The following is a 1,115,810-nucleotide window of genomic DNA, read 5'->3' as shown; positions in this document are numbered from 1 at the left end:
ATTGGCCGCCGCCGCAGCGCCGCCCGTGGCTTGGAGGAGCCATTGCCCGCCGCCGCAGCGCCGCCCGTGGCCTGGAGGAGCCATTGCCCGCCGCCGCAGCGCCGCCCGTGGCCTGGAGGAGCCATTGGCCGCCGCCGCAGCGCCGCCCGTGGCTTGGAGGAGCCATTGCCCGCTGCCGCAGCGCCGCCCGTGGCCTGGAGGAGTCATTGCCCGCCGCCGCATCGCGGCGTAACCAGCCTCAGACGACATATCTAGTTACATTGGTAAAATTGTGATGATCGCTAACCTTCACTTGGTTATTTATGACAAAGTTATAGCTTCTTACCAGATCTGGTTAAATGAATTCATTTAAACGTCCCTTCATACAATTTAAGACCATTTTCAGCGCAGGCTGTCTAAAGGAAATGGGATGAAGTTTATAGCCCTTTCTTCACATCACGTTACATCTTATAAAAATATCTTGCCACTTCCCTTCTAAAAAATTAGATCCTACTTCCACCATTGATTCTTGTAAAGCTGTTCATATTTTTGCAACTTTATGCGTAAATGTTCCCCTTAATCAGGTCTGTGGTGTTGAAGCCTTGTGCTCCAGAACTATTCGCACCTCCATCCAACCTTTTGCAGACAGCTACAAACAATGTGGATAATTGCTCAGGTTTTTGTCTTGTCCACAAAAAGCAGGATATGTCCTATCTAGTTACAGCCACGAGTCTACTCTTAGTCATCAGCAAAATGATGGAAGATGTTGCTGACATCATTATCAAGCATCAGACTCAGCAATGCTTACCAATGATCAGGTTGAATTCTGTAAAACCCACTTAGCTCCAGATCTTATTACAGCTTTGGTCCAAACATGGAGAAGGGAGCTAAATTCTAGAGGTGAGGTGAATGACTGCCCTTGACATCAATGAGCCGTGGTAACATTGAAGTCAATTGGAATCAAAGGGAAAGCTCTGCAGTGACTGGACTCCGCCTTAGCACAGATTGTGGTTATTAGACGGCAATTTTAGCAGCCCCAGGACATCACTGCAAGAGTTCCTCAGGGCAATGTTCTAAACCCAACCATCTTCAGCTGCTTTGTCAATGACTTTCCCTCCAACATAATGTCAGAAGTGGGGGTGTTCACTGATGATTGCAGTGGTCAGTTCCATTTGTAATCCCTCAATGAAGCAGTCTATGCCTGCATGCAGCAAGACCTGGATAGCAGACAGGTTTGGGCTCATAGGTGGCAAGTAACATTTGTACAACATAAGTGCCAGGCAATGACTATCTCCAAGAAGAGTCTAACTACCTCCCCTTGACACTCATCAAAATTACCATTACCAATTCCTCCATCATCAACATCTGAGGAGTCATCACTGACCAGAAACTTGACTCGACCAGCCACATAAACATTGTGACAAACGAGCAGGTTACAGACTGTGGAGTGACCTACCTCCTGACCAACAATCCCTCTAACTTCAGTTTGCTATGCATAGCCCTTGTCACACTGCAGTCTCTTTAAGATTGATACATGGCCAAGCCACGTGAACACTTAAAGGGAACGTTACTTGTGCGTGTTTGTTCTCTGCATGGCACATTCCTGATTGCTGTGCAGCCACACACCCATGCAGCTTAGAGGGAACATTGTTCATGACTCCCCCGTCTTTCCTCATCTATAAGGCACAAGAAGCTTGACACCATCCAGGACAAAGCAGCCTGCTTGATTGGCATCACATCCACCACCTTAAACATTCACCCTCACCACCACCGTCATACCATGGCTGCACTGCGTACCACCTACAAGATGCATTGCAGCAATTCACCAAGGCTTCTTCAGCAGCATTTCCAGAAGGGCAAAGGCAATTGGCATAGGGCAACACTTGCAAGCTCCCAACAAGTCACACACTATCCTGACTAGGAAATATATAATTGTTCTTTCAGTGTTACTGGGTCAAAATCCTGAAACTACTCCTTACCTAAAAGCTCTGTTTAAATTTCAAAAATTAGATCACTCATTTCACTTTTTTTTCTAAAATATGTATTTATTCAAAAATCAAGGAATTGATAAAGAACAAGGTTCATGACATCAGACATCATCCAAATACATCATGTACTAGGAAGGTAAGCTACACTTATTTACAGACTTAAAGTTTTGGTCATGAATAAAACAATGGTCATTTATTGCTGGTTGTGTGGCATGTTCACAACTGTCAGGTCATATAGTACAAACTCATAAATGAGATGATAGATGAACCTTGCAACTTTCATCTGATAAATCATGATTAAGATCAAAGCTGCAAACAAGGATTATTTTGAAATTACAAATCAGAAAATTAGGATTCCCATCTTAATCTAAGTACATTTTAAAATTTTTTTTATAATAAACACCCCTGCATTCTATGAAGCAAACTATGAAACTGGTGTTAAAACAAATAGGGAAAAGGGTCAAAACATTCTCTGAAGGATTGTAATGGGGGAAAATTGGTTCAAAAGTTCTGTTCTTTGCACAATCCAAGCAGTATATGAACATATGACTTTGTGCAGTTTGAATACTTAAAATTCTGACCAAAAGCTTTAAGCTGAAACAAGTTTAGAACAAGGAAACGTTCTGAAAGGTAAGGACAGAAACAGATGAAGGGAAGTTCTTCCTCTTAATGCAAAACAGCTGCCAAAAACTGTTCAGTCCAAGATTTTAATGTAATGATCTTCACCACAGGAAGAGTAAGTGTAAATGACAAGGAGCTTCATTCGGTGATTACAGATATAACTACTCAGTCTTACAGCAATAAAAATGTAAGCTCTTGTCTTGCCACAATGGTAATTGAATTTATACCCAAATATTTCCAGTAACTGCCTTCTGGTACATCTGAGTAAGGAAATGCAACAATCCATGATCCAGTAGCTCAGGCAACAGTTCTTCTTTTGTTCTGAATTATCATAACTCTGAAAAATGTTCTACAATTCACAATAAAATTGATTTGATGATGCTAGGAATAAAAAGGTGCAGTTGCAATACATTTCATCATTAGTGGGATTCCTACTTCATTTTTGAGAAAGTTTTCTTTAGCCAAGGTGCAAAACCCTTAGAATAGTAACACATCTAGCTCATACATTTACTTCTTAAACTTGATTATTCAACCAAATCTAGTTCTACAAACAGTGCTATCAGTGGAAAAATGTGAAAGCAGGATGGTTTAAAAGGAAGATTCACTGACTTGTGCCAAGGAACGATTGTGTTATCCCTATACACAAGTATATTTTCAATAATATTGCCTCTTTGCATTGGTACCAAACAAAATAGCACATCAAAGACAATTTGTTTACAAGAACGGGTAATCTATTGGTGGTACATTTATGCCCTACTACTGTGACAATGGCTTTCTTCTCATATTGTCATATGCATGCTGAAATAAAAAGTCCTGAAAATTGGTAGGAATCAAATCAAGATACAGCATTTCTTATAGGTCATAAGGAAGCCCGGATTCACTTAACGGGAAATTAACTGCATCTTAATATCACAGCATTGCAAGTTCAATAATATGAGGCAGAGGTTTTATTGTTCTAATGTAGGACAATATGAGAAATGTAGAAAGAAAAAGATATAATATGAGGGAGAGAGTTTAGTGTATGTAAGTGAACAATTTCCCACAATTTGGGAACTAATATTTCATGAAAACTGTCTGCTGAATAACTGCTTTATTCGGTCTTTTTCCAGTCCGCACAAGCTGAAGTTGTAAATCAAGAATGTAAATTCTTGACACAGACACAGATTAAATGCATGTGAAAATGCAGTAATATGCTAAATTCAGAACTAAGCCTCATTATTTTCTCGCACCAGCAGTTACAAATCACAATCTAGCAGAGTCTGTGTATTACATTAAATATTATTAATTTTGTCCAGTTTTTCATTCCCATTGATCCAGTTGTTTACCTTTCCCAATAATTTAGATTATTGTTAAAGATTACACAGCACTACTTGAAGAGCACGATGTAAACCAATGTCCTTGCCAACATCCCTCTCAATTAACACCACCAAAATAGATTAATGGGTCCAAGAGCACAATGCTATGGAGGCTGGTTGTTGCCAGGTCTTTGAGGTTAGATTGGAGAACCATAAGTGGGTGAGGTGAACAAAAATGCATTAAAGGTGAACTAGATAAATATGAGGGAGAAAGGAACACCATTCCTTAGGGTTAGATAAAGAGAGGTGCGAGGTGGTTTGTGAGGAGCATAAGCACAGGCATGGACCCAATAGCCTGTTTCTGTGCTGCTATGTAATTCTATGTAGAATGTCTATACACAAAATGGCAACTTATATTTGCTTATAAAAGACATGGACTGCTTTTCAAAAATAACTACTTGTATGTGAAGTGGTTCTGGACATTTCTGAAAGATGTAATAAGTCGCTACATAAATTTCTGTTCTTCCTCGAAGGGGTTGCACAGAAGTTATCAGACATGTTCACAAAGCCATTTCACAAGGGCAAAGTATGCAGAATAATTTGAAGGATGTGCGTGATCATATTTTCACCTCACCCAAATAAAATATTCCTAAATGCCCTATGGACAGAAATCACACGTGAACAGTTCAGAATGGTGATGGTGGGTGGCCAGGGAAGATGTTTATTGACTGTATGCTGAGAATTTGACTCAGCACCAGCATTAACTGAAATTTCAAGGTCTGCGCTCCAACCCAACACATTCAGTCCACCTGTACGTAGGAACATGATTAACTGCAGTTAGAATTTAATGTGATACTGACAGATGCCTGGGGAGTGATATTTGTCCTAGTTTTACAATGTTTCATGAAGATGGAATGTATACTTCTGCACTTTTTTTATTGTACAGGCCCCAGAAGCAGCAAAACAGTTGTACAATAAATGCTTTGTGTAGGGCATGAGATTTCTTTTGAAGAGACAGAGCTACCTTTGTTAAATTTGAGGAAGGTGACAATTTAGACGCTTTGTGATTTCTGAGGCAATTGTGTGTACACAAGCAATATAAAGAAAAAAAAACATGTTCTATTCTTCTACACACATTTTTCAATTGCTTTGTTCGATCATTACTGCTGACAAAAGGTTCAAGGGGGTTTTCCACTGAATAACACTTGAGCAATGTTGAGACTGACAATCAGGAAAGGAAACTCAACAACCTATCTCTGGCATTTAGCATTCTCCATTGAATTCTGAAGCCAAATGTTGGAAATTATTGCAGAATACCATTTTCCCTTTTTACCTCAGTGACCTGGATTTTGTAGTTTTACAATGAAATTTTTCAGCTTGGGGAGGATGTTACGGGCCAAAATTTCACACCTGTTTGGGTGGTATGAACCACTGTTGCCAGTAAATACAAAATGAAACAAAAATTTAGTAACAAATTCTAATCCCCTTCTACCCCTCTCCATAGATTAAAAAAAATCAAACTCCAAGCAAATTCACATATTGGATAATAAATAAAAATCACCAAATCAACACTACAGAAATCAAAAATGTGACTGAATATTTCTATTATTATTGTGCATATTATCAGAAAGATAAGTGACAAAAATGTAAAACAGCAGCCTTTAACATTTTAACTAAAGGAGAACTGGAAACCTTTTTAAAAAGTGATAAATTTTCACTTGACTCGCTAGCACAAATCTTTTCAAGTGTCATAAACTATGCTCTAATGTGCCATCCCTTGTAGGAATCCAACTATCTCACACAATGGTCAAAATTAGCAAGCATGAGATTATCCACAATTATATAGCAATGACCAAGTAGCAAGTCTTACAGAGTGGTTTCTGCCACACCAATGAACATTACCGTTAAGACTGGGACTTGTGATTAAGCTCTGTGGAGTCCAGTCTACAGAGTCATTTCACTATGCTAAGCAATATGAAAGAATTACCATCATGTAAGAATGACAGCAGATCCTACACAGGGGTGAACATTGGTCAGGACACTTAATATTTATTTCAAGGTTTCTCCCTACAATGGGAGTTCAATTCCTACTGCTTTGCACCTGGAGCAGATGACACAAGTCTCATCAGCTCTGCTTAAAAGTTGCTACCCAATCCTTTCCTCAGGAAATTGGCTCATAAGTGAATTCATAATGAAGCAGTAATAATGATATATATGAAATGAACACAAAAACTATAAAATAATGTTTATTGATGATTCCTCTTCCCCCAAAATTGGGAATTTATTCTCTCTAACTAGCTATTCTTTTAGATCAGATGTGCCCCATTGACTGATAATGAGGAAATATTATCTGGCACATTCACTGTAAATTTTGTAATCACATTTTTCTTTGCATCACTGTACCATAATTCAGCTATTTTTGGGGTCTTAAATTGCTCTAATGCTGCTAACATAAAAACACAATCCCTATATTTTTTAAAAGCACATATATGATGTCAAACTTACAAAAAAAACTCTTCTCCTGCCTTTTTTACTTGAAAGAACTTTAATGTGGCAACTTCGCTGGAAACGCAATGTTTGCATTGATGTTCAACAGATTGGCCAGGCAAAACATCACTTTGTGGAACTGAGATATGTTTCAATCTCTCTTCTCTATACTTAACCAAGAGCTTGGAACACTGCATAAGCTTGAGGTATTCCATTTAGCAGGTCAGTGAAAGAATAGTGGCATTCATTGTACAGATTAATGCAATTAAACTGTCAGTTCAAGGATGAGATTCAATCTGGTTCCTTGGGTAGAAATGCCATAATTTAGAGAGGGGAGGAAATCACAGAGCTTATTAAGGTCAGTACAATCTCCAAGTCCAACAGTGATTTGCTGTAATAAAGGATATTTAACCATTTATTAAAAAATGAAAAATCAGTTACACTTTTAAAATTATAAAACCTTCTGCTTTTTTGAAGACCTGGCTCCATTTAAAGTATTACAAATTTTGGAAAGTTGGTCTTAATATACTACTGGGAACCAATCCAGTTAGTCCACAATATATACTGTGAAAGGGAAAAGAATGGTGTAAGCACATTACTTTGCTGTTTTGTGGAAAAACAGACATGTGGTCCAAAACACCAGATTGATGAGTAAACTGTTGCAATTTAACACTTTTTTATATAAAAAAGGTTGTGTTCTCCTTAATAACTTCATCAACTGTTGCTTAAAGAGGAACAGAATTAAATTTCAATGATCACAAAGCTGACTTGGAAAGGAATTTTAACAACAGACTACAGAAACACAACTGGTAATATGGAAAGCACTTTTCCTGCAATTAATCTGGGATAGTTGCCACATAATGTCAGCAAGTACCTCTCCTAAGAGCAAATCTTGAGATGAAAGCACACCAATAAAATCACCGCACAAAGGTAGTTTCTATCACTTTTTCTGACTTTCTGAATTGGCTATAATAATTTTTTTCCACAGTGCTGTATTAAACATTTTTTTAAACAAAAGTAAAATTTGTATCATTTAGATTTGGCTATTTATATTCAATTTAAAAATGAATCCATCATTCCAGTTGGAATGGTATAGTTGCTGCAGTTAAAACACGAGTGAATCAGAAAATCTGTTTGGTCCATATGGTGCGGTGAACACTAGTGCCAACAGCCATAAAGAGTTTAATCGTCATTTGTGCACAAACTGGTGTTTCCATTTTCTAATTCCAATTCAGTAAAAGTAAACAAGTCAGCATCAAAAAACACACTTTTAAATATCAAATAGTTCAGATTTCCAAATGTGGCTCATGGCTACAACATAAAACACAGTATTTTCTTGGGATTTGTGTTTTTAAAGTCATGCTATAAATGAGGCAATTGATGATTTATTAGGATCGAGTTTGCTGGCTTTCTATTTTCAGCGAATGGTTAGTTACTGTCCAATCATGTGGTATAAAGTAGTAACTCTAAAGTATCCATGCTATATCACACAGTGTACTACTATAAAACTACTTTAAATAGTCTATCAATGAGAAAACCACAAACAACGAATCACAGTGCAATGTTACAGTATGGGGATGTTTGGTACAGATAGGCGAATGTGCATCATTTCAAAAGCGAGTCAAGCAACAAGTTATTTGGTATTGTTATAACGAGGGCCAGTATATTCAGTTCTAACTACACATATGCAATCTGGCCCCAGATCAAATAGAAACAAATTCAGTTTGAAGTAACTTAAAATAGACAAAGCGTGGTGAATAAGGTCAGTGAACTACAAAAGCAATTAGTCATGTGGAAATATGATTTAAGTTCAATAATGGACATGTGGCATAAAAAGGTGAGGACAGGGCGTTTAGTATTCATGGATACAAGGAGTTGAATTTTTAGTGGCCCGTGATAGTGGAACTGGAGGCAGGAGAGTCTGAAAACAGGAGGAAAATCCTGTCAGGCTGAACCCATGACACTTTCTGAAAAAGAGTCATACTGACTCGAAACGTTAACTCTGTCTTTCTCTCCACAGATGCTGTCAGACCTGCCGAGATTTTCTAGCACTTCTAGTTTTTGTTCCATGACACGTAACTGTCTCCACAGGATGAGGGAGTAGTTGGATTGTCTTTGGTAATCATTACCTACCTGACCGTAGTGGGTAACCAATTAAGCCCCCTTAAGGGCTTAATTACTAGCACTCTGCCAATGCCAAGTGGATTTTCGATCCACACATGGGATACATGTCACATCAGGAAACCATCTTTGAAACCATAGCAGCCTCCCAGCAGCAGGCCAGGTTGATATCGGAGGCCTCATGTACTTGGAAGCCTCCACTCTGAAGATCAGCTGCAACTGAGACAGTGTGTGCACTGTGAACACTTTTCCCCTATCTCCCTAACCCTTCTGGTCTTACTTACTTGATTTGTTGCTGGCAATTGGGAATGGTCGCAACCTCATGCCTCCCTACATACTTCAGCAGCTCCCACCTCAATAGTAGGCTGCCAACTTTTGATTGTTTTCAGCCTTCCTACTGGCTGTCCACACTTGGAAGCCTGCATCCCTTAACTGAGTGGGCTCTGAATTGACTACCTCTTTCAATGTTGCGCTCTGGGTCTGCTACTGACATTTGTGGTTCCTGACCCACATTTCAACCCAATAGCAGAAAAAGGGGCCCTAGAATGAAAAATTAGCCCAAAGTGTCCAGAAAAGATATAGAAGGGAAAAAAGGGAGGTAGGGTGGCAGTAATGTTTAGGGAAGTCACTGTAATGTTAGAAAGAGATGTCCTTGAGGGGGCAAAGTCTGAATCCATTTGATTAGAGTTGAGAAGCAAAGTGTATCAAAAATCAAAAGCTAGGGCTCCTTGGATGGCGAAGGGTCTAAAGAATATGAAGAAATAAAAGAAATGAGTATATGTGATACTCATCAGATGAATTCTTCAAATGAGAACCAGGCCAAGTCCAATAAGTTGAAAGAGGGAATGAAGAGGGAAATAAGACTAGCAAAGAGAGAATATGAGAATACAATGGCAGTTAACATAAAAGGGAACTGAAAAATCAACGAACATGCAAATAGTAAGCGGGTAGTAAGAGGTGGGATGGTACCTAATAGGGATAGAGGTATAGAGCAACATAGAAAGCTTAGAGTTATAGAGCAAGTACTTAATGAGTACTGTATTGGTGTTTCCTAAGGAAGAGAATGCTGACAAAATATAGGTAGAAGTAGAGATGGTAGAGGTAATGGATGGGGTGAAAATTGATAGGCTATATATATATATATATATATTTATTAGAAAGGTTGGCTATCCTTAGAGTGGATAATTTGCTTGGTCCAAATGGCTTGCATCCTAGGTTGATAAGCGAGTTAGAGATAGCAGAAGGTTTGCCATAATCTTCCAATCTTCCCCAAATACAGGGAGGTGCCAGATGACTGCAAAGTGTCAAATGTGACATCCTTGTTCAAGAAGGGACATAAGGAAATTACTGGTAACTACAGGCTGGTCAGTTTAAATCAGTGGTCGGTAAGGTTTAGAAACAATAGCCAAGGGAAAAAAAAGAACCAACAGACATTTGGAGAGGTTTGAGTTAATTAGGGAGGGAGAGAAAGCATGGATTTATAAAAGCCAGATTGTGTTTGACCAATCAAATTGAATTTTTTGATGAAGTAACAGAAAAGGTTGATAAAGGAAATGCAATGGATGTTATCTATATGGATTTAAGAGAGTGTTTGACAAACTGCTGCATTAAAGGTTGGTTAACAAAATTAAGGCTAATGAAATAGGAGGGTCAGTGTCAGCCTAGAAAAATTGGCTTAAGAACAGAAAACAATGAGTCACGGTAAATGGTTGTTCTTTCAGACTGGAGGAGGGTAGATAGGAACATTGCCAAAATTTGCTGAAACTGAACATGAGGCAAACAGTGAGCTTGATACCAATCGACAGCAATAGGTCACAGATAGGCTAGCAGAATGGGTAGACAAGTGGCAGATATAATTTAATACAGAGAAGTGCAAGGTGATATATTATGGCGGGAGGGATAGGGAAAAGCAACATATACTTAATCTCAGTTCTAAAGAGTGTGCAGGAACTGAGGGACCTGAAGGTTTATGTGTACAGATTTTTGAAGGTGGCAGGACATATTGACAGGGTAATTAGCAAAGTACAAGAGTCCTTGGGCTTCATAAATAGGTTATGAGTACAAAGGCAAAGAAGTTATGCTGATCCTTTACAAAGTTCTGGTTAGGCCACAACTAGGATATTGCATCTGGTCACCACACTTTAGGAAGGGTGTGAAGATCCTTAACAGGGTGCAGAGGAAATTTACCAGAATGGTCCCAGGGTTGAGAGAATTTACCTACAAAGTTAGGTTGGAGAAGCTGAGATTTTTCTCCTTGGAGCAAAGGAGGTTGAAGGGAGATCTGATAGAGGTGTACAAGATTATGACAGGTTTAGATAAGATAGACAAAGAAAGTTGTTTATTAGCTGGTAGTACAGAGGTTAAGAAAGGTTAAGGTTTTGGGTAGGAGATATGGGGGGTGGGCTGTGATGTTAGGAAGAACAATTTTATGCAGTGAGTGGTAATGACCTGGAACTCGCTGCCTACAGTGGTGATGGAAGCAGCAACAGTCAATGCTTTCAAAAGGAAACTGGATAGGCACTTGAGGGAAATAAACATGCAGAGCTATAGGGTTTGAGCAGGGGAATGGGACTTACTAGCCTGCTCTGCAAAGAGCCAGCATGGACATAATATCCTCCTTCTGTGCCATTATGACTTAGCCATTACCCTCATCCTCCAGGGGCAGCCTAGCAATGGTCACCATTAGCTATGGCGCTGCTGAGCCTTCTGCCCTGATTGAACCACAGCTCTTGGGGCAGGTCACTATCCTTAATAGAATGACAGCACTGATAGTGGCCATTTAATTGGCTGCCACCAGCAAAATGCAACCCTGGGTCCCGCACCCACCAAAGTGGAGTTACCCCAAACTTTTTCACCCAGCTGCAGGACTTCTGCCACTTACGCAAGAGTGCAATCTAAAATTGACCTCAACGCCTTCAAGCAAGAACATGCAAGCTTGTCATAGTTCTTGTTTGATATCTTGTGATCCCCTGCCAGGTGTGCATGCCTATGAAGATGTGATTGCATTCAATGATAATTGTCTAACGATGAACAGTCCATCAGCACTCTTTTCCTAAACTCAAGTATGAAGAATAGCCAAATGCAAAAGATTGTTCTGAAATGTTGGTTTCCCCACAAGTATATCTCAGCACAGTCACCATTTTGAGAAATGGAAGAAAAAGATTTGGAAATCATGGGGAACATAAGAAATAAAAAGAGCAAAAATACCATTGAGTTACTTGGTTGTGCAATGCAGTGGCAATAGTTCTATTTTTTTCTTTTTTTTTGAAAAATCCCATCTTCTACTCAAGTGCCTTATGGTGCAGAATGTGACAGCTGCCCTCTGGTCCCCTAGAAAGAGGTTTTCCTTCATGCATAATCTTGGCCAGTAAGTATGGGAACATTATTCAACCTAGTCAGAGAGCGAATAACAATGAAACCTAATCCTGTCCACATCCATGTATGAGACAAAGCAGTCTGGAGCAACACCCCGAATGGTTCTTCCTTTCTGTAACACAGAAACTCTGAAGCCAATCGTAGTGCCATTGGGCACCATGAAAGATGATATTAATCGGGGATCAATCTTAGGAGTTTTAAAATTTTATATGGCATTGTTTCTGTCATGCTCCCAGAGCTGTTCAACTGAATACACAAATGCATTATACATAGTTTATCTGCTGTCTCAAGTTTCCATTGTTTCTCAGCTGTGGAATTGTTATACTCTGTCATAATATATATGTTTTGTTCCAAATACTGAAATTACCTATTTGAGCTTGTCTTCTACTTCACCAAAAATCAATTATAAAATGAGCATCATCTCCTGACCAGCTCATAAATTCAAAACCGTTAATTAATCTGCATCATTGTTTAATTTCAGCAAACATGAATATTATTAGTACCATTACTCAAAATGTTTATTGATGCTGGAATTTTCTGTGCCTATAACTCTTGCTTACCTGCAGCTGTTGGCAAGTAGTAATAAGCACAGGAGAGGTACTCGATGCTGTTAAACTGGCATTAGCTCTTACATAAAAATTATTTTTTAAGACTTTCCAATTTTCCCCAGCTTCAGCAAGAAGAAAGCAGAATGAACACAGTTAATTAGAGAAATAGTACCATATAAATGAAGTTCTGCAATCCTAACCATCATGTACCTGGTCCTAAAAACCGACCATTCAGTGTCAAAACTAGATTTTTCTCTCTTAAATAAAGATCATTTAACCTGCACACAAATACAGTACACATTGTTTTAAAACTACACATTATTTCCAGAATTAAATTTTCCTAAGCTTTATAAATATATACTGGAGAAAATGAAGGGGGCTTTTCTTTTCAATATTAGATAACAGACTATTTTCATAGAAGAATATAGAGCTTCTGTTTAGGTACCTCAAGACAGTGACATCACAAACAATACTGAATGTTATTTAATCACAGTTTCTAATTGGTGCTTCAACTCATCTATTGCAGCTTAACATTTATAAAACTAATTACTGTACAATAAGCTGAAAGCAACATTTCCTTTTGAAAGTATTTTCAATTGATTTTGTTCTTGATGTCTTTTTTTACAAAAATGCCTGAAATATAAACTGTACAAATTAGTTTAACATCAATCTATGCTACATTTCCTCTACAAGAGTTCAACATATAATTGAAGTGTAGATTTGTATACATTCAAACATTGCAATGACTTCAAAAAGTTTTCTAAAATTTACAAAATATATCTGTACCATCACAATACACAAACAACTTCAGTTAAGCCAAATTTTTAAAAATCAGCAGTAAGAGAGAGTACTGCGAGGAATTCAAGGCTTTGTGCTGATCATACATCATCAGCAGGTAATGGAAGGATACCTCCCCTTCCTCGTGTGAAAAATGCCATCTTCTCCCTGTAAAAATATGCACAAATCACAATCAAAAGTCTAGTTTACAGTAAGACAAGTTCTTTCTGCTGGTGTGTTCAGTAAAATGTTTAATACCCACTTCTCAAAAATTACAAATATGGAATTAACTGACTAGGAATAGCTTCAGCTCAACAAATAAAACTCCCTTTCAAGCACAGAAGTGTTTGAAAGGTAAAAGAAAACAGGTGGTGCTTCAATAGATGTCACCAAAGGGTGAAGAGACACAGGTTCATATTCTGACTCTAGCATTAACAGCCATAGGACTGTGAAAAAGGTACCAAAGTAGAGCTTTGCACTGATTATGAGGATGAAGGGAGAAATTAAGAGCGAAAATAAACAAGGGAATTTAGCTACTGAGTCACACTTCTGCATCTCTTAACCTAGTATAAAAGTGTTAGGAATCTTCAGCTCTCAATGACGTTCATTTTTTATTCATTCATAGGATGTGGGCATTATTGGCTAAGCCAACATTTATTGCCCATCCCTAATTGTCCTTGAGTAGGTGGTGGTGAGTTGTCTTCTTGAACCACTGCAGTCCATGTGCTGTAGGTACATCCATGGTGCTGTTAGGGAGGGAGTTACAGGATTTTGACCCAGTGACAATAAGGGAATGGTGATATGTATCCAAGTCAAGGTGGTGAGTGGCTTGGAGAGGAACTTGGTGTTCCCATGTGTCTACTGCCTTTGTCCTTCTAGATGGTAGCAGTCGTGGGTTTGGAATGTGCTGTCTAAGGAGCCTTGATGAGTTCCTGCGTCTTGTAGATGATACACACTGCTGCCACTGCTCGTTGGTGGTGGAGAAAGTGAATGTTTGTGGAAGGGGTGCCAGTCAAGCAGGCTGCTTTGTCCTGGATGGTGTTAAGCTTCTTGAGTATTGTGGGAGCTGCATTCATCCAGGCAAGTGGAGAGTATTCCATCACACTCCTGACTTGAGCCTTATAGATGGTGGACAGGCTTTGGGCAGTCAGGAGGTGAGTTACTTGCCACAGGATTCATAGCCTCTGACCTATTCTTGTAGCCACAATATTTATGCAGCCAGTCCAGTTCAGTTTCTGGTCAATGGTAATCCCCAGGATGTTGTTAGGTGGGGGATTCAGCGATGGTAATGCCATTGAATGTCATGGGGTGATGGTTAGATTCTCTCTTGTTGGAGATAGTCATTGCCTGGTATTTGTGTAGCATGAATATTACTTGCTACTTGTCAGCCCAAGACTGGACATTATCCAGGTTTTGCTGCATTTGACATGGACTGCTTCGGTATCTGAGGAATGGTGCTGAACATCGTGCAATCATCAGTGAATATCCCCCCCACTTCTGACCTTATGATGGAAGGAAGGTCAATGATGAAGCAGAAGATGGTTGAGCCGAGGACACTACCCTGAGGAACTCCTGCAGTGATGCCCTGGAACTGAGATGATTGACCTCCAACAGCCATAACCATCTTCCTTTGTGCTAGGTTCGCTAGGACTCCCTGACGCTACACTCAATCGAATGCAACCCTGATGTCAAGGGCAGTCACTCTCACCTCACCTCTGGAGTTCAGCTCTTTTGTTCATGTTTGAACCAGGGTTGCAATGAGGTCAGGAGCTGAGTGATCCTGGCAGAACCCAAACTGAGCTTCAGTGAGTAGGTTATTACTAAGCAAATGCCACTTGATAGCACTGTTGAAGACCGAGGGTAGACTGAAGGGGCTGTAATTGTCCAGATTGGATTTGTACAGGACATATTTGGGCAATTTTCCACATTGCCGGGTAGATGACTGAGTCGTAGCTGTACTGGACCAGATTGGCTAGGGGTGCAGCACGTTCTGGAGCACAAGTATTCAGTACTATTGCCGGAATACCGTCAGGGCCCATAGCCTTTGCAGTGTTCAGTGCCTTCAGCCGTTTCTTGATATCACGTGGAGCAAATCGAGTTGGCTGAAGACTGGTATCTGTGATGTTGGGAATCTCTGGAGGAGGTCCAGCATCACAGTTGAGGGAGGAGGAAAAGCAATTAACTTGAAAAAAGGAGGGAAAAAAAACACAACTGTTCAATGCAGCAGGTGAAATATTTCCCATTGTGCTACTTAAAACTCACCAGAATGATTGCATCTCTAGGGGCTCTTTCTGACTCTGTTCTCGTAACTTGTGCACCTCTTTAGATGTTTTCTTCATAAGCCTTTGAACTTTGTTCTCCTGTTTCTGTTGTTCTTTTGTTTGCTCTGCCTGGTGTAATGAGAAAATGGCACTTTTAAAACTTATTTTGTTTAAACTGAGCTGCATTATATCAATGGAAGCTACAGTAGATCCCATCAATAAAATTAGAAAAAAAATAATTGGGAACCCAGTTGAATAGCATTTGCATGACAAAGATCTAACAGTTCTGAGTCATTTTTTAATGAAAATCCTAGTAAGCAGCAATTCTCCATGGTTCTGTTAACCCTGTTATTTCAGTTGAGTGAGATAAATATGTTCTTGAAGTTTAAAGATATCTATCCAGTAAATGGCATGAGAAACAGTCTTAAGGGAAGAACTGTATCCAAAAGAATAGATCGACCAAAACTTTAATATATAGAATATAGGTTATAATTTTGTCTTCACCATATACCTTTTCTCACACCCAACAAAAAGCAAGTCCAAAAAACAATCTCACACATTCTATGAACTGATCTTCTGTGCAAACCAATGGGTATGCCCATGTTGCTTCAGAGAACAATTGCCAATTGGTAAAATATTAAACACATTGAAAGTCCAAAATTAACGTTGAGTTGTTGAAATCAGTCCAAATCATACAGCAGTTTTGAACCAGGCCTTGAAAAGGTTAATTGGACAAATTAAATCAGTTCAGTTCCCTAGCCAAATAATTCTCACAAGGGGAGTAGTCTCCTGATCACCTACTTAATGGAATTAGGTAAACACCCTAGTTACGGAACTGTGTTTTGCTACTAATATCACTACCATTTATACAGTGCCATTAGTGTGGAAAAACATCCCAAAGAGCTTAGAGATGTATGGGGGAAAAATGGAGGCTGAATATTGGGATTAGGGCATAGTGGTCAAATGGTGGTACAAAGGGAGGAACAATACACAAGAGACTGGAAACAGGAGATGGAAAATTGGGGAAAAGGGTGACTTGGCCAAAACTCTAACCATGTAATACATCATGGGCTGAATTTTCTGGCTGGCTTGGGGGGGTGGGGTGGAGGGGCAGAGCGGGAGCGGGTGTGGACCCAATCACTGCCCACGATCAGGTCCGTACCGCCATTTTATGCAGGCAGGCCAATTAAGTCCCGCCCAACAAGAATCATTGCTCCCAAGGACAGTGGGATTGGGCGGGTGGCGATGCGTCTGCAAATGATTGCCGGGTACAATAGCAACCGGTTTTAAAAAGTTGCTGCAGCGTTTAAAGGCTGCGAATTATGGCCAGTGGAAGGGCTTCCCAGAGCCCTGCTGATGAGCAGGCCAGGCAGGAGGGGGCAGCACGGCATGAGGTCCTGGTACCCCAGGACGGGAGGAGGTGGCCTCCCCACATGACCAAACCTGCCTGGGAGGAGGTGGCAAAGGCGATGAGCTCCCGCAACTTGGTGCGGTACACCTGAGTCCAGTGTCACAAGTGCTTCAATGACCTGTTGCACTCAGGAAGGGTGAGTACCATGTTGGCATTGGTCACTTAACCCAGCAGGTAGGCTTTCCCCCTGGTGAGAAGACACTGGACCCTGCAATGTCCCACTCTGGTTGGGCTGGGCCATCTGCGAAGAGAGTCCAGGTACAATTAGCACTAATCAATGCTCTTCTCCCCTTTTCAGGAAAAGAATGTACATAATGCCGCCGAGCGGTTGAGGACTGGCAGCGGGCCGGCACAGTTAGCGATTCTCAGCCATTTCGAGCAGGAGGCCCTAGATTTGGAGAGGCGCCATGCGATGAGGCTGGGTTGCCATGGGCAGGTATGTTTGTCCAGCTGTGAGGTCACCATTGTTCTCCCAGCAGCCATGGCAGTGCTGAATGTTCAGTGATTGAAGTTTGCAACATGGCTTGACCGTCACTTATGGAAGGATGAGCGCATAATGATCCGAGGGGCAGGGATACACATTGACATTGGGTCAGTTAACATGGAGACAATGTCCTTGTTCTTCCTTTCAGCATCAGCAGGGCAGGGCCGGGAGGAGCAGCAGAGGTCCCCTCTCACACCTCAGGGCCCTGAAGTCTCATCAGCGTCACACCATCTCTGCCAGGCAAGCACTAGCGCAGATACTAGCACCTCGGTGAGAATTGGAACATCAGCTAGTGTCCCGGGGAATAGCAGTGAGGGCACTTTACAGTCGGAGGACTGCAGGGGACTAGGCACATGCTCAATCACTGCCTGATGACGTGTGCTAGCTGAAGGATCGCTGAATTAAAGCCTCCCGGGTGTCCCTACCCCCTTGGAGTATGCCCAGGTTAGAGTCTACCCCCTCAGCATTTCCCTGTGCATGCTAATCCTCGGACTCACTGCTACACTCATCCTGTGCATTCGCAGCCAATGCATCTACATCTTCATTGTCCACAGCATCCCCCCTTTCCGGTGCAAGATTGTGGAGAATGCAGCATGCAACCACTTTCGACACACGATCTGGGGGGTACTGGACTGCGCCCCTTGAGTGGTCCAGGCATCGGAAGCGCATCTTGAGAAGACCAATGGCTCTCTCCACCACAGCCCTTGTGGAGGCGTGGCTCCTACTGTACTGCTGCTCAGCTTCTGTTCTTGGATGGTGGAGAGGCATCACAAGCTACCTTCTGAGGGGATAGCCCTTGTCACCCAGCAACCAGCCATCCAACCAGGCTGGAGCACTGAAGAGCCCCGGCACCTGGGACTGTCTGATGATATAGGTATCGTAAGAGGCCTGGGTACCTTGCACAGACTTGAAGAATCAGCATCCTGTGATCACACACTATCTGCACGTTCATGGAATGGAAGCCCTTCCTGTTGACGAAGGCACCGGGATCACCTGCTGGCGCCTTGATGGCCACAAGAGTGCAGTCTATTGCACCCTGGGCGCGGGGGAAGCCAGCAATGGCCACAAAGCCTCTGGCTTGCTGTGTCAGGCTTGCCTGGTCCCAGTAGTACAGAATGAAGGTCAATGCATGCCTGAACAGAGCGTCTGAAACCTGCTTGACACAAGTGTGGACAGCTGATTGGGAGACACCACAAAGATCACCCACCAAGCCCTGGAAGGAGCCAGAGGCATAGAAGTTGAGGGCAGCTGTGACCTTCAGAGTCACTGGCATGGGGTGTCCACCAACACAGTTAGCGGAGATTTCAGGCCCAATGATCTGACAGATATAGTTGACTGTCTCCCTTGAGAGACGGAGCCTCCTTCGGCACAGCACCTCAGACATATGGAGGTAGCTGCTTCGCCGCCTATATACCCCGGCAGCAGAATAGTGGAGTCTTCTGCGGCCCCTTCTGCCTTGGATTACTTCTTGGCCCTGCACCCCTTGTGCCTGTACCTGACCTCCCAAAGGTGGCTCCCCTGGAGGCTGAATGTGCACACCTGGCCTCCTCTCCCTTCCAGCCCTCCCTTCCTCCTCAGAGGAGATGCCTCCAGTGGAGAGTTCAGGTCCCATTCTCAGGCTAAGGGAAGGCTTCCTGAAACATGCAGGCCCAAAAGTGATTCCTCACTGCAAAGTGCTGACCTGAAGGTTGTGAGTCCAGACCAAGCAGCTGGTATGCATTTTGAAGTATTGCAGATCACACAAGTAAGTATCAGTAACTTTGAAACATCAATATTTGACAGAGCACACTCGTGGCCCCATTGAGCCCTCTTATACCGCCCGTAGATGAGGTTTATACAAATGTGTCCTACCCGCCTGCCCGTTGTGCCCAGGCGCTGACCCAGAGATTGCACGGGCACTGAAAAGTTGTGGTCGATTAGCGCCTCAAGGGCTTTAAGTGGCCTGTTAATTAATGGCGGGTGCGCATCGGAGAACATCGTGCGCCTGGCCAACAAAATATTGCGATGCGCGCGGTGACTTCGGGACGCTTGCCCGACGTCACCGCGCGTCATTTTACATGTGTGTGTGCCGGGCCCACCCCCCGTACACCAATGGGAAAATTCTGCCCCATAAGTATTAAGATTCTTATATTCATAAAAGATTCGTGTATTTGAGACAATAGTCTGTAAGATAGAAACACTTTACTCAAATAATAGATGACAAAATTGTAATATATAGAAAAAATGTCAACAAGCACTTGTGACATTTGACCAGTATTGTCTGTGTTCTGATGATTCTGTGAAGCATGTTAATTATTTATAGCACTTGTATATATTTGGGACTATTCAATCAAACCCATACGATGGCTGGTAATCAACAGCAACAAAAACAGAATTACCTGGAAAAACTCAGCAGGTCTGGCAGCATCGGCGGAGAAGAAAAGAGTTGACGTTTCGAGTCCTCATGACCCTTCGACAGAACTTGAGTTCGAGTCCAGGAAAGAGTTGAAATATAAGCTGGTTTAAGGTGTGTGTGTGGGGGGCGGAGAGATAGAGAGACAGAGAGGTGGAGGGGGTTGGTGTGGTTGTAGCGACAAACAAGCAGTGATAGAAGCAGATCATCAAAAGATGTCAACAACAATAGTACAATAGAACACATAGGTGTTAAAGTTAAAGTTGGTGATATTATCTAAACGAATGTGCTAATTAAGAATGGATGGTAGGGCACTCAAGGTATAGCTCTAGTGGGTTTTTTTTTTATTTTATATAATGGAAATAGGTGGGAAAAGGAAAATCTTTATAATTTATTGGGAAAAAAAAGAAGGGGGAAACAGAAAGGGGGTGGGGATGGGGGAGGGGACTCACGACCTAAAGTTGTTGAATTCAATATTCAGTCCGGAAGGCTGTAAAGTCCCTAGTCGGAAGATGAGGTGTTGTTCCTCCAGTTTGCGTTGGGCTTCACTGGAACAATGCAGCAAGCCAAGGACACCTCCCTCCAGCAGCACCGTTGTACCCTTTTTCAAAGCTGCGCGTGCCCCCAGTTTCATTTTATTCTTCGGCTCATCCGACGCCTCAACAAGAAACTTTTTCTGTTTCTCTCAAGTGCTAAGGAACGCAAGCTCCAACAACTCATCGACACCAACACCCATCTAGGACCCTCCACCCCGGCCTGTCCCTCCGTCCCCACCCCATCTTCCAATCCCAGCCCCAGCCGTGTATTCACTATACCCCCTGACCTTCCCCTCTCCGATGCTGAACGTTCAGTGCTCAGCAAAGGACTTAGTTTCATACCCTTACGCCCTCACCTCAATGAATTTCGGGCTCGGCATGATACTGAACTCTTCTTCCGCCGTCTTCGTCTCCGGGCTCACTTCTTTGGGCAGGAGTCCTCTCCCAGTTCAACGGATCCTTTTACCCATCTTCAATATTCTCCCTCCACCTGGACCCCTCCCTCTGGATTCTTACCTTCTCTCGATCTTTTCATTGAGAACTGTCGGCGCGACATTAGTCGTCTCAATTTCTCTGCTCCTCTCACCCATTCTAACCTGTCTCTCTCTGAACTTACTGCACTCCATTCTCTCAGGTCCAACCCTGACATTGTCATCAAACCCGCTGACAAGGGTGGTGCTGTTGTTGTCTGGCGCACTGACCTCTACCACGCGGAGGCTGAGCGTCAACTCGCAGACACTTCCTCCTACCTCTCCCTGGACCATGACCCCACCACTGAACATCAAGCCACTGTTTCCAGGACTGTCACTGACCTCATCTCCTCTGGGGATCTCCCTCCCACAGCTTCCAACCTGATAGTTGCCCAACCTCGGACGGCCCGCTTCTATCTCCTACCCAAAATCCACAAACAGAACTGCCCCGGTAGACCGATCGTCTCAGCTTGCTCCTGCCCCACAGAACTCATTTCTCGTTATCTTGACTCCCTTCTCTCTCCCCTTGTCCAGTCCCTTCCCACCTACATCCGTGATTCCTCTGACACCTTACGTCACATCAACAATTTCCAGTTCCCTGGCCCCTACCGCTTCCTCTTCACCATGGACGTCCAATCCCTCTACACCTCCATCCCCCACCAGGATGGTCTGAGGGCCCTTAGCTTCTTCCTCGAACAGAGGCCCGAACAATCCCCATCCACCACTACTCTCCTCCGTCTGGCTGAACTTGTTCTCACGCTGAACAATTTCTCCTTCAACTCCTCTCACTTCCTCCAAATAAAAGGTGTGGCTATGGGTACCCGCATGGGCCCCAGCTATGCCTGTCTCTTTATGGGGTATGTGGAACATTCCTTGTTGCAGTCCTACTCCGGCCCCCTTCCACAACTCTTTCTCCGGTACATCGATGATTACTTTGGTGCTGCTTCATGCTCTCGTCAGGACTTGGAAAAATTTATTAATTTTGCTTCCAATCTCCACCCCTCCATCATTTTCACGTGGTCCATCTCTGACACTTCCCTTCCCTTCCTTGACCTCTCTGTCTCAATCTCTGGTGATAGACTGTCCACCAATATCCATTACAAACCCACCGACACCCACAGCTATCTCGACTACAGCTCCTCACACCCCACTTCCTGTAAGGACTCCATCCCATTCTCTCAGTTCCTTCGTCTCCGTCGCATCTGTTCCGATGATGCTACATTCAAAAACAGTTCCTCTGACATGTCCTCCTTCTTCCTTAACCGAGGTTTTCCACCCACGGTCGTTGACAGGGCCCTCAACCGTGTCCGGCCCATCTCCCGCGCATCCGCCCTCACTCCTTCTCCTCCCTCCCAGAAACATGATAGGGTCCCCCTTGTCCTCACTTATCACCCCACCAGCCTCCGCATTCAAAGGATCATCCTCCGCCATTTCCGCCAACTCCAGCATGATGCCACTACCAAACACATCTTCCCTTCACCCCCCTTATCGGCATTCCGTAGGGATCGCTCCCTCCGGGACACCCTGGTCCACTCCTCCATCACCCCCTACTCCTCAACCCCCTCCTATGGCACAACCCCTTGCCCACGCAAAAGATGCAACACCTGCCCCTTCACTTCCTCTCTCCTCACCGTCCAAGGACCCAAACACTCCTTTCAAGTGAAGCAGCATTTCACTTGCATTTCCCCCAACTTAGTCTACTGCATTCGTTGCTCCCAATGTGGTCTCCTCTACATTGGAGAGACCAAACGTAAACTGGGCGACCGCTTTGCAGAACACCTGCGGTCTGTCCGCAAGAATGACCCAAACCTCCCTGTCGCTTGCCATTTTAACACTCCACCCTGCTCTCTTGCCCACATGTCTGTCCTTGGCTTGCTGCATTGTTCCAGTGAAGCCCAACGCAAACTGGAGGAACAACACCTCATCTTCCGACTAGGGACTTTACAGCCTTCCGGACTGAATATTGAATTCAACAACTTTAGGTCGTGAGTCCCCTCCCCCATCCCCACCCCCTTTCTGTTTCCCCCTTCTTTTTTTTCCCAATAAATTATAAAGATTTTCCTTTTCCCACCTATTTCCATTATATAAAATATAAAAAAAAACCCACTAGAGCTATACCTTGAGTGCCCTACCATCCATTCTTAATTAGCACATTCGTTTAGATAATATCACCAACTTTAACTTTAACACCTATGTGTTCTATTGTACTATTGTTGTTGACATCTTTTGATGATCTGCTTCTATCACTGCTTGTTTGTCGCTACAACCACACCAACCCCCTCCACCTCTCTGTCTCTCTATCTCTCCGCCCCCCACACACACACCTTAAACCAGCTTATATTTCAGCTCTTTCCTGGACTCGAACTCAAGTTCTGTCGAAGGGTCATGAGGACTCGAAACGTCAACTCTTTTCTTCTCCGCCGATGCTGCCAGACCTGCTGAGTTTTTCCAGGTAATTCTGTTTTTGTTTTGGATTTCCAGCATCCGCAGTTTTTTTGTTTTTATCTCGGTAATCAACAGCATTGGCATGACTTGTTTTTTTTAAAAATATGCTTTTTGCAGAACCAAGAATGTAGAAACTGTTCATTCAGAACATAGTTACAGAATCCATTTTAGGCATAGAATCTTTTAAGGGCCTTTTTTAAGCTCACAAATATAATAGAGAATAATCATAAACTATAGGTCAAGATTTATCCACCAGTTTTTTTTAATGCTTGATATCAGAATTTATGTTTCATAAAATTTGAACATGTTTAATAGTATTCCAATTAGCTGAAACTATTCACATACGGTGCTGGAACATGGGATATCAACAAGTCATCTCTATGGCATTAGCAGTAAAGAATTCTCTACGAACAGGAAGAAATAAATGTGAAAAATTGGCCAAGATCATTGATTGTTAAGCATCTTATGCACTTGAGTAAAGAATCGAACAACCACCTGACAGTTCTACAAATCAGCATACAGTGCTGTACAATACATGCAGTACAGTAAATCCCCATTTTAAATTGCCTCACTCATGGTCGCTCTGCTTCAGCATCGTAAATATAATGGGGCTGGTATGTGCATTAACATCAGGGTTTCTACTTTAGCGTTGTTTCACGCCAGGTCGAATTTAGTGTCACATGACCCGGTCGGTGTCATTTTGGAGTGGCCTCGCCCTCTCCTGATTCCTGACTCTCTCACTTGCCGACCCTCCTGCTCACCGCTACCCTCCCTGACCCTCCTGTTTGCAGTAAAACTCACTCCCTTCTTCTCTCTTTATGCCTGTAGTAATTATAGTTTTGGAAAATGTTGGATCATAACTTTAAGAATAATCCTGTGCTTTAAGATCACATGATCTGTGTAGACCAATGTGTTAGCAGCATGGGGAACCTCTACAGAGAAGGGAGACTTCTTTAGTTATGGAGTTTGATGGACACGTGTAGTTGCTACTGCTGTCTTGTAAATGAAGCTAAATGTTTACACTATGACAAGTTTCCTGGAGATCAACTCTATAGCAAACTGGCAACAAGGGTGGGATCAGATTTGGTGCTGTACCTTACCCAGCGATTGTGAGTATCTAAGTTCGTTAAAAATAACAGAAGATATAGTCATCCAAAATGCCACAGTTTGGCAGAATCAATCCCTTTGAGCTAGCCACAAGCAAACAAAATCACGGGGCAACAGAAGAGGAGAGTGATCCTCCTGAGTACTTGTAGGAGCAAAACACACAGTTTGATTCAAAGCTTGACAGTCCCCAGTGCCCGGATTCGAAGACTTTCAATGAACTAGTAGACCTCATTAAGGGACATTTTCAACCCAAGTCCTCAGTCACAATGCAGAGGTTCATTATTCAACATGAAAGTTGGGAAGACAGCGCCAATATTTGTTGCAGTGCAAGTGAATGGTAAACCATTAAAAATGGAAGTAGACATGGGAGCTTCCACCACTGTAATAGGAGAACATATTTTCAAATATCTAAATAAAGGTGATCAGCAATTAAATTTGGAACAAACATCTGCAAAGTTGAAAACATACACACGCGAAGAAATCCAAGTAAAAGGTATCACCAGAGCAACTGTTCATTATAGAAACCAATCGGCTTATCCACCAGTGATGGTATTGAAAGGCAGTGGACCAAGCCTTCTAGGGCAAAATTGATTGAGGGAAATCAATTTTGATTGGCCAGTGTGATTTCAAAAGGAAAGTGGAAGAGTTCCTGTCTTGAAAAAAGAACAAGGCAAGGTATTGCAGAAGGAGCCTGGAGAATCCAAGGACCACAAAAGGGTGGAAAAGGAGTGTGTAAGGACTCAACAACCTGAAGAAATGAAGACTATCTTAAACGTCGACATGGAAGAACAGAAGAAACTCAAGGAGACCCTGCTGAATGACAGAGTTCAAGACAAAGCGAGTAACCTTTGCAAAGAAAAGGAAAGCCTGTTGAAAGACCTTCACACATTACAAGATTCCCTCAGGTCAAAGTTTGTGCCTCTGGAAAAGTAGGAAGAAAAACAGGAAGAATTGACACCTCTCTGAACAAACTGAAGAACCAATTGGTAGAGAAGACGCAGCAATGTTCAAGTTTCCAGGAAGCCAACAGATACCAAGAAAGAGACAGAAGAGCTGAAGAATCAGCTAAATGAAGCTAAAGAGGCTTTGAAAGTAAAAGTTGTAGAACTTTCCAAGAGGCAAACAGATAATGAAGTCTTGGGTGACTCAGCTGCTGAACTAAGACAAGTTGAGATTGCATCTGAGAGAAGTCTGGTCAACAGTGAAGTCGAAAAGAAGGCTGAGACTAAATTCTGTGGTTAAAAAAAGACAAGTAAAAAGATGCAGAATTACGGATGAGGCGTCGTTTTCGGACAAGACTGAGTTTAATACTTGCCAATTTGGAGGGGAAGGCGGAGAAAAGTCAAGGGAACCAAAAAGCAAGCATGATTGGCATAATCATGAGAGACAATTTACTGTTAGAGAAGCAGTATATGTGAAGAATTTCGAAGGAGGACCAAAGTGGTTACCAGGTAAAGTAAGTTCAGTGACAGGACCATTGTCATACCACGTGGAAGTGGAGGGTCGGATCACTCGTAAGCACATGGATCATTTAAGAAAGAGAGATACCACAACAAGATACTGTTCCACCTGTAACCATTACTGAACCACTGGTTCCTGTTGAAGATGCTCAACCAAGGACAGACATGCCTGATGTCTCTAGAGGGAGAGGTGGCAAGCAGGAAGGGAGGTAAGTAGAAAGAATTAGTATATTTCTTTTGTATTTTTAAATGTATTTTATTTTATTACAAGTTATTTCATTTACAAATAAAGGAATTTAGGAAAGTACAGTATTTCAGCTTACAGAGTATAATGTTTTAATGCTTTTTCTGAGTGGAAGACACTGAACTGCACGTGCCTAATGAGGTACCGAAGTTCATGTGGTTCCGGAGAGTGTGTTTCCTATAAAAGAATCTGAAGTTGCGGAGCTGCGATGTTCCGCATGGATCAGGAAACTACCTAAAAGACTGAACTTGTAACTTCATGACCTGAGTAAATATTGTGTTGTCATGAGATAAATATCCTTGTAAATACAAAATATACAGAAAAGTTAAAGGGGGTGGAATGTAGTAATTATTAGTTTTGGGAAATATTGGACTGTAGCTTTAAGAATAATCCAGAGCTGTAAGATCACATGGTCTGTATAAACCAATGTGTTAGCAGTGCGGGGAATCTTTACAGAGAAGGGAGACTTTTTTAGTTATGGAGTTGGTGTGTAGTTGCTACTGCTGTCTTATAAATAAAGCTAAATATTTCCACTAAGAAAAATTGTCTGAAGATCAATTCTGTAACAATGCCCTTCTCCAGAGCCCTTGCTCACAGCGAGGGTTTGGGAGATGGAAGCAGTGAGTGAGAGGGTTGGCCAACAGGAGAGGCAGCCAGCGGGAGGGAATGTGAGAGGAAAGCGGTGAGCAGGGGAGAGTTGGGAAGTATGAGGGTCGGCTGGCAGGAGGTTGGTCGGCAGTAGGTTGGTCGGCTAGAGGGAGAGGTGGCGAGCGGGAAGGGAGGTAAGTAGAAATAATTAGTATATTTCTTTTATATTTTTAAATGTATTTTATTTTATTAAAAGTTATTTCATTTACAAATTAAGGAATTTAGGAAAGTACAGTATTTCAGCTTACAGAGTATAATGTTTTAATGCTTTTTCTGATGCTGTTAGGTCCTACAGCACCTAACTGCAGCTCTTACATTGGGTGTAATGGAAAAAGCTGATTCACTTAAAGTTGTACTTTTCAGGAACACAACTACAATGTTAAGTGAGGAATTACTGCAGGTTTATTTCCTTAATATATTGTTTCCTCCAATGATACTAACTGATCTGCTGCACATTTCTAACTTTCAGTATAATCACTTAAGGTTTCCTGCATTTGCAGTATTTTACTTTTCATCCTACCTCGTCACCTGCTCTGTTCTTAGAACTTCGATCCTTCAGCTAGATTATGAATCCTAATAGTGTGACCTAGTACTGGTCCTTCGTAGTAAGTTCCAGCTTCTATCGTTACTACTTTTAATACGAAATATGGACCTGCTGTAGCATTAGATTATTGTTAGTTTCTTTTCATACTATTTGCACAGTCTTCAGTTAGTTTCCTTTTGCAATTTCTTTTACTTTAAACATCCAGTTTCTTGGGCCAAATCTTCCAGTCTCTGGATCATTGGAGACCAGCCGTATGACTGAGATGCACATTGGGTCACTGTGGAACTCAAGTTCTGACATGCAGACCTAAGTGGGAATTGCCCAGAAAGCTTCAACTTCCAATGGAAAATTCTCCTGCTTCCCGGGACCCTGTGTGAACATCTCCAACTCTGAATTAAGGGTTGGAGACTTGGGACAGTTGCATGGTACTTACCTTGGCAGTTACCCAGGAAATGCTAAACAGATTAAACCCTAGTCTAACAACTGGTAACTTCACAATTGACCCCCCAACCCTCAAGCACGTCTCCTGAACCCGAAAACACCTCCAACCACTCGACTACCCCCAGACCCGACCATCCTGACATGACTATTTCGCCCCTCCCCCCCACCCTAATTAGACCTGACTACTCACCAGCCCAAAACCCCCTCCGAACTTGACTAGCCCCCCAACCTAACTATCCCCTGACCTAACTACTGGCCCCCCACCCCCTGCCAAATACCTGACTACCCCTCTCAACCGCCTGACAAACCTCCCGACCTGACCCGGCTACCTCTCTCAGCCACTGGACTTCCCTCCCGACCTGACTAACCCTATCAACTCACCAACCTCACCCTCCTACCCACCCACTTACCCATCTTACCTCCATATCCATCCACCACCTCAGCCACCTCCCCATTCACTCACTCACTCACCCATTCATCCACTCACCCATTCACGAACATTCAAAGACTGGACCTTTAAACTTACCATAACAGCAGCTAGTGCTGTAAAAAGGGCTGTGTCTGTCTCCCCCTGACTCTACTCCGCTCCAATGGAGTTCCCCAAACAACAGTGCATTGTGCATGTCTATGAAAGCTGGGGTCAGAAGGTCCCAGTAGAAATGCACAGCAGCGAAGAGTCGGGGGAATTTTTGAGTGAAGCAGCAATCCGATGATCATTGCTGCTGCTCGGAAGGTCCAGGCCCTTGTTTCAGATGGAATGTGGTGTCAAAGCCTTAAAATCTGTGCAACTAAATCTCCAGAATTCATGGGCAGGAGTGTGGAAAATGTGAATGAGAGATAAAACTTACTTAACAAATGAAACTAAATTATAAGCAGAAGTAAACATAGGTGGTATCTTGTAGCAACAACCATCCTCACAGCATGATCCCAACTTTGCCTTTACTAGCACGAGCCTGCACATCACTTACTTTGGTTTCGTTGAATTATGCCGAGGTCCCAGACAGCTCCCCCAACCACATTCTCATAGCAAACCATACTTGGCAGGCAGCAGCTATTTTATTTTCTATCCTCAGAGTATTACATTTTGAAAAAAATCCAGGCTTTAAAGTAGCAGACTTTGAAACATCATGAATCATCCCTACCAATGGGCTACATTTGAAAGCATAGAAACAAACACGGTGATCACAGAATCTCACAGTGCAGAAGAGGCCCTTCAGCCCATCGAGTCTGCACCGACACGTGAGAAACACCTGACCTACCTACCTAATCCCATTTACCAGCACTTGGCCCATAGCCTTGACAGCTCTGTTTTACCCCCTCCACCTCCCAGCCAAAGAATGTCGCTCTGGTTCTCAACCACCCCTGCTCTACTGCACCACCAAAGACCTCCTGCATCAGATCCAGCTACGCTAAATTCGCCCAAGCTGCAGAATTTCTTCAAGTTCTCCCAGGTGGCATAATCACATCCTGAAAATTCTCTCAGGTTCCAGGTAACTGAGGTACTCCCACACTTGATGCTTGACACCTTCGAGGACAAAGCAGACTGCTTGATTGGCACCCCTGCCACAAACATTCACTCCCTCCCCCGCCAACATACAGTGGTAGCAGTGTGTACCATCTACAAGATGCACTGCAGAAAACCACTGCCTTTGCTACACAGTTGTCTAATCTCAGAATTTATACATTCATTCTTAACAGCTGCCATCAAGGATTGATACACAACTCCCACTACAGATTAACCCAAAGAGGCACACCTACATGACAGAAGTACCATGAAATAAGATTACCAAACTTTTAATTTTTTTCTGTAAACTATGACATAGGATGCAAAAGTTACATAAAATCTGAATTAGTAATGGAAAGGAGTTCCTCGTGATTTTCAGAATTATATATAATGGTTAGTTTGAAAGAACTAATTTAATTATAGCCTTGAAACTGCTTATAACACCAAAAATTATGGTTCCTTATTTGTTACAAAATAAAGCTAAGCAAATAATAGTTTATAAACTGACATTGTTAAAATACTGACATCAAGCCCATTTTGCAAGTATTTTGCTTCTGCAGTGCCATATTTCTGCTTCTAGAGGTCCTCACTGAACTGCAAATATCACAAGAGAAAAGGAAAACAACCCAGTTTACTAACAAGAGTCCTTAAGTATTGACGGTATTTTAGGAAACGTGACCTCAAAAGAGCTTGGTGACTTAAAAGGTGACGTTCTAAAAATGTTTTTGAACTCTCAAAAAAATGACAGGATTAATGCTAAGATTTCTGGGAAATTCAGACAGCAACTTTAGCATAAAAGACTTTTACAATTCACAAAGGTATCTAAGGAATAGATAGCGTTAAAACCTCCAGGCTGCAGACTTTATTTAATGCATAGGCTATGTTGCCTAAAGAAGTGAGTGTTCCTGAGGGAAATCAATTGTGACTAAGACAAAAAATATGGTTTTATAGCGATAGGAGGGGGGAAATGAATAATTGCCCAATGGTTTGATTCCAATCCATCAAGTTCCTGACAGTTGTCCATAAAAAAAATAATGACACTTGAAAAAGTGAAGCCTTTTAACATGAGTCACCTTGACTGGCTGCTACCAAATAGATGGAAAATTGGGTCTTAATAGTTTGTAACAAAAGTATAAAAGATTGCACCCATAAGGAGGGGATGTTGGCAATAAACCAAGCAAAAGAAGATTTTAAAAGGCCTATATTTGTTTCTCAATGACTGACAAAATTTATTTCAAGGGCGGGATTTTGGGTTTTGTTTGGAACCTCGACGTCGGGGTCAAGTGGGGATCCCGACCCTGTGTTTTTCAGTTAACGGTCACCCAGCAGTGATTTTCTCTGAATTGGCCAATTTGGCTCTCAAAGCTGGAGGGGCAATGATGAGGCCCTCCAGCATAGAAGGAGCTACAATCTGCCGTTGCAGGTAAGAGAGAGGGCACCTCCACCTTGAGGCATTCTCTCAGCAACTTTAAAACATTTAATATTTAAAAAATGGCCACAGCAACTGGGACACCATTGTGGAAGGGCGCTCTGTGGCTGCAGCTGTGGCCAGGCTGACATCAAGGGTCTACTCCCAGGAGGCTGTCTCCAGGCAGCTGGTTGTTCACGATGCTGAGGGAGACCTGCAATTGGCCTCTTGCTCAACTTAATTGGCTATCCACCACCTGTGAGCAGGTAGCCTCCAATTCCACCTCAGAGAAATTGATCTGAGGGGTGGATGGTGCCAGCAATCCAGCACATCTGACGCAGCTGGAATTTTCGTGGAGAAAATTCTGCCCCAATTGTTTAGAGTAGCTCATGCTGCAAAGTGCAGTCCAGAAGTGAGGACTGAGACACAGTATTTAGAAATGATTCACCTTCTAGCTATCAGAATATATAGCATGTTAAATATACCATGAGATGACAATCCAAGATGTGAGGAATAATATCACAATGGATAAGGGTTACCCACTCAGGTTTGACTTATTCCTAGAGATTTCATCATATGACCTCCCATCTTCAACCACCCTGCTCAGTCAAACAGCTATTTCTCTCATTGCCAGTATTTCAAAGAAAATTTTTAAAAATATTTTAATTCCTATTTTAGTTTGTGTAAAACTGGTTTAGCACAGAGCACTTAGATTTTATTACAAAAGTTAACAAGTACTATATACCCAACATCCAAGACACAAACAGCATAACTGATTTGTAGTCTTACCGTAAAGTTAAAATTAGTCACCACCTTAAATCTAACTTGACAACATGTAGTGAAATCAATGTTTATTAACACAGATGAGTTAATTATCAAGCATTCAATCCCACAAATGCATGCTTTCTATTCCTTCCTTGAAAAAAAATCTTAACTGTATTCACGTTATTGGATTTACAATCTTACCCTGGTTTTTCTTCAAAAAATTTGGTTCCTAATGATATGTCCATGGCAAATTTGCAAAGCAGTTGCAGTTTGCTCTTATCTCAACAGAATTTTGTTTCCTCCAGATTCAAATGCCAGAAAATGTTAGGGATTTCGTTTTAATCAATGAGAGATTTGGAAACAGCAGTTCGTGATTACAACTCTCAATTTTAAGTTAACAAGAGAATTATGCAGTATACACGTTTTGAGGCATCATCCTCTCCAAAGCACTGTACACAACTGAACATCAAGTAATAAATGTCAATACCTGTTTTTCAACTTGCTTCAGAAGGGTAAGAAACCTCTCATCCTCTTTCACCCATTGAGGCAGTTCTGTCTCTCCTCTGGCTTTGGCCTCATCAATTTGTTGTCTCAGGTCCCTCAAGATATCCAGTTCCTGAGTTAGCCTGCGCTGCCTGGTCCTGGATGCCTGTAGATCCAACTCCAAATCCAAAGAGGTTCGCATCAGCCTTTCTGATCCCACCCTTCTGATTGGAGGCTGGAAAGGACAGCAATGTGTGCATTTACATAATTAATTTCTTTCAGGAAAAAATCAAATGATCTAGCAGCTTACTTCAAAACTGGAAATCAACGAATCCAACAACGCCCTACTGCACTGTCAAAGAAGGATTGAATGAGACGATTTGTTTCTATCAGATTGAGGTATATAAGATATTAAACTAAATGTAAACTTACTAGTATTGTATGTAATTAGTTTATATTATTTAATGATCAAGCATCACAGTTACATTTTTCAATTTTTCTAACCTTTTTACCCCAGATTCTTTTGGCAATTGTATATTAGATCATTTGCATGAATAAGTCTCAACTCTGCATAATGTTGAGAGTGCCTTTCATAACAAACCGAAAAACAAACAGGAGATGAGCAATGAAACCCAGTCTAACAATTCCTTTTAGTTGACTGTACTTACCTTATGGACTGAATCTTTGGCTCGGCGAGCGGGGGCGGGGCCCAGTCGCTAAGGCATAAAATGATGCAGGGTGACATGGGGCATGTGTTCTAATGTCACCGTGCATCATTTAGATTTTCAGTTCGGCAGGCACGCAGCCGCCGAACTGTCAAAGGCCTGTGAAGGCCATTAATTAACTAATTAAGCCTATTGAGAAAGCTGCCCATCCAACCTTAAGGTTGGCAGGCAGGCAAAGAGCCCAGACGGCCTTTGCATTTTTCATGGAACCTGATCCACGGGTGGAATGAGGTTTCATGAAGGTTTTATAAATTAAATACATTTTTTTAATTAAAATTTTTAAAACTTAGCTCCCTGAGGCACCTCTGTGCCTCAGAGAGATTTCTGCGCTCTTTCACATGCATGCGCCTTAATTGGCCCGCCCATGTAAAATGGTGGCATGGACCCGATTGGGGGTGCCGATCGGGTCCGTGCCCATCCGCACCCACACAACCCAAACCAAAATCGTGGATGCTGGAAATCCAAAACAAAAATAAAAATAAAAATACCTGGAAAAACTCAGCAGGTCTGACAGCATCTGCGGAGAGGAATACAGTTAACGTTTCGAGTCCGTAAGACTCTTCAACAGAACTAAGGAAAAATAGAAGAGAGGTGAAATATAAGCTGGTTTCGGGGTTATGGGGGGGGGCGGCGGTGGTGAGAGAGGTAGAGCTGGATAGAGGGCCAGTGAAGATTGCCAAAAGATGTCATAGACAAAAGGACAAAGAGGTGTTGACGGTGGTGATATTGGCTAAGAAATGTGCTAATAGGTGACATTAAGGGTAGAAAGCAGGACGAGCAAGGTACAGATAGCCCTAGTGGGGGGTGGGGTGTGGGGAAGCGATCGAAATAGGCTAAAAGCCAGAGAAAACAATGGATGGAAATAGATTTAAAAATAATGGAAATAAGTGGGAAAAGAAAAATATATAGAAATTATTGGAAAAAAGGGGGATCGGAAAGGGAATGGGGATGTAGGAGAGAGTTCATGAGAGAGGTGTCCACTTAGTGCCTGATTGACGGACCTGGCATCAGCAAGGGGGCAGGTCCGTTGAGAGCCACCCATCTGCCTTTACTGCCAACCACCTTCTCTACTCCCTCGCATCCCAATCCCACAACCCCTCTCCCAGCTTGATTCACCTATGCCTGGGTCCATGGTGATCCCAAGCCTCGGGTGGGTGTAATAAGACCTATTCCTACATAACTCTTTCAGTGAACAAAATAGAGATCATAGAATGATACAGGATAGAAAGTGACCATTTGGTCCATTGGGCCTATACCAGCTTTTGTTGGTCCCACTCCCCTGCCTTTTCATCATAATCCTGAAAATGTTTCCATTTCAAGTTTTTATTCAAGTCCCTTTTGAAAATTGTTACCAAACCTGCACCTACCACAATTGCAGGCAGTGCAGAGGATGATTGTGTCACGGAAATGTTACCGGACTAGTCATTCAGAGACCCCGGCTAATACTCTGGGGACGTGAGTTCAAATCCCACCACAGCAGCTGGTGGAATTTAAAGTCAATTAGTTAATAATATTGGATTTAAAAACTAGTCTCAGTAACGGTAACCATGAAACTATCAGAGTGTCCAGAAATCTGGTTCACTAATACCCTTTAAGGAAGGAATTCTGCCATCCTTACCCGCTTTGACCTACACGTGACTCCAGAGCCATAGCAATGTGATTGACTCCAAATTGACAGAAAAGTTAAAAAAAGAATAAAATTGGACAGACCACCCAGCATCGACCTAGGTATCGTAAATGACAGGTACACCCTGCCCAGGTGACTCTGCAAAGCCTACCTTACTATTGTGGGGGAATTTCTGCCAAAATTGTGAAAGCATAAAAGAAGATGATTGCGGTTGATGCAGGCCAAACATCTCAGCCTTAGGACATCAGTAATTCCTCAGGGTAGTGTGCTAGGCTCAGCTATCTTCAGCTGCTTCATCAATGACTTCCCCTCCATCATAAGGTCAGAAGTGGGGATGTTCTTTGATGATTGCAGAGATCAGTACCAGCCATGACTCCTCAGATACTACTGAAGAAGTCAGCGTCCAAATGCAACAAGACCTGGACAATATTCAGGCTTAGGCTGATAGGTTGCAATAATATTTGGGCCACACAAGTGCCAGAGCAATAACCATCTCCAACAACACAGAACTTAACCATTTCTCCAGGATTAGGTGGCATTGCCATCACTGAATCTGCCACAATCAACATCCAGAGAGTCATCATTGAGCAGAAACTTAATGAACCAGCCATATAAGTACTGTGGCTACACAAACAGGTCAGAGGCTGGGAATTATGGAGCATACAACTCTCCTCCTGATTTACCAAAGCCTATCCACCAACTATAAGGCATATTTCACGAGTGTGATGGAATATTCAATTACTGCCTGGATGAGTGCAGCTCCAATAACACTCAAAAAGTTCAGCATAATCCATGACAAAGCAGCCTGCTTGATCAGCACCAGGCCCTCCAGCTAAACTATTCATTTGCTTCACCACTGGCGCATGGTGGCAGCAGTGTGTACAATATACAAGATGCACTGAGTTCTGATGAAAGGTCATTTATCTGAAATGTTGAGCTAAATTATATGCTGAAGGCCGGCCTCAGAAAAGCTTTGCCAATTTTATATTGTTGTGTTTAAATACATTTTTTAAAAATCAAAACAGTTTAGCTTTAAAATAAATGCAGTAGAATTAAATAACTTAATTTTTAGTTTCAGCAACATGTATTTATGCAATAAAAACAGAAAATACTGGGAATACTCAGGTCTGGCAGCATGTGTAGACAGAAATAGAATTAACATGCTGAATTTTAGGGGCCAGCATAAACGTTGGGGACAAGTCCATCTCAGCTTGGCTGGCTCGCCCGACTTTAATTTAATGAGTGTGAAGCGTGACTTCCGTCCATCTCCAGGAGAAAGTTTCAACTCATAGAGCTGCTGGGCAGTCGGAGGCCAGCAGCTCTGCACTAAACGCAGTAGACACTGCCTGTGTTGAAAGAAGCCTGGCGAGGAAGAGAAATCATAGATAACCTGTAACGTGGGTAAGTCCAGGGTCTTAAGGGAACAGGATTGGCAGGCCCTAGCAAGGGCGGTGGGAGGGCATATTGGATAGGGCAAGGGGGGGATGCTGGGAAACAAACTGTAGAGGAGTGGCCTCCAATTGGCACAGGTGCCCAGGAAGGATGTAATAGCTCTGGAGAGAGTGCAGAGGAGGTTTATATGAATGTTGCCAGGGTTAGAAAAGTGTAGCTACAAGGAGAGATTGGATAGGTTGGGGTTATTTCCCTTAGAACAATGAAGCCTGAGAGGTGACTTGATTGAGGTGTTCAAAATCATGAGGGGAATAGAGTGAACAGGATAAAATTGTTTTCCTTGGTGGAGAATTCTAGAACCGGGCACATAGATTCAAGATAAGTGGCAGAAGGTGTAGGGGGGACATGAGGAAGAACTTTTTTACGCAGAGGGAAGTGAATGTCTGGAATTCGCTGCCCAAGTTGGTGGTAGAGACAGAAACTCTAAACATTTTTAAAAAGTACCTGGATTTGCACCTTAAGTGCTGTAAGCTGCAAGGCTATGGGTCGGGTGCAGGAAAGTGGGATTAGAAAGGGCACCTGGGTGTCCTTGGACTGGCATGGACAAGATGGGCCGAATAGCCTCCTTCTGTGCTGTAACTTTTCAATGGTTCTATGGAAGGAGGTCCCATCCCCCTTTCACAGGTCAGCAGCCCATAAGGTCAAACTTGTCAGGCTACATGTTGAGCACAAGCCTCTCTCATCGCCCACTAAATAAGTGGCAAGAGGAGGCCCTTAAATGAGCACTAATTTCCCATTTAATCACGGCGGGGAGGGCAGGCAATCGGCGGGTACTGCCAAAGACATGATGCTCTAATTTATGGATCCACCCACCTACTTTCCTGCACACAGGTGGCCCGTAAAATTCAGCCCATTAATTCTATTTCTCTCTACACATGCTGCCAGACCTGAGTATTCCCAGTATTTTCTGTTTTTATTGCATAAATACATGTTGTTGAAATGAAAAATTAAGTTCTTTAATTATACTGCATGTATTTTAAAGCTAATCTGTTTCAATTTTTAAAAAAATGTATTTAGACACAACAATATAAAATTGGTGATGCTTTTCTTTCACAAAGGAAATACTCTTATTTTATTCCTTACCATCTTCATTCGCAAACTGCGCCGTTCCATGGCATTCCGAACAAAGGGGGATCTCTTGGATAACGTTGAGCTGTCACTATCACTTCGATTTAACTGAAAAAGGAAATCATTGTTATATGATTATTAACAACGTTCAGCAAAGAAATTTTCACCTGCTCTATTTCTGCACAATAGGGCTGTCAGAGCACAGTAAACTCCAAAGAAGTTCATACTTGATCTACATCTAGAATTCCACAGGACCAAACCTTTTAGCATCTTTCCTTCGTGCTCAGCATATTAAATATAGAAAACATATAGCTGTCTTTTCTTTAGAGAGAACAATGATGGACCATTCTCTGGAACCTCCTTCCTAAACTCTCCTCTCACTTCTCTAATCACTGTTGCGTAAACGTATACATTGAAATTTTTAAAATTTAGATTGATTTGCTAATACTTTGCAATGTGCTGATTGGGGGCAAACAGTTTAAGAAAAAGGGCAATCTTGATCCCAAAAGATATCTATTAGCAAACTTATTTAAAGATTATTGCTTTTGGAAGGGCACAGAGACAAGGAACTAAGTTTTCAGGCTTCAAGAATTGAAATTGTCAACATGCTACTGCACAACACTGCATGAGCCTCCTGCCTCTAACTCTTAAGAGCAATCGGCATTTTATGGCATCTTCCAATACAATGAGAGTGCATCATGAGTGGTAGTGCTTGCAAAAACCATGATAGTACAAAAAGCGATGACACAATTTAGTAAACCCAGCCACAGTAAGAAGTACCAAAGTACTGTGTAAACAGGCTCAGGATCAATGCCATCAAGTTGTGCCTCTCAACAGATGCGGTGCCACCAGTATGAATGGACAGAATCCCGAGCCAGTAAAGGGCCCATGGTGTGACCTATATTATTCTAGGAACTGGAGAATTATTTTTGATTTTCAAATATTAAAATAGCAATACTGACAAATATAAAGAAAATTTTGGTAAGCAATACATATTTCCATAAATAGAAACCAATAATATTAAAATTAAAACAGAAAATGCTGGAAATACACAACAGGTCTAGCAGCATCAGTGGAGAGAGTTAATGTTTCAGGTCAGTGACCTTTCATCAGAACTGGAAAAAGTTAGAAATGTAATAGGTTTTGAGCATGTATAAAGGCTGGGGGGGGAGGGTGGGTAGGAAAAAGAACAAAAGGGAAGGTCTGTGATAGAATGGAGGGCAAGACAAAAGAGAAAAGATTTCATGGTGCACTGCCAAAGGGAGTGGTTTTGGGACAAGTAAAGAAACAAAAAATGCCTCTAGAAGAGATATGAATGGCAGGATCCTGAATAGTTGTCATCTGAAAGCAAATAAAAAAGAGAAAGAAGAGACAAAAAACAAACTAACAAAGAAAAACTAAAACAAACCAGGTGCAGTGGTTATGATCTAAACTTGTTGAACTCAATTTGGAGTCCAGAAGGCTATGTAGTACTAGTCCACAGACTTCCAATCCTGCTTTGATACAGGGTTGGTGCCAGAGGCCTGGACAATTACAAATATTACACTCCTGTTCAAAAAAATGTCATCCTGCTAATACAGCAGGGGGTGGTGGGGGTGGGGGGGCACACTGATTGCTTTTACATCGACAGTCCAATTACCCAATCCAATATTGCAATACATTGATTTGACAAATGTTGTGTCCAATCACAAGATGCTGAGGCTGTGATAACTTTTCAGATTTAAGATGTGAACATCAATTAGAGAAGAGGAAGAATATGCAGTAATTGTGGAGAGCATACATGAGGGTTGAGGCCCAGTCTGTGTTTGCAAGTTTGTTTGTGTGGAAGGTTGTGCAGGTGCTTATAACTCAAATATGTAAAATCTGTCCAGGTACCAGATCCAGTCTTCAACGGTAGCAAATTGGTTCCAGATGCTTACATTTAATCAGAAAGCAAAACAAAGGTTACAATAAAGGAATTCTGACTATGGTAAATCCTAATCTAGAGATAAAGCAACCCCATTTCCTACCATGAATGAAAATGCGCAAACAATATTTTGAGTCAATCAATCTAACATCGTGGAGTTGGAGTGCTGTTCAAAATACTACTTTGAGGGCTTCAATTATAAAATCATAATCATTTTATGGTGCCATTAAAAGCATATTCAAATCTTCAACAAACCTTCTTTCCTATCACAGTGTTTCTGAAACTCTGTTTCAATCTTAGGACAGAATCGTCCCAGATTTGCACTAAGTGGGGTAGCGGGCATGAAAAACGACATTTTACCCACCAGCTGCAATGGCGGATTTTCGCACTATAACATCCCCTTCCCAGCACGTCCTGCCCCTTTAATATGCATTATGGGAAACACATCAGAATACTGACGGGCGGGGTCGGATTTTCCTGCCACGCCTTGACGTCAGCGCTTCTTCGCTCCCGGTGCCATATTTAAAGCACCCCAGAGTGCAGCCCTCTTCATGTTGACAAGAATAGAACTGCTCCAGGTGATGGCCCCAAAAGCAAAGGTGACGGCAGCCCTCAAATTTAGTGATGCCTCTCTGGGGCGCCTGCTGGACACATTGGAAGACCTTCGTGAACTCCTCCACCCAGCTCTGGCCACAGGAGGTCCACCAGAGTCACCAATCGAGCCTGGGAGGCAGTGGCAACAGTGGATGGTGCCAACAGAACACAGAGGAGGTCTGCCAACCATTGCAGGAAGAGGATGAATGCTCGTATCCGTTCCGCCAGGGTAAGTCAATAACCTCATTACACCTAACTCATACAAACCCATCACACATCTATAGGGATCTCACATCTCAAGGAACAACACCACCAACTTTCACATACACCTTCACATCTCCATCAGGCTCATTTCCTCAAGGAACAACAGCACTAACTCTCACATCTCCATCAGGCTCATTTCCTCTGGAGCTCACGTCCTTATCACATCCATAGCTCCACAAAAACATTCCAAGCAGTGGCATGCGCCTGCTCACACACTCCCCAAATGTTTTCATGCAAGACAAGCTGGCTCACAAAAGGAAGGAGAGGTCCCAGATTGGGGGTGGGGGGGGAGAGAGAGAGTGGAGTGGCCCACATTACACCCCTCACTCACTTTGAGGAGCCTGCCAGTGTGCTGACTGGTGAGGATGTGGACCATGCCTGTGACAACAGTGAAGTTGGTGGCGAACACCCATGTGAGGATCCTGCGCCAGATCATCCCCCTCTCAATGCAACTGAAAGTGCTCTCTCTCCTGTTCGTAACTTTGTTACCATGCCCTAGTTAGGACTACTTTGATTCACAGGGAGCTCTGCCAAGTAACCAATGCCCTCAGCCAGCCAGTCACTCAGCTCCATCCAGGTCTTAACCTCCAGCCAAGAGGGCACTTCCTCAATTGAAGAGCTGGAAATAAGCAGCTTGGAAGACCCGTCACAGTGCTTAGATGTTCCACCAGCGCAGACACACACACCTCGGTGGAACCTAGATCGGGCTCGGGTTCACAATCTGGTGGTCACCACATAGACAAGTGTCCGCAGCAAGAGGAGGCAGGTTCAGTCAAGCTCCCTGGTACTTGGAGGACTGCTGGGAAAGAGGCATCTGTGAGGTCCAAGTTAGGTGATGAACCTCAGGATTCAGCCTTCTGACTTATCGTGGAGTGTCAGCAGAAGCTGCAGGAGCATCATGCGGAGCTGTTGGAAGCCCTTAACGGAGTGGCACATGAGTCAGAGGAGTGTGTCCACCTGCTCTCTGATGAAGTGGTGTCCACATGTGTGCGCATGGAGGTCGCCATGGGAGTGACGGCGGACTCCATGGAGATCCTGGTCCAGCAGAACACGGAGATGCATGCAGACCTGCACGCCATCGTGGTAGCCATGGGCGAGTTCCTACAGTGGCAACGTGAAAGGGAAATGGGGCACTTCAACATCCCTCCAGGTGCTCCTTCCCCTCAAGGAGTAAGGCCGGGGCCCTTGGGCACCCAAAGGAAGGAGGAGCGGCAGCTGGACACCCCTGGGTCATCCACTCAGGAATCTGAGAGACTGTCCATTCCCTCCGAGTCCCCTTTGCCTGTGATTCCCTCAACCTTGTCCTCTCACCATCTAGCCCACAGGAGGACAGCCATAGCAAGCCAGAGCCCTCAAGGTCTTGGCTCTCCAAGGGACACATGCCGAAGTCATCAAAGGCAACAAGGCCAACCATTGCATAGACTGTCTACACTCCTGCTGCGGATGTCAGGGCAGCACCTAGAAAAAGTAGTAGGCCTAAAAAAGTGAAGATATTCTGATCACAAATGGTTGCTGGGATGAACATATTTTGTCACTTTATAATCTGGAAGTATATTCACTTTCACTGAACGTGTAATGTTGTCTTTCAGCGTCATTTACAGACTTCGTGAGCCCACCCTCTGCATACACCCCCACCATCAGTTCAGATGCATGCAGCAGGACGAGTGATTCTGGAGGAAAATGTGTGTGGGGGGCAGGGCCTTTCAGAGCCTCGTGCAAGCACTCTCCCACGCATGTGGAGCCTTCATCCATCAAACCCATCTCACTGTCCCAGGCATTTTCAAAGCTGCCTGCTGGGGTTCTACTACAGTTGTCCATCTGAGCTAATCTGCATCTCTGCCCACCCATTGATTGCTCTCCCATGCAGCACGTACGCCCGTCAGACACGACGCTCCGCTCACTTTCGATTTGCACAGCATGGTATTCGTTAAGTTTTTGATTAGCGCCCTCTTCCTTTCCCTTTCCCCAGTCATCCATGTCCTTTACCCCATCATAGTCTACCCCCCTCATCACCTGCTACCTCCCCACCATCCCTCTACAGCCCAAACTCATGGCATCTCAGGATGTTCAGGTGAATGTGCACGTTCCCTACTTTCCTGAAAATCCCACTCCCCATCCACACTGACTTCCCTGAACTCCTCCTTCCCACCCCCAGGGTCTGTGTCCTCACCATCCACTCTTGCCGCCCCTTCTACCGGTACCAACTCACCCTCCCACCCTACCAGCTCCGTTTCATCCTACCACGCCCACCCTGAGCTCGCTCCCCAAGAGGTAGTCATTGAATCTACAGACCCTTCCCTTGCATGTTCACCTGGACATTCGAACCCCTCAACTTACTCCTTCCTCCAACCTTACTCCCTCCTCCACCCTTATTCCCTCACACCCCTCTGGACATCTTCCCCCACCAAACTCCCTCGTCCCCCTGGATACCTACCCACCCATCACCGAACTCCTTCCTCCGCCCAGACACCTGGCCCCCTCCAAACTCCCTCCTACCCCCCCCACCCTACACCTTCGTCTCCCCCCACCAAACTCACCCCCCGACACCTTCGCGCCCCCCCCCCCCCAACCTCATTCCCCTGACACCTAGGCCCCCAACCCCTCCCAATCCCAGCCCCGACACATTTGTGCCCCCGCCACCCCCAAGCTCACCCCACTCCCGCCAACAGAAGAGGAAATTCCGGCCTTACTTTCAAAACTTTTACAATCGTTTGATGTAATTTGCTATTGTGTTTACCATCACTTAGCATGTTGTCAACTGTTTTTACATTACCTACAGCAAACATGCCTTATTAACAATGTATGTATGCTGATCTAATACTAGTTTAAGCTGTTGGTGTTTTGCATCACTGTCAAACAAAATGTCTGGCCCCAATCAAACCACCGTGTTGTGCCTCTGCAAGGCAAACTTTGCCCCTTGCTGTTAACTTATTTTACGTTTACTGCAGTTTCATAGCATCTCTTGCATGCAACTAGTTTAGCAGGATACATCTTCAAGCTGTAACTCAATTGAAAACCTTGCCAAATGGACATCTGTCCAGGGATTCACACACTAAATTATAATAACAAAACTTAGTTCCATCATTCACCCTCAGTTACCAACACCCAGGCTGTTCACAAGTCTATCACTGCACATATGTTCCTTTCAACTGACAATATCTAAAAAAGACTTACCTATTTACACAACAGAATGGCACATAATACAAGCGAGCAGATCCTAACTGGAGGACGATGTAAGAATCATAAGATTTTAAATTCACTGAAGATGGCCAGCTTGGACAAATTTACATTTAGGGCCATAAGTAGGAAATAAGGATGAAGCCATGAGCCTACCTATCCTAAGATCAGAGCTAGTGCCTCTTAACCTCTTCAGATCACAGATATACTGGTATACATACTTTTATAGTTTTTATAGTGGCTTCGAGTCCTGGTCTCCCAGGATCACTGCACCTGGCACAAACAAATAAAAAATAGTGCAACCTTCTTCAAAAGCAATTGCATATCAGAGGCAGAGAGAAAACACAAGGTGAGGAAATCTTGAGCTAGAAACTTGTCCAAAATTCAGTTGTGTATTACTCTGTTCCATTTGTAGCAGAGGCTTCCAGGCGCAGATCGGCCTTAGCAGTCACCTACATAACTAATGGAACGCTACTGAACACCCCAGATGATGAACATGATCATCTTCCGCCTTGGAAGATGAACAAGGAAGGGATGCACACAAGGACACAAACGTCACACAGAGTATTTGGTGAGACAAGTTCTGTTTGAAGGTATTCTTGTAGCCAACATTCTAAAATTGGCTATTTTTCTGCTATTATTGACCTGGAAAACATATAAACATGTAAACATATGAATTAGGAGCAGAAGTCGGCCACTCGGACCTCGAGCCTGCTCTGCCATTTAATAAGATCATGGCTGATCTGATTATAACCTCAACTCCACATTCCCACCTATGCCCTATAACCTTTCACCTATTTGCTTAGCAAGAATCTGCCTTAATAATATTCAAAGACTCTGCTTCCACTGCCTATTGAGGAAGAGTCCCAAAGACTCACGACCTTCTGAGAAAAGAACTCTCCTCATCTCTGTTTTAAATGGGTGACCCCTTATTTTTAAAGAGTGACCCCTAGTTCTAGGTTCTCCCAAGAGGAAACATCCTCTCCACATCCATCCTGTCAACAAGACCCCTCAGGTTCTTATGTTTCAATCAAGTTGCCTCTTACTCATCTAAGCTCCAGCAGATACAAAGCTAACCTGTCCAACCTTTCCTCATAAGACAAACCACCCATTCCAGCTATTAGTCTAGTAAAAGTTCTCTGAACTGCTTCCAATGCATTTACATCCTTCCTTAAATTAGGAAACCAATACTGTAAATAGTACTCCAGATGTGGTCTCACCAATGATCTATATAACTGAAACATAACCTCTCGACTTTTTTATTCAATCTCCCTTGCAATAAACAATAACATTCTATCAGCTTTAAAAGCAGGATTCAGAACAAAATACCACTCCATGCAACCTACATCCCCTTATCTCTATTTGCAAGCATGAATATAGTTATACATTAGCTAAATAATGCCATTAGTACGTTTGAGAAGGGAGCATAAAATAAGTCACAATGCACAGCTGTGAAGGGTCAAATGTAGGCTGCAGTGGATGAAAAGGACCCTGCTAGCTAGATGGTCATATGGTTGTCAATAATGACACCTATATTTTATTAAACACAGAAGCATCATGTTATTGCTGCTTTTCAAAATAAAAGGAGTTGAATGTGCTGACCATGTTTACCATGGAGAGCCGAGGGGATGGGGATAATGGAGAATGGGCGGGAAGGTGGAAAAGTGGTGGAGAGGAATGGCAGGTGAGAACAAAGACAAGGACGAGGGAAGGAATTAGCTCAGTGGGAAATGAAGCTGAAAAACACCAATCAGTAAGCTGTAGATTGTATTTAAATGATATAAAGGTGTTAAGAACAAAATCCAATAGATCCTTTCTTACCCTGCACACATAAGGATTCTGCGCGCCTGGAGAGAAAGTTTTTGAACGAATAATAGCACTGCCTCTCACAAATGGGCTCTGTTGAGCAGTATGGGTTCTTCTATCCTTTGGACGCACAGCAGAAGTAGTTGCCAGAGTGTCCTCTGTGTTAGTCTCTTTATCAACCTGTGGAGATAATAGGTTCATAATCCAACCAATTTGTGGAACAGTGGTAATGTGCAATGTTGTTGCTAACCTTCATTATTATTTTCATCGGGAAAAGAAGTCACACTTAAAGCATTTGAACATAACGCCAATGTGTTGCTTTGGGTATATTTTGATCAAGGCATTCATATGGCTCACATTAGTGACTGGGGAAAGTACGCTCATTTGTCTGGTGCTCTTAATCCATCACATGGACTTGCTTGTATTCCTAACAATAGATCTCTAATCACCAAAAGCCAGCCCTGGGGCTCAACAGATGAAATGCCCTCTCCTGACACAACATCCTGGTTTGAAAGAACAAAATTACACTTATTGTGCTTAAGTGCTTCACAGTTCAAGCAGAAGTACTAAAGATGTTTCACATATACAACACTACAATTTAAACTAAATTGCAAATATTACAATTAAAAGAGAACAGTAATAGTTAGCTACAGGGATGTAAGCAGTCTGGATTTTTTCTTTGTTTGTGGACTGAACCCTGCATTAAATATTAATGTATAAAGAAGACTATTCAAATATTAGTAGCAGCATCATTACTGTAATATTGAACTTAAATTGCAAAAGTCTCACCTAAACTGAATTTGTCTTACATTTTTTCTCTTTCTGCTTTTAGTTCCTTCTTCCAGCACAAATGCATCCAATAGCCCCAAATATTCACTAATTCCATTAACCTAAATTCTGTGACCAATAATAATTCACAAATTTTAATAGGTATCACCACTATTTGCTATGCCTCTATAACCAGGCAACCTGTGCCTAGGGCTCTCTCTATATGGCAGCAATTGTAATCCTGAATGATTCATGGAGGGTTAGCCAAATAGGTCTATTATTTCCCACAAATATTCACCTTCACTGCACCTACTGCTGTGAGTACTGACTGCTCATCAGTCTGCTCACTGGCATTCTCAGTACTGTCTTCATTTTCCCACAGTATTCCTTCATTGTATTCTTCTTGTTCTTCCTCCTCCTCCTTAGTTACTTCGTTTTCATTGTAGTCGCCTTCCTCCTCTGGCACATTTGGCCTGTAAGCAAAGAAGCTGGACTAAATATCTTTTTTTATTTAAAAATATGTATTGTTTATTCTTTTGGTAAGAAACTCTTCTGCCTTTGGATCTTTCTTTCTTATTCCCAACCACAAGGAAAAACAAACTGTTTCCTGGTTGAGGTATGTGCCCACTTCTTTCTTTCCCTTTTGTATGCAACCAGTGCTGTGATTGTCAGCTGCAGAAGATATTAGATAAAATTGGAAAACTAATTTGTGGGGAATGTAAATACACTGAAATGATGAGCAGCCTTATATTGCCATTTAGAAGAACGCTAAGTTAACTCATCATATCCACATTCCAGTCAGAAAGGCTAGATAGTGATTGGTGAACATTTCAAAATTATCCTGAATTGTTTTTTTGGTAAAATCATTAGGGGAAGCCATTAAATCAGATGAAAACAGACCTCATGGGTTGATTTTCCATTCTCTCTTTATGACATGGCTGAGGCTAGCAAAATTACACCTTTATAAGCCAGGTGCAAGATGAGGCTTAGTAAGTCTGAACTAGCCTGCTACTTAGAAAACCAAAATTCCAGCAACTAATGAACTTCTCACTTGGAAATTGCCACATTGAGGCCGACATTTTCTGCTTTAGTGGAATTGGAATGCACCTCTGGAACAACTGGACTTGTGTACACTACACACATGTGCTCTGACCCCTGTAATCAATTGCATTGGCCTTCCAGATTATAACATTTTCATTACTGCTGACAACAGTTCCATCCAGAAAATGAGACAAAAGGGAAGGGGTGCATGAAGTCTTTACCCTAGATTTTCTGTAGCACCTTGTATGGCATTTTATGTTGCACTTAAGAGTATCAGAAATTGCTTAATACAAAAACTATCAATGGAAAAATATTACATCAAAAAATGCAGATTAGAAGAGATTTTGTTACATCAAATTTGAACTCAGACAGAGCTATATTTTATAGCTCCATGTAGAAGCTATTTGGGGCAGAATTTCAACTTAATGCCCAGAGATAAAACTGGCACTGGGGATTGGTTATTCTTTGTAGAAACTGCCTGATTTTAATTTCCATTGATTTCGTAACACAAATATTTTACACCCAGGCAGCAAGTTAAAAACATGCCTCTTTGTGTCTGTATTTAAAGCATCATGGTTTTTCTGCAAGCAAAGCAAAAAGTATGCATTCTCAAATTCCATTTTCTGAAGAGGATAAATGGGTATATTCTTTCTATTATAAAACAAAACTGAAAACAAAATGGAAGGGCAGTAGTAGGTGTATTCAGAATCTTTGCTTGCATTAGGATAAAACAGGCCTTTTAGCAAATAACAGAAGTTTGCATGAGTAGCTGAACCATTCAGACATGTTATTTATAGATGAGAATGAATATTTGAACCATCTTCATCCATTACAAAATCCTGTAGTTTTCCCATTGCAGCATTAAATGTCTTCAGGTTTTTTTTTACTTCCTCGATTTTGCGCAAGGGCATTCCATTAAAGGAGGAAAGCCTGACTTGCTAGCTATTTCCAGCATTTTCTGTTTTTACGTTTGAAGTGTAATAATGCAGTGTAGCCAATTTGCACACAACAATGTGACAATTAGGTGAGGGGGTACACAATGTGCAGAACACCAGGGCCTAGGGGCTAGGGGTCCTGGGCTCGCTGTCGTAAACAGAGTTCTTGTCGTTGTGCAGACTGAGCAGTGAGAACTTCAGACCGGAAAAGCAGACATCGAAACTCAGTGTCACTGCTGTTTCCAACCTTCGGGTGGCTTCATGGTTACAATTTTCTTTTAAAAAAAAAGTTCAACCTTGAAGCTACCCGAAGTCTCACTCTCAGCAACTGTCGGGTTTATTTTATAAAAAACATTGAGCTGCACACTACCACAATTTAAGAAACAAACAGGAGGAATCTCTGCCAGCAATGAGGCCGAGCGGCCCCGCAGGAGCTGTCACTCAGCTTCGTGCCAAGTTGGACCCGGCTGTGTCCATGCCCACTGCACAAGCCACTCCTAGGGAACTAGAACTTCGCTTATAATGATACTGAGTTATCTTGAGCGATTGATGTGTCAGTGTATCCGAGGAGGAAAGGAGCTCAGTCAGCAGCAAATTGAATGGGAACGTCCCAAGTCCTCCTTCCTCCTAACTAAAACTTCTGCAACAATGAAACAGTGTGAGGTGCAGCATGGAGTCGACCTTCCTTTTATATACAGACCAGCTGTATATGTTATTTCCAGCATTTTCTGTTTTTATGTTAGTAATGCAGTGTAGCCAATTTGCACACAACAATGCGACAATTAGGTGAGGGGATGCACAATGTGCAGAACACCAGGGCTTGGGGGCTTGGGGTCCTGAGTTCGTAGTCCTAAACAGAGTTCTTGTCATTGTGCAGACTGAGAAGTGAGAACCTCAGACCAGTCAGGCTGACACTGAAACAAAGCTTTCTTGCAATCTGGATTGCAAGTATTGAATCTTCCCCCCAATATGAATTTACTGTCACCATATCCATATGGTGCAATGTGCAGATTACGTTAATGAGGCAGTCACCAAAATCATTGTTATCGTCTGCACAGTTATAAATGACTGAGCTATTTTCCTCTCAAATTAACAATAATGCACAATGCTGCTAAAATAAAATTTGTACCCTCTGGTTTGTTTTATAGTCAAATTAGGATCAGCATCATCATCAGTACACAAATTAACACTGCATTATATCATTACTAGTCTTAACATTAATGCTGCGTATGTACCAGACAATGTTTGTAAACAGATGGCAACAATGGAAGATATAATTTAACTAGAACCTGTGTGATTGCTTGGTGGATTGATTGGCAAATCTTGAAAGGGAAAAAATTACATGCATGATCAAGAGGGGTGTTAAAAGCAAGAGGAGAATAAGTGGCCTGGAAACAGGAGACGCACCGGGGCCCATGATTTCTCTCCTTGACCCTGATGAGATAATCTGTTTTATTGATGTTGTTGGAGGGATAAATATTGCCTAGGAAACCTTGGAGAACACCCCTGCTCATCTGCAAAATAGTGCTGTGCTATCTTTTATGTCCACCTGATAGGGCAGACTGAACCACAGTTTGACATCTCAGCCACTTAATAACTATTTGGACTGATTCCAAGCATAGGAATTCCATTTAATTAACTGGCTGGAAAATCAAGCACTATGGAGTGAGTCACATATCCATATGAGCACTGCTGAACACCCAAAATACCTGACCGTCGAGTCAGCCCTACAGGGTGAAGAATTTTTTTATCAGTTCTAAGTCTTCCTTTAACTAGTTTAAACACATACCCCCTTGACCTACTATTGTTATGTAATTTGAGATGCACCTTATTTTACCATTATTTTGTATACCTTCATGTCCAGTGCTCCTATCAAGGCACAAAAGTCTTAGGCTCAGATTTTCTGGTTCCACGGCATTCCCACCAGAAGACAACACATCTTTGGCTGGTCCATCAAATTTGCTGTCCCGCCCACGATGATTTCTTCCACCACAGGTGAGACCAGAAAATCCCAGCCTAAGCTCCTAGACGATTTTCTCTTAACTTAGATCTCTGACATTAGGAATCTAGCTTATAGCTCATATCAGAATTTTTGTTTTAATTCATTTGTAGGATGTGGGTGTCGTTGGCTAGGCCAGCATTTATTGCCCATTCATAATTGCCCTGGACAAGATGGTGGTGAGCCACCTCCTTGAACCGCTGCTGTCCCTGTAGTGTAGAAACACCCACAGTGCGGTTAGATCCTGAGGGGTCTTGATAAGGTGGATGTGGTGAGAATGTTTCCTCTTGTGGGACAATCTAGAGCTAGGGGGTCACTGTTCAAAAATAAGGTGTCACCCATTTAAAACAGAGATAAGGCAAAAAATTTTTCTGAGGGTCATGAATCTTTGGAACTCTCTTCCTGTAAAGGCGGTGGAAGCAGAGACTTTGAATATTTTTAAGGCAGAGGTGGATAGGTTCTTGGTAAGCAAGGGGTGCTAGGTTATCAGGGGTAGGTGGGATGCGGATTTGAGGTTACTATCAGGTCACCCATGATTTTACTGAATGTTGGAGCAGATTCAAAGGGCTGAATTGCCTACGTCTGCTCCTTGTTCGTATGTTAGGGAAGGAATTCCAGGATTTTGACCCAGTGTAAAGGAACAACGATATATTTCCAAGTCAGGATGGTGACTGGCTTGGAGGGGAACTTCCAAGTGGTGGCACTTCCATGTATCTGCTGCCCTTGTCCTTCTAGATGGTAGCAGTCATGGGTTTGGAAGGTGCTGCCTAAGGAGCCTTGGTGAGTTTTTGCAGTGCATCTTGTAGAAGGTACACACTGCTGCCACTGTGCGTCGGTGGTGGAGGCAGTGAATGTTACTGGAAGGGGTGCCAGTCAAGTGGGCTGCTTAGTCCCGGATGGTGTCAAGCTTCTTGATTGTTGGAGCTGCACTCATCCTGGCAAGTGGAGAGTATTCCATCACGCTCCTGACTTGTGCCTTGTGGATGGTGGACAGGCTTTGGGGAGTCAAGAGGTGAGTTTCTCGCCACAGGATTCCAAGCCTCTGACCTGCTTCTGTAGCCACAACATTTATATCGCTAGTCCAGTTCAGTTTCTGATCAATTGTAAACCCCAGGTTGTTGATAGTGGGGAATTCAGCAATGGTAATGCCATTGAATGTCAAGGGGCGAAGGTTAGATTCTCTCTTGTTGGAGACGGTCATTGCCTGGCACTTGTGTGGCATGAATGTTACTTGCCACTTGTCAGCCCAATCTGGATATAGTCCAGGTCTTGCTGCATTTGGAAAAAGACGGCTTCAGTATTTGAGGAGTCGCAAATGGTGCTGAACATTGTTCAATCATCAGCAAACATTCCCACTTCTGACCTTATGATGGAAGGAAGGTCATTGATGAAGCAGCTGAAGATGATTAGGCCTAGGACAGTACCCTGAGGAACTCCTGCAGTGATGTACTGGAACTGAGATGATTGACCTCCAACAATCACAGCCATCTTCCTTTGTGCTGGCTATGACTCCAACCGGCAGAGAGCTTTCCCCCAATTCCCATTGACTCCAGTTTTGCTCGGGCTCCTTGATGCCACACTCGGTCAAATGCTGCCTTAATTTCAAGGGCAGTCACCCTCACCTCGTCACTGGAGTTCTGCCCATTTGTCCATGTTTGAACCAAAGCTGTAATGGGGTCAGAAGCTGAGTGATCATGACAGAACCAAACTGAGCATCAGTAAGTAGGTTATTGCTAAGCAAGTGCTGCATGATAGCACTATTGATGTTCCCTTCCATCACTTTACTGATGATCGAGAGTAGACTGAAAGACAATAATTGGCCGGGTTGGATTTGTTCTACTTTTTGTGTACAGGACATACCTGGGCAATTTTCCACATTGCCGGGTAGATGTACCAGAACAGCTTACCTAGAGGTGCAGCAAGTTCTGGAGCATAAGTCTTCAGTATTACTGCTTGAGTATTGTCAGGGCCCATAGCCGCTACAGTATTCAGTGCCTTCAGCCGTTTCTTGATATTAAGTGGAGTAAATTGCATTGGCTGAAGACTGGCATCTGTGATGCTGGGGATCTCCAGAGGAGGTGGAGATGGATCATCCACTTGGCATTTCAGGCTGAAGATCATTGCAATTGCTTCAGCCTTATCTTTTGCACTGATGTGCTGGGCTCCTCCATCATTGAGGATGGGAATATTTGTGGAGCATCTCCTCTTCCAGTGAGTTGGCTAATTGTCCACCACCATTTATGACAGGATGTGGCAAGACTGCAGAGTTTAGATCTGATCCGTTGGTTGTGGAATCATTTAACTCTATCACTTGTTCCTTATGCTGGTTTGCACACAGGTTTTGTGTGCAACTAAGTGTTATAACCTCACCAGGTTAGCACCTCATTTTTAGGTATACCTGGTACAGGTCCTGGCATGCATTCCTAAACTCTTCGTTGAACCAGGGTTGATTCCCCTGGCTTGGTGGTAATAGTAGAGTGGGGTATATGCCAGACCATGAGATTGTGGTTGATTACAATACTGCTGCTGATAGCCCACAGCACCTCATGGTTGCCCAGTCTTCAGTTGCTAGATCTGTTCAGAATCTATCCCATTTAGCATGGTGGTAGTGCCACACAACACGACGGCGGGTATCCTCAATGTGAAGGTAAGACTTTGTCTCCACAAGGTGGTCACTCCTTACTGTCATGGATAGTGAGGATGAGGTCAAGTATGTTTTTCTCTCTTGTTGGTTCCCACACCACCTGCTGCAGACACAGTCTAGCAGCTACGTCCTTTAGGACTCAGCCAGCTGTCTGTACTGGTGCAACTGAGCAATGCTTGGTGATTGACATTAAAATCCCCCACCCAGTGTACATTCTGCGCCCATGCCACCCTCCAACTGTTCAACATGGAGTACCGATTCATCAGCTGAGGGGGGTGGCAGTGTCAAGAAAAAGTGAGAGAAACAAAAATGAAGCAGGATTTCATTCTTGAAAATTGTGCATGCCAATCCTAAGATAATCAAATAGTCTACTCAGACTGAATGAATAATGATCATTTGCAAGAGGCCTTGGCAAGCAATTGGTGCCTCTGGAATCATGCCTCAACAGGTACCATGAGCCTTAAGAACAGGGAGGGGAAGCTGTCAAGAAAAAAATTGTTTAAAAAATGTAAAAGTTCTGTATTTAAAATAAACAAGCCAGTAAACATCTACACTTGTTGCAGAATGTGACAATACTTTACCTTTCTTCTCCTAGAGTCAACACATTTCTGTTTTCTTCTAGTCTCCGCTCTACTGCCTGCAGTTCTGCAACTGTTTGCTCTAGGAGTGCAGACACAGAATCCTACAAAAAAAGTCACAAGTTTAAAATTATATGAGAATAGTTTCTTCCAGTAGTATTGTGGATAGTCAGACTAATCTTCTTTTCAACACTGCAAAAGTTACAAGTCCCAGGTCTGTGAACATACATCAATCCTACCAAAAACATCAGCAGTAGATCCATCAGATTTGCAGAACAGAATTTATGTCTTTGCCATGAGCACAAAATCTTTTACTGAATGTTTTATGCAACTCTATCATTTTAAAATTTGTTGTCCATAATAAAGAAAAATAATGTATTGTGATGAAACGCAAATACTTACCTTGATTTAAAGTCGGAGGCTGAGAACTCTAGTCCCCAGCAAGGCTTGGACCTTTTTGTGCATGCGCCAGCTGGTAAATGGCCGCATATGCGCAGTTTGTTTATTTTATCATCTCCAGGCTGGGAAACAACCCTCCATGCCCACGCAGAAGAAAGGAAGAATAAATGGCGTGAAAAGCAGGTCAGATGACTTGAATCGAAGCAACATTCCCAAGGTGGTGTCCGAGGGAGTAGGGCATGGGGAGAGGGCCAGGGAGAGGTCCCAGAAGAAAGTCCCAGGCAGGGACAAAGACAGGGGTCAGAAAGAAGTCCGAAAAGTAGAGTTAAAAGAAAGGAGCAAAGAAATTGACTTCGAGTTAAAAAGACAGCTGCGAGGAGCAGACTTGAAGCAAAGCAGGCTTGAGAGAAGCTCTGAAGATCCAAAGACCCTGCCGAAGGTTGGTGACTCCTTACTCTGGGCCTTTTGAAGCAGTGATGTTCTGTTTGGCACGGCCTAAGATCTGAAACTGTGCTTGGAGGGTGAAGCCTGAGTGTACTCGGAGATCCAGGGGAAAGGGATCTCAGAAGGAGAGATTGAAACCATGTGAGGTGGGCCATTGTTGAAGCCGTCCAAGTGGGAGCAACTTAAGAGAATTCCAAAGCAAATGTGGAGATTGGAAACCTTTGTTTGAAACCTTTCCATTGGCTCACAATGAGAGAAATATCTGGGTGCGTTGTTGAGAAATCCATAGAATCTGCTTTGGTCACATTTGTCATTTACTTTGGAGTGTGGTGTGTCTGACCACAGTTTTCCTGTTATTTCACATGTACCTCATACTCACCCTGAATGTTTGAGCATAAGATAGTTATTGTAAATTGTTTATCTGTACTGAATATGTGTCTGCAAAGATATTGCTGGTGTAAAAGGAATAGTGTGAGTTTGAATCATTTTCTTGTGCTTCTATTGATATCTTTCCAACCTTTTTGCCTGGTGTAACATAAGTTTTTTTTTTTGTTTAAGAGATGTTTATTCTTTGTGTTAAAAGTTCATCAACAGGCTCCTGTGAATTTGTTCAGTAACTTTCCTCCACGGTTTCTAAAGAAAAATTTAAGATCTATCAAGCCAGGTTTCACTCTGGGATCTGATTTGTCCAGCTGGGATTGTAACAATATTCATATTTATTATTCTTTACCTCTGATTTGTCTCAGTGATCAATATGCTATTAGCTTATATGTTCATCATAGGATAAATGGGGGGATACAAATTATAATGATGCTGCAGAAAGAGCAGGAGAATCATTCATAAACTGAATTCTCATGCTTCAAGACAAGTTCTAAGCAGAACATATCGAAGCCTACAAGCAGATCAGCAAAGTGATGGAAAGTGTTGCCGACAGTGCTATGAAGCAGCACCTATTCAGCGATAACCTGCTCACTGACGTTCAATTTGGGCTCTGCTAGGTCCACTCAGCTGCTGACCTCATTACAGCCTTGGTTTAAACTTGGACAAAAAAGCTGTACTCAAGTGGTAAGGTGAGAGTGATTGCTCTTGACATCAAGGCCACATTTGACCAAGTGTGACATCAAGGAGCCCTAGTAAAATTAAGTCAATGGGGACCAGAGGGAAAATACTCCACTGGTTGAAATCACACCTAGCACAAAGAAAGATGGTTGTTATTGTTGGAGGTCATTCATCTCAGCCCCAGGACATCGCTGCAGGAGTTCCTCAGGGTCATGTCCTAGGTCCAACCATCTTCAGCTGCTTCTTCAATGACCTTCCTTCTGTCATAAGGTCAGAAGGAGTGATGTTCACTGATGATCGCACAATGTTCAGCACCATTTGCGACTCCTCAAATACTGAAGCAGTCCATGTCCAAATGCAGCAAGTCTTGGACAACATTCAGGCTTGGGCTGATAAGGGGCAAGTAACATTCATGCCGCACAAGTGCCAGGCAATGGCCATCTCCAACAAGAGGGAATGTAACCATCTCTCCATAACATTTAATGGCATTAACCCCAGTATCAACATCCTGGGGGGTTACCATTGACCAGAAACTGAACTTGACTAGCAATTTAATACTGCTACAAGAACAGGTCAGAGGCTGCGAGTTCTGCGGGGAGTCACTGACCTCCTGACTCCCCACAGGCTCTCCACCATCTACAAGGCACAAGTCAGGTATGTGACGGAATACTCTCCACTAGCCTGGATAAGTGCAGCTCCAACAACACTCAAGAAGTCAACACCACCCAGGAAAAAGCAGCCACTTGACTGGCACCCCACCTACCACCTTAAACATTCACTCCCTCCACCAACACACAGTGGCAGCAGTGCATACCATCTATAAGATGCACTGCAACAACTCACCAGGCTCCTTAAACAGTACCTTCAAACCTGTGACCTCTGACAACTAGAAGGATAAGGGCAGCAGATGCATGGGAACATCACTACCTGCAAGTTCCCCTCCAAGCCACACACAATCCTGACTTGGAACTATATCACCGTTCCTTCACTGTTGCTAGGTCAAAATCCTGGAACTCCCTTCCTAACAGCATTGTGGGTGTACCTACAATACACGGACTGCAACAGTTCAAGACGACAGCACAACACCGCCTTCTCAAGGGGAGTTAGGGATGGACAATAAATGCTGGCCTAACCAGCAACATCACATCCCATGAACAAATAATAAAAAAGATCGGGCAACCATGCAAGTGGGTCACCATGGGCTGGATTTTCAGAAACGACTCGGGACAGATTGAGGCAGGCAGCTGTGGAAACTCATCCGCCTGGTCAGCATGCTGGTTTCCGCAAGAACAATACACTCAGATTTTCACTCAGGATGACGTGAGGCAGAAGAAGGAGCCTGCTCAACGATTCAAATTAGCCGCTTAAGGGCTTTACCGAGCTCATTGGCATCTCACATTGGAGGCGGATCTTCAATTGGGATCGTCATGCCATCAGCAACATGCCATGAGGGAGGAGGCAGTGTCCATGCAGGGAGTGTTCATTGGCATCGGGAAGAGGTGAATGGCAATCACCAGCATCTTAGAATGTGAGATGGCCCTCACAGCACCAGCAGCAGAAAGAATGCAAATTTGGCGGCAGCAGCAAATTGCAGAGGAACACTGGAGAGGGAGAATACAGTACTGAACAAAACATGGAAAAAAGGTCATGGTGCAATGCTGGTAGGGAACTGAATGCTCCTGTGGGCTGTTATTGGCCTCTAGTTTGACCTGAAGGGACTCATCCGAAAACCAGGGGCAGGGACCCCTGGTGCAGGTGCCTCCCTGCCTGCTGCGGCCCTCTGCTGTGCCTCAGTTTCCATAATCTTGACACTGAAAGCCACAGCAACAGCTTTCAAAAATCCTTTAAATCAGGCTTGCTCCCAATCTAATCCTGCCTCCCTCCTGCTTCCACCAAGGCTAATTGGGCAGCAAATGCAACTCTTGTCCAATTAAAACATTTGCATCCTGTAATTGCATCAGATACAGGTTTTGCCTTCGGAGTGGGGTCAGGATCCAAAAGTCTTTGCAAAGCAAGGGTCCCAACCTGGTATCTGAAATCCTGTCCCATTAGTAGAAGAGAGAATGTCAAAGCAGGACAAATTTAAACAACTGGAGATAATTTAAGGGCATATCACACAGAGCAGAAACCACAATTTAGCAAGCTCAGAGCATTAATTAGCATTTCAACTGATCAGCATCCTTTATGATTGATGAAGAGGCATTGGATTAAGTAGCAGCAACTCAGAGTGAAAGGAAAGGATCCTGTGGGTGCATGCATCAGTCTGCAGTTACAGTGCAGTCCAGCACTTTGTCTCTTCTTTGATGGTTGCTAAAGTTGAGGCTCTTGTATCAGATGCTAGCAAGAAGAGTATTCTTCTGTGCTACTCCACAGTACAATCTCATAAGTGCAGTAGCATGCCTGCAAAATGTTGCAGCGAAGTATCAGGCTAAAGCTGATTTATTGTCTTACACATGCGCAAGCTGTAGGCTGCATGTTAGCTGTTGGTTTTCTTGCACATAGCAGAACAAACATTGATCTAGACCCAGGAAGGAAGATTTTCACTGTCATACCCATGTGGATCCCTCGGCATCCCAGCATGCCATTTTTCATGCACTACCAAGTGAAACATGGCAATATTGTGATTAGAATCCTTCTGAAGAATCTTCCAGCATAAGGATTAGACAGGCATTCACATCTCATGGTGACAGCATCAATTGGTGGTGCAGCCATCATTGGTAAAGGTGCCTTTAGCAATAATATGTCAAAGTGCTGTGCCTCACTTCAGATTTTTGGATGTGGATGGGAAAGTTATGAGTGCCTCTCAGGCAACCTAGCTTACATGACACCTTCCCATGGTCCCATTTTCCTCTGTGCACATCAGTTTGAAATACTTTTTTTAATTCACTCACAGGATTCATTGCCCATCCCTAGTTGCCCTTGAGAAGGTGGTGGTGAGCTGCCTTCTTGGACCGCTGCAGTCCATGTGGTGTAGGTACACCCACAGTGCTGTTAGGGAGTTCCAGGATTTTGACCCAGCGATAGTGAAGGAACGGCGATATATTTCCAAGTCAGGATGGTCAGTGGCTTGGAGGGGAACTTGCAGGTGGTGGTGTTCCCATTTATCTGCTACCTGGTTGGATTTGTCCTGCTTTTTGTGGACGGGATATACCTGGGCAATTTTCCACATTGCCTGGTAGATACCAGTGTTGTAGCTGTACTGGAACAACTTGGCTAGAGGCACAGCAAGTTCTGGAGCACATCTTTGGTACTATTAATGGAATATTGTTTGGGCCCATAGCCTTTGCAGTATCCAGTGCCTTCAGCCATTTCTTGATATTATGTGGAGTGAATCAAATTGGCTGAAGACTGGCATCTGTCTGAGGAGGCAGAGATGGATCATCCACTTGGCACTTCTGCCTTCAGCCTTATCTTTTGCACTGATGTGCTGGGCTCCTCCATCATTGAGGATGGGGACATTTGTGCAGCCTCCTCCTCCAGTGAGCTGTTTAATTGTCCACCACCATTCATCTGAACTGAACTGATCCATTGGTTGTGGGATCACTTAGCTCTGAGTATCACTTGCTGCTTATGTTGTTTGGCACGCCAAGTAGTCCTGCGTTATAGCTTCACCAGGTTGACACCTCATTTTTTACATATACCTGGAGGTGCTCCTGGGGTGCTCTCCTGCAATCTTCATTGAACCAGGGTTGATCCCCTCACTGGATGGTAATGTTAGAGTGGGGGATATGCCGCGCCATGAGGTCACAGATTGTGTTCGAGTACAACTCTGCTGCTGCTGATGGCCCACAGCACCTTAAGGATGCCCAGTCTTGAGTTGCTAGATCTGTTCTCATTTAGCACGGTGGTAGTGCCACACAACATGATGGAGGGTATCCTCAATGTGAAGGTGGGATTTTATCTCCTACCGATACTGTCATGGACAGGTGCATCTGTGACAGGCAGGTTGGTGTGGATGAGGTCAAGTATGTTTTTTCCTCTTGTTGGTTCCCTCACTACCTGCCGCGGACATAGTCTAGCAGCTATGTTCTTTAGGACTCGGACAGCTCGGTCAGTAGTAGTGCTACCAAGCCACTCTTGGTGATGGACATTGAAGTCCCCCACCCAGAGTACATTCTGCACCCTTTCCACCTTCAGTGCTTCCTCCAAGTGATGTTCAGCATGGAGGAGTACTGATTCATCAGCTGAGGGAGGGTGGTACATGGTAATCAGCAGGAGGTTTCTTTGCACATGTTTGACCTGATTCCATGAGACTTGGGGTCCAGAGTCGATGTTGAGGTCTCCCAGGGCAACTCCCATTGTGCCACCACCTCTCTAGTGGACAGGGACATACCCAGGGATGGTGGCACCTGGGACATTATCTATAAGATATGATTCCGTGAGGATGGCTATGTCAGGCTGTTGCTTGACTAGTCTGCGAGACAGCTCTCCCAATTTTGGCACTAGCCCGCAGATGTTAGTATGGAGGACTTTGCTAAGAATGCTGTTGTCGTTTCCGTTTCCGGTCTCACTCCTTTGTAGCAGTTTGATACAACTGAGTGGCTTGCTAGACCATTTCAGAGTCAACCACATTGCTGTGGACCTGGAGTCACATGTAGGCCAGACGAGGCAAGGACATTGGTGAACCAGATGGGTTTTTACAACAACTGACAATGGTTTCATGGTCATCATAAGACTTTTAATTCCAGATTTTATTGGATTCAAATTCCACAATCTGTTGTGGCGGGATTCCCCAGAGCATTACCCTGAGTCTCTGGATTACTAGTCCAGCTAGACAGCACAAGAGAGTCTAATTGTCAGCTAAGAGGAAAACAAAATACTTTCAAGTGTCCAATTTACTTGCCTTTAAAATGTGTGGGGCTTTCTAAATTTCTCACCACCTGCAGCTTTTTCAAGGCCTTGCTTGACTAGGTTTCCTGATGGAGACTCTGTCACTAGCATGCCAATAACTGGAATATGGCAAAGCATTCTTCCCTATCTTCTATTCCATAGCTCAATGAAGTTCCAGCCTACTTCAGATAGGAGGCTCAGGATCCCAAGGAACTGATTTCCACTGGATTTCACAGCATCTACAATTCTGCTAGAGCCCAAATTAGGATTTAAAAAAATGCCCCATTTATACTGTTTGTTAAACGAACTTGTTTAAATATTGGTTCAGATCCAGTCAAAATATCGCTCCTCATTTTGTGTCTTTCATATTGATTATCTGCCAGAAACGGGTAAAACTTCCTTTTGGAAAACACCTGAATTGTGCAATAATTGAAAATGAGATTCAAAATTTGATACTTATTTGAAAATTCACTGCATTAACGTTACAGCTAGGTTTGTCTTCATAGATTTAAATTAATGACATACCTTCTTCTCTGTTGTAGAGAGTTTACTTTCTGACTGAAGAACATCTTCATTTTGTGCACCGTGCTTCATGCTTTGTTCCTGCAGATAATGAAGACTAAGGAGGTTGTACCAATGTGTTGACCACTCTCCACATCTGTTCACGTTTGCCAAGCTGATCTGAGCACCACCCTGTTTAAAATTTAAATAAATTGTCATTCATACATTAGGAGTGTAACACAATGTATATTTAAAGGTTACTGGAAATAAGATACCAAAATTTGCTTGTCAAAGAGTAAATGTTAACATCACTATGCATTGTATGTATGTGAAATTGTTCTGAAGAGAGTCCTAAAAAATACAATATTTAATAGTTAATGCTTCATTCCAATTTCTGCTGATCCAATGAAGTTACCCATTTGAGTTTCTGATTCTAAAAGTTTAGCATGTTTGAGATCATTATTGTATTGGATAACTGAGGAATAAGCAAGTTAGTCTTTAGCTGCTTATAAATAGCTCAATTGGTAAGCAACATAGCTACAACTTTAGAAGAGCAGTCTGTAGATCATTTTCAGTCTGTTACTGCCTCATCTGTGAACGTTGGCGCTCTGAATTTGCCCACATGCCTGTTTCTCAACTCAATTGACTGTTAATTTCCAGTATTGTTATTTAGTCCTGTTCCAGCACAAGTGAAATTGCTCCAAAATTTGTCATTCTAACCATAAGAGACAATTACTCCTAGAAGGGAGTGTCTCTGCTCACTATCATAATGTTCCAGAATACAATGGACCCATAAGATGTGACAAATGTGACTTTGCTTACTATCTTCTAAGTGATTAAAAGAAATACAGAAAATGCATACAAAAATCTTTATAACGGTGGTGATTATTCTCCAGGTTGGAATGACATCTGTCCTTGGAGATGGATGGAATTTTCAGTGTGTAAAGGATGTAAATAATTTAAAGAATTAAGATAATTAATCTAGCTTTCTTACTGTTTGTGCATTCTCCTTACACTATATAATGTTACAAATCTGGGGAAAGCAACCATTGTATAGGAACAATAATATCTGTTGTTATGAGCAATTTGCCAAAGACTTTATGTCATGTCCAACACTTAAATCTAAACAATAAATATTCATGTATGAGGATTAGTCAAAACTATTGGTTCAAATCAAAGATGCTCAAGGAAGTAGGTATGGAGCAGGATAATGACCCTTAATCCTCCCTACAAAATGGTATTGATGAAGGATGAACTCATGCATTTGAATAACTCCTCCTTATTCACTGATTTGCTCTTGCATTACAAGAATTGAAATGCTGTCAGGAGTTGCTCTGTGTGAGACATATGGCTTACGGTTCAATGAACATTTACAAAATGGAAACACCATTCCAGTTTAGAATCGCAGAAAAAAAAAATGGGCCAATTGCTAGCCCAAAGCTATTGAGTCCAAGGACTACCCTACTGGAATGCCAAATAAGCTGCAGTAAGAACCCAAAGTTCTTGGCCAACTGCAAGCTCACAAAAGTGCAGTTTCGCAGCATATAAAATGCAATTGTAGCATTTTTAACATTCAACACAATTACCAACCAAACATTCTTCCCGGTGAGATTTATCCACCGAGCAAACATCAACTCGCAGAGTCTTCTGACGCAAAGCAGAAAAGGAAACGGTGATCCAAAAGACTTCATTATATGCCAGGATTTCAGCAGCTATTGATGCTTTGGTGCGGAACAGACAACTTGCATTTTCAGAGCATGGGAGCACAGCCACTCGGATATAACTGCAAAAAAAAAATTAAAAATCAGGTCAAGTGTACTAGAAAGTAAAAAAAAAATGGTTTAGGGAGAGAATTTCAGAGCTTAGGCCCTCAGATTTTCTTGATGTCAGGTTGATGGAATATGAAAGGGCTGTTACACCATGCAGAAGACATTGTAGCCTGTCATTCAGTGGAAGCAGGGTTTGTGCTGGAGACCCAGATTTGGACTTCTGACAAATTCAAAAAATCCCTAACGGGACTGAAGGGCACACTTCTGCAATGTTTCTGGGGCTTGAGAGGCCAGGTAGTATCATCAATGCAGGTGGGTGCAATTATAAATTTAGAGTCAGTTTCCAGTGTAGATGTGGATGTAGACATTTATAATGGAAATACAAGATGAGGGCAGAATCTATCACTAAGATGGGAACTGAATTACGTCGGTGCCCTAGTTCACTTATCCCTTCCCTCTAACCACAACAAGACTCTACTTGGCCTTGATTTGCATGTGCAACACCAATGAGAAATAAACTAATATTGTTACACTCCCAGTCCATTGAAATGGTTCGGTCATACTTAATGGTAAAGTACACTATTTCTTTTCCCACAGAAATGGAACCGCAACCTCTAAAGAAAAATCAAGTATGTCAAGAATACCTGTTAATTCTTACTTGCTGTCAAGGTGCTGCTGTACTCAGTCTCTTACATAAACAACAAATTGCATTTGTGGCACCTCTAACATAGCAAAACATGCCAATGCACTTCACAGGTGTACTATCAGCCAAAATTTGACACTGACGCACATGAGGGGTTATTAGGTAGATAAACAAAAGCTTGATCAATGAGGTAGGTTTTAAGAAGCATCTTAAAGGAGGAAAGAGGGGTGAAGAGGTTTAAGGGTATTCTAGAGTTTAGGTTCTCGGTGGCTGAAACTCCAACGGCAGAGCAGTTAAAATCAGGGATGTGCAAAGCACCAGAATTGGAGGAGTGCAGGTATCTTGGAGGATTGTAGATAGGGAGGGACAAATCCATGACGAGGTTTGAAAACAAGGATGAGGATTTTAAATTCAAGGGATTGCTTAACTGGGAGCCAGGGGAGGTCAGCAAGGGCAAGGGTGATGGGCGAACAGTACTTGGTGCAAGTTGGCAGCAGAGTCTTGGATGAGCTTAAATTTATGGAGTATGGAAGACGGGAAACTGGCCAGGAGTACATTACAATAGACTAGTCTAGTGGTAACAAAAGCAGGATGGGTGTTTCAGCAGCAAATGAGTCAGCCAATACTATGGAAGTGGAGATAATGATGGCAAGGATATACGTAGGCTTACAAAGCAAAAGGAGCTGGCAGCCTTGCAGGGCAGCTATTTTAGGTAACGATACCCAGAGTGGGACAAAAACACGTAGTATCTGGGACAAAATAAGTGAACTAACGGCACAAATAGAGGTTAATGGGAATGGTCTTATAGCCATTACGGAGACGTGGTTACAAGGAGATCAAAGCTGGGAACTAAATATTCAGGGGTATGTGACTTTTCGAAAGAACAGGCAGGAAGGAAAGGGTGGCGGGGTCACTGTGTTAGTATGAGATGGAATAATTACAATAGCAAGAAAGGATCTTGGATCGGAAGATGTAGAATCCATATGGGTGGTGGTAAGAAATAACAAGGGGAAGAAGACACTGGTGAGAGTAGTCCATAGGCCCCATGACAGTAACTACTGTAGGACAGAGAATAAATCAGGAGATAATGAAGACATGTAAAAAAGGCTGTACATTAATCATGAGTGACTTTAATCTTCACATAGATTGGGAAAATCAAATTGGCAGAGATAGACACGAACAAGAATTCATAGAGTATATTCAGGACAGTTTCTTAGAACAATATGTTCTGAATCCAACCAGGGATCAAGCTATTTTGGATCTGGTAATGTGCAATGAGGCACGTTTAATAAATGATCTCAGAATAAAGTATCCCATGGGCAACAGTGACCATAATGTAGTAGAATTTAGCATGCAGTTTGAGAGTAAGAAACTTAGGTTGGAAACAACTGTACTAAACCTAAATAAGGGTAATTCCAATGGAGTGAGGGCAGAGTTGGCTAGAGTAAACTGGGAATGTTAGCCTTTATTTCAAAGGGAATAGAGTATAAAAATAGGGAAGTCTTGCTAAAACTATACAAGGCACTAGTTAGACCACATATAGAATACTGTGAACAATTTTGGTCCCCTTATCTAAGGAAAGATATACTGGCATTGAAGGCAGTCCAGAGAAGGTTCACTAGGTTGATCCCGGGTATGGAGGGATTTTCTTCTGAGGTGAGGTTGAGTAGGTTGGGCCTGTACTCATTGGAGTTTAGAAGAACAAGAGGCGACCTTATTGAAACATATAAAGATTCTTAGGGGGCTTGGTAGGGTAGATGCAGAGAGGTTATTTCCCCTTCTGGGAGAGTCTAGGACCAGAGGGCATAATCTCAGAGTAAGGGGGCGCTCATTTAAAACAGAGATGAGGAGAGTTTCTCCTCTCAAAGGGAAGTCAGTCTGTGGAATTCTTTACCACAGAGAGCTGTAGAGGCTGAACCATCAAGTATATTCAAGGCTGAGATAGACAAGATTTTTAATCAGTAAGGGAATCAAGGGTTATGGGGAAAAGGGAGGAAAGTGGAGTTGAGGATTATCAGATCAACTATGATCTCATTGAATGGCGGAGCAGACTCGGTGGGCTGCATCTCTTCATGTTGTCTTTGATGGTTTATTTAGCCATTCATGCCTCATTTGGACACAACCTTTGTTTGTTTACAATATCCATTATCACACTGTTGGCTGTCGCATCATGAAATATTTTATTTAATCGCCCCAAACCTCCACCCTGTCACAGACCTTCTCTTTTGTTATTCCTGCCCACAACCCCCTTCCACTGGCTTAAAAACTTACATTTCTAAATTTCTATCAGTCTGATCCTCGACCTGAAATCTTAACTCTGTTTCTCTACACAGATGCTGCCTGACCTATTGATTTTTTCCAGCATTTTTTGTTCTTATTTAAGTTGTGGTAATTGGTTATTTTCAGACTACAAAATGATAAGAAGTGGTGTTCCTCAAGGCTCAGTATTCTTTTACTGATAGATGTAAGTTACATGGATTTAGGAATAGAGTAAAATTTCAAACTTTGCCAACAATACCAATCTTGGAGATGTGACAGTGAGTATGATACTAATTGACTGCAAAAGATCTTGCTTAGGTAGACTCGCAGAATGCGCGGGCAAATGGCAGAACAAATTTAATATAGAGGAGAAGTGTGAGATGATGCATTTTGGCAGGGGGATAGGGCAAGGCAAGTCAAACTTAATGGCACAGTTTCTAAAGAATGTGCAGAAACAGAGGGACCTGGGTGTTCACTGCATAGATCTCTGAAGGTGGCAGGACATATTAGAGACTGGTTCACAAAGCATATGGGATCATGGGCTTCACAAATAGGGGTAATGAGTACAAAAGCAAGGAAGATTTGATGAACTTTTATAAAAATCTGGTTAGGCCACAACCAGAGTATTTAATCCAGTTGCAGTCACCACACTATGAAGGATGTGAGATGGGGCAGAGGAGACTTATCAGAATGGTTATGAGGGAATTTTAGTTACAAGGTTAGGTTGCACAGTTGGGGTTGTTCTCATTGGAGCAAATGAGATTGACGGGAGATTTGATAGAGGTATACAAGATTATGATAGGTTTAGATAAGGTAGACAAAGAATAGCTGTTCCCATTAGCTGATGGTACAAGGATTCGGAGACACACGTTTAGATTTTGGGTAAGAGATGCCAGGGGAGTGAGAAAGAAGGTTTTCAATGCAACAAATGGTAATGACACAGGACTTGCTGCCTATGAGAGTGGTGGAAGCAGAGACAATGAATGATTTCATAAAGAAATTGGATGGGTATTGAGTGAAATAAAGCTGCAAGGCTATGGAGATTGGGTGAGGAATGGGACCAATTGGATTGCTCTACAGAGAGATGGCCTGGATTCAATCTGCTGAATGGCTTCTTGTGCCATAATGACAAATGACCCTGAGATTGACAAGCATTTGCTATGGGATTCGTCAATATTAAACATCAATAGTTGGTTCACATTGATTCCTGGAATATGTGTCATGGCTACATTTCAATTATTTTTCAAAACGTTTAAAGATTTAACGAGGTTCTCAGAATCACAGAGTGCAGAAGAGGCCCTTCGGCCCATCGAGTATGCACCGACAATTTAGAAACACCTGACCTACCTACCTAATCCCATTTACCAGCACTTGGCCCATAGTCTTGAATGTTATGACGTGCCAAGTGCTTACCCAGGTACTTTTTAAAGGATGTGAGGCAACCCGCCTCCACCACCCTCCCAGGCAGTGCATTCCAGACCGTCATCACCCTCTGGGTAAAAAAGTTTACCCCACCTAACTCTCTTGCCCCTCACCTTGAACTCATGTCCCCTCGTGACTGACTCTTCAATTAAGAGGAACAGCTGCTCCCTATCCACGCCCTTCATAATCTTGTACTGCTCAATCAGGTCGCCCCAGGTCTTCTCTGCTCCAACGAAATCAACCCAAGTCTATCCAACCTCTCTTCATAACTTAAATGTTTCATCCCAGGCAACATCCTGGTGATTCTCCTCTGCACCCCCTCCAGTGCAATCACATCCTTCCTATAATGTGGTGAACAGAACAGCAGACAGTACTCCAGCGTTGGCCTCACCAAGGTTCTATACAACTCCAGCATGACCTCCCTACTTTCATAATCTATGCCTCGTTGATAAAGGCAAGTGTCCCATATGCCTTTTTCACCGCCCCACTAACATGCCCCTCCGCCTTCAGAGATCTATGGACACACACGCCAAGGTCCCTTTGTTCCTTAGAGCTTCCTAGCGTCATGCCGTTCATTGAATATTTCCTTGTCAGATTAATCCTTCCAAAGTGTATCACCTCACACTTTTCAGTGTTAAATTCTATCTGCCACTTATCTGCCCATTTGACCACCCCATCTATCTCTTCCTGTAGCCCAAGACACTCAACCTCACTGTTAACCACCCGGTCATCCGAAAACTTACTAATCCTACCCCCCACATAGTCATCTATGTTGTTTGTATAAATGACAAATAATAGGGGACCCAGCAAAGATCCCTGTGGTACTCCACTGGACACTGGTTTCCAGTCACTAAAGCATATTTCTGTCATCACCCTCTGTCTCCTACAACTAAGCCAATTTTGAATCCACCTTATCAAATTACCCTGTATCCCATGTGCATTTGCCTTCTTTATAAGTCTCCCATGTGGGACCTGGTCAAAGATATATGAAATCCAAATGAACTACATCAACTACACTATCCTCATCTACACACCTGGTCACCTCCTCAAAAAATTCAATCAAATTTGTGAGGCATGACCTCCCTCTGACAAAGCCATGCTAACTATCCCTGATCAAACCTTGCCTCTCCAAGTAGAGATAGATTCTCTCCTTCAGACTTTTCTCCAATAGTTTCCCTACTACTGACGTGAGAGTCACTGACCTGTAGTTCCCTGGCTTATCTCTAGAACCCTTCTTAAATAGCAGAACCACATTAGCTGTTCTCCAGTCCTCTGGCACCTCCCCCGTGGCCAGAGAGGAATAAAAAATTCAGGTCAGAGCCCCTGCAATCGCCTCCCTGAGCAGTCTGAGACACAAATCATCCGAACCTGGAGATTTGTCCACTTTTCAACCTGCCAACACCTCCAATACCTTGTCAATACCTGTATCAATTTGCTTAAGAACCTCACAGTCTCTCTCCCCGAGTTCGACACCTTCATCCTCATTCTCTTGGGTGAAGACAGATGTGAAGTATTCATTCAACACTCCTCTGGCTCCACCCATAGATTTCCCCCTTGGTCCCTTATGGGCCCTACTCTTTCCCTGGTTATCCTCTTCCCATTGATATACTTATAGAATATCTTGGGATATTCCCTACTTTTACAAGCCAGAGCTTTCTCATTTCCCCTCTTTGTTCTCCGAATTGCTTTCTTAAGCTCCACCCTGCACTTTCTGAACTCCAATAATGCCTCCGCTGATTTGCTTCCCTTGTACCTGCTAAAAGCCTCTCTTTTCCTTGTCACCGTATCCTGAATATCTCTGGTCATCCATGGTTCTCTGGGCTTGTTACTCCTTCCTATCACCCTAGAGGGACCATGTTGAGCCTGTACCCTCCCCATTCCTTTCTGAACACCCCCCACTGCTCCTCTGTAGATATCCCCACAAGTAACTGTTCCCAGTCGACCTTGACAAGATCCTGCCTTATTTTACTAAAATCCGTCCTCCCCAAATCCAAAACTTTTTTTTGCAACTTGCCTATTTTTTTGTCCATAACAAGCTTAAATTGTACCATGTTCTGGTCGCTATCACTAAAATGCTCCCCCACCACCACCTCAGCCACCTGTCCACATTGATTCCCCAGAATTAGGTCCAGCACTGCGCTGTCCCTTGTTGGACCCTCTACATATTGACCTTAGAAGTTCTCCTGTACACATTTCAAGAAATCCACTCCATCCAAGACCTTAACACTATGTCTCTCCCAAATAATGTTGGGGAAGTTGAAATCACCTAATATAATTACCCTATTGTTATTTTTTTTTTTACACACCTCCGCAAATTATGCACACATTTGCTCCTCAACTTCCCGCTGATTATCTGGGGGTCTATAATAAACACCTAACAATATGGCTGCCCCTTGTTTATTCCTAAGCTCTACCACAAAGCTTCATTCGATGCCCCCTCCAAAATATCATCTCTCCTTACTGCAGTAACTGACTCATTAACTAATAATGCAATGCCTCCTCCTCTTTTACCCCCTCCCCTGTCTCGTCTGAAGATTCCATATCCCTGAATGTTGAGCTGCCAATCCTGCCCCTCCCTCAACCACGTCTCAGTGATGGCTACTATATCACAATTCCACATGTCAATCCTCACCCTTAACTCATCCATTTTACCTGTAATACTCCTGGCATTAAAGTAGAGGCCATCCAGCCTTGCCTTACTCCCTTGAAACTTAATGCAGCTGTACTCCCTCTGACTTGATTGTTTTACTGTATTATGATGTGTCACTATTCTGCTAACATTCTGTGTCCCCTCACCCTGCTGAATTAGTTTAAACTCCTCCCAACAGCACTAGCAAACCCACCCGCAAGGATGTTAGTCCTGCTCTGGTTCAGATGTAGACCTCTCATTAATAAGTTTCAAGAATCTCCATCAATGAAGCCGGAAGATGGCTTGGAAACATGGCTTTTACATGGTGGGTGTGAAATCATCTCAAATATCTATTGCCACTTCCCCACTAACTGCTTTGTGCCCATCGGTACTGCTGACAACACAAGAGGAAATCTATTCAACAGTTATTTTGGGCTCTTGGAGGACTTTGTCAAAAACCTTCTATGAAAGACTTATTAAAATATAGGGCTGAATTTTATGCGGCACCATGGGCCCCACCTCCTAGGCTAAAATAATTGGGGGCAGCTCGCCCAGTAGAAGAAACGATACTCCATTGTCATTTTATAGTCAATTGGTCGTTAATAGACTGGAGGCTGGATTTCTGCCCCTCAGGCACAGGAAGTCCTGCATCAGAGAGCTGCTGACCAATCAGATGCTGGAAATGCCACCAGGATTAGCAGCCACTACCAGTACTGCACTCAGGGATTGAGGAAGTATTCGACTCTGGATTGAGACTGTAAACCTTTGGGGTTCTCGTGGACTCCAGCAAAGGTTTGCGAGACCACGAGTCGGGGTGGGAAAGTGGTAAGCCTAGGGGGAGTAACCTTTTGTTCTCCAATGGGTCCAGGGGGATCTCCGCCCTTACCTGCCATGAGCCCGCACAGGGAAACCTGCTAGACTAGCTGCTTGGCATGGGCCTCCTTCAGTTAAATCCTGGCGGTGGGGAGATGAGGCCCTTAACTTGGCATTAGCTGTTTGTTTCCTCCGGCAATAGGCAGCAATTTTGAAGGCACAACGAAATTACTTCTAAAGTTTTCTGCGACAAACGATTTATTTGCTCTTGTACGCAGGCTGCTGAATTTTCTTAGGCCGGCATCATAGCCATAATGTTGGACTGTGCTTTGCATTGGGAACTAATATAGTCTCAATGCAAGTGCATGGATTCATTCCTCTAACTTGCTATAGCAAATCTTAATGGCAATGTTTCAAAAAATATGCAAAACCGATTAAAAGTTATTTGTTTAATTGCTTGATTAATTGTTCCACCAAAGGCTGTTGATGCATTTTAAGAAGGAGCACCTACGATGAACATTTTGGCACATGAATCCAGGGGAGTCCTGGCCACACATTTAACTTTTGCTAAACTTTAAGTATATTTCTTATTCCCAAATCCATATAATAGTATAAAAAACAGAAATGTTGGCATTCAACAATTTGAATTGTGCACAGGAATGGGAGGGTAAATAAACTTAATGTACATCTTTTTAAAGTGTATTCACCTTCCAAAAGTCATCACAAGTAGTACCCTTTCGGCTAACTTAGTCAGCACTTCAATCAGCTTAACCCGATCTTGTAATATTTAATTTGTAACAAAAGCAATAATAGTAGCTGATAGAATTATGCATATCTATATCACAAAGATTTTTTCTACTTACACTGTACGGTTCTGTGGTAATGAGAGTGCTGCTAGATTGCTCAACTGAATAATAAATATTGCAAATCTTTTGCTTTTATCATCATACCTGCAAAAAAGGGCACTTACTGTTAAGCAAGAAACTTTGCTGAGTAATAACAGCTCACCTAAGTATTCTGCAAATTAATGAAACAGTATGAAAAACGAAGTATAAACAAACACATTTCAATTCTAGTGAGCTAAAAAACAAAGCAGTTTGGCCAGTTTGTTGGAAGCCTTCATGGCTCCCTTTTGGCCTTCAAGCTTTTTCAACTTTTCACTGAATTTCCATTTCAATTGCTTGGCTGCCTCTTCTTTTCGAACTCCCCAATGATACTTAGGTTTTCTTTTCTTTTCAGAATTCTTCTCCTTGGTTATAATTCAAGTGAACTTTTGGCAAGTAAGTTGTAACATCCAGTTGTAAAAATAAAAAAAAGTTCCAGTTTTTAAGTTGCCAGCAATTTTTAAATCTTTAAGACAATATTAAGAGGACTTCAGGTCTTACTTCATTCCAATCTGGAGTCGGGAAGCTCCTAGTGCTTCAATTTCATCATCGAAAAGTACATCTTCTATCTCACACGATCTAGAGTTAGAATATAACATATATGAACAAACTGCACAATTTTTTAGTCAATGAGCTATTTTGTATTTTTCAGTAATTATACTTGGGCCAGAATATTCAAGCCCCTCCCACCTGCAGAATCTTCCAGTCCCGCCGAAGTGAATGGAAGTTTTAATGGCCCGCCACCTCGGGACCCACCGCGCCGTGGCCGAAAAACCCGGCCTTGGACTCTTAATTAATTTTGTTGAAGGAATTTGGTGACAAAATGGAATACAGAAAATGGCAAGTTTCAAAACTAAAAAAAGTTTGCAAGTGCACATGGAGAACAGGACTAAAGGAAATAATTTTTCCATTTCAATAAAACGTGAACATGCTTTATATACCTTCTGACTGCTTCATATACACCACTGTCACCTGCCACTGACTCATCTGATACGGCTGCAGAAACACATGCAATTTTGTGATGGATGACTGGTCCAGACATCTCTGTTTGAGTGCTAGCATCTGAAAAGAAAAGTAACAGGAGATAACATTAATCAACCTCATTTTAAATTTTCTAAGAAGAATTTCAGTCATTTGGTTTAATTTCTAGGAAGAATTACGATAGAAAAAAATTGTAAATGCTGGAAATATAAAACAGAGAAAAAGTGAGAATGATGCAGCATGTCCATCAATGTTAAAGAGAAGAAAAAGGATGGCACTGAACATGTATATTCCTGAAAAAAACAGAATCACCTGGAAAAACTCAGCAGGTCTGGCAGCATCAGCGGAGAAGAAAAGAGTTGACGTTTCGAGTCCTCATGACCCTTCAACAGAACTGAGTGAATATTAGGAGAGGGGTGAAATATTAGCTGGTTTAAGGTGGGGGGGGGGGGGCTTGTGGTTTTAGGGACAAGCAAGCAGTGATAGGAGCAGATAATCAAAAGATATCACAGACAAAAGAACAAAGAGGTGTTGAAGGTGGTGATATTATCTAAATCAATGTGCTAATTAAGAATGGATGGCAGGGCACTCAAGGTACAGCTCTAGTGGGGGTGGGGTGGAAAGACTAGCAGGGCATTTAAAATTTAAAAATAATGGAAATAGGTGGGAAAAGAAAAATCTATATAAATTATTGGAAAAAACAAAAGGAAGGGGGAAGAAACGGAAAGGGGGTGGGGATGGAGGAGGGAGTTCAAGATCTAAAGTTGTTGAATTCAATATTCAGTCCAGAAGGCTGTAAAGTGCCTAGTCGGAAGATGAGGTGCTGTTCCTCCAGTATGCGTTGGGCTTCACTGGAACAATGCAGCAAGCCGAGGACAGACATGTGGGCAAGAGAGCAGGGTGGAGTGTTAAAATGGCAAGTGACAGGGAGGTTTGGGTCATTCTTGCGGACAGGCGGCAGATGTTCTGCAAAGCGGTCGCCCAGTTTACGTTTGGTCTCTCCAATGTAGAAGAGACCACATTGGGAGCAATGAATGCAGTAGACTAAGTTGGGGGAAATGCAAGTGAAATGCTGCTTCACTTGAAAGGAGTGTTTGGGCCCTTGGACGGTGAGGAGAGAGGAAGTGAAGGGGCAGGTGTTACATCTTTTGCGTGGGCATGGGGAGGTGCCATAGGTGGGGGTTGAAGAGTAGGGGGTAACGGAGGAGTGGACCAGGGTGTCCCGGAGGGAACGATCCCTATGGAATGCCGCCAGGGGGGTGAAGGGAAGATGTGCTTGGTGGTGGCATCATGCTGGAGTTGGCGGAAATGGCGGAGGATGATCCTTTGAATGCAGAGGCTGGTGGAGTGATACGTGAGGACAAGGGGGACCCTATCGTGTTTCTGGGAGGGAGGAGAAGGCCTGAGGGCGGATTCACGGGAGATGGGCCAGACATGGTTGAGGGCCCTGTCAACGACCGTGGGTGGAAAACCTCGGTTAAGGAAGAAAGAGGACATGTCAGAGGAACTGTTTTTGAGGTAGCATCATCAGAACAGATGCGACGGAGGTGCAGGAACTGAAAGAATGGGATGGAGTCCTTACAGGAAGTGGGGTGTGAGGAGCTGTAGTCGAGGTAGCTATGGGAGTCGGTAGGCTTGTAATGGATATTGGGGGACAGTCTGTCACCAGAAATTGAGACAGAGATGTCAAGGAAGGGAAGGGAAGTGTCAGAGATGGACCACGTGAAAATGATGGAGGGGTGGAGATTGGAAGCAAAATTATTAAATTTTTCCAAGTCCCGACTAGAGCATGAAGCAGCAACAAGGTAATCATCGATGTACCGGAGAAAGAGTTGTGGGAGGGGACCGGAGTAGGACTGGATCAAGGAATGTTCTACATACCGCATAAAGAGACAGGCATAGCTGGGGCCCATGCGGGTAACCATAGCCACACCTTTTATTCAGAGGAAGTGAGAGGAGCTAAAGGAGAAATTGTTCAGTGTGAGAACAAGTTCAGCCAGACGGAGGAGAGTAGTGGCGGATGGGGATTGTTCGGGCCTCTGTTCGAGGAAGAAGCTAAGGGCCCTCAGACCATCCTGGTGGGGGATGGAGGTGTAGAGGGATTGGACATCCATGGTGAAGAGGAAGTGGTTGGGGCCAGGGAACTGGAAATTGTTGATGTGATCTAAGGTGTCAGAGGAATCATGGATGTAGGTGGGAAGGGACTGGACAAGGGGAGAGAGAAGGGAGTCAAGATAACGAGGAACAGGCTGACACGATCTGCCAACTCCAGCATGATGCCGCCACCAAACACATCATCCCTTCACCCCCCCCCAGAGGCATTCCGGATGGTCTGAGGGCCCTTAGCTTCTTCCTCGAACAGAGGCCCGAACAATCCCCATCCACCACTACTCTCCTCCGTCTGGCTGAACTTGTTCTCACACTGAACAATTTCTCCTTTAACTCCTCTCACTTCCTCTAAATAATAAGTGTGGCTATGGGTACCCGCATGGGCCCCAGCTATGCCTGTCTCTTTATGCGGTATGTAGAACATTCCTTGATCCAGTCCTACTCCGGTCTCCTCCCACAACTCTTTCTCCGGTACATCGATGATTACTTCGGTGCTGCTTCGTGCTCTAGTCAGGACTTGGAAAAATTTATTAATTTTGCTTCCAATCTCCACCCCTCCATCATTTTCACATGGTCCATCTCTGACACTTCCCTTCCCTTCCTTGACCTCTCTGTCTCAATATCTGGTGATAGACTGTCCACCAATATCCATTACAAGCCTACTGACTTCCATAGCTACCTCGACTACAGCTCCTCACACCCCGCTTCCTGTAAGGACTCCATCCCATTCTCTCAGTTCCTTCGCCTCCGTCGCATCTGTTCTGATGATGCTACCTTCAGAAACAGTTCCTCTGACATGTCCTCCTTCTTCCTTAACCGAGGTTTTCCACACACGGTCATTGGCAGGGCCCTCAACCATGTCCGGCCCATCTCCCGCGCTTCCGCCCTCATGCCTTCTCCTCCCTCCCAGAAACATGATAGGGTCCCCCTTGTCCTCACTTATCACTCCACCAGCCTCCGCATTCAAAGGATCATCCTCCGCAATTCCCCCTAACTCCAGCATGATGCCACCACCAAACACATCTTCCCTTCACCTCTCCACCCGCCACCCCCCCCCCCCCCAACCCCAGCAGCATTCCGTAGGGATCATTCCCTCCGGGACACCCTGGTCCACTTCTCCATCACCCCCTACTCCTCAACCCCCACAAATGACACCTCCCCATGCCCACGCAAAAGATGCAACACCTTCTCCTTCACTTCCTCTCTCCTCACCGGCCAAGGGCCCAAACACTCCTTTCAAGTGAAGCAGCATTTCGCTTGCATTTCCCCCAACTTAGTCTACTGCATTTGCTGCTCCCAATGCGGTCTCCTCTACATTGGAGAGAACAAACGTAAACTGGGCGACCGCTTTGCAGAACACCTGCGGTCTGTCTGCAAGAAAGACCCAAAGCTCCCTGTCGCTTGCCATTTTAACACTCCACCCTGCTATCTTGCCCACATGTCTGTCCTTGGCTTGCTGCATTGTTCCAATGAAGCCCAACGCAAACTGGAGGTACAGCACCTCATCTTCTGACTAGGCACTATACAGCCTTCTGGACTGAATATTGAATTCAACAACTTTAGATCCTGAGCTCCCTCCTCCATCCCCACTCCCTTTCCGTTTCTTCCCCCTTCCTTTTGTATCTTCCAATAATTTATATAGATTTTTCTTTTCCCACCTATTTCCATTAGCTTAAAATCTTTTATGCCCTGCTAGTTTTTCTACCCCACCCCTGCTACAGCTGTACCTTGAATGTCCTGCCATCCATTCTTAATTAGCACATTGATTTAGATAATATCACCACCTTCAACACTTCTTTGTTCTTTTGTCTGTGATATCTTTTGATTATATGCTCCTATCACTGCTTGCTTGTCCCTACAACCACACCACCAACACCCCCCACCCCCACAAGACCCCACCTTAAACCAGCTTATATTTCACCCCTCTCCTAATATTCACTCAGTTCTGCTAAAGGGTCATGAGGACTCGAAACGTCAACTCTTTTCTTCTCCACCGATGCTGCCAGACCTGCTGAGTTTTTCCAGGTAATTTTGTTTTTGTTTTGGATTTCCTTCATCCGCAGTTTATTGTTTTTATCTCTATATTCCTGAACATTGAATCCAAAGTTTTATAGCCTGAAGGGCTGCAACACCTACGAAAATTGAAGTCAAAACTTGGATGATGTGCCAATCCTGCGGACTGCTTTATCCTGGATGCAGTTGAGCTTCTCGCATGCTAAGTAGGGTTCAAAATACTGACGGGAGATAGCTGGGAACAAACAGAATTTCCTTTACAATGGTACAATGAGGTCCCTTTTCAGTAAAAAAAAATGCAATACTGGGTGGGGGGGAGCAGTGACAGCACTTCCCATTCATAATGAAAGTTTAGGCGGAGGTTTACATTCACTAACTGCAGTCAGGTCTTTTTGACGAACATTTCTAAAAAAAACACTTCCATTTATAAAACCAGCTTTTTTTGGTAATAAGTCTGCAATAAAATGATCATGAAACCACTATATTATCGTAAAGATGCATCTAGTTCACTAATGTTCTTCAGGAAATGAAATCTGCCATTCTTACCTGGATTGGCCTACATGTGACTTCAGGTCTACAGTGATGTGGTTGACTGTTAACTGTCCTCTGAAATGCTGTACTCAGTTGTACCAAATTGCTACATACAAGTTAAAGAATAAAAACAGATGGACGACCCGGTATCGACCCAGGCATCAGAACTAACAAAGGTACAAACTGCCCAATTGATCCTGCAAAGTCCTCCTCACTAACATCTGGGGTCTCCTGCCTAAATTGGGAGAGCTGTCCCACAAACTAGTCAAGCCTGACAAAGTCATGCCCACAGAAACCTAAAAACCATTGTCCCAGATTCCTCCATCGCTATCCCTAATATGCCCTGTCCCACCGGCAGGACAGAGGTGGTAGCAAAGTGGTATATGGTCAGGAGGGAGTGACCTTGCAAGTCCTCAATAGTGGCTCCAGACCCCATTAAGTCTCATCAGGTCAAACATGGGCAATGAAGCCTCCTGCTGATTATCACCCACCTTCAGCTTATGAATCAGTGCTAATCCATCGCTTGGAAGAAGCATTGAGTGTAGCAAAGGCACAGAATGACGTCCCCCCCCCAGAGTACAATGTCCATCAATAATAGTGGCTCGGTAGTACCTCTCTCTTGAAGGACTGGCTCTCCTGAAGGACATATCTGCTAGAAGGTATGGGAAACTAACAAGAAACCTAAGAAAAATCTTATTTGAACTGGTCCTTACCAATCTACCTGCACAGATGCAACTGTCTATGATGGTATTGGCAGGAGTGACCAATGCACAGTTCTTGTAGAGACAAAGGGTTGAACTTTACACTCCTCCACCGGCAGGTGTGAAGGTCAGGAGTAGGCAGGTAAAATCTATCAGGTGGTCTTCCCGCTGCCTGCCGCCCACCCCTAACCTGTCTGAGAAGGCATTGGGCAGCCTGTCCACCCTGGGCCTATTGAGGCCCTTAAGTCACCAATTAAAAGTCAGTTAAGGGCCTCATCCCACCCCCAATTATATTTTACAGGGCATGGGGAGGCCCATGTCATGTGGGAAGCCTGGCAGCTGTTTTTTGGTGATGGGCAAGGGGGAGAGGGGAACATCTTTGCCAGTCCTTTGGGCCCATCAGAGGCTCCCCTCAAGGTTAACACCCCTTCAACCCTGGCCTGGCCTCTTAAACCTGGCGCCCCAGCCCCCTCGCCACTTTTGCTGAGACCCTGACCCTGGACTTACCTGGGCTCCTCAGTGTAGTTGGACTTGTCTGTAGTCCCAGCAGTGGCCACCAACTCTTGGCTGACGATGCTGGGTCTACAGAGCTGTCAGCCATCCACTTCCTCCCAAGAGGGGGGTTGGGTGGTGTGTGGTTTGAAAGAGTCGCGCCTTAAAGCAATTAATGCTTATCCAAGCACCAACTGTGGGGCAGCCATGGGATCTTGTGTGGTCTCCTGCAACTTTTTAGTTGGGACTGCAGTGTCCCGTAAAATCCAACCCAAAGTCTTGTCTTTATACTGAGGACACCGTCCATTGTAATGTGTGACACTACCACCAGGCCGATTAGGAAAGGCATGGAACAAATCTAGCAGCTCAAAACTGGGTATCCATGAGGTGCTATGGGCCACCAGCAAAAGTAGAATTACCTTCAGACACAATCTGTAATTTCATGACCTGGAATTTTCCTCATTCTACCATTACCATCAAGCCAGCAGACCAACACTGGTTCAATGAGTAGTGCAAGAGAACATGGCAGGAGCAATATTAGGCATACTTAAAAATCACCAACCTGGTGATGCGACAATACAGGTCTACTCCATGTGCAGAAGCAGCATGCTACAGAACTAAACAATCTCACAACCAACAGATCAGTTCTAAGCTATCCAATGCTGCTACATCCAGCTGTGAATATTAGTGGAAAATTAAACAACTAACTGGAGGAGGCAGCTCCAAAAATAGCATCCACAATGATAGGGAAACCCAGCACATCAGTGCAAAAGACAAGACAGAAGCATTTAAACCCATCTTCAATCAGAAGTGCTAAGTGGTGAGGTGAATAATCCAAAAACAAAAACAAAAATAGCTGGAAAACTCAGCAGGTCTGACAGCATCTGCGGAGAGGAACACAGTCAACATTTTGAATCCGTATGACTCTTCATCAGAACTAAGGAAATATAGAAATGAGGTGAAATATAAGCTGGTTGAGGTGGGTGGAACAGGTAGAGCTGGATAGAGGGCCAGTGATAGGTGGAGGCAAAGAGATTGCCAAAGATGTCATAGACAAAAGGACAAAGGGGTGTGATATTATCTAAGGAATGTGCTAATGGTGACATTAAGGGTAGAAAGCAGGACAAGCAAGTGACAGAAAGCCCTAGTGGGGGTGGGGTGGGGGGGGAAGGGATCGAAATGAGCTAAAAGGTGGAGGTAAAATTATAAAATTGAAATAAATTTAAAAATAGGTGGGAAAAGAAAAATTTATTTTAAAAATTATAAATTATTGGAAAAAGGGGGATTGGAAAGGGGGTGGGGATGGAGGACAGAGTTCATGATCTGAAGTTGTTGAACTCAATGTTAAGTCCGGAAGGCTGTAAAGTGTCTCATCAGTAGAGGAGGTGCTGTTCCTCCAGTTTGCGTTGAGCTTCACTAGAACATTGCAGCAGGCCAAGGATGGACATGTGGGCATGAGAGCAGGGTGGTGTGTTGAAACATCATCAGAACAGATGCGACGGAACTGAGAGAATGGGATGGAGTCCATACAGGAAGCGGGGAACATTCCTTGTTCCAGTCCTACTCAGCCCCCCCCCCCCACCGCAACTACAACTCTTTCTCCGGTACATCGACGATTGCTTCGGTGCTGCTTCATGCTCTTGTCTGGACCTGGGAAAATTTGTTAATTTTGCTTCCAATTTCCACCCCTCCATCATTTTCACATGGTCCATCACTGACACATCCCTTCCTTTCCTTGACATCTCTGTCTCAATTTCTGGTCACAGACTGTCCAGCAATATTCATTACAAGCCTACTGACTCCCACGGCTACCTCGACTACAGCTCCTCACACCTTGCTTCCTGTAAGGACTCCATCCCATTCTCTCAGTTCCTTTGCCTCCGTCGCATCTGTTCTGATGATGACACTTTCCAAAACAGTTCCTCTTGACATGTCTTCCTTCTTCCTTAACTGAGGTTTTCCACCCATGGTGGTTGACAGGCCCCTCAACCGTGTCCGGCCCATCTCCCGTGCATCCGTCCTCACACCTTTCTCTCCTTCCCAGAACCATGATAGGGTCTCCCTTGTCCTCACTTATCACCCACCAGCCTCCGCTTTCAAAGGATCCTCTGCCATTTCCGCCAACTCCAGCATGATGCCACCAACAAACACATTTTCCCCTCACCCCCCCACCCCGGTGGCTTTCCGCAGGGATTGTTCCCTCTGGGACACCCTGATCCACTCCTCCATTACCCCCTACACCTCAACCCTATCCCATGCAACTGCAGAAGGTGCAACACCTGCCTCTTTACTTCCCCCCTCCTCACTGTCTAAGGGCCCAAACACTCCTTTCAAGTGAAGCAGCACTTCACTTGCACTTCCCTCAATTTAGTCTACTGCATTCGCTGCTCCCAATTGGAGAGATAATACCCAGACTGAGTGACCGCTTTGCAGAACACCTTCGGTCTGTCCGCAAGCATGACCCAGACCTCCCTGTCACTTGCCATTTCAACACACCACCCTGCTCTCATGCCCACATGTCCGTCCTTGGCCTGCTGCAATGTGCTCAACGCAAACTGGAGGAACAGCAGCTCATCTTCCGACTAGGCACTTTACAGTCTTCCGGACTTAACATTGAGTTCAACAACTTCAGATCATGAACTCACTCCTCCATCCCCACCCCTTTCCGATCCCCCTTTTTCCAATAATTTATAATTTTTAAAATATATTTTTCTTTTCCCACTTATTTTTAAAATTTATTTTGATCTATCGTTTTATCTCCACCTTTTAGCCCATTTCGATCCCTTCCCCCCACCCCACCCCCACTAGGGCCATCTGTTACTTGCTTTGTCCTGCTTTGTACCCTTAATGTCACTATTAGCACATTCCTTAGATAATATCACCACCGTCAACACCCCTTTGTCCTTTTGTCTATGACATCTTTGGCAATCTCTTCTTTGCCTCCACCTATCACTGGCCCTCTATCCAGCTCTACCTCTCCCACTCCCCTCAACCAGCTTATATTTCACCTCATTTCTATATTTCCTTAGTTCTGATGTAGAGTCATACGGACTCGAAACGTTGACTGTGTTCCTCTCTGCAGATGCTATCAGGCCTGTTGAGTTTTTCCAGCTATTTTTGTTTCAGATTTTCAGCATCTGCAATATTTTGCTTTTAACTAAGTGAATGATCCAGCTTGGCCGCCTCCTGAGGTCCTCACCATCACAGATGCCAGTTTACAGCCAATACAGTTCAGCCCAAGCAATGTCAAGAAATGGCTGAAAGCACTGGATACATCAAAGGCTATGAACCCTGACAACATCCCAGCTATTGTACTGAAAACTTATGCTCCAGAACCAGCCACGTCCTTAGCCAAACTATTCCAGTACACTTACGACACTGGCAACTAGATAACAATGTGGAAAATTGCCCAGGTTATGCCCTGTCTACAAAAAGCAGGACAATTCCAATCTGTCTATCCATCAGTCTATTCTCAATCAACAGAAAGTATGGAACGGGTTGTAGATAGTGCCATCAAATGGCATCTACACAGCAATAATCTGCTCACTGAAGGAGTGTAGATAGTACCATTAAATGACACCTACACTGCAATAACCTGCTCACCAAAGCTTAGTTTGGCATCCACCAGGGCTACTCAGCTACAGAGCTCATCAAAGGTTTGGTCCAAATATGGACAAAAGAGCTGAATTTAAGAGATGGGGTAAGAGTGACTATACTTGACATCATTGCAACATTGATCGAACCTGGCATCAAGTAGCAAAACCAAAGTCAACGGAATTAGAGATAAAATTTTCCACTGGCTGAAGTCATAACTAACATAATGAAGGAGGTTTGCAGTTGCTGGAGGTCAATCAACTCAGTCACAGGACATCACTGCAGGAATTCCTCAGGGGAATGTCCTAGGCCCAAATATTTTCAGCCACTTCATCAATGACCTTCCCTCCAACATAGGGTCGGAAGTGGGAATGTTCACGGATGATTGCACAACGTTCAGTACCATTTCCTAAACCTCAGATACTGAAATAGGCCATACCCGCATTCAGTGGGACTTAGACAGCTTTCAGGCTTAGGCTGCTTCGTAACATTCGTGCCATACAAGTGCCGAGCAACGACCACCTCAAACACGAGAGAATCCAACCATCTCTCCCTAACATTCAATGGCATTATCATCACTGAACCCCCCACCATCAACTTCCTGGGGTTACCATTGACCAGAAACTTAATAGACGAGCCACATCAGTAATGTGGCTACAAGAGCAGGTCACAGACTAGGAATTCTGCAGTGGGTAATTTACCTCCTGACTCCCTAAAACCTATCCACCATCTAAAAAGTACACACCAGGTGTGTGATGGAATTATCTCCACTGGATGAGTGCATTTCCAACAACACTTGAGAAACTCAAGTGAATCCAGGATAAAGCAGCCCACATGATTGACACCCCATCCACCACCTTAAACATTGTTACGACCAGATGAGGAAAGGTGCAAGGACTGCCCCCTTTTTTCACACTCCTCGGTTGATTGTAACAGGGACTTAAAAAAAATTTTAAGGATGAAAGTGCCAATTCAGTGTGTGTACTTAACTGTTTATATGCCGTTTGCGAAGAACTGAGTCAGACAAACTTTCTAGAGCTTAAACATGTAATGCATTAGTAGTTTTTGTGCTTAAAACCCACCCAGGTAAAGATATTAAAAATATTTAAAAAGGTAAACACACGTCCAGACTGCCGCTACACACACACATACTAGCATGCAAAAATACATTACAAGGTAGAGGAGGTTAACTTTTGGCCAAATTAATATTCAATGAGCTGAATTTTACATCCCTAGAGCAGGTGCATGCCTGACCCGATCGGGCGTAAAGTCGCATGAGAAGACGTTGGGCAAGTGTCCTGACATCATCATGCACTCTCACAATATTTTGCTAGGTGGGCACGCGCAAAAGTCGAAAGAGTGCTCACCGACAATTAAGAGGGCAATTAAGCCCATTAGCGGCACAATTGTCTCAGATTTTTTGTGGCCGGTCCAACCTTATGGTTGGCAGACAAGCAAATCAGCCAGGCGGCCTTTTCATTTTTCATCAAACCTCATCCAAATGCAGGATGAAATTTCCATTATGAAATAAAATAAAAATATCTGTGGACAGCATTTTTACCAGCTCTTTTTTCAGGTGATTGATTGTGCAGCTTTTTAAATCTTTATTTTAGCATTTAAGGCCTGCAGCTCCGAGGCAGTTGTCTGCCTTCACAAAGCTTTCTTGCAGAGCTCACTTGCGCCTGCAGAAACGTCATTGCCTGCCCTCTTCCTGTCCCCGCCCCAGCAGTGCTGAACTTTTCAACAGGTGTTCATGCTGGCTGGCCGTTAATTGGTCAACCAGTGTGAAATCACAGCCGGTGGCCCGCTTCCCGATTGCTCCCGAGCCCGCTGATCACGCACCCCCGACCAAGGTAAAATTCAGGCAAATGAGAAAAGGCAAAGATATAAAGAGTTCACTGATTATGGAGTACTTCACTGTTGTTCATGGTTGAGGCAGTTCTTAAGCTGTAGTCCTTGGTTTTTCTCCTGAAAACACTGCATTGGAATTTGACGCCTTCTTTAGAATTTCTCTGTCTGCTGTCTACAGCATGATCTAAGCAGGCAGGTTTCAAGTTAGTTGAGAGAGAAAGGAGAGGCAGACAACCATCGGCTGCCGTTGCCTGCTTTCAGATGTTACTTTGTTCAGAATGCTCCAAAGCAAGCAGGGTTTTGTAATAAAGGACATTTCAAAACGGTGGTCCTGATCACATGACCTCTCTCTCCATAATGACCAAGTTTTCCACAGAAGGTAATTGATTATCTCATGTCTGGACAGACCTTGGCTATTGTGTTGTGGCCTAGGTGATTAATTTTTAATGTCCAAGCCATCACTTATGAATGACACATTCTCCCATGTAACGAATTAGGAATAACTTATCAACACCTCCAAGGTGCAGCCATTATTCTCTATAGGCTCTCCGTCTCCAGCCTGATGGAATGGAATGTAGCTATTACAGTGAGGCAAGTGGTGGCAGCCAAGTTAAGTATCAGTCCATCTTTGAAGTAAGGTCAGATGAGGTGAGAGTCACTGCCCTTGAAATCAGGCCGGATTTGACTAAGTGTGGCATCAAGGAGCCTTAGCAAAATTGAAGTCAATGGGAATCTGGGAAAGCTTTCCACTGGTTGACGTCATTCCTAGCAGATGGTTGTGGTTGTTTGAGGTCAATCATCTCAGTCCCCGAACAACGTTGCAAGAGTTCTTCAGGGTAGTGTCCTAGGCACAGCTATCTTCAGCTGCTTCATCAATGACCTTCCTTCCATCATAAAGTCAGAAGTGCGGATATTCACTGGGGACTGCACAGTGTCCAGCACCATTTATGACTTTTCCAATATTGAAGGAGTCCATGCCCATATGCAGAAAGACCTAGACAATATGCAGGCTTGATAAATGGCAAATAACATTTGCGCCACACAAGTGCAAGGCAATGACCATCTCCAACAAGAGAGAATCTAACCAGCTCCCCCCCCTTGATATTCAATGGCATTACCATCACTGAATCCCCCACTATCAACAGCCTGGGGGTTACCATTGACCAGAAACTGAACTGGACCAGCTATATAAATTCTGTGGCTGCAAGAGCAAGTCAGAGGCTGTGAATTCTGCAGAGGATAACTCACCTCCTGACTGCCCAAAACCTGTCCACCATCTATAAGGCAAAAGTCAAGACTGTGTTGGAATATTCCCCACTTGCCTGGGTGAGTGCTGCTCCAACAATACTCAAGGAATTTGACACCATCCAGGACAAAACAGCCCACTTGATTGGCACCCCATCTACAAATATTCACCGCCACCAGCGACGCACACTGTACGATCTACAAGATGCACTGCAGCAACTCACCAACACTCCTTAGACAGCACCTTCCAAGCCCATGATCACCACCATCCAGAAGGACAACAGCAGCAGACACATGGGTACACGACCATCTGGAAGTTCCTTTCCAAGCCACTCACCATCCTGACTTGAAAATATATCGCTATTCCTTCACTGTCACTGGGTCAAAATCCTGGAACTTCCTTCCTAACAGCACTGTAAGTGTACCTACACCATACGGACCACAGCAGTTCAAAACTCATCACCACCTTCTCAAGGGCAATTAAGGATGGGCAATAATTGCTGGCCTAGCCAGCGATGCCCACATCCCATCAATGAAAAAATAGTTTTGGTACCCAGCTAATTCTGAACAGTTAGATTCTGGATATCATAGAACAAAGAACAAAGAAAAGTACAGCACATGAACAGGCCCTTCAGCCCTCCAAGCCTGAGCCGATCATATTGCCTGTCAAACTAAAACATTTTGCACTTCCGGGGTCTGTATCCCTCTATTCCCATCCTATTCATGTATTTGTCAAGCTGCCTCTTAAGCACCACTATCATACCTGCTTCCACCACCTCCTCTAGCAGCGAATTCCAACCACTCACTACCCTCTGCATAAAAAACTTGCCCCGCACATCTCCTCTATAGTTTTCTCTTCTCACCTTAAATCTATGTCCTCTAGTAATTGACTCTTCCACCCTGGGAAAAAGCTTCTGACTATCTACTCTGTCCAAGTCACTCATAATTTTGTAAACTTCTATCAAGTCGCCCCTCAATCTCCGTTGCTCTAGTGAGAACAATCTGAGTTTCTCTAACCTCTCGTCATAGCTAATAACCTCCAGACCAGGCAGCATCCTGGTAAACCTCCTCTGCAACGCCTCCATATCCTTCTGGTAATGTGGCGACCAGAACTGCACACAATATTCCAAGTGTGGCCTAACCAAGGTTCTATACAGCTGCAGCATGACTTCCCAGCTTTTATACTCAATATCCCTGCCAATGAAGGCAAGCATGCCATCTGCCTTCCTGACTACCTTATCCACCTGCGTTGCCACTTTCGGTGGCCTGTGGACCTGTACACCCAGATCCCTCTGCCCGTCGATGCACTTAAGGGTTCTGCCATTTACCGTATAATTCCTACCTGTATTAGACCTTCCAAAATGCATTACCTCGCATTTGTCCAGATTAAACTCCATCAGCCATTTCTCCACCCAAGTCTCCAACCGATCTATATCCCGTTGTATCCTTTGACAATCCTCTTCACTATCTGCAACTCTTCCAACCTTAGTGTTGTCTGCAAACTTACATTTCCTCCAAATCATTTATGTCGATTACAAAACAGCAAAGGTTCCAGCACTGATCCCTGCGGAACACCACTAGTCACAGCTCTCCATTCAGAAAAGCACCCTTCCACTGCTACCCCCTCTGTCTTCTATGACCAAGCCAATTCTGTATCCATCTTGCCAGCTCACGTCTGATCCTGTGCAACTTTACCTTCTGTACCAGTCTGCCATGAGGGACCTTGTCAAAGGCCTTACTGAAATCCATGTAAATAACATCCACTGCCCTTCCATCGTCAATCATCTTTGTCACTTTCTCGAAAAACTCGATCGTTAGTGAGACATGACCTCCCCTTCACAAAACCATGCTGCCTCTCATTAATACGCCCATTTGCTTCTAAATGGTAGTAAATCCTGTCACGAAGAATCTTCTCCAATAATTTCCCTACCACTGATGTAAGGCTCACCAGCCTGTAATTTCCTGGATTATCCCTGCTACCCTTCTTAAACAATGGAACAACATTGGCCATTCTCCAGTCCTCTAGGACCTCACCCATAGCCAGTGAGGATACAAAGATTTCTGTCAAGGCCCCAGCAATCTCCTCCCTTGCCTCCCTCAGTTATCACATTGCTTTTTCCTTTTGGGTGTAGTTACAAACAAAACATATCTTCATTGCAAAAGATTTGTCTTGCATCGGGGTTCTGAATTTTCTTTGTTCACTTGAAGTAAGACATAAAGGATAATATTGTGTTAGAACCACTGTGTCTGTTCCCTCCTTTAAAAACTGATTATGTATCATTTAAAGGCTCCTGGTTTTCAAAATATAGTTCTTAGCTCTCAGGTTGCTGGTCATTTAAGGGGGTAGGGAGATTCTGTACTTCCCATTGACTGCCCACAGGCTTAGCAGAATTGCTCTTGCTATGCAAATTTTCCTGACTGCCAACCTAGTCTGCTCTCTCCACTTTTAATCTTTCACTGTCCACCTCTATAACCCATGGATTTAATAGCTCAAACCCAAGCATTTTTACAAATCTGATTTCTGAGAAGTCAGTGAGTTGTAACTTGATTTTAAGCCCCGATTCAGTGTCTGGAATCATCTCCTGCACCTCACCTGTAGTGGACCTTGCCTCTACATTGTTGGGGCCTTTAAAACTTGAGCCTGCTCGTTTGATTTACCAGTCGATAAGTCCACATGAATTTCCCTGGTATACTTCTTGAGGTCTCCACAACTGGTACCCATTTTGGCATACGTTCCCTTCCCTTTCTCTTTTGTCTCAGGAATGGGTTTTCCCCTAACGTGGAACACTACTGCCTCCAGGTGGCTGTTCAGCTTCCATTGTACGCCCCTGTGGCTTTTCAAAAGGTTATGGGGGTAGCTTGGAATTAGTAATACAAATAGATCAGCCATAATCTTACTGAATGGCAGAGCAGGCTCGCCAGGCCAAATGGTCTACTCAGTGGCGCATCTCCTTTACAGTCTCTTTGCCTGCTGGGGAACTCCCCCTAGTCCCACACTTAAATCTGATAAAAAAAAAAGTGACTGAAAAACCCAATTTCTGGGTGTCCTCCTCCATCTTTTTTTAATTCCATGGGTATTTCCTTGACCTCTTAATGCTACTGACCTGGCTTCGGTCTTTTAACTTCCTTGGCTTCTATCTTAACCCTCCCTAACACTGCTGACCTGGCTTTCCACTTCTTTTAATCCAACACATGTAATTCATTCGTGTTTCTTTCTAACACTGCTGGCCTAGTCCTGGCCTCTGCTGACTCAACACTTCAACACTCACAGCTTGTAACGCAGGGCCTCTGAACCTTCTTCAGCTTTCTGCACCCCTGCAGAACTCTGTTGTTCTCATTGGGTTTGAGCTATTAAATCCATGGGTTATAGAGGTGGACAGTGAAAGATTAAAAGTGGAGAGAGCAGACCAGGTTGGCAGTCAGGAAAATTTGCATAGCAAGAGCAATTCTGCTAAGCCTGTGGGCAACAGACTTACCTGTCATGACGGCTGCCTGTCCAGTGTTGGACACCCTTTGCTCTTCCACATGGGTCTTTATAGAGATAGGGAGTGAGTTTTTGAACTCCTCCTGGAGAATTATCTCTCGGAGGCTTTCATTGATGGTCTCTATTTTAAGTGCCTGTATGCAGCAAACAAAAGCAAACTCGGTGGAAGTTTGTTCGGGTTATTTTCGGAGGGTTTGGATTATAAAGTATCATTTCCAAGACCACGCTTACTTACTGATGGAATCCACACATGCCAATATAGATTCTCCGAGATAAAAGCTAATTCCAGCTGAGTAAATGCAGTCTTTACTTGCGAGAAGCTGATGACTATTTTAGGCATTGATTTTTCATGTGAATACTTTTCATTCTTAATAATAGCATTTACTGAACCCTCTAATTGAAACATCTGTTGTCACTATTGATAAACTACCTGACCATTTTAAATTAATCAAGCCGCAAGTGGTTAAAACTAATTTTGCCAAATAATATACTGTGCATTCCAGACAGAATTAAGGCTCATGCACACATCTTTTGAATCTGTCATTTGAAGAAGGCACCAAAAAGGAGCAGCAGTAGGCATATGACCCCTCTGTCGTATTCCACTTATTATTCCATTTCCTGACTGACTATTCAGACTGAAGGATCTCAGTGAGGAAAGCCTAAGCAAGTAACATAATTCCAATAATTCAGTACAATTGAAGCACCTCACAGTACAAGGTTAGAGCAAATTCCTTTGTAAAATCAATATAATTAAAAGTCATGCATCGACCAATATACAACACTTGAGACAACATCCATCATACGTTCACAGATTCTGCAAAGCAAACATTCTGATTGGTTTAAATATAATAATGATTAAATAAAGCAACAAATCACAAACCACCATCTGTTTAAATAAACAATGCTGATTAACTCAAATACCCAATTGATTAAAAGTCAACAAATCAAAAGGCAATTCATACCACTGAACAGCTTGGTAAAAGTTGCTTTACATGCCAGGAAACAAATCAAATCGCTTCATTTTTTAGAAACTGCATTTAGTAGGCATCTTAAGTTTCTCAGTTTAGAGCTACAAAATAACATTTTTGTATCAACAATACACAAAAATTTAAATCATTCTGAAAGTGACAAAATTCAATGAAATGCCACCTTAAAAACATCTGACAAGATTTTACTTGCCTCCTCTCATTCAGGATACATCATCCACAATGCACCCATGACCCACTTTCAGCTTTCACATCTGCACTTCCTGCATGGTATTGACACCATAATGGAAAAGATTGATAATGACAGTTCTATAGCATAGATTAAAACTAAAATTTAAAAACATTTTCAATTTAAATTTTGACCCCTCAAAAATAATAATTATATCTGCTTATGACCATGGCCCCCACATAAACCTACATAGGCATAATTTTGAAATGTTCAATTTTCTGTCTGTCGTGGTCAATTCCACATAATGGCAATTTGAGCCTACTAGGATTAAACAAAGCACAATTGTACATTGCATCTGAATCCAGGGATAGAATCTTCCATTCTCGACGGGCTTGAAAAAGCGGTGAGACCTATGCTAAGACTTCGAGGAGGAAGGCCCACCGTATCTTCTGCCCAGAGTTTAGTGGACAGCAGCAGGCCTTCCTCCAGACTCTGGAAGACCACCTTCCGCCCACCAAGACCTACTGGCCAATCAGAGGCCAGCAGCTCTTACACTCAACAGTGCCACGGGGGAAGCCGTGGCTGCTGCCGGAACAAAACACCCCACCAACACCCCCCCAGAGTCCCAGGATCACGGAACAACCCAGGAAAAATGCAAGTGCTATTGGGGGAGGGGAGTCATATGGGGGTGGGGGTCGACAGCAAGGGCAGGGGGGTAGCTGTCAGTGGGCACTCCCGTGCCCCATATCCATACCCTCGATCATGCACATATTAGTTCAGATCGAGGGACCAACCAACCACCAAGCACCCCACCATCAGCTGAAATGCAGCCCGCAATTTTATCAGTCATGCAGGCCGCATGACAGCAGGCTCCTTTGGAGCTGGGAAAATTGCAGCAGAAGTGGGAAGAGGCCCTTAAGTGGTCATTAATTGGTCACTTAAGGGATTCAAGTTGAGGCGGGGCAGGAAGATCAACCATGGGCCTTCCCATCCAGAACTTATTCCAGTGAAAGTGCTGGGTATCGGTCCTGACATCAACCTGCCAAATTCTCAGGTCCACTGCCTCCTTCCTCGCCTCTTGCAAGCGCAGAAGATTCTAGCCTGGGTTATTGTGAAGTTACATAAATTGATCCTAGTGCGACCAGGATCAGTTGCTCTTCCAGAACTCCTACTACCTCTGCTCTTGGCTGATCTTGTGAAGTTCAACTCCACCCTTAAATGTACAGATCCCAAATTCCACTGACATTTCCTGCTCTCAGGCCACTGCTCAGTGTTCAAAGGTCTTTGTAAATATCGACTTACTAATTGGGGTCAATTGTTGTCCAACAGTCCACATGCTTCTGGACCCCAGAACTGATCCCATGATCCACAAAGCTTAGTCCTCGCTAATCATTCACAAAGTCAGCCCCTAGCCCTCAACTCTTCCAGTTTAGCAAGTCATTCCTAGTGTTCCCTGACTCCAGTATTGACATTGCACACCCGTCTCTGTAAACTCGACGTATGACACTTAAGCACCCTCATCTCCAGACAAATGAACGCTGACCCCAATTTCCCACCCCACAGAACAGTCCTAGCAACTGCTCACTGGCCTCAGACCCCAGGTTTCCTAAACTGACTCATACTTCCAGTATTCAACCTCATGCCCCCAACCAATCTTTCTCCCAGACCTCTGTCTGCTTCCTCAAATGCCAACCATAGACCCCAGCTCATTTGCTAACTGCCACTTCCCAACTCCATGTTCTGATCCCCAATTTCTATCCACTAACTCTTTGCCAACACAGTGCTGTGTACGCTGGACTTAAAAAAGAGATGGACACGAAGTACATCTGCAAAGGAAGACCTCCGAGGAACCTGCACAATTGCACAATTTAATTAATTATTTTATACAAGCTTCAGGAAACCTTAGCCTGCCCATGGATGAGGTTTCCTCGAAAACGCGAAGACCGCTTAGGCTCTTCGCCAGTCCACCAACCTTAAAGGTGGATGGGCAGCGTGGTTAACAACTTTTATTGCTTTTTTAATGGCCTTAATAGGCTGTTGACAGTTCAGGGGGCGCACAGCCGGCTCTGGTGCGCGACTGCCCAACGAAATATCGAAATGATGAGCAATGACGTCAGGATGTGCGCTCAAGGCCATCATGTGTAATTTTACGTGTCGGCGTGTCAGGCCTGCCCCTGCATGCCGACTGCAATATTCTGGCCAGTGTTGCACAGAGCAGTGAGTACCCGAGGTAACTGGATCAATGGTGAATCGGGCAGTCAATTTTGAGTCAGACAGTACAAGCTGCAAGCCATTGCAATGTCCCAGGTGCCATACCTGTGCAACAGACAGAAAGCACACAGAACAGAAAAACCTGAGCTCTAGCCAAAAAAATAGGGAGAGAGAAAAAAAACACACAGGAGCTGCATTGCTGAATCACCCCATGGAGCAAAGAAGCTACAAATCCTCTATGCTTTGACAGTATTTGTAAAAGACAGGAAACATCAGGAAGATGACGACCAAATTCCCCAGCATGATTGGAAGGCCACTGGTGTGCTAATCAAATTTAAGATTTTTAAACTAAGGATGGAGCTATGCTTTACAGATTTATCCATCACAGAACCAGATAAACAAGCAGTGAAAATAAAGATAGCCATTGGAAACGAGGGGTTGCACAGAGCCAACACTTCAGGCCTGTATGAGGAGGATCAGAAGGATCCTGTATGAGGAGGGTCAGAAGGATCCAGCCATAATGTGAATCATGCTGGAGGATCAGATTAGCATAAAAGGTGAACTTTAGAATAAATTGTTTAGAGCTGATGGCTTACAGACAACATCTGCAAGAATCAATCGACTAATTTGTCAGCAGATGCCATGATAAAGGGCAAGGACTGATTTGCCAGAAGCAGAGCTCTCCAAACCACTAATGGAGCTCGTCATAGTTTCAATGCCAATTGAAGCTTTCCAAAAAAATTCTTTTGGAGAAAAAAAGTCACAACATTGATGTACTGCTAGAAGATGGCAGAAAATATGATGCCATTGTAGCTGAACAACAACTACCAGTAATGACACAGTAGCCAGGACGCAAAAAGCAGGTCGTGTGGGAAGTGCGGCCTGCTGCACCCACCACATGGCTGTCCTGCATTCCAAAACCTTTGCAAGCTATGCAGAGTAAAGGACACTGGGCTCGCCTATGCAGGAAATCTGGTTCCAGAGGTGTAACCAAGTGTAAGATGCAACCAAACAAAAAATATGTGCAGTAACAATAGGGAGTGCGTCAAAGACCCCCATAAGTGCAGGGACATCCACAAGATAGTGGCAAGACAGACTAGGGTGAAGATGCAGAGCTGAAAGGCCTTAACTGGAAAATGTGAATGTGACACAATCAGTGCGTAACTCAAACAATTAGAAGCTTTTGTTACTATCAACATAATTTGCCCAAACAAAAGTGGCAAAAACACTCACATAGCCAAAGTCGACATGGGAGCAACCACGAATATCCTACCAGTCAGAATCCTGAAGGATATGTATCTGGATCATTGAAAGTCAATTATATAAACTACAACAGGGAAACTAACTACGTGCAATGGGTCACCCATTCATTGCATAGGTACATTGACATTGAAATGCAGCTATTGCAAGTCTGCATGGAAACCAAAGTATTCTACCTGGTACCTAGAACTGAACAGCATTAGCAGGGTTGCCAGCATGTATGGAATTCAACCTTGTGACTATTTACAAGATCACCAAGATACCAATTGTAGCAGAAGAGGCCAAGAATAATCACATTAAGTCAGTCATGACCTATAATAGATGTACACAGATAGATTCAACACTACAGGGAATTTCAGAGGTGATGCCATACTACACCTCAGAGAAGGTGCAATTCCATCAATCAATGGAAAGTGTAGTGTGTACATATAGTTAAAAGAGCGAGTTGGATGACATGCAGTGTAACAGTATTTTCTGTCATGTGCATCAACACACCGACTTGTGCAGTTCCATCACATGCGTACTGAAAAAAAGATGGCACAATCCAGGTATGCTTACACCCAAGACATCTAAATTTCATTCTAAAGAGGTGCTCATGAAAGATTCCAACATTAGAGGAATTGAATCCCAAATTCATTGGAGCAAGGTTTTACAACAAGTTAGCCACCAAACATGGATATTGGCCAGTTCATCTGGCAGAGGGATCTCAAGAAATCGTTACTTTCAGGACACCATTTGGATGATACTGTTTCCAGAGATTACCCTTTGGTTTATCCATCAGTCAAGATTTCTTCCAGCAGCATATGCTCAGGGCTAGAGAAAATATCACCATTGACCAGAAGCATACCTGGAACAGTCATAGCAACACCTTGGATAGAAAATCAGGGTAGCCTCTGCAGCACAGTAAGTGGCTCTTCTGGTCCAGCAAAGCATCTTCACCATCTACAAGGTTCATGTCAGGAGTATGAGGGACCATTTAATAATTGTCTGGACAGATACTGTTGGACCAACAGTCAAGGAACTTAACACCATCCAGAATAGAGATGTGCATTTGATGCCTCTGCCACTGTGCTCAATAACCATCCCCTTCCTCACCAGTACACTGTGGCTGCAGACTGTACAATCTATAGGATGTAATGCAGCAACTCATCAAGGCTATTTTGACAGTAACCTCCCTGTCCTGCGATCACTACAATCAGGAATGACAAGAGCAGAAATGAGAGAAAAACATCTCCAAGATTACCTCTCAATTTTCCATGAAAGCAATACACCATCCTGACTTGGACATATTCCATCACTGTCATACCCTGTGATCCCTTACCCAATATAATTGTTAGAACCCATCACCAAAGATTCTAGGCAAACTTTGGTGGTCTAGAAGAAGGGTCATCATTACCTTCTCAAGGCAACAAGAGATGAGCAACATATCTGGGCCCACAAGCTTCAGCCACATCCCAAATGAAAAAAAATGAGTGATGGATCATAATGGGGATCTGCCAAGAAGATTGTTAAGTCCTACTAGATCTACTCCTCCTACTTGGCTCATGTCCAAACATCAGGAGACCACAAAGATCTGAATAATCTACAATGTATACTAGTCTGCTAACAAAATCCAGAGGGGAAAAAAAAAGAGCCTTGAGGTCTTTAAGTGACAGAAATAGGAATCAACCTGTTGCGGGAAGGTGAATTTGAAGTAGATCATCATCCATGATTGTATTTAATGGTGGAGCAGGCTCAAAGGGCCAAATGGTCCACTCCTGCTCCTATTTCTTATGTACTTACTCACAACATAATATCCATTTTCCTTTAAGTTAGACCCAGAGCACTATAATATCCTGCAGAAACAGCGACAACACTGGCATCTACCAAGCTATGTGAAAAATTGGCCAGGTATGTCCTGTGCACGAAAAGCAGGACGGATCCAACCCGGCCAATTACCACCCCATCAGTCTACTCTCGATCATCAGTAAAGTAACGGAAGGGATCATCAACAGTGCTATCAAGCGGCACTTGCTTAGCAATAACCTGCTCACTGACACCCAGCTTGGGTTCTGTCAGGGCCACTCAGCTCCTGACATCATTACAGCCTTTATTCAAACATGGATAAAAGCGCTAAACTCCTGAGGTGAGGTGAGAGTGACTCCCTTGACATCAAGGCAGCATTTGGCCGAGAATGGCATCAAGGAGCCCTAACTAAACTGGAGTCAATGGGAAGCAGGGGGAAAACTCTCCGCTGGTTGGAGTCATACCTAGCACAAAGGAAGATGGTTGTGGTTGTTGGAGGTCAGTCATCTCAGTTCCAAGACATCACTGCAGGAGTTCCTCAGGGTAGTATCCTAGGCCCAGCCATCTTCAGCTGCTTCATCAATGACCTTCCTTCCATCATAAGGTCAGGAGTGGGGATCTTAGTTGATGATTACACAATGTTCAGCACCATTCGCAATCCCTCAAATACTGAAGCAGTCCATGTCCAAATGCAGCAAGACCTAGATAACATCCAGGCTTGGACTGATGAATGGCAAGTAACATTCGCGCCACACAAGTGTCAGGCAATGACCATCTCCAACAAAAGAGAATCCAACCATTGCCTCTTGATGTTCAAAGGCATTACCATCACTGAATCCCCCACTATTAACATCCTGGGGGTTGCCATTGAAACTGAACTGGACTAGCCAAGAGCAGGTCAGAGGCAGGAATCAAGCGACGAGTAACTCAGATCCTGACTCCCCAAAGCCTTTCCACCATCTACAAAACACAAGTCAGGAGTGTGGTGGAATAGGCCCCACTTGCCTGGATGAGTGCAGGTCCCACACCACTCAAAAAGCTTGACATCGTCTAGGACAAACAGCCCGCTTGATTGGCACCACATCGGCAAACATTTCTTCCTTCCACCGCTGACGCACAGTAGCAGCAGTGTGTACCCATCTACAAGATGTGCTGCAGGGATTCACCAAGGCTCTTTCGACAGCATCTTCTACACCAATGACCACTACCATCTAGAAGGACAAGGGCAGCAGATAGATGGGAACACCACCACCTTCAAGTTCCCCTCCAAGTTACTCACCATCCTGACTTGGAAATATATTGCCATTCCTTCACTGTCACTGGGTCAAAATCCTGGAACTCCCTTCCTAACTGCACTCTGGGTGTACCTACACCACATGGACTACAGCGGTACAAGAAGGCAGCTCACCACCACCTTCTCAAGGGCAACTAGGGATGGGCATTAAATGCTGGCCCAGCCAGCAAAGCCACATGCCATGGATGAATTAAAAAAAATTGAGAGAGAGGTGGGGTTGGGGGAGGGAAAGAGCATAAAATTCCAAAGAATTGATTGTTAAAACCCTAAGGCAGGGCACTCCTACCAATCACAGAAAAGGAGAAAAAGATCCGCCTTAAATTATAAATGATAAATATTTACTTTCCCAGCCACTGTGAAGCTCACCTGATGTAGCTTTAACATAACACTGCACACCAAATGTTCCTGGGCTGTGCTGTGTCAAAGAATAGTACAGCTACCAAAGTTGTAAATGAAGACTATTTCTGTAGCAAGTATCAGCTGACCTTGCAATACCCCTGATTTGTCGTGGTACAAGTGGGACATGATTATTATTGCTTGATGAGCTGATGTCCTAAATCAACAGATTGCTATACACATATATATATATATATACACATACACGCATACATTTTTATATAGTCTGCTTGGAGGAGACGCACATCTAGGAATGGTAACGGGCATCAACAATTTTAAACGCATCCAATCACTTGATTATTTGAATTGTGTTTGAATCATATCCTTCAGAGATTGCACTGTTTATTTGATAAAGTTTCAATGGGAAAAGTGTGATGAGCTTTAAAAGGCTTAACACACTGAAAGACATGGGATTTCAAAACAGATGGGGGATAAGATCCCTGAATAATGTACAATGTGAGGAAAACAATGAAGAATACAGGAAGATAGGTTTCCGTTACAAGATGAAAAAAAAACAACTGATGTCCTCAAGTCAGGGTGTGATCATCATGTGAGAATAGGAGAGACCCATGAGCAACACACTGATATGACTAAAATCTGAAAAGGGACTTCACCTTTCATGTTTTCCCTACATTAGATTGTTAGCTCTTTGTGTGTGAAATATTCCAGCAATGAAAAAGAATGGAGATTTCTTTAATTCTTTTCTGACATGTATCTAAACACAGTGCATCTAAACACAGTAATACCATTACTTGAAACTGTGCTGTTGGCACAAATATTCAGAATAATTGATGACTTATTGTTATTTATGGTAATGGTTCACAGTATATAGGACAGTATCATTTTCAACTGGTTTATAACGCAAACAAAATTCTGTAGTCAAGTTTATGGACCCCATTGTATAAACATGTTCAGAATATTCAGACAAAAACATGAATCAGGCTTCAAAGGGATTCTTTTTTTAATTCGTTTTTACGGAATGTGAGCCAGCATTTATTGCCCATCCCCAATTGCCCTTGAGGGCAACAGAGGGCATTTAAGAGTCAACCACGTTGTTGTCCTTCCTTAAAGGACATTAGTGAACCAGATGGATTTTTATGATCATCATCTGACTTTTGAATTTAAATTTCGCCATCTGCTGTGGTGAGGCTTGAACCCGGGTCGCCAGAGCATTACTGCGTGTCTCTGGAATACTTGCCCAGTAACAATATCACTATGCCACCGCCGCCCCATATCTTCATGTACCAAATTAATAAATACTTGTCTTCCACCTAAATATGGCGTCCTGCATTCAAAGTTCTTTGCATCACATCAACAGACAGATGGGATTGCTGTCTTGGGACCTGCCAAACTGCTTATCATGTGTGATCACATTCAAGAAATAGCAGCTCATTTTTTTCCATTCTGGTCTGCTTGTAACAACATATCCTAAAAATGCTCTTTTAAAAATAAATCTGTGCTGCAGAAAGTAAACAGTGCAGAATGAATGATTCAGAAAAAGTGCATTTGGTAGCCCAATACTTAAGCACAACTGACGTTGTTGGCATTTGTATGCCTTACCTTCTATTCTTTCATTGGTTTTAGTAGAAATCCCCAACTCTTCACTCAGTGCTTTTGATGAATTTCTAAAAGGTTCAGATTCTGATCCATTCTCGGATTCCAAGTTTAAGCAGGGTGACAAAACCTTATCTGGTGGTAAAGATCTTGAAGAAATCTGGTTATCATTTTCAATGTGTAAACGAAAGTTAGCAATATTAGCAGGCAGTCCTGTATCTTCAAAGTCTGTATTGGCATCGTTCAAAAGTGGCTCCCCTGAAGGAACCAAAAAATGAGGGTCTATTACTACAGGAGAACTAGGTGGTGATATGGAGGACAAGGAAGACCGAGGTGACAATGAAGTCAGAGACTTGGGAGTCTCAGACAAGCATCTCCGTGTGTGAATCTTGCTTGAGGCTCCACAGGTATCTATGTAAGAGGAGCCATTCCGAGAACTGACCACCTCATTTTCATGAATGGTGGTTATGGAGCCTGCTGGTCTACTGCCTGAAGTGCCCTCTTGAAGCAAGATATCTAGTTTATACTGGTAGTCGAAATCTACTGTGTGTTCTGGATGATCATAATACAAGTCAGTGAAGCTAACAGAGCTTGAAGATTCTTGGCTGGACGCAGCAAGAGATCCACGGCTGGATGTCAATGACCCTTTGCTACTTCCAGATGACAGTGAAAGAGTGCTGGTTGAGAGACTATGACAAATAAAAAACAATTATTGGTATGCAATGTTACAATACAGCAGATTTAGCTTAACTGCAAAAATCTTTACTGAATTAAAACACAACACGTTTGAAACATGCATTTTACTCATTTTGAACAAGGTGGACTGTTTAATAATTGTCCCTAAAATGTAACATGAAAGTAGCATTGATTGGGTTAGCTTATAAAAGAACTTGCCTATCACAGAAGGTTAAAAAAATATAAGAGCTGTACTTGGAAAGATTCTTTGATTCTCATATGATTTCGACAGTTACATCCACAAACAACTCACCTTTGTAGTTGTGAGTGCAATGTTGAGGCTAAGCGTGTTGCTTCTTCTAACTCCCTCAGCAAGTTGTTTCTCCTGCTATGCATCTTTAATCTGTAGAACACACATTATCACCAACTAAACAGTAAAATTCCTTTTTCTAGTTAACAGCAGATTGATTTCAACCTATGTAAGTATGTAAATTGCAACAAAGGTTCACTAGCTGATTCCTGAGTTGTCAGGATTTATTCAAGTAGGTCTATGTATTTCCTGGAGTTTAGAAGAATTAGAGGCGATCTCATTGAAATGTATATATTTTTAAAAGAGACTTAACAGATCCCACAAAGATGGATCACTTGGTTGGGGAAGTCTAGAACAAGGTGTCATGGTCTCAGAACATGGGATTAGCCACTTAGGACTAATTCTTTCCTCATAACATTTAAGAAGTATTTGGATATGCACTTGCAATGCCATGGCATATAAGGCTATGGGCCTAGTGCTGGAAAATGGGTTTAAAATAGTTAGGTACTTGTTTGACTGGTGCAGGCTCGATGGGCCTAAGGGCCTTTTTCTGTGCTGTAGACCTCTATGACTCTATGACTAAGTTGAGGACAAATTTCTTAATTCAAAGGATTGCGAGCTTTTGGAATTTTCTACTCCAGAGGATATTCAGTTTTGAGTGTATTCAAGATTTTTGGATTCAAAGGGAATCAAGGGATTTGGGGATTGTGCAGGAAGGTGTAGCTGAAGTACAGGATCAGCCATGGTCTTACTGAATGGCAGAGCTGGCTTGAGGGGTTGAATAGCCTTTTTCCGATGATCTAATTGAAGCAAATTCTTACAAAGCATTTATAAAAGCACAGACAAAAATAACTTTAGTTTATAACTTAAGCACAAACGAGGATCAATGCATCACATTGTATTTACAGCAACATAAAAAAAAAACAGGCCATTTGGCTCAAAAGATCCATGCTGATATTCTTATCCAGTTTTCCCCAGATTTCAAATCCTTCATCTATGAAGTTTGGAGCAATATTTTCATATTTCACGTGTCATCTCTCAGTGCTATTATTTAAACACTGCAGACACATTCTTACTGTAAAGATCAATCTTACCAACCTTACTTTGCCAGATCTTAAAGATAATCCAACCGATGGTCATTTATTTACAAAAACTGGATAAACTTTATTTTAAATGGGTAATCCTTAAAGGATTTCAATTAATATCTTCCGCTTCCTCATTGTTGAGGAATAGCACAACAAGAGTTATTTGATAGTTCAGTATACACTGTCACTGTTTCTACTGTTCCCAAATCTTCCTGCTCTTATACTGTATGGAGGAATGCAAGATAATCAAAGTCAATTGGGTAACTTGTCCTCAATTTCCCCAAGCAAATATAAATTAATTTACTTGAATCTACATAAATTATAAAACATTTCCTTTCAGCAATTGTTCAAAATCATGGAATTATCTCAATAAGCTGGGTCACAAACCTTTCTGTTAGTGCTTTGCTTTGTGTTTCTCTTGCAGCCTGAAGGTCTTCTGCCAGTCGTTTCCTTTCCATCTCCAGGCGCTCTACCTCACTGTGTGCCCATTTACGAGGGTTTATAAACTGCAGTTCCTTCAACAGTTCTTCTTTCTCATTTATCAATATCAGCCTGTCTCGTTCTGCATCTAACACTCCAGGCCATGCCTCACTGGTAAGCTTAGCCAGTTCAATCTTGATATTTGCAATCCTGTCAATAAAACAAAAATCAATACCAAAACAAAAACAAAAAAAACAGCTAATTGTACTGCCTTCATTTTAACAGTCACTCTACTTGCCTTGGGAAACTCAGCTGCTGAAGCAAGGCAAGAAGGTCTGAATCCATGAGGCAAATGCTCCACAGAACTGCTTGTGAGCAGGGGGAGCAGGAGTGCTTCCCCCCAGGTCCAATAAGCTACCCAGTAACCTCCCCACCAGTCTCTGCTAACCCCAGCCCCCCTCCTCACCCCACCACTCTGAACCGTATCGGACCCCACAAACCACAATCAGGACCACCCCACCCCAACCCCAATCTGGAAAAGCCCTATTCACAATCTCTCTCACTCTCCCAGTACACCTACCTGCTTTTGCAGGCTTTGGCCTTGTGAAGTAAGGCTTCCCATAGAAAATAATTTAAAGGAGCCTTACAGTTACATTTTGCAGGACATTGGGAAACCTGTCTTTCCAAGTTTCCTGACCTCACAAACTGCCAAAACCCCATCCCCTCCATGCTATCTCCACTGAACTCGCCTCAAGATTAAAATCCAAGTCAACGCTTTCTCTTTATGTTTTGTGAAGCACCTCGTTTTCTACATTGAAGGCTCTACAGTATCCAAATTTGTTGTTTTAATTCTTACAATATAATGTTTAAAAAATTATCAGAAAGTCTTAAGGTAACCATTTATTGTAGCAGTAATAATCTGCAAAAAAATGACTTGCATTTATATAGTGTCTTCCACAACTTCAGGCATCCAAAAACATTCATGTTGTAAGAACTGCAGCAGCCAATTTGTGCACAGCAAGCTCCCACAAACAGCATTGTGATAACGCCCAAAGAACGTTTTTGTGATGTTGATTGCATAATAAATATTAGCCAGCACACTGGATAACTCCCCTGTTCTTCCTTTAAATAGGACAGGCGGGTCTTGAGTTAACATTTCATCAGAGACACGGCAACTTCTACAGTGCAGCACTCCCTCAGCGCTGCACTGAAGTATCAACCCAGACTTTCTTGCCTAGTGTGAGGCTTGAACCCCAAATCTTCTGTTTCATAGCATGAAAAGCGCCTTGCATCAATATTTCAAAGGTACTGAACATAACTATATTTTAAAGCAGATTGAAGATATATCCCATAGTCATTATAAATCAATTGATAACACAGCTTGAAATAATCACTGCCATATAACTCATCACTGCCTTGCTTTGGTACATCACAGTTTAATAATGAAATATATGCAGGGTAAGTACAGTGAAGCCATTTACAAATGAACAACTAAACGGGCACACCATTTACATTCATAGATTATATTTTAATTAGATTATGTGAATCAAGAATCATCTTTCAGATAAAAACTCCCACTGAAAGAGGAATTCACACAGTAAAGTAATAATTTTCATGAGATTCCCTAGAAAACAGAATGTTAGAATCCAGAGAAGGATTGTGATAACAACTGAGGCACAGCTGACACTATCGGACTGCATGTAGAAATAGTTATAAAAAGTTTGGCACTGACCTTCGCTTTGACTCTTCATATTGCAGGCTAAGTCTCACCTTCTCAGCCAGTTTAGTATTATTGCTGGAAACAAACTGAGTAATACAGAATGGGTTAAAAATAGAGCTCTAGCATCAAATACAACAACAATTACAGGCTAGAAGTCAACCGTATTGCTTTCCTATTAGTGGAGAAAATAGTTTTGTCTGATATAGGCGGTCATTTCAAAGCAGACACTGCCAAGATTTTAGTTAAAATGCGTAATAGTCCCCAAGTTAGACAGTCACGTTTTAAACTACACAACTCATCTTTAATTTTACATTGTACTATTAAACACTATTAAAACACTAAAAAAATGTTCTTGTTAAAGAGTAAGCCATTCAGCCCTTCAAACCTGTTAGAGGTCACAATTGATTGGTACTGTAGTTTCATTTATTCACTATTGATCCAGATATCATTGCACAAAGAAAAACAATTTATCTCAGTCTTGAAAATTTCAATTCACCCAGCCACCAGCATTTACAGGCAGACGAGAACCACATGCCCACAACTGTGTGTGGAAAAAGTGCTTCAGTATTGCTGAAATGAGAGGCATGCTGTTGAAGCTTTTTGCCCTGCACTCACTAGAACAGATGCAAGAATGCCAAATTTCAAAGGGAGCAACACTTATCCTGCACGAGAAAAGGATGCTGATTGGCTGGAAAATTAACTCTAGTTGGTTGAGACGCTGCCATGGAAAATGCACCAGAGAACTATTGTCCCATAGGCTTTTGTTTAATTCAAAAAAGGCACAATGCCTGGAAATGTTCCTTTTGCCTGCACAAGACAGGTCCCTGCGTATGAATACATGTATCGTCTAGTAAGCGCAAATGTGCCACATTGCGAGCCTGACTGATAATATTAAATTGGTTGTTAGTATAATGCCTAGCACATTTGGCATGTTCAGCAAGTACTGTCCAATTATGGAAACCCATCTAACATTAGACATTATCTTCTGAGTTTTGCTAGCACAGGCTAGTTGAGTATGGTTAGTACTCTGCCTACTGCAAACAGCCAAAGGGATGTGCTGTTTGATATGATCCATCAGTCATCTGGACGTATAGCCTATGTAGCTGTCAGTGCACCGGCAGTGAAATTCATATTTCACATTACTCATTGTGTGCAGGGCAGAATGTCTTTTTGGCTTGTATTGGATCCTGTGGATCCTTGTCGCCTACTTGTTGTGAGTCGTCACCAAGTTGGTACTAAAGATAGAATTGATCAGCAGACACTTGTTGGGTGGAAACATTAAGTTTATTAACAATATACCCAGCAGCAACTACATGTGTGCTTTTAACTTCAACTCCATCTCTGCACAGATTGCTGAGATAGCCCCGCTGCTACTCTCCTATTTGTTACTACAGATCATGTGATCTTCCTTAACAAGTTTTACTCTTAAAGGTACATTACACACTGAACAAAACCATAATTACTACATTCCTCCCCCTTTAACTCAGCTATACATTTTATATTTACAAGTTAAGTCTTTCAGGTGGTTTCCTAGTAAGTGTGCAACGTCGCAGCTACACAACTTCAGATTCGTTGTCCGGAACCTCCTTTTCCGGAGTTGCCTGAACATCAGGTGCTTCAGTGAGCACTTGCAGTTCTGTATCCTCAACTCTTACAGGAACATCAGACTGGTCTGTCCTGGGCTAAGTATCCTCAACAGGAAACGCAGACCCGGTCATGATCACTGGTGGAATTTGGTGATTTGTCTCTCTCTTCTTTACATGGTCCACATGTTTACGGATGATCCGGCCTTCCACCTCCACGTGGTATAAGATAAAGGTCCAGTCACTGCACTTATTTCACCCGGTAACCACTTTGGTCCTTCCCTGAAGTTTTTCATGTATACCGTCTCTCCCATGGTAAATTTCCTCTCACGACTATGCCAGTCATGTCTAGTTTTCCGGCTTTCCTAACTCCTTTCCACCTTCCCCTCTAAGTTCAGCATTATTAAGCTCCATCTCATCCTAGGCAGCGTTTTATCTGTTGTTGTGTGAGGGGTGGTCCTATAATGAAAAAAAAAGCAAGCTAGCTGCTGAGGAATCACCAGTTAGCTGTTTCACGCTTGCCTTGAACATTTGAACCGCCCTTTCGGCTAGTCCGTTTGAGGAAGAGTGGTACGGTGGAGTTTTCACGAGTGATACCGTTGAGGCTAATAAACCGTTGAAACTCAATACTCGTAAATGCAGTGCTGTTATCAGAAATGACTACTTCTGATAGTCCGTGAATGGCAAAACACTGACATAGTTTCTCAATTTAGCGGCCGACGGTGGCTTTACCTCATATACATCCAACCATTTTGAGCGAGCACCAACAATAAGCAGAAACATTATTCCCAGGAAAGGTCCAACATGGTCAATGTGTAAGCGCACCCAGGGTCTACTTGACCACTCCCATGGGTGTAACAGAGTTGTCTCCCAAAATTTCACCATCTGTCTGCTTCTTAGAAAAATCTGCAACTTTTGCCTCCGCAGTCTCTTTGGCTTCATGTAGCTGATTCTTTGGCTCTTCTATCTCTTTTTTGTATTTGTTTGCTGCGTCTTAGAACATTGAGCATTGTTGTGTCTTCTCTGCCAACTCATCCTTCAGTTTATTCAGAGAAGACCTGAATTATTTCTGTTTCTCTTCATAGTTTTCCTGAGGCACAAACTTAGACCAAAGGGAATCTTGTATTGCGTGAAAGTCTTTCAGCAGGTTTTTTTTTCCTTTCTAAAGTTGCTCACCTCATCTTGAACTCTGTTATTAAGCATGTCTCTCGGAGTTCCTTTTGCTGTTCTACCATGTTTTGACTTAAGACAGTTTGCATTTCTTCAGGTTGCTGAGTACTTACACACTCCTTTCCCAAAACAGGAACGCTTCCAGCTTCCTTTTGGAATCTCAGTGGCCACTCAATGCTGATTTCCCTTAGCCAATTTCACCCAAGGCGGCTTGGTCCTCTGCCTCTCAATACCAACACTGGTAGCTTTACTGATTGGCTTCCATAATAGGCATTTACTCCGTTTATGCCTTTGACTTGAATGTCTTTACCCGCGTATGTTTTTAATTTGGCAGTAGTTTGTTCTATTTTTAAATGATGTTCACCATAATTCAGTTTTTTGAAGGTATGTTCCCCACTTACTGTAGTGGAAGATCCTGTGTCCGCTTCCATTCTAATAGGTCTGCCATTTACTTTCACTGTTACACATATTGGTTCTGTCTTTCCAACCTTCAAATTAAACGACGAGTAAATATCTGAATTTGTTGTTTCAGGCTCTTTTGCATTGTAAATTTCACTGGGCTTTTTATTTTGTTTAAAAGCCTACTTGAAACTTTCCTTGCACTGTCTCATTATATGTCCATTTCTGTGACAATGATAACATTCAATTTTTCTAAAATGCCAATTGTTATAAGATTGCTTGTTTCCACCTCTATTGAAATCATTCTTTGCTTTCACTGCTAAGTCAATTTTTCTAATTTTCCCACTCACAGGGGTTGTTTCCCGTTTCTCGGCAGAGTCTTGCATTTTTGTGCCCCTTTTGGCTGGAGTTTCCTACCCAAAGTGGAGGACGGCACCATTTTGTGCTCCCTGTATGACCTTTGAACCTCTTACTGCGCTTTCCACGGCCAATGTTATCTCTAGCACCTTCTTAAAATCCAAATTCACTTTGGACGATAATCTCTTCTGAATTGTGTCCTCATTCACACAGCACACTAAACAATCTCTTAGCATGTTGTTTAGAGATGTACCAAACTCACAATGTTCCGTTAACTGCTTCAAACTTGCCACAAAACAAGCAACTGTCTCCCCCAGAGCTCTATTTCTCAAGTTAAACTTGAAACTTTGCATTGTTACCGAGGGCTTTGGCTGGTAGTACCCTTCACGAGGTCCACCAATTCGTCAAAATTTATCAAATCTGCGGCACTGGGAGCCGTCAAACTACGAATCAAGCTATAGGCTTTATTCCCACATGTACTTAAGGGGATTGCTTGCTTCTTCTCTTCCCCCGTAACCTCGCTCGCTTGGAAAAAGAATGTGAAGTGTTCAATGTAATGCGACCAATTTTCCATGGCTGGATCAAAAGGATCAATTCTTCTGAATTGCAGCATTCTAAGAGGGGATAATGTCTTTGATTCGAACGGAACTTCTACTTACAATTACTGGGTAAAGTACAGTGCCGATTTCTTTTCAACTTGATTTCTTCTGTTTAATCTTGTTTTACCCTTATGGCAAATTTGTTGGATCCCAGGAGCCTCATCACTTTTTTATTGGGTTCCGTGGGTCCTCATTGTCTCTTTGTTGCGAATGGTGACCAAGTTGGTACTATAGATAGAACTGATCAGCAGACACTTCTTGGGCAGAAACAGTAAGTTTATTAACAATATACCCAGCAGCAACTATATGTGTGCTTTCAACTTCAATTCCATCTCTGCACAGACTGCTGAGATAGCCCCACACTACTCTCCTATTCATTACTACAGATCATGTGATCTTCCTTAAAACGTATTACCCTTAAAGGTACATTACACACTAAACAAAACCATAATTACTCCAGCTTGACATCCACATCCTGTTAGTGGAAAAAATACGTTCTGACTATCATTTATTTGTTACATGTAAATTCAAAGTGGAGAAACTGCAGAGCACAACAGCAAGTTCTAACAAGTTATGCCACAAAATTGAAACAGCATAAGTGACTTCCTCTGTCAATGTGACCTTGATACATTAATCTTTGCTTTTTGTGACTTCTAGGCAGGAGGAATTCTCTTCCCAGAGAGCACCGGAGGATGGATCATTGAATATATTCAAGGCTGAATTAGATTTTTGATCTACAAGGGAGGGAAGGGTTAGGGAGAACAGCAGGAAAATGGAGTTAAGGTCACAATCAGATCAGTAGCGATCTTATTGAATGATGGAGCAGGTTCGAGGTACCAATGGCCTACTTTTCTCCTCTTACTTCTTACGTTCCTATGTTTTGATACGGTTCACCACATCCTCCATCCCCATTCCTGTCATCAGACCAAAAGTGGGACTGCTCTCATTTAGTTTCTTTCTTATCTATTCAACCATGATGAGCAAAACTCCAACAATAGCTTCTCCTGGAATTCCCATACCATTACCTCTGTAGTCCCCCAAGGATATATCCTTCACATGTACATTTGAAATAAGGAGCTAAAACACTTCAGGTTAATGGTCACCTCCAACAATGTCTATTTTTCCTTTATTCTAGGGCTAATTTCCTCCTGTCCCCTCCTGAAGACACTGACACATGTTGAGGTTTGATGCAATAGTTACCTTTCAATATATTCCATGAATGGTTATTATTCATTTGAAGCCTGTTGGGTAAACATCAATAGGCCACTGAAAGCAGGATGTACTGCACTGAATCTGATCCAGAACTTATTTAGTTTCTAATACATGTAGATTCAAGAATGGTCAATTGCTAGAAATCCTAGATGATATTCCCCTTGCAGGAATGCTGGTGACATTTATAGGGTCCATTTTGCTGCCCCAGTTAAGTTTAACACTTTACTTCAAAAGAATGTAAATTATGCAAACAACTTGACAGGCATAGCGTCTGAATGATCAATATCATCACAATAAAGCCTGCCTAATTAAGCACTTAATTTGATGAGGCATGCTAATAGTGCATTTGTCTGACGGTTTTATCTCACTCACTCACTCTGCTTTACAGAACACAGGTTAAGTTGAGCAGGGGAAAATGTTATGACATAATGTTCGGAAGAATTCAGATTCTATTGTGCACTTGCTCAACCGATAGTCAGTTTTGAATCAGATCACTCTACTGAATACAATATACTGTAGGGTATTAAATGTCTTTTTTCTCTTGATCCTTTGTTCCTGAACTCCTCTTCAGTAACCTGAAAGATTCATCAATGTACTCATATTTCAGAGAATTATTCTGATTCCTAGATAATTAGTATGGTGATGTATTTAAGTCTCTGGAGAAATACAGTGCAGGTTATGAATTTAGGCTCAATGAGGTTACTTAGTATTTCTTATTGCCAAAGCCATCTGTACTGAAACACAATGGATTTTATACTCACATCTCCTGAAATATCTGTCTGGGACCCAACATCTGAAAAATGGCAGCCGACAGGTTGTTTTGTGCTTAATAATGACGTATGACTGACCCGGAGATCAGCGTGAAATCCTGTCTCAATTCGGAAACCATCTTTCAATCTGGCTAGGCTCTAGAAGAGAAAAAAAGCTAATTCAGTATTCATTCTAAAAGATGTAACATGGACAGAAATTAACAAATTAACATTTTGTACCTCGTATACTCAATGAATATTATATAAGTAATTTAGCACAAAACGGAATTGAATATTAAACTATTTCCTAAGACAATCAGCAGTTTAAGATTTTATTTAATAATTATCCATTAACACTGGGTTATATTTGCATATACTAAAGGTATTCAGTAAACTTCTGAACTCCAAACAGCTATTTACATTCGCTGCTGCTGCATGGGTTTACCAGTGGTTGGGAAATCTAGCAATGAAGGAAGACTGAAGTTGCTGGATCCCCAAGGTGCATTCCCTTATTAGGACTCCTTGTGAACCAGGAGGAGCAGGGGTTTTCCCTCAGCCACTCGAGGAACCCTTTTGACCTTCCCACTGACAGTCATAGCCTCCTGCTCCAGCCACAATGGCCTCTTTTCACTCCTCCACCCATCCAACACCCCACTGTAATGTGTGCTCTCTCTCTCTCCCCTGCCACAATGTGTATCCTCTTGTTCTCCGCCATGACATATTCTCTTACCCACAACCCACAACGTATGCTCTCTCCCCACCAGGATGCACATGCTCTCTTGCCCCTGCCACAATGTACGTTCCCACCCACCACAGCGTATGCTGCTACCCGTCCTCCCACCACAATATATGTTCTCTCCCCCCACTGCAATGTACAGTCTCTCCTGTGCCCCTGCCATAATGTACGGACTCTAACCTCACCACAATGTAAGGTCTCTCTCATTCCCTGCCACGATGTACGCGCTCTCCCACCCCCCCCACCCTACTGGGATGCGCTCTCTCCTCTGATTGGGATGTATGGGTCCGTCTCCCCGCCGCCAGCCACAACATATATTCCCCCTCCCTCCATCATGTCCTACTGCTTTGAATTAGGATCTCTCGTAATTCCATCATTTACAACTCCCTCCACTGGGCCAGGTTGTCCAATCTCTCATCCCTGCACACCCCCCCCCCACCCCCCCCCCAACCAACCAACCACCATCGCCTCCACAAGCTACAAATGCCAATCTTCCACAACATTGCCCCCTCCCTCTGCAAACTTCACACAAGTATCAAATCCTCAGCCCCAAAGAGTTTGACAGCCCCAGTCTATCCAAGTACTAAAGCAAGACAGAAGTCACAAAATAACAATTACATGGTATTTTACCATGCAACTATATACTGGACAGCCATCCAGAAATATTCCATTCCATGCAAACCTTTAGCACTTGAAAACATAAAGTAATGAATTTAATTAGCACTGCTGCCACTTCAGTTGCCCAATCCAAAACCAATACCTAAATTGAAAAGGATTAACTTTTCAGATTTCAGAGTGTGACATCAGTCTTAACACTGTTAAGACATTACCTGTATGAGGTCTCTTTTTTCCTTCTCTCCTGAGCTAATGGCCTTTTTGATGGTTTTCATTTCATTCACAATTGCCTGTGCTTCATCAAGTTTATATCCTCCCTGAGTGCCTGACATCTTTAGATCAATTCTGTCATTAAAAATGCATGTAAGTCAATAATTATGAAGATACAAAAGCTATTGAACATTTTTTGGCACAACCAATCATATACTCTAAAAATCCAAAAATATTTGTTTTAATGTTAACTTTCTTCCAAAAGGTATTCACTTAAATTCTAAAATATTTGAATCGTATCTTTTTCAACAAGTTTACAATGATGCTTTAAACTTTTCTGTCACACTTAATATTGACTCCATCTATTAAAGTTATATGACATTTGACTATGTTAAGAAAAATTGTAATAAAATTAAAGCCTTTTCATACATTTCAAATCAATACAGAACAGAAAGCTAATGAATAATACATACACAATAGTTGTGAGCCGAATAGCCTGGATTTTGTGGCTAGTGGTACATAAATGATGCTTGACAAATACAGCTGCCCATAAACTTTTTGTACCCTTTTGAACAACAACTTAGTCTTTAGAAGTCTGAAACAGCACAGTACGGCACCCTCTGTAAGGGATCTTGGACTTGTACAAGCATGGCAAACAACAGTGTGTCTCTTCAACCAATCAGAATGAAGAATGCTCACTGAAACACATAGTCTAAACCAGGAAGTGCAAATTAAAATATTTGATTCAATGGAATGCCATGTACAGAAAATGAAATAAAGAAAAGGAAAGGAAGAAGTGACAGCTAAAACAGAAAGGAAAAGTTAAAAAGATTTTTTTTAAATCTCCAACAATAATTAAAACTTGAAGGAATGAGACTCCACCTTCAGACCTTTAACGCCAATTAGAAATTCACTTGCGCTTGAATGAACAAGCCCCAACATTTTCTAATGTGTTTAGAAAGTATATTTGTGGCTAAGTACCACAACTTCACACGCACACATAATTCACTGCCGATCTACTGGAAAGGTACCAGAGTAGCACATATACATAGTAAATTTATGGCACAGAAAAATACTACCTATTCCATCGTGCCTGTGCCGAACATACAGTTACCCAGCCTATTTCTATTTTACAGCTCTCGACCTGTAACCATGACATCTCAAATGTGTACACAAATGATTTAAAATGTGATAAGGGTTTCTGTCGCTACCACTGTTTCAGGCAGTGTGTTCCACGTTCTGGGTGAAAAAGTTCCTCTTCAACTACCCTCTTATCCTCTGGCAATTACTTTAAACCTATGCGCCCAATTATTGATGGCTCTGCTGAGGGAAACAGGTCTTTCCTATCCATTCTATCTATTCCGTTCATATTTTTATACACCTTGATTAAATCTCCCCTCAGCTTGTTCCAAAGAAAACAACCTTTCCTCATAATTCCATTGTTTTAGCTTATGCTGAAGTTCTCTGTTCCTGGCAACATTTTCATACATCCCCTTTGTATCCACTCCTTTGTACCCACTCTAGTGCGATCACACCCTTCATGTAATGATCAAAATTGTACGCAGTACTCTAGCTGCGGTCTAGTGTGTTAGACAGTTCCAGCATAACTGCTCTGTTCTTTTACTCTTGGCTAATAAAAGAAAGCATTCCATATACATTCTTAACCACTTTATCTACTGATGCTGCTACCTCAAGGATCTATCAACATGCACTCCAAGGTCCTTAGGTTCACTTCTCAGTATCCTACCATTTATTACGTATTCCATTACCTTATTTATCATTTGCAAATACATTACCTCACATTTCTCTGGACTGAATTCTATGTGAACTTCAGAATTTGCAGAGAAGCAAGGAAATTGGACAGCAACCTCTGCATTTTACTGCATGTGTGCGGCTGCCTTAAGTTGCTATCCAATTGAATAGATAATAAGTGAGTGCTGATAACCACACGGTTGCTTTTAACTGCAAATTCCAGGCCATTACGTCTGCCCAAAATATGAGCATGCGTATTCAATTTCTGCAGTCACTTCTATTGGAAAACATCCCAAAGTAGGAGGCCAGGCAGCCACTCACAACAGGCATCAAATATTCGGATCACCCAAGCCATATTTTATGACTTTAACAAGAAAGTAAGAAAGATTTGTATTTACGTAACACCTTTCACAACCACCAAATGTCCCAAAGCCCTTTATAGCTAATGAAGCATTTTTGAAGTGTAATCACCCTTGTAATGTAGGAAATGTGGCAGCCAATTTGCCTGAGCAAACTTCCACAAACAGCACTGTGATAATGACCAGATAATCTGTGTTTGTGATGTTGATTGTGCAATAAATATTGGGCAGGACACCAAGGGTAATTTTTTTGAATTAGATCCAAGGATGTGTATGTCGTTGACAAGACCAGCATTTGCTGCCATACTTGAGATGGTGGTGATGTGTTACCCTCTTCATAGTTCACAATACTTCCAAGTTTTGTGTCATATGCAAATTTTTAAATTGTGCCCTGTCTAGGTCATTAAAACAGATTGATTAAGGATCCCGAGGAATCCGATATGTATTGTCCTCCAGTCCGATAAACCACTACTCTCTGTTTCTTGTCATTCAACAAACTTCGTATCCATCCTGCCACTGACCCTTTTATTCCGCAGGTGTTAATTTTGTATACAAAATTGTTACGTGGCATTTTATCAAGCGCCTTTTACAAGTCCATGTTCATCACAGCAATCGCATTACCCTAATCAACCCTCTCTGTTGCTTCATCAAAAAAAATTTGTCTTTAATAAATGCATGCTGGCTTGTCTAAATTAATCCATGTTTGGCCAAGTGACTGTTAATTTTGTCCCAGATTTCAGTTCGAAAAGCTTTTCCACCACTGAGGAGAAACTGACTAAGCTTATCTTTATATCCTTTTGTGAACAGGGGTATAACATTAACAATTCTCCAGTCTTCTGGCAGCACCGCTATATCAGGAGGATTAGAAGATTAAGGCTAGTGCTTCAGCAATTTCCACCCTTACTTCTCTCAGTGTCCACGCATGCATTTCATCTGGTTCTGGTGACTTGCCAACTTTAAGTGCAGCCAGCCTTTTTAATACCTTCTCTTTATCAATTCTTAGCCAAATCCAGTATCTGGACTATATCATCTTTCACGATATGACTTTGGCTGCATCTTCTTTCTTGGTAAAGACGGATGCATGGTACTAATTTAGTGCCTCAGGTATGCCCCAGCCTCCATGTGTAAAACTATTTTAAGTCCCTAATCGCTCTACTCCTTCCTCTTATCACCCTTGGTATAATTATAATTCCTGTTTCCAAAGAATCTGCATTTGAAAATGAATAGGAAGTGCTATAACTATTTCTATTGAAGACTATACTTTTCCTTTACACAAATTCCTTGCTTGAAAAAGGTTTTGGAAAAAAAGATTTTATATTTATAGTCTTCTTAAATACTTACGCTTTAAGAGTTTCAAAACCTTGTTCTTTGTACTGAAGTTCCTGCCTCATATGAGATAGTTCTCTTTTCAGTTTATTTACCTGTTGTAGTGAAAAATCATACGAAGGTATTGTGTTTGCCCCTCACAGCAAGAAATATTTATTAGATAATTGAAAAACATGAAATTATACACCCTCTCTATAAGTCTCAAATTTCTGTACATCTATAACAGTATTATTTTCTACCTCCTCTCCTAAAACTGCTATTCATACAGCATTATAAATTTTTAAGCACACGCATCACAATTTAATCTCAAATGTTTCATCTACTCAATATTTCTGAAAGTAACAGACGATTCCACATTTAAATCTAGTTTAAAACTAAGCTCATTAAGAGATTCTCCAGTTACACTATGGAGGCTATCACATCCACATAAAACATGAGGTAATAATTGATAAAAGGGAAAAAAAAAACAAATGTTGGAAGTTTAAAATAAAAACAAACCAAAATCACGTTTGGATTCTGATAAAAGTCATAAACTCAGATATTAACTTTTTTTTAAATAGCTGGACTTTTGCTTTTCTTCAAATAAATAACTGAATTAATTTCCAATGGGAGGTATCAGCAATAATAAAATAAGTGTTTTCAAAATGTACTAGTCAATTTCCCATGGCTTTGCACCAGGGGAGCAAAGACCAAGGGCACCATTCAGGCCCAAGAGAGACTAAGGCATTAAGCCTTTCAGCTCCTTCTTTGACTGACTTTCTAATTAATATTCCAGTCCGTTTACTGATCTGCATTTTTTCCACAGAATGATTTTTGTGTACCTTTTTCCCCCCCAACATGGTACCCAAGTTTATGTTTCTAATTTTTACTTTAGGTGGACATCATACACAATATGATACACAAAGTGCTAAATCTCATTAGATTCTTGGTTTAAACCTTTAAGTTCTGTAATATGAATAAGCGCTCCAAAGTTGTAAACTACAAGAATTCTAAGTGATTGTGATGATCAATTTAAGGACTTCATAGACACTGATATTCACAATTTTACGAATAATCAATGTTCTCACCCTAGATTTTGTTGTTGAAATCTCTGCCTTGAGAATGTCGGGGTCATACTTAGTGCTAGATGAAGAGCCTGAGAACACTGAAAAATAACCACAAGAATATTCAAACATGAACATTTTGGCTCTTAGAAGCACCATACACGAACAGATAAAAATATAGAATACTATGAACTCTCTATAATACATTAAGCTTAGGTTGTATAAATTGGCAATCACAGCTCCTTTAGAAAAACAAGGACAACATTCTTTCCATACTGTACAACTAAAATCTATCAATTTCTTGTTTTAAACCACAATATCATTCTGGTGATTCTGTATTTAAAAATATAGTCAGTTCTCTGTTATGGACTAAGTTAGAGTGGAAATTCAAATAACTTGCAATCTCATCAAAAATGGGGAATTCATTAACTAGAACCAAGGAACTCATTAACCAAAAGGGGAAAAATCATTAACCAAACTCAGGAATTGGCTGCAAAGACTAAGAGCAGAATTTTAACTGCCAAGGAAGCATGCGTTATGATATGGGCGAGGATGCTAAATGGCCAAAAATCTTGGCTTATCATAGGCCCAGCATGTTCATAGTCACTTCCGGCTGTCAGCATTTGGAGGCATCTGAAATGCAAGAACATAAGAAATAGGAACAGGAGCCCATCGAGTCTGTTCTGCCATTCAATATGATAATGGATGATCTTGGGCTTCAAGTCCATTTTCCCACCTGCTCCCCATATCCTTTAATTCCCTGACAGACCAAAAATCTGTCTATCCCAGCCTTAAATATATTCAACAACGGAGCAATCATAGCCCTCTCTGGAGTAGAGAGTTCCAAAGATTCACAACTCTTCAACTGAAGAAATTTCTCCCCACCTTAGTCCTAGATGATCAGTCCCTAATCCCGAGACTGTGCCCCCCTGTTTTAGACTCCCCAACCAGTGGAAACAACCTCTCAGCATCAACCCTATCAAGCCCCTATAAAGAAGATTCATGTGGAGCTGTCGGATCCACAACTTAAATATGTAAAATGCCAATTAATTCCGCCTTTAACAATCAGTGCACCATTTTCAGAGCTATGTGGCATTTGCTAGGGTCAATAAGGCGAAAGTACAGCAGGCAGTCATTGATCAATGAAACTGACAGGCTGGAAAATGTTTTAAGAGTAAAACTGGAAAGCTCATTCCCTGCCTATATGAAAGGTTTGTGCCCACAGGACCTTTTCCTGTGACCGTGCTCTTATAGCTTTATTGGTTTTAGAAGTCATTTTGTCTATCTTGAATTTGATCCACTTTGATCGGCACTTCCATGCTGTCAGCCTTCACTACAGCATGGGGGCAGCTTATGCAGCTATTACATGGACCTGAGATGAGCACCAAGAGAAACAGAACCACCAACACCAACAGCAGCAGCAGGACCAACAACCAATGCCAACAGCACCAGTAGGAACAGCAACAGCAGCTGCCAGCTCTGGAGCCACATGCCACTCAGGCTTTCACAGCAGGTATTCGCAGACATCTGCAGACTCCTGAAGCAAGACATCTTTCCAAGAGGGCCAGGTGAACATACATCGCCAATGGCCATCAAAGTACCAGTCTGAATTCCTTCACCTCTGGCTCCTTCCAGGAATCTGCTGGTGACGCCTGTTGGATTTCATAATCTGTTGCCTACAAGTCTACAAATGGGTCCAATGCCATATCTGTCAAGGCCAGCATTTACATCCACTTTAATACCGATGAGGCCAGTCAGACCCAGAGGGCTCCCACATTTGCTGCAGTAACTGGATTCACACAACTGCACACACGTGACAATCAGTTGGTTTGTTACCAATGGAAGGTTTACATGCATGCCTGTGAAAGATATCCTAGAAGCTGTCATGATTCCTTCATTCTGCGACAGTCACATCTCCCACTAATCTCTGTACCTCTGAACAGAGCAGCAGGTGGCTCCTTAGAGGGAAGCACCACCCTTTGAGGACCTGGCTGATAGGACCTGTGAGGAGCCCTATCATTAAAGTAGAGGAAGTGTACAACAAGAGCCACATGAATACAAGGGCACCCATTGTGCAATCCACTGGGCTACTCAAAATGCGATTCAGGTGCCTGACAAATCTGGGGCTCCTTTCATATCCACCAGCAAGTGCATCAAGAAAAGTGGTTATTTGCTGTGGCTTACACACATTGCGCTGCAAGAAAAGGAAGGTGATAACTGTTCTGCATTCTCGGATAACAGGAGAAGCCTAATATGGCCAGGGTGCCTCCATCCACTCATCTAACTGCCAGAGAAGCTCAAGATGGGTTCATACAGACAAATTTCAGATAACTCAAGTGCATGAAGCCACATGGCATGCGCCAACCCACATCTGCATCCCCACGATCCCCCCAGTACAGCCCCCCCAACCATAACATAGATAATGCCTACAGTCAAAAATCTCTCCATATCTTTTCTCATCTTCCACTCTGGTTATACTACTCTCCTGAATGCACATGTCCATTTGAGATTCAGGAAGCAGCAATGAATATGGAAGGACAATTGAGACTTCAAATAAAGTGTTTGATTCATTGAAATATTCATGTACTTGATGACAATGGCATTAACATTGTCATAAACATCTTAGAGAATCCTCTGGCAAAACAAGTAGCTGCACAACTTTTCTGCTTTCTATTACGGGCACCACATGGTTCTACCCCTGTGGCATGCAGGATGTTCGTTTCCCCGCTCTGGCAGATGAGATGCCCTTGGCGGACAGCCTCTCAGTTCTGGAGCCCGTGAGGGCCCCACCAGCCCCTATGCAAGGACAGACTCGGTTATCGGCAGGATGCAGCATGTGGGACTCTGTTGGGAGGGCAGGGTTGAAAACGGAGGTGGTTACTCTTTCCATGGATAATACCAGAAACTTCATGGTACTCATGACAGAGATCGACCCATCCAATCTCTCTCCAATGCACAGTGCTTCTGGAAATGCTAACACAACCTCACATATACTCTGTTGCTAGTCCAGATGTGTCCTCTTAGTACATAACCCGGGTTTCAGCAACTACATCTAACTGAACAAGGCTTGGAAAGTCCTGCAAACCTCCAACAGGGATTCTCCACTGTTTTCCCTGTCTCAAGCTCCAGTTCCTGCTCATTGTGATGTGTACTGCACCATATTTCAACCTAGCTATCTCCCTTGGAGGCACCAACTGAGGTGTGTGCATCTGATGGTGGAGGGTGTGAATGAGCCCTCTAAGAGTACTTCTTCGGGGTGTGTGCCCTCCCCCGAGGACTTCTGGACTTCCACCCGCTCCAGCATCCCCCTGAAGGACCTGTGGCACTTGAAAGGCATGAATTAGAACTGACATGGGGAAAGGGTTCAAAGCCAACATTCCAACATTTCAGTTGGTGAATGGTTGTTAGGTGCCAAATGGCAGGGCAATATCCAAGTCTGTCACCAGGTATGTATGTGACAGACCACCCCCAGTCCTTCATCACCAATGACCATCAACTGTCACCCTGCCGAGCTCAAAGACCTCTACCTCCGCAACTCAGGGTGGCTACAACTTCTAGGCCACTCCGTTTCTCTGCCTCTCCCTAGAGTTGAGCACTTTCTTCTCTTGCAAGGAGAGAAAAACAGACATTTATACATATGAGAAATAGAATGATTAGATAGAAGGACAACATTTATAAAGGCTAAGGGATGGGGGTGAAATGGCACTGAGATGAGGACAAGGGTAAGTGTAAGTGTGAGTGTCAGCTGCTCAGACAGGGATATGAGAGAGAGAGAGAGAGAGAGAGCGAGGGAGGAATGATGGTCTGACGAGTGCTGCACAGGAAAATGTTGGGGAAGTTAGAATGTGACAGTTAGAGGTTGACACCTGAAAGAGTTATGCCACTCACCTTTCCTGCCATTATGATATCTTTGAACCTCTTGCAGCATTGAACCAAATTTTATGGACCACACTCATGGTTCCACAACTTCCAGCTACACCTGCTCGTTCTGAAAGGCTAGGGGCTTCCTCCTGTCTGCTGGAACAACACTTCTCTGCAAATCCTCAAAGCCTCCAAAATCACCCCCACGGAAGAGGCAGAGAACCGGAGGGAAGCTTTCCCACGTCTACTTCCAATCTTTTCCTTCCTGATTCTACAAAATCAATGTAGGATGCAACCATTCTGACCTCTGCCGAGGTCCTTGTAAATAGAAAATGCATTTGTCAATTGCAAGTTGTCATCCTGCTGAAACTGTGTAATCAGTCAGGAAACTTTAAGGTGGGAAAGGATGCTAATGCTGTGGCTGAGTTAAACAGCCAAGGCAAAGCCCGCTGCTTCAAGGAACGGGTTCCCATCTGGCCACCAGCCCCCATTATTGAAAGCAGGTTTCTGAGGGCGGGGTTTTCAGGCCCCACCCGCCACCAGGATCATCCTATCCCAACAAAAGTCAATGGACTTTCTGCTGAGCTGCCGAATCTCCCGCGGCAGGTCCCGCTATGACAGTGCCAGAAAATCCAGGCCAAAGAGCAGGGAAAACGTGCACCTTAAGCTTTATCTTAGATATTATACATTAGGATAAGTGGATGAAATTCTCTATTAATAGAACACTCCATTCAAAAATCAATAAAAGCTCCTCTAAGCAGAAGGCAATGGTTTATCAGTACTCACAGCTGGTCTGGGAACTAGATTTATCCTTCCAGACATCATTTAGCTGCCTGTATTCATGTTGGGCCAATTCCAATCTCTGTTGCTTTACTTGGTAAATTTCCTTCTGTGCAGTTAGGGCATCTTGTGCTACAACTAGATAGTCTTTCAACATGCGCTCCTGTTCTCTTCGCCACTGAGCTCGAGGATCCTCTACTTGTGTTGTCTCTGAAAGATAATAAACCATGAAATTCTGTTTATATCTGTTTTTAAAAATTGAAGTGAAGATGCTAAAAGTCTTCAAGTGGTGCAACAGCAGCTTGATTATGCCACAATCTGATTGTGGTATTTGCTGAATTAAGACAATAAAATTTACAATTAACGTTTCACCAAAAATTACAGAATAATGGAGTTTGGTTTGCAGATTCCAACTGATCAAGCACTTACAGGTGAAGCAATATAATTCTATAATTGGAATGCTTACGTGTATTGTGATCAATGTAATAAATTCCAACTTGTGCATCAAATGCTTCTTCCCAACCCAAAGGCAATTCGTCTCCTACGCAATCACCAAAGGAGAGGGGTTTGGTCCATCTACAGAACAAACAGAAAAAATGTCAGCTTCCTAGTTTTTGCCAATGGTTAATTAATGCTGCATATCACAGTAGCCTGTTGCAGGAATCAGTTTCTGTGCAGTTGAGGTAATGCCATACATTACCTAGAAAAGCCGAGGGACTAGTTAATGGATAATAATATATATTTATATGGCATGAATCATATAGAAAAACATGCTTCACGTAGTATTCATCACATGTATTTAAAAGCTTGGCCAAAGAATGGTCACAGAGAGGGAAATGTAAAGCTTTAGTCAGAGAATTCCACAGCATTGAGCCTAGGCTGTTGAAGGCAAAGTCATGCCACAAACATTGGATAAAAGGGAGGAGCTCGACAAGAGGTCACATGTCCAAGGAATGGTGAGTTCAGGTGAAAATAGCCTTTAAGGTTAAGAAATGTTGTAGAAATAAGGAAGGGCAAGGCAGTGAAGGGATTTAACCAAGAGAGGAATTTTAAGTTAGGTGTTGGGGGACCAGGAGCTAATATAGGTCAGCAAGAACAGAGGTGATAAGTGACTATATATTGGTGCAAAATAGGATATGGGCAGCAGAGTTTCACATGGATTGGGTAGAGTAAAACATTGGAATATGTCATGACAAGATATAAATGTATGTAATTTTATTGGGAATTATTTTAAATTGGACTTGTAGTAGGGTCTTTGTCTGTGGGAGTGTGCGTGTGTGTGTTTGTATTTTAATTGGATTAAAGCTAGCTAGTCTGGGTAATTTGATGTATAGTAGTTTTGAGATGGAAACAGTAAGGTAGAGAGTACATATGCATTTTGATGAATAAACCATGCAAAGACTGGGGGTGAAATCTTGCACCTAGCTAGGAGAGACCAAGCAATATGTTTATATTACTAATAAAATTGGGACTATGAAAGGGCTTTATTGTTAGAAGGAGGTGGAGTTCAAAGGGCCTGGTGATACAATGAGAATTTACATTTAAAGGGAAAGTTAGGTATAACCTGAGAGGAGTTTGTGCGTGCAGGTCAGAGGCATGGAAGACCTAAGCTTGTAAGCCTACCACTGGTGTCTACAAAGGAACAAATTGAAAGGAATCTCATTTTGAATTCGTAAGATAAAATGTGATTTGCCTGGTGTCTGTTTAAAGTTTAGGTTATTGTTGCCTTGGGGAAGATTACCTGGGCGTGATTAATTTGGGATTTGTTTAATAGTTATTATGGTAATAATTTGTAGACATGTGTATGTGTTTAAATTTGTTGTTAACTTAATAAATGTTTAATTTAATTTATATAAAAAACCTCTGGAGGTGGTTTCATTCCTGAATTCTGAGATGCATCTCAAACATACCAATTGAAAAATATAGGTTATGACAATTTTTTAAAGTTTCCCTCTGAGATTTTAAATAACTCAGCCTTTACTAACTGCTGTGTCATAACAACTGGGGGCTCTTGGCAAGGTAAAATTTGTAATTCCTTGGTTGGTTTGGAATTGATGAACCTTAAGGTTAAGTTTACGAAAAGCACTTTAAATTCAGGAGTTGGTGAGGCTTTTTAGAAGTGGTGAGACTGCAAGATGGCTTTGGCAATTGCTAAGACTTGTCTGGGAGTAGAAGATATAACTCTGATTGGGTTTCAAAAAATAACCAAGAGCAAGTTAACAGAGTTGGCAGATAAGTTAAAATTGGGGTTAACTGCAAGGACAAGGAAATCAGATATAATTAAAAGTATAGCACAGCATCTACAGTTGGAAGTGATACCTGACACTCATGAGTCACAGCTGGAGGTAAGGAGACTTCAGTTTGAAATGAAGAAGCTTGAATTTGAACAAGCAAAGGAACTGAAAATACTTGAATTAGACGCAAAGGGAAGAGAAATGACATGTAAAAGGGAGCAAACAGAAAGACAGGATAAAGAAAAGAACTGGAACTGAAATTTCATGAAAGAGAGAAAGAGCATACCAGCTTAAAAGGCTGGAAGTTGAGATCTCGGATTCTGAGAAGAGTTCGAATGACGAAGAAACCTTTTAACCTAAAACCCAGTGGGAAGATGCTTAAATTTGTACAAGCTCATCCCAGGTTTCAGGAAAAATATGTTGAAGCATTTTTTATTTTATTTGAGTAGCTAAACAAATGAAATGATCACAGGCACTATTATTACAGTCTAAGTTGCTGGGTACAGCGCATGAGGTATATGCTTCGTTGTCTGAAGAGGTATAGGTGAATTATGATGTGGTAAAAAAGCCTATTTTGAGTGCATATGAGTTGGCTCCTGAAGCATACAGACAGAAATTTAGGAATATGAGAAAACAGCCTGGGCAAACTTATGTTGAGTTTGAGAGAGTAAAACAAAATAATTGTGACCGGTGGATACGAGATTTAATAGAGACAACATATGAAGCTCTTAGGGAAGTAATTCTTTTGGAAGAATTTAAAGACTCAATCCTTTCAGTAGTGAGAACTCATTTGAAGGAACAGAGGGTTCAAACTGTAAGGCAAGCAGCAGAGATAGCTGATGATTATGAGTTAATTCATAGAGTTAAACCTTCTTTTCATCACCCTTTCAAATCAGAAAAGGATAGAAAGTGCGAAGGTGAAAGAAAGGTAGGTAGTCAGGGAAGCGAAGGAGTGGCTAGGAATTCCCAGGAAGTTTTTTTTCAGAATAAAAAGGGTGTCGAGGGTAGGAGTGATATTCAAAAATTGAGGTGTTTTCATTGTAATGAAGTGGGGCACACAAAGTCAGTCTATTGGAAGTTACAGGAAAAATTTGTTGGAATTATTGGGGTACAGAAAAATTTTGGAAGACAAGGTACTGTGGGTTCTGAGATTTGTGTACAGGTAAAACAGAGACAATCAGTGATAGGTAAAGAAGTGGGAATATGTTCGCAAAGTACAGGAGAATTCTGAGAAGCAGGTTGCAGAAATGTTTAAAACTTTGTGTGTGAAGGGCAAGTCTTTCCATGTTACAGGGTGGAGCAGGTAAAGATCTTAAAATTTTGAGACACACACAGGAGCTAGTCAATCTTTAATGTTGTCCAGAGGGAGTAATCCAAGAGCAGGTGATAATAAGGGGTTTATTGAGATGCTAAATCTATTCTGTTGCGGAAGGTAACTTGAAAGAGCATATGGAGGATAGGTGAAGTTGTTGTTGAAAAATTGTGGGAAAATTGCCCATTGCAGGGGTTCAATTTATTCTGGGTAATGATATAGCTGGATCACAAATATGGGTGATGCTTACGGTAGTTGATCAGCCTGTAGAAATGTTTTCAACAGAGGTGTTACAGAAGGACTTATCCTGGATTGTTTCCTGATTGTGTGATAATGAGATCAAAAGCTCATCGGGAAGAACAAGATAAACAAGAAGGGCAGGCAGTCCAAAGGCTAGAAGGAGTCAAAATCTAATTAGTTGGCACTGTATTTGATAATATAGTTCAGGAGGAAAGACTACAATTCAGCTGAAGTGTTTAACTCAAGGAGTTACAGAAAACTGGTTTGCAATTAAAGCAGTTATATCAGAAAGCTTATTCAGAAACAGAAGCAAAATATATTCCAGTACGTTATTACCTTAAGGAAGATATTTTAATGAGAATGTGGAGGCTGGATCATGTCTCAGCATTTGAAAACTGGAGGGAAGGTGTTATCAGATTGTTATCCCATTAGGGTATCGAAATGAGATTCTGAGGATTGCTCATGAAATTCTAATGGGGGAATGTTTAGGAATTAGGAAAACATAGGAAAATATACAAAGGTTTTTTTTCGCCAGGATTGCATAGGGATGTAATCAAATTCTGAACCTGTCATACATGTCAAGTAACAGGGAAAATACAAGCACTGATTAAGCAGGTGCCTTTAATCCCAATGCCAGCATCTGAAGAGCCTTTTACTAGGGTCATGATTGATTGTGTTGTTAGTCACGATAAGAGATTGTGGTGGAAGGCTGGTCTTTTGGTTCAAACTGGTTTATTTTCAAGATAACTCTTCAGTGCTACTGACTTCTAAGTAGCTTCCACACAGAGTGTTCCAGCTGTATCTTATATAAACAATTATAAAACAAAAGTTTTTTTATTGCATCATTATAAGATAAGACACCCCTCTTCCAATAGATTTAATAATTTCTTAGAGCAGGCACTTCTTTTTGTAAAACAGTTGGATAGTTGGTGACTTGTGTCAACCAATTGTATTTTAGAGATCTCTCTAACATTTCTTTTATGCTGGCTAGGTCTATTCTGTTTTCAAGGATACTTTTCATGGAATGAACGTTGTCCCAAAGAGACCGGTTATCAACATAACATTCTATGGGCAAACCTTTCTCACACTGCCTCTTATACAATATTTCTGTCAGGATATTGGATAAGTAAATCCCCATATCTAATGTTTCTACCAAGGCCAGAGTTTCAGCAGCTCAGGTGCTTTTCACTACCCTTTTTATTTTCTTGGCCTCCCAAGCCAGTGGGCAACATTTATCATTCTTTCCCACCAAGAATATGATAAACTCTGTTATGCCAGAGTACCCATTTGGAAGACTAGCATGTGAAGCATCACTAAAACCGACCAAGCTCATATCTTCCGGATCACCCAAGGCTGGAAACTTAAGCACACGTCTCTCAGAATTTAATTTTTTAAGTGTTTATTTGCTCTCAGAACTTGCTCAACTGTAGCATGTTTCATCATGGTACTTAGCTCCAACACATCATAACTAGCGTCAGGGCTAGTCTGAGTGCAGAACCAGTTCAACTGCCCAATCAAATTTCTCAACTGTTCCGTTTCTTCCTTGGTAGCAGGATCCTCTTTTTGTGAGGATCTAACCCAAGTTATTGGGGTATGATTAACATTTTCTAGATAAGATTGTTGATTCAATGTCACTCCTAACTTGCTATGCTTAATGTCTAAATCCATGTACTTAAAGGCCTTTGAAGCCTGACTTCCGACCTTGAGTTACTTCTTTATCTTCTCAATTACCCATTGTTCAAATTCTACAGAGCCTCCCCACAGGAAATCATCAACATGTATGATAAAGATTCCAGCTAGTTTCTCCTTATGGTATCAGAACATCGCAGGGTCTGCCTTTAACTGAATGTAACCTGTTTTCAACAGGACAGACCTCATGGAAAAATACCATACCCTTGACGCATCATTCAATCCATAACACAGTTGTTCAATTTTCATAGCTTTCCTTCTACAGCCCCGGCTTCTTTGGACGGTTTCAAAAACACTTCCCTTTGAAACTTCTCCCCCTGTAAAAACACAGCCTTTATATCAATCAATTTGCACTCCCAGGAATAGGATGGTAAAATAGCTTAAAAAATCTTCAAACTCACTTTCCTCACAGTAGGTGAGTCCACTCTGACATCCTATTCTCCTAGTCTCTCACCAAAGCCACAGGCTACTAATCTCGCTTTGGTCTTATATGTGCCACCTGAGAGAACCTTTTCTGTACATGTCCATCTGTGAGTTGAAGCTGGATGTCTTCTGTCAGGTATTTCAGAATATACCTCAAATTCCATCCAACTTTCTAATTCTTTCTGTTTGACTTCCTTTATCAGCTTATTTTCCAATTTATTAGCAGCTACTAAACTCTCTCGGTCATAAAGACTTCTGCTCCTATTGAGATTCCTAGCTTGCTCTCTAGTCCTCGTTCTTGTTAAGTGTGGCCTCTACTCACATTCCTCTCCCTTTCTGGACTACTGCTATACGATCTTTCTCCTGTTCGAGCAGAACCCCATTCGCAAGTTTGTGATTTTCTTCTAGGGTCACAACCACTTTCTGGTCCACTGTCAGAACTTATAGACTGCGCTTTCTGGGTTTCCATGCCTTTACCTCAGTTTGCCAATCGATAGGTCTTGTCTCCTGTCCTTCATCCTGCACATTTAGCTAATGTTTGTATTTACCAGTGGCCTTTCCTGCTCTCCCTATGATAGTGCCATCCCTCCACACACTGGTCCCTTCTGGAATGTAGTTACTTTTGTTCCTACTGTGGGTAGTTGACCTTTTGGATAAATAGTGTTATCCTGTACCTCAGTGTTACTTTGTTCATAGTCAGTCAACCCTGTATGTGCCGTTGTCTGCTCCTCATAGTTACTGTGTGTGTGTGTGTGTGTGTGTGTGTGTGTGTGTGTATGTGTGTGTGTGTGTGTATGTGTGTGTGTGTGTGTGTGTGAGTGAAGTGCATGATGCCTCCTCATGTTCTATGTCCTGTTCAGAACCTGTAAAGGTATAGCCAGTACCAAATAACTGCGAAGAATGTACCCTAACAGTTTGATTGCTGTGTTGCACAATTACTACTTTCCCATCACTCCCTATTACATTGCCAGGTCCTTTCCACTCTTTCTGGCCATCCCTTTTATAATATATCGTGTCTCCTTGTCTAAACTGCATTTCTGATGGTCTTATGTGGTGCCATAGGGCCCGCCGAATTTTCTCCGAAGCCTCAGCTTTAATGAAAGCTTTTCTGCTTGCATGCAAAACATTCAGGTGAGCAGAAAAGGTGGAGCTAATGCTAGTCCCTGCTAGAGCAGGGGGAGCATCTGACAACACCATAGGTAACTTCAGATTTTTTCCATACATCAACTGGTAGGGACTGTACCCCCCAAACATTTGCAGAGAGTTCTTTGAGCGCACTGCCCATGTTAGCACCTTTTGCAATTTACATTCTGGTTGATCAGCTAATATTTTATGCAACATGTCATCTATTAGCACATGGTTTCTTTCACAAAGACCATGACCAAACGGGCTCTCAGCTGCAGTGTGCATAACTATGTTTAAATTTTTGCACACATCTCAAAATTCCTCATTGGTGAATTCCCCACCATTATCTGTGAGGAGCTTCGCAGGTGTTCCTAATCCTGTCCCTACCCATTTCTCCATGACCGTATCGACAATGGTACTTTTGTCTTTACTATGTATCACAGTGGATAGGCTAAATCTGGTTCCCATATGTATGTAGTGTAGCAAAAAAAATCCCTAGCTTTGCCCAAACTTTCAAGTCCATTGCCACACTGCATCGTTAAACTTCCTGACTATTGGCAAGCTCACAATAGGGTGTGGTGGTGTGGTCTTGCGATATTTAAGGCAAATTCCCCACTGAGCAGCGATTTATTCAATAAGGTCAGCATATCCTTTATCGACCACTGCCGCATCTCAGAGTAGAGTCTTCAGTTTCTGTGGCCCCAGATTTGCAAACTGTCTATGTAATTTTCAAATGATCTTACTTTTGTCCACCAAATTCTTAGTCTCAGCAGTTAACAAAACTTCATGAACTTTCTGATGAGAATTCTCTGGCATCCTTAGTGGCAAACAGTAATTGCTTGACCAAGTAAAATATAGATCCACATTTTTTCCAAACATGACTGCTCTATCATTCTTCATATCTATCGTCATCTGAGCCTTTTTCATTGCAGAGCGACTCAACAATAGCATTATCTCACTAGAAACCACATCAGTACTGATAAACAGATTGATCCCTGCTATCTTACAAGAGAGGGCCACCCATTTGGAGGATGTTATTGTATTGTCATCTCCAAACCTGAAGCAGGTAGAGCATTCATACTCCGTGACCTTCCGCCGGTCTGCCTCATTGAGAGATTCCAGATAGCAGTCAAGCCAGTCCTTGCCACACACTGTAGAAGTGCAACCACTGTCCAGAACAGTTGAAGGAATCTACCATCAGGATACCCATCACTGGATTCAAACTCTCAGCAATCAATACAATTCCATTATGGCAGTCAACATCATCATTTTCAGTTTCAGATGAATCCATCTCATGGGTCACTTCAAAAACATGATTCCTTGTAGGAAGTTCATCACGTAATGAGACTGAGAATCACACCGATTAACCATACCCCGTGCATTGTTTGGGTTTAAACGGCTACGGTCACTGTCCCAGGCACGATTTTTGTCCTGACTTTCAAACAGGCTAGGATTACGACCATTTTCAGACCTCGTCATTAATCCCATCTTTGTCTTGGAATCTTTGTCTAACATTTGGCCACCACTGAATCCTCTATCCTTTGTTTCACAGCATAGTTGTTCGCATTTGCTAAGAAAATGGCAGGGAACGATTGTTTCCCCAGAATTTTTGTTAGGGCAGCAGCCATTTTATCTAGGAGAGATTCTTACCCTCGGAACTGAACCCTTGTTAGTACTAAAGGACTAGGAAATGTGAGCACAGTACAATAATTTAAATGCCAATACCGATTCCAGAATTTCAAATTCAAATCTCTGTAGTCTCCTGTATCATTTATTAAAATCCATAATATATTCTTCCATGGGCTGATCATCTGATTTCCTAAACCTATCAAAGATCATCCAAGCTTCATTGGCTTCCAATGACTCATCCTTTTTGAACAACTTATCCAAAAATTACAACAGAAGGTTCAAACCCTCTTCATGATCCAAATCATCCGCTTTCCACTCTGAAAATACCTTACTCCTTATCTTACTTTTGGCTGGTAATAACAATGCCAAAGCTTTTTTTCTTGCTTCTTCTGGGGTACAGAAGTAACCCAGGTCCACATTTCAACTTCAGCCTTCCATTGCTGATAAGGTTCAGAGTCAGAAAAAATTGATGGATAGTCAAAGCTTGCAATTTTGCACCGTCCTTCCGCCATCCCGTAACTTAAATTGTCAGCAACAATTCACTTCTTTTCCCTCAGAGGATTGAGACAAAAACTTCATATATAGCAATCAATCAGTAAAGCTTAAAGTTCATCCTCTGCTCCCATGTTAGTCACAATAAAAAGAGGTTGTGGTGGAAAAATTAATCCAGGCTGGTCTTTTGGTTCAAACTGGTTTATTTTCAAGACAGACTACAAGTCTGACTCGAAGGGCCTCTTCTGCACTGTATGCTTCTGTGATTCTGAACTCCTCAGTGCTACTGACTTCCAAGTAGCTTCCACACAAAGTGTTCCAGCTGTATCTTTTTATTCTATTTAGATAGGATAATCACTGCCCATCACTTGTTTAACTAGCAATTGTCTTTAACAAGGTGATTACCATACAGTGTGATTATTTATATGTTGACAGTGTCGGACCGTTCCCTAAGACTAAAAGCGGAAATCAGTATTTACTAACAATAATGTATGTGTCTACCAGCTTTCCTGAAGTGATACCTTTAAGAAATATTACAACTAAGAAGATTGTGGAGGAGTTAATTAAATTTTCAACAAGATATGGTTTACCTAAGAAAATACAATCAGATCAGGGACATTTCATGTCACATGTTTAAGGAAATAATGAATAGTTTGGGGATAAAACAGTTTAAGTCAACAGCTTATCATCGAGAGTTGTAAGGAGGTTTGGAAAGGTGGCATTAAACTTTAAAAACTATGATGAGAGCGCACTGTCAGGGTTATCCACAGGATTGGGATAGAGGAATTACATTATTGTTATTTGCTATTAGAGATGCTCCTAATGCACTGACTGGTTTTAGCCCTTTTGAACTAGTTTATGGTCATGAGGAAAGGGGACCACCGAAATTAATTCATGAGAAATTGGTGGGTCAAAGTTCAGAAACTATTCTCATGGATTATGTATCAAATTTCAGGGAAAGATTGAACACAGCATGTCAGTTGGCTAGGGAACATTTAAAGATATCACAGCAAGCGATGCAAGTGAAGACAGATAAGATAGCGAAAGCTCGCAGTTTTGTTTCTGGAGAGAAAGTATTAGTTTTGTTACCAATACTAGGTGATTCATTAAATGCAAGATTTAGTGGGCCTTACAGGATTGAAAAGAGATTGAATAAATTATTTAATAAATACTCCAGGTAGAAGAAAGAAGCAGAGGGTCTGTCATCTAAATATGCTTAAAAAGTACTTTGACAGGGATGAGGAACAAAAAGAGGTATTAGTGATGGTGGATGATGTGAAAGAGGTACAAGTGCAGGATACTGACATTAATTTTCCTCTAATAAAATTGGATAATGAGGAGGTGCTTGAAAATTTAAATGAAATATTGAGTTACCTTCCAAGCAAGTGTCAAAGTGATTTGGAAAAGCTATTGCAGTCACACAAACCTATTTGTGGGAATAAACTGGGAAAGACACATTTAGCTATACATGATGTCTCGGTACAGGTTTCATCTTCAATGAGGCAACATCTTTATAGATTAAATCCAGCAAAGTTATCACAAGTATAAAAAAAATTGATTTCAAGCTTCAAAATGATATAATTGAATCTCCGAGTCTAGTTGCAGTAACTGGAGTTCACCTATTGTGCTGGTATCAAAACCAGATGGAACACAAAGACCGTGTGTGGACTATCGAAAGGTGAATGTGATGACAAAAGCAGATTCATATACTATACCACAGTTGGAAGATTGCATTGAGAAAGTGGGACAATCAAAATTTATCACAAAAATAGACTTGCTAAAAGGGCATTGGCAGGTACCGTTATCAGAGACAGCAGAGGAGATATTGGCTTTTGTAATGCCAAATGGACTATATCAGTATAAAATCATGCCATTTGGTATGAAGAATGCACCTGCAACATTTCAAAGACTAACAAACAAAGTAATTGCAGGTCTAAGCAATTGTGCTGTTTACATTGATGATCTAATAGTTCTAATACATGGGAGAAGCATTTACAGCATCTGGAAGGATTATTTTCTCAATTACAAGCTAATTTGGTGATGAGCTTGGCTAAAAGTGAATTTGCAAATGCACAAGGCACATGTCTAAACTATACCATTGGAAATGGTAAGGTGGCTCTGAGAGGTGCAAAAGTCAAGGCTATCGTGGACTTCCCAGTGCCTACAACAAAATGAGAAGTTTTGAGATTTCTAGGCATGAGTGGGTTTTACCCACCCAGCCGTGTGGTTACTCCACTGACTGAATTATTAAAAAAGGACAAGAAGTTTCAGTGGACACTGTAGTGTCAGAGGTCATTCGACAGTTCGAAAACCGTATTAACTGCAGCACCAGTGTTGGCAGTACCCAATTATGCCAAGCAATTAAAGTTGGCCATTGATGCAAGTGATATAAGATTTGGGGCTGTACTGTTACAGGAAGATGACACTGGAATTGAAAAACCGACAGAGTATTTTTCACAGAAACTGAATGTACAACAGAGAAGATATTCAACGAACGAAAAAGAGACTTTGGGCAGGATTTTGCCATTGGCGAGCGGGAGCGGGGCCCACTTGCCAACGCATAAAATGACGTGTGGTGACATCAGGCGGAACTCCCGACATCACCACGCCCCATTTAAATTTTCAGGAAGGCAGGAGCGCAGCAAGATCAGCTGAGGCCATTGACAGATCAATTAAAGTAATTAGTGGACCTGCCCGTCCAACCTTAAGGTTGGCAGGCAGGCCAGGAGCCCCGGCAGCAACTAGAAAAAACATGAAACCTCATCCACAGGTGGGATAAGGTTCCATGTAGGGGTTTTAAAAATTTTAATAAAGTTTTCTTGGAAATTATGAACATGTCCCAACTCATGTAACATTGTCACATGGGGGGGCATGTAAGTGAATTTTTTTTTCTAATTTTAATATTTTTAAAAAGTAGTGGCGATCTCCCTGTGGCAGCACTTATCCTCAGGGAGATGAGTGTGCTCTTTCATGCACATGCGCGAAAGAGGCACTCTCGATTTTAGGCATTCCCCCCTGCCCTGTGCACAGTGCTTCTCTACGGACGTCATGCTGGGCAGGCCTTAATTAGCTCGCCCATGTAAAATGGTGCTGCGCCTCCGATCGGGGGCACCAATCGGAAGCGTGCCTGCATGCGCCCGCCCATCAACTTCCCCCCCAATGGGGGGAAAATTCTGCCCTTTGAGTTTGGTGTTAGCATTGCAGCATTTTGAAATTTATGTTGCCAACAATCCGTCAGAAACAATTGTTTCTGCAGACCACAATCGTTTGAAGTTTTTGGACAAATTTCGAGATAAAAGTGCAAGGTTTTTCAGATGAAGTCTATTATTACAATATTTAGTCTACAGATTACATGTGTTGTTGGTAAAGAGCGTCTGTTTGAAGATGCGCTACCAAGAGTTTGAAGCTTAAAGGAAAATTGAACATTAAAAAAAACCTGGTTACTGAACTGGAGTGATTTCTGTTGATACCAAAGACTTGTGTGTGTGTATATATATATATGTTAATGCATGCATCTGATAGTACAATAAGTATAGGAGATAGCGTGAGATGCGTTATTAAAAAAATGAAGCTGTCTTTTAGAATTATGACGGTTCATTTTTCGATCGGGAGGTGGTGTCATGACAAGATATTAATTTTATTGGGAATTATTTTAAATTGGACTTGTAGTAGGGTCTTTGTCTGTGGGTGTGAGTTGTGTGTTTTAATTGGATTCAAGCCAGCTAGTCTGGGTGATTTGATGTATAGTAGTTTTGAGATGTAAACAGTAAGGTAGAGAGTACATATGCATTTTGTTGAATAAACCATGCAAAGACTGGGGGTGAAATCTTGCACCTAGCTAGGAGAGACCAAGCAATATGTTTATATTACTAATAAAATTGGGACTATGAAAGGGGCTTTATTGTTAGGAGGTGGAGTTCAAAGGGCATGGTGATTCAATGAGAATTTACATTTAAAGGGAAAACTAGGTATAACCTGAGAAGAGTTTGTGTGCACAGGTCAGAGGCATGGAAGATCTAAGCCTGTAAGCCTGCCACTTTGTCTGCAAAGGAACAAACTGAAAGGAGCCTCATTTTGAATTCATAAAATAAAATGTGGTTTGCCTGGTGTCTGTTTAAAGTCTATGGGTTATTGTTGCCTTGGGAAGATTACTTGGGACTGATTTATTTAGGGATTTATTTAATAGTTATTATGGTAGTAATTTGTAGGCATGTGTATGTGTTTAAATTTGTTGTTAAATTAATACATTTTTAATTTAATTTACATAAAAAAAATCCTCTGGAGGCTTGGTGGTTTCATATCTGAATTCAGAGATGCATCTCAAACAAACCAATTGAAAAAATAGGTTATGACAGTTGTTTAAAGTTTCCATCTTGGATTTTAAATAACTCAGCCTTTACCAACTGCTGTGTCATAACAAATAGTTGCAGCAAATAGATAGGGAGGGAAGTTGGGCAACATTACAGAGGTGGAAGCTGATGTGTTTTTTGTGATAAAAGGAATAAAGTTGAAGGGCAAAATAGACTGGGGGTGAAATAGAACACACTGTAAATAATTTAGTTCCGCTCGAGGCAGTTACTGGGGAAAGGAATGGGCTTGGAGACAAGAGTATGGTTAGTAGGAAGAGTCAAAGATAAAGGCTTTGGTCTTCTCAGTGTTTAGATGGAGAAAACTGCAGCTCATCCAAAATTGGATTTGAACAAGCTTCGAGACAGTGGAGAAAGGTTTGGATGCAGTTAAGTGTTAAGTTGGCTATCATCTGTGTAAATGTGGAAGCTGACCCCCTGTTTGCAGACTATGTTACCAAGAGTTGTGAGTAGATAAGACAAAAAAAGGCAAGTGTGGTTCATTGGTTGTGGGGGTGGGCTGTTGTCGGTGTAAGGGGCTCCCAATTACACGGAGTTGGGAAGGGAAATATTGTTGAAAAATAGTCTGCCTACAATCAGATAGGTGAGATTAGCCAAGTAAGGGTAGTTACACAGAGCTGGATGACAAAGAGATATAGGGGAGAATGTAGCCTTAAACAAAGTCACCCCTACCAAATAGGTCAAGAGGACCAGTGTAACACACACCATGGTCACAGTCACAGAGCGCACTGTTCATGATTTTGGTTGCAGCCATTTCAATGCTGTGGGAAGGACAGAATCTTATTTGAAGGGGCCTAAACAGGTAGTCTGCAAAAGATGGCCTTGTATCTGAAAGATGGACAGCATGTTCGAGGACCTGAGAGGAAACAGAGGTTTGTAGAGACAGAGGCAGATTTGGGGGGGGGGGGGGGGGGGGGGGGGGGGTGTCAAGGATGTTCCTTTTTGAGGAAGAGTGTTACCCCACTGTCCTCCACAACTCCCAAATGCAAGACATCTAACACCTGTTGATACATCTTGCATACCATCTCAATTCTAGCTTTAAAAATATTTTCTCATTCATATTTAAGAAAAACATCTACAGTAGCAAAAGTTTGCAGCAGGACATGACCCAAAGGTCAAATTTATTTGAATTTTGCCAATATTATCCAATCAGAGCACCAGTGAAGAAAAGGAAGATACCCCAAATTATAAAATTCAGCTGTGAATCTGGCTCAATCAATAGAGCATGACAAGAAAGTGGCTGACCTACTGAGTTGGCATCCCTGCACTTAGTCGTCTCGATAGGACTCTTGAAATTAACCAAGGTGCTGCTTGAAAATGATGCCTATGTTGTATTGTCATGGAGACTGCTAATAGACAATCAGCATAGGAGATTTCGATCTGTGAAAAAAGTTCTTCAACTCAATCAAGTTCCACAGACCCCATAAATCCACAGTTTAGAGTGTAGTAACCACTTATCCACAGTCACAACATAGAACAAGTAAATCCCCAACTTCACAAGTATTAAAAGTAAAATGGTATGGTAGAATAAGCATGTTACAAATGGGCCACACTGCATCACTATGCAACCTCAGTGGAGCACAGCAAATTTAAAACATCACTGGTTTCATTCTCAAATGTGAGTAAGTGGAAACTTGGACCAACATGCCTGACTGCCTTTCTCTGCTGCTATCTGTGCAGTTTGAGACAGTCGGTTTACCATCAATGGAGTAAAAGCCTATCTACTGCCCGCTACAAATGAAACAGCAATTATAAAACAAAATAACTAAGTAGTATTCGTAACTCTCCTCTTGATCTGAAAATGAGATTCACTGAAGAACCAATGTATGCTCTCTAACCATTGACTTTCTTTTCATCTGTAAAGGGGTACCAGGCAAGAGAGATACCGTACAGGAGACAAAGCTGTCACGAATAAACACAAGGGTAAAGGCCAAGCACGCAGTCAACTTTAAAATGAGTGAAAATGCAATTATTTCCATATTGCTCTGGCTGCTTCAGAAACTGCTCTGCAATATAAACAAAGCAATTTCTATGGGGCTCTAGTGCCAAAATTACAGTAACAGTTGTGCATAATAAATGTAACGTTAAACCTCATCATCACCTAGTGTTGGTAAATCCTTGATCCTCGCAACACCAAAGAATTTAAAGAGCTTGGCTGCATCTTTAGTCACTTCTAATAAGCGACAGGGAATGAAAAAAAAACAATTATCCAACTAACTTCTTTTTCAGCACACTGATGATCAAACTCAAACACTGCATCAAAATGTGTAGCGGAGGTGCAATATCTTTTCATGGCTTCTTATGTAAACAAAAGGTTAAGAAATGAAACAAAAGAAAAATTAATTTACAGTTGAATGAGACTAAATGCTGCTATGTGAGAACATTTGTCAAGTAAAGATTATTGCATATCCAAAGCTGAAGAGGAGACTGCTACACTTCATAGAGCAGACATAAGACCACTGATAAAAAGGTGAGCATTTACCTTGGCAAACGGATGTACTGGAAGTAGATTACATGTATACTTGCAAGTAAAGGCTAAAAATTATGCTATGGTAATTGAATCAACTATCAACTGGTGCTTCGAGATTTTATAAATTCTAAACCATTAAAATATTGTCCATCCCAATCCTTCTGTGGAGGCTCACTTTTTTTTAAAACTTCTAAAACAGTTTTACAACACTGTAACAGAATTAGATTTTCACAACTAATGAGGAACAGTTTGCATTTCCAGAAATGTATTAACAGATCGTAAATGTCATTCTAAAATACCAGGCATTTTTACACAGACAGAAACAGAATAACTTTGATGAAGGAATTTTAAATCAAACGCCATACAAAATAGATTTTAATGTTTAGATTTATATTTCATCTCTTACTTAGTTGTTTGAAGAAGCAATTGGTTAATTTTCAGGGGAGGCAAGGATGGAATCAGCTAGATATCAGAGGCTATTTATGAGTCATTTAGAGTAGAACAAAAGCAAAATGCATCAGTGATGCCACCACCAAACACAGTTTCCCCTCCCCCCCACTTTCAACATTCCAAAGGGGATCATTCATTCTGCATAAAGCTGATGATTCAGCCTTCAGTCACCAACATCTCCTTCCCTTCCCACGTCATCTTTCCATGCAAGCACAGGAGACGCAATACCTGCTCTTTTATCATATTGCTCAAGGCCCCAAACACACTTCCCGGATGAAACAATGATTTACTTGCACTTCTTTCAATTTAGTATACTATATTTAATGTAGTAGCGTTTTCTAGGTAAGCCCTAACTCAAATCCAAAGTTTCAGTCCATGACCAGAATCCGTCAGCAGCAGATAGGTTCACTTATCTTGGCAACACTCTCTCTTGAGCTGTCTATATTGATGACGAGATACATGCATGCATTGCCAAAGGAAGCGTAGTCTCAGATTGATTTCAAACATCAGTCTAGGAATGAAGAGGGGTAGGTTCACCTACCAAACTGAAAGTCTATAGAGGAATAATCCTGCCCACTTTGCTCTAAGCATGCAAGGCAGAGACTATGTACCAGCATCATGCCAAGAAACTCAAACACTTTCACTTGAACTGCCTATGGAAGCTTCTGAAGATCAGGCAGCAGGACATAATATCAGACACCGAGGTGCTCACCCGAGCTGGCATGCTGAGCATCCATACAATATTGAGACAGTCACAACTGAGTTGGGCTGGCCATGTAGTCAGGATGCCTGGCACTCGGTTAACAAAGAGAGTCTTCTAAGGAGAGCTTGAGTGGGGGGTATGTTCTCATGGCAGTCAAAGGAAGCGCCAAAAGGACACGCTGAAGGCTTTGCTTAGGCGTTTTGATATTGACCAAGTCATTGGAGACGACCACCCAGGATCACTGCAACTGACACTGTCAAATAAAAAAGGATGTTACCTCTTTCAAAAGCAAGTACATATCAGAAGCAGAGAGAAAACAGAAGAGGAAATCCCAAGCCAGTAGCTCATCCAAAACTCAATTGTCTGTTGTATCCAGTCCTAATTACAGTAGACTCTTCTGGGTGCAAATCAGCCTTAACAGTCACCTACTTATCCACTGGAATCCTACAAACTATCCCAGATGATGTGAAATCTTTTTTTATTATTTCACAAGAGAGCATAACCAACTAGGCCAGAATTTATTGTCCATCCCTATTGGCCTTGAGAAGGTGGTGGTGAGCTGCCTTCTTGAACTGTTGCAGTCCATTTGTTGTAGGAGCACCCACAGAGCTGTTAGGGAGGGAGTTCCAAGATTTTGATCCAGTGACAGTGAAGGAACAGCAATATAGTTCAAAGTCAGGATGGTGTTTGACTTAGAGAGGAACTTGCAGGTGGTGGTGTTCCCAATCATCTGCTGCCTTTGTCCTTTTAGGTGGTAGAGGTCACAGGTTTGGAACGTGCTGTCGAAGGAGCCTTGGTGAGTTGCTGCAGTACATCCTGGAGATAGTACACACTGCTGCCATTGTGTGTCAGTGGTGGAAGGAGTGAATGTCGAAGGTGGTGGAAGGGGTGACAGTCAAGCGGGCTGCTCTGTCCTGGGTGGTATCAAGCTTCTTGAGTTTTGTTGGAGCTGCACTCATCCAGGCAAGTGGAGAGAATTCCATCACACTCTTGACTTGTGCCTTCTGGATGATAGACCTGTTTTGGGGAGTTAGGAGGTGAATTACTCCCCACAAACTTCCCAGTCTCCAATCTGCCCTTGTAGCCACAGTTTTTATATGGCAGATCCAGTTCAGTTTCTGGTCAATGGTAACCCCCAGGAAATTGATAGTGGGAGTCTCAGCAATGGTAATGCAATTGAATGTCAAGGCAAAATGGCTGCATTCTCTCATGTGGGAAATGATCATTGCCTGGCACCTGTGTGACGTAAATGTCACTTGCCACTTATCAGCCCAAGCCTGACTGCTGTCCAGGTCTTGCTCCATATGGTTACGGGCTGCTTCAGTGCCTGAGTTGAAAATGATGAACATTGTGCAATCATCAGCGAGCATCCCCACTTCTGACCTTATGATGGAAGGAAGGTTAGTGATGAAGCAGCTGAAGGTGGTAGGCCCAGGACACTACCCTGAGGAACTCCTGCAGTGATGTCCTGGGGCTAAGATGATTGACCTCCAACAACCACAACCATTTTGCTCTGTGCTAGGTATGACTCTATCCAGTGAAGTTTTCCCCCTTATTCCCATTGACTCAAGTTTTGCTAGGGCTCCTTGATGCCATACTCGATGCCTTGATGTCACGAGTAGTCACTCTCAACTCAACTCACCTCAGGTTCTGCTCCTTTGTCCATGTTTAGTCCAAGGCTACACTGAGGTCAGGAAATGAGTGGCGCTGACAGAACCCAAACTGACAATCAGTGAGCAGGTTATTGCTGAGTAAGTGCCGCTTGATAGAACTGTCAGTGATACCTTCCATCACTTTATTGATAATCGAGAGTGGACTGACGGGGTCGTAATTGGCGAGACAAAAACAGAATTACCTGGAAAAACTCAGCAGGTCTGGCAGCATCGGCGAAGAAGAAAAGAGTTGACATTTCGAGTCCTCATGACCCTTCAACAGAACTAGGTGAATCCAAGGAGAGGGGTGAAATATAAGCTGGTTTAAGGTGGGGGGGGGGGGAAAGAAGTGGAGGGGGGTGTGGTTGTAGAGACAAGCAAGCAGTGATAGGAGCAGATAATCAAAAGATGTCACAGACAAAAGAACAAAAGAACACAGAGGTGTTGAAGTTGGTGATATTATCTAAACGAATGTGCTAATTAATAATGGATGGTAGGGCACTCAAGGTATAGCTCTAGTGGGGGTGGGGGGCATAAAAGATTTAAAAATAATGGAAATAGATGGGAAAAGAAAAATCTATATAAATTATTGGAAAAAACAAAAGGAAGGGGGAAGAAACAGAAAGGGGGTGGGGATGGAGGAGGGAGTTCAAGACCTAAGTTGTTGAATTAAATATTCAATCCGGAAGGCTGTTAAGTGCCTAGTTGGAAGATGAGGTGCTGTTCCTCCAGTTTGCATTGGGCTTCACTGGAACAATGCAGCAAGCCGAAGAGGAATTGGCAAGGTTGGATTTATTCTGCTTTTGTGGACAGGACATACCTGGGCAATTTTCCTCATTGCCAGATAGATGCCAATGTTGTAGCTATGCTGGCATGGCTTGGCTAGGGGCGCAGCTAGTTCTGAAGCACAAGTCGTCACTACTATTGTTGGCATATTACTTGGGTCTGTAGTTTTTGCAGAAACCAGTGCCTTCAGCCATTTCTTGACATCACATGGAGTGAATCAAATTGACTGAAGACTGGCCGTGAGGCTGGTGACCTCAGGAGAAGCCCGAGATGGGTCATCCACCTGACACTTCTGGCCGCAGATGACTGCAAATGCTTCAGCCTTGTCTTATGCACTGATGAGCTGGGCTTCCCCATCATTGAGGATGGGGATATTTGTGGCGCCTTCACCTCCAGTTAGTTGTTTAATTGTCCACCACCATTCACGACTAGATGTGGCAGGACTGCAGAGCTTAGATCTGATCTGTTGGTTGTGGGATTGCTTAGCTCTGTCTGCTGCTTCTGCTGTTTGGCTTACAAGTAGTCCTGTGTTGTAGCTTCACCAGGTTGACCCCTCATTTTTAGGTCTGCCTGGTACGGCTCCTGGCATACCCTCCTGCACACTTCATTCAACCAGGATTGATCCCCAGCTTGATGGTAACGGTAGAGAGTGGGGGATATGCCAGGCCGTGAGGTTACAGATTGTTTCTGCATACAATTCTGCAATTGAGGCCCACAGCACCTCATGGATGCCCAGTTTTGAAAATGTATCCCATTTATATCTATCCCATTAAGTGGGTGGCAATGCCACACAAACAATGGAGGGTATGCTCAATGTGAAGAAAGGACTGCGTGGTGGTCACTCCTACCATTACTGTCATGGACAGATGCATCTGCAATAGGTAGATTGGTCAGGACGAGGCCAAATAGGTTTTTCCCTCTTGTTGGTTCCTCAACACCTGCCGCAAACCCAGTCTAGTAATTATGTCATTTAGGACTCAGCCAGCTCGGTCAGTATTGGTGCAATCGAGCCACTTCATGATAGACATTGAAGTCCCCCACCCAGATTACTTTCTCTGCCCTTGCCACCCTCAATGCTTCTTCCAACTGGTGTTGAACACGGAGGAGTAAGAAATAGGAGTAGGAACAGGCCACTCTGCCCCTCAAGCCTGCCTGCCATTCAAAAAGATCATGGCTCATCTGATTATTACCTCAACTCCACGTTCCCACCTATCCCAGTAACCTTTCCCCCTTTTGCTTATCAAAAATCTATCTGGCTCTGCCTTAAAAATATTCAAAGACTCTGTTTCCTCCCTTTTGAGGGAGAGAGTTCCAAAGACCCAATTCTCTGAGAGAAAAAAAAACTTCTCCTTATTTCTTTCTTAAATTGGCAACCCCTTATTTTTAAACAATGATCCTCTAGCTCTGGACTCAGTTAGAGTACTGATTTGTTGTTGGTAACCAGCAGAGATTTCATGGGGTCCAGTTCCCTCCTGACTGTTTACCACTGTGCTGCCACATCTGGTGAATCTGTCCTGTCGGTAGGACAGGACATACCCAAGCGATGGTTATGGTGGTGTCTGGGACATTGTCTGTAACATATGATTCCATGAGTATGACTAGGTCAGGTTGTTACTTGACTAGTCCTTTGGACAGCTCTCCCAATTTTGGTACAAGCCCCAGATGTCAGTAAGAAGGACTTTTGCAGGGTTGACTGGGCTGGGTTTGCCGTTGACGTTCCTGGTGCTTAGGTTAATGCTAGGCAGTCTGCTCAGCTTCACTCCTTTTACATTTTGCACCAGTTTTATACAACTGAGTGGCTTGTTAGGCTACTTCAGAGGACATTTAAGAGTCACATGAGGGCCAGACCAGATAACAACAGCAGATTTCCTTTCCTAAAGGAAATTGGTGAACTAGTTGGGCTTAATTCCAGATTTATTAATTGATTTTAAATTCCACCAACTGCCATGGTGGGATTTGAACCCATGTTTCCAGAGCACTAGCTTGGGCTAGTCCAGTGACATTACCACCATGCCACTGCCTCCCCCGACATGGTCCTCTTCAGCTCGAAGAACCAACAACACTGTATTCACTGTTCAGCATGTGGTATTCCTCTACACAGAGGAGATCAAACACAGGTTGAATGACCATTTTACAGGATACATCCATTCAATCCACAAACGTAATCCCGAGCTTCCAGTTGCCTGTTATTTTAATTCTCCACCTTGATCCCACTCTGATCTCTCTCTATCCTAGGCTTTCTGCAGTGTTCCAATTAAGTTCAATGCAAGGTCGAGGAACAGCACCCCATCATTTGACTTTATAGCCTTCCAGACTCAATGCTGACTTCAGCAATTTTAATTTGTAACCACTGCCCCTATTTTGTTTCCTTTTTCTTTACGTCTTCTGATTTTTCTTTCTTGTTTTTGTCTCTTCAGTCTTTTGCTTTCAGCTGACAGCTGTTCTGCCATTCAAACCTCCTCTAGTCACAAGGTCCAAATCTTTACTTGTCCCTTTGGCCTGGCACCATGAACTTTTTCGTCATTTAATCTTTCCTGTTTTCCAGCCTATCAAAGTCCTTTCCTTTTGCTCTTGTCCCCACCAACCCAACTTTCACTCGCTTAAAAGCTATTACCTCTCTAACTTTTCCCAGTTCTGATGAAAGATAATGGGCCTGAAGCATTAATTTTTTTCTCTCTCCACAATTGTTGCCAGACTTGCTAACCAGCAGTTTCGGTGTTCATTTAGAGTAGAATTTCTGATTGCATGATAATAAGTACATTATTTCTCCCAGGACACACACATTTATTTATCTAAGTCCAGAGAGCTTAGATGCAGGTTACCAACAGTCAAGTTAAGTGTGCACAAAGAAATGTCAGACTTAACCAGCAGGAACTACAAATTGAAGACCACTTCTCCTTGGTGACATGGAATCATCCACTGAGATATGGCCTTCAAGGTTGCCTGGAACCAATGGGTAGAAATCCAGCTCCCAATAGCAGGTTTACCACGACAGGTCCTATTAATGAGCCAGGCTAGTGGTTGACCATCACAGTGCCCTGGAACACTGCCGATTTACCTGGCTCAGGTGTTAAAGTTTGGCCTGATGTTACCACTGTTTACATTAATCTAATACTTTTATTCTCAATAATGCAGGGTGATTTTTATTTTTCATGTTGTCTTCCAGCTAGTGTTAAACATATTTTCTTAAACATGCCCAGAAAGAAGCATGTAGGAATCAGCAAATATTTGTTTCAAGGGAATAAAGACAAATACTTAAAAATACAGGTAATTATCTCATTCAAATTCTGTATTAATAAAGTTCTTTATTTTTCACGAGCTCTCAATTGTAGGAATTTGCCAATTTCTTGGCATCACATTAACCCAAATTTGGTGTCATATTAAATATTCATATCACAAGGCTCCAGTGGAGCATTTATTATTTTTATAACTTTCTCCACAGCATTTTCAACTTTTTGTTATTGTACATCGTTGCACTATTTCTTAAAAGCCACTATTCAACAGCCTTATGTAGCTAAAAGCAGTAGAAGTGCAGAGGTGCACATCAATCTTCTCATGGAAGAAAATGAGTAAGTGCAGGCAGATTAGAAAATTGCGACTATTTACTGCAGAGAGTTTCCATTAGAGAACTGCTGCTGCCCTTTGCAATGGACCTCAAAATGACTGCAAAACGATTGCAAAAAGGGTTTCCAGCACTGATAATAAAGAAATGATTAATTAAGTAATAACTTTTATTTGTCTATGGTACACAGATAATAAATGTCAAGTTTGGAAGGGCACTTAATCAAAGCAAAAAGTGTAGTTTACCACTAAGAATATTCTATTGTAATGCCATTAAAACAATTACCAAGTGCACTACAAATTCAACCTGCACAAGCAGTTTCAACCTGATAATCCAAGGTGGTGAAATTCTGGGGGGGGGGGGGTAAGAGAGGAAACAGAGAGAGAGAGAGAAAGGGGCAGACAGACAGGAGAGAAATAGTCACATATCTTTCTTAATAACACTTAGACATCACCATTGAACTACAAGTGGATCATGTGTTTAATCTGGAGGTGAATGGAATATTAGTCACACTCAATCGTAGCACAATAATTAAGAAAGCAATTTGCATTTAAAAGAGCACAAAATGAATAAAAGCAGCTTTTTCTTCTGAAAAATAATTAGCATAGCATTCATGCAATTTGACTTGAAGTACTTGAGTAAAATAGATTAGAACAAACATCTTTTAGTTTGAAGTTTGTTTTTCTTGTGTTTCCAGCAATTTGAATTAAGCAACATAGAAGGAATTTTGTGCTCAAAAGAAACTTGAATTTACTGATAACTTGAATTAAGAGACAAGAGATTGTGAATTAAAAGGCGGTTGCAACTGGGCATGGTGGGGCCGGAGATGAAATGTTTTATTCCCTGTGAGAATTTCATGCCTAAAACTGGATTAGTATGGACTATAAGAGGCAACAACTACATTACTTAAGCACATATTAGTGCAGAAAGTTATTGCAAAGCACTTTGCATTAAGAAAGAAAAATAACTGATGTTGAACAGAAGGGTAAATGCAAGATGGATAGGGATAAAGTGGAAGACTGAAAATCAGTCTTCCCAATGATTAACTAGAGAAAATCGGAGCTCATCCAAGAGTAAATATTGGGCAGACAGTCTGGCAATAAAAAGGCTTTGGAGGTTTTGAGAGGTATAGAGCTGGGTGACATCAACAAACCAACAGAAGGTAACTTCTGAGAATAAGTCACCTGTGAATCACCTTATAGATGATTATGAGAGGAATACATTAATAAAAAATGACTTCTGTGCTATATTACTTATATTGGCTGGGGCCAAGAATTGATCCTTGAGAGTATTCTCGAGTAGCTGAGTGGGAACAGGAAGGGTGGGCATTGCCAGATACTCTGATTATGTTTGGATATGCATACATCCCAGAGGCCACCATCACCATCCCTGGGTATGTCCTGTTCCACCAGCAGGACAGACCCAGCAGAGGTGGCAGCACGTGGTATACAGTCAGGGGGGTGTTGCCCAGGGAGTCCTCAACATTGACTCCGGATCCTCCCTCCTGCTAATTACCACGTACCGCCCTCCCTCAGCTGATGAATCAGTTCTTTTCCACGTTGAACACCACTTGGAGGAATCATTGAGGGTGGCAAGAGCACAAGAAGGTACCCTGGGTGGGGGACTTCAATGCCCATCACCAAGAGTGGCTCGGTAGCACCACTACTGACCAAGCTGGCTGAGTCCTAAAGGACATAGCTGCTAAACTAGGTCTGCGGCAGGTAGTGGGGGAACTAACCTGCTTGCCGCAGATGCATCTGACCATTACAATATCGGCAGGAGTGACCACCGCACAGTCGTTGTGGAGACAAAGTCCCACCTTCACATTGAGGATACCCTCCAACATGCTGTGTGGCAATACTACCGTGCTAAATGGGATAGATTTCGAACAGATCTAACAGCTCAAGACTGGACATCCATGAGGCACTATGAGCCATCAACAGCAGCAGAATTGTAACTCTTTCGAGTACAAACCTGTTTCCATCTGCTCCTATTCAGATGAAGTGACATTGTTTCATAGTTTGCCATTGTGAGATTTGAACTCTTGATACTCTTTTGAGTAAACCTGTTTCCATCTGTTTCAGATGAAGTTACATTGTTTCATAGTTTGCCATTGTGAGATTTGAACTCTTGATCTTGGGGTTACAAACCCAGTACCATAACCACTTGGCTATTTAGGCCAAGCTAAAATCCACTTCCATCTGTTTCAGATGAAGTTACATTGTTTCATAGTTTTGCCATTGTGAGATTTGAACTCTTGATGTTGAGGTTACAAGCCCAGTACTATAACCACTTGGCTATTTAGGCCAAGCTATAGTTTGCCATTGTGAGATTTGAACTCTTGATCTTGGGGTTACAAACCCAGTACCATAACCACTTGGCTATTTAGGCCAAGCAGCAGCAGAATTGTACTCAAACACAATCTGTAACCTGGCCAATTACCGCCCCATCAGTGTACTCTCCATCATCAGTAATGGGAGGGGTCATTAACAGTGCTATCAAGCAACACATGCTTAGCAATAACCTGCTCACTGGTGCCCAGTTTGGGTCCGCCAGGGCCACTCAGTTCCTGACCTCACTGTTTTGGTTCAAAAATGGACAAAAGAGCTGTACTCCCAAGGTGAGGTAAGAATGACTGCCCTCGACATCAAGGTTGCATTTGACCTAGTGTGGCATCAAGGAGTCCTAGCAAAACCGGAGTCGATGGGAATCGGGGGAAAAATCTCCACTGATTGGATTCATAAAAGAAAGATCGCTGTGGTTGTTGCAGGTCAGTCATCTCAGCTCCAGGACATCACTGCGGGAGTTCCTCAGGGTAGTGTCCTCGGCCCAACCATCTTCAGCTGTTTCATCGATGGCTGTTTCAAGGAGTCTTGTTGAATTCCTGCAGTGCATCTTGTAGATGGTGCACACTGCTGCTACTATGCGTCGGTGATCGAGGGAATGAATGTTTGTGGATGTGGTGCCAATCAAGCGGACTGCCTTGTCCTGGACGGTGTCCAGCTCCTTGCTCTTGTACTTTATGCCCCTATTAATAAAGCCCATGATACTATATACTTCATTAACTGCTCTCTCCACCTGTCCTGCCACCTTCAATGATCTATGCATATATACACCCAAGCCTTTTCTGCTGCTGCACCCCTTCAAAATTTCACCCCTTATTTTATACTGTCTGCCCATGTTCTTCCTACCAAAATGCATCATCTCACTTCTCCGCATTATACTTCATCTGTCACCTTTCTGCCCACTCCACCAACTTGTCCATGTCCTCTTGAAGTTCCACACTATCCTCCTCGCAGTTCACAATATTCCCAAGCTTCATATAATCCGTAAACTTTGAAATTGTCCCCTACACACCAAAATCTAAATCATTAATATATCAGGAACAGCAAGGATACCAATAATGACCCCTGGGGAACTCCATTACAAATCTTCCTCCAGCCCAAAAAATATCCATTGACCATTACTCTCTGCTTCCTACTTTTCAGCCAATTTTGTATCCATGTTGCTACTGCCCCTTTTATTCCATGAGCAATAACTTTTCTCACAAGTTGGTTGAGTGATACTGTGTCAAATGCCTTTTCAAAGTCCATGTATACCACATTAACAGCATGACCCTCATTGACCTTTTCTGTTACCTCTTCAAAAAACTAGAGCAAGTTAGTTAAACATGATTTCCCCTTTAGAAGTTCAAGCTGGTTCTTCCTCAACAACCCATTTTTCCATATGACTACTAATTCTATCCCAAATAATTGTTTCTAGAATCTTGTCCACCACTGAAGTTAAACTGATTGGTCTGTAATCGCTAAGCTTATCCTTACAACATTTTTGAACAAAGGCCTAATGTTTGCAATTCTCCAGTCCTCTGGCACCACCCCTGAGCCTCAGGAAGACTGAAAGATTATGGCCAGTGCCCTTATAATTTCTACTCTCACTCCCATCAATATCCTTGGATGCATCGCATCCAGTCCCGGTACCTTGATAACTTTAAGTACCGACAGTCTATTCAACACCACCTCCTTATCAATTTTGAGTCCTTCTAGTGACAGAGTTTCCTCATCTGTCACCATGGCCTGAGTCGCATCTACCCCCTTGGTAAAGACAGATGAAAAGTATTCATTTAATACCTCAGCCATGGCCCCTTCGTCCATGTTTAAATTCCATGTCTTAACTCTACTTCCCTTATGTTAACTTTATACTACTTTGGATTATTTATATTACTGCATTATACTGTCCTTTAAGTTCCCTTTATTCCTGACACATCACAGTTAAATCCAAGTGCAGACCTTTAAATATATTATACATTTCTAATTTACTCACCAGTTCCTAGATACCAAGGCTGCCGTTCCTCTTTCTGAGCAAAGGTATAAAAAAAAGTAGCAAATCCTCCCTTCTCACCAAACTCCCTCAGTCACCAAACTCCAAATGAAGTTCTATTACTGCAGCCAAACAGAGCCTACTTTTATACTCTCTGAACCGAGCCTCTGAAAACCTGATTGAGCAAGTTATCTAATTAACTAAGAGATAAAAACAAAGAGATAGAAACAAAAAAACTGCGGATGCTGGAAATCCAAATCAAAAACAGAATTACCTGGAAAAACTCAGCAGGTCTGGCAGCATTGGCGGAGAAGAAAAGAGTTGACGTTGCGAGTCTTCATGACCCTTCAACAGAACTAGGTGAATCCAAGGAAGGGGTGAAATATAAGCTGGTTTAAGGTGTGTGTGTGTGTGAAGGGGGGGGCGGGTTTGGGTGGGAGGAGAGAAGTGGAGCGGGGTGGTGTGCTTGTAGGGACAAACAAGCAATGATAGAAGCAGATCATCAAAAGATGTCACAGACAACAGAACAAAAGAACACAGAGGTGTTGAAGTTGGTGATATTATCTAAACGAATGTGCTAATGAAGAATGGATGGTAGGGCACTCAAGGTATAGCTCTAGTGGGGGTGGGGGGTGGGGGGAGCATAAAAGATTTAAAAATATTTTACAATAATGGAAATAGGTGGGAAAAGAAAAATCTATATAATTATTTGGAAAAAACAAAAGGAAGGGGGAAGAAACAGAAAGGGGGTGGGGATGGAGGAGGGAGCTCAAGACCTAAAGTTGTTGAATTCAATATTCAGTCCGGAAGGCTGTAAAGTGCCTAGTCGGAAGATGAGGTGTTGTTCCTCCAGTTTGTGTTGGGCTTCACTGGAACAATGCAGCAAGCCAAGGACAGACGTGTGGGCAAGAGAGCAGGGTGGAGTGTTAAAATGGCAAGCGACAGGGAGGTTTGGGTCATTCTTGCGGACAGACTGCAGGTGTTCTGCAAAGCGGTCACCCAGTTTACGTTTGGTCTCTCCAATGTAGAGGAGACCACATTGGGAGCAACGAATGCAGTAGACTAAGTTGGGGGAAATGCAAGTGAAATGCTGCTTCACTTGAAAGGAGTGTTTGAGCCCTTGGACGGTGAGGAGAGAGGAAGTGAAGGGGCAAGTGTTACATCCTTTGCGTGGGCATGGGGTGGTGCAATAGGAGGGAGTTGAGGAGTAGGGGGTGATGGAGGAGTGGACCAGGGTGTCCCGGAGCGAGCGATCCCTATGGAATGCCGCCAGGGGGGGGCGAAGGGATGATGTGTTTGGTGGTGGCATCCTGCTGGAGTTGGCAGAAATGGTGGAGGATGATCCTTTGAATGCGGAGGCTGGTGGGGTGATAAGTGAGGACAAGGGGGACCCTATCATGTTTCTGGGAGGGAGGAGAAGGCGTGAGGGCGGATGCGCGGGAGATGGGCCGGCAACGGTTGAAGGCCCTGTCAACGACCGTGGGTGGAAAACCTCGGTTAAGGAAGAAAGAGGACATGTCAGAGGAACTGTTTTTAAAGGTGGCATCATCGGAACAGATGCAACGGAGGCGAAGTTACTGAGAGAATAGGATGGAGTCCTTACAAGAAGCGGGGTGTGAGGAGCTGTAGTCGAGGTAGCTGTGGGAGTCGGTAGGTTTGTAATGGATATTGGTGGACAGTCTATCACCAGATATTGAGACAGAGAGGTCAAGGAAGGGAAGGGAAGTGTCAGAGATGGACCACGTGAAAATGATGGAGGGGTGGAGAATGGAAGCAAAATTAATAAATTTTTCCAAGTCCCGACGAGAGCATGAAGCAGCACCAAAGTAATCATCGATGTACCGGAGAAAGAATTGTGGAAGGGGGCCGGAGTAGGACTGGAACAAGGAATGTTCCACATATCCCATAAAGAGACAGGCATAGCTGGGGCCCATGCGGGTACCCATAGCCACACCTTTTATTTGGAGGAAGTGAGAGGAGTTGAAGGAGAAATTATTCAGTGTGAGAACAAGTTCAGCCAGACGGAGGAGAGTAGTGGTGGATGGGGATTGTTCGGGCCTCTGTTTGAGGAAGAAGCTAAGGGCCCTCAGACCATCCTGGTGGGGGATGGAGGTGTAGAGGGATTGGACGTCCATGGTGAAGAGGAAGCGGTTGGGGCCAGGGAACTGGAAATTGTTGAAGTGATGTAAGGTGTCAGAGGAATCATGGATGTAGGTGGGAAGGGACTGGACAAGGGGAGAGAGAAGAGAGTCAAGATAACGAGAAATGAGTTCTGTGGGGCAGGAGCAAGCTGACACGGTCGGTCTACCGGGACAGTTCTGTTTTGTGGATTTTGGGTAGGAGGTAGAAGCAAGCTGTCCAAGGTTGGGCGACTATCAGGTTGGAAGCTGTGGGAGGAAGATCCCCAGAGGAGATGAGGTCAGTGACAGTCCTGGAAACAATGGCTTGATGTTCAGTGGTGGGGTCATGGTCCAGGGAGAGGTAGGAGGAAGTGTCTGCGAGTTGACGCTCAGCCTCCACGAGGTAGAGGTCAGTGTGCCAGACAACAGCACCACCCTTGTCAGTGGGTTTGATGACAATGTCAGGGTTGGACCTGAGAGAATGGAGTGCAGTAAGTTCAGAGAGAGAGAGATTAGAATGGGTGAGAGAAGCAGAGAAATTGAGACGACTAATGTTGCGCCGACAGTTCTCAATGAAAAGATCAAGAGAAGGTAAGAATCCAGTGGGAGGGGTCCACTTGTCTGTCCTTGGCTTGCTGCATTGTTCCAGTGAAGCCCAACGCAAACTGGAGGAACAACACCTCATCTTCCGACTAGGCACTTTACAGCCTTCCGGACTGAATATTGAATTCAACAATTTTTAGGTCTTGAGCTCCCTCCTCCATCCCCACCCCCTTTCTGTTTCTTCCCCCTTCCTTTTGTTTTTTCTAATAAATTATATAGATTTTTCTTTTCCCATCTATTTCCATTATTTTTAAATATTTTTAAATCTTTTATGCTCCACCCACCCCCACTAGAGCTATACCTTGAGTGCCCTACCATCCATTCTTAATTAGCACATTCGTTTAGATAATATCACCAACTTCAACACCGGTGTTCTTTTGTTCTGTTGTCTGTGACATCTTTTGATGATCTGCTTCTATCACTGCTTGTTTGTCCCTACAACCACACCACCCCCCTCCACTTCTCTCCCCCCACCCAAACCCGCCCCCCCCAACACACACACACCTTAAACCAGCTTATATTTCACCCCTTCCTTGGACTCACCTAGTTCTGTTGAAGGGTCATGAGGACTCGCAACGTCAACTCTTTTCTTCTCCGCCGATGCTGCCAGACCTGCTGAGTTTTTCCAGGTAATTCTGTTTTTGTATCTAATTAACTAGTTGCGGTTCCAAGCTGAGCCTGCATGAGCCCTATTTTAAGGCTCAATTAAAACTCACCTTCTTCCAAACCTCGCAGCAACTTTTAGTTAATTGCTAAATGAAAGATAAATTAGGCTTTAGATAGAATTTAACCCTTAAACTCCCTCAGTCATCAAACTCCAACTGAAGCTCTCTATTGCAGCCAAACACAGCACTCCAATGCAGATGATAGCATGGATTGAGGTCTGGCTAAGAAAACAGTGTGTTGGGATAAGGAGACATTTTCAGGATGACAACCAGGAGTGCCACAGGGATCAGTGCTGGGGCCTCAATTATTTACAATATGTATTAATGACTTAGATGAGGGAAGTAAATGTACTATCACCAAATTTGCAGATGATACAAAAATAGGTGGGAAGGCAAGCGGTGAAGGTGGCACAAGGAGTCTACAGAAGTATATAGGCAGGTTAAGTGAGTAGACAAAAAGTGGTAGATGGAATATAATGTGGGAAAATGAGACATTATGCACTTTGGCAGGAAGAATAGAGGAGAATTATTCAAATGGAGAAAGACTGCAGAAGGTTACAGCACAAAGGGATTTGGGAGTCCTTGTTCATGAATCCCAAAAAGCTAACATCCAAATTCAACAGGTAACAGGGAAGGCAAATGGAATGTTGGCCTTTATTTCAAAAGGAATAGAGTATAAAAATAGGGAAGTCTTGCTAAAACTATAAAAGGCACTAGTTAGACCACACCTAGAATACTGTGAACAATTTTGGTCTCCTTATCTAAGCAAAGATATACTGGCATCGGAGGAAGTCCAGAGCAGGTTTGCTAGGTTGATTTTGGGTACGGAGGGATTTTCTTATGAGGCGAGGTTGAGTAGTTTGGGCCTGCACTCATTGGAGTTTAGAAGAATGAGAGGTGACCTTATTGAAACATATAAGATTCTTAGGGGGCTTGACAGGATAGATGCTGAGAGGTTGTGGGAGAGTCTAGGACCAGGGCATGATCTGAGTAAGGGGTCGCCCATTTAAAACAGGGATGAGGAGGAATTTCTTCTGTCAGGGGGTAGTTAATCTGTAGAACTCTTTACTGCAGAGGGCTGTAGAAGCTGGGTCGTTAAGTATATTCAAGGCAGAAATAGACAGATTTTTAATCAGTAAGGGAATCAAGGGTTCACAGAATCTCACAGTGCAGAAGAGGCCCTTCGGCCCATCGAGTCTGCACCAACACTTGAGAATCACCTGACCTACCTACCTAATCCCATTTACCAGCACTTGGCCCATAGCTTTGAATGTTATGACGTGCCAAGTGCTCACCCAGGTACTTTTTAAAGGATGTGAGGCATCCAGCCTCCACCATCCTCCCAGGCAGCGCATTCCAGACCGTCACCACCCTCTGGGTAAAAATGTTTTTTCTCACATTCCACGTAAACCTCCTGCCCGTCTCCTTAAACTCATGTCCCCTCGTGACTGACCCTTCAACTAAGGGGAACAGCTGCTCCCTATCCACCCTCTCCATGCCCCTCATAATCTTGTTCACCTCGATCAGGTCGCCCCTCTGTCTTCTCTGCTCCAACGAAAACAACCCAGGTCTATCCAACCTGTCTTCATAACTTAAATGTTTCATCCAAAGCAACATCCTGGTGAATCTCCTCTGCACCTCCTCCAGTGCAATGACATCCTTCCTATAATGTGACGACCAGAACTGCACACAGCACTCCAGCTGTGGCCTCATCAAGGTTCTATACAACTCCAACATGGTCTCCCTATCTTTGTAATCTATGCCTCGATTGATAAAAGCAAGTATCCCATATGCCCTTTTCACCACTCCACTAACATGCCCCTCCGCCTTCAGAGATCTATGGACACACACGCCAAGGTCCCTTTGTTCCTCAGAACTTCCTAGTGTCATGCTGTTCATTGAATATTTCCTCATCAAATTATTCCTTCCAAAGTGTATCACCTCACACTTTTCAGGGTTAAAATTCCATCTGACACTTATCTGGGTTATGGGGAAAAGGCACGAAAGTGGAGCTGAGGGTTATCAGATCAGCCATGATCTCACTGAATGGCAGAGCAGACCCGATGGGCCGGATGGCCTACTTCTGCTCCTACATCTTAATTGTGGTTTTCCAATCCACTGGTACCTTTCCAGAATCTAAGGAATTTTGGAAGATTACAACCAATGCATCCACTATATCTGCAGCCACTACTGTTAACATGGATAATGTGGGAAAATGTGAACTTGTCCACTTTGGCAGAAAGAATAGAAAAGTAAAGTATTATTTAAATGGTGAGAGATTGCAGAACTCTAAGGAACACAGGGATCTGGGTGTCCTAGTACATGAATCACAAGAAGGTAGTATGCAGATACAGCATGTGATTAGAAGGCAAATGGAATGTTGTCGTATATTGCAAGGGGAATGGAATATAAAAGTAAGGATGTTTTGCGGCAGCTGTACAAGGTGTTGATGAGATCACATGTGGAGTACTTATCTTGTGTAGCGTAGGAATAAATGCATTAGAAGTACTTCAGAGAAGGTTCACTCAACTGATACTTGGGATTGGGAGGGGGGGTGTTATCTTATCAGGAAAGGTTGGACAGGCTGGGCCTGAATCAATTAAGTTTAGAAGCAATAGGGGTGATCTTATTGAAACGTATAAGATCCTGAGAGAACTTGACAAGGTGGATGCTGAAAGGATGTTTCCCCTTGCGGGAGAGACTAGAACTAGGGGACACAGATTTAAAATAAGGGGTCTTCCATTTAAGACAGAGATGAGGAGAATTTTTTTTTTGTCAGAGGGTTTTTGGAACTCTTTCGCCCAGAATGCAGTGAAGGCAGGGTCATTGTATATTTTTTTTAAAGCAGAGGTTGATACATTCTTGACTAACAAGGGGTTGAAAAGATATTAGAAGTAGGCGGGAATGTGGAGTTGAGGCCACAATCAGATCAGCCATGATCTTATTGAATGGTGGAAGAGGCTTGAGGGGCTGAATGGCCTAAATCTGCTCCTAATTCTTATGTTCGTATGTAAGACTTGTCAGCCTTTAGTTCCATTAGTTTTCCTCAGCACTTTTTCTCCAGTGATAGTTATTGTTTTACGTTCCTCCCTCCCCTTTACCCCTTGGTTTTCTCCTATTATTAGTGAGATGCTTTTGTGTTTTCTACTGTGATAACAGGTACAAAATACTTGTTCAAAGTCTCTTCCATTTCCTTGTTTCTGTTATTAATTCCCCAGTCTCATTCTCTAAGGAACCAACAGTCACTTTGGTTACTCTCTTGCTTTTTATATACTGGTAGAAGCTCTTACCGTCTCTTTTTATATCCCTTACTACTTTACTCTCATATTCTAATATCTCCTACTTTGTTTTGCTGGATTCTAAAATGTCCCTAATCTTCTGGCCTGCCACTTATCTTCACTGCATTGTATGCCTCTTCATTCATGTTGATACCATGGCATCATCCTTCTTATGGGGGCCTTTACTCCTCAATAGAATCTGAACTGGACCAGCCATATAAATATTGTGGCTGCAAGGACAGATCAGGGGCTTGGAATTCTGTGACGAGTAACTCACCTCCTAATTCCTCAAAGCCTGTCCACAATCTACATGGCACAAGTCAGGAGTGTCATAGAATACTCTCCACTTGCTTGGATGAGGGCAGCTCCAACATCACTCGGAAACTCGACACCATCCAGAACAAAGCAGCCCACTTGACTGGATTGAACATTCACACCCTCCACCACCAATGCACAGTGACAGCAGTCCATACCATCTACAAGATGAACTGCGGTAATTCACCAAGGCTCCTTCAACATCATCTTCAAAACCTCTGACCTCCATCACCTAGAAAGACATGGGCAGCAGATGCATGGGAACACTATCACTGAAAGTTCCCCTCCAAGCCACCCACCATCCTGATTTGGAACTATTTTGCCATTCCTTCACTGTCGCTGGGTCAAAATCCTGGAACTCCCTCCCTAACTGCACTATACAGGGGCTGGGGGACATGGAGATGTAGGGGGAGTGGGGGTGTGGGGAGGAGGAGGAGGTTGGTACAAAAGCAGGGGTGTGGCTTTCAGTGGTGGCCCCATTCCCAATGCCAGATTCCTCGATGAGGCACTGAATGCCGTTGAATGAGGGCCCCCCCCCACCCCCCCGCCCCCCACCCCCCCGCCCCCCACCACAAGAAGCCCTCAGACAAGGTTTGCTTGTCGTGCACCCCACATGACAGCAGATCGACACATAAGCCACAGGCGCCAATTTAGTTTGCTGTCCCACCTCCTTTTATTCCCAACTTGGGATGGAAAAATCTGGCCTCATGTATTTCTTTATATAGACAGCAATCAATATTGTAAATGGGTTGTTCGAAAGGGTGATTGAGGCCAGGACACTGGGCACATTTAAGAAACAGCTGTTGTAATGCAAAGATGATGGGGTTTATATTCCTGAAAAATATAAGTTAAAGCACCTTCCTAATCTCACTCTATCCACTGATCATACTAAGAACACAATGGTCCATCTGGATGTCATGCCTGGTGTGCTGGTTTACAATTAAAAGCAGCATATACAATGTGAAACACAATATATCATTCTACCGCTAAGGTACAACTGTGTTTAATCTTCCATTTCCATTTAAACTCATAAGGGTTAAATGCTGAAAAATAGGCATATTCAGAGATCATTTACAAGTCAACTACTATTAGTGAGGGAAGTTTGCAGATCGCAAATTCTCAGCTTCGGATATAAAGAAACTAGCATGGAATTGCCTTTTTCTTTTTTTTACGTTTGAAGCGTAATGCACAAAAGCACATTCAACACTACATAGAGACTGGGACACTTCCTGTGCCGAGATTACTGTTATGAGCTATGGGTTCATATCTTCTCTGAAAGGATTGTGTCAAAGTCTCGGAAGCAACGAAGGAAAGGTTGTATGATTGGCTTCTGGAAAGTAAGTAACATTTTGCAAGCCTACGGAAAATATTTTTTTTCATATAACAGGTGCACACAAATAAAACTTTATATGTAATACAGGCAATTATAAATGTTAATTAGTGTGTGAATGCAATCAATCCAGCTATGAAGCACACAAATCTAGGCATCCTGTAGAAGGCTTAACAAATATCACAACTTAAGTGTATTCTGATTCCCATAAGTTAGAAATAATCACACTTTAACTCAAAATGCTAGAGTTTCGTTGAGTATATTTCTTACTCCTCTCCATATAGCTGGTGGACTGATAGACTGATAGCTTGTTATTCACCACATGACTGCAGTGCGACAGAGAATGTGGCATCTTGGGATACATATTTACATAACAATTAGTTCCCAACTCTTCACGAATAATATATGCCATGAGGCTATGCCCCTTTATTTTTGAAAATATGCTTTTTCAAGTTCAACTGACTGGGTATTTTGCAATTTCAACTGAGATAGAGTAATTGCTTTGAAATGCAGGCCACATTGTAAGGTGAAGGTGACAAACAAACAAATCACGCTGAGGGGATTGTGAAAAGAGAGACATTTCCTATAATCCAGACACCCATTGAAACTCATAACTCTCTATGGAACAGACATTAGAAATGAAAAGTACTGGATCTTGAAACAGTGGGCAGAATATTACACTCAGCGGGCAGACACATGCCCAACATGCCTGAGCGTAAAATGACATGCGATATTTCATTCAGCGGGCACACACTGGAGTCGGCTGCACGCCTGTTGATAATTAAAAGGCCTATTAAGGCCATTAACAATCTAATTAAATTCAAATTTACGCTGCCCGTCCAACTAATGGTTGGCAGGCAGGCGAAAAGGCCAAGCAGCCTTTACATTTTTTAGGAAACCTCATCCACGAGCGGGATGAGGTTTCCTAACGCAAATAAACATTAAACAAAAACTATTTTTAAATTAAAAACATGTCACACAAGGGGACATGTTTTATTAAATTTTTATTCTCTTCATTTTTTTTTACATAGCGCTTCAATCTCCCTGAGGCATCTCTGTGCCTCTGGGAGATTGAAGTGCTCTGTCTCGTGCATGCGCGAACTGTGCACTAAGCGCAGCTCTCCCTCTTCCCACCGCCCGCACAGGCAGTGCTCAGCACTGCCACTCACGATCCTTAATCGGCCCGCCTGCGTGAAATCACAGTGCAGAGCCGATTGTGGGCAGTGGTCGCCTTCCCAACCGCCCCCGCTGAGTATCCCACCAAGGGCAAAATCTTGCTCAATGGCTGCCACAGGCAGACAAACCCAAAACCTCTTGGAAATACAAAATGGGTGAAGTATTTCAAGGCAAGGCTGCCCAGCCACTAGAGCGAGACTGCAAGTAACACAGGTGATATTAAGAAAGTCTTGAGCAGAGGAAACAGACTGAGCGTTGTTCTCTTCCACACTCTCTTTTGGAATAAGTGTGTCATTAGTGTGAGAAGCCAACTCTACCAGAAATCTACCAGCAAATCAAGATCTTGTAATAATTGTGACATCTTCTACACCTGACCGCATTCAAGAAACCAGCTAGCCCAAATTGGCTGCAGCATTTTAAAATCTATGCCTCAAGGACAATCAAAGGACACTGAACCATATATTCTTTTACCTTTTTTTATTGGATTCCATCTCTTATTTTTGATATATATGTATTCGTGTGGGCCCGAGTGACTGCATGAGGGTTGATGCCTGATGCCACATTTTAATTATTTTTCTCGGGGTTGGTGGTTAATATATTTGCTCTTTCTTTGACTCAAGAAAACCTTGTTTGATTGACTCCTTATTGCTCACAGCTTAAATAGTTAAATACATTTTGATTTGGAAAAGGCATATCATTGTGAAAAAGAAACTTAAACCTTTGTTGTGACCAAACAAGGAGAATGAATAGAGGGGGAGCAGTTCACCCCTTCTCACCTGGTCATAACAATAAGGAAATGATAAAACACCCTTTAGAGATCAGAAGGACAAATCACCATTAAACAAAGGGTAAAGCAAATGTCGGAAGCAATTTTATGGAAGGTAATAAAGAACCCAAAGCTCACCATAGTTATTAAGATTTCCTATAGTATTCAGTCTGAATAACATATCAACATGTGATATTAAGATGAAAGTAAATTATCTTCCACAACTACAAATGGGTGTAGCTATTACCTTATATTAGAGAAAATGGCTTATACAAAAAGGTTGCTCGTGTCAACCAGCCATGTCTGTATTGTTTCACATTAATTTGAACTTGTCTATGTTAGTGTTGGAGGTGAAGCACAAAATAATGATAGCCTAATTACTACATGCTTAAGATCAGCTGAGAATGATTTATAGTGGCACAATGAGTTTTTGCCATGTTGGATGTTTTTAAGCTTGTATTTCTGTACTGCTAGAATCAACATGTGAGGTGTTAAGTCAATATCATCCGAGGCATTTCTCAATCAGTCCACAAATCCTATGGCAAGAAATTAAGAATAGCATGCTCCTGACGTCAATGAACTGGAATGTCATATCAATTGAAAAGTATCTTAGGCTGTTAATATAGATTAATTTCATTCAGTAATAATGAATGGCTACTTCGACTTAATTGTGGCATGTGGTGCATTATCAGTGGCCTTTGTTCCAGGATTTGCTGCGGTGCTGGAGTATTCACGTAACATTTGCTCATAGTTGTAATTTGTAACACATTTTCAAAAAGTGAAGAACCACTGATTGCCTGGAGGCCTCTCTGACTCTCAAAGTAACTCTATCTAAAGGTGAATATTGATCATTCTCAGAAAAGAGGCAAGGACAGTCAACACATTAGTAATTTGCATTCAGCAGCTATCAAGGCTGAGTGGTTCAAGTCCTGCACCAGCCTAACAAGCTAAATTAGGCTAGTTTGAGGTTTTAAGAAATAAATATATGGTTAAAAAAGGCCCATGTTCAGACAGAAAACAAGTTGCATTCTGCGTTTTTGTTGTTGCAGCTTTTTTCCTTGCATCGTGTTCTCTTTTCTTCTTTTTCATTTTTTTTTAAAAAAAGGTTCTACCACACCATAACTGATGGCACTTAGCAAATAGAACCCCAATGATGTGCCTGGCTCGCCAAGTGCTTCCAGAATATACTGTTATTGTGTTAAATCTCCATTTTGGACCTGGGAGATGAAGTCTGTGTAAATAACACCTCACCTGATTTATCCAATGATATTTTTTGTGGCAATGATTTTCACTGACATCAAGTTAAAAGTAGTGTATGTGCTTTACTGTGATACATAACATTTCCAATCATTACATATGTCTAACAATGTCCATGTTCTTATCTTGGGCAATTTACATTTTTGAAAAAACAGGCCATAAAACACTAAAACTATATTATCACAGAGAAACTAGGAGCAGGAGTAGGCCATTCGGGCCGTCAAGCTTGGTCCGCTATTCAATATGATCATGGCTGATCCTTTTTCTCAATGCTGTACTCCTGCGCTCTCCCCATACAGCTCGGTATTCTGTGTCACTCATACACTGAACAAGGCGCCAGTGACAAAAAGAGAGCTGGAGGCAGATTTAGGTGTGAGGTCCAATGGTTTAGAAGTTCAGTGCAATGGTCACTTACTCTTTTACTTTATCATGTTATCTGAATATGCTCCTTAGCCTCAGGTCTGATTGCAGGTGCTGACACAGATCAGAGAACATTTACTTGCCAACACAAAATCTGTGTATCTACCATTCTGCAGTGAGGTGAATGTAGTTAGCATGTCTGTGGTTCTGAAAGTCCTTGAGTTCTGACGATCTGTCTCCCATGCTCTCAAATGTCCCAGGCTGTGGTCTCCTTTTGTCCATACATCTTTGCTTCCTCCAGTGCTTGGAAACAAAGCCTTTATTGTACACCTATGGAGCTATTTTCGCTCTGATAACCTCATTTAGCCAGCTGCTGTTTTGCTCTTCCCTTTGTCCTTTCCAATCACGTCAGTGCTTTAACTCCAGTTTCAAATAAGTGAGAAACTAACATGATATGCAAATTAAGTAAATCCTCAGTAAATTTGCACACTACCCTGTTAAATGCTGCAAAAAAATGGGTCATCACTAGGTCAATGTGTTAGACTCATTTACACCCTGAAGCAATTTTAGGAGCATGAGCAAAAGTTATAGCTCACTTCATTAGCACCAATTCACAAAATTATTGAAATTTTGTGCACAATCAGCACATCAGCTAGTTCTAATGTGCACAGCAAATTAAAGTGTAAAATGAGCTGCCAAACTCTGTGAGGTTATCAAGTGAGATTCCCCCAGTAGAACAAAAAGTCAACCTGGCTAATATACTTTATCACATAGTGCATTATTGCATAAACTAAATCCTGACAATTAGCTGCTTACAGTCACAGAACTGTACTGAGTTTTGGGACAGTTGAACTGGAGGAAATGAGATAAAATACACAAAAAAATAACAATTAAGCTCATTGCAACCCGGTCCATCATCATTCAACTTACATGCACAATGTTTAGCTCCTCACAGGAAATATTAAAGACATGAAAATTGTCTATGTTTATACTACAATAAAAAAATGAATACACAAAGTTAATACCATCCTCAAATATATAGAAAAGAAAATTGAATCTATGCCACAGCTTTGAAGCAATTTTTGTATTCTAATATTTTAATATTAATATCATGCTGTTCAGAATTAATTGAAATGGATAAAAGAGTGCATTCTAATGATCTACTTTAATGAATAGTAATGGAGATATTAGCCCTGGAGGTTAAGTGATTGCTTATCCTATCACACAAACACAGAACGATCAGAGAAAAATGTGATTAATAGGATTCTCAGAGGTGATTGGAACAGCATTACACAGCCACTAAATCTCACATGGTCCTCTTAAGACAGATCAGACATGCTTCATTTCATGGCATTAAAATCTGAAATCTCTTTTCAGCAAAATTACTATAATAGCCACAATGTCAGTATTAGTCAACCAAATATTCCACTAAATTCCAGGGGGAGCATCACAAGGCAAATCATTTTGTAAAAATTACATTTTTTATACACACACACTTCCCACTTTCTCCTTCAAACATAAAATTAAAATATTAAATCAGCTTAATTCATGTGAGGAGATTGGATTAAACTCAGAATTGAACTGTAAAGCATTGTCTAAAAAGTAACTAAACACCTCAATGCTGCACCAAAGTGCTGTAATTATTTTCTGGATAAACCTGCTAAACATTGTAGTCCTTTGTCCACAGGCAGCTTTATTTCCTGTACTAGCATATTTATTATTTGTAAATTCACATATGGCTCAACTTGCACCTTTGCATCTCTTATCAAAACGAGAATTGTCCTGAGATCTGGTCTTTGATCACGTATCTCATATCTCTTGTACCAGTCCAATTTGAAGGGAGAATCAGAGACAAATTTTATTCTAAACTTCTTGTTTTCTACTCAGTCAACGGGTCTGTAAGTTTACATAAACCTTTCTGATTCAATGTTTGATCGGTGTTGAACATAACCTCAGTCAGGTTGACTACAGCGGCATTACAATTGACCTCAGTGCCCACAGGTCAGAGAGCAAAATTGGCTGTGGTTCATAATCCAGAAGTGTTTATGAAAACCAGGTGAGTGTCCACATGTTAGGCAAGCAAATATGACAGATCTCTTGTCTGCACCATTCTCAAAATGGTACCATCTAGTAATAAAACTTCAGTACAAATTTGATGCAACATTTACATTTTATACTTCTTTCAGTCATTTCAACCAAACCACCAGCACCTCAATCCCAAAGCTCAATGGAAATTCAGAATCTGCACTGCAAACGCATCTGAACAACTGTCAGTCTCTGACCATTCTGATATTTCCAACTGCATCAATTTGCATTGTTTCCTCCACAGATTAATCTAAATCAGGAAGCATTGAAAGGCCTTGGAGCACTTGCATTTCACCTAGGCCTTCAAAACACATGCTGTTCCATGTTATCTATGCCTCCTTTCTCAACTCATCAGCCCAGAAATTTCTGCAGTCAGAAAAAAGATAGAAAAAAGAGAGAAATAAATATCACCATTGTGATCAGCTGTAAAAAAGAAATAGCAAGTAATCCTGACAGAGGCTTATCTGAGATTCTGCAATAAGTACCTTTCCAAGACTTCCATCATAATTTTTTAATGGGTACTTCTTCCATTTAATCTGATTTTAAAATCAAACCCTCATTTCACATGCTTCAAAAGACCCCCAGTTAAAAACTTCATAACATTTATAAAATGTATGCATGTGAATAGACATCCAAATTATTTCATATGTTTAAAATATATTTTTAATAAAAGAATAAAGGCATAATTTAAAGGATTAGATCAAGGCATACATCCTTTAAATTATAAAACATAATCTAAGATCACATGCAGTTCCTGAAGTGTATAATATACTATTCCGAATATTCAACTTCAGGCACCCTGTACAAGCATACTGCAACACAGCACCTGTCACATTCCACTGATTCAACAAACCTGAAGCCCATTATTTACATTGTTCTAGCTCTGCAAATATGTTTCTAGCAGTGATAAGATCAATCCGGGTGTTTTGCATTCCAGACATTCTTTGATTGCATGCCTAGGTTATTACTTGCTCATATACAAACACATTTCTGACTCTAACTTGCATAATTAGAGATGAGTGTCAGCAGGTTGCTTGATTGCCACAACTCCTATTTGGCCACGAATACAGTTTACTTGAAGTCAGGCCATCGCTACAGTATTACAAAATGAGCAGGTTATTTAGAAAATAACCATTTCCTCAGAAAATACATGTTACCCAATATAAAACATATATTTGATGTGCATTACATTGAAACTATCTGCTTTAAATCAGATTTTCTAAACATCCCTTTTTTTCCTCCTTCCCCTGTAGCAACTGTCACATTCAAAGATGAGGTTTGAAATATTGTAGCCAGAATCGTCTTTTCACTTCCTTCCACACCCCAGGATGTAGGTCATCAGGACTCAAAGACCTTTGCATTTCCAAGTTCTACTTTTTCAATACCGTTTCCTTCTCTGTAATTATCCTATCTGACTGCTCCACTTCCTCCACTTGTACCCTTTCATTTCCCTACCGTTTCCTTGTGAAAGCAGGGGTTAATTTTCCATTTAACATATCCACCAATCAATTCAACCTCTATGAGGATTTTCTCTTCTCTAATCAGCCTTGGCCTGAAACTTTTCTTTCACTTCTTATGTGTTTATAAAATTCTTTACTATTTCCATTTATGCTTGTTTGTTTTTTTTTAAAAAAACTCCTCTTATCCCTTTCCAATCTTTTTGGTTTTCCTTCTGTATTTGATATTTTTGGCAACTATTTTTTGATAGTGACTTAAGGAAACTCTCCTGAAAGGAATTATTAGTTTTACTTTTACTCAAAAAATTGCATTCTATATAGCAAACCATGAAATAAAAAAGGACTCGCAAAGCAAAACATTAACACTTAAAGCTATGCTTGCAATGGGTAGACTTTTAGATGCCTTAATATGGGGTAAAATTAATATACTGTAAGGGACAGACCTCGCATTCTATATTTTTATAAAATATATATCCTCATGGCCAATGGACAAAGGTTCTTTTTAAATGGCTGAAGCTGTGTCTGTCTGTGACCCTCAAACAATAGGAGCTAATACGGCAGTTTTGCAGAAACTAACATCTTGTTATCTCTGAAGAGACCCTAACGACCCCCTCTGGGTTGCAAAGACCAAATTCAAAGGGAGCTATAAAGGCCATCTACATTTCATAAGCCAGGCATTGGCCAACCAGTGCCAATTCATCTGCTAGTTCAAAGGACCCAGCAATCTCCTGTTTAAGACTTAATGGTTAGAACATTAACAACTTCAAGGACCCAGACAAAGGGGTACACACGCTTTGTTAAAGCCAGAGTGGAGAGATGGGAGTCATGTGGCATGAACCCCTGGCTGGTGAACGAGTAATATTGTCTTGTGGTACTAAGAAACCTCAGTCTGCCATTTTTCCATCTACCTAGCAGCAGCACAGGAAAGGAGGTCTGTCTAGGCTGAATACTCTGTTTAAACTGCAACTTCTGTACCATCACCTACGAAGCTGACTCATCTCTGTGTGAATTTTTTTTTTATTCATTCATGGGATGTGGGCATCGCTGGATAGCCCAGCATTCATTGCCCAACCCTAATTGCCCTTAATTTTAAGTCAACCACATTGTTGTGGGTCTGGAGTCACATGTAGGCCAGGCCAGGTGAGGATGGCAGATTTCCTAATCGAAAGGACATTAGTGAACCAGATGGGTTTTTACAACAATCGACAATGGTTTCATAGTCATTGGACTTTTGATTCCAGATATTTATTGAATTCAAATTCCACCATCTGCCGTGGTGGGATTCGAACCCAGGTCCCCAGAACCTTACCCTGGGTCTCTGAAACACTAGTCCAGTGACAATACCACTACGCCACTGCCTTCCCAAAAAGTGAATTATCCAGCACCAGTTCAGCCTGCTGACCTCTTGTGAAGGAATTCACCAGTGGACTTGGATTCCGGACTCTGGACACAAGTGAAACAATAATTGTATTCACTGTGGTCTTTGCCCTGTAAATCTTTCTTTCTCCATCCCTCTTTTACTGTATGAATGCACAGGGGGTTACGTAGCGACCCACCGTCACCCTCCACCATGTTTTGAGTGTGTGCAAATAAACTAACCCTCTGGATTCATCCTTTCTCGAGTTTGCTGTGGAATTATTAATAGAAAATTGGATCACACCAAAACTGAGGGGTTGGGAAACATGCCACCGCTATAAAGGGGGAAGCAAATCAAAACACCTTTCTGTTTACAGATGGGCAGTGAAAGGAAAAATCAAGACTGTTTAAATGAACCGCCCTCTTGTCCATAACAATACAATCAGGAAAATAACTTAATTAACAACCAGCATGGATTTGTCATTGGCTAATTGTCTGATGAATTTAACATGGCTCCTCAAGGAAATAATTGTGTATTGATGGCAGCTCCCATCAGCCACAGTGGAAGGTAATACTTGGTTGCAGGCCCATATCGGTCTCACTTCCCAAACTTCTTCTCGCACCACATCCTCTCCCTCCCAGAACCACAGTATAGTTGCCCTGGTCCTCATCTTCCATCCCAGGAACCTCCAAATTCAACGGATCATCCTTCATTATTTCAGCCACCTTCAGCAAGATGCCACCAAACACATCTTTCCCTCCCAGCATTCCAAAGGGATTGTTCCCTCCTCAACAACCTTGTCCACTACTCAATCATTCCCAACACCCTCTCCCCTTCCCAAGGAAGCTTCCTGTGCAAGTGCAGCAGTGTAATACCTGTCCCTCCCTTCCCATCATCCAGAGCCTAAAACACTCCTTTTCCAGGTGAAATACCGATATACGTCTCCATTTAGTATTCTGCATTCTCTACTCAAGGCACAGTCTCTTCTAGATTGGAGAGACCAAGTGCAGATTGGGCGACTGCTTCATGGAATACCACAGTTCCATCCACAAGCGTAACCTCGGGCTTCAGGCACTGGTCTTTTTTATTCACCTTCCAATTGGCCTCCTACACTGTTGTTATGAAACTCCACATAAGTTCATGGAACAGCACCTCATCTTTCGATTTGGCACTTCACAGCCTTCCAGGCTCAACAGCAAATTGAACAATTTCAGATCATAACCACTGCCCCCATTCTGTCCAACAGTAGCTGTTGGCAATGATTTTGCTATTGCCATTTACATCTCCTGTAGACCTTTCTTTCGTTCTTTACTTATCCCACTAACATCATCTGTTGTCTTGCAGCATCATCCCCTTTGTCAATTAATTTCTCCTGCCTTCTATCTTATCACAGACCTTCCCTTTTGTTCTTTCTTCCCCTCCCTCATGTACCCATCTCTGCACATGCTTAAAACTAGTTACATCTTTAACTTTTTTCCCAATTCTGACAAAGTCATTGACCTGAAACCTTAACTTTGTTGCTTTCTCCACAGGTTCTGCCTTGCCTGCTTCGGAAAAAAATTAGTACCAGTAACAGGAACTGTTAAGGAGTGGTCAGAAGTGCTGAATATGGAGCCCAAAAGGTCAGTATTGGAACTACTAGCTAAGTTAAAGATTTAGATTCAGAAGTGCAGTGTAAATTGCCCCATAGTGCCACAGATTTTCTCTGTACTAAACCATTTTGAGGAGTGCTCACCCTCACCAGTATTCAGCTTGGAAAACTGATTTGTGTACATCAAACTCCCAGAGAAATCCTGCACCTTTTTGCTATCCTGCTCAAAGATCACTTACTTACTATCCCCCTGAACTGTTGATGACTGTGGGGCAACCACATCCTGCAACATGCAATCCAGGAAATTCTCATCATCCCATATGCCCTGCAGATTCCAGCTGCTCTTCAGCTCAGAAATCTTGAGCCCAAGCAGCTAAAGAAACTTCTTGCACATGTTGTTATCCACTGGCATTCCCACACGTAATAAGAATTGCAGGCAAATGGGTCTCAACTGTCCCATCATTCAGTTACAAGTCTATCTATTTATGTTTTAGTACACGACTGACTTTTGCTTCAGTTTAGTATCCCCTCGACTCCTATTCATTATTTATATATCTTATATTCCACTATAAAGGCTCCCATCATTAGCCTCCCTTCAACCCTGAGTTTTTCTAACATTGCCTCATAATTTATTTTTCTGGTACTAGCGATCATCCTTGTGGCCTTTTGCTGCACCACTTTCAGCGTATAGATGTTTTCCTTGTGCATCAATGACTAGACCAATATGTAATCCTCAAAATGCAGTCCGTCAAAAGCATCAATACCTGTAGACACATAAGGGAAAAAACTGACTACTTCACCCAAATTTTAGCTGGGAAAAAAACAATGTGGGGGTTGGAGAGAAGCAAGATTTCCAAATGCTATCTCCTACATCTGATATTCTCCAGAGGTGCGTCACTGCAAAACAGTTTAATAATAAGGGCTCACTTATTTAAGACAGAGATGAGGAGGAAATTTTTCTCTCAGATGGTCGTCAGTCTTCGGAACTCTTCCTCAAAAGGTGATGGAAGCAGAGTCTTTGAATATTTTTAAGGCAGAGGTAGATAGATTCTTGATAAGCACGGGGGCGAAACATTATCCGAGGTAGAGGGGAATGTGGAGCTGAGGTTACAATCAGATCAGCCATGACATTATTGAATGGTGAAGCAGGCTTGAGGGGCTGAGCAGCATACTCCCGCTCTTAATGTTTGTATGTAAAACTGCAAGCGTGTGATTTCTAAAAATTCAGGGTATCTTGCATGTTGCAAAATTGGTCCTCAAACAATTGGAGCTCACTTTGTGCACACTCCATCCAGTTGTTATGGGTCTTCAACAGCTCAACTGGTGGTCCTTAATGGAAGCACCAGAGGTCTCCCACAAAAAAAGGTGAGACAACATTTTTTAGTTTAATTTCTCCGCAGCTATGAAGGGAAGTAATACACATACCTACACAATAAAACTGCAGGTGACTGCCAGATTGGAACGGCACCTCATTTGTTTACAAACCTTGCCCACCACATCTACCTGCAGACTGGTTCGATGTTGGAGTCAGACAGAATTCCTAAGGCTTCAAATAGCAAGTTGTATTGGGATACATAGGTACATAATTGGCACTTGCAGTTCAGCGATTTTTTTGCAGATGAGGCTCATGGGTCAATTTTGGCCAGGTCTGAGGGCAACATCTTGAATTGTACAAGCCATACCATCAAGAAACACAACACCTTGCCTAAACACTGCATGTCAGCAAATAGTATACTGAAATCCAGTATGTGGAAAATCACAGCACTAACATATATTTTATAATCCTCCAAGAGCACAATGTGCTTTGAATAACATAATATTACAGCTGAAATTTAACTTTTCACCCCACTTCATTCCAGTTTTTGTTTGTGTGTTTACTTGAGGTTACACAGGAACTGAATTCCAATTGGAGTTGAGAAACCGGTTTGAGGCAATGATAGACCCTTAAGATTCCTGGAAGAGATTGGGCGATGAATACAAAATAGTTGGTGAGAACCAAGGGTAGAACAGACACATAAAACAAATAGTTTAGTGATAACATCTGGACAAATGTCAAAATTGTATTTTGTCATAAACTCTTTTTCAACAACTTAGCCCAAACAGAATAAACAGATGCAGTAAAACAAAGCTTCAAGAAAAATAAGAGAAATATGCAGCAGAATCCAGTGACTTAAATACAATCTAAAAGTACCTCCAGCAAGAAACCAAGCAAATGTAGTGTCAGTGCATGACAGAAACGAGAGTGCTTACATCAGAGGAGGTGCAGAAAAATTAATGGAAAGCATACCTCCACAAATTGTTTAACCAACCCCTTAACATCCACCAGCCTTTGCTAGTCAAAATACAGGTATCACCCCACAAGATGTTTCAGCCAGTCATTCTGAGTGTAATATATTTAGAAACTTATAACAGCAACCATGGGGCCACTATCTGGAATATTTCAAAAAACATTTCCACTTCACAGTGGTTTTGCTTCACACTGCAAATTAGTTTCAGCTGAACAACTAGCATTTATATAGCACCTTTAACACAGAAAAAAAAAGTCCCAGTGCACTTCATAGTTTTGTAATCATATAAACATGGATGTTGTGCTATAGTTAAGGAGGTAATCAAAAGCTTGTTAAAAGGTCAAAGGAAATGGTGGTGGAAAGCTATGGGGGGCTACTGATGGAATTCCAGAGCATGGGCCCAGATGGCTGAAGGCACCAATAGTGGGTAAATGGGAAGGGAAGGTGTCAGAGGAACGATGTATTTGGAGGAGGTTAGAGATATAGAGAAGCAAAGCCATAAAGATTTAATTATCAGAATGGCAATCTTAAAATTGGAGATGTTGGGGACGAGAAGACAACAGAAATTAGCAGATGTTGTGACAATTGAGTGCACGTCCTTTGTGATTAAGAGCAGCTGATACTAACTGGGGAAAGGTTAGGGCACACATATAAGAATCAGTTTCCACTTAGTGTGCACTTGTTATACTGGGTTTTATGGATGAACCTATGTTGGAGACAGTCTGGTTCCAGCTTCTTCCTTTACCAGATGGATGCTCACTGTATTAACAGATTGGCTGAGAGAGCATAGCTGACTCTCAATTTAACAAAAGCATGGACAAAGCTTTCAGCAGGAGATTGTCACAGGCAGTGGGGGTGGAGGTGGGCAACATTATGGAGATAGAAGTAGGCAGTCTTTGTGATAGAGAAGTATGGGGTCAGAAGATCAGGTCAGAGTTGAATAGAATGCTGCAATTGCAAACATTCTGGTTCAGCCTGACACAATGGCCAAGGAGAGAGAATTCACAGCAAAGATATGAAATCTGTTGAAACATTTTGGCTTATGCCTTTACAAATTTGAACTACAGAAAATTGGGTTCTCCAGAATTCAATATCGGACAAATAGTCTTGGAGAACAATCCAGTCAGTCCTATTAGTCTGCTCTATCCATGTATCCCTGCAAGTTTATTTCACTCAAGTACTCATCCAATTTCCCTTTGAAATCATTCAATCTACTCTGCTTTTACCACGCTTCTAGGCAGAGTGTTCCAGGCCATTTTTAACTCCCTGCGTAAAAAAAGTTACTCACAGCTGCCTGCAACTCTTGCCCAAAAACTTAAATCTGTATATCCCCCTAGTTCTGGTAACAACAAGTGATGGGAACAGTTTTTCTTTGTCTACTTTATTGTATTCTTGTCAGAATATTGTATACTTCTATCAAATCTTTCCTCAATCACTTTCGCAACTGAGAGAACAACCCAGCTTCTCCAACCTAACCTTGTAGATAAAATCCCTCATCTCTGGAACTATTCTGGTTAATCTCCTCAACACTCTCTCAAGGACTGTTATACCCTTCATAAAGTGTAGTGACCAGAACTGGTTGAAATACTCTACCTGTGGCCTAACCAGAGCTTTATGCAGATTCAGCATAACTTCCCTGCTTTTGTACTCAATACAGGAAAATGTTATCCGGCATGATCGAAGTATATAAGATCCTGAATGGTCTTGACAAGGTGGATGTGGAAAGGAAGTTTCCTCTTGTGGGTGAGTCCAGAACTAGGGGGCACTGTTTTAAAATTAGGGGTTGCCCTTATAGGGCAGGAATGAGGAGAATTTTTTCTCAGAGAGTTGTGCATCTTTGGAACTCTTTGCCTCCGAAGGCAGTGGAAGCAGGGTCACTGAATATTTTTAAGGCAGAGGTAGGTAGATTCTTGTTAGGCAAATATTATTGAGGGGTAAATGGGAACGAAAAACTCGAAACACAAACAAATAAGTCATGTTCTTATTGAATGGTGAAGCAGGCTTGAGGGGCTAAATGGCTTATTTCTGCTCTTATTTCATATGTTCTTGGAATGGGAGCAGTTAATCAAATATGCTGTTAACTAAGATATAAGGTAAGTTCTGTGTTTTCATCCAGTCAGAAAACTCCTGGGTAATCTTGCGGTCACATGGTGCTGTGGTACAGTGGGAGCCTCCAGAGCGAAGGCAGGCTGCCAATAACAACTGCTGGTGAGATTGACAATTTTTAGCAGTTGTGCGAGAATGGGACTGACAGGGAACAAGTGTTAGCTCCAATTTCTGAAGGATGAGAGTCATCTCCAGTCAAATGACAGACTCAACAGACCCGACCCCAGAAATCCAGTTACTAGGGCATGCTGGTTGGTAGTGACAGATAACAGATATTTTACTGTACCTCTATTTATGAAGCCCAAGATTCCATATACTTTGCAAACTGCTCTCTCAATATGTCCAGCCACCTTCAAAGATCTTTGCACATGAATGCCCAGGTCCCTCTGTCCCTGTACACTTGTTAGAACTGCCCCATTTAGTTTATATTGCCTTTTCCTATTCCTTCTGCTGAAATGCATCAGTTCACACTTTTCTGTATTAAATTCCATCTGCCTCTTGTCTGTCCATTCTGCTAGCCTGTGATCTGTTGCAGTCAATTTGTATCATCTTCACTGTCAGCCACAACTCCAAGTTTGGAATCTTAGAGGTGTGTTATTTGTGATTGTGATTAAGGCTAATTCAGTGCTATGGTAAATATGGAAACCTGATGACTGATTCAAACATGGGGTTGTGGGCACAGATTTGTGAGATGACAACACAGGCAAAAATTTGAGAGGAAAGGAAGGCTGGAGATTGGGCTGTAGTTTATAATGACAAAGGTTGAGGCTGGAATTTTGAAGATGATGACAGTTTTGAAAGGCAGAGGTCAATACCTGTAAAAGGAAGGAACTATTTACAATGTCAGCTAGCATGCAGCCCAGGAAGGGTACTTGGATAGTCAACAGTTTAATGAGAATGGAGCTATGGGAGCTGGTGGGAAAGTAAGCAAGGACATATAAAGGCTGCAAAGGGATACAAATTGGTTACGGAAAGAGATAGGATATAATGTGGGGAAAAATAGTAAGACTATGTATTTGGAGGGTTTAAAGATTAGTGAAGGTTGACCAGAAATTGTTAGCAGGGAGAAAATAGAATGACAGCAACTTGTAAGAAATATAAAAACAGATTGCAAGAGCTTTCTTAAAAGTAGAAGGAAGAGATTAGCTAAAGTAAATGTGGGTCTCTTAGAGGCAGAGACTGGAATAATTATAATGCGGGATAAGAAAATTGCAATGATAATAAACCAATATTTTGAGCCTGTCTTCATAGTAGAAGACACAAATAGCTGAAAATTATGGGAATCTAAGAGTTTAATGAGAGTGAGGAACTTAAAATAACTAATAAAAAAAGCGGTAGAGAATCTAATGGGACTAAAAGCCAACAAATCCCTTGGGACTAATGGTCCACACCCTGGTAGTAGAAATGATGGATGCATTGATTTTGATCTTCCAAAATTCCCAAGATTCGAGGATAGTCCCTGTGGATTGAAAGGTAGTAAATGTAATATTGCTGTGAAAGGAGGGAGAGAGATAAAAAACACTATAGGCCAGTTAGCCTGGCATCAATAGTAGGTAAAATGCTGAAATCAATTGTTAATGACGTGATAACAGGGCATTTGTAAAATCAAAATATTAGGAAGGAAAATAGTGCCTAACAAAGCCATTAAAGATTTTTGAGGGCGTAGCTAGCAGGGTAGCTTACAGGGAATCAGTGGATGTCGTATATTTGGATCTTTAGAAGGTATTAGACAAAATGCCAAGATTAGAGCCCACAGGACTAGGGGTTAATATTAGCATGCTTGAGGATTGACTACGGGACAGAAAAGAGAGAGTGAGAAAAAATAGGTCATTTTCGGAATAGCCATGTATGACCAGTGGAATGTTGTGAGGATTAGTGCTTGGGGCTCTGCTTTTTACGATCTATATCAATGACTTAATAAAGGCACTGAGTGTAACATATCCTAGCTTGCTGACCATACATAAGAACACAAGAATTCGAAGCAGGGAAAGGCCATAGGGCCCATAAGGCCAGTTCTGTCATTCAAGAAGAACATTGTTGAATTTTACTTCAACTCCCTTGCCCCACCCAATCCCCCATCACTCAATTCCTTTAATGCTCAAAGATCTATTATCTCCGCTTTGAATAGACACAATGACTGAGCAGCTACAGCCTTCTGGAGTAGAAAATTCGAAAGGTTCACAACCCACTGAATGAAGACATTTTTCCTTATCTCAGACCTAATAGCCAACTCCTTATCCTGAGATCACAGGCAGGATTTTCACAAGTCTCACTTTAAAAATGGTAGATGGGACCATGATGTGGAAGTCCCATCCCCATTGCCAACAAATCCAATTTTTGTCGGTAGGGGAAAGAGGGTGGCGTGATTCAAACAGGAGACACACCCAAACTCAGCAGGGCCATTTGAACTCAGTGATGAGTTCAAACAGACTCTCTCCATTTTGGCTGTTGCAAGGGTCTTATTCCTTAATGTGGGAGTCACAAATTGATGGAGTAGATGTAAACACTCTTGAAGGACAGATAAGGCCCATTTAAATTTCATGACCTCAAGTTTTTTAAACCTCCTACTCTTTAAACTTAAAGACAGGCTGCAGCTCTCAGAGAGTGCTAAAAAACCTTCCGCTGGAGTGCTTTGATTGACAGGCCATCTTCTGTAGGTTAGAAAAAATTTCAGCATCTGTTCATACAGTTTCAATGGAATTCTTTGCTGACATTTCCCCAAGGGCTAGTATTATGTAATTATGAAGGCTTGGCTGAGTTTCAAAGGCCACAGTTATCTATGCATGGGGTTTTAAGTTCACAATTTTATTAACAGTTTAGAGAAGCTATTAAAGGATTAGCTCTCTTTGATGTGTGGTCTGAATAGAAATTTCTGTTTTTATAAGCGATTAACCACTTGAGGAGTTTAAAAAGCTCTGAATGGGTTCTATGGGCAGAATTTTGCCGTCGGCGAGCAGGGGGCAGGGCCCACTCGTCGACACGTAAAATGATGCGGGATGACGTTGGGTGGAACCCCTGATGTCATTAAATTTTCAGGAAGGCGGGCCCGCAGCAAAATCCGCTGCAGGCCCGCTGAACTGTCAATGGCCAATTGAGGCCATTGACAGGATCAATTATACAATTAAAGGACCTGCCCATCCAACTGGGGCCAGGAGCCCCAGCCACAAATAGAAAAAACATGAAACCTCATCCACCGGCAGATGAGGTTTCATGCAGGGTTTTAAAAAGTTTAATGAAGTTATTACGGAAATTATGAACATGTCCCATCTCATGTGGCATTGTCACATGAGGGGGGCATATTAGGGAATTTTTATTTTTCTATTTTTCATAGTTTTCAAAGTTTAAGCGATTTCCCTGAGGCAGCACTTAGCCTCAGAGAGATGTGCGCTCATTCATGCACAAGCGCGAAAGAGCGCACATTCGCTTTTGGGGATTCCCCCTGCCCGCACAGGAAGCGCATAGTGCTTCCCGCCAGACGTCACGCTGGGCAAGCCTTAATTGGTGGTGGGGCCCACTTCTCTGTTGGGGATTGGCTCCCCATCTGCCAGAGATTGGGCCGGGCCCACCCGCCCGACAGGCAGAAAATTCTGCCCTATGAATTGGAGGGTTTTTTTCAACATCAGCCGTGCAGAAGTGAGAGCCATATTAGATTGTTAGAAGCGTATTTATTCTTCTCCACATGGCTCCTGAAGTCCACCCATGATGGATACTGGGTGAGTGGCTATGGACGTCACATGGAGGAATGAGGATGGGTGGAGGATGGGTGGAGGACATGATTGGCATGGAGTGCACGAGTGGTCATGGGGGATGGCAACGTGGTTGTTGGTGGTGAGGACTAAAGTACCTAAAAGCTTCTGAAACAAGTGGGCCTTCTAACCAGCCCTCCTCAGCAATCCCATGCCCTGATGGGGCCACCTATGCTCTCGCTCTGCTTCTGAGGTCAGCAGCCTGACTCCATGTTGCACACGCAACCGCTCACCCTGGGAAGTAAAAAAATCTTGTGATTTGGGATACTTTTTACTGAGACGGGGCTGGCAAGTTGGGAAATTTCCTGACTCACTACCCACTTCAGTAGCAAAAATCCAGTCTAGAGCCCTATATCTAGATTCTACAGCCAGGAGAAACAATCTTTTAAACCCATTAAGCTTGGAGGAAAGGAATATAGGCAGATCAAGTGATCGGGCAAGAAGATGGCAGGCAGATTCTAATGTGAACAAGTGTGAAATTATACACTTTCACGGAAAGAAGGAAAAGCAAAATGTTTTTAAAAAGGTGAGGGACCAGAAAATGTTGGTGTTCCGAGGAATTTTGAGGTTCCGCTACACACTCTCAGAACATTAATGGGTATAGCATGCGAAAATTGCAACTATGAGGAAAGACTGGATAGGCTAGGGCTGTTTTCCTTAGAACAGGAGAGGCTGAGGGGCACCCTAATTGAGGTGTACAAAATTATGAGAGACCTAGTTAGGGTAGACAGGAAAGACCTGTTTCCCCTAGCTGAGGGGTCAATTACTGGGGGAGGGGGCATAGATTTAAGGTGATTGGTAGAAGCATTAGAGGGGACATGAGGAAAAACTTAACCACCGAGAGAATGATGGAAGTCTGGAATTCGCTGCCTAAATTGGTGGTTGAGACTGAAATGCTCAACTCATTTGTAAGGTACCTGAATCTGCTTCTGAAGTGCTGTAACCTGCATGGCCACGGACCACATACTGGAAAGTGGGATTAAAAATGAGCGGCATGTTTTTTTTGGCCAGCACAGACACAATGGCCTGAACGGCCTCTTTCTGCGCCGTATCTTTTCTATGGTTCTATGGGGAGGCAGTGGCATAGTGGTATTGTCACTGACTGGTATTCCAGTCAGTGACAATACCATGATTACCAAATTTCACCATCTTCCATGACAGATTCGAACCTGAGTCCCCAGTGGATTTGATAAAAATCTGGAATTAAAACCATTGCCCATTATTGTAAAAACCCATTTGGTTCACTTCAGGGAAGGAAATCTGCCATCCTTACCTAGTCTGGCCTACATGTGACCACAGCAATGTGGTTGATTCTTAAAATGCCCCCTGAACAAGGCCAATTAGGAATGGGCAATAAATGCTGGCCTAGCCAGCGATGCCCACATCCCATGAACAAATAAAAAAGCAAGTAAATAGCATATTGCAAATCCCATGCTGACATAAGAATAAGGAAGTCTTGCTGCTTTGGTGAAAACAACTTGCAGTATTGTGTACAGTTTTGATCTCCACTCGGTTAAATCCTGGGATAAGAGAAAAATCCTATGGGAAGAAATCTTAGCAGATTTGACAGGGTAGATACCAAGAGGCTATTTCCTTGGCTGAAAGGTCTAGAACTGGGGACACAGTCTTAGGATAAGAGGTTAGGCCATTTAGGGCTGAAATGATAAAAAGATTTCTTCATTTAAAAGATTATAAATCCCTTGTGGATGGGGCAGGAAAACAGAGTTGATGGAACAAATGGTGAACAGACTCAAGGAGCTGTATGACTTTTTTTAAAATAAAAAGTGGATCTTGTGAGCAAGGTAATCTGAGTGGGCAAAAGCAGCCTCGGTGTCCAGGATAGATAATATCTGCCATGGTGAGGAAGGAAAACAGAAGCAGCAGATGCTGGTGAACAGATGGTCTTAATCTTACAAAGAAACCCATGAGAATCTTGCATGCTGTTGGAGTTGAGTGTAGAGGCAGCAGGGAAGAAGAGTTTAAGGAAACATTTGGCAGTGGAGAGAAAAAGCCAACTGTCATCTTTGCTCTCCAGGTTGATCATGGACTAGTGAACCTTTCTTGCCAGAGAAGTGTGAGGCCTGAAAGCTCTTCAGGCAGTGCAGCTATATCTGGTGATGTGTGGTTGAACCAGTTGTGCACCAAATACTCTCAAGTCCGCACTCATGAATTTAAAGGAGTGTGTTCGTGAAAGGGGTATCAACCAGACTGCAGAGTGTATATTTTTGGGGGATAAAGGGCATCAAAGGGGAGGTATTGACCGACCAGATCAACAGCTACGTAAGTACTGCAATGAACTGCAATGGAACATACCTGAAGTTGGAGTCAGGGCTCACTCGTGTAGCACGTGAAATATGGCAGCTGATTTTCACAGAGCAAGCTTCCACAAACAGCAAAATGATAACAAACACATCATTCTTTAGTGGAGATGCCTGACAAGTTACAGGGGCATTTGGCCTGAATATGGTACCTTGAATTGTCAGTTTGAGAAAATGTAAATAATACTTAGCAGTTAACCTGCAAGACAAAATAAACCACACAAGGCTGAAAGTGCACTTCAACCACAGGCAGTGGTTATTGGTAGCAACTATGTTTCATATTTGAGAAGGGTTTAATCAGACAATTGTGCAGCTTGTGAATTTATTCCAGTGTTTCGCAAGAGTCTGCATCATTATGTCAAACTGATTCTGCTTAAGTGATAAAAGCTTCTTGCAAATGTCATTATCGTTTTGTTTTAAATTGCGATGCTTCTTCTTCAATGGGCAAGCAAGCCAAGAATGTAAAGCATGCGCATTGGAATGACCTCAAAAACCTGCAAAGGAATGGGATGAGACACAGCGGAATGTTGCGCATGCGCAGCATCTTCACCGCTCCAGAAAACCAGACATGCGCAGTAACAAACTCAGCCCACCATCTTTGATATATTGAGCACGCGCACTACTCCAACCGACAGGACCTTATTTGGCAAGTCAAGCGGCTGCTGTGTTTGGGTTGCTAACCGGGGCCTACCCACCTGTCGCGGGGATCTACCCAGCTCGTCTGCTTGGTGTTGTGATCGATGTAATACAACTTCCCGTCGTAGTCGGTTGCCTCTTCCCAACCGGGTGGCAGGGGCAGTTCTCCATTGCCCTTGTTCGACTTGGGCATAGCGAGCGGCAAATTCTTAGAAACTCCAACTCCTCCATAGGAAAGTAAAAGGACGAAGGAGAAACGCCGAGTAGCTGCTCCGCGCCGGCGGCGCTTCCCCTTGAAACATTCCCCCCTCCTCCTCCTCCTCTTTTCCCCCCCTCGAGTTTGCGGTGGATGCTGACTGAATGGTGTTGATGTTTTGTTTGTTGTTGTTGTTGTTTTGCCTCCTTCCTCACGCCTCCATATTAGTTGGATCCGAGTTGAGAGGAGAGTAGCTCGAGCGGCCGCTCGGATCCCACTCGCGCTCCCAACCGAAACACAGGCTCGCGCACCCACCCAAAATATCACCGTCCTTTTAAATTTTGCTTTAACTCTTTTGGGGTGCAAACTTTCCTTGTTGCGACCCTATTTTTGCTTTGCTGTCTTGAAAGCGAATGTTTCTTCCTCGTTGTCCTCCTTGCCTGTGAACCGTTGCCCTTTTTCTTTAGCCGCTGCCGAGCAGCACCACCGCTTCCGAACGCTCTCCGCTAACTGCATGACGTCATCCAGGTTGTCAGTCAGGTACCTTGCTACCGTAATTACAACAAACGGAGCGCCACAACGGAGAGCGCTTGCCGTAATCCTTTTAAACTTGTGATTGTTCCCGTCCTCGAATTTCGCCTGTTGCGACCTGCCTATTCCAAAATTGAGTTAAATAACGTATTTGGATTAAATAATCTCCCTTTTTTCTGCCTTTGGCCGTCAGTTGGCAGGTGGTTCAGTTTGGTAGCACTGTCGCCTCTGAGTCAGAAGGTTGCTGGTTCGAGTCCCAATCCGGGCTGACACAAGCTCAGTCCTGAGGGAGTGCAGCACTGTTGGTGCTGCCGTCTTTCAGATGAGACGTTAAACAGAGGATAAAAACTAAAAATACTGGAAAAACTCAGAAGATCTGACAGCGTCTGTGGAGAGATACAGTTAATGTTTCAAGTCTTTATGACTTCATCAGAACTCAAGAGAAGTAGAAATGTGACAGATTTTATACTATTTTAAGAGGGGGTGGAGCAGTCCCATTACTTGTCTTGACTTGTCACTCCCACGGTCTTGTGCCTATGACATCTTTGTCAATCTCTGCTTAGCTCCCACCTATCCCTGACCTTCTATCTTGCTCCACCTGCTGCACCCCCTCTGAACATTGTAAAATCCATCACATTTCTACTTCTCTTTAGCCCTGAAGAAGTCTTATAGACTCGAAACGTTAACTCTGCTTCTCTCTCCACAGATGCTGCGAGACCTGGTGAGTTTTTCAATCATTTTTTGTTTTTATTTCAGATTACCAGTGTCCACAGTTATTTTGCTTTTATGTTAAACAGAGGTGCTGTGTGTCCCCTCAAGTGGGCATAAAAGATCCCATGATACTAATTTAAAGATGCCCAGGTAACTATCCCAGGGTCCTGGCTAATATTTATCCCTCAATCAACATCATTAAAAAAATTGTCATTACCATATTGCTTCTTGTGGGTGCTTGAGAGAGACAGGAGAAAGGGAGTGGGGAGGGAGAGAAATTTTACCAGTGACTAAACTTCAACTGTCACTGGCATGGCCAGCATTTGTTGCCCATCTGTAATTGCCCCTGGACTGAGTGGCTTACTAGGCCATATAAGAGAGCAGTCAACCACATATCAGTCTGGAATCACTGGTAGGCTAGACCAGATCAGGACAGCAGATTTTCTTCACTAAGGAACATTAGTGAACTGAATGGTGTTTTTTTTAACAGGAACCGATAATAGCTTTATAGTCATCATAACTGAGACTAGTTTTATATTCCAGGCTTATTAATTGAATTTAAATTCCTGGCTGCCATGACAGGATTTGAACACATGTTCCCAGAGCATTAGCCTGGGCCTCTGGATCACTAGTCCAATGACATTACCACTACATCAATGTTACACCACCATCCATCCCTCTGCCGCCCCCACCCGCAACCCCCCACCCCCACCCCCACCCCCCCCCCCCCCCCCCCCCCCCCCACCACCACCAAAAACCAAAAGGAAGACCTGTGCCGTCTCTTTGAAGGAGCAGTCCAATTTAGTCCCCTGCCCTAACTCCTTTCTCTGTAACCTGCAAATTATTCCTCTTCAAGTCCATTTACCTTATGCAAGTTCCTATGGAATCAGCTTCTTCCAGCCTTTAAGATAGTGTATTCCAGGTCTTAACTGTGTGTGAAAAATTTCTCTTTGTTTCCCCTCTAGTTCTTTTGCCAATTAATATAAATCGATGACCCCGGTTACTGACCCAGTTAGCAGAGGAAATTATTTCTCCCTACTTGTTCGATCAAAACCCCTAATAAGTTGGATATCTCCACTGTATCTCCCTTTAGCCTTTCCTCCAGAAAGGAGAACAATAACAGCGTCTAGGCTTGGCAAATATACTAGAAACAGTAAGAGATCTTTTTTACTCAGTGAATTGTTCTAATCTGAAATGCTCTGCCTGAATGGATGGTAGAACTAAGTTCAATTGCAACTTTAAAAAGGGAATTGCATATATATTTGAAGAGAAAAAAATTTCAGGGCTATGAGGCAAGAGTAGGGGAGTGAAAGTAATTGACTAGGTCTACCAAAGAACCAGCACAATTACAATGAGCCAAATGGTCTTCTTTTGTGCTGTATCATTTTATAATTTTCCAGTCTCTCCAGATAACTCCAAGCCCCACATCCTGGGACTTCACACTTCCTCTGCACCCTTTCAAAAGGCCTTGACATCTTTTCTAAATTACAGTGTCTAAAACTGTACACAATACTTCAGCTGAGGCCTAATGATTGATTTGTAAAAATTGAGCATTGCTTCCTTGCTTTTGAACTCAGTACCTCTATTATTACGTATTTCATATGTTTTGTTAACTTTCCACCTTCAACGAGTAGTAAATATGTACCTCCAGGCCCTTCTGCCCTCTCACCACCCTCAAAATAGAGACCTAAAGATTATACTGCCTTCGATGTCGCTCTCTCCAAAGTGCATCACTTCATACAATAGCAAAGCAAAATACTGCAGATGCTGGAAAAGTGAAATACAAACAGAAACTGTTGAAAATACTCATCAGGTCTGCTAGCACTAGTGGAGGGAGAAACAGAGTTAAGCACCCACTCCAGAAGTCCCCACATAAACATTGCAACCACCCCTACCCTCCCACCCCCATTACACCTCCACCCCGTGACTACCTGCTCGATCCGCACTACTGACCACCTGACACCCGCCCCATCACTACTGACCACGCAATCAATGAACGTGGGTTAATCACACAACATATCTTGGTGCCCAATTTTAGGTGCTATCAAATTTCACTTGATGAGTGGCATCTCTGAAGATCTGTCACTAAATCTATTACTCTACTTTATTTGGGCCTTACATCTGATTCAAATTGGCAAAAATTTGGAATTCTTATTTTCTGGTATAAAGTTTTTGTTAAGTGATAAAACTGGTCATTTTTTGCTGTAGCTGGCCATCAAACATGTCTGCTGTTAGTTAGACTTACCATTGTACATTAAGTTTTTTAAATTTTTAGTGTGGCAAGTTGCTGAAAGTGCAAGCTGATAATATTGCAGCAAGGGAAACTAGGCATGTGGGAACTTAGTGAACAGGGCAAGCAACTGTATCTTAACCAATCAGGTTGAAGGATTGAAATTAACAACACAAGGACTGAAAAGGAAGTGTAAATTAAAATGGGTAAATTCAATGTCAAATCAGGTTGTTACAGGAGGGACAGCTGGCAAACTACTTCTTTCCTTTCACGAACTGCCTGTAAGCAGATGGTGTTTTGAATTATTTTTAAAGTAAGCTGAGGCGTGTTTTCCCAAACCCTCCATTTGTGTGATCCAATTTACTAATAACTCGCAGCAAACTCACATATTGATTAACTCAGAAGGCTAGTTTATTTCATATTCAAAACCTGGGGGAGGAGTGTTTGCAACATCCCACTACACGCTCACAGTAAGGATGGGGGGTGGGGATAGAAGAAGGAATTTTACAACTATTCATAGTAACAGTACAAGAACCACAGAAATTAATATTAGTTCACATGATTTCCAGAGTCTTAGAAGTCAAGTCCCAGAGGATATTTCCTTTAAGGTGGAGTTCAGTCCCGATGGGTTTCTGGTTGGAGACAGGAATACCAAAACCCTTGAAACAAATGACGTTGCAGCATGATGGGCTTTCTGTGGCTAGTCTGCTTGGCAGGCATTAATCAGAGCCTTTTAAAATCAGGCAGGCTTCGACGAGTTGAGAGATGGTAAATGGCTGCTTGCTCAGCTGGATTGCTGGATTCCTTTCCAGTTGGTGTTAAAACAGCAGTCTGAGGATTTCGTAGGAATATAGGTATTTCAAAATGGTCACTTGAGTCATGTGACCTAATTTTGCCACAATGATTTCGAAAGGGAAGTTTATCCAGTGTCTGGAACTAGTTTTGATTTCAGTACTGATAATGTCCCAGCCATTAGCTGTTGAAAGAGTTACCATCCATCCATATTGAGGTTCTTGTGTTGAGGAGCCATTATCTTGGCAGACCCTCTGACTCCATTAGATGGGTAAGCTTATCAAGATTTAAATGTTGTCCATTGTCCCCCTCAATGGTCCCCTTTTGAAATGGATCTGGGTTCATTTCCCAGGTTTGAGATGAGGCTGTTAACAACTGCAGGCATAACAAGTTTCGATCTGTGAGCTCCTGGTTTCGTGATTGCAAGAGGGCTGTACAATGAGGTGTGAATTTCCACAAGCTGAGAGAAAAGTTCTTTTGTCCTTGTAACTGCTGTTGGTAGTTTCCAGAACAATGGGCCTATCCTCTGGTCATGTGATTTGTAGCAGTTATCCTTTGGCTCAACAGAAAGTCCTTTTTGAAAATAGCAAAAAAAGAAACAATAAAATTTTGATATATATATATACAATTTTGAGTTTCTTTTCATGTCTCATTGACCTAACAAGGTGTGGAAAGAGAGGAAAAGTAAGATTGGATTAAGAGATAGAGAAAAGTAATAAAATGTTAATTTAAAATGTTACATTTTGTAAATTTTCAATATCAGAAGAACTTCACTCCATTTAATGTATCTCAACACTAAGGCAGACAGCAAAATGCTGTTTCTATGAAGCTAACAGCACAGCAGCGCAACTCAGATGGCAACTTTGATATATTTGCGTTTTAACCGTGCATCTGCCCCTCGCCTGAAGTTGCTGTACCTATAAATAACAATGAACAATCCAGACTGTTATTTTTGTGAAATATTTACTCACAGCTACACTTATGATGGTTCTACCTTGTGGAAAAAATTTCCAATTATAATGTTTGTAATGACAGCATTTTGCTATCTGCCTCAGTGTTGAGATACATTGAATGATGTGAAGTTGCTTCTGATCTTGTTGCAAAATTAAAAGGCAATAATTGCCTAAGTAAAGTAGCAAAAACATTCAGCAGCTGACTACACTTTGTGATTGGTGAAGTACTGAACCATATGAAATAAAGGAATTTAATCTCTAATCTGTATTTGTTTTGCTGTCTAAATGTGCCCCTATGGTCAACCTCAGTGCCTCCAAATTATGGAAATGAAAAATTGGTCAAAGTCCCCATGTTATTATTGCTACCCAGTATTTGTGACTATATCATGTGTGTGTTTGTGGACATTGGGCTAGAACAGGACTGGGCTCAATTATGACACTACCATAATCAAATAGTCAGCCAACTCAAGCCTAGATTTTCTGATTGAGGGCATTTCCAACATGTAGAAACTCATACCTGCCAAGGAGATGTCCTCTTGATCTTGCCAGTCTTTGGGCTCCAGGATCACCTGCAAGCTAAATACAGGCTCTTTAAACTCCGCTGAAGATTTAAGACCTAAGATCTGGAATTCCCTCCCTAAGCGTCCCTGCCTCTATATCGCACTTTCCTCCTTTAAGACACTCCTTAAAACCTACCACTTTGACCAAGCTATCGGACGTCTGCCTTAATAGCTCCTTATGTGACTCAGTGTCGTACTTCGTTTTATAATGCCTTGGGACATTTCATTATGTTAAAGGCTCTATATAAATGTAAGTTGTTGTTGTTGAGTCTTGCACTTGTACTCCCAGGTGATGGTGAAGGGGGTTAATACAGGATAGGATGTGGGTCATGCAGTTTTGGATGAGATTCCATGGAATGGAGCTTAGGAGATCAGCTGGGAAAGCACAAGAAGAATTGAGTGCAGGTGACAACTGAACTTGTGTGGCAAAGGGCCTCAGCTGTGGACATAAATGCTGATCTTGGAGTCAGTGTTGGTGACAGATATGGAATTTGAAGTTCAGATCAAAGCTGAGCAGGAGACTGAAGGTTCACTTTGGGGTTTCAGTCTGATCAACCAGAAAGGGGGATGAAATCAGAGGTGAGGGTTTAGAGTTTCTGACAGGGATCAATCAGAATGAATTTGGTCTTGCTGATACTTGGATGGAGGAAGTTTTTTTTTTAAACATACTTTATTCATAAAATATCTGGAAAAACATTACAAACCATTTCAAAATCACCATCACAAAAGTACAATCAGATTCAGCTTTTACACATGGATCACGAGGTGTATCAATACAATCATTTCAGTGTGGTCAATGCAGGCAATCAGACAACGGTATTGGAGTTATCAATATACATCATGTTGCACTCTGAGGTGCTTCAATACAATTATAATACTATTAGTATTCAATGCATACATTCATTTTGAGTTGTACAGCCCTCTGTACAGAGGGGCTTTCAACAGGTCCCAGTCCCTCGGTGCACTATGACAGAAAGGTCTTAGACAGCGACCTTTCCCCATTGCGCCTTTGCGGCGGTGGCTGCCCCAAGCTTTAGTGTGTCCCTCAGCACGTAGTCCTGGACCTTGGAATGTGCCAGTTTGCAACACTCAGTCGGGGACAACTCTTTGCGCTGGAAGACCAACAAGTTTTGGGCAGACCAAAGAGCGTCTTTCACCGAGTTGATGATCCTCCAGCTGCAGTTGATGTCTGTCTCAGTGTGTGTCACTGGGAACAGCCCGTAGAACACAGAGTCCGTCACAGAACTGCTTGGGATGAACCTCGACAGAAACCATTGCATCTCTCTCCAGACCTTCTTTGCAAAGGCACAGTCAACAAGGAGGTGAACAATGGTCTCGTCCCCACCACAGCCATCTGAAGGGCAATGTGCAGAGGGGGTGAGATTCCTGGTGTGTTGGAAGGATCTGACGAGGAGGGCCTTTCTCACCAGCAGCCAAGCTACATCTAGGTGCTTGTTGGAAAGTTCTGGCGATGAGGCATTCTGCCAAATGACTTTGAGCCTGCTCGGGGAACCATCCCACAGGATCCACCCTCTCCTTTTCCCGCAGGGCCTCTAAGACGTTACGTGCCGATCACTGCCTGATGGACTTGTGGTCAAAGGTGTTTCTCTGCATAAATTTTTCCACGAGGGACAGGTGGTACGACATGAACCAACTACTTGGAGCGTTCCGTGACAGCGTGGCCAGACCCATCCTTCGCAACACCGGGGACAGGTAGAACCTCAGCGTGTAGTGACACTTCATGTTTGCGTACCAAGGGTCTACACACAGCTTGATGCAGCCGCACACAAAGGTGGCCATCAGTATGAGGGCGATGTTGGGCGCGTTTTTTCCCCCCTTATCTAGAGGCTTGTACATCACGTCCCTGCGGACACGATCCATTTTCAACCTCCAGATAAAGCGAAAGATGGCTCGGGTGATCTCTATCACGCAGGAGTCTGGAATGGGCCAGACCTGCGTCACGTACAGCAACGGCGAGAGTGCCTCACACCTGATGACCAGGTTCTTACCCGCAATGGAGAGGGAGCGTCACTCCCACATGCCCAGTTTTCTTTGCACCATAGACACTCGCTCCTTCCAATTTCTAGCGCATGCCCTGGTCCCTCCGAACCATATCCCCAGCACCTTCAGGCCGTCAGCCCTGACAGTGAAGAGGACAAAGGATCGGGCAGCCCAGTTCCCAAAGAACATGGCCTCGCTCTTCCCACGATTTACCTTGGCTCCCAAGGCCAGTTCGAACTGGTCACAGATGTGGATCAGTCTGCGCACCGACAGCAGGTTCAAGCAGAAGACGGCAACATCATCCATGTACAGGGAGGCTTTGACCTGAGTGCCTCCACTGCCAGGGATCATCACTCCTCTTATGCCCGGATCCTTCCTGATGGACTCAGCAAAGGGTTCGATGCAACACACAGACAGGACAGGGGAGAGAGGGCAGCCCTGCCTGACTCCAGATTTAATAGGAAAGCTATCTGATTCCCACCCATTGATTGAGACTGCACTACTGATGTTAGTGTAGAGCGGTTGGATCTAATTGTGAATTCCCTCCCAAACCCCATTTTGGAGAGCACATCCACCATGTACGTGTGCGATATTCTGTCAAAGGCCTTCTTCATCCAGGCTGATGAGGCAGGTGTCCACACCCCTATCCTGCACATAGGAAATCGTATGCTTGAGTAGCGTGAGGCTGTCAGAGATCTTCCTGCCGGGCACAGCGCAGGTCTGGTCAGGGTGGATCACCAAATCCAGAGCGGACTTGACCCAATTGGCAATGACCTTAGACAGAATCTTATAGTCCACATTCAACAGTGAAATGTGTCGCCAATTTCTAATTTCCTCCCTTTTCCCCTTGTGCTTGTAGATGAGGGTGATGATGCCTTTCCTCATGGATTCTGACATGCTGCCGGCCAGAAGCATACTCTCGTACACTTCTACCAGGTCTGGGCCGATCCAGTCCCACAGAGCTGAATACACCTCAGCCGGCAAGCCATCGCTTCCGGGAGTTTTACTCTTCTCGAAAAACTCAAGGGCCTTAGTGAGTTCGTCAAGAGTTAGCGGTTTGTCCAGGCTCTCCTGTGTACTATCGTCTAAGACCTCCGTGATAGAGGACAGGAAGGACTGGGAGGCCGTGCTGTCTGTGGGCTTCACGTCATACAATCTGGCATAAAAGGATTTGCTGATCCTCAAAATGTCGGACTGTGATGACTTTACTGAGCCATCTTCTTCCTTCAGGCTGCTGATCACAGAGCTCTCTCTGTGTACCTTTTGGAAGAAGAAACGTGAGCACATCTCATCCTGCTCCACGGAGCAGACTCTGGAACGGAAGATGATCTTGGAGGCCTCCGAGGCAAAGAGCGAGGTTTGCTGGCTCTTCACCTCTTGGAATTCCTCCTTGACATCGACCCCCATCGACTGTAGCCGGAGCAGGTTCTGCATGTTTTTGTGGAGTCGGGACATTTCCCTCTGTTCCTTTCTAGCTTTCTTGGATGCCTTTGCGGATGAAAAACCTCTTGATGTTTCTCTTGATTGCTTCCCACCACTATGTCAGGGACTCAAAGAGGGGTTTCACAGTTCTCCAACTTGGATGGAGGAAATTAACTTATCCACAGGTCAATGTCAAACAGCAAAACAAGAATAATGCAATGGCCATGATGACATGAAGGAAAGCCAGTTGCACTTCATACAGAGGATACCTATAGAATTATACCCCGACATAGAAATTGGCAGAAAAAGAAAATATTAAAGTTAGGCATAAAGTCAAGGGAGAAACAAAAAGTATTTTGTTGTACATTTAAGTTATGGTGTTATGCAAATGTACTATTGAAATGTAAATTGGCCTTTCCCCAGCTGACTATTGCAGTGACACAGTTCACACGTAATAACAACTCTCCAGTACATATACCTCACAAAAATATGAACCACATCGTTGAGCATTAGCAGGCTTTCTTACCATGCAATGAATCCTAGTCGAGCCCAGTTCTAGTCCACATACAAGTGTATAGTTCAGCAGGGCCTATCAAACATCAATGAGAAGCAGGAGTCTCCAATAGTGGAACATCCACAGAGAATTATATTAAAGGGACAGCTTAATTTTTTTTGCTGAATTCCTGGTAGGAGGCTTGAATTCACAATTTTCTGGCTCTATTAGCTGGCACAAGGGCATAGAAATTTGTCAAGATGACATGCACCACTGTTGCACATTTTGAAAAATATTGCATCTAGTGGTGACTTCTGAGAGGAGATACACATAAGTTCTCTCGATCAAATGATTTTGTTTTTGTTTTGGATTTCCAGCATCTGCAGTTTTTTGCTTTTATCAAAGAATCTATCGTTCACCAAGCTTAGAGAGAAGTTCATTTGTATTTAAAAGTCTATCAATAACATTGTAAATCTGTGAATTCTAGTCATGTGGATAATGTGGTTCAATTGCAAGTAAAACCTGTGCAGGGTTTAAGGTCTGACTGCAATCATAAACCATTTATTGCGGTACTTTAGAAAGTAGTGATAAGAGTGAATCGGTATACATTTCTGTCTGGCAAGCACAGAATCAGATTTGAAAAGTAGAACAATCTTTGTACATTACAATTTTATGGAAAACATGGCTGTCCTAAGTAATATTTAATAGAAAGAAAATATAGTAGTTAGTTGCAGCAGCGGACTCTAGAATCCAAACTTTTTTACTTTTCATATCTTTCAATCATTAATGCTATACATTAAACTGTAATGAAGTAAAATGAAGAACAAATGTTTTTGGGAACCATAGTCTTGTGGCAGGGTTTATTGTGAATTATACCAAATCAAACCAGCTTTATCCAATCAGAACTGTTTAATTTTAATTTTTCATAGAAAACCAAAACAAAGATCCAACATAAGTATAATGCAACATTAAACTAAAAATGGTAGTAAATATTTAAGTAATTTAGGAGGTTTTGTGTTTTAAAAATGTTACAAACAATGGAGGCCAGACTCATTACTATTTCATATGGCCAGAATTCTCTGACCCCTTTGTGGATGGCCTTGGGGGAGGGGGTGCTGGTTGGTGGCAGGTGGTGTAAATCAAGTGGGGTGATGTTATAACTGAGTCATCATGCCAGATACAGATTTTATGAGCACGTCTGGTGGGTATGTTGTGCAGATCTGAAGAAATATACCTGAACTAATTAAAGTGGCAATTGACCGGAACTTTAGAGGCCTATTCCAATTTTCCAAAAGGTGCACATGGGCCATGGGGCATCAGATCCCCATTATGTATATATCAATGTAGCAAATGTGGCAGGTCATGTCAGTGCTGCATTCTGCACCTGTCATGTGAGGCAGCATGCCTTCACAGGATAGAGGAAGTGAGAGACGGAGTGCATGTCCACAGGTCCCTGAAGGTGGCAGGACAGGTGGATAAAGTGATAAAGAAAGCATATGGAATGCTTTCCTTTATTGGATGAGGTATAGAATACAAAAGCAGGGATATAATGCTGGAACTGTATAAAATGCTGGTTAGGCCACAGCTGGAATTTTGTGTATAGTTTGGTCGCCATATTACAGGAAGGACATAATTGCTCTGGAGGGAGTACAGAGGAGATTTGTAAGAATGTTGCCAGGGCTTGAAAATTGCGGCTATGAGGAAATATTGGATAGGCTAGGGTAGTTTTCCTTAGAGGAGGCTGAGGGGTGACTTAATTGAGGTGTACAAGAATTTGAGGCTCCTTGATAAGGTTGACAGGAAAGACCGGTTTCTTCTAACGGGGAGGTCAATTACCAGGGGGCACAAATTGAAGGTGATTAGTAGAAGGTTTAGAGGAGACATGAGGAAAAACGTCTTCACCTAGAGGGTGGTGGATGTCTGGAATTCGCTGCCTGGTTTGGTGATGGAGGCAAAAACTCAATTCATTTAAAAGGTACCTGGATCTGTACCTGAAGTGCTGTAACCTCAAGGCCAAGGACCAGGTGCTGGAGGCCGGGATTAGAATAGGCTGCTAGTTCTTTATTTTTTTATTTTTTGGCAGGCACAGGTACAAAAGGTTGAATGGCTTCATTCTATTCTGTAAAGTTTCTATGGTTCTATGCATCTGGCCATCAAGACTCCCACAACTCAGTCAGCAGCCTTCATTAACATAAAGGGATTCCACTACCTCAACCTCCATCCTGCAGATGTGTGCATGATACCCTGGAATCAGCCACAATGCCGACATACTCAGACACTCCCCACCACCCCCTCTGCACCTTCAATGGTGGATCTTGGTGACAAGGGCTACTCACTAAAAAGATAACTACTGACTCCAGTCAGGAATCCTGGGACAGAAGCAGAGCAGCAATACAATACCAGCCAGGTGGCAACTCCCCTGAAGATGAGATTCAGGTGCCTAATTATTGCACTGGGCCCAGCTAGGGTCATTCAGATTGTGGTGGTCAGCTACACTTTACACATCTAGTAAATGAGGATAGATTGGAGCACGAGGCACCCTCAGATAACAATGAAGATGAGGAAGCTGATGAAAACTACACCATCTGGAGAGATAATGAGAGGCTGCATGGAAGATGCAATGACATGGGCATTAGGGTTGCATGGGACACATACACAATTCTGATGACCCTCCCACATTGAGCTTCCAATCAAATAAAAGTTCGCCTTCACCCTCCACTATTGCCTTTTAGCTCAGTTGCAAGCCCAGGCCCCAGCTCCCAGTGTCACCACGAGCTTCTGCATTGTCAAACCGACGATAACTGGAGCTATGGTTCCTCCCAAACAACCCTTGGGGTGAGCCAGAGGGCCTCCACTATAGATCGAAATGTCCACAAAACAATGCCTTTATTACAAACATTGGTGCACACAAGCAGTAGCAGCTTAACTATTCACCCATGAAGACAAAGTGCATGTAGTGTGTTTTTTTATTTCTTTCATGAGTGCTCCTATGTGCTGCTCCCTCTTTGCTGCCAGCTGTGGTAGAAGCAGGCAGCTAACCTTGCTGCCCCATGGCCTGGGATGAATTTGGTGGCTGTCCTCTGGCTGCTTGAGGTCTGGAAAACCAGATTGTGCCGAGGGGCTCCTGCAGAGACGCAGGAGCTTCCTTAATTGTCACAGCAACTTTAAGTGCTGGTGTCACTAGCAGAGGAGCTGAGGAGCCACCGTTCACACTTGGACCGCCTTTATACAAGACCCCAGAAGCAGAAACCAGCTGTCCTGCCTCCCTTGCAAGGCATGTTTGCACCTTCCTGCTAACCTGAGATGGATAAGGAGCTGGCAGAGTGTCCAGGAGCCTCATCCGCCTCTCACCTTGCCACTGTTGCATTGAGCTTATGGACAAAGTGATGGCATGCAGGTCTTTGCACATCTCCAGCTTCCACTAACTGGTCTCCTGGATCTGGCTTTCTCATGAGAGTCACAAATCCCTTTATTGGAGGAGCCCACATGCTTAGACAAGAGAGAAATGAGAGAGCTCATGGCCTGGACAGACACCTCCACTGCTCGAGCCAGTGTGCACATATTCTCTGGAATCTTTGCTAGATTTTCACACACCTCATGCTGAACTTCCTGCAACTATAGCCTTATCAATGACTCTGAAAACATGTCATCAGCCTGGCGCTCAACAACAACCTGGCATCCCACAGTTCTAGTTTCAGTGGCCTTGGCTGTCATCGCCTCTGACAGTTGGTTAAGCGCAGGTGTGGTGTTGTCACCAGGTTGTGAGTGAGTCCAACTCTAAGCACAAACACATACCCACCAACGTGAGAGTATCGGCGCTGGTGGCAACAGTGGGGAAATGATGTGATGCTGCACCCTCTGAGGCATCCCCCGCTTCTACTCCTCAGAGGCGTATAATTTTCCCTCATTCTCTATTCTTGTGGATAACATGCTTGAGAAAACATAAAGATCAAAAGGTTTTGCCCTTCCAAACACAAGCCTCCAGAATCGGCTGGTGTTCAGATCAATGCATGTACAGTGAAGGACACAGGAACGTTATTACTCATGCTTACCTAAAGCTACCTTCTGCTCAGTCATAAGCCTACTCATGTTCTTGTGCCCGCACTCCTACCTCACCATCTGCAATAAAGAAGCCACTGTGATGCCCTGCCAGTTGCAGACTGTCCACTTAAGTGGGCAACAGGATAGCAAGAAATGGAAGCCTGCTGCTGGTCTGGGCCCTTCCACTTTGTGGGCTCTCCTCTGTAGGAAAGAGTAAGAGGAATGCTAAGATAAAAGCAAAATACTGCGGATGCTGGAAATCCAAAACAGAAACAAAAATACCTGGAAAAACTCAGCAGGTTTGGCAGCATCTGTGGAGAGGAACACAGTTAACGTTTCAAGTCTGCATGACTCTTCAACAGAACACTAGTTGCCCTACAATAACAGGCACAATGTCTAAGTGCATGGCATCCAGGCTGTTCACTTTAGGGGCATTTGAATGCCTCCAGCATTAGGCCACTCTGAAGCAACCTTGCATGAGCCGCCACTTACAGACTCGCACCCATTGACTAAGGTACATCCTTTCCTTTCGTAGGAGATGCTGCAGCCTGACCTTATTGCCGCTAACTGAATGCACTGTCCCTTCCCAACAACTGCACCCTCACACTTATCCATTTGTGAACCCTTAAGAGAACCAAGGTATGCGATACTCACATTGGTGGAACAGAAGTCATTCACACGCTTGCAGCACTGCAGCCAAGTTCTCTAGATGATCCCAGGACTGCTCACCACCTCTGCAATCTCCATCCTAGCTTCCTTGGTTAGGTGGGGCGGTCTCGTCCTTCTGTCCCTGGGCAAGAGACCTCCTACCTATTCTGATTTGCCTGGAGGAGACCATGCAGAGAGTTGTCACTGAACTGTGCGGAGACATGAGATCTTCCTCTGCCATGTCAACAAGCATCTCGTTCTGCTTTCCTTCAAAATGCTTGCTTCACTGACTTGACGGCCTTCTTCCTCTGGCAAGGCTGGATCCAGAAAAGGCTCCAGTCAAGGAAGGCTTCAAGGAGGGAAGGTTTTAAGGAGAGAAGGCTTCAGCTGAGTTCTGGTGATGGCAGCCCTTTAAAGCAGAGCCAGCACATCCATCAGTATCAGCCCTCCCACCGCTTCCCCCCCACCCTGGCCTACCGGTGTTAATTAGGCAGCTTGTGAGAGATAGCAGTGTATTGAAGGAATGGGTGAGGAGCACCAATGCCACTCACTTCCAGCCCTAAGACATGCACCTCTACTCACAAAATCCCAGCCAATGTGTCACTTTGGAATATAAAACCTATGATTAATAGTGGCTCTTTAATGACAGAAGACAAATTGCTTGAAAGTATGGAATTAGGCTACACTTTTCCACTGCTGGTTACATCAGCGTATTGGATTGGCCACTGACATTGCCTGATTCGACTGAGTCATGGTTCCTGAGTATTTTGAGCTTTGCAGATTGGAACAGAGAAGGGGAAGAGAAAAGAAGCAGGTGGTATGGTGGAGAGTAGGAGGGAAGGGGAGGATGATGATGAGCTGGAAAAGAAGAAGAAAATGCAGGGAAGAGGAGAGGGAAAGGGAAGTGGAAGGCTGGGAGCGAGAAGGAAAAAGAAGATTAGGAGAGGCAGAGGAGACCTGAACTCAGGAAGGAGAGGGGAGAGAGTGATGGAGACAGGAGAGAAAGAGGTGGTGGTGAGGTGAAGAAGGGGAGGGGGAAAAGGTGCAGGAAAGAAGGAACAATTAAATGAGGTGAAAGGAAAAGAGCAGGTTATGCGGGGGAAAGGGGAAGAAAGGAGAGGGGAAGGAGAAAGGAACAGAAAAAGGACAGAAAACAATTGGAAGAAGATGGAAGGAGGAGAGAGAAAGAAAGGATAATGCGAGTGAATGGATGGAGAGGGGAAAAAGTGGCAAGGCTGGTGGAGAGAAGGGTGAAAGGGAGGAGTGAAATGGGTTAGAGAAGGAGAGGAGTGGGGGAAGGGAGGAGGGGATGAGCAGGGTGGATGGGGAAAGAAGAAGTGTAGAAGAAAGGAGAGGTGAGGGAGGACAGAAAGAGAAAGGGAGGAGCAGAGGCAAGGGAAAAAGTGAAATACTTTGTTTAGTTAGAACTTTCTGCATTCTCTGAGATCAGCAACTTACTGTGTAGCAAATCACAAAAATGAACCCATGATTTATACTCTGTACATTACTATCAACTGTCATCCACCTTTGTCTTTTTCTTTCCCAGTCAGGCACCATCAGAAGTGATAGCATCTCCAAGTAGGGCTGCTATGTGACAGAATTTATGGAAGTCACCATTAATGCCCTGGCGACAGTTTTCAAACATGTTAAAATAAGATGTGTAATGAATCTGCAGGAGGTCAGCTATATACAAAAGGCATCACATTCTGTCAAGAATTGAAAATAGACTAAAGAGTCAGTGACCCAGAGGGTGCCCCTCTTCTCATGTTGTAGTGCACTTTGCATACATCATGGATTAAACAGAAAAGCCCTTGTGTCTGACTGTGCATCATGTGACACATTTCACATTGAATAGAGCATTTTCTTAATGAGACTATTCTGATACTTGTAACAACAAAGCACTGGACTGGGCAGCTGGGAAATGTTATGGGGTAGTGCATTGTTCCTTTGCAATATGTAGAAACCTCAATCAGTATGTAAGATGGTTGTAGTGCACACACTATTTATAAAGCGAGGCCCTGCATTCTGAAGGTGATAATTGAGAACCAAGGTGTTCTTCAGTGAGAGAAAATGCAGCGAGGGGAACACACAATGCATTTCTTGAGTAAATACTAAAGCTTTTCTTTGCTTTTCTTCTTTATCAGATAGTATAATAACAAATAAGATAAAGTCAGAGGCAAATCTAATGAGGACAGATATGTCTTGGAAAATTTTCCTTGGTGGTTTACTGAGAACACAAAGGGACCCAGGAAATCAGTTCTGCAGTGGCCACTGTCCCCTCACCAAATACACAACCTAGCAGGGTGACAGTTAACTGTGGCCTTCTGCACAGAATTTGGCAGAGAAAGATGGTAGTTCAGTCACTAGGTATTGTATGCAAAGTGCCAACGCCTATAGTTATAAATTTTACCCAGGTTAAAAATGTCAGTTTGCCCTTTGTCATGCGCATTATGTTTCGTGCATTAGCTTCTGGACACTGTGAGCATACACAAATCTTGATAGTACAGAACTTGAGTATTGCTAAAAAGAGTGACATTTTTGTTGAAGCTTTTCATCTTGCACCCATCAGAATAATTCACAAGAATACCTAATGCAAAGGGAACAACAATTTATACTGTATGAGAAGAGAGAGCTGGATTCTGGTAGAGGCATTGCCATGGAGAATGCAGCAGTTGAGGGTGACTGATAGTTAACTGCCAAGCACTGTTTGAAATTTAAACCAGGCAGCTTGACTTTGATTGGACAAGGTATTGCCCTGAGGAATGAGCCAGTGATTAGCTGTCACTTATTTTATTTAGCTGAAACAAGCTTAATGTGTGCACATGTTCTTTCTGTCTTCAAAGAACAGGGCCCTGTGTATTAATATATGTAGCTTCCAGTAAACGAAAATGTACCACACTGCAAGCCAGACTGACAATCTTAAATTTGTTGGCAGCCCAATTCTTAGCATACTGAGGATTATTTAGCAAATGGTCCAATTGCAGAATCACATCTAATGTTTCACATTGTTTTTACAGGTCGGTAGGTCTGAAGTCTTCGTAGTCATATGTAAGTGAACTATCTTCACTACTCTTACCACTATTCTGTCTCTGATGAGCACAGGTTTTCAGTCTCTGTACTCACAACTTTCTGCCATCCTGTACAGATCATTGATGAATGAATCAACAGGTTCTTCTGGCTGTTGGACTCTCATTGAATTTAGTTTTTTCAAGTATTTTATTGCTGCTTAGCTTGAAGTAATTGTTGAATGATTTTAGCAGTTCTTTGACTTTTGCAGATGATTCACTAATTCCCTGTCTAGCAATAATGTCATCGGCAATTGGACCTAGTGAATAAAACAGTGTGTTCACCTGCTCTTCTTATGACTTTTTATTTAAACCTGAAGCGATGCTATATCTTAAGAAGCTTTTCCTCCAAAGTCTTTATTGACTCTAAGAACTATTTGCAGATATACAGTCAAGGGTGCAAGCTAGGAACTATCTCTATTTAAAATTTGTTAAATGGCCATTGATTGAAACGTGTGTATTCTAAAATGAGAAACTAAGATCTTTGACCTCACCCAAGAAACATAGCTGTGTGTCTTCTGGTCTTGCAGTTTTGACCTCATGGGTAATTTTTGGGCCTTCTGAACATTTCAGAGTTTTTGCCTCACACAGTTTGCTGTAGAGTCCAAACCTGTTGCACTGAAAGCATTGGGCTAAAATTGCAGGATACTGATCTTGTGCTTTACTCAACAGCGTTGACATGTTCGCTCTACTGGATAGTTCAAGCATTGCTTTCCCTGGCCTGGTGTCCCTGTGTCTTTGTTGCTCAACTAGCTGAAATGTGTGTTGGCTTCTGCACCACGGTTTATTTTCTCCCCTGAAAATGATTCCATGCTGCTCATGGGGTTTTGACTTCCTAACTATCTGGATTGCGTTTTCTGGGTTAGATCTTCCTTTGCTTGCATGACGTCAGAGTGCATCATTCACCACTCCTACCATTATTCTGTCTCTGATGAGCACTGATTTTAAGTCTCTATCCTCGCAACCTTCTGCTATCCTGTACAGATCATTGATGAATGAATCAACAGGTTCTCCTGGCATTTGGACTCTCACTGAATTTAGTTCTATCAAGTATTTTATTGCTTCTTAGATTGAAATAAAAGTTGAAAGGTTTTAGCACCTCTTCGAATTTTGCGGATGATTCATTCCATGGTTGTATGAACAAGAATCACCATAACTCTAGATGTTTAAAAACATAGCAAGCTATGTTGCTGATAGAGGAGGCAGTGCATTTGTATGGCCTATTACAGTAAATGAATGTTAAATCCTGCAAAATTTGTGAGAAAAATATCAATTCTAATATGTAATTTATATTTGTTTGAGTATCAATCAGATCTTCTTTTTCTTTCCTAATACATATACATAAGAAAATTTGATTGGGATCTGCCATTTTTATATATGATTCCTAAGTCAGCCAGCCTTCAAACTGTGATGCTTTTCCTAGTACAAATCATATCAATAGTTAACTAAGTTAAATCAATCACAGTACAACAGTGAGCCAAGTGTAAATTAACTCACATTTAACAGTTATCAAAGAACAAATTCAACACAAAGATGTATTAACTAAAACTTCTATTTAACACAGTTGACATCATCTCAAAGTTAAGCATTGATGGTTACAATGAATCAATTGTATGTTTTATATTGATCAGCAAAATCCATATCATCACAGACTTAACAGTAATTAAATGCAGCACAACATCTCAGTTCCAGCTGGGTTTTGCTTATTAACAATTTAAGATCAATGTCCAAGATTACAATATGGCTTAGGAAGTTAAGGTTTACAGTATGTCTTCAGTGTATCACTGATGAGTTCCAGTATTAAGACTACCCCTCTGTGACATGTAATACAAGATATACAACCTCTACTGTTATAATAGGTAAATAGTATGGTGTTGGGCAGTTTTACCTTCCTCTGGAATGCTGGGGCTAAACTCTGCAGTGAGTCACCATAATGTTTGGTCATCTTATATTGGCTTGTAAAGCTTAAGTCATGATAAAGGAGACACCTGGCTTCTCCAAGTGATCTTTACACCACATATATAAGAACAATACGCATTAGTCAATCTTAATGGTTTGCTTCTTTGTCAGACTTTATTCCAGTGTAGTAACAAAATTTTAATTGGAAGCATCTACTGTACCAGCTTGCGAATCCTTTCCCCGTGCTTAGCATTTCCCAGCATGCATGAATGAACCTGTTAGCTTTCTCAGAATGCCCCCAGTGTAACTATGATAGTCTGTTTGCCTACAAGTATAGCAATCTTACAAATCCCTGAATAATGACCTACAGCTCTTATACTATACACAGGGAATTAATAGAATATGTGTACACTTGTAAGCATTTACACATTACAAGCCCTGGTAATTGGCTAAAGTTTTAAATTTGTTTACTGTAAATTACAGGTGAATAAATGGGATTTTACCTGTGTAGTTGTAATTTATTTGTTTCCTTTTCAGTTCCCATTGTTATTATAATAATGGTTCTCATAATTTGTTTGGATACAGACAATTTAAGCCATAAGCCAAAGATAATAGACAACAATGTATAATAAAATTAACCACTATTTGGTCCCCAGCCATCCCAAACAGGATGTCACAATTTAAAGGCTTATACAGTTGCATGTGAATCATATTACTTCTGGCCTCTTACTGTTACTGTTATTTCTCAGTCCATGTGTGCACAAATAGAAGAAGATGTCTTTTTGAGATCAATGCCTCCCCTTAGGGTGCTAACCTGTTACTTTCTAAACAGCAGAAGTGGGATACAAATCATATCCTTGTGTCCTTGTTATATTTATACTATTGTAAAATTAATAGTATAATTGGTAAAATAATTTAAAATATGCTTATTTGTATACTTGTGGATTGGTAACTTTGTATCAAGGAACAACGTGACTTATACTTTATCCTGTGATGCTTGGTTATGAAATTTAAACTGAGATTTTCTTCCAAATAATTTTCAAAGGAAAAATTATTTCAGTATTTCCAATGAAACAAAATGGCGTAATCTTCATAAAATGTGAAAAAATATGTAATTTTATAAATACAACTATATCAGGTGTACTTCAAAATCCTTTCACCCTGTAAGTGAAGCAAAACAATGTGCAGGATTTTTAGGTTGGCATGCGGACGCGATCGGCAGGCCTGGGAGTGGCCCAGAAACGGACTGCCGCCCGTGATCGTCCAACTGCAATTTCACGCTGGCTGGCCAGTTAACGGCCAGCCAGTGTGTAGCATGCACTGAAATGCTCAGCGCTGCTGGGGTGGGGGTGGGAGGAGGGAGGGCACTGACATAAGCGTGGGCGCAGGGGAGCCCTGAATGAAAGCTCCCTGAAGGCAGAGAGCAGCCTCAGGGAGCTGAAGAATTTAAAGCAAATAAATAAAGATTTTAAAATCCAGAAAAAAATGTCCATGCATCAGAATCAGCCGTCTGAACATATATATGATGAAAATTCTGCCAATGCATTTTTATTTTTTTTAATTAATAATGCAAACTTCATCCTGCCCTTGGATGAGATTTCAGCAAAAATGCAAAGTCTGCCTGGCAGATTCACCTGTCTGCCAACCATAAGGTTGTACGGACCACGCAAAACTGGGGACAATTGGAACATTAACAACTTTAATTGTCTTCTTACCGTTGGTGAGCACGCTTCTGAACTTGCGCGGGCCCGCTGACCGAAATATCGCACGAGCGACATCATTTTGCTCAATTTCGCATCCGATCAGGTCGGGCGCACGCCCACACACTGACATAAAAATTCTGCCCTATGGCAAATTTGCACTGCATATCGGAGTAATAAGATATAGGTAGCTTTCTTCTGATACAAACACAAGAACCATCATAGTGAATTCCTGATCTTAACCAGTGCACCTCCTACTAAACTAGAGCATGAATGGGATGACTGTGGGAGGTGTCAGGTTGCCTGGGTTATGTCCAGTTATGTCTGGGAAAAATAAGGAAAATAATGAAACAAAGGTGAAAGTTAGTGTTAACTTTTAGAGGGTTGTATTCAGCTGTAACTGAGCTATAGATTCTAATTATAGAGCAGATGGAGTTGCACAAATCTTTCTACTTGCTCTTTGAATTATTGCCTTTCTGTTTCAAAGTTGGTTGTTGTATTCCAATTTTTAAATGTGCCCAATCCACAAAAGGAAAAACTAAATTGACACCAGTATCTTTGACGATTACAAATAATATCACCACCTAGTGGCTGATTTGAAATTTCTGCATTTTATTTTTATACTGTAAAAGGACTAATAAGAATTAAAAAATGACGTAATAATAAACAGAATTTTGATATCATTTTCATTGCTTTAAGGTAAAAGAAGGTTGTTTGAGGAAGAAAGAACCAAACTTTGAGCTTTTGTGTAGGAGTTGAGAAAAAAACCCCAAGGGCGGAATTGTCCCAGATTTGCACTAAGTGCAGTAGCAGGTGTGAAAAAATATATATTACCCGCTGAGCATAATGGCAGATTTTCACACTGCATCGTCCCCTTCCCATCTCATAAATTGTGTAGTCACAGGAAACACGCCAGATCGCTGATGGCTGGTCTCCGATTTTCCTGACACTTCTTCATGCCAGGCACCATATTTAAACTGCAGCCACATGCACACTTGTCAATGCTTGCAGCCCAGGGACTGCACCAGTGAAGACATAGGCTCAAAAGTCATGCAGCCCCCAGTTCAATGATGCATCCCTGAAACACCTCTTATTTTATTCATTCACGGGATGTGGGCTTCGCTGGCTGGGCCAACATTTATTGCCCATTCCAGTTGCCCTTGAGAGGTGGTGTTGAGCTGCCTTCTTCAACCACTGCAGTCCATTTGGTGTAGGTACACCCACAGTGCTGTTAGGAAAGGAGTTCCAGGATTTTGACCCAGCGACAATGAAGGAATGGCAATAGATATCCAAGTCAGTATGGTGAGTGACTTGGGGAACTTATAGATGGTGGTGTTCCCATGTGTCTGCTGCCCTTGTCCTTCTAGATGGTGGTGGTCATGGGTTTGGAAGGTGCTTTTGGATGCCCTAGAGGTCCAATCACAATGTCCTCTACCCCAGCTCTGACTGCAGGAGGCCCATCCATCTCACCATTCAGGCTTGGGAGGCAGTGATCAGTGCTAACGCTGCACACAAGAGGTCGGCCATCCAATGCAATAAAAAGATGAATGATCTCATCTGTGCCACTGGGTTAGCCAACCATCTTATCACTCTCAACTCACATGTTCACAAGCCTATCACACATTCACTGGTATATCACTGGGATCTCAAGGGACATCACCACTCACTCTCTCACCCACACTCACATCTCCATCTAGCCTCATCTCCTCTGGAGGTTGCCTCCTCATCCTGTCTATGGCTCCACTCAGTATGCATGCATGCCCGACATCCTTTTCATTTGGCCTGGCATACACTTTGCTCACACTCTCTCCATCTTTCTTTATGCAGGATAAGATCACACACAATCAATGGGAGAGGTCCCAGACCTGGGGTTGAGTGTCGGACAGCTAGGTTGTCACTCCGTTCAAGGGTTGCGCTTTGGAGCTGGCCATAAATGATGTGGACCACTCCTGTGCCAATGGTGAAGTCGGCGGCAAGCATCCACATGAGGATCCTGTACTAAATCACCCCTCTGTCAATGCTACCCCGGGTCTACTGTTCTGTGTGTAATACAGCTGCCAAGCACTAATAATCTTCACTTTCTCTTCTAAGCACGTCTGCCACATTGCCCTCATGAAACCTTGACTCTGAATCCAGCACCAAGAGCACCTTGGATGAGGACCTTGAGGGCAGCACCGTTCAAGACCCGTCATGGTGCTCACCCACACCCTCCACCAGCGCAGCGACACACAACTTGGTGGGACCTAGATGTAAAGCAGCCTCAGGATTACAATCTGGTGAGCATAGCACACAAGCTGTTTCATAGCAGGCTGAGGTAGTGACATCCAAGTCAACTGGCACTCGGAGGACTGCTGGAGGCAAGGAATCTGCTGAGCCCGAGTCAGATGGTGAGCCTCTGGGCTCCGTCCTCAATCAGTTGTTGGAGCTGCAAAGACAATCACCGGAAACAGCAGGAAGAAATGTCTGGTGCACTCCTCAGATTGCAAGGCACGATGGAGGAGTCCATCCGCCTTCAATCTGAGGTGATAGTGCCAGCATGCCAATGCATTGAGGTCAACACTGGCAGGATTGTAGCCACCAGGGAAAACTTGGTCCAGGACATTGGCCGTGCACTGCTGTGAGGGCTGAACTCCATCGTTGGTGCCATAGTTGGCCTCTAACAGTGTCAAGACGAGAGGGGTGTGGGGCAGCTCGATCTTGCTCCAGCTTTCCCTTTTCCTCAAGGAGTCAGTCAGGGGCCGTCAGGTACCCATAGGGAGGAGGACAAGCAGCTCGACACCCCGGGGCCATCCACCCAGGTGACTCTGGGAATGTCCGACTGATCCAAATCCCCTCTTCCTGTGACCCCATCATCTCCAGCTCCACTGGCTGAGGAGGGTGCACCTGGCCCACAGCAGGATACCCAAAGCAGGCTGGGGCACTCCAGGTCTTGGCCCTCCAGAGGACACCCGCCAATTTCATCATAGACAACAGGGCGTAGCAGTCAACAGGCTGCCTCCACCTCCGCTCTGGATGTCAAGGGAGCACCAAGATGTAGCAGCAGGGTTAGGTAAGTTAAGTAGTTGTACCACTTGGGCATTGGTGTTAATCTTCGACATAATGTTCACTATTGTAAATAAACTCCCAAGAATGTCTCCTTGTCTATGGCTCCTTGTTATGATGAACAATGTTCATCCATTCAGATGTGAAACCTTGGTTCCTACACAAGATAAAGGCAGATGTCTCAGTCCAGGGCCTCTTCCCTGTGCAGTGTGTGACCTTCAGCGCAAAGTAATGGTTTGATTTCACACTCACTGGACACATCAGTGATGCCTGCACCTCGCTGGCGCTTGTTATTACTGCCAGAATGTAGTGGGCAGGTGTCACAGAGTTCTTTCATTCTCTCTGTGTGCTCTCAGCACCTTTGAGGTGGGGCTGGCCGCCCCCCCCCCATCTCTTCAGCATCTGTGTCCAATGATGGTGTGATCCTGAAGGGGACAGGTGCTGGAGGTAGACAAAGGATCAGGTGCACTTTAAGTTTCATGGCTGCAGCTTCATGCTATGACCCTGATCACAGAGTATAAATGAGCTGCCCTCAGGCAAACAGCAATCAGCCGTTCACAGAGGCAATGTGAAGATCTACGGAGTGTTCTCACTGTATGTCATCATCATCCTCCTGGAATCTAGCGACTATTAGGAACTCTGCTGCACCTCCATGACATGAGCCTGAGCACTGAGGGTTTGTGCCCTGCCATCAGCTGCACAGGAGTCAACCCTTCACAAATGTAAAGTGAGGATGTTAGGACTGGCCTCACTGCATCTCATAATCATCCTCCACAAATCTTGCAGCTATTAGGGCCTCATGTGTATGTTTGCCTCGTCTGGCCAGTGCGATGGGCTCATTGCCGGAACCGTCGCCTTCAATGATCCAATCACCCTCTTCCCCTTCTGATATTGTCCTCATTGGAGGAGATATGCAGCTCTTCCATCTCCTCCTCAGCCAAGTCCTCCCCCCATTGCAGTGCCAGGTTGTGTAGCGCACAGCAAGCTCCGATGATGAGCTTCTGGGGACTGTATTGCGGTTCTCCACCAGACCCTTTGAGGCATGTTAAGGTAGGCAGATGGTAAATGCCAAGCTGCTCAAATCTCAGAGGGAAACTTGAAGCAGCTGCCACAACTATTTGCAACTTGTATTTATGTTGAGACGCAGGCTTTGAATTCAGTAAAAAGGCTATCAAGTCTTAGAGGTTTTTTTACAAACTAAATTAATCATTTATTAATAAAACAAAAGATTGTAAGCTCATACATATGTCTACAAATTACTGCTATCAAACTCTGTTAAGGTAACAGTAAAACACATAGATTTAAACAGACCGAGGCAAAGCACACACCCTGGACAGTCGAATTCAAAGTGAGTTCTTCCTTAGCTTTGGTTCCTTGCAGACAGCAACTTGAGGCTTTTCACACTTGTGTTAGATCTTTAAAAAATGCCTTCCCTTGCACACAGCCTTCTCTCCTTTATACATATTTTCCCCTTTGAATGCAAATTCCCATTGTTTCACTATGTCTTTGGACTTTTACCTCTCTAATAAAAAAAAGCTATCAGAGCACCAATTTTACCAGTAATCTTTGGGAAAAATAAACACACTGTTTCTTAACTTCTCCTGGCTAGGTAAAACATTTCACCCCTTCTTTTGAATTCAAGCTACTCTGTTTATTTAAAAATGTAAATGTTCCCATTACACCTCACATTCTAAAACTTCACCCATGTTTACCTACTTAGCAATTTAAACCAAGCTCCTCTTTTCACATCAAATCCTTCAGACCAGCTGTCTTTAATTCAATTATGTCTCACAAACACACGTACATAGACACAGAGCCTGCTTACTCTACTATACAACAAATTCCAAATAACATTATGAAAATTATTATATCTTCCTGACAAGGCACTGGAACCTCATTTTTAATATGCCTATCGTTTGCTCCACCAAAGTCCAGGTTGCAGCATCAGTCTCTTCATACCATCTCTCTGCAGCAGTCTGAAGCCGCCGCACAGGCATCATCAGCCATGTCCTCTGTGCATAGGCCCATGTCACTGAGGAGCCAAACCTGCAGCCTCTGTAGACCCTAGAAGATGTCATGGATCTGAGACCTGCTAAGGATGTAGGAGTTCTGGGTACTCCCTGGCAAACATGCACAGACCTGTAGGATACATTTGGGGTGTTCTCACTCCAGCTGAACATTCAGCGATAGGAAGCCCTTGTGGTTGAAATATTCACTGCTTGTTGCCATGGAAATCTAAGTGCCACATGAGTGCAGTCAATTGCACCCTGCACCTGTGGAAAGCCAGAGATCGCTGCAAATCCCAATGCTCTTGCACCCTGGCTTGCCTCATCCCAGTCAAAATGCACAAAGTTCTGTGCCTTCATGAGGATGGCGTCCGTGACCTCCTGGAAGCACTCATTGATGGAAGCTTGCGAGATCCATCACCTGGAAGGAGCCAATGACATCTAGAGAGGTGCCTACATGTGACGGCTATCTGTGGATCTTCAGCCCCGTGCATAGCACGCCCTGCCACACCTTCATCTTGAGGGTGCTACTCCTCCCGTTGACAAGCCAGGCACTCGTCTACTTCTTCTCTGTCCCCTGTAAACAATGAAGCGTATCACTAGATCACCAGGCTCCATGATCCTGATGATCTCCTCCTACAGGATCAAAGGGAGAGATATGAGGGTTAGTATGGTGTGTCCTAAGAACCTTTCTTGGTTAAGTCTGAAAGTCCCTTCACGCATGGTGGACAGTGCTGGTCACCAGTTGGATGGCCAGTGAGTAGTGCACTTCATGGCTGTTTGAAACCCTATCCACCTCCATCCTGCTTCACTTGACCAACTGGCAGAAGCTTTGGTCGCTGGACTGCATGCTGTGCTCTCAGCTCAAGCAAAGGCATTCTCCTAACCCACACTGTGAGGCTGTTTTGTTAACTTGAACCATGATGGATACTGGTCCAAACCGGGCTCTGAGCACCTCCATCCATGATTGTGCCGTGGCCACCTTTTGCAAGGGGATTCTACAACTTGCCCACTCATCCATTTGTTCCGTGTCCACTAAAACATACATTAATTTGCCATCTGTGCCTGAGGAGTGAAAAGTTCTGGAGCATTTGGTGCCGCATTCATATATTTGCATTGCTTGAGTGGGCAGAAGTGCTTCAGAGGCCTGATTTCAAGTATGTCATGGAGCTGCTGTTGAACGGTGTCAGCTGCGGAAGAATTCACACTTTTGACAAGTTTTTCTAAAAGCGTGGGCACTTCCCTCATCCTCCCCACCCCTTTCACCAGCTGGGAAAAAAGCAACTTGCCTGTGGCCCCCTCCCCACCGCCAATTTGCAGCAGCTCTTCCTTGATGCCCAACGGGCGATCCTCAAACATGCTGTGCAAAGTTGTGTGCACTCACCTCTGAATTCCTCTCAAAGTTCAGATTGCCTTGTAAAAGCTGTCGTAACTCATGCTGTTCTCGAGTCAGACTGACATGGGTGGTACATTTGACATGGGGGGATAATTCCAGCATACTGCCACAATGAAGAGGTGTGCAAATGCATTAAAATTTAATTCACGATGTTGGGCAGCAGGAAGCGCGCAGCACTGACGGGTGGAGAGAACAATCGCAAATTGGTTTCACAACGCCGTAAAACCTACTTTTGGCCTTCCTGTCTTATTGTCTGCTCACACCGGCGATGACACCCTTCGCCAATGGTAGTGGAAAATTCCTAAGTATTTGATGAGCTTGCTTTCAAGAATGCTTTTTAAAGCAATTAGTAAAATAGGAAAGAAGATGGATTTTACAGGAGTTCCAGAGAGTAGGGTTCAGATAACACACATTTGATGAACAGAAGTATTCCCATCAAAAAGCTGTTAAAATTAATTTTAACAATCCTCAACCTGTACAAGTATTTAAATTATTAACATATACTTGCTGGCCTTGAATATGAGTTACAATTTATACTTCTACTCTAACGTTCATATATTTCAATACCAACACCCAATTACTTATTGAACATATTTACATTTATTTTCTATATTTATTTTAGCAGGCACAACAGTATAACTGATTTTTAATCCTGAGAGAGCTGAAATACTTTTTCACTAAAATAAAAACAATGAATATTTTAAAAATATATATGTATATTGTGAACTATATAACTTGAATTAAAGGATGACAATGTCACATGGAGGATAGCATAGAGAATTAGAGATAGCTTATGTAATAGATGACTGGTTGGAAGTTTGCTCAAGTATAACAGCTGGCAGATAATGTGATACATTGGACAAGTGATTTCTAAGCCAGAACTACTGAGAATGAAGTTTGAGCCATGTGAGAATGGTAAGTGATTTAATGACAAATCAAATTCATATTATACTAGTTAGCCTTACCAAGTCTGGCAGAACTTATTCCTGGAGGGTTAGTCACGTGATGTTTTATCACATGCACTGCAGCAATGTTATTGCATTTACTTAATGGCTTAATATCTGTGCTTTGCTGAGGGTACCAGTGCCTATCACTGAAGGCGATTATTTTAAACAACTGACTTTGGTATGATTGTGCTGAAATTTAAGTTCAAGGATTGCAATGCATATTCTGTTTTATTGGTAACCTGAGCTCTAATACTTGTTAATCCATCGTTGCTGGACTTGTCTTCAGACCTGGAGATTGTTGTCACTGGGCTCTTCCATCAAGCGCAGGTCTGTTGCTGCCAGCTCATAGCAGTAAAACAAGTATGGCAGGCCGCTGCAGGCAGAGCAAACTTCCTTGTGACCGATCCCACCTCACAGATATAACTTGGTAGGAAACGTGTTAAGCCACCTCACTGGGGAAGTGAAAGCAGGACCAATAGCCAGCAGAGAAATTGTACAATCTGATGATATACTATACGTCCTAGAGGATTGACAACCCTAGATATAAATCATCAGGTACCCATGATTTGTCACCATATTTTTAAGCAACTTCTTTTAATTACATTTCTCTTTGAATAGTGACATTTAAAAAAATATATACTCATTCTTAGGAATTGTGCATCACTGGCAAGCCCATTAATATTACCCTTCCCTAGTTGCCCTGATGTGATACAACTGAGTATTATGTTAGGCCATTTCAGAGGCAGCCAAGAGTTAAACATATAGTTGCATAGGCTGAACAGGGTAAGGACTACACGTTTTGTTCCCTGAAGGATATTAATAAACCAGTTGTATGTTTTGCACCAATCTGCCTGCTTCACAATTTTGTGATATTCAACCACCTCATTGAACATGCTGTCCATGATAATCTCAGCATCACAGATGCTCCACAATGAATCCACCCATAGCTCCAGCCCCTAAATGCGGTTAGCCAGTAGCTGCAGCTGGACACACTTCCTGCACACATGGTCACCAAGGACACTGGAAGTGTCAATGACTTCACACATAGCGCAGGAGGAACATATCATGGGTGCAAGCTTTGCACCCTTTAGATTAACTTTGTTAATTACTCCCTTTAAAGAATACTAATTATGCTAAAAAGTATAAGTAGATGTACTCACCTGACCCTACTTACCAGTCAGCTGCCCCGCATGCGTCATGTCATTTTTTGAATTCTGATGTCCTTGCGCCACTTTCAGCCTCAAGTCTCCTCCGAAATCTTGCCCTGTCCTTGTGCTGCTTTTAGCCGTGAGTGTCCCTGGAACTCTTGCTCTGTCCTTGCATTGCTTCCGGCCCTGAGTCTCTCTGGAACTCTCGCTCTGTTCTTGTGTTGCTTTTAGCCCCAAGTCTAGCTCCCAATTTTTAAAAATCTCCGCTCTGACTCTCAGCTCTCGCTCTTTTTAAATCTCTGCTGGCTTTCATCTCCTCTGGTGCTATTCAGCTCCATTACAAAGCTGCAAACATCGGGCGGAATTTTCCCAGAGTTGCACTAGGTGCGGTAGCGGGTGGGTAAAATGACATTTTGCCTGTCGTCCACGATGGCACGTTTTCACACCATATTGTCCCAAACTTGCCTCATTATTTATGCACTCTCGCGAACCATGCCATTTCCATGGCGAGTGGGCTCTCATTTGCCCAACGGCCATCACCCCACCATTGCATCATGCCAGGCACCATGTTTAAAGACCAGCTGCAAGCATAGCGCTCATTGCTTCCAGCTCACTACTGCTGCATGGAAGACATGGCTAGCAAAGGAAAAAGGACTGCAGACCCCTACTTCAATGATGGGTCCCACGAGTGACTGCTGGATGCTGCGGAGGCCCACCGGGATATCCTGTACCCCCACTCTGGCTGCTGGATGGGCAGCAATGTGACCAATCCAGCTTGGCAGGCAGTGGCAGCAGTGGTCAACACCAACACCATTCAGAAGAGGACAGCCAGCCAATGCCGCAAAAGGATCAATGATCTCTTCCGTTCTGCCAGGGTAAGTCACTCTTCTCATCACTCTCAACGCACATACTTACAAACTCATCACACATCCACAGGGCCCTCACTCACTGCTAGTTCAAAATCAATGTACATCACTATTCAATCTCTCACACATTGTCCTCATTCTGTCCATGGGACCACTCACCGCCCACACAGACCAGGCATACTTATCATCCGGCCTGGCAGGCATCTTGCTTACTCTTTCCCTATTCATGCAAGACAAACTGGCACTCGACAAGAGAGAAAAGTCACAGACCGGTGGCACCCCTCAGGGACTTTGAAAACAGAGCCATCCAGCTAGCCAGCCATGATTTGGACCGGTCCTGTGCTGATGGTGAGGTCAGCGCTGCTCTACCAAGTGAGAATCCAGCAGCGCAACATCCATCAGACAACCATGCCGTAAGTGATGTATCCTCTTTCACAGGCCACTGCCATGCACTAATTATCTCTCCTTGCTTTTGCAGGCACATCTGCCAAACAGCCGACAGAGTCCATGACCCAGGGCCTCCAATCAAGCTCCAAAGAAACCTCTGGAGAGAAATCTGGAGGCACCCTCCCTGAAGACCCAACACGGCGCTCACCCACACCCTCCACCAGTGCAGAGACACACATCTTGGTGGGACCAAGCTTTAGAGTAGCCCCGGAAACACAACCTGGTGAACACATCACACTGTCTGAACCACAGCAGCTGACGGCAGAGACTTCCCAGGTGTCCAGCACGCAGAGGACTGCTGGAGACTAGAACGTTGCTGAGTCCGAGTCAGATGATGAGCCTCTGGGCTTGGTTATGTCACAGTTGCTGGAGCTACAAAGGCAAGCTCGGGAACATCAGGAAGGGATGTTCGCTGCACTCCTCAGATTGCAAGGCACAATGGTGGAGTCCATCCGCCTTCTGGCTGAGGTGATAGCGTCAGCATGCCAATGCACAGAGGTCGACAGTGGTAGTTTGGCAGCCACCATGGAGACCTTGGTCCAGGTCTCCGCTCCTGCAATGCTGTGCAGGCTGAACTCCATTGCTGAAGCCATAGTTGGCCTCCAGCAGTCTGTATGCAAGACGGGTGCCGGCAGCTCGATCTCACCCCAGCTACCCCTCCTCCTCAAGGAGTCAGCCTGGGGTGCCCGGGCACCCATAGAATCAGCAGGTGCACACTCTGCAGCCATCCATCCAGGTGACTCCAAGAGTGTCCAGCCAATCCAACTTCCCTCTTCCCGTGACCTGAGCAGCTCCAGCTCCATAGGCCGAGGAGGGTGCCACTGTCACATAGCAGGACCTCGAAAGCAGGCCTGGGCCATCCAAGTCTCTGCCATCCAGAGGTCGCCCGCTAAAGTCAACAGGGGCAGGGCATCGCAGTCAGCAGGCTGCCTCCACCCCCACTGTGGATGTCTAGGGAACAAAAAGACATAGCAGCAGAGCTAGGAAAGTTAAGGAGGATTAGTTGCACAGCCTGGGCACGGGTGTTAATCACTTATACATACTGTTCAGCATTGTCAATAAACTCCCAAGAATGTCCCCTTGCCTTGTTCTGATGAGCAGTGTACTTGTCTCACAGATGTGAAACCTTTCTGCATAAGATAAAGGCAGGTGTCTCAGTCCAGGGCCTCTTCTCTGTGCTCTGTGCAGCCTTCAGACCAAAGTGATTGTCCGGCCTCACACTCCCTGAAAAAATTACTGATGCCTGCACCTCGGCGGCATTCGTCATTGCTACCAGAATGTAGTGGGCAGGCACCACAGAGTTCTCACATTCTCTTGACATGCTCTTAGCACCTTTAAGGAGGGGCTGTCCCCCATCTCTTCAGCATCTGTGACCATTGATGCTGTACTCCAATTCTTGAAGAGCTCAGGTGCTGAAGGCGGACAAAGCATCAGGACTGCTAAAGTTTCATGACTGCAGCTCTAGGATATGATCTTGATCACGAAGCGCTAGTGAGTTGCCCTCGGCCAGATGGGAATCAGACATTCTCAGAGGCTATGTGAAGATTGATGGAGTGTCATCATCCTTCTGCAATCGAGTAACTATTAGGGCCTCCACTGCATCTCCATGACAGGAACATTCTCACAGAGGGTATTGGCACTGCCATAAGCCAGACTGGAGCCAAAAATTCACAAATATGGTGTGAGGATCTATGGGTTCACCTCACTGCATGTCGTCATCATCCTTCACAAATCTAGCAGCTATAAGGGCCTTCCAAGCATGCCTGCCTCATCCAGCCAGTGCAAGGGCCTCATCCCCGTCATCGTCACCTCCGAGGACCTCCTCATCCTCATCCCCATCAGTGTCCTCCTCACCTGAGGAGTCAAGCAACTCCTCCATCTCCTCCTCAGTCAACTCCTCTCTCCGTTGCAGCACCAGGTTGTAAAAGGCACAGCAGATAACGACGATGCATGACACCCTCTGTGGACTCTATTGCAGGGCTCCATCACACCGGCCCAGGCACCGGAACTTCATCTTCAGCATCCCGATGGTCTGCACCTCCAAGTTGTGAGCTGCAGCATGAGCCTCATTTTGGCGTCACTCTGCTGCAGTCTAAGGGCACCATGTGGTTGTCATCAGCCATGGCCTCTGTGGGTAGCCCTTGTCCCCAAGGAGTCATCCCTGCAGCTTCTGCGGACTGTGAAAGACTCGGAATCTGTGACCAACCGAGGATGTAGGCGTCGTGCACACTCCCTGGAAACTGTACACACACCTACAGGATGTGTTTCTGGTGGTCGCATTCCAGCTGCACATTCAGCGAATGGAATTCCTTGTGGTTGATGTAGCCCACCGTGTGTAGCGACAAAGACCTGAGCGCCACATGGGTGCAGTCAATCACACCCTGCACCTATGGGAATCCCGAGATCGGGGAGAATCTAATGTCTCTTGTGTCCTGGCTGTCATGGTCCCAAGCAAAATGCACAAAGTTGTGTGCCTTCGAGAAGATGGCATCCGTGACCTCATGGATGCACTTGTGGGCAGGCAGCTTGTGATATGCCACAGCGATCGCCTGTGGATCCCTGAAAGAAACCACTGACCTAGAAATTGAGTGCCATGGTCACTTTCACGTCCAGGCCCCTAGACATATGCAGCTGCCGGTGACACTGGTTCTCAGTCACCTCAGTCAGGAATGATAGCCGGTGGTGATGGATCCTGGGTGTCGCTAGATGCCAACTAGCCATGGCTCATTGTCACTCCTAGGCAGCATGTGCTGGAGCCCCTGCTGCTCCTTCTTCATAAGATTGCTGCTCCTGCCTTTGCATGGCCAGATGCCTCGGTCGCTCTCTGCTCCATCTTCTATGGTCTCTGTAGGCTGTCAGGCATACAGCTAGGTCACCAGGATCCATGATCCTGACATGATCCCCTCCTGCACCATGAAAGAGAGAGAGACCTGGTTATCATGGCTGTACTTAGCACCTTCCCTGGCCCTGTGTGACTGCCCTTTAACGCTTCCCGGGGAATGCTGGTCACCCCTGGGATGGCCAAAGATGAGTGCGCTGCATTGGCTGCTCTGTTAACCTACGACATGAGGGACACTGGTCCAAACCAGGATGCTGAGATTGCAAGGGGCTGTGAGTGCCTCCAGCAGTGACTGCTGCATGGCCAGCATTGGCAAGGAGATTGTACAATGTGTGCAGTCTAACTGCTCTGTGGTCCAATAAAGTAGTTGCGGACTCGAAGTCTGTGCTGGGGTGGGTGGGTGAGGTTGTGGGGGGTGGGGGGGTGGTGGGGGTGGAGGGGGGGCAGTTGGTAAGGTATGGAGCGCTTGGTGACCCTTTGCCTCTGCGTTGCTTGCATAGGCGGGTAGGCTAGGAGCCTGACCCCAATCATATCATTGTGGCTGCGCCTGAACTGTCTCAGTTGCAGGCGCATGTTCAGTTTATACAGGTGCCCCTAATGCATGGCCACTTCCCTCGCTTACCCTGCCCCCTATCTCAATTGCCTGTGCATGGGATGCAGCGCCAGGGCAAAACTTGACCCCCATCTCCCACCAACACTGACAACGGTCGCCTCCGAGGCTGGCCAGCACCTGCCCCTGGACACACCTCACCCCCCTCAGCCGTCGCCTTCGAGGCTGGTCAGCACTTGTCACCGGACACCACCTCCTCAACAGTTGCCTCTGGTGCCAGGCATCAGTTGCCCCCTCTCCCTGGCGCCCCTGAGGCCTGTAAACAACAGGTGAGCTGTGGAGAACGCTACTGCTGATTCACCTCAGTTCCCCCCAAGTGAAGGTCGCTAAGTGCACATCGCCTGCTTTCCCGCCGATGTGGACGGATGATACAGTAGGGTTCCAAGTGCCTGGCGGTATGGCCTTTTAATTATATGCTGATATATTACAATTAGCTCTCTGCCAACCGGTGGCAGGAAACACAGCCCGCTGTTGATGGGTTGAGCAGACAATCATGACCTGCCTTCACGCCATCATGAGGCAGGTCACACCATATTTTCTGCACCTGCTACCTATCACACCACCACCAGCGGGCTCAGAAAATTCCGCCTGCAGTTTAAAAATAAGGGGTCTATGATTTAAGATCAAGATGAGGAGAATTTTTTTTGCCTCATAGAGTTGTTAGCCTATGGAATTCTCTTCTCCAGAGAGCAGTGGAGGCAGGGTCATTGAATATTTTTAAGGTTGAGTTAAATAGATTCTTGATTGACAAGGGAGTCAAAGGGTATAGGGGGTAGACAGGAAAGTAGAGTTGAGGCCACAATGAGATCATCCATGATCCAATCAAATGGTGGAGCAGGGGACAAATAGTCTACTCATGTTCCTAATTAGAATGTTTGTACAGCCTTATGTGGTTAGATTTCATTTCATGATCAATTTCATTTGATAATGCTCCTGCGATGCACCTTGCAATGTTTTACTACATTAAAGGCGCTATTGAATTGTAAGTTGTGTTATGATCTCAGCTGATGTTACTACTGGACAAGTTAGATCCCAGAGTGAAATCTAGCCTGATAGATTCTAACTTTTTTGTTTAGAAACCGTGGAGGAAAGTTACTGAACAAATTCACAGGTGTTTGCTGATGAGCTTTTAACATGAAGAGAAAAATGTTAATTGAAACAAGAAAAATGAACAAATTAGGAGATTTGCAATAATATTGTCAGGGCTTGAGAATTGCAGCCATGAGGAAATATTGGATAGGCTGGGGTTATTTTAATTGAACTCAGGAGGCTGAGGGGTGACCTGATTGAGGTGTACAAGATTATGAGGGGCCAAGATACAGTAGGATGCCCGGTTTCCTCTAGCGGAGAGGTCAAGTACCGGGGGCACAGATTTAAGGTAATTGGTAGAAGGATTAGAGGGGACATAAGGAAAAACTTCTTCATCCAGAGGGTGGTGAATGCTTGGAATTCACCTGGTTTGGTTGTGGAGGCAGAAACCCTCAACTCATTTAAAAGGTACCTGGATCTGCACCTAAAGTGCTGTAACCTGCAAAATTACGGACCGGTAGCTGAAAGGTGGGATTAGAATGGGCAGCTAGTTTTTGACGAAAACACAATGGGCTGAACAACCTCTTTCTGTGCTGAAACCTTTCTATGGTTCTATGGTTCTATAACATCAGACAAAAGGCTGGAAAGAACGCAGTACAAATACAAGATGATTCAATTTCCCAACATTCCTTTACCCAGCAATATCTTTGCAGACACATAAACCAGGGAAGAGTTACCACTAGCTTGCCACAAAGGTTCCTTGACTGAGACTGGCAAAAATGCAAATCATTTTCTTCCAGTGAATTCTTAAGCATTCACTTGATGGTACTCACTCAACTCATATCTCTCCCCGAGACACCAAAACCACTCTAAACTCACTATTGCTTCAACTGCAGAGCAAACACAAGTTCCCAAAACTCAGTCTCACAGTAGCCTTGCATTATTTCTTATCTCAAAGAGCTGAAAATGCCTGTCTTCACTCTGTGACACACACTGACTGAACTATCTTTCTCTGTGTCACTTGACCACTATCGCTGGGCAACAAACCAGTTTTTACTTCTTTGTGTTTTTTCCCAAAATCTCTCAACTTCTAACCCCTTTTTAACCCACCTCTTTAACTTCAGGGGTTGTAAACTGAATTTCTACTTCATCTCCCTTTTTCATAGATCCTTCCTCTTCCTGTCTAATTTTATGAGCCTGAGATCTAGTCACTACACAATCAGGAAATAATCTAGTATGCAACAAAAACAAAAAATGTTGGAAAAATTCAGCAGGTCTGACAGCATCTGTGGAGACTGACCTTTCAGCCACAGGCCCTTCCAGACTCCTAGGCACCAAGGCTCATACAAAACCTCAGTAAAACTGGAACCATTCTACTTTCCTTAACACAAAAATACATATATATAAAAGTCAACTTAAAAATGAGTTGTGATGAACAGTTTTCATCACTGTTGTCATTTGTTAGCTCTATAATTTCAATTATGTCAGTTTTATTACTTATTAGAAATGTGTAGCCATTTTTACAAATGTTAATTGAAACAAAGGAAGTGAGCATTGTAAAACTGCAAAACAGTCTTATGATATTTAGATGGTAATGCAACAAATAGTCTCTGTAATATTTTAATAAGTGACCAACAATATTAAACAGATAATAAAGTTCCACTAATTGTGGAAATTACAATGATCTTAAAATTACCTTTGATAATTCATCATCTGTTTTGTTCTGTCCTTAAAATTATCTATTTATACTATTAATAACAACTACTACCCTAAGGCAAGAAATTACAGCTTCTTACCTGGCAATGACAGACTAATACCAAATAATTGTATGTTACGAAAACCTGATGGGTGCAAATTGCTAGTTTAAGAATACATATAGTTTATATCCAAGCTGACATTGCAGTTGCTGTGTTAATACAATGGTCATTATCACCAGCTTCATTATTACAAACCTCATATAATAACATGAACTTATTTTTCTGAAGACAGGGTAATGTCACTGGTCAACACTTTTGAACAGGCTACCGCACATAAGAAACTATCTTTTCTTTACAGCTAACTGCATACTTGTTATCCTGAGCATACATCAAATAGCACCAAATGACATCAACAGCCAACTCAACTGTTAGATGGCACTATTTTTTCTGCCTCTAAATCACTCTGTAGCACATAACATTCATGGCTCAGAGACACTGTGGAGCACATGTGCTCCCAAGTCACTACTGATACAAAACTCTGAGTTGAAAGGACTATACTTAATTGCACTATTCCCCATTTTCCTCTTTCCAGTTGGGAAGATCCTCAACCTCATCCTGCACTTTCTGATATCTAAAATCAGTAACTGTGTAGTGAATTGTGATTGCAAACCCATGTTATACCATTTTGTGGCTTAATTGCTTGGCAGTCCATTGTCTGAACCTGTTAGAAGTTGGTAGAGGCCTTGAAGCAGAATGCCTGACTATCCTCTCATTGAGAAGATGACATGTGGAACAAAGAAAAAAAGAGAGGAAAATAATTAAACAAATGGAATATGCTATTGAAACAAACCACCATCTGAAATCTTCAATCATGTTATTTATTTGTGACATCCTTTCAGAAAGCTGTAATTCTGTATTTTCTAATCATGTATGATTATATTATGGAAATAGTTTGAGCATAATAGGTAATTTGAGATGTGCATACCTGATATGTATGATGTTTGTATATTGTTAACTAAACACTAGATGGCTCCCTGATACGAGTAAGAACATTGTAGCAATTACACTTTCAGTATTGCTTTTGTATTATTTGTCAGGGGTATTTTAGAGTGTCTGAAAATAAAACAAACATTTAGTGATTACCACTAATTTGAATATTTATTCATACATCATGACCCTTCTTTAAAAGTCAGTTATTGCATATATTAAAGCTGTACAGTTTGGGATAAATTGTCATATGCTTACCTGTGACTCACAAGAGGTACTGCAGGTTTGGGTGTTAATGTCCCTTGAGAAAACAAACACAAAAGCATCCACTCATAGGGCAGAACGGTCCCAGATTTGCACTAAGTACGGTAACGAGCGGGAGAAAGAACGTTTTACTCGCCGGCTGCATTGGTGGCTTTTCATAAGTATCACCTCAAACCACCTCATTAATCATGCATGCCTGGGAAACACACAGTTTTGATGGTGGGCGGGCTTTCATTAGCCCGCCATGCCATCACCTCGTCGCTTCCTCATGCTAGGTGCCATATTTAAAGTGCAGCTGCGTGCACACCTCTCAGTGCTTCCAGCCCTGGGCTGCTGCGCAGAAAACATGGCCCTGAAAGGTAAGAAGACTACAGCCCCCCCCGATTCAGTGACGTGTCCCTGGAACACCTTTTGGATGCCGTGGAGGCCCATCATGATGTCCTCTACCCCCACTTTGGGTGAAGGTCAGCAAGCAAGGCCACCAATCCAGCATGGGAGGCGGGGGCAGCGGTGGTCAGCGCCAATGCCCTGCAAAGAAGGACAGCCACCCAATGCACAAAAGGATGAATGGTCTCATCCGTTCCGCCAGGGTAAGACACTCTTTTCATCACTCTCAGCTGACACACTCACATCACATATCCATAGAGATCTCACACTTCAAGGGACAACATTACTAACTCTCACCCACACCCTCATATCTCCCTCAGGCTCATATCCTCTTGAGCTCATGTCCTCATCCCATCCGTGGCTCTGCTCACCACACAAACATTCCACACAGTGTCCTGTGTCCTGCTCACACTCTCTCCATCTGTTTTCATGCAGGAGAAGCTGGCTCAAAGCAGCAGGGCGACGTCTCAGACAGGGGATGGAGTGGCCCACTTTAGGCCCCTCGCTCACTTTGAGGAGTGTGCCATTGCACTGACTGGTGAGGACGTTGTCTGTGCCTGCAGCAATGGTGAGGTTGGTAGCGAACACCCTCATGAGGATCCTGCACCACATCATCCTTCTCTCAACACAACTATGAGTGCTCTCTCATCTGCTTTTGAATCTGCTGCCATGCACTGTTATGACACGGCAGATGATGTGTGCCAGGTGGATCGAATCCACGAGGGAAACTCAATCCTGCTATCACAACGGTTTTATAATTAATATTTATTTCGAGATGCATGCCCTGAATTCAGTAGTAATAAGCCCACCAAGACTTTAGAGATTCTTAAAAAACTAAATTAAATTTATTAACAAAAGAAAAGTACGTACATAGGTCTACAAATTACCACTATAATAACTCCTAAAACCCCTAATTAATCTGGCTTCCAGTTACACCCCGGTTAAGGCAACAGTTTAAAAAAGTAGATTTAAACAGATCCAATCAACACAATACCTTGGACAGTAGGATTCAAAGTGGCTTTTACCAGCTTCAGTTTCTGTAGACAGCAGGCTTAATGCACAAATACTGGAGGCTTCTCACACTTGTGTTAGATCTTACAATGCCTTCCTTGACACATAGCCTCATTCTCCTTTAGACATGTTTCCCCCTTTTAATGTAAATTCCATTGTTCATATGCTTTTGGAACTTTACCTTTCTCTTAATATAAATCATTTCATGGTGCTAATATTATCAGTAACCCTTGGGAAAAATAAACACACTGCTTGGCCTAGCTTCTCTGGCTAGAGGTAACATCCTACCATCTCTTTGAAATTCAAACTACCCTGATTTATCTAAAAATGCAAATCCTCCTCACCTCACATTCTAAAACTTCAGCCACATTTATGTACTTAACATTTGAAATCTAGTTTCTTTTTATGAGGCAAAGCATCCAGTCCAGTTGTCTCCAATTCAATTAAATCCCACACACACACGCACAGAAACTATCCAAACCACACTATTAACCTACTTATACAATAAATCACAATAATATTATAAGAAATATTATACTTTCATGACATGCACTAATTATCTCTACTTTGGTTCACAGAGACCTCTGCCAAGTGACCAACCTCCTCAGTCAGCCAGTCCCTCGGTTCCACCTAGGACCTCACCTCCAGCCAAGAGGACACGTCCTCCATTGAGGAGCTGGAGAAAAGCAGCCTGGAGGACCTGTCACAGTGCTTACCCATACCCTCCACCAGTGCAGGGACACACAACTCAGTGGGACCTTGATCTAGAGCAGGCTTGGGTTCACAATCTAGTGATCACCGCATGGACAGGTGTCCGCAGAAGGAGGAGAGCAAGCTCCCTGGCACTCGGAGGACTGATGGGGAAGAGGCATCTGTGAAGTCCGAGTCAGATGACGAGCCTCTGGATTTGGCCTTCCAATTCACCATCAAGAGTCAGCAGAAGGTGGGAGAAAATCATGCAGAGCTGTTGGAAGCCCTCAACAGAGTGGCCCACAAGTTGAAGGAGTATGTCTGACTGCTCTCTGATGAAGGGGTGTCCTCATGTGCGTGTATGGAGGTCTGCATGGGAAAGATGGTGGTGCCATGGAGACCCTGGTCCAGCAGAATGCAGAGATGCGTGCCATGGGTGACTTTCTGCATTGGTAACTCGAGAGGGAAAAGGGGCACCTCAACATCATCTCCAGGTATTTCTTCCCCTCAAAGAGTCAGGCCGGGGTATCCAAAGGGAGGAGGAGCGGCAGCTGGACACCCTTGGGTCATCCACTCAGGAATCTCAGAGTCTGTCCTCTCCCTCCAAGTTCCTTTTGCCTGTGACCCTCCTCAACCTTATCCTCTGTCATTGCAGAAGGAGCAGCTGGCCCACAGGAAGACAGTCAAATCTCAGAGAAGTGTAAAAATAATAGGGTAGTAATACTGGGGGATTTCAACTTCCCCAACATTAACTGGGTTAGTCATAGTGTGATAGGTTTAGAGGGAGCGGAATTCTTAAAATGTATCCAGTATTTTTAAGCCAGTACATAGAAGGTCCTACAAGAGAGGGGGCGGTCCTGGACTTAATTTTAGGGAATGAAGCAGGGCAAGTGGTAGAGGTATCAGTGGGGGAGCATTTTGCAAATAGTGATCATAATTCCGTTAGAGTCAAGGTAGTTATGGAAAAGGACAAGGATGGGCCAGAAATTTGAGTTCTAAATTGGGTGAAGGCCCTCAAGGCCTTGGCTTTCCAGAGGACACCGCCGAATTTCTCAGAGGCAACAGGGCCAACCATTGCACAGGCTGTGTCCACTCCTTCTATGAATGTCAGGTCAGCAGCTAGAAGAAGTGTTATGCCTAGAAAAGTTAAGAAATTCTGATCAGGGTTGGTTGCACGGGTGAACATTTTGTTACTTCATAATCTGAAAATATATTCACTTTCACTGAATAATGTGTAATGGTGTCTTTCAGCTTCATTTGCAGGCTTCGCGAGTCCTCCCCCTGTACCCCCACCCCTCCACCTCCCCCACTAGCAGTTAAGCTGCATGCAGCTGGCACATGAGTGATCCCGGAGGGAGAAGTGAGTGTGTGGCAGGGCCTTTCAGAGCCTCCTGCAAGCATTCTTCCACACATGCGGATCCTTCCCCCATCATACCCATCTCAATGTGCTGAGCATTTTCAATGCTCCTGCTGGCGTTTGCTTTCAGTTTTCCATCTGAGCTGACCTTCATCTCTGCCCACCCTCTGCTCACACTCCCATGCGGCACCTGTTCCTGCCCACCACGAGCCTCTTTTCACTTTCAGATTTGCAAGCATGGTGTGTTTACCATTCTTCTTCAGCGTCCTTTCCCCTACCACCAGCCACCTATGTCCTTTACCCCATCACTGTCGAACCCCGACATCACCTTCCACCTCCCAACCATCACCTACCAGCCACAACCCTTTTCTTTCGGGGACATCCACATGAACATGCACGTTCCATACTTCCCAAAAACTCCAGCCCCATCCACATTAACCTTGCCGACCTCCTCCTTCCCACCCCCAGGGTGCGTGTCTGCCTCCGAGACCCCATCAACCACCCTAGCCGACCTTCCTACTGATACCATTGCCTTACTCGCCCCCCCCTACTGGCTCACTCTGCCCTCTCTCATTTGCTCCTACCATGCCACCCTCATTTCACTCCCTAGGAGGCAGTCATCGATTCCACACACCCCTTCCTTGCATGTTCACCTAAACATCCCCCACCATGGAACTCCTTCTCCCCTTGGAACTCCTTCCCCACTTGGAACTCCTTCCTCCTCTGGACTCCTTCCCCTTGACTTCCACCAAGCCCCAGGCCCCAGACTCCTTCCCCCTCTACTCCTTCCCCCTTCCTGACTCCTTCCTCCACCCTTACTTCATTACCACCCCCCCCCCCCCACCCCCGCCACCCCCCTGTCTCCACTCCTACCCCCTTCCTGACTCCTCCTTCCACCATTACTTCTTCCTCCACCCATACTCCTTCTCCCCTCTGGAATCCTTCCTCCACCCTTACTTCTTCCTCCAGTCTGACTCCTTTCTCTCCTGGACTCCTTCCCCCTTTCAAACTCCATACCTTACACATTCCTCCCCCTTACACCTAGCTCCCCAGTTGCTGTATTCTCCCGTATTAGCCCTTCATCCCCCATACTCCCTCACCCCCGACATCCTCATTCACCCCTCCTAACCTCACCCCCCAACATCTTCGCTCCTCCTCCCAACCTCATCCCTGACACCTTCATTCCCCCATCCCAAACTTAACCCCCAACACCTTTGTTCCCCTCCCAACCTCACCCCACCCGACACCTTCATTCGCCCCTCCCAACCTCACCGCACTGATACATTTGTTCCCCCCTCCCAACCTCACCCCTCCTGATACATCTTCCACTCCCAGTGAAACTAGACCTTTCCCTCCAACCTCTCCACCCCGCCACATCTTGCTCTCCCACTCACAGTTGGACCTTCCTCTCCAGTCCCTCGACAATCATCCATTGCAGACCATGGCCAAGACACTGAAGTCCTGAATCAGACTCTCACGGTAATTTTGCACCTTTCATGAGCAGGTTTGTGGTGGAGCCATGTCCAGGAGAATCCACCCAGCATGTGATGGATGTTTCTCCCCAGTCCCGTTGCTGTTGTGCTCCAGCATCTTCTGCTCCACAGTGCCTGCAATGTGAGCAAGGCCCTGATGGTAAATCCTAACTTCTGCACGTCACACTTGTCAAAATGTGTTCTGTACTGACGTGTTTTCCTACTGACTTGGGCGGTAAATTTAACATGGGGGATGATTCCGGTGATCTGGGCTTATAACAATATGCAGATTTATTTCAATGAAGTTCTTGATGTCTGGCGCTGGAAAACGCAGCCCACCATTGTTGGGTGCAGTGGACAGCTGCAAATGTGTTTCATGATGGCATAAAACCAATTTTTGGCCTTCTCCCCATATTGTCCACTGATGCCTGCCATGTTGTCTGATGCCAGTTGGCATGGAATATTCTGCCCATAGTAATATTCAATGGTAAATGGTAACCCCTGGGGGTTACCATTGACCAGAAACCAAACTGGACCAGTCATATGAATACTGTAGCTACAAGAGTGGTGAGAGTCTAGGAATCCTGTAGTGCGTAACTCACCTCCTGACTCCCCAAAGCCTGTCCGCCATCTACAAGGAACAAGTCAGGAGTGTGAGGGAATACTCTCCACTTGCCTAGATGAGTGCAGCTCCAAGAACACTCAAGAAGCTTGACACCATCCTGGACAAAGCAGCCCACTTGATTGGCACCTCATCGACAAACATTCACCCCCCTCCACCACCCACGCACAGTGGCAGCAGTATTTACCATCTACAAGATGCACTGCATCAACCCACAAAGGCTCCAAACCCATGACCACTACCATCTAGAAGGACAAAGGCAGCAGACACATGGGAACACTACTACTTCGAAGTTCCCCTTCAAGCCACTCAACATTCTGAGTTGGAAATATATTGCCGTTACTGCACTGTCAATGGGGCAAAATCCTGGAACTCCCTCTCAAACAGCACTGCGGGTGTACCTACACCACATGAACTGCAGCAGTTAAAGAAGGCAGCTCACCACCACCTTCTCAAAGGCAGTTAGCGATGGACAATAAATGCTGGCCTAGCCAGTGATGCCCATATGCCATAAAAAAATTAAGATGCCACCTTTCACACCTTTCATATAGTGATTGTGTTTTCTCTTTATTACATCTGGCAGGCACATATATCTGTTTTTACACCTGGAACTACACCAAAGCAATTCTTTTTTTCTTTCTTCCCCCACTTTTTCCATTTTTCTTTTGAAGCCACCACTTGTTGCAGTACACTCCCACAAGGGCTGGCAGCTACCCATACCTTCCAAATGTGTCCTTTCGATATGTGTAATCTAGACAATGATTCCTTTACTAGCTTGGTATCCATTTTCTATTGGTGTACTTGTGAAATGTCAAGGGATAATTTTAGTGTCAAAGCACACAATAGTTATCCAGTTACCATTTATGTTGTGCCACTTTCTCATTATCTTAATGAAAATAGCATCTTTCTATCTGCCTTAGCATTATGCACTGAACACCATAAAGTTGCTGCAATTTCCATAAAAATTAACTATTATGGGCTGGATTTTCATCTTTGAGGTGGGTAGCAGGAGTCGGGAATTTTCCAGACTCAGCGCACCTGCCTCAGGAGAAAGTGCCAACAAAGATGGGCGTTATGTTCTGGGTACGGAGCAGATGCAAACAGGGGTCAGGCCCGTCACCCCCGGAAAGAATTTGGAGGCACCCACAATGGCTGCTGGACACCAAGGCAGGCTGTTTGAAAAAGGCCCAACTTGGTGCTCTGCGACTTCATCCCAGTTATAATAAAAAGAGTAAGGCCCTCTACCCCTCACCCTTCACACCTCCTATGCCCCAAACACTCCCCACCCCCACCCATGTTACCTCATGCACCCCCACCCACACCCCCTGGCCTCTCATACCTTCATGACAAGCAATGCCCTCGACCCAATTCCCATGGCTGCTCATAGCCTCCATGCCATTCCATGGCACTTTCATGCCCTTTTGCCCACTGTACATTCTATATAGAACTAATGAACTTTATAGTGACATTAGGATAAGTTGAAAAGCTTTTAAAAAACAGTCAATCATTCATAACTTCTCACTTTCTTAAAAAAAATCACTATAGCCCTATAGCAGAATCACTATAGCAGAAACTGAAATTGCAATCACTTGAAACCTCTTTATCTAGTGTAAATAAACATTGTGCAATTAACAGAATAGATAATGGAGCCAGAGCTGTCAACCAAGCAATGATTTCCCTGGCGTGCAGCTGTTCCAACAGGCCAATGGATGACTTGGCTCTCAGCCAAGAATACCTAATGAGGATTGGTTAAGAGCTCACATATCCATTAGACTGTTGAAACAGCTGCGCACTAGGGAAAACTTTGCTTGATTGACAAATCTGGTTCTTTGATTTATTCTGTCAATTGTACAATTTTTATTGACACAAAATAAAAAGGTTTCAAGTGATTGTTGTTTCTGCTATTGATACATTAATGGATCTAGATGATTGACATTTTTATTGGGCTACAGTGAAAGGAGTTTTTTTAAGAAGGTGGAAAATTATGAATGAATGACTCTTCTAAAGCTTTTTTAACACATTCAATTGTCACTAGATGACTCAGTTGTTCTATGCAGAGTGTATAGCGGGTGAATTGGCATGGAAGTGCCACAGCTTGGCATGGAATGAAGAGTTTTCTGGGAGTATGGGGGTTGGGTGGGCGGCATAGGTTGGCATGAGGAATGTGGGTAAGATCTTTTTAATTAACTTTCAAAAGGTTCCCTCATCCAGACTATGGTTCACAACGCTTCTGAGGTGCTGTGAACCACAGATCCTTTAAAAACTGGCTCAACTCCAGTAAAATAGTGGGGGACTAGGACAGGCATGCCCTGCTTTGGAGCCAGCCAGGTCCAGAGTGCAGGGTCAGAGCTCACAACCTGCAGCAGCCTGCACTGGTAAAAATTGGAACTCCCGGGAATTGGGTCGAGAATACTGGAATTGGCTCCCAGCCCCAATTTTCATACCTCCACAGAGTCTCTGATGATACTCATTGCTGGAGATTTTAAAAATATAAAATTTTTAGTTAACTGAACTTCAGCTGATCAGAGAATTGGCATGGATTTGGTTAAAAGATGATTGCTAAGATTGCAAAAGTCTTGAAAGTATATACCCACAAAGTTCCCATCATGACAAATCATTCAATAATTTGTGATCCTGTGCTTCCTGGCACCAGCAGCCACCTACCTAATGATCCACATCACTGGATTTATAGCTGGAAATGAATCAAATGTTAGTTTTAGATGCTACGAGAACTATGAGTGTAGGCCTCCAAAGCTAACCTTGCTCAGTGTGGATTTACAAAGAGCCAAGGAGGAGCATCGTGGAGTAGGGAAAAATCATTTGTTTGAATCACCTAGACCGAACTGAGTCGACATTGCCCTAGTAAGATGAAACATCCCTTCCTGGTCCCAATGTTAGCCGACATTGTGAAAGTTCTCTTCAGTTGTTTTCCTTCTCTCCTTTAAATCTGCCAACAGCACACTTTTCCTCAAAATACCATCTGTGATCCCGCTATCCTTGTATACTATCATGCCATCTCCAACTTCCCTTTCCTTTCCAAAATTCTTGGACATGTTGGCACCTCCCAAATCTATTCCCAACTTTCGCTTCGAGTTCCATGTTTGAATACTTCCAATCAGGTTTCCATCACTGTGGCAGCACCAAAACAGCTCTTATCAGAGTCACAACTGACATCCTATGTGATTGACAAAGGTAAACTTCCCCCCCTTGGCCTTCTTGATCTGTTTGCAGCCTTTGACATGTTTGACCACATCATTCTCATTCAACTGGGACTCCTCTCACCTGATCCCATTCTTATCTATCTGATCATAACCAGAGGATCAATTGTAGTGACTTCTTTACATGCTCCCGCACTGTTACCTCTGGTATCTCCCCCAAGGATCTATCTTTGGCCTTTTCCTATTTCTAAATTATGTGCTGCCTCTTGGTGACATCATCTGAGAGCACAGTGTTTATTTTCACATTTACCTGGTAAAACCCAACTCTACTCCACACCACCTCTCTCTACTCTTCCACTATTACTAAATGATTATGCTACTTATTGGACATCTAGTAACTGGGTGAACAAAAATTTCCTCTAGTTAACCTTTGGGAAGACTGAAACCATTGTTTTTAGTCCCCACTCTAAACTCTGTTCCCTAGCTTCTGACTCTGTCACTCTCCTGGCCATAGGCTGAGAGCCAGTCTGTTTGCACCTGTGGTGTCACATTGATCCCGAGATGATTTCTGAATTCATATTCATGCTATCACTAAGAGCACCCATTTCTATCTCCATAACATTGCCCATCTTCACCTTTCTCTCAGATCAGCTGCTGCTGAAACCATCATTCATGCCTTTGGTGCATCTAGACTTGACTATTTCGCCACATTCCTGGCTGACTGTTACATTCTACCCTCTGTAAACTTGAGCTCATCCAAAAATCTGCTGCTCGTGTCTTAACTCGCACCAAGTTCTGTTCCCCAATCACTCTGATCTACATTGACTCCTGGTTGAGCAACATCTTGATTTTAAGATTTTCATTCATGTTTTCAGACCCTCCAATGGCCTCACCCTTCTCTATCATTTTAATCTCCTCCAACCACATACCCGTCCGAGATATCCAAGCTCCTCCAATTCTAACCTTATGTGCTCTCCCAAATTTAATCACTCCACCATTGGTGGGTGCGCCTCCAGCTGCTTAGACTCTAAACTCGGGAATGCCCTCCCTACATCTTGTCCACCTCTCTACCTGGCTTTCCTCCTTTAAGACAGTCTTTAGATTTTTACCTCTTTGACCAAGCTTTTGGTCACCTGACCTCATATCTCCTTCTGGCTCAGTTTCATTCTTTGTTTTAATGTTCCTGTGCAGCACCTTGGGATGTTTTACTATATTAAAGGCACTATATAAAGTATAAGTAGATGTTATTGTAGATTATTGTTATGATGGTATGATCATAGATTTATTTCTATTATTTCGATTCTATTAAGTTTAGTGAATTATACCCAGATGCTTTTCTTTTTTGAAAGGCTACTCAACCTTGCATAAGGTAATGTCACAAAAAAGTTCTATCCTGTTCTTATACTTTTCTTCATTCATTTACAGGACATGGCCATTACTGGCTAGGCCAGCATTTATTGCCCACCCTTATTTGCCCTTGGGAAGGTGGTGGTGAGCTGCCTTCACCACCTGCTGCCGTCCATGTGGTGTAGGTACACCCACAGTGCTGTTAGGGAGGGAGTTCCAGGATTTTGACCCAGCGACAGTGAAGGAATGGTGATATATTTCCAAGTCAGGATGGTCAGTGACTTGGAGGGGAACTTCCAGGTGGTAATGTTGCCATGTGTCTGCTGTCACATGCTGTCTGCTACCTTCTAGATGGTAGTGGTTGTGTGTTTGGAAAATACTGCCTAAGGACCCTTGGTGAGTTCCTGCCCAAGCCTGGATATTGTCCAGGTCTTGCTGCATTTGGAAATGGACTGCTTCAGTATATGAGGAGTTGTGAATGATGCTGAACATTGTGCAATTATCAGTGAACATCCCCACTTCTTACCTTATGCAGGAAGGAAGGTCACTGATGAAGCAGCTGAAGCTGGTTGGGCCTAGGGCACTGCCCTGAGGAACTCCTGCAGTGATGTCCTGGAACTAAGAGGAGTGCATCTTGTAGATGGTACACACTGCTGCCACTGCGCTTCGGTGGTGGAGGGAGTGAATGTGGATGGGGTGCCAATCAAGTGGGCTGCTTTGTCCTGGATGGTGACAAGTTTTTTGAGTGTGGTTGGAGTTGCACTCATCCAGGTAAGTGGAGAGTATTTCATCACACTCCTGACCTGTAGATGGCTTTGGGGAGTCAGTGAGTTGCCCGCCGCAGGATTCCTAGACTCTGACATGCTCTTGTAGCTACAGTATTTATATGGCCAGTCCAATTCAGTTTTTAGTCAATGGCAACCCCCAAGATGTTAGTATTGGGCGATGGTAATGCCATTGAATGTCAAAGGGTGATGGTTAGATTCTCTCTTGTTGGAGATGGTCATTGCCTGGCATTTGTGTGGTGTGAATGTTACTTGCCACTTGTCAGCCCAAGCCTGGATATTGTCCAGGTCGTGCTGCATTTGGACATGGACTGCTTCAGTATCTGAGGAGTCACAAATGACGCTGAACATTGTGCAATCATCAGTGAACATCCCCACTTCATACCTTACACTGGCAGGAAGGTTATTGATGAAGCAAGTGATTGGGCCTAGAACGCTCCTCTGAGGAACTCCTGTACTGATGTCCTGAAACTGAGATGATTGACCTCCAACAATCCCCACAACCATCTTCCTTTGTGCTGGGTATGGCTGCAACCAGCGGAGAGTTTTACCTCTGATTCCCATTGACTCCAGTTTTGCTAGGGCTCCTTGATGCCACACTCTGTCAAATGTTGCCTTGATGTCAAGGGTTGTCACTTTCACCTCACCTATCTATGCATCAGTTTCCGGAAGGCATCATTGGATATCTAATAGTAGTGAAAGTCACCAACATAGAAGAGATCAGTGAACTCACTGTCTGGTAGATTAATTGTCTCTATGGCTTGATAACACATCACAGGGTGTTTACCTACTGAACCATTAAGGCAATTGTGTGAAACGTTTAAACGATCTCTTCAAAATAACTGGTTTGAATTATCGCTAATCAACACGGTAATTTATGTTGGAAATTGACTTGCCATAGTGCACCTTTTCACCCATAAGAAACTTTTAAGGATGCATCATTTAGTACACTCCTTCATGTTTAAATCACTGCCCACAGTTTTTCATGAACTATGACCAATTAATGCCCAGCTCAGGGCATCACCCTGCTGTCACACATATTGATTCAACAGCGGGCAGGGGCTCATCATGTGAGGAGCCAGCTTGGGTGCATGTCATATCAGCAGTAGCCACCGCCTCCCAGTGGCGCTGTTGTTCAATAGAACTGCTGATTTCTGATTTGCTGGCAGCTGTTAGCAGGTGGGACTTCGCCCCCAGATCCCTGATCCCGGGAAAGACCCTTCTCTGCCCAGATGGGGGTGTTTCCTAAAAGAGACGACATGGAGGCTCTCATTGGTTCTCCAGCCAGTAGCTGAGAGCCCTATTCCCTCCATTAAATACCACTCTATGTTTTTGCAGGAGAATGCCTTCAATGGTGACCCTGCAAAGGGAGTGGGAACATATAGCTAGTGAGGTGGATACTCAGTGACTGGTCCCAAAGACATGGCAGCAGTGCCAGAAAAGGTTTAATGACCTCACATGTGTATTCAAGGTGAGTGAATGCATCTTTATATTACATCTTATAAACACTTCACCACCAACCTCTCACACAGCTGAATGCACCAACCCACAACACTCACCCAACACCATTCACTGACTCTCACAATGCATGCCTAACATTCACATACTCCACTTCAAACACACACACACACCAACATTGCCATATCACACCCATTGCACAATAGTTTCACAGACCTCCAGCTATTCAGTTGTGTCAGGCACCAGAATTTCTAGCAGTTATGAGGCGGTAGACCATGGAGTTGCACTTGCATTGGCACCGGCACCCAATTGTCCCATATAAAAGATTCCCTCCTTCTGGTCCCACAAACTGTAGCAGCATCAGCACTGACGTGTATTATTGCTTCCAATCCTGGTATAACTATTGCAATCATGTGTCAAGGAATTTTGCGGTCAATATGTTTAATCAAATACTACAACTTGTGTTCACTGTGGAATATAATAGCTTTTAAATTTGTTTTGAATGCAGTTGCCTTCTTTTAATTGAAAGGTTTCAACCTACCTTCCTCTTGGAACTACTACTTTGTCAGAGTTCTGATTTAAGATTTAAGACAGAGATGAGGAGGAATTTCTTCTCTCCGAGGTAGTGAATCTGTGGAATTCTTTACCGCAGAGGGCTGTGGAGGCTGGGTCATTAAGTATATTCAAGGCTGAGATAAACAGATTTTTAATCAGTAAGGGAATCAAGGGTTATGTGGAAAAGGCAGGAAAGTGGAGTTGAGGATTATCAGATCAGCCATGATCTCATTGAATGGTGGAGCAGACTCGATGGGCTGAATGGCCCACTTCTGTTCCTACATCTTATGGTCAGATATAGAACGAAGGAAAAAAAAAGAGATTACCTGTCATGTAGAGTCTTCTTTACTCTTTGAGACTGTAAATGGATTTCTGATGTGCGTTGGTACACCCATGATTAAAGCCCCTTTGGCTTTGAGTTCAATGCGCATCTGTAGAATCATACAGCACAGAAGGAGACCATTTGGTCCATTGTGGCTGTGCTGACTCTTTGAAAGAGCTAGTCAATTGGTCCTGATTTCCTACTCTTTCCTACTCACCCGCAAACTTTTCATATTGCTAATGGTGCGGGCTTGTGTATACATTGTGTATACGTTTCCAACATTACAACAGTGGCTGCTCTTCAAAAGTACTTCATTGGCTGTAAAATAATTTGAAATGACCTGAAGTCGTGAAAACCTCTATATAAATGCAAGCTCTTTCTTTAGTATATATCCATTTCCTTTTCAAAAGTTACCATTAATACTGTACTAAAACAGAAAATCTTCTCCACATTTATACATCCGTCTGACTAGCCTGAACATGTTCCTTTCTGGAAAATTAATTGCATAAGCACTGTCACTATTAAATGCATTCATTGGAGTTAGCCAATACTGCTTGCAGACTCTGTTACAGATTTATTTCTAAAGAACAGAATGTTCACACACATATGTGCACACATATCACATATATTTTATAGCTGATATTGGTAGATATCAAAAGTCAGAACTGTGGCTAAGTTTTTCTTCTCCCTGGCCCAGCCACGCTGATCACAATTCCAACAGAGAATACAAACTGTACTATTTGGCTAACCATACTGCTGATCTGGTTCAGATCAACTAACTCAACATAGATTAAGGTCAAACCTGGGACCTTTCTAATGTCTATGAATCAGTGTTGCTAATCATTGAACCAATGTGGTGCATTAATATAAATCTTCTTATCGTGTCCACGGACAGTCTATACATGGCCCAGCCAGAACTGGACACATTTTTGCGCCTTGTTGTTGAATTTGGCAAGATCTGCAACAATGCAGGGTTCCTCTAGCGATAGACATTGCAGGAGATGTTGCATAGTCTGTGGCTCAGTTCCACATTCACAAGTTGTCGGGCAGCTTGTATATCCCTATTTGCTTAGTAGCACCTTTGAATGACCTACACCAGTCCTAAGTCTGTTAAGGCACTTCCGGGTTGCCCAGTTGCAATTAGCTCCCGGGGGAAGGCTTTCATCTGGTAGAATTTCCATCGCTGGGGGTTGTTCGAGACTGGCGAGCCGGTCTTTCCACAAGGCGATGCGGGGGTCAGATGGGGTTGATTGTAATGGAACAACACTGTTCATGAAGCTCTTCCTTGAATTTAGGCGGCTGGGTGTAGGTGTATGACCATGTAAAGGGTGCCTCTCATCTGATGTTTGACGGAGTCGCTCTTTCTTGCTGGCTACCGTTCTTCTTATATCAGGGGGAGTGATACCCGCCAGGATATATAGGCTGTTTGTGTTTGTTGGTTTTAAACAACCTGTGATAAGTTGGCAGCTTGAATTCAGAATGGCATCCATCTTCTTAGTATGAGTAGATCTTTCCCATGCAGTTCAGGCGTATTCGGCAGTGGAATAGCAAAGAGCAAGTGCACTGGTTCGCAATGTTTTCGAGCTTGCTCCCCATTTTGTGTTAGTGAGCTTATCCAGAATGTTGTTTTGTGCGCTCACTTTCGCCTTTGTCTTTTCGATGTGGTTCTTGAAGGTGAGGCATCTGTCAAGGGTGACTCCTAAGTAGGTAGAGTGCTCGCAATGTTGCTCCACACCAGGTTACTTTAAGGTAGCATTTGGCTTCACAGTTTCTGATAATATAAATAACATAAATAATAATATAAATTATAGATGATTATAACTTCGGAACTTTACATCCAATTAAAAACTGGAATCGAGAATGTACGATGTCATTCACAGAATTCAGCCGGTCCTTTCATTCTTCATTGACCTTATTCCAAAGGGTGAACCTTGTTGCCATTCTTGCCGATTTTCAAGATCAACAGCAGACCTGTGTCTGTACATACACCTAAAGTTGCGATTTTAAAAGTTATAATTTATGCTATAACTTTGATTTTTTTCAGGAGTTTTTTTTGCCTTACATAACCAGATCATAACTTCTGTGAATTTTGAACTGAAAAGCATTCAAAACCCTGCAAATGCCTTCTACCGCTGCAATCCCTACCTAAGTTCACATTGGGTAGCTCTACAACACAAGGACTGCAGAGTTCAAAAAGATGGCTCCACAACTGCTGCTCAAGAGCAATTAGGGATGGACAATAAATGCTGACCTTGCCACTATGGCTGACATCCTATGAATAAATAAACCAAACAAAGCAAAAGGCAAATAACACCTTAAAAATGAAGCACAGCAAAATCTTATTCAGTTATAGACTGTACTTTGCGCATCAATGATTTTTATTGCTCCACCACTGGTGACTATACCTTTAGCTGTCTAAGTCCAAGGCTCCAGAATTCCCTCCACGCACATCTTAACCTCACCCTTCTCCATTAGGATGCTCACTAAAGCCTACCTTTTTGGCCAAGCTATTCATCTCTTGGCCTGGTATCATAATTTTAAAACTCCTATTGGGCCGCCTCTCAGCCTTCTTTTTTCAAGACAGGAGAAACCCAGTCTGTCAATCTTTTCCTGATATGGTATTTCTGGTATCATCCTGGTAAGTTTTCTCTGCACTCTCTCCAGTGCTTCTATATCAGTTCTATAATATGGTGACCAGAACCGCACACACTACTCTATGTGTAGTTTAATCAAGGTTTGATACAGATTTAGCATAACTTCTATACTTTTCAATTCAATCTCTCTAGAAATAAAGCCTAATGCTTGGTTTACATTTTTATGGCCTTGCTAATGTGTAGTGCAACTGTAGTGAGTGATGTATCTGTAATCTGAGATTCCTTTGTTCCTCTACCCCACCTAGACTTTCACCATCCAAGTAATAAGTGATCTCTTTATTCTTCCTACCAAAATGTATCCTGTGTGGAACTTTATTTGCCAATTATCTGCTATTCAGCAAGTTTATTAATGTCTTCCTGTAATTTGTTATCATCCACCGCTCCCCACCCCCCCACAACTCAATTTGGTGTCATACACAAATGTAGAAATTGTGATTTTGATTTCAAAGTCCAAACTTCAAAGTTAATCTAAATTATGAACAGCAATGGTCCCAATATTGATCGTTGTGGAACACCACTTCACATCTCCTGCAACTGTGAATAGCTACTCTTTATTCCCGCTCTCTGTTTTCTATCTTGAAACCAGCTAGCAATCAATCCTGCCACTGGAATCTTGACTCCACATTCTCTGACCTTATTTGTTAGTCTATTATTAAAGGCCTTTTGAAAATCCAGATAAGTTTGTAAGCTATATCCTCAGAGACAAGTATTTTTTTGATTGGATCCTGGAAAATTTGAGACAATTAGAATATTTTGTATGATGGACATTTCACCAATGCTGGCACAATAGTTTCTGTTACAAACCTTATTTCCAGTCCTAAATTTCTTAGTTTAGTGCAAAAACAAGATGACAATTGAGATCATTTTCAAAAAAAATAATTTGAACGACTTAATTGTTTGTCATTGGTAGCTTTTGCTTAATGCTGAATGTTACCACAAACAGTATTGTTTTGGTTCATACTAAACCATTGGCCCATTTAGCTTTCTATTCCACACTACCCATCAATTTAATTGTTGTAATTCTGGAACTAATAACCCTGTATTCTTTTTCCTAATAGCAATGGTCCAATTACTTTTTAAAACCTCCTATGCCTTCCTGTTCCACTACCCTACTGGTAATTTGTTTTACATTTTTATTGGCCTCCCATTAAAAAAAATAAGTTGATTAAATTTCCTATTTTCTTTTGATAATTTTAATTTTAAACCATGTTTTCTAGAACTTGATTCCCGTGTCTGTCAGAAATACTTGTTTGAATTCTCCATACCCAGAAAAATGTTAAAGATTTCCATCAAACACCCTTCATCCTTCTCCCTTGGAGATTAAAATGCCAGGTGGAAAAATTTTTTCTCCATAACTCTTCCCTCTAATAATTTCACATTTGTCCCGCAGTACAGAAACCATTTTTGAACACTACTCCATGTGTAGGCTCACTGAGGCCAACTACATGGTGAATTATCCCTCAGAATCCAAATAAACCTCTTCGTAGTCCTGTGATTGTTAACTCAGCACATCGAACAAATGCTTATTTTCTCACCGCTACAACTTCCTCTGCAGAGATTCCTTCATCCTTGGCCTCCTCTTCATCATTTCTGTGCTACCTCTTGGTGGCATTATCATCTGCAAACATGAAATTAGCTTTCACAGGTGTGCTGATGACACCGTAAATCCCACTCCGACCTCTCCAGCCCCTCTCATCCTTAACATCCTGCTTGAAGTCCACCTTTTTGAAATTAAGCAGCAACAACCTACGAAATGGGGCCCAGTACTGAGAATAAGGAATAGACCCTTCTTGTTTTTCAAATTAGCAGCTGGTCATGAAATTTGAACTCCAGTAGAGTATATTCTTCATGTTGAAGCTTAATTAGCAGGTACCTAGTTAACATTTCGATTTGGATAATCCAATAGTGACAATTTCTGATTCCTCTTTTGACGTCTGTTACAACTCAGCTGAAACAACATTACTGACAAAGATAGATCACAGCTCAAACTTTATTTTGAAAATATTTGAATACCCAAGGACATGGTTGTAATATTCTATAAATATGGGTTCACAATATCAGACATGTTTCAGTTTTAAAGACTTTATTTTAAAGTATATAAACATTTTTGAAACACCTTTACATAAATTATTTTTTTATTTCCTGTGACTAATATTTGCTGAGCAGCAAAATCAGAAATTAATATAAAAACCTCCATGGACAATTCTTCCAGATACAGTATTACAAAAAAAAAGTAATAATAAAGTTCTCAATTCGCCTTCTGGTGACTGCAGCGTGATTGTCGTAATTTGAGAGGCAAGTAAAAAGCGAGCAGGGTACCATCATCGATCATTTAACTTTGTTAGCAGCAATTGTGCCTCCTGCCCCCTTCCCCTTCCCTCTCCTGTGCCTCAGTGAACAGGGTCAGTGAAAAGCAGTGCCATTTGTAGCAGTGAAACATTGGCCACAACTCTACCATAAACCATTACTGACGACTACTTTTAAGAAACTATGCAGACTACACCCTGCAAACGTCAATCTGTCCACAACGTAGGTTTATTTAAATTTCTTTTTAAAAAGAGTACGACGGTGTGTATGACAATAACATATTTTGTTTATTAATTACGTCACGCCCTCAGAAACATTATGGCCCTCCCCACCCCCTCCCAAGTAGGAATGCAGTAACTATAACCTCCAAGGCTTACTGTGTCCACTACAGTTGCTATGGCAATAAACAAAACAATACATCAGTGTAAGAAGTCTGGCCCAGGCTTCAACAGATCAGTACATTTCCGGTATGCTCAAACAAGTTTTCCTTCGGGGCATATATTACAAAAGGTTGCAATTATGAAGTTCCTGTTTCATTCAAGATGGGCATTTTGGACTCAAGTCTTTTAAATGAGACACCCATGAGGCAGTAAGTTTACTGAGTCAAGAAGAGAGATTTGTCTTTTTTTTCAATATAAGCCCAGAGGATCTGAGCTATCCTATAAAAAGGGGTACGTGTCAAGTAAACAGTTTTCTCTTTGGGTTCCAGTCCACTCCAGAGAGTCCTCAAATGCTGAAGAACAAGGTGAAAACTCATAAAACATGAATTTGAAACTTCTCTTCAGCTCCCAAAGTCACTTACTTTCAGCACCCCCTTTAGAGTTTCCATCTCCTTAGGAGAGGAGATAGTGATTGTGATCACCCTTCCAGCTCTTGCCAGAGATGATAGCAGTTCGGTTTGTTACCTCTTTCCCATCTCATTCTGTCTCAGGAACTGAATATTGGTGGGGCTGTCTGCCAGCTCCGGGTACTGTTCCACAGGCAACACATAGTACCCATCATATCCTTGAACTCTGCCAGAGTTCAGCAATTGTTGTTTTTCTCCTTCTGTCCACAGTCGGTTTCCTTCCTTGCCATCTCTGGCCTTCTGCTGTTCCTTAGTCCAGGCATTCACTAGAGCTCTTAGTCTGGCCTGGTCGAGCAGCCGTGCTCTTTCCTCTTCCAAAGTATCTGGTGTAATTCCATAGCGAATATTTAGCAACAGGGCACTATACTGAAGTTCAATATTTGTGAACCTTCGAGTCCTTCCATTAAGCAGAATTGTTGGCTGCGAAACTGTGACGTTAATTCCATCCTCCAGCACTTTTCGACCACTTGTCATGCCCAAAGTTGCCAGGTCTCCATCCGATGAACCAATTTTCACCAAATAGTGTGAATCTCTCCCATTGATCGTGTAATGCATTTTATCCAAGTAGTATGCGTTGTTAAGAATGGATGCTATTTTCCGACTGTCTTCACTTGCAAGGGTAGTCACACCTGTTGTTATTCTGCCTTCCTTGACAGCAAACATGACTCCCTTTCCAATGATGGAATTAGTGGCTGAAAACCAGTGTCCTGACCTGTCCTTGTGACCTAGCCTGGAGAATTTAGGTAGTGAACATCCTTCCAGTGCCATAAAGGCATTATTGAGCCTCTCTGCTGCTTGCTGAACACCTGAAACAAACTGAAAATCAAACCATAAAAGATATATGGTGAGCATTTCCATCATGGAAAATTGTTGTGGCCATCAATGCTTATGAGGTGGTGCTACACCTGATGATTATGGGATAAGTCTATGTCTCCCTCCCTGTAGAAAAGTGCTTGGCTTGGCTAGAAATAAATTTGTAGTTGTGATCTTGCACTGTACTATTCCGCAGCCCAGGCATAATTTATTTAATCTGTATGGTATTTATTATTTTTGTCTACTTCTCCCTAAGTGGAGTTTCAGGATGCAAGGACAGAAGGGTTAAGGGTATTTTTTTTATTCGAGGAGGTGAATGACAGAAGTATTTAAAGGGAGGAGAAAAGAGTTCAATGCGACCACTTACAATGCTGGTTAGCATAGGGGCTGGAAGAAAAGTTGAGGGGCTCAGCAACTTGGGTGGAATGGGGTTGAAGGAACAAAGGGGACACAAGAAGCCCAGAGAAAGAATGATAAGGTGGGTGTGAAGCTAGAGAAAGTGGTTCAGAGCTTGTTCAGGGCTTCAGGGCAGCTGAGGGAAGGTACAGCTTGATGAGCAGGAAGAAAGAGGAGAAGGCAAAGGGATAGAGCTATCTGAATGAAGGATAGCAAAAAAACCAATGAACTTCTTGCATTTGTTGTTAGAAGTGAAGAAGTGGGGAAATAGGTTTCAGGAGATGTTTGTGGTGGAGAAGGAATGTAAAGTTACCCATGCTTTCCGGGATAATCCTACGATAGAGCAAGATTTTGGCAGATGAGCTCGAGGTCTATTAGAGCTTGATGTAGTCAAGCCAATGTGCCAGTTACATTGAAATCTATGCCTAATTAGACTTGAGAAAGCAAAAATTTAGGTTGTACCAGAGAAAATGATTGGGATGAGAGACAGCAAATGGTATTCTGAGAATAAGGATATGACATAGTGGACATGAGGGAATTATAGAAAATTGAGATTTTGCTCTTTCTTAAAGATATGAATGTATTTGATTTTCAGTATTTGTTAGCTTGCTTACTTTTGTACTTAACTGTCGGGCATGAGAGAAGACAAGTATCTAGGCAGGTAAATGGGCAAATGATAGCAGAGGCAGCTAGAAAGATAGAAGACAGGAGATGTGAACAAGCTGGTAGGTAGACAATGATGAGATTATGTGAATAAGCAGGCAGATAATGATGATTTCACTAGGTTCGTTCCATACCTGTACATTGTCACGCTCTTGACTCTCTACTAGTTCATAAGGTGGTGCTGCAAAACGAATAGCTGGTTTAGGGAATCCAGGAATAATGTTGTACAACTGAAATCCGAACATCACAAGCCAGCTTTTAACATCTGCAGGAAGACAGAATTTAAACTGGATGAACATTTGTTAGAAGATACATTTCTCCTCTAGTATTTTGTTAGTTTCCTTCTTTGTCAACTCTACAGTAAATAGTTGTTGTAATTTAGGACTTAATGTCATTGAAGTAACAGTCTCAAAAGAAAGGCCACAAAGATGCCTGAATGGAGAATACTGTATTCTAATGGATGAGAGCACTTCTGAAGTTAAGACACATTATTGGTGCACAATTGTGAATTATAATGCCTCAAACCCATGCTCCAGTTGAACAAAGAGTGCTGAGAAAGTGCTCCATTCCCCCCAACATATCCCACCATGCTACCAGGGTATCCTCACTCTAAATAGCCAGGTTCTGCACAAATAAAAAATTAAAATAGGTTTTAAAAAAAAATTTCAATCAAATGCTGTCATTAATGAAGATGACACATTTATTGGAGCACGAGATGGACAGTATATTGTTTCATGGACATGATTCCTCACACAGTGATTTTAAAATTATAGCTGTGTCGTGAAGGAGAAATGTTCATTCTCATGCATTCTGACTGTTTATAATGTGGCATTGACAAAAGCCTGGGAGCAGATCATTTACCAGGAAGAGAGTCTTCTCTAAGGGAGAGAATCCTGCATGAACTGGAGACAAAGAGAGTAAAAGGGAAAAAAAATCTTACCCCACCTGCCCAGAAACAAAGCTAAAGAAAGGAGAAAAATCTTGTCAAAATTTGTGAAAGAAGATAAATCTGAATTGAGTACCTAAAGAGCTTTGAATTCCATCTGTATTTATATAAATCTAACAAATGTTTCCTTTCTGTTGAAACCAATGTGAACCAATTAGTGAATTATCCTGTTACCTACTGATGCTTCTTTAGCAGACTTTGCTAATAGGCTGAAACATGTTTGAAGTTCATCGTAATGTGAATTATGTGGGTGAAGTATGTTGTCCTTAAATTTTTAACTTGTCAGTGATCTTACCAACCTTACCTGTAACATAATCTTCAACATCATGCACGTTACTAAGAGGATTGTTGTTTTTGAACATGTATAAGTTAAAGGGGGCAGGATCTTTGCCGATATCATTCCATATGGAATAATCAGGTGCTGTCCAACGTCCAGCTAAGACATCATAGTCTCTCTGGCCGAAGTGTACTAACTTGGTCAGAGAGTCATACAAGCCACCATGGAATCCCACTATCAGTTGGAAGTCCGGGTTAGAATCATGATAAATTTCACCATAGGCAGTATACTGAAGTTGCTTGATCATTAGGCCTCTACTACTGAAGACTGCCAAAGGTGTCCCAGTGTTGTCTGAAGCAATATAAAATTCTTCTCCACTGCTGATCTCCATGGCAAAGAGATGACCCTGGAGGTCATAATATAGGGAAGTGATATCCGAACTGGAGTGATTATAAACATGAGTTACCCTAGTTGGGTTGTTCAGATCTGAATAGAAGAATTGCAGGTGCTGGCCAAAATTGGTTTTGCTGGAGACTCTGCGTCCCAAACCATCATAACGGTACTGCACACTCCATCCGTTGGTTTTGCTGTAAACACGGATAAGCAGACATTTAGAGTTGTATTCAAATATATCAGAGCCTCGTTGAGAAAGAAGGCCATCTTCATCCAGCTTGTACTGTACATCCCCCAGTCGGGTAATCCGGTCTCTAAGATCATAACGTAATGGCATGAGACGAATGCTACTTCCAGGGTTCAACAGATGCAGGTTGCCATTTAAGTCATAACTGTAGCGCCAGGTTGTTTTGTCATTCACGGCAACAGTCTGCAACTGCCCATCTCCATCATAGTCATATGTATATTTGGTAGTATTTGCATAAGGGCCAAGCTTAATCTCTCTTTTAATCACTCTCCCCATGCTGTCATACTGAACTGTCATCCAGTACATAAGTGACCGGAATATCTCATACTGAACTTCTTTGATGCGCCCATGAGTGTCAAAATGCTTACTCAAGGTCATCACAGCTGTTGTAATAATCTGATTTATATCATAATATATTACTCCAAACTTCCCAAAATGCTCAACTTTCCCTGATATCTCGTCATAACGGTACAGGTCAACAGGAAGTGGTGTTTCGCTGATAATGGGCTTCATGCTGGCAACTCGAAAGCTGTTATCATGATATGTGTAATCAAACCGTGCATTTACCATGCCTTCCTCAGAGAATCTATAGATTTGCCTGTCAATCAGAGGACCAAATTTCCTATATCGGATTGTGCAAGAGAACCCACCACTTTGTAAATTGACCATTTTGAGCACACCTGTCGATTCATCATAACCAAATGTGACAGCAGTGCTGTCATAAAGGACCTCAGAGAGTTTTGACAACTTTCCGTATTTATAAAAGACCTGACGCCCAGTGCCCAAGTAGGCAGATTTCAGTATTCTCCCTTCTGTTGTGAAATCAAAAATCATCGATGCATTGCTTTCGGGAGGATGGTAGATATTGCGGATGTAACCAATAGAATTATGAGTTGACATGGTATGCCTTGCCACACTGGGCATTGTGACTGCATGAAGACGATCTGTTTGGTCAAATTCAAAGATGTATTGACGTTGACTCTGGAGAAGTAACACCATAGACTGCAAAAGAAAAGAGAAAGATTTAGAAATTGAATAAAGAAGATATCCTTTTCCTATCAATTTTCTGCCAACCCCTTCATGTTCCTTGAAATTATAAATTTTTGCTATGATACAATTTTACAGATGCTATTGTCCCACAGTGCCTTGATGCCGACCAACCATCATTTGTGATGCTGAGCAATTCAACCACAAGGGAGCACCACAACTGATCCTGTTCATTCACACTATGAGTACACACAACCCACTTCTAGCAGGTGAATCTGCAGAGCAATAATTAGTGAGAATCTGGGTTATAAAGTTATCCTTCTTTAATTGAGAGACATGAGTAGCATCCCGACAGTGGCTCGATGATTCAGCTAATTAAAAACAGACTTTGGGTTGAACCTACAGCTATTCTGGTTTATAAGGCTCAGCAACTTGCAGCCACATACGAAAGGAGAGAAACTGACAGTTAAGTCATGTTCCTGTGATTTTGTTATTGTGCACTGGGTGGAGGAAGCATGTGCAATAATAATTTTCAAAAAGAAATTGGATCAATACTTGAAGGGGAAAACTTTGCAGGGCTGTGGGGAAAGGACAGTTGAGTGGGTCCAGTTGGATAGCTCTTTCAAAATGCCAGCACAGGCATGATGAGTCAAATGGCCTCCTTCTGTCCTGTATTATTCTATGATAAGGACATTGAACCACAAACTCTGTTATTCCACTTGGAAACAGCTCCAAAAAACTGAATGATTGTTGTAATGTTTTATACTTACAAAGAAATGCAAAGTGAAAATTGGCTCTGCGATCCTTGATTGGTCAGTTTGCACCATAAGTCACTCCCAAGAGCATGTTTAAAATCCTTAAAAATTCTATGAACCTTTCAAGTTTCAGCATCAGTAGTTTGATTTTGGTACAAAAACAAAATTTGTACTGTAAAGAATTCGGTGTGAAATAGGGGGTTTTCCATTCGCTGTCTTGTGAATTTTATCTGTAAGGAACTCTATATCATCTCCTTTAAGTTAGTCTTAAGGCCATGGTTTCCATATTGACCCTAGAGCATAAAGAAGTTTACCTGGTTTTCAAACTGTCTCTTCCTCTTTAATGGGACAGCTAAGACCATAAATGCTTTAGAATAGAGCATGTGAAGTAGAAACCATGGCTTGCTGAAGTTCCAGTGTAATCTGCCTTTGAACTTGCAGCTTATTAAAGCAAGAGAGTTTCACATCTGCTTTAATCAAGTTTGGCTTATTCTTTCAGTGTGGAATCATATGCGAATATGATAAAGGTAATGTATTTATTATCAGACTGCCCAATATGTTTTTAATAATTTTGCATAAGAGTTAACTGGAAAGCAGTTCACCAAATCATTTGACAGAATGAAAATTCCAAAGAATATCTGAAAACCCAAACCAGTTTATGTTTAATATGTTTATTAATAATTTTTATTTCCCTTATTAATATTTTTTCTTTCCCAGATTTTTTTCCCCCATTACTACGAGGCGAGAGGACAACAATTTATTTTTAAGAAAGTGAAAGGTGTGGTGTGGAATGCACTGCCTGATAGTGTGGTGGAAACAGATTCAATTGTAACTTTAAAAGAAAAATATAAGAAACTATAAGAAAATAAGAAATTGGAGCAGAATTTGACCATATGCCCACCGAGTTCGTTCTTCCATTCAATAAGATCATGACATATCTACCTCAACAGGAGATCAAAAATGTACTTTTGAACAAACAAGTCAGACCTTTCTGTAGCGTAATGTTATCTGCCAAGTGTTCCCAGTAATACTTTCTCCCAGTCCTATGGCGAGGATGCTTCATTCTTGCCACTGAGCAATTGTTCTCCTCTGAATCAGTTAACTCCAGTAAATCACAAGTATCCCTTGTGTTTTCTAAGCAAATAATGTAATCAGGTGAGGTTGTATGATTAATTGAGGAAAATAGAAGCACTGTAGAAATGTGAATCTCAGAAGACAAGAAAATGAGTAGCTATTTGGGTACCCCATTAATGCATTATGTTAGAATATTAATGTGCTATGTTATCAACTGCTTCATATTCAAAGTTTCACCACACAGTAAGTCCTGACTTCAATTGTGTTGGAACCAACTAGAGGTCAACAGCACTCCTGCAGGTACATGGAGGAAAATTGGGTATAATCGCAGGTAAGGTTCAGGTTTCAAATATCAGTGGACTATTCTTCCAACTGAGCCCTGTGCAGAACTGGGCAGATCACCTGACAGGGGACCAGAAAATAGTGAACCCCCGTTCCACATGGATTCAACATCATGTTTTTAATGCAGTCATGTTTCCCAGTCCTAAATTCCAATAGCTTTGCTTGTGACAGTGAATACAGCATATATCATGCAGAAGTGTTAACTAGTAAACCAGTTTAAGTGCTGCATTTGTTTAGCACATACATTGTTTTTTAAGCTGCAGATTCCACTTCTGAAATGGCCTATATATTCAGGAAGGATTATTGAGTGTTGTCATGTCCACCAATGTACTCATGGAGGATGCACACACCTTGTTTGTTTCACTCCTTGCACTTTATATTGCTCTAGTTTAGGGAGATATTGAATGAAGGGAGTGCCTGATAGGACCTGAATTATGTCCGCGTTCAACTATTCCCACCCTCTGGTTTCAGTTTGCCCAAAGACCATAATTGATCCTGACCTCCTTCTCCTTATACAATGCTACTGCAGGTTACATGGAAATTAAAATCCAGAATCAGGCATTTCAGAATGTTTTGATAGTCATCCTCCACATCAGCAGTAATCGTAAACCCATGGGTAAACTCTCTGTTGCCATATCCCCTTATTGCTCTGTCCTTCACCACCTACTATATAATTCTTAAATGATGACATGGTCCGTTTGGTAATTAGAATATTTAATGATAATAGGAATATGTAATAGTGGGTAACTGGGGCACAATTATTCAATCAGTGGAGGTACTTATGATACATTTCATTGGAGGTGGAGTAGGGCTAACAACCACTCTTCCTAACAGAAAAGTAATAGGGTTAGCTGACACTGTTCATAAGGAGAAGTAATTCTGAAGATTCTGCCAAAGGTAACTGACTCTTGCAATGGTCTCTTTGAACCACAGTATGAAATTCTGGGAAACCAAAGCTCTCAGGCAACCAGGACAAGGAACTTTGCCAGGTAAATAGATAGGTAGCTTAAAACCAGGAAGATTAAAATTCTGTCCAGTGATCAGAATGGAAAATTGATGGATGTGGCTAACTTGTTTGGGAATCTGGCCATGTGATCCACAACAAAGCCTTGTAAGCAGAAATCAAAGTCAGTTTTTTAAAAATTCTGATGAATTGATGGAAAATGGGAGATACAAGCAGCATACAAAAATTTCTCATCAGAGTGGATGGGATTTGCCTTTCAAAATTAATTGTCTCACTGAAGGGCCTCACACAAGCAATTAACATTGAGGGTGGAACCTGGAAACATTGTTTGTCTCAGTGAAATTTGAGGTATAAAAACCCATGTCTTGTCGTTCCTCACTGTTCATGCATCAATAGACAGCTTTCAGAGCTGGCCAGCAAGAAATAGTCAGGCCAAAGTCATCCAATCAGCTAAGCAAGCCAAACAAAAGTCCAAAAGCAAAACATACTTACAAATTATAATTTTAATGTTAACAATTCAAAGTTTAAATAACAAAAGTAAAATGTGTATCATCCTCTAATTAAATGCTCCTGTCTCTGAGCATAGTATGAAATGAAAGGTAAGCTCATGATAGGTGGGGAATGCACTCCATTGGGTTATCACCTAGCCATTGAACTTTAAAATTATCCACATTGTTTGGACTAATAATATCATGTATTTTAGATGGCATCTCAGAAGTTCTAAGTGTACATTCCAAACTCAATGTAGCCTCCGTATCAGCTACATCATTACCTTACATGCCTTTCACAATTTGGTCAAGTGTGAGTGTGACAGTGAGGGTAGCTGCTGTTTTTTCACGAGTAGCAGTAAAACTTAGAACAACTTTGCTGCTGCTTACAGGCAGATCTGAGCCATCTATCATTCGCTGCAAGGATAAACAAGTAGCACATAAGCTCTGCTGCATTTCAAAGTAAAGCAAATCTTCCAATTTCAACTAAATGTGCAATTACATTATTCGTTTGGTAGTACAAAACTTGAGTATTGCTGAAAAAAGATATTATTTGTCGAAGCTTTTCATCTTGCACTCATCAGGACAATTCGTAAGACATTGATATTTTCTTGTCACTGTCCTGATAATTTATCATTTGCTTTCATGTTTAAGCACCACAATCTAACTTATTGTTCACATTATCTAAAACAGCTGCAAGACAATGAGCAGAATCTGGAATAACTAATGTCTTATTAATGATAATAGAGCTAATTATGTCAAAACATACCTTGTCAAGGTAAGCGTAGCTCCAGACCTTTCCATCGGAGAAAACTCGGGATATAATCCTGCCCTGTTCATCGTAATCGGTTTTCTCACTCATCGCACCACGTTGAACTCCAATTATTTTCCCACTAGACGAATAAGAGACATTAACTGCAGCTAGACCACTGCTTGGAAGCCAGATTGTGGGGCGACCCAATGTATCATAAATAATCCTCAATGTGAATTTTCGATGATCATCATAAATCTTCTCTGTCCGGGAATTGCGATCAAAATCAATGGAAAGCAAGTTTCGTCCATGCAACTGTATAAAATTAAAGAATCGCAATCATAAATGTGTCTCCCTTTACTTAAAAACAGACCACATGTGAGATTACTGGGGCAATTTATTTCATTTTAATTATAATGGCTTATGCCTGGCGTAGATGATTGAATTTTGTGCCTTTGCCAATAAAGAAGAAAGCTTTCAAATAACATTATCATCAATATGATTTAAGTGATTGCAATCTGGCATGAGTTCAAAGAAACTGCAATGCATTCAGCCTTTGCTAATGAGCAAGAACATCACGATTAACAATTTAATTATCAATTTTTCTCCAAAGTTCGTTCATATGAAATTTTAAAGAAATCACACCTTACTTTTTTCACAGCTTTTGAAAAAAGTGTTGCATGCATTAAACTTCAAGGAGAAAATTATTTTCTGTAAGTACAAAACATAGAAACATGACGTAATGCAGCAGAGATACGTGTCACCAAGGGTCTTGAGGGTGTAATTTTGTTATCCAAAGGAAGTAAATTGCGAAGGTAACACAATTTTGTTTTGCCATTTAAAAGAGAAATTGCTTTCATGGCAGCCACAGTGTGCAGTGTATAAAATGGGTTTGCACCTGTGATTCCTCAGAAAGGAGAAATGAAAGAATGAGTCAATGCCGGATAATCCTTTATGCCTGCAAGTGGCCAAATCACAGAATCAAAAGGTTTCTATTCCCTGCTTAGTCAGGATATGTTTTGCATATGAAAACACTAATGACCAGAAGGGTATGTGAAATGCATTTACATTTGTATTGAGTGGAGAAGGTGCTGACCACTCACTAGTCTCCATTTAGCACTACTGCTTAAGGCAAATTTCACCCAGAGTCCAGGGGACTCACTTTGCTGCCCTGTATTTCCATCTATAATTGTATTTGAGGTGTGGATGGAACAGCCTGACATAGATCTGTTAGGTTGAATAGCTTGTTTCTGAGTGCTAAGTTCTGTGGGAAATTAGTTTGACCAGATTTTGATCCTGATCTAATTTCTGGTCAGGCTTGGGGTGAGGCATCTAAATTTCCATTTTAAAGCCAGGCAGAACCTCATTAGTACATTGAATTGGAGACAAGGAAGGATGCTGCTCCATTTTGGTTCCAGTGACCATGCTGGATGCCAAATCTCCAGTGCACCCAGGAAACATGACAGAAAGGGGGCTTTGGTGGTCTGTGCAGATGGGAGGATCTTTAATTAGCTCACAATAAGTGCTAGTGGCTTTTCATGGTCTAACTGTTAATGTTTTAAATTTATTCCCTGCTGCCATTTGAGTTGAAATTGAGCTTTTGTGCTGGTTGCTGTTAATTAATTTGCTTTCTGGTCCAAGCTTCCTTTCCTGATATCAATAAGTTTGCCAATGGGAATCATCTGAGCTGATGTATTTAGGAGAAACGGATGATTAGAGGGATGGCAAGCAAGTCAAAATTTTTGAATTGTGCTGTGTGTCCATCTGCGGGCATCCACACACATGTGCCTGGAGTTTAAGATGAAACTAATTCTGATGAAGTTATGACAGCAGACCTCAATGTCATTGCCAGTACATGTGAATGCCCTACTACCAGTTATGATGAATGGTTCTTTGGGCACATCTCAATAACACCATAGCATGCTTAAATGCCTGAAAGAAGGCATGCCAGGGCAATGAGCAATGAACACTGCCTGATTGGTATCTTGTCAGCTGCAGCCATCAGCCATTTCCATGAGCTCTGCCATGCCTTCATGCCAATAACTGTAGGAATATGTTTTCTCAGGACTAGAGAGTTAGATGCTGAGCTATACCATTTTTTATAAGAACATGTGGCTACCATGTAATAGAATGCTGGCATATCAGGGGCAATAGTGGTCAGCTGTGGCTTGAAGCTTGGCTACATTTCCTTGCAGGCATGCTGCATTGGAATAGATGCTTAAAAGGCATATACATTCCATAAGTCATTTAAAAACTGAAACACTGAAATCACGCAATGGAACTACAAAGCCTAAATAGCTTTAGATCCCTACAATTTATAATGTACATGTTTATAATGAACTACCCTAAGCTTCCTTCCAAACATGGTCACTTTTCCCTTGGTCTGTTCCTTCCTGAGGCGCCATTCAATTGAGTTCAGTCCATTTTCCACTGGTAGAGTGATATTGCGCCGCCCGACAGTTGGACTTATGGTCCCAGCGAGAATATGAGGTTCACTGTAAAAGCTGACACCCATTCCATTGGCATACATCACTCGAAGGGTACCATTGTTGCAAAGCTGATAACTGTTCCTCACTTGATCTGATGAGAGAATTACAGCAATAAGAAAGTTGTTCACTTTAATAATTACCTGTTAACATTTTGAAAACAGCTTGTTAGTGAAGACACACAGTAGCACTAGTGGTTTCCTGGAATAAATCAAGTGCCATTGAACTCACAAGCTGAAGCCTACAAGGCAAGTAAATTATTCAAGAAAGATTCAGTGCTGGAATTTCTTTCCTTATAAGCCTTCGAGTCTAATTTATATCACACACATCATGTGAAGACATCTTTTGACTGACATAATATTTCATTTTGTTTTTTTTCTGGCAACGATACTTCAATTTTTCCCCAGTTTCAAATACAGACAAACATTGTGTCAAAATAAAAGGAATGTTACTGCATAAGGAACACTGAATGATCAGTTCATAGCATTTTCCAGCCTAGGATTGATTAAGAGGCAGTTGAGATTCTAATTGCACAGCAATAATGCATTCAGGATGTCTAAACTGTGTACATTATTAATAAAACTAAAATAAAAGTAGTTCAATAAGAATGATAAAATCATATTTACATTGCACGTTAAAGCACAAGTAGAACATTATTACTGTACCAACCATTTTTCATTCTTTCACTCCTTTAATATAAAATCAGCTCCTATTTTCAAAAGTCTAGTGCTAACAGCAAAGAGAGATTCGTGCTAGTAGATTTGCTACAATAATCTTCCACTATAAATCAAACTGATGTACGAGCCAGCCTTTACCACGAATGCTACAAAATGGATCACAGATACCAGATTTTACAATTGCTGATCTCTATTTCATAACAGATGACATAGGATTACATAGGATATATGGCACAAAAACAGAACAACCAGTCCATGTTGGCATTTATGCTCCACTTCAGTCTCCTCCCATCTTTCCTCATCTAAATCTATCTTCATAACCGTCTATTCCCTTCTTCCTCAGATGTTTGTCTAGTTTCCCTTTAAATGCATGTATACTATCAGCATCCTGGGGTTACCATTGATGAAAAACTGAACTGGTCCAGCCAAACAAAACTGTGGCTACAAGAGCAGGTCAGAAGCTGGGAATTCTGCAGTGAACGCTTAGGAACATGGAACTTAGGAGCAGGAGTAGGCCATTTGATCCATCGGGCCTGCTTTGCCATTCAATGGGATCTTCACTGATCTGGTTGTGGTCTCAGCTCCACCTTCCCATTTGCTCCCCATAACCCTTGACTCCCAGTAACTCACGTCCACAGCCCTCAAAGCTTGTTGACCATCTACAAGACACAAGTTATGACTGTGATGGAATACTCTCCACTTGCTTGGATGAGTGCAGCTCCAACAACACTCAAGAAGCTTGACACCATCCAGGACAAAGCAGCCTGCTTGATTGGCACCTCATCAGCCACCTTAAACATTCAGTCCCTCCACCACTGAGGCACAGTGGCTGCAGTACATGACACCTACAAGATGCGCTGCAGCAATTCACCAATGCACCTTCGACAGTACCTTCCAAACCCATGACCATTACCATCTTGAAGGACAAGGGCAGCAGATGCCTGGGAACACCACTAGCTGAAAGTTCCCCTCCAAACCACATACCATTTTGACTTGCAGCTATATTGCCGTTACTTCATGGTTGCTGGATCAAAATCCTGAAGCTCCTCCCCTAACAGCACTGTGGGTGTGCCAACACTCACGGACTGCAGCGGTTCAAAAAGGCACCTTCTCAAGGGCAACTAGGTTTGGGGAATAAATGCTGGCCTAGCCAGCACTGCCCACATCCTGTGAAAGAATAAAACAAGCTATTCACTTGAACCACTCCCTGTGGTACTGAATTCCATATCCTCACCACTCTTAGGGTAAAGAAGCTGTTTTTGGAATTCCCTATTGGATTTCTTGACAACTATCTTATATTGATGGCCACTGGTAACACCCTTCTTCACAAGAAGAAACAGTCTCTCTGTATCCACGCTATCAAAACCTTTCATAATTTTAAAGATCTCTATTAGGTCATCCCTTAGCCTTTTTTCAAGAGAGATGAGAGACAGCCTGTCAATTTTTTTGCGATATGTACACCCACACATTTCTGGTATCATCCTTGTAAATCTTCTCTGCACCCTCTCCTGTGCCTCTAAATCCCTTTTTATAATATAGCAACTGGAATTAATCAGGGAATTAATAATGGAAAACAAGGAAATGGCGGAAGTGTTGAACAGATATTTTGTGTCTGTCTTCACTGTAGAAGACTTAGGGCAGCATTTTGTCGTCGGCAAGCGGGGGGCAGGGCCCACTCGCCGACACGTAAAATGACGCATGGTGATGTCAGACGTGTGTCCCGACGTCACCGCGCGTCATTTAGATTATCAGTTCGGCACGCACGCAGCCACCGAACTGTCAAAGATCTATTAAGACCTGTTAAAAACTAATAAACACAATTTAATGAGCTGTCCGTCAAACCTTAAGGTTGGCGGGCGGGTGAAGAGCCCAGGCAGCTTTCGCATTTTTCAGGAAACCTCATCCACGGGCGGGATGATGTTTCATGAACTGTTTTAAAATCTAATAAAAATTTATACATTTATTCTTAAACATGTGATAGTGTCACATGAGGGGATATGTTTAAATGTTTAAAAATCCTTTACTTTAAAGTTTAAGACTGAAACAAATCTCCCTGAGGCACTGAGGTGCCTCAGGGAGATCTCTACGCTCTTTCGCACGCATGCGTGAAAGAGGGTAGGGAACCACTCAGGGAATGCAACCCCCATCTGCACAGGGAGCGCATAGCGCTTCTGGGCGAGCATCACGCTGAGCGGGCCTTAATTGTCCTGCCCACGTAAAATGGCGGCGCGGCCCTGATCAAGGGCGCCCATCGGGTTTGCGCCTGCCCCTGCCCCTGCCCCTGCTCACCCCCGCACAACCCCAATGATGGGGCGAAATTTCTGGCCTTAGAAAACTTCCCAAAGATGCCTAAAAATCAAAAGGTAAAAGGGAGGGAGGGACTCAAAACAATTATGATCACCAGCGAAAAGGTACTGGGAAAACTATTCGGCCTAAAGGCTGACAAGTCCCTAGCACCTAATGGCCTGCATCTGAGGATCTTAAAAGAAGTGACTGCAGAGATAGTAGAGGAATTGGTTATAATCTTCCAAAATTCCTTAGATTCTGGAAAGGTCAAAGCAGATTGGAAAATAGCAAACATAACATCTTTATTCAAAAAAGAAGGGAGACAGAAAGCAGCAAACTATAGGACAGTTAGCCTAATATCTGTCAGAGGGAAATTGCTAGAATCCATTGTCAAGCAGGTTATAGCAGGATACTTAGAACATCGTAATAGGATCAGGCAGGGTCAATATGGTTTTAGGAAAGGGAAATTGTGTTTAACTAATTTTAGTGTTCTTTGAGCAAGTAACTAGCAAGATGGAAAAAGGAGAACCTGGAGATATGGTGTACTTGGATTTCCAAAAGGAATTTGATAAGGTGCCATATCAAAGGTTATTACACAAAATAAGAGCTCATGCTGTAGGGGGTAACATATTAGCATGGATAAAGGGTTGGTTAGCTAACAAGAATCAGAGGGTCGGAATAAATGGCTCTTTTTTGGGTTGGCAAGCTGCAACGAGTGCAGTGCCACAGGGATCAGTCCTGGGGCCTCAACTATTTACAATCTATATCAATGATTTGGATGAAAGGACCAAATGTGTGGTAGCTAAATTTGTCAGTGACACCAATATAGGTGGGAAAGCAAGTTGATGAGGAGGTAAAGAGTCTACAAAGGGATATAGATAGGTTAAGTGAGTGGGTAAAAATTTGGCAGATGGAGTATAATGCAGGAAAATGTGAACTTGTCCACTTTGGCAGGATGTATAGAAAAGCAGTATCCTATTTAAACAGTGAGAGATTGCTTCACTCAGTGGTACAGAGGAATCTGGGTGTCTTAGTGCATGAATCACAAAAAGTTAGCATGCAGCTACAGCAAATGATTAGGAAGGCAAATGGAATATTGGCGTTTGTTGCAAGGGGAATGGAATATAAAATTAGGGATGTTTTACTACAACTGTACAGGGCCTTGGTGCCAACATGCTCCACGCCGGCCTGCCCTGCAGCTATAAAACACTGGGGGGGTGCAAGTGGACTTCTGCCCCCCATTGAAAGGCATCAGGAAGGTGTTAGTGGTCACTGCCAGCACTGCAAAATGAATGGAAGATCAAGGCCCATGGACCTCTGCAGCAGTTAAGTCCAGGGTCTTGGGGTGGGAGGGTTTGGGTGGGTGAGGGAGAGGGGCTGGAAGTGGGATGAGGAGGAGGTGGGTTTTAGGCAGTGAGCGGATAGGAAGAAAGAGGAGGTTTGACTTAAGTGGGGGACTGCCCCGCAATTGGCAAACGGCAGCCCCCAAAGAGCAACCCCCTCTTCCCCCTGCCTTTTAAACATTTGTTGAAATATTGGGCTTCCCGCTCCCACCCTGCTGCCCACGCCAAATGTTTTATGGTGTGAGCAACATGCTATCAGGGTTAATTGGGCTTGATAACAAGCCTAATTGACTCTTCATTATTCATTTAAATGTGGCAGGAGGGCTGCTGATTTCAGTGGCCTCCTGGCATGCTTATTATGGGGGTGAGCTCAGGGATAGGTGGGAAGGTGGTGGGGTGTGCGCCCACCCTATTTTATTCAGCCCCACATCAGTACTGCATACTGGTTTGGTCTCCATATTTGAAAGAGGATGTAATTGCATTAGAAACAGTTCAGAGAAGGCTCACTCAACTCATTCTTGGGATGAAGGGCTTACCTTATGAAGAAAGGTTGAACAGGCTGGGCCTATACACATTGGAGTTTAGAAGAATGAGGGGTGATCTTATTAAAACATATAGGGGACAATTTTACACTTGGCCCATCCTGCGTGACACACACCTGGAAGCACTGTGCGGGCAGGGGGAGCAGGCTGAGTTGGGGCCTGTGCTCTTTCGTGCAGGCACAGAGCTGCCTCAGGGAGATTAGTTTGAGTTTTAAAAATTTAAATAAAGGAAGAAAATTTTTTTTTAAGATATGTCCCCTCATTTGACAGTGTCACATGGGCTGGGACATGTCTATGAATTTTAATGAAAACATTTATTTGAATCATTCATGAAACCGCATACCGCCCATGGATGAGGTTTCATGATAAATGCGAAGGCTGCCTGGGCTCTTCACTTACCTGCCAAACTTAAGGTTGGACGGGCAGCTATGTTAAGTGATTTAATTAGTTTTTAAATGGCCTTAATAGGCCTTTGACAGTTCGGCTGGTGCGCAGCTGACACCAGTGCACGCCTGCAGAACTGAAAATTGGAATGACATGCAGTGATATCGTTACGCATGCCCGATGTCACCACGTGTTATTTTATGCGTCGGCAAGCGGGGCTGGGACCCGTTCGCTGGCCCGAAGATTCTGGCCATAAGATCCTGAGGGGACTTGATGGGGTGGATACTAGGATGATAGTTTCTCTTGTGGATAAGACTAGAACTGGGGGACACAATTTAAGAACAAGATGGGGATGAGCAGAATTTTTTTCTCTGAGACTTTTTACTCTGTGGAATTCTCTTCCCCAGAAAGCAGTGGAGGCTGGGTAATTGAGTTTATTTGAGGCTGCTTTAGCTAGATTTTTAATGGACAAGAGAGCAAAGGGTTATGGGGGACAGACAAGAAAGTGGAGTCGTGACCACAATCAGATCAGCCATGATCTTATTGAATGGCAGAACAGGCTCGAAGGACCAAATGGCCTACTCCTGCTCCTAAGTCCTATGTTCATAGAATTGCACACAGTACTCTAAGTGTGGTCCGACCAACATTTAATGCAGGTTTAGCATAACTTCCCTACTTTTAAATTACAACCCTCTAAAAATAAAGCCTAGTGCTTCTTTTTTTTTACCTGTTGACCTGCAGCACAACTTTTAGTGATTGATATATTTGTAACTAATCATCAAAACTCCAATTATGCATTTTACCAAACGTATACCTTGCTAGTGCAGATCACAAGCTTTTTTAAAAATAAACTAGATTGTTTACCTTGAACTAGGGTATAAGATGCATCTGCTGAAGAAAGGTTAGTGGTGACAGTAACATCATCTTCTCGGTTCGAAGTTTCAATGTCAATATTGATTGACTTCTCCATTTCCCGATGCAAACTTGTCACTACACCAGTGGGGCGCGTCAAGTTTGTCAGTCGTCCTTCACTGTCATAACTAAGTGCAAATAAATGATATCAGGTCAACCTATATCTTGTATGTAGAACCCATCAATTGGATACAGAGAGAATCAAACGTGTGGGAGTGAGTTACATAGAGAACCAGTGAACACTTGCAACTGAGGGGCACAAGAACAGTGGATTTTTAGGGTTGAAGATGTTTGATTTTGAACTTTACAGTGAATAATGGATACGAAGAATTGAGTTATACAGAGAAAAATTATGTTTCTTTTAAAATCATCTCACAGGGAATACTGAAGCTTCTTGATATCATTTATAGTATGTGCATCAAGTAATTTTTTTGTACAATGATGATGTTTTGAGTACTTCTGCTGGTGTTGAGCTATGTGCCATGGGAGTTATTATATTTGCAGTAATCGTACTGCAATTGTCAGGCCTACATGCATGCTGGTTTGATAATGGTTTTGTGATACATGACTTCTAATATTTCCCTGTTATGCCAGCTAGTTAATTGCTGAAACATTCTGCATCGCATATGCATTACAATATAACTGTCAAAGGTTTCCTTGCAAGTAAGTAGCTGATGACCTTCCTCACTGACTTTCATCCACACAGCCCATTAGCAACAACCCAGATTGATTTAAAAAAAATTATCAACACACCATTGTATTAGATTTCTCATATCTACAATACAGTAATATTCAGATATCACATTATTTTGTGAACATGATAAAGTGCTAACAGATTTGCTACAAATAAAGAATAGAGAATGTCTTTGCAAACTGATTTATGAAGCCCCATTATACATAGCAATCAGGGGAAGTCTTACTTATGTTTTTTCAAATATAAATGTAACTTTTTAAACAAATCTTGAGGAGAAAAACTTAATTTTCAAACAAAAGCATTATTTAAATAATGACACAAATGTCACCTTTCTTTTAAAACATAAGTGATCAAATATTAGGTCACTCCAATTAACCACCAGATGCTGTAGCTTTACTGTAATATTCATTACCATAGCTTTACCGACATCACTTAGGATGTCACCCGAATTTGACTACCTGCATTTATTTGCATACTAATTGTTACATTAATTAAAGTAGGTGAGGTTACACATTAGAAGAAATGTGGCCTAGAATTTCTGCTGCCTTCTTACGTTAAGGAAAATGGAAAACTTTGTCCGCCTTTCTCTCAGTAGTTTCTGCAAGTCTACCATGAGATATGAGGGACCCTGAGAGTAATATTTTCCAACTGGCAATCGTGTACAACAGTCACATACTTCACACTTCAGTAAGAATACGTAATCAATAAGTAAATAAATCTTACTCAAAGAAAGTGGTCCAACCGATGTCATCTGTTTTAGTTGCCAGGAGGCCACTATTCCCGTCGTATGTCAGCACAACCAGCTCCTGGTTCTGCAGTAATACCGTCTTTAGTTTGCCATTAGCATCAATAGTCAGAGAACACACCTGGTTGTCTGACAGTAAGTGCCTTGGCACCCCATTGCTATCCCTTCGGATCCTTAAAGTGTTTCCATTGTTGTCAGTCACTTCCACAATGTCATTATCCGGGCTGTAGGAGAAATTGTATATGTAGTCACCGGTGACCAGGCTCATTGTGTACTGATGTAACCCATTTGAACTGAAAACATATAGCTCCTGCTCAGCTGCTGAAGCAACCTCGTAGAAGCTCATCGAGTTCATTTGTGGCTTGTTTCGATTAACTGCTCGGATGCGGATGTTCCCCAGGTCTGCGATAAAAATGGTACCATCTGGTGAGACCGCCAATGAAGATGGAGAATTCAATTTAGCATCTGTGGCATAACCATCATCCCCTGAGAAGCAGTCACAGTTGACATCATTCTTACAGTCACAGTCCGATGCCATCCCCGCCAGCAGGGAGATTTCCCCATTGGTTGTCACTTGCCTTACACGGTTTATCTTCTTCTCATCGGTTTCTGCAATGTAAAGTATGCCAGTATGGGAGACAGCAATGGCACTGGCAGACTCCAGTGCAGAGTGAATGGCCAGCTTGCTGAGCGAATAATCTATGCCAGGAACCTGACAGTGCATGGGTCGGCCAGCTATAATGCTGACCTGGTGATTCTCAGTTATCCGCAGAATGACATTATTCTCCAGGACATAAAGAGAATTATCCATTGGGTTGATGGCAAGATCCGTTGGCCATTCTAATCGTACCTAAGTAGAGGAAAATGGGAATTTGCAGCAATGAATCTGGTAGTTTAAGCAAAAAAGCTAAATTTCTATGAAAAGGCATTATATGGCTTACATGGCTTTTAAGATAGTTTTTCTTTTTTTGAATGCATACTGCAGTTAGGTAGATGTTTGACATTATCAAGGTATTTCAATTTCAATAAAAGTCGAACTGTCGTCTTCAATGGCCTCACTAAATGCCACACTCTTGCTTCTGACTAAATCTTTTTCTGATACAATGCCTGTTGTTGGTAACTCTCCTTTTGAGACAAGAACTATGTAAGTTTTGTCTCCCTAACAGGCAGGCCTCCCCTTATAACATAACACAAGCCTTGTTTGCAATTTCCTCTCATTCTCACAGGCTCTGAGAAAGCACAACTTCTGAGGTAATGCAGATTGCTTATAGATTCCTCCATAATGGAAATCAAACTTCGCTACATCAATTTCCCTAATTTATATCACAGCTTTACTGTAACAACCCATTCTACCATGTGCACTGATAAAACGCATATTGCTTATTCCCTCTTGTACTGAACCCAACAAAATAACTTTTTTTTTAGACCACACCTTTGCACATGCCCTAAAGCACTGTAGATATCAGCAATTTCAACTGCAGTTTTATTATTTTTTTGCTGAAAATTTTGCAAGTTTAATTTTAAATACAGCCAGTGATAATTGCCTCCAATTTTGGATGAGCTATTGCATGAGCTCAGACAGAGTGGCCACCCTGACTGCCAATTGTAAAATAAGATACATCCAAAGAATTGCAAGATGTTGATGCATTTCAGCTTGGTGACACTCTACCTAACTAAAGTATTAAATTATGGATTGCTAGGTCAATTTAACAAATGCTATGGAAGACAGATATTGCCTTTTCTATAAGATTTTACCTGGCTTACATCCATGCTGGAATCACAGCTCAGAGGACGAATTGCTGTTAAGTCATTGGAACCGAGCAACGTAGAAATGATTCCATTTTGGTCGACTTTCCTAATCATGGTTGCATCGACAAAATACATCAGTCCATTCTTATCCACTGCTATCCCTGGGAAGAGCACAAAAATAGTTAGGGTCATTGAGGTAAACTCTTACGATGGGATAGAATATTGCCCTTTCATGGATTCGAGCTCAAATTCGGCTCAAAATTTCCTTGTAGATTTATTCATTTTTAATCCTTTTGCTAGGAGGCATTAATCCACAACACAAAACTGTTCACAAAAAGGGATCAATTCACAATAAGTTGGGAGTTTTACTCAAAGCTGCCACAAGGATGGTTGATGTGTGAAATTTCATAGTGGTGCTGCAGATGGTGATATTTTGAGGCAGGTGTTGACATGTTGGTGGGGTGGTGTAGAGAGAATTTTATCCTGCTATTGACCATGTATCAGTTGAGAGTCCTCATTGCTGCTATTGAATGCAAACAAGGAAAAATTGTGGGAATTTTTCAACTCTCCAGGATTGACTTTCCTCACCTTGATCAGCACAAAATAAAAAAAAATAGAAACATTACTGAATCTAAAATTACCAGGTGTCTGAAAAATAATGATAATGAATTATTCAATAAGCTCCATGGGGATGGAGGATACGAATTTGAGAGCTAACTAAAGCAAGGGCACAATACTTTAATTACCTTACGATATCCTGTAGTTTAGTGCAACTCGACAGGTCATTCCCTCTTGATATTCATATATGGTTGAAGATAAGCCTTTTTTTCCCTCTTTTCTACCTATGACTATGTATTTAGAACTGATAGGCTTGTCCTGCTCTTGGACATTGTTTGTAAAAGCCTCCATCAAGAATTACTGATTGCCAACTAATGAAATCTTAGACTTTTCCCGAACCATTTATCATTTGGCGTTAATACTTCTACATAATACGATAAACATTGGGTTTACCAAAGTGATTCCTCATAACAAACGTGTGTTGTACTGTATGTGTTCTGTAATTATCTGAGAATATGTTTCAATCCTCAAACCCATGTTTTACTCACTTATGTGTAATAATACCAGACAATTCTCAAAGGCGAAATATGGTCAAATTCATGATTACAAACTTACAAACTGGCTGGATCATTCTTTTGGAAACTCAATTTACTTAAAAATGCTTGAGTCACTGATTTTTTTAAAGGATTCTCAAGTTGGAAGAAGGCTTGTAGGAAATGAATTGGTTTTGACAAAATTATTCAAAGAGATCATAGCTTATCTGTGAACTATTTCTTTACAAATATAGATTTCTCGACAAACCTTAAGCTTGGCAATCTTGAACTGCCTGAATAAGGATTATTTCTTAATTTTTCAGCAACCAGTATATTAAAAAAGCACCTGGAATTATTGAGGCATATAATCAGAAATCAGGGGAGGTAAATTGGATTGCGCCTGAAATTGGGGGTGCTGATTGCGATGCATGATTAACCCCCATTCATTCAAAATGATGCAAGCCCAATATATACTTTGTGTTAATCATAACTTTTGTGACATGCAGCCCAGCATTGTATGTGCTGTTGAATGACTGCTTACCTCAGCAGGGAATCCAAGTTCATATGATACTGGCACCACTCCTGCATTACTTAAAAGTCAGAATGCACTTCTGTAAAACATTTTGCGCATCTATAGCTCATGATAAAAACTGCTTAAATTCTCTGATTAGATTATGTCCTGCAAGTTATTCCATGTATGCAACGTTCAAGATATAAACTATCTGAACGCTACTGTAACTCACTTTCATGTATTTCTTACAACTCTGTGTGAAAATTGCTTGCATTCTTTGTAATTGATTTTTAAAATTTTTTTTCACTTCATAACCTGTGTGATTATCGTATGTACGTGCAATAAAATTTGCACAATCCATATGTTGCCCTATGTTAATTACTCATCTCCAGCTAAATGAAATTCGTGCAGATAGTGCCATGCTTAGATCAACAGTTGACAGCTTTAGCAGGGATCTATTATGATGCAGGGTCTTATAATCCATTTTCTAACTAAAGTCCTCTTGGTCAGCCGTGTTTCATATACAGTCCTGTCTCAAGAGCAGATACATGGGTTGAAACACCACTCATCATTTCACACAGATGAAAAACAAAAAAATGCCTGCTTTAGGTTGTGGGCTAGAAGTTTTATCTTTCAGTATGAAATTGTGTCCTTTTTCATAGATGGTCCTGTATAAACACTGAATGCACTGCTGTTCAATGTTACTGGTGGACATACTAACTTGCAGTTAAGAAATGTGTACATCATGCAATATCAAACAGGACAGCACTGTGGGTGTACCTATACCAGCAGGACTGCAGCAGTTCAAGAAAGCCACCTTCTCAAGGGCAATAAGGGATGGGCAACAGATGCTGACCTACCCAGCCAGCACCCACATCCTGCAAAAATATAAAATATAAAGAAAGCAAGCACGCAGACACTGAGGAAGATAATTTTTAAAGACAATACCTCTTGGGCTCATCAGCGTAGCTTCAACTGCCTTCCCTCCATCACCGCATCTGGCTTCATCAAATGGCAGGCACTGCTCTCCAGTCCCTGCTACCACCTCTGAATTGGCAGCAAGGTCTCTTGCTCCATTGAGAGACTTGATGCGGATGATCTGACGACTGTTTGTATCCGAGACGTAAAGAGCCCCTGTGACAGGATCAACTGCCATGAAGTACTTATGGGCAGGGTTGTTGCTTTAAAATGAAAGGAAAGCACAAATTTGGTTGTCACAAGAGCATCTTCATTGCTGTAATATTTTTTGAAAAACTATATGGTAATACGTTTAATGCCATTGTAACTCATCCTAAGCTGCTCCAACAACATTCCTTAAACACAACATCAGAACAATAACCTTTACTATGCAACCTGACATTTCCATTTCCCATTTCAGTCACCCTTGTGGCTTCTTTGAGCTACACTGACAATTCACAACCAAAATCATGTTAGTTCTATTTGTTCTATAGACTTGTGCCTGTGAGTAGCTGGATTGACATTGACCACAACTATCTTCACTTAGGACTTACAACTGTCCAAGATCTTCACATCAATTTGGGCTTCATAGACATAGAGTGATAGTATTCTAAGGTTGTACCACTTAATATCCTAACAAAACACTTACTAACTTTATCAACGTAAAGGACATAAGAGGCATTAGAAAATACTATGTGGTAATTTAGCTGGTAATTCAGATGAAATGATAAATACATAATACTATAATTTTTATTGCTAGTACATGAATTGGCCAATGAAAATCAAATAACGGATTTGAAGGACCAGGGCCTTCCTGGTTGTTTCGTTAGGACATGAGTTTCTCAACGGAATGTCAACACACCTTTAAATGAGGCTGAAATGGATCAAAATGCCAATGAGAAGCAAACTATATTTGGAACTTAGGTCTGAAATTTTGCTTTGCACACTTTCAGATTATCAAAGTTCTAATTTGAAGTCCACAGCTAAGTCTTTAAAATGGAAAGCCAGCAAATATTAATACAACAGCTTTGCCTTGCAACAGTTTTTGATAAATCCCACTTTCCCCATTAACAGATTCTGAAATGTCTGGTACTCCTTATGATTATGAACTTTATACCCTAAATTTTTCATCATATCAATCGCCGATATAAGCTAGAGCTCTTATTCTAACATTTCAAAGTGAACACCTTCAGTTCCCATGTCACTCGTCTTTATTAGTTTTTCATTAATCTCACAGAGGTTTTGTTGCCTCCACCATGCTTATGCACAATAAAAATGTTGAAAACTGGCTGTAAAAATATAAACAATGTATCATGATAAAGAATACCTCAATTTTGCTGACCATCTGAGCTTTAATCAAGGAGCTCAATGGAAAGACTTGCCTTATAACTCAATCCCTTAAATATTTAGTACCCCAGCTGATTTATTGAAGGACATAAGTGCTTTTCTAATAAAACCCCAAACCTATGTGCACAAAAACTTAATTTCACAAAAGCATATGCCATTTATAAAAATTAGATTTAAAAGATTAAAGAATATGAATTCAATAAACTACTACAAAGGCAGTCAATTTACACACATCATCAAGGAGCAAGTAGCTTCATGGTATGTACTATCAATGTTATGTACTGCTAATAGTAAATTCATTACCCTAGATGACATCTCCATGTATTTCTTTTTAAAAAGGATCACATTTTAACATTTATGTTTCCACAGTTCCTCCTTGTAACCCCAGAAATTTTCCATTTTTTTTTCTTCACCAGTTTATCTTCCTTCATCTTTTACATCTCCAAAATTAACTGAAGTGTTGCTGGAGTGGGATTCACAGATATCAATGATCCTCTCTGGTGCCTTGCTCAAGCGACCATTATTCTGGAGTATTTCTGAACTTATTGTGAGTGTCAGCAGTCTATTTAATCACAAGTCAAAACTGAGTAAGCACCCACTGTCCATATTTGCCTATGTAGGGATTGTAGGATAATGATTGGGAACAGGAAATTGCCTGATTTTTCACTCTAACCTAGGGATATTTGAAGCAAATTGTAGCTCTCCTGCTAGTGCTGCCAGAGTTGAGAGCATCCAGCTCAATAGTAACAGGAGACGTTGCTGGTCAGTATTGCTCAGCTACTCGTTGCTTAAAACTGGTGAACTAGAGAGGCAACCAGTCTTCGATTTTGTTAAATGAAAATTGGAACATACATTCTGGGGATCTCACTGGTAGTCCTCATTCATGGTACCAGAGAATCTAACTGTTTAACAGACTAATCCCATCTTGGACCAGTATTTAGGAACACATGACAGACAATGTTAAATTAGATAGATGGGCAGTTTAAACCAACAGACTTACCAGCTGAAGTCCTACTCTAATCCTACTAGTCATGATTTTTGTTTGAACTAATGAGAGGGATGCCTGCCAAGAACCAGAAGGGAATTGAGGCGGTGGGGATGTCAGGTGGTAATGGAGAAGGGGATCCTTCCATAAAAATGCAAATAAGACTCTAAAGAGGTTAGCAGGGCCAGATGGCTATTTTAATCAGAGGCTTGCACGGCAAGCCATTGTTGCTATTGGATCAACAGAACAACATTTATGAGGCTTGTAACAACCTGTAACATGTACTTGTAGTAGGGCTTATCATGGATGGTAAATAGTTACACTTTACAGAATTATTATTTTCCAATCCCAATAAAAAAAATTTAGGAATATGAGGAGCAACTGGGAAATGGAGATGGAATACATGACTTAAGTGGAGAAAAAAAAACACTAGGACAGACTGGATTAGCCAAATGGCCTGTTCTATGTTGTAACATTCTACGATTCTAAATGTATTCAAGTATTGAACATTTAGTGGAACACAAGGTGGAATGGGGAGAAAAAGACATCTGGCACAGCTAATTATGAATGCAGCTCATGCTCCTCTTAACACAGGAAAAAGAACAACCTTGTGTTTATGTAATGCTCTTTAGTTCAAAGAAAGGCAGAACTTGGTACTACATATTTCTGTACAAAAGTTTTCAGGGAAGATGGGAAAGGAAGAAGAGGAGAAGGGATGGTAGCATTGATGAAGGAGAATTACAGTGTAGGAGAGAGAGGATGTCCCAAAGGGATTAAGAATGGAATCTATTTGGTTAGTGCGAAGTACCATTACATTGCAAAGTATATTCTATAGGTCACTGGCTAGTGGGAAAAGCATAGAGGAACAAATTTGCAAGGAAATTACAGGGACGCAAGACTTATAGAGTAGTTATAATGGGGACTTTATTATCCTAATATTGATTGGAATAGTAATAGTGTAAAGAGCAGAGATGGGCAAGACTCTCTAGAATGTGTTCAGGTAAATTTTCTATAGCAGTATATTTCCAGTCCAATGAGGAAGAACCAGGAATCTGGTTCTGGGGAATGTGGTGAGTCAAGTAGATCAAGTGTCAGTACATTTAGGGGACAGCGATTGTAGTATCATAAACTTTAGGTTAGCTACAGAAAAGGACAAGCAGCAATCCAGAGTAAGAATAACTGGGGGAGGGCCAAATGGGTGAGAACAGATCTGGCCAGATAAATTTGAATCAAACTTTGGCAGGCAAATTGTAACGCAACAATGGGATGCCTTTAAAGAGGAGTTGTTCAGGTACAGTCAAGGTACATTCTCATGAGGGGCAAAAATAAGGCAGACAAATTCAGAGCTCCCAGGATGATAAAAGTGATTGACAATAAGATGAAGCAGAAAATGGACGCATATGCCAAATGTCAGGTGGATAGCACAATTGAGAACCAGGATCAATGTAGAAGATTCAAAGGGGAAATGAAAAACCAAACCAGAGAAACAAAGAGATAATATGAGAAGGGACTGGCAGCTAACATATAAGGAAATCTAAACTCTTCAATGGACGTACAATTAGTAAATGGTGGTGAAAGGACAAGTGGGGTTGATTATAGACTTAAAAATGGATTTATGCATGGAGGCGTGGGCATGGCTGCAGTATTAAATGGGTACTTTGCATTTGTCTTTACCAAGAAAGAAGATGCTGCCCAAGTTATATGAAAGAAAAGGTAGGTGAGGCATTTGTCAGGCTAAAAATTGATAAAGAGGAGGTATTAGATGAGCTAGCTATACTTAAAAGTTGATAAGTTAACAGGACTGAGTGAGATACATCCAAGGATACTGAGGAAAGGGTGGTAATTGCGAAGGTACATGCCATAATTTTCCAAACCTCCTTAGATAGAGGTGGTGATAAAGGGTGGTAATTGCAAAGGTACATGCCATAATTTTCCAAACCTCCTTAGATAGAGGTGGTGATAGAGGACTGGGAATTGCAAACATTACACACCCTTATTCAGAAAAGGGTGTAAGGATAAACACATTACAAGCTAGTAAATTCAACTTTGGGGTTGGGGAGGCTTTTAGGAATGATATTTGGAGGCATAATTGATAATTGCTCAGGCAAATGTAGATTAAAGAAATGATTCGTTAAGGACAAATCGTGTTTAACTAACTTGCTTGAGTTTTTTTATGAGGTAGCAGAAAGAGTGGATTCAGGTAATGCAGTTGATGTGGTATACATGGACTTCCAAAAGGCATTTGATAAAGTGCGACATAACTGGCTTGTGAGCAAAGTTAGGGCTCATGGAATAAAAGGGACAATAACAGCATGGCTACAACCTTGGCTGAGTGCCAGGGAACAGAGTATAGCGATGAATGAGAAAGGACAGTGTGTGACCCAGTGTCCCAGAGATTGAATGCACAAATTGTGACGCAGTGTGGAAAAGGAAAGTGTGTCACCCAGTGTCCCAGAGTGTGAAAGGACAGTTTATGACCCAGTGTGGGAAAGGAAAATGTGTCACCCAGTGTCCCAGAATGGTTGTTTTATGTACTGGAACGAGGTTTATAATGGAGTTGCGCAGGGATTGGCGTTAGGACCTCCTCCTTTCCTGATATATCTGAATGATCTGGACTTGGGTGTGCAGCACACAATTTCAAAATTTGCGGATGACTCAAAACTTGGAAGTGCTGTGAACTGTGAGGAGGATAGTGTTAAATTTCAAAAGGATATAAACAGGGTGGTGGAATGGGTGGACAATTGAAATTTAATGCAGAGAAGTGTGAAGTGATTTATTTTGGTAGGAAAAGCAAGAAGAGGCAATATAAAACAATTCTAAAGAGGGTGCAGTACCAGAAGGATCTGGGGTCATTACCTGGGGAGTACTACTTAAACAGAGAATGACTGCAGAATTCCAAGGTGCAAAGGGATCTAGGTGTTCTCGTGCATGAATCACAAAAAGTTAGTATCCAGATACAGCAAGTAATTAAGAAGACTAATAGAATGCTATCCGTTATTACGAGAGGAATCGAACATAAAAATAAGGATGTTATGCTTCAGTTATACAGAGTATTGGTGTGACCGCATCTCGAATACTACGTACAGTTTTAGTCTCCTTACTTAAGGAAAGATGTAAATGCATTGGAGGCAGTTCAGATGAGGTTTACTAGATTGATACCTGGAATGAGCTGTCTTATGAGGATAGGTTGGGCAGGCTGAGCTTGCTTTTACTGGACTTTAAAAGAGTGAAGAGTGATTTGCTTGAAGTATACACGACAATGATGATGATGACGATAAGATCCTGAATGGTCTTGACAAGGTGAAGGATGTTTCCTTTTGTGTGTGAGTCCAGAACCAGGGGACACCTGTTTTAAAATTAGGGGTCGCCCTTATAGGACAGAGATGAGGAGAAATTTTTTCTCTCAGAGGGTTGTGTGACTTTGGAACTCTGCCTCAGAAGGCGATGGAGATGGGGTCACTGAATATTTTTAAGGCAGAGGTAGATAGATTCAAGTTAGGCAAGGGATCAAAGGTTATCAGGGTAGATGGGAATGTAGAACTTGAAACACAAACAGATCAGCCATGATCTTATTGAATGGTGGAACAGGCTCAAGGGGTCGAATGGCTTACTTCTATGCCAATTTTTTATGTTCATATGTGTGCTCTGCCCAAAGGCAGGTCCTTGGCTCACTGTAGTCTTTTCATATCTCTATTCTGTGCCAGTATTCACATTTTTCCAATAACTTCCTCCAATTTTCAAGCCATCCAACATTAATATTCTCCTCCTTAATCTTCCTCTTTTTCCTTGAAATCTTCCCTCCATAACATCTCTTACAGGTCCATTTCCTCTTAAGATCAGCATTACCAGACTCTCTCAATTCCTAATTAGGTTCAGCAAATGTCTTTGTTCATTCGCTCTCCACAGCACTTCATCATTTGTTACCTTTTCTGTCCAGCTGATCCTTTCCATTCTCGTCCAAATCCACATTTCAAAGCTATTTAGCAAGCTGGTCTCTGCTTTCCATTAGGTCCAAGTCTCACATCCTATTTTTTATTCATTCATGGGATGTGGGCTTCACTGGCTGAGCCAGTATTTATTGCCCATCCCTAGTTCCCCTTGAGAAGGTGGTGGTGAGCTGCCTACTTGAACCACTGCAGTCCATGTGGTATATGTACACCCACAGTGCTGTTAGGAAGGGAGTTCCAGGATTTTGACCCAACGATAGTGAAGGAACGGCAATATATTTCCTAGTCAGGATGGTGAGTGGCTTGGTGGGGAACTTCCAGATGGTGGTGTTCCTATCTATCTGCTGTCTTGTCCTTCTAGATGGTAGTGGTCATGGGTTTAGAAGGAGCCTTGGTGAATTCCTGAAGTGCATCTTGTAGATGGTACACACTGCTGCTACTGTGCATCAGTTGTGGAGGGAGTGAACGTTTGTGGATGTGGTGCCAATCAAGTGGGCTGCTCTGTCTTGGATGGTGTCAAGCTTCCTGAGTATTGTGGGAGCTGCACTCATCCAGGAAAGTGGGGAATATTCCATCACACTCCCAACTTGTGCCTTATGGATGGTGGATAGGATTTGGGAGTCAGGAGATGAGTTACCGATCACTGGATTTCTAGCCTCTGACCTGCTCTTGTAGGCACAGTATTTATATGGCCAGTCTACTTCAGTTTCTGGTCAATGGTAACCCCCAGAATGTTGATTTTTAAAAATTCAATCACGCGATGTGCTTTCGCTGGCTGGGCCAGCATTTATTGGTCACCCCGAGTTGCCCTTGAGAAGGTGGTGATGAGCTGCCTTCTTGAACCGCTGCAGTACATTTGGTGTAGGTACACTCATAGTGTTATGAAGGGATAGTGGGGGATTGATGATAATGCCATTGAACATTAAGGGGCGTTGGTTAGATTCTCTCTTGTTGGAAATGGTCATTGCGTGGCACTTGTGTGGCGTGAATGTTGCTTGCCACTTGTCAGCCTAATGCTGGATATTGTCCACGTCTTGCTGCATTTGGACATGGTCTGTTTCAGTATCTGAGAAAATGCTAATGGTGCTGAACATTGTGCAATCATCACCGAACATCCCCACTTCTGACCTTATGATGGAAGGAAGGTCATTGATGAAGAAGCTGAAGATGGTTCAGCCTTGGACATTATCCTGAGGAACTCCTGCAGTGATGTCCTGGAGCTGAGATGATTGACCTCCAACAACCACAACCATCTTCCTTTGTACTAGATATGACTCCACCCAGTGGAGAGCTTTCCCCATGATTCCCATTGACTCCAGTTTTGCTAGGGCTCCTTGCATGCATCAGTCAAATGCAGCCTTGATGTCAAGGGCAGTCACTCTCACCTCACCTCACCTCTGGAGTTCAACTCTTTTGCCCATGTTTGAACCCCCAAGGCTGTAATGATGTCAGGAGCTGAGTGGCCCTGGCAGAATCCAAACTGGGCGTCAGTGAGCATGTTATTGCTAAGCAAGTGCTGCTCGATAGCACTTTGATGACCCTTTCTATTACTTTACTGATGATCAAGAGTAGATTAATGGGGTGGTAATTGGCCAGTTTGGATTTGTCCTGCTTTTTTATTACAGGACATACCTTGGCAATTTTCCACATAGCCGGGTAGCTGTACTCAAACAGCTTGGCTAGGGGCGCAGCAAGTTCTGGAGCACAAGTCTTCAGTACTATTGCTGGAATATCGTCAGGGCCCATAGCCTTTGCACTATCCCGTGCCTTGAGCCATTTCTTGATATCACGTGGAGAGACTCGAATTGGCTGAAGACTGGCATATGTGATGCTGGGCACTTCTGGAGGAGGCCAAGATAGATCATCCATTCGGCACTACTATCTGAAGATTGGAGCAAATGCTTCAGCCTTATCTTTTGCACTGATGTGCTGGGCTCCCCCATCATTGAGGATAGGGATATTTGTGGAGCTTCCTCCTCCAGCGAGTTGTTTACTTGTCCACCACCATTCATGACTGGATGTGGTAGAACTACAGAGTTAGGTCTGCTGTGTTGGTTGTAAAATCGTTTAGCTCTTGTCTATCACTTGCTGCTTATGCTGTTTGGCATGCAAGTATTCCTGTGTTGTAGCTTCACCAGGTTGACATATCATTTTTAGGTATGCCTGGTGCTATTCCTGGCATGCCCTCCTGCACTCTTCATTGAACCAGGGTTGATCCTCTGGCTTGATGGTAATGGTGGAGTGGGGGATATGACGGGCCATGAGGTTACAGATTGTGTTCAAGTACAATTCTGCTGCTGCTGATGGCCCACATCCTCGTGGATGCCCAGTCTTGAGATGCTGGATCTGCTTGAAATCTATCTTATTTAACATGGTGGTAGTGCTGCACAATACGATGGAGGGTATCCTCAATGTGAAGGCGGGACTTCGCCTCCACAATGACTGTGTGGTGGTCGTTCCTACCGATACTGTCATGGACAGATGCACCTGCTGCAGGCAGGTTGATGAGGATGAGGTCAAGTATGTTTTTCCCTCTTGTTGGTTCCTTCACTACCTGCCAAAGACCCAGTCTAGCAGTTATGTCCTTTGGGACTCGGCCAGCTCAGTCAGTAGTGGTGCTACCAAGCCACTCTTGGTAATGGACGTTGAAGTCCCCCACCCAGAAAACATTCTGTGCCCTTGTCACCCTCAGTGTTTCCTCCAAGTGGTGTTCAATATGGAGCAGCACTGATTCATCAGCTGAGGGAGGGTGGTATGTGGCAATCAACAGGAGGTTTCCTTGCCCATGTTTGACCTGATGCCATGAGACTTCAAGGGATCCGGAGTTGATGTTGAGGACTCCCAGGGCAACTCCCTCCCGAGTGTGTACCACTGGGCCACCAACTCTACTGGGTCTGTCCTGCCAGTGGGACAGGACATACACATGGATTGCCTTGGTGGTGATGGTGTTTGGGACAATATCTGTAAAGTAATGTCAGGCTTTTGCTTGTTTAGCCTGTGAGACAGCTCTCCCAATTTTGGCACTATCCCCCAATGTTAGTAAGGAGGACTTTGCAGGATTGGCAGGGCTGAGTCTGCCTCATTGTCTGCCCGGTTTCATTCCTTTTTGAGGTTTTGTAGCCATTTGATACAACTGAGTGGCTTGCTAGGCCATTTCAGAGGGCAGTTAAGAGTCAACCGCATTAATGTGGGTCTAGAGTCACATGTAGGCCAAACCAGGTAAGGACCATAGATTTCCTTTTCTAAAGAACATTAGTGAACCAGATGGGGTTTTACAACAATTGACAATGGTTTCATGGTCATCATTAGACTTATAATTCCAGATGCTTATTGAAATCAAATCCCACCATCCCATGGATTACTAGTCCGTCAATAATGCCACTACACCATTGTCTCCCCTCCAGGAAAACATAAAACTCCAAATGAAGCTATTTGCAAATTGCTTTTGGAGTTGTTTAATCAGTTTCCTGGTTAGCAACTGTCTCCTCTTACCAAATCCTGCCCTTCCCACAGCTATTCTTGCTCTTATTTCTTTGTCGTACCTTCCATATGCTTCCTAAATATTTGAATTCATTCAGCTGTTCTAGTCCTCTCTCTTCTATGAATACTTCTTGGTGATTTTGATATATGCATCACTTTGGTTTTGCTAAAGTTTACCTTCTCCCAAAGTTCATGCCTGCTGTTACTAGTCTATCTTCTAGTTCTTGTAATCCTTCTTCTGTGCTTGCTACAAGTGCTTTGTCATCTGCAAATCTGATGGTATCATTCACCACCCTCCCCAATCTTAACACCAGATTCTGTGTCTTCAAACGCTTCTTTCAGCATTATTTTTACATTGACATTGAAGAGGAGTGGTGATAAACAAAATTGGAAGAGGAGTTCAACAAGGGTATTGTTTATCAATGTCAATGTATATATGTGCACACATCATTGAAGGTGGCAAGTTAGGTTGAGAGAGCAACTAATAAGGCATACAGGATCCTGGATTCTATTAATAGAGGCATGGAGTAGAAAAGCAAGGAAGTTATGACAAAACTGTATAAAAAACTGAGCTTCAGCCTCAACTTTAGTATTGTGTTCAGCTCTGGGCATCACACATTAGAAAGGGTGTGAAGGCATTAGAGAGGGTGCATTAAAGATTCATGTGAATGGTTCTGGGGATGAGGAATTTCAGTTACGTAGACAGATTGGAGAAGCTGGGGTTGTTCTGCTTAGAGAAGAGAAGGTCGAGAGGATATTTGATAGAAGTATTCAAAATCATTAGGGGTCTGGACAGTGCAGATTGGGAAATTTTTTCCCATTGTTGGAAGGGTTGAGAACCAGAGGACACTGATATAAGATGATGGGCTAAAGAGACAATGACAACATAAGGAAATTTCTTTTATGCAGCGTGTGGTTAGGATCTGGAATATATTGCCTAGGAGAATGATGAAGGCAGATTCAATTGTGGCTTTCAAAAGAGAATTGGATAATTAATGAAAGAGAAAAAAATTGCAGGGCTAGAGGGAAAAGGTGGAGGAGTGGGATTAGATGAGTTGCTTTAGCAAAGAGCTGGCGCAGACAAATGGCCTCCTTCTGTGCTATAACCATTCCATGATTCAGATGCTCATGATGCTCCAAAATACCCTACAGCCAACGCCTTACTCTCGAAGGTTGTATACAAAAACAATAGCCAAGTGACACACAGCAAGTTTCTACAAGCAGTAATGGAATAAATGGCCAGATAATCTGTTCTTATGCCTTTCGTTGAGAAATAAACGTTGGTCCAGGACAATAGAGAACTTCCCTTTTTGAATAAGCCATGGCATCTTTTATATCCACCTGAGGGGCTAGATATGACTTCAATTTAGTATTTTCTCCAAAAGACAGCAGTGTTCCCTCAATACTACAAAGACTGGTCCGTCTAGATTACATACTCAAGTCCTGGAGCAGGGCTTGAACTCTCAGCCTTATTGCAGTTCCAGGGGCATGAATGAAGTTGCTCTTAAGGGAGAATTTTCCTAAAGCCATTGAAAAATTGGGTGCTACCAATGCAACCCTGAGGTTGATCCATTTTCCTCCAGCCTATATTGTATAAACCATATACAAGGGGGTAATCTACTAATCACTGATCGTACCTATCATCAGTGGTAGATACTGTCTTATTTACAGGGTTACCTTTGTCTATAGTAGGTTAACAGCAGTAACAGGACAAAAAAAAAGAGACAAGATATTCTTTCAGAAGAGGCATGTTAAAGTGGTTGGCTTACCTATGTCTAAAATCTTTATTTCTTTGTAGAAAGACAGCAAAAGAAAAAGAGGAACAGGGAAAAAATTACCACCATTAGTTTGTTAAATGATTGCTGAAGTTATTAAACACCAACAGAGGTGACAGGCAAAAATATTACTAAAGATCAAGGCGAGATAAATATGGCTGCTACAATATTGGTGAAACTGTTCATATATAATTATAGAGATTAGTACATTGAAAGTTTTAAATGTATCATTCACACTTTCCTACTGTGCTGCTAATATTATCTTTGTAACATCTAAAAGGTTAGTGCCACGTAACTCTTTTTTCCGAGAGATGCAAATAGCAATAATGAATTGAAATATTAATATTGAGGATTTTAGATTGTTCGAACGCTCATTGTAGACATGCTTGAGCTGCTTACAGAAGTGAGTGAAATGAAAATAAATAGAATGAAAACAAAAATTACTCAACACGGATAACCACCAAATTTGTTTCCTCTTATTCGTATTAGAGAACATTTAATTCATGTATTGACATTCAGCCCACTGCCTGAGCTGATAAGCTCATACAATCTCTCAGCAGAGAAGGGCTCAAATAAGTGTAGGCATTCTCGCTCTGACATATAATATCTAATATTCACAATCGCATGCATAAGGCTTATTTTTTTGTTTGGAATTCTATCTCCTTTTGAGCTAGAATTTAAAAGATTTCTTGTTGCTTATATCTACATGAAATTTTGAAACATGCTCTTAGTTTAAACTAAAAATCTCAGGCATATTCTTGGCAAACGTGACACTTGATGAAACATTATTTTTAGAGCAAAGTTGAGAATGTAGCCCGGTCTTTCTCATTTGTGTAAAGAAAAGGAAATTCTGAAACCAAGATACCAGGAAACATATAATTCCATTTGATTTTGCTGACAAGTTATTATTATGCTCCTCTTTTCAGTCTCTCTGCCCCAGATGATGACATCTGCCAAGCACAAGAGCTGAAGTTTCACTCCATGGCTTCTGCCAATGGTGCTCTTTGGCCACCCGCTAGAAGCTGTATGAGTGCAGCACCAGATGAGGATGAAATTTCACTTTCCCGTTACTTCCTGCAGGGAAGCACCTGGCCCCAAACAGCAGCTATCCTAATGGCATTGTTGAAATTGCAAGATCAGGCTGAGGGTGAACTGCAGGAGTGGAATCTGCATGTTATACTCTGGAGCACAATGCATTGACTCAACAGTGTGTTGCATCACCACATTACATACTTCTCCTCAGAGACATTTGAACTGCCAGCATTCAGCATACCTTCCTGACACGTGTCAGGACTAAAGCAGGGATATAGCTAATGGGGAATAACTGCGCTTTGATTTGCAAAAAGGAATTTCACCCATCTAGCAGGATCCCTAAAGGAGGAATGACATGAATTATTTTTGACCAGTACAGTATTTCATAAAATTATAAATGAGAAAAGAATTTGGGAAAGATGGGCAACATAAATGTTTGAGCCAATGTACAGAATAATGCCAAAACTGGATTGTGCTGAAATACAATAATCCATCAAGACAATTCGCATAGTATCAAAAGCTGTGAAAACTTTTAGCTGTTTAATGCCACCAACGACAACAACTTGTATTTATATTGCACCTTTAACATAGGGAAAGATTTTATGAGCCCCCGCCGCGCATGTTTTTGGCAGTGGAGGCCTGGGGGGTAGGTGAGGGGAGGCATGCAAAGTTGGCCAGGTGGCTAGCCTACCATCTTCCTGCCCCCTACTCCCAAACTCACCCCCATAATATGCTAGGTGGACAGGTGCCGAAATTGGCAGCCTGTCTGCCTTAAGTAAATAAATCTATAAGGTTTATTTAGTCTTATTAACACGCCCGGTCTGCACTGCTGCTTTGGGCTGCATTAGAGTGCTTAAGTTAGAGTTGGGTGAGAGAGTGAGTTTGGTGAAGAGGGTAGGAGGTGATCCTTACATTTTCTGCCCTTTCTCAGAAAGAAGAGCAGCAGCCTTGGTAAGTAGGAGCTGGTGAGTATAAACTAGATGAAATAAAACTAAAGAGAATAATTTAAGGGTAAGTCATGGCAGGGCAGCTTTGCCAAGTGGAATACTCCTCCTGTGGGATGTGGAAAGTCAGGGACACTTCAGTGGCCAGGGCAACCACATGTACAGGAAGTGTCTCCAGCTGCAGCTACTCAAAATCCACGTTTTGGAGCTGGAGCTGAGGCTGGAGTCACTGTGGAACATCTGCAAGGATGAGATCTTCATGGATAGCACGTACAGTGAGGTGTTCACACCACAGGTAAAGAATGCATAGGCAGAAAGGGAATCAGTGACAGCCAGACAGAGTAAAAGCACTAAGCATGTAGTGTACCAGTCCCCCGGGTCTATCTCCCTCTCGAACAGATTTTCCGTATTGGATACTGCTGGGGCAGATGGTTTCTCAGGGGAATGCAGCAAGAGCCAAGCCCATGGCACAACGAGTGGCTCAGTTGCACGGGGCGGAGGTGGAGAAAAAAGAATGGGAGAGCAATAGTGATAGGGGGTTCTATCATAAGGGGAACAGATAGACATTCCTGCAGCTGCAGATGTAACACCATGATGGTATGTTGCTCCCCTGGTGCCAGGTTCAAGGATTTCACTGAGCCGCTGCAGGACATTCTGAAGGGGGAGGGTGAATAGCCAGAGGTCGTGCTCCATATCGGTACCAACAACACAGGTAAAAAGAGGGGTGAGGTCCTGAAAGCAGAATATAGGGAACTAGGAAATAAATTAAAAAGCAGGGCCTCAAAGGTAGAAATCTCAGGATTACTCTCAATGCCACATGCTAGTGAGATCAGGAATAGGAGAATAGACCAGATGAATGCGTGGCTGGAGAGAAGATGTAGGATTCCTCAGGTATTGGTACTGATTCTGGGGAAGATGGGACCTGTGGAAGCTGGATGGGTTGGACCTCAGCAGGACTGGCACCAATATCCTCACAGGGATTTTCACGGGGGATGGTTTAAACTAGAGTAGCAGGTGGGTGGGAACCTGAACAGGGAGACATAAGAGAGGAAAACAAAGAAAGGAATGAAAAACAGAAAAGTAGGAAGCAAAAGTGGAAAGCAGAGCCATAGTACAAAAAAAAATGTGCAAAAATGTTAAAAAGACAAGTTTAAGGCACTGTATCTGAATGCATGGAGCACTTGCAATATTATAGATGAATTAACAGCACACAAAGATGCAAAAGGGTACGATATGATTGTGATAACGGAAGCATGGCTGCAGGGTGACCAAAGCTGGGAATTGAATATCCAAGGATACTTGATATTTAGGAAGGACAGGCAAAAAGACAAAGGAGGTCGGGTAACGTTAGTAGTTAAGGATGAAATCAGTGCAACAGTGAGAGAGGGTATTGACCCAGGAAATCTAGATGTAGAATCAATCTGGGTGGAGCTAAGAAGCAATAAGGGGTGGAAACCATTAGTGGGAGTTGTCTTTGGCCTCCAAACAGTAGTGGTAAGGTATGGGATGGCATTAAACAGAAAATTAGAGATAATACTGTGGCAGATGAATTCCTGGAGTGTGTATGAGATGGTTTTTTTAGACCATTACATTGTGGATCCGATGAGGGAACAGGCTATCCTAGATTTGGAATTGTGCAATGAGAAGGGGTTAATTAATAATCTTGTTGTGTGGGATCTTTTAGGAAACAATGACCATGACACGATAGGATTCTTCATTAGGCTGGAAAGTGAAGTAGGTCTGATCCAAAACTAGGGTCCTAAATCTAAACCAAGGAAACTATGAAGGTATGAGGCACGAGTTGGTTAAGATAAACTGGGGAACTTCATTAAAAGCCATGATAGTGGATAGACAATGGCCAATATTTAAGGAGTGAATGCATGCATTGCAACAGTTATACATTCCTTTCTGGCGCAAAAACACAACAGGATTAGTGGCCCAACCATGGATAACAAAATAAATTAAGGATAGTATAGATCCAAAGAGGAGTCATATAAAATTGCTCGAAAAAGTAGCAAGCCTGAGGATTGGGAGCAGTTTAGAATTCAGCAAAGGAGGACTACGAGGTTAATTATGAGGGGAAAAGTAGAGTATGAGAGTAAACTTGTGAGGAACATACAAGCGGACTGTAAAAGCTTCTATAAATATATAAGAAGAAAAAGATTAGTGAAGGCAAATGTAGGTCCCTTACAGTCCAAAACGGGGGAATTTATAATAGAGAACAAGGAAATGGCAGCGCAATTAAACGATTACTTTAGTTCTGTCTTCATGGACGAAAACACAAATAACTTTCCAGAAATGCTAGGGAACCAAGGGTCTAGTGAGAAGGATGAGTTGAAGGAAATTAATATTACTAAAAAAATAGTGCTGGAGAATTTAATGGGACTGAAATCCCCAGGGTCAGATAATCTATATCCCTGGGTACTAAAGGAGGTGGTCTTGGAAATAATAAATGCATTGTTCCTCATCTTACAAAGTTCTGTAGATTCTGGAACAGTCCCAGCAGACTGGAGGATGGAAAATGTAACCCCAATATTTAAAAAAAAGGAGGTAGGGAGTAAACAGGGAATTACAGATCAGTTAGCCTAACATTAGTAATGGGGAAAATGCTAGACTCTGTTATAAAGGATGTGATAACAGGATACTTAGAAAGTATCAGTGGGATTGGGCAAAGTCAACTTGGATTTATGAAAGGGGATTCATGTTGATAAACCTACTGGAGTTTTTTGAGGACATAACTAGTAGAATAGATAAGGCAGAACCAGTGAATGTGGTGTATTTGGATTTTCATAAAGCTTTTGATAAAGTCCCACATAAGAGATTAGTGTTAAAGCACATGGGATAGGAGGTAGTATATTGGCATGGATTGAGAATTGGTTAGCAGACATGAAACAGAGAGAGGGAATAAATGGGTCTTTTTTGGAGTGGCAGGCGGTGACTCGTGGGATACTACAGGGTGCTTGGGTCCCAGCTATTCACAATATATATCAATGATTTGAATGAGGGAACCAAATGTAATATTTCCAAGTTTGCTGACGACACAAAACTTGGTGGGAATGTAAGTGGTGAGGAGGATGCTAAGAGGCTTCAAGGTGATTGAGACAAGTTGAGTGAGTGGTCAAATACATGGCAATGTAACGTGGAAAAGTGTGAAGTTATCCACTTCGGTAGGAAAAACAGAATGGCAGATTATTATTTAAATGGTGACAGATTGGGAAATGTTGATGCACAAAGGGACCTGGGTGTCCTTGTACACCTATCATTGAAAGCAAGCATACAGGTGCAGCAAGCAGTTAAGAAGGCAAATAGTATGTTGGCCTTCATTGTGAGAGGACTTGAGTACAGGAGCAAGGAAGTCTTACTTCCACACCTGGAATATTGTGTGCAGTTTTGGTCTCCTCACCTAAGACAGGATATACTTGCCATAGAGGGAGTGCAGCGAAGGTTCACCAGACTGATTCCTGGGATGGCAGGATTGTCGTATGAGGAGCGACTGGGTCGACTAGGCCTGTATTCACTGGAGTTTAGAAGAATGAGAGGGGATCTCATTGAAATGTAAAAATTCTGACAGGGCTGGATACATTGGATGCAGGGATGATGTTTCCTCTGGCTGGGGGGTGGGGGTGGGTCTAGAACAAGGGGTCACAGTCTTAAGATACAGAGCAGGCCATTTAAGACTGAGATGAGGAGAAAATCTTTACTCAGAGGGTGGTGAACCTGTGGAATTCTCCACCGCAGAAAGCCATGGAGGCCAAGTCACTGAATATATTTAAAAAGGAAATAGATTTATAGACTCTAAATGCATCAAGGGGTATGGGGAGAGAGTGGCAGTAAGGTGTTGAGTTGGAAGATCAGCCATGATCATATTGAATGGCGTAGCCGGCTTGAAGAACTGAATGGCCTACTCCTGCTCCCATTTTCTATGTTTCTATTAACTTAAATAATATGCTGTCCAAGCCAAAATACAGTTTGTGTGGGCTCTCTCAGGCAGGAGTGTTCTGGCTTATTTTAAACACCAACATGAACAAAGACAGGAAGGAAAATTGGGGGCTGCCCTGCATGCATTGGGGCACCCCCCAAGATGTCAAAATCTCTTTCTTCTGCACCACCTACCAGACATAACCCAGCACCCCTGCCCCCTCTACCCGGGGTCTGGGGTCTCTCCCCACCATAAAACCCTGGGACACCTTGGGGCACCCATGATCCTCTTCAGCCTTCTTCCTGCAGTCCTAGCAGCACCCACTGCTGCTGGGAGTGATGGAGCTGCTGGCCAAATGGATTGGGAGAGGTGACCAAAAAGCTTGGTCCAAGAGGTAGGTTTTTAGGAGCATCTTAAAGGAGTAGAGAGATGTAATGTGGTCACGGGATTTAGGCAGGGAATGTTAGGCCTTAGGGCTGAGGTAGCTGAAGGCATGACCACCAATGGAGATGTGACTAAAATTGGGGGTGCTCAAAAGGCCAGATTTGGAGGCGTGCAGATACCTCAGAGGGTTGTAGGGTTAGAGGTTACTGAAATAAAGAGAGCCGGGGCTATGGAGTGATTTGAAAACAAGAATGAGAATTGCAAAATCAAGGCATTGGCAGTCTGAGAGCTGATGTTGATCAGCGAACACAGGGTGGATGGATGAACAGAACTTTGGTACAAGTTAGGACACTATGGTAAGTTCCAGGTATGTAACTTCCATGAATGCATTCCAGGATATGATTTTATAGAAAAACAAATGAAGAGGAAGGGGGAGTTTTCATGAGATCCTTTGGTTATTTTGTTTTGCTAGTAATGGGTCTCATGGTGGATAGCAAAGGATATTAGGCTTCTGTAATTGAATTTTGTCACTTGAGCTGAAATAATATGGATCTGAATTTTACTCTACTAGAAGTTGCAGAAAATATCACACCCATTTATTTCCTACTTAAATTACCTTCATTTCCCAAGAGATGGCTATTTAATAGGCTCCTTTCTATAGATCTGAATACAGTTTTATGACGAAAGAACTAGAGTGGGATTTGAAAGGAAAGTGCTCTTGTCATATCAGAAGGTGATTTTCTGTGTGCAATGTGACTTGTCAGCTTCTTCATAATTTTGAAAGGACGGATGATCTGCTAGTTTACAATTCCACAATAAAGTAACCCTTATATTTGAACTTTTAGATAGTTGGGTTTTTGAGCTGCTCATATAGTTACTGTTACAGAAAAGCATAGCATAATGGAAAATCAGTCAACTTTCTAAAAATTATCTGGAATCAAACACAGCTTACGCATTTCAACGTCATTCACAACTGCTGCTAGGAGGAGGGTACAGGGACCATTAATCTATGTTCCCCAGTACATATTATTTTAAATAATAACCATTCATGTTTGATTCGGGACTATTGGCATAGTCCTACGTGAAAACTGCTGCTTAAATCAGGTTCTGGTTTTCAGGAATAAACTTCTGCTAAATGTTCAGCTTGTTGTTTTTATAGGGTCTTTTTTGTGGGCTGGAGAGGGGGGAAATTTGGAAAAAGTGAAAGATTTGTATTCTGAATAAAAAATTACCAAAATTTTTGGGTAATTCATGGGAGCTCCATGAGTTAGAAATCAGTTGGATTAATCAAATAAATAACTTAAAATGATAATGATAAAGAAGAAATAGCAACAGCAATTCTAACAAGTAACATGGCATTGTGTAATGAATGCTGGGTTTCTCCTTGAGTGTTCAGCTTGTATTCTGGATATAATCAAAGGGAAATTCAGTCACAGCATTCCAGCCAATAATGCAGACCAGAAATCTCCAGGTGACAGGGATTTATTACCACGTCTCCTACCTCAGCTCCAGGATACTGGTGACATTCTTGGCAGGGAAAACACGTCTGATAAAGTTGAAATCTCCAATGTATAGACTGCCATCTATACCAACAGCCAAGGCCACAGGCGCCAGTAGCTTGTTTCCATCAGCAAGACCATTGCAACTGGGGCAGGAGATGCTTCGTCTGCGTCCATTTCCCATGATGCTGTTGATCACCGCTGGCTGTTGGGATAGAAACTGGTTTTCGCCATTTCCTTTGTGCAAGACACCTGACGAGGAGAGCGAGAGTGGGTGAGCTTTAACATTCTGCAATGAGCATTTACCTGAACAGAATGAATGCCGGAGGCTTATAGGGTTTATTGCAAAATATGTTTTCAGAAGCCTTGGAGGAGGCAGGAGGAGAAGACTGCAGAGGTTGGGGGTGAGGGGAGTGAATTATGGGGTTGAATCTTTGTATAGCATCCTACAATTCTCAGGTTGTTTTTTCTATTTATAGCATTCAGTCAAAAAAGAATGCACATGAAGACTGATGACATGTATTATCCTTGTGACTTAAATCACTTTTGGTCAATTAGTTCTCTGGTTAAACTACTCCTTGACTACAGTGCCCAGATCTTGTTGCAGGGAAACAAGGGAGGCATTCAGAAGCAGTGCAGAGAAGGCCTATGAGGCTAGTCTCCAGTGTAAAAGCTGTAAGTTACATACAAACATAATAGGAGGATAAGAAAAAACAACTGGGGCATTCAACCTGTCTCATTAAGACATAGTGCTTGTACAGTCTTGTTTACTTGTACCAATAATAATGACATCCTTTCTGCCACTAAAAGCATTTAAATAACAATTAGATGTACTGATCAGCATGTGCTGAAGGGACTTCCTGGATGGATGAATTAAGACATAAGACATAGGAATGTAGGACTTAGGAGCAGAAGTAAGCCACTTGGCCCATCTGGGGAGAAAAGAAAATCTCCTCATCTCTGTCTTAAAAAAGAGACCTTCTGTTCTTAGACTGTGTCCCCTAGTTCTAGTCTCACCCACAAGAGGAAGTATCCTCCTGGTATCCACTCTATCAAGTCACCTCAGGATCTCATATGTTTCAATGAGATCACCTCTCATTCTTCTAAACTCCAGTGGATATAAGCCCAACCTGTTCAATCCTTCTTCAATCCTTCTTCATAACATAAGCCCTTCATCCCTGGAACCTTCTCTGAGCTGCTCCTAATGCATTTATATCCTTTTCCAAATAGGACCAAACTGTACACAGTACACCAGATATGGTCTCACCAAAGCCTTGTGCAAGTGCAGTAAAACTTCCCTACTTCTAAATTCCATTCCCCAGTGCCAATACTCCACTTCTCTTTGTAGACTCTATGCCTCCTCATGACAACTTAATTTTCTACCTATCTTGGTGTCATTGACAAATTTAGCTACCATACATTTGGTCCCTTCATCTGAGTCTGGTGACCTAGCTATTTGCTTTGTGGCTTATAGAGAGTGAAGATGACTGAGAAGGGAGTGACTGAGGCATCTGGCTGTGCAGAGGGAGGGGCAGCACCTTCTGGAAGAAGGGAGGCTCAGGCTCCCACACACACTGCCGAAGAGCCATACCGAGCCATTGATGGTTGCCACCTAGCTAGACCCAGAGTCTATACTTGCCGCCTTTTATTCCTGCAGATGACTGAGAACCAATGACGCCAAAGACTGCGCATGTCTAGGGAACTGGTCGGTCACATCTGCCAGCTGCTTCAGGATTTGGCAGGGAGGGCATCCACAGCCAGTGTCCATGAAAGTGACAGTGACACTCAATTTCTAGGCCAGTGGCTCATTCCCAGGCTCCATAGGTGACTTCTGTGGGTTATCAGAAGCTTCCACCTACAAATGAATCCATGAGGCCCATGGATGCCATCTTTGCGAGGGCACAAAACTTTGTGCATTTTGCCTGGGACCAGGACAGCCAGGATGCAGGAGTGATTGGATTTGCCCAGATCTCAGGTTCGCCACAAGTGCAGGGTGCCATTGACTGCACTCATGTGGCGCTCAGATCTCTTTCACAACAAGCGGGCAACTATGTCAACCGCAGGGGATTCCATTTGCTGAATGTGCACCTGGGTGTGCAACGACCACAAACGCATTTGACGGGTCAGCGCACAGTTTCCAGGCTCTGTGCACAACTTCTAAATTCTCAGTTGGTCACAGATCCCTGAAGTCTTCCAGGATCCTCAGAAGCTGCAGGGTTGGCTCCTTTGGGACAAGGGCTACCTGCAGAGGCTGTGGCTGATGACACTGTGTGGCAGCCTCAGACTGCAGCAGAGGGATGGAATAATGAGGCTCATGCTGCAACATACAACTTAGTGGAGCAGACCATCGGAATGCTGAAAATGAGGTTCCGGTACCTGGACCGGTCTGGTGGAGCCCTGCAATATAGTCTGCAGAGGGTGTCACGCATCATCATCGTCTGCTGCACTCTTTACAACCTGGCGCTGCAACGGGGAAAGGAGCTGGCTGAGGAGGAGATGGAGGACCTGGAGGTCTCCTCCAATTAGGAGGACGCTGATGGAGCTGAGATTGAGGAGGTCCTTGAAAATGATGATAGCTGGAATGAGGCCCTCACACTGGCCAGATGAGGCAGGCCCACTCGGGAGGCCCTCAGAGCTGCAAGATTTGTGGAGGATAATGATGGCATGCAGTGAGGAGACACCATAGATCCTCACATTGAATCTATGAATATTTGAATCTAGTCTGGCTTATGGCAATGCAAATACCCTCTGTGACCATGTCATGGAGACACAGTGGAGACCCTAATAATCGCCCGATTGCAGGAGGGTGATGACGGCATGCAATGAGGACACTCCATAGATCTTCACATAACCTCTGAGAATGTTTGATTCCTGCCTGGCCGAGGGCAACTCGCTTGCACTCTGTGATCAGGGTCACATCATTGAGACGCAGCCAAGAAACTTTAAAAGCATCTGATTCTTTGTCTGCATTCAGCACCTGACCCCTTCAGGAGCACAGCGCATCTAGTCGGAGATGCTGAAGGGATGGGGGCCAGCCCACCTTAAAGGCGCTGAGAGCACACAGAGAGAACGCCTGCCCACAACATTCTGGCAGCAACGACAAGCACTGTCCAAGGAGCTTGAGGCGAGACCATCACTGGTCTGAAGGATGCACAAAGCATAGGGAAGAAGCCCTGGACTGAGATACCTGCCTTTATCTTGTGCAGAAAGGTTTCACAACTGAGTGACGTGAACATTGCTCATCAAGACAAGGAGTCATAGGCAGGGAGACATTCTTGGGAGGTTATTGACAAAAATGAATGGTATGTACAAGTGATTAACCCTTGGCCCAAGCTGTGCAACTACATTTTCTTAACATTCCTAACCCTATCACTATGTCTTGGCGCTTCCCAGACATCCACAGTGGAGGTAGAGGCAGCCTGTTGACTGCTACGCCCAGTCTTTAATGACCTTGGAGGGCAGAGACATGGAGGGCCCCGGCTTGCTTTCAGGGTCCTGCTTTGTGGCAGTGGCACCCTCCTCCGGCTGTGGAGCTGGAGCTGCTGAGGTCACAGGAAGAGGGGATTCGGATGGGCCAGGTACTCCCAGAGTCAACTGGATGGATGGCCTCAGGGGGTACACCTGCTGATCCTCCTTCCTATGGGTGCCCAAGGGCCCCTGGCTGACTCCTTGAGGAGAAAGGGTAGCTGGAGTGAGATCGAGCTGCCCCGCACCCTCTTGCATATGCACTGTTGGAGGCCAACTATGGCTTCAGCAATGGAGTTGAGTCTGAGCAACAGTGCAGGAGCGATGTCCTGGACCAAGGTCTCCATGGCGGCCGCCATCCTACCAGTGTTGACCTCTGTGCATTGCAATGCCAGCACTATCACCCCAGCCTGAAGACAGACCATTGTACCTTGCAATCTGAGAAGTGCAGTGGACAACCCTTCCTTATGTTCCCGAGCTTGCCTTCGCAACTCCAGCAACTGTGACATGACCAAGTCCAGAGGCTCCTCATCTGACTCGGACTCAGCAAATGTCTTGTCTCCAGCAGTCCTCCGAGTGCCAGATGCTTGAAAAGTCCCTGCTGCCGCCTACAGTGGATCAGACAGTGTGATGTGCTCCCCAGATTGTGATCTCGAGGCTACTCCAAAGCTATGTCCCTCCGAGGTGTGTGTCTCTGTGCCGGTGGAGGATGTGGGTGTGTGCTGTAATGGGACATCAAGGAGGGTGCCTCCAGATTCCTCTTCAGAGGTTTCTTGGGGCTTGATTAGAGGCCCTGGGTTGTGGGCTCCATCAGCTGTTTCCCAGATGTGCCTGCAGAAGCAAGGGGAGATAATTAGTGCATGGCAGTGGCCTGTGAAACAGTACACATCACTCAAAGCATGGTTGTCTGATGGATGTTGCACTGCCGGATCCTCACTTGATAGAGCACCGCTGATCTCACCGTCAGCACAGGAGTGATCCAGATTGTCACAAGCCAGTTGGAAAGCTCTATTTTCAAAGTCTGTGAGGACCTTGATTTCAGACATTCCTTCACTGGTCTGTGACCTCTCCCTCTTGCTGTGTGCCAGCTTGTCCTGCATGAATAGAGATGGCGAAAGTGCAAGCAGGATGCCTGCCAGGCCAGATGATAAGTATGCATGGGTGGTGAGTTGTCCCATGGATGGGATGAGGGCAATGAAGGCGTGTGAGTGAATAATGATGTCCCTTGAACCGGGAGTGAGTGAGGGCCCTGTGGATGTGTGATGGGTTTGTGAGTGTGTGAGTTGAAAGTGATGGCAAGAGTGACTTACTTTGGTGGAACGGAGGAGATCATTCATCCTCTTGTGGCACTGGGTGGCTGTCCTCTTTTGAAGGACGTCCAGCGTGATGAAGGAAAAGGTGATGCCATGGCGGGTGAATGAGAGTCCGGCTGCCATGGAAACGGTGTGTTTCCCGGGAATGCATAATTAATGTGGTACGTTTGGGATTATACGGTGTGAAATGCCACCATTGCAGCCGCCGGGTAAAATGTTGTTTTACCTGCCCGCTACTGCACTTAGTGAAATCTGGGATGATTCTGCTCGTTGACTTGACTTGATCCCATTATGGTTTTCCAAGTATCCTGCTATAACTTCCTTAATAATTATAGCAATTTCCCTCTGACAGGTGTTAGGCCAACTGGCCTATAGTTTACTGCTTTCTGTAACCCTCCTTTCTTGAATAAAGGTCTATTTCCAATCCACTGGGGCCCTTCCAGAAGCTAAGGAATTTTGGAAGATTATAATTAACGCCTTTACTATCTCTACAGCCCTTCTTTTAAGATCCTAGGATGCAGGTCATCAGATTCTGGGGATTTGTCAGTCTTTAGGTCTAATCGATTTCCTGGTACTTATTCCCTGGTAGTTGTAATTGTTTTAAGTTCCTCCCTCTCTTTCAGCTCTTCATTTTCAAGTAACTTTGGGAAGTTTTCTAAGTTTTCTACACTGAAGAAAGACACAAAATACCTGGCCTAATGCATCTGCAATTTCCTTCTTTTCCATTATTAATTCCCCAGACTCACTCTCTAGAGGACCAACACTCACTTTAGTTACTCTTTTCCTTAAATACTTGTAAAAACTCTTACTACCTGTTTTTATATTTCTAGCTATCTTTCACTCATACTCTGCTTTCTCCCTCTTTACTTTTTTTCTAGTCACTCTTTGCTCGTCCTTGAAATCTGTCCAATCATCTGACCTATCAAGAATCTTCACCGATTTGTACAGGGTTTATTTCAATTTGATACCATCCTTAACTTACTTGTGTAGCCATGGATGATGCATCATTCTCAAAGAGTCTTTCTTCCTCACTGGAATAAATCTTTGCTGAGTGTTATTAAATATCTCCTTAAAAGTCTGCTGCTGTATCTCTACTGCCCTACCTTTTAACCTAGTCAGCTTTGCTTTCATATGCTTATAATTACCTATATTTAGATATAGAACACTAGCCTTAGACCAACACTTCTCACCTTGAAACTGAACGTGAAATTCTATCATGTGTTATGATCACTGTTGCCTAGAGGCTCCTTTACTGTGAGGCTATTAATCGATCCCATCTCATTGCACATCACCAGATCTAGAATAGCTCGTTCCTTGGTTGGTCCTAGAATGTATTGCTCTAAGAAATTGTCCTGAACTCATTTTTCAGGCTACCTTTGCCAATCTGATTCACTCAATCTACAAGTATATTGAAGTCACCCATTATTATTATAGTACCTTTATTATACGCCCCATTTAATTCTTCATGTTTACTCTGATCTACAGTGTTACTATTGTTTGGATGCCTATAAAGTACTCCCACAAGTGACCTCTCTTACCTTTCCTATTTTTTATCTCTACTCAAATTGATTCTATATTTTGCTCTTTTGAGCTAAGGTCATCTCTCACTACTCTACTAATGACATCCTTTATTAACAGAGCTACTCCACCACTTTTTCCCAGTTTCCAGACTTTTTGAAATGTCAAATTTCCTTCAATATTCAGGTCCTAGCCTTGGTTAGCCTGCAGCTATGCCTCCGTAATGGCTGTTAGGGCAAAAATATTTATTTCTATCTGTGTTAACAATTCATCCATTTTGTTTCAAATGTTGCATGCCTTTAACTCTCTTTTCAAGAAGAACCAATACCTTTCTCATGTGCAATTGTCCTGTGTGATCTTGTATGTAGACATATTTATAAAGGCGTATTGTGCTGGAAGGAAATAAAAAGGGTGACATGGAGGCATGTCAGGCAGTATGAGATTGGAGGTGAAATGTAAGGCAGGATGTAGGCCTGGAAGGTTCATGAAAGCCATGAGGCATGGTGCATCCATTAGGGTGATCAGTGTTGATAAGCTCAGCAGGCATTGAGCTTGAAAATTATTAAGATAAACAACTCTATGGGCTGAATTTTAACCTAAAAGAAAATGAGGTGGGAGAGTGCGGTTTGAGTTGGGTGAAGGGTTAAAATCTCAAAAATCTGTCTCTGACCAAACTCACCTCTAACCTTTCCATTTGTGGTTTTGACCAAGGACCTGGTGGATTCAGGAGTTAATTGTCTTCATACGTACTTCCTGGATCTAGGTGCCTGTCTACAAAGCCTCCATGATTGGGCACCACACTCAATGACCTTTTCTATCCACCACAAAGCCTCTAATCTTATACCCGCACATTACCCACCCCCTGCTCCCGACCAAGCCCCATTGTTCCACCATCACTACTAAACTCCTAATCCAGGAAACTTTCACCCACCTGAGCCCTCTGATACCTCCCAGCTCACCAGGCCCCTTATCCCATCCACCATGAGGACTGGACTCCCCACTCTAGGGATTAACAGCCCACCACCACCCAATCAACTCCCCTTTTGCCCCGTGACCCCCCACACCAGCCTCCTCCCGATCAACCCTCACCCCCTCTGATCAAACACTCCCTCCCTGCTGAAATTTACCCCCTTCCTCCCAAATGACCCCTCCTTCCTCCCTGATCGATCCTTCTAAACTCCCTTCACAGCTCCCACACCCCCACCACTTGACTAGAGACCCAGCTTGTCAATCAGGCTAGCTTCCAGGGGGAACAAATCAGTGACGTTACTGACACACTGGTCAGGGCAAAATTCCACTGTGTATAGGGAATCCTGAATTGCAGGTTCCCCCCAACTATTTGACTGATCTACTCCCTATGGGTCAGGTCAGTAAAACCTACCCCATGAATCTGGATTGAGGGTGTGGAATCATTAGCAATAACTCCACGCCACTGGAACTTGAACTGAGGCAGATTTGATTTAGCACTTTGAAGCTTACAGCATCATTTATACCCTCAAATGGCACTTTGAAGCTTACAACATCATTTATACCCTCAAATGGCACTTTGAAGCTTACAGCATCATTTATACCCTCAAATGGCACTTTGAAGCTTACAGCATCATTTATACCCTCAAATGAAATATTCTATATACATTAATCTGGCAATGACAATTGATATGGCTGCAAGAGGCTTATTTTCCACTATCATCTTGGATTTGTGGAAACATGACCATGTTCTTCACTCCTGGTGGTTTCTGCCTTTGAGGAGCAACCCTGACTACGTAAACTTTATATAAACCCACCCACTGACTGGAGAGCTGGTGACAACCCCACAGTGATCATTTCCGGGAGCCCTGACGGGATTAAACCCCAATGAGGCATGTACCTGCCTGCCATCAGGGTTCCCAAGGCCCTCAGGGTGAGGATCTCATCCCCAAGGGCTGATGGCCAATTAGATGGCTGGCAGCTCTTCAGACCCAGCAACGCTACCGGGAGCGGTGACCACTGCTGGCACTGCAGTAGTCTTGGGAAGAACAGCCTTGAAGGTCCTGGAGGAGAAGTCAGTGAGGTAAGTAAAAGGTAAGAGAGGTAAGTAAGGCAGGTCCTGGTCAGTCAGCGGGGTAGGGGAATGGGGCCAATGTGGAGCATGGAGGTGGGCGAGGAGATCTTCCTATTGAGGGGGTGGGGGTGGGGGGGGCGGTGGGGGGGTGGGGTGGGGGGGGTTGGTGTGGTGGCGGCCCTTGTCGCTATGAGGTTTTACATTGGACAAATGTTGCCCAATCAGAAAAGAGCCCAGTCCACAGGCAGGCTGCCAATGCTGGCCTGCCAAAGAGACATGGGCCCTCCCCGCCACTGATACAATAATTGGCCCCTTAAGGGCTCAATTGGCTGACCTCGAAAGCTGACTTTGACCTTTCCCATTCTGACTTCAAAGCAGGGAGCTGGGAAGGCGACAGGTTTTCCACCCTGTCCTTTTCTGCCTGATTTAACAGCACTTCTCGCCTCAGGGGTAGGGCGGACATAAAATTCCATCTGTTTCCCTTCTGTGGCTCTATACTACAAGGAGATTTATAAGGTTTTTTAAAAATCATGATGATGAACTCAGGAAGATCACTTCCTCTGTTTGGGGATAAGTTGGTCAGCAATTTTAAATTTCTACTATGAGGAAGGAAAGACGATGGAGAAATTCCGTTGCATAGAGAATTGTTGATGCATGCAATGGTTTTCATGAATGCTTTGCCACAGGAAGAGTGTAGGGCAGAATCTATAGCACCTTCTAAGAGAACAGCCGATAAATATTTGAAGCAGAGGAAGATACACGGTCATAGGGAGAATTCAGGACAGTGGGATTCGTTTTGGACTGCTACTGCAAAGTTAGGACAAACATGATGGGCTGAATGGCCTTCTTTTGTGCTGAAAATATTCATGATTTTCCTCCCAAAAAGTAATTGTGTCCACCATATGAAATGAAAATAATTGTAAAATCCATCAGAATCCAAATTAAATTGTCACAGCATAATAGGTATTTGAAATTATTGTGCTTTGCAAGAAATCGTGTCGAGCAAGCTATTAGAAATTGACCAACCCACCACTTTTCACATTCAATGCGTGGTGCTTATCCAGTGACCAACCCCCCAGGTTGGATGGATCCAGTTCATAGCCCTGCAGCAGGGCAGTTCTCTTCTCCCATAATATAAGATTTGGACAGGACTCATATTCATATCCAACAGACACTGGAAAGAAACAAGCAAAGGAAATTTAATTTACAATATTTGCCATTTGCACAATCATAATAGTGCAACAAAATTCACAGTACATCTGTCCTGCTTTCTCTTCCTCTTCCCATTGTGATTCAGCAAAAATTAATAAATCGCTAGAAGCCTACGTAAGATGACATGGAGAATATAAAGGAAGATAGAAACATTCATAACTTTCTACTCTTGCTAGTTCCTGAAATGACTGAAGTCTGGTACAAAATTGGTTGCTTGCCTGCTCTGTTGGCTAAAAAATGTGAGTTCCACATTTGTTATGTTTAGGGAGTTTATTGATCCAATAAAAGACAAAATAGAAATATCAAAATGCTTAGAACATAAGAAATAAGAGCAGGAATAGGCCATTCGGCCCCTCAAGCCTGCTTTGCCATTCAATATGATCATGGCTGATCTGATCCAGGCCTCAACTCCTCGTCGTGCTACCTCCTCATATCCCTCAACTCCCTGATATTTCAAAAATCTATCTATCACCTCTTTAAATACTTTCAGTGATCTAGCCTCCACAACTCTCTGGGATAGAGAATTCCAGACATTCACTACCCTCTGAAAGAAAGAATTCCATCGCATCTCAGTTTTAAATGAGTGTCCCCTAGTTCGAGATTACCCCACTAGTAGAAACATCTTCTCAATATCGACCCTGTCAAGCTCCCTCAGAACCATGTACATTTCAATAAGATCACCCCTCATTCTTCTAACTCTAATGAATAAAGGCCTAACCTGTTTAACCATTCTTGATAAGGCAATCCCTTCATTCCAGGAATCAGCCTAGTGAATCTCTTTTGAATTACCTGCAATGCCAGTATATCCTTTCTTAAATACTGAGCCCAAAACTGTACAAAGTACTCCAGATGTGGCCTCACCAACATCCTGTACAGTTGTAACAAGACTTCCCTATTTTTAAACTCCAGCCCCCTAGCAATACAGGCCAAAATTCCATTTACCTTCTTAATTACTTGCTGCACCTGCATTATAACATTTTGTGTTCCATGCACAAGAACACTCTGATCCCTCTGTGCTGCACTTTTTTGGAGTCTCTCTCCATTTAAATAATAGTCTGCCTTTTGATTCTTCCTACCAAAGTGCATGATCTCACACATTCCTACATTCAACTCCATCTGCCAAGTTTTTGCCTGCTCACTCAACCTATCTATATCCCATTGCAGATTCCTTATGTCTTCATCATAACATGCCCTCCCATCTATTTGTTGTATTGTCAGCAAATTTGGATACATTACGCTCTGACCTCTCCTCCAAGCCATTAATATTGATAGTAAATAATTGGGCCCGAGGACTGATCCCTGTGGCACTCCACTAGTTACGTCTTTCCAACCTGAAAAAGACCCATTAATCCTGACTCTCTGTCCTCTGTGTGTTACCCAATCCTCAATCCTTGCTAATACATTACCCCTAATACCATTAGCTCCTATTTGTGCAATAAACTTCTGTGTGGCACCTTATTGAATGCCTTCTGGAAATCCAAATACATTACATCTACCGGTTCCCCTTTATCAACTCTGCTTGTTATATCTTCAAAGAACTCTAGCAAATTTGTCAAACATGGTTTCCCTTTCACAAAACCATGTTGACTCTGTTTGATTGCGTAAAGCTTTTCTAAATGTCCTGCTACTTCTTCCTTAATAATGGACTCTAGCATTTTCCAAACGACAGATGTTAGACTGACTGGCCTATAGTTTCCTGCTTTTTGCCCCCTCCCTTCTTGAACAGGGGCCGGGACCCTCCTGGAATCCAGTGAGTTCTGGAATATTTTGACCAATGCTTTCACTATCTCTGCATCCACTTCCTTTAAAACCCTTGGATGCAGGCCATCAGGCCCTGGTGACTTGTCTGCCTTCGGTCCCATTAGTTTGTCAAATACTTTGTCCCTCATAATAGAGACTGTTACAAGATCTTTCCCACCCATTAGTTCCTTGCTTATCTGATATCTTTGGGATGTTTATAGTGTCCTCCACCGTGAAGACCGATGCAAAATATTGGTTTTAATTATCTGCCATTTCCCTGTTCCCCATTATCAATTCTCCAGTCACATCCTGCAAGGGTCCCACACTCACTTTAGCCACTCTCTTTCTTTTTATATACCTGTAAAAGCTCTTGCTGTTTGTTTTTTATATTTCTTGCCAATTTACTTTCATAATCAATTTTCTCTCTCTTTATTAGCTTTTTAGTCATCAGCTGCTGGTTCCTAAAAAAAAATCCCAATCCTCCAGCCTACCACTAGTTTTCACTGCTTTGTATGCCTTAGTTTTTGATTGGATACTCTCCTTGACCACCTTTGTTAACCACGGGTGGTTCATCCTTCTGATCGAGTCCTACTTTTTGACCGGGAGAAATTTTTTGCTAAGCATTATGAAATATCTGCTTAAATGTCTGCCACTGCTCATCCACTGACCTTCCCCTTAGTCTATTTTCCCAGCCCACTTTAGACAACTCTTTCTTCATACCTCTATAATTGCTCTTATTTAAGTTGAGGACAATGGTTTGAGACCCAATTTGCTCACCCTCAAACTGAATTTGAAATTCCACCATGTTGTGATCACTATGCCCTAGAGGATCCTTCACTATGATATCTCTTAATAATCCCACCTCATTACACATTACTAGATCTAAAATAGCCTGTTCCCAGGTAGGTTCTGCAATGTAATGCTCTAAGAAACAATCCCTGATTCACTCTACAAATTCGTCTTCCATGTTACCCCTGCAAATCTGATTTATCCAGGCAATATGGAAATTAAAATCACCCATGACAATTGTAGCGCCCTTCATACGCCTCCATTATTTCTCAATTTATACTTTGTCCTACAGTGACGCAACTCTTCGAGAGCCTTCCCCTTGCTATTCCTTTTTTCCACCCAAACTAATTCCACATCCTGATCTATTGCATCTATAGCACTACTCACCACCGCACTGATACCTTCCTTTATTAACAAAGCTAGCCCACCTCCTTTTCTTCTTTGCCTATTTTTCCGGAACATCAAATACCCGTCAATATTGAGTTCTCAGTCTTGGTCACCCTGCAACCACATCTCTGTAATTGCTAACAAGTCATATTCATTTATTTCTATTTGTGCCGTCAACTCATCTATCTTGTTACGAATGCTGCGTGCATTCAGATCAAGGACCTTAATATTTGACTTTTTACCATTATTATTCATTCTGGTTCTAATTTCTGCTGCACTCTTCTGTTTATATTTTCTGCTCCTTCCTGTCATACTTTGATTTCCGTTTGCCTCTTCACTACCTAGCACCCCTGCTCTCTTATTTCTTTTTGATATTTTAAACTTCCCTCCAATTGAACCTGCGCCCCCCCCCCCACCCCCCCCCACCCACCCACACACACACACACACACACACACACACACACACATACACACACACCACCCCCCCCACTAATGTTAGTCCTGGAGAGAAAATGTCTAAGACTACATACTCTCTCCATTCATGTGCTTTACATAATTACCCAATGTGGTAAATATGCAAGTTTTTGGTAATTTTTATAGGTTGCAGGCAGTGGTCAGGAGAAAAGGTGATTGTCCAGATAAGGAAGATAATAAACCTTGCCAAAATTAATCCTTCATGTCACAAAATGCACGTACTGTTATCCTATAATCTACAACTCTGTGTAAGGCTATGCAAAGTCAATTAAATCCTTCATCTCAAATCAAAAGCTTTTTTCCCAAAGACAAATTCAGCTTTTAGATAATTTAGGAGTAGGGCTTAAAATGCAAGTATAACACAGTAAGCTATGACGAGTGGAGGGCTTATTCAAATTTTTCCTTTCTTTTGATTAGATTAAAATTTAATAGACAGCATCAACTTGATTAAAATAAAGTTCAGAATTCCAAGGGGCAGAATTTAACCCTCCCTGTCTGGAGGTAACTGGGCCTATGGTCACTTAAAATACTGACTTATCTGCCAGTTTCTCAGTTAATTTGTGCCAATCCTGATTTTAACCTGTTCCCACTGGACAGATGCAAAGGCACTCAACTGAAGCTGTGCATCCCTTCTTTAAAAATTACAGAGGGTGCCCTGACTGTAATGAATGGGGAAGCCTATGTGGCTTTCCTGTCAAACTGAAGCTGGTCAGAGGAGGAGTGGGACATGAAGGGACTTGAATGGTTAACTTTATAATTTGTTTTGTGGAGCAGAGATTTACAACAATTTGGGAATTCACTGCTCCAATCTCAATGTTAGTGCGCATCCTCACCACCCCCCACCCATCCCACTCCCAACTCCCATTAGACTATCCAAGAATCCCCTGCCCTACACCTTGTCACATATTGGAGGATGATTCCTGGACCCAACAGCAGACTCCCATTTGTTCCTGGTGGGAAGTGAACCGGCAGCATACTAATGAAACCTGGGAATTAACATAGGCTTGTTGAGATCTGCAGCACGGGTGGACTTCCAACTCATCTCTCCCAGCCACCTACCTGGAGTCATAACTTGGGCTCAAAAAGGTGTCTTAGCCAGAGGAAGCAAGTTTCTCATTACCAGGTTTAAAATTCAGCAAATACTAAATATCAAATATGTCAGCATATGTCTGGAGGAGGCAGAATCTAATTTTACTTAAATTTACTAATGATTTCGCCTATTTTATGAAAAAACCTTCCAAATCAGAGGTACATCAGCTTGCAGAACACGACAAATGTACAGTTTGTGAGGTTGTTTTTGGTCAGTTTTCTTCCAAGGTGTTGACTCCTTCCTTGGGAATAGTTCTCTTCTTGTATTTTACTGAAGAGGCCATTCTTTAAGAATCAGGCTTAAAACTGAACCAAAGAGATTCATGCACTTATTTTAGTCAAAAGAAGCAAGTTTTGCACTTCCTGAGCAAAGGTCTCAGCTTTATTCCCTTATGCCCCCACCTCATTGAATTTTGAGTGCAGCATGATGCTGAGCTTTTTTTCTGTCATCTCTGCCTCCACGCCCACTTCTTTGGCCAGGAGTCTTCCCCTGACTTATTGGACTCTCTTGCCTGCCTCCAGTATGCCCCCTCCACCTGGACCCTTCCATCCATCATTTCACCTTTATTAGATCTTTCCATTGAGAACTGCCAGCATAACATCAGTAATCCCAATTTCTCTGCTTCCCTCACTGACTCTAACCCATCACTCTCTGGACTGGTAGCATTCTGCGGTCTCAAGGCCCACTTTAACACTGTCATCAAATCTGCTGACAAAGGTGATGCCATTGGTTTCTGGTGTACTAACCTCTACCTAGCAGGGGTCAAACGCCAACTTACCCACACTTTCTCCTCCCTCCATCTGAATCATGACACCACCACTGAGCATCAAGCCATTGTATCTAGAACTGTCACTGACCTCTGGAGAACTTCTCTCCATAGCCTGCAACCTCGTAGTTCTCCCATCCCCAAACATCTACCTCCTTCCCAAAGTTTCCTGCCCCACTGAACTTACTTCTTCCTACCTCAACTTTACTTTTTCTCCTCGTCCAATCTCTTCCTACCTAAATCTGTGATTCTTCCAATGCCTTACGTCATTTCAACAGTTACCAGTTTTTATTTCAACAGCTTCCAGTTTCCTGGTCTTAATCTCTTCACCATCGGCCTCTAATCCCCTTACACTTCTAACCCCACCAGAATAGTCAGAGAGCCCTCCAGTTCTTATCTACCATTACTGTCCTCCACCTGGCTGAACTTGTTCTCACATTTAACAACTTCTCCTTCAACTCCATTCACTTCCTCCAAATAAAAGGTGTTGCTTTTGGTACTCTCATGGGTCCTGGCAATGCTTGCCTATTTGTGGGATATGTGAAACACTCCTTCTCTCAGTCCCTCCCTCATCTCTTTTTCCAGTACATTGGTGACTGTATTCATGTCGCTTCCTGCTTTCACCATGAACTAGAACATTTCATTGACTTTGTTTTGAATTTTCACTCTTCTCTCCCCTTCTCCTGGTCCATCTCTGACTCTTTCCTCCTTGACTTCTCTGTTTCCATTTCTGGGGATGGGCTATCAACTAATATTCACTACAAGCCCATGGACTCACACAACTACCTTGACTACACTTCCTCTCACTTTGCTTTCTGTAAGGACTCTATTCCATTCTGACAATTTCTCTGTTTCTGTCACATCTGTTCAGATGATGCAATCTTCCATGCTAGCACTTCCGATATGTCTTCCTTTTCGCCAGCTCCAGTGTGATGCCGCCACCAAACACATCTTCCCATCCTCCCCTTTCAGCATTCTGAAGGGAATATTCACTCCGTGACATCTATCCACTCCGCAGTCATCCCCAGCACCCCCTCTCTTCCCTACGGCAGCTTTCCATGCAAGTGCAGAAGATGCAACACCTGTTCTTTTACCTCCTCCCTTCTTACCATCCAAGGCCCCAAACACCTCCTTCCAAGTGAAAGAGCAATTTACTTGTGCTTTTTCCAATTCAGCATACTGTATTCACTGCTCACAATGTAGGGCTCCTCTATGCTAGGGAGACCAATGCAGACCGAGTGACTGCTGTGCAGACCACCGCCATTCAACCCACAAGCTTGACTCTGAATTTCCTGTCATTTCAATTCTTCAATTGTTCCCACTATGACGTTTCTGTCCTTGACCTGTTCCTGTGTTCCAATGAAGCTGAACGCAAGTTCGAGGTACGGCAATACATCTTTCAACTCGGCAATCTGTAGCCTTCTGGACTCGGCATTAACTTCAACAACATTAGATTATAACCTTTGCCTTGATCTTGTTTCATGGGGCAGGATTTTCCCTCATCGGGAGGGCGCAGTGGGCGGGCCCGGGAATGACCACGAGACCGACTGCCACCCGCGAGTTCACACTGGCTGACCAATTAATGGCCAGCCCATGTGAAATGTGCTAAGAGCCTCAGCTCTGCTGTGGTGGGGGCAGGGGGTGCGTGGAAATGAGCACATGAGCTGAATGAAAGCTCCCTGAAGGCACGGAGCTACCTCAGGGAGCTGAAGAATTTTAAAATGAGAAATAAACATTTGACAAATGATATAAACATGTCCCCACATGTGACTCAGTCACATGAAGAGGGACATGTAAAAATGGATATAAAAAAATGTTTATTCCTTTTTAGTAACCGTTGGAAACCTCATCCAACCTGTGGATGAGGTTTTGTGAAAAATGCAAAGGCCACATGCCCAGCTGAGTATTTCCGGCATTTATTGTTTTCTTTTCTCACTTCTAGAATCTGTTGATTGGCTGCAGGAAGGTTCACAACTGAACCCGGCCCTCCTTTTATCTAACATTCAGAAATACACACTTCCAGCAGCAGTTCCTGGACAGCGTTCAAAAGCTGACGCTTTTTCCCCTCATTAACCAGGTATAACTGAAATCAATTACAACACCTCTAACACTATAGCAGCTGAGATCAGCTGGAGGTTAAATCTGGGTATTTCTGAACTATGTGGCTCAACTACACAAATTTACTATCCTATTGGGGGAGCCACATTTGTAGCATCTAACCGTACAGTCATAAACTACTTTACAAATTTTACATCCAGTTGTTGCTGTTTACAGAACACACATAGCTAAATTTGGAAGATGGTACTGACTTGGAAGAGGACAGGTTTCAAACAACAAGGACACAGCAAACTAAATATAACAGGACCTCAGCAGGTCAGGAAGGTTTCTTTTTAATTCTTTCACAGATTCTGGATATCACTGACAAGGTCAGCATTTATTGTAGGTTGATGAGTGACAAATGGCACTTAAAATGGACAAATGCAAAATAATGAGAACACAGAAGGGAAATAAACAGAATCAAGATAAACTGCATGAGGCCATTATTCACTTTGGGCATGGGCAAAAAAAACTAACAGATGCTCATTGGCTGCATGTCAGTTGTGGTGCAGTGAGGAGCACTAATTGGCTCTGAATCAGAAGGTTGAGAGTTCAAGTCTAACTCAAGAGATTTGAGTGCATTATCTAACCTGATATTCTGGTGGAATGCTGAGAGAAGAGGCAGCCCTGCAGATGAGATGTTAAACTGAGGTAAAAACAAAAAAAACTGCAGATGCTGGAAATCCAAAACAAAAGAAAGGAGTTGACGTTTCGAGTCCTCATGAAGGGTCATGAGTACTCGAAACGTCAACTCTTTTTTCCTCCGCCGATGCTGCCAGACCTGCTGAATTTTTCCAGGTAATTCTGTTTTTGTTAAACTGAGGTCCTGCCTACCCTGTCAGGTGGAATTAATGGGTTGCATAGCACTATTCTAAGTAGAGCTTTCCCTGGGGCAAATATTTATCTCTCAAACAAATTATCTGGCCATTATTTCATTGCTGTTTATGGGATTTTGCATGCACAAATTGGCTGCTACATTTCCTACATCATAACGTTATCTACAATGCAAAGTAAACCACTGGCTGCAAAGCACCAGGGTACACCAAGGTTGTGAAAGATACTACATAAATGCAAGTTGTTCTTTCTTTTATGTTGTATACCCCTCGAGTTTTCCTTTCTGCAATGAAAAGGAATTTTGGACAGGGTGCACAATGAGTGGTCAATTAGCAACTGTGCCCAGGTGAAGACGACCCCCAATGACTCCAAGCCAAAGGTCATAACAATGGAGGGGAAACTCAAGGTAACTGATGAACAGTTCTCAGGAAGCAGCAATGCAGTTTGTGGCAGCAGGTTGGAAAACTAACCAGATCTTGGGATGTATCGTTAGAGAAATAGAGCATAATTCCCAGCTGATATTAAGTCTGCGCAAAGCAGTGGTATGAGCACACCTGGAGTACTATGTACAATTTTGGATGTTTTCTAATGTCTGGATTCTCTGCAAGAGAAAATGTAGAAGAGGGCAATCTTAAAGTATCCAAGTAAATCGGAGAGGCTGCAGTGCCTAAATCTCTGAGCAGGAAACTCAGCTGAGACTTAATTCTGAAGCAAATAGATAAAAATCATGACAGTATGATCAAGATTGCTACAAACTCTAGAAGCAGGGACACGGTCTCTAGTTTCAAACAAGGAAGATGCTCCGATTGTTTAGATTTAACTATGATATGCAAAAATGTGGTGAATGTTTAATGAACAGTTGGAAGGAAATGAAATCAGATAAGAGCGGAAGAGGAGTCATATTGGGCTTGAAACATTAACTCTGTTTCTCTCTCCACAGATGCTGCCAGACATGCTGAGTTTTTCCAGCACTTTGTTTTTATTTCAGATCTACAGTATCCTCAGTATTTTGCTTTTATTATAAGGGAGTCCAATAGTTTGGAGACATGTGAAAGGAGAATTGGGTAAACTTGAGAGAACAGGCGATTCAGCAATATTATTTTTTTGAAACTTACGAAATGGGCTGCAGAAAATTTTACACTCCTGTGGTTACCTATATCTCTATGTAACTAGGTTTTGCTCTCTATGTTTGATTCAGCGGCCATATTTCCAACATCAGAGTATATTATTACGAGGGTCAGTCAGATTAGTCGGTATGCATGGCTGCCTTTGCAATTTGGAGCTGATGTTGACTGCTTGGGTTGGTAGGTCATAGTAAAAAGACAAACAAAAGGTCAAATGAGAGCCAACAGCATCAGGGCTAGGTGACATTGCTGAAGTTTTATCTCCTGCTTGTCAGAACATAGAAAACTGTTGAGTTATATTTTAGAAGAAAACATTTAATTCTCTTCCAGCACCACATGTTTGGAATACGTAGGCTAGAGGCTGCACACAACCTGGTCCCAGAAATTATGCCAATGCTCTTCTCGAGCCAGACCTTCAGGAGGTGTGGGAGATTGGAGTGTGAATATTTCTGCTGATCTCCTTTCCTTTACGTGCGATAAGAACATGATATCGAGGTCTTTTTTCTTAGGGAGCACTGCTGCCATCTGTGGTTCCTCTCGTACTGAGCAGGATCACCAATATAATAACACAATCATCAGCCGGGCAAAACTAACCTGCTTCACAATGGTCTAATCCCAGCTCTCATTCCTGCTGCCATCACAATGCTATATAAACTGCAAACATTTTGTGAACTTGGTCCAAAATGGGGCAGAATAAAGTCAGAAAAGGCTGTGGAGGCTCATATTCAGTCTTAATTACCAAACAAACACTGTACTGCTAACAGAGATGTACAATATGTAAAACACATTTAAATCAGTAAACACATTCTTGCCTTTTCTTATTTATTTTGCATTCTGACCACTAGAGATCTACAAGGGATGCACAGGGCACAAACTTTCTTCTCATTGGAAAGGTTTCACTCAGATGCTTTTCATTAGGATCTGTGAAAGTAAACTACAATCTTCTGCTTTCATTATTTGAAAAGTTGAAATCTTTATTTCAACTGTATTTCAGTTCCAATTCACTCATCTTACTCAAACTCTGGGGTTATTTGTCTGGCTGGTAATGGCTTTCAAGTCCAGTCCTGGTGGGAGCAGGGCAGAAGGAAGTGTCAGATCATAGCCAGCAGGAGCATTGTGTACTTGGAGGGGTCATTCCCTCCCAGGTCTGACTTCTGTGGGCTAGACAACACATTCATATCGTGTAATTCACACCCCAATGATCCGTACCACAGTACGTCTGCAAGCAGGTGGGACAAAAGTTAAAGGATATTGCTAATTGTTATGATCACTGGACATGCTGCTCCCTCCTATGGTAGCTGTTGAGTATCTTTGGAGAAGGTGGCACAGTTGTGAAACTGGCTTTCTGACAACTCAGACCCTTGTGGTGACACCCCTTGTGAAGATACTTTCCCAAAATCATTGCCAGTTAATTGTACTGGGGCGTGCAGATATGCTGAATGATGTCATTATGGGAGTATTAGCAAGTAGCCACTGAACATCTCTCATGCAGCCTGATCTGCTCAATATTAATCCATTGTTTGCAATCTTCAAAAACAATTCAGGTATTTTCATTGGGAAGCTCACTGATGCTAGGAGGAAAAAATAAAGCTTCTAATTGCAGATAGAAAAAAAAGGCCCATGAAATATTTATCTTGATATTAACATGTTTTCCCACATGATTTGTTTTACCATACATTAGTTAACAATCCCAGTTTATCTGATAGACACACTAGACGTTGGGGAATATCATGCAAAGCGTCCAGCTCCCAATTAATATTTAAATGATGATCCTGCTTGTTTGAAGTAAGTCTAATGCTGGTATTTTATGTGTCTCGCACCCTCAATTTGTGTGTGTTTTAAAGTGGGTGGAGATCTGGCACTATCTGTTTATCTGCTCAGAAACTTCTGCTGAATTTCAGAGGAAGAGTGTGGATCCCGAAGGTGGTACAGGAAATGGGCACTCACATGTCACACAACGCATGCAATCATGATGCAAATTGTAAGTGCATGCGGTGGGCATGTTCCCCAGTTGTAATAATGTGGCAGGGGCAGGAAGTGTCCATCTCCACCATTAGCTGACACAATTCCAGCTTGGGGCTGGCTAAAAAAGGTCTGTCTCTGCAAGCATCCAGTCTCTGCAGGCAAGCAGAAATGGAAGCAAGTTTGTAGCAAGATCCTCCACTTGCTGGATCACTAGATGTTTTGTTTACAATTCAGTCTCTATATCGCTTGTCAGCTCTCAGGAAGTAACCCCCATCACTCGCCCACTCTCTTCTGCCAAATCATCTTTTTGGACTTCCATCATGCTCCCTTTCAGCCATGTCTGGATAAAGATAAAGAGCGGCTCCATGGTTCAGCAATGCCTCCCTGCACATTTGCCTCCAGGTCATCTGGGAATAGTGGGAGGCGCTCTTCCCCAGGGATGGAATTAGAAGACTCTCCCACTTGACCAAGGCAACTTGAGATCGCAGAGGAGGTGGGCAGTTGTGGATCCAGAATTTTTTTCTTTATTCATTCATGGGATATGGTGTCACTTGCTAGGCCAGCATTTATTGTCCATCCCTAATTGCCTTTGAGAAGGTGGTGATGAACTGCCTTCTTGAACTGTTGCAGTCCATGCGTTGTAGGAATACTCAGAGTGCTGTTTGGAAGGGAGTTCCAGGATTTTGACCCAGTGACAACAAAGGATGCATGGATGCAGTGTTGCAAAAGGGTGAATGACCTCCTCCTATGCGCCAGGATAAGTGACAATGTGGCGTCGCATCAAAGCACCTGTCCTGAGGGTATCGAGCAATGGGACTTTGCAAGTGGGGAGAGAGGCCAGGCTGGGAAATGCTTGGTCAACATGGCACAATTTTCTCAGGCCTGTGCCCTGGAGAGGATACTTCAGCTCCATGGTTTATGTTGGGACAACACAAGAAGCAACAGTTACCAGTTTTAAGCCCTCGCTCAATTGGCATAGAGCACGAGCTCTGTTTACTTCCAATGGTGGGAAAGATCATCGCCATTCATTGCCTAGCTACAGCCCTTCACAAGGTGGGCAGCCCCCAGTCAGTTAGATGCTGTCCCACCGCACCTGCTTGCTTCAGTGGGTGTTTGGAGCTTAAAGTGTCATTTCTCGACAGCCGGGTTGTGAAGCTGGAATAAAGGACCATGCGTCCTGGCCTTACTGATGACCCTCTGTAGGTTGATGATGCACACTTGACTGCTGTGATCAACAAACAACTTACAAGACTCAGTGTGGACATTAATGCACTGTAAGAAACTAGGCCCGCTCGAAGTGGGCCCCTTAAAGACACGTTCTTCTGGCAGGCGAAAACCCAAGAGGCAACATGTGAACATAGAATGGTTTTCACAGTAAAAAACACTCTACTCACGATGGTTCAACTCCTCAAAGAAGGCTCAGAGAGACCTCTTACATTTCACTTGTCAACAAACCTGGGCTCAGTGCATCTATGCCCTGACACTCAGCTCCACCCCAGATGTCAAGGATCAATTCTATAAGGCACTCGACACTGCCATCAGCAGAATTCCCAGCAGAGTGAGACTGAACCTTCCTTAGGGTTGCCAAACCCCCTGGAATAGCCAGGAGACTATTGGATTCATCACCAATCTCTTGGCGGCTATTAATAGCAGTCAGGGAGATTTTAAAATGATAATTCTGTAGTCCCCGGTCACAGTTCATTCATGAATGTTGATAATTGCGTTCGCAGCATCTGCGCAGATGAAGTGTGATGACATAGACATAACTACACTCGTGTACTGTGCTCACAAATGTCACTGCTACCGCTGCCTGTTTTTGTCGCATTGGAACTGACTGAAACTCGAATTAACCTCCACATGCGGCTAAAAGAAAGCCTCAGGACTCAAAGCCAGAGGGAGTGCCACAGCTGATTAAAAAGGCCTAAAAGGGTCACTTGCCTTAAGACAGTGTAATCATCAAAGCTGCTGATTTAGCAACTTTTTAGTTTGCGAAATCCCATTCATTTTGTTGAAAAAATGTTCGACTTGGTAACTTGTCAGGAGCTAGGACTGCCTAGGAAATGACAACCTAGGCTCTGCTTAAAGCCTGGGCCTTTCCTGCACCTGTATCAATCATTAAGGTTCGAGTGTGTTACTTCAACCCCTAAGATTTGGTGGGTGGAAGTGCTGCCAGTTTTTAACATGGTAATGTTTTATTTGCTTTCTTCTAACCTTAGTACATTGAACACAAATCGCATTGGTTTAAATATCTTAAAAGACCTTGAGGTAGTTGCTGCATTTTAGATTGCAAGCTTTTAAAGAGCTAATTTTGTGCTTCAACGTTCCTCGGCAATAGAAGTCTGGACAGACCGGGGTGATATGAAGGTTAAATGCAATAGGGGAGAGAAAGGAGAAATGAAAAATAGTCCAGGATGGTGGCCAAGGGAAGTGGGGTTAGATGGCAGGGTGGATAAGAAATTGAGCCCATAAAGAAAGTCACCCGCTCGTGCCACACCACTGGTTTTCCATTAGGTCACTTCCACAATGTCTCCTGGAGTAGGTCCAGCTAGAGTCGGCACCCCTAACCTCCAGGGGACTTCAGTGCAAGGGTGGGTAACCACGACACAGCTAGGCCATTGTAGTAACTTGAGATGTAATATACCTTTAAGACAAGTATTGTAATGTAAGGTCACATGATCATAATGCCCAATAGCAGAATAGCACAGGCTACCTCTATGTGGGAGAGTCTTGGGTTAGTTACTGAGGAGTGAAGACAGAGTTTTTATGTTGTGAACACATAAGAAGAGTTATATTGTAAATAAACAGCACACGTTTATTCTAGCAATGACTCCTGATGTTCTCTGTCTCTATACCGATGCGGTCACTCCAAATAAAGTGTGCAACCCGGATCCTTTAGCCCCAGCAAACCAAGGGCACTGGATCCAACACTAATGTGCATAGAACACAGGGAATTAGCAAGATGAACAAAAATGGACACAGGTTGCAGCTGTGCTGTTATCATAGACACTGTGTGACAAACAACTACTTCCAAGCCAAGCCATGTCATGCCGTAGGGTGTCCTGGAGACATTCGAGATCACACTACTGGCACCAGTTACATCTCATCATCACCAGGTGTACCTCCCTCAACAGTGTCCTCATCATCATAGCTACCATGGCACTGACTGTGACACTGACCACTCCCTGGTGTGTAGCAAGGTCAGGCTTTAGTCAAGGAAACTATAACACTTGGTCCTTGAATAAGCATTTGCCATATCACTGACTTAGAAAGGATCCAGGGGTTCCTTAACATCCTTTATCAGGCTCTTTTGGACAACAGTGTCCAAGGCCAGAGTGCGGTGTTAAAGTGGGATAATCTGCATAACAACATCTATAACTCTGCACTCATTGTGCACAGGAAAAGGGATCAGGGGAATGCTGAATGGTTTGAGGCTTATTGGACTGAAATGGAGCCAGTTACTGCAATGAAGAAAGTACCCAGCAAACAAAATCTAGATGCTCTCAGAGCTGCCAGTATCAAGTCTCAACAGATTGCTCGGCACTGCGCCAATCAATGCTGGTTGAAATTCTGCAACGGCATACAATCTGCTGCTGAATCCAGGGATGCTAGAGGGATGTCTGAAGGAGTCAAAAAAACAACTGTCCCAGCATCAAAAAATCAGTTCCTTTAAGGACAAAGACAAAGATAATCATCACTGATCCTTGCAAGCAGATGAAAAGGTGGGTGGAGGACTACCCTGAACTCTACACAGTGGAGAACATTGTCACTGAGGAAGTTCTCAGCACCATTCCAGACTTTCCTTTTATGGAGGAGCTGGACAGCGAGCCCACCATAGCTCAATAAGGTCAGTGACTACTCCACATTGCCTTCATAGACCTCACCAAGGCCTTTGATCTCATTAACAGAGATGGATTTTTTAAACAGCTGTGGAAAATAGGGTGCCCAGCTGGACTGCTGGGCATCACTTCTTCTGTCCATGAGAACATGCACAATCCTGTCAGTTACAATGGAGCAACATCAGACACTTTCAAGATCAACAGCGGAGTAAAACAGGGCTGCATCCTGACACCAACTCTCTGCATATTTTTCTCCATTATGCTATTATACTCTTTTGGCTACTCAAATGAAGGTGTCTACCTGCATGACAGAGCCAACAGCAAGCTGTTCAACTTGGCAAGACTGCAAGCCAAGACCAAAATGCATAATGTCCTAGTTTGTGAGTTGCTGACTGTGCTGTGCTGGCATGTCATACTGAAGCTCACTTGCAGCAGCTGGTAGATCGGTTCTGCCAGGTCTGCAAGGGGTTTGGGCTGACAATCAGTGTTAGGGTGGACCAAAGTTATAGTCCAGGACATAGAGACTCCACCTTTCATCAACATTGACAACCTCATTCTTAGGTCATCAACAGCTTCACATGCCTTGGATCAACAATTATCAGCAATCTGCTCCTTGACACCGAAATCAGCATCAGGATTGCCATGGCTGCAGCTGTCATGTTAAAGTTGAGAGGTCAAATGTGGACCAGTAGCAAACTAACAGAAAATACCCAAAGATCCATGTGTGCCAGGCTTATATTCTCAGCACCTACCTTTACAGCAGCGAAGCCTGGACAACTGATGCAAGCCAAGAAAAGTGGCTGAACAGATTGCACCTCCACTGCTCCGCTGCCTCAGGCAAATATTGGGAACCTTCTAGCAGAGCAGAGTTCTGAAAATGGAAGCGTGCAGGGATCGCCAGCATGTTTGTTCTCTTGAATCAATGGTGACTCTGTTGGCTGGGTCATGTGCACCAATGGTTGAGGGCCGCCTCCTCAAAGACATACTCTGTGGTAAGCTTGCTACTGACATGAGACCAACAGAATACCAAAACTGCAATACAAGGAGGTCTGTAAGAGAGAGCAGAAGTTGGCTAGGATTGCAGTTGATGCATGTGGAAGTCCTCGCTGCTGACTGGAGTGCCTGGAACAAGCAGTCAGGAAAGGCGTGGAAAAAGCAGAGGACAAAAGAAAAGCAAGTCAGCTGGAAGGCAAAAGCATCAGTTGACCTCAGGCCAGCAGCATTCAACTATGGAAGGGAATCCAAAAGTAATATACACCCCGGGTGCAGTCCATTGTCTCCCGAGGTGGTTGGATGCCTAAGCTATTTTGTTTGCCTGATTACTGTGTGCACCATGTGCACTTTTTACAGCGTCCTCCTTCAGAACCATATTGCCTTGTCATGCTCCATGATTAGCAATCGTTGCTGAATGAAGGGGACTGAGGGCCATCTCAAATTTGTATGCAACAATGTGACAGTGTGTTAGAAGTCAGTATTTATTGGATGGTAACGTGTGTGTCTTGATTTGTAATCTGAATGCAATGTGACATGGCTGAATATGTAGCATCTGCTGGCCTTCCCATAATGATGTGCCAAGGAGATTGGCCAAGCTTACGCGAGAATTGATGTGCAGCTCATGCACTCATAGCCCTGTCACTGTGGGCAAGGAGCAGAAAGATGGCTCATAATAGCTTCATTGGCTTATGTGTCAGTGCGAAACCAGTATCCTTGGGGGCAGTCACCTCTTTTTATCATGTGTGATAAAGGTGCAGTCCTTTGGCCTTCTAGGGGTAGAGGGTATGTGTAGTGAGGTAGCTCCAGATGGAGGCTGGCAGAGGTGGGCGGATATTCAGAGCAGGCAATGGTTTGCTGGCATTATACTTAAGGTTTTGTCTCATTCCTGGGCAAAACATTTGAAGATGAGGTTTCATCTTCACAAACCTTGGATCAACAATTATCAGCAACCTGTTCCTTGAAGGATGCCGAAATCAGCATCAGGATTGCCATGGTTGCAACTGTCATGTCAAAGTTGAGAGGTTGAATGTGGACCAGCAGCAAACTAACCGAAAATATCTAAAGATCTGTGTGTTCCAGGCTTGTGTTCTCAGCACCCAGCTTTACCGCAGCAAAGCCTGGACAACCGATGCAAGCCGAGAAAAGTGGCTGAACAGATTTCACCTCCACTGCTCCACTGCCTCAGACAAAGATTGGGAATCTCCTGGCAGAGCAGAGTTCTGAATATGGAAATACACCAGCTTGCAGGGATCCCCAGCATTTTTGCTCTCTTGAGTCAGCAATTACTCTGTTGGTTGGGTCATGTGTGTCGAATGGTTGAGAGCCGTCTCAAAGACATGCTCCATGGTTTCTGACAGCCCTGACATGTCTCTCTGTGGCCCTGGCATGTTGGAGAGATGCTGCAATATCTTTGTCCTCTTCCTCATACTCCTCTCTGTCATCACGTTCTGAGGAGGAGAGCAATTCCTCCATGTCCTCGCATGGCAATTCCTTTCCCCTTGAATGCAATGTTGTGCAATGCGCAGCAGATTATGACAATCCTGGACACTCTCTGTGGTGCATATAGCAATGCTCCACCGGAACAGTTAAGGTAGCGGAAGTGTATTTTCAGCAAGCCAATTGTCTGCTCTGTGATTGCCTTGTTCAATCCATGTGCTGCACTGGAACATTCTTCTGTGGGGCTCTGGGGATGATGCACTGGTGTCTTTAGAGGATTACCCTTGTCACCCAAGATCCAACCTTGCATTCCGGCAGGGGCCTCAAATAGCTCTGTCAGCTGACGTAAAATGTGTGAGTCATGAGAGCTCCCTGGGAAATGAGCGCATGTGCATAGTTTTTTTCCTCACGGTCCCAGGCTATAATACTAAGGGTGTGAAACCCCTTCTGAGTTACAAATGCAGCCGGCTGTTTCCAGGAAGCTCAAATGCCACATGTGTGCGGTTGGTTTCACCCTGTACTTGTGGGGAGTGCTTAATGGCCCCGAAGCTGACTGTTCTTGTGGCCTGGCTATCAGCATCTGCTGTGAATTGAATGAATTTGTTGGTTCTTCTGAACAGGACATTGCTCACCTCCATGGGTTTCTGGGAGAAGTCACATTGTGGACCCCCTGGAATGAGCTGCTGGCGTAGAAATTTACAGCTACAGTTACCTTGAGGCAACCGGGGAGCTGCAGGTCTTGTTGAAGGAGCACGCAGAGGTCAATGACTATCTCCTAGGAAATTTTAGCTGTCTCTATCATTGCTTCTCAGACATATGAAGGTAGTTGTTGTGCATTCTAAATACGCGCCGATGTGCAAGTGCTCTTTGACGATGACGACCCAGGTTGCCTTCCTGTGACCACCTCTCCCTCAGCTGGTGCTGGCTGATAACCTTGTGGCCTATGTTGTTGTGTGACCAAAGCCTTCCTCTGATAATTCCTCTCCCCCACTGCCTGTGGTTGCAAAAATATTGGGTGTATGAGACCCATTGTGAATCCACAAAGTGAACTGGGCAGAGAAGGCAGGAAAATTAAAAAAGAGGACCTCTGTTGACCCAGCCTTCATTCTAGAGCAGCTGCACTTGACCGATGGGAGTGCATCACCCTCCCATGGGCCACACCCAGAACTCCTCCCATTCCCCAATGGCCTCCTCCCAAAACAACCTGATCTCCTGTAAGGTAAAACTTTCATAGCAGCCATGCCAATGAAAATGCACAGTGTGACCCTGCCATTGTAGCACACCCTCCTCACCCCTCCCTCTGCCACCCTTGAGCTTCCTCCCATCTCCCTTTACGCTCCTGATAGCACCCTGCTCCTTCCCCCAATCATCCAGGAGCCTCCAATGATCACCCCAGACCTGTAGCCAGTGACCCTCATCCCTCCATCTCTCACCCATGGCCCTCAACTCCTCATCCTTGACCTTCGTACCATCATCGTGGAGCCTCCTTTCATCATCTTTGACCTGTGCCCTTGGGATCCCTTGACTGCTCCCCTCCCCAACCCCCAGGGACAAGAAACCCTTGACCTGTTATCCCTCCAACTGGATCTGCCCTGTTTCAAACTTAATACCCTTCCTCTGATGGTTGACCTGCCAAGTGTGGTTCAGCTACCTTCCTTGGACACATAAGACGTGACCACTGTGAAGATGGATCCCATCCTATAGTCTGGAGCCTGGCTTCCTTTGGGCAACTCCTCCCACCACTACCCCATACATGCCAGTGACTTGCTGTACTGCTGGCTGAGGACCTGATCACCACCCTCTTGCCAGCACAACTGTTGTGCCATTTGAGGACCCTTTAAGAGAGAATATGCTAATAAATAAGTAGCCAGGATGTAAACTGTGTGCCCAGCAGACATTGTTCAGAGGAGCTTTCAGTCTAACTAGCAGCATATGGTGTGAAGGAATTGCAGCTGTACTTTCTTGTTAACAATAGCTGTTGAATCATTATAATAAATCTGTCTGCTGAGCATTCCTGTTCTACACCTTCAAATAAACTGAACCTACATTTAGTTTACCAGTCCCGTGTGAGATTGGTAAGTTTGTATTAAGTAACTGTAGAAATACAATAGACCGACCACCACCATCCTCTTGCCAGCCCAACCATTGCGCTGTTTGAGGGCCTCACCACCATCACCCTCTCCCTCCTCTCACCCTGCTCTTGCTGCTTCTTCTGCTCCCATCCCTTGTGCTGCTGTGTTAGACAAAGACAAAGCCTCACATCAGACCCAAAGATTGAACAATCTCACCTGTTGCACACCACCTTTAAGATGTTGGGAAAAAGGAGGCACAAGTTGCCCGTGCACCACTGACTTAATCTTGAAGGTAGGACTTAGTTTGGTGAAACTCCCATCTAAGGAGTATTCACTGTATTCAAATGCCTGATAAAGAGGTTTCCACCACCAGGCAGCTTGAGGGCTGCTCCGCCACAGACATGCCGCCGACTCAATTTCTTAAACTCAACCCAAGGTCAGCAAATCCAGATTTCGGCTCTCACCTAATTAAGTACCCCCTCCCCCACCCCCCCACCCACCCCTGCTCACTTTACTTCACTCTCTATAGGCCCAATTACCACCCTCCTGCCACACTGTACATGCTGAGAAACTTCACTGGAAAATTGCATCCATCATTCTGGGCTGGATCAAATGCAGCTCATCGGAGTGAAAGGTACATGGCTTTCAAAGCACATTGTACAATATGAATAATAAACAGTCTTCTGTTTAATTTAAACAAGTTGATGATTTTGCTAAAATAATGACAGAAAGATTTTGTATAGGTGCATCAACAAGCTTGTCATTAATATTGTGATCTCCTGTGTTGTTAAACTATGGTACTCAGTCCTCCCCCACCAACAGAATTCATGCTGAATTTGGTAACTGAGCAAAACAACCAATATCAAGATTCCAGGGTTAATAAATCAAGCTAACAGAAAATCAATAATTTTGCAGGTTTCTTTACACAAATTGCCCTTTCCTGTCCATCAACATTATTATCCTTGTAAGAATGGGGAAAATGTCTAGGACTAAATAATGCAGCCAGTTTCATCTTCTTCACTTATGGGGGAGAAATTCAAGTCACACTAGTTTCTGGCTTGAGATGCCTGTGGGCTGCAGGCGCCAATCAGGCACCCTGATTCAGCTCAGCGGTATGGGCCTTAGGAATTTCGACTGGCTCTGATGCCAAGGTGGTCCATGGCTAAATCCAGCTTATGGGGAGTGGCGGAATTGTGGAGGAGGGCTGGTGGGGGCGGTGGGGGGGATGCGGATTGGAGATTGACATGGTGAGGGCTGAACCCAGACATGCAGCATTTTAATGGAGATAGGTTTCAACCCCAGCCGTGTATTCACTATACCCCCTGACCTTCCCCTCTCCGATGCTGAACGTTCAGTGCTCAGCAAAGGACTTAGTTTCATACCCTTACGCCCTCACCTCAATGAATTTCGGGCTCGGCATGATACTGAACTCTTCTTCCGCCGTCTTCGTCTCCGGGCTCACTTCTTTGGGCAGGAGTCCTCTCCCAGTTCAACGGATCCTTTTACCCATCTTCAATATTCTCCCTCCACCTGGACCCCTCCCTCTGGATTCTTACCTTCTCTCGATCTTTTCATTGAGAACTGTCGGCGCGACATTAGTCGTCTCAATTTCTCTGCTCCTCTCACCCATTCTAACCTGTCTCTCTCTGAACTTACTGCACTCCATTCTCTCAGGTCCAACCCTGACATTGTCATCAAACCCGCTGACAAGGGTGGTGCTGTTGTTGTCTGGCGCACTGACCTCTACCACGCGGAGGCTGAGCGTCAACTCGCAGACACTTCCTCCTACCTCTCCCTGGACCATGACCCCACCACTGAACATCAAGCCATTGTTTCCAGGACTGTCACTGACCTCATCTCCTCTGGGGATCTCCCTCCCACAGCTTCCAACCTGATAGTTGCCCAACCTCGGACGGCCCGCTTCTATCTCCTACCCAAAATCCACAAACAGAACTGCCCCGGTAGACCGATCGTCTCAGCTTGCTCCTGCCCCACAGAACTCATTTCTCGTTATCTTGACTCCCTTCTCTCTCCCCTTGTCCAGTCCCTTCCCACCTACATCCGTGATTCCTCTGACACCTTACGTCACATCAACAATTTCCAGTTCCCTGGCCCCTACCGCTTCCTCTTCACCATGGATGTCCAATCCCTCTACACCTCCATCCCCCACCAGGATGGTCTGAGGGCCCTTAGCTTCTTCCTCGAACAGAGGCCCGAACAATCCCCATCCACCACTACTCTCCTCCGTCTGGCTGAACTTGTTCTCACGCTGAACAATTTCTCCTTCAACTCCTCTCACTTCCTCCAAATAAAAGGTGTGGCTATGGGTACCCGCATGGGCCCCAGCTATGCCTGTCTCTTTATGGGGTACGTGGAACATTCCTTGTTGCAGTCCTACTCCGGCCCCCTTCCACAACTCTTTCTCCGGTACATCGATGATTATTTCGGTGCTGCTTCATGCTCTCGTCAGGACTTGGAAAAATTTATTAATTTTGCTTCCAATCTCCACCCCTCCATCATTTTCACGTGGTCCATCTCTGACACTTCCCTTCCCTTCCTTGACCTCTCTGTCTCAATCTCTGGTGATAGACTGTCCACCAATATCCATTACAAACCCACCGACACCCACAGCTATCTCGACTACAGCTCCTCACACCCCACTTCCTGTAAGGACTCCATCCCATTCTCTCAGTTCCTTCGCCTCCGTCGCATCTGTTCCGATGATGCTACATTCAAAAACAGTTCCTCTGACATGTCCTCCTTCTTCCTTAACCGAGGTTTTCCACCCACGGTCGTTGACAGGGCCCTCAACCGTGTCCGGCCCATCTCCCGCGCATCCGCCCTCACTCCTTCTCCTCCCTCCCAGAAACATGATAGGGTCCCCCTTGTCCTCACTTATCACCCCACCAGCCTCCGCATTCAAAGGATCATCCTCCGCCATTTCCGCCAACTCCAGCATGATGCCACTACCAAACACATCTTCCCTTCACCCCCCTTATCGGCATTCCGTAGGGATCGCTCCCTCCGGGACACCCTGGTCCACTCCTCCATCACCCCCTACTCCTCAACCCCCTCCTATGGCACAACCCCTTGCCCACGCAAAAGATGCAACACCTGCCCCTTCACTTCCTCTCTCCTCACCGTCCAAGGACCCAAACACTCCTTTCAAGTGAAGCAGCATTTCACTTGCATTTCCCCCAACTTAGTCTACTGCATTCGTTGCTCCCAATGTGGTCTCCTCTACATTGGAGAGACCAAACGTAAACTGGGCGACCGCTTTGCAGAACACCTGCGGTCTGTCCGCAAGAATGACCCAAACCTCCCTGTCGCTTGCCATTTTAACACTCCACCCTGCTCTCTTGCCCACATGTCTGTCCTTGGCTTGCTGCATTGTTCCAGTGAAGCCCAACGCAAACTGGAGGAACAACACCTCATCTTCCGACTAGGGACTTTACAGCCTTCCGGACTGAATATTGAATTCAACAACTTTAGGTCGTGAGTCCCCTCCCCCATCCCCACCCCCTTTCTGTTTCCCCCTTCTCTTTTTTTTTCCCAATAAATTATAAAGATTTTCCTTTTCCCACCTATTTCCATTATATAAAATAAAAAAAAAAACCCACTAGAGCTATACCTTGAGTGCCCTACCATCCATTCTTAATTAGCACATTCGTTTAGATAATATCACCAACTTTATCTTTAACACCTATGTGTTCTATTGTACTATTGTTGTTGACATCTTTTGATATTCTGCTTCTATCACTGCTTGTTTGTCGCTACAACCACACCAACCCCCTCCACCTCTCTGTCTCTCTATCTCTCCGCCCCCCACACACACACCTTAAACCAGCTTATATTTCAGCTCTTTCCTGGACTCGAACTCAAGTTCTGTCGAAGGGTCATGAGGACTCGAAACGTCAACTCTTTTCTTCTCCGCCGATGCTGCCAGACCTGCTGAGTTTTTCCAGGTAATTCTGTTTTTGTTTTGGATTTCCAGCATCCGCAGTTTTTTTGTTTTTATCATAGGTTTAGCACTCTTGGTCCTCCTGGTTTGCTTACCCTTTTTGTGGGCAGCCTTCAGTACGTGGTCCATTTAAGGACCACTCATTAGACCTCTGAAGAGCTGCAACAGCAGAGTGAAGCATACTCGCCACAAGCTCCAACCACTTGCGCATCAAGTTTGTATTGTGGGCTTAAAAACCAACACTACAACCCCAATTTCCGTATTGAGGTAAGCAACACTACACACTGAGAAGCTATTAGCTTCCAAATGGCTCACAAGAGTTTGCGCCCTGAAATTCTGCTTTCTAACTTAAACTTTTTGTTCAAAAATGGATAGAACAAGGTGAAATCCCACCTCCCTCCACCACCTCCAACCAACCATTCGCATAATCTTTCTTTTCTTTTCAGTTTATTCCCCCATACCATTTCAAGTGGCTGCGAATGCCACAGGCTGAAGGTGGCAGTATGAGCCTCAGTTTCAGCTGCTTCTTCTGTCAAAATTGGGTTGAGAGGAAAAATACAGATTTTCATCTATTCTTCACACAGCTAAACTGACCTTTGTCTGAAGCTATGCTGAAGGGGACATAAGATTGATCTGGCAGCTGAAGAGTGCACTGAACAGGCGTTTGTGTGGCGAAGAAAAGCATCATTCTGATAAATATGGCAACAAAATAAATCCGCAGCTGAAATTTGTTCTTAAACTCAAGCCGGTTAGCAATTTAGTTTTGAACCAATAATCTCACTTTCAGTAGCTATTATCCCCCCAAAACTAACCCATAATCTCACCAGCCCATTAACACAAAGAGCTAAGTGGCCTTCAATTAAGTGAAAGGTTAACGCTGACATGTTGTTATAGGTAAAGTATTAATAGGTTGACTTCTATGGATTTTTATGGGTTTTTTTTATTGTTTAAGCAGTGAGCTCCTTTGACATTATGGATGGAATCTGAGAGGAAACTGATTGTGTGAGGGAAGTGGAATTAGAACACAGTTAAAACGAGGAAAAGAAAATCTTGCATTTATCTAGGACCTTTCATGACTTCAAAACATCCCAAAGTACTTTATAGATAATGAAGTATCTGTGAGGTATAATCACTGTTATAGCAATATAGGAAACACAGCAGCCAGTTTGCACACAGCAAGATCCCACAAACACCAAGGCTGGGGTTATTTTCCTTGGAGCAATGAAGGTTGAGAGGGGACCTGATAGAGGTGAATGAGATTATGTGGGGTTTAGCTAGGGTGGATAGGAAGGCACTTTTTCCATTAGTAGAGGGGTCAGTAACCAGGGGGCACAGATTTAAGGTAAGGGGTAGAAGGCTAAGAGGGGAGTTGAGGAGAATCTTTTTCACCCAGAGGGTGGTGGGAGTCTGGAACTCACTGCCTGAAAGGGCGGTTGAGTCAGAAACTTTCATAACATTTAAGAAGTATTTAGATATTCACTTGCATTGCCATAGCCTCCAAGGCTATGGGCCACGCACTGGAAAATGGGATTAGTGTAGTCAGATCGTTGTTGACTGGCGTGGACACGGTGGGCTGAATGGCCTCCTTCTGTGCTGTAGACGTCAATGAGTCTATGATGATGATCAGATAATCAGTTTTTTTTAAGTGATGTTGGTTGAGGGATCGATGCTGGTCAGAACAGCAGGGATAACTCTCCTATTTTTTCTTCAAAACAGAGCCAGGAAATCTTTTATGTCACCCAACAGGGAAGACTCAGTTTAACAGCTTGTTGGAAAGATGGTACATCTGATAGTGAATCACTCCCTCTGTACTATACTGGAGTGTCCAAATTTTGTGCTCATGACTTGAGTTGGGTTTGAATCCTGAACCTTCTGATTCCATGATGAAAGTGCTATCACTGAATCATGGCTGACAAAGCAAGATTGATGAAAGATTTCACTTGGGCTAATTCAGTTCCTTCTCGTAATTCACAAGCATGTTTCCACACCCTATGAATTCATTAGCACTTATGTTTATGTTTATGCACCAAACCAATAAATAAATCATAAACATACAATTATACATAATTGCAATTATACATAATGGTTTTATTTCTTTATGTACTAATGTTATGCCATAGCATTTAAATGTCCCAATTGCTATACTTTTTTTCCTGTACAACAGCTGCAACTGGCTTTGAGTTGCATCATTTTAAGCTGTTGACAATTAAAATTTCAGAGACTACTTAATTTACCCTGCCAAACAATCCATTTGAAAAAACAAATACAGTTCTTTTAAAAATTACAGAAAATGTTTCTTTTTTGCTGTGATCCCTTTCAAAATGCTACATTTACAATTCTGCATAATGCTTCTGGCTATTGATGCAGTGAAAATGGCCCAGTTTATATTCAAGGGTGCATTTCACAGCAGCCAGAACTGCACATGTATCATTTGAAAAGTGTGTTTGCTATAGGTTTTTAAGCCATTATTTGCATTTTACTTTCTGGCCAAAATAACTTTCCCCGTGACTGGGGAATGTCCTGTTTTGGCTAGCCAGAGCTATGCCTGGCCTGCATACTCTCAGCAAACATGGCCTCGTCTGACCATCTGTGCTAAAAAGTTCAGAACAGCACAATGGATGGAGTCCATGCCAACTTACTTCATATTTGCAAAATTTCACATGGAAAAGTAGTCCAACCACCATGCATTATATAAAGTAACAGCTGTATGAAAGGCGAGCTAGGCGAGGAATCAAATGTCAAAACCTGCATGAGCAGTGTTATACCAACCCTGTTGATAGTGTTATGGTCTTGTAGCTCACTTCAGACCATTAGCTACTCTTTGTGTAACTCACACCGATCAACCAAGCTGCCTCATTGTTACATGCTGTATTTTGTTCTCTCTATTGTACAACATCAAAGCAAAATTAATAATCATACCAACAGCCTCTGAGAGACCGTAGACCTTCTGACTGTAGGCATCTGTTTTGTCCCATATGTAAGTGTAGGCCAGGTTAGGAGATGCATGGAACCATTTCTGGAAGAGATGTCCTTCCACAGCTACCATCAGATGAACCTTAATTAAATTGATCGGCACAATGGATTGAGTCATTGTGACTTTCAAAAGGGATTTGTAGCCAGCAGTACGAGAGCTCAGGTAGCACAACTTCAAGCTGGAGCCTGGGATTTCAACTGCTTCATGTAGAACCTGAAGACAGGATACAAACATTGTGAAATACCTGCATGGTAAAGCAGTTATTAAGGCTTAATTTGAAAGGGTCAAAATGCGTCTTTGCTAATGAGTCATTATCATCCATTATTTAATGCATACAATTGACTGCCTACTAACAGCAATTACAATAGATTAGCCCGGCCCATTAACAAAACAACCACCAAAGTAATCATTTATGTGCTACTTGTGCTTAGGTTAAGCTCCCTATTATAATCTATTTAAAGAGAAAAGTTTTCTTTCATTTTATTTTACAACAGAGGCACAATAAACGATAGTTTCTGGCAGCCCTCAAAGGCCGAAGTAGCGACAAGTAAACCTTTGTACTTGTTCTGTCTTTAATTAGATCATGGCTGATCTGTACTTCAACTCCATTTACCTACAATAATGAATCCTTTTAAAATCTCTTGTGTGGAACCTTGTCAAGTATTTTCTGGAAGTCCATATAGACAACAGATTTGATGGGTGGCAGGAGAGGCCTGTGCCCAATATACAGCCCGGCAGGTTTGAAGGGAGAGGTGCCTGCTTTCTGGATCTACAGTGCCAATCAGAGGCAGAGGCCCCCCCCCCCCCCCTTTGCTAGACACCAGTTCACCCATTAAAAGCTGTTGGGCTTCCCACATGGCATGGGCCGCACCTCAACTCCCCCGGCCCGCTGTGGGTAAAATAGCAGCAGGGTTGGGGAAGAGTGGGATGAGGCACTTTTGTGGCCATTAATTTACCACTTCAGGCCCTCAATAGGCCCAAGGGGGGGCAGGCTGCCTAGCACTTACCCCACCCCCTGTAAAATGGGAGAAAGGTTGGGAGCAGACAGGTAGGCATTGGAAAGGCCACATGTTGCATTTTGCACTTTTATCTGCCACTGCAGAACACGTGGCCTCGAATTGCGTTTATTCTCCTGCCACACCCTGCCACCCCCATCCTACCATGTTTGATTTGTTTTCTGCAGTCTTTACCATGCACTTACTTGGGTCTCAGGAATAATAGGGTTCTGCCCAGGAGAGGAACTAAAGAAAGTTGAAAGTGGTGAAGAGACAAGGATTGGTTCAGGCCGCACAAACCCACTCAGATCACAGCTAGGAATGGTGTTTTCCTCAGTCTTCATCACTAGAGTATTCATAGCATAGAAAGTGTTCCACGGAAGCCAGACTGTGCGCTCCTGGTTTAGGAATGGAGCACGCTCAAAGTGTAACGTAAGTGATGCACCACCATTTGCAATCAAATCAAACCTAAGGGGACAACAGAACAGCCATAATTAAAACAGAAGCCAACTTGGAACAGAACCATGCAACTGTTAATATTAACTGACCTTAAGCAACATAATAATGAACATCAAAAGCATTTTCCATTGCAAAATTCTAATTTTATTGCTTGACCATACAAATAGAATTATTCAAATCAGGGCAGTGCAATGGGCAAGAACTATGGTGATATTAAGACACAAATTAATTTTCTCTGCAACCCAAATTAATTATTAGAAGGTGGATATTTTCCATTGTGATTCACTGTGTATGTCCTGAGGCATTGTTCACAAGTCAGATGTTACACTGTTTCATAAGAGCAGAAGTGTTACACAAGCTACTGTACAATGCATTATTCTACTGCTGAGGTGAAGCTGTGTGTAATCTGACATGTCCCTTCAAGGTGACAAAGCTTGATTGCTGTTAAAAAAAAAACTGTGAGGTCAATTCGAAGTTAATTGTTGTTAGTAGTGATTGGTAGCTACTTCTAAATCCCCAGTTGCAGTTAGGATAAAAATTGTTTTTCTGCATATTTTTAGAATTTTGAAGTGTGGTATCTGAACTGTGATGGGTCCAAAGCGTTTTTTAAAAGGTTGATAAATTGCCTTTGGTGTTGCTCGTAGTCATGTGCAGAAGAATTTAAGAAAAGGACAAAAATGTCCAGTGTCAGCTGGATGGGTTTGCGATGTCTGACAGTGTAGCCAAAGTGGAAATCTGAAGGAAATGTAAGCAGGTTAGTGGCAGCAACAGTAAGTGTGCATTATATATTCCAAATGGATTAAGTTAAAATTTTGAATCAATATATTTGCTGCTGCACCACTCTTGGATTAGAAGGGAGGGATTTTACAGCCCCTTCGCAGCGGGGGCAAGGCTGTGAAATGTGCCGAGCCGTTCAAAAGTCCATTGACTTTGGCGGAACCGTAAAATCCTGCCATCGCAAAATTCCGCCCCAAGTGTGGCTTGGAGACACACCAGATGGGGCAATGTGAAAATTATACGTGGAATGAATGTGGGAGGAATGTCGGGGTGAGGGGGGTGGGGGCAGGGGGATTGGGATAAGCCATTGGCGGTCACACATTTTGGTCTGGAATTACATGTGAAGTGCTTCCAGCAATTGTGTTGTGGTGTCACCATAGATTAAAGTAGCACCATGGATCGTAGAGGGGCTGATTATTCCCACATTGGGCTACCACAGACTGAAGTAGAGCTGTGAAAGATCCGGGAGGGCGGGAGGGGAATTCCTGCATCCAATGTTGGAGAAGGGCCAGATTCAAATAAATCAGAAAGATCAGAGCAGGATCAGGAAAGGTCTGAATGGGGCTGAAAAAGACTGAATGAACTGGGGAAAAGGAGGAGGAGGTTGGACATAATTGGCCTTAATGTTCCTGCACAAGAGAGGGGAAATATCAATTTGGATTTCCACTAACCAATGACCCTTGCTGGGAAAACATATATGTGGGCTACAAGATGAGGACTGGGTTGAATTGCCTATCATAACCTGAAGGAAGAATAGCCCAGTGAGGGTCATTGTCTATGCTCCACAATAGGATAATCACTGGGTGAATTGCCAGGCTGCTACTTCATACCTCAAAACTACATTCCTGAACCGGTCATTTCCTTTAGGAGAGGAGAAATATAGGAAGAAATTTGAAGCAATAAATTAATTAAATGGATCAAAATATTTCAATGAACAAATCAGATATATAGAATCCATGAAGAAGGGGTCGTGCTGGTAGAGCATCCCCAATGAGAAAGTCTAATTATTGACTCACGTGCCATCCTGACGAGTAATCGTGTATCCGTACTGAGGATATTTGACAAATGATACATTTACTCCAACCAATGGTGTCCCATCCTTTGTAAAGACTTGTCCTCGGATTAGTGAAGCTAGGCTATGAGTAAACAAAAGGCCAGATCAAGGTTGAAAATTTGCTTTTAATTTAATGACGAAGCAGTACATGAAAGGCTGATATGGTAATAAAGTTGGCGATTGAATAACCTGAGCAGTAGAAAGCTAGGATGCAGGATTGTAACAGGGACCTCCCACTCCCATGCAAGTGCACACACATACATAGTGAGTTGTGCTAATGTAATAGGCACTGGCCTGCAGCCAGGTCCATTTTGGGGGGGGGGGGGGGCAGGGTGGGGCCTGCGGGCAGGTGGCAAGTGTATGAGTCAGGACGCTCAGAGACCTATGGAAAATTGGCTGGTCATACTCTTGGCGAAGATAAATTGTGAAGTTTAGGCCGAAGGTAAATAAAATAATTCTTGAAATACTATTCCCATTTTCATTTTTAAAAAATAATCTTTGTCTATAGAAACACAAGCCTAATACTTAAGTTTTCTATAGGCAGCTTATGGTCAGTCAGGTGTTCAATATATGCAACACACCATACATCAATACATACATCACCATGCATGAGTCTCAAACAAACTACTGGAATATTCACAATTCCTGTGTACCTGGTAATGGACTGCACAGTGTTTCCCTGCAGGAATACATCCCACTTACCTAGGCATCCACGGAGACTAAGAGTTTCCCAGATATATGACGGGGTTTGCTGGAGTTTAACCAATTAAAACTAAGCACACAACTTTGGTAAGCATCCCAGTGTCTGTCTAAGCAAGACCAACCTGTCAGCTAGGACACTGGGGACATAGAGCTTTGAGCGGTATGTTCTTTTTCCAGGTGCCACCAGTAAGCCAGACTGGCTAGTTAATAATAATAAGACCTGCCTAGCTTAGGCGATAGATTGCTGAGTCTTCTGAAAAGATCTCTTTCTATCCTTAGTACTATATTTTGGAGCCAACTTGAACAAGAAGGAACCACACTTAGTTTCACTTAACCTTCAAAACAATAATGAATCATCAATATTTAGTCCATAGCACATCACCATTGGTTCTGTAAATGTTCTGATACATGAAGCATATCCATTTCTCGAGTATGCAACAAAGTAACACAGTTATAAAAACAAAAAACTGCGGATGCTGGAAATCCAAAACAAAAACAGAATTACCTGGAAAAACTCAGCAGGTCAGGCAGCATCGGCGGCGAAGATTTTCCGCCGATGCTGCCAGACCTGCTGAGTTTTTCCAGGTAATTCTGTTTTTGTTTTAAAGTAACACAATTCTTCATCGTACCTCAGTAATGCAAGAACCAGCATTTATGGTCATTGTCTAACATGATGTCAACAAGCTATGCAAATAGTTAAGCTCCGTCTAGTTGCCAGCATTTTCACAGCTTATCTGAATAATAGTGTTTTCTGTGCATAGTTAGAAAACAATGAGGAAACATGCCCCAGACTTTAGGTCTGAGAAACATTCCAGTGCAGCTCATCCGCAGCTAGGGCCCAATTTGAGCTCAATAACAAAAGATGTAGCCACTGGAAGCACAGATTATGATTTTTTTTTAAAGAATTACATCCAACACTTGCTGATTGCCGGGGTAACATAAAACATGCAAGCACATTTAGAGAATTTCTGGAAGATTTGCAAACAGTAGGGGAATGTTATTTCTGTAAAAAATACTGAACATAAAGAGACTGCTGAGCTTCCTTTCATGTTTTCAACTGTTGACAGTGGAAGAAATCACTCTGTAATTAAAAAGTTATTTTACTCAAGCTTGCTCACTATTTACATTTTCCACTGAAGTATCTACAATCTGTCACAACTATAATTTTAATTCCAATCTTCCAATCTTCAATAACTATAAAGTATGTAATTAAGATAGGCAGTCTGTCTTTCTGTAGATATTTTTGCATTCAGCAATGCAACTCTCTTTTGTAGGTGAGCCTTTGCTTCATACATCTGAAAATGTGTTTTCACTTACCAAAGTATCTAGGCAAGCATGTAGTGTGCTCAGAATTTAAACAGAAAACCTTGTAGAGAGGAGAGAAATAGGAGGATAGAGCAGATAAATACATGGCTGGAGAGATGGTGCATGAGGAAGGGCTTTAAATTCCTGGAGCTTTGGAAACAGTTCTGAGGGAGGTGGGATGTGTACAGACCAGACAGTTTGCGCCTCAATATAAAAGCAAAATACTGTGGATGCTGGAAATCTGAAACAAAAACAAAAATTGCCGGAAAAACTCAGCAGGTCTGACAGCATCTGTGGAGAGAAAGATAGAATTCATGTTTTGTTGCACCTCAAAATTGCTGGGTCCAAAGTCCTTTGTTAGTACTGTTGGGGGAGGTTTTGTAGTAACTATGGTTTTATTTAGTGTGTAATGTACCTTGAAGAATAATACTTGTTAGGCAAGATCACATGGTCTGTAAAACCAATAGGACAGTAGCTTGGGCTACCTCATCAGGCAGTGTAGAGATAGAGTCAGAGATGAAAGTACACATGTAGTTGCTGCTGAATATATTGTAAATAAACTTCCATCCAAGAAGTGTCTGCTGATCAACTCTGTTTGAATCCAGCTAGATTCACAGGGCCTCCACCCAGTTGAGGAGAAAGTGAGAGCCATAAGAGAGGCATCTGAGCCAAAGAATGCCTCAGAGCTCAAATCACTCCTCGGAATGATCAACTGTTACATGCGCTTCTTACCCAACCTGTCTACAGTGCTGGCCTTCCTACATTCTCTACTCAAAAAGAACCAATGTTGGTCTTGAGAGGCACCCCAGAAAGAAGCTTTCATAAAGGTGAAACAATTGTTGCACTTGTTCAATCTATTAGTGCAGTATGACCAGACGAAAGAATTGGTGTTGACATGTGATGCATCTCCCTAAGGAGTGGGAGCAGTGCTTTCTCATCGGATGGATGACAGCACAGAATGGCCAAAAGGTTCTGTATCAAGAACGCTCACCACAGTGGGAAAGGAATACTCGCAGATCGATAAAGGTCTGCCCACCATCTTTAGTGTCAAGAAATTTCACCAGTATGTACACAACCACCATTTTACAATTGTTTCAGACTTCAAACCATTGCTAGGATTGTTTAATGAGGACAAGGCTATACCACCCATAGCCTCAGCAAGAATACAACAATGGGCTTTAATTCTGGCAGCATATGAACACACTTTCGAATATAGACCTGGCAATCAAATCATAAAAGCCTTCAGTCATTTGCCTTTACAAGAAAATGATAAGCATGCCCTAGTTCCACAGGAACTTGTTTTACTATTAAATTTCTTTGATTCCTTTGTGTTATGTGCTTGACAGATCAGAGAATGGACAAGTCGTGGCCCAGTCCTATCTCAAGTATGAAAACAAGTACTACATGGTTGGGAACAGGAGCCTGTATCTGGCGAAATGAAACCGTACTTCACCAGAAGACATGAAGTTACCAGCCAGGTTGGCATCTTCTTGTGGGGAACATGAGAGATAGTTCCTCCAAAAGGAAGGCAGCCACTTTTAATTGAACTACATTCTGCCCATCCAGGAATTTCCCGAATGAAGACCATGGTACACAGCTATCTATGGTGGCTTAGGATGGGTGGAAAAATAGAGAGTTTAGCAAAGCACCGTGTGCAATGTCAGCAACTGTAAAGGTTGCCAGTGACAGCTCCGTTGCACCCATGGGAGTGGCCAGGTAGTTCCTGGGTGCAGTTACAGACTGACCACATTGGACTTTTCCTGGGAACAATGGTTCTGCTCATTGTCGATGCCCATTCAAAATGGTTGGACATATATGAGGTGAAGTCACCAACGTCGGCCCCTACAATTGAGAAACTATGTCAGGGTTTTGCCATTCACGGACTACCAGAAGTAGTTGTTTCTGATAACGGCACAACATTTACAAATGCTGAGTTTCAACAGTTTAGCAGTGTCAATGGTATCACTCATGTGGAAACTGCACCGTACCAAACCTTCCTCAGTCTGGCCGAAAGGGCGGTTCAAATTTTCAAGGCAGGCATGAAAAATCTAACTGGAAATTCCTTGGCAACCAAGCTAGCACGCTTTCTTTTTCATTATAAGACTGCACCTCATGCAACAACAGGTGTCACACATGCGGAGTTATTGTTGAAGCGCTGTCTCAGGAGGAGATTGAGTTTAATAATGTCAATTTTAGAGGAGAAGGTGGAAAGGAGTCAGGGAAGCCAAAAGACTAAACATGACTGGCATAGTTGCGAGAGGAAATTTGCCATATGACAGCCGGTATACATGAAGAACTTCGGGGAAGGACCAAAGTTGTTGCCGGGTGAAATAAGTGCAGTGACTGGACCTTTATCTTACCACGTGGAGGTGGAAGGCCGGATCATTCATAAACATGTGGACCATTTAAGGAAACGAGAGACAAATCATCAAGATATGGTTCCACCAGTGATCATGACTTGGTCTGCGTTTCCTGTTGAGGATGCTCAACCCAGGACAGACATGTCTGATGTTCCTGTAAGAGTTGAGGATACAGAATTGCAAGTGCCCACCAAAGCACCTGATATTCAGGCAACTCCGGAAAAGAAAGTTCCTGACAAAAAATCTGAAGTTGTGGAGCTGCGACGTTCCACACATGCCAGGAAACTGCCAGGAAGACTGAGTTCATAATACTTACACTGGGTAAGTAATTTATGTTGTCTTGAAAAATATGTACTTGTAAATATATGTATAGTCGAGTTAAAGGGGGAGGAATATAATAACTATGGTTTTATTTAGTGTGTAATGTACCTTTAAGAATAATACTTGTTAGGCAAGATCACATGATCTATAGTAACCAATAGGAGAGTGGCTTGAGCAACCTCATCAGGAAGTGTAGAGATAGAGTCAGAGTTGAAAGCACATGTGCAGTTGCTGCTGAGTATATTATAAATAAACTTAAAGTTTCCACCCAAGAAGTGTCTGTTGAAATACTCTATCATTAATAGCACAACCTGGCCATCCTACAACAGTTTTAAACTAACTTGACACGGTGATAGGAGCCAGGACATACCATTGGGTAGGATAAGCAAGGTACACAAAAGAATGGGAGAGGAAGGTCACTTGAGCAAAAAATGGTACAGAATTATCTGGGGTCAGACTAAGAGGAAATACAGTAACATCTAATTCAGGTGCATGTACAGGTTGGTGAGCTGCAAGCATAAGTAACTACATGGGAATATGATGTGTTGATAAAGGAGACCCGACTCAAAAAGTGGCAGGAGTGGATACTAAATGTCTCTGAATATAAGGTGTTCAGGAAAGATAGGGAAGAAAAGAAAGGTTGTGTATTCAGGAGAATATTAAAATGTTGGAGAGAAAGGATGTCCTGGAATGGCCAAGGATAGAATTTATTTGATTAGAATTAAGAATCAATAGAGATGCCATTATACTTCTGGGTGCATTCTTTAGGCCACCAACTAGTGGAAACAATGTGGTGGAGCAAATTTGCAGGGAAATCACAGGGAGTTGCAAGAATTACAGAGTAGTGATTATGAGGGGCTTTAATGATCCTAATATAAACCGGGATAGCATTAGAGTAAAGGGCAGAAAGAGAAAGAAGTTTCTGAAGTGTGTGCAGCAGAATTATCTTGATCAGTACCTTTCTGACCCAACAAGGAAGAAGGCATTGTTGGGTTTGGTTTGGGGAATGATATGGGTCAAGTGGATCAAGTGTCAGTATGGGAACATTTGGGGAACAGTGCTCATGGTATCATAAGGTTTAGATTAGCCATGGGAAAAGACAAGGAGCAATCTAGAGTAAAAGTATATAATTGGAGGAGTGCCAGTTTCAGTGGATTGGAATGTCAGGCAGTGCATTCGAGACCATAACCACTTGCTGAGTGAAAAAGTTTTCCTCATATTGGTTTTACTTCTTTTGCCAATTACTTTAAATCTGTGCCCTCTCATTCTTGATCCTTTCATAAGTGGGAACAGTTTCTTCCTATCTTCTCTATCCAGATCCCTCATGATTTTGAATACCTCTATCAAATCTCCTTCCAGCCTTCTTTTCTCCAAGGAAAACAGTTCTAAATTCTCTAAACTATCTTCATAACCAAAGTTCCTCATCCCTGGAACCATTCTAATGAATCTTTTCTGCACTCTCGCCAATGCCTTCACATCCTTCCTAAAGTGCAATGCCCAGAACTGGACACTTTACTCCAGCTGAGGCCGAAGCATAACTTACTTGCTCTTGTACTCTAATCCCCTATTAATAAAGCCCAGGATACTGTATGCTTTATTAATTGTGCTCTCAACCTGTGCTGCACCTTCAAAGACTTAAGCACATGTACACCCAGGTCCATCGGCTCCTGCATCCCCTTTAGAATTGTAATCTTTATTTTATATTGTCTCTGCATGTTCTTCCTTTTAAAATGAATCACTTGACATTTCTCCACATTGAACTTCATCTGCCACCTATCCACCCATTCCACCAACTTCTCTATGTCCTTTTGAAGTTCTACACTATCATCTTCACAGTTCACAATGCTTCCAAATTTCATATCATCCATAAACTTTGAAACTGTGCCCGCTATATCAAGGTCCAAGTCATTAATATTTATCAGGAATAGCAAAGGTCCTAACACTGACCCCTGGGGAACTCCATTACTCACCTTACTCCAGCCTGAAAAACATCAATTAGCCACTACTCTTTGTTTCTTGTCACACAGCCAATTTCATATCTCAGTAGTACCAGTTTTATTCCATGAACAATAATTTTGCTTAGTTCTTACCATATTAATAGCATTGCTCTCATCAACCCTCTCTATTACCTCTTTAAAACACTCCAGCAGGTTAGTTAACCACAATTTTCCCTTAAGAAATCCATGCTGGCTTTCCTTAATTAATCTACATTTGTCCATGTAATTATTAATTTTGTCCTGGATTATTATTTCTTACAAGATGCAAAGAGAGAGAATGAGAAGAGACTGGAAATTAACATATAAGGGAATTCAAAAGTCCTTTATAGGCATATAAATAGTAGGGTAGTAAGCAGAAAGTGGGACTGATTGGGGATCAAAAAGGGGATCTATGCATTGAGCAGTAGACTTGGCTGGGGTACTAAATGCAAACTTTGCAGATGTCTTTATTAAGGAAGAAGATGCTGAAAAAGTCACAGTGAAGGAGGAGGTAACTGAGATACTAGAAGAGCTAATAATTGATAAAAAAATTATATTAGAAAGTCTGGCTCTACTTAAAGTTGATAAGTAACTAGGACCAGATGGGATGCATCCAAGAAAATTTAAGGGAGAAAATTGTGGAGGTACTAACTATAATCTTCCAATTCTCCTTAGATACAGGGATGGTGCCAGAGGACTGGAGAACTGCAATGGTTACACATTTGTTCAAAAAAGGGATGTAAGAATAACCCCAGTAACTACAGACAAGTCATTTTAACCTTAGTGGTGGGGAAGCTTTTAGAAATGATAATCTGGTTCAAACTTAAGAAGCACTCAGAAAAAGATAGATTAATTAAGGAAAGCCAGCAGAGATTTGTTAAAGGCTAATCATGTTTAACTAATTTCATAGAATCATAGTATCATATAATGGTTGCAGCACTACAGGAGGCCATTCAACCTGTAGCGTCTGTGTTGGCTCTCTGTAAGAGAAAATCAGCTAGTCTCACTCCCCAGCCCTTTCCCTGTAGCCCTGCAATTTTTTCTCTCTTCAGCTGCTTATCCAATTCCCTTATGAAACAAAACAAAATTACAAACCATGTTTTCTCCAACATGACTGCAGACTTTGGGAATGTAATATACATTCAAGCACAGCAATTTTAGTATTCAAAATGCTTACATTACAGATTGCAGTTTGACAGTTTCCAACTGCAAGCTCAATGGTTTAATACCTGTTGGACAACGAGAAACGTTGTTTGTCACAGACATTTCTTGTTGTCCTGCAGCAATAACTAATGAGGTGGAATATAGCAGACAACAAGAATTTGCCCATTGCAGCAAAGTCCCTGTGAGAAAAGTGATTCAATTAAATAGCTGCTATGTTCATCACAAAATAACTCAAACTGCAAGTACCTGCTAAAAATTTGATTGCATCTTTTGGTGAGGCAATAATGAGGGTTGATGAGGGTAATGTGGTTGATGTGGTGTATACGGAATTCCAAAAGGTATTTGATAAAGTGCCTCATTGCAGGGTTGTCAGCAAAGTTAAAATCCATGGAATAAAAGGGACAGTGGTAGCATGGATATGACTTTGACTGAAACTGAGAGTAGTGGTGGACACTTGTTTTGTGGATGTTCCCCAAGGATCAGGACTAAGACCACTGCTTTTCTTGATATATTACTGACTTAGACGTGGTGTACAAGGTGCACTTTTGAAATTTGCCGCTGATACAAAACTTAGAAGATTTGTGAACTGTGAAGAGGATAGTGATAGACTTTAAGAGGACATAGGCTGATGGAATGGGTGATGGGGAGAAACTGTTCCATTTGACAGATAGGTCGAAAATGCGAGGGCGTAAATTTAAACTGATTGGCTAAAGAAAGAAAGGAAGCATGAAAAACCTTCTTTTATGTAGCGAATGGTTAGGATCTGGAATGCACTGGCAGAGAGGGTAGTGGAGACAGATAGTGGAGAAAGGAATTGGATAAGTATCAAAAGATAACAATTTTCTAGCGTTACCAGGAAAGGACAGAGGAATGCGACCAGCTGAATTGCTTTTGGTGCAGACTGGACGGGCTGAATTGCAATGACAATACAGCACTCGTTCTGTGCTATAACTGTTCTATGATTCTATGTTCATTCTTATTTCAGTTTAATGGTTTTACTGTGTGCCTTCACCTGCTCTTTGTTGATTTCAGAAGGCAGCAGAATATCATTATACTAGATGGTGACTAAGGTCTTAACTGACAAATAAATTTAGTAAATAGTAAAAAAAATGAATGCTGCTGCGACGCAAAGTACATTTTGTTGTAGTTATTCAGCTCACCTAACTCCTCAAGTAACTAGAAAATAACAAATAATTGTGACTATTGCAGAAACTGGCTTGCAATTTCCATGTGGTATATCCTGTCACTATTCACAGAACCTATCTGGCCTGATTATCTCTCAGTACCAGACAGGTTCCGCAATTGAACCAAGAAGGCTAAGGAGTAGTTTCCAGAAAATAACTGAGACAAAAGCAATTTAAATAATTGTTAAAATTCCTGCCAAAAAGCTGTCAGTCAAATGCCCAATAAAGCAAATTCTACAAGATGTTTGGCCTTGAATTAAGTAGTTTGGCAACCTCCTTTGGACAACTGGATGAGACATAATCTGTAATAACTTGCATTACAGTAAAGTTTTTCCATGAATGGAACTTAGAGTTTTTTTTTAACTTCTTACATGCTGTCACAAGTTAAAGAAGCCAGTACCATGTTAAACCTTGGACATAAAGGATTAACTTTGTCACAAGTGATCGTTCACTGGAATTAAAAAGACAAATTTTTTCAAGTCTGCTGCATTTTGCTTTTTTCACTATCTACTGACAATCTGTCAGGACTGAAATTTTACTTCTGTTCTTAATCTCAATAACCAGTAAGTATGGAAGAGATACAAGAAAAGGTAGAAAGATAACCTTTCATAATTCAAAATAGTGTTGAAAAAAGAGACATGCTGTTGAAGATTGCACCATGACAATGCCTCCACCAATCTGAGTTCAGTTCTCATGCAGTATAAATTGTTGTTCCCTTTGAGATTTACTATTTTTGCGATTCTGTCCTGATGAGTGCAAAATGAAAAGCTTTGATAGCATGTCTCTTTTTTCAGCAAAACTCAAGTTCTATGCTAACAAGCAACTATTTGTAAACCCCCTCTGCTATCTCTGACCTTCAATTCCCATGATTTCTGACACCTCCCCTCACCCCCCACTCACTTAACTGCGATCCATTCTTCAGCTGCTTTCCCACCCGCCTGGCGGGAAACCTGCTGGAAAGGTGCAAAAGGTGTCCTGCACTTAAGTTCTGTGGGATGTCCAGGGAAACCTTACATCCGGGTTTCCATCCAGAAATCCTCCTTCCCCACTCTCTTCACGAACACGAGTAATTATCAGGGCCAAGATATCTGTAAACTTGCAATAATGACAAATACAGGTTCTTTTTATCAGGTTAAATCAAGGTGTGAACTTGTTATATAGCCTTATGAAGTATACTTACTGCAAAATTCTGAGTTAACTGCATCTAATTATACCAAAAAAAGCCTACTTAACCATCGGAAATAGAGAACCAATCTTTTAATTCAAAGGTTAACAAGAAATTAAGTTTGGTTCAAAAGCGAATTCCATGCACAATGATGTTTTTACACTTGGCTCTAACTTAATAAAAGGGAACTTTCTTTACCTGCCGTTGAAAGGGTTATCCCCAGGGATTATGTGAGTTCTATCTTTGCCCACTAGGAGCTTAATGCGATCATAAAAAGATCTCACAACTTGAGTAGAGAGTTCCCATTGGTTCTGCTGAATGATGTCAAGGGGGTCATGCGACCCATGACAGAGAGGGTTAGACTGGCAGCTGGATTGAAGACAGCAGTCTGGATCCATGCAATCTATCAGTCCATCTACATCAACAGAGAGAAGGATATATTTATTCAGCATATGTCAAATTCAATTTTGCAATATGATGGTCATATCCTATGGTTATTTTCTCACAAGTGGACACATACAAAGCTGGTTATGGCAAATTTTGTACCATATGAATCATTGCTTTCTTAATTTTTAATCACACATTGCTGGAAATGCTCCTTCAGAAGATTTTCTACCTTCCTGTGCGGCGGAATAGCCGCTTTCATCATTACATGGAGCAAAACAGACATTTAAAAAAAAAATTACGACATTGCTACGTTCTGCAAACAGATAAATTCTCAACCTGCACTGCCCCACCCGCACCACTCCTCTTTCCCAAACTTCTCTGAAAATTGCCTCTTAAAAAATATTCTTCGATCCTGTGTATTTCTCAAACTCTTTCAAATATATGTACAAAGTTATTGTTGTAATTATGAATTGAAAGGAGGTGAAAAGCTGAAAAGGTCTTGTGGTATTCAAAGTGCTGAAGATCAAGGGCTTATCCACATAGCAAATGTTACACAATGGGGAGAAATGTGGCAATATAACTTTCCAAGGGACATGTACATAAATATTGAAGAAAGCTGTTCTTTTAATGAGACAAACTGAATATGTAATAAACATCATACCCCATAGTATCATTAAGCCCTTTTCTGTGGCAATTATGACAAGAAATGGTGAGATATTGCACATTCCCAACACCTCATTGATCTAGACAGCGAAAAGCTTGGTGGTATAGTTATTTTTGTTCTAGATTCTCATTACTAGGCAAACCTGGCAGTGTTTTGTGCAGTTAGACAGTTAGTGGACTCCTCATCTGCCCATTTGATTCCCATGTATGGCTCCCAGAGAGACCGTCAGTCAACATAAGCACATTTATCTGTCAGCCAGCCCCATCAGAAATACAGTTACGCAACAATCTTCACTAAATTAATCTGCTACGCAATTCTGCATTTATCTTAGAGACAATCAAGTACTCATCAAACTGTGAAGAGCTGCCACTACACAAAGCAGGAGGCTGAAAAATGTGATATCATAGCCTCCTTAGAAAGCAACATCAGCAAAGTCTCAGCGGTGTACCATCAGCTAAAAGGGAGGACTTGATATTCTCATGCACAGCTGTCAGCCCAGAGAATCAGAATCACATCGGCCTTGTTATTTGCTTAAATTTATTATTTACAAGTACCATATTTTTGTGGTTTGTTTGACTCCAGCAGCACACACTTGATCTTGAAGGAGAACCATTGTTTAATTTAATAACGATTTCAGTATTTTCACCAACATTAACAGTCTGCCAACATTATTTTAAAATTAGAAGTCCAAGAGTGCTGAGGTCATGATCTTCAATCTGGATTGCTTTGGAGGAACAGCTGGTCAAAGATTCCTGCCTATGTGTGACCTCACCGCATTTCACTGTAGCAGATGCAATCATGCCCATTACACTTGTCACTGAACCTAATCTAAGGAAAGATGAAGGCAGGACCAGTCTGGTTGGTTTGGCTTAGGTCTTGTGCACTTTTAGGCTTAACAGTTCTACTCCCTTGCGCTTCCAGGCCTCAAGTCACTTGGGCCTCACACCTGTCAAACTCAGCAACTCCTTCCCAGCAAGTTCCTCCAATGATGCAACTGTTTAAAGCACTGCCAACATTCCAAATTCACCTGTGACCCATATTATTTATGGAAGATTTATAATGCTTGTGATTCACATGGGTAAACTAAATTACAACTTTAAGTTCCCACATTAATAATGAGTATTGGAAAAAACTTGCACAAGTCACTTGTTATCGACCAGCAGGAGTTGGCATTGCTGTGTTTACGAATCAAAGAAATGAACAGATTGAAAAAATGTTTAAATTAATCACACTTCTTTACAATTGACAGTTTATTTTCAAGAAAAAAGTTCCAAGCATTGGGGCACCTACACACATCACTACAAGGTGGTAGGGTATGTGTTCACATCCATCCCAATACACCTGAGTTCCTGATTTGAGTTACCTTGCTGTTAGGCAGCACGGGCTAGACCTTTGTCCGTAAGCAGGTTGGAGAATTATCAATGGACCACTCCTGTGCAGTTTTTTTTTTCTGGGCTGGGTTTCTAACTCTCCAGGATTGCCCTGGATGCTCCAGGAATTAAAATCTATTCTTTAGGACACTGTTGCAAAGAGCTCAGGAGAAAAATTGTAGGGATAATAAAAAAAGTTGTGTATTTTTTCAATTGAACATTTCTATTTATTATTCATAAAAAATATCAGGCCTATGGAAACAAGGCTGGTGGCTGACAGTGAAGAACCAACCAATCAGGTAGCGAAGAGTCTATTTTCTGATTGGTGTAGACGGTGGTGCACCATGAGAATGGACATTAAAAACAGAAAATGCTGCAAATACTCAGCAGGTCCAGCAGCATCTGTGAATAATGAAACAGAGCTAATACTTCAGCACAAAGATTTTTTATCAGAAATGGGAAAAAGGGGGGAAATAAGAATAAGCAGAGAACAGAAAAGTTGTCAGCATAAGGAAAGTTAGAAACCTTTAAATGATGGAAGAAGAAGGACCTATTGCTGATACTATTTCTTTAAAGGGCTTTCTGTGATGAGGAATACCCCTTTAATAAGCAAACTTCTTGAAACAAATCCTTTAGATTAAATAAAGACAGTATAAATAGTATGTATTACATCAAAAGGAGAGGGATTAATGGTGAAAGTGATGAGAGAATGTTTTAGACCGTAAAAAATAAGGTGGAAATTGCATTTAAAAGTGTGCATGTCAAGGAACGGATTAAAAGATTAACTCTCAGGCCAGAGAATTTACATGGAAGTTAGCTGAGAACATCATTCTGTCAATTGCAAGTTTGATGGGATGCTGCAACTTGGAAGATGATAATGATGGGCTTGAAGCAATGAGGGAGTGAAGATTCAGGTGCTTAAAACTATTAAGGAATATAGTTAAATACAAGCTGTCTCCTTCAAATCGAATCAACCTCAAAGCACGCAAAATCATTACTAATAGATGGAGGAATAAAATGAAGATCTGTTGCGATGGAGGGGGAAGGGATCAGAGACAGTGACAGAGAAGATGTATATGGAACATAAAATGAAGTTATTATGAAGTGAGTCATAATGGTATTTGTTGAGAGACAAAACAGAGGCACAACGCTACAAAATATGATCCTTAAATGGAACATTCAGGAGAGATTACCTTCAAAAACAAACCTAGAAGAAATGATGAAATGGAATAGAAACAAAAGATGTGAATTGTGCATTAAAAATTCCTCCTTTTTCTGGCTCTCTGCTTGTCCTCTTGCTGTGACAACCCATTTAAGATTGGCAACGGCCTACAGAAAAATTTAGAATGTGAATGCACAAACCCCCCCTCATTTCATTGTCCCCAATCTCAAGAGCAGAACTCCTTAAGTAAATGCCTCAGAAAGTCATGGAATTGTATGTTGAGAAAATGGATGGCATAATGGATTGCCTGAGGACTGTGATTCAATGCACCATCTGCATCTCCTTATATTACAGACTATCTGCCAGCTTCAAATTTATCATGGGAGGGTATAGGGGTTGATAGGGTCCCTTCTGCAACTCAGTATAGATTTCTCATTTGCAACCCAACATCATTTTCCCCAGATATAAAAACAAAAAAACTGCAGATGCTGGAAATCCAAAACAAAAACAGAATTACCTGGAAAAACTCAGCAGGTCTGGCAGCATCGGTGGAGAAGAACAAAGTTGATGTTTCAAGTCCTCTTGACCCTTCAACAGAACTGAGTAAAAATAGGAGAGGGGTGAAATATAAGCTGGTTTAAGGTGGGGGGGGGGGGGGCAGTTGGGGGGAGAAAAGTGCGGGCGACGTGGTTGTAGGGACAAGCAAGCAGTGATAGGAGCAGATAATCAAAAGATGTCACAGACAAAAGAACAAAGAGGTGTTGAAAGTGGTGATATTATCTGAAAGAATGTGCTAATTAAGAATGGATGGCAGGACACACAAGGTACAGCTCTAATGGAGGTGGAGTGAAATAAGACTAACAGGGCATAAAAGGTATAGATTTAAAAATAATGGAAATAGGTGGGAAAAGAAAAATCTATATAAATTATTGGAAAAAACAAAAGGGAGGGGGAAGAAATGGAAAGGGGGTGGGGATGGAAGAGGGAGTTCAAGATCTAAAGTTATTGAATTCAATATTCAGTCCAGAAGGCTGTAAAACTGCCGACTTTTACCGCCTTCTGGACTGAATATTGAATTCAACAACTTTAGATCTTGAACTCCCTCCTCCATCCCCACCCCCTTTCCATTTCTTCCCCCTCCCTTTTGTTTTTTCCAATAATTTATATAGATTTTTCTTTTCCCACCTATTTCCATTATTTTTAAATTTATACCTTTTATGCCCTGTTAGTCTTATTTCAACCCACCCCCACTAGAGCTGTTCCTTGTGTGTCCTGTCATCCATTCTTAGTTAACACATTCTTTTAGATAATATCACCACCTTCAACACCTCTTTGTTCTTTTGTCTGCGACATCTTTTGATTATCTGCTCCTATCACTGCTTGCTTGTCCCTACAACCACCCCCCCACTTCTCTCCCCCCACCCCTCCCCACCTTAAACCAGCTTATATTTCACCCTTCTCCTATTTTTACTCAGTTTGTTGAAGGGTTGAAGGGTCATGAGGACTTGAAATGTCAACTTTGTTCTTCTCCGCCGATGCTGCCAGACCTGCTGAGTTTTTCCAGGTAATTCTGTTTTTGTTTTTATCATTTTCCCCATGATAGGCTCACCTCCTTCATTGTCTTTGCCATCTGTACAAGATGTCTCCATTGCAACATTGCATCCTGGTCCTCGCCAGCCAGTCTGGCAGACGCAATGCCAACTGTTCTGGCTGAGAGTGCATCTCCCATTGCCATTGCACAGATCAGGGCAGCCATCTGTTATTTTTAAAAAGGAGAGATTAAAAGGAGACGTTATGAATGGCAATTCAGTTGCAAGATCCTTAGCACTTAATACATCTGAAACCTGAAAACACATTAAGGCAGCAAAATCTATATGAAGGATTGATTTGAGTCTGCCAGTTAGTACTGTATGAATCTAACCTTTAGTTGCTAAAGCTATTCAATGATTTGAAGCTAAAAAAGGATAAAGTGTGACTTTTGTACTTATTAAACTAAATCTCCAATGTAATACCTTTTGACCATAAAGTAATCCATGTTAGAGTCACTGATGAAGCAGGCAAATCAATTTCAAAAACTAAATGAGTATCTTATGAACCAAAAGGGAAAATTACAGAGTACCTTCCAAACTTTTTGCCACAGATTAAATTAGGAGTAATTAGATAAAGTTTATTGTTGCTGCTACTGGACTTATGCATCAGTGACTCCTGTCTACAACACTTTGTTGAGCTTCTTATTCTCCTACTTCAGTAATCTCTTGTTAAGTGTCCTCAGTTTATCAACTTTTGATGGGTTCTGGTTCCATGGGTGGCAAATGACCATTCTTAACAGGTGATTTGGACAATGAGAATCTGGATCTGTACTATGCACCATTCCTATCAATTCTAAAATTAAGCATCATGCTCCAACTACTGAATTTGGTCTTCATTGGTAGTACTAAACAGTTGATAGTGAATGGACAGTGCATTTTCAATCACATCCCATTTTTATTCCATTGTGAAAAATGGATCGTAGTTTCATTACCACCATGTTCTGCTGGCGCCGAAGACCAATTTCACCCCCTTGATCTTATTAATCAATCCTTAGAATGTTTACTTGCATAAAGAGAGATCTGCTATTTTGTACTTTTTTTTTCTTATCCTACCTCTCTTGCCACTTTTCCAAATGTTTATTATTTCCTTTGTAAACCTTTTTTAAAAAAATGTTCTTGGGGTGTGAATGGCACTGACAATGTCAGCATTTATTGCCCATCCCTAACTGCTCTTGTGATGGTGGCGGTGAGCCATCTTCTTGAATTGTCCATGATTTGTAGGCATACTCATGGTGCTGTTGGGGAGGGAGTTCCAGGATTTTGACTGAGCAACTATGAAGGACTGGCAATTTAGTTCCAATTCAGGGTGGTACGTGCCTTGGAAGGGAATTTGCAGGTGGCAGTGTTCCCATGCCTCTGTTGTCCTTGTTCTGATAGGTGGTACAGGTTTTGCAAGGTGCTGTCCCTTCTCTCCTGAGCATCTCCTGAGCCTCTGTTTGCTCTATAATTTCATGTCTGAATTAATATTTGTCATGTTTATCATTTACATGGCTTAATTGTGTCCTCCAATAAAAACACACTCAGATTTTTCAACTGGGACCATTGAATGCTGACCAGAATCAGGAATCCTAAATGATTTTTCTTGTCTAATTGGATACAGTGGCCAACATTGTGCCCAGGCTACCTCTGAGTGAATTCAGCACCAATCAGCATTTGGAGCTTTGGAAAGTAGAAGAGTGAACAAGACTGTAGCTCAGATTGTTAAGTGCTTTTACTTTATTTTCACAATTGTCTCAGCCTATCATGTTACCCATAGTTGTATACCTCAGGAACAACCTCTAGTTTTACTGTTAGTCTCTGCTTTATTTTTAATTCTTCCTCCTCATCTGGTGGAATATAGATCCACTCCTAATCACTTTCTTATACCTACCCAAACTGTTTTCAAATAATCCTTACCCAGAATAGGAGGCGCTAACTCAAGTTTGATCAAGTTTTCTTTCGCTTATAAGTTATTCAGACATTCAAAACCTGATTATGTTGGCTCATCCCCATTTTGCAGCAGTGATGGTTTCCACGTGGCATGGGTGAGAAGCGATCATTTCTGTGGATACCTCAATTCAACTTGTTTCAACAAAAGGAGGCTGAATTAGCAGGAAGATGCCATCCATTAGAATTCCTGCATGAGGGGAGGCGATGGCATAGTGGTAATGTCACTGGATTAGCAATCGAAAGGCCCGGGCTAATGTTCTGTGCACACGGGTTCAAATCCCAACATTTGAATGCCACTTATAAATCAGGAATCTAAACAAAAAGCTAGTCTCGGTAGTAGTGACTATGAAATCATTGTCAATTGTTAGAAAAACCCATCAGGTTCACTAATGCCCTTTAGTGAAAGAAATTTGCTTTCCTTACCTGGTCTGGTATTAAGAGTCAATGTGGTTGACTCCTAATTGCCTCTGCAATGGTCAAGCAAGCCACTTGGTTGACTAAACTGTTAAGAAAGTCTAAAAGGAATGGAACCGGATGAACCACCTAGCAACGGCCTAGGCACCAGAAACGACACCAGCCCTGTTGACCCTGCAAAGTTCTCCTTACTAACATCTGAGAACTTGTGCCAAAATTGGGAGAGCTGTCCCACAGACGAGTCAAACATCAGTCTGACAGAGACAAACTCATGGAATCATACCTTATCGACAATGTCCCAGACACCACCATCGCCATCCATGGCTATGTCCTGTCCCACCAGCAGGACAGACCCAACAGAGGTGATGGCACAGTGGTATACGAGGAAGTTGCTACGGGAGTCCTCAAGATTGTCTCCAGACTCCATGAAGTCTCATGGCATCAGGTCAAATACAGGCAAGGAAACCTCTTGTGCATTACCATGTACTGCCTCTCCTTCAGCTGCTGAATCAGCACTACATGTTGAACACCACTTGGAAGAAGCGCTGAAGGTGGCAAGGGCACCTTCTAGATGGGTCCATCACCATGAATGGCTCAGTAGCACCACTACAGACGGAGCTGGTCGAGTGCTAAAAAATATAGCTGCTAGACTGAGTCTGCAGCAGGTTGAGAGAGCCAACAAGGAAAAACCTACTTGAACTCATCCTCACCAATCTACCTGTCACAGATGCATTTGTCCATGACATATTGGTAGGAATGACCACTGCACAAGTCCTGTCTTCACATTAAGAATGCCCTCCATCGTGTTGTGTGGCATTACCACCGTGCTAAATGGGAAAGATTTCAAACAGATCTAGCAACTCAAAACTGGGCATCCATGAGGCACTGTGGTCATCATCAACAGCAGCATTGTATTCAACCACAATCTGTAACCTCATGGCCCAGCATATCTCCCACTTAACCATTACCACCAAGCCAGGTGATCAACGCTGGTTCAACGAAGAGTGCAGGAAGGCATGTCAGGAGCATAACCAGGCACATCTAAAAATGAGGTATCAAACTGGTGAAGCTACAGGACTACTTGCATGCCAAACAGCAAAAGAAGCAAGTGATCGACAGAGCTAAGCGATCCAACAACCAACAGATCTAAGCTCTGCTGCCTTGCCACATCCAGTTGTGAATGGTGGTGGACAATAAAACAACTAGCTGGAGGAGGAGGCTCCCCAAATATCCTCATCCTCAATGATGGGGGTGCCCAGCACATCTGTGCAAAAGACAAGGCTGAAGCACTTGCAACAATCTTCTGCTAGAAGTGCTGAGTGGATGATCCATCACAGCCTTCTCCTGAGACCCCAGCATCACAGATACCAGTCTTCAGCCAATTTGATTCACTCCACTTGATATCAAGAAATTGCTGAAAGCACTTGATACTGCAAAGTTTATGGGCCCTGACAACATTCTGGCAATAGTACCAAAGACTGGTGCTCCAGAACTAGCCACTCCCCTAGCCAAACTGTTTTAGTTTAGCTACAACACTGGAAACTACCGAGCAATGTGGAAAATTGCCCAGGTATATCTTGTCTGCAAAAGGACAAATCCAATCCTGCCAATTACCGCTCCATCAGTCTACTCTTGATAATCAGAAATGTAATGGAAGAGGTTGTTGATAGTGCTATTAAGGCCCCCCCTCAGTAATAACCTGCTCAATGATGCTCATTTTGGGTTCTGCCAGGGCCCATCAGCTCCTGACCTCATTACAGCCTTGGTCCAAACATAGAAAAAAGAATTGAACTAAAGAGGTGAGGTGTATCCTTGTAGTATAGCCTTGTATCCCGAGTATAGCATCAAGGAGCCCTAGCAAAACTGGGATTAATGGGAATCAGGGGGAAACTATCCACTGGTTGGATTCATACCTAGCACAAAGGAAGGTGTTTGTTATTGTTGGTGATCAATCATTTCAATTCCAGGACATCGCTGCAGGAGTTCCTCAGGGTAGTGTCCTAGGTCCAACCATCTTCAATTGCTTCATCAATGATCTTTCCTCCATCATAAGGTCAGAAGTGGGGATGTTTTCTGATGATTGTACAATGTGCAGTACCATTTGTGACTCCACAGATACTGAAGCAGCCCATGCCCATAAGCAGCAAGACCTGGATAACATTCAGGCTTGGGCTATTAAGTGGCGTAACATTCGTGTCACACAAGTGTCAGGCAATGATCATCTCCAACAAGAGAGAATCCAACCATCTGCCCTTGACAGTTAATGGCATTATCATTGTTGAATCACCCACTATCAACATCCTGGGGGTTACCATTGACCAGGAACTGAACTGGACCAACCATAGAAATATTGGTGCTGCAAGAGCTGGTCAGAGACTGGGAATTCTGTGGAGGGTAGCTCACTTCCTGACTCCCCAGAGTCTGTCCACTATCTATAAGGCACAAGTCAGGAGTGTGATAGAATACTCTCCACTTGCCTGAATGAATGCAGCTCCATCAACACCCAAGAAGCTCGACACCATCCGGGACAAAGCAGCCTGTTTGATTGGCACTCCATCCACCATCTCCAACATCCACTCCCTTCATCACTGAAATATATTGGCAGCAGTGCGTACCATCTACTAAGTGCACTGCAATAACTCACCAAGGCTACTTCGACAGCACCTTCCAAACCTGCGACCTCTACCACCTAGATGGACAAGGGAAGCAGATGCATGGGAACACCATCCCCTTCAAGTCCCCCTTCAAGCCACACACCATCCTGACTTGGAACTACCTTGGCGTTCCTTCATTGTCTCTGGGTCAAAATCCTGGAACTCCCTTCCTAACAGCACTCTAGGTGCTCCTACAATACATGGTCTCCAGCTGTCAAAAAGGTGGCTCACCACCAAGGGCAATTAGGGATGGGTAATAAATGCTGGCCTAGCCATCAATGCCCACATCCCATGGAGGAAAAAAAAGTCTCACCTCTGGTGACTGAACATACTGTCTGTCAGCATGAAAGCAGACATGGGATGCGCTCCAAGATTCTGAAAAGCCAGTTCTTTACAACAGCTAATTTCAAAGTGTCTAGCTGCAATAAAGAAAGTAGCTTTTCTGGAAGAATGCATACTTAAATCTTTTTAGTTTTGGTGAACCTGGTTTCTAGCAGATTGTCAACACCTCTATTTCTGGCTGCCACCACCTCCTGAACCATCTAGTGGTTAAAGCATCTGCACCACTCTGGAAACTACCAATTTTATCACTGCTTCACCCTGGGAATTCTTATGGGATCAGGCTGTCCATTTGCTGGCTTGGAGAAAGTTCCACATTGCTTGGTAGTTTCCAGTGTTCTAGCTAAACTAGAACAGTTTGGCTAGGGAAGTGGCTAGTTCTGGAGCACCAGTCTTTGGTACTATTGCCAGAATGTTGTCAGGGCCCATAAACTTTGCATTATCAAGTGCTTTCAGCAATTTCTTGATATCAAGTGGAGTGAATCAAATTGGCTGAAGACTGGTATCTATGATGCTGGGGTCTCAGGAGAAGGCTGTGATGGATCATCCACTCAGCACTTCTAGCAGAAGATTGTTGCAAGTGCTTCAGCCTTGTCTTTCATTGTTATGGCGAGGGAGCAAGGACACAGAATTTAGTTACCTGTATTAGCTAATATATTAATTTCTCACACAGTATTGTTCAATAACTCTTGCCAATCAGTTTCCCTGATGGTATAGTTGATATTGAGCTCTTAACCAAGATGATCTATGGGAATTAAATATATAAAATGCAAACATTAGTTCCAACTCGCTTTTAAAAGGGATGCTTAATAGTGAGACTCAATCTGCTGTATGTATATTGGTTACTTAAAAATCAGATTTGATTTGTGTGATTTTATGGACAGCTGAATGAAGACATATTGTTTTGACTGACAGGTTAATTATATTTTGAAAAGTCAGTGACAAAAATATGTCACAGATTGAAAAAAATCTAGCACCAAGAACTGCAACTTACGGTTAATCAAAAGCATGATAGATTTGATCAGGAAACATCAAAAAGAACAAACAAAGATAAAAGGTAATGGAACAATAATTAGTACTTCCTTACAGATCCTATCTTTTCAAAAAAGATCTTTAGCTTTGAAAAGTAAAGATGCTTTTTTGAAATCTAAGAATTCTTTTGGATAAATTAAAGAAGTTCAAAAAGGAAACCATCACATTTCAAGAAAAAAAGAACTTGCATTGCATGGAAACAAGTTAAATTTCTCTCCGAGTGGAACTCAAAACTGCCACTTTCATTGCTGTCTGGGACAAAAAAGAAACAATTAAAGACATGAAGTCTAAACTATGATACGCTAACAACTTCCATCTTTCAAATTAAGCAACAATCTGGGCAGGAAATTGGGACAGTTTGCACCAGTTTTTTGGGTGCTATGAGCACACCTAAAGCTCCAGAATGGCTCCTATGATGTACATGCACACTTTGGGGTGAATCACACTCGATGCCATATAAGTGAAGCGTGAGCAGATGTGCAGTAAATGACTGTCAGGTGTATGCAGGGCAAGTGCATCGTGATGTCAATCTGCATCAAATGCTGATTTGATGTCAGTGGTGTCAATGTGCAGCCCAATCTCCAGCCAATGTCCTTTCTTAAACTTGCTCAGGCTTTTTTGTTTCTTTCATGGGATGTGGCCATCGCTGGCGGGGCTGGCATTTTTATTGCCCATCGCTAATTGCCCTTGAGAAGGTGGTGATGAGCTACCTTCTTGAACCGCTGCAGTCCATGTGGTGCAAGAATGCCCACAGTGCTATTCGGGAAGGAGTTCCAGGATTTTGACCCAGCAACAGTGAATGACAGGCGATATAGTTCCAAGTAAGGATGGTGTGAGGCTTGGAGATCGACTTGCAGGTGTGGTGTTCCCATGCGTCTACTGCCCTTGTCCTTCAAGGTGGTAGAGGTTGCGGGTTTGGAAGGTACTGTTGAAGGAGCCTTGGTGAGTTGCTGCAATGCATCTTGTAAATGGTACACACTGCTGCCTATATATGTCGGTGGTGGAGGCAGTGCATGTTGGAGGTGTTGGATGGGGTGCCAATCAAACAGGCTGCTTTGCCCTGGATGGTGTCGAGCTTCTGGAGTGCTGTTGGAGCCGCATACATCCAGGCAAGTGGAGGGTATTTCATCACACTCTTGACTTGTGCCTTGTAGATGACTTTGGGGAATCAGTATTAGCAGTATCAAATGCTTTCAGCCATTTATTGATATCAGGTGGAGTGAGTCGAATTGGCTGAAGATAGGCATCTGTGATGCTGGGGACCTCAGGAGAAGGCCATGCAGTTAGCAGCAGGAAGAGCCCTCCAATGTGCTTTTTACAGGGAGCTTCATCTACCTACAGGTTAGTTTGCTGGTAGACAAAGCAGCCCGCTTGGTTGGGATTCTCTCCATCTCCTTAAACATTCACTCCCTCCACCACTGACACACAGTGACAATAGTGTGTACTATCTACAAGATGCACTGCAGCAACTCACCAAGGCGCCTTCGACAGTACATTCCAAACCTGCAGCCTCTACCAGCTAGAAGTACAATGGCACAGGTGCTTGGGAATACCACCATCTGCAAGTTCCCGTCCAAGCAACATACCATCCAGACGTGGAACTATATCGCTGTTCCTTCACTGTTGTTAGATCAAAATCCTGGAACTTCTTTCCTAACAGCACTGTGGATGTATCTAAATCACATGGGCTGCAGTGGTTCAAGAAAGTAGCTCACCAGCATCTTCTCATGAGCAATTAGGGATTGTCAAGAAATGTTGGCCTAGCCAGCGAAGCCCACATCCAGTGAAAGAATTAAAAAGATATCTTCTAACTTTTGCTTAGATTCTGCAATTGTTTGGAGTTTTGTCTAGTTGTTTAAAGTTTCAAAAGTCAACAGAGTTATGTGGTAGGTGCTGAAGGACATTTATGCTGACTGCAAGGTTTCTGCACAAACCACTTGCTCCCAGGAATGCTGCACTATTCTCCTTGGAATACACCATGATTTGGCTAATGAACAGAGATGCAGAGCAGGCTATGCTGCAGGAAGGAGGAGAAGGAGAGGGAGAAGGGCTCTCAGCAGGAGACCTTATCTATCCAGGGTGCTCAAGAGAGCAATTCTCATATTTGGAACTCAGTGGGGAGCAATGTGAACCTTCCACATTTCACTAAGGACATCCTTACTGAAATCTGCCAACTGCTGTAAAATCAGAGCAGGGCATAGGATCGAAATGTCAGTGGCCATGAAAGTTACTGTGGACATGTGATTTTATGCATCTGGCTCCTTCCTGACTGGAGCTGGAAATATTTGCAACATTTTGCAGTTTGCTGTCTGCTGTCATGTAAGGAGGGTCCCTGTAGCTCTGTATTCCAAGATAGTCAACTCTACTTCATTCTTCCTTGTAAGAGTAGTCAGAATGAGCAAATGACTTTATTAGGATTGCAGGCTTCCTCATGATGCAGTGTGTTATTGACTGCACACACATCACTTTGCAGGTGCTGCAAGCCAACTCTGCTGTATACCAGAACCAAAAGGGGTTTCTTTCCCTCAATATCCTGCTGGCGTGTAACCATATGCAACAATACCTGGTACAGTCACGCTGCCTTTGTTCTGTGGGAATTTGAGGCAGCATGGCAAACCAAAGGGTGGACCCCTGGGCATCAAGGGCTATCAACTGACCACATGTCTGATGACTCTATGGTACTTACAACAAAAGTCATGCTGCCACATGAAAAGTTATAGAGCAGACCACTGGTGTGCTGAAACAATGCTTTTGCCTCCTGGACTGCTCTGTAACTGGCAGACTGTGTATAAGATCTGTGGAGGTCTGCTGCATGCTGCACAATGTCACCATCATAGATGGGTAGCCCTTGTCATCAGCTATACGATGAGCAGCTGAGGAGCAGAAGGATGAGGAGAAGGAGAAGCAAGAAGAGGAAGAGAGGTGGTAGCCTAAGTAGCCCTTTCTGACAGGCTGTCCAGTCAGAATTGAACTATGATACCCATAACCGCAAACCCAATTCCCCATTTACTAATTCGCCCAAACCTTACATTCTCCCTGTCACTGACCTCTCAGCATCCATTTGGCCACAATGCGAAAATAAAAACCATCACAAAATAAACATTTCAAACTAAATTTATAATCAAAAACCTATGCCATTTTGCATTCAACAGTCACAAATCATGCTTGTGCCTTCCCTTAGCGCTTGTCTTCTGTGCGTCTTTTCCTGTCCTGTGCTCCTACACTTCAGTTACTACAGCATGGTTGGTGGAAGACTGCTGACTTTCAGTGGAACATGACAAACAGGAGCAGGAGTAGATCATTCAACACTTGAGCCTGCTCCGAGATTCAATAACATCATGGCTGATCTGATTGTGGCTTTTACTCCACTTTCCTGCCTGTGCCCAATAACCCTTGACTCCCTTGTCAATCAAAAATTTGTCGAACTCAGCCTTAATATATTCAATGACCCAGCCTCCACTGCTCACTGGAGAAGAGAATTCCTTTCACTAATCAGCCTCTGAGAAAAGAAGTTCCTTCTTAACTCCATTCTAAATGGGAGACACTTTATTTTTAAACTGTGCCACCAGTTCTAAATTCCCCAATAAGGAGAAACATCGTCTAAGCATCTACCGCACACCAAGCCCCTACAGAATCTTATATGTTTCAATAAGATCACCTCTCATTCTTCTAAATTGCAATGAGTATAGGCCCAAACTACTCAATCTTCCCTCATAAGGCAGACCCCTCATGCAAGGAATCAGCCTAGCGAACATTGTCTGCACTGCTTCCAATGCAAGTTAGATTTTCTTTTCAATCATGGGATGTGGGCGTCGCTGGCTAGCTAGGCCAGCATTTATTAGCCATCCCTAATTGCCCTTGAGAAAGCAGTGGTAAGCTGCCTTCTTGAACTGCTTTAGTTCATGTGGTGTAGGTATGCCCACAGTGCAGTTAAGGAGGGAGTTCCAGGATTTTGACCCAGCGACAGTGAAGGAACGGCAATATATTTCCAAGTCAGGATGGTGAGTGACTTGGAGGGGCACCTCCAGGTGGTGGTGTTCCCATGTGTCTGCTACCCTGGCCTTTCTAGGTGGTGGCAGTCGTAGGTTTGGAAGGTGCTGTCTAAGGAGCTTTGGCTGTGGTACATATTGCTGCCACCACGGTGGTGGAGGGAGTGAATGTTTGTGGATGGGGTGTCAATGAAGTGGGCTGCTTTGTCCTGGATGGTGTCAAGCTTCTTGGGTGTTGTTGGAGCTGCACTCATCCAGTCAATTGGAGAGTATTCCATCACACTCCGGACTTGTGCCTTGTAGATGGTGGATAGGCTTTGGGGAGTTAGGAGGTGAGTTTCTCGCCACAGGATTCCTAGCCTCTGAACAGCTCTTGTAGGCATAACATTTATATCGCTAGTCCAGTTCAGTTTTTTGTCAACGGTAACTCCCAGGATGTTGATAGTGGGGGGGTCAGTGATGGTGATGCCATTGAATGTCAAAGGATGATGATTAGATTCTCTCTTGTTGGAGATGGTCATTACTTAGCACTTGTGTGGCACGAATGTTACTTGCCACTTATCAGCCCAAGCCTGGATTTTGTCCAGGTCTTGCTGCATTTGGACATGGACTGCTTCAGTATCTGAGAAGACACAAACGGTGATGAACATTGTGCAATCATCAGCGGACATTCCCACTTCTGACCTTGTGGTGGAATAAAAGTCATTGATGAAGCAGCTGAAGATGGTTAGGCCTAGGACACTATCCTGAGGAATTCCTGCTGTGATATCCTGGAACTGAAATGAGTGATCTCCAACAACCACAACCATCTTAGTTTGTGCTAGGTATGACTCCAGCCAGCAGAGAGTTTTCCCTCCTTAAGTAAGGTAAGAGACTGCAGAAATCCTTGGGGGATAACCCTTGAGCAGCTCTGGGTATAGAAGTTCCAGTTGTGGACTACACCACCTCAGCATTGATAGCAGCAGTGTTGGTTAGCTGGCTAACAGGCAACAGCGAGGGCACTGGTGGAGTAGCAGTGGTGGAAGGATGATTGCTGTTATCCTCAGCGATGACAGCAAGCTCATACTCTGTCGAGCCACTGCCACTCTGCTGGCATAGTAGTGCCTTAGCTGCACTTGTGCTATCCTTCCTCCCTGCCTTGACTGCAGGCCACTTGTGCCCAGGGTTTCACTATATGCAGATCCAGCCTACATGCTATTCTCTAAGTTATGTGCAATGTCAGTATTGAGTCGGCAACAGTGATTGTGAAAACAAGTCATGTTGCATCTTCACCGTTGCTCCATTCTTGCTGTTTCTCTACCAGCTGGTCGAATTGCACTTCTTGCATATCTGAAAGGAGAAAAGCACAAAGGTGAGATTAGGGTGAGGAAATGGGATGGGGAAAGAGGTGCATGCTCATACCATCTGAAGCTTGGAAATCAAAAAGATTATGGGATGAGGTGGAGGTGGAATGTGAGAAAGATAAGGCATGAGGATACTGTCCTCCTCAATGGTTTCAGTCCCACCACTGGCCCTAGTCTCAGCAATGGGCATCTCAATAATGGCCAGCAACATCTCCTCTATGGGAATTAAGACAAAAAAGCACGCTGTCCCCTCTGGTTAGGCCTGCTGCCTCTCATTGCTCTGCAACAGAGAAGGAAACATGTCGATAGTGTTGTGCAGTGTATCTGGGTGATGTGGCTGGCATGGTTTAAGTGTGTGCAGACTGTAAGCTGTGGGTGTGAGGTTTTCAGCAATGTGAAGGTGTGATGAAGTGTATGATTGTCAGGTATGAGTCCTGATTGATAGAGATTGCTGTTAGGTGAAAGATGGGAAGCTGGATTTTATGCTCCCCTGCCAGCGGATTTGATGGCCGGGTAAGGGGGGGGCTTGTAAAATCCAGTGGGTGGCATTCCCACTGCCTACACGCCTACCCCCAGCCTGTCTGAAATTTCACTCGGGCAGGGGAGGCGTTGGGCAGCCCGCCTACCCTTGGGCCTATTGAGACCCATCAGTGGCCAAATAATGGTATTTTACCACCTGGGGGGTGGGGGTTGGGTGGGTGGGGTGGGGCGGGGAGGGTTGGGCATGTCATGCAGAAAGCCTGGCAGATTTAGCTGCATGGGCTGCTGTCAGGTGATGGGGCCATCCTACTTTGGGCCCATCAGAGGCACCCCCCTCAACAGGTTTTCCCCCACTTAACTCTCCCTCTGGCCTCTTGAACCCAGTTCCCCCACACCATCCCCCCAACTAACACCACATGCTGAGACGCTGACCCTGGATTTAGCAGTCAGTACAGGCTCCTCAGCATTGGGGACTGCTTGTCGTCTCAGCAATGACTAATGCTCATGTTGGTGCTGGGAGGACCACAGAGTTGCTGGCCAATCTGATTGGTCGGCAGCTCTCCAAGGCGGAACTTCCTCCAAAGAGAGAGGCAGAAATCTTGCCTTAAAGCAATTAACACTTTTCCCAGCCCTAAATGGCTGGGGGGGAAGCCATTAGGATCGTGGGCAGGCTCCTCCTGGACCTTTTAGACAGGGATCGGAAACCACGGCGCCTTGTAAAGTTCAGCCCAGTGTGTGGTGAATTCAACAGCATCTGTTGCAGTTGGCAGGATATACCATTCATAGAGGCACTCAACGATCTTGACCACTTGTTTAAGGTCCTTGGACTTCTTGTAGCACTGCATGCAGGCCCTCAGGCCTTGGCTCCTGGCATTGACCTCCAAGGCTATCTGCTCCCACTGCTTTCTGACTGTGTGTCTGGAATGTCACTTGTCCTTCTGCAGATACAGGGCATTTCTCCTCCTGTCCACATCCTCCACCAAGGCCTCCAGCGCAGCTCCTGTAAACCTTGGAGTCCACACTCTCTGAGCGTCGTACCATTCTTCAGTGTTTTCCAGGACAGGGTCATTTCCCGAAGATTGCCAGCATAAGCTGCAGCCACAATGCACCTCCTTTTTAGGAGTTACAGGATGGTTTGAGCAGTGCAGGCTAGCTTTACATTATAGTGCTTCAAAAACTTTTTCCTGCTGTGATCCCATTTTAATGCCTCAGACTTCGTGTGACCCTGGGGTGGGGAGGGGTGGGGTTAGTCTCAGCTGCTGTGCGTGGAGGGGGCAGTGGTGGGTGGGAGGAGTTCAGCGTGGTGGGAGTCGTTTAAATGGCAGGGTCTCTTTAACAAGACAAACACCTACTTTTTCAAAGGCATTTTTTCCAGCTGTGATCGGGTCTCAGATATCTGTCCTTTGGGCTATGCCAATAGAAAAAAAGCTGATGATTTAAAAGGGCCTCGCAGTTGTTAATATTCAGTCTGAGCTACACGGCGGCCGCTGCTGCCTTGGAGGTCGCGACACCCAGTGTTTGGGAAACCCTGTTTTGAGTGGTGCTTGCCACTCACAATCTTGGATCTTTGTTGATGTGTCCAGTCAATCAACAGCACAGTCCATGCTGGCTGGATGGTGAAATCATTGAAATGAGCCAACAGCTTGAAGTTGACATGCTGCCTGGATCGCAAACAATGGAAGCAGGTTCATCACACATCACAGTCCCTGTGCCTGTTTTTGGGTGCGGTTGAGTTTAGACCTCATTTTCTAAATGGCTGACAGAGGGAAATCAACCCGAACCTTGTCCATTTAACCCTTTTGTACCAATGCCTAGAACTTAATGAATTATCCAGTTTGATAATTAAACCTGACACACTGCTGAAATATTGTCTGGCAGTTCATTTCCTTTCCCTTCTTTCCCTCATTACTTGTCTTTTCCTCCTCTTGACTGTCCAAGTAGTGGAGCAAGATAAGCAAAAAATTATAACTGCAAACTCCTTTGCAATTCTTCTTAAAAATAATGTGGGAAAACTTGGCTGTGTGTGGCTGTATAAACTGAGCAATAACGAATTGGCATTGAATTGACGTCAATGGAAATAAAAAATTAGAAGGTGTTTAAAACGTGATGTGGATTTGCTATCACCCATTTTTACAGGGTTGCTCCAAGTCACAACGCCCCCCAAATGATTTGTGAATGAGGCCAAATATCTTCAATGAACTAAATCTTTGGCAAATGTCACTTTGTGATCTTCCACTTCGAATTGCTTGGAGATTCCTGGGTGATGCATTCGTAATTTCCCTCTCGGTGATTAACTCCTGGCCTCCTGCCGCATGTTTTAAAAATTGTTTCACAGAATATGATCGTCACTGGCCAGGACAGCATTTATTGCCTATCCCTGATTGCCCTTGAGAAGGTGTTGGTGAGCTACCTTCTTGAACTACTGCGGTCTGTGCAGGTAGGGAGTTCCAGGATTTTGATCCGGTGACAGTGAAGGAATGGTGACATAGTTCCAAGTCAGGATGGTGTGTGGCTTGGAGGGGAACTTGCAGGTGGTTGTATTCCCATGCACCTGCTGTCCTTGCCCTTCACGATGGTAGAGGTTGAGAGTTTGGGAGGTGCTATAATATAATGCCTGAGTTCAGGAACCCACCATGGTAGAGACAGTCCTGTATCCTTCTTCATGAAATTGACGTGTTAGTCCACCACAGATGCAAGGTTTCTTACAGCAACTGCAAAAATTCTCTCACGTGTCAAGGGATAAGTTGGTTTGGCTATTTTTGATGTGCAGCTGATTGTGTATGCTAGCCCTCAGTCAGCTTCCATTTAATCACAGTTCCCATTCTGTTTTTGAGGTTATACACATCATACAATGTGAAGGTCTTGTTGTGCCTGGTTATGAAAGGTTAGCAATTTTTCATTACAAACTGCAAGGCACAGATTGTGTTTTGTCAGGAACTGAGGTCTGACACTAATATAACCCTTTCTCTCCAGACACACCATATGTACTAACTACAACTTTTTACAACTCACTCAGTCACTCTCAGTTCTGTTTCTATGATGTCTGAATTAAAAATGGAACTAAGAAGGAAAAGGCAAATCTCCAAATTTATCTATCTTCTTGCTCCAACAACAGAGAAAAGAACACATGAGTTTGCTAAACATGCTCCAAGATCAAACAAAACCACATTAGGAGGCAATTATCTAGAGCATAAACATTGGCATTGACCAGTAAGGCCGAATGGTCTGTTTCTGCTGCAGATTCTATGTACTCTGAGTAATTCTATGTAATTGGGTTCCATTGCTGTAGGAAAAGGAAATAAATTAAATATAATGAATACCAAGCCTGCAAACTGGGGACAAACCTTCCACTGCTTTTCCTAAACAGTGTGCTTGGCAAATAAAACACATTTTCATGGAGCCTGGAAGACTCCCCACATCCTACCCCATTTTCAATTGATCCAAGTGTTGCCGGTAGAGGAAAGGGGGTGGGCAATGATTCACACAGGAGCCAAACCTGAACTCAGCATAGCCATTTGAACTGCAGCTATTACTAAGTTTTTAAAAAACCCTTCTCTGGACTGCTTTGATTCACAGGATACCTGCTGCAGGTTAGAAAATAAATAGCATCTGTTTGTGCAGTTTCAATGGTGTTCTTAGTTGACATTTCCCCAAGAGTTATTATGTCATTATAATGCTTGGCTGAGTTTAAAAAGCTATAATTATCTCAGCAGGGTGGCTGAGTTTGCCGTTTCATTGACATTATAAAGAGTGTAGAAAAAGGATTAGCTGTCTTTGATGTGGGAGCTGATTAGAAGTTTGTTTGTTTTATAAGAAATTAATCAATTGAGGAGATTTAGAAGCCTTGAATGGGCTTCAAACTCCCATGAATGGTAGTTCTTTTCATTAAAATGTGTGTATTAGATTGTTAACAGTTTAATTTTTTCCATCTCCACTTGGCTCCTAAGGTCTGCCTATGGCTGATACTGTGTGAGTAGCTATGGAGGTGGCATGAAGGGTTTGAGGGACCATGGAGGGTGGGTGGGGGCATAAGTTAGCATGGACGGTATGAGTGGCCATGGGGGTGTGTGGGTTGGGGGGTTGGTTAGAGCTGGAAGGCTTAACAGCTTCTGAAATAACTGGGATGAATTCCCAGAGAACTGAGGCCGGCTTTCTAAACAGGCCGCCTTGGCACTTGCCCGACCTGTGGCCACCTATGCTTTGCTCCTGGGGTCAGCAGGTGCAGCTCCATCCCACACCCATCACGTCCCCCCCAACCCCTGGAACGAAAGTTGCGTGATCCGGGTGCCTTTTACCAAAATTTGCCGACTCAAGATACCCGCCTTGGTTGCAAAAATCCAGTCCAGGGTTGGCTTAATGAGATCTGACTGAATTGGAATAATGGTACCCTTTAGGTAAATACTGTTGGAAACCAATAGGCTTGACAGAAGGAAACTCTGAGAGTCAAAAAACATGAGCATTCTTTTGTGTTTATTCATGTAAAAGCGGAGAAACCAGGAAGAAACTTACACCTAGTTCAGAATCAGATGGGTGCTTTTTATTTGCACTTTTATTTTAAGCTCCAGCCTTTAGCCATCCATCAGAACAGTAAATAATGGGTGACATGGTAAAAATAAAACAGAGCAGCAGCAGATTTCTATCAATGGATTATTCTTACTCCAGGGATAAATCACTGGAAAAAAATGGATTCGCTGTCAGGAGAAAATAGGATGCATGATGAGGAGAGTGACAGAAAATAAAGGTGGGATTCTTTACCCACTATTTTCAAAATTGCTCCTTTGTCAAAGATCTACATTAGGTGTAGAGGTCTTTTTGGCCAGAATTTACTGGCCATGTTGACATCGGGCATCATGGTGGGCGCGGGGACAACAATATGGCGGTAGGCCAAAAATTGGATTCATGCCGCTATGAAACCAGTTTGCGATCATCCACTCAACCCGTCAATGGCGGGTCGGGTTTCCTGCCATCGCATGTCGGGCACCTAATTTCAATACTTTTGCATTTCATTATCAGCCCTGCCGGCTGGAATCATCCCCCCACATCACATTTACCGCCCATGTTGGCATGGCATGCTTCAGAACAGCGTGCTTCATGACTGCCTTTAAAAGGCACGCATGTAGCGACCTGAACTTCAAGGGGAACTCAGGGGTGAGTGCACACAAGCTTGTGCAGGGCTCATGAGCATTGCCCGTAGGACTTCAAGGAAGAGATGCCACACATTCGCGGGAGGCACAGGCAAGACAGTTTCTCCTGGCTGGCTTTTAGTATGGTGCCGGGGCAAGGGCTCCAATATGGAGCAGGCTGGGGGTAGTGGTGGTTGGGGCAGGGGGAGGGGGGGAATGGTGCAAGGCAGCACTGACTGAAGGAAGTACTCAATACTCAAGCACATGCGGGGCAGGAGGAGTGTGAGGGTGAGAGAAGCTGCCACGCACTTGGAAAAGCTTGTCAAAAGTGAATATTCTTCCACAGCTGAGACTGTTCAGCTGCAGCTCCATTGACACGCTTGGAGTTGGGCCTCTGAAGGTTTTCTGCCCACTGAAGCAATGCAAAAGCATGAATATGCAGTAAGGAGGGATAGTGTCTTAGAAGGTTCCTCATATGGGTAGAACTTAAAAATAAAAAGGGAGCAATCACTTTGTTGGGAATGTACTATAGGCCTCTAAACAGTCAGGTGGAGATAGAGGAGCAGATATATAGGCAAACCTCAGGGACGTGTACAAATAGTAGGGTAATAATAGTAGGGGATTTCGACTTCCCCAATATTAACTGGGATAGTCTTAGTGTGAAAGACTTAGAGGAATTCTTAAAGTGCATCCAGGGGAGCTTTTTGAGCCAGCATTTAGAAAGTCCTACAAGAGAAGGGGCGGTACTGGACCTACTCTTAGGGAATGAAGCCAGGCAAGTGGTAGAAGTGTCAGTGGGGGAGCATTTTGGGAATAATGACCATAACTCTGTAAGATTTAAGACAGTTATGGAAAAGGACAAAGATGGAGCGGAAATAAAGGTCCTGAATTGGGGGAAGGCCGATTTCAATATGATAAGACAGAATCTGGCCAAAATCAACTGGGAGCAGCCAGTTGTATGAAAGGCTGCATCAGACCAGTGGGAGTCATTCAAAAAAGAAATAGTGAGAATTCAGGTCCAGCATGTTCCCGTAAAGATAAAGGGTAGGACCAACAAATCCTGGGAACCCTGGATGTCAAGGGATACAGAGGATTGGATAAGGAAAAAAAGGAGGCTTATGGTAGATACATAGGCTGGAAACAGCAGAAGCCCTAGATGAGTATAGAAAGTGTAGGGGGAGGGGTACTTAAAAAAGTAATTAGAAGGGCGAAGAGGGGGCATGAAAAACACTGGCGGGCAAGATAAAGGAAAATCCCAAGGCATTTATAAATATATTAAGGACAAAGGGATAACCAGGGAAAGAGTAGGTCCCATTAGGGACCAAAGTGGCAATCTGTGTGTGGAACTAGAGGATGTAGATGAGGTTTTAAATGATTATTTTTCATCTGTGTTCACCATGGAGAAGGACGATGCAGGTGTAGAAATCAGGGAGGGGGACTGTGATATTCTTCAACAAATTAGCATTGAAAGGGCAGAGATATTAGTGGTTTTAGCCAGCTTAAAAGTGGATAAATCCCCAGGCCCAGATGAGATATATCCAAGGCTACAATGTAGACAAGGGAGGAGATTGCAGGAGTTCTGATGCTAATTTTCAAATCCTCTTGCCACAGGAGAGGGGCCAGAGGACTGGAGGACAGCAAATGTGGCACCGTTATTCAAGAAGGGTAGTAGGGATAAACCAGGTAATTACAGGCCAGTGAGTCTAACATCAGTGGTAGGGAAACTATTGGATAAAGTTCTGAGGGACAGGATTAATCTCCACTTGGAGAGGCAGGGATTAATCAGGGATGGTCAGCATGGTTTTGTCCGGGGGGAGATCATGCCTAACGAGTTTGACTGAATTTTTCGAGGAGGTGACTAGTTGTGTAGGTGAGGGTGCTGCAGTTGATGTAGTTTACACAGACGTCGGTAAGGCTTTTGACAAGGTCCCACATGGGAGAATGGTCAAAAAGGTAACAGCCAATGGGATCCTGGGCAATTTGGCAAATTGGATCCAAAATTGGCTTAGCGGCAGGAGGCAGAGGGTGATGGTCAAAGGTTGTTTTTGCAATTGAAAGCCTGTGACAAGTGGTGTACCGCAGGGATCGGTGCTGGGACCCTTGCTGTTTGTAGTATACATTAATGATTCAGACCTGAATATAGGAGTTATGATCAGTAAGTTCACAGATGACATGAAAATTGGTCGTTTTGTAAATAGTGAGGAGGAAAGCCTTAGATTACAGGATGATATAGATGGGCTGGTAAGATGGGCAGAGCAGTGACAAATGGAATTTAATCCTGAGAAGTGTGAGGTGATGCATTTTGGGATTACTAACATGGCAAGGAAATACACAATGAATGGTAGGACCCTAGGAAATACAAAGGATCAGAGGGACCTTGGTGTACAGGCCCATAGATCCCTGAAGGCAGCAGCACAGGTAGATAAGGTGGTTAAGAAGACATATAGGATACTTGCCTTTATCAGTTGAAGCATAGAAATAAGAGCAGGGAGGAGCAGGGAGCTCCTTACTAGTTAGGGCCACAGCTGCAGTACCATGTGCAGTTTGTTCCCCACTCTATGGGAAGGATGTAATTGCACTGGAGAGGGTGCAGAGGAGATTCACCAGGATGTTGCCTGGGCTGGAGCTTTTTAGCTTGGTGAAGAGAGACTGGATAGGCTAAGGTTGTTTTTCTTAGATCAGAGAAGGTTATGGGGGACCTGATAGAGGTATACAAATTATGGGGGGCATAGATAGGGGAGATAGGAAGAAACTTTTCCCATTAGCAGAAGTGTCATTAACTAGGGGGCATAGATTTAAGGTAAAGGGCAGGAGGTTTAGAGGGGATTTGAGGGAAAATGTTTTCACCCAGAGGTTGGTTGGAATCTGGAACACACTGTCTGAGGTAACAACCCTCACAACATTTAAGAAGTATTTAGATGAGCACTTGAAATGCCACAGGCCAGGAAAATGGGATTATAATGGTTAGGTGCTTGATGGCCAGCATGGACACACTGGGTCAAAGGGCCTGTTTCTGTGCTGTATAACTCTATGACTTCATGACTAAATGCTCCAGAACTGTTCACCCTTTGGGCACAGACTGCAAATTAACGTGCGTTTCAGTGAACAGCAGAGCAATTGGCCAACTGAGCAAGTTGTACAATCCCCTTGTGAAAGATGGCCATGGCACAGTCACTGGTGGAGCCCCTTGCCATGTATTTATTAAAGTTTGGACCAGTATCCATCATGGTTCAAGCTAACAGTGCAGCCTTACAGTACGGGCTAGGAGAATGCCTGTGCCTTAACTGTAGAGCACAGCACGCAGTCCAGTGGCTGAAGCTGTCGCCAATCAGTCAAGTGGAGTGGGGCAGAGGTGCTTAGGGTTTCGGACAGCCAATAAGCACACCACGCTGCCCATTCAAGTGGTGGCCAGCACTCTCCTGGATGCGTGAAGGGGTCTTCAAGCTTAACCAAGAGAGGTTCTTAAGCCACCTATGCTAACCCAAACATCTCTCTCTTTGATCCTGCCAGAGGGGGACATCAAGATCATGGAGCCTGTGATTTAGCAATACACCTCATGGCTTACAGGGAGCAGAGAAGAAGAAAAAGCACAGAGCAGTGGAGGTGCCTGACTTGGCAAAGGGAGGAGCACCTCCCTCAAGATGAAGGGGTGGCAGGGCCTGCTGAGCATGCAGCTGAAGATCCACAATGAGCTATCACTCCTAGCACCTCGCTAGACCCAGACTGCATAGGCGGCGTTTGTCATTCCTGCAGATGACTGAGAACCAGTGTCACCGAAGACTGCGCGTGTCTAGGGAAGTGGTTGTTTACATACGCCATCTGCTGCAGGATTTGGCACCATGGAAACATGTATGGCACCAACTGCCAGTGGCCATGACTGCAGTGCTCAATTTTTATGCCAGTGGTTCCTTACAAGGCTCCACAGGTGACCTGTGTGGGATCTCACAAGCCTGCACGCACAAGTGCATCCAGGAAGTTATGGACGCCACCCTTGTGAAGGCACAGAACTTGGTGCATTTCGCCCGGAATCAGGAAAGCCAGGAAGCAAGAGCACTGGAATTTCCGCAGATTGCAGGTTTTCCACAGGTGCAGGGTGCCATCGACTGCACTAATGTGGTGTTTAGATCTCCACGGCAACAAGCAGTCAACTACGTCGATTGTAAGGGCTTCCACTTACTGAATGTATGCGACCACCAGAAATGCATCATACAGGTCTGCACACAATGCCCAGGGAGTGTCCATGACTCCTACATCCTTAGTTGTCATCTTCCAGGGCCCACTGCAGGTTTGGCTCCTCAGGGACAAGGTCTACCCACAGAGGATGTGGCTGATGATGCCCATGTGGCGGCCTCAGACTGCAGCAGAGAGAGGTATAATGAGGCTCATGCTGTGACCCGGACTTTGGTGGAGCGAACGATCGGCATTTTGAAACTGAGGTTCCAGTGCCTCTTCAAGTCTGGTGGAGTACTGACATACAGTCTCCAGACGGTATCACACACCATTGTCACTGCAACGGGGGGAGGACCTGGCTGAGGAGGAAATGGAGGAGCTGCATGTCTCCTCCAATGAGGAGAACGTTGAAGGAGATGATGATGCTGAGCTCCTCAAAGGTGAGGATGGAGGCCATGAGGCCACTGCACTGGGCAGGCGAGGCAGGTGCGCTCGGGAGGCCCTCATAGTCACAAGATTTATGGAGGATGATGATGAGATGCAGTGAGGACAGTCCTGACGTTCTCACCTTGCATCTGCGAATGTTTGACTCTTGTATGACAGTGCACATACCCTCAGTGCTCAGGCTAATGTCATGGAGGTGCAGTGGAGACCCTAAAAGTTGCTAGATTCCAGGAGGTGATGAAAGCAGGCAGTGAGGACACTCCATAGATCTTCACATAGCCTCTGTGAATGTCTGACTCCTGTCTGGTTGAGGACAGCTCGCGTGCTCTGTGCTCAGGGTAATATCGTGGAGACGCAGCCATGAAACTTTAAATACACCTGATCCTTTGTCAGCTTTCAGTACCTGACCCATTCAGGAGCACAGTCTCTCTGGTCACAGATGCTGAAGAGATGGGGGGCCAGCCCCACCTCAAAGGTGTTGAGAACACACCAAGAGATTGATGGAACCCTTATGTCGCCTGCCCACATCATTCTGGTACCATCGAGGTGTAGGCATCACTAATGTGTCCAGTGAATGTGAAGTGGGTCCAGCATTTTGGTTTTAATGTTATACACTGCACAGGAAAGAGGCCCTGGACTGAGACGCCTGCCTTTATCTTCGGCAGGAACCAAGGTTTCACATCTGAATGACATGAACAATGTTCATCCGAACAAGGAGCCATAAGCAGCGAGACATTCTTGAGAGTTTATTTACAATAGCAAACATTATGTACAAGTGATTAACCCCCATGCCCAGGCTGTGGAACTACATCTTCTTAATCTTCCTAACCCTGTCACTATGTCTTGGTGCTCCCCCGACATCGACAATGGAGGTGGGGGCAGCCAGCTGACTGCTACGCCCTGACTGCGATAACATTGGTGGGCATCCTCTGGAGGGCCCCGGCCTGCTTTTGGGGTCCTGTTGTGGCAGTGGCACCCTCCTCGGCCTGTGAAGCTTGAGTTGCTGGGATCAAAGAAGAGGGGACTTGGATGGGCCGGGCACTCCTGGAGTCACCTGGGTGGATGGCCCCGGGGTGTGCATCTGCTGATCCTTCTCCCTATGGATGTCCAAAGGCTCCTGGCTGACTCCTTGAGGAGAAGGGGAAGCTGGAGTTAGATCGAGCTGCCCTGCACCCCTCTCGTGTTGACACTGCTGAAGGCCACATATGACATCCAGCGATGGAGTTCAGCCTGCGCAGCAGTGCTGGACCGATGTCCTGGACCAACATCTCCATGGTGGTTGCCATCCTACCAGTGTTGACTTTACTGCATTGGCATGATGGTGCTATCGCCTCAGACTGAAGGCAGATGATCTCCTGCCTTGTGCCTTGCAATCCGGGGACTGCAGCAGACATCCCTTCCTGATGTTCCAAAGCTTGCATTTGCAGCTCCAACAACTGAGGTATGACCGATTCCAGAGGTTCCTTATTCCACTCAGCAGATTTCTGGCCTCCAGCTGTCATCTGAGTGTCAAAAACCTGGGAAGCCCCTTCTGCCACCTGCTGTGGATCAGACAGTGCGATGTGCTCACCAGATTGTGGCCCCGAGGCTACTCTAGAACTTGGTCACACTGAAGTGTGTGACTGCACTGGTGGAGGGTGGGCGCTGTGATGGGTCTTCAATTAAGGTGTTATCAAATTCTTCTTCCGAGGTGTCTTCAGGGCTTGAGTTGAGGACCTGGCTTGTGGAGCCCCTTGGCTGCTTCCCAGAGGTGCCTGCGAAAGCAAGGAGAGAATAAATAGAACATGGCAGGGGATTGCAGAACGGTGGAGCTCACTCACATCATGGCTATCTGATGGATGTTGCACTGCAGGGATCCTCATTTGGATGAGCACCGCCGACCTCACCATCAGTGCAGCAACAATCCAGATCATCGTGGGCCATCTGGATGGCTCTATTTTTAAAGTCTATGAGGACCTGGATTCCTTCAACAGTCTGTGCCCTCTACCTTTTGTTGTGCCAGCTTGTCCTGCATGAATATAGATGGAGATGGTGTAAGCAGGATACCTGCCAGGCCAGATGAGAATGATAAACAAAAACAGAATTACCTGGAAAAACTCAGCAGGTCTGGCAGCATCAGCGGAGAAGAAAAGAGTTGACGTTTCGAGTCCTCATGACCCTTCGACAGAACTGCCTGGCATGTATGGGTGGTGAGTAGTGCTATGAATGGGATGAGGATACAATCTGCATAGCAGGTGAAGGCGTGTGTGAGAGAGAGAATGGTGACGTTCCTTGTGGATGTGTAATGGGTTTGTGAGTGTGTGAGTTGAGAGTGATGAGAAGAGTGACTTACCCTGGCAGAACAGAGGAGATCATTCATCCTCTTTCAGCACCTGGTGGCTGTCCTCTTTTGGTGTTGGTGCTGACCACTGCTGCCACTGCCTCCCATGCTGGATTGGTGGCCTTGCTTGCTGGTCTTCACCCAGAGCCGGGGTAGAGGACTTCACGGCGGGCCTCCACAGCATCCAGTAGTAGCTCGAGGGAGGCGTTACTAAATTTGGGGGCAGTGTGTTTCCTCCCTTTGGCAGCCATGACTTTGCAGCAGCTTCCAATCCTTTGGAGAGTGCTAGCTCTGTGCGGGGGCAGCCCTTAAATATGGCCCCAGATTACCGAAAGCCTGAGGTGATGATGGGGCAGGCTAATCAGAGACCCCCCCCCCCCCAGAGATCTGGCATGTCCCCCGGGAGTGCATTATTATTGAAGCAGGATGCACCGGGAGTGGGACGATATGGCGCGAAGACCTACCATTGCAGGCGGCGGGTAAAACGCCAGCTACCGCACTTCATGCAAATCTGGGATGATTCCACCCTTCGTTTACAAAATGGATTATCCTTACTTCCCACAGTCTTTCTTCTTTTTTTGGAAACACAATCACTATTTCCTCCAGGGCAGAGACAGATAATTATGAATATGACCCTACTGCTCTGTAAACAGTCATAAGGAGCCACATAGGAACCTTTAATGTTGATATGTCCTCTTATCTTGCCATTCCTGTCTGAAGTTGAAGCAGCTCTCCACCTCGTTCCTTCCCTTTCCCTCCTTTCCTACACCATATTGAGCTAGGATTACAAACTCACTGTGAGGAAATATACCCAGCAGACATATTGATAACATGATTTAACATATCTATTCATTTTTATATGAAGTTTGTATTAGAAAGGAGCAATCAACCTTGTTGCCTACCAATGGTGCAGTGCTCTCCATTCCAGCCCTCTCGGCATTCACACTTTCCATCCTTGCAGGTTCCATGCTCTGCACAGCGAGGGTGACAAACTCTCTGATCACACGCCATACCTGTCCAGCCTTCCTCACACCGACACACACCAGATATGCAAACGCCATGGGTGCCACAGTCCACAGAGCATACTTCTGAAGATAGGAAACAGAATTTCAAGTGACACGACAACTAGACAGTGCATTATGCAGTCTCAGCGATGTGTGATACCGGAACCTGAGTTTTTATTTGGTTTTGCAACACTTACAAAGGAAAACCTTTCAACCACGGGTACAAGGGAGATGTACTGCACAGTTCCTTAATGGTTGAGACTCTAAGCCAGAACAAGTTGTTCTTCACTGTTGAGTTGAATACGGAGACACTGTCACCTTAAGATCCAACAAGGAAGACAGGAAAGTAGGGGTGTTGAAAGCCCCCTTTTTATCAAATAGGCTTTTGTTTAACTTGTGTAACGTATGAGATTAGCAGCAAATAGTTGAAACCTGCATTGAAAAATTCTGCCTTTACTGCAACAAGACATATAGGCACAAGGAGAGGGGAGTGTGGGCGGTTGAAATGTGGCTCTTATTGCTTTCTAGGCCTGATCTGGCTGACAGCGATTTAAAACTTCAGGCAGCAAAAACATCTGTCTCCTAGCCTTCAGGATCTACCTTAAAATATGCAGATTAGACTCTCATGGCATCATTGGGGCCTGATCTGCTATCTTAATCTGAGGCTTGAGTGAGGGGTGCATTGGTGGCTTTGACATCAGACAAACACTGCATGGATTAGCAGCCAAAGTACTTTTTTTTAAAGTAATTTTATTTTAGTTTTCTTGTTAGTGAGGAGGGGCATGAATTTTTCTTTGGGGCCCCATAAGGAAATTTTGGGCCTGCCCTGTTCCGGGCTCCTCTCTATCTCCCGGAGCACATACTTAATTCTGGGGCTGTAGCCACGGGTGTCCCTCTGCTGCTCAATTTTAATTGCCGGGAAGTTGCTTCCCACCACTTTCCGTCTTGGTTCGGAAGTCAGCAAGTGGCATGTTAATGAGGCTTGGCCATTAAAATTGGTTGCACCTGTGGGCTGCCACTCTTGGATGGACACACCACTCACTTTACCACATGCCTGCCCTGGAGTTAAAATTGTGCTCCAAGGTCCTGCTTTCATTCTGACTTTTAAGATGTCGCAAATCAAAAGTACCACAGTCTGTTGAATCTTTCATTCATTCAGCAAATGAATCTAAACAGGCACAACAGAAAAAAAGTACAAAATTCAATCCTGTACATCATTTTCAAGTACAAGATTTTCAAATTACCTTCAATTCTAAACGTACTTACTCCTTCTTTGATAACCATGAGTGCCTTATAAAAGTTCTGACTATTTCCCTTTAGGCTGACCACCTGTCTTTTTTGGTACTCTTTCTTTACCTTTCTAATTTCTCTTGTTGCTTCCATTTCAGACCTTTAGTATTTCCTGTTAATTTCTTCTGCATATGTTGTGTGCCTTTTTGTTAAATTTCATTTTTTGTCTGTCTATTGGAACTCCTCCCCGTCTTTGACATGCCTCCTTAATGCCTAGTTGGATTGTATTACCCTGTCCTTTGTTCACCTTGTATTTAAATATGTCCCATGGCTATTTGAATTGCCATTTCTTCCAATCAATTAATCTTGTTTAAGTCACTTTTCATGCTACTAAGTTTGGCTAACTGCCAGTCCAAGACCTTTAGTTTGGACTCCTCATTTTCTTCATCTAAGAACTTAATGAGATATATCCCAAGTGTGTCCAAATGTTCTCACGTCTTCATTACCTAGAAGCAGATGGAACACTGTACCTTACCTTGTTTGACATGCAACATACAGGCTAAGAACTCCTCCCTCATAATTACAACTCAAGTAATGCTGAAGCCCTCTCTAAAGTCAGAAAGAAGAAGTTAATTTAAAATAAATGTTTAATGAAGTAATGGTGAGAGGAATTTCAGATAATTACATTCATGGGGCAGAAATCCTGCTGTCTCATTTCAGAGCCAAGGTACATATCCAATGGAACTTAGATACACCTACTATTTTACCGGTTAGTCATGCAGAGAATTAAGTGTTTTTCCTTACCAACTGAGCAGTCTGGGCCGATCCAGCTTGGGTCACAACTGCAGAGACCTGTTTCTGGAATGTAGGTGCCATGTCCTGTACACTGGTCCGGGCATTGGGCTCGAGGAATTTCACAATTTAATCCACCCCAACCTGGGCTGCAGTGACAGTCCCCTTGGGCACATACTCCATGATTTGAGCATGTTGGATCCAAACAGTCCACTGAAAGATATCATGAGAGACAAAAATTATAGAAGGCTGCAGATGTTATGAGGAAACTTCAATTTTCTGCATGTCCTAATGTACGTAGTTAAAAATTTACTTGTGATTTTACATATTCAAATGCACACAGAATGTTCAATGATTGAGTAATAGCATAATTCTAATGATAGCAATTAACTGAGTTTTTGAAAAAATTGGTTAATGGGATGTTGGCCCATCCCCAATTGCACTTGAGAAGGTGGTGTGGAGCCGCCTTCTTGAACCACTGCAGTCCATGAGGTACACCCACAGTGCTGTTAGGGAGGGAGTTCCAGGATTTCAACCCAGCGGCAGTGAAGGAACAGCTATTATAGTTCCATGTCAGGATGGTGAGTAGCTTGGAGGGGAACTTGCGGGTAGTGGTGTTCTCATGCATCTGCTGCCCTTGTCCTTCTAGGTGGTAGAGGTCATGGGTTTGGAAGATGCTGTTGAAAGAGCCTTGGTGAGTTGCTACAGTGCATCCTATAGATGGTACACACTGCTGCCACTGGGCTGCATTTTACGTGCCTATACTGGGCATGTTTTCAGCAGGGGAGCAGGGGGCATGTAAATAATCCAGGATCAACTGGGCTTGTTAACAAGCCAATTGACCCTGATAATATGCTGTCCACGCCATGAAATCATTGGTGTACGTAGTCAGGCGAGTGGAAAGGCCGCTTTTTTGAAAAAAAATTTCTAAGGGCAGGAAGGAAGTGGGTGTACTGTCTTCAGGGACTGTCCTTGGTGGATTGGGGGCAGCCCCCCTAAGATAGTACCCTACCTTTCTTCCTACCTACCTGCTATGTAGAATGCACAACCCCCTCCCTAAATTGCCCAAACGCTCCCTGAACAAGATCCCAGATTTACCTTGCTCCAGGGCCCATGGCCTTCTTATTATTCCTGGTTGCAGTCCTGGCAGCACCAACTAATGTGCTCTTGGCACTGCTGGGGCTGATGGAGCTACTGGCCGACCGGGTTGGTCGGCAGCTCCTGAGTGTGGGAGTGATCTTTCCGCACTCCTCCCCCACTGTAGTATTCTGCCCATTGTACATCGGTGGTGAAGAGAGTGAATATTTCAGCTGGTGGATGGGCTGCCAATCAAGTGGGCTCCCTGGTCCTCAAAGGTGTCGAGCTTCTTGAGTATTGTTAGAGCTGCACTCATCCAGGCAAGTGGAGAGTATTCCATCACACTCCTAACTTGAGCCTTGTAGATGGAGGACAGGCTTTGGGGAGTCAGGAGGTGAGTTACTCACCACAGGATTCCCAGTCTCTGATCTTCTCTAGTAGCCACAGTTTTTAAATGGTAATATGGCATTTATAGCTGGTAAACCACAAACCAGCTGTAAACAAATTACTTAATGTCCTGAAATATCTTGAATGCAGCAACTCTACCTTCAATGAGTTAAGTATTGTACTCCTACTTGCTACATCGGACTGGCGTCAGGCTCCATTGGTAGCACTCTTGTATCTGAGTTGAAGGTTGTGGGTTCAAATCCCACTTCAGGGCTTGAGCACAAAAATCAAACACTTGACAAAGGATAGAGGAGCTATCTCCAATGTCCTGGCCAATAGTTATCATCTATCAAAATTACAGGAAACAGATTATTTGGTCCTTAAAGCATTGCTATTTGTAGGAAGCTTGCCATGTGTACATTGGCTGCAGTTCTTTGACATTACAACAGTAACTATACTTCAAAAGTACTTAATTGACTTAAAGTGGTATGGGACATTCTGTGGTCAGGAAAAGTGCTATAAAAATGCAAGGTTTTTTTTAGGAACATAGGACTTGGGAGCAGGATTAGGCCATTTGGCACTTTGAGCCTGCTCTGCCATTCAATAAGATCATGGCTGCTCTGGTTGTGGCCTCAACCCCAGTTTCCTGTCGGTTCACCATAACCATTGACTGTCTTGTCTATCAAAAATCTGTCTAACTCTGCCTCGAATAAATTCAATTATCCAGCCTCCACTTCTTTCTGTGGAAGAGAATTCCACAGGCTAAAGACCTCCTGAGAGAAAAAAATTCTCCTCATCTCCTTCTTCAACTGTGTCTCCTAGTTCTGGTCTCCCCCACAAGTGGAAACAATCCTCCCAGTATCCACCCTATCAAGTCCCCTCAGGCTTTTATGTGTTTCATATGTTTCAATAAGATCACCTCTCATTCTTCTAAATTCCAGGGGCATTTTTAAATATATCTGCTTCTGTTTTCTTTTCTAGAATAGATTGCCAACGTGCATTTATGTGGCATGTTCAACATAGAAAATGTTCCAAACACTTAATAGAGGAGAAATATATAATAAGCAACAGGGGAAGAGTTAGAACAGATGAACAAAACCATTACTGAGTAGGTAGTTGTTATGGAACTTTCTAAAGGTGAGATCATGATTAGCAATGCAGAGGAGCTTAGGACAGAGCTCAAAAGACTACTATAGGGCTGAGATGGATATAGATTCTGCCTTTAAAGGTGAAATAGGTGAACACATAAGAAATCATAAGACCAAAAATGGTTGCCAAAGGGTGGTATCTGAATATGAGAGGACTGGTAATTGAGGACAAGATTATGAATTTGACGTGTTGGAAATAAGAGACAATGGACATTGGGGGAAGGTGGTGGCATAGTGGTATTGTCACTGGGTAATACTCTGGGAATCCGGGTTTGAATCCCACCATGCTAGATGGTGAAATTTGAATTCAATAAAAAAACTGGAACCATGAAGCCATTGCCAATAGTCATAAAAACCCATCTGGTTCACTAATGTCCTTTAGGGAAGGAAGTCTGCCACCTTTACCTGGTCTGGCCTACATGTGACTCCACACTCTCAAATGCCTTTTGAACAAAGGCAATTTGGGATGGGCAATAAATGCTGTCTAGGCAGTGGCACCCACATCCCATGAACAAATAAAAATAAGATGGATAATATAGGTGTAAGGACTTAATGAGGGATAGGTGTAGTTGAGTTGGAGTTTGCATTGGGTGGAGCTCAGTGAGGAAATTATTGGAAAAGTTAAATCTGGCATTAACAAATGGTTTCAGAACATATTTGGGTGGAGGTAATTTAATAGTGCTGGGGATAGGTGATGCAAGACAGAAGCAAGTTGGTGAATTCAGTACTTCTAGAATTACTCAATTTGATACTCACTTGCAAGGCTATAGTTCTTATAATGCCACCCTGTGTGAACTGTTTAGGCAAGGTCACATTTTACCTTGAGTAAGAAGAGTTTAATTTAACATGCTGTAAAAACATATTATGGAAAGGCCTTTAAGGTTGGTGTAGGATTCAATTTTAGCTGATTAAAGGAAATAAACTTTAAAGCAGAGAACTGATAATTCCTCCCAGAAAGGAGTTAAAAAGATATGGATTAATCACATTTTTTTTCTTCTTTTGCATGTTGAAATTGCTTGAATACTTTAATTGAACAATGAGCAGCAATGACATAATTGAAGAACTGGCTGGAAGGCATTGCTGAACAAGTTTTATGCCAGGGAGCCAGAATGATGGACATGGATTAAATTAAATTGTAACGGAAATAGCATGGGTTAAATGCACTCTCTGTTCCAATGTTCGTCCAGCTATTGTGTGTGACCAATAATTGCTACTGTGTAAATCTGTGTGTTACATGGAAAATTCTCTAGCAGGGCACATTATGAAGATGACATTGCCCCTTAACTTGTCTTCTTGTGCAAAGATTATATATGAACTTGCAGGTTAGGGAAAACATAGTCAGATGCAAGTTCCTGCTACTCAGTCCCAAAACGAAACACACTCTACTGCCCCAGTGTGACAATTTTCTATCGCCTACCACAATAATCCTGTGGCCTCTCTGAGTAGGAAGGTCAATTTAGCGTCAATTAGTGTCAAACTAAGCACTGGTTTGGAGGTGCCGAAGGATCAACTAACAAAGGAACATTTCATTTGCTGGTGTAGGCAGGATTAGAAAGATAAGAAGCCATCTTCTTCTTTTTAAATTTGTTCCTGGAGGCAGGCAACACCTTACCAGCTGCACAAGTACATCCTAGCTTCTTTCACTTGTTGAAGCAAACAAAGAGTACAGGTAAACAGAAGCTGTGGTTAAAAGGCTCCAAATGCCAAGGTCCCTTGGAAATAACATTCTTTATCAGAGACAAAGTAATTCACACATGTCAAAATAAAGCACTAGAAAAGGTGTTTGGCTGCAGCAAAGCTTGTTTTCAGTGAATATTCACAATTTTCTGTCAGCATAAAGCTATTACTACTGGCATCACATCTTTTACTGTAAGGAGTGCTTTGGAGGTATTATCAAAATTTCAAAATGTCATTGTGCATGAATAAACATCCTTATTTATACTATGCACTGACTGAAAAGAAAATTTTCCAACCAACTGAATTTTTTTTATAAGCATCAATATAGTGGGAAAAATGTCCATCAATGTTAAAGGATACATAAATAGGACTCAAATTGTGTATTAAACAGAGAAAAAGCATCATTGTGAAAAATGTAGGGGGGGGGGCAGACATTGTATGCTATTTTGCTATTGATAATTGCCCTACAGAACACTATTTTCTGCAAGCTTATTTTTTATGCATTAGTGGACTTAGTACCAAGGTAGATAAATGTAGTCATTCAAATTGGTATGGGTTCAGAGGCAGGTGACAGAACCAAATTTTGTGGGCACCCCTGCACTTGGGTGTTTCAGAAAATGAACTCGGAGATCATGAATCTCCCAAATCGTTTCCGTTGCTAATTTGGTCTTCTGCTGCCACCCTATAGAAAAGTGTTGAGAATCTTGTGCTATGTAAAAGGACTGATGGTCCAGAGACAATGGAATCTACACTCTTTCCTGACATTCACCTGGGGAGAGGAATGTTTCCCTGACTTAAGGGTTCAGGAAATTGGTTCTGATGAAGCCAAGGCTTGACTGAGTTAAGGATTATGGATGCAGATATTTTTGTAAACATTATTTCTTTCCCACCATTCCCAAGCTATTGCCCTTGCTGATGTATACCTGACAGCTGTGTAATGCACAGGAACATACAGGTCAACTAACCTTTCATTCATCTGTACACTCTGTTACAGTCTACCTGACATCACGTTGAAAATTAGCACGTACAGATGTGCAAGAGATTTGTGGTGGAATAAATGTCTTGATCAATGGTGAGAAAGAGAAAGGAAGAAACAAGACAATTGTTACAATTATGAGGTTTATAAGATTGTTTTTGGACTGTGTCTGTAATTTAGGGTAAAATGAAAAGGTCATCTGACCTGTTCTGAAGTCTACCTACCAATAGGCCTGGCTGTTGTGGCTGTTAAATATTTTTCCTGGGAAGAAGGTGTAAGGTGCTTATACTTGGAGACAATGGCAGCAACATCTATACTTACAGTGGTTAGACTGGTAGTCTCCAAAGCCCAAAGGAAGGTGTTGAGAATGTCAGTTTGCAAGCAGTTATACTTTAACTGTCCATTTGATTCCAGGATAGGAAAAAGTCAGAATCTAAAGAACAGTGAATCAGCATTCCTACCTTGAGACAAAGCCCATGTGATTTACATTGTTGTGGAGATGGGTTTTGAGAGGCAAAAGGTGCCGGGAAAGCCACTGTCAGATCGGGTTGCAGGCTTTTCCAAAATATCGCAAGAAAGGCTTGCTTCTGGGTTGAGGTTCCATCAGGTCATTTGTAACACCGTTCTGTTACGATCTCCGTAGAGAACAATAATTTTAATAAAAATTTGAATTCCAGTTAATAGCTGAAAAGGATGACATTTCACATTTTAATACTCTTATTGTAACAAACAGACTAAAAGTACCATCAACTAATTTTTATAGGCACCTTACACTTTGAACTATGGAAAATAAAACAATTGAAAAACTCACTTTACTGGTATACTTTACACTGTCTGTTTCCTGAATATCACAAAGACAAAATTAATCTGCATGGATCCAGGAGAGAGAGAGAGTGACTGGAGGCCAAAAGCCTTTATAGTTCACTACACAGAAATGTGGGAGGAATTTGCCCTCAGATTGAAAAGATGAAATTTGTGAGGAGTTAAAATGAGCCTAGAAGATTCACCTAGTTTGTGCCAGAGAGAAAATCTCCAGGAAAAACCTTCACCGTGAAAGATATTTCTGGGGTTAAAAGTTACCAGGTTGGGAAAGGGAAAGAATAGAAGCAAACCTCGGGGAGCTGAGAATCACTTTGGACTGATCCGAGGAGAATTGAATGTCTACTTCAAAGACAGTATAATATATACCTGTAAAGTGAGTTTTTTTCAATTGTTTTGAAAGTAAAAGAGGAAAGTTCTATTCAATAGTTCAAAGTATAAGTTGCCTATAAAAATAGTGTTTAGTCAATGGTACTTTTAGTCTGTTTGTTACAATAAGACTCTTAAAATGTGAAATCTTATCTTTGTCCTCTTCAGCCATTAACTAGAAGCTCGAATTTCTTTTAAAAAGTTATTGTTCTCTACGGAGATTGTAACACAATGGTGATTACAAACGACCTGATGGAACCTTAACCCAGAAATAAACCTTTCTTGTTGAATCTCAGCATGTGAATTTAAGTTGGCAACCTTGCTGATGATTATTTTTCATACAATTAACTGGCAGAAACTGCTGCTGCCAAAAAAGAGGATGCCTTTGCTCAGTATTTGGCTCAGTAATACTTGAGCTTGGTTTATGCAGCATAAAATTGTGAACCACAATTATCAAATCCAATGTCATTGCTACACAAGGCAAATATTATGAACAACTCAAATATGATCAACACAATGTTCAGAGCTTGAATACTACTCTGTGAGCTTTCTTTTCACTGATCAGCTATCTCCAATTCTATTTCCTTAAAGCTCTACAGCTTGGAACTGCATACAAATCAGCTGAGTCCATTCTTTTTAGAAACACAGATCAATAAAATCATTTCCATTCTTTAATAAAATTTCTGATGTATTTGCAGCAGATTACTCTTATCACTTAGGCTGCTAAACCATCAAATCTCATATTTTAAGAAGGCTTGCACAGAATTCCCTGGAGAGAAGACACAGCTTTTGGATTTATACTAGGTTTTCAATTTCGATTTAGCTGAATCAGTTGCTCTTGTATTGATCAATGTCACGGAGAGAGCGACGCTGGAATGTATTAGTGAATTAATGCAGCATCGAAAAATCAGAAACAAAACTAATTCATCCATAAGACCATAAGACCATAAGACATAGGAGCAGAAATTAGGCCATTCGGCCCATCAAGTCTACTCTGCCATTCAATCATGGTTGATAAGTTTCTCAACCCCATTCTCCCGCCTTCTCCCCGTAACCTTTGATCCCCTTACCAATCAAGAACCTATCTATCTCGGTCTTAAATATGGTCAATGACCTGGCTTCCACAGCCTTCTGTGGCAATGAATTCCACAGATTCACTACTCTCTGGCTAAAGAAGTTTCTCCTCATCTCTGTTCTAAAAGGACTTCCCTTTACTCTGAGGCTGTGCCCTTGGGTCCTAGTCTCTCCTACTAATGGGAACATCTTCCCCACGTCCACTCTATCCAGGCCTTTCAGTATTCTGTAAGTTTCAATCAGATCCCCCCTCATCCTAAACTCCATCGAGTATCGACCCAGAGTCCTCAAACGTTCCTCATATGTTAAGCCTTTCATTCCTGGGATCATTCTCGTGAACCTCCTCTGGACTCTCTCCAGGGCCAGCACATTCTTCCTGAGATACGGGACCCAACATTGCTCACAATATTCTAAATGTGGTCTGACCAGAGCCTTATAAAGCCTCAGCAGCACATCCCTGCTTTTATATTCTAGTCCTCTCAAAATAAATGCCAATATTGCATTTGCCTTTGTAACTCCGCGTCAACCTGTAAGTTAACCTTAAGAGAATCCTGGACTAGGACTCCCAAGTCCCTTTGCACTCCAGATTTCTGAATTCTCTCCCCATCGAGAAAATAGTCTATGCCTCTATTCTTATTACCAAAGTGCATGACCTCACACTTCCCAACGTTGTATTCCATGAATCCGTGATTCTTCTGGAAAAAAATTATATTTGAAAATGCGGAATGCATGTTTTTATTAAAAGGACACACACACACATACACACACACACACACAAGCAATCGCATTTGGAGGACAGTAGGAGTGTTTTTTTTTGCATAACATGTGGCAAGATTAAAAAGATATTACTGACACCAGGGGGAGCTTTTGGGCAGATTGTTCCGAGAACAGCATTCAAAGAAGAATCGATCGCCCACTTTCTATTCTGTTCATTGCATCAAGTTTGAGTGTGAATGTTATCAAAACTTTGTTCTCCAATTTACTCCTCTTTTCCCATCCTGCCCAAAAGAAAATTGAATACAATCCCGGAGAACGTTCCACTGGTAGTAGCCAGTCTCTGGTATCTCGTACTAGTGGGCATTCTTACAGAAACAGTAAGCTGGTCAGTTAAGATTGCTTCTGTCCTCACTGGACATGCATGCAATGCATCTCCACTAAGGCCACTGGCTAGCGATGAGGAAAGTCAACTCAGCCGGAATTTTCTGCTTCTTTGTTTAGATTTCATGTTGCCCCAACAGTGATGAGTTAGCTCAGTCCTTGGGCAGAATCATCCCACAATTGCATGAAGCGTGGTAGGGGGCGTGTAAAACAATGTTTTACCTGCCGGCCACAATGGCGAGTTTTTGCGCCCTTTCGCCCCCTTCCCGCCTCATTATTAATGCGGCCACGGGAAACATGCCATTTCACTGGCAGGCTTTCTCCGATTTGCACACCATGCCGTCACCTCACCGCTTCATCACACTGGGCACCATATTTGACCTGCACCTATGCACACAGCTCTCAATGCTTCCAGCCCAGGACTGCTGAACAGAAGTCATGGCTCCGAGAGGCAAGAAGACTACAGCCCACCGGTTTTCTGATGCGTACCTGGAATGCCTTATAGATGCCATGGAGGGCCACTGCACTCTATCCCCACTCTGGCCACTGGAGGCCCATCAGTGTCACCACTCAGGCTTGCGGGGCAGTGGCAATACTGCATAGAAGAGGATCGCCATCCAGTGCAGAGAGAGGATGAATGATCTCATCCGTGCTGCCAGGGTAAGGCAACCATCTCATTACTCTAAACTCACACACTCACAAGCTTATCACACATTCACTGGCATCTCACTCACTGCCAGCTCAAGGGACACCACTCACTCTCTCACACACAGCCTCACATCTCCATCTGGCCTCATCTCCTCTGGAGACTGCCTCCTCAGCCCTCACCCTCTTGAGGACACTTGCACAGATCAACATGTCCCCACACACATCGTGGGATCCTCCCCTTCCCCAGTACTGCTCGAGCCCTGCAGCCTCTTCCCTTGCCTGAGGCCACGTCTCGCCCTTCCCCAAGCAAGCCCTTGCCCTGCAACCATTGAAAATCTACCCCTGCCTTACGGCTGTCTGTAGAGACCTGCCTGTGAGCCTCCCTAAAAGTGATGTGGTGCTCTTTGTGAAGCCTGTCACTGATGACCGCAAGTGCTGCCCTAAGCAAGGTAGGCAAACAAACCTCAAAGTCCTGAGTGAAGTGCAGCACACCAGGTGCATGTTGCTTATGTACAGTTGTAAAACACGTCAACGTGCTATCACACCGATGTGTCCGGATGATCCAGCGTGCGGGAATGATTCTGGCAGGCACACATGATGATGAGATGCAAATACATTAAAATTACGTTCCTGACACTGGACACCGAGAAACACAGCACGCCATTGATGTTATGCAGTGGATGATCGCAAAGTTGTTTCACGACGGCGTGAAACCAATTTTTGGCCTTTCCACCATATTATCTGCTTACGCCGCCAAGCATGCCTGCCACCAATGGCAGCAGGTGATTCCACCCCTTGTGTTTTGAGCCTTCTACCTAAAGATGAAAGCTGGACTCTTTCTAGTGTGGCTCAGAACCTCACAATTACTCACTGGGTGCAAAATGAGCGACCAGTCCGATAGTCAGTTACTTGCCAGCTTGGCCAAGTTAAAATTACCTACAACACACCCCCGGGTTAAATATCAAGGTGTCGTTTTCTCAGTTCTTTATGGCATATTAAAATAGCACAGCAAATCAACAGGAAAGAAGGTTCAGCCATTGATTTTAAATCAGCTGTGGGTAAAGGGAAGGAATTCCATTTAAGGTGCTTTTTTTTGATGGGGGTGAACAACAATATTCATTTGGAGTTTCTATCAATCTAGATATAATAAAGAGAGCTATTGCTTCCAGTGAGGTTAAATTAACCTGAAATAATGCATCGGATTGCTGAGTTGCTTTCTGCAGCTCGAACTTAGTGAGCAGCAAAATGGAGACTAAACATAAACAGCTGTATAAAACGCAAGTTAGGCCACAGCTGAAGCACTGTGTGCAGTTCTGGTCACCACACTATAGGGAGGATGTGATTGCACTGGAGAGGGTGCAGAGGAGATTCACCAGGATGTTGCCTGGTCTGGAGAGTTTCAGCTATGAAAAGAGACTGGATAGGCGAGTGTTGTTTTCCTTAGAGCAGAGAAGGCTGAGATGGGGGCCTGATGGAGATATACAAAATTATGAGGGGCATAGATAGGGTAGATAGAAAGAAACTTTTCCCCTTAGCGGAGGTGTCAATGACCAGGGGGCATAGATTTAAGATTAGGGGCAGGAGGTTTCGAGGGGATTTGAGGAACTTTTTTTTCACCCAGAGGGTGGTTGGAATCTGGAACACGCTGCCTGAGGGGGTGGTAGAGGCAGGAACCTTCACAACATTTAAGAAGTATTTAGATGAACACTTGAAACGTCATAGCATACAGGGCTATGGGCCAAGTGCTGGAAAATGGGATTAGAATAGATGGCCGGCACGGACACGATGGGCCAAAGGGCCTGTTTCTGTGCTGTATAACTCTATGGGCAGAATCTTCTGACTGGCGTGTGGGTGGCAGAGCCCGCACACCAGCGCTTAAAATGTCGCGCGAGCGTCCTGACGTCAGCGCACAGCATCGCGATATTTCAGTCAGCGGATGCGCTCAGCAGCGGGACATGCATCCGCCATTAATTAAAGGCCTCGTTAAGGCCCTTAACTTGCCAATTGTCGACGATTTTGAGGGGCTCATGTGAATTTCAACTCGGCGCACGGGCACAACGGGCAGGCGGGTACATGATTTTTTTACAAACCTCATCCAGTGGAGGGATGAGGTTTGACAGTGGTTTTAAAGAAGTTTAATAAAGGTTTTGTTTATTTCATTAACATGTCCCATCTCGTGTGACATTTTCACATGAGAGGGGACATGTTAATGAATTTTGTATTGTTCTATTTTTTATATTTGCCTACCTTTCAGCGCTCTCCCTGAGGCAGCACTTAGTCTCAGGGAAATGGGCGCTCTTTCGTGTGCACGTGCGAAAGAGTGCACTCTGACAGTTGGGGAATCCCCCGCCCCCCGGCACAGGAAGCGCTTAGCGCTTTCTGTCGGGCGGCTTGCTGGGTGGGCCTTAATTGGCCCGCCCACTTAAAATGGCAGTGGGGTCCGTTTCAGCAGCAGCGACCGGCTGCCCGCCTGCCACTGAGCTGGTGTGGCTTGCCCGCCCATCAAGGGCAAAATTCTGCCCTATGATTCTATTGCTGAGATTTGGAGTGCAATTTAAATAACAGAATACTAGGATTCACAATAGTACTAAATTTGAGTTACAGGAAGGACATCAAAATGGTAGAAGCATGGTACATACAAGATAACATACAGGTTGGACTCTGTGATGCAGCAGTAAAATATCAAAGAGCTCAGGTGCTATATAAAACACAGTCATGAATGAATGCTAAAATACTGCTGCTTTTAAAAGAAAATCTGTGCTACTCTAAAATAATATATACTGGTAGAAGTAGTGAGTGTATTATATTGTCAATAGATTTTTATCGCCAGCGCAGAGTATGATACTGGACAGTAATACACTGGAGTCTCCTGTAAGTAAGTCAAATACAGACATCAAGTGTTGCTTTACTTTATAGCAAGATGGAATGAAGACTTAGGAGTGTGTCCCAAGGAGGATAATTGACCTAGCAGTGTGTTTACCGAGGATAGCACATAGCTAGTGGTGTGTTTGTACAGGGAAAGCATGTAGTTTGCTATGTCTGTGCACAGACATAGTACATAGCTAGCAGATACAGGATAACACACAACTAGCATTATCTTCATATTATAAAGCAGACAGCTATCAGTCTTAAGTCAAGTTAACACATAGCTAGTTATGTCCAGAAGGTTGTGTTGCCTGCCAGGTGCCAGGGTTCAGGACATCTGCTCAGGGCTGGAGAAGAACTTGCAGTGGGATGGGGAGGATCCAGTTGTCATGGTCCATGTAGGCACCAACGGCATAGACAAGACAAGGAAAGAGGTTCTGCATAGTCAGTATGAGCAGCTAGGTACCAAATTAAGAAGCAGAACCCCAAAGGTAATAATCTCTGGATTATTACCTGAGCCACACGCAAATTGGCATTGGACAAATAAGCTTAGAGAGATGAATGTGTGGTTCAAAGACTGTTGTGGGAGAAGTGGGTTTTGGATCATGGGGCACTGACATCAATACTGGGGAAAGTGGGGGCTGTACCATTGGGACAGTCTACACTGGAACCATGCTGGGAGCAGTGTTCTAGTGAGCCACATAACTAGTGAAGTAAAGAGGGCTTTAAACTAAACAAGGGGGGCGGTCGGTGGTGAGGGATCAAGCTTAGGTAGATGTAACAAATCAAGCGGTACAGTCAAGGCAGGGTAGCAAAACAGTTAAATGGGAAATAAGGGTCAGAGAATGGCAGGAAGGGACAGAGAGAAAAAAAAAACCTAAGAATACACCAACAGTCAAGACTAGATGTTAGAAAGATAACAAAAAGACAAAACTAAACGCTCTGTATCTGAATGTACATATCATTCATAACAAAGTGAATGAATTGATACGCACATTGAAGTAAATAAATATGATCTGATCTGATAGCCAATACAGAGATGTGGCTGCAGGATGACAAGAGTTGGGTTTTGAATATTGAGGGGTATATGATATTCAAGAAGAATGGGAAACTAGGTAAAGGTGGAGGGGTAGCACTGTTAAACAAGGATGGAATTGGTGCAATAGTTAGAAATTACCTTGGTGCAGGAGATCAAGATGTAGAATCAGTTTGGCTGGAGATGAGAAATAGTAGGGGAAAGAAGTCACTAGTGGGAGTGGTTTACAGGCACCCTAACAGTAACCATGATGTAGGACAAAGTATACAGGAAGAAGTATTGAGCGCTTGTGATAAAGGGATGACAATAATCATGGGTGAATTTAATCCAAATATAAACTGGAAAACTCAGATTGGCAGTAGCAGCCTGGATGAGGAATTCATAGAATGCTTTCAAGATTTCAAGGGGGCAGTGGGGGGGGGGGGGGTGGGGGGGGGGGGGGGGGGGGGGGGGTGGTGTGTGTGTGTGTGTGTGGGTGGGTGGGGGAGTTGAAGAGCGGGCGCGCAGAGGTGTGCCTCTGATCGGTGCCCTCAATTGGGAGCGTGCTGCCAGTTTACGTGGGCGGGCCAATTAAGGCCAGCCCAGAGTGACGTTCGCACGGATGCGCTGTGTGCTCCTTGTGCGGGCAGGGTGGAATCCCTAAACTGAGAGTCTGCTCTTTAGCGCATGCGCACTTATCTCCCTGAGGCTGCCACTCATCTCTGTGGAGTTGTATACTTTTTCCTTAAGTTTGATGTTTTCCTTAACTTCTGTCCCCTTGAATGTCCTCAGAGTAAAACCCCTAGGTTGCAGTGACCACAATATGATTAAATTTTATGTTCAGATTGAAAGGGAGAAGAGTGAGTCTAAGGCTTGTATTTTGAACTTAAATAAGGACAACTATGTGTGGATGAAAGCTGAGCTAGCTGAAGTGAACTTGCATACTTGGCTAGAGGATAGGATAGATCAATAGAGAAGCAGTGACAGACATTTAAGTGCTGCCTCAGGGAGATCGGCTGTACATTTAAAAATCTGAAAATTGGAAAAAAAAATTCCCTGACATGTCCCCTCATGTGACACTGTCACGTGAGTTGGGACATGTCTATAACTTTTATGTACACTTTAATTACATTTTTTAAAACCTACATGAAACCTCATTCTGCCCGTGGATGAGGTTTCATGCTTTTTCTAATGCCCGCCAGGGTTCCTGGCCTGCCCGCCAACCTTAAGGTTGGACGGGCAGGTGCATTAATTAGTTTAATGACTCTTCAATGGCCTCAATTGGCCATTGATAGGTTGGCAGGCACACAGCTGATTCTGCTGAGCCTCGCCTACCTAAAAATTTAAATGGGGCGCGGTGACATTGGAAAATCCGCCCGGTGTCACCACTCATCATTTTATGTGTTGGCGACCGGGCCCCGCTCCCCGCTCGCTGACCGGGAAATCCTGGCCCAGGTTTCTTAGAGCAGCACATTCTGGAACCAACCAGAGAGCAGGTTATATTAGACTTTGTACTGGGTGATGTGGATTAATGAATGTCCTCAGAGTAAAACCCCTAGATTGCAGCGACCACAATATGATTGAATTTTATATTCAGATTGAAAGGGAGAAGAGTGAGTCTAAGGCTTGTATTTTGAACTTAAATAAGGACAACTATGTGTGGATGAAAGCTGAGCTAGCTGAAGTGAACTTGCATACTTGGCTAGAGGATAGATCAATAGAGAAACAGTGACAGACATTTAAGGGGATATTTCAAAATACTCAGAATAAGTATATTTCCACTCTAAAGAAAAATTCTAAGGGGAGGACTCATCATCTGTGGTTAACTAAAGAAGTTAAGGAAAACATCAAACTTAAGGAAAAAGCATACAACTCCACAAAGATGAGTTGCAGGTCAGGCGATTGGTCAGAATATAAAAGATGGCAGAGAATGACTGAAGGGTTATTCAGGGGAAAGAAATTTAGAGTATGAGAGAAAGCTAGCTAGAAATGTAAAAATGGATAGCAAAGTTTCTACAGGTATTTGAAAAGGAAAAGAGTAACTAAATTGAGTGTTGGTCATCTAAAGAGTCAAAATGATGAGTTAATAGTAGATAATAAGAAAATGGTGGATGAAATGAACACATATTTTGCTTCTGACTTCAGTTTAGAGGATACAAAAAACATTCCTGTAATAGTTGTAAATTAGGAGGTGGAGGGAGGGACTTCTTAAAATTACAATGACTCAGGGAGGGGTACTGAGCAAACTGATGGAGTTGCGGGCTGACAAATCTTTGGGTCCTGATGGACTTCATCCTAGGGTCTTAAAAGAGGTGGCTAATGTGGTAGTAGTTTCATTGGGGGTGTTAATTTTCCAAAATTCGCTAGATTCTGGAAAGGTTCCACCAGACTGGAAAATGGCAAACATAACCCCTCAATTCAAGAAGGGAGGAAGGCAGAAAACAGGAGACTATAGGTCAGTTAGCTTGATGTCTGTCGTGGGAAAGGTGTTAGAATCAATCATTAAGGAGGTTATAGTTGAGCACTTAGAAAACTCATGGCAATCGGAAAGAGTCAGCATTGTTTTGTGAAAGGGAAATCATGTTTAAACAATTTATTGGAGTTCTTTGAAGGAGTAAAATGTGCTTTGGATAAAGGGGAGCCTGCAGACATACAATACTTGGATTTCCAGAAGACATCAGATAAGGTGCCACATCAAAGGTAATTGCGGAAAATAAAAGCAGGTGGTAACATATTAGCGTGGATCGAAGAGAGGCTGGCTGACAGAAAACAGACAATATGCATAAATGGGTATTTTTCTAATTGGCAAGATGTGACAAGTGGAATCCCACAGGGGTCTGTGCCAGGGCATCAACTTTTTACAATGTATATCAATGACTTTATTGAGGGGCACGAAGACATGGCAGCTAAATTTGCAGATGATACAAAGGTAGGTAGGAAAGTATGTTGTGAAGAGGACATAAGGAGGTTGCAGACAGACATATATAGGTTGAGTGAGTGGGCAAAAATTTTGGCAGCTGGAGTATAATTTGGGGAAAAAATTGAAGTTGTAGAATAAAAAAGCAGAGTATGACTTAAATGGAGGATGACTGCAGAATTCCAAGGTGCAGAGGAATCTAGGTGTTCTGCTGCATGAGTCACAAAAAGTTAAATTGAAAGTACAGCAAGTAATTAAGAAGGCTAATCAAATGCTATCCTTTATTAAGAGAGGAATTGAACATAAAAGTAAGGATGTTATGCTTCAGCTGTACAGGGCATTGGTGAGACCACATCTTGAATACTGTGTGCAGTTTTGGTCACCTTATTTAAGGAAGGATGTAAACCGCATTGAAAATGGTTCTGAGGAGGTTTACTAGATTGATACCTGGAATGAGTGGTTGTCTTATGAGGAAATATTGGACAGACTGGGCTTGTTTCCACTAGAGTTTTGAAGAGTGACGGGTGACTTGATTGAAATATATAAGATCCTGAATGGTCTTGACAAGGTGAATGTGGAAAGGATGTTTCCTCTTGTGGGTGAGTACAGAACAAGGGGGCACTGTTTTAAAATTAGGGGTCGCTCTTTTAGGACAGAGGTGAGGATAAATCTTTTCCCTCAGAGTGTTGTGCGACTTCGAAACTCTTTGGCTGGAATTTTCCATCCCCTGTTGGTGTTGGGTGCCAGGACAGGCATGAGCGGACAATATGGCAGGAGGGCCAAAAATTGGTTTTACACCTCATGAAACCAGTTTGCGATCATTCACTCTGCCCATCAAAGGCAGGTCACCTTTCCCAGCGTCGCACGTCGGGAACATCATTTTAATACATCTGCACCTAATTATAAGCCCTGCTCATTGGAATCATCCCCCCACATTAAATTTACTGCCCAGATCAGCGGGAAAACACACCATTGTGGCCAGTGGGTAAAATGTCCTTTATCCTGCCCACTACCGTACTTAGTACAAATCTGGGGCGATTCCGCCCTCTGCCTCAGAAGGCGGTGGAGACGGGGTCATTGAGTATTTTTAAGCAGAGGTAGATAGATTCTTGTTAGGCAAGGGAATCACAGATTATTGAGGGTTGATGGGAATGTGGAATTCAAAACACAAATAGATCAGCCATGGTGTAATTGAATGGCGGAGCAGGCTCAAGGGGCCGAATGGCCTAATTCTGCTCCTATTTCATATGTTTGTGTGCATAATAAACCTTTAATGAAATTCAGACGAGAAAGGAAACATTGAAAACTATCTTGATACATTGAAGGACATCTCCAACACTTGCTCTTTACGATATATTAAAAGGAAGAGTAACTTAATTCTGCTGAAACCAGGTTAGTAGCAGACAAGTCCAGTTTGAAAGATGTTTCATTTCATGTGCATCTCTGATTTCCTTTGCCCTGCCACTTGGAGCTGTGCCTTCAGCTAACAAGCTATCAGCTCTGGAAATCTCTCCCAAGCCCTTTCCACCTCTCTCCTCCTTTAAGACCTTCCTTAAGAGCTCTGTCTTTAGCCAAGCTTTGGGTCAACAGTCCTAATGATTTCTTCCTGGCTCAGAGTTAATTCTTGACTGATCGAGTTCCTGTAAAACACTTTGTGGCTTTTTGCTATGCTGCATAAAGGAAAGATGTTGTTATTTACAATAAAAACAGTAAACTCCCAAGGTTGCTTGAATATTTTTATTCATTCACAGGATTCATTCACTGGCAAGGCCTGCATTTATTACTCATCTCTAATTTCCCTTGAGATAGTGGTGGCGAGCCATCGCCATGCCAACAGAGAGGCTTGTAGGCTAATCAGAGGGCAGTTACGAGTCAACCATATTGTTGTGATTCTGGAGTCACATGTAGGCCAAATCAGCTCAGGATGAGATTTCCTTTCCTAACGGGCATTAAAGAAGGAGGTGTTTTTTACACCAAGTCAGTAGTTACATGGGCCTGTATAATATGTTGGGCACAGGCTCCCCACACCCTAGCATAAATGTCAGGCACAGGCCCGCCTCTGCTTAGCCGGCTTGCCCTACTTTAATTAATATGAGGTGGGACTTCCGCCTGTCTCCAGAAGGAAATCCTGCCTCATAGATCTGGGAGCTCTACACATTGGCAGCGGCGGCAAGAGCAGAAGCTACTGCTAGTGCAGCAGATAGAGCAAGGAGGCGGTGCACAATGATGGACATGGACATTCAGGTATGTCCAGAATCCTGCCAGGGCCAGACCCTGGGGGTGGGGGTTTGCTGGACAGGACTGGGGGAGGGTGAACATGTGGAGACAAAATTGTAGGGAAGGGCCTCTGACTAACACAGGAGGTCTGGGAAGGAGGCACCCCACCATCCTTCACTAACGCCCCCCACAACTTTCGCTGACCAGCCGCCCGCAGGGTTAAACCTACCGAACTACAGACTGGTCGCTGGCCTTGCCAACTGCCCGTTAAATCAGAGCAGCGTGGGATGAGGCCCTTAATTGGGCATTATTGCTCACTTGAGGGCCTCAACTGGGCCACGATGGGCGGCCCTCCAGATGCCTCCCTCACTGCTCGTAATATTGCGGGCAGGGCCAGGCAGGCCAGCGGTGGGCATGCTGCCCTAATTTCCAGGTCACCAGCTAGCTTACTCGTCTGCGGGTGGCCCAAAAAATTCAGCCCATTGTGACCATGACACATACTATCCCTTTTTATCCCAGATTTATTGAACTATCTGAATTTAAGTTTCCCAGTTGCTATGGTGGGATATGAACTCATGTCTCTGGATCATTAGTCCAGGCCTCTGGGTTACTAGTCAAGTATTAATCATGACCACTATGTTACCATTCCTGTATAACTGCAATACAGTCAGAATACATGATTCAAAACGTAGGGACGCTGGCATTTATTTCACTGAATATTACTGCTGAAAACATGCCATTTCTATATCCTAATTTGTTCATTGTTACCCTGTTATATCATTGGTCATCATGAGGAAATTCTGCCAAGTTCCATGTGGAGTTGCTATTATCAGGTGTTTTACTTGCTGCATTTCTTGGCACTGCATCACTCAGCTTCACTGTGGACTTGGCTTCACTGCTCACAGCAATCCACAAACAGCCTACTTGTGCTTGACAGGTAACTTGACCTTTTATTGCCACAACCTGCCTCACATCCAATTATTTTGATGTGGCACTGGCAAGGATGATTGATTAACTGAGGATGCACCTTATTGATTCAAAGAAACCAGCCCCAAGATTGGTTTTAAATAAAATGTAATGGGGGCCAGAAACACTCCTATCATTGCACTACAGCGACAGTACAAGACTCAAAGTGCATTGATCCATTTTACTAAAGGAGATGTCTCCAAAACTTTCAATTTTATAATCTTGTAAATTAAAGGAAAAAAAATGATTACAACCAGTAAAGCACAAGCACTAGAGAATAGCTGCCAGGTTCTGGTATGGCAGACTGATATTTCGTAAAGTGACTATGTAAACAGGGTATTGGATGGGTATTAGCATGATGCATGGATACTTTCTGCAGTCAGTGTATGAACTGGGAAGTTGATGAGTACCAGTGTGACATGATAACATTTGGGATATGCTCTGATAAGTCCGATTGCTAGCAGCTGCTGGTCTGATAATCAGACACTTTAAGTCATATACTGTCAGCTATTTCAATAAACTCAGTGGCCACCATAACCCTTATTTACAGTTAGTTTGAACAGGTATTTTCTGAAAAGGAAGAATGGGGAGGCAGTAGCATCGTGGTATTGTCACTGGACTGGTAATCCAGGCATCTGGGTTGGAATCCCACCAGGGTGAAACTTAAATTCAATAAAAATATGCAATTAAAAGTCTAATGATGACCATGAAACCATTGTTGTAAAAACCCATCTGGATCACTAATCCCGTTTAGGGAAGGAAATCTCCTGTCCTTACCAGGTCTGGCCTACTTATGACTCCGGGCCCACAGCAATGCGGTTGACTCTTAAATGCCCTCTGAGCAAGGCCAATTAGGGATGGCAATAAATGCTGGCCTAGCCAACGATACCCACAACCCATGAATAAAAAAAAATTATGAGGATAAGGCAGAGGAATGACACTAGGTGCACTGCTCATTCAGAGAGCTGATATAGACATGATGTGGGGACGGGGGGTGGTTGGGGGTGGGGGGGGGGGGGGGGGGGACGGGACGTGGGTGGTGCTGAATGGCCTCCTTCTGTGCTATAGTGGTTCTGTGCTCAATGAAATGTAAACTTTCGCCACTTCCTTAGCTACATTCTAACAGTGACTACGCTTCTGAAGTCCATCATTGACTGTAAAGTGCAGGTTGTGAAAGATACTATATATATGTAAGACTTTCCTTGGTCTAATACTAAAAGGAAAACTAAAGGAGACAAAATATGAAAGAAAATGGAGACTCTTGCTTCTCTCAGGGACTACAAGAAGACTTGGAAATGGGGTCCAAGAAACAGTCTGGGTGCCAAATTGGTAAAGGGGTTTATGCATGTGCCTATGACCGTTAGTAATGCAGTAAGATGGTGACATGAATCAATGCAACACTGATTTGCAGCCACTGCTGCCATTTTCCTAATCCATTCTCCAGTCAATGCCATGTCTTAGCCTCTCAAAAATAAACACCATGTCAAACAGTGCCTTCTAAAGGCATCATGAAATACAGGTTTGTTGCTCATTGAAATTTATACATTTCTGGAGGTTATTGGCTCTCATGCATTTCTAGCCAATCTTCCATATATTACAGCACAGATTCCATGCACATGCCCATCACTTCTTGCAGCCACAATTCACTTCCCCTTTTAAGTGCAAATTATTGTTCAGTAGCATTGTGTGCAGCCAACAAACAGTGAGGTAGTGCTGGCTACATGCTGCAATTATTTAAATGGTCAGACACACCAGTCTAATGTGCTGCGTGCAACAATGAATGGGCATGGGTTAACAACAACAACTTGCATGTATATAGTCCCTCCATGTAGTAAGCCATCCCAAGGTGCTTCATAAATGTTCAAACAAAATTTGGCACGAGCCACACAGGGAGATATTAGGACTGGTGACCAAGCGTTTGGTCAAAGAGGTAGGTTTTAAGAAGTAACTTAATAGAGAAGAGAGATAGAGAGGCGAAGAGGTACAGGAAGAGAACTCCAGAGTTTAGGGCCTATGTAGCTAATGGCACGGGTGTCAACGGTGGGAGTGATAAAATTTGGGAATGTGCAAAAATTTAGGATTGGAGGAATGCAGAGATCTGCAGGAGGTAACAGAGATAGGGAGGTATGAGACCATGGCAGGATTTGAAAACAAGGATGAGGATTTTGAAATCAAAGTGTACTGTGACTCCCATGTCTGCTTTTGGGGCTTATCCAATTTAACCCCCTAAAATCTTAAGTGGAAGTAACTCTTTCTAAATCTGTTACTAACTGATTGAGCACAATGTAGTTTGAGTACACTGACAGCATTTCTGCAATGTCATATTTTTACTGCCTTTTTACCTTCCTCACAGTTCCCGCCTTTGAAGCCTGCAGAGCAGACACAGGTTCCCGCGGTGCAGGTCCCACGGCCTCCGCATGCAGGGTCAATGCACTGGCTGACGGGCACATCACACTCGGCTCCCTTCCAGCCACTGTAGCAGATGCAGTTCCCTTTGGAGTATTGACCGTTACCGCTGCACAGTACAGGGCAAGCAGCTGGAGAGGCACAGGCAAAAACAAAAGACAAAGAGAGAAGTAAAAGCTTATTTCTGTGGTAACCATACACTTCGATTGTAAAATGCATATTTTAAAAATAACTATTTCTGTGAACCTACTTCCTAAAAATTTGAAATTCAATGTTAAGAGGATCTAGTGCCTCTCATGTGAGGAGGTCATTTCCATGGCTTATTTTTTGACATCTGGGGTAAGAATTCCTTTGACTGTACTGTGCAATGACATCTCAAATGTGCTTTCATAGAGACCCTCTATTCTAAGAGATACTGTTTCTAATTTCCTGAGAGTATTGAACAGAGAAAGTCTTCTCAAACATATTTATCACGTCGCTATGCACAGTGGATAGAGGAATTTTTAGCCCGTTAAGATCTCTTGTGAAGTGACAATAACTCTTTTGATGTCACAGTTGTTTTCTCACAGCCACACGAAGCTGCTGTCAGCGTCTCCACATACTTGAAAGTAACTAGCATTTTTTAAAGTGCACTTATATTGTTCCTTCCACATTTTATACAGTCATTTTTCTCTTCTAATTTGGTTTCCCTGGATGCCACACCATCCCCCATGGATAGAAGGCTTTCTCCAAGATGTCAGATTTGACACTCTTCAGCCAACTGCTAAATTATCATGATAGCTTGTCTCAGCTCATTTGGGGTAATGGAGTTGGCACTGAAAATTCAGGAATAATATACTAGCCATGGAGCTGATTCTCGAGAATGATACCAAGGCTTAAAGTGTTAAATTAAGAGAAAAGAATGCATCTACGTGGCTTGTATTCCCTTGAGTATAGTAGTTTGAGGGGGTGATCTAATTGAGGTGTTTCAGATTTGATGGGTAGACACATTGGCTCAGATTTTTGCCATGATGAAGACACTCTCAGTCATGGCGAAAATCCCAGAAATTGAAGAAAATCATAACTCCTGCCCTCAAACCCAGCACTTTCCATCTTTGCAGGGGTGAGACATGAGTCGGGGTTCATGCTTGCAAGGTTTTTAGAGGCAGCTGGCAATTTAAATCACTAGCTGCCTCCACTGAAGCGGAATTTTGGAAGGCCAGGAGTGTGAAACCCGGAGTATGCATATTAGAACAGGTAAGACGAGGTCTGAACTTGTTCGTTTTGATAGCCAGGGTACTCTGTTTGGAGAGGTAAGGCACCTTTTGGGAGAGGTAAGGCGCTTTTTGGGATTGCTAAAATTAAATGTGATTATGCACTTTCTATGCACAAACTCATTGGAACTGTCAAGCTGTTAAAGAACTATCCAGCTGTCAAGGAAATGTCCATCTGTTGAGGACCTGTCAAGCTATCAAAGAACTGTCCAGCTGTCAAGGAATTGTCAAAGATGTCATGGAAGTATCCAAGGATATGAGGTGAGTTAGCTGGAGGGGGTAAGGGCAAAGTGTGGTGCGTGAAGAGTATGGGTTGGCATAGGGTATATGAGGGGTCATTGGGGGGTGGATAGAGGGGAACATTTGATATAGGGTGTATGAGGGGTAATGGGGGTGGGTGGGGAACATGGGTTGGCAGGGGGTGTATGAGGGGCTATGGGGAGTGGGTGGGGGGCATGAGTTGACATAGATTCATAGAGATCTACAGCACAGAAAAAGGCCCTTTGGCCCATCGAGTTTGCGCCAGTCAAACAAGTACTTAACTATTCTAATCCCTTTTTCCAGCACTAGGCTCATAGCCTTGTATGCCATGGCATTGCAAGTGCACATACAAATACTTCTTAAATGTTATGAGGGTTTCTGCCTCTACCACCCTTTCAGGCAGTGAGTTCCAGATTCGCACTACCCTCTGGGTGAAAACATCCTTCCTCACATCCCCTCTAAACCTCCTGCCCCTTACCTTAAATCTATGCTCCGAGGTTACTGATCCCTCCACCAAGGAGAAAAGTTCCTTCCTGTCTACCCTATATATGCCCCTCATAACTTTATAACCTCAATCATGTGCCCCCTCAACCTCCTCTGCTCCAAGGAAAATAACCCCAGTCTATCCAATGTCTCCTCATAACTAAACCTCTCTAGCCCAGTCAACATCCTTGTCAATCTCCTCTGCACTCTCTCTAGTGCAATCACATCCTTCCTATAATATGGATTCCAGAACTGCACGCAATACTCTAGCTTTGGTCCAACCAGCGTTTTATACAGTTCCAGCATAACCTCCTGCTCTTATATTCTATGCCTCAGCTAATAAAGGCAAGTGTCTCACATGCCTTTTTAACCACCTTATCTACCTATCCTGCTACCTTAAGGGGCCAGTGGACATGCACACCAAGGTCCCTCTGATCCTCGGTACTTCCCAGGGTCCTACCATTCATCGTGTATTCCTGTGCCTTGTTTGTCCTGCCCAAGTGCATCACCTCACACTTATCTGGATTAAGTTCCATATGCCACTGATCAGCCCATCTATATCCTCCTGTAATCTAAGGCGATCCTCCTCGCTATTTACCACCTCACCAATTTTCGTATCATCCATGAACTTACTGATCAACCCTCCTACATTCAAGTCTAAATCATTTAAAAATACCACAAACAGCAATGGACCCAACACCGATCCCTGTGGAACCCCACTGGACACAGGCATCCAGTCACAAAAGCACCTTGCGACGATCACCCTCTGCTTCCTGCCATCAGCCAATTCTGGATCCAATTTGCCAAATTGCCTTGGATCCCATGGGCTCTTACCTTTGTTATCAGTCTCCCATGCGGGACCTTATCTAAAGCCTTGCTGAAGTCCAAGTAGACTACGTCAAATGCCCTCATCTACACACCTAGTCATGTCTTCAAAAAATTCAATCAAATTGGTCAGACATGACCTCCCCTTAACAAAATCATGCTGACTGTCCTTGATTAATCCCTGCTTCTCCAACTGTAGATTAATTCTGGCCCTCAGAATTGCTTCCAATAGTTTCCCCACCACTGAGGTTAGGCTGACTGGCCTGTGCTTCCCTGGTTTATCCCTTCCTCCCTTTTTGAATAATGGCACCACATTGGCTGTCCTCCAGTCCTCTGGCATCTCTCTTGTGGCCAGAGAGGTATTGAAAATTATTGCCCGCGCCCCTGTTATCTCCTCCCTTGCCTCACTCAACAGCCTGGGATACGTTTCATCCTGGCCTGGAGATTTATCTACTTTTAAGCCTGCCAGACCACTTGGAACCTCCTCCCTTTCTATGCTAATTTCTTTAATTATATCACAGTCCTTCTGCCTGATTTCCATACCCATGTCATCCCTCTCACTTGTGAACACCGACACAAAGTATTCATTTAGAATCCTACCTATGTCTTCCGGCTCCATGCACAAATTACCACTATGGTCCTTAATGGACCCTACTCTTTCCCTAGTTATCCTCTTAGTCTTAATGTGCTTGTAAAATAACTTTGGATTTTCCTTTATTTTACCTGCCAATTGATGCCCCCTTTTTGCTCTTCTAATTTCCTTTTTAAGTTCCCCCCTACACATTCTATCCTCCTCTTGGGCTTCTGCTGTTTTGAGCCCTCAGTATCTGCAATAAGCCTCCCTTTTTCTCTTTATCCAATTCTGTATATCCCTCAACATCTGGAGTTCCCTGGATTTGTTGGTCTCACCCTTTATCTTTACAGGAATTTGTTGGCCCTGTACTCTCCCTATTTCCTTCTTGTATGACTCCCACTGCCCTGACACAGATTTACCTAAAAGTAGCTGCTCCCAGTCAACTCTGGCCAAATCATATTTAATCTTATTAAAATCGGCCTTCTCCCAACTTAGAACTCTAATTTCTGGCCCATACTTGTCCTTTTCCATAACAACCTTGAATCTAATGGAGTTATGATCACTATCTGCAAAATGCTCCCCCACTGATACCTCTACCACTTGACCGGCTTCATTCCCTAAAATTAAGTCCAGAACCAGCCCGCTCTTGTAGGACCTTCTACGTACTGGCTTAAATCGCTCTCCTGATTGCTTTTTAAGAATTCCACTCCCTGTAAACCTATCCCACTATGACTAACTCAGTTGAAATCCCCCACTATTACTCCCCTACTATTTTTACACTTCTCTGAAATTTGCCTACATATCTGCTCTTCTATTTCTCTCTGACTGTTTGGGGGCCTATAGTACACTCCCAGTAATGTGACTGCTCCTTTTTTGTTTTTCAGTTCTATACATATGGCTACATTTGAGGAGCCTTCTAAGATGTCATCCCTCCTTACTGCTGTAATTGATTCCTTGATCAATATTTCAATATCCCCCCACCCTTCTTTTACCTCCCCTGTCTCGCCTGAAGACCCAATATCCTGGAATAATGAGCTGCCAATCCTGCTCCTTTCTCAACCATGTCTCTGTGACAGCAATGACATCATACTTCAACATGTTAATTTGTGCCCTCAACTCAGCTGCCTTATTTGTCAGATTCCTTGCATTAAAATAAATACCAATCAACCTTGCTAAACTCCCTTGTGCTTTAACTGGTGTATAATTTCTATGCCTTCCAGACTCACTTGCTCTCTCTTCTAATTTTGGCTGTGCATCTCCCCCTGCTGAACCTCCTCTCAGGATCCCATCCCCCTGCCAAGTTAGTTTAAACCCTCCCCAACAGCACTAGCAAACCTCCCCGCAAGGATGTTGGTCCCAATCTGTTTCAGGTGCAACCCGTCTGCCTCGTACAGATCCCATTGCCCCCAGAAACGGTCCCAATGTCCCAGAAATCTAAAGCTCTCCTTCCTGCACCATCTCTCCAGCCATGCATTCATCGGGACTAACCTCCTATCTATTGCTATACTCATTAACGGGTGGCACCAGAAGTAGTCCAGAGATTACCACCTTTGAGGTCCTGTTTTTTAATCTGCTTCTTAGCTCCCTAAATTCTGCTTGCAGGACTTCATCCCTCTTTCTACGTATGCAGTGGTACCAGTATGTACCATGATCTCTGTCTGTTTGCCCTCTCCTTTAGAATGCCCTGCAGCTGTTCAGTGACATCCTTGACTCTGGCAACAGGGAGGCAACATCCAATCCTGGCGTCATGTCTATGGCCATAGAAACGCCTGTCTGTTCCCCTTACTATCGAGGCTCCAACCACTATTACTCTTTCCCTCTTTTTCCTCCCCCCTGTGCAGCTGAGTCACTCAGTGTCATGAGCGTGGCTGCGCTCCCCCTCCAGAGGAACCGTCACTCTCACCATTTTCCAACCAGAAAAATCGTTCTCAAGTGAGATGCACCCTGGGGATTTCCTGACTACCTGACTGACACCTTTCTTCTAACTGATGGTCACTCATTTCCTATCTATCTGCACTTCTGTAAGCTGTGGGGTGTCCATGTCTAAAAACGTGCTATCCACAAAACTCTCAGCCTCACGGATGCACCTCAGTGCCTCCAGCTGCTGCTCAAGCTCTGAAACCCAGAGCTCACTGGGTCAGTCAGAGCGCAAGGAAGATCCACATGTTGCAGGTGGTACATAACATGGGACTGAGTTGCCCTGCCATGCCTCTAGTTGAAAAAAAATTAGGTTGGATGGATGGGGCAAAGCGAGTGTGCGGGGAGTGAGGGGATGAGGGTGAAGGCTGCTTTTTTGTTTTACTCTTTTATTTATTAAAACACACTGTTGCAGCACAGAGGCAGGCTATCCGCCCAGCCCACCTCGGTAGCTGGCAGCCTCCGCAATTGTAGAGTGCCCCGTCCCAAATCCCATTTCAGTCCAACTCCCTGACTGAAAATCCGACCTCCGGATGAACATTTTATAAGGTCGGGCTCGTGCAGTCTGGAAATCTCCCAAATTGGCGAGCCAAACCCAGGGATGAAAATCTGGGCCAGAATCTATTTCTTCTGACAGAGGAATTTGGAACGATGGGATTCAATTGTAAAATTAGGGCTCGGTTCTTCGAAAGTGAAATCAGGAACCACTTATACCCACACAAAGTGTAGTAGAAATCTGACATTCTCTTCCTCAAAAGCCTGTGGCTGCTGAATCAATTGTAATTTTCAAGACTGAGATTGACAGCATTTTATAAAGGAAGGGTGTCAAGGGATATGGATCAAAGACGGGTAAATGGAGTTAAGGTACAGATCATGCATGTTCTAATTGAATAGCAAAACAGCTCGAGGATGCTGAATGGCCCACTCCTCTTACTATGTTCTTATGCCTTTGTATTACCTTTAATCCGAGCCTTCTTAGATTAGCAGACTGATGCACGAACAGCTCTGGGCAGGGATATTGACATTGCAATGGTTACTTAGATTGAAATATAGTACGTATTTTTACTAAGAATAATTTTCTGTGGGTATAGCATTGTAGTGGTTACAACACTAGTATGAACAATTGAGCCTGGAGGGAGACATTAGTAAATTATTTTTGAAATCAGCACAATTGTAGTATTAATGCTTGAACATTCAGAGCAATTTCCTTTTCTTATTTTGAGCTTTCTTTATTACAGAAAGCTCTGTTGTTTATAATGTTTTTACATTTAGTAAAATAATAGAGTTTTCATTACATTTTGAAGTGAAACCTGAGGACAATACCAACAGACAGCAGGGTGTGATAGATGAACAGTCCAATGTATGGGACTTCTTTTGAAAGCTGGCACTTCATAAAAACTGACTGCTATATTGGTGGAAATCACTCAGGGGCGGATTTTAACAGGGACAGGAATCAGTGTTTGAGGGTAGAGCAGGGCGACAATCTGTCAAACTAACCCTAGCATCAGGCTTGAGATATGTTAATCCTTGGGTCTCATTCAATTTCCCAAAGTTGACTCCTGTCCAAAGCAGGTGGGAGTGATGTCAATGGCAGGAGGCAGGAATGGGAAGTCACAGGGGGGTCAGATTGCTACTGGGAACACAAGGAACGTCAAACTGAGTGGTGAGCAGCCAGGTTAGACAAGGCCCAATGTATCTTTGTGGCCCATGAAGATTCCACAAGTAATGTTGGGCTGGATTTTATGGGGCACAGTGGTCCCCATTCCCCCAGCTAAGAAGTCAGCAGGGAGCCTGCCCAGATGAAGAATGGCTGTTCCACAGCCATTTAATGGCTAATTGACCGTTAAAAGACAGGAGGCAGGATTTCAGCGACCCAAGGGATAGGAATTCCTGCCTCTGAGAGCAGTCAGCTAATCAGGGGCCAGCAACTCTCCAGTACCGGCAGCGCCACCAAGAGTGGTGGCCACCACTGGTCCTGCACTCAGAACTTGAGGCATTTGGTGCTGGATTGGGATTTTGTATGCATTTGGGGGCCTTGGCAGATGCCAAACTGATAGGATATGTCTAGGGCAGGAGTGGGCTTGGGGGGCAGGGGCCAGGTTTCAGAGGTCATGTGGGATGGGAACTGTTAAGGAGGCCATTAGACTGCACAGGGAAAACTGCTGGGCTGGCAGCTGGGCATGGGCCTCTTTGGATGAGGCCCTTATATGGGCAATAATTGCCCACTTAAGGGCCTCAATTGGCCCACTGGCGGATAGGCCGCCTGACACTACTCCCACCGCTGGTAAAATTGCAGTGGGGGCAGGGGCAGGTGGGTAGGCATGAGGCCTGCCATCCGCCCACTAGATTTTCCATGTCCCTGCTTTCAAACTGCCAGTGGGGGAGCGTAAATTCCCACCCAATTTTTCGCTATCATAAACCTGCTGGGTTTGACCACACGGAGATGTGAGTTAAAATGCCATCATGACACCAATGATGTCATCAGGCTGAGATTTAAAGTAGGCTTCTTTCTGTCTGCAGCAGGGGCCTTAGCCAACTTCGAAGTCAGTAAAGATAAAATGTTGCCAAGTGGGATTGGGGCAATCTTGGATTGATTTGTGGACTTGAACAATTTTAATCCATTCATTGATTTCACCAAAGAAAGGAGATGTTGGGGGTAGCATCAAACCCTAAGTGCCAGAGCTGAACTATGTTAACTCCTGGGACCAAGGTATAGATTAAGTCCAGGTGGAAAGTTGAGGAGGATGAAGTCACCTTTCTCTGTTAGCAGTGAAAGTGCCCAGTGACATGATGGTAATTCCAGTCAAAGTTGTGAAAGAAGCTCACTGTTGTGCGGTCATTTGAGATTCAAAGCTGGCAGCAAGATATAATTACAGTGTGATACTTTGATCTACAATATGTGCTCATTTGCTTTGAAAAAAGTGACTTTTCCCACTGTTTGAGGAAGTACATCTCGCAGTCATCAAGATAATGTGCGCTGGAGACAGGAACATTTTGCCCACTTTCGGCATGGTGGCTGAACTTTTTATGGTCCTGCTTGGTTCTCTACTAGTTTATTGGCAAGTTGTAGCTTTTAGGTCCATGATCATATTTTATGGTTTATTATGAAATATTCAAAATAATATTCTGATGGAAATGACATCATCGCATGTAGTACACAAGAAAATTGTTATTAAGTTGTAGGTTTTACAAGTAAGTATATTTTATCATGATGTCAGCAATTGGTTTATATCTATCTAATCAATTTTTGCTGCTACTTCCAATTAGGCATTTTCCGTAATAAAAGAAAAACAAACATTTTTGCATTGAATTTTGACACCTTCCAACACCAAAATCATGTTAATTTGAACTTAACATTTTTATGCTTGTTGGTCTGGCACTTCACTGCTATCAGAAGCAGATACACAGGCAGGTTAGAGCAGTTTCAATATGGAGCTTTTCTGGTCTTGCTTTGAAGGGATGAGAAAGCAAAGCTAACAGGTACAGTGTGAATTGAGTAAAAGGCAGGGGCAGACCTAGCTGGAGGAAAAGTCACTGTCAGGTGTGTGCCGTCATTGTCCTCATGAACCTTCAGGAATGCTCTGCTGAGGTAAGCAGCAAATTTCACGACGTGTAATTAATCTACTGTGTATTATAATTGATTTAGTTTTTAAAAAATCAGATTTTATTTCAAAAGACTGAACTGAAGGACGCTGATCTATATTAAAAACATGACAGGTGACCCTGGAGAGATCAACAAATTAAAATACACAGCTGTTTAATTAAACTTTCGATAAAATTCCTTGACATTTTTGCAGATGTAATCTGTGATTGATGAGGATAATAATTTTATACACCTGTAAGTGGGTTTAACTGCCAACAATACTTCATTCATGCTGCCTTTTCTTAAATAATGCAGTCAAACAAATGTTTTTTTGCTTTTTACATCTGCCACCAATGCAGCAGATCAGGGCTTTGTGAATACAGTAACTGAGTGACCTCACGGACAAAGTACTTACCTTTTCCACTGAGACTCTTAGGTTTGGGAAGATACTGAGAGATAGGTACAAGTACAGGACCAGTGCAGGCAGCTTTTGAAATAGGACTGAAAAACGTCCAGAGTTTATGTGACCAATATGCTAATTTCCTCTTCCCTCTCATATCTGTGATCTCAAATATTGGCATTTCAGGGTCTTAGGAGCACCCTCACACCCCAAATAGGTGCCTGCAACCACCACTGGGGATGTACTTAGCCACTGACATATTAGGAGCTGGGAGCAGTGCTGATGAGTCAACACACTGATCCATTGGGGACATGAGCATTATCAGCCTCTTATCACTGTTTATACTTGTACCTCAAGTACAAGTTGAGTCACGTCAAAATAATGTCATTTGCAATATCAGGCAGCTCATACAACTACCCAGTATTGCTGTATTATTTTGCAATGTCCATACTGCTCACGGGTTTTTGGGGGGTAGGGAGATGTAAACCATGGGTGTTTTAACATGGGCATTGTAAACAGCTGCTCCCTGACTGACGTCTTGTTCATTGTACCATTAGCAATGTACTCTTTAACAAGTGTTCTTTGCCAGGGTGGGGTGGGGTGGGATTTTGAGGGAGGGGTATGCAGTTCTACCAAAATAGATTTAAATAACTTGGGAAAAGTGTGACTTAAATAATACGGAGGCAAATAATAAAAAAAGAAAACCTACCCTTGTGTTTAAATTTAGAAAAATGTCGTCGTCCTTGAGTAGAAAGCCATAAACAAACAAGAATGCAAAACAAAAATAAAACAGCAAACTCAGAATGAGAACCAATATCTGAAAAGATGAAGCTTTATACACATCTGTACCTGGAAACAGCTCAACCTGGCAGAGGAGAACCTCCCCCTTTTAAGAAAAGGAATTTATCCACAAAGATATCTGAAATTTTGGTCCAGATTGTTTGATTAGGTATGCAAATCAAAATCATCCCACTCGATAAGTATGTTTGCCCAGCTGCTGCCGGGTTAAGTTGCTGCAAGGTATCACATTCTGGCTTGTTGAAGTGCCTAAGGCCTAAACAGTGTAATTTTCTTTACCAGATATGTTACATGATTTTTTTTTATCATCCTTTTTCCACCTTTCTCTCTTCCTTTCCTAAAGGCTTATGCTGGGGTATGGTCACAGGAATAATGGCAGCCCTATAGGCCCTCATCCAAGTACCACTCTATCTGTACGGGCCTCGGCAATGGTTGTTGGCAGGCTATGGGAAGAAGGGGTGGATGGGTTTGGACATTGCAGTCAAGCCTGGTCCAGTTCCCACCAGACATCCACACATGCACACTAGCCAACAGTGCTCACTTGATATTGATTGGGAGCCTGAACCATGGCTGGATTTTATTTTCCTTCCTAGTTCAGGGACACTGAGGTCAACTGGGTGTTCCCACTGATATCCAGGCATGGATAAAGACAGACCTCGAATCGCATTTTGCGTTTTCCATTGTGGTTCTTTCCCGGTCAGTGCATTCACTCACTGTGCCATCAGGATAAATATTTTTTCAAAAATGTGTACAAATGAATCCTGATAAATGTGTATAAACTTTGTCAAACAATGTTCTTGATTGGGCTCTCTGCTCATTGAATTGCAGACAAAAATAACTACTTTAATAGTTTTATACTGCAGACCACGTAATTGTTCATTTAATCAATTCAATCAAATTGAAGCAACCTGAAATCAATAAACTAAATCCTACTTCATAATTTGGCATACAAAATACCCTGATGTCTCCAGGTGAGATTTGACTGTGAATTACAGTTAATGATCTCCAGCATTACAGAAAACGATACAAAATCGAGACAGTGTGGTAGGCTACTAGTTCTGTTACTAGATTAATGATCCAGAGGTCTGAACTAATAATCCAGAGAATGCAAATATCCCACCATGGCAGCTTGAAAATTGTAATTCAGTTCAATAAGAAAATAAGGAGCCTTCAGAGGGATATAAGTTTGTCATGAGGTCAGAAAAAGCAGCAGAAATTCTCTCTTTGTTTAAGAATGTTCTAAAATGATTGGTGATACACAGAGTTGCATTGCCAAACTTTCCTATATATAATGGAAATGACAGAAATATTTGGCTCCTTGAATTTTTTTTTTACAATAGGAAGAATGGGAAGAGATTTAGTTCCATGGAACGTTACATTTGAATCAAGTGGACATTTGTCTAAACTTAACCGTATACCAAAATAATGTGATATCACCTGGACTGAATCTAATCCCACCCCTTCAACTGCTGCTGTAAATATTCCAGACATCACTTACAGGAGCTGTAAGCTATTCAGGCACCCAGGCATAAATGACCTTCAACATTGCAGTTCTGTGCAATGACGCTTAACTGGTTTGGCTTGCTTGGAAAAAAAGGATCTTTTATAAACTGTCCCAAAGATATATAAATTAAGTGCAGGTTGACTTATAAAGCACCATTATTTGGGGTCTGCTTCCACCCCAGGTTAAAGGATCTGGTGTGTGTCCGGAGTGAGACCAGAAGATACTTGCAGGATACAACGTGGCTGTTAACTTGCTGTCCAGACTTGTGACAATCCGCTTTAGCAGAAATGAATCTAACAAATATGTATAAATAGGAATGGCCCTGCACTTAATGTATCAATGAACATGTAATGGGCTAAGACCCCAAAATACATTGCTAAGGGAGATTTTCAATCTTTAATTTGACAGATCCTTAATGTCAAAACATCTTGGTTGGCAAGTAGGATTAATTGTTAAGTCACCATAACAATATCTCCTTGGTGGATGGTGCAGTCAGCTAGGTTCATCATTACCCAAAAGAGTTTAGAAAAAACCATTTAACTTTGTTTCTTAATTTCTCCTCTTTTTATTTAGGTTTTCCTCCTCAACTGCAGTCTGACTTCTTCACACAGGTAGGTGGTGTGGTTGAGCTTCTTATTGTACCTTTTCCTCCCCAGACAAATCAGCAGAGACTCACCTTCCACAGGGAAACATGGAGCTAATTTTAACCTTACCTGCCTAAATAAATGTACCAAAAATTGGCACGTGTATTAAAATATAACAGCATTGGTGTTATGACTATAGACTGAGATGAGAGGTGAGCAGCTGATTAATCTGCTGCTTAAAGTGCCTGACAGCTGAGTAGGGTTTAAAAGCAGAAGGACAAAATGACCAGTGCAACCAATAAAAAAAGCTGCATGTTTTACACAAGCTGATTTTGACATTTAATTATTTCAGCGTTCCCACCACAAGCAGTGATCACTACAAATGGACTCTACTGATTTTTATTAAATGTTTATTTTATTGTACTTAAATTTAAAAGAACAAACAATTAAAATTTAACAATTATAATCATGTGGGAAAGCTATATGACTAAAAAAAAAATCATCAAACTTTGGGGGTATTTCTTCAGATAATTATTTATTTCTTTTTAAAACAGGTTAAAATAATTCTTTTTACAATGCTCATGAATAGCACTGGGAGCATATTGGTTACGAGGAACGTGTTCAGTACTTAACAATATCATTGTTTTGTTTGGTGGTTGATTTTGACTCCACTCTCTTATCCTGTTCCTCTTCCAAAAGTTCTATTTGATGAATTTGTGGTTAGACCACAGTTAGTGTGCAGTTTTAATATCCAATTATTGAAAGGACATTCAAGTCATAGAGAGCCTACTCTGTAGATGGGCTGTATTTCACACTCCCTTACTGGCAGGCTGAAAGGCAGGGATGGCACCCAAAATCCAGCGGGAGGCCTTCCCACCACCTACCCGCCTACCTCTGACCTGGCCGAAATTTTACAGGGAGCTGGGAAGGCATTGGGCAGCACACCTGTCCTTGGACCTATTGAGGTCCTTAAGGGCCAATTAATGGCCACTTAGGGACCTCGTCCCCCTGCCGCCAGTATTTTACCCACAATGGGGGTAGGCCCATGCCATGTGGGAAGCCTGGAGAAGGTGCTTTGCTGTTAAAGTGTGTGATTTCTGAGCTCTTCACGTGTTGATGCCTCACAGCTGAAAGTCACACAGGCAAAAAAAAAACTCCCTGAAGATGGGTATTATTTACATTTGTAATTGCCTGTATTTGGGCAAAAATTGACAGTTAAAAAATGGCATGGAAACAGCAACTTCTTCCCTATGCAATTCACTTTAAAGTTGGGCCAATATATTTGTCCCTATGGGTCGGATTTTCGCCTTCCTTCGCGAAATGCTGAAGGTGGTTATTTTTTGCAGGATAAGCAATTTTCTTCTGCCTTTCTGATCCTACACATTTTTATGCAGCCTTTTTGTGGGTTGGGAAGTGCAAAAGGCACCTCTGGGAGGTGGATGTGGGGGCTGTACAAAATTTGAATTTCCTTCACCATCCTATTTTGGAGTGTGTGTGTGTGTCCGGGTTTTGGAGGCCCCAAAAAAAAATGCACCTCCTTGAAGAGTTCATTATCACTGGGGGAAGCCTGCTGAGGAGTTGGGAACATTCTGACAGGTAAGTGTTAAATGGTTTGACACCTTCAAATGCCATTATTAGATGCTGTACTGTGATGAAGTTGTATTTTAATGCAGTGATTGATCATAGGACTCCCATGTGTGTGTGTGTGTCTGGTTACGGTGTGTGTGTGTGTGGTTACAGTGTGTGTGCGTGTGCTTACTGTGTGTGTGTGTGTGTTTCTGGTTACAGTGTGTGTGTGTGTGTGTGTGTGTGTGTGCCTGGTTACAGTTTGTGTGTGTGTGTTTGCTTTCAGTGTGTATGTGTGTGTGTGTCGGGTTACAGTGTGTGTGTTTGTGTGTATGTCTGGTTACAGTGTGTGTGTGTGTGTGTGTGTGTGTGTGTGTGTGGTTAGATTGTGTGTGTGTGTATGTGTGTGTGTCTGGTAAGGTAAGTTGACCATTGCACTATCCACTATTGTGTTGGTGTTGACATGCTTTACAGTACTTTTCCCAAGGCAGGAAGTGCCATAATGCATTCAAAACTATTGAAAAATGTGCTGGCAAACTTTCCTGTCATGTTTTGGACTAAGACTTAAATATCCAGATATTATTTACTTTGAAAACACTTGCCCTGCTGGTGAAGATTAAATAAAAAGCACCTGCTCCATTGACGGACAGGCAATCTGCTTTGAAATAGAATCATAACACTCTCTGTCTGTCAGTTTGAGGGGGTCTGGAGCTGAAACTAATGTTTTGATAGCTGTAGCCAATTTGAACGCTGATCTAAATTCTAAAAACTGCTGGAGTACTTAATTCTGTCTGACGCAGCTGCTCAGTGGAGTGATTGATAGTTTTAAGAGGTTATAATAATGTAATCTGCCTTTGATATGGTTTCTGAATACATAGTTGTTGGTTCACATAGCTTAATGGCCAGTTGAGGGATTAAACATTGCTTCTATGAGCCTACAGTTTTTTGCAGTATCAATGACAGAGATTTTTATCAGACTGTTACAAATTTATTTTTTTTCACCTGCATCCATTGCTATTGCATGGCCTCTGAGGACTATACATAGGTGGGAGGAGGAGGCATGGAGTGGACATGCGGAGCATGAGGGGGCATGGAGGGGGACATGAGTAGCATGGGGGATGAGGGGCATGGGGTGGATTGGGGGATATGAGAGGGTGTGGATGGGACATTAGGTATATGAAGGGGCATGGGGGTGCTGAGGGGTGAATTTTAGGGGCCATAAGCACGATGTCGGGAGCTGTGCTGCTGTCCCTAAAAACTGAGACAGCCTTCTGACCAGCCCATGTCTGTACCCAAACTCCATCAGCACTGCATTGTTGCTCAAAACTGTGCATTGCACATTGCCCTTGTGTGAAAAATGAAAATCCCGGGCAAAGTCAGATATGAGTTGGGTGTGCATTTCTGAAGCTGCAATTTTGCGAGCTCCAGACAAAAATCCAGCCTACATTGATGGTGTATTTACTTTCCATGCTGTCTCATCCTACAAATTTTAAATTGACTACACTGATCATGAGCCTGCTAAATAGACAGGAACTTGACACAACTTGAGCAATTGCTTGGACAATCATTTCAATGTTTAAAATTAATAACCAATGATACTTTCTCATGCTGAATTGGGGGGAATTAATTCTGCTGGTTTCCTCTTGGAATTTTTTTTGTTGTGCCTACTAAGTTGAAGAGTAAATATTGAAAGGTATGTATGACATTTTTTTGCAACCAGAATTTAACCTTCCTAGGTGAGGTACATCATGGGTTATATAAAATGTGAACCTCCCTTGACACAGATATCACCAATCCACATTAACCCAAACCCAGAAAGATACCACCCCCGCTAAAGATATTTTCTTCCCCACACAAGCCATTTTTATGATGTTTGCAAGTCTGATTGCTCATTTAATTCCAATTGGTGCTACGCAACAAGATCACTAACTGCTTTGTAAAGGTTACACTATTTACCCTCTCAATCTTAAGCAACACCCCAAAATCTCAACCTGAAAAAAGAGTAGCTCATCTCTGAACAGACTGATACAACTGTTAGTAATGTTATAGACTGGATCTTCTCCAAGCAGTTTCCTTCACTGATCGGTCTGCCAGAAATAGTTGAATACAATAATTCACACTATTTCAGGAGCAAATTACTAAGAATAAAGTAAAGCCTGAGAATAGATATTTGCAATTCCTAAAGTTACGTCTGAAATATAGTTTGTTTTTACTGATATCACACTGTTCTCCATGGAAAAATTATATTATCTCTGGAACAAAAATTGATGTGAGTGGCCTTCAGTTATAAATAAGAGATCAAACAGTACCTTTCGCACAATCAGCCCCATGGAATCCTGGGAAGCAGTGACAAACGCCCGATACACACTCTCCATTGCCATGGCAATTGTGAGGACACTCCTGCACAGAATCTGACAATGTCATAAACATGGTTAGTAATTAGTTTCTAATTTTAGCTGAATATTCAATAACTGAATCTTTCTAAGAGCCCCTAACCATTTAAGTATTTATTTTTTGTTTTGAAGTTAGTTATCTGTATGTTCATCAAGATGACGGCTGTCAGTGCTTTAGAACAGAACACCTTTTCTGTTTTGGCATTGGTTACAAGTCTTGGACAGTCAACATGAGGTAGATTTTGAGTTAACACAATCTCCAAAGTCCACCTCAACAAGTGCAGCTGAAGAACAGCACTCATCAATGCACCAGCGTGACATTTTCAGTTCCTACAACTTTGTAGTATGCGACTGAAAATGTTAAGGTCACAAGAAAGTACTGGATAACAGAAGGCTTCTTAGCTCTTCAAATCTGTTCCTACCACTGACCATGTGCAATTTACCCGACTGTGGACTCCATCTAACTGCTCTAATCCCTCAAGGAAAGGATCTGTAAAATTTCTCCCTGTGCCCCCAAGGTAATTGAGTGAGTAACGTGCTAATGTTAGAATATACATTATTCAGTCTTAATCAGCTACTTTCCACCGATGATATTTCCATGATCTCAGCAGTATGTGCATTACCATATTGGAAATTGTATTTGATCACTTCTTATATTTATCTTTCTAATCTGCAATTCCATTCTCTGCCAGATACTTAGCAATTAGCACAGAATTATGGCTGACCGTAACGCTAGAACATAGAGGTTTGAGGTCGAATGCTGATCCATTGTGTGACTCAGCTCCCAAATCAATTTCTTTCTGCTTTTAATTTTCTTGCCTTTGCTCCTGTCTCCTCCAAATAAAGTGACCTTTTGCTTTACAGCTCCATAGGTGGGAATAGAAATTATGTGTAAAAATTGTGACGCCTATTCAGAAATATTGCCTTGAAAAGAAAGTAAAGATAAGATAAAACTTTTTCATTCTTGAGTTTGGGCCATTTTCAGAAAGGAAACTAAGGCACAGATTTTCGCCGGGATGGAGAAATAACTGGCAAAAATAACTGAAGTGCTTGAAAATCAGAAGTCCTGCGCCCAAACATGGCCGTTTCCACTTTCGTGGGGGCGGGAATGGGGGCAGGGCACCTTTCACGGTTTACAGAGGCATCTGGCCATTTAAATCATTGGATGCCTCCACTGAAGTCAGATTTATGGTAGGCCAGCAGTAAAACTTTTAGCTCGGCGGACAGATGTACCTCCAACCCGCTCGAGTGCAAGCTGATGTGCACTGACATCGAGCAAGTGTCCCGAAGTCGGCAGCATGCCCTATTAAGGCCAGTAATCTATCAATTAACTTGAATTTTTCACTGCCTGTCCAACCTTACAGTTGGTGGGCAGACGAAAAGTCCAAGCTGCCCTTGCACTTTTTAGGAAACCTCATCCACGGGCAGGATGAGGTTTCCAAAAGCAAATAAAAATAAAATAAAAAATTTTAAACTTAATTAATAACATGTCCCTGCTCATGTGACAGAGTCACACGAGAAGACATGTTTCATTACATTTTTATTTTCTTCATTTTTTTATTTTACACTTCATCTCCCTGAGGCAGCTCTGTGCCTCAGGGAGGTTATGAAGCGCACACTCGCATGCATGCACGAAGGTCACGCTCACCCGGCTCAAACTTCCCCCCCTCACCACCCCTCACCGCCTGCACAGGCAGCGTTTAGCGCTGCCACTCGCGTTTCATGTTGGGCAGGCCTTAATTGGCTCGCTAGCTTGAAATTGCCTTCTGGCCCCAATTGTGGATGGTGGTGGTTGGCTTCCCAGCATGGTTGAAATTCTGCCCCAGGAGTGTGAAATCCAACATGTGCAGATTAGATCAGGTAAGAACAGGTCTGAACTTGGTGGATCCGTGTGGATAGCCAGGGTACCTCTTTGAAGAAGTAAGGTACCCCCTTCTGATCTGCTCCCAGAACACATTTGGGGGAGGTTAGGTGCCTTTTGGAATTGTTAAAAATAGGCATAAGTGTGCCTAAGAGGTGCATAATCTCATTACTGTCAAATTTATTGGAACTGTCAAAATCAACTGTCAAAAACACCAGGCAAGAGGGCCTGTCAAAAGTGTCAAGAGGATCTATCAAAGGGAACTGTAAAAACTGTCATGAGAAACTGTAAGTAACACTTATTAAAGGGAGCTGTAAAGCTGTCAAGGCATTTAAAAATCCTGCTCTTTAAATATTTGAAAAATATCTGGCGTGTTTAAAACAATGATTGCTTGCTATTTCACTCTGTCTGTTGACATAAGCCTGAGACCTTTCATTACTTGATTAGTGTTGCTTTACTGATTTCACAACCGTTATCACAGTAGGATAAAAACAAAAACAAAAACAAAAATACTGGAAAAACTCAGCAGGTCTGGCAGCATCAGTGGAGAAGAGCACAGTTGACATTTCGAGTCCTCATGACCCTTCAACAGTTCTGTTGAAGGGTCACGAGGACTCGAAACAACAACTGTGCTCTTCTCCACCGATGCTGCCAGACCTGCTGAGTTTTTCCAGGTATTTTTTTTTTGTTTTGGTTCTGGATTTCCAGCATCCGCAGTTCTTTGCTTTTATCATAGTAGGATGTCTGCCATTTCACAGCTTGATTGACAGCTACAAGTGGTTATGGCCCCTTTGATGTGGCACTATGAATTCCAATGCTTGTTGTTATAAGAGTTTGTGTACCTAAATGGAATTTTTGTTGTTATAAGGCTTTATTTAGTTGAACCAATGCAAATGTAGTAAATGGCTTTTTACGAATGAGTTTTTTTTTTCCAAAATAGTGAAGTCTGCAATAGACACTTTGAACTTTGTTTTATAGAACTTTATTTTATCTAATCTCTTGCATGGGCTCTGAGGTCTGTCCATGGTGGATACTAGGTCAGTTGGCATGGAAGGTGTAAGGAAAAGGGTGCTAGGTATGGTTTGGCATGAGTTGGCACTAAGTTGGCATAGGGGTTATAAAGAGCCATAGAGGGGTGGGTAGAGGAGCATAGGTTGGCATGGAGGATATGAGGGGCCATAGGGGCTGGGTACAAGGGCATACATTGTCACAGGGACTATGAAGGTCCTTGGGGGTGGTAAAAAGGGCATAGGTTGGCATGGGGCTATAAAGGGCCATGGGGGTAGATCAGGGGCATATATTGACAAGGGGGCATTTGGAATGGCACATCCATGTGGTGGATGGAAGCTCTGACCTGCCCCAGATTATTACAAGATCTGTGCCCAAAAGCCCTCAAGGGAATTTCTGAAGGCTGTCATTTCTGTTTTTTATGAATTAACTATTCCAACCCTACCAAACACAAAATTTCAAAACTGGAATTCAAATATAAAAAATATAGATTAAAACATAATATGGATTATATCTTATATTTCCCTTCCTATCAGCACTGTGTGTGTACTTACACCACGTGGACTTCAGCAGTTCAAGAAGGTGGCTCACCGCCACCTTCTCAAGGGCAGTTAGGGATGGGCAATAAATGTTGGCCTAGCCTGTAATGCCTACATCTCATGAACGAATAAATTTGAAAAAAACCTTTCAGCCAGTCTTTCCTATCAGCACATGCTCATCTGCTCCTCAGAGCTTTGCTTGCCTGCCTAAACACTGTTAGTGTTTTTCTGAACTGCTAGCTTTCAAATTGGGCCTCTTCTTTGCACTTGAAAATCAACATAACAGCTCAAATAATACTTAATTTGTGAGGGGGTAGGGTGGGGGAAAGGTGGCGGTGGTGAGTGCCAAAAAGTACATCACCTAAGTATTCAATAATACGTTGCAGCTATGATGCTCCAGCTTTATATTTGATTGATGGATGTCAAAGAAAATTTCTTGGAAGTGCAGCAAACCTGATTGAGCTAATTACATAATGATACCCTGCAGGCTGATCTGGTTTTCCTTTCCTCAACTGGTTCTCAGGGTGTCTGGAAAGGACACATTTATTGCCCATCCCGAGTTGTCACAAAGTGGTGGTGAATGACCTTCTTCATGAACTGCTGTAATTCCACTTGTAATGATAGACCCACAAGGGCATTTGGCCAGGTAGTCAGGATTTTTGACCTAGAGATGAGGAAGGAACAATTGTATACATTCAATTTGGAATACTGAGTGACCGAAATCAAATTCTTGGATTGATAGCTGCCAGTTCATCCTAAAAATAAACAAATAGGATTGAAAGAAAAAAAACTTTTAATTTCCAATTCATATCATGCTATTGTCTTAAAGTGTCTTATAGGGGCTAACAAATTAGAAATTAATGTTTCAAAGATAAATATATTTATTGAGTAGAAATAACCTTGAAGGCCAAAAGAAAATTCAATTCTGACTCAATCATGAGTCACAAAATAAATCCTGGGGTGGATTTTTAGGTTACCATGTGGGCACGATTGGTGGGCCTAGGAGTGGCCAGGGAATGGCACCCGATCGTGATTTCATGCTGGACGGGCAGTTAACTGAAAGACTCAGCACTGCCGGGGTGGGGACGGGAGGAGGGCGGGTGCTGGAGTCAGCGCGGGTGCAGGCGAGTGCTTGCAGAAAGCTCCCTGAAGTCAGAGAGCCGCCTCAGGGAGCTGAGGACCTCAACAACCTAAAATAAAGGTCACAGGAACCGGAAAAAATGGTCCAAGCTTCGTGATCAGTCAACTGAAAATGTAGGTAATGAAAACGCTGTCCACAGGATATTATTTTTATTTCAATTTATCACGATGAGGTTTCCTGAAAAACGCAAAGGCCGCCTGACCGACTCGCCCGCTTGCCAACTGTAACGTTGGGCAGGCAACGAAAAATCTGTTAATTGCACCGTTAATGGGCTTAATTGCCCTCTTAATTGTCAGCGGGCGCGCTTCCGAGTTCAGCGCACGCCCGCTGACCGAAATATCGCGCAAGTGCACAATGACATCAGGACGCTCGCCCAACGTCAAACATTCTATGTTTTATTGCTTCTTTGTCAGAGTTAACATGAAGTACTGCTTAGTTAAACCATTATATCTTTTTCTGAATTGTTAATGACTGGTAATGAATGCCCATGTTTGAAGTCCTGAACAGCATTTTATTCTTCCTAATTGTTTTCTTGCCCAGTTATCATGCCATCATGTTTCTTTTGGTGGTTTGGTGGTTTCCATTATATTTAAGTGCTTTGCCTGCCTCAGAAGGCAGGTGTCTGCAGTCAAAAGGAACTGCTACCTGAGTGTATTAGGTTCCTAACTTATCACAGTGTGACAGTATTGTCAACTTCTGAAATCTTCAACAGTAAGTATCTACTCTGATCCTAACAAAGCATTAACCATAAAGAACATGACTATGTTTCCTGTCCTGGCCACAGAAATGATTTGGAATCACATTCCAATTGAATTGTCTAAGCACAGAACACAGATTCGAGACCCGAATGTAAGGATTTGATGGACCTTGTGAAGTGCTGCTGACTAAATAAAAACCAACTATGAACAATCTTTGGTATAACACTGGAGTAAAAGAAAACATTTAGAAGGGGCCTGCTTCATAGTGAGGTATAGATATATATGCAGGCAAATGTATGCATGAGGTGTTGTTATAGCTGGGTGCCCATGCAAGCCTGTTATACGCTTATGTGTTTGTGAATGTGTGTGAAATTCAGTCGAGGCACGGCAGGTGCTAGCAGCTCTCTCCCACTACCACCCACTCCCAACCTGAGTGTGTAGATGAGGCTCAAGGACCATATTATCTATACAATCAGTCATTTCTTCGAAAAGCTCTATTAAAGTTGTCAAACATGACTTGATGTCCTTGATTATCACATGAATTTATAAATGCTCACTAATTAGACATTGAATTATGTATTCTAAGAGTGAACCTACAACTGACATTAATCTAACAGGCCTATAATTATCAAGTTTCTACTTTTTTCTCTTCTTCAACAGATTACAGCAAATATATTTATTTAAAGGAACAGGTTAGAAGGAGTTATGAGCTATTACGCTATCATAAAGCCAATGAATTAAGTAAACTGCTTAAAAATACTCATGCACCAGTCTTGCATTAAAATCTGTTCATTTTAGGACACCTGTACAATGCTCTCTTGACCAATTGATAAATAATAGTATAGGTGTGGGTTCACAGCAATGGTGAATGTCTGATGTTAATGGCCTTGTATACTATTGCTACCGTACATATTTAAACCCCACTCTGTCCATTGGCTTCCTCAGTTACTCTTCTGGCACCAGAAGTTTACATTCCTTAAGCAGCACATTGTTTAGCGCTTTCATGTAAAGCAGGCACTACCTGACCAGATAAATCAGTAGAAATTAAATATCTGTGTACTTTTTGCCTGGCTTGCATCCCCTTGGGAAGGAGGGTCATGAGAAGTCTTGCTTGGATTCTTACTCAGGCTTATCTATTTTTCTCATTACCACTGTCTACCTATCCAGACACTTCTTCCTCTATACTGCTGTCCATTTCACATGACGGAACTCCCTAATGTGAATGACGTGACTCACAGTCAAAGAAAAGGCTCCCAAGGATACTGACCTCTGATGGATTACAGAACACCAATGTTATTAACCTGCCATTGATTCCACCTCTGTGCAATAAAGGACAGCATCAAAATCGTTAAGGTTGACAACGAAAAGTAACTGCTGTGCTTACTTTTTAAAAACAAAAGCCAAGTGTTGCATTAAAAAAGCACACATTGGATAATAGTGGTTACAGAAACTAACCACTTGCGGTGGAACTGACAGAAATGTCAGTTTCCTTCCCAAAATGGTGACCATTTTCTGTTAATCATACTTCCTTTTGTTAAGTGGGAAATCATCAGCTGTAAAATAAGACTCATTGGATTTTTTACCATTTACTGGCCAATGATCTGCAGTTTATATAACTGTTAAAAATAATTTGTATTCCCTTACAATTCCTTTCTAGTCTGGCAATGCCTTGATTTTAAATTTCTCAATCCTTGTTTTCTCATCTGTCCATGGATTAATTTCCCCCTCCCCCCCACATCTAGCCCTACTGGCTGGATTTTTAAAAACTGGGACCCTTGACAGATAATGGGAAAACTGCCCAGACTGCTGAAATCCAAATTTTGCATTCCACCAAATGGGGTGAAGACAAACACTCAACCCCCTCAGGAGCATGAAAGCCCCCATCCGCTGTCCATTCACACCGTCCTAAGAGTGTTCAAATGATTCTGAGATGAGACATCTAAGTGCAATTACCTGTTCTGAAACAATAACTTCAGCAGGCAAGAACTAATATAATTTCTCTGGAACATGCAACAAGCAAAGTACTTCAAGGGCCTTACCAAGCAAGAGAGAGAGAAAAAAATAGACAATGCTGTACTGAACACAGGCTGATTGAAGCTATGCACCCTTTCTCTCTCTCTCTTGGAAGTGCTGTGCCCGATTTGCAAAGCAATCATACTGAGATGAAAAACCGACTGTGAACCAAGATCTTTTCAAAAAATGTGGAAATCTGCTCCATTCAATTACACCCAGGAGAGCAGCTGAACAGAATGGCCGCAACATTGAACCACCGCATCAAGACCAGTCAAGGAACAGCTAATCGTGTACTCCTTTGTTTTATCTTTCACAAACTGTAAAAAAAAATCCTATAAGCCTGACCTCTTACTCTGCCATCTGTACTGGTGCATTTGTGTGGGCCCAGATGAACGTGTGTGACCATATAAATGGTGGTTGTGTTTTACCAAGTTTCTGTTTTGTTCAGGAAATAATTTCAATAAACTTATCTTGTTCTTTGTTGAACCTAAAAAAACCTGTCGGAATAACTCTTTACAACTTCGGAGCATAAATAGTGGGACTCTAACAGAATTGGCAAAGTACATCCTCTCTAGGTTCACTAAAGACCCTGTAACAATCAAACCTGGAGTGGGAGAATAGAGGAGTCATTTCACCCCTCCTCACGTGGTCATAACACTCCACATCACTTAACTTTCCTGGCCAATAATCTATTGCTAAAGTTGCTTGTGGTTAAAAGCCATGAGAACTGAGAGACTTGATGAATTGTTTCCCTTGTGACTTCTATTTATTTATTTTTATTCATTCATGGGATGTGAGCGTTGCTGGCTGGGCCAGCATTTATTACCCATCCGTAGTTGCCCTTGAGAAGATGATGGTGAGCTGCCTTCTTGAACCGCTGTAGTCCATGTGGTGTAGGTACACCCTTTGCGGACAATAGGAAGTTTCTTGTCTGTTGTTAGCATCTTCCTCCTTTTTGTTCTTTGCCTCACCCCCCCCAGTTCAATGGCATAAGATTGTGAGATCTCCATATGAAAAACATTAAACATCCAATCCTCACTGTGTGGTATTTACTTCAAAGGTAATAGAATGGACTGGGCAATATTTATATAATAAAAATAATTCATAACTTTTTATAAAATTTAAGGCAATTATAACAGCAACTTTTTGAAAATAGGAACAGCAGCATGCCATTCAGCCCCTCAAACACATCATAAGATTATATCGGACCATGACTGTTATGTAACCAAACTCAATTTACCTGACTTTTCTCCATAACCTTTGCTGCTGTTACCTTACAAAAATTGATTGATCAGAGCTTTGAAAATTGGACAATTCATCTTATTTAGGGATTGAGTATTAAATTTTAAACAGAGGATTGAAATGATTACTGACAACTGAAAATAAGACCCTTTTTTCATCGAGTGAAGGACAAACTACACCTCTGGAAACTGGGTCAGGGATAAATAAGGTCTCTATCTCTCTCTGTCTCTCTTGCAAAAGTCAATGTGATTACTTATTGAGTGATGCAAATGAAAGAAATTTGGTGTTAGCAAGCTACAGAAACACTAATATTCAAGATCCAATGCCACTGGCTATAGTTAGCATTACATCCAGAACTGGAGGTGAAACATTAATTCACAAACATTATCCTTGCCATGTTGAGCAACTACTAATGGGTGATTTGAACCTCAGTGTATAAGGGATCATAGATTTCAGACTTTGTTCCGATACTGGGGCCACAAAATTCATCTGCATACAAAGGCCCACCCGGCTTTCTAGTGGGCAGGTGCAGTCTTTTTCTCTAAGGATGTGCATGCACAAGTTGAGTTGGCACTGATGTTACGCCAGGATCCCAAATTTAAACAACGCAGGTCCTGGCCTTGCCCGTGTTGTTCAGCAATGATAAAAGAAGTGTGAAGTAACAATATAAGCCCTGCAGTAGCATTATTTAAAGGGTTTGGCACCCTAATTGCAGCTAAGTTAGTTTTTTGGAACTTTTTCTATTGTAAAATGTCTGAAAGTACTCTGCAGTGTTTTTGGAAGTGTCTTGGTAAGTTCCTGCATTGGCTAGAGAGTATTGCCTCATCCTCATAGAAGGATAGAGATACCTGCTCACACAAAGGCTGAGTGCATCTGGGTTTGCAACATAATAGGGAGATGGAGCAGAATCTGTGCACCATGTCTTCAGCCAAGTTGGAGCCGGGCTCCTTCATGCTCCTTGACTGTGACAGCAGAGGCTGTCTGGTAGGCCAGCCAACAAACCCAGCATTGTGGTGCGCATGCCCGTTCAGCACGCTCCTGTACGCCACTCCATTAAAGTTCCCATCTGAGCCCTCTGCCACCTCACCCTCTAGTGAGCTGCCAAATAAGCTATCCTTTATCCCTGGCCCAGCTGCAGCCACTCATGCCTGGTGACTCACCACATGCCAATTCCAATTCTATACTAACCTCCAAGATATTTGCAGGTCCAATATGGAACTAGTGGCTGTGAGTGACAGATCAAGTGACAGGGTCTCTTCATCAGTTCTGTTTGCTTCTCTTCCCACTTCTTGGGGTTCCCAGGACTGGGAAGGTAGGTGGCTGAAAGCAGGGACTCAGAAGGCTGTTATGATGAAAAGTCATCAATATGAAACCTTAACTCTGTTTCTCTCTCCACAGATGCTGCCAGATCGGCTAAGTATTTCCAGCATTTTTTGTTTTTATCTCAGGAGAAGGTTGTTGTGAAAGAAGGGGCTTGGGGTAGGAAACAGGAGGTCCATAGCCACACTATATCAGCTGGTTTGTCACAACAAAGAGTGAGCTTGGAGTTGAGAAGGGGCAAAGCATAGGAAGACACTGTCATCTTCAATGTTCTCAATGATGCTGGATGCCAAAGGCTCCATCGCATTCAGCCCCAAGCTGAGGCTGAGAACCATCTCCTCCGTTGGGCTCAGGAGATGCAGGTGTCCTTGTTCTTTGCTCATCTGCTCTGCTCCTTACTGTTGTAAGCCACCTAGTTCAACAAGCGGAAGGTGGGAGGGGGGCGGGGGGTGGAGAAGAATGTCAGTGATTGTGTAGCTCTGTGATTGGATGATGTACCTGCCATAATTGAATAGCTGGAATAACGTGGAACTAACAAGCGGTGGGTGTGGGGCTGGCTGCACTGGTAGCTCTGTGAATGCAAGGTGGAAAATCTGCATGTTAAGCCTGAAAACTGAGTGCCAGGGAGCACTATTGGGTAAGTGATGAGGGTGTTGTGCATTGAGCAGTGTCAGAGGTTGCTGGTGTAGTGGACAGTGAAAATGCATTCACTGACTTTGACCACCTGTGTGAGGTCATTAAATCTCTTGTGGTGTTGTTGTGAGGTCCTCGAGTCCAGAATCCAGGCATTGACCTTACTCATGCTCCCCACTCCCTTCTGAGGGTGGTCCTTGGGGGTCTCCTGGCCCGCTATGGGACCATGGCATCTCTCTTCATTCACACCTCTGTTGATAATGCCTCCAACATTGCATCCATTACCTGTCTTTTCTGGTGTTCTGTTTCCAATAATTTGCATTGCAGCAATCTTTTTTGTGCAGCATCCATTTAAGTGACAGGCTGCCTTTAAGAAAGAGCAGGTTGCCTGTAGCACGTGATTGACAAACAATGCTGCTGTGGCCTCCTGCTGTGTGCATGGCTCACTGGCAGCATTAAGAGGCAGTGATCAGTATTGAGGTGCACCAGCTAATGCCACAATTTAGATGAGGGCATATGAATTTTGCAGGCTGAACAGACATGGACACATCACCAATTGCGACCCCAGTGCCCAAAAATTGAAGAAATCAAATTTCTAGCCCTCGCTCTTAATTTCCACCTCATTTTTTGAAGATGGTGTCACATATGAGACTAAATATTTTACAGAAAAGTGCAGCACTATGGAATTCTTCCTAATTTTTACCCCTTCCCAGCCAAGCTACACTGGGACTCGTTTTAAAGTTATTATCATTGCCACAGCTGAATTTTCATTAAAGTGTTGCTTGAGACTCCATTGCCATGGGTCCCGATATGCTCTGTCTCCTCTTTTCTCTTCAGTTTGGAATTGAAGCTGAGATCTCTTGCGGGATCTACTGGATTCCCATGTGACACTGGGAGATCCTACCTCCTTGGCTCATTTTGCACCTAATTTAGTACTGGAGGCTAACATGCCAGTGAGATGAGACACACCAAGCACTTGATGGGCACATGTGCACTCCACCAGATGACCTGAACCCCTGAAGAACAGGCCAACTTTTAAAAATTGTACATTTTCTGATTGGCCATCTTTACATGGGAATGGAGGTGGGTGGGGTTGGTGGTGCGGAGTAGGGAAACGTGGTTACATGAAGCAAGCAGGTGTCAGGGAAGGACCTGCCTTGGCATTTGTGCCCACCTGCCCAGTACAAAGTAGATTCACCCCACCACCACCACCCCCGGCATCCCAAATCCTGGTTAGGTTAATGTCAGACATCACTGGTGGAAACAATCCCAGGATCACGGACTAAAGAATTTCAAGACTGTAGCATCAAAGTGGACAAGAGTAACTATCTGTGTTCAATTATGAGGGATAGTTAAAAAAGTAGCTAAACCTAGTGAGTATTGTTGTAGACTTCATCTCTTTAAAATAACCCCTAATTTTTACTGATGTCACTGAGCTACATCTTAAGGCATCCCCTGATACAAAGGCAACACCATACCAAATGTTCTTTAATTCTTTAAGGTGTAAATTAAATCCTGGGTTTTGAAGTTAGATGGTAGGATAATTTGATACTGAGAATGTAGTCTCCTGCTTATTGGAAATAGATATCTCAAGAGTAGCAGTACATGTTGGTTAGCACTATTTCAGGCACCTAAAGAAGCTGGTAATCTCTTGGATAAGGATGAACAGCACCACAGAAGCACTAGTTTTTAAAACAAATGTGGGGGGGATGGTGGAGACAGAAAAAAACACACAGAATGTTCCTGTTAATAGAAAATGCAGAATAGATTGTGGCAGTTTTCAGGGTGTAGAAATATGGTACAGGATTTTCTTGTAGGCTTCTGAACTCTGCCTGAGTCAGTTTCAAATATGGGTTAGAAGTGCATACTGTATGGGAAACAGTCACTCACTTGTGATTTTCCCTGAATTGGCTCATTAGTGGCCAGAGGGCAGGTTCGATGTCCATTTAAGGTCAGTGGGCAGGCTCTCAAGGCTAGAGGGCTAACAGGCCTTTCAGGTTAAAAGCAGTGGTAGGATTCCATGGTAGCTTATAGGGAGAGAGAGGCCATCCCAAAATAGAGGCACACCCTCTCCAATTTTTTTAAAATTTGAAGTTATTACAAACAGCCAGCAGCTCTTTTATCGTATCCCCATGAAATAGTTCCAAATTATAGCTTTATTGGAAAAGGAAACTTTTGAACAGAGGAGATATTTATGCTCTAGGTTTTATATATATTAGGAAGCCCATACACTGAACGCCAGTTCTACTCACCTAATACAGCAGTGTTGAAGGAGATCAGTTCCTTTTCCTTCCCATCATTGTAGAAAGCAAGATGCCATGTTCCTGAATCCAAGTACTGAACAAATGCAGCTTCATTGATGACTAAGGTCTGGATGCTTCTCCGCTCACGTGGTGACTCCATCATGCTCCACTTCTCCTTGCCATCAAGACGCTCCATGAAATCGTACTGGGAGCAGAAACATAAACAATTGCAATGTAAAATCTACTTTAAATCAACTCAGATTTACCTTCATAAATGTGATAATCCTCTTAACAATCATTTTAATTGAAGAGTTGTAGCTGAAGGAAGCTATTGAACTATAATCAGCTAGCAATCTCTTAACTCTCTTCTAATTCTGCTTTAGAACCGCTAAGTAATTACTTCATAATTTCCAGAGTGTTTGCATCCAATTAATCCGATGATTATCACTTGATAATCAGAGTGATTGTGTTCTATTATTAATCATTCTATGTAGATATCATTATGCTTTAACCACATAAATTCTGATCTTGTACGATAGTATAAAATGGGTATTGGTAAATCCACAGCCCATTGTACATGTCGGTAGATTTTATTTCCATTGAAGTTTCTTACCATTAATGGTAATTTTTATTGGTAAACAAGGGAAATAAAGCTGCACTACTACTGTGAAAATGATCAAGAAACAACAGCCACCTGGAAGTACTCAAGATTAGAATACTGCCTTACGAAAATAGCTTTTACTTAAATACCTCTCAGGAGACATTCATGTTCAATGAATTACTTTTAAAAATGCAGTTACTGCTCATTTGGCAAACACACAGCTAATTTTTGCACAGCAAGGTACCTCAAGTGCCAAATGAGGGCAAGGACACCAGGAGGACTCCCTAACATTCTTTGACCAGTACCATAATACCTTTTGCATTCACCAGAACAAGTTCAATGCCTTAATCCAAAGAACAGCATCTCCATCAATGCAACACTTACTATACTGAAGCCAGCCTGGATTATGTGCACAAATCATGTATTGGAGTTTGAACAGCAATAATTTGCATTTATATGGTGCCTTTGCTGTAATCAAAATGTCCCAAGATACTTCACAAGAGTATTATTGAACAAAATCTGATACCCACAATTTCCTGACTCAGAAGGGAAATGGTTACCAATTGTACAAGTTAACCCCAGATAATATATAATAATGGTTATCCCCCTGCAGATCTTGTGACAGTATTATTCCACGGCAATAAGAACACAGTTAGGTCTCTTGCTTTTTATTCAGTGTGGTAGCACTGTTTATATTTTATTCAAACCATTAGTATGCATTACAAAAATGACAGATGACAGAGAGATACTGTGAAGCTATTATTTAATCATAGACTTCAGATGATATCCACAACCTACTCAAGTTTTCCTCTCAACTTTTAAAACCATCTGGATCCCTAGAAAAAATACCAACTGTAATAATCATTCATATTTCATATTTATTTCTAAATTTCACATGATACTTGTTATAATACAATCGTGTACTCAGTGATAATTAGTTAGGAAGGCATTGAAGGGAAACCAAAGGGATCCCTACAGACAGGGACAGAAAAAATAGAACAAAGCAGTTGTTGTACTCCTTTCACTCCTACAGCCACCTGGGTGAGATGAAGGGTAAGAAAGAGAACATGCATTTATATAGTGCCATTTTTGACCTAAAGATGTCCTAAAACACTTTCCAATCAATGAAGTAATTTTGAATTATAGTCACGGTCATGATGCAGTGAAACGCAACAGCCAATTTGCACATGATAAGATCCCACAGAGAACAATGTGATAATGACCAGATAATCTGTTTTTGTGATGTTGAATGAAGGATAAATATTGGCCAGGACACCAAGGAGAGCTCTGCTGTTTTTTCTTCAAAATAGTGGCATCAGATCCAAGAGGATAAACAATGTCTTAGTTTAGCACCTCATCTTAAGATGGTACCTCTGACAGTGCAGCACTGCCTTAGTACTGCGCTGGAGTGTCAGTCTTAGTTACTTGCTCAAGTCCCTGGAGTTGGATTTTGAACCCACAGTCTTTTGACTCTGAACCAAGAGTGCTGCCACTAATACCTACGTGATTAGGTCAGACAAAGAATTAAACCTGGGGCTTTTATAGAACATCATATTTACAGCATATAAGCAGGCCATTTAGACTTATAGCTCTATACCCCAGACAAGCCTCCTATCATTCTATTTACGACATCTTACCCTTTTGAAATACTCTTCAATTTCTTTCACGCTCATTTAGTTTTCGAGCTTCCCCTTAAATGTATCAATGGTCTGAATTTTTCCCATGTTGGGCGGGCTCAGCGGGAGCAGTCAGGCGGGGCAGTCCGGCAGCTGACCGCCACCTACGATCGGCTCCGCACCGCGATTTCATGCGAGCAAGCCAATTAAGGCCTGCCCTGTGTGGATCACAATCAGTAGCACTCAGTGCTACCTATGCAGGCCGGGGGAGGAAGGGGGGGTCTGGTGTAGCGTGCAGGTAGTGCATGCGTGCGAAAGACCACTTCAATCTCCCTGAGGCATGGAGCTGTCTCAGGGAGATTGAGGCGCTTTGTAAAAAAAATTATTAAATACAATAAAAATTCAAAGAAACATGCCCCCCTGATGTGACTGTGTCACATGAGATGGGACATGTTTTTAATTTCAAAGAAAAGTTTTTGTTTAACTTGTAATAACTTTAGGAAACCTCGTCCCGCTTGTGGGTGACGTTTACTAAAAAATGTAAATGCCGCTTCGCCTTTTTGCCGCTGCCAACTGTAAGGTTAGACGGGCAGCGTAAAATTCAAGTTAATTAGGTCCTTAATGGCCTTAATTGGCCTTTCAATTATCGACGGACGCGCATGCGCCCACCCAAATGAAATATCGCGATGATGTGTGGTGACATTGACACACGCCCAATGTCATCGCACGCCATTTTACCCTCCGGCGTGTTGGGCATGCCAAATGTAAAATTCCGGCCTATGCATCTGTGCTATTTACCTCAAGTACTCCATGTAGTAGAGAGTTCCACATTCTCATCAGTCTCTGAGTAGATGTGTTTCTCTTGAATTCCTTGGATTTATTTGGAACCATCTTATATTTATGGCCCTGGTTTTGGATTTACTCACAAACGGAAACATCTTCTCTATGTCAACCCTATCAACCTCCTTCATTATTTTAAAGACCTCTTTATGCCTTAGCCTTCTCTTTTCCTATTAGAAAGTCCATGGTAGTCAATAGAGCAGCCTGACTATCTGATAAGAAGAATCCAATCCCACCAATTTGTTGTACTGTGGTGTGACTGCACTATGCTGACACTGTCTAAATTTTATTTCCTCCTGCAGCCCATTTTACAGGTTCTCCTCAATTACCTCCTGAATTCTCTCAACATCTCTCAGCCTATAAGGCCCAAAACACAGAGGGGATGGAAGGAAGTGAATATGGTCTTATATTAACTTTAACAAAAGAAAATAATGCGGAGGAATTTGTGACAAGGGATTAAGAAATATGTAGTAGAGTTTGAGAAGCTGGTGGTCCATTATTAGAAATGTTTGTTGGAGATGACACACCTCTTTCACACATTTCTGGCCTGAAGAGGTAGTCTGGATTGAAAGAGAAGGCCCCTTCCACCGGAGGTATGGGATTCATCACAATTTAACTCATAAGAAATATTCTATATTTCTAGTATCCATGAGATGTGATGGGTCACTTTAAATTTGGTTACTTAAGGCTTGTTTCCTGGTTGGGAAGATGCACATTAAAGTGTGATTAGCAAAATGTCACTTCAAAGGCATTGGCAGGGAAATTGGACCCTGTTTGTCAATTTTGTTGGGATGTGATAAGAGGAAAAATGTAATAATTTTGCAGAGTCATGTTCTACATTCAAAGGGCGCCTAATGTCCGACCATACATCAAGTCCAGCAATACTCAGGCTACCTAAAACAAATATTAGGCACCTCATTTATGTTAATGGGTGGTTTAACACCTGTTTCAGAACCCCTCTCCTAAATTGGTCAGGGCTGAATGGAGCATGTGCTGGGCATGCTTTGCTCAGGCTTCCCCTGCATTTTCTGAGGTGTAATCAGGGCTTCCAACAAAAAAGCATTGTTTATTTTTTCTAAACTTATCTTCATGTGGATCCAGGAGGTACACCACTCCAGGCACCTTCTAGCCCCCCAGCTCCTGTTCTTCCCCCCACCTCAGCTCCCCACACTCCCAGGCTTTCGAAGGCTGTTGCCACTGGCAAGCTTCCACTGGAGGTGTGGCAGACACCTGCAGTTCATTGCAGATATGCTGATGAAGTCTGAGATACAGTTTCAGGTGACAGCCTGGGACCCCTGCTTTATAGAATGTACTCCTCATGTATAAAACATTACAGGCCTGACAACATACCAAAACAAATTTCTAGGTCGTTACTTCTCGGTGAATAAATTGTGTTGGTAAAGCATGTAGACAAATCCAAACTCAGGCTACATACTCAAATTAATGTGAAGTACCTGGCAACACATGCAAATGGACTAGGGTGTTGCGCAGGGGAAAATTTAGGAAACTATTGCATGAATTTGTTAAACTTGATTCAACTGTACAAGGTACCTTTTTAGTTTTCCTGTACCCTAGTTTTCAGCTACAAAGGAGATGAGAAGTTTATCACAGACAGAATAATCCAAGTTCACGCAGTATATCAATATAATGTAGCTCTTGTGCAGATGGTCTCATGAGCATTGTGGGCCATTACAAACAGCCAAGTGTAAAAACTATAGTAAAGAAAGGAAAATATTGATGTTTCAGACATTGGCCTTTGTCAGGACTGGAATCAATTCTGACAAAGTGCTATGCTTGTAATGTCACTATTTCCTTTCTTTACAAATACTACTTGACTGGTTCCAGCATTTTCTATTTTATTTCAGTTTTCCAGCATCTACATTATGCTGTTTTTCTTAACAAAAAATAAAATTTACAATCTAGGGTTAGTATTATCAGGAGGATTAGGGAAGAGTCATCCTTTTTTTAAAAATGTTGTGCCAAAGGAAGGAGGGTGAGCTAAAAGTTCTGCAAAAGCTGTTTAGGTTGCGATATAGTCTATTGTGACTGTTTATTTGTTATTTCCATTAAACTTGTTTGGTTGTTTATAATCTAATCCATCTCATCACTTGTTTATTCTTCTGCTCCCTAAAACCTACAAACTACAAAGGAAAACCCAAAGATGTTTTATAAATACTAAAAGAGCAAGAGGATAACTAAGGGAAGTGTATGACTGATTTGAGACCAAAAAGGTAACTTATTTGTGCAGAAGTGAAAGACGTGGGCCTGGTTCTTAATGAACACTTTGCATCTGTTTGCACAAAAAGCGAGGGATATAGCAGACATTGTAATTAAGGAGGAAGAATGCGAAATATTGTACGAGATAAACAGAGTGAGGGAGGACGTATTACGGTGCTTAGCATCCATGAAAGTAGATAAATCACCAGGCCTGGGTGAAATATATCCCAGGCTGCTAAGTGAAGCAAGGCAAGAAATAGCAGAGGCTCTATCATTTTCTAATCCTCTGGCTACAGGCAGGGTGCAGGGAGACTGCTAACATCATAATGTTATTCAAAAAGGGAGAAAGGGTGAGCTTGAGTAATTATAGGTCAGTCAGCCTAACCTCGGTGGTGGCCAACTTATTGGAAAAAATTCTGAGAGAAAATATAAGTTTTCACTTAGAATGGTGCTGATTAATCAAGGACAGTCAGCATGGATTTCAGTCTGGCTAACTAGATTGAATTTTTTGTGGAGGCAACAAGGAGGTTTAATGAGCATATTTGATGTAGTCTACATGAATTTTAGCAAGGCTTTTTTTCAAGACCAATCAGTATATTAACAGCTCATGGGGTCTGAGGGAAAATGGTAAGTTGGATCAAAAATTGGCTCAGTAGCAGGAGCAAAGGGTTATGGTCAACAGGTGTTTTTGTGACTGGAAGGCTGTTTCTTGCAGGCTTTTGCAGGGCTCAGTACTAAGACCCTTGCTGTTTGTGAAATGTGTCAATTGTTTAGGCTTAAATGTTGGAGGGGGTGGACATGATAAAGAAGCTGGAAGACCCCCTATTTGCCCTCCAGCCTCCAAAGCCCACTCGTCATGGACAGCGAGTGTGCCGTTTTGTCCATTCCTTTGAAAATCCTGTGATAAAAACAAAAAACTGCGGATGCTGGAAATCCAAAACAAAAACAGAATTACCTGGAAAAACTCAGCAGGTCTGGCAGCATCAGCGGAGAAGAAAAGAGTTGATGTTTCGAGTCCTCATGACCCTTCGACAGAATTGCTGTCAGTGTTCACTGTCGAGGGTTACACTCGCACATGAAGAATGTCACCTCAAAGCACCAGAGGAGTTCCAGCAGATGTGGACCAGTGCCTCAGCAGGAGTTAGTGCTTTATAGAAGTGTGGAGAAGATCAAGGGCTTAGATATACAATAGGCTTTCCAGACTGCAGTATTAGCATGATCAACAACCAAAACCAGATTATCTGGTCACTATCACACAACCGTTTGTGGTGGCTTACTGTGCATGAATTTGCTGCTGCATATCTATAGTACAATGGATGTCAAAAGTGCTTCCTTAGCTGTAAAGTGCTTTGGGATGTCCTGAGGCGAAGCAAGGTGTTATGTAAATGCAAGTCTATCTTTTTTACTGTAAAGTGTTCAAAAACACTTTCTATTGTTTTGATTAAAACATTTTGTTTTGCCTCCCTCCCCAAGTTTACAAATCTCTCCTTGGGCTGACACTCCTAGAAACCATAGAAAAGTTACATTGCAGGGAGAGGACATTCAGCCCATCGTGTCTGCAACCAGCCAAAAACAGAAAAAAAGAAACTAGCCTCTCATTTTAATCTCACGTTCCAGGACCTGGTCCATAGCCTGCCTTGCAGGTTACAGCAATTCAGATGCAGATCCAGGTACCTTTTAAATGAGTTGAGCGTTTCAGCCTCAACCAACAATTCAGGCAGTGAATTCCGGACCCCACCACCCTCTGGGTGAAAAATATGTTCCTCAGGTCCTCTAATCCTTCCACCAATCACCTTAAATCTCTTCCCCCGATAATTGACCCCACAGTTAGGGGAAACAAATCTTTCCTGTCTACCCGATCTAGGCCCCTCCCTTGTACACCTCCCTTAGCCTCTCGGTTCTAAGGAAAACAACCTTAGCCTATCCAATCTCTCCTCATAGTTGCCTGGCAACATTCCTGTAAATCCCCTCTGTACTCTCTCCAGAGCAGTTATGTCCTTCCTGTAATGTGGTGGCCAGAACTGTACACAAAATTCCATCTGTGGCCTGGCCAGCATTTTATTCAGTTCCATCATTACATCCCTGCTTTTGTATTCAATACCTCACCCAATAAAAAAAGCATTCCATGTGTTTTCTTGACCACCTTGTCCAGCTGCCCTGTCCCTTCAAGGACATGTGGACATGCATTCCAAGGTCTCTCATTTCCTCAACCCCTCTCAATAACTTCCCAGTTATTGAGTATTCCCTTGCTTTTTTGCCCTCCTCAAACGCAGTACCTCACACTTTTTCAGATTGAATTCCATTTGCCACTTCTCTGTCCACTCAACCAAACCATTGATATCATTCTAGAGACAACAGCTATCATCTTCACTATCAACCACACGACCAACTTTTGTGTCATCTGCAAATTTTCTAATCATGCCTCCCACATTTAAGTCTAAATCATTAATATATACAACAAACAGCAAGGGCCCCAACACAGCCCTGTGGAACACCAGTGGAAGCCGTTTTCCATTCACAAAAACATCCATCGACTATTACCTTCTGTTTCCTGTCACTGAGCCAATTTTGGATTCAACCTGCCACCTTCCCCTGTACCCCATGAGATCTCACATTCCTGACTAGTCTGCCATGTGGGACCTTGCCAAATGCCTTACTGAAATCCATGTAAACAACGGGCAGAATCGCGATTTCACATTGACGGGCCAATTATTGGTCAGCCAGCGTGAAAGGGGCACTGAAATGCTCAGTGCTGCTGGGATAAGGACGCAACAAGGGCAGGGCACTGATGTAAGCATGGGTGTGGTGGAGCGTGGAATAATAGCTTCCTAAAGGCAGAAAGCTGCCTCCGGGAGCTGAAGAATTTAAAATTAATGATGAAAGATTTCAAAATGCAGAAAAAGATATCCATGCATCAGAATCAGTCACCTGAACATATAAATGTTGAAAATTATGTCCTTACAGTTTTATTTTATTTTTTATTTAATAACGGAAACCTCATCCCACCCGTAATGAGATTTCCTGAAAAATGCACAAGCCATCTGGCCTATCTGTCTGCCCGCCAACCATAACACTGGATGGGTAACGAGAAATCTCTGTTAATTGCGCCGTTAATGGGCTTAATTGTCCTCTTAATTGTTGGCAGGCGTGCCTACGGGTTTAGCGCGTGCCCACCGACTGAAATATCCCGCGAGTGCGCGATGACTTCGGGATGCTCGCCTGACATCATCACGCGCTATTTCATGCTCGAGCAGGTCGGGCACACACCTACATGCTCAGCAAAAAATTCTGCCCGACATCCACTGCACTACCCTCATCAATCCTCCTTATTACTTGCTCAAAAAAATTCTATTAAGTTAGTAAGTTACGATCTTCCCCTAACAAAACCATGCTGGCTATCCCTGATCAACCTGTGTCTTTCTAGATGACAGTTTATCCTGTCTCTCACAATTGTTTCCAATAATTTGCACACCACCGAAGTCAGACTGACCGGCTTATAATTTTCTGGCCTATCCCTCGCACCATTTTAAAATAATGATACAACGTTTGCAGACCTTCAATCCTCTGGGACCTCGCCTGTATCTATTGAGTATTGGAAAATGATCCTCACTTTAGCATTTGCTATTTCCTCCCTGGCCTCCTTCAACAGCCTGGGATACAATCCATCTGGCCCTGGTGATTTATCCACCTTCAAGGGTGCCAGTCTTTCCAGTACTCCCTCTCTCACTATGTTTATTGTATCTAATATTTCACAATCTGCCTCTTTAACTAGAATGTCTGCATCATCCCTCTCCTTAGTGATGGCAGAAACAAAGTACTCTGCCCACATCTACATCAATCCACACATTACCACGTACATTTCTGATAGGCCCTATCTTTTCATTAGTTATTCTCTTGTTCTTAAAGTACTGGTAAAATATCTTAGGATTTTCTTTGATTTTACCTGCCAATACTTTTTTGCATCCTTCCTTTACTTTGCTAATTTCTATTTTTACTTCACCCCTATACTTTCTATACTCCTCTAGGCTTTCTACAGTATTAGATCTTTTGTGACTGTCATAAGCTTTCTTTTTCTACTTTAACTTGACTTGTATGCTTCTGAATAACCAGGGGGCTCTAGATTTGGCAGTACCACCCTTTTTGTTTGTGGGGACATGTCTACACTGTGCCCATAGAATCTCACCTCTGATTGCCTCCCACTGATTTGATACAGCTTTTCCTTCTAATAGCTGTATCCAGTCCACTTTTGCCAGGTCGCCTCTCAGCTTTGTAAAATTTGTCTTCCCCCAGTTTAGAACTTTTACTCCAGTTCTATCTTTGTCTTTTTCCACAATGATGCTAAATCTAACTATATTTTTGTCACTATCTCCAAAATGGTCCCCCACTGCTACTTCATCCACTTGCCCAGCTTCATTTCCTAAGACTAAATTGAGAATTGATTGCACCACCTCTCATTGGGCTTGCTCCATGCTGGTTAAAAAATTTCTCTTGACTGCAGTTCAAGAATTTTGCACCTTCAGTGCCTTTCACATTCATCGTATTCCAATTGATATTAGGGTTGTTGAAGTGCCCAGTGATTACTGCCCTATTGTTTTTGCACTCAGAAATCTGTCTACATATTTGCTCTTCTAACTCCCTTCCACTATTTGGGGGTCTATACTACACTTCTAGCAGTGTGGTTGACCCTTGTTTATTTCTGAGCTCAACCCATATGACCTAATTTGATGCTTCATTTAGTATATCATTGCTCCTCACAGCTGCAATTGTTTCTTTAACCAGTATTGTACACCCCCAACATTTTTATCCTCCTCCCTATCCTGCCTGAAAACTCTATACCCAGGCATGTTCAGCTGTAATCTTTGCCCCTCCTTAAGTCAAGTTTCCATTATGGCAATGATATTGTGCTTCCATATGTCTATCTGTGCCCTCAGCTCATCAGCTTTATTTACTACGCTTCTTGCATTTACATATATACCTTTTAACACTGCCAAATTCCTGTGCTGTACACTTTTTAACCTGTGCTGCCTCTTTCAGAGTCACTCACTAATTCTCCATCTCCTGTTCCCTGCTCTGAATTTGTTCTCAGGTTCCCGTCGCCCTTGCCAATCTAGTTTAAATTCCCCACAGCAGAACTAGCAAATCTCCCTGCGAGCATATTCATTCTAGTCCTGTTCAGGCGTAGACTGTTCGGCTTGGACAGGTCCCCCCTTCCCCAGAACCAGTCCCAAAGCCTCAGAAATCTTTTGCTCTCCCTCCTACACCAGCTTTCCAGCCACGTGTTCAATCATTCAATTTTCATATTTCTATACTTGCTTGCACGTGGGACTGGGAGTAATCCTGAGATTACTGCTTTAGAAGTCCTGCTTTTCAATCTCCTCCCTAGCTCCCTAAAGTCTGATTTCAGGACCTCATCACCTTTCTTACCTAAGTCATTGCCACCAAGGTGGACTTTGACCTCTGGCTGATCACCCTCCCCCAGAAGAATGTCCTGCAGCCGCTCCGTAACATCCTTGACCCTGGCACCAGGGAGGCAGCATACCATCCTGGAGTCACGTCTATGGCTACAGAAACACCTGTCTGTTCCCCTAACTAATGAATCTCCTATTAATTCTGCTCTTTACCCCTTCTTTCTCCCCTCTTGTACAGCAGAGCTGCCTGTGGCATCACAAACTTGGATCTGACTGCACTCCTTCGAGGAACCAACGCCCTTACTGGTATCCAAAATGGAAAACCAATTGGTGAGCAGGACCCCAGGGGATTCTTACATTACTTGCCTAATTTTCTTGGATTGCCTGGCGGTCACCCATTTCCTTTTTGCTTCTGTTTTTCTAATTCTCAGCTACTTGATGACACTCTCTAACAGCAGTTTCTCACCAACCAATTAACTTATGTTTCTCCTGTGATGCTAGGTGGTTAGGTGCTGCTGACTGCCTGGCTTAGGGTCCTCCTCTCGCACTCTCCTCTAGGTGCTGTTGATTGCCTGCCCCAGGGTCCTCTTCGCACTCTCTCCTTACCCCTATTACATGTTAGAACATCTATGAGAGGTACCTTAATGAAATCTTAATCTGCAGCTTCTAAGAGTTGCTGGATTTTTAAGCAAACAACTGGATTTATAACAGTTTTCAGGACTGAGATTCTGTGGTGCAGAAGAGCAAGACATTATTTATGTGTAATGAGCAGTCTTGTCAGATCTCATTTATTGAGTTGAATACTCACACATTTAAAGCTTCACCCATGCGTTCATGCAATAATGCCAGAATGTCACACTAAATGGTAGCTTGTTTCCTTTCTAAAGTTGCAGAACATAGTGACAGAAATGACTGCACTCTTCTAGCCTCCTCCTGACAAAGTGAGACAGCCTCCATTTGTCGTCTGTCTGTCAGCAAACATCCACTGTTCCCACGACAGCAAGCAAGTGCCTCATGACAAGCCCGGTGGCTGCAAGCGTTCTCCTCATCAGTGTCCCTGCAGCAAGTGCTTGTACATGTCCTGTGAGCAGCAAGTGCACACTTTATCATTGATCCCACGGCAGCAAGCAAGCACCTCATAATAGTTCTCTGCAGCAAAGATCCTCCTTACCAATACCAAGATCAGCAAACGTTATTGGCCCCACAGCAAGCACACCCCTTTAACTGTCCTGAGAAAAGCAGGCATGCTGTTCATCATTATTCCCACAATTGCCTTGATCTTCATCAGTATGCCCGCAGCAAATGTGTTCTTCGCCAGTGTCTTTATATGCAAATGAGCTCCTCTTCACTTTTCCCACTGCAGCAAGTGAACTCTTCTGTTATTCTGAGGCTAGCAAGTGTGTTCCTATCCACTAAGTGCACTCCTCACTATTATCCTGACTCTCATAAGTACCCCTTACCACTGTGCACAGAGGCGTGAGCTTGCTTCACACCACTATTCCAAAATTAGCAAGTGTATTCCTCAACGTTATCCTGACAATAGCAAACAAGCTACCAACCACTGTTCTCACAGCACCAAATGCATTCCCTGTCACTGTTTCCTCAGTGTCACGCACTATTCTCACTCAGGTCTGCTGTTATGAATTCAGAAATTTCAATACCAACTCTTCTTCAAATAACAACACCCAAAAAAATAGAATAAATTGAAATATGAAATTTTGACACTTTGATCAGCATCCTTACCTGAGTGTGTGAAGGACGAAGCCCCTTCCTTATGTATAAACCAAAAAGTGCATCCTTTCCCAGAGAAACATTAAACTTGACGAACTGTGGCCGCTCGATATATAATTGGGATCTCCAAAAGACTCCTGGAGGTACTTCCTGTGACACCCTTCGGCCAATATCCACGTCTCCCAAATCAATGCTGCTGTTTTTAACAGCGACAGTCCCTATGAAAATAAGGAGTGGAAAACGCGAGTAACTTCCAGCCCATATATTTGACAGGTTAACAGCAAAAGAACAAGGAACTGCAGATATAGGAGGATCACCACTGTATTCACACAGATCTGTTTTCTCTATTGTCCTGACCTTGCCTTTTACCGGCAAAGTATCATGTGGATAACAGCCTAAATGCGGAAATTGATAGTAGTGAAGTGATTGCTACCTTCAACATTTGGGGCTGAGGGGCGAGAATTGGTTGTAACTTGTGCAGAGTACACATTCTCCCTTCACGTTTTGAAGAAACTTTGAAAATTGGGAGGAAATTGACAGAATTAGTCAACACAAGAAGGTAATACACATTTATGGGGTTGGGATTGCAGGTATTAACCTAACCCACCTGGTGAGAAACTGAGGAGGTTGATCTGGTTGGCCTTCTGCTTTACACTCCACCTGATTTTATTTTCTGTTGGGCAAGGTATAAAATAGGCGGATGATCTGATGCCACAGGGTGAGTTAGGTAAAAATAACCTAATACGTGAGGTATTAGGAGAAGCCATTGAAGGAAATATTAGAAATAAGCTCGAGGAGTAACTGACTATGTTCCTGAAGAAAACAGGCAAGGGAGAAGAAAGGAAAGTGGGGTTAAGATCAATTTCCCGTTATTTCAGATTGAAGGGGATTATCACTTGAAGACTAGATATGATTGTCATTAGGATACTAGCTTTCTACCCCTGGAAATGTGTGTTCCAATCTAGCTTGAACTGGATCAGGTGAAAATCTCCTTTCTCTGTGGGCTAGAAGGGGCCTAAATGAAATAAACTTGGTGAAATTTGGATGAATTGAAAAGGCAAATGTGCAACTGAATTATAAGCCTCTCTCAGTTACTGCATGGAGAGTTGAAGTAGGAATGGAAATATGCAAGTGCAGTCGAGTTGGTCTTCAGGGACATGGTTGAAACAGACTGCAGAAGGAACTTTATCCAGCAATTTACCTATGCTTGTGCTACAATACAAGCAATTGCTGCAAATGACTGGTGCTGAGTGGCCAAATATTCCACTCCTAAAAATGACATTCCCCCATTTTCAAAATATTTGGATTGTGCAAAAAATCAGCAGGCAAAAAAAAAATCATACTCTATAAGCTAACGAAGCAACAGTAAAGAGTGTCTGTCACATCAGAACATATTTGCAGACATTTTTGGAAGAGGCTGTTCCCAGGTTTTCCAGGAAATCAACTTGCCCAGAACAGTCCCCATTGTGGCAAGAGCACATCAAAACCGACAAGACAGAATACTGCAATAGAGAATGGAGTTGACAGCATTTTGTAGATCAGGACCTTCCCTATTGCAATGTGTTTTTTTTAATTCATTCATGGGATGTGGGCATAATTGCCTTTGTTCAGAGGGCATTTAAGAGTCAACCATTGCTGTGGGTCTGGAGTCACATGTAGGCTGGACCAGGTAAGGATGGCAGATTTCCTTTTAAAGGACATTAGTGAACCAGATGGGTTTTTTTTACAATCGGCAATGGTTTCATTAGACTTTTAATTCCAGAGTTTTTATTGAATTCAAATTCCACCATCTGCCGGGTCCCCAGGGTTTGAATCCCATCATTACCCTGGGTATCTGGATTACTAGCCCAGCGACAATCCCACTACACCATCGCCTCCCCTATTTTGGGTGAGGGTCAGCTATTCAGGTCAATAACAATACAACTCAGTAACTGTGACTCACTGATAACTCATTTTGCCATTATTGAAGTGTTATTTTTTTGTTAATCACAGTATGTTTGTTTAATTGCTTGTTCCGCCTCACAATCTCCACAATGGCACACTAAATGATGAGCTAACATGACCAATGATAATGTGCCTCGGTATTATCACACAAAACAGTTTGTACATAAGGCATCAATTTTAAAAATTAGTAATCGCTTTCTGGCACCTATTCCTTATGCAAGATACATTCCACTGTGCTGTGCTTTTCCTGCTTGTTTTCCTATTCATTTTGGAACCCTAAGTGCTCTAGAGATTTTTAAAAAAATGTATTGTTGTATCTTTTATTTCATCCCTTAATTTGCCTGATCTTTGAACTGTAACCTTGTTGCTTGCAGTGAAATAATGCAGGGACTCTTGATGAATAATTTCACTGTGATCGGCAGGAGAGACGAGGAGCTGCTTCATTTCCACACCACTTTCCACAGCACATTTACAAACAGAATGACTTGTACAGCTGTGCGCTTCTCCGCCAGCCACACTTCCCTCGGGCTAGTCAGACAGTGCGACTGATTCCTCGCAAATTAGTGCAGCTCGATCGACTGCTTTAACCAGACATCAATCTCGATCCAAGCTTTGGGACTCCAGGGTAACTCCAGGAATGCTGTGATCCTTTGGCCAATTTGCACTACAGTTCTGTTAAATGTAAGAACAGGTTTTCCACAACTCTTTCTAAAATACCTTTACGAACAGTTGATTTGAAGCTTGTTCTAGTATAAAAAGCAGAGATATTTAGAAATAACCTGCAGGGGAATCGGGGAACAGAACTGAGGGGAGAGGAGGGGGTTGAACTTGGGGGAGAGAGGGTCAACAGAATTGTTGAATAGTCAGGTAATTTACTGCATGGAGGAGTGGAGAGGAGCAGACTACAGGAGTGGGAAGTAAGAGTTTGGAGAGACGGAAGAATTACAAAAACGAAGGCTCTTTCTTAGAAGGCATTTCATACTGAGTAAAACAGAAATGCAATTTTACAACTAGAACTGAGCAACTTTTAATAACCATTTGCTGCAAAGGCAATATTGGCAATGAAGCCCATTATATGCTCTGATTCTCCTGTGGCACATTCACTCCACAATTTGTTTCAAAAACAATTAGAATATGCTGCACCAAGCACAGCGGCAGATTGGGAATGCCAGTGATCAAAGTAAAAAACTCACTCCGATTTGATACCATTTACACCCAGAAATGTTTAAAGTAGATGTTTGAATATTGAACGGGCAAAAATAAGCATAGATTTAAATTATAGAAAGCGGATTCACCTTAAGGACAGTATTTCAAAGCTGTGCGTGCCCCCAGTTTCATTTTATTCTTCGTCTCATCCGACGCCTCAACAAGAAACTTTTTCTCTTTCTCTCAAGTGCTAAGGAACGCAAGCTCCAACAACTCATCGACACCAACACGCATCTAGGACGCTCCACCCCTGCCTGTCCCTCCGTCCCCACTCCATCTTCCAATCCCAGCCCCGGCCGTGTATTCACTATACTCCCTGACCTTCCCCTCTCCGACGCTGAACGTTCAGTGCTCAGCAAAGGACTTAGTTTCATACCTTTAGCCCTCATCTCAATGAATATCGGGCTCGGCACGATGCTGAACACTTCTTCCGCAGTCTTCGTCTCTGTGCTCACTTTTTTGGGCAGGAGTCCTCTCCCTGTTCAACGGATCCTTTTACCCACCTCCAATATTCTCCCACCACCTGGACCCCTCCCTCTGGATTCTTACCTTCTCTTGATCTTTTCATTGAGAACTGTCGGCATGACATTAGTCATCTCAATTTCTCTGCTCCTCTCACTCATTCTAATCTGTCTCTCTCTGAACTTACTGCACTCCGTTCTCTCAGGTCCAACCCCAACATTGTCATCAAACCCGCTGACAAGGGTGGTGCTGTTGTTGTCTGGAGCACTGACCTCTACTTCGCGGAGGCTGAGCATCAACTTGCAGACACTTCCTCCTACCTCTCCCTGGACCATGACCCCACCACTGAACATCAAGCCATTGTTTCCAGGACTGTCACTGACCTCATCTCCTCTGGGGATCTTCCTCCCACAGCTTCCAACCTGATAGTCGCCCAACCTCGGACGGCCCGCTTCTACCTCCTACCCAAAATCCACAAACAGAACTGTCCCAGTAGACCGATTGTGTCAGCCTGTTCCTGCCCCACAGAACTCATTTCTTGTTATCTTGACTCCCTTCTCTCTCCCCTTGTCCAGTCCCTTCCCACCTACATCTATGATTCCTCTGACACCTTACGTCACATCAACAATTTCCAGTTCCCTGGCCCCAACCGCTTCCTCTTCACCATGGACATCCAATCCCTCTACACCTCTATCCCCCACCAGGATGGTCTGAGGGCCCTTAGCTTCTTCCTCAAACAGAGGCCCGAACAATCCCCATCCACCACTACTCTCCTCCGTCTGGCTGAACTTGTTCTCACACTGAACAATTTCTCCTTTAACTCCTCTCACTTCCTCCAAATAAAAGGTGTGGCTATGGATACCCATCTGGGCCCCAGCTATGCCTGTCTCTTTATGGGGTATGTGGAACATTCCTTGTTCCAGTCCTACTCCGGCCCCCTCCACAACTCTTTCACCGGTACATCGATGATTACTTTGGTGCTGCTTCATGCTCTCGTCGGGACCTGGAAAAATTTATTAATTTTGCTTCCAATCTCCAGCCCTCCATCATTTTCACATGGTCCATCTCTGACACTTCCCTTCCCTTCCTTGACCTCTCTGTCTCAATTTCTGGTGATAGACTGTCCACCAATATCCATTACAAGCCTACCGACTCCCACAGGTACCTCGACTACAGCTCCTCACACCCCACTTCCTGTAAGGACTCCATCCCATTCTCTCAGTTGCTTCGCCTCCATCACATCTGTTCTGATGATGCTACCTTCAAAAACAGTTCCTCTGACATGTCCTCTTTCTTCCTTAACCGAGGTTTTCCACCCACGGTTGTTGACAGGGCCCTCAACCGTGTCGGGCCCATCTCCCGCGCGTCCGCCCTCACGCCTTCTCCACCCTCCCAGAAACATGATAGGGTCCCCCTTGTCCTCACTTATCACCCCACCAGCCTCTGCAGTCAAAGGATCATCCTCCGCCATTTCTGCCAACTCCAGCATGATGCCACCACCAAACACATCTTCCCTTCACCCCCCCTGGCGGCATTCCATAGGGATCGTTCCCTCCGGGACACCCTGGTCCACTCCTCCATCACCCCCTACTCCTCAACCCCCTCCTATGGCACCACCCCATGCCCACGCAAAAGATGTAACACCTGCCCCTTCACTTCCTCTCTCCTCACCGTCCAAGGGCCCAAACACTCCTTTCAAGTGAAGCAGCATTTCGCCTGCATTTCCCCCAACTTAGTCTACTACATTCGTTGCTCCCAATGTGGTCTCCTCTACATTGGAGAAAGCAAACGTAAACTGGGCAACTGCTTTGCAGAATACCTGTGGTCTGTCCGCAAGAATGACCCAAACCTCCCTGTCGCTTGCCATCTTAACACTCCACCCTGCTCTCTTACCCACATGTCTGTCCTTGGCTTGCTGCATTGTTCCAGTGAAGCCCAACGCAAACTGGAGGAACAGCACCTCATCTTCCGACTAGGCACTTTACAGCCTTCCGGACTGAATATTGAATTCAACAACTTCAGGTCTTGAGCTCCGTCCTCCATCCCCACCCCCTTTCCGTTTCTTCCCCCTTCCTTTTGTTTTTTCCAGTAATTTATATAGATTTTTCTTTTCCCACCTATTTCCATTATTTTTAAATCTTGTATGCCCTGCTAGTCTTTCCACCCCACCCCCACTAGAGCTGTACCTTGAGTGTCCTGCCATCCATTCTTAATTAGCACATTCGTTTAGATAATATCACCACCTTCAACACTTCTTCGTTCCTTTGTCTGTGACACCTTTTGATTATCTGCTCCTATCATTGCTTGCTAAACCCTACAACCACACCACCCCCCCCAACTTCTCTCCCCCGCTCCCCACCCCCCACCTTAAACCAGCTTATATTTCACCCCTCTTCTAATATTCAATCAGTTCTGCTGAAGGGTCATGAGGACTCAAAATGTCAACTCTTTTCTTCTCCACCGATGCTGCCAGACCTGCTGAGTTTTTCCAGGTAATTCTGTTTTTGTTTTGGATTTCCAGCATCCGCAGTTTTTTGTTTTTATCTCAGTATTTATATCAACTGGTTGTTTCATTAGATGGAACATCCCTTTCCATTGAGGTTGCACAAACAATATAGAAACCACAGGCTTTTAACTTCTGACTTGCTACTTGAATTGTAAATAGATGTAAATGGACACACTGTGATCACAATGACCACATTCACACACACAGGATTAAGAAACCCATTACATGTAAAATAAGTCATATTTGAATGGTAGTTTAAGGCAAAAAACTGACAAACTGCTCCTACCAGATACATATAGGCCAGAATATAACGCTTGTCTGGTGGGCGCATACCCAACCCGACCGAGTGTAAAATGATGTGCGATATTTCGGTCGGCAGGCGCATGCGGGAGACAGCAGAGCGCCCGCCGACAATTAAAAGGCCTATTAAGGCCATTAAAGTTATAATTGAAAGAAATTTTTTGATGTCCATCCAACTTTACTGTTGGCGGGCAGGTGAAAAGGCCAAGTGACCTTTGGAGTTTTCAGGAAACCTTATCCACAGGCAGGGTGAAGTTTCCAGCAACAAATAAAAATAATATTAAAATTTTAACATTTCATTAATAACATGTCGCTGCTCAGGTGACAGAGCCATATGAGGGGACATGATTTATAACATTCTTTAAATCTTTATTTTTAATGTTCAAAACTCTTCATCTCCTTGAGGCAGCTCTATGCCTCAGGGAGCTTTTCCAGTGCCCACCAATATGCATGCTCGCCCTCCTCCCCCCTCCCACATAGGCAGCGTTGAAAGCAGCCGTGCATGTTTCACACTGGGTGGGCCTTAATTGGCCTACCAGCATGAAATCGTAGTCCAGCCCTGATAGCAGGTGATGGTTGGCTTTCTGACCATCCCCATCAAGGGCAAAATTTTGCCCCAAAAAATTTCAGTATTTTTCATTTTGCACCGGTGACCCTGGACATGATAGCATGGCATCACAGAATAATAAAAAATGCAGCATTGAATGAGGACAGTGCAATTATTTCTTAAGTTTAAAAGTAAATTATAATTCCTGTAATTACATGAAACATACTGAGCCTTCCAGTCTTATTCTATAATGGTCTAAGTGGCTGTACCAATCACAGCTGCATTCACAGTTGACTCAATCTCACCAATGATGTTTATTGGAGAGTGGAAGTTTTCAGTTTCAAGAAATTACGGGGGAAATAATGGGGGGTGGTTTAAAAATGCGAGGAAATTGTGGTGTGGTTTATGTAATGGCTGAAGCTATTGGCGCCATAATTTCCTAGAAATTTTTGCACTGTCACTTGGACCCTGCGATCTAGCTGCACCATTACAATGTCCTAACTCTCCAGGAAGTTCTTAAGTCAATGACACTGGCAGCAATTAAATAAAAACTCATGTTTGACAAACTTATTGGAGTTTTTTTGAGGATATTACTTGTAACATTGATAAAGGAGAACCAGGGATGTGGTGTATTTGGGTTTTCAGAAGGCTTTTGACAAGGTCCCAAGCAGGAGTAAATAAAATTAGGGTGCATGGGATTGGGGGAAATGTACTAGTAGGGATTGAGAATTGGTTAACAGACTTAAAGTAGAGAGTAGAAATAAACGGATCGTTCTCAGGGTTGCAGGCTGTTACTAATGGGGTACTGCAAGGATCAGTGCTGGGGCCACAACTGTTCACAATCTATATAAATGATTTAGATGTGGAGACCAACTGTAATATTTCCGATGACACCAAACTGGGTGGGAACGTAACTTGTGAGGAGGATGCAAGGAGGCTTCAAGAGCTTGGACAGGCTCAGTGAATAGGCTAGAACATGGCAGTTGGAATGTAATGTGAATAAATGTAAAGTTACTCACTTTGGGAGAAAAAACAGAAAGGCAGAATATTTCATAAATGGTGAGAGGTTGAGAAGTGCGTGTGTCCAAAAGGATCTGGGTGTCCTTGTTCATGAGTCACTAAAAGCTAGCATGCAGGTGCAGCAAGCAATTAGGCAGGCAAATGGTGTGTTGGCCTTCATCACATGGGGATTTCAGTACAGGAGTGATAATGCCTTGCTGCAATTGTATAGAGCCTTGGTGAGACCTCACCTGGAGTATTGTCTACAGTTTTGGTCCCCTTATTATAAGGGGGGATATACTTGCCATAGAGGGAGTGCAATGGAGGTTCGCCAGTCTGGGATGGCAGGATTGTCTTATGAGGAGAGATTGAGGAGACTACGCCTGTATTCCCGAAGAATGAGGGGTGACCTCATTGAAACTTACAAAATTCTTACAGAGTGTGGCAGGGTGGATGTGGATAAGATGTTTCCCCTGGTTGGTTCTAAAACTAGAGGGCATAGTTTCAGGATAAGGGATAGGTGATTTAAGACTGAGATGAGGAGGGATTTCTTCACACAGAGGGTGGTGAATTTTTGGAATTCTCTACCCCAGAGGGCTGTGGAAGCTCAATCATTGAATATATTCAAAACAGAAATTGATAGGTTTCTGGAGACTAATGACTTCTAGGGATATGGTGATAATGTGAGAAAGTGGTGTTCATGTAGATGAACAGCCATGACTTAATTGAATGGTGGAGCAAGCTCAACAGGCTGAATGGTCTACATCTGTTCCAAGTTCCAATGACATTATTTTGCAAACAGCAAGACACTAGGGCCCAACTCTAATCTCAGGACCAGGAACATGTTTATTACTCAAATGCCAAGTAACAGACTATATGGGTCCCTGATGTTACAATGCCTTGGACATTATTCTTATAGATAACACTGCTGTGTAATGGATACATTTATCATGTGCTGCAATAACTCAGAAACCTTTCTTCCACAACCTGGCCCACTGGGGCTGAGCAACCTTCACAAGAACAAGTTGTGGAGCTTGGCTAAAATATAAGGCCAGATTTTGGCTGCCGACGTGGGTAGCTCAAATCAGGAAATTTTCTGACTTGCTGGACCTACCTGAGTAAAAAGTTCCCCAAATCATGCGATTTGCATTCTGGGGGCAGGTCTGGGATGGAGTCAAGCCCGCCGACCCTGGGTGCTGTGTGTAAGTGGTCACAGGGCAAGCAAGTGCTAAGGCAGGCTCATTCGAAGACTTGCCTCGGTTCTGGGACATTGTTCCAGTTGTTTTTGAAGTTATTAGGTCCTCTAGCCCCCAACCTCCTCAACTCCACCCACCCACCCCCATGGCACCTCACACCTTCCATCCCTCCATGCCACCTCCCATGAAAACTCATGCACCCACCTACCCATGTCCCCTCATAACTTTCATGCCACCTCTATGCCAACTCCATGCCCCCATCTCTCCCAATGACCCCTGCATACCCGCATGCCACTTCCATAGCCATTCATTCCATATCCATCATGGGCAGATGTCAGGAGCCATGAGGAGATGAATAAACTCCTAACAATCTAATACAGTTCTCACTCCTTTACATTTGATAGCAAATAAAAAGAAACATTTGCCAAACCCATTCAAAGCTTTTAAATCCCCTCAAGTGGTTAATCTCTTATAAAAACAAACAAACTTCTATTCAGACCCCACATCATAGACACATAATCCTTTAATGGCCTCTTTAAATTGTCAATCAAACTGTGAACTCAGAGTCCCTACTGAGATAGCTACGACTTTTGAAACTCAGCTAAGCATTCAATATGTCATAATTATAGCCCTTAGGTAAATGTTAACAAAGAACTCAATTGGAAGTGAAAAACCAGATGCTACTTTTTTTCAAACCTATGCCTGTTAATCAAGTCCATCAGAGGGTTTTTAAAAAATCTCACTGACAGCTGCAGCCTGTTTTTATTAAAGTTTAATGAGCGGGACATTTAAAAAAAACTTCAGATCATGAGAGTTATACAGACGTTATCTACCCTCAAGGGTGTTTACGTTTACTCCATCAATTGGTGACTCCCATTTGGGGGGTAAAGCCCTTGCAATGACAGGCAAAATGGGGTCTGCTTGAATTCAGCTTTGAGTTCAAATGGCCCTGCTGAGTTCAGCTTTCCATCCTGTGTGGATCATATCCTGCCTGCTTTTTCCAACCGGCAAAATGTTAGATCTCTTTGAAATAGGAGCAGGACTTCTGCATCCGATCCATGCCTACCATTTTTAAAGGTCCACGGAGTCTTCCTAACTCTCTGTTTAAATCTGGCTCGTACACTCCCCATCCCCACTGTGGCACTACTGAACATTGGTAAGTCAGTCTGATTTGAATGATTAAGAAAGCTACATCAAATTATCCAGTGGGACAGGATGAAAGCCCTAGGGCCTTGTGTTGTTCAACAGTGTGGGGACTGGACATACTCACAGATTGCCCTGTTTCCAGTCCCAGGTGAAGAGTTTGTCATCGCTAAGTATGTATTTCTCTGTTGGTTTCAAATTTCCATGTTGCTATGCAACTTCATAATATCAGTCAATTGGAAGTAACTCTCCTGGGTTCTAATTGTGAAATCATTTCATCTCAAGGCTTCCTCAAACCAACCGAACTACAAAGAGTCATCCGAGTAGCTATGTGGTGCTTAAGGAAGTCAAGGGACTTCATACCTAAACCACAGATAATGTCCTTCAAACCATGTTTTCAATTCCTTTAAAATGAGTTGTCAACAAGATTTTCTTATTATCATATAGAGTATAATGGATATCTGGGAGTGATTTACAGGCAGTAATTTAATCGAGGGACTCAGGTGGTCTGTACACTGAATAATGAACACCCGGGAATGAATCCAAGGCAGCATCTCACTGAAGGGTTCATGTTACTTTATAAACTGCTTGAGTAAAGTTTGAGTGGATCATTGCAGGGATCTGAGCCACAAACTGAGATTGCAGTATTTAAATAAGTTCAGGTAGCATGTTTTTTAATGCACTGTATTCCAGCCACAACGTACTGTTCCGGGAGTAACAAATTGAAAGTAATTACACAAATTTATTGAGAAGCAATCAACAGCTCATTATGAATTGATAATAAGATCAATATGTATTAGAGAAGGAATAATGAATATGTGGATATGAGTCCAAAACAGGGATCCAAATGAGGACTCTGTACATGACGGTCTAAAATCATTCTCAGTATTCTCCCTCTCCTTCTGAAGTTGATGTTTGAGACATCTGATGCCTTCCAATGACTCACCCAAGTGGCCTTTACGTATTTATCAATGTTAGCACCAAGAATGAGAGGCAGTATTTTAACTTTCTTAGCCCAACAGAACCCAGCATTAGGGGGCAGTTAAGATGGAGTGAAAGACATATCCGCTGGCCTCTTGCCACGATCCTGGTGGCTGCAATTCTAAATTGCAGGCCTTGAGGACATGCTCACAAAGCCAGTGGGAGCCCTTGTTTAGATATGCAGACTGGGCACAGATGATATCATTTCATTTAAACCCAATACTTAAAAAAAACTTACCATATGCACTAGGAGAATATCAGGCCTCTCCTACACAAAAGCCTGAGCACCATCCTAAGGTGAACCATGGTGCCAGGGATTCCCCAATTCGATTGGGGAATCCCAGAGGAGCTCTTTCGTCATCTGAAATCCCACTGCTGTCTATTGACCACAAAGTTCTTACTCCAAGGTTTGGACTGGAAACTGCCTCTGATTATGTACCAGGGACCCGGGAGGTAAAGGCTCCTCAATCCCTGACTGCAATGTTCCTGCTCAACTTTAAAATCACCCAGGCATCGGCAAACTACATTATCTCAGGGATCAACCTGGCACCTAAATGGTATTTAAGCTCAGCTACTCACTGAGAATCTTGCTGAATTATCAGGGGAATGTTCCAAAATCATTCCTGATGCGAATGCTGCTGGCACTGATTTGTTAATACCGGAAAGCACACTTACCCACATTTGCTAATTTCTCAAAGTGATTGGCCAGTAACTTCCGAGCTCTCCAGTGTTGGATTTGTACCCCAAAGATACCCTCTGGCAAGTTCCCAGGTAAGGCTTTGCATGGCAATTGCCCAGAAGTGCTAACTTCCTCTGGACAATTGCATTGCATTGGGGACCATCTGAAAATACGATTTAAATCGCAAACTTCGGATGGTTCCACTCGGGTTATACCAATAGTTGCCCAGAAAAGGTTAAAAGAATTAAAACCTCTTCTTCTGAGTAACTACTGTAAATACTCAGAGCGAACCCATGGGACTCGCCCCATTCCCCACCACCCCGACCTCTGACAACCCCACTTCGCCCCCCGCACCCCCCCCACCCCCGACATCAGATCCCCACCCCCGACCTCAGATACCCCACACCCCCCTTCCAACCTTTGGACACCGCCCCCCAGACCCCCCTGACCTTTTGACCCCCCGACCTCTGCCCCCCGCACCTCCCCCTCCAACCCAGACAACGCAATTTTCAAGACCAGATAAGTGTGCAATTATTTCTTCTAATTTCTGCGGCCAGCACTTTCCGACGCCAGTCGGAAGTTAAGACCCAATGTGTCACTATTGTCTACGTATTATTAACTTGCTAGTCCTACTTGTACATGCAAAATGATTTTCTTATTCAATAAAAAAATGGACTTTGTATTTATGCACCACTTTTTATGTCTTCAGGACATCCCAAAGCCCTTTCCAGCTAATGAATTACCTTTGAAGTATCCATGGGACCATAAAAATATGACTAGGTCATTCAGCTGCTCGAGCATGTTCCAGAATTTTATCAGATTAATGCCCATACAGGCCAAATCGCCAATTAAATATTAGGAAAACTGAAGCCATTGATTTTGGTCCCCGGTCCAAACTCTGTTCCCTGGCTACCGACTCTGTCCCTCTTCCTAGCAAACTGAGATGAAGTCAGTTTGTTCACAACTTTGGTATCACATGTGATCCCAAGATAAGCTTCCAATCTCATTTTCGTGCCATCAATAGGATCATCCATTTCCACCTCCATAACATTGGTTGACTTCGCCCCGTCTCAGCTCATCTGCAGCCAAAACTCTCATTCATGTCTTCGTTACCACTAGTTTCCACTATTCCAAGGCACCTCCGACTGGTCTCCCACATTCTATTCTCTGTAAACTTGAGGTCATCCAAAACTCTGCGGCCTGTGTTTTAAGTTGCAGCAAATTCCATTCCTCTATCGTCTCAGTGTTCGTTGACCTAAATTGGTTCCCATTCAAGCAATGTCTCACTTTAAAATTCTCATCCTTGTTTTTAAACCCCTCCATGGCCTCGCCCCTCCCTATCTCTGTCATCTCTTTCAGCCCCACAACCTTTTGAGATATCAGTGCTCCTCTAATTCTGGCCTTTTGTGCATCCCCAATTACAAATGCTCCACCATTGATGGCTGTGCCTTCAGTTGCCTAGGCCCCAAGCTCTGGAATGCCTTCCCTACACTTTCCTGCTTCCCTCCCTTGCTTTGTTAAGACTCCTTGAAACCTACCTCTTTAACCAAGCTTTTGGTCATCTGACTTAATGTCTCCTTATGTGGCTCAGTGTCATAGTTTGTTTTACAATACTCCTATGAAGCACCTTGGGATGTTTCATTATGTTAAAGTGCTACATGAATATAAGTTGTTGCTGCTGTTCAACTGCATTTGCTCAATATTTATTGATACGATTAGTTCACAAAAGTATATCCTAGTCTCAAAAATTTCAATTAACCCAGCACCCATACCCTTAGGGGGGGCAAGGCTTCCAGATTTCCAATACCCTTGATGTGAAAAGGTGCTCCCCAATTTCACTGCTAAATAGTTTGGCACTACTTGTAAAATTATGTCCCCTTGTTCATCATTTCCCCAGCAAAGGTCATAGTTTTTTTTTGTGTCTACCCTGTTGAAATATTTTAAACATCTTACATGTCCATCTTGTCTGTCTGGTCACACTTGCATCGGGGAAGGGTCACCGTCACATAAGAAATAGGAGCAAGAGAAGCCAAATGGCCCCTTGAGCCTGCCCTGTCATTCAACAGAAACATGGCTGATCCTCCAGCTCACCTCCACGATTGTCCCCTATTGCCTGTTCACTTCCCAATGAGAGGAAACAAGAGATTTATTTTAACAGCTCATTCCATCATCTGTAGCTGAAGTGAAAACCCCATTAGCTATTTTGGAACCTTCTCCTCCTCAGGTACCATGCCCAAGAGGGTGTTGACGACCATCGACTTCCATTGGATTAGTCCATAATTATACTTGGAAAAGTACTGCCGTTGCCTTCTGCGGTATGGTTGACCAGGAAACTCTCCCGCTCACCATCAGGCATATCAGAGGGATTTACAGGCTGGTGATCAACCTGTTTGGCCACATTATAAACACACCTTCCACGGCCATCCTGGGCATGAAGTCCATGACAAGACTTGAACCTAGAACTCCTGGTACAGAGGCAGGGATGCTACCACGGCACCTTAAGACCTCCTTGTCTTGGAACATAAAAGCCAAAAACAGTGGATGCTGGAAATCTGAAATAAAAACAGAAAATGCTGGAAAAACTTAGCAGGTCTGGCAGCATCTGTGGTGAGAGAAACAGAGTTAACGTTTTGAGTCGAATATGACACTTCTTTGGAGCTAGGAGAGAGGTAGAGCTGTCTTGGAGCTTTAGTTTTAACAGAGCTCGTCCACTCATTTTGGACAAACTGGGCTTGCATACAAAATGGACCTGACAGGACTGCAGCACCTATCAGTGCATCCCATATCCATGATGCACAACAATGTGCACGGGAGATTGGGATGTAATTAATTTAGCATTATCGATATACCAGTGCAGTTTATTACCAGGAAAATGTGTGCGATACCTATATATGGTCCTAACTTCGTTCAAAGATTTTAAAATAATTCAGGCTGTCAGCTTGTGCGGACAGTAAATTTCCCCAGACTCTCCAATGAAATCCTTCAATTTAACTCTCCTCACATTGGACAGGTAACTAGGTAACAGGCAAGAAGTCACTGTCACGGAAGACTGTCCATCTCTTCGGTCGACTGGTTGATTTGTGCAGGCATGTCGCAGGGAAGAATAGTGAGTCTTATTAGTCAAGGAGCCAGACAATGATTTATTCAAACACTGTGGCGTTTGGCTGACTGTTTCTTTGACCTCACGAACATGTGACACTGCAGAGTATTTTGTCTCCTCCATATGAGAAGCGGGCAGCACGATACCATAAAGAAAAGAACCACCCATTTAATATTGATTTATGACATATAGTTCTACGATCCATAGCTGAAGCGATAGGGCAGATTTCCTGCACCTGGGAGCTTTGGATCTGGTGGGTGTAGAGAACACAGCAGAATCGATTAGGGAGGATTGTACTTCAGCGAGGAATCAAGCTCAAATATCCTTCCATTTAAATGAATGGTTGAAAAATCAGGTTGGCTTCATTAGGATGGTGCATTTCGTTTTCCTCTATTTGCTGCATCCAGGTATATTCAGGAACCCCATGATCTTTTAATTCACCCAGGCGCAGAACAACCCATTGACCGAGATAGCGGCAACAGAGACAGCAGTGCAGTGTTAAAAGGGAACTTGCCCGCAAAATGCTCAGTAACACTGAGAGGTCACACCCACGGCATCCCTTTCTAATCCCTCCCCCTCCCCCCCCTCCACCTCCCACAACACCCCACCCCCACCAATGCCACTCCCTAGCTCTCCATATTACTGACCAGCTAATGATACTTCCCAAGTCTAAAGGAATGTGTTTAAGGCCTAATAAGCTGTCCTGGGGGCCTAACAATAAATGCTTAGTGAGAATATTTTAAAAAGTTTAATAACTTTTGTCCTGTAGCCTGTTTAACTGTTCATTTAGCAACCGGAAGGAAACAGTTAATAGAAACCTGTTTATTTACAACTAATTCCAAAAAGTGCTGGTGCCTCCAGGTACAATTTGGCAGAGGATTAACTAAATTATGAGCAGAATATTACAACCTAGATACCTGGGGGATGTGTTATATTTATATCAGGAAATCTATACAATGGGAGTCACTGGGAAGAGATTTGGCCCATTTCAATTTTATGCTCAGATAGACTTTGTTTACAGAGTCACCTATACTGCACAGTAATGCGTGGGAACAGTATCAACCAGAATTCTATGACCTGCTGTGTAAATGGAATGTTCACCCACTAAAAATACACATCTTATAAATCCAGGCCCATTTCTCACATTTGTGAGCATTGTATTTTTACAAAGTGAAACAAGGTAACAATAGATTTGATTCTACACTGAATTACCTGATCTCAGCAATAACTGGGCAGCTTTAACAGGCCTCAGTGCTCTTGCACTAGATAAAAAGGTTGGGGGAATAAATCAGCCAGAGGCAGTCGTCCTTCCTGACGACCACACATGTTCCTCCATTACAACAGTCACTGCACTTCAGAAAGTACTTCCTTGGTTCTAAAACATTTTGGGACATCCTTGTCATCAAACTATGTCACAGCAAGACATCAAAGGCAGCAGGTATAATGGGGAGTCAAGAAAATAATACACCGCCTTTTCTTTTCTTGAGATGGAGGTGTCGCTGACAGGGTCAACATTTGTTGTCCCGCCTTAATTGCCCAGGAATTGAATGGTTTGCTAGGCCATTTCAGAAGGAAGTTAAGAGTCAATCATAGTACTGTGAGTCTGGAGTCACATGTAGGCCAGACTAGGTAAGGATGGCAGATTTCCTTCCCTAAAGGACGTTAGTAAACCAGATGCTTTTTCACAACAATTGATGACAGTTGTCATGGTTACCATTACTGAGCATAGTTATATATATATATTATATATTTATTAAAAAAAATCACCAACACCTACCATAATGGAAATTTAACCCATGACCTCACAGCATTAACCTGGGCCTCTAGATTACTGGTCCAGTGACATTACTACTCTGTCACCATATCCCTTTAGGAAGGCAGTTCTGGTAAATCAGAGTTCTATGATATTATTAATTATGAAAACTATGACTATTCATAAAATGCTACACTGATTATCCACAAACGATCAGTGTTCTGTATTCTGCAATGTTCATTAAGTTATTAGTATCATACTTATGAAAAGACAAAATAAGTGAAAATTGCGTCAGATTTTTAAAAATCTTAAAATGCAGCATGAATTGTACGTATTGAATAAGTGAGTCAATCTTGAAAATGCACCAGCTTTGCAAGGAACAGATTCAGATTATCAGGACTCCGTGGAATGTGTTGGGCAAGGGTAGAGCAGCTGTAACATTAATTTTTTTGTCTGCTTATGTTCCTGTGAAGTGCCTTGGGACATTTTACTACGTTAAAAAAGCATTCTATAAATGCAATTTGTTGTTCATGAACTCAAGTGCATAGCGAGAAAAGCTGAGATTGGTACAACTATGGCACTCATACAACATTTGCACAAGGGTTGTCTGATTAAGACTGCTGTGCCTGTCTGTGGACATTGAGTAGAATCAGAGAAATTTCAGCACTGAAGGAGGCCTTTCAGCAAATGAATACCAATTCTTTCATCACCAACACAGTTTGTTCCTGCTCTCAGCCACCAAGCTCTGCTATTCTGCTGAGTTACTCAATTTACAGTGTACAAGTAAAGGCTGTGTAGTACCAGAAAGCCCACTTTTCTACATGTACAGGAGTTGACACCTAGACATCTATGATTTGTACAATACCAAATGTGAATTGTCACCTTTTATCCATTGTGTATTACACATATATAGAGATAGCATTGTGATAAGCACAAGTGAAGGAGTGGCAGAAACTGGTGGCAGTGAACTGTCCGCCTGTTCCCCTCTTGTTGTGCTGCCCTCAATGATATTTCCCAGACAGCAAATTTTGTTGCACCTTTCCCTGCACTAAAAGTATCATTAGAAAAGGACTTCAGCTTTCCATCTCACACAATACAAGAACAAGATGCAAACAAATCAATACATCCGGCAATATTTCAGATATATAATATACAGGCCGAGAAACACAGTGACAGATAAGCAGAACATTTCACATTTAACCCTTTCATCCTGGTAGTTGTGATCACACACAATCTCTCAAGATGGCACCGCACTCACTGTGAATGCTGTCTTCCATCTGTTAGTTACGGGGAAGTTTTTCTTTCCTTTTGTGAAAATTATAACTGAGGCACGTCATTTAATTCACAAAATGATAAACAGTTGAGACATTTTACTGTTTGAACAAAAGCTGGCAAAGATAATGTGCTTTGCTTGCTGAGTTGACCCATGGGCAGTTCCCTGTGTGGGTCTGTAGGCAGTGATTGACCAGGCACTTTCACATAGGGGAGGGAACGCCAGATTGTTGAAAGAGAGTCACCTGTCACACTATTGACCTAGACTCGAGTTTTCCTCATAGCTTTAAGGCTAATGAAAATCTTGTTCTGCATTAACAGCTCAAGAGGAAATTTAGTTGTTGAAAATGGAATGGAGAGTGTGCTGTTAGCACCATTCACAGGGTTACACCTCTGAAGCATAAGGTTTGAAAAGCAAATTAAGGAACAACGTGGAAAAAAGAAAACAAATGACCTTGTTAAGAAGGAAAAAATATTTAACACTTCAGGTTGATGGCTTTTCATCAGAATTCTGAAGCTAAGCCATCACCCTGAATTGTTGGGCAGAATTCTCCGTCCCTGTTGGTGGTGAGCATCATGGTGGGCGTGAGCGGACAATGTGTCAGGAAGCCCAAAAAATGGTTTCACGACATTGTGAAACCAGTTTGCGATCGTCCGCTCAGCCCCTCCATGGCCTTACTGGCTGCCGTGTGTCAGGAACGTCATTCTAATGCATCTAATTATAAGCCCTACTCACTGGAATCATCCCCCCTCACTGGATTATCTGGGCACATCAGCATGATTGCACGCTGACGTATTTTGCAATTGTACATAAGCGATGTGCACCTGGCGAGCTGCACTTTGCTTGGGACTTTGAGGTTTGATGGCCTACCTTGCTTCGGGCAGCACTCACGGTCATCAGTGACAAGCTTCACGGACAGCACCGCATCACTTTTAGGGGCTCACAGGCAGTTCTCTACCTAACAGACCAGCTGTAGGGCAGGGGCAGCTTTTCAGCAGCTGCAGGGCGAGGGCTTGCTTGGGGAAGGGGGAGAAGTGGCCTCAGGCCAGGGAAGAGGCTGCAGGGCGAAGGCTGTACTGGGGAAGGAGGGTATCCCAGCGTGTGTGTGTGGGGGCAAGAGGCCTCAAGATGATGAGGCCTGAGGAGGCGGTCTCTAGAGGAGATGAGACCAGATGGAGATGTGAGGGTGAGGGTGAGAGAGTGATTGGTGATGTCCCTTGAGCTGACAGTGAGTGAGATGCCAGTGACTGTGTGATGGCCTTGTGAGTGTGTGAGTTTAGAGTGATAAGTTGGCGGCACAGATAAAATCATTCATCCGTTTTCTGCACTGGATGGCTGATTATGCAGCATTTGCACTGATCACCGCCTCCCTAGCCAGAGTGGTGAGACTGATGGGCTTCCTGTGGCCAGAGCAGGGGTAAAGGACATTGCGGCAGAAGGCATTACCGAATCGGGCGGCTGCCCTCTTCTTGGCGTTTGGGACCATGTCTTCACCTTTGCCCTCCTGGGCTGCAAGCATTGAGAAATGTGCAAGCGGCTGCAGTTTAAGTGTGGCGTCCTGTGCGAGGAAGCGATGAGGCAACAGCCTGTCGGGCAAATCGGACGCTGGCCCCCAGCGAGACGGCGTGATTCCTGTGGCGGCATAAGTAACGAGGCGGGAATGGGACAATAAGGCGCGAAAATCCGCCATTGCGGCCGGCGGACAAAAAGGACGTTGTGTCCGCCCGCCCCCCCAACCCCCAAACCGCACTTTGTGCAAGTCTGGGGCGATTCTGCCCGGTTTAACCCTCCACAGAAGCCGCCCGACCTGCTGAACATCTCCACCGTTTTCTGCTTTTATTTCCGACTTCCAGCTTCTGCGGTATTTTGTATTGGACTTTGCGGAGAGCTTGTCATGCTGCTAATAGCTTTGTTTGAAGTTAAATCCTTTGCAGCTTGTGCTTCCTCAGCATGCAACCTTAATAAAGCTTTCTTCAGTGAGAGCAGTAGTTGCTGGGGAAGAGAAGTGTGTAACCAAAGGCACTTCCAGCATAACGCAAACAGCTTTAATGTAGGCCAGTGCCTTCAGCTCCTGGTGGTAGGGGTTACGTGCAGTCAGTGCCAACCCCCAAAGTAAACCTGCAGGATTCATTCAGGCCAGCAGGCAAGAAAGACCCATTTCTTATCCAGTCCTCATGGCTGCTGCTCTTAACAACTAATTTACTCTGGGGCTGCCACCAGCTGCAGAAGACCTGCAGTCAGTTGCCGTGGGCACCAGAACAGGTCACGTGTAGTAGGAAAGCAGCTACTGCTGTGTCGGCAGCTGTCAGTGACAGTCATTAGCCAACTGCTACCAGCCCAAGGTCAAACCCCACCACTGCCCTCAGCACAAGTCTCCAGGAGAGCCCTCAGCAGAAACTACCCTGACAGCTCCCTGGATAAACCTCTGTGACATTGCCAATCGTCTTTCAGCAACATACTTGAATGAACAAGGAGAAGGTTGACTTGTTTGTTGTTTCATTTTCATAGAATCAGATGGTGCAGGAGGAGACCATTTGGCCCATTGTGCCTCTGCTCACTCATTGAAAGAGTTATCTATTAGTCACACTCCCCTGCATGTTCCCCGTAGCCTTGCAATTGTTTCCCTTTTCAAGTATTTATCCAATTCCGTTTTGGAAGTTATGCTTCAATCTGCTTCCAACACACTTTCAGCCAAAGCATTCCAGAACATAGCAACATTTATCCTCTTTTCCCCTCTGGTTCAATTGCTAATTATATTAAACCTAAGTCCTCTAGTAGCCTCCGACCTATGAGAGGTTTTTCTTTTGTATGCATCTCATTCGTCTGTATGCTTTTGAAACTAATATTTAGCTTTTCTCCATGCATAGTTATCCTTACCTTTTAAAAATGACTGACTCCTCAGCTATAAACTCATTGACATATCAGTTATTTTTAATATGGAGAGGAAGAAGTCATTTAGAAGGTTGTTCAGAAACAAAGGATTAAAGAAATCAATAAATGACTCACACACAAGAATGAATTAGCTAGCAAGTCAGCTGTAACTTCATTCATCTCTATGTATGGGCTGCCAAAGGGAGTCCAACTGGTTGCAACCCTCAGGAGTTCAACTGGCACTTTAAATGAGCAAGTGAGCCAAGGGCGGTTGAGAACAATTGAGCGAAAGTCTGCTGGAAGAATTGAGCTGAGGCCTAAAGAAACTGGGACAAAATCAACATGAACTTGCATTTAAAAAGGGTCATTCATGTAGTAAAGCATCCCCAGGCGTTTCACAGCAGCAAAGTCTGACAAGAATTGGCACCAAGTTAAAGAAGGAGGCATTAGGGCAGGTGGTGGTAGATTTTAAAGAGAGTCATGGAAGAGGAGAGAGAGGCAGAGAGGTTTTGGGAGGGAATTCCAGAGCTCAGGGCTTAGACAGCTGAATGTATTGGGGGGTGGTGCGCGGTGCGGGGGATGGACTTAGAGCCAGAGCTAGAAGATTGCAGAGCTCTCAGAAGGCTGTCAGGCCGGGGGAGGTTACAGAGGTCAGGGGGAGTAAGGCCGTGGAGAGAGCTGATCATGAGAACAGGAATTTTAAAATGGTGGCGTTGCTGGACTGATGTCGGTCAGTGAGCGCAAAGGTGATGGATGAAGGGGACTTGGCCGGAGTTATGATAAGGTCAGCAGAGTTTTGGATGAGCTTCAGTTTATGCAGAGTGCAAGATGGGTGACTGGCCAGGAGGGCACTGAAATAACCAAGTGTGGAAGTAACAATAATATGGATGAGAATTTCAGGAGCAAATGGGCAGAGGCGGGGCTGGGGTGGGGCTTGGATAAGAACTGCATGCAATTAAATGAAGGAGGACATGCATAGAGCTGGATTTTCACTGAGTTGGGAAAGCTTCTTGGAGCTTTAAAAATGTTATGTGGGACCCAGATGTAAAAGTCCTGCCCTCAATTCCAACAGACCCAAACTTTGCCAACACAGGAAGGGGATGGAATGTGAATCACACTGGAGGGGAACCCAAACCCAGCAGGGTCATTTCAACGAAGTGCTGAGTTCAAACGGAACACATTTTAGCTCTTTCAAGGGCCTTAACCCTCAGGATGGCATCACAAGTTAATGGAGTAGACCTAGGTGTTGTTGAAGGGTGGATAAGGTCTGTTGTGTCATGATCTGAAGATTGTTAAATCCCCCACCTCATTAAATATGAGAATAATAGGCCGAGGTCAGTGAGAGTTAAAAAAAACCTCTGCTGGACTGCTTTGATTGACAAGCCATCTGGCATAGATGAGAAAAGAAACAGTATCATCTTCTCATGCAGTTTAAATAGAATCCTTTCTTCACATTTCCCGAAAGGAGTATTGTGATGTTGTGAATGCTTGGCTGAGTTTCAAAAGCTACACTTATCTTGGGGGCGGGGCGGTTTCTGAGTTTACAGGTTGATTGACAGTTAAAGGAAATATTAAAGGCTTTTGCTTTTATATTAAAGTATTAGCTGTTTTTGATGTGGGATCTGAAAAAAGTTTGTTTTTACATGAGGTTAACCACTTGAGGAGTTTTAAAAGCTTTGATTGGGTTTCTTGAATGAGAATTTTTTTCATTATCAAGTGAGTAGGAATGGGAGCTGCATTTGATTGTTAGAACATAAGAAGGAGCAGGAGTAGGCAATTCAGCCCCTTGAGCCTGCCCCGCCATTCAATACAATCATGGCTGATCTCATTTCGGCCTCAACTCCAATTTCTCGCCTCTCCCCATAAACTTTCAACCCATTACTAATTAAAAATCTGTCTACCTCCTCCTTAAATCTATTCAGCGCCTCAGCATCCACTGCACTCTGAGGTAGTGAATTCCACAGATTCACGAACCTTTGAGGATAGTAATTCCTCCCCATCTCTGATTTAAATCTACCACCCCTTAGCCTAAAACTATGGCCTCTCATTCTAGAATGCCCCACAAGGGGGAACATCCGCTCCACATCTACTTTGTCCATCCCCTTTAGCATTTTATATACCTCAATTAGATCTCCTCTCATCCTTCTAAATGCTAGCGGGTATAGGCCTAAACTGCTCAATCTCTCCTCAAGAGACAAGTCCTGCCTCTCTGGAATCAAGAAGATCTAGTTAGAAGATTTATTTTCATCTCCACATGGCTCCTGAGATCTGCCCATGGTAGAAACTGGATGAGTTGCTAAGGAGGTGGCGTGCAGGTATGTGGGAGCCATAGGAGGTAGGTGGAAGGCGTATGTTAGCATCGAGATGCCATGGGGGGCATGGTATGGGTGAGGGGCTGTGAGCACTGAGGACAGGAGGACCAAGCAGCTTCAAAAAAATGTTCCAGAGAACCAAGGCGGGCCTTCTAACCAGTTGGCTCAGCACTCATCGGCCCCAGTGGTTCCTTGGGATCTGCTTCCAGATTTGGCATCCATCCTCCACTCGCCCCACATCCCGGAATGAAAATTTGATCTAACAGGGCCTTTTGAACTGAGACAGGTCTACCAAATCGGGAAACTTCCCCACCCACGGCTACCCACCTCGGCAGTGAAAACCCAGCCCAAAGTCTCAGTTGTAACTAAGAGGTTTGAAATCTCCTACCAGCACTGACGCCTCTTTCCTTGAAAAGGGAATAGTCAGCTAAACCAAAGGTGCACCTCGAGTGGCCATTTCTTGCTGGGGATGCTTGATAGAATTTGTCAACCACAAAACCCACCAAGGCAAAGAATAATATTGAATTTCACTTTCTGGATATTATTTCTACTTAAATTTTGGCTACAAAGATGAGCTTCCTTAAAAGTAGAACACTTGAAAAGGCCTAAGGCTTGGGACCAGGTAACTTACCCAACCAGCAGCTGGGGAGGAAACAATACCTGTTCAAAAAAAGCAATTTAAAATAAAACTCTTGGTGCAGCAGAAAAAAATGGGTTAAATGCTGAGTGAGGTTTAACAGGATTCCCTGATTTTCTACAACCAAAAACATTTAATTAAGCCTGTTCTTGTGTGGAGTATAAAATGTTAGAACAGATCGTAGATAATTATATGTTTAATGGAACACAATTTCCGCTCTTTCCTGGCGGCACAATCGCCAGCTGCACAAGAAACTGCTTTATTAGAATTTTAAAAGAAATATTTAGAACAATTAAAACAAATACATGAATAAAGAGGTTGCTGACAATGGAGGGCTGTGATGTTTTCAGGCCTTAGCAACAAAATGAGGATTTATTTATTTTATATTTTAATTTGTGTTAAGAGGAGGTTGGGGGGAGTGGAACACCAGTATGCATAGAAGTGAAGGCTTGAATGATAGCTTTGGTGCAGCTCTGATGTGACTAATACTGTTCCTTTCCATTGCAAAGCACACATGCTTGGTTTCTACTTCAAATGCGCTAGTGTTGCCCTATCCACATTCCGAGTACTGGAAAGAAGGGCTACTGCTCTTCAATCGTACCAGATATATAGTCCCCTGCACTCCCCTCACTCTTCCATTTCATAATTGATCACTGCACTTGCAACTAGTATAAACATTATAAACAAAAAGCATTAGTCAGACGGCGCCTGTATGGTGTAAATCTGATTTCAGTTGCAAACTGAAGAAAGAGATGGGTAATGGATCAAATGGAAAAGTACAGTATTCAAAAATTAGCAAGTGACCATCAAATCCAATTGCACCTGAGCACATGACCGCAGTTAGTTACAGCAAGGCTTCACTGCAAATCATCAGTTCATACTTCCAGTTGGAGCACAGCTAAGGTACACAGTATGTGTGTGAACTGTGAATGGGGAAGTGGTTGTGTGGGCCCAAAGGAAAGTGGGTGGTGGGGGTGCAAGTGAGAGGAAAGGGAAATTTATATTATTTTCCTAAAGGGAAGCAAAAACTAATAATTTTCCATTGTGCCCAAAGCAGCGTGTGGGAATTAAGGCATTGCATCTCACAGTACAACACACTGAAGATATATTACCTCTGCCACCAGATGGTGCTATTGTTACATCACTCGGGCCTCCTGTTCTGACTCCATTTTTAAACATCTGTCCTTCAGCCGGTTGAAGCTGCCAGTTCAGACCAAGGAGGTGCATTGCTTAAGTAGGGAAGGGAGGGAAAAATATTAAAAGTGCTCATTAATATTTTAGGTGGTGTTTAAAATATATAACTAATATAGAATCACTGTGCCATTTCATAGTAATGAACTGTTGATCATCAGTCAATAAACTTGCTGTGAAGCAGTTTTCTACCTTTGCATATTGTACCGTTGCTTATTGCTCATGAGGGATTGGCTTTGGGCTCTATAAGATTTCATTCGGGAGCTAAACTTGGGATTCACACTGGGCTGAGGGGCCTGAGCCCAGAACATTATCAAAGACGTCGCTGCTCACAAAATATTTGACTCTTCATCAGCAGAAGTGAAGCCTTAGATTTTCATCACTGGTTAAAAGATGCAACTGTTATCAGCCACAATACCAAAACAAGAGACTACAGATCATGGGATTGAGCAACAGATAGTGAATTAGCTTAGGCTATAGTGTGAAACGTAAGAGTCAGCCCGGGACACTGCGTCAAACGCAGGAATCAGCCCATGGTACTATGCAAGACAAGGGAGTGACTGTGTAAGAAATTGGACTTCCATCTGTGATTTGTTGAAAAGCGAGAGTCAACTTGAGGTGCAGGGTAAAATAACTGATTCAGCTTGAGCTATTGTGATAGATATGGAAGTCGGATTGAGGTGCAATGCACATCCTTGATTTTAATAGCTCTACCACTGGCAACTGTGCCTTTAGCTGCCTAAGCCCTAAATTCAGGAACTCCCTTCCTAAACCCTCTCTTTCTTTAAGGCATGCCTTAAGACCTATCTCTTTGACCCAATGCCCCCTCATATGGCTCAGGGTCAAATTTTGGATGATAACGGTCCTGTGACGTTTCGCTGCATTAAAGTGTGATACAAGTGGAAGGAGTTTTTGTTGTTGACATTGGTGATCAGTCTGCAATATAGTACGAAGCATACATGAGGCACGGTTTGAGGGATTGCAATTTTGGTGAATGGGTAAAGCAATCACCCCAGGCAGGCATGTGGGTGAGGGCCTGAGTGAGTTTCGAAAGTCAGTGCCTGATGTCACCAATCAAACTCCAACATTATTTTTAACTTTGTTCTGCAAGTTGGTGTTTCGGTTCTAGCCCCATCACAGAAATCTTGCACAAAGGACCCAACTGGTTCGAAAGAGGGCTGTGTGGCAGTTTTTAAAAAATGTTCCTCTGGTCCCCCCCAAATAAAACCGAGGGTCTTGCTTGACCCAGGCCTCCCTCCTTCCCCCTCAACCACCTCCCCACCCCACCCACCATGATTGCCTAGCACCTCGTCCCATCCCTGATCAATGAGAGTTCCTGGCCAAGGCCTCCTGCTGCACTTGTCTGACTCCCACCTACTGGCCTTATCGCCTGCACAGTGTCTCTCCTTCTCCCCCAATACACACATGATGCAGCACCATTGTCGACATAACCACTGCAGAATTCAGACACATAGGAATGAACCATCCGGAAGTGCGGCAGTGGGCCGGCCACAATGGTGGGTTTTCATGCCGCTTTGTCCCAAACCCGCCGCGTTAATTATGCATTCCCGGGAAACATACCATTTCCATGGCGGGCGGGCAGGCTCTCATTTGCCTGCCACGCCATCACCTTGCCGCTTCAGCACGCCGGGTGCCATATTTAAAGTCCAGCCGCGTGCATACACCCCAGTGCTTCCAGCCCAGAACTGCTGCAGAGAAGACATGGCCCCGAGAGGCAAAAAGACTGCAGCTCCCAGGTTCAATAACGCATCTCTCGGGCACCTATTTTTTTTTTTACAGTGGAGGCTCGCCGTGATATCCTCTACCCCCGATCTGGCCACAGGATGGGCAGCAACCTCACTAATCTGGCTTGAGAGGCGGTGCCATTGGTGGTCAGCGCCAATGCCCTGCAAAAGAGGACAGCCACCCAGTGCTGTGACAGGATGAATGGTCTCATCCATTCCGCCAGGGTAATTCATTCTTCTCATCACTCTCAACGCACACACTCACAAACCCATCACACATCCACAGGGATCTCACACCACAAGGGCCAACACCACTAACTCTCACACACACCCTCAAATCTCCATCAGGCTCATATCCTCTCGAGCTCACGTCCTCATCCTGTCCGTGGCTGCACTCACCACATAAACATTCCACACAGTATCATGTGTCCTACTCACACTCTCTCCATCTGTTTTCATGCAGGAGAAGCCTGCTCACATCAGCAGGGAGAGGTCCCAGAGCGGAGTGGAGTGGTCCAAATTAGGAGCCTCACTCACTTTGAACAGTGTGCCATCACACTGACTGGTGAGGACGTGCACTGTGCCTACGGTGATGGTGAGACGGGTGGCAAACACCCGCGTAAGGATCCTCCACCACATCATCCCTCTATTAATGCAACTGTGAGTGCTCTCTCTCCTGCTTTTGAATCTGCGGCCATGCACTAATTATCTCTACTTTGGTTCAGGGAGCTCTGCCAAGTGGCTGACACCCTTAGCCAGCCACTCCCTCAGCTCCATCCATGTCCTCACCTCTAGCCAAGAGGACACCTCCTCCATTGAAGAGCTGGAAACAAGCAGCCTGGAAGACCCATCACAGCGTTTCCCCACACCCTGCACCAGTGCAGAGACACACACATGGGTGGAACCTAGATTTAGAGCAGGCTTGGGTTCACAATCTCAGATGATGCCCTCCCCCTCCGAGTCCCCTTTGCCTGTGACCCCCTCAGCCTCGTCCTCTATCACCACAGAGGGAGCAGCTGGCCAGCGAGTGATACTGGACAGAGAAGTGTGTGCACGTGTGGCAGGGGCTTTCGGAGCCTCGTGCAAGCTCTCTATCACACATGTGGATCCTTCCTATATCACACTCATCTCACTGCCCTGAGCATTTTCAGTGCTGCCTGCTGGGGTTTGCTTTCAGCTGTCCACCTGCATCTCCACTCACCCAATGTACACTCCAATGCAGTACCTGATCTCGCCCTCCAAGACCGTCATTTCACTTTCGATTTGGACAGCACGGTCTGGATTTGTTTTTCATTTGCTCCCCTGTCTTTTCCCCTCCTCCAGTCACCCATTTCCTTTCCCTCATCACTGTTGATCCCTCTGGCATCACCTACTGCCTCCCCTCCGTTACCTATCAGCCACAGCCCTTTTGCTTCGGGGATGTCCAGGTGAACGTGCACATTCCCTTCCTTCCTGAAGATCCCACCCCCATCCACATTAACCTCCCCGACCTCCTCCTTCTCACCCACAGAGTCCATGTCTGCCTCTGAGTCACTACTGACCACCCTCGCCGTTCTACCATGACCACCCTACTGCCTTACTCTGCCCTCGGTCATTCTCACCGTTCCCTCATACCATGCCCACCCTCAGTTTGCTCCCCAGGAGACGGTCATGGACCCATTAGATCCCTCCCTTGCATATTCACCAGGACTTCCCCGCCTCCAGACCCCTTCACTGCTGGAACCCCTTCCCCGCTCCGTACTCCTTCCCCCATCGGAACCCTTCCCCTCTCCAGACCCCATCCTCCCCACCTCCGGAACCCATTCCCCCCACTTAGTCATCCCACACGCCCCCATATATCCCCCCGGCTTAGTCCCTACCCCATCCTGACTCCCTTAGACACCCTTACTTCTTCCACCACCCCTAGTCCTTCCCCCCCTCCTGACTTTTTCCTCCAGCCTTACCTCTTCCTCCAGCCTCACCTCTTCCTCCAGCCTTACTCCTTCCCCCTTCCCAACTCCTCCCTCCACCCTTACTTCTTCCTCCACCCTTACTTCCCTCCCTCTCCGCACTCCTTCCTGCCCCTGGACCCCTTCCCTTCTCCGCATTCCTTCCTACTCTTGGACTCCTTCCCCTCTCCGAACTATGTCCCTTACATCTTTCACCCTCCTTACAACTACCTCCCTGGTTGCCATCTTCTCTCACATTATCTCCTCCTGCCTCCCTGTCCCAACTTCACCCCCCCTGAAACCTTAATTCCCCTCCTCCCAACCTCATGCCCCCGACACCTTCATTCTTCCCCTCCCAACCTCACCCCGACACCTGCACTCCCAACCTTCCTGACCACACCCCATCCTGACACCTTCATTCCCCCCCTCCGAAACTCACCCCCCCGACACTTTCATTCTATCCCCTCCACCACCTCAGCACCGCCGCCACCCCCCCCCCACCCCCCAAAGGCACCTCTTCCTCTCCCAGTTAATCCTGGACCTTCATTTCCCACCCCCTCAACCATCATTCGTTGTGAGCATCAGTGGTGACTTTCCAACTCCTGTGATCTGCTTCACAGCAGAGCCATGTCAATGAGAATCCACCCAGCATGCCATGGACATTCCTCGAGGATCCTGTTGCTGTCGGACTCCAGCATCCTCTGCTTCTCGGATGTCCACAATGTGAGCAAGGCCCTGGCTGTAAGTCCCAACCTCTGCACATCGCAGTTGTCAAAATGTGTTCTGCACCGGTGTCTTTTCCTGCTAACGTAGGCAGATGATCCAGGGAGGGGAATGACTCCGATGGGTTGATGTACTACAATGAGGTTCCCAACGTTTGATGACGGGGAACGTGGTCTGCCATCGATGGGCTGAGCAGATGACCACAAACTGGTTTCACGATGTTGTGAAACCGAGTTTTGGCCTTCTTGCCACATTGTCCGCTCACGCCACCAAACACACCCAACACCAGCGGGCACGCAAAATCCCGACCATACTTCCTGTTGTTTGGATGTTATGGGTAGCTTTAGATGTCCAAAATGGCATCTAGTGTGCGCCCACACTTCAGGAGCAAGACGCACTAGGTGCCATATTGGTGAGGGTGTTAACGCGCTGGCAGTGAGTGCCAGGCATAAGCAGAGTAGGCAGATCATAACATCAATCAGCCTGTAATTTTGGTTTGACAGCAGAGCTGTGATTCTGGAGCTCAATGCTCCAGCTAACTTTGTCTTTCACTCACACAGTTAAGTGTGTGTTCAACAGCAGGTAGGGCACTCCACCTGTGCCATTTAAAGGGATCATCAACCACTTTCAAGTTAGTTGGCTGTTATGAATATTGTATAAGTGTTTGGAGATCTCTACAGTTATTTAAAGTTGCTAAAGTCCACAGGGAGAGGGTCAGCAGGTACTGAAGGGCTTTGTCCTGACTTCAAGTCTGGGTGGAGGGTGGTTGATAAGGGTGGGGGTACGTTCCGGTGGAGCCACAGAATGCCTGAACAGGAGGACCCTCCCTGCCAAGCCTGTGGAGAGGCTGCCAGGATTCCCTGTCTCCCCAAATGGCAGAGGGCCCACCCACTGCTGGTAAAATAACAGCAGCAGCAGGAAGAGGCCCTTAAGTGGCCATTAATTGGTCACCTGAGGGTGTCAATTGGTCTTTGAGCAGGGGGCCAACCGCAATCTTCTCTGCTGCTGATAGAATGCCAACAGCGAAGGGAATACAGAGAACACTTCCCCTGAGCCCCCACCCCCCCACCACCTGATTTTCCAGTCTTCCTGCATCTCAGCACACTCCTTGAGGCCCCATAAAATTCCAGCCCAAGGCTTCTGCACAATCAGTTGCTCCCAGACACAGGTGCAGTAGTAGGTATTCCCCTTGGAATTGCTGCATGACTTGGAGAATGAACAGAGGTAGAACAAAACAGGACCAGTTGCTAGAAGAGGGAGGAAGCAGATGTGAGAAGCAGTCTCAGCTGGAAGCCATTTCCACCCAGGGTATTCTGGGGGCAAATCACCTACCTGAGCCTCCATGAGGAAGAATGCTCACTGAAATGTGACACTGCCACAGCCACAGTTGCAACCTCAGAGTGAGGATGCTATTGGTCACTGGCTGTGAAGGTGACTGTGGCCACGGACATCTGTGCATCAGGCTCCTTCCAGGTGAGATCTTTTCAACAGCTCGCAGTTTGTGTCCATTGTTGCAGGGAGGTCACTAATGTTATCTATTCAAAGAGAGTTAACTACATTTTCATTCTCTCTTGCCAGAGGGTGACAGGTGGCTCAAGCATGCAGCTTTGTGAAGATTATAGCTTTCACTTGTGGACACCAGATGCTAATTCATGGATGTACCCCAGCTGAAAGGGATTCCACTTCCTCAATGTCCAGCCGGTGTTTGACTATAGGCAGCAAATCATGCAGATCAATGCCTGATATCCTGGCAGGTGTCGTGATGCCTTCATTCTGTGATGATTCACTTTGCCAGCTGCATTTGAGCCAACAAGACAAACCAAAAAAGAGTAGCTACTGGTTAACAAAGGCTATTGCCTGATTATTCCTGTATGTAATCCATGCATAGAGTGCAGGCAATGGAAGTCATGCTGCCCTTTGAAATGTGATATAACTGACCATTGGTGTGCTGAAACAATGCTTCCACTGTAATACTTGACTGAGTGGGTGTCAAGATTTGTGATGGGTTGCTGCACCCTGAACAATGTTGCCATCACGATTTGGCCATTGCCATTGCCACCAGCTTTATGGCAAGCAGCTGAGGAGCAAGAGGAAGGGGAAGAGGAGGAGGAAGAGACAACTTAGGCAGCCCTTTTCTGGCCTGGCTGTCCATGGACAATTCACCGAGTATGATACCAGTGAACATAGCCCCAATTCCCCATGAAACAGCAGTGCCACAGCTAGCCTTCCCTCTGCTACAAGCGTCAACTTGGTCATAATGCAAAAGAAGCATCAGAAAATGAACATTCTAAACCAAACTGCTTGTGCATTCCCTTGGTGCCTATCTTCAGTGCAGCTTTGCCAGTCCTAGTATTCCTATGCAATGCTGCCCAGTGGCTTTAGCATGGTTGGTGGAATATCACTGACTTTCAATGGGGGAGGCTACAGAATATGAACGTACATACAAACATATGAATTAGGAGCAGAATAAGCCATTCAACCCCATGACCCTGCTCCGCCATTTGATAAGATCATGGGTGATCTGATTGTGGTCTCAACTCTATTTTCCTGTCCACTCCTTATATCCTTTGACTCTCTTGCCAATCAAAAATCTATCTAACTCAACCTTAAAAATATTCAATGACCCCACCTCCACCACTCTGGGAAAGAGAGTTTCACAGACTAACAAACCTCTGAGAAAAAATATTTCTCCTCATCTCCATCTTAAAGAGAACCCTTATTTTTAAAGTGTGTCTCCTAGCTCTAATTTCTTCCACAAGATCAAACATCCTTTCAGCATCCAATCTATCAATTCCCCTCAGAATCTTATATGTTTCAATAAGATCAGCTCTCATTCTTCTAAACTCCAAAGGACGCAGGCCCAGCCTGTCCAACCTTTCCTCATAAGAAAATCCAGATCTCTGAACTGCTTTTAATGCAATGATATCCTTTCTTAAGTAAGGAGTCCTAAACTGTGCACAGTGCTCCAGATGTGGTCTCACCATTGCCCAGTACAATTGTAGCTAAATTTCCCTACTTTTATATTTCATTCCTATTGCAATAAACAACTGTCTTATAGGATGAGCATGAGAAGATCTGTTGGTGGAAGGTGAGGGACCTCGGACCTTGACATTGACAATAGCAATCAGGGCCTGGCAAGAGTGGCAGTGCTGGGAGGATGAAGGCAGTCATCTTGAGAGAGGATGACAGGTTCATGCTCCATGGAATCACTGCCCCATCTCATGCTCTCTTCTATATTCTGCCATCCTGCTGTCTTTCCCAGGTCAGAATCAGTTGCAGAATGACTTCTAGCATCTGCTCCAGCCACAATGCACGTTGTCTTCAAGAGGAAGCAGCACCAGCTAGCTTTAACTGGTGCTAATCCCTCACAATTTTGGGCCCCCTGCTGACATTCAGTTGTGTGGTTAGGGTTGGCTGCATGCTTCAGTCGTGTTAACCAGCACAAAGTTGGCGTGTGGCATTCTGCCTGCTTCAGAAGCAACAGCCATAGGTTAATCGCGCGTTCTGATCCTTGTACCTGCTTTCAGGGGCCTATCAAACTTCGCTTCCAGTGTCTCATCTCTTCCCCTCATACACAAGATAGGGTACGATTGTCTCCAAAGCATTTCTCTTCCCCCTCCACCATCCTAATGCACCCAGGATAAACTCCCACAAAGAAAATGAAGATAGTCATAAATTGGGGTCTTACAGGAATGGGTCCAGGCAATGGAAAGTCAGGATGCCTACGGTCCTTTAATCTGTAAGGAAGCAGTGAGACATAGGACTGGGGTAGGGTAATGGTACTGCTGCCTCATATTCGAACCAGAAGTCCAACAGGAATTGCTTCCATAATATATACATACCATCGCCCTGTCCAAGACTCAGGACTGATTCACCTTAACTTATTAAACAATATGTTGAAAAAAGGACTGACGTGTCATCATAACAATTTTACAATAAAGGAACTACTTACCATGGATCAGAGACATGATGAACTCTACATGGGTTCATGCCCCGTAATGTTCAGGTAATTAAAAGGCAAAATTAGTTAAATCTCGAAGTGACAAATGCAAGTACAATTTTGGGATCTCAATATTTACACCTTTCTATTCACGGCACCCAAAGGAAATAATTAACAGACATGTTCAGAATCATGGTGCTCTTTTGCACTCGTTTTGAAGAAGTGCATATTTCAAAGAATAAAATAACCAAACACCCTGCTTAAAAATGATTAGTTAGATCTACTCATAAAAAGTTAATTTGGGAGAAGAGGACGTTTGAGCAGTAATGAATTCCTTGGAGTAAAAGGCTGGATAGTTCATCATTTTGTAATCGCTATGTCAGAAATGAGGTAATAATTGAAAACACTATGGGTGAGTAATTGTGCCATTTCACAATGTAAATTTTACTTTATTACAGACTGGAAGCTTTTCACTTCCTGGGTTTTTTTTTTGGCTCCTGTAACCTCGGGCATTCATTTCCAAGAAAACTGTCAAACACAGCAGCAGCACTCTAACTGCAGGCCAAGCATCAGTCTCCTACTTGGGGGCTTTGAGATCATCAGAACAAGAAATCGCTGTCTAGATGGACGCAGGCTTCAATCCTTTGCTGAAAGTCGGATCTAGAAGGGCCAGAGTTGAAATTCCTGGTCCAAGCTTCAATTTCTCTCCAGATAAGCCCTGGTTTAGGCTCCAAAACAAGTGGAATGAGTTGGAAGGTCATTAATGATCTCTTCACCAGGCAGGTATTACTTGTGTTCTAGTTGGCAACCAGTGTGACCAACCAGTAAGTGAACAACAAATAATGTATTGTAATATCATCTGAAATCCCTCATTGAAAGTTGGACTCTACTCTCGATGGGTCTCAGCTAAAATCCCTGATTAAAGGGTGAGCTCACCCTGACCAGGACTTATCTCTATTTCCTATTCGAGGGCTGAATGGACAAAGATCCACATGTTTGAATCCCTTTCTCAACTTGTACAGGTTAAGAACTCGAGTCTGGCAGTATAATACATCCATGTATATAATACTTTGTGATTTTAAGGTGTAATAGTTCTCTAATAAATTTGTTGCTAAATTCTACCAATTCAGGCAACCGTAAACCATTGTGCCACAGCTGATGAGTGAAAGAACCTTTCAAAATAGATTTTGCATCAGGGTCAGAAGTTTGAAGTTGGCAAAAGGGCATCACATGCGCAAGTGGCAATAAGGAACCTGAACCATGAAGCAGGACAGGCAAAGCTAGGGGCAGAGAATGGTGGGAAGGGAATCTGAAGCTTGGAAAAAGAATGATGAGTCAATGGTATTAACCATGATATTGCTGAATAACTAAACAGCTGGCTTCTACTCGTTGCTATTCTTGGAAACACGATTGGGCCACTTAGCCCCTCGAGCCTGTTCTGCTATTCAATGACAATGGCTGATATGTGCCCTAACGCCAAATTCCATTTTGGAGCAAACATGCCACATCTCCTGGATACATTCTAAAGAGAGGCTGTGTTTCATGGAAAAATTCATTTGAGCAGGAGGCGAAGATTGCAAGGAAAAATCAAAATGGAGGATAAAAACACAATGACGTTCACTTATAATTAATTTAGTTACAGATCAGCCCTCTGTGCAAAGGATATTGATCAAACAAGTGAACATGGAGCCTTTTTAAATATGTTGGACAAAACAAGGTTAGAGTTATAAATGCCAGGGATACTATGACAGACTGAAGGCCAAGTTTTATTGGGCCTTTGGGAATGCACTCGGAGGCAGGAATGGCATGGGAAGGTGTCAGGTGGTGTGCCTGAAATCTTCTCACTGCCATGCCATTTTGCCAGTGGCAAAGGTGGCAGGTGGCTTGTCTGCCCGGAGCTCATTGAGCCACTTCATTGGCCAATTAAAGGCCTCTTCCTGTCTCTGCTGGCATTTTACCAGCAGCTGGAAGGGGTCTACTGCCACATGGGGAGATCACCAGGTAAACCCTGGCAGCCTCCCAGCAGGCTCCTGGGTTGGAAGCTGAGAAAGGGGGCCTACCCTTTTTGACCCACGGTAACATAAGGTCCTAGGCCCCACCTCCACCAAAGCAGGGTCACCATGCCCGAAAGATCCCAGTCTATATTTTCAATTGTGAGACTGGCTAGATAATTCCCAAGAATGGCTACCTCAAAATGGAGGTATGATTTCATAATATTAAGGCTGTTCTAATTGTATTCTAACTGCATTAGATTTCCAACTGAAAAGTACTGTACCCTAAACCGCAGTGAATCAAAGGAGCAGTTTTGTTTTTCTAGTGACCCTAGAGGGTCAGCTTAAGTATTTTTGATAATGTGGAAATTGAAATTTTACTTTAACCGTTATATACCCTACGAGTGAATATTGAATGGCTGTCAGTTGGTTACAATGGCAGTTCAATTCGTGGCTTCAGGCCCCAATCTCATTTATTGGTCATTTGAGCCCTGAGATTGAATTACTCTCTGGTCTGAATTTTTTGGTGGTCGGGCGCGTGTGATCGACCGGCCTGGGAGCAGCCAGGAAATGGACCCTCGACCGTCCCCCGACTGCAACTCCATGCTGGTTGGCCAATTAACGGGCAGCTAGCATGAAAGGCATGCTGAAAAGCTCAGCACTGCCAGAGTGGGGGCCGGAAGAGGGCGGGCGACCGACATCACTGTGGGCGCAGGGTGAGTGCTGTGGGAGAGCTCCCTGAAGGCAGACAGCTGCCTCAGGGAGCCGCGGACCTGCAAGTGATGAAATAAAGGCGTAAAAAGCTGCAGAAAAATGTCCATGCATCACCATCAAGCACCCGAAAGCATACCTCATAAAACTGCTGTCCACAGATATTTATTTTTATTTTATTTCATGATTTCATCCCACCCCTGGATGAGGTTTGATGAAAAATGTAAAGGCCGCCTGGCCGATTTGCCCATCTGCCAAGCAGAGGGTTGGATGGGACACAAAAAAAAAATCACAGACAATTGCGCCATTAATTGCTTGCTTAATTGTCGGCGGGCGCACATCCGACTTTTGCGCGCGCCCACCGAGCAAAATATCACGCGAGGAGATCAAGACGCTCACCCGATGTCATCTCGCATGATTTTACATGCAATTCGGTCGGGCGTGCGCCCGCCCATGGGACGTAAAATTCTGCCCTCTGTGATATTCAGCTGCCGTCTTTGTTTCTTCACATTTCGCTATGAATCTTGGTTGTCAACCGTTTCCTCTGTTCCTTTGCTTTTGATGATGATAAGAAATGATGATGCGGTAAAGGGCAGTTACACTTCGGAGGGTTCAGATAAACTGACAGAACCCCAAATGGGAAGATTGAACAGTTTATCAATTTTGGCTCAATACTGAGGTGTCTTGTGTCCTTGCTGCATGCTGAAGTCTGAAATTATCTATAATACACATTGCTGGAATTTGTGGCGGAGAGGCCTACACTGGTTGTGGCAAGTCTTGGTGGCCAATGATAAACTGGAATTGATGTGTTGGCGTATCATGTGATTTGAAATGAAATGCTCTTGGTTTTAATTTCACTGCATGATATAGACTGTAGCGTATCACGTATATTACATGTAGGATACAGGGAGGGATAGGAGCTGATTACCAGCAAGTAATTGAAATGAGAGGTTCAGATGATATGATGATCCAGAACTGTAAAGCTGAATTAGTTTGTTAATCACATTGGATTATTGCCCATTATCCTCTGTCAGATACTGGCATTTTTAGATCTTAAATATGCATGGATTTTACTTCAGCTTTTGCCAATATCATCACTGCTTTTGATCTTTTTTCACTACTGCTCTTCTGTAATCAGGTAAAATTATTGGGTCTCAGAATATTAGGTTTAAGAGCAAAATAAAATGGGATCTCACAAATACCATGCTCTTTCAATAGTGAATGATAAGTGCAATCGCCATCCAGATAAAGTTAACGAGGTTACATTCCTCCATTACCCTACTTGTGCTGTAATTTTCTTCAAATAAAATGAACGTTGATGGAAAAAGCAACAAATTAAGAAAACAAAACATAAACAAATTACTCACAGGTAGTTGCTGTTATTTGCTATATTAGAGAAATTAGTTTGTATCTAGTTTAATGTCTAATTGCTCACACAGTTTCATCATAAGAGGTCCCCAAGAGCTTTGAATGCAAGAAAGTCACTAATATCAAGGAACAAAAACAGCGTATACCGATCTCCAGTCTTTACCTCTCATTCCCAGCAGCAAACATGCTACCTAGCAACCAGCAATTGAACATTTTGTCTCCTTGTTGTGTTGGCTATCCTCCCTGCTGTATGGTAGCTGACATGCAGATTTTTTTTTTGTTTTGAAATTACAGACCTCTTTTCAAACTGTAAATTTTTGGGTGGGATTTTGAGATAAAAGTGTGGTTATTGCACCTTTGTTTTATGGAATTTACCAAAGCAATTACAGACATCCTACCACCAGCTGTGTCCTTCAAAAATAAAGTTGAAACCTGGAAGCCTGATGTAATCCCACATGTAATGGAAAAACTCAATTGTATTTCAAAAGCACCACTCTTCATTCCCAAGCTTCGTCTTTACCTTCCTTCTATGATTGTACACTGTAGAAGTCAAGGTCTTGTTCATTTTAACAATCATACTCTTTCACATTAACTGATGTTAACTGACAAATGAGTCAGTGGATATTCAGGGTTTCACCAGATACCATGAAAGGCATTCAGAAAAGCAGTGTTATTGAGACAAAAAACAATTACTGAATTTTTTGTGGTCTTAAGTGAGTAATGTGTATTCTTGTCCCTACCCTATTTACTGATTCTTTCCTTCCCCTTCTTTAGGTTCTCCCTCTCTATGCACATCTCTGAATCTCGCTGTCTAGTTCTCTCTCTCTCTCTCGAGCAAGATATTGGGCAAGCAATCCTTCTGAGCCCTCTGCTTTTGAACGAGTTGCTGGGAGCTTAATGAGATTGGTACAGGTTAGCTCGCCCTCTGTTCTTCTATTTCCCTCTCTGGGAATTAGTCTTTCCACCTTTCTGCCAAAGGGGACAGAGGCGACCTGCAGGGACATCATTTTTACCTAGTGGGTTATTATGATCTGGATGGGCAGTAAAAGCAGATTCAATAGCAATGTTCTGCAACAAATTGGATAAATACTTGAAGGGAAAAATCTGCAGGGCTATGGGGAAAGAGCAAGGGAGTGACAAAAACTGGATAGCTCTTTTAAAGAACTAGCATAGACATGATGGGTTGAATGGCCTCTTTTTGTGTTGTATAATTTTATGATTCTATCCGACTTCAAGGATTTTTCTGAGAGTTATTGGGTCATCCATGAGTAAACAGCTGAGAAAGCCTGTAGTGTACAATAAATTGTTCAATAACCGTTTCACAGGATGGAACATACTTTTATATTGATTAAAAAAATAAGATTATTTCTGGGGCCCAGCATTCTGAAAAGTGGGAAGTAATTTTTCACAAGGTGGCAGAGATAAGCAGTGTCAGGAGGTAATGGTGGGATGATATTCCAATACTGTGCATTAATAAAACACAGCAAGTGGCAATGTTAAAATCACAACCAAACTGTGCTGGATAGAAGACTCATACTGTGATAAAAGTTCAGATGCTAATATTTTAAAAATTGTTTTGCATAAATGTTAGCCTGTAGCTGTCACGCTGTTATAATCCAGCTGCTGGGTACAAAGTTTTGATTTGCACCTTCAAAGAGATGTCCACAACCAAATGGCCCAACTGTTGCATGGACTATTTTAAAGCATAAAGGTTAGTTTTCAACCTTAGGTTAAGAAATGAGAATTTAAGTTCACTACAATATTCTACATTGTACATGTACCTTGCTGTCACAGATGTAGAATCATAGAATGGTTGCAGCACAGGAGGAGACCATTTAGCCCATCATGTCCATGCCGGCTCTCTGCAAAAGCAATCCAACTAGTCCCATTCTCCTGCTTATTCCCAGTAGCTCTACAATGCTTTTCGCTTCTAATAATGATCAAATTCTCTTTTGAAAGCCTTGAATGAATTTGCCTCCACTGCACGCTCAGGCTGTACATTCCAGATCCTAATCAAGGGCTGCATTAAAATGTTTTTCCTCATGTCAGTGTTGCTTCTTCTGCCAATCACCTTAAATCGGTGTCCTCTGGTTCTCGACCCTTCCCTCAACAGGAACAGTTTTCCCCTATCTACTCTGTCGAGACCCCTCATTATTTTGAACATCTCTATCAAATCTCCTCTCAACCTTCTATTCTCTAAGAAGAAGAGCCCCAGCTTCTCCAATCTATCCATGTAACTGAAGTTCCTCATCGCTGCAACCATGCTTGCAAATATTTTCCACACCTTCTCTATTGCCTTCACATCCTTCCTAGAGTGTAAGAGTTAGGGACTATTTGGTCAGACTCAGTTCCTGGAACAACTGGAAACAGCTTGCTCATTAAATTCCACTGCAGTGCTGGTCTTGCAGCACATGTATATTGCAATCGAGCTTAACATTCGAGTACTGCTCGAATATACAACATGCTTTTCTCAAGCTTTATTTACACTTTTAACTGCATAAAAACTTACATTCCAGTGCCTCTCACTGATGGCCATCTTATTCTGCAAAAGGAAATTCCTAACTGGTCCAGAGCCCCATGATCATTTATAATTAGTCCTCTACTGTACCATCTACGCAGCTATATATAATAAGAATATATTTGTTTAAAAAATAATAAAACATAAACAGGCAGGAGCAATTAACTTAATTTCTTTTAATATTTCTTGTGAGGTTTGTTAATGATCTACAATTTTTTTCTGTTTTTCTAAGAACCTCAGACCTTATTACTTCCCTGTGCCAAATGGTAATAAAATTAACTGGGTGGGAACTAATTGGGCCCCAGATCCTTCACAACTGCGCTAAGCAAAAAAAACAAACAGGGAAATAGAGAGAAATGACATTCTGTGGAAAACTGTACCAAATCATTAAAGTAATTTCCCCAGCCTGACACACTAACGGCAAATATTTTAAATACTGACAGTTAATGAATCCTTTTATAGTAACAAGAATCTTCGACATGTATACCATCCTGATTATTCTATGCTCAGCTTTAATCACTAAATGTCTTCAGCTTTTGGGTTCTCATTGGGCCCTTCCATTGGTTGAAACACTTCATCTCAACTTAACCATCAAGGGTAAATATAGTTCTTCTATCAGAGCATCAAACTGTTCCTGGGATGATTTCACCTCCATGTCTTGAGCAGTTTGCATGAAGAGCTTTCTGATAACGGGTTGAACTTTTCCGCTTATCTGGATCAGTTTTATTTATTTATTTATTTTATGATCTGGATCAATCCTGCTGTTGGGGACAAAAGCGGGAGGCAACCCTGCCATGATGGGACTGGGGATGGCTTACAGCCAGCGGTGACCAATTAAGAGCCCATCATCACCTCACCCCCAATCAGAGGGCCAGCAGCTCAGCATCTTCAGTAGCTCCACCACGAGTGGTGACCATTGCTGAGGCTGCAACACCAGGGAGACAGACATCCTCAAGGAGAGTTAAGTTTGGTTGGGGTAAGAGGGGGCCAGGCAGGCAGGCTCCAGTAAAAAAATAGGGTGGGTGGGAGGGAGCTTGGGGATGGGGGTCATGGTGCAATGGTGTGGCCATTGCTGAAGGGGCAGGTATTGCCACCAAAGGGCCCCTCCATGGGCCATGGAACACCTATGAAGGAGGACTGTCCTCCCAGAATCCACGGGGGGCCGCCAGAGTTTACTTGGTGGTCTCCCCATGCAGCGGCAGCTTCCCAATATGGGCAAAATGCCATGGGGGATGGGAAATGGCCCTTAATTGGCCATTTAAATGGTTCATTTGGCTGCCTGGTGGGGATCCGAGCAGCAAATTATCTTCCACATAGCAACATGGCATGGTGGTGGGATGATGTCGGACTCCCCAGCTTCCCCTGTCTTTTTGCCAGCCCTTTACCATCCCAGACCAGTGGGTCCAGAAGATTTAGCCCGAAAATCCTAATTTTGTCCTTCACAAGCTTGAACCTGTACGTGGGTTTACAGAGCTTAATGTGGGTTCCAGGTGTATCTTTTTTATATTCCTATCTTAAATATTTGCATGATAACCTTTCTTTATCAGGCCCTTTAATGGATGAGTGGTCTAAACGCCGCTGCACACCTCAGCCCTCTGACACTTGGGATCAGTCCTATGGCTATCCTCTGCTTATCTCAAGAATATGAATTATTCTCTTGTTGCTCAGTGACTTAAGCTTCCCAATACTCAGGGTCATTGGTTAAATCTCAGCCAATGCCTAGTGCATAATTTGCTGAGTCAACAGAATTAACCACTGGAACAATTCATACCAAAAAATGGGTGGCAGGAGGGGGTGGTGCAGGTTTGTGGACAGGGAACATGTTGTGTTTTTAGGAAGGCAGTCACCGTGGGCAGAATCTTGTGGAGGCGACAAGGGTCTCGGACGCCAGCTACAGAGCTGATGAGACCCACGTTTTTGCCTCTTTTCGGGAAGGGCTGCCACCTCTTGAGCCACCCAGGCACTTAAAGGGCCAGCGACAGGCCTTCCACTGGGGATCAACAATCCCTAGAGCAGATATCCTGCCTACTGAGAGCTGTCAGCCAATCAGAGGCCATCAGCTCTTCTTGGGCGGGGTGGTGGCTGCTGCTGGGATGATAGCCACCCTGAGGCCTTGGATCGAGGAGGGACCCAGGCATCGGTGACCCAGTGATGGTGGGAGAGGGATCACAGGGTCACCAGTCGTGGGGGTGTTGTGAGGGCGGGGAATGGTAAGAGTGGGTGAGCAGAAAGGGCAGAGGTGTGACTCTCAGCAAGCCCCACCGATACCGGATCTCTCTATTGGGCACTGTTCCTTTGAAGAGGAGATCCCCTCCCCCCCCCCAGGAGCCTACAAGCAAACATGCGAACATATATAGGAACATACAAATTAAGAGGAGTAGGCCACTCGGCTCCTTAAGTCTGTTCCACTATTCAATAAGATTATGGCTGATCTGATTGTAACCTCAACTCCACATTCCCACCTACCCCCTGATAACCTTTCACACCCTTGCTTATCAACAATCTATCTAGCTCTGCCATAAAAATATTCAAAGACTCCACTTCCACTGCCATTTGAGGAAGGGAGTTCCAAAGACTCACGATCCTCTAAGAGAAAAAAACATTCTCCCCATCTCTGTCTTAAATGGGTGATCGCTAATTTTTAAACAGTGACCCTTAGTTCTAGATTCTCCCACAAGAAGAAACATCCTTTCCACATTCACCCTGTCAAGAACCCACAGGATCTTATATGTTTCAATCAAGCCGCCTCTCACTCTTCTAAACTCCAGAGGATACAAGCCTAGGTTTGCTTGTTATGCCCCTCACATGGCGAGCTCTCTACCGGCCACTGGGTTAATACCAGTGGTGTTGGACTGAGGTTCTTAAATGGGCATTAATTGCTCAATGAAGAGCCTTAATTGGCAGCCTGCTGGGAAGGCCATCCAAGGGCCTTCCTGCCATGGACTTAATCGGAGCAGAGGAGGGAAGGTGGGAAGGTGGCAGGGTCCCAATTTGCCACCCTCATGCCCTATTAAATGCCCCTGTTGTGAAAATGTAATTCATAATTCATAAAATTTGGAATATAACTTTCAGTTTCAGGAATGTAACTTTTAGGTTGAATGTTAAAGTATTATATGTAAGATAGCATTTGATTGAGTAAGTGATAAGTAACCCGAAGTAAATGCAGCGCAAACAAGGTTTGAGGTAGTTACAGCTAAAAGCTAAAAGCAAAAAACTGCGGATGCTGGAAATCCAAAACAAAAACAAAAATTACAGTTAAAAGCTAACCTATGTTTATCTTCAAGGTCATTGTTAAAAGTTTAAACATTGAACAATGGATGACTCATTTATGGACTTCTTACTAGTGCCAGGGTGTCCACCATTATCTCCATAGAAGAAGCTAAAAGCTTGCAATTCTGAGAAAAATTGTCATAAAACTCAAATAGAGATAGAAATTATTCAAATAGGTTACATGATCAAAAAAGTGTGTTAAAGGTAAAATAATTGGTTTGCATTTCTGTTTGAGGCCATCCCAATGCATGCCATATTATAAAGATGGACTGTGGGGGTAGAAGGTTCTTTTCTTTAAGTTATCTAGGTGTTGATCAGAAAGTAGGCAGTTGTAGTTTTGTTTAGGTGTAGACTGCAAGTAACTGGATTAAGAGAGTCAACAGGAGGTGATAGGTAGACCGGCCTGTGCTTTAAGCAGAGAAAATACTAATGTTATTGTTCATCAGGCAGAATGTGGGTAGAGCTCATGTTCGGTTTGGCTTTTGTGAGGGAGAAAGCAGCTGGAAGATTTGCCTAATTTGCAACTAGATGAAGAAATTTACAATGGTCCTCACAGAGGCTTGTGGCAGAAAACAATCAGTAGAGTTAGCATGGAAGCTGTGAGAAGGCAGTTGGGTTACTGCTGGCAACCAGAACAAGGAGCTGAGGCATCCACAGTTGTGAGGTATTAAATAAAAGTTGGAGGGTTGCTTAGCCAAAAATGGAAGGATCTCCATAAAATATTACCTCAGAGGATAGCAGGAAAACCGAGGAGAATTAAAATAAACTTTGGAGGACTGTGGCATGCTTTGTGGGTTGGTCCCTAAAGAAATGAATAAATAAAAGATTTTTGCAATGTATAAGCGAATTCTTTAGAACTGATCTCATAGAATAAGTAATTATAAACTATAGGTTTAAGTTAATAGTGCTTACTTTGTCTAATTCTTATTATACACAATAAAGTTTGTTTTGCTTAAAAACATGAAATCTTGTGGTGTGGTTCTGCGGGTTGATTGCTGGGTGCTTGGATTTCTTTTTAAATGTTAACGGTCCCTAACAGGATCATTACAACCGGCACTATCAAACTTACCATGGGGGAGGGCACAAGATTCCGCCCAGTGTGCTCCAAAAAATTTCATCTCCAGCACTGTCTGAAGAACATTCAAGCTAATTGCTCAATAAAAATTATCAGGGAGAATTTTCTCCCCATCGGGTTGTTTGGGGAGGGGGGGGGGGGGGGGGGGGGGGGGTGGTGGTGGTTGGACGGGAGCGCGCGCGGGTGGATGTGCAGCCTATCACCTCCCGTGATTGGCTGCGTGCAGCCATTTTACATGGGAGGGCCAATTAAGGCCTGCCCAGCGTGATGCGCACCCAGTAGTGCTGTGCGCGCCCTGTGTGGCTGGGGGGAGTAGGCTGAGTCGGGGCCTGCGCTCTTTTGCACATGCGTGGAGCACAGAGCTGCCTCAGGGAGGTTAGTTTGATTTTTGAAAATATTAATAAAGAAAAGAATATTTTTTATGACATGTCCCCTCATGTGACAGTGTCAACGAATGTTATTAAAAATTTTTATTAAACATTAAAAACTTTCATGAAACCTCATCCTGCCTGTGGTTGAGGTTTCATGATAAATGCAAAGGCCGTCTATGCTCTCTGTCTGCCCGCCAGCCATAAAGCTGGACAGGCAGCTCAGTTAATTGATTTAAATGCTGTTTTAATGGCCTTTATAGATCTTTGACAGTTCGGCGGGTGCGCAGCCGACGCAGCTTTGCACCCACTGAACTCATGATCTCAATGACGCACGGTGACTTTGGGACGTGCGCCCGGCATCACCGCGCACTATTTTACGTGTTAGTGAGTGGGCCCCGCCCCCGCTCGCCGACCCGAAGATTCTGGCCCTGTTGTAGTTTACATAGCAAAAGTCTATTTCCATAAATCTAGGAACAATGGCCTAGAAATTGGAATATTCCCAAATCAGTGCATGATCACACCATTGACAAGTAGCTAATAAGACCAGCTGCAGGTCCATGGAAAATTGGTCCTACAGCCTAATTAAGAAAGCGCTGGAGCATTAATGATGTTTCAGCCATCTTAGCAGGATAAGTTGGACCTTAGCCTATAGCCTCAAGGGATTCGAGGGTGGGACATGCGGTGGAGGGATACACAATTGGAACAGGGGTGATCAAAGGCCAACCGTGGCCACAGTTTTAAGCTGAAGAGTCTGGAGGTGCACTCATGTTCCTCGTGGTTTCACAATAAGCTAAGTATAAAAACATTAAAACTACCTTTGGGTGACAAGCCTCCAGTGGTCATCCACAGATAATTTAACAAATGTGCCTGAAACAGGTAATAGGCTCCCAAATTGCATTTGCAATGGGGCAATCTCTAGCTTCAGGCATGTGAGCATGCCTGAGCAGCCCAACCCAATATGGCGGGCAAAACAGTTCTAGCGCAGAATAAGAATGCACTCGCCACTCAACAGCTGGGACCCTTGGGTAGCCATTTTATGGTTAAAAAGTGGGTGCAGCACAATACAATTTATGGGCCTGTGGGGGTAATTTTCACCTCATGGGAGTAAAGTGTAAAGAGGCAAAGTGAATGACCTGCCAGATATAGAATCTGCTTGACCTTCAATTGCATTGATTTCTGTAATGGGCAGATAAATCACTCTGGCTGTTTACCCACCTCCCCCCATCACCACACCCACCAAGTAGAGAAAGTGGAAGATACCCACCGTAATAGGTATATTTCTGCATCACAAAAATTCACACATTGGAAAACAAAGTCCTGATGTTTGATACCGCTTCAACAACATAGTCATTAATTATTAGGCCTCCATACCCATCATGTTGGAGCATAGGGTTCAGGATTAAATACAGTCGTGACATCAGTTGTCTTTAAGTATCTCAAATAGGATCTATTGAATGTTTAAGGCTAGATTATAACTGGTCTAAACTGGAGCCAGGAGTCGATTGCAATGCCCGATCCTCATACAGCAACAAATAAAATTAGAGTGTTGATTTTAACTTGAACTGGAATTGGACAGGCAGGAACTGACTGAGTGTTAAAACCTTTGTGACCTTACCAGCATGAGGCCCAGGAGATTCTAACATGCAGGCTTCATCTATTGATCCTGCTCAGTTACCTATCTGAAGCTTGCAGGGTAGAGGCAGCTGTTCAGCAGGTTGGGGTGGGGGCAGGGGCAGCACAGGAGAGGGCCAAAGGAACGGTCCGTGAGATTGTGGTAAATCATGCAGAAGGGCTTTTTTGGAGGGTATTGAGATCGGGAAGGGGGTGGTGGTGGGGGGGAGGCGAAAAGGGAGATTGGGGTTGGGGGGGTGGTGTTGCAAAAGGTTTCTCATTGGGCTCAGTGGAGCAGTCCTGCTATTTCTGGTTCCACAAGGAATGTAAGATAAAGTTAACAAAAATTCTATCTGTTTGGCCTCCTCTGACCCCACTCCCAGTTCGCTTTACTTTAAGCCAAGCTACAATGACTTTCCCACCCAAGCCACCAGTTAGAATAGCCACTGGGGCCTGACCATGTAATTGGGTACTGATCGGCCTATGAGAAAAGACCTGGATTTTAATCAGGTGACTTTATCAAATATAGAAACAAAAAACTGCAGATGCTGGAAATCCAAAACAAAAACAGAATTACCTGGAAAAACTCAGCAGGTCTGGCAGCATCAGCGGAGAAGAAAAGTGTTGACGTTTCGAGTCCTCCTGACCCCGGGTCATGAGGACTCGAAACATCAACTCTTTTCTTCTCCGTCGATGCTGCCAGACCTGCTGAGTTTTTCCAGGTAATTCTGACTTTATCAAATGCTCAGAATAGCAGGTTAAAGTAGAAGCCTGCATAAGGCAGCAGGACAATGGCTGGTAAGTCTCCTGGCCAAATTTAACTGCCCGCTTGCCCAGTTTCTGCTGAGCGGGCAGGGTTAGAAACACCTGTCAGCATTTCAGACCAAGTGACACTTACATTTTTAAATCTATTTTTAAATCTGATACTTAATCAAAAATGAGATATCAAATGGAGGTATACAATTAACCCCTACTTCTTAATTTATTTTATTCTTTTTGCTGCTTTGGTCTCTAATACTGCATCAGTAAAATCCAATCATGTGTATATGATTATATCCTCTACTTAACATTTGATCAGCTTTTGCAGCAGCTCCTGTACCACTGTTTACTCTGAAAATTGAAAATAAACAGCATTTTTAAAATAAGAATTTGTGTATTTACAAAGCAGAACACTCCAAAGTAGAAAGGGAAAAAGGTACAGGACTAATAGATAACAAATATAATGTACCCACAAAACAACTTGCATTTACACAACACCTTTAGCATCGTAAAATGTCCCAAGGTATTTCACAAGACTGTGCCAAACCAAAGGAAACATGAGGACAAGTGAGCAAAAGATTAGTTTTTAGCTCGGGAGTGCGGTGAAGTCGAGGGGATTCAGGGAGAGACTTTCAGAGTTTGGAGCCTAGACAGCTACCAATGGTGGGGTGAACAAAGTCGGGGATGCAGATTAGACTAGAACTGGAATTCTCAGACTGTTGTATGGGCTGTTTATAAAACACATGCCTTGCTTTCTCTCAAATGCTCCCCAATAATAAGGCCAGAATTTTAACGTTGGCGTGTGGGGGCAGGCGTGGGTCCCGACGTCAGCGCGTGTCATTTAGATATTACGTTCGGCGGGTGTGCGCTGGCCAAACTGTCAACGGCCTATTAAGGCCAGTAAAAAACCAATTAAAGTAGTTACCAATGCTGTCCGTCGAACCTTAAGGCTGGCGGGCAGGTGAAGAGCCCAAGGGGCTTTAGCGTTTTTCAGGAAACCTCATCCACGGGCAGGATGAGGTTTCCCGAAGGTTTTATAAAATCAATAAATAGATTCTGCTAAATTGACAAGCATGTCCCAGCTCATGTAACAGTGTCACATGAGGGGACATGCATAAATAATTTTTATCTTTCTTTGTTAAAAAATTTCAATATGTATTTAATGACTGAGGCAGCTCCGTGCCTCAGGGAGATTTCTGCGCTCTTTCCCTCCTGCCCCAGCCCACACAGGTGGCGCTGAGCCTTAATTGGCCCGTCCGCATAAAATGGCGGCACAGAGCCGATTGTGGGCGGCAATCGGCCCCGTGCCTGCCCGCTCCCGCTCCGACCGGCCCACTCGATATGCAGAAAATTCTCCCTTAAGTCAATCTTTCAAAACTATCAAACTAAAATTGCATTAGGGGACTAAAAATTAAAGTCTATTAAACTCCAATGTAATCTGATCCCAAAACAACTGGATCGACGTTGTGTTCTGTATTACTAGGCACAGCTATTGTCATTTTAAAAGAACCCCAAAATGAGGACAAATGTGCTTTAAATTCCTGCGATAATTTTTTAACGCCTCTAAATGCTAACCATCCCTCTTTGAAGAGAGCTCTGAGAATGAACTGCATTATTTCACCATTAACAGTTGCTATGGGTACTTCTTTGAACTCTCAATAGTTTCCAGTGAGTAAAAGGAACTCCATTAATACATGCAGTATTTACACCCTTTGTGTGGACTGAAAGGAATTTTTCCTTCAGCCTGCCACACTTAAATTGATACGAAATATCAAATTATTTATGAATTACATTTTTAAACGCATGGTATAAATAGATTTTGTCAGTGCAGCAGTACACTGTGATAAATACCTCCAGTTATGGAGCTGGCCATAACTCACTCAAGACCTTATCGCTTGTGACTCATCCAACCAGCCTTATTTACAGCAGTATTTATTGGACATCTTACTGCTGGTCAGGCCAGATCCTGCAATTACTAATTCAACAGTATTTTGAAACATGGTAACATTTAGGGGGAAAAAAATGGCTGTCTCGCCCACTGTTTCAAGTGGGTCTGAAAGCCCAGAGTTTCCATTCAGTCACTGCAATGATGCCCTCCTGATATCAGCTGCAATTCTGGCCTCGGAGTCATTGCTTTCCAAGAGGCGAGCAATTTGTGCTAGTCTTGGGGAATGGGGATGTGGGGGAGCAAGGTTTATTGTGACAGGCTCTGAGGGCTAAGAAAGACAGAAGTCAGGCAGTTGACTACGTTAAAGGTGATATATAAGCACAAATAGTTGTTGTGTAATAAATCTCCAAGGTCCTGAAATTGCTGCATAAAATACACAAGGGCAGCTACTGAATTTTTGTGAAATTCCTCTCTCCCCTATTTCAGTGATGTGTTAACCCACTTCTATTGAAGCAACTAAGTGTTCTTCTAAATGCCAAGAAAAGAGGTTTTAGCAGAAGACTGTAAGACTAAGACTACAAAGTCAAGTACCTTTGAGGATGGCATATGCAAATGAAGGTCAGCAACTCTATAGTTTGCGGATACAACCACTCTGAATAGGTTATCACTGGAAGTTAAGTCTACACCCTAATTTCCAAACTGGAAAAGAATATTCCCACTGGATCATGGTATAATCAGTGAGAACACTCAGTACAAGGACTGGCTGTTACAGTGTTGAAAGCCTTGCTGCTTTCACTGCCAACTTCAATTTGTCTCTCTGCACCCTATGTCTTTTTATTTTTAAATCCTGTTTTTGTAAAAACTGAAGATGCAAAGTGATCCAACAATTTTCTTTGGGTCCTGTAACTATTTTAGAATGCTCTACAGCATAAGTAAGTTTCAACTAATGTTTCCCCCTAGTTTCTCCCCTTACTACTCCCTCATTGAAGATAATGCTTAACTGCATTGTTTCTGTTTTACACAATTCAATCGCAGAATTTTAAGCACAAATTGCATTCAGTGCAACTAGAGTTTCTGCAATATTTTGCATTAGTTTGAAAAGCATTTCAGTGGAAGCAGGCCCTGCTACAAAGCTGGCAACATTGCCAGGGTGATTTAAGCAATATTGGGCTTTTCAGCAAATTGTGCTCATTACCAGGTCTTTGAGGAAGCTCCAAAAATTAAGCTGCATCTTTTGAGTACAAATATATTAATATGTGCATTTTAAAAGGTTTTGAATGTAATTTTTTTAAACAAAAGTTAACTATAACTAATTACTGCACCCCTATCTAAGTAGAAAATAGTTTTGCATACTTTTAAGTCATTTTCAGTCATTTAAAATTGTTTTTTAACAGGTAGATTGATGCTATGAATGTTTCTGAAAGAAGAGGCACTTTGTCAAACTTTTCATCTTGCACTCATCGGGACAATTCGCAAGAATGCAATGTAAAGGAAAACAACAAATTTATACTGTATGAGAAAAGAGTGTTGATTGTTTGGAAAGTGGACTCTAATCTGCAGAGATGGTGCATGGAGAAAGCACTAGATGATTGTGTCTGACAGTTAACTGCCAATAAATTTAAATCAGGCAGCTTGACCCTGGTTGGTCAAAGCATTGCCCTGAGGAACGAACCAGCAAATGGCTGTCACTTATTTTGTTTAATTGAAACAGGCGCGACGTATGTACATGTTTTTTTCTGTCTGCAAAGAACAAGGCCCTGTGTATTAACCTAGCTTCCAATACACGCAAATATGCCACACTGAGAGCCCGACTGACAATCTTAATTTGGTTGTCAGCATAATTTTTAGCACACTGAGGATTATTCAGCAAATTGTCCTGATGAGTGCAAGGTGAAAACCTTTGACAAAATGTCTCTTTTTTAGCCAATTCTCAAGTCCTGCACTACCAAGCGACTATTTTTTGTTGATTAAACCCATTTTCAGTTGTATTAATCAAACTTTACTGAATTTCCACTCTTAAATATATTTTTAAAAATTTTAAAGCCATTTAAAAAAATACATTTTAAAATTCTGCCTGATTGTGCTGGAAGTATGCTGGTTGGTGCATATTTTTAATTCGTGAGTTTGAATGGGAAATTGGAGGGAAACATTTTTTAAAACAGGTAAAATTTGTACTAAAATCACTGATTATGCTCAAAGCAGAAAGTCTATCCTAATGCCTCTAACTAGAGTACAATTCCATAGGTTGTATGTTGCCCTAGGATACCAATCAAGCAGCCATTTCTTCTGTGCCAGATTGGACAATCAGTGCTAGATTTTCACTTCCGAGGCATGTAGCTTGACTCAGGAAATTTTCCGGCTTGCCTCACCTGCCATGATAGAAAGGCCCCCAAATGGCTTGATCTTCGCTCTGGGGGTGTGGTTTTGGGTGTTGGGGGGGTCGGGGGAGGGGGGGGGGGGCGGCGGAAGGCGAGATATAGTCGAGCCTTCTGACTTGGAAGCAGATCAGGGGCAGCCACAGGGGTGGGCTGAGTGATGAGGCAGCCTGGTTAAAACACCCATCTCAGTTCTCTGAGGCTTTGTCCTAACGTCCCTACATTTGTCGAAGTCAACATTTGCTTGGCTGAAAGCCCAGGCTCATAAAATGATTATGTGAGTTGGAGGTTGCTGACACAGCTGGAGAGAAATGTTGACTGCTTGTTTGACATCTTTATGTGGTTATAGTAAATTATTTTTTCTGCGAGCTCTTTTTACAAAGTCTGATTTGTTAAAATTTTTTCATAGAATGTGGGCATTGCAGTCTCGGCCAGCATTTGTTGCTCATCCCTAATGGCTCTTGTTCAGGAGGCATTTGAGAGTCAATCACATTGCTGTGGGTCTGGAGTCACGTGTAGGCCAGTCCAGGTAAGGGCAGCAGATTTCCTTCCCTAAAGAACATTACTGAACCAGATGGGTTTTTATGGCAATAGTTTCATGGTCATCAGGCTTTTACTGGATTGAAAACTCACCATCTGCAGTGGAATTTGAACCCAGGTCCCCAGGGGATTACCCTAGGTCTCTGGAATACTAGTCCAGTGACAATACCGCTATGCCACCACCCCACCACCACTACCACCACCACCCCCCACCTCCCCCTTATATGCACAAGATTAAGAGGTGTGCATACTTAAAGATCTTATAATATTCAGACTTTAAAAGTCTGTTTGATTGGCACATTTATAAAGTTGTAGAAACACCAGTTTTTTCTCAAAGAATTATGAGTGGGGTTTTTTTAACGTAGTTTCACACATGGCATTTTAAAATTGGGTTCATCGGTTCTGTACATAGTGTAAACTGGGTGAATGGGCATGGAGGGACCATGAGTTGGCAAGGAGGGTATGAGGGTCCATTAAGGTGGGTGGGGGACATGAGCTGGCATAAATTTGGCATGGAGGGGGCATGGGTAAGACTCCTTGAACTTCCCTTTCAAAAGGTTCCTGAATCCAGAATATGGTTCACCACTCCTCTGAGATCTGTGAACCACAAGTCATGGAGAAGCTAGCCCAACTTCACGAAAATTGCCGGGGGCTAAATGCCTACCCCTGCAAAGGGGCGAGCCAGGTCAGGAGTGCAGTGTACAGGCTCGCTATCAGCACCCTTATCCCATACTAGTCAAAATTGGGGGTGCTAAGAAAGGGGGTGAGAATCTCAGAATCATGTCCTGCCCACAATTTTTAAATGGTTCTGGAGTCCTTCTGCCCCCATAAAATTCCATGCCTCAGTGTTGTAGTCTATTTAATCATGGGGCCCCAGTGACTGAGACCAAATTGCCCTCACTTGATACAGATGCAGATATGTTCACTGATTTTTTTCTTGCATTGGCCACAGACACTGGGGTAATTTGTGGCACTTTGTTGCTGCCTGGGTTGGGATTGGTTAAGATGCCCCAGACAAGATACCAAATGTAGGACCTTCATGTTCAGGATGGTTCAATAACTCACCATATGCAATGCATGGAATATGTTGTAATTTAACAATTCACAAGTCAGGCCCCACTCTCTCTTTGCCATAAGCAGATTCTTAATACTTTATTTCCTTTTCAGTGTTTTCATGCAAAACATGTAAAAAATAAAGTACGTTGTTTTCTGTTTCAGGGTGGTTAGTTCAAAGGTATGGTACTTTCCATAAAATTCCAACTAAATGGATGCCTCGTTGAAAGGAGAAATTCAAAAGATTACTTCATCTATAAGCACGTTAAAGAAGACGTGTCATTTACAAGGTAGTGCCATCTTCTGACTAATTACCTGTCAACCAGTTTAGTTCTAGAGTCTAAACACTCAAATTTTATGATGCAGTAATATAACATTGGAATGTAGGGACTTGGGAAACAGAAAAGGCCATTCACACCATTCAATTCACTGTGTTAGCCACATCTGGTTTCAGCATCTGATTCGATCATTTTTCATCTTTTTCAGCATGTACCCATATCTTTTCACTTTCCGCTGAATCAGTAATTGACCCAATTCCCTTTTGAATACTTCAACTAAGTCAGCACTTACTACACTAGGTGCCAGCCTATTCCATAAATCAAAAACTCCAAGCGTGAAGAAGTTATTTCTGAAGCCTGGTTGAGACTCTTCAGATTCCAATCATGTCCTCTGATTTTTTATATGTTAATTTGACATAAAATGCCTCTCTCAACATTCCCGTTATCAGTTTCCTTCATCATTATTTCAGGAATTTTGATTTGTCCCGTTCTTTAATCCTTCAGAGTTGTTGATTTATGGAATAAACTGTTACCAGCTGCAGGGTTCAGACATTTTATGTGCAGAATAATGAATTGCTGGGAGTGAGTTGTAGGCTGTAATCTCATAAGAGCCTCAGATGATTTACTCGGAGAATAATGGTTACTTGGAAAAGATTCATCTGCAAGCTGCAAATTTTAAATGGGAATGGTATTGTACCAGGCAGGTTGGAACAGCTAACACAAGCTCACTCTGAAAACACAAATGCTGGTCACTGAGGAGGATCTGCATGGATTAAAACTCTGATTAAAAAAAATAATCTATAGTGTCAAACATGATTGCCAATGCAAAAATATTACTGCATTACACATCATTGACTCTGCCTGTTTACCAAGACAGCAGTCTTGCACGACCTTTTTGCTGCTTTCAGCTCTTACAGCACTGCTCTGAACAAGCTGAATGTATGTTACTGTTTTAATGCAAGGGTTGAGAAAAATGCTACTTGTATAATGTTAAGTTGTAAATGAAATTGGGAACAATACTTTCCCTTTTTTTTGAAGGGGTTGGGCAAAATCAAATTAATTCAACAATGTTCACCCTGGTCATGCTGTGTTATGAATAGACTGGAGCATGATGATTCTGTCAATCGCAGCACTATAGTAAGCAGCATGCTGCTTTAGTGCCGATTCATGAGCCTCGTATTGTGGTTTTAGGGCAAGCAGGAGGAATTTAGCAGATTTTTAAGTAATTTGTAATTTTGCCCACCAAAGAACACTTAGTTTGATTTAAAGCAGTTTTATGTTGGCTCTGTATTTCGGCTTCACTGGGAAATCTGAGCTTGAACGCAAGCTATGAAGAAAAGCAGTTGCCACCTTTTTCTCAGTAGAACCAGACTTCTTGCCAGGCCACTGTGAAACTCCATTTATGGGTATGTCCAATAGTTTCCCTTCCCCCTGGCTCAAAAGCCAGATTTTGGTAAATGAGGGGAGAAAGAAAGTTAAGTATCGAAAAAAAATACAATGAATGATGCTGTTTAATGCTGACTGTGGTGGTGTTGGAAACTGTTACTTCGTGGTTTCTTATTTAGGTAGAGTTGTTCTGATAAGTGTTCTCAATTTCTCAACATTTAAATGAAGTCACTACATGTGTTGTTTTACCACTTTTCTTGCTGAGGTCCTGTTTTTACTTAGTTTAATTCATTTAACACAGTGGCTGTGGGAGCTTATTTGATATTTAAAGGGGCATTGCTATCATGAAAAACCATTAAATGATTTTTTTGGCGCAATAAAGATGGAACAACAGTACGCACAAATCACTGATGGGGTTATCCAGCCCAATAAGTGTCACCGAGCTTGTTGACAAGTGAAGAAGCGTTTTACTGAACATGTTTGCAAGAAAATGTCACTCCTTTAATCAATAATTACTGGAAATCCAACATTTATCCAAGTAATTTCATAATAACGACTATTTATAAAACACTTGATTCCTGATGTACATAGGAAACCAGAAAACCTATCATGGAATTTGTTGTGAGCACATTTTAACAATTAATTTGGATGGCCAAAGACAGCTGTCAACAATTCTAGCCTTCCCTTACAGACCTGATATGAAGTGCTTTTAAAATTTGTCATTTTTTTGAAATTACAGGAATCAAGAATCAGTCCCACTGAACAGGTTGAAAAATTAATTTATCCTACTTTGTCAAATAATTTAAAACTAATTGACACCTAACAGTATCAATGCCGTCTTTTAAATAGCTCCAATCTGAATTTGAAAGTAAAGATGTTTTTACCTTCACTCTCGTCATAAAATTGCCAACAGCAAAGAATTTGCAGAGGATTTGCAGTTCAAGGATCCCAAATGGGGACCTGTACCGATTGGATGAACTTTGGTTCTGGAAAGATAGTTTATCTTAAAGAAAATGTTTTTATTCCCCTTCCCTGTTTTCCTATTTATATTTTCTCCTCTTGGTAATTCCATTTCATAAACCATTACTTGGCAGAGAACCAAACAAGCCACCTGCTACCAGTTCTCTGCTGTGGTTTTCTACAACCGGCCCCAAGGAGCTGCCAGACAGTAGCCTGGTCGATCTGCTTTCTGATTTTTCCTTTCTCCTCCTGGGGAAGCTCTTTGCTTTCAGCTTGGCACTCTTTACCGCCCCCGCCATGCCCACCTCACCCACCAGGCTGCCACCTCCACTCCCCCAGCTCCCCTATACCCTGCCTGAGATAGGAGTCATGATTGAAATAAATGCTATTAAAATTTCAAACAGTGGGATTGATTGCTAGTTCAGTACAAAAATCACGTTGCACTTCTATACGAATCACGCCAGTGTTAAATCTGAGATACGCACCTATGAAATATGCCAGTAGTATAGCCAGTACCACAGAAGCAGCGATAGCACACAAGGCAGCACATTTCCAGCTACAGTACTTGGATGGCTTCTTAAGTTTAAAAGCATTTCGGGAGAATGTGCTTCTCGGCAAAAGCCGTGGTGGTGGAGAGTAGACAGTACCAGAAGTTAAAGGATAGCCTGGCGTGGATGTACTGAACAGAGGTGTTGTCCCAGAAGAGGTCTTAAAAAGAAAGTGCCTGAAAGAGAGAAAGAAAAGAAGCTTAGAGCGCGGTATACCCGTGGGACTAAAAATGCTTTTGTGTTCCTCGTCTGGCTAGTCAGAAGATGGAACAAGATAAAAATCTTCTTCAGTTGTTAAATAATTACATTTTCCACTTCTTTTATTCTAAATTTTCACAGTACTTTTTGTTTCAATCTGTCCAATCAGAACTGCCTTTTCAGAAGTAGATGTGGGTGGAGAGCTTGAATTTGAAAATCATAATATTGTCATTTGGTTTTTTACTCCACAGGCCAAGATTTTTCTCTTAAGCACATTGTAACAAAATCATAAAGCTGGCAGTTATAAACATGTTCACATTTTCATCCAGCATACAGAGAAAGTCTCCTTCCAATAGTTAAAGAGAAAATATCCACTAACAGGAAATGTAGCTGTAATGCCACTGGTGTGCACTTCATTTGATTTCTGCACAGAGAATGGTAGTTCTTACGGCACACTGTTGGGCAAAAGCTCAAAGACAGCATGATCCAAACTCATTGGGCAGAGAGTTGCGTGCAACATCTTGTTTGGAACTTGTAATGGCACGCAATTGCTTTCTGGATATTTACACAGCCAGCTCAAGCAAAAACAAGCTCTTGCTGGTGCCAGCCAATCTCACACCTGTAAACTGTAGGTGATAGAGATTGATAAATTTTTGTTAGGCAAGGGTGTTAAGAGTGACAGATCCAAGGTAGTAGATGGAGTTAAGATACGAACATATGAACAAGGGGCAAGAGTAGGCCAATTGGCCCCTCGAGTCTGCTCCGCCATTTAATAAGATCATGGCTGATCTGATAGTAACCTCAAATCCTCATCTCGCCTACTCCCGTTAACCTATCACCCCCTTGCTTACCAAGAATGTATCCACCTTTGCCTTAAAAATATTCAAAATTGCTTCCGCCGCCTTTTCAGGAAGAGAGTTCCAAAGGCTCACAACCCTGAGAGAAAGAAATTCACCTCATCTCTGTTTTAAATCGGCGACCCCTTATTTTTAAACAGTGATCCGTAGTCCTAGATTCTCCCACAAGAGGAAATGTCTTCTTCACATCCACCCTGTCAAGAACCCTCAGCCACGATCTAATTGAATGCCAGAACAGTCTGGAGAGTCTAAATTGTTTACTTCTATTTCCATAAGTGAGTAACATTGATCTGATTTATATGAAATTATTTTGTTGATAAAATTTGCTGTTGACTATCTATTGACCAACATCTTGCTTTTTGACTAGTCTACGTGAATATGTGGAAGATGGTTAGTTCACCACTTAGCTATTCAGATTGAGAGCTTGTTCAACAAATTCTAAAACTGGAGATCAGCACATCACTAAACAGTCATCATTGAGTACAAACTCAAATTTTCTGCTTCCATTGATCGACATATGAGGCAAGGTCACGTACTGAGAGCATGTTTTCATGTTAATTTTGCATGGTGTCACTGCAAATGTGGCTGTGATGTGAGGCTCTTTTGAATATTTTGCCTCCTCAGAATGACATCCCTTCAAGACTAGTTGGCTGCTTGCATTAGCATGGTGTTAACAAAACCTGGAAATCACGATACTGACAGATTTTGTTTGTGTCAAACATTAGTTGTGGGGTTTCTGCCATTATGTACACACAAGATGCCAGGGAATTCTAGAACTAGTTAATATCTCTAGATTGATTGACCCGCACTGTAGCCAGCAACACGATCAAATATATTTTGGCTTTGAGCTCATAAGCCTGTAATATTGGTTAGCCATTGAGTTACAAGTCTGAGTTTCATGCATATAGCATAAGGAAGAATGAAAATGCTTTGTCATCAATCAAGCCCATTCTGTTCACAGATTATGCACAGCCTATCCCAACATGGACTCCATCGCATAAATTTAATCATCAAACAAAGTTCCATAAAATTTGGTCTGGCTGTAAAGGAATCATTAAACAGCCAAATCATTGTCAGATCGCCACTGTTCAATGCTGACCGGTTGCTTTTTACAGATGATACTTTCTTGGTACAAAATCACATGACCTTTTCTCTCACATGGATTATTCAGTAAATATTCTACAATCAATTCCATCTATTGTCCAATATTTATCTTGTTTCCTTTTGCACTAAGACAATATTAATAGCTTTTGCTGCAAGTTTATTACACACATTCATGACCCTTCATGAAAAAAGAACTTCCTCCATAATCTTGCTTAAAACAAGCTAATATCTATTCATGTGCTAAATGCCAAGCTTAAAAGGTTATATTTTTGCATTTTAAAAACTTGGATCACGTTTCACTCAATCTTTTCGTCTCTATTGATGTTGAGTGGTATCAGTCATCTTATACATAGAAACTTATTCTCGAGAGTCAGTCATGTTACTCTTAATTTATTCTTGTCAAATCAATGACTTTTGAAGGTAAAGGGGAAGGAACCAGATAACTCCTGGAAACAAGCGTGGGGGTAGCAGTGCATGATGTAGCTTGCTGCTTTCTGATCTTTTAAATGATTTCTCAGTGCAAACATATGAACATACAAAATAAGAGCAGATGTAGGCCATTCGACCACTCGAGCCTGCTCTGCCATTCAATAACATCATGGCTCATCTGTTTGTATTTTGAATTCTACATTCCCGTCTACCCCTAATAACCTTTGATTCCCTTGCCTAACAAGAATCTATCTACCTCTGCCTTAAAAATATTCAGTGACCCGGCCTCCACCACTTTCTGAGGCAGAGTTCCAAAGCAGCACAATCCTCTGAGAGAAAAAAAATTCTCCTTATCTCTGCCCTATAAGGCCAACTCCTAATTTTAAAACAGTGTCCCCTAGTTCTGGACTGACTCATAAGAGGAAGCATCCTTTCCACATCCACCTTGTCAAGACCATACAGGATCTTATCTACTTCAATCAAATCACCCCTCACTCTTCTAAACTTCAGTGGAAACAAGATCACTCTAACCAACCTTTCTTCATAAGACAACCTGCTCATTCCAGGTATCAATCTAGTAAACCTCCTCTGAACAGCCTCCAGCGCAATTACATTCTTCCTTAAATAAGGAGACCAAAAATGCATACAGTATTCAAGATGTGGTCTCACCAGTGCCCTGTTTAACCAAAGCATAACATCCTTACATTTATATTCAATTCCTCTTGTAATAAAGGATAGCATTCCATTAGCCTTCTTAATTACTTGCTGTACCTGCATACTAAGTGTTGTGACTCGTGCACTAGAAAACATAGATCCCTCTGCACCTCAGAATTCTGCAATCGTTCTAAATTTAAGTAATACACTACTTTTTTATTCTTCCTGCCAAAGTGAACAACTTCACATTTTCCCACATTATATTCCATCTGCCAGATTTTTTCCCACTCACTCAAATTATTTAACTCCATCTGCAATCTCCTTGGGCAACATTTTCCCCCCGTCGGGGGGTGGTGTTGTGTGGGAGCGGGCGGGTTCCTGATCGGCGCCCCCGATTGGGGGCGTGCCAACATTTTACATGGGCAGGCCAATTAAGACCCACCCAGAAGCTGTACGCTCCCTGTGTGGGCAGAGGGGTGGGGGGGCGGAGTTCCCTGAGCCGGGAGTGTGCTCTTTCGTGCATGCACGCAAAAGAGCGCACAGGTTTCCCTGAGGCAAAGTGTTGCCTCAGAGAGATCAGTGTTACTTTTAAAAAGATAATAAAGGATGAGAAAAATTTTATTGACATGTCCCCTCATGTGATACTGTCACTGTCACATGGGGCAGAATTTACCTCGGTGGGTGGGCAACCGATTGCCGCCACAAAAATGGGCCGCGCAGCTATTTTCGGCGGGCAGGCCAATTAAGGCCCGCCCCGTGGGTTAGCGACTCCCGTGAAGAATGGGAAAACAGTGGTGGAGGCAGGCGGCCTCAGACTGCCGGTTCCAATGGGAGCCGACAACCTGTATAAAGATTGGCCAGGTAGTCTGCTTAAGGCAGGGCACCATAGTCACTCAGGGAGCAAGGGAGGGAGGGAGCTGAGGGAGAAGAGCATGAGCAAGAGGAGGGGGTCAGGCTGCAGAAGAGGCCAGCAGGGGGCCACTGTGCCCCTCGCTTCACCGATGCATGCCTTGCTGTCCTCCTCCAAGAAGTGTCCAGCAGTCGGGATGTGTTGTATCTGGAGGATGGGAGGGGGAGGGTCCCCCATGTCACCAGCCAGGTGTGGGAGAAGGTTGGTGACGCTGTAAGTGCCCAGGATGATGTGCGGCGCAATGGCACACAGTGCCGCAAAAGATTCAATGATTTGTTGCACTCTGGATGGGTGAGTACCATGTCGGCCTTGGCCATTTGACCCAGAAGGCAGCCTTAGCCTTTGAGCACCCCCCCACCCCCCCCCCCCATGTCTTGCTGTCGTTACTGCATTGGGCATTTGGCACACGCTGGGTGGGCAAATGGGTACTGACCATTCTTACATCAGCCTTAGTGGTTGAGGAGAAGATGGGTTCTCCCTACAGCATATGTTGGTGTTTGTGGCATTTGAGTAGTCTGGCGGCAACCTGCAGGGGGGGACAGCTAGACACATACTCAGAACTCCAACATGTCTTATTGATGGTGATGAGATCGATGCAAGGGGAGCCTCAATGTGTTGTGGCCAAGTGCCATCTGCTGGCATTGGTGCCACACCTAGTTGTGCCTCCTTGCCATGGGCACTAACATTTGTGTGTTATTCAAAGTGATGGAAGCTGAATGTGTCCAAGGTGGCTGTTGGGAGAGGGGGTTGGGAGCAGCTGTACTATCTTCTGTGGACTGACCACCAATGTGTGGACAGGAGCCGCTGGAGGCCTCAGATGGGCCACTGTGGTTGGGAGGCAGTGTGCGTGTGCAAAGTACATGAGCGATCAGCCTCAATAAATGCTCTTCTCTGTTCTGCAGGCAAAAAGTCAACACAATCTTCGGGAGTGCCAGAGGTTTGGTGGTGGGCACGCTCTGCTCCAGCGCCTCATCACATTTGAAGAGCAGGCCATGGAGCTGGGGAGGAGGCAGAAGGCCAGGGCGGCTGGGGGCAGCGAGGCTGGGGTGCAGCAGCCAGGTATTCGAGGTCCACAATCCCATCCACTCTGTCTGCCCACCATCCAAACCACTGATGGTTGCTGCAATCATTAATGCTGCAACACTGCTCATTCACAGACTGAGACACTCTGATGTGTGGGTCATACGCAAAGGTCCCTTGTCCCCTTGAGGATTCACTTCTCCACCACCTTCTAAAGTCACCTTATCCCATTTGTGACCACTATCACCATGGCCTAACATGCCATGGCATCACTGCTGCACAGCCAAAGACTTTTTGCATCTGAGGGGGGTTTGGGACTTCCAGCACCCTTTCAGCCAGTGCTCCCCACATTACTCTGTCCAAAAGGTCCTCAACATCTCAGCTGTGAACCTCATGGCACTCAACTTAAATAAATGTCACCACGTTACTCATCCCTGCGCCAAGGGGAAATGTTGCCTTCTGCCCACTCGGTCTATGCCCCTCCTAACGGAATGAAGGTCAATAATGTGACCTCTCAATCTCCTGTGCTCCACAGCAAATGTCACCAGTGTTTGCGATGTTTCCTCAGCACCGCAACTCTCCAGGCCAACATGCATCCAGGTCAGGAACCTCTGCACTCTCCCCACTCCAAAGGTACATAACATGCCATGTAGCTTTCCTGAGGCCATCTGCCCAGCCTATCTGTATGTGCGTTTAATGGTTGGGGCTCCTCTTGACTCTTTTCCACCTCACCAATGTTCAGCTCTTTAGGGTCTTGAAGGCTAAGTGACTTGAGGCTAGGGGGAAAGGGATGAAAGGTTTAACTGACTGTACGCTAACTGATGCACTGTCCTTGTTTTTGATTTCAGCATGACCACCAGATCACCGTGCCCAACGACACCGCAGCCCCCCCTCCACACCTGAGGCCCAATATGTGCAACTTGCAGCACATCATTTCAGCCAGCTAGGCACCAGTGCAGACACAAACACCTCAGTGGGGAATTTACCTTCGGCTAGTGTCCCAGGTCACAGTGGAGAGGGCACTTCACAATTGCTGGAGGAGACGGTAGGGATAGAGAGTTCCAGTGGTGCCAGCAGCCAGAGGGCTGCAGGGGATGAGGTACATGCTGAGTCTGGCACTGATGATGTACCTCTGGAGTTGTCACCAATGCAGCAGCTGCAGGACAAGCGGCAGGAATCGCGTTTGCATCTGGCAGGGTTGCATGAGGGTATGCTTCAGGTGGTCTCTGCGATGGAGAAATCCAGGCAGAGTGCACGTGAAGGCATGAACCTCAGGGCAGAGCTTCAGGATTCCTCCACTGAGAGATTGGTGACTCTCATGGAGAGGGGGTTCAATAGGATGGAAATTCTTCTGATTGGGTTATGCTCTGACCTGCAAGCCCTCACAGCGGGACTGGCCACGGGTGGTCATTCCCAACGTGGATGTGGTGGGCACCAAGCATCGGTGCTCGGTGCCCATGCATCTGCGGTGAGCAGTGAGGTCAAAAGGGACCTCCAATCGACGCAGCAGCTGCCTGTCGTCTCTGCGAGCTCGACTCATGGCGCTCCAGATGAGGGCAGCAGCTCCTCCACCCCTCTGCCAGTCAACATTGCTTCTGTTGAGGCTGTGACAACTGGGGAAGTGCCAGTTCTGGAACTGGCCACTCCTTCCCAGGCGGGGCCATCACAGGCTCCACAGGCCAGAGGATGCCCGCCAAGGTCATCGAGGCCAACAGGACAGCAGAGTTAGCAGGCTGTCTCACAAGCCAATCCGAGCGATGGGGCAGCACCTAGATGTAGCACCCGCAAATGTAAGCATAAGGCATGTTAGGCACTCAACAGTTATGTCACTGGTGATTTTGTGCTGGCCTTAGAACAGGGAACAAAATTCTTCTTGTTGGAAAGGAGAAGTCTGTGTATTTTTTTTGAATAAAGTCCACTTTTCTGACCATGGCTGAGGGTGTTTCCTTTGTGGTGCATTTTTCTTTTTCACAGACATATCATGAGCGTTTGAGTGGACATTGATGTTTCTGTACTAAGATCTTAGTTGCAGCTGATAAGGTGGAAGATGTAGCACCTAAGTGCCACGTGTGGAAGCGCCAGGCAATGCTGGTCCTGCTGATCCATATGTGTGGAGCTAGCTGAAGGTTCATTGGATTAAAGTGTCCCGGATGTCCCTGCCTCCTTGGTGTAAATACGGGTCATCATTCTGCCCCTCATCATCGCTGTGTGCTTCCTCATCCTCTGAGGCACTGCTGGATTCATCATGTGCAGCCTCATCCAGGGCATTAAGGTCTTCATCATCAACTGCACCCCTCCCCCCCACTTTCCAGCGCAAGATTGTGCAGAGCGCAGCATGCTCCCACTGTCAGAGAGACGCGATCTGGGGGATACTGGAGTGCGCCCCCTGAGCGGTCCAGGCAATGGAAGTGCATCTTGAGAAGACTGATGGCTCTCTCCACCACAGCACTTGTGGTGCCCTCGTTCCTATTGTATTGCTGCTCAGTTTCTGTTCTTGGATGGCGGAGAGGCATCATGAGCCACCTTCGCAGGGGATAGCCCATGTCACCCAACAGCCAACCATCCAGCCAAGCCAGAGCACTGAAGAGCCCCGGTACCTGGGAGTGTCTGAGGATGTAGGTGTCATGGGAGCTGCCTGGGTACCTTGCAAGACTTGAAAAATCAGCATCCTGTGGTCACACACTATCTGCACGTTCATGGAGTGGAAGCCCTTCCTGTTGACGAAGGCACCGGGCTCACCTGCTGGCGCCTTGATGGCCACATGTGTGCAGTCTATAGCACCCTCAACTTGGGGGAAGCCAGCAATGGCTGCAAAGCCTCTGGCTCACTGTGCCTGACTTGCCTGGTCACAGCGGAAGTGGATGAAGGTCAATACCCATCTGAACAGAGTGTCTGTAACCTGCTGACACAAGTGTGGACAGCTGATTGGGAGATAGCCCAAAGATCACCCACCGAGCCCTGGAAGGAGCCAGAGGCATAGAAGTGGAAGGCAACTTTAAGCTTCAGAGCTGCTGGCAAGGGGTGTCCACCCACATTGTTAAGGGAGATCTCAGGGCCAATCATCTGACAGATATAGTTGACTGTCTCCCTTGAGAGTCGGAGCCTCCTTCAGCACTGCACCTCAGTCATATTGAGGTAGCTGCTACACCACCTATATACCCTGGCAGCAGGGTAGTGGCGTCTTCTGCAGCCCCTTGCACCTTGGACAACCTCTTGGCCCTGCGTCCTTTGTGCCTGCGCCTGGCATCCCAAGGGTGGCTCCCCTGGAGGCTGATTGTCCACTCCTGGCATCCATCCTTATTCTGACCCTCCCTTCTCCTCAGAGGAGCTGCCTCCAGTGGAGATGTCAGAATCCATACCCCCAGGCTAAATGGAGGCTTACGGAAAGCTGCAGGCCTGAGAAAGATTACTGTCTGCGGACTGGTTTCAAAGAACACAAAAAGCTCTTGGAAATCGATGTGAACTGCTAACAGTCAAACAGGCAACTTTAAAACACTTTCTGTAATTAAAACTTTGTGGAAAACATGAACAACCCCTCTTAGTCCACATATCCTGCCAATGCATGACTTTTATTAAAAAATCACCTACCCGCCTGCCCATTGGGCCCGTGCGCTGACCCGAAGGTCGCACGGGCCCCTCAAAATCCTGGACAATTGGCAAGTTAAGGGCCTTAATGAGGCCTTTAATTAATGGCGGGCGAGCGTCCCGCTGCTGTGTGCGCCCGCCGACTGAAATATCGCGATGTCACCGGCACGTTAACCAGAAAATTCTGCCCATGAGCTGGGACGTGTCAATTACTTTTAATAAAAATATAACAACAAATTTTAAATCCCTCATGAAACCTCATCCCGTCCGTGGATGAGATTTCATCTCTTTTCTGAAGGCTCTTCACCTGCCCGCCAACCTTAAGGTTGGTTGGCGGGTCCATTAATCATTTTAATTACTATTCTAATAGCCTTAATAGGCCGTTGACAGGTTGGCTGCGCGCCTACCGAGCTGAAAATCTAAATGACGCAGAGTGACGTTGGGATACACACCCGACATCAGCCCATGTCATTTTATGCATCGGCGAGTTGGCCCTGTCCCTGCTCGCTGACCGGAAAATGCTGCCCCTTATGTCTTCTTCACAATATACTTTCCTACCTATCTTTGTATCACCTGCAAATTTAGCTACCCTCATCTAAATCATTGATGTAAATTGTACAAAGTTGAGGCCCCAGCACAGACTCCTGCAGGACTCCACTCATCACATCCTGCCAATCAGACAAAGACTCATTTATGCATAATCTATTTTCTGCCAGCCAGCCAATCTTCTAACCATGCTAATATGTTATCTCCTACACCATGAGCTTTTATCTTCCGTAATAGCCTTTGATGTGGCACCTTATCAAATGCCTTCTGGAAATCCAAATATAGTACGTCTGCAGGCTCCCTTTTATCCACAACACATGATACACCTTCAGCCAATGCTCCCTGTGCTGTTCATTGGTTCCTGCATCAGCAAGGGGCCTGATTTTGTGAGAGGCTAGCACTACATAGGAAGATGGTTGTGGTTGTTGGAGGTCAATCATCTCAGTTTCAGGACATCACTGCAGGAGTCCCTCAGGGTACTATCCTAGGTCCAACCATCTTCAGCTGCTTCATCAATGATGTTCCCTCCATCATAAGGTCACAAGTGGAGATGTTCGCTGATGATTACACAATGTTTGGCACCATTTACAACTCCTCAGATACTGAAGCAGTCCATGCCCAAATGCAGCAAGACCTGGACAATATCCAGGCTTGGTCTGACAAGTGACAAATAACATCTGTGCCACACAAGTGCAAGGCAATGACCATCTCCAACAAGAGAGAATAAAACCATTGCCCCTTGACATTCAATGGCATTACCATCGCTGAATCTCCCACTACCAACATCCTGGGGTTTACCATTGACCAGAAAGTTACCTGGACTCGCCATATAAATACTGTGGCTACAGGAGCAGGTCAGAGGCTAGGAATTCTGCGGCGAGTAACTCACCTTCTGACTTCCCAAAGCCTGACCACCATCTACAATGCACAAGTCAGAAGCATGATGGATTGCTCCCCACTTGCCTGGATGAATGCAGCTCTAACAACACTCAAGAAGCTCAACACCATCCATGGCAAAGCAGCCCAATCGATTGGTAGTCCTTCCATAAACATTCACGCCCTCCACCACGACGAACAGTGGCAGCAGTGTATATCATCTCCAAGATGCACTGCAGAAACTCACCAAGGCTCCCTATGCAGAACCATCCAAACCCACAACTGCTACCATCTAGAAGGACAAGGGCAGCAGATACAAGAGAACACCACCACCTTGAAGTTCCCTTCCAAGCCACTCATCAGCTTGACTTGGAAATATATCGCTGTTCCTTCACTGTCACTGGATCAAAACCCTGGAACTCCCTCCCTAATAGCACCATGGGTGTACCTACACCACAGGGACTGCAGCAGTTCAAGAAGGCAGCTACCAATAACTTTCTCAAGGGCAATTAGGGATGGGTAATAAACACTAGCCAAGTCAGCGATGCCCACATCCTGTAAGTGAATTAAAAAAAACTTGAAGGAGAAGTGCAGTATCGCTGCCAAAAGTGGTGGGAGATTGTTCAGAATCCAATCTGGGCTCTGATATTAATTGTTTAATCAATTGGGGGTTAATTATATTCAGGTGGTGGGCCACTCACAAATACTCATATATATAGAGGGAGGCTCAAAGTATGTTTGTTGGCTGCAGATGCACAATATGCAATTTGTTTCTCTATCCTTCAGCTAGCTATTTGAGTTGGAATGCCTGAAACTTTGTGCACTGGCTGAACTTGCAAGAGAGTGAATACCAAGTTTTTCAAAGTTCTTGATAGAAGAGATAGAAAGAAAGAGCAATACCCAGTATCTTCAATGGGAGCAAGAGGACCTCCAAACATGCACACAGGAAACAGTGGGAAGAAGATGCAGTGGAGGTTATTGTCAAGAATATGGAAAAAGTGCAGGAAGAAGTTTAACCATCTGAGGGGCTGAATTTTCCCATGGGCTTTGGAACCCCAACATCAGGACCAAATGGGCATCTTCAGCTTGCATTTTCCAGCAATGAGGCCAGCACAGGGACATTGCCAGAGGCTGCCTCCTAATTAAGGACCACGAGCGGGCTCCCCAATGCTGACGGCCCATGGGGTCAGCAGCTCTGATGCCTCAACAGCCCTACTGGGAGAGATGGGTGCTGCTGAGGCAGATTGGTGATTGAGCGGAGATCTCAATCTGGACGTACCAATGGAGAGGCAGGTTTAAAATAAAAGAGGTCAGGCAGACAGATCCTTCAGTTCAGAAGGGAAACCCTTCTGGATGGCTTGTTGGGCTGACGGGGGCTGCCTGTCATGCCCATGGCTCCCTTTTTGGGGCATGAAGCCTCTGGCTCTGATGGCACCCCGGATTGCAAAAGGGAGAATGTCTCCATGAAGCTGGTGGCCTCTCCACGTAGTGGGTGTGGGTGGGGACATTCCAACTGCCAACAAGTTGCTGCCAGGCCAATAATTGTGTCCTTAAATATAATAGCCGGTTGTTCACTAGTTTAGGGGGCAACTAATCCGAGTCCCTGCCCACTGCTGGGGGCTTCCCTGGTGTTGGGAATGCATGAGGGAGCCATCCTGAAGCAGCTCACCTGTTTTCCCAGTCTCCCGCCCTGCCTCCAAGCCTGCTGCTCCGGGGCTGGGAACATTCTGTCTGAGAGATGTGTGTGTGTTCATCTTCTAACCTCATCCATTGTTCAATTCACTATACCTCCATCACTCAACAGCTACCACCAAGTTTTGTTAATCAAGACTCCACCCTAAAATTCATATACAAGTTGTGAGTTGTGGACTTGTGACTTGCAATAGTGTGAAGTGTATGAGGTGAGGCACAATGAATTGGTTCAGTTGGTAACACTCGAGCCTCTGAGACACAAGTTTCCGAGTTCAAGCCCCACTTCATAGCTTAAGCAAAAAAATCAAGGCTGATGTGTCAGTGCAGCATTAAGGGAGTGCTGCACTGTTGGAGGTGCTGTCTTTTGGATGAGATGTTAAACTGAGGTTCCAGCTGCCGGCTTATTTTTTGTATTCATTCACAGGATCTGGGCATTGCTGGTTGGGCCAGCATTTAGTTCCCATCCCTAGTTGCTCTTGAGAAGGTGGTGGTGAGCTGCCTTCCTGAATCACTAAAGTCCATGTGGTGGAGGTACACCCACAGTGCTGTTAGGGTGGGAGTTCCAGGATTTTGACCCAGCAGCTTTGAAGGAACGGCAATATATTTCCAAGTCAGGATGGTGAGTGACTTGAAGAAGAACTTGGGTGGATGTAAAAGATTCCGTGGCACTACTTCAAAGAAGGGAAGTCTTCACTATTGTGTTTTGGTTGACATTTATCCCTGAGTCACCACAAAAAAAAATATTTGGTCATCATCACATTGCTGTTTGTGGGAGTTTGCTGTGCGCAGATTGGCTGCTGCATTTTCTACATTACAGTGACTACACTTCATTGTACACTTCAGTCATTTCAAAAGTGCTTCATTGACTGCAAGGTGCTTTGGGGTGTCCAATGATTGTGAAAAAGCGCTATATTAACGCAAGTCTCTCTTTCTTTCTAATTTACAAACTGCAGATGGTGTACAACTAATCTTTTCTTTTCTTCCCTCACCATAGCCCTTCCCTCATCCTGTTTTCCTTTCAGATACTCACAAACTGGAATTTTCCCACACTGGAGGAAGTGGAGGAAGACAATGGTGATGAAAAGACATTGTCACTCAGTCTTATACTCACAGCCACCAACCCAGACACCAGCATTGCACATATTTTAGAAGCTAAGATAGAGAAGGAATCTGCATGGTAAGGTACTGTGCAGAAGTGTGCAGGAGTCTGGGTAAGGAGAAAGGTTAGCATAGGTGCCAATTCGCTGGAGGGAGAGGCTTCACACTAGTTCTGTAGCAGAAGAGTCAGATGGAGGACTTTGATGGGCCAGGCTACAGAAGAAGGTTGATGGATTTACATGCCTAAATGCTTGGTACACTGGAAACCCTCCCAGAAAGTCTGTGCTCAATGCCAAAGAGCATGGAGGATCCGGTTCCACCTTGACACAGGGCTTTGTGCAGAGCTTGGAGAACATCCTCTCCAACATGAAATGAGTAATCATCTCCATCAGCACAACCGTGGAACCCAATGCAATTTCTAATGGTCATTGCCACAGCTTCCACTGCAGCACAAGCCGTTTTTATCAAAAGTTGGAGCACTGCAATGGAAGCTGAGGCTGGTCCCTTGCAAGCTCAGACTGTTGCATTAATAGCACTGAATACCACTGTTCAAAGGGGTGTCCAGGGCACCACAATAGCCTATCAATCTACTTTCTAACAGATCTGTAGCTTTGCTCAGGCACCACCCCCAGACAGTTGTAATGGCTCCATGGAGCACAAACCTGCTGTCCTCTTTCAGGATGACAACATTGGTGCTCTCACCCCCTGCCACCTGTCAGTGCCCTTGCTGTTGCCTATCAGCCGGTCAACCCAGACTGCTGCAGCTCAGGCCAAAACACTACAGGCTGAAGAAGCTGGATCTTCTAGCAAGTTCTGTGTAGCAGGGGGAAGTAGTGCAGGCTCGTTGAGAAGGGGAGGCATTTGGAAGATTTCCTGTATCAAATGAAGGTCAGTTGTTTAAGTGGTACACACTCAAAGAAGTGATGACTATTTGGTGAATCAGTGGTCACACTGTTGGCTGTGATGCTGCTGATAAATCTTCACCTGACCGTTACATTTTTTTTTGCTTTTTGATACTATTTTTGGAAACAAATTAGTGATTTGTTTTGGCTGAATATGTTGTTTGGTTCTGTTCTTTTTTTTGTATTTTTTAATTTTACTTAGTTTGATCGTAAAACTTATCTTAGTTCAGCCTCTGGCTGCAATGGAAGTTGACTTAAGAAATAAACCTTTGATGATGATGATGACGATGATAGATCCCAGGTAGAAAGGAGCTGTCTACTTTGTATCTTCTCTTCCTCTTCATGTTCCTCCACTTCCAATTGTACTTTCAGCTCTTCCACATCCTCCTTCTTTTCTTCCTATATCTGCTCCTCAGCTTCTCGTCTGATCGGTGTTGGCAAAGCTGCTTCTTCACAATGGCTATGTTGCGCAACAAGCAGCATTTTACCACCAACCTTGAGACACCACTCAGCTGAGTAGTGCAGGGTCCCTCCAGAGTGGTCAGAGAGCAGAAGCATTGCTTCAGAACACTGATGCTGTGCTCTATAATGTTCTTTGTGGTAGCTTGGCTTTCATTGCATGCCTGCTGTGCACATGTGCGTGGGTTCTGGACTGGCGCCATGAGTTATGTTATGAGTGGATAACACTTGTTGCCCAGTAGCCAGCCTTTGACTCGCTCTTGTTCAAAGAGGAACTGCTGTAGAATGAAGGAATCATGACTGCTTCCAGGATAATGGACACTCCACAGCACGATGAGCTGCCTGTGGTCATACAGCAGCTGCAGCTGCATTGAAGGAGCGGTATCCTATTGGCGAAAATGGCTGAGATGACATGAGGCACATGCAAGGCAATATCCACGCATCCATGGCAACCTGTATCACCTGCTTGTCTTCAGCAAGAGGGAATAAGATGAAGCTGTCTCCATGTGTACTGAGAATCTCACTGACCTCCCTTACATAGCAGTATACTGCAAGCTGTGAGATGTTGCTTATATCTCCAACAGCAGCCTAGAAGGAGCCAGATGCATAAGAACCATGGTCCCTTTCATAGCCAGAGAGAAGCCGGTTCTTGCCCTACTTTGAGACTGCAGTTATAGATGAAGCAGTTGGTAGCTTTCAGTCACAAACCCTTTTGTTAAGCAAAGACATTTCAATAACATTGGTCCTTCCTCCTTAAACTCTCCTGCTGAGAGCTATTCTCCCTCTCCTCCCTATTCTAGCACTTGTCCCTGATTTGCATGGCTTCTCCTCATTCTCCCAGTCATGCTCAATTCCCAGAGTGAGGCTTACCAGGCTACACATCTCTCAAAGCAACTTCCTCAGCACAAGCTTTTAAATCAATAAAGTATTTCCGCACCAGCTAGGCCATTTCCTGTAGACTATTAAAACTTTAAGCAAGTATTGGCAAGCTCCAAAAATTCATACAATTGCATCAACGATCTGAAGAAATAATTTGACAACGAACCTGTTATTACTTCCTGATCAATTTAAATAGCAATGCAAGGAATCTTCATCCTGTTTAACACATGTTCAGCAATTTGAAGTTCAGACGTTACATAGGCTAAAAGGTTTTGAAAATGGCAGCACACTGATTAACATCACGGCCAGGATATTGGTGAGAGGGCGAAACTCCCAACGTCACCCAGCGTCATTTCAATTTTCAGGCTGGCGGGGGTGCAGCTGAGTCAGCTGTGCACCTGCCGACCTATCAACGGCCTATTGAGGCCATTTAAAAACTAATTCAAGTAATTAATGGACCTGCCCATCCAACCTTAAGGTTGGCGGGCAGGCCGGGAGCTCTGGCATGCTTCAGAAAAAGCAGGAAACCTCATCCATGGGCAGGATGAGATTTCATGAGGGTTTTAAAAAATGTAATAAAAGTTTGATTAGAAGTGATGGACATGTCCCAACTCATGTGACAGTGTCACATGAGGGGACATGTCAGGAAAATTTTATTTTTGTACATTGACCATTTTTAAATTTGGAGCCGATCTCCCTAAGGCAGCACTTAGCCTCGGGGAGATGAGTGTGCTCTTTCGCACATGCAGCACACTCTCGGCTGAGGGAATCTCTGCCTGCCCGCACAGGGAGCACATAGCACTTCCTGGTGGACGTCACGCTGGGCGGGCCTTAATTGGCCCGCCCACGTAAAATGACAGTGCGCCCCCAATTGGGGGCGCCGAACGGAGGCACGCCTGTCCACACCCGCTCCTGCACTCTCCCCCTTATGGTGGGAAAATTCTTCCCCATAATCTGCCTGCTTTGCCTGCTGCCAGCAGTCGTCAGGTGCACGTGTGGAAACCACATTTGCCAAGATGGCATCAGGTAAACTTCCTGTGCATAAACACCTCAGGCCCCATTTTTGAGCTTTAGCAGGCCATGTAGCACCTAAAAAATGGCACTACTGAGGTCAATTTTTCCTCCAAATTGTCCAATCTGATGTCACTAATGGTGTAAACAAGGTTAGGATACATTGTTTTGACTTGTAACCAAATGACCTTGAGACATATCTCCATCTTGATCTGTTTTACGGATAAGAGCTTCACATGGACCAAATGCTTTCATTGAGATGTCAATAAATCATACCCAGCCCTTTAAATGTATCACCTTTACTAATGGACATCGCTTTATCATGTATACTTGTGTGCAATTTGCTGTTCCAATATGCATAACCTTAAATTTATCCATATCAAAATTCCACCCTGGTTTGGTAATTAAATATTCTGTTGTAGAACAATACTAAAACAAGAAAGTAAAAGTCAAAGTGAAAGAAGCTGTCAGCATGAGATTACCTTCCTCATTTACCCATTGCTCTACAAGCTGGCCTGTTGAAAGGGAAAATAAAAGTACTGAAAAATATTAAGAAGTGCACCATGAAGCATGCGGCTAAGAGAAGAAAATTTAATTGCCTTTCACAACAAATTCTCTCAGAATGCCAGTCGGTTGATTTTTTTTAATGTTTTAACAATGTGTTTGGTATAATTGAAACAAAAATGAATACAAATACTCAAAACACTACTCAGCCCTGTCAACATAAGGCAGAAATTAATTTATACAGATTTATAAAATTCTTTTATTGCAGTAACTCACTAAGAGCAATTACAGCTAGATATGAAAGTGTCGGTGCTCCTATTTCACTTTATTTTAGAGTCAATGCTTTGCTTACAAATTACAATTTTTTAAGTAGGTGCAGGTGTTATAATCATTACACACACAGTCCTTTCACCCAGAACCATAACATGAATCTAACCCAAATGATGAGATGAGAGTCTTATATCTCAGCTGGTGCTAAGGGTCCTTTGTTAAATGAGTTTTGGGCAATCTCAATTATGAGAGCAGGTCACAGCACAAAACTGCCATATTTGGAGTTTTCAGTGTGATACAATAAAAGGATTAAATAGAAATGTCATACTGAGGTTAGATTGGAGAGTTATTGAGGAAGTAGCATTGATGAAAGAATGACTTGCATTTATGTAGCACCTTTCATGACCTCAGAATGTCCCAAAGTGCTTTACAGCTAATGAAGTACTATAGAAATGTAGTCACTGTTATAATGTAGGAAACGTGGAAACAGTGTGATAAAGACTGGGTAATCTGTTTTACTGATGTTGATTGAAGGCTAGATATTGGCCAGGATACCGATATTCACTCTTGTTCAAAATAGTGCCACTTTACATTCATCTAAGAAGAGGACAATGCCTCAGCTTAATGTCTCATCCAAAAGACAGCACCTCCAATAGTACAGCACCCCCTGAGTAGCGCACTGGAGTGTCAGTCTAAATTCTTGTGTGATTCAGAGTCAAAGGCGAGAATGCTACCAAAGATGTTACAGTGACACTAAGGGAGCAATACGTAAATCTATCCATAGTTATTCTTGACCTGGAAAAGTTATACGTTGACACTGGGTGCCAGATCAGAATGTATTTTAGTTCCCTGATACTCAGAGTCTTTTATTTAATTAATTTAATGAACACAAAATTCATCCAGCATCTTTGTTATCAGCATTTTCCTTTGGCACGTGGGATGCAGCATACAAATATTCAGAGTTCCTATCTCAATAACACCATGCTGCTGTGGGAATCTATCGACAGGAAGTCAGGTACATTTCCACTATTGGGACATCAAGTTAACCCTGAACTCCTCTTGCCCATCTCTTGGTAGCCAATTCAAATGTTAAGCACTGTAATTTGACACACAATCCAAAAACTATGAAGGAAGAGACAAATGAATTGAGAGTTAAGTTCCTCTGTCTGAAAGATAAACATTTCCTTCACTTGCAGAAGCAATAGCCCTGAGAATACTCCAAATGCCCGTTTTGCTCCATTTTGGATAACTGGTCTGTTTAAACAAATCAACAAACTTCTAAATGATATCAAATTTGCTGATTTCAGTAGCATGTCCTCTTTCCAATTCTGTCACTCATTTTTATTTTAGTTTTGAACCGTTTTAATCTACATGAAAGTACCTAATTAACAAATTGACTTACATCAGAAAGTCTTGGTCAGGACAAGGTTATATTTCTCATAAATATTAAACAGTTAAACACCAATTTCCATAATTCCCTATTTAAAGGACTTCTGTCATTCTGGAAGGATGAATTATGTGACATTTTCCACAATAAGCATGACACAGTTGGTATTGCTGCAGCAGGTTTTATGCCTATCACTGTGCAGTCTTTCACGGTTGCGCGTGATGGTTGTGGAAATGGAATCCTTTGGAGCATGCTGCACCTTGTTTCCTAAAAACAGCTCAAAAGCATGTGAAGTGCTTATCTGCCTGCATTGCTTGTATGATTAAAAATAACTGAACTTGTGTTTAAAATAAACCTAAAAGACAAAGCAAAAATGGCAACAGGAAGAAAACACAGTGTACACAAACACTACTCAGAGCACCTGAACATTTTTGCACGCATTATTAGTAAGCACAAATAGCAACATACTCAATATATAGACAATGGCTGGGATTTGCCAGACCCGCCATGGGAGATTCAGTGGCCCAGCCAAAAGTCCATTGATTTTCAGCGGGACTGGATGGCCCTGGGAGCGGGGGAGGCTGGAAAATCCCGCCCAATATCTATATACATGCACACATACACCAGGCATAGTGTAAGCTAAAGAGGAGGTCCAGGTGATCGCCAGATGGATTGGAGAGGAATTTTCCAAAATAGTTTTTCCCTTCCTAGCAATGGGTATTTCTCTGATTATTTTGCCTCTTTCACCAGATTTCATAGCTGTGGAGGAGGGGGATGGGGTGGGAACCCTTTAGTCATCATGCTCCTGCTATGATGAGAGTGGGGCAAGCTTGAAGGACCAGCTGGTTTATTTTCTCCATACATTTTTGTATGTTTATAGATGTTTGTCATATTAAAGCATTTTGAGCTAGGTTTAAGGCTGAGAACAAATGTTCCTACCCCCTTGCAAAGCCACCTTTTTGTCAGTAATTCCTCTCTGTGGCAGATGTGATCACTGTAGGAGGGCAGGCTCCATCATCCAGCATGGCCTTTGTGTTTCCAACCCCATGTCAGTGCCCCTGCCTTTGTGTTTAACATGACACAGTGTCTTATAAGATAATGGCATTGCCCCTTCAAGTTCTGTACACTGCTCCAGTCTTGTATGATGTGAGTTCCAGCACCAAGTGGCAGGGTGCTATTTTCTGTCTGCATCTGTCCACCTGAGGAACTCCTGATCTATAGACAGGGCAGGACAGAGTGGGAGGAGAAATTGGCAGAAATGTCACCACATGAGTTGCTTTTACACGCCATTCTAATGCCCCATCACAGTACAGTGCTGACAGAGGCCAGTACATCTCTGAGAATGGTGTTTAGCGTGGGCATAACCTAGAAAAGGGAAGGTAGAACATAACAATTATCTTATCAAAAAATATTATTTTTATATGGATCTGGAGCTGACTCATAATTATGTCTCTGTTTTTATAAATACCTTTGACTCGTTATCATCTTGATGCCAAACACTGATAAAATATCGAGAGAGAAAAGCCACTTAGACTTCAAACTCCTCCAGGAAAAGAATGAACATATTTAAAAAGCAAAAAGAAATGTAGCTTTCATCACGTATAAAAAAATATAGGATGACTCATATTCTCACCACCTCATCAGCTTGTTGCCTTCAGAAGCAGTTTAGAACTGGTTGAATAAATAATTCAAAAGCACTTTCAAGAACAACTGAAAATGCCTCCACTACAACTGTGTGTGTGTGTGTGTGTGTGTGTGTGTGTGTGTAACATATATATTTATATATAAAATATACATACACTCATGAACACATATATTAAAAAAATAGTAAAATCCACAGCATCATTCACGTTTGAAAATGTTCGCTAATTCCTTAAATACAACCTTCCATCAGCCTCTTAAGCTGTTTTTATTTTTTTAAATGTTGGTGAGTGCAGTGAGCAAAGATGTCAAGGATGTGCCCTTTGGTGAAGAAACATTCATTACTTATCACCTCATGCTTTGCCCCACAGTAACAGATGTCAGAATAATTCAGTGCGAACCTGAAGAACGAGGGTGAATGCTGGGTGCTATGGTATCCGACTGTAACCTTTAATGGCATATTGTTTTCTGGATTATCAAGTATAAATGTGTTCATCTTTTACTTAAGGTATTTTGACATTAATGCTTCTTTACGCACTCTGTCCTTGCATAAGGCTTAAGAATGTGTTGGTGTTGATTGACTAGAAGTCTATCGACTACTTTGCTGTGCTGTTTAATGCCAAATCCACTTGTGAAAAACATGATACTATACAAAATATACTAACAGATACTATACAAAATTGCTCAAAACACTGTTAGATCTTTAAATTATTCCAGATCAGTAACCTGAAACATTAACTCTGCTCCTCTCGTCAGGCCTACTGAGTACCGTCAGCATTTTCTGTTTTAATTTCAGACTTCCAGCTTCCACAGCATTTTGCTTTTGCCGTACAAAATAACGGTTGGAGTGAGTCATGGGATGCAACACAACCCTGAGTTTGGAGAATTTCACAAACCCCTCTTGCCATTTGTTACAGTCTCCTAACTGACTGTCACCCATCTGTTACTTTAAATGTCTCTGTTTCAGAACAGCTTGTAGAAGAAGCACACAGACTTTTTTTTAAGGACTGCGAATAAATTTTGACACAATACTCACTTGAATTCGATTTCTAAAACCAAACTATATTCAATTTACTTATTCCAATTATTTAAGCATTATAATTGTGGAGGGAAGTCCATCTCCTTTTTTATCTGCCTATCAATGTTCTTGTTTAAATAGTGAACACTGGGAGCATTGCAAGAACTGGCTTGGAAGAATGACTGAGCCTGACAATGTGAGGGGACTAAGTTCACATACACTCAGCTGAAATGACATGATCCCTGAAGCACCTGGGTTAATGAGGTCTCTGCTGATACTAATTCACGTCCTTCACAATGTTGAGCAAAGCAACTCCTCATAGCTAGTTTCACTGTTTAATGAGTTAAGCACAACGCATATGGAAAGCTTAATTCTCATAAGGTACTTTGATGGCAGGGAATTAGGTGGCAGTGGCAGTTAAACACTGCTCTTTCACCTCTGTAATATGAATTGGGAATGAGGCCAAAGTGATGGTATGAAAGTTTCTTCTCATTATTAGCAATATGGTTTTAAGAATAATGAGATTGGGAAAAATCTTATCACAATTCCTTGTGGGCAGGAATCCACAGCTCATAGTTTGGCACTAATTGGCACTGTATTGGCAATCTTGCTCAGGAAAGGTATTTGAATGGCTGGAGTAGCAAATTAAAATGTCATTCTGATGCATGTGCAGGTGTGTTGGGCATTTTACTGAGGTTATAAGCTTGACACACATCATGGAATACTTTTTCACTCTGAATAAAATCCCTGCTATAGCCTAACCTGGGGCACTTGATGTTGACATTGAACGTGAAACGTAAAAACAAATATAGTCTGTTGCCCAACTCTTGACAGTCTTCACCATGAACAGTACAAGGCATTAGAAAGATATTCTGATGGTAAGGCTCTCTCTTTAATTTGATTGAAACTACCAAACATCCTGGGAGATGCGGAAATGTATGAACTGATCAAAACTGGTAATCTGCCAAAAAATGTATGTAAGTGACACTAGCCAATTGTGCTCTTCTGCAGTCGCAGGCTGCATATCCAAATTCGGTAATGATCTCCACAGGGTAAAAAGAGTGACAAATTTTTGGAGGTTTTCTTTTTTACCCTGCGGAGAACCGAGTTTCATTACTGCGACAGCCTTAATCTCCAGATGGTATGGATGTGACATATTTCAGTGCCGAGTCTGGCTGTGCTAATGATTGATTTCTTATGGAACGACAACATATTTACTCATGGTCACCCTGGAGACATGGTTATAAAGAAAATAAAATAAAAATAATGACATTCCAATGTAGCACATAAAGTGATTAAAAAGTGTATATTTGTTGGTAGGGCAGTCAGGTGGGAATTGCCCTGGGAGTCCTCAACATTGACTCAAAGCCCTTGAAGTTTCATGGCATCAGGTCAAATATGGGCAAGGAAACCTCCTGCTGAATACCACCTACCCTGCCCCTTCAGCTGATGAATCGGTACTCTTCCATGTTGAACGCCAGTTGGAAGAAGCACTGAGGGTGGCAAGGGTACAGAATGTTCTCTAGGTGGGGCACTTCAATGTCCTTCACCAAGAGTAGCTCGGTAGCACCAATACTGATCAAGCTGGCCAAGTCCTAAAGGGCAAAGCTGCTAAACTGGCTCTGCGGCAGGTGGTGAGGTAACCAACAAGAGGGAAAAAAACTAATTGAACTCATCCTCACCAATCGACCATTGCAGATGCATCTGTCCATGACACTAGTGGTGGGAGTGACCATTCAGACGAAGTCCCACCTTCACATTGAAGATACCCTCTATCGCGTTGCGTGGCACTACGACCATGCTAAATGGGATAGATTTTGACCAGATCTAGCAACTCAAAACTAGGCATCCATGATGCACTGTGGGCCATCAGCAGCAGCACAATTGTATACAACCACAATCTGTAACCTCAAGGCCTGGCATATCCCCACTTTACCATTACCATCAAGCCAGGGGAATCAACCCTGGTTCAATGAAGAGTGCAGGAATGTATGCCAGGAGCAGCACCAGGTATACCTAAAAATGAGGTGTCAACCTGGTGAAGCTACAACACAGGAATACTTGCTTACCAAACAGCAGAAGCAGCAAGTGATAGGCAGAACTAAGCAATCCCACAACCAATGGATCAGATCTAAACTCTGCAGTCCTGCCACATCCAGTTGTGAATGGAAGTTGATAATTAAACAACTCAGTGAGGAGGAGGCTCCACAAATATCCCCATTATCAATGGTATGGGAGCTGAGCACATCAGTGCAAATTAAAGGCTGAAGCATTTGCAACTATCTTCAGCCAGAAGTGCCACATGGATGAGCCATCTCAGCCTCATCCTGAGGTCCCCAACATTACAGATGACAGTCTTCAGCCAATTCAGTTCACTCTATGTGATATTAGGAAACGGCTGAAGACACTTGATTCTGCAAAGGCTATGGGCCCTGATAACATTCCAACAATAGTACCAAAAACTTGTTCCAGAACTAGCTGCACCCCGAGTCAAGCTGTTTCAGTGTAGCTAGAACACTACGATCTACCCAGCAATGTGGAAAATTGCCCAGGTATGCCCTTTCCACAAAAAGCAGGACAAATATAACCTGGCTAATTACCGCCACATCAGTCTACTCTCGATCATCAGCAAAGTGGTGGAATGTTTCACCGACAGTGCTTTCAAACAGCACATACTTAGCAATAAACTGCTCACTGTTTGGGTTCCACTAAGGCCATTCAGCTGGCTGATCAAGATACAGTACCTCAGCAATGTGAAATAATTTTCCTTTGTGGCTGCAGGTTCTGTCATTTGCTCTTATTTAAGTGCTTATTTAAAAGCCTCATCATTATTGCTTATACAAAAAAAAATCTCAACATGTAATACAAAACCTGGAGAAGCAAGTATTCAAATTTATGGGCAGAATCATCTCAGATTTGCACTAAGTGAGGTAGCGGGCAGAAAAAATGACATTTTATCCGCTAGCTGCAATGGTGACTTTTCACACCGTATCGTCCCAAGCCCACTGCGTTAATTCTGTATTCCCAGGAAACATGCCGCTTCCATCGTGGGCTGGCTCTCACTTGCCCGCCACACTGCTTCATCATGCCTGATGCCATATTTTAAGTCCAGCCGTGTGCATACCTCACAATTTCCAGCCCATGACTGCTGCACGGAAGACATGGCCATGAAAGGTAAGAAGACTGCGGCCCCCAGGTTTAGTGACATGTCCCTCGAGCACCTTTTGAACGCCATGGAGGCTTGTCGTGATGTCCCCTACCCCGACTCTGGCTGCAGGAAGGCCAGCTGCATCACCAATCCAACATGGGAGGTGCTGCCAGTGGTGGTCAGTGCCAATGCCCTGCAAAAAAGGGCAGCCACCCAGTGCCACTACAGGATGAATGGTCTCATCCGTTCCTCTAAGGTAAGTCACTCTGCTCATCACTCTCAGCTCACACCCTCAGAAACCCATCACGTGTGCACAGGGATCTCACACCTCAAGGGACAACACCACTAACTCTCAAACACACCCTCACATCTTTCTCAGACTCATATCCTTTGGAGCTCATGTCTTCATCCTCCCTATGGCCCCGCTCACCACAGGAATATTCCACGCAGTGTCATGTGTCCTGCTCACATTCTCTCCATCTGTTTCCACACAGGAGAAGCCTGCTCGCATCAGCAGGGAGAGGTCCCAGATGGCGGTGGACTGGCCCATATTAGGCCCCTCATTCACTTTGAGGAGCATGCCATCGTGTTGACTGGTGAGGACATGGACCCTGTCTGCATGGTGAGGTCGGTGGCGAACATCTACTTGAGGATCCTGTACCACATCATCCCTCTCTCAATGCAAGTGTGAGGGCTCTCTCCCCTGCTTTTGACTCTGTTTCCATGCAGTAATTATTCCTACTTTGCTTCACAGGAAGCTCTGCCAAGTGACCGACATCCTTAGCCAGCCAGTCCGTCAGTTCCATCCATGTCCTCACCTCCAACCAAGAGGACACCTCCTTTGTTGAAGTGCTGGAAATAAACAGCCTGGAAAACCCATCACAGCACTTACCCATACCCTCCACCAGCCCAGAGGCACACACTTCAGTGGGACCTAGGCTTAGAGCTGGCTTGGGTTCACAATCTGGTGGTCACCGCATGGACATGTGTCCGCAGCAGGAGGAGGCAGGTTCAGCCGATCTCCCTGGCAGCCTGAGGGCTGCTGGGGATTAGGCATCTGTGAGGTCCGAGTCAGATGATGAACCTCTGGATTCGGACTTCCAACTCATCCTGGAGAGTCAGCAGAAGGCATGGGAACATCACGCAGAGCTGTTGGAAGCTCTCAACAAAGTGACTCACGAGTCGGAGGAGTGCGTCCACCTGCTTTCTGATGCAGTGGTACCCACATGTGTGCGTCTGGAGGTCTCATGGGGAGGATGGTGGACACCATGGAGCCCCTGGTATAGCAGAAAGTGGAGATGCACGTGGACATGTACTCCATCACAGGGACCGTGGGTGAGTTCCCGCAGTGGCAACGCAAGAGGGAAACAGGGCACCTCGATATCCCTCCGGGTGCTCCTTCCCCTCAACGAGTCAGGCTGGGGCCCAAAAGGAAGAGAAATGGCAGCTGGACACCCCTGGGGCATCCACTCAGTAACCTCAGAGGCTGTCCACTACCTCTGAGTCCCCTTTGCCTATGAGCCCCTCAACCTCGTGCTCTGTCACCACAGAGGGAGCAGCCGGCCCATGGGTGATTCTGGAGGGGGAAATGTATGTGTGGCAGGGCCTTTTGGAGCCTCGTGCAAGCACTCTCCCACGCACGTGGGTTCTTCCCGTATCACACTCCTCTCAATGTCCTGAGCATTTTCAATGCTATCTTCTGGGGTTCACTTTCAGTTGTCCATCTGAGCTGACCTGCATCTCCGCACATCCACTGATCACACTCTCATGCAGTACCTGATCTCCCCCACCACATCTCTCACTTCACTTTCGATTTGGACAGAATGGTGCTAATTCAGTTTTACTTTCGCTCCCCTGTCCTCTACCCTCTCTCAGCCACCTATTTCCTTTTCCTCATTCACTGTTGATTCCCTGGTATCACCTTCCACCTCCCCTCCATGACCTACCAGCCAGAACCCTTTCCCTTCAAGGATGTCCTGGTGAATGTACACATTATCTTCCTTCCTGAAAATCCCACCCACATCCACATTAACCTCCCCGACCTCCTCCTTCCCACCCCCAGAGCCTGTGTCTACCTCTGAGTCCCCACCAATCACTCTCGTCGTCCCTTCTACCACTAGTCGGACCCTTAGCTTCCTACCGTACTACTTTCTCTGCCCTTGGTCATTCTCACCCTTCCCTCATACCTTGCCCATCCTTAGTTCGCTCCCCAGGAGGCAGTCATTGATCCATCTCAACCCTCCTTTGCAAGTTCACCTGGAAATCCCCCTCTCCAGAACTCTTCACCCCGTGGAACCCCTTTCACCTCCAGACCCCTTCTCCCCTGGAATCCCTCGCCCACTCCGACCCCTTCCCCCGTCCGCACCCCTTCACTCCCTGGAACCACTTCCACCCTCTGGGCCCTTTCCCTCCTCTGGACCCTTTCCCCCCACTTTAGTCCTCCCATCCACCACCCCACCCCCCCCACCGCCCCCCCATCCCCCAGACTTCTCCCCACTTAGATCCTCCCCCTTCCTGACTCCCTCAGACACCCTTACTTCTTCTGCCACCCTAAGTCCTTCCCCTCTCCCAACTCCTTTCTCTGGGCTTACCTCTTCCTCCAGCCTCACTTCTTCCTCCAGCCTTACTGCTTCCCCCTTCCTGACTCCTTCCTCCATCCTTACTTCTTGCTCCATCCTTACTCCCTCCCCTCTCTGCACTCCTTCCTCCTCTGGGACTCCCTCCCCTCTATGCACTCCTTCCCCCCTCTGAACTCCTTCCCTTACACCTTACACGCCCTTAAAGCTACCTCACCAGTTCTCATCTTCTCCCTCGTTACGCTCTCCTCCCCACGTACTCCCCCCCATCTTCATTCCCCCACTCCCAACCTCACACTCCCTGACACCTCTTCCACCCCCAGCTGAGTCTAGACTTTCCTTTCCCAACCCCTCGATCATCATCTGTTGTGAGCATTAAGAGTGACTTTCCAACTTCCGCGAGCTGCTTTTCAGCAGAGCCATGTCCAAGAGAATCCACCCAGCATGGCACGGATGTTCCTCCAGTAGTGTGCTGTTGCTGTTAGGCTCCAGCATCTTCTGCTCCTCCAATGTCCGCTTTGTGAGTGAAGTCCTGATGGTAAGTCCCGGCTTCTGCACATTACAGTAGTCAAGGCGTGTTCTGCACCAGCGTGTTTTCCCGCTGACATGGGCAGACGATCCAGCAAGGGGGGACGCGGGGCAGATAAGTCCGGCGGGCAGACCTTACAATGATATGCTGATGTATTACAATGAGGTTCCCTACGTCTGAAGGCAGGGAATGCGACCCGCCATCGACGGGCTCAGCAGACGATCACAAAGTGGCTTAACGATGTCGTGAAACTGATTTTTTGGCCTTCTCATCATATTGTTCGCTCGTGCTGCCGAACGCGCCTGACAGCAGCAAGCGCACACGATTCTGCCCGATGAAAATTGCTGCGAAACTCATTTTAAAACAGGAACAGAAGAGGTCAATTTGTCGACCGCATTGTCTGCACTGTTACAATTAATCTGGTCTTTGCTCTTTGTTCCTGGGTTGCAGGTGTCAGTCACAGAGGTAAAGAACAGAGGTCAGCGACTCCACAATAAACAGTGCCTGCTTCTAAGACTGAACTGTGTTGCTGTATGATAAATATTTCTCAATGGATTGAAAGAAGTTTTTTTTAAGTTTTTCTCTAATCTGTGCCACAGTGCACCATGGGGGTGTGGCAGGGGGTGGGGGTTGTGGGTAGTGTGGGCTGGTGAGTGGGATCACCTTTTACCTGGTTTTAAATTAGGCAGTGGGTGTGGGGGACTTTTCAATAATTATACTGAGGTCATTATTTCAGCTACTCTGGTACCTTGACATTCAGTTGATGTAGCAGCACACTTAATTTAAATTCAGTGTCTCTGTTTTGCAGCTGCAAGATTCCCTGGCTCCTGCCTGTTTTCCTGCTGTTCGCTTAGATGCTTGAGATTTATATGCAGACCTGTTAACTCCTAGGACCAGTGTGTACTCTGGCAGTGATGCTAAATTTCACCTTGAGACCCTCATGGTCCTTCAAAGCAGCAGGGGCACTTTGACCTTAATGTGTGTATGGTGTGTGTGTATGGTGTGTGTATGTGTGTATGTGTGTGTGTGTGTGTGTGTGTGTGTGTGTGCTGTGATCTGCAAGTGCTGAGACTATTGCTGCCTGGTCTAGCCAGAAACCAAAAAGGTGGCTATACCAGCCTCAAGAAGGAAACAAAATATTCGGTTCCATAAGTATTAACATTTCTTACCTTAATAAACATAAAATGATTTACAATTAAAACCAAATTTACAGATGTCATTTGTCCACTTGTGATTTATGAAATCAGAAGTACTTGCAGCTAAGGTATAAAGTACAAACTCTCAGGACAATAAATTGAGGGGTGCCTGACAGCTCCCAACATTTGTGCCCCAGAGAAGCATGACATTTAATGAATCACAGCATTTTAAAGGGCAAGGTTTTCAATATTGGTTTTAAAACTGGAGCTCCAATCACAATCTCAGAAGTGTGCTGTTAAAAATGTCAAGTATTGGTCTAAAAATCCTGTTTTCATTCCCATGGATTCAACCAGTTATGTACAAAGTGACATAATCCTGCAGGATATTAAGTTTGCATGTTGCGATCTTGTGGGATTATGGATATGGACAAAACCATCCGAAGCAATCTCACAGGAGCGGCAAGGTGCATCTAATGGATCCTTTCAAATGTATTGCATTACATAACACGCATTACTGAAAGGGAGTTCAGTTCAACCCATAAGCTCTCAAATCATACATCACATTAACCAGCCCAAAGAGCTGGGCTGTATGAGCACTAGGCAGAGATTCTGTCCACTATCTTAGGCCTGACAGACCACACAAGCTTAGAAAACTGGAGCTTACAACCTCAGCATCACCCCGTTTTATAAAATAGCAATAACAGGAAAATTGTTTATCATTCATTTCCAGTTTGTCTATAGGACATTTCTCAATGTCCCATTTTCACAGGTGACATGAGGGAATCTTGAGTGGTGCCGCAGTGGATTAGGCAATTTTACCTGTGTGTAATTAAAAGGGAGATTATTGATTTTCATGGTTGTGTCTTATGATAATCATGAAGAGCCTCCAGTGATGGATGATTGCAGACAGGCACTACAGCACTGGCGGGGGTTGAGGCAAGTTGGAGGGGCAATCCTGGAGGACTCCAGCAGCAGGCAGGAAGATTTTCATGGAGCCAGGGAAAGATTCATTCTTCTTTTGGCCGGCCATTGGCAAAGCTTTTATAACAAGGCTATTTTTCTGAGAGCCTGCAGTGGTCCCTTTAAGGGCTGCTGATTCGGACATTCACCAAGTCTGCATTGAGTCCAGTAGATGAAAAAAAATTGCATCAGATTCCTGAATGTGGCATTGGGCCTTGGTTTGCCTTTTGTAAATAAGTTCCTTTTTCTTTCAGGCATCACTCATGACCATTATCTAACTGTGTTTGCACATCGAGAGGCACACAGTCAGATCACTATTCTGGTGAGGACTTCTGCCCCCGTGAGGCCCAACTCTTCCTTTAGTCAGTGTGCCTGTGGATCAAGGACAACTGGACAGGTTTGTTCTGTTAGCTAGACTTTTACTTAAGAGTTTCAGCCTGTGTTCAGCTAACTCCTTTCATTTCAGTACTTATGGATCGAAGGCTACATTGACAGCATTCTTTGTCACTGAGGGCTTCATTTGGATCCCTACATCCCTTCATCTCTGCTATGTGTGGATTGAACACTTTTATCTTGTTGATTAATGAAGGTTAGAAGCAAGTCCCATAACCATAGTGTGTTGGGGGGATGCAGTGTCGATCAAGGGTTTATGAGTTCCTGATTTATGAATATGAAATTTCGACAAAAAAGGAAGACTAAATTTATTCTGATTTAACATCAGGTAAAGTTGAGAGTGGGGGTGAGCACTTCACTCCTTTATACATCAAGATCCACACAATTCAATCAGGTTACAGTATCCTTGCTCATCTCCGAGCACCAGCTAAGTTCAGTTCAAGCACACTGAATAAAGGAAGGGTGAGTCTCACAGGATGAAGTCTGCTTCAAGTTCCCCTCCAAATCACAAATCATCCTGACTTGAAAATATACCGTCATTCTTTCATCATTGCTGCATCACAATCTTGAAATTCCCCACCTAACAGCACTTAATCACACAGTTTCAAGAAGGTGCTTCACCTCCACCTGTGTAAGTGTAATTAGGGATGGGTAATAAATGCTGGCCTTGCTAGAGATACCCATATCCTGTGAATGAATAAATGAATTTACAAAATAATGCCAAACTGCAAACATGGAAAGCAGAAATAAATGGCAATATTTTCATTCTTGGGTCTTGATCCCACAGTTGGGATGAAATACACATTGTAAATCCACAAATGCCCCGAGGGCAATTTTGGAGGAGGGTGACCCATCCAATTAAGGACGGCAGATAGTCTGAAGTGCCAATAGGAGGCCTTCCAGCATTCAAAGATCGCAGCCCCAACATCAGATTGGTTGCTGCTGAAGTATGTAGGAAGGCACAAGGTGTCTCTGTTCCGAGTCACTGGCCACAAACGAGATAAATAAGAGGGCCAGAGGGTTGAGGCCATTGGGCATTGCTGCAATTGTGGTCAAGATTTGGAGTGGAGATTTCCTAATTAATGGAGTCTATGGCTCTGATGTCTACCTGATCTGCCACTAGGAGGCCTGCACCATTTCACAGATATCCTCTGTCATATTTTTTAATAATATAAAGGCACCCATCATTCATAAGGGATTGAGTAAACACGTTCTGGGTTCACTTATTTAAACTAGGCACGTGAGAACATAAATATATGGACACAAAGCTTGAAGATATCAGCAGCAGGGCTGTGTGTGCTGTATGCTGCTTACAGGCCAAAGTGAAACTGAGGCTGGATCACCTGACACACTTCCTTTCCAGTGATGACATTCTGCTATCTCTTAAAGGCATATTACAACAGCCTCCAGATACGATGGGTACCCGGTGCCAGCTGGAAAACACATTTGGCGTCAGGAAAGTGCTTCAAGGAGCCTAATTGGCTACCCGCCATTGCCAGGCAGGTAACTAATCACATCCAAACCCTAACTTCTGCAGAAACCTGTGGAGGTGGGAAACATGTTGCAGAGTCGGCCGAATAGATTTCTCTTCCCGTTTTCAGGCTCCTCTCCTCTCCATGGCAACCCCACCCCCACCCCCACCCCCATACCCCCTCCATGGGCCATTGAAAATTTAGCCTGGAAACAGAAAACATTGGAAATACACAGCAGCTCAGTCAGCAAATGTAAACAGAAAAGATAAGTTATGAGGATATTTACTCTTTATCTGTCCTAATGAAGGGTACATGCCCAGACACTCGATCAACAGTAAGACTTAGGATTTAGACACCGGTACATAATTCCTTGAAAGAATGAGTGCAGGTAGATAAAGCCATAATAAAAGACCAATCAAATTTTGGGTTTTATTAGTGCATAGAGTAGATGAGTAAATGAAGAATTTATATGAAACATCAATTCTGACTGTAGCTTGTAATAGAAAAGACATTAAAGCCACAGAGAATATTCAGCGTAGGTTGAGGAGGGAGGAATGACTTGAGATACTGGGACTATTTCTGTTGGAAAAGAGAAGGCTAAGAAAAAAATTACTCGAGTGCTTTGAAATAATGAAGTGTTTTGACAGAGTGAATAGGAAAAGACTATTTCCTCAGGTTGAGGAGCCAGTGACAAGAGCTCATCAATTTAAAATTGGCACTAAGAAAGGGAGTGAAGAAGGTAGGAGAAATTTCTTTATACAGGCAGTTGTTGGAATGCAGAAAACCTTTGCTCTCTGGAGTGGTTGAGGCCAAGACCATTGATTATTTTTAAGGGATAATTCAAGCAGACAAAAAGTACAAGGCAGTGTGGTGGGCTCAGAGCAGTGGCATTAGTTTTCAATTGTTCTGGCAATAAGGCAATAGAAACTGAATGAACTGAAGAATCTCCTTCAGTGCTGTAAAATTTTATGGTTCGAAATTATAAGTCATTACTTAGCATTTCTCTTTACAGATGCTGACCGACCTGACAGCTACTTTCTAATCCAGTTCGTGTGTCAGCAGCTAGCAAATTGTAAGCCCATGCATGATCACAACTCTAATTTTCCGGCAGATGATTTAATAAAATTCTTGCACAGCCTTTGGAGGGTGTGAGTCTTGGCTCAGTGAACCTTCTCATGGGGAGTTCACGTCATGCTGAATTTTGTAAAACTGAGGGGTGTGGAACCTCACAATTGTTTCAAGTACCTCCTACGTAAACTTGTATTTGAAAAAAAAACCTTAAATGGAAGTAAAATTAATATAGAATTTATAAAGCTTCTCAGTAATATTGTGATAGTGAGCTTACAGGTCTGGAAGATCTTGGGTTTGATCCTTGTGTCTCTGTTGAGTTAACTGATCCAGTCAGGGTAACAGTAGAAATACAAAGCTTGGCCACTGCATCTTTTGGCTAGGGAAGGGGGCTCCTGATCACTATCTAGTGGATACTATTGGAAAGTATACCACTGTGGATATGTGAAGATAAAATTATCGACATCCATTACGCTTGCCCATGCTTCATTTGGAGAGTCTGTTGGAAAGCTGTCTGAGTTTTCAGCACTGAAGGGTTGCCCATACCTTAAGATAAGTTATTCACCGAGTTACAGAGAGAAGAAAGGTCAAATAAAGAAGTGCACCTCTCTCATTTGAACCGAAGCAGGTCCAGCACCTTATGTCATTTAAATGTTTCCTTGACTTGATTTTCAGTGCATGCCATGTCTTGCTGTTAGTGGAGCTGGAAAAAATGTTCTCTTTAAAGAAGCAGTTTCACTAATTCTGGCGTTGTTGGTTGTACAATGAATAGTATCTGTCAAAACTTGAGGGTAGCAGAAAAAATATTTTCAAAAATCACTTGGATGGACCTGTCACAAATACATAGAAGTAGGGTCACTCTAAATGATTTTAATAGAAATGAGATTAGTGGAGTATTCATACATTCAGTAAACAGTGAACATGTAGGGCTCTGAGGAGAAATTCTTAAAATATATTTTGACTGGATTTTGGAAATAAAACAATAACAACTTGTCTTTTTATTGTGCCTTTAACCTAATAAAATTAAACTTCTTTAACAAAAGAGTGGTGCGAATGTGGAACTTGTTACATAGGGAATGATTGCAGGGGATGGTATAGATACATTTAAAGGGAGGCTAAACAAGCACATGAGGGGGAAAGGAATAGAGGATTATGCAGTTGAGTTAGATGATTAAAGACAGGAGGAGGAGGCTCAAGTGGAGCATAAATGCTAACATGAACTCGTTGCAATGAATGGCCTGTTTCTGTGCTGTACATTCAATGTTCTTCTATGTATGTAGTCCCAGAATGCTCCACAGGAGCATTATGTAACAAAATATGACACTGAACCACATGAGGAGATGCTAAGGCAGATGCCCAATAACTTGGTCAAAGAAGTAGGTTTTAAGGAACACCTTAAAGGAGGAAAGCAAGATAATGAGATGGAGATGTTTAGGGGGGGAATTCCAGAGCTTAGAGCCTTGGCAGCTGAAAAGATGCTCAAGAGGCCAGAATTAGATGCGTACAAATAACTCAGAGGCTGTGGGGTAGGATAGATAGAGAAGGGGGAAACTATGGAGGGATTTGAAAACAAGACTAAGAATTATAAAATTGAGGGAATAATACACAGGATATTCATCTGACTTTAACTTGATTATATCAATCAGCAGTGGGAGATTAATGCAAACCAAATATCTGATCCAATAATTCTGTCCCATTTACATCAGTAGCTTTACTACATATCAGCACTCATTTATTAATGAGCATGATCTTACACTGAAAGCTACATTCTGATTCAGATTACTGGAAGATTAAGACATTTTCCTTTTGTTTAAAAAAAAAAACCAGTTAGGCTTCAGCCATGAAAATAATCTGCATCCTACAGGCTGACAAGAAATGGGATCAAACTGTATTAGTGAGGCTTGAACCAGCTGTAGGAGGGTCATGTTCTCAGGTACCATATTTGAGTTATGATGGCAGTAATTGATCTGTGCTAAAAATACTTGTCTCTCCAGAGCAAAAATGAATTTGCTTGTATAAACGGGTGTTTCCACAGACCTGATCCTTCAGCTCAGTTAGTCTCAATTTTGTGGGGAAAATCAATATGAAAGAATGGTAATACAAATATAAAACTGGATATATTTGCCAAGCAGCTTACAATATCTGGTTTAAAAAAATGTAGGAATAATCAAACCTAACTTCAAAGGTATGCCAAGAATATCTTTAAGCTGTCAACAGATGCACATGGGTTTTAGATTTAGAGACGAAAAATAACAAAAAGGCTTTTTGGATACAGCTGACTCCTAATAAATGCATAACTACTTTGCCAAGAAATGTTATGCTCAGATCAGGATATATTTTTTGTAAACTGCAGATAAAAACTGCCAATTTTCAAATAATTGCTCTGTACTCTGATCATTAATTCAGCAATTCAGAATCTAAACAAAAACAGCAACATAAATCTGCAATTCATAGTGATTAAGATGCTTTCCTGGCTCTGGATTAAACCTGCCAGATAATTATTGGAGGACTATAAATTAGATAACTGGTGAACTTAAGTGATGCACTTCAGTTATGTGTTCCATGGAAAAGGAATGAATGGAAAGGCCTATGTGTGATTGGAGCTCTGTAAAACAGGATTGAATAGGAAAGTTTTGGTCCATTGTAATTCTGTCAAATGGGATTGACTGGCCTATTGGAACTCTTTGCATACATCAGAAATAATTTTATCTGAATTTGACACTGCAGTGGTAATATCTATCCTTGCATATGTGGTTTTTGATTGTAGTGTATTTAGCCTTTTACAGATTTCAAGCTATGCATGAGCTGTATATCATCATCTTTTCAATGTTGAACAAGAAAAACATGTCACTATCAGGCAACTAGATTTAAACACACTGGGAGCTGAGCAGTTGCTCAATTTTGCCACTTAGAAGTTTCAGCTCTGACTCAATATCTTTAGGGGTGAGCTTTTGATGCAGTAGGTCAAATGGAATTGGGACTGTTTGAATTCACTTAATTCAAGATCTATTCAAATTCTACTTGACATTCCTGCCTGAACTAGATAAGAGTAGCAGTAGGATTACACAAAGTGAACGAGTGCCGTGAAAGCAGAGTGGCTCTTTGGGCTGGTGTGATTATGTGCTAAGAAACTACTTTTTAAAGTTTTTTTTTTATTTTGAAGGATTTTGAATTCCTCCATTTTCTCCACTGGTATTTGTGGACCATGCATCATCTAGAACTCAGAAGGTGAGATGGTAATTCTCTCCTTTTTAAAAGACGCTCTGACCTAATGGCTCTTCCCTCAAACTTCTCTCCCAGTGTGGAATAGCACCCGGCATCTGCTTGGCCGTGCCCCGCAGTAATCTAACTTGCCAGTGCGCGGATCCACGACTATGATATTGGTCTTTCAAAGTGCTATGCTCCTGTGCTCTGACATTTTTATGGTTTGATTTTAACTTTGCCACTCAACAAAATACCTAAAAATGTCAACACAAAAAGCACGTCCATAGATAGTAACTGTTTATTTATCTGATTGGATGACATCATGGTAAATGGTTTTCAACACGAGTCACATTTATCCACCTGAAGATTGGCACAAGTGTGTCAAATACGTGGTAAGACAAATTTAGTAGCCTGATATCAAAATTGGGCAAGGCACAATTAAGATGGATTCCAAATTGATTTATAAATATGAACATGTTCTATAATTCCTTAAATTATAGTTATAATGCCATAATTCTAGAGAAGTTAACATTACGATGAAATTTAAAGAAGAAATATAAGATGCGATGATAGAAATTGGGGCTCTTGGGATAAGAACAAAAAAAAGAGGAATTCTGGCAGATGCGTTCCAAGTTATGAGCAACTTTGATGAGGTAGTTCCAGCCAAAACATTTCCACAAATGTTGAGTCAGTAAATAGAGGGCATAAATTTAATTATGCTCTTCCTTACAGAGGAAGCAGTCTCTGTACCCACTCTAACTAAACCTTTCATAATTTTAAAGACCTCTACTACTCAGCCTTTTTTCTTCATGAGAGAATAGACACAGCCTGTCAATCCCTTCCTAATATGCATACACAGCATTTCTGCTATCATCTTTGTAAACCTTCTCTGTATCCTCTTCAGTGATGCATATCCTTTTTATAATATGGTGACCATAACTGCACACAGTAGTCTTAAGTATGGTCCAATCAAGGTTCGATAAAGGTTTACTTTTCAATTTTATTCCTATAGAAATAAAGCCTAGTGCATTGTTTTTTATGGCCTCGCTAATCTGTGGTGCAACTTTTAGTGATTGGTATAATTGTACCCTGACAGCCCTTTGTTTCTCTACCTCACCTAGGCTTGCATTTTCTAAGTAACAAGTGACCTCCCTATTCTTCTGACCAAAATGTGCTACAGCATCTCACATTTATATATGTTGAATTTCATTTGCCAATTATTTGCAAGTTTGTTAATGGTCTCTCATAACTTGTTGCAGTCCTCTTCATATATTGACTATCCCCACACCTCACCCTCCCACCCAACTTGGTGTCATCTGCAAATTCAGAAATTGTATTTTTCATTCCAAAGTCCAAATTGTTAATGTAAATTGTGAACAGCAGTGGTCCCAGCAGTGGAACACCACTTCCCTCGTCCTGTTACTCTAAATAACAACCCTTTATTTCCACTCCCTGCTTTTCATTTTGAAGCCAACTTGCAATACATTTTTCCACTTATCCCCTGACTTCACATTCTCTAACCTTATCCATTAGTCTATTATGAGACACCTTATCAAAGGCCTTTTATATTCTTTTACCTCCACCTGAGTCACAGAGGGGCCTTGTTTTAACACCTCATCCGAAAGACAATGCCTCTAACAATGCAGCGCTCCCTCAGTACTGCACTGGATTGTTAGCCTTGATTTTCATGCTCAAGTCCTGAAGTACAACTTGAACCCACAGCCTTTTGACTCAGAGGCAAGAGTGCTACCAACTGGACCATGACTAACAACTATGTGCACCTGATTGACAGACTTGGCTTACAGTTGGACAGAGATGACTTTGGGACATGCCACATGACCACCTAGGTCTAATCTATTCTGCTGTCCTTATCTGGTCTAGGCTATGTGTGAGTCCAAATCCTCAGTAATGCAGTTGACTCTGAATAGCCCCCTGAAATAGCCTAGCAAACCATTCAGTTGTATCAAACTGCTACAGAAAAGCATAACGGACCTATGGGCACACCACACGGACTGCAATAGTTCAAGAAGGCCATCTTCTTGAGGGCAATTAGGGATGGACAATAGATGCTCTCTTGCCGATGATGCCCACGTCCCATGAATGAATACAGAAGGAGGTGGGGGGGGGGTTTGGGTCAGATTAGAGATTTTAAAAATTTTAAATTTTGAAGTCTCTGACCTGACCCCAACCAATATGTATTTGTGTGTTAAAATTCAGCCCAATGTCACAATGTGATTGGTTTTCTTGTATAGTCAGGCAGAACAATGAAATGACTGAACATATTTACATTGCCACATAAATTGAGCTACAGGCCTATAGTGGGTGTGTAATTTGAGCTAACAAAGTTGATGAGTAGGCAGGTCAAAAAAGTATGAATTTATATTAGATAAAAGGAGGACATATCTCAGAGATGATGGTTTTATGTAAAACCAAGTTAGTACAAAATTATTACCAATCAGTGGAAATCACATCGAAGGTTCAGAACATGTAAGTTTTATAAGATGGAAATATAATCCTAAACAACTACAATTACATGAGTCACTGTTAAATTGTGTGTACATGTGAAGAAAGCTTTACTTTATGAATAACTGGTCATTGGCTGCAGAATTTTGATTTTTTTAATTTATTCTTTTCATGGGATGTTGGTGTCACTGACAGGGCCAGCATTTGTTGCCCATCTCTAAGTGCCCTTGAACAGAATGGTTGCTTAGCCATTTCAGCAGATAGTTAAGACTCTACCACATTACTGTGGATTCGGAGTTACACGTAAACCAGACCAGGTAAGGATGGCAGATTTTCTTCCCTAAAGGGCATTATTGAACCAGATGTGTTTTTACAACAACTGATGATAGTTCCATGATCACCAATTACTGAGACTAGCTTTCAATTCCAGACTTATTGATTGAATTTAAATTCCATCAGCTGCTGTGCTGGGATTTGAATTCATGCCCCCAGAGCGTTAGTGTGGGCCTCTGGTTTACTAGTCTGGTGACTTTTTAAAATTCTTTCATGGGATGTGGGCATCGCTAACAAAGCCACTATGCCACCTTCTCCCCCTATTTATTCAGCTTAGATCAGATTTTATATGGAATCTCTGCTCACGTTTTTCTCTGTACATAGGTGATGTCTTACTACAGCCAGCAAGTTGTGCATGATAAACAACTTTAAAATATTCATTTAATTCTAGTTACAACTGGTTGGATTTAACAGAATGTTGCAATCCCTGCTCCCTTGGCTAAAAGTTGGGCAAGTTAACGTTGAAAGCAGCATTAAATAGTTGGAGGTGGCACTTTGGCCCCTGTCTTGGCAGGAAGTCCCACCTTAGAGAGCTGCCATCCAATTGGAAGGCTGGCAGATCTGTAGTCCACTGTGAGCGGTGACCACTGCTGGGACTACAGGCAGGCCCACCACGCCAAGGAGCCTGGGTCTGAGGTTGCCAGGGTCAGATTGGCAGGCCCCGATGAGAGGGCAGGTGGGTGAGGTGGGGGTTGTGTTTGAGAGGCCAGGGTTAAGGGAGTGGGTGACTTTGAGGGGTGCTTCTGAGGGGCCCAGGGTGTCTGAAAAGCAGGTCTCACCACCACCACCCTCCCCCTTTGCCCGACACTAGCCCATGCAGCTAACGCTGCTGGGCTTCCTGACTGACACAGGCCCCCCCCCTGCTCAGCACTGCAGGTACAATACTCGTGGTGACTGCGTGAGGTTCTTAGGTGACCATCAATTGACCACTAAAGGGATTCAATAGGCCCAAGGGTGGATGGACCACCTAACGGCTCCCATGTCTCCCATTTAACTGCTGTGGGGACAATGGCATGCGGCTGGCGCAGTGCCTGAGTTTATGACCCCATCTGCCTTCAAACCTGCAGGTGGGGGAGCATATAATCTAGCCCAAAGCAAATCTTTTACAAGCATTGTTAAAAAAAGTTGACATTTTCAATGCTACCCAAATTGTTTGTAAGTAAAGGTAGGGTAAACAAATCCAGAGCTCCATAGATGAAAAAGGAGATGAAAATTAAGATAAAGAAGAAAAAGTGCACTTATGACATGTGTCAGGTAGAAATGACAATTGAGAACCAAGAGCAATACGAAGGTTCGTAGGGGAGGTGGAAAAGCATATTAGAGAAGCAAAGAGGGATTATGAGAAAAGACTGGCAGTCCACATAAAGAGGAATCCTAAGGTCTTCTATAATTTTATAAATAGTAATACGTTGGTAAAAGGAGTAGGGCTGATTAGGGGCCTAAAAGGGGATTTACATATGGATGAAGGGGCCATGGCTGAAGTATTAAATGAATACTTTGCATCCATCTTTACCAAGGAGATAGATGCTACCCAGGCCATAGTGGAATGAGGAAACTCTGTCACTAAAAGGGTTCAAAATTGACAAGGAGGAACTGTTGAATAGGCTATCAGTGCTTAAAGTTGACAAGGCACCAGGACCGGATGAGATGCATCCAAGGATACTGAACGAAGTGAGAGTAGAAATAGTAGGGGCACTGGCCATAATCTTTCTGTCTTCCCTAGACTCACAATGGTGCCAGAGGATTGGAGAATTGCAAACATTATGTCCTTGTTCAAAAAAGGTTGCAAGGATAAGCCCAGCAATTACAGACCAGCCAGTTTAACTTCAGTGGTGGGCAAGCTTCTAGAAACAATTATTCTGGATAGAATTAGTAGTCACATGGAAAAAAATAGGTTGATAAGTAAGAGCCAGCATGGATTTCTAAAGGGGAAAGTGTGTTCAGCTAATTTGCTGGAGTTTTTTTGAAGAGGGAACAGATAAGATTGATGAGGGTAATTCTGTTAATGTGGTGTACATGGACTTTGAAAAAGCAATTGATACAGTGCCACACAACAGACTTGTTGGGCAGGATTTTTAGCTCGGCGTGAGGATGCACGCCCGACCCGACCTAGCTTGTAATGACGCATGATGATGTCAGCCGAGCATGCCGATGTCAACGCGCAGTCACACGATAGTTTGGTAGGTGGGCACACGCGGGGATCGGCAGCGCGCCCGCCGACAATTAAAAAGCCTATTAAGGCCATTAAGTTATTAATTGTGCTTAATTTTTCACTGTTAGGTTGAACAGGCAGGCGAAAAGGCCAAGTGACCTTTGCATTTTTTTGGGAACCTCATCCACAGGCGCGATGAGGTTTCCAAAATCAAATACAAATGAAATAAAAACTTTAATTTTTAATTAAAAACATGTTGCTGTTCATGTGACACAAGGGGACATGTTTCTTGAAATTTTTCTGTTGTTTAATAATTTTTTCCATATATTCTTCACCTCCCTGAGGCATGAAAAAAATATAGGAGCTGCCTCAGGGGGATTATTCAGCACTCTTTTGTGCACATGCACCAAGCTCATGCTAGGCCTGCTCGCTCTCCTCCCCCCCCGCCCGCACCGGCAGCGCTCAGCACTGCCGCTCACGTATCATGCTGGGTGGGCCTTAATCGGCCCGCCAGCATGAAATCGTGGTGTGCTGTCGATCGCAGGCAACGGTCGGCTTCCTGACCGCCCCTGTCCGTACCTGCCGATCCCGCACTCTAAGGACAAAAATTCTGCCCATTAGAAAAGTTATTGCTTCTGGAATTAAAGGGACAGTAGCAACATGGATACAAAATTGGCTGAAAAATAGGAAGCAGGGTGTAATGGTCAATGGATATTTTTCAGGCTGGAGGAAGGTTTGTAGTGGAGTTCTCTAGGGAACCTTGTTTTTCCTGATATATATTAATATATTAATGAACAAGATCTTGGTATACAGGGGACAATTTCAAAGTTTGCAGATGACACAAAGTCATCTTGGGAGTGTTGTGAACTGCGAAGAGGATGGCGTGGAACTTCAAAAGGATATAGACAAGATGGTGGAGTGGGCAGATATGTGGCAGGTGAAGTTCAATGCGAAGTACGAGGTGATGCATTTGGTAGGAAGAACATGACAGACAATATGAAATAAGGGGTAAAATTTTGAAGGGGGTGTAGGAGCAGAAAGACCTGGGTGTATATGTGCACAGCTCATTGCAGGTGGCAGGACAGGTGGAGAGAGCCATTAATAAAGCATATAGTATCCTCTGCTTTACTAGTAGGGACATAGAATACAAGAGCAGGGAGGTTATGCTGAATTTATATAAGACACTCGTCAGACCTCTGCTGGAATATTGTGTACTCTTCTGGACACCACACTATAGGAAGGATGTGAATACATTGGAGAGAGTGCAGAAGAGGGTTCAAGGATTATTCAAGGGATGAGAATCTTCAGCTATGAGGATAGGTTGGAGAGGTTGGGACTGTTCTCCTTGGAGAAAAGAAGGCTAAGAGGAGATTTGATAGAGATGTTCAAAATCGTGAGGGGGCTGGACAGAGTAGATAGGAAGAAGCACTTCCCAATCGTAAAATGATCAAGAACGAGAGGGCATAGATTTAAAGAGATTTGCAAAAGAAGCAAATGTGACGTGAGAAAAAACTTTTTCACACAAAGGGTGGTTCAGGTCTAGAATGCACTGCCCGGAAGAGTGGTGGAGGGAGGGTGAATCAAGGCATTTTCAAGAGGGCATTAGATGATTATTTGAATAGAAACAATGTGGAGGAGTATGGGGAAAATGCAGGGCAATGGCACTAAGTCATAATGCTCACTTGGAGAGCCGGTGCAGACATGGTGGGCCGAATGGCTTCCTTCTGTGCTGTTAAAACTCTGTGGTTCTGTGAAGTCGACTTACGTTGGCATTCCCCACCTTAAAATAAAAGTCATTCTGCCTGATACCATTGTGAGCCTTTAATGGCTGATGTTGAGATTGTGTTTCTTTTCACTCACATTTTGCCCCGCTGTCTCTTCAGGCCATCTTTCCCTTTATAGAATCATGCCCTGTTTCCAGAGCTCTGTCAATTGCATTTGCCCATGCTCAAAAAAGAAGCATCCAAAGATTCACCCTATAAATTCTCCTGCTACTTATCCAGGGATTTAACAGAAATTTCTTTACCCAAAAATTGATAAAGACGTAGAACTTGCTCCCGTAGGGAGGAGTTGCAGTAAATAGTATGGGTGCAATTAAGGAAAATCTTGATAAGCACACAAGAAAGGACTGGAAAGATATACTTTACATGAAGGCAGCTGTAAGCCTCCAACTTGTCCAACTGGCTCCACAGTGAAAAGGAACTCATTTTGAATTCGTAAGGTGAAAATGTTTTGCCTGGTGTTTGGTTAAGTCTATGGGTTGTTGTTGTCTTAATGGAGATTAATTAGGGAATTTGTTAAAAGTTATGATAGTAGTAATTTGTAGCCATGTGTGCATATATTTTAACCTGTGTAAATTAATAAAATGTTTCATTTAGTTTAATGTAAAACCTCAAACTGGTGGTCTGATTCCTGAGTTTAGAGTGGCATCTCAAACATAACACTTAAACTGATTGATTATGAAAGTTGTTTAAAGTTTCCCTCTGGGATTTTAAATAACTGCTTTACCAAATGCATGGGTCATAACAAGGGTATGTGAAGAGGGTGGGAGGAGGCTTTTGTGGTACCTAAATGCTGCCATCTACCAGTATGGCTGTATGGTCTCGTTCTGTGCCATATGCTAGATGTAACTCAATTTAACATTTATTCTGTCTCTTTCTCTAGGTAAGCATTCTGTCTTTGCTTGCTGGTATCCGTTTCCTCAAGTTAGCATGATCGAAATTAAGATCAGGAATACACCATGTGGTCTGGTCTGTCCCCTGTTGTGGGTAAGAATAAGCCATTTTCCTCCCTTTCCCTTAGCATAATGCACATGTACAGCACTAGTCCAATGACCTGGCTTTTGTTTTTAGAAAATAAAACACGCTTCAAATGTGCTTAACATATCAGAAAAAAAAGCAAAAAGTTAAAAAAATGTGGAAGAAAACTGACCTACTTTAAGGAATGAAGAGAAGTCACTGCCTGATAGCTGACTTCTGCCCACTGATAGTGTCAGCAAAGCACCAGAATACCTCAAATTACAAGATGTATTTTAAATGTGGCAGTGTGCAATTCATCATTTCAATTGGTTATTGCTGCACAGCCTCTCCAGAGCCTTATCCGAGGAATTTCTTTGCTTACAAATGGCCACTAACACAGCAAGGCCATCCTAACAAGTGCTGAGCAGCCCCCAATGCCTGAAATGAGGATGCGGCTGGTACTTACTGGTAATGTAGTGTCATGCAGGGCTCAAATGCAACTTATTTTTTTTTGCAGCAATAACATTTATTTTATTTTCTTGCAAGTGATAATGGCCTTCCTCAACAAATTTGCTTTTCCTACAGAGAAAACCATTGTGTACTGGAGAAATGCAACCTGGATGAGAATCCAACTGATTGAAACACAATCAGTGGAAAAGTGCCATCATGAGCCTACATATCTGTGAAAACTGCATTGTTCAATTCCCTAAACAACACTGTACAAAGATTGATCACTGTGGCAAAAGGAGACAAACTCACTGCTCCTGCTCTCAAAATTTATCTGACATTGTTCAATCTGAATAGTTTTATTTTTAAATAGTGTGAGCTTATTTTTACAAGATATTTTAGAATTGTATTTGGGAGTATTTCAACAGAATCCAGAAGAATAAACAAGCAATGATTTATATATCATTGTCCCTTGTGTCCATTAATTCAATGTTCTAGCGTTAAAATATTGAGGAGCTTTATGAAAAGGATGAATTGTCCAAATGTGCTGCCACTTCCAGATATACTTCTTAACCTCTGAAACAAACACAAAAAGAGCCTCCACAGCAATTAGGCACTTCTTTCTGATTGTTTACCTATCGATCATTTGAACTGGTTATTGCTGGGGTGTTGAGGCCCAATTTGAAATCTCTTACCCTGTGTGCAGCATAAGAACTTAAGTCCATTGTAAAATTAACAAACATGTTAGCAAAGACAGAGGTGATTTGATAATTATCAGAGCAGACATGGGCAATAGTATAAAAACACCTCCTGTGAAGCATCGCCAAAGAAGTTAAAGACAAACTCTGTTATTCCATTGTTCACTCATTAAAATTGAAATGCTGATGGGAATCTAATGAGCAGTACACTATGCATGAGTCTGAGCAGAGTTGCCTGGGTTCTGCTTCCTGAAGTTCTTGATGATGTGTTGAGCTAGGGGACATGTCACGAGGAAAGCCGAGCTGAAGGCTAACTGTACTCCTTTGTGCAAATGAGATGAGTGTTGGATTAACCGCGAACAGTGTGTTATCCTGAACAATTTGGCACACTCGAGTGGGATGCCTCTGGATGAAAGCTGTCAGCATTGTGGATTGATTGCATTCACTGTGCTAACCATTAAACACATTATGGTCCATGATAAAAAATAAAATTAGGAAAAACAGAAAAAGGAAGCTCATTCCCCACAGCAGAAGTTTATGATCTGAGTCAGGACGCAGCTAGGAGAAGATGTGGTATTGCAAGAGGTGCTACTGTGCTTTGGCAAAATGGCTTGGATAACAGATTGAGAAGTTATTAGGTGCAATAAAATCTGACAAGCCAAACAAATGTAAGATAAGAATAAACCATCTTATACAATACCTTGTCTCTAGTGGCACATTGCTGTTCAGAACCCAGCTGTCCTGCAGCTGAACAGACTCTGGTGTGGTAGGTAGCTCATTGGGTGCAGCAGAAGGGGCATGAATCTGGTTCCTTCTGTTTGTCAAAGAGTTTCTGTTGAGAGAGTTGGCAGACGAATGGTGGTGCGAGAGTGTCTGGTTGTGGGGTGGTGGAAGAGGAGGTCGGAGAGTAGACTGGCTGTGATGGTTTGGAGGGCCTGCAGAGAAGGGAAGAACACAATTATTGACATGCTGTTATACACTCTGTTCCTTCACAAAGATAAGTTGGCAAGATGAAAAAAGTTTTATAAATCTGTTGACACTTATTCTGATGGGGTGAAATGCCATCTAATTACAAGTTCCACACATCTTTCTATTAACTGCTTACATTATATATACTGAAATTCTGCACTTCTGTAATTCAGTCAAACAAACCTTCACAGCATTACAGCACCAGATATGTTATCACAACCCTGCTGTGTTCCACCATTTTTGTTTCCCACATCTAAGAACCTGCCGTTCATCTTTGCTATGTTGGTTTTTTTCCATTGCTGAGCATTTATCTTTTTGTCTATGTCATAAATAATAGTCTAGTTAGGAGTTTGTTTCAAGGCAGCTCCATATCTCGGGGTTTCAGATGACGTTGATAAACTGCTTGAGCTTCACACCTGTGGTTTATCGTCAGGATCCCTTCATGTGTTACTGACTTGTAACAAACTCCTTGTGGTCTCTTATCCTCCGAGTAAATGCTTGCCACCAATGGATATTTGCTGGAGTTCCAGTTGTAATTTCTATAGCAGTTAATTTGCACCATGGAAATCTAAAGGGTACTCAAATTAAATTGTGTGGATGGCACAGAGCGAAGTAACAATTGGGTTAATGAGAAGACCTGCTTGTTCTTAACAAGCTGAGGTGGATGTCAGGGTAATAAGTAGATTCTAAAGAAAATGCAACAAAGAGATTGTAGTGAGCCTTTTGAATAGTTTTAATTACAGAGTGTACTGTCCTGTTCACTCTAAGTACTTAGAGTGTTGCCAGCACACCAGAAGGCCAGTACAGAATAAGGGATAATACTTATTTGTTCTAGATGGCATTGCTTCTGTACACTGATACAGAGTAAAGAACAAATTACTTATTTATCTCTGATAATATTGCTGCCACAAACTTATTGAATATAGAGTATAAATAAGTATTACTATTAAAGTTAACCTCTGTTCAGCTGAATTGTCAAAATGTTATACAGGAAAATATTTGTACATTTAATGGGCATGTGTCTCAGTATTTGAGGTGGCATCATTTCTTATTTCCCGTGTATCTAATATACACACAATGTGAACTTTATTGTTAGGTCAATGGACTAACAGTTTTGCTTACCAACTGCATTGACTTGGAAAGGGGTTGGTTTATAGATTTTTCTTCAAATAGCCCATGCTCTTACTTCTCCAGGACCATTTTGCTGTAAGCAAACATTGCAAGAGCCATTTGGAAGTGACAAAATGCACTGCTTGGTTCTAATATGCTTCTCTCATCTGCAAATGTTATGATCATTTTCATGTTATAGCTGCAGGACCCAGATTGCACTGACTTGTAGTTGTCAACTATGGTACAAGATGTGCTTATAATAAATAGCAGAAGCAAAATAAAACACAATGAAAATTTCCATAGACCTTAAAATGACTCTTCTATGCACCACTGAGTTTTGCTATCTGTGACATTTTTCAAATTGAACAGGGTTTTTTTTTAACTGAAGCAGCTCAGAGGGTGGGATAATTTGAGCCCACTTGGCTAGTGTTTTTGTCATCATGGACACAATTTCCAGCAGGTGCCAACATGCCACTTGCTGCAAACATGATGAGCTTTGCAAGACTGGCACATTGACAAGGCAATGTAGAGGAAGTGAGCATTGGACCAGAGCTGCAATTAACGTGCAAATGGGAGTAGATAGTCGTGGGGAAAATGCTGACAGAAACTCCTTTGCACCTCAGATTCCCAACACTATTGTTCAACTATTAATGAAAGGGATTCACAGAATGTGAACAAGAAAATACTTTATGTCAAAAAATGAAACAAGTCAAATAGCTATCAAAAATCTTGATACTTTATGATCTATATCCCACAGTTACATCCAATGGGTCTTATTTAGTGTGATCAGGGGCAGCGATGCAACATCCTGTCCCATGACCATGGGTTTCTTGATACTTATCATTAGGGAGAGCAAGTTACAGGCATGGGAGAGACAGTCCATGAGTCTTTGGAGCTGTGTCTTTGCTTTCAGTCTTCATAGATTGTAGAGCTTGACATCTGACCTAGTATGCACGTAGACTCCTTCCATTTCTGCAGGGAAGGCAAGGTCAGGAGAATGGAGAAGAGGATGCCAAACAGAGTGGAGACTAGGATACAGCCCTGCTTCACTCCATTCTTTATTATGAAGCTGTTGGAAGTGGAACTTTCAGACTGTACAATGCAGTCATTGAAGGAGCAGGTGAGACTGAGGGGCTTTGGTGAACAGCCAATTTTCCCCAAAATCCTGTAAAATCCTTCTCTGCTGATGGGTTTGAATGCCTTTATGAGATCTATGAAAGTCAGGTGTTCCCTACACTTCTCTTACAACTGGCACATTGAGAAAATGATGCCCACAGTATATGTGCCAGTATGGAAACTGCACTGTGCTTCCAGGTATACTTGGTCTGCAAGTAGATGGAGTTTTTAAAGTATGACCCTCACAAAGGCCTTCCACGTGACACTAAGGAGTGAGATGCCCCTGTAGCTGTTGCAGTCTCCTTTGCCACCTTTGATTTTGTATAGTGTGATGATTTTTGCATCATGCATCTCCTCTGGAAGTGGTTAGCAATTTACGCTACCTCACGCCTACAGTCACAGGCTATCTGTCCCTTAATGCAGAATTTGATACACAAATAGGAGAAGCAGCTACCACATTTGGCCGATTCATGAAACGTGCGTAGAATAACATCAAGCTGACCCGTAGGACCAAGTTGATGATTTATAAGGCCTGCGTTCTCATCACCTTGCTGTACAGCTGTGAAACATGGACAACTTACAGCTGTCAAGAAAAGAAGATCAGTGATTTCCATCTTTGCTGTCTGCGGCACATTTTGAGTATAGCCTGGCAGGACAAAATCACAAACACGGCAGTCTTTTCAAAGGCAAAGCTACCAAGTTTGTTAGCACTCATCAAATAGAGACAGTCACATACCCAAGGACTTTGTGTATGTTGAGGTAGCTGGAGTCAGGTGACCAGTAGGACACCCAAAGCTCTGCTTCAAGGATGCTTGCAGGCCTTAGGCATTGATTATTGCACCGGGGGTGGTGGGGGGGGGGGTGGTCACTGGCTGACAACAGAGGAAAATGGTGACACCTTCTGTGGGCTGGTGTGACCAGTGACTACAGCAGCTTGGCAATAGATACCAACGCCAAAAATAACAACTCACAGCAACACTTGGTAGCTTCATGGATGGCACTTATGGCAGAATCTGTTTCTCAAGGGACAGGTTTGGCCCCTTCGGCCATCAGCAAAGATGCACCATATGCAGATGGATTTGTTTGCTGCTTGTCCATCACCTTTTGTAGGTGAAAGGATGCTGGAATCCCATAATCAGCATCCCAGCTCTGAACATGTTTTCGTGGCTGGAAGGTGATAGGTCAATTCTTTATAGGGTAAGATCACTTGACAGATTTGATAGGTATCAGGGCCAGACACAAGCACAGGAAACAACAATAAAATAACAATTCAGACACTGCATTTTTTAAAATCCTTTTTTTAAAAAGAAGAAAGATTAAGCTGATAAACCTTCATACGATATTGCAGGAATTGAAGTATGGATGCACAATAACGCAAAGTGTGTACTCAGCATGCAGCATCAAATGACATGGAAAACAATCTCAGCTTCTTTTCTGCTGTTTCTGATGGATCCATCTTGCTTAAATGCAGCACTTGGCAACCACTCAAAGTGATCAACAGTACATAATTCAAAAAATACACAGAGAATGCCTTATTTACTATGAAGCCCTTCAACCTCCATCTCCATAAAACAAATTTTGTTTAAAAGGCTTTTTTTTTCCAGTTTAATGAACTTGAATTGCTTTTCTACTGTACTCAAAACATCTCAAGCACCTTGAGTAAACAAATTCTTTTAAAATCCCATGTATCGAACAATTCAGTTGTTTTAAGCTCATGACGAAGCAATTGGTAAATGATTACTGTTTAGAAATTAAGTAGCTTTTAAAAAGCATACACAAGATGTGATGGCTATATCACAAGAGTTTTATTACAATCAAATTTCTCTGGACGTCCAGGAAGTAAAGAAATAAATTGCATTTCTTTAGAACATACAGGATGCTACACAGGCAACGTGTTACTTTTTAAAATATTCCTTCATGGGATCTGGGCTATGCCAGGCTAGCATTTATCGCACATTTCTATTAGCCCTTGAGGAGGTGGTGGTGAGCTGCCTTCTTGAACCCCTGCAGTCCATGTGGTGGAGGTACACCCACAGTGCCGTTAGGAAGTGAATTTCATAATTTTTGCCCCGCAACAGTAGAGGAACAGTGTTATCGTTCCAAGTCATGATGGTGTGGGACTTGGAGGGGAACTTGCAGGTCGTGGTGTTTCCATGTTTCTGCTGTCCTTGTCCTTCTAGATGGTAGAGGTCGCGGGTTTTGGAAGGCGCTGTTAAAGGATCCTTGGTGAGTTGCTGCAGCACATTTTGTAGATGTATGTGGGTGGCGGAGAGAGTGAATGTTTAACGTGGTGGATGGGGTGCCAATCAAGCAGGCAGTTTTGTCCTGGATGATGTCAAGCTTCCTGAGTGTTGTTGGAGCTACACCCATCCAGGCAAGTGGACAGCATTCCATCACACTCCTGACATGTCTTGTAAGACCATAAGATCATAAAACGTAGGAGCAGAAGAAGGCCAATCGGCCCACTGAGTTTGCTCCACCATTTATGGCTGATCTGATAATCCTCAACTCCACTTTCCTGCCTTTTCCCCCATAACCCTTAATTCCCTTAATGATTAAAAATCTGTCTATCTCAGCCTTGAATATACTTAACAACCCAGTCTCAACAGCCCTTTGCGGTAAAGAATTCCACAGATTCACTACCCTCAGAGAAGAAATTCCTCCTCATCTCTGTTTTAAATGGGCACCCCCTTACTCTTTGAGATTATGCCCTCTGGTCCTAGACTCTCCCACAAGGGGAAACAACCTCTCAGCATCTAAACCTGTCAAGCCCAACCTATTCAACCTCTCCGCATAAGAAAATCCCTCCATCCCCGGGATCAAACTAGTGAACCTTCTCTGGACTGCCTCCGATGCCAGTATATCTTTCTTTAGATAAGGGAACCAAAACTGTTCACAGTATTCTTAGGTGTGGTCTAACTGGTACCTTGTATAATTTTGGGAAGACTTCACTATTTTTATACTCTATTCCCTTTGAAATTAAGGCGAACATTCTATTTGCCTTCCCTATTACCTGCTGAACTCAGATGCTAGCTTTTCATGATTCATGCATGAGGACCCCTGAATCCCTCTGTGCTGAAGCTTTCTGCAGTCTTTCTCCATTTAAATAGTTTTCAGTTCCTCTATTTGTCCTGCCAAAGTGCATAACCTCACATTTTCCCACATCATATTCCATCCCAAGTTTTTGCATTGGCAGTTTTCCAATCCTCTGGGTCTTTTCCAGAATCTAAGGATTCTTGGAAGATAACTGCCAGTGCATCCACTATCTCTCTAGCTACCTCCTTTAATATCCTAGGATGCAACTTATCAGGTCCAGGGAACATATCAGTCTTTAGCCCCATTAGTTTCCCTAGTACTTTTTCCCTAGTGATGGTTATTTTATTTATTTCCTCCCCCCCTGCGCTGACTTTTGCCCCTTGATTATTTAGTACTTTTGGAATGCCATTAGTGTCTTCTACCGTGAAGACTGATGCAAAGTATTTATTCTATTCCTCTGCCATTTCCTGGTTCCCCATTGTTATTCCCCCAGGCTCATTTTCTAAGGGGCCTATATCCACTTTGGCCTCTCTCTCTTCCTTTTTATATATTTAAAGAAGCTCTTATTGACCATTTTTATCTTACTTGCTAGTTTACCATCAAAGTTTATTTTCTCCCTTTTTATTTTTTTTGGTCATCTTTTCTTGGTTTTTAAAACTTTCCCAATCCTCTGGCTTACCACTAATGCTTGACACCTTATATGTTTTTTCTTTTAATATGATACCATCCTTAACTTCCTTTGTTAACCATGGTTGGTTTATCCCTTTCCTAGAATCCTTCTTTCTCACTGGATATATCTTTGTTGTTAGTCATGAATTATTTTCTTAAACGTCTGCCATTGTTCATCAACTGTCTTTTCTGCTAAACTCCTTTCCCAGTCCACTCCAGCCAACTCTGCCCTCATTCCTTTGTAACTAACCTTATTTAAGTTTAGCACAGTTGTTTCCGACCCAAGTTTCTCATTCTCAAACTGAATACTAAGTTCTAACATGTTATGGTACAGTTCTAACATGTTATGGTACAGTTTCCGAGGGGATCTTTTACTCTGAGATCATTTATTAAACCTGCCTCATTACTACATTACCAGATTCAAAACAGCCTGATCCCTGGTTGGATCCACAACATATTGCTCTAGGAAACTGTCCCAAATACACTCTATGGGCTGAATTTTTCCCCCCGTTGGAGAAGAAGTTGAAGGGTGGGCACGCACAGGTGCGCTTCCGATCGGTGCCCCCAATTGGGGGCGCAGTGCCATTTTACATTGGTGGGCCCTGTGTGGGCTGGGGGGAATCCCAAAATCAAGAGTGCGCTCTTTCGTGCATGCATACGAAAGAGCGCGCTTATCTCCCTGAGGCTAAGTGCTGCATCAGGGATATTGGCTCAAAATGTAAGAAACCTAAAAATAGAAAAGTAAAATTTCCCTAACATGTCCCCTCATGTGATAATGCCACACGAGTTGGGGACATAGCCATAATTTTCACAAAAACTTTATTAAAATTTTTAAAAACCTACATGAAACCTCATCCTGCCTGTGATGAGGTTTCATGCTTTTTCTAGTTTGTGCCGGGGCTCTTGGCCGGCTCGCCAAACTGAAGGTTGGACGGGCAGGTCCTTTAATTACATAATTGATTGTCAATGGCCTCAATTGGCCATTGACAGGTCGGTGGGCCCGCAGCTGATTTCGCTGCGGCCCCGCCTACCTGAAAATTTAAATAGGGCGTGGTGATGTCGGGAGTTACCCCGACGTCATCGTGCGTCGGTGAGCAGGCCCAGCCCCCACTCGCCAACACGTAAAATCCTGCTCCATGAATTCTTGCTCATGGCTACCTCTGCCAATTTAATATTCCCAATCTACTTGGGCAGGATATTGAGTTCGGTGAAAAGGGGGGTGGTGGCATTAGGGAGGGCGCGGGGCCTGCTCACTGACATGTAAAGTGACATGGGATGACGCTGGGCGGAACTCCCGACATCACCCCGCGTCATTTCAATTTTCAGGTAGGCAGGGGCTCAGAAAAATCAGCTGTGCACCTGTCGACCTGTCAATGGCCAATTGAGGCCGGGAGCCCTGGTGGGCTTCAGATAAAGCATGAAACCTCATCCACGGGCAGGATGAGGTTTCATGTAGGTTTTTAAAAATTTAATAAAAGTTTAATTAAAAGTGCTGGACATGTCCCAGCTCATGTGGCAGTGTCACATGACGGGACACATCAGGTAATTTTATTTTTCTATATTTCACATTTTTGAATTTGGCGTCGATCTCCCTGAGGTAGCACTCAGCACTCTCAGTTTAGGGAATCTCCCCGCCCCCCCCAGCCTACACAGGGAGTGCATAGCGCTTCCTGGTGGATGCCACGACGGGTGGGCCTTAGTTGGCCCGCCCACGTAAAATGATGGCACGCCCCCAATCGGGGGCACCGATCGGAGGCTTGCCTGCATGTGCCCTCTCCTGAACTCCCCCCCATGGGGGGAAACTTATCCCCCATGAAGATTAAAGTCACCCAGGATTAATGTACATGCCCTCATTATCTTCTGATTTATTCCCTGTCCTAAAGTATAACTACTATTAGGGGGCCAAAAGATACTCCCACTAGTGTCTTTTTCCCCTTGTTAATTCTTACCTCCACCCATATCAATTCTACATCTTCTGATCCAAGATTATTTCTTGCTATCATACATATTCCATCTCGTGCTAACACAACTACCCCAACAGCCTTTCCTTCCTGTCTGTCCTTTCAAAAAGTCACATGCCCCTGAATATTTAGTCCCCAGCTTTGATCTCCTTGTAATCATGTCGCCGTAATGGCTCTAAGATCATACCCATTAACCTCTATTTGTGCCATTAATCCATTTATTTTGTTCTGAATATATATGTATTTAAGTAAAGAGCCATCAATTTTGCCTTTCTATCATTTTTTCCCCCTTTGACCCTATTTTTTACATTTGTACAATCTGTCCCTTCCTGTCACACCCTGGGTATCATTATCTAAATAGCTGCCCTGCAATCCTTTTGCTTTGTAAGCCTACGTATCCCCTCTCCAGAACCCTCCCCCACTCTATTTAGTTTAAAGCCCCCTCTACACTCTTAGTTATTCGGTTTACTAGGGCACTGGTTCCAGCATGGTTCAAGTGAAGCCCATCACACCAGAAAAGCTCCCTTTTACACCAGTACTAGTGCCAGTGCTCCATGAACTGAAACCAATTCCTCCCACAACAATCTTTAAGCCATGCATTTAACTCCTTGACTTTATTTACCCTGTGCCAGTATTCCTGTGGCTCAGGCAGTAATCCCGAGATTATCACCTTGGAGGTTCTGCTTTTTAATTTAGCACCTGTTCAAATTCTTTCAGCAGAACCTCCTTTCTAGTCCTATCAATGCCATTGGTACCAACATGGAAGACGACAACTGGATCCCTCCTCTCCCACTCCAAGTTACTCTCCAGGCCTGAGATGAAGTTCTTAATCCTGGCACCGGGCAGGCAACACAGCTTTCGGGACTCACACTCATGGGTGCAAAGAGCAGTATCTGTCCCCCTAATTATACAGTCCCCTACCACTTCTATGCTCCCATTTCCTCCCCCCACTTGAATGGCTCCTTGTACCACGGTGCTGTAGTCAGTTCGCTCATCCTCCCTGCAGTCCCCGCTCTTGTACACACAGCTTGCAAGAACCTCATAACTGTTGTACAGTTGCAGGGGCCGAGGCTCCTCGAATTCTGCCCCCGGGTCCCCATACATCCCTCACCTGCAGTCACACCCTCCTGTCCCCGATCACAGACCAAATTTAAATTACCTGATCTGAAGGGTGTGACCACCTCCTGGAGCAAAGTGGCCAGGTGAATTTTCCCCTCCCTGATGTGGCGCAATGTCTGCAGCTCCAACTCCAGCTCTTCAACTTGGATCTGAAGCTCCTTGAGCTGCAAATACTTACTACAGATTCATTCGCTTTGGATCACCTTGGTGTCCAGCAGCTCCCACACAGTGCAACAGCAACATGTCACCCATCCTGCCATTGCTATCTTATTTTATTAAATTAATTACTCTGGTATTCTTGCTCTTTACACTTGAAGAATCCCTGTGCTTTACACTTCATTGTAAATAATTTTTTATATCAGTATCGATCTTGCACTTAACAAGCTAGTTTTAAGAAAAAGAGAAAAAAGACTAGAGACCTAAACACAAACTAAAGACCTTACGTTTACTTTAAAGACTGGAAATACTCACTAATCCTACTCAGCTGCTTTCCCTTCATTCGCATCACGCTGTGGTTCATGATGTCACTCCGCCACTGGTCTAACTGCAATCTCATCGCTCTCCATGATCTTTTTTAAAATGAAGTCTCCCTGCTCTCCGCCCTTTTTTTTAAATAAAGTCTCCCGCTCTTTTTTAAATGAAGTCTCCTTGCTCTCTGCGTTCTTTTTAAAATTGTGTAGATGGTGGACAGGCTTTGGGGAGTCAGGAGGTGAGTTACTTCCTACAGAATTCCCAGCCTCTGACCATCTCTTGTAGCCACAGTATTTATATGGCTGGTCCAGTTCAGTTTCTGGTTAATAGTAACCTCCAGGACGTTGGTAGTGGGAGATTCAGTAATGGTAATGCCATTGAATGTCAAGGGGAGATGGTTAGATTCTCTATTGTTGGAGATGGTTAGATTCTCTATTGTTGGAGATGGTCATTGCCTGGCGCTTGTGTGGCACAAATATTACTTGCCAGTTATAAGCCCAAGCTTGAATATTGTCCAGGTCTTGCTGCATTTGGACATGGACTGCTTCAGTATCTGAGGAACTGCGAATGGTGCTGGACATTGTGCAATCATCAATGAACATCCCCACTTCTGGCCTTATGATAGGAGGAAGATCATTGATGAAGCAGCTGAAGATGGTCGCGCCTAGGACACTACCCTGAGGAACTCCTGCAGTTATGTCTGATAATGATATATTTGATCAGTTAATTTATTTTGATGAGCGATAAATGTGAGACAGGCCACTGGGTGAGTTTTTTGCTCTTTGCATAATAGTAGAGAATTCTTTACATACACTTGAATATGTAAATAGTGCCTGAGTTTAGCATCTTATCCAATGGATGGCATCCCCAGCAATGCAAATTTCTCTCAGTATTGCACTGAAGTGTCAGCCAAGATTCTTTGTTCAAGTCTTAGAGTTGGAGCCTGAACATATAAATTTCCAGTTTAGAGATTAAGGGCCAGATCTTTGCTACCGACATAGGTAGCTCCAGTTGGAAAATTTCTCATCTTGGCAGACCCGCTTCAGTTTAAAGCGCCTGGTTGTAAACAAGTTTTGCTCAGGTGGTGGGGGGCGTGGGGTGGGGAGGGTTGGCGTGGGTGCAGTGTAGAGTTGGGCCTGCTGGCCCAGAAGCCTAGATCCTAGGCCACTATGGGGGCAGATGAGTGCCAAGGCGGGATGGTTCAAAGGATCGACTCAGTTCTCTAGGGCTGCATCCTAGTTGTAATAAAAGGAGTTAGGCCCTCTAGCCCTCACATCGCCTCACCCACTCTCCATGGCTCCCATACCCTCCCAGATAATTCAATGCCAACTCAATGTCCCACAACCGCTCCCCATGATCCTTCATACACTCCATGGCAACTCATGTCCCCCAGCTACTCCTTATAGTCTCTCATACCCTCCATGCCAACTCATGCCCCACATCCACTCCCCATGAAACGATAAGAAACGACAAGGCCTGACACTTGATGGAAGAAATCAAAAGGTAGAAGGTATTTGATAGTGGAGTGCAAATAATGCAGCATTTTTAAACACAAGAACAGCTGTTTCTAAACTATTTATGCAATATGCAACTGAAGTCACTGACATTCACACTATCTGTCCCCACACTGCGCGCACTGCAGAAAATTGCATAATATCATGGCACTTTATATCACATCAGGGCTTCAAGATCCATCAATATTACAGCAGTTTCCAAGTATTTTTAAACTATTCATTTAGTTTATACCCATGAGTACCCCGTTGGATACAATATTTATCTAGAGGACAGATCCGCCATCATAATGCACTAGTCACTGCAGTATTCTGTAGAATCCATTCACTGGATAATATTGTATCTGACAGTGCCATAGTGGACGTGCCCATCCATTGAGAGAATTACTGCTGGTCCTAAGCAATTTTCTGTTTAGTAAATGACTTGCTTATGAGTGAATTTAATTAATTGACCAGAAATCAGTGTAAAATATTAGTGAACCCTCTCTATTCCACAGGTTTTTTTTATGTGCTAATAATTGTAGTTGGATATTTGCAAAGTAATGTGAATGAATGGTTTAATGCTTTCATTTTAGTTTGCGGCATTCTGCTTAATTGTACAAATAATATAAGTTTTAGAAATAATAATAAGTTGAGAATTTATTGAACTTGACAGTGTTCATATGGTCATTAACCCAGGATACTTTGGGGATTATACTTTTTCGATTGCCACTGTCTTGGAGCCAGTAGCCCCTCCTAGCAAGTTCCCTGAGGAAATTATCAGCACTCACTAATTGCTTTTTGTTGCTTTAATTTTTATGAGGTAATTGTTTTGTGCTCATCACAGTGAGAGAAGGCATTAAATTGTTCAATTTAAAATTCTCATCCTCATGATTAAATCAATTCATGGCCTCATCGCTCCCTATCTCAATCCTCACCCAACCATCTTCTCCCCTCACCCGTCCATTCTCTTTCGTCTCTTTCTTCAGCCTCCTGCCTTTCCTCCCTCATTACCGGCTGCACCTTCAGCCACCTATTGCCTGAATTCCTATCTTTAGCCACTCCAACTCTCAAACTCCTTCTCCCCCTTCAAGATGCTCCACAAGGGGTGGGACAGTGCAGGAAGATAGAATTGAGGTAGAAGATCAGCCATGATCTTGTTGAATGGCAGAGCAGGCTTGAAGGGCCAAATGGTCTACTCCTGCTCCTAATTCTTATGTTCTTATGTAAAATCCACTTCTTTAACCAAGAAGTTAATCAACTCTCCTAAAATCACCTTTGGTTCGGCATGCACTGGCTTCTGACGATGCTTCTCTGAAATGCGTTGGGAAGTTCTTCTACATTAAAGGTGTGATTGAAATGCAAGTTATTGTTGTTGTCATTACCTCTAAAAGAACTCTTTTCTCTTTAGGGCCAGAAATTTCCCCCCTGCCTGGGGGGGGGGGGGGGGGGGGGGGGGGGGATGTTGTGCGGGGGAGGTCGCGAACACAATTGGCTCCCCTGATCGGGTCCGTGCCGCCATTTTACATAGGCGGGCCAATTAAGGCCTGCCCAGCGTGATGCTCACCCGGAAGTGCTAAGCACTCCCTGTGCAGGCAAGTGTAGGGGGGATTCCCTAAGTGGTTCCCTGAACCTTTTGCACATGTGTGTGAAAGAGCACAGAAATTTCCCTGAAGCACCTGTTAAAGTTTTAAACACCTAAATAAGGGAATTAAAATCCATTAAAACATGTCCCCTCATGTGACAGTGTCACATGAGATTGAACATGTCAGTGAATTTTTAAAATAATTTTTATTTAATTTTAAAATACTTCATGAAACCTCATCCTGCCTGTGGATGAGTTTTCATGAAAAATGCAAAGGCCGCCAGGGCTCTTCACCCGCCTGCCAGCCTTAAGGTTGGACAGGCAGCTCAGTTAACTGTTTAAATTAGTTTTTAATGGGCCTTAGTAGGCCTTTGACAGTTCGGCGGGCACACAGCCGACTCGGCTGCATGCCCGCCGATCTGAAAATCTAAATGACACGCTGTGACGTCGGGGCACCTGCCTGACGTCACCGTGCTTCATTTTATGCATCGGCGAGTGGGCCCCGCCCCCACTCGCCAACCAGAAAATTTTTCCCTAGGAAACCCAACCTCAGTGTGGTACATTTACAGGCCTGAGAATAAAGTACTTCAATTTTCCCCAAGAATGGAGTAGAAATTGGGCTCATTTGGACAAGAATCACGCATCTGATCTTTGCTAGCGACTGCCCAGGTCAGTGCCAGGGCGGACAGGAAAGATAACAGTCTGATAGGAGAAGCCAACAACAGCCGTGGCGAGTGCTAGGAGCCAGGATTGGCAGCCACTTGCTGCTGTATCGATGTCTCACAAAAGCTGCAGCAATGCACTCCCAATGCCTGCTGCACTCAGGGCTGCCCAATTTACCTGAGTAATTTTTAAAATGGTGGTAGGCTTCTCATTACCATCTGGAAGCTTTCTAATTGCTTTTGGAGGCAGCTGCTGCAGAGGCTTGAAAATTGCCTCATGCCAATACAATGTTAGACATATTACAGGCATTTTTGGAGACACATGGTGTAGCTCTATGAAATTGGTAATCTTTTATCGCATGTTTAGCATAACGATTAACAATCTCTACCCCATCGTGTTTTGTTGTAATTGCAGAAGAGCACCCCCTGCTGTGCCAGTATGCATTTTTCAATTTCTCACAACAAATTTCCTGGTTGAGATTAGTGATGGATTGCCAGCAGTTTTATGCAGGAACATCTGACCCCCTAGATGCTGAGTTGAGACTTGGGGAGCTGGGCATGAGGCAGGGACAGGGAGGTGGGGAAAGAGGCAGAAAGGCCTCCACCAACATTACAGTTTTATTGGCTACTTGGAGTTAATTCAACATCCTGTTCATGACTTGCTATTGGATTTTCTCTTATTCCCATATGTTTTGGAGGGGGCAAGTAAAGAAGAAAGTGCAAAGCCTTTACTCGCTGTGACTCTACAATTGCATAGCCAAGAATGGGGACTCCCATTTGACAGATTAAGAGCTTCAAGCCTGCAGCAGATAATCACATGGTTCAACGTGTTGGTGCCACTGACACCTTTTTGTGAACAGTATTTTTATGTCCTGGTATGATGGACTGGTTTATACACATGGCATGATCAAAGAAATGCTGAAGAGCCTCCCTGCGGTCATCAATCTAGCTATTGACTCACTTGACCTTTCAAAAGCCAGAGTATATGATAAGTTAGATGACAATAGAAGAAAAATATCACAATAAAAGAAGTAAATTAGAAAAAAATCTACAGCATCAAGATTATTATTATCGGCTGCAAGAACATGATCAATAAACGTGATGTGTGAGTCAGTTAAATAGCACAAAATGGAGCAGGAACCATGTCAGGGAAGATAAACAAATTATAACAGATTAAAACAAAATACAGAGTATCGCCAGTAGGTGTATTGCCCCCTGCTTAAAAATAATGTATCAAAAGGCATAACTGTCAAATTAAAATAATGATTATTTGTTTTTTTTCAGAAAGATAATCTATTTTTAAAAAAGGCAGAGGTCAGATTTATTTGTATGGGTGGTGGGGTGTGTGTTGGTTGGTGGTGTACAAATGTTCAACAAGTTCATTTCTAGAGAGCAATAGCTGAAATTCTCACTGAAACAATTCCCGAATGTTTAGGTTCTGTCCATGCATCCAAAATCACCATATCAGAATTTTCAGAAATGCAAAACTCTATTAAACCCAATAATCCTCTTCCTTTTTATGGTGGCTGTTGTAAGGGTGGCCGAGTTGCTATTATGAATGATAGAGTTGATCTGCAGATGCTTCTTAAGTGGAAACATTAAGTTTATTTACAATATACTCAGCAGCAACTGCATGTGTGCTTTCAACTCCAACTCTATCTTTAGCCCACTCTACTTTCCTGTTTGGTTACTACAGGTCATGTGATCTTTCCTAACAAGTATTATTCTTAAAGTACATTACACACTAAATAAAACTATAATTACATTTCTTCCCTTTTAACTTGGCTATACATATTTTATTTACAAGTGCATATTTTTCTAGACAACATAATACTTACACTGGGTAAGGAATTTACAAGTTCAATCTTTCAGGTGGTTTCTTGATATGTGTAGAACGTTGCAGCTCCACAACTTCAGATTCTTTGTCAGGAACCTCCTTTCCCAGAGTTGCTTGAACATCAGGTGCTTTGACAGGCACTTAGAGTTCTGTATCCTCAACTCTTACAGCAACATCAGACATGTCAGTCCTGGGTTGAGTATCCTCAACAGGAAACGCAGACCCAGTCATGATCACTGGTGGAACCAAATCCTGGACATTTGTCTTTCTCTTCCTTGAATAGCCCACATGTTTAAGAATGACCCAGCCTTCCACTACCACATGGTAAAATAGAGGTACCTGGTAACCACTTTGATCCTTCCCCGAAGGTTTTTAGATATACTGGCTCTCCCACGGTAAATTTCCTCTCGCGACCATGCTAGTCATGTTTAGTTTCCTGGCTTCCCTGACTCCTTTCCACCTTCCCCTCTAAATTCAGCATTATTAAGCACCATATAAGTACCATAGATAGCTGCGTGCTATGGTCTTCATTCGGGAAATTCCTGGATGGGCACTGTGTAGTTCAATTAAAAGTGGCTCCCTTCCCTTTGGAGGAACTGTCACTCGTGCTCCCCACAATAAGATGCCATGCTGGCTGGTTATTTCATATCTCCTGTTGAAGTATGGTTTCAGTTCTTTAGGTACGGGCTCCTGTGACCAAACGTGCAGCACTTGTTCTCGCACTTGAGATAGACTGGGTCCCAGCTTGTCCAGTCTCTGATCTGTGGAGCACATACCCTCGAGGAATCTAAGAAATTTAACAGTAAAACAATTTTCTGTGGAACTAGGAAGTGCTCATCAATTTTTCATAATGGCAAATAACTAAGGGCATCGGCATTTGTGATTTGACTGCCCGGCCTATATACGAAAGTGCATTCATATGCTGCCAGAAATAAAGCCCATGTTGTATTCTTGTTGAGGCTATGGGTGGTTTAGCCTTGTCCTCACTAAAAAACCCTATCAATAGTTTGTTGTAAGGGTGGCCGAGTTATTATTAATGATAGGGTTGATCTGCAGACACTTCTTGGCTGGAAAATTGGGCAGGATTTTCTCATTGGGGCCCACTCGCTGATGCGTAAAATGACGTGTAAGATTTTCGGGTAGGCGGGGGCGCAGCAAAATCAGCTGTGCGCCTGCCGACCTGTCAATGGCCAATTGAGACCATTGACAGAGTCATTTAGCTAATTAATGGACCTGCCCGTCCAACCTTAAGGTTGGCGGGCAGGCCGGGAGCCCCAGCGGGAATTAGAAAAAGCATGAAACCTCATCCACGGGCAGGATGAGGTTTCATGTAGGTTTTTAAAACATTTTATTAAAGTTTTTGTAAAAATTATGGATATGTCCCAAGTCATGTGACACTTTCGATTTAGGGAACCACCCACCGCCCACGCAGGGAGCACACTGCACTTCCGTGCGGACATCGTGCTGGGCGGGCCTTGATTGGCTCACCCACATAAAATAGCGCTGCGCCCCCAATTGGGGGCACCGATCGGATTCAACTTCGCCCCCAGTGGGGAAAATCCTGCCTATTAAGTTTATTTACAATACACTCAGCAGCAACTACACATGTGCTTTCAACTCCAACTCTATCTCTACACTGACTGCAGAGCTAGCCCACGCTCCTTCCCTATTGGTTGCTACAGATCATGTTATCTTTCCTGACAAATATTATTCTTAAAGGTACATTACACACTAAATAAAACCAAAATTACTACAGTGACTCAACCACAACCACCCATATTTGGGTTTTTCGTTATCTGTTTCTATAAGAACTTGAGGAATGGGGAGTCCTGGCATATCTTGCGCCTTCGCAGCTTAGCAACTGATTGCAGCACAATCATTGAGATGAGGAGGAATTTTTTCTCTCAGAAGGTTGTGTGAATTTAGAACTGTCTCAGAAGGTAAGATCATTGAACATTTTTAAGTAGATGTAGATAGATTCTTGTGAGGCAAGGAAATCAAAGGTTATCGGGGGGAAAATGGGAATGTGGATTTGAAACATAAACAGATTAGCTATGATCTTATTGAATGGCGGAGAAGGCTTGAGGGGCCTACTTCTACTCCTATTTTGTATGTTCATATATATTGCTGTAACTTCTAAAATCTGGCAAGGATTGAACCTCGACACTTGTTAATTTCTTCAGCTCATCATCAGTCTACTGGCTAAATCAGACATTTCCAGAACCTTATAATAAACTACTTTTTCAAATTATAAATTTTGTTTTCCACAATTAATGCACTGAAACATCTGACATTTAACTTTCCCAAGTTAATGGGAAAAGTATGGGTTTCAATCAGTTTCCCATTAGATTCATGCGCGGTTTTAATAATTTAGCTGTGCTTTTTTTAAGCCTTAGATGTTTGGAAAGCATTTGCTCCAATTTGGAGCAGAACCTCAAATCCTACATTTTTGACTCACATTGGAGATAAATTTGGAGATGGGCCAATGAATTCTAAGGAGAAATCTGCAGCAGAACCATTCAGTTGAGAGCAATATATTGTTACTACTGGACCTGCTCCAAATTTTGTATGCTGGATTTTCCCAGGACACTTAATGGTGAAGACGTAGGCAAGATTCTGATTGTTGCTCTTCAGGGCTGTGATCAACCTTCTAAAGCATTTTATGTCAGCTGATCACTGAATTTTTTAACCTGTGAACTCAATAAGGAGGAACAATGCCTAAACTGAATTCAGGGTCTGATCACAGTTTAATTTGAAGGAGCAAGATATAGTCAAGTTTTCGTTTTTGGATTTCTCAAGGAGTGTTATCTAACTGGCAAGTGTATCCACTCAATTCATCAAAGATATTGAAAGGTCTCTTCACAAAAGCCCTCAAGAGACTCCAAGTGGCTTAAATAGTTAGATGTAAAAATTGTGCTCTAGCAAATTAAAGGATTTCTTCCCTGTTAAAAGTGGATTTCTCTCTGTCTTGCCCCAGCTCCAGATTGCATAATTAAATGATAAGATGTGGATTTATACCTGCAATCCTTCATCAGTAAGCTCCTGGGTGCCGTATCTTAGGAAGGATATACTAGTTTTGGGAGGAGCACAGCATAGACTGATCCCTGCGCTCCAAAGGTTAAGTTATAGCAGAGGTTATACCAACCAGGGCTGTATTCCCTAGAATTTATAAGGCCAAAGGGTGGTTTGATCAAAGTTTTCAAGGTATTACAGCTAGCTACTAGCTCAGCTAGAAAGAAACCTGGTAGAGTCTAGGATAAGTGGACATAATCTAAAAATTAGAGCCGGACCTTTCAGAAGTGAAATTAGGAAACACTCCTACACACAAAGGACTCTCTTCTGCAAGGGACAGTTGATGCTAGGTCAATTGTTAATTTTAAGCTTGAGATTGATAGATTTTTGTTCACCAGAAGTGTTAAGAGAACTGGGACAAAGGTGGATATATGAAGTTAGGTTGCATAGTAGCCTTGAGCGCATTGAATGGCAGAACAGGCTCAAAGGGTGGAATAGCCTATTCGTCATTTTATGTTCCTATGCTTTTAAGGAGAAACCAGGTGAGTAGAGGGGCAAATAAGAGGCAAGCAAGCAAACCACAATGCAAGTTACTCTGGGGCTGCTCTTTCACAGTACCCAGATAGTAGAGATATCATTGGGAGCAAGGCAGTTGTCTCTATCACTTCTGGTGGTGAGGTTCAGTAGAGAGGAATGGTTTACTTCACACTTCGCAGCAAATTGTGTGCTGTTTTGTGCTATGGACTCACAACCTCTTGGAGATGTAATGCTTACTGTTATATATGCAACAGTAAAAGCTGAGCTCTGAAGTCAGCATTATAACTTATTTCATGAATTTCAGGCTGGCAGCTAGAGGATAAACAGGTATACTTCTGTATGGAAAAATATGAATAGGAATAAAGCAAGAGCTCCTCCGGTAGGAATGAATGATTTTCAGCATTATTTAAATATATATACATGGTACGGGTTGAAACTACACAAACTAATTTCACTTTCAATTCTATAGCCAGCGTAAAATCAGCCTGACACTGGAACAGTGGATTCAGATCAACAGCCCTGGGGTGAAAGGACAGCACCGTGTTTGAATGTATCGGCAAGGCACCTCTTCAATGTTTAATATTTTGATGCACATCCCTTTCCTCAAATCCTATTTTTACAGCTAATTAGAAACTCACAATACATGAAACTCCCTTGATTTAAAATTGCAGGTTTACCTTCCTCACAACATTGAAAAAGTCATATTATTTAGACAAAGGGCAAGGGCATGATAAAATATGGTTCCAAAATCAATTGCTCGAAGTGAATCCTATCCCTGGCTTAAAACTTACGGAGGAAATGGGACAAAGTAGGGTACTTATTTTTTCTATGTCTAACTTAAATTTTACCTCGAAGAGCCAATGGTTACTGATTGTATAACTCAAGTAAGTAGAATGTGGCTTCAGGTTGTTTCAGCGTAATCAACATGCAGGGAGCATGAGGTTTAATTACCACCTGTTAGAAGAAATGTACTAATTATCGTACACCTTAACTGTTTCTTGTTACCAGGTCAACTTAAATTACGCTTTTTAATTTGCAAAATGTAAAACTATGGCCATTTTCTGGGACAGATTTCATTATTGGGTCATACATTACAACTAATTAAAAATCTCACATATATATTATGAGACTCAAAGGAATCATAAAAACAGCACGAATGAAGCTGCAGAGATACATTAATAGTAAACGTAGACGTAAACCACTAAGTGCATTGAGCAGTTTCTTTCAACTCTGGGTCAATCATCCTTTAATCTCATGACAGTTTGAAACTACTTCCTGGTTAAATCTGGGTTCTATTTAAGGCTCTAACTTTAAATGTGCATCATACAGAACAGGGCAGACAGAGGCCATTCGGCATATTGGGTCAATGCTGGCTCTTTGAAAGAGGAGCAATTAGTCATAATTAATTTCCTTTTCTTTCCCCACATCTCTGCAAACATTGCTTTTTCATGGATACCTAATTTCTTTTTATAAGTTACTATTGAATTTTCTTTCACCATCTTTCCAGGCAGTGCATTCCAGATCATGGCAATTTGCTGCATAAAAAAATTCTTCTTTCTGTCCCGAATGATTTGCCGATTATTGCACATCTGTGTCCCCCTTTCTCTTTCTTTCATAAATTTTCCACTTTTTTCAACAAGTGACATAGCAGGTCAGCCCAAACAGGTTGTTCCATACAATGGGTTTGCCATTGCCACTTCATCTATACAGCAGGAGAGAAAGATCTCCCTAGGGTCACCCTAGGCTGCTGTGGTGCTACTCCCAGAAGCCTGCTTCAGGAATATCTTTGAGGATGTTGCAGACACTTAGAGATCTTTCTACTTGGGGGTGAGTCCAATACTTGAGGCCATAAATGTAAGATAGGCACTAATAAACCCAATAAGGAATTCAGGAGAAACCTCTTCACTAAGAGAGTGGTTAGAATGTGGAACTTGCTATCACATGGAGTGGTTGAGTTGAATAGTCTTGGTACATTTATAGCGAAGCTAGGTAAGTAAATGAGGAAGAAAGGAATATAAGGGTATACTGAAGGGTTCGATGAAGTAAGGGGTGGAATTTAACGTTGGTGACAGATGTCTCACCCGCCAGCTGGAGAGCTGGTAAGAGCCCTGTGTTCCTCTTTTCGGGCACTTAACTGGGCAGCAATGGGCCTTCCTCGGGATCAGGGACCCCAGGGACAGAAGTCCTGCCTGCCAAGAGCTTCTGGATAATGAGAGGCCTGCAGCTCTTCCCTGCTTGGCAGCGTCATCCAAGAGGCACTGGTTGCTGCCGCTAACGCATCCACTTAAAGCTCAGGATCGTCGAGAGACCCAGGCCATAGATGAGTGGCAGCAAGGGGGGGAATCATAGGATAAGAGCCAGGGGGGAGAGGGGAGGTGGGTGGCTCACTGTGGACTCGCCCTTCCCAATGCCAGGTCCCTCAATCAAGTACCAATTGGCGTGGAACGAGGGGTCCCCCCCAAAGCCTGCAAACAACCCTAACAGAGTTTGCTTTGTGGGCTTCTCACATGATGACAGCCCCTTCTGCCACTGGCTGAATACCAGCAGTGGCAGGATAATGCACTTAAGTGGGCCTCAATTGGTAGTTCGGCAGGAAGGCTGTCCATGAACCTTTCGGAAGACCTGCCTACCATGGACTTAATCAAGGCCAAGCCGGGAAGGAAATGGGGTCCCCACACGCCATCCTTGCCACTGATTAAATGCCAGCACCCCACCACCACGAAACTCATCAGAGTGGAGGGCAGTAAATTCAACCCAAGGAGTAATGAGGCTGGTGCAGAGTATACACATAAGCAAAGGCTTAATGGCCTCCATATGTGATGTAAATTCTATGTAATTCTGTGTAATAATATACTTTTTCTGGTTATTCAGAAAACTTTTGACAGAATTCAATATTAACGACTTCCAATTACATTAAAAGCCAAAGGAAATCAGTATGGAATATGGGACAAGATAAGAAGCTCATTGCAAAATGGGAAGCAGATGGTTCTCCTCAGAGTGTAATGGCAGGCTGGGGAGAGGGGTGATAGCCTGAATGGAGTTCCACAGGGTCAATTCTTGGATGCCTGTTGTTTTCAATTTACATGAATGACCTAGATACAAAAACTAACTGTAGGCTTGCCAAATTTACTGATGACACTAAATTAAGAAAAGTAATCGAGAAGGGGGATACAGCTAAGCATTTAGATTGGTTATGCAGTTAGGTAGACAAATAGCAAATGGAATTTCGCACTCATCAAGGCAAATACTGCAGCTAGGTTGAGAAAATGTGGGTCACAAGTATACAGTGTGAGGAACTGAATTAGTTCAGGGACACAAAAAGGGACCGGGAGCAATCAAGTACTTTCAATGTCCAGTTAATGTGACAAAGCAATTAAAAAAAGTAATAGAATAGCAGGATACATAGCCAGAACAGTAGAATACAGATCTTTAGAAGTTATGTTGAAGCTTTGAAATAGATAACACTGTGTTCAGTTTTGATCATTAGACCACAGAAGATATCGATGAACTGGAAAACATATAGAGAAGGGCAACAATACTGATTCCAATAGTAAAGAAGATTTACTGTGAGGAAAGATTAGAGAAACGTGCACTTTGGACTCTGGGAAAAAGGTGGATAAGTAGTGAAATATCATCCAAGTATATTCAGGATATAGATAAGGTACATACACCCAGATCATTATTTCAACTAGAAAATGGGATGTGGGGAAAGAAGGAAATTAGTGAAACCTAGAAATTAAAAATAAGATATTAGGAAGAACCTTCGCTCAAAGGGGTGATTCTTGACTTTGTGGTATAGTGATGAATAGCAAGTCGGCAGTCCATTTCACATCCCTTCTGATCTTTATTCCCATTGACTTCATTTTGCACAATCACACAAAGTGAAGATCAACCCCAGTGAATGTTTTTTTTAGAGTGACCTGAGCAAAAACTATCCACAACGTTTTTGGATAATATGATGGCAGAGTTAATTGGCTGAATTTTTTTTTGTGGGGGACTGGGTGTCCTGCTACCCCGACCCTCCCTACCCCCTGAAGAAAAGTCAGTCACAAACTGACCGACTTTTAAAAATACCACCATGCAGCGATAATACAGGGTGGGTTTAACAAGCTAAGGGTCAGTTTCCACCCTCAAGGAAGTTCCGCCCTCAAGAGCTGCCTGTCAATCTGATTGGCTGTAAGCTCTTGCAGTGGCAGCAGCACCAGAAGAAAGCAGTGGGCGTTGCTGAGGCTGCAAGAAGGCTCCTGAAGCAGTGTCATGGATACCAGACAAGGTGAGCCTAGTATTTCTTGGGATGGGAGGGATTGGGCCTAGGGAAGGGGTTGAGAGGAGTGGGGGCATGGGGAGGCGCCAAGTGTGATTATGATCTTTTGGGGGCGGGAGCACAATGCACACAGTGCATACCCTGAAGGATATAACCCCCCACCTTCTTTCCCACCTTCCAATGCCCAGCGTATAACGGCAGTAGAAGTGGATTGAGACCGTTAATTACCACTTAACTAGGCAGTTAAAGGCCTCAATAGGCCCAAAGGTGGGCAGCTTAGTGGGTGCCTTACCCACTCTCTATATTACGGGGACTGGGTCAGGGGTGGACAGGAAGGCATTGGGCTACCCACCCATCCTATTTTACGTGCACCTCCACTCAATTCCTTCCAATGTGGGCCAGATCCCAGATTATTAGTGGAGAGTTGGGAACAGACCAATTATCTCCTAAAAAAAAACTGGGACAGGGAGACAACAGAGGGGAAAAAAGAAGTGGAACATGTATCTAAATATTGTTCACGTTTCTGTGAGCTCGATTTAGTGCTCACAGCTTTTGAAATTAACTTAAAGGGAGTTTGGGTTAGAAATAGGACTAGATTACTGTAGCCCTAATTCTCATCTCCTTTTTGAGTACATTTTAATGTCAGGAGTGCTGAATTTACCCTTCTCTCCTCTTTTTCTTTACCTCCAACTGATCCACATATCAGATCAAAATGAAAGTAAACAAATTAATCACTCAAAGGCCAGTAACCAATCATAACTTTCAAGATTAAAAGGCTGAGGTAGCCCACTCTTGACTTTTCTTCTCTTCCTATCTCTGGTCAATGAGTTAGTGGCTGTTTTGCTCTTCCTCCACAAGCACTTTATGGATAACCGTCAGTGAAAACTTATGAGGCAGAAATTCAATTTATGGTTTTGCACTTGAGGGATGGAAGGCTCCTGACAAAATTTAACAGGATACCTTAGTCGTCCAACTGATGCCAAGGCTTGCCTGATGCCATATTCGGGTGCGCCTGTGACTGGACAAGCAGCCCCTGCCTTCCTGAAACAGGCCAAAAGGCTGCTTGAATAGGCAACATCTTGTTTGCAAAATTCAGGTGCAAATGGACAAAGCGTTCACCCTACCTAGTCACATCAGACATTGAGTGACCTAAACAGATGTGTGGGTACCACTGGAATCTACTAAGAAAACGGCCTGGGAAATCCACAACAAATAGGGGTGCTCTTTCAAGGCCCATAAAAGTTCTCAGACCTGCTGCCAGCATTCTATGTTCTCCCTGGCTTACTCATCCGACCTACTCTGTTATGTGGCTCAGTGTAAGAGCCTAATGAGTTCTCACAACTAGGGGCCACTTGTTTGACACCAGCAACCTGTTGGTCACATTTAATTAAGGGCTGAACCAAAGTTCAGTTCACGCTTCAGGCCAGCAGGAGCCGATGGGCAGAGTAGTGGCTCCATTAACTATGTGACCATTTTGGGCTGCATCTTTTTAAACCGTGCAAAAATTAACACTAGCAAGCCTTCTACTTACATTGCTCTTTACAATAGTGCAGCCTTTAGTTTCTGTCGTAGTTCAACACACGCAAGTGTTAACTATAATTCACGTCTTATGTGACAGAACCAGCAGCAGAAAAAGCATGACAATTTCAGATATGAAATATCTGGACGGTCCAAGCCCGAGTAACATGCTGTGAATTTGCAAATGGACAAAACCTTTTATTTGAAGGCACAATCAAGGCAAAATCTAAGGAGAAGAATGTGGTGATTATCAACGTTTTCCCGAAATTGCACACAGATTGATACGGCAACATAAAGAGCAGAGAGTGCTCGAAACATGTGAAGCAATATCCTGAGCAACAGGAGGCTGATTGACGGATGAAAAAGGAAAATAAATATCAGTGCGACACCAAATGCAATCAGCTCAATCATGTACAGAAATAGGGTTTGGCCATCACTTCCAAAGCCATAAAATGCAGTCCCGATAAATGCATTACTAGCATTACAATTTATGTTATATTTACATCTGGATTATGCTTCAATCACAATTTCTATAAATTGCATTTAATAACAGCCACTTTTCAGACCTTTGTTGCAGTCTTTTTAATCATTTGCTCAGCAACTCTATCTAAACAAAACTGAGATAAATGTACCATCTATAATTTACATGCAAGTCATTAGATTTTCAGAGTTTCTGACTGTCTTCAGTTAAAATTTGCAATGGTTTGACCATGGTTGCTATCTTAAGCATGGACACCATTCTTCAGGACTAAACTGGGACAGCATGAAGGACAAAGTGGGCTTTCTCATCTTTCTTGAAATGACAAGCAAGTCCCAATGTAGGTGCCATATATGATGTTTGTCCAAAATGTTCGCCTCTATAACTTGATGCTTCCAGGCTGTGTTCAGTCCAAATGCAAGATCCAGGATCAAGCTGTGAGATTGCCAAAGCCACTTAAATGAGGAACTGAATAATTAAGCCTGGAACATGATATCAAATTTGGAGGTCGAGAACATCATGGTATATGAGCAGTTAAAAGCTGTTCTGTATAGGTTTTTTTCTACTGAAGGTAGATAACCTCACATGGTTGTGCTGATGAAAGGCCGATCTGAAGGTCGGGTATATGAACATCAGTTAAAAAATCCAGGCTTTAGTGTATACCTGAGCTCCTTAGCTCCAACTGTTGGGTACGTTTTATAGAGTATGACATGTATCTATTTTATGCTAAGCATTATCATTCCAGCAAGGGTGCAAACTTGTACTTGATAATTACCTGAGCAACAGATAATCATCCTCACCGTGGCAGGAGGTGGTATATTTGCAGTTGAATTAGTATCATGTGATGAAGAACTGAGTTGGTCTTCTGTGGCAGAGCCAGAGTAAGATGCCTGAGTCAGGTATGTCTTTAGAATTCAGTAAAAGAGGTCCAGGCTGATCAGTTGGCACTATAGAACCATTCAAGAGGGCACTGGAGAAAACTCTCGACCTCCCAGAACACTCCATCTCAGTGTGAATATTTAGCATAGTTGCACACTATAAATAATGCTGAACTAGGATAATGTATAAGAATTATTCAATGTTATTCTTGTGGCTGCTTGGGAATTTACACTTGAAATCCTACAGAATGAAATCGATATTGTTTTCAATGCAATATGACTGTAAAATTCAATAAATAAATCATAAGAGGAGGAAAGAAAGAACAAAGCAAATGGCTAGCACTGTGAACAGGCATCATGCTGCTGGTGAACATGTTTCCAGGGTTCTACCCTATTGGCAAGATATAAAATCAGAAAATGTTTATTTAAAAATAAATACATAATCGGTAATGATAAAAAGGGAATGGGGCAGTTAGAAGGAAAGAAACCAGTGCAATATATGTATATGATTTTTAAAGTATTTTTTATGTTTATCAACAATAACCTTCTATCATGAAAATAAAAAGTTATATTATTTTTGGCTGCATCTAACAATAGTGTGTGTCAAGATTATCTGGTTCCTGGATGGTACTCTAATTTGCTTCTTCCTGCAACATTAGAAGCAAACAGAAGAGTTGCACAGACAAATTTAATTCATGTAGGATGCGCAGTTCTAAACTAAACAAAAATCCTGACATGATACACTGATATATGTTCAGAAATATAAAAAAATAAGGATTTGAAGCTATAGTTAAGTAAACCCACTGTGCAAATTGCTCCTTCCATGTGTTTTTGCATCCTAAAAAATAAGGTAGTGGTTTGGGGAACAATGGTATTTAATGAAAATAGCAATTGCAAAATTAGGAGAATCAGACTTCACCTTTAAGGTATCCATGAATTAGGATACATCTCCTTGATAGCACAAGCTAATGAAAGGGATGAACAGTGATGGAATATTTTTCCCCTTTTAATTCAAAATAGATTATATCTGTGGAGGGAGAAGAAACAGCACATGGAAAAACACTCCTGTTAGGCATATCACTGCACTTTTGACTGAACCTGAAGCTCTCTTCAGATATGTCCTTCCTCTGAGGACTGAATTTTCCTTCCAGCTCTCAAAATATGCAGATAGACTTTTTATCCTGCAACAGCTACAAAAATAGAATAAACTAAATTGCATGCTGGCACTTCTGTTCACAAATGCTTTATGTTTGAAGAATCTCAACAGAATTGCAGAACAATTGCATGAGTACAATGTTTGTTGAAGAAATAGGAGGGAGGCAAAAAGTCATGGTGTAAGGGGAAGCCATCAGCACAAGACCGATAACACCTAAATTGCCCAGGTAGGGATCCACAAGTTAAACAAGTCACAGTGAACAGGTTTGAAATTTGTCTGTAGGGAACAACCTGAACAATACAAGCCTTGGGTATACATTTACGAAAATACATTGAAACACAAAGAGGTCAATCTAATCCCTTCTTAACTTCCACAATCATTCAAGTCGCTATGCTTCTGTTTATGTTTGTGTACCAAGGGATGCCATATGCCATTTTAAAAGAGACAATTGCCTAGTTTGTCAGTAACCCTAATGTTTAGTAGTTACACCCCAATGCCAATGCCTAAAAATATGTGGCAAATAACAAAAGTACCTTTGGTAAAGTTTTAGTCATAACACAAAAGATGCTGTACCTGAGTGAAATCGTGTCTTACTTGAATAATGGATACCTGGGAGTGAGTTTCAGGCTGTAATCTAATCGAGGGCTTCAAATGGTTTATATATAGAATAATGGATACCCGGCAGTGATTACAAGGCAGTAATCACATTTAAAGGCTTCATAAACCTGTCATCTGACCCCCTTGAGATGAGATTACATATCTGGAATCACTCCAAGAAAACTTTTTTTCTGCAGTATATGTACAGCGCTGTGAACACAGTGGGGTACTTTAATGCATGAATGCCAAAAACAGTTTCCAGAAATAAATGCACATGCTCCCTCTTTACATTAAGTGGCAAAGATTGTTCATGCATGTGAGAAGCTCGCATGCATGAACAACATTGCACAATGCAGGATCAAGTCCATGAATTTGGAAACTAAATTCAGTTATACATGGGAGACTGCGAGCAAAAGGGAAGCAGGTTCTGTCAAGGAGGCCAGTTGTTGGGGAATAAGAGAAAAAAAAGGGAAGTGCAATGCATCATGTTATATATCCATGATACTAATATTGGTCTTTATGGTATGTAGATGTGAGGGCTGGTTAGTTGGTCAAGTAACTGCCTCATTTTGGGGCCAGGTCTTGTGAGCAGGACAAAGAGATCCGAAAACAATGAATAAAAAGCAAAATTGTGTGTGTGTGTGTGTGTGTGGGGTGGTGGGGTGGGTGGGGAAAAAGGACAGTATGGGGAAGAGAGAGAGGAATCATTGCAATCTTTCCAGAATGGAAAAAAGAATCCCAATTATTATCCTAGTATTCTGAAAGGCAATGAAAATCCACATATTCTTGAACAATTTGACCAAAGAATCTGTTGTTGTTCACTTGTGTAGGCTGTTGTAAATGCTGCTATTAAAATGAAATGTAACGTTGCTCTCCATTCATACCTAGCAGCAGAGTGACACAATTGGTTCGGCACCAACTATTGCATTGTCAAAATCTCTTCAAAATAAACCTTCACATTTTCCTACAGTCTTCGATCTTTATGTCTTTCAACATGCAATGCCTAGAGGGATATTTAAGATATCCATTATTTAAAAAGCTGGATGGTTCAAAGGAGGGAGAGAGAGAAAATTGGGTGGATGGAAGGTTGGGGCTTTCCAAATAACTTGATAGCCTGAAAGAAGATAATTGATGGTTCAGCATTTAAGAAGTACAAATATTATTTATGATTAAATGGTGTCCTTGAGCACAGAGGGTCATTATGCAACAAGACTGTTGTGAATGTTCTGGTATCTACATCACTGTTAGCTCACAGCTTGTGGTAACCATGGCAATGTGAATTAATGATTTTTGTTAGGCAACAGAATGGAAAATCCTTCAGTCAGAGGTAAAGGAAATATTGTGGCTAGCATGAAAGAATCTGAAACACTAAGTTATACCTTAAATACAACACCAACATCAACATAATTTAACCTGCCCAAATGAACTTTTGAACTGCTTACAATATTTATTTTTGTTCCTTTTTTTTAAAAAAAAACAAATGCCTCATATTTTAAGTTATTCTACTTTTTGTGTTTTGGGGTTTCCTTCACAATACGCAATTTTCTGACTAAGAAAGTGCCAAGCAATCTGATTGCAGACCATGACGAATGCTTTCTCCTTCCTGTCATGAGGAAGTATATGAAAATAGCTTGTAATGACCAAGGCCAAGGTTTTCACCTTGTCGGGCGGGCGCGACAGACGGGCCCAGGAACGATCGCGAATTTGGCCGCTGCCCGCGATTGGGCCCTGACAAGTATTTCACACTGGCTGCCCAATTAACGGCCAGCCAGCATGAAACAGGTGCTGCAGCGCTCAGCACTGCCGGGGTGGGGGCAGGAGGAGGGTGAGTGGGGAAGTTCGCGTATGCGCGTGGGTGCACGCAACGAAAGCTCCTTGATGCAGCTCTGCGCCTCGTGGAGCTGAAGATTTATAAATTCAAAAAGTAAAAGCCGAAGCAATGTTAAAGACATGTCCCATCATGTGACTCTATCGCGTGAGCAGGAAAATGTTATGAATGAAATTTTAAAGTTTTTATCTTTTTTATTTGCAGTTGGAAACCTCGTCGGACCTGCGGATGAGATTTCCTAAAAAATCCAAAGGCCACTTGGCCATTTTGCCTGCCTGGTTGGACGGGCAGTGAAACATTTCATTTAATTATGACTTTAATGACCTTAGTAGGCCTCTTAATTGTTGGCAGGTGTGCTGCCGATTCCTGAGTGCACCTACCGACCAAAATATCATGCGAGTATGCGATGACGTCAGGACCTTCTCCCGACGTCATCGCACATCATTTTACGCTTGTTCGGATTGGGTGTGCACCTGCCCAACGAACGCAATGTTCTGCCCCAAGTTCCAATTGTTTTGCTTTTTCTTTACCTCAAGCCACCATGAAATGGTTCGCAATCCTAGCCCCTTTTAGGGACTATTCCAGATCAGGTGTACTCCTTGGATAATCACGCTCACTTAAGGTTGAGAAAAACAGGCCCCACAGACAATTAAATGGCTCTGAAAAACTGATGTAACTCTCCCCAAGGGAAAGGAACCACTAAAGAGTATTACTGTCTTCCAGGTCGCCTTTCTAACATGTTTTCCCTATGTTTTAACAAGCCGGATATCATAAGAGTCCAGGTGTCTCCCCTCAACAATGTATCTCTCCACTGTAGAGTGTACGGAGATGGGTGTTCGAGTTTGGATACAGGAGACAATATCAGACACTATACTTTCTAAATTATATAAAGGTTTATTAAAGAACAGAACATGCAATTCACTTTTGATGGTAATTCAATCGTTGACAGTTCTAAGTAAAGTAAGTATAATCTTGTTTCTATTAGAGAATCCAAATCTTAATGTTACAGAGAGATATTTCAGATATCTATCAATATTTAAAGTAGTATTTCCCTTAAATCCCTGAGTAGAAAGCGCCGAGCAAGGATAACTCGATCCCAATCAAGGGGAGAACTATCATCACTACTTTACAACAGCTACCTTTACCTTGAGAGTCGCTAGAGTGAATCCAATGAATCTAAAAATCCTACTGTGTAGTTCCAATATTTATACCCGAAAAGAGCTAAACCAGCAGCAAGCATATTGAGCACTCATGCTGACCAGCATCCTTTGTTTCTTTGTTAACATCTTTCAATCAAACAGGATGCTGAGAGGTGCAGACAGTGGTCACTTCCCTGCAACACCCAGTTTCCAGGATTCAGCTAACAAGTGGTTTAGGATCATCTTTGAGGTTGTCCATTGTTAGGTTGTAGTATCTTACAATTTATCAATGCCTTGCTGATGTGATGTAAAGTCCAGTTCTTGTTTTTTTTCAGGGCTGCCTTGTGTTAGAGGATATACCTTTTTCTATACTACGGGATATTGTTGTCCTCAAGCACACAATTATGCCTAGGCATGTTAATAAACACTTTAAACTGTTTCCTTTGTACAGCATATGAACTATGCTTTTAATTTGAACTCCGCTTTTGATTTTTAATCCCTACTTCATAGGAGAATCACCATTTTAATCTTATAACTCTGTATTTATAGCTGGATTTTCTTATGACTTTATATTTATAGCTGCATTCCTTCACAGCCAGCTTGTAAAAAAAATCATTTATGCTCTTCTCAATCATTTGAAGATATCACAGAATAATGCCATTAACTACATTATCAAGGACCACATTTAAATTAAATACCACAAAGTGTTAAGATCAATCTTCAAACCTGTTTTGTTCCATTCATTTTGATTGATATTTTGTCCTTGAAGACAGAAATCTGGTTTGTCAGGTCTTGGTTTGTCCCTTTATATTTATGTGTGTATCATGCATATTACACCGAAATGTCTCAAACAGCTCCATACACTTTGAACTACTTTGAATTTCTGTGACTTCTATGTCAGGAAATGTAGCAATCATTCTGTCCTACTAACTTTCTCTCTACTTAGTGAGTGAATCTTGCTCCTGTGATTTCCTCCAACTCAATCTGGATCATCTACTGGAGGAGAAAGGTCATATGCTTTCCCACAAGGAAGGAAGAAAAAATAATAATTAACAGTGCAATTAATTACCTCTTAACAAATGTTTTTGGTTGTATTGTTTAAGGAAAGTACATTGGTTTAGACATTGGATGAACTATTCTATTTTTATTTATGCACAGGATGTGGGTGTCACTGGCTAGGCAATATTCATTGCCCATCCCTAATTGCCCTTGAGAAGGTGATGGGAGCTGCCGCCTTGAACCGCTGTAGTCCATGTGTTATAGGAACACCCACAATACTGTTAGGAAGGGAGTTCTAGGATTTTGATCCAGTGACAGTGGAGTAACAGCAATATAGGTCCAAGTAAGGATGGTGCGTGGCATGGAGGGCAACTCGCAGGTGGTGGTGTTCCCATGCATTTGCTGTCCTTGTCCTTCTAGGTGGCAGATGCCGTGGGTTTGGAAGGCGTTGTTGAAGGAGCCTTGTTGTGTTGCTGCAATGCTTCCTACAGATGCATTGCCACTCTGCTGCCATTCTGTGAGGGTGGTGCAGAGAGTCTGCCTTGGACTCATTGCTGGCCATATACCTCTCCTCACACAGGTTGCTCCCTTGGATGCTGTCTGTGGAGACCTGGCCTCCTCTCCCTTCTGCCCCTCTCTTTCTCCTCAGGGGAAGTCCCACCAGTGGAGTAGACAATCCCCACTACCAGAGAAACAGAAGGCTGTCTGGTGACCGGAAGGGTTCACATGGTATAAATCCTCCTGGAGCCTTGGAGATACCAATGCCTTCTGAAATGAAGCTTAGCAATGCAAAGACTGAAGCTAAAAACAGAGATAAAGCTGTCAAGTTTCACTAAGTAACCAGCAGCAAACTATCTCCTAAATTTCTCACTACTCACAATGGCAATGCTCCAGACCCATTTTATCCTGCCCATGGATGACAATTTGATAAAATCATGCAGCCAGCCTGCCTGTTTTTCACATGCGACAAGCCTGGAATCGTGCAGGCAATGTAAAACCTGAGTCAATAGGCTCTTACGTGGCTTTAATTGGCCCTTTAAATGATGGTGGGCGCAGTTCCAACTCACGCGCGCGCCTGCCTACCTCAGTTTTGCATATGTGCGCGATGACATCAGGGCACACGCCCGACATCATTTAGCACAATTTTACATGCATATGGGTCAGGTGTGCGCCCAACCTCCGAATGTAAAATTCAGGCCCAGGTTTTCTTGAGTCAAAGAAAGAGTATGCTTATTTGTTACTAAACCAGAGAAAAAATAATAAAAGACGTGACCACACACACACACACACACATAGTCCAAGTAAAAGTTAAAAGAATATACGATTAAGTCCTGTGCTTGCCCTTGAGGCACAGATTGTTGAATGTTGCGGCCACTTGAATTTAGCTAGTTTCCTCTAAAACCTTGGAGTTGAATTGAAGTCCAGGTAACTGCACTCTACTGGAGACAATTTCCTTCCTTTTAATTCTGTGATCCATCTCCCAGAAATCGATGGTTTCTCCTGAGGTCCTTTCCAACGGAAATACAATATTTCTGTGAATGATTTTTAGATTGTTAAGAGACGGTGCTTTTCTTAGCTTCAGAAAGAGAGAGAGAGAGAGAGCGAGGTTCCTTACTGCTTTCTTCAGCAGTTTCTCCAGATGACTTCAATGACTTCTCTCTGCTTCTGTTTCTGGCTTGGAAAAGCCAGTTCTTAAATCTCCTGTTAGTATATTCCATGAAAGGAATTTGATTACCATGTCTTGTAGTCATTGTTGTAGAACAAGTAATCTCATTTTTGATCTTTCATCTCAGAAATGTTTGACACATTTCAGGATATCAGAAACCAACAGGAGATGGCTTTATTTCATCCTCCATTGAGGGCTTTGGGTGTAACTGACTGGTTAGCAGTTCCCATTGTCTTGACAGAACTATCGTTGATTAAAGTCCAGCGTTTTGCATTTTTAGTGCCTTCCTTTTTTGAAATGGACCTTGACACCTAACCCCCAGGTGTGAAATTCCTTGCAACATGTCAGAGCAGGTTTGCTGTGCAACCCATATAGGAACTTTCCAGAAAATAGTCAAATACAATACCAGACATCAGTTGACTGTGGTAGCCATCTTTGGTCTGTGATTTTTTTTCTTGTTTTTTTTTAAAACAGGTCCTCTTTAAACTGTTCAAAATGTGTTTGGTTAGTTCATGAAGTTATAGGTAGATTTCACACAGCCACAATTTCCCATTGTTGTGACAATGGTCATTACCTGGCACTTGTGTGACACGAATGTTACTTTCCACTTATTAGCCCATGCCTGAATGTTGTCCAGGTCTTGCTGTGTATGGACAAAGACTGCTTCAGTATCTGAGGAGTCCAGAATGGTGGTGAACATTGTGCAATCATCCTCACTGGATGGAGGGAAGGTCATTGATGAAGCAGCTGTAGATGGTTAGGCCTGAGCAACTTCTGCAGCAATGCCTTGGGACTGAAGATTGACCTCCAACAACCACAACTATCTTCCTTTGTGATAGGTATGCCTCCAAATACTTTGATGATCCTAATGACTTTCAAAAACATATTGCCATATGATATATAATATGCTTCTGAACGAGGAACACGAGCATAGTGTTCTCAGTTTAACTTCTTATTTAAAAAGAACTGCAACTGATAATAAAGAATTCTTTCATTATTGTACTGGAGATATTAGTTTCAATTAGGATGAGCACAAACTTTATGTGATGTTGCAACCCTCATACTCTCTGGGTCAAAATATTCTCATACCTAACACTGCTGTGGGAGTCACTATCACCACAAGATCTGCAGTCATTCAAGGAAAAAGACCTCTACCACAGTCATCACAACTTCCTCAGAACAAGTAGGAGATGCACAATCCATATAGCCTTGTCGGTATCACCCACATCACAAAAACAACAAAAAAACTGAAGCAAAAATACTGTTAACTGAGCCAAATTGACAAAGTTGGTAACACTTATGCCTTAGGCTGAATAATATGGGGAGAAGGGCTTTCCCCCGACTCCACCCTCCACCCCAGAAGCAAAGCTGGCGTGGAGTGGAGCAGCTCCACGTCAGCCACCCCGCAGCCATAATGCACTGCAGGCAGACTAAACAGGGCCAGTGTGGGACTTCTGCCTCTAACTGGGGAGAAGTCCCAATGTCTGGAGCTGTTAGCCAATCCAATAGGCCAGGAGCTCCATCGGTCCTGGCAGCGCCATGGGTGTATTAGTGGCCAATGCCTAGACTGCAAGAAAAAGACGAAGTAGGCCCAATGGATCCCCGAAGCCGCTAGGTCTGGGGTTTTGGACAGGGAGGGCTTCGCTGGTCAGGGACAGGAATGGGGTGCTTATGTTTAAGGCTGTAGGGAGTGGGAAGAAAGGAGGGGATTACATCTTGCGGGGAGGGGGAGACACCCGCAATCCACAAAGGGCAGCCCCTGAAGATTGAACCCTACCTTCCTTCCCACCCTTTGACGTTTGCATTTAAACAACTGGGCTGTCTGCTCCCACCTGGCTCCCCAATGCCAAAGGTTTTCTGGCATGAGCAGCATGTTATCAGGGTCAACTGGTTTGGTAACAAGCCTAATTGAATCTTGATTACCTCTTCAAATATGATGGGCAGGCTCCCGATTTAGGTGCCGACCCACCTCCCTGTATTATGGGGGTGAGCTTGGAGGTGGGTGGGAAGGTGGTGGGGTAAGCACTTGCCCTATTTTACATGCCCCCCCCCCTACCCTGCCAGAAACACACCCAGCAGGGGCATGTAAAATGGAGTCTCTTGTTTTAAACTCCTCAAAGTGAGGAATGTTAATGTTTTGGAAAGGACAATTTTCTGCTTTCAGCAACTATAGTCAACATTAGCAAAGATTAGATAGTGTAAAGCTCCCTTCATTGGCCCAACAATGTGTCTCAATCTTAACCTCCAAAGGAGTTGCTCATTTTTTGAACTTATTGTTTAAATAATGTGCATTTATGATATTTGATCATTTGCTTCATGATAATAATGGAAAACTGATGTAGAGGAATTTTAGTCAGGATGACGGTGTGATGAGAAATTTGAACTTTACTGGCTTGAGATAGTGCAAATCAAATATTTTTTTAAACAGGGCCACAGGAGGAGTTCCAAATGGCTAAGTTAAGATGGGGACCTGGATGCCCCTGTCCAATGGCCACTTAAAAAAATTCAGTACTATGGCAAACAAAGGAAGAAGAGGCGGAGAGGCCGGGATCCTTGACCTTGCCAGCACTGTCAGCAATTTTTCCGGTTCCTATGGCAAGGAACCTGGATACTCAACATTGACCACCCAATTGCATTTCAGTTACAATGGTAGAGGGAGGAATGGTGATGAACAGGAGAGGGTCAGAGAAACCACCTGAATTCCTTGCCTCTACTTCAAGTACTGCTACCGTCAGAGGGAGTAAATCCTTTTGGCAGTGACAGAAAGCCTGTCAAAGAGCCTTTTGTAGGGAAAGGGCTCTTTGCCTTAATTCTGGCTCTTTGGCTATTTTTGGAGGGCCCCTGGCTCATAAAAAGCTTTCTTTTTAAATTATGAAGAAAATATTTGGAGGGCTTCTATCGTCGGATGTCAACACTGCATGATCAATAATCTAGAACTAGGAAAAGGGTTGGAGATGTGCAGAGAGGGCAGAAATTTCAGTTCAACACACATCCAGCAGGGAGGCCGCCCTGCAGAAAAATCCATGCATCTGACTGCATTCGGACAAACTCCAAAGTTAGGTCTATGATACAATGGTAACCATTGCGGTAATTGTTCCAGCAGTTTGTCTAAGAACTAAAGTCTAATTGTGAGGCAGCTCTGGGACTTGAAGCTATCAACACCTAGATTTGAAAAGTCTTTCTTAATTGCTATGTTCTCAGATTTCCTGTTGATTCTTTCCAGTGGGTATATTTTAAATTTATGTTCACTCTTCATTATTATTTACAACCATCACCTTTATTATAGACCATCTTTGTTGATTTTTACCTCAGGCAGGCCCTGCATTTCCCTTCTTTACCCAGATTGTGAGGATGCCAGAACTGTTTGACTTCCCATTAATGCTGACATAGAGATGAACCTTTTCAAACCTCGGCCCGGATTTTCACTGAGTCAGGTTGACTCGGGTGCCCTTTAAATTTGATGGGTGGGTCCCAATTCCAGGACTCCCGATCCCATTCCTGTGCTGTCTAATTTTTGGAAGTGCCTTTAAAGGTGCGGGCTGGTTCCTGTCAAAAGTCCACATCCAGCACGCCCGACCTGGCTGGCTCCATTATGGGGCTAGGCAAGTCCTACTCCTCTGCAATTTCCATGGGGTCAGGCCAGGTTTTCAAATAATCGTGGCTCACAGCCCCTGAGCGGAGTCATGGACCCGAGTGCGCATGAGGGGATCATTTAAGAGGCAAGTTCAAAATATACCCCTCATGCCCTCTATACCAAGTTACACCCCCTAACTACCCTCTATGTCCCCCTATGCTCCCTATGCCAAGATCTGGCCTTAAACCTGTCATGTTGCTATAATGATATAAAGGTACCAATCATACATAAGGGATTGGGTAAGCACATTGTGGGTTCATTTATATAGACTAGGCACATGGCAACATTTATATATAGGTGAAAGCTTGAAGACATCAGTAGCAGACCTGACTGTGTGTGCATGCCCTGCTCAAAGGCAAAAGTGAAACGAAAACTGGACTACATGACACACTTCCCTTCTGGTGATGTCATTCTGCTATCCCTCAAAGGCATATTACAAAATCCCCCTTTATTTTTAAAGGCACTTTCCCCTCTTCCAAAGAAGTATAACTATTGACAATACATCTAACAACTCAAGACTGGGCATCCATGAGGCACTGTGGGCCATCAACAGCAGCAGAATTGTACTCAATCACAGTCTGTAACCTCATGGCCCGGAATATCCCCCACTCTACCATTACCATCAAGCCAGGGGATCAATCCTGGTTCAATGAAGAGTGCAGGAGGGCATGCCAGGAGCAGCACCAGGCATACCTAAAAATGAGCTGTCAACTTGGTGAAGCTATAACACAGGACTACTTGCATGCCAAAAAGCATAAGCAGCAAGTGATAGACGGAGCTAAGTGATCCCACAACCAACAGGTGAGATCTAAGCTCTGCAGTCCTGCCACATGCAATTGTGAATGGTGGTAGACAATCAAACAATTCACTGGAGGACGAAGCTCAACAAATATCCCCATCCTCAATGATGGAGGAGCCCAGCACATGAGTGCAAAAAAGGCTGAAGCATTTGCAACAATCTTCAACCAGAAGTACCGAGTGAAGGATTCATCTCGGCCTCCTCCGGAGGTCCCCAGCATCACAGATGCCAGTCTTCAGCCAATCCGATTCACTCCACGTGATATCAAGAAATGGCTGAAGGCATTGGTACTGCAAAGGCTATGGGCCCTGACAATATTCTAGCAATAGTACTTGTGCTCCAGAACATGCTACCCCCTAGCCAAGCTGTTCCAGTACAGCTACAATTCTGGTATCTACCCGGCCATGTGGAAAATTGCCCAGATATGTCCTGTACACAAAAAGCAGGACAAATCCAACCCAGCCAATTACCGCTCTATCAGTCTACTCTCGATAATCAGTAAAGTAATGGAAGGGGTCATCAACAGTGCTTTCAAGTGGCACTTCCTTAGCAATAACCTGCTCACTGACGTCCAGTTTGGATTCTGCCAGGACCACTCAGCTCCTGACCTCATTACAGCCTTGGTTCAAACATGGACCAAAGAGTTGAACTCTCGAGGTGAGGTGAGAGTGACTGCTCTTGACATCAAGGCAGCATTTGACCGAGTGCGGCATCAAGGAGCCCTAGAAAAACTGGAGTCAACTCTCTGCTGGTTGGATTCATACCTAGCACAAACAAAAATGGTTGTGGTTGTTGGAGGTCAGCCATCTCAGCTCCAGGGCATCACTGTAGGAGTTCCTCAGGTAGTGTTCTCGGCCCAACCGTCTTCAGCTGCTTTATCAATGACCTTCCCTCCATCATAAGGTCAGAAGTGGGGGTGTTTGCTGATGATTGCACAATGTTCAGCACCATTCATGTCTCCTCAGATACTGAAACAGTCCATGTCCAAATGCAGCAAGACCTGGATAAAATCCAGGCTTGGGTTGATAAGTGGCAAGTAACATTTACGCCACGCAAGTGTCAGGCAATGACCATCTCTAACAAGAGTGAATCCAGCCAAAGCCCCTTGATGTCCAATGGCATTACCATCACTGAATCCCCAACTATCAACATCTTGAGGTTTACCATTGACCAGAAATTGAACTGGACTAACCATATAAATACTAGAAGAGCAGGTCAGAGGCTAGGAATCATGCGATGAATAACTCACCACCTGACTCCGCAAAGCCTGTCCACCATCTACAAGGCATACTCCAGGAGTGTGATGAAATACTTCCCACTTGCCTGAATGAGTGCAGCTCCCACAACACTCCAGAAGCTCTTTTTTATTCATTCACGGGATATGGGCTTCGCTGGTTGGGCCAGCATTTATTGCTCATCCCTAATTGCCCTTGAGAAGGTGGTGGCGAGCTGCCTTCTTCAACCGCTGCAGTCCATGTGGTGTAGGTACACCCACAGTGCTGTTATGAAGGGAGTTCCAGGATTTTGACCCAGCGACAGGGAAGGAACGGCGATATGTTCCAGGATAATGAGTGATTTGGAAGGGGACTTCCAGGTGGTGGTATTCCCATGTGTCAGCTGTTCTTATCCTTCTAGATGGTACTGTCTAAGAAGCCTTGATGAATTCCTGCAGTGCATCTTGTAGTTGGTACACACGGCTGCTACTGTCTGTCAGTCGTGGAGGGAGTGAATGTTTGTGGATGTGGTGCCAATCAAGCGGACTGCTTTGGACTGGATTGTGTCCAGCTTCTTCAGCATTCTGGGAGCTGCACTCATCCACACAAGTGGGGAGTATTCCATTACACTCCTGACTTGTGCCTTGTAGAAAGTGGACAGGCTTTGGGGAGATGTTCCACATCATGGAAACTAAAACCCCAGAGATTGTAGGTCTCACAGCATGCTGTGACCTTGCACTTGTGACAATCCATGGAATCAATCAGACCTCATATGGCTGATCAACCCCAGAAACTACTTCTATCACCTCAATACACAACTGAACATCAAAATATTCATAATGTTTCAATGAAATTGGCAGTTTCAAGGGAGCTGCAACATTACACTTGGAGGAGAATGCATGTCCATCAATTGATCCACCACCTAAGTGCAGCATCCACTTACAATTGAAGTTAAAGGTTGAACTAGGCAAAATTGAGAAAGACAGAATTATTCGAAGAGTACAAGAGCACACAGACTGAGTTCAATTGCGTGTGGCATAAAGAAGGACAGATCATTGAGCATATGCCTCAATCCACAACATTTAAACACAGCTTTGAATTGTTGTCCTTACAAAATACCCACATTAGAAGAGCTAAACCCGAGACTTGCAGGTGCAAAATTCTTCTTGATCCTTGATGTCAAGCATGGTCACTGGCTAGTACATTTCATGGAGAAGTCCCTAGAGCTTAATGCATTTCACATCCCATTCGGATGATATTGGTTTCAATTACTTCCTTTCGGGCTATCTGTTAGCCAGGATCTATTTCAAGCTCACGTGGACCGCATAATGTGCACTGTGTCAGAATGCATCTGTATTGCCGATGACATTGTCGTTGTGGGAAGAACAAAGCAAAATATGCACATTGCATAATAATCTGCACTTTTGGTGTAAGTGGCATGTAATTACGGGTTGGTGTTCAACAGTTTGAAATGTGACATCAACATGAAGCAGATCAATTTCTTTGGTTTTATTTGTTCCAGTGCTGGTATGTGTCCTGATCCAAGTAAAGTAGAGGATATTAAAGCCATGCCAACTCCCCAACATAAGGACAATAAGTTCGAAGATGCCAAGGTTTCTTTAATTCCCTGCCTCCATACAATCCCAATTTCGCTCAAAAATCATTGTTGCTAAGGCAATTGTTGAGAAGGGATATGCCTTGCCTGTGGCACAAGAAAATAACCAATACTTCTTCAAAGCACTGAAACCATCATTATCAGAAGCATTGGCATTGCAATTTTACAATCCTAGGGAGACAACCACCCCGGAGATAGATGCCTCACAGAATGTTCTGGGAGCATGCATGCTACAAAAAGGCAAACCAATTGCATTTGCTTCAAAATATCTGCCCATAATGCAATTCAACTACTCCAACATTGAGTGGGAAACATTAGCTTTAGTGTTTGGAATAATGCATTTTCATGCCTATCGCTTTGGCATAAGATTTGTGGTAGAGATTGACCACAAGCCACTGGGGACAATTTGGCAAAAACCAAAGGCGAGTGCACCGGCAAGATGACAATGTCCCTTGATAAAGATTCAAGTTTATGACTGTGGGATTAGGTATAAGCCAGATAACTTGATGGCCACATCAGATACACTTTAACAGATTACATAACCCAGCAAAAACAGAAGATATGTCCTTGGATCTACAAAATGGCTTAATTGACATTGAACTTGAAGATGTTCTCCAAATTGATCTGCTACATTTTTGCACAATGTAAATGCCAGCAGCTATCAGAGGAAATCGCGAAAGATTCTACACTACAGAAACTGTGGAAAACCATAACTGAAGGACAACCTGATTCAATTCAGCATGTCCACGAACACATGAAACCATCTGGCCTTATCGAGACAAGATATGCATCTCCCAGGAAGGTCATCATACCGGAATCCTTGTGACCTGATGTTCTTCAACAACTTAATCATTCACGTATGGGCATAGATTAACGAGAAGACGTGCAAGAGAAACAGTTTATTTAGCAGGTATGAGCAATGATGTTGAAGTCATTGTCAAGAAGTGTGAGGCATGTCAAGAGTATATGCCAAGTCAGCACAAAGGACCATTGATTCCACATGATGGTCCTACCAATCCTTGTTCCAAAATCGTATCCAACCTCTTTCATGTCCATGGCACTGACTTCATCATCATTTACCAAGTACAACATTATTTGACTATTGCACAATACGTCAAGCACACTGTTGCTCACACCTTAAATATTATTTTCAGTTTAGTGCCTAGAGAGATCATTACGGATAGTGGTCCACAGTTTATTGATATGCCATTTCAGGATATGTGTGAGAAGTGGAATATCGGTCACACTAGTTCTCCTCATTACCCACAAGCTAACGTCCTGACTGAGTGAATAATTTGCACCATGAAATCCTTTATTCTCAAATATAGACAGACCAAGCAAGATCTACCCATTGCAATGTTACATCTGAGAGTGACACCTTTAAGTGCAACTATCCCATCACCAGCAGAGCTCATGTTTAGCAGAGAAGTGTGTATCAATTAACCTACTGTTATCCATTCTATTCTCTCAGACACTAGAGAGGAACTTTTTTCATCTGCAAGAGAAGATGACTAACGTGCACAATAAAAATGGGGGGCTACAGAATTGACAAGTTTAGAGTTGGGACAGCATGTTCGCATCGAGAATCTCAGAAGGTATGTGGCAACCAGCCATAGTGACAAGGATTTCTTCAGAACCAAAGTCATTACACACAAAGGCATAACAGTAAGGTGCAACCCAGGATAACTCAGATCCATTCCATCTTCCTTTGTGCTTTGTTAGGAAATAGAGATAGTTTAAGTAAGTTAGATTGGTATTTGTAGGTGCTAGGAATGAATTTTAGCTTTTAAGCTTAGCTTTGATTTGTATTTCTGTGTCGGTGTGTTAAGAAAGGTCAAATAGAGTTTTAGTTTTACTTTAAAAGGGTGCTTGTATTTCTAATGAGAAGTTTTACAACCCCTAAAGAGAAGGTAAACATACAAGGGTAGAAGGATTGGAATTTGCCAAGCAACAGGGCCCAGAGAGGCAGGTTCCTCCCACAGACACACACAAGAGAAACAACAGTTGTTTTGGAAGCTGTTTGGGTGTGGCTGGTTCCGAAAATTGCTGACAGGAGAGACTGGAGTAAAAAGGACAGATAGTCAGGCCCAGGCTAAAGAAAAACCTCAAAAGAATCCAGGGAAATTGAAGAGGGAATAGCCCAAAGAAGACATTCTAGAAAAAGGAAGGACAGGAACCTGGGAAAACGTCCTGTTAAGTGAAATTAAGAGTGAGGGGCAGAGAGAAAGGCTCCAAGATTCAGAATTAAAGAGAAAACAGATTTAAAGCGAGAACAGTTTTCAAGAGGCAAGAAGTTTTAAAGAGACAACTGAAGGTCTGTAACTCTTTGCTATGGGCATGTGAAGCAGTGGTAACACTGAGTTGGTGAGAGAGCGTGCGTGGAAGACAGAACATCTATGACACCCAGGAAGATTGATTGTAATCCAGGACTATGGATCCTGCACATGTAATAAGTGAACCATTGTATGCTGAAATTTTGCAATAGTAGATTTCACCATGGCCATCCATGTCTGTGATTATATTTCTTTAGAATTGGCAGAGATAGTATGTTGGCACTTGCCCGTGTGTCAACTTTAACCTATAAATGAGTAGTTACCAACTTTCTTGGGACACATCATTTGAATCTTGACAAACACTTCAGATGGTGTGATGGTATCTATGTTTCCATGATTATGGGAAACATGTTCATCACGCTTCGCTTCATCCTATACATCACTGTTGTTTTCTGGTTTGTCAATCACCTCATGTATATGTTTCTGATAATATACCGGATGGTCATTCTTATTGCCTGAAGGCACCCATTGTGCACAGTCTGTTTAGATCAGTACACAGCCCTTTGTAGCTGCATCAGTCTTTGCTCTAGTGCACTGTCACTGCCAATGGCGCTTTCTACCACATGCTTACAGGACTGATGGAAAGCTGGGCATTTGCTCGGTGTGCGTAGAAGGCCACACCTTCCATAAGTCTTGCTAGTGTCTGGGTCAGAAGATAGGAAGGAAAAAAAAATATATATATATCTATAAAAACTTGGCCACTATATGAAATTATTATTTCTATTTTTAAAATGGACAAGGCTTTGCTTTGACTAGTCATGACTCATATCAGAGAACTTCTAACCTTCAGAAACCAGCAGAGACCTCGTCATCTTTAAAGAGGTGTTAATGGCCTCTGTGGATGCCGACAATCAAATCCCAAAGAAACACACCAACCCCCTTTGTATTTCTAAGGCTGAGCTCTGGCCAATGGAGATGGTATGATTGCAAAGGACAAAAGAAACCCTGATTCCTCTATTAAACACCTCAAGATTTCAGACCTGAGAAAATGGACCAAGACCTGGGAGAAGTGGGAGATAAGTCACATGACCTTGCCAAAGCTGCTAGAACCTGTAATATTGCCATGTGGAACTGAACCAAGGCAGTCTACCATCTTATCGTCAGACAGCTCTATCCAGGTGAAGTACCTGGCCCTCATCTACACTATGAACTACTGCAACATTGAAACTTCTGCATCTGTGCCTTCAAGACTAATTCATATCTACTTGCCTTCTTCCATTGTGGAAGTCCTCACTTCTGGAAAGTCAGATCACCCTGCAACAATTTTAGCCTGCTAACCTCTGAAGGAATACACCACTGGACTTTTGATTCTGGACTCTGGACTCATGTGAAACCATAACTTTTATTTTTATTGTAGTCCTGTACCACTTTCTTTCCCTTATCTCTCTTTTATTATATGAGCAAAAGGGGCAGATATTGTGAAATCCCTTTCCTGCAATTTGTATGTAAAATAAACCAACCCTCTTACTTTACCTGGTCTTGAGTTGCTGTGGAGGCATTAATAGAGGATTGGATAACTCTAAAACTGAAGGGTTGGCGAAAATACTCCACCACTTATAAAGGGAGAAATCAAGAATCAAAAACACCTTTCTGTTTATGGATGGGTAGTGAGAGCAGAAATCAGGCATATTCAAATTAATCCCCCTCCGATCCGTAACACTAGGTTTGGGCGTGCTAGTGAGTGTGTCAACAATTGCTGTTGTACTTAAGACCTGTAAGCTTCATCGATCTGTCAGGATTGCTTTGTGCTTATATCCATATTTGAGGAGCTCTTTGATGCCACACTTTTTGGACTCGTCTAGCAGATCTTTCTAGACTGCTTCAACAGGAGTGGATGCGATCACAAACTCAACAATTCTGTTTGCTAACTCTGCGTTTGAAAAATCACAGATTGTAGCCTTTTCCCCGCATCTACTGACAAAGTGCTCTCTGGATTCTGTAAGCTGTTGTCGAAATGACATGAACTCATTTTGAGCCAGTCTTCCAATGTAGTCCATATCTTTTGGGGATCTTTTTGCTCTTCTGCTGTTAATCCTGAAATGTTGAGCCTGTGGAGACATTCGTTTCCAATTGCTAGGCAAATTTTTATAGCGTGCTTGTCTGGTTCAGACACAGCTAAATCAAGAAACCATAATTGTTTAAACGTTGTGAATTCAGATAGAAGGTCAGCTGCACCCCAATTCAAACTGGGGAATTCTGTGGGCATTCTGACAATATTCTTTTGACCTTCATTCTCCTATAGTTCCTGGGATGAGTGGCACTGTAGCCGCTTTTGCACATTTTTCCAAAGATCCGCCTGTTATAGTAGCAACCTTCTCTGGCCCAATTTCTATGACAGTTTTGTTTATTCTTTTTTGTCTTACACTCCCTCGATAGCTATTGATCCGATCCACATACTGGTCACTCACCTTTCCTGACTGAGCTACGATGGTGCTCTCCCGCTTGCTGAATTGAGAGACTATGCACTGCAATCTCACCATGAGGGATCCATCTGCTTACCAGGTCAATATTTGAGCACTATCCTGGCGCTATGTCTTCAAAGGTCTTCTGTGCAGTCACTATGCTGCAATTTCAACACTCTCCAGTGCTGTGACTCTATTGCAGTCTGACCAGAAGGTCTAGGGTCATCTCATGCCACCTAGCATGGATCACATGACACACTTCCCTTTCAGTGATGTCATGCTGCTATACCTTAAAGACATAGTATAACACCACCCACCCCCAATGTCTCCTCATGCCCCCATGCCAAGCCTTGCCTTTCCATGCACCCTCGATGTCCTCTCATGCGTCCATGCCAAGTTCTGCCTTTCCACACATCCCCTCAGGTCCCTCAACTCCCCTATGCCAAGCTCTGCTCTTCTACCCAACACCAATTCCACTCATGCCTTTTAAACAGCCTGTCTCCCCACCCAGCAGCCCCGTGGCTGCCTCTGCACTTCTTTCCAGGTCAGCTGGCCTGCTTCAGCTCACATCCTGCCTTCAGCAATGAAGACCCTACCTTGGCTAGGCACATTTTCCCAAGCTGGGGATTTCCACGAACACCCTACCGGTTTTAAGGATGAAAATCCAGGCTCCCATCTCCATTCTTTGGGACAATTTTCACATCGGTCGTAAATCAGACAAGGTAATTGCACCACCCACACAACAGTGCCAGCAAGAGGCCCAAACCACTGGCACAGTCAGCATCCAGAATTTGATGGCATTAAATACCCAAAGTGGGAGAGGTTGATGGGTGGGAAATCCACAGAGCTGAGCCAAAGTTTGGCCCTTAGAGAAGCTGCTGTTCTCCTCAGAACATAGAAGGATAAGAAATTTAATGGTGGTTTTCAAAATCATCACTGGTTCCTCTTCAAAGAAAGCTGTACTGAATTACAGGAGACTGCTGCTAAATGCTGTGCTGCAATTCCAGACAAGGAAAATGGAACATTAGGGCAGGAAGAGGGCTCCAGGTTCACAGGTACAGAGCAAGGGGTGACAGGAGGATAGGCGTCATGGTTCCACAGGTGATCAGAATACTGATGAGGAAAACCCTCCAAAGGCATTGGGAGCAGGTGGCTAGGTCTGTTAATTTCTAGCTTCCAGCCATAAGGACTTGGCAGCAGTGCTACAAGATGTTTAATATCCTCATGCAGGTGGTCAAGGTTACTGAATGTATCTTTGCATGACATTTCCTACCTACAAGATCTCAACACTGTTCAATGCATCAGTCTCCCCTCACTCATCCAGCGTTCTGGACTCACATCCAACATCCAGGTACTCCACTTCACCCTCACACACATTCTACTTATGCCAGCTCACACCCAGTTTCCACTGGCTCCATATTCCTCCAGCTATTCAGCTTTCGCAGCCAGATCACCCAAACACAGTGCCACACAATCAGTGAAGTTCTTCCCTTTCTCTTGCAGGAAAACATAGCACAAAACAAAACCGAGCAGATCAGAACTGGCAGGGAACAAGGATGCCTGCATTTCCTAAACCCCAAGGAGGAAAGGTTTTCCTGCATCTTGGGACCAGCTGCAACGTAGCACATGGCATCCAGTATCATGGATGAGGCTAAGGAAAATGGAAGGTTCCTGCTTTATGGCCCTTCTGAACTCCCAGCTCACCCTTACCCTGCTATCTGGCCTTATGAGCAAGCTGCTGATGGTGTGACCATCGTGGCCTTCGCACTTCACTCCCACTTCCCTCACAACAACCTTCCCCTTTCTGATTTTCTGCTTTCAGGCAACCATCTGCTGCCTACCCAGCCACAGCAGTCCCAGTGTCAATGGATAAATAATCATTTTGCATGACAATCACCTTGTTAAAGACAATTGCTAATTAAACAGGTGATGGGCATTGATTATCCCATCTAAACAGAATAAAAAGATATAGCTGGAACACTTTGTGTGGAAGCTACTTGGAAGTCAGTAGCACTGAAGAGCTGTCTTCAAAATGAACCAGCTTGAGGCAAAAGGCCAGCCTGGATTAATTCTTCCACCACCACCTCTTATTGTGAGTAACACACAGGAGAAGAGAGAGCAGCAGAACAGCACTGATGAAGAGGCCCCAGTATTTGTTGTGACTTTCATAGAATTATATTAGATAAAATGGACGGCACTGAAAAGGTCTTTCAGCCCAACCAGTCCATGCCAGTGTTTATGCTCCACTCAAGCCTCCTCTTATCTCTTCTAAATCTAGCATTGTAACTATCTATTCCCTTCTCCCTCGTATGCTTACCTAGTTTCCCCTTAAATGCATCTATATTATTGCTTCAGCCACTCCCCTTGGTAGCAAGTTCCACATTCCTACCACCCTTTGGGTGAAGAAGTTTCTTTTGAATTCCATATTGGATGCTTTGATGACTATCTCACAGCCACAAGCTGAGCTACTGACACTGCAGCTACATGAGAGGCTACTTTAGAGTTGGGATCAGCATGTGGTGAGCCTCCGGGTACATGGACTGCAACCCATGCCAATGGGAAAGGATAGTTCAATGGAGGGTGAGATCATAGGAGAATTCTGCTACAGGGGATTCAAATGAGGACCTCACTGGAGCAGTGTATATGACAAGGCATGCATACACAGATGTGGGTGCATTAGCTGGCCAGGCAGGCAGGCAATCTTCTGTCACGGTCAAGGAGCATGGGAGAAATCTGACTTGGCAGAGGGCATCGCATGGAGCTTCCCCTCTCTGCAGCCTCTACTCCATCTTCCTATCTTGTTGTTGACACCTCTGAGGTACTGCAGGCTCCACACCAGGTGCAGCCTGTGTGGACAGATTGCTAAATCCACTGTCTTCCCTGGAAGACTGCAGCATTCCCTGCCATATTCACCACAACACCGCCAAAATCTCTCTACAGTACTTCCAGAGAGTTAGCAGAAGCAGAATTTCTCAACAACTACCTTTTCTGCAAGTTAGGTGCCTGGCCCTTTACATAACACTCATGCTGGCCCTCCTGCAACTGAATGTTTGTTCTTTGTTGATTGACAAGCAAGTATATATAATGGACTTGCATGGTCCAAGTTTGAAAGCAGATTGTCACACCGGCCAATAGGGCTGAGTGACACTCTGATAGCACCAGTTCAAATACTTACCATGCTCACAGGATTGCCTGACCAAGTGCCATTCTCAGCATGGTATATGGTATACTCAGACAGTATATGTGTTCCAAAGGGGCCTGAAGTGATTGGAGGCAGAGTGTACCCCACTTGGAGGGTCTTCGGTTTCCATGATGCTGTGTCAAGCAGTGCTACGGATCTGAATTTTGCACCTCGTATCTGCATTTCCCTCTGTGACCCTCCCCCCCAACAACCCCCACACATCCCCCAGTATCTCTTAAGGCATACATGACATTAAAAGCATTTCCCCTTTTTCCTAGCCATGTTGTTGGGGAAAGTAAATAGAGGTGCCTGCTGAATAGATTGAAAAAGTCAAAATAACTTGTGACTACAGTGGTTATGAGGATAAAACTAAAGTGTTGAGATCACCTCAGACTGTATTATACACATTTGATACCAAGTTGAATATTAGGAATTCTAAAGTGTTGATAGATTGGACATTGTTCCTATTTAACTCTTTTGAGTTGAACTGAACGTAATAGTGCTTTCATGTCTAGCTAGATTGTTTTATTTTCTAACTGTATTGTCATAAAATAACATATAATAACTTCTGCAGTTGATAATGTTATACTAATTTATTTTCTAATTGAATTATGCACTGGAGAAATTTAAATGAGAGTTGGCATGGAAACAGAATGTTCTCTGGTTGACAGTATATGTGTTCCAGGAATCTCCCAATGAATTGACTAAAAATTGTTAAGCAGCACAATGACTTGGTCAGCATTGCCAAGACTATCTGCAGGCTATAACAGAATGTATGTGGCTTGCATTATTTTTTTCCAAACAAGGGCAAATATTCTTCTACTTTTTTGAAGGTATTTTCTCTCCCTGCCTTATTCAGTTTTTCTTGCTCCACACGGAAGCTGCCACCAAGACAGCAGGTAGCCTGGGTGACTTGCCGTTAGTTCTGTGCCAGATGTTGCTCATGAGCCAATGAATGATACTTGAAAGTGACCTTGTGTTAACTTGCCCATCATTTTACCCCCTCTCTGTGGGCTTTCCACAGAAACAAGTCTAAGATAAGAAACATGGCAGAGAACAATCTGTGTTAGTAAACCCAGGACTCTCAGATCTATGATATCGTGGATAACGCACTGCTACAATGCCTTCCCAACTACTACAACTTGACATATATGATGAATACTGAAAACAATTATAGAACATATCAGTGCAATGTTGGGAGCCCTGTGCGTTGTGCCATATTAGATGGATATTCTGATAGGATTAGATGAAAAGGGATGGGAGGAGGCTTGTGTGGAACATAAATAATGGCATAGGCCAGTTAGATTGAATGCCCTGTTCATATGCTGTGGACTCTGAAGTAATTCTATGTAAGATCCTGACCTCAGCCACACTGGCAATGGGATGAAGTGAATGGAAGCATTTTGTTTTACCCACCCAACAACGGAGGGGCAAACTGGGGGAATAGCAATCTTGGATTGCTCTCTTGAATCTCCTGGTAATTAGTTTAAAAAATGTATTACCAGAGACTTGCTAGGGGGCTTCGCATCCACCATAAAAGTAGAACAGGAAAACAATTTTACTTTGAAAGACAGAAGAGGAACCTCGAGCTTCAAAACGTATTCATACAGCTACACTTTACCTTACACAAGTCGAAATAAAATGAAAACATTTGAACACTACATAGGCACAATTGTGGAAAGGATCATGCCAAATTGACCAGCATGCAAAGGGGCACAGTTTGCTTAAAATGAAATCTGAGCACATTGAGCAACGTTTTTCCAACATACATGGCAATTATACAGCATCGAAGGATATTCACTATCACCAAATTAGCATTCCATCACCGGAGTACATATACACACATGTTCCAAAATTATATCATTTAACTGAGATTGCCCCTAAATATGTTTTAGTACTTCACCTGAGTAGATGAAAATGAGTTTATCACAAAAAAAAGCATTTTTAATAAGAGTGCCTAGCCCATCACCTGATTTGAAATCACTGCAAATAACTTAAGGGAACCAACCTGAACCATTTGCTACTAGTACAATAGTCAGTTTTTTAAAAATAAATTCAATATTTTTTAATAGACATAAAATTTTAGAACATGTCAAGTAATGCCTGTGCAACTGAAGAATCTCACTGAATGGCAGAAAAGCAACATGATCATTTTTTTTCGCTCTTGAGGCCGTAGCTAAATGATTCCTAAACCAGCATTAAAGATTGCATAAACTTGATTTATGCTTGACATACTTAACATTTAAAATTCCTCGATCCTTTGTGCTGGACCGGCTGATTTCACCAATTTTCTGCTGATAAAACTAACACAAATGAATGGAAACCCAACATCAGGGAGCAGTTTGCACCTCAACAAAAAAATTATTTAACTCCAAAAGAATGGAAAAACCTGTTTCAGTGGATGAAATGCTGGTTACACCGCAAACATTTGGACAGCAATATTTTCCATTTTTCATAGAACACTACAACCGAAGATAAACACGTTACGCTGGTATATGTTACTGGCTACACAATGATGTTTTAGTATCCTTCTCATAACAAAGTACCCTGAGGACAAAAGCAAAATACTGCAGATGCTGGAAATCTGAAGTAAGAACAGAAAATGCTGGAAAAACATAGCAGGTCTGGCTACACCTGTGGAGAAAGAAACAGAGTTACTGTTTCGAGTACGTATGACACTTCAAGTCAAAAAAAATGGACATGGCTTAGGGCAGAAATTAAGTTTGAATAAAATATTCACTCACTTTTCCAGAACTGCTTTATTCAACTCAGGGTTGCGGAGAGTAGGAGCCTATCCCAACAGGCAATGGGCGCTAGGCAGGTTACACACAGGATGGGATGCCACTCCATCACAGGGCACACATTAAAGGGCAATTTAACCATAGCCAATCCACCTAACCAGCACATCTTTGGACAGCGGGAGGAACCTGAGCACCCAGCAGAAACCCACATGGACACAGGGAGAACGTGCAAACTCCACAAAGACACCTGGGGCCAGAATTGAACCCTGGAGCTGCGAGGCAGCAGCGCTAACCACTGCGCCACTGTGCCACTACTGAATAAAATACTAAAGATTAAAATAATGAAGAAATACGAAGCAAAATTACTGGGTCCTGTATATACAATAACTTTGAGTGATTTAATACCCACATTTATTAATGAGCAGTCTGTTTCACATTTACCACATATGTGCACCAGCATCGTCACCATTGTGATTCAGAGCCACAAAGTCATAGGGCAGGATTTTGCCCTTGGCGGGGGTGCTCAGCAGGGGCGGGCAGGGGGTGTTTGGGAAGCTGACTGCTGCCCTCAATTGGCTCCGCACTGTGATTTTACACGGGCGGGCCAATTAAGGCCCGCCCTGTGTGGATTGTGAGTGGCAGTGGTGAGCGCTGCCTGTGTGGGCAGGGGGAGGAGGGAGAGTCAGGCCTAGCGGCACTTCGCACATACGCGAGAAAGAGTACTTCAATCTCCCTGATGCACGGCGCGCCCACCAAATGAAGTATCGCTAGACTGCACAATGACCCGGGATGCACGCCTGACATCATCGTGTGTCATTTTACGCTCAGACGTGTTGGGCACAAACCCGCACGCCGAGCGTAATATTCTGCCCATAGAATCATTATAGCAAAGGAAGAGGCTGTTCAGCTCATTGAGTTAATGTCGGCTCTCTGCAGAGCAATCCAATCAGCCCAATTTGTCCCTCTCCATCTCCATAGTCCTGCGATTGTGTCCCTCAAGTGCTCATTCAGTTTCCTTTTTAAAACATTGATTGTCTCTGCTTCAACCCCATTGTAGACAGAGAGTTCCAGTCATTATCATTCACTGTGTAAAATAGTTCTTCCTTACATCCCCGCTGTATCTCTTGCCCAAAAACTTAAATCTGTGCCTCCTAGTCCTTGTACCATCAACCAATGTGAACAGCTTTTCTTTGTTTACCTAATATAAACCTGTCATAATCTTTTACACTGCTATCAGATCTCTCCTCAACCTCCTTTGCTATAAGGAGAATAAGCCCAGCTTCTCCAACCTAACTATGTAGCTAAATTCATCTGTGGAACCATTCTGGTAAATCCCCACTACATCCTCTCAAGGAACTTCATACCCTTACTGAAGTATGGTGACAGGAACTGGACACATACTCTAGTGTGGGTTAACCGGAGCTTCAAAAACCTTCAGCGTGAGTTCTTTGCTTTTGTACTCCATATCTCTATTTATGAAGCCCAAGATCCCAAATGCTTTGTTAACTACTTTCTCAATATGTTCTGCCACCATCAAAGATCTATCCACGTGAGCCCCCACACTCCTCTGTCCCTGAACATTCTTAAAAACTGTGTCATTAAGTATGTATTGCTTCTCTTTACTCCTCCTGTTAAACTCCATCACCTCACACTTCTCTGCATTAAATCCAAACAACGGGCACTTGTTTGCCCATTCTATTAGCCTATGTCCTGTTGCAAATGATTGGTGTCATCCTTAATGTTTGCTATACCCTCAAGTCTGGTACTATTGGCAAATTTTGAAATTTAATCAGTACTTCAATATCCAAGTCATCATATATCAGTAAAATCAGAGGTCTTAGCATTGTCCCTTGGAAACACCACTGCCGACCATCCTCCAGTCTGAAAAATAACATTTATCATGTCTTGCCGTTAGCTGTCCAAAAGCCAAATAAGCCGACACTGACTTTCTTATTCCATGAGCCTCAATTTTATTAAACTGCCTTTCACGTGGTACTTTATCAAGTGCTTTCTTCAAATCCATATGGATAACATCCATTGCAATCCCTTCATCAATCTTTTCTGTTACTTTATTGAAAAATTCAATTAGATTAGTCAAATACTATATGCCTTTTACAAATCTGCGCTGGATGTCCTTAATTAACTCAAAGGTCTCCAAGTGCCTGTTAATATTTTCCTTGATTATTGTTTCTAAAACCTTACTACCTCTGATGTTAAACTGACTGGCCTATAGTTACAAGGAATGTCCTTGCATGATTTCTTGAACAATGATGTTACATTTGCCACTTTCCAATCCTTCAACACCTCCCCATGTATCTAAGGAAAGATTTGACGATTATGGAAAGGTCTTCTGCTATTTCAACCCTCACCTCCCTTCACAACCTGAGATGTAAGCCATTGGATCAGGTGACTTTCCACTCTAGGCATGACCGGCCCTTCCAATACATCATGCAACCATCTATTGCTTTGCTACTGGCACAAAGGGTGGGATTTTTTGGCCCCACCCACCGCCACCCAGCTGCTGGGCTGCTGAATAACCTGCAGTGGGACCTGCCACGATGGGGTCAGAAAATCTCGACTATGTGCTATATTTAGCTGCTTAATACAAATTGTATTTCCGTATGTTGTACATGACAACTGTACAACCAATGGTAAATGTGACAACTCTCCTTCCTAGTTTTCTCATCTACCCCTCCACCTCTTCCTCTCCTGAAAGCCTTGTTATTTGCCTGCTGGACATTAGTCATGTGTGAGGTTTGATAGTGGGCATTAATGAACTATTCAAAGGGCCCAACACAGCTCACCTAGATTCTAGACTCTCACACACTTGCATCTCTACCAAGGGCTACTGGAGAAGGTTTCTCTCCTAGGAGCTTTAAGGGCAGTTGTAATCTCACTGCTGCTTTGACTGTGGTCAGCAAGTCAGTACAGACTGGATAGTTTATAAAACATTATTGATATGAGTGGTTTGTCTATTCACTGGATAATAGAATCATGCAGCACAGAAGGAGACTGCTGAGTCCATCGTGCCTGTATCAGTTCTTTGAAAGGGTTATCCAACTACTTGCAAAACCCTGCTCATCCGCAATAGCTTTGCATTTTTTCTTTCCTCCCTCCAAGTGTGGATAAATTCACTGAGTTATTGCTGGAGCACTGTTAATTGATTTTAAGGGCAATATTCAATCTGAACATCAGGATTGACATTGAAGTAGCATTTGGGGCATGATCCAAAATTTTATATGAAACCCCACATTTACAATACACATTGAGGAACATTTCATTTTATTGTGTCATTAAGTGCCCACAAACTGTAATAATCTCTAGTCCGCTAAGATTAGCTGATTTTACATTTCATTCAGGTCATTTGCAACTGAAGTGCCTCAATATGAAAAAAAATTATGACATTAACTAGCATTTTATAATATATTTCATCAGTCAGATAACTGGGAATTTTTTGTTGTGGGGAATCATTTATAGCAATTAGGAGGAATATTGATATTGTGAATGTACCTTTTTCAGCGACAGAATGCTCTGTTAGTTAGAAGTGTAAGACCAGATTATACATGAAAGTAAGAGGACACTTGAGCAGAATTGTTTGTATTACCTTTATGTGTGTACATCTCACTGAATAATGGAAGGTTTAATCCTGTATCTACAAGGAGTCAGACAAGAAGAGTACCTCACATTTACTGGGCATTTTGCAGGTGAACTCATTATGTATTTCAACTGCCAGTCATAGCTTAGCCTTTTTTGAACTGCCTTGACAGCTCTTCAGAAATGGGCCAATAATGTTGCAATGCGGTACTGATTATACCGTATTGCACCCTCAAGCTTTATGGGAGTGGAAGGAGAGCAGTTTTTTATGGGATGGGGGTGAGGGTGGCAGTGCTGCTGAAGAAAGGGGCTGTCTTGTCAAGGTTATATGGCTATAATAGAGGTTTTGGAGGAAATGGGACAATCTCTTTCCTTTGTTCCCAAGGTTTGCACCAACACACCTGTGAGTTGGCCAGCGGCAAATCTTGAGTGACCAGGGACAACAGCTGCTACAATCCCCTTCTACCACTCCCCATGGGGAAACTGCTGACACCAAGGTTGCAGTAAGGCTCGGTGTTGTCTGACAGGCTGTAAGACCGTCTGTAAGACTGTCCCACAACTGTAAAATGCTTCAACGTGACTGGCAAAAATGTTTTTTCTTAAGGAGAAAAAGGTTTGTAAGAGCAGCTTTCTTTCAGGGTAAGGCTTGATAGCGAAAACAGAAACTCTGTTGATGTGAAAGGAAACGAATAAGCATGTTTCACTACAGCCAGCATTTCAAACACTACAGTACTGTCACAAAAGATCATGAAATACAACTTGATACTTAATGACCAGAAAAGTCCACAGTTTGTGTACTGTTACTATCAAAGCTATTATTAGCTAATAGCAGGTGCTGAAACATCATGTTCATGTACAGAAATTTCACTCAAGGTAGCCATACTCTATGATGGTCAAAGCCAAAATTTCACTCAATGAATTCCTTTACAAATCCCATGCCTTAAGTTATTGGGTGTTGCCCATTAGGATGCTTAATGGCATAATCACTTGTGAAAGTCACTTACAGCAGAAACACAGAATCAGAGCAGTTTTTATTAGAAGCACCTTGATACCTGACACTGGGGACTTAACCTACCAAATCAGAGTTCAATCATACATATCAGAGACAATCATAGCACTTTAACAAACATGAAATAAGACTCCTGACCATTATAAGAAACCAAATTGTTCAGCAATCCATACATATCGAACAGAAACATGAGACCATTGGCTTCTAAAATCAAAAGGCAGGCAACAAAATGGGCAATAATTTTCAGCTCAGGATTGTACTCCTCCCAACCCACAAGACACAAAGCAAGCAAACGAGGAAATAACGAGCTGAGCGAACATCCCACCCCCCCCACCCTCCCACCCCCATCTTCACCATCCTCTCAGAACAAACTGAAGCTCTCTTTTGCGTGAACTACACTCCAACAGAGGTATGATTTCAAAAGTCTGCAATAAATGGCTACAAGGTGGGAAGTATATGGAGTTCACAAGGGAAGAGTACAAAGTTTACACTGCAGCAATATGTACCATTCAAAGGACACAATATATCATGCTTAATCACCATTTTGTTCTCTGTCACGTGCAATTCTGTCTCAACACAAAAGTTGTCAATTCAGGTAATAGGAATTGGTTACTGGTGTACCTGTAGGGAAATAAAAAATGCTCAATAATTTATTTGATTCTTTAATTGTCACATAAAAGTACGTGTGTTTAATGTAGGTACAGTGTTAGTATTATGGGTTAGCTGGTATCAGGCAGGCAGATGCATGGAATGTTTTCGCTTTAGAACAGAAGATTGCTATCTATTTCAGTTAAGAATATTAGATGGACTTCAAATCTCATATGCCAGCATTACATTAGTTTTGGCTCAGTGATAGTACTCTTGTCTCTGTGTCAGGGAAGTTGTGGGTTCATTTCGCACTTCAGATATTTCAGCACATAATACAGGCTGACACTTCAGAGTTGTAGCAGTGCAAGGGCAAAGGAGTTCTCTCCATTATGCAGCCCAATATTTATCCTTAACCATAATCACTAAAATGACTATCTGGCTAGTATCACATTATGATTTGTAGGATCTTGCTGTTTGCAATTTTAGCTGCTGAGTTTCGCTGCATAGCTACGTTGACTGCACTTCAAATGTGCATTGGCCACATATTGCTTTGGGATCTCGAGGTCACGAAAGGTATGATAGAATTATGCAGCGTTGAGGAGGCCTTTCAGCCCATCATTCCTGTGCTGGCTGTATGAAGAAGCTATTAAATTAGACCCTGCTTTCCTCCCCATAACCCTGCAAATTTTTCCACTTCAACTAAGGCCCAAATTTTCAATATGAAGGAGAGCCTCACCATCATGGTGAAAATGGTGGACAAGCCCAGAAATTCTAAGTCTGCCCTCAAACACGGAATTTCCTATTTTTGCAAGGGTGGGACTGGAGTCGTGGCAGGATACGTGCACGCGTGGTTTTTGGAGGCAGCTGGCCATCTAAATCAGCAGCTGCCTCCACTGAATAGGGATTTTGATAGGCCAGGAGTGTGAAACCCAGAGTGTGCAGATTAGACTATGTAAGAGGAGGTTTGAACTTGGTGAATTTGTTTGGATAGCCAGGCCTTTGGAGAGGTAAAGTGGCCGTTTGGATAGGGTCCTGGGACACCTTTGCAACAGGTAAAGCACCCTTTGGAAAAGGCAAGGCAGCCTTTGGGAGAGGTAAGGCACCGTTTTGGATTGTTAAAAGTATACATGAATGTGCACAAAAAGTGCATAAACTCATTGGAACTGTCAAAGATCTGTCAACACTGCCAAAGAACTGTCAAAGCTGTCAAAGGATACTAGGTGAGCTGGCATGGAGGAGGTGAGGGCAAAGGGTGGTAGGTGGGGGGCATGGGTTGGCATGAGGTCATAACAAGTTGGCATAGGGGCTATAAAAGGCCTCTCAAACCCTGGACCCCCCACTCCACTCACTGGGGCCTGCCAGCTTGGCACCTGGGGGGACCCTGACTTACCTGCTGGGCTGGATCAAGCACATCTCATCTCCTCAAGCCCTGGATGCAATACCGGCAGTGGCCACCACTCTTGGTGGCATTGCCCATTCTGGAAAGCTGCAATCCTCCAATTGGCTGTCAGCTCTCTGAAACAGGACATCCTGTTCCTGAGGAGCTGAAGTCCTGCCTCACCTCTCTTAATTAGTAACCAGGTGTACAATTACAACAGCGCAGAATTCATTCTGCTGGGTGGACTTCCCTGACTTTTAGCCAGTGGTGTGGGGACTATATTGCCCTGCAAAATCCAGCCCAATATGGAAAATGCTTTTTCTTCATGTCATCTCTGGTCCTTTTGCCAATTGCCTTTAACCTGCGTGCTCTGGTTACTGACCATCCTGCCACATCACCTCAAGTGCATATCTGAGAATTTTTAAAAATGCAATGAGGGCTTATTTCTCTACCAACCTTTCAAGTAGTGAGTTCCAGAACCCCAGCGCTCTCTGGGTAAAAAAAAAACTTCTCTTCACTCGCCTGTAACCCTTGTACCAATGAGTTTAAATCTATGCCCCTGGTTACTGATCTCTATGCTAAGGGAAATAGGTCCTTCCTATTCAATCTATCTTGACCTCTCTTAATTTTATACACCTCAATTAAATCTACTCCCAGCCTCCTCTCTCCAAAAGAAAGTAACCCCAGCCTTTCCAATAATGACTTATAGCTAAAGTTCTCCAATCTTGTCAACAACATCCTTGTAAATCTCTGTACCCTCTCTTGTGCAATCATGTCTTTCCAGTGCAATGGACAAAACTGTTCTCAGTACTCCAGCTGTGGTCTAACCTATATTCTGTGGTTTGGCGAATTTAAGAAAGTATCCTACATGCCTTCTTGACTATCTTATCGACCTGACCTGCTACCCTCAGGGATCTTTGGACTTGCACCCCAAAGTCCCTCTGTTTCTCTACACTCCTTAGTATCCTACCATTAATTGTGTCCTCCCCTTCCCCAAACGCATTGAGTCACACTTCTCCAGACTGAATTACATTTGTCACTTTTCTGCTTATCTGACCAGTCCATTGATACCTTCCTTCATGCTGCTTCCTTCCTCACTATGAAACACATGCCAATTTTTGTATCATCTGCAAACATCTTAATCATGCCTCCTACATTTAAGTCTAAATTATTGATATATGGAAATCAAGGGACCAAATACAGAGTCCTACAGGATCAGAATGGAAACAGCCCTTCCAGTTACTTGTGCTGAACATAATTTATGCTTAAAATTCCATAGTCATTTGTGGCAGTTACTCCAACGTTGGGGGAATTGCGCTGAAAAATAAAACAATGCAATTGAGCAGAGACTCCAGGCTATTTATGTTGTTGCTCTATTGGCTAGATATTTATCCCATAAAAAACAGCTCTGAGCTTGCTGGATAATCAATGTGTGCAGGCCACTAAGCTATTTGTAAACTATAAAAAATACAATCATACGAATTAGCAGGAGTGGACCATTTGGCTCTTGACCCTGCTCTACCATTAGATAAGATCAAGGCTGATCTGATTGAGGCCTCAACTCTAGTTTCCTGTCTACCCCCTGCAACCTTTGGCTCCCTGCCAATCAAGAATCAATCTAACTCAGCCATAAAAATATTCAATGACCCTGCTGTCTGGGGAAGATACTTCTGAAAGAATGACATTGTGAGAAAAAAAAATCTCCTTATCTTCGTCTTAAAGGGCCCAAACACTCCTTTCAAGTGAAGCCGTGCTTCACTTGCACTTCCCTCAATTTGGTCTACTGTATTCGCTGATCCCAATGCGGTCTCCTCTACACTGGAGAGACCAAATGCAGACTGGGTGACTGCTTTGCGGAATACCTTCTGTCTATCTGCAAGCATGACCCAGATCCTTCCTGTCCCTTGCCATTTCAACACTCCACCCTGCTCTCATGCCCACATGTCTGTCCTTGACCTGCTGCAATGTTCCAGTGAAGCTCAATGCAAACTGGAGGAACAGCACCTAATCTTCCGATTAGGCAATTTACAGCCTTCCGGACTTAATACTGAGTTCAACAACTGCAGATCATGAACTTTCTCCTCCATCCTCATCCCTTTTTGATCCCTTTTTTCAAATATTTATTTTTTAATATATATATATTATATAATTTTTTTCCTACCTATTTCTATTATTTCTTTTTTAATTTTTTCCATCCGTTGTTTTACCCCCACCTTTTATCCTATCTTTTTTCTCACACCATCCCTTCCACCCCACCCCAACCCCACTAGGGCCATCTGTCACTTGCTCAGACCTGCTGAGTTTATCCAGCACATTTTGCTTTTGTTTCAGATTTCCAGCATCTGCAGTATTTTGCTTTTATCATGCTAATATGTTACCCCCTACACCATAAGCTCTCATTTTGCACAGTGACCTTTGATGTGGCACCTTATCAAATGCCTTTGGGAAATCCATTTCTACAGGTTCCACTTTATCCATGTTGCTTGTTACTTCCTCAAAGAAGTCTAATTAATTAGTCAAATATGATTTCCTTTTCCCAAAACCATGCTGACTCTGCCTGATTTCATTAAGATTTTCTAAGTGCCTTTTTGTAACCACCTTAATAATAGATTCTAGCATTTCCCTATGACAGATGTTAGGCTAACTGGTCTGTAGTTTCCTGATATCTGTCTCCTTTGTTGAATAGAGGAGTTACATTTGCTATTTTCCAATTTGAGTGGACCTTTCCAGAATCTAGAGTTTTTTAGAAAATCACAACCAATCAACCTACAACCTTAGAAGCCACTTCTTTTCAGACCGTAGGGTGCATACCATCAGGTCATGGGGACTTGTCAGCCTTTAGTTCTAATAGTTTTCTCAGTTTCCTGGGCGAGTGTAATTGTTCTAAGTTCCCCCCTCCCTTTCATCTCTTGAGTTACAAGTACTTCTGGGACGTTATTGTTGCTTCTTCAGTGAGATCAGATGCAAAATATCTGTTCAACACTTCCTTATTCCCTACTATTAATTCCTCAGACTCACTCTGGAGAACCAATGCTCACTTTAATTAATCTTTTCTTTTTTAAATACATGTAGAAACTCTTACTGTTTTTACATTTCCATCTAACTTTCTCTCATAATCTAATTTCTCCCTTATTATTATTTTGTTAGTCATTCCATGCAGTTCTTAAATTTCTGTCCAATCTTCTGATCCATCATTAATCTTCATAGATTTATATGCTTTTTCTTTTAATTTGATACTATCCTTAACCTCCTTAGTTAGCCACAACATTTTCTAATACAGTCTTTCTTTCTTTCTCACTGGAATGCATCTTTACTGAGTGTTATGAAGTATCTCCATAAATATCTCCTAATTTCACAATTCACTTTAGCCAGCTCTGCCTTCATTCCCTGGTAATTGTCTTGATTTAAGTTTAAAACATTAGTCTTAGACCCACACTTCTCACCCTCAAATTACATGTGAAATTAAATCATGTTATCATCATTGCTACCTGGACACCATGAGGTGAGGTAATTAATTAATCCTGTCCCATTGCCTATTACCAGGTCTGAAATAGCCTGTTCCCTGGTTGGTACTAGAATGCCCTGCTTAGGAAACTGTCCTGAATATGCTCTATGAACTCATCTTCCAGATGACATTTTGTCAATCTGATTCATCCAAACAAAATGAAGATTAAAGTCACCCATGATTATTGCAGTACCATTATTACATGCCCCATTATTTCTTCCTATATACTCTGTCTTACAGCGGGGTCTATAAGCTACTTCCACAACTGACTTCTTACCTCTGCTTTTTCTTATTTCAGTGCAATGCATCCACCTTAATTGCTATTTCCCTCACTAATTGAAAACTAATTGATAACAGTTTAAACCAGCACCTTGAACCATGGGTTCCTTTTAGTTTCCTTTAAGTAAATAATTAAGCAAAGATAATAGAAGCTCAGGTTCATGTATGTCACATTGCCATTGGCAGGTGGTACAGTAGTACAGTACTGTGAAATTGGAAGCAGTGAAAAACAGGATGGGGGGGAATTTTCCAAATTGACTTTTGGACACTCTCCAAATTTTCCCATCCCATCCGTGATGACGCCTGCCACTGGCAGGACCAGAAAATCCCAGCGTGGATCTTAACGCATGTTACATGCAACTTTCCATCTGGCTGCATTTGTTAAAGCTCAAATTCAAATAAGGTAGCATGACTGGAAGTGTCTGCAGCAATGCATTTCACAGAGTCACAGTGCAATGGTAATAACATGCCTGCATGTAAACTCTGATAAAAAAATAACTGGAAGCCAAAGTAACAGCAAACAGTGTTTAAAAGAATTGGCACAACCAAATCTGATGCTATATTTTGTAAATCCAGGATGCATAGCATTGATTTGGTGGCCTCTGAAAAACAAACTGCTTATGTTATGACTGTTGTGAGCAGGTTAAGTAATCTGGTGATGCTCTGATTTATTCTTTGCATACCCAGGCCTGGGTATGTATCCTCTAGTTAAGAAAATGTCACAAAACATGACTGTATTGTAAAATTTATGCAACATCTTTAAACTGTGTGTACTAACTAAACTGTCCACATTGTACTAAAAATAAAAGGAGCTGATGATAATTGGAACAGACGACAGCAACTTCTGACACGTTTGTGCTCAGCCACTCCTGGTATTTCTCCCAAGTGCTTTGTTGCTTAATTTAGTCCATTTTCAGTTACAATCCAAGTACATTGAAAACATTTTTGTGCTTCAGTATGTAGGTCTTCAAACACAAATCACTTTTTTTTATATTGGAAAGTTGACCAAGATCAGACCTGAGGGACTCAAAAAAAAACAAACCTTACTGTCAATTATTTCACATGAAGATTCCCTTTATCATTCTGGGTAAGAATATGCAGTCATGTGACTCAGCCTGACTGTTCCCAAGGCTGTTGTTATGGGTCACACCCTGCTCCTAAAAATTTAAAAAAAGAACTAAAAAAAAAGAGAATGGCTTCAACCAAAGATTCCAAAATATCTACAAACTGAGTTCAGATTTGATGCCTGCGCCCAAATCTATTTATGATATTGAATCTAACAAATATTCTTCTTCTGTGTTGAGTAGGTCAGCTTCAACTCAGTAATTGAGGAGGTCATATCTTGGTTTCAGGTATTTGCATTGGCTAAATAAATAAGACTCAGTGAAGGGAGGTTAGAACTAGTGTTGACAACTCTGATTGGATATATTCCTGGAGGCCTCATCATAGGACTTCCTGCTTCCAAATGCCCCATCCACACATACTCACCATTGGTTGTTCAGGGCATCCAATCTTGCAATGCATTGCCTCCCCACACCAATTGGAAAGCAAGCAGGCTCTTAAGTACCTGATTGACAGTGAAGCAATATCCAGTCAAACAGCCATCCCCAATATTTTTATAACTAATAAATAAAGCCTATAAAAAATTGATCAAAAACAACGAAAAAATAAGCCAGACAATTTTGTTGACGGCCTCTACTATTTTTCTCCTGGCCTGCTCATAATAGTGTTCTGGAATTTAATGCTTAACTTCTGAGGACAATCCTGGATGGTTTGCAACCTTTATATCTCCACCTTGCTCCCACACTCACCTCTCTGTCCTTGGCTCCCTGCAGTGTTCCAATGAAGTTCATTGTAAGCTCGATGAATAGAACCTTTGCTTTCAATTCGGCACTTCACAGCCTTGTGGACTAAACATTGAATTCATCAATTAAAGACCATAACCCTTCCCCCATTTGTTCCCTTTCTTTGCAGGCTTCAGATTTACTCTTGTTTTCCACATCTTATCTTTCAGGCAGCAGTTGTTCATCATTCTGCCATTCAGACCACCTCTGGACACATCTTTTGCTTCTATATTTGTCCCTGTGCCACCAATTCTTTTGTCATTTTGTTTCTCCCATCTTCCATTCCTATCACAGACCTCCTCCTCTTTTGTTCATTTTCCAACCTCCTCTCTTTCAGTTGATTAAAACCTATTACATTTCTAACTTTTTCATGTTCTGATGAAAGGTCATTGACCTGAAACATTAACTCTCCACAGATACTGCTAGACTTGGTGTGTATTTCCAGAATTTTCTGGGGTTTTTTTTATTAACTATAACTCACCGCAGTGCCTCTGAGCTGGGAAGAAAAAAAAATCGTTCTCCATTGTTATTTAATAAAACCTCTCAGAAATTGTAGCTTTTGTGAAAAAAAATAGGTTCAGTGTTAATCTCCCTGTTGAATGGCATGGCAAATGTCACTGCTTTGGATCAAACAGTTAAGAATGCTCACTTTGGCAAATGTAACAGAGGTTGTGGGAACATACCCAACATGAGTCACTCCTTTTAGAGAAGTGGGGGACAAAATGAACTTGCACAAATCAAGTCAGACATGTTTTGTAAATCATATTTCTCTGTGGGAGGAACCTGACTAAATATCACATGGGTGACAGATTCAGGGCAGTATTATGGTGTCCCATCTCTCTCTGCTGTACAATATCTTACCCAGAGGGAGTCAGAAATGACTTTGTATTCAGACTGCAGGGTGAAAATACAAAAATATCACTCTAAATTGTTTTTTTAAAAGACACATTTCTGGTAGACTCATTACAGTCTGCTCGTGATGCGCTACAGTCCAGGCAACCCTTGATTTGCATTATAATGTTGCTTTGGTACCACCCTGTAGTCCAAATTCTAAGTCAGCACTGTGAACTGCCTCAACAAATACATAGAAAGAAGTAATGTTATGAAGATGAGTGTTATCTCACAGATTAAATGATGCAGCCCATGATATTAGACTAACTCCTCCATCTACCTGCTAACTTTCTCGAATTGTCCGTGGATTAGATGATGCCGTGCTGTACAAATGCTAGAAGATAATAAATCTTGTGCAACATCAAATCTGCCTTCTGTTCATTGAACCTGGAAACTGATTGCATTTGCGCAGCATTTAATAAAACACTACATAAGATTAACTTAAGATTTCCAAATGCAGCTGTATCGCAGCTTTTCACTCAGATTTTAAAAAGACAAGGAAGAATTGCACATATATAGGATCTTTCGTAACCCCAGAACAACCCAAAGCACTTTACAACCAACTAAGTATTTCTGAAATAAAACAGAAAATGCTGGAAAAACTCAGCAGGTCTGACAGCACCTGTGGAGAGAAACAGAGTTAATGTTCCGAATCTGTACGACTTTTCTTCAGAGTGTATTTCTGAAGTGGAGTCACTATTGCAATGTAGGATGTTCAGCAGTTAATTTGTGCAGCATAAGATTTGACAGACAGTAATATGATAACAACCAGATAATCTATTTTAGCAATGTCATTTGAGGAGTTCAGGGCATTGAGGGGAACCTCCCTGCACTTTGAAATATGGCATGAGATTTTTATGTCCGCCTGAGAGGGCAGACAGAGATTCAGTTTAACTTTTCTTCTGAAAAGCAACACCTCACTCTCTCAATACTGTACTGAAGTGCCATTCTAGAATTTGTACTCAAGCTTATGAGAGTGGGCTTGAACCCATAACCTTCTAACTCAGAGGCAAGAGTGCTACCAACTGAGCCACATCTGACCAAGTGTCATTTCCAAAAAAAAAGTACAGCATCTGTGATAGCAGGTACATGATGCAATTAATATTACAGCTTTCAAGATGATATCTGACTGCAGTAAGATAATTCACTGTGGTGCACCAGTTATGTGACAGTCACTGATGTGAAATAAACCATTGGTTGTAATAAACTGAGCTAATTCTGAAATGAAGTGTGAACTGGAATCCCTGTTTATTATTTGTGCAGGGAGAGAGAGCAAAAGGGTGAGAGCCAGCAAAAGAGACAGATAGATTCCCAAGATTACTTTGTTTGATTACACGAATTCTAAATTGCATTATTTTTCAATGATGTTATACCATCTCAGTCAACTTGCATATGAATTAAAATGCATAAGCTTTTGGGATCACACAATTTCACAGAATGAGAAATTTTAAAAAGAAAAACTTTTTTTCTTGTGCCTACTAAATTTGAAAAATAATAAGGAAAGGAAACCAAGGGGTATAAAGCCATAATTATTTAGAATTACAAAACCCATTTCATCTATATGTTCATGAGTATTCTATTATCAACAGGAACATTAAAAAATGAAGTGAGTGAGGATAAAGTGATAATTGAGCTGAGTAGAAGTTGATACAATAGCAACTATATAAAAAGAAATTCGGTACACTAACAGAAAATTGATAGAGCATAGGAGCAGGTGCAAAATGCAATGCCAAAAATTCCTCTGGTGCTATAACAGAAAAAAGACTGTCAGAGAAGAATTTGAAACTACAGAACCTATATGGAGTTAGACGTGACAATGAACAGGAGCTAGTTCATATGCTAAATGATTGCTACTTGCAGGGTTTCATCAGGATGGGCATTAATAATACACCATCCAGCAGCAAATATCACCTTTTGGGCAGCATTCTCTGGTTGGCGAGCAGGGGCGGGGCCCGCTCACCGACGCGTAAAGTGACGTGGGGTGACATTGAGCATGCATCCCGACCTGTCAATGGCCACTTAAGGCTATTAGTGAGGTACTTAAAACACTTAATGGACCTGTCTGTCCAACCTTAAGGTTGGCGGGCAGACGAAGAGCCCAGGCAGCCTTCAGAAAACACATGAAACCTCATCCACAGACGGGATGAGGTTTCATGAGGGTTTTAAAATCTTAACATCCTCTTCAAATAAAAGTTACGGACATGTCCCAGCTCATGTGACAGAGGGGACGTCAGTAAATTTTTTTCTATACTTTAATCTGTTTTTCACATTTGAGCTGATTCCCTTGAGGCAGCACTTTGCCTCAGGGAGATCTGTGCACACCTTCGCGCGCATGTACGAAAGAGCACACTCCCAGCTCAGGGAATCCCACCCCCGCCCCCCGGGACCGCACAGGGAGCGCACAGCGCTTCCGGGCGCACGTCATGCTGGGCGGGCCTTAATTGGCCTGCTCACGTAAAATGGCAGTGCGCCCCTGACCGGGGGTGGGGGGGGGGGGTGCCGATTGGCAACCTGCCCATTCCTGCACAACTTCTTGACGGGGGCAAAATTCTGCCCTATATATACAGTATCCCAAGATACCCCTTATATGTTCATTACTTCACTATCGACATCCTGGGGTTTACCAATGACTAAAAACTAAACTGGACTAGCCATATAAATACTGTGGCTACAAGAGCAGATCAGAGGCTAGGAATCCTGCTGACTCACCTCCTGACTCCCCAAAGCCTGTCCACCATCTGCAAGGCTCAAGTCAGGAGTCTGATGGAATACTCCCCACTTGCCTGGATGAGTGCATCTCCCATAACACTCAAGAAGCTTGACACCATCCAGGACAAAGCAGCCCGCTTGATTGGCACCACATCCACAAACATTCACTCCCTCCACCACCGACACACAGTAGCAGCAGTGCATACCATCTACAAGATGTACTGCAGGAATCCAGCAAGGCTCCTTAGACAACCAAACCCACAACCACTACCATCTAGAAGGACAAGGGCAGCAGATAAATGGGAATACCCCTTCTAGTCACTCGCCATCCTGACTTGGAAATATATCACCATTCATTCACTGTCACTTGCTCAAGATCCTGGAACTCCCCTCCTAACAGCACTCTGAGTGTACCTATACCACATGGACTGCAGCGGTTCAAGAAGGCAGATCACCACCACCTTGTCAAGGGCAACTAGGGATGGGCAATAAATGCTGACCCAGCCAGCGAAGCCCAGATCCCATGAATGAATTTTTAAAAAGGTATGAACATCAGAGAAACAGATTCCTGGTACATTAAGAGGTTTCAGCAGTAACCTCGGCAAGGTCAGAGGGGTGGGGAGTGGGATTAACGAGGCACAGATAGGTATGATTAAAACTGGTGGGGTTTCAACATATTGAAAAATAGGCAAATATAAGTTCTAAATTAAAGAGGCGTGATGGAGCCGCACTTGCCAATGATAAATTCATTAGTCTGACATAATCGTAATAGTGACATATAACCTAAGCTAATTGGAAAACTACAAATTGGAAATAAAACATGTGCTCTAGTTTGGAATATCTGAACCATTTTCCACAGGAATGATTTGAAAAGGAAAATGTTGCTTTAAATGTCATGCTTTAAAAGCAGAGGAGTTAAAATTCAACTTTGTCAGGGAACTAAACAGTTGATAGCAGATTGGAAGCCAGTAAAAATGTTATCAGATCTCCTTTGTAACTTGAGTGGAAAAGCTGCAGTAATCTGGAAAAACAGCATTAAAACATAATGTTTGCAGAGTTTCTACTGAAGTTTGTGGGGGCGGGGGGGGGGGCAAAGGGAGAGAGAACCCTTGGAAAATCCCCTCTTCCAGTTGGAAGTTTTTTTGAATTCTTTTTGACTGTGAGCAGTCAGGAATAAAACAGAACTACAGATAACTAGAATATTATTATTTTAATGTTAAGATTAAGCTACACGAATTGAGCTAAGTGAATCTATTCATAATGATTACTCTGTACATTTTACTTTACTGTAGAATAAAGGTAGGGGAGGGCAGATAACTCAGCACATATAGAAAATATTTTCAAGACAGCTCACTTGTGCTTGAGCAAGAGAATTGATCAGCAGCAAATTCAGTTCAGTATGAATGGATGCAATGTAACTTCAGCCCACTCAAAAAGTGGAATTTAATGGTTTCCCTCAGGAGAATTTGCAGGCTGAATGGGCATTTGATTGGGCAGGAGGGTATGGAGTGGGGACCTCGCTGCCTCCCCACCTCCACCCGAGTAAGTTCAGGACTGGAACACTCGTGGATGGCCTTCCCACACAGATGCTAACTGCGGCCCTTACCTGGGCAATAACTGCCCACTAAAGGGCCTCATTCTGCCACCACTGGTTAAATACCAGAGGCAGGTGAGGGACTCACCACATGGAGAGGCTGATAAGCAAGCCTTCTCAGGTTTGGCTGCAGCCTCCTGGGGTGTGGAGTGGTGCAGGGTTCCGAGTTCAAAGGCACTCTGTTGAGGGACCTAACATCGAGAACAGGGGATCTACTGAAAGCCAACCTCCTGCCCTTTCTTCTGACTCCCCCCGTCCCTCCCCCTAACTCTCTCCTTTAAACACAAAGGGTGTTCAACAGCTGGGACAGGTTAGGAAGGCTAATTGTAACTAGAGCACTGAATTGCTTTAAGAAACCATTCATGATGATGTTGGAAAGTGGGTACAGCTGAAATTCTGAAAGGATGAAATCATATTATTTCAAGGGCCTTCTTTATCTGAATCTATCTTGTGATTGAGCTTTAAGGAAGTGATTTGCATGCTGCACATCGGATCAAGGTTTTTTTGAACTTGCACTATTACTATAATATAAATGATTTTTCTGAATGCGTAAATAAGTTAATACATCAAAATATGTAAGAATATATATGTATGTATGATGAAGAAAGAAAAAGAAAGGAGTTGCATTTAGATAGTGCCTCTCACAACCTTAGAAAGTCCAAAACTGCTTTCCAACCAACAAAGTACTTTTTGCATTGTTATAATGTAAAGAAATTCAGTGGCCAATTTGGACACATCAAGATCCCATAAAAAGCAATGAAATAAATGAGAAGTAATCTATTTTCAGTTTGAGTGATTAATATTATCCAGGACACAGGCAACCTCCTTTCCCTCTCTGCATTGTAAAGTGTCAGATAGTCTTTCACATCTACCCAGTAAGGTTAGATAGACCTTTGCTTTGATGACTTATCTGACAAAGCTGCACCCTCTCATTTCTGCACTGAAACAACAACCTATCCTCAGGATGGGGCTTGAACCCACAAGCTACTGACTCAGAGATACGAATGCTACTCCTGATCCATAAATGACACTTTTTATTGGAAGTTACAAATTGGGTGGTAATGAATTGACTTAGAATACCATAGGGATATGGCGGTAACACAAATTAAGCATTATTATTTAAAAGTTGGTAGCTGCTTACTGATTTTTCAGATATTATAACAACAACTCACGTTTATATGTAGTGCCTTTTAACATAATGCAACATCCTAAAGTGCTTCACAGGAGCATTATAAAAGAAAGTATGGCACCGAGCCACATATTGACATATTAGGGCAGATGACCAAAAGCTTGGTCAAAGAGGTTGGTTATAAGGAGTGTCTTAAAGGACAAAAGCAAAGTAGAAAGGTAGAGAGGTGTAGGGAGGGTATTCCAGAGCTTGGGGTCTAGGCAACTGAAGGCATGGCCACCAACGGTGGACCAATTAATAACTGGAGATGTACAAGAGCCCAAAATTTGAGGAGCTCAGATATCTCAGAGATTGTGGGGATGGAGGAGATTACAGAGATAGTGAGGGGCAAGATTATGGAGGAATTTGAAAATAAGAATGAGAATTTTAAAATCAAGATATTGCTTGACCAGGAGCCAATGTTAGTCAGTGAGCATAGATTTCAGACTGTCTGATACCCGTAACTCTGGGTGAGGCAGAGATAAGTTTTGTGTTTAATTGATAGCTGTGTCAGGGATGAAGATGTGGGTCAGGTATGTTCAAGGGAAGAACAGAAGGGCACAAGAAATAGGAGCAGTAGTAGACCATATGGCCCATCGAGCCTGCTCTGCCATTCAATACGATCATGGCTGATTTTGGGTTTCAACTCCATTTTCCCACCCACGTCCCATATCCCTTGATTTCCTGAAATACCAAAATTCCTTGAATGTATTCAATGATGGAGCATCCGGAACCCTCTAGGGTAGAGTCCTTTGAATGAAGTAATTTCTCCTCATCTCAGTCCTAAATGATCGGCCTCTTATCTTGAGATCATGCCCCAAGTTTTAGGCTTCCCGAACATCGGAAACAAATCCCTCACCATCCACCATTTCAAGCCCCTTCAGAATCTTGCGTGTTTCAATGAGGTCACCTCTCATTCTTCTAAACTCCAGAGAATACAGGCCCAATTTACTTAGCCTGTCATCATTGGGACCAATTTAATGGACCTTTGCTGTACCGCCTCCAATGCAAGTATATCCTTTCTTAAATGTGGAGGCCAACACTGCATACAGTACTCCAGATATGGTCTCACATAAACCCCGCAGCAGGACTTCATTTCTGTACTCAAATGAAGGCCAATTTTCCATTTGTCTTCCTAATTGCTTGCTGCAACTGCATGCTAACTTTCTGCATTCCTTGTATGAGCATATCCAAGTCAATTTGTATAAGTTTCTCACCTTTTAAAAAAAATCCTGCTTTTCCATTCCAAAGTGAATAACTTCACAATTCCCTACATCATACTCTATCTGCCATCTTGTTGCCCACTCACTTAACCTGTCTATATCACTTTGCAGTCTTTCCACGTCCACCCACAGCTTGCCTTTCCACCTAGCTTTGTATCATCAGCAAACTTTGATACATTACTCTCTGTCTCTCTGTCTCTTCATCTAAGCCATTAATATAGATTACAAATAGCTGAGGGCCCAGCACTGATCCTTGCGGCACTCCACTATTCACTGCCTGCCAATTTGAAAATGCTTCGTTTATGCCAACTCCCTGCTTCCTGTTTGTTAACCAATCCCAAATCCATGCTAATATATTACCCCCAACTCCATGAGCCTTTTTCCTTCCTACCAACCTTTTATGTGGCACCTTATCTAATGCCTTTTGGAAATCCAGGTATACCACATCTACCGATTCACCTTTCTCTACTCTACTACTTACATCCTAAAAAATCTCCAATAAATTTGTCAAGCGGGATTTCCCTTCAGTAAAAACGTTTTGACTTACTCTAATCATAAATTGCTTTTCTAAGTGCATTGTTAGGTAGGTAGGTAGGGCAGTGACTCTTTGTAGTCTTTTGATCGATTGCTCTGGGTTGAGAAGCTTCCAATTATGGGCTTACAGTTGACCACCTGTAGTACCTGAGGAGTCAATCTGAAGCACACAGAGCTCTGTGGTAGTGTTTTGTCATTTAAGAAGCTAGCAACCATCTTTCAAGGATAATTCTATGTTGAGAGTAAGTGTAGGATAAGTATCTTGGTTGTTTTGACATTTTGAGAATAGTATAGTTTGTAATTACCATGGACATATTGTTTTATGGAGCATTACACATTTATCTGTATAATCAGGATGTTAAATACAGCCTGAATCATGGTGTGCTGCATATATTCTTCCACCCACTGTGGAGATCATATGCGTAATGTGATATATTCCAATAAGCTGGACTGCAATGGCAATAGTTATCATTTTAACCCCCAGGTACACAAGATACATGTAGATATTGGGCAGACAAAGGGACGCTTGTGTTGTGACATTGCCTATACCACACAGACCACCAAAATTCATCTGTTTCTGTTGTGTTGAATAATCTCAGCAGCAGTAAAGGGGTTACAATTGATTTCAACCCTCTGGGTTCAAGTTGGCCAGGATTCTTTCTCTTGATTGTTATCCAGGGACCTCCACTAAAGCATTGGCAAAGAATAGGATTGGTCCCAGCTGTGATTATATCCTGTGCTAACAGGGCCTGCAGTCCCTCGCTATCTGGACATACACTGTCAACACATCAAAGGGAAGCGGGTATTACAAATTGTAAATATATATATATATATATAAACAAAAAACCGCGGATGCTGGAAATCCAAAACAAAAACAGAATTACCTGGAAAAACTCAGCAGGTCTGGCAGCATCGGCGGAGAAGAAAAGAGTTGACGTTTCGAGTCCTCATGACCCTTCCACAGAACTGAGTGAATACAAGGAGAGGGGTGAAATATTAGCTGGTTTAAGGTGGAGGGGGTGGGGGGCAGGTAGAGAAGTGTGGGGTGGGGGTGGTGGTGTGGTTGTAGGGACAAACAAGCAGTGATAGGAGCAGATAATCAAAAGATGTCATAGACAAAAGAACAAAAGAACAAAGAGGTGTTGAAGGTAGTGATATTATCTAAATGAATGTGCCAATTAAGAATGGATGGTAGGGCACTCAAGGTACAGCTCTAGTGGGGGGTGGGGTGGAAAGACTAGCAGGGCATACAAGATTTTAAAATAATGGAAATAGGTGGGAAAAGAAAAATCTATATAAATTATTGGAAAAAACAAAAGGAAGGGGGAAGAAACAGAAAGGGGGTGGGGATGGAGGAGGGAGTTCAAGATCTGAAATTGTTGAATTCAATATTCAGTCCGGAAGGCTGTAAAGTGCCTAGTCGGAAGATGAGGTGCTGTTCCTCCAGTTTGCGTTGGGCTTCACTGGAACAATGCAGCAAGCCAAGGACAGACATGTGGGCAAGACAGCAGGGTGGAGTGTTAAAATGGCAAGCGACAGGGAGGTTTGGGTCATTCTTGTGGACAGACCGCAGGTGTTCTGCAAAGCGGTCGCCCAGTTTACGTTTGGTGTCTCCAATGTAGAGGAGACCGCGTTGGGAGCAACGAATGCAGTAGACTAAGTTGGGGGAAATGCAAGTGAAATTACAAATTGTACTTGTGTATGGGGTTAAAGAGCTTCAGGAGAGAGGGTGAGGGCAGGGGAAAAAATTGGTGTGTAAAGGAGGAAGGGTAAAAAAAAAATCACGATGTGGAACAATGCTTTGGGTGATTTTCCTGGCAGTTCAACACAAAACAATCTTTAGTATTACTCACAGTTACAGGTGCAAGAACAGTTGGCCATCAGCCAAGCCACATGTCTACTATAAAGCACAGAGAGAATTATGCACTGCTGAGCAATGTGATTTGCTTGTTATTTCACAAGCAAAGGAAATGTGTAACACATAAACATTGATACCTTATTGAGGTTTTTTCCTTCTTTGTGAGACAAAAGACAGATCAAGCACCTCCCTGTGTATTGGCTCTCAGTGCATCGAGATAACTCTGCAGACCAGCACAGCAAGCTGCTCACTCCAACCATCCTTTCAGTGGCTGTTTTAGAGCACGACCAAATGAATATATCACACCACAGTGGAAATATCATTATGCATTTGCGCAGACTTCACAGTAATTGTGAAGTGCAATTAAATTATGTATAGAATATTGGCAATCTGGGATTTGCTTCAACCCAGAAACTTAATTGAGTGATTCAGATTGTATCACAATCAGAAATAATACTCTTCTGAAACTTGTGGCAGAATTTCACCAGAGTAACTATGGGCAGGATTTTACATGTTGGCGAGTGGGGGTGGGGCCCGCTCGCCAACATGTAAAATGATGTGCGGTGACGTCAGGCGAAACTCCTGATGTCACCCCGCCCCGTTTAAATTTTCGGATAGGCGGGGGTGCAGCAAAATCAGCTGCGCACCTGCCGACTTGTCAATGGCCAATTGAGGCCATTGACAGAGTCAGTTATGTAATTAAAGGACCTGCCCGTCCAACCTTAAGGTTAGCGGGCAGGCCAGGAGCCCCGGCGGGAACTAGAAAAAGCATGAAACCTCATCCATGAGCGGGATGAGGTGTCATGTAGGTTTCAAAAAATTTTAATAAAGTTTTTGTAAAAATTATGGACATGTCCCAACTCATGTGACAGTGTCACATGAAGGGACATTTTAGGGAACTGTTATTATTCTATTTTTAGCTTTTTAACATTTAGAGCCCATCTCCCTGAGGCAGCTCTTAGCACAGCGCTTCCCTGCGGACGTCACGCCGGGCGGGCCTTAATTGGCCCGCCCATGTAAAATGGCGCCGTGCACCCAATTGGGGTTGCCGACTAGTAGCCCGCCCGCCCTTCAACTTTGCCCCAGCTGGGGGGAAAATCCTGCCCTATATTTACCATGTCCTTAATCCAATGCACCACTAATTTTATGGTTTCTTCTGTTGAATCACAATAAAATTCACACTGAAAGATTCACAATAATGGGCTGGATTTAATGGAGGTGATCGGGGTCTCGCCCACCGGCTGGAAGGTGGGAGCCCCGCATCACCTCTCCTAAGTGCCACTCAGGTATTTAACTGGACAGTGGCGGGCTTTCCCTGAGATCAAAAAGCTCGGGGACAGAATTCCTGCCCACTGACAGCTGGTGGACAATCAGAAACCAGCAGATCTATTGAATGGAAGCACCACTGGAGAGGCAGTGGCTGCTGCCGGTACAACACCCATCCGAGGCCTAGGATCGTCGCTGGATCCAATCCACAGGTGAGTAGTGGTGAGGGCGGTGCGGGGGGATGGGTGAGGGGGGAGGAGGGGGAAATTCGGGTCGGGGTCTCAGTGGAGGAGGGGAGGGAGGTTGGCAGCAAGGGCAGGGTGCAGTTCTCAGTGGGCCTCACCTTCCCAATGCTGAGTCCCTCAATCTGGCACTGAATGCCTTTGAGTGAGAGACCCTGTCTTGGAGCCTGCAAGCAATCCTGCACAGGTTCGTTTGTTGTGCTCCAACCATGGTGAGTCCCCGGACTAGTAACGGCAGAATGAGGCCCACTTAAAAGTCTTAATTGGCGGTCAAGCAGGAAAGCCCTCCATGGGCCTTCCCATCGCAGGCTTAATTGTGGTGGAGGCAAGAAAGTGGCGGGGACCCCACTCGCTACACTCCTGTCTGATTACATGCCCTCCCGCCACCAACCTCACCCTGAGGGAGGGCATTAAATTCTGCTCAATAAATCCATTACCTAACTGAAGTAATGACCAAGAACCTGGTTCACATCAGCAGGTGTAAATAGGTTCTAAAGGATCCATTATTGTAATAGGTGAGTGTGTGCTTATTCTGCCTCGGAAGGTTGTTGCCTGTCAAATTGATAAAGGCTCCTACATTGGTATACACGGCATGTGTCTGAAACTAGGGTCAGGCCCTTTACATATGCAAATAGAGGCCCCAAGCTGATATGAGGTACCATTCATAAAGCTGGAAAGTGTATGATTGCAATCAGGCACCGTGCATGAACGGTCATGTTCCCCTGATGCTTGAGATCACGGAAAGCTACCACCAGAAAAATAAGTTTCATTCCTTTTTTATTTTCCTTATTGTGAAGCAGAGAGGGGGAGTGTTCCTTCAGCCTCCACAGTAAATCTGCTGACCACATCTAGCCACTGCTCAATCCCCTCCTGACTGCCCCCCGTACTCTTTTGATAATCTTGGCACTGATGAGCTATCTCTGGAGCCATGACTGCAGGTGCCTACAGCTCACTGCTAAGAAGTGAATGGGTCCAATGTACCAATTTATCACAATCCTGCTGGTGGCCTCATTTGGCTAATTTTTAAGACATTGAATTACCTGGAATGTGAAAATTTTATCATCTGCTGAAATATAGGGTGGAATTCAATCTGCTGCATGCCGTTCCCTATGGCAGAACAGGAAGTGGGTACCATTTCTGTTGTTTTGTTTTTTTCTGGTTCTCACACAATTACAATTAAAATTTAAAGTGTCACCAGTGAGCAACCACTTGGTGGAGGAAGTGTTTCAGTGATGAAGCGAGCAGTCAGCTGACAATGCAGCAAATACGGGTTGGCTATAAAATAGCCTCCTGGACAAACAGGAAGGCGTTTCATCACAGCCACAACTTTCCTGCCCAACTCCATTGCCATTAACATAAGAATTATTGAGAGCGCAAAGGTGGCACAGGTGTTCTTCAAATTCAAGTTTCACTTGTAAACCTTACATTGGTTTCACTTAATTCATGTGTGCATCATCATTATCTGTTGAGGCTAGCTTAGAGAGCTAAATGTACTTGTACATCTCATGGTCGACACGCATTAATGGTTACAGGGGGGTTAGGGACACCCCCTCATTCACCTCCACCCCCTCATTCCACCTCCACCCCCTCATTCACTAAAATTGTGACATCTGTTTCAATAGCATACAGCACGGTCATGAGAGTAAAATTCTCAAAAATAAATGTTAGAACAAAATCCAACACCCAATGGCCATAGATAGTGCTGCAGTACGTATAAAAACCAATAGCATTTTCCAGTCTCATGGGTCATTTGAAGCTCGGTATCATGGACACTATATCATGTTTCTTGCACACAATGCCAACCATGTATAATTGCATTACTGATTATAAATTTGAATGCCGAACAATTGCAATCAAAAACAAATGAGTCCATCTTTTCCATGGCACACTCATCTCAGATAGATGGTGAAAGGACATTACCAGCAAGCTGCAGTATTTGAAACCATTCACTCTGCACTTAAAATGGCCACTACATCATCCCCTGTGTCAACGTTATCAGATTTGCTGACCAACACAATTAATTAAATTCACGTTCATACTGTATTTTATTAAAATACAGACTCAGTGATATTGTTTAAATTCAAGTCTCTCCAGGGACACAGTTGTTCAATTTTCCTTCCTTTTGAGGTATTTTTCAGACTTGAGTACATACGGTTCTAACTGTTGCAGTGAATCAGAAGACAATATAATTGTGTGTGAATAAAGGTAATTGGCAAAAGAAACAGGGGAAATGAGGAGTCATTGTTATTGTAAATAGAGATTTTTAATGATCTGAGGTGTACTGCCTGAAAGGATGGAGATAGCAGATTTAATAATATATTTCAAAAGGGAATTGGATATATACTTGAAGGAAAAAAGGGAAAACACTTGCATTTATATACCACTTTACATGGCCACTGGATGTTTCAAAATGTTTTATAGCCAATGAAGTACAAAGAATTACAGGCATACGGGGTAGCTCTTTCCAAGAGTCTGGATAGACAAGATGGGTTGAATTGCCTTCTGGGCTGCATGATTCTATGAAAAGGAATGAAGAAGAGGCCATGAGGAGAGTGATTCCTGAGTTGAAAAAATAAATTCTCTCACACTTTAAAATGGGACTTAGGAAATAGGAAGTTGTGTAGGCAATCCCACTTTCTGACTCACGGAGTGTAGTTTTGGTCAGACGTTGAGGCTGTTTACATTGCAGTTTACCATTTAATGATGTTCTGAAATTGTGTGTTTTAGGGAAAGTGTTCCATTATCCTAATATGAATGGGAATCTTCCATTTACCAATTCAATTTCAAAATGTTTTTCCCAATTACTTTGTCTTAGAATAGTTAAATTCATTTGTCTGGGCAGTTACAGCAGCTATGATTGATGTCCCTTCTACAAATAATAAATGAATTACCACAATGATGTAATGGATCCTTATAAGAGTTGTAATTATATTTCTTTCCAATCTGCACTTTAAATTATCACAAAGAAGCAAAATAATTCAAAATAGGAAATAGCATCATTGATGAAGGGAATCTTGGAAAATATCATTAATGAACAAGAAAATTCAGAGCTGCTAAATTACAGACTGAGAGAAAATAAAGAAATAGAAAAAGTGTAAGAATAAATATCTCTAATATGATCTTCTGCCTGCTGTAATGCTCTTCCAGCAGAACTGATATATCTACATTTCTTCCAGTATGCTGTTTTATCAAATTATTTAACAATGGGGAATTTCAACAACTCACTGGCTTGCACCTGCTCATTAACAATGAACTAGGCCAGTCAACATACAAGAGAGAAAGTGACTACTTAATCTAAGTGAAAGAAAGTCACAAAGATATGATGTGAGGACAAAACCTCTGTAAAAAGAACAAGATGGCATTGAATGTGAATTTAGGCAGAAACAAGCATATTCTTACCATTACTGGGAGGTGGTAGTGCACCAGAACCTGCTCGCAATAGGTATGAGTTTATGGCGAACTCCTCATTGGGGTTGGACTCGAGAGCTGGATGAGAGACGCTGCTGTCAAGCAATGGCATTTGGTAGTCTTTCACACTAGATGATGAAAGATGGGTGCTGGTCTGCTGGGCAAATGGATGGCTGGGCGATGATGAATGTGGGATGGGACGACCTGGGGAAAAGAGGGTCAGTTGTTGAAAGGTGTTAAATTACAGGATGCACAATTTTTCAGTTAAAGTGCATCAGAAACCATAACTGTGCATTGCCCAGAGATGTAGCCCTGTGAGGGACCAACATTTTCCTCATTTGGCATTCTTGTGAATGAAATAGATTTAGAATTGAAGCTAGCCAAGTTCAACAATCCATCTCACCCAGAAGCCATGTTTAATGGAGTATGCTTCATGTAAGGAATAGATGGGAACAGTTTCTCCCAAAGATGATTTAAACTGATGAAATTGCTGAGTGCTATATCCAACAGAAAAAATTACTTTTTGGGACCAGTTATAGTTTGTTGTTTTAAATTAATGAAATGGCTACTATTAAAGGTTTTTCTTTGTAAAATTTCTCTTCAACATTCGACTCCTGTAAGTATAAACTTCTTGCTGAATATAGCTCCAAAGGGCACCAGTTACCCTTGGATTCCTGGCCAAGTAGCCAACAGATATGTGAGTTTTGATGGTGAACACTCACAGGCAATTTGACTGTGAGGGACATCATAATTAAATCCAATCATGGCCTTACCTGATGTTCACACAGTAGGGTCAAAAATTGAAGATTAATCAGAAAATAGGAACCCTATCCGATTTTCTCCTCCCTATAACCCTGGGACACCAATAACAATCTTAAAGACACCTAACATAAATAAATGCAAAATACTGCAGATGCTGGAAATCTGAAACAAAAACAGAAAATGCTGGAAAAACTCAGCGGGTAGAATTTTGCCATTGGTGAGCAGGGGGCGGGGACCGCTCACCGACGTGTAAAATGATGTGGGATGACGTCGGGCGCAACCCCCAACGTCATCCCTCCCCATTTAAGTTTGCAGGAAGGTGGGGGTCTAGCAATATCAGCTGCGGGCCCGCCGACCTGTCAATGGCCAATTGAGGCCATTGACAGGATCATTTGCATAATTAAAGGACCTGCCCGTCCAACCTTAAGGAGCTCCGGCAGCAAATAGAGAAAACGTGAAACTTCATCCAGCGGCGGGATGAGGTTTCATGCAGGGTTCTAAAAATGTTAATAAAGTTATTCTATAAATTATGAACATTTCTCATCTCAGGGGGGACATGTTAGGGATTTTTTTTCTTCTATTTTTAATATTTTTCAAAGTGGAAGCGATCTCCCTGAGGCAGCACTTAGCCTCAGGGAGATGTGAGCTCTTTCATGCGCATGTGTGAAAGAGTGCACTCTCGCTTTTAGGGAACCCCCCCCCACCTGCACAGGAAGCTCATAGCACTTCCCGCTGGACGTCATGCTGGATGGGCCTTAACTGGCCCGCCCACATAAAACGACGGTGCAGCCTGTTTCGCTGGCAGGGATCGGCTCCCCGCCTGCCGTAGATTGGGTTGGGCCCGACAGGCAGGAAATTCTGCCCAGCAGGACGAACAGCATCTGTGGAGAAAAAAAAAGTCCATATGACTCGAAACCGTATCAGCTCTGAAGAAGCGTCATACAGACTCGAAACGTCAACTCTGTTTTTTTCTCCACAGATGCAGTTCAGCCTGCTGAGTTTTTCCAGCATCTTCTGTTTTTCTACCACAAATAAAGGCCCTACCACAAATAAATGTTGAGCATCCCATCTATCTGAGCATTAGATTCCAAAATGGTGATCCTGATTTGGGAAGCAGATTATTGAAATAATTTTTATAAATTTACTGTGATTATAAAATAATAACAAGCAATTAGGAAGGCAAGTGCTTTGTTTGCTTTTATTGCAAAGGGTTTGGAATATAAGCGAAAGGGAGTACTGCTGCAATTATACAGTGCTTTGATGACACCTCACCTGGAATAGTGTATACAGTATTGGTCTTCTTACCTAAGGAAAAATATACTTGACTTGAAGAGGGTGCCAGGAAGATAAACTAATCAGTGAAAAAGGATGGGAAAATGGAGTTGAGGTTCAAGATCAGCCATGATCTTATTGAATAATGGAATAGGCTCAAGGGGTCATACGGCCTACCATTGCTCCTCTATCTTGTCTTATTGAAAAATGACTATGCTGGCTTTAGGACTAAGATGTTTGAATAATTTTGATGTAATATATGTAACTGCTTTGAGCAAATGCCTTCCCACAAACAATTTACACATATAGACTAACTCTTGTATATTCCAGGAATTGCTGTGAGTTATGTCATTAATTCAACATTATATCTGTTTGCACTTATAAACGTGTTAATAAAATCTTTTCTTTGAGGGTTCAACAGATTTTGTAGGCTATTTTATTCTGATCACGCAGAACATTAGAGTTTCTATCACTGGATTACCGACTACAACATGTAGTTCTTTCTATTAGAACTGAAACTCCTTACAAAGAAGGCCAGTGATATACTTTACTGTTTGCCCACGAGAAAGCAACAGACACTTCACTTCGGGCATGAGCAAGTGATGTTAACTCCAACAATATCCAGCTGATTTCAGCCCAAATATGTTTAGCATCTTTTGGCGTGCACGATAACCAGAATGTGTATGGCTGTCTGGCAAATGCTACAGTCAGAAATTTAGAGACAAGTTCCTAAGCTAATGACAAACAGGTTAAAAATTATTATAAAGATACAAACGCTTCTAGTTTCATTGTGCCAATGTATTCAGGTAATAAATTGCTGAAACTCTGCAGCAAACTTTGTTTTGTCACGATGCACTACTCATGGCTTTTTTTAATCAACCAGATTTCAGTACATTTTCAGATTTCTCTACACATCTTTTACTGGATCTATAATTTTTTTAACGAAGAAGCAATTTTTCCACTGTTGAGTGACTAAATACGGAATATGAAACTCAGAAGTGCAAAATGTTTTAGTTTGACAGGTAATATGATCGGCGCAGACTTGGAGGGCCGAAGGGCCTGTTCCTGTGCTGTACTTTTCTTTGTTCTTTGTTCTTAATTCAAACTAGGCAACAAAGAAAGTGAATTATGATCAAAGATCCCACCTGAAACATTAATCTATTTTTTTTCTTGCTGATCTTGACTGCCAGCTGTTCCATTTGCTTTTACAGATTTCCAGCAATTAAATCCCAATAGGACATTTACTTTCAAGAAAAGTAGTTAGAGAGACCAATAAAGTTAAGAAGGCCATCTCCTGCGTCGACTTTGTTCAATAATTGGAAGAAACCATTGAGCTATCCATGTTACAAGAAGCCAAGGATATAAGTGGCAAATCCTGAATTTCTCAATATCTGGGATATGAAAAAAAGATACAAAAGTGTTTTTCCTATTTAAAAAAAAATGAAGCAACCAGTTTTCAGGATTTATCACCCCATATATTCGCAAGCAGCCAATTTCCCGTAAACAAACTAAAATAACTAATTGATTAACTAAGCCTGAGAAAATAGTCACCAATTCCATTGTCTTACTAATTCATCAGCATGTGAACAATCTACTTTCTCCTTGTTCAGTCAGTTAAAATGCTACTAAAACGTGGTTGGTAATTTGGCTGGCTCAAATTTGAAGATTGTTTACTCAAACTAGTAACTATTTATTTATTATAATAAAAACAAAATTCTGCGAATGCCAGAAATCTGAAACAAAAACAGAAAACGCTGGAAAGACTGAGAAGGTCTGACAGCATCTGTGGAGAGAAAAAAAAAGTTAACGTTTTGAGTTCATATGACTCTACTTCAGAGCTAAAGAGAAGTAAAGATGTGATGAAATTTATATTGTTTAAGGGGGTGGAGCAGATGAAGCTGAATAGAAGGCCAGTGAAAGGTGGAGGTAAAGGAGAGATTGCCTGAGATGTCATGGACAAAAGGACTAAGAGGTGTTAATGATAGTGGTACTGGCTAGAGGAGGTCCTGATAGTGGCTGAAAGCAGTATGTGATAATAGCAGGACAAGGGTAAGCACTCTGGAAAGAACAACATGAACAAGTGACAGATGGCCCTTGACAGGGCGGGATGGGGGAAGGGGACGATGGTGGGAAAAAAGATTGAAAATAGGATGTAAGGTGGGGATAAAACAATGAATAAAAATGAAAATAAATAAAAAATAAATATAGGTGGATAAAAAATAAAAATGAAAATGAATATTGAAAAAAAAGGTATAGAAAAGGGTCACCCCTTTTGATGGAGGAGAGAGTTCATAGTCTGAAGTTGCTGGATTCAATGTTAAGTTCAGAAGGCTGTAAAGTACCTAACTGGAAGATGAGGTCCTGTTCCTCCAGTTTGCGTTGGGCTTCACTGGAACATTGCAGCAGGCCAAGGATGGACATGAAGGTATGAGAACTCAGTGTTACTGAGTTCAACAACTTCAGACCATGAACTCTCCCCTCCATCCTCACCCCCTTTTTAATCCCCCTTTTTCAATATTCATTTTCATTATTTTTTATCCACTTATATATTTTTTCATTTTTATTCATTATTTTATCCCCATCTTGTATCCTATTTTCAATCCTTTTTCCCACCACTGTCCCCTCCCCCCACCCCACCCCCACAAGGGCCATCTGTCACTTGTTCATGTTGTTCTTTCCAGAGTGCTTACCCTTGTCCTGCTATTATCACATTCTGCTTTCTGACCTTAATGCCACCACCAGCACCTCTTCTAGCCAGCACCACCATCATTAACACCCCTTAGTCCTTTTGTCCATGACAACTCAGGTGATCTCTCCTTTGCCGCCACCTTTCACTGGCCTTCTATCAAGCTTCACCTGCTCCACTCCCCCCCGCCTCCCCACCCTTAGACAATATAAATTTCATCACATCTTTACTTCTCTTTACCTCTGAAGAAGTGTCATATGGATACAAAATGTTAACTATTTATTTATTCTTCATTGAGTGGAGACCAACCTTTCTTCAGCTATTTTTCTTTTTTCCCTTTCCTTTTTCTCTGCCATTCAGCAGTCCTGGAAGAGCAACCTGGTCCTATAGCTGTTTACTCAAACTCAGTATGTGTAGGGTTGCTTTGTGAACCAACATTATGTGCATCACTCCTTTGGCACAAATTTCATAATTTGATTTTCAGTCCATTTACAATTACCTGCTGAAAGTACATTTATCCAGAGGGGTAATTAGATTCACTACTGTCTGCTATTTGTTTACAACTAACATAACACTTGGTAATAATTCTTTTTGTGTTGATCTGTCCTGTCCGATAATGGCACAGAGTAGAAATTCTCGCAATGCTCATATCCTTCAGAAAATCTCTGAATTACTTAACAAGCACAATTAAAATGTGCAAAGGAAAATTATGCTGTCTCTCAAGAGCATGTTTCAGTTCACCAGCTGGAAAATGAACTTGCCACCCTTCCTAACACACCACATGGTGTTCATAGAGTTGCAAGCACTGGTTGGACATATTCCGAGAGTTTCATCAAATGACCTGCACTTCCAACTGCCCCACCCAGTCAAATAGTCTTTTTCCCATCTCCAATATTTTTTAACTAATAAACAAGTTTTTTTAAAGAAAAACTTAAAAAAATAATTTTTTAAATATTCCCATGATTTTTCTCCAGTTCCCAGAGTATTAACCTTTGCCTCTGGATTATTAGTCCACTAACATTACCATTACCCTGCCATAGTCCTCTAACATTGCAAAATTGCAAAAGGAAACTCTATGCTTAAAGAGTTAAGTTGCTGCTAGCTATTAATACTTATGGAAAAAACAGAACATATTTAATTGTTGATCTGAGTCAGCAATTAAAATTGTATCTCACGTTCAATTTTTTTTAAAGAACAGCCTTTTTTCTGGGGGCTTTCACTCAGTGGGGTGGAGTGGTGGTGATTCATTCTGCTGTTCAAATGCACTTGGCAGTCAGTTCACGGATGGTCTAGCATGCAGACTGAGATTTGGTGATTGGCTTTCTTCCCTCAGTTAGAGAATGATACATGGTGCAAAATGGGTCACTAAAGAGGAAGGGGAGACATGAAAAATGAATGAAAAACGGGAGTATAAATACTTGTAAAAATAAATTAGCACAACACTTCAGAAGTGCTTTGCCGAGTAACTTTAATATGATGTGTGAAGTTGTTTTTTTCTCGCTACAGGTTGCAGGTTTCAACAACCTCCTATTCTCGAAACAGGGCAGGTTGCGTTCATTGTGTTAAGCCACATTTTCTACAAGCTCATATTTTCATGCAATCTTAATAAAAGCAGCTGATGTCAGGTCATGTTAACCACTCGGTCCTGACAGCTTAAGCATTTGCTAAATCTGTCTCTCAACAATTAGGCTGAACCTCATGATGCTTTTTGCATCTCTGCCTGTTTACATAAGTTAATTTTCCACAAATGCAATCTGTTTGCAATCATGAGACAGACTCTCATCTATTCCATTTCAACGAACAATGAAATAAAACAAGCAGGTACAACAAATATTTTAATTAATGACTCATCCCTGATGGATGTACAATTACGGTTTTTTTAAAAATTTTGTTTGCAATTATTGTCATCGAATGGCAGGGAGGGGCTTTTCAAATAACCAGTCATTTTCAAATTATGAATTTTCATAGCTCCAGTTGAAAAGAATCACTTGCAGGGAAAAATAACTGGGCTATTCATATTCATATCATTAAAATATTCTGACAGCATTGGAAGAAAAGGTAGAGAAAGAGAGAAGACTTTGCTAAGGGGGGCATAACCTCTCCCCACCCCAACCTTAAGCAGAGCTGTAGGATGAAAGAACAGGATACTGGTTTACTAAATTAACTGAAATGAGTCTTCAATCTCCAAACCCTTCCCCTTTTCCATAACCATGACCTTGCCCCTTTGCTCTCTAATTAACTCTCTAATTAAGTGCCTGACAGTTTTATTATTCCACAAACATAAATAACCTTTAGAAAAAATTGAAAGGACTTTTGACAACTGCACAGGGTGTGTACATTGAATTGTATCTAATGATCTAATGAGTAGACACTGTTTTACTTCATGAATCTTCAAGCAGTGCTAAAGCTATCTTTAAAAAAAAGAGCTATCATTGAACAAAAGAGAGGGACAGAGCTGACATTATTGCTCAGGATGTGGCATTTTGGATGGGGTAAACATAATAATGGAGGAAATAATACGTTGTCTAGCTTTCTTCAATGTGGTTAAATCACCAGGCTCAAATGAAATGTATTCCAGGTGGCAAAGGAAGCAAGGGATGAAATAGCAGAAGTTCTGACCATCATTCTCCAATCCTCTCTGGCTAACAGGAATGGCGCCAGCGGATTGGAGGACTGCTAATGTTGTATAGTTGTTTAAAAAGGAAGGGACAGCTCCAGTAATTCTTGACCAGTCAGTCTAACCTCAGTGGTAAACAAATTAATGGAAATAATTTTGAGAGATAGTATCAATCATTATTTTGACAGGTACAGATTAATCAAGGACAGCCAACGTGGATTTGTTAAGGGGGTAACAAGGAGGGTCAATGAGAGTTAATGAATTTAATATAGTCTAGGTGGATTTTAGCAAGGCTTTTAACATGGCAGACTGATCAGTAAATTCAAAAGTCACAGAGTTCAAGGGAAAGTAGTTATATCCAAAATTGGCTCAGAAATTGGGCAATTAGGGATGGGTAACAAATGTTGGCCTTGCCAATGATGAGTATGTATATAATCATACACACAGAGAGGCATGGATTTTATGTAGCATTGCTCATGGAAAGTTGGACGATGCATGATTTTATAAGGTCAGGAATGTTACATAGAACATAGGTTTCCAATTTTCAATAGGGCCTTTAAAGGGTGTGGTCTGGTGTGGGCTGCAACCCCACAACCTGCACCCCTGACCTGGCCAGCTCCATTGCGGGAATAGGCATTCCTTGTCCTCCCCCAGAGTTGGGCCCAGATTTTCAAATTTTCAGAGTCTAGCCAGGTTTTCAATGAGTCATGGTTCATGGCACCTCAGAGCAGTTGTGAACCATAGCCTGCATGAGGAGACCTTTTAAAAAGTAAATTCAAAAAGGCCTTCTTATGCTCCCCATGCCAAGCTATGCCCCCTACCTATCACTTATGGCCCCTCATGTCCCTATGTTAAGCAACGGCACTGCCATGCCCATTCACCCACTATACATTGTATAGATGCAATGAACCCTATAGTGACAGGGTTTTGTAAAAAAAAAGGCTCTAAGAAACAGTCATTCATTGATTACTTTCCACTTTCTTAAAAAAGCTGCTTTTTAAAAGTATCAATCATCCAGGCCCTTTAAAATTTCAATAGCTGGGACTGTAGGCAATTGAAACCTCTTAAGCTTGTGTAAATAAACATTGTGAAATTGACAGCAGAAATCAGACAGCCAGGGCTTTGGCGCTCAGATGTTTCAAAAGGCTAATGGATTTCTGTGCTCTCAGTTCAGAGTCTAAGCCTTGGCTAAGAGCCCTGGCAAAAGGCCCTTATCTTGGCATGGGGGGCCATACAGGACATAGTGGGTGGGTGCAGGGCATGGGGTGGCATGAATGGGGCATGTGGAGTGTCTGGAGGTGGGTTGAGGGCGTGAGGGCCTTCTTGTTTGTATTTTAACTGGGACAGCACCGAGGCAGGCCTCATGCCCCTCATCCCACAATCTCTTCTGATTTATAAGCTCCAGATGCCTGACTCCAGCACGCACCCACCCCCCCCAATGAAAATTTCTTCCAAGGTGGGCAGGCTGAGCTGGGAATTTTCCCGACTCCTGCTACCTACCTTAAGGATGAACATCGAAGCCATAGCATATTATTCTGCTGCAGAGGTGGATCCTTGTTTCTTTAAGACCATACAATGTAATTGTGAAGCAAAGGAAGATTCTGGTCATTCAAAGTTCAACTGCTGATCAGCAAATTTGAATACACTTGCCCACTTCAGGATCCAGTTCAGAAGCATGCAGCATCTCAATTTTTTTTGTACTTGTAACAAAGTTCAATGACTGAAATGCGATGCCTGTGCAGCTGTTTTTCACACACTAGTTCAACTCCTATGGCAGCTCCAAAGGGAAATGAGCATCTTCTGATACATGTTGATGCTAGACAGTGTGCCATTCGGAGTTTGTTGGCTTTGTTAGTCTTTGAGAATGGAGAATGAAGTCATTTGTTGGAAGAGGAAAGTAAAGAGGATTTGGAATTTAGCAGGGATTTGGGATAGAGTATTAAAAGAAAAGTAATACTAGGAAAGGAGCAGCTGGGTTATCATTGGGTTGTGTCGGAGGGGGGTGGGGTGGTGGTGGTGCAGCAGGGAATATATGACCACTGAGAGTTCCTTAGTCACTTCTTTGCATTTGATTCATAAGTCACGTACCTCGTCAATTTTGATTCGCTGTTTTACTTTGAGCCAATTAGGGAAGGTAATATATAAATAAAACTTGACGGGGTGGTTTTAACTTAGCTAGGAGCAAAAAATAGAAGATAATGAATCAGCTGCCTGTATTTCACCTTCTCAATTTTATTTCCTAATGAAGTTATTTTGCAGCACATTTTGGAAATACTGAAACCAAATGCAGCTTTGGTCAAATTAGCACAGGCTGAGGGTTGAATTTTTGGCCTAGGTTACCCATGTGGTGCATATGGAAATGTTCAGATTTCACTTGCTTGAAAGGAAAATGACCAGAATTTAAAATAACAACAGGGCAACAAAATGTGCACAGGAATCACGATGTGTGATTAACCCACGCTGACTGTTTCTGATGCAGGCAGCGCACAAACTTCACGTTGCCTGCTCATTTATATGATTGCAGTGAGTAGCCAGTCTAAGTGCACTGACTGACTCTATGCCTTAGCAAAGGACACAAAATCACAGGAGGCTAGTACCACTTAAAACTAGCATGTGCTACTTGAAGTCAGCCTGCACCTCTTAATACGAGGGTGCATTTTGATTGGAGGAGGTGCTGGAAGTGTCTGGGGAAGAGTGTCTGACCTGCAAGAAAAGTGACTATGGTGCAACAGGAGAGGCCGTGGCTATCAAAAGATGATGGTTGCTCATACCTAACCCTCCTTCTCACATCTCACTTGCCCCACGCCCCACAATATCTTCTGATGTACAAGCTAGAGAAGCTCTAAACACACATCTTGGGGTTTCGCTTTCCATCTCACTACAACTCTACGCTTGTGCCTTGCTCCTTCCAGAGACCCAAGAGCTGTAACCTGGCCTGGCAATGGTGGATGAGAAGCAGATTGAAGAGGAGGAGGTCAGCAGTGAAGAAGATGCTCTATACTTATTCTCAAATTAGCCACCAGCTCAGATACTGACACCGTGCACACTTAAGAGGCACAAATGGCCTACAGCTAGGGCAGAGGGAAAAGGTAGCACACCTGCCAGCTTGCTGGAGGGTGAAGTCACACAAAACTTCTGTGCCAGAGGGCTCAGGTGAGTACTTTGATGGATGTATACAGAAAAAAGCTGATAGGGCCTTTGACACCGCCAGAAGGCATGGGCCTTCTAAGATCACAGCTGTGTAAGGCCATGTGCAGTCTCCTCCACTAAAAGTTAGCAACCTTTTATCAGCAATGCTGCAGCCACTGGGGTAACACTTCATAGGAACTATAGAAGAAGGAAAGCACATGGAGAATGGACATCAAGGGAATAAGCATCAAGCGAAGTTTGGTTTGTTAACTTTACCATGGAACATTGAATAGTGTGATTGGTGAAGTTGTTTTGAAATGTTTGTTTTGTGGTGGCTTTTATTTCAGCATTGTGACCAAGAAGATGCTGTGATGGTCAGTAAAAGGAAGTTAAAGTGTGGATATGCTGTTGAGTGGGAAATTGGGATTGCTATTACTGGTATCACAGCTGGATGAACTGATCACATATAGTTCAGCTGGAAAGAAGCTCTGCTGTTTTCCTCATCCCTTTCTCTTGCTCCTCCTCTGCCTCCTTCTCCTCTTCCTCCTCAGCTTCATGCCCTATACTTGGTGGCAAGGACGGTTCCTTCATGATGATGAGGTTGTGCAGGATGCAGCAGACAATGAAGCATTATGACACAGATCCTGAAGAATATTGCAAGGCCCTTCCAGAGCAGACCAAGCACTGGAAGCATTGCTTAAGTACCCCAATGACACAAATACATCTTCTGTGGCTCTCATTATATGCATACTGCCCACATGGGCAAGGATTGTACACCAGAGCAATCAACTAGATAATCAATTGATAGCCCTTGTCACCCAGTAAACACCCCCTTGTTTCTCTTGCTGGTTCAAATCCAGATGGCACAGTGAACTGACACAAAATGAAGGACCCATGGCTGCCGCCAAGATAAATGGCATTAATTTGCATAATAGATAACTGGCATTAATTTGCACTGAGTATTGTTGTACACCAGCTGGGCATTGAGGGAGTGGAACCCTTTTTGGCTAAGGTATATCTCTGTATGTACATGTGGTGCCCACAAAGTGACATGTGTACAGTCAATGGCACCCTGCATCATGCAGAAGCCTGCTAGCCTGTCAAAGCCACCTATTTCTTACCAGGAAGAGTGGATGCAATGTATCACCATCTCTTTCCAAATGGAATGTCAATGACCTCCCTTGAACAACAATGGATAACAACATCTCGTCTGCTCCAGTTGGAAAGAACCCGATGCTATGAAGTTCAAGGTTACAGTCACCGTTACAGCCACTGGCAATACTATCCTTGCCCCCTGTTATGAAGCTGCTTGCAGTGGTGGCACTTCCTCAGTGAAATGGAGACACTGCACTCAAAGTTCTTGCTGAGGGTGGAGATCAGAAAATTGTTCCCTGAAGACCCTTGCCGGATATGGTCTCCTGCTGAGAGCACTTCTCCCTTTCATCCTCCTCCCTCTTCTCGCAATTTCTGTCACCTCTGCTTATTCTATTTGTCGTTCTGCGGGCCAGGGAGGAATAGGAACTGCAGTAATTGTGACTAGGAAAATGGTGAGAGTAGAACCTATGAAGTGAGAAGCAAAGCTCTCACCATGTGCTCCACCACTCCCAATAGACTTCAGTAACTTAGCAGTGCAAGCCACCAAGAACACCAACTAACTCAGCATCAGCCAGTAGAAATCAATTACCAACTAATCAGAAAGTGGTAAAGTGGATGATGCTCCCTTTAAAGAGCACTGGTGGGGCTTTACTGCTGCTGAACATGTGTTCGGCTGTATGAGGTTAAGAGGGGACATAACTGGAACAATGAGGTTGAACGTATTACAGGCCACAAACTGTTACTTTACAGGTATAGCGTTGGCATCTATCTGGCAATGTGGAAAATTAATCACAGAATTATCAGTGCAAAAGGAGGCCATTTGGCCCATTGAGTCTGCACTGGCTCTCTGAAAGAGTATTTTACCTAGTCCCACTCCCCTGTCTTATCCCTGTAACCCTGCACCTTTTTTCTTTGATTGCCAAGATATGTCCTGCCCACAAAAAGCAGCAGAAATCCAACGTGGCCAATTACTGGTCCTTCAATCTAGTCTCCATCATCACCCAAGTGATAGGATTGATGCAGAACAGATCTTGTTGCTCAAACCTAGGCATACATGAAGCTCTGTGGGTCATCAGTAGCAACAGAATTGTTTTCCACCACAGTCTGTAACTTCGTGGCCCGGCATATCCCTCACTCCACCATTTACCAGTAAGCCAAGAAACCAAGGGCAGAATTTTTAGGTTGGCGTGTGGGTGTGTGCCTGATCCGATCGGATGCAAAATTGCATGGGATGACGTCTGGCGAGAATCCTGATGTCATCCGCGCTCGCACGATATTTCAGTCGGTGGGAGCGTGCAAAAGTCGGAAGCGTGTCTGCCAACAATTAAGAGGCCTATTAAGGTCATTAAATTTATAATTTTCCCTTATGTTTGGCAGACGGGCGAATCGGCCAGGTGGACTTTGCATTTTTCATGAAACCTCATCCAAGGGTGAGATGAGGTTTCTGTTATTAAACAAAAAAAAAATCTGCGGACAGCATTTTTATCCCGTATATGTTCAGTTGACTGTGATGCATGGATATTTTTTTTCCTGATTGTACAAACTTTATTTATTGGTTTTAAAGTCTTCAGCTCCCTGAGGCAGCTCTCTGCCTTCAGGGATCTTTCATTCAGTGCTTGCCCATGCCCACACTTACATTAGCGTCCGCCCTCCTCCCGCCCCCATCCTGGCAGCGCTGAGCATTTCAGCGCACACTTCAAACTAGCTGGCTATTAATTGGGTCGATCGTGGACAGCAGTCCGTTCGCCAGCCGCTCCTGGGCCTGCCGATCGCACCCAAACGTAGCCTAAAAATTCTGCCCCAACACTGGTTCAATGAAGAGTGCAGGAGAGCATGCCAGAAGAAGCAGAGGGCGTACCTAAAAATGAAGTGCCAACTTGGTGAGGCTACAACACAAGACTACATGCATGTTGAACAGTAGAAGCAGATGGAGCTAAGTGATTCCACAACCAACAGATCAAAGCTCTGCAGTCCTGCACACCTAGTCATGAATGGTGGTGGACAATTAAACAACTAGTGGGAGCTGGTAGCTACATGAGCATCCATATCCTCAATTCTGGCAGAGACCAGCACAACAATGCAAAGGACAACGCTGAAGCATTTGCAACCATCTTGACCAGAGGTGCCGTGGCACAAACTTAGTAATAACCTGCCCACTGATGCTCAGTTTGGGTTCCGCCGGGGCCACTCAGCTCCTGAGCTCATTATAGGCTATGGTCCAACCATGAACAAAAGAGCTGAACTCAAGAGGTGAGGTGAGAGTAATGCCCTTGATATTAAAGCCACATTTGGCCGAGTGTGGCATCAAGGAGTCCGAGCAACACCAAAATCAATGGGAATCAGGGGAAAACACTCTACTGGTTGGAGTCATACCTGGCACAAAGGGAGATGGTTGTGGTTGTTGGAGGTCAATCATCTCAGTCCCAGGACATCACTGCAGGAGTTCCTCAGGGTAGTGTCCTAGGCCCAAACATTTTCAGCTGCTTCATCATAAGGTCAGAAGTGGGGATGTTCACTGATGATTGCACAATGTTCAGCATCGTTTCCAACTCCTCTAAAGCAGTCTGTGACTATATGCAGCAAGATCTGGACAATATTTAAGCTTGGGCTCATAACTGGCAAGTAACATTCGTGCCACACAAGTGTCAGGCAATGACCATCTCCAACAAGAAAGAGTCTAACCATTGCCCCTTGACATTCAATGGCAATACTATCACTGAATCCCCCACTATTTACATCCTGGGGTTACCATTAAGCAGAAACTGAGCTGCACCAGACATATAAATACCATGGCTACAAAAGCAGGTTAGTGACTGGGAATTCTGCAGTGAGTAATTCATCTTCTGATTCCCCAAAGCCTGTACACCATCTGCAAGGGACAAGTTAAGAGTGCAATGGAATACCTTCTACTTGCCCGAATGAGTGCAGCACCAACAACACTCAAGAAGCTCGACACCAGGACAAAGCAGCTGGCTTGATTGGCACACCATCCACTAGCTTAACACTCACTCCCTCCACCACCAATGCGCAGTGGCAGCAGTGTGTACCATATATGCACAGCCACAACTCACCAAGGCTCCTTCAACAACAGCTTCCAAGCCCATGACCTCTACCACTTAGGAGGACAAGGTCAGCAGATGCCATGGGAGCACCACCGCCTGGAAGTTCCCGTCCAAGTCAGGGCCAGTGATAGGTGCAGCTACCTATTTCCATTATTTTTAAATGTATTCCCATCCATTGTTTCATCTCCACCTTTTAGCCTATTTCGATCCCTTTCCCCCCCACCCCACCCCCACTAGGGCTATCTGTCACTTGCTCGTCCTGCTTTCTACCCTTAATGTCACCATTAGGACATTCCTTTGCTAATATCACCACCGTCAACACCCCTTTGTCCTTTTGTCTATGACATCTTTGGCAATCTCTTCTTTGCCTGCAACTGTCACTGGTCCTCTATCCAGCTCTACCTGACCCACCCCCCTCAACCAGCTTATATTTCACATCATTTCTATTTTTTCTCAGTTCTGATGAAGAGTCATACGGACTCGAAACGTTAACTGTGTTCCTCTCCGCAGATGTCGTCAGACCTGCTGAGTTTTTCCAGCTATTTTTATTTTTGTTTCAGATTTCCAGCATCCACAGTATTTTGCTTTTATCATGTACAACATAGTTGTTTCACTTACAATTGTCAGAAATAAACCTAACTCTGCAATTGTTACACTAAAGACTCTACAGTCAGACACACTTAGTATATAAATCATTCATTGAATTGGCCCTGGAAGAATGTTTCCATAAGACAGTCTAACTTTTTATAGCTTTAATTAAATTGTACCTTAATACTCAAACAGTAAACTCAAACATTGGTGTTGGTTGTACATCCTACAGAAATGTTTAAAACATTCATTTTAAAAAGTGCAAAGCAATTTCTATGGGATCTAATTAAAATGGGTGACTTGATTGTGCAGAATTTACTGTCACCTTTGTTCCTGAATGTTTATTTTTAATTTGTTAGAATTATTCTACAACATACTGCATTATGGCTTTGAAATTGCGTTTCCACACCTTCTACAAATTCCCAAGAGTTGCATTTATTTTCAGCACATTGTAAGTTGAGATCAGTTTCGAAAAAACAATGGACGCATATCACTGATTTTAGTGTGGGAATGGGAGGGAGAAGAAGGCAAATATTCAGCTTTGCAAGATGAACCTGCAATGATATTTGAGAGTGGGGAAAACAAGGCCAAATCATTTAAAATTACATGACATTTTAAGTGTACCAAAGCATGGAACTCTGAAAATCAGGACACAGTTGGGTGAAATCAGAACTGAAGGCTGTCTAACAACAAAACACAAGTCTTAACAGCTGGTGGAAGTGTATTTGTTCAAATACAAATGGAAGACTGTGGGTATGGTTGGAAAATTTTTTCTTTAATTTTTTTTTTCATCGTTGTGGAGTTCCTGTGGCGATGTGGTTTGGTTAGAGGCAAAGGCTCTTGCAAATTTGGCACTGGTGGCTGGTCCGTACAAAACAAAATACTTAGAGGTATTATTCTGGAGTATCAACAAGCAGGTCAGATTCCTCCTAACTAAATTAATTTTCCGACGTGTTACAGTTTAACTTGTTGATGTAAGGTAAGTGGTGACAGCACTAGGTGTGTTATCTCTTAGTGACAGCTAGGAGTCAGCATACCTGTCACTTGATTTTAGTCCATTATTCTTCTTTGTCCATTATTTTGTTCAGCCCTTTGAATGAATTCTTTGTTTCCCTGAACACTAACCTATTTTTTCCTCTTTTCAGGTACTGTCAGATCGGTTGTGCATTTCCAATATTGTAAGTTCCACCAAACGCCCACCCACCCCATCTTGCCACAATTTCCAGCACTTAAAGATCTTTTTATCTGCTCCAACACATGGCAGATATAGGCTTTGTAGGAAATCAAGTCCCATACAATGACAAGTAGGCTCTCAATTTCTTGATGATACCCACTTTCATCCATCTTCACTCTGTTTGCCCCACATTAGATTAAATGTGACTATCTCACAAAAGAGCAGAGTGACTGTAACTAAAAAGATTTTTCAGCCCTCACAGAAGATGTCTGGTCAATTTTTTAACAATGTCCTATTTTCAGTTCTGAAGGTAACATGGGTTTTCTTCTTTTCAAAGTTCAAATTTATATCTCCCCACAGTGATGTGATCAGGAATTATTTTTCTGAGATGGGGGATTAACCATTCTGTAGAAAATGTTGTCATCAGCTGACATCAATTTGTTAATCTTCACCAGGTCATTGAAGAGGACAAAAAACAGAACAGATATAAGAACCTTTCTCTGAATTATAGATGTTGTAAAAATATCGAAGTAATAATATGGTGAATTTATCATGATTAAAATCTTTGAGACTTTGATGATGAGAAATCATCTGGACTGACAGGGCCAGATTAGAAAGAACCAACTTAAAATGAGAAGAGGGAAGGTTGCGTTTGATCAATTTACTGAATTTCTTGGAGGAATTTACAGATCTGTTGAGTTAGTCAGTGGATAATATCTAATTCAGAAAGACACCTGGTAGTGTCATACATGATACACAGAATCTCCAGGTGCATGCACAAGGATAGATATTGTATTGTTGTACAAATACCCAACCAGTATACTAATGCTCTGTAGAGAAGGAAATGTGCTTCCTTATCTGGGCCAGCTCATATGGCCTACACTATGATCCACTGTCCAAAGTGGCTTAGACAGCCGTTTAGTTACTTCAAAAATTCTTAAGGGCAGCTAGGAATGGGCGATAAATGGTGGCCTTGCCAGTGAAGCCGACACAAATGAAACAAGGATAGCTTAGACATATACAAAACATTACAAAGTGATAATGATGTAATGTTTGCAGCCTTTGAGGAGCTAAGAACCCACTTCAACCGCTGATCAGCTATGTAACAATGAGGCCTAAATACCATATTCCATTAAATTTGATGGTGACATAAATTTCAACTTGTTCAAAACACTATCAACCAGGTCCTGTCCTTTGTCTTATATTCCATCATGGGATGTGGGCATCGCTGACTAGACCAGCATTTATTGCCCATCCCTAATTGCCCTTAAGAAGATGGTGATGAGCTGCCTTTTTGAACTGTTGCAGTCCATCTGGTGTGGGTACATCCACAGTGCTGTTAGGGAGGAAGTTCAAAGATTTTGACCCAGTGAAGGAATAGTGATATATTTCTAAGTCAGGGTGGTGTGTGGCTTGAAGGGGAACTTTCTGGTGGTGGTGTTCCCATGTATCTGCTGCCATTGTCCTTCTAGCGGGTAGCAGTCATGGGTTTGGAAAGGTACTGTCTGAGGAGTCTTGGTAAATTCCTGCAGTGCATCTTGTAGATGGCACACACTGCTGCCACTATGCGTCGGTGGTGAAGCGAGTGAATGTTTGTGGATGAGGTGCCAATCAGGGGGCTGCTTTGACCTGGGTAGTCTGAGCTTCTTGAGTGTTCTTGCAGCTGCATTCATCCAGGCAAGTGGAGAGTATTCCAGCACACTCCTGACTTGTGCCTGGTAGATAATGGACAGGCTTTGGGAGGTCAGGAATTGAGTTACTTGCTGCAGGATTCCTAGCCTCTGACTTGCTAGGCACAGTATTTATATGGCTAGTCCAGTTCAATTTCTGATCAATGGTAACCCCCCAGAATGTTGATAGTGGGGGGACTCAGTGATGGTAATGACATTGAATGTCAAGGGGCGATGGTTGGATTCTCTCATGTCGATGGAATGGACCGTCAACAATGCAATCAAGCAGTAATTGTGCGGCGTGAACATTACTTGCCACTTGTCAGTTCAAGCTTGGATATTGCTTTTGGATATGGACTGCTTCAGTGTCTGTGGAGCCACAAATGATGCTGAACATTGTACAATCATCAGCGAACACACCCACTTCTGACCTCATGATGGAAGGAAGGTCATTGGTGAAGCAGCTGAAGAAGGTTGGGCCTAGGGCACTACCCGGAGTAACTCCTTCAGTATAGAGCTCCTGCAGTGATGTCCTGGAACTGAGATGATTGACCATCCATTTTCCTTTGTGCTAGGTATGATTCCAGCCAGCAGAGAGATCCCCCCATGATTTCCATTGACTCCAGTTTTGCTCGGGCTGCTTGGTGCCACACTTGATCAAATGTGGCCTTGATGTCAAGGCTCTCACATCACCTCTGGAGTTCAGCTCTTTTGTTCATGTTTTGGACAGGACCCAAACTAAGCATCAGTGAGCAGGTTATTGCTAAGCAAGTGCTGCTTGATTGCACTGTTGATGGCCTCTTCCATCACTTCACTGATGATTATAAGTAGACTGATGGGGCGGTGTTTGGGGCAGGTTGGATTTGTCCTGTTTTTTGTGTACTGAACACACCTGGGCAATTTTCCACATTGCTGGGTGGATGCCAGCACTGTAGCTGTACCAGAACAGCTTGGCTAAGGGCACGGCAAGTTCTGAAGCACAAGTCTTCAGTATTGTTGTCGAAATATTGTCAGGGCCCATAGCCTTTGCAGTATCCAGTGCCTTCAGCCATTTCTTACTATCACATGGAGTGAATCGAATTGGCTGAAGACCGGCGTCTGTGATGCTGGAGACCTCCAGAGGAGGCCAAGATCGGTCATCCATTCGGCACTTCTGGCTGAAGATTGTTGCAAATGCTCCGTTGCAAATTCTCAAATCACTGCTTTCCTTGATGGCCACGATTCATTCCACATCCTTCAATACACTGGTTTCAAAATACCTGGCCTCACTCACAATCTGTTTCACTCTACCTCTGTAAACATTTCCAATCTCTTGTTGTTGCATCCCCCAAGGTTCTGTTGCTGACCCCCTGTGTTTTGCCTTCTCTGCACACCACCATCAGCAGCAGGGACCTTTAGCAATCCCTACTCCAACCTCAAGAGCTCTCTCTATCTTGTTAACTTTCTGCCTACCTTTACAAGACCTCCTTAAAATCTATTCAGCCATAGCTACCTCCTCTTCTGCTATATCTCTACCTCTTTCTCTGGAAAGCATTATGCAATGTTCACTGTATTAAAGACAAGCTGTTGTTGGCTACAGCTAGCTCTAAATTTGCACTGGGAATCAAAAATATTAACTCCATTTCTACACCATGAGATGTATGCCCTTGACAAGTAAAGATAAAAATTGCCGAGAGCCGTGAGGTGGACAGTGAACAATTAATCATTTGAATAACAGCACTTTCAGGTAAAATTCATGTGAAACAAATCCAAAAATTATCTTAACAAAATGCATTATTCGTGAAAAAAAAACTTTATAAGTGATTGGGCAGGGGCTTATGGATTATCAAATGGAACTTCCACATAGTAAACAAAAAAAAACACACATGGCCAAGAATTCCAAGTGATGTTTCACCCATGGCTAGCTCACACACTGTTCACACTTGTCACTTATGTGTCTTCCCACAACTATAATTAAAATAAAAACTAATGATTCTGCTTTGGGTGTACATCTTTCTCGTAATGGATGATGAAAAGAAAACACTGCAAAGCCAAGAACAGATGTTCCACTTTGATAAAGCGAAAAGAATGAAGGTTGACCAAGTTGGGTAGTCAATGAAAACAAGAAGAAAAATCCAATGAAATGTTAATTTTCTTCCTCTTGTACATGAATGATAAAAAATATTGAACTGGAACTTGCAGTTAGTGGAAAATGAACAGTGCTACTTGACTTTGCCATTTGACATTCTATGGATCTTTTAGACTGCAGTATTGGTCAACCAACCATTAAAACAACCTTGCATCCTCAACAGGGCACCTGGAACTTGTGTGAACAGGGCAAGCAACTGTGCGCCTCCTTTACCAATCAGATTGAAGAATGAGCAGCATTGTTATCTGAACCAGGGGCAGAATTTTTCATCCCACACGCCCAACCCAAACGGGAGTGAAATAGTGTGCGATGATGGCGGGTGAACATCCCAACATCATCACATACTTTTGCAACATTTCGCTCGGTGGGCTTGCACAAAAGGCACCCGCTGACAATTGAGAGGTCTACTAAGGCCTTTCATCAATTAATTAAATTGAATTTTTTGCTGCCTGCCCAACGGTTCAGTTGGCGCCGGGCGAATAGGCCAAGTGATGTTTGCATTTTTCATGAAACTTCATCCACGGGCGGGATGAGGTTTTGAACACTGATTTAAAAAACCATAAGTGTTTTTAAAACTCATTTTTAACTTGTCCCTGCTCATGAGATAGAGTCACATGAAGGGACGTTCGCCTTATTTTTGAAATCTTTATTTTTAATGTTAAAACTCTTTGGCTCCCTGAGGCAGCTCTGTGCCTTCAGGGAGCTTTAACTGAGGGCACCGGTGCACATGCGCACACTTCAGCGCTCGCACTCCTCCCCAGGCAGTGCTCAGGTTATCAGCATGTGTTTCATGCTCGCTGGCCGTTAATTGGCTAGCCAGCGTGAAATCACAGTCGGGGCCCAATTGCAGGCGGTGAACCATTGCGCAGCTGCTCCCAGGTTTGCCCATCACACTGAGTGGATGAGGGAAAAGTTATGCCCCAGATGTGACAAATAGAATACTGAATTCAATGGCAAATCAAGTACAAGAAAGCAAAATAAAGAGGGGAAAGGAATGATTAGATAAAGAGAGGGAGATAAAAGAAAAAATGTTTATTTCAATTTTGCTATTTTATAAATCTGCAAAAGTAATTAAAATCTGAAGTAGTGAGGTTCTGCACTTTTAAATGTACATTTTCAATGCCAGAGAGGTTGCTTGGTAGCAATTAGGCTTATCACACTTAACTGTGTATTAACACTGGAATGGACAAGCCCTAACATTTTCTGGTGAGCTTAGTCTGTATCTGTCAGATAACACAACCTACAGTTGTGACATCGCACCATTTAATGTACTTGAATGGGGTGCTAGAGAGTGAAATATCATTACTGTGGAGCTTTTGTAGGTGCAGGAGCGAATTGGACAGAAGATACTAGATTTGCAAGTGACTGTGCATATGGTTACTGGAAGTTGCTGTCCGTTTCCATTTAAATAATGGTAAGTGTTGATTGCCTCATCGTTAATTATACTGCAAAATCTGGCCCATTATTTTATATTTACCAGGCATATTGAAGACATGTCAGGACAGAAAATTTACATTGCTGCATCAGTTTTCTACTTGAAATTCCAGATAACTAGAGACTTTCTAGTTTCAGAATCCAAGATCTAAAAGTGACTCAGATCCTTTCATCTGAACAAAAACCAAGAGACTTCCAGCTTTCTTTATGAGCAATGATGTATCCAGAAATGGAAGAAAACAATGGATAGTTCTGCTTTAGGTGAGCATGTCAAATCCTCCTTAGTGTTATCATTGTGTTTCCTCAGGGCACAGAAATAAAGTGACCTTGTTGATTCATTTGGCAATTAACACTGCACAATGAGAAAAGGTCAGCACAGATGTGGAGGTGGGGAGATGGGGAGGGATAAGAATTAACGGGGAAGAAAAAAAATCACATTCTGAAGAAAATATCACACTTTGAATGATGGATACTTTGTGTGAAAATACAGGGCAAGTCATAATTAACAGCAAGCATTCTTTCCATCACTCCCTCAAACCATTCAGTCCTGCCAATGTCTCATTAAAAAGGCTTTCATTTCAGTGGAAACGTTTGTGTAATACTCATCAGCAATAGTCAAACACAGCCATTCCTTTAATGACTCTGTTCAAAGGAGTGAAATTACTATGTAAATCATTCACATCTCTATGCAGCACCAAAAACTTGGGACTAGATAATACTAAAGATCTCATATGGGCAGAATGCATCAAGAATATCAACAATACAATAACATTTCTTGCGTCTAATTTTCCCTTTCAAAATAAGTCATAGAACAATCAGTAAATAAGTGAGCTCAGACCGGTGCTGACTTTCGGGAGTGGGGTGTGGGGAAGGTGGGAATTCAGTAAAATTAACCTGTATTATCATAATAAACTGACAACCCCTTTTAACCTGTGTCCAATTTGTTCTATTTCCACTGGTGCACTGTGAAACAGGCCCATTCACTAAGAGTTTAGCTCGTGTAACTGGTGAAGGCCAACTCTACCCACTGGTATTTTGTTAAGCATCCTTTTGTTTTCTCCACTGACTATTAAAAGCAGAAAATACGGGTGTACAAACAGACTATTTGGTTCTTTGCGCATGTTCAAACATTCATTCACATGATGGCTGATTTTCACTTCAGCTACACCTTGTGCACTTTTCCCATATTCCTTAATTCACTTAATGTCTAAAAATATATTGATCTCTGGCTTGAATATGTTCAATGACTAAGCATCCAAAGCTCTCTGGGGCACAGCATTCCCAAGTTTCACAATCCATTGAGTGAAGACATTTCTCCCCGTCTCAATCCTAAATGGGTGACACCTTTTTCTGAGACCGAGACCACAAGTTCTAGACTGCCCAGCCAGCACCTCCCCTCTCCCCCACCCCACCGCCCTCCCCCACCCCCAGCCACTTAATGCTCCATGGAGCATTATTTGACTGGGCATGGAACTGCTGTCTCTCATTCAGGAGGAAGTCCCAACTCTGAGAGCTGCCGGCCAATCTGATTGGCTGGCAGCTCAGCAGCCTCAGGAGCACTACCAGGAATGGTGGTCACTGCTGAGGAAGGCAAGGGTCCTGCAGCCTACAGAAAGGACGACGAAGATAGTTAAAGAAACAGAAAAAATTATATAGATGGAGCACAAATCACTCTGAGGTCATTGTTGGGGCTACCTTCCTTGCTTGCTTTGAATAGAATTCTCTTGAAAAAAATATGCCACTGGGAAGCCGCCTACATTCAGCTGGTGACCTTTCCTCCAGGTGACTGTCGGGTGCTGTGGGGGGGTGGGGGCGGTTGTGTGTGTGGGGGGGGGGGGGGGGGGGGGGGGGGTGTGGGGGGGGGGGGGGGAATGAGTGGAGGGTCCATCATCCACCATTAGCAAAATGCAAGATGCATGGTAAAATGGCCATTAATATGGCATTTGAATATTTAGAGACAGAGAATTATAAAACCCAAGGAATTCTAGAAAATCAAAATTAATGCATCTCCATCTTTTTATCCACCTCTTTAAAACCCAAGGCTGTAGGCTGTCAGATACAGAGGATTTGTAAGCTTTTAGTTCCATTAATTTCTCCGATATCACTTCTTTACTGATATTAATTTCTTTAAGTTCCTCAGTCTCACTGGACCCTTTGTTTCCCACTATTTCCAGAGTATTTTTTGTTTCTGCTATCATAAAGACAGATATCAAAGTATTTCTTTCAATATTTTTGTCATTTCCCAATGTAATTCCCCCATGTTTCTTTTGCTAAGCTCTCCTTTTATACCATAGAATAAGCACACAAAAAGAAACATGGGAATGGGGGGATAACAGCAACAGCAAGGCTAGAGGGAGGATGAAAAGGAAACAATCAGGTAAGATAAAATAAAACAGTGGGAGTGGAACATGGGGGCTAATGAGAAATTGTGTGTCCAAGAGCAAACTTCCTTCATCTCTGTAGTGCAGCTCCTGGAACACTGAGCATGGAACAACATTGATAGCATCAAAGAAGGTAACATCCGTTCCTAATGTTGAGGACAGCATGAATGTGATATGGAGCATTGCTGGGGAGAAAAGAGGAAAACACATTTTAAAAGAGTAATTTTTCAGTGTCATATGTGCCATGATGTTTTGGTTAAGTTGGGTGAAGATGCCTCAAAATGTTCTTATTTGAAGTATCCTAAGTGCAAAGATCCAGCTGGCCAAAATGTTTTAATCCCTGATTTCATGCTGCAGTGAAATTCCACGGAGTTTGCTTCTGATATGTCAGGGCAAAGCTTACTGCTTTTATCCTTGTTAATACTGGTTTTTACATTCATCAGAGCTCCACAAAAAATTACATGTCACTTTAAACATTAAATTAAATTGTCCCCAGACAAATCAGCGAGAACTTTAAAAAAAAATCCTTGACATTGTCACACTCTGTCTCGTTGGTCAATTCATAATAGTGTAACATATCTTCTGGGCCTTGCCAATCAATTTCCAGAACATTTACATTGATTGCTGTTTTTATATCTGCAGCTTCCTCTGTCTGATACCAAGCAATTTACCTCCAGTCAATCAATGTCGATGGGGGTATCTGTACTCTTGATGAGATGGAAATGATCACCACTAATAACATATTAAAGGTAAATTTATTCTTAAAATACTTTTTCCAGATTATTTCCTGAGATTTGTCCTATTTCTCCAGATTGAGCAATAAAGATATAAAAACAAAATTCTGAAGTGACTACACGCTACTGGTCTCCACCCTTTGTAAGCTTTGCTGACATCCATTTTATGTTTTGGAATTGGTCCCTGAAAATTACATAACTAGAGGTTTCTAAATCTCTAACCATAATGACATTGCTGTGTTGGTATTCAGGCACACTTAATACCACAGACTGAATTCTGAAGTCTTTCTCTGGAAGTGTAAGTAGCATTGCCATTCATTGGAAACTTAACCTGACTTTGATCTACCCATACTTAGTCTTTGCTTGTCCCATTAAGGCACAGCTGAGTTCAGGAATTCAGTCATCTGATAAACATGCATGGTCAGGAATTTCCTTGTAAAATTTCAAATAAAAATAGTTTTAACTCTTTTGAAAAAGTATAAAGTCATTGAAAAATTCTGAAACTGGCTTGGCATTACAATTTTCTGAAAAGTGAGGAATCTTGACACGATCACATTCCCTTATAAAAATACTTGGTGATAAAATAAGTGGTCATGGTATCACCATTCAATGGGACACCATTTCAGGAATAATAACGTATTTAATTGAAAGAATTAAGTGAATAAGATTACCTGCCCATGCTAAAATCCTTGCTTGTTTTTGAGCAGATTAAAGGATTAACAATAATGAAGCAATTTAAAAAAAAAGACTAAGTGATGGCCCAACAGAAGTTTTAAAGATGATGAGAGGTTTTGATTGAGTAAATAGAGAAAAACTATTCCCTCTGTTGAGTGGATCAATAGTCATAGGTCATAGATTTAAAATCATTGGCAAAAGATCTAGCTGGGGGATGAGGGTATTTTATTTTTCACTCCGAGGGATGTTGAAATCTGGAGTACTCTGGAAAGGTGGTGGAAGCTGACTCAATAAATAACTTTAAAAGGGCACGTATTTGAGGATGAGGAAATTACAGGGTTCTGGATCTAAGTACAACTGCTCTTTCAAAGAGCCATCATAGGTACGATGGGCCAAGAGGCCAACCTCCATGCTGTACGGTTCTACAACTCTGTGGTGGAATCTTTACGGGCTTAGAATGTTACACATTCGGCGGGACCATATCCGAGTTGGCAACCCCACCCTGCAAGTAGTGGCCTCTCCAACTGAATTTTTTGGGGCTAGCCAATTATGAGGGTGTCTCCAGGTTTGGCATCCAATTAGGCGAAGCAGGTGGAAGGCACAGTGAGAAGCCTGCTTGAGGGCACAGTATTTAAAGGGGCTTGAGTAGCAAACACAGTGGTGGAACTGTACGTTTAGGACAGTAAAGATGTAGAAACAAAAGGAGGAGGAATGTGGATGTCAGAAGGGGAAGGGCAGACTTTATGCACATGGCACTTGAGATGAGACCGGAAGCTGTCAGGGCATGGAGGCAGGTGCTCATTCCAGAGGATGGTAGGTGGAGGCCAACCAGTCTTATGAAACAGGCTTGGTTGGAAGTCCTAGAGGAAGTGAGCAACTGGAGTACGGTGTGGAGGATATGGTGCAGAGGATATGGATCCAATGCAGGAAACACATCAATGACCTCCTGAGGTCAGGCAACCTGAGTGCTATGCAAGTGTCAGATAGCAACGATCAATCTCTCACCTCTCCCCCACCCACCCCCACCACCACCACCCCCCTGCACCACCGCATCCACCCCCCCACCACCCCCACCCCAGGTATCTCCAGGACACCTTTGAAGTTTTCTTTGTGCAACTACACCTAAGAATGTCTGCCCAATCAGCACCTTAACTCTACACCTCCATAGATGGCATTGACACCCTCCTGTTTGAGTGATCCAGCATCAAGAGGGGGAGAGTCACTGAAAGCCACCCCACATCCCTTGCCTCTGACCCTTCTGCCCCCTCACTGTGACCCCTCCCCGCAACTCCCATCCTAAACTCACTCATCTTTGGCCTGAGGTCCCATCCGTAATCCTGGGCTTCTGGTGGGTGCATTGTTGGTAGCAGCCACTGCTCCCAGTGGTGTTGATTGCAAAGAGGAGCTACTGGCCTCTGCTTACCTAGCAGCTCTCAATGGCTGGGACTTCTGCTGCCAAGGCCTTAAATCCCGGGGAAGGCCCAACAGTGGCCACTTTAGTGCCTGCAAAGCACTTAATACCATCTGGTCTCCTCCATGGAACTGACAGGGCTCCCCACAGGTTTTCTGACAAGTGGGCGAGACCCCTGTTGGGTGGATTATATACTGCCCATTGTCTATTTCCAATCTCACAATTACCATGAGCCAATTCAAATATGGGAGTGCCATAAGAATGCAGGTTGTCATGCCCAGTGAGGGCATTTCATAAGCATAATGTTAAACATGGACAGTGCTCATATGGAAGCTTCTGGAACTGTTCTTTATTTATTTAAAATGACACTGATGAACTGTGAAAATGGTTGCAAGAGGCCAGGTGACCTTTGCTTAGTCAACACCAACTATTAAGCTTCCAGAAAGTTCTAACTGAATCACCCCAGAGCGAGGGACCTTCGCCTGAAATGGACATATCCCGGCAGCATCCCTCTGAAGATCTCATGCCTACCATTGTTTGAAGCTTCCTCAAAACAAAGAGTCAATGGACTTTATGGACGGAGTCTTGTTGAGGCATTGGGAGTCTTGCCTGTCAGCTGGAGAGCCAGTGAGAGACCCGCAGTGCCTCTTTTCGGGAAAGCCCGCCAAACCAAATGCCAATCAGACAATGGCAAGGCCAGCAGTGGGCCTTCCTCTGGAATCAAGACCCCGGGGGCAGAAGTCTTACCTACTGAAGGCTGCCAGCCAATCAGAGGCCGGCAGCTCTTGTGCTCAGCAGCATCACTGGGGAGGCCGTGCTGCAAGGCTGCTGCAAGGACTGGCACCAGAGTTCCAGGGTTGTGGAGCAACCCAGGCCTCAGGTAAGTAATGTGGGGGTTGGGGTTGGGGGGAGGGGTCACGTGGTGCGCATCATGGGGAGATGGCTGCAGGGTAACGGTGGGTCTCAGCAGGCTCCCTATGTCCCAATGTCCAGTTCATCGATAAGACACTGAGTGCCTTTGATTGCGGAATCCCCCACCCTGAGTTGACAAGCTGGCTACACAGTTTTACCTGTCATAAACCTGCCTGTCAACAGGCCTACATGCCTCTGGGTTAATACCAGTGGTGGCAGGATGAGGCCCTTAAATGGTCATTAATTGGCCACTTAAGGGCCTCAACTGGCAGGGGGGAGGGTAGATCAACCATGGGCCTTCCTGCCCAAAACGTATTTCTGGCAGAGACGAAAAGGTGGCGGGGTTCCGGTATGCCACCATACCACCTAATTACATCCCCTTCCTGCCTCCAAGCTTGCCACCAGAAAGTGCAGAAGAGTCCACCCTATGCCTCCAGGTTTGCAATTTAAAAAAGAAAGCTAACAAGACCAGCTATTTGCAAGTTGAGTGTGAGAGGCCGCCACCTATCTGCTATTGTGTAATGATGGTTTTGGCCTTCCAAATAAATATGGCTGGATGATGCAAGTATTGGTCATGTGATAAAAACAGCTTGAGATAATTAATTTTATCTAAAGACTCAGAGAGACCAGTGCAGTCTACAGACAACAGAGGCAAAAACTACAGAAAAGGCAGTGTCATCTTTGCCTTTTAAAAACCATCAGTTGTCAGCCAGCCTGAGAACCAGGCTCTGAAACAAGCTGTAAGTCATCAAGCATCCAAAGTACGTAATCTGCTCCAGTTTCAAAGTTCACCTGAAAACCAACCTCCTTGATATTTGACTAGAAGAAACCTCACAACCTGTTGTGAACCCTTCCCTTTACAAGACCCTTATTTTAATTTTAAATCACCCAAACCATCCAATCAACCACAGGCCTGCCATGTGGGAGACTGGAAATCATAAATCAGAGACTGAATTAACTGTAATCTGTAAAAGTGCACCACCTTTATCTGCACACACCCTTTCTGTGTGTGTCTGTGTGTGTGTGTATGTGTGCACGTGCATGCATTTATAAGACCGAGTGTGTGACGTTGCATTAATTTGGGGTAAGAGTGTGAGAATAAATAACATTCTTCATTTTTAAACTCATGAAAGCTTGCTGCTGAATGATTTCATTGGAATGCACAAGAAAATACACACTTCTTTCCATAAAAAAAACATACTGATTAGAGGCAGAAAATACATCCTGTCAATGAAGAGCAAAGGGTATAATGTGGGGATGTCTTATCTCTGCAAACAGCTTTGTAAAGTGGCTTTTTATTGACTTTTGAATTGCCTTATTCAGCTTCACGTTTGAGCCACAGGAATTCTGGACTGCACTGTCAACCTGCCCCTGGATAAACCGGAGGGAGACTGAAAGATGTTGGGTTAGTGGCCCAACGTCTATTTCTGCAATTTTCCCGGCCTGGCCCACACCGGCCCCAGCTCCACTGCATGGTAAAATTCTAACTTAAAAAAATTACATTAAAATGTTATCATCAAACAAGATTAGATAAAAAGAACAAAGAGTAAAGGCCGCTCTACCTAGCTGTGCTCTCAAATTATAATTGAACTGTGTGATTCATGAAGTGTTTTGGCACACTGCACCTGTACATCAGCCAAAGGGGATGCTCATTTCAAATTCTGTTGTATTTTGATTTGGAACTGATCACTGAATTATTTTGATTCCAGTCCAAAGCAACTGCAGAAATAATCCTCTTTTTGAACTTCAAAGAAAATTTAAAAAAATAATAATTATAAATGAGCCATTTAAAATGTTAATTACAGTAATTAGTAAAGAATAACAATCAGCTTTGCATAAGACCACAGGGCAAACTAATCCATTTGCTGTGTTTTCTGAAGTTTAACCATTTTTTTAAGCCCTAGTACACACTACATATATAAAAAAGGCACTGTCAAATGCATCAGAAGGACTGTAAGCTATTCATTTAGGAGACTTATAGTATTTACACAGAAGGTCCACATATTTGCACAGCTATTATATCTATCAGGGATGCTTGACGAGTAAATAGGTTTATAACAACAATTTGCCTCAAATACTAACTCATTTAATATGGCTCATGATAACTTCTGGTATTTACAGCATACAGGACAATTGGCAATACTAAAATTTAAACAAACAGTAACGGTTGTTGGTGAAGCGCATGTACAGGAACGTGACAAACGCACATAGCTAGCACCATGCATGCGTGAATTCTCTGTCTTTTACACAATATGCACTGCACGCTGTACCGGAGTTGAAAATGCAACGTTTATATGGGCTGTATGGTACAGGTCTGAGTGCAGAGTGGGCTTTTACCTGGCAGGTATTCTATATGTACAGTGGCTGACGGAGATGTACGGGATGAGATGACTGAATTGTCAGGTTTTACTCCGGGTGTACGATACGTTGAAACATATTTGCTCCACATATTTAGAGGCATCCAAGATGTCATTTTGCTATTTATCTTCTTTCATGGACCCTTCCATCATCCCCAGCTTTGTGTACATATGTCCACTGTGTAATATGTTGACAAAAAAGTGACAGCTGGGAAGCACTCGCACGGAACCGTGACAAATTACAACAGCAATGACAGCAATTTATCATCCACAGCTCAAAACCACCATCTTCCTACTTCATACTGTGACCTTATTAAAAAAAAACTGCTATTGTTACCTGGGTGTATTTTCATTGCAGAATTTTTCATTTCTTCATCCTAAAACTTCTATAATTGAGGTGAGATGCCGATTACTTTAGGGCATCAATGGAATTATTTATTTTGACAGCACACTATTAATCTGTAGCAGTTCCTAAATAGATTTTTTTTTACTACTGCCCAAAGTTTATGCTTCAAAATATGTCTCATTCCTTACCTTGACACTTTTTCTTAAAGGAAGTAATTCTTTCTTGTCTATTAAGACTCTTCCCTTCCTTCCCTGTTTTTTCCTGTGGACTGGTTAGGGACAAGCACTGAGCCCTTTTCCCCTCTGCAAATAGCGCTGTGAGATAGAATTGCTACAAAGTATGAAACAATCTGGAATTTATTCTGTGCCTAGAACCCAGAATTACACCTAAAAATGCCTGCATTCCTATACTCAGCCTGCTGATGTCAAGTTATGCGCAGCTTTCCCACTGATTTCATTAGTACACTCCCAAACGTAAAAATGGGCAAAAATTGGGGCCCAAGGAAAGCATCAAACTCACACCATATATTCCTTCTTTAAGTACGAAAATTAAAGTTTCAACTCATTTAACCATCATTCATGCACATTAGGCACAGCATGTTTAAGTTCCTGCAATTGGGGAAGCTTTTCAATTTTTAATGTGACTTATACCTATGCCATACAAATGCATCAAAAGAAATAGAAAGTGCAGAACAGGTCTCAATGAGGATAAAAATGTTCAAAAATTCCAATAAAGCACCGACAGAATAACTACTTCCTGCTGTGCCTGAAAATCAGACCATAATTTGAAGAGGGCCTCTGAGCACGGGGAATTGCAGGAAATGTATAAGTCTTTGTAATATTTGGGCAGTATGGGTAGATATGAGTTTGGTGGAAAACTTATTTTGTGCATTTTATAATTATGCACATAACTCACTTAAAATACTGCAACATTGAGGCTGATTATTTGCTTTGCACTCTGATTGCATGTTCGTCCAAGTGATACGCAGGCAATTACAGATCCTGATCTGCAACTCCACCAGAACAACAGCTCACCATCAAAAATCTTGCTGTGCTTGGAAACCTTATCATCAATCTACTGCTTGATTGCACCATGGTGCAACAACCTGCTGTTAACAAGTAAATGCTCCTCATAAAATAGTTCTTTTTTCCCAATGCAAAATAATAGTAAAACAAAATGATTTTTGAGAGAAAGATCTTGATTGACCTAGTTTACACGGCTAGTACACGATTAGATCTACCAGAATTTCAAGACCGACCACTGAAATACAGAGTAGAAAATTATGAACTGTTGGTTATCAGCCATGGCTAAGTGGGTAGCACTTACAACTCTTAAGTCAGAAGGTTGTCAAGTCCCACTCTAAAGACTTAGGCACACAATCTAAACTAGCAGTACAGTGCTTAGGGAGTGCTGCATTGCCTTTCAGATGAGGTGTTAAACTGAGACCTCCTCCGCTCTCTTGGGTGGGCATACAAAATCCGACGGCACTATTATGAGAAAAACAGCAGAATTTTCCCCCACTTTCTGGCCATTAGTTATCCCTCAACCAACACAACTGAAACAGGTTGTCTGGTCATTTATCACATTGCTGTTTGTGGGAGCTTGCAGTGTGAAAAATTGCCTGCTGTGTTTCTGACATTATAATAGTGACTAATCTTTCAGAATCTTGAAAATACCACATCAAAAACAGAACCATTTTCTGGTCACTGGAAACAGAATGATCACCTGGGCAAATGGACTGACATACATCTGCCCTCCCACTTTGGAGTTTGTTTCAAACACCTGCCACCACCTTTTGGTGGTAAAGTGTTTTGGAATGCCCTGAGTTGTGAGAAACACTATATAATTGCAAGTCTTTTTTTACTCATCAGGGTTTGCATTCTCCTTTTTACTTCCCCACTTTTCAAAGGACACTCATGTGATCATGCATTGGTAGGTGCTGTTGAAGGAGCTTTGGTTAATTGCTGCAGTGCATCTTGTATATAATATATACACCGCTGCCACTTTGGCCGATGGTGAAGGGAGTGAATGTTTGAGCTGGTGGATGGAGTACCAATCATGCAGCTGCTTTGTCCTGGATGGTGTCAAGCTTCTTGAGTGTTGTTGGAGCTGCACTCATCCAGGCAAGTGGACAGTATTCCATCATAATCCTAACTTGCACCTCATGGATGGACAGGCTTTGGGGAGTCAGAAGGTGAGTTGCTCGCTGTAGAATTCACAGCCTCTGACCTGCTTTAGTAGCCACAATATTTATATGGCTGGTCAAGTTCAGTTTCTGGTCAATGGTAATCCCCAGGATTGATTGTTGGGGATTCAGCAATGGTAATGCTATTGAATGTCAAGGGGAAAAGGTTAGATTCTCTCTTGTTGGAGATGGTCATTGCCTGGCACTTGGGTGGCATGAATGTTACTTGTCACTTATGAGCCCAAGCCTGGATATTGTTCAGGTCTTGCTGCATGTTGGCACGAACTGCATCAATATCTGAGGAGTTGTGAATGGTACTACTGTACAATCACCAAACACTCCCACTTCTGGCCTTATGATGAAGAGAAGGTCAAAGATGAAACAGCTGAAGATCTCTGGGCCCAGGACTCTATCCTGAGGAACTCCTGCAGCAATGTCCTGGGATTGAGATAATTGGCCTCCAACAACCACAACCATTCTGCTAGATAAGGATCGAGAGGAAGCTAAAGGGGCGGTAACTGGCCAGATTGGATTTGTTCTGCTTTTTGTGGACAGGACATACCTGGGTCATTTTCTAAATTGTCAGGTTGATGCCAGTGTTGCAGTTGTGCTGGAACAACTTGGCTAGGGGCGCAAATAGTTCTGGAGCACAAGTCTTCGACATGATTGCCAGAATGTTGTCAGAGGCCAAAGCCTTTTCAATCAACTTTAAATTCCACCAGCTACTGTGGTAGAATTTGAATCGGTGTCTCCAGGGCATTAGCCTGGGCCTCTGGATTAATTGTCCAGTAACATTACCACAAATCCACCGTCTCCCAGGAATGATACTTCATGATATGAGGCTATGTCCCAAAGGTCACATCTGAGAAAGAGTGACAAAAATCAGGCTTAACTAAGCTTCATCAGCAAGTGTAATTTTTTTCATCTACATGCTGAGATTTTAGAACTTGCCTAAAATGATTTCCCTTAAGGTTTGAATACAGAGACCATAGGGTGTCATGTGTTATCTTCAATGATATTTTGACAAATGAAAGTGCAATATTTCCCTGCCCTCCACCCAAACACTGTATATAAACTGTGATCTTTGAAAGAAAATACAGCCTGAATTTATGAGAATACTTGGCAAATGCATTTTCCTTTCCGACATTAACTCAATCTCTGGGTTCAAGAAGATGCAACATAGCAATCACAGCTCGTTGCATCAACCCCTACCATGCAGTGACAGAACAGGTTTTGTGCTTGTGATTTGCTTTATTGTAAGTTCCTGGGTTTATTCAAGCCAATGATGAGAGGCAGTATTGGAGGTAGCCACATACGAAACAAGTACACTTGTTCACCTAACTCCAATGGGGTTTGCTTTCACACATTGCTGGCAGCATGGTCACAGGAGCATAAGAGGTGTTGGAGCAGGGCCTCCACCTGCTGTCTCTGTCTTGGAATGACCCAAAATAGATTAACAGAGGAAACAGACAAGTAAATAAAAAATAAAAATGGATGAACATATGTGATTTATTTACTTTGGATTCAGTGTCACTGTAGAAGTGGGGCGGAGATTGTCATATTTAGTTCTGATAAACAGTCCATTTTCTTCAAGTATCAGTAGGCTATCGTGCTTCTGTGCGTGACAGCCTTGACATTTGCTATCAGCATTAAGCACATTTCAGAACACATTGCTATTTAAGAAGAAAAACACGAAGCACATCAGAGCACTATGGGAGAATGATAAATGGGAGGCTGAATGTGAAAGATAGCAGATCAAGTCAAAATTGGCATCTGTAAATGGAGCAGGTACACAGCGTACCAAAATAAATAAAAGCTTTTTCTTTCAAAAGAGATTATTACACCGAATTTTCCATCAAACCCTGACATCTGCCGGTCCCCTGCAGGTTACATTTTGTCAGTAGAGCAGAACAAAAAATAAATAAATACATTCTCAGTTTGAGCAAATAAATTTTAAAGTAACTCCTAGAGAAAGAAACGGTTACAAAAACACAGCAGCAGCCAATGTTTGGTTTCCTACAGCTAGAGCTTGTACAATAAATAGAGAAGTGATGCACCCAAATTCAAAAGGGAACAACCGAGCTACATCTATTACTTTGGATGGTTCAACATTTTTGCTTGTTTTTCTTGTTGAACTTAAAAATGCATCTCCAAAACATTTTTCTCCTGACCCATCTCTGCCCAGTTTTGTTCCTCCCTTTTACCTCCAGATAAAATGCAGATTTATTGCATTACTCTCTCTTTTCAACATTAAATTTGCTTCCACCGCACACCACTTCATACCCCAATTGACTTCAATTTCAAGTTCCGCTCCTGGCCAAGATATAAACAAACCTTTAGCGGTTTGGTTTGACTATGCATGCATTTATTTAGTGGAAGTATCAAGGCTTCAGGCAAAAAGAAAATAAAACAAGAAAAACTATTGACTTAACAAAAATCCATAAGCAACACCTTCTTTGGGTCTCCACTGACAGAGGGCTATACTGTGTTGCCACTGAAGACAAAGTCTACACTAAAGCTAATGTTCTTCACCAGACAACTGCAAGGCAAAAGTCTTAAGCTGTCCTGCAACATGCAAAATATCAGAAAGCACACAAAGGGAATAGTCCATTTGGCCCACCAGCATGCACCTCTGAGGCCATGTCATTTTATATCTTGCCTATTAAATCTCCTTGGGGAAAGCTTACATCTGTACTTCAAATGTAGTTATCAAGCTGACCTCCAGAATATTGATCTTAATCCATCTCCATCATTCAACTCCAAACTGTTCCATTGTTCTATCTCTCATCCAATGTCAAACAGATTATCTGGTCATTATCACATTGCTGCCTGTGGAGCCTTGCTATAGGTAAATTGGCTGTTGTGTTTCCTACATTACAGCAGTGATTACACTTCAAAGGGGTACTTCATTGGCTGTAAAGAGCTTTGAGTAATTCTGAGCTGCTGGAAGACATGATACAAGTGCAAGTCTTTATTTCACTATCTCCCCCCAACAGCTCCAAGGGAAATATTAGGTCCTGTAGCATATTTGGTTCCTCAGTCGATTCTCATCCCCCTGTTTCCAAATAAATATTTATCCAACTCCTTTTTGAAGCAGCAATTTGGCAAAAGGCCACCTATTCCTTCTGTGCCGGCAGCCGTTCTGTGCCCTCTTCCTGGGGGAAGTGAACTGGTGGCAAATAGATAAGGCCTGTGAGAATAATCAAAAATAAAAGTGGAGAAAAGAGCAAAGTAGAAATGCTAGCTTACGTTTTGTGAATCAGATGCGACACAATTCTCCTGTGCACATGAATATTGATCAAGCCCACCAAGTCCACACATAAAGTGTAAGAAGACTATATGTACAGAAAAACATGATCACAAATGTGGGAACAAAGTTAATGGCGACGCTTAATTATATCAAGTTTAATTGGTGAGCATTCAGCAAATGATCACAGTAAAGCAATGCAGCCGTAATATAGACTATACAATTAGAGTCCTGTTAAGTGAATAGCATTTTCTTTTGATGAGTGACCAAATTGTACCACACATTTCATTCTAATGCAGTTTTCTGACAGCACTGCTGAGAACAACAGTATTTTCCGCAAAATAAAATGACTATCAGAATGCCAACATAAAAGTCCCATTTAAAAAAAATGGCACAAAGGTCAATATTTCAAACTCAGTTCAGTTCTTTTTCTGTCTGTTCCGAAGTAACATTTTAATGCTGAACTGCCCAATGTTAAATGCACCAACCCGTGCGGAACTGAGCCATACAAACCAGGCAGGTTTCAGATGTGCTGCATCTGACGATCTCTATGTGATGGGGTTCCCTTTGTGAGAGGGAATGGGCGAGGGCGTAACTGGCTATGTTACAGGCCTAGGGTATTTGAAATCACAGGCCTCATCTATTTGCCCAGGAAGAGGGCGCAGAATGGCTGCCCACACACAAGGAATAGGTGGCCTTTTGCCAAATTGTGCTTCAAAAAGGAGTTGGATAAATATTTATTTGGAAACAGTTGGGGAGGGGTGAGAATTGACTGAGTTAACCAAATATGCTACAGGACCTAATATTTCCTGTACAGCTGAAAGGGGAAAAATGGAAAAATATCTTGCATTTGTCTCGTGTCTTCCAGCAGCTCAGGATGTTTCAAAGCTCTTTACGGCCATTGTGGTACCTTTTCGAAGTGTAATCACTGCTGGACGAGGGATATTACAAAATGCTGAAAAGCACGGGTGTGTGGGTGTGGACCAAAGAAGGACTTAGCTATAAACCTAACCCCAGCACACCCAACACATCCCACAGTCCAAGGTCAGACTGTCTTTGCTCGGTATGACAGATGAAGACTGGAGGTATGAACCCAGTCAACAAAGAATCCCGTCACCCAGTAGCCACCTCTGGTTTATCATGGTGGTTCAAATGCAGCTGGCACAACGGGCTGCCACAGAATGGAGGCATCATGACTGCTACCAAGATATTGGACATTGATCTTCATGATATCCTGTGTGTGGTCACACACCAGTTGAACACTGAAGGTGTGGAATCCCTTTGATGACAGTTGATGACTCCTTTAAATAGTGCCAGTGGGTGTGTCCTTCCTGCCGCTGAACATGTGTTCAGCTGTGTGTGTTTAAAGAGGAAGTCAGCTGGAGAATTGAGCTACAAAATGGCACCACTGTCATCAAATCAGCATGGACATCATGATCTTCCTGCTCTACATACTTCCAGCAGATTGTTCCAAACAACCTCACCAAAATAGCATCTGGCATTGCTCACACCAAAAGTTTGCATGAGTGCCTCAGATGCCATTTTACCAAAATGTCACTCAGCCATCCCCCCCCAAAAAAAATTGGGGACTAAGGAGCCAGATTTTTACAGATTTTACCTTTTCTGCATGTGTTTAATAAAAGTGACCACATGCTCTTTCAAATGGGTTATAGATAGTGAGCTCCATTGAAGCTGGTTGACAACAAAGTACTATTGTGATCACTTGCAGTTGTTTGAGGTCACATCGTCAATTTGCCTCAATTGTACTAAAATACTCCACTTTGCATCTTCTCAGTGATTATTTTTGCCTCCTCTCCCATTAGACTTTTTAAAGATATCTTCCTTATATAATGCAATAGAGTATTGCTGAAAAAAGAGACATGATGTCGAAGCTTTTCATCCTGCACTCATCAGGACAGATGCGTAAGAATACCAAATCTCAAACATCAATTCATACTACATGGGAAGAAGGTGCTGATTCTCATGCAGTATAAATTGTTCCCTTTGAGATTTTGTATTCTTGTGAACCTCTCCTGATGAGTGCAAGACAAAAACCTTCAACAGCATGTCTCTTTTTTCGGCAGTACTCAAGATCTGTACTACCAAACAATTATTTGTAAAATAGAATTGACCATCCTAAAATAAATTAGCTTTAATGGCCTATGTTCCTTCAGTTCTCCATATGGAAGGTTTACGCTAAATCTTCTCCCCAACTCTGTTTTTTTCATATCGTCTATCAATAGTCTCAGATGTGGGATTAAAATGGGAAATCCAAATAGTTCAATGATTTTTTGGGTTCTTCTCTCCAATAGAACTTGAGTTGATTACAATTGCTCATGTAAGAGAACCAGCAAGTTTAGGGAAGAGAGTGGGACAAATGTAACACTGCTTTTCAAGAAAGGAGGGAGAGAAAACAAGAAACTACAGGCCAGTTAGCCTAATATCAGTTACTGGGAAAATTCTTGAATCTATTTTGAAGGGAGTTTTAACAATGAACTTCGAAAAATATAGTATGACTAGAACACATCAATGTGGTTTTACAAAACAGAAATCCTGTTTGGCAAATTTAATCATTTTTTTGAGGATGCAACTAGTAGGGTAGGTAAAGCGGAACTAGCAGAAGTGGTACACCTGGGCTTGAATATTTCAGTCCCTAGTGCAGCAGGAAGCTTGGCCTGCATCATAACTTAATTTGGAAGGAGGCCAAAAATATGTTTCCCGCTTGCGGGATGTACTTTTACAATTAAATTATTGGGACATTAAAGGTGGGCTGAGCTTCCTGACAAATACTGTCAGGAAGCCCTTTTATACGCATTTGCATGTCACGCATGCTCATTAAAAGGCCAGCTCACCAGAATTAAGTACGCCCCCTAAATTAACTTCTCCACCAGCAAGAAATGAGAACGTTCACATCTACAACTGCATATAACTGCACCTGGCAAGGTAGACATCTTCCTGGACTTTAAAGTAAACAGCTGCTGCTTTGTGGTGTAGGTACACCCACAGTGCTGTTAGGAAGGGAGATCCAGGTTTTGACCCAGCGATAGTGAAGGAACGGCAATATATTCCACGTCAGGATGGTGAATGACTTGAAGGGAAGTTTCCAAGTGGTGATGTTGCCATGTATCTGCTGCCCTTATCCTTTTAGATGGTAGTGGTCATGGGTTTGGAAGGTCCTGTCTAAGGAGCCTTGGTGTGTTTCTGCAGTACATCTTGTAATTGGTACACACTGAGGCTACTGTGTGTCGGTGGTGGGAGGAGTGAATGTTTGTGAACGGCGTGCCAATCAAGCGGGCAGCTTTGTCTGCCATCACACTGGTCGATGTGTCTCCATGCACAGTTATGTATGAATAGAAAGAACACTCATCTGTGGTCCTCAGGGTGCCCTTCACCTGGAAGGGGTGGGGTGGGGATGCTATGTCTAGATGAAAGCCAGGCACAGGGCTCAGCACTGGCTTTGAGCCTCAGAGATGGGAGCTAATCTACAAGGAATATGCCACTTGATGGATCACTGCAATTTAATCACACTGATGCCTAGATGATGTAGGTCTAGGAAACCCCGCCTTTCTCTTGGCTCTTAACCAGGTTAAAATGAACAGGCGCAGGTCAGCCCAGGGCCAGGAGGAGCAATGCCCTGAGCAGCAGAAGGCAATGAGGTCTCAAGAAGGTCAGGATGTTGGCAACTGTGAGCATTGACCTAAACTCAGGTATATCCCAGGCGGTGCAACTACCTGCAGATGAGTGAAAGGCAATGCCAGAGGCACCTTTGGATGTCCCATAATTTGGATACTCACATTTGCTAGATTCTCCATGAAAACCTGTATCCCCAATGGCTTGGAGGGAATCCCATGCCAGTTACCACCGCCCTAAATTTCTTTGCTAGTGGCTCCTTCCAGGGCTCCACTAGGGTTCTGTGCAGCCTCTCCCAGTCAGTGACGCACAAGTGTATCTGGCAGGTGACAGATGCCTTCTGCAGGAGAGGGCACCAACTTGTCAATTTCCACTTGGATCCCGAGAGCCAAGCAGCCAGAGCATTGGGTTTTGGAGCAATCACAGAATTTCTGCAATTGTCAGGGGCTATTGCCTGCATTCATCTGGCAGTGAGAGTGCCCTGGCATTCATCAATAGGAGAGGTTTCTACTCTTTGAACATGCAGCTGATATGAGATTATAGGAACCTCTCATGACACCTACATTCTGAACCACTCATAGACTCATAGACATTTAAAGCACAGGAGGAGGCCATTTGGCTCATCATGTCCATGCTGGTCAACAAATATCTGACTACACTAATCCCATTTTCCAGCGCTTAGCCCAGAGCCCTAGAGGCTATGGCAACGCAAGTGAATATCTAATATCACCTGGCTCCCAGGTGCCACAAGTTTTTGAAGGACCTCGGCGATTGCTAGGCTGGCTCCTTGTGGACAAGGGATACTCCCAGACCACCTAATTGATGACGTCAGTTTTCTGTCTGCATAGTGCTGCTAAAGAGACCTACAATGCTGCATATGCCTCCGTAAGGGCCACTGTTGAGCAGATGATAGGCCTCCTAAAGATTAGGTACAGATGTTTGGACTGCGTAGGTTGGGCTCTCCAATACTCACCACAGAGTATGTCCTGGATCATCATTGTCTGCTGCAGCCTGCGCAACCTCGTGCTACAGGGGGAAGTCTTGACTGAGGGAGACATAAAAGACCAGGATGTCTTCTCAGCGAGGGGGATGGGGAAGGGAATGGTGATGCCGAGGTCCAGGGTGTCATGGAGGCACATGCTGAGGCCCTGGTAGACAGACCCATGACAATTTAATAGCTAACAAATTTCAAGCAGAATATGTTGCTGATTCATCCCCTTTACTATTTGGTTTTCTATCCTTTGCTGGCTGCCAGGCTACAGATCCTTTTTTGTAACACAGATTGTACTTTCCTCTCACATACCTTGATTTATGATATCTGAATTAAATTGCACTATTTAACGTCTGCCCTGTTGATGATGTGCTCCTTTGCATGAGCCAAACTGTGCTAATATGCGCCAAATACACACATCAGAACCTGAACAGCACTCTGATCTCCCTGTCTGACATCCCTATGCACTGGCACGTTTACACTGCCTGATGCCCTTATGAGTGTCACTTTACAGAAAGTAGGCTGTTCCATTTAGCCAGGCGGAGCACAGCAGATTATAAATCCTTTATTGCCAATTTTGGGCTGTACACTTGTGGGCCCCACATGCACTAACCTCTGCAGTGACCTCCGTCCAGGGCGTCATGTTCAGCCTCCTGCTGCCATTCCTGGGAAACAGCACCTCCCGCCATCTTTTGATGGCCTGGAGGAGAACCCGCAGGGTGGCTTCACTGAACTGTGCGGACCACACATTGTCTGCTCTGCGACATTCTGTTAACTGCAGTAGGTCCACTCCTCTGGAATGACAGCCAGTCTGAAGCTCCTGGCTTGCAGTGAGTGAATGGCTACCCAGGTGCCCTTTAAATAAGGCACCTGGATCTTTTACCCCATGAAGTAATGGCGGGAATGGCAACTTTTTGCCCGCTCCCACTGTGAGGTTTGCCATGCTCCTTGCGCATGCATATTCAATGAGCTGAACAGTATGGGTTAGTGTGTAGCCAGCCGTCCAGCCCTCGGGCAGCAATCAATCTCATTTCCACTCCCGCCTCTCCAGATATACTCCCGAATGGAAGGTGCAGCCCTGAATTTCCAAATGCTATGCCTTAAGGTGCTACAGAAAAGGTTAAGAGGCAAGATAAAGGCTCCTGGAGTTCAGATTAATATATTAGCATGGACAGAGGATTGGTTAATGGACAGGTGGCAAAGAGTAGGCATAAGTGGGACATTTTCAAGTTGGCAGGGCATGACTAGTGGAGTGCCACAAGGATCAGTGCTGGGGCCTCAGCTGTTTACAATCTATATTAATGGTTTAGATAAAGAGACAGAGAGTAATGTATCTAAGCTTGCTGATGATAACTGAAAGCTAAGTGAAAAGGGAAGCTGTGGGGAGGACACAGAGAGGCTTCAAAAAACCTACAGTGACAGGTTAAGTGAGTATAGTATAAGATAGTAGGTGGAATATAATGTGGGGAAGTGGGAAGTTACTTACTATTCACTTTGGCTGTAAGAATAGAAAAGCATGATATTTTTTAAAAGGTGTGAAACTTTTAAATGTTGATGTTCAGATAGACTTGGATGTGCTTGTGCAAGGAATATGCAGGTGCAGCAAGCAATTACAATTACATGAAGGCAAATGGCATGTTGGCCTTTATTGCAAGGGGTATTGGAGTACAAGACTAAAGGATTCTTGCGAACAGTTGTACAGGGTTTTGGTGAGACCACTTCTAGAATATTTTGTGCAGTTTCGGTCTCCATATTTAAGGAAAGATGTATTTGCGTTGGAGGTGGTACAGCAAAGGTTCACTAGATTGGTCCCTGGGATGAGGAGGTTGTCCTATGATGATGGCCTATATTCTCTGGAGGTTCGAAGAATGAGAGTCAATCTCATTAAACCATAAAGGGATTTAATAGGTTGGATGCTAAGGAGAATGTATTTGCTGGTTGCAGAATCTAAAACACCGGGTCAAGGTCTCAGGATAAGAGTTTGATCATTTAAGACTGAGATGAGGAGAAATTATGTCACTCAAAGGGTTGTGGATCTTTGGAATTCTCTACCCCAGAAGCTTGAAGATTCTCCATCATTGAATGAATTTAAGGCTGAGATCGACAGATTTTTGGTCTCCCAGGGATATGGGAAGGTAGAGCTGAAGCCCAAGATCACCACTGATCATATTGAATGGTGAAGCAGGCTTGATGGGCTGTATGGTCTTCTCCTGCTCCCATTTCTTGTGTTCTTGACAACACAGACAGAAAGCAGGACAGACAAGAAGCTGAAGCAACACAGAGGGAGAGCATATGACATCAAGGAATGAGAGCTCATCACAAAGAAGATAGAGTGAGCACCAGATAACAAGAACAGCAAGCCTTGCTATCATGGTCTTTTGTTTTCTGTCTCTCTCTTTCTCTCTCTGTTTGGTGACAGGAAGGCTGATGGTCCAATTTAAAAAAAAAGAAATGAAATGAAAGTAATAGTATAGCAAAGAGAGAAACTCAGACTGAAGAAAAAGACAAGGAGGGTCAGGGACACAATTAGCAGAGATATAGAGCAAAAGGAAGTACAATATATTCTAAATAATAGTATGCCTTTTTTTGTAAATCACACTTTTTCCTGCGATTGCAGCAGCCACCTGAAGAAAAAGTACCTTAAGTGTACTCACTTAGGTATTTATCTCCATAAATATAGGAAAATTGTCCAATAAACACAGGGAAAGAAAATTACAATCTATAAAGTCTGCTTGGGGACAGTGTTTTTTTGCTAAAGAAACTAGACTATTTTTTAATTACGGGCTTTTTGCTCTCAGCTTCCATTTCTTTGGGTCATAGAACATAAAGAGGCTTCTATGCTCATTTCTCTTTGATGGCCACCTGCTTCATACATTTAAAACAACAACACTAACTAAGAGAGCTGTGTACTGAATAAATGAAGCACATGTACATCATGTATGTACAAATTCCAATCTCTATTAAAAGATAAGTGGATTTCTGAAATCCTTGCACTTTCTCTGCAGCTCACGAATAATTACGGAAAAAAATATTAATCTGATGGCTATCACTGAAATAAAGCTAAAACACTGCACCACAGTCGGTGGGGGGTGGGGGGGATGATGCCTGAGATCAGGAATACATGTATCCATTTATGCTGCTTTCTAATGTTGCCTTGAGCCACCCTCAGCCCCTGTGGCAATCTTAGATGCTCTTTCAGCTTGTAGTATGAGTGGAATATTGCCATGAATTCATCTTACATATACAGCTTCAGCTCCTAGTAGCTGAGCAGCACTCTCAGAAGGATAATTCCAGATGCTTTTATCTTGTGAGGCTAGCTCTGCTTTATGCTTAGTAACATTTCATTCCTCAGGCTCTTAGCCACTTTTCCAGGTGGGCTGAGAAAGGACAAGGGTAAAAATAAGGCTTAAAAAGAGCTCTCTCTCTCTTTCACTGTCCGATATAGGAATTGTTTCTATTGTTACATTTTGTAATTCTCTCGCACAAGACTGAAAGGAGATGTCAGCAATTCCTCAGCCGCATTATACTAATCCTCAGCCCACTCCTCATCGCTGCAGTGCAACTATTTGCTGGCACTGCTGTCACTTCCTTTCATCATCTTCCAGTTCATTTTATGCTCGTAAGCCTGTGAACTGTCGCAATACCATGTACATAAACAACTTCTCTTTCACCCAGAAACATCTGTAAGACAGATATTTAATTTCATCAGTAAATGTAACACAGTGTGTGGTTGTGAAATGCTACATGTGCATCCGATGATGAATCAAGAATTGTTTTAGGCACCATCGTGGAACCTCAGTGCAGTGGCAGCATGTGAGTTTATGGCTGTGCTTGGCTCAGGTTCCCAATCTCAGGTGAGCTATCATGCAAAGGAGTTGTTTTACGTGGATGTAGATAAAAATAGTAATTTCAAAACATGGTGAGCTGTCCCTATCCCTCAGCTTGCTAAGGCAATGAATAGCTGAGCCATATAGATCAGGAAGATCTCAGTTTCAATTCCCAGTCTTTGTTTATTAAATCAGTCTCAGTGGGGACAGTGGAAACTGTTGGGGAAGGAAACAGTTAAAGGAGTTCAATTGCTAATCATCAGGTTGCTAACTAAGTGCCCATTTGGTTGTATAAAAGAGATAACAGGTGAGACAAGTTATCTCTGTAGAGAGTTTTATGCACCAGAAATGAAACTCTATCTGAAGCGGTGGGTCTCTGTATCTGAGTCGGTCTTGGTCTTTACTGCCAAGCAACTACTGAAGTTTAACAGAAACTCCAACTCGTTTCTATTCCCCTAGATTTAGAAGAGGAAAATCAGCCAGGTTTTCTGCTCCTGCCTGCTATTCAGTGACCCTCCTGCCGGAATGGTCTGTGCATGGACACTGGGGGAAGGCAGGATCAGGTGTGCTGTGTGGCCCTCACAGTTGAATTGCCTGCTCACTGTCAAGGTTCACACATAAAGAATGGTCACTTGGATGAGGCATTGGAGGGCTCTCATATCTGTGGAGCCATTTGGCAGCAAAGAGTTAATACTTTCAAAAGGAAGAGAGGAAGAGAAGGATCATAGGGAACAAAGAAAGAAGTAACACAATTTAAGAAGAGAGAAATTACATATGAAGTGATTGATCTGTTAATCAGCATTATTTCGAAATTGTTCAACACAACTTTGACCAAATCCTAAAATAATACAAGTGCAATTATCTATTACAGCACTGACATTATGGGAGTTAAAAGCTGTGTAGGTGTTTGAGACATTTAATTGAAATTTCATAAGTCTTGTGATGATGATGAAAAATTTACCATGCTAACAAGTGAATATAAATGGAGCCACCTTACGAGTGGAAACTCATAGTAATGCGTGCAGTGGTGCAGTAGGTGGGTGCACTTCTGAAACTTGAATATAGGTATATTGATCACTTAGCTTGAGGCTTAGATCATGCTGAACCTGAGCTGAGGAGGCTAATCTGTCACTAGGTACTAAAACTGGATCCATTAAATCCATTTGTGCCCTAAAGCATAGTGTGGGGCTTCATATAAAAGGAACACTAATCTGGTGAAATGCTTTTTAAGACACTTCACCTGATTTAATGGCCGAAGACAGGCTGGTCCTATGACATCACCGGTCATATTTGCCACTAAAATGTTAAGGCGCTCACTCCAAATGTCTTTATTTGGTTCCAACTCTGTAGCTGGCTTCGATGAAGGGACGTCCATCATGGAGTATTACATATCTCGCTCCTCTCACCATGTGGGAAACTGTTTAGTTCCTCTCCATGATAGCATAATGATGGAAACTCCTGGCAGCCAGATCAAAAATAACAGACTGAGACTGCACAGAAGCAGAAGGTTTGCATTCTATTGATGCTCTTGTACACTAGCATCGCAGTTGCTGTGCACTTTCACACTTTGTAAACAGGGTACTACATGAGCACTGTATTGGAGACATACTATGTACATATTAATTTACTACTTAATTACTTTCAGCTACGTTAACACTCGCGTTTTGAAAATTAACTTTCAAGCACAGCTTTTGCTTCACCCAGATTCCCACTGCCAATCACAAAGGCGGAACTCAAGGAGCAAATTGCAGAAGGATGAATTCATGGACCATAAGGAAGTACAGCATTTTGGGAGGGTTTTCCAGTGTAAGGGATTTTGGCCAGTAGTTAATCCTTGTATCATCCATCAGGAAACACAACTGGGGACAAAGGCTTGTTTTATTTGAAGTACAGAATTTCTTACAAAACTCACAAACCGAAACACAAATGAGGGCAGCCATCCTAATATAGAAAACAAGGGTGAAATTTTGCAATGCAAAATGGGCAGCAGTAAACTGACATTTACACCCATCTTTTCCATTGAGATTTGTGCTCCTGAAGAATTGGAATTTCTCCACAGCACAACTACACACCCCCATACACCACACCACTCCCTACAGTCCCACCACCATAGAATCCTACAGTTTCTTGAGTTTTAAGGTTGAATTCATATTCTAGCTTAAAATCAATCAGGATAGCAGTGAAGAAAGAGAGAAAATTCAGACAGAGAGGCCTACTACCATCACACCCTGTCAACTTGGACTTCCCAAACCCCACCCGACAGGAGTGCCACTGGCTCTATCTTCACCAGCTGCTGCATGCAAGATGGAGGTAGGGCTTGGGTCCCTGTCAGATTTCCCTCATACCTGCTTCACCTACCACCATTTCCTACTGCTGCCACATAGAAAATGGCAGTAAGTGCTGATGATCGGCACTGAGAATCAGACAAGTGGGCCTTGTTGAGGCCTCCTCTCCCTTCAGTTTGGCATAGAGTTTACATGTGAAAGTTTTGATGTAGTCTTCAGGATGCTTCTGAGCCTGCAAAACCATCACTGCCTTTTCTGGTACTCAGCATCATCAGGGTTTTCCTCTTTGTCTTGGTGAGTTCCATTGTGGTTGTGTGAATCCTACATACTATGAATGACTCCTGACCCGGGAAAATGGATAAGCCTCATGGAAGGTTTGCCTTGAAAGAATTCCACCTCGATGAGAAGACTCTAATCTTTTTTTTAAACTACCCTACGTAGAATATCTGGAATTTTTCATTCCGTAAGGCCTTTTACTAGTTTGTGCCTATGTTTTCCACTACTGTGACCGTGGTTTAATCTAAAGTAGTATGCAGGATTCTTCAAGGTGCAGCTTGACGAGATGTAAGAACAGTTTTAGGATAATGGGTTCAAAAGCATACATTTTGCTTGTTTATTGGTTGATGCTTCAAAATGATTGGATTTGATAACTGATGCGTGTACAATCACATTTACATATCTTTCCAACTCTTACCCAGTCAGTTTGACACCATCCAATAAGTATGCCACCACTCTTTTCTTTCAATGTTTTAACATATTGGATTCATTAGTATTTAATTTCAGTTGCAATAATTCTGCTCACTTGAATAAATTTTTTAAGGCCTATCTAAAGTTTGTTGGCTACTTCATTGAACTTGGCTGCTACCCATCACCCAACTTAACACTGTTTGTAAATCTGGGTAAGTTGCATTGTGTTCCTGCCTGTCAATTAGTCCAGGCACCAATACAAATTTTTGGGGAACTCCACTTTGTATGTCACTTCAGCCAAATATCCTCAATTAACGAGCACCCGCTACTTATTGGTTTCCGGCTTTATTCAATTTCAATGTGCCTGGGACTCCTATCACCTTTAGCTCATATAGCTTCTGTTATGTCTAGTAGCTGTCTATAGCTTCTATAGGTGTCTTTAGCTTGTGTAGATATCTTTAGTTTGTCTGGCTGTGTTTCCCATTGAACTTTATGGAACATTTTCTGGATGTCCAAGTACAATATATCATAGATCTTAGCACCGGTACGGAATACAGACTGAATAGGCTGGATTTTCATCCTCGAGGTGGATAGCAAGAGTCAGAAAAATTCCCAGCTCAGCCTGCCCGCTTTGGGGAAAAATGCCCGCAAGGATGGGATTTTCATTGTGGGGGGATGGGAGTGGCCTGCAGTCAGGCCAGCCGACCCAGAAAAAAAATCAGAGTAAGCTGTGGGAACAGTTTAAAAGGCCCGCCTGGGTGCTGTAAGGCTCTATCCCAATTTCAATAAAAGCACAAAGGTCCTCCATCCCTCACCCCTCACACATCCTCTCCCCCCACACATTCCCCATGCCCCAGGTGTTTCAGTACTCTAATGGATGTCTGGGTTCTCAGCCAAGAATGGAAAATGATGCTTTACTGAGAGCCCAGAAATCCATTATTCTGTTGAAACACCTGAGCCCCAGGGAAAACTTTGCTTGATTGAGAGCTCTAGTTCTCTGATCTATGCTGTTAATTTCATAATGCTTAATTACATAAGAAAAATAGGTTTCAAGTACTTGCAGTTTCAGCTATTGATACTTTAAAGGATCTGGATGATTGAACCTTGTATTGCCCTGTAGTAATAATGAGTTTTTTTAAAGAAAGTGGAAAGTTATCTATGAAAAAATGGGTTTTTTAAGATTTAAAAAAAGCACATCCTACTGTCGCTCTAGGGTTCATTGTTTTCATACAGTGCATAGTGGGTGAAAGGGCACGGAGGTGCCATTGCTTGGCATGAGAAACATGAGAGGCCCAGGGGTTGTTTGGGGGTCACAACTTGGCACAGGGGCATGAGCGGCCATAGGGGGTTGGTGGAGGGGCATAACCTGGCATGGGACATGTGGTGGAACTTACCTTTCAAAAGGTTCCTTTTGCAGACTATGGTCTTGCAGACTATGGTTCACAACTCCTCTGAGGCGCCGGGAACCATGACACTTTGAAAAACTGGCCCGGCTCCATGAAAATTGTGGAGGACTAGCTCATGCCTATCCAGGCAATGGAGCCAGCCAGGTCAGGAGTGCAGGGCGCGGGCTCACGACCCGAACCAGTCCACACTCCTAAATGAAAATTGGAAACCCCGGGAACGGGGTTGGGAATCCTGAAATTGGGACCCGCCTGCCATTTTTAAAGAGCTCCTGAGTCATCCCAACTTGGCAAAAATCCAGCCCATAAGTTCAAAGCAAAGTCATTTTGGCTCGTAATTCAGAGATGAAAACCATACTAATTGAGCCAAGGACAATAACGGACTTTCTAACTATGAGCACAGTTGGGGCTAATGATAAGTTGAAGTTGACATTTGACACTACAATTCAGATGTCATGCGAATAAAGTTAATTTTTGGCAATGGTATAGAATGGTATAAAACCCATGATAATTTACCCCAGGAGGGTGTAAAATGTGCCCATCTCCTATTGTCCATTTTACACCATTATCAAATGTTAATATGATCTCTCCAGCTGACGCAGACCATTCAATTTGGATAAGTTACCAGTTTAATACTAATTAAAATAAAGACTGGTGCAGAACAAATCTCTTTCCTTGCTTATAGCTGACCGGGTAAATACATTACATGGTGTTTAATCAGCCATGCAGACCAGAGAGGCTTCAGTCAACTCCCTATATGGAGTTGACTCTTCTCAGCAGGAATAGTGGCGTGTAAATCCACTGACACTTTTGGATTTGGCACCATCAACCTGTGTACTTCTATCCAGCAGAATGGCAAGGTGCTATAACGAAATTCCACTGCTTTAATAAGCAGTTGCAATAACACCACCACTGCCAGCCCTATTATTCAAGTGGCTCTATCCCCTGGATTTCGCACAAAGAGGAGGACAGAAATCCCACCCAGCTACATTTCTGGCAGTGGAGACTTCTGAAATTTCTACTCTAACATATTTAAAAAGACAGAGCTGAATATTGCTGACACAATGGATTTTTTGCCACTTTAAACCAAATTTTGGCATCTTGATATCAGATTTTGAATGGAATCTCAGGTTTCTGAGTGCTGTCCCTAACTGCATGGGGAAATGCTGAAGTTGACTTTCAGGGTATGGCGACCTATCCTATGTAAATGTTGCTCTATTAGTCCTGAAATTGACCCACACCAACTTGTATAATGGAACCAGAAGGCATGTTTTTCCCAATGGTGTTGAACTGTCATCTTTCGTGGGGCTATAATTAATAAGCAGCTCTTCCTTTGCTAATTTAGCAGGCAATGCACTTCAACTTTGAATGCCCATGGAGCTTGGACTGTCCCACAGTGTGTGCCAATTTTCACCTCTCATGCTTCCTCTTTTTCCCTTAAGTGGACGAGGCTCGACCTAATTGATGTGCTGGGAAATCTGACAGATTTTATGTGCTTCTGAAGCAGAAGAAGTGGAAAGTTATCCCAATCAGATAATGGCCTGGGCTTGCATCTTCAATCTAAACCACACTGCGTACATCTGTCATAACAACATTTGACAGCAACTGAAACTGTGAAAGTTGTGTGTAAGAGAAAAATAAATAAATGTTTTCACATGGAAGTTAATAAGAGGCATAGCTTTTCAAATGGTGTAAGATATGGTTGTGAAACATCTGCACTGTATTTTTAATCATTGATAATACAGCAGCATGAAGCTCACATTAATAATAGGTGCACTAATTTGAATTAAGGTGTTGCAGATGCAACTTCATTGTGATTGTTACCAGTGTTTTTTTAAGAATATATTGCAAATGCTGAGGTGAACAGCTGTGAATTGGATTAATGTTGCATCCAGCATGATAAATAGGATCAGTATTAATCAGAATAAAGCAATATTGTGGCAGTTAATTTTTGTGGAGCAATTACCAAGCATTAGCAATATAAAATATGTCGGTAAGAACCGGAAACCATTTTAGCACCAAAAACAGTTCAATGATAAGGAGGTTCTCCACAACAACTTCATAAACACACTGTGGTACCTGACTGATGAAGGATTTGAATTCTATTGTTGAAAAGTAACATCACTCTCTTTTACTCTGATGGAGCTAGGCATTCATGGTGTATTCAAGCTGAATTCAAATAAAAATAGGAACTCAGTTGTCGATTTGGTTTGAATGTCAGCTTTTCCACTCTGGGACATGAAGTACAAATCCAGGTCATATTGAAGGGCCGGCATTGTTAGCTATCTGTTGGCACAAAGGTCCTTAGTTATATGATACTAAAGCAATTTCAACCCAGTTTGAAGCGTGTTCACACCTAAAGCAAAATGAGGTGCCAACTGATAGGTATACTCATAAGGATGGTAATAATGAAGTGAAAAGTCACAGTGATGGAGCAGAACTGAAGGCTTTATTCCTTTAAGGGCCCCAGCACAGATGAGATGAACATTTACCACCACTGTACTGAAATGATTACACTTACCCTTGCTAACATTGTTAGAGTTTCTTTTGAAGTTCAGAGTTGTGACTGCATAGCATGCATTTTTGCCACATAATGCCATACATCTATGCTCAGACAGGCACAATGACATTCTAGTTTTGGAAGAAACTGGAGGGTCCAGTGTATTTCAGGCCACTGCGTCTGGCCATGCACACTTGAATCTACTCACATAGAGATGTGAGTATGTGGAATACACCTGATCCAAAATACACATCATAAGGTCACAATGCACAATGGTTTCTGGGAAAGCTTTGCTCACTTTGGTTGTTATGCTTAATTTAAAATAAAAACAAGTTCATTCACCTACTTAGCCAGTCTTGCTGGGAATGAAACCACTGTATTGGGATTTGATTTGACTGCCCTGCGGCTACATTTTCGCACTGCGACTAATTTAAACTTGGCTGCTCTATGGCCTCATTTTTCAGGGGAAATGGAGCGATTGTGAAACCAAAATGGCAAAGAAGGAGTTACCACTGATTCCTACCTGATACTTTCCCACTGCCATTTTCAAGCACATGCAAGCAAGGCAACCAGTGCTCTTTCCAGGAGCCTGCCTAGTTCAGGGCCCTATGCCGGTGTTCGGACCCCAGTGCTGTTTTGGCACAGTTCAGCGTGGTGCCTGGAAATGCCCACAACATGGAGAAGTTAACATCTAGGATCTGCTTCCCTTCACGGGATTGCTTGGAAGCAATAAAAAAAAATTTGACACTTTTCAGGATAGCCGCTTTGGACACAATTGCTCTCCCTATTTTTCACTGTTATTTGCCTCTGCCCTTCAACGATGCACTCCAACAACTCCTCCTATTTGCAGCCTCCTTAATCCGCTGCAGCTGGTCCATGCTCTGTGGATGGCCCCGCAGGATTTTCCATCTTAATAAAACGGCAAGGCAATCTATCCTCGCTGGCAGCTGGCCAAGTGAATGCAAACATGGCTTGACTATCCAACTGGCCAGGCCTCTGGCTGACAACATTAGGCAGGCATTGTGATCGCTGAGCCCATCACTGCTCAATGTACCCTGAAGATGTAAACTAGCCCAATGGAGTTTTACAGAGCAGAAGGAGGCTATTTGGCCCATTGCACCTCTGCAAACTCTCTGAAAGGGCTTCATCTCATTTGCCTACTCTATCCCGTATGCTTTTAAATTTTCCTTACAGAAAATATTTACCCACTTTGTTTACAAAATAAAACAACCATCTCTCTGGTTAACCATTTTACACTGTGACCTATGAAAGGCCGGGCAGGTTTTTAACTTGCTGCCCAGGTATAAAGCTGACATTGCAGATCAACCACACACTATAGAATCCAATTTTCATACATATTTATGCCAATGGCATTTTCCAGTTTTAAGCTGGGGGCAGCAAGTTGAAAATGTATCCTACTGTATCAGTTCTTAAGTCACATTTACAATGCAGCCTTTACCTACAAATATTCCAGGGTTATTTTGAAAGTTTTTCGGTAAATATTAAGTATGAAGATGACTGAATTCAAATCTGGCTAAAAACCAACTCTGCATGCACTTAGTTGAATCCGAGTTTAATATCAGTAATTTTCATTATTTATGCCTCCCAAACAGGTTAAAATATATTATGGATGAAAATTAACCTTTGGGTGGTAACTAACCATTAAAGAGATGAAAAACAAAGAATTAGAAAACCATAGCTATGAAATTACATTGAGCGAATATTAGATGTCAACATTTTAAGTATTTATTAATATTCATACACCATAGTTTTAAGCTGATGAATCTCTCTCTCTTAGGCATTCCTCACATTTCTTTTTCTATTAATGTGACTTTTAGTGCTACAGAAATAGCTTTGAAATACTGTCTAGGCTGGTAAAGCTCTCAGTGGCTGAAAGGAAAATTGAGGAAGCTGCTAAGCACTAGGGAGGCTGGGAATGCCTAACTTAGCACATGCGGCCTGAGACTTAATGTGTGCATGTTTTAATAGGAACAGTAAAATTGGAAATCAAGTTAGATGGTGAAACCACATCGAGCCCTACCTTTTCGGTATGCTTCTAAATTTAAATAATAAAAGCCATTTTGGAGCCTAAGTGCGGAATCATCCAATCCTGTTGGGACATCACGGCAAGTGTGAGTGGATAATATGGTGAGAAGACCAAAAATCGGTTTTACGCCATCGTGAAACCAGTTTGTGATCGTCCACTCCACCCATCAATGGCGGGCCTCGTTCCCCACCACCGCACATCTGGAACCTAATTTCAAAACTTTAGCATCTCATTATAAGCCTTGCTCGTTGGAATCATCTTCCCCACACTGGATCATCTGTGCGCCGATATGTTTCATAACTGTACCTATGCAACATGCACCTGGCGAGCTGCACTTCGCTCGGGATTACGAGGTATGTTTGCCTACCTTGCTTCTGGCAGCACTCGCGATCATCAGCGCCAGGCTTCGCAGGCACCACAGCACTTTTAGGGGGACTTAAGGGCAGGTCTCTACCTATCAGACCAGCTGTAAGGCAGGGGTGGCTTTTCAATGGCTGCAGGGCTAGGGTTGGTTGGGGAAGGGGGAGAAGTGTCCTCAGGCAAGGGAAGAGGCTGCAGGGCGAGGACTGTACTGGGGTAGGGCAGTATCCCAAGGAGGCACATGTTGATGTGTGCAAGTGGCCTCAAGATGGTGAGGGCTGAGGAGGCAGTCTCCAGAGGACATGATGTGAGGGTGAAGATGTGAGGGTGCGTGTGAGATAGTGGGTGGTGATGTTCCTTGAGCTGGCAGTGAGTGAGATGCCCGTGAATGTGTGATGGCCTTGTGAGTGTGTGAGTTTAGAGTGATGAGCTGGTTGTCTTACCCTGGTGGCATGGATGAGATCATTCATCCTCTTTCTGCACTGGATGGCTTACCACTTCATTGAAACATTGGCACTGACCGCCACTGCCACTGCCTCCCAAGCGGGAGTGGTGAAATTGCTGGATCTCCTGCAGCCAGGGCGGGGGGTGGAGGACACCACGTTAGGCCTCCAAAAGGCGTTCCGATGATGGATCACTAAACTCTCCTTGGCTTTCACTGGAGCAATCTTGGGCTGCAAGCATTGAGAACAGTGTGCACGGCTGCAGTTTAAACATGACACCCGGAGTGAGGAAACGGTGAGATAATGGCATGGCGGGCAATTCAGATGCCACCCACCAGTGAGACAGCGCATTTCCTGTGGCTGCATAATTAAGGAGGCAGGAAGCGGATGATACGGTGTGAAAACCTGCCATTGCAGCCAGCAGGTACAACGTCATTTTTCATGCCTGATACTGCATTTAGTGCAAATCTGGGACAATTCCACCCTATGTCTCGAGAAATCCCTTTATATTTATAATATCTGATCAACAGTTGCAGTACTGTTGAGGTTTTTATTGGTTGTGTGGCCATCTCGTGAGATAGCCAAATGTCCAAGAATTTTCAAGTATATCGTGTGTAAGCAGACATTGATACATTTATTGTACAGAAGGTGAACATCACTATTTAAAAGGGAAGATTACTGAATTCAATAGCTGCTGGAACTACAGCAGGTGTCCAACAAATGAGCACTAGCTTCCCTATTATCTGCAGGGTTTTTGCCCCTTTATGAACATTGATTGTTTTACTGGAATGGGCAGATAAATTGCCCCGATTTCTGCAAAGGAACATTAGTAATAAGTTACTGGAAGCCTGTCTGTCAACACACATCATGTGTAGAACATTCTGCTGTGATGACTTAATTAATTCAGCATGCCATCCATGTCCCACTGTTTCCAGAATGCAAATTTCAATCTCCATTCACATGACATTACAGCGTGATGTTTCACGCTGAATATTTGTTGATACATGACCTCTGAATTCAGCAGCAGTTCTCTCACCTTTTGAATCAGAAATTTGTGGGTTCAAGAGCCACTGCTGGAGCTTATGCACAAGAAGCATGCTGATAATTTAATGCCATAATGAGGCAGTGCTTCATTAGAGGTGCAGTGTTTCAGATATGACCTTGAATCAAGAACCACTCTGCTGTTCAGGTTGATGTAAAAGATCCCAAGGCATTTTTTTTTTAATAAGAGCAAGGAGTTCTTCTGATATCCTAATCAGCATCAAAAGCTAAAACTGGTCATTGTTGTTTGAGAGACCTTGCTCAGTGCAAATTCGCTGTCATGTTTGCTTCTGAAAGTAAGTGATAGCAATCCAGAACTAATTTGATGGTGATGGGGTGATGAAAGATTTGGAATCCTTCTGAGGATGTAAAAGATGCTATAAAAAAAAACAAACTTTTTTCTTTCTTTGAGTTTTATGGTCTGAAAGATGAGAATATTTGGGATCATCTGGTGATTCTAGAGAAACATGGGCCTGAATTTTAACGTTGGCGGGTGTGCCTGGTCGTCAGGCTTGGGAGTGGTCGAGAAACGGACCGCTGACTGCAATCAGCCCCCAACCGCAATTTCGCACGGGTTAGCCAATTAACGGCATGCCAGCATGAAATGCACCCTGAAATGCTCAGCGCTGCTGGGGTGGGGGCACGAAGAGGGCGGGCGATGACGTTTCTGTGGGCGCGGGCGAGCGCTGCGAGAAAGCTCCCTGAAAGCAGACAGCTGCCTCAGGGAGCAGGAGATCTGAAAAGCTAAAATAAAGGTCTTAAAAGCTGAATAAAAGTGACCATGCATCATAATCAACACCTGAAAATATAGCTGCTAAAAATGCTGTCCACAGAAATTGATTTTTATTTTATTTCATCACAGAAATTTCATCCTGCCCTTGGATGAGGTGTGATGAAAAACGCACAGGCTGCCTGGCCGATTCGCCCATCTGCCAACCGTAAGGGTGGACAGTCAACAACAAAATCGGAGTCAACGGCGCCATAATGGGCTTAGTTGCCCTCTTAATTGTCGGCGGGCACACTTCCGACTTTTTGCAAGCTCGCTATGCAAGATATTGCGCGAGTGCACAATGACGTTGGGACGTTCGCCCGAAGTCTTCTTGTGCGATTTTACACCCGATCGGGTTGGGCGTGTGCCTGCCGGGGTGGGGGGGTGGGGGGGGGTGGTGTGTAAAATTCTGCTCATGTTCACTCAGTAAGCTGCCAGCAGGACAGGTAAATTTTGCTGCAATGATATTAAAAGTAAATCAAATAGAAATTAGCTCCAACCATGTGCCACATAGAGAATAATGGATAACTGGCAGTGAGTTACAGGATGTAATCCAATCAAGAGCTTCAGATGATGTATATGTGTATGGAAGAATGGATACTTCGCAGTAAGTTTAAAGCTGTAACCTAATCAATTGGCTTAGATGGTTTATATGTACAGTAATAATATAATATTTCTATTTCTATCGAGATTTATGATGCTGTAATGCCTCCAAATGTTTCGAGAATGAATTTTCGACATACAGACACTTGCCACATGAGGAACTTGTCAGCCATATTGTGGCAGCAGTATCACAAAAGTGCTACTGGTTGAGGGAGAAACAGTAGCAAGGCCTCCAGAAGAACTTGCAGTACTTCTGCAAATTGTGCTACAGGTCTTGGACATTCACTTGGGCGCAGGCGGAGGGGACATCTGCTTCACATGTCACTAGAAGGAGAGCGGGTCCAACTATGCTGCACGTGCTTAATACTGCACTGGAATATCATCCCTGGCCTGCAGGCTGAATCTCACCCGCTTCTCAAACTCAGCTGTCCTACATATCTCACTGTCTGTTGCTCTTCTCAATAGGAATACGGTGAATCAAGATAAGCCTTCCACTCCCAGCATTGCTGCCCTTCACCTTCAGTTGGGACCTGCAGTGCTGTCAATGTTTGGACAGGGCTTGAATGAAGGCACTTCAGCTAAAAAGCCAGTTGTTCCGTCTGTAATTGTGACGCTTTTTAAAAGAATGCTTTCAGGCCAACTATAGTTGAGCTTCTGCTGGCAGAGATCATTCAGAGATGAGCACTTTCATTAAGTGAGCTCATCTGTAGAAACACAGGGCCTGATATTTATGGATAAAGAGCCTCTCCTTCATCCCTTGCCGCCCATCATGGAGTGATTAATATCGAGGCCATATTAATTTTAGCTGGAGTGGATTGCCATTCAGCCTTTCTTGTCTACAACGGACCTACTTTTTCGAGTTGATTTTGTACAGTCCTAGGGGCAGAATTTTCCCCCGGTTGCGGGGGGAGCGGGGGGAGTTTAAAAGCGGGCTCGTGGAGGCTCGTCTCCGATCGGCACCCCCAATCACGGGGGCACCTCCATTTTATGTGCGTGGGCCAATTAAGGCCCACCCAGCGTGATATCCGCACAGAAGCGCCATGCGCTCCTTGTGCAGGTGGGGGGGATTCCTTTAGCCGAGAGGGTGCTCTTTCGCGCATGCGCATGAAAGAGCGCACTCATCTCCCTGAGGCTGAGCGCTGCCTCAGGGAGATTGGCTCCACAATAAAAAATCTGAAAAATAGAGAAAAAAAAATTATCTGACATGAGTTGGGACACGTCCATAACTTTTAAATACACTTTAACTACATTTTTAAAAACCTACATGAAGCCTCATCCCGCCTGTGGATGAGGTTTCATGCTTTTTCTAATGTCTGCCAGGGTTCCTGGCCTGCCCACCAACCTTAAGGTTGGACCAGTAGGTCCATTAATTAGTTTAATGACTCTTTCAATGGCCTCAATTGGTCATTGACAGGTCGGTGGGCTCACAGCTGATTCTAATGAGCCCCCACATACCTGAAAATTTAAATGGGGCAGGGTGATGTCGGGAGTTCTGCCCAGTGTTACCCCACGTCATTTTACATGTAGGTGAGTGGGCCACCACCCCGCTCACCGACCAGGAAATCCTGGCCTAGGTGTTTCTTAGACTGATCTTACAGTCATAATTTCCTGCCTTATACTCAAACTAAACCCTTCTTGACATAATTATGCACTAACTTTTTGAGTGCTGTATTCAATTCAGAACTCAAATGTATTACACTTAATCATTTTTAGTGAAAAGTTTCTTCTACTCTCTTCCTTTATGTATCAAAATTATTGGTTCTCATGGTTCTCAACTGGGACTAAGACAGGAAGGAATGGAGTTCACCTTAGAGCAACAATCAATATAGCAGGCTTACCTCTGTTCCCCATAGGACAGAACCCACCACAGAAGATATCAAACAGAGATTTCCAGACTCAATCCTGACATATACGTGTCCTTAAAGTCATCTTCGTCAAGCCCTGAAGCAATGGCCACCAGTATTGCTGCCTCTAAGTTGCTTTTTGGGAAAACAAGTATCAACGATGGCATCACCAAAACCGCCCGCTTCCACTTCCATAACATTGCCCTTCTCTGCTCCCACTTCAGCTCAATTGCTGCTGAAATCCTCAACCGTGCCTTTGCTGTCTCTAGACTCAACTATTCCAGTGCACCCACACAAGAACACAAGAATTCGGAGCAGGAGTAGGTCATTTAGCCTCTTGAGCCTGCTCTGTCATTCAATAAGATCATGGCTAATCTGACTGTGGCCTCAACTCCACTTTCTGGTCAGCCATTCATAATCCTCGACTCCCTTGCTGATTAAAAACCTAATTCAGCCTTGAACACATTCAATGGGTCAGCTTCCACTGCTCTCTGGGGAAGAGAATTCCACAGGCAAATTAATCCCTGACAGAAAAAAAACATCCTCCTCAGTCTTAAATGGGAAATCCCTAATTTTTAAATTGTGTTCCCTGGTTCTAGACTCCCCCAGAAGGGGAAACATCCTCCCAGTATCAACCCTGTCAAATCCCCTCAGGATCTTCTGTTTCAAACACCTCTCATTCTTCTAAACTCCAATAGGTATAGGCCCTACCTGGTCAACTTTTCCTCTTTAAAAAAACCCCTCATCCCAAGAATCAGACAAGTGAACCTTCTCTGAACTGAAATGCAATTATGTCCTTTCTTAAGTAAGGAGACCAAAACTGTATGCAATACTTCAGATGTGGTATCACCAACACTCTGTATAACTGTGCAAAACTTCCCTACTTTTATATTCCATTCCCCTTGTATTAAACGCCAACACTCCATTTGCCTTCCTAACCACTTGCTGCACCTGCATACTAACTTTTTATGATTCATGTACTAGGTCACCCAGATCCCTCTGTATCTCTCTCTCTGTATAAATAATATACTGTTTTTCTATTCTTCCTGCCAAAATGGCAGATCACATTTTCCCACATTATACTCAATCTGCCAAATTTTGGCCCACTCACTTAACCTATCTATATCCCTTTGTAGACTGTTTACCTCTTCTTGACCATTTATTTTCCTACCTATCTTTGTGTCATCAGGAAATTTAACTACTATACATGGAGTCTGTATTGATAGTGATTGTAAATAGTTGGGACTCCAACACTGTTTCCTTTGGCAGTCCACTTGTAACAGCTTGCCAACCCAAAAATGACCCATTTTCCCTACTCTCTGCTTCCTGTTAGCTAACCAATTCTCTATTCATGCTATTACGTTACCCCCTGTACCATGACCTCTTATTTTGCCAAGTAATCTTTGATGTGACACCTTGACAGGTTCTACTTTATCCAAGTTGCTTGTTAATTCTTCAAATAATTCACATAAATTAGTCAAACATGATTTCCCTTTCACAAGCCATGTTCATTCTTCCTGATCGCATTATGATTTTCCAAATGTCCTGCTATTACCTCCTTAATAAAGGATTCTAGCACTTCGCTATGATAGATGTTAGGCGAACTAGCCTATAGTTTTCTGTTTTGTCTCCCTCCTTTCTTGAATAGCGGTTTTACATTAGTGATTTTCAATCTGCTGAGATCTTTCCAGAACCTAGGGAATTTTGGAAGATCACAATCAATGCATCTATTATTTCTGCAGCCACTTTTAAGACCCAAGGGCGAAAGCCATCAAGTCCAGGGGACCTGTCAACCTTTAGTTCTAACAGTTTTCCAGTACCTTTTCCCTAGTGATTGTGATTGTTTTAAGCTCCTCCCTCCCTTATACCTTTTGATTTTCAAGTATTCTTGGTATGTTTTTGTATCTTCTACAGTGAAAACAGACTCAAAATACCTGTTCATACCATCCATCTTTTCCTCGTTTCCTACTATTTATTTTCTAGCCTCACCATCTAAATGACCAACATTCACTTTTAGTTACTCTGTTCCTTTTTAAAAGCTTGTAGAAACTCTTAATATCTGTTTTTATATTTCCAGCTAGCTTTCTCTAATAATTTAATTTCTCCCTCCTTTTCGCTCAGTCATTCTTTGCTGATTTCTAAAATCTGTCCAATCTTCTGACTGTTAATCCTTACAGTACTGTATGATTTTTCTTTAAATTTGATAATATCTTTAGTTAAGCTTTCCTTAGTTAGCCACAAAATGTGCATCCTTCTCCTACAGTATTTCTTTCTCAATGGGCTATATCTTTGCTGAGTGTTATGGAATATCTCCTTAAATGTCTACCGTTGTTGTTCCACTGTCCTATCCTTTAACCTATTTCCCCAGTTCACTTTAGCTAACTCTGTCCTCATACCCTTGTAATTGCCTTTATTTAAGTTTAAGACATTAGTTTTAGACCCATACTTTTCACTCTTCTCTCCCTCAAACTGAATGCAAAGTTCATCATGTTATGATCACAGCTACCTAATGGCTCTTTTACTATCAGATCATTAATTAAACCTGCCTCATTGCACACAACCAGGTTCAGAATAGCATACTCTCTGGGTGGCCCTAGAACATTCTGCCCTAAGAAATTGTCCCAAAACCCTCTATAAGTTCACCTTCCAGGCTACCTTTGCTGTCCTGATTCATCCAATCTGTAGGTACATTAAAATCATGCATGAATATTACCAAACCTTTCTTATAAGCCCCCAATATTTCTTCCTGTATACCCTGCCCTACAGGGTAGTTATTGTTAGGAGGCAAAATAAGCTACTCCCACAAGTGACTACTTATCTTTGCTATTCGTTATCTCTATCCACTCCTGGTCAACTTCCCACTTTTCAAACTTCATAAACTTGGGCTCATCTATAACTCTGCTGCCTGTATCTTACCTTGCACCAACTCCCATTCACCCATAACCCCAGCATTCTCCAACTTACGTTGGCCCCTGGTCTCATGACACCTCGATTTTAAAATTCTCATCCTTGTTTTCAAATCCATCCATAGCCTTCCCCCTCTCTATCCCTGTAACCACTATCAGCCATACAACCCTCTGAGATCTGCACTCTTCCAATTCTGGTCCTTTGTGCATCCCTGATTTTAATTGTGCGACTGCTGGTGGCCACATGCCTTCAGCTGCCTAGGCTCTAAGCTTTGGAATTCTCTTCTTAAAACCCTCCACCTCCTTTAAGACACTGTTCAAAACCTAACTTTTGAGTCAAGCCCTGAGTCATCTGCCCTGTGATCGATGTCAAATTTTATTTATTAGCGCTCTTATGAGGTTTCCTTCAGGCTGCCTTGTTATGTTGAAGGTGCTACATAAGTGCAAGTTACTGCTGCTAATTTTACCCACTTCCTGAGTCCTGGGGCTGCAGCTTCATCTGATGCTTTGGACCCTGCCTGTCTCTCAATATCCCCACCCACAGCTGCAGAGCCAAATAGGGGGAAAATGTAAAAATGCCAGAACAAGACAAGCAAAGAGAAGATAATGGAAGTAAAGGGGCAAAGAGAGAAAAAGGGGTGAGGGAGAAAAGCAAAGTCAGAGAGAGAGCGAGAGAAACACGTGTGAGGGTGGAGAGAAAAAGGTGAAGGAAGTGGAGCAGAAAGATTCGAATGAAGATGTTAGGGAAGAGAACCAATTAAAGACAAAGAGACAGAAAGACAGATTGAGTCAAAAGATCAAAACAGGAGGTGAAATTGTACATGATAAAAAGGATAGGTGAGAAAGATGGAAGGCGAGGAATAGGAGGAGAAAGATTGAAATTAATGAGGAAAGACAGACAAAAATAAAGAGGAGAAAGAAAGGAAGGGACAAAAGTGAAAAAAACATAAGTGTCTCAAATCCAGCTATCCAAAAACCAGTAATGTCCAAAAGCTAGACAGTTTTTTAAGCTGCCATGGATAAATTTTAATTATAATGAGATAAATAAAATAACTTAGCAGTTTGTTCGGCTAGTAGCACATTGGCACAGTGACGTGCCAACTAATTATTGATTTGTGCACCTATCATTTCTGGCACTACGAGTGGTCCGAGCGACCCTTGGTCCCACCTGAACTGACCCAAAGCGCCCAACCTGAAAACTGGCAAGATCTGAAATCCAGCATGACCTGGGTCCCAAGGTTGTTGCTTTTGAGACACTGTACCTGTATTAGCATGGACCATGGGTTCCAAAAATTTAACAGTAATCACAGTTGGTTCAAACTGCACACAAAGTAAGACACACCTGGTCTAAATTATGCAGTCAAGCCCTGTTAAGGGGCTTTAACTCCCAGGCATAAATTTATGTCTTTAGTACATGGAAATAATATGGTGGAGCTGATCATGTGAAAATCTGGTAGTTCCATAACAGGCAGGCATAGGCATCCATCAGACTACTGCCCAGGTGGTGAAGACAGATGTTTACTACCCGCCTGCCCCCACTTTTCTTATCTAGAACTGAGCTAAGCCAACATCTGACAGTGAATTGCAAGATGTAATCTAACTGGACACAGATCAGGTAGCTTATTATAAATAATGGATACTGTGCAATAATGTGCAAAACTTATTTCTCATACATGAAGTGGGACCTAAAGAAGGAATTTAGTGTAGGTTCTATGCTTTCCTCAGCTCTGATTATCAACCGATATCCATTTGTTTACACTGGTTTTTACATTCTGCTATATGCTGGTAAGATTGGATGGAAATTTTGGCATAAGTACTGGTCCCCAAAACTGCTGCAGAAACAGTCATAAATCTTGGCGTAACCTGCTGATTACACATTTCAGGGAAAATTCCAGTGCGATTTTTCAGAAGAGTAACAATGATAGTGATTTTATTTCTCAATAACACTGAAGTAATTTGATTGCGGGAAGTCAATGCATTTTTCTGTCAATAGCACAAGGTACTGAAATCTTATGATGATCAACCCTGCACATTAAGAATATGAAAGGCGATACAAGTCCTTTAGTCTCATACATATTTTACAGTACATGCATCAGTACTTAAACTCATGCTGAGTGCTAAATAGCCTTCATTGCTTTCTCCCTCACCCCATCTTTAAAATTGTATTATCCCCCCTCATTAGATTCTTAAAGGTCGTGCATCATTGCTGCATAGTCCTGTCAATTCCAGTCCATAACCAGTTAGCACAGAATGGCCCCAGGGTAGCAGAAGGAGAATAGATTTCAATCACTTTCCTTGACAGCACAGAAGAGTTTGTGAAGTAGACAAGAATGTGGGAATTCTGGATACAAACTTATGCTCAATAACTATTCCATTGCCCTTTGGTATAGCAAGATATATATGTATATTGCACCCAACAACATGAGTACGAGACATTGTACCCTTAAGGTAAAATACACAATACAATTAAGTTAGATAACCAGAAAAATACTGATTAATTCACTGATTCAATTTCATTTCAGCAAAGATACCACAGCCTTTAGAAGGTTGAAAATATTCTGACAGTTTTTGTTGATAAATTAATGTTTACTTCTCCTGCGCTCACAAAATAAACCTTAGGAGCTTGTAGGAATGCGTAGTTATTTTTGGCTGCAGATCTTTCAAACCTCTTGGATTTAAAATATACGAGACATTGAAGCTAGAGGATTTGAGTTGTGAACCATTGTTATAGATACTATGGTGGTGCCGAGAAGGGATTAAGAAAAGAAACAAAGTGAATTCTTATTGTGTGCCTTCCCCTGACAAACACAAACCACAGTTTGAAGCAGTTGGAAGCTCTTAAGGGGATTATCAGCTTTTGAAGCGTTGTACTGTCAACAATATACTACTGCCATTCTTCAAATTTTAAAAACTCAGTGTCCGTGACAGTTTGTTTTTAAAACAAACACACTTCAGGAAAATAAAATTATTAAAATAAAAGAATCTGTGAAATAATCTATTTGTTGAACCTGAGCTATCTGCAACCCTTGTGCGCACAGCAAACTTTTCCAGTCTTCAACCAATGGATGGCATGTGATTTCCATTAAGACTCAAATGTGCTATAAATCTGTGTCAAAAAGTGTCATTTTACAATGGACGATCCTGTCATTTCTTGTGCTTAGTATGAAAATCCCACATATCATGCCAGTGCCCGATCAAGATGTGACAAGGTTGCTACAGAAATAGATCTGTCAAGAGAGGATTCGCAAAAGGCTGAGCAAAAGACACATTACTGCAGCAAATCCCTGTTAAATGCATATTCAATTCAATAAACAAAATTATCCAGATGAAAATGGACGTACATATAAATCTTTCCACTTTGTCGCATTTAATTCTAGGAAAAAATGCTTTGCGGAGTTCTACACCAGGATTTTCGTTCCACCAGGTGCTATTTCTTCCATGCTGTGATTTACCTTTGTGCGATAAAAGGATTTAAAATTTGACATACATAAATTCAAAACCTTCATTGTAGTGATAAGTTTACGAAGCATCCTTGTTCCTGTTTCAAAATTTAATGGAATTTACTATTTAACTGAAATGTGATCTAAATAATTTTAACAATTTGTTGCCACAATAGCCCAAGGCTTTGAACCTTAAACCATCAGGCTAAATACTTCGAATATTTAAAACCTTTGTAAGCTTTCACTTAAAGAAGAAACATCCTCAATAAACAACTTGGATCAAGATGGTGTTACATGAAAGAGGTCACAACAAATCAAAGTATGATTATTTTAATTGAATTGAATTACTCTGTTTAAGAAATTAGATACTTGGATCTGTTCAATTGAATTGGGAAACATTACAGATATAGTACAGTCACAAGGTAGTTATCGATAAGGGAGGCCTTTGGGCTCATCTTTGTTCATCATGAAAAATCCTAAAGGCCTGACATTTCAATACCAGTTATTCTTGAAAGATTCCAATGTTTTCAGCTGCCAAGCACTTGCTAGAAGTCTATTCTTTGCGTTTATGTAAGAAAGAATTTCATAAAATAAGCCGTAAATTTATCTTATGCTGGTTTAAATCTTCCAGCTCCACCCACCAGTGGGGTCTTCCGGTACCTCCCCCACCGAAGTCAATGGACTTTTAGCTGGCTCACCATATTTTCCAGCACTGCCGCATGTCTCCCTGTCCTACTCTCACTATTTATCCTGAAGTAATATTCTGGGCTTACTTTTCCCATTTCCTTAATAATCTTATAAATCTCCATGAGAACACTCCTTAAACACTTAATTTCTCGGTTGAACTATCTTTATCTTCAGTCCTTTCCCATAACTCAAGAACTACATTATTCCAGAAGAAATCAACTTAGCCTTGTAAAGCAAAGTCAGTCACTCCCCTTGGGATTCAATAAAATGTTCCTTCTCATCAATAAGAAAAAATACTTTCAAATTAACAAGTAGATGTAAAACATTCCCCTGCTAAGTGGAGGACTGGCAGTCAATTGGAAAGGTCTCATTAAGGTATCTCAAAATTGTATTGTACTTCTATTATCATCATAGGGCCTCATTTTAATGGAGTAATTAGGCTCCTGCCTGTTTCCAGTTGCTTGGGCAACTCATTCAAACACCCCTTCATCAAAACAGCAGGGAATGGTTTGGAAAGTACTGTACTGCCGTTTCTACCGTATTATCACACTGCCTTGCCTGATGCAGGGGATGAAAACTGACCCCACAATGTGTATACTATGCATTTAAATTGAGAAAACAGGGGGCGATGTTGGATGGGAAATAGTTTTATTTTTCTCAAAGGGTGACTTGTGGAGAAGCATTTTAGAAATGGTGTGGGGACCAACTCCTTGCAATCCTTCAAGGTGGCACTGGATGCCCAAACTGTGGGTGAAACTTTCAACTTCAGGTGGGAAGTAAAACTAGCTATACAAGGCCTGCTGTCCATTACACAGCCTATTTTCTGATGGAGTCCTAAGAAAGTAAAACCAGGATATATTGGATGGCCATTCCAACATTGCCACAGTTGAAAGTTCCACACTATGTTAACATGGCAGAAGGAAGGTATCATTCCAGGTGATGCCTAAAGGATTTGTGACTTTCCTGAATAGCTTTGAGGAATTGAAGAGAAATTTTTGAAGAAGTGTCCTGTGTTTTACCATGGATCTCTTTTTTGTTGCCTTCTATTGGAGGTGGGAGAAAAAAAAATAGTAAAACATGGGGCAACAAGAACAGATTTTTGTGGAGTCGCAGTGGGCCTGGATCTGGAAGTCCTGTCCCCATTTCTGACAGGTCCCTTTTCTGTCGGTAGGGGAAAGGAGGCAGGGTGTTACTCACACAGGCGGAAAATCCGAACTCAGCAAGGTCATTTGAAATCACTTTAAACAGGCTATGTTTTCACTGCAGCAAGGGCCTTAACTCACAGTGTGGGTGTTATGAATTTTTAGAGTTTTCATAAATGCTCTTGAACGGCAGATAAGGTCTGAAGAACTGTCAAACTATGACATTATTTAAATCCTCAGCCCTTTAAAATAATCTTTTTAAAACCACTTGTCTATGTCAGTGAGACTTGAAAAATATCCATTCTAGCAGTTACAATATTGACTTTCCCCAAGAGCTTTCATTGTGTCATTGTTAATGCTTGTCCGCTTTCCACAACCTATCATTATCTCTGTAGGTGATCCTAAGTTCCTGCATCATTACCTCCGGTGTCTCCCAAGGATCTATCCTTGCCTCCCTCCTAACTCTCATCTACATGTTCCCTCTCACAAGTTCATCTGAAAACAGACCCAGATTTTCACTCCCTGTTGGGTAGAGTGAGTCGGGAAATTTCCTAGCTCGCAGCACCACTCAGACGAAACTTCTCCAGATGGCAGGATCTTCACTCTGGTGGGCTGGGTGTAGGATGGAGTTGGCCCCACTGCCCCCAGGTGCAGACTGAAAGTTCAAAGAAGTTATTAAAGGGTCAGCTGTCTTTGCAGTGGGTTTATGAATACAAGTCTGTTTTTAAATAAGGATAAAGTACTTGAGGGGTTTAAATGTTTTGAAGGAGCTTTCATGAATGGGAGTATTTCTTTTTACCTATAGAAGAGGCAGTAATAGACATTTAGACCTTTATTTTATTTAATCTCAACATAGTTCCTGAGTTCTGCCCATTGTGGATATTGGGTAAGTTAGCATGGAAGGTATAAGGGCAAAGGGTGGTGGGTGGGGGGAATGGGTAGGCATGCATTGGCATTAAGTTGGTATCAGGCTATAAGGGGCTATGCGGGTGGCTGCAGGGCATGGGTTCACATCAAGTTTGCATGAGGGCATGGAGGTGGCATGGGGAGTAGGCAGGAGGGTGATGGGATGTGAGGGGTGAGGGCTGAAGAGCCTAAAATTTAATGAAACGACTGGGACAAAGCCCCAGAGAACTAAGGCAGGCCTTTTAAACAGGCAGCCCTGGCACTCAGCAGCCCTTGTGGCCACCTCCAGTCTGCACTTGGAGGCAGCGGAGCCAACTCCATCCAGCACCCAGCCCACCAGAACAAAGATCCCTCCATCTGGGGAAATTTCTCCCGATTGGTGCGGCGAGCCGGGAAATTTCCCAACTGTCACTACCTGCCCTGGGAGTGAAAATCTGGGCCTGTTTTCAGAAGACGTTGTGAGAGGTAGCATATAGATGAGACTTAGGAGGGGGGCAAGGATAGATCCTTGGGAGACACCAGAGGTAATGGTGCGGGAACACACGAAGAAGCCATTGCAGGCGATTCTCTCCCAATAACTGGGTGGACTGGAACCAGACTGTTCCAGTTCCACCAAGCTGGATTACAGGGGAGCGGTGTTGGACAAGGATGGTATGGTCAACCATGTCAAAAGACAGGTCAAGAAGGACCAGGAGGAATAGTTTACTATGGTTACACACATTTATAAGTCATTTGTGACTTTGATAAGAGCCATTTCAGTACTGTGGCAGGGATAAGTCTATATGGGATTGATGCGATTTCTTCATGGTGTTTTAGGAAGACCTGTGTGTAGTTCCAGGACTAATGATAGGATTCCAATATGAATAAGATAATTTTGTAAAGATGATTGAGATTGTAATAGACCCCTCAATCAGTGACATGTTTTATAAATCCTATTGATTTAATTCAGTAACTTTATTTTAAACTTTTTTTCCTATTGTTAAGAGGCGCTATTTTGTTGATGAGGTCACACAGGGGATGTGTATCCATATCATCCCCTCCAATTGAGAGTGGCTAGGGGATATGGATAAAAGCATAGCTATCCCCTTCTCCACTGCTTTCTCAGCTTGACTCATTGTAGCACTCAAACCTCTAAATCCATGGGTGCATGTCCTACTACAGGAGTTTAGCTCATAACATGGAATGATTTTCCCATACAGTACTATGCCTTCTTGGGTGGATATCACAGACAAATGACACTTTACAAAGAAGAGCAGGGCATTTTCCTGGGCCAACTTCCTTCCTCACGTAATAATGTCAAAAGACAATTAACTAATTTACTTCTACTCGTGTGGTCCTTGCTTTATGCAAACTGGCTACAGCATTTGAACAATAAAAAATAAGTGATTAGTTTGAGATCGTATACATATGAGTCTCTCTGTGTCAATGGTAACTCACACAAACAGTAATTCGTAATAAAATGTTAAAAATTGAGCTCAAACCTAAGCCTATTCACATCGATTCTATCAAAGGAAGGATTTCTAATTAAAGGGAACCACAGCATCAGTTACAATGCCTCACCAGCATTTGGCTTTTTGAGGCTGCCGCACCCACATGAATGGAGTGGAGACCTGGGAAGGCTGCTCCCTGGGTCTATCACCCATAAGTCATAGGTTCTGCTGAGGTGATCCTTCCCAAGGATGGGAGAAGGAGGACAACCTTGCAAATCAAGCAGACATGGATGGAAGTGGTCAAGGAAGTCAGCAGCATGTGTGCGGTCGCTCCAACCTGGAAGTCATTCACCAAGAGGGTTCAAGACCTCAGGAGGGCATGTCACATTTCAGGTGTCAACTGCCTCCCATCATTCTGATTTGCCCAGAGTTCTTCTGCACAACACATATCAGATAACACACCTTGCAGATCCACTTATTCCTCTCTCCAAGCACCTCACGTGCCCATCTGAGCAGCCAACACACATTCACCCTCAGCCTATAGCCCTCTCACATCCATTCCTCACATTCACCCTCCAAAAATATCATATTTCCCTCCTCTGCACCTAAACACCCACAACTCTGCTTTCTCTCCCTGCAGGAGAAGAGAGCACACAACTTGGCAAGAGCCAGAGGCCTGATGCAGTAATCCTCCCGTAACAGGCACCTTGTTGGCCACTGGCAATGTGTGCCCACCTGCTCTATTGGGAAGGAGGTCTTGTTCCAGGAGGCCGCAGAGGTCAGCAATGACCTGCCATGAGAGCCTGACCCTCCTGAGGCACTGGTGCTCAGACATGTTGGGAAAGCTGATCCTCGGCCTGTGGAATCTGTGCAGAGAATCTCATCACCTTCCAGCTAGATCTCAGTGTCCATCCCATCTGCTCTGTGGAGAGCAAAATGGCTGAGAAGACATTTGGTGCTGCTGCTGGTGTTGTTCCTGCTGATGCTGATGTTTCTGCTGGCAGTGGTGTGGCTTCTGCTCCGTCCCTCAGCAGAGGTGGAAGGTGGAGCTGCAGAAGCTGTTCTCATGCTGTAGTGAAGACCGGCAGCAGGGAAGTATAGTTGGAGGTGAATGAAGTGTAAGACAGGCGAAGTACCATCACAGCAATTGACAATCACCTGTCAAACAGTGTAAGCACTCTTTGAGAGAAGAAGTGCTTCGAACAGCAGTCTATCAATGGCCATGGCTGGAGCTCTTCAGTGTACCTGATCAAAACCTTCACACATAATCGGTTTCGCTGAAGAAGCTCTTTCTACTATGCAATCTCCTCAGTGACTCTGGTCAGTTGCTGACAGGTTGCAAAACATACTCAATGGCTGTGAAACCCAGTGTTCAGGACTGAGAATTATGAGCTGTGTAGCTCATAATTAACTTCTTAGCAAACTCAACCATGTCTTAATTACTTACCCATCAAATCCCTGCTTGCCTTCAATTCACCCCAGGAAAAGCAAGAAGAGGGCGAGATCATGCCAGGGTCCTGACCGGACGTTAATTCCTGGGACTTATGCCCGAACCTACCTCCACTGGCCTGGGAACATTCTGCTCAATGGAATAGACTTTATTGTTGAGGGGAAGATCTTTTAAACATCCATAATATTGAGACAATAAATAAAAGTAAGGCAAAATTTAATATGGAACAGCACTGATGCTGAGCATATCCTGCTAAGTATGCTCCTGGAGAATTCTTTTAAATTAATGTAAGGGGCTAAGCACAAAGTTCACATCAGAGCAAAGAAATACTTCAAAATGTTGTTGAAAGGCTGAGAAAGATGAATCTTTAATACAATAAATCAATGCATAAAAAAATGTAAATTAACCCTTTCCTTCTGCAATACCAAACTGAAACTAACTTTCATGGATCACATTTCTTGGATTTTGAAGTGATTTCATACAAGTGATTTCCCAAGAGATTCAAACATGTTATTTGTGAGATTGGCCATAACTCCAAACTGACAACCCTGTTACTCTTCAGCAGAGTATGGAACATAAATGGCATCATCCATTATCTCTTTCAGCATAAATGCTATCTGGCTGGATTTCGGTCTGAGTGGTGAATGAATGCCACCAACCATTCAATACCCTAGCACTTGTCCACGGACCTTCAATGGGCTTTTGCACTGGAGTTTACTTGGATTAGAAAGCCATTTTGCTGCTGTACCTCTGTAGGGGATTTGAATGAATAGGACAAGCAATTGTGTATCTGCTTAACTAATCAGATGAAAGAGTCATTATTGGTAAGACCTATCATGGTTTAAAAATGTACTTACATTTGGAATGAATAAGTCCTAACTTTTTCTGACAAATTTAGTGGGTACCTATCATGTAAGCACTGCAACATCACACCGTTCTATATATTTCAATGCCAAATCTTTGCTTAAAAACAAAAAACTGCGGATGCTGGAAATCCAAAACAAAAACAGAATTACCTGGAAAAACTCAGCAGGTCTGGCAGCATCGGCGGAGAAGAAAAGAGTTGACGTTTTGAGTCCTCATGACCCTTCAACAGAACTGATTTGGTTCAAAATCAGTTCTGTTGAAGGGTCATGAGGACTCGAAACGTCAACTCTTTTCTTCTGCGCCGATGCTGCCAGACCTGCTGAGTTTTTCCAAGTCTTTGCTTATCTCGTGCAGTTTCTAGAGGAGCAGGGAAACTTTGACAGCAACTTTCCAATCTCTCTGTTCAATTGTGCAATCGTTGCAAGCTATTGTCTGATTACACTTTAATAATGGTGAGTCTTACCATGAATTCCATCACAAAATCCAAGCCATAATTTATCATTAGCTTTTAGTGTCTGCGGTTGTAGCAAGGGATAAAAAGAATGCACTACACCTACATCTGTATAACCTGCCAATACTTCAATGATTAGAATTTTTTACCTTGAGTCATGTCGTCAACTATTTTCTGTTTTTGTTTTTTTTTTGGGAGGAGGAAGGGAAGAGTCCATGCGTTCTTTGTCCTAGCACTGTCCTCTACTACTGGAGTTAACAGGAATTCTATTGCTGGATTGCTTAATGCATCCTTCAATCTCCATTGACAGAGACTTCTCACCCAACTTTTTCTTTTGTTTCATTCTCTATCGAAAGTTTGCTCCCTCAGTAGAAGTTAATAGGGCATTCTATAATTCACATGAGCTTCTGTACTCATATATTTTACATGTTTTATTTATATTATCAAATAAAAGAAAATAAAGAAAAACTTGCATTTAAATAATACCTTATTACGTTTTTCAAAAATCTCCAAGAACTCATCTTATTGTGAATTGTTTTGATATTATGGGCAAAGAAAAAAAAAACAAGTTAATTGGTCTTTAGTGGTGCATATTTAGGAAGGAATGCCAGAAGATCTCCTCGTTAATCTTTGAATAGTGTCACAGGATTTTGGGCACCCATGGCAAGCATTGTACATTTTGCCTGAAGTAGGCACCACTGATAATGGAGCACCCCTCAGTGCTGTTCTGGTGTTCCGTCGTCAGCCTTTGCACACTAATCAACAGGAAGTTTACAAATGCTGGGGAAAGGAACACTACTCCCAAACATGAGAGGCTAGGTACAGGATATAACCTATTCTAATCCTCTGAAACTTCACCTGAGATGCTCCCCACTGCAAAGTCACACGGCCCACGTGACTGCCAATTCAGTACAACCTGTGCCAGAAAACAGACACTTTTGTACAGTGGACCTCAGCCTATAGGAGGTGTAAAGGCAAAACTCATTTCACTTTGTATCTTTTCATCAGTCTGGACTGGGATTAATTTCAGACCTTAAAGATGAAAAGCCAATGTTCTTACTCTTGATACCATCCAGGTCCCTGGTGGTTTTAATTCCGAAATTCCGGCCAATAGTTCAGACAAAAGAGGCTACTGCAGCTTGATGGTGCAATACAGCAAGAGGATTTTCCAGACTGTACAGCGTCATCTGAAATAAAGGCGAGTCACAGGCTATAATGAGTTAGTGAAAATCTGTGATGATAATCTCCACTGAGACAAAAGTTAACATTTAAAGATGGAAAATTTCAGAAGTGGAATTTTTATTGCATGATCTGCACTTCTAAAAGAGATTCTTTGTTACCAGGTGAAAATGATGAAAGTAGAACAGCCCTGATGAGAATTGGCGAATATTCCCCCAGACAAGGAAACTAAATTCAATGATATTTGATGCTAGTGTCCTCTGCAATCTCTTACTATTTTACATGCTTCTAAGAAAATGTCTAACTGCTTCCTTGACCTTGATTAGGAAATGTAATTTGTCAATTATCATGGAAATCTTTTACAGATCCTACTTTCATCTAATGTTTGTAGCATTAGTTTCCTTAACCAAGGGGTTGGATTCCACCAGGACCTCTCACTGGTGGGCTAATCTTCACCAATGATCAGAAGAGGCAAGATGAGTGGGAACACAAAGGGATTCAACTCCACAAACTTTCAGTTACACCAGGCAATCTACCAATGGAATAATCCCGGTTAATTTTACAGGGTTATTTTAAAATTTATATTCATGAGCAATATCATTTTCAGAAAGTCTAAAAATATTAATAGGGCCATTTACTACAACAGTGACATTTATTACTTGACAGGAATTGTTGGATTCCTGGTGATATGGTTAAATGAGATGAGGCTAATTTAAATACAAAACGATCATTTTTAAGTGTAATCGTATAAAAATCATATCCAATATGAGCTTTTGTTGATTAATATGCTGTCCTTTTATTTGTGTGATTTGGCTCAAATTCAGCCCTGACTGAAAGGGTGAAAATCTCCTCTCTTTGCTAGTTGAAACAGTCCTAATAATAATTAGCTTGGCCAATCTCAACACAGTTCCAGATGTGTCCTGCAGCACAATGCTGCACATCACTTGGCACTTAACAATGCAAAACTGTCAGTACCACTCACTTTGGTGATAAAGGAAAAAACAGAAATGCCACACTAATGTCGCTCTCAGACTGGGGTTAAAGCGCATGATTGGGGTAGAATGGATGCTGGGCCTTTATTTTACATCTACAACCTGCCCCTGAGCAGAGAGGAGACTTTGTTCCTTGAATTCATATTCCTCATTTTGACAAACACAAAAACATTACATAACTTGACGTGACATGAGATCCCATCGACGTAAAATAGTGTACATACACAATACGAACATAAATATAGTGTAAAAAACTGGACAGTATGAAAAGTTATCCTGCAAAGAACAAAGTCATATGTCAAATTACTCCTTCCAAAGTGTATCACCTCACACTTCTCTGGGTTAAATTCCATCTGCCACTTACCTGCCCATTTGACCATCCCGTCTATATCTTCCTGTAGCCCAAGACACCCAACCTCACTATTAACCAAAACAAAAACAGAATTACCTGGAAAAACTCAGCAGGTCTGGCAGCAACGGCGGAGAAGAAAAGAGTTGATGTTTCGAGTCCTCATGACCCTTCAACAGAACTGAAGAACTATTAACCACTCGGCCAATCTTTGTGTCATCAGCAAACTTACTAATCCTAAACCCCACATAGTCATCTATGTCGTTTATATAAATGACAAATAATAGGGAACCCAGCACAGATCCCTGTGGTATGTCACTGGACACTGGCTTTCAGTCACTAAAGCATCCTTCTGTCATCACCCTCTGTCTCCTACAACTAAGCCAATTTTGAATCCACCTTATCAAGTTACCCTGTATCCCATGTACATGTGCATTCTTTATAAGTCTTCCATGTGGGACCTTGTCAAAGGCTTTGCTGAAATCCATATAAACTACATCAGCTGCACTACCCTTGTCTACACACCTGGTCACCTCCTCAAAAAATTCAATCAAATTTGTTAGGCACGACCTCCCTCTGACAAAGCTATGCAAACTATCCCTGATCAAACCTTGCCCCTCCAAGTGGAGATAGATTCTCTCCTTCAGAATTTTCTCCAATAGTTTCCCTACCACTGACGTGAGACTCACTGGCCTGTCGTTCCCTGGCTTATCTCTACAATGCTTCTTAAGTAGTGGAACCACATTTGCTGTTCTCCAGTCCTCCGGCACCTCCCCCGTGGCCAGAGAGGAATGGGACACTTGCCTTTATCAATCGAGGCATAAATTACAAAAGTAGGGAGGTCATGTTGGAATTGTATAGAACCTTAGTGAGGCCACAGCTGGAGCACTGTGTGCAGTTCTGGTCGCTACATTATTGGAAAGGTGTGATTGCACTGGAGTGGGTGCAGAGGAGATTCACCATGATGTTGCCTGGAATGAAACATTTAAGTTATGAAGAGGGGTTGGATAGACTTGGGTTGTTTTCGTTGGAGCAGAGAAGACTGAGGGGCGACCTGATTGAGGTGTACAAGATTATGAGGGGCATGGACAGAGTGGATAGGGAGCAGCTGTTCTCCTTAGTTGAAGGGTCAGTCACAAGGGACATAAGTTCAAGGTGAGGGGCAGGAGGTTGAGGGGGGATGTGAGGAAAAACTTTTTTACCCAGAGGGTGGTGACGGTTTGGAATGCGCTGCCTGGGAGGTAGGTGGAGGCGGGTTGTCTCACATCCTTTATAAAGTACCTGGATGACACTTGGCATGTCATAACATTCAAGGCTATGGGCCAAGTGCTGGTAAATGGGATCAGGTAGGTAGGTCAGGTGTTTCTCACGTGTCGGCGCAGACTCGATGGGCCAAAGGGCCTTTTCTGCACTGTGTGAGTCGGCGATTCTGTGATATATGAATTTTAGAAGACTTTTTTCTTTATTGGAGGAACCTGGGTATCACACTGTTCCCAAATCTATATTTTCTTTGATCACAAGTTGGAGAATTTATAATTTGAATTAAATATCTAACTTTTATTTCATTATAATGTGGATTTCAATTAAACAGTGTTTAAATGCTGACATGTAATCACGTATGGATACCTGTTATCTCATTCTAGGTGTGAACAGTTTTCCAGATGTTTGTTAAATCCAATGGGATTTTTCATCAATGTATTCATAAAGCATGTTATGGGTTGGATTGGGAGAGAGAACGGAAACATCCTCACCCTTTTCCTTACTGTCTGTAATCAGTGTGATTTTAGAAATGAAGATGTTTGCATTTCTTAGCTCCCAGAGTGTGTGGTCAATTTAAATAGCAGCAGCAACTTATCTTGGGTTTGGGTAAAGAATAATATTTATTCATGCATTCACCCCAAAAGTCTAAATGCTACATCACTTGTGTACACACTCACAGGAGAATGATACAGTTCAAGAGAATAATGCACTTTTACAAGTTGTAACTAAAAAAATTTCATAATTCATGTGTTTGGCTTATCATAAGAAAAGTAGTCACTGCTGGGTGAAGGTGGCATTTTCACTCCAGAAGGGTAGTTTAGGTGGTTTCAATAACTGTAGTCATATGTCAGCATTATTGTAGGATTCCCTTGAAGAGTTGAATGTTCAGCAGATTGCGAAATTAGTCACTTGCAGTTTTTTCTTACCAAGAGAGCAAATTCCTTTACAGGTGAGCTTAGAATAGGAATCAGGCTTGGAGACTTTTTTTTGATGTAACAGCCTCCAGGGTTTTAAAAAGGTATGTGTCTTCCTGCCTTTAACTGCTGCTAATGTTCTCTGCAGACTGCCTTCTTGTGTAGGCTGTAGATTTGTTATCTGAAGACACTTTTGGTCACATGATCAACTGCCATTGTCCATATAATGGGTTGGTGATTGATACACAATGGAGAATGATTGATAATCTATTAACAAACCAGCTCTGATTCGGTCACTTATTTATTAGACCTTATTTGATATTCCATCCTCATGGCTCCAAAACATCCGGCAGCCATTGTTTGTTAGATCTCTCCTACTGAGCTGGTAAGAATGGTCACTTTGCACCTGAGAAACCCATTTGTATTTCAGAACTTTCCAGAGGCATTTTCAGACGTGAGTTCATCTTTTGTCTATGCAGAAATTGCAAAAGTCATCTGACGCTTGGCGGCCATCTTAGCCACCTTGTTATAGTGTTGATTTTTAACCAAAAGACAGTTCCAGAAAAGTATATGCTAAACATGGTACATGTTTAAAAGTTATGAATAGGAGGTGCATTTACTGGGCATAACAAACATCTTTAATGTACTAAAATGCTCCAAGGCACTTCACAAGAGCATTATCAAATGAAGTCTGACACAGAACCACAAAGGAGACAATAGAGCAGAGGAGGTAGGTTTTGAGGAATACCTTAAAGGAGGAAAGAGAGTAAGAGAGGCAGAGAGGGTTAGTGAGGTAACTCCAGAGCTTAGGGCCTTGACAGCTGAAGGTACAGCCACCAAAGGTGGAGTGATTAAAATCAGGGATGCTCAAGAGGCCAAAATATGGAGGAGCACAGACATCTTTGAGAGGTGTGGGCTGGAGAAGATTGCAAAGATAGGGAGGGATGAGGTCATGAAGGGATTTGAAAACAAGGCTGAGGATTTTAAATTCAAAGTGCTGCTTAACTAGGAGCCAATATAGCAAGCACAGGAGTGATACGTAAACAGGACTTGGTGTGAGTTAGGACATGGGCAGCAGAGTTTTGGATGATCTCAAGCTTACAGAGAATAGAATATGGGAGATGTTCCAGGTGTGTATTGAATTGGTCAAGTCTAGCAGTGACAAAGGCATGGATAAGGTGAGGCAGGGTGGAGTGAGGCAATTGTTACTGATGTGGAAATATGCAGTTCTAGCCTCGTGGTCAGAAGCTCACCTCTGGGTTAACTAGGATACATGGGTTAAATATGACACCAAGGTCGCATACAGTTTGCTTCAGCCTCACACAGCTGCCAGCTAGCGAGAAGGATGAAGTTGGTGGGTAGGGAATAGTGTGGTAAGGGTGGAAAATATAGTTTTGGTCTTGCCAACATTTAGTTGGAAGAAATTTCTGCTCATCCAGTACTCAATTCCAGACAAGCAGTCTGACAATTTGGACATAGTGGTGGGATCAAGAAAGATAGTGATGAGATAGAGCTGGGTATCATCAGCATACATGAAACTGATGCTGAGCTTTTGGGTGATGCAGCTGAGAGGCAGCATGTGGTTGAGAAATAGGAGAGATCCTTGGGGGACACCTGAGATGTGGAAGTGGGAAGAGCAGGTGATCTTCTGACTATGACTGGATAAATAAGAATAGAAACAGGCAAGTGCTGTTCCACCCAGCTGTATGCTGCTGGAATGGTGCTGGAGGAGGATGGTGAGGTTAATCGTGCCGAAGGCTGTGGACAGGTGGAGAAGGATGAGGAGGGTCAGTTTGGGATATCATTTGTAACTTCGATCAGAGCCATTTCAGTACTGTGAAATGGCAAAAACCTGATTGCAGGGATACAAACACAAGGTTCCTGGAAAGATGATAGGGATTTTGGAGGTGACAACATATTCATGGCTTTTGAGTTGTTGGCCTGGTATAAATATTTAATTTCTTCACCCCAGAAAGAGGCAGAACATCACAAATCTGTTGTTAAGTTTTCCATTGTCTTCCACACAAGAGAATGGCTGTCTCAGTTCCCTGTGGCAGTTCATAACTATAATGCGAGTGGTACAAAATGCCTGATTTTTTGGCATAAGCTGGCAGGAGGGAGGTCCTGTAAACTCTGGTGTATAATCGCACCTTTGATCAGGTTTTTATATTAGCTGAATAACTGAGGTTGTAACTTATGCATTGGTAATGATTCATCTTTAGCTGGACAGTCAACTAGGGCAAACTGGTGTAGACCACTGTGCCCATAATACTGATGACTTGCTATTTCCAGACACACTGCTGTGCTTTGTACTAATATTTTTGTTCCTAATTTAGTACAGTCGCTAAAAAAAACTCGCTTATCATTATCTGGCTTTATGTATATTTGACACACAAAATACTCTAAAGAAAAGAAAGAAAAAATGCCTCATGGGATCTTCACAGAACTTAATGCAAGATTTATAAAGAAAGGGCTTTTATACTTCAGTGTTGTGATAGATTCCATCAAGAAATCCAAATGTATTACTGTCAACTGTATTGTTGATATGTGAAGGGAGACATGGCGATGCCACCAAGTTCCTGAGCAAACACAGCATTCAAAAATGTTAGCATCAAACAATATTAATAATCTACACTATTTTGTTAAAAAAAATCAGCTTCACTCAGTTCGCTTTCTTACACATAAAAAATACAATTATTAAAGCATGCATCAGTGCTCATCACACAAGGCGCTTAAACAGGAAAGCAATATGAATTGAGGCAATTCACGTACATTTCGCCCAACCACAATTTTAGACTAAACTCTGATTAAACAGAAATGGATGAAAGTAAACATTTTCACTCGGCGGGCGGATATGCGCCCGATCTGCTTGGGTGTGAAATGATGCACATTGATGTCGTCTGAGCGTGCCGACGTCAACACACAGTGGTGCGATAGTTCAGTCGATGGGCACGAGCTGGAGTCGGCAGCGCGCCCGACAATTAAAAGACCTGTTAAGGCTATTAAATAATCACTTAAGCTGAATTTTTCGTTGCCCGTCCAACCTCATGGTTGGCGGGCAGGCGAAAAGACCAAATGGCCTTTGCATTTTTTTGGAAATCTCATCCATGGGCGGGATGGGGTTTCCAAAAGCAAATAAAAATTAAGTAAAAGTTTTGCAATTGAGTTAATAATGTGACCCTGCTCATGTGACAGAGCCACATGAGGGGATATGTTTTATTACATTTTTATTTTCTTTATTATTTTTGGTTATATTTCTTCATCTACCTGAGGCAGCTCCGTGCCTCAAGAGATTATGTAACACTCACTCACACGCGTGCACCAAGTTCACGCTCGGCCTGCTCGCCCTCCTTCCACCGCTCTCCCCACACAGACAGCACTCAGTGCTGCCGCTCGCATCGATGCTGGGTGGGCTTTAATTGGCCTGCCAGCGTGAAATCGCGATGCGGTGCCGATCATGGGCAGCGGTCGGCTTCCCGACCACCCCGCCCACCCCCGCCTGCCAAAGGCAAAATTCTGCGCATTGTTTACTAAAGTAAAGGACTTTTTCACCTATTACCATAATAGCAACGGCTTCTTGCTGAACCATTAATAATCTATTGCATGCACTTTTGCGTGAATTTAACTAGTTTGTATACTTCACCAGTAATTTCTGGATACAAACATTGCATCTAAACATAAGGAGAATATCTTAATTCCGCATGATATCATCCCAGATAGTCAAGACTGTGATATCTGGAACTCACACTCGGAAGTGGATGGAAGGGGAAAGAAGAGAAACTACAATAAGCCGTTTATGTTTTAATGGAGTATGTGCTAACATTTTGATGGTATTGATTTCTTTCTGGACAATGATTTTAAGAGGTGTCAATTAATCTCTTGTATCTCTGCCAAGTGATTCTTAAACAATGGCTGACGATTCAACCACAGGAACCAAACTAAATCCTGTCTTCACACAACACCTGCAAGTGTTGCTAGGTGACAATCAGCAGCAGGACCCCGAGTCGGATAGCGTCTTGGGAACCCCAAGACATAAGAAGAACATAAGAAATAGAAGCAGGAGTAGACCATGTGGGCCATCAAACCTGTTCTGTCATTCAATACGATCAAGCTGATCTCCTACCTCCATTACACTTTACTGGCTGCTTCTATATCCTTTAATTCTCAGTGAGACCAAAAAATTGTCCATCTCAACGCTGAAGATAGTCATAGATGGAGCATCCACAACTCTAGGGTAGGGAATTCTAAAAATACACAATGTCTTGAGTGAAGAAAAATGTCCTCATCTCCGTCCTAAATGGTGGACCCCTTACCCTGAGACTGTGTTCTAGATTCCAGGCCAGGTGAAACAATCTCTCTTTATCTACCCTGATGTTTCAAAGAAATCATCCCTCATTTTACCCATACGGGCCCCAAGGCAAGTATATCCTTGATTAGAGCTGGAGACCAAAACATCAGATAGTATTCCAAGTGCGGTCTCAGCAAAGCTCTGTCCATTTGTAGCAAGCCTTCCTTATTTTTGTACTCCAATCCTTTTGCATTAAAGCCAATGTGCCATTTATCTTCCTAACTGTTCGCTAGACCCGCATGCTAACTTTCTGTGTTCCTTATATGACTACACCCAAACCCGTCGCAACATCAACATTTCACAACTTTTAAAAAATATTCTGCTTTTCTATTCTTGTGACCAAAGTGACTAACTTCATATGTCCCCACATTTTACTCCATCTGCCACCTTCTTGCCCACTCCTTTAACCTGTCCTGAGACCTCTCAGATATCTAACAAATTTGTCAAACACAATTGCCCTTTCATAAAACCATGTTGACTTGTTTTTGCCCTTGACAATTTTCATGAGGACAGAGGAGAGAGCAGGCCCTGGATTGGCCCGTTCCTATTAAAAAGGCAATTAACAGCATTGTGCACTCATTGGGAATCTGTCTCCAGTAAGTTTTATAACTTTCAGGAAGGTGGCTGGACTTTAGAAGCTGTTGGCTTTTATGCTAGCTACACAGAGGTGTGAACCATGGATTGGAGGTGGGAAGAGTTTAAAAGCTAAACAAAATGGATTTGCCTTTTTTACAGTTCATCATAAAATGCTATACATGAATTGTATCTGTGCTCAGGAAGGTGAGTCATGACTGTGCTGTGATTGGAAGATGTAACTACCCATTAAACAATGTGTTTGCCAGATTACTCCTTCTGCTAGCTGGCAAGCTGTCAAGCAAAAGAGCAACATTGTAAATGTGGAACGTTTTCAGATGAATTTAAAAGTTCCTGAAATAAAGTGGTAGAGTACATTTTAGAGAATTGAAAGCATAGCAAAATATGATAATGATGTCTAATTGTTTAAGCTTTTCCCATTGCTTTTATGTATTCCATCAAGACATCTGTTGAGATAACAGTTATGAGGTCAGTTTGTTTACTTGGGGAGAACTTTGGGCTCTTGCCTACAATCTAACTATTTAATCATTTTACAAATACTTGACTCTGTTTACACAGATGGTTTGAAGGGTTAGTTTATTTATTTGGGGAGGTTTATGGGCTATTCAATGGCTTAGAACTGTTATAATAGGGCTTGTGAGTTCTGTCATAGGGTTGATATTAGGTGAATGTGAGGGGGTTTAAGTTGACCAGAAATTTTAAATTTCTATAGATTGTGTGTTTTTTCTGATACAGCTCAACCTCGACAGTTGATTCCATTGGAAGGACCAGGCCAACGTTTTCTGGGAATAAGGACGGGCCTTTTAAACTGTCCACTCCAGAATCATCCTGTTCCCATTGTGCCTCAGGCCTGCATTACTGAGCTGCCCATTTGGAACCACACTGTGGAGAAGGTTTACACTGGCTTAGCCCAATGTAAATGGGATGATAGTGCCACAAAATTTTCAGATAAAAACTTATCAGCCCATTCCTGCTCCTGATCTGGCCAATACCACCCTGAAAGAGTCCCAAAGCCTCTACCCATTTCGTGCAGTAGACACTTTTAACATACTATGATATACCCTTCTGATGAAATCTGGGTGAAGTAGCAGTACACGTTTGCACGGATTTACCTTGTGCTACAGCCAAAAACGGTGGGCTGGAATTTTGTTTTGGGATTGGGATCCTGTGATCAAATCCAGATCCTGACCCCGCATGTGTTGGAAATCAACAGGATTTCCAAAGGAAAAACAGAATTACCTGGAAAAACTCAGCAGGTCTGGCAGCATCGGCGGAGAAGAAAAGAGTTGACGTTTCGAGTACTCATGACCCTCATGAGGACTCGAAACGTCAACTCTTTTCTTCTCCGCTGATGCTGCCAGACCTGCTGAGTTTTTCCAGGTAATTCTGTTTTTGTTTTGGATTTCCAGCATCCGCAGTTTTTTGTTTTTATCTCAGGATTTTCAAAGGAATGGACAAAACGGCACACTCGCTGTCCATGACGAGTGGGCTTTGGAGGCTGGAGGGCAAATAGGGGGTCTTCCAGCACTGAAGGAGCTGCAGACTATTGATGCAGGTAAGGGAGAGAGTCGGCAGCTCAAAAGATCTATAAACTTTTAAAAAAAAGAAATGCTGGGGCCTGCAGACGAACTGGAAAATTTTGTTGGCCTCTGATTATTGGGCTTAATAGGCCTTTTATTTATGTTAACAAGCTACTCACCACTTGTAGGTGGGTAGCCATAACTCCACCTGACCTGCCTCCTTAAAAATTGCCAGGAGGCAGGAAGATGCCAGCAACTTGGCACATTGGTTGGTGCTGGGAAATTCTGGTCCAGTCACCTCCACTCTCACCTTCAACAGGCTTCCAAAATCCAGCCTTGTAAGCTTAAAACATTTTTGGTGGGGCAAGCAGGAGCTGGGCTCTACAAGAATAATGTGGGTTGCAGCTGCCCCCAACTCCCATTGGCCCACCCAGAAACCTACCTACACTGCCAGCTGGGTTGGCCTCCGTGTTGCCCAATATTGCGCCAGGTTCGAGATGGCAAGCTGCAGTGTGTGAGGATTAGTTTGCACCTGCAGCCCACCAGCATGGTAATAAGATCCAGCCCTCAATAGGGACCAGACTGCCTGGTGGCCCTGTTGAATGCTGGCCATCAATCTCATTGATCTTCTGATGAAGTAAAATCTACCTCCTAATCTTTACTCTGTACAATTTAAGAAAAAAATGAAATGACTAAAAATTACAAAGTGCTGTGACAGGCATCATACTTCACCAAAAAGGAACATCTGAAGGCAGCAAGGCCTAGAATCATTTGCTCAAGAATTTCCCTGACAAACACACCATATGGCACAATTCTAAGGGCTTATTTTTACCATTGTGATTAAGATTTTATTTTCATTCTTCATTACTTATTTTATTCTTTTCCCCTGATTATTTCCATTTTCACATGAGAGGTCAATGTAACAGTGATAATGATTGCTTGACACCAAATAAGGACTGAGTAGCTCTACCAGTGCTGGGGATGGTGGAAATTCACTCACAATTAACAACATGAATTGTACATTCACCTTTATGTTTTAATCATATAATCTTTCAGTGGCATCACTTTATCCAAAGTAAAAGGAGCAAATAAACAAGAAAGAGGTTAGTGATGTTTCTCCACATTACCTCCAGCCTTGAATCTCCCATAAAATGACGAATCAATTTTTTCCAGCATGTTGAAATTTAGCCATTTCCTATCCTATTTTAAAATAGGCTTTCTGGTTGCAAACCATGTTTGTGTGCTGCAGGCTGCAGAAGGCAGCACCCAATGAAGCAGGAATGGAGGCCCAATTGAAAGGCACAACAAAGGGTTGCAAGGGTCACGGTTACCTCTCAAAATGCATGGTGAGTACCCCTGGAGTAATGAGAGCCATTTCAACCCAGGGTGAAAAGTGAAATCAATTGTAAATGGAAAGGGAAGGAACATCTCCCAGGGCTGCTGCTATCCAGTCTCCTGGAGAGATCAGGAGAAGAAGAAAAAAAACATTTCGATTGCTTTTTTGAAAAAACATTCTTTTGATCTTACAAATGAAGTAAAGAGGTTGGGGGGGGGGGTGGTGTGGAAAAAAAATCACACAGTATAGCTGACCACCCGAATTACAGAACAATAATAAATATAAGGCAGACAACCACTGTCAAATCAAAAGGATTATTTTGCACTGGATGGAGAACCGATGGGCTTTGTAGATGAAACATTGAGGCCAAGAATAAGCCAAGAAGTCATCAAAAGAAATTATTGGAATTTTTGTTATCCAATTCCTTAGATCCATGACCTTTGAAAAGATTACATCAAGCTTTGTGAAAAAATATATATAAAATAAATTGAAGTCTGGTTACACAAGATTGCTTTAGGTAGGATGTGCTGTGATAGTGTCCATTGTGCAAGGTGAAAGTTTGCTCAGCTTCAGAGATTAGTTCATGTGACAGGAAGAGAGTAATTTAGGAATGAAACATCTAACCGGCAGATGAAAGTGAACAGTCTTTGATCATTATGAGACAAACTGAATGGGCCTCCACAGTCAAGCCACTCAGCATGGCAACCCGGTTACAAGATTTTAACAAGGCTTCAGAAAGAAGGAAGAAATGATTTAAAGCCTGCTCGTGGAGATTACTTCAAAAAAGAATTCCTCTTCTATTTCCTCAGCACTCTTGTCCTTCAAAACACTGTTGGGAGGACTGCAACTGGACAGATAGACAGATAAGGTGGTCGAGATAAATGCACTAGATAAATAGATTCATGAAGCTGTCTGCATGCTGTCACATCTAATTGCGTTGTGCATTTTTCATAACTTCAGCAATCACATTATCATGTCTTCATTACGTGAATGTCTACGTGGAAATTTACAAAGTCAGTATTGAGACCTCTCAGCTAGCTGCTGCAACATTATCACATGCAGGAGAGACATCCTCTCGATACATGGGGGCAAGGCAGCTCAAACAGCTGCAACACCTGGGACGAGTTAGTCCAAAACTAAGTCTGCAAATTGCTGAAGCATTTGATTTTAACAAGGCAGTTTAAGAGCTTTGCTTATTAACCTTTTGACAATGTTGCGTCAAGAATGTAAAATGCAACAGGATTACACATTAGCTAATTGATACCTGAAAGAGATTACATGATATTGGACGGCTATCAGCATATTAAATGGCAGTAATCCAAGATAAGGATTTAGATGGCATTATAAACCATGAAAGAGAAGTTAGGATGCTCTTTAGCTGACACTCTTTAGACCTGATTTCTGCCTAATGTGCTGATATGTATCCAGAATTATTTATAATGTAAGGAGGATGGTAGTTTTTTCAAAATAAAAATACTGTTGTTGTTTCTACTTCCAGTTAATAGGTTTCATGTTACTTTGACAGTGGCAGGCAGTACTTCAGAAAATATTGTGTAGTTTTCAAAATTCAATGATACAACAACTCACTGTGATCTATTTAAGGCAACCTTGCAATTTAATAAAAAGATTCAGATTATGTTCTAAACAAGATTTAAGCTCCTGTGATTTCAAGGAGTCACCCAAACATCAAGCTGAGATGACTATTTTATAATTGTGCCATTACTTTTTTATTGTAATATGCAGTTTTAACTTCATATGCGCGCTCTTGCTAAATGTGATCTGTTTTATGTCATGAAAGTGAAAGACCATAGGCTGCTCTCTCATTGGAGAAAGACGACTGCTGGTGAGTTTAACCTGAGAGTTACCACACTTCAGGCAAGAGGCGAGGTTGAGAAGAGAGGGCCTTTATGGATCATCTCAGCCAGTACAGGAATTGAACCCACACTGTCGGCATCACTCTGCATCACAACACAGCTAACTGACCTGAACACCAGCTGTGAATTTGTTCCGTGCATGGGAATGTTCGGAAGACCGAAGGCATTGTCTTTGGACCTCACAGCCATTTCAGTTCCCTGACTACTGACTCAATCCCTCTTCCTTGCAGACTATTCGCAACCTTGTTGTCGTATTTGACACTGAGATGAACTTCCGACCACATATCTGTAGCATGACTAAAATCATTTATTTGCAACTCTGCAACCTCACCCAAATCCACACCGCTTCAGTTCAATGCTGTTGAAATCCTCATTCATGGCTTTGTTTCCTCCAGGCTTGATTACTTCAACTCACTCCTGACCAATCTCCCTGTATAAGCTTGAAGTTATCCAGAACTCTGCTACCCCCATGTCCTTATTTGCACTAAGTCCTGTTCACCCAACATCCCTGTGCTCGCTTACCTACACTGGCTCCTGGTTCAGCAATGCCTCGATTTTAAAATTCTTATCTGTATTTTTAAATCCTGCCCATGATTCCATCCCTTCCTATCTCTGTAATCTGCAACCCTACAACCATCCAAGATATCTGCATTCTTCTAAATCTGGCTCCTTGTGCATCCCTGATTTGAATTGCTCCAAGGCCAATTGATGCCAAGGCCATAAACTCTGGAATTCTCTCCCCACACCTCTTCCCCTCTTGACCTCTCTTCCCTCTTTTAAGACACTGGAAAACTTACATCTTCAAGCAAGTTTTTGGCCATCTGCCCTAATCTCTCTTTATGTGGCTTGTACTCTAATTTTGTATTTGTAATGCTCCTGTGGGATCACCTTGGGATGTTTATTTTGTTATCGACACAAAATAAGTCCAAGTTGTTGTTCTTGCCAATAATGATTCAGAATTAAATTACAAAAATTTCACTAATGTGCATGCTTCTCCTCCCTTACACAGCCTTCCCCCCAACCCCACACCCACCCCCCTAACCTGTATCTTTCCCTCTCCTCCTGCTATAGGTGGTGAATTATAAAAGATTATGGCTCAAGAAGTTGTTTTAACTCATTGTGATATTCATCATCTTGGTCCATATGAAAATACCAATTTGAGTGAGACAGCAGAGGTCAGCCAGTGTTCATAAAATCATTTCCAGCATAAATTCAGGAGAGCAGAAAATAATAACTCAAATTATTGAACTTTTCTATGTTACAGCAATATAGTGTTGGAGCGGATGGAACAAAGGAACCAAGAAAGTAACCATGTGTAAAAATTATGCATTTATATTTTACTAGTAGATACAGCCCAGTGAAGGTTGGACTCTCTTTTTACCTCACATTTTACTTTGATGCCTTTCCCTTTCTGGCTACTCAAGTTAGAGGTCAATAGGTTTTTGGGTACTAAGGAAATCCATGCTTATGGGGATAGTGCGGGAAGGTGGAGTTGAGGTCAAAGATCAGCCATAAACATTAAATGGCAGAGCAGGTTTGAGAGGCTGAATGGTCTGCTCCTTCTCCAGTTTCTTATATTCTCATGTCCTAGGGTGGGCTGCTATCAGGCCAATGCCAATATTGCAGTTAACTGGCTATGAGCGGTCATTCACAGATATTGCAGGGGGGAACTTAAATCTCTCAAAAATGGGTGGATTGGTGGCAGGTGAGCCGATAAAATAACTGCATTTTGGTTTGTGGCCACAACCTGGCTTCAAAGTGTCCACCTCTGTCTTGTTTGGATGCTTGCGAATGATCTACTGGCCGCAGTCAGAACTTTAATTACTGCAGTCAGACAGGTACCTATCATAATAATTAAGCCCTGGTGAAATGTTGATTAGGCCTTTCTAAATTGAGTTTCACTGACCTTTATATTTAGCCTCTCCAGCAAGTGGCTTCTAAGGTTCAGGAATAATGGCAACTGAAGGGAGGCAGGAACAACAGGATAGGTGAAGTTAGTGCTTTTCCAGCACTGGTGGGGGGCCAGGGAGAGCCCTCCAGGCTGAGCTGTAAACCACCTGGCAATCTGACACCTTGAACTGACTCCTCAATCTGACCCCGATATCTGAGCAGCGTTAATCCCCCCGTCGTGTTCAACTCATCCCCTTGTCTGACCTGCCACATCAAACTCATATTCTGACCTCCTCCTCATATCTGACCCACTCTACTTCCTGACTGGCGACCTAAAAACCCTGAGCTCTGAAGAAGGGTCATACAGACTTGAAACGTTAACTCTGTTTCTCTCTCCACAGATGCTGCTAGACTTGCTGAGTTTTTCCAACGTTTTCTGCTTTTGTCTTAGGTTTCTAGCATCTGCGGTATTTTGGTTTTAGCCTTTCAATCTGATCGGCTACTGCCAGGAAACAGATTTGTAAATTTCAAATCAGGTCCTGCTGTTAAATGGCATGGAACGGGCGGAGAGGGGAGATAAAAGCAATTAATAAGGAAAACCTGTAGCCATCCCACCACGCTCACCCACCCTTACTGCCTGCCTTGCAGTTATTATCGAAATTCAAATTTCAAAGTTGCAAGCCCCTGTGATTCCATTAGCAGATTGTACATTATGGAGAATAATGGACACACTCTCCTTATCGCTTTAAAAAAGAAATCCTGGGTTCCTGTAGAAATCATTGAGCCAGCGGGAGGTTACCCATCCAACTTTCCCCCTCAGCTGCAGGGAAATGGTGGTCTTCCCTTGGGCACCCCACTATGGCACAGCTTAAGAAACTCTGCAGAGCTGCCAAACACCAACTGCTACACTCCATCCCAATCCACAGCATGAAGCATTCAGGCATTTCTAAGTGGTGCTACAAGGCACTACACAAATACAACTGGGTAGTTCCCTGGGTAGTTCACTTTTAGAATTTGCACGTTCTGGCAATGCAGGTTGGTGCTCTGATGAATGACAATCAACCCTTCATTAAGCTATATTTTGTTATCCAGAGGAAAAACGTGTTATAATGTTGAGATTGTGATAGTGGGGGGCTGCAGCACAGGGGATACTACATGGTTCATGCACGAATAAGAGGGTCCAAGTTCAATCGCTATTTCAGAGGTACATTTTTCAGAGAATTTGCTTTATATAATTTTGCTCCATTGAAGAGAAGCACATTACATGACAAAGAGATTGTGCATCACTAATTGTAACTGTGGGAATTTGATTATGTCACAACAAGGAAGGAATAATGCACCACATGGTGCATGGTGTAGCAAAAGTGCATGACGTGCCAGAGGAATGGGAGCACGATATGTCACAACGAGAGAGCCCAGTACTTCACAGAGTCACAGTGGGAGTTACTGCATTGGCATTTTTCTTCTTCCAATCCACCAGTGACCATAGAACCACAGAATCAATGCCAAATCGTTCCAAACCTGTTCTGAGAATTATTATCTCATCTATCACTGTTCTTATCCTCTATTAACAATATACTGCATTATTAATTATTTATCCAGCAATTACATTATGCGCACCACATTAATTGTCAAGAGAAAAAAAACCACAGCATAACGCCTCACTATTAGCTGTACTATATGCTGAATGTGCAAAGTATAGCTGTATTTGAGACAGATGCACTCTGATCACAACAGACCAGTCTGACAGAAAGTGTTGGCTTACACAACTTACTTCAGACCACAGTGACAATTTGAAGTTGTTTTGTTAACTGGATATTAAACTGTAATGATCTAGCAAATCATTCTTATGTTTGCTGACACGAGTAATTGGCTGTTGTTTGGATTTAACAGCAGCAGAAATAAGCAGACTCTCTTGTAAAGGGATAGTCTCTTCTGAGATACAAACATGTAAACATACATATATGCATGAGAGTAGGATGAATTTTGGCAACACAGGGTCAGAAGTAGGCCATTTGGCCCTTCAAGCCTGTTCCACCATTCAATAAGATCATGGCTGATCTGGTTGTGGTCTCAGCTGCACTTTACTGTCTGCCCCACATACCCTTGACTCCCCTGCCTAACAAAAATCTGTCTAACTCTGCCTTGAATAAACTCAAAGACCAAGCTTTAGTCTCCCCCACAAGAGGAAACATACTCTGGGTATCAACTCCCTCAAGTCCCCTCATGATGTTATATGTTTCAATAAGATCACCTCTCATTCTTCTAAACTCCAATGGGTATAGGCCTAACCTGTTCAATCTTTCTTCATGAAACAACCGCTTCATCCCAAGGATGAGTCCAGTGAACCTTTTCTGAACTGTTTCTAAAGCAATTATTTTTTTAAATAAGGAGACCAAAAGTGCACACAGTACTCCAGATGTGGTCTCACCAAAGCCCTGTACAACTGTAGTAAAATTTCCCTATTGTTATATTCTCTGCCTCTTTCGATGTACGCCAACATTCCATTTGCCTTTCTAATTGCTTGCTGCATCTGCATAATAACTTTACGTGATTCATGTACCAAGACACCTAGATCCCTCTGCACCACCAAGTTCTGCAATCTTTATCCATTTAAATACTATACTGTTTTTCTATTCTTCCTGCCGAAGTGAAAAAGATTTGCTTGCTTCTCAGTTTTAAAGGCAAAGTTCCCTTGTCAGCCAACCCTTATTCAAATCCTGTTCAACAGTGTCAAAGTTATAAAATATGTTTTTTCTCAAAGTTTCAAGGAAAAACTGAATGGCACGATTAAGTTTTTCCTTTTGTTCCTATATCAACAGAATGGTGAACTAAAACATGGAAGAAAATTAACTGGGCAGAACTGTTTTATGATTTACAGCCTGAGTCATGTTTATGGAGCACACAGACACACAATGTACACACAATTCACTACTGTACTTCCTAATGTCATCCATATTTCTTGAAATTGTGGTATGCAAAATGTTGCCAGACATTTCTGTCACATATGTATGTAATGAGCTGCCAACTATGAGCATGTTATAACTCTCCAACACACCGAGGAACAAGGCTGAGTGGCTTACCATCATCATCAGGTCATGAGGTTGAATGATTGCCTTAAACACATTTACACATGATTGTTCATCTTAAAAAATACTAGTGGTTGCTTTTTTCAAAAACTTAAAAATAGCTTTTGCCAAAGTTACATAGTGGGGCACACAGATGACAGGTATAGGACCTGAAGATTTATTATATATGATACTGCTCAGGGTGAGTTGGAAACACATTATTGTTTTATAACAATATTCTATGTAATGCACAATGTGTCATGGGGACTACTGGTTTACAGTGACTGGGTCAATTAAATACTGTTTTCATTATATATTATTTTATCAGAGTTTTTCAGATGAATTCCACAGCCATTAATTTTTTCATGAAAACCATTAAAGAGTGGCCTTTAATATTATTTTTATTATATGTTCCCTTGTCTATATATTTAATTTTTACTTTTTGCCTTATATATAACCAAGGGTACACAGAATCAAGGTAGGAAATATGTAGCAGATATGTAGGTAGTAGAAATAGTGGGCAGTGGAAGTTGGGGGATTTAGGAGCGCATATGTTGGTGGCAAACTTTGGAAGCATACAGTGGTATGGCAGTATTATGGAGGGAGAGCCTGAGGATACTGTGGGTGGAAGATGGGCTTTAGTTTACTGGGGAATTCCTGGCATTTTGAAATATTGGGTGGACTTTGCAGGATAGGACCAAATTCTGTGGGAGGACTCTCTTTTCCCTGATGTCACTTCCTACTCTTGTTATTTACTAATGCTGACTATATACAAAGGGCCTCTTTCTTCTTGGGGGCTGTGAACCCATTTGGGGTAAGGAGACACGTCGAGTTGCTTAGCCTTATTTCCTTTGCTCTCTTCCTCCCTTAATAATGCCAATCCCTTGCTACCCATTTCTGCCAGCCAATGCCTCTGCCTAAAGATTCTGCCCTGTCCAAAGATTCAGCGTTGCTCCCCGCCCCCCCAATAGTCCTGCACCCTGGGCTACCCACATATCTTGAGTCCAGGAATGCTTCCCACTCCTGAGGTATGACGTGTGTTCCTGCAACTCCTCATGCACTGTGAACCTCTCAATTGGTGAACCCCAGGACACTAGTTGCACTGCTCCCACTGCGAGGCTCCTCTCTGAAATGCTGTCTGATCCATTAGTCCTTTCATACTCAAGAAATGTCTTCTTCATGGCTCCAATGCCAAAAGACCTTGGTTTCCCACTATTTGCAGATCCCGAGTCTTGAAAACTAGCCTTCCCACCCGCTCACAGAACTCCAAGATCCTGGAATCTTTTCACCAATGTCCTGCACCCCTTTCAATGCTTTCACTTCCAGTGATTTTTCCTACTTCTACCAAATCGCTCCAATCCAACAAAACTCGAGGTATCTTCCCTAGTCTTTTGAGATTTGCCACACTCCAGGACCCTCTAGTTCCATCAAATACAATAACCCTTTCCCCAGTATTTTCCCAAATTCCCCTTGTCCTAAACTGGCCCATATCCCTTAAAAATCTCAGCGAGTACTTCAAGCTCCAGTGCTCACAGTTTTGCTGTATATTTTTTGTTAACACAATCACATATTTCTCATCCCATCACAAGTGTTGCTCTAGTTTTGTACTACATGGCAGAAAAATGTTTTAAATTTGTTTATTTATGAAATTGCAATGCTGGAGTAGCATTAAAATAATGTTAGCTGACAGTAAGTGTGTAAATGGGTTATAATAATGCACTCTTCTCAGATGTAACATTCCATGCTACTGGGCGTAACATTCTCAATATAACAGCCTGAACGTCTGACTTGTTTTCATTCAAAATGTCGAAAAGTAATCAGTAGTATGCTTTTAATGCCAGAAAAAAATAGAAAAATAATATTCTGGAAAGGGCAATAATATGATATGAAGCAGGAGATCTCTGTAACTGCAAGTAACCTGCCTTTCCTCCTCTTTGGAGACAGTGATTGGTACTGAGCCACCTCAAGTGGAACAGATGTACAACTGTAAAATTTATAAGCATTTTAATATATTTTGAATGAAAAAAACAATGAGTTGAATTTTTAATCGGGAGTGGAGAACCGCATACGGAGGCGAGTTCCGGGTCTCAACCCCCACCGCACACTTTTGACACACCTCATGGGTAAGACGTGGGCCTGACATCCAATCAGGGATGATGGGTAGGCTCCCAATTCTGAAAGGCCAATGGGGTACCCTCCAGCAAGATAGCCCCAATGGCTGATGAGTTAAGTTTATTTTTAAAGTGCCACAGCTGCCTGGCCATAATCATGGAGGGGCAAGCCCTCTATGAGATAGCCAATGGACACAGCTGTGGCCCGACAACTATTGTGGATTGGGATGGTGAGGGCTCATTGCTTGGTCCATTATGCTCTAACCTCCACCCCACTGCTTTATACGACTAAGCCCACCACATTGGCCTGAACATGTTCCAAGCCAACATGGGCTGCCCACATTGCTAGCTAGAAATTCCAGTCAGCGTGGAAAGGAACCTTAACAGGACCCTTAATTAAATATAATTAAACCAAACTGGCTACTGGCCACTGCCGGTGGACAGATAATCCAATCCCAAACCAGCCTCTTTCAAAATGACTTGGGGTCGGGATAGTGGCAGCAAACCAGCTCAGATGCCGGTGGTGCCAAATTTTGGTGCATGCCCACCTCCGAGCCCAATCCGGACTCTTTTAAAAATCCAGTCCTTGGTGTGATATTTTGGGTAGAATTTTATTTATTTATTCAAGGAACGTAAACGTTGTTGGTGAGGTCATAATTTATTGCCGATCCTTAATAACCCTTGAGATGTTGGCTGTGCAGTTCATGTGAATTAGGTAGGTACACCCACAGCGCTGTTAGGAAGTTCCAGGATTTTGATCCAGTGACAGTGAAAGAACAACAACATATTTCCAAGTCAGGACGGTGAGTGAATTGGAGGGGACCTTGCAGAGGGTGGTGTTCCCACGTGTTTGCTGATGTCCTTCTCGGTGGTAGAGGAGGTGCTGTTGAAGAGGCCTTGGAGAGTTACTTCAGTGCAACTTGAAAATGGCACATGCTGCTGCCATTATGCCCTGATGGTGGAAGAAATAAAAGTTTAAGGTGATGGATGGGGTGCCAATTAAATGGGCTGTTTTGTCCTGGATGGTGTCAGGCTTTTTAAGCGTTGTTGGAGCTATAGTCATCCAGGCAAATGGTAAGTGCCACTTGAGGTGAGAGTGACTGCCCTTGCCATCAAGGCAGCATTTGATTGAGTGTGGCATCAAAGAACCCTAGCAAAACTGTAGGCAATGGGAATCAGGGGGTAAACTCTCCACTGGGTGGAGTCATGCCTAGCACAAAGGAAGATGGTTGTGGTTGTTGGAGGTCAACCATCTCAGTCATAGGACATCACTGCAGGAATGCCACAGGGTAGTATCTTAGGCCCAACCATCTTCAGCTGCTTCATCAATGACCTTCCCTCCATCATAAGGTCAGAAGTGGGATTGTTCACTGATGATTGAAATAAAGTTCAGCACCATCTGTGAATCCTCAGACACTGAAGCAGTCCATGTCCACATGCAGCAAGACCTGACGACATTCAGGTTTGGGCTGGTAAGTGACAAGTGACATTCATGCCAGGCTTGGCTGTTGTAATATGCCTTTAAGTGATATCAGCATGACACCACTAGAAGAGAAATGTGTCATATGATCCAGTCTCAGCTTCAGTTTTGCTTTGAGCAGAGCACATAAATGGCCAGGATGCCTTCAAGTTTTCTACTTATGTATAACTGTTCTCATGTGCCCAGGTTTCACAAATGAGCCCACAATGTGTTTACCCAATCCTTATGAGTGATTGGTGCCTTGTGTCTTGCACATTAAATATTCCCAAGGTATTATACCACTATAATAACATGACTCTGACCATCTGCAACAAGCAAGAATCCAAGCAACTCCCATTGACATTCAATGGAATTACCATTGCTGAATCCACTATCAACATCCTGGGGTTTACCATTAACCAGAAACTGAACTGGACTAGCCATATAAATAATGTGGCTACAAGAGAAGGTCAGAAGCTAGGAATATTGCATCTAGAAACTCACCTCCTGACACCCCCAAAGTCTGACCGCCATCTACAAGGCACAAGTCAGGAGTGTAATAGAGTACTCTCCACTTGCCTGGATGAGTGCAGCTCCAACAACACTCAAGAAGCTTGACACCATCATGACAAAGCAATCCACTTGATTGGCACCCATCCATCACCATCAACATTCACCACCGACGCACAATGGCAGCAGTGTGTACCATCTACAAGATGCACTGCAGCAAGTCACAAAGGCTCCTTACACAGTGCCTTCCAAACCCACGACCTCTACCACAAGGGAAGCAGATGCATGGGAACACCAGTATCTGCAAGACCCCCTGCAAGTCACACACCATCCTGACTTAGAACTATATTGCTGTTCCTTCACTGTTACTGGTTCAAAATCCTGGAACTTCCTTCCTAACAACAGCACTGTGGACGTACCTACACCATATGGAGTGCAGAGGTTCAAGAAGGCGGCCCTACACCACCATCTCACAGGCATTTAGGGATGGGCAATAAATGTTGGCCAAACCAGCAACACTCACATCCCATAAAAGAATAATTTAAAAAAAGTATTCTATCATGCTCATGACTTGTACCCTGTAAGTGATGGGGAAGTTCTGGAGAGCCAGAAGATGAATCACCCATCGCAGAATACCTAGCCTTTGACCTGCTCTTAGAGAAACAGTGGCCAGAATTTTACAGCCTCATCATGGTGGAGATGGGGCCAGAAAAAAGCGGTGAGCCACTCTAAACTCCATAGACTTCAACGAGAATGTAAAATCCTGCTGTCGTAAAATTCCGCCCTGTATTTATGTGGATGGTCCAGTTAAGTTTCCATGACTATGGAGTACCAAAACCACGTGCCAGGGAGTGTTGTGATAGAGACTGATGTTTGTGCTTCCTTATGCATTAGACTGACAGTCTCAAATGGGTAGGTGCAGGAAAGCAATCAAAGCCCCAGCTCAGCTCCAACCTGCCATAAATTCGTAAAGCAAACCAACTCAGCATCCCCGTTTGCACATTTCCTGAAAGCTAGAGGCAAGTGAGATTTAATGTTGCTCAGGATATAATTTATCCTCTAGGAAGGATATCCTAAGAAATAAAGATTCTCTTTCCACATGTAGGGTGTGCCACAATAGTGTGGTAACGTCACCAGGCACTTTCTTCCAATTTCCTTGGGCTGGAATTAGAAAAGAGAAGAGCAAAAAAGAAAAAAAAAACAAATCAGGGAGAAAAACTCATTAAAATGCAGGCCTTGCCGAGATTGATTTTCACCACCAGCATTGCATTGCCAGTGATTGACAGCCATTGAAATGTGGACATTCTAAACGGCAGCAGTGAAAATTAATCTCTCAGGAGTTTTGTGCCTGGGTGCTTCTCTCCATAATAAGAGCAACTTTAAACTTTAACAGCAATTCAGCTGGCTCTTCTTGATGTTTCTAAAATCTTGGCAAAAAGACAGGAAGGCTGATGATTGGGAGACGTTTTGAGATCCATTTTTAACTAGTTGTGTGTTAGCCCAGCCAGGCAAGATCAATAATGGCAGAGCAATGGGCACGCTGTGACATGCAATGAAAAGGATGGTCACTTCAAAATCCCCTCTTTCCCCACTCTCCCATATTCCCTACAATTCTCGATCCAGCAGCTAGTCTGAAGACAGAGAGGGAGAGTTGAAAAAAACAAGTTAGTGGTAAGGCTGACACCTCATTCTGAAAGCAGTACAGGGCAGAGGCTGAGGAACAGAAAGTACAACTCATTTCCTACCGCCTGTCCTTCAGCAATACATATAGCCCAATTAGCACACCCTTGCTTTGAGGATAACACTGGGTTGGATTTTTGCAACCGCCCCAGCTACCGAAAACAGGAATGGAGGTGTGGTGTGGTGTGATGTGATGTGGTGTGGTGTGATGTGGTGTGATGTGATGTGATGTGGTGTGATGTGGTGTGATGTGACGTGGTGTGGTGTGGTATGGTGTGATGTGAGGGGTGGGGGCGGGGGGGGGTGTGGGGGCGTGAGGCGCAGAGAGATATGGGGATGGATGGGGTGAGGTGGGTTGTGGGGTGAGGTGTGGGGCGGTTGGGGTGAGGTGTGACCCCTAAGAGGGTCAGTGGGACAAAGGGGGACCTGGCTCTTGGTGCTGCGCAGGTGACAGAGAGAGTGAACATGGTTCCTGGGCTTTGAACATGATTGGCACCCCCTAGCATCGCAAGAGATGAGCAGAGGGCATCTGCCAAGAACAACTGGGCAACTGCCTTCCCAGATCGAAGGTTCCAGCTGGCAAGAGGAGCAGGACTGTCAACCATTGCAACCCATGGCGATGAGGGGTAACACCCTTTGCAGGAAGGGCAGACCCTGGGCATCAGGTGGGCACAGGGAAAGAAAGAAAGGCAGGAAGGCAATGGAGGCCAAACCTTCAACTCAAGATCGACTGTCGAAGGTGGAGTTACCTGGAGATGAGCAAGAACCAAAGCCATAACAGACTACATCTCTCCAGGCAGATGGTTACAGACGTCTGTGTCCTCATCGCTAAAGACCACCACCTCACAGCACTGGTCGTCATTCCCTGCTAGTGGCCTTCAAAGTCACTGTGACCGTGAGCTTCTTTGTTTCTGTCTCCTTCCAAAGATCAGCTGTGGACTTTAGTGGCATCTCAGAAGCAGCTGCACATCACTGCAGCTCACTGGTCATTGGTGCCTCCTTTGCCAGAGGTGGACAATACATTCAGTTAACAACAGATATAGCCTCACAGGGTCTGAGGGGATTGGGTTTTGCCTCCATTGGTGGATTCTCTCAGGCGCAAGGCATCATCGATTTCATCCATTTGACTGGGAAATTAGGTCCGTCAACAAGAACGGCTTCCTATCTCTCAACTTCCAACTGCTCTGCGACCACAAAAAGGGCTTCTTCCATGTGTGCTCACTTTCCTGATAGCTGCCATGACTCCTCCACCCTCTGTCAGTCCAGGCTGCCTAAAATCTTCTCTCCACACCCCAAAGTGTGTGGATGGATCCTTATGAGGCAAGGGAAATCCATTTAAGAGATGGCCACTGGCCCTTCTACAGGAGCCACAGACAGAAGCACAGAGACGATACAGCTAATGCCCCTTGCTCAGCAGGGCAACTATTGAGCTGACTGCCTTCAAGAGGATCACGTTCAATCTCCAGCCACTGGTTCTACCAGGCTCCCAATTCAGCATGCATCCCAATGCCAGGATTGGCTAAATTCAGCCCCTTGAGTCAGACAGCAACACAGTGACCAATGTTGAACCCCATACCTTCCAGACATCTGACACTGTTCACTTTCTCGTTCCTTTCCACTTATAATGGGATCCATTCAGAAGCAGTTGTATAACCAACATGCTGCTACTTTGAAAGCAATAGGTAAAGGAGCAGGGGTTAGTTTTAAGAATTTTAAACCTCTTCAATTTTTTGATGTTTTATATAATGTCTTACATCTGAAGCATGATGACATCTCTCAAAGTTTAATGATCTAATGGTTCTCCCGTGGCAAAGCTCATCTCAGCCAAATCATAAGTTGCTTAGTAAAGGACAGGAATGCTGCATCATATGCAATGCATGTTCCACTGATAAGGTGGAAGGACTGGCTTTAGCAGTGGGGATGGGGGGTGCTGAAGGAGTGGAAGGGAATAAATGGAGGGGATTGGTAATACTGGGGGAGTGACTTGGGTTGCAACTGCACTGGAGAAGTGAAATAATTAAAGAGTTGGGGGCTGGGTAGTGGGAAGGTGAAACCAGTGAGGGGTTACAAGTGACCAAGATCATGAAACCACAATTGAATGCAACAGAAATCATAGAGAAAGCAGGAGCTTTGGCAGCACAATGAACAGGCAAAACGACTGCAGTGACACAGCAAGCATTAGAATTGGAGAGTTAACCTGCAGGGCTGTGTGTGTTTTCGGAAGAACTGAGAATGTAAAGCGGGTAGTGCAGCGGCAGTATTTGTTAGAGGGGGACTGGTTACACAATTGGATGCTGCAAGTGTTGCTGAGTATCTGGATAGAATGACAGGACAGCAAAGTGAAAAGATTTAGTAACAGGAACGTGCTAAAGCCACCAAATAATTAAAGAGAGGCTGAGGCAATTGTCCGGGAGCCGCTGAAACAGATGAGTGCCAAGACGAGTAATCACGGAGGATTTCAATCTTCCTCATATTAACTGGAGTGCACAATGGGGACAGTCTGCATGCTTTCAATGAAAGTGTCAAGGATTTGTTTCTAAACAGTACACTAAGAAATCCACAAAGGGGAGACGCAATATTAGATTTAGTTCTAATGATGACAAGGGAACAATAATCAAAGTGAAAGTAAGGGAACATTTGGGATCTAGTGATCATAATATTCTGATACTTTGAGTAGACATCAGGGTAGAGAACAAAAAGAAGCCAATTAAAAAGCTAAATTTTAAACAAGTTAATTTTGAGAGAATGCATGGCAATATCGGAAGAAATACTGAAAGGAAAAGATGTGGAACAATTGCAAAGGGAAATAGGTAAGGGACAGAATGTAACAATATGACCAGCCTAGCTTATTAATAAAGTAAAAGACAATGGGGAGGAAGAGAAAACATAACAAATCCTTCACAATTTCAATAAATGTATGCACATATGCAGAACGCTCCCATTGTGCACTCCAGTCAATATGAGGGAGATTGAAATCCTCCATGATTACTCGACTTGGCAGTCATCTGTTTTACCAGCTCCCTGGCAACTGCCTCAGTCTTGCTTTCATCATTTGGTGGCTTTAGCATATTCCTGTAACTAACTCCTTTCCCTTTACTGTCCTCTCATTCTATCTAAAGAGGTTCAGTATCACTTCCAACATCCTACTGTAACCGGTCCCTCTCCAACAAATAATGCCACCAGTCTAAACTACCTGTCTTACCTTCCCAGTCCTTCCTAAAATACACAAAACCCTGCAGTTTAAGTCTCCAAATTTAATGCTTGCATACAAATGTTCTTAAATGTTCAGGAACAAAACAGTTTAAACATAAATACAGCCTAAAAAGTACTAAAAATCACAAGAGTATATATTAGGGAGGTTGATAAATCAAATATGCAAAGTTCTTGTGTGACAATTTTCACTTCAGCATTCTGAACGCATTGGCACAAACATTTGGGAGTCTACTTGTGAATGTTTTTCAGCATCCTCTTGACTCAGACAAAATCGCAAAGGATTGAAAAACAGCAAATGTGACATCTATTTTAGAAAAAGGTAGGGAATGAACCATTAAATTCTAGACCCATAAATTGTACTTCCACTGTTGGGAAAGTGTTTGCAAGTACTGCTCCCACCATTGTCCACCTACCGTGTAATTTTCACACAGGCAACTGCCTTTATCGGGCAAATGGCACTAACCATCTGCTGGTAACATAGGAACTAATTATAGATGCTACTTATGGTGCATTAAGATATTTCAGGCAGTGTCTGTGTGTGTTTAAAAAAGGTGTGCTGATAGTCTTGGTTTATTATGTGTCGGCTTGAAAAATGTAGATTAAAGAAGAAGATACTGCATCACAATTGTATCACTTCTTGATCAAAATTGGTATGTTGTTCAAGGAGTTTCATGGTTGCTTTGGACAAAATAATATTAACAATCCCAGACTAGCTCTGTTCTTAGATTTGCACTGTCTGCATAAAGCTTTGGTTAAAGTTAATTATTCCACTCCCTCTTCAGAAAACAAAACTTAACCTGGAGGGAATTGAAAAGAGGTCACACCCCTGCTTTAAACTCACAAACTCTTAGTTAACTATCGCCAGGTGACATGAAATCCAGTCAGCCATATTAGTTTCTGCCACTATTTGTGTTCCCTCATGGTGTCTCGAAAAGACAATACACTGTTTGGGTCAGGGATCAGGTTTGAAGATTAAAGAGTTACGTTTCAGGGGAGAAATTGAAGATGACAGCTCAAATCAACTTCACAAACTTTGAAGTGTTTTGACGTATTCAGCTTCTCCTTATGGTTCATTGGTCATTACTGACTGCTTATTTTTTAATATAAAGATTTTGGGGCTGCAGTGTTAGCCGTTTCATTCCTTTGGTAATTTCTGATTTTGATACCCTATTTGGTCGTGATTTGTTATTGTTTTATGAAAACAAAACTTGATTCAATCAGATGCAAGTATAACAAAAATTCTGCACATAAAAGGAATGATTCCTAAGTGTAATGCACCAAGTGTGACGCACACAAGTGCTAGTTGTATGCAAGTTATAATATATATGAAGCGATCTCCTGTGCCATTGCTCATAGGAAGCCAAGGTCTGTAAAATCTTGGCATGCTGCATCTCAATAATCTCCCAAGAGAATAGGGTGATAGCAAATCCTAACACAGTGGACAACAGGAGCTGGCACTTAGCTGATACGGAGATTAAAAATTAATGGATTAAATTGGAGAAGATAAATTATGACAAAATAACGAGTAGTGAAATAACATGCATGGCCGCTCAGTCATGACAAAAGACTACCGATGAACATGCTTAATTGTGCTACAAAGTCCTAGCATGGCTTTAGAAGCAATAATAATTTTGAAAGCAGTGTGCCCCAGTAAATTAATACAACAGTGGGCACAAGTGAATTAATAAACCAATGAAACAGTGGGCATCAGTATATTGATAAATTAATAGAACAGCAGGAATAGCAGCTATTCAATAAATTAGTACAGCATCACACACCAGTGAACTAATACATTCACACAGCAGTGAGCAGTGGTGAACTAATACATTAATACTGCAGTGAGCACTAGCAAAGGAAAAAAATTAATAGAGAAACAGGTGCCAGTGAAGTAATATAATTAATAGGAAAAATATAGGTCTCTGCTTTATTCTAATTACACTGTTTGATATTGCTTGGCTAATGATTCTCCTTGGAGTGGGCACTCCAATGGCATTAATGGAAAGCACAGAGAACAAGAATAACACTTGGGCAAACGGTAAAAAAAACTGAGGTAGAGCTGTTGAACATTTGTCCCCAGATGCACAAAGAAAGCAGAGACAAGCAGGATGCGTGGGTTGAAGCTGAAGCCTTAAGCCACAAGAAAGATGGTAATTGTATGGGATCTGCCAATGAAATTTAGGGCAGGGAGAGAAGTTGACTCAAGAAATGTGTGTGATTTAATAACATTTGAGTATAGAAGCAGAGGATAAAAAGCCAGACACTGATGGGCCAGAGGCAAGTGCAGCCAGGAGCTGGAGCACAGCAGCATGGCAGCCTGAGCCAGTGGAGGGATAGAATATTGAGAATGGGGCCATTTAAAAAAAAAAAAAATTTTTTAATGAAATCTAATTTAATGGGGACTGAACAAGAAGAAGTAAAGAGAAGATTGATTATTTATAAATATATACGCAAATGGAAAATGTTTGGGGCAAGGTGTAGCAGTGCCACCTAGTGGTGTGAACAAATTGATTGGTTGGCAAGCCAACACCAATTAGCTGATGCATTGCCATGGAGAAAGTAACGGGCAACTATGGGCTCCCCAAGCTCCCAGGTAATTCAGAACGGCACAAGGCTTGAACATATTCCTTTTGTTTGCAGAGAGTTCGTTCCTGCATGTGTGTCATTTCTAGCAAGTGTAAATGAGCCATGTACTTCTCCTGTTGTATAAAGTGTTGTGATAATTTGAAATTTGGCATTCTTACATTTGTTCTGATGAGTGCAAAATGAAAAGCTTCAGCACCATGTCTCTCTTTTCAGCAAAGTTCTGTACTACCAAGCAACAAGTTGATTGGCTTTTTCCTTTATAAAAGTGTTGACATGCCTTTTTGCCATATAAAATATTGATATGTGGAGACAAGGCTATGACATGACAAAACAGTAACATCAAAGTGACAGCTGCAAGGTGTGTTCACAGCAAATGTGTGCCATAGGCAAGACTTCTCACAATGATGTACACATTGTACATTGGTTTGTTTTTCCCTTCACATCCAATATTAATCCTCAACTCTCAAAATCAATGTATGGCTCCTACCTTTTTCAACGGGATAACCCATTAGCTAACCATGCTTCATATTTGGAGCTCAACTGTATGATACCTACAATGACTAACTGCAATATAGAACGGGTTTCCACTTCCAGCTTTGGCAATTTTCAGCCAGAAACAACAGCACAGCAAGAAAAGTAAAATGGCGACTAGATCAATATCCGTCAATATGTGGCTCACTTTCTCATCTCTATGAACCTTTGCAACACATGCATTTTACCTTTTGTCCCCATAGTACACTGGCAGCTTTATTGAATAAATGCAGGTCAAACAGATGTCACTTCCTGCATTCAGTCACATTGACGCCTTCAAGCTTTTCAAGACACATCATATGGACCAATTTTCTTCAACACCATGATGAAATGAAAGCATAATTATAAAAATCCCTGTATTGCAAACATTGCACTTGTTCAGTACTAATGGAGGTGGTTTGTTTTGATTGCAGTTTATTTTTAAATTAATGAGGTGTTGTACTAAACATTTAGAAGATACAGTACTCGTGAAAGACTTTTGATAAAAATTGACAAGCCTTACTCTGGTGGCTAATCTCAGCAAAGGCAATGATTAGGATTCTTAACAGATCTTCACATCACAGGCTTGGGATATGACTGTCACCTTTCACACAGCTTAAAACCGAACAAGGCCAGGGCTTCAGGTGGGAATCATGGGTTGTGATTGGCTGCTCAATTGCCCTATAACTACTGCAATATCACAGATACACTGCAATCATCATGCAGATGATGCCCAAAACTAGATTCCAAGATAGACTTGCTGGAGCACAAATTGAAGCATTGCAGTTTGATGTAGAGGTGCAAAAAAACAAGACTAATATTGTTTGGTTGTCGGTTATGAGAATAATAGGATAATAGGTGGCCATCTCCAAAATGGGACTGTTCAGTTGAAGTGCTGACTGAGGCCCTTCTTCATGAGGAGAACAAAATCCACCCAATTCTAAAGAGAAATACTTGCACTTTAACAGGTCATCTGTTTATGGCGAAAACAACAGTACCCACAGTGCATTATGTTTTTAATATAATTGCATGAGTGACAACTATCATAATGAATTAGGATCTGATCGTAGCCTCCTAGCTACAAGTCTCCAAGAGCCTGTGAATGGTTTTATGCTTACTCACGTTATTGATGAGGAGCAGCCATTGATGGCTATAACGCTGGCAGATGTTTTCAGTAATTCCTTGCTACTGAGATTGCCCATCATGTGATTACATTCAACTCCCTGCTTGGCATTAGTCATTCTTTAATTCCTTTCTAGTTCCAACCCAAATCTCAAAAGCTGACTGAGAATTAAGTGGGCAGTTGCATGCGTACAGGGGATATGACTACCACAAAAAAATGATTTTGAGGTGTACATTGCTATAATTACTGAATGACCTTATACAACATATCAAAGAAAAGGAAAAAAAAAGCTTTAGGGATTTTAAAATTTTTATCATGATCTGAATTTTGCAAATGCAGCAATAGAAGTTTTGTGCTTGGACGTTTTGACTGGTCTACGTAGAGAGCCTGCTCGAAATTTCTGTCACCGGGGAATATGGAGAGCTTGGCTGAAACCTCAGTGGCCAGTAACTGTTGCACATTATGTTCTATGCTTGTTCAAAAGCACTCCGCTTTCCTCATAAAATTATACATTTTTCATGCAGTTTTTAAATATTTCAATAACAACAACAAAAAGGCACATTAATCTGTCTCAACCAGCTGAAACAGTGGCCTAACTGGTTCTCTGGATATTCTGGTACGAGAGGAGGTGACTTTTTTGCCAATTTGGGAGTATCCAAATCAAAAGACATCTGCCTTTTTCTTTCAAGATTATTAAGGGAAGGGCCAAATTTAATCTAATTTTTTTTCTTTCAGCAGAGGCAGCAAGATATGTATAAGTTAAGCATAAGCCAAATCAGTTCAAAGATTCTCGCAGCTCATTGATAAAGAAGATATTAACTCCTTTGGTAACAGGAACACTCATTCCTACCCCTCTCTAACCCAATTACTCTGGGTTCCCTGCCAATGGAAAATAGACCAGTTGTACAAAATCCAATTTCAATTGGACGGAATTAGGTAACCTTTTAAAAACACTGACCATAGCTCCTGGTTTTCTGCCAGTGACTGACCGTCGCCTGGCAATCTTCTTTATATACTTGTGCAGCAACACAAGAGGACTTGCTTCACCCTGCCTGAGTATGTCAACTCACAAGGCTATAGCTGCACGTAAAATCCTAATCAGAACTGAACCAATGGGCAAATGCAACAGTGTACACAGCAAAATCATAGCCATACTTCAAAATCAAGTTCCAGGATTATCCACAAGCCATTCACTAATGTGGACTCAGTGATACTCCGCATCAGCTACACCTTATATATTGTATCCAACTAACATAGCCTATTAATTATCATAATGGGCTAGGACTTCTGAGGAAGGGCAATCACAGTCAGTTCGCCATTTTGCTCCTTTTTTCCTTCCTTAGTTGGGAGCTGCACCTTCCTCGCCCGACCTTCTGACTTGGGCAAGGTGAGGAAAGTGCAGGGCAGCGGGTTCTCAAGGCCTTCAATTGAGTGCGATGGAGTCAGATGAAAGGAAGCCACGTCTCCTTTTTAGGGCACTAACTGCTGTCAAGCAAGAAGGTTTAAAAGTCCCAGTCACTTTGAGAAGCCAGGGAGAAGGTAAGCGCATAAGTGGGTAGGATGGGGGTAGGTAGTGGGGTAGGGTGGTCGGTGTGGAGGGAGAGGTTTGTAAGTCAGTTGTTGGAGGGGAGGTTGGGTGGTTGGGGTGGGTCATGTGGTTGGGATAGTAGGATGAGTTGGGGGGGTCAGGTGGTCAGTTGGGGGGATCAGGTGGTCAGCGGGGGGATGTAGTTGTGGGTTCCTGTGAGGGGGGGTTGAGCTGGAGGGGGGAGGGTGGGGGGAGTGTTCCATATGATAGTTACCCAGGGTTAGAAATGTTTTAATTTGTCTAATTTTTCTTGGGTAACTGCTAAGAGTCAGAACCATCTAAAGTCTGATTTAAATCAGAATGCTGTATTACCCAGTGCTGAGTAATTGCCATCAGAAGTTTGAACATCCTGGGCAATTCTTTATATTGCAACAAAAGAGCAACTGCAATAAGAAAGGAAAGTCTACACATCTTTACACCCTAAGGACAATAGGGTCATGGAATAGGCCAGGGAAGACCACTGAAGCAGACAAAGTAAATGGGTAAACTTGATGTATTTATGGACAAAGAAAGGATTGAAGGATGAGGGAAGTGGGTAGGTGGTGTCAATCTTTGAAAGCGGGATGGACTTGTTGGCCAAATGCCCTTTTCCTGTTCCTAATAATGCTCGAGGTTCCCCCTTTCCAATCTCATATGCAAATTATTCTGAGCACACAGATGGTTCGGCAGCTTTTGGCTAAGCTAATGCTCATACAGGCTCAAACAATGCTGCCTCCCAGAGATTTCAGAGCATGTTATTCCATCTGATTTGGATTTTATGACCCTCTCTTCTTGAAATGCAGCATTCTGCTTTAAGTGACTTCTGTTTGGTGTATTGAACATAAGTGACATGAAGTAGAAGGTCCCTATTATACCAGTGAGCAAGAGAAGGGGAAAATGAAATGAAGCTTAGCGACATGTAATGTTGTTCTCGTGCAACCCATAACATTGGATTGAGAAAGGTCATGGAGAAGGACCATGGGACAAACACTTGGCTCCACCTTCAAACTTAAAAGTGAAAGCAACAGAGGCTTTCTTTTCCTGAGAGCAGCAACTCATCCTTGGGTGAGAATCACAGCCATTGGCAGCCGTCTGATAACTTGGCCAAATGGTCATTCTTGAATGAATGTTGGCCGGCTGTTCAACTATGCTGGGCATCAAAGCTGTGTCCAATTTGATAGCCACAGGCATGCAAATTTCAACAGGAATCCTTAGATAACTATCGGAAGCAAGAATCTTGTTTATTTTTCCCCTCTTCCTACCCCAGGGTCAGCTGGGTTAACTATAATATCCCATAGCTAATTCAACACTGAAAAAATACTGGATGTAAGACCGTCCAAGTATTTACAAGTCTATGTTACAGTGACTGAATTATGGAAAAGTCATCAAAATAGCAGTTCATGAACAGGGAAAATCAAATATTTTGGGCGGAATCATCCCATGGTTACACTAAGTGCCGTAGCGGGCATGTAAAACACCCCAGCTGCAATGGTGGGTTTTTACACTGTATTGTCCCCTTCCCGCCTCATTATTTATGCATCAAGGGAAGCATACCATTTCACTGGCGGATTTGCCCGCCACGTCGTCACCTTGCTGCTTCCTCTCGCTGGGCACCATATTCGAACTGCAGCCACGCGTCCAGCACTCAATTCTTCCAGCCCAGGACTGCTGCACAGAAGAGATGGCCCCAAAAGGCAAGAAGACTGCAGCTCACCGCTTTTATGACCATCCCTGGGATGCCTTTTGGATGCCGTGGAGGGCCGCCACGATGTCCTCTACCTCCATTCTGCCTGCAGGAGGCCCATCAGTGCTACCACTCTGGCTTGGGAGGCGATGGCAGTGGTGGTCAGTGCCAACGCTGTGCAGAAGAGGTTCATTATCCAGTGCAGAGAGAGGATGAATGATCTCATCCATGCTGCTAGGGTAAGGCAACCATCTCATTACTCTAAACTCTCACACTCACAAGCCTATCACACACTCACTGGCATCTCACTCCCTGTCAGCTCGAGGGCATCACCACTCACTCACTCAAACACATCCATACATCTCCACCTGGCCTCATCTCCTCTGGAAACCTCAGCCCTCACCATCTTGAGGCCACTTGCACAGACCAATATGTGCCCCCCCCCCACATACCCTGGGATACCCCCCTTCCCCTGTACTGCCTTAGCCCAGCAGCCTCTTCCCGTGCCTGAGGCCACTTCTCCCCTTCCCCAAGCAATCCCTAGTGTTGCAGCCGTTGAAAAGCCACCCCCGCCTTATGGCTGGTCTGGTAAGTACAGGCCTGCCTGTGAGCTCCCCTAAAGATGATGATGACTGTGAAGCCTGGTGCTGATGCCCGCAAGTGCTACCTGAAACATGGTAGGTTAAACAAACCTCAAAGTCCCGAGAGAAATGCAGCTCACCAAGTGCACGTCGCTTATGTTCATTTGCAGTTGCCCAGATGATCCAGCGCGGGGGAATAAAATTAGGTTCCCAATGTTGGATAGTGGGAAAAGGGGGCCTGCCGTTAATGTGCAGAACGTACAATCGCAAAATGGTTTCAAGATGGCATAAAACCGATTTTTGGCTAACCGGCCATCCCCCCTGCAGTACTTCTTACAGCTTAATAGCTTGCTGATGCTAGCTGGCTGGACAGCCATGAGGCTCAAAAGAATACCAAATGGGTGTGGAACCAAACTTAAAATTGAAGTCCTTAAGCAATTTGGGATGGGAGGAGAACAGACATATTGGACTCAAAACGTTAACTCTGTTTCTCTCTCCAACTACTGAGTTTTACCAGCATTTTCTCTTTTTATTTCAGTTTTCCAGCATCCGCAGCATTTTGCATTTATTATCATGGGAAGAGAATAATTGGTGGAGAAAATGGCAATGGCAGGGTCAAAAATAAAAAGGCATTTTCAGCATAGCAATATTGAGGGCACAACAACTGACTTCAAACATCTCGGAGCTGGATGGGAAAAGAAAACAGCCTTACTTCCTGCTCTAGATTGTTTTCCAGTGAAGGTGAATGTGTATTGTGGTCAGGCTGACCTGTAGTACTCTCACCAACAGGCGAATGGCTGGTTGACACTGGCTGCCTAAGCTCACACCTTAAGAACGAGCAACTTGCACTTTTACAGCACCTTTCACAGCCTAGGCTATCCCAAATCACTTTGTAACCAATTAAATATTTTTTGGAAGCGAAGATAAGCCAGTTTGGCAAGACACCAATGTCCTTCTGGCATGAATGAAATTGCTGCTAACTATAAGTAACCAACTCCAGGAGAAAATTGGAGGTAGATGACTTACAGATGAAGTCTGTGTATTTTAAATCCAATTATTAAAGCATGACAGAGGACAGCTCCATAAGGATTCAATGCTAATTCAATAGTGTTAAATTTCCATGTGCAACTTTAACTAGCAGTGTGAACACTGCAGCCATTGCAGTGTGACCAAACATCCTCATCATCAACTTGTGAGGCTAGCAGAACATGATTTTCATGATTACCAGTGAATAGGTGAATCAGGAACAGCAGAGTCTGTAACAAGAGTTCATAATAATGAAATCACTGGAAATCTGTTTTGTATTGCCTCAGTTTGTGACATTGCAATTTTTCACCATTGGTATGGTAACATTTTTCTTCCTCTAGAAGAAGAAGAAATGAGGTGACCATTGGACTGGTAGGACCACAGAGTTTTAAACCAAAGAGCTAGATCCTTATGTACAAGCTGGTGAGCAGTTGAATAGTATGCACAGAGATCCCTCAATGGGAGAAGTACATGGCTAAAAACCTAGGAGTCAAGCTTTATTGATGGGGATAGTGTGAGAGAGCCTACATACTAGAAAAACATGATAGCTTATAGGTACCAGGCATAGGTCTAAGAAAAACAGCACAATGATCAAAAATTCAAATTGGACACTGAGGAGCATGATGCCTAATTAATTCCCAAGGATTAACCTATCTGCCAGCACCTTCTCAAGGGCAACTAGGGATGGGCAATAAATGCTGGCTCAGCCAACGAAGCCCACATCCCATGAATGAACTTTTAAAAATCTAAACCGCACCACCCATCCCCCGCAGCGCACCACTCCCCATCTATCGTGGCTTTTTCACTTGTCCACTTCCCCCCCACCCCCCACATCACACATTATCAACCAGCTGTCTATTTTGGAGAACCTACAGAACATTTGCCCTTCTGTAAACAAGGCCTCTCCACCTTCAACTTGCTCTTGACATCCTGAGTCTCCCTCTACCCTCCAGGACATTGCTGACCTGCTTGAAAGCTCCCTTGATTCTACCTTCTGTGCTTCATTCTCGCCAAGTTGCCAATGGTCTCCTGTCCTATGGAACAGTTTCCACTTTTGAAACTCATGGTCAGGGTTGTAAACTTTACAGCTTTACATGTACAGCTGGTACATGGCAGGCCACTTTGCTCACGGACAGATGTAATTTGACCATCTCAAACAAAACTGAATTTTCCAACCTATATTCCAAAGGTTCATTCCTGGGGTGAACACACAACCCTAAACTCTTCGTAAACAATTAACCACCTCCCCTTGCACCCCCGACCTATGAGGTTGAGTATAACAAATTTATTGACTTCCTTGTCTCATAGATCAAGATTATCTATGCAGCTACCTCAGCCGTCATCGTCTCCCTACTGTCCTTAACCCACAAGCACTCCATTGTTCTTGACCCAACACCCAATCACTATTACCACTCCTGCTCTCTACCTCTTCACTTGTTCCCCTGACTTACATTCCCCTCTGTGTTGTTAAAATGTTCTTCTAATACTTAAGTCATAAATGAGCTAGAATGTTCTTCAACTGAACAATGGGAAGGGTAACGCCATTAGACTCGATTCTATCAAAAATTCCACACCCTTGCCTTTCATTCCATCCGCCTCCCTGACTTCTCAGTTAGGCTGATCAGATGCTGCATCACCTCAAAGGCCTGTTTGATCCAGAGTTGAGCTTTGATGACAATCCTAACTGTCACCAAATCTACTTAAAGCTCTTTTGACTTCCACCTCTCCAACTGGCATCAAAGCTTTGGGTCTATGATTTTTTCCATTGCCCTCTTTGTTGGCCTATCAAGCATCAAACTTCAGAAGCTGCGTCTTGCCCAACATTCTGCTAAGTTCTATTCACCAGTATGACTCTCCAGCTCCAAAACATCAAAGTCAAAATGCTCACCCTTACTTACGAATTTCTTCATGACTTCGCCCAACTTTACCTCTAGACTCTTCCAACTTCTACTCATGCCCTTTGGTCCACTCTGTACAATCATCAGAGACATGGGGCTGGATTTTCGTGCCTCCATATTGGAGTGGAGGTGTGCGGGATTTAAAAATGGGACCCAATTCCAGGATTTGGTAGGAAATATGGTTCATAGCACCTCAGAGGAGTTGTAAACCATGGAGGAGGCCTAATCTGGAGTTGGGAATCTTTTGACAGGGAAGTTCAAAAGGTATTGACAGCTTCATATATAATGTAATAGGGCATGATTAGTTAAATGTTTTTATTGCAGTGATTAATGACAGGGCATTGATTAGAAAAGGTAAGTGGACATTAAATTGATCAGCATTGTGAAAGTGTTCAGACATATTAGAGTACTTTATCCAGTAGACTCAACAGTATTGAGATTCACATTTTAAGCTGTCAATTTCCTATTTTTGGTCTTTTCTTTGATTGACAGTCCTGCCACATGCTAAGCCTTTCAGTGCAACAGATGGTTGTCTGTTCCAAATACTTCAGAAGGCTTTAGTGTATTCTACCCACCCATCTGTTCAGCCTTTGAAGCAGTGCAAGGAATGCCATCTGTTCTAAACCTCAAAAGACTTTAAGGTATTCAGCTTATCAGTAGTTGTCCATACAATTGTCAAGGGGAGTGAACTTTGTTTTGATTGACAATTTTATGAGCAGTTAATAGGATTAAGGTCTTTTGAAGAAGATTGGCTATTTGTTTATGTGATGAAACTCAAAAATTTACATTTAGTTTGTAGGTCAGGAACTCCAGTTCCTGATGAGCCTCAGGCCTCCTACACATGTGCCAGCTGGGAAAAGGCCGCACATGATCAGTTGGGTTTTCTCTACATGTCAGGCCAGGGACCAGCCCTACGCACCTGCACAGAAGATAAAAAAATAGAGCAGCATGAAAAGGCAGGTCAGATGACTGATATGGAATCCCATCATAGTGAGTGTGGACCAGGGAGCAGGACATGAGAGGGGGACAGGGAGGGGTTCCAAATCAGGAAAGGGGATAGGTAGAGGCCTCAAAAAGAAGTCCCAGATAATGAACAAAACAGGGGGCAGAAATAGGTGTCTTAAATGAAGTTAAAGAAAGGAGCAGAGTAATAGTAATCTGATGAAGATTCATACGGACTCGAAACATTAACTGTGTTCCTCTCCGCAGATGCTGTCAGACCTGCTGAGTTTTTCCAGCTGTTTTTGTTTTTGTTTCAGATTTCCAGCATCCGCAGTATTTTGCTTTTATCTTAGCAGAGTAATAGGTGCTAGAATTCAAGAAAGAACTGCAGGGAGCAGACTTTAAGCAAAGTTAGGATGGGAGGAGCCCCGGAGATCTGAGAAGGCAGTTGAAGGTTGGTAACTCCATGCTGTGGGCCATTGAAGCAAAGATACCCCTTTGGAGCAGTGGTGTTCTGCTTAGCACAGCCAAAGATCTGAGATTGTGTGTAGAATGTGAAGCTTGAGTTTACTTGGAGCTGCAGGGGAAAGAATCACAGAAGTCAAGATTGAAACTCTGTAAGGCAGGTCATTATTGAAGACATCCAAGTAGGAGTGACTTTTAAAGAGAATTCCAAGGTGAGATCTTCAGATATTGAAAATCCTTGTGAGACAGACAAAGTTTCAGTGAGATTGGTTGGCTCACAATTTGACAAACATTTGGTTGAGTTGTTGAGAAATCCATGGAATCTGTTCTGGTCACATCTGTCATCTATGTTGTCATGTAGTGTGTCCGACCACAGTTCGCCTACTAATTTAAATATACTTTATACTTACTTACCCTGAATGTTGGAGTATAAGATAGATATTGTAAATTGTTTTATCTTTCTGACCTTGTATAGTAAAGTTTACTTTTGTTTGTTCAAAATCCATGGAATCTTGTGGCTTTATATGATTAGTAAGCATCTTGAATCTCAAACTTTATCTACATTAAAGAAAGCATTACTAGTCCGTAACTGGATCTCCCCCCATGTCCCGAGGTCTGGCCAAGGATCATAACAGTTTATTTTGACAGTTTGATGAATATCTCAAAGACTTGCCAATGCTGTCAAAGGGCTCATGAGTTCTGCCCATTATGGGCGAATGGGCATGGGAGGTATGATGGGGGCAAGGAGGTATTTGAGCGCTGGAGGTATGGAGGGGGTATTGCGATATGGAGGGGGCATGGGGATGTGAGGGGGTGTGGGCAAATGAGGGGTTAAGGCTAGGTTGCTTAACATTCATGTATAAAACTAGGCTGATGTCCCAGTGAGTGCAGGTGGGCCTTCTAACCTGCCCGCCTCAGCATCAGCCTGCCTCCAATCCTGTCTCATGCCTGCTTCTGGAGGCAGCAATCCCAATTCCAGCCTGCCGCTCTCCCCAATACAAAAATAGGTTGGGCGGGCACTGCCACTGGGGATTGCAACATCAGGAAATGGCACAGCTTGTGATTCCTGCCTCAAGGATGAAAATCCGAGCCATATTTTTTAATCGTCTCTAGAATTCACATCTTTAAACCACTCTCCAGCCTTCAAAGCACACTTGAAACCTAACTACCTGTTACTATGATGCATTTCATCATCTCTCCTAACTCTATAATGGGCTTTAGAACATTTCCCATATTAATGGTGTCACGAAAGTACAAATTAGTTTCGTTAAAAGGAGCCATCTTGGCTTGTCATTTTTGTCATTTGTATTTTAACAAATACAAAATATCAATAAAATTCATAAGCAGGAAAAGAGAGGGGTGGGAGGCAGTGAATTGAAAGACAACAATTTAATTGTATGTCTATGACGCATCAATCAATAAAAGGGTCCTCTACTGTTTGTTAAAAGCAATCCTATCTCCCTGTTTCAGTAATTCAGGTGGATATGTTCAAGATGCCATGATACTACCTGAAGAGGAGCATGGATCTCTTCCTGTGAACTGGCAAACATTCCTCACTTAACAAACATTATCAATAGTCCAAGTTAACTGGTCATACATCTAATTACTGGTTGTGGGATGTTGCTGGCACACAATGGTTGTTGTGTTTGCCTGTATAACAACAAGCATTGTACTTCAAAACTCATTAAAATGCATGAAGTGCCTTGAAACATTTCAGGGTGATGTGGCAATAAGCAATTGAAGTATTTATTATACTTGAACTAGAAAATTGTGAATATCAGAACCATGGAATGCTCTGTTACAGTGCACAAACTCCATATATATGAAAAAATCTTAAGTATGCATGCATTTCCTGTTGTCATGTTACTATCATACTATTGCATTAACATTTTCCCATTATATGTTCTCCTGTCCACATTTACAAAGGTAGCTATCTATATAAATTGCTTTGCTCTAATTATACATAGTGGCATGGCTACTCAGTTTTTCACCTTGCATTTCACCTCAACTGGAAAAGTACTCCCATACTCCTAAAACAACTTCTTCTCTGCTTTTCAAATTGATATTAATGTCATTTAACTGCAAATATAACATTTCCGAAAATGTACAAAGAAATGGCCAGAATGTATAACTTGAAAATGTTGATTGAATAATGATTCAGAATCCTGGTCCAATTATCTTTACTCTTCAATCTCAAATCACCTGAAGACAACACCTGGGGCTGGATTTTCGTGGAGTTTGGCTGACTCTGGAGGCTTTTTAAAAATGGCGGTCAGGACCCAGAAGTCCTGTCCCCATTTTTGGTAAATCCCATTTATGTCTGGAGGGGGAAGGGGATAGAGTGTGAATCACACAGGTGAGAAACCCAACCTCAGCAGGACCATTTGAAATTAGTGCTGAGTTCAAACAGACCCCATCTTTGCTGTTCCAAGGACCATAGCTCAGAGTGTGGGAGTCATGAATTTATGGAACAAGTGTAACTGCTCTTGAAGGGTGAATGAGCTATTCCATTTCCATGATGTCAAGTTATTTAAATACCCAGCCCTTTAAAAATGAAAAAAAAGAATAGGCTGCAGCTTTCAGTTGGAGTAAAAAAAGACACTCACAGCCGGAGTGCAATGATTGGCAGGCCATCTGGTATGGCTGAGAAAAATCTATTAGTCATCTGTTCCTCTAATTTCAATCGACTTCATTGTTGACATTTCCAAAGGGCTATTATTACAGTAGAGCCCATTATGAATGCTTGGCTGAGTTTTAGACGTTCAGAAAGTCCTGATCTCAGAAAGTTGGGGAGGGGGAGTGAGTTCACATTTTGATTAACAGTTTTAAGAAGGTTTTAAAGGATTTGTTGTTTTTGATGAGGTTAGTGAATGGAAGTCTGTTTGTTTTTACAAGTGAATGACCAGTTGAGAGGGTTTAAAATTTTTGAATGGATTTCAAGAATGATTTTTTTTCAGAACCAAGTGTGCATGAGTGAGTGCCCTCTTAGATTGCTAGATCATTACTTTTTTCTTCCATCTCCAATGGTTCCCAAGGTGTGCACACAATGGACATTGGATGACTGGTCTTGGAGGTAGCATGGGGATATGAGGTGGGATAGAGGTGGTAAGGGAGGTGTATGATAGGGCAGAGAGCAGGCATGGGAGTATGGAGGGGGCATGGAGCTGGCAAGCGGTGTAGGAGCTGAGGGATAGAGGGTCAAACAGCCTTTTCTACAACCGGGCCAGAGTCTCAGAGGACTGACACGGGCCTTCAAACCAGCCCGCCTCAGCCCTCGCCTGCCCCTGGGGCCACTACCGAACTGCTTCCGGAAGCGCAGGCCTGACTTCATCCCGCTCTCAACTTCCTGGAATGAAAATATAGTGAGCGCGGGCCGTTTTAAATGAAATGGGTCTGCCGAATCGGGCAATATCCTGACTTGAGCTTCCTGCCTTGGTGGAGAAAATCCAGCCCTTGGTCTTGACTTCACGGGCATTAAATTCAGCTCCATAACACCACTGGTGCTGGCACTACTGAGCCTGGGAGCTCATAAAATGGTGGTTGAACCACTTCCAGCCAGTTCAGATGCAGCTCAGATGGTTTGCCATAATCGTAATGGCGCTAACATGGGATTCTTTGCATATATGCTAGAACCGTGCAGAGTTAGCAGATCATGATGTCAAATAGCATCTAACCCTAATTTGGCACAACAGTGCTATTTTGAACCTTGCAGGTCATGCTAACACTCGCTTTTAAGCACTCTCTGCTCAGCATGTACAATGAATACCCCAGCAGCTCCACTTGGAGGTATCTTTGGAGGTATATGGAGGTACATAGAATATCCTTGTTTTTGACTTTCTTTTGTTGCTGTAGATTTTAGTGGAAGTATTGTGTTCAGTGTTGTCAGGGAAGTTCAGAAAAGTTTTTGGATTTGCAGTGATGTTGACAAGGAGGTCATAGGAAGGCCTGTTAATAGAAAGCTTACTTTCACTAATGCAGGCCCCACATATTAACAAGGAGAAGTACTGCAGCCAGGAGAGCTACTGGGAGGAGGGGTAAGACTGATTAGGGACGCGAAAAGAGACCTATGCATGGTGGCAGAGGGCATGGCAGAGGTATTAACTTTGCATCTGTCTTTACCAAGGAAGAAGATGCTGTTAAAGTTATACTGAAAGAGGAAGTAGCTGACATACTGGATAGGCTAATAATTGATAAAGAGGATGTATTAAGTTGGCTGTACTTAAAATTATTAAGTCACTAGAGCCAGATGGGATACATCTGAGGCAGCTAAGGGAAGCAACAATAAAAATTGCAGAGGTACTGGCCATAATTTCCAATTCTCCTTAGATACATGGAATGGTGCCAGAGGACTGGAGAATTGCACATGTTAAATGCTTGGTCAAAAAAGGGTCTAACGATAAACCGACCAACTTTCAGCCAGTTTAACCTGGGTGTTAGAAAAACCTTCAGAAACTATAATCCATGACAAAATTAATAACCACTTGGACAGGTATGGCTTAAGTAATTAAAGTCAACACAGATTTATTAAAGGCAAATTGTGCTTAACTATCTTGATTGAGTTTTTTGATGAGGTAACAAAGATAGTTGATGAGGATAATATGGCTGATCTGATGTACAAGGACTTCCAAAAGGCATTTGATAAAGTGCCACGCAATAGGTTTGCCAGCAAAGTTGAAGCCCATGGAATAAAAAGAACAGTGGCAGCATGGATATGAAGTTGGCTGAGTGACAGGAAACAGAATAATTGTGAGTGATTGTTTTTTGAATTGGAGGAAGGGGTAGAGTGGAGTTCTCCAGGGTGGGTACTAGGACAACTGCTTCTTTTGACAAATGTTAATGACTTGGATTGGGTATACAAGGCATTATTTCCAAATTTACAGATGACACAAAATTTGGAAACTTAGTGAACTATGTGGAGGACTTCAGGACTACTCAGGCAGGCTGATGGAATGGGTGGGCATGTGGCTGATGAAATTTAATGCAGACAAGAGCAAAGTGTTATATTTAGGTAGGTGTGATGAAAGTATAATAATTTTCATAATATTTTTCTGGTTTATTGTGAAGTAGGTTTATGGTGTGTATAGGTGGTTCTGTCTGTGTGATTTAATTACATTTGGAGTCAAGTAGACTCATCAAAAGAAGCTAGTTGTAGAAAGGTGCTTGAAATGCTTATGAGTAAACATGGATGCCAGCTGAGCATGCAAGGTGTGATGGGAATTTGCATTTTTAGATAAATGAAGGGATTGTTTGGATTCCAAAGGCATATTAGTCTGTTTATAACTAGCCAGGCTAAGGATTGTGTTTATTTTTTCCAAAGGTTACTGACAATATTAGCAACATGCAAGTTCTTATATTATGAGGAAGATACAGTTCCAAAGACATATGGAACAATAGAATTTACATTTTAATAAGAGAGAAACATATATAAAGGAGAATGAAAGGCTATATGAGGTGAGGGACATGTAAGATCGAACAGGAGTATGTGAAACAGCCTTCAAGAAGCCTCCAGCCTTTTCTGCATAAGCCTGCTATGTAAAGTGACTGAAGTTGGGGAAGCCATTTGGAATTTCACTGTCAAGTGGGTATTGTGTTAACATTTTGGTTTTGTTTTAAATCTAAAATCTATTTTGGACTGTTGCCTTAAAGGGGGTGTGTAACAGGGAGTCAGGTCACTTAGGAATTTTAAAGTTTGTTTTGGTGGTAAGTAATTGTAGTCTTATATATGTGCTTGAAATCTTTTATTTTGTTAATAAATATTTGAATTTAATTTTAAAAACCTCCAAAGATCTTGGTGGATTCATTACTTCTGAATTTAGTGTGCACATCTTCTCATAATAAAAACTAAATGCAAAACCATTGTGATAGCGTGACCATTGTGGATTTGGTCTGCCTGGCATACATCATTTTCCATGTCATAACAGTAGGAAGAATGAGGAGAGGCAACAGAAAATAGAGGGTAAAATTCTATACGGCTATTTGCGCACAAATCATACAAGATGGCAGGGTTCAGAAGGTTATTAAAATGGCATTCCGGATCCTGGGCTTTATAACTCACCCAGCCTCCTCAGACAGTACCTTCCAAATCCAAGGCCATTACCATCTAGGTAAGCAGATAATGGGAACATCAACACCCGGGAAGTTGCCCTCCAAGCCACTCGACATCCTGATTTGGAAATATATTGCCATTTCTTCACTGTCGCTGGGTCAAAATCCTGGAACTCCCTCCCTAACAGCATTGTGGGCGTATGTACACTACATGGACTATAGCAGTTCAAGAAGTCAGCTCACCACCACCTTCTTAAGGATAATTAGGGATGGGCTATAAATGCTGGCCTCACCAGCGATGCCCACATCCCATGAATGAATAAAAAATAACAATTAGAGGCAGAGAGTACAACGCAAGGGAGTTCTGAAGAACCTTCATAAAACACTGGTTCAGCCTCAACTGGAGTATCGAGTATTGCTGGGGACCACTCTTTAGGAAGGATATGAAGATTTTAGAGATATTGCAGAAAACATGTACGAGAATGTTCCAGGGATGAGAGGTTTATTGACATGAATGGATTAAAGCAGGTGGGGTTGTTCTCTTTAGAGAAGAGAAAGTTGAGAGGATATTTGATAGAGGTGTTCAAAATCTTGAGGGGTCTGGACAGAATAGAGAGAATCTGTTTCCATTGATGGAAGGGTCAAAAACCAGAAGACACAGGATTTAAGTGATTGGCAAAAGAAACAATAGTGACATGAGGAAAAACCTTTTTATGTAGCAAGTGGTTATGGTCTGGAATGCACTGTCTGCAATTGTGGTGTAGGCAGATTCAATCCTGGCTTTTAAAAGGGAATTGGATAAGAATGTGAAGGGAAAATATTTGCAGGGTTATGGGTAAAGGGCGGGGGCAGAGCACTAGCTAAGTTGCTATTGCAGAGAACCGGCACAGACATGATGGACCAAATGGTCTTTTTCTTTGTTGCAACAATTGTATGATTCTATAAACAGCTCCCTAAACATGTGTGATTATGCACAGAACATTATGTCGGTGAATACCTGCTATCCTGGCAGCTGCCACAATGCTTTCATCCTGTGGCAGTCAGCTGTACTTAATATTTAAGCCATCATGACAAACCAGAAGCTGGCTGCTTGCTGACAAAGGTTTACTGTTCTACTCCTGGCTCTTGACTCCCCTCTGCACCTGACTACTTGTGGACAAAGACCTACAATGAGAGCCATGCTGCAATTAACAACATGGTAAAGCAAACTATCAGTGTTCAGACACAATAGCTCTACTGCCTGGACTGCTCAGAGAGCTCTAAATACTTACTGGAGCATTTCTCCAAATTTATTGTAGTCTGCTGCATCCTCCAGAGCCTTATCCTCATGAGGGCACAGCCCTTGCCACTGGGCCCTTGGAGGGCACCAGAGGAGGAAGAAGAGGAGGAGGAGAAAGTGAAACGGGGAGGCACATGGGCCCCTTTTCCTCTGAACCATCGTGACCAGCTACTCATCCCTAAAAGCCATCCCCATATCACAATTCCCCACCTTTCCATCCCTTTGCTGCCAACCAGATTCCACTTGGTGAAATTCCTGAAATAAAAGACAACAAAGAATAACCATTCCATACCAACTGTCCAACAACACTTGTAATAATACACACTAAACTGAAGTATTCACCCTTGTGCATTCCCTTAGCGTCTATCTTATTTGGCCTTTGTCTGTTCCAGGCGGTGTCATGGCGGTGTGGGTGGTGGGGGGGGCGGTGTGGGGGTGTGGGAACAATTTGGCGAGACGGCCAAAAATCGGTTTCATGTTGTCGTGCAACTAGTTTGCAATCAACTGCTCCACCTGTCAATGGCAGACTACATTTCCCCCTGCCTCATGTCGGGACCTAATTTTAATACATTAGCATCTCATTATAAGCCCAGCTGGCCGGAATCATTCCGCCCCCCCCCCCCACCCCCCCCAGCCCGCTGGATCATCCAGGCACGTCGGTGTGATTACATGCCAACATCTTTCACAACTGTACAGAAGCGACGTGCACTTGGCCAGCTGCACTCCACTTTGGACTTCGAGGTTTGTTTGCCTACCTTGCTTCGGGCAGCACTCACAGTCATCAGCGCCAGGCTTCACAGGCAGCACTTATGGGGGGGGTGCACGGAAGGTCTCTACTTACCAGGCCCGCCATAAGGTGGGGGTGGTTTTGCAATGGCTACAGGGCTAGGGCTTGCTTGGGAAGAGGGAAAAGTGGCCTCAGGCAAGGGAAGAGGCTGCAGGGCAAGGGCTGTACTGGGGAAGGGGTTATCCCAGGGTATGTGTGGCGGCATACGTAGATCTGGGCAAGGGACCTCAAGGTGGTGAGAGCTAAGGAGTCGGTCTCCAGAGGAGATGAGGCCAGTTGGAGATGTGAGGGTGTGTGTGACAGAGAGTGAAGTGGTGATGTCCCTTGAGCTGGCAGTGAGTGAGATGCCAGTGAATGTGTGATGGCCTTGTGAGTGTGTGAGTTTAGAGTGATATGATGGCTGCCTTACCCTGGCGGTATGGATGAGATCATTCATCTGTCTTCTGCACTGGGTGGCTGGCTTCTTGCGTGCAGCATTGGCACTGACCACCTCTGCCACCACCTCCCAAGCCAGAATTGGAGACTGATGGGCCTCCTGCGGTCAGGGCAGGGGTAGAGGACATCACAGTTGGCCTCCAAGGTGTCCAGAAGGAAGTCCAAGGATGTGTCACTGAATCGGGGGGTGCGGGGGGGGGGGGCTGCACACTTCGTGGCTTTTGGAGCCATGTCTTCATTGGAGCAGTCCTGGGCTGCAAGCATTGAGAACTGTATATGCAACTACAGTTTAAATATGGCGCCCTGAGGAAGCAGCAAGATCAGAGGCTGCCTGGCAGTAACTGTGGCTTCTCACTGTCTTTGTGTTTCCTGTGGCTGCATAATTAATGAGGCAGAATTGAAATGGCAGGTGCGAAAACCTGCCATTGTGGCCAGCGGTTAAAATGGCTTTTTTCCCACCTGCTATTACACTTGGTGCAAATCTGGGACGATTCCACCTCTAGTGTTTGCATGCTACCTGCCTCAACTTAACTGAGGATGGGTTAATCCCACAACATGATCCCTGTGCCCATTAATGAGCCTAATCAAAATTTCCTCCCAGTATGTGGAACACCACAGATTGATTGCAGCTATGAATCATGGCTCAGTGGTAGCAGTCTCACTTGAGTCAGAGGATTGTGTGTTTGAGTCTCATTCCAGAGACTTGCGCATATCATCTTGGGTGACAAGCCAGTGCAATACTGAGGGAGTGTTGAATGAGGCATTAAAATGGGGTCTAGTCTGCCCTATCAGCCAGATAATAGCTTGACCCATGGCCCGATATTCATCTAAGAAAACAGGCTTATTCTTTTGGTTTCTTGTCCAACATTTATGCCTCCACAAGCACCATCAGAACAGTTTAATTGATCATTTCTCTCATTGCTGCTTGTGGGAACTTGTTGTGCACAAACAAACTGCTGCATTTTTCTTCATCACAACAGCAACTGCACTTCAAAAAATACTGCCTTGCGGTGGGTGCTTTGGGATGTCCTGAGATTTAGAAAGGCATTATTTAAATGCAAGTTCATGCTTTCATTAAAATGTTTTAAATAAACTACACTCTAGATTTTGAGGAACATATTTCTCTCAATGCCTGTATATATCTTGTAACAAATTTAGTTGTTAGACTTGCCGTTTCGTTTCTTGTTCCTAGGGCAAAACTCTGTTGCTGAGCCATGAACAGACTGACTGTACTTCATTAAGGACTCAGTGCTGGCAAGACAAAAATGACTCAAACTAAACATTGGACTCATGAGTAGATATCTGACTCTATTGTTAATTTTAGCTTGGATAGGTTTTTTAGTTTGTTTCTGAATTATGAGTGTCTAATTCCCCTTGAGGAAGCAGTGGGGAGCCCTCACCTTTAACTGCTACAGTGTGGTGTCAGTACACACACAGTGCTGTTAGAAAGAGAGTTTCAGCTTTTTACCCAGTGACAATGAAGGAACAGCGATACAGTTCCTAGTCAGGATGGTGTGTGGGCTGGAGGGAAACTTGCAAGTGGTAGTGTTCCCATGCATCTGCTGCCCTTGTCCTCCTAGATGGTAGCAGTCATGGTTTTGGAAAGTGCTGTCAAAGGAGCTTAGGTGAGTTGCTGCATTGCAACTTGCAGATAAATGCCGGTAGGGGAGGAAGTGAATGTTTAAGGCGGTCGATGAGGTGCCAAACAGGCGGGCTGCTTTATCCTGGATGGTGTCAAGCTTCTTGAATGTTATTGCAGCTACACTCATCCAGGTATGTGGGGACAATTCCGTCACACTCCGGATTTGTGACTTGTGAATGGTGGACAGGTTTTGGGGAGGCAGAAGGTGAGTTACCTGCTGTAGAATTCCCAGCCTCTGACCTGCTTGTGTAGCCACAGTATTGATATAGCTTGTCCAGTTCAGCTTCTGGTCATTAGTAACCCCAGGATGTTGATAGTGGAGGTCCACTGATGGTAATGCCACTTATTGTCAAAGGGAAATGTATTGGAAATAGAGTCCAAATTATTGATAATTCGGAATAAAAACCTACAGGGGTATGGTTTGTCAATTGAAACTAATAGTCATTTTTATATTTCTATCTTTCAAAGAACTGTGGTAGACAAGGTTAAGAAAGAATAATGCTGGGTGGAATTTAATGTCCTCCCCTGTAGCGTGTTTGCTGATTGGGGGGGGGGGGCTGCATTTAATAGGACATGAGGGTGGCACATGGGGATCCTGCCACCTTCCTGCCTTCACCCCAATTAAGTGCGTAGCAGAAAGTTCTATTAATGGCTTTCCTACCTGCCACCATTTGAGTCCCTAAAGTGGGTGATTGTGGCCACTTAAGGGTTTTATCCTGCTGCTAGAGGCATTAATCCATTGGCTTGTAATGCAGTGTCCACAACAAGCAAACCTGTGTGGGGTTGCTTGTGGACTTCCAGGGGGTGTCCTTTGTTCAAAGGCATTTAGTCCCTAATTGAGGGAGCAGGCATTGGTGGCAGCCTGCTCAGAAACATCCCCCTGCCTTACTACCTGCCACCTTGCTGGTGACCTCGGCCCTGTGACCCTCTCCTGCCATCACACACTTTTGGCCTGATCCTTGGCCTCGGGTGGGTGTCATACCTGCAGTAGCCACAGTCTCACTGGTGGCGCTGCCAATCAATGGAGCTCCCAGCCTCTAATTGGTCAGCAGTACTCAGCAGGTGGGACTTCCACCCCCAGGGCTCTTGATGCAGGGGAGGGCCCTCTTCTGGCCGGTCAAGTGCCTGAGCAGCACATGATACAACAGGCCTTCATGAAAAGAGGCGATGCAGGGCTCTTGCAACACCCCCCTCCCCTCAACAAGAGAAAAAAACAGCTCCCACCAGTACTTTCATTTCCCAGTTTTACTGGTGTTCCATTTTAAGGTATACAAGACCAGTTCGCACCAGTATTCTTAATTCTCAGTTTTTACTGTTTTTTTTCCTTCTGCGCCGTCGCCTCCATTAAACACCACCCTTTATCTCTATTCTGTTAATGATGGTCATTGGCCGGCACTTGTATAGCACAAATGTTACTTGCCACTTATCAGCCCAAGCCTGAATGTGTACCAGGTCTTTCTGCACGTGGGCATGAACTGTTTCAGTATCTGAAGAGTCATTATTGGTACTGAACATTGTGCAAACGTCTGCGAACATCCCCACTTCTGACTTTTTATGATGGAAGTAACATCATTGATGATGCAGCTGAAGATAATCGGGCCTAATATGCTACTCTGAGCAACAATGCCCTGGGGCTGAAATGATCCAACAGCCAAAACCATCTTCCTTTGTGCTAGGTTTGACTCCAACCAGTGAAGAGTTCTCCACTTGATTCCACTGACTTCTGTTTTCCTAGATCCATGATGCTACAGTCAGTCAAATAATGCCTTGATGTCAAGGGCAGACAGTCTCACCTCACCTCTGAAGTTCAGCTTTTTTGTCCATATTTGGACCAAGGCTGTAATGAGATCTGGAGCACAGTGGCCTTGGCAGAACCCAAACTGAGTGTCAGTGAGCAGGTTATTGCTGAGTAAGTACCACATGATAGCACTGTCAACAACCCCTTCCATCACTTTGCTGATGCTCAAGAGTAGGCTCATGGGTGGTAATCAGCCGCATTGGATTTGCCCTGCTTTTTGTGGCCATAACATACCTGGGCAATTTTCCACATTGCCAGGTAGATGGCACAGTAGATGGCACAACTTGTAAACATTTGGAGAAAAATATTTTAATTATAAATGCAATCAACTCAAAAGTGAGATGATTTCACAATGTAGCACTGTTTTTTGTTTTAGGTTTTAATGGCTCAAAGCTCGTACAAAGCCAGGCTGAGCATACGGAATACACAAACTCTTGAAGTCTTGAGTTCACTTGTCTGAAATAGATGTGTATATAAAATTCTAGCTTTCCTTTAAATGCAGTCCTCTTCATGCCCTAGTTTCCAGAAATGTAAATTTAATCCTCATTTAAAAATAATCTGAGGGTTGTGTCTTTATCTCATATACCATTAAAAATCTCCTTTGAATTCAAACCTTTGAACGAGCAGAACAGAAATAGCAAAGTTACTGTGCAATCTTATTCTTTCTTAACCCTCTATCTGCCGCAGTTTGTTGAAGGATAGAAATATAAAAATGAGTATTTGTTTCTTTTCAGCAAATAATATCCATGCAGGATTTTTTTCTGAATCATCAGTAATTTGTACTCTATTTCCATTACAACTGCCTGACCTTTTGTAGACAACAAAAGGTGGCAGACTCAGAGCTCCTTCTTAGAGATCAGTAAATAGGGTTAAGCTTTGACATATGACACAACAACAACAACAGCAGCAAATTTAGTTGGGGCCCATGTATGCTAGGCCCAACATCAGGAGACAACTTCCTGTATGACCTTGTGGGAGCATAGTGCCCACTTGTCCTGACAAGACCATCAATATAATTGGGACAGGGCCAAGGGCAGGGATTCCCAAAGTGGGGATTAGGTTGTAGTGTATGGGCTATTTGGGATGGAGATTGAAATTAGAGGAAAAAGAGGTAGCAACAGATGTCGCTGCACACTTGGAAATAGAAATTCATGAGCTCTGGACACTTGATGTTGAAGCTTAGAGTGGAGGAAAGAGGTGAGAGGGATTTGCTGAGGTGGTTGCTCATGGAGATAAGGAGCTTGGGTTGCCTTTGTTCTCTAGAGTGATTCTGCTAGTAGGCAGTTTTAGCTGAAAAGAAAAAAAAATATGCTGAGACATTCTTGAGATGGCCAAATCAGATCTGGCAGTGAATGACTCGATTAGCTTATATTTGTGCATCTCTGACTTAGAGGAGCTAAGATGATTAGCGTAGCCAGGAACAACATGCATAGAAGTGATTTACTGGGTGTGTGGTGTGAGAAATATTTAGCAGGTCAACACTAGAAAAGGTGCTGTGATGTGTTGTGAGTGATCATATATTCATTGCTCTATATCACTGCTTACGGCTTGCATTGCTAAGTGTAAAGGATAATATGTTCCTTATTCTGTACTAGTATGTAGGCACAGCATAATTGGAAGTAAAACTAATATATTCCTTACCTTGCATCTGTGCACAAAGTCAGGATGTTCTCTTTATTTTGTAGCAGTACATAAGACATAAGACATCATTCTGAGGAATGTTAAACTAATCCACAGCCAGGAAGAAAACACTGGTACACTGTTACACAAAAACATTGCTACTGACAGTAAATGAATAATATACTCCTTACTTTGTCCTCATGCACATGCTTTGTCCTAACAGGCGAAATATACTTCTAATAATAAATTACTTGAATTCTTCAAGAGCTGTATGCATCTCATCTCATGTCAGATCTGTGAAGGAACATTAATTTTCAAATGTTGCTGTCTGTCCATCGAAAAAATTTTAATTATTTAATTAGTCTTTATTATAATTTCTTCAGAATTGACTAATTACAATCTATATTTCTTGTACAAAGAGTAAAGCCTCTATGATGGTTCCAAATCCTGTACATGATGTTACCCATAATTTCCCGCTTCCTCCATCTTCACTAAGTTGGACTCAGAGCTTATTATGTCACTTCCTACTTAAGTTCATTCTTTGCAACTGGGGAACTCTGCACCCACCTCAGTTTTTTTCTTGCAATCTATAGCTTGTTAAACACCCAAATTTGGCATCATCTAAAATACTCCTAGGTTTGCCGTGCATGATCTCATTTCAGCCTGTCGTGTACACACTTGCAAGAAAAAAAATGAATCCCTCTTGAAGACTTGGGCCTGAATCTTCCGTTTGGCGTGCGGGGTCAGATCCTGCGTGCATAAAATGACGCGCGGCCATGTCTGGTGTGCGTCCCGACGTCACCTCGCATCATCCTGATCTTCAGTTTGGCAAGCACACACCGGAGCCAGCTGGGCGCTCGCCGACCTGTCAAAGGCCTGTTAAGGTCATTATTTACCTCATTAAAAGTGATTGTACACGGCCCAGCTCACCTGACACTGTCAATGAGAGGACATGTCTGAGTATTTTATTTTTCTTTTCTGCAATGTTTTATTATTAATTTAATCTCCCTGATGCAGCTCCGTGCTCAGAGAGATTTCTGCGCTCTTTCACGCACATGCTGGAAACATTACCGGCCCCGTCTCTCCCTCCCCCCCCCCACCCGCACAGGTAGCACTGAGCGCTTCTGGGTGCGCATCACATTGGGCGGGCCTTAATTGGCCTGTCCATGTAAAATGGCGGTGTGCGCCCGCCCACGCCTACTCCCGTCCAGCCCGTCCGACGGGGAGAAACTTTTCCCCTTGGATCTGTAATGGAACCTCTTCTGAAAATTAAATGGTTAGAAAAGGAACAGTGACAATAATCGTAACATTTGTTTGCATTTTTATGTCCTCAGGCAGGATTTTCCCGTTGGCGAGCAGGGCCCGCTCGCCGATGCGTAAAATGACGCAATGGCCAATTGAGGCCATTGACGGAGCAATTAAAGTAATTAGTGGACCTGCCCGTCCAACCTTAAGGTTAGCGGGCAGGCCAGGAGCCCCGGCGGGAACTAGACAAAGCACGAAACCTCATCCACAGACGGGATGAGGTTTCATGTAGATTTTAAAAAATTTTAATAAAGTTTTTGTAAAAATTATGGATATGTCCCAACTCATGAGGGGACATGTTAGGGAAATTTTATTATTCTAATTTTACCTTTTTTACAGTTAGAGCCGATCTCCCTGAGGCAGCTCTTAGCTTCGGGAGATGAGTGCGCTCTTTCGTGCGCATGCGTGAAAGAGCGTACTCTTGATTTTGGGATACCCCCCCCACCGTTCGCACAAGGAGCACACAGCGCTTCTTTGCGGATGTCACGCTGGGCGGGCCTTAACTGACCCACCCACATAAAATAGCAGCACTCCCCCGATTGGGGGCGCCAATCGGAAGAGTGCCTGTGCGCGCCCGCCCTTCAACTTTGCCTCCGAATGGAGGGAAAATCCTGTCCCTAAAGTGCAAGATTAATTTTTTTTGCTTGAAAAGTGAATGCTGCTTGATGAATGGGAAAGGATGGGGATTGAAGTAAACTGATGGTGCATTAAGAAAAGTAAAACCTTTTGAGTAAACAACAGGTTCAGATCCCAAATCTTGTAATTCCATGACAGATTACATTTTTAACTGCAAATCAGATATGATTAAATACCTAACATATAGGATGTATGTGGATCATTAATGAATGACAAGGGAAAGATGTTAAAAGTGATTTGGGAGAGAGCTATACGATAACTCACATCCTGATCAAAGGTATTTGCAAAATCACTACATTCAAAGTCAAAACAATCTCAGGAATGACATCCTTCTGTTCAAAGAAGGCTCTGTCTAATGTATTTTTCATGCTTTTGGAGTACATTAAGCCAGCAAATAAAGCACTACTACTGCTTTAATTAAAACAACCAAAAGAATTCAGAAAATCATCACCCCCAGTCTTTGAAGTTCAAATCCTAGAGATTAAAGATTTTTAAAAGAAAAAGTCCTATCTAATGATTCAGAACTTCATCAGAATCTTCAAATGATTTCCGTAACTCGCCTTTCCCCACCCGCCCCCCCAAAAGAAATCGCATAAAATGAATTAACTAATTCGCAAGAAAAAGAAAGAGCGAAAGGGTAAATGAAATCCAATGGGAATCGTATAAAATCTCAGCCTCTGATGTTAGTCTCCTGTACAACCACCCAGATGACATCAGCCAAGAACTGAGTCAGAAGCAGCAGTTCGCAGACTCTCACTTCAAACAGATTTTTAAGCAACTCCTCCAGCCTTCAATTCCTAAAGGAACCATGTGATCATTATGGGGGTTCATTTGGAACACAATCCAAACTGCCTTTATTAACTGCCTCTCACCCAATGTGAGCCGTGCATTATATTACACCCACTGCATGGCGACAGCAGTGCCTTGGTATAAGGATTGCACTTGTCAAACTGGAGCGGTATGCAGGATGAATGGAAGGTGTATGTGATACTGATAGTAACTATATTTATCTAAGATGTTTGATACATTGAGAAAGTCATTGCACAACACAATTTTCATATTCTTGAATATAACAGGGGAGAGATTGGTCACTGCCATGCCTTTTCTTTTTGGTGAAGAATTAAAATCGGGCAAGCTATTTCAAAGCACTGTCTCATGCAGCTGATCGTGCTTGGAGGTGCAGGTCAGGTAGTTGACTTCCATGCTCCCAGTGAACTGCCTGAAACAAGTGGTCCCATGAGTATACCTAATCAGGGTCCTAACACCTGTTTCAGAACCCCAAAGATGACAAAATGGGGCGTATCATGAGCCGTGCTTCTCTGCTGAGATTTTCAGGATCTACAGTGGACTAACCAACGATCCTCAAAGATACGGACGGTTGGAAGCCTTTGACAAAAAGGTAAACAACTCCTTTTCAAACATCCATTTATGTGGAACCAAAAGAATCCAGGATTGCTCTTTTTGGTTTCAAAACAATAATGCGGGTGCTGCTGGCCTGGAGTTCCCTCCCTCTAGCTTGCTCCCACTTCCATAGGCTAACTGCATGGTATCTCAGTGTCAGAAGGGATCTCTCTGAGGCCCTAGTCCACAGTTCACCGAGTTTAGGCAGATGAAGCCTAGGGCCCGGCTTATAGCGATCTTTGGGCTCTAGTCTTTAGTCATGCGTGCCAGATGCCAACAACCATCTCACACTTTTTTCTGCTATCATGAAAGTGCAATCCACCTGACTTGCATAAGCGAGTCATACAACAGAGGATGTATGCAAAATGTTTCCTTTTACCTGTTGTGTATTGTGCCCTAAGCATAAGTTTTCAAATGGGAGTACCAGGACTCTGCGGGCTCTGCCAGAAGACGGTAATTGTTATGCAAGATAATCATGTTTCTGCCCACCCTCTATTGAATTTCTGTATTTGTTGATTTACATGCATGTTTTTACTCTTGCTGCAAACTAATAAAAGAACACTTTCTGTCACAATAGTTTAGCTTCCCTTTGGATAGCCAACACTGCTTTTCAACAGTTAGAATGGGGGCATGTTAACATACTCGAAGGAGGTGCCCAGGAGTATTTCACTATTTTCAGGGGATCCCACACAAGAAAGTTTGAAAGCCAATCTAATGAACTAGCTGTGTATTCTGCACAATGAAACATAGCAGAGCCGACTTAAGGTTAGCTACGATAAGACACAATCCCACTTAATCCTCAAGCAACTACCCGCATCATCAGAATTCATGACATGAAAAACAGACACAGTTAAATAAGAAGAGGCGACCTAACCCAAAAAGTGTCGGTTATGGCACAGTTCACACGTGTATTATCTTAATCTGCAGACGGTGATGTTGGAAAACTGTAACACTGTCAATACTAGTCTCAGAGCTGTATCTGTACAGTGCAATGTCTGCCTTGCAGACACAAGCTATGTTGCTGGTTACACCTTATTGTGGATAACACTAAATGCAGTAACAAAGCAGTTCTGCACATGTGAACTTGGATGCAGACACAGGGCAGAATCTTGTGGGAATGGGGATCTCGCCTGCTGGCTAGAGAGCCAATGAGACCCCCATTTTGCCTCTTTTCCAGGAGGCCCCCTGCATCTTGTGCCACTCATGCATTTGCCAGCAGCAGATTTTTCCCTGGCTCTTCCTGTACTCACAGCAGCACCAGAGAGGCAATGACTTTGCCACCTGAAGCCTCAGTTTGAGAAGGGATCCAGGCCCAGGTGAATGACGGTGGGAAGAAGGCTGTGGAGCAGAGGTCACAGGGAAAGGAGGGGGTGTTTGACAGGAAGGACAGGCAGGGTGGATCTCAGCAGGCCCCCCTTCCCAGTGCCACATCCCTCAATCAGGCACCGAAGGCCTTTGAACAAGGACCCCCCGCAACCCTGGGAGACTACAAGCAAACGTATCAGGGCTTGTTTGTCATGTTCCCTGCATGGCGAACCCCGTCCGCCACGGAGCTAATACCAGCAGCAGTGGGGTTAGGTCCTGAAGTGGGCAATAATATTTTTAATGGCGACAGAGCAGGAAGGATGTTCACGGGCCTACCTGCCACAGACTTTATCGGGGTGGAGGTGGGAAGGTGGCAGAGTGCCCACTGCCACCTTCCCACTCAATTAAATGTCCTTCCTGCCACTAAACTCACCACTGAAGAGGGTACAAGGTTCCTCCCACATTTCTATCTGTGGATACCTAACTATTTACATTAAGAGAAAGCTGTCAGGGGTTTGACTTCTTTGTGAAGATTCCATCCCAAGGTTAAAAAGTTTCCAAGAAAATGAAAGACTTTCCCTTATACTGTGCACCTTTCACAACTTTAGGATGTCCCAAAGCACTTTATAGACAATGAAGTGCTTTTGAAGAGTCGACATTTTTGCAATGCAGGAAACACAACAGTAAATTTGTGCACAGCAAGTTCCCACAAAAAGCTATGCAATCTGTTGTGGTGATATTGATTGAGGAATAAATATTGACCAGGGTGTCTGGGATAATGCCCCAACTCTTCTTCAAAATAGCACTATGGGATCTTATATATCAACCTGAGAGAGCAGGCAGGGCCCTGGTTTAACATTGCACCCAAATAATGGCATCAACTGGAATGTCAATGTACATTTTTGTGGTTAAGTCTCTAGAGTGGGATTTGAACCCATAACCTTGTGGCTCAGAGGCAAGTGTTCTACCAGCTGAGACAGAAGTTTGTGGGTTCAAATCCCACTCTAGCTAACACATATACAGCAGACCACCAGGGCATTTTTCAAATGTGGGTGCATGATCCAGTGGAGTGATATTATTCAAAGGAATGCAAAGCTCAAACAGCATGAGACTACTGACTTGATGCTATTGTATTAGCTAAGAGTTTCAATGAAGTCAACAATCAGATTAGGATTTAATGAGATTTCATTTTATTACATTTAATCTTAAAAAGGCTCTGCTATATTTTAGAGTGTAGAAAAAGCAGGTATCTCACTAATATTTGGTGCTGTGAGCAGTAATTTCTCAAACTCTTAGGTTATACACCCATTTTTTGCATCAATGTACACTGATCTTTATGCATCCATTCAAGCAGGCATACAAAGAACACCTTTGCTATTTAGCTTGGTATGACCAACAATGGGGACAGGCTGCAGGCTATGCATTGCATTGTACAGATACCATTCTGAGATTTAATACCACAATCTGTAGATTCATTATTAATTCAAAATGACAGGTGTAGTGTAATGATTTGCCTCAGGTTTTGAACTCCTACTCAATCCATTAGTCTCTGGACTTAGAATTTTAAAAAAATGTTCACTGAGGTCCAGCTAAAGATGAACTGCTTTGTTGTTCAAAAAATAATTTTGAAAAATGATATGCTTTAAGAATGACTTACATTCACAAAGAACTTTGTGAATCACAAAGCAATGTATCAGTGTAACCCCCCAAAAAAGTGCCAGCTTGTGGCAGTAGGGCAATGGCATCAAAGTCAAAAGATTTTGGGCTCAGGTTCTGTAATACTGATGGAGTGCTGTATTGTCTACTTCTATTGGATATGCCAATTAATCAAAGGTACTTCTATCTTTAAGTGGATCTTAAAGACCCTGAGGCAATATGTGAGTTCTTCCAGTGTGCTGGCCAATATATTTTCGATGTCAACATTACAAAAAACAGATGAACTTGTCATTCACCTGCGTACAGGTTGTAGGATCTTACTGTGTGCAAGATGGCTGCCACAATATCTACATAGCAATAGTTATTGTACTTCGATATAATTAATTGTAATTGAAATATTTTGAGATGCTTCTGAGAAATATGATAAGGCACCTAGAAGTGCAATTTCTTTCTTATGTACAAGATTATAATGTAATACTTCAGAGCTTCATCAAATAAAAGTACAGCTTTGAACTTGCTTCAAATAAACTAGGAAGCATCAAAAGAAAATTATTTGGATAAGACAACAAATTTGCCTACTTAATTCTTGACTAATGTTTTCTAACAACGACCAAGTGTTTCCTCTGTACGATGTGCACTGTACACTGACTTCCTTTGATATCCAGTGATAGAACACTGCTACTGTTCTCATAGCTCTCTTATTTAGTAAGTTCTTGATATTAGTTGAACGTATTAGAGACTGAGTGGGACATTGAGGCATGGCATTCCCGCAGAAGAAAGGAAGAAAAAAATAAGGAAAAGAGAATCATTCCATTGTTCTTCTACATTCCCACTTGGCAGTTCAAAAAAGTCACCTGCAATTTGGATATGAGGTGAAGGAGTGCACGGAGGGGAACCATAGTGGGGAAGACGGGATCAGGCTGTAAAAATATTTTTTAAATACATGAAAGGTTAACTATCTGAGCAATACTCTATTTGCAGTGAGTTTGATCATTAGGTTTGTTTGTGAGGGTATCAAGGAACTTTTTTTGTTATTCATTCATGGGATGTGGGCTTTGCTGGCTGGGCCGGCATTTATTGCCCATCCCTAATTGCCCTTCAGAAGGTGGTGGTGAACTGCCTTCTTGAATCGCTGAAGTCCATGTGGCGTAGGTACACCCACAGTGCTGTTAGGGACGGAGTTCCAGGATATTGACCCAGCGACAGTGAAGGAATATTTCCAAGTCAGGATGGTGAGTGACTTGGAGGGGAACTTCTGGTTGGTGATGTTCCCATCTATCTGCTGCCCTTGTCCTTCTAGGTGGTAGTGATCGTGGATTTGGAATGTGCCGTCTAAGCAGCCCTGGTGAATTCCTGCAGAGTATCTTGTAGATAGTACACACTGCTGCTACTGTGCGTCAGTGGTGGAGGGAGTGAATGTTTGTGGATGTGGTGCCAATCAAGCGGACTGCTTTGTTCTGGACGGTGTCCAGCTTCTTCAGTGTTGGACCAAAGACAGGTAAATGGTGATGAGGTATGATCAGCCATGAATGGTGCAAGGGACTTGAGGGGCTGAATGGCCTACTCCTGTTCCTCTGTTCTAGCAGAAGGATAGACGTTAGGCTAGAAATTACTGCTGCTGATATGAGTGGACAAAAAAAAATCAGCAGATTTTCATGACACTCTGCTTTTTTAAGAGGTGTTAACCCAGTTAAAATAAATGATTTAATATTGCCATTAAAATAACAGATGAATGTCATCTGAGCATGTTAAGCATGTACCCACTAGTATTGCCAACGGTAATTTGCAAGCTATAAAAAGAAACCCATTAGCCAAATAAAAAGTCAGCTCATCAACTGTAAATAACCAAAGGAAGATTTTCAATACCAAACTTGGCAAAAAGCCAAATAAAAAAAAATTAACAATTTTCAAAGATACATGGAAGGAAACAAAGATACACTTTACTTGAGAGGCAGAAAGCATTTAAAAAAATCAAGCTGAAACCATTATTTCAAACATGCATACACATTGAACTTTATTCCAGTGAGCACTTTATTTGAGTTTATACCTCTAATATATAAAAAATTCATTCCTGGGATATGGGCATTATTGGCATTTATTATCCATCCCTAACTACACTTGAGAAAGTGGATGTGGGCCTTCTTCTTGAGCAGTTACAGGAAAGATTTCCCCATAATGTCATTAAGCGAGGAGTTCTGGAATTTTGACCCAGCGATATAGCTCCAAGACAGGATGGTGTGAGACTTGGAGGGCAACTCGGAAGCAATGGTGTTCCCAAGTACCTGCTGCCCTTGTTCTTCTGGGTGATAGAGGTCGTAGGTTTGGACTGTATTGCAAAAGAAGCCTTGGTGAGTTGCTGAAGAGCACCTTGTGTATAGTGAACACTGTAACTATGGTACTCCTTTGGTGGAGAGGATAATCCTGAAATGCCGATCATTGGGTCTGGTTGAATGGGCAAGCTGAATAACTAATAAGAGATTACTATAAAAAGCTCTTCAGTTTATGAAAATGGGCACAATCAGTGCAGAGAGAATGATTTCTATTTTTCAGATTCTTTGCAGAAATACTTATTCATTTGGTTTCATAAGGAGGGCACAGGAAATTCCTTGGGTGACTCATATAAAAGTTTTGTTTTTATATTCCAGAAGTCAGCTCCATTCGAAGGATGGATTCAGCATCTTTGCTAGATTATCTGTAATGTTTAAAGATTTCAATTTACTGTGGCATTCACTGTAATTTGCTAGAATGTTACAGTTAAATGCTTAATGTTTCAAAGATGCAGCTTCTATTTTTATTATTAGAGCAAATGCATTGAATTGTGTATGGAGATGTACATTATCATCTCATGGGACAGCCAATGCTGAATATTCTACTGCTACATTAATATGAAATAAGGTCCTTGCTAGGATCTGTGCACATCACAATCAACAATGTTAGTGTTTAAGGTATACGTTCCTGATGGTGGAGATGGAAGAAACCGGACCAAGCTTGTAGGTCTCTGCTGACCACTACTCTCCCCCTCCTGATTGCAACCTCATCATCCCAGCCCATATCTTTCCTGATTCTGGTTTTTACCCTCCCAGATCTCCCCTGATTTTATTCACCCTTTTCTATTCCAAACGCCTTTACCTTCCCTCCCCATTGTCCCTACCATCCAGTTCCATTGCCCCTAACACCCTCCCACCTGATCACTCATACTCTACCTCTGTCAAACCAACCCCCCTCTCAATTATCCATACTCAACCTCTTAATAGCCCCAATTCCCCTATCTCATTTACTCATGTTCTACCTCCCTCTCCTCCTTCTAGATCACCCATGCACTACCTCCCTTATTATCCCGTCTTCAAATCACAATCCCTACCCCTTTCCAAGTACCCATTAAGGACTTTGATGAGGGCTGCTGCTAGCAAATCAGTTGTCCACTCTTCAAGTCCGCTTGTCAGGCAAGCGGGTGTTTGCAGATTGGAGTTCAACGGTAATAAGGTCCGATACCAACTATTACGTTCCAAGGGCAGCAGGGGCAGGGATCATCCACTGGTCTCCTGGGCACCTGAATTTTCTGACCATGAGGCCTGAGCTTCAATGCTCAACCTTGCTACCCCTCACCACCAACATACGAACATACGAAATAGGAGCAGAAGTAGGTCCTTTGGCCTCTCGAGCCTGCTCCACCATTCAATAAGATCATGGCTGATCTATTTGTGTTTTGAGTTCCACATTGCTATATACTCCCGATAACCTTTGATTCCTTTGCCTAACAAGAATCTATCTACCACTGCCTTAAAGATATTCAGTGACCCTGCTTCCATCATCTTCTGAGGCAGAGAGTTCCAAAGTGGCACAACCCTGTGAGGGAAAAAAAAATTCTCCTCATCTCTGTCCTATAAGGACAACCCCTAATTTTAAAACAATGACCCCTAGTTCTGGACTCAACCACAAGAGTAAACATTCTTTCCATGTCCACGCCTCACTCTTCTAAACTGCAGTGGAAACAAGCCCAGCCTATCCAACCTATCCTCATAAGACAACAACTTTCCTCTGGAGAAATTTGGTTTACAACAAAAATTTAAACAACTAAATTTATTAATAGACAAGCCAAACACTTGAAACAAAGCAGGGGATGAGAGTAAGGTGAAGCAACACACAAGTTATTGTGATCCACCCTGTGACTGGACTTACCTCTGTGTTTTTAAACAATCAGAATGGAAATGATTGCTATATTGCTGCTGCAAAAAAATGTTGCTACCCTTCTGTTACTAGGGAAAGAAATGGATCAGTGCAATTAGCATTATTCCAAGGTATTTTGCTTTCAATAAGTGACATTTATACAGAATTTGTCTGTATAAGTTAGGTCCCATTAACATAAATCATTAATAGGATTTCCCAAGTAGCATAAAAATTGTATTCTCAGCACTGGTGAGATAGGAGATATATGGCTTCTGAGTTCTAAGAGAAAGTCTACTTTCTAATCTACTTCATTTTCACAGTCCAATTTGATCCAATTAGCACATGTCATTAATCTGTTCCCCAAATGGAGCAAAGATTGTCCTTCTTGAATTTTGTGAAAGTGGGACATACAATTTTTATGCCATTAATAAAAATATAGGTCTGATTTTTGGCCCTGTCCCGCCCAGCCGGCGGGTTTGTAGGCAGTGGGTGGTAACTCACTGGGTTCCCGACTACCCCGACCTCTCAGCAATCTTATGCTGCGGCGAGCAAGGGCTCAGATGGCCCAACCACCCTTGCCCCATTTGAGGCCCTTAAGTGGCCAACAATTGACCATTTAAGGGCTATTTCCCACCCAGCCTCAATTTCTAAGCTGGTGGGAGGAGTTTCCGGGTTATGGGGGAAGCCCAGAAATAATCTGGTTGAGGTCTTGGGTGAGAAGGGGGAGAGGGCACCTCCATCAGAAGCCTCCTTTCAACTTCAGGTGCCCCCACCCCCCCCCACAACTTAAGGTCCGGTAACCACTAGACCTCTCTGCCCCATCCCTGGCCTCTTCCCTGACGCCCTTATACCCCACTGTTTACCCCCATCCCCAGGCCTCCCCTACCTTCCCCCTCCTGAGACGCCCCCAAAACTTACCTCTTCTTGGAATCCTGGGACTTGGGCTCCGGGGACTGCTTGCAGTCCCAGTTCTGTTCACTGCAGCTTCTGGCACTACAGGGATTAGAGAACTGTCAGCCAATCAGATTGGCCGGCAGCTCCCTAAGGTGGCGTTTCCTCCTGAGTGCGAGGTGGAAGTCCCGCCTGCAGCCAACTGATGCTTATTGGAGTATGAAATGGCTGCAGGCCAGACAGGGTCGGCGGGAATGTGTTCCCACTACCGAGTCTTCAGATGATGGTACGGGAAACCCCGCCATCCTAAAAGTCCTGGCCATAGAAAGGTTTAGGTGTCTGAGGATATTACTTCATTCACTCATTACTAAAACATCAAATCTCTATGCAATGTTAGGTTAGCATCTTCTCCTGATGTTACAAGTTAACTCAGTTGAGAGTTCTGTGCTTGGAATCTCTGGTGCAAACTCTCACCCAACCACGCTGAGGCATCTGCCTCAATGTGGCAACCTCCTGGCACATTCCTGAATTCAACACCTTCATGATTCAGCTCTTGGGCTTGTGGACAGGCTGCCATAAGCACATGAAAATTTAATTATGATGAATATGACATTATTTTTTATAATTATTACACCAAATGAAATCACTTCTACCTCCTCCTTTCATTTTCTCCCAATTATCATCTCCTCTCTCCCTACCTAATGTGGGTGTGTACTTTATTAACCTCAATCAGGGGTTGATAACTCACAAACGAACATATAAAAGCTGCTATTTAGAAAGACTGGCCAGCTTAGGAGTATTCAGGGTAGAAAGAAAGACTTGCATTTATATAGTGCCTTTCATGACATCAGGGCATCCCAAAGAACTTTACATCCAATGAACTACTTTTGGAGTGTAGTCACTGTTGGCACATAGGAAACACAGTAGCCAATTTGTGCATAGCAAGGTCCCACAAACAGCAATATGATAATGGCCATATAATCAGCTTTTGCCATGCTGATTGTGTGATAAATATTGGCTAGGGCACCAGGGACAACTCCCCTGATCTTCATAAAAATAGTGGCATACAATCTTTTGTGTCTGCCTGAGGCCCCTAACATCTCATCTGAAGGAAGGCACCTCCAATAGTTCAGCACTCCCTCAATATTACGTTGAAGTGTCCACCTAGATTTGTGTGCCTACTGTGGAATGGGACTCTGAACCCACAACCTTCTGACTCAGAGGTGAAAGTACTACCAGCAGAGCTACAACTGATACTGCACACAAACAGTGCACAAAGGGATTCAATTCCAATGAGATAAATGGCTGAGCGAATGGCTGCTTTTACTGGGATCCAAAATCTAGCGGCCTATCACTGTAACACTGTAGCTAATGGGCCATAATGACATTTTACATTTTAAATTAAGTACATTCATAATAATTGTACTTTTAATGCGAACAGTATAATAATACATTGTACAATGTTGAACTAAGTGTGCATTCAGTGAATTATTATTCGATTTGCAGATCATGCTGAATAAAGTGATGTTCAACATGACATACTTACCTAAAAGCTGGGCTTGTAAGTTAAATAGTTTCAAAACAGACATCAATTATTTAGTCTCTTGTGACAACATCATCATCACCAAATTAATCTCACATAATCAGCTCCATATGGCATAAATATTGTGTGATCCGGCACTAAAGATTTTTCTTGGAATTTTTCAAATATAGCTAAAACACAGATAAAGTAAAGATAGCTGGCAAAAATCCAGGAGGGTGCAGAATGAGAATTTCTTTCTACACAGTGACTTGTTATATCTTAAACGCATGCCTGAATGCATGGTGGAAGTAGACTCAATCATAACATTCAAATGGGATTCGGATATATACTTGGAAAGGAGAAATCTGCAGGGCCAGGAAGAAAAAGCAGGGCTGTGCGACTAATTGGACAGCACTTAATTGCCTCCTTCTGTATGATTCTATACAATACATAGTGCTAAGGGCCTTGTGTAGTAAGGTTCTGGTTTCATCTGTTCTAATGTGGCGAGGTACAGTGCGGAGGCCAAGTACTTGCTCACGGGCAAGGAGAGAAAGCACCAACCATGAAATTCTACTGGCATTAGTTGAGGAGCACATGAACTGCCTGTTTTCTTCCTTGAAAGTGGTAAATGTTCCAGAGCTACTTGAGATAAAATGGGAGAAAATACAGCAGTGACTTAACTCCTATCACCTGTTGGGGACAGTGCAGTGGAGGATCTAACATCAAGGTTGACTTGCCATTCCTGCTCTGCCACCATTTTAATTTGAACCTTCAGTCAGACAGCCCAAGCATTCACCTGAATCAGGTGGGATCATCAGATATCTATGCTAATCGTCGTCTTATGGCATACGTGGATCCCCAATGCAATTTAGAGGACCCACTGGACAGATATGAACCATAGACACTCCATTCAGGAAAACTTGTTGGTCAAGAGGGAAGGAAGGGTAAGCCTGAACATATTTTCGTGAGGCCAAGAAGAACAGGAATGGTGCTATAGGACCCACAAGAATAATTTGGGCAGCCGTCTTGCAGACCCCTCCACTGTCACGAATGCCACCCACGTCCACCTGCCTGTCGGCCATGTTGGTCATTGAGTTGCCCACAATTACGTCGCCTGTGGTCATCGAGTTGCAGTGGAACTTCTTTTCGCAGCAGGCAGCCGGCCTGTTGCACAGTAACGAGGGCCTGTAGCCCTCTGAATGGATCTGGTGCTCCACTGGATGAATCAGGCAGCTAGCTGGCCACTCAGTAGGTGAAGTTGCCATATATCTCTGACGAACATGTAGGTCTGTCTCAGAGCAATTACCGTTTTTGAATTAAAAGTTGCATTGATGGAGTTGATTTTAACTGAGCAGATTTCAGGCTGGTTGATGTTGCACCTAGCAAAATTTTACTCCTGAGGTCTTGTTTAAATGTTAGCTGTTCACTTCCTGCCCAAAAGGGATGTGAAGAGGCTTCAGAGCCTCAAATCTGGCAGGTGAAGATTGTGCAGTCTTCAGCTGCTTGCTGTCCTCCACTTAAGTGATGTAAAGGGGCTTTTGGAAAGGTCTTCTGCGAGGGAAAAGGCAGGGGAAGCTGCAACTTTCTTTGTGGGCCCAGAGGAGCATCCCTGCCTTCCTGACTCTATTGAAGTTTTACACTATTTTAAAATTCATTTACGGGATGTGGGCTTTTCTGGCCGGGCCAGCATTCATTGCCCATTCCTTGTTTCCCTTGAGAAGATAGTGATGAGCTGCCTTCTTGAACCGCAGTAGCCACAGTATTTATATGGATAGTCCAGTTCAGTTTCTGGACAATGGTAACCCCCAGGATGTTGATAGTGGGAGATTCAGTGATGGTAATGCCATTGAACATCAAGGGGTGAGGCTCCTGCCCAGGTCTTGATGGGCACTTCATCAGCTGCCAACACCAATAAAAATTGGAAATTGGGTGGAACTGAGCAGGCATCACGGCTGCTTCAGCTAACTGCTCATCTGCACCAAAACTGCCTATTGGGGTAAAGTTAAAATACTCCCCTTACCCGATATTGCCATTACTTTCCTTGAACTGATCACTGAGACCCTCTTGCATTCAATTCCCAATATAATCTGATACAGAGCTTTGCACTAACTGGGTTTTTAGCAGCCTGAACTCATCTCATTGCCTCACAACAGGCTGGTGCTGCACTATATTTTCATCCTTGCAGAGTGCAGCAAATTATTCAAAAGCAAGTCAAGTGTGGGCAAGATTCTGCTCCTAAAGGAAGGTCTAATCACAAAATAACATAGGTCTGTGTACAAGTACAGCAGTGAGGAACTGACAACAATATTCTTGGAAATTATGCTACAATACTTCCTTACTATGTAGCTACATTTGGTTCAATTGTGGGCACAGTTCCCACTAACTTGTAAACACTCACTCCAGCCATTATTGGCAGTGGGTTTTAGTCAGTGGTGATGGGGTCAGTCCATCCTGTCACTCCCCTCAGTTTTAACAGCATTACTGCTGCCTAGCCAGAGATCGTTAAAGGACACAAATGTTGGATAAAACACTGCCCAGAACTTCAAGAAGATATAATCCTTGGTTTCTTCAAATCGTAGGTCAGGCAGCAATCAGGGTGATAGCAGTCACAATCTCTCAGGGTTAGGGAAAGGCTGGGGGTTAGTTGGGGGTTGGTGGGGATGGTGAGGAAGTCAGTCAGTAATCCCACCCCTGACCACTATCTAGTGGCCAATGCTGGAAAGTGCACTTGTTTCGATGTTAGGAAAAGATCGAAACAGACTCAGGTGTGAAGCTCTCTACAGTCAAATGGCTCACTGACACTTGTTGCTTTGGATAGTAGAATAGCTCTTTTGCTGATGTACCAGGAGCAACAGAATTCTACTTCAGCAAGAATCTGGGCGTTTGTGAAAGACAACGAAAGATGGAGAAATAGAAAATGAAAGCAAGTAGGTATTAGCAGATGATCCGGGGACTGAGAAATAGTGAAAAACACCAAGATATTTAACAGTAAGCCCACACAAGGAGTTTAAAAAAGCCACCCTGTGACGCATTTAGAATATATATAATCAATTCTATTTTCTTCTGAAGACTAACCAGCACATATATCACCCATGGGCATTAATTTAAAAAGGTGAGCACTAATTTAGTCACCAAATGTCCCAGTAAAACAGAACATGTTCGATTTTTTTCAAACAGTTTACATTGTGTGATAAATGTTAGTTATATTTAGCAATCTCTCATATGGTATTCATAACTCTGTCACCTAAAATAATAAATTTCATGGAAAAAACTTTTTTAAAAAAAAGTCAGTGCCCTCAGCAATTTTGAATAGGAATTAGTCCGGTGATGCTAAGTTACCAGTCATGCTTTGTAAAAGAAAATCCAATATTAATAACCCCAGCGGGGCTAATAACTACTTTAAGTCATTTTCCTTCACCTCTTATCCATAACAGGAAAGCAAGAGAATGCTAATAGGAGGCAGAGTTTCAGAAAGTGAAAGGGCACCATTAAAATATAACAGTTTAATACAATTATTGGTCTAAGGTTTATTCCTCTTCCTGTGGAATGTGCTCAGCCATCACTTCACAATTGACCACAATGGGGCTAGGGTGGGAAAATTGAAGGCAAGGATCAGCTATGTCTTTATTGAATGGTGGAGCAGGCTTGCAAGGCCGATTGGCCTACTCCTGCTCCTTATTTTCTTCTGGCATGAATGACCTCACAGGCTCTCGGTGGCTTGAACTGCAGGTGCAGAATCCATAACCCATCATTGCATGGTGCAGCATTCTGGGAACTGGCCATCATGCAACACTTTGTTTGAGATTGTGGTTCTTCACAGATACCTAATGAGTCACGCTGGTCTACTGAAAATCAGCAGCAGCACAGCAATGCAATATTCTGTTTGTGTCAAAAACTTGACAGAAAAATCTGAATGGATATGAAGGTCTGATTAAATGCAAACAGCTCCAGAGCAATTCCCATCTTCTACATTAATTAAGATTTCTTCAGGATGTTTTCCATCAACTTTTCCAGATCATCACAGATTTGTAAAATGAAGATGAATGTTTGAGGTTGCCCAAAATTTCCTGAATTAATCAGCCTCCAATGACAAAGACAAATTCTGCAGCAACTTACTTCCAGGAGAACTGGATCTTCATGGCAAGAGGAGATACAGTCTAGAACTAAAAAAGAGGAGTTTGAGAGCGAGTGGTGGTAAATCTTTAAATGGGGCATGATTATGCCTGATACCTATAGGTCTCAGTTGCCTGAACTCCAAATATTCAGCGAATCTGGGGGCGAATGCATCTATAAGCAATTGACTGCTTTCAGGAAACCAGCCTCCAGAAAAGCAGCACCACTTTGGTTCTGCAAATCTTTTAGGTCCAACAGTTCTGGTTCTTTTCTGCTGCAACCGAGGCCACAATGCTAAATCCCACACCCCTCCAACAACTGAACCAAGTTGCCTCTCAGTGCTGTAAATGGTGTGGGCTCCTCCCTGTAACCCTGGATGGTCAGGGGTGCATCCATAGGGACAATCAGAAGTTTTACCCTACCCCAGATTCCTCCCCCACCTCTGCCCCACTCCAGTGAGGCTACTCCAGGAATTTTAGATCCTGTTGCATTCCATAAAAACAGGACAAAGCAGCTGCTGGCTGGATAGCCTTCTGTTCACCAATGGTTTCATATTTTCACTCATTTTAAAATGCAACAAAGTGCAGGAGATTTTGCAAAATTGACATCAGGTCCAGAGTGAGCAAATTGGATTTTGTTGCCCCTAAAACTATTTCATTAGGAGTTAAGCTCACTGAAATGAACAATTTGGCAGATACTGAAAAGCCTAGACTGTAATGTTAATCATCATCAGTGATCAATATAATATTCAATTACAAGTGCTGTCAACTAGCACAGCCTTGCTAACTAAGTCAATCAGCCCTTTTGCGTCACTCAATTCCTGTAAATCTTTCTACCCTATACACAGAATTTATTGATTTGATATCAATTATACATTACATGCAAGAAATAGGTGCACATAGCACAGCACATGAGGTGTGAGGCACAAGGCATTGATTGAATAAAGGATTCTTATTTATAATCATCAAGGTGAAAGATATGAGAAAATAACCATTTCATCAAATAGCCAATGCAAGCATCAAAGATGCCCAGGTTAGGTTCAGTGGGGTCAAAAGCAGAAACACTCATTCACTTGTCTGCCCCAAGCTCAGTATCCTTATTTGTGCCAAACACATTTCCCCTCAACAACTTGGCTCTGTATAAAGTTCACACTAGTGAAAAACATCAATACTACCCCCATTTATGGCACAACTCTTCTCATCCCTATCTTGTTGCAATAAAATTCCATTCTGCTAAGTGGTCTTTCATCCCTAGATTTCACAACTATCTATCACAATCTTTCTTGTCTGGTTCTCTGTTGCAACCTTTTGTGCCTATATTTTATCTATAACACTGCGATCAATAGCCTTTTTTCATCCTTTCTTGGGATGTGGGCTTCGCTGACAAGGCCAGCATTTGTTGCTCATCCCTAATTGCCCTTGAACTGAGTGGCTTGCTAGGCCATTTCAGTGGCCTACATTGCTGTGGGTCTGGAGTCACACATAGGCCAGACCAGGCAAGGATGGCAGATTTCTTTCCCCAAAAGAACATTAGTGAACCAGATGGGTTTTAAATAATTCCACTAGTTTTCAATTCCAGATTTATTAATTGAATTTACATTCCACCAGATGTCATACTGGGATTTGAACCCATGTCCCCAGAACATTAGTTTGGACCTCTGGATTACTAGTCCAATGACATTAGCATGATGACACAATCTCACTCTCATGCTTTCTGAATTGCCAGTACATCATTCTACAAGGACTTCCTCCATTTTGAGACTTAGCATAATCTCTTTATCTAAACATTATTTCCAATTTGTGAAACATTAAACTGGAGAAACAGCACTTCATCTTCCGATCAGGCACTTCCGGGCTTAACACTGAGTTTAACAACTTCAGGCCATGAGCTCTCTCCTTTATCGTCACCCCTTTTTCAATCCCTTTTTTTCTACATGCATTTTTATTTTTTTATCCACTTATTTTTATTTTGATTTATTTTGGTTTTATCCCCCCTTCTATCCCATTTTCTATCCTGTTTTCCCCCACCCCTCCTCCCCCCACCCCACCCCCAAAAAGGACCATCTGTTACTTGTTCCATGATGTTCTTTCACACAATGCTGCCCTTGTTCTGCTATTATCACATTCTGCTTTCTTACCTATACGCTCTATCAGCACCTTTTTTGCCCTTACTACTTCCATTAACATTCCCTTTGTCCTTTAGTTCACGACATCTTTGTCAACTTCTCCATTGTCCCCATCCAGCTTTACCTGCTCCACCACCACCCCCCCCCTTAAACAGTATGAATTTCATCACATTTCCACTTCTCTTCAGCTCTGAAGAAGGGTCAAACAGACTCGAAACGTTAACTCTGTTTCTCTCTCCTCGGGTTTTTCCGAAGTTTTCTGTTCCTGTTTCAGATTTCCAGCATCTGCAGGATGTTGCTTTTAAACTTCTTATCATGCTTAGTCTTTCTTTCTTCCTACTAACTTCTGGGTTTTTAAATTCAAGCTTGGTGTTGCCTAATTAATCCCTAGTTCGCCTTTCCAAACTTGCAGTGTTTCTGTACTATAAACCATAGTCATTCACTTTGAGCTGATTTGCAGTCTATACCTGCTCCACAGTGAACCTGGTCAAAACTGTCAGAACCCATTTCTTTTCAGGACTAGTAAGACTATTACAACCAGCAAAGGAAGGAGGTTTTTGTAGTTAAATGGCACTGAAGAATCCATAACAATAATATGGTTTTTGTTTGCTCAGCCCATTCTGGGAAGATGGTGACGAAGTGGTAGAGGCAGATGATCAGCCATGATCTGTTTGAATGGTGCAGCAGGCTTGATGGGCCAAATGGCCTACTCATTCTCCTATTTCCCATGTTCCTATGTTCTGATTGGTTAGTTTAAAGGGTGAGGCTGTTGGTGGATTTACTTGGTGGGCAGTGTCTAGGTACACTCAGTGTCCAACTGTTCGAACGAAGTTTTAAAATATCTAATTAACCAACTGTTATTTCACAAGTGCAGAACAACAGTTTGGAGAACAGCCTCACTAAAGATAAAGCACGCTTAAAGAGGCGATGTGGGGAAGGCATGTGAGGGAGGCAATGTATGGGAGGGATGGAATGGGAGTTGGGGGTGGCATAGGCAGAAGAGGTGGAGAGAGGATAGAATAGAAATTATATGAGGGGGATGAAAGGAATGGATGGGCATGGCATGAGAGGGATGGTATGGGAAGGATGCAGTGGCTGGGGAAGTGGAGGGGGGCTTGTTTAAAGAAGTACTGTTTCAATAAAGATATTAATTTCACTGCAATTGTCATGCAGGTCTCTGCTAATATAAGTGGCAATATAAACAAATGCATCATTCACTTCATTTAAATATGGACTACCTCCACTGGTATTTAGCAAACTTTTATTTTTTAAAATGCACAATAGAAGATGTCCATCCTGTTGAAACATACTAATCCTTCATTATCAGCAAAATCATTGCGAAAACATGAGGTTTGTTTCTGCTCCCAAAAAATATATCACAAACTTTCTCCTGAGTAAGAATGAAGATAACACCCCATTCAGGACAGAGGAAGTGAAGCCAAACTCCTCACTGTATAGATTCTCTCCACTAGGTTTTAATGGTCAAGGTCTGATAAGAGCAAACTCTCCCTCTCATAAGTGAGCTTATTCTGTGATTCCAATGTACACATTAATGGCAGGAGAGTAGAAATGCCTGACTGAGCTGTCTAATTCTCAATGTCTGACAGATTTTGCCGTAGCTTTTAAAAAGTCACTGAACTGAGCTTTATAGGCTTCTCCACATAAATGCCTCTGGCTTGGAAGCAATTTATCCACATGGATCAGTTTTGTGACCAGCCAGCAACAGTGGAAATGGAGATAAGTGTTTTTCTTTTTTCTCTGGCAAATTCAACTTGCCATTTAAGGAATGTTGTCCTGATAAAATAGCTTGAAAACCATTCTATCAGGTTTCTAAAAATGCAGACACAATGGGTCTTAATTTGCTGTTAAAACAATGAGGTTAACAACACTCACTGTCATTTTTGTGCAAATGGTTCAGTGACTTCAGGTGAGGGGTAGATGCACAGTTAAACTCAAGTATCAAAAAGTTGTTGTCTGAGGCATGCTGTTCCATTGCTAGTTGGCAAAAACAGGATCTCATTATTTGCCTTACCATTGAATGATGTGAAATTGCTGTATTTGTACCGTATATAGGAAACTAATCTCACCAATGATGGCTAATTCTGTTCATTGTCATTTTCAGTCTTAGTGCCCTTTTAATGATGTGACAAATGTCAATTACTGCCAGTAAACCTCCCTGGCACTGAAACTTAACTATTCAACTGTGGACTTTCATTCCTTCATATTTTAGTTGTGGTTAGATGAGTTAAAAAGGGTAATTTAAAAAAACTTTTCCTTTCAGTCTCATTTTTCTCTTTCTCTTATCCAACCTTTCCTCCCATCTTTTATCTTTCTGAACCTGATTTGACATTGAATTCACCCACTCCAATTTACACTTCATTCTCAGTCCTTGCACTGTTAATTTCACAATCCTTCAATCTGATTGTTTAAGGAGATACACAGTTGCATGTCCTGTTTACTCAATTTCCTGATGTCCAGCTTGCCTGCCTCTGATATTATCAGCTCGCACTTCCAGTAAGCTGCCATGCAAGTTTACAAACCTAAACAAACAAAGGGCAAGTGTAGCTAATGGAAGATGCCACTAAATGCCCTGCCATTGCACATTATGGCCCAATTACCCCAAAGTTTCGTGGGAATGTGGTGTACATTCCACACAAACATCAGCATTTCATAGCCAATGCCTGCTTTCGTGGACAAAAATCAACACCAGTCCCAGTTCTGTCTCATCAACACCATTCTCAGACCCCAACAGGTGTTTCTGCAGTTCCAAGGGCTATAACGATTATGTTGGCAAGATTACTTATAATTCTTTCGTGAGATCAGGATCTCTCAACATGTGAAGTAGAGTTCAACATTCCAGTGATTGGGGTTGGGCATAAGGGCAAAAAAATGAACTGGAAAGGGAGGGTAGAAGAGCGCCAATGTGAACTGAGGAAAGGGGGAAGCAGAGAGCTCCAGTGTGAACTAGGGAGCTAAGTGAGGAAGAATGGAGTTGAGGTTCAGATCAGCCCTGGTCCAATTGAATGGCAGAACAGTCTTGAGGGGCTGAATAACCTAGTCCTGTTCCTATGTTCTTCATGCTAGCATGGGCTGGAGGGCAGCAAAAAAAAAAAGTGCCCATGTCACTGACAATGATTTAAGCAATCTGAAAATCATTTATCAAATATAGCAACAGACAATCACAATAGCTTACAATTTCTCCACAAGAAATAAGAGTAAATCCTTGCAATTTTTACCACAATCTTCTGCTCTACATGTGACAGAAGGTCAAGCTTGTCTACAGCTTAAATCAGAAACAAGCCTGTGTCCATTGCACTCCACACACAATAACATGTCATAGTCTTATATTCATAACTGCCACCGCATTCTTGAAGTTGTGTTTTCTTTTGAAAAATATACTTTATTCATAAAATATCTGGAAGAACATTCCAAAACATTTCAAAGTCACCATCACAAAAGTACAATCAGTTTCAACTTTTACACATGGATCACTAGGTGCATCAATACAATCAATGAATATTACAATCATTTCAATAAAATATGGTCAATGCAGACAATCAGACAATGGTATTGGAGTTATCAACATACTTCACGTTGCACTCTGAGGTGCTTCAATACAATTATAATACAATTAGTATTCAATGCAAACATTCATTTTGAGCTGTACAGCCCGAGGGGCTCTCAACAGTTCCCAGCCCCTCGGTGCACTACGGCAGAAAGGTCTTAGACAGCGACCTTTCCCCATTGCGCCTTTGTGGCGGCGGCTGCCCCAAGCTTTAGTGCGTCCCTCAGCACGTAGTCCTGGACCTTGGAATGTGCCAGTCTGCAACACTCGGTCAGGGACAACTCTTTGTGCTGGAAGACCAACAAGTTTCAGGCAGACCAAAGAGCGTCTTTCCCCGAGCTGATGATCCTCCAGCTGCAGTTGATGTTTGTCTCGGTGTGTGTCCTTGGGAACAGCCCGTAGAGCACAGGGTCCTGTGTCACAGAACTGCTCGGGATGAACCTTGACAGAAACCACTGCATCTCTCTCCAGACCTTCTTTGCAAAGGCACAGTCCACAAGGAGGTGAACAGTCTCGTCCCCATCACATCCACTTCAAGGGCAACGTACAGAGGGGGTGAGACTCCTGGCGTGTTGGAAGGATCTGACAGGGAGGGCCTTTCTCACCATCAGCCAAGCTACATCTTGGTGCTTGTTGGAAAGTTCTGGCGATCAGGCATTCTGCCAAATGACTTTGACAGTCTGCTCGGGGAATCATCCCACCGGATCCACCCTCTCCTTTTCCCGCAGGGCCTCTAAGACGTTAGATGCCGACCACTGCCTGATGGACTTGTGATCAAAGGTGTTTCTCTGCATAAATTTTTCCATGAGGGACAGGTGGTACAGCACAGTCCAACTGCTTGGAGCATTCCGCGGCAGCGTGGCCAGGCCCATCCTTCATAACACTGGGGACAGGTAGAACCTCAGCACGTAGTGACACTTGGTGTTTGCGTATCGAGGGTCTACACACAGCTTGATGCAGCCGCACACAAAGGTGAGGGCGATGTTGGGCATGTTTTTTCCCCCTTTATCTAGAGGCTTGTACATCGCGTCCTGCGGGCATGATCCATTTTCTACCTCCAGATAAAGCAAAAGATGGCTCGGGTGATCGTCAGCATGCAGGAGTCTGGAATGGGCCAGACCTGCGCCACGTACAGCAACAGTGAGAGTGCCTCACACCTGATGACCAGGTTCTTACCCGTAATGGACAGCATTGCTCCCACATGCCCAGTTTTCTTTGCACCGTAGACACTTGCTCCTTCCAGTTTCTAACACATGCTCTGGTCCCTCCGAACCATATCCCCAGCACCTTCAGGCCGTCAGCCCTGACAGTAAAGGGAACAAAGGGTCGGTCAGCCCAGTTCCCAAAGAACATGGCCTCGCTCTTCCCACGATTTACCCGAGGCCAGCTCGAACTGGTCACAGATGTGGATTAGTCTGCGCACCGACAAAGGATCCGAGCAGAAGACGGCGGCATCGTCCATGTAGAGGAAGGCTTTGACCTGAGTTCCTCCGCTGCCTGGGATTGTCACTCCTCTTATGCCCAGATCCTTCCTGATGAACTTCTTGAAGTTGTGTTAGCTTTTCTGAAGCTAATAGTACCCTCGTGCTACATTTCCAGGCATCTGTGGTTTTCCAAGTTCCACTCTGTACTGAACCACATTACGATTAATCTGCAGTGCTTGATCGCAACATTAAGTGTCCAAATGGAAACTGTTCCATTCATTAGTAATAACAGTTCGTAACTTAATAAGCACAAACTTCAAGGGAAAGATACAAGTTAGAAATGATTGTAAAGAATGTTACCCGAATGCTTAATGCATTCAAATGAAATTCCTTCTCCACCATATTAAAAGAAGTGTCAACCCTTTTTATTTTAAACGGTCTAAAACCTTGGCCAGAATTTTATGTCCTGCAGGCAGGCGCACACTTGACCCGCCCAGCTGCAGAATAGTGCCAGATGGCATCAGGCAAGCGTCCAGACGTCATCGCGCACTCGTGCGATATCTTGCCCAGCAGGCGGGTGCAGCAGTTGGAACCATGCCCGCCAACAACTAAGCAGGCAACTAAGCCCATTAAGGAGGCAACAGAAAGCGATTTTTCTTGGCCTTGTCCACTTTTACAATGGCGGACGGGCCAGTTGGCCAGATGGCCTTTATACTTTTGCTCAAAGCTCAATCCAGGGCAGGATGAAATCTCCATGGGGAAATAAAGTAAAAAGAGATATCTGGGGATTGTATTTTTTAAATGGGGTATGCTTTCAGATGCTTGATTGTGCTGCATGGACATATTTTGGAGCATTTCTGTTGTTTTGTTTATTCTGTGGAGGTCTACAGCTCCCTGAGGCATCTGTCTGCCTTCAGGGAGCTCAGTGGAAGCACTCACCAGCACCTGTGGTGACGTTGGTGCCTGTACTCTTCCTACCCCCACCGGCGCATTTCATGCTGGCTGGCCATTAATTGGCCAGCCAGTGTGAAATCACAGTTGGGGGCCGATTGCGGTTGGGGGCCCATTTCCCATTCGCTTCTGGGCCCCCCAATCGCATGTGCCCGATGAGCAAAAAATTCAGGCTCTAGTTAAAATAGCTCCAAGAGAAAATTGATACAAATGTGCCAAGTTTTCCATGATAATATCATTCATGTTAATTCTAGACAACAGTCATTATGACGGATACTAAACACAAATATTTACATTGCCTCACAGTTTGAGATCCTGATTTGAGGTTGATTGTCAGGGGCAAGCCAGTTTGTTCTTTTCTGTAGGGATTTACAGAAACTTGAAGGGCGAGTCATCCCGTTCTGGATTTTTCAAACTATCCACAACTGTTTGCACATCGGCTATAGCAGAGGCTTTGGATTAGAACACCATCCCCTTCAATTAGAGCCATCACACATGGCACGATGGTGCTTATTAAGGGGAAGAGGAGAAAATAGCCGAAAAAGTATTAATTTTAAGAAGGGCGCTCAAGTATCTGGAGTTGGAATTACTCAATGTTGCCCCTTTACCAATATTTTCAAATTGAAGGAAGAGGGATTTTTTTTTAACCATATCCTCAGACACACTTTTTCCCCTTTGGGGAACAGTGAGAAGATAGTGGAAGGATTCCCAGGCTGATCATCAGCCCATTGGACTACATCAGGAACACTCTTTCCGTGACCAACAAGTCCTGGTGTGGGACTTGAACCCACAGCTTCTGGTCCAGAAGTAGGGACACGACCCTGAGCCACAGGACCTCTGGAGAGGCATTGCTAGGGGAAAAGGCAGCATTGAAAGTTAAAATCAAAGTGGCCGACTAATCATTATCCTTCCACTTACAGCTTGATAGGTGGTACAGGAATCTGCCTGTTTCAGGTAGGGCCCTCAGTATTATATTTAAATCGGGGTCCTGTTGTGTAAATAGAACCCCAGAGGCATTTTAATGATCTATTGGGCGGAGTATCCAGAATGGGTATACTTCTGTTGGTAGACTTTGGTCGCGCAAGAATGTGCTTTGTGCCATGGTGGTCTACTCCGTGTTCAGCATCGCCTGGTGTGGCTCAGCAGCTCCGCTCTGCATGGCAGTCTCTGCCACATTTGCTGCAGAGGAAGAAAATAGGCTGGGAAGGTTCACGTTTCGCTCGTCATGCCAGCTGAGCTTTTCATTTCTGCTTGCCTCTTCCAAACGGGCAGATTCTGGAGGTCTTGGCCGTCAGTGACTGTTGCCCATTTGTCGGCCTCAATGTCCACCATCTTCATATTTCACTTGCAGGTGTCTTTGTAACTGGAGGTATGGATGCCCAAGAGATCGTGATCCAGTGGCCAGTTCACTGTGCAGAGGGTCTTTGGGTATACAGCCATTATCCATCCAACGGATGTGGTTGAACCAGCACAAGCATCATTGGTTTATGAATGAATTTATGCTGATGGGATTAGCACATTTCAGGGCCTCTGAGTTGGTGACCTTATCCTGCCAGGAGATGTGAGGGTACATCGGAGACAGTGAAGGTGGTAACGGTGTAGCCTTTTCTCCTGCCTACCATATATTGTCCACGTCTCACCACTGTAGAGATGTACACTGAGGATGCAGGCTTGGTAGAGTCACAATTTGGTGTTCTCAGTCAGGTTGCTGTTGTTCCACACACTTACTCAGCTGGGACATTGCACTGCAGCTTTTGTGATGTTGCTTTGATTCAAGAGACAGATTGCTGGTGTTTGAAGAGCCTAGATATGTGAAGCAATCAACAACCCCAGTGTCACATGGTCAATGCTGATGGATGATGGTATAGCAACCTCACAGACCATGACATTTATCTTCCTAATGCTGATGGTCCAAACAAGCTTTTTACCAGCATAAGAGAGTCTGTCCATTTGCTGCTGAAGGTATTTCTTAGTATGGACTGCCAGTGTGGCATCAGCAGCATTGAGCAACTCTTTGATGAGGATGTAGCACACCTTTGTCTTGGATCTCAGGCGAGCAAGGTTAAACAGTTTCCCATAGTTCTGGTATGTAATTAGGTACCTTCTGTAGATGAAGGCACGTGACAGCAGCAAAAAAAAAATATGCCAGGTGCCAGACATGACCCTATTTGACCCTACTGTGGATCTCAAAGGGTTCTGATATTGCCCTGTCATAGCTGACCTTATCCATCATATTGTCATGAAAAGAGATCATGTTGAGCAATTTTGGGGTGCAGCCAATTTTCTCCAGCAGCTTAAATAGACTGCCTCTGCTCACATGGTTGAATGGCTTGGTGAGGTCGATGAAGGCAATATATAATAGACTCCTTTGTTCACGGCATTGCTCTTACAGCTGCCAAACTGAGAAGATCGTATCAATTGTAGATATTCCAGTTCTGAAACTATACTGGCATTCAGGGTAGATGTGTTCAGCTGGGTTCTGCAGTCTGACAAGGGCAATATGGACAAATACTTTTTCCACGATACTCAGCAGGGAGTTGCCTCGCTAGTTATTGTAATTGCTGCGGTTTCTCTTGTTCTTGTACAGGGTCTCAACCTTCGCATCATGCATATCCTTGGACACTGCCCCCTCCCTCCAGCAGAGTCAGAGAAGTTTGTGCAGATGCTGCAGGAGTGCCGGTTTCCTGTGCTTGTTGCACTCAGGCAGCATATCATTAGCACCTGGAGCTTGGCCCATGGCAAGTGAGTTAAGCTCCTCCACTGTGAGTCTGATATCCAGATCTGCCACAACAGGCAGGCTTTCTCTGGTATCTCGTGCTTCTTCAATGACGGTGTTCTCCCTGGAGTACAACTCCAAGTAGTGTTCCACCCACTCCAACTATTTATTGCAGTCAGTGATGATCTTCCTGCCTTAGTTTTCAGTGGAGCCATTTTCTTTGCTTACGGATCTATTGCCTTTTTGATCCCTTCATACATGCCCCCAGCATTCCCTGTATCAGAGCGCTTGTGGATATTCTGGCAAAGTTGAACCAGTTGTCACTGACGCACCACCTAGCAGTCTGTTGGACTTGACTTTGAGTGGCTCTTAGTGCATTCGGAGGCCTCTTCCTCAGATACCTCTTGTAGTTAGTGAGAACAGACCACTTAGCTTCAACAACAGATTCCATGAGAGTAACATTAGCCTTGAACTAGTCAGCATGTTTTTCATTCTTGTTTCCCACAGGTTGAGAGTACAGTATTATAGATGGTGCCTCGAGGTATGTTTCATTCCACTTCTGCACTCTGGTTGGGAATGCTGGAGGGCACCTGTTCAATAGAGTTGAGAAACAGCTGGTTTTATCTGGGTAGGCAGTATGACCATAAGACGTAGGAGCAGAAGTATGCCATTCGGCCCATCGAATCTGCTCCACCAGTCAATGATATCATGGCTGATTTAATAATCCTCAACTCCAATTTCCTGCCTTTTCCCCCTAACCCTTTATTCCCTTACTGATTAAAAATCTGTCAGTATGGCTGACCTTCATATGAAGACAGCATTTCTGCCTTGAATGAAAAGACTTCAAGGGTTGCATCCTAACTCTGGTGCACACCAGGAAGTGATCTGTATCACAGTCAGCATATGGTAGGTGATGTGTTGAGAATGCTGCTCAGAGAGTCACATCTGGCAATGATCAGATCCAGCTGGTGCCAATGCCTGATCTTGGATGTCTCCAGGACACATTGTGGCATGCTTTGTTCTGAAAGAAGGTGTTAGTTACACAAAGCTCGAGGTAGCAGCAAAGCTCAAATGGTGTCTGTCCGTTCTGTTACAAATATCTAATTTTACGATTCATATGATTCACGAGTTCAACTTTTAACTTGGAAATTGAATTTTTTTAAATGTAAGGTAAATGAAACACCTGGTTTGAGAAGCTAGTAAACAAACCTAAAGTAATTGCAAATCAAAAGATGGTCTAATATGTTTGTTTAATAAGGTAATAGTGGGAAGTATTGGCAACTAAATAATGGGATACCAGTCTGAGCTTTTTGATGGAGGTGGGATGTCTAAAGCTGGGTCAATAAAGGGTTTAATTTATTCATATGATTTCCCAGAACAAAGGCATGGTGTGGAGTTGGGGTTAGTTAGTTTAAATTTCTATCTGGGACATCCCAGGCATGCCACATTGCCACGGGGATAGATTACAGAGAGGTGCTTTTTTTGGTTTTCAGGATTTTATGGGTGATTTTCTCTCAGCATCAGTCAATTTGGAGCATTTTGCAGAAGGCAGAGAGAGTCTGCCAGGAGCTGTGGACCATGCGCAAAGGGCTATCAGAAACCAGGGTGTTTTGGAGTGACTAAGCAAGGTTGCAATGAGGCTGAGCTAGGGATCCACAGTCGTGAAGTGTTGAAGGACAGTTGAAGGCTTTACCTAGCTGGATGCTAGTGGAAGGACCCTAAGAAATTTCACACCTCGAAGAAAGTGGGAACATTGAGGAGAATCAAAGTAAATTACTGAGACCTGTGGCACACCTTGATTTGGTCCCAGGAGAAGTGAAGGGACCTTCAAGATCCTGTAAAGTATAGGGCAGCTCTTAGGTGGAAATAAAAGTAGAACATAGCTTGTTCTTTTGAAATTTTCAGCTTTAAAGTTTGAGTGTTTATGAAATATAGTATTAATTTAGTAGTACCTGTTTTAACTCTTGTACAGTAAAAGTTGTTTAAAATGTGAAATCTTGTGGCATAATTCTTTCAGTTAATAATTGGGAGTTTGAATTTCTTTTTAAAAGTATCCAAGATCGTAACAGCTCTCATTTATCCTTCCCGCCAGGGTGGCATTTGGCCGACATCCACACTTGCATTGAAAACCCTATTAGGTAGAGATGTCCTGGCTGAGAGATTCTGCTGATAGCAGTATCAAGCACCACACAGAACTGGTCTTCCACCTCTCTGGTGAAGCACAGCCTTGGAGCACAGATAGTCAGGAGGTTAAATGTCCTTGTATGAGTTGAGAGGCAAATGGAGAGAACTTGTTCTGAAACATTTGTGGGGAATTCATTGTATGGGTACACTGCTGAGCACTTAGCCAAGAAGAGGAAGATCTCAAAAGGCAGGTGAGAAAAATAATTTATGGGGCTTGCAGGAGGAGAGGGGTGGTCCTTTGAGCCTCAAAAGATTGTGAACTCTTGCACATCAGACTTACCTTATGATTGTCTGGGCCTGATATTGTGCCAGCCCAAATGTGACAAGCTGTAATGGTTACGCATCGCAAGTGGGTAGCTTGCTGCTTCTACTTAGATGACGGCTGGCGGTTGAAATGGTCCTCCTGCTGCACCAAACCGATAATCAGCCACTATATAACAATCAGTTCCACTAGCCATTACCCGTAATCCCACCCAAAGATAAAATACCTCCTTGAGACTTTCCTGTGGCACTGTTCATTTTCCATCGATAATTCCAGCCGTGTTATGTTCTCATTTGCTTGGCTATGGATTGAGATTCTTTAAGTTCATTTACAAGACATTTTCTGCGTTTTATTGTTCCATTCTGCAGACTAGTAAACGTTTGCACTCGAATCACAGTGCATTTCAGTTGATTGTCCCTGTATTGCATTTGTCAGTCTTTAAACAGTGCCCAGACTCTACCCTGTGCCAGCAGAAGGAGCAACAGTACAATTTGCAGGCTGACACCATTTGCACCAAGGCTATGTTCCGAAAATAACTGACCATTTTGACGTTATCAAAGATTATGACAGTATTATGATCGTATTATCATGAGGAAAGTTAGCAAAACATTAACAAGAACTCTATCATCGTGCCACCCCCGGTTTGCCATTAAGCACTTCAGAGAAATTTAGCATTTCAATGTGGCGTTCATCAACAGCAGGAGGACACAAGGGGAAATGTTCGGGCAGCTGCACTTTCAGCTCAAACTGCCCTTTATCTCTCCAAGTGGTTCCTGAAGAGGCGAATCAAAAATTCCCAGATGCCTCACTAAAACTGGAGGGAGTTCAATCATAATTAAAAAGAAATCTTTCACAATTAAATATAGCTTGGCAACAGTTGACATGGAAACAGCTGTTGATGCAGAGAAATAGCCCTCCCGTCATCGCAGGCAACCATGCCTTATGGAATCTAATGAAACATTCTTCTTTCATTACATGAGAGGGATTTGGTAGCTTGAAACTATACCCAAAATAAAGGCGGGTGTCACACTTGACATACTTCCATTTTTTTTTAATATAAATCGGCATCCCTATAAACAATAGGGTGGAGTGTTTTTTTAAAATAAATTCTTGCTTGAGTTTTTTTCAGTTTGAGCTTTCAACAAATCCTCATTTTTGAACTGCAATCAGCAAAACTATTAAAATATGCAGTGCTATTGTAAAATGAAGATTTGGAAATTAGATCTCTTTCTCCCCCACACCTCCCGCCCCAACACCCCCAACCCTCAGCCTCTGTAGAAACAGCCCCCAAACACTCGCAAACAAGGAAATAAATCTAAGGAGTGATTTTTTGCTACGGAGGTGTATAGCTCAGGTGGGAAATTTGCTGACTCACTGGACATGCCTCAGTAAAAAGTATCCCGAATTGTGAGATTTTCAATCCGGGGCGGAGGGTGGGGGGGGGTGGGACACATGGAGTCGGGCCCGCCAACCCTGGAAGCAGATGTTAGGAAGACACATGGTGGACAAGTGCCAAGGCAGACTGGTTAGAAAGCCAGCCTCGGCTCTTTGCAACTTGTTTTAGAAGATTTTAGGTCCTTCACACCCCTCACCCACAAGCCATGGCTCCTCACGGCCTCCAAGCCAACTCAATACCAACTCAATGGCCCCTTACATCCCCAAGGCCCCTTGTACCCCCATGCCAAGTCAATGCCAACTCATCCTGTATCAACCATTAGCAGACCTCAGAAGACATGTGGAGGTGAAAAAAATTAACTTCTAAAAAATCTAATACAGCTCTCAATATACAGACTGGATAGTGAAAAAACTTCCATTCATGAAAGCATCAAAGATTTAAAATCTCCTCAAGTGGTTAACTTTTTATAAAAACAAACTTATGATCCTACCTCTAATCCCTGAATAGCCTCTTTAAGCTGTCAGTCAAGCTGTGGACTCAGAAACCCCTGCTGAGAGAAGTGTAGCTTTTGAAACTCAGCTAAACATTCATGATGAGTAATAAGGGAAATATCAACAAATAACTCGACTGAAACTGCTCAAACAGATACTACATCAGCAGCCTGATAATCAAAGCAATCCAGCAGTATAGAGGATTTTAAAAAAAAACTTCAGATCATGATGGTTAAAGAGACTTCTCTGCCTTTCAAGAGCATTTACATTTGCTACATCAATTTGTGTCTCTGACATTGTGGGTTAAGGCCCTTGCACTAGCCAAAATGGAGTCTGTTTGAACTCAATACTAAGTTCAAATGAGCCTTATGGATTTGAGTTTTCTTCCTGTGTGAATCACACCCCACGCTCTTCCCCCACCAGCAAAAATGGAATCTGTCATAAATGGAGATGGGAATTCCGCATCCATGTTTCGTCTGCCATTTTCAAAGGTCCACAGAATCTTCCCAGCTCTGTGAAAATCTTGCCCTAAATGTCTTTCTTTCAAACAATGGGAAGTTAATTTAATAGAAGAATTAATGCAAAATCATCTAATAAAAGAAATAAGCCATGGGAGGAAAAAACACTTTTACTTGCACATGTTCATTGCAATTTTATTCACATCTTTGAAAATACTGAACAAAGTGGCCCTTTAATGAATGTAGTCAATATATGTGAATCCAGCATTAGTCTAGAATGAAGAAGTGGGAAATATTTTCTATTCAGTAAAACTGAATGAATACAGTACCTGACAGATAGGACAAGCAAAACTTTACCTATTCATTTGCAAGATGGGTAATATTTTTGGGTGAGAGAAAACCTTTAACTGTGTGGCATATAAAAATGCAGAATGTAACATTTCAATGTTTTTCTAAGTTGATTCCAAGTTTGCAATCATCTTTTTGTTGGTTACCAAATACCATTCTGGTCTAACTGCATTGGTGGCCCCAGTTTGACACAATTGTGCAAAGTTAATTTGTTCTCCATCTCACTCCTCAGTCTTCCTAAACTTTCACCAATAGTTTGCTGCTATAAAATGTAGAGGAGTAGTTTGCAATGAATAGACCTTTAATTTCTCTCCGCTTCTCTCTGAATCACTTTCTAGCTCCACGTAGCAACATGAGATCAGCAGCTGCATCGACCCTTCCGCAGTAAAGGATACCTGAGCAAAGTCTCACAGTCTAAACCTAGGTTTTGAAATATATCATATTAAATATACCAAAAACAAGTGGCACGATCATCAGCAAATTTAAATTCACAACAGGCTGATGCTTAGTCTGAATATTAAATTTGGAATGAAGTAGTTAGTTTGTGGCTATGTATATTCCATTCATAAGTAGACATGAAGGCCTATTCTAGAGGCTCAATGTGAAGGGGCAGCACATTTTATGGCATCGGAGTCACAGATACAAATGAGTGTCAAGTTTTTAAAAAAATCTCTATTTTGTTTACAAGCCTAGTAAACATTTCTGGCATTCCCCCCATTTAACTCGATCTTTTGTGGACTGTAGAATCCCTACCCAAGCCCCCTTCCAAATCACAGACCAACCATCTGGCCCCTATGTGAGCAAATGTTCCCTTCCCTCCATCATCTTCTAAGTGTCGACCCCAGCTGATTATCATTCCAGGCCTCCCTTGCACTTCCACCAAGCACAACCACAACATGCTGATCAATTCATCTGTTTCACCTCACCCTCCCAATAAGAAACATTTTGGCCCTTACCCACTTTGTATTCAGGTAAACAAAGATTTGATCCACGTCCCTGCAACCCGAACCTCCCTGCTGAGCTGGGAAATCATCCCTGGCCTACCTCATCATCGAAAAACTGTTGATCTCTCCACTACTAATCTTTCAAACATCCTCTATCCTCTCCTTACTCCCATTCTTTCTACCTTTCTTCTTTTCTTTCCTCCCTGCATTCCCATTCCCCTTCGCTGTCCAATCTCCTTCCCCATTTCCATCTCTATTCCACGCCTTCTTCCTAATTCTCTTCCTTGCCTTCACTTTCCCCATTCCTCTCTCTCCTCTCTCCTTAGCCCCCTCCCATTCTCTTTCCCTGTTTCAATCCAAGTATCTAATGCCCTCTATCCCTGCTTGATCTAACCATTTCTCATTGCCATTTACTGGCATTATAGTTGCTGAATCCCCCACAATCAACATTCTGGAAGTTTACCAATGACCAGGAATTTAGCTGGACCAGCAATATTTGACTACAAGAGCAGGTAACAGGCTGGGAATTCTGCAGCTAGTACCTCATCTCCTAAACCCCCAAAGCCTGTACACCATCTACAAGGCACAAGTCAGTAATATGATGGAATACACCCCATTTCCCTGGATGACAGCAGCTCCAAAAACAATCAAGGAATTCGACACCATCCAGGAGAAAGCAGCTCGCTTGACTGGAACCCCATTCACCAGCTTAAATGCAGCCTCCCTCCACCATTAGTGCTTAGTGGCAGCTGTGTTTGGCATCTACAGGATGCACTACATAACTCCTCAACGCTCCTTTGACAGCTCCCTTTCATACCTGAGACCACCTAAAAGAACAAGAGCAGTCAAATGGGAACATCACACGCTGCAAAATCCCCTCCATACTGCACACCATCCTGACTTGAAACTACAGGTGGAATCATCCCAGATTTGTACTAAGTGCAGTAGTAGGTAAAAAAAATTGACATTTTACCAGCTGGCCATAATGGCGGCTTTCCATGCGCACAAAGGGCAACAAGGGATGGGCAATAAATGCTGGCGAATGCGTTAAAAAAAAATCCCAATCCTGCCTCATTAATTATGCATTCCCAGGAAACATGCCATTTTGATGATGGGTGGACTCTCATTCGCCCGCCACGCCATCACTCTGCCGCTTTATCACACCATGCGCCATATTTAAAGTGCAGCTGTACACACACCTCTCAGTGCTTCCAGCCCAGGACTGCTGCAAAGATATGGTCCTGAAAGGCAAGGACACTGCAGCCCCCCGGTTTAATGACACATCCCTCGAGCACCTTTTGGATGCAGTGGAGGCCCGCCATGATGTCCTCTATGCCCACTCTGGCCGCAGAAGGGGCAACAGCATCATTAATCCGGCATAGGAGGTGGTGGCAGTGGTGGTCAGCACCAGTGCCCTACAAATGAGGACAGTCACCCAATGTCAAAAAAGGATGAATGATCTCTTCTGTAAGTCACTCTTCTCATCACTCTCAACTCACATACTCATAAACCCATCACACATCCACAGGGATCTCATGCACTGCTATTTCAAGGGACATCACCATTCATTGACCTCATCCCGTCCACTCACCACCCACACAGGCCAGGGATGCTTATCATCTGGCCTGGCAGGTGTCCTGCATACACTCTCTCCATCTCTATTCATGCAGGACAAGCTGGCACACAACAACAGGGAGCGGTCGCAGACCAGTGGAGGAATGCCTCAAATCAAGGTCCTCACGAACTTTGAAAATAGAATCATCCAGCTGGCCGGCGAGGATCTGGACCGTTCCAATGCTGACGGCTGGTGTGCCCTCTAATTGAGGATCCAGTGGTCCAATATCCATCAGACAGCTGGGCTGTGAGTGATGTGTCCTATGCTGCAACCCCCTGCAATGCATGAATTATCTCTCCTTGGTTTCACAGGCACATCTGGGAAACAGCCAATGGAGTCCTTGACCCAGGTTCTCGACTCAATCCCTGAATAAATCTCTGAAAAGGAATTTGAAGGCAGTTTCACTGAAGACCCATCACAGCCCTCACCCACATTCTCCACCAGTGCAGGGACACACACGTTGGTGCGACTTAACTTCAGAGTAGCCTTGGGATCACAATCTGGTGAGCACATCACACTGTCTGATCCCAGCAGGCGGTGGCAGGGTGCTCCCAGGTCTCTGGCACCCGGAGGACTGCTGAAGGCCAGAAATAGTCCAAGTCAGATGATGAGCCTCTGGACTCAGTCATATCTTATTTGCTGGAGTTGCAAAGGCAAGCTCCAGAGCATCAGGAAGGGATGACTGCTGCACTCCTCAGATTGCAAGGCATGATGGAGGAGTCTGTCCACCTTCAGACTGAGGTGATAACACTAGCATGCCAATGCAACAAGATCAACACTAGTAGGATGGCAGCCGCCATGGAGACCTTGGTACAGGATGTAGCTCCTGCACTGCTCTGCAGGCTGAACTCTATCACCCATGCCATAGCTGGCTACAACAGTGTGTGCGTGAGGGGTGTGGGGCAGCCCAATCTCACTCCCATCTCCTCAAGGAGTCAGCCAGGGTAACACACAGGGAGGATCATCAGCACGTGCACACCCTGGAGCCATGCACTTGGCTATGTGGAAAATTGTCCAGGAATGTCCTGTATGCAAAATGCAGGACAAATCCAATCCAGCCAATTACCGCCCCATCAGTCTACTCTCAATCATCAGTAAAGTAATAGACGGGGTCATCAACAATGTTATCAAGCGGCACTTATTTAGCAATAAACTGCTCACTGACGCCCAGTTTGGTCTCCACCAGGACCACTCAGCTCCTGTCCTCATTTCAGCCTTGGTTTAAATGTGGACAGAAGAGCTGAACTCCCGAGGTGAGGTGAGAGTGACCGCCCTTGACATCAAGGCTGCATTTGACCAAGTGTGGCATCAAGGAGCGCTAGCAAAACTGGAGTCAATGGGAATCAGGGGGAAAACTCTCCATCGTTTAGAGTCATACCTAACACAAAAGGAGATGGCTGTGGTTGTTGGAGGTCAATCATCTCAGCTCCAGGACATCACTACAGGAGTTCCTTAGGATAGTGTCCTCAACCCAACCATCTTCAACTGCTTCGTCAATCACCTTCCTTTCATCATAAGGTCAGAAGTGAAGGTGATCGCTGATAATTGCACAATGTTCAGCACTATTCGTGACTCCTCAGCTCCTGAAGCAGTCCATGTCCAAATGCAGCAAGACCTGGACAATATCCAGGCTTGAGCTGACAAGTGGCAAGTAACATTTGTGCCACCTAAGTGCCTGGCAATGACCATCTTCAACTAGGGAGAATATAACCATCGCCCCTTGACAATCAATGGCATTACCATCACTGAATCCCCCTCTATCAACCCCACACTCAATATCCTGGGAGTTACCATTGACCAGAAATTGAACTGGACTAGCCAGATAAATACTGTGGCTACAACAGCAGGTCAGGGGCTAGGAATCCTGTGATGAGTAATTCACTTCTTGACTCCCCAAAGCCTGTCCACCATCTACAAAGCACAAGTTTCCAGTGCGATGGAATACTCCCCACTTGCCTGGATGAGTGCAGCTCCTGCAACACTCAAGAAGCTTGACACTGTCCACCACAAAGCAGCCTGCTTGATTGGCACCACATCTACAAACATTCACTCCCTCCTCCACTGACGCACAGTAGCAGCAGTGTGTACTATCTACAAGATGTACTGCAGGAATTCACCAAGGCTCCTAGACAGCACCTTCAAAACCCACAACCACTACTATCTAGAAGGACAAAGGTAGCAGATAGATGGGAATACCACCACATGGAAATTCCCTCCAAGTCACTCACCATCCTGACTTCGAAATACATCGCTGTTCCTTTACTGTCACTGGGCCAAAATCTTGGAACTCCCTTCCTAACAACACATGGACTGCAGCGGTTCAAGAACGTAGCTCACCATCACCTTCTCAAGGGCAACTAGGTATGGACAATAAATGCTGACCCAATCAGTGAAGCCCACATCCCATGAATGAATTAAAAAAAAAGACTCCAGGATTGTCTAGCCCATCTGAATCCCCTCTTCCTGTGACCCCAGCAGCACCAGTGCCATAGGCCGAGGGGTGTGCCACTACCACACAGCAGGACCCATAATGCAGGCTGGGATTCTCCAGGTTGCAGCCCTCCAGAGGATGCCCACCAAGGTCATCACAGAAAGGTGTAGTGGTCAGCAAGCTGCCTCAACCTCCATTGTGGATGTCCAGGGCAGGGTTAGGGGGTTTAGGAAGATGTAACTCTTACTGAGTTAAAACAATTAAACCAAATTAACAAAATTGGGATAAATCAGGCACAGCCCCTAATTTAGGTCAGCTGTAAAACCAAGAACAAAGTTTAAAGGAACATTACAAACTTTAAACCAAAATGTGATAAAAGGGGTCAATAAAGCACCCCAGTCCCCACGGTGCCCACCAAGCACGGAAGGCCTCGAGCGTGCCGGCAGACACCGCGTGCTCCCTCTCCAAGGACACCCGGCCGCGAACGTAGCCGTGGAAGAGGGATAAACAATCGGGCAGGACTCCCCCGTCGATCGCCCGCTGCCTGGACCTGTTAATAGCCAACTTGGCCAGGCCCAGGAGCAGGTTCACGAGGAGGTCCTCCTCCTTCCCGACCCCCTTCCACACCGGGTGCCCATAGATCAGGAGCGTGGGGCTGAAGTGCAAACAAAACATTAATAAAAGGTTTTTCAGATAACTAAAAAGGGAATGCAACCTACCACACCCGATATATGCATGGTCCACGGACTCCACAAGAACGCAAAAAGGGCAGGTGTCCTGGGAGTCCGTGAACCTATGCATTCTCCAATTATAAGGGACCGCCACGCAATGTACTGTACACTCACCTTCGAGTTCTCCTGCAGTGCAGCCCACCAAGTGCACGCCTTATATATGCTGTTGTGAAACATGTGCTCGCATGATCCAATATGGTTGGGCTGGGCTTATATTGATATACAGATATATTACAATGAGGTTCCTGATATCTGATGGCAGGAAATGTGGCCATTGAGGGGCAGAGCAGAGGGTTGCAACCTGGTTCCATGACGTTGTGAAACCGATTTTTGGCCTTCTCACCATATTGTCCACTCATGCTGCCGAACATGCCTGAAGCCCGCAGGCATGGAAAATTCCATCTTATATCACCGTTCCTTCACTGTTGCAAGGTCAAAATCCTGGAACTCCCTCTCTAACAGGTTGTGGGTGTACCAACACCAGATGAACTGCAGCGGCTCAAGAAGGTAGCTCACCACTTCATTCTGCAGGGCAATTAGGGATGGGCAATAAATGCTGGCCTTGCCAGCAATACTCACATCCCATGAATGAATATAAAAACACATCTGAATACTGTACTTGGTTTTGGACTGAGAACCAAAATGATTCAGGATCCTTGCCTTGCTTCTCATCACAGGAAAACTTGCTGGTAGAAATTTCTATGAATAGAATTTTCATGCATGCAGATGAAGTCTAACACTTCTGGTACGTTAACAATAATAAAACAAAGAGAATATCTATTGTATTACTGATGCTTAGCAGGAGGTGTTAATTGTTTAATGTTGAAGCTATATTCATGCGATGTAATTATATGTGCCATTAAACAATGTTAAATTTATCCTTAGCTCAATATTTGGTGTTTTAACTAACCTTGGATCAAGCCAAATTCACTAAAAATCTTGTTTGTTCCAAGATCAAAGCCTTCCCCAGCTTGGAACATTGTTAGAAACTGGCAAAAGGAAACTAAAATGAATACTAATGCTAGCATTTCTTTTTCTTCTAAAGCTCTAAAGAAGAATTTAACAAAATATTAGAAAAACACTATCAACAATCATGTTCCTGTGTCAATACCATAGGATATTTATATTGTTTAAAAAATTCTGACCCTGAATTTCTTCAGGCAGTCTCCACACAGTGGCATAGTTGATGTTTTGAGTATGTATAACCCTTCTTCAGAGGGGTCATACAGACTTGAAACGTCAGCTCTGTTTCTCTCTCCCACAGATGCTGTCAGACCTGCTGAGTTTTTCCAGCACTTTCTGTTTTTGTTTCAGATTTCCAGCATCTGCAGTATTTTGCTTTTATCTACACATTTGGGAAGAACACTGTGGCACAGATTGCAAGCTGTTTGTCAGACAATCAGAACAGGGAGACTCAGGATCAGAACAGAATGATACTTGGGATTAAAGCGTTAAATTATGAGTAAAAGTTGCATGAACTTTATACAATTTAGAAGGCTGAGGTGTGATCTAAACAAGATAATTAAAATGATTAAAGGATTCGATAAGGATAAACTATTTCCTTTGGAAAGGAATTCAAATTGGCTGCCTCATTTCAGAATGAAGGAACCACATATCATCCAAAGGGTAGTGGAAATGTGGAACTTTCTCCCCTAAAAGGTGTGGATGCTGGTCCAATGAAATTTTCAAAGTGAAATTAATAGATTTTTGTTAGGAAAGGGTTTGAAAAGACATGGAGTAAGACAGGTATATGGAGTGAGACATTGATCAGACATGAACTGAATGGCGGTGAAACCAGCTTGAGGGGCTGAATGGCCTATTCCTGTTCCTGTAGACCTGGAAGAACAATCCGTTTTCTTAATTTACGTCTTCATAATTTAACCCTCTCAGCTCCAGTGAACAGGCACATCAGGATGCACCTTGGGATTACCCAGGCTTGGCCAAGTTGCGGATATAAGTTTTAAAAGTGTCTGCAGTTAACAAAATACTAGAACGAATATGGCCTCTTGGCCAAGCCCGGAAGCTGTTGACTAGCTCATGGTTCAGTCGATCATAAAGCTAAAGGAATGTGGTTTTTGGGTCTGAATAAAATAAGTTGATGAATGGTCCGTGAGTTATACTGTAATAAACTGACAGCTGGACCTCCGGGTCAAAATATGCATAATGCTAGGCACTGCAGTGAAACGTCAGGATAGGTAAGCAGAGTTACGGTCAAGTTATTAGGTGATTGTTTTACAAATTCCTCCAAAACTGCGGAGGTGATTAACAGGCCATTCCGTGTTTATGTTGTAAATTCATTTGTAATTAAGGATGTAACAATTAGACATACAAGATACTACCATTGTGAGTTAATGAGTTACCCCAAAATATGGTATGTATAACCGACAGAAACTGAATAACTTCAAATTGCCTTTTCGAGCATGCTGAAAGAGCATTTCCCATGTGTGCATAGTTGTACTAAATAAAGAACTTCTGCTGAACCTACCCACGGTTGACTCTGTGTCAAGCATCATTTAGGTACTCCACAACACCAATATCATTCTGATGAATGTGCACTATATCCCCTCTAAGGCCAATGTAATCTGTTTGACATGCGACGCAAAGAACTAAATGGAGTACTTCTGGGGCTGGATTTTATGCTCCCCTGCTGGCAAGTTTGAAGGCAGGGTGGCTTATTAAATCCAACAGGGGCCTTCCCACTGCCTCCTCACCCACCCCTGCCCTCACTCACTGCAATTATACCAGTGGGGGAGTGGGGGTGGGGGGGGGATGACACGGATGGCCCACCTGCCAGTGAGCCAACTGAGGCTCTTAAGTGGACAATTCATTCCCACCTAAAGGCATCAGCCCACTGCCACCAGGATTTAACCATTGACGGGAAAGGCCCATGCCAAACGACCTGCCGACAGGTTTCTCTGCATGGATTGGTGGAGGCTAGTGTAAGGTCCCTACTTAGCAGCCCCCTAGGCCCATTGGAGGCCCACTCCCACGATGATTTTAACTCACCCAGGTTGACCTACCCCTGTTGGCCTCTCAATCCCTAGCCTCTCACACTCCTTGCCGGGAACTGCTAGTTTGGCTCCCGGCAAAACCCTCAAAAATGTACTCAAGTCTTGCATCCAGTGCCACACGTCTCTGTCCCAAAGTACTGGAGAGTTACTGGCCTCTGATTGACCAGCAGCTCTTTGAGGCCAGGCTTCCTGCTCCTGAGGAGCAGAAATCCCACCTCCAGCCTATTAATGGCCAATTGGCCTTTAAATGGCTGCAAGCAGCCTGGGATCCCCCTGATGAATTCCCTCCCCCCAACTTTTAAGCTGAGGGAGGAGGGGTGGTAGGTGCGGGGAATCCGACCTCTTGTGTAATTCAGCCCCAGATATGGTCTAACCAGATTTCTGCACAGCTATAATATAACTTACACCCCGAGTATTCCAGCCATCTTGAGTTGAGGCCAATATTCCATTAGCATTTTAAATTATTTTTGTACCTGTCTACCAGCTTTTCATAATTTCTGCAGTTGGACCCTTAAATTTCTCTGCTCGTCCATAGTTCCTAGCTTCTCACCATTTAGAAAATACTCTGATCTACCATTCTTAGGTCCAAAATGGACTTCATGCTTCCCCACATTGAACCTCATCAGCCACAGTTTTGCTTTCAATGTCCTTTTACAACTTTCTGTTCCTACCTACACTATTTACTATGCCTCCTAACTTGGTGTTATCAGCAAACTTAGTTGCATGACTATTCCTTCATCCAATCATTTATAAATATAGAGAAAAGCTACGACCCCAGTACAGTTCCATGGGGAATAACAATTGATCACGTCTTGCCAACTGGAGTACATATTCATTATTTCTACCATGGGAGGGAAATTTGGAGGTGATAGCATTCCTATAAAGTTACTGCTTTAGACCTTCTTGGTGCCAGAGGTCACAGGATTTAGAGGCGCTGTCAAAGTAAACTTGATCATTTTCTGCTGTGCATCCTGTAGACAAATATATACTGCAACTGCATTATGACAGTGGTGGAGGAGCGGATATTGAGTTCAGTGCAGATGCAGTGCTCGAGCAGATTGTTTTTTCCACAATACAATCAAGCTTCCAAGGCCCACTATGACTGAACCTTTTCAAGTGAGTGCTGGATATTGGTAACCTTCAGGGTGTTGAAGATTGGAGACTTATGATGGGATAGCATGGTGATTGAAGAGCCAGCAGAGTTAGTTGGGCCTTTGCCCATTGAAGAACTTGACTCTTATTGATTTCAATTTTGCTAAGGTTCTTTGCTCAAATTCTTAGCTCAATGCTGTCTTGATGTTGCAGGCAGCAATTTTCACCTCTCTTCTAGCACTCAGTTCATGTCTAGAGTAAAGTTGTGACGAGGTCTTTGGTTGGGTAGAGTTGGCTAAATCTGAGTAGAATCTCAATAGCATGCCGAGTAGGATTTGGATGAGTGGGAGTTGCTTGATGTCACTATTGATGACTTCTATCATTAGTTTATTGGTGATTAGTGCAGGTTTATTAGGTAACAAGTAGCTAAGTAAGATCCATTCTGCTTTTTTGGCAAACATATATGGGCAATTTTCCATATTCTCAGTTGGATGCCAGTGTTATAGCTGCACTGTAAGAACTTGGCTAGGGGACTGGCTTGCTGTGATGCACACAACTACAGCTGGAATGCTATCAGGGTCATTAATCTGTCTTATATGCAGTGGACACAATAGCTTCTTAATGTCAACTGAAGTGAACTAAACTGGTTTGAGACCATGGTGACAGGGGCCTCAGGAGAAAGCCAATCAAGATATTCTATATTTGGTTTGCCGATACAATTTGGATTCTTCATGCTCTGTTCCAGAAGACTCCAGAAGTCAATGCTTTAAGTAGGTAGAGTGGACTTAGCTTGAAAAGCAGAAAGAATCTGACCAGTGTGTGTGTGAGTAAACTGCATGACTTCAGCTGGTTAAACCTTTGCACTCACTAGGTGGTCACCAAGCCCTAGATGTTGCTAATCAGTCCCTAGGCTTAGACTAACATGATATGTCTTTATGGGGACAGAATGTGCACTTAACATATAGCAATCAAAAACACTATATATGACTGGTTCTCACTATTTTCATTTTAAGAACGTGCTGATGGGTTTCCAGCATGTCAGACACCTGGCTAACCATCATTAAAATTGTGATCAGAAAAGTAGAAGCACAAACTCATTTTTCCTTTCCCTAATCTGGGGTGCTAATGCCAATTGCAGTGTTCCATCAATGCCCTAGGGAAGACTAACTAACTCAGGACAAACCAGGGATTAAACCTGTCACTTGTCTGGTCAGTAAAGCTAACCAACATAATAGCTGCTGCAATTCAAAGTAATCCATTGCCTATCTGTGCTGGGACCATTGTTGTTTGTTGTCTATATCAATGATTTGGATGACAATGTGGTAAATTGGATCAGCAAGTTTGCTGATGACACTAAGGTTGGAGGCGTTGTGGACAGCGAGGAAGGCTTTCAAAGCTTGCAGAGGGATCTGGACCAACTGGAAAAATGGGCCAGAAAACGGCAGATGGAATTTAATGCGGAAAAGTGTGAGGTGTTGCATTTTGGAAGGACAAACCAAGGTAGAACATACACAGTAAATGGTAGGGCACTGAAGAGTGAGGAGGAACAAAGGGATCTGGGAGTTCAGATACATAATTCCCTGAAAGTGGCTTCACAGGTAGACAGGGTTGTAAAGAAAGCTTTTGGCATACTGGCCTTCATAAATCAAGTATTGAGTATAGGAGTTGGGATGTTACAGTGAGGTTGAATAAGACATTGGTGAGGCCAACTTTGGAGTATTGTGTGCAGTTCTGGTCGCCTAACTATAGGAAGGATATCAGTAAAATTGAGAGAGTACAGAGAAGATTTACTAGGATGTTGCTGGGTCTTAAGGAGTTGAGTTACAGGGAAAGATTAAACAGGTTCAGACTTTATTCCTTGGAGAGTAGAAGAATGAGGGGAGATTTGATAGAAGTTTACAAAATTATGAGGGGTATAGACAGAGTAAATGCGAGTAGGCTCTTTCCACTTAGATTAGGAGAGATAAACACGAGAGGACATGGCTTTAGGGTGAAAGGGGAAAGGTTTAGGGGGAACATTAGGGGGAACTTCTTCACTCAGAGAGTGGTGAGAGTATGGAACGAGCTGCCATCTGACGTGGTAAATGCGGGCTCACTCTTAAGTTTTAAGAATAAATTGGATAGATACATGGATGGGAGAGGTCTGGAGGGTTATGGACTAGGTGCAGGTCAATGGGACTAGCGGAATAATATTTCGACACAGACTAGAAGGGCGAAATGGCCTGTTTTTCTGTGCTGTAGTGTTCTATGGTTCTATGAAGCCCTTGTACCATTTATGAAATAGATTATAAGGGCCTATATAAAGGTCTTTACTATATCAGCTGATGGAACTGTGGAGCTGTGTGCTTTATTTCCCCCAAAATCATTTAATTTACTCATCATCTTCAGTGCTATATATGACCTTGTACTGCATCCATTCAGATGCATTAGAGTCAACTGTGAGTTTAAGTGGTTCACAGAACAATTTAAGCTTCTGCCAAGTAGTTCCTAAAATATGTTTTATATTTGAAGTGAATCTTGTCATTTTCACACCTAACTAGACCATATATGTAGCCTTAGTTGATAGAAGCAGTGCTGCTTGTATTTTTTGTCAAGGCCCCCTTACTAGAAACAAAGGGGCTTTTGAAAGTGACAGTTACAAACCCAAGAAATGAATGGAGGTTTAGATTTTTTTTCAAGTACACGGCAATAACCAGGAAAAAGGTTACTTGCTCACATAAACAACATTCATGTACATTATTGAGAATTGACAGGTCCGCATTCTCTATCAGATACTAGTGGCAGGACATGGATCACAGACTCACAGTGAAATCGCTCCACCACATCAAAGCAAAAAGGTCCAGCAGCTTCTCAAACTTGCTGAATAGGATCAAACCTTTTATCACGTATATTGAACACAAAAGGGGGACAAGTGTATTTGCATCCTTCCATCTATAAGAGATGATTGACATGCAGCAAACAATTCATTTGGGTGAGGTGCCTTCATTTGGTGCACCTGCACTGATAGCTGTGACAGCCAATCTTTGAGGGGCAGGTTCTGCACTAACGCCACATATATAGCTACCAAATAACATTATGGGGTTGTGTTTCCGGCATTGGTGCCTCTTGTCAAGCTGCTGTTGCCATTGGTCATCGGGGTAGTGCACAGTAGCCCCAGCAGGTGTCACTATTTCTCTCTTTCACCAGCTAATGACTCCCAGGTGTGATAATAGATGTTTAAGGCCTTCATGTCATGCTTGAAAACATCCTTGAAGCAGAGCCTTGGGTGCCCCACTGGTCGTCTGGCCCCAGCTACCTCACCGTACAGATGGTCCTTGGGTGTTCCGTCCTGTGGACCTGCCCAAGCCACCAAAGGCCCCTCTGTTTGATTAATGGCAACACACTTGGAAGCATTGCCTTTAAATGGACTGTCGCATTCATGATTTTGTCCAGTCCAGATACACCCATAATGTGCCGCAGACATCGAACATGGAAATTACCGAGCCTCTTTTCAGGTACAAATAGGGTGGTGTTTATGTGGAACAATTATCCTGACAGCGTGAGGTAAATCCTGCAGCACGAGAAATTGAATTCATTTAAAAGCTAAATCCAAAATATAAACAGTGGTATCAGTGACCATTGATATAAAAAAAAACAACTGGTGCACAATATCCTTAGGGATGGAATCCTACTTTCCTTACCCAATCCAGCCTATGTGTGACACAACAGTGTGGTTTATTTTTAACTGCCCCCTGATGTGGCTGAACGAATCACTCAATTGTATCAATAGATATGGACGATAAATGCCAGTCTTGCCAGTGACATCTAAATGCAGAGAATGAGTAATAGGAAAAATAAAAACAATCAGGGAAGTACAATGATCATTAGCAGGAGCAAAAATTACATTTTAATTTCATCACTCATTATGACTCAGTGATGTATTTTTAAGTGAGTTCTACCTTTGAATCATGGTGGGGAGTTTTATCAGGGACTTGGAGAGAGCAGGGGCGGAAAAGTAATGGAGAAAAATGTTGTGCTGGTTCCTGGACATGTTCCCGCCTCCTGCCACTTTTCCTGGAGGTGGCTTCTGTCCAGTAATGGCAACCTGCCCAATAGTGGCAGGAAGGCATTTAAGCTTGTCAATTAGCAGCAAATATGATAGCGTTGCATGGGCCCCACGCTGTGTCAGAACTTCAGCTACGCAGACAAGGCAGCTGCAAAGCGGCATGAAAATAAAGTGCACTGTAGGAATTCACCAAGGCTCCTTAGACAGCACCTTCCAAACCCACAACCTCTACCATCTAGAAGGACAAGAGCGGTAGATACATGGGAACACCACCACCTGGAAGGTCTGCTCCAAGCCATTCACAATCCTGACTTGGAACTATATACCACCTGGAACTCCATCCCTAACAGCACTGTGGGTGCACCTATACCACAGGGACTGCAGCAGTTCAAGAAGGCAGCTCACCACCACCTTCTCAAGGGCAATTAGGTATGGGCAATAAATGCTGGCCTAGCCAGCGACACCCACATCCCATTGAACAAATGAAAGCGATCTCACTGTGTAGTGGTGTAAATGGAAAGTCTAAAGACATCCAGAGGCAGAGGCTTGCCAATGCAAGAGCAGCTCCTTGATATAGTACAGAGATGGGTGTCAGTTTCCTCAGCCTTTTCTTGCAGCTATTTTGCTCCACCCTCCTTTGAGGCTTTCCCCTCAGCAGCATACTGACACTCCAGCCACTGTGAAAGCAGCTTGTGAGTTAATGAAAGGTCCATAACCTGAAACATTAACTCTGTTTCTCTTTCCACAGAAGTTGCCAGACCTGCTGAGTATTTCCAGCATTTTCTGTTCTATTTTTCTGATTGGCTCTCTCTTCTCCCCAATCCGCCTACCGCCTTTATTTGGATGGTGGACCCTGAGGCAGCCTGCAAATTGGTTGTTGTTTGGATTACTGACCTGAAAGGCACACTGTGTCCAGTAAATTCAGCCCACGTGGTTTGGCAAGACACACTAAAAAGGTTTACCAAATACTGTACAAAAACAGGACTGCCTTTTTTCATGAAGACTTGAAAACGAAATTGTCCATCAATTATTCCAAATCCACTGGGGAAATTTAAAAATGGCAAGTATCTTCAACTGTTTTTACCATGCCAGTTGTTAGAGCTGTCTGCAGTTCACCATATACAGCTGCAGCTATTCAGTGGAGTTACAGTTAAAGCAAAATGCCTAAGGCCACAAGCTGTAAGAAGCCAGAAGAACGTGGCATTTAGCCTCAGCGGGGGTTCAGTCTTAGAGAATCATCAGAATAGAGGTGAAGTTGAAATAATTAATAGTGCGAAGTCAATAGGCAGAGTGCGAATCTATGTGGAATGTGATAAATGGGTCAACATTGACCCTCAGTTTAACTGGAGCAGCACATTTGTGCTAAATGTCATAAATTGGAGTCTTTGGACTGTTGGATCTCCATGCTCCAAAGGGATAGTGTAGAAAGAGTAGGGGCATCCAAAAGGGCCGCAGAGACAGAGAGAGGGGATTATAAACCCTTGTCACTGGAGCTCTTCAAAGTTAAATATAGTTGGAAACTATGAGGTGGATAGTAACAGTGACACTAAAGTGGTCATGAGCAACATTTTGTACCATAGAGCATGGTGCTACTGAGGATGGGCGAGAGGTAGGGAGACCATAAAAATAAGAGTGTGGTGGTAATGGGAGATTCTTTAGTCAGAGGAAAAGATAGCAGTTTTTGCTGGGAGTCCTGAAAGGTATGTTGCCTCCCTGGTGTCTGCATCGCAAAACTTCTAGGGAAAGAGGCACAACAACCAAAATTCATTCCCAGTGGTGGAATTAACGACACAGGAATTAGTTTGTGTGAGGTCTTGCAGAGGATGTTTAAAGAGTTTGGCTTTTGATTGAATAACAAAGGGTCATATACTCTGGTATGCTTTCTGTGCCACACATTTGACAGGTTAAGGGCAAAAAGCTTAGGAAAATCAATATTTGGCTACAGAGTTGGTCCAGATGGATAACATTTACATTGCTGGATGTTGGAGTGGGTACTGCAACAAAGTGGAGAACATTAGAGCCATAAAAAGCACACAGAGTATATTCACCAGGATAATAGCAAACATGGGAAATTGTAGTTGTAAGGATATGTTAGAAATTATAGAAGGATTTGATAAAGTCAATAGGGGAAGACTATTTCCATCAATTGGGGAGCCGAAGCTGAGTTGGATTATCAATTTAAAATTGTCACTTAGTAGGTCAGGAGAGCGGTTAGAAGTAGTATCTTCCAAAGCCAATGTTTTATTCTCCACCAGGAACTTTGTTCCCTAACCACCCACCCCATCCTTCTCCCTGGCAACTGTTTGGGAATCAACCAGATTGTTCGCAACCTTGCTGTCCTGTTTGACCCCAAGGTGAGCCTCTGGCTACATATCAACACCATCACTAAGGCCCTCTATTTCCATCTCCGTAATATTGCCCGAGTTTGCCCTGCTTCAGCTCATCTATTGTTGAGACCCTCATCTATGCCTTTGTTACCTCTCGACTTGGCTATTCCAATGTGCTCCTGGTCCGCCTCCATTTCCATGCTCCATCAACTTAAGTTCATCCAAATTTCTGTTGCCTGTATCCTAACTTGCATCAAGTCCTGTTCACCCATCATCCCTGTGCTCAGTGACCTATACTGACTCCTGGTTAAGCAACACCTCAATTTTAAAATTGTCATCATTGTCTTCAAATCTCTCACTATCTCTGTAACCACCTCAAGCCCTACACCCTCTGAAATATCTGTGCTCTTCTGAAACTAGCCCCATTAGCATCCCAATTTTAATCGGTCCACCACTGGCAGTCTGGCCTTCAGCTGGCAGGACATAAACTGGTAATGTAGAAGTGGCTGTTCAAGTATAGTCCATCTTGACAACAGATGAGAACAATGTAGCACCCCTTTACAGCAGCCAGCCAGTTAAAGGCCAATGTGGGCATATCCCCAGCGCAGTATCAAACCAGGTTTAAAAGCATTCTCAGGTGATCCCAGGGATCTCCTGGATTCTCATTCAAACTTTCAAAGTATTTTAATGTAACGGTTGTAAACAGAGCTCTGTTCACGTATATAAACATGCAGGCACTGAGCTATGTATTGGCCAGCAGTGTAAATAAGGTACTGCCTGGCTGGAACCCATCATGTAGCTACCAGTCTCAGCCCAGTAAATACAGCACAATGCATACTAAAATGCTGATTATTTTTAGCATATATAAAGGCTACGTTAAACCAAGTGAGCAAATGATGTACTTTTTCAGCCTTTGAATCTGACAGTTACTTCAAGCAAGTGTACACTGAAGTTCAGTGCATTAAAGTAGTTAAAAGTAATATGAATTATTTATTGCATCCCTCAAAAAGGTACAAACCTTTACCACATGCTTCAAAAAATGATTTCCAAAATTACATGTAAATTTACTTATCAGGCTAAGGAGCTTGTCCTTACTGTTCCTGCAGGAATTCCTATCACCTGAAAGATCACCAGACGCAGCTGGTTTGGGATCTGGGTGTGTGATCTGTCATTGACAGCGTATACAGGTCAAGATCCTTTCCATGGCACTGGTAGCCACAGTAAATGATGATGCAGGATGAAGGAGGACACAGAGACCATGCACTCCCCCTTTCTTGTATTGTTACCCTCATACCCTAGAGGGTGACAGATAGCTGTGAGTAACAGAATGTACAGCGATTGCTTTATTTTATGGGACCCATTTGGAAAATTAATAGTATTTTTGTGTTCCGCAAGTTTTTTCGACATTAAGAATAATTTCTGTTGGTTGCAACTGAAGGCAATCATAACAAGAACAAGATTTGTATCTGACAATTGGCAAAATAACTTAAGAAAACTTGAACTAAGATCAAAGGAAAAGCTGCCTCGTTCCTGTAACCAAATGAACACGCATAAACAGGCCAATTATATGTCTTGCTATTAATGGCATTACAAGTAAGAAGGATCATTGCTGAAAAAAGAGACGTGTCAAAGCTTTCCATCTTACACTCATCAGGAAATTTTGCAAGAATTCCATTATATTGGTATTCTTGCAAATGTCCTGATGAGTGCAAGACAAAAAGCCTAAACATGTCTCTTTTTTCAGCAATATCCAAGTTCTATGCTACCAAATGACTAAAAAGCATTATTTTTAAAAATGGGAGCATTTAAAATGGTGGTACCCATTGTTTGAAATGAAATGATGGACCCCTTACCCTCAGTTGTGCATTAACTACAATGGTCTCTAATATGGAATCAAATTAGTAACATTTATAATGTTAGGGGCTAACCAGAGACACATGGGGCTGGATTTTCATGGAGGTGGGGAGACTCCGTGGAGGTGTAAAAATGGCAGCTGGGACCCGATTCCTGGCCCAATTCCTGGAGCCCTCAATTTTCACCAGTGCAGGTTAAGGGTGTGCAGGCTGATGCTGGTCATGAGCCCACACCCTGCAATCCTGACCTGGTCAGCTCTGTAGCAGGGATAGGCACATCCTAGTGTACCACAATTTTTATGCAGTCAGTCCGGCTTTTAAAGGACTCCTGGATCAGGGCCCTTGAGAGGTGTCATGAACCATAGTCTGCATGAGGGAACCTTTTGAAAAATAAGTTAAAAAGGTCTTACACATGTCCCCCATGCCAAGCTATGTCCCCAACCCCCTTGGTCCTTCATAACCTCCATGCCAAACTCTGCCGCCTCCTACTTGCCCCCCCATGCCCCCTCATATCTTCTATGTCAATCTATAGTGCTTGAATGCCCAGTTAGACACCATACACTCTACAGAATCAATGAATCCTATACTAACAATAGGATACCTGAAAAGTTTTTTTTAAAAGTTATTTATTCATAATTTTCTACTTTCTTAAAAACTGTTTTAGTATAAAAGTGTCAATTATCAATATCAGAAAGTACAAGCACATTAAATCTCTTTTTCTTGTGTAAATAAACATTGTGCAATGAAAGAATAGATCACAGAGCAAGAACTGTCAATCAAACAATATTTTCTCTGGGACACAGCCCTTTCAAGGTCTAATGGATCTCTGGGCTCTCAGCCAAGAATGCATAATAAGGATTGGCTGGACACCCAGCCATCCATTAGTCCATTGAAACAGCTGCATCCCAGGCAAAACATTGCCTGATTGACAGCTCTTGCTCTGTGATCTATTCAGTCAATTGCACTGTTTACTTACACAGATAAAGAGGTGTCAAGTGCTTGCAGATTTTGCTTTTGATGCTTTAAATGTTCTTGATGATTGACACTTTTATAGGTCTCTAGTATTTGTAGAGGAAGTAGAAAGTTATGAATGAATGATGGATTTTTTAAAGCTTTTTCACACATCCTATTGTTACTAGAGGGGTTTCATTCTGTACAGAGTGTATAGTGGGTAAGTGGGCATGGAAGTGCTATAGTTTGGCATAGAGAGTATGAGGAGCTATGGAAGGTTGGTGGAGGGCATGAATGGGCCATGGACAACGTCGCTGAGTGAAGGGATGTGAGGGTAAGAGAGCTGTTCTTTGTTTTTCTGTTATTATTACAACTGGGACAATCACCTAGAGCACTGAGATGGACGGTTTAAACAGCCCGCCTTGGCACATGGCAGGCCCCGCGGCTACCTCTGAATTCTTTCTGGGATGGGCAGGCCCAAATCCTGTTATTACTCCCCTGGAACAAAAATCCCGTGTTTGCTGACATTTTCTTCCGAGGTATTTGTGTTGAGCAGGAAAATTTCTGAACTCCCACTCGCCGCCTCGAGGATGAAAATCCAGCCTTTGGACTCAATTTGTAAAAGGCCTAATTTCTTTCAATTTGTTTAGGACAGCATACTGTGTGATGGGAATGCACCTGTGAAGTTTTCTTCAACATCACCTCCCAAACCTCCAGCTCCAAGAAAACCAGGGCAGCAGCTGCATGAGAACACATCTCCAAGTTCCACTCCAAGTCACATACCATCCTGGGTTGGAACTTTATCTCAGTTATGTCACGGTTACTGGATCAAAACCCGAGAACTCCCTAACTAACATCCCTGTGGGATACCTTCACCATACAGACTATAGCGGTTCAAGAAAGTGACTTGTCACTTTCCCTTCTCAAGGGAAATTAGGGATAGCTAATACATGCTGACCTTGCCAATGACACTCACATCCATGAATGAATAAAAAAAAAACACACTGCATATATGGACTTTCAAAAGTCATTTGAAAAGGTGCTGTAAGTAACTCCATGAATGAGAAATATCCCTCTTCATATTGTAGGGATACAGTATATGGATAAAAGCAAAATGCTGAGGATACTGAAATATAAAAAGAAAGTGCTGGAAAAATTCAGCACCTTTGGCTGCATCTGTAGAGAGAGAATCGGAGTTAATATTTTGAGTCCAATAATGACTCCTCTTTGAAACTGAGGATTCCCTTTCACCTTTACCTATGCTATGTCATCAACAATGCATGTGCTAATTTTTCCTGCTAATGTGCATTACATTGCAGTTCTCCATACTGAATTTATCTGCTATTGCTACTGCCATTCACAGATTTTAACTGATCCTTCTGACAATTAACACGAAACGGTCCAATGCGACCAAGAATCATACCCAAATCCTTAACATTCCCATTGATTCAGAAATACGTTAGACATTACAAATGATTCCTGAATTTCCTTCAACATTCTGGATAATGTGGTCAAGTATAACTGGCATAAGCTATTAATCTTAAAATTGAGATTATCCGACTGTGCGTCGTACAGGCATGGAGGTGAATGGAAATATTATGGTACCTTGGGTTACATTTGGGCATGTAAAGAAAACAAAAAAAAAGAAACACATCACAAAATAAAGAGCAAAAGTCTGATCATGGTATTGGTGCACTGAATTTGTCGTATATGTGTGTCTGTGTGCTATATATAAGATATAAATATATATATATATATATATATCTCTATAAAGTAGATACCCTAAAGCAATTTCAGGACTCTAATCCCATCTCAAAATTCAACAAAGATATGACTGCACCTGAACCCCTCAATCAGATTACAGACTGTAACATGATCCCAGATATCCACCACATGTAACCCCTTGATTAGATTACAGCGTTCGAATAACTACCATGTATCCATAATCTATTCGGAGAGAAATTTTATTTTCCAGTAATCTACTGAAGATTGGAAAAGTGATGGCTTAGTTGTGGGATAAAAAGAACAAAAACCTGTGCTTGTCATTTTCACCATAATGATGTTTTTGCAGTGCAATGACACGGTTCAATACCATCTCTATCGAGGCACAGCAGTGTTTGGTAAACATTGAGCAAATATTTGCCAAAGACTTTTTGAAGATAGTGGCTCTTTAAATTCCAAAAATCCTCCCGTGATCAAATTTCACTGGAATGTCACTGTGATATAGCTGAATGGAATTACTCCTTAAAGTCAACATGACACCAGTGACAAGAAACATAATATCTTTGGCACATCAACAAAAGATCATAATTGTAGACAAAGCTCCTGTACACATAGATCTGCATCTTATTAAAAATAATAAACATCTGAGCATCATTTTCTTTCTACACAATTTAACCTCCTATTGACAAGCCATTCTTACAATTTTGTGACAACATATTCCTTTCAGGAATTCCCATGTAGATATTTATTATATGATTTGCCTATGTAAACTCACTAGTTGAATACATAATGTGGCCATTAGTTTCCCACAAATAGCTTTCTGAAAATATTTATCATTTACCATTTCTTCTCATTAACTAAAATTTCTAATGTTCAAAATATTTAAAATATTTATTATTTCCTAATAATGTGATTACGTTTATCCATTTAACTGCCTTTGTTGTCCTTGATGCTTTTAATAAAGTACTTGTATGAAGGTCTTCCTCTCTTCCAAAAGCATGGGCTTGATTTGATATTTTTGATCAGAATTTGAAAGTCACAAACCAGCACTGACATGGAATCTTCCCACTTCGTCCCACTCTGCAAAAACAGTGCTATCAGCCCCATTCCCTCTACTGCTAACAAACACCAGGAATTGAACAGTGAGCCAAACTTCACATGCAACCTCCATACGTGGCACATGCTAAGCTTTAATCCTTTTAACTTGAAGTCTCACCCGCCTCCAAAACTTCAGTTGAATATTTTCACTTCACACTGGGTGGGGAGAGGAGTGGGTGGAAGTTTTTAGTCTAACAGTTGTTAGCTAACACCTGTTCTATTAAGACTTGCTTATGGACAGACCCATCTGTGATTGACAACACTTGTGACTCGCAGATCCCATCACAATTCATTTTCTTATGCTTAAGAAGAGATTGTTGATCAGGAATCAATTTATTTTTGCAGTCATTCACATCTTTGCCTCTGAAAATCCAGTTAATCTCTTTTCAGGATCAAGCTTGAGGATTACTTTTTCAAAAAAAAAAGAAACTTCATAAGTTATGACCTTCTGAAATTATTATATGACATTTTTATTTGGTTATGGGAATGTGTATTTGTTAGAGGCTGAATGTTGGCAAATTTGCTGATAGTGCCCTGCAAGGCACATTTTCTGTTTCTGTGCATCTGCTGAATGCCAGGAGTATTCATCGGGAAATTACACATTCCCTGGTCATGATTTTGCACGCACTGATTTTAAGAAATATTCACCTTAAATGCTCCATGGCAAGAACTTAAAAGCAGAATAGAGAAAGTAGTTCAGAAGTATCTGAGAGACAACAATCAGCTTCAAATTGGTCAGGGAAAAGATTTAAAAGAGACTTGTTCCCATACTCCTGAAATGCAAACAAGTGAAGCCCAGAATGCAGCTAGTATAAGGCGAACCCCAGTAAGGTATATTATGTGGAATTCACCAAATAAATCCTCATTACTTCAAACTTAACCAGTAGAGTAATCCAGAAATCAAATTTAAACTAGTGAAAAATCAAATTAAACCAGTTGTTGGGAAGAACATTTTAACTTAAAAGGTGATAAATGTCTGGAGTGATAAGGCACAAAGGGTAATAGGAGCAAAAAAAACTAAAGACACTTAAAATGTAACTGTTGTCATAGTGAAAGAGTTGGCATACTAAAGGGGTGAGTTTTGATGGGTCCCCCTGATCCATTTTATGTTTTTCTAAATTGCACAAGATTTATTCTTATGGATCATGATACTATTTGAAATCCTAAAATGAATAATTTTATATAAATATCCCCTCAATTAGATTACAGCTGGTAACTCACACTGTCCACCTATGTATTATTTGTAAATCTTTGTGCATGTCTGATAAGTTCTGAACAGCAGTGATATCGCTTCTGTTGTTAAGCAACATCGTACAAGGACAAATAACTTTTGTAACTGTTGGTTTAGCTTCTATAGGATCCAAATATTTCATTTAATATGTAGGAGTAGCTTATAACTTTTTTGGAATTACTATACTGATCAACTGAATAAGCGTTCATCATTCTTTCCTTTTTTGATGCCACTTTTGAAAGTGCTGCTAAATGGTGTATATTGCTTTTGCAAATTTAGCACAGACCAAAGAGGTCAAAATTGGGTATGTTTCTGATCTATGTAGTTCAGTATCACTCCCAATGGTCTATTTCCAAAGCTACTGCTCCTGATGGATTGCCAAGTGATGACAGGGTTAACCACAATTGGCCCGACCCTGCTCCCAAAATAACCTGCTGATTCTTGTCCTTTGATGTTGCCTGTGATTCAGAGGTAGGGCTCTCACCTTGGAATTGAAAGGTTGCTGATTCAAACCTCACTGTAGGGATGTGAACAGAAAATATAAGCTGATACTCCAGTACAGTGCTGAGCGAATGTCACACTGTCAAAGGTACTGTCTTTTGGACAAGACATTGAGCTGATGTCCCATCTGCCCTCTGAAAGAATGAAATATCCCATGGCACTATTTTGAAGAAGAGCAGGAGAGTTCTCCCGTGTATCCCCATCCAAATTTACCCTTCAACCAACATCACTGAAAGAGACTATTTGGCCATTATCACTTTGTTATTTGGGGACATTGCTGTGTGCAAATTGGCTGCTGCATTTCCTTTTTTACAGCAGTGACTACACTTCAATGGCACTTCATTGGTTGTAAAGCACTTTGAAATGTCCTGACGTTATGAAATGTGCTGTATAAATGCATGTTCTTTCTTAAGCTCTAAGTTTATACCTGAAGAATGTCTACTTGGACAGGGTATTGGAGGGGTGCCTGAGGAATTGTATACCAGCAAAAAACCATCGCCTATGGGAGAGCTGTGAAAAAATATCATGATGTGAACCTTAAAGAGTTTTACAATAATGAGAATGCTCAGCTATTCAATATGTAGCAAACATTAGACTTTCCGCTGACAAGTCAACTTAACTCCCTGCAACTGGGCTTTATTTTATTTTATTTTGGTAGATGTGGTATCATCTAGAGATAACAGTTATGTTCCAGAAGATGTTCTATGTTGTACCCAGGAGGCATTACTGAGCGCATCTAGATTAGATATATAGCACTAAGCAGATGGAAATCTATGCTAAATCCCAGACCCTCAATATCAAAGAGCTTTTCCTGCCCCTTTTCAGCCATGATTCACAAACGTAATACTTGCAATCTTCCTAGGAGCCTCAACCAAATTTATCGGAACCCTCTTTTGAAAGGTTGCGCAACACTTGCTGCCATCCCATGTGACAATTCTTGCCTGTGCAGGAACATTTGACCCTTTTGGGAGAGACTGATACCCTTGACACTAGTTTGCCAAACTCAAGGCCTTCGTTGTTCTGTAGCCCTTCTGCCTTGCGCAAGTGGAATTGAGTTGGCCCAAAGTCATTTTTCTTAATGGCCCTTAACAGCTGTTAGAGAGAGAGAGACGGCTTCCATCCCATCTGTCTGGGTTGGATTTAAACCTAGGTTGCAGAGGGGAAAAATACATGCATTTCAATATACAGTACCACCCACATTAACTTAGAACTGAAACTCAGCTGTTGATGTATCCTGCTGTCCATCAGCTATTGGAATCTGTACTATACAGCTCTTGTGCCCTCAGCTCTTCCATGAAGGAATTCTTCGAGAAGCATTCCACTTACCATAAAAAATGAACATGAATAAAGAACTATGCAAGTGCATTATACTGGTAACACAGCCAGCACATCAGAGCCATGTTCAAAGCAACAAGAATGACTGTGGGAGCTTCGAGAGTGAGCTTAGTGACTGTAATCCCCTTTTATTTTTGCACTGAGATGAAAGCAAAATGAGCTTAAATCTTGATAAATGCATAACTAATTTGCCAGGAATTTTTATACTTCGACCGTAACATCAACCCTAATGGGAATGCATGGAATGGGCCAGCACACCAGCTTTCTTCTGTGCCTAGATTAGTTTGCGCTCATCCAGGTTATGCTCTTGTGCGATATTTCCACTGATGCTTGCAAAGGCTGGTGGCGATGTGCGGTACAACATTTCTGTGACAGCCACTGTGTTGTTGTTTCTTTCCCCCCGCCCCCGCTAATGACAGTTTTTACACAGTTTGAGAAATATGCTTCGAGTTGGTGTTGGCATTTGTGTTGTAATCAGAACTGATGAATTGCGATGGGGGATGATTCCTAAAATGCCCCGGTTTTAATGTGAACTATTTGTCAACTTCCAAGGAATGGCATCCTGTCAAGGTTCAGCAAGATGATACTTTGTCATCATCCTCAGCCAAGGTCATTTACTGCGAGGCGAGGCAAACCCAAATGGCTTCTTCCTGGAGTCGATTGTGTTAGCAGCTAGTTTGCTTGGCCCACTTTCTCCCCTCTCTCTCTCTCTCTCTCTCTTTCTCTTTCTTTAGTTTCTGTCTACCGTAAAAATACACACAGCAATACTGTAGAAAAAAACAAATCTTATGCAGAAGTAGGTTGGAAACCTCACAGTCTTAAGCTCTGTTTTCCAAGTTAGCTGCTCTATTTCTATGATGAAAATGAAGAAATAAAGTGTTAAAATCTCAACTAACATACAAATAGAGCTACAGCCCTGCACTTACATGTGTGAAACCACAAGCTGCCGTGAAGAAAACTACATCTTTGATCTCTTAATTTTTTCCTTAACATATTGTAGTCTATTTCCCTCCAAAGATGCAAAATTCCCATCTATTAATTATTTTGTAGAACATGATGCATTGCTAAAACAGTCATTGTATTCTGTGCTGCCAAATGCAAAGAAAAAGTGATACATGCAAAAATAAGCTGCCTTCTTAGGCAAAAAATCCTTCATTTCTACAAAGGTTTAAAGGGCCTTTGTTGGCACTTACATATCCGCTTTAATGTTCTCTTTTGCGAGCGAGCAGTATCTCATCACTCACACATCCTCTCATCATTGCCAGAAGATTATCCTGTCGTAAATGCCAGTTGTGATATCAGTAGGGGGTGGCGACAGTTAAAAAAAAAAGTCAGAATGTACAGATTGCTTTTCGAAATAAAAAAAACAGGAAAACCACGAACCAACATTTTGAAAATATTAGTCCCTTCACAATTTACTTGAAACTAAATTACAGCTTGCCCTTAGGATGGTGAAAATGCTTTCCTGCACAAATTCAAAACATGCCAAAAATGTATTATCTTGCTTTCTATTTTATTGTAGAAATTCTATCAGTTCAGGGACATGTGTGTTGCATCTTTCTACTGTGCTGTGGTAATAGCCAGTATAATGTTTTTCTGTTATATCATTAAAGATTTCAAAAATTTATTGTACGAAGTCTAGAAAAAGCCAACTGTTAAGTCCAAGTTGAATGATCCACTGTCACATCAAACTGAATAGCCGTCTTTTGATTTTCACATTCATTTCTTTAGGTTTCTAAATTCATCCCCTCACATCCAACTGCTATCCAATATTATTTGGATGGAGAGTCAGGGAAGCAACTTGCTCTTGGCATGTGCTAAATAACACCCTGATTATTTCCCTCCTTTTCTGTGGAGAAAGGAGGGAAGTAGTAACCCAACCTTAGGCAAAGGTGGGAATGAAATAAATAAATTCACATCTTGCCACTTGAGAGCTCCATGTTTCACCTGCCATTTTTTTGTTGGCACCCATAACCTTTGTTTTCCTTTCTTACAAATTTGTGGCACCGGTGGTTTACCAAGAATTGCCCTGTTCATCAAATGACGCAGAACACAAGTTTAGAAGTAGAATAACTGGCTGTATTCTGAAATCAAGAAACCATGCCTTCCTTACTACGAACAACAACTTCTGAGCAGAAACTCTTAAAATTGCAGCCTGCACTTGCATTGTGCCTTTAGTGAAGTGAAATATGGCAAAACACTTCATCAATTTAAGATCCAACCAAAGCAGAAATCAGGACAAGGGTTAGGGACATCACTGATTCTATGATGGGAGGTAGGTTTCACACAGCTAATAAAACTTTTCTTGTTGCCAATTTAAAATCCTGGAACTCCCTACTCCAGAACATTATGGGAACATTATTGTTGTCATGACTCCTGAGGTCCCATCTGCCCTCTCAACTGGATACGGAAAATCCCATGACACTAAGATCAATGGAATTATTCCAGGTGTCTTCACCAATATTTATTCTTCAACCTTCCTTCCTTCCTCTTTACCCAAATTACATGGAGTTGCCACACTGCTGGTTGATCACCTTCATAGCAACCATTTTTTTTTTGATTTGGCAGGTGGTTTTATAGCCAACAAGTCCTTGAATGGGACTTGAACCTGGAGCCTATCAGGCTTGGAGGCAGGAGAGCTGCTCACTGAGCCACTCCAGCTTCCCCCAACTTGTATTCCTCAACGAAAATCACTGAAGTAGATAATCACAATGCTGTTTCCTAGGCCTTGCTGTGCATAAATTGGCTGCAACATTTCCGATATTGGGACAATGACTGTAGAGAGCTTTGAGATGTCGTGAAATTGTGAAAGATGCTAGTTTTCTTTTGCTTTTGCTGTTCACATACCAAAAGCAATTAAAATAATAAGTATTAATATCAGAGAAAGGCGAAGCAAGGCTTTGGCAAGAGAACTTGCATCAAAGTCTCTGCTACTGATAATGAAATGGAGACACACGCGGTAGAACGGAGTCAGTTCAAGCAGGGGCAGAGGGACAAAGAAGGCGCTGGACTTTGTAAACAATACATAGAGGGGCAAGGGGCCAGTACTGCTTAGAAGACAGCAGGACGATGAGTCAATTCTAACATAAATCCAGAGAAGCCTGGCGCAGCAGAAACAGTCAAGTGCACCTTCCCCCAAAAGTGAAAACTGTCAGGAAAATGTTTCACCTTCATTGGTTAACCAAGTCAAACAAATGTATCAACACATAACACGTACACAAAATAGGACCCTTACAAGTAAGGAACACACTTTGTACTTGGCAGAATGTTTTGACTCATCAATGACTTGACATTGACCACAGCAACTGTGTTGCAATTGAGTAGGATGGACAGGTAAAGCTGGGCACCGTTAGCATACATGGGGAAGTCAGCCACATGCTTACGGCAAAATTGCAAAGAAGCAAGGAACACACAGGTCGAGGATGGAACACTGGGGCTCTCCAGCAGGAATCTTATGGGCACAGGAGAAGAGACAATGATAGATGCTATGCTGGCTATGTCAGGACAGGTTAATGGTGAACCACTAGGTACAAAAGGTGTCTTTGGTGGGTTTAATTGACTATAAGGTGGGAAGATACAATGCATTTTTCATGTTAACACTCTGGACAACAGTTTTACACATTTGTACTCCGGTTTCTTTGTAGGCCAGATTCAATCTCAGCAACAAAGGAGTTAATCCCACCACCCCCGAAGTCCAGCCATATATTGTACACAGCTACATACATAGAGTCAATAATAAAAACAAAAAACTGCGGATGCTGGAAATCCAAAACAAAAACAGAATTACCTGGAAAAACTCAGCAGGTCTGGCAGATGCTGCCAGACCTGCTGAGTTTTTCCAGGTAATTCTGTTTTTGTTTTACATAGAGTCAATGTTTTGCTCAATGGTTGGTGTCAAAAGATTTGTTGACACTTTTTTGGAATTCAGTCAATTCTACAATTTCATCTCATCTGATTTTTCCTCAATCTTGATGACAAAAATAACTCTTTTGCCAGCCTCTACTTTACATTGCATAATTTGAAGGATTACTTGTCGAAAGCCAGAGAACAAGTCAACAAAGTAATCACCGGCAACATTATTATTGCATAATGCCTAGCTGTTCCAGGATCATTCTTTTTTAATTGGCATTTTGAAATCAATTAGTTAGGTATTCATTTTGTGACAGTAAAGCATGTCAAAGCGTTAACATAATGACATTGAGGAAAGGTAGGATGTAATCTCCATCATCTACTCCGCTGCATTTATGGTGTCAGGGAAGGAAAATTGGAGGGAGAGTGATCATTGAGCCATTCTCTTAGCTCCTCCTAGTGGAGAGTCGAAGAACAGCACTAATAGACCCTGATCAGCAGGTTATGCCCAATTTAATCAGCTGCAGGATTTGCATCCTCTCAGGCAGGATACAGAAAGAAAGGTGGGGAGGGGGTGGGGGAAGAGAAGGACGCAGGATCTTGAGCATGGTTTTATCCTAAAAAAGCCTCAATTTAAGTTCCAACTCGCAGACCAAGAATTATGGCAGGAGTTGCTAGATATAAGTGATTTCGTACCCAGAGAACAATAGATTAAGGGGTTATTTTTTGCAGGCTACAAGCATACTTGGATTATATGAAGATAGATAGTATGTCATTGAAGAACAATTCAGGAACTCAGAAAAAGGTAGAGCTAAGATGTACTTTTACTTCTGAAAAAGGAGACAGAGAAGAATCTAAATGCAGAGAGACTACCAATTTATTATCAAAATATCTTGAGTTTTTCTGACAGTACTCCTTGGCAATTAATGCTCCTCACATAAATTTAATGTGAAATGTAACGAGCACATTGCCATGCAAACTCTGAGCTGTTTCTCAATGAACGGATGCAAAAAAAAAGAGTAATTACTTTTTCAGTCTTGCCGATGGGCACCCAATATCATTGGCATGCTTATCGGAACCTTAAAGGGCAGCGTTACCATATTAGGCAGTTTTGGAGCGGGTGGTCTGAAAACTCCCTGCACATCTAGAATTGGCTGCGGCATTAAACTCATACTGTGACAAAACCTTTATCCGCTGAGTTGCTGATTTTTATTCTACTTCTAAATTGTTTTCATATTTCAATCAGGGTTTCACTAAAAATTAAGGGTTCCCACTCCCGTATATTAACTAACAAAGCTTCGGGCATCATTGTGGCATTGTGCTGTTAAGCCCACCTCGACACATAAGTGCAATCACCTGTCTTTGCAATGATGACACCTCCTGTTTAAAAAGAATAGCACTCTGGGGGTCAAATCACGAGAAAGTGATTGATGCACCCTCTCCAGCACTCAAGTTTAACTTTCTCTCCTTCCACCAGATCACAAATTTTTGCTATTTATTATCAATGTTAGAAACAAAATGTTCCTTTAATCCAGCTATCATATTATAGTTAAATGATCAGGAGGACAAAATGAATAGAGAAAACTTTGCTAGATTCAGCCATGCATCACCTCACAAGGAGTGATCTTGCTAGTTAGGATTGCCCACTAATTCGGCAGTCTCCAAAGTCTTTTACGATCAATTTAGCCATAGTTGCTATGAAAATGTTCTTTTGATTAACATTAATCAGCATTGCATATGGTTCTTAAGTTAACATTTACCCAATGTTGATATGATTTAGTATAAAAATGCAAAGTTGTTCAGCAACATTTCCAAGTTGCAATCTATCTATAATAGACACAAAGCTAGGAGCACCATTTGGATGATCAAATATCTGTCTAATGATTATTCTAATTTACTCAGGGAAAATTATGACCTACAAATAATCAAACTGCAATTAAATTAACAATGCGTAAGAATTTTACTGCTCAGCACCATTGAATTTGTACCCTCAAGGGGAACTGGATGCCATAGTTGGTCAGAACTTTTATTTTTTCACCTCCAGGATCAGGGTCAAATCAACATTAGAAAATTAAATTTAGGTTGCATTAATCTCAGCCCATTTTCCAGTTGGCATGACTTCAGAGCAGAACTGTCCATAACTTGATGCTTAAATTTATGACCTCACTCAGAAGGCCTGCAGAGATTGATAGCGCGGCAATGGTAACAATACATTGAATGGGCATTCTTGTTCAAATGGGATTCATACATTTGCTGATGTACTGCAAAAGGAGTTTTAATTTTCCTCTAACCTATGCTGTGTCTCATCTTAGACGACTGGTGCAAAAAATTGTGGAAATTATTACTTTTATATAGCTCTGAAGGTTGAGGGAGAAAGTAAAGCTTATAATTTTTTTTTATCAAATCACACAAATTATTAACAGAAGTAGACAGTTAAAAGGTTATATCATTAGCAGGATTCAATAAAGTAAATGCAGGCACAAAATGGTTCCTGATTTCAAAATACCGCTTACTTAATGGTGTTTTGCCTTCGTGGAATTGACAATATGCACTCATTACATTTTCATAGCAACATAGAGCAAGAAACACAAATTTTTGAAAATTGCTGAAAGTGTACTGAAAATATTTAATAATTTATTAGTTGCTCTTGAATACACTTTCCTCTGAATCAGCTAAAACCCAACCACAACTGTTTTCATTAATGCAATTATTACTATATTGAGTCATTTATACAAGTTTTTAGAGCTGCTTTCGGGTGACAACTAGGATCATCTTTGACTGGCGTGGAACTGCAAAACACTAATTCACACAGTACCTCCTGATTTTCATCTTTATACCACTGGGAGTTATGCCTTCAGCTGCCTAGGCCCTAAGCTTTGGAATTCCCTCCCTGAAGCTCTCTATATCTCTTTCTCCTCCTTTACGATGGTCCACAAAACCCAACTTTTTAATCAAGCTTTTGGTCTCATGCAGCTTGGTGACAAATTTTGTCTGATAGCACTCCTGTGAAGCTGCCTTGAGACATTTGGCTATGCAAAAGGTGCTATCTGAATGTATGTTTAGTGGATGTGGTTCTGCAATATGCTGGCGCTGGGAGTCAATTTCACGGCACTGGCAGCAGTACAGAAGCAACTTTGTTTGAAAGTCGCAGTCACAATGTTCATTTCTGGTCATGGACCTTCCTAATGGAATATCTGGAGAAGCAAAAGGAAAACCACAATGTGAACTGCATGGACTGGACTGAAGGTTCATCATCATCTAATTGCCTAAAGTTTAAATAACTGTTCTCACCAAATCAAATGATTTTTCACTATATCCATCATGTTTGCCTACTTGAACATGAAGGCCTGCTCCTATTTATATGGGTTTTTACAAGCAGCCATTTATAATGTCATTTTAAGGGGTGTTATGGTAACCTGTAATGTCAAGTCCCATGTGTTGCATTTTCACTGCAAGCTGTGCTTGCCTGCTTTCCTTGTGCAATCTATGCACTGCTGCCTGATAAATTATCTGCTTTCACCCTCCCTCCTCCAGTTACTTCTCACTTTCCTTCCTTTCTATTCCATTTTTTCTATTCCCTATTCGACACTTGCTCATCCTCCCATTCCATTTTCATTTTGCACCATTTACCACAGCAGATGAAGGAATCACTGGGCAATCTCTGGGTCCAGTATGACAATTTCTCCCCATCCACCCTCTACCACATCCCTCACAACCCTTAGCTGAAAAATAGCATGTGGTGTGCTGAAATTTAGAAGGTTTTTTTAAAATTATAAAGTAATACCCTCATTTCTCCAGCTCCCTACCTTACTCTGCCTCTGCTGGAGTTAGCATTTCAATCTGGAGTATGGCTTCACAGGCACCAATATATTTCTGCTACCGTGCTGAAGAGGCTATTCATCATGGGTAAGCTATCCTTTGGTTTGATAAATAGGAATAGAGTTAAGAAAATCTCCTAGCGCGCTTGCTCTCCTAGGGTAATGCATTATCGTACGATAACACTTTACTGCAGCAGTACATTATTGTCCTGCATCCACCCAACAAGTTCTTGGAAACATTTCCAGAGGGTAATCTTCAGTGTTACTGGGTTGCGGTGAATCGATAAATCAAATTCTACTTTAAATACTGGGATTCAAAAATTCTTCCAGGCTTTTAGGGGTTTGCTTTCTAAACTTCATCCATGTTTTTTCATGAGAAAACAAAATCAGTGTGTTGTTCAATTTTAATTTGGTTTCATTTTGCACTTTTTCTAGACTATGTGGTGGGGGTGGGGGTTAGTGTTAAATTTACTGTGAGCTAGTTTTCTTTTCAATAACGCACGCAGCCTAACAATGGAGAATATCAATGTTTTCCCCGGAAATAAAAATTGCAAATTACTAGAAGTTAAAATTCACACTGGTAGAAGTTGGCACACCTGCTGAAGCTTTCTGCATTTTCAACATTAGCAAAAAGAATTTTATGAAAATACTGCTAGCATAAAGGTGATCATGATTATTCTAAATTCCAATTAATAATTTGGTGCAGTACAATAGTTATTACATCTAGATAACCACATGATGCTTGTCTAGTCTGGACTTTACCCTCAAAAGTCAACACGTTGTAACTGTAGTCTCAAAATCCTTTAGATTCATAGCTTAACGGTATACTGAAACTAGCTGTTGTATGCAAACCCTTGAGCTGCATTGATGCATGTGGAAGGCATAATGTCTTCATAGACTAAGCATTCGCAAGAAAAATTTTACGCATTGACAACATTAACATGTTAAGTATAAATCAGCTTGGATTGGGCAACTATAATGCCAATTTCATGCCAACTCAGAGTGGTTTTGGAAATGTATCAACGCAAAAGTGGCGGTATAGCTCAACAGTCAAGTTTGCAATATAATTCAAGAGAGAGACATTATCTCATGTGGGTAGTCTCACCATCAATTGGGCTTCACTCCAGTGGGAGTCCACATTTTTAGATGTTTAAGAAATCCACTGGGCCTTTTAGAAGGTTTATAACATTATATTTTTCAGTATTTTAATATTAAGAGATGTTGTCCTCTCATTCACACTCTAACATTAAAAATTAACATGCATACATCCACATTCTAGCTAAGTAGTTGGGAGTGTAGCTCAAAGCTGCTCACCGTACATCAGATTCTATATGTACTAAGATTGGTAGCCATAGGGTAACCACAACCATAAACTGGCAGCGCAGGAGTGATATGAGAATTGTATGTTGACTGTACGGGTGGAAGAAAAAAATGGCTAAACAAGAAAGAAAGCATGAGAGAGTAAAAGGAAAAGCCTGAAAGATCTAGAGACTGATCTAGATAACAAATGTTGAAAGACATGCATGCCATGCAATTTAATCTCCTTGTAAATGGGCATACAAGTATGTAATGTTTTAGCACACTTATTTTAAATCAATTAATGCTGCTGCTCAAATAGTGGGCAAATTTGATACAAGTGCATTAAGCATTTGTTCGCTAGCATCAAAGACATCTAATGTATCAGCAGTAGGGGAAGAAAGACAAATAAAGACACAACACTGGAAAGGTGGTGAGAAAAAAACTCAAATTATATAAAGAATTGTTACATCTATGAGTACCTCCTCAGAATGAGCTGCCAAGGCTGCAGAAATGTTGGAAAAAAGAGGTACAGCCCAATAGGTCATAAAATGAATTTCACTGCCAGTACAGACTATGTCAAGGTGGTAATAAATGGTTGCAAAGTGAAAAGTAAACTTCATTTTGTGAATGAGAAAAGCAGAAGAAAATCTAAACTGTGTCAAGTCCCATTCATATGATTGTTTTTTCTTCTAACTATCACCCTTAAATAAAACTATAATTTACCAACTTCATAACATTTACATCTGCAAGTATTTGTCAGTGGAACCAGTAACCAGCATTTCCAAGTAAGCAATATAGCTGGGAAAAAAAATCTGATTTGTCTGTCATTTCCTGCATTAAAACTACTGTTTCATTCTGCAATGCCAAAAGACAAATGTATGTATGAATGAAACTGCAGGTACATTGTGAATTATCCACATCTTTTACATAGGAAAAATATACATGCACACTCTGAGCTGGTTATGATTAAGGGCACAATGGAGATTGTTGTCAAAAATATATTTACATTCCAAACTGTCTCACTATATAATTAGAAGTTATGAGAAGTATTATTATCGCCATTATAACTAGAATTTGTGGTTTTATTCATTAAGATTAATTTGTTTTGAAGCCATCATCTTTTTGCTTTAAACATAAAAGTTAATTTGAATGTTATTGTTACGAGACATACACCTGTTAATTTATTTGTGTCTTCAGTTAAGAACAAGCTTAAAATGTGTTCTGAATATTTTTAAATAGGCAACATTGCTTAAAAAAAACAGGTCAGAATATTCTTAGTATCAATATAAAAGATTTTCCTCACTTTTTATGACTCTCGAAAATGATGCTCCCCCCACTCCTGTACAAGGATGCAACACACTATCACTTTTCACCTGTTCATAATCACCCAATACTGTAATCACTGTAATTTCTGTTGATAAGTGAATCTTTGCCATCAAATAAAAAAACATAAGATGTCACCACTTCCATCATAACATCGCTGAGGGTTGAATTTTCCATTCCTTGTACTTTTGTGCATGAGAGAAGAGAAAGGCTGTGAGCTCAGTCAGAACTACACAAACAAAACATTAAAACAACAAATTTCTTATAAGTTTTGTAAGAATTAGGAACATTTTAAATCTCAATCCAAAGAAAACTCTGTTCCCTCAATTCTACCACAAAATATTTGGCACTTTGACATATTGACCCCATCAGTTGATAGTGTTGGGCACAAGCTGCACCATAGTTTAAAGTTACCAAGGAGATTTAACATTCTGTGGTTTGAGAATCAAGTGGGAGAAACAAACTTTCTCTAATTTATTCCTACCTGTGCATTAGATACCTTCACCCAAGTTTAAATGTAAATGAATAATTTAGCAACAAGTTTTGTGAAATAGGGACTCGTAAACAGAAGTTAGTGAATCCAATGGGAGGCCTGTTCTCTTAATCAATTAAACTAATTGAAGAATTTAGAGGAATAAAAAGCTGGCTGGGAAGGACTTGAGGATTTTTTAATGGTGTAGACTTATTCTTCTTTACAATTTCCTTACAACAGTAGCAGAATTCCAGTCTCACCATTAAAGGTTTCTTTAAACATCTGTGTGGTCTGAAGCTGCTTTTTTGATTTGCAAGGAAGGCTGCAAAAAGGCAGCGGCGTTTGTAAGCAACTAATTAATGTATTCTTATTCCAACTCGCGAGGCAACTGGAAAATCATATCCTGCATATTTGAGATTGTACACTGCTTTCAAGCCAGTACCGGGTTTCAAAGACATCAACAGCTCGGAGCAACACGACTTTAAATGGTAAACAGCGCTTGCAGCTTTCAGAGAATACGCGGTACAAACACACAAACTGCCTATGCCACCCAACACCAGCAAACAGGCTGAATATGTATGTTACATACGGACAGACTTTACAGAAAAGGACGGGAATTAACGCCTATAGTAAAACAGCACGTCTTTGTTTTTTTTTAATGAACTGCTGAAAGATTTAAAAGAAATGATGGTAAAAATGGAACGGCCGGGAAGAGTTAAACGATGCTCGCTAAACACTGTCAAGTAAACCCCCTTCTATAGTCCAGAACTGGAATACAGATAACACTCAGCTCTCGACTGAAGCGAATACAAGTGGCAAAATGAGAAAGACCGCAGATCCGAAAGAACTCGAGTTACTTTTCAACTTTTTTTTTAGTAGAAGGGGGAAACAAACTGCCTCCGAACTCTCCTTTCCTTTTCCAGTTTTCCCTTAAATCTATTTGACGCAATAAAACGAGACTGCGAACCCTATTAAACGCGGCACTGTACAGCTAGAATTAATATTAATATATATATATATTTTTAAAGTGAGCACTCCCTCTCCTAGAATATTCTAATAGCCTCCACAGTTTGCCCTGCAGCCTGAGCGAGTGGATGAACCGCCACGACATTGATGAGTGTCCATGGACTTAAGGGATGAGATTCCCAGCTCGCACCTACCTGTCTCCGCCGGGAACTTCTTGGGCTTGGCGGCGTTGGCGAGCAGCATGGTCCGGGGCTTGGAGTTCGAGTGCCCCCTGGGCTCGCCTCACCCTCCGACCGCAAGGAGACGAAGATGATGATGGTGATGATGGAGGAGAGCGGCCACCACACTGCCAGCTCCCGCCAGCCAGCACCCCCACCCCCCACCCACCCACCCCGCCCCGCCCCCCACCACCACTGAAGCCGATGCCAGTGGCGGCCGTGGGTTCGATACCAGTCCGGCCTCTGACCTGACTCCTCTGGACTGGAGACGGGCAGGGAGGGGGAGGGGGAGGGGGAGGGGGTGTTGAAGGAAGAGGGAGGGAGGGGGGAGGGTGTGGGGGAGGGGGGGCGGGAAGAGAGGGGAGAGGAAGAAGAGAGAGAGGGAGGGGGGGTTGCGAGGGAGAGAGGATTGAAATGAAGGAGGGGAGGAAAGAAGGGAGGGAGAGAGAGTGGGAAGGAAGGAAATGAAAGAGGGAAGGAGGAAAGAAGTGAGAGAGGGAGGGTAGGGAAGGAAGGAATGAAATCAAAGAGGAAGGGAAGGAGGAAATGAAAGGGGGGGGGCGATGAATGAAAGTGAAAGCGGGAGGGAGGGAAGGAATGAGTGGAAGAGATGAATGAAATGAAGGGAAGGGACTGAAGAAGGGAAGGAAATAACAGAGAGGGAAGGACAGAACGAAATGAAAGAAAAGAGAGAGAAGGGTGAAAGAAAGAAAAAAAGGGGAGAGGATGGGAGAGTGGACGAGAAGGTGCAGAGGGGTTGGCTAAGAGACGAGTTCCAACCCTTACCTTCCCCGGCTACAAGACAGCGCGACCGTGGAGTTTAACCGAGGCTGGGACATGACCGGAACCGGTTTTAGGAGCCTCCAACTCGGGCACTTCTTTCTAGCAAGCCGGAGAAGGTGGGGGGGGGGGGGGCGGAAATAAATAGAGGGGGAGAAAAACGAATGTCAGAGCTTCAAAAAAAATGTGGAGAGAGCCAAACGTCAGAGCAGAGAAGCCGCTTAGCCCTGCCTCGGCTTCTCTTTTATCTGTTGGAATAGGAGGAGGAGGGAGGGTCTGAGAGGAGAAATAAGTATCAACACTGCAGGGGAAAAAATAAATAAGTCCGAGGGTTTGGATAACTTGAGAAATAGATTAAAATAACAGCGCAGGACTCCGGCTGGATTATAGATCTGCTCTCTTCTCTGTCAGAAACCTGCAGCCGCTGATGTCTACACTGGTGACTCCATGACAACTGATGGTTGCGAGCCAGACAGGTGTAAATAGCAGATGTCCCCTCTCCCCCCTCCACCCCCATCATCATCATCATCATCAAGCTCGCCTCACTCCTGTTCCCGTCGCCCTAGCCACTAGCAGACACTTCCCAGCAGCTTGTGCCCCTGGCGGCTCCCTCACCCTCACACACACACACACACACGGAGCTGCCCACACAGGGCAAAGTCCGGTTACGTTTGATCTGCTTCTCACCACCACTCCCCCAGCAGCCCCCACTCCCGCCCCCTCCACCACCTTTAACACTCAACTCTGCCCCTCACCGCCACGACCAAATCAATCTAATCCGCCGTGTAATAATGATACAAACTCAACATATTACATCGATCCGGCGCCCCGGAGAGAGAGAGAGGTGTGTATTTGTGTATATGTGTGTATGCCTTCCTGGCAACGATGCTCTTGTGACAGTGAACGAGGGGAAAGAGTCAGTCTCTTTCTTTTCTCACACACACAGACACACACACACTCGTACAGCCACCAGAGCTCAAAGGCTCAACTGCTCCCAGGAGCGATTAATCTTCTATTCCTAATTAGATATTTGCTAATTAGCATCTGACGTGTGAAGGAGAAACATTTTTTGGTGATGAAAGATGCCGGGAGCTAAAGATTCAGTCTTGTATCTTTGTGGAATATCTAGGCTAGCTCTGGATTCACTCCACTGTTAACAGGAGAGCTTTTCACTGTACTTACAATCTTTCCCTTTCCCTTCCCAAAGGTCCCTTTGTTTTACAGTTAACTGTGAAATGAAACCCCCAGGTTTGCGTCAGTTACAATAAACTTCAAGTCTTGAGTGTCCCAAAACTGTGTCTCTTCTCAAAATCTTTGATCTAAAGCTAAGAACAAACCACTGCATCCTATAAACAAACAAAAAAGTTCTCCTAACATCTGTTTTGAAAGATATGGAAATTTTCCCAAATGTGATAAATTGGAGGAATGCAGGGTCAGTACAGTTACATCCATCTTGCCCCTCCCCCATATCCCTTTACATCAAGAATTCCTAATAGTTACAATATAATCTGGAGGAACAAAGGGGTGGGAGTGCACAACGGCACATTTTCTGATAATGAATCATAGTGTGAAAAAAATATCTTCAGGCCACTAGAATAACTTTTACTATATTCTCATTTCCGTAGACTATTAGCAGCACACACATTCTCCAGGTGACAAAATGGGCTGGAGACCTGCTCCTGGATCACCACCTGTTAGCCACCAGTATCTGCACAAAATTAACAAGTGTTACTAGCTGGCTGATTTTTGCCCCCACACAGTGGCGAAGTGCTTAGAAGACACTGTTGCCTCGTTATGGTGGCATAGAGGAGATTGGCCACTCACCATTTTGGAGAATCACAAGTGTAAACCAATGCTCTATCCAGACAACCTTTACTCCCACTTACACAACAACAGCAAATTGAGTGTAGGGAACTGACAGCTTTAAACAGACATGCTGGTTTAGACCACACAGTGCATTCTTGCCATGCCAGAAAAGATTAGTTTCTAATCTGTTGTTATATAGAGAGTTGAAGTAAAATCTATCAGCAATTAAACTTACATTACATTCTCTTTTCTTCATTCCAGTGCTTCCCTACCAATAATACTGATCGTCTTTTAAAGCAGCATTTGTCCTATAATTCAATTCCCCTAACTTGAGAGGAAGGAGCCACACCAACCATTCCAGTGAAAATATCATTGTTCATCACATTATCCATTTTTCGGCAGGGGAGATTGACTGGGTCCCTGATGGACAGAAATATAAAAGCTTGGAGGTCAGCAGTACATACCACACATTGCGGAAATTACTCCTTGTTCCAAGACTTTACGCATCTTCAAAATAGATTTGAGTAAATCCCAATCCATCCTTTTATGTATGCTTACCTAGGTCCATCTAAGTGCAGTAAAAACAGCAATTGGGTATTTACAATTATAATGGATATAAGAGATGTTTGGGAGTGATTACAAAACTTTGATTTGACCAATGGATTCAGGAGACCCAAAAACCACAAGAGATGAATCCTGAGCACTTGTATAATTCTCACTAGACACCCTCTTAAAGGAATTGTAAACTTAAAATAATTCATTGGATTTGACAGAGGGATGATACATTTACAGCAGTTACATTATTGTTACATAGGTATCACCAGGTATCACCTCGCAGTCATTGGTATCTTCCAAGACACTCTCTTTTGACAAAAGTACTGCCAAACAAAATAGAGCAATCTTATCAACATCACAGGATATAATAATAAGAGACACCCTGGAGTACTTTCAAGGTTTTCATTTCATTTGTGGACCCAAGTGACAAATAACTGCATTTTCTTTAACAGGTTAAAGTGTAACTTGAACCTCCAAGCAAAAGTATTTCCTTTCTACCAGTCCCTGGTATTCATTATTCTCATTGCTGTTGTATATATAATGTATTACTTTATGATAATCAACTCCAGATTATCAACAAATGTGCAAATGATTACATAGTAATCATTAATCCTTCAGTGAGCACAAACTAACAAAAAAAGAATCTTCGCCAGTAAAGACCATTACGATATGTGTTGCCAAAAGAAATGCCTTCAACAACCCCACAGTCTAATGAGGAGATGGGAACAATTCCCAGAGTGCAATAAAGGTCTCATGGACCTGATAAAATCACAACACCAAAGCGGTTATAATCCACTTGGGCTTTGCTCTTGGGGTTTACAAACTCATGTTAACCCCTCAATAAATTTCACGCTTTAAAATTATTCCCTGGCTTTGATTTTTATCTGCATGATATATACTGCATAATAGATTTTCTAATAACCACCTATGGGTTACTCCTGTATAAAGTCAGAAACTATATCACAATCATTTGGCATTTGTGTGAACCTCATTAATGTGCTGGGAACATGGAGTGCTCTACTAAAATTGCCAGCACAAAATGTGGCTGAAGTGCAATCCACTCAGGCAAAAACATGGATTTGAAGCAAATATTACAAACAATAGTCATCACTTTGGAGAGATTTCATTGCAGTAATTACAACACAGACACCGATCAGTACCCATGTAAGTTTAACTCTAGTTGTTTGTTACTTTTATCATAAGAATATTGCTTCACTGTCATGTTCAGGCAATTTGTTAGCCTTTACCATTTCTAATATACTTAGACTAATAATTAATATAAACATTGAAATTGCACTGTGTGAAGATCAGGTATTGAATTTTGAATACTTTGTATAAAATGTCTGTGTCTACTATTCTAACAGAGATATTTATATTATGTTGCCTCTATTATAATTATTCTAATAGAATAATTATAACAGAGCTAAAATATCTCTAACAGAGATATTTATATTATATTGCCTCTGTTATAACAGTGCAGAAAATACACTTGTATGAATGAGCATTCATATGGTAATAATCACAGTGTAATTTCAAGGCCAGTGCACTTTAACAGTTAACAATTTGCTATGAGCTGCAGAAAATATTAGTCTGCAAAATTTGTAACAGCATATTTGCAAGATGCAACAAAACTGTACAAAGTCACAGTTGGATGCTGCAGTGATGCAGAACATTGGCAGCTTGAGCATTTGTGGAAATGGATGTTGTGAGTTGGCACACCAACGTTTCTCGTACACAGAGTTCTTCAAGACATTTCACATGTGCGCTAATAGAAGAATGTGCAACAGTCCTTGACCATGCCTCAGTTAACTCCTGCAAATTGTTGCACTCATCAAGCTAAGTGCTGTCAGTGCTAGTAAATTAAACATTTTTCCTGGCTGGGTGGTGGGTGGGGGGGGGGGGGGTGGGGTTGGGGGGCAAAGCTATTTGTATCGAGTACCTTCAAGTTTGATATACTGTACAAGTAAAATAGTGAGGTGAAAGGTTAGGAAAATGCCTTTAACAGAGAGCATGGAATGCCTTCCCACAGGGAATAGCTGAGACAGGCCTTTGACTCTTTTAGGGAACAATAGATAAACATTTGAAGTAAAGAAAATACAGGACTTAGAAGAAAACAGAGTAATAGGGTTAGTTTTGAATTGCTTGTGCAAAAACTGTCATAGAATCGATGGACCAAATGGCTTCCCACTGTGCTGTAACTATGTATGGCTGTAGGTGCGAGCATATATCTCTCTCTACACCAGTGTCATTTTCACTTCATACACTTGCTATTCTTGTGATCTGAAGGAGATTGTCAATTTTTGCTGCAATTTGAGACTATTAAAGCTACTTTTGTACTGTGGGCCTCCAGTCACTAGAACTTAGTTAGAAATGCCTGAACTAATTTCACAAAGATCGCTCGTCATTAGTGGGAGGAAAGTGCCTGGGCTGGATTTGCCTCGGTTCCAGAGGCAAATGAATATAATTGATACCTACTGTGCCACACAGTGGCCATTACTATAAGTCTAAATTGAATTCTAAGTAATGGGAAAAATGTATTGCACGAGTTCTGACTAAATTAACCATTGTACCCACCATAACACGGCTTTGTCCTGGTGACTTGTGTGACAGATTTTCAGCTGCAATTTCTTAGCAGACAATCCCTGGCTGCACGGGGATTTTAGTCATTCCAGAAAATTGCCCAAATATGCAAACTATATCCATTAAAAACATTGCTGCCTTTAATCAAAATCAGAAAGCTTCTCAGCACTACAGACATCAGCCATCCATCTCTGTCTGCATTGTCCATCAAACTTACATTTTACTTCTCAGAGTGAATATTTACTGAAACTAAACTGTCGTTCGTTTTCTCCCCGAAGATTTGTCAATTTATACTTAAGACATGGTGAGGCAATTTATTTTTTTTTATGACAACAGCCTTAGTCAGGTCAAGAAGAAGCAGAGCGAGATTTTATCTGTTTAAAATTATTAAGTGTTTCAGGGACATTAGCCCTCTGAGTACTAAAGTCCCCTCGGCACTTAGAGTATCGTCTACAAGAACGATACTCATCTAAAAATAGTGTTACATGCCGGTAATAGCAACGTGTTGAAACAAAACAAAATTTCAGTCATAGCACAATGCAACAAAAGCAGTGACAAGTGTTCTAACACGAGTGCCCAAGATGAATCCCTTTTTTTTTTGAGACCAGGTCCTTTTCAGACGCTGGTACGACACGGGCAGGTGCGCGAAAATTAAAGTCGAGGAACTCACAAGCCTCGATTTTCTAATCGGTGTTATTTTAATGTCGGCGTTAACACGTTTAAAGTGAGTCGGCTACCGCCAGCGTTCAACTAACGGCGATCGGAAATTTCGGGCACACTTCGCAGTGTTCCAGGAGACGCACTGAGGGGTCAGACGATGCAAAAAAGAAAGCCGGGAATAGTTTAGGAAAGACGATGGGGCCAGCAAAAAAAGCGAGGGGAAAAAAACGGCAAAACAAGAGGATGTGACAAAACACCCAGAAATACAATCCCTATTGTAGCGTTATGCGGACCTGAAATAGTTACATCTTAAGCAATCTTTGTTGTTTTTATCATTTAAACTCCATTAAATAACATTCAAACTGCATTATATAGCTCAGTTCTAATGACCAGCCTTATATTCTGAAAGAAAGCCAGGTTCAATCACTGGTCAATGCTGGTGCACATAGTCTTCTGACTCTCTCCGTCTATGATCACACATGGAGAATGGCCACATGGGTTAGGAAGTAGGATGGAGCAGGTGCCCGCTCAAACTCACCCAAGGTGGGTCACTGTCTTCAGAAAAGAGGTGAGGATAGGGGGAAGAAAAAGAGTTGAATAATTGTACTATCCTGTCCGAAAACTCTTTTTTTCTCAATGGACTGCTGAGTACATGTTAGTGCAAGTGGCTTAGGAGTAATTTATCATTGATACATTTATCTCTGGATCAGTTGACAACAGAGGGAAGGAAGGAAGACTTCTGACTGGATTTCTCTGAAGGATTAGCTTTTTATTCACCTTGGATTTAGGAACCTGACATAAATTTAATATAGAATCAATCCAGGACTAATCCAATTAGCGTTGGAGTGATCAGCATGGCAGAGTTTGTTGTGGTAAATAATTTGCAGTAAACTTTGCATTATTTATAAAAATTCCAAGTGTTTTTTTTTATTACCTGATCGAGGTGAAAAGAAAATGTTGTTGAAGCACTTAGCTTTACTATATTGTCAATGCATTTTTGACCTCTTTTACTACTAAGCTTGTTATTTTAGTTTCAATTTTAAAACAATTCAAGGTAAAATTTTAAAAAGAGAGCACTGTAAAGGTTCAGGGCACATTAAACATAGCATTTATTGTAATCCAAACTTTACATAACTGTCCAACACAACAGTGAAGCCTGACTGAGAAAGCCCTTCATCCAGGTGTTATTAGTGCTTTAACTGAAGGAGCTAGGATTAATGCACAGTGAAAGGCCCATTCCAAAAATGGTCGCATCTGATCCAGAGCAGTACTGCCCATCAACTTTTAATGGTCCGGCATACTATCAAAGAAAAACAGACTCACTTTTCTGATGAAAGGTCATTGACCTGAAATGTCAACTCTGGTTCTCTCTCCACAGATGCTGCCTGACTTTCTGAATATTTACAGCATTTCCTGTTTTTATTTCAGATTTCCAGCATCCGCAGCATTTTCCTTATGCAAACCTCAACACTGTCCTGTTTAGTAACCATTATGGTGAATGTGCTGGCAATTTTCATGTTGCTATAGGGAAGATTGAACTAGAATTCCTCCGTTAATCAGTACTGAAATGGAAACTAGAAAGAAAGAAATCAAAAACTCAGCAACTTTAAAATGTCCATGTAAGTTCAGATTGCACATGAAACTCCGAAGCATGGGGCGAACAGTTCTCCCACACAGGGATTATGCTGTAAAATGGTCAACATTTATTTGTAGCACCTTGTGTGTGTCCTGGTTAATGAAAGGTTTGAACAGTCTACAATGTGTATTACTAACACAGTATTCTATTCCCATTGAAAGAAGAAAGAAAAACATTGCAAGAATTCCATTTATATGTTCTGTTTTCAATGTCTGTTCACCAATTTTTTTTGGGGGGGGCAGTTTTTATTCTCAGTATATATTAATGCTTCCAACTTCTTTCTACTTACTATACTGTTCAGCTGCAGTCAGCTGAAACATTATTATGTTTCTTTTCTGTTGCTGAGATGCCAGTCACTCTCCAGTGATGGCAGCATTACATAGAGGATAGATCATTGGTGCATCGGTGTAGGTCAGATAGGATGTTTATTCTGCAGTGATTAAAATAACATAAGGACAAGAGAACCTATTGAAACAAAAAGGTAATTTAGACCATCAAGTTCAGTGTAATTAATCATAAACAATTTACACTGTCATGGACTTGCCCCACGGTTTACTTTGTTTCCTCAGGGTGGCAAATAGCTGCAGAAAACACCGTCAAGAGAAGACTGTTGAAAGTTTTTTTTATCTTGAACCCAAAAGCAATTGGGTAAACTCCTTTGGAACATGAATCTCCCATAACTCAGCCCTGACCTGTTAAATTTTTCAGATGAAATTCCAGTAGCCAGAACAAGTCTGAAGCCATAGTAATCACATCTGTTTACTACCTCTTTTGTGTTACAGCCATTGGCAAAACCATTAAGACATAAAGGCATTCAGCTGCATGTCTTATGGAGTGGATTTGTTTCCTGTTCCTAGAAACATGTTGGCAGCAATGATAATGCTGGCCTCCACTACCGCCTTCTGACACTGAGTACCATTTTACTGTTTGAATCAGTTTAAATTTAATGGGGGCTAATTGGTTAAAATAGTGTAGGCCAAAAGAGTGTCACCAAGTTCATTGGGGGTGAGCTTTACAAAATTGGGTACTGGCACACATTGCTGAGCTGCTTCCTCGATAATTAAATACTGTACACACCTGAATACTCAATTCAAAATCTGGGTCACTGTTTGAGAATTTAAAGCAGGAGCATCATCTTACTGGTGAGTCATTGTAGTGGATGGTAACTTGGAAACACATGCTACAGATTTAGTCCCACACCCATGTTTATTTTTGATTCTCTAGTACAATTTATCTCTGACTTCCATCTCTGTCACTGACGATATTAGGCTGTTGATCAGATGTAGGGCCTCACTGCATCCTTTTAATGGGTGAAAAAGGTTGCGAGGATGACTAATTCAGAGACCAATGTCCTTGCTCCAAGGTGAAAAACATCCGGCCTGAAGTTTGGGCATTTCTCAGATGCCTGAAACAACCAGCTGAAGCAGGATTTAGGCCAATTTCAAATGCTAATGGAGAGCCCAGCGCTTGTTTTAAGGGCTCTCAGAGATCACTTTGATTTGAGCAGGCTTCAGGCCTGCTGCACTCACACTTTCCAGGCATCCTGCCCCCATCATGCAAAAGGTAAATAAGTCTATCTCTTTTTTCAAAGTGATGTGGAAGCAGGAGAAGCAAAAGCACTTCTCTGGAGCTCCTCCTGTCTCCATGGCACTTCTTGCGGATGCTGCTGGCCTCAATTTGTCCCATTCCTCCTACCTTCCTTTTCCCTTCAGGGCAGTTACCTGAGATCTCAGGTGGTGAGGCAAAATCTCTAAAATACACTTTTGGATGTGAAAGTTGGATGTGAATATTATTGGAATTATTGATATGTGGTACAGGATCCAATTTCTGGCCAGCTTTGGGCTTGCTGATTGGGGCAGCGCTTTCTGTGGAGTGTTCATTCTGGCCCAAAATTCAAGCCAGAATGGATGTTTACCCCATGGTTTCCTATTTTCTATTCTCAAGCTCCTCTCTCAGGCTCCAAGACGCCTGTTGTCATATCTCAGGCTCCTGTGATTCTCATCTCTTTGTGTGCCCTGGTCACAGTGAACAGTCAACATGCTGTAACATAAAATTTCCAACATTCCGGTGGGTGAATTATAATACGGAATGATTTGTACATGGATTACCTTGTATATAAGTATACATGAGAAAGAATGTGAACTCTTTAGAGAGAGAGAGTGCAGAAAAGATTTACAAGAACAGTTCCATGGATAAGGGACTTTAGTTACATGGATAAACGGGAGAAGCAGAGGCTTTTCTCCTTAGAAAAGACAATGTTGAGAGGAGATTTGATAGAATGCTCACAATCATGGACAGAGTAGATTGGGAGAAACTGTTGGGATAAACTGAATGATTTAGCTAAACAAAATAAGACCCATTCATGGGTCCATTCTTCAAGACAATGCCTTGATCAATCTGAGTCATGCTGCCTGGTTTAAATTTCAAACAATGATTGGCAATTAACTGTCAGTCACCATCAACTGGCATATTCTCCATGGAAATGCCTCCACCAGAATCCACTTTCCAACCAATCAGCACTCTCTTCTCATACAGTATAAATTTGTTGTTTCCCTTATACTGGTATTCTTGTGAATTTCCGAATGAGTGCAAGAAAATCTTCGACATAAAAAGGTCTCTTTTTTGAGCAATACTCTAGTTCTGTACTACCAAATGACTATTTGTATTCCAGAAATTGTTCCCTTTGGTAGAAGGGTCAAGAACCAAAGGATACCAATGTGAACCAACAAAGAATCAAAGAAGACATGAGGAAAAATTTTTTTTTAAACACAGGAAGTGGAATGTACTGCCTGAATGTGGGGAAAGTGGAGGCAGATTCAATCTTGGTTTTCAAAAAGGAATTGGATAGTTATCTGAAAAGAAAAAAAAAACTACAGGGCTTCAGAGAAAAGGCAGGGGAGTGGGGAAAGTGGAATTAGCTGAGTTTCTCTTGCAGAGAGCCAGCACAGACTCAATGGGCTGAATGGTCTGCTTTTATGCTGTAACCACTTTATGATTCTATATTTGATTACATAGGTTTACACTGGATACAACACAGAAGTCAGGTCATTTGATCCAAGTGGTCCACGCTGATGTGTATGCTCCAATTGTGCCTCCTCCCACCTTTTCTTATCTAACTCTATCAGTATAATCTTTTATTCCATTCCCTCTTATATGCTTACCTAGCCTCCTCTTAAATGCATCTATACCGGGGCTCAGCAAACTATGGCACACGGGAAGTGGGAAGGAGATATCCAAATACCTGCTGGACATTGGAAAACTCAACAAGGAAAGGCAAGGATCACAACTGGTAAGATTATGGTAATTTTATATAGAGACCTTATAAATATTAAAAAGCATTACTGGCACACAAAACCTTAAATTAGAATGAATAAATGAAGACCTGGCACCCCACTTCTGAGAGGTTGCTGACCTCTGATCTATACTATTCACTTCAATGACTCCCTGTGATAGCGAGTTACACGTCATATTCTCACCACTCTTTGCGTAGCAAAATTTCTTCTGAATTCCAGAGATAATTTCTTGGTGGCTATCTTATAATTGATGGCCTCTAGTTTTGCTCTTCCTCTCAAGTGAAACTCTTCATAATTTTAAAGATTTCTACTTGTTAACCTCAGCTTTCTTTTTCCAAGAGAAAAGAGACCATGCCTGTTCATCTTCCCCTGATAGGTATGCCCCCACATTTCCAGTATAATTCCTATAAATCTTCTTTGCATCTTCTCCAGTGCCTCTATATCTTTTTTATAATATGGCGACCAGAAGGGCATGCCATACTCCAGGTGTAGTTAACCAAGGTTCAATGCATGTTTAGCAAAACTTTACATTCCAATTTTTTCCCTGAAGAAACAAACCCTAGTGCCCAGTTTTCTTTTTTATGGCCTTGTTAATCTGTGTCACTACTTTTTGTGCTTTGTTTATTTTTATGCCCAGATCACTGTGCTCCTCTGCGGCATTTGGCTTCCTATTTTCTAAGTAATATGCATCCTCATTTTTCTTGCCAAAAATGTAATTCTTCACATTTACCTGTGATGAAAAGCATTTACCAATGAAATGCCCACTCTGCAATTGTTAATACAATTTCTTCGTTTAATCTGTTGCAGTATGTTAATTGATGTGAAGATATCCTTATAACCTCCAATCCCTTTCAGAATCAGGTCCTTTTTAAAAGTTAATTTACATTGTTTTGATTATTTTTAATCAAAAATCTATTCTGTATAATGCATAAGAATTCCATCCCCAATAATTTCCAGCCTTGTTTGGGGTTTAGTGATTTAGTACTCATCTCCTCTAGTCATGAGCAGAGATCACAGGACCATGACTATCAAGGACCACAGCCATGAGTGAACTCTGAAAGTCTTACTACTGGGAATGTGCTGCTACTGGTGAGATATTCTATATATTTGATCCATTTAATGTGATTCCAACTCACCTATCTTCTTCATCCTATTTGCTTTTTGAACTTCCATGCTAAGCACTTTCCCCAGGCAATAGGATTGTTGAAGAGACCTGCATCTTGATATCTCTGTCAGTGCTGCTCGAGAGTATAACCAGCTGTTACACAATGTGGGAGAATTGTCCAGAGTGACTGCGTTTCCTCTTTTTCCTCTTTCCCTCTGGGGAAATGTTTGGGTCCCACTTGGTATCTACCTATGGCAACACTGTCGAGATCAGCAGCTCAGCGTGTGTGGAATAATAAGTATGAATTCATGCTGTGATGCATTACAGCACAATGCGGACCTGTAATCTTCCTCAGCTTTTAAATTCTCTGTATTTTTAGTAACGTTTTGGGAGAAGGTTTTCTCTGTGCATTATGAAACATTATAAATCTGTTTTTATAAGAATTACAATTTTATTTACACATAGCACACAGTGTTGGCACTTCTAAGGCACAAACTGCAACTGTAATGGTAACATGATAGGCAAATGTAAGATGGTAGGTCCAACATGTATACAGGGATATAACTGAAGAGTAAATTACTAAAATTACCAACAAGAAAGGAATTGTCAAGACATGGATTCTTTTCTTATTTCCTTAACACATACATTTCAGGCCTACAAATCGTCAGGAGTGTATTATGTCAACATTAGGAGAATCTACAGAGAGTGCAAAGAGTAAATTGGTTGATCGAATTTGCCATAAATTCCAGGCAACATCACAATGCACAAATTGTTCTGGTAGAGTGATCATTCCTTCTGACATTATGACTTGGATCACGATTATGTCTATTTTGTACATTGTACAATTCTTCCTATAATTTTCCATACAAGTTCCTGATCATTTTTTTTTTGGAAAATTCCCTTAAATGAAAATGGACTAAGAAGCAAATAAATTGCATTTGTCGTATTTTTCAGAAAAATATTTGGTGCCCCAAATATTTAAGTTATCTGGAGTTATGACTGATTTTTTTCAACCTTCCCTGCATTAAGAATGCTCAAGCAATCACATCCCAAGTTGATTATTTTATCTCTTATATATTCTATCTTCTTTATATTTTGTAAAACAGTAAGATACTTTTAAAAAATATATATATTTTTAGCTTCCATGTAGCCCTGAGCCACCCTGGAAAATATTGCATCTTGAAAAATAGGCTTAGCCATTCCTGTGGTTGTAATGCCTATCAATCAATCGTATGCTTTTTGGGCAGTGCCAAAATGAAACTACAGATGTGCCAACACATCTGCTTTCTTTTTAATGGTGTATATTCATTCTGCTATTTGTAGTGACAGATTCGTAATGACAAATCAAATCGGCGAATCTGTCCTCATCACATTACTGTTTAAATCATGACACTCTTATTCTATTTATTTGGCAAGGTTCACCATTAGAGAAGGTCCCTTTAAAAAAATAAAGCTTAAACCAGATGTCAGTTCTTATAGCTATTTATAGGCTCCTGTACACAGCTGTCAATTGTCAAGTGACATGTCACAAGTTTTTTTTTCACTAATCATTCATCTGATTTGAGAAATACCATTTTCTTCCAAGGAATAACTGGAAATGAAAGACAGCTGATCCTGGTTAGATAAAAATTGCCTCCCCCTCCTCCCGCCTCACCGACACAACCACATTGATGATGAATTCCACACTGGGATTGAATTCAATAATTGTGTCTTCCTGTACATATATATTAACAAAATACACCATCTGTATCAGATTACAAATCTCTGTAAACAACAGCATGTCGCAGGATTATATTAAACATTAGCCTTATATATACTCTGTATCAATTGGTTATACTGCCTGCATACATCATACATGGAATAATACATGAAATATTATTGGAACAAATGAAGCATTCATCAACATCATCTGAATTCCAAGATGTACTACATCCTCCAAAAGTACCCAAGGCTGTATTATTCTACACAATGGCTGAGCTTGTTGAGCTCATGGCTGGTGAAATAATATTATTCCTGGCCTTCAGTGTCACAGATAACAACAACAACAAATGGCTCCCAAGAACAAATCATACGTTCTGAACTGGAGAAGCACTGGACTTTATTCCATTGCCTTTCATAAGGGTTAACATACCCAGTAAATCTTATATAATAATAAACTCTAATGATGTGTTATAGTATCCATGGGAATATAATCTGTGTTAGTGAGATATAATGTAAATATTGTAAGATAACATTCCTCATTTCTTGTCACACCACTACTGTGTACAATACTCCATGTTACTGGGGTTCAATATTCCTATACATATATAAAATATACAGTGCTGTAAAAAAAGAATAGGCTGAATTTTAACTTTCCAATCCGCTCATGGTGGGGTGGGGGGGCACGTGGGGGGAGTCTGGAGCACATCGGGAACCTGGAAGTTGGACATTTGTCAGTGCTTTTTAACTCAGTCGTTGCATTTGGTAAACAAGTAGTTATAAACATCTGTTCCGATGATGCTACATTCAAAAACAGTTCCTCTGACATGTCCTCCTTCTTCCTTAACTGAGGTTTTCCACCCACGGTCGTTGACAGGGCCCTCAACCGTGTCCGGCCCATCTCCCGCGCATCCGCCCTCACGCCTTCTCCTCCCTCCCAGAAACATGATAGGGTCCCCCTTGTCCTCACTTATCACCCCACCAGCCTCCGCATTCAAAGGATCATCTTCCGCCATTTCCGCCAACTCCAGCATGATGCCACCACCAAACACATCTTCCCTTCACCCCCCTTATCGGCATTCCGTAGGGATCGCTCCCTCCGGGACACCCTGGTCCACTCCTCCATCACCCCCTACTCCTCAACCCCCTCCTATGGCACCACCCCATGCCCACGCAAAAGATGCAACACCTGCCCCTTCACTTCCTCTCTCCTCACCGTCCAAGGACCCAAACATTCCTTTCAAGTGAAGTAGCATTTCACTTGCATTTCCCCCAACTTAGTCTACTGCATTCGTTGCTCCCAATGTGGTCTCCTCTACATTGGAGAGACCAAACGTAAACTGGGCGACCGCTTTGCAGAACACCTGCGGTCTGTCCGCAAGAATGACCCAAACCTCCCTGTCGCTTGCCATTTTAACACTCCACCCTGCTCTCTTGCCCACATGTCTGTCCTTGGCTTGCTGCATTGTTCCAGTGAAGCCCAACGCAAACTGGAGGAACAACACCTCATCTTCCGACTAGGGACTTTACAGCCTTCCGGACTGAACATTGAATTCAACAACTTTAGGTCGTGAGCTCCCTCCCCCATCCCCACCCCCTTTCTGTTTCCCCCTTCCTTTTTTTTTTCCAATAAATTATAAAGATTTTCCTTTTCCCACCTATTTCCATTATATAAAAAAAAATTAAAAAAAAATAAAAAACAAAAAACCCCACTAGAGCTATACCTTGAGTGCCCTACCATCCATTCTTAATTAGCACATTCGTTTAGATAATATCACCAAATTTAACTTTAATACCTATGTGTTCTATTGTACTATTGTCGTTGACATCTTTTGATGATCTGCTTCTATCACTGCTTGTTTGTCCCTACAACCACACCGCACCCCCCCCACCTCTCTCTCTCTCTATCTCTCCGCCGCCCCCCCCCCACACACACCTTAAACCAGCTTATATTTCAACTCTTTCTTGGACTCGAACTCAAGTTCTGTCGAAGGGTCATGAGGACTCGAAACGTCAACTCTTTTCTTCTCCGCCGATGCTGCCAGACCTGCTGAGTTTTTCCAGGTAATTCTGTTTTTGTTTTGGATTTCCAGCATCCGCAGTTTTTTTGTTTTTATCTCTAGTTATAATAATGGCCTACAGTAGTCTATTTCAGCTCCAGTATTTAAAGGAACACTGCGGGGGTCAGATTTGAAACATTGGGGATGTGTTTTATCAAAATCAGCATCTGCACTGATTGAGACTCAACATGGCAAGGCAGCACCATGCTTCAGCGATGCGTTCCCAGAGATGTAAGGGCCCGCAAGGAGATTCTGCTCCAGTGGGCAGAAGGAAGAAGGTAGCCTCAGAAAACAAATAGGCATGGCTAGAAATGGGAAAGGAGGTCAGTAGTAGGCTTGTGGTACCTCAACCCTGGATATGGTGCTGCAAGGGATTTAATGATGTCTCCAGTGCAGTAAAGGTGAGTGTCATGCCATATTCAAATACATTCTGCCTTCCTACCCTTCTTCTGTACATCATTCCTCAGACTAGCACATCTTGCAAGTATACCTATCCCTCTCTGTCAAGGCACCTCTTCACATCTCCTATCTGACCAGCAATCACTGACAATCATCCTCATCTTATAGCAATGGTACACACATGCTCATAGTGACATTCCTCAAATATCCTTCCATCCTCTCAAAGCATTCCAAAGCTCACAATCATAGGCCTCTTCTTTCTCTCCTTATAGAAAAGAGTACAGAGCACCAGGCAGAGGCAGAGAATGAGAGATGGCCATCCAGTCATCTTCACCTTGACAGCTGCAGAGGAGAAGGCAATGGAGATAAACTGAGTCTCAGCACACCTGGCCACTGGGGATGGAAAGATGGGGGTCTCCTAGCTACCTGGTGACAGAATTAAATATCACACAGCCACATGGCACATAACACTCAATGACATTTACTTGATGTTAGTAGTCACTGAAATATGTTGATCTGCACAAAGATAATTTAGAATCTCTCAGGGTCAGTTCTAATTCATGTCTTCCATCTCCCACAAGTTCTGGAAGCATCTCTTAGGAGGTAGTTCGGGGAGGATGAAGACTCCTCAGAGGAGGTGACTCGGGTGCAACCTCACATGACTCAGGCACACTGTTCACTAGCTCAAGTACAGACATCTCAGTGAGGCTACCAAGATAGGTAGTTGAGTTGTCACACTGTGAATCATATATCACGAGTGAGCAGATGCAGGTGTTGGAGGTAGGGACAGCAGTGGAGAGTTCCTGCTGGAGGGGCAGGACCCTCCAAGCTCTAAGCCTTGGAGGCCATTGACAAAGAGGGTTGTTCTGAAGCAGTAGCTGAAAATGTGTGAGGTGCTGTATGCATTTCTTACTGCACTGCACAGGACTATAAAGAGATTGGAGGAGTTTCTTTCTAGCATGAATGCTATGCTGATGTTGCAATCCATGGAAAGAGTGGGCAGCTGCATGGTGCATCAGACACAGCAAGACATTGGTGCAGCTAGCATGCACTCTATGGCCTGACACACAGAATATCACCTTACTGAGAATTGAGGAAAACCTTGATTTGGTTGTGCAGCACCTCCGTGAAGCGCAGCAAAGTGCTTTTTAGCTCTTGGCTGGCAAAAAGTACGGGTGGGAAATGAGAGTGAAAATGGAGAAAGGGCACATGGAATTGGAACAATATTCAAAACAAAGCTTCAAGTTCTGCATGCTGCCTCCTGACCAATCGCTAAGTCTGCCCCTGCATAAGTGAAGTTGGATAATCTTTGACGGGACCTTCACAGACTCCAATGTCCAGAGGACATCAAGAATGAACACCTAAGTAGTCAAAGAAAGGAAATGAGCCAACCTGCCTCCAACTCTGCTGAAACCACAGAGGTTGTACTCTTTAAGAATAGTAGAAAAAGTAAGAGAAAGGATTTGTAGTTGCACAAGGGTATTTATTTGGGTGCTTAAACTGATGTTATTCTGTTTCATGAAATTTATTTCACAACTTCATTGTCCTGATCTCCCTATTTTTACCTGCCACCTGCCAAATGGTCTTCTGCCTTGTGAAGAATGTTATGCTGGCAGCTAAGGGATCAATTGTCACTTGTGGCACCATATTGTGCTGGGGTTGTGTAGGAGCACAGAAGGTTAAGAACTGGTGTATCAGGTGGCTGCAATGCCTCAATTAGCTGAATCAGTCCTTCTTGGGGGTCTCTAGCGATGAAGTGTGTGGCTATATGTGCCCCCGTAGTATTACGCTCCTCCAACTACTGCAGCTCCTAGTCACAGAATCACAGTGCAGAAGAGGCCCTTCAGCCCATCGGGTTTGCACCGACACATGAGAAACACCTGACCTACCTACCTAATCCCATTTATCAGCACTTGACCCATAGCCTTGAATGTTATGACATGCCAAGTGCTTATCCAGGTACTTTTTAAAGGACGTGAGGCATCCACCACCCTCCCAGGCAGTGCATTCCAGACTGTCACTACCTTCTGGACAAAAAAGATTTTCCTCACATCCCCCCAAAACCTCCTGCCCCTCACCTTGAAATTATGCCCCCTTGTGACTGACCCTTCAACTAAGGAGAACAGCTTCTCCCTATCCACCCTGTCCATGCCCCTCATAATCTTGTACACCTCAATCAGGTCACCCCTCAGTCTCTTCTGCTCCAACAAAAACAACCCAAGTCTATCCAACTTCTCTTCATAACTTAAATGTTTCATCCCAGGCAACATCCTGGTGAATCTCCTCTGTAACCCTCCAATGTAATCACATCCTTCCTATAATGTGGCAACCAGAACTGCACACAGTACTCCAGCTGTGGCCTCACCAAGGTTCTATACAACTCCAACATGACCTCCCTACTTTTGTAATCTATGCCTTGATTGATAAAGGCAAGTGTCCCATATGCCTTTTTCACCACCCCACTAACATGCCCCTCTGCCTTCAGAGATCTATGGGCACACACACACCAAGGTCTCTTTGTTCCTCAGAACTTCCTAGTGCCGTGCTGTTCATTGAATACTTCCTTGTCAAATTACTCATTCCAAAGTGTATCACCTCACATTTTTCAGGGTTAAATTCCATCTGCCACTTTTCTGCCCATTTGACCATCCTGTCTATATCTTCCTGTAGCCCAAAACACTCAACCTCACTGTTAATCACCCGGCCAATCTTTGTGTCATCCGCTCTTACTCCTTCTTTTCCTCATCCTTCTCCAAAGAGACAAAAAGCTCATCAACTTCCTCCACCTGCAGGTTCAATCATTGCTGCTGCAAAATATTCTGCAGGATGCAGCACACCACGACTATTCTGGAATCCCTGCATACTAAAGGTTGCCCCGCCAGATCTGCCCAGGCACCTGAATTTCATGTTTAGCATAAATTGCCATTCTCGTGCCCATGTTGCTTCGAATGTACCTTTTGTGAATGTAGTGCTTGGTCTCTTCAAAAGTGTGATTAGCCTGGTCTTCAAATGATAACTCTTATCTCCAAGGAGACATCCACTAGCTCTGATTCAAGGTTTGAATATCTGGGAGGATAACGCAGGGTGACCGCATCATGGCAGCACCCTATGAATCTTGCACGGACATGCATGATGATCTTTCTGTAGTTGCAGACCAGCTGAACATTGGTGGAGTGGAATCTCTTTCGGTTGATAAAGTCTCCAGGGTGATCTGGAGGCAGCCGGTTGCCATATGTGCCATTGATGTTTCCCTGTAACCCAACTCCAGCCAGTGCAGCAAATTTGAGGGCCCTCTCATTTTGACTGGCCTCATCAGTAGCAAAGTATATATAAGTGCTGGCCTTGGTAAATATGGCATCTTGTGTGATACGCACAAGGACAGCAGATTGTGTGATTCAAAAAATATCATCAGCAAATCCTTGGAAGGAGATGGACTAAGGAATTATCACTGGCAATATATGCCCACCTGGACCACTTGATAGGAAGCCTTCTTCTGGGAGCCTGTACATGTTACCTGATGGGAAAGTCAGAGGATCCTGAGGCACTAGTGATCAATCATCTCCTCTGCATGTATTTTCCTGTATTGGCAGTATTGCCTCCTTGCAAGCTGGAGCACTGTGTTCATCCCCCCTGCCCTGTGGAACAGCAGAAGGTTGAGGAGAAGGCTGCTTTGCTCCTGTTGGTGTTGCTGCTGCTTCTCTTGTTTCTCATCTGAGGTCTCAGGAGGAGCTGCATAAGTAGCTATAAAAGCTAACTGCTGGGAAGTATAGATCAAAGACAAAAAAACTCCAAGGTGGTGGAAATGACATCCAAAAGTTTTAGAAATCACCTTTAAAGCAGTGAAATCACACCTTCAGAATGGGTCCTATGAGCCAAAGCCTTTCACCTAGGCAAGGAGGCAGCCATCAGACCTTAGTATTTTAAAGAATTTCCAGCCTGTCAATCATCCCAATCAATCCCAGCTGTCCTCTTGTTTCGCCTGGTGAGTTCCACAAAGTCTGGGAAACCCAGGCACATGGGGTTAAAGTCAGAATCTTGGGTTAACACTACAGCATGATCATTTTACATATTAAAATGGCAGATCCATCTGTCCCACAGGCGTTTTTCACACATTGAAGAATACACTTGTGTTAAAGGCAGAAGCTCCTGTGGCTTCCCAACACACCAGGCAGTTTCAGTTGTGTTAACCTTTTGCTTGCACAGAAACCTGCCAACATTGACAGGTTAAAATTCACCATTATGCATCCAGAATAACCACCTAGCCATTTTCTTTCATTGCGGAGGCTAACACATTTGTTCTGTGTTTCTTGCACTTTATGTTCTTACCTTCAGATTTTCAGCATTTATATTAGTTTTATTTCATCCATATTCAATGCAACATTCTTGAATATAATAGATTATTTTACTGGGATATAATACTCTTGTCCAATAACATGGGATTCCTCAGTACAACATCAATGGTAGATAATATGATCAGACCAATATTTCTGGCCACTGGCATATCGGTATTTTCAAGTCTATCCTTTATTTAGCCTTCACCAAAAAGGAAAATATATTGCAATATATTCAAAACATATCAATAATATGTTAAAATGTATTAAAATATACTTTTTTCATCAGGGACGTAAAAGCAAAACTCAGATATCCCAAATCTGTGAATGAATATTAAATCCATTTATCACCAATTAATCTTGCTGGTACACAGGCTTGATGTGCATAGAACTAATAAAATAGGCAGATGCAATCATTCTTGTGGGCTTATTCATACCACTGCTGTTTGAAATGCACCAACTGGACAACAATGCTCAAACATATTAAAGGGAGTAACATTGCATAACAGATTATTTAGGCTAAATGCAACCTTGATGAACTGAAGTGAAATACAACAGGACCACATGGAAATTGTGAAACTTTGGCCATATAAGTCGAGGGATAGACCCACAAGATATTTTGTTCATATTTGTGTCCATTGGACAACATGAGCCACAGTCCTCATTACCCCGTGTATTCCATTTCCAAAAATACCGGTTTGCTCTGTGTGGGGTACCTGTGGGACTGCTTAAACACATGCTGCTTCTCAACACTCCCTAGATCATTACATCAAGAACTAGACCTTCTGCAAGTGACTCAGTGGGTGAAAGTAATGGCAATATTTATTCAGACTGTGCGGAGGATGATGCTCACCCCTAATCCACTGACTGCTGAGATAACACAGCAGGCTTACAACACTGAATGATCAATGTAGCCTCAATCCCAAGCACAAGGGTACCGCATAAATAATATCCAAGGGATATATTTTCATGCAGAAAACAATGAAAGGAAAAAAAAATATTAAAAACTTGTATTAGCAGCTTCAAACACAAACTACAACTAGCCTTAGTTGGATAAAACAGAAATCACAACAGGTTCCATCACATAAGACAGTGTCTTTTGCTCAAATGTAATCCCTGTTTTCACATAATGGCATCTTAAACCCTCAAACACCCCTATCAGCATAACTTGTGTGTAAGAATATAAACCTGAGGATACACAATCTAAAATGATACATAGGACAAAGAAAAAGGCAACAGATTCCCATATCTTTACATGAATTATGCCGGTACATTAATTGCATCAACAAATACTCCTGTGTAAGGGAATTGGACAACAGCATAAACACATTAACTAATGTAAAAATCTGAGGAAAGAACAGTAAAAACATTACAGTGGCATTTGGTTAATGACTATAATGTAACGTGTTTAGTTACTGCAGTATAGAGCAGAGCGGAACAGAACCCTTCAGTTTGAATCACTTTATTTGATTATGAGTGCACAACTCAATGGCCTAGAAATTCAGTTGTATAGTGCCCATTTTCAGACACTAAATGGACTTCTATGCTCCCAATATTTTCAGGCAGGATCATATACATCTTTCCAGATGGTATTAGATAAAGCAGTCACGCCAACATCAGTGGCATAGGTCAGCCATGTTGATCAATCTCTAAATGCCTAGTGCTTCATTTGTCATCTGCTGAACTCATACAACACAGCTTGATGCTGACTGGCAAGAAGATTCCCATACTTATCTCACTGTGGAGATGGGACAAAGAGGTGTACTATTCTTGACCCCACATTAAAAGAACACAAAAAGAATATGGGTTGCTGTACCCTATTGCCCCAACCTATCCACCCTCACCCTCACCTCACCCCTGGCCACAGATCACTCACAACTTCCAGTCACTGATTGGTCTGCCTCCTATATAAATGTGTCCCCCAAACACTGCTGCTGCATACTTAATAAATAATATTAAGCAGGCTACAGCAATCATTTGCATTTGCTAATTTAAATAAAATGTTGAAGGCTAGTAAATGTTCAACGTACACAAACACAGAGACCAGCAATGAGTCTGGGATTGGCGTCCTGCAGTCGGCATCGCTGTGAAGCAGTCTGGGAAGACTGACCTGCAGTCAGCGTCATGGTGAAGCAGTCTGGGAAGAGTGTCCTGCAGTCAGTTTTTATTGAAAATAACAAAAGTGACATCATAAGACAGTGTAAGAAAGTGATGGAGAGATGAGAACCAGTGTGAGTGTGGGGAAGCTTCAAAAAGTGATGTCAGCCTAAAGTGAGAGCTGACTGGTGAGTAGTGGGTGTGGTTTTCTCCAGTTTAAAATAGATTAAGATAAGGAAAGGTAAGCGTACTAGTTATTATTTAAAGTACATAAGTAATTTAACCTTTTTTCTTACTGTATTTAACTTAAAGGGTTTTTATTTCAACTAGAGGCATGGTAGGGCAGCTCAGTCCTGTGTTGTGTACCACCTGCAACATGTGGCAAGTCCTAGATGCTCCTTACACCTCTGACCATGTGTGCAGGAAGTGCCACCAGCTGCAGCTGCTTGAGCTCTGGGTTGTGGAGATTGAGCAGCAGCTGGAGGCACTGAGGTGCATCCGCGAGGCTGAGAGTTTCAAGGATAGCACATTTTTAGATGTGGTCACCCCACAGCTAACAGAAGTGCAGACAGAGAGGGAATGGGTGACCATCAGTCAGAAGAAAGGTGTCAGGCAGGTAGTCAGGAAATCCCTAGTGTGCATCTTACTTGAGAGCCATTTATCTGTGCTGGAAAACAGTGAAAGTGATGATTCCTCTGGGGAGTGCAGCCGCGCTCATGGCACTGTGAGTGGCTCAGCTGCACAGGGGGGAGGAAAAAGAGGAGAAGAGCAATAGTGGTGGGAGACTCGATAGTAAAGGGAACAGACAGGCATGTCTGCGGCCGTAGATGTGACTCCAGGATGGTATGTTGCCTCCCTGGCGCCAGAGTCAAGGATGTCATTGAACAGCTGCAGGGCATTCTAAAAGGGAAGGGCAAACAGACAGAGATCATGGTATATATTGCTACCAACTGCATAGGTAGAAAGAGGGATGAGGTCTTGCAAGCAGAACTTAGGGAGCTAGGAAGCAGATTAAAAAACAGGACCTCATAGGTTGCAATCTCTAGATTACTTCTGGTGCCACGTGCTAGTGAGTATAGAAATAGGAGGTTAGTCCTGACAAATGCATGGCTTGAGAGATGGGGCAGAAGGGAGGGCTTTAGATTTCTGGGACATTGGGACTATTTCTGGGGGCGGTGGGATCTGTACAAAGTGGACAGGTTGCACCTGAACCAGAATGGGATCAACATCCTTGCGGGGAGGTTTGCTAGTGCTGTTGGGGAGGGATGGGATCCTGAGAGGAGGTTCAGCAGGGGGAGATGCACAACCAAAATTAGATGAGAGAGCAAGTGAGTCTGGAAGGCATAGAAATTATAGGCTAGTTAAGGCACAAAGGAGTTTGGCAAGGTTGGAGGGTATTTATTTTAAAGCAAGGAGTCTGATGAATAAAGCAGATTAGTTGAGGGCACAAATTAACACATGGAAGTATAATGTCATTGCAGCCATGGTTGAGAGATGGGCATGATTGGCAGCTCAATATTCCAGGATATAGGATCTTAAGGCGAGACAGGGATGGAGGTAAAATAGGAGGGGGATATCTCAATATTGATCAAGGAATCAATTACAGCAGTAAGGAGGGATGATATCCTAGAAGGTTCCTCAAATGAAGCCATATGGTTAGAACTGAAAAACAAAAAAGGAGCAATCACATTGCTGGGAGTGTACTATAGGCCCCCAAACAGTCAGAGAAATAGAAGAGCAGATATGTAGGCAAATTTCAGAGAAGTGTAAAAATAATAGGGTAGTAATAGTGGAGGATTTCAACTTCTCCAACGTTAACTGGGTTAGTCATAGTGTGATAGGTTTAGAGGGAGCGGAATTCTTAAAGTGCAACCAGGAGAGCTTTTTAAGCCAATACATAGAAGGTCCTGCAAAGAGGGGGTGGTCCTGGACTTACTTTTAGGGAATGAAGCCGGGCAAGTGGTAGAGGTATCAGTGGGGGGAGCATTTTGCAGATAGTGATCATAACTCCGTTAGATTCAAGGTTATTGAGGAAAAGGACAAGGATGAGCCAGAAATCAAAGTTCTAAATTGGGGGAAAGCCGATTTTAATAAGATTAGATATAATTTGGCCAGAGTGGACTAGGAGCAGCTACTTTTAGGTAGCTAGGTGGGACTCATTCAAGAAGGAAATAGGGAGAGTACTGGGCCAACATATTCCAGTAAAGACAAAGGGTGGGACCAACAAATCCATGGAACCCTGGATTTTGAGGGATATACAGGATTGGATAAAGAGAAAAAGGGAGGCTTTTGGCAGATACTAAGGGCACAAAACAGCGGAAGCCCTCGAGAAGCATGGCATGTGAAGGGAGGAACTTTAAAAGAACATTAGGAGAGCAAAAAGCGGCCATGAAAAAATATTGGCAGGTAAAATAAAGGAAAATCCAAAGTTATTTTACAAGTACATTAAGAGTAAGGGGATAATGAGTGAAAGAGTAGGGTCCATTAAGGACCATAGTGGTAATTTGTGCGTGGAGTTGGAAGACGTAAGTAGGGTTCCAAATGAATACTTTGTGTCGGTGTTCACAAGCGAGAGGGACAACGTGGTCATGGAAATCAGGCAGAAGGACCGTGATATAATTAAACAAATTAGCATAGAAAGGGAGGAGGTTCTAAGTGGCCTGGCAGGCTTAAAAGTAGATATATCTCCAGGCCCAGATGAAATGTATCCCAGGCAGTTGAGTGAGGCAAGAGAGGAGATAGCAGGGGCGCTGACAATTTTCAATACCTCTTTGGCCACAGGAGAGGTGCCAGAGGACTGAAGGACAGCCAATGTGGTACAGTTATTCAAGAAGGGAGGAAGAGATAAACCAGAGAACTACAGGTCAGTCAGTCTAACCTCAGTGGTGGGAAAACTATTGGAAGCAATTCTGAGGGACAGAATTAATCGACACTTGGAAAAGCAAGGGTTAATCAAGGACAGTCAGCATGGTCTTGTTAAGGGGAGGTCATAACTGACCAATATGATTGAATTTTTTGAAGAGGTGACCGGATGTGTAGATGAGGGCAATGAGTTTGGCGTAGTCTACTTGGACTTCAGCAAGGCTTTTTATAAGGTCCCGCATGGGAGACTGATAATGAAGGTAAGAGCCCATGGGATCCAAGGCAATTTGGCAAATTGGATCCAGAATTGGCTGAGTGGCAGGAAGCAGAGGGCGATGGTCGAGGGATATTTTTGTGACTGGATGCCTGTGTCCAGTAGGGTTCCACAGGGATCTGTGTTGGTTCCCTTGCTGTTTGTGGTACATATAAACAATTTAGATTTGAATATAGGAGGGTTGATCAGAAAGTTCGTGGATGAAACGAAAATTGGTGGGGTGGTGAGCAGTGAGGAGGATAGCCTTAGATTACAGGAGGAAATAGATGGGCTGGTCAGGTGGGCTGATCAGTGGCAAATAGAATTTAATCTGGATAAGTGTGAGGTGATGCACCTGGGCTGGACAAACAAGGCACAGGATTACATGATGAATGGTAGGACCCTGGGAAGTACTGAGGATCAGAGGGGCTTGGTGTGCATGTCCACCGGCCCCTTAAGGTGGTGGGACAGGTAGATAAGGTGGTTAAGAAGGCATATGGGATACTTCCCTTTATTAGCTAAGGCACAGAATATAAGAGCAGGGAGATTATGCTGGAATTGTATAAAACGCTGGTTAGGCCACAGCTAGAGTGTTGCATGCAATTCTGGAACCTGAATTTTAGGAAGGATGTGATCACACTGGAGAGGGTGCAGAGGAGATCTACAAGGATGTTGCCTGGGCTGGAGAGTTTTAGTTATGAGGAGAGATTGGATAGACTGGGGTTACTTTTCCTGGAGCAGAGGAATTTGAGGGGAGGCATGATTGAGGTGCATAAAATTATGAGGGGCATAGATAGGGTAGACAAGAAGGAACTTTTCCCCTTGGTGAAGGGATCCATAACTAGGGGGCATAGGTTTAAGGTAACGGGCAGGAGGTTTAGAGAGGATGTGAGGAAGAATCTTTTCACTCAGACGGTGGTGGGAATCTGGAACTCACTGCCTGAAAGGGTGGTAGAGGCAGAAACTCTCATAACATTTAAGTCAATTTGGATGTGCACTTGCGATGCCATGGCAAACAAGGCTATGGGCCCAGTACTGGAAAATGGGATTAGAATAGTTAGGTACTTGTCTGACTGGTGCAGACTCGATGGGCCAAAGGTCCTTTTTCTGTGCTGTAGACCTCTGACTATAACAGCAATGGGGAAAGTTGACCAAATAGTAGTTGAATTGGTAGGTTTTGAGGAGTCTTTTAAAAGTGGGGTGAAAAGTGACAAGGCAAAGAAATTTAGAAAACAAGCTTCACTATCAGTTCAAGCTCTGCTCCCAAATAAAGATTGCCTAGGAATGGGCATTGGGCAAAGAGAAGCTAGTATGTGTTCTAGAGAGTTAACACTTCCTAGGATTGCCACGTTGGTACAATTATCACTTTCCTCTGTCAAAAAGTCTTGCTGCAACTGTGCGTGGCATTGGTGAGACCACACCCAGGCTACTGTTCACAGTTTTAGTCGCCTTACTCAAGGAGGGATACGCTTGCATTGGTTGCAGCTCAGAAAAGATTCACTGGGCTGATTTCTAAGATGAGGAATGGTCTTATGAGGAAAGGTTGAGCAGGTTGGATCCTTACTGACTGGAGTTTAGAAGAATGAGAGGTGATCTCATTGAAACAAAGATTCTGAGGAGGCTTGACAGGGTAGATTGTTTTTTTATTCATTCAATGGCTAGGCCAGTATTTATTGCCCATACCTAATCGCCCTTGAGAAAGTGGGGGTGAGCTGCCTTCTTGAACCATTGAAGTCCATGTGGTGTAGGTACACCCACTGTGCTGTTAGGGAGGGTGTTCCAGAATTTTGACTCAGTGACAGTGAAGGAACAGCGAAAAAATTTCCAAGTCAGAATGATGAGTGGTTTGGAGGGAAACCTCCGAGTGGTGGTGTTCCCATGTATCTGCTGCCCTTGTCCTTCTAGATGGTAGTGGTTGTGGGTTTGGAAGGTGCCTGTCTATGGAGCCTTGGTGAGTTTCTGCAGTGCATCTTCTAGATGGTGCACACTGCTGCTACTGTGTGTGGGTGGTGGAGGGAGTGAATGTTTGTGGATGGGGTGCCAATCAAGTGGGCTGCTTTGTCCTGGATGGTGTCAAGCTTCTTGAGTGTTGTAGGAGCTGCACTCATCCAGGCAAGTGGGGAGTATTCCCTCACACTCCTGACTTGTGCCTTGTAGATTGTGGACAGGCTTTGGAGAGTCAAGAGGTGAGTTACTTGCCGCAGGATTCCTAGCCTCTGACCTGCTCTTGTAGCCACATTATTTATATAGCTAGTCCAGTTCAAGTTTCTGGTCAATCGTAACACCCAGGATGTTGATAGTGGGGAATTCAGTGATGGTAATGCCATTGAATATCAAAGAGTGATAGTTAGAGTCTCTCTTGTCGGAGATGGTCATGCCCGGCACTTATGTGGCACAAATGTTACTTGCCACTTGTCAGCCCAAGCCTGGATGTTGTCCAGGTCTTGCTGTATTTAGACATGGACTGCTTCAGTATCTGAGGAGTTGTGGATGGTGCTGAACATTGTGCAATCATAAGAACATAAGAACCAGGAGCAGGAGTAGGCCATTCATCCCCTCAAGCTTGCCCTGCCATTCAATAATATCTTGGCTGATCTGCCCCATGCCTCAACTCCTCTTTCAGTGCCAGCTCCTCTTAGCCTTCAACTCCCTGTTATGTCAAAAAATTATCTTCCTCTTTACTAAAAACATAAGAAATAGGGGCAGGAATGTGAGCATCAGCAAACATCCCCACTTCTGACCTTATGGTGGAAGGAAGGTCATTGATGAAGCAGCTGAAGATGGCTGGGCCTAGGGCACTACCCTAAGGAACTCCTGCAGTGATGTCCTGGTGCTGAAATGACTGACCTCCAGCAACCACAATCATCTTCCTTGTGCTAGGTTTAACTCCAACCAGTGGAGAGTTTTTCCCCTGATTCCCATTGACTCCAGTTTTGCTAGGGCTCCTTGATGCCACACTTGGTCAAATGCAGCCTTGATGTCAAAGGCAGTCACTCTCATCTCACCTCTGGAGTTCATCTTTTTGTCCATGTTTGACCCAACGTTGTAATGATGTCAGGAGCTGAGTGGCCCTGGTGGAACTCAAACTGAGTGTCAGTGAGCAGGTTATTGCTAAGCAAATGCTGCTTGCTAGATGCTGAGAAAACGTTTTCCCTCATGGAGGTATCTAGAACAAGGAGGCACAGTTTCAAAATAAGGGGGTCTCCCATTTAAGACAGAGATGAGGAGGAATTTCTTCTCTCAGAGCGTCATTAGTGTTTGGAATTCTCTTCCACAGAGGGCATTGGAGGTTGGGTCATTAAGTACATTCAAGGCTGAGTTAGTCTGATTTTTGATTGACAAGGGAGTCAAGACTGGGGGGACAGGCAAGAAAGTGGAGGTAAGGTCACAATTAGATTAGCCATGATCTTACTGACTGGTGGAGCAGGTTTGAGGGGACGAATAGCCTACTTCTGTCTCTCTTTCTTATGTTCTTATGGCTGGGTTCAATCTGCATTCCAACCTGAGCATATAATTTAGGTTCACATTCACTACATTGCCCAAAGTGTTTAGCCAAGCTCTTGCCTACTGGTTTAAATGTTCTTAAATCTCATGGCACTACTCATCCAACACCTGAATCCCTTAACCTTACAAGTGCACTCCTGGCTTTGTATGCTATCCCTATGAAACTCACTCCCTGGCATTTATTTGTTCTACATACAATATATTCTCAACTTTAAAATCGAACATGTTACCACTTTATAAGCTGCTGTTATTATAAACCAGGTCTAGCGTTGCAAACTTAAACTGAAAATAAAACACAATCATGCTATAAGAAATCACTTTGTTGATGTTAAATGGACTGTTGCAGTGAGGGATTTCAAACAGGATTCTTTCCATAGTATGCAGAATGCTTTCAATATTGAAAAAATAATTAAAACAAACTGTTCACTGTTTTATATATAACATATATATATATGTGTATATAAATATATATATGAAAATGGGATGTAATTGAGATTTAACCCAAAAACGGATGAGCAAATGGTCAAGGATGTAACATATGTAAGATCCTTTATAATCCTTTTAACATGCACTCGGCCATTTGTTAATTCCTGTTTAAATAGTGGTTGATTAACCAGATGTTTCTGACATCTTTATTTTATCAAAGCCTCACTGTCAGGTTATGAACCAAGAGATACATTTTTGTGCATTGCTACATAATTTTTTTTTTAAATATTGAAAGCTATTTGAAATAACCACCGCAGACACAAAGCTGGTGAGAATCCTTTGATCTCACAATTTAAAATGGCATCATATAAAGTGTAGAGTGATAAAGCAGAGTTGAGAGTCCAGCTGGGACGCTAGAGTAGGTCATAACCTACACTGAAATAATATTACTTAAAAAAAAAAATTCAGATGCTCTGAAAGAAGTCAAAAACCAGATGACTATCCTTTCTTAAATGAAGAGACCATTCTGGGTCCACTTCAGTTTGGGTAGGGAAAACTTTATAATTTTTTCACCTTTCTCAATTTTTTTTTAAACAGAGTCTGGAGGAGTTCACTGTTCAGGATATAGGATGGCCAGACTCATTGACAATGACAATACAATAAAGCTGGCACAGAGTGAGCTGTGAGGCTTTGCCACAATACATTCTCCTTCAAGCTCCTGCTGAAGGTTGGGTTAACATGTACCAACTAAAAATAATCATGAACTTCCACTGCTGGCATTGATTGTTAATCCAGGTCTAATCCACTGCATTTAGGCTTTCATATCAGCTTTCAATGGTTCAGAGACACTTTAAAGTTCCTGGAGTGCCTCTGACACTTGTGAATGCAACAGCCACAAGAGCAATGTCACCACTGAAAATAGGGACTGGCTCAAACTTTGACAAAAATATAATCATGGAATTTTATTTGTACGTGTTTTCAAGAGGAAGGAAAGAGTAGTTACGCTAAAGGTCTGTAAAAACAATACAGTAAATGTTACTTCAAATTGTCAGCTGCGAATCCAATGGCTCTAAGTCCAAAGGCAATACAGGGCAGGCAATGGTTGTATATTGGCAGAGTGATGATGCCGGCAGCAGGTTGCAGGTCCCTTGGGGCATCCCCAGGCAACAAGACTCACTGCAGGAGCCATGAATACAGACTAATTCTCATCTCTGATACACAGAATAAGGAGTCTAGATTTACTGAGGAAATTACTTTCAGCTTCTGTTAAGAGAGTAACTTGTTGGTCTAGATATTTTATTTATCAGTGAGGAATTCACCGTGAAACAGTGAAAATATTATGTTGCACAATTTTAAAAGAAGATTTTCTGATATGTAACTTCAGTTACTTTTAGATAAGTTATTTTTCATCTTGATTTGTTTTGCCCATTTTATAGTCTCCTTGTGCCTCCTGCCATCCAAGGGAAAAAAAGGGCATTGGCCAGCAGGCCTGTCCTTTTATTCAACTACTATAAGTGTCGGAAAAGATAATATAATTATTTAACTGGGAATTAAAAAGCAATGGAGGAATATTCCAGAATAAAACACTGCAATGCATTTTGTCACTGTCAAGAATAAGATGGAAAAAGATCTTATTCTACACTAATTTTTTTAAACAAAATTACTAGTTTGGATTGGCTTTAGAATGAAGGCCTTTAGATAAGATCAGGAGTGCTTTGATTAATAACCACACAATTGCAATAATGAACAATCACAATATAGCAAGAAAAAAAAACACAGGCTGAAATTTTCAGTAATTACCAACAAAACAATGTTTTAACAGAAATGTAACCATGTACAAACTGATTAATTACTGACAAGGATCTTTGACATGAATGGCAGTGAGTGCCACAAGTTGGCAAGGAGAGGATCATTTATTGCCAATGGGCACTGAATAGCAGAGGATACTAGGAGAAAAGAGAGACTGGTCTATTTGAATTATTCTACCCTCAAAAAGAAAGCAATTAAAGTTGGCACTAGATCTGGTTTGATTTTATGAAGTGGTGAACAAAAATGAATTAATTAGAAAAGTAATTGGGTGCAAAGTTACAACAGAATTTAAAAAAAAAAACTCCAATTTACAAGGTTATTGTAAATTCCTTTGTCAGACCAAAAGGTTCTGTGATGTGTAAGTCTGTTATAAGTTTTGCTAACACCATGTATGCTCTTGATATAATCTGCCATGAGACTCCAAAAAAAGGTGCTGCAAAATGGCCACCCAATCCTACAAGATTATTGAGGCTTTCTTTTGTTGTCCAGCACTAAAATGTTCAACCTCAGAAAACACTGAGGAAAAACTATGGCCAGGTAATTAGCTTCGTACCTATGTATAAATGGGAAGGAAGCAAGGGATGTATTCAAAATAAATACCCAAGAAGCAGATCTGTAAAAAGGTGAAAGATAGGACAAATTACCATTTTTTAAAATTTATTCACGGGCTGTGGGCTTCGTTGGCTGGATGAATTTCAATCACATTGCCTGCACAGAAAGACAACAAGTGGGAACATCTTTCCATATATCTATTACACTGAGGGCTTAACATGGAGCAAACATGACTGTACACATGCACACGTTGCAAGTCTGATTAGAGTTCCATTGCCATTTCTTCACTACACTAACCTCTGCCTTATTAGAAAACCATAGTCCTGAAACACGATACAATGCCCTTCTCCATGTTGTGACATTTTTTTGAAACAATTCATTAGGCTTTCAAGCGCTCAAAGATCACATCAAGTAAACAGGGATGCTGAAAGTAACTAGAAAGGTGGGGCGGAAGCAACTAAAAGTCTGTGTTCTTCAGATTCAGTGAAACCTATTGAGTGTGTGAGTGGGGATGGGAGGAGCAGGTTGACAGATTATGTTGCCTGATCATTTTTAAGCTGTATATCATAGAAAAAGCAATCAGATATAATTCCTTTTTGATAAATAATAACTATAAAGTCTGCCTAGTTAAGTACAGAACAACACAACTGCGTAAAAATTGTGGAATCAGGTCAGTTTGGTGTCAATGGAATTAGTTCACTGAACATTCATGTCAATACAATTAGGCAGTTTAACATTAGTGTCAATGGGAATAAATCTCTTTAAAATTGGTCCTAACTGGATTGGATGGTTTAATATTGGTGAAATGGGATTCAGTTCATTTTTCCATTGATATCAATGGAATTAATCTGATAAAGTATTGCCGACAATAACAATGATCTGTTTTAAATTGATATCAGTGGAATTGGATGTTCAACATCAGTGTCAATGGGATCAATCTATTTAACACTGGTGTCAATTAGATTGGGTTGTTCAACATTGATGTCAATGAGATTGGTTGCTTTAATAATATAATAAATAGGGTGATCTATTCAACTTTGTAGGCAATGGGATCAGTGTCTTTGCAGTCAACTCAATACTTGTACCTGTATTACGCATTGGTGCCAGCAGGTTTATTTTGTTTACAACCTGCAATACTGTAAATAGAATTCGTCTACTTAAGTGTAATGTCAAGTGAATTGATCTGGATTTTAACTGGAAAAAACTTCATCCATTCTGTTTTCTGTCTCCAAAGCAACTGTAAGTTCCATCACTTGATTAGCCCTTCTCATAGAAGTTCTACTTCTTGTCATTCCGGTTTGTTGATTTACATTTTGCCTCAGCAATAATTTGTACTCAGAATTTCACAAAGGGATTCCTAATAAACAGGAACAATTTTAACACTCATATCAAAAAAAGAGTTTTCAGAATGAGGCTAGGAGTTGATGGTGGATTTAAGATTGCTTATAACTTTGATTTCTTTTTGATTCATTTGTGTTTCCAGTGTATAGAGAGATATCCACTGAGAAATGAACGGGGTGAAGCAAGGCTAGTAGGAAGAGGACTTACAACTTTTCAGATAAAGACATGGAGGTTCTCTTACAGGAGATCAGATTGGACCACTTTCTTGGGACCAGGTAGGTGAATCTGGCTTGAATCCCAAGTCATGCCACCTGGAGAAAGATGATGCAGACACTGTGTACCATTTCTGTAATTCTCATGATCTCAGAACAGTGCCGAAAAGTTCAGTGGCTGAACCAGAAGGTAAATCACTCACCATGTTCTCCCTTCCTTTCTAGGCACCATCACATTCCAAATGCTCTTAAAGTAACTCACACAACTGACACTTAAGACTGCACTTGACAAAAGGGCACCTCTGCCACTGAATCTTGTAACAACCCTATTCTTCTCTTCTCCTCTGGAAGCATACCATTCACACCATCTCCAAGCTCCTCTATCCCATTATCCTCCGTCTTATGCTTGTGTGCATAACAGCTCCCCTGTTCCAGGAGCAACACTGAGACCGGCCTCTGGAGGCAGCCAGGCCTCTGGAGGCAGGTAAGCTTGTCTGATAGTTTGGGAGACTAGGGAAAGTTCTTGGATGTGACCAATTCACGAGAGGCAAGAGTGGAAGGCAGCCAAGGACTGAAGGGTCATGATACACAGACCTTATGACCAAGAGTGTTAAGAGGGAGAGAGAAGACTGATTAGACTGCATTTAAATAACACCTTTCATAAACTTGGGACATTTTTAAAGCACTTTACAACTAATGAAATACTCACGAAATACTTTTGAAGTGTAATCACTGTTGTCCTGTAACAAAAATACAGCAGCCAATTTGTGCACAGCAATCTTACCCAAACAGTAACGATATAATGACCAGATAATTTGTTTTAGCGATGTTGTTTAAGGAATAAATGTTTGCCCAGGATGCTGGGAAGAACTGCTGTAAGATGTATGTTCCAGGATCACCAGTGGTATGTTAGTGATCTGGGGGGACATCTCAAGTGATGTGCGGCAAGTTACAGTTGTGATTTTAAAGAGCACAGGTCTGATATGCAGTGACATTGTGGAAGCAATGTTAGCTCTGTATAAACTGATACATAAAGTAGCAGCTACATTGAGGCCTACAGTGGATCTTCAGACAGGGGCTAGGTGAAGCCTCCACAGAAGCTCAGACTACAGATTTTGCAGCATTGGGGAACAAATTGAATTGTGCATTCCATGTCTCTGATCTGTGCAGTAACTGGGCTTCCAGGATCTACTGGTTGCCATCCCATCAACCATCCAGCTAACATTGGAACTGCTGGTCCAAGGCAATTTGGAAGGATGATGTTTGCAATCCAAGTGTCTGACAATGCTGACTCTTCAGGTGAAAGAACTTGTAAGGGCTCCCCACACAGACAGCCATACCAGTGCAATGTGGAAGGCGATACCAGGCTGCACAGGAGCTCGCCAAGAGTCAACAGCCATCTTAGCCCCAAGATCCTTCAGTCCAGTGATGGGAGCCTCCCACTTTGCACTTAGTCCTGAGGATATAGTTAGACAGAGTTGAGAACTTGACCAAATGTCTCATTCAGGCACCAAGGCATATCAAAAGAGTTCATTGAATATTTGTTTGCTGATTCAATCTCCTTTTAATTCTTCCTATTCTTGGGGTTGCTTTATAACCGCTTGATGAGTGATTGTTCACTTTCTCTGTTTAGAGTTGATTTATGTTGACCTTTCTTTGGAACACCGTGGTTGAAGTGGTTCTTTTTGTTACAATTTACTGTACTTTTGGCACACTGCACACGCATTCACCATTTCCCCAATTTGTGCTCCCATTCCAGGCCAATACCTTACACTTCAAGCTCTTCTCCTGCATGTTTCTATGCCGAGGTGACTTTCAATTTTGCGCCGCAGCATTTCTTTCCTCAGTGTTGCAGGAATTATGACATTTTCTTCCTTGAAAAGTATTCCTTCTGCTACATGAAGCTCCTCAAAGGTTCCAGTACTTTTGTACAGCAGAAGGCGTTCTTGCTCCAATGTGTGGGCCAGTCAGTTTGCACAATCTGCTGCAGTTTTCTCAGTGGGGGGGTGTCATTCTTGGTCACTTCCCTGATCTCATCCAGTTTGGTTACAGCCACAGGTAAGTCCTTTGTCAGCATGTGAACAGTGCTTCTGTTTCTTTATCCTCTTCCTCCGTGATGCCTAGGTATGCATGTGACGGAGTGTCTGCGATGTACATGATTTTCTTGCCCGGTTTGTATTTAACTCTGACCTGGTATTTCTGCAAACGCATTAGTAACCTTTGGATTCTTGGTGGTGCACAGGTCAGGGGCGTTTTTAAGTATAGCTTCCAAAGGCTTATGGTCAGACTCTACCTCTACGTCCTTGTCACAGACAAACTGATGGAAGCGTTCTAGGCCAAACACAATTGTTAGCAATTCTTTCTTTATTTGGGCATAATGCTGCTGTGATTCAGTCATTGCCTTTGAAGCATATGCCACTGATGCCTCATTTTGCAAGAGGACAGCTCCTAGGCCAGTCTTTGAAGTGTTCACTGAAATCTTGACCAGCTGACTGACATTGTAATACTTTAACACTGATGCCTGGGTCAGTGTTCTCTTCAGACTGGTCTAAGCTTCCTGGTGACTTTGTTCCCAGTGCCATTCCACATCATTTTGTAGAATTTCTCTGAGGTGCTGTCAGGTCTGACACGTTCAGAATGAATTTCTAAAGATAGGGAGGTTTTTGGGAATGGTGACCTAAGTCTTCCTTACATTCTGGGGGCTGACATGTTCACGACTGCTTTGATTTTACTCAGGTACGGCTTCAGTCCCTCACTTGTCAGCACATGTCCCAAGTACTTGATTTCATGAAGACCTATTTTGCACTTTTCCTTCTTCAGCTTGAGGTTCCATTCTCTAGCTCTGGCCAGCACCTGCCTCGGTCTTGTGAGCCACCTCAGGCCAGCACATATGATATGGATTTCCATGCCCTCTAACCCTTCAGACAGCTGCTTTGCTGTTCTGTGGAACACCTCTGGAGCTGAATTAATACCAAAAGCTACAAATTAAAACCTGTATCGCCCATATGGTGTGTTCAAGGTACAGAGATAGGAGCTGCATTCATCTAGCTTGACCTGCCAGATGCCTGAACTTGCATCCAAGACTGAATAGCACTTGGCATCAGCTAGCTTACATGTGATCTCTTCTACTGTGGGCAGCTGGTAATACTCTCTTTGTACTGCCTGGTTTAGGTCTCTGGGATCCAAACAGACTCGCAGATTCCCATCTGATTTTTCTAAAATTACAATTTTGATTAATCTACTTTGTCAGTCCTTCAGCTTTCTTGATGATGTGAAGTTTCTCCGTTCTATCCAACTCTGCTTTCAGTCAGTTTCTCAGCATTACTGGTACTTTCCTGGTGTATTTTGGGTGCCACAGTTTCGTTAATCTTGATGGTCTGTTCTCCTTTTAGGCAGCCAATCCCCTGGAACACATTTTTATACTCACTCAGGATGTCATCAGTGGTGACAGTCATTATTCTCTTGATTAGCTTCAGATTTTCACAAACTTCGATTCTAAGACATAAGGTGTAGGAGCAGAAGTAGACCATTTGGCCCATTGAGTCTGTTCCACCATTCAATGTGATCATGACTGATCTGATAATCCTCAACACTTTTCTGCCTTGTCCCCATAACACTTGATTCCCTTACTGATTAAAAATCTGTCTATCTCAGCTTTGAATATATTTAATAACCCAGCCTCTGTGGTAAAGAATTCCACAGATTGACTGCCCTCTGAGAGAAGAAGTTCCTTCTCATCTTTGTTTTAAATGGGCTCTGAGATTATGCCTTCTGGTCCTAGACTTTCCCACAAGGGGAAACAAACTCTCAGCATCTACCCTGTCAAGCCACCTAAGAATCTTATGTTTCAATAAGTTTGCCTCTCATTCTTCTAAACTCCAGTGAGTACAAGCCCAACCTACTCAACCTCTCCTCATAAGAAAATCCCTCCATACACGGGATCAACCTAGTGTACCTTCTCTGGACTGCTTTCAATGCAAGTGTATCTTTCCTTCAGTAAGGGGACCAAAATTGTTTGCAGTATTCTAGGTATAGTCTAACTAGTGCCTTGTATGGTTTTGGCAAGACTTCCCTATTTTTATAATCCATTCCCTTTGAAATAAAGGTCAACATTCTATTTTCCTTCCCTATTATCTGTTTAACTTGTATGTTAGCTTTTTGGGACTCATGCACAAGGACTCCCAAAACACTCTGTGTTGCAGCCTTCTGCAGTCTTTCTCCACTTAAATAATATTCAGCTCCTCTATTCTTCCTGCCAAAGTGCATAACTCATATTTTCCCACATTATATTCCATCTGGAATGGGTTTTGCATCAGTTTTCACACTATGAATGGAAGTGCTTGAGACTGTTTGTTTTTTTTTATAGTTCACTTTAGGTGTGCACTTGCATTCTACAGCAATGTTTTCACCTTTATAAGTAGATAGCTTCACTTTTGTTTTAGTTAGATGTTTTTCTTTGCTTATCTTACAATACAGGCTTATGGGAATGACATTTGCTTGCACACCTGTGTCAAGCTTGAAATTCACCATGTTGGCAATTTTTAAATCAACCTTCCATTCGTCTTCTTTGGAATTAGTTTTTCCTGCACCAACAAAAAGTTCAGTTTCAGTGCTTGTGCCAATCGTGTGCACTTTTTTCGATTTACACATCTGAGCAAAGTGATTTAATTTATCACAGTTCTTACACTGCTTTCTGTAGGTTGGACAACTATGTTGTAAATGCGTGGTTCCAAATCAGCTGCATTTAAATGTTTTAATAGCAGTTTTTTTCTTTTTACATTCAGATTGTCTATTTTGTTCTTTCCCGGGGTTGTTTCTGTTTAACTGCATCTAAGTGCTTGACTGTGTGTGCTGTATCATCTTCTGTCAACTGCTTAATCTGGCATTTTGTTGTCTCTGCTGCTCTGCTCATATTTATTGCTTTCTCCAGCATGAGATCAACTTCTCTCAAAAGCCATTCTCTCAGAGTGTCATTTACAATCCCACAAATTATTCTATCTTGGATGAGTGATTCTTCAAGCTCTCCAAATTCACATGATTTAGTTTGTTTTCTCAGCCCAGTTACGTATTGACTAAAGTTGTCACTCCCTTGCGTGCATGTAAAAATTCGGTATGTTTCTCTTAGGGCTGCAGTAAGCTTCAAATTTTTCCATTATTCCTTTCAAGTCATTTCATTTCTCATCACTTTCAAATGTGAATGTGTTATAGACTTTGAGGGCTTCTTCCCCTGATCCATGAAGAAAGTTGGAAGACTGTACCTACGGGTCTTTTTTATCACTGCCCGTCACTGTGAGGTACAGCTCATATCGCTGGCAGAACCTCCTCCAGTTTTCAGCGAGATTGCGCTCCAAATTGAGCTCTGTCAGTGGTTTCAGAACCTTCATTGTTGCATTTAGTTTACTTCTGACACCATGTCTTATTTTCTATTTCAATGATGCACACAGGCTTTTGACATTGTAGCTGAGCTAACTTTATTGATAACACATTTTCCTAACATGAACGCATATCTGCACTAACTGAATTCTATCAAAACAGGTTCCAACATGTGCTAATGTAAAAGCAAAATACTGCAGGTGCTGGAAATCTGGAAAAAAAATACAGAAAATGCTGGAAAACCTCAACAGGTCTGACAGCATCTGTGGAGAGAAAAACAGTTGACGTTTCGAGTCCATATGCCCCTTCTTCAGAGCTCTGAAGAAGGGTCACATTTAATCAATGCATCAACTCTGGTTTTTCTCTCTCCACAAATGCTGTCAGACCTGCTCAGTTCTTCCAGCATTTTCAGTGTTTCTTCCAACATGTGCTATCTGACCTTCAACCCCCAGGTCAGGTGACCCCATATCTAGTACAGAGTACTGTATAGTATCTAATACTGGAGTCCACTACTACAATCAACTATTATCATGACACATAAGAGAATTCTTTTAAATCGGCATACCCTAAAAAGCCATTTGGAAGGCAAAACTTCACCTTTTGAAGACTTGATTTTGTATCTGTGCTCAAGTTCTGGTTAAGGCTGGTAACAAACAATTTGAGGTGGAAGTTCACTGCTTCCTGACTGTGACACCAGAAGGAAAATCATCTGAAACCCCAGATAAAGAAGATTGGAAGAACTCTTGTAAATTCCTAGAGATTCTGTCCTTTCCTTCTCACACAAATAGCATCAACTCATGCATCAGCACACTGCAATAAAACATATCTGATTTAAACATTAATTGCATTATTACTTCACCAATTGAGATAAAAAAAAATACGTATCCAGTCCACCATTATGAAGACCGATTTGGTGGACAGCCCAAACAAAAAAAGCTGAGAACAGTTTGGTGAAACATTGTGTTCTCTCTGGGAAACGCTATCATAGAAACCAGGAGACCTACAAGGATGTACCTGGCCTTAAGAGTGTCATTTTTAGCGGAAGCATAGATCTCATAACAAACCATGGATGCTAAGATGAGTGAGAGAAAGACAAAACAAAGAATAAAAAGATCACAGTTCAAACCAAAATGGAAGTTTGAAAAATGCAAAGGTGCCTTTTATCACTTGATTGACTGCTCTTTCCTCAGTTCGTCAATGGTAGTACACTGTGCGTGCCATTCTTGTTTGATCTGCCTTTCAAAACATTGAAGAAAATTAGTCCTTAGAAGAAGCAGGAGAGATTGTGCTATTTAGAACTGATTCAATTTTCTTGTCAGACTTGGAGCTGTGTAGTGAGATGTTAGGCCAGAATGTGAAGGCTTCCTCAAACAAACAGACAAATTCAGGTGAAAGTGAAAGAATAATTTGCTGCTGAGAATACAGAATTGCCTCCCTCCTGCACCCCCACCCAACTCCTTCTCTCAGGAATATTGATATGGATAAGTGAACTAAATTCTAAATTTCAATACGTGCAATGTAAAAAAAAAACTGAAGATCGAAACTGAATTGTACTCCCAAGAAGAGCAGGAGTGCTACATGATTGCGTTAGGATCAGCTGGAGCCAAGTTGAGTGATATCATGCCAGGATTTTATGGGAGACACTCTGCAGCGGGGCCATAAAATCCTGGCCCATATCTTAACAACATGGAGACAGGAGGAAGCTGAAACACGCTCATCCATTTTGTTGTGAAAATCCTTAGCATCCAATATTTCTCATCCATGTGGTGATAACTAATGCGAACCATAGTTCTGTGTGGTAGCTGGCTTTGTGAACGATACACCAGATGTCTCTATACACAACAGAATTTTTGATGAAATGGGTGGTAATTGGTATCACTACAGCCTTTGGAATTTCAGAACTTGTTAGTTCAATTACCAGCTCTCTGTAAGTGCTGGGATATGGTACTACTTTTGTTTTTATCAAATTAATAACTGATTTCTATTAAAATGCCAACATTCCGATTGCTACAGGCATCTTATACCTCAATTCACAAAATGCTTTTTAATTTGTATGTGTCTCTAATGAGACCTTAATTCAAATTCAACCCAATAATACGAATGTGTCCTTCTCTTTGCCTCAGTCCAAATCCAGTCATCCTTATATTTATAAAAAGAACCAGTCTGAGTTGAATTTTCATTATCAATCTCATGGAGTTTCTCTTTTCTCTTGACAGAGAAAAACAAATAGCAGTGCTTTGTTGAGTAAAGTTCCTGGTACATTCAAATTAAACACAAACACAAAGGTATAGCATGGGTCCATTTTTGTCTTAAAAGCCTTTGCATACGTCCTCCAAGACAAGTGGTTGATAACACGGATAGATTGCTCTGCTCCTGTTGATGACATAACTTTACATTTGTGGACCAGTAGTCCCTGAAACATTTGCTCCCTCCACAACTGGCGCAACATAGCTGCTGTGCGCACCACCTGCAAAATGCACTGCAGCAACTCACCAAAACATCATCAACAGCACCGTCCAAATCCGCAAACTCTACGACCTACAAAAGTCAGGAAAGCAGACACAAGGGAACATGATCACCTTCAAGTTCCTCTCCAATCATATGCCATCCTGACTGGCAAATATATCAACATTCCTCATCATTACTGGGTCAAAATCTTGGAATACCTTCTCTAACAGCACTATGGGAGTACCTTCACTACTATCAGTACAGTGGTTCATGTAGGCAGTTCACCACCACCTTCTGAAGGGCAGTTATGAATATGCAATAAAGATGGCATTGCCAGTGATGCTCATATCCATTCAATGAATAAAAAAGTTGCATCATTTATGTATGTACAGCTTCCAAACTCTTACACGGTTCATATTTACACATAATTGTATGAACTGTCCATTTTGTTATAGTATTTTTATATGGTATATGATATATATATCTAAAATGTTCTGAAATGTATATGTTGGCCTGAATATATATGTTGGCAATCATTTTCTGTCCCTAGATGATGCTCTGCACTTCTTCCAAGCCTGTCTTCTTCAGAAATGTGGAATTTATAGTCCCTTGAACAGCCTCATCGTAGCAATGGAGCGTTGGGTGGGAGGACAAACCATGCCCCCTTTTTACGGCATTGCTGTCATATTCTGGTCAATGATTAAAGGTCCCTAAGCTTCTCAGTGTTAGTGTATGAGTGTATGCTTGAATGTGTGAGTGAGTGGGTAAATGTATTTCTTTGTACATTAGTAGATTGGTGAAGTAAGTTGGCAGCTGGGTAGGGTGGTAGGTGGATAGGGTGGCAGCTTTGTAGGGTGGCAGCTGGATGAGTCGGTTAGTGGGTCGGGGGGAGGTAGTTGGATCAGGTCTAGTCAGGGGAGTTGGGGGTTGGGGGGGTGGTGGTAGTCAGGTTGGGTCAGGTGGGAGTCAGGGGCTCAAGGCAGAAGTTGGGATGGAGACAGTGGAATAGTCAGGTGGTGAAGGAGTGAAGGATAGTCAGGTTGGGTCAGGGGATGGTTGGAGGGTCAGGGCAGATGTCAAGGGTTTCAGAGGGGTTAGTCAGTTGGTGTGGGCTAGTCAGGTCAGCGGTGAGTTGTTTGGGGGGGGGAGTCAGGGCTGGAGTCAGTAGGAGGGGAGTCAGGTCAGGTTTGGGGGTGAGTCAGGGTGTCAGTTGTTAGACTGACCAGGAGTTAGACTAGGATTTTACTATCTAACATTTCCTGGGTAGCTATCCATATAAGTAAATTGGAACTGTCTGAAGTCTCTCACTCTAACTCAGATCTGGAGAATCTTTCGGAGAGTCCCGGTGAGTAGGGGCATTACCCATCAGAAGTTCAAAGTTCCCGGTCATGTCCTAAGGAGTCAGTGCATTGGGACTTCCAAGAGGTCTGAAAGCACATCTTGGGGCACGTCTGATGTCCGACAATACACTATATCTGGGCCGTTATATATCAAGATAAACATATTTCTAGGTGGTCGGACATTTTGTGAACTGTGATTGCTTTAGACTTGTGATGTTGGCATGCAAATGCTTTCAAGCCATCTTCATGGGTGCATATTTATTTCTACATTTTAATTTTATAAAATAATAGCTTACAACTTCATGCTGGCACAGGTACAGCTCACCTACTGCTGAAACCCTCATCCATACATTTGTTACCTCTAGACTTGACTTTTCAAATATCTTCCATCTTCCATAGACTTAAGGTCATCCTTAATTTTCCAGGATTCCCTTGAGTCTGGAAAGGTCCCATCAGATTGGAAGATAGCAAATGTAACTCCTCTATTCAAGAAAGGAAGGAGACAGAAAGCTGGTAAGGCCTGTTAACCTAAAATCTGTCCAAGGGAAAATGTTAGAATCTATTACTATGGAGGTTAAAGCAGGGCACTTAGAAAATCTTAATGCAATTAGATGGAGTCAACATGCTTTTGTGAAAGGGAAATTATGTTTGACTAATTTATTAGGGTTCTTTGAGGAAGTAACAAGTAACGTGGATAAAGGGGAACATGTAGATGTGGTGTACTTAGACTTCATCATTTTCAAAAAGGCATTTGATAAGGCACTACATCAAAGGTTTAAGCACATGTTGTAGATGGATAGAGGATAGATTGGCTAACAGGAAGTGGAGAGTAGGGATAAACAGGTCATTTTCAGGTTGGCAAACTAATCAGTGGAGTGCCACGGGAATCCATGCTGAGGCATCAACTGTTTAAATTTGCAAATGGCGCATTGATTGTATGAAAGTAAACTTTGAGGAGGACAAATATTTTACAAAGGAATTTAGATACGTTAAGTGAGTGGGGAAAGAACTGGCAGATAAAATATAATGTGAGAAAATGTGAACTCGTCTATTTTGGCAGGAAGAATAGAAATGCAGCATATTATTTAAACGGAGAAAGATAGCAAAACTTGGGGTATAGAGGGATCTGGGTGTTCTCGTACATGAATCATAAAAAAGTTAGTATGCAGATACGGCAAGTGATTGGGAAGACAAACAGAATGCTGTCATTTATTGTAAGAGGATTGGAATATAAAGGTGGGGAAGTTTTGCTCCAGTTGCATAGGGCAATGGTGAGACTATATCTGGAGTAGTTTGTAAGTTTTGGTCCCCTAAGGAAAGGATACAATAGCATTAGAAATAGTTCAGAGAAGGTTCATTTGACTGATTCCTGGGATGAGGGTGTTATCTTATGAGGAAAGGTTGGGCCTTTATCCATTGGAGTTTAAAAGAATGAAAGGTAACTATGGTAATGAAAGGAAACATATAAAATCCTGAAGAGACTTGACAAGGTGGATGCTGAAATGATATTTCCCCTTATGGGAGAGACTAGAACTAGAGAACACAGTTTAAGATGGAGATGAGGAGAAAATAGTTCTCTCAGAGGGTCGTTTTGTCTGTGGAATTCTCTTCCCAAAGAGCTATGGAGACAGGGTCGTTGAATATTTTTAAGGCTGAGTAGATAGATTCTTCATTAACAAGGGAGTCACAGGGTAAAGGGAGTAAAAAAAAAGTAGAGTTGAGGCCACAGTCAGATCAGCCATGGCAGAGCAGGCTCGAGGGGCAGGATAGTCTACTCCAAAACTCTGCTGTCCATGTCCTAACTCATCAAATCCCATTCACCCATTACCCCTGTGCTCACTGACCTACTTTGGCTGCTGGTTAAACGATGCTTCAATTTTAAAATCCTCATCCTTGTTTTCAAACCCCTCCATGGTCTTGCTCCTCCCTATCTCTTTAAGCCCCTCCAGCCATATAACCCTTTGAGATATCAGCACTTCTCCAATTCTAGCCTCTTGTGCATCCCCAAATTTAATTGCTCCATCATTGATGGCTGTGCTCCTGAGGCCCCTAAGCTCTGGGATTCACTGCCTAAATCTTTCCGCCTTTCTACCTCTCTTTCCTACTTCGAGACATTCCTTAAAATCTACCTCTTTGTTTAAGCTTTTGAGCATCTGCACTAATTTGTCATGATGTGACTCAATGTCAAAATTTGTTTGATAATGCTCTTCTGGAATGCCTTGGGATATTTTATTATGTTAGAGGTGCTATTCAAAACCAAACTGTTGAGGGTGTTTTGTTGTTGTAACTCTGTAGGACTACCTCTGCATGGTTCCATCTGTTTAAATGCACACAATGTATCTCCAACTTCATGCTTACCTCCAGAGTTCTCTAAGAATCCATTTCTGCCTCCTCCTCTTGCCCAGCTATATGTTGCATCATTCCTTAGGCACGGGATTATGTGTGAGGATTAAAACTAAACCTATCTCTCTACCCTTTTCCTCAGTTCAATTACTACCTCTGTATTGTCTAACATTAAGTAATTAACCTGAATTTCATCTACTTGAACTTCATCATTTTCAATCCCCATCTTTAACCCAGGAGGTTAAAGAGACAGGGAGGAACGAGACCCTGGAGGGATTTGGAAAAAAAAAGAGAATTTTAAAAGCGGAAGCCAAAGTAGGTTACTGAACATTGGGTTGAATGAAACTTGATGCGAGTTAGGAATCAGGCACCAGAGGTTTGGATAATTGGCGACTTAGCTTCGAGTCAAGTAGGGAGCCAGTTGGTGAAGGCTGCAGGAACAGATAGGTTTATGCCAGAAGGGGGATGGAGGGAGGTGAGTCAACAGGGGGAAAGGAGGTGGTTCGACTGGGAGAGAAGAGGGGGATAGATCAAGCCGGCAGTTGGACAGGCCGTTGATCCTGGGTGGTTGTTGGGAGTGGTTGAGGACCTGGAGGGGGAGTTGTTGAATGCAAAGGTAGGAGATTGAATCAGAGGGCTCACGGTGGGCTTGGATGCCTTAGTGACAAACTGGTTGTGGGCAGGGGGTGTGGGGTGGGCCTGGGGATGGTGCGGGATGGAAGAACAAGGAGGTGCCTGAAGGTGGAGGCTCCTCAGGCAGGCACCTGCATCTAAAAGGTGGGTGTAAAAGCACTCACCTCCCTAATCCATCAAGTTCTTGCTTTGATGAAGCTGCCGGGTTACCTGATGCTCAGGAAATCTGACTGACAGCAGTGAAAGTTGAAAGGTAGAATGACAATGAGGCCTGTGGCATCCATGGAATGGGATGGTCACTCTACCACCTTCTACCCTCAGTTAAAGCCGAAAATGGTCAGGTTGGAGACAGGTTTGGATCAAGAGCTGGGTTTCTCTGACTTTAACCTCCCACCTGGCCCCCTTTTATTCAGGTTAAACTTCTCCAAAATGTCTCTCTCGGAACAACTTTAAAATCTTTGTCCCTATCTACAAATTTTTCGGAGCCTTCCCCTTTGCTACTCCTCAAGTTCCTCCAGCTTTATGTCTAACTCTGGCCTTCTGGTCACCCTCCTCTCTATCTTTGGTAGAACAGCCTCTGCTCAGCTTTACGCTTTGGAGCCCCAACCATAAATTCCTCCACCTCTCTGCCTTTTAAAGGGGGTGGGGTGGTGGGGATAAAGGTCTTCTTAACTATCATCTCTACTCTTGGGGCTGGATTTTACCGTCGGCGAGTGGGGTTGGGGCCCGCTCGCCGACACCTAAAATGATGCGCAGTGACATCGGGCAGAACTCCCGACATCACTGCGCCCCATTTAAATTTTCAGGAAGGCGGGGGCACAACAAAATCAGCTGCGCGCCCGCCGACCTGTCAATGGTCAATTGAGGCCATTGACAGAGTAATTAAAGTAATTAGTGGACCAGCCCATCCAACCTTAAGGTTAGCGGGCAGGCCAGGAGCCCCAGTGGGAACTAGAAAAAGCATGAAACCTCATCCATGGGCGGGATGAGGTTTCATGTAGGGTTTAAAGAATTTTAATAAAGTTTTTTTGGAAATTATGAACTTGTCCCAACTCATGTGACATTGTCACATGAGGGGACATGTTAGGGAAATTTTATTTTTCTATTTTGAGCTTTTTTGCATTTAGAGCCGATCTCCCTGAGGCTGCACTTAGCCTCAGGGAGATGAGTGCGCTCTTTCGTGCGCGTGTGCGAAAGAGCGCACTCTCGATTTTAGGAATTCCCCCCTGCCGCACAGGGAGTGCATAGCGCTTCCCTGCGGACGTCACGCTGGGCGGGCCTTAATTGGCACGCACACGTAAAGTGACACCGCGCCTGCCTATCAACTTCCCCCCCGATGGGGGGGAAATTCAACCCTTGGGCAAAGGCAATTCCTTTGCTCCTTTGTGAAATTCCTTGAGATGTTTCCTATATCAAGAGCAATAAAAATTGTTGTGGTGGGGTTAAGTTTGGTAGTATAAGTGAAATAACATCAGAATACTATCAGACACTATATGACATTGAAATAGCAGTAAGATTATAGAAAGTAAGAAGAAGCTTTTTCAGTTCATTCAGAATAATTTTTATCAGTGGCAGCACTTTCACCTCTGAGTCAGAAGGATGTAGGTTCCAGCCCCACTCCAGAGACTTTAGCACCTAATCCAGGCTGGCACTCTTGTGCTGTATTAAGGGAGTGCTGCACTGATGGAGATGCTCCTTTTGGTTGAGATGCTAAAGTGAGACTCATCTGCCTTTCAGGTATATCATTATAATCATTTAGAATCATAAGTGCGAAAACTACCGTGACACTATTTCAATAGAGGGGAGCTATCCCTCACCCCCACCTCCCCCCAACCAGTACCACCACCAGCAACCACGCCCCCTCTCTCCCCCACCCCCAACCTCATTGTCCTGGTCAACAGTCATCCCTCAACCAAAATGTAAAACAATTATTTTATTGTTGTTTGTGGGAGCTTTCTGGGCACAAACTGCTGTTGCATTTCCCACATTATAACAGTGACTGCACTTCAAAAGTAACTCACTGGCTGTAAAGCACTTGGAATATCCTGAGGTCATGAAAAGCATTGTCTAAATTCATGTCTTTCTTTTCGTCTTCATTTGTCCTCTTTCCAGTGATCAGTCATTGTGCACTATTCCTGCACTATAGGCCGACAGGCAACCAACTCCTGAACTCTGACAGTGCTGTTCTGAAAGTCACTATTAGCTGCACATTAGCAGCAATAAATTTTTCCCCATCCATTCCTGTTTGTCATTGCTGTCAAAATTGCAATTTGATGTGTGGGGAATTGCATGCAGAAATCTCCACTGCCACCCGCACCCCTCCCCCACACCACCCCCCCACCCCTTGGTATAGCAGGATAATGTTCCAATTTCCTTTTAGCATGACTGTACCAATTTAAGATTCAAAGGAGATGATAAAGAATTCTGAGAACAGACCTTTTAGAAATCATTTAAATAAATAAAAAGATCTCAATTTGTAGCCCTGTGTGCACAGTGTGCAATTTACAGAGCATGGAAGGCCTAAAAACAGAAATCCACAGCGTGACACTTTAGAACGCAGACTGCTGTGACACTTTTAAAAGTGTAATGAACAAAAAAACCCAGAACAGACTTTTAATACTTGTCTTTACAAATTGCTCACTGAATCCTTTAAATCTTTCCCATTGTACCATGCCTTTTTGTATTATTCTGCCATGGCATGACAGACCCAGTAAATAGTATACATACTGTGCAGACTTAACCTTGCAAATATGTACTGTGGGGCAGGAGCAAAAAAATTTAATACATCCTGTGGAGATGAAATCTTTTCATTATATTCTGTAAGAGAATAATCCATTGCATATCTTTTATAATTATCAGTGTACAACCCAATAAATTCTTCAGACACTGTAGAAGCTTGACCTAATGATCATATACTATGGGGGCATAACCTAGTAATACAATAGATACGGTAGCAGTTTAGCCCAGTTAATGCATACTGTCGGGGCATAACCTAGAAAACATGATGTATTCTGCCAGGCATTAACCCAATAAATAACATTATGTATTCTGCCAGGCATTAACCCAATGAACGGTGACTTAACCAAGTAAAGATGTTACTAATGTGCACAAACTATAAAGCAGTAAATATAACGTATCCTGTAGAAATATTAACTAATGAATATAATAAATATCAAGAAGACACATAATACTAAAAGTAACAATATACGTATGTATATGGCATCTTTAACACAGTGACATGTATCAAGGAAAGGAGCATTACCAAACAAACTTTGACACTGAGCCACATAAGGAGATATTAGGGCAGATGATAAACAGCTTTGTCAAAGAGATAGGTTTTAAGGAGTGACTTAAAAGAGGGAAGACATTAAGAGAGGGAGAGAGGTATAGGGAGGAAATTGCAGAGCTTAGGGCTTTGGCAGCTGAAGGCACAGCTGCTTGTGGTGGGGGCAGTTAAAATCAGGGATGTTCAAGGGGCCAAAACTGAAGGAGCAAAGATGTCTCAGAAGGCTGGGGAGCTGAAAGAGATTGGAGTTGAGGACTGAGGCTTTGGAGGAATTTAGGATAAAGAGTGAGAATTTTAAAATTGAGGTATTGCTTAGCTGGAAATCGGTGTAGGTTAGCAAGGACAGAGGTGGTGTCTGAACAGGATGTGGTGTGAGGCAAGATATGGGCAGCAGAGTTTTGGATGAGCTCAAGATTTTTGGAAGGCAAAATTTGGGAGGCAGTGGAATAATCAAGTCTGGAGTTAACAAAGGCATGGACAAGGTTTTCAGCAGCAGATAAGCGGAGGTAGAGGAGGAGTGGGGCAATGTTATGGGGTGAAAATATGCACTCTTGGTGATGGCACGAATATGTGCTCATCTAGGGGTTATATACAATACCAAGACTGTGAATAGCCTAGGTCAGCCTCAGGAAGTTGAGAGAGAGGGAGTTGGTAGTTAGGGATTGTGGTGGGGACTGAGACAGTGGCTTCCGTCTTCCTGAAAGTTATTTGGAGGAAATTTCTATTCATCAAGTGCTGAGGTGGAGTTTCACATGAGTGGTCCCATCCACCAACTGGAAAGTCAGGGCAAGCCCCCCTCTGCCAGCGCCAGAAGCCACGACAGAGTTTTACGTTGTTTAAGCAGTTTGTTAACTGAACTCATAGCTGCCACCCCTCTGAGGCAGGATGTACCGGCCTTAAGGGCTGTTAGTAAATCAGAGGGCTGGCAACTCTTCGATCATCTCCATCCCGGGACATCGCTGCAGGAGTTCATCAGGGTGGTGTCCAACAACCTTTCCTCCATCATAAGGTCAGAAGTGGGGATGTTTGCTGATGATTGCACAATGCTCAGCACCATTTGTGACTCCTCAGATAATGAAGCATATGCTGCAAAACCTGGACAATGTTCAAGCTTGGGCTGTCACGTGCAAAGTAACATATGTGCTACACAAGTGCCAGATAATGACCATCTCCAACAAGAGAGAATCTAACCATCTCCCCTTGACAGTCAATGACATTACCATCACTGAATTCCCCACTATCAACATCCTGGGGGTTACCATTGACCAGAAACTGAACTAGACTAGCCATTTAAATACTGCGGCTACAACAATAGGTCAGAGACTGGGAATTCTGCAGCGACTAACTTATTTCTTGAGTCTCTGCAGTCCGTTCACCAGCTACAAGGCACAAGTGAAGAATATAGTGGAATAGTCTCCACTTGCCAGGATGCGTGCAGCTCCAACGATACTCAAGAAGCTCAATGCCATCCAGGATAAAATAGCCCACTTGACTGGCACCCCATCCACCACCTTCAACATTCACTCCCTCCCATCACCAATGCACAATGGCATCAGTGTGCACCATCTACGAAGGTGCACTGCAGCAACTCACAAATGCTCCTTCAACAGCGCCTTCCAAACCTGTGACCTCTACCATCTAGAAGGACAAGGGGCAGCAGATGCATGGGAACTCCACCATCTGCAAGTTCCATTCCAAGCCACCATCCTGACTTGGAATTATATTGCCTTTCCTTCACTGTCGCTGGGTCAAAATTCTTGAACTCCCTCCCTAACAGCACTGTGGGTGTACCTACACCACATGGACTGCAAACGTTCAAGAAGGCAGCTCATCACCACCTTCTCAAGGGAAATTAGGGATGGGCAATAAATGCTGGCCCAGCCAGTGATGGCCACATCCCATGAATAACTGAGAAAAAGGTCCCAGCAGAAGGCCCCAGAGCAGCAATCATCGAGGAGGCTCGGAGTAGATCTAAGTGGGATTGAGGATTGCTGGAGCCAGTCCAGCTATCCCCAGGCCTTCCTCCCATGGATTTAATTGGGGTGGAGGAGGGAAGGTGGCAGGGTCCTCACCCATCAGTCTCCCAGCCAATTAAATGCGGCCCCTCCACCAAACTTGCCATTGGCGAGGGCACAAGATTCCACCCGGGATGTTTAATCAGGAGAGACACCCCCTGAACCTCCAGTGAGGCTGCCAGTCTTTACTGGGAGACCACCCCAGGTGGCAAAGTGCCCATTTGCTATTGGGCAAAATACTCCTGCCCTCCATGCCCCCACCCTCATGCCACCAATTTCACACCAAGCACAGGCTCCGAGCTCTCTCCCTTGATGGGATAGGAAATAAAATTCCTGCCTGGATGTCAGACAAGCAGTCAGGCAATTTAAAGACAATCGAGGGGTCAAGGGGGGTGCTGGTGAGACAGAGCTAGGTAGTATCAGGGCACATGTGGAAACTGATGTTGTCACTGAAGGGCAGCATGTAGATGAGAAATAGGAGGGTGCCCAGGATAGGTCCTTAGGGGATACCAGAGGTAACAGTGTGGGAGCAAAAAGAGAAGCAATTGCATAGATATAATTCAACAGATAAGAATGGAACCAAGTGAGTGCAGTCCCATGCAGCTTGATGACGGTGGAGAGGTGTTCGGGGAGAATGGTGTGATCAACTGTGTCAGAGGCTGCAGACAGCTTGAGAAGGTGATGGAGGGATAAGGTGCCTTTGTCATATAACGAAGAGCTAAACAAATACATGCGGATTCAATCAGGGTGATCCACATAACTATGGAAACAATTTGAGCATCACTCACTATTTAGGGTGTCATCATGTCCACTCATGAATTACAGTCTTATAAAACCCTCTTCTTTAGATCTTTATATATTCCCTATAAATGGGCTGAAGCTCAAATCAACAACACACCGTCCTAAACATCTTGCACATTCACAAGCAAAAGATCTCTCAGCTATCTCTGATATTGAAATGCACTGTAGATGACACATTATGGATTTTGAGTTGAACCAAATTGGTAGCAATATCAAAACTGTTCCTGAATGTTGATGAGCACACACAAAGCAGTTTTAAAAAGGCTGTGTAAGGATCCCATTCAATGTAGCAACAACAAGTCAGAGAGAAAAATTTTGCATAGGCAAAGTACAGAATGACTAAACAAATCATGGCAGATAAGTAGTGTGGACACCAGGACTAAACTGTCAGAAAGCAATGTCAATAGCAACTACAGTGCAGTTCATGACCACAGGTGTCATCATATCCACTTTCAAGACACTTGCATCTGTCTCTGCTCCCAGGGGGGATTCATTAGCATCTGTAGAGCTAACAGCCTGAATAAGTGCCACTCATTTCTGTAGCTTCTGTGGAACGTTTTATTTGCTCAGCTCTAATTCAGATATCGATAGATACAAGGAATAAGGTTGCATACAGTAACAAATGAAATTTCAAAGCAGATTTGGCAGGATCATCAAAAGAGGAGGGGGGTTAGTGATACTAAATATAGCCCTCCTCTAAGTGAACAGTGTGCCACTTTGAAGTTGTGTTTATCGTAACAAATGATCTGGGTTCTATACCTAGGGCAGAATTTTTCCATAGGCGGGCGCGGAGCCGATCACTACCTGCGATCGGCTGCGCACCGCCATTTTATGTGGGCAGGCCAATTAAGGCCCCCTCAGCGTAATGCGTGGCCAGTAGCACTCAGTGTTACCTGTGCAGGTGGGGGGAAGAGGGAGAGTCGGGGCCTGTGGTCTTTCACACATGCACGCAAAAGAGCACAGCAATCTCCCTGAGGCACAGAGCTGCCTCAGGGAGATTGAATGGGTTACAAAACTTTTTAATACATAAAGTAAAAATGTATTTAAACATGTCCCCTCATGTGACATGTCACATGAGATGGGAAATGTTTGTGAAGTTAGAAAAATTTATTTATTTATTTTATGAAAGCTTCAGGAAGCCTCATCCCGCCCGTGAATGAGGTTTCCTGAAAAATGCGAAGGCCACTTGGGCTCTTCGCCTGCCCGCCAGCCTTAAGGTTGGACGGGCAGCGTTGTCAACAAGTTTAATTGTTTTTTAAATGGCCTTAATAGACCATTGACAGCTTGGTGGGTGCGCATGCCCATCAAACGAAATATTGAAATGATGCATAATGAATATAAAAGCAGGGATGTGCTGTTGAGGCTTTATTAAGCTCTGGTCAGACCACATTTAGAATATTGTGAGCAATTTTGGGCCCCATATCTCAGGAAGGATATTCTGGCCCTGGAGAATGTCCAGAGAAAGTTCACGAGCACGATCCCAGGAATGAAAGGCTTAACATATGAGGAATGTTTGAAGACTCTGGGTCTATACTCGATGGAGTTTAGAAGGATGAGGGAGGATCTGATTGAAACTTAGAGTACTGAAAGGCCTGGATAGAGTGGACGTGGGGAAGATGTTTCCATTAGTAGGAGAGACTAGGACCCGAGGGCACAGCCTCAGAGTAAAGGGAAGATCTTTTAGGACAGAGATGAGGAGAAACTTCTTTAGCCAGAGAGTGGTGAATCTATGGAATTCATTGCCACAGAAGGCTGTGGAGGCCAGGTCATTGAGTGTATTTAAGACCGAGATAGATAGGTTCTTGATTGGTAAGGGGATCAAAGGTTACGGGGAGAAGGCGGGAGAATGGGGTTGAGAAACTTATCGACCATGATTGAATGGCGGAGCAGATTCGATGGGCCAAATGGCCTAATTTCTGCTCCTATGTCTTACGGTCTTATTATGGTCTTATAGTCGGGATGCATGCCTGACGTCATCGTGCGTCATTTTATGTGTTGGCGTGTTCGGCCCAGCCCCACATGCCGACAGCAAAATTTTGTCCCTAAAGTTGCAAATATGCCACCATTAGTAAACTAAACCTTCTCAATGGTATAGCTTTACAGATGCACATGTATAGATGTCCATCTCATATGCATTCTGTGGGCATTGGCAAATATGTTTTATTTCCCAACTAAAATGGTATCGAAGCGACAGTGGGAATATAAAGCAGGTGAAACAAACTGCATGCAGAGGAACAGAGCGCAGCAGGTAGAATTTGGTTACAATTCTTTTATCTTGTTTCATCTGACAGAAATCTGGATGGCAGCATAAGTGGTGAATATGGAACTAAATAGGCACCATGGTGCCAAAGATAACTTGGCTAATTATGATTAACAGATAAAAATTTTGATTGCCAGATGGTTATGTTTGATCAATTATGGGTTAATTTTATCAATATGAATGATTTTCTTTTGGGTAAAGTGGCTTTGTTGCCTGCCAGGACGTTATATCTGGAGAATAGAATGTTATTAACCTTTAACACTAAGTACAGTATAAAAAGATCTATTATTTACAGAGTAAAGCTCTCTCTTCAATATATCACCATCAGTAAATATTTATAGTCAATTATAGGCAGTTTTACATAATGGATTGTCCAAATCCAAGACTCATTTCAAACAAAACCCTTAATGTCATCTAAGGTGGCAAATTGTCTTTCCAATTGAAGCTACATTTCAACCAAGAACCATGTTCCAAGTGACTACATGACTTGGTCCTCAGAGCTAGTGCAAATTTAGTGAGGGGCAATATCCTGTGCAGGGGAATGTGCGAAATATGCACCTTCTAAATGCATGACCTATACTACCAAGAAGGACAAGAATAGCTGATGCATGGGAACAGGCCACCACCTTCAAGTTCCTCTCCAAGCCACACACCATCCTGACTTGGAACTATATTGTAGTTCCTTCACTGTTGTTGGGTCAAAATCCTGGAACTCCCTCCCTAAGAGCACTGTGGGTGTACCTACAACACATGGACTGCAGCGGTTAAAAAGGCAGCTCACCACCACCTTCTCAAGGGCAATTAAGAATCGGCAATAAACGCTGGCCTAGTCAGTGGTGCCCATATCCCATGAAAAAAAAAATTGTTTTGTGAGAGTTAGGTCCAGGCTGTAATTCAAATCTACTTATGTTCAGTTTCATTTGGGAAGAAAGAGAGAGAATGGAGGGCAAGGATAGGCAAGGCTATAAAAGGTAAATGGACTTCTTGAACTTAAGGAACTTTCTGAACTGTGGAGAGAGGGAGTAGGTGAGTGTGAGGGTTTGAAATTACAACTCTCTTGAATAGAAATTTTAGGTACCTGTGGTTTGGTTGGGGCTGTTGACTGTATAAAGCACTCCTCCTGGATGATAGTGAGGTGCTATTAGATTAGCTTCAGACAGATGAAGGGCAGTGTTTTCTGTAGATAAAAGAAATTTTAAAAAATAAAAGTGTGGCAGTTGACTCAGATGAGTAGACATGTAAAGCAAGGGAAATACACTTAAGAATTTGTTGGAAGAACTGAGTGAGATGCATTGGGCTTCAAGGAGCAATTATGGACTCAAAAGGTTTTTATTCCATTAATGAACAAGAACTGTCTAAACTTGTAACTTTCAAAGTTCATAAATAAGTTATACAATATAAAGATATAATATAACAATAATGTAATATCCACAGAGGAGCTGTCACTACCCTGCAGATGGTTTCCCCTATTGGAATGGCTTCATGGAAGGTGAAATCTAAGCTGCAGCAACCCATAAGGCTATGGTTGCCCTGGTAGCAGAACCCCTCAGAGAATTGGAGGCCCTGGTTTTCATTCTCAAGAACTTAGGAAGGTGGGGTGGGGAGTTGGGGGGGGGGGGGGGGAAAACAGAATAACAATGTCCAAAATAATGCAATATTGTAAATTACACAAATTGAAGTGATTGTGCCTGCACTGCAAATTTTTTGTCTTCTCTTTCTGGAAAGTTTGAACGCTCCAATGTGAAAAATGTTTGTTCCAGCTGAACCCCAATTTCTTGGTGGAGGTGAGTCAATGGCATAGAACTGTTCAAAATTTTATGTCAGTGTGCACTAAATTGATAGTCTCCCTCAGAATGGTTACAAAGATGGCCTGACAAATACAAACCATCACTCGTGCACAGGAGGAATTGCTCTCCAGGATTTGAGGTTAAAACACATGCGATGGCAATATCGTAAACAATTTGCCTGGTACCTCTTGTCTGCTATATGTAACCTGAGATGAATCTTTGTGCTGACACTGGGTGCAAAAGAGAACAACAAATATTCCATTTGCCAACAATGACAAGGCTCATCTATACAGAAAGAAAAAGTCCTAAAATTAAAGCCTGGGGGATACTTGATTATTTTTTGTGCACAAAATCTATAAGAAACTGTAACAGTATGTGGCTTCTGTTTGAATTTCGCTTATTATAATTTGGAATTATAGCAAAAAAGCAAATCGATTAGGAATCAAATACTGCAGTGTTAAAGGGAAATAATATAATCTGTGGGGCTGGACTGATAATATCATAACCTTTCCTGTAAATTAACATATGAATGCACTACTACACTGCCTGTAACTTCAAGTAAGTTATGCCACTATTGAGGTTAAATGATAATATAATATACACAAGCCATGTTATTATATGTTAATCAACTAAAGATTGTTGATAAACTTGAAGAAGTGTCACAATTTTTAATCTTTCAGTTTGAATGTTATCATGAATCAATGACATTGACAGGTTATTGACATTCATGCAGAGGCGACCCATCACTTAAAAGAAAGACAAAACTAAATGAAGCTATCCTTTGAGATTCACAGCAAATATTACAAAAATAATGGATCCCCTGGAGTGATTCTTAGGCTGTGATTATTTTTCTCAGGGTTCAGATGATGTTAGCTCGGTAATTTGTAGTCTGTAATCTTAGATCATTGCTTCGGATGATTGTCAGTCACCACACAAACTCAGTTGTCAAGGTTTCTGATGCCACCTGAACCACTTGATTAGATTCCTGTTATGGTAGAATTACACCAGACCTCATACCAGAAGATGCATTAAGGGTCTTGGTCTCAGTCATGACAACCTGCAATTGTGAACTCAAGAAACAGAAGACTTATATAAAAAAAGAATGATTATGTCCGAATCCTATGTTGTGCCATAACAGTGTACTCCTGATTCCAATTTTGCCATTGCACCTCAACCTATACAATTGGAACATCTGGCTTTTTCAGCAAAGCCAGGAAGTAGAGAAATAAATTCCTCTTATAATGCTCTACACTTTGGATGCATGCCACATTTTCAGTGATTTAGAATACCACCAGTCTAATGAAGAACTGAGGCAGCAAAGAGAACAAGTACGGCAAGTTGAGGTGAAAAAGTGATGGAGATGCTTTGTTCAGCAACCAAGAGGCAGTCTATATTTTGATTTCCCAGATTCAGTTTAAAATATAACTTGGGGAATGATGGGATAGCTGGTTAGAATATGGTGTCGTCCTGCAAAAATGACGTGGAACGTCAATCTAATATGACATTAATTTGCGCAACTCCAACCGCAGTTCCTAATGGACACAAAGCTATAGCACACAACAAAATATAATTTGCCACTAATGAAGTTTGACTGGACCTTATCATTCAGCCTTAAAGAAAAAATGGAGTTTTGATGAAAGATTAACAGCCTGAAATGTTAACTCTATTCCTTTCTCCTCAGATGCTCTCTGACCTTCTGAGTATTTCTGGCATCTTCTATTTTTATTTGGGTGTAGTTAATACAGAGGAGGACTGCACCAATATACAGGAAAACATAAATATACTTGCAGAATTGGCTTGTAATTAGCAAAATGAACTTCAACTTCAACATAGATAAGTGCAAGTTAATACATTTTGGTAGGAAGAATAAAGAGGCCACATACTCCTTGGAATGTAAATATCTAAGTGGGATATAAGAACAAAGGGATCTGGGTTTACACAAATCATTAAACGTCGTGGTAGTTAATGAGGCAGTAAAATAAACAAAGCACTGGCATTCATTTCTAAAGAGTTAGAATAGAAAAACAGAGAAATAATGTGAAACTATAATAGAACCTTGATTAGACTATATTTGAAGCACTGTGATCTGTTCTAGTCTCCACATTATAAAAGGGAAAAAGATGCATTGGAGAAAGGTGTAAAGATGTGCCAGAATGAGAGCAGGACTGAGAGGTTATGACTACCAGGACTGATTGAACAGACTCGGGTTCTGTTCTTTAGAAAAGAGAAGGCTGAGGGGTGAACTGAAAGAAGAAGCTAAGACTATGAAATAGTTTGATATCGATAGAGGAGGTGTTTCCACTTGTGGGTGAAACCAGAACAAAAGCCATAAATATAATATAATTACTAATAAGTTCATGGTACTTTTTTCACCCAGAGAGTGGTTAGACTGTGGAACTCACTGCCAGAGGAGCTGTTGAGGTGATTAGCACAGGTGCTTTTAAAGCAAAGTTAGATAAGGTGAAAGGAATAGAAAGATCTGTTGATAGGGTTCAATGAAAATGGATGAGAGGAGGCTTGTTTGGAACATAAGCAGAAGCATAGGTCAGTTGGAATGAAAGGCCTGGTTCTGTGCTATAAACACATTGTAATTATAAAAGAATAAGTGGGATGGGTTACCTAAAATTCATACTTTTGCATCAAGGGGTACTTTTGTGTCTGTATTTTTTCATTAAAATGTGATCAGGAAAGGACTTAGAAAGGAAAACAGGGTCTACTTGCCATCCAACCCATATTAGTCTTAGAAGTAGTTTATGCTGGCAATGCTTGCAAAATGAAAAAAACAATTGTGGTCCACAGCACTGAGATTCCCAAAAAGCTGAAAGTTATAATCTGCAATAAAGCCTCGCTTGGATGTAGCGCTCCAACTTGGGAATTAGCAGAGTGAGATAGCTGTGTCTTAACCAGTTTTCGAAGTACACAAAATGTCAGTCTGCTGGAAATAGGATTTGACATGATTTGGACTGTAATCCGTCAAGGAAAAAGCAGATAATTAAATAAGCAAAGTCATAAGGCAACCAAAATAGCTGGTGACATTGATGAACCCAGTAAAGAGGTGATGACAAGAGAAACCTAAGTCCTTGGTGAGGATTGTGCATCAGCGTTATGCACTGAGAAATGACAAAAACCAAAGTATAAAAGGCCAAAATAAGAAACAGGTAAAAGATTTTTATGTAGGAAAAAGTTTTGAAAGACAGACATTGTTAGAAAAATTTAAAAAGATCTGTTTTTATTTAAAATTGGAAGAGTGAATGTCAGTGCTGTACATGAAGAAAGTAAGACACAAAACCAATGAAGGAAGGTATTAAACAAAATCAGTGAACAGAAAGTTATATTTGATGAAAATGGACTCTTGTAGGAAAGTTAATATAATGAACAAAAAGGACAAAGCTATATGTAGTTAGGTGCTAACCAGCAATGGAGTTATTCCAGAAGAATAAAATAATTCATATTGAGTTTAGAAAAGCATAGAAGAAAATTGGGAGGCTTATCTTTAATAATAGCCCTGTTCCTAGAATAAAATCCTATTCGTATTTTAATGACAAAAAAAAGGGTCAGGCTTGCTGAAAGTGGTCCTTTGTGATTAGAGTTTCCTTAATTGTAACAGGTCAACAACCACCCAATTCTCTGCACAATAAAACTGATTCTACATGGTGGTGTACCATATGTCTGATGTGCTACCTGGTTTCTATGCAAGATTGTATTACTGACAGTTGTGCCACTTAATGAATTCTCTGAGATATTTCCTTCTCCCTGTACACATTGTGATTATACAATCCAGCTGTGTTTTATTCAGTCACAGCTTTCAGGAAGCTTAACTCTCTAGAGTAGATGCACCCATCTAGCCTTGACCAGAAATACAGACATTCAACATTGCTCCAATTTTAAAATGGGTTTAGTTAACAAAGACATTGATTTTTCCAGTTCATACCATCTTATTCTGGCATCACACTTCCATCTCCAGCAAAGAAAATAGAATGTGTACCTGACGGGCTTTGATAAACAGGAAGCCTGGAATTCCAGCTCTGATATTTTCATGCAAGTAACAGACATTTTAATTAGTGTGATCAAGCCTTTGGTAAATCAGCAATCTTCTGTTTAACATTAACCCATTCAGTGATCGCACCCAATTTCTCTCATCTCCAAACAGATGTAGTCTCATACGTTTGGAACTGTTCTCGCAACCTCACTCAGAATATCGCAGATCTCACAGATTTTTCAAAAACAGTCTAAATGCTACTTTTGTGTACCAGGGGCTTTTTACAAATAAAATTGAAGAATTTGGTTGGAGAAATAACCTTTCATAAAGAGAACAAGCAATGATCTTAGTCCTTAAAAACTCTATTCTATTTTTTTTCAGGGTAAAGTGGAGTCTTGCTCAATAATCCCACTCAAATTAATTGACTGAATTTGGTTATGTAAATTTTTACAGCTGCTTATTATTAAGAAAAATTATTAATTTAGCAGTAATACTATATTTGTATTGCAAAGTTTCAATAGGAACAACACAGACTGCATTATATTTCACTCTCATGCTGCTATACCCCTCAATACATGATTCCTTTGTGACGTGCTCCAGTTTGTTAAGGAATATACCCGACCTCCAGTACAAAATTTTCCACACAAGAAGAGGGGAAATTGGCAGGTGATTCATTTTCAGCATACATCCACTTCTCTTCCTCTTCCCCTGCCTCAAAAAGGTCAGTAATGAACAAGAATTCACAACATGGACAAATCATGAATCAAAACTCTGCATCCTGTCATTTCATGATACAGAGCAGCATCTGACTTAGGCACTGGGCTGGTCTTCATGCCATTTTGATGTGAGCCAATTTGATTGCTAAAATAAATTGTGCTAAATCCCAGATGCATGTACAAACCTGTCTCTCATTAGAGGATTTATTGTTCATTAAATCTAATTATTACTTTTTACCCCCACACAACCACTTACGAACCTCCCAGGCCTGCAGTGGCAGTTTTGATGGAAGGTTATGAGATTTCATGTTGATTTAGGAAACCAATGAGATTGTGAAGCTATGTCAAACAAAGTAAGACTTCACCATTTTTTGCAACTAATGGGAGATAAATTATGTGCATTTATCTAGAATAGGCACAATTCTGAGTTGAAAAAAACCCTTCTTAATCCAATATGAAGTAAAAGTGCTCCTTATGCTACCTAATAAGAATTTATAATTGTAAATTATAGTACTTAGCTGAAGTATAGTAATATTATGAACATAAAATCGCAAATATCAATCATAGTGAGAAATTAAATGAATAATTACAGTAGTTATACTCAGTCATTAAACTGACAATGGAGATGTCTGACTTGTAATACAACAGCTTTACTTTCAACATGTTTTATTTGACAATCAGGATTAGATGATCATACTGCAATTATCTTTACAGTAGTAATGTCTCCTGCCTAGTTAAGGATCTGATGGTGATAAAATTCAACTTTCATGGGGCCACAAATTGGGCAGTGGCACCTTGGCTGCTATTATACATCCTGCCTGTTTCCTTTCTGCATGTATAGTAGGCATCTGAACTTCTACTGTCCCTTTTGTGTCCTTGCCGAAGTTGAATTTTACCTCCTATGTCTTGGAAATGGAGATTTCTTGTCCATACGATTCACAAATCAGATAGAAATAGACACCTTTTTCTCCTCTCAATTCTAACCTCTGACCTCTCATTCCATTGCAATTATTCTTGATCTGTTTTATCAGTACCAATGTGGTTATTGTTTCTCTGAAGTTTCCTCACTAGTATTTGCTTCAAAGTTCCAGACAACATCCGACAAACAAGTCCCTTTCCTTCCACATTATCAATGTGTTATAGTCAAGGCTCATTGCAGTTTGTTCTCCTCATTCATTTGTTCTTAGGACCTCTAAACTGCAGAACTTCTTACCTTCTCATCTTTCACTTCTTCCGTGGAGGGCACAAAATAGAGGTGATTTCCTCACCTTGATCTGTTCTGCTATTTTCAAACCAGGTGCTATCCTGATCTAGGTTTCACTCTGCTGTCTGCTGTTCACACCACAGCAACAGCAATTAGAATTTACACCACAAGCAGCAGGCTGCTCAGCCCAGCTGGTCTATGCTGATGTTTATGCTCCACATGCCTCCTCCTATCTCATCTAACACGATCAACATATCTTTTCTCAATGGTGTCCCAGTTCCATTTTCTGAATTGTAGTTTTACATTTTTATCCTAACTTACACAAAAATCAGTCATTTCTTTTGCCACAGGCGATCAGTAATCCACAGGCCTTTTGTGTCACTGAAAATGCCACTGAGCTCCCCTTTATTTACAGGTAAAAATGATCTCCAAAGGCACAGCAGAATGCTAACACTGCAGTTTTATGCGACAGATGGGAAAAAAAATGTTGTAAAAGAACTTAAAAGGGTAGGAGCAAGAAATGACAAATCAGCTTGGTGGCCTTCAACCTTCAAGGCAAGCTCCACACTTTCATTACCTATGAATTAGAAGTATAACCATTTAATATACTAGTGTTTCAGTAAAGTCTCCATTCATTTTGCTACTTGGCAGTTATACAGATTGCTTGAGGTAAAGTAAGTAAGGAATTAACATTGTTTGGAGCTTTTGGGAAAGAATGAACTAGAGTAGAAAACCTTTCTTCTCACTCCATTTTTCCAGGACAATTTTGTGCCATTTCGGGTAACTCTCTGGTGGACTACTGATTAGGAGAAAAGCTGATATGATCCAGTGCTTCATTGACCTTTTCCTGAGAAGTTGTTTGGAAGCCAACAGGGCAGAAAAGGGAGAGAAACAAAGATCAGACTCACCTTGTATTTGCCAAATGCCTCGTCAGAACATCAGATTACTCTGCTTCATAGAATTTGATGATCTACAATCTGCAAGAGTGACCATCATGGCAGTTTGTCAGGCCAATACATGGGGAACATTCAGGTATAGGGGCTACAGTGTGTCCATGAAGCCAAAAGTAAATAATTATTCAAAACAAAACAAAACTATGTATTTATGGCAAAAGTGGATTTTGTGCTTCAGTATTTGCTGTGCGATGCTGTGACTCTCAAGATGAACAATCCCAGGAATATGTTACTTGAATTCTCCTGTTATTCACTCAGAGAAGCTTACATTGCATATCTGTTGAGATTTTGTCTCCTCTCTGCCCATATTACCATTCTCACATCTACATGAATCTCTGTTTGCAAACACATTCGTTTCATGTCCCAAATAAACCAGTCAAACCTTGCAAATTTCTGTCTGAGGTTAAGATTTATGCTTGAAAATTCAGTGCTTCTGTAAATTTCTGATCTTTGTTTTCAAATTGTTTTTCCTTTCTATGTCACCAGTGTCATACCTCTTATTCCAGGCGAGCACTGAGGCAGCTATCCTCTCAAAGGTCCTTTTTATCACTATTCGGTGGACTACTGAGACATTGACCAACCCTCCAAAGTATTTCTTACTCTTCTGGAAAAACAATTTTCCTCTCCACTCAATGTTTTCTTTCTTTTCAGCCCCAGCTTGGCTAGGAAGTGTCTGATGTAGGACTGCAAAACCCACAGTTCAATATGGGGAGGTGATGGCATAGTGGTATTGTTGCTGGACTAGTGATCCAGAGGCTCAGGGTAGTGCCTGGGTACCCAGGTTTGAATCCTGCTACGACAGATGAAAAAATCTGGAATTGAAAGTCTAATGGCGACCATGAAACCATTGTTGATTGTTGTAAAAACTCATCTGGTTCATTAATGTCCTTTAGGGAAGAAAATCTGTCATCCTTACCTGGTCTGACTTGGCCTACATGTGACTCCAGACCCACAGCACTGTCTTAAAATGCACTCTGAAGTGGCCTAACAAGCCACTCAGTTCAAGGGCAACTAGGGATGGGCAATAAATGCTGGCCCAGCCAGTGAAGCCCACATCCCACAAATGGATAAAAACAAAATCTGAAATTGTTAATGGAAAAAAACTGTTTTATTGAGCATTTCGGAAAGCTGGCAAAAGAGCAAATCAAAATCTAACTTTCCGAAAGACCTTTACTCGCAGCGCCATGCCAGATGGCCCAGCAGAAACTTAGCATCAAGATTTACAGAGAAATAATGTTTCCTCCGGGTTTAGCAATATGTTATGTAAATGTGGCAAAACTGAAGCTTGAAACATCAGTAACAATGAGGAATTTCCAATACCAGCCAAGGAATGCACGTTACACTGTGCAATAGCTCCCAAAGTTCTTTTAGAGGTAATATTTGCTAATTGGAGTCATAGATTACTTGTAATGGAGTATTTTATTTAAAATATTAACAACAGACTGAAGCACGGAGCTTGGATCACTTATATTCACTTTCAGCTGTTGGTACTATTTCCCATCAAAGCTTTCAAATCTGTCTTTTATGCTCAAAGGAATTTGTATTTTTTTTTGTTTCTCTGTTATTTCCCATATTGAATGCATTTCCCTTTTTATTTTAATGACTTAAAGTTCAACCACAGCCTTAAAACTTACTAGGCCAATTTTCAACTTATCACCCGGGTGTAAGATTGCCATTACAGATCAGCCACCCATAATAGAAACCATCCTACTTTCATTTCCATTAATTTCAGTCTGGTTTGTCTCTTTCAAAAGTTGCCTTGTCACAGTTTCTCAATCAGTGTAGCCACATTTTTACTCATTTATTACCTATGAACACGATCCGAGCACATCGTGAAAATCAATCATGCTGCAGATGACTCCAGGTCCATGAGAAGTGTCCAGAAAAGACAAGTAATATACCATGGCCAGATATAGAAGCAGCTTCTAACCGCTCCCATCTCTGCTACTGGTTCCTCATTCAAATCCTGCTTGGACAATTCAGCCTTGATGATCTCCTCCAGGTTTACTTCCCCATCTGGACCCTCCACTCTTCTCACTCTGAACTACTCTTTGTCACTTCTGTCACTCCTTCTCTAGTGGAAGTTCATTCATCCCCTGTATTCTGGAACTCCTTGTTGGAGTCTCATCTATTGTATCATCTATCTCTCTGTTTTCAAAAACATTTTCAATATAATTTTCCTCCAAGCAGTGTGAATCAGATAATTGCAGGATTATTGCCCACAATTACATACTCAGAGCTGGTAAAGTTCCTCCGTTCCTGCATGTCATCATAGGCAAGCCCAGCATTTATGCTCATCCCTAACTGCTCTTCCCCTTTGAGAAGGTGGGGTTATACTGCCGACTCAACCACAATCTATATGGTGAAGCCATTTACGTGGTGCTTTAAGAAGTTCTAAGATTTTTATCTCAGCAATGATGAAGGAGTGGTGATATATTTCCAAATTAGGAATGTGTGTGACTTGGAGGTGGAGACTTGGAGGTGGCAATGTTTTCATGTACCTGCTGCCTTTGTCCTTCTAGACAATGAAGGTCCCAGGTTGGGAGGTGTTGTTGAAGCCGCCTTGGTGCATTATAGTACATCTTGTAGATGGTACACACCTGCTGCCACAGTATATCAGTGCTGGAGGGGGTGAATGATGGGGTGTCGATCACTTGATGTATAATTGGCTTAGAAGAGTACTATGTACAGTATTGGTCTCCTTATTTAAGGATGGATGTAAGTGTATTTGAAGGAGTTTAGGGAAGGTTTTCTAGACTAATACCAGGAATGGGCGGGTTGTCTTATGAGGAATGCTTGGACAGGCTAGGCTTGTATCCTCTGGAGTTTAGAAGAGTGAGAGGCGATTTGATTGAAACCTTTAAGATCCTGAGGGGTCTTGACAGGTTGGATGTGGAGAGGATGTTTCCTTTTGTGGGAGAATCTAGAACTAGGCTTCACTGTTTAAAAATAAGGGGTCGCTTATTTAAGACTGAAATTAGGAGAACTCTTTTCTCTCAGAGGATCGTGTGTCTTTGGAATTCACTGTCTCAAAAGGCAAAGGAAGGAGAGTCTGAATATTTTAAAGGCATGGCTAGATAGATCCTTGATAAGCAAAGGGGTGGAAGATTATTAGAAGATTAACATCTCTGAAAGATGGATGTGATGTTAGCATTCACAATTGATGGCTATAGCCTGGGAATTATATTATATCATATTATTAATGGTCTATAATTTAATAGGAATGTTAATACATTTAGTTAAGCCTATTTTTACTACCTCAGTTATTTGCACGACTATGTCATTACACACACAATCAAACACAATAACTTTCTCAACTGTTTACTTCAATAATGTCACTGATAAGATGTAATTTTACAAGGCTGGCAATTTTTATTGGTCAGACAATCAAGTTGTTAGTGTTATATCTTTATCTCCAGCCTATACTCTTTGCAGGAGCATTCACTCTCAAAATGATCATTTTCTGTTGTAACAAAATTGCACAAAAATGACTGAGGTAAAGTCAGATAATTATTCTTCAGGTTGGAAAAAGCAGAAAAAAAGTTGATGAGCTACAGATTTTGTTTTACACATATAACTGTGAATATGCTGGTTGGTTACACAGCATCATTGGTCCTAAAATGATCACACAAAATGAAAAACGGATTCATAGAGAGTGCCTAAAGCACCCAGCAATCACTTCCAAAGAATTATGTATTTGAAACTTAAAAACTAAGACATGTAACTGCACAATTATGAGCAATATTTCTGGATGATAAGCAAAAATGTAGTTTTGGTAATTAAAAAGAAAACAAGGACCAATGTAATTTAGGGCAGGATTTCCCGGTCGGTGTGCTGGGGGTGGGACCCACATGCCAACGTGTAAAATGGTGCAGGATGACGTCGGGCAGAACTCCTGACATCACCCCACGTCATTTCAATTTTCAGGTCGGCCGGGGCACACCAAGTCAGCTGTGCGCCCGCCGACTTGTTAACGGCCTATTGAGGCCATTTAAAAAGTGACTGCAGTAGTTAAAAGGACCTGCCTGTCCAATCTTAAGGTTGGCGGGCAAGCCGGGAGCCCTGGTGGGCTTCAGAGAAAGCATGAAACCTCATCCACAGGCAGGATGAGGTTTCACGTAGGGTTTTAAAAATTTAATAAAAGTTTAACTAAAAGTGATGGACATGTCCCAACTCATGTGACAGTGTTACATGAGGTGACATGTCAGGGAAATTGCATTTTTATCTTTTTAATTTGGCGCTGATCTCCCTGAGGCAGCACTTAAACTCAGGGAGATGAGTGCGCTCTTTCATGCAGATACACGAAAGAGCACACTCTCGGCTTAGGGAATCCTCCCCCCCCCCACCCACACAGGGAGTGTGTAGCACTTCCTGGAAGACGTCAAAATGCCTTAATTGGTCCGTCCACATAAAATGGCAGCGCGCCTCCGATCGGGGGCGCCGACCAGAGGCGCCTGCATGTGCCCGCTTCTGAACTCTCCCCCCTCTCCCCCCACCCCCCCCCCCACCCCCCACCCCCCTCCAAACCAGGGAAAGTTCTGCCCTTAATGTTATACACCTATGCTTGAAAAAAATACTACAATGATTGCAGAATTCTTTATCTTATTTTATATTGTTATACACATTTTTGTTCAAATAACAACTCACAATCTTAAAGATTTTGTGGTTGAAATGGGCACAAAATCAAGGAAGGATTTTAGGAGGAAATAATTGTTATTGGTTATAATAATCAGGAAAAGAAAAATAACATTGGAGATAATTTCATAGCTAACCTGGTCTGGCCTCATTCCAAGAGCATCAGAACTGGGCTGTAAATAGTTAATGAAAAGGCACTGTGGATCTTTAAAGAGCACATCATCTACTCTTGTATAGTTATCAGAGCTTTAAACTTGACAGCAAGGCTCAGGCAGGTCTCAGATGCTCTGGTGTTGTTCTATTGTTTATGCTTACATATCAATTACTGACTAGACCCCACCGCCAGGGAGATTTATGAAAAGGTTGTTTGAATGCTCCCTGATCTTTGAAAATGTCAAGTAAACCCATGGTGCAACTGAAATTACCTTATGGTAATCAAAAGAAAAACACGAAGAAGAAATAATTAGATGGAGACACATAGCTAATATTGACTAAATAGGAGGATTGAGTGGCAGTCAGTTATAGCATTGTCCTTTCACCTCTAACACCCAAGTTAAAATCAGCCCAGATTGATGAGATGAAATTTTACCCTCTCTCTCTGTCTACACTGACTGTCAAGCCCTAACGTGAAATCAATTTGAATATTCCCCCAAGTTCACAACACCAAACAGACTTAAAGTCAGGCACAAGCCAGCATTAGGTTGGTAGTCTCACTAACAGAGGCCATTAGGACATTTTTAGGTGCAAAAGAGCTATCACATCGGTGCAGTCAGATTTTTCTGAGGTTAGGTTTTATTTATAGAATTCTGCAGTAAAGCCCAGCCATAGCTGAACTAGAATTGTGTATAGAATAAGGTACAATGCACTTATTATTGAAAATTAAGAGAAAGATGGGAATATATCCGGTATTCTAGATTAAGGTTTTTTGATGTCATTTACTTGCTCCTTACATTGTAGTCTTGTTACATAATCAATGTCCGATTCTGGTGAAGAGTCACTGAACTGAAATGTTAACTCTTTCTTTCTCCAAATGTGCAGCCAGACCTGCTGGGTATTTCCAGCATTTTCTTTTTTATTTTATGTTGATGATTATTATTAGGTTCTCTGTAATGTTAAAATGCTCACAGGCAATCTCTAAGACTTCCTATTTACTTGCTGAAGACCTACCTGTTGAAAATGCCTATATTGATAACAGGCATTAAAAAAATAAGAAATAAGAGGAGTAGGCCAGACAGCCCCTCGAACTAGCTCCATCAATAAGATCATCGCTGACCTTTGACCTCAACTCCCCTTTCCCATCCTATCTCAGTATCCTTTAATTCCATTATACGTATATTAAGACATCACAGTTTCTTATCATTACTAAAGAAAACCCAGTCAGCTGATTAAAATGGCAAAAGCTGCACAGAGGGAAAGAAAGGATTTTACATTGCATTAAAGGTTCCTATCTAGCTCTCTGAGTTAAGCGAAGGACGTTTTTAATACCCAACATCACGGCATTAAACTGCCGTACTCAAAGCCTCTTAACTTTGGATTAAGATTCAGAATGAGTTTTTCCACAAAATGATATAATTGTGAAGTCAGATTACTGGGAATTTAGAAGCGATCTGGAGGATGAAACATGCTGAAAAGGCGATCAAATGAAGCTGAGTCATTGTACTCATTCTGAATACTTTCTCCACCTTCTGACCAAAGGAATCTCATTAACAAAGATGTCAGTGAAGAGCAGATTCTATTTCACCCCTTCCTATAAAAAAGGTTTCATTATAAATCTGCTTCATTTAGATCACTGTGTAGGAAATTTGATAATCTCCACACCCACTGCATACAATCATTCACAACTTTAGCCATGGGGCAGACAGAATATTGTGCGCATCGGGTGGGTACACACCTAACCCAAATGAGCGTAAAATGATGCGCAATGACGTCGGGCAAGGGTCCCGACGCCATCGCGTACTTGCGCAATATTTCGGTTGGCGACTGTGCACGGGCATTGGCAGCACACCCGCCAACAATTAACAGGCCTATTAAGGCCATTAAAGTACCAATTGAATTAAATTTTTCGCTGCCCATCCAACCTTACGATTGGTGGCCAGACGAAAAGACCAAGCAGCCTTTGGATTTTTTAGGAAACCTCAGGTGGGATAAGGTTTCCAACAACAATTAAAAATTAAATAAAAATTTTAACATTTCATTCATAACATGTCCCTGCTCAGAGTCACATGAGGGGACATGTTTTTCAACATTTTAGAATTCTTTATTTTCATTTTTTTAAATCCTCAGCTCCCGAAGGCAGCTGTGTGCCTCAGGTAGCTTTCATTGCCCACACTCTCACGCATGTGCGAACTTGCAGTCTCGTACTCCTCCCGCCCTGACCCAAGCAGCGTTGCAGTGCACATTTCACACTTGGGTGGGCCTTAAATTGGCCTGCCAGCATGAAATCGCAGTCGTGGCCCGACCATGGGTGGTGATCACCTTTGCGGCCGTTCCCACTCGGCCCCGCAGATCCCACCCAATGAGGGCAAATTCCTGGCCCTGGATTCCTTCCTAGCAGAAACATGTTTAAAAAATGTGAAACACTAGTCTGATATTTGACTTTGAACTTTGTGAATTGTACATTCATTTTATTCAAATCCTAAGTTTCAAGTAAACAAAACAAATACTTGTGTTAAGATCTGAAATTATGCTATGGGATACATTCATACAACCTTAAATGAGTTAGTCTAAAATTGATCATTTTGTAGTGGTGTTAAATTACTTAAAATAAAAGGTCATCAATCTGAAGCATTAACTTCTGTTTCTCTCTCCATAGTTGCTGCCAGACCTGCAGAGTGTTTCCAGCAATTTCAGTTTTATTGCAACTTTCCAGCATCTACAATATTTTGCTTACATAATCTAGACTAATGCTTTGTTGCAGTACTAAAAGAATGCCGCATTGCTCGTGGTGCCAACTTTCAGATTTTCAATTGCGGTCTGCTGACTATTCAGGTGGACATAAAAGAACCCTTGGCACTATTCCAAGAAAATTTGGAGTCTTCTCCTAATGTGTCCTCGCCAATATATATCCCCTCAATTAATCCTTGCTCACTTTGAATTGTAAATAATCATGTCATCTCTAACCTGTGTTGTCTCCAAAGTTTTTGAACGTGTTGTTGCCTCCCAATACATACCCATCTTTTCAGCAAATTCTGTTTGAATCTCACAAAAGTGTCCCCACTCTTGCCACTCCAATAAAACAACCCCATGACAACCAGTGTGATTGTGAGTATAGTACTGCACCAACCCTACAGCTCCACACCCCTTGTCCTTTATGCAAATTTTGACACTACTGATTACGCCAACTTCCTCCAATGTTTCTCCACCATTTTACAGCCATTGGGACTACCCTAGCTTGGTTCCCCTGTTGACAATCTGGTTGTAACCACAGCATCCCCAGCAATAATTTGTCTTAGGCCCTCATACTGTTATCTTTGGAATCCCCCAAGGATCTAACATTGGCTCTCTCTTCTTCCTGATCTGTATGTTGCCCTTTGAAGGTATACTCTGAAAATTTGTGGTCACCTTCACTATATATACTGACAATATCTAGTTCTACCACTCCAACACCTCTTATGACACCTCTACTTGCCATTGGTCGAGACATTGCCATAATGGATGTACCAGGGTGCTATTGTCCCCCAAAAGCATGGCCAGAGCTGACTTGTCAACCAATTTGGATCCCTGTTCTCATGCTGTACAAATTGTTGCTTTCTTTGAAATTTGGCATTCTTGCATCTATCCTGAGGAGTACAAGACGAAAAACTTTGACAGCATGTCTCCTTTTTCAGCAATACTCAAATTCTGTATTACCAAGCAACTACTTACCACATTACATTGACTCTGGGTCCACCAAGAACTCCAATTTAAAACTATCATTCTTGTGCTCAAATCTCTTCAGTTCCTTGACCTTTCCTATCTCTGTAAACTCCTCCAGCCTTACAAAGCCCTCCCCCAGAACTCTACATTCATTGCACTCTGGCCCCTTGTGCATTGCAAAAGCTCTTTGTCTCACCAACCATAACGTGCCTTCTGCTTTCTAGGCCCTAAGCTTTGGCATTAACTTTTTATACCTTTTGCTTCTCCATCTCCATCTCCTCATTTAAAACACATGCTTTAAGCAAGCTTTTGGGCACTTCTTCTAATATCTTATCTGGCTTTCATCTCTTTTTGCCTGATTACATTTCGGTGAAGAAGCCTGGCACATTTTCTATGTTAACAAAGCAACATAAATACCAGTTGTTGTTCAATCCACTTCACTGAGAACAAATTAACTGGTAATTTAATTCATTATTGTTTGTAGGACCTTGATGTGTTCAAACTCATTGTTGTATTGCTCTATATAACAACTGCAAAAGCAATTAATTGGCTGTGAAATGCATGAGGACCTCCTGAGGATGTGACCGATACAATATTAACACAAGTTCTATCTAAATGTGTCAAATGTTCAAATTCTAATATTCCAGAGTGTTAATTCCAGGACCTTAGTATCCAGCTACTTTCCTTCAGATAAGGCTACCCTGATTTTTTCTGTTGGATTTTGTCCGCAAGGAGGCAAAGTCCAAATAAAACAGATTACAGATGTTTGGGATGGATGGAAAACCACTTTGAGTTGTATTCCAGGGAAAACAGTCACCGAGGAAGCTCTGGACACCATACAGAGTCTGCCTGTTATGGAAGAGCTAGATATCAAACCCACAGTGGAGGAGTTTAGCAAAGCTATTGACTCGTTTGCCATTGACAAAGCTCCAGGTGAAGATGCTATACTGCCTGAACTCATCAAGGATGGGAAACTGGCACTCCCGCAGCATCTGCACAAACTTCCCTGTCTCTGACAAAGGGAGGGGGCAGTGCCCCAGGATATACCTGATACAAAGATTCTCTCTCTCTTAGAGCAGTTCCTGGGGATCAAGCAAGACTTGCGTCACTCTGATTTGATGGGTGCTAAAATTCCTGATAAATCCAATGCACGATCTATAGACTCTGCCATATGCGGGGCAGGTGGTGTTTGAAGGGTTGAGTAGATGGATTGCTTGGAGGTCTGTGCCATTCCTCTAATGCCTCAACTTTGCCTCTGCATGTTCTTGAGAAAATCTGCCCAAATGGGCCTTCTCCATTTTGGTCGGTCATAACTCAGAGGCTCCCATGAGTCAGCGGATTTGTCGGATTGGCTTCCATGAATGTGTTGTCACCTCCCAAATCCATGCCATCTTTCCTTGAAATCCATGTTTGATTCCCTCCAATCAGGTTTTCACCCCACCACAGCACTGATACAGATCTTATCAAATTTACAAATTAAATCCTATGTGAAGGGGACAAAGATAAATTATGCCTCCTTGTTCTTCTCAACCTGTCTGCAGTCTTTGACACAGTTGACCACATCTCTTCACAGTTGTACAGGTGGCTGGGACTACTTTCACCTCATTTCTTTCTCATCTATCTAACTGTATCCAGGGTATGTTTTGAAATGTTTCTCTTCCTGCTCCTGCATCTTTATCTCTGGCATTCCCCCAAGAATCAATCCTTGGCCCTCTCCTATTTCTCATTCACATGCTGTCCCTTGTCTACGTCATTCAAAAGCACAATGTAAGTTTTCACACATACACTAATGACACCCAACACTACCTTACCATCACCTTTGATGACTCCTTCACTGTTGTGAAATTATCAGGCTGGTACCGACATTCAGTACTGGAACAACAGAACTTTCCTTCAATTAAATATTGGGAAGAATGAAGCCAATATTTTCAGTCTTAGCTCCAAACTCCATTCCCTAGCTCCTGATTCTATCCCTTTCCTTGGCAATAGATAAGATTGGGCCAGATGGTTCAGAAATTTGATGTCAATTTGACCCCAAGATGTGCTTTCAACCATATATTCATACTATCACCAACCTTGTCTACTTCCACCTCCATAACATGGCCTAAAATCATCTGTACCTCAGCTCATTAGCCCAAACCCTCATTCATGCCTTCACTACCACTAGACTTGAGTATTCCAATGCACACCTGACGAGTCTTCCACGTTCTACCTTCCGTCAACTGGAGGTCATCCAAAACTGCTGCCCATGTCCTAATTTGCACCAAGTCCCATGCACCTATTAGCCCTGTGTTTGCTGACTTACATTGACTCCCAGTCAGGAAACATCTTGATTTTAAAGTTCTCATCCTTGCAATCAAATCCCTGCATAGCCTCATCCTGCCTATCTCTGTAATCTCCTCCAGCCCCATAATCCTCTAATATATCTGTGCTCCTCTAATTCTGGTCTCTTGAGAATACCCTATTTTTATCATTCCACCATTGATGGTTGAGCCTTCAGTTGACTAGGCCCTAGGCTCAGGAATTGCTTCCCTGTACTTCTCCATCTCTTGACCTCACTTTCTTCATTAAGACACTCCTTAAAATCTACCTCTGTGACCAAGCTTTTGGTAATTTGACCTAATCTTTTCTAATGAGGCTTGGTTGCATATTTTGTTTTACAATGCTCCTGTGATGTGCCCGGGACATTTTATTACATTAAAGATGCTAGATATGTTGTGATGGTAGTGGCAGAGGTGGTGCTGTGCCTATTGAAAAATGGCCTAATGAAAAGCAAGCATTTTGCAACCTTGCCAACGCACATTGGAAAATTGTGTGCGCGATGCTGGTGATTTTCCATCTGTTGATTAAGACTCAGGCTAAGAGCATTCTTTTTCCATGTCACCAACCAATTATAATCATTTGCACTCATTAAAAATCTGACCTGGAATCACTTTAGCAAATTGATTCCATGCATCTACTGAGTTAGAACTGTAGCAGCACTGGGATGCCTGTTGCAACATTCATGCAGCAAGAGTGAGTCTGTCAAAACATTGGATATGACCCAAAACAATAATGTATAGGGTACATTTGGAGTTATTCAATGGGAGAATGTTGTTTTACTTTGAGGTTGGGAAGAAGAAGCCATGCATATATACACTTGCTCCACTGTTTTGATACTTTGAAAATCAAAATTAATCATGGTCCATTTTGCAAAGCAAAAATTTGTTAATAAATGTGAAATAGTTTGTACAAGAATATTAGATCTATTAGCTATTCATCCTCTGGGAGTGCTGCCTGATTTGTTTACTCCACAATAAACAACTTTTATTTATTTCTCATTTCTTAATTAATTATTCTTAATTGCTGTAAACAACTGGTTTATCAAGTCATTAAGTCACTTCATGCCACAACTGCAAGTGATTGGTCATAGATCTCCTTTGACTGAATATTCCAATGCTGACAGAGAATGGAATCAACCTGCAGCACCAATGTATTAACATGTTCTGTAGTCGTCCCCCAACAGCCACTTGGTATAGTGCCCAAGTAGTGTTAGATTGACAATCCCAGTTTAGTAGCCCAAGGCCATGCTTACCTGGCAGACTACAACAATTAACTATGCCCAGGAGCTGCAAAGAAGTTCTTTTGTATAACCACCCTGTGCATCTATGTACCCAAAATATATAGTTGAGCAGTTTTGTGACAAAGCACCATGCAATAAGATGAGAAATTTTGGTGCTCCTGTTGAATGCATCTTTTTGCAGATGAGAGCAACAGGATGGACCCACATCAGAACTCTGAAATTGACACTGCTGAGCCATGAACTATGCAATATTGGCCCTCAGCATTTACTCTCCAGTTTCCTCTGAAAGCATGGATGAAACTGGGGCAAAACTAAATTAAGATGCCTAAAAATAATTCTTCAAACAAAATCCATTGTTCTGATCCCTCACTGATGCTAACTGTGAGTTTTGAGGTATCACTTGAAACACTGTCCCCCCAGAAATAAATTGTTCATCAGCTCCATTTCTTCATTTAAAAAAAAAATCACATGGCAATATCATGAATAGTTTGTTACAAGAATGTCACAAACAGGGTAAAAAAGGTAACGTTTAAAGTGCCACTTCAATGCTCTCAATGTGACCACATCAGTTGAGGACAAAAACAATGAAGTAATGCTGAAATGGTTGTGTCCAGTTCTGAGCATTACACTTTAGGAAGGATGGCAAAGTCTTGGAGAGCGTGCACACGTGGGATTTATTTGAACGGTACCAGGGGTGAATGCTTCAGTTATGTGAAGAGAAATTATGAGTCCTATGATATAGTAAATAGGGAAAAACTGTTCCCATTGGCAGGACAGTTAATAACCAAAGGATAAACAGCAGGATAGTTAATAACCTAAGGAAAAATAGCCTAATTAAATGCAAGCATTTTGCAATCAAGTTAAAGATATTTGGCAAGAGAATCGGCACTGGGTAGGGAGGAGGAGATGTCTGGGTCCTCAGCCAAGAATGCATCATGAGGCTTGGCTGAGAGCTGAGAAATCCATTGGAGTACTGAAACACCTGAGCCCAGGGAAAACATTATTTGATTGACAGGCCTGGCTCTCTGATCTATGCTGTCAACTGCACAATGTTTTTTTACACAAGCTAAAAGAGGTTTCAAGTGCTTGCACATCCAACTGTTGATGCTTAAATGTTTGCATGACTGACATTTTTATTGGACTGAAGTAAGAAGGTCTTTTTAAAGAAATTGTAAAGTTAGCAATGAATGACTTTTTAAAAAGTTATTTTATACACCCTATTGTAACTATAGAATTCATGATTCTATACAAGGTATAGTGGTGAATGGACATGGAAGTCCCACAGCTTGGCATGGGAGAGCATTAGGGGCATTGGGTTGGTTGGGGGCATAGCTTGGCATGGGGCATAAGAACCCATAGGGAGTGGGTAAGGGGCACGAGGTGGCTATGGGGAGTGTGTGGGGTGAGGGGGTATGAATGGGGAGGGATGGAGGGCCTTTCTTTTTTTATTATAACCGGGATAAAGTTCCACAGCACCAAGGCGGGCCTTTTAAACAGCTTGCCTCTGCACCCAGCAGCCCCTGTGGCTGCCTCCAAGCTTTTTCCCGGGTCGGCTGGTCTGATTGCAGTCTGCGCCCACTCCTTGGAATAAAAATCCTATCCTTCCTGACACTTCCTTTTGAGGCATACAGGGAATTTTCCCAATTCCCAATACCCATCTCAAGAATGAAAATCCAGCCCAATGTACTTTATTAAGTTTGGTTTCACTTCAAATGATATATACTTTGCAAATTACACTCTTTGCCTGAGTTAAATGAAGTACTTTAGTTGTACATTTGAGAGAAATGAATTCTATTTCCCAACCTCAACAGCAGGATTGTTTCCTCTCTAGCATGTTGCTTGGATAAACCGTTTGGTTCTAATTTGGTGTATTGCTGTGCATTTGTGTCATGTGCTTCAGTCCCTTCTCCCCAGGGTAAAACATTCCCATCAAATAACTCCAAATGTGCCCTCTGCATTATGATTCTTGGTCACATTCACTGTTTTGACTGAATCATTTTAACGGCAAGAACGTCGCAACATTCCACCTGGTGCTTGAACAGGTCTAATTCAATTAATGCACTGATTCAATTTGCTGAGGTGATGGCAGATCAAACGTTTGAGAGTAAATAGTTGACTGGTCAAAAGTATAGATAGTATGGTTGCATAGAGGGGGAAATGTGCCGGCGATGGGTCATCATAATTTACAACCTATCAGCAAGTTAAAGCATAAAGTTCAGTAAGATAAGCATGAAAAGCATTTTCATGAGAGTAAATGAATGACTTGCCAAAAGTATTTTTGCAGTTAAGGGATAATCTACTCCCTATTCTGCATTGGTAAACAAGATTGATATTAAAAGAGCATGAGAAAGTATGAAATAACAAAAACCCATTTGGGTCAGTGAACTAATTCCTTCCCAAGAAAGAGTGCAATTTGTACAAAAACTCTCTGCAAATCATCTAATTTCCTGAGGGAGATGAAAAGACACCTAATAAAACCTCCAAGCAGGCAACACAGAATAAAACTCTCACTCACCCCAGATGATAATCCCACAAACACTGTCAACAATTTTTTATAAGTCTGACCAAGTTGCATTTCACTGATAACAATTCTGAGATCTAACCTCAATTCGAGCCACTGTATACTTTAACATTGTTTCTTAAACTTATCATACATTTCTCCCATTCCTTCCATAGCCAAATAGTCCTGAAGTTCCTCTTTCAGGAAGTTAACTGACAGAGATCTTTAGGGTGGAGTCTGTTTCATTAACCTGTTACGCTCTGGCAAAATTTCTTACTTACTCAAAGTTGTTCATCAAGGCCTGAATCTTTTGGTCAGCGTGCAGGGTTGAGGTTTCATGAAGGGTTTATAAATGTCAATGAATTTCACTAAAAAAATTTTTTACATGTCCCAGCTCATGTGAGACTGTCACATGACGGGACGTGTCCGAATAATTTCTTGAAATCTTTTTTTCAGTTCTTCACAATAAAATTAAACTCCCTGAGGCATGGAGCTGCCTCAGGGGGAGTTCTGCACTCTTTCGAGGCCTCAGCTCTCCTTCCTCCCCCTGCCTGCACAGGTAGCGCTGAGCGCTTCTGGGTGTGTATCATGCTGAGTGGGCCTTAATTGGCCTGCCCACGTAAAATGGCGGTGCGCAGCCGATCACGGGCAGTGATCAGCTGCGTGCCCGCCCGTGCCTGCTCCCGCCTAGCCCGCACGACGAGGAGAAAATTCTCCTCCAAGTGAATTGTGTGAAGAAATGTTTTTCTCACCAGCCTCAAGCAATTCCCTTTTATGATTTATCACTGGAAAGCATAAGGGCTTTGCCCTTTTTCTTTCCAAAGAAGATTCTCTTTATAACACTTTCTCTCGTTGTGTGGAATTAATTGGCCAGCCAGCATGAAATCGCGATGGGGGGCCAATTGTGGTCAGTGGTCCATTGCTTGGCCGCTCCCAGGCCCGCTGATCGTGCCCGCACGCCGCCCTAAAAATTCTACGCACAGTGATTGGGAATGAAAGGTTCTGATTCTCCTTTTCCTTTGCCAAAGAGAAAGAGATCAATTGAAGGACCCCAAATGGTACCCTATTTTTGTTTATTCGTTTATTGGATGTGGGTGTCACTGGCACCTGGTGTCCATCTCTAATTGTCCTAGAGATCACCACCACCTTGAAAGGTACACCCATAGTGCCATTAGAGAGGGAGTTCCAGCATTAGGTCCAGTGACAATGAAGGAAACAGGATACGTTTCTGAATCAGGATGGGTATGCAACTTGGAGGGAAGCTTGCTGGTAGTGAATGAGATCAGATAACTTGGCACAGACCAGGGAATAAACTTGGTACCTTCTGGTCTGCAAGGTCAATATGTCAGGCAGTGCATTTACCCACATGGCTATTATGAGCTATCAACACTTGCTCTATAAAACCACGATCCAGTTGTCTTTCCTTTTAATGTTCACCTTCCTAGTCTCACGAAGACACAGCAACACTATATTTTAGAAATTTAACTTGATTTAAATTGTTCAGTTTCCTGTTGGTTTTGTTTAAATTGAGCTGTTGAATTAATGATTAAATAGGCAGCAGTGCAAAGATTTGCAAATTGGCTATTTTTATCTGCAGTTGATAGAAATCCTGATCCAGGCATCTGACCAAACTGCTTCTTGACAGCATAGCTTTGCTTTTTATCAGGACTTAGCTGCATTATTGCTAAAGATAGCAAAATCCAGGAAGCCTAATTAGTGATGCTTAAATATATCATTGCTACAGCGCAGCAGCTCCTATACCCCGTAATGTGTTAACCTGACAGTGAAGTACCAACAGATTGGTTTTAAAATGTTTGGCATACTGACTATTTGAGTTTCTAAACTATTTAATCAGAGTACCAGATGTTCAGACACTTACTACTAGGTTAAAGTACTGCAAAGTACAATGGGGATTGTGTGAATGGTAAATTACCTATCCCCATCTATTGTAATTTTATTTTTTGTTTCTTCTTTCAGTTTTCCCCACAACCACTACTTTCCATCTGAAAAGATAAGCAGCATGATATCTGCCCCTCAGAGTCTATCAAGAATACGCCACAGCTGGCCTCCAAAGGTATGCCAAAGTAGACCCAATTGACTTGCCTTGTGATTTTCCACTGCCTTGCACTTTGGAAGAATAGCACTAGAAAGGTCAACAGAGAATGTCAGCTTCGAAACTTGACCATGCCACGAATGCAATCTTTCAAATGAAATATCCTTCTGCCACTTTCCTGGCACACCTCTTACATCTGTATGTGTACACTTCTAGTGAATCAGGTTCCAGCAGCAAAGACTATTTCAAGTTATATTCAGACATTTGACTATCTGCACAAACAACCTTAACAATTATATGGTGAGCCATTAATATGTTTTTGCAGCCTGCTGTTAAGTAGGAAGGAAAGTTCACTCTGTCCTACTTTGAGGAATAACTTAATCTAATAAATGCAAACATATCTGTCACATTAATGCCAGTTAAGAAAAGATATTTCAGTTATTCTTCGTATAAATGTCAAACAGGGAGAGCTTTCAGCAATATTACTGCTGCAATTGTTATGGAGCATTTCTCCACCAGCTGTTACATTTGACAAATCATTTTGGAGTTTTTATTTGACAGATTGCCATATTTAACAGAAGCAACATTAGCACAGTGGCTTTTCCCCCCATATTCCTTCCCTGTTCTTAACATTGATATTATTGCTAACTTCACATATTCAACAAAGGCATTTTGCTCTCCCAAAGCTGTATTTCTCCACTTTGTGCCTCCTACCTTTTTCAGGAACCACATTTATATTTTTAGAAAAAAATCCCATCAAATTCTAAACCTTTTAAAGTTTTTTCTTTTGACTGTGCATTTAGCTGGAAGCTATTTAGATCCACACCACAAATGCAGATGGAATGAACAATATAAGAATGTCAGAAATATTTTAAAAAATAAAAGTCTGGGTATAACTGGGGATGGTCCTCGAAATTGGGTGCAGGGATTGTGATGCAATTAACCTGTACCTGATCAAAAGTAATGCAGGCAGCATGCAAATTTCATGCTAATTATAATGATTGTGGCATGCAGCCCAGAGCAAAATGCACAGTTGAGTGACTGTGTGCCTCAGCTGTGGGCCCGAGTTCACGAGAAGCTAACACCACTGAGAGCTAGCCTGCAATACTTAAATGCAAGGTGTATTCTGCTTCAACAGGGGTTGGAATTGGTGAAACAATGGTCAAAGACCAGGAGGTAATTTGAAAAATGGTGCACAGGCACCAAGGTTCTCTGGTGCAGCGCTGGAGACTCCGGTGAGTCAGTGCTGAAAGGGGCTCTCACAGTAGGCCAGCAGTCTGAGCTCACCAGAATATTTGGATTATTGAAGCACCGCCTGAGAGATTGGCAGTGGCTCTGTGGAACATGAACCTACTGCCCTCTCTCAGGGTGGCGGCATTCGTGTTCTCACTTCTGCTACTCTGCCGGTGTCCTTGTTGTTGCCTGTCAGTTAGCCAGCCAACCTTCCGTGGGGCAGGGGAGGGTGGGGGTGCGTGCTGCAGTCCAAAGTCAGATCTTTGAGTAACACTGGACTGGAAACATTAACTCTGTCTCTCTCTCTCCACAGATGCTGCCACACCCGCTGGGTTTTTTTCCCAGCACTTTCTGTTTTTATTTCAGATTTTTTAGGCTCAGAGTTGCTCGAGGGAATCCAAAGTCACCTGCAGTTTCCTGTACTGAAAGCCAGCAGCATTCCACCAGCCATGATGTAGCCACTACAGTCGCACTCAAAGGCAGGGCAGGTACTAAGGGAATGCACAAGGGTGATTAGTTGAGTATTGTATAGAATATTGGATGTTTTGTTGAAGAAATTGAAGGCCCCTGACAATCTCATGGCCACGGGCAGCACCATGCTCACCTTGCTCCGAAGTTACAAGTTTGGTCCTGAAAAGTGGCAGAGATCTGTGATCATCTCCTACGTGAATCATAGGCATTGAACATACTGTTCTTGGCTTAGGTGATGGTAATAAAAGTGTTCTGGAAGACACTCGGTAGACAAAGCCTTCTGCTGACAGCCTTTCTCCCTCTTCCTCCTCATCTTTCTGTGAGCAGCTTGCGTTCTTATTTGCTGCCTCTGCACCACTCCTTCTCATGCTTCAGCCCAATGCTGACTGCTACTATTGTCCCCATGAATGGAATCAAGTGGTAGGCTCGCATTCTTTGCGATCACAGGCACCGTCTTCCCCATGTGCAGCACCATTCCTGACAGACTTCACCACCCATAAAGAACTCCTCCAAATACCCAGCGATTCCACAAACATTGCAGGTAGTAAGTAATCAAGTTGCTGATGATCTCTTTAAAAAGCACCATTGCGGGCACCCTCATGTCTTTGAACGCATGTTCAGCCAAGCTGCACATTTAAGAGAGGACATTAAGTAGAGTGTCAGGCATGGCATTAATCAGCATTAGATGCTGACTGACATCACAATTTGCCCACTCTGCATACTATCGAAGCAATTTCTCGCATCTATGCTAATGCCCCCAAGATGGCATTCAGCGTGGACCATACCAGCAGTGATTTTTAAAACCAAAACTACTGGCACAATGGAGCCAATTTTGCAGTCATTATGTTCTACAGGTAAATAATAGATGACAGTCTCCAGATAAAGGGAAGATCATTTAGGACTATGAGATGAGGAAACGTTTCTCCACTGAAATGGTTGTGACTCTTTGGAATTCTCTACCCCATTATTGACTACACCTAAGGCTGGGATAGACAGATTTTTGGTCTATCAGGGAATCCAGGGATATGGGGAGCATGCAGCAAAGCAAAGTGCAGCAAAGCCCAAGATCAGCAATGATCATATTGAATGGCAGGGCAGCTCAATGGGCCAAGTGGTCTACCCCTGCTCCTATTTCTTACATCCTTATGACAGAACCATCTAACTCTCAAACAAGGATACATTGGCACATGTAATTTATTTATCTGTTTTCAGAACTCCATGAAGATACACCATTAACCCACCATTGATATTGTAGAAGGAAACTATCACGACATAATTCTGGTTCAGGGACCAGCATTAGTAATAGCAATTGGAGTCTCTATAAGGAACTCTCAGAGCATCTCATCTTGAGACGTGGTTACATTTTACAGAGTGCAGCAGACTGCTGATGCCTGCTCACAAGTTATAAATGGCCCAGCTGCAAGCAACCAGTAGTCCCTTACACAATCAGAGAATGCAATAGCACACGAGGAGGCTACTTGGCCTGTCAGTCCTGAGCTAGCATTTAGTCTTGTGGCCCTACTCTTCTTGCAAATTCTTTTAAATCTTCCTTTTTCAATTATTAAGAAGTGGTTCTTGGTTAGACCACACTTGGAATACTGTGCACAATTCTAGTCCCCATATATTTAAAAAAAAAATGGTTATAGAGGCTGTGACGAGTGCAAAAAGATTTACAAAGATGATATCAGAACTGAGATGCTATATCTATCAGGAAAGATTGAACATGTTGGGCTTAGAAAAGAGAAAGTTGAGGGGATATGTGATAGAAGTCTTGAAGAATATAAAAAGGTTTGTTAGGGCAGATGTAGAGGAGATGTTTCCACTCATAAGGGAGACCAAAACTTGGGGCCATAAACATAAGATTGTCATTCATAAACTCAACTTTCATTCAGGAGAATTCAGGAGAAATTTCTTTACTCAAAGAGTGGTAAGAATGTGGAATTCCCTACCACAAGGAGTTGTTGAGGGAAATAGTATAGATATATTTAAGGAGAAGTAAGATAAACATATGAGGGAAAAAGGAAAAGGTTATTCTGAGAGAGTTGGACGAAGAGGGGTAGGAGAATGTTCATGTAAAGCATAAATACTGCTACTTCTTTGATCGGCTGATTATTCTGTTTATGTGCTGTAAATTCCCTGTAATATTTATCCATCTTCCCTTTTAAAAGCTTCTGCTTCCACCACTGTTTTTGTGCTTTCACATCGATGTGGATTTGGACCCATTGAAAAATGGAGCGATAAATCTGCTTTCAGATTAAGATGTCCTGTTCTGTAAAAGTACATGCAGCAAATTGTCCGTGTACACAGTGGATCTCAGTAGTAAACTGGCCTGTGGAGATTGGTGATCTACATTAAAAGTAAAAAGAAACAATTGTACACACACGGTACCCTTCTGGAACAGCAAAACAAATTCCAGTAAAGTGAAAGTGCCTGCATTTTACCACATAAAATAGACTGCCTCCTTCCACTGTAACATTGCATAACTCCAATCCTGCCTCAAATCATCTGTGCTGAAACCCTCATTATGCCGTTGTTACATCTAGATTTGACTATTTATCCCCGACTGGCCTCCCCTCTTCCAACCTATATAAACCTGGGCGTATCCAAAACTCTGTTGTCTGTGTCTTAACTTGCACCCAGTATCGTTCATCAATGGCTTTGGTGCTTCCTGACCGAGGCAGGTCCAACAGTGCCTCAATTTTAAAATCCTCATTTCTATTTTCAAACCTCTCTATGTCTTCACCCTTCCCTATCTCTTTAACCTCCTCCAGCCATACAAGCCTTCAAAACCTCTGCACACCTCCAATTCTAGCCTCATTTATATCCCTGATATTATTTGTTCCACCATTGGAAGCAATTTTAGGTCACCTTGGTGCTGACTCTGGAATTCCCTTCCTAAACCTTTCCGCCTTGCTACCCCTTTCTCCCTCTCTCTCCTCCTTTAGGGTACTTCTTAAAACCTACCTCTTTGACAAAGCTTTTGGTCATCTGTCCTAATGCTTACTTCTGTGGTTTGACATCAAAAATATTTTAATGATACCACACTTGTTATAAACTCCTTGGGGAGTTTTACTACATTAAAGGAGCTGTATAAATGATGGTTGTTGTTGTTGCCTTAAGACTGACATCCTACAAGACATCTACAATGACTTCAAGGCCACACAATAGATTAACATTTTACCAAACAGCAATTAAAATGTGGGAGACTAGTAAGTGGACATCTGTGCCTGAGCATTAACCCTTTTACAGGAAGCTGAATAAAACTCGAGATGGTGAATTGGAACATCCAGAAAGAATTTCCATGTAGTTCCACGTTTAGGAAAAAGGTACAAGCCTGATGATCACATTAAATTTTCAATGTGTCAAAAAGGTTCAATATTCAAATACTGTTTGTTGAAATAGATTTCTTTGTTGAAATGTGTGGATATTAAACAGCTTATAGCTTAGTGTATTAGATAACATTCTAAAAAGTACACTACATGTAAAATAAAACAGCATATACTGTAATTCATTCCATTCTCTCGCTGATACACTGTTTTTTCCATCACAGATGGTGCAATGCTGTATACATTCACCTAAATCATTGTCAGCTTCACTCCCCTTTCATCTGTGTTATGCTGCCCCTACCATGTTCAGAGCAATTTTTGTTAGTCTCAAATGTAAAGGTAAAAAAATGATATATAAAATAAGGAAGGAATCTCTGGCAATGGACTTAAGTCAGTAATCCAATTCCTGCTGATGTGCATGAACCAGAAGGACTGGATTGACTACTGTACACAGCACTAGAGACATATTCCACAACTGAGATCCACGTAAGTGTGAGACAACACAACAAAAATATAGAATGACAACTGCAAAAAAAAAATGGATGTAGAAGTAGTACCAGGAAAAGGAAAGGAAAATTAATGACAGAAGCTGATCAAAACTTCCTCAAAACAATAGGGCACGAGGCACAGGCAACCAGCAAAATTACATCAAGCTGTCAACAAACAATTCAATACATTGGCTTCAAGACAATAGGAGGAAACGGGAACACTGAGCAACCAAGAATTGTTATGAAGAGATATTGTCTATAATGTTATTGGAAATTAATTTTAAATTAGAATTGTAATAGGTTCTATGCCTATGTGTGTGTCTATGTGTGCGTTTGTGTGTGGATTAATTGGATTAAAGCCAGCTAGTCTGGGCGCTTTGATGTATAGTAGTTTTGAGATGTTAATTAGATAAACATAAGTTAGTTAAAGGGTAAAGTAAAATTTGCATTTTTAAATAAACCATTCAAAAGTATGGGTCAAATCTTGCTCCTATCTGGGAGACGCCAAGCAACGTGTTTATATTACTAATAAAATTGCTGGAATGAAAGGATTATTGTTAGGAGAGGTAAAATTAAAAATAGCTAGTAATACAATGGAAAACTTACATTCAAAGGGAAAGCTAGGTATAAACAGAAAGGAGTTTGTGTGTGAGTCAGAGGCATTTAAGGTCTAACCAGCTTGTAAGCCTACAACTGTGTCTGCAAAGGAGCCAAATTGCAAGGAGCTCACTTTGAATTCATAAGGTCAAATGTGCTTTGCCTGGTGCCTGTTTAAAGTCTATGGGTTACTGTTGCCTTTGATGTGATTTACCTGGGAGTGATTAATTTGGGGATTTGTTTAAAAGTTATTATGGTAGTAATTTGTAGAAATGTGTATGTGTTTAATTTGTTGTTAAGTTAATAAATGTTTAATTTAGTTTTTATAAAACACCTCTTGAGGCTTGGTGGTTTTATTCCTGAATTCAGAGCTGCATCTCAAACATACCAATTGAAAATATAGGTTTTGACAGTGGTTCAAGTTTCCCTCTGGGATTTAAACAACTCAGTCTTTATTAACTACTGTGTCATAACAAGGATACAGTTTTGAAATAGGCAAGATAGGAAAATTCCTCTCAATCAGGCTTTTGGAAACCTGTTGTTGTTTCTGACATTGTGTACATTAAGATGTTGATATTATGTGCATCAAGATGTTAACATCACGCAGCTCTGTGAAAACAGGATGCAGCTCAGGGCCATAAAGTGAGATCCTCTTGAATGAAAAGTCTATTCCAAAATCTTTAGTGGGTTAACAACAATGTGAAGCTGAAGGCAACTTTAATAGGACAGAGGCTTCAAAGGGGGCGATATTGGACTTCATTGTGCATGCTGCGCTCATTTTTTGGGTTCTTCAGCAGCCTAAACCCACCAGTCAAATGCTAAGTATTTAACTCCAGCTGAGTCCACAGCAATACTGCAGGCTGTGACTTGCACAGGCTTTCCCCACTGCTAACTTGTTCATCTTGAGACCTGGCCCCACTGAGGCCTGCACTCATAGCTTCCCCACCAGTTCAACCTGGTAGATTTGGGACATGGAAGCCCAACCTGTCTATGTCCTTTTGAAGTTCTACATTTGAAATTGTCCCTGTACACCAAGGTCTAGGTCATTAATATACATCAGGAAAAGCAGGGGTCCTCACACCGATCCCTGGGAAACTCCCCTATAAACCTTCCTCCACTCCAAACAGCTACCATTCAACATCACTCTTTGTTTCCTGTCATATGGTCAATTTTGCAAATTTTGTATCCATGTTGCTACTGTCCTGGTTATTTCAAGAGCTCTAATTTTGCTCACAGGTCTGTTGGGCGGTACTTTACCAAATGTCTTCTAGAAGTCCATGTACACCACATCAACAAAATTACCCTCATCAACCCTGTTACCTCTTCAAAAACCTCATGTAAGTTAGTTGAACATGATTTGCCTTTAACAAATCAATGGTGCCTTCTTTAATTAACACACATTTTCCCAAGTGACCCAAATTATCATTTCTAGAAGCTTCCCCAACACTGAGATTAAACTCACTGGCCTGTAGTTTCTGGGCTTATCTTTACACCCTTTTTGAATAAGAGTGTAACATTTGCAATTCTCCAGTCCTCTGGCACCACCCAAAACTAAGGAAGATTGGAAAATTATGGCCAGTGCCTGTGCAATTTCTACTCTCAATTCCTTCAGTATCTGTGGATGCATCTCATCCAGTCCTGGTGCCTTATCAACTTTAAGTACTGATAGCCTATTCAATACCCCCTCCTTATTGATTTTAAACCCTTCAACTCTTTCACCATGGCCTGGGCAGCAGCATCTTCCATGGTAAAGGCAGATGCTAAGTATTCCTTTAATATCTCAGCCATTCTCCCACCTCTATGCCTAAATCACCTTTTTGGTCCCTAATCAGCCCACTCCTCCTCTTACCATCCTTTACGATTTATATGCCTATAAAAAACATTCCCTTTTATGTTAGTTGCTGGTCTCTTATTATACTCTTTATTTTTTTCCCTTATTTGCTTTTTCAATCCGCCTTTGAACCTTTTATATTCAGCCTGTCTCTTAATTGTATTATCCACATGACATCTCACGTAAGCACACTTTTTCTGCTTCATCTTGATCTCTATCTCTTTCAACATCCAGGGAGCTCTGGATTTGTTTGATCCTACCTTTCTGCTTTGTCAGAATATACCATAACTGTCCTTGACCTATCTCTTCTTTAAAGTTCAATTACAGTTTCACTCCTTATCTTTGATTCCAATTTATCTGGGCCAATCCATTCTTAGCCCATCGAAGTTAGCTTTCCCTAGTTCAACATTCTTACTCTCTAGATTGCTCTTTGTCCTTTTCCACAGCCAACCAAACCCTATGGTACACTATCCCCTAAATGTTCCCCAACAGATACTTGATCCACTTGGTCCACCTCATTCCCAAGAACCAGATCCAGCAGTGCCTCTTTTTGTATTACACTGGAAACACACATTTTAGAAAATTATCCTGAACACACTCTCGGAAATCTTGCCCCTCTCTGTCCTTTACATGACAACTATCCAAGGCTATATTCAGATAATTAAGTCCCACTTATAGCTACTCCATAATTCGTGAACCTCTCTGAAATTTCAGGGGTCTTGTGGTCCATGCCTTGGAGCCAGAAGCTCTGGGTCAGAGTTTCACTCCAGGATTTGATGACTAGGGAACATGTGTTTACAACATGGCCAAACAGGTTGATTATCAACCCGAAAATCCTTCCAACAGGTCGATATCAGGCGGTAAGAGCAGGGGAGACCCTGTCAGCCATGCATGATGTGGAGTGATGCCCCTCAAGTTACAGCCTCTGGCTTCAGTTTAGTCATCTGTTCCAGGAAAATCAAGCTTTGAAAAACACACTCAAGCATATGCTTTGTCTGCCTCATACATCTCTACATTCAGGAAGTTATATATATGTCTATATCATCCTGGCTACTTTATAAAATTATCTTTCTTTTAAAACGGTTGAAGGTTTTACACTGACTGAAGCCTGACTTAGCTATGCCTCACATAAAAGGAATTTCTAGCCTTCAGGAAACAGAAAAAACAGTTACATCTAAAGAGGTGCTTATCTCCCCTGTGACTGCAGAAATCAAATTCGAAGGAAATGCACAAGGACTCGTTACTTTTCTAAGGCAGACCTCTGGCCAAAGGAGACGATACATCTGCAAGAACAAAGGGGCTCTGAAGGCAGGTCTTCCTCCTGAGTCAGGGACAGAAATCCTACCTGCAACCAACTGATGCTCATTTGAGCGTGGAATGGCTGTAGGGATGGCAGAATCAGTGAGGATTCTTTGGATGGTGGGGCGGGAAAACCCACCATCCAAAATATCCTGGCCTTGTAGTTAAAGAGGTGGGTTAAATAGATATTTAGTGACCTTGGGAAAAAAAACACAATGTAGAGAAAACTTGGCTGTTGCCTAGTGACAGTGGTCAAGTGATACAGAAACACAAAGAAAGACAGAAGAGAGTTCAATGTGAGATAAAGAGTGAAGACAGGGATTTTCAGCTCTGAGATGAGAAACACTACAAGGAAGACTGAGTCTAGGGAACTCATGTGTTTGCTCTGTAGTTGAAGCAATAGCGAGTTTAGAGTGTGGTTTTGAGTGTCACCACAAGAAAACTGTTTGCACATGTTCCAGTCCCAAGCAAAGAGTCTTTGTGTCAAGCTAATGGTAACTCTTCACTGGTTTTTGTGTCTGTTAAGATATTGCTGGGTAAAGAAATTGAATTATCTTATTGTGTTTGTATTGAGGTCTTGCCAACCTTTTTGTCTGGTGTAATACAGTTCATTTTTCTTGTTTCATTAAATATTTTATTCATTGTGTTAAAAGTTAATAAGCGGATTCCTGTGAATTTGTTCAGTAACTTTCCTTCACGGTTTCAAAAAAGAACAAAAAAAGCTAGAATCTAACAAGCCAGGTTTAGCTCTGGGATCTGATTTGTCCAGCATTAACATCAGCTGGGATCATAAGACTTGCAAATTTGTTCCTTTATGTCTTTCTTCTATATCTTTCTAGCCTATAGACTAGACCGAGCAATGTAAATGCAACTTTTTTGTTCCTTAGCTCGAGTCAATAGATTCCATCCTTGACCCCTCTGGGACATCCTCTCTCTCTCTCCAGCACTATAAAGTTCTCCTTCATCAATACTGCCACCCCTCATCCTTTCTTTATTTTCCTATTTATCCTGAACACCTTGCTTTCAGGAATATTTCATACTCAGTCCTGCCCTTCTGTGAGCCAGGTTTCTGTTATTGTCACAATACCATATTTCCAAATGGCTATCTTTTTGCAACTCACCGATCCTATTTACCACTTTTTCCTGTATTCACATACATGCACAAAAACACTAATTTAAGCTTTATCACTTTTCTTCTTACAGCAAGCCTATCTATTACCTTACTATTTCCTATTGTAGCATTATCTGTCCCTAATATTCAAATGCACAATATTCCTTGCACCTTGGTATCCCTCTCTGCTATTACATCCTGGTTTCCATACCCCTACCAAGTTAGTTTAAACCTCCCCCAATTGCATTAGCAAATTACCCCAAAAGGAAATTGGTCCTGGCTCTGCTTAGGTGCTATCCATCCAACCTGTGCAGGTCCCATCTCCCCAGAACTGGTCCCATCTCCCCAGAACTGATCCCAATGTCTCAAGAATCTGAAGCCCTCAATCCTGCATCATCTCTCCAGCTATGCATTAATCTGCGTTATTCTTCTATTTCTATACTCACTTACCTGTGTACTGGAAGTAATTCAGAGATGACTACTTTTGAGGTCTTGCTTGTTAATTCCCTACCTAGCTCTCTAAATTTTGAATATAGCACCACATCCCTCTTTCTACCTATCTCATTGGTTTTGATGTGGCCTACAACCTCTGGCTGTTCAACATTCCCCCTTGGGGAGCTCTGCAGCCATTCAGTGAGTTCAGGATCCTAGATTCATATCTGTGGCCGCAGAAGTACCTGTCTGCTCCCCTATTGAATGTTCATCACTATTGCCCCCTTTATAGCTGTGTCAACTGTGATGCGATGGACTTGGCTTTGGCTGCACCTTCCACATAATTACTTTCATCATTATTCAGAATTGAATTCTGGTCAGAGAGGAGATACGCTCAGGGGACTCCTGCATGACTTGCCTATTTCTTCTTGACTGCCTGCTCATCATCTATTCTCACTCTCACTCTTAAGCTGTGGGGTGACCACATCTATAAACATGCTATCCACAAAGCTCTCAACCTCGCAGTTGTGCTGCAGTGACACCAGCTGCTGCTGAAGTCTGAAATCCAGAGCTGATGACTCTTCCTGCACTTATAGTTATCCAGGATACAGGAGATATCCTGGACTTCCCACATAGAACATGTTATGCACTCCAGGGTTGGAAGTTGCCTTGCCATTCCTCTATCTATTAAATGATAAAACATCTTACCTAAAAAAAAAGAACCATCAGCTACTCACTTCTCTTCTTGTGTTTCCACTTACTTATCCCTTATTATATAAAAAAGAAGCTTAACTTAGCAGCTCCTTAGGCTAACTTCCAAAATTTGGGGACAGGGAAACAAAGTTCCAATACTCATCAGCCAATCAACTAATGATGTCACAGTTTGATATTTTTTCTCTCTCATTTCAATGATCCTGATCTGCTGCACACTCCTCACTGTCTACTTCACAGTGATCCTGACCTGCTGCACACTCCTCCCGGTCTACTTCACAGTGATCCTGACCTGCTGCACACTCCTCCCAGTCTACTTCACAGTAATCCTGGCCTGCTGCACAGTTCACCCCGTCTACTTCACAGTGATCCTGACCTGCTGCACACTCCTCCCGGTCTACTTCACAGTCATCCCGACCTGCAGCACACTCCTCCCGGTCTACTTCACAGTGATCCCGACCTGCTGCACACTCCTCCCGGTCTACTTCACAGTCATCCTGACCTGATGCACACTCCTCCCGGTCTACTTCACAATCATCCTAACCTGCTGCGCGCTGCTCACAGTCTGTTTCACAGTGGTCTCGACCTTTTCCTTTATTCTTTCATGGGATATGGGCTTTGCTAGCTAGGCCATCCCTAATTGTCCTTTAGAAGCTGGTGGTGAGCTGTCTTCTTGAACCGCTGCAGTCCATATGATGTAGATACACCCACAGTGCTGTTAGGAAGGGAGTTCCAGGATTTTGACCCATCTACAGTGAAGGAACGGTGATATAGTTCCAAGTCAGGGTGGTGTGTGGCTTGAAGGGGAATGTGCAAGTGGTGGATACTCCGCCCGGTCTGCTTCACAGTAATCCTGACCAACTGCACGCTCCTCCTGGTCTGCTTCACGGTGATCCTGACCTACTTCACAATGATTCCCAACCTGCTTCACGGTGATTCCCAACCTGTTTCACGGTGATCCCGACCTGTTTCACGGTGATCCCGACCTGTTTCACGGTGATCCCGACCTGTTTCACGGTGATCCCGACCTGTTTCACGGTGATCCCGACCTGTTTCACGGTAATCCCGACCTGTTTCACGGTAATCCCGACCTGTTTCACGGTAATCCCGACCTGCTGCATGGTAATCCTGACCTGCTGCATGGTAATCCCAACCTGCTACATGGTAATCCCAACCTGCTGCATGGTAATCCCAACCCGCTGCACACTCTGCCTGGTCTGCTTCACAGTGATCTTGACCTGCTGCACACTCCTCCCGGTCCGCTTCACAGTGATATTAGCCTGCTGCATACAACTCCCAGCGTGTTGCGCGGTGATCCCGACCTGCTTCGTAGAGACCATGACTTGCTTCAAAGCAATCCCAACCTGCTGCATACTCCTCCCAGTCTGCTTCACAGTGCTGACCTGTTGCACATCCCTCCCAGTTGAATTAGATTATGAGAAACAAAATTAACCGAAAGGGAAATTATATCAGTTTAGTGGATAAAAAATTACATCAGAATGAAAATTAAATTGAGGGTTGTTAAAAAATTAAACGTAAAGATCACAGACTGGAAAATGAAATGTAGTTAGGCACTTGGCAAGCTTGGAATTATTCTAGAAGAATGAAATTAATTTGGAGCAATTTTAACCTAACATGCTGGATGGGAAACCATGGCATTGGGTGGAACACTAGTTTTACATCTTGTTCTGCACTCTCCACTGACTTCAATGGGAAGTCAAATCGGATTGGGTGTAAAACTGGGTTTCTAGATGGGCAGGTTAGGTTAAGATTGCTCACAGTAACTCTGAGATAAGAAAAACATGTACTAAATAAACATATTTCTTCCTAAAAATAAAATCACATTTCCTAGGATAAAAGATTTTTGGATTTTTTTTTTTGAAAAACAAGAGCTGAGTTAAAACCTGATTCCCTCAGAAGCACAAGAACAATTTTGTCCTCTGAAAAATGTTAGAAATTTAACCTATCACTGTAACATTCTGTCACATTCCCAATGAGGTACCTGCTCACTTGGCTTCTGTGTTAAGCAATGCAGTATCATTGCTTTTGGTTCTCAGCTGGTAGTGCCTTACACAGACAGAATATATATATATGTGTAAACTAATTGGCTTACTGTGAACAGAGAAGTGCATGTTAATATCCTGAACAACCACTTTATCCATCTTGTAAAATTTAAATATATATGAGCAGGCATCCATTTGTGAATGGCACCTGTCTCCAACTTACCATCGAATGACCATTGGTTCCTCAGGATGAACAGACCTGTGCTTAGCAGCAACATATGATTGCCAGTAAGGTTTGCTGAAGAGTGGCTCTGTTAAATTAATTATATGATGTACAGATAATGCCCTATTTGAGGAAAGGATATTCAACAGCATCCTAAAACAAGGCACAGAACTCTGCTGAGTGGCATAGAGTGATGAAAACTATATGGAAAAAATGTCAGACAATTGTTAAAAAAACTTGATCATTTGCTTCAATACGCTAAATAATTATTTCCTCAAGAGGTTTTGCCAACACATCAACAATATCAGGGGCAGGAAACCTAGGCAGGGGGAATGACTGAATTTTATTCATGGTACAATTAGCAAACATCATAAGTAATTTATTGAAGGGACTGCCCAATAACTTAGCAGCCTTTTCCCAGCGTCTTTTATATTAGTTCTACTTTTCAAACACGCAGCACAACACCATCTGGCACATGGAAATTTAAAAGAAGGGGTTGGTTATTTGAACATGATAGATGTGGCATTAAAAAAGGTTTAGTTTGTAAATGTAGAAATGACCTATGTATTATTATTTCTTCAGGTACCTCAACAATTTCCATTGAGCTGCTGGTGATTTTTGAGATCTAAGATTGCTGCATGAGTTAAAGGGTTTGGAATTTTATCCTTTGGTTTTATAAGAATTGTAGGTGAAGAACAAAGGCCCATGATGTAGATCACCAACAAGGTTAAGCCTCAGGGAAGAAAGCTGCAAGTGTAATGGCTAAATTGTGATGTGTATATGTAATAAAGGAGTTAGCAGACTGTTGCAAGGTTGCCAGGGATTCAGGGAATCGACATTTAAAATGGCCTTGAAGAGAAAAAAGACTTGATTGCATATAAATCATTTCTCTTCCCACTCTATCTTATTCTCTTTTTGTGAAATAAAAGTTGATTAACACAAAGCAGCAGGGTGGCAAGCTAATGACACAAATTTTCATTCAAAAGAACAAGGGTAATCTTAAATATATCTGTATTACAGATTTTACAGCTCTCAAACGGTACATCAACTCTAACAAGGTCAGGGAGATGTTTCCTTATTCCTTCCTGTTCCCTCCTATGTCTCTTTCACCTCTCCATTCTCCCTCCCTATGTATACCTCTTTTATTTTCCTATTTATTGCCTCACCTCTTCCTATTTTCTCTCTACCTCCTTCCTCTCTGCCCTTCCCAATGCCTCTGTCCTGTTCCTTTCTCACTTGTGTTGCTTCTTCTCTCTAGTCTTCTTTCTTGCAGTAGACAAACATTAATTATTGAAATAATTGCAATTCCACTATATTACATTGTTCATTTCATGGGCTTTCTCTTCTGGACAATATTTTCTTCATCTCTCCTTTCTGACCCATCAAAAAGCTCTAATCACTGGCCCCCACCTCCTCCCCCCCCCCCTCTCCATCACCACATGCCAACACTTTTCAGCCTGTCCATCTTTGGCAGTCTAGGCCAAAGATGTGTCGTGAACATCAGGTGGGCTTCACTTCCACCAGGAACTGCTGGGTATGTTCGGTGAAACAGACTGTTCATATACTGGGTTCTGACTGAGGGCTAGAGTATGGGGACTTCTGGGTGGAACCTGACAGGCCATCCTAGGAATGAGCACTTATCTACATTGTCCTACTTCTACACTGGCCTCCAACTGAACTGCCAATATTTGACATATTTCCTTATTTGTTATGGTTCCAGCTTAGACTGTATGAAAGATACATGTTGTCTTAGAATTATATAATTAAATTGAATAGTATGGGGTGTTGCTGAGAGCTGGGATGACCAAATGGCCTTCATCATATCCATCTTGTGACTGTGGAAGAATTCCATCTTGATTTACAGTTGTTTGGGTCTGTGATTCCTTTGCCACACAAATGGAGCAGACGGCAGGTAATAATTAAAATATGATCCAATATCCAATAACTAAGCATTAGTTTTGATTAATGGACCAAATAAAACACAGTTTAGCACCCTGACTTTCCACAGAAAATAACCAATATGGAATACGGCTTTGAGTTCCTTTTTAAAATGATTTTTCATACTGGTTGTATTTAATTATTAACAGCCCAAGGCCACCAGGCAGGGGCCAGATTTAAAACACTGCATCAATGTCAAAAATGAAAGTCAGGGATTTTCACTCAGACACATTACACTTACTTTCAATGGCCTGGTGGGATGGGGCACATGACAACTGGTACTGTTCTCTTTTTCCTTGGCGTAAAGTTGAGAATGATGGAGCAGCTGCTCAAAAACACCATCACAAAAGTTCTGCTGGAACAACCACTCTAATCTTAATGCAAGGCAAGTGTACTGTTTTGAGATAATGATGCTGTCTCTAATGGCAACAAGTATAAGAGTGACAAGGTGAGAAAAGTAAAACAAAATCTCCACTTTTTTGGAAGAAATCAGCCAGTTATCCAAAACCTCAAGCACTTTCATGTCACATGATGAACAAGTGCTTTCAGTTATAATATGCTCACCTCCAGGGCAAATACTCCTCCTGCTGTCCGCAAAGGGCACAAAAAACCCCTTGCATTCACTCTCAACCATCCCAAAAGCTTTTAAGCTACATATTTTTTGTGGAGCAAACTAATTAAATGTGCTGACTAACTGCAACTGTTTCATCTGAGGTCCTGAAGTGCGTTGCTATTTGATTCAAATCTGTACTTGATGGGAAAATGACAAGATTTTTTGAGAACATTCGACACAGTGACATAAACCCATATCAGGACCCGTTATTTCATTGTTTATTTCTTTTCCATTGCAACAAAACCTTCAGAAAAATCAGAATCCAGTGAGTAAGTATTGGGCCTGCACATTGGGCATGTAATACATTGGCTTCTATGTATATGGACGCTTTGTCTCATTGTGATTTAAATGGGGCACAGCTTCCTCACCTTTGCATGCAAAAGCAAAGGTTTGCCAACACTTTCTCTTGGGCAGAATGCATCTTTAAAAGGAAAGAAATGTGTGACAAAAAACGAACAACATAAAACCAAATGAAATGACCTTGCCTGTCTGACTGATGAAGAGATTCTGAGCAAAAGCCTGTGTCTCACACTAATTCAGGCCGCCTACCAATTAGCATACTGTCCCCCGTACTTGATATAACATTTGCTGTTTCCATTTGGATAGGATTTTGACAAAGTATGTTGCCATTCTTAATGTGAGTGATTGCTTATAAATCTTTTTTCCAATAGTCAATTTATTTATTTTTTCAAAAGCACTCTTTTTCTTTTCATTAACTCTCTTTAAAATTACATTAAGGTTCCCCATGGTCTTAGACAAATGTTATTACATTACTTCAAATTAATTAGATGCTAATTGACATGGAATTTCAGTTTGTTAATAGATGCCATAGCAGACATTAATGAATAATGTTCTTAACAAGTTGACATGTATCAATTAATTAATTAAAAAAAGCACCCATGTGGCTATTTCTTTCAACCTGACCTCCGGTTATCCACACTGGTTCATCATTGTCACTCTTATTAATGAACATGGAGTAAAGTCATCATATTTAACTAAACCTAGGTGCAGAACAAGGAAAATAATGGACCCTAATCGAAGGAATACACTTTAATTGTCATAAACATCATCTTGCTTGTATCTAATGGAACTAAAAACTCAGGCTAAAATTTAAAACTTCAAGTTACTTATTGTACAATGGGGAATGGGGCACTATAGGCAGTGCACTGTCAACGTATAAGTAATCACACTGCATGGCAATCACCTTGTTACAGACAATTGCTAGTTAAACAGGTGATGGGCATTGATTATCCCATCTAAACAGAATAAAAATATACAGCCGGAACACTTTGGAAATCAGTAGTACTGGGGAGCTGTCTTGAAAATAAACCAGCTTGAACCAAAAGACCAGGCTGGATTAATTCTTCCACTACAACCACTTAATGTGACTAACATGGTAGCAGAAGATGAACTTTAAGCTTTGTTGATTGATTGCTATATATGAAGCTTTTTGTCTCTGAAGGAAAAGAAGTGTACTGTTGCTGACAATTTAAGTTACAGAATAGTGGAAGAATAGTGCAAAGTTGCAAGTGATCCACCAATTTTTTTTTTTGAGTCTGAGCCTTATCAGCAATGGAAGGCTGAAGTTGAGATGTGCATCCAGGTTACTCCCATACCCCAGAAGGAGCAAGGTATGGCCCTGGTGTTATCATTACCAGCCAAAAATAGGATAAGGAGTAAGGTATTTTCAGAATGGAAAGTGGGTGATTTGGATCATGAAGAGGGGAATTGGACCTCCTGTCACAATTTTTGGACAAGTTCTAATAACATCCTTTTTGTAAAGTGTATGAAGCTTGGACAATCTTTGATGGGTTTAGGAAATCAGATGATCAGTTCATGGAAGAATATATCATGGATTGAAATTCTGGAATCGGTATTGGCGTCCAAATGACTGAACTACTCACATTTCCCATGTTAGTCTTTTAGTACTAACAGGTTCAATTCTGGGGGGAAGAAACTCTCTTAGATCAAATGACTGCTGCCCTAAAAATTTCTGGGGAGACGGTCATTCCCTGCAAATGCAAACAACCAAGCTGTGAAACAAAGGATAGAGGATTCAATGGTAGCTGAATTTTGAGGTCGACTAAATATTAGATGAAGATTCCAATATAATGATGGGGTTAATGACAGGAAGTCTTAACATGATCGTAACCCTAGCCAATTTGAGAGTTGGGACAAAGTGTCTGGGATGGTGACTGTAGGTGTTTAAACCCAAAAGGTGTACAGGGAATGTCTTTTTTTGGTGTAATTCCCAGTATTATTATGAACTGTCCATAGCGAAGGAATTGTAATTTTTGAAGTGACCCATGAGACTGATTCATCGGAGATTGAAAATGATATGGTGCCTGCCATGATGGAATTGTATTGGTCAGAGTTTGAATCCAGTAATGGGTATCTTAATGGTAGATTCTTTTAACTGTGAGTTCTGGGCAGTGGTTGCACTTCTACAGTGTTTGGCATGGACTGGCTTGTTTGCTATCTGGAGTCTCTTGATGAGGCATACCGGCAGAACGTCAAAAGTATGACAGCTCTACCTGCATCAAGTTTGGAGATGACAATACATTAACATCCTCCAAACGGGTGGTCCTCCCCTGTAAGATAGCAGGGATCAATCTGTTTATCAGTACTGATGTGGTTTCTAGCAAGATACCACTACTGTTAAGTTTTATTAACTGCTGAGAATAAAACTTTGGTGGACATAGATCATCATTTGGAAATTACATAGACACTTTGCACGTCCAGCCCCATAGAAACTGAAGACTCTACTCCAAAACGTAGGAGTGGTCGATAAAGGATACGATGACCTTATTGAACAAATCACTGCTCACTATGCAATTTGTCTGAAATATCGCATGATACTACCACTTCCTGTTGTGAGCTTGCCACTAGCCAGTGGTTTAACGATGCAGTGGCAATGGACTTGAAAGTTTGGACCAAGGATAGGGGTATTTTTTACTACACTTCATAGATATGGCAACCAGATTTGGCCTATCCACTAATGAATAATGAAGACAAAAAGACCATTGTCGATAAGGTCATGGAGAAATGGGTAGGAACAGAATTAGGAAGGCCAACAAAGTTTCTGACAGATAATGGTTGGCAATTTGCCAATGAGGGATTTCGATGGGCAAAAATTTAAACATCATAGTAATGCACACTGCAGCTGAGAGTCTGTTTAGTAATGGTCTTTGTGAAAAAAAAATGTGGTAATAGATGACATGTTGCATAAAATATTAGCTGATCAACCATATTGTAAATTGCAAACAGCACTAGCCTGGGTGGTACACACAAAGAACTCTTTGCAAATGGTTGGGGCACCAGTTGGTGTACAGACGAAATCCGGAGTTGCCTTCAGTGTTATCAAATGCTCCCCCTGCTCTAGAAGGGACTAACATTAGCTCCTTTTTTTTCTGCTCATGAAGACAGAAAAGCTTTAATTAAAGCTGAGATTTTGGATAAAATTCGGTGAGCCCATTGGCACTGCATAAGACTACTGGAAGTACAGTTTAGACAAGGAGACATGGTGTATTATAAAAAGGGAAGGCCAGAAAGAGTGGAATGGACCTGGCAAGGTAATAGGGAGTGATGGGAAAGTAGTAACTGTGCAACATAGCAATCAAACTGTTAGGGTATATTCTTTGCGGTTAATTGGTACTGACTATACCTTTACAGGTTCTGAACAGGGCATAGAACACAAGGATGCACTATGCATGCACACAGTAGTTGAGGAGCAGACAACGGCAGATACAGGGTTGACTGACTTATGAACAGAAAAATAAGGTACAGGATAACGCTATTCATTCAAAAGAGCAACTAACCAAAGTAGGAACAAAGATAACATATGTGCCAGAAGGAACCAGTATGTGGAGAGATGCCACCATCATAGGGAGAGCAAGAAAGACCACTGGCAAATTCAAACATTGGTTAAGTGTGCAAGATGAAGGACAGGAGACAAGATCTATGGATTAGCAAACCAAAGTAAAGATGTGGAAGCCCAGAAAGCACAGTATGAATTCTGACAGTGGACCAGAAAGTGCTTATGACCCTAAAAAACAATCATGGACTTGCGAATGGGGTTCTGCTCACATGGGAGAAAGATCGTAGTCGTCCAGAAAGGGAGAGGCATGTGAGTAGAGGCTGTAAGCTTAACAAGAACAAGGACTAGAGAAAGCTAGGAATCTCAATAGAAAGTAGGAGTCCTTATGACAGAGATTTTAGCTGCAAATAAATTGGAAAATAAGCTGATAAAAGGAGCTAAACGGAAAGAGTTGGAAGGAATTTGGGGTATATTCTGAAACACCTGACTGAAGACACCCAGCTTTATATCTCAGATGGATCTGTTCAGAAAAAGTACTCCCAGATGGCACATGAGGCTTTGAAGAGACTAGCGGATCAGGATGTCCGTGGATTCACCTACTGTGAGGAAAGTGAATTTGAAATTTATTTTTAGCTATTTTAGCATCCTATTCCTGGGAATGCAAATCGATTGATATAAAGGCTGTGTTTTTACAGGGGAGAAGTTTCAAAGGGAAGTTTTTTTTTGAAACCACCCAAAGAAGCCAGTGATGTAGAAGGAAAAGTATGGAAATTGAACAAGTGTGCTTATGAATTGAATGATGCGTCAAGAGTTTGGTATTTTTTGTGAGGTCTGTCCTGTTGGAAACAGGTTGCATTCAATTAAAGGCAGAACTGGTATCATAAGGAGAAATTAGAATTCAGGTTAGATCCTTACCAGGAAGAGAATGGGGCTACCAAGGAAGAAACAGAACAGCTGAAGTTTGATTGGACAGTGAACTGGTTGTGCACTCAGATGCGACCTGACGCTATTTATGATGTATTGTAGCTGAGTACCATGATGCAACATGCTGCAGTTGATGAAGTTCTGAGAGCAAATAAAATACTAAAAATTAAATTCAGATGTGTGCTCAAGTTTCCAACCTTGGGTGAAACAGAACATATGAGCTTGGTCATTTTTAGCGATGCTTCACATGCCAATCTTCCAGATGGGTACTCTAGTGGGAAAGAATGATAAATGTTGCCCACTGGCTTGGGAGACCAAGAAAATAAAAAGAGTAATACAAAGCACCTTAGCTGCTGAAGCACTGCCATTAGTAGAAGCAATAGATATGGGGGTTTACTTATCCAATATACTGACAGAAATATTATATAAGGGACAATATGAGAAAAGTTTTCCCATAGAATGTTATGCTGATAATCGGTCTCTTTGTTATAATGTTCATTCAACAAGGTGTCGCGGAAAAAAGGCTAAGAACAGACCTAGCCAGCATAAAAGAAATCTTAGACAAAAGAGAGATCGCTACGATACAAGTCACCAACTATCAGACTGTTTTATGAAAATAAATGCCTGCTCTCAGAAATTACTAAATGCATTGGAAGAGAGGCGTCTTATATAGATGTGACATTATTTCCCTCTGTTTGTTTCAAAAGAATGTTCTTTAATTTTTTTGAAAGCTTTAATTTAAAAAGAAAAGCGGGAAATCTGTCAATTGCCTTTGCCTCGTTAAAGACAATTGCTAGTTACACAGGTGAGGGGCACTGATTATCCCATCTAAGTAGAATAAAAAAGATACAGCTGGAACACTTTGGGTGCAAGTCATTTGGGAATGTGTGCCTCTTTAATACAAAGTATCTCTAACTGATTAAGTAGCATGAACCTGAAGATGGACATCTTTTGAGGTTTCCATATGCCCCATGACCATAGTTTTTGACTTTTTGTCTTTCTTACTCAGGGTTATCTTCAATCGACTGCTTTCCTACCACCCAGGTATTAATCTTCCTCACTTTTGCACATTGATAATGGGCTTCATATATTGAACATTGGAAGGTAGTGGGATAGGCACAGCATCCCATGGATAATCATTTGCTTGTAAAATATTCAAAATGTCAGATTTAGAATGTTTTGTGACAAAACATTTTGTTTTAAAATCCAAAAGTCACATGCCCTCCTTTTCTGCTCAGTTATTGGATTAAGAAACTAAACATTTCATGCAACTTTTGCCCTACTGGTTGGTACGAGACAAGGTGAACTGCGCACTGTATTTACCACAGAGACCTTTATACAAATGTATTCTGAAAAAGCAACGAGCTTTTCTAACATAACTTGTCATTATATTGCATATTTACAAAGCATTATAATAAACTTTAGAGACTTTTTTTTCCAAACAGTCCCCTCTAATTTATAATATTCTTTAAGCTAGGCAGGGAAAATAAATTATTGGGATCCTCAAGAGAATTGGAGCAACTAAATGAGATCATAAACCTAGCTCAGAGTCCTTTTTGCCAAAAAATGTATTTTCATTAATGGATCTTATATTTGGAACTTGCACGATAGGATAAAATTAGGCAGTTTTTTTTTTGGGCTTAAATTTCAAACATAAATGATTATTATGGCTCCTGGCAAGAGCTGCCAGATGCTGTAACTATGATTTTAAACAGGGAGTATTTAACAATATTTGGCTTTTTCAACTGTAAAGCACAGACGTAACGCATTCCTCAGTGCCTCGTGTAACAGTTGTGTCAGAGTTAAAGAATCTATCAAATTGGAACTCCAGTCCAGGCTAAGTTTTGCTGCTTACTAACAAAGAGCAGATACCTGTGTACAATTGCTTAATATGAGCATATTAGAAATGAAAATAAGAAATGAAAGATCCAGTCTCTGTAGTATGGAATGAATCCAAGATTCAGCTCTACAATTTAAAAAAAAAACTCATTATATCAATACACGTAGATCAGTGGTTGAAATGTTTGGAGTGTAGGAATGAAAGCATCTTATTTATAATTATTTTTCCTTGGGGACAAGACTGTTCCTTTTTTTTCTTCCTCTTGTTTTCTATTTTCCTGATTGGAGCCAAAGGAAGACAGCCAACTATCTCCCAAATTACTGCTATTCTGGCTGCTGCAAGGTGTCCCTGAAATAAACGTCCCGTTAATTCTCTGTCCCCGCCACAGCTTGGAAGAGTTCAGCGATTCAAAGGAGAAGGAGCAGAGAGCTGAGGAACAAGGATAGCTCTATGGAACTTTTCATTCTAAAATTGTTCTGCTTATTGTATTTCCCTTCTGCGTCATCGTGCAAGAAAAAATTTGTGATGGGGTGAGCAAGCCACTGAGGTATATGAGAGGGTGGACTGGGAGGGAGAGGTGTGGTGAATGAAAATTCACCCCATTTCAATTTTCCCTCTGAGAGGATGCAATGTCCCTTCTCAGGCATTTCATGGAACAACTGAATACAGGTTTGAATAATTTCCACCATCTGCATTTTCTAAACATTACAGCAATGACAAGGTTAGATACTATATGTGCTGAATATACAGTATTTTCAAAAGGCTTGTAATGCATACAGATCCTTCCACAGAATACCCTGGAAGCTCTTCTAGCCCTAATATCTGCTATTCTTTTTGCCTCCAACCCAGTGCACAGTCCTCCTTCCACTGCTCCATCATCAGTGGAAGAACCTGCAGCATCACAACGCTGGAATTCTCTTTCTGAACCCTTGTCACCTTGTTAAATCTCTTTCCCCACCTTCGAAAACTTACACTTCAACCAATCCTTTGGTGTTCTGTCCCAAACCTCTTAACATTTCCCCTTCTTTTTGTGAGATACACACTGGGATATTTTCTAGCATTGAAGATAGTGCAAATCATTGTTGTTGATGGACAGACTGCACTACTGATGGATTAGGTGTACAAACAGTCACATGGTAGTACGGAACTTGAATATTGCTGAAAAGAGATACATATTGCCGAAGCTTTTGTTGTAATGTGCCTCACTTATACTTGCTAAAAGTGATAAATGTTCATATACTGGGACCTGATCTCTGTCAACAAAAGGAATATGTTCAGGCCTTACGCCTTATTGAATTTCCTGGGAGCTTGGAGCCTATAATTTCCCCATTGCTTTCTCCATGGTAACACCTCAGCCAATCAGTCAACTTGTCAACCAATCAGCAGCCTTTTCTCCTGTGGCATGAATTGTTGTAATGATATGAAATTTGACACTCTTGTATTTACCCTGTTGAATGCAAGACAAAAGTCTTCGGCAACATGTCTCTCTTTTCAGCAATATTCAAAGATTAGATATCATATGCTCAAATTAGCATACCATGCCAGCAGCATGGTTATATTGTATATGTCACTATGTTCCAGGGTCAGGATTACATAACAGATGTTCTCCATAGGATAGAATATACACAGAAAAGTATACAACCTCTTTTGTAATATTGGGCCATATGGTAACGTAAGCTGGATAATTTATTTCTCGTAATCGCCTGATGTAAAGGCTTATACAATACACAAAGCCTCAGGTCACGTGTCATTATTTTTCCAATCCTTCCAGCCAGCTCTGCTGCACAAGCATGCTAAGTGACCCACCCTGTTGAAAAGGAAGTGTAGAAAGTAACTTCACAGAAACAACCACTGTATGTTGAAGATGCAAAAGAAAAAGAAAATCATAAGAATTTGTGACATATTCATAGCATTAGTAATTAAATTCCATTGTTCATAAATAATGCAAAAGAACTCTCTGTAAGCTATTAACCTAAATATAATTTACTGTCAACTGTCAGTGACCCCTACATAACTCCCTACCAGTAGCCTATTATTCTCTATGTGATCTATTTGCTCTTGTATATTAACTAATTGTTTCTTTTCTGTTATTTTCTTCAAACTGGAACTGTTTCTCTGGGCAGAATTTTATGGTCCCCCACTGGCAGGTTTGCAGACGGTCGGGGCCTGTAAAATTCCCCGGAAGGTCTTCCCACCACCCTCCCCCAACACCTGCCCCGACCTTCCTGCAATTTTACAGTGGCCGGGCAAAGATTGAGGACAGCTCACTTGCCCTTGCCCCAATCGAAGCCCTTCAGTGGGCAATTAATGACCACTTAAGGCACATTTCCTACCTGGCATCAATTTTGAGGGAAGCAGTAGTTCAGGAGCAGGGAGGAAGCCCAGAAAGGGACCCTGCTCAGGCTTTGGATGGGAGGGGGACAGGGCCAACATCAGGCACCCCTACCACAAGGTGTGACCCTCGCCAGGTGCTCTCTGTCCCCTGACCTCTCCATCAACAACCCCCCAGACTCCACACAGTTACCTGGTCCTGGACTCCAGGACTTAAGCCGGAGTTTTTTGCTCCTGTTTGCAGTGGGTGTCATGGTGGGCAGGAGTGGAAAATATTGCGAGTTCGCAAAGATCGGTTTCATGAAACCGTAAAACCAGTTTGCAATCATCTGCTCCACCCATCAATGATGGCTGTGTTTCCCACACATGTCAGGAAGCTAACTTCAATACATAAGAATCTCATTTTAAGCCCTGGTCACCAAAATCATCCCCCCACGCTGGATCATCCGGCCACACCACCGTGTTTTACAAGGGTACATACGCGGTGTGCACTTAGCAAGCTGCACTTCACTTGGGACTTTGAGGTTTGTTTGCCTACCTTGCTTCAGGTAGCACAACATCATTTTTAGGGGGGACTCTGGAGCTGGTCTCTACCTACCAGACCAGCCATAAGGTGGGGGTGGCTTTTCAACAGCTGTAGGGCTAGGGCTTGCTTGGGGAAGGGGGAGAAGTGGCCTCATGCAAGGGAATAGGCTGCAGGACAAGGGCTGTACTGGGGAAGGGGAGTATCCCAGGCTGTATGTGTGGGGGGTGCAGATGCATATTGAGCTGTGCAAGTTGCCTCAAGATGGTGAGGGCTGAGGAGGCAGTCTCCAGAGGAGATGAAACTAGATGGAGATGTGAGGGTATGTGTGAGAAAAGTGAGTGGGGATGTCCCTTGATCTGACAGTTAGTGAGATGCCAGTGAATGTGTGATGGCCTCGTGACAGTGTGAGTTAGAGTGTTGAGATGGTTGATTTATCCTGGCAGCATGGATGACATCATTCACCCTAGTTCTGCACTGGATGGCCAACCTCTTTTGTGCAGTGTTGGCACTGACCACTATTACCACTGGAATGGTGAGATTGCTAGACCTCCTGCAGCCAAAGCGGGGGTGGACAACTTCATGGTGGGCCAGTGATGGGTCACTGAACTCCTCCTGGCCCTCAGGGCCATGTCTTCACTTCAGTAGTCCTGGGCTACAAGCATTGAGAACCGTGTGCACAGCTGCAGTTTAGATATGGCACCGGGAGTGAGGAAATGGTGAGGTAATGGCATGGCGGGCAAATTCAGAGGCTACCCGCAGGTGACATGACGTGTTTCCTGTGGCTGTACAATTAATGAGGTGGGAAGCGGACAATACGTGAAAACTCACCCTTGTGGCTGGCGGGAAAAAATGTCTTTTTTCACTCCCGCCACCGCTCTTGGTGCAATTCAGGGAAAATTCCAGCCTGAGACCCTGAGGACTGCTTGTAGTCCCAGCAGTGGCCACTATTGCTTCTGGTGCTGCTGGGACAGTCAGATTGGCAGCAGCGTTTTCTTACCAAGTGAGGTGCAGAAGTCCTGCCTCGAGCCCATTAATGCTCATGGCTGCGGAACAGCCAATATCGGCATGAATGTGTGTGGGAAAATCTTGCCATCCAAAAAATCTTGGTTTGTTTTCTTCAGTTAGTGCACCTGCATGGTACATTACAAATGAAACTCACAAACATGCACTGCAAGAATGCTACTAAAATTCTAATACAAGGACCTTTAACTTAGAAGTACTGCTGTTTTTACCCTCTGCTCCCTAAAGGAGGAATTAATATACATCTCAAAAAGATGCAAGGTTAAGTGGAAAATTTAAGTTGCAACTCCTAAATGAAATTTGCTAATTGTAAAATGACTTCAGTAAAGATGTGACACTGATATTCCACGAGTCAGATCACCAAGTTAAGGCCAATGCAGAATGTATATCCTAGAATTAAACATCCTTCATATGCAATAGCAAAAATAACTATGTATTCTTACAGCACCTTTAATGTAATAAAACATCCTAAGGCACTTCACAGGAGCATTATAAACCAAAATTGGACACCAAATCAAATAAGTGACATTAGGACAAATGGTCTTAAGCTTGATCAACGAATTAGGTTTCAGGAACATTTTACAGGAGAAAAGAGAGGAAAAGAGACAAAGCCTTTTGAGAAATTCCAGAGCTTATGGCAATTAAAGGTACTGCCATCAGTCGTGGTGCAATTAAAATCAGAAGGCAGGATTTTTAGGTAAGCATACGGGCACGATTGGCGGGCCAGGGAATGGACCACTGCCCGCGATCAACCCCTGACTGTGATTTCACCCTGGCTGGCTAATTAACGGCCAGCCAACATGAAGCGAATGCTGAAATGCTCAGCGCTGCCGGGGTGGGGGCGGGAGGAGGGAGGGCGCTGATGTCAGCGCAGGAGAGCGCTGCATGAAAGCTCCCTGAAGGCAGAGAGCTGCCCCAGGGAGCTGAAGACTTCAAAACAATTACATAAAGATTTTAAAATCTGGAAAAAAATGTCCACGCTTCAGAATCAGTCACCTGAATATGTACGTGATAAAAATTCTGCCAATACATTTTTATTTAAAAAAAATTTAATAACAGAACCCTCACCCCACCCTTGGATGAGGTTTGATGAAAAATGCAAAGTTCACCTGGCTGATTTGCCCGTCCGCCAACCATAAGGTTGGATGGGCAGGTACACTGTCAATGGCTTCAATTGGCCATTGACAGGTTGGCAGGGCGGCAGCTGCTTTTGCTGCACCCCCGCTTTCCTGAAAATTTAAATGGGGCGGGGTGACGTCGGGATTCCGCCCAGCATCATCCCGCGTCATTTGACGCATCGGTGAGTGGGCCCCGCTCCCTGCTTGCTGATGGCAAAATTCTGCCCATAAAGTTCGATCCCTATTTTCATTTTATGGACAATATTTCAAGTTGCTGAAATGAATAGATTTTTATGCTTAAACCAACAAAAATCAAACAAGTAACATATACCAGTGCAAGTAACATATACCAGTGCAAGTAGTACTGATTTTCAAGGGTTTTAATGGCCTGATTGCCAGGAGGCCCCCCTGTGTAGTGAGTAGGAGCTTTAGAACATTGAAGTTGAAACTTGGGATGCCTGCCAGTTCAAGGGTACTTTTTGGGGGCTGGCCACATATGGTCCTAAAACCACAGCTGGACACTCCTGCCCTAAACAATGAGGATCAGCTGGATGTGCTAAGCAGCTTCTGCTTGTTCCTAATTTTGAATTCTTATATTCAAACTTTCCCCCATATGTATTGTATCTGAAATTGCCAAAAAAGTGTTTAAAAGAATATTTGAAGATGTCCAAACAATAGCCCAAAATTATTGTCATTCCGAGAGCCTCTGCAGATTCATAGCTGGGTGTTAAAACCACTTTAGCCTCTAGTTTTCAGCTCATTAAAAATTATTTGGTTCATGAATATGAATATTTTAAGAAGCAAGATAGATTATTAACTGGCGACAAACAGTGAAGCGCCATCTGCTGAATACATAAGAGAGACACCGGGGAGGGGTTGAGATTATATTTTTTGCGGCAGATTTTTGAATTAAAAGATTTGGGAAGGCATAGTGCCTGCACTGTTTTAGAACTAAAATGCAATCTACTAGGAGCTGCACAAAGTCTACAATAAAACTATCAATAATACTTGTCTTTGTAGAAAGAGTTTCAGTGGAAGTTGCATTGAGAATGGGAAAGGGTATGTCCGAGAGATAGCAGGTTCATGAGAGAAAAGAAATAGGGCTTGGATGAGAGGAAGGCTGTTGCAAGGCACTGCAGCTTGGTCTTATGAGGTTGGCTCATTTTCACATTGATATTTAATAATAATGTTGGAAAATCAAATTCAGTCAGAAATAGCTTTCTATTTTTCAGGTTCCCAATCCATAGTAAGTGATGTGATTTCTGAGCTTCCTTTGCATGTTCTGAATTCTCTGAAATCTGGATAAATGCCACAAGGTGCACAAGAGCAAGCAGAATCACTCTGTGTCTAACTCTGTTGATTACCCTGAAATAAAAGGGGCAACTTGCAGTTCACCACTAGAGCATAAAACTGGGGTTGCAAATTAGGAGCAGGTTATAGAAACTGACTGAAGCCAAAAGGAAAATTAAGCAGTTTTTATGATGGATGTCTGGCATTGCAAATTTTACACTGCAGAGGTAAATTGAAAATTATACCCAAAACATCAGGCCTTCCATCAATTTGAAAATAAAATCACAGACTACCCACACAGCAAAATTAGTTCTAACACCAATGCGCCAAAACAATTATCTAGTTTGCTGAACAGTAGCTATGACACATATCTTGAAACAGAGGGGTCACAAAATAGGCTTGAGGATTTTCCAAATTTTGGTGGAACAATGATGCATGATATTGAAATGAATCCATCCAGGATTCAATTCATTGGGCTGGCATTTTGTCCTTTCACCTCATACCTGAGCTTGAACCCAACATGGGTTACTAGGATGATGGCCTCCCATAAAAAGCCTGAGGAAAATTAGGTTGGAGCAGTCCAAATTCAGTTTCCAATCGGTTACCATAAAACTTAAAAATTGCCAGAAATGTGCAATGAATCAAATTTGTAATTTAGAGGAGTCACAATAATGGCTGGTGCATAGACTCGAGGTGGGGGCAAAGGGATTGTCTATCTTAGGTTATGTTTAAGATATGGAGTTGGGCTTATGCAGTGTGAGCAATACCCTGCATCTACCTAATGTTATGTCTAAACTTCTGAGTATTTGATGGGTAGTATTCACATTGAATACAATGCATGCTTGGGAATACTTGATACTGACACTAGTTGCCAGTTGAGGAATGATGTTCCAATTCTTAGCACTGATATCCCCCACCTTGGCAAGCAACAAGATTGCTTAAAAATGCAATTGACAAATGATTTTGATGGTGGCAATCTTTCCCAGTGGTTATGACTCCAACATTCTATTAAATTCTTCGAAGCTCATTAAAATTGCTGATACGTTTATAAATTTTAAATGACAATTTTGTTTTCATTATAAATGCCAGAACATTGGCGTCTAGTCTAACTGGGATCCATTGTAACAGTGTAACTCAAGGATGCCTCGAATTTTCTGTGTAGTAGTGCAATTGACTACATTTGTTCTAGACAGGTTAGCAACCGTGTTAAAAGAACACGTGCTTTTTATACAAACATGTTAACAGGTGCACTACCAGAGGAAACTAAACCGCTTAATCTTTGGAAGCCTTCCGAATGGACTGAGCTTGTCACAACAACTGCTACTGTTATAGGCATTTTCTGTTGAACACAAGAGAGCTGTGGATGCCATGTCATTGAGTACATTCAAAACAAAGGTTGATAGATTTTTGGGTACTGAGGGAATTAAGAGATATGGGTTAGTGCAGAAAGGTGGCGCTGTAGTACAAAATCAGCCGTGATCTTTTTGAATGGCAGAGCAGCCTCAAGGGTTAAATGACCTATTTCAATGTCTATTTTTATATTAATATGTTAACAGATGTTAACTGCATGGCAAACAAACAGCTGTTGGTTGATCTGTTCCATACTGAAAAGCCCCATGCTATTTTGCTAGCTTCAGGTTAAATTTAACACCTGATCTTTAGGCTTTCACTTCATCTCCCTGATTTTATCTGGTGCCACAGCATTTTTTATGTTTACCTGAGAGAACAGTTGAGAACTCAGGTTAATGTCTCAGTTGAACAGTGCAGCACTCCCTACGACTGGTGCTGGAGTATCAGCATAGATGTTGTGGTCAAGCATCCGGAGTAGGACTTGAACACACAAGCATCAGACTCAGAGCCAAGGATATTATGTTTTTCAATTCTAATCCTTGAAATAATAACAGTCTTGCACATATTGACTGAACTACTGGGCAGAATGTAATCTTGGTGACTGGGTCTCACCCGCCCGTTTGGGAACCAGTGGGAATCCTGTGTCGTCTCCATTGGGCAGGCCCAATGGAATTAAGTGATGTTAGACACTTAACTGGCCAGTGTCGGGCCTACCTCAGGATTTAGGACCCTTTTGCTTACCATTACATTGACAACAACTATTAGTTGTTTAATGAGGACCTTATGTCAATCAAAAATATCTCAGGAAGTCTCATAAGAAAATGTCAATTGACTTGATAATAGGTTAGATTTCCCTTTGCTATGTTGCTCAAGATTGAGGAGAATAATGTTGAAATGGTTGGAAAATGACACAGCGAATCTTACTACTCTCTCTCTATACCCAATTTTCCCTTCCCTTGCCCTCACTGGCTGCTGCTGCCCCACCTGCCACATGGAAATACCATTGGGGAGATGGGGTTGGTTTCCTGGCGGTTTCCCATTAGCGGGCCCCAATTTTTGTTAATGGGCTCTTTATTCTATTATCAGTTTTCTCTCCCTCCAATTTGTCTCCAAAGAGTTTTCCTCTGGGTCCCCATCTTGCCAAAGCCCTATAAAGTTGAGAGCTTCCTTGGTACATAGAGTTCCTGTGCCTCCTTACCATCTTTGCACCATCGAGATTTTTCCTGGTCCCTCTGGAATCCAACCTGGGTTAGTGGGAAAGAAGTTCCAACACCTCACCTTTCCACCACTGAAAGGAAAATCCAGTCCATTTTTTTCAAATGAAACATGAAACCATATTGTCATCTCATCACCTTCCCATAATATTTCTCATGTCCAGCACAACTACAAGCCAGGAAGAGTAGAAATGGCAAAAGCATAGGTCAGTCATGCACTACACTGCCAAAAACAAGTCGGCAGCATGTAACTGGTCAACATTTGGCCTGTTCAAAAACACATAATTAATATTTTGTCTTTCAAGAGGAACTTATTAGGAGCTTTAGGAACTTTATGCTGAGGGATGTTAATGTGGAGAAATCAAAAATTGCTCTACTTTTTCCACCTTGCTCAGCATTAATTGTGCCAAGCTAAGGTGCGTAATGAGTTAGACAAAGAGTAAGGCCCTTCCATGGTATCCCAGCAATCTGCCAGTGATTCCAGCGTAGACGTCATTTTTATGCCACTGTGATGTAGCCAACCCATTTCTCTAGCTTCTGTGGGTGAAACTAGGAACTTTTATCACTATCTGGCTTTACAAAAATGAAAGGACAGCCTTGTATCAAAACACACCACGGAATACCTTAACAAAATGCATATTACATGATCCACGCATGTCTACTGAACGTGGCACACAAACTAATAGGAAAAGCAGTGACACTAAAAAGAACTCTCCCTCCATCAGGATTGTAAGAAAATATACCACCTTTCATCCTCAGCGTAATTTTCAGTCATATCTGATGCTTTATTCCCACAGTGGAATAAAAAATCCTTTAAAAAGTTAATAGCATTGTCTGCTCAATGATGAGAAAAAGAGGCAACTGACAAACCAAAATGAGGCAAGTAGCCTTTCACCTCATGATTGTAAATCTCACTACAGCACAGTTGAGCTGAACTGAGCTAATTAGTGTGTTTTGGCATCATGAAAAGTGGCAGAGTATTTGGAATTAAATTCGATATTTCATCCACACTATATTAAAAATGACTTCAACATAGATCTGCATTATACGAACACACACTTCTGAGTTACCTGTGGTTATTACAGTTCTGACATGGGACCAGTCGTTGGGAACAAGTAGAATGCACTTCATAACACCTCGTAATTAATCCTCTGAGCATTAAGCAACATCTGTGCATTGTACTAACATGACAAGAGTGAATTTTCAATAATTTAATAAAATTATAGATAAACAGACTAGCCATAGGAATCAAAAAACAAGAGATACTGCTACAGAAAGTGTTCATTAAAAAATTACTTGGAAAGAGTGTTACTTCATGTAAAATAAACCCTATATCTATTTTCTGGAAAGTCATTGTGCCAATAAAGTTAAAGAATTTATTGATGGGGAATAACACAGTTTTCCACATTTACCATCCGTGTCTCCAATAAGCATTTCCAGAGCAATTAAATCAGTGCCTAAACAAAGCTTAAGTTTCCTGCATCTAACTCCAAATTAAGAGCACTGTCACGTCATTTTCACATCAATCTTTTGTTAAGTGTCAAGGTTCTAACTGGGACTTAGTTATGGGCAATTCCATGCTGTGGACTCAATCGATAAACAAGTGAATTAAGATTCAGGCTGGGATTTTCATTTAAAAATGGTGGCTGGGGCCTTCCCACCTCCATTCACATTACTGGCAATTTTCATCGATGCGGGATAAGGATGCAAGTAGTGAGCCCGCGCTCCCAACCTGGCCATTTCCATTGTGGAGGTGGGTATCTTATATCCCCCACAATTTTCATGGAGTCTGGGCTAGCTTCTGGATGACTCACAGTTCACAGCCTCTCAGATAAGTCATGAACCATAGTCTGGTAAATTTAAAAGATCTGATCCGTGCCCCACATATCCCCTCCATGTCCTTTCATGCACCCCATGACCCTTCCATGCCCTTCATGGCCCTTTCATGCTCCTGCCCACCTTCATGCCCTCTTGCTCTCTTCATGCCCTCCATTCCCCCTTAGGCTCACTTACCCAGTATGTACTATGTACAGACCATGGGACCAGATAACAATGATGGTGAGTCTTGAAATGTTGAGCAAAAAGAAAACACCCAAGCAGAAATCTGCTTTGAGAAAAAAACTGCCATTCCTATAACCCTATAACAGTATAAATCAGGCAAAGTCATTCCTAGTATCATTTACAGAAGCTTTCCCTCACTTCACACCTCTTATTCTTGTCCAAATAAACATACAAACATTGACAAAATAGAACAAAGAAAGAATAACTTATTATAATTGCAAATATGTCAATCAAAGAAAACAATGCACTTCCACCTGCCAAAACAGAAGCCCTGGAACTCAGCCAAGCATTCACAATGAACTTAATTGGAGAAACAGATGTCTATCCATCTGTCTCTGATGATGCATTTCCTTTGGCCTCATTATGAATGCTTATCTGACAGGCCCATTTATATTGAGGTGGATTTATGCGTTGGGAAATTTCCTGATTTGGACTCCCTGACTCAGTAGCGCAAATCCAGCTTTGAATCTCAATGCATGAAGATAAAGCATTAAATTCTGAAAACATTCTCTGGGTCAGTCAGCAAACATGGAGAATAGATAATGTTTCCATTACTTATCCTTCATTCAAAATTGAAGAACTTCAGTTCCAACAAAGTATCCATGACTGAAATGTTAACTCATCCGGACACCTCACAGATTCTGACTGACCCACTAAGTGCTTTGAGCAGTTTTGTTTTTTGGTTCATATTTCCAGATTCTGCAGTTCTTTTGCTTTTTTTCAATGCAAGAAGGCCCTTCGGTGCAGACAGAGAGGGCACCTTCAAGTCAGAGGTAAAAGGATACTCTTAACTTAATGCACCAGCCATTTTGCCCCATCCTTCATTGTAAAGGATGCTTTCTCACATTCAACCTTTTCTGGCTAGGAGAATGGGTCGGGTGAATTGCTCCACACTGACAGCACTGGGAATAGGCTATCTGGCCAAGAGTGGGGGGTGGGGGGGTTGGCTAGAAATGACATAAGGTGTGAGGGCAATCTAATAATGTATTGAAAATAATCCAATGAAAAACAGTTTCTTGTAAGCCTTTTTCAGCTATTCCTCTGTTTTCATATTTTCATATGTAAACCACACACCAATAATTTTCCCCAACATTTTGATCAGTGGATGGCATAATGAATTGTAAGTGTGTACAACTAAGTTTTTAAAAAGCTATATTTGCTTTGATGTTCAGCTTTGCCTTGATAACATCCCAAATACACATTTGCCGTGTCACAAAATGTTGTCTAATTTTAAGTCGCAGATGATGATAACCAGGATTTAGGAAGAAACGTTAGACAAATTCCAGAATATTTTATAAAGGTATTCATGGCTTTTGTTGATATTTTGTCTACATCCTTAACCCAGGGCCCTCAGTTTCCTTGCATGCTTCAACAGAATCCAAACCTTGATGTTTGTTTTTTCTCCTCCAGTCACTGAGAAATTGTGCTGGGATTCTGAACTCCCTGGAGACAGAATACAGCTTTCCCTATTTTTTTTCTCATCACTCAATGATGCCGAGTGTTACCTCAGTAGAATGAGACTTGAAATGCTAACTCTTTGCCAGTTTGTGCATCCGCTCCTTGCTGGGATTGACAACAGTTTAGTGTCACTTCCATTTAAGGAAAATTGATATTTAGATTTTTCAATGAGAATGTGCTGTTTTCTAATCTGCTTCATGCTGCAGCCATTCCCCTCCTGTCTCATCAATTTTGGCACTGTGCAATGCCAGATGGGCTCATTCACATGGGCTTCAAGTATTGGCCAAAGATATAAAGATGATGGCTAAATTTAATCTAAAATCCTAAACTACACTATATTCAGGCAATGGTGATTGAGTGGACAAGCCTACTGTGGATATTAGGGATAGTATTGGACAATGGCACAGGCAATTGTTAAGGAAGAATGTGGGATGCTAAAATTAAAACAATGACTTCCTCAGCTCACGTTGAAGAAAATATGTCCAACAATATTAACTGTAATTCACTTAACCATACTGTATATAAATAAAAAGATGCTCTCCCGAAAGAAAATTTAAGGAAACAGTGCAATAGTTTGGAGTGGTGGAAAAAAGCTTGGCTGCAAAGTTGGGTTTGAAGGCTATTAAAAGGCAGGGGGAATTAGAATTAGAATTAGAGAAATAGGAAGGAAGTAAGTGCAGAGCTGAAATGGCTGAGGTGCTGAAACCAGTGGTGGAACAAAAGACGGAGAGTTGGATCGAAAGCTGGAATCAGAGGTCTGAAGGGTGTCTAAGGGACTGTAGGACTGAAAGACATTGCAAAAATAAGATGGTGCATGGCTGTGGAGGTATATAAAATCAAGCACAGAGTGTTTACATCTAATGGTTGGCTGGGGTGGGGGAAACTTTATGGATCAATGAGGACAAGGGCGCTGCACTTGCTGGAAGAGAGGATCCAGGCAGTTGTGTGCAGGACAAAGTGGAATTAATGTACAGAAGAGGAAGGGAAAATGGAAGCAAGAAGCCTCGAAATGATCAACATTTATAAAAGGGTTTTTGCAACAGTGGGAGTGAGGGAGGACAGAGGGTTGCAGGATTGAGATAAAGAGATAGCGCCCAAATGTAAGAGTTTGGTGTTGTGGAAATAATTTTCTCTAATTCAAGTACAAGTTGCTCATGATTTTCTATCCATTAAAATTAATACTTGGATGCAAAACAAGCATCTTCAAGATTAAACAAAAGCTTCAGGTTTGCTCTGTTTCTCAGCCAAACAGAACCAACTTTGATCCTGATCTATAATGTAACACAATCTATTTGAAATAAATGGGTATGTAATAGAGGCATAAATTTCAATGCATCAATGCATCTCATTCAATCCAATTGTAAACAATTCCAATGTGCCAAGTCTTTTTTTATTCACTCCCATTGCGCAGAGTTCCTCACTCCAGTTCACATTGCTTCCTCAGTAATTTATATACATCATTCAGGCACACTGCAAGAAACAACCTATAGGAAATCCCATTTAGAGACATGGAATTCCAATCACTTATGTGCAACGCGTTTTATATTGTTGTTTTGATCTAATTACTTAGTGAATAATGTGCTGTGGTACAAAGATCTGCAAATTGGCTATTTATATCTGCAATTTATTGGAAATGTTCACTCCAAAATAAAAACAACTTAATCCAATGATAAATTTGTAAACCATTTGCCAAAAAATTCTATCAGGATTTAACATGATTTCTTTATTTTCAGTTGTTGCCTTAGGTTAAAGAAAAACATACATACACCTGTTACACCAATTCATTGGCACTCCACCTCCTTTTCTTAGCTTATCTTCAGTAGTGTCTCTATTTTTATTCAGAAGAACCATAAAAACAGAATATAGAAAATTTGGGATATAAATTCATCTGGTTTTGTGGGGCAAAATGGATGCTAGCGAATTGGTAACCCAACTTGCACTCTGTGGATTTTTTTTGCGTTGATCTTGGTTACTTTTTTGCCTGTTTTGAGGTACCACTTGAGACAAATTTATACCCCTTTATCTCTATATCCCATTTAATTCCTGATTATTGAGATGATCTCTATCATGGCTTTTGAAGTTTTTTGGAAAGCTCACTTCCTGGAGTAGCTGAGGAGGGCATCTAGCACATCAGTTTAACTCAGTCGGCAGTACCTTTGCCACTGGTTCAGAGATTGAGGGCCTGAAGCCCATATCAGGAGCCTGGGCACATGATCAAGGCTGACACTCTGCTGCCAGTCTAATGGAGTGCTGCATTGTTGAAGGTGCGTGAATTGTCTCACTGAGGTCATGTCTGGCTGTTTGTTGAGTGTATGTAAAAGAGCTAAACAACAGGAATTTTAGGCCATCAAAAATACAAACTGACCAGACAATCATCTTGGCTGCACAGGAAGTCCACGCTTAATGTCATTAATTGGTTCCTGGGAAATGTAACATTATGTGAAACTACGGGCTGTATCTTCCGGTCGGCGAGCAGAGGGCGTAAAATGATGCGGGATGAGGTCGGGCGTGTGTCTTGACGTCACCCCGCGTCATTTAGATTTTCAGTTTGGCGGAAACACAGCCAAACCTGAAACTGTCAACAGCCTCTTAAGGCCTTTAAAAAAAGTAATTAAGCTAATTAAAGGACATGCCCGTCCAACTTGGTGGGAGGCGAGGAGGCCAGGCGGCCTTTAGAAAAAACATGAAACCTCATCCATGGGGTTTCATGAGGGCTTTAAAACATTTATGAAATGTTGAAACTAAAGAAATTGACATGTCCAAGCTCATGTGACAGTGTCATATAAGGGAAAATGTCAGAAATTTTTTTTTCCCACATTTCCACAAATTTTTATAACTTCCAGCGATCTCCCTGAGGCGGCACATTGCCTCAGGGAGATCTGTGCACGTGAATGAGCGCATTCCCAGCTCAGGGAATCCCCCCCACCCCAACCTGCACAGGGAGTGCACAGTGCTTCTGAACAAACGTCACGCTGCCAATTAAGGTCCGCCCACATCAAATGGCAGCACGCCCCCAACCGGGGGCGCCGATCATGAATCCGTCCACGCCCGCTCCCGCACCCACTCCCGCACATCCACCTCCCGACGGTGGGTGGGGGGGGGGAAATGTTGCCCTATGTTAAACGAACTGTAGGTGCAACATTGTAAATAGGGATTATGTTCCTGAGGGAAGGCTTTTGGAATATACATTTCCATAAAACATGTACATTAACATTATAAACTTAAGAAAACGTCGATAATATATTTCTCCTACTGTGAGAAAGCTAAGAAAACATTGGGTATTCACCACGCTGTGAAGCTTTGTCTCATTTAGGGGAATGGATGAATGGTAGCAGAGGACATTGGGAGGATTTTTTGAGGGCTATTAGGAGGTGTTTTTTCAGACCTTTTTGAGGGCTATTAGAAGGGATTTTTTGAAGACTATTAGTAGGACTCTATTTTGAAGGGCTCTTTGCAGTGGGGCTTCTAAATAATTTTTCCAGTGGCTTCACTTTTACTTTCTATCTGTAGAGTTCCCTGTTGCAGGCATCTGCATTGTTGATGCTTCTGCTCTCTCTTTAACTATGCTCTGTCACAGTCCTCTTCATCAAAGATGGCCTTGGCCTCATCAAGCTTTTTCAAGGCAGCACCAAATGATTTTGAGCTAAATATATTGGTTGGCTGTTGTTCTTGCTCATCATCTTCCCCCTCCTCTACAGTCCCCAATTGTTCTATTTCTTTCAGGTCCTCGGTAGACAATACTTTCTGCATGGGAGGCAAGCAACTCTGCAACATTCTCGATGTTTAACTCATCCAACCCAATTTGCTTGCCCGTTTATATAATCATTTTTTGGATTTTATCACGAGATTCCATATAGCCTTTGACTCTAGCACTATCTGGCCATAACCCTTCCACGCACCATTCATATTGGATGAGGTAACCTCATTCCATACCACTGGGATGTTACCAATTGCCATAATAATGATATAATTCTTCCAAATTTCATTTATGGTAGGAGCATCACCACCTTCAATTTCTCCGATGGTTTGTCCAAAAGTTCTTCCATGATAATAGGCCTTGAAGGTTGAAATCACCCCTTGGTCTATAGGCTGAAATGGAGGCGGTGTTATGTGGTCGGAAGATCACCTTGACATTGACCATAATGTCCTCAAAGGCCTGGAGCATTTTCCAGGAGGAGAAATACTTGTTGGCAAGATTATTTGCTGAATAATAATCCTTAATAGTTGGCCAAAAGTATGATGTAATCTAATCCTCAAAAATTGCTTGCCTTACCCATACCATCTTGATTGCCCTCCACAAAACAGGTAGCTTGTTCTTTGAACTCTTCATTGCCATGGATATTGGGAATTGTACAAAAGCATTGGCTTCATTTTAAAATCCCCTGCTGTCTTTCTACCAAGCAGCAATGTCAGACGATCCTTTGCTGCTTTCAAGCCTAGCATACTCTTCCCTTCTCTTGACATGTATGTCCTGGAAGGCATCCTTTTTCAGAACAAACCAGTCCCATCCACATTAAACACCTGTTGAAGAATGTATCCATCCTCCTCAATGATTTCGTTGATGTTTTAGTGAAGGTGCCAGCTACTTTATTATCGGCACTGGCAACTTCCCCACTTACAACAATGTTATACAAGTTAGCACAGTTTTATACCTTTCAAATCACCCATGTCTAGAATTAAATGTTCAAAGTTTGAACTTTCAGAATTATCTTTCTCAACATTATCACACAAGCTCCTGGCCATTTCTCAAATAAAAGGCATGAGTCGTTGAGGATGATAATCAATTCAAATGGTTAGCAGTCTTTCGATGTGTCATGAAGATATTAATGCATATAATGTTGTTGGAAATTATTTTTAAATTGAACTTGTCTGTGTGTGTGTGTGTGTGTGTGTGTGTGTGTGTGTGTGGCTTCACTGGATTAAAGCCAGCTAGTTTGAGTGCTTTGATGTATAGTAGTTTGAGATGTTAACTAGATAAACATAAGACTAGAAGGTAAAGAGTACATTTGCATTTTTTGAATAAACCATTCAAAAGAAGAGAATAAAATATTGCACCAAGCTAGGAGACACCAAGCAATATGTTTATATTACTAATAAAGTTGATACTATGAAAGGAGTTTTATTGTTAGAAGAGGTGGAGTTCAAAGACCTAGTGATACAATGAGAACTTACATTCAAAGGGAAGCTAGGTATAACCCAAGAGGAGCTGTGCAGGTCAGAGGCATGTAAGATCTAAGCAGCCTGCAAGCCCTACAACTGTCTGCAAAGGAGCCAAATTGCAAGGGACCTCATTTTGAATTCGTAAGATAAAATGTGCTTTGCCTGGTGTCTGTTTAAAGTCTATGGGTTGTTGTTGCCTTGGTGAAGATTTACCTGGAATTGATTAATTTGGAGATTTATTTAAGAGTTATATGGTAGTAATTTGTAGACATGTGTTTATGTTTAATTAGTTTTTAAATCAATAAATGTTTGTATAAAAAACTCTTGAGGCTTGATGGTTTTATTTCTGAATTCAGAGTTGCATCTCAAACATACCAAAATATAGGTTATGACAGTGGTTCAAGTTTCCCTCTGGGATTTAAACAACTCTGCCTTTACAAACTGCTATGTAATAACACAATGTCCATCATAATTCCACTTCTTCTAACGTCATCAGCCAAAGGAGTTGTTAGTTTACCAAACTTTTATTTTATCAGTGTTTTTAATTGTTCTTACCATTATTGCTGGCAAGTCAAGCGCTCTAGTGATATCCACTATACATTCACCTGTTTCAGAACACTTTATATCTAACTTTACTTGAAATGTAATTTGTTTTCAGTCTTATCTCAGCAGAAAGCATTTCTGACTGTTTGACTGACTGTTGGCTCATAATGAGTAAAATTAACAAATAATACCGCAACAATTCAATTTAGTGATGGGAAATAACTGGTGTTTTGTGCAGTCCACAAAATGGCGCAGTGCACACTCCACCCATCCAAACTGTACAAGACGGTGAGTGTTTAACAAGCAGTCTTTAAAAGGACCACTGGAGACAGCGACAGGGCAGTGCAACCTAGGCCCAGCACAAATAAAAATCTAAGCTGCTTCCAATCTGTTTGAGCCTCATAACCACCTCCCAAGATTGCCTGCTCCTCACCTCATCCACGACTCAGCTCCCTGAGGTTCAGTATAAGAATTACATGGGAATGTTGAGGCGTATGGTGGCGTTAATGTGAAACATCAGCAACACAATGTAACTGCAAGGTGCTAATTAGATATTGAAGTCAACACAAAATGACGTTGTGCAGGTCAAAATTAAGCGAGGACTTCCAGTACATCATATTTTGCTGGTGCAATATGTCTGTCCAAAGAACCGACACAACACTTCAAAAATGTCCGAAGTGCTTTGAGAAGTTTTGAAATATGACGGCATTTTTGACAACTATCATAATTTGTATAGCTTTAAAACTAAAAACTAAAAACAGGAACATTTTTACTATTGCTAGCTACTTAGCATCTCCCCAATCAGTAAATTGTATAAAGTTGGTTGAAAATAACGAGCAATTTTTAATCAAAGAAATGAATATTACCTTGATAATCAGGATGTAATGATATGAATTAACAGATTGTCATCCAGGCTGGTCATCGTGACAAGAGCAGAAGCATTTTAATGCCATTGAACAATCAAACCACCATCATGCTCCATGTTTACCTTCATCTTTAAAATCTCTTATAGCCAGTTGTGCTCGAACCGATTTCTTCCAGGAGAAAGCTGCCAGGACACCTGCCAAAGCCATCTTCATCCTCTGACACAAATTGTACTCAATTGGTTGACCATACGATGAGAGCACAGACAAGTTTAGCAACAAAGCTCATTACCATCAGAAAGAGGGCTGGAGTGTGACCTCTGGGCTTGAATCTGTACCAATGGAAGTATGAAGTAAACCCCTGAGATTCGACAGTCTTTTAGATGACAACACTGTGTGGTAGAAATTTCCAGAGATTGAGGTTGTATGCTGTTGAGGTACTATAATTACTACAACTGCTGCATTCAACAATCATTATTTCACAAGTAAATGTTGCTCTAAATCTATAGTGGAACTCACTATGGGGATTCACTCCCCAGAAAACATTAATATTAAAGTTGCAACACCTATAATCATTGAATACTAAAAGGCTCATTGTACAAATTATTTGAACAGCATAGAAAAAGTGTAGTTTGCAAATCATAACATACTTTTCTTTCACTCGCATACTAATTAATTGCAATAGCCTTGCCACTTGTTTGTTATCAGTAAAGTATTTTCTGAATTCTTTCAGAGCTGTTGGGTAAACTAGCAGTCCTGTTATTTATAGGTGAAATTAAAAAAAATACAGCAGTCATTCTGTACCATTTAGTTATGTCACTTCAGCCACCACTGTAATATTTTCTAACATACCACATTGCTCACTGTAGCACAGGCTGACATACAAAATCCATCACTATAAAATTCAGCTATTTTGCAACCAAAGCCATCACGTTGCTCAATTGTATGAAATGTGACAGGAAAAGGTCAACTGATCTCTCAAGCATGTTACAATCCAAAAAGGTGAAAACTACATGTCCCATCAACTCAGCACCTCTCGAGTCGAGCAAACTCCAAAATAAAATATAAAACTAAAAATACCTTGGGCAAATTCTAGGAGAAAAGATTTTGGGAAGTAGCTCTCCTTTTCAATCCTTGAAAGCAAGTTCCAGGTGACAAGCGTGATCGAGATTTCTAATCCCAGTCAAATTACCTACTTCCTCTAATTTACTGAGGGGCTGGGATGGAGCGGCGCTTAAACTGGTGGCAAAACAAAAATGGTGATAGAGAATCGGCAGCTCGCTACTCAGGGACTTCGATGTCCTTTGTGTCACTTAAAGGCAGCCTGCACCTCTTATAGGGGAGGTCCACCAGGCAATTATGATTGCAGATTTCTCACAATGGCAGAAGGAACAGAAGCTGCAGGATTTCACTGTTACTTTCCCTCATCCGCTCACAGCTCTGCCAAATCCTGCACTTCAGCAATACTATTCTACTTTGACATGCATCTCACTATGCCAACACTAACTGTCTCCTTTGCTTTCTGACAAGAAAAAAAGGTCACATGCAATAAGAGGGAGCAGGCAACAAGAGGATTGGGTAGTGGCACTATTCATCCATGTGTTATCTGCGCTGGATAAACATGTGATGGACATCATTGCCATGTTCATCAAGTGGGTGAAAAGTGATGGACCTCATGGGAGGGAGTGTGTCAGGATTCAGTAGCTGGTGAGGCTGGAGGATGTCACTCCTTTCCTTCTGACTTAAATATCACCCTCTCACACATTATGCATGACAAAGTGCCATTGTTGTCAGAAACTACATCGGTTTCTCCTTACCCTTGCCATTAATCCTTGCCCCTTTCTTCCATTTCAGTTTCAGAAGCTCCAACAACCACAGAGGGGAAGATCAAGAGGAGGCAGCACTTCAGAAAAGGAAGCATAACTTGATCTAGACTTGGAGCATTCTGCATGGGGAGAGCCCTCCAGTAACAATGCAAGGGAATGAGGGAAGGGGAATATGGCGGCTCGGAAGCACCTGGCCAAAGAAAAAGCTCACGTTCAAGCCCTCCAGCAGAGGATGATGACATTGAGAGCCCACCATAGGAGACTTATGACAATCCTCATGAGATTGCTAAATGCACTGACCTCAGTCTCAAAGTATTGTGCAGCCAAACATTCACAAAAACAGCCAAATACTAGCCCAGAAGTAACTTTCAGGTCTGAAATAATGAACCAGAAATTTATCTTAATGAAGGTGGAGTTTCGACAGATTGCTAGTCCAAACCTATCCAGCTCTGCTTTACTGGTGGGTTTGAGAAGGTCTCAGGTACTTCTGGACACCAATTTCTCAAAAGGGTCAGGATTCCAGCACGGGACCATTATTAAGATATCGTAATGATGCCTAGTTTGTTTCAGGCAGCTGCCAGGGATGCCCAACCAGCATCCAACCCAATCTAGTATTGTGAGCACTTTTGCGCTGTTTCTGCTTGGACCATCACCAATTTTTAACCCACGGCTCTTATGTCAAATTTGTCACTTAAAAAAACAGACACAGCATGCATTTGATTGCTCTCTCATTAACAGAGGGCTCACAAGCATGTATTTTCAGTGCATTTAGCATCCTCCACTGCTGCAGTTCTCTTTTATGGTTTGCAAAGGCAGTTAATTGAGACCGAAACAAAGTTTGTTTTGTACCTTGTATTTGACCAGCAAAACCCTTGATTGGATTCGAACCTTGCAATCTTTTCTAGGTGCTCATTATTTGATATACAAATGATCTGATCCTGTCAATTACATTGCAGGCTCGCAGTCACTCTCTGACTGATCTGCCAGCTGCACTACAATAAGTGGTAAATGGATGGTGACAGGCTGTTGATGTGCCCTTCATCAAGTGCCAAAAAATGGCATGTTTTGGATCTGGCTCTGCATCTCATAGAGAAGTAGCAATGCTAGACAGTGTATGTCAGCACTCAAGTGACAGTACCATTTAAGACTGGTCAATATGCCTTGTTTCTAATTCCATTTATTGACTAGCTATAATGCTTGATGGCCTCTTTGATATGAGCAAGAAAACAGCTTCTCACAGTATTACAACTGAAAAAAATTAGCAAGGTATTGCAATTATCTATTTATAGCAGCCACTCAATACAACACAGCACAATGGTATAGCGATCTTGGCCACAATTTCACATTAATGATGGTGGCCTCTTGTAAAGAAATTTCATTATACACCCTCTCTCTAACACTATCCAATGTATTGTGATGTTTGAAATATGAATTAATAGCAAAACTATAAAACACCCATTCCATTTGATAGGAGATGATGAGATTGCGCTGTGGAGAAGTTGAACTGTCTATTGGTGCCTTGCTTTTATTCATTCATTCTTGACGTACAGGAGGACAAACAGTCCATCAATTTCTCCTATTCCCTCAGTTGCTCAAAATTGGGCAGGATGGCAGTGGAAAATGTGAGGAATTAGGACAGGGAGGCTATCATTGAATCCAAGCTTGACTTTGGGTTCACTCCCCCACCTCAGCTAAGAAGGTTAACCACTTGAAGTAAGCGACAGCAAGCCACTTGATTTCTCTTTGTGCTGTCTTTGATATTATAAATCCCAGAGGCTTCTGTCAGAGCAGCACTGGTAGCACTCCCTAGGTTATCAGTAGCAAACTCCTACTTCATTGGTTTGAATAGCAACCTGCTATTCCTCCATATAGGCCCAAACGCTAACTAGTTGAAGGAATCCCTCTAATCTGAGTCCTCCAGTAAAAATATTGTGCTTTTATTTTTGGGACTCTTCTTTCCTTTTAAATGTTTCTTCCCTGTTATCTTTGATGTATTTTCCTCTTTGGAAACAGTGAGCCCCCTCTTGATGGGGGGATTTTCTACCCACAAAGGAAATTGGGCTGGGATCAGAGCAGGACTTCTACTTGTTGCCCCAGATTCCAAGCAAATGACTCTTTTCTGGAGTACAGTTCTGAGGTTAGTTGTCCTTCACTACCTCCCCAGTCATTTGTGATTCCTTAGCAGTGTGTCTTGGCAGTCTATTTAGCACAAGGATTTAACACAGCAACCCAACCCTGTTCTCATTGGAATTCTGCACACACAGATGTGCTTCCAGCAGGGGTCACTAAATAACCTAAGGACACTGGAAGCAATTGTAGTTCCTCTCCCAGCACCCTGGTGAGATTAGCTAATTTAGTACAGACCAAGGATTAAACCTGGGTCCTGCCTGCTGCATAAAACACAGCGATTCCCTAGATACACTCACAGTGACACAAAAGCAAACAAAAAACAATGATTAGCGTGATGTTGCCCTTTTTCACCAATCCTAGTGTGGATTAGAAACAAAGTAGCTCAAAACAATTTTAAACTCCTGTTTAAGATAAATGATGATAAAGTGTTTTATCACTTGTCTGCATATAGCACAATGGCTACATTAGTTGGAATGCTGCAGTACTATACGCTGCCTTCTCCCACTGCTTTTTTACTGCTCAGAATGCTGAACTGCTAAACAAATCTGTAAAATTGAAAGGAAAAAAAAACACAGGACTTTCAAATTACTGTAATGGGAAGATGTAAGTGCACATAGCTTGAGTTGTCACAGTTACTCAGTGTGACAATACATCATACTATATTAATTCTATAATATGATTATCAGGCTCTTCGCACCGTACAAAGTCTGCTAGTTAATTGAATCAGGTTAAAGTGGATTCAGGGATGGATGTGAGACCTAAAAAGACTTCAAAATAATATGATTATTATATTTGTTGTTATAAAAAGTAAAGATGCTGGATGGTGTCCCATGTATTAAACGTAAAAATAAAAAAATGCCAGCACCCCTTCGTTGTTCTTGAGAAAACTGGATGATATGCAGCTTAGTACTGCCACTAATTACCTGTGTGCCAGTTGCTGAATGCATTCTGAGGGGCTTCACTCTGCCGGTTGTGAACTAATCCACTGTTTAGCAGAAGAACTTGAATGCTTTGCATCCCTTTGAGAATTGCAGTAGCACTTCACTTTTGTCCCCCAATCAAAAACATAGCAAGATGGCATTATTGTTAATGTGGTATTGTATTATCCCAACATTCTTTGGTTCTATGCACACTTTATCTTTGAACATTCATCATTAGAGATTTATATATCTCTTGTTTGAAGATTTATAAGCAAAAGATACTGGTAATTTAAAAAACAGCTGAACAGTAAGAATGAGTTTTAATGGTGCAAAATTCAAAACTCTAGTGATCTCTGGGTTTATGTGTGTCAGTCTCCTTGGCCATAAAGGGAATGGCATGCTTCTATTGGCCTAAGAGTTATCACGTGCCTTATCCCACTACAGTATCCAATTCCCAGTGGCCTTGTGGTGCCAGAGGTGAACTGTGTGCCTTCAAACACTTCAGTAGTCTGGTGTTCTGGATAAACTGTGGTTTTCTGAATCCCTAGCCTCCGATGATGGTGTGCGATGGAATCCTCAACAATTTGGTGTGCCGATTCTATTTTAGATTTGAATTTTGGATTCAGATGAATTACTTTTAAATTAGTTTTACCACAATCAGATAAATATGTGCTTCATAAAAAAACGTTGCATTCAGGCATTGTAAAATACTAAGAAACAATTATAAGCAAATATGGCAATTTTACCACCTTAGTTTTTTATGTCCACTATTTTAGCAAAATTTGTTTTTCTGCCATTTTGTGATGGTAGCATGCAGTTCAGGGCTGGGTGTATTACAACAGCATTGATAAATAATTTGCAGTGCTATGATTATAATCATAACTGGATTTTCTTGCAGTGCCATACATTAGTTATTTATTGAAAATGTACAGCGCTAACAATCACAGCTTAGGGTTACACTGCAGTTATATACAGAATTACTTCCACGCGGTTCTTATTTTTAATGCAGGTCATAGATTGTTCATTTCTAATCATTTTGTAGTTCCTCTGTTTTGTTTTGTATAAATACATTGCAGTGCATGTAAACAGAATGGGTTGCCATCTTATTTCTTGTTTGACATGGTTAGTGTTTTCTATTCTGCCTCTTGGCTGCCTGGTAATTATGACTTCTGGCTCTGTGATTCTTGATAGAATTAGTTTATTTTTCCATTTTCTGCTTTTAGTAATTTTGGCCTGCTTTTTATCTCCTCCTTGGCTTGACTTTGGATGGATAGCCATTCTCTGCTTGCTTTCTTATTTCCTCAATATGATTATGATTTGCTACCCATATTTAGCCTTTTCCTTAGTTTTGAGAGACATTCGTCTAGTACAATGCAACTGTGGACCAGAAATGTAAGGAACACCCAGCACCGCATAGTTTTAGCTTTAGCATGCAGCTGGTAACTTTAAACATTATTTGAGGTCTAGGTCAGCTTTGAGCAGAATTGGTCACTTTTTAAACATTCCTGCCAAATTTTTGGAGCTTTTCAACCTGGATTGTTCTGGTATTGAAGCTTTAAACCATTCATGGGTGACTTAGCCTTCAAGAGAGCTTACATTGGCTGCAGTCTCTGAGGAAGATGTTAGTAATGAGCCTGAGTTAACCAACCATGTTTGATAAAGATTTTTGGTATCCTAAGTTTTCACAAGATTTCAATTGAAATTTCAAGATTGAATACTCACAATGAACTTGTTAAAACTTAATGTATAAAGAAAATGTATTATTAATCAATGAGCCAGTGGTGTAATTACAGTAGGACTATCTTCTAAGCTCCTCAAAAGGTAAAATAATAAACAGATCACAATGCTAATAGCTAATCTGAACTTTTATACTTGAGATCGCTCTTAAGATCCATGTAATTTAAATCATTATAAAGGAAGGAGAAACCTGGCAACAGCAGACCCATCAGTTCAACATCATTTGTGGGGAAGTAATTACTATCTATCATCTGTAACAGAGAGACAGTGCAGTTAGACATGTACGAACTGATCAAAGAGAGACAGCATGGATTTATGAAGGATACAGAATGACTAATCCTGTTGAATATTTTTTTGAGGAAGTCATAAGCCTGAAGGATCTTTCTATGTTGTTGTCTGTATAAACTTCCAGAAGACATTTGATAAGATTCCACTCAAGAAATTATTAGCAACAATGAAAGTGAACAACATTGGAGGTAAACTTAAGATGTGGATTGATAATTGTTTGAAAGGTAGGGGAGATAGATAAAGGAAATATTCCCCGGTTGGTGGAATGTGACAAGCGGTATTCCCCAGGGATCTGTACTATCACCTCAGCCTACCTATATATTAATGAGTTACATAAAGGAATAGAAAGTTGTGTTAAAATTTGCAGATGATACTAAACTAGGAGGCAAAGTAAACTGTGTCCTTGTGAACAAGAAGTTACAAACCAACATATGTGAAATATCACTTACGCGTAAGAAAAGTAACTATAACTGCAGGAGCATAATTTAACCTTTAAGGGGGCTGAGGAACTAAGTCCCATATTCCCACAAGCTTAGTCAGGTACCTCTGCACCCTCTAAGATAGTTTGCTGGGGCCCAATATTCCTCTGTTTGCAAAAAATGAGAGAAAAGGATGAATTTTGGCCATTTCAATAAAATCCGAATAAGCCATGACCCATTTCAATTTTGAAGAGTCCAGCTATGGAACTCAAAATTCTTCCTGACAATGTAGTTACGCAATAGAAGAACAAGAATAATGCTCTGCAAATAGTGCTAAACACCATTGTAGGGTGACACAAGGATGTTTTGCTGCAGGCACTAATACAATAAATTACGAGGCAGGCATAAAATATGGTGTTGTATCAAAAACAATGTCAATGCTTACTCTACATTGCAGGATGCTCCATTCCCAAAATTGAGATAGTGAAGAATGGAGCCAACGTTTACACACTCCTATAAGCTTTTATGGACACATTACATGCATTCAGCTCCTAATCTAGCCCCAAAGCTTTGCTCTGTTCCTATCTACAGGAACCCAAGTAAAATCCGAATTATTGCCACCCTCATACAATTAAACACAATTAACATATTATCAGCACAGGGGACCAAGTAAGCATCCTGGAATAAGCTATATAACATAGAGGAGAGCATAAAGGTAATGCATGAATATTACTCTAATGTAGGAGCACAGGATACTCATTGATGAGGAAATGTTACAGTTGTAAAAGATAAAAACCAATGTTCTGCTTCAGAGAAATATTGGCAAAAATATAGAGGAATGAAAATAAAAGGGTATGCAAATGACACCATACACACTAAGACTGGAAAACGTACAACACAAAAGAATTTCTATAGATCAACTTATTATCTATCAGTTCCCAGTGCTCTTATGTTTCTTATTTCTCAAAAGCAAACAGGGGGTGGTGGACTTCTAAAGGCAATATTGTTGCTTTTGTACTCTTCACTCGGAGAATGGTAGGAAACAGTGGAAGGATTTGCAAGCTGATTAACAGTTTGACAGACTGCAATGTGAATGCTCCTTCCATGACTATGACCAATCGTCAGGGAGGGTTCATATGCTCCCATTACCTGTACAATGAGGGCAGAACTAGCCACACACACCAGACATGATTATCCCATTGGACATCTACCCAAAATTCAGTGCTCAAGACTCCACTCACTGGGGTTGTGTCCATCTATCTGACTCATGGATGAAAATGTTACCACTAAGTCAAAAGCTCTCTTCTTCTAGAAGATAAGGATGCCATATGAACAAAGATTGGCAGAGTTGTTCAAGACAGAGAGAGTTAAGGGTACACTGGGGGTGAAATTGGTCTATGGCAGCAGCGAGAAATGGGCTGGTAGTGAATCAGCAGCTAGTTTTTCACTGCACCTGATGTTCTTTTCAAGCACATTTCTCAGTGTCACTGTCCATTTTACTTAAAATTAAAAATCTTGGCAATATTTTCCAAGTCAATGGAAAAGAAAAAGTAGTGTGGTGAATAATTGGCTGTCTATGATTCACTATGAACTGCTGGCGCAGATCAAAATCTCACTAAATCTGTTGTGTCATGACTTAGGCACAGCCCTGAAAATTTTTACTTTCAATCAAAGCAAAAGATCAGCTTCCATTGGCAAGAATGTCTTTCTTTTGAACTGAAACTTGTCCTTGTGTGCAAAACAACTAGAATTGGGTGTCTCTAAGTGAGCAATAAAGTCTATTACCTTTGGGGCATACATTGGAAGTAGTGCAAGGTATTACTGTTTCTCCTGATTGTTAGAAAGCACCTTACTACAAGGCCATTGGCACAGACTAAAACTAATAGTTCGCATTTATTAAGAAACAAGATTAAATAGAAGTAAGAGCAAGCAATACATTTAACCAGATTACGGCACTTCACATAGCTTAACATGGTTTCTTCCAAAGTCTTAACTGCTCTCTTCAATAATTTTTGATCTTGAGACAGAGAAAAAAAGCTTTATATTAGAAATGAATTTCAGACATCTTTCATTCAATACTTATCCATTTGTGATGCAATGAATTGGGAATTCCCCAAAACACGGGATATCATCCTTCACATATTTCAGTCTTCCTTTTGATGTCCAGGTATAAGGCATAAGGCAAGATAAGAGGATCTCTGGCACAATTAACCAAACCTGTTTTACTCTGAATTACTTCTTGCAGTGACAGTTTAAAGGTAAAATGAATCCATTAACATCAACAAATAGCATCAATCAAACAAGGTTTAGTTTAATTGAATTCATACGTCAGACTATAAGTTCAGGCAATTGGCAGATAATCAATATTAATTATTTCTATTACCTGTCTGGGTTTTGATTCACTTAGTCTATATGAAGCATCATGGCAAATCACTCTGCTGGGCACCTATCTACAAGACAGGGTTGCACATTTCCCACATGCATTCAACACAAAGAGATAAAGAGAATAAACAATCTCTCCCAGAACACAGTCACAGATCTATTTTAAAGTTGAAATACTGGGATATTTCAAATTCCTATTGAAGCATATAATGGATCTGATCTTACAATTTGAAAACAGATTCATCCTGAGATTAGAGTCAGAAGTAGTGGCAATTACTAATAGTCAAGTGTTCTGCCACTTCTGTGGTATCTTATTCAAATCTGCCCTAACAAGTTACAAGCACAAAATAGTATATGCAATGTCAATGCAGTAAACAAATAGATAAGTATGCTTATGCACTCATAATACACCATCTATCTTCACAGAGCAGGAACTCAGTGAACCAACAGGTACACTAGAGTAAAAACAAAAAAACTGCGGATGCTGGAAATCCAAAACAAAAACAGAATTACCTGGAAAAACTCAGCAGGTCTGGCAGCATCGGCGGAGAAGAAAAGAGTTGACGTTTCGAGTCCTCATGACCCTTCAACAGAACTTGCGTTCGAGTCCAAGAAAGAGTTGAAATAGAGTACCACATAAGTGAACAACATCCAAATGAAGCAGACATCATTAGAAACTACAGGAAATTGTGAAAGAACAATGAAATGCATAATGACCAAAAGGCCCATGGGAAATAAATAGTGATGGCCTTCCTTAACACAAGTAATGTAGTCATTGTCTATCTGAGTTATTTGTGCACCAAACAGATATTATAGCCACAACCTTCATGTTGGGACTGAGGGCGGAATCATCCCAGATTTGCGCCAAGTGTGGCAGCTGGCATGAAAAAAGTTGTTTTACCTGCCAGCCATAGGGGCAGGTTTTTGTGCCATACTGTCCATAGTATGTCCCGGCATGTCCCACCTCAGTTATAATGCACTCACAGGAAACTCTCTGGATTGGTGATGGGCAGGGCTCAGATTTGCCTGCCACGCCATGATCTCAGTGCTTCCTCGCTCTGGGTGCCATATGTAAAGCACAGGAGAGTACATGCCTGCTCCAGCTGACAGATGGCCCCGAAAGCAAAGATGCAGCCCCCAAATTTAATAATGCCTCTCTGGGGCACCTGTTGATGCAGTGGAAAGCCACCGCCATGTCCTCAACCCTGCTTTAGCTGCAGGAGGTCCATCAGAGTCCACCAGAGTTACCAATCCGGCCTGAGAGGAGGCGGCAGCAGCGGTCAGTGCCATCAGAAAACAGAGCGAGTTACCCATCCAGTGCAGGAAGAGGATGAATGTTCTTATCCGTTCCGCCAGGATAAGTCACTCTTCTCATCATTCTTAACTCACACATTCACAAACCCAACACACCTCCACAGGGATTTCACACGTCAAGGGACAACACCACTAACGCTCACACATGCCCTCACATCTCCATCAGGCTCATTTCCTCTGGAGCTCACGTCCTTATCCTGTCCATGGCTTCGGTCACCACACAAACATTCCACGCAGTGCCCTGAGTCCGGCTCACACTCTCTCCATCTGTTTTCATGCAGGAGAAGCTGGCTCACAACAGTAAGGAGAGGTCCCAGACCGAGGGTGGAGTGGACCACATTCAGCCCCTCGCTCACTTTGAGGAGCGTGCTATCACGCTGACTAGTGAAGACTGCCTACAGTGACGATGAGGTCAGCGACAAAGACCCACATGAGGATCCTGCATCACATCATCCCTCTCTCAATGCAAATGTGAGTGCTCTCTCTCCTGCTTTTGACTCTGCTGCCATGCACTAATTATCACTACTTTGGTTCACAGGGAGCTCTGCCAATCGACTGATGCCCTCACCCAGCCAATCCCTCAGCTCCATCCAGGTCCTCACCTCCAGCGTAGATGGCACCTCCTCTGTTGAAGAACTAGCAATAAGCAGAATGGAAGGCCCATTACAGCGCTTACCGACACCCTCCAACAGCGCAGAGACACAAACCTCGGTTGGACCTAAAGCTAGAGCAGGCTTGGCTTCACAATCTGGTGGTCACCACATGGACGCGTGTCCACAGCAGAAGGTTCAGCTGAGCTCCCTGGCACTCCAAAGACTGCTGGGGAAGAGGCATCTGTGAGGTCTGAGTCAGGTGATGAGCCTCTGGATTTGGCCTTCCAGCTCACCATGGAGAGTTAGCAGAAGGTGGGGGGAACATCACGCAAAGCTGTTGGAAGTCCTCAACCGAGTGGCACGTGAGTCAGAGTGCATCTGCCTGCTCACTGATGAAGTGGTGCCTGTATATGTGAGCATGGATACCCCGTTCCAGAAGAACACAGAGATATGTGCAGACCTGCACTCCATTGCGGTAGCCATGGGTGAGTTCCTGCAGTGCGAGAAGGAAATGGAGCAACTCGACTTCTCTCCACGCACTCCTTCCCCTCAAGGAGTCAGACCAGGGTTCTCGGGCACCCAAAGGGAGGAGGAGCCGCAGCTGGACACCCCTGGGTCATGCACTCAGGAATCTCAAGGCTGTCCGCTCCCTCTGAGTCCCCTTTGCCTGTGACGTCATCAACCTCGTCCTCTGTCACCGCAGAGGGGGCAGCTGGCCCACAGGAGGACAGCCAAAGCAAGCCAGGGCCCATAAGGCCTCGGCTCTCAAGGGGACACACACTGAAGTCATCAGAGGCAACAGGGTCATCCAATGCACAGGCTATCTTCACCCCCGTTGAGGATGTCAGGGGAGCACCTAGAAGAAGTGGTAGGCCGAGAAACAGAAATCCTGATCACAAATGGTTGCATGGATGAACACATTTTGTCACTTTATAATCTGAAAATATATTCACTTTCACGAATAATGTGTAATGTTGTCTTTCAGCTTCATCAGCAGGTTTCACGAGTCCTCCCACTGCATCCCCTCCAACTAGGAGTTCAGTTGCACGCAGTCAGACTACAGGTGATTCTGGAGGGAGAAGTGCATGTGTGGCAGGGCCTTTCGGAGCCTCGTGCAAGCACTCTCCCATGCATGCGGAGCCTTCATCCATCACAATCATCTCTCTGTCCCGGGCATTTTCAAAGCTGCCTGCTGAGGTTCTACGTCAGTTGTCCATCTGAGCCAATCTGCATCTCCGCCCACCCAATGATTGTTCTCCCATGCAGCACCTGCATCCATCGAACATGAGGCTTCGCTCACTTTCGATTTCAACAGCCATGGTAGTCATTATGTTTCTGATCAGCTCCACAGTCCTTTCCCCTCCCCAAGTCACCCATGTCCTTTCCCCCATCACTTTGCCCCCACCCGGCATCACCTTTCACCTCCCCACTGTCACCTACCAGCCAGAACCCTTGTCGTTCTAGAATTTCCAGGTCAACATGTATGTTCCCCACCTTCCTGAGAATCCCACCCCATCCACATTCACCTCCCCAACCTCCTCTTTCCCATTCCCAGGATCCGTGTCTGCCTCCAAGTCCCCACCAACCATCCTCGCTATCCCTTCTACTGATACCGATGCACCCTCACCCTCCCACCATCTGGCTCCTCTGCTCCCTCTCACTCACCATTTCCTCCCTTCAGTCACGCCCCAGGAGGCAGTTATTGACTCCATAGACCCCAACACCCCCCCGCATGTTCACCTGGACATCCACTCCCTTATTCCCTCCTCCACCCTTATTCCCTCCTCCCCTGGATACCTTCTTACCCCACCAGACACCTTCACTCGTCCAAACTCCCTCCTCCCCTGACACCTTCTTCCCGCCAGACACCTTCCCTCCTCCCTAACACCTCCCTCCTCCCTTACACCTACCTTCCACTTGGTGAATTCCCCCCCGTCACGCCCTCTACAGATCCCCCGACACCATCGTTCCCTCCTCCCAAACTCACCCCCCCCGACACCTTTTGTTCCCCCCGTCCCAACCTCACTGATCACCAACCCTCCCAACGTTACCGCCTCCCAACAACTCTGCCCTCCCCCCCCGCAACTCCCTGGTACACATTCCTCTCCCAGGCAAACCTGGAACTTCTTCTCCTATCCCGGCACCACTTGGTACACTTTCCTCTCACACTCATTGCTAGACCTTCCTCTCCCCCAGCCTGTCGCTGATCTTCCGTAGCAGCTCATGGACAAAACCGTGATGTTCCGAAGTAGACCTCAGACATCAACGAAGACCTCCCACCTTGCATGAGCTGCTTTGCACTGAGTCAAGTACATGAGAATCCACCCACCATGCGATGTATGTGTTCCTCCAGGGTTCGGTAGTTAAAGGGCTCCAGCATCTTCTCCATGGATGACTGCAAGCTGAGCAAGGACCTAATGATAAGTCTCAACTTCTGCATACTTGTCCAGACATATTCCACTGGCGTAGCAGTAAATTAGGCTTGGGGGGACGACTCTGGTCAGGTCTTACTTTGCATCCCATTACCAGGATGCAAATTGGGTTGATGTCGGCCTCCAGCGGGATTCGCATTCCACCATGGCAGACACCATCGGATGATACCACTGTGCTTTCACACAGGCATGAAACTGATTTTTGCCCTTCACGCCGAATTGTTCCGCCTCACCGCCCACCATGACACCCAATGCCAACAGGACCGAACAATTCCACCCTGAGCCTCCTCGGGTATTGTTCTTCCAATGTGCTCAGGTAGCTGATGCTCCACAGGTAGGCAAGGGCCTAGTACATTGCAGGGAACATCTGACCTGGGTTAAGACTCACCATGCCTTGTGAGTCAGCAAGGTTCTCTAAGCTTGGGGACCTCTCACTGCCCCTCTCCTACCATCACCATTACAACCAGCATGACAATAAATTCAGCAAAAACTGCAATGCTTGCTTCTCATTTGTTTTTCAAAGTCTTCCCCTATATGGGCAATACATTTTGTCTGTCAACTGTGGCTCAGTTGGTAGCACACTTTGAGTCACAAGGTTCTGGGTTCAAATCTTACCGCAGAATTTGAGCACAAAAATCAAGGCTGACACTGTCGTGCAGTACAAATGGGATGCTGCAATACTGGAGGTGCTGCCTTTTGGGTGAGATATTAAACTGCGACCATGTCTACCCTTTCAGCTGGATGTAAAAGATCCCATGGCACTAGTTGGAAGAAAAGTAGGAGTTAATCCTGGTCTCCTGCCCAATATACATCCCTCAACCAACATCTCAAAAAACAAATTATCTGGTCATCGTTGTTTTTTTATGGAGGCTTGCTGTGTGCAACTGACTTCCATGTTTCCTACAGTACAACAGTGATTACACATCAAAAGTACTCCATTGACTGTAAAGTGCTTGGAGGCGTCAATGGTCATGAAAGATGATATATAAATGCAAGTCTTTGCTTCTTGTCCCCTTTAATGACAGGTTGACCTTAAATACTCATGATTCAATGCATCTCCAGGCCTGTTGAATCCTGCTTAAGTTCTTCATCAGTGACCTTCACCAATGCCTTAATGTATCATGTGGCCTTACCTACACCCCCCACCCACCCCCCAATAAACTTTTTATTGTAATTTTAATCCTGTTTTCATGAGGTAGAAATGGGAAGAGTATGCTAAGTGCAAAAAAAAAATCCATTTATTTCCTCTTCTGACTTTTCACTGTTCTTATTCAGATCTGGTTTATTGCAGAAAAATGTCAGCCACTCCTCCCATTTCTTTGTTGTTGCAAACATAGTTGGATTATACTAAACATGCCATCTGCATAACACTCACTTTCACAGTGTGATACAGTATTACCTGTCAATTTAGTATAATCACCAGTGAATAAAAAAGCCTTATGAAACAATACAAATTCCTTCCTCCACAAGTGAAACCTAAACTATTACTGTGCATGAATTGAAATGTCACATTCCATTCAGAACGCAAGTGAGAATTTTTTTTTTTGAAGGGTAAATTGTATGCCGAAAAATAGCAGCGAGTATTTCTGCAATCTAGAGACTATTGTTCTTGTAGAATAGACTGTCGACACTTGAGGGAGCAATTATTTTGGAGAAGAAAATCAATGTTTTTTTCTAAGGAATTTTTTTATTAAGAAGAACTAGCTTCACACTCATAAAAACGTGAAGAGCTGATTGTCGAGAAGCTATAATAAGCAGATGGGTCCATGTATTCATTCATTATTATTAAAATATTTTCAGTTACACCAGCAGCAATTTGTGACAAATTAAACGTTCTGTGCACACATATACAGCACACATTGAATAAAAGCTGTATTCAAGTCCCACTCCAAGACTTGAGTACAAAAATCATCATTGACACTTCAATGCAGTACTGAGGGAGTGCTGTACTGTCAGAGGTGCCATCTTTTGAATGAAACATTAACTTGAGGTCCTGTCTATCCTCTTAGGTGAATGTAATAGATCCTATAATACAATTTTGAAGAAGAGCAGGGGAGTTATCCCCAGTGTCCTGGCCAATATTTACTCCTCTACCAGCATCACAAAAAACAGATTATTGGGTTATTGTCACATCATTGTTTGTGGGAGCTTGCTATCCACAAATTGGCTGCAGATTTCCGACATTACAACAGAGACTATACTTCAAAAGTGCGTCATTGGCTGTAAAACGCTTTCAGTCACCCGGTTGTCTTAAAAAGTATTATATAAATCTTTATTTTTCTTTCTTTCAATGGAAAGGAAAATTTGGTGGGATTTTAAATGTGGCTGCCACTATGCCCTCACCCATTTTGTGTTTCTGCCCAAAACACATGTCACCTCCAGTCAATACTGAGGCAACCAGTCCTGTTCCTGATCGTCAGCATTTACAGTCCTATTAGATTACTGAGACAGTCAGTCTTGTTATGGACACAGACAACATTAGGACTGTCAGTCCTAATAGAAACAGTCAATACTGAGACAGTCAGTTCTGCCATAGACACAGTCATTTACAGGACAATCAGTCCTGTCATGTTCTGGCTTTGGAGTGTGACTGTTTTGTTCCTGGTGACCGGATACACATTCCTTAGCAATGCACATTTTTACGAGAACTACAGATATGTTCTTGTTGTTTCACTGACTGTGCCTGGTTGTTGGCAATGTTGAGCTTCCTAATTATGAAACATAACATGAAGAAACGGTGACTACTCCCGAAGGCACCCATTATTTTTTCACACCTATAGATAAAAAAAATCAGGAAAGAGAAAAAAAAATGCAGCCATATTCTGTTCATGGAAACCAAGCTAAGGGATATCAATCACAACCTGTTTCAGACATAAATCAACTTGCAGCTCCTGCAGTTCTTTCTCGTAAGCTATTTGAAATGCTTATTAAAAACTACATGAATCTCACATTACAATACATTTTGGTCTTGTTTGAAAGTTGCTGTTACTTTTACCCTCATAAATTAACAAGAAATATGTTTTCATGGCTGCAGATTAACTAAATGCTGGAAGGCTATGGCTTCATGCTTGCCTGCTGTAAATTTACAGTCAATGTTTTGGGAGCAACCATCATTCTTTTTATTACCTCGCTATGAAGGTAGCAATGCTACAACACTTAATCTCTCCCTCACATGTAGATCCATTGTTATTGCTGAAGTTTTGTCAGAGTGCATCTTTCCAATCCCTCCTTTCTTACTTTTCTTCTTGATCTCATTCAGGACCTGAGTTCATATTTTTCTGGCAGCATGCTATATTTTACTCACATCCTCAAGAATTTATTTTACATGGTGGCAATGATGCATTGTCAAGCGAAACGGTTTTGCCTTTAGCTTTTGGGAACAATGCAACCATGACCTGCTGGATGCATCTATGCACAAATGCTTTGGCTAATGTTACAGAGATGCCCTGTGACAACTTGGAACAGCCCTGTAGCCAAGAAGTTAAAGGCAGTGGTGACTAAACGGCCACCTGCTGGGCAACGAGTGCAGTGGAATTGGTCTGCATGTCAGCTTGTCAAATATTGTAACTCTTGACGGCTTTGTTTATAAAGCAAGGCTTCAGCTATTATAGTCTGCTGTGGGGGTAAATGGTAACTGTATGGTGCCTAGCAGGAGTGTGGCATCACCAACTTGACTTCCCTCCATTTCTCCTCCTCTTCTTCTTCCCACCGGCAAAGTCAGAGAGGAATTCCTAATGACAAGCCCAATGTTCTCCGTCTGAAATGAGGAGAGTAATGTCAACCTTTCCTAGCATAAAAGGTAAATTGGTAACTGCAAAATGTTTCTTTAAAAATGTTACGATAAGATTCTTGCAGCACGTGGAAGTGAATAAGCTTGCTTTTTTAAAGATATTTTGAACTTCAAAGTGGTGACTTGCAACCTCTGATGCCAGTTTTAACCTATATATGTTAAATATACACCTGTTCTAGTTCCATATTTATCCTGTATTATTCAACCAGCATAATTAGAAAAAAAGATTATCTGGTCATTATCATGTTGCTGCTTGTGGAAACTTGTGTGCAAATTGGCAAGCAACATTTCCCACATTTCAAGAGCAACTACACTTCATCAGTAATTCATTAGCTGCAAAGTGCTTTATACATCCCGAAATTATGAAGGCTGCTATATTAATGCAAATCTTTCACTCTTTTATGGAAGTAAATGAGGTCAAATTACAGAAAATAAAACAGAGATGAACACAAATGGAAAACATGACATCACTTCACAGTTGCCTCAATGTAAATGTCCTCCCAAATGAACAGTTGCCCCACACACCTGAGTATTAGCTGTTAATCAAATAGAACTCAGTGGAAAATCCAGACCATAAAGGGCAGGATTTTTCAGTTGGCGTGCAGGGGCAGGTGCGCGTTGGAGTCGGCTGCACGCCCGCCAATATGTAAAAGGCCTATTAAGGCTATTAAGAAAATAATTGATGCAATTGTTAACGCTGCCCATCCAACCTTAAGGTTGGTGGGCACCCGTAAAGGCCAAGCGGCCTTCGCGTTTTTTAGGAAGCCTCATCCACAAGCGGGATGAGGTTTCCTAAAGCTTTTATTAAATGAATAAAAAATTTTTCCTAAATATAAAAACATGTGCCATCTCAGGTGACACAGTCACATGAGGGGGCACGTTTAAATAATTTCTTAAACCGTTTGTTTAATTATTTCAATATCGATTCAGCTCCGTGCTTCAGGGAGATTGAAGCGCTCTTTGGCGTGCATGCGCTAAAGAGTGCTGGCCCTGACTCTCCCTCCTTCCTCCGCCCGCACAGGTAGCACTGAGCGCTATGGCTTGTGTATTATGCTGGGCAGGCCTTAATTGGTCCGCCCACGTAAAATGATGGCGCAGAGCCGATCGCGGGCGGCTAAGCCAGCCAGCCGCTGAAATATTTAGGCCAATGTTTACAAGTTTTGAACACTGGTGGCACGAATGACTTATTTTGGCATACAAGCACTGCCAAATACTGCTCACCTTCAGTTACATACCTATGAATAAACATCGTAACAAGATTGTGCCTTTTCCAAAAGCGTTTTATATTATTGGACTGTTTAAAAATATGTACAAAAGAAGATATTTTAGCACTTGCTGGACTGATTGAATCTTCATCAATTTCAAACAAAAAATGTATTATTAGTGTGTTTCTGTATTTTCCTCTTCTGTATAATTATCTTCCTGGTAAACAAATTCCCTGCCCAATTTTGTGCTGTGTTATACATGTAGCCTGAGAGTTTGTGCAAATTATTTTTAAATAAATTCAGAAATCAGTTTTAGACTGAACGTAACAGTCTGACAATGTACTCTGGACAATCGTTCAGTGGACAGGAGAGCACTATGGGCACTCTACATGTTCTTTGGTAGATATACTGTGTTGTATTTATTCAAGACGTGGGACATACTATGAACAAACGTATAAATTTCATTTCATCTGCTGCTTAAATGGCTTATGAAAACTGTCTTTTTGCTGCAAACTCCAGTTAGAAGTATTGTGCAAAGGCTCAAATTGCAACAGATGGTTCATGAATACTTTAATTTGCTCGGTTTTGGCTGTAGTGCAAACTACACCAAAAGGGAAGATTCACAGTCAGCAGTACACTACTGGTGGCCATGAAAACCAAGGCTACACCTCTTCCTTGATGATTTCTTACTGCACTCTTAAAGGGGTAGTTTATGGCATGTTTAGTTCTCAAAACAGCCGTGCTCCACTCAAACTCGATGTAATTATATTGGCATGCAGAATATTCCTATGTTAGATTCAGTACACTGCAAGTCATTGCACTACGCTTTCTCTTAAACAATCTTTTTTAAAAACATAAGCCATTTTCTTGAACATGCATTGTGTTAGACACTACATTTTGATCTTCAAAGCCAATATCATCTATGTTATGTTGATTTTTTATATCTTGGCCTCTATGTTTCACTCGAGTCTAATGAAAATCCCTATTCATCCGGCAGAACAGAAGGACCGACTGTTTAAAATCCCCTAAAATTCAGAAATAAAATCAGTTGAGAACTTAGGTATGTCCTTCTTTAATTTACCTGATGCTCATTCGAAATATCATTACTAAATAATAAATGGAAAACATTTACTGCTGAGAGATTTTGATGTAGGACTAATCTCATACATTCTAACGCTAATTGCTTAATCTGTACCCAGTGAGTCACATAAAGGTCCCCATTCTTAGCATTATGCAATGGGGAGGAGACACTCTACAAGGTAGACCCATAGGTTTTAGTCATTGAAAGATCAAACAATAGGTGCAATATTAATATTTATTCTGTTAGGGTTGCATGCACTACTTGAATACATCTAAGTAATGAAAGCACAGAGCTGCTTGCTTATTTCAGAGTTATAATACTCTCATTACGTTTAACATGAGAAAAGTAAACTACAAAACAATCACATCAATTTGCCAATTATGTGCTCTTACTCCTTAGAAACTAGGATCCTAATGTTTTTATAAGTTCAGTTAATATCTATTTATAAGGCACATATCCTTTGGTCAAGGTCTCTGCATTAATGCAGTCAAAATGGCAGTGGAGCTCGTGATTTTTGAATTATGCGATGTAAAACAACATTCTATGGCAAATCAAAATTAGGGCCCGGATTTTGGGCCTTGAGTTGGGTGCGCAGAGTCGAGAGAAATCCCTGCTCCGCAAAATCAACTTCTAAAAATGGCTACCCAGATGTTGGATTTTCAGTCTGAGGTGGTGGTGGGGTGGGAGTCATAGGTTAAAAGTCAGGTTGGGAAATCCCAGAAGGATTGAGGAGGCTGCCAATGGATAGTCAAGCAGCACTAACCTGGTAATGGAAGCCATCAGGCTTATGTCAAACGACAGAGTGAAAGAGCAAGCAATCTTTTTATTGACATTCCAGACATTTTTTTAAAGATTTAAAGAACTGAACTTTTAAATGCCTTGACAGATCCCTTTGATAGGTGCTTTTGACAGTTTTTCATGTCATTTTAGACAGCTCCTCTTCACAGGTTCTCTTGACAGCTTTGACAAATGATTTTGACAGATCAGTTGACAGTTCCAATGAATTCAACAGTAATGAGTTTATGCTCTTTTTACGCATATTTACGCCTACCTTTAACAATTCCAAAGGGCACCTGACCTCCCACAAAAGTGTACCGGGACCAGACCCAAAGGGGTAGGTACCTTACTTTTCTGAAGGGGTATCCTGACTATCCAAACAAATCCACAAGGTTCAGGCTTGTTCTTACCTGATCTAATCTGCACTTTGGGTTTCACACTCCTGGGGAAGAATTTTCTCCCCCGTCGGGGGGAGGGGGGTGTGGTTGTGCGGAGGGCAGGAGGGAGTGAGTGCAAATCTTATTGGCACCCCCAATTGGGGGCGTGCCGCCATTTTACGTGGGAGGGCCAATTAAGACCGGCCCAGTGTGGCGCACACCCGGAAGCATGTGCTTATGTGGGTGGGGGGGGGGGGGGTTGCGGGGGGGCGATTCCCTGAGTTGGGGCCATGGAGGTGCATCAGGGAGATTAGTTTAAATTGTGGAAAGTGGAGATTAGTTTACGTTGCTGAAAATTTAATAAAGGTGCAAAAGAATTTTAAGGACATGTCCCCTCATGTGAAACTGTCAAATAAGCTTGGACATGTCCATTAATTTTTTCAAAATTTAATTAACAAACCCTTCATGAAACCTCATCCCGCCCGTGGATGAGGTTTCATGAAAAATGCGAAGGCCGCCTGGGCTCTTCGCCTGCCCCCCCCACCCCCGCCGACCTTAAGGTTGGACAGGGAGCATTCTTAACAGCTTTAATTAGATTAATAATGGCCTTAATTGGCCTTTGACAGTTCGGCGGCTGTGCAGACGCACTGGCTGTGCGTCCATCGAACTGACAATCTAAACGACGTGTGGTGACGTCGGGACGCAAGCCTGATGTCACCATGTGTCATTTTACACATCGGCGAGCGGGCCCCCCCCCCACTCACTGACGGGAAAATTCAACTCCTGGCCTAGCAAAATCCCACTTCAGTGGAGGCGGCTAATGATTTAAATATCCAGCTGCCTCCATAATAAACTGCACATCCGCGAAACGCGAACCATCCCCATTCCCAGCCCCGCAAAATGAGAAGTGCTGTGTTTGGGGTCAGGACTTATGAGAGTTTCTCCATCGTGGCAAAAATATGGGCCAAAGTGTTTTTAGAGGAGAATGTTTACCATGCAGTGACTTTGCTGATTAATCCAGCAGTCCATATTGTACAGTTGGCTGGAAAATACAATGGCGTCATAGTTGGTGAAGTCATGTGCCTACTCAGTATTTTAATTCCGTCATTGATCTTTTATTTCTGCCTCTGATATACCTTTCAAAAGTCACAAGTATTTTTTATCCATGTAACTGCCTGTAAGCAGTAAATGCCTGTTATCATTACGAGACTTACCAGTTAATGATGTGCTTTTAATTTGTGTTCTGAAAAATATGGAATGTCAAATATTTTCTTTTAAATATTACATCCTGCATCTACACTAAGCATTTCCATAACACAAACAGCACAGGTTACATGCAAATTAAAACCTGCCCTCTATTCTGTTTCAACAATGGACATTAACCTCAACCCCAGAAGGACACCGGCTGCTGCATTTTCCATATAAGCCATCCATTTGACCTTTCCACATATGGCAGTCAAATTGCTGCCAATTTGTGTCTACTTACGGGCAATGTTCTGCAGTAGACTCATGCCCACAACTAATTTGACTGAAACCTATCAAACACATTTCCCTTGGGACATTTAAACATTTTGCAGTTAGAGAATTGAGTGTGTGCATGCCCACGTTGTGAATAAAACTGTATCATAGCATGAGAAGTAGGCTGAACTGAGAGTCTGCAATATGAGCCCCACCATCTACTCTGAATAAGGCACAAACACAAAAAAAAGCTTGTCCAGAGAGCTTGGCCTGTAGTGCACCTTACTGGATAATGAAACATTTAGTGAGAGAGCAAATCTTAGGGCATTTGATGGAAGGAGTGTCATAACAAATTTAAAATTGCTGTGCAACACCTATTGTCCCATTTTTGCTCTGCTGCCATTCTACTGAGTCAGGCAGGGGTCTCATTAAAATATCCAAACAGAATTTCTTTGATGTACAAAGGTATCCAATTGAATTCAGAAAAAAACACAGCCTGTTCAGTTGAATGTGATGGTGAAGTGGTGGAGGCCTTAAAAAGGCAAGTAAATATTTTTGTGGGGGCACGAGTTCAGGGGAGAGCACCGAGGCTCCACATGCACAATATCCCACAAAATACTATGACTGTAAGAGCAGGTCAGAGGATGGGAATTCTACAGCGAGTACTCACCTCCTGACTCCCCAAAGCCAGACCACCATATATGAGGCACAAGTCAGCAGACTGAGGGAATACTCTCCACCTGCCTAGGTGAGTACAACTCCAATGACACTGAAGAAACTCAACAACATCCAGGAAAAAGCAACCAACTTAATCAGCAGCACATCCAGCATATTCATCTCCTCATACATTCGCTCCCTCCACCATTGATGCACCATGGCTACAGTGTGTAGCTTCCACAAGATGTATTCCAGCATTGTGTCAAGGCTTCTTTGACAGCACCGTCCAATCCCATGACCTCCACCACCTAGAAGAACAAGGGCAACAAGTGCACAGCGGCATTGTGGGTGTACCTACACCACAAGGGCCACAGCGGTTCAGAAGATGGCTCACCATCACCTTCTCAAGGGCAATTAGGGAAGAGCAATAAATGCTAGCGCTACCAGTGATGCCCACATCCGACAAACAACTTAAAAAATATGAACTGCTGCTGGTTCAGCTCCCCACTCACGATCATCTTTCTTCTCCTCAAACCTCTCTTGCCAATATTTCACTGGCTCAGATTGAGTGAGCTACAACATGATTCTCGTTCAGGGCATGCAGACTGCTGACTGCATGGCACCCTGGCCATGCCCTCCAAGCAGACCATATCCTGCTGGTAGGAAAGGGAAGGGATGTGGTCCTCTGTTCATCCCCTGCCTGGAATTAAATATCTACCCCATTCTGCCAAAGATTTTCATTAACAACCATTAAAAATTACTTGAAAATTGTTTTTCTAGTTAGCATGAATATGGCCTTTAGATGTCAGATTTAAACAGAAATCCCATTACCGATTTTTATGCCTGAAGCACTGAATTACAACCAGTTCTTCATACTGTCTGGAGATCTCTTACCAATCAGAAATTGATGATGCCACTGATAATGACCAAAATTTTTGACTGGGGACCTTCTAATATTATTCCATGCAGTCGATCCATGCAATATTGATTCCCATTGCCTGGACCCAGAAGTACAACATGGAATTCTATCTGTGATTTAAGTTCTTTTTTGCTTTGCACCAACTGGAATAAAAACTTCTTTGACTGAACTTTGCTGTATGTTTTTGAACAGCTAGGTCTTTTGAAATATCTAACCTCTGAGCACAAGTTGAAGCTGTGTTGGAACTGACACTCCCAATTCATTTCTTCACAGTACAGACATACTGAAGTATACTTTATGATGTGGGAGGAATCAAATGAGACTTCAATCAGAATCCGGTCTTTTTCAGATCACAAAGAATATTAATGATACAATTTCCTTTTAGAAGGAAACAGAAATGAAATGAAATAAAGCACAGAGAGAGAGAGAGGGAGTCAAATATGGATGGTTAAACTTATATTATTGAATCCTATGATTCCCACTATCTATTATCCTTCATTATACCAGTAACGCATCAACGCTGACCCTAAATCTGATTATTCCACAGAAAATGAAGAAAAATAAGTCTGAACAAAAACCGCCATCAACTAGCTTCTAATTAAGACTAAAATGACATATACAGTCATATTGAAATAAAATCTTGCTCTCTCTCATATGTCAGGAAACCTCTTATTTCTTTGCTCTTTTTGTCACTCTTGCCAAGTGTCCTAATTAAAATGAGATGTAATAATGGATGGTTAGTAATAGGTAATGAGATATAATTTTACTGATGGTTTGAAATTATGTAATAAACCTCAAAGCTAAAGTTGGAATAGCTCGTGAAAATTTTTCAAATTCTGAAATCAACTTTCGATCTTGCAGGCATTTCACTTTGTGTTTTAAATTTGACTAGCTGGAAGAATTTTGAACTGCACAAGATAAAAACCTACAGGCCCACCTCAAATATCATGTGCAGCTCCTTAGCCCATTGGGAGATACAACATGAAGAGGCAGTATAATTTAAATGGCACTATTTTGAGGGGTGGCAGGGAGGAGGGGTGGGGGGTTGGTGGTGTAAGAGCAGAGGGACCAGTGGGTGCATATTCACAAATCTGGGCCAACATCCTGGAACTCCCTCCTGAACAGCAATGTAGGTGTATTTACACTGCATGAACAGCGGAAGTTCAAGAAGGCAGCTCAACACCATTGTCTCAAGGGCAGTTAGGTATAAGCATCAAATGCTGGCCTTGTTAGCAATGCTCACATTCCATAAACAAATAAAACAAATCGTTGAAGATGACAGGGCAAGTTGATAAAGGAGTTAAGAAAGTATACAGGATACTTGGTTTTTTAAATAAGGGTATTGAAGGCAAAAACGAGGAAGCCATACTAAACCTTTACAGATCTTTGGTTCAGCTTCAGCAAGAGTATTGTGTAAAATTCAGGGCATCACACTTTAGAAAGGATAAAAGGTCTGGAAGAGGGTACTGAGAAGCTTTTCGAGGATAATACACCTTAGTAATGTAGAGAGATTGAATAAGCTGGGATGATTCTCTTTATCTGTGCTGCACAATGCTATGGTTCTATGACAGCAGAGAAAATTGAAAGAAGATCCAAAAGAAATATTCAAAATTATGAGGGGTTTTGACAAAGCAAGTAGGGTGAAATTGTTTTCTTTGGCAAATGGCAGGGGCCATAAATTTAAGATAATTGACAAAGGAATTAGAGGGGAAATGAGGAGAACATTTTTCACACAAAGGTTGTTAAGATCTGGGATGCACTACCTGAAAGGGTGGCAGTGTTAGGTTCCATAGGAACTTTCAAAAGGCAGTTGGATAATATATACAAGGGCTAATTTACTAGGTAATGGAGAAAAAGCTGTGGTGTGGAACTAAATTGAACAGTTCTTTCTAAAAGCAGCATAGGCATAAACTGGCCACATTCTGTGCTATAAGGTTCCATGAGTGGAATTTAATGGCCCCCCCCCCCTCCCCCCTCAGTCCCAGAGGTAAGTTTGGAGGCGGAGAGGCTGATTTTGAAGCTGTTTGAGTTCAGTTGGTTTTGAAGACAACTGCCAAGCAGAAGCCACCTAGAAGGGGCAGATAGCCAGCTCCAAACTAAAGTTGGTTAAAAGTAGCTGCCAAGGAGAGACTGAAGCAAAAGCAAGTCCCAAGCTAAAGAAGAAAGTTTCCAAGAACCCAAGGGGGTGGAACAGGAGAAAGTCCCAAGCAGACCTTCTAGTCAAAGAAAGGGCAGGAACCTGGAAAAGGTCCTGTTAAATGGAGTTAACAGTGAGAAGAAGAGAAAAGGCTCCAAGCTTCAAGTTTAAAGAGATAAAGGCTTGTGAGAGGCCAGAAAGTCCAAAGAGACAGCTGAAGGTCTGTAACTTGTGCTATGGGCATGTGAAGCAGTGGTGTACTGTTGAGAGCTGAGTTTGTGAGAGAGTGTGCGTGGAAGAAAGCTTGAATACATGTGGTGACCGAGGGGAGAGGAACATCGGAAAGAGAGTTCAAAACCCTGGAGGTGGATCCTTGCAGAAGGCATCTGAGAGAAAACACGGTTTGGGAAAAGATTCCAAAGCGAGTTCTGGGAGAGTGAAGATTGGAAACCCTCATGAGAAAGATGGAGTTCTGTGAGACGGGTTGGCTCACAGTGTGACAAGCATCTGGGGGGAGTTGATGAAAGGTTCAAAGCATCTGGATGAGATGGCATCAGAGCTTGGTTTCAGAGTGTGGTGTGTCTGACCACTGGTCACCTATTGGTTTCCATGAACTGTGTACTTACTGTGGACATTAGGGTGTAAGTTGTATTATCCTTACAAACTGTATATGTCTGTAAAGATATAGTTGTGGGCGAAGGAGTATTGTAATATGGTTAATAAACGTTTTATGCTTTTGTTAAAAGTTCATTAGCTGACTCCAGTGACTCTGTTCAGTAGCCCCTCTCCACGTATCTAAACAAACAAACAAAAGTTAGGATCTACCATTCTGGGTTCTACCCTGGGACCAGGCTTGTCCAATGGTAACCTCAGCTGGTGATCATAATAATACCGGGAGCAGCCACCACACTCGGTGGCACTGCTGATGCTGCCGTCCTCTGATTGGTTGACAGCTCAGGGGGCTGGGATTTCCACCCAACTGGGGGAATCCCTGGAAATAAATGCCTCCGTGGAACTGAGAGCCCTGGTGGCATGGTTCCTGCTGCCAATTAAAGACTTAATTCCCTTGGACTCCTGGAGATCAGGTTGGCAGGGCTGCCGCCCCTCATTAAATTCCGCCTTGATTCTATTGCCCACCCAACTTCCCATAGCCATCAAGTGCTATCCAAAATCGGTGTGCAGAGATGCCCATATTCACCCTCCCTCTTTGCATTGTTTCAAGTGACTTTCATCTCCTGACAAAAAAATGATCTTGGTTCAGCCAACAAGCAATATTACCCCGGTGTGACAAACTGTATAACGATGATTTTCAACGTTTTCATCTGTCATTTTATGTAACTTTCAAAGTAGCATGTGTGCTTTATTATTCTGTATTTTCACAAGAACAGGGCAAGCAGTTAAATTCTTGACTAGCTGACTCACAGTAAAATCTTTTTTAAAAATCTGTGACTTTTACACTGGATTTTGTTATACATGAATGTGCAAGTTCAGTGTTGTAGAACTATTTTGTTGCAATTGTACTGCAGCCATCAGTTTGACAGCAGTAACTGCTTTGCTGTGTTACAGCGCTGGGAGTGCAGCGTTGTACAGACAGGGTGAAAGGAACAAATCTTACATATATTATAGAATTATTTTAATAATAGTTTATTATAATAAAACTACTCTTGATATCTAAGTGGCTTTATTGCTATAATTTGATTTGACACAATGTCAGAATGTGAGTTAGAAACATTGAAAAAAATGAAGTTATAATTTTCCACCCCTAGATGTCTTCAGTGTGTTTTATAAATACAGTAGTTTACATAGAATTTACACAGTGTGGTAGTGACATCTGGCGGCAGAACTTCAACACCACACCAGCCTTTTCATTGGGTTGATACTTCAGATTATTTCTATTTTGTTTTATTGCAAATTCAGCTGTCCATTAGATCATTGAATAAATGGCTGGATCTGACACGGTCCTTGAATGTGTACATTGATTCCATTTGTGTTTAATGAATTATTAATAACATATTGGCACAAGGTGCTTGTGGCACCAAGATCAATTCAATAAATTAGGAAAAGCTAAATAAAAAATGCTTTATTTCATCAATTTCTGTTGATAAATTTATTCCCCATTGTTAAAGGGATACCATAAATTTCTCCTTGACTGAACAGCAGGAAGGAAACTTAGTTCAGGACCTAAGCTTCCAAGAGTTCAATGGAACGGCTATTGGTTGAGGGTTGTTGAGGTGTTGCTTTTCCAATCTGCATTTAGTGTCTAAGGGTTGGTTACTTAGGCGCATGGGAAGATTGTATACCAAAATGGCCACTTGCTAGACAACTTCACCATTTTCTTATTAACGTTCTATCATCCCTTTTTGCAACATAGTTCTTGCTGACTGCATGAAATATATTCTACACACCTAAAAAAATCCACACGCACGAGGATGGGCATCCGTCAATGATCATTCAAAGGAGACTGATGGTACAGTTACATTATGCAACTCTTCAAAAGTAGTAATCAAGCACTATTAGTTAATAATCAATATGTTGCAAGCTAAAGTGTACACAAACCTATGAAATTGATGGCCAAGGAAAGACTAGCTGGTCCAGGGAGTCTTCCCCACACCATAATAGCTGGAGCACCATGACTAAACAATATCCCTTGTCCCCTCCTACTTGCCACACCCTCCCCTTCCCCCACCATTAACCCGCAAAACTACAGATGAAAAATCCCTCAGCCAACAAGGGAAAAAAATTACTTTGGAAAATTCCCCTCGGATCTCCTCAGGCATGTCACATGGGCCAAGTGTTATCTATGAAGACATTTCTGTAATAACAGTAACTCATTTGCTTGTTTATAAAGACACATTTATTTTTCTCATTATAACAGAGATGGAAGAATGATTAACAATTTCACAATTTAAAATTAAGTTAATAAGTGCCCAATGATTGTGTGGATTTTAACATTAAACAGCATATTGCAATGAAAATGGTTGGATATTGTTCATTACTGTGAAAGGGCCTATTAATAGCTATTCTGGAAGAAAGTGGTTAGTAATTTACCTCAGTTTGCATTAGTTAATCATAGCCTTGAACTTAAGGGATTCATCTGTGTAATATTCAGGTGCCCAAACAGTAAATTTTTTCTGCACACAATTCTACTCTTAAATTACAGTTGCCTTATCCAAATTATTTGATAATTCAATTCTTCTGGCACTAAATTCCCACTTTGTTGCTTTATTTGTATTGCCTAATTGCATCATTCATTTTTAGTGCAAAGTAAGACTTTAATTTATTCATACTAGTGTAAAACCTATTGGCATTTACCTGCAACAGTATGGCAGAGAGGATTGCTGGGAGTCTAAGGTTGAAATCACTTCGGTTGTACAATAAAATCACTCTGCTTTTAAGCCCTGGAGTATTAAGATTGGAATCTTCCTTTCTGAATGTAGTGCACAAACCTTGAAAAGAGATGCCTTAGAGTGGACTTTATAGAAGTATATTAGATACTTAATCGAATAGATAAAGTAGGCCCAAAACAATACTTCCAGATACTCCAGGGCCAGAGGGCATAGGCTTAGAGTTTTGAAGGGCAAATTTAATATCAAGGACAAGAAATATTTCTTTAGATAGAGCATGATTAAAAGCTAGAAGGATTGTTGAGTTCAAGGCATGAACAAATCATGAAACTGCTGATGCTGTAATGGAAAAAGGTAAATTTTATATTTGAGGAAGGATGAGATCAAATGGACTGAAGCACTTTCTCCATCTGAACCTATCTTGTGAAAACAATGAAAATATTCTTCACCTTCGCTAGCTGGGACATAAACTGGTGGAGCAGATCATCCAGACCTTACTGAACCATCCCAACTTGTTGTCACATTGAGTTCAATAGAAATTAAAATCAAAGAGGTTCTATGGAATTGTTTGATTGGATTCCTTTTGATCATATGGTTGCACTGGCTGATCAGAGTTTATGTCCATAAAAAGAGGGGAAGATGTTTTGAACAAGTGCTATAAATTGTTTAAAAAGCTAGCAGTGGCCTTTAGGGGATTGGTCCCAACATTTAACATTGAAGCTGACCTATAGCGTTCTATTTTGATACACTCACTTACTGCTTTACTCCTTGTATGTTACTGTTAAATTCGCATTAGAAACCAACCTACAACTTTGTAAAATGCATTGTTCTATGAAATAAGACCAAAAAATGCAGCTTGCAGTTTATAGAGCCTTTGACATCATTAAAGGTCCCAAGCTGCTTCACAGGAGCATTATGAAACAAAACTTGATATTATTGCAAATGCAAGAGAAGAGGCTCAAGTGCTTCCAAGTGCCTTCAGCCAAATATGAAAAGTGAATTTTCTCCTCAGCCTCCTCCTGAAGCCCTCACGAACATAGATGCCAGTCTACAGCCAATTCAGTTCAGTTTACGTCACTTCGTTAAGAAATGGCTAAGTGATATGAAACCTGAAAACCTCTGAGCAATGGGCAACCTGAACAAATGAGAGAGGATATGGGCAGAATGGATGGAACAACACAATATTAACGTGGGGGTGTGGCCTGATATTCAACAACATTCTTATCACTGACGTATATCCCGAGACAATTTACAAAGTGCAAAACACATGTTAAGATACAATATTTTGTGATGTTGCTGACAACATCTTGGTTGTAATGCTTAAGATTCCCGCATCAGAATTAGTTGGCGTCTTGCCAAAATGTTCTGGTTTAGCTATGAGAATGGCAGATAACCAACAATGTGAAAGCATACAAGGCATGTTTTACCTATAGAAAGCAGGACAAATCAATCCTGTTTACTATCCTATCAACTTTCTTTCAATCATTAGCAAATTGATGGAAAGAGTCATCAATAATGTCATCAAGTGACACCAACTTGCTAATAACCTGCTCATCTATGCTCAGTTCAGGTTCCGTAAGAGTCAAACAGCTCCACACTTCACTGAAGTCTTGAGTTATGAATGGAGACAAGAGTTCAATGCCAGAAGAAAAACTAAGACTACTAACTACCTCATCATAAAGGATGCATTTAACCATTTTTTCATTCATTCATGGGGTGTGGGCCCTGCTGGCCAGGCCAGCATTTATTGCCCATCCCTGATTGCCCTCGAGAGGGAAGTGGTGTATAACAGCAAGAATCTTCAAAAACACTGGCCAGCGGGAATCAAAGGGAAAAACTTCTAATAGTGCTGCATGGTGAGAGAATGTATAATCTGCAAGCTGCACTGCAGCGTCAAGATCATTTCAACAGCATCTCCATGCCCTGCAAACTCTATCACTAAGAGGGGTAAGAGCAGCAATATTGAGAGAATATCACTTCAAAATTCCCCTCCAAGTATTATACCATTCTGACTTGGATATATGTCACTGTTCCTTTGTCATTGTTGGATCAAAAACCTGCACTTCTTTACTTAACACTATAATACTATAACACAAGAAACTCGACACCATCTCGGAGAAAGAAATTTGCATTGGCACCCCATCCACCAACTTAAACATTCACTCCTTCCACCACCTACAGCAGTGTGTACTATAAACAAGACTGTACTGCAACAACTCATCAAGGGTCCTTCGACAGTGCCTTCCAAACCTGCAACATCCACCACCGGAATGACAAAGGAAGGACAAAGATGCATGGAACACCACCACCTGCAAGTTCCCCTCTAAGCCACACACTATACTGGCTTGGAACTAAATCGCCGTTCCTTTCCTCATCGCTGGGTCAAAATCCTGGAGCTGTGGGTGTACCTGCTCCACATGGACTGCAGTGATTCAAGAAGGTGGCTCACACCACCTTCTCAAGGACAATTACGGATGGGCAACAAATGCTGGCCTTGCCAGTGGCACCCACATCCTGTGGAAGAATAAAAAAAAATAATAAATGCACCTTCACCACATAGACTGCAGAAGTTCAAGGAGAAGGCCTACCCTCAATTGTTGAGTGCAACTGCAAAGGAGCAATAAATGTTGCCTTGACAGCATCATCCAAAACTTATGATCAAATTTCTAAATAATCAACTGAATTTTCCTCATTATTGATGCTACTGTTTGCTTGTCAGGTGGTTACCTCCACTCAGAATTTGAATGCCAGTTTCCATCAGGCCCCGTACTCTTGAAAGGTGTTGTACACAGGATTTCATCTGAAGCATTCATCAGAAAAAGCAAGGCTGCTGACAATTATTGCATGTTTTCATCCCTTTCACACACAAAAATTATTCAGGGAGCACTTGACATCTTAAATGCCTGTTTTTCAATGAAGTGTTTATTGATTTCTAGTAATAATATCCAAGGCTAAGTTTAAGAAACAAAATACGAACATAGTGCACAGGTCAAGCCAACATAACAAAATATCTTAAACTGCTTTTGCACTTTGTGCATTCTCTAGGGGTAGACATTCGTTTATAAGAAGGTTATGGAATATCAGGCCCACATCCCCATAAGAACGTTGTGCTGCTCCACTCATTCCATATATTGTAGGCTGTGCCCATATCCTATCACTTGTTTTCAGGCTGTCCATGGCACACAAAACTATCCAGTTCTCAACTGCTGTCTCCAGCAACATTGTGAATTATTATCAAGCTACTGGTGAGTTGCCATATTGCCTGAATCATAATACAAGTTGTTTGATCATGAAACAATTATTTTGTTCTAAATGTAGAGCAGAAGTATTTCTATGCATTCCCACAGGAAAAAACTAGCCTGCACTAAATTCATTGGCTTAAGTGAGAACCTAACTGTTCAAGTAGGCTTGCCAAGTTTAATCAGTCCTGTTTTTGAGAATCACGAGCTGAGCACTGGGATGTTCCTGGGAAATGATTAAAAAAAATTAAAATTTTCATCTTTGATGATGTTTGATCATTTCCATGCATATCTCTCTGAAGCTAGATCAATGGTCTCCCTCAAATGGCCTCTGCTCAATATTTTTGTTTGAAATTGTAGAACTTAGCAGGAAATAAACTTTTCAAAACTCACCCAACAATGCAAAGTACTTGAATTTCTTCCCTATAATATGTGATTGAATAATTTAGCCCCTACTTACTAAAAATCGGTTCATGCAGAATGTAGAGGCAGCAACTTATGTATTTATCTAATCTGTTTATCATGGAACACATAAGTAAAATTGGGTGCATATAACTTTATTATACAATTTTACTCCCCACTAGTGTTGGGTCAGAGATGAATTTTCAACTAAAGGTCGGATAGTCTTGCCAAATGATAGTAGTACTGAGCTAACAACGGTCAAATGAGCACAGATTATGGCATACTGACTTGTTTATAGACCTTTATCATCCCCTGTATGGCACTGTGCTATGCCTGCTTCATTTATTTTCTTTTGTGTTTGTATCTCTGTTTCTGCCCATGCTGTGCTACGCTGCATCCATTTGTTGGCCTTCAGAAATAATTCATGTTAATAAGTTTTCAAGCTGGCTGGGATATTCTGTAGCAATGCCTTTAATATGTTTTATGATGGTGGACAGAGAGCTGATTAAAGCACAAGTCCTTTCACGCAGCATAAACCATGCTGAAATCTTTCATTATGGCCATCAGTAGATAAATGGTGATGGAACTACTGAGCCGTGCAAACTAATTGCATTGTACAAATGTGAGAGCAAAATTGAAATCAACAGCCCCAAAACACTTTGCATCAGACAGTTAAAACACAATTTTAAAACTAAGCTAATTGATGACATCACAAGTATGGTATACCGCTGTTCCCAGAACCATTGCATCCTTGCATTTTCATACTGATTTCAACACAAACCAAATGCTGGCTTCCTACAACTTTAAGGCCCAGCACTCTCCCAAATTTAGTGTTGCATAAAAAGTAAAAGCTGCAGTGCCTTGGCCCAGTCCCTACAGTGTAGTGCTGCCATGCTATTTCATGGAGATTTAGCCACAAATATAGGCTGCTGGAAGTATTTTTTTTTCATAGATTAAGTTCTAAAGAATTCAAATCCAGTCTGTCCCTTTCCTGATCAATGTGTCTCCCAGCATATCATCTGTCCAATTGGCTACTGTGAATGGTGTACTTCAAATGCCTTGATACAAAAAATATTGTAAAATATTAGAATTAAGAGTGACACTGAAAACCATTTTAAGATTGTCAGTCAGGCTTGCAGTATGGTTCACTTACACATGCTAGAAGCTGCATGCATTTACACACACGGCCCTGTGCAGACAAAAGGAACATGTGCACACTTTGCACCTTTTTCATCGAAACAAAAGCTTAGGGAACAATCATTCCCTGGTTCATTCCCCAGGGCAATACCTTGACCAATCAGAGTCGACCTGCCTGGTTTGAATTTGAATGAAGTTTGGCAGTTAACTGTCCCATGCTGCATTGTCCATGGCAATACCTCCACCAGAGTCCACTTGCCAACTAATCAGCACTCTCTTCTCATGCAGTATAAATTATTGTTCCCTCATTACAGTTTGGTAATTTCTTGCAAGCTATCCTGATGAGTACAAGACAAAAAGCTTAGATAGCATGTCTCTTTTTTCAGCAATGCTAAAATATTAGTAGCAAATAACAGAAATTCTTAAACCCATTAGCCATTGATGAATAGGAACATGAGTAGACCATATAGCACGTTGATCCTGTTATGCTATTCAATTAAATCATGACTTATCTGTACCTCAAATCCATTTACCTATCTTGGATCTAAATCCATTGATAACCATACTTCCATCTCAGTCTTGTAAATTTCAGTCAACCCAGCATTCACAGCATTTTGCAGTAAAACATTCAACATTTCCACTCCTTTAGCATTTAAAATTATTTTTTGATCTCGCTCTTGATGGGCCTAGTTCTAATTTTAAGATTGTGACCCTTGTTCTGGATTCTCTCGGTAGAGGAAGAAGGTTCTCTATCCATCATAGGAAATATTTTGAATTATGTTTGCTTTTTTTAGAATTTTTATTTTCAGTCGTCATGACCTCCCACAATACTGAGAGCCCCAGAAGGACCATAATATCCCTCCAGGCCCCATGTCAAAAGCAGCCAAGTAGCATTTTTTGAATGTGTTAGACCAGAGGGACAGGTTTCCTTTATTCATTTTCTTTAAATCAGTTTCAATGCATTCTTGCTAACCAAATAAATCCATCAATGTACATAGCACTCTTTCTTGGACTTGGCATTGTTGTCTCTTTATTTTCCATTTGTGGGAGGAAGACAGGAAAATTCCAATGGGAAACACACCAGGGTAAGTAGTTAGTTTTTAGTAGCAGAGAGCTGAATAGCAAACTGCCTGATATTCAGGTTAAAACTGACTGCAACCTTTCCCTGCACCTCTGTCTGTTTACCTTCCTCTGATCCTTGAATACATTTCTACCTCCATGACACCCAGCTACCAGCTTTTGCCCTTAGACCTACCATACCAACTCACCTAGGCTGAGATGAGATAAAATAGTTATCTATTGACGAATTCACTGTTTCAAAAAACACACTTTCATTGACAAAAACTTATTCAATACATTTAGCTTCCTTTAATCGCTTATAAAAACACAAAACATTGGAATTCGTAGTCTCACTTCAAAGAGTCTAAAACTACTTGGAGCTATCAATCAAATTGTGAATTGAGAGGCACCCCACTGTGATAGTGGAAGGTTGTAAAGTCATTCATGCAACACTAATCCAGTAATGATAACCCTGGGACTTATGACAACAGGCAGAGTTTTTTTAAACATTCGCAGGATGTGGGCTTCGCTGGCTGGGCCAGCATTTATTGCCCATCCCTAGTTACCCTTGAGAAGGTGGTGGTGAGCTGCCTTCTTGAACCGCTTCTCAAGGGCAACTAGGGATGGGCAAGCAATGCTGGCCCAGCCAGTGAAGCCCACATCCCACGAATGAATAAAAAAAAGCATTTATTTTTTTAAACACTTCAGTTCAGTTTTATTTCAAATATTTAATGGGTAGGAGCTTAAAATGACTTAACAGCTTGACAGTGCCTTTAGACAGTTCCTTTTGATGGTTCTAATGAGCTTGACAGTTCCAATGAGTTTAAGCACTTTTTTATGCGTTCAGGTCTACTTTTAACAATCTAAAAAGGCACCTTACCTCCCCCAAAGGGCACCTTACCACTCCTAAAGGGTGCTTGATCTCCCCCAAAGGTGTCCTGGGACCACCTTAGACAGCAGCTTCCAAATACATGACCACTACCATCCAGAAGGACAAGGGCTGCAAATACATGGGAACACCAACTCTTGGAAGTTCCCCTCCAAGCCACTCGCCATTCTGACTTAGAAATTTATCACCATTCCTTCATTGTCGTTGGGTCAAAACCCTGGAACATCCTTCCTAACAACACTGTGGGTGTACCCACACCACACCGACACCAACCGCAGTGGTTCGAGAAGGCAGCTCACCAGCACTTTCTCAAGAGCAATTAGGAATGGGCAATAAATGTTGGCCTGGCCAGTGACTCCCACGTCCCATAAATCAATTTTAAAAAATCCAAAAGGGTACCTTATGTCTCCAAAACCACACCCCACCCAACCAAGCAACTCCACAAAGTTTAGACCTGCTCCTACCAAGATTCATCTGCACATGTTGTGTTTGCCTCTCTTAGCTGATCATAATCGGACATGACTGCAGACAGCTGGTGTTTTATATGGGCAGCTGCCTTCGTGAACCATAGCTATGCAATTTGGAACCCGCTCCCATTCCTCCCCCACTGCCAAAATCGTAGGTGCAATGTTCAGGGGCAAGACTTCTGGATTTGGACCTTCACAGTCATTTTCAGAACAATGGAGAGCCTCACCATCTTTATGAAAATTCAGGCCTCCGTGTTCCCTCTTAAGTGGGTGTTCAGAGTCACATGGCACTATTCAAAAAAGGAACTGATTTCTCCTGGTGTCCTGGCCAATATTTATCCTTCAATTATCAATACCAAAACATATTATCAGGCTATTATCACACTGTTGCTTCTGGGGGCTGTGCTCAAATTGATGCCACGTTCCCTATGTTACAATAATGATTCATTTCAATGCATTTTATTGGCTGTAATGCACTTTGGGACATTTTGAAGTCATGAAAAGTGCTAAATAAATGCAAGTCTTTTGTTCTTTTATAAATTGTTGGAGCTGGGGAATAGCTTCTAAAATCCTGTTCTGCTTAGGACATAGCCATAGAACACAGATCCCAAATCTCTTGCGTCCCCTGTTTAATGCTGAAACTTCTATGTTCCCCTGGAATTGATTTTTCATGACAAGCTAGGTTGTGCACAAGGGTTTTCTCTCAGGCTAGCAGTTCTACACTTGGTACATTTTTTCGACATGGTGTAAGGTGCTTCAAACAAACACTGACTGCACAGCGCCAAGAACACAGGTAGATCTGCCAAACAGGGCACAAACGTCCTAGAACTCCTTCATTCCTTTTGTAGATCAAAAAACATTGAAATAGATTTGAAGCAAACTTATTGCAACCACCTTGGCCTAAAAAAAAAACAAGGAAAGGATCAGAAACACAGACTGCTGGCTATTAGTAATAAACCATTGTACAAAATCTGTCACTTTCTTGTTAGCCACTCAGCAATCAAAGGCTTATTTGACATTTCAGGTGAGCTTGTGAACACAAAGCTCTCAAGGTTCCTGGGGCCCAAATTAAACCACTTCCTGAATGCTTAAATCTTGCACCAAGCACAATCTATTTGGCCCCATTATTTAAGGACATGGCACCCAATTGCAAGATGCTTATTTTGTCAGGCCAACGTCTCTCAGAGTGAAATGCATTTTCGAAGATGTCCTACATTGTACTGATGGAGCACTGCACAGAAATATGCTATAGTATAGAAGATTTGTCTATTTATTTTACATAAACTACTGTGTTATCATCTTATATTACAGGTAATTCGGGACCAACAGATCAATCTAAATGCATTGATTTTTCTTGCACGCTACCTTGATGTTTATTGGAACTGATGAACAGGAGGAAAACACACCTAAAATGCTGCATTTCATATGGGCACAGAAGGACAAACGTTACAAGTGTCATTACAACGTCTAAACCTTCAGTGATTGGCAGCCATGCTTAACCTAAATATATATTATGTGAAAATTGTAAACATGATCTCTATCTTGGCCTACTGAAATATTAGTTCAAATGGTGATGATATATGTTTCAAATAACTCATCAGTCAGGTTAATAAAGGCAATAGGTATTTGTTTGTTCCAATTACAATGGGCGCTAGACGGAGCTAAGATTCCACAAGGACTAACTTTAGTGATCTGAACTTTTCTATGTGTTCCCGTCACTCTGCATTGAGTCATGTGATATTCCATTGGTGCTCTTAGATAGCATGCCATCATGCTGCAACAATTAACCCTGTTACCAGCTGATGTTCTTAAAACAGCCTGAAAAGGCATCTTCCTTTTAGATTTTGGAAGTAAAGTTTTGAGCTTTTTAGGACCCAAAATTGGGCATCCTTACAGCAGGAGTATTACTTCTCAAGCCTGGTCTTCTCACCTCCTGCTACTACAGGGAGTTTGACAATGAGGGGATTATGAGCCCCCAGGGCTGTACTTCATGGATGGGAGTCAAGGTGCATACTGGTACAGATAGAAATAAATGTTGAGATTGATGTTACCAGGGTTGGGTGGCCAGGTACATATTGGTACCGACAGACCAAGCAATGAGATTCAAGGCTGATAAGGCAACGAGGCACAGGCTTCAATTGGCAGGATTGCACAGAGAGGTGCGAGTATTTACTGATGGGGCAGAGCAGTGAGGCATGTACTAATAGGACTGGCCAGTGAGATGTTCTTTGTTATTACGGGACCAGTGGTGAGATGCTGGCCTGTATTGTTAGAGCAATCTAGCAACACACACACTATTATTGTGGGGCTGGGTGGTGAGACAGAAGCACATTCAAATAGCATTGGTCAGCGAAGCGCACACGCTTATTGATGGGGCTATGTGGTGAAGCACAGATTGCTGGATTGAGCTGCAAGGCACGCACTGGTGCTAACATGGCCAAATTCTGAAGCAAGCTAGTGGTGAGATATGGGCATGGACAGAGAACGATGTGGCCGGCTAGACTAACTGTACATGTTCTGTTCTTGTAGAATGTCACTGCAACTATAAACTTCTTGACTGAAGCGCCTTTAGTCAGGCACGTAAAATGTTTGTAACGTTTGGTAACATTAAAAACTTTCACGATAAGAAAGAACAAAGGAACATGTTCATTAAAGAGATAAAGAAACAGCATGTGAACTCGATATGAGCAACTTCACCCAATTATAAATCCCTGTTTTATTTTTGTCATTATTTGCAATTTCTTTTGTGCAGAACGTCTGACACCTATGAGACCACTGTCAATTGGCTGACATGCTATTGGATAACATTTCCCCCAGAATTCAACTAGGGACTGGCTTCCTAAAGCACATTTTCAACTTACGAGGCTAACAAGACCTTATGAGATTGCAGGAAGTTATATCTATTGCTGAAGATTGTCAGAAAAGGTTTACCAGTGTGAGTATCATGGGCTAAGACCAGCACAACCCACATTCCGAGTGAGACAGAAAGCCTTCCCCATCAGCTGAGACAGAATTACACTTGTAAAAGGTGGGGACATACTCCTGTCCACATGGGCCACTCACTGCAGGCACACACTCACGCTGAGACAACTACAGGCCTCCATTCCAGCTGAGCCAGGTACAGTTTTTGTTCACAGAAGCAACCTTGAAGGGCTCCCACTCACAATGATGTGACCATACCCCATTTCACAATGAGAAAATCACAGTCCTCCCCTCTACCTGTACTGAACCTGTTGGTACTCATTTGGGTAGAAGCTGTCTCATTCTGTGAGACAGATAATTCCATACCCACAACCTAATGGAACAGAGACAGAGGCAGACAAATCCCCCATTCATTTTAAGATAGGTGTAGCTCACATTTGAAGGTACAATATATTGGAGATCTACAGTGCTGCTCAATTATTCATTGCTATATGGGTGAACTTCTAAAAACGCATGGGGGAGAATTTTCTCCCTGTCAGGGGTGGTTGTACTGGAGCGGATGTGGGCCCGTCCAGCGTGATGCACAAGCGCAGGAATCTCCCTGAGGCACAGAGCTGCCTCAGGGAGATTAGTTTGATTTTTGGAAAATTTTAATAAAGAAAAAATAAAATTTTTAAGACATGTCCCCTCATGTGACAGTGTCACATGGGCTGGGACATGTCAATTAACTTTAATAAAAACTTTCACTCAATGTATAAACACTTCATGAAAACTCATCTCGCCCTTGGGTGAGGTTTCACGATAAATGAGAAAGCCACCTGGGCTCTTCGCCTGCCCGCCAAAATTAAGGTTGGACAGGCAGCTCCGTCAATTAATTTAATTGATATTTAAATGGCCTTAATAGACCTTTGACAGTTCAGTGGGCGGGCAGCTGACTCCAATACGCGCCTACCAAACTGAAGATCTGAATGACGCGAGCTGACATCGGGACACATGCCCCTGATTGCCGACCCAAAAATTCTGGCCATGTAACCCCAGCAAAGGTCAGCATGGTAGCTAAGTGAACTAGTGACATCTAGTGGTAGCAAAAAAGGTTATGCTCCATGACATTATTGGTACAGCTATTGTAGCAAAAGCCGCAGAAAAATGATTAAGATCAATTTATCTAATAATGGGCAACAAGGATTGGATTTTCCCCTTGGAGACAGGAAACAGTAGCCACGTCTGAATTTGTGTCAGAAACTCACCTCGCACGGGAAGCTGGCTGAGTTTCAGATATTCCAGGGAATAGACGCTTAACAGTTATGGAGACAAGTTTTCTGTCCAATTAAAGCTAGTGGGAATCAGGATTGGAGATGGGTTTCAGATACACAAGGCAGCCAGCACTCAGGCTGCTGGTTGCCCTAAGAGAGAGCCAAAGCCCGCCACCGCACCACAGGGAAGGGAGATGTCAGGGGAGCACAAGAAATGCGCCAATAAGGGAGAGAAGGGAGGTCCTTTTCCCAGAGGATGGCATGAGGAGGTCACCTCGTCATGCAGCAGGGGCACCTCTCTGTTCAGCACCATCTCCCTCTGCCTCCAATTCCTCCTCCTCTCTTCCCTCCTCCCTTGGTGAGTTGTCCCTTTCCTCACCCTCCTCAAGGCCCATATCTTTCTGGAGAGCCAGGTTATGGAAAACAAAGCAAACCAACACAATGAATGAGACCCTTGCAGGAGTGTTGCAGAGCACCGCCTGACTGGTCCAGGCACCAGTTCCAGTTGCCTCTGAGCCCACGATGCCCCATCAGTTATGATCCTGATATGATGTCCAGGATCAGTAAGGAAGGCATCTGTCACAAGGGTGATGCATAGTGTGCAGCTGCCTATGACATGTCACAAAAGACCGCACTGATGAGGCCACAGATGTCTGTGACCATCTACTTAGAGAGTTGTAGTTTCCTTCGGCACTGGTTCTGTCATCTACATCTGCAACAGGAACCAGAGGACACATTGGGGGAGTATTTATTTTAACCACCAACTTATGATGATATGGATCTGCACTGTCTGAAAGGGGAGTGGAAGTAGATTCAATAGTAACTTGTAAAATGAAATTGGATATATACTTGAAAGGGAAACATTTACAAGGCTTTGTGGAAAAAGAAAGGGACTAATTGATAGCTCTTTCAGAAAGCTGGTCCAGGCATAATGGACCAAATACCCTCTTTCTGTGTTGTATGAATCTAGGAAATAAAGACACATTTTTTAGCTTGTTCATTCTCATTTGTCCTAAGTTTCCTTGATGTATGTGATCCACACTTTGTCTGAGGCAGATATGCTGGTTAAGAGAAGCATCAGACAGGCAGATGAACCTCAGCGAGCTCAACTGAGAATATAAACTTTATCTTTGAATTTGATTCTACAGTTAAGATTTACTTTCATATCAAAGGTTTTGAAAAATTGATCTTGTTCCCAGTTCTGCTATGCTGTGCCAAAGTGCTGTATAACAGGTTGTCATGTGCACCTTCAAACATATGAAAAGGGTGTGAAAAGAACCTCAAACTCATCAAGCCCAACCTTTGTCTATACATGATGCAACTACTGCACCAACAGCCTAAACCTACCTTGGGAAAAGCAAAGCAAAGGGAAAATAATTAACCAATTCAGGAAAGACTATCTAACTCATTAATGCAATCAAACCAAGCTCTAGGAGGCTCACAGCTCTACACACTTAACTAGTAACTTACTTTTTATCACTAGAAACATCCTCTATACACAGGGACTTGTCAAGTTGCTGTTCAAAATGCTATAATGTATCAGCACCCATTGCGTGTTTAGGTAAAGGGCAATGACTCTGAAAAGAAATACTTCATGGCATTCTGGCTAGCTCTTTGGTTATGTATTTTTTATGTATGCCATCTAGTTCTGCAATTGTTTTCTAACTTCAATGACCTATCCACCAGGCCCAGTCCAATTCCTTCATCCACCTAAAATCTCAGTTGTATCCATACTAACCCAAAGTAAACAGCCCTATCTCCTGAACACTATCATCATAAATGCCAGGTATCATTCTACAATCATCCCCTGCAATTTTTCCATGTATGGGGACCAAAATTAGATAAATGCACACACAAAAAGTACAAACACACAAAGGTGTGACCAGCCAGAAGTTAAAAGAGGCAAATATCCATAATCGAATCATAATCAAATCCTACTTTAATCATTAGCTTCCCCTACAGCAAATAGATTGAACTTAGGTGTCAGCATATAAATTGGCCATATGTTGTGCGAAAACATTCACAAGTGGAAGCAGGAAACCTCCCGGCAAAGTAAAACCCTTATTTCAGTTCCGACACTTTGTTGTTCCCACATAAAGAGATTTGATTATGAGATGAAAGGGTCAACATGTGGCCCTCTAGTGAAGGTGTTGCACCATGACCTTACCACAGGGTAGTGCAGTCAGCTAGGTTGCTACCAGTCAGAGCTTTAATGATACAAGAGTTTAAAATTATTCATCAAGAGGTGCATTTGAGCAATCTTTGTTCGCTGGCTACATTTTATGTATTTTTGGAAACAAAAGTCAGTTGTATAGATTTTTGTGCCTTGTAAGTAGGAACAATACTAAGTAAAATGAATAATTTGCTTCAAACCTTTAGCCACTAAACCAGATATTGGCCCATGGTAAGTTGCCAGTGCCATGACTTCATCACTTGTATTCATTATCTTATGTTGCCACTCCCTGATCTTCCTCTGGACCTAAACTATGAGTTAAAAATAAGCCTTCTAAAGTATCATGAACACCATGATACAATGGTATAAGTTGGAAATAGAAATAAAATGGATTTCTTTGCAAACTTATCTTGCTTACTGTACCACAGCAGCAAAAACAGTAGAAACCATTATGAACAGCAGCTTCCCATTTCCACGTGGTGGTAAGACTGAAAGCTGTGCATTTACTGGCTTTTAAACAGACATACCTGTTTCCTCATCAGATTCCTTCTCGTTCTCTGAATCGGTCAATGTGAGGGCTGAATTCTCCCGACTGGACAGCCCTGAGCTGCGTCTGGATTTGATGCCCCTCCCCCATAACCTAATAGCATGCTCTGGAGAAATGGCACCTTCTGTTTCAGAGTCAGCGTCGCTGAGGGAATATCCACGATGGAAGAGCCCCATGTCTGGACAGTAAGCAGTGCTGCGGTGAGGGGAGGGCTCACAGATTCCCAGCTCTGTCAGTGTGAAATTGGCTCCTGCACATAAACAAAAGAAGGATACACATCACGCACTCCCTACTTACAGAGATAGTGCAATCATACTCTAGAGTATTAGATATGTACAGTGAGCAGTGACATGGAACTCAGCCAGTTCCAGCTTGAGCTCTTTATCTCGATTCCTAATAAATTGTATAATAACAGTGAAAATCTTGAATTTGTATTAAAAAAACATAAATATTTCAGAAATTATTGCAGCCTGTGTATCTTTGCACTTGCACTCAGATATTCTCATACTTCATGATTTATCCATTGCTACAATCCCTTCTTATACACCTCGCACTCACCAGAATAGCTCTCTCTCAAATACCCAATACTTCCCACAAAAATATATCTCACACTCATCACGAGAATACTTTCTGAAGCATACACCACACCTCATCATAATGCTCTTGGATATCTACACTTCTCAATTTGGTGCTCTGACATATCCCACAATTCTCACTCAGGGGAGGCAGTGGTGTAGTAGGGCAGATGGTGGCGTAGTAGTATTGTCACTGGGCTAATAATCCAGAGACCCAGGGTAATGCTTTGTGCAGGGTTACGGGCAAAAGATAGGAGATTGGCACTAAGTTAAAATGCTCAGCGAGCCGGTGCAGACACGATGGGCCGAATGGCCTCCTTCTGAACTGTAACAATTCTGTGATTCTGATTCTGTTCATATCCCACCATGGCAGATGGTGGAATTTTTAATTCAATAAATATCTGCAATTAAAAGCTAAATGATGACCATGAAACCATTGTTGATTGTCACAAAAACCCATCTGGTTTATTAATGTCCTTTAGGGTAGGAAATCTGCCATCCTCACCTGGTCTGGCCTATATGTGACTTCACACCCACATCAATGTGGTTGACTCTTAAAAGCCCTCTGAACAATGGCAATTATGGATGGGCAATAAATGCTGGCCTAGCCAGTGACTCCCACATCCCATGAATGAATAACACAAAAGAAGAATCACGTAGTATGTCAGCAGCACCCTGATATGCTTCACACTTTTCTTTGTAAGTCACTGATGCACCTTGATAAAACTGTGGTTAGGCCACAACAAGCATCGTGTCCAGTTCTGGTCACCACGCTTGAGGAAGGATGTGAGGGTCATTGAGAGAATGCAGAGGAGATTTATAAAAATGGTTCCAGACTTGGGGAACTTTAGCTACAAGGTTAGGTTGGAGAAGCTGGGGTTGTTCTCCTTGAAGCAAAGGAGATTGAGGGGAAATCTGAGAGAGGTGCACAATATTATGAAATGTTTAGATAAGGTAGACAGGAAAAAAGATTCCCATTAATTGATGATACAAGGTCTACAGGAATCAAGCGGTGCACAGATTGGCACACACCAAGGTACCTTAGGTAGCACCTTCCAAACCCATGACTGCTACCATCTAAAAGGACAAGGGCAGCAGGCACATGGGGACACCGCCACATGGAAGTTCCCCTCCAAGCCACTCACCATCCTGACTTGGAAATATATCGCTGTTCCTTCACTGTCACTAGGTCAAAATCCTGGAACTCCCTCCCAAACAGCACTGCAGGTGTACCTACACCACATGGACTGCAGCGGTTCAAGAAGGCAGCTCAACACCACCTTCTCAAGGCAATTAGGTGTGAGCAATAAAATGCTGGCCTAGTTAACAATGCCTCCATCCCATGAATGAATAAAACAAAACATTAAAGTTTGGGGCAAAAGATGCAGTGGGAATGTGAGGAAGAACTTTTTAAATATTGAGGGCAATTCGTATGTCACTAATGTCTTGCTAACAATTGCTTTTTCATACTCGCAAAGCTAAGTACAACTCCCCATTAAGTTGCTGCTGTAGGACCATCAAAAGGGGCCCCACCTGAATATCTCACCTCCAGATCAGTGAGCTGCTTTTCAGGAGAACATTTCACATTGGCAGCTCACCGACCATGTTATAGACAGCCAAGGATCAAAGTCAGTTGAATCCCACACTGACTCTTCTGGATGGTTGCTGTGTATGCTTCAACCTGCTTGATTAATGCATCACACCAAAAATCACACCATTATCTGTGAGGAAGGAGCGGCGCTTCAAAAATTGTTACACCCATTCATCAAATGAATTAATGTTTAGAAACCAACTGGGAAGCCCCTCATTTCAAATTGAGATGTCAATGCAAAGTAAAACTTGTTGGGCTGCAAATCAGACGAATGTCCTGACTGTGCCAGTTTCCCACAGGATGAAATAGGCTAAAGTTACCCCCTGGTGCGTTCGCCAAATAGCTGTCAGTGAATATTTTTGAAGCAAGTATTTACTTATTTAGTAATGACCAATTTCCTGTCAAATGGGTATAAATACCGCCTGCAGCAGTAAGCAGTGGGCTTTGCTCCAAGGTATTTCCAGCTGTGAAGCAAAAGGTATTTTATGTAGTTGAATTATCTGTCAGTGGGATATGGACATTTTATTCCTAAAACAATAGTTGCCATCCCCTTCTGCTTTGCTGCCTAACCCAGGTTGTTCTTTTCTGATTGAGCAATTTTGAATATGTGTTGCCAGTTGTGTGAAAAGCACATGGCTGGACTCCTGTTCAGTGGTGGTTTCTGTGGCTTGAAAATATACTTTAAATGTGCCACATGGTATCAAGCACCCCTTCCATTTGATTTTAACACTGCTTCACAATCTGCTGTTTGAAACCGTAGGCTGATTAAACATCAACCTAGAGCTGATTGACATGAAATGCTCACAGTAGCATTGCAGCCTGTGGTGACTGAGCAGGAACTGCAGTGTTATGGCCAGCTTCCAGATACCCCCAGGTACTGCACCTGTAGGTTCAATGCCGAATGAAGGCCTCGATTTCAGTGTTTGCCCAATCACAGATACTTATAGATGAGGAAAGCCACTCGGCCAATAAACAACCTTATGTTCCCAATTGATGTTCAGAATTTCAGTCCAAGTGTTGACCACCCTCTCCATGAATTAGAATCCCATGACATCAGCAGTAAAGTTGTTGTTTTCTACCTGGAAACCATGTACTCTCGTCCTACTCCCGCTGTTTAATTCACAGCAGAATTTTGGAAAGTCCTTTCTCATACCATCTACTATCTTTAGTACCTCTTCAGTACATGTCTTAGACATGCAGGCTGGAAAGCTCAAGTCACAGCAGTCAGTCTTTCCTTTTAGTTCAGATCGCTGACACTGGAGATCAGCCTCTGCACTGCTTCCAGTGTTCTTGAATGTCTCTCAGTGAATGTTTCACGGTGATCAGACCAAGACACAGTAATCGTGGTGTGATCTGACAAGTTTATATGTGCTGTGAGCCTTCCTGCTGTGTAATCTTGCATCCCTGACTATATTGCACACGTATTTAATAAGAGTACAGTTTGATTACACCTCCCTTTGGCTTGTATTCTACTCTATTAGCTATGTAGTTTAACATTACAACAAAAGCAATACATGCCAGTTACAGGAAATCTGAAATAAAAGCAGAAAATGTTGGAAGCACTCAGCAGGACAGGCAGCATCTGTGGAGAGCAAAATAGAGTTAACATTTCAGTTTGATCATCTTTCATTAGAACTGATGAAAGGTCATCGACCTGAAGCATTAACCCTGTATCTTTCTCCACAGATGCTGCCTGTCCTGCTGAGTGTTTCCAGCATCTTCTATTTTTAGTCCAGCATTATATTGGTTTTGTTGATCGCTACTCTGTATTGGCTGAATATATTGAACATTGAGGCAACTAAGGTGCCTTGGTCTCTTACAGCTATACCGCTGTCAAGAAGTACACATGTTGCTGTGTTCATTTGTACTTTCTAATAATGCTTTCAGTGTTGCAGAGCTGTGAAACCATTGAAAGCTTCTAGCTAAAAGGCAAAAGGTGTTCTGACCTCAGAATCTGCAATCAGACCATGTTAACACTATCTCCCGAATGCAGAAATAAATGGTCATGTGTGGCAGTGATTCTGCCCAATTAATAGGTTTATGATAATGAAATAATATAATAATATGGTTTCAATAGTGCAGATGAATTCAATGCATTTACAGAAAGAAATGTACTTACTACCAAATGAACATTAAATTGCTTGCATTCCTGCCCATCTACATACAAAGTATAAGACAAAACAGGACATTATTGCATGTCTCGACTGGCATTGCTTTTAATCTATTTATATTTTCCTCTACCCTACAGTTCTCCTGATGCTGCTTCATGGTTTCTCATTTCTAGGTTCTGCTGCTTTCATGCCCAGTAGAGGTTCCCAGCTGTCCCTCCAGCCCTTGCCATTTCTTGAAACCAACTGCATCCTCCTTGCTTTTTTCTAAGCCCCAGCTAACTTGTGTGCCTGGGTTATCCCTTCCTGGCCTTTTTCTAGACCCAGCAGCCTTTTCGAGGCTATTGCTTCATCTCCATACATTCTCAGTATTTTTTCTAATCGCCTGTTCCTCACCTTTTTCCACCTCCGGCTTCCTTTTTCCTGGCATTCCATTCTTTTTCCTCACTGTTTCAGTCCTACCAACTGTCATTCCTGGCACGTAGGTCTCTGCAGCTGTTAACCTGGCTGCTTCTCGCTCATCAATTGCCCTTGCTGGCAGATCTATGATTCTCTTGCTGTTCCAATGCTGTTCTGCATCTCCATATCTTCAAGTTCAGGCCTCATTGTGATGGGCCTCACCATCTAAATTGCTTCATGTGTACAGTCTTGCAGATATGTTCGGGCTACCTTAAGGCCCATTCTTCACAAGAAAACTGTTTGGCATCTTAAACTTATCCTGCCTATAGAGAGTGATTATTGAATCAATCCATTTTAACTATTAGCAAGAACATCAACAACAACCTCCATTTAAATAGCAACTTTAACATAATAAAATGCCCTACAATAGGAGCATGAAAAAATAAAATTTGGCATTGAGCCACTGGATGCGATATTTAGGGCAGATGATCAAAAGCTTGTCCAAAGAGGTAGGTTTTTACGAAATGGCTGAAAGGAGGAAAGAGAGGTAGAGAGGCTGAGAGGTGTAGGGAGGAAATTCCAGAGCTTATGACCTTGGCATTTGAAGGCACTGCCACCAATGGTGGAGCAATTAAAACTGGGGATATTCAAAAGTCCAAAATTAGAGGAGTCGTAGGGTTGGAGGAGATGACCAGCAATAGAGAGGGGCGAGGCCATGAGAATATTTCAAAGCAAGGATTAGAATTTTAAAATCAAGACATTACCAGGCCAGAAGCCAGTGAAGTCCAATGAGTGCCAATGTGCTGGGTGAGCTGAACTTGGTGTGAGTTGGGTCTTGGATGATAGAGTTTTGAATGAGTTCAGACTTTCAGATGGTGGGCTTGGGTGGGGGGGTCATGACTGCGTTTGAATAGTAAAGTCTAGAGATAACACAGGCATGGAAGAGGGTTTCAGCAGCAGGAGAACTGAGGTGAGGCAGAGATGGGCGATGTTAAGTAGCTGGAGATAGGCAGCCTTAGTGATGGTGCAGATATATGATTGGAAGATTGGAAAGTCAATTATAACACCAAGGTTGGGAATGGTTCAGTTCAGCCTCAGATAGTTGCCAGGGAGAGGGAAAGTAAGGATAAAAACAAAAAACTGCGGATGCTGGAAATCCAAAACAAAAACAGAATTACCTGGAAAAACTCAGCAGGTCTGGCAGCATCGGCAGAGAAGAAAAGAGTTGACGTTTCGAGTCCTCATGACCCTTCCATAGAACTGAGCGAATATAAGGAGAGGGGTGAAATATAAATTGGTTTAAGGTGGTGGGGTGAGAAGTTGGGGGCGGGGGGGCGGTGTGGTTGTAGGGACAAGCAAGCAGTGATAGGAACAGATAATCAAAAGATGTCACAGACAAAAGAACAAAAGAACACAGGTGTTGAAGGTAGTGATATTATCTAAACGAATGTGCTAATTAAGAATGGATGGTAGGGCACGCAAGGTACAGTTCTATTGGGGGTGGGGTGGAAAGACTAGCGGGGCATAAAAGATTTAAAAATAATGGAAATAGGTGGGAAAAGAACAATCGATATAACTAATTGGAAAAAACAAAAGGAAAGGGGAAGAAACAGAAAGGGGGTGGGGATGGAGGAGGGAGTTCAAGATCTAAAGTTGTTGAATTCAATATTCAGTCCGGAAGGATGTAAAGTGCCTAGTCGGAAGATGAGGTGCTGTTCCTCCAGTTTGCGCTGGGCTTCACTGGAACAATGCAGCAAGCCAAGGACAGACATGTGGGCAAGAGAGCAGGGTGGAGTGTTAAAATGGCAAGCGACAGGGAGGTTTGGGTCATTCTTGCGGACAGACCACAAGTGTTCTGCAAAGCGGTCGCCCAGTTTACGTTTGGTCTCTCCAATGTAGAGGAGACTGCATTGGAAGCAACAAATGCAATAGACTAAGTTGGGGGAAATGCAAGTGAAATGCTGCTTCACTTGAAAGGAGTGTTTGGGCCCTTGGACGGTGAGGAGAGAGGAAGTGAAGGGGCAAGTGTTGCATCTTTTGTGTGGGCATGGGGAGGTGCCATACGTGGGGGTTGAGGAGTAGAGGGTGATGGAGGAGTGGACCAGGGTGTCCCGGAGGGAATGATCCCTACGGAATGCTGCCAGGGGGGGTGAAGGGAAGATGTGTTTGGTGGTGGCATCATGCTGGAGTTGGCGGAAATGGTGGAGGATGATCCTTTGAATGTGGAGGCTGGTGGGGTGATAAGTGAGGACAAGGGAGACCCTATCATGTTTCTGGAAGGGAGGAGAAGGTGTGAGGGCGGATGCGCGGGAGATGGGCTGGACACGGTTGAGGGCCCTGTCAACGACCGTGGGTGGAAAACCTCGGTTAAGGAAGAAGGAGGACATGTCAGAGGAACTGCTTTTATAAGTAACATCATCAGAACAGATGCGATGGAGGTGAAGGAACTGAGAGAATGGGATGGAGTCCTTACAGGAAGCGGGGTGTGAGGAGCGGTAGTCGAGGTAGCTGTGGGAGTCGGTAGGCTTGTACTGGATATTGGTGGACAGTGGAAAGTAGGGAATGGGTGAGGTGAGGTGAGAGCAATTGCCTTTGACATAAAGGCAGCGTTTAACTGAGTGTAGCATCAAGAAGTCCTAGCAAAATTGAAGTCAATGGGAATCAACGGGTAAACTCTTAATTGGTTGGAGTCACACTTAGCACAAAGGAATGTGGCTGCAATTGTTGGAGTCCAAGCATCTCAGCCCCAGGACATTGCTGCAGGAGTTCCTCAGAGCAAGGTGCGAGCCCATCCATCTGCAGCTGCTTCATCAATGACTTTCCCTCCATCATAAGGTCAGAAGTGGGGATGTTTACTGATGATTGTTCAGTAACAGTTGCAGCTCCTCAAATAGTGAAACAGTCCATGCCTGCATGCAGCAAGGCCTGGACAACATTCAAGCCTGGGCTGATAGGTGGCAAGTAACATTCATGCCACACAAGTGCCAGGCAATGATCATCTCCAACGAGAGAGAATCTGACCATCTCCCCTTGGCATTCAATGGCATTACCAACACTGAATCCCCCACTATCAACATCCAGGGAGTTTACTATTGTAATATGGACTGAAAAGCCTGAAATAATGGCTCACTTGGCTAACTTTCAGCAGCCTCTTATGTTATGGGATTGTACATATAGCAAGTTATATCAAGTCGAATTGGTGTGAACAGAGACTGGAAGGGACCAGCTGGGCTGGGTGTTATGAGAATCAGTCAGGGAGCATGTAACCTTTTAGTCCCCTGGCTGAGTAATGCAGAGAGCTGGAGGGGAATTGCCAGTTTTTCTGAGGGTTAAAACAGAACGCCTGGGTGAAAGAGACCAGTTCCTTTCTGTGGGTTAAAGAAAAGAGATTGAATAGCAAGACAGGGGACTGTGTGGAATATTCAGCTTTGTGAGTATCATCCAGGAAAAGTCATATAGATAAAAGCAAAATACTGTACATGCTGGAAATCTAAAAAAAAAACAGGAAATACTGGAAAAACTCAGCAGGTCTGGCAACATCTGTGGAGAGAGAAACAGAGTTAATGTTGAGTCCATATGACTCTTCTTCAGAGCGCTGAAATATTAACTCTGATTCTCTCTCCATAGGCGATGCCAGGCCTGTTGAGTTTTTTCCAGCACTTCCCGTTTTAAAGTCACATTGGTTATCATTTGTGACTTTGATAGGAGCCATTTTGATAATGTGGTAAGAACAACCCAGAAACTTGATTGGAGGCATTCAAGGATGGAATTCTGGGGGAAATGGGCCCAGATTTTGGAAGTGACAACACATTCAAATACTTTGAATTGGAATGAATGGGTGGAAGTAGGGCTTTAGTTTGCATGGATGGAGGTATCAAGAGTTTTGTTTTGAGGAGAGAATGATGCAGATCTGAAAGAGAGGGGAACAGTGTCTGATGTGAGAGAGTCTTTAACAATCTTGGCTAACATGGAAGCCAGGAGGGGAAGTTGAGTGATTAGTTGTTTAGCGGGTCAAAGGATCAGAAGGTGGGTCTCATGGACAGAATGGGCTCAGAGAAGGTTGAGCAGAGATAGGAGAGAAACTAGAGAAAGATGCAAGTTCAGGGCTAGTGTAGGGGGAACCTTAAATAAACTGTTATACTAATGCTTATTATTCTCCACATCATATTTTCTCTCCAAAACATTTTAATATATCAAGATGATTACAAATCAGGACGTATTTATTCTTTAAAAAAAAATGATGAATGTGTTAAAATCAACTGTGCGATGGAAAAACCGAGATACTTGGAAGCCACCTTCCAAAGTACCAGCGCTGACTCTTTCAGAATGCAGTTGGACTTTTTGCCAAATATATAGCCACCAGGTAGCATTAAAGATCAATCACAACAATAATGATCAGCACTGAAGACACTTGTCTTTCCCATCATCTGAAAAAATCCACTTGTCACAGGCTGTATGCCAAATAAATGGGAAAAGTCTCATGTCAGGAATCTGACATGACTTTAGTTAAGATGTCACAACATAGCAATAGCCACTCCAACCATTGCTGTTGTGCTCAGGCTGATAGCAAATCTCTTTTATCAGTTACCAGTTCCAATTTGCCAATTAGCTCATCTACTTTTCCCATGTATGGGCACAATATAAAAAAAAACACATTCAGCAATTGCAAGGAGAATAACAGATACTTGGGAGTGCTTACCAAGTTATTCCCATGAACCTCATTTTAATACAGTTGCTGAGTAGCAGTTTCAATTTGCTCTGTCTTGTGGGTATTCAGAACTGTGTCACTTTTACCACTAGTTCATATAATATAGAGAATATTTTTTTTAAATAAGGCTGTAACCCACTTTATAGATAACCTCAAAAATCATCCGAATCAGAGAATGTGTCACATTAAACATAGAAAAACAGACGGTTCTAAGAAAATCCTTTCTAGTGCTTTATGATTGGAACTTTACAATATTGTTTTTTAAGCAAGTTGTTGCCTAAGCTGAGTTTTAGTCAGCAGCTGTCCACAAAGAAGCAAGGCTGTATGTGTAGTGCTCTGTTAAAATATAGCCATTAAAATAGCACTTAATAGAGTACGATTCACCTGCAATGGTCAAAGGGCTTCTCCCTACAGTCCTAATGCAAACTCCAGATACTGTGCAAGAAAAGCCAGTATTTACTGCTGTAAGCTTTTCTCGGATTTTGAAGGGCACTAAGCTCACATACTAAGTCTATATCTCTCCCAGACTGTCAAGTCCTGGTGAAAAAACAGTTAAGAACAGCTGTTGAGGATTTATCTATTCTTACCAGCTGTTCTTGCTGGCATAACTCTTGTTTTCCATTACTCTAACAATTCAATGAATTTTAGTGATGTTGGGGTATTACCATTCCTATTGATTACCTTTGTAGGTATAGGCAGTAGGAGCATGGCGTCTTAGCAAGAGAAAAACGTATGATCAATAATGGAATCGGTCTTAAACTTCACTTGTAAAGAGGCTAGGACACCACTCAACATGATAGGCCACATGCTACTTTGAAGACACAGATCCAGATTGCTAAAACAATGCTGCCTCTTTAGTTTGCTCATTATGTTCCAAGAAAGCACTCCACTTTTGTATTCACAGAACAAACACACTACTGACAAAGGGAATGGTCTTGAATTTCGGTAAGTATTCTGTGGTGAAGATTGGTTTGAGAAGAAAGACAATCCAGCAGCATTGATAAAAGTCCTTTCCAGTGAGTTAAATGTTGAGCCATTAGAGAAGACCTGTCACAGTGCATCTCAAAACAACTGTGCTATTAGGCAAATTATAGCCTGTCTCTCGTTTTAAGGCATGAGCAGTGCTTTCTGCATTTTTGAAGAAAGAAGGAAAGACTTGCATTTATATTGGGCTTTTTGCAGCCTTAGGATGTTGAAAAAATGCAGAAAATCCTAAATAGCAAAGTGGAGCTATAAAACATAAAAGCATAAAAACATTCCCAGAAACACATTGTCATTATTCAGAGTGAATTAATAACTGTTTTACTGTTACTTTTTAAAGTGTTGAGGTTAAAGATGGGAGTATTGCATTGTTTTCTTTGTAACTGGTTTCATTATTTTTCCATTCTTCATGTATCTTCCCACCACCCCGTGTGAGAGAATGCTCTAGAGATTGTATTATGGATGGTCAGTCAGAGACCCCGAGAGCCACTTGGGAAGATTCTCTCTCTGATTTTCTCCCTTGGTGAGCATCAAGTTTTCAATGTTTTGAGATTGAAACTCCTCTTGATAATTTCCATGTAAAATGTTAGCAGGGGTACAAAATGGCCACGCTTTTTATGATTTCGCCAACTTTATTAAAATTAACATGAAGATTTCCAGTCCCTTCCCACAGAGCTATTTTTAAAGATATAAAGCAATTGACTTCTGATTTAATTTCTTTTTTTTAAAAATTACATTTGATAAATAACTAGCTTCTTACTTGAGAAGGGATTATGTTGCTTTTCTATTTTTTCTTCCTCTGCTGTGCTGCTCTCAGGATTATAATCTTGTATGTTTATATTATTTATGGTTATGCTAAGAACTAATTAAAATTTAAACAAGAATCTCCTGGGTGTTGACTATGTGTGGCTTCCAAGAGGTAACGATAGCAGTGGTTGCAGCAATAGCAACCTCCGTGCACAATGGGTAGGAGTTAAAATCCAGCTCTAATTCCAACTGGCCTTTGCTTCTTGCTGTTATGCTTCAGAGCTGGCTTCTCCTTAATTCTGTTGTAATTCATTTCAGACAAAAAGCTTACAATGTTTAAACAGGTACCGAGGATAACAAAGTACAAGGAGTGTGCTATAAGGTTGCAAATTATTAAAGTGCTCAGGTGGCACCATATACAGCTGTTCATTTCCAAGCATTCTCAGCTGTCATTGAGGCTGCAAAACATGGACGTGCGTGAGTTAGATTTGTTGAGTTTGTAGCACTGAGAGATTTTGCTGAAACTCAACAGTGAGCAATACTGATGGGGAGAGAAGGACGGCAAAAGGTCGACAGCAGGTTTAGCATGAATGGACTGATCTGTGATTATATTACCATTTACTTCTCCTAATGCCCTTGTCTTCAGCTATGTTTTTGCCTACACCTGATCCCTTCCACTTCTCTCCCTGCTCATTATCAAGTTGCTGTCTAAGATATTGTAAAGTGCTATGAGTTGTTTGTACCTAATGAGTGCTATAGAAATGGAAGCTGTCGTATGGTAACTGCAGATAGCATGTAAGGGTAAATAGTATAATGCTTTTAGAAACAGACACAGATGTCAGAGTTCAAGTATCATTATGGCAAGTTGTGAAATTAAAAACAATAACTAAATTGTGGGTGACAACTGAACAAAATGAGCTGCTGGGCCATGGTAAAGAACCATTGGCCAAAATATTGCTGTCGGTGTGCAGGGGTGGGCCCGACATGCTGACGCACAAAATGACACACGATGACATCAGGTGTGCGTCCTGACATCATCGCGCGTCATTTAGATATTTTGTTCAGTGGGTGCACGCCAGAGGCGGCTGCGCGCCCGCTGAACTGTCAATAGCCTATTAAGGCCATTAAAGAAACAGTTAAAGTTGTTAGCAACACTGCCCCGACTCTCCCTCCTTCCCTTGCCTGCACAGGTAGTGCTGAGCGCGCCACCGGCCATGTGTCACGCTGGGTGGGCCTTAATTGGCCGGTCTATATAGAAAATGGCGGTGCTCAGCTGATTGCGGGCGGCGATTGGCTCTGCGCCTGCCCCTGCCCGCACCAGCCTAGCCCGCCCAACATAGGTAAGATTCAGCCCATTGGCTCAATAAAGAAATCAACCACCTTCACGAGACTCCAATTACACACCATGGTGGAATTTAATGCCCCAGCCCAATCCTCGAGGTGAGTTCTGAGGTGGTGGGGGCCATTTGACCAGGTGGGAGAATGCGGGGTAGTGATCCTGCTGCCTCCCCACCTCCCCCTGATTAAGTCTGAGACAGAAAGGATTGCAGGCAGCCTTCTCACCTGGATGCTAACTGAGACCCTGAAGTGGGCAATGAATGCTAGTGAGCATTGCTTGTGAAGCCTGTATTCCGTGACTGAATGAGTAGAAATAGAGATTTCCAAACCATCTCAAAACTGACAGTTCCAGAGGAGGAGGCATTGCACATCAATAGAGTCTTGGGGTGCCTGGCCTTTGGAGATGCACAGACTGGGAATTCCCGACTACCTGGTGTTGGATTTAATATACATCATGGAATACAACGTTCACTCATGTTGACTTGACACCAGCACCCAGTAAAACGTGATTCTGTGCATAATGAGCACTTAAAACATTCTTACTCTGACAGTTCTAATTAATTTCTCCAATCACCCACAGCGCTATTAAGCAGGAGGTGATCCAGGGGGGTGACGACTTCTCAGAGGAGGTCAGTCACTCTGGGAATGCACTGTCACAGGACTCATGCAGACCATACAGCAGCTCAGATACTCACACTTCAGTGAGACCAGTAAGACATATAATTGGGTTTCCGTGGAAGTATTGGAAAGTTTGCATCGGGGCATGCTCCAAACTCTATATACTGAACCTGAGTGGCCGTTGACCTGTGGAGCAGCAGCAAAGAATGCGTGGGTTCTTGTCAGGTTTCCAGCTGCACTGTTCAGGCTCGCAGGGAGAGATTAGAGGAATCTGCCTCCAGCATGAGTAGCATGATGTCACAAGTCTTTTCTAAAGCTCCTGTGAATTCCCTTATGCTTAATTATGTTAAAGGTGCTGTACAAATATGAGTTGCTGTGGATGAAGATGACATTCCTGATCAGAGGATCCACAGATACCAGACCTTGACTGAGTAACATTGAGACACACAGATCACATAGGCCAATGAAGGATTCTAATGGAGTATTGGACCCAGGTACAGCCATTGCAGGCTGTTTCCCAGAACGTGCTGAATTTGCTTGAACTTCAGGAGAAGCGTATCACCACCACTGATGCTAATGTTCACCTTTTATTCCCTTAATTAATGAACTATTTGTGAAAGGAGGAAGAAATACTTGGGAAATTAGTTACTGTGAATTACAAGAAATGTGTGATTACAGTATTGTGAAGGAATTAAGATGAGAACAGACTCTGTGGGCCAATTTTTTATTCTGGGGTCAAGACCCTGACTTCAGGATAATTTATGAGTCCCAAGCTCACATCAAGTCACATTAGACACTCGACATGATTTATGAATAAAAGGCCATGGTGCACTTTGCGTCCTCCAATTAATGGCGGGTGGGCTCCCAAAACTGGAGGGCAAGGAGGAGGCCATCCAGCATTGAGAAGGTGACAGCCCCACTATCGGTGCTGATGGGCACTGCCAAGGCAGGTTAGAGAGAGAGAGAGAGAGAGAGAGATGGAGAGAGAGACAGACAGGCAAACACACAGAGACAAAGGGAGAGAGGGAGATAGTGCTTCAAAATGGAGGCAGCCTCTCAAAGCTTACAAAATTTCTGCAATAAAAATTGGCCACAGCTGCCAAAGTGCCATTGTGGAAAGGGAACCCCCACACAGGGCAGTCTGTGGCTGCAGCTATGGCCATTTATAAGTCACAGCTGCAGGGGGGGTTTACAAGCCAATTGGAGTACTGGCCCCTGGGGAGAAGTATTCTTTCCTCTGTCGTGTTCTGGGTATGCTGGGAGGCCCTCCTGCTGACTGAAAATTCCAGGCCCTTTAATATGCTCAATTGCCTACCCACCATGTGTGGGTGGATAATTGTTTACCGCCCAAATTGGCATGAAAATGGCCCCGAGAGGGAACATGTTAGCCAAATGGCATGCCAGCTGATGTCAGGAAATAGCAGGCCTGCCTACTTCCTGTTTTGCCTCCTCTGCAGATCGAAAATTCTACCCTGGGGGTCTACAATGAATATGCTTATTATTTCTAAGAAACTGTGTCCTTTATCAAAGCACTTCTGACATTTCTTGGACCAGGCATAAAATGTCCTTCCAGATCAACCTCCTTTTCAATCTTTTACTCTCTGCTTCATCTTCCTTCCTTTCCTGTGATGGATTTTAATCTCTTCCTGCAACTTTGTTCTCCCATGAATAATTATACAGGATGTAACAGATAATGAGAGCTCTGGAATCTCAAGTTGGAGAATTAGTCACTTGACCTGTCCAGACCATGGAATTGTGCCTTTAGCATTCCAAACTGGCGCTGTATTATGATTAGCATTCCAAAGGTTTGCTCTATTGATTCTCTGGTGGCCAAATGGGCTTTGTTGTTTCGCTCTTCTTCATTAATGCAAGGATTCTTGACTGGAATCATTAGCAAGATTTGGAGAGGGTAACCCTTCTCTCAGAAGCCATCTGGTACAGAAGAATGCTGTATTATAAATGCATCAGGGCAACTGCCAGGATACCTCAAATTAACATGAAGTACCTTAAACCTGTTGCCATATACCATTTAAATATTGAATGCAAAATGTCCCTCTCTGTTAGGATCTGCTACAGCATCTTCCACTGGCACTCTGGCTACCCTTAATAGTCCAATTTGAGCAACTTTGCATCCTGAAATATCCTATTGCCTTCTCGTGGGGACAAGTTGGAATCATGGGGGAAGAAAGGAACTGCTCACATGAGTGTAAATCACATGCCTGACTGGAGAGTACTCCAGAGAGCATGTGCACTTAATTGGAATGATCTTGATGTATTAAATGTCAGTGCTGTAGATAGTTTCACTTCCGCTTTGGAGCAGTGTCATTCCTTGATAATTGCTACATGCTTGGTTCCAGCATTCTGCCTAACTAATGGTCAATTTTCTCTGAATTGGGACTCACGTACTGATTCTCAGGAAGTTGAACATGAGTCTGAAATGCTGCTATGGTCTCTGTATGATCTGGAATCTGCACAATTCCTAACTCTCCTCATTCTCCTTCAACTCATGAGTGCCGTCCGCAAGTTAATTTTCTCCTCTCTCCCTGAAGGAAGACAGGTGTAGAGGAACAGCAAGATATGAAGTATTTGTACTCCTCATGCAAGATAGCTAAGATCCCTTTATAATTCTTCTTACTCTGGATGCACAACTTCAGGCCTTGGTTATGAAAACCATGAAGGTCAAAGCTGGGATGATAGTAACAATGAATCTTCTCCTGCTATGAATGCTCTCCCAATAAGATATACAAATCTCACCTTGATGAAAAGCAACTTTAGAATTGTCATCTTCTATAATCATTAGCTTTGCTTTATTTCCTGAAAGTTGGGTCCATCTGCCATGTGCACAACTTATGGAAGGATAGGATGTCTCGTAGTTGACGTCACACAGTTATTTGTTCCTCATTTACATGAAAAAAAACACTGCAAAGCTAATTAATAAATTAATTATCTAAATAGAGATGGCTGGGCAGGTGATGTGCTGTAGCTGTATGATATGGGAGTTGGCAGATCCCATTGCGAGCTGCAGTGACCATATCTGAAGCAAGCGTTGGTTGTTGGAGGAACTCTGGCTCAGAATTGATGAGCTGGAGTCCGAGCACTGGACGCTGTGGCACATCCGGAAGGGGGAGAGTTACCTGGATGCTTTGTATCAGGAGGCGGTCACACCCAGTAGATTAAGTAGGCTGTGACTGCAAGTGAGGCAGGTAGAGGGATCCTGTGTTCAGGAACAGAGGAGCCTCAGCTCTTGACCTTGTCCAACAGGTATGAGGTACTTGCTCCCTGAGTGGATGAGGAAGAGGGCTGTAGGGAGGATGAGCCAGCTGACCACGGCACCGTGGCACAGGAGGCCATTCAAGAGGGGGGAACAAAAGGACAAGTGGTAGTTGTAGTGGATTCTATAATTAGGGGAATTGATAGCTTCTTTTGTAAGCAGGATCGAGAGTCCCGCATGGTATGTTGCCTGCCCGGAGCCAGGGTGAGGGACATCTCTGACCGGCTTGAAAGGATATTGGAGAGTGAGGGGGAGGATCCATGTCGGGACAAATAACATAGGTAAGACTAGGAAAGATGACCTGTTTGGAGATTATCAGGAACTAGGAACTAAATTAAAGAACAGGTCCTCAAGGGTTATAATCTCCCGATTACTACCCAAGCCACGTGCAAATTGGCATAGTGACACAAGACTAAGGGAAGTAAACACATGGCTAAAGTTGTGGTGTGGGAAAGAGGGGTTCCATTTCGTGGGGCACTGGCATCAGTATTGGAAAAGGAGGGATCTGTACCGTTGGGACGGTCTCCAACTGAACTGATCTGGGACCAATGTTCGAGTTAATAGGGTAAATAGGGTGGTCAACAGGACTTTAAACTAGAAAGTGGGGGGGGGGGGGGGGGGGGGGGGGGGGGGGGGGGGGGGGGGAAGGGTAAAACTCCAAGAAGTATGACTAATGGGAAACAAAGCAGCAGGTTAGCGTGTGGGGTGGGGGGGGGGGTGGATTCAATTTCATGGAAAATTATGAAAAAACTGAAAAGAAAGAAGAGCCCAGAAGAGGCTATTAAAGTCTCCAGAACACAAAATATGACAGAGTGTTTGGAAAGGGCTAGGAATTTAACTTCAAGTACATCAGATAAAGGGACAACAATGAGACAGGGGACAGGAAGTACACGACTGAAGGTGTTGTATCTGAATGCACGCAGTATACGAAATAAGGTAAATGAGCTTGTGGCGCAGATTGAAATTGGCAGGTATGATGTGGTGGGCATCACGGAGACATGGCTGCTAGGGGATCAGGACTGGGAGCTAAATATCCAAGGATATACATCCTATCGAAAAGATAGGCAGGTTGACAGAGGGGGTGGGGTTGCTTTGTTAGTAAGAAATGAAATTAAATCGATATCAAGAAACAACGTAGGGTCAGATGATGTAGAATCTGTGTGGGTAGAGTTGAGGAAGCGCAAAGGTTAAAAAACCATAATGGGAGTTATGTACAGGCCTCTGAACAGTAGTCATGATGTGGAGCACAAGATACACCAGGGGATAGAAAAGGTGTGTAAGAAAGGCAAGGTTACAGTGATCATGGGGGATTTCAAAATGCAGGTAGACTGGGAAAATCAAGTTGGTAGTGGATCCCAAGAAAAGGAATTTGTGGAATGTCTACGAGATGGCTTTTTGGAGCAGCTTGTGGTGGAGCCCACTAGGGAACAGGCAATTCTAGATTTAGTGATGTGTAATGAAGCAGATTTGATAAGGGAGCTTAAGGTGAAGGAACCCATAGGAGGAAGTGACCATAATATGATAGAATTTACCCTGCAAATTGAGAGGAAAAAGCTGGAATCAGATGTAACGGTATTACAGTTGAATAAAGGCAACTACAGAGGCATGAGGGAGGAGCTGGCCAGAATTGACTGGGAGATGAGCCTAGCAGGAAAGACAGTGGAACAGCAATGGCAGGAGTTTCTGGGAGTAATTTGGGAGACACAGCAAACATTCATCCCTAGGAAGAAGAAGCATACTAAAGGGAGGACAAGGCAACCATGACTGACAAGCGAAGTCAGGGACAGCATAAAAGCTATAGAGAAAGCATGCAATGCGGCGAAGAGCAGGGGATTGGGAAGCCTACAAAGACCAATGGAGGACTACTAAAAAAGAAATAAGGAGGGAGAAGATTAAATATGAGGGGAAACTAGCCAGTAATATAAAAGAAGATTGCAAGAGTTTTTTTTAGATAAATAAAGGGTAAGAGAGAGGCAAAAGTGGACATTGGGTCGCTGGAAAATGATGCTGGAGAAGTACTAGTGGGGAACAAAGAAATGACGGAGGAACTAAATAGGTACTTTGTGTCAGTCTTCACAGTGGAAGACACAAGTGACATCCCCAAAGTTCAAGAGAGTCGGGGGGCAGAGGTTAGTATGGTGGCCATTACCAAGGGGAAGGTGCTAGGAAAACTGAAAGGTCTGAAGATGGATAAATCACCTGGACCAGATGGATTACACCCCAGAGTTCTGAAGGAGGTAGCTGAAGAGATAGTGGAGGCGTTAGTGGTGATCTTTCAGGAATCACTGGAGTCAGGGAGGGTCCCAGAGGACTGGAAAATCACTAATATAACCCCCTGTTTAAGAAGGGAGTGAGGCAAAAGACAGGAAATTACAGGCTGATTAGCCTGACCTCGGTCGTTGGTAAGATTTTAGAGTCCATTATTAAGGATGAGATTTCAGAATACTTGGAAGTGCATCGTAAAATCGGGCAAAGTCAACATGGTTTCATCAAGGGGAAGTCATGACTGATAAATCTGTTAAAATCCTTTGAGGTGGTAACGAGTAGGTTAGACAAAGGAGAGCCAATGGATGTTATCTACTTGGATTTCCAGAAAGCCTTTGATAAGGTGCCACACAGCAGGCTGCTTAGTAAGATAAGAGCCCATGGTGTTAGAGGCAAGGTACTAGCATGGATAGAAGATTGGCTGTCTGGCCCGAAGCAGAGAGTGGGGATAAGGGGGTTCTTCTCAGGATGGCGGCCAGTGACTAGTGGAGTTCCGCAGGGGTCAGTGCTGGGACCACAACTTTTCACTTTATACATTAATGATCTAGATGAAGGAACTGAGAGCATCCTGGCTAAGTTTGCAGATGATACAAAGACAAGTGGAGGAACAGGTAGTATTGAGGCGGCGGGGAGGCTGCAGAAGGATTTGGACAGGTTAGGAGAATGGGCAAAGAAGTGGCAGATGGAATACAATGTTGGGAAGTGTGGGGTCATGCACTTTGGTAGGAAGAATAGAGGCATAGGCTATTTTCTAAATCAGGGGATAATTCAGAAATCTGGAGTGCAAAGTGACTTGCGAGTCCTAGTCCACAATTCTCTTAAGGTTAACTTGCAGGTTAAGTCGGTAGTCAGGAAGGCAAATGCAATGTTGGCATTTATTTCGAGAGGACTAGAATATAAAAACAGGGATGTGTTGCTGAGGCTTTATAAGGCTCTGGTCAGACCACATTTAGAATATTGTGAGCAATTCTGGGCCCCGTATCTCAGGAAGGATGTTCTGGCCCTGGATAGGGTTCAGAGGAGGTTCACGAGAATGATCCCAGGAATGAAAGGCTTAACATATGAGGAACGTTTGAGGACTCTGGGTCTATACTCGATGGAGTTTAGAAGGATGAAGGGGGATCTGATTGAAACTTATAGAATACTAAAAGGCCTGGATAGAGTGGACGTGGGGAAGATGTTTCCATTAGTAGGACAGACTAGGACCCGAGGGCACAGCCTCAGAGTAAAGGGAAGACCTTTTAGAACAGAGATGCGGAGAAACTTTTTTAGCCAGACAGTGGTGAATCTATGGAATTAATTGCCACAGAAGGCTGTGGAGGCCAGTTCATTGAGTGTATTTAAGACTGAGATAGATAGGTTCTTGATAGGTAAGGGGATCAAAGGTTACAGGGAGAAGGCGGGAGAATGGGTTTGAGAAACTTATCAGCCATGATTGAATGGCGGAACAGACTTGATGGGCCGAATGGCCTAATTTCTGCTCCTATGTCTTATGTCACTGCTTGCTGTTTGGCAGGCCTAAAGATGGGCTTCATTCATCAGTGTGGGGGATAGGGTGGAGGGGTGGTGAATTAGAGGAGCAGAAGGACAAATACATTGTGAGACTCACAAAATCAGTTCCTATCCAATCTCACCACTTCTGTGTTGTTAGTTTTTGCTTGGGTCGGGGAGGTAGAATACCCAGGTTTATTTTTTTCATGTTTAATATTCTAATGAAAGTTCTGAAAGAGCAGGCCATTTCTAAAACAGTAATTATCTGGCTGTGCCATTTTGGGTCTTTCTGCTCCAGTCTAATGAACAGCAACCAATGCTTTTCCAACTTGCAGATTTTCATTTTATTAAACATTTATTTGTGCCTGTAATCTCTAGGGTCTTCTCCCTGTTTCTACATCTTACTAACAACCTGACTTGTTTTCTTTTAGTCATTTATGTTAGCTGAATGTCTCAAGCCAATCAAGAAACTGTAGCTGCTCTTTTACTTCTGTTCTTTCTCCCCATCCACCTCATTCCTGTTCTCTGTACATGATCCCTTGCGCATTCCTTGCTCTACTGAGTCCTACATCTTGTGTCTTTTGAGAATGACATTTAAGAGCAGTGGTGCTTTATACGACAAATAGTTTGTAATCACAATAATCACTTTCACTTCTTTTTCATCCTTACCTTCAATCTTGATTTTCTAACACAAAACATGGGAAAGCATTGGGCTTGAAATGACTAACGCCCATTGAGCCTCTTCCACAGGCCATGTATTGTGGATTATTACATACCCATTAACTGCTTGAGAGAAAGCTTTAGCAAACTCTCTCTCTTAACTCTCAGGATAATCAACAAAATCTATCTATCTATCCATCCCCACCCCCCCCACCACACACACACACACTATTCAACCTTGCCTGAATGCATCTCACAGACATCCCTTTGAACAGACTGTCTTGCAGGGCGTGATTATTTCTGTTGTACTTATACTTATCCTCAGCATCATGTTTTATCTTGGGCCAAGTTTCATCCCCTTGATCCTGCTGATCACCAAACCCATTTACATTCACATCTGCAACCCTGCTCCTAACTCAGCATCTGATCTCCCCGTCACACAAAACATCCACAATGTTTTCTTTTCAACATCACGGTTGCTGGCATTTTGTCAGACAGCATCCACAGATAACAATTTGTCCAAAGTGCAGTCATTTGCATCCTCACCCAGAGCTAGACCTTGTCCAATGCCCCCAATTTCACTACATTCTATATTGGCTCTCCATACTACACCACACCCAATTTAAAATCCTTGCCCTCATATTCAAAGTTCTCTCTACCTTAAACCTCCCTACCTTTGCAACTTTCTTCAGTCATACATCCCACTCTTTGCCCTTTGGTCCTCCAGTTGCAGTGTCCTGTACATTTTCCTTCCCTTCTGCCCATGAATTGGGGCAGAGCTCTACTTGCTTTAGTACTACTCTCTGGAATTCTCTCTTAAAATCCTTCCAGTTCTCTGGTCCTCTGTTCTTTAAAAGTGTCCTTATTCCAACCTGGTTTTCTATCAATTCTCCTAATCTCTGTTGTAGGGCGGCCGAGTTGTGCTATCATTGATAGAATTGATCTGCAGACACTTCTTAAGTGGAAACTTTAGGTTTATTTACAATATATTCAGCAGCAACCACACGTGTCCTTTCAATCCCAACTCCATCTCTACACTGACTGCTGAGGTAGCCCGAGCTACTCTCCTACTGGTTACTACCGATCATGTGATCTTGCCTAACAAGTATTATTCTTAAAGGTACGTTATACAATAAATAAAACCATAATTACCACATTCCTCGCCCTTTAACTCGGCCATACGTATTATATTTACAAGTATATATTTTTCAAGACAACTTAATATTTATACTGGGCAAGGAATTTACAAGTTCAGTCTTTCAGGTGGTTTCCTGGTATGTGTGGAATGTCGCAGCTCCACAACTTCAAATTCTTGTCAGGAACCTCCTTTTCCGGAGTTGCCTGAACATCAGGTACTTTGGTGGGCACTTGCAGTTCTGTATCCTCAACTCTTACAGGAACATCGGACATGTCAATCCTGGGCTGAGTACCTTCAACAGGAAACGCAGACCCGGTCATGATCACTGGTGGAACCATATCTTGATGATTTATCTCTCTCTTCCTTAAATGGTCCACATGTTTATGGATGATCTGACCTTCCACCTCCACGTGGTAAGATTGAGGTCCAGTCACTGCACTTATCACACCTGGTAACCACTTTGGTCCTTCGCCGAAGTTCTTCACATATACCGGCTCTCCCACGGTAAATTTCCTCTTGTGACTATGCCAGTCGTGACTAGTTTCCTGGCTTCCCTGACTCCTTTCCACCTTCTCCTCGAAATGCAGCATTATTAAGCTCAATACTGTCCTGAGGTGACGTTTCAACAATAACTGCGTAGGTGTGGCATCTGTTGTGTGAGGGGTAATCCCGTAATGAAAATGAAAGTGTGCTAGCTTGGTTGCCAAGGAATTGCCAGTTAGCTTTTTCATGTCTGTCTTGAATGTTTGAACCACCCTTTCAGCCAGTCCATTTGAGGAGGGATGTTACAGTGCAGTTTTTACATGAATGATACCGTTGAGGCTGATAAACTGTTGAAACTCAGCACTCATTAAGGCTATGCTGTTATCAGAAATTACTACTTCTGATAGTCCGTAAATGGCAAAACTCTGACGTAGTTTCTCAATTGTGCTGGCCGACGTTGGTGACTGCACCTCAAATACATCCAACCGTTTTGAAAAGGCATCAGCAATGAGCAGGAACGTTATTCCCAGGAAAGGTCCAACGTAGTCAATGTGTAACTGCACCCAAGAACTACTTGGCTACTCCCATGGGTGTGATGGAGCTGTCACTGGTGACTTTTGCAGTTGATGATATTGCACACAGTGCTTTACCAAACTCTTTATTTTGCCACCTATCTCAGGCAACCATAAATAGCTATGATATTCATTCAGGAAATTTCTGAAGGGCACTGTGTAGTTCAATTAAAAGTGGCTCCCTTCCCTTTGGAAGAACTATCACCCATGCTCCCCACAATAAGATGCCATCCTGGCCGGTTATTTCTTGTCTTCTGTTGAAGTACGGTTTCATTTTGTCAGATACGGGCTCCTGTGACCAACAATGTCGCACTTGTTTCATACTTGATATAGGACTGGGTCCCAACTTGTCCAGTCTCTGTTCTGTTGAGCACACACACTGGTGAGGAATCTAAGAAATTTAACAGTAAAACAAGTTCCTGTGGAACTGGAATGTGCTTACTATTTTCTAGTAAAGACAAATGACTAAGGACATCAGAGTTTGAGATTTGATTGGCAGGCCTATGTACAAAAGTGTATTCATATGCTGCCAGAATTAAGGCCCCTTATTGTATTCTTGCTGAAGCTACAGGTGGTATAGCCTTGTCCTCATTAAACAGTCCTAGCAATGGTTTGTGGTCTGAAACGATTGTAAAATGGTGGTTGTGTACATATGAGTGAAATTTTTTGACACCAAAGATGATGGACAGGCCCTTATTTTCTACCTGTGAGTATCCCTTTTCCACTGTGGCGAGCGTTCTTGATACGCAACCTATTGGCCATTCTATGCCATCGTCCATCCGATGAGAGAGCACTGCTCCCACTCTGTAGGGAGATGTGTCACATGTCAGCACCAATTCTTCCATATGGTCATACTGCACCAATAGATTGGACAAGTGCAACAATTGTTTCACCTTTATAAAAGCTTCTTGCTGGGATGCCTTAATAGTTGGTTCCTTTTGACTAGAGAATGCAAGTTAGACAAATTGACACTGTAGGCAAATTGGGTAAGAACCGCCCATAGCAGTTGATCATTCCTAGGAATGATTTGAGCTCTGAAGCGTTCTTTGACACAGGTCCCTCTCTTCTGGCTCTCATTTTCTCCTCAGCCGGGTGGAGGTCCTGTGAACCTACCGGTGACCCAAATAGATTACCTCCCTCGCTTGGAACGTACACTTTTCTTTTCTAAAAACACACTCCAGCTTGCAAGAAATGTTTTAAGACTTCTAAGTTTGCCAAATGCCTTTTTTCAGTGAATCTTGTCAACAATACATCATCTAAATAGACTACAGTCTGGGGCAGTCTCTGCAGTAAGCTTTCCATTGTTCTCTGGAAGATAGCACAAGCAGAGGAGACACCAAAAGGCAATGTATACTGGTTATTGTGACAAATTTCCGGGAGTCTTAATCCAACTCTAACCGTTGGCAAGCATGGCTCATGTCAAGCTTGGTGTACATTGTTCCTCCTGCCTGCTTAGCATACAGGCCTTCAAGTTTTGGAATGGGGTGCCTGTCCAATTTGGCTACTTTATCAACTGTCAGTTTGTAGTCTCCACAAATTCGGATGCTTTGGTCAGGTTTAATGACAGAGACTATGGTTGCTGCCTGCCCTGAGAACTGAACAGGTTGTGGCTTTTTGAGAGGGAATAACTTTTCAATTCTGACAGAGAACCCTACTTACAATCACTGGGTGAGGTACTGTGTCGATTTCTTTCTAACTTGATTTCTTCTGTTCAATCCTGTTTTCTCCTTGTCACCAGTTTGTTGTAGGGTGGCTGAGTTGTGCTATCAATGATAGAGTTGATCTGCAGACACTTCTTGGGTGGAAACTTTAAGTTTATTTACAATATACTAAGCAGCAACCACACGTGTGCTTTCAACCCTAACTCGATCTCCACACTGACTACTAAGGTATCCCAAGCTACTTTCCTATTGGTTATTACAGATCATGTGATCTTGCCTAACATGTATTATTCTTAAAGGTACATTAAACCATAATTACTACAATCTCTCTCATAGTTTCATGTTAAGAAAATTTGATTTGTTAAAGGCTCCGCTTACAAGCTAGTTGCTGTTGTTGGTGTTGTTACAACCTTAAATCTCAGTTGTTTACAGATATCCAGGCAGTTCTTCTGGAAGGAGTTATCAACATAACAGTAACTATTTTTTCTGGGCATCTAACCATCTGCTTCAGCTCAACCTTTCAGATTTTATCTTTTCCACTAAAAGATACTATACCTTACTGTCCTTAATTTTTTCCTTATTAAGTTGCATCTCTCCATCACTCCTACAAACAGGCATCTCTGACTCTGCTTATCCAATCTCACTGGCTTTTACAACTTATTTTTTGATACCTCTCCCTCTCCCTGAGTCTCTGAGCCCTCAATCCACCTTTCTGTGCTCTGACCACCTGTTCTTTTCTTTCGGCAGCTGTTTTCTGATTCCAAGAACCTGTCTCACAGCGACAGCCTTAACCTGCTGTTTTCTCTTTCACTCTGTTTTCTTATTTCTATGTGACTTGTGCATTCCAGAGCAGCCAGTATGCATATGTACCGATCGTTATACACGTGCAGAAAATTAAGATGACCGCAGTGAGTGCCACAGTACTCATGTGGTTTGGAATTTTAGCAACTATATCACTCTGGATCAAATACAACAAGTGAGTGGAAGGGTGATCATTCAGGAGTGGTTTATGCTTTTTTACTGGATGAGCCATTAAGTATATCCTTGTGTTAAAATAGGACCTCCCAGATCAGCTTTTATTTTGGAATACTTTAGCAAAGAATTATCCAGTAAATTTGCACACCGCAAATCCATTAAAAATAACATATGCTGCTAAGCTGCCTAAAATATGTTCCAGCACCCCCTCAGAACGTGCCCCTGAGAAAAAACACCCAAACTCAGACATGTAAACCTGCTCAGAACACATGCTAGCAAGCTCAATGAAAATATGCATCAGCATCATTCTCAGAATATAACTGAGTAAACTCATTCAAAAATACACTGGAAAGCAGCCCACATTACATTTCAGTGAATTCCTCAGAAGGTACACAATTTGCCCACCCAGAATGTGCTTCAGCAAACTCTTCAAAATATACTCAAACACATCTGCTCAGAATGCATTCCAGCAAACCTGCACCAAAGGTATCTGGGAAATCTGTGCAAAGTACACCAGAGCAATTCTGTTCAAAACGCATCCCATGAAATCCATGTATTCAAATGTTTGTGACAAAACACACTAATATATGATAGCACCTTACATGTACGTAGTGCACCTCATTAAAAATACAACCTTCAGAGCACTTTATAAGAGGAAAAAGCTAGGCAACAGCAGTAGGCCAATGAATCCTAGAGGAAAACTAAAGGCACAGTGGAATAAATGGGCATTTATTACAGGACTCCAACTCCATATTTGCTCCATCACAATGACCACCTGCTTCTAACTCCTTAAAATCACATGCTTCCCCCTCTGCCTCAGCTTATGTGTTGCTGAAACACTCACAATTCAAATTCTTTGTTGACTGATCTATTTGCCACCCTTCATAAATGTAAGCTCTTCCAAAACAATGCTGCCATATCCCAGCTCACACCAAAACCCGTTCATCCATTAATCCGGTGTTCACTGACCTACATTGGCTCCTGATCTGGGAACGCTTTGATTTGAAAATTCTTATCCTTGCTTTAAAATTGCTCCCTATCTCTGTAACCTCATCCAGCCCTACAAACCCTCGAGATCTCTGCATTCCTCCAATTCTGGCCTCTTGTGCAACCCCAAATTTTAATCACTCCATCAACAGTGGCTGTGCCTTCAATAGCCAGGGTCCTAAGCTCTGTAATTCTCTTCCTAAGCCTCTCCACATGTCTACCTTTTTGCAATCCTTTAAAATGTTTTTTAAATCAACTTATTTGACCAAGGCTTTGGTCATCTTCCCTAATATTTTGTTTGATAAATTCTTATGGATTGTTTTTGAATGTTTAACTATGTTAAAGGTACTGTTTAAACACAAGTTGCTGTTGGTGTTACTTAACTATCTGGCCTAGGAAGAATTTGGTAATAAATATGAAGATCTTCTATCACTGCTTGTTTGTCCCTACAACCACACCAACCCCCTCCACCTCTCTGTCTCTCTATCTCTCCGCCCCCCACACACACACCTTAAACCAGCTTATATTTCAGCTCTTTCCTGGACTCGAACTCAAGTTCTGTCGAAGGGTCATGAGGACTCGAAACGTCAACTCTTTTCTTCTCCGCCGATGCTGCCAGACCTGCTGAGTTTTTCCAGGTAATTCTGTTTTTGTGATGAAGATCTTGGTGTTGAGTTGCTGAGATATGGGGAATTATTAGAGTCGTACAATGATGGGAGTATGAGAAGTCATTGTGTGGGAGTTGGCATAAACTACAGAGTTCCAATTTAGATTAAACTAGTGAAGGATGGTGGTGCAGACACCAATACAGAGAGAATTAGAGAAAACAATTTTTGGAAAGGAGATATTGGTGATGATTTCAGCAATGAAGTGAGGTAGTGCAGTTCGCAGGCAATATTCCAAAAGTGAAGGAATGTGAGTTTGGCAATGGACCAGATCTGTCATGAACATAATGTCAAGAGTTTGAAACAACAGTCAGCCTAAGTGAAACAAGAGGTTGATGGAGTCTTTGCCAGAGACACATAACCAAGTAGTATGGCAGCGTTGAATGATAGGAAATCGCAACTGTTCTCAGGCTTGGTACCAGAATAGTGCAGAAACAGCCCTGGAATCAGAGTTTGTGGTAGAGGGTGGGGAGAATTAACACCATCATTATGAATATGGAAGCTAAGCTCTGTGGTTGCAAATAATGCTGCTCAAGGGAAGTATAGAAGATGAAAGCAGAGGGTCAAGGATGGAGTTATATGACACTTGAGAAGTAACTGTGCAGGCATCAGAAGAAAATCTATTTGAGGACATATAGGGACAAGTATGAGGGAACGCTTCCCAACAAAACAGCACAACTATCCAAAATATAGCTTGGAAAGCTGATAAAATATATTAGCACGCCTACCTAACATAAACTCCAATTAAAACATCAAACAATTCCAGGATTGAATGTATCTTCTATATTTTCTTTGTACTAAGGAAAAACAACAAACTGTTTAAATTAAATCATGTAAAAAACTGGTCGTGAATAACAGTAGCAAAAGTTAAACATATCAAACAGAAAATAAGTGACTCATAGATGAGCAAAGAACTCGGACCAGGGGAAAGGAGATTAAAAAAAAGAGAAGGAAAGACAGAAATAGATTCTGACTTCTGAAGATATCACCACAAAGAACTGAGCATTTCAAATTAAAAAGGAACCTTTGAAGCTAAACACTGCCAAAGGAAGCTTCAAAGAAAGCAGGCACTGCCCTGCCCCAACATCTGGTATCTGCGATATCTGGAATAACAGGTATCAGTCAGCGCAGCTGTTAAATGTGGAAAATTGGGCACTTTTGGTTGAATGACAGAACACAATTAAAAACGCAGGGCTCTCTTGCAGCTTTGTTAATCCTCCTTTTCATGCTGATCATTTTTTTCTCTCCACACAGTATGAGTTTTAAAAAAAAATCCAGAACAACAAAATAACATATCCGTGTGCCGCTAGCACTGACATACTTCGAAGCATTGAATGGATTAGACAGTTGGCCTTGATTTTTTTTGTCATTGAAAATTGCCAGATAAACACAACAAAGAATTGTGCTCATAAATATAAAATTAAAAAAAAGCCAAATCATTAGGAAAAGCTTTGAGATCCGATTTCCTTTCTTCCCCCTTTCAACGACGCGGCCTATGATTGATATCATAAACCACAGATAGCGCTGTCAAAGTACATGTTCTTATTCTATTTCCCAGGAGGTATTTGGCAGCTTCAAGAAAATATGTTACAAATTAGTGACAGACCGATGCTAATGCTGGACCTGTTTCAGTGCCAGAGCTGCATGTAAGAGTGTGGGACCTCCAGCATCAACAAAGGCACAAGATTAGAGAGGAGAAAAGAAAAGGAGGAAGGAAAAAGAATGGAAGACTCTATAACTTGAGAGCTTTGGATGTTTTCTTTCCCCATTCTCATACGTAGATCCCCTGCCAGCTAGTCTATCACCAACCGCCCTTCAGTTGGATCAGAATCACAACGCTCCTGAACAATTACCAGCAAACCAAGCAGAAACCTCAAAAAGGCAGGATGTGAGGTGTTGGGAGTGGTTGGCAGAGGGAGAGTGGGAGGAAGGTGGCACCATGCCCTATTTTGCAGTTCCTTAAGTCAGCACTGCTCAAAATGTCAACCATTAGCCACATGTGCCAAATAACATAAGGGCATAAAAATATAAGAAACAGGAGCAAGTGTAGGCCTTTGGGCCCTAGAGCCTGCTCTGTCATTCATAAGATCACGGCTGATCTGATTGTGGCCTTAACTCCACTTTCCTGCTTGCTCCATAATCCTTGACTCCCTTGTGGATCAGAAATCAGCCTAACTCAGCCTTGAATATATTTAATGAGCCAACCTACATTCCTCTCTGGGGTAGAGAATTCCAGAGATTAATGACCCTCTGAGAGAGTAAATTCTTCGTCATCTCTAACCCCTTATATGAAACTGTGTCCCCAATTCTAGATTGCCTCACAAGGAGAAACACTTTCTCATCAAACTCCATCAGAATTGTACATGTTTCAATAAAATCACCTCTCAGTCCTCCAGCCTCCAACGAGGAAGGGCCCACCCTGTTCAACCTTTCCTCATAAGGCAGCCCCTTCATTCTAGGAATTAACCAAGTGAACTTTCTCTGAACTGCCTCCAATGCAAGTACATCCCTCCTCAAATGAGGAGACAAAACTGTACTGTTCAAGCAAGGCTTCCTTATTTTTATACTCCACCCTCTTGCAATAAAGGTGAATATTCCATTTTCCTTCCTAATTATTTTCTGTAACTGCCTGCTAACCTTTTGTGATTTGTGTACGAGGACACCCAGATCCCTTTGCACCTCAGCATCCTGCAGTGTCACTTCATTTAAATAATATTCTGCTTTCCTGAAGTGGAAAACCTCACATTATAGTCCATCTGCCAAATTGTTGCCCACTCACTATCTATATCCCTTTGTAGACTCTTTAGGCAGTATTTAATGGAGGTGACCGGGGGGGCGGGGGGGGGAGAGGGGCAGTCGCCCGCTAGCTGGAGAGCTGGCAAGTGCCCTGCATCATCTCCTTTCAGGAAAGCCAGCCTCATTAAGTGCCAAACAAGCACTTTACTGGGCAGCGGCTGGCCTTCCCTGGGATCAAAGACCCCAGGGTCAGAGGTCCTGTCTGCTGAGAAGGCTGCCCAAGGACCTTTCCACCATGGACTTAATCGGGGGAGTGACAGGATGTAGTGGGGTCTCCAGCAACCACCTTCCAGCCTGATTAAATGCCTCCCTGCCACCAAACGTGCCATGGGGGGGGGGGGGTATTACATTCTGCCCTCTATGTCCTCCTCGCAACTTGCTTTCCCATCTATCTTTGCCTCATCAGCAAATTTGGCTACAATACACTAGGTCCCTTCATCCAAGTCATTAATATAGGTTGGAACTAGTTGAGGTCCCAGTCCTGATCCCTGCAGTAACCCGCTAATTCTAGTTTGCCAGCCTGAAAATGACCCATTTTTTCCAACTCTATTTCCTGTTAGTTAGCCAATCCTATATCCTTGCTAATATATTACCACCAACACCATAAACTCTTATCTTCTGCAGTAGCCTTTTATGTGGCTCTTTATTGAATGCCTTTTAGAAATCCAAATATACTACTATCTATTGGTTCTTTATAAACCATGCTGGTTAATGGTCAAAGAATGCTAATAAATTTGTCAAAGAGGATATCCCTTTCATAAAGCTACATTGTCTCTGTTTGATTGTATTAGGATTTCTTAAATGTTCTGTTACTACCTCCTTATTAATAAGTTCCAGCAATTTCCCAATGACAGATCTTAGATTAACTGGCCTATAGTTCACCGCTTTCAGTCTCCCTCCTTTCTTGAATAGAAGTGTTACATTTGCGGTTTTCCAATCTGCTGAGAATCCAGATGTGGCTAATTGATTAGTAAATAAAAAATGAAGAGTAGGCACTGACAATGGTCATGCATTCTCTGTATTCATCTTCCCACAGTGCATGCATGTGACTTTTCAAATGAAAATGAGGAGACATGAACAGTGCACATGTACCACACCATTTACACAATCCAGGAAAGTTAACATATCCATAGGATCTTCAGAAGTGTAAAAACAAGCAACAGAGATAGGCCGCTAAATATGGTTATAAAACACAAGACTGTTAAAGCAGCAAAAGTTATACCATAGGAAATTAAAGGAGCTGCATTTATATAGCGCCTATAATGAGGTAAAATACCTCAAGGTGCTTTAGAAGAAAATCATCAGACAAAAATTGACATTGAGCCAAAGGAGGGGGCATTCGGGCAGGTGATTAAAAGCTTGATCAAAGCACATTTTAAGGAGCCATTTAAAAGCGGAGTGAGAGATGGAGAGTTTTAGGGAAGCATGATGTACTATTTTTTCAAGTCTTCTTGGCAAGAATCCCAGTCTCAGAGATACAGGCCTGAATTTTTCATAATGTAGGGTCTTGCTTCCTGCCATCTGAAGAGTCAGCATGGAACACATTCCCGCCAACTCCACGTGCCCTGCAGCCATTTGACACTCGAACGATCCTTAAGTGGCTGGAGGCAGGACTTCAGGCCCTCACTCAGGAGGAAGTCCCGCCTTAAAGAGCTGCCTGCTAATCTGATTGGCCAGCAGCTCGCCAGTCAGTGGACAGAAGAGAAAATGCAGGAGGACGTCAGAGGCTAAGTCTGGGCACCTGAGGCCCAGGTAAGTTTGAGGAGTATCAGGGCGGGAGCGGGAGCGGGAGCGGGGATGTGTGAAGGGGGTGACCTGGGTCTCGCGGACAGACTCGGGAGGTCCGGAGGCCCCCGGACCATAAGGGGAGGGCAGCTAACTTCAGAAGGGGGCTTCTGCTGGAGGCACCTCCCACCATCACCCCCCCCACACTGCCCCCACCACCCCCCCCCCCCCCCCCCCCCCCACACTGCCCCCACAAACCCCACCAACTTCCTGCCCGATATATAACTTTGTGCTTTATCGGGCTTCCCCCAAAAGAGTTCTCCTGCCAGCCTAAAAATTGAGGCTGGGAGGAAAACAGCTGTTAGGTGGCCAATAATTGGCCACTTAAGTGCCTCAATTTTGGCAAGGGTGGGCTTCCCGTCCGAGGCCTTGCCCACTCCAGCGTAAAATTGCTGTGTGGTTGGGGTGAAACCGGATGGAATCCCGCCCCTTCAATTTCAAGCTGCCCTCCGCCCTTGGGTAAAATTCTGGCCGTAGACATTTTGCAGGTCATTTTCAGCTTAATTGGCTGGGAGCAAATCTGACAGAATGGACCATGCACCCCTTGATTGATTCTACCTGTTGAAAATTCCCCCCACAGCCTGAGGTATTGCCAGCTTTGAATTGTGTGCCTCCTGTACCCTCAGTGGTCGTTGCCCTCCTCATGTTGCTGGTAGGCACCTGCTGATAGTCATTATGCCCTATGCCCTGGGATAAAAAATCCCTCTATACCATTCTCTTTGGTGCATTGGTTAACGACTGTACAGATAACATCAAAACACTAGCTATAATTAAACTCTTGTTAAGTCCACATATAGTTTAGAATAAAATGGTCATTCTTTGACCATCTCTTTCTCTCCACATGATTTCTCTTGAGTTCTCATGATTGTCCTTTAACAAAGCCTTAATAAATGCAAAAAAAGAAAATGATCTCACTTTCTTTTGATGATCATGAACCCATTTTTGGACAAGAGAAGCACTGAACAGATAAGTAGTCCAATAGGTCCTTTTTCTGATTATGAACTATTATTTACGCATGTCAAACTTCTTTGTTAAATTTAATAAATGTATAGAGGTATTTTTATGCTCCTTGTTGATTTCTATTTTCCCTATTCATGACTTATAACTGTAAAAATAATAAAATCAAACCTACACTTCCAACTCTTTCACTTTCCTTGCCAGCAAAAAAAAATCTCACCAGGCATTCTGCCAAAAATAAAATGTCCTGTAGGATTCATAAAGTGTTTTACAAGTAATCCTTCAAGATCCTATGGGACTAAGGGTAAATCCTACAGAAAATATCCTGTTTTATTGCATCACACAGGATCAATAGCGTGATTTAGAAATTCTGCAGGGGCTTAAGAGTTTGGAAAAATGTTCAAAGGTTTTATTCAAAATGTGCTTCATCTTATGAGTTTGATAGCAATATTAATATTTACAATAAACAGTACAGTAATGATTATATCTGAGAAGGCAAGGTCCTGAAATTGTGAATCCTAGTCCTGGGAGCATCTGCTACATGATTGAAATAACAGAGAGTAAAAACATTTGTACACATTAGTGAAATGTTCACAGCGCCAAAGAGGATATCCAAGACTGAAATGTTAACTTATGGGAAGTGAAACATTGAGCTAATGCCCCATTGTGCTGCAGCAATGCTGGCACTGATCACGGGGGATTCCTCACATGGTGATTGTCACTCTTATCAGTGCCATCAGGTGCCAAACACAGTGGCTTGCAGACCCCACAGAGAGGAAAGAGTGCGGAAAAAAAGAAATCAGGCAACGTATCACTTTACGTTTATTCTGCTGCCTCTTCTATTGGTGTGATGTGGCACATCACTGATAGAGGTTTAAGAAGAATGTCACACTGCCTATACTCTTGTCCTGCAGAATACCACACAGTGCATGGACATGAGAACTTAAATACAAAAGGAGAGAAAACCATATTAAAGAAATTGTCCTTCTACAAAAGCATTTGGTAAACCTATTTCTGTCTACCAAATAGCCAATACAATGATGTAGCATGCCATTAATACCTGGGAACTGTAGTATAGTGGCTGTTACTGGGCTTGTAATCCAGACACCCATGGCAAGTTGGGAATTTGAATTCAATCAATTCAATAAGTCTGGAATGAAAAGCTATTGTCAGTAATGGTATTGGATTGCTGTTAAAGTTCCATTTGGTTTGTGAAGGAAATCAGCTGTCCTTACCCAGTCCGGCCTATATGTGACTTCAGGTCCACAGCAATGTGGTTGACTTTTAATTGCCCTCTGAAATAGCCCAGTAAGCCACTCAGTTGTAAAGAAGGTAGCTCAACACTTTTTCAAGGGCAATTAGGGGATGGCCAATAAATGCTGGCCTTGCCAGCAGTGCCTACATCCTGTGAATAACAAAGAAAAATTACTGTGAAAATACGCAGCAACTCTTTGCTTTGTGTAATGGTGTAAAATGGATGATAGCTAGCTATTCGGCAAACTGATTTACCTCTCTCCAAATTAAGTTATTACACCATTTCATAAAGTCATCTACCCCTATCATTTTGTTTCACATGGACCATTTTATTGCACCCAAAATGATGTATGACTGTTTTGGCATTTTCCTGTTCTTCATGACAAAGATAAATGTCAGTGTAAAAACATGGAAGACATTTTTTTTTCCAAACCAAAGTTTTGTGGTGTAGACTCAAACTCATTATTGAGGACCTGACGGGATGCTCTATTATAAACATATTGCAGCCTTACCCTTTTCCACCACGTCAATGTAAAAACTTGACTATAGGTTCTGACAATATGCTGATTTGGAATAGTGAAAAATAAATATTAGGAAGCTGCTAATATAACAACACTACCAGAGGCTGTCTCTGTCTGGAACTCAATGTTGTATAAGAACATCCTGCCTATTGAACCTATTATGTCAATTAATAAGATCACGGCTGAACTTCTTTATCAATTCCATTCCCCTGTCTTATCCCCAAATCTCTTGATTCCCTTAGTGCCCAAAAAGCTATCAACCTCAATCCTGTATGTACTCAATGCTTGAGCATTCTGCCTTCTGGGGTAGCGAATTCCAAAGGCGAACAGTTCTCGTGAAAAATGTTCTCCTCGTCTCAGTCCTAAATGGCTGATTCCTTATCCTGAGACGACCTTAGTTCTAGATTCTCCAGCCAAGGGAATGATCTCTCAGAATCTATGCTGTCAAGCACTCCTAGAAATTTCAGAGATCACTTCCCATTCTATTAAACTCTAGAGAATACAGGTCCGTTGTACCGAATCTTTCCTTATAGCACAGATCTCTTACCTCAAGAAAGAATCTAGTGAACATTTGCTGCACCCTCTAAGGCAAGTGTATCAAGCTCAGGAGACCTGAGATGCTGTTTACAGTACTCCAGATGCGGTCTCACCAAAAGCCTAAATAATTCCAGCAAGACTTCCTTACTTTTATATTCCAACTCTATACAAAGAAGATTAACATATTATTTGCCTCCCTAATTGCATGCTATACTTTCTTGTTATCTTTCTGTGGACCCCCAAATCCCTCTGAATATCAATATTTATTAGTCTCTCATTTTTGAAGAAATAATCACTTTTTCTATTATTCCCACCATTGTGGATAATTTCACACTTCCCCACATTATTGACCATCAGTCATCTTTTTGCTTGATCCTGATCACTTAAGTGGTCCTAGAACCTTTTGCAGCATCTGTTGACCTCTTCACAGCTTACTTTCCCATTTAACTTTGTATTGTGTACAGTATGGGACCGGGCCAAGGCTTGTATTCCTAAATAAATACAATGGCCCTAGTATTAAAGAGGCTGTACATTCGGAACAGTGATGATGTGAGGTTCAAGGAAGAATGGATAACCTTGAGATATGAGTTTCCTGAGATGACTATTTAAAATTCCTCTCCAGATTCCCTGCCCAACAGATAGCCTAGTTTTTAGGCTGATTGCTGATCAGGCTGGAAACCTTCAGCATGTAGCAGAGGAGCAGGGAAGGAGGCAGGGAGACTTTTTTGTCAGGGGTTTGAGTGACGGGGAATGGGAGAGATTGCTGTTGGGAGGATGAAGATGTTGGTTGGGGGGGAAGAGATTGATGTTGGACACATGAAGTTGGCGGTCGGTGGTGGGGAGATCACAGTAAGGAAGAGACAGCGATTAGGGAAAAAGATTGGAGGGTTTAGGCAGTGGTTGAAGGGAGAGATTACTGTTGGCGAGTGGAGGAGGTGGTTGTGGGGAGCCTGACTGTGGAGAGTTTCAAACAGATCATGGTGGAGTGGGTGATTGGGTGAGGGAGTGGAGATGTTTTAACTTGTGCTGGGATGAATCCAGCCCTTCTCGCCTCCTTTTACCTGGCAGGTTTCCTAAGTTCCTCATCTGACATGAGTTAAAAATAAAAAGTTTTTAATATGGAGGCATACAGCTTATTTAAAAGATTTTACCGATTGACCTGCCTCCTGGGAGTGGATATATCATGCGCTCTCCATCACCCCCATCCTGTCTCTGTTAAAACTGTAAATATGCAGGTTAGAGTATTACAGCTGGATTCTACAGGCCTCCGCCAGCGGATTTGCAAGCGAGGGGCAGTAAAATTCCCTAGGTGGCTTTCCTGCTACCTACCTGCCTGTCCTCCGATCTGTCAGTGATTTTAAAGGGGCGGACAAGACCAGTGCCCACCCTCGCTCTAACTGAGGCCCATAAATGGCCAATTATTGGCCAGCACTTGGACTGGTGGGACTGCTTGTAGTCCCAGCAGTGGCCACCACTCCTGGTGGCACTGCTGTGTCTACAGACCTGCTGGCCAGTCAGAATGGCTGGCAGCTCTGAGGCTGTGCAGAAGACTCACCTCCAGCCAAAATGGCTGCGGGGCTACCACAATCAGCGGAGAACTTAATTCGGTGGTGGGACAGAAAACTCCACCGTCTGAAAAACTCTGACCCTTCTCTCAGATTTTTAACATTTCAACTTCCTGTCCAACCCAAACCCAAATGGTTTGGGGATTTAAAATACCCCCAATTATTCAGTTAAAATGGAACCATACAATCCTTCTTCCATTTTTTTTCTGTCAAATTTCTCACTACCTCTGAACTCAAAAAGAGATGGGTACTGCCAACCGGGTGACCTAATGGGTAAAGACATGCCTGGCACAGCAAGAGCCATGCTGGCTGGAAGGTCTCAAGATTAAATTTCCCGTCGCTTCTGCAAATCAGTCATTATGTTGAGCTGGGGAGAGGAGAAAAAATGAATCAGCTGTGGTTCCCCCTCTCAATTACTACCCAGTGACCACTGCTAGAAAGCTTTTGTGTACAGGCATCGGAACAGAAAATGTCAGGCTCACACAACTTAGCAGCTAACCCTATTCACATACACAATGATTCCGTGAGTAAGATACTGCATACAAGTGGCAGAAGTGGATATCAAGGAAGGTTCCGTTGCTTTCCAACTATTCAGGGAATGGCTGACATAGCCCTGTATCACCCTTGCATATCAAATGGCTGGTACGTAAAAAATTGCAAATGATGAAATCTGAAATATTAGCAGAAATCTTGAAATAGGCCGATCAATCAGCTTAATCAATCCAGTTTAACTGGACCAGCAACATCAACGTCTTGATTACAAGAGCATGACAGAAATTGACAGACATAACAAGTGGCTCACCTGCTTACTCCTAAAACTCTATGCAACATGTATAAAGTTCAGGTCAGGAGTGCAATGGAATACTCGCAAAATGTCTGGATGGGGAAAGCCATTACAGCAGCCCTCCAGTAGCTCAACACTATCCAGAAAAGGGAAGTTTGCATGATCGATACCCCTGCCATTAAAATCGGGATCCATCCATTCCATCACTAGACTGTGGTTGCAGCGTGTGTTATCTGTAGAATGCATTGCAGCAACTCACCAAGATTACTATTAAAGCCTTCCCTCCCCTGTGAACACTGCAACGAAGGAGAACAAAAGCAGCAATGTTGCTGGAGCACAATTATTTGTAAAATACTCTTCCAAGTCACACACCATCCTGATTTGAACATTGACGTTCTTTCATTGGTGCTGGATCATTTTCCCTGGAACTTTTTATTGTATAGCATTGGGGCAGCACCATCAATGACTATAACAGTTCATTGTTACCTTCTCGGGGGAGTTAGGAATGAACAATGAATGGGGCCTTAGCAGCATCCCTCCAGTAGACACCTTGCATTGAGTCAAATTCAAACTCCATTTCCAAGTTAAAATGACGATGTTCGAACTGGCTAATCCAACTGGAGTTTTTTATGCATGAATGTGAATATGCTGGCCAATTTCTACATCACTGATTCAGCCAAAAAAAAACATAATGTTGAACATCCTCAATCTAAATTACATCCTGTAATTTTCCTTCACTTTCAACTGGAAGTCCAAGTAAAAACTCCACTTAGTGCCTGCTGACTCAACCACTTTGTCGCCGTCGTTCAGGCAGCAACAGTAATGGAGGCCTGAGAGCAGGCTGTTGCCATTCCAGGACAAAATATGTAAAAGTGGATAAACTGAAATAATAATCTTGAGCTTCTTATTCATCAAATGTTGCTTGAATCAGAAGAACCTTTGAACAGCTTTCCAACATTAGGGCTGTTGCGGATCTACTATCCACAATCATTAACCAACTAGAAGGTTTAGCGTAGGAAAGGTAAGCACAAAATATTAACTTTTAACTTCTGTATTTATTTCAAACATCATCACATTCCCATTACAATCAGGTGGAATGAACTAAGTTTGTATACGTTCCTGTCCACTTGAAGCCTGAACCCCTTTCGTAGAAAGTGTATGATGCAGTCACAGAGGCAGAATACTGACTATTGGATCAATTGATGTAATTGACTCAGAGACATGAAAGGAAAAGTATGAGCCACTTGACTGAGGGAAACATTAAAGGCTTTAAAAGCAAAATCATTATTTTGATTATCAGGCTAGTTATTAGTTTTATTTTTTTCAAATAAAAAAGTGTAAGAAGAAATAAATTATGGGTAGAATCATCTGAGATTCACACTGTGTGCGGTAGCAGTCGTGAGAAAAGTTGTTTCACCGACTGGCCGCAATGGTGGGTTTCGCACCTTATCATCTCATTCCCGGTGCGTCCCGCCTCATTAATAAGGCATTCATGGTAGACATTCCAGAACGCTGGCAGGTAGGCTCGAATTTGCCCGTCACACTGTGACCACAGCGCATCCTTGCTCCAGGCACCATATTTAAAGTGCAACAGAGCGTATGCCTACTTCATGTCTACAGACCAGGACTGCTCCAGGTGACAGATGGCCCTGAAAGCAAAGAAGACGGCAGCCCCCAAATTTAGTGACACCTCTGTGGGGCACCTGCTGGATACAGTGGACGGTCACTGCAATGTCCTCCACCCCTGCACTGGCTGCAGGAGGTACACCAGAGTCACCAATCTGGCCTGGGAGGTGGTGGCAGCAGCGGTCAGAGCCACCGGAGCACAGAGCAGGTCAGCCATCCATTGGGCCTGGGTAAGTCACTCTTTTCATCACTCTCAACTCACGCACTCACAAACCCATCACACATCTCACACCTCAAAGGAAAACACCACTAACTCCCACATACACCCCCACATCTCCATCAGGCTCATATCCTCTGGAGCTCGCGTTCTCGTCACGTCCATGGCACCACTCACCACATAAACATTCCATATAGTGCCATGCATCCTGCTCACACTCTCTCCATCTGTTTTCATGCTGATAAAGCTGGCTCACAACAGCAGGGAGAGGTCCGAGACCGGGGTTGGAGTGGCCCACGTTAGGCCTCTTGCTCACTTAGAGGAGCATGCAATCACACTGACTGGTGAAGACGTGGACCGTGCCTGTGGCGACAGTGAGGTCAGCGGTGAACATCCTTGTGAGGATCCTGCACCACATCACCCTCTCAATGCAAATGTGAGTGCTTTCTCTCCTGCCTTTGACTCTGCTGCCATGCACTAATTATCTCTACTATGGTTCACAGGGAGGTTCACTGACGCCATCAGCTAGACAGTCCCTCAGCTCCATCCAGATCCTCACCTCCAGCCAAGAGGACACCTCCTCCTTTGAAGAGATGGAAATAAGCAGCCTGGAAGATCTGTCAAAGCGGTTTACCCACGCCCTCCACCAGCCCAGAGACCTCGGTGGGACCTGGATCTAGAGCAGGCTCGGGTTCACAATCTGGTGGTCAATGCTTGGACATGTGTCCACAGCAGGAGGAGGCAGGTTCGGCCAAGCTCCCCAGCAATTGGTAGGCCTAGAAAAGTTACACATTTTGTCACTTTATAATCTGAAAATATATTCACTTTCATTGAATAAGGCTGTCTTAGAGCTTCATTTAGGCGCTTTGTGAGTCCTCCCACTGTACCCCAACAACCCCCCTCCCCCCCGCCGCCCGCCCGCCCCACCGCCTCGCATCCCACCCTGACTAGCCATTCAGCTGCCCGTAACTGGACCATAAGTGATTCTGGAGGGAGAAGTGTGTGTGTGGCAGGGCCTTTTGGAGCCTCATGCAAGCATTCTCCCATGCACGTGGAGCCTTCATCCTTCACGCTCATCTAACCGTCCTGAGCATTTTCAATGCTGCCTGCTAGGGTTCTCTTTCAGTTGTCCATCTGAGCTGACTTGCATATCTGGCCACCCACTGTTTGCTCTTCCATACAGCACCTCTGCCCATCCAACACGAGGCTTTGCTCACTTTCGATTTCTGTGAAATGGTAGTTGTCAAGTTTATCATCAGGTCCCCCATCTTTTCCGCTCCCCCTTCCCCAGTCATCCATGTCCTTTACTCCATCACTGCCGATCTCCTGGAATTACTTCCCACTGTCACCTACCAACGCAAACCCTTGTCTTTCCGGGATATCCAGGTGAACGTGCACATTCCCTACATTCCTGAGAATCCCACCCTATCCACCTTGACCTCCAGACCTCCTCCTTTCTGCCTCCAGGGTCCATGTCTGCCTCCGAGTCCCCATCAACCACCCTTGCTATCTCTTCTACCGCTGCCAATGCACCCTCACCCTCCCACCCTACCGACTCCTTCTACCCCCTCTCATACTCACCATTCCATCCTACCACGCCCACCCTCAGTTCACTCCCCAGGAGGCAGTCATTGACTCTACAAATCCCTCCCTTGCACATTCACCTGGACATCCCTCCGCCCCTACTCCCTCCCCCACCATTACTCCCTCCTCCACCCTTATTCTCTCTGCCACCCCAACTCCTTGCCCCCTTTGAACATCCGCCTCCCACTGGACATCTTGCACTCCCACAACCAGAGACCTTCCCCCCTCCAAACCCCCTTCTTCCCTCCCCCACCGCCCCTGGACACTGTCCCCCCTCTGAGCTCCTTCCACTCCCCGGACATCTTCCACCCTCGAACTCCTTTGCCCCCATGAACTCCTTCCCCACTCCAAACTCCTTTCCTCCCTCTGAACACCCTCCCTCACATCTTTGTCCTCCCTTATAACTACCTCCTCACTTGCCACATTCTTCCCCATCACCTCCTCCTTACCCTCCCAACCTCAACCCCCGATACCTTCATCCCTCTTGCACTCCCCCCCAGCTCAGTGTCACTCCTCCCCTTGATACACTTTCCTCACCCAGTCAGACCTAGACCTTCCTCTCCCAGCAGCCGCCGCCCCCCCCCCCCCCCCCCCCCCCCCACCAAACACCACCCCCCCCCCCCAATGGTACACCTTCCTCTCCCACTCACAGCTGGATCTTTCTGTTCCCCCATCACTGATCAAATATAGCAGCCTGTGGCCAAGAACATGATGTTCCAAAGCAGAGCCAAAACATCAACAGAGATCTCCCACCTTCCGTGAGCTGCTTCACAGTGGAGCCATGTCCATGAGAATCCACCTAGCATACAATGCACGTGTTCCTCCAGGACCCAGTAGCTGTAGGGCTCCAACATGTTCTGCTCCTTGGAGGTCCGCGATCTGAGCAAGGCCCTAGCGGTAAGTCCCAACTTCTGCACATTACACTTGTCCAGACGGGTTCTGGGCCTGCATGTTTTCCCACCAGCATAATGGTAAATCTGGCCCGGGGGTGGTGGGGGTGTGGGGGGGGGGGGTTGGTGGTGTGGGGGTGTGGGGGGGTGGGGGGGTGGGGGGGGTGTGGGGGGGGCTGTGGGGGGGGGGGGGGGTGCTGGGGGGGGATGATTCCGGCCTCCAGTGCAATTTGTGTTCCACTATGGCAGACACCATTGGATGACTCTGCTGTGCTTTCACACTGGCGTGAAACTGATTTCTGCCTCTTATGCTGAATTTACCCCCCTCCCCACCGCCTGCCACGACACTTGATGGCCGATGAGACCGGACAATTCCAGCCCATCTTGTAAGTACAGCTCCTTTATTGAAAGAAGAATTAAATGTACATTTGCTGTTGATGTAAAAAAAATGGTCGGGAACAGCAACTAGAGGATTGCAAAGAATTAGATGTTGCACAAAAGGAGAAAATGAATCACTGAGTGATTGGAGATGCAGAGATATGAATTGAAGGATAGAATTCAGGGAGAATAAGTACAGTGATGTCTTGAAGTGCATTTATTACTCCTGCATCCAACCCTTCAAGATCAGAGAAAGAGAGATAAAAAGAATGAAACTTTGCAGTTGGGTAGATAGAGTGAAGGATTAGAGAAAGGATAAACTTAGTGGAGGTGGTTGGATAAACGCATCCAACAATTGGAGATACAGGAATCAACTCATTGAATGATTAGAGATAGTGAAGTAAAATTGGAAATGTAAGAATAAACATGAAAGATTTAAATAAGGAATGTCAAATACTGCAGGATTAGAGATAGTGGGATAAAAATAATGACTGATTAGAAATGGTATGGCTGACATGCACCTTTTCTGACAGTAGTATTCTTTAACATTTTCACCAGAAAATGTGCTTGATGATATCGAAGTTCAGAGTAAACATTTTCCCTACTGGGTACCAAGAACCCAAAAAGTATGAGGTTCTTTATTAAAGCCTAGAAGTTACTACCAGTGATATCAGTAGACAAAAGATTAACACATCCATATCACATTCTCTCTGCTATTTTAGCACAGACATTAATTTTAAATGGGCTGACTCCCCCTTTATAATAGCACAGGGAATGCCATATGAAACCATTAAGCATTCATCTGCTGACAACACCAAAAGTAATTTTCTGGCTCATATGTTGATGACAATGACAACTGTTGTGCATTTTACAAAATTCAGAGGAGCACTCAACAGTACAAAAATACAGTAGATATTCAAAAAAAAGGAGCTGCTGTTACTGCAGTAGTAGGGTGATTAAAATGGATTTGAGTGCAAATCTTGTAAAACAGTTCCGGTGGATTGCAATACAGATAGAATCTGTAAAAAGTCAACAAAGAACAACAAGAAGTCATATGGTATTAATATTTTGTTGACAAACAAGTCTTCTGAGATTCACCGGTGATATTCTTACTTCAAAAATAACGCAAGCAATATTCTGTAATGAGCAAAATTCTAAATGTATTCTATATTCTAAAATTCTATGTCTTCCATAATATTCAATATGTACATATAGTTCTATATCAAAATACGAAGAACACTTTTACTTTTTTTATTTTCTCTGCCTCATACTCAACATGCTGTTTTCAGCTCATCAATTCCGAGCGAGAGATTCCACCATCCCCTTTCTCATGCCTTAACTTTAGAGTGCTTCCCTCTATATTGCCTCTTATTCCATTGCAGCTTAGAAGCTATCTTGTCCCGACCCTTAGTTTCACATCTCAAGATCTTGTTTCTTTCTTATTTTTGTTCCCTTATTTGGTGTCATAAGTAGGGACCTATTCCTCTATCATGGCTGGTGATGATCCACCTTTTTATTTCTTCTCTCAAATCATTGTCACATTCCATTTTAGATTGAGGCACTGTTAATAAATCTTTTAAACCTTTGCAAAGCATAGCTGTGCCCACATATAATTTTTTTGCCTGCTATTGTGCATCCATGCTTTCTTGTACGATTTTCCATCTGCCTACAGATCATTGCACTAGACCTCCCTGTGTGAGCAGAAAGCCTCTCTACAAATGCAGTGTTGTAGCTTTCAGTCCCACTGTATTAATAAATGTAGGCTCACAAAGGAGAAAGTGCCACCCACTTCCTGGAGCTCACAGCACCAATAGAAAATGTTAAGTTTAGCACTGTTTTATGGAGCGTGGAAGAACAAGAATCATGTGATGAAATTGGGTACGATGACATGTGCACACATGCTGGGAATTAGAGTGTTAAGACAGCCCCAGGCTTTGAACCTATGTTGTGGTCTTCTTACCACAACATTTCCAGATTGGCATTTGGTATTCAGCTTTTAAACTTCGCACCTCCTTCCTTTAGTTGGGAAACTGCATAAACAGTTTCAAATTCCTGACACTTGAGCACCATATCTATGGTAGCCCTGATACCGGGTGAGCAACTGAAAAATTCTAAGTTCAAATCCCACCATGGCAAACTCTGTTATTGAAAGTTTTTAAAATGTTCTTACTTATAGACTAGCTCCACAAGTTGACATGGAAGACTGCACAATAAAAATCACAAATACAGCAGGCAGTGAATGAAAATGTGAGCTGCCTCTGAAGCAGGAAGACATGCACTGAATATTCTTAACTCCTGAATTGAACAACTAAAGATCGTTTAGCCTCATCTAAAAAGACAAACATAACTACATCAATTTATCCATACTTCCCCAAATGTAAACTCAAAAGCATACTTTCTGTTTTGTACACTGCCAGAATATTGTTTCCACAAATTCACTGAGTTTCCTTGTGTAGGTGGATCTAGTATGAAGGGCTAAGAAGAACAAGCACTGAATTGTTCTTGCACATTTCAAAATTTAAATTAATCTATGCAGCACCATGAGATTGAGTTAGGACATAGACTGTTTATTTAGTACAGTTAAGATTTTCTCAGAACAGAGGCTGAGGGGGAGAGTGTTGTGCTGTGCAACTTTATTTAGACAGTATAAAAATTCCAGATCGCTTATCTAATGGTTGCTATGATCCTTGATAAGTTCTATCAGACAACTTGATACAATGTTTGCCAAAGAGTTGTCACTTTGGCCTTTTACATGCAATCTCAGTCCTGAAATGTTGTATCTCCCTAAACTTTTCTTGTCCATTTTTTTGGGATCATCGTGTTGCTGTGTTGTCCATGACATTATTTTTTAACTTCACTGTATTTGTTAAAGTAAGGATGTCAGACATCCATGAAACTACAATGAAAGAAAGTAATACCCTTGTATCAATGAGATCATCATTCCCACTGTGTTACAAAGGAGGCAAAGTTTCTTGGTAACCTTTTGAACTTTAAAATGTTAGTTGATGGGAGTCTCTCAGCTCCCCATTTGTGTTACCTCCTCCAGCCTTACAACCCTTTGAGAACTGCATTCCTCCAAGTCTGGCATCTTGCATATCCATCTTTCCCTTTGCCCCATCAGTGACAGCATACCTTTAGCCATCTAAGGGCCCTAATCACCAATGTACTCCCTAACGTTCTCTGTATCCCCACCCCTCTCATTCTTTAAAGTCCTCCTTAAAACCTACCTCTCTGATCAAGCTTTTAGTCACTTATCCTAATATCTCTTTCTTTAGTTTGATGGCAATTTTTGTCCGCTTATGATTTTGTGAAGTGACGTGCGACATTTTCCCGTGTTAAATGTATTATGTAATCATAGATTGTTGTAAAATTGGACATGTTAAGTAAAAATGTCTGGATCAGAGTCAGAGTAACTCAATAGGCATCACTAATCCACCAAAGGCTTCTCTGGTGTTAAACAAGCAGCTACTTAAATATTGTGATTGACAGTGTAAATTCTCTGAAGCATAGTAGTGCGAAGGCTTCAGCATGCCTTATGCCGCAGGTGACCACTGGATCACTAATCAGTTCATTCAGTTACTTTTGATGAAGTAACGAAGAGGATTGATGAGGGAAAAGCAATGGATGCTGTCCATATGAATTTTAAGAAAGCCTTTGATAAAGTACCAAATAAAAAGCTGGTTAATAAAATTGAGGCTCATGGAATAGGAGGGTCAGTGTCAGCCAGGGTAAAAAAAAATTGACTTAAGGACAGAAGACAACAAGTCATGGTAAATGGTTGTTTTGGGAACTGGAGGTGGGAGACAGTCGTGTTCCAGAAGGGTCGGTGCTGGGATCAGTGCGTTTTTTGATTTATTGAAATGACTTAGATATTGGAACTCAGAGTAAAACTCCAAAATTTGCCAATGATTCCAAACTTGGAGGTGTGGCTGACAGTGAGGATGATATTTTATCCTTTCTTGGGAATAATTGCCCTTGAACTGAGGGCTTGCTAGGCTATTTCAGAGGGCAATTAATATTCAACCAAGTTGCAGTTGGTCTGGAGTCACATATAGGCCAGATCAGGTAAGCATGGCAGATTTCCTTCCCTAAAGGAATGAGATGGTTCATCAATCAATGATGGTTGTCATGGTCACCATTATACAAGCATTATATTACAGATTATTTTATTAATTATATTTAAATTCCACAAACTTCCGTGGTGGGATTTGAACCATGCCCCCTGAGCAGCCTGAGGCTTTGGATTACTAGCCCAGTGACATTAGCATTATGTCCCCATCTCTCCTATACCAAAAGTCAATACTAATCTACTGCAACAGGACATATATAGGTTCACAGAATGGGCAGACAAGTGGCAAATGGAATTTAATATAGAGAAGTGTGTAATGATGTACTTTGGAAGAAGGAATAGGGAGATGCAATGAGAACTAAATGGTACAGGTCTAAAAAGTATACAGGGACAAAGGGACCATGGATTCTTTGAAGGTGGCAAGATATATTGATTGAAGGGAGATTTGCTGGAGGTGTGCATGATTATGACAGGTTTGATAAAGTAGACAAAGAAAGACTCTTCCTATTAGCTAACTGTACAAGGGCTAGGGCACACAAATGTAAGGATTTGGACAAGAGATGCCAGGGGGGGGCGGAGTGAGGAAGAACATTTTCCTGAGTGAGTGGTAATGACCTGAAATTTGCTGCCTGTGTCCATGGTGGAAGCAGAGATGATGAATGATTTCAAAAGGAAATTGGATAGGCACTTGAGCAAAATAAACTTGCAGGACTGCATGGATAGAGTGAGGAATGGGACTGATTCGGTTGAGTAACAGAGAGCTGTCATGAACTTGATGGTCTGAAAGACTTCTTTCTGTGCCATAATGATTCTGGGATTCCATGAGTCTATGACTTACACTAATAGACTACACTGTGGCTGATAGTTTTAGTAATTTCAGTTGGTCTGCTCATTGACCAGGAACAGGGCAGATTAACTTGTACCACACAGTGCTCTTCTGAGAAGCTGTTCATGAATTGAGATCAATCCTTCTACTTTAAACTGTATCTACACTACAGATGTAGGCTTGGTGGCCTGGTGCAAAGTGTCTTCTCTTCACATCACCACTTGCAATTATTGATTAAATGCGGCCTGAATCCAGTCAGGTTTCAAACCTGATATTAGTGTGAAGCAAAATGAGATCCCGCTAGTGGAGGAGAATCAGTACGCATTATTTCATCATCAGCTCAGAATTTAACACTCAATTTACACTATGCACTTTCAGCATTAATGTGAGGATTAAACTATTTTTCATTGTTGTTGAACTTCTCGTGCAAGTGCTGCTAAATTTTGTTGCTACAAAATGATGTTGCAACTTCTGTTTTGCTGTAATGCATCCCTCCACCATCCTCCAAAACAACTTATGACCTCATCCATAAAGCATTTCTTTAAGAAACCTAAAAATAAATAAGTAACCTGAGTCCTTGAAGTGGTTTAAAGTGGCCTGCTGTCTCCATTATCCTGCTTTTCTATCATCACTGCACTGTCTGGCTGCCTGCCAAACACCAGTCATGCCGGGATGAGTGGGAGTAAGAATTCAAACTCACAGGTGGATGCAAAGAAAGGCAGTAAAAAAAAACACAGCCAGTGGTCACTTCAAAAGTTATGAAAAGCAATATACCGCATTTTTTTAGGAAAAGGACAACATTTACAGCCAAAATAGGACATCTGCAGGCCCGTTGCAAATGACGGTTGTATAAATACTTCGACAGCTTTCAAACATGGAGCTGATATGATGGGAAATCAGAAGTCAAATTGAAAATAAAAACTTTAATTGCACCAGAGAACAGATTTGTTATCACAGCCAATTAACTCAAGCTGAGTGAGGAATAAGCAAAGGGATGCAACAAATTGCAAAAATACACCTGACAATAGATTTGTCATTTTTCAAACATTAGTCTCAAAGTTTGAGGAAAATTATATCATATTAGCAGGTACATTACTTCAATGCGATGGTAATCATAATTTCAGTTGAAAGAAACAATATTACAGCTTGGTGCAATTCACAATGGAGACCCGCAGAGATGTCATTGTGTTGCAACAGATGTTAAAGAGTTTTGAAAGGGCCTCTTTCTGGCTTGGTATCTTGCAGGGAATGGGGAGTATCTTGCAACTGAACACATCCCAAATACATATCTAAATGGAAGTCGAAGCTGTTAGTCTCACTACCTGGAAACAACAGACCCAGTGGTTGGTGTGGGTGGAGTTTTAGCAGGACGAAATTCCCGACCATTTTCTGCTACCAGCCATGGCAACTGATAGCCAACTGTGGAGAAGCCCATGTTGTACCATTGATGATACAAGGCTTGAAACAGGGAGTAAAGACATATTAGAGCTTAAATTGCTCCATTTGAGCAACCATTTAAATATTAGCTATTCGTAGAAAGCAGTGGAACCTATAAGAAAATGCTAACAAACTATTTAAAGCTTATGCTTTGATGGCCAATCTTGATACTTCCAAAAATGGATCAATGAACTTCAATGAAAAATCAGATTTCTTTTTTCATGTGGCTTGGGTGCTAATAGAATCCAAGTCCAAAATGTTGCAGTCACAGTGTGTCACAGGTTCAGTGGCACTGCATTCCAGGGAGCTGAACATTTATCAAATGAGCCTACAAATGGTGTGTAACTGTGCTTGAGTTCCCCTGATTTTGTCGTTAACAAGGTTGCTTTATTTCAGGGAGACACAGAGCTTTTCCTAATGAGAGAGTTTATTGACTTGTTCAGTCTTACAGTTCTCCTCCCACTCCACCCAGTGTCTCAGCTATCTCCTAATTAACTAAATAAAACTAAAGAACCATCCTTAAAGGGCTGACTCTTTTTGTACTCTTTTGAGCAAACAAATGAAACAAATAAACTAATTAACCAAATTAACAAAAAAATTGACAGTCTCTTAAAGGGCACTGTAACTAAAATCTTCAACAGAAACTAATCAAAATGAAATTAAATACTATTTTGGGAGCTGATGATGTGCTCCACGGAACAAAGTTTACCAATGATTCCAAACTTGGAGTGTGGCTGACAGTGAGGATGATACTTTATTCTTTCATGGGATGTGGGTATTTGCTGCCCATTCCTAATTGCCCTTTAACTGAGTGGCCTGGTAAGCCATTTTAGAGGGCAGTTAAGAGTCAACCATATTGCTGTGGGTCTAGAGTTACTTGTAGACCAGGAAAGATAGGGATGTCAGATTTCCTTCCTGAAACCAAATAGGTTTTTACAACAATTGATGATAGTTGTCATGGTTCCCAATATTGAGACTGGCTTCGTATTCCATAACTTAACTTAAGTCCCACTAACTGCCTTGGTGGGATTTGAGTCCATGTCTCTAAAACATGCACCTGGGCCTCTCAATTACGAGTCTAGTGACTGTTACCACTACACCAACATCCCCCTGAAATAAAGCAACCTTGTTAATGACAAAATCAGGAGGAACTCAAACACAGTTACACACCATTTGTAGGCTCATTTGATAAAGGTTCAGCACCCTGGAATGCAGTGCCACTGAACTCGTGACAAATTGTGACTGCAACATTTTGGAAGACACACTCAACATTACAGTTTGTCAGGCATACCCAGGTGACTACAAAGAAGATCATATTTTGCCCAGCAAGACACAGCAAACAGGATTGTGTTTGAGCATCATTACAGACGTCACAGAAGCAAAAAGCACAGAGGAGCTCCCTGGCCCGTAGCTTGGCCATTTACGGATTTTTTTTTTAGTACAGGAGGGGCTTTCTTGTGGGTGCAGGAGGTGAATTAGGTGTCTGACTTGCACCAGGAACTGCTGAAAGCAGCACAAAAAAAATACGTAAATAATGAATAGAAGGCAATGCCAATTCTGAGTCTTCCACAGTTTATACAGAGACAAGGCTTACCTGGGGCAGTCTGTCTGCTTATACTTCCTATATACAGGCAAAACAATGGCAGGACATCATAAACAGAAATCGTTGCGCTAATGCCTTCCTTCTGCACAACTGCAGCTCCATTATCAATGTTGCCATGTCATGGTTTTTTTAATCTCAAAAGCTAAAAAAATGTGCAAAGAAAGTCTGAATCTGTGTCAATGACTCAATGCAGAGTGTGACTTCCCACCATAACATATTTAAATGCAACATTTAGCACTCTGTTTCATGGACCACTGTTCTTCCTCAAAGGCACTGCAGTTGATCATCAACAGACTTCTATGATGTCAGTAATCTTGTTCATTTTAGGCACCACTAGGCACAATGTCAATAGGCAGCAAAAAAGAGCTATTCATAAAAACTCATTTGACCCAATTCTCTCCTACTGCATTTATGAGTAGACATAATGACTATCTGGAGAGATAACTGGGATCTCCAAGGCAGAGCACACTTGTAAAATGTCAGAGTGCTGCTGCGATCCTGTGACTCTTAAACTATATGGAGGATTTCTCCAGATCCTGCATCATTATGCCATCGTTAGCCATGGCTCAGTGGGTAGCGTCTCAGTTCAAAGTTGTGGGTTTGTGTCTCACTCCGGAGCTCACATTCTGGTGCAAAACGAAGAGAGTGCTGCATTTTCAGAGGTGCCGTACTTCGATTGAGATGGCTTCTACCTTCTCAGAGCTTGTGATACCATTTTAAAGAGCTGGCTGTGTCTGGGCCAATATTTTCCCTCAAACAACATTCCTAAAACAGACTATCTGGCCATTGTCACAATGATGTTTGAGCTGTATGCAAACTGGCTGCAGTGTTTTCTTATTCATAAAAGTGATCACACTTTAAAATGTGCACAATTGGTTGTAAAGTCTTAGGCTACCTAGAGGTCGTGAAAGGCACTATATAAATACAACTGTTTGTTTCTTTCATTGTCAGTGAATTGCACAAGGATCTTATAAGCTTTTGAAAAAATATTGGTGTCCTGGGTTCATGTAAATGAAATCGCTTAGCCATGCAGCAGAACAGTCCAACAGCAAACATCCAAAAATTAAAGATGCTAGAAATACGCAGCAGGTCAGGTAGCATTGTGGAGAGTAACAGATTTAACTTTACAGGTTGAGATGACCTATCATCTGTGGATGGCAGACAGCCTCCAGTCACTCACTGAGTGCATGGAGGAGTACAACTCCATGTTGGTATAGGGCATCACATGCAATTTTCCCTCTCCACAGCCTCCGATCCATCTCACCTGCATTCCTACAGATCTAGAGGAACTGCCACTGCAGCCCTCGTATCCATTGCAAATTTTGGGCTGAATTTTACTGATGACCCGCAGGCTGAAAAGCAGGTGGGTGGCCCCGGAAGTTAGGGCACCGTGCCACTGGTAGCGTGCTCACCATTGGCTTGCCCGCCCCCCCCACTGTGATTTTACGAGTGTTGGGGAGGCGTCAAGCAGATCTCCCACCCGTGTGCCAAAGGAGGCTCTTAAGTGGGCAATTAATGTGCAAGGGCCCCATCCAGCGACCTGTCTGACTTCACAGGTGGCAGGAGAGGTGGTGTTCGACGTGCAGCCCAGTAGGTATAACCCTGAGGGCTACAGTGCCAGTTAAAGTGGTGGGGTTCCTCTTGCCAGACCTCTGGTGCCAATCGGAGGCCACTCCCCATTGTTTTCCCACATCCAGCCTCCTGCCAGCTCTGTCCAACATGCCTCCTCACCACTCCTCTGGGCCTATCAGCCTTGCACTTGAATGCCCCGGTCCATCGATGAACACCACTGCTCCTGTAGGAGGTACTGGTGTGCAGAGCTGCTGGCCTCATGTTGGCTGGCAGGTCTATGAGGCTGGACTTCTTCCTGGAGATAGATGGAAGTCCTGCCTCATGCTAATTAAAGGGCAATCACCCAAAATATTAAAGCTGGGTGGGCCAGCTAAGTGGAGGCGAGCTCGCTCGTCCCTGGTATTTACACTGGAGTGTGGGGAGCCCACCCTCAGCATATAATCCGTCCCTTTGTGTGGACAGGTCACCTAATCCTTTGCCCTCCCTGTAAGATACAGCAACACTCTCACCCAAACCCAGGAACTCACTACAATACCTCCAACAACACTTCACAGTACTTCCAGATGCTTTGCAATAGCAGAAGTCCTGAAAAACTGCCTAACCTGTAACTTGGGTGCCTGGCTCTTTAAGTAACACTATATCAGGGTTCCAAATGTGTTCAATACCTGATCCTTGTTGAGTGACTTGCAAATTCAAAGCAGGGTCCAAATTTTGGCAAGAGGAGTCACATCAGCCAGACGGGCTTTGTGACATCAGGATTCTCAAGAGTGTGCAGCATGCAGGTCATGTCAGAAGTGGCAACTGGCGGAGTGTGCCAGAGAGAGAGATGGCCTGCTTCAGTGGGCGGGAGGACACAGGGCTGCATTTTGCCAGTGGCAGCCAATTAAGTGGCTGCCAGCAGGGCTGCCATCCCTATTAAGGTGCAATGGCCAATGCTGGGGCTGCACCTGAAGGTTGAGGGTGCATCAAAGGGCATGTGCCCTCAAAGTCAGCCGAGAGGGATGTGGGGGTGCTGGGCTAATTAGGCAGGTCCCGGCGAGGGGCAAGGCTGTGTCACAGGGCAGGCAGCGATGTCGCCGCTGAGGCAGCCACTGCTGCCGGGGTGGTTGGGGGCCCCTCCATGGACCAAAGACTGCCCAAAAAGGAGGCCCACCTAATGGAGGATTTGCTGGCGATCTCCCCAAGTGATGGCAGAATCTCTTCTCTCCCCCCCCCCCCCCACCTCCCCACCCCGCACCCCCACCCCCAACTGATGGTAAAATGCCAGCGAATGTGAGAAGTGGCCCTTAACTGACAATTTGCATGACTCAATTGGCTCTGGGTAGGAGGGGTGTTTGCCACCTTTCCCACAGCTGGCAAAAATGGGATGGCAGCAGGAAGATGTCAGGTATGCCACCCTGTCTCCTAAACCATCGCTAAAGACTGGTAAAATTCAATTCAATGTGCTTGGTTTGATGTGTGAATTGCTTTTGAAAAAATTGTACGTACAAATAAACAGAGGAAGATAATGGATGCACAACATGAAGGAAAGATTCAAAGTTAAACATGTTAGATAACGTCAGTGACTTGGGATTGAAAGATGTTTGCCAATTAAGCCACCAAACTTTGAATTGGAGATGGCTCCCCAATCAGGATAGTTTAAAAGGTTAACTTTTTTTGGAAGTAGAAATTCAAATTGTTTGACAGACATCAGATTGTGAAATATAAATGATAATTAACTCTTTGGTGTTAATTAATGCTGTTGTATGGGAGATAGAACGTTTTAAACTGTAGCAAGAGTAAATTTTAAATTTTGCTGTTAATGGGAGCTGCCACTGAGTACCTAGAAATACCCATTATCTCGCACAGTGGGTTTCCAATCCAGACCTTGTTACTGGACTAAAACAGATAGTGTTGGCCATAGCATCCTCATGGGTAAGAATGGGGTCCAAGAAGCAATGAATTACTCAGCCGAACACTTGATCTTCTACTTCCCAGTGGCTGTTTGTGGAATCCCCGTGAGCAAGGATCTTGCATAAGCTTTCTTAGAGAACCCAGGCTCTGTCATGAGGGGATTAAGGCTAGAGAAAAGGAGCATATATAATTTTTTATTAAATAGTAGGAAAAATTGAAAATTAACCTGTCATGGACAAAGTATTTTAAAAATTGTTCACATTGCAGCAATTTATTGAACACACTTAAATTAATAAATATGGTTCAGTATATAAACCCTTCCCTATCCAGATATTGGGCAGCTATGTACACCATCAATTTGACTCCCACCAACACCACAGTTATATAATCTCCAGGGAAAGGCAAAAAAGAGTGGCCGATTTAGGACAAACTCTGGGGAAATTTCTCTCCAACCCCCTAAGGCAATTAAGCAAGCTGCAGGAAATCACAATGACTCATAAATCTCACTATTCCTAACTACCCTGCAACTTATCTTTTAGAACTTGATATGTTCTCATATTTTATTTAAGATGGCTCTCAAACACAAGGTTGTAATGAGGTTTTCGTGCACTGTTGCCTTCCAGATCCAGAGCAACTATGTAAGAATGAACACCAACAAGTAATTAGACATTGATCATCATAATAAAAATCTGAGAGCTTGTGCTGACACACTAACATAAACAAATAAGTAACTTACAAATGTGACATTCAGTCTTTTCTGAGCACCAACAGTGGTGGCAGCTCAGAGGTATAGAGACAAGCAAGTTTATATCCTGCATTACAGTTAGGGTTTTAGCTAACATTATTGTCTTGTACATATGACTAAAAGGCACTTTTCTAAGCAGACTAAATCTCTCTGAACTGAAATTGCATTTAACGCAAGACACTGAAACAGTACAGTACTCAAAAGGCAGAACAAAAGTAAACCATTCCACCCTTTTCAGAGCATGTTTTTTTTAAAACAGCATAATGATAAACAACACTACTTTTGAATGAAAGAGCCAGGTTAGTTTCTTGCTGAACCTTTAAGATGCATGTAGATGATCTAAACTCCAGTTTATCCATGCAGTTCAGATCTCTCACCAGACCCAAAGCTCAACAGCTGGAGCTATGATTTATGATTTAGCTTGAGATATCTTTTATGTTCTTGCCATTTCTTTGGAGTTGGCTGACAGACGTAGTTAACAGATCTTGTATCTCATGCGTTCAAATGTTTAATGTTTAGATATTGCCACTTTCTCCGCATTTTTCCCTAAATAGTTCAGCATTCAGAGGTATGAAAATTATCTGTCTCCCTGGCTCTCAACCTGAACAGCTTAAAACTTCAAATCAACTGCTTTAGCCGCCAAGTAATTTTTGACTTAATTGATTTTATGAACAATGGCATTGAAAGAACAAAAAAATCCCTTTTGGACATTTCTTGCTGAATATGATAACTGCTTCTTATTGCTTGAAGCTAGTCACATGTTCACCATATAAGAACATTTCCACAGTAGGCTTATCATACAGACCTTCCAGAGGCAAAGCTGGCTGAAGCCATTTAAAATGTGGATTTACCTGTGGAAAATTCACTAACGCTGCTTTTCCCTCCATAGATGCTGCCAGAACTGCTGAGTTTTTCTAGCACCTCCTGTTTTACCTGATCTGAAACTGTATAATGATTAAAATCTCCCCATTTGTTATAGTATGATGCCCAAATAATACTGATGTGCAGCTCAATCCCCTACTCATGTCCTTTGTACAAACAAATAAGGGGAGGAGTGACCTATATCTTGCAGTTTTTGTCCACCACATCATGTACTATTTGGGAAAAGTTCACCTGGAGAACCCTACATAAGGTTAATCTGCCCTATTACAAGTCTAGTTTCAGGAACTTCACCTGTTCTGTCTGGTAAAAGAACTGCAAACACAGGCTTGTCATTATTTTCTTAACCTTAATAGAATTTTAATAATTGATGCTTTGCTTCCAATTCCCCTTTCCAAAGACTTTCTTCATTTTTTTTCACTTAGGAAGGCAATAGAGTCCAATGGAAATGACAGCAGATTGCTCAAACAACTTTCGAACTGCTCTCACATTGCTTCCAGAACACTTTGAGAGCTCGTTATTAATGCAGCATTAGGGAGACCATTAAAATGCCAAATATTACCACAATAATTCCACTAAAATCTAGGGATCATAGAGTGATAGTTATACAGCATGCAAAAAGGCCCTTTGGCTCATCGTGTCTGTGCCAGCCATCAAGCACCTGTTTTAATCCCATTTTCCAGCACTTGGCCTATAGCCCTGTATGCTATGGCACTTCAAGTGCTCATCTAAATATTCTTAAATATGGCTCTTTGGCATGTCAAAGTGTTTTTTTAAAAATTGGGAAACTTAAATAATGAAACTCTGGTATCAGTAATGAAGAGAAAAGAAATGTGTGCGATTAGATTGAGAAACTGTTTCAGGGAAATATAAAAAAAACAATTAAAATTCTTCAGATCCCAGCAAATATCATGGCCAGGATTTTCAATCACCCTTGGGAGAGAGAACAGGAGTGGGTGCGCTTTGAAATAAGCACTCCTGGACAATGTGTCAGAGTCCTGACACCTCTGGGATGCGCTGGAATTTTCAGAGCGAGGGCTGGGGCGGGGGGATGGGTGGGGAGCGGTGGGTGGTGTTGGTGGCATGCACAGACCGTGAGGGAGTTATGGACCCACTTGGCTCCAATTAACAGCCTATTAAACTCCTTGAGGAGCTTGTTAACAGGCTGGGGAGGACCTGAATGTGATTTTCAAATCATAAATCGCAAAACCTAACCAATTTGGTATACAGCTATCGGATTCAATACAGCAAACTGTTGTTTTTGTAGTTAGAAAAATTTTTGGCACTATGGGATTTTGTGCTGGTTTGCGTGCAGAGCCTTCCAGTGGGTGCTTTGGTCAGTTATGTGTGCGGTGAGGCAGCTGGCCCTATGATGTTCAGCCTCTTTTCTGCGAGGCAGTGGCAGCCCCCATCATGGATGCCACTCATGCTCTGCAGGCAGCCCAGTTCCTGGTAACGCTCGATGGCACTAATTGGGTGCCGAGCTCGTCTCGGGCCCAATTAGGGCATTTGCATTTAAAGATGTGGCTTGGGGTCGGGAAACGTAAATTATCCAGGCCTTGAGTTCCCGAGCCTGCTTTAAAAATCAACACCTATCTGTCTGGATCAATTGGTCGCAGTGATTATCTCCAGAAATCACTGTTATGACTCAGGTGGCTCAAGTTATATAGGACATTCAATGTTTGTGTTTATCTTCTTGTCAAAGTGATGGGACTGATGGAACAACATCCTCAGCAAAAATAAAAAACTCACTGCTTCCAACTTACTCGCTGCCCTGCAGGATGAAAACATGCTTACTAGGCAAACATGTGATTTGAGTTAAATGCTGGTTTCCTAATCCTAATAGATTGCTGACACAGTGTCATGGTACTGCTTTGAAATTCCATGTCCTCCATGTAACAGACACCCAATGAGCATCATACATAGCATGAGCTCCCCTTTATGGAAATAAATCTTTCCCCAGAACTTGGGACTGGTCAACACTGGGGTAGATCGGTGGCTGCAAATCCTACCTCACTGTACTTCTGAGAATGGAACAGGGTTTGAAGAAGTTCACAGCCTTCATGTTCTCATTCCGTATGGTCAACAATTCCCTCAGAAGTATTGAACATTTCGAAAATGACATAAATTTCCGGTAACAGATTTACAAATGTTACTGCAAATGTTTATCAGTTATTTGAGGAATCCTTTTTCCTGAAAATCAGTTCTAGGATACAGTGTATTACTTACTTCAGCTCACTATCTTTACAAGATCCTCATTAAGTTTCAGTCTGTTTCGTTCGCCCTAGTCTACCCAACAGCAGAGCATTACTGCTCAAACTCATTCAGGAGCTGCCACACAAGCATCATGGATATACATCTTCAGGAAGCCATGAGGGTTATTTTGAGGACATTAAGCCCACCAACACAGCTCAAATGGCTTCCTGTGCTAGTACATATTGAACCTCCTGATGTCGGCAGGGAAAACTTAATCCACAAAGAACACTACCGGCTGACAGCTAACAAAGCACTCCCAAACACAACCCACACAACACAAAGCACTCCCAAACACAACACGTCTGAAATCCCATAGTCCCTAATGGAACACACTCCACACCCTAAGACAACCACAGCCTCAGCTCTCTATAGCACATTCCCTGGTTGACTGCAAACATCACCAACCACAGTCTGGTAATTGACCCAAGTGATGAGTCCCAGGTTTCAACCTTCGATGGAAAATCAGGACAACCCTCAACCACTTGAGGATGGGCCAAGAAAGATATGGCCATGAGGAATTGTGACTGTGGCTATCCAAGTCAGACCATCATAGTGAACTACTGCTCTGAGAGATCCATTCCTGGTAGCATCACAACCTTCACATCATTGCATAAGCTGAAGCCATTGAATGGATTGTTAACCTCAATGTGGAAATATAACTGCTTCCCCAGCCATATGAATAAAAAATTGCCTTGATATATGATGAATCGGGGATTTGGGATGAACTTTCGAGAACTTCATGAGAGTAAACATTTCTCTAATGTTTAACCTTTCTTCAGTACAGCATAAGAAAAATGCTCAATCATCTTTACCTTGCCTTGAGAATTCATCTGATTCCCTGTGGACCAACTCTGTGACACGACTCCCATAATGTAGTCTGGCATCATGATCATAAGCTTTTAGGGTTTCAGTCGAGCTATAGGATTTCTGTGTAGGTACCCGGCACTCTTCGCTGTCCAGTGAGGAGCTTGTGTACCGACACTCTTTCACACACCTGCCTCGTGTCAGGGAGCGGTGTCTGCGGTCTTTGACATCCATACTTCACAAGGGAATTGTCTACCAGTCGTTATCAAACCACACTCTTGTATATTAGAAGATTTTCAATTCACAGTAATCTGGAAAAAAAACAAAGATAGCTTTGAGTGAACACGCCCAACTCAATATCCAGTTCTAGAAAAAAGAAAAGTGCACATTGGTTATAAACAGACAATTTACTATGTCTGGGACTAAACACCTTGGATCTGTGGCTGATAGGCTGAAAGCTCATTCTTTGCTCTTAGGCACCCCAGCTTGGTGTCAGAGGTTGTGTAAGTTTCCTCACTATAACAGCGAAGTGATTTATGAGAGCAAGGTGAGCCATGATGGCGATCAGAGTTATTTTCCCAGCTTCTCAGCTGGATTACAGCTGCTGAATAAAGATTGTCTTCTGATCTCTGAGCCCATGTTTTCCCCTTGGGCAGACAGCAGGTCATGAAACATCTTAAAATAACTGTGTGTAATAGATCCATTGAGGAAAGACATTATAGATGTGGCCAGTAGAGCTTTGTACAGTAAATTGGTGGGAGAGTTTTATAAAATACACATTCATAGGTTGCACTATGCAGATTGAATGTGATAGAAGTAGGAACTCTTAAACCCCAAAAAATCTCTGAAGAAGAGTCATATGGACTCGAAATGTTAACTCTCTTTCTCTCTCCACAGGTGCTGTCAGACCTACTGAGCTTTTCCAGAATTTTCTGTTTTTATCCCAAAGGAAACTTAGTGGGTTCTCATTCTGAGTCAGGCCATGGGGCAAGGAGTGATACTGCAGAATAGAAGCTGCGCTGCTCACTGTCCTGGGAGACAATTAGAAGGCAATCCAACATGCATCATTCTTGTAAAACTTGCTAAACTCCCTTTACAAAATGGTAGAGACTACTGGCAGTTTGCCTGGGAATCGTCCCTACTGGAAAATGATATTGGAAGGGAGGAAGGGGGTGGAGGGCAGAGGAAATAATTGGATGAAAAGAAAATTTTATAAATTGCAAAATTTGTTGGCACTCCTCCCATTGGAATGGATCTGGAACAGGAGATGCAAATGGAGTTAAATCAGGTTCTTTACGCCAGACTGATGCAAATATTTTTACATCAGAGTCAATTTCAATTTACTACAGCAAATGGAAGTCCTTCCTAGCTCCACTTAAAATGCTCAAAACTGCCTCCTGCCACTGTACAAAGATCACAAAGTGAATTTGTTTCATTTGAAAGTGCATTTAGCAGAACACCCCTTATAATTAATGAATGACTTCCGGATAGGAACAAAAGTACTGAATCCTCAGTGCCTGCATGTCAAGCATGATGGCACGTTGACAAGTGCTGGACCTTCACTCATGTTGGAATCCTCAAAATGGCGGAACCATGTCCAGATAAAATGAGGACCTCATGTTTTTTTTTACATTTGCTGTTCTAAGAATGAATTATCACTGAAGTTAGCTTCCTAATCACCCTGGCAGTGATACCAGTGCATTGCTTATTGCCTTTTTAAAGTAAGATAATTTCCAAATGGTGCAGATGGTCTGTAAAAAGCACAATTTTACACAATAAATATGCTACAAAAAAGGAATTACACCATGGAAAATAATGTCCTATCACTTAGTATCCCCTTCAAAGACCACAAGGGCTGAGGAAAATATAGGGAGACAATCACAAATGTGGAAGCAGACCGAGGCAAGCAGGGGGAAAAATTGCATGCGAAAGAAAAAGAGAGACAAACAGTTTCACAGCTTGAAGCAAACAGCAATGACTGACATCCAGGCTTGTGACTGCCGTAAAGGTTACAGATTCTGGACTGACGGATTAGCAGATTCTGCCAGGGGCAGTCAGTCCCCATCATTCACTTCAGTCACTATTTGCTTTAGACTCGAGTTGCAGCTCAGTCAAACAAGGCTTGTAAAAGGAAGGAATACCTCATAATCCCCCTTCAAACTATGGAAACAAATGAAGATCTGCATTTTTAAAAAAAACATTTATGGAATTCCACATTAGGAGAAACTCATTAAAAAATAACTGGAAATCAATGAACAATCAAGTAATGTTATGGAATATGTGATTTTTTTACTTCCAATTTTTCACTGTGAAAGTCTGAATTCGCAGCTATCCAGATTTAAAATTCATTGAATTCTAATAGTCATATTTTCTCACTAGGCTGTGATCTCGAAAATATTACAGGAGCTCCTAGCTGTCAAAGATTATACAAGTCGGGTGCTCAAGGGCACCCGAGGATGCAGAGAAGGTTACGTTAAAGCTGAGTAGAAGCCAAGACTCCCTGTGGGAATGACAGCTTCAACAGCCTTTTTGCCAGACCCCTGTGACTGCCAGCAGAACTGTGATATTTATTAATCTTGCACGCATGCCCTTGAAACAAAGGTCAAATTAGGGAGACTGCACTACAGTCAGGTTAGACACCAAAGCCACGGAAAGATCCATGTTCAGGAATTATTCACAGACCAGCTGGAATGAATTGCACATATTGCATTTCTAATGTTGTCACCTGTTCTAATATAAAATCTCGGATTTTAATTGGCATCAGGTTCCCAAAATCCTTGGAACATCAAATATTGAATACAGTGGAGTCAAGACCCGAGTGGCATAGTCAGTTTACTTCTGAGGTAAATATATCCAGCCTTCCTCCGCTGGCTGGAAAGGTCCTTATCGAAGTGAGTTTGGGTAGTAACTTGGTTTGAGTGAATAGCACAAAGCTTCCTATAATTCAGCACTAATTGTTGCTAACAGGGCATTGTTAATGTGAAAAGCTACACACATTGGTGCAATCATTAAGGAGATGAAGGTGATGTGTACCAGTTCTCCCCACCCAAAATTTTGTTTGCCACAGCTTCTATCTTGGTTCTTTCACATGGCAGAATTGTTATTGATATTTCCTCAAACTTTACCGATAGCTGAGCTTCTGGCCACAGGGATGGTTGTTGTGGGCTGGGGATAACTAACCCACATTTCTTTCTGAATCCAGCTTCAGCATCTCACTATTGTGAACAGTGAGGAGGATGGTGATGGACAATGGCAGGCAGATGGAATGGATGGATATGTTGCAGATGAAAAATGTAGAGAAGAGCAAGGTGATGAATCTTGGTAGGAAGAAAGAGGTGAGGCCACATTAAATTAAAAGTGCAGTTCTAAAGGGGATTCAGGAACAAAGAGACCTGAGGCTATCTATGCACAAATTGTTGACGTTGGTAAGGCAGATTGAGAACATAGTTTAAAAAAAAACATACAGGATCCTGGGTTGAAACATGGGCCAGTATCTTCCAGCCCCGCTGTGGTGGGATCCACTGAAGGGGACATGGCAGCCCAGCCAAAAGTCTTTCAGCAGAACCAGACAATCCCAGGAGCAGACGGGGCTGGAAAATCCCACCCATGGAGTAAAGAAGTTATGGTGAATCTTTATAAAACACTGGTTTGGCCTCAACTGAAGTATTGTGTCCAATTCTGGGCACCACAATTTATGAAGGATGTGGCTTTACAGAAAAGATTTACTGGAATGGTTCCAGAGATGAGGGATTTCAGTAATGTGGATAGATTGGAGATATCGGGGCTCTTGGCCTTTGAGAAGAGAAGATTGAGAGGAGATTACATAGAGGTTTTCAAAATCATGGCAGGTCTTGACAGAGTAAATAGAGAGAAACTGTTCCTACTGCTGGTAGTGTCTAAAACCAGAAAACACAAATTTAAGGTGATTGGCAATAGAACCAAAGGTAACATGAGGGAAAACCTTTTTCACAGCGAGTGATTATGATCTGGGATGCCCTGCCTGAAGGGGTGTTGGAGCCAGATTCAATTGTGGCTTTCAAAAGGGAATTAGGTAAGTACTTGAAGGGGAAAATATACTGTGCTATGGGGAAAGGATGGAGGAGCAGGTCTAGCTGGATTGCTCTTGTAAAGAGTTGAAAGGCTTGATGGGGTAAATGGTCTCCTGCTGGGTTGCATAACCATTCTATGATTCCACAGTTTCCAGGTTCAGAATGACACAGGCAAAATTAATGAGAAAAATCTTTTTGTACTGACAGAAGGAAAGAAAGTCTTGGATCTATATAATGCCTTTAATGATCTCAGAATGTCACAAAGCTCGTTACAGCCAATGAAATAACTTTAAAGTATACTCATTGTTGTAATCTAGGAAATATAACTGCCAGTTTTCACACAGCAAGCTTCCACAAACAACAGTAAAATAAATAACCAGATCACCTCTTTCTAATGTTGTTATATTGGTAAACACTGACCAGGCCCTAGAAGAACTCCATTATTCCTCTTCAAAATAATGTAATGGAATCTTCTAAGCTAGCTGAGTGTGCCAACAGAGCCTTGCTTTAATATCTCATAGAACCATAGAGCCATAGAAAAGTTACATCACAGAAGGAGGCCATTTAGCCCATCTTGTCCATGCCAGCCTGAGGACACCCAGGTACTCTTTCTAATCCCACCTTCCTGCACCCGGCCCATAGCCCTGCAGCTTACAGTACTTAAGGTGCCGATCCAGGTTTTTTTTAAAATAGTTTAGAGTTTCTGCCTCTACCACCATCTTGGGCAGTATATTCCACTACCCTCTGCGTAAAGAAAGTTCCTCCTCATGTCCCCCCTATACCTTCTGCCACTTATCTAGAATGTATGTCCTCTGGTTCTAGAATTCTCCACCAAGGGAAACAATGTTATCCTGTCCACTCTATCTATTCCCTCATAATTTTGTGCACCTTAATCAAGTCACCTCTCAGCCTTCTTTGTTCTAAGGAAAATAACCCCAACCTATCCAATCTCTCCTCATAGCTCATCTAGAACATACATACATACATACGAATTAGGAGCAGGAGTAGGCCACTCGGCCCCTCGAGCCTGCTCCATCATTCAATAAGATCACGGCTGATCTGATTTTAACCTCAACTCTACATTCCCATCTACCCTCAATAACTTTTCACCTCCGGCTTGTCAAGAATCTATCTAGCTCTGCCTTAAAAATATTCAAAGAGTCTGCTTCCATTGTCTTTTTAGGAAGAGAGCTGCAAGGACTCACTATTCTCTGAGAGAAAAAGTTTTCCTCATCTCTATCTTAAATGGGTAATCCCTTATTTTTAAGCAGTAATCACCTAGTTCTAGACTCTCCCACAAAAATAAACATCCTTCCCCCATCCACTCTGTTATAATCCCTCAGGGTCTTATATATTTCAATCAAGTAGCTTCTTACTCTTCTAAACTCCAGTGGAATCAAGCCTAGCCTGACCAACCTTTCCACATAAGACAATCCACCTATTCCAGGTATTAGTCTAGTAAACCTCTGAAGTGCTTCCAACACATCTACGTCCTTCCTTAAATAATAAGACCAATACCATACGCAGTAGTCCAGATTTGGTCTCACCAATGCCCTATGCAACTGAAGCATAATCTCTCTACTTTTGTATTTAATTCCCCTCGCAATATTCAATGACATTCCATTAGCTTTCCTAATTACTTGTTCCACCTGTGTACTAACCTTTTGTGATTCATGTACTAGGACACCCAGATCCTTCTGCATTTCAGAGCTCTGCAATCTTTCACCTTTTAGATAATATGCTTTTTTTAATTCTTCCTTCCAAAATGGACAATTTCACATTTTCCCGCATTATACTCCATTTGCTAGATCTCTGCCCACTCAATTAACCTATATATCCCTTTGTAGCCTCCTTATGTCCTCTTCACAACATACTTTCACACCTATCTTTGTATCAGCAGCAAATTTAGCAACCATACATTCGGTTCCTTCATCTCAGTCATCTATGTAAATGGTAAAAAGTTGAAGCCCCAGCACTGATCCCTGTGGCACACCACTTGTTACCCCTTGCCATCCAGAACATGACCCATTTATGCCTACTCTCTGTTTTCTGTTAGCTAGCCAATCATCTGTCCATGGCAATATGTTACCCCCTACACCATGAGCTTTTATTTTCCACAATAGCCTTTGATGTAGCACCTTATCAAATGCCTTCTGGAAATCTGAGCACAGTACATCCACAGGTTCCCGGTGCAGTTTGAGTCTGGATCTGATGACTTTAAGGGGTTTAAGTGAAATAAGTCTGGACAATCGAACGGCAGTGGCTACATATCCAGAACATCCTTAGTACTGCACAGACGTATCACCCCAGATTACATGCTGAAACATCTAGAGTGAGGTTGTTGAACCCACAACCTTCTGTCGCAGAGGTTGTGATTGTTAACACTGAGTCATGGCCCACAACTAATAACTGCAACTTCATCTAACAGCTTCTATTGGATTGTGTACCATGTTTTCATTTGTCACATCCTTGTGTCCTCTCTGATTGAGACTAGCCAAGTGCTGTTGAATCAAGAGTAGCTTTGTATCCCAGACATGCAGTCACTGCCATTAGATTATCCAGACTCATAATAAAACCCCTTAAAGGCAGCAGAGTCAGGAAACTCTAATTCCATCCGATCCAGATCCAGGCCTGGGAGATTAAAAGACGCACTGCTGATGAACTGTATCATTTAAGCCTGAAGAGAACCAATATTTATAAGAGCAGATTTAAAATTTACAATATTGCTCCCTTTTATTCTTTTCTTGATTGAAGTACAGTATTATGGTAAATGCTATGACTTTATTTTGGCCACACTTTATAGCATAAAAGTTGCTGATTAATTTTGCTCCAGCAGTTTCAGGACCTCACATTTTGTGGCTTAGTTATACTGCCAGGTTTTCTGGTTCTGCTTCTGCTTATTGGCTGATGGAGGATCACACCTGGTGGAAGTCTAGATGGGGAAGTGCAGGGATAGCAATGGAACCAATGCTGAAATATTGAGCTTCAGTATTCTGGTAATGTTAATCATTTGACACGTGCCTCGATTTGTTCTTATATTTATTTCAAAAGTTATATCAGTGACACTGATGCTCAGCTGGGGACAGCATTGAATAGCTGATGCATGTAGGCCTGTTTATATCCTAGGTTTATTCTGCAGTCTTGACTAATTTTGCTGATCTCAGCCAAGCTTTACAATTTGTCGCAGTGCCTTGAGTTCGGGGTAGAAACATATTTAGCCAGGGTTACTGTTATTGATCCTTACTGAGCTGTAATTATGTGGACAGGGTTGGGCTTGATTATGATGTGATTAAGCAGGCTCTTGACACTTCCAATCTAGACTTAACACAGTACCCATTGCCCATGGTACTGGGTCCTAATAACAAGGTTGTTGCCTTTGTGAGGGGAGGAGACAAAGTTGCTGAAAATTTTAAGCCAATTAAAAAATGATCAACCAGTAAGATTTACCACTGCTCGGAGGCCTTTGGTTAAAATCTATCAGTCAAGCTAACTTTTTGTAAGCTACTGGTGAAAGAAATGTAAGTAACAGAAAGTTATAGTTATTTAAAGAATTGCATGTCAGATTGCATTAGGAATAAAAGGAACTGATTTTAATTGGGCCAGACTGTGATATATTCCTCAGCGCCTTTGGTTTTGTATTCACCACACACATGCGTTCAATGAGGAAGGACAAGCTGGTTGGAGAGTACTCATGGGCAGAAGATGAGAATAAAGAGAAAAGCTCTGAGGAACAAAACTTTAAGGAATGGGCTGCCAAGATCATGGTCAGGACTTCAATTACTCAGCACTGGTATCAAAGGTATTTAATAAAAACCTTCTGGGGATAATAATTAATTTCACATTGACTATATATAAAAGAGAAAATTTACTCAACAAAAGATGAAATGAACTCCAAACTATCTCAGTAAAACAGAAGGCAACATTTTTTCCTGTGTAGGCTATTGAGGATTGACCTGTATGGCTTTTGTGAGGTGACCTAAGAGGTGGTGACTGCTGCATAATTACGAGTACCAATTTCTTGGGAATCTCTTAACTAACATCCAGGATGTACCTAGGCTCAATCTATGGGATCTCCCTTCCCATCCCCAGTATGACTCGACGCAAAATGGCAGATCTCCAGGAAAAGAAACAGTTAAATGTTTTTTGGGGGGGGCAAAGGGAAGTGAATAAAAAAATTTTCACACTATTTCTCTCCTTTATTTAAACATTCGACTGAGTTATAACCAACACCCTATCTTCAAGACTTGGTAATCGTTATGTTAAGCTTAATTTTAAGTATACATTCTATAAGATCTTTTAAATAAAAAATGACAATATAATTGCTTTAAAAACTAGGTAAATGGAGGATGTCTTGTGGCACAGTGTGTAGAGTCCTGCCTCTGAGCCAGAAGCTCTGGGTCCAAGTCCCACACCAGGACTTGATGGACACAGAAGGTGCATTCATAATGCAAACAAACAGGTTGAGTATCAATCCGCAAGTGCTTTCAACACATGGCAATGCTGCAAGAGCGGTTGAAATTCCTGGTCAGCCATGTGATGGCAAGAAACTTGGAGCCTCTACCATCAATATTCATAGCTTCAAGACTACAACCTGCATGTAAATGTGCATTGTAGCCACAGCAACTAGGCTGAACTCCTTAAGGTGCTGGTTGGCTGGTGTGGATCAAATTAGTGCCAACAGCACAGGGTTTGATCCCCATTCCAGCAGGGGTAGATTCAGGGCCGACCTCCTTGCCTCACTAGTGGTGGAGATCATGGTGCTCTGGGTCAGACTTGCTTTGTGCAGAGAACTGAAGAAGATAAAGGGCATCAATATAGCATGTCCTTGAGCATGCTGATGGTGAAGACCAACCTAATGCTGAAGGTGTTGCTTGAAGGAGATGTGAGTAGTGACTTTTTTAAACTTGTTCCTTTTTAATAATCATCTTGGAAAAGGCACAAGAGACATCAACAATGAAAGATCAAGGTAATCTGAGCCTGTTCTTTAACCTTTTCAAACATTTCCTTCTGAGAAAGATCCTTTTGCATCTGAGGTCATGATACCAACAAAATGGGCACCCTAATGGTTCAAAAGTCATTGGACAAGTTCTCTGACACTGCACAAGATTTTAACATGTTGTGGCTGGTACAAATGCTGGAGTAAGAAAGTGGTGGCGCATTACTTACTGCAGAGTGCCTCCACTGCAGCCTCAGCCATTTTGAATGTGGCCTAAACCCTGGAGGCTGAAACGTCTGCCTGTTTAAGACAGTAGGCCAGTTTTATCATTCAAACTGACACCCTATGTACAGATTGCCATTGTTAGAACATAACCTGAGTATTGCTGATATAAGAGACATGTTGAAGTTTTTTGTCTTGCACTCATATTCACAAAAATACCAATATAAGGGGAAAACAACAATTTATACTCGATGAGAAAAGAGTGCTGATTGGTTGGCAAGTGGACTCAGATTGCTAAAGGCGTTGCCATGGTGAATGCACCAGTGATGGTGACTGACTGTTAACTGCCAAACATTGTTTGAATTTAAACCAGGCAGCATGACACTGATTGATCAAGACATTGCCTTGAGGAATGAGTCAGCGAAAGGCTGTCATTTATTTTGTTTAGCTGAAACAGGCATGATGTGTGTACATGTTCTTTCAGGGCCCTGTGTATTAATATACGTAGCTTCCAGTACACACACATGCGCCACACTGAGCCCAACTGACAGTCTTAAATTGATTGTCAGTGTAATTCTTAACACACTGAGAATTATTTAGCAAATGTTGTCCAATCATGGAATCACATCTAATGTTGGACATCGTGTTTTGAGTTTTGTAAGCATGAGCTTGCTGGGTGTGGTCTGTTCCTTGCCCATTGTGAGCAGCGGCCGGGAATTGCTGTTTGATATGATCTGCCAGTCTTTAGGATGTATAGCCTGCATACCTAACATTACACTGCAATGAAACTCATATACCACATTTCTCATTTTTGTGATAGGCAGAATGTCTTTTTGGCTTGATGGCAGCATCCTGTTAGTGGTGAATTCCAATCGTGTTGCTACTGCATAGTAACTGCGTGAAACAGCTAGCTTCACCTGTTGCTCAAATTTTTGAGATACCTTGACCTTCCAGGGTAATCTGGGATAGCTTGGGTAGTGATGGCCTTAGGGCCCGTTCATGAGTTTGTGTGATATACAGTGCATAATGATCTGATCAGGATGGCCATTATTCCACAGGGTACCTTTGATGCACCCTATTTCAGCATCAAGCTTGCGTGGTGAGCAAATGGCTCAGGCCCTATTTACAAGGTTGCCGACAAGACCAATCATATAGCGTGTGGAACTGTAAGAATCCCAATGCATGTATTGACCAGTGAAGGTAGGCTTGTAGTAGAACATGGTAGAGAAACCTCTGGCAGATTTCTCAAATGTTACATCAAGGAAAGGGAGGTCATTTGACTGCTCCATTTCAAAGGTGAATTTGAGTGCAGGATGGAACCCATTAAGACATGTAAAATTATTACATGCAGATGCGGATTTAAATGCAACGAACATATCATCCTGTTACAACCAGTCCTCAGGCGAGGTTCCCCCCAGTTTGTTATGATTCCAGGTGAGGTACCGCAAAGTGTTATGCTCCCAGATGAGGGGGGATATACTGCACCCCTTCTTTACTCAACCCTTCCGGCTGGTCAAAACAAGGTTAATTTAAAAAGGATCCCTTCCCTTGTCGATACCCTTCCCCAGTCCAAATGTATTTATGTTTTAAAAGGAGCCAATTTAACCACACTTTCATGAGTTAAAGAAAGAGTGAGTTTATTAATTGCTAAAACGCAAAAAAAAAACGCAATACACAGACATACAGGTAAGAAATGAGAAGCGAGTCCAGAAATAAAAGTTAAAAAGATTTACGTATCAAGGAGGAGTAGATGATTAAACATTGTGGTCGTTAAGTTAGGTGATTCCAGTAGAGCTGACTTTGGCAGTTGAGCAGGGGTTCTTGGTTCTGCAGGTTAGCTGAAAGGACTTGTCCAGTTTCATTTTCAAATGTGGCTTTGTTGACTTGTGACTTGCTTCCAGCAATCAGAGAGGGGGGAAAGATTTTTTACCTGCAGGCACAGGGATGCCTAGTTGATGTTCTTCAGCTGTGATCTTCACAGCACACACTAGCACTAGAATAGAACACCAAAACTAGTACATAGAACTAGACTTGCATTTGGCTTTTGAACCATTTTTCTTGTGTGTTCCTGGAAGGGAAAAAACAAAAATGTGTTTCACCCAGAAACTGCTTTCTTTCAACCCAGCTCATGCCCACAGCCTGGGATATTACTCAACAGGAGATGGTTTCTGCTGAGATGATAATTAGCCCTCCATTATCTCCACAACTACAGGAGATTACAGTTCAGTTTTTGCATTGCATCGCTTTCTTTGAAGTGTCTCTGTCTGAAATAGGCCTTGACACCTTTTAGGTGTGGGGGTGAAAATTATAAAAATCTGAATCTCAATCCCAACCCGCCCACTCCCGGGTTTTACAGAGGTGGGACAAGGGACAAGCAGCCATCACGCAACCACTGCCAGATTCAGAGTTAACCTACTTTACAGTTTTCACAGTGCTTTGGAAAAGCCAGCAGGTGAAGTGAGGCAAGGTCAGCTTCAGGGAGAAGGTAAATGTCTTCACAGTACTGCTTGTGGGTCAGGAGGAGCAGGAGTGCTTCCCCTTGCACCCCAAGCTCCAAGATTCCTTGCAGACAAAGACCCCTGAGTTAGGGGAGCAGGTCACATGAAAGGGTCATACCCGCCCCAGCCCAGTTCCCCCCGCCCCCCCCCCCCCCCCCCCCCCCCACCTTCCCCACTGCTGTACCTAGGTTTGGACATCCTCCAGGATCAGGGATTGAACACATCCCGGCATTGGACCCACCCCTCAGGATCCTGTGCCTTCCTTCGGAGGGCTCCTTGCCTTACTGGAAGCAAAGCCTGTCAATCAGGCTGATTTCCAGGCAGGGAACCAGTCAAGATCAACACGTATGCTTTGGAATATGCCAGGGAAATTGTCTGAAATTCTGTCCCCACCTCTGCCAATGTAACCCATCCTGTTAATATCAAAGCCATCCTTAATGGGATAAATTCAGCTCAGGTTCCCATACCTGAAAGGATGGTGGAAGCAAATTCAATCATAACTTTCAAAAGGGAAATGGGTATATACTTAGAAAGGAAGTATGTGCAGGGCTATGGAAATAGAGAAGGCAGGTCCAATTGGATAGCTCTTTCAAAGAGTCAGCACAGGCATGATGGGCAAAATGGCCTCCTTCTGTTCTGCAAGAGGCTATGATTTGTCAACATAAGGGTTACATTGCAACTGTACAGAATTCTAGTTTACCTAGCAGATTGAGGACTCCTCACTGTGTAACCTTCTGGGTTTTCTTTTTATGCAACAGGGTAAGTGCTACTCTATCTGTGCAGAGTTCCTGTTTATTTAGTAGGTTAAAGTAACCGTTCACTTGGATCCTCAATCTGCCTCTGTGCATTGACTAAAATTCAAACATCCACAAAGGTTTAATCAGGCTTTGTTGAACCCTGTTATTACTGGCCTCAGATGCACCAGGACAGTCCATCATACTTCAAAATGACATGGTGAATGGCACCAGCTTTTCTGTAAAACTGAGTTGGATCATGACAGATATGGAGTAAGAAATAAATAAGTGAGAGTTCACACCAACTGCATTGTCTACCTTTACCTTAAGGGTAATGATCACATCCAAATAAAAAAATCACCGCCCAGTCAAAAATGTACTTTATTGGAGCCTCTCCACTCAAATTACACTGCGGCTATTGTTAATTCCCATCTAACTTTGTCAGAGATATGCATCAAATTGTTTAATATTGCTCAGTGTTGTAGAGACACAAGTAAAAGAGCTTGGTTTGACCTCAAGTCATCATGAACTGTGTGATGTAAAGCACAAGCTGCTCTGCTCTGCAAAACTTACATTTCCATTCCTCTTTAATTAACACCTCTGGAATATTGAATCTTTGCTGCAGAGTCTGTTCACTCATTCTTTAAGGGTCTCTCTAAACCTGCCACAGAGGACTTTTTGTCAGCCTCATAAATGCTACCTGTCACACAGATGACAGGTTTTGCCATTCAGCAGCTGCTCCTAATTGGCCCATCTCACCTCACTTTGAGAAGGAATCTTAAGAAACCTCAGGTTCGGCCTCACTGCAAGGATAGTCTTCAGTGCCTGTAAAATCTATCATTAGACTGGGTAGATAGGGTTGTTTTCACTAGATCAAATAAGACCTAGGAGGCAAATGTCCTCTTCCTCAGTTACAACCACTATATCCTCCTCAGGCACAAGGTACCTTGCTCGATGTGCACGAGAAGGATTTTCAGAGGACCGAATTTACTGCGACAAGCAGTTTGATACAAAAATGCTCCTTATGCCTTGATTTTAAAATTCTCAATCCTTGTTTTCAAATCCCTCCATGGCCTTACACACACACACACCGCCCCCCCCCCCCACCCCCCCCCCCCCCCCCCCCCCCCCCCCGCCAACCGCCCCACCCCCAGCCCCCCAAATTCTGTACCTTTCTCCAGTCATACAACTAGAGGATCTCTGCACTCTGCCAATTCTGGACTTTTGCATATCCCCAATTTTCTTCGCTCCTCCATTGACAGCTGTACCTTTGGGCGCCAGGGCCCCAAGCTTTGGAATTCCCTTGCTAAAACACTCCCTTCTCTTTTACGACAGTCCTTGAAATCTATCTTAATCACCTGCCCTAATATCTCCTTACGTGGTTTCATGCCAAATATTGTTTGATAATGCTGCCTGAGTGCCTTTGGATGTTTTACTACATTAAACTATTGTAGTGGAAAGTTTAGCTGGAGACTTCATTGAAGGATAGGAAAACCTCTGAAGATTGTGAATAATAGTACGTAAACTAACTTGAACTTGTAGAGATAAAAACAGCACTGGCCAACAACAAGGGATTGCAAGATCGTGGCATGGCTTTCTGCTTTTTACTGTACTCTCTGTGTGCAAGATGAGCTGGTAGATCTTTAAATCAGTAAGCCTAGCAGCACATAATACACAAAATTAGAGGTTTAGACTTCATTTTTACCACAATGGCACCTCCATATGCAAGAAATAAGGCATTTTCTCAACCCAGAAAAGCTTTCCCTAACATTTCAAGAGCGTCAGTGATTATACAAAATGCAGGAAATACCCACAGCTACTGAACTCAGTAACTATTTAGCACACTGAGGGTACTATAATCTAGGTTGGTTGCTCTATTCTAGTTTCTTGCTGGTATTCGGGCTTATAAAATAGAATTGGTCAATCTCTCAGGGGTATTTGAATCTCAGCAGCTGACAATTACCCCTGCTTCACTGAGTGAGTAACGCTGAAGGTTTTGTATTCATCAGTGCCAACTTCAGCACAGATACTGAGTAAACTGGGTAAGCTGTAGAGGAGTCAGTACTTGACAGTGTGACAAGCTTTGTCAGTGATGGAATGTGCTGATATTCCATTACTTGATGGCACAGCAGTTATTGAAATCGTACATCTCCCATACAAGCCATACACATGAAATCAAAAGAGAACTTGCATTTATAACAGACTTTCACAACCTCAGGACGTCCCAAAGCACTTCACAGGAGATTAAGTATTTTTGAAGTGCAGTCATTCTTGTAGAGTAGGAAATCTGTTGTCCAATTTGTACACAGCAAGGTCCCACAAACTTCAATGTGTTAATGTCCAGATCATCTGTCTTTAGAGATGCTGGTTAAGGGATAAATCTTAGCCAGGACACTGGGGAGAACTTTGCTTATTGTGTGTTGCTGCACAATACAGCTCCTATACAAAAGAACATTAGCATTGTCTTTCACGCAAAAATGGAAAACTCTCACTGAACCACCCATCCTCTGTCATTTTGCAGGCTGTTTATACAGAAATGCACATAATGCATTTATGAGTAACTGCCTCAGCACATAAACAAGATATATAAATCCTTCTGCTTTGAACAGAATCACATTTTTACAATGACTAAAAGATGCTAGTGATTGTCAAGGTTAACATGCTGCCACATAAGTAATAAGTCATTCTCAGGTGGCTGCTGAGTACATAGACCAATTTACATCACGTTGACACCTTGCTGGGTAGCCTAAGGACAGGAAGAGCTTTTGCTTGTGCCTGCCCACTGGGTCATAGCAGAACTCCCTGCTGTCTGAGGCAGACTCTGCTCTGCTGGGCTGTTGTGTCTTGTGTAGGAGAGCCGCGAGGGTGGGATTAATTTACCATCGACTTGTGCTGTCAACTAGCCAGGACTCCTGAAGTGCCCCATTATCTAAAGGCTGTCTTAGGGAGAAGCTAACATGCTAAAAATACTGGCTGCGTAATGATTGTTAAATGAGAAGAATGCCTCCAAGGAAATCAGAAATAAAATAACTCACTGCATGACTGGAAATAGCATACCTGAGATATTCTAAAACCTATTAAAAAATCCACATTCCTATAATTTTTTTTTCTCAAGACACTTCACTTTTAGCTCATCAGTCTAATTAAACTACAACAGATTTTTGTCTATAAATAATTAGTCTAAAACTCCCCACAGATTTTTACAATTTTTTTTATTTTTGATTAAGCAGGATTTGAGGCTCAGAATGGAATACCTGATTGTTTGGGTGTCAGTCAGGATTTAATACTTAGTTGGGTCACTGCTTTATACACCTCATCTACAGTTTAAAAAAAAAACTATCAATATCTAAGCATGGCATGTTGATATGCAGTTACACTCTGCCCCACAAGGGAGAATGCAAGTTTGTTGACATGTTCCTTGCACTATAAGGGGTGACAATTATCACAACATACATACTGTGGCGGTGGGAGAAATTGGCAGGTTGTATGGGTGAAGACATTTGGAGAATCGTGCACTAACCACCTCAGGTTGCTTTTGAGCACTTTCAGAAGAAGGCTTAATCAGAAATTAGATTAGTTTTCCTCCAGTTTTTCTTCATCAAACTGAAATTCGTTATGTTCATCTATAAAGTTATTGCAACACTTTATTACACAATAGTTATGAGTGAAGATACTGGTGCATTTAAGTTTTAGAATTACTACCCACATTATTACCCAGTCTTCTCTCTTTTCAGGGATTGTTAGGCCTGGTATATTTCCAAAATCTCTTGGTGAATCTATACTGGGACAATGAATCTCTATGAATAGATATTTAAAACCACAAAAACTATTTAATTCAAATTCTGAAACACTGTTGATCTTCATCCCTACCTCACTCCCACTGCCACAGAAACACTTATCCATGTCTTTGTCATTTCCATTCATGATTACTTTAATGCCCACCTTGCTAAAGTCCCACATTTTTCCTTCATAACTCAATAAAATTCTATCTTGTGTCCCATCCCTCAAGTCCTGCAAGTCTATCAACTTATCTCTGACAACCTACACCAATGCCAATGCAAGGGCTTTAAAATTCTTGTCCTCCACTACAAATCCCTCCAAGTCCTCTTGCCTTTGCAATTTCTTTCAGCCTTATTTTTTCCACTGTTACAACATGAGCTTTCATCATATTCCTCCATGAATATGCCACTGTAATAATAGGGGCTTCTTATAACAGCCTTACATCCTGAGGCACAATCCCTAAACCCCCCTCACCCCCCCACACACTTTTCAAAAACCTTCTCAAAACCTATGACTCTGACCAAGTCTTCAGAAATCACATCCCATTCTTCTCCCACCAGTGCTTTCACTTTTACTTTTCACTTTTACTTTGATGCAAATGAAGCTACAGAAGTACTAAAGTGAAACACTGAGCATGCTGGAGATCTGAAATAAGAAGAGAAGACGCTAGAAATACTCAGCAGGTCAAGCAGTATCTGTGGAGAAAGTTAACATTTCAGGTTGATGACTTGTCATCAGAACTGGAATAAATTAGAACTGTCCGTCACAGGGCTTTGAGCTACTTAAGCTGCTAAAATGCAGTTTGTTGGGGTGGGTGAGGGTGCTTATCTGAAGGCTTGTTTCTTCAAGGTTAGTTTCAACCGTTGTTTTGAGATAAGGAGAAAACCCTCTAGTTTGAATGCATTTACTAGCTTTACTAAACATTCTTTCATTTTACTATAAGTTAACTTTAAATAAAATTGATCACCATCTCTATTGAAATGTAGGGGTAATTTTAATCTAATCATTCCAGTGGGAAACTGATGGGGTCAGATTGGCTGCTCCATTTTATTTCCCACTGACTTCATTGTGAACCCAATCCTATGAAATTCCTACTGGATGGGTCAGATTAGAATTATTTCCATAGTAGAGTAGATTTGGTGATCAGATTTTGTTAAACAAATTACATGGAGATTCCCAAATTTAGGTTTTTACTGTTGTAATGTATGATACAGATCATTGGTGTATGAGACATGGTGTCTGTTAATGTTCTATAATCCAGCTGTTTTCAGTTTCCTTATACAAAAATGGTTGAGAACACTTCATTACTGTGGAGTATTTTAAAGTAGTGAATATCATGGGTCTGAAACAAGAGTGGCATTAATCATACTAAGCATATAATGGCCAATCCCATAAAGAAGGCAGTCTTGTGTAAGAGCACAAAGTTCAGCTTCCATTTGTTCTTTGAACCCACACAATTGTGCATTTTATTTATTTGCATTTTTGCAGTATGAGAGCAAAATAGTTTAGAATCTACTCTCAGTGATGATTGCAAACACGTCTGGAGAGAGATGCAGATGAATTCTTGACATATTCAATCTATCCATATGGGCATGCTGAGAAAGACTGAAGCATTGGCAAGTGATCCTGTTGGATAGGATGGCTTCATTATAAGGCTGCAGTGAGCTAAGAGTGAGCCTTTGGAACAGGATCTGCAATTCACCATGCCTACCTGCACATCTAAATGATTTCAGTGTGCAGTCCAGTATGGAACACTCTGTTGACTGGCTGCATAGTCAACAGGGGGCCCAGCACTGTGCATGACAAGCATCTCGCATCTCGCATAGCTAGCCTGAGCCTGAGTTTCCCAGAGCAACATGCTGTGCAACCATCTAGAGATAAAGCTATTTTAAATCAAGGATTGTGTAATGAAGCAAAGTTAAGTTAATGCTCATATTAAAGGATCCACTGGGATCTAGTGATCAAAAAACAATTGAATCCCAAGGATCTCATTGCCACAGTCTGAACTTCCACTGCAGCACCGAGAGTTTGAGTAGCTTCTGCTTATATTGCACTGGAAGCTAAGACATTGGCCATCAGATACGAATGTACAGATATATAAAATAGAAGCAGAAGTAGACCATTCAGCCCCACGAGCCTGCTCTGCCATTCAATGATACCTTGGCTGATCTGTTTGTGTTTTGAGTTCCACATTACCATCTACCCCCGATAACCTTAGATTCTTGTTAGGCAAAGGGAATCAATCTACTTCTGCCTTAAAAATATTCAGTGATCCCGCCTCCACTGCCTTCTGAAGCAGAGAGTTCCAAAGTCGCACAACTCTCTGAGAGAGAAAAAATTCTCCTCCTCTCCGTCCTATAAGGGTGACCCCTAATTTTAAAACAGTGCCACCTAGTCCTGGACTCAGCCACAAGAGCAAACATCCTTTCCACGTCTACCTTGTCAAAACCATTCAGGATCTTATATACTTCAATCAAGTCAGCCCTCACTCTTCTGAGTTCCAGTGGAAACAAGCCCAGCCTATCCAACCTAAGCCAACCCACTTTATTCCAGGTATCAATCTAGTAAACCTCCCCTGAACCGCCTTCAGTGCATTTACATCCTTTCTCAAATAAGGAGACTAATGAGGTACGGCATTTTGGTTGAGTCTGCAAGTGCTATCATAGAGTTGGGTACCATTTCCATGTTGGAAAGGTTGAGCTCCAAGTTCTGCATGAATCCCTTTGCCACATTGGGGTTGGACTGCTCCATGCTCCTTGATAGTGACAAGAAACTGTTTTCACAGGCCTGCCAATGTATCAGTTGGACCCACCATCCCATCCGAGGTTAACTAAAAAAGGTAAAGACGGTATCAAACTTAAAGAAAAAGCATATAATTTTGCAAAGACGGGTGACAGGTCGGAAGAGTGAAAAGATCATAAAGGATGACAAAAAGATGAGGGAAAAACTCGAGTGTGAGAAAACGCTGGCTAGTAAGAGAAAGACGGATAGTAAGAGTTTCTATAGATATTTAAATAAGAGAAGAGTTAACAAAGTGAGCGTTAGTCCTATAGAAAATGCATCTGGGGAATTGATAATGGAAAGTAGGGAGATAGCAGATTAATCAAACAGGTATTTTGCTTCAGTCTTCACTTTGGAGCACACAAGTAACATTCTGGAAATTGCTGTAAATCAGGAAATGGAAGGGAGGGAGGAACCTGGGAAAATTATAATCACCAGGGAAGTGGTATTAAGCAAATTGCTGGCACCGCGGGCTGACAAATCCCCAGGTCCAATGGTCTTGAAAGAAGTGGCTAGCGAGATAGTTGATGCATTGTTTTTTAATTTTCCAAAAATCCCTAGATTCGGGGAAGGTTCTATTAGATTGGAAAATAGCAAATGTAACTCCTTTATTCAAAAAGGGAGGGATACAGAAAGTAGGAAACTACAGGCCAGTTAGCCTAACATCTGTTATAGGGAAAATGCTATTATTAAAGATGTTATAGCAGTGCATTTAGAAAAATTCAAGGCAATCAGACAGAGTCAACACGGTTTTGTTTAACCAATTTATTGGAGTTCTTTGAAGGAGTCCATGTCCAAATGCAGAAAGTCCTGGACAAAATCCAGGTTTGGGTTGACAAGTGGCAAGTAACATTTGTGCCACACAAGTGACAGGCGATGACCATCTCCAGCAAGAGAGAATCCAACCATCGCCCTTGATGTTCAATGTCATTACCTTCACTGAATCCCCCACTATCAACATCCTGGGGGTTACCATTGATGAGAAACTGAACTGGACTAGCCATATAAATACTGTGGCTAGAAAAGCAGGTCAGAGGCTAGGAATTCTGCGATGAGTAACTCACCTCCTGACTCTCCAAAGTCTGTCCACCATCTATAAGGCACAAGTCAGGAGTGCGATGGGATAATCGCCACTTGCCTCAATGAGTGCAGCTCCCACAGCACTCTGGAAGCTTGACACTGTCAAGGGCAAAGCAGCCTGCTTGATTGGCACCCCATGCACAAACATTCACTCCCTCTACCACCAACGCACAATAGCAGCAGTGTGTACCATCTACAAGATGCACTGCAGAAATTCACCAAGGCTCCTTCAACAGCACATTCCAAACCCACGACTACTACCATCTAGGGCAACAGATAGATGGGAACACCACCGCCTGGAAGTTCCCCTCCAAGTCACTCACCATGCTGTTTTGGAAATATATTGCCTTTCCTTCACTGTTGCTGGGTCAAAATCCTGGAATTCCCTTCCTAACAGCACTGTGGGTGTATCTACACAACATGGACTGCTGCAGTTCAAGAAGGTAGTTCATCATCACCTTCTCAAGGGCAACTAGGGATGGGCAATAAATGCTGGCCCAACCAACAAGCCCACATCCCGTGAGCGAATTAAAAAAATGTGACATGTGCTGCGGATAAAGGGGAACCGGTGGATGTACTGTACCTAGATTTCCAGAAGGCATTTGATAAAGTACTAGATCAAAGGTTATTGCAGAAAATAAAAGTTTATGATGTAGGGGATAACATATTGGCATGGATAGAAGATTGGCTCGTTAACAGGAAGCAGAAAGTTAATATAAATGGGTATTTTTCTGGTTGGCAGGATGTGATGACTGTTATTACTTGGATGAAGGGATAGAAGAATGGTTCCTAAATTTGCTGATGACACAAAGTAGGTAGGAAATTGTGAAGAGGGTGTAACGAGGCTACAAAGTGACATAAATAGGTTAAGTGAGTGGGCAAAGATCTGGCAAATAGAGTATAATGTGAGCAAATGCGTAATCGTTCATTTTGGCAGGAAGAATAAAATAGAAGCATGTTATCTAAATGATGAGAGATTGCAGAGCTCTGAACTGCAGAGGGATCTAGGTGTCTTAGTGCATGAATCACAGAAGGCTTGTATGCAGGTGTAGCAAGTAATTAGGAAAGCTATGAGAATGTTGTCATTTATTGTGAGGGGAATTGATTACAAAAGTAGGGAGGTTATGCTTCAACTGTACAGGGCATTGGTGAGACCACATTTGGACTATTGTGTAAAGTACTGGTCTCCTTATTTAAAGAAAGATGTAAATGCATTAGAAGCAGTTTAGGGAAGGTTTACTATACTAACACCAGGAATGGGCGAGTTGTCTTATGAGGAAAGGGTAGACAGGTTAGGCTTGTATCCACTGGAATTTAGAAGAGTAAGAGGTGACTTACTTGAAATCTTTAAGATCCTGAGGGGTCTTGACAGGGTGGATATGGAGGTTTCCTCTTGTGGGAGAATCTAAAACTAGCGAGTCACTGTTTATGAGGAGAATTTTTTTTTCTCTCAGAGGGTTATGAGTCTTTGGAACTCTCTTCTGCAAAAGGCAGTGGAAGCAGAGTCTTTGAATATTTTCAAGGCACAGATAGACAGATTCTTGATGAACAAGGAGGTGAAATGTTTTCGGGGTAGGCAGGAATGTGGGGTTGAGGTTACATTCATATCAGCCTTGATCTTATTGAATGGCAGAGCAGGCTTAAGGGGCCAAGTGGCCTACTTCTGCTCTTAATTTGTATGTTTGTATCAAGCACCTAGGAGTGCATTTCCATCAGCATTCTCCTGTATTCTGTCCTATCCAAGTCTTCACCTGAATCCTCTGCAGCAGAACACACATGCAACTTTGTTGTCCTGTGAGCTGGCACATGAACTATCCTTTCCCCAGCCTGGCTGATGCCCACTCATGCCCACTGACTCACTACACACTGATCCTGACTCTATACTAGTTTGCACAGTATCTGAGTTGATGCTGTGATTGCCAGATCAGGTGGGTATTTCTTCATCGTTCTCTCTCTCTCTCTGTCTAGCACTCTCTCGAAGGAACTTGCCACGGAGTACTACCTGTGGAGTCTTTTAACATGGGGAGACTGTTGCTTTGCAACTACCGCATAGTTCTGGCTGACCAGGAAACTCTCCCACTCTTTACTGCCTGCAATAAGCATATCGGAGGGAATTTATAAGTTGATAATCAACCTGTTTGGCTAGGTTATGAACTCACTTTCCATGGCCATCAAGTCCTGAAATGGGTCTTGAATCTGGAGCTGCTGGCTAAGGGGTAGGGACACTCCCACTATGCTACAGGACCCCCTGACACTGCTTTATCAGAGGTCCAGTATAGCATTTGCCTTTCATTGTCAGGCTGCACTTGTTGGACGGGCATCAGCTGTTGAGTGTCTAAAAGCAGAAATGCAGAAGGGAAATTTAGGCTGAGGGAAGTGGGGGTATGATTATGGGCCATCTTGTCCTACAGAGAGTGCAGAATGTCACTGAATGTGTTGCAAAGTGCTTGGGTGATGTGATTGTCATTGGTGAATAATTAGAGGTCTGTGGAAGCAGTGAGAGGTGGGCAGAATTGGTTTGTGTATGAGGATGAGGTGAATTATCTGGATTATCTGGAGGGGAGGCGGTGGCATAGCGGTATTGTCATTGGACTAGGAATCCAGAGTCCCGGGACAATGCTCTGGGGGCCCAAGTTTGAATCCCACCATGGCAGATGGTGAAATTTGAATTCAATAAAAAGTCTGATGATGACCACCATTGCCGACTGTCATAAAAACCCATCTGGTTCACCCTGCACGTGACTCCAGACCCATTGCAATGTGGTTGACTCTTAAATGCTCTCTGAACAAGAGCAGTTAGGGATGGTCAATAAATGCTGGCCTAGTCAGTGATGCCCACATCCCATGAACGAATAAAAATAAATATTAGGCATAACTCCTGAGTGCCAGGGATTGATGCTGGGCAAGTGATGGAAATGTGCTTCATTGGGCAGCTTGAGAGGCTGGTGGAGCATTGATTAGGAGAGGTCATGTGACAATGCATTCACTGCACTGCTGCCAGGCCCGGCCTTCATGGCCAGACTCTGGGAATTGACCTCCCTGGCCATCTGCTCCCATTCTCATGAGGGCCTCCTGCTCCCTGTGGAAAGATGGTGTTTCCACCTACTTCACTAATGCCTCCAGCACCATGTCAGTAAAGCTGGGAGCCCTCTCCCTTGTTCCATTTGCTGTTTTTTTCCTTCCAGCCAAATCTTCCATAGACAGTCGGCAGCAGCTTCTATGTCATACAGCTTCCCGTTAAGAAACGTCAACTTTGTTCTTCTCCGCCGATGCTGCCAGACCTGCTGAGTTTTTCCAGGTATTTCTGTTTTTGTGTTGCAAAAGCACCTCATCTGGAAGTTGGACAATTAGCACTTTAAATAGTGCCTGTGGAAGGTCCCTCGTTCAGCTGAATGGAATGCAAGTTCAGCTGGGAATGATTATGAGAGGGCGTTAACTGGATCTGCACGGTCTGAAATGGCAAATCATGCATTAAATCAATATTAATGGTTATTTGACTTCATGATCCTCCCACTCTGCATGAGTTTGGCACATGGACAGCACAGCCATGCTATAGCACCCTGGCAGTCAGGGCATATGGTACGGACCATGCTGTGTGGTCAGAAGCATAGCACCCAACATTTCTTCAGATCAGAGTTTCCATAGCACTAGCACAAGCAGTGCTATGGAGCCCAATTTCACATTTCTTTGTCATTTTACACAATGTACTGATCCATTTTTCTTATATGCTGAAGTCTCCGCATTACTTTTATTTCCATATTTAAAATATCTTGTACCCTTTCAGGAAAATAAATATTTTTGGCTTGAAATACTGAATTACAGGAGGCTCCAAAACACATAAAATAAACTGTCAAAAATCAGAATTTTCTGGGCAAGTGCTTCAAATTAAATGTTGACCTGAAATGCTTTGAAGTCAGCAAGCAGGGGATTGTGAAGAGAAATGAATGAAAAAGGTTAAATATAAAGTAAAGACAGAACATCAATTTGGACAGAAACAATTCTCCATCTGCTGAAACGGCAAATTCCACATGCATCCTGGGAACCTTGAAACTATCATATTTGGTACAGACTGCTAGTAGAGTTAATTAAAAAAAGGGCTTGTAGACCTGGGAAAATAAAGATAAGAGGAATTTAGCAAGGAGAGGAAGTTGATAACAAAATAATTTACGGTTACATCAACATCGCTCATATCAAAGGGCTATTGCAGCAGGTACTCTGGCTCTGAAATAAAGTTACATGTGAACTAGGTGTAATTGGGTGAAGCTACTATGCTGGACATGCCGCCTAACAGCATTTGGATAAGAATTACATTTCTAAAATATTGCAAGTTGGATTTGGATCTGAGCCAATAAGATTGAGCTCAAGAAATGTAAGTCAAGAGTCACTGGGTGGAATCGTCCCAGATTTACACAAATTGCGGTAACGGGTAAGAAGGAGGACTTTTTATCCACCAGCCGCAATGGTGCTTTTCACACTGTATCATCCCATTCATGGCGCATCCTGCCTCATTATTTATGCATTCACAGAGAGCACACCGGATTGCTGGTGTGCGGGCTCGGATTTGCCCACCACACTGTGCCTTTGGCACTTCCTCACTCTGTGTGCCATATTTAAAGTACAGGAGAGTACATGCCTACTTCATGTCTTCAGATTGTGACTGCTCCAGGCGACAGATGGTGCCGAAAGCAAAGAAGACGGAAGCCCCCAAGTTTAGTGATGCCTCTCTGGAGCGCCTGCTTTGTCCTCTACCCCTGCTTTGGCTGCAGGAGGTTCACCAGAGTCACCAATCTGCCCTGGCAGCGCGGCAGTGGTCAGTGCCACTGGAGCACAGTAGAGCCCAGCTATCCAGTGCAGGAAGAGGATGAATGCTCTCATCTGTTCCGCCAGGGTAAGTCAACCACCTCATCACTCTCAACTCACACACTCATAAACCCATCACACATCTACAGGGATCTCACTTCTCAAGGGACACCATCACTAACTCTCACACACACCCTCACATTTCGATCAGGCTCATTTCCTCTGGAGCTCGCGTCCTCATCCGGTCCATGGCTGCGCTCACCACACAAACATTCCACGCAGTGCTATGTGTCCTATTCACACTCTTTCCATCTGTTTTCCTGCAGGTGAAGCTGACTCACAACAGCAGGGAGAGGTCCCAAGCCAGGAATAAAATGGCTCACATTAGGCCCCTCACTCACTTTGAGGAGCATCGCGCCGACTGGTGAGGATGTTGACCATGTCTGCGGCGACGGTGAGGTCAGCGGTGAACACCCATGTGAGGATCCTGCACCACATCATTCCTCTTTCAATGCAACTGTGAGTGCTCTCTCTCCTGACTGTGCTGCCATGTACTAATTACCACTACCTTAGTTCACAGGGAGCTCATGCAGACCTGTTGGAAGCCCTCAACAGAGTGACTTGTGGATCAGAGGAGTGCATCCGCCTGCTCTCTGTTGAAGTGGTGCTTACATGGGTGTGTATGGAGGTATCCATGGGAAAGGTGGCGGATGCCATGGAGACCCTGGTCTAGCAGAACACAGAGATGTGTGCAGACCTGCACTCCATTGCAGTAGCCATGGGTGAGTTCCTGCAGTGGCAACGCGAGAGGGAAAGAGGGCACTTCGACCTCCCTCCAGGTGCTCCTTTCCCTTAAGGAAGTAGGCTGAGGCCCTTGGGCACCCGAAAGGAGGAGGAGTGACAGCTGACCTGCATCTCTGCCCACCCACTGATCGCACTCCCATGCAGCACCTATGCCCATCCAACACGAGGCTCTGCTCACTTTCGATTTGAGAAAAATGTTAGTCATCACATTTATGCTCAGCTCCCCCATCTTTTCCCCTCCCCTCGTCACCCAAGTCCTTTCCTCCATCACTGTTCACCCCCCTGGCATCACATTCTAGCTTCCAACCATCACCTACCAACCCTTTACTTTCCAGGGTGTCCATTTGAACATGCACACTCCCTATCTTCCTAAGGATCCCATCCCCATCCACATTGACCTCCCCAACCTCCTCCTTCCCAGCCCTAGGTTCTGTGTCTGCCTCTGAGTCCCCATGAACCACTCTCGCTGTACCTTCTACCGATGGTGTTGGACCATCACACTCCCACCCTACCAGCTCACCCTGACCCCTCTCATATTCATCAGTCCCTCCTAGCATGTCCACCTAGCACGTCCACTCCCCAAGAGGCAGCCATTGACTCCACACACCCTTCCCTTGCACGTTCACCTGGACATCCGCCCCCGTTTACTCCCTCCTCCATCCTTACTCCCTTCTCCACCTTAACTCCCTCCCCCCTCCTACCTCCTTCCTACACCCCTCAGGCTCCTTCCTTCCTCTGCACTCCTTCCTCCCTCCAGACTCCTTCCCCAAATCGGACTCGTACACCCCTCCAAACTCCTTCCTCCTGCCAGACTCTATTCCACCTCCAAACTCCCTCCTCCCACTGGACTCCTTCCCCCTCCAGACTCCTTCCTCCCCCCTGACTCTTTCTCCTCTCCGGACTCCTTCCTTCTCCTGGACTCCTACCCGCCTGTGAGCTTCTCCCCACCTCCAAACTCCTTCCCTTACACCCTCCTTCTCCGTACTGCCTCCTCCCCCTCAGAACCTCACCCATCCCAACACCTTTGTCGCCCCTCCTCCCAACCTCACCCCACTCCAACACCTTCATTCCCATGCCTCCCAACCCCACACCCCCAGTGCAGCTTCCTCTCCCTGTCAAACCTAGGCCTTCATCTCCAACTGCACCCCCTCCCACCCGCGTTCCCCCCTCACACCCGCTTCCCTGGTACACCTTCCTCTCCCACTCACAGCTGCACCCTCCTTTCCCCCTCTTCGCTGATCATCTGTAGCCGACTATGATATTCTGAAGCAGACCCGAGACATCAATGAAGCCTGGCCATCTTTGAAGAGCTTCTTCGCAGCGGAGCCATGTCCATGAGAATACACCCAGCATACGATCCACATGTTCCTCCAGGGTCTGGTAGCTGGAGGACTCCAGCATCTTCTTCTCCTCAGATGTCTGCCTTCTCACCATATCGTACACCACCACCCTAACGCCACCGGGACCGGAAAACTCTGGCCATTGTTTCCTCAGCTGTGCTTAGTTTGCTTGTAAGTGCTTTACCTTATTTGGAGAGTTAAAGTTTGAATAAATGAAACTCTGCATGTGAGACTTACAGTCATTGACTGAACTCAAAATGCAACTAGCTAATTAATAGGATGTAAAAACAGAAAATGCTAGAGACAAAAACAAAAATACCTAGAAAAACTCAGCAGGTCTGGCAGCATCCACGGAGAGGAGCACAGTTAACGTTTCGAGTCCGAGTGACCCTTCAGCAGAACTGCTGGAGACACTCAGCAGGTCAGACAGTAGAGAAAAATAGAGTTAATGTCATGATGACCTTTCAGAGCTTTTGAATTCGTAGTTAGTAGGATATGTATATATCTGGAGATATCCTAAAGGGTGTACATGTCTCTCTTTGGGAGTAAGTAGAGAGAGATGACAGGAAACTAAAATCATTAATGCACACTGCTGACATAGGGTATGAGTAGCATGTATGCTGTTGATTGTTGCTTCCCTAAAATGTAGGGTACACGGTTAGCTAACATCATTTTCCATCATCTTCTGGGGGAGATGGTTTCGCAATCTAACTAATGTGAGATAATAGGACTGATATTAACGCAGACCTTACAACAGTTAGTGTTTTGAATCATCAATGTTAGAATAGCTCCAAACTTAACTCTGTTGCATCCAGTGAGAATGGGGAATGCACAGTCGTAAAATTGGGGACAGAGCACTTACAATCCTGTTCATGCTGTGGTCATGTTGGCCGCTGTCTAAACTCCCAGATTTGGGGAGTTTATGAGACACTTGTCACAGGTCAGCTATGGGATTGTAAGTATTCAAAATCAAGTTCTAATGGCATCAGTCAGACCCCAATGAGTCACATGCAGTGCCAGCAGGATTGGGGAGACCAGGTGACAAATAGATCCTAGGCCCAGGAAGGTCAAAATGTTTAGATTTTTACTGGCTTCCTTGTGGGCCAGGAGGGGCAGGACTGCTCCTCTGGGCAACAGCTAGGAAACTTTGTGCTGAAAGTTACTGTCCATTTTACTCCATCATAGAAGTGAGCGCTGATAGCCGCACTGTTATTTCTACAACAAAATCCAAACCAACGTTTTAACTCTGTGACTGATGGAATGTCTGTTAAGGGGCAGACAGTACTATGACTAACAGATTGTGCATTTTGAGGCAGATGACTTCCTAATGGGCAGTCGTCGTTGTTATCGTCAGTGCCTCAAAATGAGGATGATGCTTTCCAAGCTTCATGATTTCGTGTGCCCTCAGGTGACTCCGCAGACCAATGCTGGAGCCACATATCTTTGGGAAGAGAGGACAAGAGTTGCCCTGAGGAAAGGAGGTTCCTGAGTCAGGGTTCTTCTCTCTCTCCTTCCACTTGCATAGCTTCATTCTCAGCAGAGTTTATGAGGCCTTTTCTGACTGTTTTACAGTTTGTTGGATGAGGCGCCACCGTATGACAATGATTTGTGTCAATTTGTCCCCTTTTCAATGAGGCCTTCAGGGTGTTCTTAAAATGTTTTCTCTGTCCTCCTTGAGATTGGGTGCCATCCTTCAGTTGTGAAAAGAGGATTTGCTTTGGAAGCTGATTATTTGGCATGCGGATGCCATGCACAGACCAGCGGAATTGATTTCGCATGATCACGGTTGTGATGCTGGAGGAATTGGCTTCATGAGGATGCTGGAGTTTGATCGCCTACATTTCCACTTGACTTTTGAGTGTCTGCGGAGACACAGCTGGTGGAAATTCTCTACCAAGCTATGTTGCAGATGGTTTAAATTAACAGTGTGTGTGTTATTGGGCAGATAGCAACCATGATTGACACAATACGGAGAAGGGAGCAGCCAGCAGTCCAACTGACAGTTCTGTGTTACGGGACAGAGATGATGATAACTGACTGAGTGTGTATTATGCACAACCAGCAGTAAGTGTTGCTGTATACACTGTTAAGTAATATAAGCTAAATATTTATGCATTGAATGAAAATTGCTGGGAATAAACATTCCAGACTGAATCAAATTGCCAAAGTGTTTAAGTTTCCAACAGTATTTTGCGCACTTATGGATGATTATTAATTAAACTTATTAAAAATTGTTCATTGTGGAGACCAACAGTTCTATTTGTAAAATAAAAATCTTACACTTTTATTTAAATTGCCTCAGTCCTGTCAGTGAAATGCCCTTTTACAGTTCACTGATGCAACATCCTCAAGTAAAGAGCAGTCTGAAATTTCACACTGTGAAGAGTCCAAAGAGACCATTTTCTCAATTTTTATGTGATTTATTCATTTTTTGCTCACCAAGGTAAAAGATGTCAATGTTGGAAATAATGGATCATTTTTGTATTTTTGGCATGTGGTATCAGTATCCAATACTCCCATATGAAAAAAAAAGAGAACGAGTCAGATGCAGGTTGCATCATTTGCAGTCGCTCAATGATATGCTTTATTCCCTACCTCAAAAGAACACATCCTTTTGTACCCACATTTAATCCTTACTTTGCACATCAAATATCATTGTGGTTTCTGTGGGTGAGACAGCCAATTTAAGAGTTGTTTGTGCCAAACTACTGGTAGTTTTGTGCCATGAATTCCTGCCAATTAGGAACTGGTGTATAAAAACTCAATTTGACTCCTGTTGCGTTAACTAAGCTGGTCCAGTAAGGACTCCAGGAACTAAGCAATACAATTGTTCACAAATATGTTGCCCCTGCACCAGAATAAATTTTCTTCTTGATTCACAATAAGTTCAAGACCTTTTAAAATAGTAGCTATTACTACACTGGGTTCAAATTTTTAAGTCACAAGTTGTGAAAATAAACAAAGAGGAGAGGAAGGCACTTGGATCCATTTTACTTCAATTATGCAAAATCAAATTGCTTTCTAAATGGGGGGGGGAAGGGAGGGCGGTGGGTAGTGGCATAGTGGTAATGTCGCTGGACTAGTAATCTAGAAGGAAACTCTGGGAACACGGGTTCAAATCCAACCATGATAGCTGGTGGAACTTCAATTCAGTTGATCAAAATCCCCAGAGGTAAAGGCTAGCCTCAGTAATGGTGGCCATGAAACCATTGCCAATTGTTGTAAAAACCCATCTAGTTCACTATTGCCCTTTAGGGAAGGAAATCAGCCGTCCTTACCTGGCCTTGCCTACGTGACTCCAAAGCTAAAACAATGCGGTTGACTCTTAACTGCCCTCTGCAATGCCCTAGAAAGCTACTCAGTTGTACCTAAGTCCACAAAGCCTACAAAAAGTAATGAAATCAGATAGACCATCTGGCATTGATCTTGGTACCGGAAACAACAACGGCAAATCCAGCCGTGTCAACCCTGCAAAGTCCTCCTGACTAATATCTCGGAGCTTGTGCCAAAATTGGGAGAGTTGTCCCATAGACTAGTCAAGCAACAGCATGACATAGTCATATTCACAGAATCATTCCTTACAGACAATGTCCCAGACGCCGCCATCATCATCCCTGGGTATGTCCTATCCCACCATAGGTGATGGCGCAGTGGTATACAGTTGGGAGAGAGTTATCCTGAGAGTTCTCAACATTGACTCCATGAAGAATCATGGCATCACCTCAAAGGTGGGCAAGGAAACCTCCTGCTGATTACCACCTACTACCACATGGTTCCCCAACGCCCCACCTCCCCTTGCCTCCCACCAAGTGATGAATCAATACTCCTCCATGTTAGACACCAATTGAAAGAAGCACTGAGGATGATAAGGGCACTGAATGCCCTCTGTGTGGGGGACTTAAATGTCCATCACCAAGAGTGGCTTGGTAGCACCACTACTGACTGAGTCCTAAAGTTCATAGCTGCTAGACTGGATCTGAAGTAGGTGATGAGGAAACCAAAAAGAGGGAAAAACATACTTGACCTCACCCTCATTAATCTACCTGTTGCAGATGCATCTGTTCATGACAGTATTGGTAGGAGTGACCACCGCACAGTCCTTGTGGAGACGAAGTCCCATCTTCACATTGAGGATACCATCCATCGTGTTGTGTGGCACTATCACTGTGCTAAATGGGATAGATTTCAAACAGATCTAGACATTCAAAACTGTGCATCCACGAGGTGCTGTGGGCCAGCAGAAGCAGCAGAATTGTATTCAACCACAATCTATAACCTCATGGCCTGACATATACCCCACTCTACAATTACCATCAAACCGGGGGATCAACCCTAGTTCAATGAAGACTGCAGGAGGGGATGCCGGGAGCAGCACCAGGCATACCTAAAAGTGAGGTGTCAAACTGGTGAAGTTATAACACAGGACTATTTGCATGCCAAATAATGGAAGTAACATGCGATACACAGGGCTAGGCAATCTCACCAATACTAACATATCTGATATAAGCTCTGCAGTCCTGTCACATCCGGTTGTGAATGGTGATGGACAATTAGACAACTAACAGGAGGAGAAGGCTCCACAAATAACCCCATCCTCAATGATAGGTGAGCCCAGCACATCAGTGGAAAAAACAAAGCTGAAACATTTGCAACCATCTTAAGCCAAAAGTGCCAAGTGGGTGATCCATCTTGGTCTCCTCCTGAAGCCCCCAGCATCACCCAGATGCCAGTCTTCAGCCAATTCAATTCCCATCCACATGATATCAAGAAATGGCTGAAGGCACTGTATATTGCAAAGGCTATGGGCCCTGACAACATTCTGGCAACAGCACTGAAGACTTGTGCTCCAGAACTAGCTGCACACCAAGCTAAGCTGTTCCAATACGGCTACAATACTGGCATCTACCCAGCAATGTGGAAAATTACCCAGGTATGTACTGTCCACAAAAAGCAGAACAAATCCAATCCGGCCAATTACTGCCCCTACTCTCGATTATCAGCAATGGAAGGGGTCGTCAACAATGCCATCATGCAGCACTTACACAGCAATGACCTTATTACTAATGCTCAGTTTGTGTTCTGCCAGGTCCACTAGCTCCTGACATCATTACAGCCTTTGTCAAAACATGGACAAAAGAGCTGAGAGCTGAATTCAAGAGGTGAGATGAAACTAACTGCCCTTGACATCAAGGCAGCATTTGACCAAGTGTGGCATAAAGGAGCCCTAGCAAAACTGAAGTCAATGGGAATTAGGAGGAAAACTCTCCACTGGCTGGAGTCATACCTGGCAGAAAGGAAGTTTGTTTGAGATCAATCATCTCAATCCCAGGACATCGCTGCAGAAGTTCCTAAGGGTAGTCTCCTAGGTCCAACCATCATCAGTTGCTTCATCAGTGACCTTTGTCCCACCATATGGTCAGAAGTGGGGATGTTTGCTGATGGTTGCACAATGTTAAGAACCATTTGCAACTCATCAGAAGTCTATGTCCATATGCAGCAAGACCTGGACAATATGCAGGCTTGGGCTGATAAATGGCATGTAACATTCATGTCTGACAAGTGCCAGGCAATGACCATCTCCAACAAGAGAGAATCTAACCATCTCCCTTGACTTCAGTGGCATTACTATCATTGAGTCCCACACTATTAGCATCCTGGGGGCTACTATTGACCAGAAACTAGCCAGATAAATACTGCAGCTACAAGAGCAGGCCAGAGGCTGGAAATTCTAAGGTGAGTAACTCACCTCTTGACTCCCCAAAGCCTGTCCATCATGTACAAGGCACAAGTCAGGAGTGTGATGGAGTACTCTTCACTTGCCTGGATGAGTGCAGCTCCAACAATACTCAAGAACCTCAACATCATCCAGGACAAAGCAATTGCTTGATTGGCACCCCATCCAACACCCTAAATATTCACTCCCTCCACCACCAACACAGTGGCAGCAGTGTGTGCCATCTATAAGATGCAGTGTATTAATTTACTAAGGCTCCTTCGACAGCACCTTTCAAACCTGTGACCTCTACCATCTAGAAGGACAAGGGCAGCAGGTATATGGGAATACCACCATCTGCAAGTTCCCCTCCAAGCCACACATTGTCCTGACTATATTGCTGTCGCTGAGTAAAAATCCTGGAACTCCCTTCCTCATGGCAGTCTGTGTGTATCTACACCACATGGACTGCAGTGGTTCAAGAAGGCATCTTCTCAGGAGAAATTATGGATGAGCAATAAACACTGGCCTAGCCAGCAACACGCACATCCCGTGAACAAATAATTTTTTTTAAAAATCAGGACTTTTAACTCCACTTGTTTACCTGCCAGCTCATTTCATGTTTGAATTATTAACTATACAGAGGAAGTGTCCAATACGAGACTTAAATTTTCACCTGTGTCCTCTTGTCCTATTTCTGCAATGAATTCTATGAATCTACCTTTTCCATACCTCTTGCTATCAGCTTTTTTACCTACCTCTATAGGATTACCTATCAATTGCCTTCTAATATGTCTGAAAACCCATGATTCTCCTGACCTTCCTCATCTTTCAGAGCCTAGAGATAGCATTCAGTACAGTTGATCATATCAGCAGGACATTATATTAAGTGTACAAAGTTCATAAAATAACACAAAGCCTTTGAACAATGACAAGAGAGCTCTGCCAGTACTAAAGAAGATATCATGGATTAAAACATTTGCAATACAAAGCACATTAGTTAATATATACACACAGCTGTATTATAACCTGAACAACACAGAATTATAAGAACATATGTACTAGGATCATGAGTAGGCATACAGCCCGTGGTGCCTGCTCTGCCATTCAATAAGATCATGGCCATTCTTCTACCTCAACTCGACTTCCTGCCCTATCTCCATATTCCTTGATTCCCTCATTCATTGCACAATTGGAGTACAAACCATTTATTTTGATTGTATAATCAAATCAGTTTATTCCATTCCTTTGTTGCTGCAAATGCCGAAGTTGCTTTCATCTCTCTCCAGAATTTCTGCTTTGCGGTTAAAAATCCTGTTAATGGGGATTAGCATTAGAAATTATGGACAGGCAGAGCCCCAACAACCGCATGTTGTACTAAGCTGTCACAAAGCTAGTTTAGGTTTCCACCTCCCTGATTTGAGTGCAAGCATTAAAAGAATGAATGTTATCAGTGACTGTGCAAAGTCTTACAGAGCAGTAACCTGGAACATTACTGCAGGAGCAAGTACTTCAAATAATCTTTGGAGCAAAGCTTGAAATGCTCCTGCTACATATTATGAAAAGTCTTCATTTCTCTTACCTCACCATAGCATTCTGGGAATTGGCCACATTGAATTCCCATGGCAGATTAAATTATGCAAATGACAGTTCCAAGTTAGCAAAATAAAATCACAGACGTGCAACCTGAATAAGGCAGACCAAACCACAACATTTCTGATCACATAATGGGCCCTGAAAATTCTGGGGTTATTTTACATAGTTCTACATACAAATAAAATTGTAAAGCAAGCCTCCAACCTTTATGGTGAGCCTGTCATTTAATTTTTATGTTGATCATGAACATTCATAGTCTTACATCACATACCGCAGGTAAAATTGAATACCACTTATAAAGAGGAGAGCCATCGTAATTCTTTTTTTGTCTCTTATTCCCTTGTTGAGCACAGTGACTTCCTCAACTTCTTTTGGAGCATCTCAGGTACACCATACGTTACAGACTACTTGCACCGCAAAGGCTATTATTCTTCTCACGTAACTACCTGCATTAACTAAGCTTGTTCATTCTTATTCTCTTTACATGATGATCTGCATCGCAGGACTAGTGCTATCCACATGGCTGTATGAACTAGAAAAGTTATAACACTGTTATTTGTGTAAGAAGTGCCTGAATTACAAAGGCTGCTCCATCCATTCCTATCAAAGTACCACACAGAAGGCTGTTAACAAAATTGAGGCTCATGGATTAAAAGGGTCAGTGTCAGCTTGGATAAAAAATTGGCTTAAGAACAGAAAACAGTGAGTTGTGGTAAATGGTTGTTTTTTTTAGAGTGGAGGAGCTAGAGAGTAGTGTTCCCCACCACTCCTAGGACCACTGCCTTTTTTGCTATATATAAGTGACTTGGAAATTGGAATACAAAGTAGGATTTCAAAATTTGCTGATGGTTCCAACTTGGAGGTATGGCTGACCGTAAGGGCAATCTCAATCAACTGCAACAGGACATAGGTAGGCTCAGAGAACGGGCAGAGAGATAGAATTTAATACAGTTAAGTGACTGCCTGTACCATATAGGCTGCCTCAAAGTAATTTCAGTCATGTGATTCTGGCAATATTTAATGCCTCAACATCATTCTTGTTGCATGACTGTCTGTGTTACAAAGGTTGTCCATTACCAGTTCTACAGTATATCACTTGCCTGTATCATCTGCTTTTTAAATGTATTCGTTCATGAGATGTGGGCATCACCTGCTAGAAGCCAGTATTTACTGCCCAACCTTAATTGCCCTTGAGAAGGTAGTGATGAGCCACCTTCTTGAACTGCTGCATTTCAAGTGGTGTAGTTAGATCCGCACTGCTGTTAGGGATGGAGTTCCAGCATTTTGACCCAAAGACAGTGAAGGAATAGTGATATAATTCCAAGTCAGGATGCTGTGTGTCTTGGAAGGGAACTTGCAGGTAGTGATGTTCTCATGCATCTGCTGCCCTTGTCCTTCTAGATGGTAGTGGTCATGGGTTTGAGAGGTGCTGTCAAATGAGCCTTGGTGAGTTGCCACAGTGCAACTTGTAGATGGTACACACTGCTACCACTGTGTGACAGTGGTGGAGGGAGTGAATGTTGAAGGTGGTGGATGAGGTGCCAATCAAGCAGGCTGATTTGTCCTGAATGGTGTCGAGCTTGCTGTGTGTTGTTGGAGCTGCCCTCATCCAGGCAAGTGGAGAGTATTCCATCACACTCATGACTCGTGCCTTGTAGCTGGTTGACAAGCTTTGGGGTGTCAAGAGGTGAGTTACTTTGCAGTATTTCCAGCCTCTGACCTGTTCTTGTAGCCACAGTATTTATATGGCTGGTCCAGTTCAGTTTCTGGTTAATGATTACCCCCAGGATGTTGATAGTGGGGGATTCAGTGATGGTAATGTCATTGAATGTGAGGGGAGATGATTAGCTTCTTTCTTGTTGGAGATGGTCATTGTCTGGCACTTGTGTGGCGCAAATGTTACTTGCCACTTGTCAACTCGAGCCTGAATATTCTCCAGGTCTTGCTGCATATGGACACAGACTGCTTCAGTATCTGAGGAGTTGCAAATGGTTCTGAACATTGTGCAATCATCAGTGAACATCTCCATTTCTGACTGGAGGGAATGATGAAAGGAAGGTAATTGAGAAGCAGCTGAACATAGTCTCTTAGCAGCCTAGGACACTACCCTGACGAACCCCTGCAGAAATGTCCTGGGACTGAGAGGATTGCCTTCCAATAACCACAACCATATTCCTTTCTGCTAGGTATGACATCAACCAGTGGAGAGTTTTCCCCCTATTCTCAATAGTTCCTCTTTAGCTAGGACTCCTTTATGCCACACTTGGTCAATTGCTGCCTCGATGGCAAGGGCAGTCACTCTCACCTCACCTACCTCTGGAGTTTAGCTCTTTTGTCCATGTTTGAACCAAGGCTATAATGAGATCAGGAGCTGAGTGATCCTGGCGATACCCAAACTGAGTGTCAGTGAACAGGTTAATTGAGTAAGTGCCACTTGATAGCACTGTCGTCAACCCCTTCCATCACTTTGCTGATGATCGAGAGTAGGCTGATGGGGCAGTAATTGGCTGGGTTTGATTTGTCCTGCTTTTCGTGAGTTGGATATGTCTGGATAATTTTCCACATTGCCAGGTAGACATCAACGTTGGTGTACTGGAACAGCTTGGCTGGAGTGTGGCTAGTTCTGGAGCACAAGTCTTCTGCACTCTTGCCGGAATATTACCAGGGCCCATAGCCTTTGCAGTATCCAGTGCCTTCAGCTGTTTTTTTGATAACATATGGAGTGAATCAAACTGGGTGAAGGCTGGAAGACTGGCGTCTGTGATACTAGGGACCTCAAGAGAAGACTGAGATGGATCATCCACCCAGCACTTCCAGTTGAAGATGGTTGCAATGGTTTTAGCCTTGTCTTTTGCATTGATGTGCTGGGCTCCCCCATCACTGAGGATGGGGATATTTTTGGTGCCTCCTCCTCCCATTAGTTGTTTAATTGTCCACCACCATTCACAACTGAATGTGGCAGGTCTGCAGAGCTTGGATCTGATCCGTTGGTTGTAGGATTTATTGTCATTCTTCTCATGTGACCACTTGCATCACAAAAGCTGCTATTATTACTTATGTCATATGACTGCCCTCATCATAAAGCTAATATATTATTTTCCCTATCATGTGACTGCATCACAAAAGTCGCTCCATTGTCATTCTTGTCACACGTCACTGTAACTGATTTTAATCTCAAAGGTCCACAACAGAATTGTTTGATTTAAATGTAAATTTTCCAATACAAGTTGTACATATGAATAACCATTGGTTTGGATCAAGTGTTAGAGGCTGCAACACAATATCTTGCTTCAGATGATTCAGTTTGGCTATGGTGGTTTATGATATCATCTGAACTCATCAAGGAGATTGCTACCATATTGTTCACTGCTGATCAACAGTTGAAACATAAAAAGATTCATGACACATTACGTGGTTAATCAGCCCACTGTCTTTGTGCTGGCCAAAAAACAGCTATCCAGTCTAATCCTACCTTCCAGCTCTTGATCGGAGCCCTGTAGATTATTCCATCTCAAGTACATATTCAAGTTTTCTTTTCAAACGCATTGAGGGCTTCTTTCTCTATAACTCTTTCAGGCAGTCTGTTCCATACTCCTACCATCCTCTGGGTGAAAAAAAAATCTCCTCAACTTCCCTCTAATCCTTCAACCAGTTACTTCAAATCTCTGCCCCATTGCTAATGGAAATAGGTCCACTCTTTCTCAGCCCTCATAATTTTATACACCTCAATTTAATCTCCTCTGCTTTCTCTGTTGCAAAGGGAGCAAACCCAGTTCATCCAATCTTTGTTCACAGCTAAAACTCTCCATTCCTGGCAACACCCTCATAAATGTCTTCCATGTCTTTTCTCTCTCTCTTGTGTGACACAGTCTTCCTGTAACACAGCGGCCAGAACTGTACACAGTATTCTAGCTGCGGTATAACTGGTGTTTTATACAGACTTGCATGACCTCCCTGCCTTTGTACTCTTGGCCTTGGCCAATAAATGAATCCCATTTGCCTTCTTGACTAAGTACAGGAATGTATAGACAAACACTCCAAAATACCTTCATTTCTCTACATTTCTCAGAATTCTACCATTTAGTGTGCCTTCCTTTCCCTTGTTTGCCCTCCCCTAATGCATAATCTCACAATCACAATTCTCCAGATTTAATTCCATTTGCCACTTTTCTACCTACTTTAATGGTCCATTGATATCTTATTGCAGTCTACAGCTTGCTTCCTCACGATCAAGCACATGGCTTAATTGTATCATCTGCAAACTTTTTTATATTTCCTCCTACATTTTATGTCCTACAAATTCTAGCATCTTTGAAGCACAAGCACATACATTATAGTTTTAATAACCATAAAAAGTATACCCTATAAATGAAAATGAAGTGAGGGGGAAGGGGATAACTGCAATCAGGATAGCTATAGGACATAAAAAGAGTATGGGCAACATGAGGCATCTACATAAAGGTGAGTTGACAGGGAACTGCATCCACTCTTTCAACCTGAATTTTCAATTTTCTTCAACATACTTTTGTTTCTGAAGCCTAATATGAAAAGGTACTTTTTTGTTATTTGTTCATGGGATGGCATTTATTTCCCATCCCTAATTGCCCTTGTTTAGAGGGCAGTTAAGAGTCAACCACATTGTTCTGGGTCAGGAGCCACATGCTGGCCACACCAGGTAAGATTTCCTTCCCTAAAGGACATCAGTGAAACAAATAGGTTTTTACCGTAATCTGCAATAGTTTCATGGTCATCATCAGACTTTTGGTCATGGTCACCAGATTTTTTTTAATACTGAATTCACATCCCACCATCTGCCATGGGGGAATTCGAACCCAGGTGCTCAGAGGATCCCTGGATTACCAGTGCAGCGACAATACCACTAGGCCACCTTTTGTACATAAAAATGTTTTGTCTTCTTTCAATATAATTTTTCACAGGGGAGAATTTTCTCCCCGTTGAGGAGGCTGAGTGGGAGCAGGCACGGGTGGGCACGTAGCCGATCGCCGCCCGCATTCGGCTTCACGCCACCATTTTACATAGGTGAGCCAATTAAGGCCCGCCCAGCATGAGCGCACCTGGAAGCGCTGAGAACTCCCTGTGTGGGCAGGGGGAGGAGGCTGAGTCGGAGCCTGCGCTCTTTCGGGCATGCGCGCAAAAGAGCGCAGAAATCTCCCTGAGGCAAAGAGCTGCCTCAGGGAGATTAGTTTGATTTTGAAAAATTTTAATAAAGAAAATTTCAAGACATGTCCCCTCATGTGACAGTGTCACATGAGCTTGGACATGTCCATGAAATTTATTAAAAGTTTCTATTATAGTTTAAAAACCTTCATGAAACCCCATCCTGCTCGAGGATGAGGTTCCATGATAAATGCAAAGGCCGCCTGGGCTCTTCGTCTGCCCGACAGCAGCTGTGTTAATTATTTTAATTGATATTTAAATGGCCTTAATTGAAATGGCCTTTGATAGTTCGGCGGGCACGAAGCCAAACTGGAGATCTGAATAATGCGCGGTGACATCGGGACGCCACCACACGTCATTTTATGCGTTGGCAAGCGGAACCCGCTTCCCCACGCCGACCCGAAGATTCTGGCCATAAACTAGAAGAGCCCTGCAAGTTACACCACACGATAAAGTAGTAAACGTGTTCTATTGTTTACTTGCTAAGATAGGTTTTCTCACTCACTCATCATTAACAATTAGGTTTGTTCTCCTTCAGTTTGAGATAAGAGGATAATGACAAAGGAAGAAAACAGGGAAGGAAAAAAGGGTACGCCTTTCCAGAGTAAAAATAGAAAATGGTGGAATTTCTATGGGGCTTTTCATATCCCAGAACATCTTCAAGCCCGTTAATTATTTTCTACTCTGCTTCTTGCTATTATGCAGGCAAGCATGGCAGTCAGTTTGTACAGAATGTAATAAGTGGCCAGGTAATTGGTTTAATGGCATAAATTGAGGGATAAATACCGGCCAGTAGGTTAGGAGAATGCCTCATGCACTGTTCGGGATCATTTATGTCCACCTGAATAGGGGCAGGTCTTGGTTTTATATCTCATGTGATAGGTTTTATTGCCATCATTCTAAGATCCAATAGCCTTCAGACTCAGAGGTGAGAATGCTATCAAGTCAAACTGACACTTTAAGGAAGATGAGTCTTTTAAAAGCAAATGAGAAATCGTAAAAGAAAACGAGTCTATTGATAATAGTTGTCTCCTACTTGATGTCTACACATCAACAGCTGAGCTACAGCATATGGATTGTATCAGAAGTCTGAGATGAACACCAAAACACTCAATATTGAATCAGCAGTGTGATATGGTGGCCAGATGTCCTGGTTTTGATGAGACACTTGCGTTTTTTTATTTAAACATCCCAGTGTCCCGACTATTGCCTCAAAACGGTTGAAATGTCCTGTTTTTCAGGTTTCGCATTTTTCAGTAGGAGCGGAACACGTTCGAACTGAATTTAAGTTTGCACATGTGTTGTACATCTGCTGCTTCACCCTGCAGTCTGTACAGTTTGTGCCCACTTCACCCTGCAGTCTGTACAGTTTGTGCCCACTTCACCCTGCAGTCTGTACAGTTTGTGCCCACTTTACCCTGCAGTCTGTTCAGTTTGTGGCTGATTTGCCCTGCTGTTGCTGCAGTCTGTGGCGCTTTGCCTTACCATCGGTGCAGAGTTGTGTGCCGTAGTGTGACAATACATTTCCGGATAATGCGTACAAAGTACTTCCAGATTAGGTAGGCAAAAAATGGGTGGCAGGAAGGTGGGAGGCATTTATCCGAGAAGAAACCACACTCTGCAAATGTAAACGATTCCTTGGGAGTTGGCAGGGAATTGACTTCAGAAAGAAGAAAAGATACCGATATGTGACCGCTTCAATTGTTTCTGGTAGTACAATGATAAAAACAGAAAAGTTGCTGCACTTGAGGAGCTACAAAGGGAAATCTGTTCATGTTGTGAGGGAACTTATGACGCACCCCCAGGTGAGGTTCCCTAAAGTTGTTGATTCAGACGAGACCCCTCAATCTGTCACCGTCTGGCTGGGGCACCCCCAACATTGTCATGAGGAGGGATGAATTGGCTCCCTGTCTTTATTCTGCCATGCTCCATCCCCCACCTTTCTGTTGGTCGCAACAAGATTTAATTTAAAAATGATCCCTTTCACAGATACCTTTTCCCCAGACCCAATTTTTCTGATTTTGAAGGAGGCAATTTGATCAGCCTTTCTTGAGTTCAGGTAAAAGTAAGCTTATTAGCTACTAAAGGCAAGAAAGGATAAAACACATGCATATGTAGTCATCCAGGCTAAAATTAAGATTTTAGCTTGAAGTAAGTGAATATATATATATATATATATATATATAAGAAAGGTATATGGAACAGTCCTTGACTCGGGATTAGATGATTTAGCGTTAACGCCCTTTGTGATTCAAGATTCTAGTAGAATTGGCTCTGGTAAATAGTCAGTTTTGAGGCTCCAATAGTGTTGAATTTGGTAGAAAGGGAGAGAGATCAGGATACCTGCAAAATGGCGATTTGCAAGGTACTGTGTGTGGCTGTTACTTCTGACTCAAACTTCCAGCACTTGCTTTCTTTCTCAGAACACCCACCAACAGACAGACACCGGGGTAGTTTCTCAGCTCACTTTTAGCCCCTTCTTTGTATATTCCAAGTGGGAAGCAAATTCACAAATCTGTCTGGGCATTGCTCACAGGATTTCTTGATGAGATGATACTCATCTCCCACTATGTCCCTTTGTCTCGACCAGAGGGAGCGGTTTCTGGATGTCTTTAGAAGTACCTTGTCTGGCAACAGGGTGGGGTTCCATTACCACTTAGGGAGTCGCTCTGCAGCATTTCAGCCAGTGGTTTGTGTGCATTTTAAAAAACTCAGGTCTTATTTTTCAAGTCCAATATTTCCGGAAGCAATTTAGTGTTTAGCCTTCATTATCATGACAGAACATTACCACTGGGTGTCCCAGTTTACACTTCTGAAAATCTGGTCACCCTACAAGTTGAGGTTCTGTGCCAAGAAAGCACTGAGAAAGTCAAATGGTGAGAATGAAGCATTTTGTTGAGGCAGTCCTAGGTTGAATTAGCTGTACATTTCCAGGCATGCAAAAAGCAATATGCTGCAGAATCACAAGGCAAAATGCCCTAATCTACACCGTGGTAGATTTTCAGCAAAGTACAAGAGAGGAAGGCAGCAGCAGGTGCTACATTTTCCTGAAGTGCATAATGGGTATCATTTTCTGCAGTTAACCTGAAAAAAGCAAATATAAAAGCAAAGATGTGGCCCACAAACCAAGGATAGAAGGAAACCAGGTCTGAACCAGCAGCGGATCTACCAAACGCCCCAGAGAGAATAGTGTGGATTTAAGCTGTACAGAAGTAAAATAATTACTAAACTCTTGGATATTTGACCTATCAATTGCATGCAAACAAAGTAAACTAACAGATAGAGCTATTGAAATCACATTCGGATAAAACTGTGTAATATTTAACTGCAGCTTATCCTGTATATTGCATGATTGTCTGTGGTGGATAACACAAGGATAGCCAAAAAACAATTCCAATAACAAAATGAGTTAGAATCCACTCCTGTCAATGTATGCATGCATTTTCAAAGCAAACCTACCCACTATTATTGTTTATATAGCTCTACAATAATTGTCACAGCTTATACAACTACATTATTTATATTCATATATCGTCCACTATATCAATCTCACTAATCCTAAAATATATATTATATTTTCCAGTTCCCTTTGAATTTAATTATCTTAAAGAGTATATGCACAGTCACTTAAGTATAGAGCTTGAATATTACTGAGAAGATAGATGTTTTTCTAAAGCTATTTGTCTTGCACTCATCAGGACAAATGCAGGAATGCCAAATTTCAAACAATCAAACAATTTATACTACAGGAGAAATAGGATGCTGATTGGATGACAAGTCAACCCTGATTGACCAAGGCGTGGCCATGGAGGAAACAATGGGGAACTATAGGTTCCCCATGCTTCCTTGTAGTTCGAAAAAGGTGCAAAAAAATGTTCCTCTGGCTTTTCATAACAGGCAGGGTATAGAACATACTCAACCTGCTCACCCTTGTAAATTTCAAAATGAAATGTCTACTGTTGGATGTGACTGCAATTGGGATGCACTTACTGAACAACCCTGGGTGCACGAATAGCTACACTAACAACCAATTTAAGATAATTAGTCGAACTCATAATGGGGCTCATTTACACCTTCTAGAAGCAACATATATTCATAAGCAGGGACCCATTCTCTGCAAGCAAAAGAAATATGTTCATGCCTTCTTAATTTAAGGTTTATTATGGTTTTATTTTAAATAAATGGATGGTATACGAGGAAATATTTACAAAGTTATATCTCCACACGTACGTTGATGATTCAGATCAGGCAGAGACTTGATCGACATTCAGTCAATTTTGGGCTCAGTCACAGAGCTCTTGCTCATTAAAATCAATTTTTTTGTTTCTTCATGTTGATCTGGAACTGCTGCTCATTTCCTAGTGCAGTTTCAGGTGAGTGTGGATACGCACACAGTTGGATTTGGTTAGGGAATGATGACAGCTTCAGATAAGAAATCAGATATGGAAACTATATCTGTTTCATTGCAAAACACCAGAAAGTCTACAAGTTTTCCGACACCATAAAACTAGAAACCATGGAACACACACAGTTCTCCTGCACATTGGTTCCATCATGTGGTGGAGTCCACTTGCAGCCTTCATGGTGTCACCTCTCATGGGATCGGATCTGAGATGGGGGTAAATGTGGTCACCTCCAGAAATGCTGCAACCAAGTACCTACAACTAGAGACCCTCTTCATATGATTTGCAGATGTGGTGACTGTTATTCAGACATAGGGCTCCTGATTAGGCAGGGGCTTTAAAGGACTCATTCTCCTTTAAATGTTTTCCCTCAGATTAGGAACAGTGGAAATGTTAGACAAAAAATGATCAAGGTTCACCTAATTCACTTTCTGGTAGTTACATGATACACCAATAATTGGGGTTATTAACTTAGCAATCAATCTATACTCAATTAGTGTGACCTAGACCTGAGGTGAGGAAAACCCCTAGCAGTGTAATCTGTCCAAATAATAGGTCCAAAATTACCTCTGAAGGATGCTATACTTGCCATATGTCATGTTTCAAATTACCCGTAGCCTACTTTTTTCTTTATTCTTTCATGGGATGTGGGCTTGGCTGGCAAAGCTAGAATTCATTGCCCATCCCTAATTGCCCTTGAACTGATTGGCTTGCTAGGGTATTTCAGAGTTAAGAGTCAACCACATTGCTGTGGGTCTGGAGTCATATGTAGGCTCGACCGGGTAAGAATGGATTTCCGTCCCTAAAGAACATTAGTGAATCAGATATGTTTTTACAATAATCAATGATAGTTTCGTCGTCACCATTACTGAGACTAGCTTTGTATTTTTATAATTTATTAATTGCCTTCAAATTTCACCAGCTGCTATGGTGGGATTTGAAGCTCATGTCCACAGATCATTAATCTGGGCCTCCGGATTACTAGTCTCATGACATTCCACCATCTTACCTGCTGAATTCTGAAATGTTATTTTCTAATTTGCATTTGAATGAAGCCAAATTATTTGCTTCTGTTGTCTCACTCAGGAGCTAGCTCCATAGATCTGTCACACAGTCATTCTAATAATGTATTCACAGGTTAGTTTTGAATTTACCCCCATTCAAGTACAGGTTGCGTCCTCTGCTTCTACTGTTCTAGGAAGATGGAATAGCTGGTCATGTTCTATATTATCTCGCCTTCTTAAAATCTTAAAAACAACCAACTCTCAACCTTTTGCTTTACAGTGAGAAAATGCCCAATTTATGTAATAATTTGTCAAAATCAAATGTAAAACTTGCTTTGCAGATGCACTCTTCAATTGTTATCTGCTGATAACCATTGAGAACCTGAAGAAACTGACCCCCCATATAAAATTCATAAAGTGGCAAAAACTGCACCCATATTAAGTACAGGAAGCTTACAGCAAGTAGTAAGGACAAAAAAAAAAGTGTAACAACCAATCTGGAAATTGCAAACTTTCCAGAACAACCAGACAGCAAAAAGATCCTAGGATCCACTGAGCTCCAGACAAAAGCCTCTTATAGCTTCAATAGCTTTCACACACCAATCTGGCCAAGTTTCACTGGTAAACCTGGGATTGGTGAGACTTCTGCAATTTTGAGTTAAAATAATGTTGGGTGCCTCAAGATGATGTCATCAGAGTAGAAATGTTACACTTTAACAAGCCTCACACTTGCTTTTTGGCAGGGACCTCCACTGAATGAAAAATCACCAGTTAAAATGGCAACAGTCGAAAACGTAACAGGAAGACATGACTACTATATTACCCATCTCATTCCCTCCTGGTGGGCAGGGCTAAAATTAATGATTTATTTATGGGAAAAAGGATAAGGAGGTGCATTTGTCCAGTCAACTTGGTTCAATGGGTAGCTCTGACAGAAAGTTTTGGGCTTACAATTTGATTGTACAGATAATCTTGGCTAACAGTGCGGTGAAATGCTGAGGGTATGCAGTACTGAGGGAGTACAGCACTGTTGGAAGTGTCATCTTTCCAATGAGATATTCATATAACTTGTCTTCCCTCTTGGGTAAATGTAAATATCCCATGGCATTTTTTCAAAAAGAATTTAGGAGTTCTCTCTTGCTGCCTGACCAATATTTATCCTTTAACTAACAACACTAAAACAGATTAAATTGTGATTATCTGGTCAATAATAATTTGGCTAAATGTGCCCTGAAACACTGAATTTGTTTTCTGAGTAAACCTATACTATCGATAAAAGAGACATGTGTGGAAAATAACATGGGAGTTTGCTTTAAGGGCTTGTAACAATTAACATCTTACTGTTGGACTTCATACTATATAATAGCAAGTGTCTAGTTCTTTAACTGCAGTGCAAGAGGATAAGTTTATTTCGACGAAATGCTGTCCTGGTAACACGAGAAATAAAGATTAATTTGAACCTTGGCAGCTCAAATCCATCCATCTGGCACTTCAACTTTTGATTTTCTTCATATCCTTCAGTGTCAGAAAACAACCTAAGCCTTTAAAGGTCGAGACTTTGATATTTACATCCTAGTCTTTATCCTCCATTGAATCCATTACTTAATCTGCACTTCCCAACCCAACCATAGCTAGGTATCTTAAAGGGCTCAATCTGCAATGAAGAAAAGACTGGCATAAATTGTACTGAGGCAATTCACTCCATTGCAGAAATGTCATAATGTCTGCACATTTCTTGTGACTGACATTATCACATGAAACAAGCCTTGGGTCTTCTCCATTGATGATATCAAAGATAGTCTCTCTTTACCAGCTTTCTGTGAAGACAAATAATGCAAGCAACATGAGCCTTTCTTCTGGTGAGTATAAGAATGGTCCTGTTAACAAGACATTCAAAATATCTCAACACATTTTTGAGTAAGAACTGCAATGACTGTTTTAAAAGTGAACTTCTAAAATCATGAGAATCATGAGCTAAAATACAAAATACATCCGGTTAAAAACAATGAATCACACACCTGAGAATTGTTTCTGCTTCAATGGAACGTTCAAGAAACTGACAGAACTTTTTTCAGAAGTTTTGCAAATTGGTTAATTCATGGTCTGTGTATGCATAATAGTGAGTGAAGAAAAAGAGTGAGTGTGAGTGAATGAAAACAAGATCACACATGGGTGCAGGAATACAGGAACCAGAGAGGACCATTTAGTCCCTCGAGTCTGTTCCGCCGTTAAATGAGATCATGGCTGACCTGCAATTGACCTCCATATGCCCATTTTTGCTTCCTATGTTTTAATACCTTTGGGGAATAAACATCTATCAATCTCAGTTTTAAAATTAACAATTGATCTAGCATTAATTGCCATTTGCGAAAGAGAGTTTCAAACTTCTATCCTAATTCCACTCCTGTAAGGTCTGGGTCTAGTTTTTAGACCATGCCCCCAAATCCTAGGCTCCCCAATTAGCAGAATGAGTTTCTCAACATCTACCCATCCTATCAGTTCACCTCAATATCTTGAAATATTCAATCAGATCACCCCTTAACATTCTAAGTTCAAGGAAATACAACCCTAGTTTGTTTAATTTATCCCTGAAGCTTAACCCTTGGAGTCCAGGCATCGTTGTAGTAAATCTACTCTGTACTCCCTCTAATGCCAATATTTCATTACTAAGGTGTGGTGTCCTGACCTGCTGTTAGTACTCCAGGTGTGCTCTGACCAGGCTTTGTATTGCTGTAGCATTCTACCCCCTTCTATTCTATTCTTCTAGATATAAGAACTAGAATTCCATTCATCTTTCTGATTATTCTCTAGACTGGTTCATGGCATTTTAATGATCTGTGTACCTGGACCTTCAAGTTTCTTTGGACCTCCACTGTTTCTAACTTTTCCCCTTAGATTTGTATTAGGTCCAAAGTGGATGACTTCACATTTGCCTACATTGAAATCCATTTACCAGTTTTGCCCATTCACACGCTTTGTAATTTTACACTTCCATCTACACTGCTAACAATGCTACCTATCTTTGTGCCATCAGCAAATTAGCATATGTGGCTTTCCACCCCATTATCTAAGTCATTAATAAATACAATAAATAGTCCCAAGACCAATCCTTGCGGGACCCCACTTGTCACATCCTGGCAATTAGAGCACCTTTCTATTATTGCCATACTGTCTTCTTCCATTCAGTCCATTTCATAAACTTGTCAAAAAATACTTTGCCTTCAATTCCATGAGCTTCAACTGTAGCTAAGTTTCTTATGAGGGACTTTATGAGGGACTTTCTTCAAATATGACCTACTTGTCTTATTTTTTTTAATGATACACACAGACGTTTGACATTGTAGTTGAGTTAACGTTATTGATAACACATTTTCCTAACATGAACACATATCTGCAGTGTCTGAACTCTAATGAGGCATGCTCCAACATGTACTATCTGACCTTCAACCCCCAGGTTAGGAGACCCCATACATAGTACAGTGTACCGTATAGTGTATAATACTGGAGTCCACAACCAAAATCAGCTATTATCATGACATTTCTTTTTTAAAAAAAACACTTTTATATAACCTCTATTTTTATACAAGTACACAAAGGCTGGGATTTTCCATGCCTGCCAGCGTCAGGCACATTCGGTGGCATGAGCGGACAATATGGCGCGATTGGTTTCACAATGGCGTGAAACCAGTTCTCAATTGTCCGTTCAGCCCACCAACGGTGGGTCACGTTCCCTGCCATTGGACATCAGAAACCTCATTGTAATACATCAATATATTATTATGCTTACCCGCTGGAATCGTTCCCCTCTCCCCCACTGGATTATCCGTCCATGTCGGTGGGAAACATGCCAACATATTTCACAACAGCACATAAGCGACTTGCACTTGGTGGCCTGCACTTCATTTGGGACTTCAAGGTTTGTTTGCCTACCTTGCTTCGGTCAGTACTCGCAGCATCAGCATCAGCATCAGGCTTCACAGACAGCACCACATCAGTTATAAGGGGGCTCATGGCAGGTCTCTACCTAGCTGATCAGCCATATCTGGGTGGCTTTTCAATGGCTGCAGGGCTAGGGCTTGCTTGGCAAAGGGGGAGAAGTAGCCTCAGGCAAGGGAAGATGCTGCAGGATGAGAGCTGTACTGAGGAATGAGGGTAACCCAGGGTGCGTGTTGGGGTTGGTTGGGGGGAGGGGGGGAGGGGGGCACATGTTGATCTGTGCAGGTGGCCTGAAGATAGTGATGCCTGAGGAGGCAGTCTCCAGAGGAGATGAGGCCAGATGGACATGTGATGGTCTGTGTGTGAAAATGGGTGGTGATATCCCTTGAGCTGACAATGAGTGAGATGCCAGTGAATGTGTGATGGGCTTGAGTGTGTGAGTTTAGAGTGCTAAGATAGTTGCCATACCCTGGCTGCACGGATGAGATCATTTATCTTCTGTCTGCATTGGTTGACCAAACTCTTCTGTGCAGCATTGGCGCTGATCACCACTGCTATCGCCTACTAAGCCGTAGTAGTAATATTGCTGCCCCTCATGCGGCCGGGGTGGGGGGTGGGGGAGGTAGAGGACATCACAGCATGCCGCCAGCGTGGCATCCAAAGGATTCTTGAGGGCTGCAATCTTCTTGCCTTTTGGAGCCATGTCTTCTTTGCTGCAGTCCTGGGCTAGAAGCACTGAGCACGGCTGTACTTTAAATGTAGTGATGAAGCATCCAGGTGATAATGTGGCAGGTGAATTAGAGCCCATCCACCATGTAAATGGCGTATTTCCTGGGAACGCCATAAATTATGTGGCAAGTTTGGGGCGATATGGCGTGCAACCCACCATCGCGGCCGGCACGCAAAACATAGTTTTTTCCCATCTGCTACCACACAGTGGAAATCTGGGATGATTCCACCCAAAGTCTCTTATCTATTCTTTCTCACTCTGATTTGATCAGTCTGTTTTGTCTTTTACTCATCTCTATACTCTGTCTTTTTCACAATTTATCCACTGGATGTTTTGAATGGTGACAGAGGTGACTCTGAAGGACAAGGGCCTTCTCCAGCTCTGTGTCACCATGACCCCTTGGATAGTTTTCAGGACTCTCAGACTTTGTCTGGTTATCTGTTGCTTCACTGGTGTATTCTGGTTTTTGATCTTCAGCAACACTTGCTGGTTCAGAGCAGAGTTGCATTTCATTTGTTTTCTGTAAGAATTTCCAGTTTCTCCTGTACTGTTGTCAGTTTGGAATCTGCATTATGTAAGACCTTGGTTCTCCTGTGATTCCTATGACCAAAACAGAATTCCAGATCCCTTCATGCTCAATCCTCACTGTCTCTCCCATGCTCAGGTCAGGCAGAGGTTGGGTGCCTCAATCAAAGTTCTGTTTCTGCTTCTGCTGTCTCAATTTGAGCAGGTCCTGCATGCTGCAGTTCACTGGCTGTGGAAATAACAGTCAGGGCGTAGATGGAAGCTTTGCTCTTAGTCTTCTCACCATCAGGAGCTGTACTGGAGGTGATCCAATGCACTCTAATGGAGTATTCCTGAAATCCAGCAGAGTCAGGTAGGGGTCTCTTCCATCCACCTGTACCTTCTTCAACAAGTGTTTTAAGATCTGCATTGTACGTTCCACAATTTGTTGGACTGTGGATATTTTGGACTTGGCGTAGTGTGGCAAAACTCCCAGTCCTGTGCAAATTGGCAAAACTCACTGCCTGAGAATTGTGGACCATTATCTGAGATAAGCACTTCAGCTAAGCCGTGGTGATCAAAAATTGATTTTGAATGATATATTACAGTGAGGCTCTTACTATCATTTCTCAGCAGCACAGACTCAAAAAACTTTGAGTAATAATCTACTGCTATTAGGTAACTCACTGTTGTCAAATGTGAACAAGTCCACTCCAATTTTCTGCCATGGCCTCTCTGGAACACTGCATGGTTGGAGTGGTTCTTTTTGTTGCGATATACTGTACTTGTGGCACACTGCACACGCATTCACCATTTCCCTGATTTGTGCTCCCATTCCAGGCCAATTTTTATATCGTGAGCTCTTCTCCTGCATGCTTCTGTGCTGAGGTGACTTTCATGTATGTGCTGCAGCATTTCTTTCCTCAGTGGTGCCGGAATTATGATCATTTCTCCCTTGAAAAGTATTCTTTCTGCTACATGAAGTTCTTCATGTAAGTTCCAGTTCTCTTGTACAGCAGAAGGGGCTCCGCTCCGATGTGTGGGCCAGCCAGTTTGCACAATCTGCTGCAGTTTTCTCAGGGTGGCGTTGTCCTTGGTCACTTCCCTGATCTCATCCAGTTTGGTTACAGCCACAGGTAAGTCCTTTGTCGGCATGTGAACTGTGCTTCCGTTTCTTTGTCCTCTTCCTCCGTGATGGGGAGGTATGCATGTGACAGAGTGTCTGCGATGTACATTTCCTTGCCTGGTTTGTATTTAACTCTGACCCGGTAGTTCTGCAGACGCATTAGTAATCTTTGGATTCTTGGTGGTACACAGTTCAGGGGATTTTTTACTATAGCTTCCAAAGGCTTAAAGTCAGACTCTACCTTCACGTCTTTGCCATAGACAAACTGGTGGAAGCATTCTTAGAATTGCTAGCATTTCTTTCTCTATTTGGGCATACCAGTGCTTTGTTTCAGTCATTGCCTTTGAAGTGTATGCCACTGGTGCCTCATTTTGCAAGAGGACAGCTCCCAGACCAGTCTTTGAAATGTCCACTGAGATCTTGACCAGCTGACTGACATTGTAATACTTTAACACTGGTGCCTGGGGCAGTGTTCACTTCAGGCTGGTCAAAGCTTCCTGGTGACTTTGTTCCCAGTGCCATTCCACACCATTCTGTAGAAGTTCTCTGAGAGGTGCTGTCAGGTCTGACACGTTCGGAATAAATTTCCCAAGATAGGCCACCATTCCCAAAAACCTTTCCAAGTCTTTCTTGCACTCTGGGGGGTGGCATGTTCATGACTGCTTCGATTTTAGTCAGGTGCAGCTTCAGTCCCTCACTTGTCAGCACGTGTCCCAAGTACTTGATTTTATGAAGACCTAATTTGCACTTTTCTTTCTTCAACTTGAGGTTCAATTCTCTAGCTCTGGCCAGCACCTGCCTCAGTCTGTGGCCATCTTCTTCTTGTGAGCCACCCCAGACCAGCACATTGTTGACACAGATTTCCATGCCCTCTAACCCTTCAGACAGCTGCTTTGTTGTTCCCTGGAACACCTCCAGAGTTGAATTAATACCAAAAGGTAAGCGTAAAAACCTGTATCGCCCGTATGGTGTGTTGAAGGTACAGAGATAGGAGCTGCATTCATCCAGCTTGACCTGCCAGAAGCCTGAATTCGCATCCAAGACTAAATAGTATTTAGCATCAGCTAACTTACACATGATCTCTTCTACTGTGGGCAGCTGGTAATGCTCTATTTGGACTGCCTGGTTTAGGTCTCTGGGATCCAGATAAACTCGCAGATTCCCATCTGATTTTTCTACAATTACATCTGGATGAATGCATTTTGTCGATTCTTCAATTTTCTTGATGATGTGAAGTGTCTCCATTCTATCCAATTCAGCTTTCAGTTGAAATCTCAGCTTTGCTGGTATTTTCCTGGGCGGATGTATTTTGGGTGTCACGTTTTCGGGCAATCTTGATGGTGTGTTCTCCTTTTCGGCAGCCAATACCCTGGAACACATCTTTACACTCGCTAAGGATGTCATCAGTGGCGACAGTCATTATTCTCTTGATTAGCTTCAGATTTTCACATGCTTCGATTCCCAGAATGGATTTTGCATCAGTTTTCACATAATGAATGGAAATGCTTGAAACTGTTTTTTGTAGTTCACTTTAAGTGTGCACTTGTATTCTACAGCAGCTTTTCACCTGTATAAGTAGACAGCTTTACTTTTGTTTTAATTAGCTTTGTTTTTCTTTGCTTATCTTATGCTACTGGCTTTTTGGAATGACATTTGTTTGTGCACCTATGGCAAGCTTGAAATTCACCATCATGTTGGCAATTTTTAAATCAACTTTCCACTCGTCTTTTTTGAAATTTGTTGTTGCTGCACCAATGAAAAGTTCAGTTTCAGTGTCTGGGTCATCATCTGTAATTGTGTGCACTTTTTTCAATTTACACATCTTAACGAAGTGATTTATCACAGTTCTTACACTGCTATCCATCGCCTGGACGAATATGGGGTAAATGCTCTGTTCTGCATCAGCTGCATTTAAAAGTTTTAATAGCAGTTTTGTTCTTTTTACGTTCAGGTTGTCTATTTGTTCTCTCCCAGGGCTGTTTCTGTTTAACTGCATCTAACTGCTTGACTTATGCGGCTTATCATCTTCTGTCATCTGTTTAATCTGGCATTTTCTTGTCTCTGCCGCTCTGCTGATATTTATTGCTTTCTCCAGCGTGAGATCAACTTCTCTCAAAAGCTGTATACTCAAAGAGTCATTTGCGATCCCGCAAATTATTCTATCTTGGATGAGCGATTCTTCAAACTTTCCAAATTCACACAACTTTGCTAGCTTTTCTCAGCTCAGTTACGTACTGACTAATGTTGTCACTGCCTTGTGTGCACGTCAAAAAAATCGGTATCTTTCATATGTGATGTTTTCCTTAGGGATGCATTAGGCTTTGAATTTTTCCCATTATTTCTTTTAAGTAATTTTGTTTCTCATCACTTTCAAATGTGAATGTGTTCTAGACTTCTAGAGCTTCTTTCCATGCTATGTGAAGAAAGTTGGAAGACTGTACCTGAGGGTCTTTTTTATCACTGCCCATCGTTGTGAGGCACAGCTCGAATTGCTGCCGGAACCTTCGCGAGCTTTCAGTGAGATTGCCCTCAACTGAGCTCTGTCAGTGGTTTCAGAACCTCCAATGTTGTGTTTAGTTTACTTCAGCTGCACGTCTTGTTTCTTGTTTCTTTTTTTAATCTTGCACACAGGCCATCGACATTGTAGCTGAACTAACTTTATTGATAGCATGAACACATATCTGCAGTGTCTGAACTCTATGCAGGTAGGTGCCAACGTGTACTATCTGACCTTCAACCCCAGGTTAGCAGACCCCATATATAGTACAGAGTACATATCTAATACTGGTGTCCACAACCACAATCAGCATTATCATGAGAGTACCCTTTACAAATCTATGCCACCACCCTCTGATTAGCTGAAAAATTTCAAAATGTTCAGTCAACCTATTCTTACTTGTAAACTGTAGTAAGTACCCGCAACAGATAGAAAAACAAAATACTACAGATGCTGGAAATTTGAAATGAAAATAGAAAACAATGGAGATACTCAGCAGTGAGGCAGCATCTTTAGAGAAAGAAACAGATCAATCACCTTTCATCAGGACTCAAAACTCAGTTCTGATGAAAAGCTATTGTTCTGAAATGTTAACTGTTTCTCTCTCCACTGATGCTACCTGACCTGCTGAGTAATTCCAGCATTTTATGTTTTCATTCCTGACAATAGATATTAGGCTAACTGGTCTAGAATATCCTGGTTCCCCTCTCACCTTTGCTAAATAGCAAAGTGATATGCATAAATTTCCAATGTGAAGGGAACGTTTCCCAAATCAAAAGAACTATGCAAGTTCTCATTGGTTCTTTTAAATCCTGATACAGAACACACCAGAATGGTAACATAATGCAGTGGATATCCAAACTTGCACAATCTATAAGCTCCAATTTTAAACTATATTTATCACAAGCAAAGCCACAAGCTAAATACTTTATCATCTGTGGTGTCTGAATTCTAATACAGTGGGAATGCAAGACAGGTCCCGTCATAAATAACTAAGCAGGATCTCTTTGGAGTTGAACTTATTCAAAGATGAGATGCCTTGAGATGAACATTTGGGTCTAAGTCACTTCTCTGTGGCAGTAAGATGAGCAGCTACGTCTATGTTATGGAGCACTGTTGATAATTGACCAGCCAATTTGGCTTACGCCTGGAATTTAAAGGAATTGCCCTGCAAATGGGACGTAGGATACTTCTTATGTGCCTAAGGTAACTCTGCATGTCAGTGCATTAATAGGTAGGGTAGTCCTAGCTGGGGAAGCATCAAGAAGCTCTTCACTAGCGATTTGTGTGGTTTAGTTGGTTAAAATTCAATAGTATCTCTGTATACGCAGTTCCTAAATCTTGGCTTTCTAACCTGTGCCAAAATTCTTTGGATTTAGGTAAGTGTTGTCTGTCCCATATGGGAATCCGTATGTATTCTGTATCAAATATTAAACAGACAATTTACAGCAGAATGTTTTAAAGAAACCCAGTTACAGAGGCTCTTAAACATGGTCATGACTTTCCATTTGTGTTGGGTTCCCAAGGTAATCATAAAATGTCCTGAATAATGCACTGTAGTGGCATTGACTGTTGAAGTTTAGTGCATGGTGTGATCTAGTGGCAAGATGTGGGCTCATGGCCATGATTTAAGAAAAGAGAACCTGAGCTTGGCCATATCATTTTGAGCAATATAGCACTCATCTGGATTCAGGTTACCATGCCATTACTGTATTCATAAAGAAAAACAAGTTATTTAAGGAAATCGGAGAAACAAAGAATTGTTAGAGCAAGAAGGAGACAATTTGGTCCATCATGTTTGCATTAGCTCTCCAAATGAGCATTTCACCGAGTGCCATTCTCCTGCCTTCTCCGCCAATCCTCCGAATTGTTTATTTTCAAATAATCATCTAATTTCCTCGAGTGCCTCGGTTGAACCTGCCTCCACTGCACTCTCAGACAGTGCATTCCAGACCTTCACCACTTGTTGCATGAAAATGTTTATCCTCATATTGCTTTTTCTTCTCTTGTCAATTATTTTAAATCTGTGCCCACTCGTTCTCAATCCTTTCAAGAGTGGGAAGGTTTTCACCCTGTCTACCCTGTCCAGGTCCCTCCTGATTTTGAATACTCTATCAAATCTCCTCTCAGCCTTCCTTTCTCCAAGGAAAAGAGTCCCAACTTCTCCAATCTATCTTCATAATTGAAGTTCCTCATCCCTGGAACCTCTTCTGCACTCTCTCCAATGCCTTCAAATCCTTTCTAAAATGTGGCACAGAGAACTGTATGCAATACTCAGATGAGGTCTAACTAGTGTCTTATACAAGTTCAAAAAAATCTCCTTTCTCAATGCCCTTATTAATAAAACCTAGGATACTGTATGCTTTACCACCTGCTCTCTCAACTTTAATGACTTTTGCACATATACACCCAGGTCTCTGCTTCTGCACCCCCTTTACAGTAGTACACTTTATTTTATACTGTATCTCCGTGTTCTTCCTACCAAAATGTATCACCTCACATTTCTCAATGTTAAACTTCATCTGCCACCTGTCTGCCCATTTCACTAACTTGTCTATGTCCTTTTGAAGTTCTATTTTTGAAGGAATAATCCTGAATAAAGCCATATGATAGATGCATCTGAGGATATAGCCAATAAGAACAGGCCCTTTACTGTAGCTTTTTAATTTGGATTTAAAGTAAAGGTCATCGACTATGCTTTATCAACTACCAGAATTCCACCTCTACCGCACAAGGGTGACATTTCCATTTTGTACACCAGTGATTATTGTAGCTATACTGAATATAACTACCAATTCAATGTCAAATTATGGACATTTTTGTGCTGTGGACTTGGACTCATTAGGAACTGTGCAGAGATGGCCCAAAGCTCATTTCACTGAGGATCCTTCCAGACAGTCGAGAGAAAAGGCTTTCAGCCATTGCCCATCAGTCTCCATTGATTTGAATTCAAGAACCACAACTGACAGAATACTATTTAAATGACTTCACCACTTAGTCCCAACCCACATTTTGTCTAGTTTATCTACTGCTGCACTTATTTTTCTTGTGAAAATGAATTTAAAAAGCTGCATTTACATAAAGCAGACTGCTGGATTTAAGCTAGCATTTTTTTCATCTTTTGTCAGCTTACTACAGACTGGGAGTGCTGAGGCACTGAATTTCAGCACTTAGCCCAATGCTCCCAGTACCCTCTTTCTGTTTAGTAATGGTGAGAGATGCTCACATTTTGAATGCTTTTTGAAACCAGTTAATGTCCTTAAAGTGACAATGTCTGAGTGAGATGTATATGATAAATACTTTTTGTCTACGTGGATTAGGGAATAAAGCCATGTGACTGGTGGTGTACTTCATCATGATTCACCTTAGATTGCAACCAAACAGAAAAAGGATTCACCAAATACTTTTCTGCAATGGTGCCTCTTTAAAAATGAGATGTCCAATGAGACAGCAAGGTTTCTGGCATCCTACTCACAGGCAGAGAGAGGCAAGGGGAGAATCCATGACAATTATTTTTGTTTAAAAAATAGGCACTTTTTTGTTTATATGTGGACAATTTATTTTATTCAAGAATGTGATACATTCTCAGGTCATGTCTTCATATACAGGTGTACACATTTCATATTAAAAAAATAGAAAAATGCAAAAGGATGTCTAACCTAGGCAGAAACCTCAGACCACTTTGCACCTAGTCTATTCAGAGTAGCTCGTTTTCCCATAGTGTCCCTTTAACTATCTAATCTTATATATGACATGGTATATTTATTTAGAGAGCTGTTTGGTCATATTAGCATTTCTGCTTACTAAGAATTAAAAAGAAAAATGAAAAATTTGCACATTTTCAACAATTATTAATTAGTGCCAATTTGGAGTCAAGGAGAGAGGGGGGGATGCATTGAAAGTAGGATTACGAGAGCCCCTGACTCCACCATTTTGATGCTGGAGAGCTCACAGTATGAATGCTGCTGTTTTAATTGGTCCTTTGAGGACTGCTGCAGCATTTCTGCTCTATCAGTTAAAGGGAATAAATATACATCAAGAGCATATTGCAGTTTTGTAGGTTATTCAAAGTATACCGTGAATTGCCTGACCTGTTTAGAAGCTGTGGATCAGCAAAGACAGAAGGAACCGAATGGTCTCCTCCAGTGCCGGAAACTTCTGTGGTTCTATTGACTCAGCCTTACAATATCCTGTGAGCAGTGCTACAACACTTGTGGAGCAAACACAAAAATACCTCTCAAGTGAGAACCTATTTTCTTTTTAAAAAAGTGGTTTCAAATTGATGAAAATAGTGATGCCGGCATGTTTATTTTTTCAGGAAGCATTGGGCGTTTGAGGATGAACTTACCACATCAAATATAACTGCACTGAAAGGTCTATTTTCAAAAAGGAATTCCACAATCAGGTCCTCATAAAAACATTATTACTTCCATTAATTTAACCATTCAATTAAAGACCATGAAAAGGAAACAATTATCTTTTCAGACAGAACGTTAAAGCACGAAGTCCATTGGCAGTTGTCTGTCACTAAGTCTATCCAATAGCTTTGCTATTATTCACTGCAATATCCCAGTGAAGATTTAGAAAAGCAACCCCCCCCAAGTAATTGGCTTTCACTCATCAATTTGCAAAACTGACTAGTTTTGGAAGAACATCAATTATAACTATATTCTCTCAGGTAATCAAAGGCACGTTCTTTTGAAAGAAGGAGTGATCCAATATAAAAAAAATGTACTGCGAGGAGTATTTGGACACTGAACACCCCTTGCTAGCCACTGAAAGGTGAATCCACTCCCAAACCTCCACTGATAATCTTAGCCATGAAGGAACTGAGTCACGTAAGGGTTGCAGCATTGACTTCCTAGCTGAGTTGGCTGATACATGAGAAGGTAACATAGGCAAACTTTCACAAGTTAGCGTTTATTTCACGTACACATTTATACTCTACATTTTGAGACTTTTACCTATTTTTCAAACTGACCTTCCTGATATCAAGAATCTAATAGAAATCAGCTGTTGATTCATGAACTGAAAGGCATACTTGAAAACAATTATTCTTTCAATGATTGACAAGTTTGCAAGAGTGGATAAATAGCGATCTCTGTCAATACTGAGGAACTGCAGGTATACTCTTAAGTTTTGTTGAGTTATGCAATCACATGCTGACTCTAGTCCAGAAAATAGTCTGATCTTGATCTGAATCTGACATCCTGCTGTTTGGATAGGGAAACAGCACTTGAGCATCCTTACATTCATGGCAACATCCATAGGATAAATAAAAAATGTCTTTGGTAGAAGGTTACAATTACTTCAAGCATAATAATGTTAAAATATCAAGAGATTAATGATTTACAGATTTGATGAATGCACTGGTCCAGTCAAGTAAAGGATAATTTTTATGAAGTCAACACTGATTACACAAATGAAATAGCCATTGTTTTTTTTTTCCAGAAACAGAGCAAAGCGATGGATGACTTTGGGGTCTGCATAGCAAAGCTACGTGGCAGCCGTGGCACAATTGGCAGTGCATTTGCCTCTGAGGCAAAGCTTTTGGGTTCAAGTCCCACTTAGGGCTTGAGCACAAAAATCAATACTGACACTCCAGTCAGTACTGTACTCCACCTTTGGAGGTGCTGTCTATTGGATGAGATGAAGTGCGGATGTAAAAGATCCCATGACACTGTTTTGAAGAAGATTTCACGCAATTACCATCACAAAAACAGATTATCTGGTTATTATCACAATTTTTGTGGAAGTGCTGTGTGCAACTTGGCTGCTGTGTTTCCTACATTACAACAGTGACTACACTTCAAAAGTACTTCATTGGCTCTAAAGTCCTTTAAGATGTTTGGTGGTCATGAAAACTGCTATATAAATGCAAGTCTTTCTTTCTTTTCAAAGCCAATGCTGACAAAATGTCTGAAATCAAGGTTGTGTTCCTTGGATTTCAAACAAAGTTAGATCACCTGCTCTCATAGCTCTTTACGTAGCCTGATGTCAAATCTTGCTTGACAACTCTCATGTAAAGTGTCTTGGGGCATTTTATTTTGTAAAAGGCACTATATAAATTTGCCATTGTTACTACATAAGATCTAGCCTGTATAAAATACAACAGCGTATTCAGCCTATACACTACGCTGCACTGTGTAAAGGACCAGTCTAATTGTGCAGTGAAAAAATAAAGAAGCAAGTGTCTAGTTCACACAATGCCTTTCCATCTGTACAGTACAGAGGAAAATAGTAGTTCAAATATACTTTAACATAGTTATGCTTGAAGTAATTGTAACCTTCTACCAAAAGCATTTTTTATTTATCATAGGGGTGTTGGCAAGATTGTAAGGATACTCAAGTGCTGTTTCCCTATCTAAGTAGCAGGATATCAGATTCAGATCAAGATCGAACTATTTTCTGGGCTAGAGTCAGCATGTGATTACCTAGACAGATGAAATAAAAATTCTGAACATTGAAATGAAAACAGAAAATGCTGGAAATGCATGGCAGGAGCACTGGGACCTTAAAAGAAAAAATAGATCAACACCATAGAAACAATGTGCGTCAACCTTGATTTAGTGTTAGCTTCCTAAGTCTGAATCAGATGATCCTGGGTTCAAGCCCCATTTCAGAAATTGAGCCAAGAAACTGACAATTTAGTGCAATTCTGAAGAAGCATTGTATTTTTGGAGATGTTGGGTTAACTTTGCATGGGTGCAGGGGTGGGACCAGAGGCGGTGAGCCAGAACTTGAATGCAGTGCCCAGGAGTGTGGCGGAGGCAGGTTCAATTGAGGCGTTCAAGAGGGCATTAGATGATTATTTGAATAGAAACAATGTGCAGGGGATGGGAGAAAGGCAGGGCAATGACACTAGGTCATAATGCTCATTTGGAGAGGTGGTGCAGACACGATGGGCTGAATGGCCACCTTCTGTGCTGTTAAAATTCTGTGATTCTGTGAACTTCCCACTCCCAGATGCTGTGCTGGTCTACCATCATGGTCCTTCTCCTGGGCAATTTTCATTGAGGTGGGGAGCCAATTAGGCCAATTAAATTGCCCATTGAGAGCACTTGTCATAAGCTGTCTGGAATTTTCCAGATGGTAGGTGGGTCCCCAACTGAGGACGAAGCCTGGCTACTGAACTGAGGTGGTCTCCCCATGAGAGACCAGAGGGCTATCAATTTCTCATTGAACTTAACCACCCCCACCAGCCCTAATTGCCAGATTATAACTGTGGCAACAGCCCACCCTGGGGTTCCCCTTCCATAATGGTAGTCCTGCAGCTGTGTTCACTTTTTAATTTTTAATCCCTGGAAATCTCTTCTGGGCCTCTTGCTCTCCTATCTACATCAGCAACTTCCAACTCTGATGGTGGGGTTGCCATTCTTTCAGTGCTGGAGAATCTCCCATTGGCTCTCCAGCCTCAAGAACCCACCTTCCACCCATAGTTAGACAGGGCTTCCAGAGGTGGTCACCTCATTGGCCACCACCTTGAAAATAGCCCTCTGGGTCCCAGCACCAGCATTTATGGCTTCCTGCCATGTATATCTTCCTGATGGTTGGATTGGGATGTGGGGAAGAAAATTCAGCCCACTTTTTTTAGACGTTAAATGGAAGCCCTGGCTGTAAAAGATTGTATGACATAATTTGAAGAGGAGCAGTGGAGGTTTCCTGGCCAACATTCAGCCGTCGACACCATCAAAAACAGAATGAGTGCTGCTTGTGGGACCTTGCTATGTGCAAACTGGCTGCTGTGATTACTGGTAAAACAACAGCGAATGTGATTACATGCAGCTTTGGGATGTCCTGAGGATGATATACAGTCGGTGCTTCTATAAACAAAAGTTAATTCCTTCTTTCCAATCAAGGGTCAGACCATACCATTAATATGCTTGTCCTCTTCCAGAGTTACCCACTTGTTGTGCATTTTCAATTCTTATTGTGGTCACATAAAAGGTCTGTTTAGTTTATTTATTAATAACAAAATAAAAATTATTTTTAAGACTTATAACTCATTGTTATTCCTGCTGTAAATAATATTTGAGAAGCATGACTTATACAAAGTTAATAAGATAATTTAGTAATAAATTGCCAATAGTTGCATCTTTCTGTCTCAATGCACACAACAATCAGTCACAGAGAGATCGTTGCTGTCTGTCACACTTTCAGCACACACTGACGTGTATTTTTGATACAATACAGTGCGTTGGAGAGAAGGAGATATTAGTGTCCACTGGTCTGAATCAAAAAGATTGGAAATCCATCAATACTTTAATGTCTACTTCAAAAATGGTTTCAGTATTTTCTGTTGGCAATTATCACAGCAGTGGCTCCCCTCCCCTGTTTTATCCCTTTGTTGGACCATCTATAAATTGAATTCACCTGCAAGAATGAAATCCAGTGAAAGTTTGATTAATTTTATTCTACAGTTGAATTTTAGAAGATACAGACTCCTATTTTGTGAGCTACTCTGTTCCACCTATTAGGTAATCATGCCATTCCCCATTGTCCCAAATGCATCGTTGACCCCTAAACCCCAAAGTGTGTGCTCCTAGACCTCGGACAATCCATGGCTGATATGAAACCAAATTGCTGATGGGTGATGACTGAACAGTGAAGATCGGATTGCTCTTCAAATCCAACCCCTTCCTTTACGCACAGGAAAACACTTCTTCATTTGTCTCCTCCCCAATGTTACCTTGACCATTGGAATTGTCCAGCTGCCCTATATTTGAAGAGTACAATCATAAATCAGAAAATTGGGGTCCTTGTTCTCTTCAAAATGGAGACTACTGTGGACTCAAATTTTCTTGTCAGCTTTTAAAATGGAAATTCAGTATTCTGTTTACAGTGATGGATTTCTGTTTTCACTACAAAACAATGACAATATACTTTGAACTACTTGTGACTTATTCTTGATGTGACAATAGATCTTCAATATATCAGAAGAATATGTCAGCCCTTACAGAACCCGCAACATAAAACAGATTGAGCAAAGTACTCTTGGGTACATAGAAACAAACAATCAAAACCAAGTCCTGATTCTTTTTAAATGTTACGTGTTTCTTTTTATATTCCTTACACTGTGGCACATATACCATCCTCTCCGTTAGGTCCAGTGTGTAACCATCTCCATGGAGACAGTCAATACTGCTCTTAAGTCAGGTAGCATGCAGTTTTATCTCCCTGAGCTGAAATATTGGGAAAAAAAATTCAACCCTGCAGAACCCAGCCTTCCTGGGAGAAACCAGAGTGTGAACATCTGCTGCAAATGGAACTTAAACTCATGAGTCTGAGTTAAAGAGTTGCAGGCTCTTGCATTTTCAACTACTGGGTGTTTGAATGCGAGCCTCCTTCATCAAGCTGTCTGATCCCTTTGACCTGCAATGATACTAGTGTAGGTACAGTCATGCTGAAAATCCTCAATTATCAATGTGCTCTTCCAGCATGTACCATCCATCCAAATATGCAATAGCTTCATTAAATACATGTGAAATTTCATTCACTAAAAATATAGGCATAAATTACAATTTTGAAAATTCAGTTTAAAAAAATAAGCAGTATCAATGGCCTCTGGTGCAGATCTTTCAATTCATTTTAAAACAGAAGGGTCAAAACACAGTCATTATAACACCTACCCCAATAAACTCCAAATGCACAAACACCCAGGCACTTGCAAACTGCCACTCACGACAAGAGCTGATACTGCAGATTTCATTATTCCAGGGCCTTTCTGATAGTCAACAAACCTCAATTTCAGTGCATTTGTTAGGAGTAGATTCTTACTGGACCATTCCAGGCACCAGGTCCAATTGAAACTTCCTCAAAAGAGAGACAACAAATGCTTTAAAACCAGGGTGAGGGGCCTGGTAGGGTTGCACCTGTTCCATATCTATTTGAGAATGTTATAATACTAATCAGTGAACCATGTTCCTGGCAATTCTAAATTTTAGTTACGCTTCACTCAGAAATGTAACTTCCATAATTTGATACTCCCATGAGGTAAATGTTATTTGAAACCATAAGCATGTTTCTACTTATTCACTAGTGCCTTTGTGCACAGAAAATGCAGCAGCTGTTCCATTCTGATACAATACAGTTAACATTAGCAGCAATCTATTTTTCTATAGACAGAGTCAGACTACTAATTCTCCCTGAAGATATCCAATGCATTGGTTTCAGGCTCCTCCCACAAGAGCCTACCATAAATATTTCAGCACTTATACAGATGGGGGAAATTAATTTGTTACTTTTCAGTATTTGTTTTTATTCATTCACGGGATGTGGGTTTCGCTGTTTGGGCCAGCATTTATTGCCCATGAGAAGGTGGTGGTGAGCTGCTTTCTTGAACCGTTGCAGTCCCTGTGGTGTAGGTACACCCACAGTGCTGTTAGGGAGGGAGTTCCAGGGTTTTAACCCAACGACAGTGAAGGAAAGGCAATATATTTCCAAGTCAGGGTGGCGAGTGACTTGGAGGGGAACTTCCAGGTGGTGGTGTATCCACCTATCTGCTGCCCTTGTCCTTCTAGATGGTAGTGATTGTGGGTTTGGAAGGTGCCACCTAAGGAGCCTTGGTGAATTCCTGTAGTGCATCCTGTAGGTGGTACACACTGCTGCTACTGTGCGTCTGTGGTGGAAGGAGTGAATATTTGTGGACGTGGTGTTAATCAAGAGGGCTGCTTTGTCTTCAACAATGTCAAGCTTCTTGAGTGTTGTGGGAGCTGCACTCATCCAGGCAAGTGGGGAGTATTCCATCACACTCCTGACTTGTGCCTTGTAGATGGTGGACAGGCTTTTGGGAGTCAGAAGGTGAGTTAATCACTGCAGGATTTCTAGCCTCTGAGCTGCTCTTCTAGCTACAGTATTTATATGGCTAGTCAAGTTCAGTTTCTGGTCAATGTTAACCCCCAGGATGTTGATAGTGGGGTATTCAGTGATTCTAATGCCATTGAACATCAAGGGGCAATGGTTGGATTCTCTCTTATTGGAGATGTTCATTGCCTGGCACTTTTGTGGCACGAATGCTACTTGCCACTTGTCAGCCCAAGCCTGGAAATTGTCCGCGTCTTGCTGTATTTGGACATGGACTGCTTCAGTATCTGAGGAGTCATGAATGGTGCTGAACACTGTGTAATCATCAGCGATCATCCCCATTTCTGACCTTATGTTGGATGGAAGGTCATTCATGAAGCAGCTGAAGATGGCTGAGCCTAGGACATCACCCGGAAGAACTCCTACAGTGATATCTTGGAGCTGAGATGACTGATCTCCAACAACCACAACCACCTTCCTTTATGCTAGGTATGACCAGCCAGTGGATAGTTTTCTCCCTGATTCCCATTGGCTCCAGTTTTGCTAGGGCTCCTTGATGCCTCACTCGGTCAAATGCAGCATTGATGTCAAGGGCATTCACTCTCACCTCACCTGCTCTTTTGACCATTTTTGAACCAAGGCTGTAATGAGGTCAGGAGCTGAGTGGCCCTGGCGAAACCCAAGCCGATTATCAGAGAGCAGGTTATTCCTAAACATGTGCCGCTTGATAGCACTGTTGATGACCCATTCTATTACTTTACTGGTTATCGGGAATAGACTGATGGGGTGGTAATTGGCTGGGTTGCATTTGTCTGGCTTTTTGTGAACTGGACATACCTGGGGCAATTTTCCACATAGCAGGGTAGATGCCAGTGTTGTTGCTGTACTGGGACAGCTTGGCTAGGGGCGCAGCAAGTTCTGGAGCACAAGTCTTCAGTATTATTGCCGGAATATTGTCAGAACCTAGAGCCTTTGTATTGTCCAGTGCCTTCAGCCGTTTCTTGATATCATGTGGAGTGAACTGAATTGGTTGAAGAATGGTGTCTGTGATGCTGGGAACCTCTGGAACAGGCGGAGATGTATCATTCATTTGGCACTCCTGGCTGAAGGTTGTAGCAAATGCTTCAGCCTTATCTTTTGCAGTGATGTGCTGGGCTCCTCCATCATTGAGGATGGGGATATTTATGGAGCCTCCTCCTCCAGTGAGTTGTTTAATTGCCCACCACCATTCATGACTGGATGTGGCAGAGCTTAGAGCTTAGATCTGATCCATTGGTTGTGTGATTGCTTAGCTCTGTCTATCACTTGCTGCTTATGCTGCTTGGCACGCAAGTAGTCCTGTGTTATAGCTTCGCCAGGTTGACACCTCATTCTTAAGTATGCCTGGTGCTGCTCCTGGCATGCCCTCCTGCACTCTTCATTGACCCAGGGTTGAACCCCTGGTTTGACGGTAATGGTAGAGTGGGGGATATGCCGGGCCATGTGGTTACAGATTGTGTTTGAATACAATTCTGCTGCTGCTGATGGCCCACAGCGCCTCATGGATGTCCAGTCTTGAGTTGCTGGATCTGTTCGAAATCTATCCCATTTAGCAAGGTGGTAGTGCCACCCAACACGATGGAGTGTATCCTCAATGTGAAGGCAGGACCTCGACTCCACAACAACTGTGTGGTAGTCACTCCTACCAATACTGTCATGGACAGATGCGTCTGTGGGAGGCAGGTTGGCGAGAATGAGGTCAAGTATGATTCTCCCTCTTGTTGGTTCCCTCGCCACCTGCCGCAGACCCAATCTAGAAGCTATGTCATTTAGGACTCGGCCAGTAGTGGTACTACCGAGCAACTCTTGGTGATGGATATTGAAGTCCCCCACCCAGAGTACTTTCTGCATCCTTGTATCCTCAGTGCTTTAACATGGAGCAGCACTAATTCATCAGCTGAGGGAGGATAGTACATGGTAATCAGCAGGAGGTTTCCTTGCCCATGTTTCACCTAATGCCATGAGACTTCATGGGTTTTGGAGTTGATTTTGAGGACTCCCAGAGCAACTCCCTCCCGACAGTATACCACTGTACCGCCACCTCCGCTGGACCTGTCCTGCTGGTGGGATCGGGCTGTCCTGGTGATGGTGGTGCCTGGGCATTATCTTTAACATATGTTTCTGTGAGCATGACTATGTCAGGAATTTGCTTGACAAGTCTGTGAGACAGCTCTCCCAATTTTGCCACAGTAAGGAGGACTTTGCAGGGTCGACAAGGCAGAGTTTGCCTTTGTTATTTCCGATGCCTAGGTCGCTGTCGGGTGGTCCATCCGGTTTTATTCCTTTTTTGAGACTTTGTCATGGTTTGATACAACTGAGTATCAATGGGTAGGCCATTTCAGGGTCAACCACATTGCTGTGGGTCTGGAGTCACATGAAGGCGAGGTAAAGATGACAGATTTCTTTCCCTAAAAGACATTAGTGAACCAGATGGATTTTCACAAAATTCAACAATGGTTTCATGGTCATCATTAGACTTTTAATTCCAGATTTTTATTGGATTCAAATTCCACCATCTTCCTTGGTGGGATTTGAACCCCAGTCCCCAAAGCATTATCCTGGATTACTTGTCCAGCAACAATACCACTATACCCCTGTAACTGCAACTGAACAGTTTTTTCACTAAGAAGCATTGAAAACAAGAATATTATGGTGCCATTAAAGACGTTAGTGCTTAATGAACGTGTTTGTTAAAGGTGTATTGGGCTACATTTTATGTGCCCCTGCCAGGCATGTTTCCAGAGGCGTCATGTGTGGGCACCCCACCACCTTCGCCACCACCCCCACAATATGGGGGGGTGGCAAAAGTCACCCACCCACCATAATTAAGTAAATAATCAAGAGTCAATTGGACTTGATGACAAGCCAACTGACCTCGAATATACACTGCCCACACCATATTACAGTTGGCATGGGCAGTTGGGCTGAAGTGGTTGCAGCTTCAACAACACTCAAGAAGCTCAACACCATCCAGGATAAGCAGCTCACTTGATTGGCACCCCATCCACCACCTTCAACATTCACTCGCTCCACCACCACTGTAAATGGCAGCAGTGTGTACCATCTACAAGATGCACTGCAGCAACTCACCAAACTTCCTTCAATAGCACCTTTGAAGCCTACGACCTCTACCATCATGAAGGACAGGGCAGCTGACATAAGGGAATATTACCATCTGCAAGACCCCTCTGAGCCACATACCATCCTGACTTGGAAATGTATTGTTGTTCTTTCACTGTCGCTAGGTCAAAACCCTTGATCTCCCTTCCTAACAGCACTGTGGGTGTACTTACACCAGTTGGACTGTAGCAGTTCAAGAAGGCGGCTCATCATCACCTTCTAAAGGGCAATCAGTGATGCTGGCCTTGCCAGCGATGCTCGCAACCCATGAAAACATAACTTCAAAGCATTATTTCCAATAGTCAACCAGGAAAATCACTAAAATTAAATCACTCTTTAAAATTTTACATACAGCAAAAGAAAGATTGAGAGAGACATATAGGGTGAAGGTAGAGTTGAAATATACTGAAAACATTTTAAAAATATATTATTAAAACATTTTAGAAATCTGCTAATTAATCAGAATGGAATCATTTAATAATATGCAACAAATATAAAATATTTACAGAGCCAGCTCTGTTGCTCATTAATAGTTATTACTCAGGTTACCAAGAAAATCTGGCTACACCTGATTGAACAAGATGTAACCTCTTTCAGCTGTGGTGCCTGAAATTCCTCCATCGTGTAGGGGCTGATGATCACTCAATGCATTTGTCTGAAATTCCCCTCTCTACAATTTGAGTGGATGTGCTCACCCATTTAAAATAAATGGGTTAATACGTCTGCTAAAGTAGAAGAGCTAGGAACTTCAGACGAACATGTCATCAGTTCTGATGGAGTCCTTAATGCTATTAAAAGTGGCATTTAAGAACCTCAATGCGTCACCAAGCATGGAAAGAGCTGTATCCAAAGTGGGGCCTTTGGTTATTTGCTGTCCTCAAACTGGAAAAAATATGGTCCACCAAATTGATTTTGATAATGACTGTGTATCAGTTAACATAACTGAAACTGGAAATCTGCACACCTGCTCCCAAATATAACAAGGGATGTGCAGATGTGCAGTTCCATTGGTTAAATTAAATAGGATATAACCAATGATTTTGACATCATCAACTACTTTAGGCATACACCAAACAGGCAAGCCTGAATGTTAAATCTATAGTCCCCTATTTAAGATCAAGATCAGCTGGAGGCAGTGACCCTCAAAAAATTTTAGGAAGAGGGAGCTGAATAGGAGGAAAGCAAGTGCAGTAGCTCGTCATATTGCTGTGGAGCCAAGAGAGTATTTTTGGCTCTATGTTTGAATAATTGAAAGCAAGTTCACTTTACGTGTCTTCAGGGGCCTCCAACAGTCTCGGGATCAAGGACTGCTTGTTTAGCCATTGTAGAGCCTGAAAAACCTTGTGTGGTGCATCATCCATTTAGTTTTTGGACAATTTGGGAGCAGGGTCCTCAAACCAGCCCCTCCTTAGACCATCACTGTGCAAAGGACCTAGCGGCTGTTTAGGAGAGTGTATTTGCACTCGTGAATATCACTCTAACCCAATATAGTGTTATGCATATTTCAGGTGTCCTTGGGGCATGGGAGAAAACCACATAAATTAATGTTTGCCCCATTTTACCCCTAAAATGCAGGCAGAACAGTTTTCAATTTCTCCCCCATTGTGTGCAAAACAGTACACAAACAGAGCAGACAGAAATCTGCCGATAAAGTTGGAAAATATGCTTGTTTTCTGTGATATTAGATTATGTTTGTGCCAGTATATTCAAATCAAAACTCAAAACACCATTGGGAGTATAGAAAAGGGATGTCCTTGATGCAGTGTCAATTTATATTTTCGTTCATATTAGAGAACATTTGATTAGCTTTTCTCATAATCCACGTAGCCAACTTTTATTTTCTGTTCTTTAAATATGATTCAAGGATGCACTGTTACTATGACAAGGTCTTGTAGTCTGCATTGCTAATCAAGTAGGATTTCTGTGGCTTTGGGATTCTTGACATGTCATAAATCATATTTTGTGTTGTTGCTAGTATTATGTTAGTACTTGTGCTGTTTTCCAGGGAATGGGTTGGGGGTGAGCAGAAAGAGATAACAAACGTATCATGGGCAATGAAAAGTGAAAAGAAATGTTGGTGGCCAAAAAGAACCCATTTTGTTTACAGGAGGTATAATTAACTGTATACATCTAAAGGTAAATATTTAAAGGCACAGACAGGCTTGTTGCAATTTACATACGCTCTTCTGACTGTTGTGCACTGTACCCATGGGAAGTGGTATCCTATCACAAAAGAGTAGTCAGTACTGAACGATACAGAAAAGTATCCTCCCAGTGCAGGAGCTGGTGGTGTTTGCTCTTTCTGGAGCACAGACAGGTTCAGTGGTCATGTAATATGGCATAGTCAATCCAACACATGGAATTCATCTCCCATAACAATTATTTCCAGCTTCGTGTACACCTAGCATGTGTACAAGTATTACTTTTCCCACTTTGGATGATTATCTATCTCTTTCTATATCTGTACATAATAACAGCAACTGTTCTGCAAAGGAAATTCATTGGTTTACGTGCGCTATGGGACTTTGGAAATGATGAGGAGCTAGATAAATGCAAGTTCTTTCTTCACTGTAAGAACATTTTGTGTTATCTTGTCAGACTGTTGGAAGCATAATGTTATGTCATGTCATGTTATATTGTATGTCATGTTATGTCAGGTTCTTGGGATGAGAAAAGGCCCAGTTTTCACAAGCTCAGTGCATTGATGTACAAGGAGCTAAGTTCAATATCAGAGCGCTCCCAACATTTCTTCAAAGTGGAAAAAAGGTTTTACTCTGTTCAGTTGGGAATTTATGTCCCAGGAAACCGTGCAACCCGTCTTTTTTAACATCCCAGAATAACCTACTTTAATTTAGGGTTCGCACAATATGCTCACACTATTGCAAAATAAGTGGAGAGCATTATTCAACGGATGTTGACAGCACATCTTTCCCAAACCTATGGACTTGTTGTGTCTTTGATTTAAAGCTATTTTGCATAATCTACTATGCTTTACTTTGGCTTAACATTGACAGCTGTCTCCTAACAAGGATGGAATGGACTGATTAATTTTTTTCTCTCCTTCATTCCTGCCTTACCTCGAAGAAATGAGGTAGGTGTTGCCAATAACGACGCTCGCTATTAGGAAGTTATCCTTACGGATAAAAGCAACCAATTTTTAAAATTTTAACTCATACATTGGTGCGCAAGATGGAATCATATCATCACGCTGAATGATACAGAAGAGAGACATGTTACCATAGCAACAACAGCAATTTAGACCAGAATTCACTGAAAGCATCTTCTTTTGAAAGAAACAGTTTTGCTGGTAATTAGAGATCCTAGGTGAACTATCATTCAACTTGTTAACAAAATAAGTCAAGTTGCTCAATGATAGGAAGAGTACTTTAATACTGTTGGATTCTTAATCCTTGAACAGGGATTTGCACCTCCTTTAAATCAAGTATCAAACCTTCTTGATTGAAGTGGGTGCTAGGTTGTGGAAAGAGTAAGTCTGGCAAATAGATATTTATATGGGAGGTTTAATAAAGTAAGCATACGCATTTCATAATTGTGGATGTGACCAGTAATGCTATAGTCTCGCTGCATTAACAGTAAAATCAATAAATAACTGTGCAGAAACAAGGTACTCTTTCCCGATCAGAGGAAATTTACTTGGAAAACCTGAAGAACTTGACAGTGTGACGAAGCTGAATTGACACTATTAGAGGTATCAACACACACTGTTTCTGAAGCATGTTTTTTTTTTCAGTTTGGCATCCTCTGACCATCAGCCTCAGCCATGCACTTCTTGCAACTGACTCCACTGATTAAGAAGTGGAGTATGTGAGAGTACCATCCATACTAACTAAAAAAAAACACAAAATCAAAAGAGTGGTCAAGTCTGTTAACTTAAGTTTTCAGGTCAATGGTGGCCAGTTACTCAAATTCTCAAACAATAAACTGGGACAGCTTCTGTGATCTTGCAGTTTACAGACTGCTGGGATGCATATGACATGCAGTTCCCGAGTTTTCACAAGCCACAGACCAACACAGTAGCAAATGCCATTCCTATTGGATAAATAAGGAGGGGGGAGTCATGCATATTGTGGAAGAGCCCCTACCCTTCTCAATGTTAAAATGTGTCTAGAAATGTATCAATGTGACTGGCGGGACTGTGTCAGGGAACTGTCCCAACTTGGCTTCCTGGCATTTTGCCAACCCATCCATCTCCCAGCCTGTCACATCAGAGCTGGTAAATCCTATCCTGGGATTTTGTGAAGAATAAAACAAATCTGATCATTTATGAAACATAGAGGAAGTGATATCCCTGATGCTACTGGACTATAACTGGGTCAGTGCAGTACCTATTAAATGGAAGAGCCAAGCTCGCAAAAGATAATAGCAACTTGTCCTGTTCTCCCTTAAATCTGCAGTAACCGATGGTAATAATCTGATTATCACGGAACCCAAAAGCATGATAAAGTGCAGTAAACATGGGGCAAAATATTTCACTTGCCGGGCAGGAGTGTACCCAACCCAAACGAGCATAAAATGACACGGAATGACGTCGGGCGACTGTCCCAACGTCATCACACACTTGCGTGATATTTCAGTCAGTGGGCACACACGGGAGTCAGCAGTGCGCCCGCCGACAATTAAGTGGCCTATGAAGGTCATTAAAGTCATAATTAAAAGAAACTTTCCACTGCTCGGGCAGGTGCATCGGCCAGGCGGCCTTTGGATGTTTTGCGAAACCTCATCCATGGGCAGGATGAGGATTCGATCAGTGATTAAACAATAAATTTAATAGTTTCAAGCTAATTTCTAACATGTTCTAGCATGTTTTTAACAGTTTAAAATTCTTCATTTTTTATTTTACTGCGCGCACCCATGCGCACATCTGTGCTCGCCCCCACCCCCCCCCCCCCCGCCACCACCCCGGCAGCACTGACCACTGCAGCATGTGATTCATGCCGGCTGGCTGTTAAATTGTGGTCAGGGCCCGATCGCGGGCAGCAGTCCGTTTAGCGGCCGCTCGCGCCCACCGAGCCGGCCGGACAACCAGAAAATCCTGGCCATGGGAACAAAGGAGGAAAAATAGATCAGGAAAAGACAATGGTTCATCGGTACCTCTGAAATAAAGCATTTGTTACAATGTTCAGGCTTTCGCATTTTCATGGGATGTTTTGGGTATGGAAAGAGGATATAAACTAACAGGAGCTTCGAGTGGGTCATGAGGAGTCTATCAAGTGAAACATCTCAAACTGGCATGATAAATTAGGGCTATTGAGGTACTCACTGTCGAGATAACTGGGGGATGATCCACAGCAATTTGCAGAGCAGAATTTAAAAGAAAATGTATATCTCTTAGTGATGGTGTGCACGTGTGCGAAAACCTGGCAGATGGAGTTAAAAGCAGGAAAGTCTGAGGTCATGCACTTTAGTAGGAAGAATCAAAAAGCAGACTATTATTTAAATGGAGAGAGGCTCCAAAAAAGTACAGCACAGAGGGATTGTGCATGAAACACAAAAAGTTAGCATGCAGGTGCAAGAAGTAATTCAGCAGGCAAATGGAATTTTGGCCTGTCTTGCTAGGGGATTTGGGGTTTAAAAATAGGAAGTCTTGTTACAACTGTACAGGGTGTTGTTGAGGCCACACCTGGAGTACTGTGTACAGTTTTGGTTCCCATATTTAAGAAAGGATATACTAGCATTGGAGGTAGTTCAAAAGAGATTCACTCGGCTAATTCGTGGGATGAAGGGGTTGATTTATCAAGAATGGCTAAACAGGTTAGGCCTTTATTAATCAGAGTTTAGAAGAATGAGGGGTGATCTTATTGAAATGTACAAGATTCTGAGGGGGCTTGACAGGGTAGATATTGAGCAGATGTTTCCACTAGTGGGGGAACCTCGAACTAGGGGCTATAGTTACAGAATATGGGGTCATTTAAAACTGAGATATGAAGGAATTTCTTCTCTCAGAGGATAGTGAATGTCTGGAATTTTCTACCCCAGAGAGTTGTGGAGGCTACAACACTGAAAGTATTTAAAGAGCAGATTTTTGAAATATTGGGGAATTGAGGGTTATGAGGAGCTGGCACGAAAGAGGAGTTGAGGCCTTGGGCAGGTCAGTCATGATCTTATTGAATGGCGGGGCAGGCTTTAGGCCGAATGGCCTACTTCTGCTTCTGTTTCTCATGTTCTTATGTTCTTATCAGTAATTTTAGAGGAATGTTTTCTAGGAATTTTTTTCAATGAAGTGAACAGTCCTCCAAAGTTGGGAGGATACTGAGAGGTGTAGAGGAAGTGAGGGATCTTGGAGTGCATATCCACAGATCCCTGAAGGTAGCAGGACAGATCGATAAGGTGGTTAAGAAGACATATGGAATCCTTTTCTTTATTAGCCAACGCATCTTGCAGGGAGGTTGTGCTAGGCCACAACTCCAGTATTGGGTACAATTCTGGTCACCTCATTACAGAAAGGAAGTAATTACATTAGAGCGAATACTATTTATGAGGACTGCCAGGACTGGAAAATTGCAGCTACGAGGAAAGATTGGATCGGCTGGGGCTGTTCTCCTTGGAATAGAGGAGGCTGAGGGGAAGTTTGATTGAGATGTACAAAATTGTGACGAGCCTGGTTAGAGGGGATGGGAATGGCCTATTTACTTTAGCAGAAAGGTCAGTGACTAGGGAGCATAGATTTGAAGTGACTGGTAGAAAGATTAAGGAGCAGATGAAGAAAATGTTTTTCACCTAAATGGTGGTAGGGATCTGGAACTCACTGCCTGAAAGGGTGGTAAAGGTGGAAGCCCGCAACTCATTTAAAAGGATATGCAGCTGAAGAGCTGTAATTGCTGCAGGGCTATGGACCAAATGCTGGAAGGTGGACTTAGGCTGGTGGCTCGTTTTCTCAGCCAGTGCAGACACAATGGGCTAAGTGGCCTCCTTATTTGTCATAAACTCTCTATGATTCAATTGCCCAAAAGGGTCACATAGAAAAATGCACAGTAGAAATAACCTTACCAAAGCTAGGTACTGGGCCAAAACTTCCAAGAGGTGGCTATCACAGCCTGGCCTATTGACTCAGGCCTGGTGCGCAACAGCTCCTGGGACTCTTCAGTGCACTGTAGCAGCATCGGTGGAAGGGAAGCCACACCCCATTTTTACGGCACTAGCTGACATGTGGCAGGTAAGTTTAAAGATCCCAGCCACTTTGAGAAGCCAGAGAGAAGGTAAGTGTGTAAGGTAAGTGAGTAGGATGGGATGGGGGTGGTTGTCAGTAGAGGTAGTGGTTAGGTGGTCAAGGGGGTGGTAGGATGGGTTGCAGGGGGTTGGGGGGGGGGTGGGCGGTGGTTAAGTGGTCAAGGGGCAGAGTAGGATGGGTCAGAGTGGGTGATCAATGGTAGGGTAGAGGATTGGTCGGGGGTGTCGGGTAGCCAGTAGACGGGGGTTGGGTATAGTTGTGGGTAGGCGGGAAGGGGTGGAGGGTGTAATCAAGGGTTCGGGAAGGCTGTCAGGGGGATGGTCAGGGGAGTGGGATGTAGTCAGGGGGTCGTGTGGGAAGTGTCTGTACTATAGTTACCCAGGGGTTGGCAGTGGTTTTAATTCTTCTAACATTTTCTGGGCAACTTTGCTGCTAAGACAGTTGGACCATCCAACCTCTCCAATTTAAATCAGAGTACTGGATGGTTCCCAGTGCAGGGTAATTGGCCCTGGGCAATTCCCATGCAGTCTATGTGTGGGGACTTCCAGGGGATCCTCCATGCGTCTTCTGGGGTACCTCCCGGGTGCGACCCAAACCCCACCCCCTCTTAAAGATCTAAAGTTATGGGCCATTGTATTTGCCATGGGTAATACTTGACGCATGGGCTGGAGTTTCAGAATCTTTGAGGCCCACCCCCACACACACCCAGTGTCAGTTGCTGCACTTCACATTTCTATTGCTTGAATGCTGAACAATATACTAGGCATGGGTTCAATTTGAAAGAAGCAAGAGAAGGTTGATTGTAGCTGGTGAAGTCACTTAATGCTTTTAGGGGGTTTGAGACTTGCATTAATGGATGACAGTTGTATTTCAGCATTAGTAATGGCACTACTCAAAATCAAATAAAATGTGACCTTAGCAACAGCTCTCTGAGCATGCACTGTGCGACTTGATGAAATAATGTTTGAAATAAAACGGCACATCTACACCCTGATGTTCTCAGCATTGACTGTACAATAGTTTTGTTCGCTGAACAGAAATAACAATCTTTTTCAAGGTCAACTGGGCAGCAGGATGAACACCCAAGGACAGTTAGGTTGGAAGGTAAAAATGTTAAAATTCACTGGTTTTAATGGAGTGGAATTTGGTGGGGCGGGGAGGCGGGGGTGAGAGGGGAGGTGGTAGGCAACCAACCTGCTCTCAGGAGGCAGAATGATCATTAAAATCTTTTATGGAGGCCGTGTAACTCTATTTTAACTCCATTTATATTTTTAACTCCAGGAGGCTGGGATTCCCCTGGCCTTTGGAATCCTAACAGTTTGAAGGAGGCAGGAGAACTCAAAGGGAATTGCTACCCCAGCCCCTCAAGCCTACCTCCATATGATCGGCTAACATCCCTTCTTCCATGATGTCTGATATGCACCAAACATGTTAAAAAATATAAAAGCTGTTCTGCCTTTAAATTTGGTAGTTTTGCGAGAAACCCTTGCTTTCCAGGTTTTGCATCCAAATATCCTCTCTCCAACTCTTCCCAAATTAATATCAGGGCCATATCTGCCATTATGAACAAATTTTGTCTGATTATGTTTCTATGAAGCACCTTGGATATTTTACTTCATTAAAGGCACGTAAATGCAAATTGTCCTTGAAATGTTGGATTTTCAATACTGTTTTGTAAATATATGGCACAAAAATGTAAAAATGATTTTAATAACATTATTGGCACTGCAAAATGTCTTTGGATTGACAGCTAGATATTTTGATTGTGATGCATAGGTTGTCCAAATGGCACAGCAGCCAGCTCATGAGGTCCAACAGCCAACTAAAAACAGCAAGAGTTGTGAATTAAACAATTATTCCCACAAAATTTGTTCATAATGGCAGATATGGCCCTGATATTAATTTGGAAAGAATTGGAGAGAGGATATTTGGATGCAAAACCTGGAAAGCAAGGGGTTCTCGCAAAACTACCAAATTTAAAGGCAGAACAGCTTTCATATTTTTTAACATGTTTGGTGCATTTGGAAAAATTTATTAATTTTGCTTCCAACCTCCACCCCTCCATCATTTTCACGTGGTCCATCTCTGACACTTCCCTTCCCTTCCTTGACCTCTCTGTCTCAATCTCTGGTGATAGACTGTCCACCAATATCCATTACAAACCCACCGACTCCCACAGCTATCTCGACTACAGCTCCTCACACCCCGCTTCCTGTAAGGACTCCATCCCATTCTCTCAGTTCCTTTGCCTCCGTCGCATCTGTTCCGATGATGCTACATTCAAAAACAGTTCCTCTGACATGTCCTCCTTCTTCCTTAACCGAGGTTTTCCACCCACGGTCGTTGACAGGGCCCTCAACCGTGTCTGGCCCATCTCCCGCGCATCCGCCCTCACGCCTTCTCCTCCCTCCCAGAAACAAGGGTCCCCCTTGTCCTCACTTATCACCCCACCAGCATCCGCATTCAAAGGATCATCCACCGCCATTTCTGCCAACTCCAGCATGATGCCACCACCAAACACATCTTCCCTTCACCCCCCTTATCGGCATTCCGTAGGGATCGCTCCCTCCGGGACACCCTGGTCCACTCCTCCATCACCCCCTACTCCTCAACCCCCTCCTATGACACCACCCCATGCCCACGCAAAAGATGCAATGCCTGCCCCTTCACTTCCTCTCTCCTCACCGAGCAAGGACCCAAACACTCCTTTCAAGTGAAGCAGCATTTCACTTGCATTTCCCCCAACTTAGTCTACTGCATTTGTTGCTCCCAATGTGGTCTCCTCTACATTGGAGAGACCAAACGTAAACTGGGCGACTGCTTTGCAGAACACCTGCGGTCTGTCCGCAAGAATGATCCAAACCTCCCTGTCGCTTGCCATTTTAACACTCCACCCTGCTCTCTTGCCCACATGTCTGTCCTTGGCTTGCTGCATTGTTCCAGTGAAGCCCAACGCAAACTGGAGGAACAACACCTCATCTTCCGACTAGGCACTTTACAGTCTTCCGGACTGAATATTGAATTCAACAAATTTAGGTCGTGATCTCCCTCCCCCATCCCCACCCCCTTTCTGTTTCCCCCTTCCTTTTTTTTCCAATAAATTATAAAGATTTTCCTTTTCCCACCTATTTCCATTATTTAAAAAAAAAACCCACTAGAGCTATACCTTGAGTGCCCTACCATCCATTCTTAATTCGCACATTCGTTTAGATAATATCACCAACTTTAACACCTATGTGTTCTATTGTACTATTGTCGTTGACATCTTTTGATGATCTGCTTCTATCACTGCTTGTTTGTCCCTACAACCACACCCCCCCCTCCACCTCTCTCTCTCTCTATCTCTCCGCCCCCAACACACACACCTTAAACCAGCTTATATTTCAACTCTTTCTTGGACTCGAACTCAAGTTCTGTCGAAGGGTCATGAGGACTCGAAACGTCAACTCTTTTCTTCTCCGCTGATGCTGCCAGACCTGCTGAGTTTTTCCAGTAATTCTGTTTTTGTTTTGTAATTATTCCCAATACTTTGCTATAAATTCTTAAAGACTGATCTTAATTTGGAGGAGAACCAGGGATTCACCAAAAAGGAAACCACAGTATCTGCCTCTCTGAAAGACACAGCTTACATGAATCATATGTGGCTTGCCGCCTCTTGTCACTTTCACAAACTGCGAGATAAATGAGAAGCGACAATAACAGAGTTTTATTTTTATCACAATTAAGTCACTCTGCATGACTACCTGCCAGCTCAGTGTGTTTGCAGTGTGATATGGGAGGCACTTAAAAGAGACCAAAGGAAAGAAGATGTCACTGAAAAGGGATGGGTGAAAGGGACAGATTCAAAGAAGAAGTGATGCGTAGAAGACAGATGCAGAAAATGAGTGGACAGGCGAGACTTTAGGAAAAGTAGGAGGGAGCAGAGATAAAGAGAGAAAGAACAACCAACTAAGCATGGTTTAGAGGAAAGTGTGATAAGAGACTGAGATTATGATGAATGATAGATGAAATTAATTCAGAAGAATGCAAATCGAACCAAAGATATGAACAGAAGCAGGAAATGATGCTTATTCACAAAGAAAAAGACACAGACCACTTATAATTAATTGATACTTTTTTTTTGCTTTAATACTTAAGCACCTAAATGGTTCAAAGCATAGAAAAATGTGCTTGTTCCTTGAGTCATAAATTGAGCTTTATCCATTCTTCTTTCAAATCATGACAACCTCATCTGGCAAGATTGATCAATCATTGATCAGTCATGATTATTTTGAACAGCGAGTACAGAATTGTTAAAAATTCATCCATGTTTATCCAATGGAAAAAAAGGCACTAATTTGATGACCACACAAAACAAACTTGTCCTTTGTGTTATACAACACAGATTGAGTGCTTTTTTGTGAAAGATGCCATTAATAAATATCTGCAAGTGCTAGGGAGATGGAGTGGACCATAGGATGATTTAACATTGATTGTAAATTGTCTTACAATTTTCAGTACCAAAGGCATGCTGGAAATAGAAATCGTACATCAGGCAATTTGGAACTTCAATTCCCCCTCTTGGACTGTTAACCATGTGCAGAGAATGAGGAAGAAAGAAATTCACCAATATAGCTCCACTATAACAATGAGCAAACTAAATGCATTAATTCATCACCTTTTACATCAAATCAAAGATTCATCATATTACTCACTACACTATGTCATGGCATTATATCAGCTTTCTTTTATTTTTAACTTTCCCACATTTCCCCCACTGCTTTCTCCAAAGTACTGATTTTTGCTTGGATGGAACTCAAGAAGCACTGGCAACCATCCAGTATCTTGTCACGTCCATAAGACACGAAAGAGGGCATAAGCTGTTTAAATCAAACCTTACTTTCTGCTCATTTAAAAAAGGAATTTACTGGACCAAAAACATGGCTGCTATGGGTCACACGATTTACAGGTTGGCTACAGCTTGGGAAACTTCCAACTGTAATTACAGGACAAAGCTCAATGCTCATCCTTGTGGAATCTCACACTGATCATTGTGGGGACCCAGTACATCAATAAAACAAGGGAGCAGCAGACGGCCTGAACCCCCAACCTGCAGAGGTGCTAATAGCCACCATCTAGCTTCTAAGGTGAACAATGGATTTTGACCAGAGACATTGAAACTGATTGTTAACCTGAAACTGACACATCAATGGGCAACACCACATGACCTAAGCTCCTCTGGCCTTTGGAAAGTTTTAATGTTACATTCCTAAACTCCTATGGCAATCTGCTGTTAACATCCAGCCTGTCAAAGCAGGACTCCAGGCTGACAACAAAGCCTGCCTCAAGTCTGAACCTCCTCAAAGCCTGATACCCTGGAAGATTCCTGCCAATGTCTTTGAAGTGGACCAAGTCTACCAATCTCATCTTGCTGCGTCATTACCAGCTTTGAAGGAATTCAGCAACTCCTGCTTTCAGCTTGCTGAACCCGCCAGAATTTTAATTCCCACATGAAGGAACCCTCACTGAACTCTGACATTCTGGACTCTAACATTCAAGTGAATTAATATTCATATCTTTGGGTTCTTTTTGTTCTAAATTATTCCTAGTTGTAAACTTGTCTTTCCTATCCCCTTCTTGTGTGCTTGTGTGTGTATGCAGTTGCAAAGGCCATTTTCTGGGTTTGAATGTATGAAGAAACAATACTTCTAATTTAACCCGAAAGAGAGTTGGCTGCCAGTCACTGTAAAATTGACTTCACAAAAAGGGTTTGGGGAAACCCACCACAGTCTATTGCAAAAAGTGAAAGATCTCTGTTTACAGGCAGACATTGAGAAAAATAAAGGAGTTCAGTTTGCCTCTCTTCCTGTCTGTAACAAACTGCACACCATTCTTCACGTGTGACTGTGAGATCAATTGGTGATGGTATATATGACCATAGTGAACATTAAGGTAAAGCCCAATACCACCCAAAAACACTAATCAACTGAGAAAATCCCTTTACGTTCAAGGATCTCAGAAACCTTGACAGCAATTAGGAATTATTGGTGATAATGATGATTTTTCTGTGGATTCTGTGGCCCCGACATTGGGACCAAAAGGGAGCCAAGACCGGAGACTGCACTTGCTGGCATTGAAACTGGCAGTGCAATGTCCTCTGCGTTTGCTGTTCTATTAAGGGCAGGAGGCGGGCTCCCGATGTAGCTGGCCCAATCAGAGGGCCAGTCGCTCTGCAGCATCAGCAGAGGTGGGTGCTGGTGAGGCAGTTTGGGCACCGCAAGGGCCCTCAACGTGGAAGCCTCCGCGCTGGCCAGCAAATTAGGCTGCATTGAAAACCCCCAAAGCTGATAGGGCCACTGGGGAGAAGAAAAAACCCTCCACTTGTCTATTCACTGATGAGGCTACAATCTCTCATTCCCATAGTCCATTCATTGAGGCTTGGAGCCTTGGGCTTCAATGCCCCATGGCCTGTAGCTAGCAGGCTGCCCTGATTGAGCTGGTGGCCTCAGTTGAGTTGGGAAGTGCTTTGATGTTGATAAAATACTAAGTGTAGCCTTAATTGTACTAATTGGCTGCCTGCCTCTGTGGAGCATCGAATACATTTAACCAATCCTGAAACTAGTTTTCAAGCCTATAGTTTCATCCAATTATAACCACAACTCTCTTCCAAGAAATCATTACGCCATCCAAAAACCCTTTGAATTCAATGTTCAGGTTGCAATTGAGTTGTGGCTATTGCATCTTTTAAGGGAGAACTGCAAAATATTTGAAATCAAGGAAAATGCAGGAAGAAAGCAAACTAATGGGGCAGAATTTTACAGCCCCATTTCGGCAGGGACAGGGCTGTAAAATGCGGCGGGCCTTTATAAATCCCATTGACGACAGCGGGAACGTAAAATCCCGCTGCCGTAAAATTCTGCCTCATGGAATTTGTTTTGAATTATTTTAACAAAGACCTGGCACAAAACAATGGGCTGAATGGCTTCTTTTTTTAATGCTGTGATCCTGATGTTCTCACCTCATAATAGGATTATTGCCTGCAATCCATTCCCACGTGTCTATCATCCTCGAAATATCACTCAACCACCTGATAACTTCTCTCAAATCACTCAGGTCTTTTTTTGTTAAACTTAATAGAGGGAAGAAAAATATCCCTATTTAACTCTGTAATATGCCTGTCCATCTATTCAACCTGTTAATTGTCCAGGGAATTATCAGATAATTGGTCTGGGAAATGAGAGCAATTGTTGCTGTTTTCTTGATCTTGATCTGCTGAATCTTCACATATGAACAACATGGGTTACTGAGATAATAAGGTTCCCTTTTACATTGGACTCATTTTAAGCTCTTTTACCTGTTGGTTGATGGTTGAGATTCAAGTGCTGTAAAAGAACTGTCTTCTTCTTGAATTCTATCTATACAGTCATTTATAATCAATCAGCATTTTTCAGGTTCGGTCAACGATTCAAGAAATTTTAGGAAGTGTAAGGGCAGATTTTCCTGTTCAAGCACCAAGCATTATTGGATTGCCTGGATGCAGATAATACAGGAAAATCAAGTGTTGAGGGCCCCATTGGAGGCTGCCCAACTCTTTAACCGTTCAAACTAATGAATGGAAAATCAGGCATTGTGTGTATGAACTCCTCTAATTTCCTTGTAATGTGTGGCATGGGGTAGTGGGATGGGTTCGGTTTAATGGTGTGAAGAGGTTGCAGTACATGGAACAGGACATATTTAAGGAGCAGCCTGTACCTTTCTTTGTGTGTTTGCCCTTCCCAGGCTATCCAATAACTCTAGCCGCAGAACCAAGACAATCTGACCTGCCATTTTGAAAGAGGCTTTCTACAGAAATACCTGTCAAAATCATGGCGCCTCTGGGAGGGAATTTGTAACTTTCTTGAGGGTTAATTATATTTACTTCTACTTTACAAAGAAGTATTGGAATGAGAAAAGGCTACATGAGCTGCGCTGTCATAATTGTTACATTTGTGCGATTTAAATGAAGTGATTAAAATTACACGTAAATTTTCCAAGAAAGTTTGGAAATACTCGACAACTACTTACATTAATATTGTGTCTTCAATGTAGAAAACAAACTCTGGCATGAGAGTAAGAAGAGGCAAACAAAAACTTGTTTCAAAAGATGAGTTATAAAAATAGTTCCAAAAAGTAGAGAGAAAACTGCAGAGGTGGAGGAGTTTAGGGAATAAATTACAGAGAATGAGGCTAAGGCTGCTGAAGGTTCTGCCACCAATGATGTGGTAAAGGAAGAGAGGGCAGAATTAACGTCAGTCAGAGGTTGTAATATCTAATAATTCTGTAGGAGTATTGGTCAGAGAAGTTAACAATAATTTGCTAACAATTTTCTGTAATAAGCACAGCATCTTAGAGGATTTTGTTTCAATGTAGTTATAGCTTATGAGGGGAATGACGGGTAATTCAAGTTACTTGCATCAATGATGTTTATACAAAGGTGCTGAAATAGACTAGTATTGGATAGCTTCATGGAGTAATTACTAAGCATTACTGGTGACACTCCATAGCACTGCAAGCAGGCAGACAGAACACCTTTTTTTTTAAATGGTAACAAAATTGACACGAACATACCAGAAGCATGAAATTTCTCTCCCCCCAACATGCAAAGATCATAAACTTTGATGAAATATAAATACAAATGCACAGTCTTATCCCCACGGAAAGTTTATAGAAACTATAAACTTGGCAATCTTGGCAGAAGAAACCTCATTGAAGTATATTAAATATTAAATGGTATAGACCATGCATACTCAGATTATTAGCTCAAGATGAACAAGGTCAGTAGGACCAGAAGATGCAAATGAAAATTATTTAAAAGTGTTTGTTTTTTATTGATAAAATAAATAATAAATTGCATAGTAAATTTAGAACAGATATCAGGAAAACTTCTTTATTCATGGAGTGACTGATGTTTGAAATAATCCATCAAATTCAACCATGAAGGCAAAAACAATGTAAACGGTACTGTGTTACTGTTGTGCTGAGCGTTATTCACAGGGATGACTGGAAGGGGTGCTTAGGGGTGATCAACCGCACAACGAAAGAGAATAAAAAGAATTTCAATTTCTACAAAAGCAAAAGCCTTTTTCAGTTAATATTTGTGGCATTGAAACTTCTTTTGCTTCCTCTTGCATTACAAACCATTCCATGTGTTCCCACGTCTAGTGCAGACGCTGCAAGCAGCTTTCACTGAAACTCCCTGACAAAGATTTAGCTGTAAGGTAAAATATGACATATGTATAAGTATGACCTAGGTCTACTATCTCCTGAGTGCATGTGTCACGAATCATCAGCTGTTGCTACAAAGGAGCAGATGAGTTTTGACATCTTTGATATTGCCGGTTTTAGTGAGGGCAGTACAGTTAGGTAGCTAAGGATTCATAGTAGCATGCTTAACACTAGCTCACACTTGAAGGAACATGGTGACTGATCAGAGTGCCAATAATGGGATGGAAGGTAGGCATTACACAGTCTGACCATTGGGACTGCCTTTTCTATTTGGGCATAAGAGGCCACAGGCTAAAAAAAAAACAAAGCATTTCAATCTGCTTGGGGTCCTTTGTTCAAAATCAATGCCCGGGAGAAAATAGGGATATTCTTATTCATCCTTGTCACCTGCTCCAATTATCCGTGTACACAGTGCTCAGAGCACAACTGTGCGACAGCATTGGTTCCATTCTGCCACGATATTGCACTGGTTGCAGTCTTTTGGGGACTACATTCAGTTTAGCTGTGGTTGATTATTATTTATCCACCACAATTAAATGGGTGGCTCTGGGCTTGTGCCTATAACCACCAATCCTGGGTTTAGGATAGAATTAATGTTGCATTGGCGTCCGGCCCAAATGGTCTTAATAAGGAAAACAGGGATTTTCTTGTTAACATTTCAGGTTGATGAACACTTGTCAATTGTCTGTTTTGACAAAAGGTCATCCATCTGAAACTTGGGGTGGAATCATGTGCTCTCGTTGGTGGTGAGATTGGAGGCAGGAGGGAATGTACTTAGGTGAGATGGTGGAGCACCAGAACCCTGCTGCCTTCCCAGCTCTACCTGCCACCAATTGAGGCACCTCAGTGGTCAATTAATGACCACTTCAAGGCCTCATCATTCCACCACTGGTTTAACCCAGCTGCAGACAAGCCTTTCGCCATGTGACATGCACGACAACTACAGCTGTGTGGGCAGCTTGTCACCTGGGTCGGGGGGAGGGGGGAGGGGCGGTGCCTTGATCAGAGGCACTCAGTGCCTGAGCAAGGGACTGAACATTGGGAAGCAGATGCCGGCTGAGAGCCAACCCCCTCTCCATTCTTCTGAACACCCTGCCCCTCTCTCCCCATGACCCACACCCCATGAAACTCCCCTCCCACTTTGCCCTGTGTCACTCAGCAACCCTGGGACTCCAGGAGGTGTCCTTCCAGCATCAGCCATGGCCTTCCCAGTGCGCTACTGAGCACAAGAGCTGCCAGTCTCTTGCTTCATGGTTCAGCAGGCCTTCCCAAAAAGAGGCAGCACCGTTCTCGCATCGGCTCTCTCCCGGCTGACGGGACCCCCAATGCCTCAACAAAATTCATCCCTTTAACTCTGTTTCTCTGACGACAGATGCTCACTAACCTACCGTGCATTTGCTTTGTCTTTATTCAGATTTTCAGCAACTGTAATATTTTGCTTTTGGTTTTGGAATTTTCTTGCAGTGGTTAACCTGAGGATTGTAATTTTTTCTGTTCTGCAGAGTCATATTGGACTCAAAACGTTAACTCTGTTTCTCTCTCTACAGATGCTGCCAGGCTGACCTCAATCTGAGCTGACTAGCCACCACCAACCGACTCCCCCGACCCACCTGACTCTCCCCCAACCTGATCTGACTTGCCCCCACCACCCGACTACACCCCCCGACCAGATCTGACTAGCCCCTGACCAGACAACCCCTCCCGACCGAACCTGGCTAGTTGCTGACTCACCTACTCATGCTCCCACCCTACCAGCCTCAACCATCTACCACTCTACCTGCCTCACCCATCTACCACCCTACCCACCTGCCATACTACCTACTTACTTCACTCATCTACCTACTTACACACCTACACATTCATCCATTCACTCACCCATTTACACATACAATCATTCACTAACACAGAGAAGTTTGGGGACCTTTAACCACTTACAATAATTTGTCAGTTAGCACCATGGAAAGGGGCCGAGGCTTCTCACTGATTTCTTTGCTGCTCTTTGCAAGGATTCCGGCACCATAAGACCATAAGACATAGGAGCAGAAATTAGGCCATTCGGCCCATTGAGTCTGCTCTGCCATTCAATCATGGCTGATAAGTTTCTCAACCCCATTCTCCCGCCTTCTCCCTGTAACCTTTGATCCCCTTACCAATCAAGAACCTATCTATCTCGGTCTTAAATACACTCAATGACCTGGCCTCCACAGCCTTCTGTGACAATTAATTCCATAGATTCACCACTCTCTGGCTAAAGAATTTTCTCCTCATCTCTGTTCTGAAAGGTCTTTCCTTTACTCTGAGGCTGTGCCCTCGGGTCCTAGTCTCTCCTACTAATGGAAACATCTTCCTCACATCCACTCTATCCAGGCCTTTCAGTATTCTGTAAGTTCCAATCAGATCCCCCCTCATCCTTCGAAACTCCATTGACCCAGACTCCTCAAACGTTCCTCATATGTTAAGCCTTTCATTCCTGGGATCATTCTCGTGAACCTCCTCTGGACCCTCTGCAGGGCCAGCACATCCTTCCTGAGATACAGGGCCCAAAATTGCTCTCAATATTCTAGTGGTCTGACCAGAGCCTTATAAAGTCTCAACAGCACATCCCTGCTTTTATATTCTAGTCCTCTTGAAATAAATGCCAACATTGCAATTGCCTTCCTAACTACCGACTCAACCTGCAAGTTAACCTTAAGAGAATCCTGGACTACGACTCCCAAATCCCTTTGCATTCAGATTTCTGAATTCTCTCCCCATTTAGAAAATAGCCTATGCCTCTATTCTTCCTACCAAAGTGCATGACCTCACACTTCCCCACATTGTATTCCATCTGCCACTTCTTTGCCCATTCTCCTAACCTGTCTAAATCCTTTTGCAGCCTCCCCGCCTCCTCAATACTACCTGTCCCTCCACCTATCTTTGTATCATCTACAAACTTAGCCAGAATGCCCATAGTTCCTTCATCTAGATCATTAGTGTATAAAGTGAAAAGTTGTGGCCCAACACTGACCCCTGCAGAACTCCACCAGTCATCGGCTGTCAACCTGAGAAAGACCCCTTTGTCCCCACTCTCTGCCTCCTGCCAGACAGCCAATCTTCTATCCATGCTAGTACCTTGCCTCTAACACCATGGGCTCTTATCTTACTGAGCAGCCTCCTGTGCGGCACCTTGTCAAAGGCCTTCTGGAAGCCCAAGTAGATAACATCCATTGGCTCTCCTTTGTCTAACCTACTCGTTACCTCCCCAAAGAATTCTAACAGATTTGTCAGGCATGACCTCGCCTTGATGAAACCATGCTGACTTTGCCCAATTTTACCATACATTTCCAAGTATTCTGAAATCTCATCCTTAATAATGGACTCTAAAATCTTACCAATGACAGAGGTCAGGCTAATCGGCCTGTAATTTCCTGTCTTTGCCTCAGTCCCTTCTTAAACAGGGGGGTTACATTAGCGATTTCCCAGTCCTCTGGGACCCTCCCTGACTCCAGTGATTCCTGAAAGATCACCACTAACGCCTCCACTATCTTTTCAGCTTTCTCCTTCAGAACTCTGGGGTGTAATCCATCTGGTCCAGGTGATTTATCCACCTTCAGACCTTTCGGTTTTCCTAGCACCTTCTCCTTGGTAATGGCCACCATACTCACCTCTGCCCCCCGACTCTTTTGAACTTTGGGGATGTTACTCGTGTCTTCCATCGTGAAGACTGATACAAAGTACCTCTTCAGTTCCTCCGCCATTTCTTTGTTCCCCACTACTACTTCTCCAGCGTCATTTTCCAGCAGCCCATTGTCCACTTCTGCCTCTCTCTTACCCTTTATATATCTAAAAAAACTCTTGCAATTTTCTTTTATATTACTGGCTAGTTTACCCTCATATTTAATCTTCTCCCTTCTTATTTCTTTTTTAGTTGTCCTCTGTTGGTCTTTGTAGGCTTCCTAATCCCCTGGTTTCCCACTGCTCTTCGCCGCATTGCATGCTTTCTCTTTAGCTTTTATGCTGTCCCTGACGTCCTTTGTCAGCCATGGTTGCCTCGTCCTCCCTTTAGTATGCTTCTTCTTCCTAGGGATGAATGTTTGCTGTGTCTCCCAAATTACTCCCAGAAACTCCTGCCATTGCTGTTCCACTGTCTTTCCTGCTTGGCTCATCTCCCAGTCAATTCTGGCCAGTTCCTCCCTCATGCCTCTGTAGTTGCCTTTATTCAACTGTAATACTGTTACATCTGATTCCAGCTTTTTCCTCTCAAATTGCAGGGTATATTCTATCATATTATGGTCACTTCTTCCTAAGGGTTCCTTCACCTTAAGCTCCCTTATCAAATCTGCCTCATTACACACCACTAAATCTAGAATTGCCTGTTCTGCTCCAAGAAGCCATCTTGTAGACATTCCACAAATTCCTTTTCTTGGGATCCACTACCAACTTGATTTTCCCAGTCTATATGCATATTGAAATCCACCATGATCACTGTAACCTTGCCTTTCTTACATGCCTTTTCTATCTCCTGGTGTTTATTGTGCCCCACATCCTGACTACTGTTTGGAGGCCTGTACTTAACTCCCATTATGGTTTTTTTTACCATTGCGATTCCTCAACTCTACCCACACAGATTCTACATCATCGACCTTACGTTGTTTCTTGCTATCGATTTAATTTCATTTCTTACTAACAAAGCAACCCCACCTCCTCTGCCAACCTGCTTATCTTTTCGATAGGATGTATATCCTTAGATATTTAGCTCCCAGTCCTGATCCCCTTGCAGCCGTGTCTCCGTAATGCCCACCACATCATACCTGCCAATTTCAATCTGCGCCACAAGCTCATTTACCTTATTTCGTATACTGTGTGCATTCAGATAGAATACCTTCAGTCCTGTATTTCCCGTCCCCTTCCTCATTGTCGTCCCTTTATCTGATGTGCTTGAAGTTAGATTCCGAGCTCTTTCCAAACACTCTGTCCTATTTTGTGTTCTGGAGACTTTAATAGCCTGTCCTGTGCTCTCCATTCTTTTCAGTTTTTTCATAATTTTCCATGAAGTTGAATTCAACCCCCCCCCCACCCCCCCAACACACACACACACAAACACACACACACACACACACACGCACTAACCTGCTGCTTTGTTTCCCACTAGTCATACCTTTTGGAGTTTTACCCTTCCCTTCCCCCCAACTTTCTAATTTACAGTCCTGTTGACCACCCTATTTCCCCTTTTCGCTGGAACATTGGTCCCAAATCTGAGGCACTGAGAGAGTTCTGTCGGATCCTCCATTGGAAGTCAGAGCCTTCTCAAAGTATGCAGGTAAGTGAGTAGTTTTCTGTCTGATCAGAGTTGGACACAGGGGTTCCAACTCTCATCGGAAGTTTTGGGTCAATGGATCTAATGAGAACAGGCTCAAAAGCATCAGAAGAGTGAAAAAGCACCACCATCTCAGCCTTGGACTGGATGACTGCTCTTACTGTCTCCTCCAAACAGTTTAGAGCATGTCAAAGAAGTTACACAAGTAGAGCTGAACTTAATGGCAGTGGCGGTGGCCATTTTGTCCGCCCGGAAAGCTAGGACCAACCCCGCTACAGCCATTTTTGGAAGTTCCCAATGGAATTCCAGCACGGAATCACAGAATGGTTACAGCACAGAAAGAGGCCATTTGGTCTGTCATGTCAGTACTGGCTCTTCAAAGGAGAAAATCACGTAGTACCACTCAAGCGCCTTCTCTCCATAGACCTGCTCATGCTTTCTTTTCAGATAATAATCCAATTACCACTAGAATGCCTTGGTTGGACATGCCCTGGCTATAATAGCAAGCAGGCAGTTAACTGCCTGCTATTAGGGCTTCCAAAAATGGCTGCAGTGGGATTGCCTTTGTAGCCTTTCATCATTCTTTAAGGGTGGTGGATCCACCTCCAAGAGCTGCTGGCCAGAGGACCAGCCGCTCTTCAGCTCCAGCAGTGCTCCCGGGAGCAGTGACCACTGCTGGGATGCAGCAAGCCTGCAGCATCCAGTAAGGAGGAGGCCCTGGAATCAAAGTGAGTTTGTGGGCTCACCAGGGCCAGTCACGCAGGTCCTGGGGTGGGTGTGGGTGTGGGGGGTTTGCTGCTGGGGAGGTTGGTTGTGAGGGCGCGGGTGTTGTTTTAGGGAAGTGGTCTTTGCTGTCAGGGGGTCCACCATGGGCTGCAGTGCATAATCAGGATAGCTTCCCACAGTGAGCCCTTAGGGAGGCTGCCAGCTTTTACTGGTTGGTCTCCCCATGTAGAGTAAGCACCCCCTCACCCCTGCTGATGGGATGAGGCCCTTACGTGGCACTTAATTGGCCCCTTAATATTTTCAATTGGAAATCCATCCTCAACCTTCCCCAACCTGGACTAAATTGGCGGGAGTGGGGATGGCAATGGATACTTCACCCGCCCACACCCCATCTTCCGTATGGATTCTACAGGCTCTACACTGCCTCCTAGCGCACTCCTGAAGGTAGAATTAAATTCAGCCCCCATTGTGTCGCCTTGACACTTCATTATCTTACAGAGAAAGATAGTTCACTGTGAGGCCACACTGGGAGCGAATTTTACCAGGGAACATATTGCTCACCCCCTAGGAGTAACGTCCACTGGCAGCTTGCTGACTTTAAAAAGGGCTGCCCCTCAGTGATAATACACTGGCGACAGCCTTAGCAAGGTGAGAGTGCACCTCAGGGACAGGGAGACCTGTCCTCAAGAGCTGCCGACCAATTTAGTTCCACCAAAAGCTGCAGTGGACAGGACTCAGAGTCTAAGTCATGGAGTCCAGGGCCAGTTAAGTGTGGGGTCTCGGTAGGGGAGGGGAGGCCCAGGGGAATGGGGATGCTGGTGGAAAGGCCGGGGCAAGGTGGTATGGGGGGAGGCGGTAGGGAACCCAAGCAACCCATGTGGGTCAAATCTTGTCTGGGGGTGGGGGAGGGGAGGCTCCCAAGGTTGAAAGGTGGCTGTTGATGGAGGCACCTGCCCTCTTCTTGCCCAAGGCCTGAGCAGGGTCACTTTCCGGACGTCCTTTCTGCTCCTGAACTACTCCTACCAGCCTGAAAACTGACGCTGGGTGGGACATGACCCTGAAGAGTTCATTAATTGGCCTCAATCAAGGCAAAGGCAGGTGGGCTGGGCTAGGTCTTGCCTGTCCCCATCGCAAAATTGCAGAAAGGTCGGGAAAGGCCAGTTTCCTTATTTTGGCATCAGTCATTGGTCCTGGTTTCAAACTGATTGCAGAGTGTTTTTTTTCCAAATTTCACTGAGCCTTTAACTGAAGCAGCATTCTTGTTGGTGCTCTCCAAGGAGATTGCCTTGTGACTCACGTCCCCAATCCCTTGTCCTCCAACATCTCTGGCTGAGCTTGTCAGACTTCACAGAGGAATGCATCTGTCAACAAACAGAAATGAATTGACTGGCTACCCCTGGATCCCAGAAACATTTGAAAACCTCGATCAAGCTCTACTTTGTGACAGACACTTACTAACACTGAAAAGCAGGCTGATAGATCCTGACTAAATGGATTAATTGCAGTCTGTGGTTTCTGTCATGCATTGATTTAATGTAAGAAATCATTATATTATAATCTGCAATCTAAGCAACATAGCCTAACCTCCTAATTAGGATGAAAAGCTCTGCAAATTGCAGCGACCAGAAGTCAGAACAAGTCAATATTTTTAATAAGGATTAATTAAAAACTTTACAAGGTCATATAAAAAGCTACGCTGCCATGTATATTGATTAACAGTTGATATAACATCTCATAAGGAGCTCATTACGGGAACATCAATCTGACAAAGCCCATCTCTTATTATTGACCAATTTTGAAACTGAGTGAAAGAAAACAACAAATGCTGACATCCCCCAATTTCAGAAATTGTGCATCATTGAACTATTCACACATCTCTGGCCTGGCTCACCACCCACCACAAGTTCACAGACTTACTTTAAAGGGAGTCCTCTTAAGTAGGTTGGTGCAGATTGTACCATAAGTGCATCTTACCACATTCCACAATCGATAGGGGTAGCTGTGTGACTGATGATAAAAGATGATGGGCTTTTCTTTATAGTTCCACGCACTGCTAAGTAGTTTGCATCTAACTATAAGCGGATGAAATAAAGAAGATGGCCAGGTGATGTAGTGCATTTGGGAACTAATTTGAAATATTTTAAGATAGTAACACAGACTTGTCTTCCCTTTCCACTTCTCTCTCTCTCCCCACCGTCAATACGCAATGGGTTTTCAAGGTCAGCCAGGGTTGACAGGGGAAAAGGCAAAAATAATTCCCACACATAGCAGAACTTGGCCCTATGGGCACTCACAAATGATAACCATAAAACATGGACTCTTCATCACAGCCCCTTGTATTTTGCATCATAAAAAGATGCAAGAGGCACCCTAAAATGACAGACACTCGCAAATTTCAGGACTATGGACAGCCTTCATTGTAACAAGCCCTGTTTACATCGTGTTATTCACATCTTAAAACACAAGCCAGGTAAACTTTTTCAGGAGCAATGTCAACAGGATCTAATTACAAGAGACTGATTCTAATTATTTGCATGAATGGAAAATTGATTGTGCTTATTAATTCCTAATTTTATGAAAACAAAACTACCATTTAAGAAGAGATTTGTTTGCCAGAATATACTGGGTTAAAATTCATTAGCTGATGATAATCTATGTAAAACCTGGCTAAAACAACATACATTACAATGACCATTTGGAAAATACTCAAACCTGTAAAATACAGGCAGATGATGCCAATTCCCTAGGTTTTTGTAATTCACAGGTTTCATTGTACTTTATTACCACTTACCAAGTGTGGTATTAGCTGAGTCCCAGTTACAGAATTCACAAATCTTTATCTCATTCATTAGAGTATTACACAGCATGGTGGAAAGAGGAAGAGAAGGCATGTTTCGAGGTGTAGGAGAATAATGCTGGGGTTGCTAATAAATATAAAACTTAGAATGGAGAGCAACACTCCCTGATAGCCAATTCATCACAGCTCCAGTGATTGTTGCCTGCAGTTATGGCATTCAGTTATAGTTAGAAAATTAGCTGTTTTTTCAATTTACATTTTTATTGGTTTTACAAGTAAATAGCTGCGAATATAGTGATCTAATCATCCTATTCTGAGACTTACATGACCCCCAAAATATGGGCATACACAAACTAATCAAATGCCATGTGTGAAATAAATCAGCTATGGACAAATATTGGAGATGTGAGGTTGGATAAATATTCTATAGTTTTATTTCTTGTTTTTTAGGGCTAACAGTGACTTTATAAATATGTTGTCCTCATGATATTAGTTAAATTAATACTAGTTAACAATAGGCCATTTAATTTGAAGGTGTGTTTCAAATACATTTTCTTGTGTTCTTGAGAGAATAGAATAAACATGCTAAGAAATGGCTGAATTGTTAATCACCCAATCTGACTATCTTTTCCCCCGGATCTTAAAACTGTGGAGCACCTTCCTTCTCTGATTCTTTGCTTCTTCCACCAGTCTACATGCTTTTAAAACCAAAATTTACTATCAGCAAATCATTGATCTTTCACCATTCCATTTCCCCGACCAGAAGTTGTAAGAATATGAATGGTTTAGTTGGGGTGAATAGAAAAAAGGTTGTTGTTCCTTGCGGGGGAGTCAGTGATGTGGGGTCATCAATTCACAATTGTCCCCGAGAGACTGGGGAATGAAATAAGGGAAAATTTCTTTATGCGAAAGATTGTAGAGCATATTTGCTACAGGGAGTGATTGATGCAGAGACTATTACAACTTTAAGTGAAAATTGCATCAATTTATGAAGACTGATTGATGCTGGGCTGTGGGTGAGAGCATAGATATGGGATTAGTTTTGGATTTCTCTAGCACAGACATGTTGAGCCAAATGGCCTCCTCTGTTGGAAATGTTTATAGCTCCTTGGTACTCTTTTCAATCTTGGTAGCCTCCTATGTACTGGGCCCTGGGTCATCACATTCCTCAATGCTAAAGGAGTTCTGAACAAATAGGATTTAACCTGGTTGACAAAAAAAAACACACTCATCTTACCAATATTACACTAAGTATTCATAATCTCACTCATCACCAAAACAATATGGAGAGTATGACAACTTCATATTTGGAAACAATTATTTTATCAGATTTCTGGTTTGTTTTTGCAGGTTCATTCTTTTCAGAATGACTTGGGGCAGTTAGCTACAGTATGCTGGCCCTGATTGTTTGATCAGATGACAGCTTGTTATCTCCTGCGCCCTGGTATATGTTTTGCACAGTCGGGGTTGTGTGGAGCCATTAGCTGATCCCTGAGTTTGTTTCATCATAAATAAATCTAATAAATCTAGCAGGATATTGAGGGAAAACATCGTTACCCAGAGTGGTTAGAATGTGAAACTCGCTGTCATGAGGTGTCACTGAGCTGGGGTGCAATTGAATTGTAATTGAGATGCATTTAAGGGGATGTTAGATGGCCACATGAAAGACAAATGAATAGAAGGTTATGCTAATATAATTAAAAGAGGGAGGAGGCTCATATGGGGCATAAACACTGAAGTGGGCAAATTGGGCTGAATGGTTGGTTTTGTGCTGTACATACGCAGTATGTAATTCTATGTAGCAATAGCAGTAAAACTCTCCTCTGATTTTCCTTAACCCCTCACACCAGATTAAGATAATATTCCATCTACCATTAAAGGATTTTTGAAGAGGAAGGAGCTCTCTGGAACCACAGAATGGGCGAACACAACAGGCACAATATAAAAGCTAACACCTGTACATTTATCTCATAAATATTTCATGAAAAGTGTATGTCACTTACGCAGAAATCATACAATGTTTGCACAAGAGATGTTTATACAGCTGTTGTACCTGCTGGAGTTACTGAAGAAATGAACACTGATCCTTCCCTCAGCAATACAGCTTGTCATGCTCTCAGACATCAGTTCTTCTGGAATAGTGGTATATGACGCATCTGTGCAGGAGGAGACAGTGTCCATTTCATACTGTCATGCAGGTATTGACATAGATGCAAACATCCCAGGTTTTACCCAGTGCACACAGGCACTGACATTGAGGAGAACATTTTACCGCTTTGAGGGGGGATGTGCGGGAGCGGGCGGCAGTGGCCAGCCTTCCGATCGGCACCCCTGGGGGGGGCGCTGCTATTTTACGTGGGCAGGCCAATTAAGGCCCATCCAGCATGATGTCCACCAGGAAGCACTATGCGCTCCCAACGCAGGCGGAAGGGGGGGAATTCCCTCAGCTGAGAGTCTGCTCTTTCACACGAAAGAGCGCACAGATCTCCCTGAGGCAAAGTGCTGCCTCAGAGAGATCAGCTCCGAATAAAAAGCTGACAGAAAGGAAATAAAAAAAATTCCTTGACATGTCCCCTCATGTGACACTGCCACATGAGTTGGGACATGTCTTTAACTTATATTTAAATATTTGATAAACATTTTAATACCTTCATGAAACCTCATCCCGCCTGTGGATGAGGTTTAATGCTTTTTCCAAGACCCGCCTGGGCTCCTGGCCTGCCCGCCAACCCTAAGGCTGGACGGGCAAGTCCATCAATCAAGTTAATTAGTTTCTTAATGGCCTTAATAGGCCTTTGACTGTTCGGCGGACGCACAGCCAAATCGGCTGAACTGAAAATCTGCAGAATCTAAATGACGTGGGGTGACGTTGGGACGCAGGCCCGGTGTATCCCCGCGTCATTTGAAGCATTGGCGAACGGTCCCCGGCCCCACCCCCGACTGGAAAAACCTGCCCTAACTATATTGTACCAGACGTTATCTGGTGCGTAGGGACCATAAGGTACTTTGGAAGGATAATTTAGCTGAGCCAAAAAACCTTCCTCAGAGTACTTAACTTGGTGATTTTAGTGTACTACAGATGCAGCATACATTAATCCTACACCACTACACTTCGCCTAATAAGCACTAAAGGACTACTGAGGCAGAACCTAACCACAAAGATCAGGCTAAATATGATTGTTGACAATAAGACAGATGTCAGCCAAACTGTACTGGACATTACCTGTTGCATGATGTAAATACAGGAGCTGACTTTGCACAGTATCACCTATAATCTCTTCTATGTTGTAAGACTGACATTACACTGCACTAAATGTTATCTCTTGTGCAAGATAAAGGCAAATAGTGACACTGTACTGTTCAGTGGCTTGCACAAACCACAGTGTAACAGGCTTTATCCAAAATCTATTGTAGAGGAAGACGCTATCGTGCCAAATTAATTGAATAAATAATACTTTGTCCAAACATACACTTACAAAGCAAAATATGAATTTAACTTTAAAGAGAACATTTAAAATGCTTACATTACCACACTGACTATGCTTCAAACTGTTTCATGAGTGTAAAGCACTTTGGGACGCTCTGAGGTTTTAAAAAGCATGATACAAATACAAATCCACTTTCTTTCACATGAGTAAATGAAAGCTTCTGCGGAAATTATTTGATTTTATCATTTTTTTGCGAGCCCCACATAGAGTAAGGAGAAAGGAAAGTGCCATAAACCCTGGGGAAGAGAAAAATGCAAAAATAGTTGAAATCTTTTGATACACACACTTTCCTAATAGGTACGAGACTGATCATTTGACAGGCTGTGATAAAAGAGGCAAGTTTCATGTAAAGGCCTATGAGAAGAGGGGACAGAATATCTCACTGCTTTTGGCACATTCAGCAGAGAATGCTAAACTCAAAATTCTGCAGTAACAAAAATATCACTGCAATCCTCAAAGGCTTTATTGAGACTTGTGAAGGCAAAGTTCAGTACAAGTTAATGCTGTTGCTAGCGAACTTGAAACAGGCATGTGCTCATTAACACAGCCGCAGGTCTTCACCCATCAGCCTTTCTGTGATTTTCTTCACCTCAGTCTCACAAACTATCAGTGAATTCAACGGAATTGGAACAGACTTGTGACAATGCGCAATATAAATGGCAGATTCAGTCAACCAGGACTCAATGAAATTCTTGTGTCTAAAAATTTCTTCAATAACTGTTGGATGATTTTGCTGTGCCTATCAGAAGCAGAGCTGTCAGTATTGGAGAATCAAACACATTTCTCCCCTTATATTTTTTTTTAATCCCATTTCAATATTAGGCTCCCCTTTGTTAGGTACACTAAGGGTTAACTTCAGAATAAACCTAATTAGATTTAGTTCAATGAAC

At 42.5% G+C, this 1,115,810-nt stretch overlaps 2 protein-coding genes across 5 annotated transcripts; both read right to left on the bottom strand.

Annotated features, from left to right (window-relative positions):
* Window positions 1-2,003: 2,003 nt before the first annotated feature.
* Window positions 2,004-175,264, bottom strand: LOC121281242 (protein KIBRA-like). Of its 2 annotated transcripts, XM_041194065.1 has the most exons (23): window positions 174,612-175,264; window positions 118,114-118,223; window positions 117,654-117,857; window positions 113,031-113,107; window positions 111,979-112,058; window positions 108,532-108,661; window positions 106,978-107,124; window positions 100,909-100,982; window positions 99,144-99,386; window positions 97,675-97,764; window positions 96,693-97,375; window positions 70,972-71,092; window positions 70,532-70,609; window positions 70,010-70,096; window positions 61,202-61,394; window positions 59,636-59,803; window positions 52,382-52,482; window positions 45,480-45,654; window positions 44,429-44,593; window positions 36,682-36,774; window positions 31,799-32,029; window positions 15,454-15,581; window positions 2,004-13,359 (listed from the first exon to the last, which is right to left on the bottom strand). In XM_041194065.1, exons 1-23 carry the CDS (start codon window positions 174,743-174,745, stop codon window positions 13,293-13,295), a joined length of 3,579 nt encoding a protein of 1,192 aa, XP_041049999.1. In that variant the 5' UTR covers window positions 174,746-175,264; the 3' UTR covers window positions 2,004-13,292. The 2 variants fall into 2 exon arrangements, with proteins under 2 accessions (XP_041049999.1, XP_041050000.1); XM_041194066.1 differs by lacking the exon at window positions 70,010-70,096.
* Window positions 175,265-231,530: 56,266 nt separating this feature from the next.
* LOC121280981 (teneurin-2-like) lies at window positions 231,531-1,018,742 on the bottom strand. Of its 3 annotated transcripts, XM_041193486.1 has the most exons (30): window positions 1,018,517-1,018,742; window positions 960,278-960,547; window positions 599,318-599,530; window positions 520,921-521,155; window positions 475,801-476,039; window positions 444,747-444,863; window positions 420,016-420,021; window positions 419,738-419,943; window positions 407,322-407,517; window positions 394,531-394,632; window positions 378,410-378,604; window positions 356,827-357,027; window positions 354,691-354,876; window positions 329,572-329,718; window positions 324,578-324,794; window positions 314,165-314,284; window positions 312,119-312,380; window positions 310,863-311,130; window positions 284,197-284,340; window positions 274,832-275,081; window positions 267,046-267,066; window positions 255,509-255,741; window positions 252,965-253,119; window positions 251,188-252,059; window positions 249,723-249,898; window positions 243,485-243,720; window positions 241,159-241,455; window positions 235,167-236,781; window positions 234,051-234,181; window positions 231,531-232,860 (listed from the first exon to the last, which is right to left on the bottom strand). In XM_041193486.1, exons 1-30 carry the CDS (start codon window positions 1,018,740-1,018,742, stop codon window positions 232,099-232,101), a joined length of 8,298 nt encoding a protein of 2,765 aa, XP_041049420.1. In that variant the 3' UTR covers window positions 231,531-232,098. The 3 variants fall into 3 exon arrangements, with proteins under 3 accessions (XP_041049420.1, XP_041049423.1, XP_041049421.1); XM_041193489.1 differs by lacking the exons at window positions 267,046-267,066; window positions 960,278-960,547; window positions 1,018,517-1,018,742 and adding exons at window positions 353,456-353,470; window positions 605,353-605,395 and having other exon boundaries at window positions 354,679-354,876; window positions 599,318-599,533; XM_041193487.1 differs by lacking the exons at window positions 960,278-960,547; window positions 1,018,517-1,018,742 and adding an exon at window positions 605,353-605,395 and having other exon boundaries at window positions 599,318-599,533.
* Window positions 1,018,743-1,115,810: the final 97,068 nt, after the last annotated feature.

Source organism: Carcharodon carcharias, chromosome 8 (genome assembly GCF_017639515.1).
Source record: "Carcharodon carcharias isolate sCarCar2 chromosome 8, sCarCar2.pri, whole genome shotgun sequence".
Classification (NCBI taxonomy): Eukaryota; Metazoa; Chordata; class Chondrichthyes; order Lamniformes; family Lamnidae; genus Carcharodon; species Carcharodon carcharias.
Note: the sequence above shows the minus strand (reverse complement) of the source record. Positions and strands in the feature narration are given on the sequence as shown.

What these genes read in the sequence shown, in the direction of transcription:
- LOC121281242 (XM_041194065.1), bottom strand. Translation starts at nt 174,745, where the DNA reads ATGCCCAAGTCGAACAAGGGCAATGGAGAACTGCCCCTGCCACCCGGT. An exon ending in AGACAGATATTTCAGGAGAT is followed by an intron (nt 100,983 to 106,977) that starts GTGAGTATAAAA and finishes TGTATTACTCAG; the next exon opens with TTTGTTTCCAGCAATAATAC. An exon ending in CTAGAGATGCAATCATTCTG is followed by an intron (nt 13,360 to 15,453) that starts GTGAGTTTTAAG and finishes ATATTTTTACAG; the next exon opens with GGAGAAGATGGCATTTTTCA.
- LOC121280981 (XM_041193486.1), bottom strand. Translation starts at nt 1,018,742, where the DNA reads ATGGATGTCAAAGACCGCAGACACCGCTCCCTGACACGAGGCAGGTGT. An exon ending in TTCGTCCTTCACACACTCAG is followed by an intron (nt 407,518 to 419,737) that starts GTAAGGATGCTG and finishes TTCTGCTCCCAG; the next exon opens with TACGATTTCATGGAGCGTCT. An exon ending in ATTACTCGTCAGGATGGCAC is followed by an intron (nt 312,381 to 314,164) that starts GTGAGTCAATAA and finishes TTGTCCCCTTAG; the next exon opens with GTTTGATTTGATTGCAAATG.